At 36.2% G+C, this 1,153,433-nt stretch overlaps 5 protein-coding genes and 3 pseudogenes across 34 annotated transcripts; 3 read left to right on the forward strand and 5 right to left on the reverse strand.

The window, feature by feature from the left end:
• Window positions 1–13,276: 13,276 nt before the first annotated feature.
• On the reverse strand, window positions 13,277–14,763 carry LOC100622914 (ubiquitin-conjugating enzyme E2 S pseudogene; annotated as a pseudogene).
• A 549-nt stretch (window positions 14,764–15,312) lies between these two features.
• On the reverse strand, window positions 15,313–15,883 carry LOC110260730 (MORF4 family-associated protein 1-like; annotated as a pseudogene).
• Window positions 15,884–16,015: 132 nt separating this feature from the next.
• LOC146403390 (uncharacterized) lies at window positions 16,016–327,560 on the forward strand. Of its 4 annotated transcripts, XM_084956675.1 has the most exons (9): window positions 68,820–68,940; window positions 176,452–176,548; window positions 192,358–192,425; window positions 204,954–205,162; window positions 205,541–205,693; window positions 210,942–211,007; window positions 213,985–214,030; window positions 214,893–215,168; window positions 327,416–327,560. In XM_084956675.1, the coding sequence occupies exons 4-9, from the start codon at window positions 205,114–205,116 to the stop codon at window positions 327,426–327,428; spliced, it is 603 nt and encodes a 200-aa protein (XP_084812801.1). In that variant the 5' UTR covers window positions 68,820–68,940; window positions 176,452–176,548; window positions 192,358–192,425; window positions 204,954–205,113; the 3' UTR covers window positions 327,429–327,560. The 4 variants fall into 4 exon arrangements, 3 of the variants coding, with proteins under 3 accessions (XP_084812803.1, XP_084812801.1, XP_084812802.1); XM_084956676.1 differs by lacking the exons at window positions 68,820–68,940; window positions 204,954–205,162; window positions 205,541–205,693; window positions 213,985–214,030; window positions 327,416–327,560 and adding exons at window positions 250,987–251,118; window positions 265,596–265,723 and having other exon boundaries at window positions 176,358–176,548; window positions 210,947–211,007; XM_084956677.1 differs by lacking the exons at window positions 68,820–68,940; window positions 176,452–176,548; window positions 192,358–192,425; ... (1 more) ...; window positions 205,541–205,693; window positions 210,942–211,007 and adding an exon at window positions 16,016–16,147.
• Window positions 325,730–326,807, reverse strand: CAPZA3 (capping actin protein of muscle Z-line subunit alpha 3). The gene has a single exon (XM_003126448.5). The coding sequence runs from the start codon at window positions 326,641–326,643 to the stop codon at window positions 325,747–325,749; it is 897 nt and encodes a 298-aa protein (XP_003126496.1). The 5' UTR covers window positions 326,644–326,807; the 3' UTR covers window positions 325,730–325,746.
• PLCZ1 (phospholipase C zeta 1) lies at window positions 326,938–371,081 on the forward strand. Of its 5 annotated transcripts, NM_214350.1 has the most exon segments (14): window positions 326,938–326,983; window positions 327,416–327,560; window positions 328,592–328,715; window positions 339,309–339,540; window positions 343,182–343,383; window positions 346,526–346,670; window positions 350,764–350,913; window positions 353,926–354,165; window positions 355,665–355,812; window positions 360,677–360,793; window positions 361,874–362,046; window positions 365,836–365,968; window positions 369,892–370,041; window positions 370,931–371,060. In NM_214350.1, coding segments are annotated over 13 exon segments (1,911 nt in total). In that variant the 5' UTR covers window positions 326,938–326,983; window positions 327,416–327,549; the 3' UTR covers window positions 371,017–371,060.
• A 22,185-nt stretch (window positions 371,082–393,266) lies between these two features.
• Window positions 393,267–911,312, reverse strand: PIK3C2G (phosphatidylinositol-4-phosphate 3-kinase catalytic subunit type 2 gamma). Of its 15 annotated transcripts, XM_084956629.1 has the most exons (36): window positions 911,095–911,312; window positions 902,861–902,906; window positions 895,810–895,928; window positions 760,575–760,735; window positions 729,099–729,857; window positions 724,655–724,737; window positions 718,791–718,948; window positions 713,297–713,411; window positions 692,780–692,882; window positions 688,298–688,368; window positions 682,587–682,650; window positions 661,937–662,059; window positions 656,687–656,720; window positions 649,173–649,368; window positions 643,945–644,067; window positions 637,050–637,181; window positions 629,332–629,446; window positions 625,875–626,005; window positions 619,573–619,761; window positions 601,749–601,842; window positions 599,051–599,145; window positions 532,790–532,970; window positions 529,725–529,832; window positions 524,495–524,587; window positions 522,570–522,699; window positions 516,181–516,317; window positions 513,854–514,023; window positions 492,706–492,862; window positions 486,563–486,672; window positions 473,084–473,273; window positions 472,462–472,583; window positions 467,740–467,848; window positions 444,835–444,910; window positions 428,154–428,248; window positions 404,941–405,066; window positions 393,267–394,060 (listed from the first exon to the last, which is right to left on the reverse strand). In XM_084956629.1, exons 5-36 carry the CDS (start codon window positions 729,774–729,776, stop codon window positions 393,908–393,910), a joined length of 4,461 nt encoding a protein of 1,486 aa, XP_084812755.1. In that variant the 5' UTR covers window positions 729,777–729,857; window positions 760,575–760,735; window positions 895,810–895,928; window positions 902,861–902,906; window positions 911,095–911,312; the 3' UTR covers window positions 393,267–393,907. The 15 variants fall into 15 exon arrangements, 10 of the variants coding, with proteins under 10 accessions (XP_084812755.1, XP_013843805.1, XP_020947949.1 ...); XR_014803777.1 differs by lacking the exons at window positions 895,810–895,928; window positions 902,861–902,906; window positions 911,095–911,312 and adding exons at window positions 515,298–515,448; window positions 768,086–768,189; XM_013988351.3 differs by lacking the exons at window positions 895,810–895,928; window positions 902,861–902,906; window positions 911,095–911,312 and adding exons at window positions 409,825–409,899; window positions 768,086–768,189.
• RERGL (RERG like) lies at window positions 620,317–880,639 on the forward strand. Of its 9 annotated transcripts, none has more exons than XM_084956672.1 (9): window positions 620,317–620,708; window positions 631,381–631,480; window positions 652,062–652,242; window positions 857,895–857,983; window positions 858,544–858,642; window positions 859,766–859,822; window positions 863,638–863,711; window positions 864,627–864,775; window positions 867,373–870,618. In XM_084956672.1, exons 5-9 carry the CDS (start codon window positions 858,591–858,593, stop codon window positions 867,653–867,655), a joined length of 615 nt encoding a protein of 204 aa, XP_084812798.1. In that variant the 5' UTR covers window positions 620,317–620,708; window positions 631,381–631,480; window positions 652,062–652,242; window positions 857,895–857,983; window positions 858,544–858,590; the 3' UTR covers window positions 867,656–870,618. The 9 variants fall into 9 exon arrangements, 6 of the variants coding, with proteins under 6 accessions (XP_084812798.1, XP_084812796.1, XP_084812797.1 ...); XR_014803786.1 differs by lacking the exons at window positions 620,317–620,708; window positions 631,381–631,480; window positions 652,062–652,242; window positions 857,895–857,983 and adding exons at window positions 873,112–873,157; window positions 877,861–878,228; window positions 879,589–880,639 and having other exon boundaries at window positions 858,532–858,642; window positions 867,373–868,629; window positions 869,626–869,703; XM_084956670.1 differs by lacking the exon at window positions 857,895–857,983.
• Window positions 784,655–786,739, reverse strand: LOC100151819 (adenosylhomocysteinase pseudogene; annotated as a pseudogene).
• Window positions 911,313–1,153,433: the final 242,121 nt, after the last annotated feature.

Consider the following 1,153,433-nt stretch of genomic DNA (forward strand, 5'->3'; position numbering starts at 1 on the left):
TAAGACCTGGAGGGCTTATGTAGGTCCAAGCCCTCAGAGCTGAGGAGGACATTCAGTCACACATGCATCTAAGACACCCAGTGGCCCGTCCTGTTCTCGCCCTCATCATGCAGGTGTTCTTCCATCTGAATAAGGCCTTCAGGTCCAGCAGGGCTCTCAGCTATAGTCACACCTTTCTAGCTCTTGAGAGTCATTCTGCTGCTCCCATGCCATGCTGGCATTTGTAAAGCTCTGTGGAGCCTGCAAAGACCCTCTCTTGCCAATACTTAGGGGCTATTCATAAAATAGGGCTCAAGTCTCCTTTGCTCAAAAACCCAAAAATGTATCTGGGAGTTTTGCTGTCTTACAGAAGCATGGTTCTAGGAAAAGAGTGCTGGGTCCTGACTATCCCACCTCCTGTGCCTAGGAGTCTGGTGATAGTCAGGGGCTTATTGAGGGGAAAGCCTTGCTCTTACTCTTTATGTTTTCTCCTAAAATTTTCCTGTGCTGTGAGTCCTTACTAGTCTACTGAGGTTCCCCATCTTTCTAGGCTTATGATGTCCTTAGTATGTCAATAATTTTTTTTATGACATCTGTAGGCCTAAACAAACACATAAACAACAAGCAAACAGATAAAAAAGGACAGCAGGAAAACACAAAAAGTCAAGGAACAGATAACAAAGGGTGAGCTCATAGAAAGGTCGATGGAAAACTGCTAGCCCTGTGGGTCCACAGCCAAAAGTCTGGAGCCACTGTTGGTAAATCAGGACTCTAGAGGAAAAAAAAAATCCACATATATTCAGTGATGGTGGTCAGGGAGAATGAAAAGAGCCGAAGAAATAAAAGTTTTATTTAAGAAGATCAGGAGAGAACAGCCTTCTCAGGTGTCTGAGCAAAGAGCCCTCAAAGAGAAAAAAGAAGAAGAAGAAAAAAAAAAAAGAAGATCTCATTGGATTCTGGGGCTGGAAAGTTATACAGACAGAATAATAAATAACCAAAAAAGCTCTTTGAGAAGGATTACCTATCTTGCAATAATTTGCAACTCTTTTATTGTCATTACCTGTAGTAAAGTAGTTATTAATGTCCTCAACAAGAATGATAGCTGCATCAGTTACTAAGAATGAGGGAAATCAGAAAATAAATGATGTGAGGAGATTCCTGTTTCCAAGTTTATAAATACAAGAGGAAACGTTCAAATGCTCTGGTGGTCACCACAAAGGCAGTTGGTTACTATACTGTCACATTTCCAGACAAACTGGGTCTAAGAGTTTTATTTGAAACTGCCACAATTATAAAAGCCAATGAGTATAGAAAGGACTCGCCATCCCATATAACTCAATTCTGACCTTAATTACATGGGGCGTATTATAGCGTAAATACGAATTAAATATTCATCTCTTTAAGGCACTTTACTAGTAATAAAAGCCTGGTAGTCTGCTGGTCTAATGCTGTAATGAATTGTAATGACTTTGGGGTGGTTGAAAACCATAGACCACGGTTCTCAGTGCATAAAATCCTGACATATTTGAACAGGGGTAGATGTGCATTAGTCCATTAATGCTGGATGATAAATAATCACAAAAGCCAGTGGCATAAAATAGCTTGCATTTATTTCTTGTTTACCCATTTGGTGTCAGCTGGAGTTCAGCTGCTCCAAGCTTTAGCTGAAGGTTGGGCTTAGGTCTCTTACATGAGTATTCATTCTGAGACTGAGGTCAAGGGGTAATGGCTATCTAGTGGAAAATTTTCTGATGACAGTGAGAAGGAGTACAAGAGGGCAAGCCCAATCACACAGGCACAGTTCAAGCCTTTGCTCATCTTATCGGTCAAAGCAAGTCAAAGGGGCAAATCCAACATCAATGGGATATGGAGGCATATGCCTCAGACAGAAAGAGTAAGAATGAATGCTTCCTTAGTAACAATTTAATCTACCATGGGCTGCTTTTTACATTACTTCTATTATTTCTCAAATTTTAAATTAAGTTCAGATTCAATTTTAAGTAACAACCACCCCCGCCACCACTACCATACAGAATTTTTTTTCATACCCATAAATGAAATCCACAGGAAAGCAGTCTCAAGTGACATGACATCTTCATAATCTCCAGAAGCCCAGTGCCTTCTCTCTAGCTCTATTCCTATTTCTAGGCCACCTCCTGATCCCAGATGTTGATCAAGCTTCAGCCATCAAGTCCACATTCCAGACAGCAAGATGGAGAACAAGATGAAGAAGTCTTATCTCCTCCTCAGAGCTTGCACACAATTCTTTTGCTTACATCTTATTGGCCAGAAATCACTCACATAACTATACTAGCAAGGGAAGATAAAAATTTACACTTTATTCTTGAAAGTCTTCAGGTGGCCATGTTTCCTGTGAAAAATAATAGGATTTATGATGTTAATACACTATCAGGGAAGAACAGCTGTTGGTGTAAACAATTGGTCATGCTTGCCACAAAATTTCAAAGAAACTGTATTCTTGCACTACCAAGCTTTTAAATAAGATATTTAATTTCTTCTTTTAAATTCTTATAAAATTATGGTTTTTAACAGAAGACATGATAAATATCTCAAATTAATTTCTGAATTATTTTTAGTTATAACTGGAGCTGCTGAAAAGAAAACGGTAGAAGGAATGAAGTTTCTAACAAGTATGTTTGTTTTCAATGGAATTTATTATCAGTGGTGTCTCTACTGTCTCAGGTTCATCTTGAAAATGAATTCCAAGAGAACTATACTATATCTTTTCACTGTAATATGTTAATTCCAGTACATGAGTTCTTGAGAGATTTTCAAGAAGAGAACATTTCCTGTTATGAATAAATGGTCAAGATTTAAATTAGCCCACAGACATTGATAGATCACTACTTTTTTTTTTTTTTGTCTTTTTAGGGCTGCACCTGTGGCATATGATGTTCCCAAGCTAGGGGTCAAATTGGAGCTGTAGCCACTGGCCTACACCACAGCAACACAGGATCTGAGCCTTGTCTGCAACCAACATTACAGCTCACGGCAACACCGGATCCTCAACCCACTGAGCAAAGCCAGGGATTGAACCTGTGTCCTCATGGATACTAGTCAGATTCATTTCCACTGAGCCACGATGGGAACTCCTGGATCACTGCTTTTTGTCATGATTGTTAGCCTATAATCAAGGTTGTCCAAGATCTGTTCCTAATATACTTTTCTAGGCCTATCGTATACAACTCCCTCTTTTTTTTTTTTTTTTTTTTTTTTTTTTTTTGGGCTTTTGAGGGCCACACTCACAGCATGTGGAAGTTCCCAGACTAGGGGTCAAATTGGCACTATAACTGCTGGCCTACACCACAGCCATAGCAACATGGGATCCTAGCCGAGTCTGAGACCTACACCACAGCTCATGGCAAAGGCAGATCCTTAACCCACTGAACAAGGCCAGGAATTAAACCCACATCCTCATGGGTGCTAGTCGGGTTTGTTAACTGCTGAGCCATAAAGGGAACTCCCTCTTACACAATTCTTTTCATGTATCTTTTATAAATTTATGACATGCTGCAAAATGTCAAGTATTATTTGACTTTCTCAAACAAACTAGATCAATTGTGCCACCCAAATATATCCTATACCTTTTTTGGTCTATGCTTGAGCCATTTCAATAGAGTGACTTCCATCATATCCACTGTAAACCTACTCCTTCATTTAAGACTTAAAACAAAAATGTACTTCCTTACAAAAGCCTCTCTAGATTCCCATAATCAGAAGTCTAAATCCAATATAACTGTATATTATATTCAGTATTTATTGAACATCTACTATGTATCACTGTGCTAAGTTTCATTCATAGCATTTACAGTGTAGTGAGGAACATTAATCAAATAATATTTTCTTATGTACCTACTGTTACAACCTAGCTCACATTTTACTTCTGCTGTTCATCTTCCTTACCTTTACAAACACTGCAAAAAAAAAAAAAGAAAAAGAAAAAGAAAAAAGAAAACCCTGAAAAAAACTGTCTTTTCATCTATATGCCCTTTTGATACCTAGAACTATGCCTTGTTTTGTTAGTTAACTATTCAGCAAAAATGTTTGCTGAGTGAATATTCTTTGTTTGTTTCATTTACTTCTTTCCCCCTATCTCCAGGGGAGGCAATTAAAAGAAGGTATCTTACCATTATGTTAACTGTTATAGAAAAAATCATTTAAATTTGAAGCACACATTTAAAAAAAAATATATATATATATATATATGTGGACTGAAAAAATGCACAACCTAAAAGTTGAGAATTATGCTTCATTTGGTGGACTTGCTGAGGACTTAAGCCCAGGAGGCAGCCTCTCAGATAGCTCTGAGGGACTGCTCTGAAGAGGTAAGGGAGGAGCCAGGATATATAGTAGTTTTGCCAAAAAACAAAAACAAACAAAACAAAACAAAACCCAGGTAACTGAACGTCAAAAGATTTATGCTAACTAAAGAAAAAACAAACATTTCAAGTTAATGAATTTAGTGATTTTCCATGTATAGGAAGATGCAAGAGTCTAGGCTCATTGAAATCATTCCTTTGATATGCACCTAAAGTATCTAGGGCCAGTATTCTATTTTTCTCTATCCCCTCAGGGTGCACATTCTGGGGGCAGCTGCAGTAGATAATGGCTTGATGGCCACAACATCCTTTGTTTACTGATATGGCAGGGACATTTTTTCATCTACATTTGTGTATCTTCATTACTGAAGTGGTAAGGATGGAAAAGAACCTACAAGATGAAAATTCAGTCTCTGCCTTATTAGAAATACACAGTGTCCCAATGTAAGATTATGTAAATTTCAGGAGACTAAGTATCAGGTATCCAGTGTCCAGACTTGCAAACACTACACAGATGAGAGAAAATCTCTGTCTAATCTTTATCTGGTTTTCTGTGATTAAAAGAAAGAAAGAGCTAATTATAAATGTTTCTTTAGGCATTTCTGAGAATACGTGCATCCTGTATCCTACAACCACTGTATAATATGATGTTTTCTGGCTCAGCAGCCATTTCCTTGTTGCTATTGATTCAGGCTTCAATCTGTGGAGTGGATCATAATTAGGAATCTGGTCATTCTTTCCCCAGCTCAGATTCAATTAGCCATATGCTACAGGCAGCAAACACAGTGGATGTCAAACTTCAGCAATTATCAAGGGGAAAGAAGGTCGTGGGGTCAAAACTGTGGATTTAAAAAAAGCTCTTGAGGTAGAGGCAAACTCCTAATTATAGAACATTAATCAGAATTTTGTCTAGTCATTCATCAGTCATCTTCATGGACCAGCTCTGGAAATAGCAACCTCTCATCCATGTGGGACAGAAGTGTGGAGCTCTGAAAGCAAAGGTATCAGAAAACGAAATGAGTAAATACGCAATTCTGTTTACATTCACCATCTCAACAATGAAGAAAAATCAACAGGCGTACAGAATATGGCAACTGTACTTTTAAATGAAGGCTCTTTGGAAGGTAGGGGTTTTGTGTGTGTGTGGTTTTTTTTTTTTAAACTTATAGAGGCTGATTTCAAACAAGTGATTTACTCATTTTGGAACTCTCTATTCTTAATTAGGGCTGTGCTGGGTCAGCCCTGCGGTGGGAAAGCCTTGGCATGGAAGATCATCATTAAATTCATTTTAGTCAAAAAAAGGTGAAATTAAATTTAAGCATTCATTTGACATTGAAAGCTGTGTTAGTTCTGAAATTTTCTTCTGTTACATACTGATTTGTTAGAGAAAGGGGGTTGGAAGCCCTAGGAGTAGATAACATTAAAAAAACAAAAACAACAACAACAACAACAACAACAAACAGTCAAAAGAAAACCAGTATTGAAGCATGAGGTTCTTGAGAAAAAACTCACATAATTAGGAAGGCTCAGTGAAGAAATCTACCACTTTAAAAAAAACCTATTAATTTTTGACTAACCTACCCATTCATGCTCTTCTCCAAAGAAGAAGGAACAGGGTTACAATACAGCCACACTCCATTAAAAATAACATTTATTCAACAGCAGGATTGCCTCCTGGGCTAACTCTCTCTTAGAAAAGGCCTATTATAAATCCCAGTAATTTTCCCATGAGTTCTACAAAGAGTGTTTCTTCGTGGTGGGGTTGAGTATTTTATCCACTATAATTTAAATGTCTCAAAGGATGTCACTTCAAATCATTTCCCTTGGGAGGTTGCTCTAGTATGAAAAATATCTTCATTAAGAGATTTCTCTAGTTTTTAACCCAGAATTTTTCTATTTTGTTTTATCTGGCATCAGAAATGCACCCTTTTCTCTCCAGCCTTGACCAATGAACTTTATTCAAGAAGCCAGTATGCTCTAGAATGAGAAGGTGGTTGCCTTTTTTTCATAAAATAATGACTTTATCTTGACTGTACTGAGCACATGAAAATTCCTGTTTGTTTCTGTCCACTTTAGTTATGTGTCTTTGTCTGTAGATAAGGTTTGGAGAATTTGGTCAAGAAAAAGCTGAGCTTTGGCTAGGGGAGGATGAAAGCCAGCGGAAAGATTTTTTTTTTTTTTTTTTTTTTTTTTTCTGTTTAGGGCCATAACTGCAGCATATGGAAGTTTCCAGGCTAGGGGTCGAACTGGAGCTGTAGACTCTGGCCTACATCACAGCCACAGCAATGCCAATTCTGAGCTGTGTCTGTGACCTACACTGCAGCTCACAGCAACTCCAGATCCTTAACCCACTGAGTGAGGCCAGGGACTGAACCCATGTCCTCAGGGATCCTAGTCGGGTTTGCTACCCCTGAACCATGACAGAAACTCCTGCAAAGCGGAGAAAATTTTTAGATGCAATTTTTTATTCTCATACAAATATAATTTTTTTTTTTAACATTGATGGGTTAAACTTTAATCTGGTGAAATGGAAAATGAGGAAACCAAAGAAGCTGTAAGAACATGGGTGGAAAGCTTCAGAATTGCTTTCCTTTGAGGTAAACAAACTGGGAAACCATCTTGCTAAGAAGTCAGGGTACAGATTTCCAACTCCTGTAAGAACTTCTACCTAAACTCTTTAGCTTTAAGCATGGTTACTGTAATTTTAATAACTTAATTGGAATGACAAGGGAGGTGAGGGTTGCCATAGCCAACATATTAAAAGACTGTCAAGAAAGGCCCAGGAGCTTGGTGGGAAGAGAAAATTTACTCAGCTGCACAGGGGTGAGGATCTTTGTCACTGGCTCCCTTGTGGTTTTCAGTGTGTGTGCACATTGGCTGTTCTCCTATGTGAAGTAAAGCTCTCCAACAGAGCTCCTAGAAGGTTCATAGATGGGGTAGCACAAGAAAATATGTATATTTTCCTCCTCTCTTATTAAAATAAAATATATTTATATTGTTTATATAATTATTAAATATATATATTACATATATATATATATATATTTTTTTTTTTTTTACTGAGTTTAATTAAAGCTCCATGTGGTTTGAAGTGGTTGCTGTCCTTTCTGACAATCTTATAATTCACCTTTCATAAACAGAAAACTCTTAATTCCTTCATTTAAATCAGTGACATAGCTTCAGTAAGGATTGTTGTGTTGGGCTGTGATATAGGATTATTCAAGGGACAATCCAAAGGCCAGGGCTGAATCTAACAGGCCACTGGTTGCATGTAGCAGTGTCACTGGACACCACCACTGCTTCATGTTGAAGGTTTCCTTAAGCTTTTAAATTTTGAAATTTAAGACACATATAAGGAAATCCTGCTATATGCAACAAAGTGGATGGAATGTGAAGGCATTATGCTAAGAGAAATAAGTCAGATAAAGACAGATACTATATGAGATCACCAATATGTGGGATCTTAAAAAAAAAAAGGGCTGAACCTGCAGATATAGAGGACAGATTGGTGGTGCTAGAAGTGGGGGGTAGTGGTGAAATGAGTGAAGGTGGTTAAAAGGTACAAACTTCTAGTTGTAAGATAAATAAGTCCTAGAGATGAAATGTAGAGTATAGTAATGGAACTGAGCAGAACCCTGAGGGCACCCTCCCCTTATTCCACTGCCCTGTCAAGAACAAGGGTCCCTCCATATCTCCTATCTCTTATTTGGAAAAGCTGGAGACAGAGTTCTTATTGTGGCTCAGTGGTGACAAACCTGACTGGTATCCATGTGGACATGGGTTTGATCCCTGGCTGTGCTCAGTGGGTTAAGGATCCAGCATTGCCATGAGCTGCAGTGTAGGTTTCAGACCTGGCTCAGATCTGGCATAGGCCAGCAGCTGCAGCTCCAATCTGACCCCTAGCCTGGGAACTTGGGAGTTTTCACACGCTGCAGGTTCGGGAAAGACAGGAAGGAAGGAAGGAAGGAAGGAAGGAAGGAGGGAGGGAGGGAAGGAAGGAAGGAAGGAAAGGAGGAAAGGAGGAAAGGAGGAAAGGAAGGAAGGAAGGAGGAAAGGAAGGAAGGAGGGAGGAAAGGAAGGAAGGAAGGAACAAAGGAAGAAAGGAAGAAAGGAAGGAAGAAAGGAAGAAAGGAAGGAAGAAAGAAAGGAAGAAAGAAAGAAGGAAAGAAGGAAGGAAGGAAAGGAGGAAAGAAAGGAAGGAAGGAGGAAAGGAAGGAAGGAAGGAAGGAAGGAAGAAAGGGAGGAAGAAAGGGAGGAAGAAAGGAAGGAAGAAAGGAAGAAAGAAAGGAAGGAAGAAAGAAAGGAAGGAAGGAAGAAAGAAGGAAAGAAAGAAAGAAAAGAAAAGAAAGAAAGAAAGAAAGAAAAGAAAAGAAAAGAAAAGAAAAGAAAGAAAAGCGAAGTGTCCCAGGCCTAATCTCTCAGGCGTCCCTGAGTCACAAAAGAGACTCAAGTAGCTAATGATTAGGACAATAGAGTCACAGACTTGGTGTCTGATGCACATTCCTGAGTTGTTTTACAGATGCTGTAATCACCATAGATGGAAAAAGCAAACTGCATGATGACCAGACTGTGGCCATGACATAAACTGCTTCATCTTGAGCAATACTGAATCTATGGCTAGCAAAATTCCAAGAACTGGCTTTAAGAAAATGGGATTAACACTTGTGCTCATAATAATTTCTCTCTCTGTGGGCACCAAAATAATTGTAGCTTGTTCTGCCCAACGGCAGTACACGGGCAACTACAATTGTCAACAAAGAGATGCTACAGCCCCATGCTGACATCTTCCACTCTAAGAATATGGTGCCCTGGGTCACCATTAGGAAGATAAAGAAGACCAGTCTTCACTCATATTCCCACAGAAATGCAGTGATGTTCTGATAAGTAGGGATTTGTAAGCAGCTTTTGGCAGGAAAGAAGTCTTTGCAGGAGGCACCCCTTTTGTCATGACTAACCTTAAACCAGGCACCCCCAGGCCCTACTGATCTCCAGCCCAAGCACACCTTTCAGATCTTTCAATCACATGATACCTTGCCTAACTTTGTTCTTTCCCAAGATCAAAGAGGTAGAAATGAAAAATAAATAATTAACAGATGATCAGATCTCTTCCCCAGCTTCCCCTTCAGTAATATGGTGACCAAATTGTGTGACCAAACTGTGTGAACAAGATAATATCTAGAGGAAGATGACAAGAAGTCAATGAGCCTGTGCAGTGGGGGGATGGTGATGACTCTGACTCCCATCTCAATGATTAATTGAGATTACTTACCTCCTTCCCTTTAAAAGTTTCATGGCTGAGTAGGATCTATGGAGGTGGTTTTGGGGGAACACTAAATCCACCATGGCCAATATTCTGATTAAAGCCAGCTTTCCTTTCAACTAACATTTGTGAGTACTCATTTTATAATCAGGACTCAATTCAGTAACTATACTCAACGATATGTATTATATATTTGAAAGTTAAGAGAGTAGATCTTAAAAGTTCTCATCACAAGAAAAAAACTTGTAACTGTCTGGGGTGATGGATGTTAACTTATTGTGGTGATCATCTTGCAGTATATACATGTATCAAATCATTATGGTGTACACCAAAAAGAAATATACTATTACATGTCAATTATACTTCAGTTAAAAAAACCCCCAAACCTCTATATTATTACTAAATTAATTTTCAAAAGATACAACTTGAAAAAGCAAAGCATATATAAAAATGTATGAGACAAAAATGTGTGCCCTAATGATTTATCACAAAGCAAACTACCACTCAGATTTAGAAACAGAATCTTGCTAACACTTCCAAAGTCCCTTTCATGTCCACGTCATCTCCTCCTAGCAATAATGGTATTCAATTCCTACTTGCTTTACAGTTGCAATGTATCCCCAAACTCTATATAATTCTATCTGTTCTGAATTTTATAGTAAGTGGAATCCTACAGTATAAATGCTTTCATGATTGGCTTTTTTTTTTTTTTTTTTTTTTGCTCAACATATTTGTGAAATTTACCCAGGATATTATTATAGCTGTAGTTTGTTTATTTCCACTCTTTTAAAATCTTCAACTGTATATACCTAAAAAGTATTTATCCATTTTATTCTCTCTCTCTCTCTTTTTTTTTTTTTGTCTTTTTAGGGCCACACCCACGGCAAATGGAGGTTCCCAGGCTAGGGGATGAATTGGAGCTGAAGCCACTAGCCTATGCCACAACCACAGCAACACAGAATCCGAACTGTGTCTATAACCTACACCACAGCTCACAGCAATGCCAGATACTTAACCCACTGAGCAAGGCCAGGGATCAAACCTGAATCCTCAGATTCGTTTCCACTGAGCTACGACAGGAACTCTTCCATTTTATTCTTAATGTTCATTTGGGTGATTTAAGTTTGAAGGAGGTATAGATAATATTGTTAGGAACACTTTTCTACAGCCTATTGGTGTATACATACACACATTTTGGTTCTCTCTCTTCCTAGGTGGAAATACTAGGGCCTAGGGTGTGCTTGTCCTCAACTCTGTGATAGTGCCAATTTCTTTTCTATGGGGGTTGTACTAATATACTTGACAAGCAGCAGTGGATGAGAGTTCCTGCTACTCTATACTTGCCTCAATGATTGGTATTGTCAGTCTTTTAAGTTTTAGCCATTTTTATGGGTTTGTAGTTAAAAGAAAATTCTCTCTACTAACAATACTTCTGACACCAAATCTGTGGGCTTTTCAAACCAAGAAATTCTCTAATTCTCTGTGGACACTACTCACTGGATATTATACAATTTAATTCAATTCAGACCCTACGGTCTGGAGTTGGCAAAGCCCCTATAGCATAAGGGCTCAGTCCCACAATGCTGCCTCTACTTCAGATGCTAATTGCAGGTAGGGGGTCCCAGGTTACCCCCACTTTTGCCATAGTTGGCTAAAAATGGGTGTTCCTACAATCTCCCTGCTCAGGTTTGATAATTTGTTATAATGGCTCACAGAATCTCGGCAAATACTTGCCTATTACCAATTTATCATAAAGGATGATATAAAGGATACAATGAACAGCCAGATGAAGAGCTATATTGGGCAAGGTGTGGGAAGGGGGTGCAGACATTCCATGTCCTCTCTGGGAGTGCCACCTTCCCAACTCCTCCATTTGTTCACCAACTTGGGAGCTCTCTGAACCCTGCTATTTAGAGTTTTTATGGAGGTTTATTACACAGTCATAATTGATTAAATTACTGGTCATTGGTGATTAACTCAAACTCTATAGTCTTTTTCCCCCTCCCTGGAGGTCAGTGGAGGTGGGACTGAAATTTCTAACTTTCGAATCCTGCCTTGATCTTTCTGGGCACTAGCTCCCATCATGAAGCCATCTAGGGACTCCAGTGACCAGTCATCTCATTGGCATAAAAAAAGATACTCCTATCAGTCTGAATATCCCAAGGGTCTTAGAAACTCTTGTGTCAAGAACCAGGACTAAGCCAATTATAACAAAAAATGCTCCTGTTATTCCTATCATTCAGGAGATCGCAAGGGTTTTAGGAGCTCTGTGCCAGGAACTAGGGACGGAGACAAAATATACATTTCTTATTATGCCACAGTTGTGTTATCTTATTTAATATTAGGTTGTATTTTCCCCTGAGTTTATATTAACTCATGAGTTGAGTTCCATTCATATATTCACATATTAATTGGCTACTGGATACCATCTTTCATGAAGTGACCCATTTTCTCTTGCTTATTTTCCTTTCTGGTTGTCAGACTTTATTATTGATTTGCAGGATTGTTTAGGGGATACAAAATATTGTCTTTCACTCTGTGGCTTACTTTGTACTTTCTTATTGGTGTCTTGACGAACTTTTAATGAAGTAAAATTTGTAAATTTTTTCCTTTACGATTATGCTTTTGGTGTCCTATTTAAAAAGCCTTTTCCTACTGTAGGTGGTGAAGATCTTCTCCTATCTTCTAGAAGCTTTAGAGTTCCATTTTTCACCTTTAAACTTCCACTCCACCTGCAGCTGGTTTTTCTGAATGGTATGTGACAGGGTTCGAGGTTCATTTCTCCTTGCCTCCACCCTGGCAACCCACTATTGAGATAGTCAATATTCTCAACAACATTTATTGTAAAGTTATGCATTCCCTACTGTTCAGAAGTGTCATTTTAGGAGTTCCCATTGTGGCACAGTGGTTAACGAATCTGACTAGGAACTATGAGGTTTTGGGTTCAATCCGTGGCCTTGCTCAGTGGGTTAAGGATCCGGTGTTGCTGTGACTGTGGTGTAAGTTGTAGACTTGGCTCAGATCCTGCATTGCTCTGTGTCTCTGGCATAGGCTGGCGGCTACAGCTCTGATTAGACCCCTAGCCTGGGAACCTTCATATGCTGCGGGAGCAGCCCTAGAAAAGGCAAAAAGAGAATAAAAAAAAAAGTGTCATTTTAGTCATTTATAAACCTATATATTCATGGGTCCATTTTTGGAGTTTTGATTTTATCCCATTATTTTATTTCCTTTCATTAATATCATATTGTCTCAATCACTTCCACATCAGGGAAATTATCAATGTCTTATAGAGTAAGTTCTCTCACCATAAACTTCTTCAAGAGTACCCTCACTATTCTAAGTCCACTGACGTTTCATATATTTCCATTTTGGAGCCAGGCTAGTCTACTGCACTGTAATATATTTTCTAGAATCAGCTTTTCAAATTCCATAAAAACAACAATAAAACATGTACATATGCATAAACATCAATGCACATTTAATAAGATAAACATATTCTCAAACCAAATAAAAAAAAACTGATTGTGATTTTACTCTGATTTTGCTGAATCTATAGAATAGTTTGAAGAAAACTGACATCTTTATATTATTGAGTCTTCAAACTTATTAACGTGGTTCATCGCTCCATTTAATTTGGTCTTGTTTAATGTCTCACAGGAATGTTTTATAGTTCTCTGGGTTTTTTCCTTTTCTGCTTTTACTTAGAAAAACAAATCCAAGTCCCAGTGCCTTCAGGCTCGCCCCTACCCCAGCCATAATTTAAATAACTTAGAGACAGAGTTGGGGTCAGGTGGGGAGGGCAGGTGGGAGAGGGAGGAGGGCCCACTACCATCTTTCTCTTGGCCGCCAACTTCTTTTCAGGCTTGCCTTTGTGCTCCTTGGTCATGGGACCCTCAGCCCCTCTCGGGCCCACAAGGGCTTTGGGGTCAGCAGTGGAGGCTGCAGCCCTCCTGCCACTGGGCCCATCTCCGCCCCAAGGGATCTCTGAGCAGGTACTACTTAGCCTAGCTCTCCAAGAGCAGGCGGCTGCCTCCTCACTGACAGCAGACTTGGGGTTAGGGTGAATCAGAAGGCACTTGATGGTAACACACGTTGGATGCCCACCTCAGCTGTCCACTCCCTCTTGAGCATGCTGACACTCGCCGTGGCACCCACATTTGGGTAGAAGATCTTGGTCAGGAGGTAGGTCTTGGGTGGGAACGCAAGAAAGTCCTTCCCCAGCAGGAGTTTCATGTGGAATAGGTCTCTGGCATATGGAATCCCCTAAAGGCCCTCAGTGAGGTCGGTGAAGTCCTCCTTGCTGGGAATGACCTTGACGCCATCAGGTGGGTCAAATGGTGGCACTGTCCCCTCCTTGAACACCAGGAGGATGATATGGGGGGCAGGTTCTCCACATTGGAGTTCAAGAATGCAGCTGGCCAGGGGAGGGTCCTCCCACCTCTCTGGCTGCCAGCTGGTTACTGGGGGGCCCAACTGCTATTGTTACTGCTCTGGTGCCCCTGCTCCACTTTCAGTTTCCTCTGGGCAGTCACGCACTATGCCTGCAGGTCCCCCCACCATGGGTGCTCATTTTTTTGTTTTGATTTGTTTTGTGTTTTTTTTTTCTCTTTCAAAATAAATTCATTTATGATTCTTTCATTACACACAGCGGCTTTCGCCATCTGAACAAAAAAATTTTTTTTTTTTTTTTTTTTGTCTTTTTGCGATTTCTTGGGCCACTCCTGTGGCATATGGAGGGGTCAAATCAGAGCTGTAGCCACTGGCCTACGCCAGAGCCACAGCAACATGGGATCCGAGCCGTGTCTGCAACCTACACCACAGCTCACGGCAACACCAGATCCTTAACCCACTGAGCAAGGCCAGGGATTGAACCAGCAACCTCATGGTTCCTAGTTGGATTCGTTAACCACTGAGCCACAACGGGAACTCCACAAAAAAAAGTATTTTCAAGGAAAGGCTTTTTAGGTCTTTGTTTTTCAAGACAAATAAACACTTATCACGTTTGATTTTGCTATCAAATCCCAGTCGGGTCTACTGCCCTGATAAACTAGAAAGGACTTGGTGGCCCCAATGATGCCTTTTCCTTTCTCCAGCCTCTAAGGCTCTTTGTAGATCATCTCTGTGATGCGATGCTCTGAAACCCCTATAACGTGTGAGGGTATAAAACAGTGAAGGGTACTCCATCATTCCCTATTCAAGATTCTTTGTCATTCAGGATCCCTGTCAGATTAGACAATATACAGAAGATAATATGCCACAAAACACAGCTCTCCTCCTTTATTTCACAGAGAAATTAAAGTTCCAAAATAGATACAGAACCATCTCTCATCACCAATTGTCCTCTAGTTCTTCCCAAAGCGGTCTCATTCCTACATCCCAGATGAGCTACATCTAAGTTGTACCTTCTTCTGGACCTCTAAAGTGGGGAGATTCTGACCCCAAGCCTTCAAGCCTTCCAAAGTTTCAGAAAATAATCAGGTCACATGGGTAACAGAAAAATACACTGCCACACCCAACATTTAAAAAACACAACAAAGAAAAATGTGACCATGGAAACAGCTTTTGATTAAGCCCCCATTAGAGTATTTCTGGAACAAAGATTATTTTTCAAGAACCAATGTATTTGACGATCTAAACCTCTATGGAGGTCACCAACCACTGACCCTAAGACAGACTGTGACATGAGGGTAAAAAAACCTAAAAAGACAAAACAGAGAAAATGACATACTGTTTCAGTTTCCTCGAGGTGTCAGGCCATTCTTACCAGCTGACCAGAGTCCATTAGCTGTGAACCTCCGACCCTCCTTCAAGACGATTCACTTTTCTCTAATCCTCCAGACCAGCGGCACTGACATCTCTGCCATCTTCTCCATCTTCTTTACCTTCCTGCCCAACTACCAACTGTCTCTCGTCAGCATTCCGGTGGGAACGCGATTCAAAGCGTTCTCCTCCAAGGCCTCCACCTACGTTTTCATCTGGATGAGCATACGGTCCATCTCCCACAACTTGCTCCTGGTCCTCAGATACGTGATACGTCTGCCCGTGCTCTTGGGTGAGCGCTGCATGTCGTCGCATCTCGTCAATGATCAGAGTAGGAACAGCCCGCAATCCTCCAGCACATCACCTCCTCCGGAGCTTCCACTTCGTCCAAGTCCAAGGGCCGCATTTTCCCTGTCACTGCTTTACACCCACCTCCCCCCCGACAGTTGCTGCTTCAATGGAAGCCACCCACACTCCCGGCCGACAGTATTCCTGAGTCCCTTTAAAATGGTCCCTTCACGCCTCCCGCTTCGCAATTGCTCTGGAAAGAAACGTTTCGTCGACAAGCAGAGGAACTGCGAACTAGGTGGACCCGCAGCCGTCAACTTGCGCAGTTTTGCGGCACTTTCACGACATGGCGTGTTCTGTTTATCTTTGGTTAGATTTGATATCCGGTAATTGGATGTTTTCAGCTTGCTTAGAAATGGTATCATTTATAAATTTTATTTTCTGACTGTTGCTGATATGAAGAAATGCGTTTGAGCGTATCTCAAGCTTGATAACAGGAGACTAGCCTTCATGACCTGGGGTAGGAAATGTTTTTGTGTGTTTTATGTAGCAACTTTGTTGGACTCTCCTGTTAATGCCGAATATCCGTTAATTCCTTTGGGATTCCTCCCCCCCCTTAGCTTTACTGAGATATAATTGACATATATATCTGTGTAAATTTAAGGTGTACAATGTAATGACATCATATATATATATATATATATATATATATATATATATATATATCTTGAAATGACCAGCGCCGTAAGGTTAGTTAACATATCTATTACCTCACATAGTTATAATTTTTCTGTTGTGTAGAGAACTTTTAAGATCTACTCTCTCTGCTACTCTCAAATACACAATACACTATTATTAATTGAAGAGACCATGCTGTATATTATAATCCCAGGATTTACTCATAACTGAAGTGGTTACAGTTTGACCACCTTTCTTCATCCCACACCCTGAACCCCTGGCAATTTGTTCAGTTTCTATGAGTTTGAGTTTTTTAGATTCTATATATAAGTGTGATGGTACATTATTTATCTTTCTCTGTCTGATTTATTTTACCTAGCAGAATGCCCTTAGTTCATATATATTGTTGCAAGCAGCAGGGTTTTCTTCATTTTTATGACACACACACACACACACACACACACACACATATGTATCACATTTTAAAATTCATTCATCCTTTGTTGGACACTTAGGTTGTTTCCATGTCTTGGCTATTGCAAATAATGCTGCAATGAAACTGGGAGTGCTGGTATCTCTTAGAGACAGTGATTTATTTTCCCTCAGATATATACTCAGAAGTAGGGAAAAAAAAAAAAAAGGAGTTCCTGTTGTTGCTCTGTGGGTTAAGAACCTGACTAGTATCCACGAGGATGCAGTTTCACTCCCTGGCCTTGCTCAGTGGGTTAAAGGATTGCTACAAACCATGGCTGTAGGTCACAGATGCCACTGTGGTCTGGTGTTGCTGTGGCTGTGGGTAGGCTGGTGGCTATGGCTCTGATTCAACCCCTAGCCTGGGAACCTCTATATGCCACGGGTATGGCCATAAAAAGACAAAAGAAAAAAAAAAGAAAGAAAACAGAAAAAGAAGATGTAGAATTTGCTAGATCATATAGTAGTTCTGATTTTATTTTTCTGTGGGAACTCTGTACTGTTTTCCTATACCAATTTACATGCCTTTTTTGGAATTTTTATTAACATATACTCACATATCATCTGTGAGTGATGAAAGTGTTATTTCCTATTTCTTTTTCAATATTTTCCTCCTTTTTCTTTCTTTCTCTCTGTCCCTCTCCACCTCCCCCTCACCTCCCCCCCCCCCCATAATAGCTATGTTCCCTTTCTGCACTGGCTGGAACCTTCAGTTAAGTGTTTAATGGGAGTGGTGACAGCAAACATACTTGTCTTGTTCCAGGTCTCAGGAGGTAAGCTTTTACCATTTCACCACTAAACTGCTCCTGTATATTTCTTGTTGACATAATTTTTGAAATAAAGAAATTCCCTTCTCTTCCTAGTTTGCTAAGAATCTTTACTATGAATAGTGAATTTTATCACAATATTTTTGTCTCTTTGTCTCTTTATTAAGATGGTCATGTGATTTTCCTCTTATTCCATTAATGTAATAAATTATATTGGTTGATTTTTGACTGTTCAATCAATCTTGCTTTTTTTTTTTTTTTTTTTTTTAGAGCCACACCCATAGCATATGGAGGTTCCCAGGCTAGGGGTTGAGTCAGAGCTGTAGCTAGTGGCCTACACCAGAGCCACAGCAATGCTGGATCCAAGCCATGTCTGCAACCTGCACCACAGCTCATGGCAATGCCAGATCCTTAACCCACTGAGAGAGGACTGGGATTGAACCTGAAACCTCATGGTTCCTGGTCAGATTTGTTTCTGCTGAGCCACAATGGAAACTCCTGTTCAATCAATTTTGTATTCCTGGAATAAACCCAGATTTTTACATTTTGCCAAATTAGATTTGTTAATATTTTATTTGGATTTTTCAATCTGCATTCTGGGTGACATTGGCAAAGAATTTTTCTTTCTCATGATATTTTTGTTATGTTTTTATTTTTATTTTTTTTTACAGAATAAAATACATATATTTAAACACAATTACATTCATACAGATTATTATATCATGGATCTTAAGAAACAGATTAAGTGACTCCCTCTGGAGAAGTGGAATGGAAAATATGCTGAGACAAATAGGAAATCTATTCTATACTTTATCCCATTTTGTATGGCTTTCATCTTTACTATTTAGTATTATCTATTATAGTCAATTTTTCTTTAAAAATTAGCATTATATTAAAATTATGTATATTATGCAACTAAAATTTATAAAGAAGAAAGCCTTATATACCATTAAAAATTTTGTATAGCATAATAAAAAGAATAACTTAACTGGTAAGAATAACAAAAACAATATACCCTCTGAAAATAAGTAAAATATAAAATGCATAAATTGGTTAAAAAACAGTGTAGCTATATAAATATGTCCTCACAATTTGTTACATCGTATTGATTCTTCAATATAGGCATTACACCATTCTAGGTGATGTGATAAACAAGACATTATAGACCTTACATTGTACCATGGAGAGAAATGGTTATTAACTATACAATTGTAGAACTGTATTATTTAATTGTACAGTTGCATTATTTAATTATAATTATCATAAATTCTTTGAGGGAGAGGAAATCAGAATCAGATGTAAGAAGACTTCAGCATTCCAAGAATGATGTCAAATGACCCCCTTCATGGTGGATTATGCACTTATTTTCTATGAGATATATTTCTTCTCCAGAGATTCCTTGTTTGTGTATCAATTGCAGATTTTTGGTTTGCAGTTATTCTGAAGTTTTCATGTAAGAGTCTATATGTATATGAGATTGTTTTAAGTTGTTGGTCTCTTAATTGCAAGTTCATCTCCAGTGTCCTGCATTTGTACCCACCTCTTCTCATTATTTCTGATTTTGGTGGTATAATTGTGCATGGATGATTTCATATCTTTACTGTATATGTAGCTTTACTGGTGAGCCTTGTCATTTGTGGAATTTTTGTTTCCTGTTGCTGTCTTTTCTTTTCTGCCTAGAGAAGTTCCTTTAGTATTTGTTGTACGGCCGGTTTAGTGTTGCTGAATTCTCTCAACTTTTGCTTATCTGTGAAGGTTTTCATTTCTCCTTCAAATCTAAATGAGAGCCTTGCTGGGTAGATTAATCTTGGTTGGAGGTTGTTTCCTTTCATCACGTGAAGTATATCATGCCACTCCCTTCTGGCCTGCAGAGTTTCTGCTGAAAAATCTGCTGATAACCTTATTGGGGTTCCCTTGTGTGTTACTTGTTTCTTTTCCCTAGCTGCTTTCAAGATTTTCTCTTTGTTTTTAATTTTGGTTAGTTTGATTAATATGTGTCTTGGTGTATTCCTCCTTGGGTTTATTTTATATGGTACTCGTTGTGCTTCCTGGATTTGAGTGAGTGGTTCCTTTCCCATGTGAGGGAAGTTTTCGGCTATTATCTCTTGGAATTATTTTTTTCTGTCCCCTTCTCTCTCTCTCTTCTCCTTCTGGTACCCCTATAATACGGATGTTGGTGCGTTTAATGTTGTCCCAGAGTTCTCTGAGACTCTCTTCATTTGTTTTCAATCTTTTTTCTCTTTTCTGTTCTGCATCCGTAATTTCCACTAATCTGTCCTCCACCTCACTTATTCATTTTTCTGCCTCCTGTATTCTGCTGTTAGCTGCTTCTAGTGAATTTTTTTTATTTCAGTTATTGTATTTTGCATCTCTTCTTGTTTAAGTTTTATATCTTGTATCTCTTTGGTCAATGTTTCCTGTAAGTTATCGATCTTTGCCTCCAGTTTATTTCCAATGTCTTGCATCATCTTCAGCATCAACAATCTAAAGTCTTTTTCCTGGAGGCTGAGAATCTCCTCCTCACTTAGCTATTTTTCTGGGGTTTTTCCTTTCTCCCTCATCTGAGTTATAGTTCTCTGTCTTTTCATTTTTATAGGTTTTTGGTGTGGTGACCTTTTTACAGATAATAGGGTTGTAGCCTCTCTTACTTCTGGTGTCTGCCCCCCTTGTGGCTGAAGTCTGTATGGGGGCTTGCTGTAGGCTTCCTGATGGGAGGGGTTGATGCTTGCCCACTGGTAGGTGGAGCTGATTCCAATCCCTCTGGTGGATGGGGCTTAGTCTCTGGATGGGATTTGAGGCAGCTGTGTGCCTGAGGGGTCTTTAGGTAGCCTGTTTACTGAGGGGCGGGGCTGTGACCCCACCTGGATTGTTGTTTGCCCTGGTTTTTTTTTTTTTTTTTTTTTTTTTGCTATTTCTTGGGCCGCTCCCTTGGCATATGGAGGTTCCCAGGCTAGGGGTCGAATCAGAGCTGCAGCCACCGGCCTACGCCAGAGCCACAGCAACGCGGGATCCGAGCTGCGTCTGCAACCTACACCACAGCTCACGGCAACGCCGGCTCGTTAACCCACTGAGCAAGGGCAGGGACCGAACCCGCAACCTCATGGTTCCTAGTCGGATTCGTTAACCACTGCGCCACGACGGGAACTCCTGCCCTGGTTTTTCTCAGCGCTGACTCATAGGTGGGGCCAGATTTTCCCAAAATGGCACCTCCAGAGAAAGGCACGCTGCTGAATATTCCTGAGAGCTTTGCCTTCAATGTCCTTCCCTCACAATAAGCCACATTTATCCCTGTTTTCCCAGGATGTCCTCCAAGAACTGCAGTCAGGTTTGACCCAGATTCCTATGGAGACCTCGCTCTGCCCTGGGACCCAGTGCACATGAAAGTCTGTGTGCGCCTTTTAAGAATGGGGTCTCTGTTTCCCCCAATCCTGTGGAGCTCCTGCACACACGCTCCACTGGCCTTCAATGCCAGATGCTCCAGGGGCTCTTTCTCCCAGTGCCAGATCCCTGCATGTGAAGGTTTGATGTGGGGTTCAGAACTCTCACTCCTGTAGGTGAGTCTCTGTGAACCAGTTAGTTTTCAGTCTGTGGAGCTTCCCACCCAGGAGGTATGGGGTTGTTTATATCATGAAATCGCCCCTCCTACCTCTTGATGTGTCCTCCTCTTTTTCTTCTGGAGTAGGGTATCTTTTTTAAGGTTTCCAGTCCATTTGGGTGGAGATTGCTCAGTCTTTAGTTGTGAGTTTTGTTGTTTTTAGGAGAGAAGTTGAGTTCCAGTCCTTCTATTCCTCCATCTTAATCCTCTGTTTTTTGTTTTTTTTTTTTTTTTTTTTTTTTAATGTGTATTTCTGGAGAAGGAATCTTCTTTTTCCTTTTTTTTTTTTTTTTTTTTTGGCTGTGTCCATGCCTTGTGCAAGTTCCCAAGCTAAGGATCAAACTCACGCCACAGCAGCAATCGGAGACAAAGCCCAATCCTTAACCCGCTGTGCCACAAGAGAACTCCTACACTATTGTTTCTGCTCCTCCTTTGTTTCTGGGTTCCCTCCTTTCCCTGATTAGCAACTATTTGAATCTGCCCTTTGGTATTTGGAAAGGCCTTAAGAGGCTGAGTGAAGCCTGTTTCCTGCAAACAAAAAGATTTTTACCTGGGAGGGCCCCATAGGGCCCTGCACAGTTTCAGTTGTGGTTACTTCTTTATGTATCTAGTTATTGAAGATCTTTTCTAGTAGGTTCCAGTCATTTTCACTGATGGTTGTTCTGCAGATAGTTGTGATTTTGGTGTGCTCATGAGAAGAGGTGAGCTCAGAGTCTTTCTTTTGGTTGCTCTTAATGCATTTGTTTATCACCCAAAGATCCTGGCTTTATATCTGTCATGTTTTGATATCAAGTTTATTAAGCTCCTGCAAAAATGATGGGAAACAATCCCTCATTTACTGTTGTCTAGAAAAGTCTGTTTAAATGTTTGGTAGAATTCACCAGCAAAGCCATCTGGGCCTGTTGTTAATCTCTGTGGGAAGGAATTAAATTAACAGTCCAGTCTTTAGTAGCTCTAAGACAATTTAGGCTTTCTTTTCTTGTGTTTGTTTTGGTAATTTGTGTTTTTGTCCATGTCATATGAATTTTTAAGTTTATTGGCATGAACTTTATGCCAAGTTTATTATTTTTCATAATATCTTCTTATGATCATTTTAATGCCTGTATGATCTATAGCAGGAGTCAGCAAACAAAAGCTCTCAGGCCAGCCAAATCTGACCCTGGCCTGTTTTTGTTTGGGCCAGAGAGCTAAAAATTATTTTTACATTTTTAAAGGGCTGTTAAAAACAAAACACCCACTCCTGGGCATCTATCCAGAGAAAACCATGACTCGAAAAGACATGTACTCCAATGTTCTTTGCAGCACTATTTTCAATAGCCAAGACATGGAAACAACCTAAATGTCCATCGACAGAGGAGTGGATAAAGAAGATGTGGTACATATACACAGTGGAATATTACTCAGCCATTAAAGGAACGAAATACTGGCATTTTTGGCAACATAGATGGACCTAGAAATTATCATGCTAAGTGAAGTCAGTCAGACACTGAAACACCAACATCAAATGCTTTCACTGACATGTGGAATCTGAAAAAAGGACACAATGAACTTCTTTTCAGAACAGACACTGACTCACAGACTTTGAAAAACTTATGGTTTCCAAAGGAGACAGGTTTGGGGGGTGGGGGATGCGTTGGGGTTGTAAGATGGAAATCCTATAAAATTGGATTGTGATGATCATTGTACAAGTATAAATGTAATAAATTTATTGAGTAATAAAAAATATAATAAAACAAAAAACAAAAAAACAGGGGGTCCCCTTCATAGCTCAGCAGTTGACACACCTGGCTAGGATCCATGAAGATGCTGGTTTGATCCCTGGCCTCACAGAGTGGGTTAAGGATCCAGCATTGCCACGAGCTGTGGTGTAGGTTGCAGACATGGCTTGGATCCCTCGTTGCTGTGGCTGTGGTATAGGCTGGATGCTGTAGCTCTGATTCGACCACTAGCCTGGAAACTTCCATATGCCAAAGGTGCAGCCCTAAAATGCAAAATAATAACAAGAACAACAAACACACACAAGAATATGAGACAGAGACCTTAATTACTTATCTATAAAAATTATTATCTTAATATTTCCTTCATTTTAAAAGTTTTACTCTACATATTTTGTGATTGATGTTATTAGATGCATATAAATTTAGAATTATTATACCTACCTAGTGAATTAAAACTTTTATCATTTTTAGTTGTGATGGAGAAGTACATTATAAGCAGTGGGAATACTAAAAAAAAATAAGTAAATAAGAGAAAATGTGATACATATTTTGAGTAAAGAAATAATACATTTAATTATATTGTGAGATCCATTTAGGAAAATAGGAAAAAAAAAGGAGACTGTAAAAATAGAAGGGACCATCAATCAACTGGATATAATTGATAACTACAGAGTACTTTATCCTGTAACAGCTGAATACACATTCTTCTCAAACTTATATGTAATATCCACCAAGTTAGAGGACATTCTGGACCATAAAACACATCTTAACAAATTTTAAAGAATAGAAATCATAAAATGTCTGCTTTCAGGCTATAATGAAATTAAACCAGGAATCAGTAACAAAAATAATTGGAAAATCCCCAAACATGTGAAAACTAAGGAACATAGTTCTAAATAACACATGAGTCAAAGAAGAAATTTCAAGATAAATTAGACAATATTTTGTACTAAATGAAAAAACAAGTTCAAAATTTGTGTAATGCAGTGAAATCAGTTTTTTTTGGGGGGAAATTTATAGCATTAAATGCATATGTTAGGAAAGAAGAAAGATCTAAAATCAATCATTAAAGCTTCGATGTTAGAAAACTAGAAAAAGATGAACAAAGTATCTCAAATTAAGCAGCAGAAGAGAAATAATAAGATTTAGAGCAAAAACGAATGAAATTGAAAACAGTAAATCTATAGAGAAAAATCAATGAAACCAAAAGCTAATTCTTTGAAGAAACCAATAAAATCAATAAGCCTTTAGCCAGACTAACTAGGAAAAAAGAAAGAGAGGATGCCAGGGAGCAGCCAGGATGGCAGAGTAGGAAAACCCTGAACTGATCTCTTCTGTGGGCACACAAAAATTACAGTTATTTTCAGAGAAACTATCAGTGAAAACTACCTGAAGATTAGCAGAAAATATTTTGTACAACTAAAGATATAAAAAAGGAATCACAATGAGAAGGGTAGGAGGAGCAGAGACAGGTGAAGTTAAAGTCCCCCCTGGCTAGCTGACCCCCAAACAGGAGATGTTCACAGTTGCAGTCTCCTCAAGGAGTGCGGAGTCTGAGCCCCACATTGGGCTCTCCATCCCAGAGGTCCTGCATTTGGAAAACAGGCACACAGAACGTCTGACATTGAAAGCCTGTATGGCTTTCATATGGGAAAGCAGGATGGTTGTAGAAAATCTCACACTACAAAACCTAGTACAGAGGCTGTAATTTGAAAGAAGCCTGAATCTGACCCAGACTGCTCTTGGAGAGACTCTCAGAGTCGGTCCCTCGCTAGGATTATAGATGCTGGTGGCAGCTACTTGGGAGAGCTCATTCTTCCACAAGGATGCTGACAGGCACCATTTTGGAGTCTTCCCTTAGCCATGAGTATAAAGGGCTTACCTCCCAACCAGCCATTTGACATCAGTCTTAGGACTCAACAGAGCAAGCAATAAGTTGCTGGGACACAGCCCCATTTACCACAGGCTGGCACCAGCGGTGGGGTCTCCTCAACCAGCTGCTTCAGAATCTGGCTCTGCTCACTATTGGGCCAACATTGGCCCATGGATCCCTAGGCCCTGGCCCTACCCATCAGTAGGCCAATACCTGCACCCCTGGGACCTGCAGTTAGCATCCCTGAGACCCAGTACCACCCACCAGCAGTCTAGTACCAGCCCTGGGACACTCCAGCAACCACCTATCCCAAGAACCCAGAGTCCCATGGCCAGCTGTGTCCAGGATTTGGCCCCATGCACCGGTGGGCTGACACCACCCCAAACCCCATAGCCAGCCACTCTGGGACCTGGCCCAACTGATCAGTGAACCAGCACCAGCCCCAGGACCCTAGGGCCTGGCAGCTAGCCGGGTTGAGGACCAGTCCCACATATCAATGTGCCTACAGTAATTGGCCCTGCCACAATAAAAGGGCCCACTCAGCCCATATAAGTGATACCTCTAGATCATATAGCTCTTGAGACCAGAGGGTAACATGTTGCTGGGCCCCATGGAACATCTCCTATTTAAGGTCACTCCTCCAAGATTGGGAAAGGTAAACAACCTTCCTGATATATGCAAATAAAAATAAAGAATTAGGTAAAGAGAAGGGACAAAGGAATGTATTACAAAGTCACAAGATAAAACCCCAGAAGAAAAACTAAGCAAGTGGAGATAAATAATCTACTCAATAAAAAGTTCAATGGAATAATTATAAAGATGCTCAATGAACTCAGGAGAAGAATAGCTAAATACAGGGAGAAGTTTAATAAAGGGTTGGAAAATAAAAAGAAGAGCTAAACTGAAATTTAAATATGCTAGAAGGAATCACCAGTAGATTAGATGGTACAGAGAATGGATTGTGACTGGGACACATAGTAATTGAAATTACCCAAGTTGGACTGATAAAAGAATTTTTTAAAAATGAGGACAGTTTTAGAGATCTCTGAGAAGACATCAAGTGTACTCATATTCCCATTGTAGGGCTCCCAGAAGGAAAAGAGAGAAAGTGATAGAGAGGTGTATTTGAAGACTTAATAGGTAAAAACTTTCTTGGAATTCCCATTGTGGCTTAGTGGGTTAAGAACTCAACATAATCTCTGTGAGGATGTGGATTTGATCCCTGATCCTTGGGTTAAGGATCTGGCATTGCCACAAGCTGCAGTGTAGGCTGCAGATGCAGTTTGGATCTGGTGTTGCCTTGGCTGTGACATAGGCCTACAGCCTGCTCCAATTCAACCCCTAATCTGGGAACTTCCAAATGCCACAAGCACAGCCTTAAACAAAACAAAACAAAACCAATGACAACAACAACAACCATCTCTTTCTTAATCTGGGAAAGGAAACAGACATCTAGGTCCAGGAAGTACAGAAAGCCCCAAACAAAATCTACCCAAAGAGGTCTACATCAAGACGTATAATAATTAAAATACCAAAAATTAAAGATAAGACAGAGTCTTAAACTGTTGATCGAGAAGAGAATTCTCATAAGACTGACAACTGACTTTTCAGCAGAAACTTTGTAGTTTGGTGAAAGAAAAAAACCTACAACTAACGAACTATATCCAACAAGGTTATCATTCAGATTTGAAGAAGAGATAGAGTTTTACAGACAAGCAAAAGCTAAAAGAGCTCAAAACCACAAAACCAGCTTTACAGTAAATGTTAAAGGGGCTTTTCTAAATGGAAGACAAAAAACACAACTAGAAATATGAAAATTATGAAAGCAAAAATCTCATTGGTAAAGGCAAATATACAGAAAGGTAAGAGATCAACCACTTATAAAGTTAGAGGAAGGTTAAAAGACAAGAGTAGTAAAATCATCCACATTTATAATAAAAATGTAAAATATTATGTCAAAATTGGAGTTCCCATTGTGGTGTAGTGGAAACGAATCCAACTAGGAACGATGAGGTTGTGGGTTCAATCCCTGGCCTTGCTCAGTGGGTTAAGAATCCAGCATTGCCGTGAGCTGTGGTGTAGTTCACAGATGCAGCTCGGATCTGGTGTTGCTGTGGCTGTGGTGTAGGCCAGCAGCAACAGCTCTGATTAGACCCCTAGCCTGGGAACCTCCATATGCCATGGCTGCAGCCCTATAAAGACAAAAGACAAAAAAAAAAAAAAAAATTATGTCAAAATCATTAAACATGAGGGAGGGAGTAAAAATGCAGGTGTCTTAGAATGTGTTCACATATCAGAAATCATCCTTAAAATAATCATATATATATATGTTGCTATTTATAAACCTCATGGTAACTACAAACAAACCCCAAACTATAATAGATAAATATACAAAAATAGAAAAGAATCCAAACATTACATTAAATATTTTCATCAAATCACAAGAGAAGAGAACTAAAAGAAAGGAACAAAAAGAACTATAGTAACAATCTCCCCAAAATTCACAAAATAGCAATAAGTACATGCTTGTCATAATTGATTTAAATGTAAATGGATGAAATGCATTTACAAATCAAAAGACATAGAGTGGCTGAATAGATACAAAAACAAGACCCATATATATGCTGCCTATAAAAGTTTTACTTTAGATCTAAAGACACACACTGACTGAAAACAAGGGTATTCCATGCAAAGAAACAAAAAGAAGCTGGCATAGCAATATTTATATCAGAAAAAAATAGGCTTTAAAACAAAGACTGTAGCAAGAGACAAAGAAGGATGTTATCTAATAAAAAAGGAATTGATCCAACAAGAAGAAATAACACTTTTAAACCTATATGCACCCAACATAGAAGCACCTAAATACACAAAGCAAATATTGTTGAACACAAAGGAAATAATTGATAGTAGCACAGTAATAGCAGGGGACTGTAATATCCCAGTTACATCAGTGGACAGATCATCTAGGCAGAAAAATCAACAAGGGAACACCAGCCTTAAACAACACAGTATTGGATGGAATATGTAGAAATATGTAAATTTTCCCTCAAAGCAGCTGAATACATGTTCTTTTCAAATTCACATGGAATCTTCAGGATAGATCACATGCTAGGCCATAAAACAAGTTACAATACATTTAAGAAGATGTAAATCATATCAAACATCTTTTATGAATACAATCAGTATGAAACTGGAAATCAAATATAAGAAAAAACTGCCAATAACACAAACACATGGAGGTTAAACAACGTGTTGCTAAACAATGAATGTGTTACTGAAGAAATCAAAAAAGAAATCAGAAAATACTTGGAGATAAGTAAAAATGGAAATACAATGATCTGAAATCTATGGGACACAGAAAAAGCATTTCTAGAGGGAAGTTTACAGAGATTCAACCTAACTCAGGAAATAAGAAAAATCTCAAATAAACAACCTAACCTTATACTTAAAGGAACTAGAAAAAAACAAAACTCAACTTGAGTAGAAGAAAAAAATCATCAAGATTAGTAGTTCCCTTGTGGCCTAGTGGGTTAAGGATCTGGCATGTCACTGCTGTGACTTGGGTCAACCCTGCAGCACAGGTGTGGTCCCTTGCCCAGGAACTTCTGCATACTGCAGGCTCAGCCAAGAAAATCATAAATATCAAAGCAGAAATAAATGATACAGAAACTAAAAATCAATAGAAAAGATCAATGAAACTAAGAACTGGTTCTTAGAAAAAAAAATTTAAAAATTGATAAAGCTTTAGCCAGACTCATCTCATCAAGAAAAAAAGAGAAGGGGCCCAAATCAATAAAATGAGAAATTAAAAAGGAAAAGTTACAAATAACACAAGAGATACAAAGGATCACAAGAGATTGCTATGAATACTTATAAGCAAATAAAAAGGACAAACGAACAACAGGTAAATTCCTGGAAATCAACACTCTCCCAAGACTGAAACGGAAGGATATAGAAAATATGACCAAGCCAATTACCAGTAATGAAATTGAGTCATTAATGAAAAAACCTCTCAACACATAAAAGTCTAGGACCAGAGAGCTTCATAGGTGAATCCTATCAAATATTTAAAGAAGAATGAACACTGTCCTTCTCAAACTATTCCACAAAACTGAAGAGGAACAAACAGTTTTTACCTCATTATATAAGGCCAGAATCATCCTAATACCAAAACCAGACAGACACCACATACCTGAAAATTACAGCCAAATCACTGATACACAAATGCAAGAATCCTCATCAAAATATTAGCAAACCAAATTTAACAATGTATTAAAATGATCATACTCCATGATCAAGTGAGATTTATCCTGGGGATGGTTCAATATATGCAGATCAATCAATGCAATACACTAAATTAATAAATTGTATTATAAATATCATATGATCATCTCAATACATTAAAAAAAAGCTATTGACAAATTTCAAGATCCATTTATAATAAAAAGTCTCAACAAAGCAGGTAGCAAGGGAACATACCTCAACATAATAAAGGTCATATATGACAAACCTACAGTCAGCATCATACTTATTTCCTCTAAGATTAGGAACAATGTAAGGATGCCCATTATTACCCCTTTTTTATTCAACACAGTACTGGAAGTCCTAGCCATAATAATCAGATTTTTTTAAAAAGTCATCCAAATTGGAAAGGAAGAAGTAAAACTGTCACTGTTGACAGATGACATGAAAGAAAGAAAGAAAAAAAAAGTCAAAAAATAAGAAATCAACACAGCAAAAAAGGGGCAGAAGAGACCTCACCGGAGTTCCCGTCATGGCGCAGTGGTTAACAAATCTGACTAGGAACCGTGAGGTTGCGGGTTTGGTCCCTGCCCTTGCTCAGTGGGTTAACGATCCGGCGTTGCTGTGAGCTGTGGTGTAGGTTGCAGACGCGGCTCGGATCCTGCATTGCTGTGGCTCTGGCGTGGGCCGGTGGCTGCAGCACTGATTGGACCCCTAGCCTGGGAACCTCCGTATGCCGCGGGAGTGGCCCAAGAAATGGCAAAAAGACAAAAAAAAAAAAAAAAAAAAAAAAGACCTCACCAAAGAAGGTATATGGATGGTGAATGACATGTCATATGTCATTATGGAACTGCAAATTAAAACAATGAGATACCACTACATAACTATTAGAACAGCTAAAATCCAAAACACTGATAATACCAATTGCTAACAAAGATGTGGAACAACAGGAAATCTCATTGCTGGTGGGAATGAAAAATGGTATAGATACTTCGGAACAGTTTTGTAGTATATTATAAACTAAACATATTCTTATCATATGATAGAGCAATTGTATTCTTTGATATTACCCAAAGGTGTCAGAAGTCTATGTCCACAAAAAACCTGCACATGAATGTTTTATAACAGCTTTATTCATAATTGCCAAAAATTGGAAGCAACCAAGATATCCTTCAGTAGGTGCATGGATAAAACAAAACAAAACAAAACAAAAACACATCTGGTACATTCTGACAATGGAGTATTATATGGCACTAAAAATCAAGTAGCTATCAAGCCATGAAAAGACATGGAGGAAACAAATGTATATTACTAAGAGAAAGAAGCCTATCTTAAAGGGCTACGTGGTGTACAGTTCCAAGTATATGAAATCCTGGAAAAGGCAAAACTAAGATGGTAAGACCACTGATTAACAACTAGTGGTTTCCAGGGTAAGGGAAGTGGGTAGGGATGAATAGGCTGGTTAGAGGGAATATTTAGGGCAGTGAAAATACTCTATATGATACATAATGAAGGATACCTGTCATTATACATTTGTCCAAACCCATAGAATATACACCACAAAGAGTGAACCTTTAATGTAGACTATGGATTTGGGGTGCTTATGATGTGTCAATGTAATTTCATCATTTGTAACAAATGTAACACTCTAGTGGGGGATGTTGATAATAGGGGGATGCTATGCATGTGATGGGGGAGAAGATAATGGGAAATCTCAATTTTGCTGTTAAGCTATAACTGCTCTTAAAGTCTTAAAAAGAAAAGAGTAGGAGGAGGAGGAATTGGAGGAAGGTGATCAAAAGGTATAAACCTCTAATTATGAGATTAATAAGTATGAGAAAAGTAATGTATGACATGGCAACTATGGATAATACTGCTGTATGATATATAGGAGAGTTGTTAAGAGAGTAACTCCTAAGAGTTCTATTATAAGGTGATTTTTTTTTCTTTTTATTCTATCTATTTGAGCAGATGGATGTTAACTAAACCTATTGTGACAATCATTTCATAATATATGTAAATCAAACCATCATGCTGTCCACTTTAAACTTATACAGTGAAACCCAGACACCTATCTATGGTCAATTAATGTTCAACAAAGGAGGCAAGAATATAAAATGGGAAAAACACAATCTTTTCAGCAAGTGGTGCTGGGAAAACTGGATAGCTGCATGTAAAGCTATGAAACTGGAACACACCCTCACACTATGCACGAAAATAAACTCAAAATGTCTTAAAGACTTAAATATAAGACAAGATGCCATCAAAATCCTAGAAGAGAACATAAGCAAAACATTCTCTGACATTAACCTTACAAATGTTTTCTCGGGTCAGTCTCTCAAGGCAACAGAAATAAAAGCAAAAATAAACCAATGAGATGTAATCAATCTGACAAGCTTTTGCACAGCAACGGAAACCATAAAAAAACCAAAAAGACAGCTTACAGAATGGGAGAAAATAGTTTCAAACATTGCAACTGACAAGGGCTTACTCTCTAAAATATACAAACAACTTACACAACTCAACAGCAAAAAAGCCAACAGCCCAATGGAAAAATCGGCAAAAGACCTGAATAGCAATTTCTCCAAAGAAGATACACAGATGGCCAAAAAGCACATTAAAAAATGCTCAACATCACTGATTATTAGAGAAATGCAAATTAAAACTACTATGATGTACCATCTCACTCCAGTCAGAATGGCCATCATTAATAAGTCAATAAATAACAAATACTGGAGAGGGTGTGAAGAAAAGGGAACCCTCCTACACTGTTGATGGGAATGTAAATTGGTACAACCACTATGGAAAACAGTATGGAGGTACCTCAGAAAATTAAATATAGAACTACAATCCCACTCTTGGGCATATATCCAGACAAAACCTTGCTTGAAAAAGACACATGCACCCGTATGTTCATTGCAGCATTGTTCACAATAGCCAAGACATGGAAACAACTAAATGTCCATCAATAGATGAATGGATTAAGAAGATGTGGTGTATATACACAATGGAATACTACTATGCCATAAAAAACAAAATAATGCCATTTGCAGCAACATGGATGGAACTAGAGACTCTCATATTAAGTAAGTCAGAAAGAGAAAGACAAATACCATATGATATCATTTATATCTGGAATCTAATATATGGCACAAATGAAACTTTCCACAGAAAAGAAGCTCATGGTCTTGGAGAACAGACTTGTGGTTGCCAAGGGGGAGAGGGAGGGGGAGGAAGTGGGATGGGAATCTGGGGTTAATAGATGTAAACTATTGCCTTTGGAATGGATAAACAATGAAATCCTGCTGTATAGCACTGGGAACTCTATCTAGTCACTTATGATGGAGCATGATGGAGGATATTGTGAAAAAAAGAATGTATATATGTGTATGTGTGACTGGGTCACTTTGCTGTACAGCAGAAAAATTGACAGAACACTGTAAACCAGCTATAATGGAAAAAATAAAAATCATTTGAAAAATAAAAAATATAATAACCCCCCAAATAAACTTATACAGTGAGATATATCAATTATTTTTTAATAAAAGTGGAAAAAATAGTGGAGACTTTATTTTGGTTTCCTTTAAGTGTCAGAGGAATGAGTTTGTATCTAAGCCATTCCAACTTTTTGAATGTCATTTTTCTTACCTAAATTCAAGCGTTCATAATCATAACAAAATAAGGAAGAATTTGATTTCAAGCTTTAGGCAATTTTTCATACCTTTACTCAAAATAATTGATCTTAGCCATTTTATCTTTTTTTTTTTTTTGCCTTTCCTAGGGCTGCACCCGCAGCATATGGAGGTTCCCAGGCTAGGTGTCTAATCAGAGCTGTAGTTGTCAAGCCTATGCCACAGCCACAGCAACGCAGGATCCGAGCCGTGTCTGTGACCTACACCACTGCTCACGGCAACGCCAGATCCTTACCCCACTGAGCAAGGCCAGGGATCCAACCCGCAACCTCATGGTTCCTAGTCGGATTCGTTAACCACTGAGTCACGATGGGAACTCCATTAGCCATTTAATCTTAAACATTGAGTTTTAATAATTATTCTACTATCTCATTTCATTTTTCTCAAGAAACAAGGGAAGTAGATTTTTTTTTTTTTTTTTTTTTTGTCTTTTTGCTATTTCTTGGGCCGCTCCTGCTCCTGCGGCATATGGAGGTTCCCAAGCTAGGGGTCAAATCAGAGCTGTAGCTGCTGGCCTATGCCAGAGCCACAGCAACGTTGGATCTGAGCAGCGTCTGCAACCTACACCACAGTTCACTGCAACACCAGATCGGTTAACCCACTGAGCAAGGACAGGGACCGAACCAGCAACCTCATGGTTCCTAGTCGGATTCGTTAACCACTGCGCCATGACGGGAACTCCGAAAGTAGATTTTTATAAACAAAAATAGCAAATGACTGCTTATTATCCTTATGTGAAAATATTCATGCTAGATGTCCCTTTATTTTCTTCTGAATGATGACTTTTTGACTTGAAAATAATTGAAGGAAAAACAAAGTGAGAGTCTTATTTCAGAACTGGCTTAGTGCCAGAGCCTTGCATGTGCTAAGTTTTACCTTGCAGAGTGACTGCAGTGTGATTCTGGTGTGAGACGCTAGGTTAAGATTCATGACTCATTCAGCTATGGCAGAGCTGCAGAGGTACTTACTCGACAACACCAGGTTTGAAGCCAATGAACAGAGGGTATGATGGGAGGAGCAGCAAGGGAGGGCCCCAAACCTTTATACAGATGCTCATCTGAGGGATGAAAGCTGCTCTGAACTTTCAGCTAGTCTTGACACTTGCCTCACCTAACAGCCACCAAATTCACAGCAACAATATTTGCAATGATTTATTGCAGACTGAACTGTTCATTTTCATTTCCCTGAACAGGACCCCACCTTCCCATCCTTCCATCCGTTGATACTAAGGGTTAAGAAAAAGGCAGGTCCCAGCCGGGTTGGGGCACTGGTATTCTTATCTGACAGGAGAGATATATATCACATGACAGGTTCTATGCCTTGCTCAACAACTTAGGTGTAGTGAGGCCATAGATAAATTACTTTATCTGTCTCTGCTTTCTTTTCTGTATCGGTAATCTGAAGATAATAGAATTATACCTCCTCCTCACACACTTTAGTGACACACTCATGGAGATAAATTGAGGCTGAATTGTAACGTGTCTGCAAAGGCCCAAGAGCTCTGGGAATAAATGCTATGTATAAATAAAAATGTATGATGAATATTTGAATATTAATAAAACCTTTTATATTTTACCCCCATGGCACACTAGAAAGTCTTAACTGTTGAATATCAAACATTTCTTTTTCCCTCCAAAATAACACTTATATAAACTCTTTAAGTTAGTCCCTAGAAAATAATCACAAAGAAGATAAAATTTGTCTCTGTGCTCCCAGGTCCCCCCTTTCCTTTTCAGAATGATGCATCCATGCCACTATTCCAAATGGATTCAGGGCCTTCATGGGACTTTTTAACTCCATTAAAATATGCTCTCAGCTGAAGATTTCATAAATGTATCCACTGAGGAAGAAATGATTGACAAGTCTAATGTGTTATCATTCAGCAAATTTTTTTGTTTTTTTAATATTTTGATTTTATTTTTATTTTTAATTTTTTTATTTCCCCAATACATTATTTTTTTCTACTGTACAGCATGGTGACCCAGTTACACATACATGTATACATTCTTTTTTCTCACATTACCATGCTCCATCATAAGTGACTAGGCATAGTTCCCAGTGCTTTTTTTAAAAACATTTTAGGAGTTCCCGTCGTGGCGCAGTGGTTGACGAATCCGACTAGGAACCATGAGGTTGCGGGTTCGGTCCCTGCCCTTGCTCAGTGGGTTAAGGGATCCAGCGTTGCCGTGAGCTGTGATGTAGGTTGCAGACGCGGCTTGGATCCTGCGTTGCTGTGGCTCTGGCGTAGGCCGGTGGCTACAGCTCCAATTCGACCCCTAGCCTGGGAACCTCCATATGCCGAGGGAGCGGCCCAAGAAATAGCAAAAAGACAAAAAAAAAAAAAAAAAAAAAAAAACATTTTAAATCATACACAATCTTTAGACAAATGGTTTAATCTAAAATGGGATTTTCAGGTTTCCATCTGAGTATCGTGTAAGGGTTTGTTTTTTATCCTTCTGATGGCAATAGGGGTGAGCAAAGAAGGGAAATAAGTTAGAGCTTCTGAAATTTTACTACATAGGTCCAGGTGTTAAATAATAACTCCAGTATTAAACACTTCATATATCACCGACCATACTTAATATGCTATCAAATGCAACCCTCATTGAAGTAGAATAGTATTTGTTTTTTGGGTTTATTTATTTATTTATTTTTTGTCTTTTTGTCTTTTGGGGGCAGCACCCATAGCATCTGGAGGTTCCCAGGCTAGGGGTCTAATCAGATCTATAGCCAACGGCCTACGCCACAGCAATGGGATCCGATCCGAGTCTGCGACCTACACCACTGCTCACAGCAACTCCAGATCCTTAACCCACCAAGTGAGGCCAGGGATTGAATCTGCAACCTCATGGTTCCTAGTCGGATTCGTTTCTGCTGTGCCATGATGGGAACTCCTCATTTTTTTTTTTTTTTTTTTTTTTAAAGCAAATGAGAGTACTGAAGCTTGAAGAGACTAATAACTGTTTGAGGTCACACACCCAAAAAAGAGCTGAGCTGAGCTCAAATTTGAAACAAAGTCTGTTTGTCTCCAAAGTGCTTTTCTTGCCATGTGCAGTAATGAAACAAATCATAATTTGTAGAAATGGCCCCTACAGTTGACTTTGGACTCACTTCCTTTTGTTTCTTTCATGCTGGTCAAGCACACATATTTTGGTGCTGACAGAGCTTCACAACCTTGAGTTCATAATTCTTGCCACTGAAATAGACATGCGTATATTCATCACACTCTCCAGAAATAATTATGTGGTAGTGAAATATCATCAATAGATTTTTGGTATCTTCCAAATGCTTTTCAGTATTACATCAAGTTTAATGATGAATGTGTTTTTATTTAAAATCAGAAAAAAATTAGTGCTGGAGTAATATACATATGACTCAATCCAAAGGCCCTTTCTTTATCAGCAATTTCCTTGACATAAGTGTACATTTTTCTTGAATCTCTCTCTATTCTTACATTGTACTGATTTTTTTTAGGTTCTCTTGCTCCTTCTCCAATCAGTTCTGTTATTTTTTTCCTGGTCTTCATTTTCTTTCACAGAGCTCTTATATAAGTATTCTGTTATGTTTTTCTTTCCTTTTACTTCTCAAGCATTTGCAGTCGTCATGTAGGCTTTTTTCCTTCTGGTATGAACCTTGATTCAGGCAATTCAGTCTTGAATTTTCATCCGTTCTCCCCACCCCCTTCTTTCCCACATACTTATGCTCCTCTCCCTCCCTCTCTATTTCTCTCTCTCTCTCTCTCTCTCACACACACACACACACACACACACACACACACACACACACACACACGCATGCACACAGCACACGCGTGCATGTACCCTAGTCAGTGCAAGCTCTGTGTTGCTTACACTGTGGTAAGTCACTATGTCACAGAATTCACAATTTTTGAGTTTTTTCCCTATAATATTAAAAAAGTAAAGTGATAGAGACAGATATAAAAATAAATTCCTAATAAAATTAGTGATAAATACTGACATTTATCAGTAGAATTAATAACTAGTATTAACCAAGTGGAGCCATTACCAAATTTTATCTATGAGTCTGCAATTTTGTTTTCTTATGTGATCTTGTCTCATCCATGGGCTTCTCTCTACTCATTCACAGTTCTTTGCTTGCTGTCATTTCATGACTCAGCTGCTTGTCACCAAAGTATTAATTGGGGCCACTGATGACACGTCCTCTTGTCATATCCACTCACTCCATTGCCATTACTCTGATCATTTGGTCTTTTATCCTGAACTCTCCCTAACCTAAGAAATTTTAGAATGTTCCAGACCTCATAATATGTCAAGTTAAAAACCCCTATTTTTATCTATCAATATCCTTCTCACTAACTCTGACCTTAAGTGTAGAAACAGTCTCTCGCAACTGTCACATTTCCTCTTAAAATTTGGCTCCTATTTCCCCAGGACATACTGAAAGTATTTAAAAGCAAAAATAGTTTAAAAGTATGTTTTTAAAAAAATAAGTTGTGTTCTATTTCTCATGTAGCAGAGAAACACCCTGTAGAATTTTCCTCTCATATGCAGTTCTACTGAAATCAGAAATAGTTTGCAAATTATTTTTTGAAGATTCACTTTTATCTCTGGGGTATTCTCTCAATTTCTCTAATTATGATCAATAGAAACTGACTAAACTTAAAAGGGAATTTATTTAAGACTATGATGGCATGGTGGAGATGGGTATGGTACTTTCGTATGTAAAGGGTAAGAGGCAAGGAGGCTGTGAGATCAGGCTTGGAAGCAGAAAGGAGCAAAGGGAGCTTTAGAGGACCAGGAAGCAGTAAGGACAGAAACCACCCCATGGCAAAAAGACATAGTAGAAAATTGACAGAATAGTGGAAACCAGCTATAGAGGAAAAAATAAAAATCATTATAAATGAAAAAAAAAAAAAAAAAAAAAAAAGGACACCAGGTTAGACTACTTCTTCTGTTTTGCTGCCACTGAAATGAAATCACTTTTACATGTTTTCTTCATTCTTGCATCACACCCTGAGAGATTTATAGTCTCAGGGTAGAGAACCTGGTTGGCTGAGGTTGTCACATATCAGACCTTGGGGTCTACCACAAAAAGAACCTGGGTCCCTTGGCTTTCAAAGACATGCATTTGCTTTTCCAACAAACTACATATAATGGGGAAGAGCCAGTTTCTCGAAAGAAAATCAGGGGAAGGTGAATGGATTGGGCAGCCGATAAGGAGCAATGTCTAGGAAGGAACTAATACTTTGGATTGAGTTCCTTACCAGTTGAAATGTCACAAGGAAGTTGAGTCTAAAGACAACTTTATAAATCCATCGGGTAATATCGATTACATACTTATTTGTCATTGGAAATAATCCTGGATAATGTATATATAAATATGTCTGCCTAATAAGAATTTACAATAGTCTACACAACCAAGTCATCTGCAAAAGGGCACAAGAGATGGCCTCTGTTCTTTTTTATTTTTTTTAAATATTAACGCAGCTGCTGCTGTTTTTTTACACTACATAGCTACATAGCTGCTGTTGAAGTGTTATAAAAAAGGAAGAGAGGGAGCAAGATGCTTACATTGTGCTAGTTAAGTGCAGGGAAAGCTCAGTAGTATACATTTAGAAACTGGAGACTAAACAACAGTGGCAGCTATTCTGGACAAATTCCTGCTCTATTAATTCAGTTATACATTGTGATAACTACTATGCATCCTTCATGGTAAACTGAAAGTCATCAAATTATGCTTCTCAATCATCATGATAATGTAGAGGGACATTATAAGAGCAGCAGCTATCAAATGATATGTACGAATAACCAAAAAATCAGGGTGAAGAAACAGTGCTGCTAGGAAGAGCCATTTTTTTTCTTTCCTCTTTTTCTCTATCTTTTAAAATTACTGGTTCCTTTCCAAACAACTAGGAAAATGTCTACCATTCATTTTAGCACTATATCTGATCCTTTTCCCCCTCCTTAGCTGGTACAAATCTTGAGGAATGAAGTAGAGAAAATAGCATAACGCTTTGGATGTAGGATCGAGAAGTACCGTTCCATTTGAAATTAAATGGACTGATAGGGTAGGAATGGGGGAAGGAAAGAATAGAAAGTGACAAGTCACTTTAAAATGAAGCCCATAAAGGGAATTTCCATTGTGGCTCAGTGGTAATGAACCTCACTAGTATCCACGAGGATGTAGGTTCAATCCCTGGCCCTGCTCAGTGGGTTAAGGATCTGGTGTTGCTGTTAGCTGCAGTGTAGGTTGCAGATGCTGCTGGGATCTGATGTTGCTGTGGCTGTGGTGTAGTCTGGCAGCTGCAGCTCCAATTCGACCTCTAGCTTGGGAAGTTCCATATGCTGTGGGTATGGCCCTAAAAAGACCAAAAAAAAAAAAATCCCATAAAATATGGAACAAAATAAATTTAATGTAAAAGGTCTCACTTAAATTACTTCTAATAAGGTCAGGAAACTATAGATGTTACCAATATATAGATGTCACCAATATATAGATGTCAAACAAAAGATTAAAGATAATGCAGTTACAATATTGATGCATCCAAGCAATAAGACTTTTTGGAATCCCTACCTACTAGGTACTATTCCAGCTGTTGAGGAAAACAGCAGTGAACAAAGTTCTTGCTCTCATGGAGCTTATATTGTAGTGGAATGAGAACATAGAGACAGTAACTAAACAAGTGTATATACATATTGGATGGTCAGGAGTACTACAGAGAAAAACAAATCAGGGAAAGGGGAGAGAAATGGGGGTAGCAGTGAGGAGCTAGTTATTTTATGTGGGTTTATCCAAGAATCCCAAATGAGAAGACAGCATTTGAACAGAGACTTGTCAGAAGTAAGGGACTCATCATTGTGGATATTTGGACAAAAAGTTTCCAGGCAGCGAGTGCAAAAATTTCTGAAGAAGGAGTGTGCTTAGTGTGTTTGAGGAAAAGCAAGGAGATAATGTGGCTAGACCTGAGAAATAAGTAGGAGAGTGATGGGAGATGAAGTCAGACAGACAGGTGGGGACTGGCAGTTTGTACTATGTAAGTTCTCCCACAGGGCTTAAAACTTTGAAAGCTATCTGGCTGTTATTTTGAGAATACACTGTTGGGGCTGGGATTAGGGTAGACATAGGGAGACCAGTTATGGGGTGTCTTAGTTTGAGGCTGCTGTAACAAAACACCTTAGACTGAGTGGCTTATACATCACAGGAGGAGGAGCGTTCTTACCAGAACCTGACAGTGCTGGCACTCTGACCTCAGATTTCCAGCCTTGTCCTGGCTGCAGACTACCAGCTGTCTCACTGTATCTTCAAATGGCAGAAAGTTTGGGATGGGGTGGCATTGATTATTTTTGCCAAAATCAATTATATTTGTCATATAAAAGCTTTTTCTCTTCCTCATTCATTCATTCCTTCACTTTTTCATTCCTTCATTCATATGTTTTCTATATTAGCATGAATTCAAGATTCTTATTTCCTATGTCAAAGACAAATATCATATGAGATCACTAATATGTGGAATCTAATAAAAATGATACAAAAGGACTTATTCACAAAACAGAAAAAGACTCAGATTTCAAAACTAAACTTACAGTTACCAAAGGAGAAACATTGACGGAAGGGATAAATTAGGAGGTTGGGATTAACATATACACACTACTGTATATAAAATAGATGAGTGACAAGGACCTATTGTATAGCACAGGGAAATGTACTCAATACTCTGTAGTAACCTATATGGGAAAAGCATCTGAAAAGAAGTGGATATATGTATATGTATTACTGATTTATTTTGCTGTACACTTGAAATTAACACAACTTTTTAAGTCAACTATACTCCAATACAGTTTTTTTTAAAAAGGATATCTCAGAGTCAGGGGTTTCCAAATTAGATATATATAATATTTGGGACATACTTACGCTAAGAAATTATTTGTGATTTATCTGAAATTCACATTTAACTCTGCATTCTATATTTTTATTCACTAAATCTGGCATCTCTACTCATACTCTGCATAGTATAGAGGCAGTTTGAAATAAACTATGAACAATATAACATTAAAAAATTCTTATTTCCTTTAATGGGTTTTAATCTGTTAGCATAATTAATTTCCTAAAGTATAACTATTCTAATATGTTAATATAATGATTTTTAGATTTGGCCAGGGAAGAACTTCTTCAAAATGGTTCTTGTGTTTTATTGCCATCCCCAATATTTTTGAGCCAATTTCTTACCTTTCTGGTGCAAGATTTTCATGGTTCTTATACTTTTTCTGCCCCAGGCTGGAATCAGCCATTTCTCTAAGAAGACTTACACTATATCTAGAAGTAAAAAATTGGTCATTAATTGTTGCTGCTATTGGGAAGTGATTATTTCTAGGTTTTCTCAACTGAAAATGCTTAGAAATATGAAGGTGCGCGCGCGCGCGCACACACACACGTTCATGGATACATGTATAACCCTTATCTATTTCTTGACTTCTCTCCCTCTTTTCTAATATATGTATACTAAAAATCATCCTTATTACTTACAATTCTTTCTCTGTAGAACAAATATATAGTATTAAATTGTGTTCAAAAGTTATTTTGAACCAAGATAATGTTATACGTCAATTAAATTTCAATTTTAAAAAATTTACTTGAATAGCCCTTCCTGTTCTCCCCCCCCATTCCCCACCTCAAGTGTGGTTATTCTTTTGGAATATAATAAGGTTCACTTGCTTACTTTGTTCCCTTTTAGGAAGAAAATATATTCATTATTATTTTATGAGTATTAACGTGGTTCAAAGTGATAAAACTGATATCCTTAAAGATGTATCACTCCCACCCAAATTTTCTGTATTGTTTCTGTCTCAGAATTACTTTTTTTTTTTTTTTTTTTGCTATTTCTTGGGCCGCTCCCAAGGCATATGGAGATACCCAGGCTAGGGGTCCAATCGGAGCTGTAGCCACCAGCCTATGCCAGAGCCACAGCAACGGGGGATCTGAGCCGCGTCTGCAACCTATACCACAGCTCACGGCAATGCCGGATCGTTAACCCACTGAGCAAGGGCAGGGACTGAACCCGCAACCTCATGGTTCCTAGTCGGATTCGTTAACCACTGCGCCACGACGGGAACTCCCAGAATTACTTTTTTAAAAATTTAAATCTGACAGTGCTCCTTCTTCCTTAAAACCCTTTAATCACTTACTGTCTAATATCTGGGAAGGATCTGCATGATCTGGCTTCTAGCTTCATCCTGTGATAATCTTTGCTCACTGTTCTCCAGGCAGATGGGCTGTCTTTTAGTCCTCTGAGTGATTATGCTCCTTGTTTTCTTAAGACCTCACATACAGTGCCCTGTATCTGCAACTCTCTTTTCTGTGTCTTAAACTTGCTTATTATTCTTAAAACTCCAGGCCAAGTCAAATGCCATTTCCTCAGGGAAATCTTCTTTCTCCCCCACTCCTATCCCACTCCCCCCCAAATATTTAATAGTTTATTTTTTATTATGTTTTATTTTTTGTCTTTTTAGGGCCACAGCTACAGCATATGGAAGTTCCCAGGGTAGGGGTGGAAACGGAGCTGCAGCTGCTAGCCTACACCACAGCCACAGCAATGCGAGATCCGAGCCACATCTGCGACCTACACTACAGTTCATGGCAACACTAGATCCTTAACCCACAGAGTGAGGCCAGGGATTAAACCTGCTTCTTTATGGATACTAGTTGGGTTTGTTACCACTGAGCCACAACGGGAACTCCTAATTGTTTGATTATTTGAATCACAGCTCTCTGGCCCACCATGGCACAAGTTCTGAGGACAAGAAATATTTGTTGAATTAATTAAAAAAAGTTTTAGTATATGATATCAAAATAAAATGCCACCTTATATGTAGCTACTTTAGCTGATTCATAGTTACTTGAGTTTTGTCCACAAATTCTTGTCTTTTTGTCCAACTAAAGTTAATGTAAAACATAAATCTGGCCATGGAAAGTAGTTTTATTGGCAGATACTTCCCCATTTCCTTTAAATGACAAAATTATAGGAACAAAATCATTTTAAGGAAAGGAGAGTGGATAAGTGAAATAATTGCTTTATTTCTTGTTGCTAAGTTTAGGAAGCAGATGGAGTGAAGTGGGAGATAAAGAGAACCATTATTCAATAAAACAAAAAGACAGCTATTTCAGTGTATGACTGAAAGCCCTTTTCATTATTTTTGCCATGTTTTCCAATATGATAGCAAATATGCTTACAGACCTTGATGTACAGCAAATGCTTTTAATTGCCATAGTCAAGAAGTATAATTTTATCTATAATAATTCCAGGTGACTATTATTTTAAAAAATTGTTAACCTTATATTTTTAATAGGCCTTGTTTTAGAACAGTTTTAGGTTAATAGCAAAATTGAGTAGAAGATACACAGATTTCCATATATATCCTTCCTCCGAATGCGTAGCCTTTCCAGTTACCAGCATCCTCAACCAGAGTAGATTATTGAACCTACTTTTGACACATCATTATCACTGGAAGTCCATTTTTTATATTAGGATTCATTTTTGCTGTTGAACATTCTATAAGTTTGGACAATTTCATAATGACATGTAGGCATGATTTTGGTATCATATAGAGTAGTTTCATTGCTCTAGAAATCCTCTGTGTTCTACCAACTTATCCCTTCTTCTGCCCAAACCCCAGACATCTACTGTTTCCATAGTTTTGCTTTTTTCAGAATGTTTTATAGTTGGAATCATACAGTATGTAGTCTTTTTCGTTTGACTTCTCTCAATTAGTAATATTTATTTAAGTTTTCTACACGTCTTTTCATGGCCTGATAATTCTTTTTTTTTTAAAGTGTTGAATAATATTCCATTATCTGGATGAACCATGGTTTATTTACCTATTTACCTACCGAGGGCATCTTTTTTGCCTCCAGGTTTTGGCAATTATGATTTGTGCAGTTATTTGTGTATGTAATATTTCAGCTTCTTTGGGGAAAAAAACCCAGGAGTGTGACTGTTAGATTTTATGGGGAAAAGTATGTTTAGTTTTGTAAGAAACCACCACCAGACCTTCTTCCAAAATTGCTGTACCATTTTAAGTTCCCATCAGCAATGACGAGAGTCCCTGTTGGTTCATATCCTTGCTAGTATTTGGTGTTGTCAATGTTTTGAAGTTTTCTTTTTCTTTTTTTTTTTTTTTGGCTTTTTGCCTTTTCTAGGGCCACTCCCTCGGCATATGGAGGTTCCCAGGGTAGGGGTCTAATCGGAGCTGTAGCCACAGGCCTACACCACACCCATAGCAGCGAGGGATCCAAGCTGAGTCTGCAACCTACACCACAGCTCACAGCAACGCCAGATCCTTAACCCATTGAACAAGGACAGGGATCGAACCTGAAGTCTCATGGTTCCCAGTCGGATTCATCAACCACCCATTCTGTGGCTTGTCTTCTCATTTTATTGACAGTGTCCTTCATAGAGCAGTTTTTAATTTTGATGAAGCCCAGCTTATCAATTACTTCTTTCAAGTGTTGTGCTTTTGGCGTCGTATCTAAAAAAAATCATTGTTGAACTCAAGGTTACCCAAGTTTTTTCCTATATTATTTTCTTGGAATACTATAGTTTTGTGTTCTAATTTAGATCTGTGAGCCATTTTGAGTTAATTCTTGTGAAAGGTGAACAATCAAGTCTAGATTCACTTCTTTGCATGTGGATTCAAGTTGTTCCATTACCATCTGTTGAAAGGAATAACTTTGTTCCATTGTACTGACTTTTTTGCTTTGTCAAAGATCACCTTTTTGTCTTTTTTTTTTTTTTTTTTTTTTTTAATGGCCGCATCCGTGGCATATAGAAGTTCCAAGGCTAGGGGTCGAATTGGAGCTGCAGCTGCTGGCCTATGCACAGCAATACCAGATCTGAGTCGCATCTGTGATCTATACCACAGCTCACAGCAATGCCAGATCCTTAACCCATGAGCCAGGCTGGGGATCTAACCCACATCCTCATGGATACTAGTCGGGTTTGTTACCATCGAGCCACAATGGGAACTCCTGTCAAAGGCTGTTTGATAATATTTATGTAGTTCTATTTCTAGGCCCTCTATTCTGTTCTGTTTATCCATTTGTCTATTCTTTCGTATATACTATAGCATCTTGATTACTTTAGCTTTATGTAAGTCTTGAAATTGAGTATTATCAGACTTTCTTCTTCTTCAATATTGCATTGGCTACTTTGGGCCTTTTGTCTCTGCATAAAAATTTCAGAATGGGTTTGTTCAGATCCAAAAAATAACTTGCCAGGATATTGCTTGGAACTGCATTAAACCTATAAATCAAATGGAAAGAACTGACATCTTGGCTATGTTGTTTTCCTATCCATGAACATGGAATGCCTATTTCTTTTTTTCATCTTTTTGTCCTTTTAGGGCCACACCCGTGGCATATGGAGGTTCCCAGGCTTGGGGTCTAATCGGAGCTGTAGCTGCTGGCCTACGCCAGAGCCACAGCAACACCAGATCCAAGCCGCATCTGAAACCTATACCACAGCTCCCAGCAATGCTGGATCCTTAACCCACTGAGTGAGACCAGGGATGAAACCTGCAACCTCATTGTTCCTAGTTGGATTTGTTTCCACTGCGCCATGATAGGAACTCCATAATGCCTATTTCTTTAGTTTTTTTTTTTTTGTTGTTGTTGTTGTTCCTTAAAATTTTATATCTTTCCTTATATAGATCCTGTATATATTTTGTTATTTTATAACTAAATATTTCTTTTTGGGCATGCTAAGGTAAATTACAATGATTTTAATTTCAAATTTCACTTATTCATTGCTGACACAAAGGAAAGTGATTGATTTTTGCATATTAATCTTGTATCCTGCAACATTGCTATAATCACTTACTAGTTCTATTGTTGATTCTTGTGAATTTTCTACATATATGATCATTCATTTGGGAAGAAATTTAGTTTTATTTTCTTTTTCCCAGCCTGTATAAGTTTATTTCTTTTTCTTGAACTGTTACAGTTACTAAAAACATCCAATAAAATCTTCAAAAGTAGTGGTGAGATGGGACATCCCTGCCTTGTACCTGACTTTCCTGGGAAAGCTTCGATTTTGCACCACTGAGCATGGTGGTAGTTACAGGGTTTTTTGCAGCTGTTCTTGAGAAAGTTCCCTCCATTCCTACTTGGTGTTTTAAAAATCATTAATGGGTGTTGAATTTGGTCAAATGTATTTTCTACATCTAGTTATAAGTTCATGTGGATTTTTCTATTTTAGCCTGTTGATGTGATGGATTATATTAATTGATTTTTGAATGCTGAACTTGCCCTGCATACCTGGGATAAATTGCACTTGATTGTAGTACCTAATTTTTTATGCAGTATTGGATTTGATTTTCTAATTCTTCTGAGAATTTTTGCATATATGTTTATGAGAGATATGGGTTTATAGTTCACTCTTCTTGAAATACCTTTGTCTAGTTTTGGTATTAGGGTAGTTCTGGTATCATAAAATTAACTAGGAAGTATTTTCTCTGCTTATATCTTCTGGAAGACATTGTAGAGAATTGGCATGATTTCTTCCAAAAATGTTTGGTAGAATTCATGAGTGAACCCATCTGGACCTGGTGTTTTCTGTTTAGACAGTAATTTTTTATTTAATTTTTGGATACAAAAATAGACATAGGCCTATTCAAATTGTCATTTAAAGTGATTACTGATCTAGTTGGATAACAACATTTTGTTACTGTTTTCTATTTCTTGTCTTTTTCCTTTGTTCCTATATTTCTTCCACACTTTTTCTGCCTTTTGTGTTTTAATTGAGCATTTCCTATGCTTCCATTTTCCCTCCCCTCTTAGCATATCAATTATGCTAAAATTAAACTTTTTTGAAGTTGAATTTTAAATATTAAAAATTTTTAAACTTTAAAAAACTAAAACATTTGTTTAGTGGTTTGTTTTCCTAGAGTTTGTAATACACACTTACAACTAATCCAAGACCATTTTCCATTAAATCTATAATGCCTAATGGGTAGTTCAAGGACTTCATAATAACAAAATATTCCTAGTTCTGCTCAACCATCCTTTATAATCTTTTCACTTATACATAAGCATACATAGGTACATAAGCATATTTACTTGAATACAATGTTGCTATCATTATTTTGAACTGGTAGATCAATTAAGAATAAGAAAAATAAAAGTTCTTATTTTACTTTTACTCCTAGATCATTTTCCAGGATACAGAATTCTAGGTTGGTGAGTTTTTTTCTCTCAACACATTACATGCTTTAGTGTATTCTTTTCTTTCTTAAATCATTTTTGCAATGTTGGGTGTAATATTTATCTCGCTTTCCTATAGGTATGTTATAGGTAAGTTTTTTTTTCCTCTGGCCTTTTTCAATGTTTTTTCTTTATCTTTTATCTTATGAAATTTGAATATGGTATGCCTAGGTATAGGGTTTCTTGTTTTTTGCTTTCATCCTGCTTCATTTTTTCTGAGCTTCTTGGATCTGAGGTTTGGTGTTGGACATCAGTTTGGGGAAATTCTCTGTCATCATAGCTTCAAATTACTTCTCTCTTTCTTATCCTAGAATTCCCACTACACATACATTATACCTTTTGTAGTTGTCCCACAGTTCTTGGACATTTTATTTTAGTCTTTCCTTTTTGCTTTCCAGTTTTGGAAATTTATATAGTTATATCCTCAAGATAAGAGACTCTTTAATCACATTCAGTCTACTAAATCATTCTTCATTTCTGTTACAATGTTTTTGATCTCTGGAATTTCTTTTTGATACTTTCTTTGAATTTCCATCATTCTGTTGACATAACCCATGTGTTCTTATATGTTGTTTACTTTTATGTTGTCTACCTATTAATCTTAATTAAAATTCTGATAATTCCAGTATCCTTGCCATATCTAATTGATTCTAATATTGTTCAGGCTCTTCAAAACATGTTTTTAGCTTTTCAGTATGTCTTGAATGTTTTTGTTGAAAATTGGTTATGACGTACTTGGTAAAGTATACTTCAGTTAAACGGGTCTTTAGTAATGTAATGGTAAAGTGTGGGAAGTGGGGAAGCCTTCTGTAGTCCTATAATTAGGTCTCAATCTTTGGTAAGCCTGTGCTTCTAGGGTGTGAAATTCACCAGTACTTTTCAGTACCCACTCCCCTTAGGTGGGACAGGATGGCTAGAGGGGGCTTAAGTTGGGTATTTCCCTTCCCTCAGTTCAGCTGGACTCTGACAATATCCCAATAGATTAGGCTCCAGTGAAACAGTTTCCCTTGAGGGTAGACCTTGTAAGAATAACAGACTATCCTGATATATTTAGAAAGGTTCCCTTTTTCTTTTCCCTGCTGAAAGCCTGAGAAAACTTTTATCCAGTCTTTACTGTGAGGACCTGATAGAGCTCCTGGAGGTAAAACTCACAAAAGTGTGTCAACCCCCATTGAACGGGTCCCTCACAGTTTTTAGCTCTTGGACTTGCTAAAACTTGTTCAGATTTTCCTAGGGGTTCCTATGGAGGTTTGTGCTTGTGGATTTCGGCTCCAGTAAGTTGTGATTCTCTGTATCCATCTTTTGCCTTTCCAATTTTAGGGACAGTAGTTTTCCCTATGACCTCACTTCTCTGATGGATATGAGAAGAGTTGTTTATTTTTTAGTTTGTTTAGCTTTTTACTTGTGATTAGGATGGAGTGATAACTTCTAAGCTCCTTATGTGCAGGAAAGCAGAGTCTAACTATCCTGTTTTAAAAGGCTAAAGAGGTTGGATGCTGAGTAAACTTTGCTATGAAGCTGATGGAGCTTGCATTTCAAGACCCTTCCTTGCATGGCTTCTTCCAAGACCTTGGGAAGGCCATAGCCAAGTGTTCACACAGTCATATGATTTTGTAAAAGCTGCAGACTTTTAACTACAATTGGTTAAGACTCTGTCTCCATTCTATTTTCTTTCCCTCACACTTCCTCTGGTGTCGGGCATTTTGGGGATGCAGAAATTAACAGTCACTTGGAGTTCCCGTCGTGGTGCAGTGGTTAACGAATCCGACTAGGAACCATGAGGTTGCGGGTTCGGTCCCTGCCCTTGCTCAGTGGGTTAACGATCCGGCGTTGCCGTGAACTGTGGTGTAGGTTGCAGACGCGGCTCGGATCCCGCGTTGCTGTGGCTCTGGCGTAGGCCGGTGGCTACAGCTCCGATTCAACCCCTAGCCTGGGAACCTCCATATGCCGCAGGAGCGGCCCAAGAAATAGCAACAACAACAACAACAAAAAGACAAAAAGACAAAAAAAAAAAAAAAAGAAATTAACAGTCACTTCCATGTATAATTAGCCATCTCTTTGGAATAATTGCTTCCAAGGAAACTTCTGTGCCTATCTGTCATTGTGACATAAAAGTGCAAGAGTAGGTTCATGCTGTGATATGGATGTGTCCTCTAGAACCAGCCACTGAAGTATTCAGGCAGTGAAAGAGAAAAAGAGCTTAAAAAACAGGAAGCTAGAAGCTAGCCTGCAGAAAATTCTCCTAAGCATCAGAAGCACAGAGTTGTAAGCAGAGCATCCCTTTCCCATTATCACCTAATCAGAATGGCTGTTCTCTCCAGGTAGTAACATACTTAATAATGCAAAATGTACAATGATAAATGCACCATATTATTTTTGGATGAGAATCATAGAAAATAAAATCTATCCAATAATTCTTGTTTTTATAGGTCTCAAATTTAGGAATATTAACAAACAGTGAATAAATCTCTTGACAGACTGTGCATTTCCTTCCAATATGTCAAATCACTTCTTATAGTATCTCGGTGGGTTAGGAACCCTACTAGTATCTATGAGGATGCAGGTTCAACCCCTGAACTTGCTCAGTGGGTTAAGGATCCAGCATTGCTGTGAGCTGTTGTGTAGTTTGCAGATGTGGCTTGGATCTCCTGTTGCTGTGGCTCTTGTGCAGGCCAGCAGCTGCAGCTCTGATTCAGTCCCTAGCCGGGGAACTTCCATTTGCTGCAGATGCAGTCCTAACAAGAAAAAAAAGCCAAAAGCTATCTAATGCCTAGGAATAGTCTACTGAATGAAAAGAAACCAAAAAATCACTGAGTTAGAATTTAAAAAAAAAAGGGGCTTATTATGGGGTCATATGAAATCATGTGTGTGAAACTCTTGAAAATTGTAAAGCACTATAGAATTGAAAGACTCTTCCATTCAATTAAAACAAATAACCTAACAAAACAATTTTCTCCTTAAATTCTCCCAGATAAAAATATGGAAAAAGATAGTGCAAATTATCAAATTTGCATATAACTTATCTATATGTAATTATATATTACTTAATATACAAATAACACACACACACATATATATAAAAACTGAATCTGGTATGATTTTCCTTCAATTTGAAAAACTTTTTATAACAATTTGTTATAGCTCAGGTTTGCTCATGCTGACTTTGTTTTTTAGTTTTCATTTATCTGAAATGTCTATATTTGCCTTTGTTCCTGAGAACACTTATGCTAGATGCAGAATTATGTCTTGACAGATTTTTTTAATTTTTAAAAATTCTTTTATTTTTTGGATCAAGCTGAAAGAATTTATTAGAAGATAATATAACCACCCAGTTACATTAAAAAGATTAATATTCATTTGTTTATTCCCTTAATTCCTTCTTCAAAACCTAGAAAATGAAATAGAAAGAGTAATGCAAAAGGAGATTCCATAACCCTCCCCACTTCAGGTTTTTAAGTTACAGCTTTTTTTTTTTAATGATTTTTATTTTTTTCCATTATAGCTGGTTTACAGTGTTCTTGACAGATTTTTTTTTAAACCTCTTTGATGTTTTCTTTTCACCTCCATAGTTTCTGATAGGAAATAAACATTAATCAAACAGTGTTCTGCCTTATGTAAAGTTTCTATTTTTTTATCTATCTGCTTTCAAGTTTTTTTCTCTTTGGTTTTCAGCCTTCTAACTATGATATGCCTAAGCATGTTTCTGCTCATATTTATTCTTCTTGAGATTTACTGGGCTTAAATCTGAAAATTAATTTACTTAATTGCTTAAATAAATCTGAAAATTAATTTCATTCATTAAATATGGAAAGTCTTTTGTTATTTTAAAAAAGTCACTGAGTTGAAGTTTGAGAAATGATGAGAGCTAGAAGCTAACCATCTATGTAAATAAGACAAAACAAACAAACAAACAAAAATCCCAAAGGAAATAAAAAGAATAGAAGACAAAAGAACTGAAAGCAGGGCGTGTTGTTATGTAGAAGTTTTCTTGGAAATTATTTGAGAAGGTCTCTCCCCTGGCCAATTTTGACATGAGAAGCTAAAGCCTTTACTTCTTGTTTTTGTCCAGCCTAAGATTTTGGTTTCTCTCGTACTGTGCTCACATATCTAGTGAGCAGAAATGACATTGTTCTTCCATATTTCCCACAGAGGCTTTGCCATTGGATCTCTTTCTAGCTCCTACTCACCTTTCATTTTGGGGCTTGTTTATTTCTGCTTAGGTGGAGCTGGAAGTTGCAATTTCTAACTGGCAGCTCAAGTGCTGAAACTCTTTGATGTTTCACCATGGCAGAAAAATTAAACATGTGCTATCAGAATACATGGGAGAAAGGATAAAGAAAACCCCAAATTTGAGGACAGGTTATAAAGTGCTAAAGTAGATAAGTTAATAGTATGGTTGGGAACTCTAAAACCACATAAAAAGCTATTAATCAAAATATATGAAGCTTTGTTATTCATTCTTGTATATCTTTTTTGCTGTCCCTTCTATCTTAAAAGATAAGATTCTTTAGAATTTTTGACAGCAGTACGGTTAACAGAATAAAATGTAAAACAAGTACATCAAAAACCTGAGAATTCTGAGCTGCATTAAGAAATAAAGGGTCAGCGTTTTAGCAAAACATCCCAGAGTCTCTCCAGGACAAATTACCTCTTCTGGAGAGCCGTAATAATATGACTCAATCTGCTGAGTGTCACATGATACTTGTTTTGAAAATATTTTGCATTTCTTAGTTGAAGGGCACGCTCTAACACTTTAGATTACAATAACATGGGCTTACATTTCAGCTACTTTAATTCACATCAATCTCACAATCTGGCAGAAACACTTTTCACCCAGTCTGCATTTATTTTGGTCACGCTGAAAATTCTATTTTTAGAAAAAGGTGTTTAAGATGGAACCACAAACACAAATTTTAAAAGATAAATCTTCAAATTTATGAATGTTTTCCAGATTTCAGAGATAGGAAATGACATGTTAGTTAATTTCTATGGATGGTCCCATCTTGCCTACCCTGGAAAAGGAAAAGAGGAAAGAAAAGAAAAAGAAATGTATTCTAGAAAACTCAGAGAAAACTTTTCCCCTCTATTTTCTTTCAGGGGTAGAGAAAATGTAAGGATGGAGAATTATTTGTCATATCCTGTTCAGATTATACTTCATGTTTTGATTTAAATTTTGCTCATGTGCTTCGAGGCCTCTTCATAAAGAAAGAAAAAACCTGACTACCCAGAAATGCTTATTAAATCCAATAGCACACCTGCTGCAGATTAAATGCCAGTCGCTCTTTGACTGTTCTTTCCACATCCCAATATCTGTCTTCACTGAGGTGTATCCTTTTCACTGCAGGAAATCTAGAGAAACATGGGAATTAGGCAAGTAGACCGGTTAAAAGCAAACAGACCTAAACAATTAAATATTTTTTGAGGAAAAAAAACCAAAAAACCTGAGTGTGCAAAGCTTATGGTATTTACTGCCATGAAACATGCTTCTGATTCTTTTGATAACCATATGCATCAGTGCTTCAGCCACACTGGATTTTTCAGTGGAATTGTTTACAAAGAATAAATCTTACCTTGCTATCTTAGAAGAATAAGAAATAAGTAAGCTGTCTTCTGCTAAAGGGAAGGACTTCTAGATAGGTAACCCACCACTGTATGCTATTTACTGTAGGTTTATTTTTATCATCTTGACAGCCTTGCTCAGAGGCATTTTTGGAGAGGGGAAGGACCATTTGAGGACCTTGACCTGGGGCAGAGCTGAAACCAGTGAGCGAATCAACAGTTGAGGTGGAAGTAGCTGGTAGAAAAGAGCTCTATCTGGAAGGCAGTGGCATTCTTTTTTTTTTTTTTTTTTTTTTTTTTCCTTTTTGGCCTTTTTGTCTTTTTAGGGCCACACCCATGGCATATGGAGGTTCCCAGGCTAGGGGTCGAATCAGAGCTGTAGCTGCTGGCTTATACCACAGCCACAGCAATGCCAGATCCGAGCTGTGTCTGCGGCCTACACCACAGCTCACGGCAATGCTGAATCCTTAACCCACTGAGCAAGGCCAGGGATCAAACCAGCGTCCTCATAGATGATAGTCGGGTTTGTTAACCACTGAGCCATGACAGGAACTCCTGGAAGGCAGTGACATTCTAAGAGGCCAATCCAGTGTGTGATGAGTGTCTACGGAACTTAGGGACTGGTGAAGCCAGACAGAAGTCAGAGGTAGGTTTTAGGAACAGGCTTCAGCTACGTGTAGAAAATGAGGGAAGAAGGAAACCCTGAAACAACAGCTGGCACATGGCCCTGGCCCACACAGCTATAGTGGCAGAGCTTGTGGCTTAGTGGCATGAGATATACTAGGCACAGGACACTAAACACAGCAAACAGGCAGGTACACTGTAGACTCTGTTGCCGGCTGTATCTGAGCCTAACTATGTACACTCTGCTCTGGTTAAATTATTCTTGGAACTCAAGTTGCTGGCGTCAGGGTGTGCAGCTGAGAAGTTTGGTGAAGTCTCTGACAAGAGCCACTTATGTAGTCTCCTTAAATCCACTTCTGTCTCATTCCAATCTATTTTTCACCAAGAAGTCGGAGAAGTTCTTAAAAAATATGTCTAATAACTACACCCTCTATTTAAATTCCACTAAAGGTGTTCCTTTGGGCTTTTGGCTAAAACTAGACCCCAATATGACCTACAAATCTGTCTATTCAGCCACTCTCCTTGTTGATTACAGCTCTCCAACCACTGGGGCCTTTGCCAGCTGACCAGTGCCCACACATCTGCTTTGCACTGTCTATTCTGCCTGAATTCCTCTTCTCCATTTATTTGCAGAAGCAGTAGTTTGTCACTCCCTCATGGAATTCAAGAGTCATTTCCTCGTATAGACTAGGTGAGGTCCCCTGTTCTAGACTCTCTTGCAGCTTTTCTTTCATCTTCAAAGCAGTTCACAGCAGTGATCAAATAATTAAGTGTGATGTTAGTTGTTTAATGTTTGTCTCCCTGGCTGGCTGAAAGCTCTATTAGCCTAAGACCACATGTGCTGCATTCCACTGTACTTACTTGGCATAAGACCTTTTGCAAAGTAGATGCCTAGTAAGTAGTTACTGAATGATTGAATTGTGAAATAAGTGTTGAGCACTTCATCACCATGTCTTAAATCATAACAGAGTCAATAGTCTGTTTTGCCTGCTTATTAAGCTAACCTACTATAAGGATCAGACTTAGTAAACCATTGTAATATATATTATACCAAGTAGTATAGCATTAACAACAGCAATAAAATAAACCATATATCTATGGCTTATTTTGTTTACTACTAAATCCATTTTTTTCAAATTCCTTCTTTTTTTTCTTTATGACTGCATCTGTGGCATATGGAAGTTCCCAGGCTAGGGGTCAAATTGGAGCTACAGCTGCCAGCCTACACCAGAGCTCACAGCAACATCATATCCAAAGACATCTATGACCTGTCCTGCAGCTCGCAGCAACACGGGATCCTTAACCCAGTGAATGAGGCCAGGGATAGAACCTGAGTCCTCGCAGAGACTAGTTGGGTTTTTAACCCACTAAGCCACAGTGAGAACTCCTCAAATTCCTTTTTTTAGGGTTGAAAAAAATATTACTTGAGAGAGAAAGAGAGAGAAGAAAAGAGACAACAAAATACTGCATCAGTTTTCTGGAATTGATAAGTCAAACGAATGCTCTGTACTGGTGTCTTTTTCCATGTTCGTCAGTAAGCCAGTAAATTTAATGTCGTTTTCCAAAGTTACATCAGTCTACTGACTATAATACCCTCAGTAACTTAGAAGTTTTGGAATGGGGTCCTTATCGCATCTCCCTGTGGTATATATGGGAATTGGAGTGAAGCAACTGATTTACATCAGCCCACCAAAGAAAAGGTCAGGTGTGTACAATTCCAGTCTGCTCTTCCCAACCACTGTCAAAATCTGCTCCATGTGTAGTAGGGGTTATAAACGGCTGTTCATTAAGTTTATAGAATGTCTCTAGAATCTGTCGCCTCTTCCCATATTTGTACATCTTTTCACCCTCCTACTTTCACCACTTTGGCTTGGACCCTTTGTCGTTCCTCATAGGGTCTATTTTAACAGTCTAACTAATGACTTTTTGACCTTTTTTGTCTCCTTTCTCTAATGTTCCTCCTGCCCTGCAACCCGAATTAGCTTTCTGAAATGTAAACATGGTCATTTAACCCCCCTAATTAAAGATCTCTTATGACTTTCATTTGCTTATAGGAGCAATTTAAAAATTAAAAATAATAGCTGGGTTCTACTTTCAAATTAGAAACATAAAAAGACATATAAAGGATATAAAATGAGGTGGGGTAGACTGGAGGGGGCCAGAGCTTTGGTCTTTGGTGCTTCCATTAGGGTACATATTTGGAATCTGTAGGCCCATGGGATGATCTGATGGATTTAAGGCCAGTCTCTTCAGAAAAGCATTTGTAAGTCTTCACAATCTGACCACACTTTTACCGTCTATCATAGCCTTGCTAGTCCACCCACATACTTTCTAAACCCTGGATGTGTCACCATTTCCAACACTCCATGCTTTTCCCTTCAGTTTTACCTTGGCATCTTCTCTTAGTGCTGACCGGAAAGGTCATTCTCTACTGGTGAAATTTAGGACCCAGTTTGAATGTCATCACTTCTGTGAGGCTTTTCAGATACCCCCAATCAGAGCTGGGCTCTTTCCATCCCCCAATGCTGGCTGTGTACTTAGCCCCACCATAGCACTTAGCACATTTTATGGTCTGTCTCCTTATTTGAGGTCAGAAAATATTTTATTCGTCTTGGTGAAACTAGTGCTTGCTTTCCTAATGCTGGCTTATAGTTCAGTGTTTGCTGAATCCAAGATGATACTATTTGCTTCCCTCAGGAAGTAAAATTCCTAGAGGGGCGGGGAATTCAACATAATTTTTTCCTCACCATCACTTTCCTCCCTACACCACTGTATTCTGCTGTGGACTGACTGTGTGTCCCCCCCCCACCACACCCCCTATTTATATGTTGGAGTCCTAATCTCCAGTGTGATGATATTGAGAGGTGGGGCCTTTGGGAGGTAATTAGGTCTCTTCGCTCTCTGTCAACTAACTCAATAAACCTAAACCAGCTTAGTCTTATACAACTTTAGGTTATTTTAGAAAATAACAGTAACCACCACACTTAATGCTTCTTGTAAGGGATTAATGCCCTTATAAAGGAGACATGAGAGTGATGATATCTCTCTCTGCCATGTGAGGATACAGTGAGAGGGTGGCTGTTTACAAGCTAAGAAGTGGGCTCTTCCAACCAAATCTGCTGACACCTTGATCTTGGCCTTCCCAGCCTTCAGAACCTTGAGAAATAAATGGTGTTTAAACCTTCTAGTCTGTGGTATTTGTTACAGAAATCCAAGCTAAGACACATACCTATATGTTTAAGATGCTGCCTTTCTTTTCTCCCTGATTTGAATAGACATTTCAATAAGACATAACTATCCCTCTCTCAGACTTTAAACCAGACTTTGGATTACTAAGAAGAGTCTGGGGGATCATGGAGTCACTCCTGAAGTGCTAAGAGAGGAGGAAATGCAACAGAGGTGTCAAACCTTAAAATAAAAGGTCTTGGAAAGAAAACTTGAAAGAGACCCAGAACTGTTTTTCCTTGTGTGGTATATAGTAAGTATGAATTTCTCAAAATCCAAAACTCATATGTGCAAGAAAGGAAAATTTTTAGATTTTTTTTTTCAAAATTCCAATTTAATATCTCTTTAAAGACTCTATTCTTCCTGATGGCAATAACCATAAGTTTAGTCAATTCCTGACAAGCTCAGTCACTTTAAGTTTTAATGCAGGCAATTCCCTGACTGCACTTACGTAGCCTCTTGACTCCAGGGAAGGAGGAAGTACCTGGACCTTTGTTAGCAGTTGTCCATGCTGTCATTTACCGAGGCCATCGTTTATGGTTTCCAGATGTAGTCACTGCTCTACAGTAGCTTCTATCAAGATGTTCATGTCCCTAGGAATTCCCAGCTGTATGATCCAAGCTTTCTTATGTGCACTGTTCCCTTGTCATGACTACTTACTTCATTCAGAGCTCTTTGTTCTCTGTCAACTAACTCTGTAAACCTAAACCAGCTTAGTCTTATACAACTTTAGGTTACTTTAGTAAATAACAATAACCACCACAAAAGTGTCTTATTCTCCATAAATTGTGCCACAAATACAGACCTTATTTAAAAAAATTTTTTTCACTGGCAAGCAGGCTCAAAAACATTTATACAAACTGTTCTCAGGATTGATGAAGTCCTAGCTCTCTCTTCTTTTGAAGTGCTCCAACTGCCTCTTTACATGAAATGTTTACTTGAAGCAGATGCAACAATATCCAGAGGTAGAGTCCTGTGCCCTTGGAGTCGAGTCAGGCGATCAGAAATCCTCTGACTCAGTGAATAGACGCAGGTCTGTTTGTGGGTCAAGCCTCAGGCATTATCCTTAAAGGAAGAGGTTACAGGCCTGGGTGGACTTTCATAGTCTGTTCCTTAAACAACATATCTCAAATTCCACTCATTTCCACAATAAGACCTTGTTTCATTATGCTCATTATTCCTTATGCTAATGAGAAAAGCTAGTATTGATGGAGCTATGGATAACAGAATGCACATATTAATATCAGCTGTCTCTGGAGTGTGGGCTCCCTGATTTGCATGACAGCTGTGGCCATTCCTGGGATTTCAATTCCTGATTTGGGTAAACTTAGCTCAGGCTGCTATAACAAAAATACCATTTACTGGGTATAAATATAAGCAACAAATACTTACTTCTCACAGTTCCAGAGGCTGGGAAGTCTAAGATCAAGGCACCAGCCCATTCAGTATCTGGTTAGAGTCCTCTTCCTCATTTGTAGATGGTTGTCTTCTTATATCCTCTCATGATGGAGCACAGAGAAAGGGCAGGTCGCTTTCTCTTCTTAGAAGGACACTAATTCTGTCATGGAGCCTCTATCTTCATGATCTCATCACTCCCCCAGAGGCCCTGTCTTCAGATATCATTACATTAGGGCTTCAACACATGATTTTTTTTTTTTTTTTTTTTTTTTTTTTTTGGTCTTTTTGCCTTTTCTAGGGTTGCTTCCCGTGGCATGTGGAGGTTCCCAGGCTAGAGGTCTCATTGGAGCTGTAGACGCCAGCCTGCGCCAGAGCCACAGCAACGTGGGATCCGAGCCACGTCTGCGACTTACACCACAGCTCACTGAGCCACGACGGGAACTCCCTCAACATGTGAATTCTGAGGAGACAGACATTCAGTCTATAACTGGAAAAGAAACCCCTTGAATTATAACTTAAACTAACAAATATATAATATTGCACTAGTTATGCCGAAGAATTTTAAATCTGTCTTCTTTATACTCTGGTTCTGACATGATAATTATCCTTTTGTGAAATGGTGGACTTAGGTTAAATTGCCTGTATTTGAGTGGGAGTGGAGTGGGATGGAGTGAGGATACATGGATTAGTACTTCAAAATACTATTCTACTCTGTAAATGTACTTTTCTCTCTTGAGAGGAAATGCAGATGCCTGTTTGCTCATAAACCATCAGGAGGAAGTAGATAACCCTTTTAGATAAAATGTTAACATTTTAATTTTTTGTGACAATAAAGCCCACTGACATGTTGGGTAAGAGAAAATTTAAACTGACCTGATCTAAATTTAGAAAGTAAATCTTGGAGCTTTTCTTAAGGTAATCTAGTTTATCCTTATTTTAATTAATCAGTAAACCACTGAAGGTTGCCTTTGCTAATTAATATAAAAAGGCAGCGATGATAAGGAGACTTGAAACATCTTAATCTCTAAGTATGGAAACCATGCATACAAGAAAAAATAATTTTAAGAAACTTAATGGTAAATATTGGAGTTCTCTGGTGACCTAGAGGTTAAGGATCTGGCATTGTCACTGCTGTGGTGCAGGTTTGATCTCTGGCCCTGGAACTTCCACATGCTGTGGGTGAGGCCAAAAAAACCAGTAAGTACTTGGCACATAGTGGGGCCTCATTAAACATTTGTTTCTGAGTGATGAAGATAGAATAAATAAAGTATGATACTGAAAAAGCTCACGTGTATTGCATTAAAACACAGACAAAGGCATGGCAACCTCATGCATAGTAGAAACTTCCAAATGATTGAATTTGTTTCTATAGACATGATCATAGAGAAAACAACCCTGCCAAAATCTCGTGGGAGAATTAGGATGAGGAATTAGGATGACTCCCTCCTGTCTGTTCCTTTGAATTTGAAGCCCAGAGTCTCAGGGTCTGAGGCATTCTGACTGGGACAGAGAAGGGTTATGGGGAAAGGCTTTTGTTCCTATTTGAGTATCAGAAGCTAGAGTAGGGCATAAATTACCTGTCAGAAGAAATTTAGAAACATTTACTAAATTTTGACTCCTATATTGGAGTATATTGTTTTCATAACGTGACTTTTTTTTGTGTGTGTGTGTCTTTTTGCTATTTCTTGGGCCGCTCCCCGGCATATGGAGGTTCCCAGGCTAGGGGTCGAATCGGAGCTGTAGCCACCGGCCTACGCCAGAGCCACAGCAACGCAGGATCCGAGCCGCGTCTGCAACCTACACCACAGCTCACGGCAACGCCGGATCGTTAACCCACTGAGCAAGGGCAGGGACCGAACCCGCAACCTCATGGTTCCTAGTCGGATTCGCATAACGTGACTTTTATTATCAAACTCTGCAGGAGTAATTTAAAAGGTCAAATAATTGTATAAGACTTGTAACAAAACAAAAGTCTCCTCTCTTAACTCTCTATCCTTCAAAGGGGCAACCAATTTTAGTCACACTTATAATGCCATTTTCTATTCTTTCAATTTTGGGCATTAACCATTACCTTCCTAATGTGGAGGATGAGAATTTAGCTTGCTTACCTCTTTGCTCCTCTCCCATTTTGCCTTTGGAGGGGAGGAAACAATTTTCCCTCTACCCTTCTGAGTTCTTGGCTGAAACTCCTGTCATAATAGATAAGATTGATAAGAGAAAAGCAAATGGAAGTTTATTAACATGTATACCTCGTGTATCCATGTGAGAAGCCCAGGGAAAAATGAGTACCTACCCCAGGTGCTTACAATTCAGACTTAAATGCCCTCTTAATAGGGAAAGGGGAGGGGGGATGGACAACTCTTAGGGAAGAGTAAATGATTTTAGGAAGGATGAATGGGCCCTTAGAAGAGTGGATAGGCAGTATGATAGTTTGTGACAAAGTCTGTCTGGTTAAGGTGTCCATTTCTTGTCTCCTGTGATAAAAATTAATCTTCCCTGAAGTTCCCGTTGTGGCTGTGGCGCAATGGTTAATGAATCCGATGAGGAATGATGAGGTTGCGGGTTTGATTCCTGGCCTTGCTCAGTGGGTTAAGGATCTGGTGTTGCCATGAGCTGTGGTGTAGGTCGCAGACACGACTTGGATCCTGCGGCTGCTGTGGCTGTGGTGTAGGCTGGTGGCTACAGCTCCGATTCGACCCCTAGCCTGGGAACCTCCATATGCCACAGGAGCGGCCCTAGAAAAGACAAAAAGACAAAAAAAAAAAAAAAAAAGACAAAAAAAAAAAAAGAATTAATCTTCCCTGGTTATGAAACTCTGGAGAAGGGATTTATGGGGATTTATGACAATTAAGTTCCTAATGGAAGAAATTTAGGAACAAGTAAAAAGAGCTCAGAGAGGCCCTCTCCCTGCATTTGCTGTTTTTTTCAAGTGCCAATAGCTCAAAATAAGCAATGTACTAAATTGGCATATTTTTGGGATGGCAGGTACTGAATTCCTATAGTCATATTTTGGGGTGGCATATTCTGCTACCCTTTATCTTGCTATGTATATTCCTAATCTAATGCTATCAGACTTTTTTGTTAAATCATTATTCAGTGTTTATTCTCATAGGATCACATAACTATGTATCACAAAGTGTGATTACATTTTCTTCCCGGTTCAACTTTTATTCCCCTTGGAATATTTGCCTCAGTGTTGCTTGGTGGGTTTTCTATGCATCAAGCCCCTATTTGATCTTCAGAGCCTTCCACAGAAGTGTAAATCTCTCAGTGTATTTAAACACATCAGGCATTTCCTTGGTTTCACTTTTTATGGTCCCTACAGCTTATGTTGTAATTAAGAGCATATGGGTCCTGGGTTTGGACTGCTTGGGATGAGGTTTATATTCGTAAGGTTGTTGGGATGATTTGAACATTAGTAAATGGAAAAATTTTAGAACAATAACAGATATGTTGTAAATGTTAATTTGTAACATCCCTCCTATAGCCTCCCTTCTGTTCGGAACTATCCGTGTTTGTGTGTCTTGCAGCTTATGTCTCCTCTTTCTTGGTTTGCTTCTCATTTGGGGGAGTACTTCCACTGTAACTTGTTTCTCAAACTTTAGCTTGCACCCAAAGGGCTTGATAAGACTTAGATTGTTCTCTGAGTTTCTGCTTCAGTAGGTCTGGGGTGAGGTCCCAGAATTTACATTTCAAAACAAATGTCTAATTGATACTGATGTTGCTTTGGCAATCACTGCTTTAGTAGCTTTCTGAGAAAGAAAATTTAAGAGAGAAAACTTCTGAGACTTTGCTTATCTCAAAATGTCTTTATTCTGTCATCCCAAGTGACTGATAATTCAAATGGGTTAGAACTCTTAAGTTGTAAATCATTTTCTTACAGAATTTTGATGGTATCATAGCTTCTAGGGGTTTTGAGCAGCCAATGTAATTTTCATTCCTGATCACTTTGTATGCAATCTGCTTTTTTTCTCTAGAAGCTTTTAGGACATTTTTATTCCCAATAATCAGAAAATTTTCTACAATATGCTTGGTGTGTGTCTGTGTGTTTTAATCTGGCCAGTGCTCACTGGGCACCTAGGCTCCTTCTACCTGAAAACTCACCTCCTTCAGTTCTAGGAAGTTTTCTTGGTATTTTCTTTTTAATAATTTCCTCTTATCCATTTTCTCTGTTCTTCTGTTCTGGAACTTTAGTTTTATTTTTTACATTTTTTATTATGATTGATTTACAATGTTCTGTCAATTTCTGTTGTACAGCATAGTGACCCAGTCATACATATATATAGATTCTTTTTCTCACATTATCCTCTATCATGTTCCATCACAAGTGATTAGATATATAGTTTCCTGTGCTATACAGCAGGATCTCATTGCTCATCCACTCCAAATACAAGAGTTTTCATATACTAACCCCAGATTCCCAATCCATCCCTCTTCCTCCCCCTGCCCCCTTGGCAAACACGAGTCTGTCCTCCATGTCCATGATATTTTGTTTTGTAGATAGATCATTTGTGCCATATTTTAGACTCCACATGTAAGTGATATCATATGGTGTCTTTCTCTTTCTGACTTCTGTCATTTCGAATGTTCAACTCTTGTTGATTTTCTTTTTCTCAACTTTTTATATTTTTTATTGATTGGTGGTTTTATTTCCTTTTAGACAGCTTCAACTTATCTTCCAACACTCTTATTGACATTTTTATTTGTACCATATTTTAATTCTAAGAGGGCTTGATCTCTAAGGATTACTTTCTAAAAAGTATCCTGTTTTAATTTAAGGGATGTAATAGTTTCTCCTCTCTACCTGGGAATACTACCTGGGAATACGAGAGTTTGGCTTATGACATTTTCTTTCGCTTCTTGTGTTGTAGGTCATCCACTTTTTCCGTTTCCTGTTTTGGCCTCTACTTTCTCATTAAAAGCCTTCATCATGCCCAATGATCCTTGACGGTGTTTTTATGTTTAACTGTAAGGCATTTAAAAGCTGACTGAAAGTTCTGTGTGCACTGGAGAGGCTTGTAAAGGACTGGCTTTGGATTATTAGGATGAAACCTGGGTCTTTCAGTGGGGAATCTCCAGCTATCTGTTTCCGTGGGGATTTTTCTCTTGGGTTGGTCAGATTTTCTTATCGCTTGGTTGAGGTTTATAGTTGAAGCTACTGCAGTCTGGGAACAAATGGGGGAAAAGGCATTGGAGACCTCACCATTCAGACTGCAGATTTTTCTCACGTCATCCTGGTTCTCATGGCACACATCCCTTGCCCCAACTCTGCCTATTGTCCTCAAGTCCATATTCCTTTTGATTCAGTTTCTCTGAAGAGAAAACTCTCAGTCTTCTGCTGGGGGTGGTGACAGGTTGTTGCAGGGAGCTGGGGCATTGATTTAGAGATTTAATTGATTTTTAAGTTAGACTTCCTGCTCCACTTGAACACCTCCCATCTCCTTTAAGATACATCCTATTTCTTCAGTTGCTTTCTTCTGAGGGTTTTGTGAGAGAATTTAATTTCTTGATTTTCTGTTTTCCCTTGATTTATTACTCAGCTTGCTTATATCCAGTTCAAAATTCTCTGTTGTCATTCTTTTTTTTTTTTTTTTGTGCTGTGGATGTTCCCAGGATAGGGGTCGAATTGGAACTGTAGCTGCTGGCCTAAACTACAGCTACAGCAATGCCAGATCTGAGCTGTGTCTGCAACCTACATCATAGCTCATGGCAATTCCAGATCCTTAACCCATTGAGGAGGCTAGGGATCGAACCTGTGTCCTCATGGATACTAGTCAGATTCATTTCTGCTGAGCCACGATAGGAACTCCTCTGTTGTTGTTTCTTATGTATTCCTCTTATTATATATTTATACATATTGCTTGGGTAGAAATAGAAGCAAAGAAGTGTGTTCAAGTTACCAGATTTCACCTGAAGTTTGGTAAACGCATTTTTTCAAAATAGATCAAGAAATATTATATGTATCCTCACACCTGAAATCCGATCAATGAAACCCCTTTTGCAACTATAATGGTTTTTAGAGTAACTGATGATGTAATTTATAATAAAAAATGTGAATGGTGAAAATAGGCTCTAGGAGGCAGAAGAAACTTGGGCTTGCAATGGAGTAAGAAAAGAAACTAAAAGAAAAATGTATCCTTGGAGGTTACAAGCCATCTAATTTTTTTCATATATATATAGTTCAAGCTAATAACTTTGATTTCAGCCTTGCAATGTCCTTTTTTATGTCTCCATGTTCAATTTTCCCTGAAACTTTATTTCTCTGTTCTCATTACTCTGAGCTTATTCCAGTCCAGACCTTAACATCTCTCATACATACTCTATATACACTAATAGTCTGTGTGATGGTTAATTTTTTTATGTCATCTTGGCTGGGACACAGGGTACTCAAATGTTTGGTCAAACATTACTCTGGATGTTTCTGGAAGTGTGTTTTAGATCAGATTAACATTTAAATGGGTGAACTTTTGAGTAAAACAGATTACCCTCCATGATATTGGTGAGCCTTATCCAATCAGTTGAAGGCCTGCATAGAACAAAAAGACTGACCTCCCCTGAGCAAGAGAATATTCTCAGCACACTGCCTTCACTGAAACACTGAGTGGCTCTTTCTGATGCTACAGCACGTGGCCTTCAGCTAGAACTGTGGCATCAGCTCTCCTGGGTTTCCAGCCTGCCAGCCCACCCTGCAGATTTCAGACTTGCCATCCTCCCCAATCCTGTGAGCCAATTCTGTCAAAGAAACCTCTTTCTATGTATGCATACACATCCCATTGGTTCTGTTTCTTTGAACAGTCTCCTTCCTTACTTTTTTTTACCCTCACCCTCATCCAGTCTCCAAATTGCAACATGTAATTGTCTTCTAAAAGTGAAATAGGAGTTCCCGTAATGGTGCAGTGGTTAACGAATCTGACTAGGAACCATGAGGTTGCGGGTTTGGTCCCTGCCCTTGCTCAGTGGGTTAACAATCTGGCGTTGCCATGAGCTGTGGTATAGGTCGCAGACATGGCTCAGATCCCGAGTTGCTGTGGCTCTGGTATAGGCTGGCAGTTACAGCTCCGATTAGACCCCTAGCCTGGGAAACTCCATATGCCATGGGAGCGGCCCAAGAAATAGCAAAAAGACCAAAAAATAAAATAAAATAAATAAATAAATAAATAAATACATAAATAAATAAAATAAAATATAATAAAATAAAATAAAAGTGAAATAGAATACTTTTACTTACCTGTTGAAAAGGTCTTCAGTGTCTTCTCTATAGCTTTCTGAGGTTCCAAGCTACCTTTCCTGTTTACCCCCAGCCACTCAATGGTGAAAGCTGCCTGAAGACACTGTAGTCTTTCTTCCTCTGTCCTTCTGCATGCATGGTTTCTTTTGGTAATATCCTTTTCCCTGTTTTCCATTTGGAAAATTGAACATTTTTTAAGTCCCTGCCCATATGCCACTCATATGAAGTATTACTAATGCTTTCCCTGTCTTTCCCTTCCTAGACCCACAAAACCCCTCCCACAGTATATATGGAAAGTAATGCAACCCATATTGATCATATTACATTGAGATTATTTGTTTTGGTTTCTCTTTCTCATTAGACTCCAAGACTCTTCAAGGGAGTCTAGTACATAGGAGGTATACCACAAACATATATTTAATATTTCTGGGACTGTACCTGCAATTCCTTCAGTATTTCTTATTGTAGCTATTAAAAGAAGGAAAAAAAAATTTGAATTCACTGCAGTTGGACCTAAATTTTAGTTCTGCACATCACAGCTAACACAGAAAGAAGGCACAACTATTCCCCTTCCCTGCCTCCATTAGATCCCGTCATGTTGTTCTTTGACTTCTGGTTTAATGGCCTAATTGTTTCAGTGTTTTCAGTTCTTTTTTTTTTTTTTTTTTAATTTTGCTTTTTTTTCAGGGCTGAACATATGGCATGTGGAGGTTCCCAGGCTAGGGATTGAGGCAGGCAACTGCCAGCCTATACCACAGCCACAGCAACGAGGGATCCACTGGGTGAAGCCAGGGATTGAACCCACATCCTCATGGATCCTAGTCACGTTCGTTTCTGCTGAGCCACAACGGGAACTCCTGTTTTCAGTTTCTATTGTATGGATGCCTCAACTTTTCTTGGAAAGTGATAGTCTATGAATAATAAATAGCCTAAGCAGACATATTATTTATTTTCCCAAAAGACTTCTTAAAAAACACTAGTTTTTTCTTTTGTGAAGCTTTAAATATTGTTAAAAAAATACATTTTAAATGAAGAGGATATAAATAAATTACTACCTCCTTCTGTCTTTCTCAGATCCTAACTCTCCCCATAACAGAGACACAATCTAAAATAGATTCCAGAAGTTAGAATAAATAATATGAAGCAGGCTCTTTCTTGAAGTTATCCTTCACTTAGCCCCAGCTTTCCATATCAAAAACCAAATTGATCTCCAGCTTCTGAGCTCTGAAGAAATTAATGCCTTTTTTGCCCATAGTCCTGGGCAGTGGATTTCTCCCTGCTGTTGTGATCCCTATTCTGGTGGCTGTGTGGGGATGGAAACTTCCAGAGCTCAGCCTCCGCCCCTTTATCAGACTCCCATTTCCAGCAGTCTGGAGTTTCCTTCCAGCTCCCAGGAAATTTATCTTTTAGAAAATTCTTCCTGACCTCACAAAGTTTCTTGCCTCTTTGTTGACTTCCCTCTTTGTGATTTTCTTTCTTTCTGTCAGTTGACTTTTTTTTTTTTTTGCAGATTAAAGTTAAAGTTTCAGCCTTTTGTTCAATTCTTAGGGCAACAGCTGTGCAAACGAGGCCTTTTCTTTGTCTGTTGCTAGTGGCAGAGCCTGGAAAAGAGGAGGAGAAGCTGTCAACTACTTTATTAAGGCAGATTCTCCTTTGTTTATTTTAGAAAACCACTCTCTCTTAAGGCTTGATTTTTTTTTTTTTTAAAGTTCTTCTTGGGTTATTGGATTCAGTGAGCTTTCACATTCTTCTTTAATCCCACCATCTTCTTTCTAATCTCTTCAAAAAGTTGGTTTTGAGTAATAGGTCACAAGAGGAATCAGGAACAAATACCTATGGCCAGGCACCTCCACAGAATAATTCTTTTATGTGGGGATTCTGAGATCTTTTTCTTTGCTAATAGGTATGCAGGATAATGCTTTTCTCTTAAGACTAGGCAGAAGGGAAGCAATACAAAGCATCTAACACACAGCAAAAGTGCAACAACCAAAAAGATTTCTTTTTATAGTTTCCAGAAAAACAAGGTCGAAACTTCTGAAAGAATATCAGAGCCTGCTATTTTACATCTGCTGTAGTCACTTTCTTTCCCTAATGTAGGTTGTACAATATCTCTAATCAGGGTCACCCCAGAAATAATGAAAAGTGGCCTCGGAAAATAATAATTAGAGGAAACTTGACATGTAGTCTGTTTTTGATTAATTATTAATCTAAAATGAGACATATGGTGAAAGTTTTGGCTCAAGTTTTGTTTGCTTCCCCACCATGTCTCTGACATTCCCCAGTCCCATGCTGCTGGTATCATTTTAGGAGTAGCTTCTCTTGGTATTGGTTTTTCCGGTGAGTTGAAATTTAAGTCTTTAGAGAAAGAAAACCAATTAACTTAATGCAATACCCTGTAAATAGTAATTGTGTTGAATATAAGTGAAGCTGGTAAATAGTTCCATACCCTTTTTATTATTAAGTACTCAAAAAAAAAAAAAAGTTTTGGTTCAGACTCTGGAAATCTTTTCTTTCTCCTACTTAGAGGAAGAGTCAATAGGTGGAGAAACAAAAGCCCTGCAGGTGTTTCCATGCAGAGCCAAGCCAAGTCTAGATCAACATACTGAAATCAGACAAAAGCATGGAGGTGGCTGGGTTGAGGTAGGGGGTATCCTGGAAAGTCATGTGTAAGGATACAGCTATTTTCTGGCCAGTTATTGAACTCCTCTCTATTCCATTCTTCTAAAAAAGAAAAGGGAGAAGGGAATGTTTAAACATAAGATGAAAAGTTCATTCATATTATAAAAATTTGTTTCCCTCAGAATCAGAACAGTGTCACCAGGTAGAATAAACTTATCCTTTCACTCTTGTAAAATGAAATAATTATTACCCTTGAGTGGGTATTTACTTCATGCCTGGTGCAGTGCAGGGCACACTGAATGTGTTGTCTGATTTAATGTTAACATTCCATTTTAATTTTAATTTTTTTTCCAATTTAGTATTTTGATTTTCATTAATACTCACATTCCACATATTTAAATTAAAAAACAAAACACTGAGAAATCAGCAAATTACCTTGAATGTAGCTCTGTGCTGCCATTATTACCTTCGCCTCCTCTTTCCCAGACTCCAAAGTCAGGCACATGGTAAACTCTTTATACACAAAACACAAGGTTCTGAATAAGAGGCCTCATCAGTGTTATTGATATCTGGAGTTCTGAGGAGATATGGCAACATTGCATTTATCTGAAGATAACCACATGGAAGATGATCTCATATCCCATGTGTACACTGAAAATATAGTGAGGACATGTTGTTAGGAGTGGAGCCTGCTTAAACTGCTGGATCTTATCAGCACGAGGCATATAGCTGTAGAGCACTCCTCTCATACATACATTTTGTAGTCGAGGGCTCCAGCTCATGGGTCTTTCCTTTATCATCAAGGCGCCTGTATGCAACAGCCAAAGCCCAGGCCCCAGCAGTGCAGTACAGTGTTGTGGATCTTGGCCTTCTGATCATGACCATGTTTTAGTGGGAAATAGACCCGTGGTTGGACTTTGATACAGCAGCAATGTTGACAGTTCTGCAATAGTGATCAAATTTATCCCATAGAGTTTGTAAACTGAACCAGACCTTAAGAACGCTGGTGGAGAAGAGACGAGGGCATCAGGGAAGCTGGCCACTTCATATGGTTGACTCTAGTCACAAGGGTCATAGACTAAACTACAGCAATTTTCAAAATTGAGCACTTGGTCCAGGCTCTTCACTCCAAGACCTGGGAGCTCACGTCAGCCATGAGCGCTGCCATTGCAGGGTCAGCTCCACCCGGCTAACCCCTCCCTAGCTGGCTCCACCCCGACCGGCTCAGAAGGCGCGCAGGCTCAAAAGGCCCAGTCCCCAGAGGCGCTGGCTCCACCTTTGCGCTACGCCGTTTGAGGTGCGCCAGGTGGAAGTGAGTTTACCGCAGCTCCCGAGGCCTCCTGAACTTCAAATTTAACATTTTGAAAGGGAGATGGTGATCTCAGTGAGGTAAGAAAACTTGTCCAATGGTTGAAGCTAATTAAGGGTGCTCACATCCCTTTGACATATTCTGTAGGTTGTTCTCAGGAATTTCGTATTCACTTATTTGAGAATCCATTGTTTAAAAGAGCAGTTCCGCTTGTGGCTCAGCTGAAACCAATCTGACTAGTGTCCATGAGGATGCGATTCCATCCCTGGCCTGGCTTACTGGGTCTGCGATCTTGCATTGCTGTGAACTATGGTGTAGGTCCTAGACCCTGCTGGAGACCGCTTTGCTGTGGCTGTGGCGTAGACCATCAGCTAGCCTGGTAACTTTCATATGCCGCGGGTGCATCCCTAAAAGATAAATGAATAAATAAATAAAGCAGGCATTGTAAACATAAGGGCTATGTGAACCTCTGTTACAGGTCAACCATCTTCTCAACCATCCTCTCAATTTAGTAATCCACAGTGTCCTGCTCTGTTAAACAGGTGATGGAGAGAAAGTTAATAGCAGAACGGTTGTACAGTTGTGTCACAGAGACCTACGAAATTATTGCATATACACACTACATTGACTTTTGACTTTGTAAACTTATGATTTTGTAAACTTATTTTTTGTCTTTTTGTCTTTGAGGGCCACACCATGGCATATGGAAGTTTCCAGGCTAGGGGTCCAATGGCAGCTGTAGCCGCTGGCCTGCGCCACAGCAACGCAGGATCGGAGCCGCATCTGTGACCTACACCACAGCTGATGGCAATGCCAGATCCTTAACCCACTGAGCGAGGCTGGAACCCACGTCCTCATGGATGCTAGCCGGATTCTTTAACCAATGAGCCACTACGGGAACTCCCTGTAAATTTATTTTTTAAACAACATAAAGGAACTTTGAACTGTCCTCTATCCAGTTGCATTTCATATTACAAACCAGACCCAGAATTTTTAAGAAAAGACCCAGAACGTCTGAGAAAGGAACTGGAATATGTCTAACTCAGATTATGTCCACATTTCCACAAGATTTCTTCCTGTGGAGTTTAGTATTAGCCCATCAAAATGAGAATATGGGAAATTGGTTTCTTTTAAAAAGTAAAAGCATGTATAATAATCACCTTGATAGGAACTGTTTTTGTTAATCTTTGTAAAGGATTTTCAAAAGCAGTTAAGTACTTATTTATCAGCAAATTCAGTCTAATGACAAGTAAATTTCTGTTTTGTAATGATAGGTAAGGTTTTAAGCTTGAGTGGAAAGGGGAAAAAAATGAATTTCTTACAACTTTGCCGCTGCCCTTCTATGTTGGTACCACTTTACAAAAAAAGATGGCCTTTTCCACTGATGTTTTGCATCGGAAAGAAACACCAGATCTTTTGGAACTGAGATTGTTTTTAACATCTAGAACGTTGTTGAATTACTGAGAGTGCAAGGGCTGGAGCAGAGAGTTCTTAATTGATAATGTACCCAGTGGGGAGCTTATACATTTAAGTAGAAATTTTCAGGAGCCTCTGGGAGAAAAGGTGGTTTGAGAGAGGAAAGAATGCTTTTAAACTCTGAGCACTTATTTGAAAAATGATGCCATATATTGGGTTGTGTGTCTCATGCTGTTTTTGGACCTGTTTTTAAAAAGGGAACAATGGACAAGAAAGATTTGGAATAATTCTGCAACATATTAAAGTCACACATAAAATACAGAGGAGGTGCAGGGAATTAAAACCAGAGAGGCTCATTTTTTTGCTGGGATAGGTAACTTCTCCTAAATGTATCTGAAAATCATTAAGAACTCTACTGAGACAGTGCATTCAATGATCCAGTGAATCAAAGAGGCTGCAGAGATTATTCTTAACCAATTCTTTGTTTAGATTAAATTGAACAAACAGCCTTCCTAGGCAGTTTTGATATTGGACTTTTTTTTTTTAGAAGAACATAGAAACTTAAATAATTAAAGGAAATACCTTTGGAAGTTGGTGAGCTATGCCACTAGATATACATGTAATTGTTTGCTTAGCAAAGTATATCACCGGGATGCTACTTTTGGGAAGGACCTTTGATGGGTGCATTACAGTGTTTTGACATAAAGTCTTTTGAGCACCCCTGGTTAAACTTCCATATCTTCCTATGCCCACATTTCCAATACAGGAGTATCTTACTGACCTAAAGTCATATGGTAGAACATTATGCCATTTAAGCAACTTTTTTTTTTTTTTTGTCTTTTTGCCATTTCTTGGGCCGCTCCCGCGGCATATGGAGGTTCCCAGGCTAGAGGTCGAATCGGAGAGCCACAGCAACACGGGGTCCAAGTTGCATTTGCAACCTACACCACAGCTCACGGCAACGCCGGATCGTTAACCCACTGAGCAAGGGCAGGGATCGAACCCACAACCTCATGGTTCCTAGTTGGATTCGTTAACCACTGCGCCACGACGGGAACTCCTAAGCAACTTTTTAAGAACCCTTCTAATATGACAGACAAATACATATGTTAACATAATATTCAGTCAGAAGTTAAGTGCATTTTCTTTTTCTTTCTTTTTTTTTTTTTTTGGTTCCAATGCTAGGTGAATGGAAAGTTTTTAATTCATTTTAGGAATTGAAACAATTCTTTTCCTGTGAGACATAGAAAAAGAAGAGAAGAATTGAGCTTTTGATGCTTCAGGCATTTATAGATTAATGAGAATATGAATATTTGCCACTCTAAGGGGGCTCTGCATGTAATATCTCTTGTATTTGAAGATGATGCTTGTAGGTTGACCATGATGCCGAACACATACACATAATTTCTTGTTTGTAGGGGCTATTTTTATTCATTAGGGTACTGGCTAAGTGGCTATAACTTGAAGACAACAGAATAAAACATTGAAGACTATATAGAAGCTTATTTCTCTCTTTCGTAATAGTCCAGAGGTAGGTGAGCTGACCAGGGAAAGCAGACAGCTCTGTTCCACAAAGTCATGCAGGTACCCAGGTTCCTCCCATCTTAAGTTACATCCTTCCTTAGGGTGATTCATCACTACCACATCTAAGCTCCAGCTAACAACAGGCCAAAGAGGAAGTACAGGCATGCAGATTCCTTTTAGGATTATGACTATGTCAAACTTTACCTAAGCCCTGTGATTCTGGAAAACAGCAATGGTTAAAGAAATTCCTCCTACTCATTGTATTCTGGGAAACAGCTTACTGCAAAGAACCATCTTTACCCATGATTTAGATAAGACTCAAGGATGTTCTTCTTGTTTATGTATGACAAGGCCAGACACAGACCCTTCATCCCATTCTTTGCTTCCTAGATGATTAGCTGAACTGTTTTTCCCCTATTGGTCATTGGGAACAAAATGTTTATTAACCAAACTTTGGTTAAGATCATCTCCTTCCCTTGAGCCCCTTAAAATTTGGCCTGCCCTCAACCTGAGCTGGGGTACAGCCCCTCCTAAGGGTCTCCCAGAAAATGGGCTGGACTCAGGGTGAAACATTCTTTGATCTATTTTCTGACTTTGCCACTCTTTCATCCCATTCCCTTATACCAGGTTCTTTCTAGCCTTATTTCCTGCTCTCAAAGGAAGAAACCTATTTTGCTTGACATGTGCAGATCATGTGGCCAGAGGTGTCCTCCCTGTTGCACTGATTCTCTTCCCTCCCATTGCAGTCATTCTTTCCCGATGCTTCGCAGTAATCCTTGCAAATAAAGTCCAGATTTGTTTTTAATTTGACAGAAATTCTGTTGGTTGGAATTTAGCTGCAAAGGAGGCTGGAAAAGTGTCTAGCTGAACAGCTAAACCCAGCTAAACTCATGGGTTCTGTTATTAAAAGAAAGAAGGGGTGATAGATATTAGAGGACAATTGCCAACATCTGCCACAGTCTTCATAAAGTAAGCCACCATTTGTAGTTCTGTATCCTCTTCTCTCTGATTTTCTGGTATTTTTGTTCAAAATAAATCACCCAGAATCTAGCTGTCACATGCCACCTTGGTCTTTCTGTCAGAGTTTCCCTAAACTACTCTGCCATATTTCTGAAAATGTGTCAACATGGTCTTTTTTTCCATACGAAATGCTTGGGGCCTCCCAAATTCACCTTAAGACTTCAGCTTTGAGCTTAGGGCTTCTAAACTTCAGTGTTTAAAACTTAATCCACCTTTAGAAAACGTATTTTTGTGGAAAGAGATGGGTTTTAACAGGACCATTGTATACGGTTGGTAGGTTGAACAACCTGCTAGGCAGCTCTATTCTTCACAGAGGGATAGAAATGATATCTAGTCCTGGCTCTGCTAAGTTACTCGCTAAGAAACGTTAAGCCTGATATATAATCTTATGAGGATTTGTTTTCCTTATCAAAAAAACAAAAATACTTAAGACCTGCCTTGTAGAGTTACTTCAAGAATAAGAGATGAAATTCATAAAGTGTCTAGTATAGTACCTGGCTCTTGGCATATGCTCGATAAATGGTGGATTCCATTTTAATTCTTTGATAAAACTTTTCTTTGGAATTCTGGAATTCTCCCATCCCATCTCCTCTTCCAGAGGCTTCATCAGTCTGTATTGCTGCCCCTTGTCTAGTTCCACACCCACGTCTCATCTTTCCAGGCAATGTGCTATGCTGTCTTCAGCATAGCTGTTTTTGTTTTCTCTGCTGTTAAAATTGCCTAATCTGGGCTTAATTCCTTTAAGGATCAGTTTTCTGACTTTAAGTATAAAATTTTCTTTAAAGAGGTAATTCTGGGACTACAACTGACAGGGTGAACTGGATCTTTGGTTGTTTCAAACTGCAACAGGCTGAGCTACTGGACAATGAAATAGACCTGTGATATTTTTCTCAGGTATGCTCCTGTAATTTATTTTCTGGACACAGTAGGTGTAGTAGAATTGCATTGCTCCCACTTGTTGATAAAAATCCCATAAAGACATTAGGATAGACAGAATATGTTGCATATCTTGTTGACCTGCATTTCAGTGGAAAATGCATCAAATGGTGATCGAGACTAGTTTCAGAGTCTAACCCCTGACAGGGAGAAAGATGGAGTCACTCCTTTCATGGTGCTGAGATAGTGTTTGTGAATGAATGTACACAGATTCTTATTTCAGGTATATGTGGTTTTAAACTTAGATCTTAAAGTCACCTGGTGTGCTTCCTTAGGTGTTCTTCAATATAAATCATTAGGAGCTTTAAAGCCCTGGCAGTGGATTGTTTTTCTAAGAATAGCCCTTAATCTTTGAATTCTTACCAAATTCAGGCTTAATCATTATGCAGGCAAATATTCCATACCATCTGTTGGTGTTTACAAGGGAATGAAAGTAGGCACACATTTAAATTTGAAGTAAAAAAATTCACCTTGAAAAAATTGTTATACATAGAGGGTCCTTGAAGCTTCCAGGTAAGACAAAAAACCAATTTCATATAGGGAGGCTCAGTAATTTTTGTTGTATTACATGGAATTAAAACAAGACTTCATGGATTACCAGTATCTCAGCTTGGTGCTAAAGAATAAAGTTTTCATTATGATGAAGCATTTTTACTTTTCTTTAAGTCTTACTGCAGGATTTGAGGAATGCTGATGTAAGTGGGGGAATGTGTTAAGTTTCTGAGAAGGTTGCTAGAAAATAACTGAACAGCTATAAGAAAATATTTAATGTAAACATCTAAAATTATTGTTCTGCCATACCTTCCTTTGGGGACCTAAAGGCTGACTGGTGATAGTGATAGGACTGAATATAGCTAGGAATAAATTGGAGTCAGCCATAACACCGCCCTCCCTGAGTCAATATCATGGTGAGATTTGACTTTACTATTTTTATAGTGTATTTCATCTCTCTCTCTCTCTCTCTAGCACCCCTGCCACTAGGTCCAGGTTGCCATCATCTCTTTCCTGGACTATTGCAAAGGCTTCCTAACTTATCCATCCACTTCTTTTGCATTTTTCCAAACTATCACATGATAGCCAGAGTAATTTCCTAGAAACAGCAATTAAATTATACCACTCTCCTCCTTAAAACTTCTCAATGGTTTCCCATTGAAGTTAGAGTAAAACCCAAGCTTCTCCCCATGTTTTACAAGATTCTGCATTTTCTGGCTTCTGAAAATCTTTCAGCCTGATCAGTGCTTCTTATTGAGCATGGCCAGACCCATGGCCTTCTTCAGTGTGCTTTCTCACTCAGCCTCTGTTCTCTGCCTTCTCCCATTCCTCCCTGGGTATTTTCCTCATCTTTCCGGTTGCAGTTTAAAGATGAACTTCTTCAGGAAACCCTTCCTGATTACTCATCTTTCTCTATCACAGCACCTGTCTTCCTCTTAGCCTTTGTTACAATTTGTAATTACATACTGATTTGTTTATTGTGCCTCTCCCCAACCAGGGTGTACAAAGAGTATAAAGACCATGTCTATCTTATACACCACTCATTACTCACCTTTATAATATGCCAGGAGTATAGTAGGTGCTCAGAAAATAACTGCTTGAGTGAGTTGAACAATGATTACAAGAACAAACATCTTTTAGGCCCTTACTTTGTGTTAGATGCTTGTCCTACCATCATCCTAACATTTCATTCTTAAAGAAACATGTAAGATAGACTCTAGAATCCCTGGTTTGTGGATGAAGCACCCAAGTTTTAGAGAGTTTAAATAACTTTTCCAAAGCTTCACAGCTAATAGGTGATGAAGCTGGAACTCAGTCTTAAAGCTCATGCTGTTAACCACCATGCTCTATTGATGTTTATCCATTTATCGTGCAAACATTTAGTGAGGATATAAAGTGAATGAATGGAGTTCCTGTTGTGGCCCAGTGTGTTACGAATCTGACTAGTATCCATGAGGATGCGGGTTCGATCCCTGGCCTCACTCTGTGGGTTAAGGATCCAGCATTGCCATGAGCTGTGGTCTAGCTCGCAGACACATGGCTTGGATCTGGTGTTGCTGTGGCTGTGGTGTAGGTCAGCAGCTGCAGCTCTGATTCGACCCCTAGCCTGGGAACTTCCATATGCCATAGATGCAGCCCTAAAAAAAAGCAAAACAAACAAACAAATAAATAATGAAGTGAATAAAACTAATAGGAAATAAGGAGCAATAGTAGGAGTAGTGCTTTGTTTCAAGTTTGTAAACAGCATGGCCCTTGAAACATATTTATGGATGAAATTACCAGGTGATGTTTGTAAGGGACACTGGAATTCAGCACAGGACTGCAGTGTACTATCCAAAGGGATTATAGGGTAGAGATAACGAGAGCACACAGTGACTGATGGGAGCAGGCCCTACCACAGAGAAAGTGATGGATGAGACTTGGAGAGGAGACAATGCTGTCTTAACAAATGACAAGGCTGCTTCTAGTGCCATAGGAGCAGAGCTGAAATCAGATTTTCAGAGAGCAAATGGTAACACTTACCTTATAAAAGTTTGTAGCCTCAATGGAGAAAGTGTCCTTTCAAACCAATTGAAAATATTCTGTAGATCCATGTTGTTATGGTGATGCAATGGAGCAGCTGTAGAATAAGATTTGTAAAGGAAAATCAGAATCTAAGTCTTAATGTTTACAGCCTGTCTTATCAGGCTACTTTATATTTCTTTGAAAGTGTGGAGGGGTTCTTGGGGAGTTAGAAAATATGAAACCTTTGAGAGGTTGCTTTAGCCTTTGGATATCCATTGGGAAAATATTCTAATCACAGTCAAATTAAAGCATGAAGATCCTTTCTAAGTTTATCAATATTAAAGCAACTTTAAGGGTGGGGCGATAAATTAGGAGGTTAGGATTAACACATACACACTACTATATATAAAACAGATAACCAACAGGGTCCTACTATATTGCACAGGGAACTATACTCAGTATTTTATAGTAACCTATATGGGAAAACAATCTGAAAAAGAATATGTATGTGACTATGTAACTGAATCACTATGTAGTACACCTGAAACTAACATGATATTGTAAATCAGCTGTTCTTCAACTAAAAAAAAAAAAAGAGGCTGCAGCAACTTTAAAGTGGTTTTCTTTAAAAAAACAATGGCAAACTAATTAAACAGGAGGAAGTTTTGCTTGAGCAAAAGGTCAAGATGCTTAAAATTATACTTTTCTGTGTATCTCAAAAAATCTCAGAAAAAATTATTATTGTTTTCATCAATCATTTGATTTTTGCTTTTAAATTCCAGTTATTACACTTAAGCTGAGAAATGCTTTGTACAAAAGCACATTTCGATTAAATTTATTTTAATACTTCCAGTTAGGTGTTTATTTGTAGACAGAATATAGGGCATTTCAGACACTGATTGGACTGATTAATAGTGCTCATCAGGAAGAACCAAGGGATCATAATTAAACGCCAAACCTACATGGTCTGTTGGTTTTATGTTGTATAAATTATGCATGAGTTTGGCATTTATATTTCATGGAAAAATTACAGTGCTGTTTCCTCATGCACTTTCTACATAAAGAATATTATATGTGTGTGAATGTGAATATGAATTTGTAGTCTCTGCTGTATTACCTTTTTTTTGCTTATTAAAAGCAAAAATTTCAAACAAAGATTCAATAGATTCAGTTTGAGGATACAAGAGGTTCTACTTCTGCTTCTTCTATATTATTGCCTCTTACCAAATAGTCAGCTGTTGAAGATAAGAATCAATTTAGACACATTGCCTTTTGAGTCAATTATTCCTAGACCTGTGTATTTCTCAGAACACAAGGAAATACCCCAAAGTCAGATGAAAATAGTTTTCCTTGATAAAAGTATTGAAGATAAAACCAATTATCATCACTATTATTTCATGAAAAACTAGTTAAGGACATACTTATAAAATTCAAAATCAAACACATTTATTAGCATCTCTCTACATTGTCCTATTTTTCCTGCCTTGCCTCCAGTCACTGAAATTTATTATTCATAGCATGGCACCAACCCATCGATCAGCTTTTGGAAACTATTGCTTCCCGGGTCATTAACCTTTTCTTCCTTTAGGGGTAGTGTTTGCACATTGTTGGCAGTTGGTAACACAGTGGGCATGGTACTGTATGCCTAGCCTCTCAGGATAGGGGTTCTAGGCTAGCTATTAAGAAAAACCTAAGGCTTAGCTGTTACATACCCCTCCTGCTTGCTGACCAGGCCACAGTGGCCTTCTTTCAGCTCTAAAAATATACAAATATCCTGCTTCAGTCTCATGTTGCCGTTCCTCTGTCTCGAATGATCTCTCAAGCATTCTTTGTTGTTGTTGTTCTTCCTTTCTTTCTTCCTCTCTTCTGCTCTTTCTTTCTTTCTAATTTGATCTCTCCAGCGTTCTTCACCTGGTTAATATCTCCTTATCTTTTTTCAGACTCAGTTTAATGTTTATCAGGGAAACTATCCCAGATCATGCATTTCAGTAAAGTTTCCTTGCTAGGCACTTGTCTAATGAACTTAATACAGTTAATGGACTATGAGATCTCAGAGACCCATGCTGGGGTAAGCTTATCTTTGTATTCTCAGCACCCATTGTATGTTTGTCACATAGTTGATGCTCCATAAACACTTGGTGAATGATTAATAATTATAGAAAATGATAACAATTGCTATTAACATTAACTGAGTGCAGACTTTTTTTTCTTACTAAAACAGCCCATATTTTTATTTTTATTTTTTCTCATTATTTTTTTATTGCTCAATGAATTTATTACATTTATAGTTGTACGATGATCATCACAATCCAATTTTATAGGATTTCCATCCCACAACCCCAGCACATCCCCCCACACCCCAAACTGTCTCGTTTGGAAACCGTTAAGTTTTTCAGAGTCTGTGAGTCAGTATCTGTTCTGAGTGCAGACTATGTTTCTGGTACTTTATATGTAATAGTTGTCCCTAATCTTCATAATAAATTTGGGATGTAGTTCTTTCTATGCTTATCATGTGAAAGAAGAAACTGAGGTTCACAAATTGGTTTTTTTTTTTTTTTTTTTTTGTCTGTGGTTGTCCAGCTGTTAAATGACAAAGCCAGAGTTTAACCCAAATATGCCTTGTTTCAGTGCTCATGTTCTTGGCTCTACAATGCCAAGGCATCCTTTTACTGAAGAACAAGGAATTATTAATACACAAAATAACTTCTTTTAATTTTTAACTAATTATCATACAAAATCATTTATTGTTTGTTTTGATTATCTGTTATTGCATTAAAAAACCTACCCAAGCTCATAGTGTTTTAAAACACTGGTCATTTATTTGTTTATATTTTTGCAGTTTGAACAGGACGTGATAGGACAGTTCATTTCTATTCCATATGATAATCAGTTATGGTGGCTTAACTGTGGCTGAAAGATTCAGTTCCAAGAAGCCTTACTTGGAAGGCTGGCAAATCATTGCTTGCTAGGAACTCAGTTGAAGCTGTTAGCCAAGGTCTTGATGGTCCTCCATGTGACCTCTCCAAATGGCATGGTCACTGGGTTCTATGAGGGAGTGTCCCTGGGGGAAGCATTTCTTGTATAATGTTCTGTGTTCATCATGTCCATTAGTGTACCATTGGCCAAAACCAGTCAAACAGCCAATCCCAAAGTCAAACCTCAAGAGGTCTATGCAAAGAGGCTAGCTTACTGGGGGCCACCAAAGAAATAATCTGCTAAATTGCTGTTCAATGCAGAATTCTAGGAACAAAGCTCTTGGTCTCATCTTGTCTGTATTCTTTTTTTTTTTTTTTTAAACTGTGGCGTGATGACTGACACATAGGTAGTGATTTTTCTAATTATTGCTCTTCTGAGAAAAAATATAGTCATCTCTGTTTGTCAGAATAAGCTAGGTTTCTAGTAGGACTAATAAACAATCCTCAAATTTCATTAACTCAATGCAGCAAAACCTTGTTTCTTGCTCTTACTGCATTCCCAATGGAAGTCAGAAGGGAGGCTCTGCTCATTATAGCTCCTCAGTGACATTGGCTGATGGAGGGTTGATCTTGACATGTGCCTTCTCAGTGCCCTGAGCAGAGGGAAGAGAATATGGTGAACCATACACTGGCCTTTAAAGCTTCATCTGGAAATGGTTTATAGCACTTTCATTCACATTTTATTGGCCAAAGCATGTCATATGGCCACACATAATTTCAAAGATGGTAAGGAAATACAATTCTACATGTGCCCAAAAGGGAGATGGCTAGAGATATTTGGTGAACAACACTGTTATGTGTTTAATTATGTGTCCCCCAAATTCACTTGTTGACGTCTTTACCCTTAGTAGCTCAGAAAATGACCTTATATGGAAATAGGGTCATTACAAAGATAATTAGTTAATATGAGGTCGTGGAGTGGACCTCTAACCTAAAGGGACCAGTTTTCTTATGAAAATAGGGAATTTGGATACAAATAATGCAGAGAGGGAAAGCACCATATGAAGATGAAGACAGAGACTGAGGTGATGGGGCAGAAGCCAAAAAACACCAAAGATTGCTGGTAAACTAGCAAGAGCTGAGAGAGAGGCATGGAACAGATTGTCCTTTACAGCCCTCAGAAAGAACCAACCCTGTGGACACCTTGATCTAAGACTCATTGCCATCAGATCTGTGACACAGTACTTTTGTGTCTAAGTTGCACAGTTTCAGATACTTAGGGCAGCCTTATCAAACAAATTCAAGCACTGAGGACTCCTGCAATGTCTAACATCTCTCCCATTTTCCCTTTAAAAAAATAACTTCCCTTCTGAATTTACCTTTCTGTTCTCCTTCTGCACATATTGTGCACTTGGGTGTTAGTATTAAAGATCAACCCATTTTTCAAATTAGGACTTTGAAGTTATTTGCAACTCCTTTATCTTTTTTTTTTTTACTTCTAATTAGAGTCAGTTTCTGAAAATGTTTCTCCACAGTGTTTCTTGAACATTCTTATTTTTTTCTCTTTTAGCCTAAGTCTGTTGCCTCTTTCATAGTGAAGTGATAGGTTTCTACCTCTTTTCTTTTTCTCAAGTCATGCCCTACTTTTATTCACTTTACATTGAATTTTCAGAATAGTCTACTTTGAACACCAGTCTCTATATATCATTTCTCTATTTGGTCGAACGTGTCCTATTATTTCCTAGTCTGGTTTTTACATCTCTGGACTTATTACCTATCACCCTCTCTTCCTCCATAACTGTCTTCTCAATTTTCACTATGATTAGGTGTCACCTGTCTATCTCAGCAGAATGTACCTGATGGCTACCTATTACCCTACTCATCTTGGTATTTTTATCTCAGTGCTTTCCTCTGCCATTTCCATGTGGAATGTTCTCCCCAATAATTCATGTCTTTCTTTAATGGTTTTCTCAGAAATCACCTCCCCAGGGAAACTTAATGGATAATACCATCGATACTACTCTTAACCTTCTCAGCAGTTAGAGTGTACAATATTATTATTACTTTGATCTAGGCATTATACTAAATGGTCTATATGAATTATTTAATGTAATTCTCTTGCCAGTACAGTAGATAGTATAATTCATATTTTTTAGATAAAGTTTCAGGGAGGTTGAAACTCAATGAATCTTTTATAACAAGTGAAAGTGGTCATGATCTTAAAAAAAAATCACTTCAAGTATAATTTTTATAAAATAAAATGCACCAGTTTTAACAGTACGTTTTGATGAGCTTTGGCATATGTGTGTATACTCCCTGTAATCATCATTTCAAACAAGATAGAGAATATTTTCATAACCTCAGATGCTTTTTTCATTTGGTTTGCAACCACTTTTCCATCTCTAGGCTCATGATCTAATTTCTATCACTGTTGGTTAGTTTTGCTTTTTCTAGAACTGTGTATAAATGGAACTATGCAGTATCTTCACTTTGGTTTTTGGCTTCTTTTGCTCAGCATTATGGTATTTTTTAAAAATTAAAAAAAAATTTTATTACCTAATGAATTTATTACATTTATAATTGTACAATGATCATCACAATCCAGTTTTTTTTTTTTTTTTTTTTTTTTTTTTTTTTTTTTGGTCTTTTTGCCTTTTCTAGGGCTGCTCCTGCGGCATATGGAGGTTCCCAGGCTAGGGGTCTCATCAGAGCTGTAGCCTCCGGCCTACGCCAGAGCCACAGCAATGTGGGATCTGAGCCGCATCTGCAACCTACACCACAGCTCACGGCAATGCCAGATCATTAACCCACTGAGCAAGGGCAGGGACCGAACCCGCAACCTCATGGTTCCTAGTCGGATTCGTTAACCACTGCGCCATGACGGGAACTCCACACACAATCCAGTTTTATAGGATTTCCATCCCACAACCCCAATGCATCCCCCCACCCCCTGAACTGTCTCGTTTGGAAGCCATAAGTTTTTCAAAGTCTGTGAGTCAGTATCTGTTCTGAAAAGAAGTTCATTGTGTCCTTTTTTCAGATTCCACATGTCAGTGAAAGCATTTGATGTTGGTGTCTCAGTGTCTGACTGACTTCACTTAGCATGATAATTTCTAGGTCCATGAATTTTGCTAAAAATGTCAGTATTTCGTTCCTTTTAACGGCTGAGTAGTATTCCATTGTGTGTATGTACCACTTCTTCTTGATCCACTCCTCTGTCGATGGACATTTAGGTTGTTTCCATGCCTTGACTATTGAAAATAGTGCTGCAATGAACATTAGAGTACATGTGTCTTTTTGAGTCATGGTTTTCTCTGGATAGAAGCCAAGGAGTGGGATTGCTGGATCAAATGGGGGTTCTCTTTTTAGTTTTCTGAGGAATCCCCATACTGTTTTCCACAGTGGTTGCACCAATTTACAATCCCACCAACAGTGTACTAGTGTTCCTTTTTCTCCACCCCCTTTCCAGCACTTATTGTTTGTAGACTTTTGGATGATAGCCATTCTGGCTGGTGTAAGGTGGTACCTCATCGTGGTTTTGATTTGCATTTCACTAATACTGAGTGATGTTGAACATCTTTTCATGTATGTTTTGGCCATCTATATGTCTTCTTTGGAGAATTGCCTATTTAGATCTTCTGTCCATTTTTTGATGGGGTTGTTTGTTTGTTTTTTTTTTTTGGTATGGAGCTGCAGAAGGTGTTTATAAATGTTGGAGATTAATCCCTTGTCAGTCGATTCATTTGCAAATATTTTCTCCCATTCTGTGGGCTGTCTTTTCATTTTGTTTAGGGTTTCCTTTGCTGTGCAGAAACTTTTAAATTTAATTAGTTCCCATTTGTTTATTTTTGTTTTTACTGTCATTCCTCTAAGAGGTGGATCTGAGAAGATGTTCAGCATTATGGTCTTAAGAGTCATTCATGTTGTATGTGCATTAATAGTTCTCTCCTTTTAATTCTGAGTAACATTCCATTATATGACATGACACAATTTTGTTACCCATTCATCTTTGGTTTCCATTTTTGACTATTTTGAACATAGCTGCTAGAAAATTTTTGTTGAAGTTTTTGTGTTTACATGTATTTTTCTCTTGGGGGAACATTTAGGAGTAGAAATGCTCAGTCATATGATAAGTATACATTTAACACGATAAGCTACCAAACTACTTTCCAAAGTGGTTATACCATTTCACATTCCCACCAACATTATATCAAAGTTGTAGTTGCTTCACGTCCTTGTCAACATTTGGTATATTGCCAGTGTTTTAATTTTAGCCATCATGTAGTGGGTATATAGTGGTGTCACATTATAATTTTATTTTATTTTATTTGCTTTTTAGGACCACACCTGCAGCATAAGGAAGTTCCCAGGCTAGGGGTCAAATCAGAGCTGTAGCCGCCAGCCTATGCCACAGCCACAGCCACAAGGAGTCTGAGCTACATCTACAACCACAGCTCACAGCAACACTGGATCCTTAACCTACTGAGTGAGGCCAGGGATCAAACCCACATGCTCATGGATTCTAGTTGGGTTCATTACCACTGAGCCACAATGGAAACTCCACATTATAGTTTTATTTTTCATTTTCCTGTTGTCTAATGATGTAAGGGATCTTTTTATATGCTTCTTGACCATTTATTTATCTTGTTTTGATAACTTTATTCTATTTATTTTGATGTCTTTATTCTGTTTAAATATTTGGCCCATTCAAAAAACTAAGTTGTTTGACTTCATATTGAGCTGGAAGAGTTCTTTATGTATTCTGGGTATAAGTGCTTTGTAAGATATATAGGGTATGAATGTTTTCTCCCAACCTATGGCTTGCCTTTTCATTTTCTTAATGATATTTTCCAAAGATCAAAAATCTTAATTTTGTTGATGTCTAGTAGGTAGACATTATTTTTCTCTCATAGGTAGCATTTTTTGTGTCCTTCCTAAGAAAGATTTGCCTTTCCTAGTGTCATGAAGAGATCTGGTAGGTTGTGTCTTTTAAGATGTTTGTTAATCTCATCTAAATTTTCTATTTTCTTGGCATAAGTTTTCTGAAAATACATTATACACTGTATACATTGTATACTATAGTTTCACTCTACTTATAGGTTATTGGATTTATCTGTCACAGTTTCATGGGTGCTGGCAGAACACACAAGACTCTTGGGTCAGAGAAGAGAGTTTATTATTCGCAGCAATAGCAGTAATTAGAGTATTGACATTTCTTTACCAGTTCCCCAAGATCTAGTTCCTGTAGGGTAACATAAAGAAGGGCAGATGATTCTTGCACATGCAGTGGGTTGTATTTCAGGAATCAAGCACTGAGTTTAGGAAATCCAAATTTTTTTTTTCTGTGTGTGGTATTCATATTTGCCCTTTGTTCCAGAGTCGCTATATCTTCAAAGGCTGTTAACCATAACCCTAGCTCTAGCCCTTTATGAGAGATTTCATTAATTAGCCTAAAGGGTTCCAATTTAATATATTTAGTAAGTAATCGCATAGCCCTTATTATTTGCTAGTACAATCTTAGTACTTTATAAACATCAACTCACTTAATTCTCATAATGACCCTACAAGATAGGCATAATTAGCTTCCCTATTTTACTGATGAAGGAAAAGAGGCACAGAGAGTTTAAATAACTTGTGCAAGGTTATGAGGCTAGGAAGTGGCATTGCCAGATTCGAACCCAGGTGGTCTGGCTTCAGAACTCTAACATTATCCTGTGCTGCCTTTGTTACAGTTTTTTATTGGTGAAGTAAGTGGTATATATTTGTTGACTAGAAATAATACACAGATACCTCTATAAGTGTTGCATAACAATATCATATCATAATATTATGTGTTAATGAGAATCAGGGAGCCCATCAGCCTAAAACTCTTTGAGAAAGCACTCAGGCCATTCGGCCTAGTATTCTACCACTTAATCCCATTGTCTGCTCCAAGTAGAAAACCAGCTGATTTTTATTTTTGTCTGCCATGCTTACAAGATACATGTTTGAGTGCCTAAAGGATGTCCCCCCCTCCGACTCCAAGAATATGGCATTTTTAGTGCCTACTTACTAATAAATATTTGTATGTGTCACAATATTTGGTCTGAAATTTGCTTTCATTATATTATCCTACCTGTTAATAAGTCTGTAGATAAAGTTCTCACCTACTGTGAATTCCCAGAGCTTATAGATAGCTGCCTAAAAGAACCAAAGAATTCTCAGTCTTAATAGGCTTAGATCAGTTAGCAGTGCCAGGTTTGTCTGTCTCCAAAGACTTATGCTTTGTGCACATTATAACTAGGTCATAATACTTCATTCTCTATTTCCTTTAGAAAACGACAACTCATTCTTTTTTGAAACAGTGATAGAAAACACATGGCAAAAAAGTTCAAACTGTACAAACGGGTAATAGTGAAAAGAAACCATCCTAACCACACCTATCATTCAGTCCTCTTTGCAAAGGAAACCACTGTCCTTATGTATTCTTCTAGAAGTATTTGATGTGCACGTTAGCATATATTCTTGATCTAGTTTTTAAAGTTGTTCTTTATGTGTCATTCCATATCCCCAAATATAGTTCATGTTCATTAATGGAAGACTGCTTATTAAAATTTTTTCTCAAACTGCTCAATGTAGTTTCTCCAAAAAAACCTCTCTCAATAAATGCATCTCGCTGTATTTTATTTGTATAAAATGAAAAAACCAAGAGGAGAGAGTTGGATTAAGTTAAGGGTAATATTCTAGTGTTCAAATATCTGAAAACTCAGGCTCTTAAATGAAATCATAGATACACACACACACACACACACACACACACACACGCACGCACGCTAAAATGTTTACCTTTTGGAAGTTCCTGTTGTGGCTCAGCAATAACGAGCCCAACTACTACGATGAGGATGGGGGTTTGATCCCTGGCTTTGCTCAGTGGGTTTAAGGATCCAGCTTTGCTGTGACCTGCGGTGTAGGTCGCAGACACAGCTCAGACCCCATGTTTCTGTGGCTGTGGCATAGGCTGGCAGCTCCGATTGGACCCCTAGCCCGGGAACTTCCATATGCCGCAGGTGCGGCCCTAAAAAGCAAAATAAATAAAGAAAATGGTTAACTTTGAATAAGAAGAACATTGATTTACACAGTATGACTATTCCACAGTGTGACTATTGACTAAATTTCAGTGGTTTTGGTTCCAAATGAGGCCATGTTGAATTATATATTTATTTCTTTAGCTAGTTGATTCTGACCGGCACAACGGCTGAAACGCCCCAGTCGTTCCTGGGACTCACGTATGCTCCTAACATTCCTCCTGTGCTGTTCCATTTAAGGCTCCCTGTTGAGAGCTGCTGGCTACAAGTTGCTTTCCAGTGGCCTCTGCAGGAAGGCTGCTTCTCTACCCAGCATACTTTTTTACAGTGCTCCCAAAGCTGCAATGTCTCCAAACTGCCGAACACAACTGGATTCCCCTCAATTTTTATGGCCATAGTGGAGCCATGCTGTGTTACTTGCAGAAATGATAAAATGCCCTTTCCCCAGTTTTGCCTTGGACATTGTTAACCTGGTACCAATCTAATGAAATTCCTTGTGCAAACAGACATTTCAACCTTTCTCTGCAGCCCTTTTCTTTATGTTAGTTCAGACCAAGTCTTAGGGCAGGCTGTGAAAAAGACGAGATACTATCTTTTGTCTTTGTTCCTCTCTGGACCCAGGAATCCACATATAAAATCATTCTTTTCTGTCCCCATTTTCTATCTGGTTTCCACAAATGGATGCTGAAGCTGGGCAGTGTAGGGATAGGTGTTGCAAATCAAACAAATCCAATCTTAACTGTGTAGCATTTATTCTGGTTATTTCCTGGAGCTAAAGAACATGGTTTACCAAAATGTCTGTGGCTTACACCCTATTTGATGACATTTATAACTCTGTATTTTGAGGTAACTCTGTAACATTGGCATTTTCTTAACTTTTTCAACTGAAGGATCTTTGAGCACTGGATTGTAAATAACCATGTTTTCATAGTTCACATATGAAGTATTATGCTAAAATCAGTGGCAACATACTCTGAATACTGATCTGATAGAAATGCTTCACTGATTTTCCTAGAGCTGAGCCAAATTCATTAACAGCCTGGATTCATTAGGAAGGCACCATTAATTCAAGGAAAATAAAAAAAAGATTAAATTATTTTATTGTATTTTATAAAGCATCACACGTTAACCAGAATTTATGTATGTTTGGTTTTGACTGCTTCCATTTAATTTAAGAATCTTTATGGAGAACACATTTATTAGTTTACTTACCAATTTTTTTTTTTTTTTTTTTGGTGCTTATCTCTGTGTTGAGGTTTGTGGGACTGTGTGAATGAGTTATAGGATGGTTTTTTCTTTCTTTTTTTTTTTTTTTTCTTTTTTTAGGGCTGCACCTTTGGCATATGGAAGTTCCCAGGCTAGGGTCCAACTGGAGCTACAGCTGCTGGCCTACACCATAGCCACAGCAATTTGGGATCTGAGTCACGTCTGCGACCTACACCACAGCTCACAGCAATGCCAGATCCTTAACCCACTGAGCGAGGTCAGGGATCCAACCTGTATCCTCATGGATACTAGTTGGATTCGTTTCTGCTACGCCACAATGGTAACTCCAGAATGGGTTTTTAAAATCATCACCCTGGAGTTCCTGTTGTGGCTCAGCAGGTTAGAAACCTGACATAGTGTCCATGAGAATGTGGTTTGAACTCTGGCCTTGTTCACTGGGTTAAGGATCCAGTGTTGCTGTAGCTGTGGTATAGGCCGGCAGCTGCACCTCTGATTTGGTTCCTAGCCCAGGAACTTCTATACGCTGCTAGTGCAGCTATAAACAGGCAAAAACAAACAAACAAACAAACCAAAATCATCATCTTTTCATAGATAAAGTACCTACCCTCCTCCCCTTCTGGGGGTTCTGGCTTATTCCACACTAGGATAATAGAAAATGGTAAAAATGGAAAAGGAGACAGAAATTCTTTAAAACAGTGCATCAGAGCTATGCAATCAGATAAAGATAGCTTGTCTGGATTAGGTCAGAGAGGTGGTTTCCCTTTGTTCCTTCTTTCTGCACACGGTACCAGGCTGAGGGGATGGAGGAATAGAATTCAAGGGGAGGGGCAGGTGGGTAAAGAATCACAGGAGGAAGAGAGGAAGAGAAAGGAGGGAAGAAAGAACAACTTCTTGATATTCTTCAGAGCAGGACTCAGAAGGGACTGGCGTTGATTCCAGGTTACTGTAAAGAGCTCTTTTTACCATCTCTAGCAATTGGGTTTATTCTTGCTCTTAATAAAGTTGATTTTGGGATAATGTGCTTATCAGCTGAGACAGTGCTAAGGGGTCTTGGGGCTTTTGAGCCATCAAACTCCATCAGAAACCCCAAACCACCTAAGCAGTCTAAGTGAAAATATTGTGCTGCCCATGCAAATGCTGCTTCTACCAGTCTCACATGTCCTCCCTGCCCCCACAGTCAGTTTTCTAAACCCCTTCCTTGTAGAAATTCTGGAGCCTACTGCTTCCTGCCCTTCCAGCATTTAATGGCACAGCTAAAGGATTACACCTTGTGAATAAAACACAGTCCCTTCCTTTTGGGAACAATTTAAGAGAAAGAAATGACATTACACAAACAGCTAAAATAAAATCAGAAAATAACCCTCATTAACTTCTGTTATATGCTAGGAACAGTGTGGAAAAAAAAAAGTAGAGATTCGAAAGATGTGAGCTTGACTGATTTGCGGTATGGATCAAGGGGAAGGAAGAATTAAATTAAAGTTTTCTGTTAAAATGATTTGTGGCTCAGTGGGTTAAGACTCTGACAAGTATCCTCGAGGCTGCGGGTTCAATCCCTGGTCTTGTCCATAGAGTTAAGTATCTGGTGTTGACACAAGCTATGGCATAGGTCCCAGATATGGCTCGGATCCAATGTTGCTGTGGCTGCAGCTGGCAGGTGCAGCTCTGATTTGACCTCTTAGACTGGGAACTTTCATATGTCACAGGTATGGCCCTAAAAATAAAAAAAAATCTGATATTTAGTTATGTTGTTAATAGAAGTAGGTCATGTGGAGTTGGTGTCTGGGGTGGGATAAGAGGATCTCTGTTAGGGAAATGTTGAGTTGAAGGAAAGGAGAGACAGATTGCTAGAGATACAGGGAGGCATCTAAATGTTTGTGTCTGGAGAGCAAAAGGATGTTTGGAGTTAGAGGTGTAGATTTGGTGTCACTGGTTATGGTGAAATATAGGATAGTGGATGGTGTTACCTCAGAGAAGGAGCTCACTGCTAAAGCATATATTTAGCAGGTTAGAGGAGGAGGAAAAAATACAAATGAGACATAAAAGAACAAGTAAAGTTCTACCAAAACCAAATGAAGAAATCGAGAAACAAGAGGGGAGGAATCAAGTATGTGAAATGAGGCTGAGAAGTTAAAAGGTATGAGTGTTGAAGAGTCTTTTAGACTTGCAAGGAAGTTACTGGCATTAGAAGAGTGGATGGGAAAATGGTACCAGATTGAGGTGAAATAAGAGTGATCAGTAGAGAGGAAACAGAAACAGTGAGTACAGATTTCAAAAGGATTTTTGCAAGGACAAATACCTTGCATGAATGTATATATTAAAACTTTATATTCTTTATATTTCAGAGCTCACCAGTGGTGAAAAAGAAGAGCAGTTAAAAAGGTTTTTAAGTCTTGTGAAACAATAATTTGTCTCTCAGAAGACAAGAGTCAGAATTCTTTTTGTGGAGAGAGAAAGGTTAAATCATCTCCATGAGGTCAAGTAGTGGTCAGTATATGCAGAGCATTTTTAAAAAAATGAGGCAATGGTGTCTTGACCCTTTATGTGTCTTGTCTGAATTGCTCTGAGATCTCAAAGGTATGTGTTATACCTTTAGGGGAAAGTAATTTTATATTATTTTATAACAGGGGTAAAGAGGTAGTTTTGATTTCCAGTTCCTTAATCCCAAATCAACTAACTACACTATTCATTTTCTAGTACTATATTTTAGAGAGTAGGTTACCAAGGCCTTAACACTTATTAAGAAATAGATCTTAGTATAAATGAGGTATTTTCCAAATATCTTAGATTTCTGGAAACAATTAGAAGACTAATGGAAAAGAAACTTAATTAGAAAAGGAAAAATGTTCTAAACGTTTAGCTGCTCTTCTGGGTCTTCAGGTTGAATTGCAAATGTAACTTGATGAGAAGAATCTAATTTGTCATAATTAGTTAGAGGACACTTAACATAGCTCTAGGAAAAATATAAACTAATTTAAAACAGGGACACATATCAGCCTTATGCATAGGGCATTTTGATTTTAGTGAACTAGTTTTGGTGTCTTGTTGTAACATCCTTCTCTTGAGTTCTAATATTATAATTAAGAGCATGGCAGAAATTGCAGAGGGCAGGACTGTTTTTTTAGACTGACATCACATGGAGAAAAGAATCTAGCTGGAAACAATCAGAATTATTTAAAAATAATTTTAAAGCAAAAATAGTCTCACTTTTGAACTTTATAGCATGTAAGAAAGCTAAAGTACTCATCTTGATTTTTCTTTTCTAAGGAATAATTCAAAGTACTGAATAGATATTAAAAAGTGCTATTCCCCATGAATACACAGTATATAATCTACAGGGTTTTGAATATACTAAATTAGGAAATATTTGCACTGCTCTATTACACATAGATGACAGATATCTTAAAATACCAATCAATTATTTTTCTTGTAAGGAAAGGATTGGCTTTCTCCTTCAGTATGCTGCACTGGGGCAGGAAGTTGTCAGGAGGGGCATCAGATACCTGGGTTTGCATTTTGGCCACCCTCTTTACTGCCATGTGACCTGGTAGGATTCTTTTTTTGACCATCAGTTTCTACATATAAAAGAGAGGAAATAAGCATCTCACAGGATTCTTGTGAAAAGCAAATGAGACAACAGATGTGTGGCTTCAGACTCAAAGCTCACCATTTTGGTGATCTTCCATTCATTTATTTCCTTTTAAAGTAAATAACTGAAAAGAGAAATGCTATATAACTTCACTTAGCAGAAGCTTTAATTAACAGCCTCCTTTGTACTGACACTGGAAACTTGTTCATGGATTTCTCTTCCTCCTGTGCGTCATTGCTACAGAGTCCATACTTTCTTTTTCACAGAAAAAAAGAGACTTCCCTAGCTATTAGCTTGAGCCATATGCCATTGCTGATATTCAACACCTTTGACTTATTAAAAAAAATGACAATTTCATATGATCCAGTTTAGTAATCCTGTTCAAACTGTTAAGTCCAACTCAGATTCCAACATCCAATTTGAGATTGGAGACGGAAAGCCTCCGGGACACAGCATCTTTTCCTGCCACATTTTTTTTTTTTTTAATTAATTAATTTATTTTTTTTTTTGTCTTTTGTCTTTTTGTTGTCGTTGTTGTTGCTATTTCTTGGGCCGCTCCCGCGGCATATGGAGGTTCCCAGGCTAGGGGTCTAATCGGAGCTGTAGCCACCGGCCTACGCCAGAGCCACAGCAACGCGGGATCCGAGCCACGTCTGCGACCTATACCACAGCTCATGGCAACGCCGGACCCTTAACCCACTGAGCAAGGGCAGGGACCGAACCCGCAACCTCATGGTTCCTAGTCGGATTCGTTAACCACTGCGCCACGACGGGAACTCCCCTGCCACATTTTTTGTACCATTAAATTTAAACACTTCTGTGTACTATTTTGTATTGTTGGCAGTTCTTTCATATGAATGTGTCTTACTTTCACAATTATTTTGTCTATTCCTTGAAGGTGTTCATTGTCCATTCTCCATTCCAGTACCTGGAATTATGCATTCTACATAATATTTGCTGAGGAAATTTTTTAAATGATGCTAATAGTAATAAATAATTCATAGTCATTGACCTGACTGCTCTGAAGATAAAAAATTTGGGCTGTGCTTTCTTTTAACATTTAACCTTTTCATCAACAAAGAAGGAAATTTCTTTGGTCTTGAGGAATCTTCTAGTGATAATATATATAATGATAAGGTTGTCCTTGAGTCACAAAAATGGCTGCTACTGATCAGTAGTTCAGCATGAGTTTTAGGCTGTGTGCCACTAAAGGTCCTGGAATTTCCATTAATTGTTATAGTCTCCCTTTAGATTCCACTTGGTGGTAGAGTTAGGAGAAGTAAGATGTTAGCCAAGGTGATACAGAGCTGAGTTAAATTAACTAGCCCAGGTGGGAACTGATCTCTTGTTCTTGGTATGATTTATATTGTATTTGAAGCAGGAGATAAACATGAGCACCAAATAGAACTTATTTTAGAAACAAAAATGCTATTTTTCTTGGGAATTCTATTCTCATCTCTTCAGCAAGACATAGGGGAAATCAGGGTTGTCCTATGTCTCATAGGGCTGGAACTGGCAGAAAGAGTCTCCCTTATGGAGAGTTAGGTTTGATAAAACCGAGGAAGCAGGTACAAATCAAGAGCTTAACAGTTAAAGGAAAGGTCTAAGTGAGTCATCAACATGAGGAGCAGGACTTAAGTCAGGGCCTTGTTGATGTATGAGGGGTTCAGTGAATTGCACCCCTTTCTACTCTGGGTTCAGTTTTACTAGTAAATATGAACTTGAAATATGACTGTGCCCACGGTCTAAGTAGCCTCTTGCTTTCTCCCAGTGAATCAAGACTGGTGTGGCCAAGGGCAGGCTGAGAGCTGGGCACCTTTCTGCAGGGCAACTCCTGCAGTTCCTGCAGCCTGGGAACAGGCTGATTATAAGAGAGCAAAAGGCGAGGAGGATAGGCCTCCTCCCTACTTGGAACAACTTCTTTCCCAATTGGAGCCACTAGTTAGGTCACTTTTCTTCCTTTGTGGGGAAGCCAGTGAGAAGTAGAGACTAGAGAGAAGGGAAGTTTCTCCTTACAATTCAGTCATTATAACAGTTCCTACATTCAAGCCTGACAAAAGTTTACAGCTAGGGGACGAAAGTGCCTTCCCCTTCCCCCACCCCAATAAGAATGAACTTGAAGGATTGAGGGGAGAGGTTAAATGTCAGATTTGCAGGCAGTCTGGATAAATGCCAGAGAGAGGTCCTCAGCTAAAGCCAGCACTTAAGGGCTTCCTGAGGAATGAATGTGGATAGCTGGCCTCATACTAAGGGTCTGAGACAAAGCAGATGCCAGAAGTCTATTGAATTTTCACTTTGTTGTTTCAGCATCTCTTTATGGTTAATGTCTGTAGTCTTCTGCTTCTGACTGTGATGGAGTTATTGGTACAAGGCTAGCCTCATGCCATAAACAGCCATGACACTGGACAAGATATATGTGGCAGTGCTTATTAGACTTTGGGCAACACGTAATGCAGGACTGTGATCCCTGAAAGAATGGACACTCATAAGATGAGCCCCATACTTGACCTGGATGTCTGTCTGCCTGGAAAACATTTCCCAGTCATAGCACAGGATGTCAGAGTTCACATGGTTATGTTTTGCTGAAGAGGCTTGGGTTAGAGTTCAAGATAGCAGAAGTGGGTAGAATATGTGAGTACTGGAGAGGAAAAAGTGAGCCTCAAAGTCTTTATGGAGGTTCCCCACCAGTCTGGATGAGGACTGGGCTGTATATGTGCGGGGCAAGACTATTTAAGGCTTACTAGAGAGTTGAGACCTGCAGCTAAAGGGAGGAGAGTGAAACAGGTACTGGAGGGCAAGCAGTGCTGGGGCCATTGTAGTTCCAGCTCAGCCACAATGGAGAAATCTAGTTAACATCTCACTAATACTTGTTAAAATCCAGTTAAGATACCAGGAAGACCTCTGAGGGCCAAATCTTAGGGTAAAACCTATATTTCACCTGGCATAGCAAAGCCAAAGGCCCATCCCTGAGAAGATCCACAGGGGAGACAGAGTTTGGAAGTTGAATTGTCAACTTAGAGGGGCTTGGAAAACATCTTGTACTTTCCACAGATCCCTCTTAATGAAGCATAAAACCAAGGGCACAAAGTTTTCATGTAAGTTTCAAGGTAATCGTTAGTTAATTGAGCTGCCTACAAAAACAAGTGAAAAACGCTTCAAAGGAAGATATCAGAATTCAGTGTCTTTACAGTGAGTTATCCACAATATCCAGTGCAAAAAAGTTAAAACCTTTAAAAAAACAAAAAACGTGGTCCATGTTAAGCAAAAAGTTTAATAAAAGGCAACTCCTAGATGGTCCATGTGTTGAACTTAATGGACAGAGACTTCCAATTGACTATTAGGAATATGTTCAAAGAAGGAAGGGAAAATATTATCTTATTAAGAGCACACAGGATATTTTAAGCAGATAATTTTAAACTTTAAAGAAAACCAAATGGAAATTCTAGAACCAAAAACTAAATTTTTAATGAAAAATTCACTGGATGGTCTTAATAGCATACTGGAGATGGCAGAAGAAAGTCTATAGTCTTCAAAATGAAAATTCATCCAGATCAGCCTTGGCCTGAATTTCCTCAGTGATTTATACCGAAAAATATGTAATCATTTTGGAGGTAATTTACTTGTTATTAATTGTACCCAGTCAGTCATTAGTCAAATATTTAAAATATTTTTCACATGGGCACTTTTCTCTATTTCTCATTCCCTAGTGCCTAGACTACTGCTATAGACTAACATTCTGGTCTCTAATCCTTTTAGTCCATTTTTTAAATCCATCTAGTCTTACTGATTTAATTGTTTATTCATTCAACAAGTATTTATATATCACCTAATCTATTTCTAATACATATATCTATTCTGATATCTTTGATCGTTCCAATTTTCTTTCAGTAGGAAGCTACATTCTTTTGTCTGGATTTCAGAGTCCTCTATATTCATTTTCTTTGCCCTCCATTAATTATTCCAGTCATGTTTGTATTTGTCATAAATACCGTAGTAGACTTTTGGCCAACCACTAATGGATCTCTCTTATCCATGGGGATCCTCTGCCTTATGAAGCAGGCTCTACCCCTGCTGTAGGAACTGCACATTCCAGATAATCACTTTTCCTGCCTCCCTTGCAATGCATCATATGTCATAGCACATGATCTGGGTTCTCTCCTTTGGACATAATTCTCCCAGACTTTGAATCATAAGATGGAGATACAGAGTGATCAGGCCCTCACAGAATTCACTGTGATATGTGGTGCCAGTGGCAACATCTCCCCCCCAGCTTCTAGAGGTATCAGCAACAGTATCTGGGGTCAACAATATAAACTGAGGTGTCAGTAACAGTATCTGGGGTCAACAATATAAACTGAGGTGTCTGTGCCCATCAGTGACTGCACTGGAAACTTCTAGGCCAGTCTTGTATTACAATTTTGGTCACTGACTCTGGCTGCTCAGCCTCTAGTTCTTTGTTTCTCCTGTAGATTTTGCGAGCTATCTGGATCCTTAAATTAGCCAGGGTTGTTTTTCACTGCATATGGCTGAGAATTTTGACTGAACACATATGCAAATACCCTACCTTAGACCAGTGAGTCTTCCTATCCCAAGAGCATGCCAAGCTCATCCTGGTCTGCCTGCTTGGCTGGGGTTATTCTAATCACTAGGAATTCTTCCATTATCCCATGTCTCTGTTTAAATCTTGCATACCTCCAAGCTCAGCTGCTTCAAAGAGATTCTTTTTCCTAACTTTTCTAGACTTGAATCATCATTCTGTCCTATATTCTTTACATCTTAACACTAGATTATATGCAGTTTTTGCTCTTCACCAATTTTAAATATATATTTAAATATATATTTTCTTTAAAAATTTTTTATAATTAATTTGCAATGTTCTGCCAGTTTCTACTGTAATTTTCATTGTTTACTGAAGAGACTACAACGCATGCCATGCCCCATATCCCTCAACTTGCTTAGTTTTGCGCTGTGTTCAGAACACTGGTTATTCACTCTGTCCTAAAAGGAGGATAAATTTTATGAAAGACTTTGCTTTTATTTACTATTTAGTAAGTACCATAATATCCAGGATAATGTTAAAACATTGTGTAGGAAGATGGCACTATTGACTGGTTAAAACCATCTGACATAAACTCATTCAGTTTCTTCCCTTCCCATCTCAGTATTTCCTTAAGGCTAATCTTCATTCTCCTTGCTCTTGCCTCAGAGGAAGAAGTGCCACTCTTTAAACCTTGACCCTCTTCCAACTCTTTTGAAATCTTATTGTATTAATCTTTTTCCTAAACCCTATTCTTTCTGTCTTGGGACTGCTTCTTTGTACTAAAACAACAAAAACTCTCACAATCTAGTTCTGTCTTCTTTTACCTTCAGAGTTGCTGAATTCTCTCTGCCTTTTCATGAACAGATTTAGTAACATAATGATCTTGTTGAACACGTCACTTTTTTCCATCCTATCACTTCTTTGCACTTTGTGAAACAGACCTTTTCCTTACCACTTTGTTGAAGCTGCTTCCTTGATGGTTACCCAAAATCCTGCCCTATCAGTCAGTTTGCTTTCTATCTCAGCCACTTAAAACTGCACAGGTTAGCCTCTCAAGTGTGCTTTCCAGATGACTGCTGTGTTAGTGGGCAGGGTGGGGATGCTGCCCATGATAGCTTTACTCTGAGATCTAGGCTGATGAAGCAGCCTGGCATCTGGAATGTTGCAGGTTGCCTTGGCAAAGGAAAAGAGAATTCCACAGGGTTTTGTACTCGAAAATTACATTTTCTGACCTGGAAATAAGACATGTCACTTTCATGCAAACTCATTGGCTGGAATTAGTCACATGGCCCCATCTAACTAAAGGGGGTCAGTTGAGGAAGTACAAAACCACATGTACTCAGAAGGAAGAAGACTGGAAATACATTCAGTGAACTACCAGTTCTCCTCATCAAATCAAATAGATTTCTCTCCCTCTACATTCTCCTTCGTTCCTCTCTGCAGCATTTGATATTATTGACCTATCCTTTCTTACAACTACAGATCCTCCTCAAGTTATGAAGGGATTACCTCCCTGTAAATCATTGTAAGTTGAAAATATCCTGAGTTGAAAATGCATTTTAGGAGTTCTGGTCGTGGCCTAGTGGTTAATGAATCCGACTAGGAACCATGAGGTTGCGGGTTTGATCCCTGGCCTTGCTCAGTGGGTTAAGGATCTGGTGCTGCTGTGAGCTGTGGTGTAGATTGCAGATGTGGCTCGGATCCTGCATTGCTGTGGCTCTGGCGTAGGCCTGCAGCTACAGCTCCTATTCGACCCCTAGCCTGGGAACCTCTGTATGCCGTGGGTACAGCCCTAGAAAATACAAAAGAAAAAGAAAAAAAGAAAATGCATTTTAATACATTGAGTCTCTTGGACATCATGGCTTAGCCTAGCCCACCTTAAATGTGCTCAGCACTTACACTAGACTTCAGTTGGGCAAACTCATCTAAGACAAAGCCCGTTTTCTAATAAAGTGTTGGTCATTCCATGTAATTTATTTGATATTGTATTGAAAGTGAAAAACAGAATGATTGGCTACAGAAGTGTTATAAGTGTATAGTTGTTTACCCTTCTGATCCTCTGGCTGACTGGGAGCTGCCACTACCCAGAGTCATGAGAGAGTGTCATACTGCATGTTGCTATCCTGGGAAAAGATCCAAATCGAAAATTCAAAGTATGGTTTCTACTGAATGCAAATTGCTCTTGCACCATTGTAAAGTAGAAAAAAATCCTAAGTCGGTGTCTGTAATAGCCTCCTGTATGAATCCATGAATGTTTTGCCAATACTTCAAACTCAGTTTATACAAACACAAATTCATCCTCATCATGTACCTTCCTGACTCCTCTTGGCTGATTCCATCCCTTTTATTTCTGTTCTTTATTTCTGCTTATGATACTGCTGTTTCCCCTATCACTGGATTTTGAATTTCATATATTTTTAATTTCCCTTCCTTCAGTAATTTCTTCCATCTGATCCATTGCCAAATCCTGATGGTTTCCATTTTCCTAGTGTCTTCTGAATGTATTTCCATTCTCACGGAGATCTTAGAGAAAGCTATCAAGAAAGCTTTATGTTGGCTGCTTTCATCCCAGTCCCCTCTCCACAAATTGTCCCATGCCACTACCTGTAGAGTTTCTCAAAGTTCTAATCAGCACACGTTTTACTGTGGGTTTTTTTTGTTTTTTGGTGTTCGTTTTTTGCTTTTTAAGGCTACACCTGAGACATCTGGAGGTTCCCAGGCTAGGGGGTTGAATTGGAGCTACAGCTGCCAGCCCAGGCCACGGCCACAGCAATGCAGGATCCAAGCTGTGTCTGCGACCTACACCAGAGCTCACAGCAATGTCAGATCCTTAACCCACTGAACGAGGCCAGGGTTGAACCCGCAACCTCATGGTTCCTAGTCAGACTTGTTTCTGCTGTGCCATGACGGGAACTCCTTGTTGCTGTGTTTTAAAAAAATTCTAATAATTCTCTCTTCAGAGGTAAAGTTTAAATTATTTATTAAGTGTTTGAGGCCCTCTGTTATTTAGTTTTGACCTATTTTCTAGACTTTTCTCTCAATTTTTCCTGTAAGCCCCAGAACAATTTTACCTTTTCCATTAAGTCACTTTTGATCACACTAGCTGAACATGAACTCTTTGTCCTTTGTGAGACTATGGAGCTTTGAAAATTTCATGGTTTATCATACACCTTATTATGTCTATTAATTACTTCTTGCATATATTGAGGTTTCTTTTTGTATGTCTCAGCCTCAATATTTGACTTTCTTTGTTGGGCAGGACCTCTCCTGAAATTTAATGGCAGATTATAAACTGCCTTATGCACCTTAGTTTTCTTCCTATCCCGCTACGTATCTGGCATGTTATTTTGCATGGAGCAGGTAGGGGATAGTTATTGCTGAATGAAAGACTCACTAATTTTCCCCCATTCTGTAAGCAATGGTGGTGACTTTCTTTGAGCTGCCTGCATTTTTTCTCTTAATATTCTCTTGAGCTCACTGGCATGTTTTTTACATGGCTGGCTGGGCTTAGAAGTTTAATCTGCATCTATGGAATGGTAGTTTTGTATAAGCAAAGTTAATTGGCTCATGCAGTGATGGAATCACAACCTTGGCCTCATTAGCACCTTGTTCTAATCAGTTGAGCTAGGCCAACACTATAAAATATCCGTGAAAGACATAAATATAGATAAGTTTTAACCAGGCTTATGCTTTTCCTTGTGTAATGGCAGAGGTGAGAATTAGTTGCCTGTTGTGCTTGGATAAATGGTTTAAGTGAGTAGTGGAATTAATAAATGCAGTTTTGAATGAATGAATGAATGAATGAATGAATTTAATTGGGTTAGAATAGGCTAATTAAAAGCAATGGGGAGTTCCCGTCGTGGCGCAGTGGTTAACGAATCCGACTAGGAACCATGAGGTTGTGGGTTCGGTCCCTGCCCTTGCTCAGTGGGTTAATGATCCGGTGTTGCTGTGAGCTGTGGTGTAGGTTGCAGATGCGGCTCGGATCCCGCGTTGCTGTGGCTCTGGCGTCGGCCGGTGGCTATGGCTCCAATTCGACCCCTAGCCTGGGAAACTTCCACATGCCGTAGGAGCAGCCCTAGAAAAGGCAAAAAGACCAAAAAAAAAAAAAAAAAAGCAATGGAACAGTTTGAGCATTTGAAATACATACAAAAGATAATTTCATGTGATGTTTTGTATTTTGTTCATTTCAAAAAATGCCAGACAACTACTTAATGGGACTTTAAAAATTTTGAAGAAACTGCCTAAATGCTAAAAAGTAGTCCAGCACAGAAAGAAACTTCTCCAAAGCCCTAACTTGCAAGCTTTCATTGGAGCAAACTTGAAAGCAGCTATAGCTTGGTCCTGTTGGTTTGCGGCTAATCTCGAGCCACAACTGTGAGGAGCAGCATTGATGGGAGAGTGGGTGTCTTTGTGACAGTATTAACATGGTGGTGCTTTTAAAGTTAATGGGCTCATGCTCTGGGCTAAGAAAGGTACCTGGTGGGGAGGGCCCTGGCTGGCTTGTCTATAATCTACTGCTTTGTCTGTTCATGGCAAGCAGTCCAGGATAGTCAAAGGGCAGACCACAACTTACCTCCAAAATCAGAGGATAGGAGCCCTCATTAGGGACCTGACATCTGATCTGAGTTAAATAAATTTAAAAGATCCTACTATTATTTTATTTTATTTTTTTTATTTTTTTGTCTTTTTGCTATTTCTTTGGGCCGCTCCCACGGCATATGGAGGTTCCCAGGCTAGGGGTCGAATCAGAGCTGTAGCCACCGGCCTATGCCAGAGCCACAGCAACACGGGATCCGAGCCGCATCTGCAACCTACACCACAGCTCACGGCAATGCCGGATCTTTAACCCACTGAGCAAGGACAGGGACCGAACCCGCAACCTCATGGTTCCTAGTCGGATTCCTTAACCACTGCGCCATGACGGGAACTCCAAAGATCCTACTATTATTTACTTGCCTCCTATGTATTTCAACTATATTTATATTGCTGTTTTCAGACATCTCATTAACTGATATAAGTTGAAATTTTAAAATATTTATTATGGATGCCTTAGTTTGTTTACTCGTATGGCACCTTGTTACACATTTAGGGTGGAACTGGTAATATTAAATTTGACATATGGAGTTCCCATCGTGGCGCAGTGGTTAACGAATCCAGCTAGGAACCATGAGGTTGTGGGTTCGGTCCCTGCCCTTGCTCAGTGGGTTAAAGATCCGGCATTGCCGTGAGCTGTGGTGTAGGTTGCAGATGTGGCTCGGATCCCGCGTTGCTGTGTGTCTGGCGTAGGCCGGTGGCTACAGCTCCGATTAGACCCCTAGCCTGGGAATCTCCATATGCCGTGGGAGTGGCCCAAAGAAATAGAAAAAAGGCCAAAAAATAAAAATAATAAAAAAAAATAAATTTGACATAGCGTTTGTTTTGCTTTAGGATAATAATTGCCAATTTTCCCCTCATGTACATGCAATATTGAGAATTGATGTATTTGAGGTAATTTTGTTCTGAATGTGGAACTCTGAGGGCATCATCACCATCTCTGAAGTATGAACTTGTGTATTTGAGGGCCCCTTTAACAAGTCTGAGAGGTTTGAGTTAGGGAAATGTTCATTAAGCCCAGGCCTTGGGGGAAAGGGTCAGTATAGACTATTGAGAGAAAACATTGAATAGAGGTCATGCAATCTCAGTGACATCAAAATAATTGGCAGAAAGTAGTCATAAAAAGAAGTTTTGGTGAAAATTTGAAATAGTGGGGAAGATGAATGTTTTTTCTTGTTTCCTATAATGAGCAGTTTAACTAAGAAGAATTTGATAACCACACTACTTCCAGTATAATTTCTTTTTTATTAGTTTATTTTTCCTGGTTATAAAAGTACTCAGTGTTCATTGTAGAAGAATGAGACGTTCCTAACCTAATTTCAAATAAAATGCTGAAATAAGCTTAAGAGAAAAATGAAATCAGACAAAAGTTAATAGATTTTAAGATGGTATCCTTTATACATCAAAGGAGTATTAGGAAGAAACCTTCTGATTTAAAGGGAAAGAATCAAAATTTGACTGCAACAGACCTTCCCTTCTGAAATCTCTCCTGGTTGGTATTGATTCTGTTTAGAAGTGAGAGGATAATAACCACAGGTGGTTGGGCTTGAAAACTAATTTGTGGTCATCAGCTTTCTGTCTGCATGTGATTCTGACAAGAACCTCTTCTTACTTTTTTCAGCTGTTCTGGACTGTCCTTTCCAGGCAGAAGGCAAGCAGAACTCTGCTTTCACAGCAGTGCCCCGTGTTAAGAGACTGCAGAGTCATCCACTTTGTGGGCACTTCAATGTTCTCTTTCAAAAGAACCATGCAGTCATTGCTTTCACAGTTGGGCCTGTCGATCTATGACCGCAAAACAGTGTGCTTTTCTTCTGAGCTATGCTATTTGATTGACCAATTTTATTTTTAAATCTACCCAGTGAACTAGATGTTGTAGAAGAAACAAAGCATTTTCTATCTAAGAAACACATGTATAATGTGATTATCTATATAGCAACAGGATGTGAGGAACAAAATTTATTTTCATTGAACTATGTATATAATAGGAAGTCTTATAAAAGACTAGGAATATGTGGAGGGTTTTTTAAATGCTATGTTTTTGGGACAGGTAGATATTTTGCTGAAGTCTTTCTTTCTGACACTTTATCTAATTGTGAGCTAATTGAAACTGAAACGATTTTCAGTCTAGAAGATGTCGTAATAAAAGGCTTTGACCAAACAGCATTTTTCACTGAAAATAGTGAGGTCTTTGTCTTTTTTTTTCCTTATGACCCATTTCTAAATTTTAGTGAAATACCGCTAATATACCTGTATTTGCAGTGAGATGTTATAGCTTAGTGTCAGAAGAGCAAGATTAAAAAAAAAAAAGGAATAATTCTTTGGGTAACAAATGCAAATGAACAAGTTTATTACATAATGAATGTTGCTTAAGAGAACATCAGGAGTGGATTGTTTCTGTGACTTTAATGGTTCATTCATCTTTGAAGCACTTTCAAGTAGTGAAACTATGACTTCTTTGTTTTGTGATCAAAATAAAACCCAAATTTGCAGGTGCAATTGAGTATGTAGTTAGACTTTGCTTTATCTCATAAATGAGAAGAGCTTCTAAGCATTTTCTTTTTTCCTTAAGGCGACTTTTGTATTGAAAGTTTAGAATAAAACAGTCTTGTGATGAAGTAGGAACAGTTTATATGATGAAAGTGTTCATTCTGGAGTAATTCTATAAGACTCTCACATAATCAGAAACTCTTAAACTAGAGCTCAGGCCCTGCTCTGGTCTGAATGTGGTTAAAACTACCCTAGAATACACATCAAGAGGTTGGGCCAGTAGTGGTTGATGATTTACCCTTTTCTAAATAAATGTTGAGAAAATACCATCAGTTGACCTGGGAACCAAAACTGGTCAGATTTCCAGCATGTCTAGATTGTGATCAATTTCCGGCTCTTTGTATTAAGGAAGAAGCTTTGGTGTTTTTGTTTACCTAAGTAGCTGGCTTCCTGTTTATAGAAGGCCTGTTTTTAAAGCCCTGACTTGTATCTGGCTAAAATTTATTTGGATGAAAAATAATGTGTACATAATGAATAATCTGTATGGCACAAACAAGATAATTGATGTCAGATGATTAGCTCTCAAATCAGCTTTTATAAATGTAGTAACAGAGAATAACTTTGGACTGCTAAATATAAACAGGCATATAAAGTAACAAAGACAAAAACAATTAAGCATCTATAAAACAGAGCAAGCAGGTCTTGGTGTAAAAAGCTGCAGAGCAATGGTTTATGGCATAATTATCTGATGATCATATTTTTCAAGTTTGTAGTGAGAAATATCTCACTTTTAAGTAGCTTATAAAGCTTGACTGCAATGTATAGGAATTTCAGAAAAGGTGATACTGTGCAGTTAGCTCATTGTCTATCCTGGCGATAAACTCTTCAAAATGGCCCTACAGGGTCTACTCTAGTAGGATAAGGCTTAAACTACATTTCACAGACAAAAAGGCTCTGTATAACTCGACCTCTGCTTTCTGATCGTAGCCTCCTTTTTCCAAGGTTTTCCCTAGCTAAACCCTACATTTTTCTTAAGAATCATTTCAGGAACCTACTCCCCTGGGAAATGTTCTCTTGTCTTTTTGCTAACATGATGCTCTTCAGCCATAGTGGTCATTACTAAAATTTCAGTATAGTAGCTGCATTATGTTGGGGGTCATAAAATCCTTGATTATTCCTTCCAGAATGTTCATGTCAGCAAGATAGTTAAGCTTTCTGGTAGTTTATTCTCAGAAGGAAGACATTAGAGAAAAGATAGATGAATACTACAGCTCTGAAAGACTCTTGTTAGCTGTGGAGCCCAAAGAAGGAGATTTGGGGCAGGAGAAGACAAACTAACCATCATTTCAAAGTTTCTTTTAGACATCATTGATCCAGCTTTTTCCCGTAGCGATCTTCCCAGCACTTAATGAAAACTTGATGAAGGTGGTAAAAAATTGGTAGCTTTCAGGTTTTTTTCCTAGGAATGGAGTATTTATCTTTGTGATCTCATGTGATCTAAGAAACTTCGGTTTCTTTGGGGGAAATCATAGGCCTATTTCCGTAAATTTTTCTTCTCAGTTTTAATGTTAAAAAATTTCCCTAACACTGTAGAATTCTTCTTAAACTCTCAATAATAGAGTCTGTTGCTCGCACTGTACCTATTTGAGTATTACAAACTTAGATAGGAAAAGATCTCTGGATTACTGCTTTAATATTCATTTAGTAGTTCAGGAGGCAATATATGTCCATGTCACTCCCATCTGCTTTTAGCTATTTAGCTATATCCTTTGACAGTACTACAAAATAAAACACTGATTCCCTGCACCCTTCTTCCTGCCCCTTGTTTTTGGAAAGGTTTAGAGGATGAAGGAGGGAGGGAGCAAGTGAAATTTTGGAGCAAGTTCAGTCAGTGAAGTCTTTTCCAGTATGCTTTTATGGCTTCTCATATAATGTTCTGATACTCCCTCTTACAGGTGAAGGGAGAGGTGATTTGACATTCTGTTAAATTTTGCATGGAAGTTAGTGGAAGGGGCCAAAAAGAAAAGTCACAGACTTCTTCTCTTTATGGCTCCTAACAGTGTAAAAAATGACACCACCATCATATACAATGTTTACAGGGGCTGGTTTTTTACAAAGCACTTTGTCTCACATTATCTCATCTGACAGAGAAGAAGCATCAGGTCTAAAAGTAAATCTCTCAAAATGTTTCTTGTAAGAGTTTAAACACTATTATACACTTTGCAGTTATTAAAAAACATATCTTGTCTCAAAGATACATGCCCTGGAAATAAGAAATTTCCCTGTAGATAGTTTTTTTCCCTCTCTTCAAAGAACTTAAAATTCTAACAAATAATGACTTACATTCAAAGACTATTTTATATCTAAGAAGCTGAAGCAGGTGCTTTGTAGGGAGATTTGTAGAAAACTATGAACCTCATAGTGGGAACTAGGAATCTAGCTTTATTTCATTTATTCATTAGCTACATGAAGGACTTAGTGCTAACTAAGCACTGTGTCACCAAGGCTTGAGACCCAGTTTTTGCTAGTAGAGTCTTAAGGACTAGCATGCAGAGACTGTTAGGCATCTGTGATGGTATTATTTTGAAATCCTTCGTTACTGGTAGATGGTGTGCCTTATAAGGAAAATTTGTGAAAAACCTTTAAATGGGCAAATAGGGGATGTCCACTTGCTACAAAATGGGCTGTTATCATAGCAGAATCTATTTAGAATCTGACACTTTGATCTTTAGAACTTCAGGATTTTCTTCTATGCATTCAATTAACAAATATTTATTTAGTGCTTTCCACATACCAGGTACTCTTCTGGCCTCTGATGATACAAGTATCGAATAAAATAGAAAAAGCCGTGCTTCTATGATGTTCATATTCTGATGGCTAAGACCTTAAAAAAATAAGGTACATATGTAAAATATATAAAAAAAATTAGCGGTATGTGTAAAGGAAGAAAAAACTACAAGGAATGAGATTGTGTGGTGTGTGTGTGTGTGTGTGTGTGTGTGTGTGTGTGTGTGTGTAGGTAGGTAGAGGGTGGTGGTTGAAATGTTTTGATAAGGTGACTAGAGAAGGCCTCACCTAGAAGGTGACATTTAACTACCTTCAGGTTTAGACTCCTGGCCCTCCCTCTTCTGTTTGTCACTTCTGCAATGTGGCACATACCCCTTTGGAGACAGCTACAAGTACCCATTTCATCAATTAGGCGCTCAGACTTCTGCAGGAAATGACTTTAACATCCTTTAGCAAAATTTTGCTATTTCATAATTCTTTTTGCATTTTGGAACACTGTTTTGACACCCTGGAAAGAATACTACTCATCATTTAATAAAACTGGGTAATTGTAGCTGGACCTCAGCCTCAACTTATTATTGTTATTTTTTCCTTAAACTGCCAATCTCAAAGCTTCAGAGCCTTCTGGGGGCAATTTGAGTTGAGCTTTGAGGGTAAACTGTTCCTTTGTTTTCAGAAAATCTCTTGACTAAGGCTTTTAAATATGCAAATAAAGGCTTCTTTCTGAAGTAGTTCTTTTCCTCCCCTATTAGAGTTGGGAAATGTCTAAAGGTGGTGCAGGAACTGGAAGCAGGTATTTCAGAGGAAGATGGTGAAAGTTCTGTATAGTCATAAAAATCGAGAGTATTTTTATGTTTTCTTTAGAGAATTTTTTCCCTTCTACATGTAGACCCCATATCTCTGAAGATTACTGTTTTTTTCTTGTCAGGATTGAATGCATACTATCACTCATGCCTTTGTCCAAGCATTTGCCAAAGGTTGGAGGGAAGATACAACTATAGGAGAAAGAATGCAGATGGACACCACAGATTCTGCATGCTAGTCCTTCAGCAGCTGAAGTTGTTGAAACTTATTATTCTGGACTGTTCTGTTAAAGCCCCACAAAGGATGTTATTAAAAACTGAATAGCTTTAGACTTTAGAAAATATGCAATTATTGAATTATAATGGATTGTTCTGTTACATCTCTTAGGGCAAGACTAGCCCACACTGGGTTGGAGATGGTCTGTTCCTTATAATTTACTGTGGGAAGAGGCCAATTCAGGGGCAGGGAAATAAAAATTCTCTGAAGTAAAATTTTAGATTGTTACTCTCTCTGAGTCAAGCAACAGTTTTGTTTGGACTATGGAGTGTAAATAGAGTTCCTGAACCTTCCTGTGGTAGAAGGGGTGAACTGGCCTCAGTTCCATGGAGAAATTATGAAAACTAGGCAAGAGATTCTCAAGTTGAGTTTATGTTTTTAGATTCTGAGAAGAGTGGTCATTTCTGGTAGCAGTTTAAGCCACTCTTTGTTTGGTTTGTCCCTTAATTATTCTAAGTGTCTGTTAAATATGTTGGTCTGGTTTTGAGCTGTGGAGAACTGAGGACAGGACACTCCTGTGCTTAGGAAGAGGGGACAGAAATATCATGGCAGGCACAATGGGGTGCCCAGCAGAGGAACCTTCTTATGAAAGCACCTACAGTTGAAGGGATGTGGTGGGGATTTAATTTCTGAAACTGAAACTGGTGGGAGCATGAACTATTATTAATTAACATTGAAAAATGTGACCTGATTTTGGCGTTCTAGGCTCATGAGGTCTATGACATATTTACTTATTCAACAAACATTTATTGAACTCCTGGTATGTGCCAGATACTGTTTATGTGTTTGAGATAGACCCATGAACAAAGCAGACACAGTGGTTGACTTCATGGAGACAGACAATAAGTAAATTATGTACTATGTTGGAAGGTGATAAATACTCTGAGAAAAAGGTAGAGCAGGTGAAGTAAAGGGGGTGAGTAAAGGGAATTAGGAATACAGGGGTGAAGAGTTATTGATTGTTTTATTTTAAATTGGGTAATCAGGGTTGGCCTGTTTCTGTTTTTTAAGTGTAGGTTCATTTGTGCCATATTTTTTTTTTTTTGTCTTTTGCCATTTCTTGGGCCGCTCCTGCGGCATATGGAGGTTCCTAGGCTAGGGGTCGAATCGGAGCCATAGCCACCGGCCTACGCCAGAGCCACATCAACGCAGGATCTGAGCCGCATCTGTGACCTACACCACAGCTCATGGCAACGCCGGAACCTTCACCCACTGAGCAAAGGCAGGGATCGAACCCGCAGTCTCATGGTTCCTAGTCGGATTCGTTAACCACTGCGCCACGACGGGAACTCCCATTTGTGCCATATTTTATTTTATTATTATTTTTAATTTTTTTAGGGCCACACCTAAACCTGGCATATGGAGGTTTCCAGAATGTGACACCTGATAGAAAACTTGAAGGGGTTGAAGGAATCAGCCATATAATTATCTTGAAGAGGGTTCCATGCAGAGACAGTAGCCAGTGCAAAGGCCCTGAGGTCAGTGTGGTAGGCTGAATAAAATATAATGAACATCCCCAAATATGTTCATGTCCCAATGCCCAGAACCTGTGAATGTTACTTTATATGGCAAAAGGGACTTTGCAGATGTGATTAAGGCTCTTGAGATAAGGGGAATTGTTTGGATAATTAAAAATATACCCAATATAATCACAGTTCTTCTTATAAGAAACACACAGAAGAGTCAGAGTCAGAGGAGAAGTGATGCTGGAAGCAGAAGTTGGAGTGATGCACTTTAAAATTGGAGAAGGGGCCATAAGCCAAGAAACACAAGTGGCCACTTAGAAGCTGAAAAAGGCAAGTTCATGAACTTTACCCTCAGAGCCTCCAGAAGGAACCAGTACTGCTGACATCTTGGCTTTAGCCCAGTGAAACTGTTTTGAACTTTTAACCTCTATACTGTAAGAGAATGAATTTGTGTTAGGTCACTACATTTGTGGTTATTCATTACAGTGGCAATAGGAGATTAATTCAGTGTGAGTGTGCCTACTGTTTGGGCAACACAAAGGCCAGTGTGACTGGAGGGAGAGAAGGGTAGTAGGAAAGGCCAGAGAGATAGCAGGTGGAGTAGTTGTCATTTAAGTGAGGTTTTGTGTAGAGGGGTGGGGTGGTTGGACTTTTGCAGCACACTGTGTGTGTGTGTGTGTGTGTGTGTGTTGGAAGGAGGTTATGGGAGCCCAAGGTGGTAGAAAAGAGATCAGTTGAGTAGCCTAGTTCAGTAATCAAGTGGGGATAAGATGGTGGGTCACAGATTAGGGGGATAGCAGTGGGGGTGGTGAAATCTGCTTTAAAGATAAATCCAGCAGTATTTCTTGACATATTGGATGCGGGATATGAGACAGAGAGAGAGAGAGGAGGGTCAAGGATGGCTCCAAGATATTTGGGCTGAGCAGCTGGAAGGATAGAATTTCCAGTCAGCTCTGCTAAGGAAGCCACAGGTAGAATGTGGATCTAAAGTCTTGAGTCTGGATTGGACATCCAAGTGGAAATGTTGGGTAGGCACTCAGATACACAGGTTTGGAGTTCAGAGGATTTTCTGTGGTGGAGATACAAATTTGGGGTTGTTGGCAGTAGAAGTGCTATTTAAAGAATGAGATTAGATGAGGCTTCTGATGGAGTCATTGCAGGCAGGAAAGAGAGTATTAAGGCCTGGAGCACATTGATGTTCAGAGGTCTGGGAGAAGAGGAGGGTCTAGAGAAGAAAACAAGGAAGAACAACGAGTGAGATAGGAGGAAAAGAAGACATTTTCTTGTCCAAGTGACAACAAACCCCTGTATTTTAAAAGAAAACACACAACCATTCCAGAACCCAAGGAGGGAGGCCACTATTGGGGGACATTTCTCTACTAGTTTCTTTTTTCTGCACGTTTTGTCTTTATTCCCAGCTGTCTTTGTGAAGGTATTTGTATAGTAAACAGCTTTGGAAGATAGAGACACTGTCTCCTTCTGGAGCAGAGAACTGTTTCCTAACAAAGCCTCCTTCAAGAGCAAAGTTCAGGCCAATTTGCTAACTCTCATTATAAAAGATTGGGGATACCTGTGCTTAAGTTTCCTCAACTGTGGCACAAACCTACCTGGGCTCCTCTGCCTAGCCCTTGAGGGATTTAGGATAGAAGGAGACTGACACAGATAAGCTCATGCTTCCTACGGGGTGCTATGAGTTACTGGTTCTTTGTCTTTGACCCAGGAATCTCCAGTCTTCTGCCAGCATGAAACTGTAGCATTGCAACAGTTTGGGTAAAACCATTGGGGTAAGACCTTAGTTTGTGACAGTCATAATTATTCCATTATCTGAGTGTACTGGTAATTATCCTGCCACACATGAAGATAACAAAACACTAAGATGTTTGTATGTTAACAATTTTAAAGGATAACCTTTCTTTTTATAAAATCATGGTTGATTTATAATGTGCTAATTTCTGCTGTACAGCAGAGGCTCGGCAAATAGCTACACTGCATCTTGTGGCAACACAGTTTTTTTGTTTGTTTGTTTTTGTTTTTTAGGACCGTACCCAGGGCATATAGAGGATCCCAGGCTAGGGGTCGAATTGGAGCTGCAGCTGACTGCCTATGCCACAGCCACAGCAACTTGGGATCCAAGCCTCCTCTACAACCTACACCATAGCTCATGGCTATGCCAGATCTTAACCCACTGAGCAAGGCCAGTGATTGAACTCACATCCTCATGGATCCTAGTCAGGTTTGTTAACTGCTGAGCCACAAAGGGAACTCTTCACATTCTTTTTTTATTCTTTTCCATCATGGTCTATCCCAGGAGATTGGATATAGTTCCCTGTGCTATCTAGTAGGATATTATTTTTTATCCACTCTGAATGTTAATAGTTTGCATCTACGAACCCCAAACTCCCAGTCTATCCGTCTCCCTCCCACCTCCCCTTTGGCAACCATAAGTCTGTTCTCTATGTCTGTGAGTCTCTTTCTGTTTTGTAAGTGTAGGTTCATTTGTGCCATATTTTATTTTATTATTTTTTATTTTTTTAGGGCCACACCTAAACCTGGCATATTCCAGGCTACTGGTTGAATTGGAGCTATAGCTGCCATCCTACGCCATAGCCACAGCAATGCCAGATCCGAGCTGCATCTTCAGCCTACACCACAGCCCATGAAGCTCCGGATCCTTAACCCGCTGAATGAGGCCAGGGACTGAACCTGTGTCCTCATGGATACTAGTCAAATTTGTTTCCGTTGAGCCATACCGGGAACTCCAATTTGTGCCATATTTTAGATTCTGCATTTAAGTGATATTATCCAATATTTTTCTTTCATTCTTACCTATGGTATGATAATTTCTAATTGTATCTATGTTGCTGCAAATGGCATTATTTTGTTCTTTTTTATGGCTGAGTAGCATTCCATCGTATATATGTACCACATCTTTTTCTTTTTTTGCATTTTAGGGCTGCTTATGTGGTATATGGAAGCTCCCAGGTTAGGGATCAAATCAGAGCTGCTACTGCTGGGCTACACCATAGCCATAGCAACATAGGATCTGAGCCATGTCTGCGACCTGCACCATAGCTCATGGCAGTGCTGGATCCTTAACCCACTGAGTGAGGCCAGCAATTGAACCTGTGTCTTCAAGGATGCTACTTGGGTTTGTTACCACTGAGCCATGATGGGAATTTCAGTGTAGCACATCTTCTTAATCCATTCATCTATCAGTGGACATTTAGGTTGTTTCCATGTCTTGGCTATTGTGCATAGTGCTGCTATAAATATAAGGATGCATGTATCTTTTTGTTTTGTCTGGATATATGGCTGGGAGTGGGATAGTGATCATATAGTATTTCTATTTTTAGTTTTCTGAAGAACCTCCATTCTGTTTTCCATAGTGGTTGCAAGGATAACCTTTCTTAAATTGATCACATACCTTCCCACTTTCTAAAATAGGAAGGTTCTGAAATAATCCTTGACATTTTGGGGCTTGATGTATGGTTCAGCCCCAAAGACCTATACTGAGTTATGTAGGGTTATCTGTGTCTTCACCTGTTGATTCTCAACCTCCCTTTACAAGAGAATCACCTGATATGCTTGTGAACATTGTACTTTCCCTCACCCCTATAGGGTCTGGGTCTCAGGACCTTACTGGTTTACAAATCCTCAGGTGATTTTTTGGGGGGAGGGTCTTTTAAGGGCTACACCCATACATACGAAAGTTTCCAGGCTAGGGGTCAAATTGAAACTGAAGCTGCACAGCCACAGCAACACTAGATCTGAGCTATATCTGTGACCTACACTGCATCTTGTGGCAACACTGGATCCTTAACCCACTGAGTGAGGCCAGGGATCAAACTCGCATCCTCATAGATCCTAGTCGGGTTCTCAACCCACTGAGCCACAGTGGGACCCCCCCCGCCCCCATTCAGGTGATTTTAAGTTATGTGCTTCACACTTTGAGAAACTCATGAAGTGGCTCTGGATTAGCAAGAGTTTTGACCTCTTTTGACTGCATTTTATAGTTGTGTATCCTCTTCCCTTACTATTTGCAACTTATTGTTGTTAACATTGTGACTGCTTCTAGCAGTTTCTTCCTTCTGCTTCACATTTTCTGTGCCATAAGGGACATGATAACCACATTTGTTAGAATTGTGTCTAAATGAAGTTCAGCCAAGCTTTACGTGAAAGACAGAGGCCTTCTGCTGCAACATGTGTGGTCTTAGGTGAAGAGCTTTTGTAACTAAATTCAAACTGTTTAGGGTCCTTTTATTTTACTTTTTACTTTGATCATCCAGAAACTGTAGCTGATGATCAAAACTGTGTTTTGGAGAGTTACTGTTGGCATGTATGTGCTCTCTGGATGATTTAATTTACTGATTTCAGTCCTTTCCCCCAAAGCTATTGAAGTAGCTTTAATAACATTAATAAAAGGGGAATAAAGTAGAAATAGAAAATCAGAACTGGGAGTTTCCTGTCATGGCGCAGCGGAAACAAATCCAACTAGGAACCATGAGGTTGTGGGTTTGATCCCTGGCCTCACTCAGTGGTTTAAGGATCTGATGTTGCCATGAGGTGTGGTGTAGGTTGCAGATATGTCTGGGATCTGGCATTGCTATGGCTGTAGCGAAGGCCAGCAGCTGTAGCTCCTATTAGACCCCTAGCCTTGGAACCTCCATATGCTGCAGGTGTGGTCCTAAAACGCAAAATAAATAAATAAATTAATAAATAAAGTAAATAAATATATACATTAAAAAAAGAAAATCAGAATTATGGAAAAATGGAGAATGCAAAATGATGCCATATGAATTAATTTAAGGCCATATTGAACTTCATACTTGTGAGATTCCTGGCAGCCAGTGCAAAATGGGAAATAAACTGCATTTTCCTTCTTATTTAAAAGCAAGAAGCACAGGTCTTAGAAAAGATAAAGATTTTCCTGGCAGCATTTTGGTAATAAATTTGGTCCAAGGACTTTTTTTATAGGAGACATTGAGTGATAGGTTCAATAATCTAGCCAACAGTTTTTTAAACAGCAAATGTAAAGGCAAATTTCTTTTGAATGTTCCTTATAACAATGTTTCATAGATGCTTAAGGCATCATTAAAGCATATCTCAGTCAAAGCAATGCTATGAGGTGCTGAACTCCTGTGGTCCAAATATATATCATTTTGGTAATTTAATAGAGTGAGGTATAACTAAGTTTAATTTTTCAGGTAAAATGCTCACAGAGAAAATGTTCACATTCATCTTCTGGGATGATGTAATATCTCTCCGTGAGATAATTTAACACTGATCTATAGTGTACCTACTGCTCTGACCCACTCATTTAGTTCATATATCCTATATTTTGTTGCCTTTCCTACATAAAGGTCTGTAAATACTGTGTATGGATCCTGGGTGGGTTGTGGCTTTTGTTTTCTAGATCGTTGTTCTGCTTACCATGTGGATGAAAAGCTGCCTACTTTTAACTCCAGCCTTAAAACTTTAGGGTACTTCTGTGCTGCGATCATTTGTGCTTGTGCTGTATGTTTTGAACACGTCATTCATCATACAGTTCTCAGAGGCACCACATAAAAATTACTACCTTGACTATAAGACATTATGTTAGCCGACTCTGACTAAAAAAGGTGTTTAGATACTAGCTGTCAGCAACATGGTTTGAAACTCCCACCTAGAGATGGAAATTGCAGCCACAGCAAAAAATCCAACATGCCTCTAAACACAATGCTAAAGAAACAACAGCTGTCAGTATCAGTCAGAACAGAACAGTTTTAGACAGGGAAGGACAAGTGAAGAGAAATTTGCAGTGGGGAAACAGTGGGGAAACAAGGTAGGCATTTGTCTTTGTGAGTATCCTGTTTAAGTTGGAAATCACTGATTACACAGAGGTTTATGCTGTGTTACATCAGGAAAAAGATTTCTGGGAGTTCCTGTTGTGGTTAAACAGGTTAAGAATCTGACTGGTATCTATGTGGTTTGATATCTGGCCTTGCTCAATGCGTTAAGGATCCAGCATTGCTGTAAGCTGCAGTATAGGTTGAGAGTGTGGTGTTGCAGTGGCTGTGGTGTAGGCTGGCAGCTACAGCTCTGATTCGACCCCTAACCTGGGAACTTCCATTCTTCCATAGGTGCTGCCCTAAAAAAAAAAAAAAAAAAAAAAAGATAAAAAAATAAAAATTTCTGCTGTGGGTAGGGCTAAATGCTTCTATACATAGTAAACATTTTTGTTATGTGAATTTTTCTTTATACCTTCCTATAGTTCTCCCAATATGCACCATCCGACTTCCTTCATAGGGTGTGGAAGCTTTTCTCCAGCCAGAATAATAGTTATGTTTTAAATTGGAAGGTCAGCATAAAATATCTAGCATTTCTACTTGAGCAAGGTTTTTTGATGTTATCTTGAGATGCTTTTTACCATTCACCAGCAAGAAGCATAGCAACCAAGATAATTATATCAACACTTTATGTAAAAATATTCTATCTAAATCTGTATAATTATATAATAACATAATATAGTAAGCTATACATTCAGACCAGCTCTCAGAGATTACAGAGCTCTTATAGAGATGCCCTCTAGCATATATAGGAATCTGCAGACAAGGAGGGATTTTAAAATTGGAAGCAAGTTTAAGAAGAGTTATGTTTCTAGATTTCACAATTGGTGCCTCGAATATTGCAATGTTATAGCAATAAAAAATTATTTTCCACTTCTCAAGAAAATTTTATCTACTCCTGTATAGTGATCATCTGAATCAAATGGTTCATCATTGTTTTCATAAATCCTTACCCTCCGAGTGAGTGGGTTAGATATTTTCCAGAATGTTTCACTGGGCATTGAGAACCTTTTGAGGCTGTCATGGTGGGCAAAATGGGGACCTGGAGTGGTGACGAGCTTGGATTCCAGTAGCTAACACATCCTCCCACGTGAGTCCCTGATAATTCTTGCAAGCCACGAACTTTGAAAAAAAGCCCCAGTAGGCCAGAGAAAATAGAGGATCAAAGTAATTAATAAGATAAAGTGATTTTGTAGGTGAGCTATAATTGAATGGCAGATAAAAAGCAATATAACAGGTAAAAAGCCATCTGCTTTCCTCTCTTCAGCTTTTGGGATTTATTGATTCTGTCATTAGTTTGTGGTTTATGAATTAAGAAAGAAAAGAGCAACGTAGGAAAAAAAAAATTCCCTTACTATTTAAATAGGAGACTAGGAAGAGTAGTAACTCAGTTTGATTTTCCTTCCCTTGACAGCTTGCTGTTAACTTTGTTTTTCCCTATTGGCGTTGTATAAAAGTAAATAAAGGCTCTTTCTGGCCAAATTGTATTTTGAAATAAGTACATTTACTACATATTAAGCATTACTGTATCTTTTTAATGGGGGCAACATTGCAAATGATCTTGAAATTCCACTTGAGGAAAGTTTTCTATGCAGCCTTGATAAGCTTTTCACTATTGATAAAAACTGAGAAAAATATTTAAAAAATACCATGTGAAAAAAAGTGCTAAGCAAAAGTGTTCATTCTACTCTGTATTCTATCATCAGTCACCATAGTGTGGGCATTATACCCAGTATCCTGTTCCAGCTTTACAGGTTAAGAAAATTGAGGGGAAGGAATTTACTCAAGATTATGTGGTTATTAAATATATGGTGGGGGGATTATACCCAGGTTTGTCTAAATGGGGAATTTAAATCCAGGTCTACATAATTCCAAGGCTGGGGTTCTTTCCATGAATTTCCTAAATAATGAGCTCACACAGCTTTAGCTTGATTGATTATATTGGAATCAGCTAAGCTGAGTGACTTTCACTAAAGAGCACTTATAAAAAGAAAAGTAGTCACAGAGACTTGGTTCATCAGAGGTGTTCAAAAGAAAACAGATTTCCTCCAGAGAAAAGTTCAAAGGGTTCAAAAGTTCAAAGATCCATAGGAAGGAGGCTTTCCTTCAAAAGGAAGGATTTAAGTTTGGGACAAATGTTGCTGTAGGGCAATGTGGTCTAAATTTACTTCCTTAGAAGGCTCACTTGTGATTCTTGTTAAAAACATATAGATTGTTAGTCCTTACCCTTTGAGAGTCTGATTCAGCAGGGTTTAGGTGGTGGGATCCAGCAATCTGTATTTTAACAAGGACCACTCCTCCCAAAGTTGTTTTATGGTCAGGTGAGTTCAGAGAACATTGCTTAAAAAGGATGGATCAGTGTTTGGAGCTCCCAGAATCTAACAGGGACATATGTTCCAAACAGATGTTAGTAAAAGACTATAGGAAAAAAATCCTCAAGGAGACTCTGGTAAGTGTAAATAGCAGACTGTATGAAAAAAATAAATCAGAATAAATGAAGTTCAAGTAAAATAAAGATTAATACACGTATCATTCAGGACTTTTTCAGATACATGTGACCAGAGACCAACTCACACTAGTTTAAGCAAAATAGTTTGGGAGTGGGGTTGGGTGGGGTGGAGTAGAGTGGGATTTACTGACTCACAAGTACTGGAAAGATCCAAGGGCTTAAATAACATGGCTTCTGCCTCCGTGGTTGCTGCCTCATTCTTAGGGAAGGCCATGATTGGCCAGGGTGAGTCACCTGCCCACCCCTGTATTGGTGATTGGCAGTCTCTTTCACCTTCTAGAAGGGAGAGGCAGGGTTCTTCCAAGAAGAGCATGATGATGTAAGAGAAGAGCATGGGTAAAGAGATCTAGGCTGATCTAGGGCTGGGCTGAAAGTGATTTAGGGCAGTCATTACGGTACCCTCATACACCATCATTGTTGTTTTCCTACTATTTTGTGCAGTATTTATTTGCATAAATTATATTAGCTGAAGTATTATAAATAAAATTAAATATTTTAATGAAAATTTTACAATCAACCCTGGAGTGACCTTTTTCTGGAAATTTCCTATAATCGGACACCTTAAAATCAGAGCTCAGATTGACTGTGGGTACTCACTCATTTTTCCATTGCAGTTGAATAGGAAAAGGACTTGGCTTCCAGGGCAACTAACAAGCTCCTTTTTTTTTTTTTTTAAATTGAAGTAGAGTTGACTTACAATATTGTACTAGTTGCAAGAGTACAATATAGTGATTTGATGTTTTTATAGATTATGCACCATACAGAGTTATTATAACGTTATTGACTGTATTCCCTTTGCTGTACATTACATCCCTGTAACTTATTTATGTATGGTAGGCTAATGAGTTTCTTTAGGGCTTGCTCCACTCCCAAATAATGAGTACATCATCATTTCATTTCTTTTTACATCCAGGGGTCCCTTAAAGGACCTGTTTGAAAGTGATGTTATCTAGGAAATTGATTTATCTCCAGAATTAAAAGCATCAGTTTTGCCATAGTTTTCCAGTGACTTTTCCAAAAATTCCGAGACTTTACGTCCTTGACTATGCATTAACTTCCCTTCCAAAAAAAGGTTTTATTCACAGTTATTGCAGTGATAGAGATAAGGTAATATCTGACTACCTTTTACTAAGAACTTGTGAAGATTTTAAGATATTTTTAGCAGACTAAAAATATTGGTTATATCAGCAGCTTTATAAAGCAAAATGTCCTTTAAGATCAAAGCCATAAGAGACAATAAAAGATAAACCATTTGTTTGTTGAACCAATCTTAAATACAAAAGCCTACTGTGTGGCACATTGTAATAAATAGTTGGGGAGTCTTGGTGTGCTTTGTTATCTAGGATGAGATACATATTTCTAGCATATTAGCTCTCTCTCAGAAATCTGTTGCATAACAGTTTTTGATGAATAAAATTTGGAGACTCGTGGTTGTTGCCATTACCAGAAACATGGGGAGGCAAAGCTGGTCCTTCACACCAGTTCCCTTTGGGGGCTTCTTCCTTGCCTCCTCTTCTGGCTCCCCACTCTGGTCTGGCCTCTGGTCTGACCACTCCCTGAGCACTGTTCCTCTGGGACTCCAAAGGGTCTCATGACTGGCTCCCTGTCTACCACTACTCTCTTGCAGTGTACTAGCTTTTAGAACTACCCCTTTTTACCACTATGATGTTTTAGTTGGCATTAAGATGATAGGAACACAGTAGTACTTGAATCCTCCCTGGCTTTCAGGCCCTGGTTCTCTCCAAGTTCCCAAGGGGGATGCAGACATTGCAGAATGAAGAAAAGGCTTTGTTCCCTGTGTTAGGAAATAAGCTGGTGAGCAAGGCTGAAATTGGTGGCTGAGGCCAGAGAACCAAGGAGTTTTCCTCTCCTTCGACCTGCACTAAAACCTAGAATCTTCTGGCTGTATACTAAAAGGCTCATCCAACATACTCACTAGCTTGAAAAGTTGAAGCCAGAGAGAATGGTGGCAAGAGTGATGGCAAAATGGCCTCCTCTCCCAGGAGGCTCTGGCCCTGCTGCCTTGTGGGACAGCAACTCCTTAAATGTGTCTCTAAGATTTGTTTTACTTATGAGAGCATGTTTTGGAGATGGTTTTGAACAGTGAGCCTTTCCTAATAACCATGAATTGTTCTACACTGGCTTTTTCTTTGCACTCTACACAAACTGATATTAGTGGATTAGACCTTACTTCTGAAATGCTGGCTTCCGCATTTATGTGACCCTCTTAACCCTTAACCCTGGTGACTGCAGAGAGGATGAAGCTGGAAGGCAGGCAATTCATTCTCCTTCTGCTATGTGCCACCACTTGACTTTAGGCACTTTGCCCAAATTCTCTGAACCTCAGTTACCTGATGTGTAATATTACTACCTTTGATATTTTCCTGAAGACAAGGTAAACTCTTGACATGTCTTCCATTTTTCTGTGTCCTAATTCTCTTATTTAAGCTTTTGGGGACCCCAAAGTGTGAGGATTTTCTTTTTTGTTTTTCATTTATTTACTTAAAAGGGAATGAAAATAAAGATGGAAGCCTCATTGGCTTCTAAGATGTCAGAACAGGTCATCCCAGAGACTTGCTTGCTTCCAAGTTTCCAGGCTTCCTAGGAGAACAGATGCTAAAGCTCAGAGGCCTGATGGCACAGCCTTAGGACAGCAGGATGGAGATGTTCTCTGGAGAAGGGACTCCCTGTGGCCCTAACATCTGGCAGCAGTGCCTCCAGTGGCAGGAAGCTACAAATAAGGGCCCAGGTGCTCAGTGTCAGCCTCTGATTCATGGTTTGGCAGGAGCAGAGTATTTGAAAACCATGAAGAGTTTCTCAGGAGATAAAAGGCAAACAAATGAAGGATAGTAGAATAAACTCCTTCCCGACTGAAAGGTCACCTGATGAAAAGTTCTAGAACATTCAAATGTGTATCTGAATACCTTCCTGATAACCTTAAGGATTTGTTGGGGGCATGAAGAGTTGAGAACCCCTGCTCATAAAATCATCTAATATCTGGAGAAAGGAAAAGTTGTGGAAGAAAAACAATGATCTTGACTCTTGCCTAGAGATTCCAGTTAGTTTCCAGTGAGTGAGGGGGTTGGTGACAGAATGGAGGTGGCAGCCCTGTCTTTACTGAGACCCTGGGCCCATATTCCCAGGACCTCCCCATCTGTGCACACACATGGGGTCAGGCTGGTGGTCATGTCCATGGTTCTCTGGCTCTGGCTGTCACCTGGAGTTCCTCAGCTTCTCATCCATTTACTTCTGGCCATATCTGGTGTGTATCTCTTTGGTGCTTACAAGCAATTCTGTTGGCTAAAGGTGTTGCCAAATCTGCTGCATTTTTCTCTCTCTGGCCCATTTGGTCATTGTGACCACCTTGCGGGGCATCACAGCTGCCTGGCTGTCATGGCTAGAATCAATGAGGGTGCCCCACGTATGGCCATTGAGTGTTCAATGTTCCCAAAGGACCACCTCTGAGGTCTCCAAGCAGCAAGATGAGAAGTGAGGGGAGGCTTCTGTCCCCTCCTCTGAGTACATTGTTATCCAGTATTAGATGTTACTTGGATACAAATGCAATGTGGGCCTCTACTAGATGGTTTGTAGACTATCTCATTCAGCCTGGGGCTTATAGTCAGTCCCTATAAAATGACTCAGCATTGGGTGCCTGGGGCCAGGCCTGGGAATATGACAGGCAACAGATGCTGTGTTTTTCTCCTTTCCCCCTCCCTTCCTCCTTCTGTTTCCCCCATTTTCCCCTCCCTTTCTATATGTGTCTTTTCTCCCCCATGGAAATCAATTCTTGCAAATAGATGCTTGCTGGCCACCTGCCCCCCTTTCTCATATATATGCCTTGACTAGTAAAATTCTAGAATTTGGCATACCTGCTGTACTAACTTAATGTGTTTTATTGCTTTGTGCATCCAAGTATGCTGTCTTTATTAAGAGTTGCCAGATAAAAGACAGGATATCCAGTTAAATTAAGATTTCAGATAAACACAAATAATTTTTAAAGTCTTAATATGTTCCAAACGTTGCATGGGACATCCTCATACTAAAAAAGTACTTGTTGTTTATCTGGAAATCAAGTTGAAATAGGTATTCCATATTTTTATTTGCTAGACTTGGCAATTCTAGTCTTTATTACTTTATTTTTGTGATTATAAAATATTTGAGAAGCTTTTTATGATCATTCTGGATGTGGGTCCAGTTTTTTTTTTTTTCTTTTTTCTGTAAGGTTTTCTTCAGCCAAAATCCCTCCACAAAAGGCTTTTAGAAACCCAAGCTGAAAAGTTGGAGAGTTGGCTGTCATAATCAGTTTTTTCCTCAAAGCTGAGAACCTTGCATTGGAAAGCAGAGATGGGGGAAGACAGTTAAGTGGGCTAGGACTAGGGGTCTTGGACTCAACAGAAGGAAGGTGGTCTGAGGAGCTTGCACATCTTGGGCATTTTCCAACAGAGGTTTGGGAACAGACAGCGCTGTCATATTTCTTGTGCCCTTGGTTATTGCTCAAAGCAAGTACTACTAACACAAGGGCTTACCCAAAGCGAGGGCTTAAGTGAGCAAAACTCAGAAAACCTATGAGAAGAGCACCCTAACAATTCTGATATTAATAGTTATATCTCCTGAGTTTTAATATTCTATGTTGAAAAATTCTGAACTAAGGCTCTGTGGATTTATATAAAATGACAGAAAATACTTTTCCTGTAGAGAGATATTGAACATAGAAATAGTGCCTTGAAAAACTTTAGCCTTAGAAATATAGTCTCTATCGATCTGAATTGCTAATGCAAAAATATTGTGTTTTTATTTTAAAATCTATGTGCCTCTGCCTTAACTATTTTCATAAATATTGTAGCGGAATATTAACTTTCATTATTTATGAATCTGTTGAACTTTGCAAGGATTTGCTGACAGTTAAAAGATTACAATTTTAAGGATAGTTCCTTTTACATCATAAATAACCTAAAAGGTCATTTAGCATTCTACAATAACACCCAAAGAGCAGGTATTGAGAAGTATTAGAAGTAGAAGAATTGACAATTACTTTTTTTTTTTGTCTTTTTGCCTTTTCTAGGGCCGCTCCCTCGGCATATGGAGGTTCCCAGGCTAGGGGTCTAATCAGAGCTATAGCTGCTGGCCTACACCAGAGCCACAGCAACGCTGGATCCTTAACCCACTGAGCAAGGGCAGGGATCAAACCCGCAACCTCCTGGTTCCTAGTCAGATTCGTTAACCACTGCACCACAATGGGAACTCCGAAGAATTGACAGTTACTTTGTAAGAGATCCATTGATTTAAAAAATTTGAAAATGCAAAATAGAAGTTTAATCAGGGTTAATATGTATTGCAAAGTAGTTGTTTTTGTTTATATATTTTCTGAAAGTCTTACCATTTTGGTAGTGTTTTCCTGCATTCAAGCTTGTTTTTTGATTTGTGGCATTAAGTAGGGTACAGGCTAGGTTGCTTTAACAAATAGACTCAAAATTAAAGTGGCTTTGGAATGATTGGCCAACAGAGACACGCTGTGTAACACAGGGAACTCTACCAAATAGTCTGTCAGTCTGTGATTATCTATATGGGAAAAGAATCTGAAAAAGAATGGATGTGTGTACAGGTGTAACTAAATCACTTTGTTGTAGAGCAGAAATTATCGTGACATTGTAAATCAACTATACTTCAATAAAATTTTTAAAAATGGAAAAAAATAAAGTGGCTTAAAGAAAATAGAAGTGCCCCCGCCCCCCGGCCTAAATACCCTGGACTGGTAGGCACCTTCCTTTTTTTCAAACTGTAGCCTCCATGTTTGGGTCCAAGCTAGCTGGCTCTTTCTTTCAACCAGTGGAAAGGGCAAAAGAACCAGGGGATTCATATTCAGATATGTTGAGAGCAAGAAAAAAAGTGACACACATTATTTTTGCTGACATTCCACTGAACAGAACTTAATCAAATAATCACAACTAGCCATGTGAAACACTGGGAAATATATGGAGCCATCTCAAAGTGCTATTTTCTGATTTATTTAACTAACAGGTGTTGACAAAATAAGTAATGAGATTTTTCAAGCAGAAACCATTTTATATGTCTTTTACTTTCTAATAAAACGATTTAATCTTGATTAACTTTAAGATAATAATAAATCCTTTTTTTTTTTTCTTTTGGTTATTCCATGGCATGCAGAAGTTCCTGGGCCAGGGATGGAACCTGTGCCCCAGCAGCAACCCAAGCCATAGAAGTACCAATGCCAGATTCTTAACCCACTGAGCCATAGGGAACTCCAATAATAAATTAGTTCTTACTGTGTAATATTATAAATAGTATCTGTTCATTTGGATATTTGTTTAATAATTGTAAACTCCATGTAGGATGTGGTTAGAAAAGTGTAATTATCACCGTAAATGGAGAATAAAGCTAATATCTAGGTTAAATCCTGGATGGGGTTTTCCATGCTTATATTTCTATTGGATTTATGATTTAATGCAGAAGTTTCTGTTTTCAGAAGTCTGGTATACTGAAAGTGGTTTTCAAATATTATGCCAACTAAAGCATTTGTTTTGACTTTCTACTCCAAAAATACTTTGAGAGACTTAATGGAAACAAATTCTCTAATGAAACACTATTTCTTTCTATGCTGCTTAATTGTATCATTTGGTTTATGTTATAAATGTTCTGTTATTTGGTGACAGGTAGGCTGCACTGCTGAATGTGGGGACTAATATGAAGGGTTCTTGATGCCTCTAGAAACTCGCTAACAAGGTGCCACTCAGGCCAGTGAACAGGGCCTTCAACCCTGTTGGTCAGAGCCTAGGGGGTTCAGGGAATTATGAACAAGGACTTAAATTGTGCTGTTTCCCTAGCCTCTTCAAAAATAAGAATCTCCTGGGGGCACTTATTTAACATTGAACTTTCTAGGCGCCTTCTCTGGAGATTCTGATTCAGGGTTCTAGGTGGGGCCTGAGGGTTTGTGTGTTTAACAAATTCTCCAGGTAATTCTTACCACCAGGGAAATTAGAAAAACGCTGCACAGTGGTAGATTTCATCCACTGTGCTAAAGGGCAAAGGCAGCATCCTCATTCAGTGGTCCTCTGTTCCAAGCCATAAGCAGGGTGGGCTGCCAGTCACCACCCAGTGGCTTCTTAGTTTCTTCCTCTGCCACAGAAGAGCCGAGATGGCCATGGCCATTTGTCCACTTGGCCACCTCAGGGGGCACAGTTCTGTTCTGTGACAGTGATTCACAAGATAGCATATAAATGCTTCCTTTCTGTTCCCAGACTCACTTCTAATGGCCACTACTCTCAGCTGAGAGGAAATTGTTTTCTGACTATGGACACTTGCCCCAGCTGCCCTTCCTGACTGGAGGCAGAATTGACAGCAGTTGGTAGTCATTACTACCTCAGTGTCATGGATTCCTCAGTCTATCAGTGATGGCTATTTTACTTCTTACAGCCCTTTCATCTCTAGATTCTTGGCACCAGCATGTTATCCTTTCCCTTCTTTTTTAGTCATGGGAGCAGGGAAAGTATTGGTCCGTGTAGTGAAACTCTCTAGCTTTTCTCTGGCTTCTGAAGAGTTCAAGTGAAAGCCAGAGCCCACAATAGGATAAAAACAGCCAGGGCCTCTGATAATTGGACTTAACAGAGACTTTAATAAATACCTGAACTAAAAACTTCTTCTGAGTCTGTATCCTTGATCATCCAAGTTGGGCACTATTTAGAATCTGATTTGAGGCAGGGTTTTTTACACCAGTATTTCCACCTTTGCTCTCCAAGTTCCAGTGCGTCTATGATCCACAGAGCGAGTTGGCCATAGCCTTCCTCATTAATTCCAAGTGGAATTGTGCTGCTGTACTGTGAATTAAAGAGCCTCAAGTCAGTAGTGAGAAATTTTTTAAGAAGCAGCATCTTTTAGTGAGGTCTGCCTATGCCTTGAAGAGTTAGTAGGCCAGAGAGAATTTTTTTTTCTGATGTGGGATAAGTGGCTCTAAAAGCCACCTCTATTCTCCTAGTGTCTCCTTGAGGCAACCCATTTGGGGCAGTGCCTGTTCAGTGTGGGGTAAGTACCAATTTGACGTGATGTAATAGCTCACTAAATTTTAGAAGGCACAAAAAGAGTCATTTGGAATAGTCCTCAGCAGGCACTCATATGTAGTAAAATACTGGAAACAGCAAGTCTGTTTTTACAAACTGCAAAATAAACAACTGTAAGACCCACCTCCTGGAGTACTGGATTTATCATCATTTGTGGTAATGGTGACGGTATGCTTTCTGGAGAAATGGCCATTCACCAAGTATGGAGCAATCTTTCTTCTTTTGTTTTTCTTCTCCTCTCTGCCATTGTGCAAATGCTCTTTTTTTTTTTTTTAATTTCTCTTGTAAATCAAAGGGAAGGGAATACTAGAATCACAGGATCTTAGGAGCTTGAAATAATCCTGTGGTTGTCCAGTTGGTCAGCCATTTCTTTAATGCTGAGGAATCCTCTACATCTGACCAAGCTGCCCTGCTGGTATTTGTCTTGCTCCAGGGAACTAGAAGCAGCTTCCCAGTTCTTGAGTTGAATCCTCCTCATCCTGTAGGACTCACATTGTTCAAGAGGTTTTCCCCCAGCTGAGCTGAGAATTGTTCTTAAGTTCTGCCTATTTTTTTCTCTCTTCCATATGGCCACTCTTTACATGTTTGCTGACACCATTCATAACCCCACATGAATCTTTTAATGATAATGATGATGGCTGCCATTTACCGTCTGCCAGGCCCTGTGGTTAGCACTCTACAGGCATCCCCTCATTTAACCCTCACAGTAAACCTGCCTGTCAGGTGCCACTGTGATCTTCACATTGTAAATAGAACCCTGATCCTTAGACAGTTTTAAGTAATTGGCCTAAAGTCACAGAGTTAAAAAGCCACAGAACGGATACTTGAGCCTGTCTATAGTGAGATTCAACCTCAGGCCAACTTTACAGACAATTTCCCATTCTTTGTTTAAGAAGCTCACGTTGCTGTCTGCTAGTGGTGGCTAAAATAGGCCTAACAAATGTGATTGCTAGTCTGCACTTTGTGATATCCAGCTTCCTCTTGCATTTGGAAAAAGTGTCAGGTTTTTTTTTTTTTTTTTTTTTTTAGTTTCTGTCTCTAGTCTCACAGGCTTTCCACCTTTTCCCTGGACTTTTAAAGATCTGTTCAAATTGAACATGGTTTGAATTATTGCTGACAGGAATAAAGTGTATCTGCAGAGCAGGACAAGCAAATTCCCGCTCTGCAATGCCACTTGGCAGTGTTTCAGGGGTGGCCCACTTCCACTGCCCTACCTGGCCCCTCTTTCACTAAATTCAAAACATACATGTTACCTAGCAGGGGATGGAAGAAGAGTTGTAAAGATGAGAAAAGGAATACATTTCTTCCTTTTTCTGTCCTCTCATATGAGTACATTCTCTTGTGGTTTAGAAGCAAAGTAAGATTCATGAGGTACTCTTTTTTTTTTTTTTTTTTTCCTGAGCAAACTTTGATGTTTATAAGGCCACTGTTTGAGTATTTTATAACTGGGTTGACTCAGTCTAGACAGATCATCTCAATTTTTATTAGAGAAACTATACTGCCCCACCTGACTACTGTTACATAAATAAAGACAGATTTCCCAAGAACACAGGATAGATAAGTGGCCTTAGAGGTAGGAAAAGAGGAAACAGGTTTGGTCACAAAAGTAAAAAAAAAAAATCAAACATATACATACACACTACAATGACATCTTTAAGAAAGTGTGTTATCCCCAATGTAACTGTAATTCCTCTTTCCCTCATTATCCTGGGAGTAATGTTATTGAGTGATATTAAGAGTAGGAGTTCCTGTTGTGGCTCAGCAATTAAGGAACCCCCGACTAGCATCCATGAAGACGTGGGTTCAATCCCTGGCCTCACTCCATGCGTTAAGGATCTGGTGTTGCTGTGAGCTGTGGTGTAGGCTGTAGACGAGGCTCAGATACGCATTGCTGTAGCTCTGGCGTAGGCTGGCAGCTACCCTCTGATTGGACCTCTGGTCTGGGAACCTCCATATGCCGTGGGTGCAGCCCTAAAAGACAAAAAAAAAAAAAAAAAAAAAGTGGTAATATTTCCCTGGTTCTTAGCCAGTCAGATCCACTCCTGGTATAGCTCATGCACACTCAGATTCTGGTTCTCTCTGCTTTCAGGGGCTGTCCAATCCCTTTCCTTACTTTCTGTGTTGGCTGCTTTCAGTAATGTCTGATGTTGAGGTCTTGGCTGCGCTCCAAGCTGCATGGGGTACACTAGCCATTGCTGCTGGCTGCTAGTACCTGACATCCAGAGAGGTAATGCTGCTCCAGGCTCCCCAAGTCACTTGGCAACCCCCAGGCTGGCCAAGCGAAAAACACAGCTTAGATTCAAGTTTGAAAATCTTAACACCCCCCTCTCCCCGCCCCTGACAAACACCATAGAGCATTGTTATTTTTTTTAAAAAGGCCTATTGAGATTTAGCTAACTCTTATTACTGCAGTGGAGAACAGCTTATTTTTACGTCGATTTTGATTCTCCTGTTACTGTCATTTAATCATTTATCTACTTATTATCACTTTCACCAATGAGTTAGCATGGTCAGGAGGAGAAATTGGAAATCCAATCAATTTTATTAGCAAATTTTGTGGACTGTTTGGTGAAGAAAAAAATCCTGAAAATGAAGTGCTGGCTACAAAGAGATTTTAGGACTATTCAGATAATCTTTGCTTTGCTTATCTGCACCCTTCCAATCGGGCACTTCCGCAGATAATTGGAAATGTGCCATTGTATGCATTACTGTGTCAGGATGCAGCAAGATGACAAAGTGTGAAATGGCAGATTTGGGTGATGATAGTAGCTTGGTCTAAAGCAGCATGATAAAATCAGATAGCGGAAAATGAATTAAGAACAAAAAGAAAAAGTTACTGAACAAAACAGAATGCAAAATTAGTTTGGAAATACAATGGAAAAAAATCCGTGTGTTTAATATTCAGTGTATGGACACATAAAAAGTCAATTAAAGGTTTAAAATTTCAGTGCTGATCCACTGTCACCACGTGTTTCCTTAAGCCCTGGTGCAGAAATGAATATTTCTAATAATAATCCTTTACTCAGGAGGTCCCTTAGGCCTACCATACTTATGAGTTAGAGTCTATTGGTCTAGCAAAAGGAAGTGTTTGAAAAATTATAATAGTCCTCCAGATCTTAGAGATGCAACATAAAAATCATAGCCAGTAAAATTGATACAATTATTTGCAGCTTCAAACAATTATGGATTTTCTTCAACAATCACTTGTTTGTAGCCTCCTGAGATAGTAACCTGTAATTTTATTCATTAGATTTTTTTACCCCCTCCCAAAGGGGGGAGAAAAGAAGTTAAATGCCAGGGAGCCAATATGATAAAGATGGCAAGGAGGTAAGAGAATTCTAAATTCAGAAACTCTGCGGAAAAAATGCTTCATTAAGACGGTGAACGCAAAATTATTTCAACTCTAACTTCAGATTCTGTCTAAAAAAATAAAAGAATTTGATTTTATGATCACTCCCCTTCTGCTTGGGGGTAGAGAGCTGAGGACAGTTCAATTCAGTGGAGTCCAAGCAATGAAACAGAGCTTGAAGGCTCAAACCCCTCCTCTGGGGATGTGGCTGGACAGGCTGGTCAGTCCCAAGTGCTGATACCCTTGAAAACTCACTTCTGCTGTTCCCTTCTCTGCCTTTCCTGGCTGTGTGCCACAGCAGAAAAGGAAGTGGGAGTCCCTGTGCTATTACTTGACATCTCAAAATTAAAATGTGACCGACACCTGATTTCTAGGACACACAGGTCTCTGTTTTTACCCTGGTTCTTTGCCTTCTCAGCGTGATGGGAGGAAGGAGTGGAGCAGCAGTACTACTTGAAGTCATCCCATGATACTGGAATGGAGAGAGGCTTCTGGGCAGCAGTTAGGGAGTCATCTCTCAGTAAATCTGCAGCAATTATTTTAAAATTATCTGCAGTAACTATCTTAAAAAGAGGGAAAGGGTGGTGGGACTTGGACAAACTTGGGATTGGGAGGGAAGTGGAGGAAGCCAGGTGAGGTCAGCTCAAGGGATCATAAAATGATGGGGAGGCATCTTTATGACTTTAGGGGGCAGAGGAATGAGACGAGATTCATGGAGGCTGTGACTTTTCTAAGGTTTCTAAAAAAGAAGAATGACTATTGATTAGTAGGTTTTGATGTTATGATAACAGGTCCCAGCACTTCTCTCTGTAGTCTGGGCTACAAACAGGTGTGAGTGCTGACAGGTGAGGTGGGGCAGTGGGTGTGGAGAGAGTCTTTGTAAGAGTCTCAATGTACTTTTAGTGGGCCTCGAATCAGGGCACTATCCTGAGGCTAGATCTAACTCAAACATTAAGCTCTCTACAGTTCTGAACTTTAATTTCAGAACTTGAAGCTTTCTGAGCTTCAAGTCCAATTTGCATTGGTGCACTGCTGTAGGTGCACTGGCATGTGTGCTGTGGAGAGCAGAAACTGCTACCTCCCAAGCCGTAAGATAACTGCCTTTCTGCATTTTTCTCCCCTACTTCCCCAGATGAGTGGGGAAGAGAGTGGGGTTGTTGCAAAGGCATTAAGCATCCTTCTTTTCAAAATGCCAATTTTCTCTTGGTCCCGTGATTCTTTATATAATTGGAAGAGTTTCTGGAGCAAACTAAAGCTGCAGTAGTAACTCGATCATCCCTGAATTGTATTAGTCAGACCATTACAGCTCTGTCTGTCACTCTGAGATTACAGACCTCCAGGGCATGAGCTAGGTCTTCTCTTCTCTTTTATATTATTTCAAACCCAATATTGGCCTTTGAGAAACAACAAATATGTGATTTAGCATATGATTTAATATAGTATATGATTTAACATAAATACCACCTCAACTACTATATATATAAAATGAAAAAACTAGGGAAAATCCTAGTTAACTCTGTAAGTGAATTTAAACTTGAAACAGAAAAACAAAATACCTCCTATGAACTCTCATTTTAAATTAGTAGACTACTGCTTAGCTCAGTCAGTATAAAATATGGAAATAGCTTCTAGAATTTGATCAACACCTGTCATTTGAGACCTGTGTCCAATTAGTTTTAAAAACCTATAGTTTCCTGTATAGTACTGCTGGTATTTACTTCTCCTTACTTATATGGGATGATGAATGTTCACTAAACTTGTGGTTATCACTTCATGATGTATGTAAGTCAAAACATTACACTCTACACCTTAAATTTATACAGTGCCCTATGTCAATTATATCACAATAAAACTGGAAGAAAAAAATAACCAATCAATTACTTAGTTCTAGAATTCTATGGCAGGTGTGGGAATTCATAAACATTTAAAATTTCACAGTAATTTAAAAGTGTTAGTGGTATATTAGTTTTATTGAATAGAATTGACAACTGGCGTTATTTTGTTCATTTTTATGGTTGAGTAGTATTCCATTGTGTATATATATCACATCTTCTTAATCCAATCATCTGTCAATGGACATTTAGGTTGTTTCCATGTCTTGGCTATTGTGAATAGTGCTGCAATGAAAAAAGAACATATACATGTATGTGTGAGTGGGTCACCTTGCTGTACAGTAGAAAATTGACAGAACACTGTAAGCCAGCTATAATGGAAAAAATAAAAACCATTAAAAAGAAGAATTGACAACTGTCTTTATCATTCATCCATTAATTCTTTTTTATATGAAACTGGCTTTGTCTCTACATCACATTGTTATATAAAGTCTTTCCAAGAACATGTTACTTTTAATTATAGTAGCAACAGTTTTATTCTTCATGCCTGCTTCTCCGGTTGTGTTAGAAGATCTGAAGAGTTTCTTGTGGCTTTAGGACCATCCACTGGGCTCCACAGTAGTGTAGATATCAGTGTTTGTCCATAAGCACCCTTTACTCCTCACATTTGATTATCTCCTGGTTCTCTGTCTTCCATGAAGATAGTTAACCACCCCTCTCCCTCTCGCCTCGGTTACTTTTTTTTTTTTTTTAATTTCTTCAATACATTATTTTTTTTCTACTGTACAGCATGGTGACCCGGTTACACATACATGTATACATTCTTTTTTCTCACATTGTCATGCTCCATCATAAGTGACTAGACGTAGTTCCCAGTGCTACACAGCAGGATCTCATTACTAATCCATTCCAAAGGCAATAATCTGCATCTATTAACCCCAAGCTCCCAATCCATCCCATTCCCTCCCCCTCCCCCTTGGCAACCACAAGTCTATTCTCCAAGTCCATGATTTTCTTTTCTGTGGAAAAGTTCATATGTGCCGTATATTAGATTCCATATATAAATGATATCATATGGTATTTTTCTTTCTCTTTCTGACTTACTTCACTCAATAGGAGAGTCTCTAGTTCCATCCACGTTGCTGCAAATGGCATTATTTTGTTCATTTTTATGGCTGACTAGTATTTCATTGTGTATATATACCACATCTTCCTAATCTGATCATCTGTCGATGGACATTTAGGTTGTTTCCATGTCTTGGATATTGTGAATAATGCTGCAGTGAACATGTGGGTGCATGAGTTTTTTAAGGAAAGTTTTGTCTGGATATATGCCCAAGAGTGGGATTGCTGGGTCATATGGCAGTTCTATGGATGGTGTTCTAAGGTACCTCCATACTATTCTCCGTAGTGGTTGTACCAGCTTACATTCTGACCAACAGTGCAGAAGGGTTCCCTTTTCTCCACACCCCCTCCAGCATTTGCTATTTGTGGACTTTCTAATGATGGCCATTCTGACTGGTGTGAGGTGGTATCTCATGGTAGTTTTGATTTGCATTTCTCAGATAATCAGGGATGTTGAGCATTTTTTCATGTGGTTGTTGGCCATCTGTATATCTTCCTTGGAGAAATGTCTATTCAGGGCTTTTGCCCATTTTTCCATTGGGTTGTTGGCTTTTTTGCTGTTGAGTTGTATAAGTTGCTTGTATATTCTAGAGATTAAGCCCTTGTCAGTTGCATCATCTGAAAGTATTTTCTCTCATTCTGTAAGTTGTCTTTTTGTTTTTTTTCATGGTTTCCTTTGCTGTGCAAAAGCTTTTCAGTTTGATGAGGTCCCACTGGTTTATTTTTGCTTTTATTTCTGTTGCCTTGGGAGACTGACCTGAGAAATCATTTGTAAGGTTGATGTCAGAGAGTGTTTTGCCTATGTTCTCTTCTAGGAGTTTGATGGTGTCTTGTCTTATATTTAAGTCTTTAAGCCATTGTGAGTTTATTTTCATGCATGGTGGGAGGGTGTGCTCTAGTTTCATTGCCTTGGTTACATTCTTTCACTTGACCCTTTTTATCCTGTGCCCTACTGGAACCATTCATTAACCCTTTTGTAAATGCTTCATTAATGGCCATGCTTAATCAACAGCAGTTTCTCTCAACAATGCTAAATTTCCTCTATCCTTGGCCAGTGTGTGAATCTTGACCCATTTCTTGATGGACTTGAGGCTGTTCATCTTTGAAGACCTTAAGTAGTTAATTCCAGTGCATGCCTCTGACTCAGAGAAAGCCACCACTTCAGAGTGAGTATTTGCACAGTGCTGAGAACAGCACCTGGCGGGTAGGAAGTGCTATGCAATTCCTTTGCATAAATAAATAAATTGTGCCCTGTGTGTACTCAGTTTCCCAGACCAGACTTTGGTTTCCTTATACTCCTTTTCACCCTTATTAAATCTTTTGTTGTGAACTGTGGTCAGTGGTATGTTGAAGCTGGCTTGCATCCACCTACCAGTTAACTTGTGAAATTTTCAGGAGTTTCATGAGCTGGTTGTTAAACAAGGCCATAATTAAAAATTAAGTTGTATGAACAACCTGAATAAATTAAATAATTTATCTTTAAAAACAGGGGTAATAAATACTCAAAACCAATCACTTCCTAATGATATTCCTATAATTTAATATTATCTTTGTGTTGAGGTTATTTATGTCTTTCATATCTGTACTGTCAGTAGCTCACAGCCACTCAACCACATGGCAGTGGTTGCTTCCTTCAGTGGCTGTTCTTCATTGGATAGAGGAGGACATCTCAGGCTGTGTCATATATCACTCTGTACTGGAAACTGGCTTCCAATTCTAATGAAATGTTTTTCTTAAAAAATTGTTCATTGAAGTTCCCTTTGTGCGTGGCTCAGCAGTTAACGAACCCGACTAGCATCCATGAGGACACAGGTTCGATCACTGGCCTCAGTCAGTGGGTTAAGGATCCGGCGTTGCTGTGGCTGTGGTGTGGGTCGAAGATATGGCTTGGATCCCATGTTGCTGTGGCTGGAGTGTAGGCTGGTAGCTTCAGCTCCAGTTTGACCCCTAGCTTGGGAACCTCCAGTATGCTGCAGGTGCGGCCCTAAAAAGACAAAAAATCCAAAAAAAAATTGTTTAATATAACATACATCCAAAAAGATATGAACACAAATGTATAGTTTAATAACTAATTTGAAACCACATCATGAAATAGAACATGATAAGCATGTCAGAAACCCTTAGATGCCTCTCCCCAGATTGAGAAAATCCCTCTCTTGACTTAATAATCTTTTACTCACCTTCATGTATAGTTTCATTACTTCTTCCCATGTAACTCTACCCCATAATTTATGTCTGATTTAGAATTTTACATCATTGAAATCATACAGGATGTATATATCTGGCTTTCTTTGCAATATTATTGTTATGTGCTTCAGACATGCTGTCATTTTTGTTAAAAAATTTAATGCTTGTAACTCTTGTGACAAGGGGACATTTGGTCAGTTTTAATGAATGTATCCCACTAAATGAAGGGGAAATTCAACTGAGGTGCTGACAAGGGGAACCATCATGCATCCCAGGTGTTTCCTGCCTCCAAACTTCCCTCAGGCTCCTTCCATTTTCTCCTCTAGGAGCCAGGCCATCAGAGCCAAAACACTCAGCCATTTTGTGCAAAATGGCCTTACTACGCATCTGCTCTCTCCTCCCCTCTCCTGTGCTCTGAAAACCAAAGTTCTACAGTGGAATAGCCCCCACAGCAGTCTTCTAAGCTCAACACCTGGTAGGTGGCATCTGTTCATAACCTTGGGGCCCACGTTTGCACTTACCATTTACTTGAAGGATGGGGGTCAGGCCTGCTCTGGACAGAGCAGAGGTACGGTTGGGAGTGGCATATCAGAACCATGGTTGGAGGGCCAGCAGGTCAGCATGCTGGTCAGAGCCTGAGTGGCTTCCTTGCGGTGTCAAACTTGAAATCTTTGGGGCTGGACAGAGAGCATGGTGTGGCAAAAGGCATCCTCCTGCAGTCCTTGAAAAGAATCTGTGTGCAGGAAGTGGAAATTTGAGGGGCTAATAAGCTAGGCACTCAGTAGTCAAAAAAAAAAAAAATTGTCTTTTAGCACCAGAGCAGAGTTTTGGAATCCCTCTGGTGTTCCGAAATAACCCTTTAGCTTCTGAATTGAGGACAGTTATGAAGTTCCCAAGGGAATTGCTGGGGCAGCTTCAGGAATGCTGACATAGTACGTAGCACTCAAAGGAGTTGTGGCAGTGGCCTTTGCCAATGACTACAAAAGTAACTCAGTATTTTAATTGCTACAACTCTCCTGGTAAGCAGTGGCCAAACACCAGCCCTGGGTATGTGTATGTGGTAGGTAACAGAGGCCCTGTTCTTCAAGGACCCTTAATTCCTCCTGCTGACTTTCAAAACAAACAGACAAAACCCCAGAAATCTCCTATTGTGAAGAAAAAAAAAAACCAAATCAAAACAAATTCACTTGACTGTTACCGTCTTTAGCTGCTTTTTTTTTTTTTTTTTTTAAAACACACCATGGTTCACAGCAAAACTTCTCAAATGAAGGGGCTATACAATAGCCTTAGTTTCCTTGCCATCAGCAACCTTCTTGGTTTCCTTTAATCTGATTACTTTCCTAGAGACAAGAAGACACAAAACTAAGAATAGACTACCTTAGCAAAGGGGCTATTAGAGAAAACGTAGGAGTTTTCAGTAATTATAAATATGGTTGCTGACTAGGGAAAATTAAGACAAACGGAGAATCCATTCACAAGTTCCAACAAACATCTAAAAGGAGTTCTAAAAGTAGGAAATTGAGGGAAAAAAAAGAAAGGAGAAAACAAAATAAATTTTTCTCGGAACGGATGAAACATAGGAATGATCAGATTGGAGAGCTGTGAAGTGCCATATTGAATATTAGTTTTTAACATCTTTCATGAGCTATATATATTTGATAAATTTAAGAAGACTAAATTTATTCAGATGAATAAAACAAAATGAAAATTATTCAGAGGAAAATTTACTTACCTACAAAGGAAAAGGAATTACATTGGTTTCACGCTTTTCATCGACAGCACTAGATGCAGGAAGATAATGGTTGAATAACTTCAAGTTCTGAAGGGAAAGAGTTTATTCTATAATTCTCCACCTGGCCAAAAAGATATTTCCAGAAATTCTAGCAAAAAGTCCAGGAGTTCCTGTTGTGGCGCAGTGGTTAACCAATCCGACTAGGAACCATGAGGTTGCGGGTTCGGTCCCTGCCCTTGCTCAGTGGGTTAAGGATCCGGCGTTGCCGTGAGCTGTGGTGTAGGTTGCAGACGCGGCTCGGATCCCGCGTTGTTGTGGCTCTGGCGTAGGCCGGTGGCTACAGCTCCGATTGGACTCCTAGCCTGGGAACCTCCATATGCCGCGGGAGCGGCCCAAGAAATAGCAGCAACGACAACAACAACAACAAAGATAAAAGACCAAAAAAAAAAAAAAAAAAAAAAAAAGTCCAGAAATGTCTCTCATTGACTTTTTGTGAAAAATGTATTTGAGGATATGTCAAGAGAAATAAAAATGAATCCAAGAGAAAGGAGGATATGGAACTCAAGAAACATTAAAACTAATCTAGTGGAGCTCCCGCTGTGGTGCAATGGGATTGGCAGCATTTTGGGAACACTGGGATGCAGGTTGGATCCTCTGTTCCGCACAGCGGGTTAAAGATTCGGCATTGCTGCAGCTGCGGCTTAGGTGGCAACTGCTGCTCTAGATCTGATCCCTGACCCAGGAGCTCTATATGCTGCGGGGTGGCTAAAAAAAATAAAACAAAATAAAATGAAATACTTAACCTAGTAATATGGTAAAATCCTTGGATGATCCAAATTGTAAGATGAAGCCCAAGGTAGTCAGAAAGAATGTCTTCAAGAAGAAAGAGAATTATATTACAGAGTTTTATTAAGAAGTTATGTCATGTTGTTGGTAAGGTAATGCTTTATTTTACTGATCACAAGAAAGAAGGACAAACAGTTCCTCTGGGTAAAGGAACTGTTTTTTAAAACAATCATAATCCAAATGTTGAGCAAACTGAAATGTGACATGCTTTGAGCAATTGATGAATTGTAAGAAAAGTAAATTTATATGACCCTGATGTTTGGAACATTTTCCTTCCACACTGGGTTAGTTGAGATTTGGGATTTGTTGATACATTTAAATATGATAACATTTGAAGGCACCCACTATATAATAGTATACCCACTATGCAACACCTACTGTATAGTAATTGGTCAAACATTATTTCCTTCTTCATTATTCCTACTCCAACTCCTAGCACTTCTAACTACTTTTCAGCAAAACTTGTAATTTTAAATAGGCATGTAAGTCTTTCCAAGTGTATAGATGAGGTTTTAATCATTTTTTCAAAAAAAGGTTAAATTTCCCTTTGGGAAGGAATGAAAGCAGCTTGGCCAGATATATAATCAAATAATTGCACTGGGTTGACTACAAGGTTCTAATGCAGAAATAATATTTAGAGAGAAGATTATTATTTTTTGTGAGGATTGTTAATGCTCTGAATACCTTAAAGGAATAATGTAGAAGCTGAAAATACCAAATATTAGAATACAAGTACCTGTTCTCTCTAAAGAAAAAGCAGTGTGTCATAACAGACCAAAGTGATACATGTCTGGTTGCTTTACTCTCTTTTTTCTTTCTTTATAGCAAAGCATATATTTGCACTGCTCTGTTGCTGTAGACATTTCAAGGAGATTGGTGTGTTTCAATAGGTTTCCTGTCCTTCCTTCAAAAGAAGCAGAGTGTATGAAAAATCCTAGGCAGATCATTAAAATTGTAATAATACCCCAATGCGGAAGATGAAAGGGAAGAACTCTGCCTCGTGCTGGATTTATTTTTAGTGCTCAGTGGTGTGTTTTTTGTATGGTACTTGGATCAGGTCATCCAGAAGGAAAGGATCACATTAACATTGGTGTTTGTGGGGAGATAGAATATTATTTAGTGGGACTGCAGCTTTTGAAACCTAGATGAAAATGAATGGAGATGATCCTGGATCAAATCCCATTTACTGAAACCAGCTATTTTGGCCAGTGATGTGCCTGACAATTCAATGTAAACTCATCTCCTTTTTAAAACAATTTATTGCCCAATTTCAGAGAGCAATCTATTGCCTGATGCATGCCAGACCACATTCAAAGTATCCATCAGACTCACCCAAGTGTCTTAGAGTCATAATTTATTTGCTTCCACATCAATAGAGCTCTAATCACTCCTCAGAATTTTCTAAAAATGCAAAGTCAATAGGGTTAGATATCCTATCTGATAATAAGAGGTGGCTCAGTTATTGATAGCTCTGTAACTTCAAGTGAGCCTTGTAGTGGCTGCCCTTCCTCTTTGTTTCTGTCTGACTTTTCCAGCTCTCGCATTGCATTAGGGCATTAGCAGAGTGAGATTTGAGGAACACATAGGTGGCCAAAGGAAAGCAGACTAATTTTAACATTTGGGGAGTTCTGGAAAAGGTTGATGAAGAAGTTTTAGAAAATGATCTACAAACTAGAAATTTATATTTTATTTCATCTACCATTGGCACTGCTTGCTTATTATTAGCTTTAAATATTCACATTAAGAAGATTATTTTCAGGGAGTTCCTGTCGTGGCTCAGTGGTTAACGAATCCGACTAGGAACCATGAGGTTGCGGGTTCGGTCCCTGCCCTTGCTCAGTGGGTTAACGATCTGGCGTTGCCATGAGCTGTGGTGTAGGTCGCAGACTCGGCTCAGATCCCGCATTGCTGTGGCCCTGGCATAGGTAGGTGGTTACAGCTCCAATTCGACCCCTAGCCTGGGAACCTCCATATGCCGCCGGAGCGGCCCAAGAAATAGCAAAAAGACAAAAAAAAAAAAAAAAAAAAAAAAGAGTATTTTCAGTGTTCCCGTTGTGGCTCAGTGGATAAAGAATCTGACTAGGAACCAAGAGGCAGGTTCGATCCCTGGCCTCGATCAGTGGGTTAAAGATCCTGCGTTGCTGTGGTTTTGGTGTAGGCTGGTGACTACAGCTCCGGTTAGACCCCTAGCCTGGGAACCTCCATGTGCCGTGGGTGTGGCCCTAGAAAAAGACCAAAAAAAAAAAAAAAAAGTGTTTTCATGATGACCAGTTTAAAAAAAAAAATCACACTACACAAAACTTTTAAATGATTATATATATATGTATGTATATATATATTTTGATATCTTTGTGATTCTGGGTAAGATGCTTAACTCAATTGGCTTCAGTCTCCCCAGTCTCCCCATTTATAAAAATAGCATCTACTTAATAGGATGGTGGAGAAGATGAACCAAGTTATAAAACATGCTTATGGTGGTACTTACACGTATTACATGATTTAAATATTTACAGGATTAGGGAAGAGTAACAAAAAATTATGACCTTCTAAATAAACAAAAAGGTGTTGAATCTTTCTGCTGTTAGATTTTAATTTAAAGATTTGTAAATGCTCCAAGTTACAGGCCTAAGCAATTTAACATTTTAGTAGGAGACAAAGTTTCACCAGATTTCTTGCTAATGCTGCTTATTTTTGTTTACTTCTGTTTCTCTTTTCTGTCCATCACAATAACCAGTCCTTTCTCCTCTTATTGGTAAGGCCCCCCTGAAGATTTTGACTATGAGAACTTGAAATTGATTGCAAATTTATACAACTAAATTCTGCTCTATTTATTTAGATTAAATAAAATTGGAATGTCAATTTTATTTAATCTAAAAATACTAGAATTATGTTAGATAATTTTTGTTTTTATTTATTTTTAAAATTTTTTAAATTTATTTTTTATTTTTTTTTGCTATTTCTTGGGCCGCTTCCGTGGCATATGGAGGTTCCCAGGCTAGGGGTCGAATCAGAGCTGTAGCTGCTGGCCTACGCCAGAGCCACAGCAACGCGAGATCTGAGCCACGTCTGCGACCTACACTACAGCTCATGGCAACACCAGATCCTTAACCCACTGAGCAAGGGCAGGGACCGAACCCGCAACCTCATGGTTCCTAGTCGGATTGGTTAACCACTGCGCCACGATGGGAACTCCGAGATAATTTTTAAACTCCACACTGTGAATCATAAAAAATCATCTCTGAAAAAAATATAAAATGTTCCTCAGCTAAAATATTGCATGTTTAAAGCTTTAAAGCATGTGATATATATCAATATTAACACATCTTTTCCCAGAGGTTTAGATTTTTGAAATCAATTTGGCTAGATTGTTTTGTAGCTCAGACAACATTTTTATTCATTTTCTACTCTCTTCTTATGTAATTTTAATTAGAAGTCTTTCAGTCCTTATTATTCTGCCTTCTGTACATCTTAATATCTGCATATTTTGCTTCTCTGCTTCATTCTGGGTAATTTGTGTGTGTGTGTGTGTGTGTGCGCGCGTGCACGCGCCGGGGCTCATGCGTGTGTGTCTTTGTGTGTAATTGTCATTAATTTTCTCTTCAGCTATGTTTTATTCTCAGTTTGTCCCATTGAGAGTTTGATTTCAGTATTATATATTTTCTTTTCATAAGTTTTACTGCAAATATATCTGTCACTCTTAACAATCTCATTTTGATAGGGGTTCTCTGATTTCATCCTCTTTTTTTAAAAATCATTTTGTATGTTGTTCTGTATTCTGTAGCTACATTTGCAGTCTCTACAGCCCTTGGATCTCTTGCTCCCCCCCCCCCAGTGGTGGATTGCTTTCAAGTATATTTGTTATCAAATATTATGAGTTTCTTGCTTGATCCTTTGTGCTTAAGTTGAAAATTTGAGAAAATGTTCTGTAGAGAATTTCCTTTTTTGTCTGCTGTGGTGCCCTCCAACCTGGAACTCCTAAGCTCTGCTTGTTTTGAGCCTCATCCTGGCCCAAGGCTGGCTTAAGACTGAGTTTCCCGGCCACGCTGCTGCTACAGCAGCTGCCTTCTGGGAACTCTGCTCCTCCTGGATGTCTGCTACCAGTCTGGCCAAGTGACTATTTAAAGAAAAGAGTATGTCCTTGGGAAATGTTCCCATTCCTTTGAGGTTAGCAATATTTCACATGGTATGTTGTTTCCAAACTTCATTTGTTCTATAGGGGGATGTTTCCTTGAACCTTCTAATCAGCCATGTTGCTGGAAGCAGAAACCTGTTATTATATGCCATTTCCACACGCACCTCACAAGCAACCAGAGCATGTTTTACCTTGTCATTCATGAGTGTTTAGTAGTTGTTTGGATGAGTATATGTTAAATAAGTGATGCCTGTCTATCTATCTACCTATTTATCATCTCTCTCTCACTGTTTTATTAACCTTTTTTTTTTTCAGCCATTCCTGCAGCATATGAAAGTTCTCCAGCCAGGGAATTGAACCAACACCTTCACAGTGACAAGCCGGATCATTAACCCACTGCACACAGTGGGAATACCTATTAACTTTTTAGATGATAATATTATCTGTTAAATCTCAAACAGGTTTTAAAAGTAAATATTCAATGTTTGTTTTGTTATTTTGCTTCATAACTTATCTGTATTCTTTGTTATGTACCAGATATTTCACTTTTCTAAAAATGGAATCATAGGATTGAAAGTAGATGTACAAAGAGTTGTTTGTCAGTTACCTCACAGAAAACTTTAGCATGCTCAACCTGATTGTTTGTGAGTATTTTGTGGTGGTTTGGATGAGCACTTACTACATAAAATGACATCAAGGAGGAAAGAAAAACATGTGGAAATAGGAAGATAAGATTATTGCATGAAACTGAGGATCACACAGAGGCTTAGATTACATCTATAAAAAGAAGGGAAAGAAAAACAGGTATATTTTCAAGGCATTGAGCCACCCAACAACCTGGATAAGTTCAAGAATATAGATGAGCTCTGAGACCAACTTAAGGGAATGAGCAGTGTCCTCAGAGATAGTCCAGGGCTCATGCGGCTGAATAAATACACAACAGACATCTTTCCAGGAATCCAGCCAGCTCACATCAAGTGGCAGGTTGAACACTTCAGTAAAAGTACAATAATATTTTTTATTTGAATATTTATAATATCATCAGTTGATATAAAATAATCATCTCCATAAGCCTTTAAAGTAAAAATCTCCTTTCTACCAAAATTAACTTTTCTGTTATTCTCAGTAATTACTGTGCTGTGCTCCAGGGTGGCACAAGCTTATGTTCTGAGAAACCTGCCTTTTATTTTACAGTATGGAAAAATCCCAGTGAAATCATCCATTGGTATGAAAAGAGAAGGCTTACAATCTAGGGGTCTAAAAGGCACAGTTGTTCTTTCACCCAAAACAAATTCCCAAAATATTATCAAGGTCTTAGTTCAGGAGGAGGGTTATGGCACAACTTGCAAGAAGTTGTCTTTCCAAAGCACTAATCATAATTCTGTAACTGGTTTTTAAATTTTAATGGATCTAATTTTTATTTGACAGTAACAATTAGATAACAATCATGTGCTAGAGCCTAAGGAATTCCAAGGCATGTAAGACACAGGTCCTCTGCCTTTCATTTGCTTACAATCCAGCAAATCACAAAGATGCAGTTAAGCTGCAAATTGTAATGACACATTGGTGCACAGAAGGCACTATTTTATTTGTATTTGTGTATTTTACACAATGATACCCCATTAATAAACATAGGTAGACTTATAAAGCCTACATTTTAATGAAGTTTGAAAGAATATACAAAAATATTAACTGAGTGATTATTTCTGGGGGTGGGATTATCATGTGTCAATTTGAATTTCTTTTTGGTTTGTTTAAAACATATTTTCTGTAATGAACATAAATTACCTGTTATCAATCTTTAAAATGAATTTGTATTGTTTAAGTATTCCACAAGCAATGACAATGGCCCTCTTGGGTAGGGATTAAAGTGTTGTCTTTAATCATTAAATTGTAGCCCGAACACAGAACACATGCTTCTTACTGTGGTACCATGATGTGTTAAGTTATCACAGTTTTACTTTCGTGGAGTCTAGTGGACAAGGCAGTTCAATGAGCCTTTACAAATGTGGGAAGTACTGGACTCTAGTAGGAAGTGTATAGATTTAATGGGAGTTAATAAGAAGAATAACAGCTATGTCCAGGTATTTTAAAAATGTAATCTTCACAGTAACTCAGGAGCACATAATTATCACCGCTTTCCCATGTTTTACATATGAGGAAACCAAAACTTCAGAGAGGTTAAAGGAATTTGCTCAAGATTGTAAAGTTTATGTGCCAAAGTGTAATGAGAGGTCTGCAGTTCCTTTCAGGTGATTTGGCCAAAGGGCTATATGAGTGTGTGTATCTGTAGTCATATCTCTATATTCTCAGTGTGCCAGGATAGAAACTGTGCTCATTGTACTTTTTTTTTCTTCTCAAATTTACTAAGGGATTAAATTTTTTCCAAGTTAAGAGGATGGTTCTACAACTAGTAAGAGTTGAGACTTAAATCCAGATCTAACACCAAAACTCATGTACTTGGCACTCAGCTACTGCCATCTTGTATGTAATCTCCCCATTCTCAGGCATAGGTATCATTTTATATGAGGAAGCAGGAACAACATAGGTAAACTGACTGAAAAGTCCTGATTCTCTTAAAGCCTCAATTGACTATTTTTAAATATTATATTCAGTTTGGACCTCTGGAACAGCTGATTTGTGTACCTTTTTTGTATCCGCTTTCTGATATGTGCTCAATTTGACTGATTGCATTTGTGTGTAATGAGTATTTATTAATCAACTACTTACTATATACTCACCCTGTGGTAGATGTAGATCAAGTTCAAAATCTTTCCCTCCATTTAAAGAGTTTAGAGTCTGGTTAAGTAGACATGATAATATATGCAAAACAGGAATGACCAATACCTGCACAGTTATATGAGCAGAGTTTTGATGCAGACTCTGAGTGGTCTAAGAAGTAAGAAGAGAAATTTCAGTGTGGTCTGGAGTAACTAGGGAAGGCTTTATGAAGAAAGGAATCTCTTTTAAAGATGGTTAAAATTTGGAAGTGTAGCAAAGGAAATTCCAGATGGAAACAGTATAAGCAATGACACATGAATATTTTGTGTTCATGGACCAATGATGCAGCCGAATAGAAAGGAGATACACAGAAAGGGTATATAATAGTGAAATGAGTTGATTGAAAGGTGTTAAGTCTAATATGAGTAGTTTATTCTTGTTTTCACAAGAAAAAAATAAACTATTGAAGGTTATATTTATCAGAGGTGCACATGATGAAGCTCTCTTTTGGAAAATCTTTTTTTTTTTCTTTCTTTTTATGGTCACATCTGTAGCATATGGAAATTCCTAGGCTGGGGTCAAATTGGGACTGTGGCCTCTGGCCTACTCCACAGCCACAGCAATGCAAGATCCAAGCCGTGTCTGCGACCAACACTGCAACTTGCAGCAACGCTGGAGCCTTAACCCACTAAGCAAGGCCAGGGATTGCATTTGCATCCTTGTGGTTATCAGTCGGGTCCTTAACCTGCTGAGCCACAATGGGAACGTCTGAAAATCTTTATTCTCTGCTTTTTTGTGAATCAGGTTTTTGCATTACATCACAGTTTTCAGTAAGAAATCTATTACATCAATCCGTTTCAGTAAATGCGTTACTATATTTACCACAGGAAAGTTGTCAAAAGCCTTGCCTGCCACATCCCTTGGGGACCCTGATGTTGGGAACAAGGAACTTTTCTCCCATGTTCTTGATTCCATGTGGAGGAAGCTGCAAAGTATGTATCTCTTTGCCCCTCACCCACTCCTCCTTTGGGAGGTGTGAATTAATCAGATTGGTGATTGTAGAAGGAAGAACTGGGCAAGGGTAGTTCATTTCCTCTCTCTCCTCTTCTTTTTGGGAGTGAGTCTGTCCACTGAGTGTGCCCTCAGCTGCCCTCCGCTGTTCTGGAAGGTGAGTGGTAAAGGGGTGGGCCCTGCCCCCACAGGCACTGGCTGAGGAAGTCGACCTAGTTGTGGTATTGGTTTGTAAGCCCACTCATCTGCAGATGTAAGTCACAGTCTCACATTTTGGCTTTATCAGTGATAATCTTGTTATTTTAGCTTCACCGGCTTGTTCCTTTCTTCTAACTTCTCAGTTGATAGAAAATCTGGGTAGGAGAGAGTGTTGCTGTTTGTTGAGATGCTTCTCACCCCCATCACCTTACGAGACTGTGTTCATATTTGGGCATTGAAAAGTATGAATGTACAGCTTTCATTTTTCTCATCAATTGTTCAAAACTAATTTTTTACTAAGTTAGAACAATTGTATATGCCTTGATAATCTATGTATCTGTGTTTTACTCCTTCCTGATACTGTATTTGTATTCTAATTTATACTTTCTGTAGTTCTGATTTTCTAAATTTTATAATGAACTGTTTTATTTATGTATGCTCTGCATGCCACCTTGACTATTTCAGTGGAATTAGGCCAAGTTTAAATCATATGATACTAATATGATATATTGACAGACTTTAAAGATTGGCTGGATAGAGAAAATAAGGAGAGAAATGAATTTGAAGTGAGTCAAGATCTGATATAAATGACTATAAGGAGGTGGCATCACCACCTCACAGATGGCAAGTGGTGGTTTTCAAGTGAACAATGGGCATCTGAATGAAATACCCAGAAGATGGCTTCCTAGAGAGGAGCAAATGAAAGAATGAGAGAACAAATTGATAATAAATGAGGAGTGTGGCAGGGGGGGAGGGAGAGAGAAAAAATAACCTTGCTTTAGAGGAATTTCCATAGTTGATGTTTCCACTTAAAGAGGAAGCACCACTCAAGAATACAGTGAGAGGGAGCTCCTGTTGTGGCTTAGCGGGTTAAGAACCCAGCTAGTATCTATGAACATGTGAGTTCAATCCCTGGCCTTGCTCAGTGGGTTAAGGATCTGGCGTTGCTGTGAGCTGTGACGTAGGCTGGCAGCTTCAGCTCCAGTTTGACCCCTAGCCTGGGAATTTCCACATGCCACAGGTGCAGCTCTAAAAAGCAAAAAAAAAAAAAAAAAAAAAATACGATGAAAAAGAATCAGACAAAGAAGGACAAGAAAGTAATGCTCCTGAAGGCATGGGAAGAAGAGGTAGTAAACATACAAATGCTGCATGTTTTGTCAACTGCAAAAGAAGGTTTTAGGATGTAAGCCCATTACCAGGCAGCCATCTCTTGGAAGGCTTTATTTTACCTTTCATTAATTTATTCACCCATTCCAGAAATGTTTATACATTGCCCAGCATAATACTATATAATTTATGTTTGTACATGATAAGAACTAAAGGATTTGATGGATGAATCTAGGTAGCTGGTATGTCCTGTAGGGTAGTTCTGTAGGACAGCTGCAAGGCTCTCCCCTACATTGGAAGGCTGGCTGTGTGTGAGTTTGTGTGTCAGCTGGAGTGTCTGAGCAGGAAGAATATAGCCACGATGGCTTCTCTCCTGGCTGCTTAAATAAGAAGCACTTTATTCTTGGTATCTCCATCCACCCCAGCAACCCTGTCCCTTTCCAGGCATATTGTTCAATTTGTTTAGAGAGCATTTCTTTGACTTTATTTTGGGGCAAAATGCTGCTGCCACTTTGCACACATGGGAGTGGAGGCGAGTCGGGGGAGGGAGGACTGATTGGTGCAGTTGCTCTGGAAACTGTCCTTTAATTCATCACATGATTTCTGCCTCACTTCCCACTCTGATTCGGGGTTTGGAGCTTCTCTGGAGCTGGGTTGGGGAAAGTGGCTTCTCCTTCCACTGCAGCCTTCTCCTCTGCCTGTTCTTAATTATAGTGGCCTCCCCCAGCCCCTCCTTCTTCATCTGCATAATTCCACCTGTTTTCTATTTTCTAGAAATCATCCAAATCTGTTGATGTCACTCCTTCCACTTGGGGCTACTATGAATTTATTCTCTTCGCATGAATTATTGTCATTTCTGTGGGATCTTTGCAGGGATGGTAAATGTATATGTTCAATTACTGTTGTGAACTGGAAGTCAATTCTCAATTTAAAAATAAATTGCCAAAGACCTGCACTCTGCTGTTTTCTTTATGGACATTTGAAAGATCTTTATTTCTAAAACTACATTTATGATAATAAATTAATTATAATGATAAAATTTATTTTTTCTTAAAAAAATCATTATCTCTAAGGACCAAATAGAGCTTCCAATCAGCAAAGTAAACTATGACATCAAACTGAATTGATGCTATTCTGGGCAAGAACAAGAAATTTGGTCTTTTCATTTTTTAACACAGCTATTATGTAGGAAAATAAATTATTAGTGTCAGGAGTTGATTTAGATATTTCAAGTATTTATCAAGCAGTAGTTAGGTTTTGTGCACTCTGCTAGACTTTGGGTGTGTTGGTGAATAAAATAGATGTCTACCCTCAAGGGATTTATGAACTAGTGGGAGAAAAAGACATTATATACACACAAGTATAAGTAAAATTGTCTTTTTTTCTTAGGGCCGCACGAGCAGCATATGGAGGTTCCTGGGCTAGGGGTTGAATCGAAGCTGTAGCCACCAGCCTGTGCCATAGCCACAGCAATGCGGGATCCGAGCCCTGTCTGTGACCTACACTACAGCTCACAGCAACGTCAGATCCTTAACCTACTGAGCGAGGCCAGGAATTGAACCTGCACCCTCATGGATACTAGTCAGGTTTGTTTCCACTGAGCCACAATGGGAACTCCAAAATTTTAAGTCTTTTAAAGGAAAAATGTAGGTTACTATGAGAAAGCATAATAGGAGGAGCCTAATTTAGTTTGAAGGATCAGGAAAAGTCCTCTTTGGGAAGGGACATTTAAGCAGAAGCCCTAAGATATTAGCTAGCAGGATAGTAGGTAGAGTATTAGAGGTAATGGAACAGCAGATCAGATGCCCAGTGGGGTGGAAATGGGGTGGGAGTGGACCAAGATGAGGCTGGAGAGAAGGGCAGAGACCAAATCAAAATCCTGCAGTCTTCGATTATATCCTAAGAACTGTCAAAAGGTGTTTTTTTAAATTTTTATTTTATTTTATTTTATTTTATTTTTTGCCATTTCTTGGGCCACTCCCGTGGCATATCGAGATTCCCAGGCTAGGGGTCTAATCGGAGCTGTAGCTGCCAGCCTAACTGCCAGAGCCACAGCAACACAGGATCCGAGCCGCGTCTGCAACCTACACCACAGCTCATGGCAATGCCGGATCCTTAACCCACTGAGCAAGGGCAGGGACCGAACCCGCAACCTCATGGTTCCTAGTCGGATTCGTTAACCACTGCGCCACGACGGGAACTCCGGAACTCCTTTTTTTATTTTTTATTTTATTTTGTCTTTTTGTCTTTTAGGGCTTCTCCTGCAGCATATGGAGGTTCTCAGGCTAGGGGTCCATTTGGAGGTGTAGTCGCTGGCCTACACCACAGCCACAGCAACACGGGATCTGAGCAGCATCTGTAACCTACACCACAGCTCACGGCAATGCCAGATCCATAACCCACTGAGCGAGGCCAGGGATCAAACCCGTGTCCTCTCATGGATGCTACCTGGGTTCGTTAACTGCTGAGCCACGACAGGAACTCCTTTTTTTTTTATTTTTAATTTTTTAATTTATTTTTTTTAAAGATTTTACCCTTGGCATTAACTTAATCTGGTTCATATGTTTAAAGGTTTGTTCTTTTCAGCTTCGTGAAGAGCAATTGTTAAGGTGATTGAACAGCAGTGGACATTGGAAGAGGCATATAAAAGTTAAGACACATACATACATTGTGTTGAATTGATAGGACTTAGTAATGGGTGTAGTAGGTTTAGGAATGGAACTTGTGTGACTTCTAGGATTCTGATTTAGGCAACTGGTGAGACTGAAGTACCATTTACTGAGATGAAGGATATAGAATAAGGAATTTGAGGGAGAAAAATTAAGAGTTCAGTTTCTAAGTTATAATTGGGAGGGAGACAGATCCAAGTAGAAATGCTAAGATGGCAGTTGTATGTGTGGATCCAGATCTTATGAATGAGATCTTGGCTAGAGATATACATTTGGGAAATATCATCATGTAGGTATTATTATTATTATTATTATTATTTTTAGGGCCAAACCCATGGCATATGAAAATTCCCAGACTAGGGGGTCAAATCAGAGCTGTAGCTTCTGGCCTACACCACAATCACAGTAATGCCAGATCTGACCTTTGTCTGCTACCTACACCACAGCTCACAGCAATGCCGGATCCTTAACCCACTGAGTAAGGCCAGGTATCAAACGTGTGTCCTCATGGATACTAGTTGGGTTCCTTACTGCTGTGCCACAATGGGAACTCCACATAGGTATTATTTAATGCTGCAGGAGTGGAAGATATCAGGGAGGAAAAGAAAAAAGAAAACCGCATAACTAAATCCCAAGGATCCTCAACATTCAGAGGTTGGATAGAGAGGAGAAGCTGCTTTAAGAGTTTGAAAAGTGCCAGAGAGGTAGAAGGAAAACCAAATGATTTGATGTCAAGGTTTCCAAGAGAAGGGAGTATTTTAAGAAGGTGGAAATAAAAGGTACACCTTTTAAAATATTCATAACAGAGTTTCTGTGTTCAAGGATCCATATTACCTTCGTCCTGTAAAAATTTCAGACAGATAAAACTACATTCTGATGCCAGGGAGAGATTCTGGTAGTGGAGCTTGGCAGGTTGTCTGGTGGTGTGTGTCACTGGTTAATGGAGACCAAGCAAAGAAGAAGTGTTTCAAGGATCTGGTCCATCTAGTGCCTCCCCCTCCTTCACTTTGCTTCCCACCCCAAACATCTTTGCATCATAATATCAACAACAATTATGCTAACATATCACTTGAAAAATTGTTGTGAAGTCATTACTCTTGGAGAATGTCTCAAAGGGAGAAATTTCTCCTTCTCTTCCTGTCTAATATGGTTCTCTGTCGAGAACAACTGAAATGGTTGATACAAGTAGTTTTGGGGGAAAAAGGATGTTGATTTAAAAAAAATTTTTTTAGGTCCAAACCCTTGGCATATGGAGGTTCCCAGGCTAGGGGTCGAATTGGATCTGCAGCTGCTGGCCTATGCCACATCCATAGCAATGCCATATCTGATTTGCATCTTCTGCCTACACCACAGCTCTTGGCAATGCTGGATCCCTAACCCACTGAGCGAGGCCAGGGATCGAACCTACATCCTCATGGATACTCATCAGGTTTGTTATCCCTGAGCCACGACAGGAACTCCAGGATGTTGATTTTTAACTCAAGTTTTCTGACTGACTATATTATATGAATCAGATAAGTCTTTGACCATGTGCATCTCAACACTAGTTAAAAATTACCAACTTCTATTGAAGTTGATATTAAAAATATCAACTTCTGTTGAAGTCCTCTTCCCCTTGCTGGCTGCTTACCATACTCTATGAAGATGAGATTGTAGAATATTTTGGTATTTTTTTGCATGTCATTTTTCAAATCAGCATAACAACCAAATGTTACTTTTCCAAGTGTTTTGTAGTTGTGCAAATGTAAGAGAAGGTATTAGGTGAAATCATATGAAGTAATCATTTGAGGAAAAATTGGCCAAACTTGGGCACTTTCATGTAGTTTCCCCTAATACTTGACATGTGACTGGCAGTTTATTCCAGAAATGGCTCTTTGTTTTTGTTGTTCAAATAGCCTCTCTTAGTTACTGTGAGCTATGGTAAATTAACATGCACTAAGTTTAATTTTGTAGTCCTGGCCATAATATTTTGAATTTTTATCTCCTTATGTACTTTCTTTGTTAAATGTTTTTAGACAGCTCTAAGGAAATAACTTCATCCAGAATGTAGTGAAAAGTTTTCAGGTTTTGCCATTTCTTTTCTAGTGCTTTCCTTATGCCTCGGATGTAAGTAGATGGGATTTCATAGAAGTTCATCCTGTGCCTCAGAGCTGTAATCTAGTATGTTCTTGAAGAGTGAAAGCAACAACTCAGAGAAAGATTCCTTTGCCTGTCTTGAAGGATAGTCACTATTATTTTATTGCTCTTCTCAAGCAAGATGGTCTTTATATTTTATGAGAAATTTCATAAGAGAGCAAATTTCCAGTGCTTAATGGTGGTTTACTATAAGGTCTTTCATTCTTGGCTAGAATCAGCTCTTATATAGTTGAATATATCTTCAAATTTAACTGAAATTAGAATTATTTTTTGGCTGCCAGGTAGGTTATTTTTTAAAAAAATGTGAATAGATTCAGTACTCATTAAGATTAGATATTGATTTTATGTATGCATGTATGTACATGGAAGAAATGTAGAGTTTTGTTATAGTTGTAAATAGGTAAACAGTATTCTGATTCACAGAGTTTGAGTTATATATACTTGTGTGTACATGTTTTAAATTTGAAAAACTACCACTGAGAAATAAATTGAAATTGAAGTTAGCAAGGACCTATTAGTTCCTTGTTCCTAATACAGACAAATCATTTGAAAAAATATAGATTTGGAGTATGCAATCTATGGATACTCAAATGATATACATACTTTTATTTTCTTGAGATTGTACATATAGTATCTTTCAGAAGATTAGAGAAACAGAGAAAAGAATAAAGGAAATCAAAACCCTCTGTAATTTTGCTATTAAGAAATAAAAACCTATTAATGTGGTGTGTTTTGGTTACACACATGTAACAGATGTCACCATTTAGACTATCCTAATTTATTTTTTATTTCTTTGCTGCAAATGAAAGATAGTCTACAAATATTACTTCTGCTAAAAGGCATTGAAGATGAAACTATCCCTACACTCAAGAAAAGGGAAGCTATTTTTTAATTGTTAAAGATATGGATTGCGGGCTTAATGGAGCTTCTGGGTCTATTATAAAAAATAAGAAGAGCATGAGTTTTGAGTAGGAATAAAGTGCCACTGAAGGAAGCCTGAAGAGAAGAGATGGGTGGGGAGGAAGTGAAGAAGAGTAACAGAGATGTACCTCTGAAGGTGGGACATTTTGTCCAAGGCCTGATTTCTGGGAAGTCTCAGATGAGTGAACCTGACAAAGGGATGCTATAAGGGGCATTATTATTATTATTATTATTTCATCTTTTTTTTTTTTTTTTCCATTTCTTGGGCTGCTTCTGAGGCATATGGAGGTTCCCAGGCTAGGGGTCGAATCGGAGCTGTAGCCGCTGGCCTACACCAGAGCCACAGCAATGCAGGATCCGAGCCATGTCTGCGACCTACACCACAGCTCACGGCAACGCTGGATCCTTAACCCACTGAGCAAGGCCAGGGATCGAACCCGCAACCTCATGGTTCTTAGTCGGATTTGTTAACCACTGAGCCATGACGGGAACTCCTATAAGGGGCATTATTGAACTTACCAAAAAGTGCATTAGGCTTTCGTCTCTGCCTATTGATAGCTCAGCCTCCTGCATCCTCCTGCAGCCTTTCATAGCCCATGGTGAGGGCCTTTCACCCTTTTCAGTAGGGCCAGAGAAGAGTTGGCATTCTGTTTGTATCTAGCTATTACTAATTGTCTGCCCAGAAGAAGTGATCTTGTCTGTGCCACAAGACTTTCTTGGTCCCTATTTGAGTGTCCCATGAGGACATCCCTCCAACATGGGTCTGGCAATCTGTCTTAGTTTGGACTCTTCTAGAAGTAAATCCTGAGATGAAGATTGGAGTGCAAGTAATTTATTTGAGGATGATTCATCCAGTCAGAGGGTGGGAAGATGAAACAGGTGAGATGGTAGCCAGTAAAGAGACATAGTCAAGCAAGTGACCCCTGGATAACTGAAACTCATCGAGGAACTCTAGGAAACTACAGAACAGTCTCAGAGTTCTCCTCTCCCCAAGTAAAAGGAACTGTGGAGTTTTTACCCCAATTCCCTTCAGTCATTAGTTGAATGCTGCCCCTGGGGATGTTAATTCTCTGACACCTCCAACCTGCCATGTGTGTGGCCAGAGAGGCTCTGGCCACCAGAGAGTCAGCTTTATGTACTACACTGGTAAAGTTTGAGGGGGTGTGGGTGGTACACTGACAGTCTTTGTTACAGCCTGTCCCTTGCACTGCTCAGATCAACTCATTCTCCATGATGACTTCATTCCATCTTGTCATTCATTCTTCAAGGTGGTGGCCAGTCACAAATTGAGTTCAGTACACATTTAACCTCTGTGCCCATCTTGTAGAAGGAATTCTATCTCCTTATGAGAGTCAGTGGCTCTTGCTGGTATGATAGGTCTCTTTGCTGATCTATCTGCATGAACATTGAAAATGACTGGGAGGCAATCATAGCTTTAGGTTTAGAGGATTCTTACACTGTCCTTTACTGGACAGGAACCAGGATCTTTAGTCCAGCTGACCTTAAAATTGAAGGAGCACTAAGTACAAACTCCTTGGATAATTTCCTGGGATTAATAGTAGGAAGAGCCACTCACTCTTACTCTCTCTTCTTAGTGTCCTGAACCAGTCCGTTCTAGCTGTTGACACAGAGTAGCAGCTTATGGCAGTTGCTTCAAAATACTTACATGTTCCAGCCTCATAGGCTTTTTACCCTGTAACTGGCACCTTAGCTGTGCCTTGAAGTTGCTATTCAAACATCCTAGAAGGTCAACAGCTTTTGTCATGCAGTTTATGGCAGGATCAGTGGATCTCATGGTCATGTATTCAGCGTCACAATTATTTCACCATAGAGTGCTCAGGCGATGATGTATAGGGTCTCGTTGCAATAAATCAGACACTTGTGAGCTCTTGGAAAGTGGTATTGGCTGAGGCAGTGTAAGAAGGGAAAGCAAATCCATCTCTAGCATATGTATCAATCTCAGAAAGGACATATTTTTTTGGTTTCTTCAAAAGAGAAGTCTGATGCAATCAGCTGTCATCCAGAAATTGGTTGATCTTTTTAAAAGATGGTGCCGTATAGAAGTTTTAGCATCAGTTTCTGCTCTAGCAAGGTGGACCATTCAGCAAGAGCAGTAGCTAGATTAGTATTCATGAGATGGAGCCTTTGTTATTGGTTCCATGTAGAGTCTCCATCTCTGCCATGTGGCTGCTCTATTCCAGGGCCCATCGTATAAACATTGAGGTGGTTGACGACAGACTTAAACTGGTCACTACCAGATGGATCATTCTATATACCTGGGTGTTTAATGCTACTTTTATGGTGAATACTTCTTCATGGGCCTTTTTGACATGCTAGATCTGCACACTTTTGTCCCCCTCTTATAGGTCTGTCCTTATCCTCCTTCAGATCTCAAAGTCTCCAATCTTCCAATCTTATGATAGATCAGCTAAGCTATTTGCCAGTGCCTTGAGAATCCAAATATTTTCTACCCTAAGCTCTCTCTCCGATATTTACTGATAACTAGGTATATTGTTTGAACCTTCACCAATGTGAAGATTCTCCTACAGCACTATCTTTTAAAATTATCCCTGAGTAGGGCTGTAGTGCAGTGCTGCCCATTTTCTGCTTAAATCATTGAATCAAGCTAACCCACTTATAAACTAGGCCCAGGAGTTTTCTTCTTTGATCAGCTGATCATAGGGGACTGCCCTGAAGCTAGAGATGCATAATGATTGATGGTGAGGCTCTGAGCTCCCTTTTCATACAACTTGTGACTTCTGGATCTACCAGAGCCCAATCCTGAATGTATCGTTTCCCTCATATGATGGACTGTGACTCTGTGCACTTGAACTTATGATTTGGAGAGTTAGACAGTACTGAGCTCAAGATAGGCAGCTTGGGTTGATTATCACTTAATATGCCATGGTTAGGAATCTAGTGTCTTTGAGGGCCCAGAAGCATGTTAGAAGCTACTTTCTGAAGAGTGAATAGTTCTTGCAGTGAAGTACTACTTCTGCCTTTTTCAGGATCTAAGAAGTTAGAATTGTGAATCCCTGTCTGGCTTCCTGGTCTCTACCAGATAGATCCATTTCTGTCTAGAACCATTTCTTTCTTTCTTTTTCTTTTTTTGTCTTTTGTCCTTTTAGGGCCACACCCATGGCATATGGAGGTTCCCAGGCTAGGGGTCTAATTGGAGCTGTTGCTACTGGCCTATACCAGAGCCACAGCAATGCCAGATCTGAGCCACATCTGCGACCTACACCACAGCTCACGGCAACACCAGATCCTTATCCCACTGAGCAAGGCCAAGGATCTAACCCACAACCTCATGATTCCTAGTTGGATTTGTTTCTGCTGCGCCATGGCAGGAACTCCTAGAACCATTTCTTGTCACCAACTGTCTCAGTATGGGTTGCCACAGAGGTATAATCTGAGATGTAGGTTTTATATAATCTTTGAGGATGATCTTAAGGAAATCCCAGTAATGTTATAACATTGAATTATCAAGCCAGTTAGCTTTGTGGGTAACGGGAGTTTAATTCTGCTGGGGGAACAGAAGGAGTCAGGACAGAACATGTGTCTCAAAGTTGCCTCATTGGAGGGGTGAAAGAGCTGGATTATTTATACGAGTACTCTTGTCAGTCATTGATTGAAGACTGGTTGGGAGGGAAAATGTTATCATTCACTTCCAGCCTGTTCTAGGTGCAGACAGAGCAGACTCTGGATGCCAGAGAAAGCCTGAATGCGGTTGTAAGCCAAGCAGTGTAACCTGTTTTGTGAAGCCTGAGGAAGGATGGTGGGGCACTAATAGTGTCTGCTCTGTGACCCAGTGACTCAGCAGAGAACACTGGGTACCTAGTGGGCTTGTGGGTCACATATGTATTTGGGGGTATCTGAACTCAACATGTTTGATATCCCCAATCTGGGACATGGCTAAAATGTACTATATACACATACTGCATGTATGATTTTTTTACTTTTTTTTCCCACTGAACATTGTATAATGAGAATGGTCATATTATCTGTAATATTATTAAAACCATTGTTTAGGTGCCATCAGGAATTTCATCTTCAAATGAGAAGGCAAGTTATGCTCCTTTATTGACAATTTTTGGAAATTAAAAAACATGACCAAATGTTGACAAACGTATTTTTATGGCCGTATGTAGATACAGTTTCAAATCTGTAAGCTTAGAATGAGTCATGTATTTAAAAAAATGGAAAGTGCAAACCATAGTCCAGATGTATTTTGTATGGACTGGCTTATGAGGGTGGCTTCCCCTCCCTCCCTGCCTCCGCTCCCTGCTTTGTCTCTCACCACCTGCAGAAGTGCCGTCTGCATGAGTTCCCCTGATAGATTCCTTCCTATCCTGGGCCTCCATTGCTTGCATGGAGTAGTGCTTAAGAAATAATTGCTTCGGGGATCTCAGAGTACTCAGACCTAATGAGTTCTTCTGGCGTCTTCTCAAGTAGTCATAGGACTTGTGACTGAGGCACCAAAAGATTGATTTGAAACATAGGAAGCAAAGATGGGATGACTAGGGCAGGACTAAGAAATGCAAAAGGCATTTTGCGATGCCCAACCCGATGGACCAAATTATACACTCATTAGGTGTGCAAAGCTGGGAGTTTCTAGTCTCTTGTAAGTGCAGTTTGGGGTGGGGGTAGGGTGGCCAGAGTGCTGTGGACAGGGTGAGAGAGGACTGTAAGGTAAACAGTGCAGGCCAATGTGTGACACAGCAGACCTTTAGAAACTTAATTCCCCCAGAGAGTAGGCCGAGGAAGAGGGCATTCCATGATGTCCAGGAGGTGGCACTTAATTTGTATAAGCTTCTCATGCCATGAATTGAGCTCAGAGGGACTAAAAAGCATAAAATAACTTTAAATTGTTTTAGAAATGCCTTTTATACAGTCTGGTTGTCACTTCCCTCTCTCTGGTTCTCGTATGACATTTCAAGCAGGTTTCATAGTTTTAAAGCTACTTTTAGATGAATCAATGATCCCCTTGTTTTAGCACTAAAAGCCCCATTTGGTCTAATAATCACATAATTCCTGTCTAGTCCAGTGTTTTATAAAACTATTTCAAATTTACTCACCCTGCTCAAACCTGCTTCAGGCTCCTCAGCCTGCAGTGGGAGAGAGGCAGCTGTGGTCAACATCTGGCTCTTGATATTTTTCCTTCCTCCTAGAAAGCAGGTGCTCTGACCCCTTTCAGAACTGGCTCAGCCAGAGAACAGATTTGGAGGAAGGGGGCTCTTGTATGTGGAAACATAAAACAGCTATTTTTCAGAAAAACCTACCCCTTTTCTGCACTAGTAGTGGAACAGCTCGTTCCCAATACAGCCCCCTTTCTTCAAACTGCCATCTTTTCCCTTGAGTTTTGCCTAGTGTGAATGAGTTTTTATTTTTCAATATTGAAGGGACACATGGCAGACTTTTCTAGTGTCCTGTGAGAGGAGAGAGAGATGACAGTAGCCCAACAAATCTCTATAAAAGGAGCATTTTCTCTAGTGTGTTCAGGTAGGTTGATGCTGACAGAATTGGTTTTGTTCTTTCCTAGTATACCCTACATCTGTTGATGCTCTGGAATCTCACTTGAGGATGTGGGTGGTACTTGGAACTTACATGATTCTTGGTCTTTGGGAGCTCAGCAAAACCTGGGGTGTGTCTAGTATTACCACCTCGTTTCAGATGGACATAGGTTAGAATGGGGACTCTCCTGCTTGTAACTGAGCAATCTTGGACAAGTAACATAATTCTTTTCAGCTTCAGTTCTGACCTCTGCAAAAGAAGAAAATAATACTTTACAGAAATGGGTTTGTTGTGAGGAGTGCACATGCATGAGCTCAGGATGTGAGGCTTCTGCAATAATGTGAATAATGATAGCAATGACTGGCTTCCCTGAGGTTCTTGAGTATCTCTCCCCTCCCCCGCACCGCTGCCCCCACACACCACCACCTTCTGAGGAAAAAGCTGCAGCCATTGATTAGACTTCCTGCGTACAGTAATCCCCCAGCTGTCCACTTTTAGAGTCATAGAAATGCCTGGGCGATGGCAAGGTGGCACTTCTAAACATCTTCATCCTTCAACAGAATCTTGGGAAGAGATGAAAAGAAGTAGGACACGGTCACAATCCATTATTCTTTTCTCTAGTTATTCCAGTCATGTGCCCATTGGGAGTGTTGGAGGAGTTGGCTCCACTGTTTCCTCTCCCTGGTCATTCATTCTCTTTCCAGCCTCCCTTACCAATCAACAAGGGGGTTCAAGGAAACCCTGGCTGGTGGCAGGGTGCCAGGCAGTCTCGATTCACAGGGAAATTTGATGTGGCAGCTCTAACTTATTGTCCTTGTAGCTACCCTACAGATGCTAGAGAAAAAAAGCTTTGTAAATAAGTGTGAGGAGCTGATAGCAAAAATTTGGGGCTGCACTGCAGTGCTTCTAACACTGTTTTGGGGCACTGATTTAATACTGGCTCACAGAAATGAAGGCTACCTTGAGTACTGAATTAGCATGTCCCCAGGGTATTCTTTGGCATTCTACCCAGGCTGCTAACCAAGTCCTCCATGCTTCATTTATGGAATCTGACACTATCACAGGCTCCAGCAGTATAGCTGCAGGCTCTAGTAAACTCCTAAATTAAAAGTCAACCCAGTCAAGGGTATTTTGATGTCCAGGGATTTGTATGTAGCTCCCATTAGGATTAGTGCCCAAGTAACTTCTGACTTATTGAAATAAATGCAGATTTTCCTACCTTAGCTTTATATTTTTGCACAGGAATTTTTTTAAAGCCACCATGAGATTTTTCATGTAGGTCGGTCACTTTTAAGGACGCGTTGTTTTGGTGCTGGAGGCTTATTACCTATGTAAGGCATTATTCTGCAGAAAGGATAAAAATACTGGTACTGAAAATAGACTGTTCTCTTTGGTTTTGTGCTTTATATTCCACATTCTAACAGAGTCCACCTAACATAGAGCCATTGAGGAAAAGGCGAGGGAAAAAAAATCTGTTAATGAAACAGTCATGAATGGAATTGAGGTTATCAGAAAGAGGCTTTCTCAGCTTCTTAGTTCATAGATCGAGGTTGTTCATTAGGTGGTTGATCAGAAGCCACCAAACATTTAACTGCAGTACTGTTTAGGTGTCACAAATTGGTAGTGTGCCAGTCTATTGGCAAGATTAAAAAAAAAAAAACAAAAAACGTACCTTTCAGAGCAGTGCAACCAACTAAAGTTTTTATTGGTTCCTTTTTTCACCCTCGTCCATGACATGCAATTTAGAGTGGAGAATTGTCTCAGTTACTCAGCGGTGATGTGTAATCAGTGTGCTCAGTGGCCACTCAGTCATGTGTGAGAAAACTGCATTTAGAGTCTTTGATCTTACACTGTCTGGTCAGCTAGCAGTTTACAGATATGGTAAAAAGAGAAAAAAAAAAAAAAAGAGGCAAAAACAAAATAGAGCAGGTCTTCTGAAGCTTTTGTTTTTTGTTGGTAATTTTTGGATGCCAGGTCCTTTGTTTATCCTACATTGCCCTTAGATCTGGTAAGTGATTTAGAAAAAAGGACCTAGCAAAAGTTCAACTGTTTAGGAGTTCCCGTTGTGGCTCAGTGGAAATGAATCTGACTAGTATCCATAAGGACGCTGGTTCAATCCCTGGCTTTGCTCAGCGGGTCGGGGATCCTGTATTGCCCTGAGCTGTGGAGTAGGTCGCCAGCGTGGCTCAGATCCCACATTGCTGTGGCTGTGGTATAGGCTGGCAGCTGCAGCTCCAATTTGACCTCTAGTCCGGGAACTGGAAAAAAAAAATTCTACTGTTTAAATTTTGATCTGTAGGGGAAACAAATCATTTCTTTTCTAATCCCTGACTACAAATTATTATGGCAGATGGTTCCCAAAGATTCAAATGGTTTGTAATATAGAATCTCAAAGCAAGCATTTTTATAAAAATGGGCATGCTGCTAATTTAGACTCCCAACCTCAGGTTTGACATTGAACTGAGAAACTTTAGAACTGGAGGTATCTTAGAGAAGATCTATGTAAAACTTTCTTCTTATCTTTGTCCCCATTCTGTCAAGTAGAAAACTGAAACCCTAAGTGATGTGGTGCCTGTACCAGTTCATAGCAGGAGGTGAGAGACCATGGTCTGATGCTTATGGCTTTCTGATTCATTATATCTAATATATCTAAAGGTAGAATTTTAGGACTGTGGTAAGACAAACCAGTATGGAAATATTTTTTTTTTTTTTTTGTGGGGGGAAGCAAGGTAGGATGAACACAGAACTCTTTCTAAAGTTCTTGAGTAGCACTAAATAGAATAGTCAAGAAAACCTTGTAAAAGAAGAGCAAAGGTGGGGATGGCAGAAGGTGGGGAAGAATTAATACCACCAAAATGAAATAAAATATATTATAAGGCTTTACTAATTAAAAGATATGGTACTGGTTCATAGACCTATAAACCAATGGAAGATACTAAATCCAAATATATATATAAATTTAGTATATGACAAAGGCATCTCCAATAAATAGGGAAAAGGTAGTCTGTTTAATAAATGATGTTGTGACAACTGGTCAGCTGTCTGAAAAATAATAAAAAGTTGAGTGTAAAAAAGAAATCTTAAACATTCTATTGAAAAAAAAAATAGTGAATGCCTTTAGAACCTCAATGTGGAGAAGGCCTTTTTGAGTATGACACAAAATCTGGAGACCATAAAAATATATTGATACATCAAGATAAAGAAAATATATAAAGAAATTCTATATGGTGGGGCCATCAAGAGAGCCAAAAGACGAAAGAAAAATTGGTGAAAATATTAGCATTCCCATATCATATATGGAAGAGTAACCTTCTTAATACATAAGAACTCTTAGATGATACAAAAAGACCAACTCAGTAGAAAACTAGTCAAAAGATTCACAGAGATTGTACAGCAAAGGAAATCAAAAGGATTCAAACACATTAAAAAGATATTTTCTAATACCTTCATCACTGAAACATACTTTTGTGATTTATTGAATTAGCAAAAATTCCAAAGATCAATGACACACTTGTGTTGTTGAGGCTGTGGAAAAATAAGCACTTTCTAAGAAAATACTTTCTTCAGCTTATAGTGGGAAATTTAGGATAATTTAGGAAGATTTCTCAAAATTGCAAATGCATGTACCCTCTGATCCTTTAAGTAATTCTATTTGCATGTTCTTCTACACATATTTTTTCTCAAAGTACACAAATTACATAAACATAAGTCATCGTATGCAGTTATATTTATATTTTATTTTATTTTATTTTTTATTTTCCCACTGTACAGCAAGGGGATCAAGTTATCCTTACATGTATACATTACAATTACGTTTTTTTTCCCCACCCTTTGTTCTGTTGCAACATGAGTATCTAGACAAAGTTCTCAATGCTACTCAGCAGGATGTCCTTGTAAATCTGTTCTAAGTTGTGTCTGATAAGCCCAAGCTCCCAATCCCTCCCACTCCCTCCCCCTCCCATCAGGCAGCCACAAGTCTCTTCTCCAAGTCCATGATTTTCTTTTCTGAGGAGATGTTCATTTGTGCTGGATATTAGATTCCAGTTATAAGTGATATCATATGGTATTTGTCTTTGTCTTTCTGGCTCATTTCACTCAGGATGAGATTCTCTAGTTCCATCCATGTTGCTGCAAATGGCATCATGTCATTCTTTTTTATGGCTGAGTAGTATTCCACTGTGTATATATACCACATCTTCCGAATCTATATTTTAAAATATTTTTAAGGATACTCCTTTGTTCCTTTGTGACTAATATAGCTGTTGAAATAAGCTAAATGTTCACCAGTATGTGACTCATTAAATACATCATGGTATAGCCATACAGAATATAGCCGTGAAAAAAAGAGTAAAGAAGTTCTTTGCCTACTGAGATGGAAAAGCCTTTCAAAAATATTAGGGAAAAAAGTCAGGGTGCAGAAAATTTTATATAGGAAGTTACGTTTTTAAAAATAAATTGGCGGGATTTGGAAGAGATTTATATCTGTATTTATTTGCTTTGCATAAAAAATTAGAATTCTTCACAAAGATATTTACCTGTGATAGGTGGTAGATTAGGAACTGGGATGATGAGGAAGGCAGTTAGAAGAAATCTTTTCACTGTGTACTTTTATACAAATGTAAGGAACTGGGGAGTGTATTACCTTTTCAGTTAAGTAAATGTCAAAAAGAGAGAAAACATTAGAAGAAAAAAATACCACTGATCCTCTGTATCAGTCAGGGTTCCAGCAGAGAAACAGAAGTGTAGAATATATATAAAAGGTTTTATTGCAAGAAATTGACTTATGTGACTGTGAGAACTGGTTAGACAAGTTGAAAATCTGTATGGCCCTCAGGAAGGGCCGGCTGGATCCTCTCTGGTGGTAGCTGATGCAGGGGAAACCTTGCTCTAGTCTCAAAACCTTTCAACTGATTGGATCAGGCCAACCTAGATTATGGAGGATAATCTTTTTAAGGTCATTGATTGTAGATGTTAACCATATCTATAAAATGTCTTTATAGCAATACCTAGATTAGTGTTTGAATAACTGGGGACTAGAGTCCAGCCAACCTGACACATAAAGCTGTCCATTAACTCTCCCTCTGAAATCCAGCTTGGGATGAAAGAACTGCAGGGTTTGAGAATGTATATTGCATGACAGAAAAGCAGATTTCTTTTCCTGGATTTTCTGGGATAATCCTGGGGTCGCTTTGATCAAATTTAAGATGCTATTGATTGTGAGACCCCCTGTTATTTTTTTGTACCACTAATAAAGAAAAAAAAAATGCCACCAGTTAAATCATGTTGTTGATTGCAAGACACATCCTTATTTCAGTGATGTTAAAATAATAAAACTGTTGTATATTAGAATTGATTTGAAAAAAATAGTTCAATGTTCTTTTTGACCATATACAGCTTGACCAATGTGTCAGACTAATATGCTTCAAGTTTGATTTGGAAATTATTGCTATATTACCCATAACTCATATTTTTGGATTGCTCCACGCTCTGAACTCCTGAACTGAAAATTAGCCCTGTCAAGAGTCTATAGATGTATCTCCCAAGGTGGGGTGGGGTTGGAAGGCTTTTGGAAGAGTGGAGGACGAGAGGAGAGTCCTCTGCCAGACTCCTTCCTGCTCTTCTTTCTCCATCCCTACCTCCCTAAACAGGTAAGGACAGTGGCAGTTGGGGACGTTGTTTGCCACGTGCTGAGAGTAGTTCTGGCTCATTACTGTTAGGTTGGCTCTTCCCACTTCTTTTTCCTCCTCTCTGATAGTCAAAGAGAGCAGGGAAAGGCCATCCTGAGGTATCTCACCTGTGGAGCCCAAATATCACAAAATAGCTTTTGTATCATGATTGCTATAGGAACGTGCAAATTCCACTCAATGGTTTTGAAGTCTGCTAGCTCCTACTTAATTTAACTTTAGGATGAAAAGGTGACAAAGCCTCCCTGCTGTTCTAGTTTAGAGTTACAGAAAAAAAAGGGGGTGCCATGATTCTAGCCAGTGAGGGGAGAAGTGACATTTGGATTCTAGCTGAGTCATTATAATCGCTTATAATGACCTACAAGCCTTGGGGGAGTGGATGGCTGGTCCCTCTATTTGCTAGGGCCGAATTTTCAGCTGCCATTATGAGTTAGAACGCTTACATGCAACAGAGGTTTGAACATCATCTTGTTGAGGATAGCCTATTGTTTGTAGAAAACTAGTTCTGATTCCTAACTTAAAAAGGGCGAAAAAAGCATATCACAGACATGCCTTGTTCAGCTTAATTTACTAATCTTGCAGTACCCTGTTTTAAATGTATTTTACTGAGTCTACAAAGGAATCTTGTTTTTGACACAATGGGCTCAACAAAGTAAGCCATGGTAGAGACTGCCTTTAATGTTTAATTAGTGGGAATAGGGAGCTCAAAAAATATCAGCTCACTTTTATTCAAACTGATAAGGAAAAATATGAAAAAGATAAAAACTCAAAAACATCTGAATCACTTACAGACTCTTAATTTCTAAAGAGCTAGGTAGTGATTTAGGACATACTTGTGCTGTTTAAAAAGATGCATCATAAGCTCTTTGTGTTTTGAAATTTGCCTCTTTCTTTATTGGTTTTCATTTTCTGAAAAACAAACTAAACAATTTTAATGCTGAATTTCCTCCCTAATTTGCCAACCACTGGAGGTATTATTGTAGATACAATGTCAAAAGAAGAAAACAAAATCCTATAAAGGAGTGGGAATAAGTACACCTCAAACAATGAGAGTTTCTGAGAACAGATGTTAATAGCCATTGTGCTGAAAATCTACTTAAAATGTACAGGTATATACAATAGTCTCATAGCAGCCTGAGGAGCCCTTTTGTATCAGACATGTAAGTCATCTGAATACATCAAGAATAGTAGTGTGCCTCAAAATATATTTTATATTGCAGGTATTTGAAGAAAAAAAAAAAAGAAACAGCTTTTTTTTTTTTTTTTAAGGCCAAGTTTTTCCCACGCAAAAGAAGAAAAAGTCATTGAAAACTCAGAAGCTGATGAACTTTGACACTTGATTTTCATTATTTTGACAATAGCCTCCCAATATACCTCTACTGTGAAATCTAATTTTCACCCCTACGTAGAAAATATGGTTCTGAAAGGTGCACAACATAGGGGATAAAATGATGAGTGGCTCATTAATGCGAGTCTTTTACCTGAAAAGGCAGAGGGCTTATTCAGCGAAAACATTTATTGAGCATCTTCTGTCTATAAGATATTGACACTGGGATATGGAAGATGTGAAGATGAGTAAGAAACAGTCCCTGCCCTTGTAAAGCTTGCAGAAGACAAAGGAGAGAACACTGTGAAAGATAATTATTCATTGTGCTGAAAATAAGTCATACAGATGAATGTAGAGGGATATAATATTTCCATGTGAAGTTAGCTCTTTCCTCTTTCATACTCGAAAGCTGGTTACAGACCTCATGTCCACACTTTTCCCTCTCACACTGTGCATACAGTGTTCTTTGCTTCAGTCTTCCATTTGTAGGATCTGGATTCTAAGTAATAATTACTTGTTTCTCTCGGTTTCTGACAGTGCTTTGAGAACAAACGAGTGAACTTCTAATTAAATGAACGTGTTAGAAAGGATCTTTTTCATATCTTCGCACTTAAGTATTCTTTTCAACAAAAGTTAGCGGCACTGTCTTCATTTCTAACAAGGATAGATGACAATACATTGCATCAGATACAGTTTGACTATTTTCTGCACTGGTCTGATAGAGGCCACATAGGTTTTGATTCTAGGCAGCCTTTAAAAAATACAAAACCTGAGAAAGGTATGGGTCACTGATTTCTTGATATTGCTAGTTGTCTGTTGTTGGCTAATGTAATCAGACCTAAGATGGTTGTGTTGATCTGAAAACCAGAGGATGCTGTTGCGGAGAGGACAGGGGGAGGGAGGAGGGCCGTATGGCACAGGGCAGCACGAGGGCCTCAGTTACCTGCAGTGCACCATGGCTTCAGCAGGAGAATGCAGATTTCAGAGTCAACACTCTGGACTTGAAGCTTGTGTAGTTAGTTGTGCCTCCTTGGACACTTAAGTTCTAGAGCTTCAGTTTCCTAATATATAAAACAGGTTGAATATCTTATAGTTGTTGAAAATGAGACAACAAAATGATTTAGCATGGGTTATTATGTATTTCGTGGTGGCCTGATGCATAATGAGTAATGTTTATGCCTCTCCCAGGGAAAGCACTGGGAAGAAAAAGGGTGAAGGAAGTGCTATAGGAAAAAGGAAGAAAAGAATGAAAAATGAAGTTCATGCTTGGAGATAGTACTGATATTGACTATCTATTAACTGTAGACCCCTGGCAATGTGTAGAAAGGTAATTATCCTTTTTCCAGGCTCACAGGTAGTTGGGTTGAAAAACTACTGGATTGAGGTTTAGGAGGCTTGAGTTTTAGGATCAGCTTCCCCATTAAGTAGCATGGCCTTGGGCAAATCACTGAACTTCACTGGGCCTTTGATCCACTTTTTTTTTTTTTTTTTTTGTCTTTTGTCTTTTTAGGCCACACCCATGGCATATGGTGGTTCCCAGGCTAGGGGTCTAATCGGAGCTACAGCTGCTGGCCTACACCACAGCCACAACAAAGCCAGATCAGAGGTTTGTCTGTGACCTACACCATAGCTCACGGCAACGCCAGATCCTTAACCCACTGAGTGAGGCCAGGAATTGAACCCTCAACCTCATGGCTCCTAGTCGGATTTGTTTCCACTGTGCCACAATGGGAACTCCTGATTCACCATTTTTTTAAGTGAAGAGTTCATTTAGATGATCTTTTCCAATCCTGAAAATTCTTGATGAAATATTTAAGATGAAAATGACTGAGAATCAACGTGAGTATTTTCTAAATCTAAATTGTGACCTTGTAAAGGTTAGGAATGAATTTTGAGAAGTTTTATTATAAAGAAAGTATTTATGATGGTACAATTCTAATATTTTAAAAACAGTGAGGCAGTTACCACTCCTAGGCCTGAAGGTGGGGTGGAATGGGGGATACAGAAAGAATCTTGTGGAGGCCTCTTCAAGAGGAACCATGACCTTGGGTCAAGGACATAGCCAGCCCTAAGAGATCTCACAGAGAAGGAGCCAGGAAAATAAATCACTCCATCTCACTCTCTTCCTTCTGAACTCCTGCTGGGACTTCCAGTTGTTATTTTAAATCCAACTGGGAGGCTTAGCACAAAAGGACTGATTTTGCCCTGCCAGTTAAGTCTGGACAAGGAGCAGGGTTATAGACTCGGGAGTGTATATATGGTGGGGACATGGAAGACTTTTGATATAGGTCTAGAGTTACAGAATCTTAAGTGAGCTCTTATTTAATAACAACAAAAGGGCTCCAAGATGCTGCTACTACAACCAGCCCTTGTTTCCTTAGAATCTGTAGATGTGAAGAGACAGTTTTCACAAGACAAAGGCCCTTAAATGTGTATCAATATCTCACTTCTCTCCACTCTGCACACATTCTGTCTGTCCTGGTTCAGCATTAGTAAGAGCCCTGAAATGTTCCGGTTATCAGAGAGCTCTGTCTGAAGCACATAATCATTAGTCTGATCCATGTGCCAGTGACATATAAAAAAAACATTCCTAGATGTTATATGAGGGATATAGAGCCTGCCAGACCATACTGAGAGTTCCTCTCCAATTGTCCTAGAAACTAAAGAGGGAGGATATTTTGCCTCCAGCAAAGTAAGTATTACTTTGATGCTCTGTGTCTTCAGGGCATTTATGGTTACCTTCAGGGAAAATAAATAATTTCCAATAATTGAGAGCTGTCTATGAGCCAGACATTGCACGTACTTTATACATGAATTGAGATAAAAATTATGCCAGCTTCTTCTAAATTCTAGGAGGGGTCTGGTAAGACTCCAGGGCAGATTTTTCTTATTAGGTGAAACACTGGAAATATAAGAAGACCCAGCTATCGGGGGCAGGGGGAGGATAAAGGAAAAATTTACTTAGGGAGCCCAGCAGACTTTCTTGGAGGAAGGGGTATGAGAACTCTTCTTCAGAGATTAGAAATTAGGGAAGGACTCTTCGAGTTTTGTCATCAAGAAGAGGCCCTGTAGTGGATTGAATAGTGTCCTCCTCAAATTCATATCCACTGGAACCTCAGAATGTAACCTTTGGAAATAGTCTTTGCAGGTATAATTAGGTCACATGAAGTCACACTGGTCTCAGGGTGGGCTCTGCATCCAGTGGCTTATCAGAAGAGGAGGGAACTCACAGGGCTACACAGAATGAAGAAAACACATGAAGTGAGGTAGAGGCAGAGTGATGTAGCTGTAGGTCAGCGAGTACTGAAGATTGTTGGGAGCCACTGAAGTGAGAAGGCCTGACACAGGGTCTCCCTCATATTCTCCAGAGGGAACCATCCCTGCAGTCAACACCTTGATTTTTCTTTTTTTTTTTTTTTTTAGGGCTGCACTTGCAGCACATGGAAGTTCCCAGGCTAGGAGCTGAATTGGAGCTACAGCTGCCACCCTAGCCACAGCCACAGCAATGCAGGATCTGCCGTGACCACACTCAGATCCTTAAGTCACTGAGCAAGGCCAGGGGTTGAACCCTCAACCTCATGGTTCCTAGTCAGATTCGTTTCTGCTGCACCACAACAGGAACTTCCCGACACCTTGGTTTTATGCTTCCAGCGGCCTGAATTGTGAGGGAATACATTTCTGTCATTTTAAGCTACCCAGTTTGTGGTAATTTGTTAACAGCAGCCCCCGGAAACTAATATAAGCCCTAAGGCCTTAGAAAGGAGGTCTCCAAGGGCACATGCTAGCTGGGTTAGATGCTAGAGTCTGAGAAAGGATTAGTTGCAGTATAATAACCTGCAAGCCCAGGAGTGAGACATTATTTGTCCTGGGCAGAAACTGGAGCCAACTAGGCCATTGCTGAGATGATAAACACACATCCATCAGCACAGGAGGGGCTTTTATGCCACACTGTGTGACAGAATCAGGTGCATGTTTCTCTAGTTAACCTAGACTTGACCTCTTGGACTGATTAAGTCCTCAGCATTCTTGGATTGTATGGCATTAGGGATTGTATGGCATCAAGAGGGAGATATTAAAATATCCAATGGGTAAGAACATCTGGGTACTTGAGTTGTTAACTCTGACTAAAAAGAGACTTGGCCATGTGTTTTTCTGGGTTGGTGAAGCTGATTATGCTTCATGTACCTTTAAAACTTTAAAACTTATGGGGTAGATTGTTCCTGTTGTGGAGTATTTATCATATTTAGATTGTTTTGGAAACTTGGAGAGATTAGGTAACTTGCTTACTGTCATACAGTCTAGGTTTTTGAATTCTGGTCTGAATTCAGAGCTGTGCTTTTAATGGCCATGCTGCCCCTCCTCTAAGACCTACTAGGAATTACTGAATTTCCATAGTCTCACATAGAAACGTGTCCAGCAGACCAGCGTTGGGATCAGGTAAGAGTGGATGGTCTATACCCTGAGCTCAAAGCAGGGTCGGAACGTGGGCATGAGTACAGTGGAAGCTAAGGAGGGTGAAATGGAGCTGGAAACCAGGTGTGGACTGGGAAGACTGAAATGGGGCCTCAGAGGTTGTGACATGTTGACACCACAGGGCAGGGTTCCCTGGGTGAATCGAGATATAGCAGCAAGCAAGCAAGCCTGACTTCAACAGGACTGGGTTGTCATGGAAACAGAGATAGATGCAAAGGCCAGAACCCAGGATCCAAACCAGGTCAGAGCAAGACAGTGATTGAAGTCACAGCTGGAACAAAAGAGAGCACACACAGGGCCGGGCACACAGATTTCTTCTGCGAACCTGCCTGGCCTGCTGCCCTGGCTGCCCTCGGTTCCCGCTGACTGCACAGGCGAGCCCTCAGGCCCTAGCGTGCCTGAAAGGCACTCAGGCTTCTGACAAGCAAACTCCTCTTCTGTAACCTCTCTTTAACTGGTTTACTGGTTCCTGCTCAAATATATTCAGCAACAAGCTTTTGAGATAACGGTTCTATCTTTAAATAGTTTAACAGTGATATAGTTTTGTTGTTGTTATACTGCACTAAAATTTGATTCTGAATCAACAGAGAGTGTTTTCTCTTTCTCTTGGGTGCTAGCCCTGAAATTGTTAGTCACAGAGACTGGCTGGAGAAATCTTCAAACTCTCAAAGCTTAAACAGCAGAAATTCTGATTTACTAAGTCTGAGACAGGGCCAGAGAGTCTGCATTTAGAAAAACTCCCAAGATGCCTTCCATGTGCAGCTAGAGTTGGAAACCATTCATGTAGTTTCCTTCATAAAAATTAAACAAACTGGTGAATATAACAAAAAAGCAGAGTCACAGATATAGAGAACAAATGAATGGTTACCAATGGTTGGGGAGTGGGAGGCACAAACTATTGGGTATAAGATAGGCTCAGGGATGTATTGTGCAACCCAGGGAATATTGCCAGTATTTTGTAATAACTGTAAATGGAAACTAACCTTTATAAGTTATAAAACCTTTAAAAAAAATTCTGTTGATGCTACCTGCTGAATATTTCCACAAACAGCTGACAAGTCTTGCCCTCCTCACCATCCTTGCCATCTTAGACCAGCTTCCATCATTATCTGCCTGTATTATTATTTTTTTTTCTTTTTAGGGCTGCATCCAAAACATGGAAGTTCCCAGACTAGGGGTCAAATGGGAGCTGCAGCTGCCCTCTTATATCTCAGTCACAAGGCCATATCTGAGCTGCATCTGTGACCTACACCACATCTCAGGGCAATACTGGGTCCTTAACTCAGGGATCAAACCTGCATCCTCATGAATACTAGTTGTGTTCATTATCTCTGAGCCACACGGGAACTCCTGTTATTGTTATTATTTTTTGTTTTTGCTTTTTGGGGCCACACCTGTGGCAGTGTCTAGGTGTATTATTATAGAGACTTCTCACTGGTCCTCCCTTCTCTAGTTTTTTTAATTCATCCTCTCCACAGTTGCCAGAGTGATCTTTTAAAACTGCACATATGAGCGTGGTACATTGCATTTCACATCCTATTCTCACTGTCCATGGCAGTAATAAGTGAAGTAATAATAAAATAGACAGTGAGTGATATGTCAAGGCCTTTGGGGGTGAGGCCTCTGCCCTCACTCCTTTTGCCCTGGCTAGGCCACATCACTTGAAGTTCTCTGATGCTTCCTATTTTCTCAGCCTCCTGCCTTTGCATTCTTCCTTCAGCCAAGAATGTTCTTTTCCTTGCCTGAGTAATTCCCTTTTTGTCCTTCTACACTCAGCTTTGGCATGGCCTTCACAAATAAGCTCCCAAGACTCTACTGCACCATATAATTTGTTATGTGATATTTTGACTTGGCCAATTTGGTAAATTTTGCCCTGAGGACATTTTGATTCCAGGAACATTTTTATACACCATCATTTGATTTGAGTTTACTTTTATGGAACCTAAAAAAGTGAACTATTGAATTTTTAACTTAAAGAAGTCCCACGGGAAAACACTTATTCTTACTCCATTACTTTTATAGAATTGCTGACCCTCTTCTTTGGGGGCAGGGGAGAGAGGAGGGGTATGATTTAGGGATGGGATGAAGATGAGCATGAGGACTGGAGTAGAGATGGAGGAATGGTCCATGATGGAGTGAGGATAAAGGTTAGTGTGAAGGGTCAGAGGCTCTGGCTAATACGGGAGTGTAACTTTTTTTTTTAATAATAATTTGTATTTTTTGCATTATAGCTAGTTTACAGTGTTGTGTCAATTTTATACTGTACAGCAAGGTGACCTGTTACACATACATGTATACATTCTTTTTTCTCATATTATCATGCTCCATCATAATTGACTAGATATGGTTCCCAGTGTTTCACAGCAGGATCTCATTGCTTATCCATTCCAAAGCCAATAGTTTGCATCTATTAACCTCAAATAGATCTGTCCCACTCCCTCCCACTCCCTCCCACTCCCCTTTGGCAACCACAGGTCTGTTCTCCATGACCATGATTTTCTAGTTTCATTTGTGCCATATATTAGATTCCATATATAAATGATATCATATGGTATTTGTCTTTCTCTTTCTGACTTACTTCACTCAGTATGAGAGTCTCTAGTTCCATCCATGTTGCTGCAAATGGCATTATTTTGTTCATTTTTATGGCTGAGTAGTATTCCATTGTGTATATATACCACATTTTCCTAATCCGATCATCTGTTGGTGGACATTTGTGTTGTTTCCATGTCTTGGCTATTGTGAATAATGCTGCAGTGAACATGCAGGTGCATGTGTCTTTTTCAAGGAACGTTTTGTCCAGATATATGCCCAAGAGTAGGATTTCTGGGGTCATATGGTAGTTCTATGGATGGTGTTCTAAGGTACCTCCATACTGTTTTCCATAGTGGTTGTACCAGCTTACATTCTGACCAACAGTGCAGAAGGGTTCCCTTTTCTCCACACCCCCTCCAGCATTTGCTATTTGTGGACTTACTAATGATGGCCATTCTGACTGGTGTGAGGTGGTATCTCATGGTAGTTTTGATTTGCATTTCTCAGATAATCAGGGATGTTGAGCATTTTTTCATGTGGTTGTTGGCCATCTGTATATCTTCCTTGGAGAAATGTCTATTCAGGGCTTTTGCCCATTTTTCCATTGGGTTGTTGGCTTTTTTGCTGTTGAGTTGTATAAGTTGCTTGTATATTTTAGAGATTAGGCCCTTGTCAGCTGCATCATTTGAAACTATTTTCTCCCATTCCGTAAGTTGTTGTTTTCTTTTTTTAATGGTTTCCTTTGCTGTGCAAAAGCTTTTCAGTTTGATGAGGTCCCATTGGTTTATTTTTGCTTTTATTTCTGTTGCCTTGGGAGACTGACCTGAGAAATCATTTGTAAGGTTGATGTCAGAGGATGTTTTGCCTATGTTCTCTTCTAGGAGTTTGATGGTGTCTTGTTTTACATTTAGTATTTAAGCCATTTTGAATTTGTTTTTGTGCATGGTGTGAGAGTATGTTCAAGTTTCATTGACTTACATGCAGCTGTTGAGTTTTCCTGGCACCACTTGCTGAAAAGATTGTCTTTTTCCCATTTTATATTCTTGCCATCTTTGTTGAAGATTAATGAAGTGTAGGTGTCTGGGTTTATTTCTGGTTCTCTCTTCTGTTCTGTTGGTCTGTCAGTTTGTTTTGGTACCAGTACCACATTGTTTTTATGACTGTGGCTTTGTAATATTGCCTGAAGTCTGGGAGAGAGATGCCTCCTGCTTGGTTTTTGTTCCTCAGGATTGCTTTGGCAATTCTGGGTCTTTTGTTGTTCCATATAATTCTGGGTCTTTTGTTGTTCTTTTTTGGATTGTTTGTTCTAGTTCTGTGAAAAATGTCATGGGTAATTGGATAGGAATTGCATTGAATCTGTAGAGTGCTTTGGGTAGTATGGCCATTTTTACAAAATTAATTTTTCTAACCCAGGAGCATGGAATATCTTTCCATTTCTTTGAATCCTCTTTAATTTCCTTGATGAATGTTTTATAGTTCTCAGCTCTTTTACCTCTTTGGTCTGGTTTATTCCCAGTTATTTGATTTTTTTGGGGGGCTGCAGTTTTAAAAGGTATTGTATTTCTGTATTCCTTTTCTAATATTTCATTATTGGTATACAGAAATGTGACTGATTTCTGAATGTTAATCTTATATCCTGCTACTTTGCTGAATTTGTTGATTAGTTCAAGTAGTTTTGGGGTTGAGTCCTTAGGGCTTTCTATCTATACTATCATGTCATCTGCATACGGTGACCATTTTACTTCTTCTCTTCCTGTTTGGATGCCTTTTATTTCTTTTGTTTGTCTGATTGCTGTGGCTAGGACTTCCAATACTATGTTGAATGAAAGTGTTGAGAGTGGGCATCCTTGTCTTGTTCCAGATTTTAGTGGGAAAGCTTTCAGCTTTTCTCCATTGAGTATTATATTTGCTGTGGGTTTGTCTTTGATTATGTTAAGGAACGTTCCCTCTATACCCACTTTGGTAAGAGTTTTGATCATGCATGGATGTTGGACTTTGTCAAATACTTTTTCTGCATCAATTGAGATGATCATGTGGTTTTTGACTTTTCTTTTGTGAATGTGGTGTATGACGTTGATTGATTTGAATATATTGTACCATCCTTGTGCACCTGGGATGAATCCCACTTGGTCGTGGTGTATGATCTTTTTCATATGTTGTTGGATTCGGATGGCTAAAATTTTGTTGAGATTTTTGCGTCTAAATTCATCAAACATGTTGGCCAATAGTTTTCTTTTTTGGTGGTATCTTTGTCTGGTTTTGGAATTAGGGTGATGGTGGTGTCATAGAATGTCTTTGGGAGTGTTCCTTCTTCTTCAACCTTTTGGAAAAGTTTAAGGAGGATGGATATAAGTTCCTCTTTGTAGGTTTGGTAGAATTCACCTGTGAAGCCATCTGGTCCTGGACTTTTATTTGTAGGGAGTGTTTTTATTACATATTCAATTTCATTTCTTGTTATCAATCTGTTCAGTTGATCTATTTCTTCTTCATTCAGTTTTGGCAGGTTGTAAGTCTCTGGAAACTTGTCCATTTCTTCTAGGTTGTCAAATTTGTTGGCAGAAAATTGTTGATAGTATTCTCTTATGTTTTTTTTTTTTTTTGTATTTTTGCAGTATCTGTTGTGATTTTTCCTTTTTCAGGTCTTATTTTGTAGTTGTGTTTTTTCTCTCATCTTCTTGGTGAGTCTGGCCAGAAGTTTGTCAATTTACCTTTTCAAAGAACCAGCTCTTGGTTTGATTGATTTTTGTCTATTGTTTTTTGAATCTCTATTTTATTGATTTCCTCTGTGATCTTTGTGATTTCCTTCCTTCTGCTTACTTTAGGTTTTTTTTTTTTTTGTTGTTGTTGTTGTTCTTCTTGTTTTTCTAATTCACTGAGGTGTGGTGGGTTAAGTTGTTGATTTGAGATTTTTCTTTTTTGAGGAAGGCCTGTATTGCTATGAATTTCCCTCTGAGGACTGCTTTTGTGGCATTCCATAGATTTTGAGTGGTTTTGTCTTCATTATCATCTGTCTCAAGGTATTTTTTAATTTCCTTCTTGATTTCCTCATTGCCCCATTGGTTTTTTAGTAGCATGTTGTTTAGTCTCCATGTAGTTAGTTTTTCCTCATTTCTTTTCTTGTGGTTGATTTCTCCTTTCATGCCATTGTGGTCAGAGAAGATATGTGAAACAATTTCTATACTCTTAAATTTGTTGAGGTTAGCTTTGTGTCCCAGTATGCAATCAATCCTTGAGAATGTTCCATGTGTGCTTGAGTAGAATGTATATTCTTATTTTTTTGGGTGTAATGTCCTAAAAATGTCAATTAAGTCTAACTTTTTATTGTGTCCTTTAGGATCTCTGTTGCCTTATTGATTTTCTGTGTAGAGGATCTGCCCATTGATGCGAGTGGGGTGTTAAATTCTCCTACTATGATTGTATTCCCATCAATTTCTCCTTTTATGTCTGTTAGTATTTGTTGTAAGTATCTAGGTGCTCCTATGCATATATTTTTTTCTTTTGTCTGTTTTTAGGGACACACCTGTGGTATGTGGAAGTTCCCAGGCTAGGGGTCTTATCAGAACTACAGCTGCTGGCCTATGCCATAGCCACAGCAACACTAGATCCGAGCTGCATCTGCGACCTAAACCACAGCTCATGGCAGTGCTGGATCCCTAACCCACTGAGCAAGGCCAGGGATCGAACCTGCAACCTTATGGTTCCTAGTTGGATTTGTTTCCGCTGTGCCATGACGGGAACTCTAGGGAATATATATTGATGATTGTAATATCTTCTTCTTGAATGGATCCTTTTACCATTAGATAGTGTCCTTCTTTGTCTTTCTTTTTGGCCATCGTTTTAAAGTCTGTTTTTGTCTGATATGAATATTGCAACTCCTGCTTTCCTGTCTTATCTATTGGCATGAAATATCTTTTTCCATCCCCTCACTTATAACTTAGATGTGTCCTTTGCTCTAAAGTGTAGAGCAGTCTTTTGGAGAGCAGATTTTAGGTTTTTGCTTTTTTATCCAATCTGCCACTTTGTGTCTTTTGTTTGGAGCATTCAGTCCATTGATATTTAAGGTAATTATTGATAGATATGTATTTATTGCCATTTTAAACCTTGTTTTCCAGTTGATTCTGTGTTTCTCTTTATTTGGTTGGATGATTTCTATTCATTTTATGCTTGAGTACTTTTCTTTTTAGTTTTTGTGACTGTAATGTTTGGTTTTGATTTGTGCTTGCCCTGTTTTTTGAGTATGTGAACCTCTTCCTGTGTCTGCTTGCTTTAGCCTGATAGTCATATAGGCTCAAACACATTATTAAAATAAAAAAAAAAGAATCTGTGTTTTCTTACGTTCCTTTCCCACATTCTGTGATTTCGAAGTCTTTTTATAACATCTTCATGTTTGTCCTTGTGCTGTTCCTTGTGTTTATCATCACTTTTACAATAGTTTTTTTTTTTTTTCCTCTTTTAAATCTGTATGCTGGCTTATTTAAGTGATTGCTTTCCAGTTGTGGTTTCCTCCATCCCAATTCTTTTCACTTTTTTTTTTTTTAATGTAGAGAAGCCCTTTCAGTATTTCTTTTAGAATGGGTTTAGTATTGCTGTACTCTTTTAGCTTGTGTTTGTTGGAGAAATTCTTCATTTCCCTTTCTATTTTAAATGATATTCTTGCTGGAAATAGTATTCTAGCTACAAATTTTTTCCTTTCAGATCTCGAAATATATCTTTCCACTTCCTTCTGGCCTGTAGTGTTTTCGTAGAGAAATCAGCTGATAGCCTTATGGGGGTTCCCGTATAATTAACGTTTTGGTTTTCTTTTGCTGCTTTTAGAATCCTCTCTTTATCTTTAACTTTTGCCATTTTTATTATAATATGTCTTGGTGTAGGCCTATTTGGGTTCAACTTGTTTGAGGCTCTCTGTGCTTCTTGTATCTTGATATCAGTATGCTTTAGATTTGGAAAGTTTTCAGCCATAATTTCTTCAAATATATTTTAAATCCCCTTTTCTTTTTGTTTTCCTTCTGGAATTCCTATTATGCATAGCTGGCCTGCTTTATATTATCCCATAGATCTCTTATATTACTTTTATGTTTTTTTCGTTTGGTTTTCTGTCTGTTATCTTGACTCGGTGATTTCCATTATTCTATCTTCCAAGTCACTAATTCCTTCCTCTGCATTATTCATTCTGCTCTTTAGTACCTTTAGCTCAGTTTCCCTCTCTGCAAATGCATTTTATAATTTTTCTATGTTCTTCCTTATATTTTCTAGTTCTTTTCTGAAGAAATCTGAATTACTGTTCATATGCACTCTTAATTCCTTGATATTCAGCCTTAATTCCTTTAGTATTTTTACTACCTCCCTTTTGAACTCAGTGTCTGTCAGACTGCAGAGGTCTGTTTTATTGTTTGCTGCTTCAGGTGAATTCTCCTGTTCTTTTAGCTGGGAATGGTTCCCGAGCTTTTTCATCTTGCTTACGTTTTTCTTTTCCTGTGAGTTTAGGAAAGTCAAATTGTAGTCTTGGAGGGGTACTTCTATACAAGAGCATCCCTTTGTATTTTGTGGGGGGTTACTATTTATTTTTGGCATGGGAGTTTGAATATTTGCTGTCTCTTCCTTTGGTGTGAGCAGGCTGTTATCCCCAGGGTGCTGAGTGTGTTTCCAGGAAGAAGGAAGCAGTGGGTAAAGCTAGTAGTCAGTGCCTGGTTGCTGGGCTCTTAACAGCAGCAAGGGCCTTGAAGGAAGGTGGTGCAGGATACTCCTAGTTGCAGGGAGTGTAACTGTTGTTACAGCTTCTGCTTAGATCCTTACAAAATGAAAAAAAAAAAAGATATGTTGACATGTCAATTTCTTTGTCTTTTTTTTTTTTTTTTTTTTAAGGCTGCACCTGCAGCATATGAAGGTTCCCAGGCTAGGGTTCAAAACGGAGCTGTGGCTGCCAGCCAAAGCCACAGCCACAGCAGTGTGGGATCTGAGCCACATCTGTGACCTACAGCACAGCTCCCAGCAATGCTGGATCCTTAACCCACTGAGTGAGGCCAGGCATCAAACCTGAGTCCTCATAGATACTGTTCGGTTTCATTAACGCTGAGCCACTACAGGAGAGCCAGTTTCAGATTAGCCATGTGGTATGGGTTGAATTGTGTTCCTAGTCCCCTAAGAGATATTAAAGTCTTAACCCACAGTACCTGTGTAAGTGACCTTATTTGAAAAAGAGTCTTTTCAAGTGACCAAATTAAGATGAAGTTATTATGGTGGGCCATAATCCAATGTGACTATGTTCATATAAAAAAGGGAAATTGGCTACAGAGACAGACATACTTAGAGGAAAGACTGAGTGAGAAGACGCAGGGAGAACATCATGCAAAGATGAAAACAGAGATTAAAATGATGTACCTACAGCCAAGGAGCGCTAAGTATTGCCAGGAAATCGCCAGAAGATAAGAGATTCATGGCACAGATTGTCCCTCACAGTATTCAGAAAGAACTGATCCTGTGGGCACCTTGATCTTGGACTTCCAGCCTCCAGAACTTTGAGACTGTAAATTTCTTTTGTTTTAGCAGCTCAGTTTGTGGTCCTTCATTACAGCAGCCCCAGGAAACTAATACACCATGAAAGGGATTGTATCAAGAAGGCTTAGTCAAAGTGCCCTGTTTCAAGGTGAGTTGCCTGTTCTCTGAACTCCTAGAACATCAGTGCTGTGTATGTTAATAGACTGAAACTTGTCTGCCTTGGGCACAAGACTCAGCTTTCTAATGTCAAAAGCTTGCTTTCTGTTCTGTTTTTAGTACCCAACATATTGAGCCTAGAAAATTTAGGAATAAACAAACCATATGGGCTGAGGATGCTGAGAGTTTGAGGTGAAATCATTGCCCTGGTCCTCAGAGTACGAAGATTGGGATTGAATTCTCTCTTGATCTCTAGGCCATGTGCTTTCCATTACACTATGAAGAGTTCTAGTAAAAACCTCTAGTATTTTCCCTTTCAGGCTGCATTTCCTTTGTTTCTCTAGCCTTGACTTTATGCACAGTTTTCAAAGCCTTCTTTATACTGGTCACTCTACTTTGGATAGACTTGATCTTAAATAGTGGTATGTAAACTGAACACAAAATTCCATTACTATCACCTCCCTTGATACAGACCCTTGGCTTATACTCCTTTGCTTAAGGCTATTGGCACATTCTGGCTTATTATGGGCTGCAAACTACCTCCTGTGCAATGCCATTTCACACAGAAAGATTATCCCGTTTCATTCTTTATTCAATCTCTTCAAGTTTTGAAGTCAAATACCTGATTTTATAGTTATCCCTGTTAAATTTTACTGTTTTTTCCTAGTGTTCTTATTTGTTGATATACTTTTATACTTCAGTATGTTGTCTTAATTATATTAGCTCTCTCATTCAATTTTTGGGGCATCTGCAAATCTAGTAATCGTGCTATTTATACTTTCAAATCGCTGCTAAAAAGGTTGAACTGTTGGAGATTTACCAATTGAATAGCTGGGTAATCATCAACTCTACTTTTTTTCTACATAGCCTTGGCCCAAATTAGCACAGAACTGGAAAGCAGAACAAAGCCTTTTTAACATGATACCAGACAAGCAGCTATATCCACACACTTGAGTAGTCCATAGTGAGATTTTTGTGAGTTACAGATTTTTTTCCTCACACAACTGTTCTTCAGTCTCAGCTGGGTGAGTCCGGTTACAGTAAAAGCCCCTTGCTTAGCCAGTGTGCTGATGTGACCTGGCAGAATGCTGGCTATCTGTTCTTAAGTTTTCCAGTTGTAGAAAAATTGGCCTAAACTGCCCATTTGCTTTTTTACCTTCACTTAAAATCCTCTTGATAAGGATTTTAAAGAGTAAATTTGTTGACTTTTTCCAAATCCTGCTACCATCTCAGATGTCAGCTAATTGTTAGGGCATTTAGTTAACTTGGGGTATAGCATAATCTAATAAAGACTAGGAATAATGGAATTTGTCTTGGGTCTAGTTGAAGTTATGTTAGCTGACTATGTGGCCCTGGCTAAATTACTTTGCCTCTCTGTGTTACTGACTTATTATTATTAATGAGTTTTAAAATGATTAGGTGGGATAAGTGCTTATCATAGGGGCTGGCACACAGTAGGCATTTAGTGATCATTATCAACATCATTATTATTTAAGCATGAAATATTTACATCTTTAAAAAACAATAAGACTGAGGGGACTATATGTGAAATGCTTTAATTGTCCTTACCATTACTAATGTATCAATCATAACATAGTCATAACTATCAATCTTTGCATGAATATGGGCTTATTGAAATTATTTCACACATTAAAGGAATGCCTGCAAATAAATCGAATGGCTAACCTAATTACCTTAAGACCTTTCACTCCAAGCAGAATTGATTTAGTCTTCTAGTATGCCTTGGAGATCTGTGAAATCCAAAAGAACGGATCAGTCACAACAGAAAGCAGCCCAAACTTCCTAAAAAAGAAACTGAAAAAACCTCTTCGAAGTACTCAAAAGAATGAAGACTAATTTGGAAGAGGTCTGTCACGCACTACTAACTAAATAGGAATGTTCCTTTAACATCTGTACATTTGACCAACACGCTCATTAAGGATAGTGAGAAAATTGTTCTTCCATGGAATTGACTTTTATAGTCCAGTTTTTTATTGTCTTACTCTGCCCATTTGCTTTTACTCCTTTTGTTTTCTTTTCCTGAAAAGCTAGTTTTTCTTGTCAGATTAAGTAAGTAGCAGGCTAGGTTGGCAAACCCTCATTTGCCCTATGATGTGAAGATCACTGTAATAATGATTAAAGCCCACAGTGAAAATTCAGTTCAATTGAGTGAGGATTTATCATACACCTTTTAATATGCACATACCACTCTGGGACCTCCAGGGGGTTCTAGGATGACCAAGTGTTGGTTTCTGTCCTCAGAGCAATTATAAGTGAAGAGGGACAATTCCAGGAGAAATTGCAGGAGCGGAGGCATAAGGGAGGCAGTGAGGATTTGCAAGATGTTCAGAGAGTAGAGCCAAAGGAGATTTGTTTTGGGAAGAAGGAAGTTGGAAAAGGAAGGCTAGGGAATTGACTGTGAGGGCTTGGCTATAATTATTTTGCACGGTATTTTCTATTTGCTAATTGGTCTAATATACCAAGTGTCAGTTTTCATTGAACAAAACAGTGAAATAGTGGTGCTCAAATGAGAGGAAGTCAGTGTTAGATAACATCTGGTATGTGTATCTGTTAGTTTTCTCAGTATTAAATTTGCTTGTCTGACATGTCATTATTTATTAATTAGTGATGAAAGCACTCTAAAACTTCTAATGAAAAGCTTCCCAGATTGACAACTCAAAAGTCAGGCATCCCTTCGTCTCTAAATTTTAAGTGCTTTTCCCCCTTGCACCATTTGATTCATGCCTGTAATTCTTCAACCAGCTCAAAGTAGATGGTTTATGTCATTTTATTTCCATTGGATGGGACTTGGAAGAAGTGACTATGACCACAGACACAGAAGGAGGATAACATGGAGCCCTGATTTTTAAAAATAACACTTAGCCTTTGGTAGTTACTAAGAATCTCAGAGATGACTGGTCCATAAGCAAAATGGAATCTTTATTAAAATGGCAACATAAATGTTAAACTTCTAGAGAGAACGGGTTAGTTGACATACTGATTCCAAGATCCAACCCAGTGCATCCTTTATTATTCAACTGTTTCTTTACTTTCCTGTCTCCCTTCTCCTGGAACTGGTGATCCCTGTTCTCTGGGGTTTCTAGTGCTAACCCCTGGCAGCTTCAGGGTGGATGGTCTTCAGGCACTTACCCTAAGATCAGAACTAACACCATCACATCTGTGAGACATCCTGATCACCTCTGTTTTTTTTTAATCTCAAGTTAGAAATATATGGTGATAAGTAGAATGAGCTCTCTTTTTCTAATGGCCTTCATAAGTCTGGGCCAAGTCCATAATCTTTCCTTTTCCTGATGTGTATAGGTTTTTAATTGATAAACTCTAGTATATAAGCATGGACCCATTTCTTTTTCCCTTAAATCAACTTGTTTCTGCCTTTGAACTCCCATCTCACTGGGCTTGGTAGCAAATTTAGTCTTTCATGTGGTCTGCCTTCTATTCCACCAGATTGTACAAAATTCTGAGGCATTTTAGGCTGTACCAAAATATCAAGAAAGCTCCTCCTGTCTCATTGATAACTTCTGTGATGCCTACTGTCCACAGTCCTTTCAAGTCTAGCATCTGTGCTGCTTTTAATTCAAACTTGGGGACAGCATGAAAATCATGACTTTCTGCTTAGAGCTCAGTAGAGAAAAAATTTTGGAAGAGAAAGTAGGTCTTACTGAGAATCCTACTTCCTTCAGTGACAATGAGGCAAGATATTTTACTGACATTTAATCATATCAGCCCTCTGTTTCATGTTCTTTCCATGTTACCAAGCTGGATTTCCTGACTTCATTGACGGTATCATGCCAGGGTCTTGGAGGATAAGGGTCAAAAGACACATGACTTGAGAACAGAGTATTGGGAAGTGTATGAATGACAAAGGCCCATCTCTCCCAAGAACAGCCTTGCTCTATAGCTATAACCGAAGAAGGTAGCTAAACTCAAGCCACTGCTCTGTAGTCACTCAGGGACACTGAGCTCTAAGTGAAAAGTAATGATTTTCATGGTGTCCCCATATGTTCTTTGATATCATTTTTATTAGATTCCATATATGTGTGATATCATATGATGTTTGTCTTTCTCTGACTTACTTCCCTCAGTATGATAATCTCTCAGTCCATCCATGTTTCTGCAAATGGCATTATTTCATATTTTTTTATGAGTTGCTGCTTCTGAGTTAGTCTTATATGGGTTTCTGCAAGTTCTTTCTTTCTCTAGTCTCTTCTTCCCTGCACTAGTTCCATTTCTACTGGTTCACAGGGAAACCAAGGTCATGATAACCTTTGTCTTGAACTTGAATGGTTGCCATCAATTCTTATGGTTCCCATGGTAGACATTAGGGTTGTTTCATTAGGGTTGTTTCATCCAACCTCCGTACTGACACATGGTTGGATTACACTTTCTTAATTTTGTAGTTAGGCATGGCCATGACTTGCTTAGGCTAATGAAGTGTGAGCTCAAGTGATGTATTGTCACTTCTAGGGGTAATTTTACCAGTGAATGCATGGTTTTTGTTGCTCTACTTCATTTCTGGTTCATCAAGGAAGCCTGTACTAAGATGGACCTCCTTTGAGCCTCAGTCCTTGAATGACTGTAATGAACAGAATTCTGATGTGGTTGACACTAGGCTTGAAAGAGGGAATGAGGCCCTTCTTTGGTCTGGATTATTGAATGTATATATTATATGTATATTCCAAGTTTATACTAGCCTAAGGCCAATTGCAAGTAGAAAATGTGTTTAGATGTGGATAAGTAGTACAGTTTCCAGAAGTCCATATGTTTATTTATTTATTCAGTTTTATTGAGACATATTTGATATATAACATCATAAATTTTAAGGTGTGCAATATAAGAATTAGATATGTATATATATTGTGAAATGATCACAGTAAGTTTAGTTTAACATGACCTCACATAGTTAGATTTTTATTTTTACTTATCATAGCTTTTAAGATCTACTCTTTTAGCACTTTCAAATATACAATATAATATTGTTAACTATAGTCACATTGCCAGTTTATATTAAACTGTATTGCCAAGGACTCAAACAAGTTCTCCTTGATATTGGGTAGCAGCAGAGTCATATTTTAAAACATTCTGAACTTAACCTCTGAGCTTTTATGATAGGAAGCAATTCAGCAATGCAGGAAACTGAATTGAATGCCCTATAGATCATTTCTACATATGAGTTTCCGTTGTTCAAAACAAATCCATATTCATTCCAATGATTTCCCCTTCATTCTCTCAAACTCCCAAGCAGAAAAGATTAGATTCAAGTTTCTCATAAATTACACAGTTTTAACTCAGTAAATTTGCATAAGCCTCAAATACCAAACTTCCTACAACTAGTTGAAAAAGACATAGCATTTTTGTATCACATTATCTATTCATAGATTTTCAAATTATAAATTATCTGGCTTTTGTAGAATATAACTATGAGAAAGGTCAGCTTCAATTCCCACAGCAAAGATAGTGCCAGAAGGGTTATTCTACTTAATGAGCCTGAGATCAACTAGGAGAGTTGAGAAATAGAATGGAATCCCAGAAGAGCCAAATTTTAAGCAAAATAACCTTTTGGAGGAGTTTCTCAACACGAAGCCTATGTTAAGCACAAGATTCAAGTCATCAGCTCATGTTCACTCCATGCTAAGCCTGAAACGTGATATTCTGAATGGATAATAAATTCCTCTAAGGACTCTGGAGAGCCTTGTCTGGAGATTGGATAGACTCAGTGTGTGTAGTTGCATGTGCCTAGCAGAGTGAAGACATGATTATAGTTTCCATTCTCTTCAGTTTATTGCACTTCATTCTATTGCTTCTGCCCATGAAATGTTCTCCTTCCTCTCCTCCTCATGCCTTTCATTTCCCCCATCAAACGTAAATCAGTGTCCTTACTGTCTTTATTCAGTCAGTTTCCATCTTCTAAGATAACGTCTGTTTGTCTTCTAACCAGACTATACCCATCCTTCTTGGACCTTCCTAAATTCTTTCTCCTTCAGAAAGCCTTTTTATGACAGTAAGTCTTTTCTTTTTTCTTTGCCTTTTTCTCTGAGTATCTATTGTTTTTATAATCAAACCACAAAATTCTGAATTTTTTAATGATGTTTCTTGCTTCTCCTCAATGAGATCTAAGCTTTCTTAAGACAGGGATTATATCCTATACATTTTTCACTTGTTGAATGGGCTTTGGCTGGGCATAAAGCAGGTACTAAAAACCTGTTGACTAATTATAGTGCTTTCTTTTTGCTTCCTGTCAAGATTACACTGTATTATTTGAGGTTCTTAGTTCAGCTGCTTTTAGGAAAATTTCACTGTTACAGCATGGGTCTTGCCAAATACATTACAATAAAAGACTATGCAAATGATGCAAATGAGTTCTAGTAATATGGCAGGTGAATTCAAAGTTTCATTGATCACCAGTTTCCTAAGTATTCATTGCATTTATATAAAACCACACTATTTGCCAAAATAATATTAATTATATATATTTTTCAAGGTACAAATGATTTTCATGTCTGTTTTAGCAGTACAGGTTATGAACACTTATGTGGTCTATTTTAAGTAGAGAAATAGCTTAGATTTACAAAAAATGTCTTAAAAAAAAGAAGCTAGAGAAGGTAAATGTGTGTTTTTTTTTGTTTTTTTTTTGTCTTTTTGCCTTTTCTAGGACTGCTCCCGTGGCATATGGAGGTTCCCAGGCTAGGGGTCTAATTGGAGCTGTAGCTGCCGGCCTATGCCAGAGCCACAGCAATGCGGGATCTGAGCCAGTCTGCGACCTACACCACAGCTCATGGCAACACCAGATCCTTAACCCACTGAGTAAGGCCAGGGATTGAACGTGCAAATTCATGGTTCCTAGTCGGATTTGTTAACCACTGCACCACAACGGGAACTCTTTTTTTTTTTTTTTTTCTTTTTTAGAGGGGCACACCCACAGCATGTGGAAGTTCCCAGGCTAGAGGTTGAATTGGAGCCACAGCTCCTGATCGACACCATAGCCACAGCAATGCTGGATCCCTGACCCACTAATCGAGGCCAAGGATTGAACCTGCATTCTCATGGACACTAGTCGGATTAATTTCTGCTGAGTCATGATAGAAACTCTCAGATAAATCTTTAGTTCTGTAAGATATTTAGGTTTTAATGTATATCCACAATGAGTTCTAAGTTAATAAATAAATTTATTATCTGCTTCAACATTTAATTTTATCCTTTCCAATTTATATTGGTAAGTTCTATGAAATTATTGACTTATGTTAAAGCAAATTATTGGTTTGTTGACCATTGACAGGAAAATTAGATTTTCTTAAAATTCCTGATGGAATGAGTTTGAGAGTGTGAAAAACAGTAAATTAATTAATTAATTTAATGCAGGAAGACAGATTTTTTTGGTTGCTTGGAATGCTCTAAAACATATTTTCAAAGTAATATATGTTCATGTAGAAAATTTTAAAAATCAAAGACAAATAAAAATCATCAGTGACTGTAATCTTTGAGATAACTACTATTAACATTTTAATGTTCCTAGTTTTTTGAAACTTAGCATTTTACCATAGACATAAAATATATCTGATATTTTTGTCCTTAGCTACATAGAATAAATATAAATGCAAATATTTATAAAAATACTTTTAGGGGAATTCCCGTGGTGGCTCAGTGGTTAACGAATCCGACTAGGAACCATGAGGTTGTGGGTTCGATCCCTGGCCTCGCTCAGTGGGTTAAGGATCCAGCATTGCTGGGAACTGTGGTGTGGGTTGCAGATGCGGCTCAGAACCCGCATTGCTGTGGCTCTGGCGTAGGCTGGCGGCTACAGCTCCTATTCGACCCCTAGCCTGGGAACCTCCATATACTGCAGGAAGCGGCCCTAGAAAAGGCATAAAGATAAAAAAAGACACACACAAAAATTTTTTTTTAAATTGTGAAAATGTGAGCATACTTTACTGACTATAAATTTTTGCTCTGATGAATTAAAAACACAACTTAGCTTCTTGAGTTGCAGAATTTTATTTTTTATTATTATGTCGATGGAAAATTGCTGATTCTGATCTTGAGGGCCATTAATTTTTTTTATAAAACATTTTTAATCCTTCTGGGTAAATTGTTTAGCACAGGCTGGAACATATGCTCTAGTTAGAATTAGATACACAGTAATTTTTCCTCTTGAGATTTTCAGTGAATTTTAAGTGTTTGAGAGACATGCCAGATTGACAGATTATGTTAACTCAGAAAACATCTTAAACACTGATAAGTACAGAGAAAACCTATCTGCTTTGAGCACACTCAGAAATAACAGAAAGAACTTTTATGAAGCACAAAATACATGTGGGGGAGGTATATGAGGAAAAGATATTCACAAACAATAAAGAATTAAGGATAGTCTTTTATATAAAAATTGTGGTATAGAAGATTATCAGTAATTTTTATGGCTTTTATTATTTTGGAATGATTATATACATAGTTTTGAATAATCAACCATTATTTTTGGAACTACTTACATATGTTGGAGGTGGTTTAGCAACACATGACAGATATTAACCAGGAAGATTAGATGTCAGAATCCAAGTACAAATTCATTTAGATTGATGTGTATGTGTCTACAACATCTTGCCATTAAATGAACTGTGCAAGTGAACATGACTCAAAATCCAAACCATGTTGATATTATAGAATGAGTCTCCCAAATTGCATTTGTAGAATACCTCCTTCAGCTGTTTGGGGCTAGTACATTATAATAAGGCATTCTGCAGAAGTATGATTCTAAGATTTTCTTGTTTTCCTTGATGCTGGTTCTCTCTGGTAGACCTAGTCAGTAGATCGATTGTGGTTCCAGAACAGAGCGGAGAAATTCACTCTCATTCATCTCATATTTATGTAACAAATTATTGAACAGATATTACTGAATGAAGGAACACATAAGGAAAATAAACTCTTTACATTATAGCAGAATCATGCATTTGAAGGGCAATGCTGCGAACATCCAGAAATAGAGCTTTGGTTGTGAAGGATACAGATCTCCTCAAGAGTTATCCCAAAGTAGATTTTGCGAAAATTTTAAAGGCTCCTGGACAAATTAGTAAGAAGCACAATAACAGAACACAATTGTATAGAGAAAAATGGGTGGGATAATTTGATAGGCTTTAGTTACATCCCAGTGCAGAGAAAAAGGTCTTTCACAAAGCAGATTACAGGAAGAACAGAGGCAGAGAGTAGAGGCTTATTTTTGCAACCCTGTTGCAAGTCACCTTTCATTTGGATCAAGATTGGCTTGGCCTCTCAGAAAGCCCAGCTGTGTCTCCACCCACTGGGGGGAGAGAGGAGTCAAAACAATTATCCTGCAAATTTTCTAAAACAGACAAAATTGCAGAAACAGTCTTCTCATTTCCCCCTGAATTATCCAGATAGGGAGTCCAGCATGATTCAGTTTCTGAGGGAATCTTTCCCTCCTCTTCATTTTGCATCTGTGCATGCAGGCTCTTTCCCTCATTTCTGGCACTTGAAATTTTCCTACTGCTAAATACTTTGAATTCTTTACTTTTACAGTTTGGCCAGGTAGATCTGAGAAGTTCCATATCTCAAGCATATGCATACACACACTCACAAAATGGAGCTCCATCCCCACAATAATTCTACCTCAATGTACTCAATGTTGAAGAAGAGCCAAATGAGGAGCAGAAGCTTATATAAAATTGCCCAAGATTCAGGGGAGGCTTAATTTAATCTTATTTTTCTAAATACATTCTCTGCTCTTTGACGGGAGGGATGATGTTGTATATTTCTGATTGTAACCACCATGACACTTAAGAGGATTTAGTCACATAGCTGGTTTTTTTTTTTTACGTTTTATTGAAATTTGATTGATTTATAAAATCATGATAATTTCTGCTGTACATAAAGTGATTGAGTCATATATATACACATATCCATTCTCTTTCAGATTGTTTTCCCAAAAAGATTATCACAGAATATTGTGTAGAGTTCTTTGTGCTATACAGCAGGTCCCGTTGGCCAATCATTCCATATACTTTGGTGTGCATATGCCACTTCCAAACCCCCAGTGCATCCCTCCCACTGTCCCACCTGATCCTTTTGGTAACTATAAGTTTAAGGATCTTGCGTTGCTGTGAGCTGTGCTGTAGGTCACAGACATGGCTCAGATACCATGTTGCTGTGGCTGTGGTGTAGACTGGCAGGTACAGCTCCAATCGGAGCCCTAGCCTGGGAAATTCCACATGCTATGGGTGAGACCCTATAAAGCCAAAAAACAAAAACAAAGTCCGTGAGTCCATTTCTGTTCTGCAAATGAGCTCATTTATATCTTTTTTTTTTAAGATTCCACATATAAGTGAAATTATATGGTATTTGTCTTTCATCGACTAACTTCACTTAGTATGGTAATTTCATGTTGCTGCAAATTGCATTACTTCATTCTTTTTTATGGCTGAGTAATATTTCATTGTATGTATGTATCATATTTTCTTTATTCATTCCTCTGTTGATGGACATTTACAATAGCCATGTCTTGGCTATTGTAAATAGTGCTGCAATGAACATTGAGGTGCATGTGTCTTTTTGAATTATGGTTTTCTCCAGATAGATGCCCAGGAGTGAGATTGCTGGATTGTATGGTAGTTCTATCTTTAGTTTTTTGAGCAACTTCCATACTGTTTTCCATATTGGTTGCATCAATTTACATTATCACTAACAGTGTAAGAGGATTCCTTTTTCTCTAAACTCTCTCCAGCATTTGTTGTTTGTAGACTTTTTGACTGTGGTCATTCTGGCTGGTGTAACATGGTACTCCATAGCAGTTTTGATTTGCGTTTCCCTAATAATTAGTGATGTTGACGTCTTTTTGTGTGTTTACTGGCTTATCTGTATGTCTTTTCTGGAGAAGTGTTTTAGATCTGCCATTTTTCTTTTTTTTTTTTCTTTTTTAATTGCCATACCTGCAGCATATGGAAGTTCCCAGGCTAGGGGTCCAATTGGAGCTACAGCTGCCAGCCTTAGTCACAGCCACAGCAACACAGGATCCAAGCTGTGTCTGTGACCTGCACCACAGCTCATGGCAATGCTGAATCCTTAACCCACTGAGCAAGGCCAGGGATCAAATCCACATCTTCATAGATACTAGTTGGGTTTGCAACCCACTAAACTACAGCAAGAACTCCCAATCTTATTTTTTGACTGGGCTGTTTGCTTTTTTTGATACTGAGCTGCAGGAGGTGTTTGTGTATTTTGGAGATTAAACTGATTAAACTCTCGTCAGTTGCTTTATTTGCAAATATATTCTTGCATTCTGTGAGTTGTCTTTTGTTTATGGTTTCCTTTGTTGTGCAAAAACTTTTAGTTACAGCTTTTTTTTAATAAAGCATTTTTTGAAATTGAAATCTCAGTTTAGTGCTTATTTAATGTGGTATAAGTCTTTAAGCAGAGTCTTTGATATGTGTGACTCTGAGAAAGGGGTGGTTGCATGTTATCTTAGTCTGTTTTGGCTGCTATAACCAAAGATCACAACATCGGTGACTTATAAACAACAGAAATTTATTTCTCATAGTTCTAGAGGCTGGAAGTCCAAGATCAGGATGCCAGCATGGTCAGGTTCTGATTAGAACCCTCTTCTGGCTTGCAGACTGCCGACTTCTCACTATGAACTCACATGACAGAAGGAGCTGGAGAGCTGTGTGTGGTCTCTCTTATAAGGCAGTAATAGCACCTGTGAGGGTTCCACACTCATAACCTAAGCAGCTCCCAAAGGCTCCACCTCCTACTGTCATCACTTTGGGGATTAGAATTTCAACATATAAATTGTGGAGGGGAGGCACAAACATTTGATTTACAGCACTTTTTTTTTTTTTAACTCAATGAATTTACTACATTGGTAGTTGTACAATGATCATCACAACCCAATTTTATAATCCATCCCAAACCCCCAGCATCCCCCTACCCCCCAACCCCTCTCCTTTGGAAAACAAAAATTTTCCAAAGTCTGTGAGTCAGTGTCTGTTCTGCAAAAAAGTTCATTGTGTCCTTTTTTTCAGATTCCACATATAAGTGATAGCATTTGATGTTGGTGTCTCATTGTCTGATGGACTTCACTTAGCATGATAATTTCTAGGTCCATCCATGTTGCGAAAAATGCTGTTATTTCTTTCCTTTTAATGGCTGAGTAATATTCCGTTGTGTATCTGTACCACTTCTTAATCCACTTCTCTGTCAATGGACATTTAGGTTGTTTCCATGTCTTGGCTCTTGCAAATAGTGCTGCAATGAACATTGCAGTACATGTGTCTTTTTGAGTCAATGTTTTCTCTGGATAGATGCCCAGGAGTGGGATTGCTGGATCAAATGGGGGTTCTCTTTTTAGTTTCCTGAGGAATCCCCATACTGTTTTCCACAGTGGTTGCACCAATTTACAGTCCCCCAACAGTGTAATAGGGTTCTTTTTTCTCCACCCCCTCTCCAGCACTTATTGTCTGTAGACTTTCTGATGATTGCCATTCTGGCTGGTGTAAGGTAGTACCTCATCGTGGTTTTGATTGGCATTTCTCTAATACTGAGTGATGTTGAACATCTTTTCATGTGTTTTTTGGCCATCCATATGTCTTCTTTGGAGAATTGTCTGTTTAGATCTTCTGCCCATTTTTAGATGGGGTTGTTTGTTTTTTTGGTATTGAGCGGTAGGAGGTATTTATAAATTTTGGAGATCAATCCCTTGTCAGTTGATTCATTTGCAAAGATTTTCTTCCATTCTGTGGGTTGTCTTTTCATTTTGTTTAGGGTTTCCTTTGCTGTGCAAAAAAATTTTAAGTTTAATTAGTTCCCATTTGTTTATTTTTGTTTTTACTGTCATTCCTCTAAGAGGTGGATCTGAGAAGATGTTGCTGTTGTTTGTGTTGGAGAGTGTTTGGCCTATGTTTTCCTCTAAGAGTTTTATAGTATCTGGTCTTATATATAGGTCTTTGATCCATTTGGAGTTTCTTTTTGTGTATGGTGTTAGGGAGTGTTCTAATTTCATTCTTTTCCATGTGGCCGTCCAAGTTTTCCCAGCACCACTTATTGAACAAGCTGTCTTTTCTCCATCGTATAGTCTTGCCTCCTTTGTCCTGGATTAGTTGCTGTTGGTGCGTGGGTTTAATTCTGGGCTTTCTGTCCTGTTCCACTGAGCTATATTTCTGTCTTTGTGCCAGTACCATAAGGTTTTGATGATTGTTGCTTTGTAGTATAGTCTGAAGTCCGGGAGCCTAATGCTTCCAGCTCCATTTTTCTTTTTCAGGATGTCTTTGGCTATTCTGGGTCTTTTGTGCTTCCAAACAAACTTTAAAGTAATTTTGTTTGAGTTCTGTGAAATACATCCTTGGTAATTTGATAGTATTGCATTGAATCTATAGATTGCCTTGGGTAGAATAGGCATTTTGATAATATTGACTCTTCCAATCCAAGAGCATGGTCTGTCTTTTGATCTGTTTGTGTCATCTTTGATTTCTTTCATCAATGCCTTATAGTTTTCAGGGTACAGGTCTCTTGCCTCTTTAGGTAGGTTTACTCCTAGGTATTTTATTCTTTTGGTTGTGATGGTAAATGGGCTTGCTTCCCTAATTTCTCTTTCGGATCTTTCATTCTTGGTATATAGAAATGCTGTCGTTCTGTGTATTAATGTTGTATCCTGCAACTTTGCCAAATTCATTGATGAGCTCTAACAGTTTTCTGGTAGAGCCTTTAGGATTCTCTAGGTATAGTATCATGTCATCTGCAAATAGGGATAGTTTTAGTTATTCCTTTCCAATTTGGATTCCTTTTATTTCTTTTACTTCTCTGATTGCTGTGGCTAGGACTTCCAAAACTACGTTGAACAGTAGTGGTGAGAGCAGACATCCTTATCTTGTTCCTGATTTCAGTGGGAATTCTTTCAGCTTTTCACTGTTGAGAATGATGTTAGCTGTGGGTTTGTCATATATGGCCTTTATTATGTTGAGGTAGGTTCCCTCTATGACCACTTTCTGAAGGGTTTTTATCAGAAATGGGCATTGGATTTTGTCAAAGGCTTTTTGCGTCTATTGAGAGGATCATATGGTTTTTATTCTTCAGTTTGTTAATATGGTGTATCACAGTGATTGATTTGCAGATATTGAAGAATCCTTGAATCCCTGGATAAATCCCACTTGATCATGATATACAATTAGATATTAGCTCTTAGGTAATTAGGTATTAGGTATTATAGCTTCTCTAAATGATAGAATTCACCTGTGAAATCATCTGGTCCTCAGGAAACAAGAAAAAGCTCAAATAAACAACCTAACTTTCCAGCTAAAGCAGCTAGAGAGAGAATAACATTCAAGACCTAAAGTTAGTAGAAGGAAAGAAATCATAAAGATCAGAGCAGAAATCAATGAAATAGAAACAAAGAAAACCTTAGAAAAGATCAATGAAAGGAAAAGCTGATTCTTTGAGAAGATCAACAAAATTCATAAAAACCTAGCTAGACTTATCAAAAAAAAAAGAGAGAGGACTCAAATCAGTAAAATTAGAAATGGAAAATGAGAAGTAACAACGGACATCACAGAAATACAAAGGATCTTAAGAGTCTACTATATGCAACTATATGCCAATAAAATGGAAAACCTAGAAGAAATGGACAAATTCTTAGAGAAGTACAATCTTCCAAGACTAAACCAGATGAAATAGAAAAGCTGAACGGACTAATCACAAGTACTGAAATTGAAACTGTGATTAAAAAAACAAAAGTACATCACATGGTTTTAGGGAGCTACTTAGCCTCTCAATCTCTTCATGTTGTGGGGAGGACAGCAGAGGCAGAGCCACGCTAAGAAATGGCAGCACCTTGGATGATTTTAACAATTTAGTGATTTTTTTTTTTTTTCTCTTTAGGGATGCACCTATAGCATATGGAAGTTCCCAGACTAGGGGTCAAATAGAAGCTGTAGCTGCCGACCTACGCTATAGCCACATCGATGCCAGATCCAATCTGCATCTGTGACCTACACCACAGCTTTTAACAGCGCTAGATCCTTAACCCATTGAGCGAGGCCAGGAATTAAACCCATATCCTCATGGATACTGGTCAGGTTGTCAACTGCTGAGTCACAATGGGAACTCCTAATTTCGTGATTTTCTTTCAAATTATTCTTTTTTGAATGTTTCTTTAATTTTTGAGAAATAACTGAATAAGCTGTGAGAGAAGGATAAAGAAAGAGAACTACTTGTAGCCATTCTCGGCTTTTCTAAAATAATCACCAGAAACTTGCATTCCCCTCTTAGCAAAAACAAACAAACAAACAAAAAAAAACCTCAAAACCCCGTGGTCAATCACATGTAGTTTCCTTAGAGAGAAGGCAGCGTTGGCAAATTGTCACAATGTCCAGTGTCCTCTAACCTCCCACTTTCTGAGTTTATTCCTTCCAACTATAACCAGTTTTCTTGAGAAGAGTACAGATTAGAACAAATTTCTTCATCTGATTCCTGTCCAGTGACATGTAGTGACTTCAGAAACAGGCACAATGTACAGTTGCCCAGCCTGGGAGCTGGCTTTGGGCTGAATTTGTGATGCAAAAAGCTTGGATAAACTATTTTGCTTCTGGATGTTGCTGAGTCATGTGCAACAATGTGATTGAAATATCCTGGGCTCCATCTAAATCCCCTCTAACCTTTTGGAGATGACTTTTTGGAGGTGTCCAATACAGAGATGAAAAATAGAAGGTGTTTGGACTGTAATTATTTTTTCCTTCTTCCTGAGTTCTGCTTGGGAAGAGACTGACTTATTACATTTTTGTATTCTAGACACTCTCCACAATGCATGTGGCTGGGCGAAGCTGCAACAAGAGTACAGTTTCCTAGGGCTTCTGAAGGTGAGCAAGAAGCAACATGTAATTAGAAGCCACCAACCGAAAAGCCACAAAGTTGCACTCAGCTTTCTTTATAAAATTTTACTTTGTTGGTCATAATTCTGGTATTAATACGTATTGGTCTGAATCTACATTAGCATCCTCTGGGATTTAGAAGCAATTACATTTAAAAATGGAATTGTGGTCAACACATAAACAGGAATGATCTTTAAAGCAAATGAAACAAAGGCTCTAATTACAAATCCATTTAATTTACAGACAGAGAGAATTAACCTTTGGTTCATTGGCAAATAAATATGCAGAGAAACAATAATCCGCAATTTAATAACATGAACAAAGTGTTTCTTATAAGCTTCAGGGCTGCTGTTTGATCATAGTTTCCATATCACTTCACCTTTTGAATTTTAAAAGGGTTGAGAAGAAATTAATGAGAGAAGAGAATCAGTTCTAAGTTAGATTCTGATTACTCTTTCTTATTTATTATGTCTGGAGATTATTTATATATGAAAAACCTCTATGACATAACGTATTTACAATGGGCTGCCAGTCCTCACTTTTAACATTCATTCTATCTGGCTAAATTGTGAAGCTCTTCATATGAAATAGGTTATGTGGCCAAAGATTTTAAGAGTTTATCAGTCAGGGTGTAGCCAGGAAAAGAGTGACCAAAAGTAATGTTATAGCCTGAGTTGTATTTCCCCAAGTTCATATGTTGAAACTATAATCCCTAGTCCCTCAGAATGTGAATGTATTTAGAAATGGGGACTCTAAAGGGGTAATTAATTTAAAAAGAGGCCATTAGGGTGGGCCCTAATTCAGTAGGGTCTGTGTTCTTAAAAAGAAAATTTGGACACACCGGAGAGTCCCCAGGGATATGCACCCACAGAGAAAAAGACTGCATGAAGAGGCAGCAAGAGGGCATCTAGCTACAAGCCAAAGAGAGAAACCTCATAGGAAACAAGTCATGGAGGCATCTTGATCTTGGGCTTCAGAAGTGTGAGAAAATAAATTCTGTTGTTGGAACCGCCCAGTCTGTGATATTTTGTTAAGACAGCTCTAGCAAATTAACAAAAAATGTTAGGAGAAGAGGAGGTTTTCTATAGAAATTAGACTTCATACAGATGTGAGAGAGGGAGAGAAGTGAAGAACAAAGAGGAGAATCAAAAGGTCAGAAAGTCACCAATCACAGTGGCCCAGAACATGGGTTCTCAATGTGGTGTCTGGGAACACACTGGCATCCCTGAGGCCTTTTCTGGGTCCCAAAGACCCTTTCAGGAAGTCAGCAAGGTCAAAAATGTCTTAATAACAATATTTGGAGGTATTTTCCTTTTTATCTTTCAGTCTGTCATGAGTGTATGGTGGGTAATTTCAGAGGTTATGTGATTTAGGATTATACATTGAGATGGAATGTGGATGTATTTCATGTTTTTAAAAAGTCTTAGTTTTAGTTTATAATATTGGTAGATATAATTCACAAATACTAAAACTCTGTGGTCTTCAGTAGTTTTTAAGAGTATAAAACAGTTCTAAGACCAAACAGTTTGGAACCTCAAACATGAAGTTTGGTGAAAGTACGCAGATTGGAGTTTATAGGAGAATCCCCAAAAGTGTGTCTGGTCATTGGAGTGGAATTGCAAAGGGGAGCTCATGGAGAAGTCAGTGGAAGCTTCTGCCTTCATGGGAACTGTAATTAAGCATTTGGTGGTTGGCTTGGGACCCCCATCAATGGGAAGGCCAGGAGTCAGGAAGACCAGAGGAATCAGGAACTCTTTCAGCATCTCCATAGCTAGCTGTCACTGTGTCTGATTGCCATGGCTTATTGAAAGTAATAGCCTCTGCTTCACTTCTGCTACTAAACTTCTTGAAAAGTTCATTCTTGGTCAGCTCTAATCCAGAATGTACTTAGTTCCAAGTCATAGACAGAAGAGGAATATACTAACAGACAAAACACAGTATAGCACATTTCAGCCTTCCAATTTAGCCTTCCACATACACTTTAAACCAAAATATTTAACTCCTAAATAAAGAAAATAGAAGAATAATGCTTGCATATAATGTGTTGAAAGTGTCCTTTGTACAAATAAAAACATGTTAATCCTGCCCTCAAAAGAAATCTCATGTACCATTTTACACATCTTTCGGGAATGTTCCTTCCTCTTCTAACTGCATCATGCCTCCCATTTGAGAAACTGTAATAAATTCCTTATATATGTGCAAGTCACTATCAATACTTTAGGTTAGATAGTAGGTAAATGGGAGAGGAAAAATGTGGTTCTTATCTATTTGACTGTATTTGTATCAAAGTAAGGAAGAAATATTCACACCATTACAGTTATAGTTTCTGCTGCAGGTAACGTGGTGAACCTGGTATTTAAGAGTTCCCCCTGCTAATTCTCATTCCATATTCTCTTTGCCATAGAAAGAACCTGAAGTGGTCAAGGTTTCCTGTGAGCCAGTGAATTAATCCCAAAAGGTCTCTGACATTTGTAGTCTTGCTTATGTTGGGGGTCTTGTGGTCCATGAACTTTTACCACAGAATATTAGATGCTAAATGAATGACACTACAGATAATTTTCTAGGTTCCAGGCATATCCCTGCCCACATAGGAGTAGCAGAAATCCAATTTACTGTTTATAGTCAGAATCACCCACCCCAACCAGTGCAGTAACCCCTTCTTTGCCCACTTTTTTCAGTGGAATAAAGAGCCAATAGTGTCCAGCTAACAGTCTCAACTCCCTGTTCAATGGAACTATAGCTGTGTCCCATAGTGGAAGCAGTTCACCCTTGGGAACTAAGACTTCTAAACCAGCATAGCCCCAAATTGTGGAGATTAAAAAGTAAAAATTTTTCTAATGGATCATTAAGTGTCGTGGTGAGAAGAGTTGTCCACATCTATAGTTCTTAATTCCCAGGCCATGACTCCTAGCCACAGTAGAAAGCATATTGTATTTTGGTCACTGAGTCAGAGAATACACTGGATTCTAAAAACAATATCCCAGTCCTAGAAACTGACATGGTAAGTGAATCTTTAGGCCTTTCCACATTCCATCAAGCCAACTGCTTCAGAGTGATGGAAAACACCATGAGAGCAGTGAATCCCTTGATTAGGAGTCTAATGCCGCATTTCATTCACTGTATATTGAGTTCGTTGGTCAGAAGTAAGGCTGTTCGGAAAACTATGATGGTAAATAAAGCATTCTGTAAAGTCTGCGAAAATTAGTTTTACCAGAAGTATGGAAGGCAAGGCAAACCCACATGAAGAAGTGAAACAAATTGATGCCTCTTCCGTGATCGATCTTATTCACTTAATCAGTGTTCCTTCAGTTCTTCTTAGTTGCCATATAGAGGGCTCAGTGTTGGTTCCTTCTGATGGCTGATTATGGTCTCAGATTGACCTTGCTGAGAGAAAGGTTCCTGAACCCTTGTTAATCTCCATTCCTGTTGCTGTTGCCAGTTTGTATAGGATCCCATATGGCAGTGAAAAAAGTGACTGGAGAAAAAGTGACTGACCTCCACATTTGGGTCATGTTTTTTGCTTGATTGGTAAGAGCCTTTTTTGCTAAAGTTACTTTTCAGTGAGCATTTATGTGAGGCATAAATATCTTCACACTATTTGCCCATTCTGAGAGGTCTGTACAAATAACTTTTCCTCAACCTTGTTGTCATCAATGGCACAGTTTGCTCTTTCCAAGTCCCTGGTAAGCTAGAGAAATGGTTAGCCTGTGCCCATGGCTGAGTGTATATCCGTACCTCTGGAAATCTTTCCTTCCGGGCAGAATGAATATATTCATTTTTCTCCTCAAAGATCTGCTTGATCTTCAGGCTACAGACCTCCAACCAGCTACTTTTAAGTTGTACCCATGTTTATACAAAACCATCTGTAGGGTAGTCTTCCATTTTTCATTTATTAGCTAACTGGTCCCTATTTTCACAAATTTGGTGATTTAGAAAATACCTAGTTCTTGATGGGTAGCTCAGATGAATAGTAAATTGGTGGTTTGTGTTCAAGCATTCAGTTTCTATTAGGATCCACGATCCATGAATAAGCTAGGGAGAATAGTTAAATGGAGAAGAGTTACATGTAGAAGTTGAAGCAAAGATAACTGTTCAAAATACTAAAGATCTGTATTGTGATTCACCTATATAATGACCAGCCACAGGCTTCCTACAACAGCTCTTTAAGCACCATTGGATCTATTGGATCATGTGGACCAAACAGTAGAGCAGCTTGCGAGATAAATTGCATCTGGTTCACAGAGCCTTCTCTTCCTCTGGCTCCCACTCAAAATGGATCATTTTATAGATTTCTTAGTAAATGGGTCAGAGCAGCCCTGTACAAAAGATGTGTATATGTTGACTCCAAGATCTGAAGAGTCTCAGTTGTTGTTGTACCTCTTTTTTTGGTGGTAGGAGGTACAAGATCAGTGACATGTCCAGCTTAGAGGGGTAGCTCAACCTGCCCCAGACCACTGAAGCCCAAGAAATAAAAGCAGGAATTCAGGTCTGTGTTTCTTTGCTCCAGCTGGAAAAGAAATCGCATCGGAATATCAGTGGCAATCGGAGCTGGAACCTAAGTTTACAGTAACACACTGTTATTCCCAAGGATTCATTTATGTTCTGCACAGTCCAGAGAGGTGAGCTAAATGCATATTTGGTAGGAATAATCATGCTTTCACCCGTCAAGTCCTTGATGGTGGCACTAATTTTTGCAAGCCTTCTGGGAATGTGGTTTACTTTTTTCGTAGGTAGAGGCAGTTATGGGAGTTATCCCTTCCTCTTTCTTTTAAAACTCCTTCAGGAATCAATATGGTCATTTTATTAGTCTGTTAGGGATATCATAACACCACAGACTAGGTGGCTCAAACAGCAGGAATTTATTTTCCCATAGTTTCGGAGGCTGGATGTTGAAGATCAAGGTGTTGGTTTTGGTTGGTTTGTCCTGAGGTCTCCCTTCTTGACCTGTAGATGGCTGCCTTCTTGTTGTATCCTCATAAGGCCTTTCCTCTGTGTGCTCATTACTCCTGCTGTGTACCTTTGTGTCTCTTCTTATAAAGATACTGGTCCGACTGGATTAAAGGGCCCACTAACATGGCTTCATTTTAAATAATTACCTCTTTATTTTTATTTTATTTAAAAAGATTTTTTTTTAGAGTCATACCCAAGGCATATGGAAGTTCCCAGGCTAAGGGTCGAATCAGAGCTGCAGCTGTCGGCCTATACCACAGCCACAGCGACGCCAGATCTGAGCTACATCTACGACCTACACCACAACTCACAGCAACTCCAGATCCTTAACCCACTGAGTGAGGCCAGGATTTGAACCTGCATCCTCATGGATACTAGTCAGATTCACTTCCACTATACCACAGTGGGGACTCTCTATTTTTATTCTTTTATTAATTTTTTTAGGGCCACACCCATGGCATATGAAAGTTACCGGGCTAGGGGTCGAATTGGAGCTACAACTGCCAGCCTACACCATAGCCACAGCAACAACAGTTCTGAGCTATGTCTGTGACCTACACCACAGCTCACAGCAACACTGGATTCTTTACCCACTGAGCGGGGCCAGGGATCGAACCCACATCCTCATGGATATTAGTTGGATTTTTTTCCACTGCACCACAATGGGAACTCCAGTCAGTATCTTAATTTTAACATGAGACCTCCTAAAGCTATGGTTTAATTAATCATCTACGGATTCAGATTTGAGGTTTATTTTTCAGAAATAATGAACCTTCGTGTGCAGGAGATGAGTTTCCTCTCTCATCTTCTTCCCGCTATGTTTGATGGGTGCAGCAATTTGGTCACCCAAAGCCTTGACTTTTATAAGCGCTCGGTTGACTTCAGGTAATAATTTAAGTGATTTTTGCCACTGGATGTCATGGACTGCCATTGGCTCACTTACTAACAGGATTTAAGTCATTATTGCCTTTATATCCAGTTAGAACAGAGAAAAAAATATTTCGTATTCCCCTCCCTAAGATCCTGTTCCTCTGAGACCACATTCAGTACTAACCTTGGACCATCAGCATTCACTCATAAAACAACCAATAAAATACCGGCAGGGGTAGGATTACCATAGAAATTAGAGCTTATATACATGTAGGAGGAACCAGGAAAATGACAGTCTGAATGAGAGGAATCAAGATCAGGAAAAGTCACTACCACAAAAGTCAGAAACTTAAGTGTTAATTAATGTGTAGGTCCAAACCCCTGGGAAAATCCCCCAAAATGTCTGTTTTAAGCAGAATTGCAAAAAGAATTTCACTGAGGAAGAATGTAAAGGTGGAGCTGGTGGAGAGCTCTGTGGAAGCTGCCACCTCTGTGGGAAATGCTGCCTAGTGTTTGGTGGTTGGCTTGGGTTACTCTTGGCTGACACAGCTAGACGCTGGGAAAAGAGCTTAAAGCTGGAGCCCTTTAGGCACAATTACCATGTCTGTCACTGTGGCCAGCTTTCACCCAGGAGTTTATGGAAAAGGATTTCTGGGAGATGTTATTCCCGGTCTCAGAGGGAAGTGATAACACCACGGTGACAAAACACAATCCAGCATACAGACAGTGGAATGAGGGTACTCTGTGACATAGTTATACAAATTAACAAGCAATTCAGTATAATAGATATAGTGTAATATGCTTTATTTTGTTTCCATTCAAAGTCGTCAAGAAGGGCGATACCAATTATAATTTAGACTCCTCACTCCCTTATTTTCCACAAAGACCTAGAGATTTACTCAGATCTTAAATTAAAGAGATATCCATTGTGGTCAGCCTTGTGGCCATGTGGCTGCTCTTAGTCCAGGGTCCAGTTTGTTTGTTTGTTTATTTATTTATTTTCAGAAACTGGCATGTCCCAGTGCAAAGCTTGACCATTGGGACATTCATCTTCCTAGTGTCTCTCCCACCCTCCTTCCCATGTGAGTTTGACTTTGACAGTGCTTAGCAGGAATTATCTCTCTTTTATAAGGAATCTGTAACTTCTCCTCCCCAAACTCAGTCATGTTGAGAAGCACCTTTCTTTAACCCCAGGACTCCATAGCCTCCAAAATGTCTTTTTTTTGAGGGGGCGAAATTCAGCCTCATTCTTTTAGGAGACTTGGCCTTTCAAACGAAGGTCTATCAGAGTTGTCTTTAGAATTGCCCCATTCCTACTGTTAACTTGATTTCCCCAAACTGGAAGGTTATCTTTCTTATTTGTGATTAAAAAAAAAGATACAAGTGAATTTCTCAATTTACTCTGCCTTTTATTCATAGTAATGTCTTGTCTGTTGACTAAACCAAGAAGGTTACTGTTTCAACTGGATTTCTTAGAATTTGCACATTTGTTGTTTGCATACTGACCAGAAGAATTAATGGGCTTTGATAATGTTTGGAACACTTTTAAAGGCTAGAGGAAAAACCTATAAGTTTGACGTATGGTTTGGTCTTTGAGGATGAGTTTTCAAATGAGTTTACGTTTTATAATTTGAAATGGATATCAAAGGTATTTGATATGCAGGTAGTTATTATGGAATTAAATGATTGTATTGTGAAGAATTTAGTGTACAGAATCACTAGTTTGTGCCTTGAAATCATACAGGCTCTATTTTGATATAGGAAATTGTATGTATGTCAGCGTATGCTGTCTGTGAGTGTGTGTGTGTGTGTGTGTGTGTGTGTGTGTGTTTGCCTTTGTGTTTACTCATACCAATATAAGGGAAATTACCTGTTATGAAACAGCACTAAATTCACTCCTGATATTCTGGTTCACCACAGAGCAATCTTGTATCTTGTCATTATGACCACAAAAGACTCTCCAGATTTGATTTCACTGCCGAGTTCTGTATCCTCGGGCTCTAAACAAAATAGTAAATGAAAGAATGACAGATGGAGGACACAATACCACCTTCAATACTGATAGTGACTTAGAGGACATGGCTCTGGTTCTGTTAGCATAGTGACCTTATGAGCCCTGAACCCCAGAGTTAGGCAGGCTTGTGCCAACAGACAAGCAGCATCTTGGACCAAGCCAGAGATACTGCCTCCACCCCGTCTCTTGGACAGAGCTAGTCATAGAGAAACCCATGCTATCTCTGGACAATCTGCTTCCTAACAAGGACGGAAGGCAGAGCTTGCCCAAGTTATTATTCCCAAATTCACCAGTAGGTTGAATCTTTCCAACTCCCTTGAGGAGGGTGATTAAAAGAATGAAGCTAGGCCAAGAGCGCTAACTGAGCTGTTCTCTTAGAAAAGAAACCTAAGGGGAGGGGAATAAATTTTACTTCCTAATGCTATCAGACTAAGAGGATTATAAAGGTAGCTGTGACTAATCAAATTGTTTCAGTCTATGCTTCTGTCTGATTCCATTAGTCCCTGAGACTCTATTGGCTGCTGACCTGTGATAAAAATTCAGTGGGGAGGTTGGGAGTGGTAGGCATGTGTCTTTTGGAAAGGGTTCCTAAATCTAAAATATCCCCTCATCTACACCACCGATTAGATCGCACATGTGCCTGTTTACACTCCCCCATGGCTTTCATGAATCTTTGATTTATGTTGCACATCTGGTTCTGACTCAGTGCTTCATAGACCCTGCAGGTTTGCATACGTTCTACTTTTCTGGTCCTGGAGTTTCACTCAGCACACTGCTGTCCCTATTGACAGCCAAGCCCAAGGAGAATGGGAATGAGGCAGGAACACACTCCTGGGAGAGTGACTGCCTTCACGGCTGGCACTCACTGGGAACGGAACAGTTGGCAGTTGTAACACTCCAACTTCAGGTCAGCAGCCCAAGGCCCTGGGCTGGCACCAAACCGGAGAACTTGTCTCTACAGGGTTGGAGGAAAGCAAGGAGAGAAGGATGAAGTGTCATGGGGCATGTGGGAAGGACGTCTGTTTAGCAAACGTTTGGGTATGTTGTAAAGAGTGTCTTGTTCAGGGCTCATAAACTGGCTGATGCATTGGCGAAAAAATTGAATTTGATTCCTTTTATGACTTACACTCTGTCCCTCTCCTCTACTTGCCCTTTCCTTTTAAACTAGGCTGCAGTCCACACTGATGTTATCTGTTTGGACCAGAAAGCATTTGTATTTGTTGCCCCAGGTCTAGTGTGAACTTGAGTTTTTTTTTTTTTTTTTTAACCAATCCAAACTCTTGATCCTCAATCTGCAAGCTTCTCTGGCTTCCTTGGGGAATGATCTTTAATTTCCTCATTGCTTAGTTCTTCCCTTCATCTCAGTATGATCCTAAAATGCTTGTGCTGTGAGAAGTCAAGCCAATTGCTGACTAGGATGGCACTATGGCTTTTTTTTTTTTCTTTTAAATTTAATAGTATTATTTTTAAAAATTGAAGTAGAGTTGATTTTCAGTGTTGTGTTAGTTTCAGGTGTACAGCAAAGTGATTCAGTATAAATATAGGCACTATGGCTTTTATTTTTTTTATTTATTTATTTTTTTTATTTTCCCACTGTACAGCAAGGGGGTCAGGTTATCCTTACATGTATACATTACAATTACATTTTTTCCCCCACCCTTTCTTCTGTTGCAACATGAGTATCTAGACAAAGTTCTCAATGCTATTCAGCAGGATCTCCTTGTAAATCTATTCTAAGTTGTGTCTGATAAGCCCAAGCTCCCGATCCCTCCCACTCCCTTCCCCTCCCATCAGGCAGCCACAAGTCTCTTCTCCAAGTCCATGATTTTCTTTTCTGAGGAGATGTTCATTTGTGCTGGATATTAGATTCCAGTTATAAGTGATATCATATGGTATTTGTCTTTGTCTTTCTGGCTCATTTCACTATGGCTTTTAAATTCAGAGTGTTGTATGCTCTCACGTTTTGAGAGAATTGTGTGTCATCTTCCTCCCCCCATCCCTTGATTTATATGTTGAATTTCTAACTCAGTAACTCAGAATGTGACTGTATTTGGAGACAGGGACTTTAAAGAGGTGGCTGAATTAAGATGAGGCTGTTCGGGTGGGCCCTAGGCCAGTTTGAGTGGTATCCTTATAAGAAGAGGAGACTTGTACCCACAAAGAGACACCAGGAGTGTGCACACACAGAGGAAAGACCGTGTGGGGACCTAGTGGAGAAGGCGGCCATTTGCAAGCCAAGGGGAGAGGTCTAAGGAGAAACCAAGCTTGCTGGCACCTTGATCTTGAACTTTCACTACCTTGAATGTGAAAAAGTAATTTTCTGTTATTTAAAGCACCCAGTATGTGCTATTTTCTTATGGCAACCTTAGCAAATTCATACAAACCATTTTGCATAAGAACCTGCCGTTTGTGCATATATCTTGGGGGAAGGGAAAGAGGGCGATCCCACTATCTCTTGTATTTTTATCCTTAAAAAGCCTTATGTAACAGTGTCTCCATGTATGCCAAACATCTTGTCTTCTTGTTTTTAGCACATGTCACTAAGCAGACCGTATTCCAATTCTTACTTCTCCAGAACCTCTTTTTTTTTTTTTTTTAAAGACTGATTCATTATGATATATAACCACTAATTAAAGACAATCTAGCACATTCTTTGGTCTGCTTGTCACTCAGACTGAGTGGCCTAGATATAGTGCAGGCCTGAGGGACCCAAAAGATAATCTAGGTAAAAAGTAATCTAGGTCACCCTGCCTTGTGATTTCATTTCTTTTTTTCCCTATAGGTTCCTATGCCCATATTGTGTCCAAAATGAAGGAGAGGGATAAATATAGTCACATGGAAACTCTGGAAGCTGAACTTATACAGGGGAACACAGGGGAAAGTTATAACAAACATAATAACTTTGATTGACATGGACAGTTTTCTGGGCACCTTGGATAAAACACCCCTGTGTGTTGTTTACTGCACCACAGTATATTTCTAGTTGAAAAATAATATAATTGTTGATTTCACAAAGAAAATTACATATATTCCCTGTTTCAACATAGGATTTCAGTTCCTTCATCTTCAGACGTTCCTATTCTGAAGATTATTCACTTAGCAAACATTTAGAAAACCTGGTATTATTCTTGACAGTGAAGAGAGGAAAATGTATGAGACATAAAACCTGCCTTCAAGAAATTACAGTCTAGACAGAGGGGACAGACATATAAACACATACTTTGGAGTTCCCATTGTGGCTCAGTGGGTTAAGAACCTGGCTAGTATCGTGAGGATGTGGGTTTGATCCCTGGTCTCACTCAGTGGGTTAAGAATCTGGCATTGCCGCAAGCTGTGGCCTAGGCCACAGATGCGGCTCAGATCTGGCATTGCTGTGACTGTGGCATATGTTGACAGCTGCAGCTTGATTCGACCCCTCGTCTGGTAACTTCCATATGCTGCAGGTGTGGCCCTAAAAAGACAAGAACCAAAAAACCCCCCACATACTTGCAGGACACTTGTAAGCACGCCTCAGCTTCCACAGATGAATTCCGTGTCAGCAACAGCCAAAGAAAAACCATGTGGCATTCTTTGTAGGGAGTGTGGTTGAGTACCTCTATATGAAGGCCACTCCTACTAGTTAAGACCTAGGAGAACCTTCCTCTGAGGAACCACAATGAATTCCACCCTCTCTTTCACTTTGAAAGGAAATCCAGAGCAAAATTTGTAACACAATTTTAGTTAATTTATAGTGAGAACTCCCCTCCTTGCACCACCCCCAACACACAAACACACACACACAGAGTCACAGAGTAGGAAGAAGTAACTTGGGCTTGGCTTTCTTCATCATCAGAACTGTGTGAGAGGGCAAGGTGTGTGGGGGCAGGGTGAGAGAATGTAAGCGGGGAACACTGGATGGGGGAAGGGTTAATGGGAGGGAGAATTAAGGAACCAGGATCTTGGAAGGTCTGGTTTCTTGTGTAGGGTGAGAGAACCAGATAGGTAGACCAAGGGCTTAATTTCTGACTCAAGAGCTCTTTACACATCTCCATTTCTTCCCTGCCTTCTCCCTCCCCAATACAGTCTGAAGCTTTGGAGCCTTTGCAGGGACCCCTCCTGTAAAGCACTATTTACCTTGTTGAGGCCAGCCTATTGCTTTGCAGGAGAGAGGAGCGTGGTGGCGTTCATCGTGGCAGGGGAGAGCTGTCCTCCCAGTTCAGTGATTAACTGTTGTGGACTTCCAGGCGCTGAGGAGCATCTTCCCACGGCAAACTCTGTGGGATAGGAAAGTTTCTGTGCCTCTTTAATGGCCCGGGACCCTATGGCTTCCCTAGAGACATACACATCTCCTCATGATCCTTGCTTCTCATATGCATTCCCCGTATCTATCTCATGTGTACAAGACTTCACATTTTTGCCATTTTACGTTTAATACTTGTGCTACTCTTACTGTTTCTGTGAATAAACATTTCAAAATTCTAAAAAAACCCTTTATTTAAATGACTAGTTTTTGTGAAATCATAGGTTCTATGTGCTTTATTTTAAAAAATGTACATAAAGTACAAGTAAAATTTCAGAAAGAGTTGATTTGTGTATCACTTAAAATCTTCTCATGTACCAGATTAGGGAACACTATTACAATGTATTTATCTAAAAAATTATTTTTGGTTATAAAGTTAAGAATTGTGTTTTCCTAACCTTAGTTCCTCTGTGATGGATGGTGGTAGGAGCATGTAGAGGAGGAAAATGTGGGTACCAGTGTGATGCTGTCAGGATGGAATTGGGGGTGTCCAGTTCCATCAATAGAAGCCCTTTCCACCTCTCGAAGGCCTTTGTTGAGTTGGAAGTTCTTCTCATCGGGTGATGACTATTGTACTCCTGATTCTGATGGCCACCCCCCTGGATTATTCCTGTAAGTGGGGGATTCAGCTACAGCAGAACTTGTCCAAGGAGAAAGATCATCTTTGATTTTTCTGACTCTAAATGAAAAACCACAAATTTGTCACATTATCTGAAAGAACACACACATTGGCATTTCTAGGTTCTGGGACTGCCAAATAGCCTGTTTTACATTTTCTGTATTTTTATGAAGTTTTGGCCTACTTTTGACTATATTATTTCAGGCCGGCCTTGCAGAATTCATGCATAAATAGACAGCAAGGCTTGTTTTTGCCTGAATCACTATGGTGATTGCAAAACCTTTTCTTGGCTTTGGCTGGGGAGACAGGGGAAGAAGGGGAGGCTTGGAGTCGGTCCTGAGTAAATCCCTGTACTTCTTTCCATCCTTCAGACTCCCTCTGGCTGGACCCTTACCTTCGGTTGTCTTTACCTGTGCCAGCGAACTTGCTTACAGAGACAGAGCAGCTTCTAGGAGTGAAGGCTTTTTTTTTAAAAAAAGCTTTTAGAAGCAAAAATAGCCCATTTCTTTTTTATGCGGACCCAGGTTAGTAGTTGATCTCTCTCCTTTTTTTCCGTTTGCAAAGTTCAATTGCACTTTTTTTTCAACAAATGTGGTCTGAATGCACACAGCTTGCGGTGGCCTAGAATTGTCACATATGGAAAATAAACTGGAAAGGAAGTTCACTTAAGAAATGGAGAAGAAGCAGCGGGCAGTTCATTTTAGGACCATAATTGGCCAATGTTCCCTCCTGATGTGTGGCAGCAAGTTTTACTGTTGTGCAGCAAATCCCACTGATCCATTTCCCAGGTGATTTTATAGAGATATTCTATGACTGCCTTGCCAGCTACAATGCACATTGAGAATTAGCTGGAAAGCCAAGGATTTTGTACAGTAAGAATAAGTAAAGAATTGTAACATTTTCTGTGAGTCAAACAATGGGAGACTTTCCTTTTGGAAGAAGCGTGTTTTAATGGCAGAAGGGGAAGAATAACCTCATGCACTTACTTTTCTAACAGGAAACCTACAAAGATTCAAATCAGCTAAAAAGTGTTGCCTTCCATTTGCATTTAGCCTTCTCTGTTTGGCTCTGTGAATGGGCTCTGCATCACTTCCTTAAACTGATTTCTTAAACTGATGCTCTGGGAATAACATGTGCTTTCCAAGTGGTCTAGAGATTGAGGTTTCAATTCTGTGTACAGCAGGAGCCTAACTCAGAAAAGGATGATGCTCTCTCCCTCCACACCTTGAATGGCTGATCACAGTTGAAAAAGTTGACAGCCTCTATGGTCCTGTGTTAGGATTTCAGCCCCAGTCTTTTTTTTTTCTTAATTTTAAAATTTTATTTATTTATTTATTAATTTTTTGTCTTTTTGCTATTTCTTTGGGCCGCTCCCGCGGCATATGGAGGTTCCCTGGCTAGGGGTCCAATCGGAGCTGTAGCCACCGGCCCACGCCAGAGCCACAGCAACGCGGGATCCGAGCCGCATCTGCAACCTATACCACAGCTCACAGCAAAGCCGGATCCTTAACCCACTGAGCAAGGGCAGGGACCGAACCCGCAACCTCATGGTTCCTGGTCGGATTCGTTAACCACTGCGCCACGACGGGAACTCCTTTTTTTTTGACCATCCCTGTGGCATGTGGAAGTTCCTGGGCCAGGGATCAAACCCAAGTCACAGCAATGACAATGTCAGATCCTTAACTGTTAGGCCACGAGGGAACTCCCAGTATTATCCTTGTTTTAACAAGGAAACTGAAGCACAGATGTGTTAGGCAATTTGCTCAAAATATCACAGCTTGGAAATACCTGCCTCTGAGACCCATTTTCCTTCCACACTATTGCAAGCATTGGTGGAAGTAGCTGGCGGTTTCAATACATGGAGTTCAAAATATCACTGGTCCCCAAATATCTCTCTTGATGCACAAACTGACCGGAAGCTATCCTTTAATCAAAAGAAAGGCTTAGTCCACAATAGAACAGATTTATAGATACAGAGAACAAGTGGTTGCCAGAAGGGAGGGGGCTGGGGAGGGTAGATGAGAGGACTTAAGAGGTACAAACCTTCAATTATATAGTAAATAAGTCACAGGGATATAATATACAGCATAAAGAGTACAGGCAATAATATTGCAAAAATTTTGTACAGGGGCAAATGGTTACTAGACTTACTGTGGTGATTACCACATCTTCTTTATCCATTCATCTGTTGATGGACATTTAAGTTGTTTTTGTGTCTTGGCTATTGAGAGTAGTGCTGCTATAAATATAGGAGTGAATGTATTTTTTGAATTACAGTTTTGTCCAGATATATGACTAGGAGTGGGATAGCTGGATCATATAGCAACTCTAATTTTAGTTTTTTGAGGAACCTCCATACTATTTATAGTGGCTGCACCAATTTAAATTCCCACCAACAGTGTGGGAGGGTTCCCTTTGCTCCACACCCTCCCCAGCATTTGTTATTTGTAGACCTTTTAATGATGGCTACTCTTAACTGGTGTGCAGTGGTACCCCATTGTAGTTTTGATTTGTATTTTGAAGTGTAATTCTTGAACAACACAATTTACCCATGCAAAATGTACAATTCAATGGTTTTAATATATTAACAGAGCTGGGCAACTATCACCACAAAAATCTATGTTATTTAACTGTGTAAAACATTTATAGGATCATTTGATCATTTTTCTTGTTTGTGAAGTACATAACTTAAAAGTTCCTTCAGTGAAGGTCTGTTGGTGTTAAGCTCCCTCAATTTCTGTTCATCTGAAAATATCTTCGTTTTACTCCCATTTTTGAAATGAGAGTTTTGCTGTATTCTCAATTGTGGATTGACAGTTACATTCTCTCAGACTTTGAAGATAGTAATGCTCACTCAGTCTTTGGCTTCCATTGTTGCCAACAAGGGGTTGGTTATCAGTATAATTAATATTCCTGTTAAATGATCTGTTTTTTCTCACCATCTGCTTCAAAGTTTCTTTTCCTCTTTTCAGCTTTCTGTAGCCTTATAAAAAATGCCCCAGTGAGGATCTCACTTATCTATCCTGTTTGGATATATATCTCCTTTATCCGTTTTGAAGTTTTTGTTTTTGTTTTTGTTTTTGTTTTTCCGCTGATTGTCTTCTCAGATCTATCTGTACCGCATTTCAAAATGTTCTCTCCTGGAGTTCCCGTCGTGGCTCAGTGGTTAACAAATCTGACTAGGAACCATGAGGTTGCGGGTTCGATCCCTGCCCTTGCTCAGTGGGTTAAGGATCCGGTGTTGCCGTGAGCTGCGGTGTAGGTCGCAGACATGGCTTGGATCCCGCATTGCTGTGGCTGTGGTGTAGGCCAGTGGCTACAGCTCTGATTAGACCCCTAGCCTGGGAATCTCCATATGACATGGGAGCAGCCCCAGAAAAGGCAAAAGGACAAAAAAAAAAAAAAAAAATCTTCTTTCCTTCTGGGACTCCATTAGATGCATGCTAGAATCTTTCATTTCTCCATTCTTTTGTATAGTTCTTGTTTTCTTTATAAAGGTGGCAGTTTAGGTAATGCCTTCAAATCTGTTTTCCAGTTTATCAACTCACTCTGTTTTGATGCCCCACTCATTCGCTGAGACTCCATATGCAGCCTGTTAATGTTTTATTTCTAAATGTGGATTGTCTCATAATTCTTCATGGCAATTTCTGTTACTTCTTCCTTGATCATTTTTGGGACCATGTATTTGAAAAGATTTTAACATTTTATGCATGTTATTTTATGTGTTGTATCTAGTAATTCCAAAAGCCTAGTCTTTGGTTTCCTAAAACTGTCAGCTGTCTTTTCAGCTCATACTCACAGTGGCCTCGTTTTTGGCCATCTCTGATTTTGAGGTATCATTATTTTGAACATAAATCGAATTCAGTCCTCAATTGGGGATATATTTCTGTAATTTAGTTATTTATTTTCTGTCTTACTCCCTGTATTCCTTGACAAGAATATACTCTATATGAGGCCAGGCATATTATCAGGAATACTGTCCTGTATTTCCAGTGCCCTGAACAAAGTCTGATGTATAGAAATTACTCCATCTCTATTCTGTTATCCTTTCTCTCTACCTACCCAACCCACATATACATGCTCATACTTTGTCATACAATTTCAGAGCTGCCTTTGATTCTAACTTAATAACTGCTGCGCTAAATTAATTTCTTTGTTCATGTCCATATAGCACACTCAGTTTCTGAGAAGGAAAAAAAAATGTGTGCCAGATATTTTCAGGTCATATTTCCTTATATTTTTCTAATTTATGCCTCTGAGATGCTTACTTTTAAACATAAGTCACTATTGATTTTGGATCAGGAAGGGCTTGAAACTGCAAGCTAAACACTTGCCAACATGGCTGGAAGGGTACATATAGTTGAGAATTCCTTGCTCAATCCTGAAAATAATTTCCTGTTTTCTGGAGAGAACTTTCTAAGCCACAATAAATTTTTAAATAAATGAGGTAAATGCACAGACATTACCTTTATTAAGCTTGGAGTTGTTTAAAATATGAAAAATGAATTCTACATTCTTAAAAAAACATGTTTTATGACTAAGTGGAATATTTTAGGAACACAAAATATAACCAAAATAATAATTCATTTATAAAACTGAAACAGAAGATTTATATCTCTAAAACAGAAGATTTTGTTTTTTTCCCCCAGTCTTTTTTTTATTATAATTGATTTGCAATATTGTCAATTTCTGCTGTACAGCAAAGTGAGCCAGTTATACATATATATATATGTATATATATTATATATATAATAGAAGATTTTTCTCATAATAGAAGACTTTGAAGCAACAGTCTTAGGTGCACTTTTAACTTGGAATTGAAAATTATAAACTTTCTCATTCTTTTAAAAAATTTTTTCTTTTTTATTGAAATATAGTTGATTTACAGTCTTGTGTTTCAGGAATACAGCAAAGTGATTCAGTTATGCATGTATATATTAATCTCTTTCTCATTCTGAAGCCTAAAATTTGTGGGGTAGATCTTCTTTAGGCATTTATTAAATACCTCTGGCTGGATACTAAGTAGAACCTCAGAAATTAAACATTTCTCTCAATTTAGTTGTTTGCATACATAGAGCATTTGACAGTAACTGCCACAACTATAAGTAGGCACTGATGTTCATTAAGGTCATAAAAGATAATAATGAGAACTCTGAAATGAATCACTTAAGAAAAATCTTTATGCCACTAGGGAAAAGGTTTTAGGAACTGAGTACCACATACATTATTAATGAATAGCATGGCTTACCATCAAAGCATCACTCATGGACTTCTAATCAGCTACTGAAAGCAATGTTTACTTGTTTTTTTAAAAATATTTTTTAACTTGAAGAGTAGTTGATTTATAATGTATTATTTTCTGGTATACAGCAAAGTGAATCAGTTACATGTATATGCATATATACATATATATATACGTATATACATATGCATACACACATGTATATATTTATTCTGTTTCAGGTTCTTTTCCCTTATAGGTTATTTCAAAATACTGGGCATAGTTTCCTGTGTTGTATAGTAGGTCTTTGTTGGTTATCTATTTTATATATAGCAGTGTGTATCTGTTAATCCCAAACTCCTAATTTATCTCTTTCTCCCACCCCCCTTTAGAAACCATAAATTTGTTTTCTGTATCTGTGGGTTTATTTCTGTTTTATAAATAAGTTTATTTACAATGTTTACTTGTAACAGAAGTAATTTTATAAAGCATTTTGAAGACCCTACAAGGATCACAAAAGACTTAGTGTTTCTACTTTTTTCTTCTCTGAGAAAAGGTAAGACCTTCAGAAATTCTGCTTCTTCACCAGAAACTGTGTGTTCTCTGCATTTCATCAAGTGAGTATGATTTTCCTGGACCACTTTTAAGATAATTTTCAAGCCATTGGCTTGCTTCCACATCCCGTGGGTACTTAATAGGAAGGGAGTTGGTGACTGAATGATCTGCATCAGTGTTTTATTCTCTCTCCTCGTTTTGGAGCCTCAGCTTCTAGAACCTTTTCTGTTATTTCTTATCTTGCGCTTTATTCACTCTGACACTCAGGGGTACAGGAGATGAAGATACATCAAGACTTTCTTCAAACTTATACCAGGTGAATAGTAGTTGGTAGAAGAAGTTATGCACTTCAGAAAGTATCAAGACTCTTGGGAAGGGCTTTAGCCTTGGAATAGTAAGGTAGCCCATCGTATTAGGTCTGGTTTCATGAATAAGGACATGCATAACTAGAGGACAGTCAGGAAATACTTATTGAATGAAAGGCTTACTGAATGAAGTTATTATACATTGAAAACAGGATGCTGATATAACTACTTCGATGCTAGATAATAAAGTAAAGCATTTTTTTTTCTGTCAGAGCATCTGAGCTGTCTTCCATAATTTTATTCAGAGATTAAATCTTCAAAAGAGAAGTTGAAAATTTTTTTTTGCAAAGTGAAATAAGAAGCTAGTGTAGGTAGGCTTTTAAAGAATACACACTGAGTGAGTATTTGGTTTGTAGCTCTATACAAATGACTAATAAAATCACTACCACAAAGACATAGAATTGAGCCTGGAGAATATCCAAGTAGACTTGATTACATTACATTTCCTTTTTATATTTTTCCAAACCAAGCTTGGCTTCCTTTATATTCAGATATTTCCCTCTGGATGGGAATCAGTTGTACTATTTGACTTGTCCTCACAATTGCCTGTAGAATCACTTAAAGGACCAAGGTCTCTTTCTTCAACATTTACAGGCAAGTGAATCTTTTATAAGGTATCAGGCTGCTGATAAAACTTCTTTTGCTCCTCTTTCTTTGCTGTTGAACATGTTGAGGTTTTCCATTCTTTCCCTCTAAGTCCCTTCCCTTCCTTCTAAGGCGTGTAGAAATATGATACAGGCCTATTACCTTCCAACCAAATGTGCTGGAAGAAATTGTTCAAAGCAAAACATGCATGAAAAGAAGGACCATTATGAGTACCGACATCTGTGGACTGTGCATGACGGTGAACAAAGAAACGAAATTCATAAGCAAAAATACAAAATTTTTTTGATGTGATATTTTAGTGGCAGCTTCATTTGTAATTATGGGACATTAAAGGGTTTAATAATTATCACCATTTTTAGTAATAATGCCACCTGAACAGCCAGTCACTTTAACCCAGTCATCTGGAAGAATCATGGCAGCCTCTTACCTAATTAGCTCTTTGAGCTTTTAGGCACAATACAAATTGATCCAAATTTATCAACATTTTTGGTTTCAGAGCATACTAGATGGCAACTGCAGCTGTAGAAATTACATAAAAGATTAAAACTGCTAAGCTGTTTTTTGGTCATAACTACATGCAAATAATTTTGTAACCAATGTTATGTCTCCCTCTTAATGGAAAATTTCTCTGTATTTGGGGTGATAAAATATTAACAGTAGCAAAATAATAATGGAAGCTCCTACTTGATGAATGCTTTGTATATGTCAAGCATGGAAAGTGATTTACATACACAGTCTCATTTGTTTTTCTACTTACCAGCCCTCAAAGTAGATATTATCTCCATTTAACAAGTAAAAACTAAAGCTTAGTGAGTTTAACTTGCCCACAGCCTCTTAGCTAATAAGTAGAACAGAAATGTTAGTCTGGGTCTGATGGCAGAACCTAGTTTTTTGGCCACATTACTGTTGTGTGTGTGTGTGTGTGTGTGTGTGTGTGTGTGTGTGTGTAGGGGTTGTCTCTACACACAGTTCAATGAATCATGGAATACAATAAAAAGCTGTTACTGTTGGGACACTTGCTGTAGCTGCAAGAGGCTTAAATCTAAAAGACTCAGCTTTGGACACTAATTTCTGATGGGCATCATGTCTATGCCTGGGAAGGTGTCATCAACCACTTGATGATGCAACTGGAATAACCAGTAATCACTAATTAGGACCTTTCTTCAGGCATCTCTATTCGAGTTGTAGAGATATGCATGTAATTGAGCACCTACACATGTAATTGAACATATATATACATGTAACTGAGCAGCAGTGTTATGCAGTTATGTAGAAATATAACTGTTCCATCCATTTGTTTATGATTTATCAAACATTTTCTATATGCAGGTATTAATTTATTTTCTAATAAATATTATTTTCTCTATTTTACTGATGAAAAATCTAATGTTAAGTAGCTTGTCCTGAAGTGTACAGATTATACCTGGCAGAGCTGAGATTGTAACCAGGCCACCAGACCACAGAGCCCATGGCCTATTCCAGGGGACTCAGTCGGGGAAAAAGCTCTCCAGTGCTCAAGAATGTAGCAGAGATACAAATAGCAGTTCTCTGCTCTAGTCCATGAATGCCAATGTATTTTCCAAATCAGAACTTGAGTGTATGATAAGAACTTCCAGTAGGTTATGTGGAAACTTGCTTTCTTGTGATTAATCTGTTTACTAGTAGCACTTTAAACTCATAAGGGTAAGGCTGACAGTAGTGCCTGCTGAGGTCCTGCCTTTAAGCTTAGTGTGGCTTGAAATAGGACACCTGGATAATTCATGTCAAAACTAGGACTTTCAAGCCAGAATTTCTCAGATATTTGGCTTAGAATAGTGGCCAGTAAATATCTATTTGTGTTGCTATTTTTCCAAATCTGTTCTTCTCTTGAATAAGTTTAGGTTAAGAAGATTCACATAACGGTGATAAAATGAAGCCTGTACATCTTCTAATGATGTCTTTCAATCAGATACTCTTATGAAGTATCTTAGTCTGTTTTGGGCTGTTATTAAAAAAAATGCCATAGACAAAGTGGCTTATAAACAATAGGAATTTATTTCTTTTTCTTTTTCTTTTTTTTTTTTTTTAGGAATTTATTTCTTATGGGTCTGGAGGCTGAGAAGTCCAAGATCAAGGTACAGGCAGATTTGGTATCTGATGAAGGCCTGCTTCCAGGTTAATATGTCCCCATGTGGTGGAAGGAGTGAGGGAGTCTCTGGAGTCTCTGTAATGAGGACACTAATCCCACATCATAAAGGCTCCATCCTCATGACCTAATGACCCCCCAAAAGGCCTCACCTCCAAATACCATCACAGTGGGAATTTGGTTTCAGTGTTTGAGTTTTGAGGAGATACAAACATTCAGTCTACAGCATGAGGTCAAATGAATAATGAGGCCTTAAAAACAAACAAACAAACAAAAAAAAACCTATGAGCTAGAAGCCAAAATAGAGATCAAGACATATAGTTTTGATGATTGGGTAAAGACAGAGTTTCTTACTTCATTTATTTGTTTTTAAACTCACATTGTTCCACAGAGGATTTGAAGTGGCTTACACAGAAACACAGAAACAGGTATGTTAAAGACAACAAGAATTTTTAGATGAAAATATCAAGTAAATATAAATTAAAAGATCAAGGCAAAATTATAGGCAGAATTGAGTAAAGAGTTGGAGGTAATGAAGCAGCTGAGTCAGTTTTTAAATTGCTATATATGAGAAGGTAAGGACTTACACTCTGGAATTAACTACATTGGGTATCTCTACCAGATAATTTGTCTGGGTAGATGTAGATGCAGGCTTCATCGGGCATTCCAGCATAATTTTTAGCATATGTCTGTGTTACAAAATTGCTCCGAAAAGCACAAGCCTACTCATTCATAGAAGAAAAGCTGGACAGACATAAAATCAAGAGATGATGTCACCATCTTAGTTAAAACATCCATTCAGCATCAGTTTTTTGTTTTTGTTTTGTTTTTTTTTCTTCTTACTTTTATAGATGGGAATTTTCCATTGGAAGCTGCACTGTGATTGACTTGGAGTACATTAGCAACACAGCCTTAATGAGCTACAGTGCATTTGCCTGCACTAGATGTTTCACTGTCAGAAGGATTGGCAGTAAAAGGATCCAAGTGGGCTGCTCACTGGGTACCACCCACACTCCCCCACCTGCCTCACTGCAGCCCAACAATTCAACCACCAGGCTGGCAGGACTTGGGAAGCCACCTGTGATCAATGTGGAAAGTACTTCATGTTCCTGCAGTACAATCAGCAGGCAAGTGCTTATTACTGTTGTTGTTATCATTATCATTAGTTTTGAATGGAATAGGGAAGAAGGAGGAGAATGGGGTTAGGATGGAGGTGGTAGAGAACAAAGAGGAAGAAAGTAGCATGTAGAGGAAGGAAGCACTTAACAAAGGAGAACCACCCTAGAAGGAAAGAGAAAGACAAAGAAAGAGAGAGAAACTTATGGGAAAGAAACAGGTTTGAGGAGTTTTCTCGTGACACAGTGGGTTAAGGATCTGCTCTTGTCACCACAATGGCTTGGATCACTGCTGTGGTGCAGGTTCAGTCCCTGGCCTGGAAACTACCTCATGCTGCAGGTGTGGCCAAAAGTAAGTAGCCCAACTAGTATCCATGAGGATGCAGGTTCAATCCCTGGCCTCATTCAGTAGGTTAAGAATCTGGCATTGCCATGAGCTGTGGTGTAAGCTGTCAGCTGCTGCTCTGACTTACATATGTCGAGTGTGCAGTCCTAAAAAGCCAAAGAAAGAAAAGAAAAAAAACAAGTTGGAGGAGGAGGAGAAGCAGAGACAGAATCAGTGTGATATCTTTTCTTATCCTGATACAACCTCACTCCTTCCCTCTGAATGTCCACTTGTTCGTTTCTGGGATGGCAGGGAGGAATAAGCAACAGGTCTCAGAGGTCACTGTCTGGGTCACTCTTCAGTGACTCCTCCAGCCTCTAAGAACCTGTAGACATCTGTGGCCACTGTGGGAAGAAAGCACGGGAAGAAGAAGAGTCTCAGTCTGTTGGTGACTCATTCTGGCACTGACCTGGCCTTATGAAAGTAATTTAGCTCCACTGAACTGAACCTCCCATCATAATTAATAACAGGATACCTGTTTATAGAGTAGGTCCAGGATTACTAACAAAGCGATGCCTGAGGCAGCGGCCAGGAAGTAGAAAAAGTGGCAGAAGAAAAAGAAAGGAAAGCAAGAGAAGGTAGAGAGGACAGTGATGGCTCCCAGTATCCTTTTAGACAGTAGGGTTTGTGGATTCATATGTATAATGCAATTGAGATTTAGTGGAACTAATACTTCAGTACCTATTGGGTACCAGACAGAGTGCTAGATGCTTTTTCTGTGTAACTCCTATAATCTTGCTAACAGTCCTTTGCAGTAGCTGTTATTATCATCCTTTAACTGAGACTAAGAAAACAGCTTGCTTGGTGTAACAGGTTTAGACTTATGTCTACAGGACTTGAATCCTGGTTAATGTTTTTAACTTTAAAATAAGTTGTAAAATCTGGGTTATACTTAAACAGACATAGATTACATATATATTTAAATGTAAGTGAACTTTCTACCAGAGTCATTGCCACTCTTTTCTAGTGTCTAACTTTTTGTCTTAAAATCCCAACGTATTGCTCTATCCTTCAGCATTAGAAAATATGCAGTGATTTTGTGGTAGTAAGAAAATGAGAGGAAATGAACTTTGAAGTTGGAAATCTAGCCTCAATTTTTTTTTTCACAGTTAGAATCTTACGAATCTGTAAAATAGAGTTAATATTAGGCTTTTTTTTTTTCCTTTTTTTAGGATGAAGGAGTTATGGAAACATACGTAGCATAGCACTTACCACTTAGGGGGCACTGAATTATTGATTTCCTTTCTTTATCTTAGAATTTTAGATAGAATTCAGTTGGTCCAGAATTTCCCAGACTATGCTCCACACTCCACAGAAGATCAGGAGTTCTGAGCGATGTAATGAATGTTCTTCAGAAAACATTTTTAATGGTCAAATATGTCGGAGTAAAGTAAATTGCTATTTTACCTTTATTCTTACCTCTCTTTGCCCCCAAATATTTCACCACATAGGGCTCATTGTATTATGAAACTAAATGTAAAAACTAAAAATTAAAACCATTTAGAAGAAAATATAGAAAAATATTTATATGATCTTTTGATAGTGAAGATTTCTTTTAAAAGATGCATATATTCAAAACACGAGGGAAAGAATTTTGACTACATTAAACTTCTGTATGACAAGACATTATTAAAAATTCATATACCAGCCATAGACTGTAAAAAGGTATTCAAATGCATTTAAATAATGAAAGATAGTATCTGAACATATAAGCATTTGTACATATTAGTAGGAAAAATGCAAACAGTGCAAAAGAAAAATAGGCAAAAGGTATAAATTGACAGTTCATAAAAGAAGAAGTTGCATGGCCAAGAACATTAAGGAAAAAAAGCTCAACTTCACTAGTAATTAAGGAAATGCCTCCAACATAATGTAGAAATAAAGAGTTCACATTGACTAAATTCACAAGAATGGAAAGGACTGACAATACACACCTTATTATTGTCAGTTATTATTTCTTCTACCTTTCTACATTTTACTAGAAGTTCTAGCTAGCACAGCAACACACCTCAACATAAATGTGTGAGATAAGCCACCTAAGAATTGGAAAAGAAGTCACAAAACAGTCGTTATTTGTAAAGAATGCAATATTTACCAAGAAAACCCAACAAAAATTCCAAACTACTAAAATTAATAAGATAATTTAGCAAGTTGATACGATTTGAGATTAAGAATTTTTTAAAATTTAATTTTTATAAACTGTGATTGAACAGATAATATGGTAGCCATTAGTGGTGTTCAATAAATAATTTTGGTTCCATCTTTGTATATGGTAGGATTTTACTCTCTTGCCTCTTTGAAATTAGGTTTAATCAGATAACTTTCTGTGACCAGTGAAATGTAAACAGAAGTGATGCCTATCACTTCCAGGTGAACGTTTTAAGACCTATAATACACTTTTTCATTGTTCCTCAGAATATGGTAATCTTCCTGCATCTTCTTAATTTTAATCTTTTCTTTTTTTTTTTTTTTTTTTTTTTTGGTCTTTTTGCCTTTTTTGCCTTTTCTAGGGCTGTACCTGAGGCATATGGAGGTTCCCAGGCTAGGGGTCTAATCAGAGCTGTAGCCACTGGCCTATGCCAGAGACGCAGCAACACAGGATCTGAGCTGCGTCTGTGACCTACAGCACAGCTCACAGCAATGCTGGATCCTTAACCCGCTGAATGAGGTCAGGGATGGAACCCGCAACCTCATGGTTCCTAGTCGGATTCGTTAACCACTGAGCCACAATGGGAACTCCTTAATCTTCTTAATAGCTGATAATAGCTGCTGTATCAGTTGAACCCTGGGGTGAGGACAAAGTAGAGCAGTGGCCCAGCTGGTTCATGCTAGATATGCAGCATTTGCAGGAAGTAAACTTTGTTGCTTCCAGTCACTGAGATTTTAGGGTTGCTTGTTAGAGTTAATGCTGGAGCCCATCCGGAGTCAACAAATTAACACGTGTTAAGCATTTACTATGTGCCAGGCACTGTTCTAAATGCTTTGCATCCTCTCTTTCTATTTATGTAATTATCACCATTATCCTATGAGGCAGGTGTTATTAGAACCCTTGATTTTATAGATGAGGGAACTATCTCCCAGGGGCAAAAACAGGCTAAATAACTTGCTTTAGGTAATATGCCTTATAAATAGCAAAGTCAGGATTTGAACACAGGCCTTTTGGTTTCTATCCAGATGTGTGCTATTAATCACTTGGTAGGCTCTCTCCCTTAGAAACGTACTATAAAAGCTTTCTATATCACTTATAATGGAAAATAAGACTATAAGGTATTCAGAAAAAGAAAGATGAAAGATTATTATGAAATTTATTGAGAAAATTATTAAACTTTATTAAAAGAAGACAAATATTGGAAAGATGTAACATAATTGTGATACAGTGATTTGTGGAAGGGAAGAATCAAAGTCATAAAGATGGAAACTTATCCCAAATTAATCTATAAATTCAATGCACTTTCAATTAAAAGTCATCAATTTATTTTTACTTGGATTTCACAAGCTAATCCTAACATTTATATGGAAATACAACAGACCAAGATTAGTCAACACAATCTCTTAGGAGAAAAATAATGGTGGGTTTGTCTGACTAGATATTAAAACTTCTGTAAATCCATAAGAATAAAATCTGTGAGGGTTGACAGAGGAATAGATAAACCAATGGAAAAGAAAAGGAAATTTGGAGCCAAACCTATTTATTTGAGGGGTGTGACAGTTAATATAGGAAAACAAATATAAGTAAATGATATTGTGATGATAATTGATATGAAAAAAGTTAATATCTGTACATATATATAAACTGAATTCCAGATAGACTAAAAGCCTAAATTTAAAAAGTAAAATAAAATATTGGAAAAAAACATGGGAAAATAATATTTTAATTACATCAGTTCCAGGTTTCTTATATGTAATTCAAAAGTATAGACTAATAAGGAAAATATTAATAAATATGACTACATAATAACTTCTCTGTGATACCATGAACAGCATGGAAAAGGGAGATCAAAACTGCAAGAAATTTGCAATGTATATAACCATCAAAATATTAGTATACTGAATATATAAAGAGCTTCTACAAATTAATGATTAAAAAGAAAGCCAACCCAATAGAAAGACAGGCAAAGAGCATGATAAAGTAATTCACAGAAGAGACTGAATGCCAATAAAATTTTGAAAAAGTTCTCGACGTTGCTAGCATTCAGAGAAATACAAAGTCATGACATACTGTATCCAACTTATATAATGAGTAAAACATAATAATTCTGATGACACCTGCTGGAAAGATTATGTATTAACAATGGTGTTATAAATGTGAGGATGGCTGTGTGCTTTAGCGCAGTAATTATGCTTTTAGGGAGAAATTCATGTGTATAAGCAGACACATATATAATTGTTCTTCAACATCATAGTATAGATCCAATCAAACAAACTGGATCTGCAGTTACCAACACAGATAAATCTCAGAAATAAATCTTTTAAAGAAGAAAAAGTTTGAAAGGGTATATTTAGAATATATGTAAGATTTTAAAATACACAAATAGCATATCTTCTTTATGGAGGTGGATGTCCCCAAATTTACATGGAGATGATACAGGATAATTTCAGCAAAGTGGTTGTTTGAGAGGAAGAGAAGAGGAAGAGAAGGGAAGTAGGTCTTTAGTTTTAGCTGCAACCTTTTATTTTTTTCAAATAAAGGAAAAGTTTAAAGCATATAATGGGAAATGTTAACATCTATTTAATATTAGTGGTATGTTAATAGGTAACTTTTAGAGGATTTTCTGTATGTTTCATGTTTGAAGTATTGCATGAGTAAAATTTAAGCTAAAGATATCCTTGGATGGTATGTTTTCACATATGTATGTAGTACAATTATTCTTAAATCTTACAGTTAAGCTTTATAATTGGTTCTTTGCTTATCACAAATAAGACAGGCTTTTTTTTGGTTGTTTCTTTTAATCCATGTTTTAACGGAGGTGGCTTAATTATTTCTGGGACCTTTAGCAATAATCATGTATGTTCTTAAAACAGTATGAGGTCTACAGACTTATTTCCAAGATGTTAGCTTTATTGTTACACATTTCCTAGGAAGTAGATGCTGCAGTCTTATATGGAGATAATGGGACTGGGACAGATTGCCTACAGTGTCATCTATTGAAAAGTAGCAGGGTTGTTTCTTAGGATTTCATTCCCTAAATCAAATGCTTGCTTGCCTCATTCTTTTCTGCCTTCAACTGTCTTCACTTTTTGTTTTGTTTTGGTACATGATAGGGTCATAGTGGGCAAAGGTGTTCTAGGAATACAGCTCTTTGGCCATGGCCTCAATATCTCCATCCTACCTAGTGTTCATATTTGCCTCCAATGGATGGGGATGCTAATGATTTTAAGTCTTAGCACAAAAAGGAAGCCTATAAATATTTTACAGGAAATACTTTTGATGAGTGTTATAAGTTCTGAGGCAATAAGATGTCCTTACGATAATGACTATCTAAGAAAGAAGGAAGAAGTGAGAAAGGTAAGTGTGAGATAAACAAGGGAGAAGGGGGAAACAGGATGTTAGAGGGGGATAAAAGAGAGAAGAGGGACAAGAGTCTGGGATGATAAAGTGCTGTTGACAACTACCTTCTGGGCTACTCAGCAGCCCAGACTCCTCTGCATCTGGTGTCATCCATCCTTTCTGGTCATGCAGAGTTTTCAAGGTGGGAACCTGATATTTAGGAATGAGGCATGTGACCCAACCTGTTGCAATCCATTCACTGACTGCATGTGAAGCTGGCCACTGGCATTGTTGAAAGTGGAAGCAGGCAAGATATTAGAAGGGTGAGGAAGGGGGAAAAGCTTGGACATGTGGGAACTTCAGGAGGTGGGAGTCACTGGGGTGTGTGACGTGTAGGTCCTCTCTCTGCCAGGCAGAACTCATTAAGTAGCAAGCATCTATCGCTTTCAGCTCATAAACAGAAAGATGGCAGTGACTGTTCAGTTGTTGATAGCTGAAAAGACAACTCTTTCTTGATGCGATTCCTCTAATTAAAAGTGTATCAAAGGAGTTCCCCTTGTGGCTCAGCAGAAGCAAATCTGACTAGTATCCTTGAAGATGAGGGTTCGACCCCTAGCCTCGCTCAGTGGGTTAAGGATCTGGCATTGCCATGAGCTGTGGTGTAAGTTGAAGACAGGACTCGGATCCTGCGTTGCTGTGTCTGTGGTGTAGGCTGGCAGCTGTAGCTCTGATTGGGCCCCTGGCCTGGGAACTTCCATATGCCACAGGTGCAGCTAAAAAAAAAAAAAAAAAAAAATCAAAGCAGACATTGGGAAGGATATGATTAAAATGTATGATAGGCAAACTTTTTACATAGATTACATTAAAAAGTATCATAAGTGAAGACATTTTAGCTAGGTTCTAGCTGAAATTTGTATAAAAGGAAGAAACAAGCTTAGTGGAGGTGTTTTTCATAAACTTGTATGTATGAATGAATGTTTTAAATCCAGATAGATTTTTAAAAACTGCACTAACAAGAGATGCAGATTCTAAGAAAAGTAAGGAGTATAATAAAAATAAATATGAAAGATGTCTAATTGAATTTATTTAGCAAAATACCCATCATGCTCTATGAGAAAGATACATCTAGTAATTGAACTAATTTTTTCATGCATTAGTTTATAAATTCATATATTTGACTCATATTTATTGAGTGAAATATTTGCCAGGTCTTGTTTTAGGTATTTGGGATATGTAAGTAAATCAAAGGCACAAAAATCCCTGCTTGTGTATATCTTACATTGTCATAGGGGCAGAAATAAACATAATAAATAAGCAAATTATATAATACATTAGAAAGTGATAAGTGCTATAAAAATCAGAGAGCAGGCCAGGGAGTGTGTGTATGTGGGAGGAGGCAGCTGTGCAGTACAACTTTCTCCTCATGAGGAGATGTTGTTTGAGCAAAGACTTGAAGGAGAGGGAAGGACCCTTTCATGCAGAGAGAACAGCCAGTACAAAGCCCTCAGGTTGGAGCATGCCTGGTGCCTTCAAGGAACAGCATGGAGGCCAATGTGACAGGAGCAGAGTGAGCAGGATGGCAGGTAGAGGATGATTATCAGCAAGGAAACAGTGCCCAGAGCACATGGAACATATAGGCCATCATAAGACTTTTGCCTTCAGGGGTCCATAAGGGTCTTTTGAGCAGAGGAGTAACATGATCTAACTTAGGATTTGAAAGGATCAGAGTTTAGCATACATAGGCTTTGGAATGGCAAATGGGAAAGCATGTAGATCGGTAAGGATGGCATCGCCGTAATCAGGGCCAAAGACTGGTTGGAGCAGGTGATAGCAGTGGATGTGGTGAGAAGGGATTGGATTCTGGGTATATTTTAGAGATAAAGCCAACACATTTCTCTGATAGAGTGAATAGAAAAAAAAAAAAGTAGAGGGAATGTGAAAGATAAAAATCCACAATAGCTCAGGTTTTGACAAGAGCATCTATAAGAACGGAATTGATGTCAACTGAGATGGGAATTCTGCAGATTTAGATTGAAAGATCAGGAGTTTGATTGTGGGCATGTTAAGTTTGAAATGGCTATTAGATATACAAATAAAAATGTTTGTAGTAGGCAGCTGGATAAAGGAAGCTGAAATTCCGAAGAGCTGTCTGGGTTGGAGACAAAGAAATCATCCTATGACCCAAAGAAAGAAGTCCAAGGGCTAATCTCTGGGGTCCTCCAGTATTAAGAGGTTGGAGAAGTGGAGAAACTAACAGCAGAGACTTCAAGGGAAACCTTGGTGAGGTAGGAGGAAAACCAAGAAAATAACAGTATCCTAAAATTTAGACAAGTGAAGAAAGTATATTAAAGAAGAATGGGTGATCAGATATGTCAAGTGCCGGTGATAGGAATTAGCAATGCAGAGGTCATTGGTGACATCAAAAAGACCCAGTGTGGGAGTTCCTGTTGGGGCTCAGAGGGTTAAAAACCTGGTAGTGTCTGTGAGGGTGTGGATTCAATCCTTGGCATGAGCTGTGGTGTAGGTCGCAGACGTGGCTTGGATCTGGTGTTGCCATGGCTGTGGCATAGGCCAGTGGCTGCAGCTCAGATTCGACCTCTAGCTCAGGAACTTCTATATGCTGCAGGTACAGCCCTAAAAAGATAAAAAAAGACCCACTGTGGAGTCATGAGAGCAAAAAGCTTGTGGGTGCAGACTGTTAACAGCTCTTGTATTTTACAAAACGTTTTCAAAGCTCTATTAAAAAATTACTTATAATCCTATCATATAGAGTGGACTTTAAATTGTAAACTTACAAAAGTGTAAACTTACATCCATTTGTGCAAATCATACCTTTTTACTCTTATCACTTTGTTTTGCTTTGTCTTGTTTGCAGTGCAACCGAGAGGACACAATTCTCAGACCATGTCAGAATGATATTGTTTGTAATTGTACTGCACTGTTGGGTTAATTATTTTATCATTTGCATTTTTTTCACAGCAGTAACTATGGTAATTTGGGGACAGTAGTGTAATACTCAGAATTTTCCAAAATATGATAGTACGTTAATTGAAAAATCTTTGCTTTAACTGTACCAACCCCCTTGGTTGAAAGCTTACTCCCACTATGAGAACATACTATTTTTAAAGACACAAATATTGAAATATTTCATCCTGAGATGTGGGTTTACTATTATGAAAAGGCGTGTATTCATCAGAAGGCAGAAGTTCAGTGACATTGGTCAATTATTCGCCCCTCCATAAATCCACATCATTTTTTTTTTTTTTTTTTTTTTGGCTGCATGTATGACATGTGTGAAAGTTCCTGAGCCAGGGATCGATCCCACGCCACAACAGTGACCTGAGCTGCTGTAGTGACAATGCTACATTCTTAACCCACTGTGCCACAGGAGAACTCCATATACCCACATCTTTGCAGTGCCCTTCCGCAATGGGTGAGGGGACCTGTCCCACTCTCTGACAGCGGGTTCAGCCATGTGGCTTGCTTTGGCCAAGGGGATGCTCACAGACATAACACAAGCAGAGACAAAAAGGCATGAAATGGGCTGTGTGTTGAGATTTGCTCTCTTGTGCCTCAGCCATCACCATGGGAACTTATTCAAACTTTCCTGCTAGAGCGTGAGAGACATGTGGAACCGAACCATGTCACCTCAGTTGTTCCAGTCAAGACTATTCTGGATCAGCTAAATGCCAGCTGACTCCCAAACATGTCAGTGATAAAAATTCACTAAAGCCACTTAAGTTTTGTGGCAATAAATAACTGATCCCCTACCCTTTACTGCCTGTGTTTCTCAGTACAGCCGTATCATTGAAAGTGGGTAATTGACTTATAGGCTATGCAACTTAGAAACTTTTATATTTTTCTATCATTGATACACATCTGATTTTATACCACTTAATTGTGTGCGGGCCTATAGTTTTAAAAAAAACCCTCCCCCCACAACTTAGAATAGATTTACAAGGAAATCCTGCTGAGTAGCATTGAGAACTATGTCTAGATACTCATATTGCAACAGAACAAAGGGTGGGGGAAAAATGTATACATATAAGGATAACTTGATCCCCTTGCTGTACAGTGGGAAAAAAAATAAATTATAAAAAAAAACCCTCCCCCATTTAAGCAAGTGGTTTCTCCTTCTTTTCTGAGAAGATTGAATTAATTAACGAGAGCTCTTTTCCTCCTTGACAACAACCTTAATTTGACTTTCAACTGTTACCTTTTTTGCCTTCTTTCAGGCTCAAAAAAAGTACATCCTTTTCATGGCTAACCGTGCCAAACTGTTCTCTTGTTTCACCCCTTTACCCTCTCCCTGACTTTGCTCTATCAAGTATTCTTTTTATTTTCTATCCTCACCTTTTTTTGCTCTGTGTGCTCCTTCCCTTCAGCATATAGGTTAATTCATGTTTCTTCTGAGAACAGAACCCTACCTTTTCTCAGTGTATCCATACCCTCACGTTACCATTAAAACCCTTTGCATGATTTTACTTTTATTGTGTCTTCTGCCATTCTTACTTATTTTTTTTTTTACCTGTAGGTCTCTGAATCCTGTGAACTTAAACTGCTCTCTTGAAGACCACCAATGACCCTCTCTAGCCTACAGGCAACCTCTTATATCATTGAACACAGGTGGCTACTTTACTTCCTCTTTTGTGAAACTCTCTGTCCTCAATTTATTTCTTGCCCTACCTTGTTTCTTGTTTTCTTTTCCTTTTCTAATCTCTTACATTTGGATACTCCTCAAAACTCACCTTTTGGTTTTCCCCTCTCTTCTCATCTTTCCCCCTTTCCTCTTGGGCAGTTTCACAGGCTCCTGTGGCTTCAACTATAATGTCTATGCAGAGGACTCATAAAACTACCTCTTTGGATCCTATCTGACTCCACGTGTGTATTTCCAGTTGCTCACATGATAAGTCTAGTACTTTAAACTCACTTGTTCATAATCAAGTAAGTGGTTTTCTCTATTTTCATTCATTTGTGCTGCAAAATTGCAAATAGCATCATTATCCTCCTAAAATGTTAACCTCTGATCTCTCTTTAATTCTTCCATTTAATATATATTCAACCTCTAAACTTTTGCCATATTCTATGGAGTCTGCTTATTCAAAATCTCTCTTCTTTTATCTCCCAGCCATTACCTGGTTTTAACTCTCATTACCTTTCAACTGCATTATTGCAGTGATTCCCTAACTAGTCATTTTCCTGATTTGATCTGCCCCCTCTAAATTCTAGGATAATCTTTCTAAAGCAGAATTTTGATTAGGTTATTTCTCTACTGCAAAACCTTTACTGCTTCTTCATCATGTACCCACCCGAGTTTAGATGAGGGTTTCTCCCCCAATCTAAAATAGATTAAGCTGGGATAACTGTTGAAATGGAGACTTTCAGGCTCATCCTCAAGCCCTCTCAATCTGACTCTCTAGGAATGGGGACCTGGAGTGGGCAACAGCTTGCTCTCTGGGTGTTTAAATACACTAGTATTTGCAATTCACCACCTTAAATTTGCCTGCATGTTGAAGTGGACACATGGATCACTTCTTCGAATCAAGCTGGTCTGTAATTCCACATGGACTTTTTGTTATTCAGAGATCCTTGGATTTTTCTTATTATTTTGAAAAGAATTAAAATGCTCTAACTCTATATATCCAACTTCTATTTATGTGTTTATATCTAAGGTAATTATACTCAAAGATAAGCACTTTCTCATGCTTTTTACAGAAGATTAGGTTGTCATTATTTTTGTGCATATGAGGGAACAAAATGTCCTCCAGCGACTGAGACAAACTTCTCTTATACTGGCCCCATCCTGTGTCTTTCCATCCTTTCTGAGGAGAGGTTACTCTGCCTTCAGGCTCTGGGTCATCTTTCCTGCTCTCCCTTCATTCTTCCAGTGAAAGGGAAGTACGCTATCTCAGATTAATAGGTGATGGACTGGCCTGAGTGAATATCAACATAGGCCAAAGGTGTCCTTTAAGAGTGGGTGAAAAGGGATGAGATTCATATAAAGTGGTGAAGTAAGGGAACCTCAAATGTCTGTCCTTTCCAAGTATTAGAAGTTCTGGATAAAATTTGACAAAAAATTGTCTTAAATACATAACTGAGTTCATAGGGCAGAAAGAACTTTAGAAGCAACGGAAATAAAAGGAAACTGAAAATGAGCAAAATGCAACGACTGCTAAAAATTTGTCAGATGGGGGGCAGTGATATTACTTAAATCTGCATCAATGTGAGCCTTTGCTTACTCTTTTGTTAAAGAAAGTGCCTCCTTCAATGTTTGCTGACATGGAAGAAGGTTCCCAAATTATTCCTTAGTTAACCACAAAGTTTTACTTTACACACCAGTGATTTTTGTGTAACAAAAGACACCATGAACAAAGCAAAAATATATGCCATAAACTGGGCAATGTGCAAAGCATATGAACAGGCAGTTCATAGAGGAGAAAACTGCTAATAAAAACTAAGCTATGCTGAACTTCACTTGTAATCAAAGAAATTCAAATTGAAGAAGAGTCAGATACCATTCCACATCCATTTGCTTGACATATGTTCGTGAGACTAGTATTAGTCTGTATTTGTGGGAATGTTTAAATAAATGGAAATAAATTTCTGTGGAAGAGTAAAATTGGTACAAGTGCTTTGGAAAGAAATTTGCAATACCTGGTAAAGTTTAAGATGCTTATGCTTTGTGATCTAGCATTTCACTTCTGACTGTCTTAGAAAAACTCTTCCATTTATTTACAATGAGTTAATTCAAGAATGTTCACTATAGGAAGTTCCTGTTGTGGCTCAGTGGTAATGAGCCCTACTAGTATCCATGAGGATACAGGTTCCATTCCTGGCCTTGCTCAGTGGATTAAAGGATCTGGTGTTGCCTTGAGCTGTGGTGTAGGGTGCGGACATGGCTTGGATCCTGTGTTGCTGTGGCTGTAGCTGTGGCTGTGGTATAGGCCAGCAGCTGTAGCTCCAATTTGACCCCTAGCCAAGGAACGTCCATATGTTGCAGGTGTAGTCCTAAAAAGAAAAAAAAAAATGCTCACTACAGGTAGCTAATAGTGAAACAGAAAAAAACTAGATTTTTCTTATTAGTGGAAGGGAAGAATTAACAAGAGTTAATTATTTTTCCCAAAGTAATACTATATAGTCATTGAAAAGGAATGAATTAGACATATATACTTGTAAGAATAAACATTAAAACACAGTGTTAAGGATATGTTAATATTTATGTAAAATTATGAGTACACATATTTTATCATCTATCTTGTCTGCCTAATTATATTTTTTCATTGCATTTGGACTAGAATCTGTTAGGAGCACCTGCTTTATAAAATATTAAAATATTAAAAAAATTTTTTTATCTGCCAGGTAAATTTAAAACTTATCTGTCAGGTAAGTTTGAAACTTTCTGAAGAGCAAGAGAAACTACCAGTGTATATATATATGTATGTGTGTCTATGTGTGTGTATATATATAGTGCTGGTTTAATAAATACAAAATGAGGGCATTTATGGCCTAGATGGCCAAATTTTGATTCTTATTACAAATATATTGTTTGAATGAGAAATAGAGTTTCCTAAAATAAGACTTGGAGTTGTTATCATATGCCTTCATATTCTTTGAAGAGTAACCCCAAGTTTTGTAGTTAAACCTTAGATAACCTGAGGACCTACTTTCTTCTCAGTAAATTCTGAAGAGCGTCATTGACTTTAATTAAAACAATAAGCAAAATTTATATAAGTTTTAAAGATTTAAGTAATGTTATTACCTTGCTTAGCCCATGTCATAGCAATTTCTTCATTTTGCTCTAGGGGTTGTTGGAATATTAATATTTTCTAATCGTATCCTCTTTCTGAGGCAAGTAATGACCAGTACAGTGCTCTGATTTCCCAAAGTACTTATTTCAATAATATTTGTTCAACCCAAGGTTTCTCTCAAATAGTGTGACATAGATTTTCTCTTAATTTTACCCAATTCTGAGTTAAAATTTTTAGATTTACTATTAGTATTTCCACTGTAGTAGAAGAATAAAAACTGACAGGAGACTGACACACACTAACTTCAGCAGAGTGACGACCTCTCGGGAAAAAAGTGAAGAGAGAATGTTTGGGGGGGGTGTTGTGTTTATGTACCAATTGATCTCTAAAAAAAAAAAAAAGATCAGCCATCTGAAGCAATTCTAGCAAAATATTAACATCTGCTTAATCTCTGTGGAGACTGCAGATGTATTGAATTATTTTCTGTTTGAAATGTTTTATAATTAGACATTTAAAAAGAAGGGAGTGGAGGAGGATAAATTGTCCTCAGATAGAATAGCCTGGAATGTTCTGAGCACCTCACATTAAACACATTTTAAATCCAAGAGTTCTAGGGGATTTTTAAAAAATAAACTCTTGGAGCTTTCTAGCCCTTTAAGCTTCCCCGTCAATGGACAGGTTATCTCTTGCTGACTGCTTTAGGACCATGCTCCTGCATTTTTCAGACACCTGTATCAGTATACCTGTATCTCCCAATCTTCCCAGTCAAGATCTTTCTTTGGTTCCTGATTCTCTCCAGGTCTGCAGACAGCTTTACAACCCTTTGCTCATGACCCCAGATTAGCTTGACACCAACATTCTCCCCAAGTTTTAGATTCTCTGTTCTGGATCAGTCTATTAATTACCAGCTTTATGTGGCCTGGGCTGATGTCAACTGCTTCTCAGTATGACTGTCATATACACAATCTTAGGCAGTTTTGTCAGGACAGTTTCTCAACCTTTTGCAGACTTATGTGAGCAGCTCCACTCACAGCCTTTTTTGCTGCTCTCATTTGAAATTTACTTAAACCCTTAAAAGCAGCTATTTGGTAAGGCCTCAAAGTTAGCCACCGTAGTTAAGAGGCTAGGAATGGAACTAAAGCATACATAAAAATGTAGTCAGTGGAAAAACACAATGGGAATGAATGAAATTATCCCAGAAGAAAGCTTAGAAATAAAAAAGGAGAAAATGAGGGCTAAACTCTGGGACAACCCAAAATGCATGGCCCAAGGCAGTGGAAGAGGATTCAGCACAGAAAACAAACAAGATCAAGTGAGTAGGAAGAAAACCTGAAGGAAATGCTACTTTGGAAGCCAAGAAGTAGTGAGTTTCAAAGAGAGAGTGGTAAAAATGGTCATTGTTTTGTGATAGTGAGACTAATGTCATTGGAGCTGAAAATTAGGATGTCATTGGATATTTCAGCAGGAGAAGAACAGAGTGAGGTAGTAGAAACCAGACTGAAAAGAATCAAGTATGAAGTGAGGAAGTGGAAGTGCTCTTACATACTCTAAGATGCTCCAAAGATGCTCTAACACGTATCAAAATCATTTGGATGGTTTGATGAAGTGTTAAAAGTAGAAATGTCTGAATTTCACCCTCAGAAGTTCTAATTTAGTCTTAGCAAGAGCCAAAAATTTGCTTTTAAAAGCTGCCCAGCTCAATGAAGTCTGGGCTATACTTTAATATTTTTTTAATTTTTAAAATTTTTATTTTTTGTCCTTTTTTTTTTTTTTGTCTTTTTGCCTTTTCTAGGGCCGCTCCTGGGTCACATGGAGGTTCCCAGGCTAGAGGTCTAATCAGAGCTGTTGCTACTGGCCTATGCCAGAGCCATAGCAACGCGGGATCTGAGCAGCGTCTGCGACCTACACCACGGCTCACAGCAACACCGAATCCTTAATCCCACTGAGCAAGGCCAGGGATCAAACCCACAACCTCATGGTTCCTAGTCGGATTCGTTAACCACTGAGCTACGATGGGAACTCCTGTCTTTTTGTCCTTTTAGGGCCACATCTGCACCATATGGAGGTTCTCAGGCTAGGGGTCCAATTGGAGCTGTAGCCGCTGGCCTAAGCCACAGCCACAGCAACACCAGATCCAAGCCACATCTGCGACCTACACCACAGCTCGTGGCAACGCCAGATCCTTAACCCACTGAGTGAGGCCAGGGATTGAACCCACATCCTCATGGATACTAGTCACGTTCGTTAACTATTGAGTCACAGCTGGATCTCCTGGACTATACTTTTAAAAATTGACAGTGAAAATAGGGAAGATATGGCAGAGGAAGCCAAAATGCTGGTGGGGGAGACAAATACCTTGTAATTTTAAACTTGCTTCTCCCCCTCCCCATTTAGCTTCCCCTTGGGGCAATGATGTCTTGTCCAAAAATGTCAAAGAGCAGCCAGCTTAACAGTTGTGCCTTTCATGGTAAATCATTTAATTGCCTTTTGGTTTGAATCAGTTTGGGCACCATGACCTAATATATCCTGATGGCCCTTGGATAAACTGAATGTTGATTTCTTTTTAGCCTTCAACAAACATTTAGCTCCGCAGTGCCTGGAAACCAAGTATCTGAGGATAAAAAACATTTCTGAATTCTTTCCTAACCATCATTTTTTTCAGCTTCCATTCTTGTTTGCCAAGAACAAAGATTACTAGTGATAACCTTCCAAGCAATCTTTTCAAAGAAGCCTTTTATTGTTTTCAGTCTTTCCAAAAAACCTTTTCTGTTTTCAAAGTCCTTGAGAGCTAACCCTTTTTAAACCCTTGCCATCTGAATTCTACCCCTCCTAGTCAACTTGAATTATACCATTTAAGGTCATCTAGTGATGCCAAAATACACATTAAATTTCCTTTTTTTTTGGTTTTTAATTTTGACTACTCTGAAGGATTAGAGATTGATAACATCACATTCCTAAAATTATCCATTTTTTGGATTTTCCTGTTCTCCATACTTCAGCCTAATTGTGGATGGCCAGGAAACACCTGTTATCCAACATTTACATAGTATTCTCATCTCCTTCTAAAGATACAAATGTAAATTATATGCAAATTATTTAGAAATTTCTAATCTTCAGGCCTCCTTTTCTTTTTAGTTACTATCTTTTTAACAGTCTTTCAGACTTTTTAAGTTGATTCCCTGACTGTGACAGTGCCTCAAATGCAATGGCAAAAGTTGAACATTCATGCCTTTTAATTCTTTTCCAGATATATTACTGTTAGTACAACTGATTTCTGTATGTTGATTTTGTATCTTGCAAATTTAGTAAATTTATTTATGAGTTATAACAGTTTTTTGGTGGAGTTGTTAGGACTTTTTATGTATTAAGATCATAGCATCTGCAAGCAGATAATTTTACTTCTTCCTTTCCAAGTTCAATGCATTATTCTTGCTTAATTGCTCTGGCTAGGACTTCCAGTCCTATGTTGAATATGAGTTTTGAGAGTAGGGACCCTGTCTTGTCCTTAATCTTAGAAGAAAAGGTTTCAACCTTTCATCTCTGAATATGAGTATGATGTTAGCTGTAGGCTTGTCATATTGAAACTGACAACACTTATGACTTGAACCTAACCATAACCCAGATTGGGACTTGAACCCATGTGCTGGGACTTGAACCCAGCCTAAACCCAGATTGGGACTTGAACCCGTGGTTTTTAAATTAGATTCATTCACCTAGTGTCTGGACTTACTGAGGTTCAGATTCTTTGTGCCTCAGCTCAGAGTGAATTCAACAAGAGACAAAGTGATAGGCAAGAAATAGGTTTATTAAGATAAGACACTTGTGATAGATTGCAAGCAGGCCAGCAAGAGGCTCTGCCCAAAGGATTAGGTGGGCTACATTTTTATAATCCAAGGGAAGTGGGGAGTGGGAAAAGACAGCCTCTTCCTCTTTCTTCAAGTAGACATCAGGTTTACATCATTAGCTCTTCCTTTGTATCCAATAAGAGATTATTTGACCCTATAATGTCAAACTAGGACTGTCAGGGTGCTTATTTATATCAGCAGAAGGGTGGTCCTTAAACTCCTGCCTTTGGTTCTAAGAGTCATTGTCTTGCTGAACTTGAATGCAGGCCTCATTTTATCTTTCACTTAATGACCTGAGGCATATCTCATGGCTTTATAGTTAAGCAAGCCTGCTTTGTTCTGATGTTTTTCTTGAGTGATTATTAACTTACAGTGGTCTTCCAAAGCTCCCTGGGTTTCCCTATCTATGGTCCTATCCTGTGTAAATATCCTACTCCATCTCTAGCAATATATGGCCTTTATTATGTTGAAGTACATTCCTTTCATATCTACTTTGTTGAGAGTTTTTATCATGAAAGGATGTTAAATTTGGTTAAATGTTTTCCTGTATATATTGAGATGATTATATGATTTTATTTTTAATAATTCAATTAATCTTATTATGTATATAGTTGTACAACTATCATCACAACCTAACTTTAGAACATTTCCATCCCAAACCCCCAGTCCACCCCTCTCTCTCCCGCAACTTTTTCCCTTTGGTAACCATAAGTTTTTCAAGGCTTATGAGACTATTTTTGTTCTGAAAATAAGTTCATTTGTATCCTTTTTTTAGATTTCACATATAAGTGATATCTATCTGGAGAAAAGCATGACTCAAAAAGATACATATACCTCAATGTTCATTGCAGTACCATATGAAATAGCCAAGGCATGGAAGCAACCTAAATGTCCATAGACAGAGGAATGGATAAATAAGATGTGGTACATATGTACAATGGAACATTACTCAGCCATAAAAAAGAGTGAAATAATGGCATTTGCAGCAATATGGATAGGCCTAAAAATTATCATACTAGGTGAAGTTAGTCAGACAGTGAGAGATTATGACTTTAATTTTTCATTCTATTAATGTGGTATGTCACATTTATTGATTTGTATATGTTAAACCATCTTTGCATGCCAGAGATGAATCCCACTTGATCATGATTCATTATTTAATGTATTGTTGAATTTGATTTGCTCTATTTTGTTGAGAGTTTTTTTTGCCACTATACTCATCAAGTGTATTGGCCTACAGTTTTCTTTTCTTGTAATATCCTTATCTGACTTTGGTATCAGGGTAATGTTGGCCTTATAAAATGATTTGGGGAATATTATTCCTATATCTTTAATTTTTTTAAAAGAGTTTGAGAAGGATTGGTGTAAATTTTTCTTTATTTGTTTGGTAGAATTCACTGTTAAAATCATCTGGTCTTGGGCTTTTCTCTGTTAGGAGGATTTTGATTACTGATTTACTATCCTTATTTGTTATTGGTTTTTTCAGTTTTTTGCTTCTTTATAATTAAGTTTTAGTAGATTGAATGTTTTTAGGAATTCATCCATTCCTTCTCAGTTGTCCAGTTTGTTGGAATATGATTGTTCATAGTGATCTCTTACAATCCTTTGTATTTCTGTGGTATCAGTTGTCTTTACTTCTAACTTTATTTATTTGTCTTGTCCTTTTTCTTAGTCTAGTTAAAGTTTTGTAAATTTTACTTATCTTTTAAAAAGCAGTTCTTTATTTCGTTGGATCTTTTCTATTGTTTTTCTGGTCTCTATTTTTTCTATGATCTTTCTTATCTCCTTCCTTTTGCTGACTTTGGGCTCAGTTTGTTGTTTTTCTAGTTTCTGAAAAATAAGGAAAAGGAATCTCATTTACAGTAGCATTAAAATGATAATATTTAGGAATAAATATAGCCAAGGGGGTGAAGGAAGTGTACACTAAAAACTATAAGATTTTAATGAAAGAATTTGAAGAAGACACAAATAAATGGAAAGATATCCTATGTTCATGGATCATTAGAACGAATCTTGTTAAAATGTTCATACTATCCAAAGACATCCCTAGATGTCCCTGTTGAAACTCATAGGAATAAAAAAAAAAAACAGTTCTACCACAAAAGCTATGCAGTTCTTAGCCTGAATATCTAAGGCAATCCCGAGAAAGAATAGTAAAACTGGAGGCATCATGCTTCCTGATATCAATCTATATTACAAAGTTACAGTAATCCAAATAGTATGGTACTACCTTAAACCAACCAGAATGGCTATCATGAAAAAGTCTAAAAACAATACATGATTGAACAGGTGCACAGAAAAGGGAACCCTCTTACACTGTTGGTGGGAATGTAAATTGGTACAACTATTATGGCAAGCAGTATAGAGGTTCCTTAAAAAACAAGATACATGCACCCCAGTGTTCATTGCAGCACTGTTTACATGGAAACAACCTAAATGTCCATCAACAGTGGATTGGATAAAGAAGATGTGGTACATAACACAATGGAATATGAATCAGCCATAAAAAAATGAATAATGTCATTTGCAACAACATTGATAGGCCTAGAGATTATCATACTACGTGAATTTAGTCAGACAGTGAATGGCAAACCTCTTACGATGTAATTTATACATGGAATCTAAAAAAAAGATACAGATGAACTTATTTGCCGAACAGAAGCAGACTCACAGACTTTGAAAACAAACTTATGGTTACCAAAGGGGACAGGTGAAGGGGGAGGGATGAACTTGGGGTTTGGGATTGGCATATGCACATTGAGGTATGCAGAATGATTGGCCAGTGGGGACCTGCTGTATAGCACAGAGAACTCTACCCAATATTCTATGATAATCTATGAGGAAAAAGAATCTAAAGGAGAATGGATGTGTATACATGTATAACCAAATCAATTTGTTGTACAGCAGAAATTATCACAATATTGTAAATCAATTATACCTTAATAAAACTTAAAAAAATACCATGATAGTTTCTCAATGGAAAAGGAGAGATTCTCCAATAAATTGTTTTGTCAAAATTGGATAATCACATGTAAAAGAATAAAATTGTAAATCCTATCTTATATTACTCACAAAAATTAGCTTAAATGGATTGAAGACTTAAAATGTAAGGCTTGGAGTTCCCATCATGTCTCAGTGGTAATGAACCTGACTAGTATCCATGAGGACAGGGGTTTGATCCCTGGCTTTGCTCAATGGGTTAAGGATCTGGAGTTGCCATGAGATGTGGTGTAGATTGCATACCTGGCTTGGATTTGGCATTGCTGTGGCTCTGGTGTAGGCTGGTGGCTACAGCTCCAATTTGACCCCTAGCCTGGGAACATAGGCCATGGGTGTGGCCCTAAAAAAGACCAAAAAAAAAAAAAAAAAAAAAAAGACATGAAGATGTATAACTTCTAGAAGAAAACTGTAAAAAAGCTCTTTAACCTTAGTCTTGGAAACAATTATTTGAATATAACATTCAAAGAACAAGCAACAAAAGCAAAAATTCTCAAGTAGACTACATCAAACTGAAAACTTCTGTACTGCAAGAGAAATAATTAACAAAATAAAAGCACACACAACCTATTGAGTTGAAAAAATATTTTCAAACCATCTTTCTGTTCAGTTAATTAATACCCTCCAAAATAAAAGGAACTCATACAACTTGATGACAAAAAAACTCCAAAAAATCTGTTTAAAAAATGGACAGAGTATCCGAATAGACATTTTTCCAAAGAAGACATACAGATGTTCAACAACTACATGAAAAGATGCTCAACATCACTAATCATCAAGGAAATGCAAATTAAAACCAGAGTGAGATATCACCTTACACTTGTATGGATGGTTGTTGTAAAAAAACCAAGAGATAACAAATGTTGGCAATGATATGAATAAAACTTGTGCACTGTTAATGGGACTATAAATTGGTACATCCACTATGGAAAGTATTCCATATGCCATAGGTGCATTGTCCTTCAAAAAATTAAAAATAGAACTACCAGGAGTTCCCACTGTGGCTCAGTGGGTTAAGAAGCCAACTAGTATCCATGAGGATACAGGTTCTATCCCTGGGCTCAATGCATTAAGGATCTGGCATTGTGGCAAGCTGCAGCATAGATTGCAATTGTGGCTCAGATCCTGCGTTGCTGTGGCTGTGGCATAGGTCAGCAGCTGCAGCTCTGATTCAACCCCTAGCTGGGAACTTCCATATGCCATAGGTGCATTGTCCCTCAAAAAAAAAAAAAAAAAAAAAAAAGTAGAACTACCATGTTATCTAGCAATTCCACTTCTGCATATTTATCCAATATAAATAAAAATCACTGTCCTGAAGAAAAATCTGTACTCCCTGTTCATTACAGCATTATTTGCAATAACCAAGGCATGGAAACAATCTTAGTTCTTCCATTGATGAATGAATGGATAAAAGGAAATGTGGTAGGCATATATGATGGAATATTATTCAGCCACAAAAAGAAGGAAGTTCTGCTATTCGTGACAACATAAATGAATCTTGAGGGCATTATGCTAAGTCAAATAACTCAGACAGAGAAAGAAAAATGCTGCATAATCTCATTTACATGTGGTATCTAAAAAAGCAAGACTCAGACACAGAGTAAAATGGTGGTTACTAGGGGCTGGGGGCGAGGGAAATGAGATATTAGTCAACTGGTACAAACTTTCAGTTACAGGAGGAATAAGTTTTGGGAATCTAATGAATAGTGTAGTGGCTATAGTTAACGACACCATATTATATACTTGAAAGTTTCTAAGAGAATAGACCATCTTTTTTTTTTTTTTTTTTTTTTTTGTCTTTTCTAGGGCCGCACCCACGGCATATGGAGGTTCCCAGGCTAAGGGTCCAATCGGAGCTGTAGCCACCGGCCACAGCCACAGCCATAGCAACACGGGATCTGAGCTGCATCTGAGACCTACACCACAGCTCATAGCAGTGCTGGATCCTTAACCCACTGAGCAAGGCCAGGGATCGTACCCGCAACCTCATGGTTCCTAGTCTGATTCGCTAACCACTGAGCCATGACGGGAACTCCTCATGAGTTCCTTAAGAATTCTCCTTAAGAATAGATCTTAAATGTTCTCACAGTAACAAAAAATATGAGGCAGTGGAGGTGTTAACTAACTGTGTGTGGCAATCATTTTATGATAGATATGTGTTCGAATCTTCATCCTATATACCTTAAACTTTATGTCAGTTATATCTTACTAATTCTGAACGAAAAAATCCATCTCCCAAATCACTTCCTTTTCCTGATTTTTTTTTTCTTTTTTAGTAACCCCACCATGCTTTCAGAAGAAAGTTACTCCTTTGATTTTATATGTAATTAGTTGCTATATCTATCACTATTTTTTTGGATATATTTATAGTTGGTCTCTTAATTTCCAGTCACACTACCACCATATTTAATTTGAATATTTTTTATGATATGCAAGGGCTAACAAAAGCATTTTAAAAGTTAGATTTATTCAGGTATTATTACATCTTGTAAAATTTGCTCCTTTTAAGTGTACATTTCAATAAATTTTGGCAATTGTATACAATTGTGTAATCATCACTATGATCAAGATACAGGACATATGCATCATTTCAAAATGTGTAAATCAATGTGCGCAGTCAGTTCCTCCCTCATTCCATTAAACTCTAGCTCGTGCAACTGCTGGTATGTTTTCTATCCTTATGATTTTGCCTACTCTGTAGAGTCACATAAATTGAATCATTTCCGTATGTAAACTTTTTAAAGAGGCTACTTCCACTTAGAATGCTTTTTTTTGGCCCTACTTGTGGCCCGTGGAAGTTTTCAGTCCAGGGATTGAACCTGGGCCACAGCAGTGACTTGAGCTGCTGCAGTGACAATGCTAATCCTTAACCCACCACCCCACAAGGGAACTCCAGCAGAATGCTTTTGAGATTCATTCATGTCACATATATTAATGCAGTTCCTTCCTTTTTTATTGTTGAATAGTATTCCACCACATGGTTGCCCTAAAATTTGTTTATTCATTGACTAGTGGACGGATACTTGGGTGTTTCCATTTTTTGGTTATAATGAAAAAGCCTGCAGCAAAAAGCGTGCTGCAAACATTTTCATGCAAATCTGTTTGGCTATATGTTGTCATTGCAATAACACTACCATTATTTCCCTGCATATAGTTTCTCAAATTCATGGTATAAACAAAAAATGTATTGTTGTGATAGTGCTTTTCACTAAGACCAAAACTTTTAGTGGTGTTCCATTACATTAATTAATTAGTTTAATAAGACAAACCTTATTTATTGGATAACATTAATAGATAAATATCAATTTGTCTGTATTCAAGGCTTCCAAAATTAATCTCAGTATACCTTTTTAGGCATTACTTTATGCTTATCTATGCTTTTGGATTATGTATCATTCCCAGCATGACTTATACTTTATTATGTTTTTTGCTTATGTATTTAAACAGAGTTTAGCTAAGTAAACATTTATTGATTGCCTACAAAGTATAAGTTACAATGCTTTGTAGATACTACTGTCCCTTGCTGATCAAGTCTTGTTGGTTCCTAAGTTTTGAAATCAAATAGAGTTCAGCTATGAAAAATACTAGACTTATCTCAAACATTTATTTGAGTGTTTTGAGTCCAGATTGTGACATGAGAGTCTCTAGCCCAAGACAAATCTCTTGTATACCATGGGTGCTTAATAAATGCTTGTTGAAATAAATATAATTCATATCAGTGGTCTAAGCATTGGAGTAGATTTCAGGTGAGTAGGGTGAGTTTCTTTTTAGACACACAGGGATAGAGGTATCATGAAAATATGGGATGCAAACTAAAGAGCAATCTCACTTAAAAGACATAGCTTGAATGTGGAGGTTGATGCCAAGAAAAGTGAATAAGGTCCCTTAGGGAGAAAGTAAAGAAGAGGAAATACAGAGGTGAGAAATCTTCAGGGAATGCAGGCATTTTATGCCTGCTTGCTAGAGTGGGACTAAGATAATTAAGGAAGGAATGGAGCAAAAGCAGTGGGGGAGAGACAAATATGCAGGGAATGGGCAAGCTGGTGGGGGGGGCATGGTGAAAGGCTTGAATGTTTATTGAATTACTGTCTCATGTCCAATAGAGATTAACTGGCAATTTACATAATTTGCCTCATTTAATCATCATAATATTCCTCATGAAATATGTAGTATTGTTTTCCTTTTATAGGTGAGGAAGGTTGTGCTCCAACAATTTAATGTTTTCTCATGTTGGTATGGCTGGGAAGTGGAATAGCTGGGTTAATTTTCTTTTTTTTTTTTTTTTAGGGCTGTACCTGCAGCATGTGGAAGTTTGCCAGCTAGGGGTCGAATCAGAGCTGCATCTGCGGGCCTACACCACAGCCTCAGCAACGCCAGATCCTTAACCCACTGAGCCGGGTCAGGAATTGAACCTGCATCCTCATAGATGCTAGTCAGCTTCATTACCACTGAGCCACAATGGGAACTCCCAGCTGGGTTAAATGTTAAGCACTGTGGGGGCATGTTGTTTCATGTCTACCTTTACCAGTGATCCCCAGAACTTAGTTTAGTTCGTGGAACAGAATGCATTCTATAAACACTTGATTGTCTTAAATCATATTTAGGTTTGTTTGACTTCAAAGCTCCTGGTCTTTGCACAATACCTCATTGAATGAGCACAGAAATCAAAGAAGGTGAAAGTTTGAATATAAAGCAAACACTAAATCATTTAGAAATGTTGAATCACCCTAAGGATTTAGAAGAGTGCATTGATTTTTCAGTAAGGAAGCTAGTCATTGGCAACTTTTAAAAGGGCATTTTTTATGGAGTAGACTTAGAAGCCAGAATAGGATAGATTGGAAAATGCCTTGCCCCAGTAAACACTGGGATTGCACACTGGTCCCTACATGTAGCAACGACACTCCAGTGTGCTAAGATAGCTAAGATAATTGCAGCTTTTCGGCCCATTTTCTATTGCCTGATCTTGGTGGGAGTCAGATTCAGTCCACTGTGCTCCTCCCACCATGAGGGCTTAACTGCTAAGCTTCAAGTGCAGACTCACAGATGCTCCCTCATGAGGCTTGAGAGCATCCCCACCCCCATAGAAGATGCAACTCCAAGCATAGTCTAAGGAAGAAACCTATTCTGTGTTCCTGCTGTGGCACAGTGGGTTACAATCCAACTGCGGAGGCGGCTGCAGAGGTGCAGGTTTGATTACCAGTCCCGCACAGTGCGTTAAAGGATCCGGTATTGAGCTGTGGCTGGGTTTCAATCCCTGGCCCAGGAACTTTCGCATACCACAGGTGCAAAAACAAAGAAAACTCACTCAGAAGGTCCTTCCCTTATTAAAAATATTTTCAATATTTTAAAAATATTTTTGATGTGAATTGTGAGTGAAGGATTCTGGCATTGCTTCTAGTGAGTTATTTTTAAAATTCCATGAATGGCCTAACACCTTTGGGATATAACATCTCTTGTGTTGGTGGCCTGATTAAAACTTACATTTAACATCCTGTTGCATCAGTAGATATTTGCAATACAGTGTAATGTGTGTTATCTAAGAGGTATGAAAAGTCATGGGTGGAGCAAAGGAAAGAGTGATCAATCCTCACTTGCGGCAGGGATGTGGTCATGCAGGACTTGACAGGAAATGTGATGTTTGACTTGGTTTTGAAGGATGGCCACATGTGGGTAGCACAGGGCTTTGACAGTGGATGGCAAATAATGTTCTTCCTATAGCTCTATCTTTCCTTACTGGCCTCTTTGCAAACTCTTTTAGTATAGTTGGTAAACTACAAGTGCATAGCATTGCATTTTTCTATTAGCAAAATATTTTTTCTTTTCTGTTTATATAAGAAGTAGTTCTGCTGCAGCTGGCGTGCTCATATATAATAGGTGGAAAATAAAAGAAATGACTTAAAACACAAAGAAAGCAAAATAAGCTTTAAAAAAGCTCAGAGAAGAACCCTTTTATTGCTTTTCTTATGGGAAGGGTTACTATTAAAGAAATGGGGTGACTATCTGGAATGTCATTGTGCCTACTGAATTGCTTTATATAGGCAAGTTGAGTCATAGACATAATTTAATGTGTTGAAATAAATTCTCACAGACTGAACCAAACTAGATAGCACTAATATAAATGTGGTAATAGAAAAATATTTTAAGTTGAATTTCAAACCATGCAGAGAGAATGAAAGAATATTGATGATACTTGTTATTAGGTGATCACAGAGAAGTCCATTTTGAAGTGAATGAGGGTGGTGGAGAGTCAGGGTCATGGAGTGTAGACCTGAGTACAAAGTCCAATTGTGCTAATTTTTTTTCTTTTTTATGGCCACACCCATGGCATATGGGAGTTCTTGGGTCAGGGATAAAACCCACACCTCTGCAGTGACCTGAGAGGCTGTAGTGGGATTTTTAACCCACTGTGCCTCAGCAGGAAATCCCATTGTCCTAATTTTGACACAATTAATTTTTTTTAGTGGTTTAAGTATTATTTATTTATGTATTTATTTATTTATTTCCTCTGAATAGCATGGGGACCAAGTTACATGTATATGTATACATACTTTTTCTCCCATTGTTGTGTTGCGATATAAGTATATAGACAGTTCTCAATGCTACACAGCAGGATCTCATTGTAAATCCATTCCAAGAGCAATAATTTGCATCCATTAACCCCAAGCTCCTGATCCCTCCCGCTCCCTCCTTCTCCCCTCGGGCAGCCACAAGTCTATTCTTCAAGTCTGTGATTTTCTTTTTTGTGGAAACGTTCATTTGTGCTATATATTAGACTCCAGTTATAAGTGATATCATATGGTATTTGTCTTTCTCTTTCCGACTTATTTCACTCCATATGAGAGTCTCTAGTTCCATCCATGTTGCTGCAAATGGCATTATGTCATTCTTTTTTATGGCCGAGTAGTATTCCATCGTGTATATATACCACATTTTCCTAATCCTATCGTCTGTCGATGGACATTTGTGTTGTTTCTATGTCTTGGCTATTGTGAATAATGCTGCAATGAACATGAGGGGTGCATGCGTCTTTTTCAAGGAAAGTTTTGTTTGGATATATGCCTAAGAGTGGGATTGCGGGGTCATATGGTATTTCTATGGATAGTGTTCTAAGGTACCTCCATACTGTTTTACATATTGGTTGTACCAGCTTACATTCCCACCAACAGTGCAGGAGGGTTCCCTTGACACAACTAATTTTACACATTTTTCACCTAATTTATGTTTTGACTTTAAGAAAACTAATACATCAAAGCTTCAGTTTTCTCATGTCTAAATGAAAGTGATGACATCTCTTATTTAGTTGTGTGAATTACATGAGTTCATGTACCTGGAATACCTTACAAAGTGCCTGGACCAAAGTAGTTGCTCAATTAATACTGGTTAATCTCTCCCCTCTCTTATTTATTTATTTATTTTTTTTCATCCGTTCTCTTGCTCCTCAGATCTTCCTTTCCACTTTGCTTCCTGTTGAAAGATAGGAAAAAGAAACTATGGTCTATTGAAGGAAAATCTCGGTAATCATCAAAGATTAAAGAGTTAAGGGTCAGGATTTATATAAAAGAAGTAACATAATAGACTTCACAGTGAAGATTTTGCTTATTATCAGTCTCATTTTATGTATAAGGGAACTAAGCTTTAGAGAGATGAAGTAATTTGCCAAACTTAATCCATAATACTAGTCAGACCCAGGACTTTATCCTTCCATCCTTTTGACTCTGAAGAGCAAACCCTTAATCAGAAATCACATTGTTGACTAATGGAGAGCTTACCATGAAATCAACTATATTTCTCAGTCCTAGACATAGTTCTCAATGCTACACAGCAGGATCTCATGTCTAGATACTTAACATCACAACACAACAATGGGAGGAAAAGTTATGTGTACATGTATGTATAACTTGGTCCCCATGCTGTACAGTGGAAAAAAAAATTTATCAGTCCTTATTTTACCCACTGCCCTTAAGCCACAGCTTCCCCAGCCTGTGCTTGAAGAGCAAGGCTCTTTCCTTTTCTTTTTCTTATTGTTGTTGTATTGACCTTACATGTATCCTTATTAAATTTCATCTTGTCAGGTTTGGCCCATTTCTCTAGCCTGTCAAGGTCTTTTTGGCTTACGATACTGGCATGCTGTCACCCAACATATTCCTTATCCTTCCAAGCTTTGTATCCTCTGCAAATGTAATACACATATATTTTCTGTCTTCCTTCAAGTCATTGATAAAATCGTTGAACAAGACAGGGCTGAAGGAAGAGCCCATAGACTGTGACATCATTTCATTAATCAGTATCCTCAAGAAATGGCTTTTCAATTCATTTCAAATCCGTCCAGTTGTATTAGCATTCATTCGCTTTTTCTCTCTCTCTCTTTCACAAGGGTATTAAAAAAGACTTTGTCAAGCCTGTTAGCCTTGTTGAAGCATAGATACCTGATGTCTTCTGCATTTTCCTGAGGTACAAGTTAAGTAACCCTGTCAAAAAGGGGACAGTTTTCAATCTAACTGTATGGATTATGTTTGCTAAAATAGTTGCTTTCAAAGAGGATAAAGTTCTATTTAATATTTTTATTTACAACTACCTAGTTAAATGAAACTTAAATCCACAGATAATCAAGCTCCTGACTGTAGTAGTCTTTGTACAAAAGTTCTCACTTACGCCTTTTTTAAATACTGTAGGCTCACAACTGGTTCTCTTAGGCATGGAATTTATTTATATATAAATAAATATACCTTCTGTCAATTTTTATAATTTATGTATTTGCAAGAGAATATCTTTAAAGCTTCCAATTTTCAGAGTTCCAGTTGTGGCTCAGTGGGTTAAGAACCTGATATAGTGTTTGGTGAGGATATGGGTTCAATTCCTGGGCTCACTCAGTGGGTTAAGGATCTGGCATTTCTACAAGCTGCTGCCTGGGTCGCAAATACAGCTCAGATTCTGTGTTGCTGTGGCTGTGGTGTAGACCGCAGCTGCAGCTCCATTTCATCCCCTAGCCTGGGAACTTCCGTATGCTGCAGGTACAGCATTAAAAAAAAAAAAAAAATCTAATTTTTCCTAGATGAAGAATTTGAAGGTATTTCCAGGAAGTTTAAAAGATCATAAAATTCTATATTAAAGTAACTAACTTAAAGCAAAATTTATTTAAATAAAAAATAAAATCTAAAGCCTATGTCATTTTATTTTCATTAGACTAGGAATATTAGAGTAAGGTCACCAAGACAGTGAGGTAGGAAACTCTCCAAAAAGATCAACAACCACTCACAAAGTTAGCTCTCCAGCTATAAAAACAGCTCTGGCAGAGCTCAGGAATTCACTTAGAAATTTTCAGTAACACTGTGGAACAAAAATCCTTGAGAATAATAGTACAAGAAGGGAAGGAAGAACAGCTTCATTTTGCCTACATCATCCCATCCCCCTCCCAACCAGAAAGAGTTCCCCTCACCCTGAAAGGAAGAGTACGGTGAGCAGTCAGCTATGACATGAAAGATCTGCTTCAGTTTCATCCCAGCAGAGACTGGCAGAACTGAGAATTAGAATGTGATATAGTGACAGTAGGACCAACGAAGAAGTACAGGGGCTACCATTCCCAGCCATGCAGTGGGAGTTACCCAGATTCCCAGTGATCTGCTTTGCAGAGGGAACCCCGGCAGGTTTAGCCCTTGAAGAAACCTACAAGCAGCATAGCCGCTGAAGGCCCTTTACGGATTGTTTTCTTTTTCAGATTTGGTTTTTGTGCCACAAGTTTTTGTGTTCACTGATGCCAGCCTTTTGAATCCCTCCCAGCCCATACCCCACCCAGGGCCTGGAATCCATAGTGGCAGCCAGCCCTGATCTCAGTGACTGCGTGTGTGCCAGATGCCAGCCTAGATCTTTACAACTGACCTTCACTCACCACAGTGTGTGAACTAGGGGATGGCTCTATTGAGATATAAGACATATAATATACATTGTATAATTTTAAGGTCTACTCTATGATGCTTTCATATATACATATCCATGCAAAATGATTACCACAATAATGTTAGTTAACACTTCAGCTCAAATAATTACCAAGTGTCAGTTACTGTTATGATGAGAACATTTAAGATGTACTCTTTTAGCAGCTTTTAAATGTATAATGCAGTATTATTAACCATAGTTGCCATACTGTATATTAGATCCCGGGACTGTATTTCACTTATAGATGGAAGTTTGTTTCATTTGACCAAATGTGGCCATTTCCCCAGCCTCTAACCCCTGGCAACCACTAGTCTACTCTCTGTGAGTTCAGCTTTTTTGGATTCCACATATAAGTGTGATCATACAACATTTGCTCTTTGCTTTATTCATTCATCCATCCATGGACATTTAGGTTGTTTCCATTTTTTGACTACTGTAAATAGTACTGCAATGAAATGAGGGTGCAGATATCTGGCTAACTATTAATTAGAGAGTAATAGTATGAAGAATCTCTGGCCCATTACATTAGGTAGACTCTATGAATATGCCACTTTTTAAGTCAATTGAATATCGACAATCTCATATAATTTAATTATTATTTGAAATTTGAGAGAGAAAATTTACTGAAGCAAATTCTTTGAAACTGGTTAATAGCAGGAAGAAACTAGTTCATGTATGATTTCTGATGTAACAGAGCCATTACCATCTTGCAGTTTATTCTCCTAATTGGCACTGAATAAATTTCCCATATTACGAAGAGGAATGAATGCTCATGCTATGCCAGAGAAGAAAATATACAGCATTCAGATGCCAAAATAGAATCTTTATAGTGATGAAACAAACAATAAATGCAAGGCTTGCCAAAGTGAATAATCACTGTTGTAAAAAAAAGTTAAGCCAGAGCAGTATTTAGCTTTCGAGGACAATGAACAGATGGCCTGTTTTCATAATCAGAATGATGCTGGATCACTTATTTGAGTTAGTTACTGTGATTCATGGGTCTTACATCACATGTTGGGAAACAAGATTAGTTAGAGGAATGTTTGGATGGCTTTGCTTGTCAACTTCTTTTAACTATACTTGAAAGATTTAAAAACGTGAAATAAAAGAAGTGAGATAGAAATACTGGATGAATTATATTGCTTTCATTTATAGAATCTGGTATTGATCCCAACAACAATTTTGAATGCAGTATAGAGTAAGACAGGCGACATAGTTGTAAACCTTAGTAAAAATTTATATTATAAAATTCTGTGCCTTTTCCAAAATAGCACTTTGTCTTTGGAATGTCTTCCTGTACTTCCTTCATCTTAACCTGTTAAGTGGACCCTTTCTGTTAGTTAAATACATCTTGAAATCTCATCTTTTTCTGTATAGATTGTAAAGCTTTATCCCATTTTTTTTTTCAGTTTTGAATTGCATTGAATGTATGCCTTGTTTTCATGTGTCTTACTTAAGTTTTTATTCTGTTGCTATTCATAGACTTTTGCCACTTTATCATCATATGTCTATGTGCATAACTGTGGCAGCACATTGGAGATACTGTGTGAATCACTTTTTGAATTGTGAAATAACATGTAAATATTATTATTAGCCTATTTCTATTGAATTGTAAAATCCCACAAAGTGGTGGTGGTGTAGGATATGTTTATGAAATTCTGTTATATCACTATACAAGGCCAATGATAGTATTGACATGTGTTAGAAAGGGTGTGTTGATAGTTTTTTGAAAAAGGGAAGAATCAGAACCAGCAAAGTTTTTGTGTGCTCTTGGTTCAGTTTGAGCTCTAAAGAAAAAATGTATCAGTTATTATATAGTTCTGAAAATTATTTAGTACCATTATGTTCTTTTTAAAAAAAATTTTCTTATTGGAGTATATTGACTTACAAAGTTGTTTTAATTTCAGGTATACAGCTAAGTAAATCAGTTTTGTATGCACATATATCCACTCCTTTTCAGATTCTTTTCCCATATAGGTTATTACAGAGTATTGAGTAAATTTACCTGTGCTATACAGTAGGTCCTTATTATGCATCTGTTTTATATATAGTAGTGTGTATATATCAATCTCAACCCCCTGGTTTATTCCCCCCCCAGCATTTCCCCTTGGACAAACATAAATATGGTTTTGAAATCTTTGAGTTGTTTCTATTTTGTAAGTTCTATTGTATCATTTAGATTAGATTCTAAATATTAGTGATCTCATATATATTTGTCTTTCTCTGTCTGACCTACTTCACTTAGTATGATAATTTTTAGGTCCATCCATGTTGCTGCAAACCGTTGTGTTGTTTTGTCAGGATCGCCTAGTGTCTCAGTGCTTAGTAAAGTAGGTTTGGTTTTTTTTTTTTTTTCCTTTTTAGGGCTGCACTCATGGCATATGGAATACAGCTGCTGGCCTATGGCACAGCCACAGCAACACAGGATCTGAGCCATGTCTGCAACCTACACCACAGCTCACAGCAAGGCCAGATCCCCAACCCACTGAGCGAGGCCAGGGATCGAATCCACATCCTCGTGGATACTAGTCAGATTTGCTTCTGCTGCACCCCAATGGGAACTCTAGGAATTTGTCAATGAATGAATTAAATATTATTTTTGAGCATTATTTATTTGTTATTTATTAAGATTTCTTCCTACCTTTGTTGATTTTTCTCGCTCTTTATCTCTTTTCTCTTTCTTCCTTCTTTCCCAATACATATCTTGTCTTAATAGCTATTGAAAGCCTTAATGTCCTATAAGTTTTATTTTCTGACATTATCCATTTGAATTAGTGGTCAATGGTCAATACAGCGAGAAGTTAATCATTTACTAATTGGAAGGAGATAATGAATTAACTTAGCCCAAATTACAATTAATATCTGTGGCATTATAAGCTTCTCTTTTCTTATCTCTCTGTACAATGTGTCTGTGCACATACACACACACATATATACACATATACACACACATACATATATGTATGCAGGAATGCTAGGAAATTTTGTTCCTTTGTAGTTTGAGGTCTTTTTCCTTCTTACTACCTACCAAACCAGACTTTTTCTTCACTTGTACTTATCTAGTATTTAGTCTTCAAACAAATACTATTCAATGTATTTTTCAAGAATTTAGCTATATTTCTGAAGATAGACTATACATGTATGGTGGTCTTCAGTTATATAATGTTATCCATATTTAAGGTAGTGATTGACAATGGTAGAGTAAAAATGATCTTTTATATGTCATACCAATGTAAAATGAAAGCCAGTAACTTCTAAAGCAATTTGAAATGGTTCAGATTGATAATTTTTCGCAATAGTACTATCATTTGCATTCTAGGAAGAAATCTGTTTTTATACTAAACTTTAACAATTGCTTTCCCCTACATTTCATTTTAAAATGCTTTCCTACAATGAATTCCCACGAATTACAGAAATAAAACGCAAACTACAATATAATCACATCAAACCAAAATAGCTCATCATGTTTTATTTAGAACTAGATACCAAACATAATATAGAGAATAAAAAATAAAGAGAAAACTCATGTGCACCAAGCTCTGTAGCTAGCATGTACAAAAGTCCTAGATCTGTGTCCTGGGTGATGAAAGAGGCTCTCAATTTAACTACAATAGACTCAGAGCTTGGTTCTCTCTTTCTTCTGCCAAAAATGACGTAGAAATCAAAGAATCTAATGACAAGTGATTTTTCCTGCATCCAGTTCTGAAAATATTTGACCCTGACCAGTTAGATATGGGCATATTTGCATTAGCCTTAGGAAGATTGATTATCTACATTTTTGCAACTGTAGTATTTGTCATTAGGAAGCCTATGTAGGACATAAGCACTGCCTTTCCCACTTTTTGTACTTGGATAACTTATAACTTCTAGTCATCCTTTTTCTTTCTTTCTTTTTTTTTTTTTTTTTTTTTTTGTGTCTCTTTGCCATTTCTTGGGCCGCTCCCGCGGCACATGGAAGTTCCCAGGCTAGGGGATCTAATCGGAGCTGTAGCCACCGGCCTACGCCAGAGCCACAGCAACGCGGGATCTGAGCCGCGTCTGCAACCTACACCACAGCTCACGGCAACGCCGGCTCGTTAACCCACTGAGCAAGGGCAGGGACCGAACCCGCAACCTCATGGTTCCAGTCGGATTCGTTAACCACTGCGCCACGATGGGAACTCCTAGTCATCCTTCTTACTTCAACAAAGTGACTTTCTAGGGGAAGCCCTTGCTGATTATGTCAGATTTCCTTATTATAAGCTCTCATATTGCCATATCTTTCTCATTTTATAAGAACTATCAGCTGCACACTTTAATGTGATTATTTGTGTTCCCTACCCCCACTCCAAATGTAATCTTTGAGATCAAGAACTATTTTTGTTTTTACTGATAATTTTTTACTGTCCCTGAGTGTAGAGTCCAATTCACTTTAGGGGTATTAAATACATGAGTTGAATGAATGCATATGGTAAATTGTACTCAGTAAACTTATAGGAGATAATCTAAAGGAAGAAGAGAAAGAAAACAAATAAAATAAAAGTGTATTTGGGAATGGTGGGACGAGTAGTGGTGAAATATTATCTTCAAATTGAAGGTTGGTGCAAATAAATCATTATGTCCTAACACAGTTCACAGCATTGCTTAATTTTAAGTAACGTGAATAAGAAATGTAATGACTGTAACAAGTACATTCTAGCCAAGGTTTTTATAGAGACTGTAGGCCTAATTACCGCACATAATGTTCTTTGTTATGGTTTTATGGAACCCCATTAAAGAAAGCGATCGGAATGACAGCCATTACTAAGTCTTGTCCACTCTTAACTTCTTTAATCCATTACTTCTTCAGCCAAAGAACATGCAGGACATGAAGAAAAGAACTTCTTTAAGAAGCTAGTTATTACATAGTTCCACATTACATTCTTAGGTAATTTGGGAAACAGTGAGCAATCATTCTAATGATTTGTCTACGGCCATATCACCCTGAATGCACCCAATCTCAACACTCTAATGATTTTACCAAAGAATTCTTTACTGTAGCTGATAGTGTCAAAAGACTGGAAACTAAGAAAGTTTAGATTTGGTATTGATATCTCAATTCTATTGCATATACTCAGTCTTTATTTTGGCTATTTTATTAGAGGTCTTTGAAATGGTCAAGCTTGACATAAAGGCTGATCCCTGTTACAAGAAGACATGTTCTTGATTTAGCCTTACTTTTCATTCTCATTTGTGTTTTGGGTATAGGAAATTCCAATCCTGTTTTTATCCCTTAAAGTTATTAAGAAAACATTTGTAATGATGAATGATACTAAGAATTCTGATGTAAAAATTGTCTATGCTATAAAACACAAAAGTATCCCCAAACAGACAGCTATTGGTGACACACTGCCTCCTGTGTTTCCATCTTTAAACTCCTTTTTTTTTTTTTTTTTTTTTTTTTGCCTTTCTTCAGGAAGCAGGCTCAGATACCAACTCTCTGGTGTTTTTACAACTATGGAGAATGCAGACAGAATTACCTCTCTCTAGAGAGCCATCAGAATCTGCTAAGGTGCTATTGACAGCTTGCCTTGTCTGCTGCAACATAGTAAGCTTTGTCCTTAAAAAGTTTTTGCTTATACTTAGTTAGCTCAATTGGCTAGGTTACCAGTGAGGCCAAGCTCAAGGTGCAGAACTTTAATAGAGTTAATCAGCTTTGTACTATTTTATAGTCACCCACTGTTCCTAAACCTTATCCAACTGTTTTATAAATACATGCTGTCATAAACAACAGGAACCTGGCAAGAGAGGAAATGGTTCAAGACAAATTTATCGTTACTAGCAAATAAACAGCCAAAATAAACAGGGAAGTTAACTAATAATGATTTTATATATGAAGTGCAACATAACATTACTATGGTAAACTATTTTTCCATAATTTTTACTTGTGATTTTTCTTATAGATCACTTGGTCATTGACCTCTCCTACTCTCTGATTCTTTCTTAAACACAAATGCTCAAACGTTACTCGAGAATGACTGTCACACTAACAGATGTAGAATAGTGCTCAACATACAATAGGCTGTTTGTGTCTATTAAAATTTTGAGTGCAAGAAAGAATCAAAAGAAATTTTCTTGTTTTTCAATTTGCACTGTCTTTTTTTTTTAATTTATTTTTTATTGTTATTTCCCCCAGCTCACTTTTTTTTCCCCACTGTACAGCATGGGGACCCAGTTACACATACATATTATGTATACATGTATACATAATATTTTCTCCCATTGTTGTGCTGCTTTATAAGTATCTAGACATAGTTCTCAGTGCTACATAGCAGGATCTTATTGTTAGTCCATTCCAAAAGCAATAGTTTGCGTCCCTTAACCCAAAGCTCCTAATCCCTCCCATTCCCTCCCCTTCCCCCCAGGCAACCACAAGTCTATTCTCCCAGTCCATGATTTTCTTTTCTGTGGAAAGTTTCATATGTGCCCTATGTTAGAATCCAGATGTAAGTGATATCATTTGGTATTTGTCTTTCTCTTTCTGACTTACTTCGCTCAGTATGAGAGTCTCTAGTTCCATCCATGTTGCTGCGAATGGCATTATGTCATTTTTTTTATGGTTGAGTAGTATTCCATTGTGTATATATACCACATTTTCCTAATCCTATCGTCTGTCGATGGACATTTGTGTTGTTTCTATGTCTTGGCTATTGTGAATAACGCTGCAGTGAACATGTGGGTGCATGTGTCTTTTTTAAGGAAAGTTTTGTTTGGATATATGCCTAAGAGTGGGAGTGCTGGGTCATGTGGTAGTTCTGTGGATAGTTTTCTAAGGTACCTCCACACTGTACTCTGTAATGGTTGTACCAGCTTACATTCCCACCAGAAGTGCAGGAAGGTTCCCTTTTCTCCACAGCTTCTCCAGCACTTGTTATTTGTGGACTTACTAATGATGGCCATTCTGACTGGTGTGAGGTGGTATCTCATGGTAGTTTTGATTTGCATTTCTCTAATAATCAGGGATGTTGAACATTTTTTCATGTGCTTGTTGGCTATCTGTATATCTTCTTTGGAGAAATGTCTGTTTAGGGCTTTTTCCCATTTTTCCATTGAGTTGTTGGCTTTTTTTTGCTGTTGAGTTGTATAAGTTGCTTGTATATTTTAGAGATTAAGCCCTTGTCAGTTGCATCATTTGAAACTATTTTCTCCCATTTTGTAAGTTGTCTTTTTGTTTTCTTTTTGGTTTCTTTTGCTGTGCAAAAGCTTTTCAGTTTGATTAGGTCCCACTGGTTTATTTTTGCTTTTATTTCTGTTGCCTTGGGAGACTGATCTGAGAAATCATTTGTAAGGTTGATGTAAGAGGATGTTTTTCCTATGTTCTCTTGTAGGAGTTTGATGGTGTCTTGTCTTATATTTAAGTCTTTAAGCCATTTTGAGTTTATTTTTGTGCATGGTGTGAGGGTGTGTTCTAATTTCATTGATTTGCATGTAGCTGTCCAGGTTTCTGAGCACTTCATCAAAAATTTTTTGAATACTTACTTATTATTTACCAGACACTGTTTGAGGCACAGAGGATTGATCACAGTAGGTACATATTATGCCCTCATGGAGCTTACATTGTAGTGTATGGGTAGGAGAGAGAGAAAAACAGCAAATAATATATTAGGTAGCTATGTATGATAAGAATAAAATAAAGCAGAGAAGTAGGGAATACTGATTATAGGAGTAGGGAATACTGGGGCTAGGGCAAGGTAGGTAATGGTCCTAATTTTATATAAATGATCCAAAAGTACTCTGCAAGATCTGGCCCAGACCAGTGCTCTGCCAAGGGCACATTTTTTTTTTTTTTTTTTTTTTTTGGCCATGCCTGCAGCATGCAGAAGTTCCTGGGCCAGGGATTGTACCCACACAATAGCAGTAACTCAAGCTGCTGCAGAGGCAACACTGGATCCTTATCCTGCTGCACCACAGGTGAACTCCCTGACAAAGGCATGGTTGAATAGAAAAAACTGAAGGGAGAGAGCCATGTGAATACATATACGCAAGTAGCAAATGAAGCAGTAGGGAGATATCTAGCATGACTGGGGAACAGCACAGATCCAGTGTAACTGTAATGGAGTGCTTACCATAAAAAGGATTGATAAATTGAACTATGCTAATTTTAAGAAATTTCCTTCCTCAGAAGATATCATTTAGTGAATGAAATGGCAAGGTGCAGAGTGGAAAACATTTGCAACATATATTTCCAATTAAAGGACTGTTGTCCAAAATCGATGATGTAGTATATATAAAGAATGGAATAGTACTCAGCCATAAAAAATAAAAACAATGCCATTTGCAGCAACATGGTTGGAACTAGAGACTCATACTAAGTGAAGTAAGTTAGAAAGAAAGTACCAAATGATATCACTATATCTGGAATCTAATATATGGCACAAATGAACCTATCTACAGAAAAGAAACAAACTCATGGACTTGGATAACAGAATCCTGGTTGCCAAGGGGGAAGGGGAAGGAGTGGGATGGACTAGAGTTTGGGGTTAGTAGATGTAAACTATTGCATTTAGAGTGGATAAGCAATGAGGTCCTGCTGTGTAGCACAAGGAACTATACCAAGCCACTTGTGATGGAACATGATGGAGGATAATGTGAGGAAAAAAAGATATATATGCATATATATACATATACTGGGATATATATGCATACATATACATATATATATGTATATATATATATATACATATATATATATGTATAGTTGGGTCAGTTTGTTGTACAGCAGAAATTGACAGAACATTGTAAATCAACTATAATATATTAAAAAAAGAAAATATGTTGACATATCTTTATAAAAAATATGAAAGTATATTTCCATGAAAGAAAACAATAACACAGTAGTAAGAAGGGTAAAATATATGAATATGCTTTCAAAAAGTCAATATTCAAAAGGCTTATGAAATTATGAAAAGATGCTCAACTTTATTAATCATTAGAGATTATATTAATCCCTAATTGCAGGTGCAATTTAAAAACCACATTATGATGCCATATCACATCTAGAAGTTGGCTACAAAAAAGGGAAAAGACTCACCATATTGAGTAGTGGCAAGGATATGGAACAACTAGATTTCTTATACATTGCTGTTGGGAGTGTACGTTGGTAAAAATCACTTTGCTAAATTGGAAGTATCTAATAAAGTTGAATATAGTCATATTCCATGACCCCCAAAGTCCAGTTGTAGTATATACTTAGCTAAAGTCCTTTTTGGCTCCTAGAACAGAGATGGGGTAGCTTATAAACATAAAAATTTATTTCTCAAGTAGTGAATATTAATAATCTGAAATAAGGGTGCAGCATGCCAGCTTGAGGGCCCTTTCTGGATGGAGGTGGGAGATAGTGAGATTTTCAGTTTGGTCATGAAACCACTCCCTCTTGAATAAACTAGGATGTTTTCCTTTGCAGAGGGGAAGGAAGAAAATTTTATGAGCTAATAAATGACTTAATTAAGAGCTGAAAACCAAAAAAAAAAAAAAAAAAAAAAAATCCTGAGGCCAATCCATGAATGCTCATGGTGAAGCAGTTATGGAGAATCTAAGTAGATTTGAGTGGTGCTAGTTATTTTGCGAATGATCAGAGATTTTGGCATTCTTTTAATCAGACTTAATTTTAAAAGGCAATAATTTTCTTTTACAAAAAATTAACACCAACCCCTATTAGAGTTATATACTTAAAAGTGCTGTAAAAACAAACTGGGCAATATATATTTTTATTTTTTCTTTTTCCACAAATATTTTTTATATATTTTTATTTTTTCTTTTTCCACAGATATTTCCAGTTGTTTGCAGGGAGAGGTCAGATAGAGATAAAATGGGAGGGGAGTATGTGTTTAACCTTGTTTGGTGTCTTGTTTTATTCTTTGCTTTTCTGCAACTTACAATCTGTAGGCTGGAATTTTCCATCTCCATAAAAGAAGACATAGGCTAAATATCAATATGACTGGAATATGAAATGGATAGATGTATTGGAATCCACCTTAATTTGGTTTATGATAACAGCATTTGCTGACAATACAGGTAGTTTATTTGCAAGCCTTTAAAGAATGAATTACAAGAGGATCAAAGAGAGATTATTTTTCCCTGAGTCTTACTGTTTTCAGTCTGTGTCTTTATGATGACAGTTGATGTCTAATTATTTTAGCTCATCTGTGTACAGTGCTTATCAGTTCCAGATTATTAATTCGATTCCCAGTTGGCTTTGTTCAGTTCCATGGCCACAGGTTAGCTCTGAACTGTCATCTCGTAAATGGGTATTATTGATCACTGAAGACAGAACCAGAGATTGTGAATAAATAAGCTCAAAGCCATCATTGCTGCCAGAAGGGAACTCAACACACAGGTCCACATGGCATATTAGTTTCATCTTCTATATATATAAAAGAAAATAATGACTTTTATTTATGTTGGTATTTAAGGTCTGAAAAGCACCCTGAAATTAGCTTATTTAACCCTCACAGCAACTCATTGAGGTAGTTTTGGTTTTTGGCCATGGCTGCCTTGCTTGATGTGGGGGTCTCAGTTCCCAGACCAGGTATTGAACAGCAGTGAAAGTGCCAAATCCTAACCACTAGACCACCAGGAAACTCCCTTGTTGAGGTAGAATTTTATCTCCCTTTTACTTATGAGAAAATGAGACTCAGTGAGGTTAAATATGGCAGGAGGAAAGATGATGTGCTTTGAGCTCAGATAAAGTTTCATTTGAAGTCTAGCTTTGATAGTATATAGCAATGTAAAGTGGGAAAAGTTACCTAGTTTCTTAATAAAATAGGATTAAAAGTATGTGCCTCACATTGTAAAGGTTAAAAGAAAAGATGCATATAAATCACTTAGCATTAAGCCTCACATATAATATTTTAGTAAAGTCTGCTTGAGACCACACAATTCATGGCAGAACTAGGGCTTGCACATGGATCCTCTGACAGTAAGTTGAATGCCCTCAGGTGTTAATGACAGCTGTTATTGGGTGAAATGAAGCCTAGAGATGGAAAATCACCATCACTTTCCCCTGCCTGTGCATTAGAAGCACTTGAGTATGGTAGGATACTTGGGTTTTTCCCAAATGTTCTCCATGTCTTTCTTGGCACATGGCTGTCTCATCTCTGACTATGTTTCCCAGTCAAATGACTTAACTCCTCACCAAGAAGTTGAGGGAGTCGGTGTGAGCAACTTCTACCCCACTGCTGGTAAGGAAATTGTTTGACTTGAATGTCTACTCTTTACCTTACCAAAAGCTAGAAAGTAAATATGACAGTGGCCTCACTTTGACCCAAGAGTCAAGGCAAGACTGTAGCCAAAAAGTTTTTAAAATGCTTTTTTTTTTTTAAATATAGCCAGTATTTTTAGTAAGTATAAATGGAGCACAGCTTTTGCAATTGTGAATCATTATGCTGTACACCTGTAACTTATAAATGTTGTACATCAACTGTACTTCAGTTAAAAAAAAAAAGTGCTTATTTGTAAACTGGTTGTATGGACGAACAAGGAGGAAAACTGGAATCTTTAATGATTAGGTGGAGTCCATGTACTCTGCCTATCTGGGTCATTCATGCCAGGACCGTTAAGAAAGAAAGGAAAACATTCCTATCTTATTTATGCTGCTGCATTTTTTGGGGGGTAGGTGGGGGAAGGATCTGCTCTTTGCTTTAGAAGCTTAATCTTTAAGCCACTTATGGAACTTTAAAGAAATATCAACAGTCAAGCCCTATCAGACTTTAAAATCATAATCTTTGTGAGATTCAGAAATCTATGTTAATAAATTGTACTTATGGATAGCTAGACTTGGAAACCACTGGTCTGCGTAACGAAAGATCCTTTTCTATGGAAGCCTTCACTTTTTATAGAATGAGAAAGACTAGGAGGAGAGGAAGGAAAAACTAGAGAGAAGAACAAAGCAAATAAACAGAAGGTGAGACAAGACTGAAGTTTCCTAATGTTTCTGATGGTTTTTCTGTTTTTGGATCCAATCCCTTTTAGGGTTTTTAAAGTCGACTTAGCATGGCTGCTCTTAAGATACTTGCATAGCCTTAAAACTGTGAAAAGATAAAATATTTATTTACAATTTTCCCTGCCTTCCAAGGAGGTGGGTACCTTGCTGCCTTGATGAAGAGGAGCCTGGAGAGTTAGAGACCTGAATCTTTCTGCTTAAGAAAAGAGATACAGGTCAGAGTCCTAGAATTTTATTGGAAATGCTAGAAGAGCAGGACTTGGAAAGAAGAAAGAGACTGTTACATTGTCAGGGAACCTTTGGGGAAATGATGGAAATTTGGTCATACTGTATGATATAAGCCCTTTTTACCATCTTCCCACACGTATCTTTTTTTTTTTTTTTTTTTTTTTTTTTTGGCTGCGCCCGCAGCATGCAGAAATTCCAAGGCCAGGGATCAAACCCCTGCCTTGGGGGTGACCTGAGCCACAGCAGTGACAATGCCAGGTCCTTAACTGCTACCAGGAACTCTTGCTATAGCTAGTATGTTGAAGAGTTGGATATATCTGGTTGCCCAGGATGTTTCCAAGTACTAGTTCATCTTCCAGGTTGGTAAGAGATGAGATGACCATTTGTCCCTAGGCTCTAACCAGTATCGCTTACAGTAGCTGCTTTCTGTAATTAGCAACCAAAAAAGCACCAGTTAAAACTGTTTGTCCTATATAGATACAAACTTAGCCTTTCAGTATAATCCTCTTGTTAACTTCTATATACCTCTTCAATTTTTGATACTCATCTCTGTGTTTTTCAAGAATGGCCCTTGAATGTTTATTCCTTCCACACCTGATACTTATACTTGAGATATCAAGTGGAGTTTAGGAAGAGAAAAATGATGCCAGCATTTTCAATTGGGTATGGTAGTCATCTTTATCTTCCTGTTTTAGACTGCTACTCATATGATGATGAACAGCCTCGTTTCACTTTGTAACAGCTGCATTTTATTGTTGCAGCTTGTTATGTTTGTAAAAAGCCCATAGGTTACAAATTGGCTCAAGTGCAGAATGTTCTGATTAATGATCATCTTCAAAATGACAAGTGATAAAGCACTTGAGGATTCAGTGGATGAAGAGACAACCCTGTAACATTATTGGAGGCCCTCAAATTTCTAGTCACTGTAGAAATATCTTCTTAAAGATGGGCTGACACCTACGTCCTCCAAGAGATTAGAATTTTGGACACGCACTTCCATCTTTTGTCAAATAGCTGTTGCCAAGTACTATTACACTTTAGTCAGACAAAGGGCAGAGTATATGCATGGTATTTGAGAAATGTAGAAATCTTTATAGTATAGCATATTACTGTTTTTTATCTTTTGCATTTAGGATATAAACTAATAAAATCCAGGATTTCCTTTTGGAATCTAAAGAGACTATATTCAGAATTTCAGGACTATCTCGTAAGGATTAGTAGAGGATCTGTGCTGGGAGAGTTGATTCGTTTGTGAACTGTTTGGCTATTCAATTTTTTTTTTAATAACTTTTCAGAACAGAGTAATTCCTTCTACTGCTATAACGTTTCCTCAAGATACCCATATGGGGCATACTTTAGATGAAGTAGAGTCTCTGGTTGGCAAGTAGCTTCCTTTCATTTCACTCTATTATTAAGAATCACTTTTCAAACCATTTTTTAAAAAATTTACACCTGGAATAGAAAAATGGAGGATTCTAAATATGTCTTTGAAAATTAATACTGTAGTAAGCCTTCTTGCCATCTAAGGAATTGAAACTTAGCTGCAGATTCTCTCTAAGTGGGCTCTCTGGATGCAGAGCAGGATTCAGTTAGTGAATAAGAGGAAGAGTGTATTGAAAACAAGGGAATGTTATGATGGCAATCAGCAAGCATTAAACAGTGCAGTTTTTTAAAAATGAGCTCTGAGTCAGAAGTCATAATCACTCAGTCACCTGCTGGGTTCATTTGCCCTTCAGAAATGAGGACAACTCAAGATGTAGAACATTTTAATAGAATAGTGCCAGACAAGCTAGTTACACAGAATTTTATTTGACAGGCTGGAACTTGTTTCCAACATTCCTTTTCTGAATTACATGAAAAACTGAATTCTAGGGTACATTGTGAAAGGATAAATTGTAAATGATCTAAAAATAAAATAAAAGTATCTTTTTCTCCATTTCTGTACCCAGATTATCTTCCCGTGGCTGTGACTACCAGATCCCACAATAAAGCAATTAAAAAGTTCATTTAATAGGCTTACTCCAGTGACAGGCCTGAAAGATAAAATAACACAAACAGATGTACTGTTTGAGCATGCAGTTAGGTAAAATAAACTTGATAGAGGCATTACAGTGAAAATAGTGAGGCATTACAACCAATTATTTCCTTTGCAAAGTCTTTGTAAAGACCTTCATACCAACTGACTTTCCAGTCTTATCTTCTAAGAGAATAACAGAATTAACTTGGTTATTAATAATTTTTATCTTTGTTGAAAATTTTGGACACATTTACTGCTTCTGATAAGAGGGAAAGAGCTCATGTTCGTTCTGACTTTCATTCCATGTTCATGAATATATAAAGCTTTGCAAATTCATACATACACAGTTTGACCTGTAGTTCACAAAAGCAAAGCAGACTGAATTGGATGGGAAATGATGAGGACCACTCTTTGTTTCATAAGCTATTCTTTGTCTGGTTGGGAATAGCATGTTTCAGAATGGCCTCCAAATAGTCTATTTTAGGGGCCCCTGGGACCTCGAAACACGATCTAACCTTGTTTCTCCAACAATGCTTTCTCAACAGTATTTCCTCCATCCCTCTGAAGAGCATCATAAATCAGATCTTATATTTTATTTTGTGATTCTTACTATATTACTGTGTTAATTGTAGAAAATTCAGAAATGATAAATTAGAATCCCATAACTCTATCTCCAGACATAACTGATAGTAACACTTCAGTTTCTTTTCTTTTTATTTCTTTCTTTTTTTTTAAAAAAAAATTATAGTTGATTTACAGTGTTCTGTCAATTTCTGCAGTTCAGCAAAGTGACCCAACTAACTACACACACACACACACACACACACACACACACACTCTTTTTCTCACATTATCCTCCATCATGTTCTGTCACAAGTGATTGGATATAGTTCCCTGTGCTATACAGAAGGACCTCAGTGCTTATACATTCTAAATCAGTTTCTTTTCTTTCTTCCTACCTACCACTCTTCCTTTCTGTCATCTTTCCCTCCTTCCTACTTTTTCTGTCAGGTTAAATCAGATTGTAAATAAAGAGGACAGTCTTGTGTTATAGAGGAATCATCATTTGGAAGCAAAATCTCTACTAGGCCATTTTGGTACATCTGTTCCTCAGGTATGTGATGGATGTACACAGACAAAACCATTTCCACAATATTTAGGATTCTGCTTAAGAGCTCCTTAGCTTCTTCTCATATAGAGCCTTTTTGTAGAGTCTTATCTGTAACGTGTAACATAAGCATTAGAGGCTGTATTGAAGTGGCAGCTATTAAGAGAGAGTATCTTATTCTGGCTTAAGCATTGGCTCAGCTTATGGAGAACATCTGAGAGAGGATAGTGGGAATGTTTATTTTTTCATTTCCAACCTAGTTAAGAGCCACACAAGGGGAATGGGCTATTTATGAGTAATGCAGTAATGAAATACAGGTTCTTGAGTCAGGCAGGCTTAGCCGGGATGAGTTACCTTAAAGAAATTGCTCATGTTCTGCAAACTTCCACGTCCTCATCTGTAAAATATAGATAATAATGGTGTCTAGCTTATAGGGTTTTTGTGAGCATCTCTCTCTCTCTCTGTACCCTTACTATAATACCTTTCTCCAAAATAAGCTCTATATTGATTTTGATAGAAGTTAGAATTTCTTAGGTCCAGTTCTTGGAAAAATACTCTGAGAGAGCAAGGTGTTTCCTAAGGTGTGTTTTCTCACTCAGGAAAACACCTGAAAGGAAGGAGGGGAGGCAGGAATAGGCAAAGAAAAAAGCTGACCTGGAATGCAGTTGCAGTAAAGACCTCTGGTGATCCCACAGGAAGCTCTGGAGCTGGGTGGCCATTCCGGATTGTTCCAAGTTGAAGCAGTGCTGGAACTTTGTATCCATGCCTTGAGTGGTCCTTGGATGTTAGCTGCCCCAGGGTAGCAGGTGTGAACTTGGATTTAGTGGCTTACCTTGAGTGAGGGTGGTTCCCAGCGAGTGACAGAGCTTTGAGGTGTCAGCAGCCAACACTCATGGCAGCTGGGGGAAAAAACACATGCCTCAGTCACGAAGGGGCTGTCTGAGCTGTGCACCACTTCATCTTCTACTCGGTACCCATATGCCACTTACAACCTCTTGCTTCTTATAGTAAGTTCATCTCATTTAGGAAAAGATTCTCCAGGATTCTGGTTTTTATCATGTCCTGGGAAACATACAAGACAAAGGTTAATGAGAAGATACTGCAACTTCCAACCCTGCTGCTGGTCTCAGGGCCACAGCCAATGATCACCATCTTCCTCCTCCACTACCCAGTGTAGATTTTGAAATCCTCAGCTAGTAGTTCTGATATTCTGGTGACTTACTTAAAAGTACCCTAGACCTTTATCCTGTGAAGTTTGAGTCCCTGGTCATCAGTCATGTTTTTCTAGGAATATAGATGCTGCTTTTATTCATTTACCTTCAAAATTTGGCATAGGAAATTTTGAGGAATCTGAGAGAGGGTCAAGTGCCAAGTGTACTTTTCCTGCCTACATGTGTAAGAGTAGATACCTCCTACTGATGCTCAAGGTCATTTATGCCTGCAGTGTGGTGAATACTTTCTGCGACTCTAGTTGTTTGGCACATGAATCCTAAAGTGACTGGGCAATGGCTGCAGCTCACTGTGTTCCCTGATGGAAGGATTTACCCTCTTGAAACCAGAACCTCTACAACAGAAGGGTCCAGATGAGTAGGTATGAGGAACACAGATTCTCCAGTTGGGCCACTGGGAGTGTGATAAGCAGAGCTGCTCCTACTGATGTTTTTTTGATTCTTGGGCCTGTGTATTTTGTTCGGTAGGGGCCCAGCACCATACAGTAGTCATTCCTCTAGGATGTATGTTGTGTCCTTAATGTTGGCACCCTATCCTCAAAGGCACCTTCAAACTGATGCCTCAGCTCTGCTTTCAAAAGACTGTTCCATTGCTCTTTCAATCTAGTAGGTTCTGGTGGTGCGGTTTTTAGCGGAACCAATGAACATCCTGATGTACCTGCTTTGCTATGAAATGTGTCCCTTAGTCCAATGCAGTATTAAGAGGAATCCCCATGTCAGGACATCAAATGTTCTTTAAACCCTTGTGGAGTGGTACTGGCCAAGACCTAGAGAGCAAGAAAGACATCTCACATTCGGAATATGTGTTGATCTCAGTTAAGAAAAGGCCTCTTTGATAATTGAAGGTGTCCAGTGAAATCAGGTTGCTATCAAGTAGTTGGTTGGGTCTTCTCTAGAAATGGTGACATATCAGGGGCTGGCCTCAGGGAAGGAACAAAGCAGCTTCCTTCATCCAAGGGTAATTTTTGGACGACATGTAGCTTTGCTCCTGCCAACTGGAGGAATGAATATTCCAGGCCTGAAGGGTATTCTGGGCTGACATACTACTGCATCCACTACCCATAGGACATAAATCTAGTTGTCTTAAGTTTTTTAAAAAAGGAGAAGGAAATTTATTGGAAGAATTTTAGATTTAGGGATAACACATGGAATCCAAACGTGTTAAAACATCTAAAAAGGGGCAGAAAGCACACTGGCTCTAGGGAAAGTACTGCTGTCAATCCGATTTAGCTTCAGTAACTTCTAATCTTGGTTTGAATGTCTCATTCTCAAATTTCAAATTCCTAGGATGGAAAAGGTAATTGCCCAAGTTTAGGCCTCAATTAGTCAATGAGAAAGTGATGTAGAATCTGTTTCAGAGATACGGCCTCCAGGAACCCATCCTATGTTAGGGAGGAGGAGTACATCCAGATGAGCAGGGTCTCCGTCAGCCGAGCAGCCAATCTAGCAAATATTTAGTCACTTTCCCCCTCTTTTTTTTTTTTTCCTTTTCTAGGGCTGCTTCCCGCGGCACATGGAGGTTCCCAGGCTAGGGGTTGAATAGGAGCTGTAGTCGCCGGCCTACACCACAGCTCACAGCAACACCAGATCCTTCACCCACTGAGCAAGGCCAGGGATGGAACCTGCAACCTCATGGTTTCTAGTCATATTTGTTAACCACTGCACCATGATGGGAACTCCCCCCCTCTTTTTTATAAAAATACTAATTTACAAGTTTTTGCAACTGTATTTTTTCAGAACTTAAATTTATTGTATACTCCAATCACATATATGTATGTGTGTGTGTATGTATCCCATTGTGGCTCAGCAGGTAAAGAACCCAGGATAGTGTCTGTGAGGATGTGGGTTCGAACCTTGGCCTTGCTCAGTGGGTTAAGGATCCACCATTGCTGCAGTCTGTGGTATAGGTCCACATATATGGCTCAGATCCTCGGATCTGGTGTTGCTGTGGCTCTGGCATAGCCCTCAGCTGCAGCTCTGATTTGATTCCTAATCTGGGAACTTCCATATGCCGTAGGTGTGGCCATAAAAAGAAAAAAAAGAAAAAAAAAAGAAAATTTATTGTACATTTCAATCATATCTATCTTTCTTTATTCCTATCTATCTCCTAAGTCAACATTATATAACCTGCATAAAGCCAAGATGTTCATGGCTCAGTTGTACATGAATTGCAATTCAAGAGATATTTCCTGTACTCAGGGATTTATCTTCAATTGGATAATTAGAGGTATCTCTATCTTTACTATTGGTCATGTTAAAAAATACATATACTGAGGAAGAAGTCGAGTGCTTTGATACCAAAACTCTCTAAAACTCCTTTAAGAAAGCTTTTTTAATTGTTATTTTTTAAAATGCCAAGGAAAACATAATACTACAAAAGCTCCTTTAAATTTTTCTTTCAGCACCTATCTGTGGTTGATTGATTACATGGATGGCACCGTTATTTTGGTTCCCTCTCTGTGTCCACACCTGTGATAATTTGTTGCATTTACTAGTCTTCAATAATCAGAGCTCCTTGTACCTGTGTCCTTGTGTAGTATGTTCCTGCACTGATCCTGAACTTTGTTACTTTTCTTTGACTATGGGACTTGCTTTGGCTAATGGGAAATTGTGACACAAAACGCTTATTCTGTGGGGCTTGGTTTCTTCAGCTTTTGTAAACCAATCACCATGAAGAATCCCCATAGGGGTTATCCTATTGATGGTACAGGGTCCAATTAACAGCCAATACCAACTGTCAGACCGATGTGTAAAGGCATCTTAGATTATCTGGTCTCAGCTTAATTACTCATTAAGCTCATGAAGGATCTGCAGAAGAATCACACCAAATAGTGAGTAAATTAAATGGTAATTATTTTATGTTACTGAGCTTTGGGGTCACTTTTAATGAAATAAATATAACATAACACCTTTGCCTTATGACTCAGCATTTTCTCTTACTAAAGAGGCAGAATCCATTTTACCATCTCTTGATTCTGAGTTTGGTCATAGGACTTGCTTTGGACAATGGGATATTAGTGGATATGATGCAAGTAGAGGCTTGAAAAAGCACTTTACAATTTTGCTTTCTCTCTTGCTCCTGTGCCTTTGCTATGAGGAAATCTGGCTTGTGGAGAAGAGACCCAGTTCGGAAATGCTCAGTTTTAACTGAGGCTATTCAAGATCAAATGCCCAGCTAAGGCCAGAATTGCCAAGCCAAAATTGCCAGCCTGAATTGATTACTCACAGCCTCATGACTAAACAAATGTCTGTTGTTTTAAGCTGTGAGTTTTAGGGTAATTTGTTATGCAGCATTATTGTGAATAAATAACTAATGCAATCTCCCTTGCCTAAAGGTTATGCATTCACAGCAGCTGCTAAAACATTGCCTCATCTTCCCAAATCTTTCCACATGGTTCTCTCAATGCCCTAATTTTCTCAGTGTATGTTTATTTCATTCTCTTTTCTCAAGCCCATCTTGGTGACTCAGGTCTGAACTCTATTTTTGGTCTTGCTTCCCTAGGGCCTCTATCATCACCTCGGACCTGATGAGCCTCCATAACTCTGAGAATTATGCAGCTCTCACTTTTTATGATAAAGCTTGGGATTTTTGAATAATTGATGGATAAAAATAACATTTGTTGTGACTGACTCAATCGATTCTGATGCTCATTGCTTGCCTTTACTATTCTTGGATAGCTGGCTCCCTACAACAGTCCTTCTAATAGAAACATAAAAATGGAACTTTTCTCCCCATTTTGATTTTGGTTATGAATTCCACATGCAAATCCATGCTGCTTTTCAGCCTGCTCTACAAGCTTTCTAGGGCAGGGAAATAGTTTATCAGGGACATGGAAAGTCTGGTGTTTGGGATTCCTAGAATAAACTCAGATGATGCCTCTGTGCATTCTCACTTAACCTTCTGGCTGTATCAGTCACACAGCATTAGTGCTGTGTGCTAATTATGACTCAGAGGACTCCTGGTGAGATGGTGCTGTCTAGAAATTTCTCTACTTATGGTGTAGGTATAGGTGTGGTACAGAGGCTTCTTAGGCCAATTGGAAGACCCACAGCAACCAAATCTCCAGGGGATCTGGTTATTAAAAACACAAATTTGAGCTAGTCCAAGCATGTCTGATCCATCTTTCTCTTGCGAAAGAAAACCCTAATTTCTAAAATATAATGGGTATGCATTGAAATGGGAATAAGGAGTTCTTGCCATGGTGCAGTGGGTTAAGAATCTGACTGTGGAGTTCTCATCATGGCTCAGTGGAAGCGAATCTGACTGGCATCCATGAGACGCAGGTTTGATCCCTGGCCCCACTCAGACACTGCCATGAGCTGTGGTGTAGGTTGCAGATGTGGCTCGGATCCCGAGTTGCTGTGGCTATGGTTGTGATGTAGGCCGGAGCTATAGCTCCAATTCAACCCCTAGCCTGGGAACCTCCATATGCTGTGGGTGTAGGCCCCCTCCCCCCACCCCCCCAAAAAAGAATCCGACTGCAGTGGCTTGGGTTGCTGTGGAGGTGCAGGTTTGATCCACAGCCGGGTGCAGTGGGTTAAAGGATCTGGCATTGCCGCAGCTGTGGTTGTAGGTCACAGCTGTGGCTCAGATTCAGTCCCTGATCTGGGAACTTCCATGTGCTGTGAGTGTGGCCATTAAAAAAAAAAGAAAGAAAGAAAATTACACACTACTATCCCGTGTGTAATTTTTTGAGTAAACTTTCTGTGTTTTTTCATTTTAGTAAATTCATACACTAATAAATGATTCTGGTTTTCACCCAGAACATTCATTCTTGAACCACGTTTTCTGCTTAAACTCTAATTCCAAACTCAGTAAGATCTCTTCAGTCCCCCCTCTGGTTTACCAGTGATATCCCAAGAACCACAGTGACTCAGGTCTGGTTGAATGCCAGACCTTTAAATACTTTTTTCAGTAGACTGTTAGGCATGTTGAAAATGAGCTCAGAAAAGTAAGATTTTGGATTAATCACACATTATCTCTGTAAACTTCAGTAACCTAGGGCAATTCCTGAAGTCTCAATTTCTTCATCTCTAAAGTGGGATTAATAATAGACTAGGAATACTATTATAATAGTGATGTACAGGCATGCTATTATGAGAATTAAATCAGATCATCTCTGTAAAGTACTTAGCACCATGGCTAGCATATGATACTCTATAAATGTTCTTCATAATTCTTAAAAGGAGCTGTGAGAAAATATCTATTGTTTTAGCCATAGTTCATAGTTTAAGAGAGGAGGAACATGACCAAAAGGCATATTTAACCCAGTTGACAAAACAGATTCTCCATTAATTTATTTCTTTAATAAGCATTTTTGTGTACATATTGTACACCAGGAAGACTGCATGGATCCTGCCCCATCGAACATATATTTAAAAAGATGAGTAGATACTAAATGTATAACTATCCAGTTAATTAAACAATTACCATTGTGGTAAGTATTACAGGATGTTCACATGGGCACACAGATGGATAGCAGGGGTTTTTACTTGGGGGGATGTGGGAAATGACATTTGGCTTGAGACATGAAGACTAAGCAAGAGTTAGCTTAGTAAAGGGAGAGAACAGAGTATGGGAGAAAGTACCTTGTGTTGAGAAAAGAGTTTCTAGTGTTTTAGAATCTAATAACAGAAAGGTCTGGCTTGAGTCTGGAGAACAAGGATGTGAATGGGGCTAATGATGTCACTGAGGCAAAAAGGGGCCAAATCTTGCAGGCCCTTTTGGACCACATTTGAGATTTTGAACTTGATTCTAAGAGCAATGAGAAGTCCTTGAAGCGTTTTTGTTTTGTTTTTGAGTTGAAATTCCTATCACATAGAATGAATCATTTTTAACTTGTATGATTCAGTGGCATTAAATACATTCCCAACATTGTGCCACTATCACCTCCGTCTAGTTCCAAAACGTTTCATCACCCCCAAAGGATGATACCCGTTAAGCATATATTTCTCATTCTCCCATTGCCTCAACCCCTGGCAACCATTAATCTGCTTCTGGTCTCTATGAATTTGTCTATTCAGGGAATTTCATACAACTGGAATCATGCAACATGTAACCTTTTGTGTCTGGCTTTTCTCACTTAGCATCATCCCTTGATGTTCATCTGTGTTGTAGCAGGTATCAGTACTTCTTTTCTTACTGTGGCTGATTATAGTCTATTGTATGGATATGTAGCATTTGTTTATCCACTCACCCATTGATGAACTGAATGGGGATGCCATGGTCCTGTTAGAAATCTCTTTGTTAAAGTTCCAAGGACACATAGACTACCTACCAATCCCTGTGAGAAAAGGAGTTGAAGAGCTTCCTGTCCAGGCTGTGGAGCCTTCAGAACTATGACGTTCAGGGAAATGAAATAACAATTGCAGTAGTAGATCTAACAGGATCCTTTCCAGAATTTAAAAATATTTTTACATATTGAAAAATCTGTTATTTATAAAGAACTCAATTATCTTTTCTTTTTCTTTTTTTTTTTTTTTTTGTCTTTTTAGGGTTGCACCTGTGGCATATGTAGGTTCCCATGCTAGGGGTCTAATTGGAGCTGTAGCCGCCAGCCAACGCCAGTGCCACAGTAATGCCAGATCTGAGCCAAGTCTGCGACCTACACCACAGCTCACGGCAACGCTGGGTCCTTAACCCACTGAGTGAGTCCAGGGATCGAACCCACAACCTCATGGTTCCTGGTCAGATTCGTTTTTGCTGCACCACGACGGGAACTCCTTAATTATCTTTTCTTACCTACTGAAATTATTTAGCTCATGTCTTATTTATGGCTTTTGTTCAAAACAGAGGTATTAAAGGAATAGTAGATATTTTATTTGTAATGTAGTAGTATGTTTTCATGTTGTTTTGAATAATTATCAAAAAATTTATATAAATGTATTGCCGTATTGAGAAAGTGGATGTTATTAGCAAGATTTTTATTTTTATTTTTGGCCACACCCATGGAGTATGGAAGTTCCCAGGCCGGGGGTCAAATTCGAACCAGAGCTGTGGCCTCTGTCACAGCCTAGGTCCTTAACCCACTGTGCCTGGCTGGGGAATCAAACATGTACCTCAGCAGCCACCCAAGCTGCTGCAGAGACAATGCCAAGTCCTTAAGCCACTACACCACAGCAGGAACTCCTGTTATTAGTAAGATATCTAATAACCTAGAGGGAGATGGTCACACTATTCTAAAAATTGATAGGCATAAGGCAGAAACTTAGCCTGAGATCCCTAAGTTAAAAATATCAAAGAATTACTACAAAGCTACTCTTCAGCAAAGATGATTTTTAATATGACTGGGCGAATCACTAATTGCAAGGATCTTTTCCCCAAATTCAGAATATAATATAGACTGGGAAAATCACTAACTGCAAGGATCTTTTTCCAAAATTCAGAGTATAATATAGTCATATGCTACATATATTATTTAATGTACCTTTTTCTGATAAATACTGTTACCCTGGGATACAATAGATTTATGATTTATAAGAAGTCCTTAATTCTTTAAGAGACAAGTAACATATTGTTAAAAGTAGGCATAATTAGTATTCACTTTACAAAATAATATTCTATTATGGTCTTGACAATATTTAAGATCAGTTCCATCATAAACAGTATTGAAAGGAACTGTAGGAGTTCCCGTCGTGGCACAGTGGTTAACGAATCCGACTAGGAACCATGAGGTTGCGGGTTTGGTCCCTGCCCTTGCTCAGTGGGTTAATGATCCGGCGTTGCCGTGAGCTGTGGTGTAGGTTGCAGACGCGGCTGGGATCCCGCGTTGCTGTGGCTCTGGCATAGGCTGGCAGCTACAGCTCCAATTAGACCCCTAGCCTGGGAACCTCCATATGCTGCGGGAGCGGCCCAAGAGATAGCAACAACAACAACAGACAACAGACAAAAGGAACTGTAAATTTAATGTATTAAGTATACTGCAGTGTCCTACAGATATTTTAAAGAATCTTTTTCTGATTCTTGCCAACAAAGTATACTTTATGGATGTTTAGTGACCCAGAAATAGCAGGATTTATTTATATATATATAAATATATATATATATATAGACACACACACATATATATTGATATATAGCTAGGATACCTTTCATTATTTAAAGTGAAATGGACTATGGTATCTTAGAAAAGGATATTTTATTTTGCCTAAATTATGAGGTGATACTAAGTGCAATGTAACAGCAGTTTTCCACTGATTACTCTGTACCGTCCTAGCTTTCTTTTTTTTTTTTTTTTTTTGCTATTTCTTGGGCCGCTTCCACGGCGTATGGAGGTTCCCAGGCTAGGGGTCTAATTGGAGCTGTAGCCGCCAACCTACGCCAGAGCCAAAGCAACGCGGGATCCCAGCCGCGTCTGCAACCTACACCACAGCTCACGGCAACGGCAACGCCAGATTGTTAACCCACTGAGCAAGGGCAGGGACCGAACCCGCAACCTCATGGGTCCTAGTCGGATTCATTAACCACTGCACCACTATGGGAACTCCTGTCCTAGCTTTCTTATCTCTTATGATTGACCTTCATTTGGCAATGGGTGCTTAAACCACTTCCCTTACCAGAAGTCTGAGGGGTCAGTAGATAGACATTTAAAAGCACCAAGGGAGTAGTTTTTTGTAATCAAATAATAACCCCCTAATGTTTTATAAGGGTTTTCCCTGGGGAAGCTTATTATTGCACCTTACAGTGTCCCATGGGACAAGAAGACTTTCTTCCAAAGATAATATAATGCGTTTTAAAATATATTCCTTGGTTTGAAGTAAATAGTATATATATAGAAAAATAATATAATTCAAAGAAGCAAACACAGGGACTTAAATAATATTGAAGGATTTCTAGTGAGGTGTCAGTTTATAGTGTGTCAGTTTAACAAGAGGAAGAACAAAGTGGGAAAAAAGAATCAAATTGACATAAGGAAAAAGAACAAGGGCTTCTTCGAACAGGGGGTTGAATGTTTTTAAAAGACAAAGTAAAAGCAAGAAGGTAGTATTTCATAAAGTATTCTTGAGTCTCTTTTCTTAATAACTTTGCTTCTCCCCTCCCAAGGGGGCTGCATCTTATATACTCACGTTAAATGTCAAGTGTTGGAACAAACGGTGATGCCCTTTCATTGCTGTCATCACCTATTTATGCTGAGCATATAGAGGGCTTCTCTGATTAGAAGTCATTGGCAGAGAAGCTCAGCAGGGTTTCTTTTGAACAGGCATAAGTAGTTGAAGACTTGTATGCATCAAATTCTCTTTTTTTTTGCTTTTTAGAGCCACACTCTAAGCAGATGGGAAATTCCTAGGCCTACGCCACAGCCATATCAATGTGGGATCTCAGCCATGTCTGTGACTTACACTACAGCTCATGGCAACACCAGATTCCCCACTCACTGAGCAAGGCCAGGGATCGAATCGGCTTCCTCATGGATACCAGTTGGGTTCACTTCCGCTGTGCTGCAATGGGAACTCCTTCAAATTCTAACTCCTAATAGTTCATAAGCAGAGAAAATAGCATCTTCTGTAACTTTAAAATATATTTGTTCATGTATTCAACTGTAACATACATTCGGATTCTGAGCAATGAGACCAAAAATCTCTTTAGTTAGTATTGAATTTAATATTTAACCCCAAAAGGTCAGATTCTTACAGCATCAAATATCCTTTCTGTTTTTTATCTTTGGAGAGTACATTTCTTTCACGTGACTTGAGAAGGACCATAGCATCCTAACATCTCATAACTGGAGGGTCCTTTGATTCTGTTTTGCTTTGCCTAAGTTAGTGGCAGAACTGCTTCTAGAACCTTCCATCTCCCTTGGTCTTTCTACAGCAACACTATTCCATGTCCAATGATACTTAATTTTAGTTTATCCTCCAATGGAGATATAGGCTATCATTTATTTATTATTTTCTTAATGGATGAAAGGATTTGAGTTTTTCTGGCTCTACCCTTTTTTGCTTTTCAGGACCGCACCCATGGCATATGGAGGTCCCAGGCTAGGGATTGAATCAGAGCTGTAGCCACCTGCCTACGCCACAACCACAGCAACATCAGATCCAAGCCACATCTGTGGCCTACACCACAGTTTATGGCAATGCCAGGTCCATGAGCCTTAGTTTTTTTTCATCTGTAAAATGATCAGGAAATTGGATTAATCTTTACGGTCTCTTGAGATAACCAGAATCTGATTTTATGCTGTGTTTTCACTATGTACATCTTACATTTAACATCTGAGAAGGATTTATCAGACATCTTCCTATGTGTGTGTGATAAAGAAATCAGTCTTTTTAGCTCAAAAAACTGGTTAAAATTGCAAATGCCAAGAATATCCATAACATGTGATTCCTCTGAGCATAAACTCTGGTCTTTTTTCTTCATGGACAATTATGGAAACCTCTTCTTGATAACTTGCCAACTTGTGACTGACTAGTCTTTTCTTTCCTGTTCAGGAGCGTTAGGATTTCTTCCCCTGCCGGTGTGTCACAAAGCCCCTATTCTCCAGTAGACATCAGTACAATAAGAGGGGAAAATTTTGTAATTCGAATGCATTAAGGAATTGGGTTGAGTTGGTTCCCTAGACACTAATGTGTACACACTTTCTTTCTCATTTTCTGTGTCTATTTTTTTAAGGGCCCCACCCACAGCATATGAAAGTTCCCAGGCTAGGGGTCAAATTGGAGCCACAGCTGCTGGCCTACACCACAGCCACAGCAACACCAGATCCCAGCTACATCTGTGACCTGCACCACAGCTCACGGCAACACTGGCTCCTTAACCCACCAAGGAAGGCCAGGATCAAACCTGTATCCTCATGGATACAAGTGGGGTTCATTTCCACTGAGCCCCAGTGGGAATGCCACTGACATTGATTTTTTAATATGTGAGTCCTGATTGAAATTCTGAGTCTGTGGTCTCCTTCACAACCTCCCTGCCCTGGCCATCATGTGAAGGTGCTTCCTGGAAAGGAAAAGCATGTTCCTTATCTTTAAGAACCCAAAACCTAAATTATTATAGTTCATAGAGGAATATGATGTTGTACTGCAGCTCTTTTAGACAAAAGGAGAAGAACATGAACAGTGTTTGGACCCCATAAAGAAGGGGAAGCCATCATGTTCTGATATTTGGTAAGGGCAGGAGCAGACAGAGGGGAGTGAATTTTTTGGGAAAAATAATATTAAAAAAAGTGATTTCCTAGTTAGCAAGTACTGTCAAAACATTTGTAGCACTAGTTGATTTCTCCATTTTATAAATGAAGAATCAGTTTAAGGGAAGTTAAGTAATTTATCCAAAGTCACATAATCAGTTATTAGCAGTATATCCATGTTTTAAATTCATGTCACTGTCATTTCACAAGACATTATTTTCCCATTCCTGATCCGAATCCCTAGGTGCCAAATATATTTTGAATATCAGAATTTAGAAGGCAATATAGTGAAAATATCATGTATTATATAAACAATCCTAACAAGGTCTAGGGCTCCCTAAAATCAAACAGATTCATATTTTCGCAGAGGAACATGAATATTCACCTACAGTGGGATAAATGAAGTCTATAAATAGCCTCACAGAAGTAAAGGTCAGCTTTTGCAGCAAATGATTCAGGTCAGTTCACTTTTTGTTGCCAAAGAAACTTTGGGGCTTTAGAACTCTCTGGATTTCACAGTTTGGGATATAAAGATTGTGTACCTGCTTACTAGCCTGCCTGAGTATATTGAGGGAGTTTTGAGTGGGCCCTGGGTTTTCCGACTGAGGAAACGGTCTCTCTTCCAGGATTCTGAGCAGTCCTTTTGGAACTAATGCTGAGCAGTCAGGGTTGGGGGCTGCAGCTCTTGGGGTAGAGGGTGCATGACCCAGGGGCTGTGATCGGAGCAGCCAAGGCCGAGGGTAGTCAGAGCCACGCAGTGCTCATGCCAAGGGAAGCCTCTGGTGGCTATGGTTTTATTGCCCCTTGAACCTCCTTCATGCCAAAAATTTATAGAGTGAAACTTTTCAATGATATAACATATTCTATTATATTTGAGAGGTTATTGAAAAATAGAGGTCTTATTCTGTATAAATTCACATTGCAGTCGAATTCAATGAAGCATAGATGATTTGAAAAGTGATGGATATCTATCATTAATGAGCTAAAGCTGTGTTATGGTAAGATTATTTGAAAATAGAGGGAGATTAGAAGTAGAAGTGACAGTGTTTTTTTTTTTTTTTTTTTTTTTCCTCCCATAGGCCAGGCTTCTGAGACAGGTAAAAGCTAATATGTACCTGAAATCTTCAAAACCTATTGTATACTCATTTTTTTCCCACATATTATTTGAAATATAGCAGGCTTTTTGTTGTTGATGTTCTATAGCCCCTCTGGGTTCTACATCTTAACATGGTATAAACATTAATAATTTCAAAATTGGGAATGGGTTTAAAGTTAGTGTTATGAAGGCATTAAGAATTCATGCCATGGCAGTAGTTGGAAATACAGAAGTACATTATGTTGTACCTAAAATAAATTTGACCTTCGTGCTCCACATGCATTAATCACTTTCTTCTGGGCACAATAACAGAATACTAACTGGATATGAATAATGGATGCAAAAATTTTAGATTAAATTTTAGCATTTTAGTCTTTGTATGCACATGAAATGAGGTTAAATTCTGGTTCTCTTTCAAGTGTTCAAATTGCAAAATATTTTAAATTTATTAGGCTTGGAGGTTTTCCCCCCACCTTTAATGAAATAACTGATAAAGACAGTGTCCTGTAGGGGTATTGTCTTTCCCTTTATTTCTATAATCATATTCATTTGATCAGGTTAGATGATAAAAACTGTGCTAGATTCCAACAAAGCAACAAGGATATACAAAGATATATACTGGTAGGTGAGAGTACATTTATATATTGAAGACATAGCTAACCTGATCGTGAAGTTTTGAAATCAAATTGAGTCTTTTCCATAAATTGACTAAGAAGTATATATGCTAAGAGTTAGTACTATCTTCTGGCTGGAAAAAGGTCTCTAAGAACTAATGCCTAAGATACTAGTCTTTACCCGTTATGTTCTAAGATTTAGGATATACTTTGAATTTGATTTAAACTTTGACATACTCAAGATTACTTGATTGATTTTGTTTAGTAAACCTGGATATTCACGAATATAGGACCTAAAATACCTCAATGTTGTATAATTACATACCGTGGTTTCATAACCTGCCTCAACATTGTAGAATGAGGTAAAAACAAATGAATATAAGTAAATGAATAAAGATAAAAGAGCTAAGTCCTTTTCTATGATTGAAAACTAATGCATCCATATTTCTTTTGCTCTTAGAGAAATAACGTTCAACAGTCAACCCAGTTATTATTGGGGCAGTACTTTTCCTACTAAAGTGAAGTTTGATTATACAGAAACATTTGAAGGATGTTTACACATAAATATATTTCCTTCCTACTACCAAAATATCTATTTTCAAAATCTCCTTAAAGTTTCTTTTGGCTGCATCTTCATTCTTTATGGGGATTATTTCTGTTAAAATAAAATCAGCATGATATAAATCTTCAATACTGTATAAGTGACTAAAATTTGTATTTTGCATTAAAATTAGAACTAGCGCTAGCTAAGGAGTATCTTATAATTAGGTGATATTTCAGTTTTCTCAAATACATTTTATCCTGAAGGATAAATGAATATTCCCTTAGGATGGTTATAGTATCAGCTGGTAGCTAGAGTTTAAATATGTCTAAATAGGAATGATTTTTTTGTTTCAATGTTTTCAGTTTGGGGCTATACATGATGATTTTTATGACATGTGTTAAATTCCACATAGTAAATTAAATATTGATGTTTCCTAATTCAATTATTCAAAAAGCCAATAAAGAATGCAGTACATGATAAGGTTTCTGTTGAATACACTATACTTTCCTTGAAGGGAATAGTAACTTACTATTGTAATGGTAACTTACTGTGTATTTTATTGATATCATCAGCAGGTAAAATACAAGTATAATCCTTTCTGTGAGATGATATACCATGCAGAATGTGAAAGTTAATCTGGCAGCAGAGACTGGCAGTCAAGAGCAATTGATAAATGGTTGTTTTATTTTATTTTATTTTTTATCAAAATATAGTTGGTGTGAATATTATGCTAGTTTCAGGTGTACTGCATAGTGATTTGACATTAGCAGACATTATGAAAGGATCACCACTAAGTCAAGTATCCATCTGTCCCCATACAAAGTTTTTATAATATTATTGCACATATTTTTATGCTGTCTATAATGTCCCTGTGGCTTAATCCCCTTCACCTGTTTCACCCAACCCCCCACCAAATCCCTCTCTCCCGAGGTAACCACCTGTTTGTTCTCTGTATCTGTGAGTCTGTTTTCATTTTGTTTTGTTTTTTAGATTCCATTATAATAGCATATGGTATTTGTCTTTTTCTGTCTGATTTATTTCACTTAGTGTAATACCTTCTATTATGAATGTATTCTAACCACCCTATCTATATTTTTAGCCCTTCCTTCTAACATTGAATGTTTTTGATATCATATTTTACATCTTTTGTCTATTCCTTAGCTATTTATTATGAATATAGATGATTTTACTACGTTTGTCTTTTAACTTTTCCTGTAAGTTTTCTAAGTGGTTGATCACTACCTTTACTATATGTTTGCCTCTACTATTGAGATTTTTTTCCTTTCATAATTTTTGAATTTCTAGTTGTGGTCTTTTCTTTTCCATTTAGAGAAATCCCTTTAACATTTCTTTGTAAAACTAGTGCTGAGCCTTTTTTTTTTTTTTTTTTTTTTTTTTAGGTTTTGTTTGTAAAACTTTTTATATTTCCTTCAAATCTGCATTATAAACATGCTGGGTAGAGTGTTCATGGTTGTAGGTTTTTTTCCTTTCATAAATTTGAGTATATTGAACCACTCTCTTCTGGCCTGCAGAGTTTCTGCTGAATGTCAGCTGATAGTCCTATGGGAGTTCCTTTGTACATAACTAGTTGCTTTTCTCTTGATGCTTTAAAGATTCTCTCTCTTCATCTTTAATTTTTCCTATTTTAATTACAGTGTGTCTTGGTGTGGACCTTTTAGGGACTCTCTGTGCTTCCTGGACTTGTGTGTCTGTTTCCTTTCTCATTTTAGAGATGTTTACAGCTATTATCTCTTCAAATAAGTTGTCTTACCCTTTTTCTCTCTCTTCTCTTTTTTGGCATCTGTATAATGCAAATGCTATTATGCTCGATGTTGTGTTAGAGGCCTCAAACTATCTTCATTAAAAAATTTATTTTTCCTCTTTTCTGTTCAGCATGGTGATTTCTACTACTCTGTCTTCTAGACCACTGATCTGTTCCTCTGTATCATCAGTAATCTACTGTTAATTCCTTCTAGTATAGAGGTTTATTTCAATTATTTTATTATTCAGCTCTATTTGGTTCTTCTTTATATCTTCTGACTCTGTTGAAATTCTCAGTATGTTCATCCTTTTTATTCTGAGTTCTTTGCGATCATTACCTTGAGCCCTTTATTAGGTAGATTGCTTATTTGCACTTCATTTGGTTCTTCTTCCAAGGTTTTATTTTGTTGCACCCTTTGGACCTTATTCCTCTGTCTCCTCATTTTGACTAATTCTCTGTGTTTATGTATATATGTTAGGTAGGTGAGTTGCATTTCCTGAATCTGAAGTGGCCTTTTGTAGGTGATGTCCTATGAGGCCCAGCAGCATGCTCCCCTCTGGTCACCAGAGCTTCATGTTCTAGGAATGTCCCTGTGTAGGCTCTGTGCACCCCTCTGTTGTAGTGCGGCTGACTCCTGTGGATGGGCTATTAGGTGAGACTGGCCCATGCCCAGGTTGGCTGTGATCTTGTGCCTTGCATGGTGGATGCAGGCCTACTGGAGGGTATGGAAGGCTTCCTATATGGTTGGCTGAATGGCCTGACTATAGGGCTGGTGCCAGCTTACTAGAGGGTGGGAAGTCACCTTTTATAAAATAGAATAAAGTACACACTAGATCCATCCAGATGAGACTAGAATTCATGAGGATAAAAATTTCAATAAGTGTTTGTCATAATGGGCCATACACAGTTCTACAAGGAGAATCAAATAAAGAATCAAAAAAATTTTTATTTAATTAAGCTTTTCAACCAACTTTGCTGAAATAAAACCATTATCTGTGTTAAAATAGAAAGAGATTTGAAGTTGACTAAATTCAGGGCAGTATTTCTTGGGTTATTAAATTGGAAAAATAGAGACCCATGATGCAATTGGGAATTCCTCCATGAACTCAGTTATGACAATCATGCCATGAGTAGTTATATTCCAGAATCTAGTCTCATTCCCAATTGTAATTACCAAACCCAGATCCCTATAACAAAATGCTAAGAAGGTTGTATCATGATTTAAATTACATAAAATTTAGAGTTCTTTCTGAGTTCTCTGATGATGATGGTTTTGCTTCCCGTTGTCCCTATCCAACAGTAACTAGTAGGGTGAGCCTAATTTTACTCCAGCATAGAGTAGGTATCTAATTTTTCATTCAATACATACTTTTTAACACAAACTATGTGCTCAGTTCTATTATAGAAAAATTTCCTGCCCTCAAGGATCTTACATGAGGGAGGAAAGGTATAAATAAAGAAAGAAAGAAGTACGTATTTAATATATGAGATGGTGGTTGATTCTATGAGGAAAGTAAAGCAGAATGGGGGACATGGAATGCATAGGCAAGGTGGGAGTGGGGTTTCTATTTTATACAAAGGGGTCAAGAAGGGTCTTAAAAATAGAATGACCCCTGCAGCTCTCTGGAGGAAGAGAAATCAGGTAGCATGAACGAGTTCAGAAATCCTAAGATGGGGACATGTTTGTGGTGTCTGAAACCAAAGGCCAGTGTGGCAGACTGATAATGGGAAAGAATGGTAGGGTATGAGTTCAGAGAGAGAACATAAAGCCGGATTATGCAGGCCATTTTAAGGACTTGGGAAGATATTTTGAATGATTTAAGAAAACATGATTTAAGAAATGATTTGGGAAAACAAGTGACCTGATCTAATTTTTATTTTAAAAAGACCAATTGGATAAGTATGAAAAACCTATAGCTAATGTCATATTTAATTGTGAAAGACTGAATGGTGTCCCCTTAAGATCAAGAACAAGGTAAAGATAACTGCTCCAGTTATTTCTACTCAGCGTTATACTAGAAGGCCAAACTAGGATCATAAGGCAAGAAAAGGAAATGAAATGCTCAAGATTGGAAACAAAAAATCAAAATTATTTATTCTCTGATGACAGTTTTTTAATGGAGAAAATCCTAAGGACTCTAAGAACTGCTAGAATGAATAAGTGAATTTAGCAAAGATGTAGTTTACTAGGTCAGTATATGTAAATACATTATATTTCTATATACAGCAACAGACAATTGGAAAGCTAAATAAAATTATAAATCATAATATATTAAAACAAAATACTTATGGATAAGTTTAGTGAGATTTTTAAAACCTCTTGCAGAAAACTAGAAGACATTGTTTGAGTGACATTGAAGAAGACAAATGAATGGGAGAGATATATCATGTTTATTCATTAGAAGCCACAATATTATGATGGCAAGTCTCCACAAAATAACAGCCAACTTAGTGAAGTTAGGACTTGAGCTTAGAGAAACAAATCCCCATTTAGGAAGCCATGACATGTGGGAAATTTCCCTGGAATTTACAGATATCTGTATGACTAGTCCTTAGAAGTTTTTCCTTTTGGAAAGAAAAACAAACGGCTTATACTCGTTTATAAGAAGTGATGAGTTTTATAAAACCCTGGTCTTTAGCATAAATACAATATCAAACTCCATTACAAAGGCCAGTGTCTATGATGGCTTATCTTTCGAAAACCAATCAGTATATTTGAAGTAAATCCAAAAAAAATCTCTTACTGAAGCTGGACTTTAGAGTATCCCATATTTAAAAAGGAAGATTTTTATTTTCTCCAAATTACAGTTCTCTTAATTGGAGGCATATTCCTTCTGAGTCTGCCACTTGCTTAAACATCTGGGATTCTCAGGTCACTACTTAATGTCACAGTCAGGTTTTGTATATGGCTACTCCACACCTGGAAATTAGGAACAATAGAGACAATTTGTGGCTTTTATAGATACTCATTCAGATTTGTTAGACTTCTGTGGGATTTAGAGTGGTCACTGACCACTCCCAGAAAGAGGAGCTAAAACTGTGGTTATGTTTTACTTGCTTCCTATTCCTGCTCTGCATCTTCCCTGTTCTTAATTTATAGTTTCATCTTCTAGTACCACTTGCAAATGTGCTGGATGCATACATTTGCTGTGGGAGACAAAAAGATAATTTTCATTTAATGTGCTGACACCATGACCTTGCTGGTTAATTATTGCCAAAATAGAACTTCTAATTCTCTTTTCTAAAACTGAAATTATTTATTTATTTGTTTGTTTGTTTGATTGTTTGGAATCTATTCCTTAATTTTTAACTGAGCAATGAATAGCAATCCCATATAAAAATGTATGCTTACTGTTAGATTTTGGCTAATAGTTTATCCTGAAAGGAAATGTTGTCATTCAAGCCTAAGTATACTGAGGTTGCTTGATTGTGAGTTTGCTGTGTCAAGGCAGGATTCTGGTTTTAACTGCCTTTAAAATTTTTCAGGCTAAAAGTGTCTTGATCATACTCTTTAAAAGAGAACTTTTAAAACTTTGCTTGTTCATTTATCTTTATCCTGGAGGAGATTCAGAATAATTTTCTGAGAAGGATCCTGGCTCTGCCTGAGGGTGTTCCCTCTGCTCAGAGCAAAGGTAATATAAATTGGGCTTCTGGTTCATATCTTTTTTTTTTTTCTTTGCAAGGAACATAAACCCACTCAAACTAGCTAATGGAAATGGGGTTTGTTGTAAAATTATAGGGGTTATATTAGTTTGCCAAGGATGCCATCATAAAGTACCACAAACCAAATAGCTTAAGCAATAGGAATTTGTGACCATGTAGTCCTGGAGGCTGGAAGTCTTGAGAGCAGGGTCTCTGCATGGCTGGCTCCCTCCGAAGGCTGTAAGGAAGAACCTGTTCCATGTCTCTTGCCCAGCTTCTGCTGGTTTGCTATCAAGCTTTGGTGTTCTTAATCTCAAGGATCATTACCTCTTTTATCTTCACATGATGTTCTCCCAGTGTGTGTGTTCAAATTTCCAAATTTTATAAGGACGCAGTCATATTGAAATAGGGGCCTGCTCTTCAGCATGACCTCATCTTAACCAGTTGCATCTGCAAAGACCCTGCTTCCCAATAAGGCCACATTCTGAGGTACTGGGGCTTAGGATTTTAACATATAATTTGGGGGCTACAATTCAATGACTTTTCACAGAACTCCTTTGTACAGGTTATACCTGGCTGTCACAGAAACTGGAAATCTTTTGGGTAGCTCTGGAACATCTATCACTTTGCCTCAAGGGTCATGTGATGCCTTTCTTCTCTGCTGCTTTCTGCATGTGGGTTCTATTTTCTTCTCTCTAAATCTGCTTCTTCTTTAAGACTTTAGGTTTTGACTTCTCCGTGGCTTTGGGCTGTTATGGTGCTGAGGCTACTATTCTGGCAAAAGAGCTTCTTATCACTAACTGACAGAGATCTCTTACGATTTAATATTCTTAAGAAAGCCACTGTGATTGCTTCAGTAAGCCTTGGGTTGCCTAAATCAGGAGTTCATCTGAGGTTCAATCAGCTGTGGGTGCAGGTGGGAAAGGGCGAGGATCTGCAGGTCAGCGATTATGTACTCCAGGTGAAATCAGATACTTAAGAAGGTTACAGGAAGAGAGGATTGTAATAATAATAATAATAATAATAACAATAATAATAAATAGTATCATTGAGGGTAGCCACAAATTCTTTAACCTTTCTCCCATTGAGAGGTAAAATTCATATGAGTCCTTTGAGAACTTGATACCAAGATGGCATTAAATGTGCAAGGATGTTATTAGAATGCCTGTATGAAAGGAAACAGGAAGGGCTAGGTGTAGAGACTCCAAGTAGAGAGAGAGAGGGACAGGTGAAAGCATCCCCACATTGCTGCGTATCTGAGGACAGTTTGGCAGCGCTGCTGGGGAGCCCTGACACCCAAGCTGGCTGACCAAGGAGTCTTATGTCTTCCAGGAATGGATCTGCTTTATTATGCTTAACATACTCAATCACTGATGGGAATATAGAGACTTCAAAGCACATTACCTGGGCCCCTATACAAGTAGGCTCCCTAAGGAGGTCTGCAAGCCATTCCCCCCCCAACCCGGTACTTGAGTCGGAACAGGGACCATAGATACTTTGACCAATAGACTATGGCAGAAGTGACACCAGTGTCCTGGTCAAGACCTTGAGAAAATGGCAGCTTCCACTTCCTTTCTCTGAGAACACTCTCTGTGAGAGCTCTGAGACACCATGGAAAACTTAAAACTACTACCCTGCAACTTCCATGGACAGGCTATGTGGAAATGTTCTGGTTGACAATCCTCACTAAATTCAGCCTTCCTGCCATGTCTGCGCAAAGTTCCAGATGTATAGGAGAGCCTGGATTGGACCCTCTGGCAGAGCTGAATGGCCTTAGTCAATGCCATGTGGAGCAGAAGAATCACCAGTGGAGTCCTAATTTTTTGCACAGCAATAGAGAACCAGACCATCAAGTCTCTTTACACCATTAGGTAATTTCATCAAAGGTGAGAGCTTCCATTGGGCCCTCCTGGATAAACAAAGAGAAGAGTAAAAACAAACATGGCAATTGGAGAGTAATTTTGAGACCTGAGTTCTGAAGATTGATTTTTTTTTTCATTTTTTTATTACTCAAATGAATTTATCACATCTGTAGTTATATAATGATCATAACAATCTGATTTCACAGGATTTCTATCCCACCGCCCAAGCACATCCCCCCACCCCCCAAACTGTCTCCTCCAGAGACCATAAGTTTTTGAAGATTGATTTTGTTACTCTTTGGATTTCTAATCAATCCACCATGACAACCTCTTCAACTTGAGAAGACAAAGAAACAGAGGAGTCGTGTTGATGCTCACTGTATATAGGACACATCTCCAAGCATTAAATAGACTTTCTCTTTGGACTCTGGTAGTCTAGAAGGGTTTTGAGGCAGGGCTTTTAGTGGTAATGGAAGAGACTAGCAGAGACCAGCTGCCTCTGAACTTAAATTCTTTTTGGGAAACCTCTGTCCAGCCAGCATCAACCTGTCCCCCATTGTGAGGGAAGAATGGGAGCAGTCCCATGTACTGGGAGAATCTTAGAGACAAGTAGAGAAAGAAGGAAGAAAAACTAAAGCTAGAAATGTGACAAGAGAATAAATCTTAAAAGTTCTTCATCACAAGAAAAAAAATTGTAACTGTGTGGTGGTGTTAACTAGACTCATTGTATGGATCATTTTGTAATGTAAACACATAGTGAATCATTATGGTATACATCTGAAACTAACAATGTTATATGTCAATTATATGTCAATTAAAAAAAAAAGAAATAGGATAGATAGGAAGTACCAGAATCTCAGCTTCAGGAATCTTAACCTTCCCCTCTGAATGCTGGCCAGAAGTTCAATATTAGCTGGTTTTTCTACCAAAGTCAGGTCACACCTGTAAGCATGTGACCTCTGACCTAATGCGCTGCCTTTCCTGTGCCAAAAATATAGTGTGGCTTCCTCTAAATCTACGTACATGACCAACCATGGATTTTAGAATACACAATTTCTCATAAAAATAATGGATGCTAAATATACTTAAGAACATCACCCTGATTGTAAGAGAGTAAGTGTGTTATATAGATGGGGAGGATTTTTATCATGCTGGCCAGAATTTTTAACCTGTGAGCTGTCCAAGATTAAGGCTTGGGGTAATGGTAGCGGAAATAAGGAAAGAACCTGTAGATTTTCTGTTACAGTAGACTCATCTCCTCTTACTGCCCTCTGACCTATGACTTTTGTCAGCCATCATAGAAATACATTATGAAGGAAAAAATAATTCATGTGTAAGTAGAAAAATGTTTATATTTAAATAATAAAAGGAAGAAAAATCAAGAATTGTTAGAAACGCATAATATTGTAAGTTCCCATTGTGGCTGAGTGGGTTATGAACCCAACTCGTATTCATGAGGATGCGAGTTCAATCCCTGGCCTTGCTCAGTGGGTTAAAGATCTGGCATTGCCATGAGTTGTGATATAGGTCATAGATGTGGCTTGGATCTGGCATTGCTTTGGCTATGGCATAGGCCAACAGCTGCAGAGCCAGTTTGACTCCTAGCATGGGAACTTCCATATGCCATGAGTGCAGCCCTAAAAAAAAAAAAAAAAAAAAAAGAAAGAAATACGTAATACTAAAGAGCTGTAAATACACGTTACAACTGAAAATTAAAGAGTCATTTGAAAAAAAATGAACTAAAAGTTACAAATCATTTGCAACTTCAAAAAGTTAGAAGTCAGAAGTAAATTATTACTAGAGAGTCAAAAATAGTAGGAGCACTATGATAAATGGAATGAGTGTTGCCAAGGAAAAATTAGGTTAGGGAAAGACAAAACCAAAATATAAAAAAATTAATTAAAATTACAGAGCAAATACAATTTTTAAAAATCAAGAAATTTAAGAGTTCCCACTGTGCCACAGCAGAAACGAATTGGACTAGTATCCATGAGGATGCAGGTTCAATCCCCGTGTTGGGGATCCGGCATTGCCTTGGGCTATGGTGCAGGCAGGCAGCTGTAGCTCTGATTTGACCCCTAGCCTGGGAACCTCCATATGCTGCAGGTGTGGCCCTGAAAAGCAAAAAAAAAAAAAAAAAAAAAAAAAAAAATCAAGAAATTTAAAGGAAGTAGAAATGAGTATGTTAAGCATAGAAAATTAGATCATAAAACAGGGGCAAATCAGTATAAACAAGGATACATGGGAATAATGCTGCCTTTAGGCCCATGAAATTGAACAAAGTCTGAAGAATAGGAGGAAAAAGTATAGGAAGTTATTAATCACTTTAACAAAACACAGTAAGTAGTGAACTTTTAGTAGGGTACTCCAGGTTAGAAACATACTCTCAAGGGCTTCTTCCTCCTGCCATCACCAGAGTATGATGCAGTCCAGGGCCCTGTTCACAGAAAGGATCAGGCCACCCAGCCTGGCCATTCCCTCCTCTGCCAGCCTGTGCTCTGCACTGTGGACATACCTGTGAGGCCCAAGGTATTTGTCAGTTAGAAGTGTTGGGCAGTGTGGGTCTGCACCAGGCTTAGGGACCAGAACAGCTTAGATACCTGGCAGAAACCCATATTTGCATTATACGTTAACAAATTACATATATATATATTTAAAAAATATCCTCGATGTAGCTTTCCTTGCTTTGTCTTCATTCATCATATTTTAGTGAATATAACTGAGTGCTTTCATAGTTCTCTCCTGCCCTCAGATTCCATACTGTTCTCGTACAGTCTCAAATTCCATAGTCATAGTGATGATGCTAGAGATAGTTAACTTTTTTTTGGGGGGGGGGGGCACACCTATGGCATGTGGAAGTTCCCGGAGCAGGGATCAAAGCTCCACCACAGCAGCGACCCAAGCTGCTGCAGTGACAACACCAGATCTTCAGTCTGCTGCACCACAGACAACTCTTCTATATTTTAATTTTTAATCAAACACACCATTTGTGGTTAGCCTCACAAAATAAAGATATGTAATTGTCACTTTGAGGCTTTTAAAGATCTGGTGCAATGTTCTCTTTTTTTAATCTCTTTAGGGGAAAAATGTGCCACTACTTTTTGCCTGTTCTTTCTGGTAAGCTTCACTAACAGTTTTTCAGTTCATGTGGAGTATCCTGTGTTGTCATGTGAGTCCAGCCTTTGTCACTTACTCTCTGTTGACTGTAGTCAAGTATTTGACTTCTTTTATCCTCAATTTCCTTGTCTGTAAAGAGATTAGAATAGAATTTATCTCATAGGATTAATAATTAAGCAGAAAATGGAACTAAAGCCCTTTTTATAATAACTACCACATAGTATGCAATAAATGCTATTACTACTATTACTTTATTAAATATAACAACTATGGAGTTTTGACATTTTTTTCTACATTAATATTCCCAACCAGAATCCTAATACATTGCTACACCTGTTCATGTCTATTTCTGTTATGCTATTACAAAAAAAACCCCTTATGACCTAAGTTAAATGAATACTTTAGCCTTTAAGTATGTTGACCTCTATTATCAGTGAAATTAATTCTGTTTCTGAATTATTCTAGTTAGGTATCATTTTTACAAAGAGGTGCAATTAAGTTTGGTGGATTTATCTTATAGTCTGGAGCCTTGCTGAGTTATTGTCTCTAGAAATAGTTTCATTCTTTTTTTCCCTTTTGCTTTCTAGCAACGTATTCATGCCATCTGCAAATATGGTTCATTTATATCTTCATTCTTATGTTTGCACTCTAGTTTCTTTTCCTGCTTGAAGAATAATTGCCAGTAATATTAATATGTGAATTGCAACTAAAAGAAAAGAAAAAGCATTCATTGTATTTTTTTGAAAGGAATAACTCCAGTGAATTTGTATTAAATACATAAACACATTACTTGAAATAGACATACTCTTTTATGTCTGAGAAATTCCTGATAACTTTAGTTTTTAGACTTAAAATTTAGAACAAATAATGGATTTTGTTAAATGTGCTCTTGACATTTACTGAGAAGCTTAGAAGATTTTTGTTAAATTTTTGAGTTTAACACAATTTTAAAAATTTCTAAGCTTAGGAATTTTTGATTTTTGTCTTCTTTGTTAATGAGATGAGTCATGTTGATTATTTTGTTTGTGATACATCAGTTTAAAATCCCAGGATAAATCACTGGCAATTTTTATAGTACTTGTATACATGCATACCATTTAACAATTGAAATTAGCCTAATAATTTTTTTTTTTTGGTATTTCCTTTTTTAGGTTTTGAAATCCAAACAGTTTTTGCCTCATAAAATTGTTTGGCTTATGCTTTAATTTTGAATGGTTTTGAACAGTTATTCTGATCTATGTATTTTTCTTTGAAAATTTTAGTGTTTTACAATGGACCTGTGACAATGAAATACTCTTATGTAGTGACTTTTTGTATTTTTGTCTTATTGATTATATTAATATGCCTCTTTTTTGTTATATTTGAATATGTTCTGTTTCTGTAAATAGTTATCAGCACTATTTGTCATCTAGTTAAATAAATGTTATAGTTGAGAATATTGTCACAATTTAAACAATCCTTTAAAACAAAAATTGTTAAAATTTTAAAAGTTGAGCCCATGGTTGATAAGTGATGTTAGGTTTTTCTGTTGGTTAATGAGCTACCAACATACAGGACTGGATTGAAAAGCTGGGTCCACATCCAGTCAGAAATCTTACCTAGTACCAAGCTTCACAAAATAAGATCAAGGCCATAGATAGTCAAAAGATTCTGATGGAACAGAGAGAGATCCTTCCTGTGTCCAGAGTGCCCCTCTGACCAGAATTAGATAAGTCTCTATGTGAGGTTGACAGGAGTGTAAACATTTCAATTATGAAACATCTCTATTTTTATACGCTGGGTGAATAGCGTGTGTGACATTTCCCAAAGAGTTATGCCCCTTACATCTTCAGTGTTATTTATTCTGGGTAATCTTTAGCCAGAGACTTCCTGTTCAAGGCATTTCAAAAATAAATTCTCTTCTTTCTAGCAAATATCTCTTAGTCTGTTTACCAGGGGTCCAGTTGACCAGGAGGTCACTTGCCTTTTCCCTGGGGGTCCCTTCACCCTACAAAAGAGTGAATGAATTGGAGGCCAGCTGCTTTATCTACTCCTTCCTAGTTAATTATTATTTCTAGTGATTGGTTTTTACTGATTTTGGTCTCTCCTTTCCCAAGCACACTTGTTTCTGCTCTTAAGTGCATCATTTCTCGTTTCTAACTTTATTTGGCCTAATAATTAATTTTTTTCCCAAATCTTAGGATGATGTCAATTAACACATATATTCAGAAAATTATATTTTCTTTTAAATATTATTTTGATAAACATTTTGATGTTTTTATTTTTATCATTCAAATCATTTGACCTATTTTCCTTAAAGATTTTGAAATAGTATTTTAAATTTCTTTATTATTGAATAACTTTATTTGTGTTGACTTTTGCTATGAATATTGCAAAGGTAGCACAACTTTCTGCCTTTTGGTATCTTCCAAGTAAGTACGTGAGCTTTGGAATAGCATGTATTTAGAGTGTCTGCAAACATTCTAAGCCCTTCAAATGTGCCAAGTACTGCTAAGATGGGAATAGTATCTTTGGATGCTATTTCTTTTTGTTTCTTAAGGATTTTGCTATCACATCCTCTTTCTCTGGCATTATCACTTTTTTCCTTTCTACTAGATTATTTTCATTTACAAACTCTAGTACCTCCCATTTTAAGTGGAACAGAAGGAGTTTGAGGGACTTGGTATGTGTCTTAATTCCTAAAACCTGTGTGTATGTTACCTTACTTGGCCAAAGGAACTTTGCAGATATGATTAAGTATCTAAAAATGGGGAAATTGTCCTGGATTAACCTGGTACACCCAATGTAATCACAAGGGTCATTATAAGAGAAGTAGGAGGGTCAAAGCGAGAGAAGGAGATATATTGGAGCAGTGACATAGAGCTATAAACCAAGGGATGCAGGTAGCCTCTAGAAACTGGAAAAGTCAGGGAAAGAGGTTCTTCCACAGAACAGCTAGAATGAACAGAACCCTGCCAAACCATTTTAGACTTCTGACCTCTAGAACTGCAAGATAATAAATGTATGTTGATTTAAGGAAATAAGTTTGTGTAATTTGTTAGGCGGCAGTAAGAAACTAATACACTCAGGAAACTGTACTCCCAATTAGGAGAGTGCTGCTTTATGTCCTACTTGGATAGCCATCTCTGTGCAATCAGGTTTCATTATCTTTACTGCTATAGGCACTATGTCTTTTGTTGTCTGTCAATTACCCATTGTAATGCCTATGTAGGTAAAATTTTAGGAAACCACTCAGTAGTCAAAGCAGCGATACAAAGAGTATAACCCAACTTTCATGTTACTAATACTTTTGAATCTAGGTATAACTTATATAAGCTTATTAAATTTTTAAAAATTTAATTAAGATCAGTTTTCCTATAAGAAAAATTTAGCCTCCTTACTTACATTTTTTTTGCTTCATTCAGTTGGATTATTCATTATCTGTTCATAAATTAAAATTTCGTGATGCTATTTTTTGCTTTATCTTTTTATTTACATGATATCTCAATGTACATTAAACTTTTCAAATACTACATTTTGTTTTTTACCATTTTAGGAGATTTCAAGGTAGAATACTGATATTAGAATATACAGCTCTATCTTCAAAATTCTCATTAAAATTATAATTAAAAGAAAATTTCAGAGTTCCTGTTGTGGTTTAGCAGGTTAAGATCCTGATTAGTATCCATGAGGATGTGGGTTTGACCCCTGGCCTTGCTCAATAGGTTAAGGATCTTTTGTGGCCACAAGCTGCAGTGTAGGTCACAGATGTGGCTCAGATCTGGCGTTGCTATGGCTGTGGCATAGGTCAGTGGCTACAACTCTGATTCAATCCCTAGACTGGGAACTTCCATATGCCGTAGGTGCAGCCCTAAAAAACCAAAAAAAAAAAAAAAAAAAAAATTAGATTTCATATGAAGAGATAAAAATAAAATTGTCTTCAGAATTGTTTTTTGTTTGTGTGTTTGTGGGTATGGCAGTGAATATTATAAGATAATGGAGGAACCTCATAGAATTCTGGGGGAAATTATTTGAAATGATAATACTGTAGCCAGGCAAATTTTTATTACTGGTGAGGACATGAATGTCCTTCCCAGATATGCAAGGAAAGATGAAAAAATGAGTCAAAGACAAGATCTTCACCATGTAGGAATAGCGATTGGAAAGAACTAGTCACTACTGAACCCAAGTCATTTTTTTCATTTACTCATTCACTTGAGAAATATTTATTGAATGATTATTATGTCTCGATTATTGTTCTAGATGCTGGCGAAATAACTGTAAACTCTGTTCCCTCTAGAGTTTACTTTCTAGTTGTGGAAAGAAGCCAATTAAATAAGTGTAATGTATATTCTGCTGGATAGTGATAAGTATCATGAGAAAACTAAGTCAAGGAGGGGGATAGAACAGGAGTGTATGAAGTATTGTAATTTTGAATATGACAGGGCTGAGAAGATGACAATTGAATAAAAATATGAAGGCAGTGCTAGACCAAGTTAAATTTTAATAACCTATGTTAAAAATCAAATCTACTGTTATTCTTTTAAAGTTATAGTCTATACAATAAGACAGACTAATACATTATTAAATTTCAAAGAAGCAGTTTAATGTATAATATATGTGTTTAGGCCCTGACTCCAGAGTTTCTGGGTTCAAAGTCCAGCTTTATCACATATAAATTTTATGACCAAGGGCAAGTTAAACTCTCAGCCATTTAATTTTCCTGTTTTTTTTTTTTTTTTTTTGTCTTTTTAGGTCCATGGACACATGGCATATGGAGGTTCCCAGGCTAGGGGTCGAATTGGAGCTGTACCGCTGGCCTATGCCACAGCCACAGCAATGCCAGATCCAAGCCACATCTGCAACCTACACCACAGCTCACAGCAACGCTGGATCCTTAACCTACTGAGCGAGGCAAGGGCTGAAACCCGCATCCTCGTGGTTACTAGTCAGATTCGTTTCTGCTGAGCCACAGTGGGAACTCCTAATTTTCCTATCTTTAATTGTGGGCAAGAGTAATTCTTAAGGGTGAGGATGAAATATAGAAATTAATATAGAAAGTGCTTAAAGCAGTAACTGGCACATAGTAAGTTCTCAAATATTTGCTATTATTGTTATTATATCAAATCTACATAGACTGGAAAGAGTTGTAGATCAAGGGAAGACAATCTTGTAATAACTATAAATAACTGTATAACCTTTAAATATTGCAGATCACTGTTGTACACCTGAACTTTATATAGCATTATACATCAACTATACCTCAATTAAAAACAAAGAATAAGGGAGGTTGCAGGTTTGATCCCTAGTCTTGCTCAGTGGGTTAAGGATCCACTGTTGCCATGAGCTGTGGTGTAGGTCACAGATGCGGCTCGGATCTGGCATTGCTGTGGCTCTGGCGTAGGCTGGCAGCTCCAGCTCCAATTGGACCCCTAGCCTGGGAACTTATATATGCCATGGGTGTGGCCCTAAAAAGGCCCGAAGATAAAAAAAAAAAAAAATGAAAATGACAAATATTAAATGCATATAATGGTTACCTTCTAGAAGGTAGGGACCATATGGACCATATTCTTTGGTTACCTAAAAAAAAAACTTGAATTAATAACATGATTTTAATAAAAATTCTGTAATCACTTGGATATTTAAAACATTCCAACGAATTACCCTAGGCTCAAAGAATAAATAAAAATTCAATTAATTTTTAGCAAAGAAATCAGTAAATATAAATCATATCAAAACTTATGTATTTTGGCCAGAGATTTATTTAGAAGTAAACACTTTAGCATGTTTTGAAAATTAAAAAAGGGAAAATAAATGAATTAAGCCTTCAATTAAAAAAATAGAAATAACAGAAAAAATTAAAGACTCCAAATGGAAAGAGATTTTATTTATATATAAATTTAAAAAGATAGATAATTAAAAGTAAGACAATTAAAAAAGGAATGATAATCAAATAATAAATACATACAAGAATTAGTATTTAAAAATAAGCCAAACCAATGGAAAAATCTAAAAAAGAATATACAAATATAGTATAAGAAAGAATTTAACAATGAATGAAGAGTTGTTATAATCATACAAGATTTTACACTTATTAAAGCATACAATTTGGTCATTTCAGTGACATGAATAGCTTTTTAAAGAAAAAGTATTACAATTAACTCAAGACATAGAAACCTTTTTAATGAAATCATTAGAAAGGAATTTGAAAACAGGACAATTATCTAAAAATATATACTCCAGGGTCACAAAGTCTTTGAAGATCATCCTTTTAAAATTTCAAAGACTTGTTCATTTCAACAGTCAATATTTTGCTCCAGAACATTGAAAACCTGTGTGTCCTTCATGTGCCCCTCTGGGTTCACTCTCATTCTCCATCCTGCCTTCTGTACTAGCCTCCATGCCCTCTGCTTTTGCTCTGGACTCAGCCAGATGGGAAACCCAGCAGGAGACAGGAGGGAAAAAAGAAAGGGTGTAATATTTACTCCCTTGGCTCCCTTCTGGAGTAGTTACCTGTTTGGGAACCCAAATGAAGATCACAGGTTTTCTCAAGGTGACTATTTTCAAGTTATTCCCTCATTTGAAGTTCTGATAACCAACCACTTCTACCTATAATCTAGTTGTGTTAGAGCTTTTCTTTCAGATCTAGGTGTGTTAGCAGCCCTAAGGTACTGCAGTATAGTTTGTACTTTCCCTCTACTCCCTGCTCACTTCTCTGTACATTTAGCCATATGATATCGGTTTTTTGCAGGTACTTTGAAGCAGTAAGTGTATCATTTATTAAAGTATCACAATACTAAAACCTGAAAAAGAAAGTGCACAAGTACAAACTAATCTCACCTTGCATTAAGAAGAGAATTCTAGGAGTTCCCTTTGTAGTGCAGTGGAAACAAATCCAACTATGAACCATGAGTTTGGGGGTTCGATCCCTGGCCTCACTTAGTAGGTTAAGGGTATGGTGTTGCTGTGAGCTGTGGTGTAGGTTGCAGATGCAGCTTGGGTCTGGCCTTGCTATGGCTCTGGTGTAGGCTGACAGCTGTAGCTCCGATTAGACCCCTTACCTGGAAACCTCCATAGGCTGTGGGTATGGCCCTAAAAAAGGACAAAAAGACAAACCAAAAAAAAGAAGGAAATTCTAAATGAAATGTTAATAAATTGAAATACTACGTTGTAGTAGAAAATGTTCCACCAAAAGTGTAAGTAGTTTGTATTTCAAAAACGCAAGGATGATTTTATAATACAAATATATGTATATATATAACTGAATCACTTTGCTGTGCACCTGAAATTAACACATTATAAATCAACTATGCTTCAATAAGAAGTAAACTTCAATTAAAAGATGGAAAAAAATGCAAGGATGGTTTGATATTAATGAATTTATTTCATATTAGGGATTAAATAAGGGAAAATAATCTTAACAGATACTAAAAAGATTTTAAATAAAATCTAATATATTTATGATTACAAAACAATCAATACTTTGAAATAATAAAAATTTTTTCAAAATAAGAGCTATGTCATCTTTAGTGATGAAACAAAAGACCTTTTTTTTTTTACCATTAAATTATTTTCTATACTCTTTTATTTGATAGTATTCCAGAAAGTCAGTGTAATTAGACATGAAACAATAAAAGCCAGAATATTTTGAAAGACTGAGACAAATTATCATTATTTGCAGATGATAATTCTTTAAATGTAGCTATCCTAGAATTAAGTAATATCACTGAAATGAGTGGATTCAAGAAAGTTATTCAGAGAACGAGATTAAAATGGTGGACCAGAAGGACTGGAGCTTAACTTCTCTCCTAAAAACAGCAAAGTTACAACCAAATGCTGAGCAATCTTCAACCAAATGCACTTAAACCTTTCAAAAAGATATCCTACTCCAGAAGACAAAGAGGAGGCCACATCAAGAGGTAGGAGGGGCAATTACATGATATAATCAACCCCATACCTCTTGAGTGGGAAGCCCCACAGACTGGAAAGTAACTGTATCACAGAGTTTCACCTATAGGAGTGAGAGTTATGAGCCCCATGTCAAGTCTCCATGCTTGGGGATCTGGCACTGGGAGAAAGAGGCCCCAGAGCATCTGGCATTGAAGGCCAGTGGGGTTTGTGCACAGGAGCTCCACGGAATTGGGAGAATTGGACCCCATTTTTAAAAGGCGCACACAGACTTTCATATGCATTGGGTCCCAGGGCAAAGCAGAGTCTCCATAGCATTCTGGGTCAAACCTGACTGCAGTTCTTGGTGTATCTCCCGGGAAAACAGGGTGAATGTGGCTTGTTTTGGGGGAAGGGCATTGGAAGGGAAGCTCTGGGCAATATTCATCAGTGTGCGTTTCTCTGGAGGTGGCCATTTTGGGAAAATCTGGCCCCACCCATCAGTGCTGAGAAGCCCTAAGCCAAACAACAATCCAGGTGGGATCACAGCCCCACCCAACAGTAAATAGACTGCCTAAAGACTCCCCAGGCACACAACCTCTAATCTCACCCAGAAACAAAGCCCCACCCACCAGAGGGATGGGAATCAGCTCCACCTACCAGTGGGCAGGCACCAGTCCCTCCTATTAGGAAGCCTACAGCACATCCCTGTATTAACTTCAGCCACAAGGGGGCAGACACCAGAAGTAAGAGGCTACAACTCTATTATCTGTAAAAAAATGTCACCACAGCAAAAACCTATATAAATGAAAAGGCAAAGAATTATAACTCAGATAAGGGAGAAAGAAAAAAACCCAGAAAAACAGCTAAGTGATCAGGAGATTCTTAGCGTCTAGGAAAAAGACTTTAGACCGTTGATGCTGAAGATGATGTAATACATTGGAAATAAACTGGAGGCAAAGAATGATAATTTACAGGAAAGACTGAGCAAAGAAATACAAGATATAAAACTTAAGCAAGAAGAGATGCAAAATACAATAACTGAAATAAATTCATTAGAAGCAGCCAACAGAAGAATACAGGAGGCAGAAGAATGAATAAGCGAGGTGGAGGACAGATTGATGTGTAACAGAAAAGAGAAAGAAGATTGAAAAGGAAGAGAGTCTCAGAGAACCCCGGGGCAATGTTAAACGCACCAACATCTGTATTATAGGAGTGCCAGAAGGAGGAGAGAGAGAGAGAAAGGAACAGAAAAAATATTCAAAGAGATAATAACTGAAAACTTCCCTAACATGGGAAAGGAACCACTCACTCAAATCCAGGTAAGACAATGAGTACCATATAAAATAAACCCAAGGAGGAATACTCTGAGACACATATTAATCAAACTGACCAAAATTAAAGACGAAGAGAAAATCTTGAAAGCAGCTAGGGAAAAGAAACAAATAACATTCAAGGGAACCCTTATAAGGTTATCAGCAGATTTTTCAGCAGAAACTCTGCAGGCCAGAAGGGAGTGGCATGATATACTTAATGTGATGAAAGGAAAAAACCTCCAACCAAGATTATTTTACCCAGCAAGGCTCTCATTCCGATTTGAAGGAAAAATCAAAGCCTGTACAGATAAGCAAAAGCTAAGAGAATTCATCAACACTAAACCAGCTTTACAACAAATACTAAAGGAACTTCTCTAGGCAGAAAAGAAAAGGCTGCAACCAGAAACAAAAATACTACAAATAACAAGGCTCACCAGTAAAGGTATATATAAAGATATGAAGTCATCCATGCACAATTATGCCACCAAAATCAGAAATTGTGAGAAGAAGAGGGTACAAATGCAGGACTCTGGAGATGCACTTGCAATTAAGAGACCAAAAACTTTAAACAATCTCGTATATATATATAGACTCTTATGTCAAAACTTCAGAGTAACCGCAAACCAAAAACCCACAATTGATACACAAGTAAGAAAAATCGATGCAAATACAACACTAAAGATAGTCATCAAATCACAAGAGGAGAGAACAAGAGAAGAAGGGAAGAAAAAAGTGCAACAAAAACAAATCCAAAGCAATTAATAAAATGGCAATAAGAACATATATAACAATAATTACCTTAAAATGTCAATGATGTAAATGCCCCAACCAAAAGACAGAGACTGGCTGAATGGATACAAAAAGAAGATCCATATATCTGCTGTCTTCAAGAGACCCACTTCACTTCTAGGGACACATCAAACTGAAAGTGAGAGGATGGAAAAAAATATTCCATGCAAACAGGAATCAAAAGAAAGCTGGAGTAGCAATACTCATATCAGACAAAATTGGCCTAAAAATGAAGAATATTTTAAGAGAAAAGGAAGGACACTACATAATGATCAAAGGAGCAATCCAAGAAGAAGATATAACAATTTTAAATATCTATGCACCCAACATAGGATCACTATAATATATAAGAAAACTGCTAACATCCTTAAAAGGTCAAACCAACAATAATACCATAATAGTGGGGAACTTTAACACCCCACTTACAGCAATGGACAAATCATCCAGACAGAAAATCAATAAGGAGACATAGGCCCTGAATGAAGCATTAGACCAGATGGACTTAATAGATATTTATAGGACATTGCATCCAAAAGAAACAGAATACACATTCTTCTCAAGTGTACATGGAACATTATCTAAGATTGTTCACATCCTGGGATACAAATGAAACATTGTAACTTTAAGAAAGTTGAAAGCATGTCAAGTCACTTTTCTGACCACAACACTTTATGACTGGAAATCAACAACAATAAAAAAACTGCAAAAAACACAAACACATAGAGACTAAACAGCATGCTCCTGAACAACCAATGGATCACTGAAGAAATCAAAGAGGAAATTAAAAAATACCTAGATGCAGATGACAACAAAGATAAGACACTACAAAACCTATGGGATATGGTAAAAGCAGTTCTAAGAGGAAAGTTTATAGCAATACAAGCCCACCTCAGGAAACAAGAAAAAGCTCAAATAAACAAGCTAACGTTACATCTAAAGCAGCTCGAGAGAGAAGAACAGACAAGACCTAAAGTTAGTAGAAGGAAAGAAATTGTAAAGATCAGAACAGAAATCAACGAAATAGAAAAGAAGAAAACCATAGAAAAGATCAAAAGAACGAAAAGCTGGTTCTTTAAAAAGATCAACAAAATTGATAAACCCTTAGCCAGACTTATCAAGCAAAAAAGAGGACTCAAATCAATAAAATTAGAAATGAAAAAGGAGAAGTAACAGCAGACATCACAGAAATACAAAGGATCATAAGAGACTGCTATGTGCAACTATACGCCAATAAAATGGAAAACCTAGAGGAAATGGAAAAATTCTTAGAAAAGTGCAATCTTCCAAGACTAAACCAAGATGAAATAGAAAAGATGAATGGACCAATCATAAGTACTGAATTTGAAACTGTTATAAAAAAACTTCCAACAAACAAAAGCCCAGGACCAGATGGCTTCACAGGCGAATTCTATCAAACATTTAGAGAAGAGCTAACACCTCTCCTTCTGAAACTATTCCAAAAAAATCACAGAGGAAGGGATAATCACAAACTCATTTTATGAGGCCACCATCACCCTGATACCAAAACCAGACAAAGATACCAAAAAAAAAAAAAAAAAGAAAGAAAACTGGAGGCCAGTTTCACTGATGAACATCAATGCAAAAATCCTCAACAAAATACTAGCAAACCACATTCAACAACACATTAAAAGGATTGTACATCATGATCAGGTGGGATTTATCCAGGTATCTTTATGATTTCTTTCCTTCTACTAACTTTAGGTCTTGAATGTTATTCTCTCTCTAGCTGCTTTAGCTGGAAAGTTAGGTTGTTTATTTGAGCTTTTTCTTGTTTCCTGAGGACCAGATGATTTCACAGGTGAATTCTGTCATTTAGAGAAGCTATAATACCTAATACCTAATTACCTAAGAGCTAATATCTAATTGTATATCATGATCAAGTGGGATTTATCCAGGGATTCAAGGATTCTTCAATATCTGCAAATCAGTCACTGTGATACACCATATTAACAAACTGAAGAATAAAAACCATATGATCCTCTCAATAGACGCAAAAAGCCTTTGACAAAATCCAATGCCCATTTCTGATAAAAACCCTTCAGAAAGTGGTCATAGAGGGAACCTACCTCAACATAATAAAAGCCATATATGACAAACCCACAGTTAACATCATTCTCAACAGTGAAAAGCTGAAAGAATTCCCACTGAGATAGGAACAAGACAAGGATGTCCGTTCTCTCCACTACTATTCAACGTAGTTTTGGAAGTCCTAGCCATAGCAAACCACATTCAACAACACATTAAAAGGATTGTACATCATGATCAGGTGGGATTTATCCAGGTATACAAGTGTTCTTCAATATCTGCAAATCTATCAGTGTGATACACCATATTAACAAACTGAAGAATAAAAACCATATGATCCTCTCAATATATGCAGAAAAAGCCTTCAACAAAATCTAACACCCATTTCTGATAAAAACCCTTCAGAAAGTGGGCAAGAGGGAACCTACCTCAATATAATAAAGGCCGTATATGACAAACCCACAGCTAACATCATTCTCAATGGTAAAAAGCTGAAAGGATTCCCACTGAGATAGGAACAAGACAAGGATGTCCGTTCTCTCCACTACTATTCAATGTAGTTTTGGAAGTCCTAGCCATAGCAATCAGAGAAGTAAAGGAAACAAAAGGAATCCAAATTGGAAAGAAGAAGTAAAACTATCATTCTCTGAAGATGACATGATACTATCCCTAGAGAATCCTAAAGACTCTACCAGAAAACTGTTAGAGCTCATCAATGAATTTGGCAAAGTCACAGGATACAACATTAATACACAGAAATCAACTGCATTTCTATATACTAAGAATGAAAGAGCAGAAAGAGAAATTAGGGAAGCAATCCTGTTTACCATTGCATCCAAAAGAATAAAATACCCAGGAGTAAAGCTACGTAAAGAGACAAGAGACCTGTACCCTGAAAACTATAAGCCACTGATGAAAGAAATCAAAAGTGACACAAGTAGATGGAAAGACATACCATGCTCTTGGATTGGAAGAGTCAATATTATCAAAATGCCTATTCTACCCAAGGCAATCTACAGATTCAGTGCAATCCCTATCAAATTACCAAGGACATTTTTCACAGAATTCAAACAAAATATTTTTAAGTTTGTTTGGAAGCACAAAAGACCCAGAATAGCCAAAACCATCCTGAAAAAGAAAAAATGGAGCTGGAAGCATCAGGCTCCCAGACTTCAGACTGTACTACAAAGCAACAGTCATCAAAACCATATGGTACTGGCACAAAGACAGAAATGTAGATCAGTGGAACAGGATAGAAAGCCCAGAATTAAACCCATGCACCTACAGCAACTAATCTAGGACAAAGGATGCAAGAATGTACAATGGATAAAAGACAGCTTGTTCAATAAGTGGTGCTGGGAAAACTGGATGGCCACATGTAAAAGAATGAAATTAGAACACTTCCTAACACCATACACAAAAATTAACTCAAAATAGATCAAATACCTAGATATAAGACCAGACACTGTAAAACACTTAGAGAAAAACGTAAGCCAAACACTCTCCGACATAAAGGACAGCAGCATCTTCTCAGATCCGCCACTTAGAGTAATGACAGTAAAACAAAAGTAAACAAATGGGACCTAATGAAACTTAAAAGTTTCTTCACAGCAAAGGAAACCCTAAACAACACAAAAAGACAACCCACAGAATGGGAGAAAATCTTTGCAAATGAATCGACTGACAAGGGATTGATCTCCAAATTTTATAAACACCTTCTGCAGCTCCATACCAAAAAAAAACCAAACAACCCCATCTAAAAATGGGCAGAAGATCTAAACAGACAATTCTCCAAAGAAGACATATGGATGGCCAAAAAACACATGAAAAGATGTTCAACATCACTCATTATCAGAGAAATGCCAATCAAAACCACTATGAGTTACCACCTTACACCAGCCAGAATGGCCATCATCAAAAAGTCTACAAACAATAAGTGCTGGAGAGGGTGTGGAGAAAAAGGAACCCTATTACACTGTTGGGGGACTGTAAATTGGTGCAACCATTGTGGAAAACAGTACAGAGATTCCTCAGAAAACTAAAAATAGAACTGCCATTTGATCCAGCAATCCCACTCTTGGGCATCTATCCAGAGAAAACCATGACTCAAAAAGACACATGTACTCCAGTGTTCATTGCAGCACTATTTTCAATAGTCAAGACATGGAAACAACCTAAATGTCCATCAACAGAGGAGTGCATCAAGAAGTGGTACATACACACAATGGAATACTACTCAGCCATTAAAAGGAAAGAAATACCAGCATTTTTCGCAACATGGATGGACCTAGAAATTATCATGCTAAGTGAAGTCAGTCATACACTGAGACACCAACCTCACATGCTTTCACTGACATGTGGAATCTGAAAAAAGGACACAGTGAACTTCTTTTCAGAATACATACTGACTCACAGACTTTGAAAAACTTACAGTTTCCAAATGAGACAGGTTGAGGGGGTGAGGGGATTTACTTAGTGTTTGGCATATACATACTGTAAAATTTGATTGTGATGATTGTACACCTATAAATGTGATAAAATTCATTAAGTAATAAAAAAAGTTCCTTGGTGAGCTCTAGAAGTTTTCTGGTGGCATCTTTAGGATTTTCTTTTTAAATTTTTTTTTTTAATTAAAGTATAGTTGACTTACAAAAAAAAAAAGAGAATTATACAAAACTAGTAATTATTAGTAATATAACTACCACTTAGATGAAATAACAGGGCAATTTCATTCACAATTACAGCAGAGCAATTCATAAAAGAAGGAATTGGGAGTTCCTATTGTGGCTCGGTGGGTTAAGAACCTGACTCAGTGTCTTTTGAGGATGTGAGTTCAATCCCTGGCCTTACTAAGTGGGCTAAGGATGGGACATTGCCACAAGCTGGCAACGTGGCTCAGATTCCATGTTGCTGTGGCTGAGGCGTAGGCTGGCAGCTGCAGCTCCTATTCAACCCCTAGCCTGGGAACTTCCATATGCAGCAGGTGTGGCCCTACCCCTAAGAAGAAAAGAAAAGAAAAAAGAAGGAATTAACTTAAGAAATTTAAAGAAATATAAAGGAAAGTATAACATCTTACTGCTATATATATATATAAGAATTCTTGAGTGGATGCAGAGGCATTGTGATACTCGATGAGAAGAGTATACCATGATGATTAACATTGTGAGTTTGAAATCAAACTGCCCCAGGGTTGGATTATGGTTCCTCCACTTACTAGCTTCTTAAAATTCCCAAGACTCATTCAGTTTGACTGTCTGTAACTTTGAAACAAGGGTGATACTTCCTTCAGTTCCTTTGAGTATATTAAGTCTATATTTTTGTAAGGCTCTTAGCACCATATTTTGAGAATTCAGTCTTGACATTAGGACTTTACAAAGTATATACTCATGCAAAAGGTAAGCCTTGGTAATCAGGGTTTTTCCCATCTCCATATCCCACAGATTTTAAAATTGGTCTTTAGAACTGTTTTTTTCTCACATTCTAAGAGTAGTCCACTTAGTTAAAGATGGTGCTTTTTTTCCACATAAAAAGTCTGTCTCACAAGAACTAAACAAGAGAGTTTTTTCCTTTGAGGAAATAATCTGCTAGTTCTGTCCTTTAAGCTGCTTAGATTGGTTGTGCTTTACAGTAGGTCTTCCTACACAGCTTTGTTATCATGCTACAGTCCATTTTTCTCTATCCAGAATATTCTCTTTCACTCTTGTTAAGGTTTTCTATTCCTGGCTCTGAGGTGACATTTCAGAGTCTTTGCCCCTTTAATTTTTAAAGTGGCAAAAGCTTGGGGACAGTCCAGAAAGTAACATCTGATACTTTCATTTCCACCATAAAGTGACTAATGGAATGCTTGACCAAAAATATAACTATAGTGCCTAGATCAAATGGCATATGGTCCCACTGTGCTTGGCACTGGTTAAAATACATCTGGTTATGCTATGTTCGACCCTGGTACCTTTTGTTAGTAGGAAACTTGAAACATTGGAATGTCGATGCAAGAAATGAGGATGATGTAGTGTCTAGAGAACACAGAAGCCAAAGTATAGATGAAGGAATTAGAGAGATACAGCCTAGAAAATTCAAGGCTTGGGTTATGTAATTATAAGGCAGTAATACTATCAAATGGTATGTTGAAGGGAACACTGTGCTTGAATTGATATGAGTTGGGTTCTATAGTGATGTTGCCCTTGAGTAACCCTTTGCCTTGGGGAAAGCACCCAGTCTCTCAGGGCCTTGGTACCTTCTACAAGTTTAGGGTATTAGATGAGAACATCTCTGCATTTTTATAATATTGTCATTTCACTGTCTTTTTGTAATACTGGAAACTACCTATGATTTTTCAACATTATTTTTTAGAAATGTGAATCCCTTTCTTTTAAAGCAATATTTACTGGGAACCTCATTTATGTAAAAAAGGTGAAAAACAGAGCTTGCCTGATTGAATCAATAACAAATCCCCTAGAGCCCTGTCCACAAGATTTCTTCTCCATGTGGCACTAGCCCCTGCCACTCCTCTTGAGTAGCAGTGTAGACACTTATACAGACCTTCTCTGTGGAGAACACAGGATAAATCCACAGAAAAATGGCATTAAAGATGAGCATTGACTTTAGAAGCTGAACTATGAGAAATTGCCTATTCTGCCCCTCCATGATGGTCAAATATCAGCAGTTTCATATGGTTCATCCTAATACAGAGGCTGAGTAAAATTAAAGCTTTCCTCTTTCTGACCTTTGTATTTGTCCCTTAAACAAATTTAGGATTTAGGCCTACATAGTTGCTTGTAGAAAGAGGAGAATTCCAAAAACTTCATATCCCTCATTAAAACCTATTATTCCCACTTTAGGTGATAAAAATTCACCTTCTAATAGAGGTGGGAAAAATGTATATTTATAGTAGTGAGTCTGCTGTGATATCCATAATTCTAATAAGCTTTCTTTAGTTGGCTTGTAATAAATTGAGAAATTTCACAGTAGGAAATATTTTAAGCCTTTCAGAAATGTTTTTCATGGTTTTCTGAATACAGAAACAGATCTTAGTAATATTCACTACTAATTAAAAATATCTGTTTATATGCATTTTACTTTATATACAATTTATTCAGTTTTATAGCAGGATGAGTGCAATTAAGAAATATCCAAAGCATCTTCAAAAACAGTGATGTTTGTATCAGTGATTGGTTTCTTTTAAATCTTATTTTTTCTATTTTTCTTTATTTTTTAGTTGAAGTATATGTGACTTACAATATTATATCAGTTTTAGGTATACAACACAGTGATTGCATATTTTTTTATATTATGAAATGATTACCATGATAAATTGGTTTTAAATATATTAAGGAATGCAACACAAACTCCAGAGGATAAAATAGCATCTCGTTTCATGAAAAGTCTACAGGTTAGAGCAGTTAATGTTGTTGACGTGACTTCAAGCCAATCTTTTGATGAAAAGGAAAATGTTGACAAAGGTTATAATGTGCTTAAATGAAAATGAACTTCAAATAGAATCCTAATTATTAAAGTAACTGGTCTGGAAAAGACTTAGCTGAAACACTAGTTAATTTTTCAGAAAGTACCATGGAATAAATTTACATTCACAAGTTAGGCAGAAGAAATAATAGCACCAAATATATGAAGCCCTCTTGGTTTTAACATATTACTTTCTGAGCATGTAGATAGATGAACAGGAAGGTGACTTTAATACAGATGCACTTGAGGGTTTAATTCATTAGCAATCCAAGAAGGAATAATAAATACTTCAAATAAGCTGCACTTTTCATATCTGCTCACTAATGAAATTTTAATTAACTATGGAACCAATTATAAGATTTTGTATAAAATGTTGCAAGATTAATTTTTAAAATGGAAATTAAAGCACTCAAACAGTTTTCCTACTAGGCTTCCTTTAGAAAGACTTCCTTCAATTTTTTTATCATAATAAATGTGAAAAATATGTAAGTATTTAGGTTTGAAAAGCAGACCTCCTTTTTTATTTGTATGTTTTTTACATATAAAAATTTAAAATATTAAATTATATATTACTTAATTTAGATAAATTGTAAGCCAAAGAAGGACTTTCCTCTACTTCATAGGCCCTATTAAGGGCGTCCTTTATATGGCAGTCGCTAAAATACTTAGAGGTCTGGGAAGCAGACATCAGCCCGGAGTTTTTCAATAGAGTGCTTTTTATTTTCTTATCAAAAATATTAAGTCATAGGCCATCCCGTTGTGGCTCAGTGGTTAACGAATCCAACTAGGAACCATGAGGTTGCAGGTTCAATCCCGGGGCCTGGCTCAATGGGTTAAGGATCCAGCACTGCTGTGAGCTGTGGTGTAGGTTGCAGACGCTGCTTGGGATCCCGCGTTGCTGTGGCTCTGGCATAGGCAGGCGGCTACAGCTCCGATTCGACCCCTAGCATGGGACCCTCCATATGCCTTGGGAGCGGTCCAAGAAATGACAAAAAAGACAAAAAAAAAAAAAATTAAGTCATAAACAGATATTGCTTGTACTGGTTTTACAGCTCTACAGTGGGACAGTTTACTTTCCTGGAGTTATTTCAAATGATTGAATAGTGAAGATGTTCTCTACTCTGCCCCAGTAGGTCTCCCCATTACTCCATCTCCCATCCCCTCCCATCTCTATCTTAAGAAGCAAATTCTGAACTTGGTCACAACTTACCTGGGAGTGAGGTGACTCTTTTATCTTAACACCTGAGATAATCAGGAGTAATGACCCTCAGTTACAACTTTTTCTTTTATTTGTGACATAAAGAAGTGAACTCTATTCTTTTATAGAAATATTATAAAGAAGCAAATATGCAAAATCTCTTGTGACAGAGTAGGACATAAACACTTTGCCAGATATCTCATGCTTTTATTCACTTCCTTATTATTAGCTATTTCTAGCAGTCTAAAATTAGATTGCACAAGCCTTATGATGGCAGTCTCCCAACTGGGCTGTGAGTACCTTTCTTAGTTTGCAAAGAAAGGTAAGGGAATTATTTTCTGGACCCTCAATTTCTGTATATACTTTTCATAAAACATATCTACTGAGAAGTCTCCTGCATGTTCAAGCAGATTCTCTTTTGCCACCTATCTTTTCATAATAGTTTTACCTTTATAAAACAAAGGCCACCCCTCACCCACATCTTGCTGTGGTACGTTTTTCTGGGTTGTGAAAAGTTTTAGGGCATTAAGCAAAAGCATGTTTGAATGTTGGTTGAGGGTTGTATGTTCTGAATTCAGATACGTTGTAGAGTGGAATGATAGAAATGGCTGTCTCTTCCATTGCCTCCAGTGTTACAGAGCATGCATTAATCTGGAGAGGATGTCTTGAGAACAAGGTTTTTCCATTTAAAGGCAACTGGTTCTTTTCAGCCATTTCCTATAGTCATCGTCAAGCCTTGTCATTAGGTCAATGGAAGAACCAAATGATTAAAGATTCCTTTACTCGTAACTGGAAATCACTCTGACACTATCACATTCTTAAGATGCTGGGTAAAAACGGTAAATGTACACTGTATGTGATTTATTTTAGACTGGAGTTCATTATTTGCTAATGTAGTTAAACTTATTTCCTCAAATCATCTCATAAAGTATTTATTCTGATTTTAGTCAGCCTAATCTTTCTCATCTATAAAATATTTAATATTTTCTACTTCCTATTAGCAAGAAATACAACTGTATGCTAATTTTTGGACTAAGTAATTTTTAGCAGCATATGTAATTTCTTTCATAAAATACATGAGGTATTTTTATTCTGGATTTATTATATTTTACACATAGTTCTCATTTAATTATAACACTAAAGCTGAACATCAGTGTTTAAAACATTCAAGTACACATTTACCAAAGGAATACTATAACATACTCCTACCTTCATTAATAACTCATAATTTTACACATAACAGTCTTGCAAATGAAGAAATAAAAATTGTATTTTATCATGCTTTCAAGTTGTTAGCATATGGATTATTTAAATTATATTAGATAAGAAAAATTTTAGTCTTAATGAGTGCTTTTAGTAATCTATTACAAGATCTGATTTCTGATTTGTTTCACAGTGATTTTTATATTTCTAAAGATATGTATTAACACTTTTATTGGAAGTGAAGTCTTGAAATCTCATGTTTTTCTGATCTGGCTGATTGGTTTGACAATATGGGTTGGTTTTGATAATTAGGTTGTATGCTGGACCTTTTCCACTAATTATAGGAGTTAACTCTGTATTTCCCAAACTTTCGATAAGATTAAAAACATACTGTTAAAAAAGATTTTTGCATTAACAAAGGTGTATTAAATTTAATACTTTATTTTTCCCCACCCTATCTGAGCATAATGGATGAATAAAATGCCTTTAAGTGACAGAGTTGCAGGCCTAAGGCTAGTCATTGGATGAGTCTTGGTAAAGCTTTTGTTCTCTTCCAAGGAACTGAGAAGCCACGACCTGTAATAAAGCCCTTTGCAAGTAACTTGGCTTCTAATTCTTTGCTTTCAGTACCATAAAAGGCTTACCTAGCAGGTCTGTGAATTGCTACATCATTAGTAATAATTTTTGATAATAGATTAGCATGTAGTTTTTAGTATAAAATTCAGAATTTAAAAAACAGAGAAATTGTTAAAACTAATTTTATTCCTATCCACTTATTTACTTAACTGTTTGTTCATTGCTTATATAAAAAGAAAAATAGATTTGATGCTGAACCCTTTCTTTTTCTAGCAATAAATAATATTCATTCATAGATATAAATTTCATAAACTAAGTGAAAATAAATTATTAGCTTGAGCCGTACATTATGAGGTGCATCTTCAGTAAGTTTTATCTTTAACAATCAATCATTGAATTTGTAGTATATGTTTTTTGAACAAATATTTATAGAAAACAGTTTTTAAACTTAGACCCTATGGACGCAGGAAACAATTATATACATATTTTTGTATTATACCTTCTAGCATAAAAGATTTTTACTTCCAGTAAAAGCCTTTCCAACATATAATTCTATTAACATAAAATATGTTGTTGAAATGAAATGGAAAAGTTCAAGGAGATAAAGGAACTATATAAAATAAAGTGTTCACTTATTTTTTAAATATATATAGGATATTTAGAGTTTACTGGATACTTTTAAAAACTTGATATAAATAAAGGAAAAAATTGATGTGAATATTTTATTTCAAGATGTCAATATTTACAATGTGTCTGAAGTTTATACAATGATTTAAATTTTTCATGAAAAATCATAAGAGTAACTTATTTTTTTTACTTTTTATGGCCGGACCTGCAGCACATGTAATTTGTCAGGCTAGGTGTTGAATTGGAGCTGTAACTGGCCTATACCACAGCCACAGCAACGTGGAATCTGAGCGGTGTCTTCGATCTACACCATAGCTTCTGGCAACACCGGATCCTTAACCTACTGAGCAAGGCCAGGGATCGAACCTGCATCCTCATGGATGCTAGTCAGATTTGTTTCCGCTGAACCACAGTGGGAATGCCACATGAGGATAAGTTATAAAAGTCAGGTGGGTATATATAGTTTCCCCAAGTTATTTTGAGGATTTTAAGGATTTGTCAGCTGAAGACCTCTTAGGGACCATGCTCTCTCTCTTTTTTAGTTTTATTTGTGTTAGAGTATAGCTGATTTATAGTGTTGTGTCAACTTCTACTGTATAGCAGAGTGACCCAGACATACACATGTATACATTCTTTTTCTCATACTATCTTCCATCATGTTCTACCTCAAGAGCTTGGGTGTAGTTAGCTGTGCTATATATATAGTAGGACTTCAATGCTTATTCATTCTAAATGTAGTAGTTTGCATCTACCAACTCCACTCCCTCCTCCCTCCCACTTGGCAACCACAAATCTGTTCTCCAAGTCCGAGATTCTGTTTCTGTTTTGTAGATAGGATCATTTCTAACATGGTCTCTTAATGACAAGTTTAAAGTCTGTCTTTTGATCTGCTACAGGAAATATTCTTCCTCGGCTAGTGGCCAAGCCTCTTTACTTCCAAGAGAGGTATGGTACAAAGGCCTCAGGAATTTCTGCACATCAGGGATCTAATGCTCGGTTTAATGTGGGGGCGTTTCAGTCCACCTCCACTTGCTGCCATCCACTCTGGCCCCATCCACAGCTCTCCATTCCTGCCACATCAGACTTCCCAGTGTCTTTTTTACAGTATCAGGTCCTTTCAAACTTTAGTGTGTTTGTATAGGATCTTTCTCTTGTGCCTGTGGTCATCTCACTGTCAGAAGTAAAACATCCAGAGCAAGTGAGAAGATGGACTTAATTCCAAATGTCGCACTAGGGACAGAAGATCTGAGGATCGGAGTGTCTCGGCAGAGCACTTATAAAATCTACAAAATCACCTTCCCTATTCTTTGTAGGGAAGAATAGGCAAGTTGCAGGTGGAACGATTTTAGAGTTGGGATTGGTTTTTATAATCAGAGGGAGCCTCAGTCAGTTAGATGAACAAGAAATGTTTATTTCCTTGTCAAGCTAGTTTAGGGGAGACAGTTTAGCCTGTCATGCATGAGACAAAGAATGAGAATTTTGAGGGTTGGTGCCTAGTTTTATATGTAAACAGGGGAGTCATCTGAGAGTCTCTTGGAAGTCAGGAGAAGGAAGAGTGTTATCTAACTCATGTGAGCAGGTGGTTCTTCAGTGGATTCCTTTTCCTGCCCACACTGTAGGGTGGGGTTTTTGGAAAATGAAAGGTCAGAGTTTAGGAAAAATCAACATTTTCACCACCTTTACTAACACACTCTCCTTAGATCTCTTAATCTCAGGTAGTTGTTCTTTTATCAAACTGTCAAAGTCAGGCTCCCAGGAAGCAAACTCTGAGATTTACTTGCAGGATGTTTGATGGGGAGTCCTCTTGGAATCAACACCTGTGGGGAGCAGGTGAGGAAAGCAGTTATGGTTGCAGCTTATGACTTTACTTATGTAATTAGTTCTTTACATGCCAATGTCTCTTACTCAACTGGGACTTACTCAGGAACAGAGAGAGTGTTCTATTTCTTTTTGAGCTTCTAGTATCTAATGCAACATCTGGCAGAAAAAATGGGCTTAATAAATAAGAACTGAATCAAGACATAGTCTTGCTTTTCATAAGACTGAAAGAAAGTATGCTGTCGAGAAGTTCAGAAAATATGTCATTGGAAGAGTCTTTTAAAAATTCTTATTTCTTGGAGTTCCCTGGTATTTCAGTGGGTTAAGGATCCAGCATTGTCACTGCTGTGGTGTGAGTTCAATCCCTGACCCAGGAACTTAGGCAAGACCAAAATAAATAAATGAAAAGACAAAACAAAATTCATGTTTCTTGTAATCCAGACCTTAGGGTTTTTTTTTTTTATGAAATGGATGTGAATAGATTCATGACAGTTGACTACAAGAAAAGTAGGATGTCCAGTTTCAATCATGTGGTTGGGTTTGGGAGTAATGTTTCTTCTGGTTGCAGAAGCAGCCCATTCAGTGTTTCTGGTGCTTCCTGCTTGTGGTAGAAATAGTGCACCATCTCTGCCAGATTTTCATTAGCCTCACTTGTCTCTACCCTCAAAACACAAAATTTACCATCTCCTGCCACTTGGAGATAAGTCAGCTTAAATCAGTTCCTCTGGATCTGAATTAGAAAATAAAACAAAACAACCTGTTAATTCTAGGATCCCAGAATTTAAAACTCTGCCTCTTATAGAGGGAAATATCACTTTTTCATTCTTTTTATTTTGGGGGTCTAAAGGAGCAAAGATACTGACCAGTTTCTCAATACTTTCTTTGTTAAAATTATTTTCTCCAAATGGTAGGAAACCCCAAGTTTCATCGTTAAATAAGAGTAGTTATCACTCTTTATAAGGACCCTTGTTATCTGATCTGCATGTATTTCTCCATTTCCTTAGCGCTGCACCATCAAGATTTTGAACCCCTGGAGAATAGGGAGTATCACTCATATTGCATTTCAAATTCTAGAGTTCTTAGGATATGTGTTTGCAGACTAATGACCTGTGGAATACACTACTGGAAAGTAAATTCTTTAAGTCTTAAGTTTAACATTACAAGCTATGGTTATGCTTTGTTTCACCAATGATAGATGAATTCAGTTTGATTTAGATAGTCTCATATTCTGCAGATATTTGAAAAGAGTTTATTGTTGGCATCATTTGAAGCTTCTCTATGGTCACTTTCCCAGGAGAAAGCTAATAGAGTGGGCATGCAGAACAGGGGTGCAGTTTTATTTGATGGAGAGCACACACAGATTTCTAACTCTGGATTTAGATAGAGGAAGATGGCCAAAGAGTTGCAAGGGAATTTCTTGCATTCTACTCACTCCAAAAGGTATTTTTTTCACCATAGTCACTCCAAATGCCTTTTGGCTTCAGGGTAGAAAAGCCATATATTAATGTACTTTAAAAGTTATTATACCTATTTTAAGTTTGGCTATAGGAGTGTCCGTAATATTTTCCACAGCTCCAGTGTTAACTGTAAAAATGCACTGTATTCCCCTGAATCACATATCTTGGGATAGATGTAAATTGGCTGTCTAATATCAAGTCTCATGCTGTCTCTTCTTTGTGCCAGAAACTCCAGGGCGTTGGAGAATATATGTGATTGTGTGGGGAGGGCATCAAAGCATCTCCAATACCTATTTGAAAAGTGTCAACTCATTTTCTGTTATACTGTCATTTCTCAGAAAAATATCACTAATAATTTTACAGCTAAATTCCTTCGAATGCAGCCCTCTGCTTAAAGATAAATGGATTTTATCTTTGTGGTTTTGCTTTTTCTGACACATTCATTGAACTCTCTATGAAGTCAAAATTTAAAAATGAATAGTTTTGGCAACTTCTTTCTGCTAATTTTCTTCACCATCAGGAAGCTAGGTGAAGCAACAAAATAGAGGTGAACAAAATTGAGGATCAGAATGAGAGAAACTAGGGAAGCAGGTAATTTATGTACTCAACAAAGCATTTTTATTACACGGAAAATTGTTACAATTTTGTGCCAGTCACAGTAAAGCTATGCTTTATCTTTTTGGTCAGACTTTTATAATCTTCTAACCTGGCAAGAAATGTACTGACTTTCCAATTTTCCAGTTAGAACCCTACACCTCTTACAAGAACTGGCCTCTTTTGATCTCTTCTAAACATTGGTGCCCGTGGCAGTCTATAGAGCCAAACTCACCTTTTCCACTCACCCCACTAGTCAAAAACAGAGATGGACTTTCTTTTCCAACTTCAGTTTGTGCTTATTTTGAGGAATCGACAGAATCATTTCTGACTTTGTTCAAAACTGTCTTCCCCTGTCCTGGCCTCAGTCTTACTCCTGCAGACCTTTCACAGCTACAGTAGCTAAAGACCATGGGTGGTGCCTTTGAAACCCTGAGGAGTGAGGGGTGGGAAGGGCAATTGGAGGGGAAGTATTTTAGTTCATTTTTGAAGGCTTTAAGTTCACAGTGCTTCTGAGTCAGCAAAACTCTTTTTACTTCTGTTTATTTTCTCTTTACTTTCCTCTTTTTGTGCTTATAGTTGTTTATTTTTGGTTGTTTATTATTTTAAATTTGTTTCCTGTACAGGAAACCATTCTAATGTATTGAATGTGTATTAAAAAAAAAAAAAGTTCTTGGAGTGCCTGTTGTGGCTCAGTGGTAACAAACCTGATCAGTAATCATGAGGATGCAGGTTTGATCCCTGGCCCCACTCAGTGGGTTAAGGATCTGGTTTTGCCATGAGTGTGGTGTAGGGCACAAACGTGGCTTGGATCTGGCATTGCTGTGGCTGTGTTGTAGGTCAGCAGCTGTAGCTCAGATTCGACCCCTAGTCTAGGAATTTCTAAATGCCCTGCCCTAAAAAAAAAAAAAGTTCTTGAAAAATGTGTATTATTTGAAGCAATATATTTTATATTTCTTCACTTATTATTGTGATATAAATCACACTAAATTTTACTGTCTGTTATCCAGCAGTGTGCTTTCACCATAGACCCATATTGTTCTGTGTACATTTGCTCTTTCTCCCAGCTGTCCATGGTTCTCCTTGGTGTGCATTTACCATATTTACCTTTTAATCCATCAGTGGTGAGCTTCTAAATTACGATTAACTTCCTGCCACCACAAGCAACACTGCAGTGAACATCCTTATTGCCTTCCAGACAAGCGTGAGACTTTGGAAGGAAATACGACCTGGGATGGAGTTGCTAAATCATAGGGTATCCATACATTTAATTTTGACTAAATAGTGCCTGATTGCTCTTGAGAACAGCAGATTTTTGTTTAATCTCCCACTGGCAATAATGTATGAGGGTCCCTACATACACACACACACACACACACACACACACACACACACACACACATGCACATGCACATATGCACTTGCATACATATACACGTACACAAATTCCCATCTCTACCATAATTTGTTTAAACCGACTTCTAATTTTTTGCCTTTGAAGATAGGTGTAAGATAAAACTAATAATGGTTTTAATAAGCATTTATTTGAATATTGCATATGTTTTCCTTCATATTTTTGGGAATTTCCTGTTCTGTTAATTTCCAGTTTGTATACTCTGCCCATTTTAAAATTAGGATTGCTGTTTTCTTCTGGCTGACTTAAGCAGCTTCCTGTGTCAGACTGTGTGTGTATTAGCAGAAGAAGGATAAGATTTACTTCTCTTCTTTACAGCTTCCCACTCAAGACTGGTGTAATTTTACCATTAATCAACCACATGAAGTTAAGTTTAAGAGATCTGTTAAAAATTATGAGCATTAGTGTTAACTTGATTTATTAAGAAGCAAGAGGAGTGTTTCTTTCTTCTCTCTCTCTCTCTCTCTCTCTTTTTTTTTTTTTTTTTTGTTTTGGTATTATCCATTTCTGGGCAACTTGTCAATATAAATGGGAATGGAGTTGTTAAGATTTTTCTTTGTTAGGATGAGCTCCTCTAATTATCAGGGGTAAAGGGGAAATAAAATTGGCATCTGATCCTATTTCTATCATAATGAACAGCTAATCAACTGCTTCACTGTAATAGAAATGGAAATGGGTCTTTCCAAGCACCCTCTCTGAAATTAGGTGTTGCTTAAGCTCATCATTTGGATCCAGCCCCTCATATATACCACTTCTAATGTCTGCCTTATGGACTTAGGAATAATGGGGACGATAGAACAAAGTGTGAAAATAACCTGGACCAGAATTACAGTGTTAATTAAAATTGCCTGATTTTGAAAAAGTCATTCAAATTCTCAGGGCCTCGTTTCAGCTTCCTAGTCTGTGAGAAAAGAAATAAAGCTGGATGATGGTTATAGTCTCTTAGTCAAAAACCAAAGTCAAAACCAAAAATACTGTGAAACTCTTGAAATGGTTCCCAAACTTTATGAGCTTACCAGCAGAAGCCTTTAACATGAATTTTTCACGATAAGAGTTCAATCAGTTGTAAGGAAACACCCAAATAAAGGAGAATACTTTGTAGAAATTAGAACATAAAATGGCTAACAGAAATATATTAACACAGTAGATAAATAACATTTACCTAATTGCATTGACATATAATCTATGATAGACTTTTGAGAAGGTGTCATATTTTTATGTCAGAATTATAAAGCCCATTATATGTGAATAGAGATTCTTAACTCCTTGAAGGTATGCATAGGTCTTCTGTAAAATAATAACTTCTCAGCCTACACTAGACTTTCTGTATTCTGTGAAATGTTAGTTTTATTTGAAAGAGGGTCCCCTGAATAAACGTATTTGTTCAGCAAATATTTATTCGCTACCACGTGCCAGGTATTATCAAGGATATTCTGGTAAATAAGATCAATAAGGTTGCTGCCCCCATAGGGTTGGTATTCTAGTGTAGGAAATCAGAATTTTAAAAATTCAAATGGTGATTACTATGAAGGAAGTAAAAAAATGGTGATATGGGGAGAACTGAGAAGGGCCAGGTCTTGAGAGGGATTTCAGAAAATTGATTTTTTGTTTGTTTGTTTTTTGCTTTTTTTAGGACTGCATTTGCAGCATATGGAAGATCCCAGGCTAGGGGTCAAATCTAAGCTGTTGCTACTGGCCTGTACTACAGCCACAGCAACATCAGATCCAAGCCATGTCTGAAACCTATGCCACAGCCCACATCAACACCAGATCCTTAACCCACTGAGCGAGGCCAGGGATCAAACCTGTGTCGTCAAGGATATTAGTCAGGTTCGTAACCCACTGAGCCACAATGGGAACTCCCAGAAAAGTCACTTTGAGCAGAGGCTTGAAGGATGAAGAGAAGCTAATGAGAAGAAGAGCTGAAAGACATGTTTTCAGGCAGAGGAAACTTCAAGTGCAAAGTCCCTCATGTAGAAAAGGGCTGGGCAAGGAGAAGGCAGATAAAGAAGCCTAGTGGACAAAAGAGTGGTCAGTGTTGGTAAGGTTGGAGAGTGAGGCCCAGGCTGGAGAGCATAAGGCCATGTAGGCCAATATATGAAGAGTGGCCTTTAAGAACATTAAACCCATTGCTATGGTTTAGGAATAAGCAGGGAATCAATTTATGTTTTTAAAGGCTGATTTTTGGCTACTTTGTTGGAATGGTTATGAGTCTAAGAGTGGAAACAGATGTCAATTAGGAGGATGTTGCAGTACTCTTGCGAGACAGGATGGTGCCATGGGCTAGAGTGATAACAGCTGTGATGGAGGGAGGTAGACGATATTCTTCTAGAGGTCAGACTCATAGACCTTGCAGAGAGATTCAATATGGGTGGCCAGAGGAAAAGGGAGGAATCAAAAATGATTCCAGAAACTACTCAACTAAATAATTTTATTTTAGTGGCAGACTATCTCTGAGCCTTTAATATGTCAGTGTATATTGAGACTCTCTAAGTAGGGGCATATATGGCATTTTCGAACTTCTTTGTCCTTGGAATCCCAGGCATTCTTTGTCCCTGCATTTTCAGATTGACATTCACCTCATGATGCTATGAAAACTGAAATATTTAGTGGAAAATGTGTCTATTTAAAGGAAACAGCAATAGAGTTTATTTTCTTCCTTCAATGTATTCATTCATTTAACCACCCATCTATGTATTCAGCAGTATCTACTAAGCACTCATTATGTTCCAGACTCTGTAATGGGATCACCAAAGTCAGTAAGATCCTTTTCCTCAAAGCATACATCTATAAAGAAATATTTTTTGAAGGTTAATTAATTAATTTTCAAAGTGATTTTTATTTTTTCCATTATAGTTGATTTACAATGCTCTGGCAACTTCTACGGTACAGCAAAGTGACCCAGTCACACATATATATACATTCTTTTTTGCACATTATCCTCCATCATGTTCCATTTGTAAGTGACTTCCCTGTGTTTAATAGAAATGATTGATTGGAAGATAAAAAGTGGGCATAAGATATAACTAAACATTTCTCCAAAGAAGACATATAGATGGCCAACAGGCATATGAAAAAATGTTCAACATCACTAATTATTAGAGGAATGAAAATCAAAACTTCATTGAGCTACCACCTCAGGTACTACTACCAGTCAGAATGGCCATCATTAGTAAGTCCACAAATAACAAATGCTGGAGAGGGTGTGGATAAAACAGAACCCTCCTGCATTGTTGGTGGGAATATAAATTGGTATAACTACCATGAAAAACAGTATGGAGGTACCTCAGAAAACTAAATACAGAACTACCATATGATCCAGCAATCCCACCCCTGGGCATATATCCAGACAAAGCATTCATTGAAGAGGATACATGTACCCCTATGTTTATTGCAGCACTATTCACAATAGCCAAGAGACAGAAACAACCTAAATGTCCACCCACAGATGATTGGATTAAGAAGAAGTGGTATATATACACAATGGGATACTACTCAGCCATAAAAAGAACAAAATAATGTCATTTGCAGCAACATGGATGGAACTAGAGATTCTCATACTGAGTGAAGTGAGTCAGAATGAGAAAGATAAATACCATATGATATCATTCATATCTGGAACAAATGAACCTATCTACAGAAAAGAAACAAACTCATGGACATGGAGAACAGACTTGTGGTTGCCACGGTGGTGGGGGGGAGGGAGTGGGATGGACTGGGAGTTTGGGATTGGTAGATGCAAACTGTTGCATTTGGAATGGATAGGCAATGAGGTTCTGCTGTATAGCCCAAGGATCTGTGTCTGATCACTTATGATGGAACATGATGGAGGATGGTGTGAAAAAAAAGAAGGTATATGTATGTATGACTGGTTTACTTTGCTGTACAGCAGAAGTTGACAGAACATTGTAAATCAACTATAGTAATTTTTTTAAAGGGAAGCAGTATTAGTAATAGGCCTATGATAATATTTTGCAAAAGAATTTTGGAGGGGAGTTAAATAAATTTGCAGTGACATAAGGGAGGATCTTGGGATTGCAGTCCCTTGGAAAGGAGGAATTTGAGACACATACATGGATGGATTGGCTAGTGGGGTCAGATTGTTCTGCAAGGTTCATAAGAGTTTGCTGTTCTGTATTCCTAGGGGGAATGAATGCAGTGTGACTGTGGATGTTGGCAAGTGGTTAGAAGTACATCCTGGATCAAGCTAAATAAGTTAATGCAGCTTAATTCAAATTTTCTATAGTCAGAAATAGATGATAATAGATGTCTGCTGATAGTCAATGGTTGTCCCAACATAATGTAATGAATGGCACCTTGTAACTATAAAAATCGTCAGATTTTTCTTTTCCTATATCTTGAGGTCCTACCACTAGAATTTATGGCCCACTGTAAAGGTTTCTAGAAATTCTGAAGTGATCAATTTGACTCTGAGTACTGATGCTAGACATGGCAAATTTAATTCTTTAAAAAAAAAAAAAAAAAAGCCCCACCACAGACCCTTCCTGAACTTTGGATGTTTGTTATGCTATAATTATAATTTGGCACAAGAGTTCTTTTTTTTGTTTTGTTTTGTTTGTCTTTTCTAGGGCCACATTCGTGGCATATGGAGGTTCCCAGGCTAGAGGTCTAATTAGAGTTGTTGCTGCTGGCCTGTGCAAGAGCCACAGCAGTGCCAGATCCGAGTCACATCCGTGACCTACAGCATAGCTCACGGCAATGCTGGATCCTTAACCCACTGAGCAAGGCCAGGGATTGAACCCGCAACCTGATTGTTCCTAGTCAGATTTGTTTCTGCTGCGCCACGATGGCAACTCCTGGCACAAGAGTTCTAATTTTCCTTTATTGTTATTTTCTATTAAACCCAGATGAATTTGAGCTGTTAGGTGGAAGATTTTTTATCCAAGAATGAGGTATAAAAAGAAGTACTGACATGAACATAGGAAATACTCATTAAGAAACACTGGGATACTGTTCGGGTATCTCTACTAAAAAATACAACATTTATGAAATTTTCTCCCTACCTCACTCTCTCATGTCATGACTGTCTCTGAACTGAGGCTGCATTTGTATGCTTTTAGGGTCACAGATCACATTCCTAAGGAATAATAATAAAAAAATCTGCCCTATTAAATCCTATCCACACCGTATTTATATGAGTTTGGTGCATGAACATGGTTCTTAGAAAGTAAGGACACTTTACATATTTTGAAATAAGAATGAAAAGTGACTAGGGTTATAAGAACAGTTTGATAAGCATTATATTTATGTGATAAGATTAATTCAGGAAAGCATTTATGACCTGGAAGAGGTTGTGTTTTACAAAGGAATTAAAATGGACAAAATCTGCAGAAAAGTTATTTAATATCCTTCCAAAAACATCTTTCATGTAACCTAAAAAATATGCATGTTTATTTAAAATAATGACATTTCTAAATGAACAAAAGGATGGAATATATTTAGTAAATGCCAGATGTTCATCTTACTAAAACAAAAGTCCAGCATGGTGTCATAAATCACATTTGGGCAAATGGATGTGTTTCTGGAATGTTTCATTTGTGCCTCCAGATCCATTCTCTTCCCTTCACCGCTGCTATGACTGGCCTTGGGAGGCTGATGTGCATAGACTGTGTTAATGAATCCCCTTGCAGTCTGGTTTTTGATTGGGTTTGCCAATGGGGTGCTCCGGCAGAAGCCAGAGGAAGAAGAACATTTATGCCCTTAGCCCTTCCTGAGAGATCTCCTTGGGCTGAAGTTCTCCTTCTCCATGGAGGGTTACATTCTTTCGTCTAATGACCCATTATACTGACTAGGTTCTAGAGGCAAGTACCTAACCTTGACCTAAAGATATAAACTCTCATGTTATTTCACTTTCCCTTGTGTTCCCACATCTTTGTGGGTAATCTCATCGTTATAGTTTCTTTGAATTATTCTGTCTGTATTTGTTATCCATTTCCTGTTGGGACATAAACTGATGAAGTTTGAAAATAAATCTTATCCCTGGAGCCTCCTTAAGTTATCTATGTCCATTTGCCACATAATAAAACATCAAGAATGTATTGTCAGGAAACTAGAGTATGGGAATTGTATTCTTACCAGGTGCCAGACACTATGAAAAATCTTTAAAATGCAAAGCTGTACTTCCAAGTCAGTGGTACTTGTAAATTAGAATTCCTGAAAAGTGGAGAGCTTTGGTTGAATTGAGGAATGCTGCTATCAGACACTTTTTCTTATCTGTAGAAAATACTGCTTGTGAAGCTCCAGCCAACCTGAGATTGATGGAAGCTCGCCTCTCTTGGGCATGTATTTATTCACAAATCATTTATTGCTCACACAGTGTATGTAAAACATCATGCATTTAATCCCCATTTAACAAATAGAACAAGTGGGTATCAAAGAAGTCATATATCTTAATCTTACCTAATGTCACAAACATAGTCATTGGTAGTCTCAGAACTTGAACTTAGATATTCTGACTCAAAATTGCATAATTTCTACTAATTGTGTACACATGAAACAAAATCCCCTCTGTTAGTATGTTAAGAGGAACAGCACAAGCACACATTTAATATTCAAATTAGAGTGGAAAAGTTCTAAGGCAGAATTAGAGATAGAACATGTTGACATATAAAAAATGTTAAGAGCACTTCTGGTGAAGCTTCTCTTAGGCCTCTTGGAAGAGGTAAAGTCCACTTCAGCCATATCGGATCCATGGAAGAGGTAGGCTGCACTTGGATCATGGAGGACCTTGGAAGGCTAAACCAGGGCATTCAGAATGTATCCCCTATTCAATAGGTAGCTTTTAAGTGTTTGATCGAGATTGTGAGTAACAGCAGAGAGTAATCAGTTAAGGTTTTTGAAAATTAATTTGGCAGAACATCAGAGAATAGATTGTAATTTAAAAAAAAAGAAAATAAGGGCAGACCAGTTAGAAAATTTGATAAGTGAGAAATAGCAAAAATTATTGATAAAAATAAATAAGGAAGTAAATAAGAAAAATACTTGCAGGAACATAAATAAAAAGACAAATTGGACTTTTAGGAAATATGAAACAAATTAAAGATGCCTGAAATTTTGACCTTGAGTCAATTGCAAGATAGTGCTTCTAAGGGAAAAAAAAAGTAATTTTCTTGAGGAAGAGAGAGGTAGGTAAGAGTACAACTTTCTTCTGAAAAATGTTGATTTTGACACTAAGGTAGGACCTGCAGGGAATATTGGAATGCGTAAATGAAGCAGAAAGTCAAGTTGACTGGAATCATTTGTATGATTATTTACTAGATGTCTTATTTTCACTTATAGAACATGGGTAGACAGGGTTGGAGGGATGGTGGGGTAGAGTGTGAATCAAGGGGGAGCAGTGCCAAGATAGGTTATTCTTGGAGGTCAAGTTGAACTGGGAGATGTGTTTATGCAAAGCTGATCTGGCAGAGTGTGGTCAAGGTTATTATCTTAGAATATGGTGCTTAGTGATAAGCTCAATAATAAGATAAAAATTAAAAAAAAAGCAACAAGTTTGGAAGCCAAGAGGGAAAAGAAAAAGATGCATATGCTAGGAAAAATACTCTTTTGAAGAGCTACTTAGTCATAAGTGTAGGCAGTGAGTACTGGAGTTTTCTCCAGTACTGTATACCTGAATATGGTGATGTGTTGCTGAAAACCTTGGTGAATGAGAGTGATAAAGTAAAAAGAAGAGGCTGGAGAACCAGGGTTTGAAGGATGCCTATGTTTGAGTGTGGGAAACAGAGGAGGAGGAAAAATGAAAAGAATTAGAGAAGGGGAGATTAAGATGCAGTTACAACTGAGGAAAGAAAAGTTTCTCAGGATAAAGAAATAGTCCACTTCCCATGATGATAACTGAGGGAAGGTCATTGGAATGAACTGTGATGATATTGAACCCTTTCAAGAAAGAATTTTCTTTTTTCTTTTTCTCTTTTTCTTTTTGTCTTTTTAGGGCCAAACCCGTGGCATATGGAGGTTCCCAGGCTAGGGATCGAACTGGGGCTGCAACTGCCAGCCTACGCCACTGCCACAGCAACACCAGATCTGAGCCGTGTCTGTGACCTACACCACAGCTCACAGCCAATGCTGGATCCTTAACCCAGTGAGCGAGGCCAGGGATTGAACCTGCATCCTCGTGGATGCTAGTCAGATTCGTTTCCTCTGAGCTATGACAGGAACTCCAAGAATGGATTTTCAGTATACTGCTGGACTGGAAGCCAGAAGGTGCAGAGTTAAGACAGCCTGATCTGGTGTAATCAGCAGGAATTTTGAAGTGTGACAGACCTAAATTGGAATCCCAGTTCTCTTACTTACTAACTGTGTCAATTTGGCAAAATTACTTAAGAATATTCTTAGTTCCCTAAGCTGTAAAAAATAAGTCCCAGTTGTAGGATTCTTATAAGGATTCAATGAGGCAGGCAAAACTGCTTGGTAGAATGCCTGGAACATAGCAGACTCTTAATTAAATCCATTCCTTTAAGAAAATATTAAGTGGTTAAAAAGCAGAAGAAAAATTAAGGATAGGATAATCTTTTGAAAAGTTTCCGGGTGAAAGGACCTCAGAAATTCATAGGGAAGATATTGGAACTAAATTTTTTTGCTTATAGAGGAGAGAAGCCAAGATGTGCTAGAGAAAGTAAGAAGTCAAGAATAAAAAAGTAACCTGTGAATCAAGAGCCTGGATGACAAAAGATCAAGGATTTAGGATCAGGTGCATAGGGAGGAGAATTAGTCTTAAATAGGAACAGCACTGCTTTGGAGACTATTTGGAAGGAGAAGAAAAATATATTTTAAGTACAGAGGAAAGACGCTGTAGGAGCTCTTTTTGAAAGCGTGTGTCTTCTTAGTGAAGGAACAAAGTCATTTACTAAGTGAAGGATTGAAGTAGAGCTTGAGTAGAAAAAATTGAAAGCATATCATCAAGAAGGCTATGGGAGTCAATAGAAAAGAATATGTTGATTGCTCATCAAGAATGAGACCAGTGTCTGATGTGAGGTTGAGATAGGTTTTGTAAGCAGATAGGGTTGGGGGGTCCCCATGGAAAGAGAACCAGCTTTCTTTTTTTTTCTTTCTTTCTTTTTTTTTTTTTTTTTTTTTTTTTTTGTCTTTTTGCCATTTCTTGGGCTGCTCCTGTGGCATATGGAGTTTCCCAGGCTAGGGGTCTAATTGGAGCTGTAGCTGCCAGCCTATGCCAGAGCCACAGCAACGCGGGATCTGAGCCGCGTCTGCGACCTACACCACAGCTCATGGCAACGCCGGATCGTTAACCCACTGAGCAAGGGCAGGGATCAAACCCGCAACCTTTTGGTTCCCAGTCGGATTCGTTAACCACTGCGCCATGACGGGAACTCCAGAACCAGCTTTCTTGACATAAGAGAAGACATTTTTGGCCAAAGCCATTTTGTGATCTGATTTTGGCCACAGTACTGCCCTTGAACACATCTCGGCAATTAATAATCTTAAGGGAACAAAAGAATGCAGAAACAAATGATTGTTATCAGACAAGAGAAGTAACAATAGCAAAGATAATAGTTGTACAGACTTCCTGTTCTGTTTCAATGGTAAATACTAGCCCAAAGCCCTGCCTTGAGCTGTTTTGCACAATTTAAATCTTTCCTCAGCCACCAGCTCAACTAGAATCTAAGGGATGATGATGTTGATCTTTTCTGACCCTCCTGACTTCAATCAGCTGAATCTCAGATGCCATGCACCTTTGCCCCAATTCTATGCTGAATTTTCCTCTGCTCAAGCCTCTTTGCGAATATGCATGTACCCTTAGCTTAAAACTTCTCCCAATCTCACTGTTCATATTTGGGGAGGACACTGCTTTGGGAAAGATCCCTAGTGTTTTCCTCACTTGCTGCAAGTGATAAATCCTTCTCCTGATTTTGGCTAAATTGTGTCTTTTGGTTTGATGCCTACCAAGAGGTGGACCCAGTTTTTGGGTCAAGGGAGTAGTTGGATCTAGTAACACTGTGGCGAAGCTTCCATCAAAGGACAACGGAAGCCTGCTTTAACCTCAGGCAAGCATATCCCAGAACAGCAGGGGGCTCACTGACACGGCGAAGTTGGAGAGTGTGCATCTTCCATTGATTTGTGCTTGAGTGGAACATGATATGGCCTTTCAACTAGGGCTCGAGGCCAGCACCCCAAAGGGAAGGGCAAAAAGTCTTTGACAGAGAATCATGTAAAATTGAAAAAAATTACTGTACATGACTTTTGGAGAATTTGAATTTCTTACACTTGGTAGAAAGATCTTTCTTTGCTTGGAGTGAGGAAAGAGCAAAGATTTTCATTAGGGCAAGAGGCAGCTAATGTCAGCTTCAGAATGCAATCGTCTTGGAATGAGGAGTCCTAGCATCAGCCTTGGGAATCTACAGAGAAATACATGATTCCTAAAGGGACAGTAGGTATTGATGGTTTACAAAATCTTATGGCCAGTTGAACCTACCATACTTCATGTGTTTATTGAGATTTATTTGTTCATTCACTCAGTCATTTATTGAGTACCTGCCTTATGACAGACAATAGTGCTCTAGACACTTGGGATAGATAAGTTCTGCATTCTGAAGGAGCTGACATTCCATCTGGGAATAGGATTGGGGGAGAGAATACTAGAATATTAAAAAATACCACACAGAAGTCTGCATCTTCAGGATCTGAAGCATTTTGTGTGTATCTGTGTATATGCCTTAGATATGTGTATATGCATGTGTATTCATAGTGTAGGTTTAAGTGTAAATGTGTGTGTGAGAGAGAGAGAGGGAAATAGAGAGAGATAAAGGTTCAGAGAAGAGGTAGGAACTGTAGATGTTCCTGACTCTTACAGCCTCCGTATAAAGAAAATAACTACCAAATAATATCATTGTGGAATTGATTTTTAGGTATCGTGTAACATAAGCTAGTGAAATACCTTTTCTGTTTGGGTTTCTTGCCCATCAAGAAAAAATTTTATATTCAGTATTGCTAAGACTACTGTGGTGAGCTAGATACTCTCTTATGCTACTGGTGGGATTATAAATTGTTGAATCTTTCTGGAAAGCAGTTTGGCAATATGTATTGAGAGCATTAGTATGTTCATATCTTTTCCGTATGTAATTTTGGGGAATTTATCTTAAGGGAAATAACGTACAATGTGGGCAAAGCTTTATGCACAAGATACTATAGCCTAATTAATAACAGAAATAAAATGCTAAAATGCTTAAATTATGTATGAATAGAGAAATGGTTGTCTTGTTATTGTGCATGAATAGTATGAATATCATGTAAATAATTAAAAGTATCTCTTTAAGGAGTTTTAACGACATGGACAATATTTATGATATAGGAGGTTATATAAAAAGAACAGGAAACAATTTTTTTATACTGAATATCCTTAATATTTAAAGCAATTCCTTAAAATTGGATAGAAGGAAGTAGGCCAACATACTTTATACTTCAAGCATTTTCTGTGATTAGTACATGTGACTTTTATATCCAAAAATACCAATAAATATCATTTTGAAAGTCTTTGTTGGGGTGGGCATTAAATATTTCTGTGATTGTCCCATTAAAACATTAAGTCCTATTCTAGAGTGATCTGGAAAATCAACACTTACGTATATAACTATCTATCAATTCAAATTTTTACTAAATAAGTTGTCAGATGGATATATTTTAGTGCAATGAGAGCAGTTTTTCTGATGCTTTTGTTTAGAAAGTTGTTCTTAAATTTTTGACATGACAGATGAAGACCTGCCTGTCCTTGGTCTGTGCATAGTGAATGTAGTAAAGTAGTAGAAATTGCCTTTAATGGACAATAATTTTATAGGAAATGATCTTAAGTAAATAGAAAGGAGAGATATGTTACTCTAAGATTAGAGCAATATATCTTAAAATGTGGTCCTAGAGCCCCTTGCATCAGAATCATTACCAATATTTGTTTACAATGTAGATTTCTCTGACCTATTAAATCAGAGTCTGAGAATGAGTACTGGGAAGCTGTAGTTTCAAAGATACTCCCTAGGTAATTCTCCCGAGATTCTCTAAGAACTACCAGTTGAGGAGAAGAAGTTTGAGATTTGGAAATTTTTGCATAGGATCCTGTCTTCACCAGTGCTTATTAAGTAGAATTAGACCTTTTTTCAATTGTGTGGATCCAAACAATAAAGCGCATTGGTTTGAAGGTAAGTTGAATATAGGCGCTGGGGCCCATTTACTGCTCGACTGCAGTCTTATTAAAGAGGTTTAGATTTGGAATTCTTTTGTGGGTGTGTGTGTGTCTTTTTAGGGCTGCGCCCACGGCATGCAGAGATTCCCAGGCTAGGGGTTGAATCAGAACTACAGCTGCCAGCCTACGCCACAGCCACAGCAACATGGGATTCTAGCCATGTCTGCAAACTACACCACAGCTCACAGCAATGCTGGATCCTTAACCTGCTGATTGAGGCCAGGGATAGAACCTGCTGCTCCACGACGGGAACTCCTCGATTTGGAATTCTTTGAAAGCAGACACAAGTGGTAGCAGTGGGGAACTGGTTGGCTAGAAAACAGCAGCCCATCAGTTCCAGTTCTTTTGGGGTTGTCCTTTGGGTGGAATGCTTGCCCAAGTCATTGTAGAGTAGAATTCACAACTCTTAATGAAACAGGTATCCAGTGATACCCTAGAGGTCAAGAGCATGACTGCTGGAGTTGGTTACACATTGTCACTCACTATGTGCCTGGGTGAATTAAACAACTCAAATCTTTTTCTTCTCATGTCAAATGGGGTTCCTATTAGTGGCAGCCTAATGATGAAAAATTGTGTCCAAATCATTTAGCACTGAGCCTGGCATGAAATAAACACTTATGAGATGCTTATAGAGATAACTTCACAAGAACTGGACTATATAAGGTTCCGAGTCAGACTTTCCAGTTGATTCTTCAAAGACCAGATTAGGTACCAAAAAAGCCTGGGGATTTGAGTAATACCAGATTCTTGCCTGGGGTGAGGTGGGGGGTGTCCTGGATCCAGTAGTCCTTCATATGAGCTAGATTTTTGATAATCTGTTGGTTTTATGGACCATCCAACCCTAATGTCACTTACTGAAGTCTCCCCCCAGCCCCCACCTTGTGGTTGGTGTAAGACTGAATGGAATTAGGTGATATATCATTTGCAGAATGACTTTCATTTGCATACCGTCTCCAGTTACAAAGTCAAAAGTCATTCCTACACACACACACACACACACACACAGTCTTAACCTTGGCTACCTTTAAAAATACTTCGAAGGTACCACATTCTGTAAAGCCATTTTAGGTTGTAATTGATGTTTCTGGCTTTATGATGGTCACTACCATGAAACACATTTCCATCGTCCTTTTCTCAACTTATTGGTAAACTTTCCCTGAATAAAATTATTTGTTAGATGTTTCCCTAATTCACACTTGCATCTGCCAGGTGGTGGGTATCTCTAGTGACTTCTCAACTTTAGGAAAATAACCCCTGCCATCCCCCAACCCCTGAAACACAACTAAATTGGGTCAAGACAATTACCAGGAGCAATCCTTTATATTATCCAGTTGCATAACACACTTCTTGAATAAATGACATATCCTAATTTAGGATACATCACCAGATTCAAGTCAGAGAGTATCCTCTGCCAGTCAATAAGAGTGCGGGTCACTGGAAGATCTCTTCGTATAATTCTTCTCAGGGCTTCATTCGATAACTCCTGTAATTCTTCTAAGACTGCAGCTTGGAATTTATTTTCTTGCTCTTCCACAAGCCTTGCAAAATTTAGAGCCAGTTGAGCTTGATTGACTACTTCCAAGCTTTCTTTCAAGTCCTTGGAGATTTCAACGTGAAGGTTGACACACCTGAAGAAGTGAGCTTGTACAAAAATTCTTCCTGTTACTTGGGTTAGAAATGGATTTATTTGGAAAATCCATTTTGATTTCCAAAGACCATTCCAGAAATCTGAATTGTAGCTGTGATCTTCAATGCAAGCAATCAAGAATTCCTTATTCTTCACTGTTTTTCTCAGCACATTGCAGTTTCCTTTTGGATAGTGATCATTCACATACAGTTTCAAGGCACACAGCACAACAGTCCTCAGGTACTCCGTCTCATTCCGAATAATGCCGTGACTTTGGATATCTTTTAACTGGTTTTGAAGCAGATCAAATTTGAAAGAAAGTTTGCTTTGGTAGTCAAAAAATCGGTAGTCACCCACTACATTGTGGTGAGACAGGAGAACGGCATTTCCATCGATGCTGAGTGGTACAGAATATTTTTGGCAGTGTTGGTGGCCTGCGCATTCACCTTGATGGTGCATAAGTTTTTCATCACGGATAAGCAGACAGAGATCATCAAAGGCATTTACAAATTCCCCTGGAGGAGCCTGTATTAAGAGTCTGCGAATTGCTTTTTCTTTCTCTTTCCTACTCAGAACGCTAAGTGACATGTTTGGTTGCAGCAGAAGCAAAGCTTCTGAAATAAAGAGTGTTCAAAGGATGAGAAAACATTCCATGGGACACCTTTCCCATCAAGGTGTTAAACATTCAGGCTTAAGATTATCATGTGTGACCATGAAAACAGTTTGTCTGGCAAGCTCTGAGGCCTCCTGGTGAAGTCATAGAGAAGCTTTCTCTATGAAGTGTGGAACTTTTGATGATATCACAATAGGTGTTCAGACCGAAAGGAAAACATGACAGTCACCTGACAGCGTGGTGCTCAGCCAACCAGCTATACTTATTTTGAAGATTTTAAGAACTTAGCCTCCAGCACAGCCTTCTTCAAAAGTGGTGTGTCTCTGTGTGCATTATATGTTGTCAGGGATCTAGAGAAGCAGCCCAGAGTTTCTAGAGAGTTGTTTGGCAGCCCTTTGCACCTTCGGGGACCATAATGGCATTGACTTATACTCAGACCCTCAGAATAGCTTCCTCCAACCCACTGGAAGCAAATTATGCTGAAAGGTTTGAGGGGTTTAAACAAAGTAGTAAAAATAAAACAGATTCAATAGCAGTTCATGTGAAAATGCCAGACAGCCCAAGGGATGCCTCAGTTGTAAACACTGGGTTTGGGAACGGTCAGAACATAAGTGAGAAGCCAGAAAGTTTCAAGGGCAGTGAAGTGCAGGGACCACATCTTACATATGGTTTCTGTGGGATTTAATTGTTGAGCTAACTCCAAAGAACAAAAGCAACAATCCACTGTGTTTTCTGCTTTCTCCGCAGTGGCAACAGCTGATGAGTATCAAGAAATCCCTTTCCTGCAAAGGGGCAGAGTTTATTGTATTTGGAACCCGTGACAACTCATAATGGGGAGAAACTTCTAAGCGAGGAGAAACAGAACAGCAGGTCATGAAAATATGGAGAACAAATATCCACTCAGAAGTCCTTTCTGTTCCTCTTTCTTCTTTCTTTTGATTTATCTCCTTTCCTTGATTCTCTTCTCGTTCTTTTTGAAAGGCCCTGAACTTAAGTTTCCCTCATTTAAGTATAAATGCTTCCTTCTCCTTCTGTCCTGAGCTTTTCTGAGTTTCCTTAGTTCCCCATATCTTTTTCTTACAATAATATGAACTTTGCCATATTAAGTCATAGGCATTAAATTGAAGGGCTTCCTGTTGGTTCTAACATTCTGAAACTGAGTGTATTGTTGAACAATTTTTACCAATACTTTTTATGATTTTAACAGATGGTCATATTCTTCTCAACCTTAGTTTTTCAAATTGAAATGTTCTAATTTTTGTAGTTTATCTATAGATAATAAGTAAGCTTGATTATTTTTGTTTTCTCTGTCATACCAAATAGACACTCAACCATGCATTTTAAAACCTTTTAGATGGTCCTTAAAATGTTGCTTTTGGGGGGACATATGTGTAGCTGGATGTTTGGCTAATGTAGTGGTAATAGTAATTATGTCAGACATGATTACGATTTATTGAACCCTCAGTAGAAGAAACTGTGTCAAATGATATATTATGAACTCATTTAAGGCCCTCACCTTTCTGAAGTATTAATCTGACCACTTTTCAAATGAGGGAAGTTGCGCTGAGAGGAATCAAGTGATAGAGAGATTTTGATGTCCAGCTGTGATTTAAGTCTGTGTCTTCCAAAAACAGACCTTATTTCCCAAGTAATAGCTTCATTTCTCAAATGTAAATTTTTATTCTTTTCCTCTAATTTTTATTGTTATGCCTTTTCATACCTTTACTACAGAAGAGTACCTACTTAGTTTTGTTTTAAATATTATTTATTGCAAAATTGTTTTTCACTTAAGCATGAGATAGACTGCCCTCTGAAAATTAAAATGAAAACAATGAACTGGAGAGATAAAATATTATTTAGTCATTTTAAGTACTTAATGACTTTCTGTGAGAATTTCCTTAACTTTTTTTTTGTTCTTCGTACATGGTTTTTGTCCATGGTTCGGGATGACTTTAAAGGTGGAAAAATTAATCTAGAAAAAGCTCAGAAATTACTTGAAAAATTAGATATTCGGTGCAATACTATTCATGTGAAATGTATTTTTAAGGTGAGATAATATCCCCGCCCCCCACTCCACCCTAGGAAGGACTTAAATCCAATATAGGGAAATGTCCTTGACTACTTAGATGCTTTCTGCAGAAAATATGTATTAAAGATTAAGCTCTTAAAAATTAAGGCAATTAATTATACTAACTATATTTATAATCAAGATGGAAAGAATTTAGGTAGGAAGTAGAATGAGTTGTTGATAAAATTTGAAGTAATACCAAGCTACCAGCTTAGAATGTCTGCTGGGAATTCAGTAATGTTCTCATCAGATGAGATTGGTTGTCTGATTACATCAAATCATATAAAAGATGAAATGGTATATGGATTGGATGTTAGTGATTTATAGAAGGAATGGATAATCTTGAGAAAAATTGTATTTTACTCAACTCAAAGCAGACAAACAAACCATAAGTTTTTCTTTGTTGAAAGAAGAATTAGTAAGAAGGGAACCTGGCTCAATTCTGTCAAGGGAGGAAGAAGGGAAAGATCATGAAAAAAAGAAAAATCCAAGAGTTAGCTGGGTTTTGTGCCAGGAAGATGGCAATTTTCTTGGTGAATCAAAGAAGAATACTAGACTGGCCAACCCACATAGTTAGGAAGATAGGTATTAGGAATATGATTTTGCTTTTTTTTTTTTTTTTTTTTTTTTTGCCTTTTTAGGGCTGTGCTTGTGGCACGTGGAGGTTCCCAGGCTAGGGGTCAAATCAGAGCTACAGCTGCTGGCCTGTGCCACAGCAACAGCAATGTAGGATCCAAGCCATGCCAGTGACCTACACCACAGCTCACGGCAACGCTGGATCCTTAACCCACTGAGCGAGGCTAGGGATCGAACCCACAACCTCATGGTTACTAGTTGGTTTCATTTCTGCTGCTCCACAATGGGAACACCATGATTTTGCTTTTTGAAAGTGAGTAGGCAGACAACATACTCTGTTGAAATTGTTACCAACTAATCCAAACTGGGAAGCTTGTATCACCTTACCTGTGCGTAACCAGGCAGCCTGATAAGAGTTTCTGGGATGCTGACAGAGCCAGGCTTTCAGCTCAGATAAAAATGACAGCTTAGTATTCACAAAAATAGCATTTGCCAGAGTATCAACATTTTGGTACCATTTCTCCTAGCCCCAGTTCCTCAAGTGTGATGTGAGGAGGTTCGGGTGACTATGTGCACATGCAGTGGGTGGCATTACCTGAGAAGAACCTCAAGCTGAAGAAACCCAGAGCTTTTATTATAGGCAGAAAGCCTGTCTGAGCTTTGCCCTGGCGGGTGTACTTATTATCATCCTGGACAGTAAACAAACCCGTTTTCTCCTCTGGAGGGAGATACTATCACTTTCTAAGTAAACATCCTTGAAAGGCTGGTGGTGAAGAAAGGTGGTTAGTGCCTCTGCTCAGAAAAAAAGCAGACAGGAGACCCATGAAGAATGGCCTCCCAATAAGCACTTCTCTCCATAAAATTTAGTCCTCATGTTTACTAACCACAAAGAGGAGGTTTCAAAAAAAGAAAAGCTGTACTTCTTAGCAGACTGAAGTAAAAGTCGAAGAATTCAGAGTTGTTGCTATGAGTCCACGTAGATTGTGCTGCCATAGGCTATCAGAATTGTAATCAATTCCTATCTAATACCACACCTGAAGATCATACCTTTCTGGGAAAGCACCTTTACACATAGAATTTCCCCCCAGTGGTATCACCCAAAGGGAGAAATGGGTATGTGCTTTCTGGTTTAATAAAATTCACATGCAACACAATAAAGAGGGAGTAATATATTAAATCTGTGTCAAATGTGAACTATCATAAATCTTATTTAGTCATTATCAAGTTCCTTTGAATGATTTGCCAGATAGAGATAGCTATTTGAAACGCTCTTGAGTAAAATGCATGCCATATTGAAAAACAGTATTGTAGAATGCTCAACAGTTATAAGAGTAAAGAAGTAGCTTATTAATTGAAACATGATTATTTAGATATAGCAAGGCTGAAGGTCTATTTTGTTTAGTAAAACCTTTTAAAAGTAGCTATGAAATAAATGTTAATGATAAAAATTAATGGGGCAGAGGTTGCTTAGAATACTTCAAAAACCTCTTTAAAATGACCTCAAATACTTTTGAAGCATAAATTATATATAAACAAGATTATTATGATAAAACATTCCTTTCTATTAAAATAATTCCCCTAGGCTTACTAATAGATAATACTTTTTGTCTTAGGCTACATTGTTGGATGTGCATTAAAATGTTCAGTAGGTAGTATGCTTAGAGAAGGTATATTGGCTAACTGAATTTTCTAAATAGTTGAAGATTAAGCGTGAACATCCAATTCTTTTTTAACTTTTTTTGCTAATCTTTTCACACTTCATGGGTACACCTTTTAGTCAGAGCAAATAAAATGAATCATAATGAATCTTATTTTGGTGGCCTCAAAAACAAAAAGTTCAGTGTCTTGGATTCTTATCTTTAGCAAACTCAGTGGGTGTGGAGATTCTTCACTCTGTTAGTACCTAGTTGTATGGTACTTGGCAAGTCAGAAATTTCTGAACAAATGTCTTAATCTGCAGACTGGGGATACTAATAGAGTTATTTTGTAGGATTGTTCTGAATATTAAATAAAATATCATTTGTGAATGTACCTACTATCAGGCTTGGCATAAAGTAGGGACTCAATAAATATTGAAGCTACATTATGATTGTTCAAGAAATATAGAAAACTGCATACATTTATTGATTTCCTAAGAAGCTGACATAAATTCTGACATGAATTTATTTTCTTACAAGGTGAACTTTTATTGTAAAATTTAAGTAAAGAACACATAGTTTTATGACCCTGGCAAAATATTCTAAACTTCCTTGTACAGAATTAATTATTGAGTCATATAATTGTCAGTACATATAGCTAGTCTTAGATTATACTCGTCATTGTTGCCTGACTATGAAATAGTATCCCTTTTAATTTCAAGAATTTATATAATTACAGGACTAACCTTAAGTCTTCAAGTTAGGCAGTTAAACAACCATTATTAAATCTATAGTATGTGCATGGCACTCTGTTACAAGTGTTATATCTCATCAGGAGAAAAAGAAATACAAAAATTACTGCTTTATAAGTGGATTATAATAAATTTCCTAGGTAATACTGACAGGGAATCTGAGAAGACAGAAAACCTAGCTTTGGGCTTTTATAAAAGATGCCATGGTGGAGGTGACATTTTTGCTGGACCTTGAGGGATGACAAGCAGTATGTGCACAGAGCAGTGCAAGAAGTGATTGAGTGGAGTTCCTGTCGTTGGCTCAGTGGTTAACAATCCCGGCTAGTATCCATGAGGATGCAGGTTTGATCCCTGGCCTTGCTCAGTACGTTAAAGATCTGGTGTTGCCGTGAGCTATGGCATAGGTCACAGATGCGGCTCAGATCCTGTGTTGATGTGGCTGTGGCTGTGGCTGTGGCTGGCAGCTACAGCTCCGATGTGACTCCTAGCCTGGGAGCCTCCATATGCTGTGGGTGTGGCACTAAAAAGAAAAAAGACAAAAAAAAAAAAAAAAAGAGAAGAAGTGATTGAGGAGTTGAAGGTTGTCAAATAGGACTTGACTATGCAATGATGGAAAGGGAGTGGTGAGAAATAGCTGCAAATGCCAGTTATCGCCAGATGGTAGAAATCTTGACCAGCAGGCCATGGAATTTGGACTTAGTTTTGTAGCCCCTGATGTTTTTTTTTGAACAGGGAAACATTGCATTTTAGGATAAATCTGCCTCAGTGTGGAATGGATTGGGAGTTAGAAGGCAGAGAGATGAGGCAGGGTACAATTCAGCCACTGAAACGTTATTGTTTCGTCCCACCTCAACCTCATGATTTCCTACCTTAGTTGGTCCTCCAGAGTTTGTGATTAATCTTATCTGAAAAATAAAATAGCACCATACCATCTTCTAAATGTTACACTCTCTCTTGTAGAAGATGAAGTGAAAGAATTGTTTATATTTCTTCAATGTTTCCTAGCAGTACACTTTGCCTTCACATCTCTCTTGAAAACCTATTTGGTTCAAAAATGCTAAATCCAATGTTTAGCCTCTCCATGCATTTTATTTATCCCTCTTTTCTTAAACTTCTCTCTATTTTGACTCCTATGACATCACTTTCTCCCAGTTTTCCTTTCAAATTTTGTTTTGTCCCTATATCTATCCTGCTGGCATTTCTTCTTCTGTTCTCTTAAAGTTGAGGTCTTAATTTTCTTTCTTTTTATTTTACACATTCTTCCTGAGCGATCCTACTGGCTTTCCGGACCCTCACCCCAGTTTTATTGAAACATACTTGACGTATAGCATTGTATTGGCTTTAGCTATAACAGCATGATGATTGATTATGTATATTTTATGAATGATTACCATAATAAGTTCAGTAGACATTTTATCTCTTCACATAGGTACAGATTTTTTTCTTGTGACAAGAGCTTTTAAGATTACTTTATTAGCAACTTTCAAATATATGATACAGTGTATTATCTATAATTCCCATACTGTGTAATATATCCCCAGACTGATTTATCATATAACTGGAAGTTTGTACTTTTTGCCCGTCTTCATCCATCCCGCCTCTCCCTCGCCCTCCTTTGGCAACTACTAGAAAGTTCTCTATCATGAGGTCATTTTTTTTTTTTTAATTCCGCATATAAGTGAGATCAGACAGTATTTGTCTTTCCCTTTATGATGTATTTCACTAAGCATAATGCCCTCAAGGTCCATCTATGCCATTCATTCTTTTTTAAGGCTGAAAAATATTATATGTATATGTGTGTGTGTGTGTGTGTGTATACACATATACATTCTTCTTATGCATTTATTTACTGATGGACACCTAGGTTGTTTCTATGTCTTGGCTACTGTAAATAATGCTATAATGAACATGAAGGTGCAGATAACTTTTCAAGATAGTGATTTCATTTCCTTTGAATCAATACTAGGAAGTGAACTTGTTGAATGATATATTAGTTCTATTTTGAGTTTTCTGAGAAACTTTCATATTGTTTATAACTATTATTTGAACTCTTTATTGGGTAAATTACTTATTTCTGCTTTATTAAGGTCAGTTTCTGGGGTTTTGTCTTTGTTGGGAATGTATTCTTCTGTTTCTTCATTTTTTTTAAATTTTATTATTATTTTTTTTATTATGTTGGTTTCTGTGCATTAGTAGAACAGCCAACTCTAGTAGAAGGGGTGGTCTTGTGTAGGAGGTGAACCTTATCATTCACTTGGCCCTAGTTCTGGTTTGCCTCTCAATGTTCGTGATTGTCCAAAAAGCCTACTTCATCCTTGGTGGCTCTTAGTCATGGAGGTTGTGCCAAGACCTGTCAGTATCCCAAAAGGGGAGACCTCAGACAGCATCTAGATGCAGGCTGGTTGGAATCTGGAACCTCAGGCAGCAGCTTGTAAAGTGTGCAAATGGTCCTCTTTCAGGGAAAGACTGGGAGATGGGTGCCTCTGTCCACACCCTCTGAGCTGAGCCAAGGACGTTCTCTGTTTGCTAAACATAAGTTTTGCAGGCCACCAGAGCCAGGCTATCAAGGGGTGTGTCCTCTGGGCAATAGCTTGTGTTGACAAGCTTCCTCCTGGGAGATGTCAACAACCCAGAGCAGGGCAGAGGGGAGCATGAAGTGTCCAGAGAGAGCCACACAGTCCGCCCCTCTTGGTACTTAAACCTGAAGTCTGGCCCTTGGGCTGCAGCCTCCAGGATATGCAAATAAGCCTCCTTTAAACAAAGGCTGGGACTTGCTGCCTCTGTTTGCTGTCTCTGCAGTAGGAACAGAAGGAAATAGACAATAAGAAAAGGGAAAAGACCAAGTTGTCAGGGAGTTGAAACTCGTATATCAGAGGTAGGGAAAAAAGTTGCAAGTCATATGATTTCCTGGAAGATATTCTGAAGACCCTGTTTTTAGTGTAATCTCAGAGACAACTTTAAATGCTCTGTTTTATGTTAAAAGTTCTTGTTTTGATAGATAAGCTTTCCCATGATGTCATTTATTAAGTAGCATTTTATCTTTTTTACCAGCAAACTGAGCAATGGAAAATGGTAACAACATGAAAAGCCTTAGTTCTGTCCTCTTAAAGTGTACTGTCAGAATGACTAGCAATAAAATTATTTTAATATGTTCTTTAATCTTCATGCACTCAATCATTCATTTAATCACCAGTCTCCTACTTTAGGGTAGGTCCAGTACTAGGCATTGAAAATAAAAAGGAGAATAAAATTCATACCTTTTGGAGGTTCACAGTCCTAAGGTAGAAGATATATTTTTATGTTTATTTATAAACACAGAATGAATTATTTGGTAAAGTTCTTTTTTTAATGCCTTGTAAGGAATAACCAGTTAGTGAACTTTTTTTAAAACATGCAGATGGCATCATTACTCTTATTACTCTTATTTTATGTTGTATTGTAAATGATTAACATGTAGCATATGTAAAAGCTGTAGTATTCCCTGTAGTAGGGCCTGCAATTTTGTGTATTTTCTACAATATGTTTTTAAAAATATCTTTTCCTACCCTTACAAGGTTTAAGGAGATATTTAGCTCCTTTATCCAGTTAAATGAGCATATGTCACCAGAATAAAACTGTTTGGGTGATAGACCAAAGTTATGAAGACCTCAGTCAGGCACTCTTATAAGTACTAAGGATACGGGAAACATGACAAACTTCTCCCTGAGACAGTTCTAGAGGGATCTATAATAAAAGGTTTTTATTCCAATGTAATCAACCCTAGGTGAGAAGAAGGTACAGGATATTATTACAATCCCGAGGAGGGTTATCTAACATGGCCTGAGAAGGAGACACAGAGGGATATAGGGAAGGATACTTTTTCTAGGATTAGTAGAAATTAGTAAACTAAATAGTAAAAGAAGGGTTTTCCAGACAAAAGAAACATCCTTTACAATAGCAAGACATAGGTGTTCCCATTGTGGCTCAGTGGTAACACACCTGACTAGTATCCATGAGGATGTAGCCTTGCTCAGTGAGTTACGTAAAGATCCACCATTACCATGAGCTGTGGTGTAGGTTGCAGACATGGCTCAGATCTGGCATTGCTATGGCTGTGGCATGGGCCGGCAGCCACAGCTCCAGTTCAACCCCTAGCCTGGAAACTTCCATATGCTATAGACACAGCCTTAAAAAGAGGGAGGGGGCGGGGAGCGGGGGAAAGCGAGATATAGATAGCTTGGTATTTATTCTCTAACTAATTTCAGAGCAGGGAAGGTGAGAGAGGCAAGGGAGAAGAGGACGAGGGCAGAGACCATCAGTGACATCCTTAGTGGCCTTGGATGCCACACAGTAGTTTGGTTTTTGTCTCGAAGACAAAGGAGAAACTTGGAGAAATTTGAGAGAGTTGAAGAGATCAAACTTGCACTCGACACCATTTATTTCCGCATGTAAAATTTCAATACGTGAAATGGCATGTTGTTTTTTCTTTCTTCCCACTGCTTGTCTGTGTGGTTTGGGGATTTGTTCAACTCTGGGTCTAGCATGCTAGTGGGGCTCGCTGGAGACAATTTGTATAAGATTTCTGATCTTGAGTTTCCTCCTACAGGTATATTAATACATTGGCTTTCTGTGTGCTGTGTTATTACGTACCTCAGGACTCAGATTTGAATCTTCCTTGCTTATCAGTTTTCTTCCTGATTCCCCTGCTGCTGATGCTCTGTTCAGCAGGCCTCATCTTTCTTCTCCGTATTACTCATCCCTTGTTGCTTTCTTTTCCTTCTCTCATTCTACTGAAATCAGAACTTTTCCCATCTTCAATGATATGATTCTCACCTATTGTGTATGGTTTTCTTTTTTAGTAATTTGATGAGTTTTGGAACCATTTCCTTCGAGTTTGATCAATTACAGAAATTATTTGGATTTATGGAATTTTGTTTCAACTTTACATCTCTAATTCTTTTTAGTATCGGATGACAATTTTGATCTTTTGGGAAAAACAAAAACAGAACATGTTACCAGGGGACATTTCAGTTGGTCAAGTTTGTATCCTGCTTGAAAGAAACAAAACTTTCATTACTTTGTGGATAAAATATATCTTATATATACTGCTATTTGATAAGATGGTAATTTTTAATTTACATAATCTTATATGACAAAATGTTTCAGGAATTATTTGCACACTTTGGTTTTTATTAACTTCTTTAAGATCTTAGGACAAATTATGAGTGAAATGGAGCTAAAATAGAAAAAAAAACTATAACATTGACTTGTGTGGATCTCAAAATCCAGAATTTAAAAACAGTAAATTGAACTTTGTAGTCTACTAAGATTGTTTAAAATATGAATTATTTTAAGGTTATATAATTTTGAGGTGCTATTATTGATTAAACCAGCTTCTCATTTGATAAGCACCCTTTCCCACAAGTTTATCGCCTCCTCATTCCTACTTGGGGCTCCATTCCAGCCCCTGCTTTTTCAAGCAGCTGCTTACAAATAGAGTAATGATCTTTCTTGAACTAACCCTGTGCTCTTCCTACTTGATTTCCAGTGTGGACTGCTTCTTGGACCCCTCAGATCAAACTCTCCAGTAACCACCAGTGAACTCTTCCTAAGGAAGTGGAGAGATCATCTCCAGCATGTTATCCTCTGTTGTACCTTAGGGCAGTTTTATAGTTAAATTTGTCAAAATATGAGACACTAAGCTGGTTGATGTGAGGGAAGCAGACATAGATAAAACACAATGTATTGACATCTCCAATCCTTAGAACAACCTGATGACATAGGTAGGTGCTATCTATCCCCATTTTGGAGATGGAGAAGATAAAGCTCAGAGTTTAACTTCTATGTTCAAAATACCACTTTGGAGCTAGGAATACATCAGCTCCATCTGTCTAAAAATGTCAGCTTTTCACAACAATACAGTGGCCTTTCAACACAAGCTCTTTATTCTTAAGCTGTTTATAATATAATGAGAAAAATAAACTTTTTGGAAACTTCCAAATTTCCAAATTTATAAGAACATTTAATTAACATTCTTCTAAGGTGCACTTCCTATGCCTCAAATTTTTATTTGTGATACTCTGTTCTCCTGGTTATTCTAAGTCTCCCCAGCTCCAGACATTCTTGACTTCTCTCCCTCATACATCACAAATGTTAGTTGAATTCTTCCAACTTCTCTCTTCCTAATTTTACTGACACCTGTTCTTTAGTTTCTACTCACCACCTCCTACATGGATTGCATATTTTCTGTTCCTTTATTTGAGCTTCTCCATCTCTTTGAACTAGTAATGTACACCTAGTCGCACTAAATATCTACTTACTTTGCAGTCATTTTCTTTCCTTTTTTAAAAAATATTATAGTTGATTTATAATTTGTCAATTTATGCTGTACAGCAAAGTGACCTAGTTATATGTATATATACATATATATATACACACACACACATATATATTATTTTTTCTTATATTATCTTCAATCGTGTCCTATTACGAGTGATTGGATATAGTTCCCTGTGTTATACAGCAGGATCTCATTGCTTATCCATTCTGAATTTAATAGTTTGTATCCATTAACCCTAAACTCCCAGTCCATCTCACTCCCACCCTGCTAGTCATTTTTCTGCTCAGAACCTTACAGTGATTCTGTTACTTTTGATAACTGGACCCCACCTACTTTCCTGTTTCTTATCTCATAATATTTAAACATGAATTTTCCAGACCAACCAGTGAAGCCACTCTTTCTTGTTGAAACTGACCTTGTTTGTCCCTGTCCCAAATCCTTCAGTGATTTTGCAGATTCCTCTTCCTCAAAGTATTATCTACCTACTACTGAAGCTTCTGTATTTACAGTGATCTTGAATGACTCTGATTTATTCTGTCAGTTATGGTGCGGGCTGCACGTTGGTGGCATGGGATTACGTACTGTCAGGCATGTTATTATTTATTTATTTATTTTTTAGGGCCCCACCCATGGCATATGGAGATTCCCAGGCTAGGGGTTGAATTGGAGCTGTAGCTGCTGGCATATGACACAGCCATGGCATTGCAGGATCTGAGCTGTGTCTGCAACCTGCACCACAGCTCATGGCAATGCCGGATCGTTAACCCACTGAGCGAGGCCAGGGATGGAACCTGCATCCTCATGGATACTAGTCAGATTTGTTTCCACTTAGCCACAGCAGGAACTCCCTTGCATGGTTTTAAGAAGGTATTCAAGTAGAGTGGAATAGAAAAATGAAATGTGTAATTGAAAGATAACCCATGTCTAGATACTCATGTTGCAACAGAAGAAAGGGTGGGGGAAAAACTATAATTGTAATGTATACATGTAAGGATACCTGACCCCCTTGCTGTACAGTGGGAAAATAAAAAAAAAAAAGAAAGATAACCCAGAATCCTCATTCGCTCCAACTGTGACCACTGGGTTTTAAGTGATGATGATCCACCAACCTTTCCCCAACTTTGACATCGTTTCATGCATTTTTATACATTTTATCTGAAGTAAGAATCCAATGTAACTTCTTTCCAGTATAAGTTGGTGTGTATATTATACAAATACTCTAATGTTTTCATTTTGTGTATTTTTTAATATTCACAATATGAGCCCACCAGTCATTTTTTTTTAGTAGGATAATGACAGGCTGAAGCAAGGAAGAATCACCATAGAAGAATTTAGAACAATTTATCGAATTATTGCACACAGAGAAGAAATTATTGAGATTTTCAACGCCTATTCCGAAAACCGGAAAATTCTTTTTGAAAGGAATCTGATTGATTTTTTGACCCAAGAGCAGTATTCACTTGACATTAATAGAAGTATTGTTTATGAGATCATTCAAAAATATGAACCTATTGAAGAAGGTATGCTTGTATTTCAAAGTTTTATTAAATATTTACAAGCAAACTTTTTTAAGAATTCAGTTACCAAATTCAAAGTTTTAACAGGGTCACATTTCTTCTGGGTAATATTAGATATTGGCAGTTTTAATTTTGTATTTGGAGACTGTAGATGTACCGTTTTGAAAGCTACATCGTATAATCACCGCATTCTTTCCTACCTTGTTGTCCAGTTGTACCTTTCTTTTAACTGCTTCTATGTATCGCTCAGTGTTCAGAGATGAGCTTAGGCAGGGAAAGCAACATGAGCAATCTGGTACAAGTACTATAATGGAAGGAATGGTCTTGATATTCATTAATAAGGTAAAAACCCAGATATGGCAGTTTTCCATTTTTAAACATTGTGTTATTGAAAAAAATAAAGTAATATTAAATTAGCTAAATGAAAAAAAATTCTAGGAAGGAAATAAAACATACACTCTCTAATTACTGTTGTTTATACACATAATTGTCTACATTTCATAAACATTAAAACGTTTTTGCTTTTCTTTCATTTTTGAATGTAGTCATCTGGTTTAAGTAAAACGACTATTTTGAATAGTGATCTGTTGTTTAGTTTTTGATCTGTTTTATCTTTCAGTGTGTAAAACACTTCCATTTTAAAATTTATGTTCAATTTAAAATATATTAATAAAGACATAATATCAAATATTCACATAGTTGCATAAAACGCACTCTTAAAGCATGCTGTTTAGCCCTATAGAAATTAATAGAATAGTTCAAAATATTTTTTTAACAAGGGATATATGAAAGCCCAAGTTCTGCCTTTGAAAACTGGTTTATGGCCACCAGTGTTCAACATATGACAATATGGATTCTAATAAAACAAAACTTACTCATGGAGTCATACAATCATAATTTATTAAAATATTTATTTGTGGCAGCCAAATATGGTTTCAGAGGCTATGGTTACAGTGGAGAACAAGGCAAACTAGGTCTTCTATTCCTGATAGGGGTTGGAGGGAGGTCGACAATAAATAATTAAACATATAAATGGATAAATTCAGGGAGCACTATGTACTGTGAAAAGAAGTAAAATAGAGAAAGTGATAGATATAGGAAACCCAAGAAGCCTAGCTCAGGTTGGGTGTTTAGGAGAGTGCTCAGTCTGAGGATGTGACGTTTGAGTGAGACCTAAATGATGAGAAAGAACTAGTCATGTGACAAAATGGGAGAAGGGTCTGAGGTCCAGCGAAGAGAAGTGTTGGTCCTGAGTTGGAGAGTCCAAGGAACAAAAAGGGGACAGTGTGCTTGGAACTCGGAGAAAGAGGGAAACAAGAATTTGGAGAGATGGGCAGTGGTCTTGTTAGCCATAGTTAAGATTTTTGGGTCATGACTCAGTATAAAGACATGAGAGGGTGTTAAGCATCGTAGTGGTAAGACTGCCAGTAAGAGTTTAATTTGATCACTGTAAAAACATTCACAGGTTTGCAAAAGGATAAACTTGCATCGACCACAACTAAAACAACTATATCCCTTAGCACACCTGACTACTTCCAGCTGACTACTTCCTTTCTTTTAGTAGCAAAGACTTTCTCTAAGAAAGTAGTGAATTGATTCATGTTCTGGTTCAAGCTTTTTATGTTATGGCCACCTGGAAACAACCCATTTACAGACAAGCACTTTTAGCACCACTTGTCCAGTGAATATTCAAGAAGAAAATTACTTTGGCATTGTTACCTGCGGGTGGTAAATTAAAGACACAAAGGGATGAGGTGATAGTGCCACTGACATCTTGGAATTGTGTTTTCATTTTGACCATATATTACACTGTTGATCTGTTTCATCTTTTGAGCCTCCCTCTCCTTCTATTCAGATAGTTCCACACACAGCCAAGACCCTACATTTCATTTACATGATTATTGATTATTTTAAGACGTAAGGCCAGTTTGAATTATGCCCAAATGCTGCCAAGTTTCTCAGTCTCATCCCACATTGATATTTGATATGGACCAAATGAGGAAAACCTCATTTCATTTTAAAAACAAAAATCCATGAGATTAACTCTCCTCTCAGTCTGGTAGTTTTTAAGGGCACAAAATGAGTTTTGTTTTCTATTCCATTACCAAAGATATATACTTAATTGTTTAATAGTTCAAAGGGCTATGAGCCAGTCTTTGCTAACTGCATTGGTAAAAAGAATAAATTCAAGCAAATCATTATTATTACAATATATGATGTGTTTGCCCCATACACTTTCATGTTCCTGAATTTGCATAGCTTTGAAATAGAGTTTGCATGCCTATAAACATTTTATGTATTTTCTTCTAGATTTCATTTTTCAAACCAAAATTGTAATAGCATTTTGAATGCTGGCTTTTTCATTTTTATGATGTCATAAACATTTACTTATGTCACTGTATATTTTTTTTCTGATACATTATTTATAATGGCTGCTTAGTATTATATTGTATTTTGAGATTTAATTTGTTTCCTCCCCTCATTCATTTTGCTTGTATAAATAATGCTAGTATGAGCATTCTTGCACATCAATCTTTGTCTGAGTCTCTACTTTTGTAGTATAAATTCCCCAAAATAAAATTCTTTGCCAAAGATCACTATCCTAAAGTGAATACTCATACCAACTTTTAATGTGAGGCAAACTGAGTTATCAACAGCAAAGGCCACAGTAACTAACATTTATATAGCTAATATATAGAGCTAACATACAGGGATGGGTGTTATAATTACCACCTCTCCAAAGATAAGGAGAGGTTGACTAACATGCTCATCATGTAACAAATATCTGATTCCAGAGCCAGTGTTCTGCTTAAACAGCTAATTTTTGGCATATAAGATACTGAGCATAAAAGTCCAGAGATGAATTGCTAAAGATGATAATATGCAAATGTCTCAGAAATTTCATTCAGAGGAATGCACCCAACAGAAATGTGTACATATTTGCACCAAAAAATATGTACTGGTTGTTAATAGCAACCCTTTTTTGTAATAACCTCAAACTGGAAATTATCTAAATGCTCATCAAGAATAGAATCAATAAACAAATTGTTGTGTACACATGCAATGGAAACCCTATACAGAAATGGGGAATAAAAAATGTCTAACTGGAAGCAACTACAAGAACATATCTTATAAAAATGTTGAACAAAATAAACCAGTCACAAGACATACATACTGTATGTGTTCATTTATATCAAACACAGAAACTGGAGAAGACTTATCTATGCTGCGAGAAGCCAGATCATTGAATATACTTTGGGGGTAGGTTTAGGTGGTGGGGGGAGAAAGACTGGAAAATTAGCAGGAGGCAGTCTTCTGGGGTGCTGTCATGTTCTGTCCTTTGACCTTGGTGCTGCTTACCTAGATGTTTAGCTTGTGGAAATTCATGGATCTATGACATGTATTTTTCTTGTATGCATTTTAAAAACATTAAAAAATCAGAGATGATTAAATAATATATAATTTACTTGAATGTTGATATGAAACAAATATAAAAACCTTAGAAAAATTTGTTTATAAACATTAGAAACAGTATTAATTTTAAATGAATATTTTAGAAACATGCTCTACTACAAAGTTTTAAAGTGAGTGTAATTTTTATACTACTAATGATATTTCTGCATTCTTTTTACCTTTTTTTATAGTTAAGCAAGCACACCAGATGTCATTTGAAGGTTTTACAAGATATATGGGTTCATCTGAATGTCTACTATTTAATAATGAGTGTGGAAGTGTTTATCAAGATATGACCCATCCATTGAGTGATTATTTTATTTCAAGTTCACATAATACATACTTGATATCTGACCAAATAATGGGACCAAGTGACCTTTGGGGATATGTAAGGTATTTATTTCAATTTTTAAATTCATTACATTTTAAAACACTTGGTAGTTCCTGGTGGTATCTACCTCAATAGGTAGTAATTCACAGTAAAAGCAGGCTATGCATGTAGCAAAAAAACACATAGGGCAGAGGAATTTTGATATGTGCATAACTTGTGCTTATTTAATCTTTGGGTGGTTGTACAATTTATTCAATGTATTATTATCATACACTTCCCTTATAATCCTGTCTGCCACCCTCCTCTCCCAGCTATTGGTCTTCTGAAGTTTCCTGAATAATTTGGATACTTAATATAGGGAAATACTTGAGGAATACTATTTAAATCTTATTCAGCTAATCAAAACATCCTAGATTTTATTTCAAATTTTTTAAATTAAAATTTTTTTTTTCTTTTTAGGGTCACACCCATGGCATGTGGAAGTTCTCAGGCTAGTGGTCAAATCAGAGCTATAGCTGCTGGCCCTCACCACAGCACAGTAATGCCAGATCTTTAACACACTGAGCAAAGCCAGGGATCGAACCCACATCCTCATAGATACTAGTCAGATTCGTTTCTGCCGTGCCAAAATGGGAACTTGCATCCTAGATTTTTAAAATTAATCTCTAGATATCATAAGACTTTTAAGGAAAAGAAACACCTGAAGTAAGTTATATAATGTGGCATTTATGGCTAACAATATGTGTGTGTGTGTGTATGTGTGTGTGTGTGAGAGAGAGAGAGAGAGACCATTATTTATATAGATTAAAGGCAGTCTATGCTGAATCTTTAATTTTGCATTCTACAATGTATCGTAATGTCAATACCAGTTTAGTCTTCAGCTTAAGTTTAGTCAATCAGCTGAGGATACAGTGGTGAGCAAGATTATCAAAGCTGCTACATTCATCTCTTAGTGAGACTAGGCAGATAATAACTAGGTAAACCAGCATTTTCAGAGACTGATGAGTCATATGGAGAAGATGAACTAGGGTAATGTGATAGAAAGTAATTGCGGGGTGAAGGGTGTTACTTGAATTGAAGGGTCAGGAAAGGCTTCTTAAGAAACAATATAGTTGTGGTCTGAGTGATAAAAAGGAGGTTTCAGATCTGGTAAGAGGGACATGCTAAGTAGAAGAAATAATAAGTGCTTGGCATGTTCAAATGAGAGAATGACAGCAAGTGTGGATGGAAACAGGTAAATAGAGAATGAAGGGAGGTGAATTTGAGGAGGTAGAGAGGATCAGTTTATGAGTGTCTTAGGGACCATGGAAGGGAGAATGGATTTATTCCAGTTGCATTGAGAAGCCATTGGTGTGGGTTCCTTAGGATAATATGATAATTTGATTTACTTTTTACTGTGGGGGAAAGACTGATGGTGCAAGAGCAGAGGCAGTCCAAGTGCTGACGAGTTGGTGAATTCATGAGGTGGCAGTTCAGAGCCAGTAGAATAATTTACCAGGTAATTTGAAGAGACATATGAAGGAGAGAGTATCAGATGGCCTGATAACCTAGGATATGATGACATTATGGACAGAGATAATGAAGCCTGAAAGAGGAGGCTATTGCAGAGTGTGAGACAAAAGCAAGAGTTTGATGGTTGCCGTGTACAGTTTTAGATATCAGTTAGTTATCAAAGTCAGATAGTCAGTTGGGTATATGCACCTGGAATTTAGAAGAAATACCCAGACTGGAAAAATAGATTGAAAGTCATCTGCATATAAGTGATAGTCAAAGCTATATGACTGGATTATATTACTTAGGAAAAGCCATATATAGAAAAGATATGTTCTAATCCCATGATACCATTAAATTTACAATTTTAATACTGCTTCTCAAATTTAAAATTTAAGTAAATATGTAAACACACAAACTAAGAAATATGTCCATTTAGAATCCTATAAGGATAGCCCCACTCATAGCTCTACTTTTATTATAGAAACTTTTTTCATACCTTATTAGATAAATTTTTTAAAGAGGGAAAATATACATTTTAAGCAGATTTAGAAACACAAAAAATTACCTTTGAGTTCTAAGAAAATGTTCCACCCATGTGAAAACTTAAGTTTAATTGTATTTCTTCCTCTATTTCCTTACCCACTTGTAAATGATACCCTTAAAATGCAACTCTTTCAAAATTTCTGTACATGAGAGTGGTCTAATGTAATGTTTACCTATTAATGTTTAAGTTTCTAGTATTGATCTTTCCTCCTTTTCCCTCATTGTTTATTATGTGACAGATAGAATGTTTTTGTGTCTCAATTTCCTCATCTTTAAAAGAAGAAACTAATATTAACTGCATCAAATATTGTAATTAATGAAAAGCCCCTTCAACTTGAGTGGAGAGTTTCTTTACTGCGTGAGAGAGAAAATTTTCTTTATTTATTCCCAAATTTCATTATTCATTCATTTCACTAAATGTGAAATAGTGAAAAGTAGCCTCAACACCACCTCTGAAGGAGAGACAACTTTTTCTTTTTTCCTTTTTCTTTTTTTTGGGTAAAGGAGAAAAAGATAGCTTTATTGCCAGGCAAAGGGGGCCACAGCGGGCTAATGCTTTAAAGACTGTGCCCCTGAGACAACTTTTTCTTATGTGCCTCTGAGTAAAAGCACAGTGCACTCCATGCAAATCATTTTTGTTGGGGACAAAACTGTGTAGTTAAAATAAGCAGTTTGGGAGTTAAGAACCTGACATAGTATCCATGAGGATGTGGGTTCAGTCCCTGGCCTTGCTCAGTGGGTTAAGGATCTGACATTGCCACAGCTGTAGGGTAGATCGCAGATGCAGCTTGGATCCTGTGTTGCTGTGGCTCTAGTGTAGGCCGGCAGATGTAGCTTGGATTAGATCCCTTGCCTGGAACTTCCATATGCCACAAGTGCGCTTCCTCCTCTCCGCCCCCCCCCGAAAAAAAACAACAAGAAGAAAGAAAGAGGGAGAAGAAGAGGGAGGGAGGAAGGAGGGAAATAAGCTGTTTGGTAAAAGTTGGCTTGATCTAAGGATGAAATTAAACCTATCCAGAGATATAGCAAGAATCTGTATTTTTTAGATTGTTCTCCATGAAAAATTTTCATTTTGATCTATTAATAGGTAGTGAAATCCATGTATTATTGTTAAAGGTATAACCAGTAATCCAAGAATGACAATTTATTTTGTTTAAATTTTGCTAGTGCCCTTGTGAAAGGATGCCGTTGTCTGGAAATTGACTGCTGGGATGGATCGCAAAATGAACCTGTTGTATACCACGGTTACACATTAACCAGCAAGCTTCTGTTTAAAACTGTTATCCAAGCAATACACAAATATGCATTCATAGTATGTGCATATCTTTGTTAAATTATAGCTATTTAAACATAAGATAGTTTGTTTCAAAATCCTGTAATGCTTGGCCTTAGTTTAGATCAGTGACATTTCAAATAGTGGCTTTATAACCCATTAGTAGGGAGTGAAATCCATGTAGTATATCCTTAAAGGTAGATTTATCAAAGTTAATCTCAGTAAGGTACGTGTCGTTTCATGGAACCTTTTTGTTTAATGATATATATGATTGTGTATGTGTGTGTGTGTGAGTGTGTATTGTTTCACAATGTAAATTATATTTCTTACCATGAGTTATGGCCAAAGAAGTTTGAGATATACTGGTCTATGTAATGTTTTACCAGCATTCAAGTATTTTACTTTCAAGACACAAATGTCAAAAATGTGTTTCAATTTTTGGCACTTTTTTATACTACAGTGGAAGTTATTTTTATCAGAAAGAATGTTTAGAAGTTGACTTTGGATTTCAAAATTATTATTAAACTTATTAAAGTTACAGATTCAAAGATCTAATTATTTCCAGAGCTTCTAAATTCAGCTTTAAATCTCCTAAATCGAGCAGGTTTTAACAGTTACTGAATTTGCAAAATACTTGGTCTGATTTAGAGGCTTGGCTAATTCAGCACCTTCAGAGATTTTAAATTGTTTTTGTAAACTTGGTATATATGATTTATGTCTTAAGTACATCAATTGTGCAACTGAAGAGATTTAACTGAATCTTACTGAGTACTTAATGTATATATACCTAAGAAATCAAACTTGTCAATTTGATAAGCCAAAGCTTTCCTTAATGGTTAGTACATTATCTGTAAACATAAGCATAACTTAAAATCACACACTTAAATCAGTTGCTTCATTATTTATTAGAAATAGAGTGTAAAGTACTAAATATTCACCAAATATAAATATAAAATCTTAAAAATTTATTTTAATATAAATCCTTATTATAGGGCATTGATTCTCTTGTATATCTAATTTCTGATGAAATTTCTAAATTTATAGTTCTATCCAAACTTCTCTCTTGAACTCTACACCAGTATAGATAACTCCCTATTTGATATGTACACTCGCATGCTTAATAGTATAATTAACCTAATATGTTTTAGACTTGAGCTCCAGATAATATTCCTTTTCTTCCCAGTCCTGCTTTTCCTATGGTCCTTCCCATATCAGTTAATGATAACTTTTATGTATTTGACCTGATTCATTGTTGTTAAATTTAACACCCCCCTCTCTAATTTACAATAAGTCCTTCAACAAATCCTCTTGGCTATACTTTCAAAAGATATACTGCATTTAATCCCTTTTTCCCATTTTGACTATCACTGTCCTGGTCAACCACCATCACCTCTCACTCAGATGATTATGGCAATGGCTTTTTATCTAGGGTTTCTGCTTCTCTCCCTCTTCCCCTGCAGTTTCATTTCAATTTATCAGCCAGAGTGACTTTTGGTAAGTCAAATCATGTCATTCCCTTTCCCAAACTCTTCAGTCCCACTCAAAATAAAAGCCAAGGTGCATATCATGACTCCCAGGGCTCCATAGGACCTGTTTTCCATTGTCTCTATGACCTCTCCTAGTCTTCTCTCCCTTGTTACCATGGCCATTCTGGTCTCCTTACCCTTTTCCAGATATATCTCAAAGGGCACTTGCTATTCCCTTCCTCTGAAATACTCTTCCCAAATATTTTCATAGCCTACTCTCTCTCTTCATTCAGGGTGGGTAGCTGGAGTAATGAGAAATAGAGACAATCTTAAAATTCAAAGCCTTTGCAAGGATGGACAAACCCCCACACCTTCTAAGATTCCAGAGAGTAAGCGATGGAATGAAAAAGGCTTTGAGCAACAGACTCAGTGAGACTTCTCAGTTGAACAGAGTAACACAGTTTTGCAGCAAAGATTAGACTGAAGGTTGAACTTTCCACTCGAGTTAGTCACCATTAGTTTGGGGAAGAGAGAGCCATGAAATGAAATATACTTGATAACTATGACTTGGAAAGAATTTTGGATGTAGTTACTGCTGCCTGTGACTTACTAGAAAGAAACATAGAAACATGAAATTGGAGTTTCTGAGGAAGTTATATTGCCAAAAATGAAACAAAGCAGAGTCTGGCTCTTTAGATGAGCCTTGAAACAACCCTTGGTCAGGAAGTGAGCTGCAAAAGTTGCTTGGCTTTAAGAAAAGCCAACTCTTCAACTCATGCTTTATGTCTGGCCAAGGAAGAGAAAGACTAGAGGATCTTCCCTGAGGGTAGAAGACAAAAAAAATGAACTCTCCCCAGTGAATGAAGTGAGTGAAATCAGGGCCTAATCAAGAAATCCATTTGCTAGGGTTTAACTTTGCCTTGCTTCAAAATCACTTATGTTTGGGAACAATATTTTCACTCTTCTTTTGATATTAGACTGATTCAATATTTGTGTACATGCGTATTTACAAGAAGGTCATTTTGTTGGCCCAAGGGCCCCCAGAGCTAGTAGGTTTCCAGTTCCTGGAACCTGTAAATGTGACTTTATTTGGAAAGAGGGTCTTGACAGATGTGATGAAGTTAAGAATCTTGGAGTTTCCATCGTGGCTCAGTGGTTAATGAATCCGATGAGAGAACCATGGGGTTGTGAGTTCGATCGATCCCTGGCCTTGCTCAGTGGGTTAAGAATCTGCCCTTGCCATGGTGTAGTTCACAGACGCGGCTCGGATCCTGCGTTGCTGTGGCTCTGGCGTAGGCCGGCGGCTACAGCTCCAATTCGACCCCTAGCCTCGGAATCTCCATATGCCATGGGAGCGGCCCAAGAAATGGCAAAAAGACAAAAAAAAAAAAAAAAAAAAAAAAAAAAAAAAAAAAGACAAAAAAAAAGTTAGGAATCTTGAGATGAGAGATTATCCTGGATTATCTGGGTGGGTCCTAAATGCCGTCATATGTGTCCTTTTTTAGAGGGAGGTAGAGGGAGATTTAACACACACAGAAGAGGCAGAAATGTGAAGCCAGGACAGAGATCTTAGTAGTATGGCTACAAGCTAAGGGATGTTGGCAACTGCCAGAAAATGGAAAAGGCAAGAAACAGATCTCCCCTAAAACCAGCGGGTACTTTAATTTTAGCGGTGAAACTGATTGCACAAACTTGGCCTCAAGCAACCAAGTTTATGGTAATTTGTTACAGTGGCCATAAGAAATTAATACACTTATACATAAATAAGGCATGATATTATATGCACTATAATACATAATATAGGGCTTATATATCAAAGGTCTGAAATAATGCAGCAGATCTTGCCATTCCTTTTCTTATCTCTAAATCGGTGAATTTGTGCCTTGATAATTGTATATGGAAACAAAATAAAGAAAATAATTTTGAATAAGTTCCTCAAATGAGTGCTTTTCACTATTTTGTGACATATTTAAAAGTTAAAATGATGATTAAGGGCAGAAACTATACTTGTAGAGTCACACTTCCTTACTAAATACTCTATTAAAAACTAGAAATATCTTTATGTTTGTTTCTAATTGTAAAGAAATATCTTTATGTTTGTTTCAGTGAGTTTTGATTATAGAATTCAAAACTGAACAGGCAGAACATTGTAAATCAACTATAATAAAAAAATTTTTAATCAAAAAAATAAAACTGAATGGTATAAAATTAACATTTTCTCTAACTTATCAGTGTTAACATTTTCCTAAAAATATCTGAATATTTATAGGTACTTAAAAATGTAGAATCTTACTTTTTAGCAATTCATTTTTCTTCATAAGACTATATCATCGTTAACTTTCTATGGCAGTATATATGCTCTACCTCCTTTGTGACAGATCTATAGAATTCCTTTAAATGGATATGCCATAATTTATTTAAACAGGTATTTAGTGTTGGATGTTTGACTTTTTTTCTATATTTCTAATGCAAATAGTAATAATTTTCCTTTTAACACAGATTTAATGTTCCCTGTTTTGTCCTACTAAAAGTCTTTTCAGTTTAAAGAATGCTTATTTTGCAAAGGTACTGAACATTAGAAGTTTTAAAATTAAGTGCTTCTGTTAATTGCATTAAAGTTATTTAGGAGTTCTGATTAATAACTGTAGTAATGGTTAATTTTTTAGACCTCTGACTACCCAGTGGTGCTCTCTTTAGAAAATCACTGTTCCCCTTCCCAACAAGAAGTGATGGCAGACAATTTGCAGTCTGTTTTTGGAGATGCCTTGCTTTCTGATGTGCTTGATGATTGTCCAGACAGACTACCTTCACCAGAGGTAACATTTTGTCTGAGAAGCTCAGCTGAAGAAAAAAAAAAGAAAAAGCATGCCACTACTACATTGGCCCATCAAACTGGGCTAGATCAATGAAAAATACTTATTTTTTTATTATTTATAGAGGTGTATTTTTGCAATGTGTTTCCTAGGAAATGTTCCCAGGAGTGTTTAGGTGAATATATTTTGATAAAGAGAATATATACAGCATCATATCCCATGAGTCCAAAATTTCAAATTAGTTAATACTAGACCACAGATATTTGGTACATTTTATAGGCTAAGAAAGAGGCGAAGATCTAGCCTATAAATAGAATGCCTATCCAATATCTCAGCATCTGGATGAAGGGTTCCCCCCATTTTTAATCTGCTGTTTTTAATGTCTCTTTCTCTCCAGGTCTTTTTCCATCAGCAGTTGAGCATACTCAAGTATTTTATTTTACCCCTACCCTAGCCTCAGGATTTCAATTTCCTCTCCTCTCCAGCTGTCTTCTTCTTCTTTTTTTTAAATTAGTCCTTCTCTTAACCCATATTTTCCTCATCTCCTCACAACCTACCTAATCAGACTTCCTCTTTCCCCTGCCCTCGATGTATCTCGATGTGGATGTATCTCGATGTGGTCGTCAATGACTTTCCCACCAGTAAATTCTAACAGGCCCATTTCAGCCTTCCTCTGACTTGTTGCCTTGATAACCCCTTTGCTGTGGATACCTCCTTCCTTTCCCTGCAACACTTCCTTCTGTAACACCACATTCTTCAGTCTTTTCTCATTCCTCTCCAGACATTCCTTTTTCGTTTCCTCTGCTAGTTCATTATCCACACCTGCAATTTTATCAGGTGATACATGAATTTTATTCTTTTTTGAATGACAGTATTGTCTAAAAATCAGTAGTTTAGCTTCTACATGTCATCATTTTGGTAGATGCAGTAGTATTTTTGTAATATTTGAATTCCTCTTTTATACGTTTTCTTGTTGTATTTAGATAAGTAGAAAGTTTAAAGCCCAAAGTATTATGATGCTAGGGACAAGAAGTATAGGACTCATGATAGAATTGAGACAGGCAAAAATAAATTGAACAAATGGACAAACTGTGACTCTTTCAGCTGGTAAGAATGCTCACAGAATGCTAAATGTGTTCAACTACGACAGAAAAGAAATATTAAAGAACCTGTGCAAAGTGCGGTAAACACATTATCAAAGATTGCACTTAGGAGTCAAGGTCCAGTTCAGGAAATTATATAATAATTTCAGCTTTCTAGGAATAGAATTCCTCCTCCTAGTATTTTTGAGCATTCAGATATATAGTTTCCATTAAAGCTTTTTCTTTCATACTGAAGTAAGGAGATGCTTTGCAATGAATAAATGAGGAATTGGAGATAAAATCATTTTCTCATACTAAAAGTAGCCCTCAGCTTAGAAAAGAATTTCCTGGAGGCTTGTTAAAGAGACGTAATTCTGTCCTACAATTCAAGATTCTGATACCCTAATTTCGAAGGAGATTGCAGGAATCTGTTTTTTTTTTTTTTTTTTTTTTTGCCATTTCTTGGGCCGTTCCCATGGCATATGGAGGTTCCCAGGCTAGGGGTCTAATCAGAGCTGTAGCTGCCGGCCTACATCAGAGCCACAGCAACACAGAATCCAAGCCATGTCTGCGACCTACACCACAGCTTACGGCAACGCCAGATCGTTAACCCACTGAGCAAGGGCAGGGATGGAACCCGCAACCTCATGGTTCCTAGTCGGATTCGTTAACCACTGTGCCATGACAGGAACTCCAGGAATCTGTTGTTTTTACGAGAACCCTAGATACATAGGGTTGCAGTGCTCACTTTGGTAAACTCTGTATTAGAGGGTAACATAAAGGCCCTGGCAAAAGAGAAGAGACCCAAGATGATGGAGTAATTTGAGTGGTACATGGGGATGACAAAGGGAAGGGACAATCAAAGCTCCTTGAAGAAAAGAACTTTACTTCATAGTCCAGATCCCAGCAGCATTGTACTCAGCACAGCAGGCACTTGAGTATATTTGTTAAATTAATGAATATTTGTACAGGGCAGGAAGTGAAAGAAGGAGACCAGAGGTTTTGGATTTTAGATGAGATCAGGCACATTCAGGGTGGTATGGCCATAGACCAGATTTCGATTTAGGATGCGTAACCCAGATGGTGAATGCTGCCATGCTTCTAGTTTTACTGGGCAGGAAATATTAAGTTGATGATGCATGCATGCAATACAGTTGAAATGTGAAGATTTATAAATCTTTAGCATAAATTTAGTCTTTTCTAGATGCCAGATGCTATAATAGACATTTTTTTTTATAACTGATGTCATTTAATACTTTTTAATGTTAGATAAGAGAGTGGTGACCTGAAGCATTCACTAACAGTAGCTGTAACATTTTAACTTTTATAACATTGAAATATATATATATATATATAATTTCATGTAGTTCAAATTTTTGAATAGTAGTAATTTATGGAATGTAAAAGAAATAGCTACAGAAAGTGTGAATGATTACAGTCTTACTTTTTGGTGAATTTTGGCTAATATTGTAATATCAGTGGTTTTCATTAGAGCATTTATAGGAATATGTAAAAAGATAGAGATTTTATGTATCTTGGAGTTCCTGTTATGGCTCAGCAGTTAACGAATCTGACTAGCATCCATGAGGACTCAGGTTTGATCCCTGGCCTCGCTCAGAGGGTTACGGATCTGGCGTTGCCGGGAGCTGTAGGTCACAGACATGGCTCAGATCCCAAGTTGCTGTGGCTGTAGCATAGGCCTGCAGCTACAGCTCTGATTTGACCCCTAGCCCGGGAAACTCCATATACCACAGGTGCGGCCCTAAGAAGAAAAAAACCAAAACAAAAAAACCGAAAAAAAAAGGAAAGATTTTACGTATCTTGTTGCTTTGGGCAAATTGAAAATACGATGAAAGAGTTTTCAATAACAATGACAAATGCAGAGTTACCTGTACGTATGTAATTGTACCTCTCTTTCAAATTGTTTCTGTAGGCATTAAAATTCAAAATATTAGTTAGAAACAAGAAAATAGGAACCTTAAAGGAAACTCACGAAAGGAAAGGTTTTGATAAGCATGGTCAGGTACAGGAATGTGAAGAAGAAGAGGAGGCAGAACAAGAGGAGGAAGAAAATGAGGTCAGAGATTCAGAAATATTGGATATTTTACAAGATGATTTGGAAAAGGAAGAGTTGAAACGGGGAGTTGGAATTAAATTTTTCAAGAAAAAGAAGGTGAGATGACACTTTATGAAAATCTTACAAGTGATTGAAAAATTGTCCTTTTTTATTGAGAAATTTTTTTGGGGGGTCTTTTTTTTTTCTCTTTTAAAGGCTGCCCCCACTGCATATGGAGGTTCCCAGGCTGGTGTCTAATCGGAGCTGTAGCTGCCGGCCTATGCCACAGCCACAGCAACGCCAGATCCGAGCCTCGTCTGCAACCTACAGCACAGCTCACGGCATCGCCAGATCCTTAACCCACGGAGCGAGGCCAGGGATGGAACCTTCAACCTCATGGTTCCTAGTCAGATTAATTTCTTCTGTGCCACAATGGAAACTCCTTTATTCACTGAGAATTTTTAAAAAATTTTGGAGGAAGATATCTTTTTCCTATTTTTGATAACTTTATTATTTAAAATTTGCAAAAAATTAGCAGTGGAAAAGAAGTTTTAGAAGTTGTTACCTTTTTCCTATGTTAGCTGTTTGAACATTTTATTTATCTACAGTCAACAAATATGTGTTCTTATGTACTAGGTATTTTGCAATGTTCAAAAAAAGTTTCTCTCCTCAAAGAGATTAGACTGTCAGAGGCAAGAAAGTCACTGTTTATATTATATAGTTGTTTATACAAGTTTGCAAGTGATAAAAAATTAATTCAAATGGTTTAAGTACAATGTGAATTAATTAAATGGGTCCACAGAAATGAAAAGTTCAGGGAAAGGGATTCTAATTTCAGGAATGACTTGGTAAAGTGTATGAAGCAAAGCCCACAGAACTATCTGTCTCCAATTTTGTCCCCACTTTCCATATATGGTGCAAGCCTTTGCAAAGCTTCAGCTTTACATGCTTTCAAGTTCAAATCCGGTGGAAGGCCTAGCTTTCAGCTGGCCAATCAAATTCTTTTTGTAAATAGACTATGATCCAGACATTTGCACATCCCTGAGCCAATTACTCTGTTGCTAGCGGAATGAAGAACTCTGATTAGCCAGGCCCAGTATACATTGTCAATACTTAAACACATGGATGGAGCATGAGTGAGAAATGTTTAAAAACAAAAAAACAAAAAAATGCAAAATTTTGGAAGGTGCTAACAGAAGTGCAGAGGATATAGATACTGGGTCATAAAAGAGCAATAGTATACTAAGCAATAGAAGTTATTCCAAAATGTTAGATTACACTGGAAATGTACTTACTCAGGACTAAAATTCCTAAATTTGTAAAATATACCTTCAGAGGGGAAAAAAAGAAATGATTGCAATCCTCAATACTTACTATATTTAGTAGGGATTTTAGATTTAGGTTATCTCATATTAACATTAAATACTATCATTATAGAATATATTCACATTGACTCAATCCAAATAGTTTTTGAGGAGATAATCGTATGAAAAGACTAAAATCATTGATTTGAAAGCATATTTTATTTGAAAAAGAATAAATAAATTTTATTTATTTTCAAATGATTAATGCAAAAATGTGAAATTACTCTCTCTCTTTTTTTTAACATCACAAAGGTAAAAATAGCTACGGCCCTATCTGATCTTGTTATTTATACTAAAGTTGAGAAGTTCAGAAGTTTTCACTATTCAAGGCTTTATCAACAATTTAATGAAACTAACTCTATTGGGGAAACACAAGCCCGAAAACTTTCAAAGTTGAGAGGTAAATTCTTATGATTCAAATAGATAATGTGTTTAAACAAGTTATATTCTCTACTAAGGTGTCAAAATTGGTCAGTGACATTGCAAAAACCATATCCTAATGCAATTTCAACATATTTAACATATTTTAAAAAGGGTTATATGCCTCAGGTCATACACATTAAGTTTTATTTCACAAAACTCAACCATTAATTTACTTTTTTGGGGGAGAGAGCAGCATGTGGAAGTTCCTAGCCCAGGGATTGAACCCATGCCTCAGCAATGACTTGAGCTGCAGCAGTGACAATGCCAGTTCCCTAACCTGCTGAGCCACAGAGAAACTCCTTAATTTACTTTGTTAGGTCATGAAATTTTGATTGAGAATGTCCAATATGAAGACTTTAGTGGGTGGGGCTGTGGTAAGCAGTTTATATGGGAAAGTAGTGAGTGACAAGGCTGCAGAGGTAGGCAATGCCAAATTATAAGGAACTTGAACTTTGTCCTACAATCAGAGGTGAGCAGAAGATGGAAATCCCAGGAGTCACATTTTCCTGTGTATCTGAAAGATGTCTCTGTTATCAGCATAAGGATGACACTGCCTGCAGAGAGGAGATGATAAAGGTTTATGGCAGTGAGAGTGGAGCCAGGGTGAACATCTAGGAGGTAGAGTTAAATAGACGTGGAGGCTATCTCTCTGATGTGAGTAAGAGGAGGAAAAAATGGCAAAATGGCAACTGGGCCATACTAAAATGTCTGTGTGCCTGCAGAGGAACCATTTGTCTCTGTATCTACTTCGTGTGTATGTGTGTGTGTGTGTGTGTCTTTTTGTCTTTTTAGGGCCACATCCGTGGCATATGGAGGTTCCCAGGCTAGGGGTTGAATTGGAGCTGTAGCTGCCGGCCTACACCACAGCAGGATTCTAGCCATGTCTGTGACCTATACCACAGCTCACGGCAGTGCTGGATCCTTAACCCACTGAGCAAGGCCAGGGATTGAACCCGTGTCCTCATGGATACTAGTTGGGTTTGTTAACCAATGAGCCACAACAGGAACTCCTGCATCTTCTTTTTACTGTCTCTTGATTCTAAAGTGGAGATGGGTTATTCTGCTTGATAGAGCCCGAGGTGCAACAAGGTCTGGGAAAGAGAATGGGAAGAAGACCCTGCCTTCTTATGGCAGGGAATATCGTCAACCTAAAAAGGGATTGTCTGTCAGGAAAGGAAATCTTTTCCCTCTACCCCTCTTGAATTCTTGCAGCTGGACTAATAATAAAATTGCCACAGACATATCGACAGGAGAAAAACATTTTTTGAAATTTTTTGTATTAAAATATAGTTAATTTACAATGTTCCTTCAATTTCTGCTGTACAGCAAAGTGACCCAGTCATTCATACATACATACATACATATATATATATATATCCTTTTTTTTATTTTTCATTTTTCTTTTTTAACAGTCATATCTGTGGCATATGGAAGTTCTCAGGATAAGGATTAAACCGGAGCTGCAGCTGCAGGCCTACACCACAGCCACAGCAATTTTGGATTCCAGCCGCATCTGTGACTTATACAACAGCTTGCAGCAATGCTGGATCCTTAACCCACTGAGCGAGGCCAGGGATTTATCCCACATCCTCACAGAGACAACGTTGGGTCCTTAACCCACTGAGTCACAGTGGGGACTCTGAAAGAAACAAATCATGTGTAATCATGTGTACAGAGGCCTCATAGAAATGGGACCAAAGAAGTGGCCGAAGTAGGCACCTTTTATACTTTTTAGGTAGAGAAACAATAAATTTGTGAAGAATGGACAGGACAAAAAAATTTAGGTTTTGAGTGCCCAATTAATGAAGAATCTAGATAGAGTTTGGGCTTGGGTAGTAAATTAAAGAATCACAAGATTGATTTATATAGGCTTCTCAGCCCCACTTCCCTATCTCTGGTGATAAGGGTGTCTTTCTACCTCCAGACACCGGGAGGGCACTTTTGACATGAGAAATCTATTTCCTGCTTTCAGGGAGACAGAAAAGAGGGTCACAGTGTCCCTCTTGCATTGGCCATTTCCTAAATAACTTTAATTCAAAATAATCAATTGAGGCATATTTGCCCCAACCGTTGATTAACTTAATAATCAGAATTCAGGTGACTCTCAAAATCCTTTTTAAAAATTGCAGTCTACCATCTTGTATAGAAGCACCATGGCAGAAAAATCAGCACCTGTAACTGACTTGATAAAAGCAGTTGGCTGTTTGGAAGTGCAGATTCTGATATATTTGTTGGTTAACTTCATTGGGCTGGCCACTGGTACCCTAGGGTTTTGAGGTATGCTTTTAGCTCATCTTCTCAAAATGTCTATTAGGTAGATCATGGGTGTTTTAGGCCTTTTCAATTTTTGCTTTAAACTGAGGAAAGTGACCAAAAATCAATTCAGTGGGTCTAGACAACAGTTGAAATAATAGGGACTTCCCATTGTGGCTCAGTGGTAATAAACCCAACTAGTATCCATGAGGATGCCAGTTGGATCCCTGGCCTCACTCAGTGGGTTAAGGATCCGGCATTGCTGTGAGCTGTGGTGTAGGTCACAGATGCAGCTAAGATCTGGTGTTGCTGTGGCATAGGCATAGGTCCGATTAGACCCCTAACCTGGGAACTTCCCTATGCCACAGGTGTAGCACCCTAAAACGAAAAAAAAAAAAAAAAAAAGAAAGAAACAAAAAACAGTTGAAATAATAGAGTAGAATAGACTTGAATAGAATAAAATGGAATGCAGTAGAACAAAATAATGTAGAATAGTGTATTGTATGCTGTAAGAGTAAGTATTGTTTTATGAAACGTGTGTGTGTGGTGTTGAGTTGGGATATAAAATATATTTTTTACTGTGAAATATTGTCAATAGAATTTGAATTTGAATGACCTACTTTACTAGTCTCCATCCTTTTAAACTATTGGATGGTTGTTGTTTTTGTTGTTCATTGAAATGGGACTTCTGGGCAGGGCAAAAGTAGTTATAATTCTCTCATTTTCATCATATAAACTCTTGCTCAAAATTTGAAAAGGCACTGGATAATCCTGAGCAGAGTTGTAAAATGTAGCATCATCATTTCTCTGGAAAAAGCATAGAACATTTTTCTTATACTAAAAGTCAATAGTAAATAATTAATGATTGGGCAAAGATGTACTACAGGAATGCCCATGATTATTAAAAATATAGTAAGCACCATTAAGTTTATAGGGGAAAAATCAGAAATAATTTTTCACATGCGTGAATATTTTTCAATCACTTAAAGATCATGTAGTAGGTGAATATTATTGAAATGGAATGTTTTTCATGTTATCTTAGTAAGTTAAAAAATGGAAGTTTACACAAGGATTTAAACAATGATTTAAACAATGTTCAAGAATTTAAACAATGACTCCAATAAAAAAGAAGTTTATACATATAACAAAAGAATGAAAAAAAATATTTACCCAGAGGTTATCAGGGTTATTGATTGAGTGATAAGATTATATGTTGTTTTATTTCTTACCTTTTTTTATTTGATTTTCTCATTTATCTAAAATAAGCATGAATTGCATTTGTAAAAATATAGTATGTTTAATTTCTAAAGTTCATCTCAGAAGTAACAAAATCATGTTATGTTAAGGGTCCTTAGTGAGCATTCATCCTTATCACTTTGTGAGTAGAAAAAATTAAGATTCAGAAGAGCACATGTTTTACCAAAAGATAGACATCTAGTTTAGGATTGGAAAAGGGGTTGTGACATTTGACACACAAGGTGCATTTGTACATCAGTAGCTTCAAAAGAAGAGAGTAAAACTTCTAAGAGTGTTAGTTAAATTCTCTGTATTTACTGTTACCTTCAGTAATTGTAATTTTTTTTTTTTTACCTAGCAGTGCATCCTAAAGAATAATATTTAGGATGAAGGTGGCAATGATTCTACTCTAGTGTGACTAACAAATAACCATTGGACTAGCAATAACCATTTCTTCCATGCCTGGTCGATATATTAACAGAAATAGCTGTGGGAACAGGATCCGCTTAGTGAAAGAATTAAAAACCTAGGAGAAACATGAAATGTGTGTTCAAAAATTTGAGGGAATATCCAGTGGTAAATGGTGTACATTAGTTTTGAATCTTAAGTGATTTAAATAGAATAAATGTAAATGTGTAAAAAATATAAGTAGAAACAAAGAATAATATAGAAACTGAAATAGACTGTGTGCGTGTGTGCAGTACAAGTATAGACCTTGTCTCAGTAAGGAAAACATTTGAAATAATCATAACTATTGAGAGATAGCAAGTTCTTTTTCAATGGAGGAATGCAAATAGAAATTGAATGAATTTGGGGAAGAGATACTGTAATAGGGTTAGAAGTTGAATTGGTTAACTTTAAGATCTCTGTCAGCCCTAAGACTCTGTTAATATTCAACTAGATTGACTTGGATGGCATCATATAGTTTATATGACCTCCGGGTAATTCTGTCCTAATGTGAAAACCAAAGTTTAAAAAAAAATGGGGAAAGATGCTTTTGTTTTAAAAAATGGATGTATTTTATTTTGGAATTTTATATACTCTTATGTCAAAGTGAAATTAATTTGGATGTGAAAAAAATGTTTTATTTAGTTAATCATTTCTTTCTTCAAGTAAATGATTACATAAAATTGTAAAATAAAAAGTTATTATTAACTTTTCAATAACAGTGAATTACCCTGTGAACCATAAAGGCATGAATGTATTTTGATTTCCATGAATTAAAAATATTTTTGCCAGGATAGTAAGCATCAAAATTATTGAAATTGTTGAAGAATCATATAATATATAGAGACATAGTAGTTTATTTGAAATCTTTCACAATGATTTAATAACTTTTTTTTTTTTTTTAGCCAGTGAATTTATTCTTCACACTAGGAAGTTCATTACCAGAATATATCCCAAAGCGACAAGAGCAGACTCCTCTAATTTTAATCCTCAAGAATTTTGGAATATAGGTTGTCAAATGGGTATGTTATATAGGATTTGAGTTTTTTTCAAAATTAAGACAATAAATTCATCTTGTGAATTAATAAAAGATTCATGAAAATAGCTTCCTTTGAAGAATTTTTGGCCCTAGGTGTTTTGGGATCAAGCAGTGAGGAATCATTGGCTTCAAGAGCTGAAATTATTCCTAAGTGGGTTGAAAAGGGTAAATATAGGTGAGGGTAGAGGCACGGAGGTTAAATTCTCAAAGAGTTTGCACGGGAAGTGTAGGCAGGGGAAAAGAAAACCAAAGAGAATGGAAGAGGCCAGTGAAGATCAAGTCCTTTGCTTGAAAGATTTGCTAAGGGCCTCTTCAAAATCAAGCCACCTCTGCTTTTTTGTACTTTAATCAGTTTTGCATTCAGAGTATTAAAAAGTACGTACGGTTGCATAGCTTTGTTATGTGTCCTTGCTGTACTCTATTCTAAATTGATCAACTGGTAGACCCTGGGCAGCAACAGTCAGAAAGTGTCAGGTGTTAACCTTTCTGCTACTGAATTGTGACAAGGCCCATAGGTTTTTGGAGAGGGGGAGAGTGGGACAGGACAGCAGGAAGAGCAGTAGGGGCGCAGATGGTGGTACTGCATGCAGTGGCTATTTACCAGCCTGTGTGGAGCTGTTTCTCTATTTTAACAACAATTATTGCTCTGCCTGTTTTTTGCTTTCTCCTCAAATGAGGAAACCTAAAAGTTTATGATAACAGTTGCTATCTTCACTTTCCAGCATTTAAAATACTGATTTTCCTTATTCTTCTATTTCCTGAATGTTATCTTACATGTACATTGCTACTGTATAATCTATACCATGTGTCATTTTGATTTTTTTAACTCAAAGCTGTAAAATAATTTGCAGATTAAATTTTGAGACTCACTTTCATATATGTTAATATAGACATGGCAGAAGGAAATGTTTAAAAATCATGAATTATTTGACTAAGAATGCTTGCTCTTAAAATGTTTGAAGATATGTAATCCAGGATAAGGTTTCAGTATACTGTTTAACTGTGTCTCTTTAGATATGCCCTCTATTTCCTGACACTGTCAAAATTCTTTCTTCCCTCACAGTGGCCTTAAATTTCCAGACCCCTGGTCTGCCTATGGATCTTCAAAATGGGAAATTTTTAGAAAATGGTAACTCTGGATATATTTTGAAACCACACTTCTTAAGAGATGGTAAATCAATATTTAATCCAAACAAAGCACCAATCAACAGTAATCCAATTACACTTACCATAAGGGTAAGATTAATAACTTTTTCTTTTACTTTTTTTGACCGTTATACAAGCTAGATAGTATACATTAATATGTTGAGTTCCATTGATTTTCTTTAATGCCTTTTAAATTTCTGTTCATCTTTTCAGGTAATATAGGTGGGTGGTATTTCAGCATCCTCCTGAAAAATCTCAATATCTGAAAAATATCTCTCTGTTGTCTCTTTGCATGGATGAAAAAAATTTTAAAGTTACATTGTTCTAGTTGTCCTAGGCTAGAGGAACTAGTCTGGTTGTTCTAGTTGTTGTTCTAGTGAGAAGATGGCATGAATCAGCCACTTTTTCAGATCCCTGCTTACTCCACACAAATCTCCTTGCTGTGCTTCTGTGGATTCCTCCTCTCCTTTTTTTTTTTTTTTTTTTTTTTTTTTTGCTATTTCTTGGGCCGCTCCTGCGGCATATGGAGGTTCCCAGGCTAGGGGTCGAATTGGAGCTGTAGCCACTGGCCTACGCCAGAGCCACAGCAATGCGGGATCCGAGCCGCGTCTGCAACCTACACCACAGCTCACGGCAACACCAGGTCCTTAACCCACTGAGCAAGGGCAGGGATCGAACCCGCAACCTCATGGTTCCTAGTCAGATTCGTTTACCACTGCGCCACGACGGGAACTCCCTCCTCTCCTTTTTTAACCTAACTTCTGAGTGATTCTCTCTCCTTTTCATTTGTGGGTTCCTCTTTCTCTACTTGCCTCTAAAATATTAATGTTGCCTAAGGTTTTTTCATAATCTTCATCTCAAAATATTTTCTTTGTGTTCTTCCCATTCCACAAACAATGCTCACTTCTTCACTCTGAACACCTTTTGGACTATAAAGATATATTTTTAATAGCCTACTTAGCATCCCCACCTATTTAATCAATGTTCTGTCAAACTTCAAATATTAAAGCCTGAACATCCCTTCGTAGTCAAATCTACTTCTATTTCATTTAAACCTCAATGAATTGAGTCAAATTCATTAACTCAGTTAACTAAGGCTAGAAAATTGGGAGCTATTCTCCTCCACATCTCCTTCACTTCCCTTGTCCAGTCTATCTCTAAACTCTCTTGATCCCACTCCTGAATGTCTTCCATATTCATTCCTTGGTCTGGTATCATTTGCTGCCTTTTATTTTTTTTTCCCTTAGGGATTTGTTACCTGTCATCACCTCCATTCCTTTGGCTTTCTAAGGGTTTTTCAGGTAGCCTGTCTCAGTCATTCTGATCCATCTTCCATAAGTCAACCAGAGATTTTGCTGCAGTGCTAATCTTATCAATATTTATTTGTGTCTCCTGATGGCATTCTTAGTCTGGTCATGTCTTTCTACTTCTCTAGCTCCATCTCTCCCCACTTCCAGCCTTTCAACCCATTCTGAAGCCACCTTTTTTTTCCATTCCACATGGCACCTCTATGTATTGCATATGCTATTTCCTTTGACTGGACTGTTCTTCCATCCTTCATCTGCCTATTTGCCTTCTGACTCATTTTTCAAGACTTAGAGTCACTTCTTTTTGGAAGATTTTTCCTGTGCTAAGTTGTGCTTCTTTTGACGTTTTCCTCTGTTTTTCCAAAACACCGTATTCATGCATACATTATGGCACTTATCATACTGTATTAACATTGCTCATTTACTTCTCTTTCTCCCCTCACTTCCCTGAAGGTCCTTTAAGGATAAAGACTGTGTTTGGTTCAGCCTTTATCCATAGTGACTGATGGATGCCAAGTTATACTCAGTACATATAGGTTAATTGAATGATTTTTTTTTTAAGTTGAGAATATTAAAGAGAATATATGTGCTCTTTTATTAAGAGAGCAAAGATGGAAGATAACTAGAATGTTTAGATGTTTACAAATGTCACCTGTTTGTACTCTGAGAGGTCTCCTGTAGGATGTAAGCAGCATGGTGTGAAAGAGGCAGAGTTAATGGTTTCCTGGGAAGCTGCTGTCCTAGCTGTGCGGGTCTTTCCCTCTTGCTCTGATCATTCTGGGGAGAGTCAAGGTTACATTATGACTTGTACAAATTGTGGAGGGCATGTCTTGGGAATCAAAAGACCTAGTTTTGAGATTAGCTTTCTTATGTCCTTGATGAAGCCATTCAGCATTTCTGGTTTACTTTTTGTCATCTGTCAGTAGAGAACTTAGTATTAAATCAGTTATTTTCAAGCTTATAAAAACTATGGAACCATTTTCTAAGTTTAAAATCTCTGCATAAGACCAGTCGCTGAAAGCAGAGCTATCTGATTGACCACCAAGGTTGTTCTTTTGACATCCATCCTCTGCAGTGGCCCTGGAAGGGCTTTGTGAATCAGTGTGCACAAATTATTTGAACAGTATATCTTTAAATTCTATTTCAGTCCTCATATTCAATTATTATTATTATTAGTTAGAATTTTTTTTTTTTTTTTTTTGACATTAGGTACACCAAAGCTGAACCATATTGATAAGGGCCTGTTACCTGGAGAGCTAATATTCAGCTGATAGGCTCTGGTGTCAGTGTACTAGTTGTTCACAGTCAGTGTTCTTTTTAATTACTTTGATGTCTAATTACTCTGATCAATGCCCATTCCATACTGGTTGTTAAATATTTGCACTGTCACTCTGGTTTTTAGCGATGGCGTGATGTGTAGATGTAGGAAAGAAAAAAATTACACACTGGCACTTTTTTCTTTTTTTTCAAACTTATTTATTTGTTCCTCTTTATTATAATCTTCAGAAATTGAAATCATGTCTCAATTTTTACACCAGTACAATTTTAAATTAGTATGCTTCAAATATTGTTTTTTATTTGAACTCTGTTCCTTAAAGTAAAACAAATCTTTGCTTCAACAATTAGCTTGACTAATAAAAGGCTAAATGAAATTATTATTAATCACTTTGTCAAGCATTCTTCTGCTTTCCAGTCCATAATAATTGATTTTGTCAAACTCAATTTAGTTAGGATAATATAGACAACAATGGATAAGGTAAAATTTCATGATAAATTATCCTGGCATATAAATTATACTGTCAGGAAATGCTATCACAGGAAATTATGTGGTCCTTTTTCTTACATTTCAAAAGTAGTGTTCATAGTTGCCAATTTTTTGCTGTATGTATACAATATGAATTTGAAAATAGTTCATGTTATCTGAGTGATTCAACCTGAATAACATTACAAAGGGATCATAATGCTTTTAAGGAATGCTTTTTAACAATCATAACAAATCCTTTTAAAATAAAAATATTTTTGGACAATAAATCTTGCAGAATATGGATTCTACTATAATCACATATTGGTAAAATGGAATAATTTGTAGAGATGTTCCTGGTATTCATCTGTTGATACTTGAGGATAAAAGTTAAAATATAAGAGTTCCTGTGGTGGGCTCACCGAGTTACAAACCCGATTAGTATCCATGAGGATGCGGATTCAATCCCTGGCCTTACTCAGTAGGTTAAGTATCTGGCATTTCGTGAGCTATGTTGTAGGTCACAGACGCAGCTTGTATCCCGTGTTGCTCTGGCCATGGTGTAGGTCAGCAGCTGTAGCTCTGATTTGACCCCTAGCCTGGGAACTTCCATATGCTGCAGGTGCAGCCCTAAAAAAGGCAATAAACAGATAAATAAAAATTTAAAGAGTTGAAATTTAAAACTTGTACTATTTCCCACCTTCAGTTTTTTGGTGTGTGGGAATTGACTTAGTCTATCATTTTTTTTGGAAAACATATTTCATTTTGAAGTTAAGCAGTGATGTGGTTTCATATTCTGCTGAATTCTTGAACTCAATTTTTTCTATGCAGCTCATCAGTGGTATCCAGTTGCCTCCCAGTTATCATTCATCATCCAACAAAGCTGATACATTGGTGATAATAGAAATTTTTGGTGTGCCAAATGATCAAATGAAACAGCAGACTCGTGTAATTAAGAAAAATGGTGAGCTCCTGATATATTTTAATGAATGTCTATTAGACTTCTGGTTGGAAAGCTTAAAAATTATATATTAATAGAGTTTTGATACATATTTTTTATTTATAAGGCAAAGGTTTAGGCTTATGTTCAAGATGACCAATGTGTTATATGCAGCAAAAACAATTTGATAATGATTGAATATGTTGGTTGGATATATTTTAAATGACAGAAAAATGTAACAGACCTGAAAAATTAGTGCCTTTTTTCATTTTCACTTCTTCTTTATGTTTCCCACTATGACTGAATTAAGATAGACATTTTGATGGCTGCAAATCTATGTAGCTTCTAGCCTCTCTGTAAAATGAAGAACTAATGCTTTTTCTGATACAGCATGTTACATATTTTTACTTCACTGCTTGAATTATTTTAGATCAAAGGTCTATGGCTTCTGACTCAGGCTAAGGATGCCATAGAAACCTACTCATGTACTCATTCAGTATACTGAATTCATAATTCAGTCACTTTTGCCAGAAGGAAAGTGTAGGAATGGAAGAAATGACTTTGGTAAGATTTTCAGTGCTCTAGCATCCTGTGATCATTTATATAATACAGAGCTAACATTGCTATTTCTTCTCTGAGGTTGAAATCATTAAGGAAATTAGAAAAGTATAGATTCTTGGGCTTGGCTCTTAGGATCATCTTGGAAGAGACCTTGCAACTGATCCTTTGAGTCTAGAATCTTCTTTGAGTGGGTATACCCAGAGTATGATGGACTTCATTTCAGAGTCTGGACACATGCTCCAAGCTAAATGGCACTAATAGAGAAGTGATGTAGTTTTAGTAGTCTTTTTCTTTTTTGGTGGTAATTCCCCCAAATGTCCACCATTTGCCTCCTCCCAAGTTCCCGAATTCTTCCAGCATGGCCCCTAGTACAAAAAGCACAAAGGAAAAGTTGGAAAGTTTTTGCTACCTCATCCTATGTTATCAATGGGAAGGATATTAGTAATGACTTACTGCCTCATTTGATGCCTCTTAGAGTTGAAATGGTCAAGAAATTGTAAGTGCTAATATCAGGAAGCTTATGGTAACCTATCTTTTGTTCTCTCCATTCCCTTACTTGAATTTTCATGGAAAAATGCACAGAACATTAATTTATTCAATGAACCCCTTAAAAAATTATGATTCTAGCTCCCATTAGAAATTTTGATTACATCCTTGGGTTTTTACAAGAATATCCCTGCAGAAATTCAGTTTGCTTTATCAAACATTACTGAGCCCATTGAGTTAAAATCCTGGTGCTAAGTATCAAAAAGATTTAAAATCTATGTTTATTAACTGCATTCTCATGTATGTACCAATCTCTTTATTAAATGCATCCTTATGTATGTCCCAACTATTGTGGATAGTTTACAGTTCAGTATAGAATGAAGTATAAGCAAAAGTATTATGAAAACGTCATTAGTGCTTTAAAGAAAGTACAAAGAACTGTATGGTGGGGTAAATTTAGAGATGGTCCTTGGATAATGAGCAGAATTTTTTATAGTAATTGGGGACAAGGGAATTCAAGGCAAGAGGATCGAGTGCTAAAACATGGAGAAGACAATTCAAACATGTTGGGGAAAAGTAAAGTTCAAGATATTTGTGTACTTAAGATTCGTGTGAGATAGAATGAGAAGGTAACATTGGGGGGATCATCATGGAAAATCGTGAAAGCCACAGTAAGTTGTTGGAAACATTCTTTTTTTCTTAGTTTATTTCAAAAACTTTTAAAAATTATAGTTGATTTATAGTGTTGTGCCAGGAAACTTTCTTTTCTGTAGAAAATGAATAAAATCAAAACTTTTAAACAGGGGAGTTCCCATTGTGGCTCTGCAGTAATGAACCCAACTAGGATCCATGAGGATGCGGGTTTGATCCCTGACCTTGCACAGTGGGTTAAGGATCCAGTGTTGCCACGAGCTTAGGTCCAGGTTCAGCTCAGATCCTGCATTGCTGTGGCTGTGGCATAGGCTGGCAGCTGTAGCTCCAATTCGACCCCTAGCCTGGGAACTCCCATATGCTGCAGGTGTGGCCCTAAAAAAAGACCAAGCAACAACAACAACAACAACCAAACGAACAAACAAAAAAACCCAAAAACCCCAAACACAACTTTTAAACAGGGATGTAACATGAGTAGAATTGAGAGTTAGGGAGTTTGTTTCTTCAGGTAGATAGTAAGATAAGTATGAAGGAGAAATGAGAAATACAGATAGAGTCAGGATATGATTTCATGATTAGAGGATGTAGAAGTCAGGTCATAAAGAAGGGCTGTGGCATCAGAAAAGGAATGGAGGATGTATGTGAAGAAAACTAGCAGAACCAAAATTGTAGCTAGCCAGATAGGAGGGATTTCAAGATAGCTTAGCATCTAGGGTAATGCTGGTATCATGGAAAACATGAGATCTGGAGGAAAATGATCATATATGGATATGGTGTGGAAGTGAGTTTTTAGTTTTGGTCATGCCAGGGAAAACTATGTTTTGTTACTATCAAATATGGTATCCTGGTTTACTTTTTTTTTTTCTTTGACACCCAAAAGGGCTTTCTCATCTATATGTTTATGCTGTGTGTGTATGTGTGTATGTGTGTGTGCATGAGAAAGAGTACAGTGAAGTCAGGTTGGAGGAGGTGGAATAAATTAGTATAAGAATTTTGTGCATTTTACACAAAATTTTGTCTATAAAGAACAGACCCTTGGAGTTCCCCAGTGGCCTTTGCAATTAAGGATCCAACATTGTCACTGCTGTGATGTGGGTTTGATCCCTGGTCCATGGGCATTGGCAAAAAAAGAAAAAAAGAATTGACCCTTAAACTTTCCCCTGTACTCCAGGGAATTTTTCTTTTCTTGGGGCAGGGTAAATGGTCATTATTCCAGCATGAGTCAGTTAGTTTAATATTTTCATGAGCATAGACTGCATCCTGGATTACTACCTAATAAATGTGTGCTTATGATCACAGATACACCAAAGAAAACATAGTTATGGTATAGTTACAAATTCTTCAATATAATAACAAATTCTTCAGTACTTCTTGAAATGTAATCAATGGACATATCTATTGACATAGCGGGTATAACGTTGCCTTTGTACATGAAAAGCAATACATGTTACTTTTCTTTGAACCTTTGAGTTTTTACTAAGTATAGGGTGTATTTGATCTGGATGTGAATTTCTTGATTCTATTCAATTATGCTTAACTTTTGTCTGATTTGGGTCACACTGTGATATAATTTGGATTTCATGTTTGGCAAGAGAGTGTTTGGGATGATCTGTTATGCTAGAGGCATAAATTACTCATAAATTTTGGGTTTTAAAAGGAGCGTTTAGTCAAGACTAGGATCAAGAGCTGACTTTAGAGCAATCATTATTTGGCTTTCAGTTCAGGAACTGTCTACAGAGCTCTTCCCATAATAGGCCCTGATATGGAAAAATGGTGCTACATAACTTCTTTATGTCTCAATTTCTTTGTTAATAAAATGTTGATATACAACAGTCATATTGCGCAACAGTTAAAATGTTTTTGTTCTGAAACCAGACTGTTTGATTTCCTCTCCCACCACTTAATGGCTATTTATGTGAAACCCTTCAGAGGTTATAAAACATCTTTGTGGCTCAGTTTTCTCATCTGTTAACCCTGATAGGGTTGTTGTGAGATTAAATGAGATTATCTACTTAAAATTTTTAGAATATTGCTCAGCAATTATAGATATCTAACAAATATTATTATTATCATTATCATTCTTTTCTCATTGGGTGCATTAAAAATATAAGTGCTCTAAACCATAAGCTTTTATAGTATTATTAAAGTATTGAAAATAAGAATTTTGGAGAATAGATATTAGCCATTTTCCCCTAGGGAGAGTGTTTGATTTTTGTTTTTTTTTTTGTATCTCTTTCTTTTTATTTCAGCTTTTAGTCCAAGATGGAATGAAACATTCACATTCATTATTCAGGTGCCAGAATTGGCATTAATACGTTTTGTTGTTGAAAATCAAGGTTTGATAACTGGAAATGAATTTCTTGGGCAATATACTTTACCAGTTCTATGCATGAACAAAGGTAATATTCCTAAAAGTGAGATGATTGTGCTAACATTTATATATAACTTGAGTTTACCAAAGACTCATTTTAATACACGAGCTAGCTCTCTCCATGACAGTCAGATGTAAGAGAAAGGTAATATATTGACACATATTTCTCCCAGTGGAATTATACCAATGTGTTTTGATTTAGAAGGTGGAGTTGGGGTAAGAGATTGCTAGGAAGACTAATTAGGCAAACTTACCTTATATGAGAATTTCTTTACATGCGTCATACTTCTTTTGTTCCATTAGAGAGTGGTCATGACTGGAGTTCCCTGGTGGTTCCTCAGTGACTCAGTGGGTTAAGGATCTTGCTTATCACTGCTGTGACTCAGGTTGCTACTGTGGCTTGAGTTTGATTCCTGGCCAGGGGTGCACCAAAAAGAATAGTCATGACCACTATGAAGGAATGAAGGGTGGGATCAACACAGGAGGGAGAAATAGTGACTCTTTCTTCTCTCCTGAAGAGGGACTGGGGGCCCAAGACTCTTTTTTCTTGACCCTTTTCTCATTGCAGCTACCTCGCTGGGGTGATTAATACTGTCCTCCCAACTGTGTAGTCTCAGCGTGTTTGCTTTTCTGGCACCATCTGAGATGTACCTAGGAAACAGCCTTTCTCAAGCAAAAGGGTGGTGGCTAATTTTGGAGATGCTGCATTTTGAGGGAGGAGAAACATGAGCTGTGTGGTGTTTAGTAGGAAGTCAGGATGGAAACATAAAATATTTTATTTGGGGGGAATTAATATATGTGATGGAATAGAATGACATAGCCATAGTTTTTATATGTGTTTATTATTTCTCAGTAGCACTGTTGGGGCCACTGCTGATTATTTTTATTGTTCTAATCAGATGTGATTCCTTTTGCAGGTTACCGTCGTGTTCCTCTGTTTTCTAAAATGGGTGAGAGTCTTGAACCTGCCTCCCTATTTATTTATGTTTGGTACATCAGATAGCAGCTAATAGTGCCAGAAATATCATTAGCTATACATTGCAATAAAACAGCCAACATGAGCATGCATATCTTTTTCCTTTTTTTCCCAACATGAAGCAGAATAATTATTTACAAAAACAGAAATATTGAACAAAACTCACTTTTTTTTTCATGGTGCCTTTGGCATATGGGAAATCTCAGGCCAGGGATTGAACCCAAGCAACAGCAGTGACAATAACAGGTCCATAACCCATTGAGCCACCAGGGGACTCCCAGATTCACTTTTAAATATGCAAAATACAGCAGTGGAAATAAAACAGAAACTTCACAGGGTCCTAACTCAGCATGGAATTTTTGTCAGCCAGTTCTTCCTGCCCCTCTGCTGCTGAGGCTGCTCTCTGAACTTGCTTTTATCATTTTTAATTAGTTGAATTTACAAGTTTAAATATGTCTGATTGTATAAGATATGTTGGCAGATATTTGACAGTATAAAAGAAATGTTGAAATCTAAGAGTGTTTTCAATTCTAGACACCCACTGCTGCATGTTGTAGCAGGAAGAAATTAGATTTCTAGGTTCTTAGTGCCCTTTTAAATCCTGGAGACTAAGTCACCCCTGCATTCTCAGATTAGTTCTCAGAGGCTGTGCACTGGATAGGGTGCCCTATAATTATACAGCCATTTTTATGTGTGCCTATGATTTTGATTTGCATTCAAAGTGCATCCATACTCCAAATCTATAAAAGAGATCTATTCTGTATGAATTCACGGTGTTTCCAAGACTGTGCTAAAGGTACATTGAAGATTGTCTCTTGGTCAGAGATGAGATTCCTGTGCTATTTCATATTCTCGGCTTCTCACTCTCAGCAAGACTTTGCTTTACTAAATGCCATATGTAGAAAAAATATGGTTCACTATTGACTGTTTTGCAAAAAGCCAGGCATATTAATACTGACTCTGCCACATTGTTGCTTGGTACTGAGTTAAAATCACCCGGGACAATTTTGGACAACTAGGGGCCCTCATAATTCAAATTTTGTTGAAATTAAGCTGGATTTATAACTAAAGTAACAAAAATGACTGTTAGTTTCAGGTGTTTACTCATGCATTAGCACTTGATGACCAGAAAAATACAAAAACAAAACACCACCCATCTACCATGTTTTACTGTTACCATTGCTTACCCTCAGAACCAAATATTTTAAGTAAAAATGTCACTGGGAATTCAAATACTCAACCCGTAAGTAGTAAGATGTCCCAGATTACTCAGTGCCTAATCATCCAGATCCTCCCTCGTGGGCTCTCTGGATGTAAGAGCAGGGTACCATCTTCCCAGGGGGGGTGGTGCACAGCTGACTGTCAGAAGGACGCTTCTGTTTTGCCAGATTACAAAAGAACTCTTATTTAAATCATCTTTTGCTCAGTCTAACAGCAAGTGGGATGTTCAGCGTATTAACACACGGCTTTAACCTTCTCAAAACTCCTAAAGCCTTTTGAAGAGCTAGAATTCTATGAGATTTAAAAACTTTGATCAGATGAGTTTTGCAAAAGAATTCATTAATTCTATAGCAGGAGAAGCTTTTATTTTTCATTTGTATCAACAAGATTTGAAATAAGAAAAAAAGATGTTCTTGCTTTTCTTCAGGTACCACTCCAACTCAGCTCACTAACCTTGAAGGCAAAATCTTTCTTTTTGTAATATTGCACACTAGATCAGAAATGCAATTTGGAAAGGAAACATTAGATTATTTTATTTCCTGTACAGTAATCTTGCAGTGTCTTCAAACATCTTTGCTTCCATTTTTATATGCATTATTTATCATTTATATTACCCTTTAAATTGAAAGGGTACACATAGATAGATAGATAGATAGAATTACTACTACTACTACTACTACTACTACTACTACTACTACTACTACTACTACTACTATTTCTCACTATAACAGATACTACCCATTGAAACTCCATAGCCAGGTGGTGTTCTCACATTACAGAAGGCTGGGAATGGTGTAAGAAGCCAGTTTTGACCCATGCTTCCTAAGCCTCATTTACTTGTAGAGAAATAATAGTGTTAGTAAGAGGAAGAAAACAGAAGAGGCATCAGAATGAACCCCTGGACTGTGGTAAGAGAAGACCTTTTATCTTTTCAGCTCTTAGTTTAAATGTCAGTTCCTCAGAGAAGCCATCCATGATCTCTTCGATTAGGTTACAGTCCTTGGTTCGTTTCCAAAGAACTGATTTCAGTGACATTGGGAGCTGACTGCACTGTCAGGGAGGTCTTGGGGTTGCTAGGAGCTGGCCTGGGGAGGCCATGGTGCTTGCCCGGCCAACATGAACAAGTTCAACATCAACACCAGACCAGGCCACTCTGTGACCACAATGGATAAGGAGAAAAACAAGACCCGTTCATAATCATGACAGAGCACTTGACAAGAGCATGAGTGTTGTCTGAACACAAAAGCGCCAGACATTCCCCAGGAAACATGAATGACCATTGGATTCTTCACCTACTTCCTCAGACCTTCTCCCAGATCATCTAACATAAGCCTGAATCCAGTAGTAAGTCCTTTCCAAGATCCTTTTGCCGAGGCACCCTGTCATCCTTCTTTTATGTCTCCTTCACTGAATGAGGAATCAACCCAGTGCTGGGTGTTTGGGTGTCTTTGGCTGGGGAGCATTAGCATAAACTTGGACTCTTCCTTTTGTAGCATTCTGTACCTTGCAGTCCTCAGTGTGACAGGGAAGTTTTCTTACGTTAATTTTGACCCCCTCCCGCTTCTGGTTGTTTAGGGCCTCAAATAGAAAGCATGCAGAGCACAACCTCCCATTCTAGACTTACCCTGCATTTTGTTTGGGAGGTGATGGCCACTGTGGGCCACTGCTGCTGGTTGCTGAGAAGTAAAGTTGCCCTATTTTTGAAAGAAGTCTGGGGTAACTGTAAAAAGGTTTTTCTTTTAATTTGTGGTATAGAGGAGCATAAGGTATTTTTGAGGGATTGAGATGGTACCTTGGGGGTTCCACTCAAAACCTTGATGCCGATCTCAGGGGTTATTTGGTAGCCACAATGGCAGGAAGCTCATGTCGTGGATCAGGATCAAGACAATGGGATCACTCACTTTTAGTGAAACCTTTAAGGGCTTGAACAATGAATGTTTTATTAGGAGAATGTATGGACAGGATTCCGCTTTTCGGGAGTTAACTAAAATTCCATATTTTGGGCTGGGGCATCAACATTTTTTTGAATTACATGTCAAAATATTTATACCAACAAAGCAGTCTTATGATGCCTTCTAGATTCTTAGGCCTTAAAGTTTGAGCCCTCTGTAGAAGTCAAGAGTTAAGCTATTTTGTACCAACCATGAGAAATTTCCATTTAAAACATCAAAGGGGCAGATTAAAGTGGAATCAGAACTTATGAGAGATTGGCCTTTAATGTTTCTTGCATTCTTATACACCAGCTGAGCATGTGGTGGTGGTGGTGGTGGGGGAATTGGTGTTAAATGCCTTGAAAACACACACCTTTTGAGGGATCAGTGTCCTCTTTCCATTCGTGTACAGTTTAACTTTCACACCTTCAGTCATCATTCCCATTCTCCTCCCAGGGCAGTCACTTTTCTAAGGTGATGTTCACATATCTGCAGTGTTAGCAGTGCCTAACATTTGCCTAATATTAAACATAAATTAACCTAAATCTTTCTAGCAGTTCCACATGTTTTTGTTAATGCAGCAGGCTCAGAAACATTGAGTTGCCTAAGGTCTATAGTAAATGACAGAACCAAGATTATTGATTCAATAGGGGAAAAAAATTGGATGTTGTTGATTATGTCACACAAAAATTAGCTCAAAATGGATATTAGACTTAAATGTAAAATGAGTTTTTAGGAGTTCCCTGCTGCCTCAGTGGGTGAAAGATCTGGCATTGTCACTGCTGTGGCCTGGGTTCTATCCCTGCAGCCGGAACTGCTGCACGCTTCAGCTGTGGTCAAAAAAAAAAAAAAACAACAACAACAAAAAAAAACAGTTTCTACCAGTTTACTTGCTGGGTTTTTTTTTTTTTTTTTTAAATTTTTTGGAGAAATGGACCTTGGACTTTCCTACTCCTTAATTTTTGCCTATGGCTTTCTTCACTAATATTATCCACATCTTCTATTAGTATAGTACATTTATTACCATTAACAAACCAATAACTGAAGTCCATACTTTATTCAGATTTCCATAGTTTTTCCCTAATATCACTTTTTGCTTCCAAGGTCCCACCTAGGATTCACATTACACTTACTAGTCACATCTCTTGAGCGTCCTCTTGGCTGAGACAGTTTCCAGGACATTCTTTGTTTGTGATGAACTTGACCGTTTTGAGAACTACTAGTAAGTAGTTGGTACAATATCTGTCAGTTAGGTTTGAATAATGCTTTTCTTGTGATTAGAATGAGGGCACACGTTTTGGAAAGGAAGACCTCAGAGGTAAAGTGCCATTTTCATAAAATCTTATCAAAGCTCCATTCTGTCAACACGACTTTTCACTGTTGATATTGACCTTTATTACCTGATTGAAGTAGGGTTTGCCAAGTTCCTCCTCTGTAAAGTTCTGTTTTCCCTACTTTTCATACTATCCTCTTTGGGAGGAAGTTACTATCAGTGAGTAGTAAAAAGTGGGCAGTTACGTTTCATCTTCTAGAAGGCAGAGTATCTAAATAAATTGTTTGGAATTCTTCTACATGGGAAATCCCCCACCATTTATTTATTTATTTATTTAGTCAGTCATTTATATCAGTATGGGCTCATTTTATACGGTGGGTTACAGTCAAATACTGCTTGCCCTCCTTGTTCCAGCCTCCATCACTTCAGCTCTTCCACTTGGTGCATGTGTCCTAGGGAATATTTTTCATCCCCATCTCTTTGTTTGTTTTACCGGAAGGATCACTGGCAGCAGATTCCTTACCTGAAATGGCAGTTGATGTATGTGGACAACAGGAGTCTAATGGTAATTAATATTTTTGCCATCTGACCTTCAAAACACTTCCATATCTCTTTTTTAAAGCTTTTTGGTTTTGTTCGTTTGTTTGTCTTTTCTAGAGCCACACCCACGGCATATGGAGGTTCCCAGGCTAGGGGTCTAATCGGAGCTGTAGCCGCTGGCCTACCCCACAGCCACAGCAACATGGGATCTGAGCCATGTCTGTGGCCTACACCACAGCTCACAGCAACACAGGATCCTTAACCCACTGAGTAAGGCCAGGGATCGAACCCACAGCCTCATGGTTCCTAGTTGGATTCATTAACCACTGAGGAATGAAGGGTACTCCTCTTTTTTAAAGTTTTGCCAGCCGTGAATAGTATTTTCCTTTTTTTTTTTTTTAATTTCTTCATTTATTTTTCTACTGCACAGCACGGTGACCCAGTTATACATACATGTATACATTCTTGTTTCTCACATTACATGATCTATTGTAACTGACTAGACAGAGTTCCCAGGGCTACACAGCAGGGTCCCATTGCTAATACATCCCAAAGGCAACATTCTGCATCTATTTATCCCAAGCTCCCTGTCCCTCCCACTCCCTCCCCTTCCCCTTTGGCAACCACAAGTCTATTCTCCAAGTCCATGATTTTCTTTTCTGTGGAAAGGTTCCTTTGTGCCATATATTATATTCTAGATATAAATGATATCATATGGTATTTGTCTTTCTCTTTCTGACTTACTTTACTCAGAATGAGAGTCTCTAGTTCCATCCATGTTACTGCAAATGGCATTATTTTGTTCTTTTTTATGGCCAAGTAGTATTCCATTGTGTATATATACCACATCTTCCTGATCCAATCATCTATTAGTGGACATTTGGGTTGATTCCATGTCTTGGATATTGTGAATAGTGCTGCAATGAACATGCAGGTGCATGTGTATTTTTTAAGTAGAGTTTTGTCCAGATCTATGCCCAAGAGTGGGATTGCTGTGTCATATGGTAGTTCTATGTATAGTGTTCTAAGGTACCTCCACACTGTTCTCCATAGCAGTTGTACAAGCTTACATTCCCACCAATAGTGCAAGAGGGTTCCCTTTTCTCCACACCCCCTCCAGCATTTGTTATTTGTAGACTTATTAATGGTGGCCATTCTGACTGGTGGTATCTCATGGTAGTTTTGATTTGCATTTCTCTAATAATCAGGGATGTTGAGCATTTTTTCATGTGCTTGTTGGCCATCTGTCTATCTTCCTTGGAGAAATGTCTATTCAGGTCTTTTGCCCATCTTTCAATTGGGTTGTTGGATTTTTGCTGCTGAGCTGTACAAGTTGCTTGTATATTCTAGAGATTAGGCCCTTGTCAGTTGCATCATTTGAAACTATTTTCTCCCATTCTGTAAGTTGTCTTTTTGTTTTCTTTTTGGTTTCCAGAAATCGTAAAGATCAAAGAGGGAATCAATAAAATAGAGACTCAAAAAATAATAGACAAAATCAATCAAACCAAGAGCTGGTTCTTTGAAAAGGTAAATAGACAAACCTCTGGCTAGACTCACCAAGAAGAAAAGGGAAAAAACCCAAATAAACAAAATAAGAAATGAAAAATGAGAAGTCACAACTGATACTATAGAAATACAAAAAAAAAAGAGAGAGAGAGAATACTATCAACAACCATATGCCAACAAATTCGACAACCTAGGAGAAATAGACATTATTTCTAGAGACTTACAGCCTGCCAAAACTGAATAAAGAAAAAATAGATCAACTGAACAGACCAATCACTAGAAATGAAATTGAGATTGAATATGTCATAAAAACACTCCCTACAAATAAAAGTCCAGGACCAGATGGCTTCACAGGAGAATTCTATCAAACATACAAAGAGGAACTTATACCCATCCTCCTCAAACTTTTTCGAAAGGTTGAAGAAGAAGGAACACCCCCAAAGACATTCTATGATGTCACCATCACCCTAATTCCAAAACTAGACAAAGATACCACCAAAAATGAAAACTATCAGCCAATATCTTTGATGAATTTAGATGCAAAAATTCTCAACAAAATTTTAGCCAACCGAATCCAACAACATATCAAAAAGATTGTATACCATGACCAGGTGGGATTCATCCCAGCTGCACAAGGATGGTTCAGCACATGCAAATCACATTCACAAAAGAAAAGTCAAAAACCACATAATCATCTCAATTGATGCAGAAAAAGCATTTGACAAAGTCTGACATCCATTTATGATCACAGCTCTTACCAAAGTCGGTATAGAGAGAACATTCCTTAACATAATCAAAGCCATTTATGACAAACCCACAGCAAATATAATACTCAATGAAGAAAAGCTGAAAGCCTTCCCACTAAAATCTGGAACAAGACAAGGATGCCCACTCTCAACACTTTCATTCAACATAGTATTGGAAGTCCTAGCCACAGCAATCAGACAAACAAAAGAAAAAAAAGGCATCCAAACAGGAAGAGAAGAGGTAAAATGGTCACTGTATGCAGATGACATGATACTATATGTAGATAAGCCTAAGGACTCAACCCAAAAACTACTTGAACTGATCAACAAATTCAGCAAAGTAGAAGGATATAAGATTAACATTCAGAAATCAGTCGCATTTCTGTATATTAACAATGAAAAGGAATACAGAAATACAATACTTTTAAAATTGCAGCCCCCAAAAAACAAATACCTGGGAATCCACCTGACCAAGGAGGTAAAGGACTTATATGCCAAGATCTATAAAACATTAATCAAGGAAATTAAAGAGGATGCAAAGAAATGGAAAGATATTCCATGTTCCTGGGTTGGAAAAATTAATTTTGTAAAAATGGTCATACTACCCAAAGCAATCTACAGATTCAATGCAATCCCTATCAAATTATCCATGACATTTTTTAGAGAACTAGAACAAACTATCCAAAAATTTATATGGAACCAGAAGACCCATAATTGCCAAAGCAATACTAAAGAGCAAATACCAAGCAGGAGGCATCTCTCTCCCAGACTTCAGCAATATTACAAAGCCACAGTAATCAAGACAGTATGATACTGATACCAAAACAGACATACAGACCAATGGAACAGAATAGAAAACCCAGAAATAAACCCAAACACCTGTGGTCAGTTAATCTTTGACAAAGGAGGCAAGAATATAAAATGGGAAAAAGACAGCCTTTTCAGCAGTTGTTGCTGGGAAACCTGGACAGCTGCATGCAAATCAATGAATAGTATTTTCTAAGGTTAGTCTTTTTTCTGATGATGTGAGGAAAGCCTTTGGTATTTTTTCCTTCTTAATGTTTCCACATTGTTTTCTGATAGTTTCAGCTGAATTTATAACTTTTTATGCAGTTTCTCCTTTTGGTCTCTCTACTTTAGAGATCACTTAAATATAGCATTAGTTCCTGGACCTGAGTGCCTCTTTTCCTTTCTCTTCCCCTTCGTTCTCTGGCTCAGACATTTGCTTTTCTTTCTACTCTCAAAGTTTTGTCTTGAGAGAGGTGAAGTCAGTCAGTTCCATGTTTGCCCCACATGCCTTGTTCAAACAAGTCTTGACTATCTCCATCCTTTTGAGTAGAACAGTCCCATCTAAGATACAAATAGCCCTTCCAGACCAATATCTGCTTCAGACCCAGTCTTGACCTGTAGTCATCATATCTGATTTCCCCTTAGTAAGTCCACTCTTTGCTTAATTTTCCCTCAGAATACCAGTTCCATAGGTTTTCCAAATATGTTCCCTAGAACTCCTTGGCAATGATTCTATTCCTTTGAACATCAAATAGTAATTCTTGAAATCCTTTGCACCCAACTTCCTGTGGTTTCCCTCTCAAATATGACCAGATTTTCTTAATCACTAAATCTCCTTGTTTCAGTTTTCGGGGTATGATTTCACAGTTATTCTTACAAAATGCTGCTGCTTTACAAGGGCTCTTTTAAAAATTGTCTAATTTTAGTCCTCTCCAGGATACCATTATATCTGCTCTCCAAGGCCTTTCCTCTTTTGATCTGACTGACTTTTTTGGTCCCAGTCCTCCTTTCTGAACTAGTAACAAATGAAAGTATTGCCCTTTTCTGTTACCTTCTTCAAGAGAAACTGGATTTGAGTGAATCACCTTTTTAACTTTGCAGATCGCTCTCTTAGCTCTTAGCATCTCATTTCCCCTTCATATCTGCCCAGCTTATGTTTTAAGATCCCAGTATTTCTTTCAGGGAAATAATCTTTCTCATTACTACTCAGTTTGACATCCTATTTTCCTTCTTCGACTACGCTGTTCTGATGGTAAGAAATTCCAGTTCCTCCTTGATTCCTGGGATAAATCAGAATTTCAGAGCCAGAAGCTGATGGACACAGACCTTTAAATTGCTTTTTCAGTTTGGGGGCATTTAATAATCTCACTCAGTTATTTTTTGACCTCAGCCTATGAAGAGGGCATATTCTCTTTATAAAAAGAGTCCCCATTCTTTTTGATTTAAATATTAATTAAGTCCACTTCCCTTCTATGATTGGAGGCATGGTTCAATCTCTGAATTCTAATAATTAGAGTTTTCTTTAATTCTTGAACACTTCAGACTGTATTGTTTTGTTGACTGACATCTATGGATGTGACACACATGAACTCAAGTTTTGTCCTGTCTCCTCTATTGCTCTGTTACCCTAAAGTCATATCAGAATCTCTCTCTCTCTCTCTCTCTCTCTCTCTCTCTCTCTCTCTCTCTCTCTCTCACACACACACACACACACACACAGCAGTTTTGGGAAATAGATAATAGTAAGCCAGAATACCAGTCTCTGGAGCTATGAATTTTAAGCTAAGACTTTACTACAGCTTGTAGCACATTTTGAATTCCGTTACTATTCAAATTTGTGATCTAGAAGTTTTGGGATGTGGCTGAGAAATCCATTTAAGAAAGCAGCCACTGGTTTTTTTTTTTTTTTAATTACCTAATGCTTTAAAAGCCTATTTAAGAAAATTTTAGAAGGGTTGCCTCTTTTTTATAGTCAGTTTTGTTCTAAATCTTGTGACCTGTACTCATTAATGCCTAAGGTTTAATGCTGCATCGTTTTAATGATAAAAACCAGCCATTTGGTGCAATCTAAGCCATTATAAACTACCAAGGCTAATAAATCCACATGGCACATGCTTACCAAAGCCTAAAGTCTAAGTAGTATCTCCTGGTCCACTGAAGCTTCTATGTTAATGCTGTGTTGACCCCCATTTTTTTTTGTCGGGGGGAAATGTTGGTTAGGTTTAATCAATTTAACTAAAATGTATTGAGAGCATACAGGATCCTGTGCTAGGATCTTAATTTGTGACACTTGTGTACAATGTGACAGTTAAATTGGTGGCCAATTGCTTTAGCCACTAGAATTTCTCCATCTCCACTTTTGGTCTGGATAATATGTAAATAGTGGCAGCTTTTTAAGAATCCATCTTCTCTGGGAAACAAGATCTGACCTTGAACCATATTTGTTGGAAAATGGTCTCTGCTACCACAACCATTTAATTGCATTATATTGGTAGTCATGTTATAGTGTGATCCTTAGGTTCTTTTAGGCTCTGTTTTTTTGAGATATCTTAGTCTTCTGTAGAAATTTCTCGGGGCTTTTGAACATTAGAAATGGAAGGGGGTATTTGATGGGGTGACCACTTGTCCAGTATTTCCTCTGACAGTCTGTTCTGTGCATCTCTCCTAGCTTTGGGTAGTTTGCTGATGTTCCTTAATGTTCCTTGGCTTATACATATACCACCCCAGTCTCTACCTTATGTTATTCATATGGTGTTCTCTCTGGGTGCATATCTGTGTCCAAATTTCCTCCTTTTGTAAGGACACCAGTCATAGTAGATCAGGGGCCCACCCTGCTCTCACTAATTAGATCTACAGTGACCCTATTTCCAAACAAAGTCACATTTTGAGGTTACAGGTGGTTAGGACTTATCAATTTTGAGGGGACACAATTCAGTCCATAACACCTATATATTGTCTGCCTACATTTAAAAGTTATAAATAAAGCCATTAAATATGATTTGTTCTTATTCATAAACACATAGAAGGAGAGGTTTTAATAATTCATGGATGTGTTGGAGATCCATGTTAGTTTATGGTGACCTAAAAAGGTTGGCTCCAGGAATCGACCTAGAGATTATCATACTAAATTAAGTCAGATAGAGAAAGACAAATATCATATGATGTAACATATATAGAATCTAAAAAAATGATACAAGAGTTCACTGGTTGTCTAGTGGCTAAGGATGCAGTGTTATCACTGCTGTGGCTCCTTGTCACTGTTGTGGCTCAGGTTTGATCCCTGGCCCAGGCCCTTCTGTATGCAATGGGTGTGGACAGAAAAAAAAATGATACAAATGAATTTATATAAAAAACGGAAATAGACTTACTGATTTAGGAAACAAATTTAGGATTACCAAAGGGGAGTATATTAGGAGTTTGGGATTAATAGGCAAACACAACGGTATATAAAATAGGTAACCAATGAGGACCTACTGTATAGCACAGGACACTAGTTTATTCGGAATCTTGTAATAAACTGTAATGGCAAAGAATCTGAAAAAGAATAGATATCTATTGTGTATATAACTGAATAACTTTGCTGTCCACCTGAAACTAACACAACATTGTCAATCAACTATACTTCAATAAAAAAGAACCAATAAAGTCATTCAGTATATGTCTTGATGAGTAGTTTAAAAAAGGACTGGTACCTCTCCTGGACCTCTCCTTTTTCTTACTGTCCCTGGCTCCCTCCTGCACTATGATTGGTCTCTCACACATTTGTGGACACTCCAGTTGGCACGTTCAACCTGCATCCATATGCACTGCAAGTAGCCTTCCTTCAGCCACCACTGGAACTCAGGCATCACTCACCCTGGTGGAAACGTCTGACTTCAGGTGAATGGACCCTTAGAAGGCCTGCAAAGGCTGTTGAGACAGGGAATAATGGTTTACAGCAACCTAAAATGTGATAGGGTCTGGAATGAGGCCTGTGTGTTTAGCTAATAGTCAAAACTTGAGGAAGCAGGATTCTTCATGGCGAGTGCACCAGGGCAAGAACGCCTTTTGCCTGGGTCTAAAGTTGTGCCATCAGTGAATAAAACTTCTTTAGAGTCTTGTGTTGTAATAAAAGGAGATAAAACATAAATAATAAGCAAAATAAATAAGTACAAAGTATATAATGTTCAAAGAAAATAAGTACCTAAGAAAAAAAGGAGAGCCAAGTGGGAAGAGTCTGGTGTGTATCTGGGGACAAGGCAAGTTACAATGTCACACAGACTAGTGGAGGAAGGCCTGTCAGAAATGGAAACATTTGACTAAGACTTGAAAATTCAAGTGAAAGAATAGGCAGGTTGATATATGGGACATAAGCACATCATGGAAAGAAGGAGCTGTCTGATGATGATTCCAGGGAAGAAGCATGCCTGAAATGCTCAGGGAATGAGAAAGTGGCCAGTGTTTCATGAGTGTTTTGAGCATAGGAGGATATAATGGGAGTTCAAATCAGATAGGTGACTGATGGGAAAATGGATCACATAGGGCTTTTGAGGTTATTTTTAGGTTATTTTAAAGGTTTGTGCTTTCATAGTTCCTTGTAGTAGTCTCTTATGATACTTTGTATTTCTGAGGAGTCAGTCATAAATCTGTGCCAATAAAATGGAAAACCTAGAAGAAATGGACAGATTCGTACCAAGGTACAACATACCAAGACTGAACCAGGAAGGAATTCAAAGTATGACTAGACCAATCACAAGTACTGAAATTGAAAATGTGATTTAAAAACTTCCAAAAAGCAAAAGTCTAGGCCCTGATGGCTACACAGGTGAGTTCTATCAAACATTCAGAGAAGACTTAATACCTATTCTTCTGAAACTATTCCAAAAAACAGCAGAAGAAGGAACACTCCCAAGCTCATTCTGAGAGTACCATCACCCTGATACCAAAACCAGAGAAGGATACCACTAAAAAAAGAAAGTTACAGGCTAATATCACTGATGAACATAGATGCAAAAATCCTCAAAAAAAATTAGCAAACCAAATACAAACATATATTAAAAGGATTATACACCATTATCAAGTGGGATTTATCCCAGGGATGCAAGGATTCTTCAACATCTGCAAATCAATCAGTGTGGTACACCACATCAACAAGCTGAAAAATAAAAACCATATGGTCATCTCAGTAGATGCAGAAAAATCTTTTGACAAAATTCAACACTTGTTTCGTATAAAAACTCTCCAAAAAGTGGATATAGAGGGAACCTACCTCAACCTGATAAAAGCCGTATATGGCAAACTCATAGCTAACATCATTCTTAATGCTGAAAAACTGAAAATATTTCCACTAAGATCAAGAACAAGACAAGGATGTCCACCTTCATCACTTCTATTCAACATAGTTTTGGAAGTCCTAGCCATGGCAATCAAAGAAGAAAAAGGAATCCATATTGGAAAAAAAGAAGTAAAACTATCACTGTTTGCCGATAACATAATACTGTACCTAGAAAAACCTAAAGACATTACCAGAAAACTGTTAGAACTCATCAATGAATTTGGCAAAGTAGCAGGATACAAAATTAATAAACAGAAATCAATTGTATTTTTATATACTCATAATGAAAGAGTAGAAAGAGAAATCCGAGAAACCATCCCATTTACCATCACATCAAAAAGAATAAAATACCTAGGAATAAACCTACCTGAAGAGACAAAAGACCTATATTCTGAAAAGTATAAGATGCTGATGAAAGAAATCAAGGATGACACAAACGAATAGAAAAATATACCATGTTGTTGGATTCAAAGACTCAATATTGTCAAAATGACTATACTATGCAAGGCAATCTACAGATTCAGTGCAATCCCTATCAAATTACCAAGGACATTCTTCAAAGAACTAGAACAGAATATTTTAAAATTCATATGGAAACACAAAAGACCCAGAATAGCCAAAGCAATATTGAAAAAGACAAATGGAGCTGGAAGAATCAGGCTCCTTGACTTCAGACAATACTACAAAGCTACAGTTATTAGAACAATATGGCACTGGCACAAAAACAGAAATATAGCTCAATGAAACAGGATAGAAAACTCAGAAATAAACCCAAGCACTTGTGGTCAACCAATCTATGACAAAGGAGGCAAGAACATATAGTTAAGGAAAGATAGTCTCTTTAATAAGTAGTGCTGGGAAAACTAGAAAGCTACATGTAAAAGAATGAAATTAGAACATAAACTCAGAATGGATTAAAGACCTAAATATAAGGCCAGATACTGTAAAACTCCTAGAGGAAAACATAGGCAGAGTATTTTTCAACAGAAATCACAGCAACATCTTGTTTGATCCACCCAGTAGAATAAGGTCAATAAAAATAAATAGAAACCAATAGGACCTATTAAACTCAAGCTTTTGCACTGCAAAGGAAATCATTAACAAAACAAAAAGAATGGGAGAAAATCTTCACAAATTATGTTGTAACAGACAAGGACCTAATGTCCAAAATATATAAACTCAGGAGTTCCCGTCATGGCTCAGTGGTTAACAAATCTGACTAGGAACCATGAAGTTGTGGGTTCAATCCCCGGCCTTGTTCAGTGGGTTAAGGATCTGGCGTTGCTGATCCTTAGGCTGGTGGCTACAACTCCGATTAGACCCCTAGCCTGGGAACCTCCACATGCTGTGGGAGCGGCCCTAGAAAAGGCAAACAACAACAACAACAAAAAAAAAACAAAAACAAAACAAAATATATAAACCCAAACAACTCAACAACAAAAAAACTAACCATCTAATTGAAAAATTGGCAGAAGACCTAAATAGACATTTCTCCAAAGATGTGTGGCTAGTCAACAGGCACATGAAAAAATGCTCAACAACACTAATTATTAGAAAAATGCAAATCAAAACTATCATCTCACACATGTCAGAATGGTCATTATTAACAAGTCAACAAATAACAAATGCTGGAGAGGGTGTGGAGAAAAGGGTACCCTCTTTAACTGTTGGTGGGAATGCAAATTGGTACAACTACTATGGAAAGCAGTATGGAGGTACCTCAGAAAACTAAATATAGAACTACCTATGATCTAGCAGTCCCACTCCTGGGCATATATCCAGACAATACACTGAAAAACATACATGCACTCATGCATTCATCATAGAACTATTCACAATAGCCAAGACATGGAAACAACCTAAGTGTCCATCTACAGATGAATGGATTTAAGATGTGGTACATATATACAAGGGAATACTACTCAGCCATGAAAAGGACAAAATAATGTCATTTGCAGTAACAAGAATGGAACTAGAGATTCTCATATTAAGTGAAGTAAGTCAGAAATAGACAAATACCGTATGATATCACTTATATGTGGAATCTAAAATATGACACAGATGGTCCTATCTACAAATAGAAACATACCACAGACATGGAAAAAAGGTTTGTGTTTTTACTCTGAGATGAGAAGTCTCTGCAGAGTTTTGATCAGAACAACAAGCTCAAGTTGCTATTTTGAGAATAGACTATAAAGGGACAAGGTAAACACAGAAACAAGGAGACTATTTAGGAGAAGGCAATTGTGGTGATTTGGGTGAATATCATAGGAGTACTATGGACCAGAGAGGAAGCAGATGGGGAGAGGTGAGTGGTTGATTTGGGAAGTTTTGAAGGCAGAGCCAACAGGAGTTTCTTATGAACTGAATTATATTCAGAGAAAGAGCAAGAAGCTGTGGATCAAGGATGATTTCAAATTTTTTGCTCTTTAGAACAGGTTGGGGAGAAAGATCAGAAGTCCCATTTTGGACATGCTCAGTTTGAGATCTTAGATATTAAAGGTGGGTATTGTGTAGGCAGTTGGATAGGGAACTCTAGAATAGGGGAGGGTTTCTGGGCTGGAGTTATTTTTTAATGATATTTATTTTGATATTTTATAATTTTACAAGCAAAACATGTACATTGCAGGTAACTAGAAATACATAAAAGTATGAAAATGAATAATCACCTCTAATCTCCAACCCACAGAGATAACCACTGTTAACACTTTTATGCATTTCCTTTTGGTGTCTACATTTTTTTAAAATTGACCTAGATCTCCATGTTAGCTCCAGGTGTACAACATAGTGATTCAATATTTCTGTGCATTACAGAATGATCACCATGATACGTCTTGTTACCATCTGTCACCATACAGAGATATTATAAAATTGACTATATTCTTCATGCTGTGAATTTCATACCTTTGACTCATTTACTTTGTAACTGGAAATTTATACCTCTTAATTTCCCTCACCTGTTTCACTCTTCCTAGCTCCCTCCCCTCTGGTAATTACCTATTTGTTCTCTGTCTTTATGAGTTCTGTCTTGTTCTTTTGTTCATTTTCTTTGTTTTTTAGATGCTACATATAAGTGAAATCATACGGTATTTAGCTTTCTTTGACTTATTTCACCTAATTTAATATCCCCCAGGTCCATCTACGTTGTTGCCAGTGGAAAAATTTCTTTATTTTTTAAGCTGAGTAATATTCCATTGTATGTATACATTGTACCTAGGTGCTCTGATGGCACCTAGGTTATTTCCATATCTTGGCTATTATAAATAATGCTGACATGAACAAAAGGGTGCATATATATTTTCTAAATAATGTTTTTGTTTTCTTTGGAAAAGTTCCAGGAAGTAGAATTGGTGGTTTTTATGTTAGTTCTATTTTTAATTTTCTGAGAAATCTCCATACTGTTTTCCATAGTGGCTGTACCAATTTCCAACCCCAGCAAAAGTCCACGAAGGTTCCTTTTTCTCCACATCCTTGTCCACACTTCTTGTCTTTTTGGTAGTAGCCATTCTGGCAGGTGTGAAGTGATACCTCATTGTGGTTTTGATTTGCATTTCCCTGATGATTAGTGGTGCTGAGCATCTTTTCATGTGTCTTTTGCCTATCCGTATGTCTTCTTGGGAAAAACATTTAGCCAGGTCTTATACCCATTTTTCAGACAAGATCGGGCACATTCAGGGTGGTATGGCCATAGACCTTATACCCGTTTTTCAAATGGGTTGTTTATTTTTTGATGTTGGATTGTATATATTCTTTGTATATTTTGGATTTTAACCACTAACCAGATATATCATTTGCAAATATCTTCTCCCTTTCATTAGATAGCCTTTTTGTTTTGTTGATAGTTTCCCTAATTGTGCAAAAGCTTTTTAGTTTGACATAGTCCCATTTGTTTACTCTTGCTTTTGTTCCCCTTGCCTCAGGAGATGGATTCAAAAAAAAAATAAGATCAATGCCAAAGAGCATATTGCCTGTTTTTTCTTCTAGGATTTTTATTGTTTTAGGTCTTACATTTAAGTCTTTAATTCATTTTGAGTTCATCTTTGTACATGGTGTAACACCAGTTTGATTCTTTTTCATCTTTCTGTCCAGTTTTCCCAACATCATTTATTGAAGAGACTGTCTTTTACCCATTGTATATTCTTGGCCTCTTCTTTATATATTAATTACCCATATAAGAGTGGGTTCATTCCAGGGCTCTCTATTCTGTTCTGTTAATCCAAGTGTCCAAGTATATATTTTTTTTTTTTTTTTTTTTTTTTTTTTTGCTGCACCTGTGGCATGTGGCTGGAAGTTCCCAGGCCAGGGACCAAACCTGAGTCATAGCTGCAGCAATACTAGATCCTTAACCCACTGTGTCACAAGGGAACTTCCCATGTGTCTTTTTTTGAGCCACTAGTACCGTACTATTTTGATTACTATAGCTTTCTAGAGTGTGATACCTCCAGCGTTGTTCTTTTGTCTCAAGTTTGTTTTGGCTACTCAAGGTCTTTTGTGTTTCCAAACAAATATTACAATTATTTGTTTTAATTCTGTGAAAAATTCCGTTGATATTTTCATAGAAATTGCATTGAATCTGTAGATTGCCTTGGATAATAACAGTTATTTTGACAATATTATATCTTCCAAGTTATGAGCACAGTATATTTTTCCATTTGTTTGTGTCATCTTCAATTTCTTTCATCTCATGTCATATAGTTTTCTGAGTATAGGTCTTTTACCTTCTTTGTTAGATTTATTTCTTGATATCTTTTTTTTTTTTTTTTTTTTTTTTTGTCTTTTCAGGGAGGGCCACATCCACTGCATATGGAGGTTCCCAGGCTAGGGGTCCAGTTGGAGCTGTAGCCACTGGCCTATGCCGCAGCCACCGCAACAAGGAATCCAAGCTGCATCTGCAACCTACACCACAGCTCATGGCAATGCAGGATCCTTAACCCACTGAGCAAGGCCAGGGATTGAAACCATGTCCTCATGGGTACCAGTCAGATTCATTTCTGCTGAAGCACGATGGAAACTCCTTGTTTTTTTTTTTTTTTTTTTTTTGTCTTTTTTGTCTTTTCTAGGGCTGCTCCCACGGCATATGGAGGTTCCCAGGCTAGGAGTCTAATCGGAGCTGTAGCCACCTGCCTATACCAGAGCCACGGCAACGTGGGATCCCAGCCGCGTTTGCAAACTACACCACAGCTCACGGCAATGCCGGATCCTTAACCCACTGAGCAAGGCCAAGGATCGAACCCGAAACCTCATCGTTCCTAGTCGGATTCGTTAACCACTGTGCCACGATGGGAACTCCCCCTTTTTTTTTTTTTTTTTTTTGATATACGTGTAGATGGTATTGCTTTCTTAATTTCTATTTCTGATAGTTCATTTTTAGTGCATAGAAATGCAACAGAGCTGAATATTAATTTTGTATCCTTCCACTTTAGAGAATTCATTGATGAATTCTAATGTTTTTTGATGGTATCTTTAGGATTTTCTATATGCAGTATCATCTTAATTGCAGTGACAGTTTTACTTCTTCCTTTCCAATTCAGATTCCTTTTATTTCTTTATCTTATATGGTTTCTGTGGCTAGGACTTCCAATACTATGTTGAAAAGTGGTGAGAATGTGCATCCTTGTCTTGTTCCTGATCTTAGAGAAAATGTTTTCAGCTTTTACTGTTGAGTATGTTAACTGTGGATTTGTCGTATGTGGTCTTTATTATGTTGAGGTATGTTTCCTCTGTAACCAGCTTGTTGAGAGTTTTTGTCATAAATAGATGTTGAATTGTGCCCAAAGCTTTTTCCACATCTTCTGAGATGATCATATGATTTTTATTCTTCGATTTGTTAATGTGGTCATATCTATCACATTGATTTCCTCTATTCTGTCTTTCAGTTCATTGATCCATTCCTCTGTAGCACGTACTCTATTGTTGATTCCGTCTAGTGTATTTTTTAATTTCAGTCATTGTATTCTTCAGTTCTGTTTTGTTATTTGCCTTTTCTAACTCTTTGCTGAAATTCTCCCTGTGTGTATCTTATTTCTCCTCCATGGTTTATGATCATTACCTTGAACTCTTGATTGGATTGCTTGCTTCTCTGCACTTCCCTTGGCTCTTCTTCTAGGGTCTTATCTTGTTCCTTCATTTCAAAAAGATTCCTCTGCCACCTTATTTTGTCCGCTTCTCTCTTTATCTCTATGTATTAGGTAGGTCAAATATATTTCCTGATCTTGGAGAAGTGGTCCCATGTAGCAGACACCCTGTTGTGTCCTCTTACCAGTACAGTCCCCTCTGTTCACCAGAACTGTGTGCTCTAGGGATGGCCCGGGGGGGGGGGGTCCACACAGGCCCTTCTGTTGTGGTGGGGCCAAGGACTGTGAAAATGCTGGCAAGTGTGGCTGGCCCCTAGCCTGGTTGGTTGCAGGCCTTATTAGTGTAGTGACTGCCAGCTACTGGTGGGTGGAACCAGGTCCCAGTGCTAATAATGCTAGAAGAAGGACTCCAAAATGGTTCTGGGTAGCACCAGTGTCCTTGCAGCAGAATAAACTTCTAAAGGATGCCACTAGCATCTGTGTCCCCAGGGTGACTTTTAGTTGTCTCCTCCCTCTCCAGGAGGCTCTCAGATATCAACTGGGTCTGACCTGGGTTCCTTTAAAATTACTGCTTCAGCCCAGGGCATGTGAGATTTTGTGTGAACCTTTTAAGAGCAGAGTCTGTTTCCTTCAGCCCTCCAAATTTCTTGACTACAACTTCTGCTGGCCTTAGACATTTGGGGGGCTCATCTTCCCAGTCCTTGGTCAGGGGAGCTCAATGTGGGGCTCTGACTCCTTGATCTTTTGGAGGAATCTCTGCAATTGTGATTACCCTCCCACTTGCGATCACCTGCCCATGGGTGTGCGTCTTGACTGTACTGTGTGTTAGATCCTCCTGTTCATCTCACTGTGATTCCTTCTTTATACCTCTAGCTGTAGATCTCTTCTGCTATCTTCCGGTTGTTCTCATTGATAGTTTCTCTGTAAATGGTTGTAATTTTGGTGTGCCTATGGGAGGAAGTGAGTTCCGAGTCTTCCTACTCCTCCCTCTTGGACACTCTTTGGGTTGGAGTTATAAAACAGGGAATAATCAGCATATGGATGATATTTAAAGCCATAAAAATAGATGAGATCACTAGGGAGTGAAGGTTAATGGAGAAGAGGACCAAGCTGTGAGCCCTGGAGGTTGTGGAGAAGAGGATGTTTCTGCACAGAAGACTGAGGAGGAATCAATGCTACAAAAGGAAGGCAAAGGAGGGTATTGTGTTCTGGCAGCCAAATGAAGAGTATTGAGAAAGGTAGATTTATTGATCAATGCCAGATTCTTAACCCACTGAGCAAGGCCAGGGATTGAACCTGTGTCCTCAGTTTCCTTTCTGCTATGCCAAATGGGAACTCCAGTAAGGACCTTTTTTAAAAGCAGTTTTGTTGAAGTGTTTGGGACGAACACCTCCTTGGAATACTCTGAGAGAAAATGAGAGGGGAGAAACTGGAGGCAGAAATTAGAGACAACCATTTTGACGACTTTTGCTGCAAAGAAATTGGATGAGTATTTGGAAAGGAGATAGAGGTGCTGAGAATTTTTTTTTAATTATTATTATTTTTTTTACTTTATGGATGCATCCACAGCATATGGAAGTTCCCAGGCCAGGAACTGAATCCTAGCCTCAACTGGGACCCATGCCACAGCTGTGGCAATGCCAAATCCTTTAACCCACTGTGCTGGGCTGAGGAAGCTAACCTGCACCTCTGCAGAGAGTGGAACTGCTGTAGTCGGATTCTTAACTTCCTGTGCCACAGCAGGAACTCCCAGAGAAATTTTTTTTATAATGGTTGTATCATCATATATCCATGTAACATCATGGTTGTATGCTGAATTATCCAGTAGAGAATAAAGAAATGATGCTTTTGAATAGAGGACTCTAGTAATGTTTGTGAGTAGGTCAGAGGGTCTGAGATCAAGTGTACAAGTTGAGTGACTTGTTTTAGGTATGAGCATGGGTAGTTTTTCTATGATAATAAGTAGGAAGGTGGAACACAGAATTTGCTGGCTGGCGGGGGGCAGGGGGTAGAATAGATGTGCTTGTGGAATATGTGGAGGTTTTTTTTTGACTGATTCCTGTTTCTAAGTAAAGTAGGAAACAAAGTCATCAGCTGAGAGGATTATGGTAGTAGGTGCTGGGGTTTCAGCAGAGAGAAGGATATGCAATCACCCTTCTCCCTTTTCTAATTGTCTATTAGAAAGGGAGAGTGAATGGACCTGAAACATACAGAATCATTGCCCAGTGGCATTAATGGCTTACTAGACTCACATGATCACGTGTTTTAAATGAGCCCATATCAGCCTATACCAGGCACTCAAATATTTTCAGTGAATAAACATACAGTCTTTCACATGATTACATGGTTTTGCAGATGACCATATACAAAGGGCTTAAGTTACTTTTTATTCACACAGAGGAAAACACTGACTAAAGCAAGAGCTTTAATGATTTAATTGGCAGGAATTAAAAAAAAACCTATTTAATTCCTTTAAAGTAGAAATATGTTGGGTTATTTACTCAGGTCATGATGAGTATGATAGTAGGTTTAGAACTAAGAAAACTTTTTGTGGTGCAGAGAGGTTTTGATTGGAGGGGAGGGTTTCAGAGTTGGAGATCTTTGAAGTAGGGGATAATAAAATTTAAAATGTGATAATGCTTCTGGTTGGGTGATGACGAATTGGTTGGTGTTGGAGAGGGTGAAAAACTACAAAATAGTTTCATCCAAAAATTGGATTTAAGAATTTCAGGTACTTACGTTTGGTTCTTCTGATAGAAAATAATTCAGCATTCTCCTGGAGCTTACTAATCCCTTCAATAAATTAGACTGTAAGTGGATATGAAGGTATATATTTAATTCAAATTTAAAAATTGTTGTTACAGATATACTGAAGTCATGAAGTAATTGGTGAGATTTATTTATTTGCTTGTCTTTTCTGGAAAATACATTAAAATATTTCCTTTAATTGTAGGCACACAATTAAAATGTGAATGCATGTTTGATTTAAAAGATATATTAAAATTAAATGTCCTTTTCTTATTTATTTATTTATTTATTTATTTATTTATTTGCCTTTTCTAGGGCTGCACACATGGCATATAGAGGTTCCCAGGCTAGGGGTCTAATCGGAGGTGTAGTCCCTGGCCTACACCCGAGCCATAGCAATGCGGGATCCGAGCCTCATCTGTGACCTACACTGCAGCTCACGGCAACGCCAGATCCTTAATCCACTGAGCAAGGCCAGGGTTTGAACCTCCAACCTCATGGTTCCTAGTCGGATTCATTAACCACTGAGCCACGATGGGAACTCCTGTCCTTATTTTACACATTGAATATTGCACAATCAATTGGAGAAAAGTTTCTAAGAAAATAATGAAACCCAGATAGAGAATAAATAACTATAAAAGACTGATCCTGATTTCTTTTTGTCCTTAGCACACCACACTATCTTTGATAACATAAATGCCCTGACCTTGTGATAGAGAGGCCCCAAAGTGAAAAAAATACAAGTAGTTAATAAATGCATATGTTCAGAGTCATGCTCAAATTATATTGTTTCCTAGTGGATACCATTTTTCTTCATTGAGCAGAACACTACAAAGTCGGATGTTGATTGCTCCTACAAACGTGGTTTTGCTCTTCACAATAAGCATTAAGACATGTCCTTGGAGCTCTGTGACTTCATCATATACTACCTGAAAAGGGAGAGAATGATGAGAAGATGAGTCAGATTTGCTTAAAGGCATCTTTTAAAATACATTTATCTTAACAAAAATATTTGCATGCTAATATCTTGTACCTTTGAACAGACAGGTTAATGTTAGAATCTTTCATTCCTGAATCTAATTATGAAGAACTAAAGGATCTGCTAACACAAAGGAGTTTAATGACAGAATATTTCTCTAAGAAGCTTAGAATTTACTCTGATTCCTTTAATGATTGTCTACCCCTAACTTAATAAGACTGTAAATCATTTTCTAGGAATAAGTTTCAAATGCCCATCACCTTTTAACTGTCCTTGAATTTACTGTGCAATATGGGACATTGAACACCATTTTTCTTTGTTGAAGGCTAATGGAAAAAGCAGACCAATCGCCATGATGTCCTTGTGTTAATTTAATGTAGTACAACAATGTTTTCTTCTACATGTGAAGAAGTCGCTCTATGGTTACTTTTAATTTATTTAAAATTATTTAATTTTTAGTTATGTAAATATATGCTCATTAAATAAAATATGGGGATGAGACAAAAAAAGAAAAAAGAAAGGAAAAAACTGTATTTCTACCATTAGGAGATAATTATAGTTAACATTTTGATGTGCTTTTTGTTTTCTCTATATAATCACTTTTTAAGAAAATGAGCTGTAATTATGGTAGGAGTACAGTTTTGTGTCTTGCTCTTTTTCACTTACTAGTCATGCAACTGTTTTTAAAAAAGAGAGCTGTTCAACTATGTATTATAATATCCAAGAAGTAAGTCAGACATTACCACTGGATGCCTGCAGTGGTAAAGAAACTTTAAGAGTGTAGTACTATCAAGAAATTAGCTATCCATCTTAAAAGGAGGGGAGAGCTGTGTATAAATCCAACATGGTTGCCAAGGAAACTCCTTATAGCACATTTAGAAAAGGAGTTTCATATGATGCTACAAATGTGCTTGCTTTTTATAGCTAAGCTACAAGCTAGAAAGAAGCGTTCTCTATATATGCAAAAAAGAGTCATGGGAAACAAATTGAGAAGAAAGCCCTTCCCAGTGTGTATAGCTTTGATTCTGCCCATGGCACCATATTTGCCTACCATTTATGAACCCATTAGGTTATCAATGAAATTCTGTTCAAGATTAATCTGTTAGCTGCTCTGAGCAATGTTGTACTTATCAAGTAAATACTAATTCACTCAATAGACATGAGATATGATATTATATGTTAATTTAGTCTACCCTGCTTCATGTGACAGCTTCTGGCTAACTACTTTTATAGAATTTTACTCCCATTTCAGATAGGAGATTACCTTTTAAGTTTCTTAGGATTGCTTATTCAACTCATTCCATTTAATGTATTGAGTTCCCTGGGATAGTAAAGGATTTTAAGGGTTGCCTTAGAAATTTCGAAAGTCTACCAATGTAATTCGTCTTCTTTAATTGCAATGGGTTGCTCAGTGTGGACTCTGTGAACCACTGTTATCTCCTAAATGCTTATCTTTCCAGGACTTCAGAGAAGTAAGCTCATTCTCCTTTTCTCTATAGTGGTTATTTTAAACTGACTAAAGGATCTTCCACTTTCCTCCCCATAACTCTTTCAGCAGATCAACTCATCTCTTATTTTACAGAGAAAATAGATGAAGGGGCCCTCAAAGCATTGCTGTGTGTTAAAAAAAAAGGAATAATTCTAAGCTAGGCTTTTGAAAAAAAATCTGGCTTAGGAACTCTGTGAATCATATAAATTAGCACTAAAGATAAAAATGTCTAGGGAACATATCAATGATTTATATTTACATGAATCTGTTATCAACTACAGATCCTCCTTGACATGCAGTGGAGTTACATCCTAAAAATCCTGTGGTAAACTGAAAATATTGTAAGCCAAAAATGCACTTAATATACCTAATCTATCAAACATCATAGCTTAGCCTAGCCTACCTTAAACATGCTGAGAACACTTCCATTAACCTAGAACTGGGCAAAATCATCCAACACAGGAGTTTCCATTGGGGCTTAGCTGGTTAAGAACCCAACTAGTCTCTGTGAGGATGTGGGTTTGATACCTGGCCTTGCTCTGTGAGTTAAGGATCAGGTGTTGCCACAAGCTGTGGCGTAGGTCACAGTTACAGCTTGGATCTCATGTCACTGTGGCTGTGGTGCAGGCCTGCAGCTGCAGCTCCTATTCGACCCTTAGCCTGGAAACTTCCATATGCCGCAGGTACAGCCCTAAAAAGAAAAAAAAAAGTCATCTAACACAAAGCCTCTTCAATAATAAAGTGTGAGTGTCTCATGTAATTTACTGAATGATATACTGAAAGTAGAAAACACAATGGTTGTATGGGTACAAAAGTTGTTGTAGGTGTATTGGTTGTTTACCCTTGTGATTTCATGGCTGGGAGCTGCCACTGCCCAGCATTAGGAGAGAGTATCATCCTGCAATATCAATAACTTGGGAAAAGATCAAAATTCAAAATACAGTTTCTACTGAACGTGTATTGCTTTGCAGCATTGTAAAGTAAAAAAATTGCAGGTCGAACCATCATAAGTTGGGGGCCATCTGAATGTATTTTCTCATTTGAATGTGGCGATAATAATATTTACCTTTTTAGCACTGTGATGGAGAATAAGATGAGATAATGACTATAAGCCTTACTACCAAGCCAGAAAACAGTAATGAATTATAAGTGGAAAAGATCCATCAAATATACGCAATAAAGAACAGTTGTTTCTTGGAAGTTTGCCTTAGTTGACTGGAGATAACAGCTGTGGACAAAATTGAGTCTCCCAGGTATTTAGCAAGCTGAAATTCTCTAATAAATCATTATGAATTTATTGCCTTCCTGGTTAAAATACAAACATTTGAACTCCAAGGTTTATATTTCTTATGGATTTTTCCCCTGTGTTTCATGCAAAAGTTATTTTCTTTCTTTTTTTTTCTTTTCTTTTTAGAGCTGGACCCATGGCAAATAGAAGTTCCCAGGCTAGGGGTCAAATCAGAGCTGCAGCTGTGGGCCTACACCACAGCCACAGCAACACAGGATCCGACCTGCATCTGCGACCTACACCCCACAGCTCACAGTAACGCCAGATCCTTAACCTACTGAGCAGCATCAGGGATCAAACCCGCATCCTCATTGATACTACACAGGGTGGTTACCACTGAGCCACAAGGGAACTCCTAAAAATTATTTTCTTGAAAGTGACTGTAGTTTTATAAATGAGTAATCATTGCACATCATAGATGATATATATTTATTTTAATAGCTTTACTGCATCCATGTTTTTTTAAAAAGCACTTTTTTCTTACCATGCAATTAGTGGGGAATGCTAGAGAAGTACACAGATGATAATATTCTTTGAGACTAAACAATTTAATATATATCTGCCTTGACATGAACAGAACCAAAAATGCACCACTCTTTTAATTTCACTTTATAATACTTTTTACCCATAGGCATGTGTCATCTTAATTGCCTTCTGACAAACACTGAATTTGTAGGTTTGAAATTGTCACATCAAGTAAAAAGAATTGTTTGGGGTAATTTAATATCTATTGAGTTATATACAAATACTCACTGTATGATATTTGATACTGGAGTCTAGTAAATAAATCTAAAGAATATTTTAATGACTGGCAGGGTATTCTAATAATTGCAAGGGGAAAGTGAACTGTGCTTAGGGCTGATGGGAAGAAGGGTGAGAAGGCAGGACAATGAAAGGGAGAGTTCAAAGTGAGTGAGACCAGAACTCTGTGGGTGGAGAGAAAGGGTGATAGCACAGAAGAGTGTAGTGGATCAGTTGGGGCTTTGGAGTCAGGCAGTTCTGGAATTGAAATCTAGTTATATAGCCCTGATCAAAATATTTACCTCAAGGCCTCAATGTCTTCATTTGCAAATAGAATTTTCATCATATTGTGAGTATCAAATGAGAGAAGAATACAGATAACAATCGCCATTGCTTACTGAGTGTACCATATCCCTCACTCTATGCTAGACAGTCATGCACATTCTGCATGATATTTTAAGGTATGAGAAACACACAGAGCATTCTTCTATCCTTTCTAATATCCCCTCTATACCTTATAGTAGGATAATATCTAAGAAAGGAATACAATATATGAAATACATTGACTGTAGCAATATAATTGTTTTAAAATAGAATCCATCTTTCTAATGAATAACTAAAAAACAATAGTTTTTAACCAGATGCCAAAAGCAGTAAAATTGAAAGAGCAATGGCATTGGAGTCAGTGCTCAGCTCTGCTTCTGAAAGCGTGTAGGGGCAGTTCTGTTAGCACTCCGACTGCCAGCCCCGCCCTCTTGAGCCCGGCCATGTCCACCACGGGGATCTGTATATGACAGGGGTTTTCAGGAAGGCTGCTGGCAAAGCCTGCTGGGAATCACTTTGGGAAGTGTCAAGTAGACAAGCTTGGCCCTGTACCTAAGCTTTAATATCTTAAGAGTGAATCCCAAAGAGACACTAGGTCATGTTCCTGACCCAGTTTCTCTCAGGTCTGGGTATCAGGGAGAAAGAGGGTTATGAATAAAAATTTAAAGAACTGTTTTCATGAAAAGCTTTGTAAGACATCAATGATGCAGTATATTTCCTAAGATATTTATATAAAAAAGGGGATAAGGTTGTTTTCTCCCACATCCCGGAATATTGCATGGCTTTGGCAGTTTGAGAAATCCCAGGTGTGTAGAGGGGCTGATGTAGCAATAATTAGGAAGCAAAGCAGGAGGAGAAGTTAAAAATTAGGTGGATGCCATGGGATAACATACTGGGCTCCCTAGAAAGGGCACATAAAGTTGTCCCTCAGTATCCCTGGGTTCTGCATTCAGGTGTCAATCAAACATGAATCAAAAATATTCAGGGAAAAAAATTCCAGAAAGTTCTAAAAAGCAAAAGTTGAATTTGCTGCACACCAGCAACTACTTACATAGCATTTATATTACATCAAGTATTACATGTAATCTAGAGATGATTTAAAATATATGAGAGGATGTGGATACATTATATGCACATACTATGTCATTTTATATGAAGGACTTGGGCATCTGTGAATTTTGGTATCCAGGGAACCAGCTCCCCTGTAGACATGAAGGGATGAGGGATGACTGTATAAGGTGCTTCTGAGAATGCACGGAAATAACTGAGGGGTTTCTCATAGAGATGGGGCCTCGATAACAGCTGAGGTGGCAAGAAAATAAAACCAGAGTTAAAACTGGTGCACTTTTTTGGGGGGCATTTCTTCTAAAGATTCTTGTTGTATTGATACAGACAGAGCATAATGGGAGAAAAATAAAAATACTGTAGTCTTTTTTTTTTTTTCTTACCTTTTTTTTCCTTACCACTTTCTAAATTCAACCAGCTTCCCTGCTAAATTTGATGATACAATGATCATTACTATTAAAGTAGTCACGTATCCACACATAAATTTACATTTCTATTCATCTGGGTTATGTTTAAATTGGAATTTGCTATGCAGAGACCGTGGGCTATGTATTCTTACTTTTGCAACAATTTAAAATGTGTTCAATGTATAAAAAGTATGTCCAAGCTACAAGTAAGGGCTGATGGTGAAAGTACTACAATGATTTCCAGTCAATGGGCCATGAATGTGTGAGGATTCAGAAGTATTTGCAAGGCATCAGAAAATTTATGAACATAGAAAGCATTATAAAATAATCTCCATGCATATGCATTTACCACTTTTTTATGGTACATATAGCTTAAAAAAATAAAATGCAAATTTTATTTAAACATCTGTATTTTCCTTTTTTTTTTTTTTTTTTTTTTTTTTTTTTTAGAGCTGCACCCATGTTATATAGCAGTTCCCAGACCTAGAGGCTGAATTGAAGCTGCAGCTGCTGGCCTAAGCTGCATCTGCAACCTACGTACACTGCACCTTGCGGCCATGCTGGATCCTTAACCCACTAACCTATGTCAGGGATCGAACCAGCATCCTTATGGATACTAGTCAGGTTCTTAACCTGCTAAGCCACAATGCAGACTCCTAAATTCCTGAATCGTTAGTGGCTTTTTGTCATTATATGTTTCCTTAGATTACAAATGCTGAAGTACAACATAGAGTCTGAGAAACTTCTTGATATTGACATATGGGGTCTTATACCCAGAAGGTAAAGAAACTAGTTCTATATAGTTGAGAGGTGTATATCTCTAGATGTTGACATCATGACAAATAATAAAATGTCAAAATATCTTTCCTCACTAAATTATATGTAAGCGTGAATATATATTAAGTATTTGATAGTTTACATTTTAAACACATATACACAAAGTGTTCCTTACAAAGCTACCCCAAATATTTAATTTCACAAGTCTTTTAAGAAGTAGCTAAGTTTCGGAGATACTAACAAAGGTAAGACATTTTCCTTGTCCTCAAGAAGTTTTCAGTGTACCAGAAGCAAAGACCGTGTAGGACTAAGTAAGAGGTGGTAAGTGTAGTGTAAGAGTCTGTATTTGAGGTGAGCCTCAAAGTTGGCAGAGAAGGGCAGGAGAGGGTTACATGAGCTCCATTGCAGAGGTCCTAGGGACTATTCAGGGAATGACAAACTGTGTGACTTGAGAATGTGACTAAGTATGGAGCAGAGGAAGGGCATGAGCAAACTTTTACTCTGTGAAAGACCCTGAGAGAGGATGAAAAGACAAGCTACAGACTGAGAGAAAATATATGCAAACCTCACATCTGACAAAGGAATATTATCCATAGTATATAAATAATCTCAAAAGTTAGTAATAAAAATGAGTAAAACTGCAAACTATCTAATTAGAAAATGAACAAAGGTATAAAGAGACATTTCAGCAAAGAGGATAGGCAGATGGGGTAAATAAGCACATGAAAAGAAATTCTGCATCATTAGTTACTAGATAAGTGTGAATTAAAAGCACAATGAGTGGAGTTCCCTTTGTGGCTCAGAGGTTAACAAACCCAACTAGGATCCATGAGGATGTGGGTTCAAACCCTGGCCTCTCTCAGTGGGTTAAACCCATCTGCCATTGCTTTGAGCTGTGGTGTAGGTCATAGACACAGCTCACACCCCGCATTGCTGAGGCTGTGGTGTAGGCTGGCAGCTGTAGCTCCAATTCAACCCCTAGCCTGGGAACCTCCATATGCTGCGGGTGCAGCCCTAAAAAGCAAAAACAAACAAAAGGCACAATGAGCTTTCACACTATACCTTTCAATAACACCAGATGCTGGCAAAGATGCAGAGAAACTGGCACAAACATTGCTGGTGGGAGCGTAGAAAAAGTGATGGTTTCTTGAAAAACTATATACAGCCTTACCATACCAGTAATTACATTTTAAGCATTTGTCTCAGGGAAATGACAACTTATGTGTTTACACAAAACCCTGTACATCAATGTTCACAGCAGCTTTGCTTGCAATAGCTCCAAGCTAGAAATAACCCAGATGTCCTTTAATGGGTGAACAGTTAAAGAAACTGTCATACCACCATGTCATGACTGCTATTCAGCAGTGAAAACTGACAAACATGCAGCTACTTGAATGGATCACTAGGGAATTTTGGTCAGTGAAAAAAAGCCCAATCTTAAAATGTTACAAACTGTATGATTAGATTTATATTACATTTGAAATGACAAAATTATAGAGATAGAGAATAGATTAACAGATGTCAGGGGTTGGTGTGGCATTAGAGGGAGGAGAGTGTGGCTATGATAGCGTAGCAACCAGGAATCCTTGTACCTTAAATGTTCTGTACCTTAAGTGCGGTGGTGGTCACAAAAGCCACACATGTAAAACTCATGAAATCTGAATAAGATCAGTGGACTGTATCACTGTCAATTTACTAGTTGTGATATTGTCAATAGCCAAGCAAGATGTTACCATTATTGAAAAGAAATGGAAGGGTATTTGAATTATCTACATATTATTTCTTCTAACTGCTTGTGAATCTACAATTATCTGAAAACAACAAAATTTTTCTTAAGGTATATAAGGATGATACTGTTCTGAGAGATAACTCAGGAAAGCTACTGAGTCAAATTTTAAGGACTATGAATGCCATGCTTGGGATTGTAGACATTATCCAGTAGGCAGTAGGGAACATTTGAAAAAAGTTAAATAGAATAATAATATGAGTATTTTTTGACACCTTAAATAGAATTCTGAATGACTTAATTGAAAAACCCAAGATAGGAGGCAGATAGGAGACTTCTACAGTAGCCAAAATTACAAGGATCTCAAACAAAGAATTAGTGCTGAGACAGAGGAGATGTTTAAGAGGTAGGTGACTGGACAAGTGGAACTTAAAAACTTGGGGATTAACTGGACATGTGAGTGAGGGAGAAGGTGATGTCATTAGAAAGTATCTTCTGAGATGGCAAACAGAGGAGGAAAGTCTGGTTTAAAAGTCCGTAGGAGACATCCTATAGCGGCTCTTTAATAATCGAGCAGAAGTACAGGTTTAAAGCTTAGGAGAGAAGCTAGGGTTTGAGGAATAAATTCAGATGCAACTTACCAACAGGTGATAAATGAAAATTTGTAGACACATAAGATAATTTTGACTGTATATATCAAAAGGAGATGAAGGTAGATCATGGAATTCCAGCAAAAAACAGTAGTTTCAGAGGAAGAATATCAATGAAGGAAAATGAGAGAGTGGTTAAGAGACAATAGAAAGGAATTAAGAAAAGGTAGAACTCTTTTGATGACTTTAACTTTGTAGTATAGTCAGAAGTCAGGGAGTCTGATTCCTCCAGTTCCATTTTTCTTTTTCAATATTGCTTTGGCAATTTGGGGTCTTTCATGTTTCCATACAAACTTTAAAGTATTTTGTTCTAGTTCTGTGAAGACTGTCATTGGTAATTTGATAGGGGGGAATAAATGGGGAGTTTGGGGTTGGTGGATGCAAACTATTACATTTAGAATGGATAAACAATGAGGTCCTACTGTATGGCATAGGGAATTATATCCAATCTCTTGGGACAGAATATGATGGAAGATAATATGAGAAAAAGAATGTATTTATGTGTTATGTCTGGGTTGCTGTGCTCTACAGCAGAAATTGACACAACACTGTAAATCAACTATAATAAAAATTAAATTTAAAAAAGAAGATTATCAGAGTTACACATAGATCATGGCAGAACTTCAAAAAAAAAGGTAGAATGGAGTTCCCGTCATGGCGCAGTGGTTAACGAATCTGACTAGGAACCATGAGGTTGCGGGTTCGGTCCCTGCCCTTGTTCAGTGGGTTAACCATCCAGCATTGCCATGAGCTGTGGTGTAGGTTGCAGACGCGGCTCGGATCCCACCTTGCTGTGGCTCTGGCGTAGGCCTGTGGCTACAGCTCCGATTCGACCCCTAGCCTGGGAACCTCCAAAAGCCGGCGGGAGCGGCCCAAGAAATAGCAAAAAAAAGAAAAAGAAAAAGGTAGAACTCAAGAAGCAAAAGGGAAGTGTCAAGATATGGGGAGCAGGAGTTCCTGTCGTGGCGCAGTGGTTAATGAATCTGACTAGGAACCATGAGGTTGCAGCTTTGATCCCTGGCCTTGCTCAGTGGGCTAAGGATCCAGTGTCGCTGTGAACTGCGGTGTGGATCGCAGATGCTGCTTGGATCCCGAGTTGCTGTGGCTCGTGTAGGCCGGTGGCTACAGCTCCAATTAGACCCCTAGCCTGGGAACCTCCATATGCCGCAGGAGTGTCCCTAGAAAAGGCAAAAAGACACACACACACACACACACACACAAAAGAGATGGGGAGCGGTTAACAGTGCTGCCATCTAACTGTGTAGGAGTGAAGAGCCTGATGGCTTGGTAGACTAAGCAGCTGGGAGTCTATTGATGCCGCCTGAATAAAGCAGCATTAGTCAAGGTCAGAATCTACACTGCAAAGAATTACAGGGTGGGAAGGAAGAGATGAAGTGAGAGCAGGAAATGTGAGTTAATTTTGCAAAAGTTTGGAGGTGACAGCAAAGGAAAGAAACTGGATGCTTTAGAAAGGCCGAATTGAGGAGTTTGTTTTGCTTTTTTTAAATACTTCTGAGTTGAGGATCCAGTAGGTGAGATAACCTTAAGACAAGGTGAGCAAGGGAGTTCCTGTTGTGGCACAGTGGGTTAAGAATTCGACTATGGTGGCTTGGGTCACTGCAGAGGCACAGGTTTGATCCCTGCCCAGAGCAGTGGGTTAAAGGGTCTGGCGTTGCCACAGCTGTAGCATAGGTTGTAGCTGTAGCTCAGACTCAATCCCTGGCCTGGGAACTTTCATATGCAATGGGTGTGGCCATTAAAAAACAAAACAAAATGAAATAAAAGGTGAGCAGATAATCAGCAGAGCAAGAAACAGAGGAGATGGGAAAGGATGGAATCAAGAGAATGAATATATGGTTTGCCTTAGAAAGAATTAGGGAATAGGATGCTCAATCATATAATACAAATGAATTAGCTGTACATGACATAAATTAATTTGTGTTTTGTACTTATTTTGATCAGCTTTTCAAAGAGATTTTATGAAGTTTATTGTTATACTCAGATTAGACTATAATAAAGTTATTAAGTAAGGAAAACCAGGTAAAGAAAAATAAGGTTAGAAAAAATAAGATGAAGTCAGGGATAATGTTAGTAGGTGAAACAAATGCCATATAGTCTTGTGCTCTTGCTGAAGGCTGCCACAATTTGAAAATTGGTTCATAAGCACTTTGAGAGCAGTTTCTGTATTTTCCAGTTCCTATAGCATCAAGAACAGTGATCAGCACACAGTGGCTATTTTGGGAAATGTCTTCCCTTTATGGAATAATGCTGCCGATTACTGCAAATTTTCCATATTTGGTTGTTAAGCTGAAAAATGGAAAGAAAAATACAAAACAACTGGACAAGAGATGAATCATACTTACAATTTCATTGTAAGTGGGGTTGGTACATTTTGGAACAGATTTTGTTTTCCTCCTACGAACTTCACTGGGGTATGGTAGAAGATAAAATTCAACATGTGCACTGGGCACAGAGCCATCTGGGAGATGCTGCAAAGAAAAACGGTTATAAATATTAATGTGTGTTGCTATCAAAGAAAACAAATACACAGCTACTAACTATCTAGACCAAAGGCAGGATCAAGATTTATTACAGTCACTGTTTATCAGAAAATAAGAGAACAATCAAAAGGAATACATCACTGCTCAAAAATAAGCCCAAAATACAGCTTAAAAGATGAAAACTGTCCATTTTAAATTGAGTGTTGTGTCAGAGAACTACCTTTAAAAGCCCATTAAGTATAATTTACTCTAGGTTTTTCTATAATAGAATCTCAATTTGCATTTTTGACAGAAATGGTCAAGAGATGAACATAAGCCACTAGCAGAGAAAGGAATGGAGTGCCTCAGGATAACGTACACCACTTGAAAATCAGAAAGTTCAAGTTTAACCATACAGTAAGAGGTAGCAGTTAATGATATGTAAATGAATATTATATAATAGCATATTTTCCAACAGAATTTAATTAAAATGTCAATTAGACCTACAACTTTAATGTGCCAACAAGATTTTAAGATAGTTATAGTAATTTTATTATCTAAATTAGCCTAATATATTTTGGATAATCCTTTTAAAATTGTGTTCTACGGAGCCCCCAAAGTTGTCCAGGTTGCCTCCTGATGGGTAGATCAAGGACATTGAATGAAGAGGCCTCTGGCTTCCCTCTTCCTAGCTTGCCCTGGCAATCCTCTCCCCCCCGCCCCCTGCACTTTCCCATTCTGGCTTCAGAACTTCTCCCCTTCTTTTCTGCCTTTTTTTCTTATGGATATTTTATTTCTTAATAAATGTGAAGACTGAGTACACTGTTTTAAAAAGTGAAAATGCCATACTTCAGAGAAATAGATTCTAACTTTGTGACCAAATGGAGTAAACTGTACTAAAACTATGCATTCTAGTTTGATAAAATGAGAGATGTTCGTGTAATTTATATTTAAAGTGGATGATTTAAAAGTCAAAATTGGGGAATTAAATGCTTATCTTGGTGAATACACTCTAACTATCAAATCAGTAGTTTTCAACAAATATTTTTATTCTGAATCACAGGGATACTCACATATAAATATCCAGTGCTTCCCCAGTGTCATTAGCTTTAATTTTATGTCTGTCTTTGGCCTCCAGGAAAGTATATTGGAAGGTAAGAAGCTGTGATACATATTACTATAGGCCTAACTTTTATTACATTCTAATTTACATGGCAAAAATATGTCATTAGGAAAATATGGTTATTATTTATTCACAAAACAGATAAAAATACATCTGGACACACATACATCAAAATGCTTAGACTGTCAAAACTGCTGCTTTAGATGGAGCTCAAGGTATCCTTTCCCACCTCGAAACCCTCCCTCAGGAGGAGGAGCTCTGAAATGTGTCAGTGGCATGATGGAATTTTCTGTGACACAGAAAAACACTGCTGTTGATATTTGATAGAGTGGATTTTGTGCACGCACGCATGTGTGTGTGAGAGAGAAGAATGAAGAGAATCCATTGGTTTTGTTCTCTGTAATTTTTCTACCATTGGGCTTGGGGGTAACCATACCTATAATTACTGTATTCTCCATCTTAGTGGTCAGAATCATGATTCTGGAAAAGGACTTTCTGCTCATGATCTGGGCACCCCAATTTGCCAACTATGTGGCTTTTGATATATATCTTAAGTGTTCTGTGGATCAGTTTCTCAATCTGTTAAATGAGGATAAAGGCAAGATCTATCTCATAGAATTCAAAAGATTAATAAAATAAACCATGTGATGTGAGGATAGTACCTGAAATAGAGTAAAATTCAATAAATGTTTGTAACTACTTTTATTTTCTATGAATTGAACAGGAATGCACTATATGCACTGATTGGACAAGACACCTTGAATGTACTATGACATTTATGAGCAGGATTTTGAAACTTTGGCACTATTGGCATTTGGAACCAAATAATTCTTTGTTGCAGGGGGCTGTTCTGAGCATTGAGGATATTTTAACCATATCACTGACCTCTGCCTACCAGATTGTGATAGCACCATCTTCCCGGTGGTGACAACCAAAAATGTCCCCAGACATTGCTAAATGTCACCAGGGGGCAGAAGGGAAGCATAATTGATCCCAAATGAGAAGCACTGATGTAGATGTCTCCCAAATGAGACTTTCTGATTCATCCTTACAACCTCAGCTTAGTGACCTGTGACTATTTCCATAGGCACCTTTGTAGAAACTCTACCCAAAATCTACCTTGTCCTTCTTCATCACTCCAAAACTGATTTTTTTCCAACTTGTTAAAACAGTATTAAGTGATACTTTTCTCTAGTGTCTCCCTTGTCATCTTCAAATCCAAGTAAAGTAGCAAGATCAATATCCTCCCTATTTTCCCTGGTTCATCTGCAACCACAGATCTTTATTCCTAACTTACTATAATTAGATTTTAATTATTTTGATGTCCCAGTCTTCCCACTTCCTTCCTTCACCCTGTATATCATCACTGTTGTAGTTAACCTTTCTGTAAAGCTGCTTTGATCATGTTACTTTTTTCCTTAAAACATTCAAGGATTCCCCATTGAGGAATAAACTCCAAATCACAGAAGGGGAACCAGCCTTAACCAAGCATTTAGAAACTAAAGGTTTGGGTTTCCGTTTCAATGAGTGTCTTTAATGAGATTCTTGAATATCCAATTGTTTTCATTTTTATTTTTTTCAGGGCCACCTGCAGCATATGGAGGTTCCCAGGCTAGGGGTCGAATCGGAGCATCAAATCAGAGCTGCAGCTGCCAGTCTACACCACAGCCACAACAACGTCAGATTGGCGTATCTGCGATCTACACCACAGCTCATGGCAACACCAGATCCTTAACCCACTGAGCGAGGCCAGGGATCAAACCCACAACCTCATGGATTCTAGTAGAGTTCGTTACCACTGAGCCACAACAGAAACTTCTGCAATTAAAATTTTTAAATCCTCACTTGAGGTTGGGCCTTCCTTTTTTTTGTTTCTTTCCTTTCATATCTATGCCTTCCTCTCATAGCATTCCTTCCTTTCATAAAAGTCCTATACTTAACACAGTACTTGACTAAGTAAATAAATAGGTAGCAAATGACTGAGTGAATGAGCTATAAAATTCATAGTGCCTAGATCTTTGAAAATAGTTCATAGCTATTGGCTGAATCATTATTTACAATGTAATATAAAAACCAAAAGTCTTGCTAACTTCCTAAGATTCTGTTTAAGTAGTTTCTCTTAACCTATTTCAATATTTCTTATTGTAATACCAAGCATTTAAAAGCTCAGAACAGGGTAAAATATATGTATCTTGGGGTCTGTTTCCAAGATCTGTCCTAAGTATTCACCCTGAATGCTACACTGTTTGAAGACATCTCTCTGCTAAAGCTATCTTCTTATCCACATCATTACATCAGGAATATCTGTGTTAAGCTTGGTTTGTTATGTCCGATATCTTAATGCTCTGCTTCTAAAACTTCGACTTTATCTCATCTCTCAGATTACGGTAGACAATTAGACTTACTACTCTTTCTGATTCCTTCTTGCCCCAACTGGAGCAAGACTGGATCATCATTACTTGTATTCCATCTCAGAATGAATCCTTGGTCATCATGCCTTCCTCCTGGAGACTTGATCTCTAATGGCTGTCTCTCTTTTCCTGAGACCTTGTTTACTCTTCTGTGATAGCCTCCCCACCTCTCTGGACTTCTGCCACTAACTCATTAAAAATCTCCTTGACAGGAGGCACAGCAGGTTATTTAAATCTTCTAGGAGTAACGATGACCTGACAGTTGCTTGGGGGCCTAATAGATGGTGGAGTGTGAGCTAAAGTCATATCTTGGTGCTGCATCCCCATGCCTTGTCTCAACCTCCTACAGTTTTCCCCTCTGTGTCCTGCTTGGTGGAGTACATGGGAGAAACAGAAATAGGGACATTCAATTTAATTGGCGGAGTGCCTGCCAGGAATGTTTGTGTGGAGGCAGGGAGCTGGACCCACATTAGGACCAGGCACTCCCTGCAGAGGAAATAAATGTCTTATACATATTTACTATTATACTGTTTTTTGAATGTACATAGGTGCTTTTGTTAACACAGTTTTAACATTTAAAAGCACTACTGCATTTGTAGTAGTTTTAAAAATTAGTTTGTATTTCTTAGATGTATCAGATAGCAAAGGGACTTTAATGATACCTGAAAAATCATTTTTTTTTTTTAAGTTTAAAAAGAGGTCCCTCGGAGTTCCCATCGTGGCGCAGTGGTTAATGAATCTGACTAGGAACCATGAGGTTGTGGGTTCGATTCCTGGCCTTGCTCAGTGGGTTAAGGATCCAGCGTTGCTGTGAGTTGTGGTGTAGGCCGCAGATGCGGCTTGGTTCCCACGTTGCTGTGGCTCTGGTGTAGGCCAGCAGCTACAGCTCTGATTAGACCCCTAGCCTGGGACCCTCCATATGCCGTAGGAAGCGGCCCTAGAAAAAGGCAAAAAGATAAAAATAAACAAACAAACAAATAAATAAATAAATAGAGGTCCCTTTAGCTGAAAAGATTAGAAATGAAAGCCTTAGGATATTCTCATCATTCATTGGTGGAAGAGACTCCTTTCTCAACCAAAGAGTAAAATATAGGGGAGTTTAGCTTGGCTATTACGTTGTAAAAATTAAAATGTATGCATGTATGTGTATTAGTAAGTTTCTGTCCACAATGTTGACTTCTAAATTGTGTTGTTAATAATTAAATATACTAATTTTTTGCCTTCATTTCTTACCTCAGATTGCATACAGCACTTCAAATGGCTTTCAATGCTACTTTTGTTGCTCCAATGATCAATGAGTGAAAGTATCTTGAAAATATGATTAATTTATCAAAATTGAGGGAAAAAATAAGCAGTAGCATGTTGGTGTCAAAAAAACAAAGCACAATATCGACTGTGAAGTAAATAAAATCATCTCACATCATAGGGCATGCCAGCGATTCTTCAGTATTTTCATATGTTTATATGAGGGAGATGCTTATTTTTCATACATAGTAATAATAATAGCTAACATGTAATGAATATTTAATTTATTTAAAGCACTCTCTTAAAATAATCCTTAAGCCAGTATTGTCTTTATTTTATTTGAAAGGATTTTCCATCCTATGCTCTTAACCACTACCCTACATAGTCTCCCTACAACAAATGCAAAGGAAACTGCCAGATTCAAATTAAGAGCACTTCTAGATAAAACTTTATCAGGAATGTGATGAAGGTACATGGTTTAAAAATATCAGACACTTTGGAAACGCCTGTAGATTAATCCAAAGTTTAATTGTATTTAATAGGTTATTATCTTTTTGATGAATAATTTATGAGACTTTTCCCTCAAGTTTTTTTAAACTTAAATGTTTCCAATCATAGGATAATATAGGCTTTGGTAGAAATCAACTGACGATGATTAAAATATGATAGAACTATCAAAACCTGAGGTCTATGCCAGTAGCAAAACAACATAATAAAAAAGCATTTTCCTCACCTAGGTGCCTGCCAAATTACAATTTTGAAAATCAAGCTGGCCAGCATGAAGAGGGTCTTTTTATAAAATGACAATGTACAATAAAAATACTTGTGATATGTGGTCTGCTGTATGCTTCTGTTAAAGAAATGATGTGTTAGTTAATGGTCCCAGTCTTTCTGTGTGTTAGTTCGTGTAGAATGGGATGATTTCAGGTCTTCATGAATTTAATTAGGATTGTCTTCTGCTTCATTTCACACCGGCTTAAGCCTTTAATAGAACTCTTGTCATCAATAGGTGATTTCCAATATATATATATATATTTTTTTCAATCAAATCAAAAATCAAACTACCTTGTGTTTAGCACTTTTGATGGTCTGTGAAAGGCACAGAAAAATGATCAAAATAGTTTCTGCTTTCAAAACAGTAAGAGGAGTTCCTATTTGGCTCAGTGGGTTAAGAACCTGACTAGTATCCAGGAGGACATGGGTTCGACTCCTGGCCTCGCTCAGTGGGTTAAGGATCCAGCATTGCTGTGAGCGGTGGTGTAGGTTGCAGACAAGGCTCAGATCTCTCACTGCTGTGGCTGTGGCGTAGGCCTGCAGCTACAGCTCCGATTCGAACTTTAGCCTGGGAACATCCATATGCTGCGAGTATAGCCCTAAAAAGACAAAAGATAAAAAAAAAATAATAATAAGTCAAATCAGTAACAAACTCATTGGCATGATCATCTTATATATATGTGTGTGTGTGTGTGTGTGTGTGTGTGTATTTAAATTTTAATCCTCAACTTAATGTAGATTACAATTAGAGAGAAGTCACAGTCTAGCAGATAGAATTCTTCTGACTCAATATAAACGATTGAATTACTTCTGAACATCCAGAATTCTAATTAGGGCTTCAAACTTTATCACTAAAGTGTCTTGTGAAGTTTGGAAAATTTTTCCATTTCTCACTCTTAATAGCATATAACAAGTAAGGCATTAAACCTCATTTATTTTTCACAATCTACTCAATAGCAAGTGCTGAAGAACTGTTTGTGAGTTACTTGGTAATTAAGCCTTTTCTTTCTTTCTTTTTTAAACTGAACCACTTTAAATTATTTCAATTTCCTAACCCTTAGCCTCTACCTCAGGTGCTGAGAAAACTGTACAAATAAGTGAGAGAGACTATGTTTTGTTATTGATTGTTAAGGAAGTGTGAAGAATAGTTGAAATACTGAAAGATTAGATTTATGATTTTGTATCTGATAGTATGGGAAAGATTACAAAAAGCAGAAACTAGTAATTGAGAGGTAAAATATAAGAATATTTTTACCCATATACCTCACATATTTGCCTTGATACTGACTAACTTAACAGTTTTATCATTATTTAAATAAAGATATAGATATATGATATTCAGGTGTCAACAATCTGAGTATTATGGCCAACATGCCAAATCAGATAATCAGGACTGAGTTATAAAGGGCTGGCTGTATCTAATAATGTTAAGAAAATAGACTAAATATCAAGTTCTTCCTTTGGGTTTGGAAAACTCACTCTGCAAATCCAGGATGTGAAAATCTTTCTTTAGGAATTCCTGTTGTGGCTCAGCAGTAATGAACCCAACTAGTTTCCATGAGGATGTGGGTTTGATCCCTGGCCTTGCTCAGTGGGTTAAAGATCCAGCATTGCTGTGAGTTGTGGTGTAGGCTGCAGATGCATGGCTGTGGCTGTGGCTGTGGCTGTGGCCGGCAGCTCCAATTCAACCCCTAGCCTGGGAACTTCCAGTGCAGTAGGTGTGGCCATGACAAGCAGAAAGAAAAAAAAGAAAGAAAAGAAAAACTTGGTTTAGCAATAACACTTGGAAAAACATTTGGTTATATGATTACAGGTTTAATATATTAAAGGTTTAATATATATGTTTAAATATAATATAAATTAATAGGTTTAATATATGAGCCAGAGATTGCTAGCTACAACCTACACTAGGATTATCTTCCTATCTATCCATCCATCAATCTATCCACCCTCTTATCTGTCTATATGTGTATTTCACTTAGCATAATGCCCTAAAGGTCCATCCACGATGTCACAAACTTGACAAGACTTTCTTCTTTTTTATTGTTGAATAATATTCCATTTTGTGGATATACAACATTTTCTTTCTTCATTTGTCCAGTATGGACACTTAGTTTGCTTCCATATATTGACCATAGAAAATAATGCTGCAATGACTATGGAGGTACACATATTTTGAATTAGCATTTTAATTTGCTTTGAATAAATTCCCAGAAATATTATTGCTGGATAATATGGTAGTTTTTTAAAAATATTTTGAGGAACCTCCATACTATTTTCAATAGTGGCTACGCCAATTTACATTCCCAACAGTGCACAAGTGTTCCCTTTTCTCTACATCCTTGCCAACACCTGATATTTCTTGTCTTTTCGATCATAGCCGTTCTATATATGAAGTGATATCTCTTTGTAGTTTTGATTAGCATTTTCCTGATGATTAGTGATATGGAGCACCTTTTCATGTACCTGTTGGCCATCTGGATGTTTTCTTTGGGAAAATGTTTTTTCAGATCATCTGCCCAGTTTTTAATTGGATCGTTTATTTATTTATTTATTTTTTGCTAAGTTGCATGAGGTCTTTGTATATTTTGGATACTAGTCCTTTACCAGATATATGATTTGTAAATACATTCTCCCAATCAGTAAGCTGTCTTTTCATTTTGTTGCTGGTTTACTTTGCTGTGCAGAAGCTTTTTATATTGATATAGTCCCAGTTGTTTATTTTTGCTTTTGCTGATTTTGCTTTTGCTGTTAAATCCAAAAATCATCACAAAGATCAATGTCAAGGAGCCTTTTTCTATCCTTCTTCTAGGAGTTCTATAGTGTCAAGTCTTACATTCAAGTCTTTAATCCATTTTGACTTAATTTTTGTGTGTGGTAAAAGACAGTGGTCCATTTTCATTTTTTTTTTTTTTTTTTAGCATATGGCTATCTAGTTTTCCCAGCACCATTTATTAGTGTTTTTTTCCCCCTATTATATATTCTTAGCTTATTTGCCATAAATTTGTTCTTTATCAAGATTGCTTTGGCTATTTGGGGTCTTTTTTTGGTTCCAAGTTTGTGGAAAATGCCACTGAAATATTGATAGGGATTGATTCAATATTAATTGAGTCTGTAGATTGCTTTGGGTAGTGTGGACATTATTATAATGTTAATTCTTCCAATCCATGAGTATAGAATGTTTTTCCATTTATTTTTGTCTTCAATTTATTCTGATGTTTTAATTGCCTTCTGTGTACAAGTCTTTCACCCCCTTGGTTAAGTTTACTTCTAGTTTTATTTTTTATTTTTATTTTTTTTGCTTTTTAGGACCGCACCTGAGGCATATGGAAGTTTTCAGGCTAGGGGTCGAATCAGAGCTACAGCTGCCGGCCTTTGCCACAGCCACAACAATTCGAGATCCAAGCCACATCTGCAGCTACACGGCAACTCAGGGCAACGCCAGATCACCTACCCACTGAGAAAGGTGCATCCTCATGGATCAAACCTGCATCCTCAATGGATACTAGTTGGATTATTTTCCCCTGTGCCATGATGAGAACTCCCTACTTCTAGGTTTTTAATTCTTTTGAATACAATTACAAATGGGATTGTTTTATTAGAAACTCAAGTGATTTCTATACATAGGAATTTTCTGCTTTTTGGAAGTTTGCTTTATGCTGCTTTGCTTTTACAAGAGACATACATTAACACCTTTTTTTGCTAACTGAAAGAAATCCAAAGAGGATTTTTGCTTTTATAAGTAAAAGGGAAAAGGGAAAACAGTGTTCAGTGTTTTTTTGTTTTGTTTTGGTTGCTGTTGTTTTTGCAGCAAGATGACAAAGGTAGCATGAACCCTCAGCAGTTAACAGTGGTACAGCCAAGCTCGTTCCCAACAAACTGTACTCAGCATCTCATCATCAAGCCACGATATCTTTGAACTGTATCTTTACCACATCTGTGCTTTATCACAATTTATTCTGTGCTTTGCCACAATTTATTCTGTGAATTTGTTAGCAAGATGTGGCCTAAGATAACTGTTTTTTCATTTTTGTCATGCCAGCTTATGAAAGACATCACAGAGCAGTGAGGGAAATGAATTGATTTTATATCCTGCAACTTTGCTGAATTCGTTTATTAGTTCTAACAGTTATTTGATGACGTCTTTAGGATTTTCTATATGTAATATCATGCCATCTACAAATAGTGACAGTTTTACACTTTCCCTTCTAATTTAGATTCTTTTAATTTCTTTTTCTTGCCTAACTGAATAAAAGTGGTGAGAGTGGGTATCCTTATCTTGTTCCTGATCTTTAAGGAAAAGCTTTCAGCTTTTCACCTTTGAGTTTGATGTTAGCTGTGAACTTATCATATATGACCTTTATTATGTTGAGGTACATTCCTCGACATCCTTGTTGAGACTTTAATCATAAGTAGATTTTGACTCTTGTCAAGTGTCTTTTCTGCCTTTATTGAGATGGTTATATGATCTTTATTCTCCATTATGTTAATGTGATCTATCACACTGATTGTTTTGTGGAAACTAAACCCTCCTTTCATACCTGGAATGAATCCCATTGGTTCATGGTGAATAATCTTTTTAATGAAATGTCGAATTAAGGTCACTAATATTTTCTTGTGGATTGTTGCATTTATGTTCACCAGGGACATCGACAATTTTCTTTTCTTTTAGTGTTACTGTCTGGTTTTGGTATCAAGGTAATGCTGGCCTCATAAAATGAGTTCAGAAGTGTTCCCATTTCTTTTCTTTTCTTTCTTTTTTTTTTTTGGTAATAGTTTGAGAAGGATTGATAGTAAATGGTGGTAAAATTTGGAAGGTTTCACCAGGGAAAATTTCTGGTCCTAGTGTTTTCTTTGTTGGGAGGTTTTTAATTATTTATTCAATCTCCTTATTATTGGCCTATTCAGATCTTCCATTTCTTTGTGATTCAGTCTTGGAAATTTATGTTTCTAGAAATTTATTCATTTCTTCTAGGTTGTCCAACTTGGTGTATAATTGTTCATAATTTCTGATCCTTTGCATTTGTATGGTATCAATTTCACCTCTGATTTAATCTATTTGAACCTCTCTTTTTTTCTTTAGACAAAAGTTTGCCAATTTTTGTTTACCTTTTCAAAAAACTAGCTCTTAGTTTCACTGATTTTTTCTATTATTTTTCTCATATTTCATTTATTTCTGTTTTGATCTTTGTTATTTCTTCCTTTCTGCTAACTTTGGGCTTAGTTTGTTCTTTTTCTAGTTGATAGAGTTGGGTTCTTTATTTGAGATCTTCTCTTTTTTAAAATATAGGCATATATTGCTATAACACATCCCTCTTAGGACTGCCTTTACAGCATTTTATAGGTTTCATTATGTTGTGTTTCCATTTTTTCCCCAAGGTATTTTTTGATTTCTCTTTTGATTTCTTCTTTATACATAGATAGTTCAGGAATGAGTTGTTTAATTGCTCCATATTTGTGTATTTCAATTTTTCCTCTTTGTATTGATTTCTAGTTTAATACCATTGTGGTTGAAAGATCCTTGCTATGATTTCTATCTTCTTAAATTTGCCAAGACTTTTGCCCCACATTTTCCTCTTGTTTTTCTTTCTTGATGATCTATCCATTGTTGTAAATGGAGTTTTGAATTCCCTACTAATATTATATTGTCTATTTCTCCCTTCAGATTTGTTTCTATTTCCTTAATATATTTAGGTGAACCAATGTCGGGCAGATATATATTTATATTTCTTATATCTTCTTGAGGAATTGACCACTTTATCATTATATAATGAATTTGTCTCTTGGTACCATTTTTTGGCTAAAGTCTGTTATTTCTGATATAAGTAAATCTACCTTTGCTTGCTTTTGTTTTCCATTTGCATGGAATATCTCTTTTTCATCCCTTTACTTTGAGCCTATGTGTGTCTTTAAAGCTCAATGTGCCTCAAAGGCAGCATGTGGTTGAGTCTTTTTTTTTTTTTTTTAAGTTCATCCAGCCACTCTATGTCCTTTGATTGGCTAATTGAATCCATTTACATGAAGAGTAATTACTGATAGATAAAGACTTAACTAATGTCATCTTATTGTTTTCTAGCTGTTTTCTGTTTCCTATTTCTTCCTCTCTTGAAACCTTCTTTTGTGAATTAAGGATTTTCCACATGGTATGCCTTAATTCCTTTCTCTTTATTCTTTGTGAATCTACTGTAGGTTTTTGCTTCATGATTGCCATGAGGTTTACACAAAACATTTTATAGGTATAATAGTCTATTTATGCTGATTACCTCAATCAAAAACTCCACCCTTTTACTCTTCCTTTTTATGTTATTTAAGATACAATTTACCTCTATTTATATTGCTTACTCATTAACAACTTATTTTAGCTATATTTTTTCCATTTTTTAAAAAAAATCATTTTTATGTTTTAATTGTAATCAATTGCTATTTCCCCAATACATTTTTTTTCCTACTGTACAGCATGGTGACCCAGTTACACATACATGTACACATACTTTTTTCCCACATTGCCATCCTCCATCATAAGTGACTAGACATAGTCCCCAGGGCTACAATAGCAGGATCTCATTGCTTATCCATTCCAATGGCAATAGTTTGCATCTATTAACCCCAATGTCCCAGTCCATCCCACTCCTTCCCCCTTCCCCTTGGCAACCATAAGTCTATTCTTCAAGTCCATGGTTTTCTTTTCTGTGGAAAAGTTCATTTGTGCCATATGTTAGATTCCAGTTGTAAGTGATATCATGTAGTATTTGTCTTTCTCTTTCTGACTCACTTCACTCAGTATGAGAGTCTCTAGTTCCATCCATGTTGCTGCAAATGGCATTAGTTTATTCTTTTTATGCTGAGCAGTATTCCATTGTGTGTATATATATATACCACATCTTCCTAATTCAGTCATCTGTCAATGGACATTTGGGTTGTTTCCATGTCTTGGTTTGTGTGAATAGTGCTGCAATGAACATGCAAATGCATGTGTCTTTTTCAAGGAAGGTTTTGTCCAGATATATGCCCAAGAATGGGATTGCTGGGGTCATATGGTAGTTCTACATTTAGTTTTCTGAGGTTCTCCATACTGTTTTCCATAGTGGTTGTACCAGCTTACATTCCCACCAACAGTGCAGGAGGGCTCCCTTTTCTCCACATCCTCTCCACCATTTGTTATTTGCGGACTTATTAATGATGGCCATTCTGACTGGTGTGAAGTAATATCTCATGGTAGTTTTGATCTGCATTTCTCTAATAATCAGTGATGTTGAGCATTTTTTCGTGTGCTTAAGCTATAGTTATTTTTAATACTCTTTTCCTTCAACCTTTATATAAGAATTAAGTGGTTAACACTCCACCATATTACAGTATTAGAGTATTCTAACTTTGACTATATGTTTTACCTGGGATTACACATTGAAAAATGTGTATATATATGAAAATATATGCATGTTACCAATTAATATCCTTTCATTTCACCTTGAAGAACTCCTTTCAGAATTTCTTGTAAGGAAGGTTTAGTGGTGGTGAGATCTTTCACCTTTTGTTTGTCTGGGAAAGTCTTTATCCCTTCTTTGTTTCTGAAAGACAGTTTTGCCAGGTATTCTTGATTAGCATTTCTTTTAGTTCAGTACTTTGAATGTATGATCTCACTCTCCTGGCTTTTGCTGAGAAATATACTGATAACTGCATGAGGGTTCCCTTGTAAGTTACCAGCTTTTTATCTCTTGTTGCCTTTGAGATTCTCGCTTTGTCTTTGAATTTTGACAGTTTTATTACACTGTATTCTGGAGAGGATCTCTTTAAAAGTCGAGTTTATTTGATGACCTATGAGCTTCATGAACTTGAATAGCCACATCTTCCCCCAGATTTGGGAAGTTCCCAGTCAATATTTCTTTAAACATACTTTCTGCTCTCTTCTCCCTCCCTTCTTCTGGAACTCCAATAGATGACATGGGCTTTTACACTCTTTTCCTTTTTTCTTCTTTGTCCACCTCTGACTGGATAATTTCAAAGTTCCTGTCTCCTATCAGATTCTTCTTCTGCTTGATGCACTCTCCTGGTGATGCTCTCTGTTGAATTTTTTCATTTCATTCATATTCTTTAGCTCTAAAATCTTCATTTAGTTCTTTTTAAAAATTTTCTCTTTGTTAAACTTCTCATTTTGTTCATGTATCGTTTCCTTTTTCTATTGTCTTTCTCTGCTTTTTTTTTTTTGTAGCTTATCAAGTTTCCTTTAAAGAGATATTTTGAGTTCTATTAGGTAAATTACAGATTTTCAGGTCTTTGAGTTCAGTTACTGAAAAATTATTATGATCCTTTGGTGGTAATTTGTTACCTTGATTTTTCATGTTCTTTGAAGTTTTGCATTGCTGTCTTCCTCTTTTAAAGTGGCAGTCAGTCCTCCAATCTTTACTACCTCCCACTTCAATGTGACCAAACTCATATTTTTTGCTACAACAGCATGATGGGACTTCTTTGCAAACATGGACTTCCACAAAGGCTCTTTTATCCATGAATGATTATCTAAGACAGTGCTTTCCAGGAGCTCCTGGCCAAGGCTGAGAGAGGCAGAAGTCAGTTCCCAGGCCACTGCAGGGTCTTCAGCTGGGACTGAGGCCTGTGTGTCTATTTTCTGAAGCATAGGTGGGTGAGACTCCTCCTTGATCCCTTGGTGGATGATGCTGAGCCCCACGTTTGTCTGTGGGTGGAGAGTAAACTTTTGTTGTTGAGTAGGAGACAAAACGAGGGACATATTTTGCCACTATGATGCTGATATCATTGTATGATTTCAGAATATTCAAGAAGGAACGAAATTAAGAGAACCAATGTCAGGGCCCTAGCATATATATATATATATAAAGTTAAAATGTAGAATTGAGGGAGATTTAGATAAGGGATAGAGATTAGGGTACAAAGCCGTCAATAAGAAGAGAGAGCAATTAAATAAAATTTACATCATGTGGTGACCTATCAATTGATGACTGTGTCAGCTAGGGAGATGGTGAGTGTCCAGTGCTGTTGAATATTTAGTGGAGTAATGCTCAGCAGGAAATCACTTTATTCTTGAAACAAATATGATGATCAAATATTTGTCACTTGACCATTATCAGTTTAGTATCAACTATTATAGACAGTAGAATTCACAGAGAAAAGCTATTCAATTATAAATATAGCTTAATTTAAACTGGTTTTGTTGTGGCTATTTTTCACAGTGACATACACTTATGCAAACATTTACTTACTTAACAAACATGCATTAAGGACAAAGTATTGTGCAAGTACTATAAAGTATACAAAATATATTTCCCACGGTTTTTGCAATCAAGAAATTAGTTTAAAGAGTTAAAATCCTGAGTACTGCCAAACTTTCACGTCTCAGGGCTAATGATGAAGTCAACATCTATTAAGCCACTATGTACATTGTCTAGTTTCAATACAGTTGAAACTACTGGACGAACCAAGATGATAATACTTTCAAGAGCTAGGATAAAGCAGTGAATATCAAATGGATGGTATATACCGTGAATGTAATGGGACGTCAAGGAAGGAAGGATCACCAGGAGCTTCAGAGAGGGTGAGAGATTTGAGCTGAGCCTAGAATCGGAGTTGGATGTAGAAGGCAAACAGAAGGGAGGTAGAAGTATGACACATCAGCTAGAATGACTGACGTGTGTTTGGCCAAAAATGAATGAACCATTTAGAATATAATACAAGCTTTGTATCATGGATGTTTGACATAAAAGGTAGTTTATAACTCGATTGTGTAGTATCTTAAATATTAGGTTAAGGAATTTGAAATTTACAGAGCCTCTAAAAATTTTATTGATACTATGAAAATGATGTTTTAGGTAGAATAGGTTAGAGGAGTATAAAATAAGAGAAGGGATATCACTGCAATCAACCAAAATAATCCATAGATTAATTAACAGAATATAGCATCAAATTTTGACAATAATAAAAGTAATAGAAAACTAAAAATATTTGTTGATGAGGAGTATTAGAATGAATTAAAGTAGAGAAAATATAAATACGTTTTTAATCAGGGGTTACTTTGAGGATGGTACAGTACTGTTTTGAAATAAATAGTTCACAGTGAGAGTTGGTTTCAGTGAAAAGAAGAGGACAATAACTTAGAATTGTTGAGTTTAAAGAGATGGCAAGATAGCAAAGCATAATGCCCATCAGGAAGTTGGAAATATGTAAATTGAGTTTAGAGAAATATTAAAAGTAGAGATAAAAATTTAGGAGTAAGTCACATAATATTTGAAGACTCAAGACTGAGTAAAATATCTTAGGAAATTAGTTTGAAGATTTATATCCTTCAGTACTGTAAAATCTTCACATTTAAGGGCTAAAGATGAAGTCAACAACTATTAAGCCACTATGTACATTATCTAGTTTAAATTTCCAAGAGCTAAGGAAGCCTTGGGAAGAGATTTTGAGAATGTACAGACAGTGAAGTTTCATGGAAAGCCTGAGAACAGAAAAGTTCAAGAAAGAAGAATTAGCTGAAGATGGTGGCTGTTGCAAAGAGATCAATTAACATTATCATGCCAGTTATCATAGGCTTATAGAACAATTTATGGTTGGTTTCATTAAGAAATAATTGGTAATCTTTGAGGGTTAATGTTTCTTTGGTTAAAAATATCATGAAACACAATAAAATATCTGTCTGGGCTGGGTATCCTTCACTAGTCTTTCTTTGCTTTGCATCTTATTCTTTGAACAGGAGATCAATGTCATGCTGGGTCAATTCTGAAAGAACAACTTTTTATTCATGGAATACAAGCCAAATACAATTGATGGGCTAATTATTATTAGAAAATCACCCTTTATCAAGAAATTGACATTTATTTAGGTAAAGTGCATCTAGGGTGGGGTAATGACAAATTTCTTCTAAAAATCTAGATTTTAAAAAATTGAAAAGAATTGGGATAGACAGAAAACTTAGCCAAGTTAGTTTAAAAGGATGCACAAGTTTGATGGGCCAGGATAACAGAGTAGATAGACCCAGAGCTCAACTACTCTCATGGGTGTACCAAAATTCCAGCTATTTACATAACAACCATTGATTAAAAAGACTGGAACCAGAGTTCCTGCTGTGGCACAGCAGTTAAGAATCCAAATGCTGCAGAGCTGCAGGTTCAAGTCCTAGCCCAGCGCAGTGGGCTGAAGGATCTGGTGTTGCTGCAGCTGTGGTATAGGTTCAGGTCACAGCTGTGGCTCAGATTCAATCCCTGGCCCGGGAACTTCCACATGCCATGGGTGTAGCCATAAAAAATAAAAATTAAAAAAAAAAAAAAGACCTGAACCTACCAGAAAAGATCTACAACCACAACAGAACAGGCAGGAGGGAGGAGTCACTGTATAGTCTAGTCCCATACCCCTTGGTGAGTGACCCACAAACAGGAGAATAATTAAAACTGCAGGAGTTCTCCCAAAGGAGTGAGAGGTCTAAGCCCCACACTGGGCACTCTAGCCTGCAGGTCCTGCACCAGGAAGACAAACCCATAAAATGCCTGGCTTTGAAGGCCTGTAGGGCTTACTTTTGGGAGTCCCAGAGGGCTGGGGGAACAGAAATTCTTTGCCTAAAAAGGTGCACACAAAATCTCACATGCTTTGGGACTCAGATCAGAGGCAGTAATTTGAAATGAGCCTGGCTCAGATCTACCTAAGGACTCAGAGAGTCTCCTGGAGAAGCAAGAGGCAACTGCAGCTCACCCTGATGAGCTGATGACAGATACTGAGTGCCTGATGACAGACACTGGGGAGCTTATTCTACCATGTGGACAACTAGCTGGTTAGTGCCATTTTGGAATCCTCCCTCTAACTTATTAGTCTCAGGATCCAACCCTGTCCCTGCCCAACAGCCTTCAGGCATCAGTAATGGGATGTCTCAGGCCAAGCAACTAACTAGGAGGGAACAAAGCAGCAGACAGGCTGTCTTATGTCCCCCGAGCCCACAGTCACCCAGGGACATGGCCCTGCCCACCAGAGGGCCCAGGAACTGGCTCTACACAGCAGTGGGCATGAACCAGCCAAAACTCTTTGGTCAGCACCTGTTCTGGGACCAGCTGGGCTCTAGCCTTGCCCACTAACAGGCTAATACAAGCTTCAGGACCCCATACCCAAGTGTTTTGGGAATCTTCGCCCTCATTTCTCCAAACCAGCAATCTGACATCAGCTCTGGGATTCCTGGGCCCTACAACCAGACTCTAGAACCCAGCTCTGCCTGCCAGTAGTCCGGCAGTGACCAGCAGCCTCTGCATAAGGCAGGGTCTTGGAACCAACTGGACCAGGGACCAACCAGGCCTACCAGATTGCTCAAAGCAGTCATCCCCCCACAAGAGAAGGACCAACACAGCCGACATAGGAGGCACCCCTAGAGCATATAGCTAAAAGGGGAGTGTGCTGCTGGGATGCACAGGACATCCATAAAAGGCCACTTCTCTAAGATCAGTAAACATAACCAACCTACCAGCTACACAAATAAAAATGAGGCAATAGAGGAGCATGTTCCAAAAGAAGGATTAAAATAAAACCCCAGAAGAAGAACTAAGTGACGCAGAAGAACACTACCTGAGAAAGAACTCAGGGTAATAATTGCACAGATGATCAAAGAAACCTGGAAAAGAATGGTTGCAGAGTGAGAAGTTGGACGTTTTTAAAAGGATACATAGAACGTTGTTCTTTCTTTTTTTTTTTAGAACGTTGTTTCTATATGACAAATATTGCCACCATCTGTGATTTATTTTCACAACCCTCTATTGTTACCTTCACCAAGTCTATGTGTTATTTCCTGTACTTCCGTGAGCACCGCAATTCATTTAGTGCTAAGGACAGAACTCCCATTGCATGCAGAGTACCATTTATGGGGTAAGCTCCCATGAGAAATGTTTCTCAAAGTGTGGTCCATGAACACTTGTGTCAAGAACCTTCTGTAATACTCATATGTGGGAGCAGAAGAGAAGAAAACAAGTCTGGAAGTGAAAGAGAAGAGGAATCCACGAGAGTAGGAGATGCCTGTAAAACGCAGGTGCAGAAATCCTAACCCACACTTACAGAATCAGAGTCACTGGGAGGTGCATCCAGGGGTGTGGATTTTAAAAACAGGAACCCCCAGGAGTTCCCTTGTCACTCAGCAGGTTAAGAACCCAGTGTTTTCACTGCTGTGGCTCTGGTTACAGCTGTGGCATGGGTTTGATCCCTGGCCCAGCAATTTATGCATGCCTCGGGCATAGCCCCCAAAAATTAAAAAAAAAATTTAAAAATAAAAGGTAAAAATAAGAACTGCCAGATGACACATACATATTAAAATACATCATAAAATTTTAAAATAAAAAATAAAATGTAATAAAATTTGTGTGTGTGTGTCTGTGTATGTGTGTTTAGCCTGGGTTCTTGTTGTGTTTGACTACTTCTCTCTCTTGCTAATTTTCATAAAGTAACCATTTTCTGCCATTTTGTGTTTTATGAAAGATTAAACCCCACTCCATTTGAGATGTATCCTGCTTTCCCTGACATGGTTTGTGCCTTATTTGAAATGACTTATTATTTGTTACAGAGTAAAAGACCCTCATAGTGTGAACATACTCAGTTTCAGAAGAGTCTGGCATCGCTACTGATTACTTTCAGAACCTTCTGGAATGCTTCTTATTCTGGAGCAGGTAGAAGAAAAGAGTTTAGAAATGACACAAAACTAGAGGAATCCGTGAAACCAGGAGAGACATTGTAATGTAGAGAGAGACATCACAGAAATCAATGGAAGAGAGCATTGTAAAATGGTTACATGGGAAAGTGCTAGAAAGATTTCAAAATATATTTCAAATCCAAATGACTTTCTATGTTTCTCTGTCATATAAACTGAAGTATTATTTTAAAAAAAAATCTTGGCTAAGCTTCTAAATAACTGCATTACATTGTCAGTCTCTGTTCACTATGATAAATCATATTGTGCTGCTTTGAAAGGAAAAAAATTTAGCAATTTTGTTTTAGCTCGTGAATTCACAGGAGGGAAGTAATTCTTAGAGCACAGCTTCAAAGATTTAATATAAGATAAACAATTCTTTTCATCAAACTTACTATTAAATAGAACTGCAGGCAGAATAATTCATTTTAATATTAAAATAAAAGCAAGCACAACTTCTTTAGTCTGATTACTCAAGCATGTGAAGATACTAAAGACTGAAAAAGTAAATAACAATTAGCTAAAACTTAAAATAAGCAAAGAAAATGTTGAAAATTTATAGATTTTTCTGTCATTTACATTACAATGTTATCTCTGACTTCAGATAAGCAGAAGAAATAAAATATTTTTAAAAAGCTGTGAAAAATGCAGTGTGAGAACTTTGTTATGATTTAGGAAGGTGAAAAGATCTTAGTTCTTAGTTGTCCACATTAGAAGAAATTTAACATTTTTTCATTTAACAATTCATTGAGTATCTACTATATACTTAAACTTGCTTTAGCCCTCGGGCAACAGAGAAAAAAATAAAGTAGGAAAGGAAGTTTGGAAGTGCCAACCAACAAGTGTGGTTTTGTGTTCTATATATGGGTGTCAGAGAGGACCTCATGGAAAAGGTGATAGTAAAAATACATGTGAGATTCAACCATGGAAAATTTGAGGCGTGGGCTTGGTAAAGAGCATTCCAGATAAACTGAGTAGTAGGTTCAAATGTCCTGGGCCAGAAACATGCTGGCCAAATAAAAGGCACAGGAAAAAAACATACCACTGAAGCTGGAGTGGAGGGAGGTGAAGAGTCTGTGGCTGGAGACATCAAGGGGCCAGTACTTAGTTTTCACTGTAAGTGATATGAGACTCCTTCCCCAGAAGGATATGAGAGAGGAATGACAGGATCTGACTTCTATTCTCAAAGGAATATTGTGGATGCTATGGTAGGAAGAGATGAAAAAGAAATAAGGGCAGAAGCAGGGTGATCTGTTAAGAGGCTACAGGAATAATTCAAGTGAGAGATGATGGCAGCTTAGACCAATGGTGGTAGCAGCAGAGGTGAAACATGGTGGGATTCTGGATTTATTTTGAAAGTTGAGCTAACAGATTTTGCTGATAAATCGGATGTAGTTTGTGAGAGAAGTCAAAAGGACGCTAAGGACTTTAACCCAAGCAACTAGTGGATGATGTGCTATTAGGAGGTAAGACAGGCTGCCAAAGGAGCAGGTTTAGGGGGGCAGTAATCAGAAGTTTGATTTGATATATATTGAATTTCCTTCTTTTCCTTTTTTTCTTTTCTTTTTTATGGCCGTACTGTGCCACATGGAAGCTCCTGGGCTAGGGATGGATTTGGAGCTGCAGATACAGCCTATGCAACAGCCACAGCAACACCAGATCTGAGCAGCATCTGCAACCTATGTCACACTAGGCCCTTAACTCACTGAGTAAGGCCAGGGATCGAACCTGCATCCTCACAGAGACAGAGACAATCTGGGTCTTTAACCCACTGAGCCACAACGGGAATTCTCCTACCGAATTTCTACTAGAGTTGTTGAATAATCAGTTGTAGATATAATTCTGGATTTTAGGGAGACTTTCAAGTTAGAATCATAAATATGGAAGACAAAGACATGTAAGTGGTACTTAAAGCCACAAGCCTAGAAATTAAAAAAGAAGAGATCCAGGAATGAATGTTGGGGCAATGGTAAGAGACTGGGGAGAAGAGAAGAACCAGCAGGAGGCCTGACTTCATTATTAACATCTTTCTGAGGGCATTGGCAATGTACAGGCTCTAGCGGCCCTAAGTGGTTTTTAAGTGTTTGTGGGATTCATCTGCTCATTTTCTATTTACCCATACCTTGATCTAAATCTTAAACTCTTGGTCTTACTTACTCCCTGCCTTAATCCTGCATCACATTTGTGTAGAATATACTTACTGGTAGTGTAACTTCATCTGAATGTAAAATGCATTTTTGAAAACTGCCAAAAGTAATTTGGGGACTTATCTGGTTAATAAAATGGGTGACCAAGTTGGTTAATACTGCTTTTGATCAAATATCAGGCATGACTACTGAGTAATATCAACAAGTTTACTGTGTGGCTTATATGCCAGATCTAAAAGGAATGTCAACACACATGTTCTAAAATATTTCGAGCAAAGAAATTAATGAAATAAATATACAGTTTCCAAGAGGGCTATTTTCAGCTAACAATTATATATCATACACATAGGTAAGTTCTGTTAATTGATTAACACTACTTCTTAATAGTCTTATTATTTTATCATGTATATTTATATAGATGCTTAAAGTCCATGAACATGCAATTTTGCTGTAAATAATATCTAACTGAATCTTCATTTCCCAGCCTAAGAATTTCATAAATAACTGTTTTTCTCATTTAATATGATTAACTTATCAAAAACAATTGAATATAGTTATTTTAGTGAGTAAAATTCTACAAAAACACATTTAATAATATTTGCCCAGCTCTTATAAAAACTGCTGATTTGTGAAACCACAGATTTACAAACAAACATCCTTAGATATCTGGCTAATACTTAATTTGTAAAGGATGCATCCCCTGAAAATTATGCCAAACATTTATTCAGTGAACAAATACTGATTAAGTTCCAGTGTGTTCCAGATGCAGGTCATGCTAAGAAAAGTTTGCTTCTTTAAGTCCTTTCAAGTGCATCCTGAGAGGTATGCATGAAGGAGAGAGCCCAAGTAGTGCTTCTAACTTTCTCCCAGTGGAGTCTCCTGGGGAGCTTCGCCATGTGAAGGACCTGTTTTGCTGGTTTAGTAGAAGACCAGAGAAGCTGGTGAAGCTCAGCGTTACTCTTGCCTATTTATTGCACCCAGATTAAGACCTTTAGTCAATTACCCTGTGACACAGACAGTCCTTCTCTTACTTATGACACAACCCAATTGCCATCCTTGCCTCTGACTTGACCCACCTTCAGGGAGAGTGGGTGTAGCAGAGAGAGAAGCTTTTACATTTCCTTAGAAGCTAACCACTATTGTTATTCTGCATTCTGGGGATGATGGATGGGGTCTCTGTCATCAAAAAATTACTACTTTTTGAGGGAAAAGAAATATCCTTGAGCAATTACATCAGAATGTGGTAACTGTTCTAGTGGCATCAACTCAGGGTACTCAGTGGGAATCTGTGGAAAAACACGAAGAGTTCCTGGCTTCACAGAGAAGATGCTGGCACTATTCAGAGATGAGTCAATCCTCCACAGAGCTCAGCATGATGAGATAGAGGTAAATTCCTGGGATCTAGCTCTTTTTCTTTTGGCTTTTAATACTCTAGCTATTCCTGCCTTTTCAAAGGTCTTTCACTGGCTTTGTCCTAATGCTTCATTTCAAATAAAATCCAATTTTCACTCTACGACTTTCCCATTGAAATATTTTATAGCCTTTCCTGCTAAGGATCACAGTCATACCGAGGCAGAACATGGTAATTGGCTCATTGTTCCTCAGTTAAACTTGGTGGCTGGCCCCATTCCTCTCACTAATGTTGACATTAAGTGCTTAAAGGAAGAAAGTGATTTCTAAATGTAGGTTTATATGTTTCTTATTAGATAAGATAAACTCACAATGTTTTTCATGTGCTTCACAAGTATGGTCAGCTTCGCATCCTCATAGGATATGACTAGCTGGACCTTAGGTTTCTTGTCAGGAAACTTCTCACCTGATAAAAAAGGAGAGTTTCAGTGAATTAAACTGGATCACAAGATAAACTGAATATGTAAAGGCTAAAACAGGACCAATGAATAACATGCGAAGGAAACATTCTTCAGATCACGCTGAAACCATAATACTCTCCAGGAAACTGTGTTGATGAAGATGGGACTTGTGACTAATCTTTCTGAACCAATTCTATCTCCTCAGATTTTGTGTTTTGTGTTGATTGATACCATTAAATAATACCTGATTATTTAAGCTTAAAACCTCAGTGTCATTTTTGGCTCCAATTTTCTCCTCAATGTTCAGGACAATGAGCTTGTTTTTCGTTTTTTTTTTTTTTTTTTTTTTAAGGGCTGCACTCATGGCATATGGAGGTTCCCAGGCTAGGGGTCCAATCGGAGCTACAGCTGCCAGCCTATACCACAGTCTCAGCAACACAGGATCTGAGCCACATCTGTGACCTACACCACAGCTCATGGCAATGCTGGATCCTTAACCCACTGAGCGAGGCCAGGGATCGAACCGTCAACCTCATGGTTACTAGTTGGATTCCTTTCTGCTGCGCCACAATGGTAACTCCTGAGCTTAGGTTTTTGAGGGCATAGAGATCGAAAGTGTTGGTTTTAGAAGTCCATGAGTCTTGGGTGCAGGTTCCAGCGCTATACTTAAGACTGTATCATCATGACTAAGTTAATCGACTTCTGTAAAACGGAGGTAATAGACATCTACTTTAGGATAGTTGAGATGATTAACTGATAAAATTCAAAAGTTCTCACAATGTAATATCTCCATAAATGTTTGTAATTACTCCATATGTTTACACTCATCTCTTCCTTTCTAGTTCCACTGCACCCAGTACAGATGTGTGACTCTGTACTACACAGAGTCTGAACTACTAGAACTTTCTCTTCCCCTCCCCCAGAACCCAAAAGTGTTTTACACAATTACCAGTATAATCTTCCTAGGGCAACTTGTATAAAATTACTCTTTCAATCAAAATACAGTTCATAGCTTTCCATTGCTTATGAAAAAAAAAAAAAAAAAAAAACCACCAAAAAACAAAAACCTGAATCTCTCAGCTTCATTGCTTTCACATTAAATCTGTTTATTTCCCATTATTATTATTTCATACCATAGTCTGTACGTTCAGTTCTATAAACACACTCTGCTATTTCCTTCCAGTCATTGCTCATATTACTCCCTTTATTTGAAGTGCTCTCTTCCAAGTTGAATTTTTACCTTTCTCTACAGCCTAATTAAAATGCAAAATAGTTTCTGTGGTCACTTCCCTCTGAACTCCCCTAGCTCAGCCCTTATCACTTAATATTTATATCATCATTATTACCATACATGTCTCAATTTTCTTAGTGGATTATACTCTCCCTTAGGTCTAATTTTCCCCCTATATCCCCAAGAGATATATAAATCAGTGCTTGCTCCATAATGTTGCACTAAATACTTATTTCATGACAGAAGTAACTTCAATTTTTCTTTCAAGTTACATCATTCCAATATTAAAATGAGGGCTTTAGTTTTTTTAATTAAAAATTTCCGGTTTATAGCCCAAGGATTAAGCATAATTCACAGTCTTCTATTATTTCCCTTGGTAATCTCTGGTTCTGTATTCTCTGCGGGAATTCAGAAAGAAGAAATATATTATTAACAAGGAATTTGGCAATGTTTTGTTGTGGGCTCATTGGGGTTCAGGTTGTTTTCTGATAGTCAGTCTTAGGTCTCTAATCCTAACATTTGAAAATTAAATCTGAGGAGTTCCCATTGTGGCTCAGCAGGTTAAGAACCCCATACAGCGTCCATTAGGATGCGGGTTTGATCCTTGGCCACCCTCAGTGGGTTAAAGATCTAGTGTTGCCACAAGCTACAGCGTAGGGCGTAGGTAGCAGATGCAGCTTGGATCCTGTGCTGCTATGACTGTGGTGTAGGCAGGCAGCTCTGTCTCTGATTCGACTCCTAAGCCTGGGAACTTCCATATAGCCCAGGTACTGCTATAAAAAAGACAAAGAAAAAAGAAAAAAAAAGAAAACTAAACATGAGGAGTATGTTTCCTCTCCCAAAGCCTTTTACATGTTTATTAGAATAGTTCATACATTGTAAATAGGTAACATTAATTAATTTTATTGTTAATGTGGATTATTGACATTGAAAAAATTAAAATTGACATTGATTCTTAAAACTGAAATGTAAATATAATAAAAAATTTCCTCCTTAAAATATCTTTCCATAAAATAACTCAATCATGAATGAGTGACATTGTGACTTGGAGATAACTATGAGATAATTCTGACTATAGTACTTGGGTAAATTACATTTCATAATTTAAAAAATGTAGTTGAACTTTTGGTATGAGCATGCTAAAAATGCTGATACTTTCTGATGCACAGTGAATATTGTTTTTGAATTATAAAATGAAAGGATTATTAATTAGAAACAATGTTTAATTAGAGGAGCATTAATTCAAAGATAGGAAATTACTATAACTTAATGATTGAGTGTCTAAGTAGTAACCATACAACTGTTAACTGAATTGAACTGAACTGAATTGAATTGAAATGAACTGTTAATTGAACTGACCGAAGATTATATTCTATCCTAAACCTCTCATGCACGATCAGTAATCAGAACATGTCAGAGTTCAGACCCCACTGAAAATGAAGGCCACTAGGGAGTCTTAGTAGTCAATATGTGGTAACAGAGGTACTTAGTATTTCTAGAATTCTTATTGTGTGCCAAACATTGGGCTAAGAGCTTCATGTACATAAACTAAACCTTCACAGCAAATCTATAGTTTGTGTTACCTCCATTTTACACATGAGGAAACAGGCATTTGGTCCAAGCTTATGCAGACAATAAATGATACAGGATCAAACCATCTCCAAAGCCTGTGTTCTTAAATATCGTGATGTAAAGAGGCAACAAGGGGTCAATAACTTAAGGCTAGGAATTTAAATGAAGAACCCAGAGAGGGAGAATTTTGAGAATATTCATGTGGACAAGAAGATGCTAGAATATTTTGATTTTCTGCTTCAGTTTATTCTGGGGATTTGATCAGACTTTTTTTTTTTTTGTCTTTTTAGGGCCGTGCCAGCAGCATATGGAGGTTCCCAGGCTAGGGGTCCAATCTGAGCGATAGCTGCTGGCTTATGCCACAGCAACTAGAGATACGAGCCACGACAACCTACACCACAGCCTACACCATGGCCTACACCGCGGCTCACAGCAACACCAGATCCTTAAGCCACCCACATCCTCATGGATACTGGTCAGGTTCGTTAACTACTGAGCCATGATGAGAACTGATCATGCTTAATCTACCCATTTATACTAACCCTAAGAACTGTTAAAATATTACTGATCCAAAGACAGTGTTGAAACGCTTGAATATACAGCACTATAGCAGTTAATGCAGTGTTTATTATGCATAATGTGTCCATTAATGTTAAAAAATAGCATTTCAAAAGTTAACTTTCAGATGATAATATATTCGTTTCATTCAAAAATGAAAATTTACTTTAAAAGTACACAGTAAAAAGTCTTCCTCCCATTCCTAATAGCTATCCACCCAGTTCTCCCATTTCTATCTTACTAGTTTTCCTTGTATCCCTCCAGAGATATATATATTTCCAGAACTTCTCCATATCAGCAAATATGAATAAGAATTTTTATTCTTTCCCCTTTTCCCCAAAAGGAATATCATATTTACTATTCCATACAACGATCCTGGAGATACTTTCGTATCAATAATACAAAGCTTATTTTTAAATATACTTTCACATTATTCCATCCTGAGGAAATACCATAATTTAACAACTTTCCCATTGATGGACAAGTGAATTGTTTCTAATGTTTTCCAGCTGTTATGAACCATACTACAATGAATAACCTTATATGTGTATCATTTTGTACCTGTGCACAAATATCATAGGATAAATTTCAACAACAGAATTGCTGGGTCAAAGGATGTTAACATTGGAATTTTGGTAAACATTGCCAAATTGCCTTCCATGGAGGTAGTACCAATTTGCATTACCACCAGGTGTATATGGGTGCCTGTTGATTTGTAACCAAGCTTGTTAATTAAGCTTTTGAATTTTTGCTGATCTGATGAGTTTACATGGTATTGGGGTTGTTGTAATTTGCATTTTTCCTTATCAGTGATGTTGCAGATCTTTTCATTTGGTTAAGGGCCACTTATACTTTGGGGTTTTTTTATGGAATTTTTTTTGGGGTATTCTTTACATAATTTTCCATTTGGTCATTGGTCTTTTTCCTACTAATTTATAGGAGATGGTTACATGTTAACTAACAAGCTTTTGTCTGTGATAGATTGCAAATATTTCATTCATTTTGTCATTTATATTTGCTTTTTTGAACTCTACTAGAGTGTTTTATATTATGCAGAATTGTTACAGCTTCTGAATTTGTAGTCATAACTATGGCAGCTCATTCCAAGATTAAAAAGGGCTTTTCCATGTCTTCTTTGTCCTATATATGGTTTAATTATTTACATTTAAAATCTTTCTATTCATTTGGTATTTATTCTGGGATATGGTGTGAAGTATACTATGTCAACATCATTTACTGAGTTTTCTCTTACTGGTTTGGCAACCTATTAAATTCCTGGATATATTTACCTCTATTTATGGACATTCTGTTACGTCTCACCTATTCATCTTTTTATGCACTGATGCTACAGTGTTTTAATTATTGAGGCTTTGTAATGTGTTTTTATATCGGATAGGGCTAATTTCACCCCTTTGCCCTGCTTTTGCTGGGTTTTCATGACTTTTCTTTGTTTATGAACTGTAGAATTAGCTTATGTAGTTAAAAATAAATCTGCTGGAGACCAATCAAAATGGCGGAGTAAGAGGATGTGGAGCTCACCTTCCAGACACATCAAAAAAAAAAACCCTACATTAGGAGTTCCTGTCATGGCTCAGTGGTTAGTGAACCCAACTAGCATCCATGAGGATGTGGGTTCAATCCCTGGCTTTGCTCAGTGGGTTAAGGGTCCGGCATTGCCGTGAGCTGTGGTGTAGGGCACAGATTTGGCTCAGATCCCGCACTGCTGTGGTGCTGGCACAGGCTAGTGACTATAGTCCCAATTGGACCCCTAGCCTGGGAACCTCCATATGCAGTGGGTGTGGCCCTAAAAAGACAAAAAGACCAAAAAAAAAAAAAAAAAAAGCTACATGTGGAACAATTCTCACTGAAAACCAAATGGAAATTGGCAGAAGTACTCCTGTACAACCAAGGCTTTAAGAAAGATACAGATGTAATCAGGCAGAAAGAGAAGAAAAGTGATTGCCTTGGATCTTTGCCCCTGTGAATGCACTCAGAGAAAAAGGAAGAATCCCTGGCACACAAGGATTTTTCAACATTCACAAATCACTGTGATATACCACATTAACAAAAGGAAGGATAAAAAACACATGACCATCCTACTAGATGCAGAAAAAAATTTCACAAAATGCAACACTGATTCATGATAAAAACTCTCATCACAGTTGATAGAGCGGGAACATATCTCAACATTCTAAAGGCCATTTATGACAAACCCACAACCAACATCAGATTCAATGGTAAAAAGCTGAAGGCCTTTCTTCTAAAATTAGGAACAAGAAAAGGATGCCCACTCTCACCACTTCTATTTAACATCATGTCCTAAACACAGAAATCAGACAAGAAAAATAAATAAAAGACATCCAAATTGTAAGGAGAGAAGTATATTTGTCACTATTTGTAGATGATATGATACTTTGTATAGAAAACCCTAAAGTCTATACCCAAAAACCATAAGAATTAACAAATGAATCTCGCAAAGTTATAGTATACAAGGTTAATACGCAGAAATCTGTTGTTTTTTCATATACTAAGAATGAACTATCAGAAAGAAAAAGTAAAAAAAAAAATCCCATTTGAAATTGCATCAAAAAGAATGAAACACCTAGGAATAAAGTTAACCAGGAGGTGAAAGAACTATACTCTGAAAACTATAAAACTTTGATGAAGGAAATTGAAGATGACACAAAGAAATAGAAAGATATTCTGTGCGCTTGGGTTGGAAGAATTAATATTATTACAATGGCTGTACTCCCCAAAGCAATTTACAGATTTAATACAACCCCTATAAAAGCATCCATGATGTTTTTCACAGCACTAGAACAAACAATCCTAAAATTCATATGGAACCACAACAGACCCCAAATTGCTAAAGCAATCTTGAGCTAAAAGAACAAAACTGGAGGAATTATTTTCCCTAACTTCAGACTATACTGCTAAGCTATGATAATAAAAATAGCATGGTATAGGCACAAATACAGGCATATAGATCAATGGAACAGGACAAACAGCCCAGAAATAAACTCATGAACCTATGATCAATTAACCTACAAAGAAAGAGGAAAGAATGTACAATCAAAAAAGGACACTCTCTTTGATAAGCGGTGCTGGGATAACTGGACACATGTTAAAGAAGGAGAATAGAACATTTCCTTACACTATATAAAGAAATAAGCCCCGGATGGATTAAATACCTAAATGTAAGATGTGAAATAAAACATCTCCCAGAAGAGAACATAGGCAGAACACTCTTTGATATAAACTGTAGTAATATTTTTTGGATCCGTTTCCTAAGGCAAAAGAAATAAACAAATGAGACCTAATTAAACTTGAAATCTTTTGCACAGCAAAGAATGAAAAGGTAATCTACTAATTGGGAGAAAATATTTGCAAATGATATGACCAATAAGGGGTTAATATCCAAAAATATATAAACAGCTCATACAACTCAACATCAAAAAAAAAAAAAAAAAACTGATTAGAAAATGGACAGAAGGTCTGAATAGACATTTTTCCAAAGAAGACATACAGATGGTCATGGTGAATTATATTCCTTTAGTGTGCTGATGGATTATTTTGGTTAATATTTCATTTAGAATTTTCCACCGATATAGAAGGGAGATTAGCCTGTGATTACATTTTTTTTTTTCAGTCCGTAAAATCCTTGAAGATACTGGCATAAATATTTTACATGCTTTATAAAAATAATATGAAAAAATGTCCTTACTCTTCTCTCTTTTGTAATTGTTTAAGCAACAGTGGAATTATCTATTTTTTTAAGTTTGGCATAATCCCTCTAGAAATAATCTAAACTTGGTACTATTTTAAAAGTTGATTTTTGAATACTCTTCTATTTATTCTATCGAATTTGATCTTTTCTGGAGAGAGTAAATTGCATTTTCCTGTAACACTACCTATTTCAGATAGATTCACTCTTTTTGTCAACAGTATTCCTAGTATTCTTCAAATACTAGTCTCTTAGTATTCTTCAATTTCACCTCTTTCTACAGTTAATTCTTGCTTTCTTTTTTGTATTTTGTGTATTTGCATTTGTCCCCATTCTTTTGATTTAATTAGTGATTTATTCTATCATTTACTTTTTTTTTTTTTTTTTTTTTTTTTTGTCTTTTTAGGGCTGCACCCATGGCATATGGAGAGTCCCAGCCTAAGGGTTGAATTGGAGCTGTAGCCACCAGCCTACACCACAGCCACAGCAACACCAGATCCAGATTACGTCTGTGACCTACACCACAGCTCATGGCAACGCTGGATCCTTAATCCACTGAGCAAGGCCAGAGATGGAACCTATGTCCTTATGGATACTAGTCAGATTCGTTTCTGCTGTGCCACGACAGGTACTCCCTATCATTCACTTTTAAATTCCAGATTTAATATACTGTTTTCTGTGTCCTAACTCATAAATCTCTACTTTCATCTTTATCTATTTTTTTTTTCTTTTTGTCTTTCTGTGATTTGTTTCCAATTATTCCAATTTTCTTCTGAGTATTGCTTTATCTTTCTTCCATGGTTTTTGGGACGTGGTATTTCAATACTGCTGCTCTTTAGAAATTCTGCAATTTTGATTTGTAAGTCCTTTTGACCTAAGAGTTTGTTCAAGAGAGATTTTTTTCTTTAAAATTCCCAAATTACCAAGTTCCCGTTGTGGCTCAGTGGTTAACAAATCCGACTAGGAACCATGAGGTTTTGGGTTTGATCCCTGGCCTTGCTCAGTGGATTAAGGATCCGGCGTTGCCGTGAACTGTGGTGCAGGTTGCAGACGAGGCTCGGATCCTGTGTTGCTGTGGCTCTGGTGTAGGCTGGCAGCAACAGCTCCGATTAGACCCCTAGCCTGGGAACCTCCATGTGCCGCAGGAGCGGCCCTAGAAAAAGGCAAAAAGACAAAAATAAAAATAAAAATAAATAAATTTCCCAAGTTACATATCTTTTAGCTTTCTGAATTTTTCCACTGATTTCTCACTGTACTGTATCATGATTAGAGAATATGTCTTAAATTTTTCTATTTTGAGGGTTAATTAAAATTTCCTTTGTTACCTAATATATAATCTGTTTTCATGAATGTCCCATGGTCACTTGAAAAGAAGATATATTCTCTATTTTCTGGATAAAGAGTTTGATATAAATTAACAAAATTTGCCTTATTAATTTTACTATTTAGTTTTCCTGTGTATCTACTTATTTTTTTCTACTTGGACTTTCATAAATCAAGAGAACTAAATTAGGAGAGTTCCCTCTGTGGCTCAGCAGGTTATGAACCAGACTAGAATACATGAGGATATGGGTTTGATTCCTGGCCTTATTTAGTGGATTAAGGATCAGGTGTTGCCATGAGCTGTGGTATAGGTCACAGACAAGGCTTGGATCCCTTGTTGCTATGGCTTGTGGTGTAGGCCACAGCTGCATCTCCAATTTGACCCCCTAGCCTGGGAAATTCCATATGCTGAAGGTGTGGTCCTACAAAGCAAAAAAAAAAAGTTAATTAAAATATCCTATTACTAGTTTATTTCTGAGTTTCTCCTTGTATGTTCCATAATTTCTATTTTATACATGTTGCTGTCATACATTTGATATGTCATCATAACTGCTTATTTCTTTATTGAAATTTATGCTTGTTACAGTTTAAAGTTACATTTCTGTTTAATTCAATGTTTCTTGGACTGAATTCCACCTTTTAAAATATAAGACTGTGATTTCTAGTTTCTATGTCCTTGCACTGCCTAGTACACCTTGTATATATTTTAATTTTCAATCTTATAAAATAACTTTGTTTTCAGTGTGGTTTTACATTAAGTACAGAGTTATGATTTTTACTTTCACTCCAATTGGGATTTTCTTATGATTTTCACTTCTACTCCAATTGGAATTTTCTTAATAGTTAAGCCCATTCATTCTTATAAATGTAACAGATATATTTTCTCTTTGTTCTTAAGTTACTAAAATACCATTTTTGTTTTCATAGTTCCTAAAGAAAGTCACTGAGTAACTGTTTTTATTTTTTTTTACTTATGATACTCAGGGAAGTTTTAATTTTTGTTCTAGTGGTTACTTTTATTTAATATTCTTAGACTTTTACTTCTTTTGAAATATTTGTTACCTAACAGAAGCAAAGATAAAATTAGTGTGCATAGTATTTCTCATCTACTTTGATCTACCAGCCGATTACAGTCAATGCTGTGATCTTTTTTAGTGTTTTGCTAACACTAATATTATATCTGCTATGATTTTTTATTGCTTGATTTGTTAGATTTCAATGATATTCTTTGACATCCTGCTATTAGACATGAGTTAATTAGAGAAAGCCCTCTCTCATCTCTTTTCCATCTTTTCCTTCCCATATCAGCAACAAGTAAAAACCTAAAATAATTTTCTAATTAAAAATATGAGATTATGGAGTTCCCGTCATGGCACAGTGGTTAACGAATCCGACTATGAACCATGAGGTTTTGGGTTCGATCCCTGCCCTTGCTCAGTGGGTTAACGATCCGGTGTTGCCGTGAGCTGTGGTGTAGGTTGCAGACGCAGCTCGGATCCTGTGTTGCTGTGGCTCTGGCGTAGGCTGGCAGCTACAGCTCTGATTAGACCCCTAGCCTGGGAAACTCCATATGCCCATGGAAGCGGCCCAAGAAATGGCAAAAAGACAAAAAAAAAAAAAAAAAGAGAGAGAGATTATATGATATAATAGCAAAATGCATATTTAAAAGCTTTCAATTGAAATTTTCAAAAACAACTTAATGCAAATATTTATTTCTAAGTAGTCCTAACCCTTGACTTCTTGTCCTTCCATATCATTAAATTTAAACTGAAAACCTGGGCACATACTTCAACCTATAGATAAATGATCTGAGCTTTGCCACAGCAAGTAGCTAGAACATTAACCAGAAAGATTCTGCCTTGGAAGCTGCAAGGCTTCAAGCTCTATTTTAAATTAACATCTCAAAGGGGAGGTGGTGATGACTGAAAGCTCCTGTTTGCAATCATTTGTAATTATCAGTGGCATCTAAACATGCTCATTAATTCATACTCTTAACCCTGACAACTGTTGTCTTTGATCATGTTCTACTCCATTACCTATGTTATCTATATCTTGACAAAAATCTATCTTCTGTATGTCAACGTTCTGTACTGGTGGAAAATAGATAATTTTTATTTTTGTGGAGGCATTATTTGGCATGGGCTGTTAATTTATGGGGAATATAGACAATCTGTCATTAGAGAGTTAAAGAATAAAGATAAAATCTAGCAGCTTTCTGGTTAGTGCCTCAGTTGAGTCTGGTGTCCATAATTTTTAATGTGATGATTTATAGATTTTTTTTTCCAGGTGAAACTTCCAGAGAATTCTAGTGGTTATGAAGCATTACATTACGTTTGCCAGGGCATTTCCACATAAAATAGTGAGTGTGAGAGAGGTGGCATTAATCTGGATTTTTTTTTCCTCCCTCTTCTCCTTTTTAGAAAAATGGCAAGCTACCATGGCAGAGAATATTAACATATTCTCCATTATTTCTATCATTAGTTATTAATTCAGTAATTCTTTATGGAGCATCTAGGGTAGGCCAGACACTGTGCTAAGCATTGGAGTTACAATGATGAACCACGCAGACATGGATTATATTGTAATGGATTTTTAGTCTACAGAGAAACACATAACATAGTTTTCATAGGGATATGATATGAAAAAATATTAGAGTACTATATAGCAAAAGCAATTAAGGTGAGATCTGAAGGATGAAAAAAAAATAAGGGGGAAAGTGGAAATTAGTCAAGTGATCTAGGCAGAGAAAACTGCATTGGTGAGGTACTAAATCTTGCTTTAACTGAGGAATTGGAAAAAGATAAGATTCAACATGAGGAATGGCCTGATATTATCCTGGAAATGGAAACTGGTAGATGCCAGGTTCTGCTGGGATGCATCACAACCATTTTGGTCTTTTCCCCAAGAACTGGGCAAGCTATGTAATTTGCCGGGCTCAGTGAAATGAAAATGCAAAATAAAAATGCAGAGTCTCTTCTGCAAAAATTATTAAGAATTTTAAGACAGTGACATCATTACATTAAATCAAGAGCAGGATTGTTCTAAGCACTGTGCCTTGTGTGGCTGCACAGATCACAAGCCCATGAACTTGGCCCTGTCTAAAGGCAATGGGAAGCCAGGGAAGTGTTAAATAGAGGAGAGGGATGATTGGTTGGCACTTGAAAAAGATAAATTCTTCTGTTGTTCTATCAAGGCACATTTAGTTAGTGAATAAAGGCAAAGCACTATAAGTAGCTCCCAGATGCAGGACCAGACATTATCACTAATATGATCTTTTAAGGCATGTGCCTAGATACACAGGTATTCAGAATCCACTCTCAATTCATCAGTAGGAGTAGTAAAATCACACAGTCTGGAATTTTTACTTAAGGTCATTTTATGTAAAACATTGTTTTAATACACTTGAATAATTTTATCCTCTAATCATTTAACAACATAAGATCAAAGTTTCAACTCACTGACAAGAATTGTGCTTAAAATAATATTGTGCTTTGTTGTGATGATTTACATATCCTGCTTAGAAGATGTGTTCTATTGTTTTAAGACAACAGGCTGTATTTCATAGGCAGCCTATATTTAAAAATATTGAGAATCAAGTCTTTTGTCCATCATCACTGATGAAACAAATCTTGAGTACTGTATGATGTGGCAAGAAGTAAGGAAACCAGGAAAAAAAGAATTCTCAAGCAGCTATTTTAGTTTTTACAATAAGAATCCTGTTTTTTTGTATATATTTTAAAACACCTTTTAGAGAAATAATAATCAACAAAATTAAAATTTTGATCATGATCCATAGTTTATTTTTTGAAACCCAGGGAAAGAATCTTTTTAAAAAGACTTTAATGGCAGAATAAAGGTCAGCTCAGTACCTTATTTTAAAGTCTTGATACCACTAGAAATCTGCAACTTTATTATCAGGTTTTTTTTTTTCTTTTTTTACAGCTGCACCTGCCACATACGGAAGTTCTTAGGCTAGGGGTCACATCAGAACTACAGCTGCCTACACAACAGCAACAGCAACGTGGGATCCTAGCTATGTCTGCGACCTACACCACAGCTCAAGGCAATGCTGGATCCTTAACCCACTGAGTGGGGCCAGGGGTTCAACCTACATCCTCATGGATACTAGTTGGGTTCTTAACCCACTGAGCCACAACAGGAACTCCTATTTTCATTATTTTTTAACCTAGTTAATTCAAGTTTATAAATATTGATTATAGAAATATTTTCAGCTAATACTATTTTAAAAGAAGATATTTGTTATATATTTGTACACTAGGACAATAAAAATGGAATATTTTATATTATGGACATCATTCTTTTTATATGCTATAAAATGTAAGAAATTACCTTAGTTAATATTGTTTATGGTTTGGCTATATAAGCAAAGCACCTTAGAGAGTAACACTGCATGAGTAAAGTGTGGGAGAATAATAGCAGTATAATTCTCATATATTAGTTTAGGATTTGTTAGTATAGAACAATGCAGAGGGGATAGTAAGTCCTTGATTTAAAGTTACTCTCAGGGAGTTCCCATGTGGCTCGAACATGTTCCCATGTGGCTCAGTGGTAACGAACCCAACTAGTATCCATGAGGATGTGGATTCGATCCCTGGCCTCAATCAGTGGGTTAAGGATCCAGCGTTGCCATGTAGGTTTCAGACGAGGCTTGGATCTGGTGTTACTGTTGCACAGGCTGGCAGCTGCAGCTCTGATTCAATCCCTAGCCTGGGAACCTCCAGATGCTGCAGGTGCAGCCCTAAAAAGAAAAATAAATAAAGTTACTCTCAGTCTAACAGAAGAAACAAGGCAGGCACAAAAAAAAATGTAATAAAAAATAATCACATATACAACCTGATCTGGCTCTACAGAACTGTATACCAGAGGGGTAAGCAACCAGGATGTCAGAGACAGGCAGGGGTGATGAGCAGATGGGCCTAATCTTAAAGGCAGAGAATCAGAAGGTGGATGTGGGTAAAAGGAAGACTGGGAGCTGCGAAAGAACAGGTGGTGAGGTCTAGCTAATTATGGGTTTGCATTTATTTTTGTGCATGGTATGAGGGTGTGGTTCTAGTTTCATTGATTTGCATGCAGCTGTCCAGGTTTCCCAGCAATACTTGCTGAAAAGACTGTCTTTTTCCCACTTTATGTTCTTGCCTCCTTTCTCAAAGATTAATCGACCACAGGTGTCTGGGTTTTCTCTTCTGTTCCATTGGTCTGTAATGTCTGTTTTGGTACCAGTGCCACACTGTCTTGATGACTATGGCTTTATAATATTGCCTGAAGTCTGGGAGAGTTATGCCTCCTGCTTGGTTTTTGTTTCCCAGGATTGCTTTGGCAATTCTGGGTCTTTTGTAGTTCCATATAAATTTTTGGATTGTTTGCTCCAGTTCTGTGAAAAATGTCAGGGGTAATTTGATAGGATTGCATTGAATCTGTAGATTACTTTGGGTAGTATGGCCATTTTTACAATATTATTCTTCCAACCCAGGAGGATGAAATATCTTTCCATTTCTTTACATCTTCTTTAATTTCTTTGATTAATGTTTTATAGTTCTTGGCATATAGGTCCGTTGACTCCTTGGTCAGGTGTGTTTTCAGGTATTTGATTTTTTGAGGTGCAGTTTTAAACGGTATTGTGGTTTTTTTTTTTTATTCCTTTTCTAAAGTTTCATTGTTAGTATACAGAAATGCTACTGATTTCTGAATGTTAATCTTATATCCTGCTACTTTGCTGAATTTGCTGATCAGTTCAAGTAGTTTTTGGGTTGAGTCCTTAGGCTTTTCTACATATAGTATCATGTCATCTGCATACAGTGACAGTTTTACCTCTTCTCTTCCTATTTGGATGCCTTTTATTTCTTTTGTTTGTCTAATTGCTGTGGCTAGGACTTCTAGTACTATGTAGAATAACAGTGGTGAGAGTGGACATTCTTGTCTTGTTCCAGATTTTAGTGGGAAGGCTTTCAGCTTTTCTCCATTGAGTATTATATTTGCTGTGGGTTTGTCATAATAGCTTTGATTATGTTAAGGTATGTTCCCTCTATATCCACTTTGGTAAGAGTTTTGATCAGGAATGGATGTTGGACTTTGTCAAATGCGTTTTCTGCATCAATTGAGATGATTATGTGGTTTTTGACTTTTCTTTTGTAAAAGTGGTGTATGGCGTTGATTGATTTGCATATGTTGAACCATCCTTGTGCACCTGGGATGAATCCCACCCGGTCGTGGTGTATGAACTAGAACACTCCCTCACACCATGCACAAAAATAAACTCAAAATGGCTTAAAGACTTAAATATAAGACAAGACACCATCAAACTCCTGGAAGAGAACATAGACAAAACATTCTGTGACATCAACCTTACAAATATTTTCTCAAGTCAGTCTCCTAAAGCAAGAGAAATTAGAGCAAAAATAAACCCATGAGACCTAATCAAACTGACAAGCTTTTGCACATCAAAGAAAACCCAAAAGAAAACAGAAAGACAACTTACAGAATGAGAGAAAATACTTTCAAATGATGCAACTGACAAGGGCTTAATCTCTAAAATATACAAACAACTTATAAACTCAACAGCAAAAAAGCCAACAACCCAATTGAAAAGTGGGAAAAAGACCTGAATAGACATTTCTCCAAGGAAGATAGACAGATGGCCAACAAGCACAGGAAAAAATGCTCAACATCCCTGATTATTAGAGAACAAATCAAAACTACCATGAGATACCACCTCACACCAGTCAGAATGGCCATCATTAATAAGTCCACAAATAACAAATGCTGGAGAAGCTGTGGAGAAAAGGGAACCCTCCTGCACTGTTGGTGGGAATGTAAGCTGGTACAACCACTATGGAGAACAGTATGGAGGTACCTTAGAAAATTATACGTAGAACTACCATATGACCCAGAAATCCCACTCTTGGGCATATATCCGGACAAAACTTTCCTTGAAAAAGACACATGCACCTGCATGTTCATTGCAGCACTATTCACACAAACCAAGACATGGAAACAACCCAAATGCCCATCGAGAGATGATTAGATTAGGAGATATGCTATATATACACAATGGAATACTACTTGGCCATAGAAAGAACAAAATAATGCCATTTGCAGTAACATGGATGGAACTAGAGACTCTCATTCTGAGTGAAATAAGTCAGAAAGAGAAAGACAAATATCATATGATATCATTTACATCTGGAATCTAATATATGGCACAAATGAACCTTTCCATGGAAAAGAAAATCATGGACTTGGAGTATAGACTTGTGGTTGCCAAGGGGGAGGGGGAGGGAAAGGGATGGATTGGGAGCTTGGGGTTAAGAGATGGAGACTACTGCCTTTGGAATGGATTAGCAATGAGACCCTGCTGTATAGCACTGGGAACTATGTCTAGTCACTTATGATGGAGCATGATAATGTGAGAAAAAAGAATGTATACATGTATGTGTAACTGGGTCACCATGCTATTTAGTATAAAATTGACAGAACACTGTAAACAAGCTATAATGGAAAAAAAATAACAATCATTATATAAAAAATAATTATGGGTTTGCAAATCTTGCATGAGATAAAAACCAGTATCAGTGTTAAATGACCACTGGCAATGGAATTATATTATGACTGCTTAAAATTGATAGGACGTTCAAAAAGTGTCTCTACCTATCTAGGTGAAATGATAGTAAAGTTCATTGGAATTAATGTATGTTTGATTGAGAATAGGATGGACAATTGTGGTGAGATTCTGGTAATAAAAGAAGACTTCATGATGGAGGTGGAATAATTATTGAGCTTTAAAAGATAAGTGTGAAACTGCTGGATAGCTCATGCTCATTACTATGGCCCAATATTAATTTTTTTGGGTAAACAATAAGCCTTACCTGCAGGGGAAAGCATGACCTCTTTCTCTGAAATGCAATTCTATTTCAATGCACAATTAATTGAAATGAGTTAATAGTGTGATACCATGTAGTTATTATAACTAGACAAATACATCTGCATTTAATTTAACTTGATAAATGTATTCTAAGGGGTTAAAAAGCTTTGGAAATAGAAAAGGCTGTTAAAGGCTTATTTAAAAGTTTTAATATGAAAATTAAAAAAATTATACTTATGATTTTTTGGTACAAATATACTGAGACTCAATAATTGTTTATAGCAATAATGATAAAACTACTTGCCTAGGTCCACAGGTGACAGTTCTTCCACTGCCTGTTCCACAGGATCAGAGAGGAAAAAACTGAGTACACAATCACTCTGAAAAATAAGACGAAAAATAATATTTTTCATATTTTACATTTATTTATCATTCCTGTTCCCCAGTATCAAAGATATTGACACAAATGTATAATTACTTGTTTATGGATACTTGTTATATTTATAGATGCATCTATATTTACAGATTCTCTGAATAGAGAAAAATATACTAGGAAGTTTATTAAGTCAATGCTATAATTTTACATTAAGTTGAACTAATCTTTTATGACATTAGATATCAGATTATTTTATATTTCTTTAAGAGGCTCGGGTGTGCTCTGCTTTTAGAGCTTACTATAATGTTGAACTTTACAATCACGCATGACTCTCATACATCCTTTTTCTAGAAAATGTGTATCCTTGGACAAAGCTTTTGGAGAAAAATTACTCTCAGTAGGACACAGACATTCAGTAAAAACTATTTCTCCTCAAGGTTCAATTCTAGGAATGTTCACTGAGTACTGACTATACCAATGGCACTGAGGAATGTTAAGGGATATTTAGCGACAGAAAGATGCATAAGGTGACCCTTCTCTTTAGAACACAGTCTAGTGAAGGAAACAGATTGTATTGAATGATTAATAGAAATTCTAGTTACATATAATTTTAGTACAAAGAAGTGAGTGTACTTCTCTTTTAAAATCAGATGATCACAAGAAAACTGACATTTAACCTGGGCTCCAAAGAAACGGGACAACTGGTGAATCAGTATCACTTTTTCTTACTGACATTGACACACACTTTGTTTTAAGCCATTATATGACCAAAGCAGCCCTTCCTATGAGACCCTATGTCATTATTTGAAGGGCCCCACTAAATAATTGATTATTTCTTCATAAACTGACACCATAGTACTGCAAAGCTGCCTGACATTCTCCCTAGCTAGCCTTCTCTTTCATTTTGTACAATGGTGCTTTGAAATCTCTCCCAGAAACTTAAACTTCCAACTCTGACCTTTATTTGCTGATGATTTTGTCTCCCCTTTAGAGAAAATAAAAGGCAGATGGAAACTCCTAAATTTCCTGCCATAAAATCTATAGGGGCACAAAATTACATTTTCTCTCTCTCTCTCTCTTTTTTTTTTTTTTGTTACAAAGGAAGTAAGAGAAGTGTCTCTTTTCTCATCTATTATAAGTTTAATTGTACCCTCCCCAAATTTTTATGTTAAATTTCTAACCGACAGTAACTCTGAATGTAACCTTATTTAGAAATAGGGTAATTGCAGGTATAATTAGTTAAGTTAGAATGAGGTGATACTGGTGGGGGGTGGACCTCTAATCCAGTATGACTGATGTCCTTATAAGAAGAAGAAATTTAGACACATTAATGTAAGAAAGATGATGTGAAGAGACTTAAGGAAGAAATGGCCATCTACCACGTACAATCCACAGAGAGAGGCCTGGAATAGATTCTTCCCTCACAGCTGTCAAAAGGAACCACCATGATGACACCTTGATTTCTCAGACATCCAGCTCCCAGAACTGTGAGACAATGCATTTCTGTTAAGTCACCCAGTTTATGGTGCTTTGTTATGGTAGTCCTAGCAAACTAAGACAGCATCCAATGCTGATCACTTCCTTCTATGTCCTAGATTCTATTCCTTCCTCATAAACAACCTTGTAGAATATCTCAATCTATACTTTAGTATCTTATTTCATCCTCTCTTCCCTCCTCCCTTCCCTCTTTCCTTCTTCTCTACCCCCTACCTTCCTTACCTCTCTCCCTCCTTCCTTTTTTCCTTTCTTTCCTCTTTCTTTCATTCCATATCAAGTATGGTCAACTCTCTCGGTTTGAACAACTAACAGACAGATGAGTCAAACCACAGAAAGTATATTCACACAACAATAATGTCTTGTCACTAAAGCCCCTTTCAAGTCTTGTTGTCTCTTCTTAGACACTAACTTATGGGAAAAGTTGTCAGCACTCATATTGGTTCCATTCTTCAACCTTACTCACTTTATGATCTACCACACTCAGGTTTGTCATTAATAGTCCTCTGAAAATGCTCTTACCATAATTTCTCTTTTTAAAGGTCTTTTTTCCTAAATCCAATGGGGATTTTCTTGGTTCTTACATAGCTACTCCATTTTTAGTGAAAAACTCTTTCGCTTGCTTTCATGGTACTAAGTTCTCCCAGTTTTTCTTTCCTTTGTCATTCCATTTCTTCTCAGGGTTTATTTCAGACTCCTTTCCCTTTTAACTTAAATTCTAGTGTCCCTCGCTTATAGGCCCATCTCTTTCATTACTCTCAAATATTCTTTCCAGGTGATATTATCCCCTGTGGGGCCTTCCATTATGACATACAGATCTAGACTTTTTCTTAGATCTGTCTCTTAAGTCTTAGCTCTCTACATCCAAATATATTTTTATTGGCTTCCTTAACTGTTCTAAAGATAACTAAAACCCAAAAGTATACAACTAAATGCATTTTCTGCCCTCCTCAATTTGCTGCTTCTTCCTGTATCCAGACTCAAAATAAGGTACATCTTTTTGGACTCTCCATTCTCCCTTACCCCACACAGAAAGTTAAATGCTAAGTCCTATTAATTTTACCTCCTAAATATTTCACTTCTCCATTTCTTTCTCCAAGGTATACTTCCATATTCCCACTTCTAGTATCATCACTTCTCATCTAAGTTACAGCAGGGGTTCCCAACTCTTGTATTGGTAGCTTTTAACCCAATCTGCTCAACACAATAGCCAAACTGATCTTTCAACATAGAACTCTAATGGTTTAAAACCTAGAAGCAGCTCCCCATTGCTCTTAAGTAAAAAGATCAACTACTAAACAAGGATTGTAAGATCTTTCTTGACAGGAATCTAATGCAAATACTTTTATTTATATAGCAGTTTAATGCATCATTGTAAATTAGTTAATTAACAATTTTGATCTCTACCTAATGATCTTTTGTGAACTAGTTTAATAGGAATCTATCCTTGAGAAATGTATCCATATTCAGAGAGCTGACCAAATCAACTTTTTTTAGTTTGAAAGCTTGAAGCCAAACTTCAGACTGTGCAGAATTTGTTGAAGGAAATTTGACCTTCTTTGGCTTTTGACAACAAATCAATTATTCTTCTTTGGCAATGATTTGACCTCACCTCCCAATCTGATATTAAACTTCAATAGCAGGCAGAACATCATCCCAATTAGTGTCTGAAATGTCATCACTAGCTAATTATTCCCTTGTGTTTACACTGTCATATCCTTGAAATCCTCACTTGTAATTCCAGGTGTGGGTGACATGCTACATTTTAATTCCTTATTGTAACAAGATTGTTTTCATACTTGAGGAGAAACATGATCAAGTGTCAATGGAAGGAGAAATCAACAAGAGAGATGAACAGGGCAGAAAAAGTACCATTGCTGGATCTCAAAATAATCAATTAAAAAAAATTTTAGAACTTGTTTTCACTTATGTGCTTGTATCTCACAGCTCTTTTAGCACATTTCACTACTGTATAGCTTGGAGAATTATAGAAATGTTAGTGCTACAGATAGTCTTCCTGATAATCTAGACAGTGTTTTCAGTTGGGTTTGTGTTGACCACCAAGCAGTATGGGTATACTCAGTTGTGTAGGTTGCACACAGAGCAACTCTTTGCAATCTTTACATTGACTATAGGTATAATCCTGGTCAGCTGGGCTCTCCATCTGTAGAGCTACCACATATAACAAATAAAAACAGAGGATGCTAATGTAATATCTGCAATATACTTACACAAAACAATTGCATTTGTTTATCCTAAATTCAAATTTAACTGGGAGGCCTTCCTTTTACTTAGTTACCCTACAATATGAGGTGATTAAATATGCATGGGCACACTTTCGGTTTTCTCAATGACTGGCAAGTACAACTGAAATTAATGATCCTGGCCACTTAGCCTAAATATCCTGAAATACCTAGGATATTCTCCCATTATGACGAATGTTGCTTTTCTGCTTAATTCTTCAAATGGTAATAGTTTCCCAAAGGAAAAACTCTAAATTTAACTACTTCATTCTAGAAATGAGAAAACTGACTACCAGATAGCATAAATGGTTGACTGATTGAAATTAGTACAAAAAAATAATGTAGAATGTAATCAGTAAGCCCAGGCTCACCTGTGTAACCACTGCCCATGGCTTATATTTGTGAAGAATGCATCTGGGGACAGGTGGGAGATGTGCCTAGCGAGAGCTTAGCAGGAGTCCTAGAGAATGCTACTCTTCTGCACCAGCTTACAGCTACTGTAACCAATCGATGAATTTTAAACAGAAAATCATCACGATCACATATTTCTTAGGAAGATGGCAGTGCATCATTGCCATGTGGAGAAAAGAAAAAATAGCAACCAGCCCTGGAGAATGTCACCAGCAAAATTCCTCAAATGCTCAACACATTGTATTCCTGAGCATTCTATTTGTTTTCAAATCTCTGAAATGGTAATTGTGCTGCCTCACATTCCCTGGTCTTGGTGATGGATTTGGTATCCTTGCAGCTCTTGCCCTTCTCAACTCTACACTTTCTTTTATAAAAATGCCCTGCTTTGAATATCCACATCTACTGACTATACAGCCCTCTCCCTCTTGTTGTTGCACTTGTCTACTGATCTCTAAGTCACTGGCTTTTATTTCTAGAACATTTAAAATCCTGGAACATTGTCATTTTCTCCAGTAGTACCTGTCATAATTCACACTTATTTTAATATTGACCCAAAGCATCCTTCTTTATGGTAGATTCGTTTTTTTTGTTTGTTTTGTTTTGTTTTTTTAAACTCATCTCATCCAATAATCTTGCTCTCTTGATCTTGTCTCAATCAGTGACTGAAGCTCTTCCATTGTCTTGATTTCTAGCCTCCTGGTCTACAACCACCTTCTCCCTTCTTTTCAGCTCACTTCCTTTACTTATATAACTCAAAAAATCTGCTGATTTTTTCACTGACCCTAATTCCTCTCATATCCTTCCTTGGCCAACATGGATCTCATGGTCAATATTTATAATAACTCTCTTGCATATACTTTTCAACTCCTTTAATCTTTTCTCCCTTTATTTTATTATTCACTTGTCAAAAGAAAAACCAACTTTGGTTATTCTCTGCCAACTCTGCAACTACAACAAGCCTGATGAAAGCTGCTGGAGAAAAGCACTCAACCACACTTCCTGGTCTTACTCTCACCTCATGGCCATGACCCTCAAGTTGGTGTTCAAGATTTTCAATTTGACACATACCACTATTCCATTTGTTTTTTTCATTCACCTATAAGACTATTTAATACTTTATCTTCAGTCCTCAAAATGCCAACATGCTTTCTCCCCTCTTTCACTTTGCTCAAGGCTGTCTTCTTGATAGAAAAAAGAGAAGCAGAAAAGAATTTCAGAACAACACATTTATCGCCTTACCTTACCTCTGCCATTTCCTCTATTACACTGGTGGACTGCATGCATTTTAATTCGAGACTAATTTGGGCATTAGATCACATGCCCTCTTCTCTATTCAAGGTCATCACTCAGATATCTGGCTAAGAGCATCACCAATTTTTGCTTCTTCAGTGGATTTTCCTACCAGCATACACATGTTTTAATTCTTTTCAATAAACAAAATTCTTGACTTACATTTCCCTGTACACTATTTTTTTTTCTGTTCATCCTTAGAGAAATGATTCTGCAAGTACTGTTTCCTACTGTTTAATCCCAAATTTCTCCCTTTCATATTCTCTTTTGAACCCATTTTAATCAAGTTTTTGCTTCTAACATTCTCATTAAGCTATTTATGTTAAATTCACAAATGATACCATTTTGCTATATCCAGTGGTCAATTCTCAATTTTTGACCCACCATTAGCATTTGAAACAGCTTATCTTCCTTCTTTTTTGAAATAATTTCTTCTTTTGAATTCCAGGCACCACATTCTTTTGGTTTCCAACAGATTGTTGTTTTTCAGTCTCTCTTGTTGATTCTCTCCCATCTCTCAAACTTTAAAATTGGTGTGCTGCACGGTCTCATCCTTAGACCTCTTCTCTTTTATATTTACATTTGCACCCTCTGTAATATCCAGTCTCATGGCTGGCTTAGAAAATCAGTTATTACCTGAAATGCCAATATTTTTAATTCTAACTTCTCTTTCCCCCCTCAACTCAAGATATCCAACTTTCCACTGACATCTCTACTTAGATGTCTCATAGGCAATCAGACATAGTATATTTGATCCAAACTCCTGAAAGCCTCACTTCCCCCTGCAGTTTTCTTCATCACGGCAAATATTCAACCAATGCAAGCTTTTATGGCCCTAAGGGTGGGTTAGTGGCTGGTACTTATCCTGCTTAACCAGTTCCTGTGCCTTAACAGTTGTTAAATATCTTGAGCATCCCTTCTATGTAGAGCATTATATATTTGGTGAATAAAATAATACATGGTTTGTATTTGTCTTAAGGACTCTAAAGTTATTGTTCTTTGATATCAATGTACTAGGCTATATTAAGCGCTCTAATACATTAGGCTATATTAAGTGCTCTATGAAGTTATACATATTTTTCTTTGCTAGAGTAGTTTATCTAATGTGGGATTTTTAATGTCTAATAATGTGCTTTGAAATTAAAAATTCCATCAATAAAGAGCAAATTTGAAAGTCATCTGAGCAATTTTATTTTATTTTTTTTAAATTTAATTTAATTTAATTTTTTTTGTCTTTTTGTCATTTCTTGGGCTGTTCCTGTGGCACATGGAGGTTCCCAGGCTAGGGGTCGAATCGGAGCTGTAACTGCTGGCCTACGCCAGAGCCACAGCAACGCGGGATCCGAGCCGTGTCTGCAACCTACACCACAGCTCACGGCAACGCCGGATCGTTAACCCACTGAGTAAGGGCAGGGATCGAACCTGCAACCTCATGGTTCCTAGTCAGATTCGTTAACCACTGAGCCATGACGGGAACTCCATCTGAGCAATTTTAAATCAAAATCTGCATCTGTTTATATTTTAAATTCAGAGCTCTAATTTTTTCTTACCAATTATATTATTAAGTCATTTGTAATTTAAAATCATTTTGACAGAGTTGATCAATTCAAAGTTGCTCAAAACCTAGTGTTTTTCTAATACCCCATGACCATATACTTGTTCTCAAAGACTAGAGAGAGTTAAAGTCCTTTCAAAGATTAGAAGTAATCAGAAGTAATATAAAACTGAGATCATTTTTTCTCTTTAAAATAACACTTTAAGAATTCCTATTTATTAGCTAGCCAGCCAACATCTAGAACTGACTGCAAGATTTAGTTTCAGTGAGTTAAAACAATAAGCTAAATATATCTCTCCCAAATGCCATGAAGCACTGTAAAAATGTGAATTTAAAAATGAATTCCCAGAAGAGCTTTAAATCAAAGTTGAACAGTAATTGTATTTTATTGCCTTTTTCATAAGGCAGCTTGTCAGAATGTCCAGTCTTTAATGTAGTTCAACCCACTATATTTGTATTGGAGTTACATGGAAGAATGGCACTGTAAAAAATAGTGAACTTCTAAGAAATCTTTCATAATTCTGGTTCTAAAATGTCATCAGCATTTTTCCAGACTCTGAAAAGTAATCTTGGTTATACTGATGATACACATATGACATTTATCCTGCCTGCACTGTAATCTCAGCCAGCTCCAAATAGGAAAAGAGCAATGTAGTGACAAATGCAGTAATTAACATCTGGGTTTAGCAAGCAGGGAACAAGAAACATATGTTCACTATTAAGACAGGATTTACCCATTTGGATTTATTTTTACATTTGATTTCTGCTTTAGAAAATAATATTGCTTAAGCCATAAGCGATAGCATTCCTTATTTTAAGGGACTTCTAGCAAAGAGCGACAATACTAAGAGCTAAAAAACACAATGAATATGGCTTTAAAAAGTTTTAAAACAACAGCTGTTTGTATATCTCAGCTAAGCTGAAATGTGGGTACACATCTGGCTAGGTATTGCAGTCATTTGCTAGAAGTTTCATTATATGTTTATATTGCCCTTTATGAAGATCTTATTTAGTTCACAACACAATTCAACCAAAACAGAGCAAAATTTAAAGAAGCAAAAGAAATTCTTGTTTATCACAACAGTTATTTCCTTGAGGAATGAAACTACAAACACTGAAAGAAAAAGTTTCATTTTGAGTGAAAGAGTCAAACCAAACAAACAAAAACCAGGTAAATATAGGATTAGGATGTCTAAACTGATGCTTACAGCTTCATTAGAAGAGATATTGGAATAGTGTACAATTGTAGTCCTCATTAATGTCTGTTTTATCAATCAGTTGAGGGGTTTGGTGGGGGGAGAGGAGAGGAAGATGACTTATAGTCATCTTTCTATTTATTTATTTATTTGTCATTATTCTATTTAGGTTGCTCTTGTGTTTTTAGACCATACACCCAGAGACATGTCTCCCATCTAACTTAACTCTGATACTTGATATTGGACTTCAAAGCAGGCTCTTTATCTCATTCCCTTGACAAAAGCAAGACCGTTCACAATTGAGTATGCCCCTGGAAAGGCATATGATACTGATTTTAATAAGATAAGGCTGTCCAGTTTCATATTTGAACTGTATCTTTCTTTTTTTCCCCACTTTTACTTTCTGCCATATATTATTTACATTCATATCTATATTTATCACCATATTATAAACTCATTGAGAATAAAGTTTTATATTGCATTATTTTAATCTTTCCAATTTGTTCTCTACAACCAATTTAAAGGCTTTAATCTAGAGAGTTATACACAGTAAGTGAACAATAAAACTTTAAAAAGCTTTACAAAGTTACATATAGCAATGTAAACTATTTTAAATAGTTACAAGTAAATGTATCATATAACTAAAAAAGAATGTGAGTTTTAGGGTATAGACACAATAGGATTATTTGTCTTTCCTATACTGCTATATGACAAGCAGGTATGGAAGAGGAAAAGTATTTCTATAACATTTTTTATCTATTTCTAGAGCCAGAGATGAGGATTATCCTATAATGGGAGTATTCAGAATGAGTATTATAAATTTTATAAATATTATAAATAAAATAAATCTCTTATTTTATTAGAAGAGGAAAGAAAACTTACAGATGCATAAAAAATTTCCTCTAAGTTGTTCATATCTCTTAAAATAATTACAGTATTTTTGTTATATCCCTGACTCTATAGATTTTAGCGTTTATGTTTATTTCTCTTAAAACATGTAAGGGAAGGGAAGAACTGTATCAATAATACAAAAAGTTTTTAGATCTCAAAGTAACATTATTTTCTTTGGAATTATTTATGTGATTTTTAGGCCAATAATGTTTCATTTAGTTGATCTTAAAATTAATCTTCATTCCTTGGATATAAACAAACTGAATTAGGGAAGCATCCACCAGCATATGGACACACACAAAGTTTTCACTGTAGTCAATCTACTTGAAGATACTTGAAAACTGACTGCCTGATGTATCATGGAGAACCTGGGTGATTGGTCAGGTCACATCACTTACTAAGGCTAATCAGCACCTGATGATATCAGGTCAACTTTTTATATACCCTGTCAAATTATTACTGTTCTATCACTGTATAAAATGTTTAGTGAGTATTGTATTAAGACCCATAAAGTTTCTTAGGAGCAAAGGAAAGAAAAACCCAATGTGTGAAGTTGTGAAAGTCTTTGTAAGGCCTCTGGAACATATGAACATAGACAGAATATTAACAAAGATTGTAAGCTTCTTGCAACAGTGCACATGTATGATTCAGCTTTTAAATTTCTAGAGAAGAATTTCCCAAACCTGACACATATCAGAATCACTGAGGTTCTTAAAAAACAACATATATACCTAGATACAGGCATATTGGGATACTCTACAATAAAGTGAGTCACATACATTTTTTTGGTTTTCTGGTGCATATAAAACTGATGTTTATAATATTCTGTAGTCTATTAAGTAAGCAATAGCATTATGTCTTAAAAAAAAACCCAATGCACATAACTGATTTAAAAATATTTTTTTGCTAAAAAAAAAGCCTATCATCTGAGCCTTCCGCAAGTTGTTATCTTTTTGATGATGGAGGGTCTTACCTAGATGTTGAAGGCTGCTGACTAATCAGGGTGGTAGGTGCTGAAGTTTGGAGTGATTGCAGAAACTTCTTAAAATAAGACAACAGTGAAGTCTGTTTCATTGATGACTTTTTCACAAATGATTTCTCAATTTCTCTGTAGCATGCAGTTCTGTTTGATAGCATTTACCGACAGCAGAATGTCTTTCAAAATTAGAGTCACTCCTCTCAAACTGTGCTGCTGCTTTATTAACTAAGTCTATGTAATATTAAAATTTTCTTGTTGTCATTTCAGCAGTCTTCACAGTATCTTCACCAGGAGTAGATTCCCCCTCAAGAAACCACTTTCATCACCCATTCTTATCTGTTAAAATTTTATCATGAGATTGAAGCAATTCAATCTCATCTTCAGACTCAATTTCTAATTAGAATTCTCTTGTGATTTCTCTCATATTTGTAGTTACTTCCTCCACTGAAGTCTTGAATCCCTCCAAGTCATCCATTAGGGTTAGAATCAACTTTTTCCAAACTCCTGTGAATGTTGCTATTTTGACCTCTCCCCATGAGTCACAAATTTTTTAATGGCATCTGGATGGTTAATCCTTTCCATAAAGGCTTCAATTAACTTTGCCCAGATCCTCAGAGGAATCACTGTCTACAGCAACTATAATCTTTTAAAATGTGTTTCTTAGTAGTTTCCATCATGGCACAGTGGAAACGAATCCGACCAGGAACCCATGAGGTTGCGGGTTCAATCCCTGGCTTCGCTCAGTGGGTTAAGGATCCAGTGTTGCCGTGAGCTGTGGTGTAGGTCGCAGATGTGGCTTGGATCTGGCATTGCTGTGGCTATAGTGTAAGCTGGCAGCAGTAGACCCCTAGCCTTTAATCTCCATATGCCGCAAGTACAGCCCTAAAAAGCAAAAACAAACAAGTATTTCTTAAATAATATTTGAAGGTCAAAATTACTCCTTGATCCATGGGCTGCAAAACAGATGTTGTGTAAGCAGGTATGAAAACAACATGAATCTCATTGTACATCTCTATCAGAGCTCTTGGGTGACCAGATGCACTGCCAATGAACAGTAATATTTTGAAAGGGATCTTTTTTTTTTTTTTTTCTTCCTGAGAAGTAGGTCTCAACAAAGGGGTAAAATATTCAGTAAACCATGTTGTAAACAGATGTACTGTCATTCAGGCTTTATTGTTCTGTTTTTAGAGCATAGTAGAGTAGATTTTGCATAATTCTCCAGGTTTTGTCAAATGGTAAATGAGCACTGGCTTCAGTTTAAACATCAGCTGTATTAGCCCCTGACGAGAGAGTCAGCTTGTCCTTTGAAGATTTGAGGCCAGACATTGACTTATCCTCTCTAGCTATGAAAAGTCTTACATGGCATCTTCTTCCAATAGAAGGCTGTTTTGTCTAAATTGAAGATCTGTTCTTGAGTGTAGCCACCCTCCTCAATTGTCTTAGCTGGATCTTCAGGATACTTGCTGCAGCTTCTATATCAGCACTTGCTGCTTCACCTCTCACTTGATGTTTTGGAGACAGCTTCTTTCCTTAACCTCACAAACCAACCACTGCTAGCTTCAAATTTTTCTTCTGAAGCTTCCTCGTCTCTCTCAGGCTTCACAGATTTGAAGAGAATTAGGACCTTGTTCTGGGTTAGGTTTTGGTTTAAGGGAATGTTGCGGCTGGTTGGACCTTCTATCCCAGGCCACTAAAACTCTCTCTTATCAGCAATCAGGCTGTTACTCTTTCTTATCATTGGTGTGTTCACTGGCATAGGACTTTTCATTTCTTTCAAGAACTTATACTTGTTTTTTAATTTATTTTTTGCTTTTTAGGGGCTCACATAAAGGATATATAAGTTCCTAGGCTAGGGGTCAAATCAGAGCTGCAACTGCCAGCCTTCACCACAGCCACAGCAATGGGGGATCCGAGCCACATCTGTGACCTACACCACAGCTCACGGCAACACCAGATCCTTAACCCACTGAGTGAGGCCAGGGATAGAACCTGCATCCTCGTGGATACTAGCCGGGTTCGTAACCTGCTGAGCCACAACAGGAACTCCCTCAAGAACTTTCATTTTTGCATTCACAACTTGACTAAGTGGTGCAAGACATCTAGCTTTTGGACTATCTTGGCTTTCAACTTGTCTTTCTCATTAATCTTGATCATTTCTAGCTTTTTAAAGTGAGAGCTGCAGCTCTTCCTCTAACTTGAACAATTATAGGCCATTGTAGGGTTACTAATTGGCCTAATTTCAGTATCATTTATGTCTCAGGGAATATAGGGAGGCCAGAGGAAAGGGGGAGAGATGAGGGAAAGGCTTCAGTGATGAAGACCAGTCAGAATACACATTTATCGGTTAAGTTCACTGTCTTACATGGGCTTAGTTCATGGCACTCCAAAACAATTATAATAGTAAGATCAAAGATCATTTAGCACAGATCACCAAATGTAATAATAATGAAAAAATTTGAAATATTGTGACAATTACAACAATGTGATACAGAGACACAAAGTGAACAAATTCTGTTGGAAAAATGGCATTGATAGACTTGCTCAAAGCAGGGTTGCCACAAACCTTCAATGTGTAAAAAATGTAGTATCTATAAATGGCAAATAAAGTGAAGTTCACTAAAACAAAGTATGCCTGTATCATCCTTTACTATATGACAAGCATCTCTAAGGATGGGGCCTCAGAACATACTTTTTAAACCCTCCCCACATTATTCTGAAACAGTTGATCATCACCAGGTACTATTTTGGCACTGTTGTCCAGAAAGTATAAAATGTAGGCAGTCAATAAGCATGTGAGTGACAGACAGTAGATTTTGAAAATGGTTCCTAATATGACAGTGCCCAATTTAATTTCTGTTGATTTGACTTTTGCTAACATATCACTACTTTATTTATTTTGTAGTATAGAAAGGACTAGTAATAAATAGACGTAGGATTTACTTCTTCTTCTTCTTCTTCTTTTTTTTTTTGCTTTTTAGGGCCACACTTGTGGCATATAGAGATTCCCAGGCTAGGGGTCTAATTGGAGCTACCAGCCTACACCACATCCAACAGCAACGCCAGATCCAAGCCGCATCTGTGACCTACACCACAGCTCACGACCATGCTGGATCCTTGACCCACTGAGTGAGGCCAGGGATCGAACCCGCAAACTCATGCTTTCTAGTCAGATTCGTTTCCGCTGTGCCACAATGGGAACCCCAGGTTTACTTCTTAGGAAGATATTTTCTTGTACTCTAAATACTCATTGTACAAAATTCAATTAAATTATTAGCATGGTGTCACTTTGGGCAAAACACACCTACAGGCTTCCTTTTGTCTGATATTATTAGGGGACAAAATGGGATTCTTCTCTTTAGAAGTCCAATGTTAGAAGATGGTTAACATACTCTCACTTGGAGCATTTCTGGGATCTGTGATTTCTCATGTTTGAAGATATAAATATCTATTCTTTTTTCTTTTCTTTTTCCACTCAAATCCTAGATCTTAATTCATCTAAGATAAAAACAATGTGGTGCTTGAAATTTTTTTCAGCTTTCTTTTCTCGAAATATTGGCCAATAGAGTTTGAGAACACAAAACAAAAGAAAAATATCTCTTCTTGGGGCCTCTAGGATAGTATTTTAATTCCGCACATTAGCAAACACGAATGTGATGAAAACTGTGAGCTACATGTTTGGCAGTTTTGTTCAGCTGTCTCTATACAGCAATGATTATGCTGGGCAACAATATTCATCAAGCTTTGCTATGATAAACTGCACCTTTGCAAGTCCTCCCTACCTATATAAGTCTGACTCCTTTGCTTTTCCTCTCTCATAACTGTCCTGTCCTCTCCTAACAGTTCTACATGAACCCATCCTCTAGGCAGATATATTTAGGAGTTTCATATTGAAAGTTTGCTGCCATATGAAGACAGCTATCAACAGTTATCCAGTTCACATCAGGGCCAACAATGAGAAGTCTCTCCACTTTGTACTTACTTGCCTCTGCTTAAATAGGACAAAGCCTGACACTTTCAATGGTTACTAGGGTATTTTGCGAATAATCCTGAAAAGGCATAGTCTTGAAAACAGCTTTAGTATAATCAATCAGGCAGCCCTAGGCACACAAAGATGACAATCCTACCCACTATCTTTGGCACTTTCCCTTACAGAGGGCTGCCATACCCATGTGGCCTTTTACTATAGCAAAGTGAATGGATGTGAACTTTAGAGAGTGTCTGAGCTAGTAAAGTACATTAAGATTGCAACATTCTGGGAGTTCCCGTCGTGGCGCAGTGGTTAATGAATCCGACTAGGAACCATGAGGTTGCAGGTTTGATCCCTTCCCTTGCTCAGTGGGTTAACAATCCTGCGTTGCTGTGAGCTGTGGTGTAGGTCACAGACGCGGCTCAGATCCCACGTTGCTATGGCTCTGGAGTACGCTGGTGGCTGCAGCTCCGATTCAACCCCTAGCCTGGGAACCTCCATGTGCTGCGGGAGCGGCCCAAGAAATAGCAAAAAAAAAAAAAAAAAAAAAAAAAGATTGCAACATTCTACATTCTCGAATATGCAAAAAACACTTGCAATCCAATGAAATAAATTCAGTTGCCTTGATCCAACAGGGCAGAAGCCTCCCTTATAACTCATTCCTATTACTCCCTGATTGAAAAATATAAATTTGGTAGTTCTATGTATAGTTTTCTAAGTTATCTCCATACCATTCGCCATATGACCCAGCAATCCCACTCTTGGGCATATATCCGGACAAAACTTTCCTTGAAAAAGACACATGCACCTGCATGTTCATTGCAGCACCATTTACAACAACCAAGACATGGAAACAACCCAAGTGTCCATCAACAGATGATTAGATTAGGAAGATGTGGTATATATACACAATGGAATACTACTAAGCTATAAAAAAGAATGAAATAATACCATTTGCAGCAACAAGGATGGAACTAGAGACACTCTTACTGAGTGAAGTCAGAAAGAGAAAGACAAATATCATATGATATCATTTACATCTGGAATCTAATATACGGCACAAATGAACCTTTCCATGGAAAAGAAAATCATGGACTTGGAGTATAGTCTTGTGGTTGCCAAGGGGGAGGGGGAGGGAAAGGGATGGATTGGGAGCTTGGGGTTAAGAGATGGAGACTATTGCCTTTGGAATGGATTAGCAATGAGACCCTGCTGTATAGCACTGGGAACTATGTCTAGTCACTTATGATGGAGCATGATAATGTGAGAAAAAAGAATGTATACATGTATGTGTAACCGGGTCACCATGCTATACAGTAGAAAAAAAATAATGTATTGGGGAAATTAAGAAAAAAAGTAAATAGAGTTGATATAGAACTTAGATTTACCAAGGTCCAAAGAAGTTTCTTCTAGCCAGTGGATTTTTCTGTTAAATATAAATTGTTAAAAGTTGCTTGAATAGCATTTTTTTAAAAAGAAAAATATATATTCAAAAGATACAGTACAATCTATAGTCATGCTAGCACAATTGTCTAAATTCACTCATATGGAAGATATCTACACATAATAATTTAGTATACTGTAGCCTTCCTATTGTCTAATGCTATTTTCAATAGTTATTTTAATCTTTGTTTTCACTTATCCTATTACATGGTTCTAATCCCATGATGAACAGATACAGTTCATTTCTTTCTCTTTGTTCATAACAAATATATTACAGATGTGCTGAGTGATTTTTCTGAAGAGTAAAATCATATCCCAGCACACTACTGATGCTCATCATAAATGAGCATGGCCAGGCAGTGTTCCTGCACTCAGCAATGAGCAGAGCCTGTCCTCAAGCTGGCCCCTAGCAGGATTCCCAAGATCATTCATTTTCTACTAAACCAGAGGTCACTGTCATGGGATTCATGTGGGTTTATACAGTGAGGTGTGAAAAAAAAATTACATTAATATTTATTTTATAATATCCAGTTTTTTTAACCAAATTTTGCATTTTATTCTACACATTTTAAAACCTTTATCACTTAGTGTAGTAGCTTGCACATAAAAATAAATAAATTATATATTGTGGAAGCTCAAGCTAATTTAAAAAAACAGAAAAGATATAAGAAAAAATAAGTTAAGAGATGCTAAATACTTGTTGGATGCAAAGTTTCATTCCCCTTGGTTTTGAAAAATAACATAAAGCCTATATATAGGTTGATATATGCTAATAATTGTTATGTTTCACTTAAAATATTTTTAAACTATTAATGATATTAGAAGTGTGCTGTGCATGGATAAAAATTAAGAATATATATTTTTTTCACTGAGTTCTTTAAGCTCCCAAACCAGAGAAAAACTCATAACCATAATGGATGCTTTGTCCTTCCAGTTCCTTTTGTCTAGCACAGCTTTTTCCCAGTTTTTCTAATTTCTATCTGCCCTATAACAACTTGAACGCAAGGGTCTCTGGGATGCTCTCCCCACCTCACTCAGAACTGGGTTAAGTGTACATCCTTAAGTGCTCAGGCATTGTCCTTTGATATGAAACAGCATCTCCAGCTGAGTCTACCAACCTGGAAATAATATTGTAGCACAATGTCCTTGAGTCCAGATTTGCTAAAAATCAATAATAGATAGAGTAGGGTACCTTAGTATCTACTATATTGGAAACCAAATATCTGACCATGTTTAAACTGGGGGGAAAAAAAGAAAAAGGAAAAATAACTAGTGTCTGAAGGGTTCTCCAATACTGTCAGGGATCAGAACACCCTGGAAGACTTTTTTTTTTTTTTTTTTGTCTTTTTGTCATTTTTTGGGCCGCTCCCACGGCATATGGAGGTTCCCAGGCTAGGGGGAGAATTGGAGCTGCAGCCGCTGGCCTACCCCACAGCCACAGCAACATGGGATCTGAGCCATGTCTGTGGCCTATACCACAGCTCATGGCAATGCCGGATCCTTAACCCATTGAGCAAGGGAAGGGATCAAACCCGCAACCTCATGGTTCCTATTTGGATTCGTTAACCACTGAGCCATGGCGGGAACTCCAGGAAGGCTTGTTAAAACACATTGCTGGGCCTTATCCCCAAAGTTTCTGATTTAGTAGGTCTAGGATTGCACTGAAATTTTGCATTCTTTTAAATTCCCAGGCTCTGAGGTTCCAAGCACATGCAGGAACTGAACTTTGAAAACCATTACTCTTAGGAACTGGTGATAGGGGATGTAAAAGTTTCTCCTCTTCATCCTGACTATATGCAATCTAATGCAGTTATTAACAACTGTGGGTTTTTTCCTAATAGCCTTAGGACTCTTGTGATCTGAATTGTGGGATATCCTTCTTTTAAGCAGGTCTGTTCATCATCACACCACAATATTATCCAATAGGGAGGTATAGCAATATGCCAACATCCTGAATAAGCAAATCTACAATTAGGAGACAATTCTGAATATATTCTTTAATATAGTGTATTTTTAAGTTTAATACAGTCTCCTTGATATATACTGACTTAATATACTGTGTAGCATGTAATTAAAATAATTCACACTCTGATTGGAAGTAATCTTATCTAAAGTCTTTCTCAAGCTCCAAGTGGAGAAGAAGTCTTGTTGTTGAGCTGACTCTTTATTAAGCCCTGGTTATATGGGGTCAGTTAGAGTCCTCCTGTTACAATGCCTGTTAAAATTTACTGAAGTTTAAAGTATGTCTGCATATACAGTGCAATATTATACATGTGTTTCTTAGGTCAAAGTATAGCTGAAATGCTGCTAGGATTTAATCAAAATCTCAGAAACATGGTTTAATCACTAACTGGTACACCTGAAACTAATGTAATATTGTAAGTCAGTTATACTTAATAAAAGAAAAAAAGACTACGGAGTTCAGGAATGGCCTGTTACTGTTCTAATCAAGGCTTTGCTATCAGGGTGCCTGGATGGAGGAGTAAGAAGGAGGTTTTCAATGTTTTAATCAGGAAACCCATACTAGAGGCAGTCAATATAAGTGCTTCTTTTATACATTCACTACTCAATTACAATTAGAATTTTTTAAAATGCTAATTATTGATACAATTAAAAGTATGCTAAAATTGGGATAGAGAATGAGGAAGAAGAGGGAGATCTATTATATCTTATGATGTTTATGAATTTAACAATTGCTTTTTTCTTTATTATATATATATGAGATGAGATATTAATTAAAACTCTTTTTTAATCATTTCACAATATATGTAAATCAAATCATGATGTATGCCTTTACAAAAAATGGACATTATTATCGCACTGAATGTCAAAGATAGGATTTTGCTCATAAAAACGGTAGCTTTTTGACTGCATGATTAATATTAGAAAAGGGCTCTCATTGGTGATATTAAAATTATTCTGGGAGTTCCCGTCGTGGCGCAGTGGTTAACGAATCCGACTAGGAACCATGAGGTTGCGGGTTCGATCCCTGCCCTTGCTCAGTGGGTTAATGATCCGGCGTTGCCGTGAGCTGTGGTGTAGGTTGCAGACGCGGCTCGGATCCCGCGTTGCTGTGGCTCTGGCGTAGGCCGGTGGCTGCAGCTCCGATTCAACCCCTAGCCTGGGAACCTCCATATGCCGCGGGAGCGGCCCAAGAAATAGCAACAACAACTAAAAGACAAAAGGACAAAAAGACAAAAAAAAAAAAAAAATTATTCTGGATATGTGGATTAGCTAAGGATATTCCATAGTCTCCATTCTTGCATCAAAAAGCAAAAAAAACCTAATAAGTCTTGTCCCTTTTAACCTTAGGTATGGTGTTCTAGATAAATCCCTAAAGGATCCTATATCTCGCCCAGAACTTTGGAAGATTCTGTTAGCTTGGTACCTGCCTCTGAAACTTAGCATTTGTCTCACAGAAACCTTTCACACAAGATGGTGATAGGAACATTTAATGGTAAAGAGAATGAGGGCTCCCTTGAGTTCTCAGAAAGAGTTGTATCAGCTGTGTGCATGTGCAGGTTGCATGTACATGTGTGAGTATGAGAAGGATCTTAAGAGTCCTTTTTTGATGCATATGATAGAAGGGAGCAAAATTAAGGTCTGGCATTTCTTTTTTTTTTTTTTTTTTTGTCTTTTGTCTTTTTGTTGTTGTTGTTGTTGCTATTTCTTGGGCCGCTCCAGCGGCATATGGAGGTTCCCAGGCTAGGGGTTGAATCGGAGCTGTAGCCACCGGCCTACGCCAGAGCCACAGCAACGCGGGATCCGAGCCGCGTCTGCAACCTACACCACAGCTCACGGCAACGCCGGATCGTTAACCCACTGAGCAAGGGGCAAGGACCGAACCCGCAACCTCATGGTTCCTAGTCGGATTCGTTAACCACTGCGCCACGACGGGAACTCCATGGCATTTCTCTTTAATCTTCCAGGCGACTCTCAGAATCACTGGTGAGTAGCACCAAACATGTCACTGAGAAATCCTCAAATACTTTTTCAGATGGAAAGTGACCACAGACTTATATTCTCTAAAACAGTTACCGAGGAGAGAAAAGGTTTATTAGCACACAGGATCAGGGTGAGGAGGCAGAATGGCAGATATCTCTGAAAGCTGAGGGGTAACATGGGTGCTGACTACAGCTCTAACCTCTTATATTTAGTGATAGTAGATTTGATCATTTAGTCCAAACCCTCTGCTGAGAATAATTGGAATAATTAAATAATTTATTCTTAAACTTTACTTGAAAGTATTAGAGAGATAATAAGATAGTGAAGAATTACCAGCCTAGGCTCTGAGGCAAGACAGTACTGGGTTTGTGACCTTGGGTTTTGGCAATGCTTTTCTTTTGTGGGTGTTCACTGATAATAAACTGGAGCTGTGGCTCAGCCTGGAAGTAGAAGAGCACTTTTGACCATCTTGCAAAGTTAAGAGAAAAGGGAATGAATGGAATCCAGAGCTGTCAGGTAAGTTCTTGGTGAATCTGCCTCACTTTGGGGTTAGATCCAAAATGGCCATATTTAAGAAATAAGAATTAACCAGAAATAGTCCCTCACAAGAGATACAGTTCAACTTCAAATAATCTGAATCCCTGCAACTGAACTTCATAACCTTAGATTCTTAATATACTCAGATATTATAATTCTCTAGGCTAGAATAACAGTAGCATAGGCCTCCAATTACTTCTACAAAACACTGGAGTATAATATCTGGCCATAATAAAGAGGAAAATAACCAGGTTCACAACAGAACAAGACTACATGATTGAAAAGCAGTCGAAACGTTAGGCAATAGAAATATACATGCAGTGGGTCCCATTATTGGAATTTTTAGGAAGATTTAAAAATAACTATGCTTACCATTTTCAAATAAGAAAAAAAGGGCAAATTTTCAGTAAAGACCTCAGAACTAAAAAAAAGAAAATTCTGAAACTGAAAAATATGATAGAAATTAAGAATTCAAAGCATGGATATTAAACACAGAGAAGTAGAGAATAAATAACCCAAAAGATAAGTCAGAAGAAATTATTCAGAAACTAAGCCATGGCGAATAAAAACTACAGGAGTAAAGGTATGAGATATAGAGAGTACAGTGAAGTGGATTAACATATATGTGATTACAGTCCCGGAAAAAGAGGAGAGAGGGAATGGTATGAATGATAACTGAAGTGACAGTGACTGAGAACTGTCCAGAAGTGATGAAAGACCTCATGGCACCAATTTAAGAAGTGCTAAAGCTCAAGCATGATCAGTAGAAATAAAGTTATATATGATCAAATTAAAGTAACACTGGAAAAACAACAGCAAAAAGAACACTATTATAAAGAATAAAAATATATGTATTTTCAAAGAAGCAACAATTATAACATGAATTCTAAATAGCATCAATGGAAGCTAAAAGACAATGAAGTAACTTTAAAGTTTTTAGAATAAAATAATTGCTATCCAAATACTATATATAGTCAGCAAAAATATCCTCCAGGAATGCAGATAAAATAAAAGCTTTTCAGACAAATACAAATTTAGGGTTTTTTTTTAGTAGCAAATTCATATTAAAGGAAATAGTAGGTGGTATTCTTCAGATATGGGGAAAACAATCTCAGATGGAAAGTCAGAGTTACAGGAAGCAATGAAAATGAGATATATTAAACAAATACTGATTGCATAAAACAAGAATGAAAAGTACTTATTAAGTTTATGGATGCAGATATAGATATATACTATTAGTAGCATATAAAGCTCAAGTGGGTCAAATACATTTAAATCCATGGTCCAGGAAAATTCACAGTGAAATTTTTATAAATATTTTTAAAGAATGATAAAGAAAACAATAATATTGTACATAAGAACTTGTGATGTGTTATCAAATCTTGATTAGAAGAGGGAATTTAAAATTTTAAATGGTTAATTGAGGATAGGCTGAAAATAAGTTAAATACCTAAGGATGTTATAAATAGAAAAGCAGAAGGAAGGAAATAATAAAGATAAGAAATAAATTAAATAGAGAAATAATACAATAGAGAGGGTCAATAAAGCTCACATTTCATTCTGTGCAAAGATTGGTAAAATTCCTAATCCTTTGGAGGTACTGATCAGGAAATATTTGTGAGGAATGGAAGAGTGAACATTTCCTCAGATCCTATAAATGTTAAAAAGATTATGAAAAGATACTATGAATAACTTTATGCCAATAAATCTGCATAAATTCCTAGAGAAATGGAACTTAACAGATAGACTCAAGAAGAAACAGAAAATGTGAAATATAACTCAAATAAATTGAATCTCCAGAACTACATGATACAAATTAAAGAAATAAATAAAACCAATTTTATACAAACTCTTCCAGAGAGCAGGGAAAAAGAAAGAATTCTTTGCAATTAATATTAAGAGGTTAGCATATTCTTGATTCTGAAACCTGGTAATGACTTAGGCCAGTCTCTATCATAAACAAAGATCAAAACAAATGTTAAAGAAAAGATTAGTTCAAATCCAATAATACATAAAAAGGATAATGCAATAACCACTGGAGTTTATCCTAGTAATGCAAATTTGTTTAAAATCGGAAAGTTCATCAATGTAATTCACCACATTAACAAAAGAGAAAACCAGGATTACTGGATTTGGATGATCACTGATTGGCCCAATAGATTCAGGATAAAAATTGATAAATCAACTTTCATTGTAAAAGCTATTGACACTCTAGGAATAGAAGGAAACACAATAATAAAGGATATCTACAAAACCTACATACTTAATGAGGAAATATTATACATTTCTTTCCTGGATTCAGGAATAACATATCTACCATTACCACTTCAATTCAATACATAATAGAAGCCCTAGAGAGCATAATTTAGCAAAAACAAGAAATACCATGTATTAATACTAGAAAGAAAAAATAAAACCCCTGTTATTTGCAGACAGTATGATGGTAAGTGGAAAATTAAAAGCAATATAGATAATTATTAGAATTAAAAGTGAAGTTATAAGATAATAGGGTGAAATGTCAATATACAAAATCAGTCCTAGCCATATACTGATAAAAAGCCAGAAAAAGGATTTTTAAGATGTACCATAAGATATCTAGCATAACAAAATATTTTAAAGAAACCTCTATACATAGAACAACAAGCTATTATTGAGAAAAAATTTAAAAATATTTAAATAGGTATATGATAATGGATTGAAAGATATCAAGATGCAATTTCAACTAATCCCAGTTGATTTGTGCATGGAATTGACAAGATGATTTTAATTTGAACATTTATTAAATGAATGTAGGACCAAAAATATTATCATAAAGTATTTTAAAATATACTTTAAAATAGTTCATATTTTATGTAAAAATTAAAAAGTAAACTGTAACATACGTTTGCGACTTCATACGATCCATTTAATATCTGTTCCATGTAATGATTTAGATCTCTGAATCTTTTGTGATCTGAATTTGTAAAAGGTAAGTGCCACCAATGAGGAAACCTGTTTTAAAAGAAAAAAGTGAATCTTCATTAGTTTGCGAACAGGCCTCTGTTATCTTAGAATTGTTCATGAAGTGACAGATGAACCAGATGGAAGAGCCAATGAAAACATTTTTTAAAAACCACAGAATGCATGATTAGTTCTGAGAGTTTTATTAACATGGCTGTCTGTGGTCACTTGTGCTATTTTAACTGTCATTAATATTAATACTAATTTAATTTACTTTAACATACTAAATTAATATATATATATATTTTCCTTCTTACTGTATTTATGGCAGACCACACATTTTGTCCTTTAAATACATATGGGGGTTTAATAAATACTTTCTGAAGTTTAATGATTCATAATTTTCCTCCAAAAAGGTCAGATGGTATTGTTTCTTCTGGGTTCATTGTAGACAGTGCTTCACAAACTAAATTAAACATTTTACCAAGTGACATATGCTTCCTTCTGGTCTCAGTCTTTTGGAGCAAAGTATCACTTTCTCCAGGAGTCTAACTAGCAGAATTTCCTCTGCATTACCTGATGATTCATCTTGATGGGTTAGACATTAAGATGAATTACTGGGTGGGTGGCCTGTTAATGGGTAGCATTCGGTAACACATTTTGCAGGTTAAATATATCTTTTTAGGAGCTATCTAGCAGCTTCCTCTGACTGCAGTCTTGCTGTTGCCTCCTTCCTCTTATGCTTCTTTGGTACAGACCTCCCTTGGGCAAAGGAGCATGGAGGATAGTGAGGTGTTATCTGCAAACATACAGAAGTATGTGACAACTGCAGGACATCCCATTCACTGCTTCCCATTGAAAATGTGAGGGAAGTCCAAAATCATGTCTGTGCATTTAAATAATTGACATTTTACTTTTTTAAAAGTCTCTTGCAATTCGAAGGCTTAAAAAGTGTGAAAATTTTTCATCCAGATTAAGTTATTAAAATTAGTATCATATATAATTAATAAAACATAGAAATACAGTTGATAAGTAGATGGATTTTGCTGGTTTCAAATATTTTTTTTTGGACGTGCCTGCAACATATGGAAGTTCCCAGGCCAGGGATCAAACCAGCATCACAGCAGTGACCTGAGACTGGGCAGTGACAACACCAGATCCTTAACCTGCTAAGCCATCAGGGAGCTCTGGTTTTAACTACTAACTTACATATCTGTGGGTGAATTTTATTTATTGCTAGAATAAAATGGAGCTCAACATCAATTCTGTTCCTTTGTTGATGTTTTATAGATGTATATATTAAAAAAATCTGTGTGTATGTAAGTACATGAGCATTGAGGAACTCAGCTCTAGGAATGTCACTCAATTGTTTGAAATGTTTTTGAGTTACAGGTCAAATATGACATAGCAACCAGTTCTTAAAAATGACTTTTTAGATCTTTTATCTGATGGTGCCATCATGTCCTCCCTCAATTTTCTTCACACCAAAGACTAAGAAACACCTGACCTGCAAACATTTGATACCTGGTTATTAGAGTAATTCATTTTCTCAATACCAACACCAGTATTTTGATTTGCTCTTTATTTAATCCTCAGAGATTTTTTACTCTCTGGAACAGTGTACCAAAATAAAATTCTGAATGGCTAGGACAAGACCAATGGTGAAAGTAGGAGAGGAAAAGGAAATCAACCTTTCTCAAGCAGATTACTTTTAAAGAAGACCATTAATTTCAAGATACTTATGCCTGTGTATACTCAGAAGATATCGAGAGGTACAAACAGCTTGATTTAAAGACCACTGTTATACAATGTGATTAATTTGAATTTTATTTTTTTATGACTCTAACTAGTTGATTGTACTTTTCAGATTGGGTTTATATAATTCTCACAGAGCTTTGCTTAGTAAATTTAGGAGTCAGAGGAAATCTTGCTCTCATCCTTCATCTATATGCATTGCTGTAAGTCTGAGCTTCTTTGGGATTGTAGCATAAAAATATTGTTTAGGGCACAAAGGACTAAACATTCCTCCCCTCCATACATTGCTTGAATTGTTTTAAAATCAATTTATGTCCCATTGCCAGGTTGGAATTGTTGAGCAAAGCAGAATCCTAGCTAAAGCTGAAAATGGAGAAGAGGCATATGGAGAGACATTAATGGCACTTTAAAGTTTTACAAGTTATACTAATAAGTGTAGAACGGGGAGTTCCTGCTGTGACTCAGCAGGTTAAGGACCTGACATAGTGTCCATGAGGCTGAGGGTTTCATCCCTGGCCATCCTCAGTGGGTTAAGGATCCAGCATTGCCATAAGCTGCAATGTAGGTCGCAGATGTGGCTTGGATCTGGCTTTGCTGTGGCTGTGGAGTAGGCTGGCGGCTGCAGGTCCAATTAGACCCCAGCCCAGGAATTTCCATATGCTGCAGGTGCAGCTGTAAAAAGACAGAAAAAGGTGTAGAGAGATATTTTTAAAACCTAAAAGGATAGTCATTTAACAAGAATGAGTGTATTTCTAAATCATTAATTAGTAGGGTACAACAGAAACCACTAATGTTGAAATCAATATTGTCAAAGTAAGAGCTTTTTTTTTTTTTTTGTGCCAGCATATGCCTTTCCTCAGTTATATTAGATGTTTTCTAATAACTCTTAGAGCTGATGTTGTCTTTAGGTTTCCACAAAAACATTCCTTCCTTCTTAATCTCTTGAATGTGCTCTTACTCTAATTTGTTGACTGCATGATGTTTAAAGCATTTGTATTTCAAAATCTCTGTGACATTTGCAAGTATAGCTTTTCATGAATGTGAACTACTCAGTCTTCAATAATACACACTAATTCTCCATCCATTGGGGATGGTGCTTAGATTTGTATTTTGGAAAGTTGACTAAATCCTAAAAGTCTAGTAAAAATCCACATGTACAATGTATGTTAGGTCAGGTATGAACATTCATATATATATATATATATATATATATTTTGTCTTTTTGCTTTTTCTAGGGCAGCTCCCCCTGCATATGGAGGTTCCCAGGCTAGGGGTCGAATTGGAGCTGTAGCCGCCCACCTATACCACAGCCACAGCAACGCAGGATCTGAGCCGTGTCTGCGACCTACACCACAGCTCACAGCAATGCCAAATCCTTAACCCACTGAGCAAGGCCAGGGATCGAACCTGCAACCTCATGGTTCCCAGTCAGATTCGTTAACCACTGCGCCACAACGGGAACTCCTGAACATTCATATTGTTAAAGGAATGTTTACTCAACAAATATCCTGGTACATTCGGCTCTCCCTGTCTGCAGGTTCCACATCTGTGGATTCAACCAAATGTGGATTGAAATATTAAAAAAAAAAAAAAAATATAGAACGTTCCAAAAATCAAAATTTGAATTTGCTGCATGCCAGCGACTATTTACATAGCATTTACATTGTATTTACAACTATTTACATAGCATTTATATTTTATTATATATTATAAGTAATCCAGTGGTGATTTAAGGTATGCAGAAGAATGTGGATAGGTTATATGTAAATACTGCACCATTTTACGTATAGGACTTAGGCATGCAAGGATTTTGGTATCTGTGGGAGGGGTCCTGGAACCAGTCCCCTGTGGATACCAGCAAACTACTCTACAGATTAGATAACATTTGATTTGTCTAAGTGCAGATATCATAATTTCTAAGAAGTTCACCATTTTAAAGTCAAGATACACTTCTGGTGTATGCACACTCAGGTCTATAACTTAAATTTGGCTAGTTCTAAATGATGGATTTTAGAAGGTTTATTTGAACACATGTTATTTTCCATTACACTCAATTTGTTTATACTTTTTTTCATTATAATATGAATACAGCAATGATTTTCAAGACTGCAAAATGAAGATAACAATAAATTAAATTTAGATAATCCAAGTTAATAGTTAATGATGACAAAAGTAAATTTTACTTGCCTACTAAGCAATATTAATAAATTTTTCTGGTACAGCAAATAAATACATCAGAGCTTTTTACTGTAGTTATTTGTTGAAAGAGAAGGTATATTGAATTTAGTTCTTCATTTTTAATTTCAATTTTATTTTTATAGAAAAACTAAAAAGATTAAATTTAAAAGCAGACAAAATAATTTTTGTGGTAACTGATGAAAAATAAAATTGGTTCTGAAATTTTTTGTCTACTAAGTCAATGGCTAAAAGCAAACAAAATTTAAAACCGTGTACTGTTTTATAAGACAGAAGTGTCATTGGAGTTCCTGTCATGGTGCAGAGGAAACGAATCTGACTAGGAACCATGAGGTTGCAGGTTCAATCCCTGGCCTCACTCAGTGGGTTAAGGATCCAGCATTGGTGTAGGTCTCAGATGCGGCTCAGATCTGGCGTTGCTGTGGCTGTGGCATAGGGCAGTGGCTACAGCTCCAATTAGACCCCTAGTCTGGGAACCTCCATAAACTGCAGGTGAGGCCCTAAAAAGACAAAAAGACAAAAAAAAAAAAAAAAAAGAAAAAAGTGTCATTACTCTGAGAGCAACACACTCTGCTGGGATAGGCTCAATGGCACTAGAATAAGAATGCTGTGTTGCTCACTAACACAAAATCTCATAACCATAAAATTTTTCCTCGTGTTCAAGGACAAGTACTGAAGGCAAAACACTGTGGAGAATAGTCCTCCTTACTTACTCTGGGAGGGTCCATGATACAAACTGCTTTTGAAGTTGGCTGTGAAGTTTTGAAAACTGGTCGAATGATTTTTCTGTGAGGATTGTTTCGTTCTTACTGTGAGTCACCTGGATTAGATACAGCTTCAGAAAAGAAATAGACAAAATAAAAAAGACATGTCAGTATCAACCTCTAATACATTCTAAAATCTGGTTTCATGTATAGAAAGCAAGAAACTTTCTGCAGAAAAAAATAAAAATCATAAAAGATAAGAGATGCAATTTGTAAAGGCAAAGTGATCTATAAATGCAATATATAAAGATAACATAATCTTAGGTGCTGGGAACAGACTGCCTAATTTCTGCTCTTCTTTTCTTGTGGACATTTTAATTAGCTTTTGATTGATAGTCTACCACAGGGCAGGAACTATTCTCTTTGATAGTTCTCCACTAATAGCTCTCGTTGTTATGATTTCTCCTTGGAACATTCTCCTTAATGGCACTTCTGTTCAAACTGTAACTGCTTTTTCATTTGCATAGTAAAAAAAAAATCACCAAATGAGGAAGATTGTGTAGCATAGTGAAGGGAAGACTGAGATCAAGTCAAATGATATTTAAGTCAAGATAACAGTCTTGAGACTTACATGATTAGTTTTCTTGCTGAACCCTAAAATGGTCGCTTTTTGGATTGACCTAGTTGCACTCAGCATACAGGATTCCTGAGAAAAAGTCTGTGAAGTGGATTTAGCAGGGCTTATGGCAGTCATTTGTGCAAGCGTGTGGATCAAGTTATTCAATTTAACAGGGAAACACTCCAGACTTTCCTTTATTTTCCTAGAGAAATGAAAAAGAAAAGATAGTGAGTAATATTCCCCTGAGTTGACTCATTTCATTTAAGATTTGTTTCCTTGTGTTAGGATGGAGGAAAAAGTTAAGGACCATGCCTATTTATTTGGAGCCCAACTATTAAACATTAATGTTTATAAACTTTGAAATCACATCTTGAGTTGTTAGTAAATATAAGAGAAACTTTGGAGTGAAAAATAAAACCGTAATTGCAACAGTTGTACTTTGACTTCTTTTAAGAGATTTAAAAGAAAACTCTTCCTGTTTTCTATTTTTAGAGATGATTTAAAACATTCATTTGTTTATAATTATTTAAAATATTTACATAATACTGGAAGTTAAATCTACAAAACAATGTGTATTCCAAGAAGCCCAACATCTATCACTTCAGTGAACACTCTACACCATTCTCTTTCCCCCCCATAAACTTTTTAAATTATGATTTAACTTTTATTTAAATTTTGTATATATTTGTATTCCTTTATCAATTATCTTACCAACAAGGTTGTATATTATAATACTATATTTAATATACACATATTTTATATGAAATAGTATTCACTCTAGTTTTGTTTTTTTGTTTTCTTGTTTTTTTGGTAGGTCTCTGCTTTTTTACTTTCTTTTTGTATTTAAGAAGGTTTGCAATTGTGTCCTGTGTACAATAAATATCTTTAGATAATGTCCTTTATCCCCTCTGCCCTTTTCTCCAGTATCCGATTTGGAGTGTTATCCTTTTCATCCCAGTTAATATAATAAAGCAAACAGTATGCTTATTCTACTTTTCATATGTGTTTCCTATTCCACTTCTATTTTTTATAGAGATATTCTATCTACATCATATAGACATACCATACATATTATACTATACTATACATATTATATCTCTCTTCTTACATTGTATCTTCTATTCCATACCAGGTCCTTATGTCACATCTCTCCAGTCATTTTGACTATCTGATGCTCATTTTCTGGTAAATTTCCCACAAAGTACTCAGGAAATAAAATTCTGAGTTCTGGGTGTTGATAACAGTTTTTCTGTGGCCTTTATAATTGAAAGTCAGTTTTGCTGGGTACAGCATCCTTTGCTCCCATTTTCTTTTTTTTTGAGGGTCATGAAAATATTAATCTCATCTTCTTCTGGAATAAAGGATTATTGTCCAAAATTCTGATGACCTACTGAAGTTCTTCCCTTACAAATTTGTGACTAGGCTTTTTGCCTAGCTGTTTACAGGAAGTTTTTTTTTTTCCCTCAAATTCTAATAGCTTTTCCAAAAATATGTTTTAGGTTGGTTATTATGGGTAACTTTTCTCAATATGCAAAGTATTTTTTCAAGATGTAGTTTTAAGTCTTTTCATGTTTCAGAAAACATCTTAAATTATGACAGTATTTATTAAAATAACAAATATACAATTAGTTTTGATACTGTTGTAATATATTTTGGTTTTCTTTTTGAGGGACTTCCTTATATGTAAACTGGATCTTTATTGCCTTCTTCACTTTTTTGCTTTGAAGGTCCTCTTTTTTTTTTTATCTTCTTTTTTCTAGAGGGATTATCTGTTGTATCATTTTTATTTTCTTCTGTGTTCTTTCTAGTTTATTATTTTAAAAATATGTTTTATTTTCTAATTCTTTCTCAGGTTTAATCACCTCATTTCTGAGTTTGTTCTAATTGCAATCTATACTGTTCATCATTTTCTTAATTTCTTTTAGCTCAATGTAAAATATACAGATAGACTTTATTGCTTTGTTAGGAATGTCTTTTATAGTAACTGGTGCCTAGTAAGTGGCCCCAAAATATTTGTTGAATGAACAATGTCTTTAATTCAGAAAACGGAGTTAATCTTTTTTTTTTTTAAATGACCACATGGTATCTGGAAGTATAATGTACAATGATCAATTAATTTATTTTTTCCTGTTGCAAAGACCATTCTTTCCTTACCACTACCAAAAGTTTATATAGGCATGGGCTTTTTTCTGGCTTCTTTGTTCTGTTGCACTTGTCAATTTATCTATCTTGGTATTAGTACTGTGCTTTTTCAAATAGCTAGAACTTTTAAGTTTTGAAAATTATTTTGTCTTGTTCTTCAGGGGTTTTTTTCATGATTTTGACTTCCTAAATATATATATATATTGCCACACCCATGTCATGTGGAAATTCCCAGGCCAGGAATCAAACCTATGTCATAGCAGTGACAATACTAGATCCTTAACCCTCTGAGCCACCATGGAACCTCCTCCCCGAATATATTTTAGAATAAGCTTATCAAACTCACTCATACACAGAATAAATGTATAAGGATCTGAGTGGCATTTCATTGACACTATAAATTAATTTGTGGAGAATTAACATCCTAGAGTATTGAGACATGTAGTCACTAAACATGGCATATATCTCCATTGAGTTAGTTATCATTTTACATCTTTCTGTATAATTTTGGAATCTTTTTCTCTGGATGTCTTGCATCTCTTTTGTTGGATTTATTCCTTACTTGAGCATATTTTTGCATGGCAAATTGTAAATTCTAGCTTTTCCTGAATTTTATTTTAATTAATATTTGGTAATATATGAATGGATTTTTACCTAGTTCTAAAAATATACTGTAAATTCTTTTGAAATTTGCCTAGACACTGTCACGTTATCTGCAAAAAAATGGCAGAGATTTTTGTCACCCTTTTCATTGCTAAGAACTCCAGTTCAATTTTAAATGGATGTGGTAATACTAAGGCATTTTTGGTTTGTTCCTAATTACAAAAGAAAACCATTGGATGTTTTCTGTAGGTTTTTAGCTACAGGTTAGGGACATTCCTTTCTATTTCTAGAGAGTTTTTTTTTTAATGAGTGATCTTAATTAATTACTGCATTTTCTTTATCTATTGAGGTAACCGTATAATGTCCCTTTATTTTTTTCACTACTGAGTCTTGAATGTTTATCTCGTAACCACTTATTTTACTATATTCTTGTTACTTCAAAATTTTTCAAAAAATGATCTGGAATGTTTTATTTGTTGTCCTATTCAAAAGGGAAATAACAATATAACAAAGCTTAAATACAGAGCTTTACTATTAAGACAGACTCATTCTTATATTTTTCCTGACATTAATGGGAATGCTTATAATTTTTCACTTTAAAAAATATATTTATCTAAATTTCCTTCTATTCTGTTTTTGTACTGTTTTGCTTGTTTGTTTTGGCTATGCCTGTGGCATGTGGAGGTTCCAGGGCCAGAGATAATACCTGTATTACAGCAGTGATCCAAGCTACAACAATGACAAAGCTGGATCCTTAACCCACGATCCACCAGGGAACTCCCCATCTACTCTGAGCTTACTAAAAATTTCCAAGAGGAATAAATATTTAAAGGCAAACACTGCTTTTCTGGGTTGGCATCTCTCAAAGTTATCATGCAATGCCTTCTAAGCAATAACTTGCCATGTATGCAACGTTAACAATGTAGTCCAATATAATTTCCCCCTCATTTGTATGAAACTTCAAGCCCATTTATCTTGTCATGGGTATGTGACTTGTAAAACTTCCAAACTTTTCCATTAGTATACATCAATCTTGGCCAAAATTTGCTAAGGAAAGTTAAATATGACCCTGATCATTATTCATTTCTACTGTGTTCATTATTTCTAAAGATGTTCTTTGACTTTATGAATTTATGGGTACATACGGCAATATAAAACATTTATTTCTTTCCTCATGAGTAGTCTAAAGACATGAATATAATAATAGTAAGATTATAATACTGATCATAATATATGAAGACCCTGCCATTCTTTCACTCATTCAACAAATATTTACTAAGCATATTTTATGTGTTGGGATGGAAAGCTCTAGGATGACAGCATGTACTCACTTCTCATGAAGGTGGGCTTAGGAACCATAAATCTTAAGTTCTGATGTACTCACCATCACAAAATTTCAGCTATGTCCATGCTCTATTCTTACATTGCCTAACAGTTAAGATGCAAGAAGACTGGTGATGAAGGATGAACTTTTATGATAAACTTAGCATGTTAAGGAAGACTTTCGCCTAATTTCTCAAGTGGCAGATTTAACAGGTTAGATAAAACAGTGTTATTAAATATGACCCAACTTGGGACCGAAGACCTGACAGCAGTAAGTTTCAAGCCCCTACAAAGATCTGATTTACCCAAGCGGCAGCTCTATGATTTATTTATCTTATTTAATGGCAGCTTCATCTGGATTATGTTTGGAGTATCCTTATTAGTCCAAAGCAACATCTAGAAGGATTCAGTTCTTAAATTTCCTAAGGAAATTCTCCAGGCAGTCTTGATAAACACTTCTAACTTCTTGCTAGACACTGTTGTATGTACTGGGACACAGAAATGAAGGAGAGAAATCAAACTTCTGCCCTCAGGGAGTATATATCCTTTGGTAGGCACTGCACTAAAGGCCTCATGTTAATCTTTTCATCTTCAGAGGTAAGCAGTAAAGTTATTTTGGCAACAGATAAGAAAAAGACCAAGAGAGGTTAAATGCATACCAAGATGGCCTCATTTAGAAAGTAGCAATGAAAAACTCCAACTCATGTTTACCAAATCTTTGCTGTCATTGTGGATTATTTATAAAGAACAGCTTTTCAATTTTGTCTTTAAGAGAAATAAACCAATAGATTAGTGTGGAATTCCAAGTGTAACAATGATCCTTTAGTTTTTACTTAGAAATAACCCCTAGACAGAAAAAAACCAACCCAAACCAACCAAAACAACAACAAAACTATTTCTTGCATCCAGGGAACACAGTCCAAAGGGGCATACAAAATATAAAATTTCTTAAAGTCCCATCTTAAAAAAATGTGTACAAATTCTATTCTACTTCTTAACAGATGCACCTTTTTATATGATATAAATATTTTAAATTGCTTATCATCAGAAACTATTGCTACTAACAGGTTTCCTAGCTATGTGTGTGTGAATAGGCAATTGAGTTTATCAGTCTCAGAAAACTGGGTTAAACCCAGGTCTGATCTTCCATGTCAGTTTTAGCCAATAGGCAGATTTTCCCTCAGGTTAAATATTATATTTTTTGAACTCGCATTTATATTAATATGTGACTACAAATGGCAAAAGTTTCTACCTGCCTCATAAGCCACATCAACGAAACCACTGAAGAGAGATCCTAAATGCTGTGGAATGGCAAATGAGAGAAGGTTCTCAGGCAACACTTGATGGAAATTTCAACAACAGGACATTTCTATTGTGGAAGCTGCTTTATATAATTCTGTGGTTTGATAGAATACCTACCTATTTGACTACTCAGTCTACTTAATAATATCAGGGAAATATTTCTCATGAGATTTTTTTTTTTTTTTTTTTTGCTTTTTAGGGCCGCTCCTGCAGCATATGGAAGTTCCCAGGCTAGGGGTCGAATCGAATCGGAGCTGCAGCTGATGGCCCATGCCACAGCCACAGGAATGCAGGATCCAATCTGCATCTTCAACATACACTGCAGCTGGTAATGCCAGATCCTTAACCCGCTGAGAGAAGCCAGGGATTGAAACTGCATCCTCATGGATATTACTTGGATTCATTTCTGCTGAACCAGAAAGGGAATTCCCTCAAGAGATTTTTTTCTGTGAAGGAATTTGCATGAGAAAGCTCTTATTTTACCATCAATACTGTAATTTTATCATAGGTAAAAGCTAGCTTATATTGATGTATTATAAAAACTGTTATGCTTGCAGTTTAAAAAAGTAGTTTAAAAGTTAATTTAGACTAATTCTTATAATTAAAAGTTTTAAATGGGAGGTTTTCACAATGAAAGGGGAAATGCCATTTAATTTGCATTTCCCTTTGAATATGCTTTCCTAATTTAAGGAAAGTTGAACATCATGACTCTTTGTTCTCCTAAGTTCTGTTTATTTATTTATTTTTTCCTTGGATCATTTATTTCTGTAGGTGTTAACTGTTAAGGCAAAGGAAAACTCTGACTTAAATTCGTGGAATTAGGAGTTCCTATCGTGGCGCAGTGGTTAACGAATCCGACTAGGAACCATGAGGTTGCAGGTTCGGTCCCTGCCCTTGCTTAGTGGGTAAACGATCCGGCGTTGCCGTGAGCTGTGGTGTAGGTTGCAGATGCGGCTTGGATCCTGCATTGCTGTGGCTCTGGCGTAGGCTGGCAGCTGCAGCTCCAGTTAGACCCCTAGCCTGGGAACCTCCATATGCCACAGGAGCGGCCCAAGAAATGGCAAAAAGACAAAAAAAAAAAAAAAAAAAAAAAAAAATTCGTGGAATTAAAACAACCCACGAGATGACGATTTGCAAAGTACCAAAAAAGCATCAAGAAACTTTACGGATAAAAGAACCCAGAGATCTGCATTCCTGTCCTATACTCTGTTTCTCAGTTTTGAAAAAAACAAGATAGAAAGCCACTGAACTATGTTTTGAGATGTGAGCATAAAGAGTCTTGTCTCATCCTATCGCCATGAGAAATAAACAGGGAGGAATGAAGGGAACACTGAGAATTTCTGGTATTGTGTCTGTGCACTCTAGGTGGCTCAGGCACTCTGACTCCTGTGTTTGTCATGTGAGGTCCAGGAGCGATGTCTCTGGATGTTGTCAACATTTTCAGCAGCTTCACAGTTGTACTTGTTGGAACAATCATGGTGCCTGTTTGCCCAATGACCCCTTATAATTACAACTCTTCTTTCTAAACCTCAAAGTTCAGAAAAGAAGCTCTAGGCTGTTCTTTGTGAAGGGTTGGCCCATGGTTAAGATAAGGATGGTCAACAGAAATCCATGATGGCTTTTGCATGAAAGACCCTGTCCAGCATGGAAAAAGGCAACTAGTTAAATCAATTAGACTGTCTCTCTCTGAAATTTATGTTAGAGAACACTGGCCAATAGGCAAAGAGAAGTGGATATGACTGACAGAGATAAGCAGAGCAGAAGGTCTTCATTTCTGTTAGAAATTAGCCAGGCCATTTTGGTTTCTGGAATTTGTTAGGTTACAGTTTGAGGTCATGTATATTCTTTTCCCCAAAGAATCCCAGATAGAATTTCTAGGTTTAGCTATGAAAATAATTCACTAATGCAAATAATTTATTTTGAATTTTGGAGTTTTACTTCAAAATGCCTTCAGTTTTTGCTGAAAAGTGGGGGAATCTTACACTTATTAAACCAAAGGGTCTGTATGGCAGGCCAAATGGAGTATCTGGGAACACATGAAAAATTTCCTCTCATGTTTCTAGGGGAGGAAATGGGTAAAGTGAAAAGAATGATCTGCATGTGGGAGGGGAGGTAGGCAGGGAAGTTTATGCTTAATGATCCCAGTGTGGTCTGCGAAATAGGTTATCTGTTTCTAAGGACAGCTAACCCGAGGCTTGAGAGTAGTTGAAAATTCTGAAATAATCCATTTGGACGGCATTTTAATGGATGGTTGCCTTTGTTGCCTAGCAGTGGGCTCAGCAGAGATATTACATGAGAGTATCAATTTGCAGTGACTGAGTCATGATACTTTCTTGATTCTATTCAACAGCACTCAGCTGTAAGGGGAATAAAAAAAGTAAGGGAAGCAGAGAGAGGATGAAGTGAAAAATCTTTGTGGCCAGTAAATCAATTTTATTTTCATTTTTCTCTGAATGCCATTCATCATAATACAATTTTTTAATGCCATGCAGGGTACAGTATCCTCCGAAACTCTTATGATCCACTCTTAAGCCAGAATGTGAATACCCAAGAGTGAAGTAGGATCCTGTATTGTCCATAAATAGAGTACTCCCTCAGAGAGGAAGGAAAAGCCATTTCTTTCTTTCAAGCCTCAAACAGGGTCAAGAGGGCAGCCTCTTAATGCTAATACTCTAGTCAGGACCAGGGCACATAAGGTGGATACACCACCCAGGCTGTGTCTCAGATGGCTTAATCCTCATTTATGACCCAGATCTGTGAGCTACTTAGTGAGGGGAGACGGTGAATTTTCATCTTACTTTTGTGTGTATGTTATAGTGACATCAGAATAAACAGTGGCCTAAAACACTTTTAGCTTGCCGGAAGAAAGAGAACAATGAGTTTAAATACACAGGGCTTTCACAGGTATATTAGAGTTAATGGTACTTATTGAAGCGCCAAGACCAACAATGGATTCATTACTGAACTTGACTTTTCTTTTTGTTTTTTTTTGGGGGGGGGTAAATTATGTGTGCTAACATATACACTTCAAGTTTTTCCTTTAGTTTTGAAATCCATATGTCAGAGAACATAGCTTAAGATAATAGTATTATTTACACAGAAAAGTAAACAAGTGCACATACTTTTTAACATTTACTTGAATCATGTACATCATGTCATTTTAGTCTCCCTTCTTGTTTTTAATTCATCAGCCTACTGTTATAAATTTACTCTATACATTAAGTATTAACAAAAGAAATATTATATGATTTGCTTTAAATATTTAAATAATAGAGTTTGAGTAAATTTTTAGATGGTAAAGAAACACAGTCATATTCAATTGAGGTTTTTTTGAAACTCAATAACAGGTTCTTCATTTTAAGTACATTTTTAAATGGTAAAGAAACACAGTCATATTCAATTGAGGTTTTTTTGAACCTTGATAACAGGTTCTTCAAAGTTCTGGACAGACTATGTGATAGAATAGATCCTCAACATTTGATCTACATATGCTGACCAAGGAACTTAGGGGAGAGTTGAAAAGACAATCTCAAAACACATTAAACCATATCTAAAAATAAAGGTATATAACTGAGATTTACTACTAGGACAAGCTCTTGGATATTAATGGGAGGGTGATCTTATGGGAGATTTCTCTGAGGAGAAAAATGGAAAAAAAAAAACATAGAGAGGTTCCAGGCATCTGGTAATAGACCAGAACAGAAAAAAAGGAGGAAAGTGCCTGCCTTGACATCATTCGTCCAATGACCCCATGGGGGTCTCTGAGGACAGTCATTACAGCATATCCTGAACCAAGGCCCAGAGGACACCTGATGGTCACACAGAGATAACAGTAATTCTGGGAAGAGACTCTGTCCTCCACCAAGGCTTCGGACATTCAGGAATGAGGATTAGTGTTTAAGAAAGCATATAGGCTCTACTTTGGTCGAACTGCAGCCAATGTAGTTTCTGGGAGACCGTGAGTAAACTGTGGCCTGAATTACGAAGCAGCACATCCCTGAGAGCCTGCATATGGAAGGGGTGGATCTGAGCACACAGGGTAGAAATTAAGACCCCACAAATTGAAGCATGACCTCCTGGATTTGAACAGTGGTTTCATCTCCTGCTGGCTGTATTTTTGGCAAATCATTTTACTTCTCTGGAGTCCTAATCTAAAAATGTAGATAAAAGTGATATTACCTCATAGACTTGTTATGATGATTAAATAAGTTACTATATGAAAAGCACTCAGAACACTCAGAACAGAAGGAGCACTGTATTAAATGTTAGCCATTGTTATATGACTTTTATACATATAATGGTTGGTGTTTAAATTGCATTTTCTGTTACATTAAACTTTTTCCTTTTTAATATATTTTAATGGAATAGAACTTGTTCCATATTCAGATACTTTTGGAAGTACGGAAGTGGGACTATATCCCCTGCTTTCCTTGTTAAAACTTGATAAAACCGACCAGTATATTAACTTATGTACGAGACAGTATGCAGTTCAGTAATAAATTAAGCATAGCATGAAATAATACATGCTCTGTAGAGTTACAGAAGAAAAGACTAGTTGGTACTAGAATAATCTGATGGAATAATCTGATAAAGTTTCTGAAGTCCAGAGTCTCAAGGGATGAGTAGGACTGAAAGTTAGATCAGATTCCCCTCTTCTAGTAATATTTTTTTTTGCTTTTTGGGTCACACCCATGGCATATGGAGGTTCCCAGGCTAGGGGTCAAACTACAGCTGCCAGCCTACACCACAGCTACAGCAACTTGGGATCTGAGCCTTGTCTGCGATCTACACCTCAGCTCACAACAATGGCGGATCCCCGACCCACTGAGCGAGGCCAGGGATTGAACCTGCGTCCTCATGGATTCCCTTCTGCTGCGCCACAATGGGAACGCCCTATTCTAGTAATTTTATAATTCTTTGGGAGCATTTTTGATGAGGCTATGCATGCAAGTTAAATAGACAAAGCAGGGATGAATGTGTATTGACATCTATTCCAACAAGAGTTCACTTGGGAAGAATGGAGGTGGTGTGGCTAAACCTTGATAAAGGCAATCAGATTTATAAGGTCTTCAAAAATAAGAGACAGGAAATGGCGACTCAAAGACAAATTTTTTTTTTTGGTCCTTTTATGGCCACACCCGTGGCATATGGAGGTTCCCAAGCTAGGGGTCCAAATGGAGCCACAGTCAGAGCAACACCAGATCTGAGTTGTGTCTATGACCTACACCACAGCTCACAGCAACGCCAGATCCTTAATCCGCTGGGCGAGGCCAGGGATCGAACCCACAACCTCCTGGTTCCTAGTTGGATTCGTTTCTGCTTCACCACAACGGGAACTCCTCAAAGACAATTACTGAACAGAGAAATGATATGCCCTCATTTAGAGGACTAGCTGCCTTTTCAGTCTGCAATGGAGAAGCAGTTCTTTACCATAAAATTGTAGAAAAAAATTTAACTAACAGAACATACTATACGGCACCTGAAAGTGAAGAAATTTGCCTGGGAAAGGTATGCAGGCAGGATAATGAGGTCTAGCTCACTGCCAGGAAGCTACTGGCTTCGGATCTACATCCTGTGTTAGTTCACAACCTCTTAAATGGCAAGGGGAGATGAGTGGCCAAGATTCTGCCCCTTGCAGAACCGAGTGTGTCAAGATGAAGTTGGAGGATGTGGAGGGATGGGGCTCTGGCAGAAAAATAAAGCCTATTTACCTCTTTCCTGTGGCCTCAGCCTGAAAGAGCTTTTTTCATATAATACATAGTTTTTTTCATTTGCTTTAAATGATAGGAGGGGGTATCTGTGAACTGCAGCACTATAATTGCTTCATTCAAGCAATGACATACCAAACACAGGCTGCAGCCCAGTCATTTTTCATCCTCCGTCTTTCCTGGCCCTCTCTATGCTCCTTCCCTAGTGCCCCACCCTTTTTCACTAAAGGCTGATTCCTGCTGATGAGATCCCCAGAGCTGTCTTGAGCCCCAAAGGACCTTCCAGGTTCTGTGACAGATGTCCCTCTGCTCTTCCTGAGGCAGTCTGTCTGCCCTTCCTCTGGATTTCTCATACAAGTTCCCTGTTCCCATTAGTTGAGGCAACTTGAGAGTCCATCACCCTTGCAACCAAGGATCTGAAACACTTCTGCCAGTCTTCAAGATGGTGTTTTGGCCACAGGTAGATGTCAACTAACACTTGCAGTTTTCTAAATGGATACAAACAAATGCTTCTTTCAAAGTTACCATTATTAAAAGGCATTTTCAAGACTCAAAAAACCCAGCAGATTCACCTAAAGAATCTCTAATGGTGAAATCTCTAATGGTAGAATTTCAGAAACAAACCAGATAGTAGGAAGGTATTTTTGGCAGGGGCTCTGCCTGGAATTCCTTGATATCATATGGTTTCCAATGTTGACAAAACCCAAGAACAAGGGATCAAAATCTTAGCTTTGGGCCCTAGTCCTGGCTCTGTTTCTTACTACTTCTTTTAATCATGGGCAAACCTCTTAATTCTTTAGATTTCAGTTTTCTCATTTGCGTTTTTATTGTCAGAATAAATAAACTATAAGGGCTCTTCTGTCTCTAATATTCTGTGATTATGTCTGAACCACAAAAGCAGTTTATCCATTAAAGTTCATGAAACAGAGTCTTTGCAAAAGTGAAATTCTCCAAGTGCTTACAACAGCCCCATGAACTCTCCCTGTTCCCTCGGAACGGAACGAGATTCTGCAGCACACATTCTGGGACAAAGGAGTGAAAAGTAATACCAATCTGGGAAAGATTTTATTGTTTTCTTCAAAAGGACAAAGCATACACCCATTAAAAAACTAAAATTTGTGTTCAGAAATTTCCAGTTGAAAATCTTATAAAATTAAAAATTAGACTCAAGTAAGATTCAATATTAAGAAATTATAGGAAAGGGCACTGTATTTCTCTACTTAAAATATTTAATAAGATAATAATTATGGCTAACATTTATTGAGCATCTAAAATTTATTACCAATTATGCTATCCATTCAAAAATTAAAGTCTAACATGCACCCGCATGTTCATTGCAGCACTATTCACAATAGCCAGGACATGGAAACAACCCAAATGTCCATCGACAGATGATTGGATTCGGAAGAGGTGGTATATATACACAATGGAATACTACTCAGCCATAAAAAAGAATGACATAATGCCATTTGCAGCAACATGGATGGAACTAGAGAATCTCATTCTGAGTGAAATGAGCCAGAAAGACAAAGACAAGTACCATATGATATCACTTATAACTGGAATCTAATATGCAGCACAAACGAACATCTCCTCAGAAAAGAAAATCATGGACTTGGAGAAGAGACTTGTGGCTGCCTGATGGGAGGGGGAGGGAGTGGGAGGGATCGGGAGCTTGGGCTTATCAGACACAACTTAGAATAGATTTACAAGGAGATCCTGCTGAATAGCATTGAGAACTATGTCTAGATACTCATGTTGCAACATAAGAAAGGGTGGGGGAAAAACTGTAATTGTAATGTATACATGTAAGGATAACCTGACCCCCTTGCTGTACAGTGGGAAAATTAAAAAAAAAAAAAATTAAAGTCTAAGAGAGTCTTATATTATAAAATACACCACCCTTTTAAGAATGAATTGGAGTCTAAAATTTATATTCACTGTATTGTGCTCAGACTCTTACCTTGATGTATACTAGTGTTTTCTCAGACTTGCTTAAAAAAAAAAAAGATTAAAACTAGAAGATAGTCACCAAATATTCCAATATTTATACTGCCTTAGAGATGAAAATAGTAAGTCCATATTCATCATAAATCTCTTTTTCCAAATTGTTTTTCTGGACATAGTTCAAGTAGCACAACCAATTTATTTATGTCAACTCTTGCTCTTTTCAATGACCTCTTATTGAGCAATGTATTAGATGAAGAAGCTGGTTAGCAAACAATAGCTCACTACAGAAACCCTGACTAAGGCCCTCACTTAGACATTCACATTGCTCCTTTTCTATCCCTTGGGAAAAAGACACAAGCTTGTATAAATGACAGCTTTGTACCAATGACTGTTTATCCTAAAATCATCTCATATATGAAACACGTGTCTGTATACACGCATACATAAATACAGCTAATCTTACTTGGTAAAATGACTTGTCGCTTCCAGATCTGAATCTTGTGGACGAAGGTTATCATACACATATTTCAGGTCTTGGATTCCACTTAGCTCAGGCAATCCTGCATGTAGCATCTTAGCAAAACAAACAAGAACACAGACAAAACAGAAGCAAACAAAGGAAGAAAAACCTTTGAATGAATATAAATAAAATATCCATTTTGTCTTCTTGTGGAAGGGTTATATTCATCATAGGACAGTAGAAATAAGAAGAGCTCTAGTGTCAGAATTTCTGAAACCATTTAAAATCTAAATGATCTTGAAAAAGGCTCTTTAACCTCTTTGAACTTCCACTTTCTCATTTTTAAACTGGGCATAAAAATATTCAACATATTCTAAGAGCATCAAATGCTAATGATTAAGAAAGAGGTCTCTATATAAATTATAACACAAAAAATAAATCACAATATATATTTTCAAGAAAAATAACTTAATCTTCCAAAACTTAAGTGTCCAGGTTGAATGGCGTGTAAGAACAGATCATAAAATTCATTCTTCTGGTTCTTAATCTTATGCTGCAGTTCTTGTTTTTTAATCTTATCTGCTTTCATGACTCTATGACTTATACTATAAGAACACAATTTTCCCTAGTTAAGTGGTAATTATATTTATTAAATATTAAAGCAATTAAATAAAGATTAAATTGTACAAAGGTTCAGATATTTTTCTGCCAACCTTTGGAAATGTACCTCATTTATATTCTGGTGTAGATTGAAGGGATAATATTTTAGTTATAGTGATAGGTGAACATCTTAGAAAAAAATAGATCTTTCTGAGATAAATTTGAGAAAGAAGATCATCATCAACTCATGACTAAGGTGATAAATCATTTCCTGCTCTGAAATAGAGGTACTTTTACAATAGTGGGAAGTTGAGAACAATGCTGTTGATCCTAAAAATAAAGGATAAACTGGGAATATGGCTATGGAGGATAGTAATGTTTTCATCAGCTTGATGAAGTTCAAGTGAGAAAAAGAAATGGATTTGAAACTATTTTCCTTTCCTACTGTTCCCATCCAGGCTGAGGGAACAGCATATATAGATGGAGAGAGGAGAGCAAGATATCTTCCCTTTGTTTGCATACAGAGATTTAATATAGCTTTCTGGAACACTGGGTAATCTGTGGGTGAGCAATACGAGATGTGGCTGAAAAGGCAAGTAGGGTAGGATGCTTTATCAACATGAAAGATTCTGTACTCTATCTTATAGGCAAGAGAAAGTTTTTTTTTTTTTAGTGTCTTTAAATGAGTGTTAAAAGAATGAATTGTGTTTTAGAAGATCATTGTAGTTATGTGAGAAAAACAGATTAAAATGGAGCCAAATAAGAGGATGGACTAGGAGACTGTTTATGAGTGACGGTTATTAATTTAAAAAAAAGTGGGAAGTAGAATTGAGAAACTGGGTGATCGATGGATACATTCAGAGGGCTGGGTGAGGCCTAATGCATTAAAATTTGGGCATCACTAGCATACAGATAGTAACTGAAACCATGGGAAGTTGTCAGCTATCTTTCCTTATCCATGATCCAGCATCTTAAACTCATGATATCTAAATTTGAGCAACTTTTTTTCTCATTAACTTTTTAATCCTGTTTCATATTTTACCACCATTGTCCAGCTGACAAGAAATTCATATCTTCTTTTATTCCTTCTTCTTCCTGATTCCCAATGTCAGTCACCTAATTTTATAGAAACCACCTCAATAGTCCCTTGTATTCATTTCCTTTTCCACTGGAATTATTATCCTAGTTCAGCTCCTCCTCTACATTTGCTTACATAACTAGAATAGCCTTTTCCTAGTTCTTGAATCCCTATCTCTCTCAGTATACAATTTGAGTTATCTGTCTAAAATCCAAGGTAGGAGTTCCCGTCGTGGCTCAGTGGTTAACGAATCTGACTAGGAACCATGAGGTTGCAGGTTCGATCCCTGCCCTTGCTCAGTGGGTTAAGGATCCGACGTTGCCATGAGCTGTGGTGTAGGTCACAGACGCGGCTCAGATCCTGCATTGCTGTGGCTCTGGGGTAGGCCAGCAGCTACAGCTCCAATTAGACCCCTAGCCTGGGAACCTCCATACGCCATCCATGGGTATGGCCCTAGAAAAGACAAAAAAAAAAAATAATAATAATAATAAAATAAAATCCAAGCTAGATGATGGTGCTCCCTTCATCAAAACAATGAAACTTTTAGGTTCTCAGGTGGCTATACATGAAAGTCTAAAAGCTTTATTCTAGTCATAAATGCCTTTCATAATGTAACTTTGATCTGTCATTTCAATCTTATCATCTGCATAGGTCTCCATCTGTACCACAGATGGGGTGCACTTGATTACCTCCACTTCCAACACATGTCATGCCCAAACTCCTTAAGCCCCCACACATACTTGTATTTTTCTATCAGTCAGGATTGCTTTCCTTTCCTTGTTTACTGAATATTTTTTTTCTTTTGCATTTTAGGGCCACCCATTTATCACACTATGATTATCCATTTGCTAAGAACAAGGTTCTTCTTCCGTGGATTTGAACTGCTTTCTAGTTTCACTGGATACTCTGAATTCACATCTGCTCCCTTAGGACTCTGTCAAACATTTCCTTGGGGAGCAGACTTATCCGTTCACACACATGCACTATATACTAGTTGACAAGTGTAGATGGTTTCAATTCCAAGCTCTCTCCCTTTTACGTGGCTGATTAAAGGTAACAAGTGCTTACTTTGCCCTTTGTTGATATGCTTCAATCCTTAAGAAGGGGCTTTGAGTGTGGGGACTGCACATCCGAGTGAGCATGGCCTTACACCTGGGTCCACTTAGTCAGCTCTGTTCATTGACCCACAGAGATGCAGTTTAAGTGCCTCCTAGTTTAGATTACATGGGTCATAACTTTAACTGGGGCAATGAGAAAGGGAAAGGATGGCTAGTACAGATAAAAAACAGATGACTTCCTTTTAAAGGATAGGAATATTAATTTTTTTTTTTTTTTTTTTGCTTCTGTTCTTCTCCTTCTAAGTCCAAATCTATTTTGATAGTTATGCTTAGGGAAGCAGACATTCTTTACCACCACATAGAGAAGATAGAGAGATTTCTGCAGGGAAATATCTGATGTAAAAATGGGTGTGATAAACATTTTAAACTGGGTGAATGGTCCCTATGTTGTTTGGGAGCCTTCCATAATAACCGATATTGATTTTTTAATAAGAGAAAAGCTGATGAAATACAGGCTTTTATGTTAGTGATTCAGCCAGCAACACTCTTGGGTCTCTACCGATGTTTTGCTTTTAAGCAGGATGGGGATTTCATGGATTGTTTTTCCCTGGCTTTTCCCAGGAGTAAACAAAAAGGACTGTGAAATATCTGGAAACATGCTGCTCTCAACCAACGATGAGCAATTACCTCCATAGAAGACTCGCCAAATGTGTGTGGCTCACAATCCTGGGTACTGACCATTCATGCAAGGAAGAATTTATGACCCACATCAAAAAATTTTCAAGTTACAACTGGGTCATAAATCAGTAGATTAAATTCTTTTTAAAGAAGTTAATACAACAAGAGTCAGCTTGAGAGAATTGAGAGAAATATAGATTACCCACATAGGTAGAAAATAATCTTTTTAAATTTAAATATGGTTTTTATTTTGTAAGAAGCTCTATCAGAGAAAGCACGGCCCTGCCTGAAACCTTTGCTGATGCTTTGATTATCTATAGAATCCCATAAGAAATAACTCTGAAGAGATGAGAATCAAGAGGTAAATAACCAGAAACAGAGATGGTATCACATTGCTATTTTCCATATATTTATTCATTGGTTTAATTAGTCCACATTGCTTCTGATCTCTGTTTTAATTTCTGTAAAAGTCTAAGATTATATGATATGATTAATCTGAATTAGTACCTTTCACTGTCAAGTTTTCTTCCTTAGCCTAAAAGTCATGCTTAAATAATTTAAAAGCAGAGAATTGTTTTGCAAATACTAAATACCAGAAACCTTTAACATCTGATTTTATTATAATTTTATAAGACATTATTTCAATACTTGATTAAATACCATTCAGCTACTTAAAAATGAAATAAATAACATTATATAAACTCTTTAATAATCATTTAATAATGTATATGACATATACTACAAGTCTTTTTAGGTAGGTAGAAATATTTATTAAGCAAGAGAAAAAAGGCAACCAATAGCTTTCAGAAGCAACTTTTTCACAAAACTGTCCTTTCACATTATTTTAACATGCTCACTTGTCATTCACATAATTTTACTGTCACCTGAGAAACAGTATAAAACTATATTTTTGCTTTCCTGCTTTGGATTTATTTTTGAAATGTCTATGACTGCTTGAAGTAGTTGTTAGAATAAGGTACTTGCTCCTAGTATGCAGTTATTTATAGCATTTTAGACATTTAGAAATCCTGGATACTTCATTTACTGTGTACATGAATTTTATCTTCCTCATTAAATTGAAAATTTTAAGACTGACTAGGTCTCATATGCTAATGTATCCTCCACAGTTTCTGGCATACAGTAAGTATTCAAGAGCTCATGGATTCATGAGTTACACCCTGCTAGAGACCAAAAGATATTAGAATTGATACTACCTGGATATTTATTATGAAATGGAGTCAAGGTTACAGACTCAATCCTTGTAGAGTTTCCTTTGTGGTATGAATACAGATGATGAACTATAAGGCATCTCATAAGTGCAATATGATCTAATAGAATTAGGAGATAGACTGAATTCTACCAATATGAATTACTGGCTATTATTGAAACACCAACTTGAAGATTATGTAAATGGGAAGAAACTTATATTTCCAGTTTATATGTGAAGTAATGAAGTGTCTTTCCATATGAAGGACTACATGTTTATACTACTTTTAGAAATCTATATTTTTCAGGACAGAGAGGAAAAAGGAAGGTGTATATGTTGTTTGAAAAATAAAACAAGGCTCAAAATCAAATTTTCACTGCAACAAGGTCAACATTCTTTATCACTACCCAATAGAACTTTTCTGCTATGATAGAAATGTTTTATAACTGTGCTGTCCAATATGGTACCACTAGTAAGATGTCGCTAGAGCAGTTGAAATGTGGCTAGTGAGGCTAAGAAGCTGAATTTAAAATTTTATTCAATACTCGTTAATGTAAATTTAACTAACCGAGTGATTAGGGGATACTATATGGCAGTTTCCTCATAGATGAGGAAACCAAGTCCTACTGGAGTTAAGGAACATACCCTAAGGAATGTAGTCAGTAAAATGCCAAGCTAGAATTCAAACCCAGGAAGTCCCTGCCACCAAGTCTGTGCCCTAGCAGCATCTAGTAGAATTGTCATCTGAAGGCTCTAAAGCAGGTGTTTTCGATGATTGCGTTGTCTCCAAACACCATGCTTATTTACAAAAAAAGGTATTTCGATCCTACAATTTGCTGCAATCACTAGTGTGTATGTATATGCTTACAGGAATCACCACATTCTTTTCTTGTAAGATATTTCTATTAGATCCTTCCCACTCTACCTCTTCTTTCCATTGGACAGTGGATCAAAACATTAAAAATTCCCCTGTTGGTCCACAGAGAGCACACAGGACCATGACTCAGTAAACGCAACTCACTAAATGTACTACTCTCCAACTGAATTGCCAGCAAGTCACCTTCCATTTTTGGCTCTCAGCTTCTTAATCTGGAGAATAAGCAAGGGATCAAAGACAGAGATTGGGAGGGGAACCCATAAAAATCCTTGCCCGTTCTACATCACTGGGTTGCCATAATGTATAAATGAGACAGTATTTTTAAAGTACCTTTGAAAAATCCTAAAACACAATGCAACTGATACAATATTCTAAATTAGTGTCCTTGATCTTTAATCAAAATATACTGAGATAACTGAATACATCAATATTATTGTGAAGAGAAAGGTTTGAGACAATAACTGTGAACTGATGTTATGAATTATTAAGAAATGTGTTTATAAGCTGTACAATGGTACTTTTAGTTTGTTCATTCTATCCTGTTTTGAATAGCTCTTTGGGGAACTCCAAGCCATTAGCAAAGACAGACTACCAAAAGAGAGACATAAATGAAGCTTATTATTTCTGTTATTTCCCCAAGGGACTTACCATTTCTAGTAGGTTCAAGAGCAGTCGGCTGTGTCTTCTGACAATGTTATAAGCTCGACAGCAGAGCTCCACAAAATCTTGGAAATGTTGTGGGTTTTTCCCACCCTCTGTAATAAAGTACTCCATCTCTGAAGTAAAAATAAAAGGGGCCCGGTCCCTATAAACCAAAACACAATAGCAATCATAAGCAGGAAGAGAAACGGTTTGAAGGATAGGCAGTTACATCAGCTTATTTCCATTTGAAATTTTTTGTTATTTTCTCTCTACTCTAATGGATGAAATGCCTTCATTGTGGGAAAGCTGGAGAAACTTGCTAATTATAGGCTTTGACTAACATAGCTGAGCTCCAACAGAGAAGGAAGGACAGGTTATTTTGCAAAGTTGGCCTATATTATCGCAAATAGATAATTCCAAGTCATATTTGGTGTGAACATTATCCACTAAAAATTTGTAAGGACCAATTAATGATGAAGGTGATTTTACAGAAAATATACTTACTGCTAAAATTTAAAATGATAGAACAGATCATGTATTTAACCTTGTGGTACTTTTTTTTCTGAGACAATATGTTGACCCTTCAGAAAAAAAAAATTCAGGCAATAGCTAAGACAGAGTGGGCCAGCATCAGCCCCAAGACCCCCTTCTTTGGCCTCCCTAGCCTCCACAGCCAGCCACTGCTGTGACCCTGCCCCACCCACCAGTGGGTTGGCAGCCTCTTCATGAGGCACAGCCTGATAGCCAACCTGGCAAAGGGCCAGCCTTGCTTACTGGCGCACCTACATCAGTCTGCCTCTTCACAACAGAAGGGCCCACTAAGCCACCCCTAGATCATATAGCTGTGGTGACCAGAGGGGAATGTGTTGCTGGGCCCCACTGGACGTCTCCTATATGAGACCACTTCTTCAATATCAGGAAACAAAATCTAATATTTAGAAATAAGTACAGAGGATTAGTTAAAATGAGACAAAAAAAGTAGGCTCCAAAAACAAGAACAGAATCCCAGAAGAACTAAATGAAGTAGAGATAAGCAATCTATCCCATAAAGAATGTAAGATAATGATCATACAAATGCTCAACAAATTGGTGAACATTGTTTACAATAGCTGAGATACGGAAGCAAACTGTTTCCATTGCCAGATGAATGGGTAAAGAAGATGTATACATAAATACAATGGAATACTACTCAACCATAAAAAAGAATGAAACCTTGACATCTGCAACAGCATGAAGGTATTATGCTAAGTGAAATAAGTTAGATAAAGACACATATACATGATTTCACTCACATGTAGAATCTAAAAACCAATACAAAAAAACAAACATAACAAAACAGAAAGAGACTCACAGAATCAGAGAACAACTGGTGGTTGCCAGAGAGGAGGGAGGTGGGGAGGATTAGTAAAATAGGTTAGGGCGATTATAGAATTACAAACTTCTAGTTATAAGATAAATAAGTCATAGGGATATAATGTACAACACAGAGAATATAGTCGATAATATAATAATTTTGTATAGTGACAGATAGTAACTAATCATGGTGACCATTTTGTAATGTATAAAAATATCAAATTGCTATGTTCAACACTAGAGATCAATATGATTATTGTAAGTCAGCTATACTTTTTTTAAAAAGCTAGGATATATAATGACAAGTTCTTTCAGAAGGCAATCTATGAAAAAAAAATAGATGTTACCAATTCACTGTGATATGCTTAGTAAGGGAAAAAAGAGGTAGTAGCTATATTTCAGCTCACACTAGGTGTAATAAATATACTGGTCAGAAAGGAGGAAACATGAGTAGATCATGTTAATACGTAGGTAATATCGCCCTCTGTAGTTTCAAGATTGGAAAAACAGGAAAACAAAGGACCAGAAAGATGATCCTGTTTTCCTTATTTCTGTCAGTTTCTTCTCATGTTATCTGAACATGCAGAGACCTGACATGAAGCTTTAGTGTTTCTAATAGAGACTAGCGGAGGGAAGGCTGCAAACACCTCTCTGATGAAGTCTCGCTCTCTGAATAGGAAGGACAATCAATGAGACAAAGAATTTCCATACTGATATGGCCTAAGGTCCTCTGGAAGCATTAGAGATGGGAATACAGCTTTAAGTAAAAAATTGCTTAAAAATGATTTTTGAATGAATTAAGACATTAAAATTTGAGCCTAGCGGCCTAGATATAACTAACTTTAGTCCAAATAGTAATTGAAAAAAGTCAAGGATTATCGAGGAAGCCTCTTAATTGATTAGTTTCATTAATAATAAAGGATAATTGTGTTCTTTACTGTTGCTATGCTTAGCTACTTTAATAAGACCATAAGAGAGTTGGAAATCTTGCTAATTAGATTTAGTTATTAAAAAGACCTTTCAGAAGTGTGGATATTCAGATCAGAAAACCACAACCCAGGTATTTTGTAGCCGATCTGGGGCAGTGGAATCTTATTCTCCGCAAAGTATTTTAATTTTTTTTTAATATATATATTTTTTTATTTTCCCACTGTACAGCAAGGGGGTCAGGTTATCCTTACATGTATACATTACAATTACATTTTTCCCCCCACCCTTTCTTCTGTTGCAACATGAGTATCTAGACATAGTTCTCAATGCTATTCAGCAGGATCTCCTTGTAAATCTATTCTAAGTTGTGTCTGATAAGCCCAAGCTCCCGATCCCTCCCACTCCCTCCCCCTTCCATCAGGCAGCCACAAGTCTCTTCTCCAAGTCCATGACTAATTGCCGTGATCGTATAGTGGTTAGTACTCTGCGTTGTGTCCGCAAAGTATTTTAAAGAAAATAAGTGATCTACCTCTGTTTGGCTGTGGTTTTTAAATTTTATTTTGTGATTCATGCTACCATTGAATGTCAGGAGGAGATGGTGGTATAACAGCACCTCCACTTAACTTTATATTCATTCATTCCTTCATTTAGCAACATTTATTGAGCAACTAGACATTAAGGAATGTCTTAAGAATCAAGTCCAAATTAAAAAAAATTTTGCTCAAAATCCTTTTACATTTAGGATTGTAAATGTAAAACATTGACTTATCCAGTCTATGTGTTATGGATTTGCTTTACTGCCCTTTGGCCAAGCTGGAGGCACAGACGTTGGAAACATGAGGTATATATAGCATGAGTTCTAATCCTGGGCTGGCTATATCTCCATTTCCTCATCTCTGAAATGGATAAGTAATACCTAGCTCTGGGAATTGCCATGGGGATTAACTAAGAAAGAACATACAAAGGTTTGACGGAGAGGACTACACGCTTGTGAATGGCTGTGATAAGAGACTCTATGCAGAGCGCACAGACTGCAGCGATACCAGCCAGGCTTCAAATCACATTCTACTGCTTATTAGTTCTGCAACCCTGGGCAAGTTACCTGTCCTCTCTGTGCCTCAATCTCTTCCTCTGTGAAATGAAGATAGGAGCACTTGACTCCTGGGATTGCTGAGAGGATTAAAATTGCTGAGAGGGTAAAAGTACTTAGAACACAGCCTGGCGCCCAGGAAACACATTTTAAATACTGTTATTAGTTCCCAAACTAATAACAATTTTCTTAAGAACCAAACCTAGTTATAGCTAAATATCTCTTTCTCTTCAAAAATGCCGTCAGTAAAATCCCATCTTTCCTTCAAGCTTTAATTTACTCCCTGCTCCTCCATGGAACTATTTGGCTTTAGAAGCCCTTAAGTGAAGCTTCAAATTTGGTAGCAGTTTTTTATATATCACTCACCAATGGTGTCATCACTGTTGCTAACATTTTAGTGAGTTTTAGGAATATCCCAGAGTTCTATAAATAGAAAAAAACCCTTAATTTTGTATATAATAGTTTTCCAATTCTTTTTTCTCTATATACCATATTTGGTGTATTGAATGAAACTTTTGAAATAATTCTCAGTCTTGGATTTTATAATTTCCTGAAATTTTCTTTTCTAATGTGATAGATACGCTTTTCTCTTTAATAGGGAGAAATATGTTTGACCAAGTTGATTTCTCTTGGCAAATTTTTGTACTTATGCTTAAGTTCTTGTGATAAGACATTCCCTTCTTCAATTGGTAACCACCATTATAAATCGGATGAAGGATATTATTATAGCAGAAGGCCAAATACACAAATGAAACATGCAAATTAGAGAAAATATAAACTAATAATCATACTGAAGGACCCAATTTTAGCTGCTTAAATGTCACAATAAAAAATGCTGCATCAGGGAGTTCCCTTCGTGGCACGGTTAACAAAACTGACTAGGATCCATGAGGATGCGGGTTTGATCCCTGGCCTTGCTCAGTGGGTTAAGGATCTGGCATTGCTGTGAGCTGTGGTTAGGTCGCAGACGTAGCACAGATCCAGTGTTGCTGTAGCTGTGGTGTAGGCCAGCAACTGTGGCTCCGATTCAACCCCTAGCCTGGAAACCTCCATATGCCACAAGTGCAGTCCTAAAAAGAAGAAGAAGAAGAAAAAAAAAAGCTATCTCATTTCTATATAATTTGCATGGCTTACTTCTGAGAAATTTTTACAAATAACTTAGAATTAGACAAAAAAAATTTTCTATCAATTAAAGAAGCCTCACATGTGAAACAGAATACTGCAGGCTGTAGGAGCTGTAGCTGGAATGTGATTTACTAGTCTACTCAAATGTGGAATAATCCTAGGTTGCAGAATGTATGTGCTGGAGCCTATGTCTGAAGTTTAAGTAATACTTATAAATCTGATATATAAATTGGTTGTGGCAAGAGGGAAGATTGGAAACTACTCGATCTCTCAGAGTCTATACTGTATTGTGTTCTGAATCATATGTTGAAAATCTCATATTTATAACTGTACAAATAAACCAGAAATTTGTTATGACTATTCTTTTTTTTTCTTTTCCAGAGAGGTGGTTTTACGTGCCGGAGTCCTATTTTTGCTTCTGTATCTTTCACCTGTATTATTTCCCACTTCTGGACATATTCTTTCTCTCTCTTTCACACACACGCACACACACACACACACACACACCTCATGTCCTAACAGTAAGAGATCAGGACCAATTTTTTTCAAGAAATCTTTTCTAATTATCCTATCCCTTGCCAATTTCTCTCTTACTCTGCCTTGTCTTTTTACGTAGCCCTAGAGCTAATACATTTTATTTTTTACAGTCTCTAGTAATCACATGACTTTTTCTCCCAAATGATCTGTGCGATTTTCAAGGCAAGAGGAAGTATTTTATCTTCCCTTTACATATTAATGTATCACACAATATTTTGTTGGTATTCTGTTACATACAATGAATGCAACAGTAAATAAACATAAGCTTACACAGTGAAGAGCTTGTGATGATTTAACATTTATGTGGGAAGACTGTGTGAACAAATTTATTTGTTATCATTCTGTCATTCTCTTGTCAATCAGTCTTTCCATGAAATTATTATTCTGTAAAAATGCTAATAATATTTTATACATTTCCAGTATAGGTGAGAAGTGATTAGTAGTTTAAAAATGTCTATATATTGGGAAATTTAAGGATATTGCTCTTACAAATAAACACTAATTATTAAGGAGACAAATTCCCTTATAGGAAGCAGTAGGACAATTAATAATTTGCTATTTGTTGTTACTTATGCATAAGCTCCCTTTCTAACCACACTGTAGATATAATCTCCTTGTATACAGTCACTAGACCACCAAGACCATCAGCATTAACCATTCACTGATTCCTGTTGCACTGAGAGTACATAGAGTTTTAGGATATGTCTCTGCCCATTAGGTGACTTGAATCTAGCAAGGAAGCATGCATCCAAAATATTAGCATAATATAGTTATTTATCAACCAGTATTTATTGAGCTTCTATAATAGATATATGGAAAGCTTAGAGGTAAGGTAAAGATTTTAAAAAATAAATGCCCTAAAAGCAATGAAAAGTTATTGAGTAATAATAATTATAATTTTTAAAAAAAAGATCCTTATAGCTGTATTATGGAGAAAAACATAGAGTAGAGAGTGTGTCTGTGGGTAGATCAGGTAAGAGGTGTTTGCAGAAAGTTTTGATCAGATATGAGAGTTGCTTAGATTAGAATTGTGGCATGTAGATACAGACAATGGGAAGATGTAAAAAGATCTTTGAAGAAAAAAATCAAGAGGACTTCATGATGTTCAAGTTGGAAGGGAAAAGAGGTGCTAAGAAGAGCTTCACATTTTTGGCTGGTGTATCAGAAAGGCTGGAGTGCAACATTCGGAGTGGGCTCAAATTTGAGCAAGTTACCACTAAGGTGCCTTAGAGACATACAAGAACAGATGACAATGAGGTATTGCAATAATTATTTCTGGACTGTAGAGAAAGGATCCGAACTGGAAGTAAAATTTTCTGAGTCAGATTTCCACTTCTGTGAAGACCAAACAGGCAAACTTTTCAAGTACATTAAAACCCTGGGAATTATGTACAAAACAAACATAAGAAGATGCTCAAGGGTGTAGAGAAGATGAGAAGCTATCTAGGGACCTCAGACCTCAAGGAACTACATGGTGGTGAATTCTCTGGTTTTTCTTTTTGCCTTATATATTCCAGACATAGAGAGCTCAAGAAGCTGGAAATCTGGAAATGCCAATGGATGCAGCCACCCTCCAAAAAAAAAAAAAAAAAATCACCAAAAAATAGCCTGTTCTTTCTAGCCAAAGGCCCAGGAAATGGTAGCCTGACAAGACGGAAAATGTTTAAGCAATAATCACTCTACTCCAGTGAAATATCACAGAAAAAACTGTAATTCCACTTCCCTACTACACCAGCAAAGGCCAAAATGGGAACCCTAAACTGCCATTCTCAGCAGGCACCTCAATTCCCTCTCCAAGTAGAACAGAGACAGTTGAGTACGGAGCTGGATATTGGTGGAGGGAGAGACTCAGATAGATGGAAAAGAAATAGACTTGCACATATGCCCAACTATTTTTGACAAAGGTGCAAAAGTAATCCAATGGATGAAGGGTATAGTCTTTTGATAAGATGATACTGTAACAACTGGACATTCATAGGCAAAAATATAAACCTTGACTTAAACCTCATACTTAATAACAATTAATTTAAAATGGATTACAGGCTTAAATATAACACGTAAAACTATAGAGCTTTTAGAAAAGAACAAAGAAAAAATATTTAGGACTTAAAGCTATGCAAAGAGTTAAGAGGATGAAAAGAAAAGTTATGGACTAGGAGACAATATTTGCAAACCACATAGACAGCAGAGGATCAGTAAGTAGAATATGTAAAGAACTATCAAACTTTAACAGTAAAATGAAAAAAAAAGTCAAAAGATATGAAATTTTTCACAGAAGAGGATATGTAGATGGTAAATAAGCACAAGGAAAAATGACTGACACCATTAATCATTAAGGAAAGGCAAATTAAAACCACAATGGGATATCACTATGCAACTATCATAATGGCTAAAATAAAAAGTTAATGACAATGCCAAACGCTGGTAAGAATGTGGAGAAAAGGAATCACTCATACATAAATGGTAGAAATGTGAAATAGTACAGACACTCTGGAAAACAACTTGGCACTTCCTTAAACGGCAACAACATGAACTACTATATAACCTAGCAATTATATTTTTGGCCATCTGTCTGAGAGAAATGAAAACACATTCACATAGAAACCTATATATGAATGTATACAGCAGCTTTCCTTGTAATAGCTAGAAACTGGAAATAACTCAGATGTCTTCATCGGGTGAATAAACAAATAACTGTGGTATATCCACACCATGGGATATTATTTGCCAATAAAAGGAACAAATTATTGATATACACAACAGTTTGGATGACTCTACAGAGAATTCTACTGTGTGGAAAAGGCCAGTTCCAAAAGCTACAATACTGTATGATTTCTTTTATGTAATATTCTTGAAATGACAAAATTATGGAACGAAACACAAATTAGTGATTTCCAGGGAATAAGTATGGAAGGGGACAGGGAGTGAAAAGGAAGTGATGCAACATGAAATATGCTCAGGGGGATGAAACTGTTCTGTACCTGGACATCATATAATAGTAATAACCTGGCCACAATATTGTACTGTAATTTTATAAGATGTTATCATTAGGGGAAACTGGCAAAGAGCACACAGGATCCCTTTGTATTACTTCTTAAAACCACATGTGAATTTACAATTATCTCAAAATAAAATATTTTAAGATTTGTGAGTCATCAGGATATAAATATTGGTCAAAGCCTTGGATGCAGCTGATACCAGTTCAATGGAGAGAGTGCAGTGAGAAGAGAAGAGGGATAAAAGGACTGTTGGGGAATATGACATCTAGTGTTCTGATAGAAGGAAATCAACCTGCAGCAGATACCTAGTAGGGGAAAAAAATTAGACGGTGATGATGTATCACAGAAGATAAACAAAAGGCTATTTTTTTTTCCATGTTCACAATAATTTTAATTGTTGTACAGAATTCATTAATAAGAAAAAGCCACAGTAATTGTTCATTTCTAAGTTTTCTGTATGACAATATACATCTTTTATTTTTTTTATTTATTTTTTTGTACATTGTTTTCAGTTTTCTTTTTTTTTAATATATTTTTTTAAATTTTCCCACTGTACAATATACATCTTTTAAATGTCTTCTGGAATGCATGCGTTAGAGTCTTCTAGGTCCAAACAGAAGTAGAATTGCTGAGTCAGCTAGAGGTGTAAGAATTGTTAGCTTACCTAGATATTGGATAATTGTTCTCCTAATGATAATAGAAAATTTTCCATTTTTTCCCTAATATCTGCAACTGTCAGAATTTATATTTGCTCCAGGATGAAGGATTTTTAATTGAATTTTGTCTTAATTTGGTTGAATATCTCTTCTGTTGGTTACAATTCATATTAGTTCCTTCTTCTATTATTTGGCTATTCAAGCCTGCTGTCCATTATTTCCTTCTGGATTTTTGGTCTTTTCCTTATTAGTGTGTAAGAATCTTCTGTATTCTGAATACTAAGTGTTTACTGATTAAGTGAGCAGCACACACTTCTTCTCTATCTTTTTGATTTGTCTCTCCCCTTTCTTTATGCTGTGTTTCATCCGAATGTTTTAAGGTTGTCAAATCTTACACTTTTGCTTATGTGTTGTAAATTTTGTGCCTGGTTTAAGAAATCCTATCCTATCCTGATATTATAAACACTTTTCTTCTAAAGCTTTTGAAGTTTTGCTTTTTACATTTGATTTATTAGAAGTTTCTCCATTATTATTCTTATGTATTGGTGTCTGATAGTTCCAATACTCTTTACCAAATAGCCAGTCCAACTATGTCCTAGCTATTTCCAAACCAATCCATGTCATGTACCAATTTCTAGTAAATATAAATTTATTTATATTGGTATTTTAAATTTCTATTTAAAATAGAATTTTGTTTATAGGCCCTCTAATATGTTACATAGATGTATCAAAAAGGTTATTTTGAAGGAATATCAATGCTATTGAAATCTTTTGATAAATTATGGAAAATGGGGAATGAATACTATTGGATTTAGCACTATGAAGGTCATCATTGATTTTACCAAGTAATAAAGAATAACTGATGAAGGAAATTGAAGATGAAACATACAAATGGAAAGATATACCATGTTTTGGGTTGGAAGAATCAATGTTGTCAAAATGACTATACTACTAAAGGCAACCTACAGTTCATTGCAATTTCAAATTACCAAAGGCATTTTTCACAGAACCAGAACAAAACATTTTAAAATTTATATGGAAACACAAAAGACACCAAATACCCAAAGCAATCTTGAGAAAGAAAAATGGAACTGGAGGAATCAGGCTCCCTGACTTCACGCTATACAACTAAGCTAAGGCATCAAAGTAGTACAGTACTGGCACGAAAACAGAAATATAGATCAATAGAACAGCACAGAAATCTCAGAAATAAACCCATATGTATATGGTCAATTAATCTACAGCAAAGAAAGCAAGAACATACAGTGGAGGAAAGAGGAAATTGTAGGCAAAACACTCTGGCATAAATTGCAGGAATATCTTTTTTGATCCACCTCCTAGAGTAATGAAGATAAAAACAAAAATAAACAAATAGGACCTAATTAAACTTAAAACCTTTCACACAGAAAAGGAAACCAAAAACAAAACAAAAAGACAACCCACAGATTTGGAGAAAATCTTTGCAAATGAAGCTACAGGCAAGAGATTAATCTCCAAAATATATGGACATCTCATACAGCTTTATATGTATTAAAAAAAAACAGCACAATTAAAAAATGGGCAGAAGACCTAAACTGATGTTTCTCCAAAGAAGACAGACAGATGGCCAAAAAGCACATGAAAATATGTGCAACATCACTAATTATTAGATAAATGCAAATCAAAACTACAATGAGGTATCACCTCCCACCAGTCTGAATGGCCATCAACAAAAAGTCTACAAACAATAAATGCCAGAGAGGGTGTGGAGAAAAGGGAACCCTCCTATGCTGTTGGTGGGAATATAAACTGGTGCAACCGCTATGGAGAACAGTACGGAGATCCCTTAAAAAAATATAGAACTACCATATAACCCAGCAATCCCACTCCAGGGCATATGTTCAGATAAAACCATAATTTGAAAATATTCATGCACGCCAATATTCACTGCAGCACTATTTACAGTAGCCAAGACATGGCAGCAACGTAAATGTCCATCAACAGAGGAGTGGATAAAGAAGATGTGGTATCTATATACACAATAAAATATCACTCATCCATGAAAAAAATGAATGAAATAATGCCATTTGCAGCAGTATGGATGGACACCACACTAAGTGAAGTCAGACAGATAAAGTCAAATATCACATGAGATCACTAATATATGGAATCTGATAAAAAATGATACAAAAGAACTTACAAAGCAGAAGCAGATTCAAAGATTTTGAAACAATATTTATGGTTACTAAAGGGGAAACATGATTGGTAGGGATAAATTAGGAGGGTGAGATTGACATATACACTCGACTATACATAAAATAGATAATTAACAAGGACGTACTATATAGCAAAGGGACATCTACTCGATATAGTATAATAACCTATATGGGAAAAAAATCTGAGAAAGAGTGGATATATGTATATGTATAACTTTGTTGTACACCTGAAACTAACATAACTTTGTAAATCAACGATACTCTAATAAAATAAAGAAGAAAGCCAGATTTTAATAGTTATGGATGAGAGGGAAGAAAAGGAGATGAGTTTAGACACCTCCTTCAGGAAATTTATGAAGGTGACCAAAATGGCACAGAAGCTAGAGGTCTGAGGCAAGATCATTTAGACTTTGGGGAGACAAGAATATTTTAACAGGATTATTTTAAAGGAAGAGCATAAGTATGCAAGGAAAAATGAATTACTGACAACATAATGTACATCAGAAGGTGGGAGGGAAATGGCTCTAAAGCACAGATGGAGGGATTAGCTTTAGAAAGGAAAAACAAATCTTCTATCATAACAGGAAGAAAGAAGTTTATAAGCAATTGTAAGTAAGTTTGTGAGTTTTGTACTGAGTACAAAAGCAGGCTCTGTTCCGTTTGACCCTCCCCCTCTCCCAACGTAGGAGATGAGGTTGTCTGTCTAAAATAGGTAGTAGGAAGTAATGGGTTGGAGAGATCTGAGGTTTATCCTGTGGGGGTAAGTGCTGTGGGATTGCTAGGCCATGAGGATGGCCCATTTGAAACTGAGGACATTTGCCCTGTTGTGTTGACGCTTTATTGCAGTGCTAAACTGTTCAATATCACTAGCCCTCACAGTGCAGACAGCTCTATTCTGAAGTATATTATTAAGGAAATGGACCAGCATGCTAATTGTAATGGAGGTGCTCTGAAATACTGAGGTTCTATATTGTTAACATAAGCATTCTTTCATTTATTGAACTATTCCTTAAACAAACACATACATGCTTAAAAAATGAATGATGTTCGATTTTAAAGTATTGAGCACATTAAGCTATGGACATAATAATTCAAAGAAGCAATTTCTTCAGATGTGAATTATGCAGTCTAAATAGCACCGCAGGGCTTCGTCCCAGGAGTTCAGGGTGGTCCTTGGCCATACTTTGGTCCCTACTGAGCTAAGAAAACTAGAGTCACATCCCATGTGCATTTAACTTCTATTAGATTATACCTATTAGATTTGTTTTTAATGCAAGATAAAAACTAAAAGGGAGTGAGCAATTGTGCCTGACTTTTCAGTCATAAAAGAGCATATTGCCCACAGATGGGAGAGTGGCCCTCTACATTAACACTTGGCTTACTGTTTGAAGGCCCCTCACCAGGCAATCATCTTGAACACATTTGATTATAGTTGTTAAAGATATGAACTTTATACAGATCATGGCCATAAATGCAGGGTAACTATGTCAGCTGGTATTAACTAAAGAAACAGCCATCTTTCGTGGTGCTGAAGAGGAAACAGAATGTGTTGGGATTACTAAGAAATGGAATTACCAGTCTCCCACGTGGGCCCTTCCCAAAGGTCTACCACCTACTGCCTATGACTTTGGACAAGTTACAATAATGAAGACTTTTATCTGTTTTAGTTCTCGATTCACAAATGAGAGATAATAACAGTAGCTATCTCAAAGAGCTCCTGTGAGGATTAACTAAGCAAATGCACAAGTATTGAAAAGGCTTTAAAGGGTAATTCTATTTCCTCTAGAATCTGGTCCCACATCCTGGATGATAAGCACTAGGGAGCGCTGCTCTCTGCCACTCCCAGGGATATTTCACAGCAATTTGAGAAGAGGCATGTTTCTGTTTTGGTGATATGGAGGGTGGCTTAGAAAGATAGAGAACTCAAGCAAGGATCCATGATGGTAGAATCTCTCTGCTGTGCTCTGTGAACACACATTTCTTCCTTTTATAGTACAGTTCACCTAGTATTTACTTGAGCAGCTGAGAAAGCCAGTAAATGGATACATATAAATGGGCATACACAGGTCTGAAAGGCTTGGGCGCTGAATTTGTATTTGTACACTGACCTGAAATGTGGGACTCAGTAATGAGGCACAAATAATAATTTTTATTATTGAAATTATTATTATTATTTTCATGAATTAAAAATGTTTTGCTCCCAGGAAATATCACTGTAACATTAAAATATATTGTTTTAAATATTTACAAAAGTTACAGGCTTCCATCATTAGCATACAGATAAATGACTACAGAGTACATTGGGGAATGTTTAAGCCTACACTCTTCCTGATATCACAAATGACCTACATTTCAGAGAGCCATTCTGCTGTTCAACAGAAAGAACACAAGTCTCTTGTCTCATATCCATGAGTTAATTGAGAAGGCAGATTTGGAATCTCCATTGGATAAGATAGAACCTTGTATAATTAGACAACACAGGAAACCTCATATGTGCAATATAAAAAGAACATAAGGGTGCATGTACTAATACAAAAAGAGCATTTAATGTCCTGGGAGAGTTCCAAGCCCTCGGCAATTATTAACTAAGGAGACCCTCACCAATAATCTCTTAAGTGTAAAACATATTTTTCCCCCAGTCTGGCCTCTTTTAAAAATGCACCCCGGGTCCTAAGTTAGACTCCACGAAGTCCCTGATCTTAAATTGCTTAATAACTTTAGATACTGACTCTGGAGTTCCTCCCAGACTCAAGTCCACCATTTCTCTTACTTGAAAAGGGTAGAAAAAACAGCTACCTCTTCATAGTTATCAGTTCTACTTTCCAAGGTATGATATTTTTGGGTGTGGGTATATAATAGATTAAGACCTTATAAGAAGGGGAAGAGACTGGTCGGCTCCTCTAAATTCCCACCCTTTTTTCCCCTTGAGCTTGAATTCAAGGGAAAGTGTACAGTTATGCTTTTCATGGATTTCCAGTGTATCCTTGGAAGAAAGTAATCTGGCTACAAGGAAATGATTGCCAGTGCTATAATGATTAGGTGACAGTGAAGGACAGGGTTATAGGCTTCAAGTCCCCTTCAAAGAGATTAAACCAAAAAGCTTCTGGACAGGTATTATTGTAATGCCCCTTCCCCCACCTTGAGCAGCTGGGGGCCCATTCCTCACCCCACCTCTATTTAACCTGCAAATAAGGTATCCTGCCCAAAACCAATTAGAAGATCAAATAAGACCTACACAGAGATCAAACAACACTCAGCCCTTACGCACAGCACAGGGGGCTAGCACAGGAAAAATCAGTGTGCCTGGGGTGGGAGAACTGGGGTCCCCAAACATGTTCACTGCATGGGGATATAAGGAAAGATCCAGTTGCAGCCAGGGCCAGTCCCTACCCCAGGACAGACTGCTATCTCTGAAGGCATGAATAAAATTTGCTATACACTGACATGAACCTGACTCTTGATTGCAATCAAGACTGTGATCTCCAAGGCAACCAGCAGGAATGTTTTTTTGCTCTAGAAGACTGACCAGAATAGCTCACTAAAATCACCCAGACAAGAGCTGTAACTTTCAACCTAAGGCTCTGTTGGTTTGAGGGGACTTCCCTTCAACCCAGAATTGATCCTGCCTAGAGAGCCTACCCACCTCCATCCCTATGCCTCGAGATCCCTGGCTCTATCCTGGCACTGCTGAAGCACTTCCCAGCCAGAACAGTCCCCTGTCAGACAGCCCACACCTCCAAATCCTTGCTGCCTGTGGGCAGGAATGGACAGAAATAACACAGAGGGGCAGAGGAACGTGACATAGGAGGCTCAGTTACATGTTTGGTAATACAAGAAACAATAATCTTGTGAAACAGGTAAAATACAAACAATATAGCTAATAACATTAATAAAGTTATAAGTAAATAGTGAAGCCAAGAGCTTTTTACACCAAACCATTCTAGGGAGTGAGTCTCCCAAAGCAGCATAGAGACCTCGGAATTGAGTAGAGATAAATTTTTTTTTTCTTATGATGGGAGGGAGATAAATTAAATACAAAGGAGATTACTCAAAAGAAATCAGGTGGTAAAGCACAGTGGAATAATAAAGTGAAGTAAGGAGAAACAACAGTGAGAAGATGGGAATGACAAAAAAAAAAAAAAATCATTTCTTGAAATAGCTATTTGGGAGCTCTTTGAAAATCCAAAGCACTATTCAAATGCTAGGTGCAATTTGCCTGGAACTGGCTTTGCAACTGGGGAAGGCTTTTGTGAAACTTGTGGTGTATCCATTTTTTTTTTCAGACATTCCCGTGATAGAATACACATAACATAACATCTACTTTCTTAACTACTGTTAAGTGTGCAGATCAGCAGTATTAAGTATATTCATAACATTGTGCAACCATCACCACCATACACCACCACACTCCTTTTCATCTCTTAAAACTGAAACTCTATACCCATTAAACAATAACACCCCATTCCCCCCCTTTCCTCAGCTCCTAGCCACCACCACTTTACTTTCTGTATCTATGTATCTCATATAAGTGGAATCATATAGTCATTTGTCTTTTTGTGACTGGTTTATTTTGCTTAGCATAATGTCCTCAGGATTCATCCATATTGTAGCATATATCAGAATTTCCTTCTTTTTAAGGATGAATAATATTCTATTGTATGTATAATCCATATTTTGCTTATCCATTCATATGTTAATGGACATTTGGATTGCTCCTACGTTTTAGTTATTGTTTATGCTGTTAAAAACATGATTGCACAAATATCTCTTTGTAACTCTGCTTTCAATTCTTTTGGCTATATATCCAAAAGTGAAATTGCTGGATCATATGGGTAATTCCATTTAAAGCTTTTTGAGGAACAGCCAGACTGTTTTCCACAATAGCTGTATTATGTTAGATTCCCACTGACATTGCACAGAAGTTTCAATTTACCCACATCTTTGTCAAAACTTATGTTTAGTTTTGTTATAATAACCATCCCAAATGGGTGTGAGGTAGTATGATCAAGTTTTGAGTCTCATCCCCCAGACTCCCACATGTAAAGTGACCATTAGGTAAAAAAATATCTTGGTAAATTTCCAGTTAGAAAATTAGAATATGGCCAGTTCTTAATAATTTTATCTTCAGCAAACTATAGTTTCTTAGGTCAAGAGAAGTAAATTGCATGGCATTTTTGTGGTGACTCTTCAATTGCCCAAAATTGAGCCTCTGCTAATTGTCACAACAGCTAAGTGTTTAAGATACAAAGATGTCCTTGTGGCACTCACAGAGAGGTACTAGAAAGTATGGTTTTTCTTCTAGAAAATTCAGATGAAATTGAGACCTTCTTTGAGTTAAAGGACCTACAATGTTTCTTAGTAACGTACCAGTGAAACTCATCTAATTTCAAAGAACACTAAGATAGTAATTGAGGCATGTGAGAGATCATTAATACCTAAGAGCATTTGGATTACCAAGACTATTGTACTAAACCAGAAAGATTGGAATAAGAGAAAAAAATCATCTTTTAATCTGCTGAGGGAGTGTTTTTTTCCCCCCAAAGATGGATAAATTGAAGATATTTAGAATATAAATAATATATTTCGGAGGAATGGTTCAGAAAGCTGGAAAGCTGGATTCAGAGGAGTGGTTCAGTGACACCTGAGCAAAGAGCCCTAATGAGAGTGTTGCTGAGATGACTCAAGGTAATTAAAAAACCAGGAGAGACCAGTATTTATAAACATTTCTTAAACAGAATCACACAGATGGTTAGTGTGAGATGTTCTGGAATGATGAGATAAGCATAAGTATAAAAAGGCAGTGGCCCAGCAATAAATCCCTTTATTTCTCAAGATCTTACTTTTAAGGAGAATGTCACTTAACTGGTACTTCCTCTTAAGGACACTGAGGAGAAATCTATCCCAGATAGACTGCATTTGCTTCTGCTTTGCTGGCCTGCTAATTTCCAGTATTAAGCTCTGTATCCTTGGATAAGGGGTAAATCTGCAACTTAGAGAGCAGTTTTGTGGATGTGTATGATTTATTTTTGTCAACCCCAAGTCCATCCAAAATTGGAAACTGTACTCTTCCTGTGAGGCTGAGCAATAATTTAGACAATTGTATTATGAAGTCAAATCAGTTAATGTAGGTTGGTAACACTTTGTAAAATCATAAAAAGTCACACAAATACCTTCCTTCTCCATGTTTTTGAGGAGTAGACAAGAAGAGAAATATATTTGTCTGGGATATATATGCTCATTACTTCCAGTGAGTACAGCATCTTACATTAAGAAATATGATCCTGGCTTATTGTTGGTTATTACTGGAGCATTATATGGCCTTGCTAGGCTACAGGAGATTAGGATGGTCACAGAGCATGATTTACAAACTTGGCTTTGTATATTACAGCATGTTTAGTAGTATGTCTAGTATGTATACAGAAGAAGCTAGATGGAGCTAGGCTTTTCTCTAGAGATCTGTTCTATAGTACAATCAGTGTAGTCAAATAAAAATGTTTGTTTATCCTAAGGGATTCAGAGGCCTGGTTTATGAGAAGACTTCTGTGCACCTAGAAATCAAGAAAACAACCAATGGACCTAGGACAGAAGAAGTAAGCTGCCTCATGGAACAACATTCAAATGAACTCCGGAAACAATTGACAGATATTTGGAAAAAATTATTAGATGCTGCCTATAATTCAAAACATATAATGAGTAATAGCGACTAGGAATAATCCAGTTTAAAAAAAATCAGGGCAGAGCCATCAGTATCAAGAAAAAAATCCAAGAAGACATTGTCAATGAGCCTTACATAGAGACTGGTGGAGATAAAATCTGGCGAACAATAATTCAAATGTGTCATAATGCTGTAGTTGGCCTCCTTAGTTGGTGCTTAATAATTAATAATCTCAAGTGCAGACAGTGCCAACTTCATTTTCTTTTATGCCATTAATAATCATTGAATGACTGAGGCCCTACCTGTGAATAGTTTTCTGGCTAATTCAGCAAACAATATTAAGAACCTACTGTAAGTGAGGTTCTGTGCTGGGCACTTTTTTACCACCTCCATAGTGGTTGCATAAAAAGGATTTAAATTGCCACAGGACAGAAGCGGCAATAGCTGCTATAATACCAACAAATTGGGCTCCACCTTTTCTATAGACCCTGGTGTGTAACTCTATTATAGCACTTAACCATACTGTTTAGTAAATTGTTCTTTACCTTTTATGTCTCCCCAACTGAAACTTTTTCTGTAGAACTAGAATATATTTATGTAGCTTTTAACTGTCCGCATGATGGTCAGCACAGATGCTGACAAAATTCTCAGTGGACAACACAGCAAAATAAATATATTACAATTTTATTCTAAACTTTAAACTTCTAGGAAAGAGTGGATCCTAGGGAAAGTATTCCATGATTAAATTATGTAATATGCTAATGTATATTAATTAACATTTGTCATTTATAAGATAGGTATTCCTCTTCTATGATGTTCTAATGGTCTATACATCTATCTCTGCCCTCACTGCATTGTTTATATGTCTGTCTTCCCAATACCCTAAAGAAAGAGTTAGCCCCACTGAGGTGGTAAATGTGTATTATTCATCTTTGTATCCCTAAGGTTTATCACAGTCCTTGGCACATAAATCATTCTTGATAGATGTTTAAGGAATGAATGAATATGTGGTGAATTTTCCTGATTTTATTCATTATAGAAGGCAATGTACTGAAAATAAAAAAAAAAAAACCAATTCCATTTGTATGCCTCCAACAAATAGGAGACATCAGTTTATAAGAATTAAACCATATTATGTAGTTTATATTGGAATTTTAATACCAGATTATAACCAGCTGGTAAAAGTTCATTTTGTTAGGAGATGGGATTAAGATGGCAGAATAGAAGGACTGGAGCTCAACTTCTCTCCTAAAACCTGGCTGGGGAGAAGGGGATTGTTGAGGCTCAGGGCCAAGCCCTGTGTGCGAGCTGTATACCCAGCCCTCCAGGGGGGGTCTCATTCTTCACAGGGGGTGGAGGGGCAGTATCTGAGCAGACAAAGCCTCACCTGATCTGGGAGCAGAAGGTCAAGGGGGCAGAAGAAGCAGCAAGAAGATAATGACCCCCCAGGCCTCTGACACCACCGGGTCGGGCCCTCTGCTGCTCACTGTCATTGCAGAGCCCCGCTCCTAAAACCTGCCAGGAGCTGGGTGAGGAAGGCAGAAGGCCTCCAGATGAAACTCCACACAGGCCGCTCTCCAGAGTCCTCTGCAGGGCTCATGTGGAGCTCAGCATATCCAGCTCCGGCACGAAGGACAGGGTCCACCTGTGCCTGAGGCCACTGGATGGCCTGGCCCCTCCCTGAGGCCCAGCCTGAAGCTCCAGCAGGAGACCCGGAACCAGAGCCAAGACACAACCCGGGCAGGGAGAGCCTGCAGCTGCTCCTATAGGAGGCCCAGGTCCGTGTGAGGACTCACCAGCTGTGCAGGGAGAAACTGCAGCTGCTCTGGCAGCAGCCCCAGACATGGATGTGCATTTACCTCCACTATAGGGAAACGTTGCACTGGCTTCTGCAGGAGATCAAGGGCCAGAGGAGAATTCAGTGGCCCTGCAGGTAGAGCCTGCCTGACTGCTCCAGCACCCCCTATACTATGTCCTGTGCTGGCTCTTGCAAGAGCCCCGGGCCAATTTCCAAAACCACCCCCAAGGTTGCCTCTGCCCCCGCAAATGCCCTCCCCAATCAGCTCCCCCAAAACCCCATCCACCTGCTTCCCCTCCCAAAATTTACTCTCCCTCCCCTCTCGTGATTTGTCTTTGGATGTTTGCTCATTTCATGTTTCTCTTTCATATTATTTATGCTATACTTTATGTTTTAAGAATAAAATTAGAAAGTTGGGAAAAAAACTTTTTTTTTGGAGGAGACATTTTATTTCCTCTATGGAGGAGCTGTTTTTAGCTAAAAATGACTGATTAGTCTTTGGAATGGTCTGATACAATTTCTAGTTTAATATGAAATATCCTTTTAAAGAAAAGGTCCTGCAGTCTTAGACTTCTGTTTTCCTTGCTCAAATAAAATAAAAAGCTATTCATCCACCAGTCTTTTCCATTTCAGTAAATGATATAAGTGTTTGCTAAGAATAAAAAGCCAGGAGTCATCCTTGAATATTTTGGTTTCTTCTTCCGCCCACTGGGCCCCTTCTCCCAGCCCATTAATTACTTCCAATGCACAATCAATCAGCAGTCCATGGCTTAGATTTCAAAATATATTCCGAATCATCAGTTTTCCTCCCTTCTTTACTGTTAAGGTCTTGCCTTAACTACTGCAATAGCTTCCTAGCTCTCCTGTCCAGCAGGAGAGAGCTTTGAAATCCACTGAAATCCATCAATGGTTTGCCTCTGAATGTAAAACAAAAGCCAATCTGTACACCATGTCCTCAGTGCTCTACTTGATCTGGCCTCCACCAAACTCTCCAGCTTTACCTCCTACTGCCTGCCTGCCCCTTTTTATCCCCCCTCCAGGCCCCAGGCCATCTTGTTGTCACTGGAACATGCCATGCCAATTCCATGCTCATGGCTGCTATTTTTGTGGTTCTCTCTTCCTGGAATACTCTTCTCATTGATCTCTGAGAGGTGATTACTCATGATACAGCTATCTCTTATTTCTTTCAGGAGAGCATCCTGCCCCATTTACTTTCTATCTGCTTCTCTGCTTTAGTTTCTTAGTAAGAAATTAAATTCCTCATTTCCTCATGTTACCTTGTTTAATATCTGTCATCCCTACTAGAAAGGGATCAGGACTTGTATCTGCTTTATCCTCTGTTATATCCTCAGAGTCTTGAATGGTAGGTGCTTAACATTTTTGGAATGATTCAGGCCTAATTCAGTGCAGAAAGTGTGCTTGTTTTATGATACATAGACCAAGGTGGTGACTGCTATGCGCAATATACCAGATGTACTGACACCATGAACTTATGCCTCATTGTCCATTCAAGATTTATAAGAAATTGAAAATATTACATTTCATACAATTCAGACTGGAACAGGATTAGTATCCTGTGAGAAGGCTAATTTAGTCCACTAACAATTTGAGGAAACCTAATTTGTTCTATTAATAATTTATTGAAAAAATTCTTTCCTCCAATATTATTAGATATATAATCATGTTTATGTTTTTTTTTTTGAGGGATTTGAGAGATGGAGAGCAAGTCATCTTTGGGTTTTCTATACTGTTACATGCTGTATATCACTCCAGGATATTGCTTAATTACTGTAATAAACATTATCTAAGTACTGACCTTTTTATCCCTCCAAATGTTTGTGCATGACCCAAGAATTTTCCAAAGTCAATATGAAACATGTGGCCCGACTTGGTCAGCATGATATTGTCATTGTGTCGGTCACAGACTCCCAGGATGAACGTTACCACACACCAGCCAGCACAGGAATAGAAAAAGTTCCTCAAGGCCTAATCAGTTGAAAAACAATAACACACACACAAAATGACCAAATGCAGAGGTAGTGGTAAAGGTATGATAAAAAGCAAAACTATAAAATTGAGAATCAGTTCCACATCTCAGTTGAGAGGATATGATTAAATGGTTGGTTCTTAGTATGCTACAAAAGTAAATAAAGCAATCTGTTCTTTAGCTTAATGAATGTTTTTGTTGAAATTGTGGAAAATATCTTTCATTCAGTTAAAGCTAATTTTCATAGTTTACAGGAGAGGGTTCCTGGTGTGATTTTTTAACATCGCAAATGTACAAGAGTGGATGATTTTTTTCAAGGTAAAAGAAGGAACAAAATGGCCCAACACTGCCTATTCCTATAGAAATTAAAAATACCAGTTTTTGAATATTTGAATTTTTTTTTTTTTTTTTTTTTTGCCTTTTAGGGCCGCACTCATGGCATATGGAGGGTCCCAGGCTAGGGCTTGAATTGCAGCTATAGCTGCTGACCTACACCACAGCCACAACAACTTGGGATCCTAGCCACATCTGCAACATACACCACAGCTCATGGCAACACCGCCGGATCCTTAACCTACTGAGCAAGGCCAGGGATCGAACTTGCATCTGCACGGATACTAGTTGGATTTGTTTCCACTGCACCACAAAGAGAACTTATTTGAAATTTTTAAGACAGAAAAAACTATTATTAAGATATCTGTAACATTTTATGTTCATTCTTACTAATATGTCATCCAGTTGATGTCCAAAAGGGTTTTGGTATAGTAAATGCTGACAAATGCCTGAGTGTGTGGAAGCAGATTCCACTAAATTAGTGTGGTGTATGTTTTGTTAATGAACAGAGGTTTCTTGCCAAAATTACTTTTTTTTTTCAAAAAAATTGTATTGTGGGTATACATCATTTTCATAGATGATGCAATGAAGTGTGTAACCATGGTGGTTAAGCCACAGTTAAGCCATGTGATTAAGCCACAGTTATGGGTCTCCTCAACTTGTTTGGCTCATCTATGGGAGTAGAAATCTATGTGGCTGGACAACATGGTCGGACACCTTAGTTCTAGGTGTCTTCGGTGCCTGATCAAACACTTAATTTTTCTATCTAGATTTCCTCCACTTATAAAGTGAAGATAATAAGAAATTTCTTCACATGGTAATTATGAATATCAAATATATATGGAAACAACTCAAACAATATAACCCCAGTGATTTGTGCATAACTCCAGTTATAATTTGGATTGGAATGGCTACAAATTAGATGTCAAAATAATCTCACCTAATTCTTTGTTATTGGCCTCCAAAACCTATATTTGCTCTATTCCACTCTCACAGAAGTCTGAAGTAGATAAACTCTTCGGTCTCTCTTTCATGGCACATGCCTGGTAGGGTGCCCAATCCTCCTGGTTTTCCCAGGACTAAGGAATTTCCTAGAATGATAGATGTTTAAAGCTCAGAACAGTTCTGAGCCGATCTAACGCTGGCCCATATTACATCTTTGTGTGAATTAGCATAAAGGTGGCCCTGCCTATGGGTGGACCCAGCTGTGCCAGTTCGGCCTTGGCACATGGGACAAGGCTTGGCTCTGGCCAACTCATCCCCTTATCTGAAAGCCCTGGTAGAGGCTAGAACCTGTGTAACTGTACACCATAGGCTAGGTGCCAGGGCAAAGTGGGAAAAGTCGTTTGCAGTCAAACAGAATAGTACATTTTGTAAAGTTATAAGACGTAAAAAACTCTATTATGTATTCTGCAAACATTGAAAAAATAAGACATGATAAAATAGAACTTGGCAGAAGCAATATATTGCAAAGGAAGGAGGGAGATTTATAGAAATTGTAGGTTGTGTACAAATAGGCAGAAGTAACTTGAAGGAGGAAGTTTCAAGGAGCATCATCACAGGTGAGATGGCTGTAAAGGAGGCAGCTGAGCAAAGAGAGACTTTATTGATAGCCCAGAATTTCACCCAGAGGGAAAACCAAAAACAAATTTTTATCTGCTTAATATACCATTTAAACTGTGTCATTATTACTAGGCTGATGACTGAGTGAATTAGAACTCAAGATGGACTTAATTTACTTTTTCATAAATCAGAATTGCTAAAGAACCAGAGTATACCCTTATTTAAGTATATTATTTAAAATTAGCTCCCCAAAGACAAACCTGTTCATAATCCACCTTTAAATGGTTGTGCTGACTGAACCACTTTTTGATTGTATTTTCTTTCAGTGGTCCTATCAGTCCAGAATGGCGATGGATTTTTGCTAGGGTTACAGCATCAGGCACCATCTGCACCAATCCTGGTTGATAAAAAAGAGATCATGGAAATATTTCTTTCTTTACAGGATGAAAAGTATTTGGGAAATGCATCATGATCTAGGTAACAACAACAATGGCTGCCAGCACTACTTGGATTGCCCTTTTTATTTCCAAATCTTCTCTTCTGAAGGAGTCTTACCTAGATGGTATTCCTTCTAAATGTTCCCTAAATGGGGTGGGGGGGAGGGGGACAGGGAGCAATGAGGCTACTTGTTGTGTTTGGATCAGATATATCAGAGGCAACTTCAATACTTTTTCTAGAACTTCAGTAGAGAACCAATCTAGATGGTCTCCCAGCAACCTCACTGGGTTACTAAAGTAGTGGATTAATTAATATATGGCTTATGCATTCATTTACAGTTTAAAGGAGGACATTCAAACTTGTATAACAAGCATATGATGTAAGTGAATCAAATACAATATCCATGACAAATATTTCAAATATATTATAAAAAATCAGTGTTGAAGTTAATAAAAGTTTCACTGTTCTATGCCTCATTTCTAGGAGTGAACAGAGTAACTCGGCACTCTGCCAAGTTACTTGTTCCTTCCTTTTTCAGTCAACATTAAAGGGAAACTAAGGTAATACATTTTTTAAGAGAGCATATGTTGATTAAACTTCAATAGAATCTTTGCCCCACTAGCCATGCATCCATCAAGGCTACTTTTCATTGTCTTCCTAAGGTTATTGGAATGTAAATATTTTCAAATCTTCTGATTTTTATTCTGTACGTAACAGCAATTTAACTCCAGTATTTAAAATTCTCCCAGGACTAATGTCCACAGGCAACCTGTAATGTTCGGTTCTGTAAATAAAGTCATTGAAAGAAATTAAAGTCAAGAATTTCTGATTTCCACTATCTTGACAACTGCAAGAGTTGCAAACACAAATGCCCAAAGGGACCGGGAACACAAATATAACTATTTGAAAAAAGAGATGATCGATTATTGTTTTTCCTTAGGGCTGCAAGTGCAGCATATGGAAGTTCCCAGGCGAGGGGTCGAATCAGAGCCGTAGCTGCCGACCTACGCCAGAGCCACAGCAACACAGGATCTGAGCTGTGTCCATGACCTATACCACAGCTCGCAGCAATGCTAGATCCTTAACTCCTGAGAGAGGCCAGGGATCCAACCCACATCCTCATGGATACTAGTTGGGTTGGTTACCGCTGAGCCACAGTGGGAACTCCAAGAGATGGTTGATTTTAATTAAATATTGACTATCTCATGGTCTATCTTTAAAATATTCAAATTAAACAACAAAAGAGCAGATCACAGGAATGCCAAGTGAGACACTTCTCTGTGCTGGATTTGGCCAGTGGCAGCTGGTTGCGTCTCAATCTCTCTCTCCCTGCCCCCTTGCTGCCTAATCTCTTAATGTCCAAGAGCCCAGTTCTGACCATTAGGCATCTGCATTGCTAGATCAGAAAGAAACTTAAACAAGGAAAGTAGGAATTGAATACTGTAAAAAAATAACCTATTAAAATACATTTGTTAAAAAAAAAAAAAAAGAAAAGAAAGAAGAAAACTTAATACCCCAGAGATAAATCCTGGGCATATCTTTAATATCATAACACTTCTCCCCACCCCCAACAGTATTTGACTCTTGTTCAGGTTTTCTCATGCTTACCAAGTGAGATAGCAAATGTAAAGCATTGCATTTAATAGTAATATAATTACTCTAGAAAGGGTAATATAATTTCTCTTTCTGATTCTGAAATTTTCCCTCATTTTCTTGCTCCTCCATTTAATTCTTCCTAACAGAAAACCATCTTTTACCTGTTTCCTGAGTGCCTTGTTGCCACCTTGCATCTGACTATACCCAAAATTAGGACTTGATTATTACACCCTTTAGATAGAGTGCTGTAGCAATGTCAGTTACTCTGCAGACCACATTTTTCTTCAGGGAATTAATTGTTGTTAAATCCCAAGCCATTTATCATAAGTCTTTTCTTGCTGACTACCCAGAAAACTTTGCACTTAATTTATAACAATCATGTTTTAAATTTATAATAATCATGTTATAATTTAAAATTTAAAAATAAAAAAGAACTACAAGGAGTTCCATTGTGGCTCAGCAGGTTACGAACCCAATTAGTATCCATGAAGATGTGAGTTTGATCCCTGGCCTCGCTCAGTGGATTAAGGATCCAGCATTGCTATGAGCTGTGGTGTAAGTCACAGAGGTGGCTCAGATCTGGCATTGCTGTGGCTGTGGCACAGGCTGGCAGCTATAGTTCCAATTCGACCCCTAGCCTGGGAGTTCCCATATGCCATGGCTGTGGCCTCCCCCCCATAAAAGAGCTATAACGTTTGACATATTAAATCACAATTGGGAAAGTATATAATACATCAAATAATTTATATATTAGGAGGAATGAAATCCAAGAGAATGCATCTAGATGTTGAGGTTTGTATCAGTTTGGGTCCTTGTATGTAAAAGAGAGTTATTGAGAAAAAGAGCTATAGAGACTAGAGGAGAGAAAGAAGAAGTAGGAGAGTGAAACCTTCAGACTACGATCCAGGTAGGACATCTACAAAAAGAAAAAGGGAAGTAAAGAGACTTGGAGAGGAAGAAAGAATTACAACTCTGAGAAATCTCTGGCGAGGCTGCACCATATCCTAAGATGTACCATAAGCTCTTTGGGTTATCAACATGTGAAATTTGGAAATATTGCTAACCTACAAAAGTCAGCTTCACATGTTCTAGACAGACAATTTTACACAGTATTTTTCAAATCTTAAATATTGCATATGTAATATACATTTAAAAACAGCAACAAAAATAACTGGGATTATTTTAATATGTAAACCAGACAAAAGTAAAAATATAAGCAGGCAGGTAAGTTTATTTCCATGCCAGTGGGGCTGTGAGTGTGTGTGTGTGTGTGTGTGTGTGCGCACGAGAGCACTTCTATCGAGCACCTATTATGAATAATTTAAGTTTTATTTCATCCATTACTGAAATGACTAGTTCTACCCAGACCAGCTTCTTACTAGTCCAACTCCACCTCTTGTTTCCTATTCTGGGCCTCATGATGTCATTATATGGGATACCTGTGAATACTTGCTAGGCATTCCCAGAAGTGCATACATATAAGCACAACCTGCAAGTACAAGAGAGTGGATGTCTGTGGTCCTGTCTTGAGCAATGAAGAAAGGGACTTGATGGATTAAATGCCATCCCTTTTGTTCACTGGGTGGATGGCTGAACTCAAGCTATAGCAGTGACTGAGCCATAGCAGTGATAACACCAGATCCTTAACCTACTGAGTCACCAGGGAACTCCCAGATCAAGTCTTGAGGCAAAGACAGCCTCATTTGATGACAGCGAAACTTTAATATTTATGACTATGACTATACTACTATTGGTCCAATTTTTATAGAAATAGGTGGATATTTAGAAAAATAGAAAAACATCAACATAAACATACTTGGACAAGCCTCTTTGCATAAACATTTCTTTATTGACTAATTTCCCCCAAGTTTATAAATACTCTGGCTTTCTTCCTGGGACTTGGTAGGATTGTACTTCTCTGTGATCTCTGAAATTAGGCATGGCCATAAGATTTACCATAGCCAATCAAAGGTGGGTGGAAGTGAGAAGGATTAGGCTCAAGTTTAATGGGCCAAAGCATGATCTTCTATATTTCTACCCTCCTCCATAGAGATTATGAAATATTGAAAATATATGTTTTCATCAACCTGGATCTCAGAATGACAATGATCAGCAGATCCTACCTGTAGATCTGCATTGAATATGCAGCATCAAGCAAGAAATAAACTTTGTCATGTTAAGATAAAAAAAAAAAAGCCTACTAGCTAAATTCTGCCCATTAATTAAAAACATAAATTACATTTTAGGCTAGTATGTATCATAAACCTTTTAACTACTTCTAGCATAATTCTGTGCATACTGAGTAATAGGTGTGGCTCCATTCCCATAATTCTCTAACACAGCATTTCTCAAATTTTAATGCTCTTTTATATCACCTTGAAAATGCAGGTTCTGATTCAGCAGGTCGGGGTGGGGCTTGAGATTTTGATTTCTAACAAGTTCCCAGGTGATGTCAATGCTGCTGGTCCATGGCTCACACTTTAAGTGGCAAGGTTCTTAGGGACAAAAGTTCTCAAGATGGTACCACACAAGGTTCTTAAAAAGAGGTGCATGAGAAACATCTGAGCAGCTTCTTGAAATCACTGAGACTGAATTCCCTACCCCTTACCCTCATCACACCCTTGCCCAGTGGAAAGCCTGATTTAGAACTCTGGCTGGGTCCTAGTTATATCTGCTCCCCCAATTCCCCTAAGTATTTTTAGGCCCATCAAATTTGGAGCAATGAAATAAATCCTAAAGGATTTTTATCTGCCCTGATAGTCTCTCCCAAAGTTCCTACAACATCATATTCAAAGCAGTCATGAGAACTACAATCAACAATAATGTTGATAAAGTCACATAAACTTGTGGCCTGGAGTAAACTCTCCTTAAGGGCAGTATCCCCGTTTAGGTCGTTTTAGTCTTTCCTACCTTTGCGACATTTCCTGAGAACAGTAGATATTCAATAAGCCTTGGAACCTGATTAAAAATGGAACTTAATGTCCTAAAAAAAGACAATTGCTTAAATGATCTCCATTTTTCTTGATGAAACATTTTGACAGTACAATCTTAGAACTGTAGAAGATTGTTGGTAGATAGCAGGGACGAATAACTTGTTTGCCTTATGACATTTGTAGCTTTGGGCAAGTCTACAGTTATTTTTGCTGAATCATTTTATTAACTTTAAAAGAATTAGCCTCTGTTACATCCTATAATCATGAACAGAGAAACAAGTAGATGGAATTGAAGAATTTCACTGAGGTTAGTGTTGTATTCAATTTCTGAAGAAAAAGTAATCCATGTGACATCAAAAAGCTCAGCTTGGCTCACCTGGCATTATTCCTACCCTACAATATATTGATATACGTAAGAATTAGATTATTTACATGAGAAAGAGGAGAATAAAACTCAAGGAATAATGATCTCAGAGAAGCAACAATAGAAGACTTTTAGGAAACAGAGCTTTAGGAGTTCACAGGTGGGACATTTTGCATGGAAACCTGGGCCCGGTTATCAGAATCAAAATAAGGGAGTAGTATGACTTTTGACAGTAATTAAAAGTATCCAGTTGCAAATTAAGCTAACTAGGAGGGACTTCCAGGCTTAACTTCTAAAATTTGGAGGCACAGTTGGCTGAGGTACTGAGACTAGTGATGGGACCTCAGGAACTGGGGGGCCAGGCAGTGACAGTTTTTCTTTTGAGATGATTAATTTAAATTGTAGTTCTGCCTGAATTCAAAACACAAAACAAAACAACAACAAAAAACAAACAAAAACCCAACATGGTTCTAGGACCTTTTTCCAGTTCTATGATTCTTTTCATCCCTTTGTTTATGCAGATGTATTGGCTATAATTTGGACCAAATAATTTAATGAAATTCTAAGTGGCAATGGCCACATGTAAAAAAAATGTATATAAGATGTAGAAATTATTTCTTCAATTTAGCATGATTAGAATTAAGTACAACTTTTACCTCTGATGTTTGGGTAATTATTTGGGTGGATCCTTGACTTTATTTGCACTGAAAAATGTGTATAAATGTAATTACATTCTCATATTAGTGTTTTGGCTTTATAAAGGAAAAGAAATGCTGCAGTGTGTTCAAAGTTTGCATATACAGTCATCTTTGACTTGATATTATACTTTACTCAAAAGTCTTTTTAGCAACTAAATGCATGTTTATAGTAGATTTAGAGTCTTCAGAACTCCTTTAAGCATTTGCAACTTTGTAAATTTTGTGTTAACAGGCAACAATTTTATTTTTTTGAATGAGTAGACTTTTCTATTATTAGCTTAGAAAAAGAAAAAAAAAAGAAAAAAAAAGGGTTAATTATTAATGTAACTAAACCTTAAAGACACGCAAAAGGATATTACAATTGACATTTGGATTGTCAAAGTCCTAATTAACATCTAGAAGGACATTATGCTTTATTTACATAAGTTACTTTGGTTTATTGTTTTTGAAAATAATTTCTTGTAAGAAGGAAGAATGACTGTGTCATGCTTCAGATTTTAAAATTTGCAATCTAAAATGAAAGCTATGGAAATAGCTTTTTCCATAGTACTGATGGCATATTACTGATGAATACACGAGATAAATAATGTAAGTCAACTGGCCTTCTAATCTATACTGACCTTGGCCTTTTCCTGTGGATAGACATCTATAAATGATCATTTGCATATCCAGGCCCTCCTGCAGCCAAATATTGTCCATCACTTGAATAATTTGCAGAACAAGCATATCCTGACGAAGATCATCTCCAGCCTGTTAAAAACAAAATTACAGACTGAGTTTCTCCTTGAATTGCATTCAAAGCCTTCAAATATGGTATATGTCATTTTTTTCCTTGAATAATTTTCCAACCTACTTAGGGTGGTTTCAATCAATTTATTAGCTCTGAGAGCACCTTGTATTTATGATAGAAAATAAAAAAAAATGAGAACCTTCTTTTAAATGATTACAGAAACTTTAGGCATTGAATTAGAAGCTGCTTGGAATGTTTTTTCCTGATAAAAATATTTCAGTTTATTATCTATATGCAATGGATTTAACCTCAAAGTCTAGTGAAGAGAAGCTGGATGAATGAATGTTTATTCAAATTTCAAACTCAGCCGAGTGATACCTCTTCCTAAGGGAAATATTATTTGGTGTGCCATAAATTTATGCACTGATATACAGTTAGCATACCAAGAGCTTCTTAATTAAGAGTATAAATAGTACATATATGATTTATTAGGTTTTGAATCATTGACTTCTCTTATTTAGAAGACAGTTAAAAATTTTCAGAATAAATGGCCTTCGGCAATAAGAAGAAATTTTGATAAAGGGGTGATTTTCTAGCATAGGTGAAGTAAATGGAATATGTCCAAAGTGGAAGTCTAGTTCTATGCTTTTAGCTAATAAGAGGCTTGATTTTGAAAATCCTTTCTAAATTATATGCAGAAAACTGTGCCAGGATGAGATTTTGTGTTGTTGTTTTTCACCAAAAATGAAATGTCAAGGGGCCATTAGTGCTTGAGGTTACATAAGTCACAGCAAAAGTATGAGTGTGCTAATAATTATTATCAAAACTAGGCAGAATCTACCAAAAAAACTCACTTTGGGACCTTGTCTGCATTGGACAAGTCAATTTTATTAAATTAACTGAATGATTGGTAAATCCTTACTTTTTTTACTTACAGTTCCTTCTCTAGTTCCTTTTTCCTCCCTGTCTACAATCTTGTTACTACCCTTCATTGTTCCATGGGATTCATGATAAAGATTGATATGACTCATATTTGTGTTTTATTTAAAAAGAAAACAATGACTTGGAGTTCCCTTCATGGCTCGCTGGTTAACAAACCTGACTAGTATCCATGAGGATGCAGGTTCAATCCCTGGCCTTGCTCAGTGGATTAAGGATCTGGCATTGCTGTGAGCTGTAGTGTAGGTCACTAATGCGACTCAGACCCCATGTTGCTATTGCTGCGGAGTAGGCCAGTGGCTACAGCTCCGATTAGACCCTTAGCACAGGAACTTCCATATGCTGCAAGTGTGGCACTAAAAAGCAAAAAAATAAAAAAGTTAAAATAAGACAACAACCCAAATTTCTGAAATAAGTACTTACAGATAAGAATTTTATGTTACATTATATCATTTGAGTTTCACCTTTTTTTTTTTTTTTTTTTTTTTTGGCCACAATGGCAGCACGTGGAAGTTCCCGGGCTAAGAATCAAACCCATGCCACAGGAGCAATCCATCCAAGATGCAGCAGTGACAACACCAGGTCCTTAACCTGCTGAGGCACTAGGGAACTCCATGTTTCAACAAATTCTCATTCTAATTTAGTATCTAAGGTAAAAGAGGACTCTCCCCCTACTGGCTTATAACAATTCTGTTTTCTGTATTGCTCAAAAGTGATTGTATCATTTCATTTATTGAAACATATCTTCTTGAGTTTTACCCTGAATTTTCTGTGCTGTTGCTAAAGGAAAAAAGCTATAATAATTTCTTTTTGCAAGTAATTAATCAATAGTGCTACCTGTGGAATCAATTTGATGTTTCAGGAGGGCTACTGTACCTTAAAAATGACGCTGATGTTCCTGCCCATTGGATTAGCATTAATGAAAGTAATCTTTAATGGCAAAGCATTAGATGTGAAATACGAACATGCCTATGGGACAAAAAGAAAATAAAAATGGTGAGTAAAATAAGGCAAAAAGAACACTTTCCTTGAAATCATGGCCCCTTGCAGAATTTGTTATATGAGGAAATGTAACACATATGAATAATTTTTACACTTTGGGATAAAGAAATATATCTATTTAAAACTACTTTACTATACCAACCAAAATCTTCACTTGTAAACTAAAAAGTCAGCTTTTTGGCAGGTTGCAAATCTTCAACTACAGCTTTTTAAAATGAACGCTGATGATGTGTAGGGGCTTTAAATAAATTAAGTAATATGTAGGTTCGTGCTTATGCTAGCTGGTTAATGGCTAAAAGATGAAATTACTATTTAAAAAAATACATTTCCTTTTCATTCTTTCTGTAATATGTAGGTTCATGCTTATGCTAGCTGGTTAATGGCTAAAAGATGAAATTGCTATTTAAAAAAATACATTTCTTTTTCATTCTTTCTAACTTAAAGTCCTGCAGTATACTTTAAGTTAACATGAGTTAAGAAAGACCTCAGTTCAAATCTGGACTCTGCAACTTATCAGTTCTAAGACCTTAGGCAAGTTAAATGTTTATATCCCACTGTAGAATAGTCATAAAATCCCTACCTCATATGAGCTAAAGATAGAAACAAGCTTTTAGTGTCTGACACTTATCAGGCACTTCAAACAAATTAAAGCATTCTTTTTCCTTTTCTGTTAATAAACATTTTCTTATCTTTACAAATAACAGCACAACATATATTTCCTCTCCTCATTTCTTTTGATTATACTTCACATTTCCATTTTCAAGCTTTATGATATTGACTACTTGCCATTATTTTTCTTTTATGTGTTTATAATTGTTTGTGTGTTAAAAGGCTGTTATGTCTTTAGGCTATTAGAGAGTTCATGTTGACAGTGAAGAGTTAAATCAATACTAAAGAAAGGAGAGGACTTGATACTTTCAATTTATCAACTAAGTTAAAATACGACATTGATACATTTTGAAGGATCAATCTGAATATCATTATTTCTGAGAAGTCTGAAATCGGTAGAAGTTGAGAGGAAAGGATCTATTTCTTAACTTAACCTATCAACATAAATCTAACCTAATCCCTGAGCAAACAGTAACTCTTGCTTCCTGAATCAATTTGAGTTTTACAGTAAAAGGATGAGGCTGCTTGTTAGGTAATGAATTCTTGCTGCAAGAATCAGTCAATCAGGGAACATAAGACTTTCTGTCATGGTAATGAGTTAGGAAACCCTGTATTAGGCCAGAGTCTAAATGAGTGATTTTCAAATTCTCCTCATTTTTTTTTTTTTTTTTTGAGGGGGGTGGTGATCTCTTTGAGGTATCCCAAGTCCAGGGAAGAGACAAAGGGCTAAGGGAGCCTAAAGGTAAGGCTTAGCTCTCTTCTTAATTCACTTACTCAGAGCTATTTTGCTTTTGTTTTTTTACATTGTGGTTTCCAAATACAGTATATTTTTTGAGAGTCATGTCAAAAATACTATACATTTAACTACAAGTATGCACTAGCCATTTTATATATGCTAACAGAAAGAGACACCATATCCACCTCTGAAAGAGACTGCAAAAAGTTGCTGTGAATGTATACACACTTGGATTAAGTAAAAAATAATTTATAGGGCAATGTATTACAGTTGAATGAAGAAGCATTTGAGGAAGAGAGTCTTTCAGAGATGAGCTGAATCAATGTGAAAGACAGAGATTAGCAAACAGGTAGAAGAAAAGGTTTTATAGGTAGAAAAAGGTAAACAAGGAGACCTTATATTAGGGTAAAAGCTTAAAGTGGATTGGGATGGCCATAACCAAGAAATGGGAAAGAATGAATCAAAGTCTTGAGAGATATTTTATGTAAATAGTGAGATGAAAGACCTGGAAGAGAGAAAGAAAGATAAGTTTCTTTTCTTATGACCTCTGTTATTGAAAAGTCCACACTACTGGGAGTTCCTACTGTGGCTCAGCAGTAACAAATGTGACTAGTAGCCATGAGGATGCAGGTTTGATCCCTGGCCTCTCTCAGTGGGTTAAGGATCCAGCGTTGCTGTGAGCTGTGGTGTAGACTGCAGATGTGGCTCGGAGCTTGCGTTGCTGTGGCTGTGGCGTGGGCCAACAGCTGCAGCTCTAATTAGACTACTAGCTTGCAGCCCTAAAAAACAAACAAACAAACAAACAAACAAACAAAGTACACACTACTCAAATAGATTTAAGATTGTTTTTAAAAAGGAAAATAAAGCTATTAGTAAATGAAATATTTGGTCCTTACTTTCCCAGGAGTGGAGAAGAATTGCATTTAGTTATTCCCACTCTCCATATGATCCACCCCTTAGTGGAATACAGAATGGTCCATTGTGATTAGTGGTTCCAAGGAGAGACAAGGGTGAGAATTCTTCTTAGAAGGAAAGCTAAACCCAAACCTAAAACCTTTGCCCTCTGTCTTGAAGAGCCATGCTCTAAGGAATGGATTGAGCCAGACCTGAGTGCAGCATAGTTCACTGATGGTTTATTAAAATAGAATGTTGACTGTATAGGTAGGCTATAGGCTGTATAGGTACTCACTATATTCATGGGACTTCCCTCCTGAGTGAACTGTGATGCATTTTAAGCTGTGAACTATCACTAATGACTTTCTCACAATCACTGCATTTATCAAGTTTCTCTCTGGAAGCGCTTTCTGAGGGACTGTAAGATTGGTGCTATAACAAAAGATCTTTCCACACTCACTGCTACATCCATGAGATTTCTTACCAGTGTGAATTCTATGATATATCATAAGGTTTGAGTCTTAACTGCATATTTTCAGCATTTTTAGGACTTTTGCTTGTGTGAAGTCTGTGATATAAAATAAGATATTATTATTACAGTCATAAGATTTCTCCCCAGTGTGAACTTTCTGATGGTCAATGTGATTTCTATAGGATTAGAGAGCCAGTTCCCACATTCCTTTCAACATAATGTTTCTTACCTGTGTGAAGTACCTGAAGCTAGAAAAGGATTCTACTCCAAATAAAGCCCCCCCCCATAATATCCATAAAACTTCTCCTCAGTATGAGCTATTCAATGACCAAGGAGTAGGGAACACTGAGTGAAGGCTTTTATACCTTTGCCATATTTATGAGATTTCTTCCAATTATGGAGTCTATGGTATTTGTTGAGATGGAAGGAGTGGTGACTAGTCTTTCCAGTTTTTAGTGGATTCTCAGATGAACGACTGGCTGAGATGTTTGTCTGGAGGTCTCATCATACTTATCACACTCACAGAGGTTCTTTTAGGTATGGATCCTCTGGTGGCCAATTCTGGTTGGAATTTTGCTGCCTTTATTTTACCTTCTTGTGTGATGTGTGTCTTTTCAGACCCCCTTGCTGTTCGGCAGGACTGGAGGAGAGACTGAAATGTTCTGCAGGTGAGAAAAATACCTGCTACATATGCCCTGTTCATTGCTGTACACACAGGTACTATGTGTGCCAGGCATAGCTGACCAGAGCAAATGAAGCAAAGAGGTGGTTCTGCTTGGGGCACTTCCCAGCCTTGGGGAAAGTGCCAATGGCTGCAGGTTGCCACAGGAAAGGAGTGGTCCCAGCCACAGAACTAGGTGTGGTAATTCCTGGGCTGGTGACCCCTTGGGCCTGGCCAGCTCACCTGGACACTCACAGCAACCACCCATTAGAGCTGCACAAGCCACATCTCCAAGACTCGAACAAGCCAAAACTCACATGTAATTTTAATTTTTTTAAAAAAATTCTACTCCTTAAATAGCAACAACCACAAACCAAGAAAGCAGAAGCAAAAATAACATCTGGACTCAATGATCTGTATTGTTCTTTGAAATGCTGAGTTTCCATGTATTTTTAACATCAATCAGTAAATACAGTTAATGACTATTTTTTAAAATCAGTGATGATCCGGATTCTAGCCCAGATAGACATATCTCAGTTTATGGAATTGATGCCTTATTTTATTATTGTTCAAAATATGTCTATCCAGCTAATTATGACAGTCTGTAACAGTAGAGTTATAAAGGTGACAGTATTAAGCTTTTAGCAAAACTTTTTCTTTTCTTTTCTTTTTTTTTTGTCTTTTTGCTATTTCTTTGGGCCGCTCCCGTGGCATATGGAGGTTCCCAGGCTAGGGGTCAAATCAGAGCTGTAGCCACCGGCCTACGCCAGAGCCACAGCAACTCGGGATCCGAGCCGCGTCTGCAACCTACACCACAACTCACGGCAACGCCGGATCCTTAACCCACTGAGCAAGGGCAGGGACCGAACCCTCAACCTCACGGTTCCTAGTCGGATTCGTTAACCACTGCGCCACGACGGGAACTCCAGCAAAACTTTTTCTATTCATACTTTTTGTATTCATACTAATGGTATACTTTTTCTAATTATTAAATTTATTTTCTTGATCTATTATAATTTCAGTTAAGTAACATTTTTTGTGAATGCATGAGAGTGTAACCTCTTATAAATTTCATTTATCAATCCCTCTCTTTATTAAAGACTTCTACTCTTGATTTATAAGAAGAAGGATGATAAAGCTTATGGAGAACAGAAGAGAAAGAATGATTTTAAGTCAGAGAAGGGTGACTGATAGAGACTGAGGCAGAGAAGTTTGTGTGCACAACTGCCAGGAGAGGGTTGTCCAGACATGAGTAAAATCACTCAATATATCATATAACACACTGAGCTATATTCATGAGCATCAACGAATTTTAAATTGAATCAAAACCAAGATATTGTAGCTAATGATATACTGGTGTCCTAGGTATGGGCATACACATAATCTAAATAAGCATGAAATTAAACTAGCCTGCATGGGGTCACCAAATCAACCATTTTGAATAAATCAAAAAATCAATTCAAGAAGAAGTATCCTTACTTATTCTTTTTTCACTCAACTGATGGTTAGTTTGTTTCTAAACCAACAAATCATCTGATGAAGCTAATATGATCCCAACTGGTCACAGTGCATCAAATAGAGCACAGTTTGGATGGCATTCAATAACTCTTTTCTTGAAAAACTGCAATGACAACTTACAATTTTTTTTTTTTTTGCTATTTCAAAAACATCCAGTGAACTAAACAATACAAAACAAAAATAGTCCACTTATCTACTGAATACACTGACTTACATTGCCATCAATCCCCTTGATGCACACGGCAGGGTTCAGAGGAAGGTGACAGGTATCGGAACCCTGAAAGAATTCTTCTAGTCTTCCAATCTCTTTCTTTAGAACCTCCTGTGAAAAATATTAGAAAAACATTTTTGAAACTTGGATTTTCCTTCAAGTTGTAATTTTCTTCTATTGATTAAATAAATACTTTAATTAAAGGGTTGTACACTTGGATGCTTTGGCATTGGGTGGGTCATGTAGCCATGTATGAAGAGACAGTGGGCTAAAGATAATAGGGAGTACTGGGGAAAATGGGGAAGAAGGGATCACACACCCTCTCTGAAGCACTTTCTATTCATTAAAAACAAAACCAAAACAAGGAATTGTTCTCTTCAAACAAAATACAAAAATACAACAGGTTGGACTTGACCTGTGACCCACCAACTTGCAACCCTGCTTTAAGTAATTATTAACGTGATCCATTTATTATAATTCCCTGAAATTTTAATTTGTAACTCTCAAGATTTAACAGAGTACATTTTAGAAAAAAAAATTACACAGAAAAGGAGAAATAATGACAAAAATGGTAATTATAGACAATTGATAAATGTGAGAAACTGTAGCATATATGAACAAATAGTTTACTAAATGCCCATAAGTGTATTTCTGAAACTTGACTCACTCCCTTCCATCGTCCTCTGGACCTGTGGCAAGTCTGAGATAACAATAGCTTTAGAATCATGTTCCCCCTGACAAAAAGAGGGGAAAACAAGAATTCAAAAATAATAATGATTCAAATAAAAAAATCCTTTTATCCCACTTTTGAAAACTCATTAAGCCCAATTCTAAAAATAGGGCTATCAGATTAATAATGTTTAAACTAACACTCAGGAGTTTCTTAGCTCTTACTCCTGGTTCACTGGCAAATAATGTAATTTATAGCTTCTAAAATCCAGAAAAGCAAGGTGGAGAAATGAGGCAGAATTCCTCAATGGCATTCTTTTTGTCTGAATTCTTTTGTTGTATCTACACCTGGATTTGCCTGGAGAATATCATGGAGGGGAACCTCTGCTCTCTTTAACTAAAATCTCTTCATTTGATATAGTTAGGTTTACCTGGGTTTTTTAAAAAAATAGCAAAAAAATAGCCTACAGTAACTTGTGAGAAATCATAAATGCTCCTCCCACCTCTTTCTTTTTCTTTTTCTGTTTTCATGTGAACAGCTGTTATCACAAGAACAGCCAGTCAAGGCGAGAGAAATGCATTTATTTGAGAGAATAATGTCAGTATCACTCTGGAACTTGATGTAAATGGTGGGAAAAAGGGATTGTATTTAACTATTGTATGCATCTTAAATATACAAAGGATTTTTTTTTTTTTTTGGTCTTTTTTGCCCTTTTAGGGCTGTACCCGTGGCATATGGAGGTTCCCAGGCTAGGGATCTAATCTGAGCTGTAGCTGCTGGCCTATGCTAGAGCCACAGCAACGCCAGATCCGAGCTGCATCTGCAATTTACACGACAGCTCACAGCAATGCCAGATCCTTAACCCACTGAGCAAGGGCAGGGATCGAACCCAAAACCTCATGGTTCCCAGTCAGATTTGTTAACCACTGCGCCACGACGGGAACTCCCCACAAGGGATTTTAAAACATAAGAAATAAATACTAAACCTATATACAAATTTTGTAATTTTTAAACCAAACTTATTTTACTTGCTTTCAACTTTTGTTTGCCGTTAGAAAATAATTAATGTTTGCAATAATATGGAGAAATCATGGAATTTTTTTTTCATTGTCTATCATGTAATGTGCCTTAAGGTTCTTCTGTGTATCCAGAGTTTATATATCTCCCATTTAAAAATAAATTTCATGCTTATGCTTTTTATTTTCTATTTTCTCCCAGGTAAGTGAAATAGCATAACTTCTGGCATTTCTACCAAATGAAGTGACTTCCAACAAGAAAAATCTTGTGCTGGGAAAGAATTCTGGGATAGTTTGCTTGTTACCATTTTCATATCATTTTGTTGAAAACTCTTGTTGATTTTAAATAGTGGGTGGAGAGAAACTATGAGCTTTCTCTTAAGACAAAAATTCATCTTTTAGTCATCTTTCTACCTTACCTCCTAGACTGTAGTAAGTACTTAATTGTTATTGAATGATATTTTTAATAAAATTAATGGATGTCCACTATCTTCCTGCATCTAGAATGTTGAACTTAAGAGAACCTACTTAATGATCTCTATCAGTGAAGGGAACTAGTAATGCAGATAATTTAAAAGAGCAAGTGCTCTTCCATTAGATTTAAAAAAAAAAAAAAAGGATAGCCAGGTCCATTATTATAATCAGTGATGAAAGAGGCACAATATTTTGACTATCAACCATGGATCTCAGTATAAAAGTATTACTATCCATGCCTCTATTGATTTGTTTCATTTAATTCATTTTATTTGTTGTGGCAAAAAAAAAAATCTTTAAAAATGTGACTTCGATTAGTGCAGTGTTAGAGAAATCTAGACCTAGATTTTGTACCTTGGACAAGGGTCCCCTTGTGCATTTTTCCTATGAGTCTGAGGTGTGCTGCCATTCTAAAGAAATTACATCATCTGGTCATTTTAGTCAAACTGCCTTTGATTGGGCTCTTGTCAGGTATTGTCTATGCTACATGGCTAGTAAGGTAAAAAAAAAATCTGTCCTGGTGATAGATCTTATCATTAACTTTAGGATAGTAAGTTGCAAAACAAAAACAAACAAAAAAACCCTTGGGAGTTCACTGATGGCTCAGTAGGTTAAGTATCTGGTGTTGTCACCGATGTGGCTCAGGTCACTGCTGTGGCATGGGTTCCACTCCTAGCCTGGGAACTTCAGCATGCCATAAGTGTAGCCAAAAAAATAAATATATAAAAATAAAATAAAAAACAATACAATTTTAAAAAGAAAAACTCTATCAAAATAATTGATTTGTGTCTCATGACTAAATGTAGTCAAGGAATTTAATTCCTATGTTATGAAATTAAAACTTAAACCATGATTAAAAAACAACAACAACACAGCTTTACTACATTAAGACTGATTTCTCAACAAACCTGTCTTTGAGGGTCACTGGCAGATTTGACTTTTTCCCCAATGTCTCCCAGAATTTTTATAAGTTTCTTCTCCTTGGAAAACTCATCACTCAAGGCTTTTCCTACACAGAATTGGAGAGCAGCCAATAGTTTCTGATACCAGCTTTTAAAATAAGCTTCATTCTGTGCATCCTTTAGCAGCCTTCAGGAAAGAAAGAAAAAGAATTCTTATATCTAAAGCTGATTTTTAAAAATACCTCCAGCAGGAACAATAAGTGTGATTCAGACTAATCTGTATTTGGTGGCTTTGGGCAGTTTAACAGCCTAGAATGGGGAAAATGTTGTTTATTTGTTGGCAGTCATCAAGTTTCATTTGATAGTTAATGAGATTTCAAGAGTAAAGAATCAATAAGAGACCTGCCTTTTCTCATTTCAGTTCACAATGCACTTTTTCTTCTTTTAGGCTTCTTAAATTCTATAATACTTACCTTAAGAACATATTTTTGGCTTATTAAAATATGAAGCATTTTAGAAATAGTATTTATTAGTCACTATAATATACTGTAACTCAACCATCAGCCCCTCCCTTTTTTTGCTTTTCTTCAAACAATAATGTCCCCACACTGACATATTTATTTTGTTCTTTCCTTGATTACCTGGAGGAAGATACTGTGAAGGCAAAAGCATGGTTTTTGTTTTCAGGCATTTCTGGGTTCAAATACAGCCCTTCAACTTAGAAGTAACTTAAGCCAAATACTTGATTAGGCTGAGGTTAAAATAAAGTAATAACTCTGGTTCTATAGTACTATATAGAATATAGGATAAGCTAATGCTATTCTAATATGAAAGGGCTTAACACAATTTAAGTACTAGTCAGTCAAAAAACATTAGTTCATCTGTATCTTGCAGCCTCCTCAAACCAATTTCTGTCACTATCTGGTAGTCTGCTTATGCCACAAACAGAGGAGGCATAGAACAAAAAAAGAAGGGAAGAAGATTCTGCTATATAATGCAGCAGTGACAATTATTTGATTACTCTTTCTACGATGTGACAATTTCTATTGCCTTGAAACTAATTCCAACATGCTGTACTTTTCACTATTCCCTAAAACATTGAAAAAAAAAAACCTAATTCCTTTGAATGTTTTATTCTTAACTTGCCTCTGGTCTTCTTCTCAAAAATAATCATCATTCAAGGAACTAGAAGAAAGTTAATGTGAGAATGGAATAAATGCATAGCAGCATATATATATACATAATGTTTCATTCTGCATTCCCACCTTTGCATCACTGCCCAATATGCACTGTTACAGTCACTCTAATAAACATATTTTTTCATTTGTCCTATGTTCCCTGTTCCTACACTTTTAAGTTTAACTGAATGAACCTGTTTTTTTGTCTGTTTTTTAGGTGACAGCTGCCCCCCTCGTCATTGTTATGATGCCAACTTATCTTCTAGCACTTTTCCAAAGAAAATATAAATTGAGTGGAATAATAGTTCTTACTTCTGGAAAGTATTAAAAAAAAAACCCTCAAGGGTCTAAAGATGCACTTATTAAAAATATAATCCATTGATACTTACATTTATAGACAATGAAAAATTTTCCAACCCCCACCTATGGTGAGATTTTGAAATGTCAGATCTAATAAATGAATCACATCATTATTTGGAAAGCTCTAGAAAATGACTGTTGGGTAAGAGTAAATTGGAAAGCCCTAAATGAAAGCATCCACATGTAAATCTCCAAGCCATTTTTACGAAGAAAACGTACCTCAGAGATTTTCACAGTATTTCAAGAACTTTGGTAATATACCATTTTATAGTTTACTTGGGTTTCAGTGAGGTAGGGAATTGATGGGGAGAGTACTTCTGTATCAATGCTTGTCAGCGTTTTCATACACCTTGAATACTGAATTACTTGTTTATAAAAATATCTGAAAACCTGCTCTGGTACATAAATATAGCTCTATATCCACCTGACAACTATATACATGATAAAAGGAAAGATTATTCTTCACAGAAGAAGTCAACTTTTACTACAGTAATTAAGGGAAAGACATTTTAGGGGTGAGGGTCATAGGAATTGTCAAAATTAGAAAATTTGTATTCATAATACTCTTAATTCTTATTCTATTAGAAATGTATTTGCTTCTCTCATGAGGAGCTGATTCAAGCAGGGAAAAACTCACTTGATTCCTTGCTGAAAATAAAATAGAGCAGGGGAGATCTACAGAGAGAATATGTGACTGTTTCAAAAAAAAATTTAAAGTGAAGAAAACTCAGTGTATTCCATTGTGATTACTTTCCTTGTAGAACACGCCTCCTTCAAACTCTCATCCCTGCCAGAATGACATTTTCTTCTGTGACATCGGGTTCAAGCTCTATGGATTTTTACCCAACTTGTAAAGATTTTTACACATTGCAGACTTGAAATCATGGTGTGTTGTAGATGACCATGAGAGGTCAATTGGTCTATTTCTGTGTTGTTAGGCACAGTTGCTTTAATTGATGAGAGAAATTAACATGTCCTTTAATTTTAATCAATTGCAGAGAAAGTTGGACTACACCTTGGGTGGAGGGTTACTTCAATTTTGTGTCAATGAGCTTCACCATAAGTGGTAAACCCAGTAGTTTTTACCTATTGCTTCTGTGGAAAACAGCTGCTCACTTTCCCTTGAGCATTATAGAAACCCTTTACAAGACACTCTCACCTGCTCACGCCAAATTAAAAAAAATTTTTTTTTTGACATTCAGGCCCACGGGACTGAGAAGTAAGTTGAAAGGTTGGGCTTTTATGGTGTAGGCAATGTGAACTGTACAGATTGTGAAGTACAGCTCAAAATACCAGAGGCCTGTTTATTCTAGTGCATGTGAGTTCTGGGAATAGTTCAATCTGCTATTATTTTGTTATATATGTCTTATGGACTGTAAGTAATGACAACATTAAAATGAGAATAAATGCATAGAATCTAGCTGATTAAAGTTTCTGATAGTGTTGAGTATGAGAAGCAGAAAGCAAGAAGAGGAGTAAACATAACCCATGTGACTGAGCGCATTTGTTAGAGGATGTCATAAAGCATTTGCCTAAATTAAGGAGACTGTGGTGGACTCAGATACACAAACCCCAGCCAGTATTAAATGGAGAGTCTCCTTGGAAGACTCCTTGGAAATTAGAGCTTTTCTCCATTTCTTCATGCACATAGCTGCTTCTGACCCCATGGTGAGTGTCTCGTTGGAGCCCCAGGAAAAGTACAGATAATTCTCATCAGTCTACCAGCAGGACAGAACAGAGTAATCATGCCAATCCAGCTCTCCTTGCATTCTGACTCCCTTGCGCATAGGTCTTAATTTTAGTTCTCAATATCCCACAAAGTAGGGGCTGCCTTAAAATTTTACCACTTGTATATTTCCTGTGAATGAAGAGAGGGAAACAACATCCAGAAGAACACTGAGCTGCACAATGAAGATGGGTGATTTCAGGTCACTCCACGACCTCCCTTTCCCATTTCCTCTACTGGTTGCTACTTTAGTGGGGGCAAGGGGTGTGGCTCAGTAGACTAGTTCTTATGGAACACAGACGAATTTTAGACTGTGACTTCTTCAAGTGTATTTAGCACCCTGGGGCATATAAAGACTGAAATACGATACTTGACACGGAATTATTAATTTTAAGGTTTCAATAGTGTGGTAGCGAGTAAAAAAGCAGGAGTTCCATAGTGGCCCAGCAGTTTAGGATGCTGTGTTGTCCCTGCAGCAGTGTGGGTTTGATCCCCAGCCCAGGAACTTCTGCATACCATGAATGTGGCCAAGAAAAAGAAAAACATACATCTCTTTAGCCTTTACAACTTTATTTTACTGCTCATTGGTTGGGAAATTTATTTAACATTTCCCTTAACTGAGGCACTTGATACATTTTATTTTCTTGTGAAGATGACTATTTCCTATGATTAGCTCCTTTTAAAAATATTGATTTGCTTTCTCAGAAATATAGCATCAAACATTTGAATTTTGTACGTAAGGAACATTACATGGCCCAAGTGTGCAGAAATGTAATTTCCAATCAATAGTTATTTTACAACATATATTTGTCAATAAATCACTTTGAAAAACTCAAATATAAAACTATTAAAAGGGAATAGATTCAGAAAATAATGAAATCCATACTATAGAGATTGTAAACATTTTTAGAACACTTAAATATATGAGAAGGGCCCTGAAGGTACGTAACTGCCTTAATTTTCTCTCCACATCACAATTCATATATCTAATATTTATTACCACCTCAGAAGTAGTTTCTTTAGAATTTCATATGTTCATACTTATTTATTTTTTATTTTACTTTATTTTTATATATATTCACACTTATGACCTTTTCCATTATGTTCTCATAATGTGGTAGATTTGATTATTGTTCCCAAATCTATTCTTTCTTCTCTGAAGATTATACAACCACACTCTTTGCTCGGTGACTTCCAGTGGCTTCCCAGAGTCAGAGTCTACTTCTTCACCCCTTGTCAGGATGGGCCAGTAGGATGAGACTGGATAAAATGTATGACCAAGTCCATGCAGATGCTTTAAATGTGCTATCATGGATTGGTTTGGTCCCCTTCCGCTTTCTGCCATGAGAACAGCATGTCCCAGCGGGGGGATGTTCCTTCAGTGCTAGAATGAGAAGGAAATGTAAAGCTGAACTGAGCACTGATGTGTGGGGTCCAGTGTGGGCAAGCAGAACTACAGCAAATCTGCAGCCCATAAGCTGCACAAGTGAGAAATAAATCTTTGCTGCTGTAAGCCACTGAAACTTTGAGGCTATTTGTTGCTATGGTAAAACTAATGAATATGCCAAGTTTCATATTCTTTCTTTTTCCCTTTTCTTTGTTTTCATTTGTTCGTTTTTATTGCCTTTAGAATATGGAGCATATTTTTAAAACCTCCCCACTGTTAGCCCTGAGGGTACTTTGGGGCAAACTTAATTACTGAAAACAAAAGTCATCTGGAGACAAGTCTGGTGAATTAGATGGGTGATCAATTTGAGTACACAATTTTAGACTAAAAAAAAAAAAACCCATAAAAGTAATAAAAATGGCTTTCTTTTATGGATCATAAAAAGCCCCAAGGTGCATTTCAAAAATGACTTGATCTGATTCATTTGGACATGTATATTCTGGTTACTGCTAAAATTTTATTGGTACTTCATTACTACTAACATATTTTTTGATTCATTTAAAAGTGTGAACAGACCTATGTACCATCTGCTATTTTGTCCAGCCAAGTGTCTGAATATCTAATAGGAGATTTTCTCTGAGTAAAAATGCACTAATGAGTGCAATAGGGCAATGGCAAGACCTTTTAAGACTTATGTAACACAGAACTAGACAAATCTAACACACCCCTAGACAAAGAGTCTGATGCCTGAGGATAGTGAGGGAGGCAGTACACAGAGCTGCTTGGGAAACTGAACTCTTCTCTCATGGGAAGAGCTGGAAGATGGAAATGGCTGAATAGGGAGGGTTGACTAGGTCAGTGGTTTTGGACCAGGAAGTATCTATATCAGCATGTTGAATGGGACTTCCTTTACAGCCCTGGAGTGGGCAATCAAGATCTAATATTAAAGAAAAGAGATGACAGGTATCCTCTGTTTTAAGAATGGCCAAAAAAATAAAAACAAAACAAAAACCTGAAGGTCAAAGAATTCTTTAAGACTTACTAGGAAATGGCCAAAATGGCTATCATACACCAAGTGCTATCTTCTCTACTGGACCTTAGTATATGGTAAAGGAAAGGGGTGTTTAAGAATCTTGAGTCATCATCCTAGTGAAGAAGAGAGTGGATCCCCTATTCCCACTCATCCCTGCAAAGTCCAGCAAGGAAGGAAACTCAAAGATAGCCATTTATTCATATGTGTGCAAGAATGGGAGAGCATCGCCTTGTCCCCAGGTTAGATTTTTGCTCTGAAAGAGGGTTTGTTGATTTTCCCTGGGCTCATGTGAAGAGGGAAGAAAATGCAAGGGCAGGATGGAAAGACAGGGTAACAAAGGAGCAGCTGTACTCCTGCATGCTAACTGGCAAAGCAAGGATGTGCAAGTTTCTCAAAGCTCAAATAAACACATGGAAGGTAATTACATGTGATCCATTCCTTGTGTGAGAAGAGCGTGAGCCACGGTCAGATCTCCTGGTGGGAAATCCTGCCGGGCTTGCCCAAAGGACTTACTGAGGAAGGCAAGTTTGACAATGAACCCACAGTGGTCCTGGACAGGAAATCAGAGACCACAGACAGGACACTGTAGTTGCTTGCCTCAAAGAGCATGAGGGTCACTTTCCTCTTTTTCTTTTTTCCCAACTCCTAAGTCAAAAAAAGTTAGAACTAGAAGAGAGAGAGAGAGAAGAGGAGTGAAACACAGACAATATTCTTCACCCACCACAAATCCCCAAGCTAATGCTTGACTGGTGCTTAGAGAATGGGGAGGAGGAAAGTGTCAAGCTGGAGAAGAAAATAAAGTTTTGAATTGGGCAAAACTGGTAAAGTTTTTTGACATCTAAAAGTGACCAGAAAACTATGAAATCTACCTTTGGTTTTAATTCAGGAATGTGAAAGGGCAAAACTGGTATTTTTAAAATAATGAAAATGTTTATTGGAGATCAAGCTCAGCCAGTTTAAAGGAAATAGATGAGACAGTCAAAAATCTTCTAGCAAAGATGGAAAAAATAAAGCTTCAGGAGATGCACTTGATCGCACTACATGAGAGAAAAAAATCTCAAAATGAAAAACTGGGGAATTTCACCCCTCAAATCTTCAGAGAATAGGCTGAGATTTCTCTCTGCCTTCCTTCATCCTTTCATCACCACTCACTTCTCTTACAGAGCGCTGACGATCTTGGCTTCATTTGTGGATGATCCTTAGTAAGCACAGAATTGTGTCAAGAAATCAAATTTGCTTTGTCAAGAAACAGGTTCTTAACATGGTATTTATGTGGATATAAAAGTATATATTTACTATCATAATTAATACTTTATCATCATATTTAAATAAAATCTTTAATAGTTATGACCAGTTGCATATTTAATCATAAGCTTCAATGATATTTTTCCAAATGAAAAATTAGCCATAGATGGTACCCGGTTGTGTACACGCCTGTAATCATTATTCCTGTTATACAGTGAGGTTGCTCTCTTAGGATCATCTGGAAGCTCTGAAGGGAAAAAAAAAAAAAAAAAAACACCCTATGCTGAGCATTTAAGTTCCCCTGAATAGATTCCTGAATCTATAATAAGGACTTAGAGGTCTTTCCTCTCATCTTGCTGAGGGATATGGTAACTTGGGAGATACAGATATATAAATAAAACTCCTTCCAATCCACTCACATGTATTCACATGTTCACATGTTTAATAGAGTGAACAATGTGATGTAAGACAGCAGAAACTCTTTCCCCCTCCTATCATTCCAACACACTTACTGCTTCAGTGTAACTTATTTTATTCAAGTCATTTTCCCAAATGAAGCACCAATGAATGTGAATGGCTATTAGTGACTTCGCTCAACCCTCACTGCTATACTCCATATGTGCTGATTAATCCTAAAGTAAAAGAGAACAAAACAGGTGAAATTTTAGCCCTAAGCAAACTTTACAAGATAGAGCCTTCTATGAGAACCTCCTGTAATGCATTGCCCCTTTTTTCTCATTATGGTTTTCTCCCCTCCCTGATCCCCAAGAATCCCTCTTTTCTTGCTGCTCTTCCTTTGCCAAAACCTCCACCTAACTCTGTTCTCCCCTCTTGTGTCCTGGGATCCCAGTGAGTCCTTGTTTTTCTTACTCCAGTTAAACATGTACCTCTCGTTGTAAATTCCACTGATATTTTCAGAAAATAGTATTACATTAGCATAGAGCTGAACTGCACTTTGAGATAATTCCTCCCACCTATCACATTTATTAGGTGAGGAAATTGAAACTGATCTTGCCCAAGATCCTTAACGACTAGAATCCCAAATTCTCAACCATTGCTCCAGGCTCATTCTGCAGCACAATATTTTGTGTCTATTATAGACCAAATGTTTGTGTCCCCCAAAATGTGTATGTTCAAGCTCTAAACCCCAATGTGATGATATTGGAGGTGGGACCTCTGGGAGATGACTAAGTTTAGATAAGGTCATTAGAATGAGGTCCCATAATTAGATTATTGCCCTTATAAGAAGAGCCTGGAACTCTGCCATGTGAGGACACTGAGAAGGCATCCAGCATCCATCCATGAGCCAGGAAGTGGGGGTTCACAGGGAATTGAAATTGGCCAGCACCTTACACCTTAACCTGGGACTTCCCAGCCTCCAGAACTGTGAGAAATAATTTCCTGTTATTTAACGCAGCTTGAGCTGATTAACACAGTGTTCTAAAAACCATTAAAACACGGCTTGGAAGATGATTTCCTACTTGCATCACCTCTGGCAAGAAACTTAATGCTTTACCTCTTCACTTCCTTAGTCTGTAAAATATTGGAGTTTGTGAGGTTCAGTAAGATAGCTTCCAGCTCTAGGGCTTCATAACCTTAATACTTAATGAATTTATCAAGCATTTATGACAGGCATTTTCTAAGCCTTTTACATAGCTGTGTTAGGTAATCCTCCCAAATGCTCCAGGTAACATGATTCCTTCCATTTATAGTAGTCAAATAACTTGCCCAAAGTCACCCAATCTGTGGACCAGGGATTCAAATTCAAGTTTGTCTGACTCCAAAACCCTTGCTCTTCACTAAGATGCTGTACCATCTCTATATATCCTAACAGGGGTATCAGCTGATGATTTAGCCTGAGAATGATACACAATCTACGAATCCTCATTTTCCTATTACGCTTTTCTTTAATCTTTTTCTCCTGCTTCCTGTTTCCTAAACCTCAGAAGTCTCATGTTCTCCAGTTTGACTTCTTTCTTTCCAAAGTTCCGCATTTCATTTTGTCCTGCTACCCACAAAATCCCTGCCAAAACCACCCAAAAATGCCAATATTTTCTTCTTTTAGTAACATTTTTCTTAACTTTCAAAGAAGAGCTTGTTAACTTTATATTTTCTTGTAAAATACTTGTAAGCAGGAGTACTTTTCTCTCCCTTACCTAGCCTATAAAAAGAATAAAACATGTGCATCTACTTTGATAATGCAAGTAATGCACTCACCTCTGCTCTATCCTTTCCTCACTTTAGAAAGTGAGATCAACACCACAGTTTCAAAGGATCTGGACTTTCGTGGCTCATTTATACAAGTGGTGGTGCTGGGTGGGGCCAGGAGTGTGGAGAGAGAAGATTCTGAATTGAAAGTAACACCCTACTTATATTTGGGAACCTAAAAATCCTGATAAACTGTGCACACACAACAGATATGCCTTGAGTAACACACCTTAACTGGGCCTGTGTTTTCAAATAATTTCAAATTGTGGTAGAAGAGAAATGGAGAGTCATTAACATCAGCACATGTGTCAAAATAAATAAATTCTGCTTGACATATAATTAATATTCAACCCATGCTGATGGAATATTAAATTAGTCCAGTAGATGTCTACATTTTTCCCTTCCTTACATTTGAAAATATGGTTCTAAACTGAGTTCCTAAACTCAGCCTTTTTTTTTCTTTTTCCACAATTTTCCCCTGAATACATGTATAGTTACTTTAAAGGCAGTGTAAGCACCTTTTTCATAAAGTTTCCTTAACAAAATTTCTTTTAACAGCAAGGCAATTCCTTTGCTATATGAATGTTTCATAAGAACAGCAACCTAATAATAAAAATCCTTTTTACCCCTCAGCCTTTTGTTCTTGCACAGTCCTCTGGTGAAAGCTGGGTAATCATTAGATTGTGCAGTGAACAAGTCCTGTGTTTGAACACAGCCGGAGGGGTAGGTTGACAGGGAGAAGGCAAAGCTGGCTTTGAAATACCTAGCTTCCCCAGAACCCCATCTCATCAGAACTTCAGTTTCAAATCACAGCTGGGGCGGCTGCTTCACCCTTCATCCTTCAGAGGCACAAATAGAGTGGTTTATTCTGTGAGGATATGAAAGGTTCCCTGGGATGATATCTGTAAGATTTGGAGCTGTGTTTGATGTCCTGAGAAAATTTCTGGGCCATCCTTGCTCACCTTCATGAAACTGCCTATCCCCTGGAGTCGACAAGCGCTGTTTAATTCCACTCCTCTTAGAAATTTAGGAAAGACTTAGAGGTGTTCTTTGAAGCCTCTAAAACCCACCTGGTTAATTTTCTGTTGGTTTAGGTGATGTTGTTACTGTTGCTGTTGTTCAGGCTGTACTTGCCAGGCAGGGATAAATGTCCTGTCTACAATATCACAGGAATGTGGAAAGAGTCCTAAGCCTTTCCCATTCCCAGTGCTCTCTGTATGGGGGCTGCACAAATAACTCAGCAGTTCCAACCTTAGTCTTTCCATTGTCCTGTCATCAGATCTATGTTTCTGTTATGGACTGAACTGTGTTCCCCAAATTATTACCTTGAAGCCCAAACTCCCAACCTGACTGTATCGGGATAGGCCTTTAAGGAGGTAATTAATATTAAATGAGGTCATAAGGGTGTGGACCTAATCCAACAGGGCTAGTGCTCCTATAAGGAAGAGGAACTAGGTAAGCGTACACACACAAAAAAAGGCCATGTGAGGATCCGGAGAGAAGGTGGGCTATCTGTAAGCCAGGAAGTCTGCTTTCAGGCCTTACGAGAAACCAACCCTTCAGCACTTTGATCTAGAACTTCCAAATACCTCCAGAACTGGGAGAAAATAAATGTCTACTTCTTCAGCCACCCAGTCTGTGGTACTCTGTTAATGGCAGCCCTAGCAGACTAATATAGTTTCAAATCTAGAACTAAACTTTCTCATCCGGATCTACATGTTCATCTGACTACAAGATATCATTCTTGAATTTTTTAAAGGCAATTTAACCTTAACATGACTAATTTCATCATCATTCCCCCAACATCTGCTTCTTTATCTGCATTACTTATCTCCACGAATAGGACCACCAGCCTCCCAGCATCCTAACTAAAAATGAGACATGATTCTTCTCTCACCTTCATCCCAACATCAAATTTGTTACCATGTCCCATTATGTATATCATCGAAAGGGCTCTCAAATCTAATTTCTTCTCTCTGCCTGTACTGGCAGAATTTAATTGAGGCCTTAATATCTTGAAGGTATTACCTGAATCTACTGCTACTTGATTTTCCTACCATCTGCATTTTTGCTTTATTTCTGCCTCAAATTAGTTCTCTTTACATAATCTAGTAAGTCCTATTCTAGTGATTAAAATCTGTTTGGACTCAGGTTAAAATATAAAAAGTATAATGGACAAGGCACTTAATGATTTAGCCCCTCCACATCTTAAAAGAGTTGTCTCATATTCCCATTCCTTTTTTTCCATCCCAAACACGAAGCATAACTTATAGCAAGATGAGTCTTTGCTTTCACAGGCTATAACACTTCTACTTTGCCCTATCCCCTGTGTCTGAAATGATATTTCAATATGTCAACATCTATTTATCTTTTAATGTTTAACTTAATTAGCACCTTTTATAAAAAAGTCTTTCTTAAATTCCTCCCATTTTAAGCATGTGTACAGCATCCTCTCTGTAAGGGTGAAGTATTTTCCTGTATTGATTACTCTTAATAACACTTACTGTGTTTTTTTTTCCAAATGGTGTTTTAACTGTTGTTTTTTCAATCTCTCTCCTACTAGACTTTAAACTCTTTAAGGGACAATCTTGTGTTCTAACAGAGTTTCTGATCATGACAGTAGCCAGTCAATATTTGCTGAATAAATTGATGACTAAATTAAATAAACTTGTCTTAAAATTGGTTTCTTCTACTTCTTGATTAAAATTTTAGAATGTGAACTAATTTGTTAATCATTATATGGAATTATAGTCATTAAATTATATTTTCACATGCCATTTCTACTAATCTCCAAAATTACAATTTTTAATAATTACAAAATTATACACATATGTATATGTTTAAATTATACTTAATAACCTATACATTAATTAACATATATTTGAGGACTTTGAAATATTCCAAGAGATTACTAGAGATTCTCTATCATATTGTGATTTGAGAACTCAAGTCACAAGGAAAAAATATTGGAGGGATTTTTACCAAGTAGAAACAATTAATTAAGTGGACTTAGTTGAGGATGGTCACTGAAAGTGCATCACTGGCAAAGGTACATCAGCTTAGTGAATGAGTATTTTGTAGTGAAGTATCCCCCAAAGCACTTTTCTATCAGATAATCCACGCCCTTTGATTTTAATTAATTAATTAATTTTAATAGGTGCACTCAAGGCACATGGAAGTTCCTGGGCCAGGGACTGAATCCAAGCCACAGCTATGATCTATACTGCAACTGCGGCAATGCTGGATACTTTAAGCCACAGTGCCAGGCTGGGAAGCGAACCTGTGCCTCCATGGCAACCCGAGCCACTGCAGTTGGATTTTTTTTTTTTTAATTTTTAAAATTTGTATTTATTTGTCTTTTGTCTTTTTAGGGCCATACCTGCAGCATATGGAGATTCCCAGGCTAGGGGTCTTATCGGAACTATAGCTGCTGGCCTACTCCACAGCCACAGCAACACCAGATCCGAGCCACGTCTGAGACCTACACCACAGCTCACAGCAATGCTGGATCCTTAACCCACTGAGTGAGGCCAGGGATTGAACCTGCAACCTCGTGGTTCCTAGTCGGGATTTGTTTCCGCTGCACCACGACAGGAACTCCTGCCATTGGATTCTTAACCAACTGTGCCATAACAGGAACTCAAGCCATGCCATTTTAGAACTGGAATTTCCTTCCTCTCAGAGGGAAAAACAATTACAAATGTGAGAAAAAAGTATGGTGTGTTTGTAAGAATGTGTCATGTGGGAGAGTGGATCTATTTAGGTAAGTAATCAGGGCATTTATTTCCAAAGAATTTTCAAAAGCTTGTTGTATAATATTTACATTGAATATTACAAATAATGTCAGTGCAAAAAAATAAGTCAGACCCTACAATTTAGTCTTAAGATATGGGTAGTTATAATAATTTAAAAAATGTTTTTCTATCCAAATTAAAATGACCTGTAATGACCTAAGGGTGGTTTTCATTCCTGTTGTTATTTTTGTTTGAGGGCCTCTTTAGAAACAAGTCTTTTCTACTTTGGATCACCAAGGCACCTAGTCTTTTATGGGACTCTCCCTTCATAATTCATCCTTTAAGAAAAGCTTCATGAGGCTTACTTTGATGAGGCTCTTTATTTGTCTCAGCAATCAGCAGAGGATTGTCGATGACAGTGCTCAAAGGACACGTAATTGAAAGTTCTTTGGAGTGATTGGTTAGGAAATTTCTCTTTCTTTCTTTCTTCCTTCCTTCCTTCCTTCCTTCACTCCCTCCCTCCCTTCTTTCCTTCCCTCCCTCCCTCCTTCCTTCCTTCTTTTCTTCAATTATTTTTAAGGCTGTACCCACAGCATATGGAGACTCCCAGGCTAGGGGTCCAATCAGAGCTACAGCTGTCTGCCTACACCACAGCCACAGCAACATGGGATCCGAGCTGCATCTGTGACCTACACCACAGCTCACACAACTCCAGATCCTTAACCTAATGAGCAAGGCCAGGGATCGACCCTGCGTCCTTGTGGATATTAGCTGGATTCATTTCTGCTGCACCACAATGGAAACTCCCTCTTTCTTTCTTTTTTTTTTTTTTTAATGACACATATATTTAAAAAAAAGAAGAACAAGTAGTTTTCTGTTCACATTTCTTAGAAGATGACATTGACTTTTAACCAGAATTTGAAAATTATTCATTTGAATTATGAATCAAATATTCACAAACTCTATCTTTGGAGGAGTTCCTCCCTAAAATAGTGTTTTCTTCTGTATTAGTATTTTATATTAGCTAAATCCAATAATGCTTAACTTCCTATTTTCTTATTTTATGCATTAACTTTTTTTCTGTTTCCCTCTATTTCAATTAGCAGAAGAACAAAATAACTGATTTATTTTAATGCCTTTTCTGTTTACAATGTAATGATTGTTATTTTCACAAATTGGGAAGACATGGTGATGAGAGGGTAAGCTGCTAATGAATTTTGCTTATTTCCTTTCCTAAGAATTCCGGAAAAATGTAAATAGACAAAGAATTCAGCAAGAGAAAAAAAAGTCTGTTATTTTTGCATGGTAAATTCTTTCAGTGCACCTCATTAATGTTCCCATCTCTCTTACTTGGACTGGTAATACCATTGGTAATCAATTAAGAAGTTGTTAATTTCAGTTTGAAGGCTTTGAAATATAAAGGCAAAAAAACAGGCCAAGAAGTCAGACATATATGACTGTGTAACACAGTTGGGCCATTTAACTGCTGTATGACTTTTGGCCTATGATTTAACCTCTTGGAGCCTCACCAGTATCTAATGACTGCTATGAGGACTAGATGATAAAATTTAGGAAAGTAACAAGTGAAAATGTGATATTAATATTGGCTCAATAATAATAGTAGTTGTTGTTCTTACTATTCCTGGAAATACGCAATTTGAATTCTAGCTTGTGTTTCTTTAGATTTCATAATTCTAGCTTGTATTTCTGTAGATTTCATTTCATTTTTGGTCATAGAGTGGCTCACTTATGACAAATGTTTTTCTAAACATGACTTAATAAAAAACTTAAGGTTTTCTCAATCAGAACAGCTGCTAAATTAAAGGTATTTCTTATTTGAATATTATTTAGCCAACATGCTCAGTTTAATAAGAAGACTGATGGAAAATATTTGCAAATAAAGTGACTGACAAGGGATTAATCTCCAAAAAATACAAACAGTTTATGCAGCTCTATGTCAAAAAACAAACAACTCAATCAAAAAATGGGCAGAAGATCTAAATAGACACTTCTCCAAAGAAGACAGACAGATGGCCAAAAAGCACATGAAAAGATGCTCAAAGTCACTAATTATCAGAGAAATGCAACTCAAAACTATGAGGTATCACCTCACAAAAGTCAGAATGATCATCGTCAAAAAATCTATAAACAATAAATGCTGGAGAGGGTGTGGAGAAAAGGGAACCAACCCTTCTACACTGTTGGCGGGAATGTAAATTGGTACAACCACCATGGGGAACAGTATAGAGGTTCCTTAAAAAACTAAATACAGAACTATCATTTGATCCAGCAATCCCATTTCTGGGCATGTACCTGGAGAAAACTATAATTTGAAAAGATGCATGCACCCCAATGTTCACTACAGTACTATTTACAACAGCCAAGGCACAGAAGCAATCCAAATGTTCACTGACAGAGGAATGTATAAAAAAGTTGCAGTATATATGTGTAAGGGAATATTACTCAGCCATAAAAAACACAAATGAATGCCATTTGCAGCAACATGGATGGGCCTAGAGATTATCATACTAGGTGAAGTAAGTCAGACAAAGACAAATATCATATTTGGAACAATATGTGGAATCTAATAAAAGTGATACAAATGAACTGTTTATAAAACAGAAACATACTCACAGATTTCAAAATCAAACTTATGGTTACCAAAGAGGAAAGGTCAGGGGGAAGGATGAATTCAGAGTTTGGGATTGACATGTGCATTCCACGACATGTGCAAACTAACAAGGACCTACTACACAGTGAAATCTACTCAGTGTTCTGCGTAGATATGAGAAAAAAATCTGAAGCAGAATGGATATATGTATATACATGGCTGATTCACTTTGCTGTATGTCTGAAACTAACCCAACATTGTAAATGAACTATACGCCAATACAATTGAAAAAAAGAATAGTTGAGAGCTTCCTCCATTGTTTAGGAGACATTAGACAAGTCTATTCTAAGGATATTCAAGTTTAGTATCTTCAGTTTGTTTTATATGATTATCAAAAGCATTGGCCAAATGACCACTGCAGTGCAAACAAAATAAACATATATTAATAACAACAGCAATCATTAGAGCCAAGGCACCAATGTAAGACAATAATGTCGCTGATTCTGTAGATACTCTAAAGTGACTATTGTTACTGATAAGACTGAATATATCTAACTATTATTCTTAGTTTCTAGACATAAACTAAATATTTGCTCTAGAAGTATAATTTCTACCTGACCCACACTGTTGGGCTTGTTGTTTCTGATATTTCATCTAAATTGGTTGAGTGTGCAAAGGAATAGCAATGAAGTGTAAGATGGAAATCAACATTGGAAACATATAAACGGCCAGAGTGGCCCAGATACACAAAGCGTTTTGTCCTTTCATAAGACACATGTGCTTATTGGTTAACATCTGCACAAAAGTGGAAAGAATAATTATTTCTTTCAGCATTTGCCCGATAAATAATGCCCAAAAACATAAGTTGTAAAATGGGAGTTGGCCTATAGAAAGATACATGGAAATAGTCTTAATTAGAACTGTTTGTTTTTTTTTAGTTATAAAAGTGGCACACACATTTAAACAAAATCTTATTTAGAACCATCTTCTTTATCCCACCCCCATTCCTATTAAAAAACAGAAGAGATTTGCCCAATTGAGAATGAGGTAGGCATCCTAGGCCAATTGTTGCTTTTGGCCTTTCACAGTCTGAGATAGCTCCAGGGAAATTTCTGGTTGAAGGAACACATGTTTAAAACATACTGAAATAGATAAACTTCTATTATTAGATATGCAATGGTTGAAGCCAAGAGAGAAATAGTGATTTGTTCTAGTTTATGGAAGTTATCTATTTATTTATTCAGAAGATAGGTACTAAGCATCTACAAAGAACTTGATAATACAGTGGTGACCAAGACATAATGATGATCATGATGACTAAAATTCCTGTGCCACAGAGTTTACCTTAGTGGGGAAGGATAGATGCTAAACAAATACAAAAATGGATTAGCAAGGTAATTTTAAGATGTCATATAAAGTGACTGGAATGGAGACCTTTAGATAGCTGATGAATACAGCCATTAAAAGAACATCTTTAGACCCAAGTCCAGAGTCCAAAAGATACAACGAAAAGATCTATAGATGTTTAATTTCTAAGATGTTGGATATACTTTAGATACTTTAGACAAAAGTGAAAGAATTACAAACAAATAATTATAACCACTTCTTGTACTAAATCAACTATTTAATCTGTTTCTCTTTTTCATGTTTTTTATACATTTGAATATATTTTTTGTATCGAGAAATGCAGAGTGTTCTTTCAAATTTTAAAATAAGGGGAAGGTGAATTAGTCTCCATTTTGAATAAGTTAGTGACTGAGAAAGTTCACTGTAGCAGTATAGGGTAATAGAATCACATTTCTCACAGCTTTTTAAGGATATGCCATTTTGATTTTTGTGATGCAGTTTTGAATCTGATAGACATAGACTCTCATGGACTTAGAGATCTTCCATCATTAATTAATATCCAAATATCCATAAATATTAATTACTGGCTATTGGTAGTATATTTTATTAGGCACTGTGAGAAAGCCATTAAAGTAGAATTCCTTGCACCAACCACACATACAACTTAATTGGGGGCATTAAGATATACTTAAATATACAAGATCTTACATTATGAGGATCAAATAATGGCATACAAAATTTTGGTAAAGAAAATTAATTATAAAAAATTATTGTTGTTCAGAATGATTGAAGAAAGGTCAGATGTAAATAAATCCTAAGAAATAAGAAAGACATGTTTGGGTATGTGTTGGGAAACAAGTATTAGGAAGTTTCTGGAGATGAGTCATTCATAAGCAATGACTCTGTCACAGGAATAAGCAAGAATTATTCAGATGACAGTAACTTGAAAAATCTAACAAGAGTAGAGAATTTATAGAAACAAAGTTGTAAAGATAGATTTGTGATAGATTATAGAAGATCTTAAAAACCTAGCTAAGAAGGTGGGATTTGTTCTATATTTAACATCAGGGAGAGTAGTACATGTGTTCAAGATTTATGAGTAGGGAAGAGATGTGATATTCACATAGGTTGAGATCTGTCTTATCCCGTGCTCTCATTTTGTAGATGAGGAAGCTAAGGTCGACAGGGAGTAATTGTCTTGCCTGAGGTCAGGAAACTGGTTCTTCTGTAGCAGTCCTTTGGTTTCCAGTGCATTTTAATAGTTTCTCAAGATGAGAACAAGTTTTTGTTTATTTCTTTTCAGATAATTGCATTGCTGAGAGTGGCTATGGTACATAAGAGGGAAGAGACGCAGATTAGAACAAGTCTGATAAAATGCCTGAAGCCTCCCAGAGGTGTTTCTTGACTTCTCAAAAACTATTCTCTCTTGATAGATAAAAGCCAATCTTATGACCTTCTTTAATCCTTTTTAGAAATTCTGAAATCAAGTAAATGATTTTGATGATGAGAAATTAAAGTTCAATTTGAGTTTTGAAACAATATATAATCCTGTTGATATGACTTAATGTCTGTCTCTCCTCATTTGTACCACTAACCTGAGGTTCTTTGAAGAAAGAATCCCTGGGACTTACAGAACTGGATGACTGGATATGAAGCCAAGAGAGGAGGTGGTAAGGATACATCTAAGACTTTGGTTTCCAAAAAGCGTTCTTTCAAGGAATGTCAACAGGTCAAATATTTTTAGGAAAAGCTACACAAACGAAATTGTTCTAAAGCACAGGATTTTTCAGAGCCTTAAACATCTTGAAGTGCACCATGACTTTCCAGGATTGGAACAGAACATTCATCCCACTGAAAATTTGCTTGACCTCTGAGCCCTAACTGTGTGGGGCTGTTATTCCATGGAAGACATTTTGGGGGTATTCACCTCCAAATTATCGGAAAGTCTCTACCTGAAGGCTCTCTGATGAAGTGGCCGAGACAAAGATTTCTGTGTCTTCCTACTTTGACCTTGTGCCCTAATTTTAACACCTCTACAAATCAGCAAATTTGTCAAATATCTTGGCCTTGACTAACTCCCACCCCACGAGCTAGTCTGGATCTATGTCCATTATGATCTTTTTTTTCCTTTGGTCTTTTTAGGGTCTCACCCACGGCATATGGAGGTTCCCAGGCTGAGGCTGAATTGGAGCCGCAGCTGCTGGCCTGTGCCACAGCCAGAGCAACACCAGATTGAAGCTGAATCTGTGACCTACACCATAGCTTACAGCAACAGCAGATCTTTAACCCACTGAGGGAGGCCAGAGATTGAACCTGCGTCCTCATGGATGCTAGTCAGATTCGTTTCCTCTGAGCCATGATGGGAAATCCTGTCCATTATGATTTTAACTGCCCTCAAACTAGCTGCCTATCTTTATTCATACTTATATTATAATTAATAATTAATCAATATCTAATGTTATAATATACAATAACACGCTATTATAAATAATAATCTTCCAAATCGCTTTCTATCCTATTATGCCTTAAACTGGAAGTACACTTCCCACTATGGTCAGAAACAGAAAGATGGGTGGAGGAAAAGATGAAATGTAATAACAGAATGTAATAAAGAAAGAATGCATATTAGGCTATAACTAAGGTTAACTCTATATGCCTCCAAATCTCCTAACAAAGTTCACACTTCCAGCTCTCATAAAGCCTAAACAAACAAAGAAAGAATAGCAGGTAGCTACTCTTTGTTTTTTCACACTTAAAAAATACTAAGCACATAGGGAAGACACCTAGGAGGTAAAATGTGCTGATAATTAATAATACAATAACCAGTTTGTCTAGTAAGCTTTTTAAAAAAAGAAACTCCATAGGTGAATTAAGCATGCGTGAATTTTTTAAAGAAAAAAAAATGAAATATCAGAAAATGATATAAGAAATCAAATATGGGGAGAGAGGGATGGAGGGAAGGGAGAGTGAAAGATAATGATTTGGGGAATGGAGGTAATTTGGGGAAAATGGATTATCAGAAAATATTTAAAGAGACTAAGATATTAAATAAGGGATGAATATCCATTAGATAAAAGTCAGAGTAATGTATATAAAATCGCTAGTTTAAATAAAACCTCAACTATAATCTGAAATAAGATTATAATATAATATATTTTGAGCATATTCAGCATGTCTTTGAAAAGGTCATGGTTAAAGTAAGCAATTTATTGCCAGTAATTAGCAAGTTTATGAAAGTATTTCTAAGAAAACATTCCCCTTCTCTCCTGTCCCTGTGGGGGTTACTCCTTTATTTCCTGTAAGAAATGATTACATCCATTTCATGCAGAGTCAAAACTTTCCTTGCACTGATAATAAAGATGCTATAATTTACTTTGCAGGTAAGAGCCTCCTTATCAGAAACAGGCCTCTAAGGCAGCTCCAAATTAGGAGCGTAGTTTAGGGATTCAGAGGAATAGAGGAGCCACTACTAGTCACATTTCCAGATGAAGCACATTTAACTTTGATTAAGAAAGGAAGTTTGAAAATATAATACAAAGGCTTTATCTGAATAGTTGATTGAAACAACATAAATGTTTGATTAAAGAACACATTCAGAATCTTCTTGGAGTTCTCTTGAGGCTCACTGAGTTAAGGACCTCGTGTTGTCACTTCGGTAACTTGGGTTGTGGCTATGGCATGGGTTTGATCCCCAGGAAATTCTACGTGCCATAGGAGTGACAAAAATAAATAAATAAATAAATAAAAATTAAAAAAAAAAGCTCTTAGAGAAACATGGATTACAGGTTTATAATGTTATAACTTCAGACAAATAAAACTGTTTTTTTCTTATTCTTCTCCCTAAAATACATTTCAGTCATTGGTTTATCTTGCGCATTATTCACCTTTAGCCAATGAAATTAAGCTGCTCAGTTTTACATCAATACATTGATTCATGTTCTGGTTGTTAAGCACATGCCTTTTTTGTTCACAGCAACAAAGGTGAGTTAAAATATTTTTTAAAAAGTAATTCACAGAAGCACTTACATCATTAGTTTTTTATAAAACTCAATCCTTGAGAAACCAATTTTGAATCATAAATGGTTGGAAATTGTTTTTTAATCATAGACTATTACCGTTCAAAGATCATAAAGTACAACAATTAATCACAATGCATTGCTTACAGTCAATAAAAGGAGATGTCACAATAATTATTTGTTACCTGCAGTCTCATAAACCATGACCTCACATTGTTCAAACTGAACCTAAGGAAACCATGTTAGTGAAATGAACTGAACAACTGAACATAAAGACGTGCAAGAATTTCCTTTAATAGATAGATCCATGAATTTAAAGATGAGGCATTCCTGAAAGCAAGAAGGAAGAGTAGTTATCAGTTGAGAGGTCGTGAGTAGAGGCTGACAGAAAGGTTAACAAGAAAAGGGATTGTGGTAGGGGCCCTCCCAGAACAAAGGGAAGGGAAAGCAATGTGCACAATCAGCATCTGTGCACACATGCATAACTTTGTGGCAGTATGACAATGTGTATCCATGTGCAACTTTGTAGCATAGGCCATCCAACTAGAACTTACAGAATGTATGTTACCTTATATTGGGGACAAAGGGACCAACATGCAAAAGAAAAAAATAACGGGGGGTATATAAGACAGTGCCCTACTGTGTTTGGGGCTCAGCCTTTGGATATGAAGCCGCTGAGCCAGAGCCAGCACGAATAAATGCTGCTTCCTGGCGAAAAGCCTTCTCTCTGTATGAGAATCCTGCTACAGGATCCTTGTGAGAATGTGATAGCCTGAATATTTTATCAGGGGAAGTAAGGAGTCTGTTTCTGTAGATTCCCAGGGAGAATCTTATTTATTAAAAATGAAATGCTTATCAGGATTCTTGTCAGGCAAATCTTGTCTTCTCTAGGTCCTGATCCAGGTCTTCATTGCTTGACATAGCTGAAATTCTTTTGAAAAATTCTGTCAATTAAACTTCATAAAACAAACAATATGTTAAAGGCTCTGGTTGGGGAGACTACTCAAGAATCAATGAGGAAACCAATCAAGGATAAAATTTGGAAATGAGAAATATTGCTCCCTTGCTTCTTGATTTTGAAATCAGTATCTTGTATGTTGGATTTCCTCTCAGAGTAACAGAACTACACCCGGAAAGATGCTAAAAGGAGGAGGAGCAGAATCAATTCTCTGAAGCAATGTCTATGAGTTTAAACTTTGTTTTCCAGCATTGAGCAAACTGACATAGCCATAACTTGTTTGACTGACTGGTGAATCAATGAATAACTAGGCAGTTCAGTTTATAATATCAAGTCATTTATACATGGCATCCTATATCTTAGTGTTTCAAAAAGGTACATATAACATGAATGACAAATGTAAGGTTATTTAGTACTTGCTCTTCTAAAACATGGTAAGCTCCAAAAGTGAGTTCAGTAAAAATAGCTATGAAAGGTAAAAATTAAGAGTCCTATTGACTGTGTTTTGTTTTTAAGAATTGTGTTCTTACATTATCATATTAGTTCTATTAAATTAGGAACATACACAATGAAAAGAGAGGTTATTAATTCTGTTAGTGTCAAATGTTAGTACTTTGTTCATGTGTGATTGAATTAGAAGTTTGCAACAGATGAAGGTTAGGGAAGGGTAATGTTGATTATCTGACCCTGGAGTCATTTTAACACAGCATTCTCCTTTCTCTGCTAAAGTAAAGTGGTTTGCTATTGACTTTTTCCCAGGTGCTAGTTCTTGAACGCTTCAAATTTCTCCAAATAAATTCATCCATCCATTCAGTCATCGTGCCATCCAATACATGTTTAAGCTTTATGAAGGCACTAACATTTTTCTATTCTAGTCTAGTCTTAAGATAATTTTTATCAGGTAACTGATTAAATTTATTATAAATATTACAAGCTTGGATTTATGCAAAATATTTACACAAATAAAATACAACTAACTGCTTTATATACTGTGGTGTGGGGAAGATTTTGTTTTTAAGAGTTTTACAAATAAAGAAGCATGAAACCAATACTTTGGTACCAACTATGAAGATAGCTGGGGATTAGAAGCAGAAATTCAAATATTTCAAGATGAAATGCAATATTGTTTAAGAATATTGGAGAGGGGATCAAGATGGCAGAGAAGTAAGGTGTGGTGCCTACCTTCTCCTACAAACACATCAAAATCATTCTACATGGAATCATTCTACAAGAAACCCTCCACATAACTGTAGACCAAAAAGAAAAAAAAAAAAAAGAGAGAGAGAAGAGGAAAAAAAAAAAAAAAAAAAGGAATCAGGATGGGACCAGTACTCCTAAGAGGAAGCCATGAAAGAGGAAAGGAACCTGCACCCTGATTGGGGCAATCGGCTGAGATGGAAGGAACTCAAAGCCTCAGAGAAAAGCACAGTAGCTGGACTGAGGAGGGCAAAGCAGAGAGAGAGCTACACAAACCATCAGTACATGACAACCTGAGACCCTCAGGTGGGGGTTGGGCACTGAGACGCAGGCTCCAGAGGTCAGTTCTGGGGAGAGAATTAAGGTTGGCTATGTGGAGACAGACTGAGGGGCTAGGGAACAGTGCACCAAAGGCTGGGAAGTGGAGTGCCACAGCCAAGGTAACCTGGAAAGAGGCCTGGGCCTGCAGGAGAAGCAAGGCGTTAGAGGAGAGGAGGAGAATATCTTTCTCTGCACACACGTGGGCTCTCAGGCAGCGGGACACCTCTTGTGCAGCCTCACACATCAGGGTGCCTCTTTCACAAGCTACAGGCAGCAGGGTGTCTCTTGTGTGGGCTACAGGAGGGGAAGTGACTCTTGGCCAGGCTCCAGGTGGCCAGGCACCTCAGGTGAGGACTAAGGGTGGCAGGGCACCTCTTGCTACAGGCAGCAGTAGAAGCAGGAGCAGTGGAAAATCTCCTGTAGTGCAGGCTACAGGCAGCAGTGTAAAATCACTGAAGCCGTCTCAGACTCCAGAGGTGGTCACCGCCCACCACCACTAGGGGCCCATGAAAAGCCATCACCTGTTACTCCAGTCACCTCAGAGGTCAGCACAGAGGAGGGCACTGCCAATCTATGCATGATAGGGATTCCAGAAGGAGAAGAAAAAGAAAAGGAGATTGAAAATATATTTGAAGAAATTACGGCTGAAAACTTTCCAAGTCTAAAGCAAACAGATATCAATGTACAGGAAGCACAGAGATCCCCAGACAAGTTGACCTGAAACAGATCCACTCTCAGAAATATTATAATAAAAATGGCAAAAGTTAAAGATAAGGAAGGGATTCTAAAGGCAGCAAGAGAAAAAAAAAGTTAATTATAACAGAACCCACCATAAGGCTATTAGTTTATTTCTCTACAGAAATCTTTTGAAAAGTAATCACTTAAATAAGCCAATATACAGATCTAAAAGAAAAAAAAAACCTATTGTAAAAGTGATGAAAAACATAAGGAACAGCAAAAGGATAAATATGAAGTTGTTAAAAAAGGACATCAAAATCATAAAATGTGATTAAGAAAAGTAAGGAAGTCTAGACTCTTTTTTTTTTTTTTTTTAGAATGTGTTTGAGACTATACGGCTATCAGGCTAAAGCAAGCAGATATAGGAAGGGAACAACATACTTGAAAAACAGGGAAACCATTAATCAAAAACAACATACATTCACAAAAACTAAAAAGAAGAGGACAAAAGCATAAAATAAAAGGAAATCAGGGAGTGCCCATCATGGCTCAGTGGTTAATGAATCTGACTAGTATCCCTGAAGAAGTGGGTTCAATCCATGGCCTCGCTCAGTGGGTTAAGGATCCGGTGTTGCCATGAGCTGTGATGTAGATTTCAGATGCAGCTCAGAATCCCATCTTTCTGTAGCTATCGCACAGGCCCGGAATTGCAGCTCCAATCAATTCAATCCCTAGCCTGGGAACTTCCATATGCCACACCTGCTGCCCTAAAAAAAAAAAAAAGGAAATCATCCAACACAAAAAAAGAAAGGAACAAAGGAGAAACATAGAATAAACTGGAAAAAAGGTTTAAAATGGCAATAAATAAATATTTATCAATAATTACCTTAAATGTCAATGGACTGAATGCCCCAATCAAAATACATAGAGTGGTAGGCTGGATTAAAAAACAAGGCCCTACAATATGCTGCCTATAAGAAACTCCTCTTAGGGCAAAGGACACGAAAATTGAAAGTAAGGGGATAGAAAAAGATACTTCATGTGAATGGAAAAGACAGGAAAGTGGGAGTTGCAATACTCAATATCAAAAAAAAAAATAGACTTTAAAACAAAGGCTACATAAAAAGACAAAGAATGACACTATTTAATGGTAAAAGAATCAATTCAAGAAGAGGATATTACACTTGTCAATATATATGCCCCTAATATAAGAGCACCCAAATACATACAATGAATACTAATAGACATAAAAGGAGAAATTGATGGGAATACAATCATAGTAGGAGACTTTAACACCCCACTCACATCAATGGACAGATCCTCTCGACAGAAAAATCAATGAGGCAGGAGAGATCCTAAATGACACAATAGAAAAGTTGGACTTAATTGACATTTTCAGGACGTTACATCCAAAAAAATCAGAATGTACATTCTTTTCAGTTGCACATGGAACATTCTCAAGGATTGACCACATACTGGGGAACAAAACTAACCTCAACAAATTTAAGAGTATAGAAATTATTTCAAGCATCTTCTCTGACCACAATGGCATGAAACTAGAAATCAACCACAGGAGAGGAAATGAGAATAAATGGACTACATGGAGACTCAACAACATGCTACTAAAAAATAAATGGGTCAATGAGGAAATCAAGAAGGAAATTAAAAATACTTCAAGACAAATGATAATGAAGACACAACCTATGGGATGCTGCAAAAGCAGTGCTCAGAGGGAAATTCATAGCAATACAGGCCTTCCTCAAAAAAGAAGAAAAACCTCAAATCAACAACTTAACCTACCACCTAAATGAATTGGAAAAAGCACAAACATAACTTATAGTCAGTGGAAGGAAGGACATCATAAAGCTCAGAGAGGAAATTGATAAAATAGAGATTCAAGAAACAATAAAAAATTCAATAAAACCAAGAGCTGGTTCTTTGAAAGGGTAAATGAAATTGATAAACCTCTGGCCAGACTTACCAAGAAGACTGAGAAAGAATTCATACAATATGAGAAATGAAAAAGGAGAAATCTCAGTGGATGCTGCAGAAATAGGAAAAACCACAAGAGAATACTATAAACAATTATATGCCAACACATTTGACAAGCTAGAAGAAATGGACAACTTCCTAGAAACATATAGCCCACCAAAACTGAATTAAGAAGAAATAGATCAATTGAACATACTGACCACTAGAAATGGAATTGAATATGTAATAAAAACACTCCCTACAAACAAAAGTCCAGGACCAGATGTCTTCACAGGTGAATTCTACCAAATGTACAAAGAATAACTTATACTCATCCTTCTTCAACTTTCCCAAAAGGTTGAAGAAGAAGGAACAATTCCAAAGACATTCTATGAAGCCACCATCACCCTAATACTAAAACCAGACAAAGATACTACCAAAAAAGAAAACTATAGGCCAATATATTTGATGAACATAGATGTAAAAATTCGCCATGAAATTTTAGCTAACCGAATCCAATAACATACAAAAAAGATCACACACCATGACCAAGTGGGATTCATCCCAAGTTCACAAGGATAGTTCAACATATGCAAATCAATCAAGGTCATATACCACATTAACAAAAGAGAAGTCAAAAACCACATGATCATCTCAATAGATGCAGAAAAAGCATTTGACAAAATCCAACATCCATTCATGATAAAAACTCTTACTAAAGTGGGTATAGGGGGGACATACCTTAACATAATCAAAGCCATTTATGATAAACCCACAGCCAATATACTATCCAATGGAGAAAAGCTGAAAGCCTTCCTGCTAAAATCTGGAATGAGACAAGGATGCCCACTCTCACCACTTTTATTCAACATAGTATTGGAAGTCCTAGCCACAGCAATAAGACAAACAAAAATTAAAACATATCCAAATTGAAAGAGAAGAGGTAAAATTGTCACTGTATGAAGATAACATAATACTATATATAGAAAACCCTAAGGATTCCACACAAATTCTACTCAAACTGATCAAGGAATTCAGCAAAGTAGCAGGATACAAGATTAACATTCAGAAATCAGATAGATTTATATGTACTGACAAAGAAATATTAGAAAAGGAATATAAAAATACAATATCTTTTAAATCACACTCTAAAGAATTAAGTACCTAAGAATAAACCTGACTAAGGAGGTGAAAGACTTATATGCTGAAAGTATAAAACATCAATCAAGGAAATTAAAGAGGATTCAAAGAAATGGAAAGATTCCCTACTCCTGGATTAGAAGAATTAATATCCTTAAAATGGCCATACTACCCAAAGCAATCTATAGATTTAATGCACTCCCTATCAAATTACCCATGACATTTTTCAAAGAACTAGAATAAAAAACCCCAAAATTTATACAGATCAATGGAACAGAACAGAGCATGCAGAAATAAATCCAGACAACTAAGGTCAATTAATCTTCAACAATGGAGGCGAGAATATAAAATGGGAAAAAGACAGTCTCTTCAGCAAATGGGGCTGGGAAAACTGGACAGTGGCCTAAAAATCAATGAAACTAGAACATACCCTCACACCATGCACAAAAATAAATTCAAAATGGTTTAAAGACTTAAACATAAGACAAGACACTGTCAAACTTCTAGAAGAGAGCATAGGCAAAACATTCTCTGGCATCAGCTGTACAAATGTTTTCTTAGGTTAGTCTCCCAAGGCAATAGAAATCAAAACAGAAATAAACCAATGGGACCTAACCAAACTTACAAGTTTTGCAAAGCAAAGGAAACCATCAAAAAAACCAAAAAGGCAACCTATGGAATGGGAGAAAATAGTTGCAAATGATGCAATTGACAAAGGCTTAATCTCCAAAATACATAAACAACTCATACAACTCATACACCTCAAGAGAAAACAAACAAACAAACAAAAACATATGGATGCCCAACAGGCACATGAAAAAATGCTCAACATCACTTAATTTTTAGAGAAATTAAAATCAAAACTACTATGAGGTACCACCTCACACTAGTCATAATGGCTACCATTAATAAGTCTACAAATAACAAATTCTGGAGAGGGTGTGGAGAAAAGGGAACCCTCACACACTGTTGGGAATATAAATTGGTACGACCACTATGGAAAAAGCAAGGAGGTACCTCAGAAAACTAAATATAAAACTACCATAGCATCTAGCAATCCCACTCCTGGGCATATATCCAGATAAAACTTTCATTCAAAAAGATACACACACTCCTATGTTCATTGCAGCACTATTCACAATAGCAAAACATGAAAACAACTTAATATCCATCAATGGATGAATGGATTAAGAAGAGGTGGTACATATACACAATGGAATACTATTCAGACATAAAAAAGAATGAAATAATGTCATTTGCAGCAACATGGATGGAACTAGAGATTCTCATGCTAACAGAAGTAAATCAGAAAGAGAAAGACAAATACTATATAGGATCACTTATTTCTGGAACCTAATATATGGCACAAATGAACCTATCTATAGAAAGGAAATAAACTCACAGACATGGATAACAGAACTGTGGCTGCCACAAGGAGAAGGAGGGAGTGGTATGGACTGGGAGTTTGGGGTTAGTAGATGCAAACTATTGCATTTCAAACAGACATGCAATGAGATTTTGGTAGCACAGGGAACTACACACACACACACACACACACACCCCCACACACACACACGACTGGGTCAATTTGCTGTGCAGCAGAAATTGACAGAACATTGTAAATCAACTGTCGTAAAATTTTTTTAAAAAAGGATATTCCATACTGTTCTCCATAGAGAACAGTACCAGCTTACATTCCCACCAAGAGTGTAAGAGGGTTCCCTTTTCTCCACACTGCCTCCAGCATTTGTTATTTGTGGACTTATTAATGGAGAACAGTATGGAGGTACCTTAGAAAACTATAAATGGAACCCAGCAATCCCACTCTTGGGCATATACCTGGACAAAACTTTCCTTAAAAAAGACACATGCACCTGCATGTTCATTGCAGCACTATTCACAATTGCCAAGACATGGAAACAACACAAATGTCCACCAACAGATGATCGGATTAGGAAAATGTGGTACATATACACAATGGAAGACTACTCAGCCATAAAAAAGAGCAAAATAATGCCATTTGCAGCAACATGGATGGAACTAGAGACTCTCATACTGAGTGAAGTAAGTCAGAAAGAGAAAGACAAATATCATATGATATCACTTATATATAGAATATAATATATGGCACAAATGAACCTTTGCACAGAAAAGAAACTCATGGTCTTGGAGAACAGACTTGTGGTTACCAAGGGGGAGGGGGAGGGAGTCGGGTGGATTGGGAGCTTGGGGTTAATAGAGGCAAACTAGTGCCTTTGGAATGAATTAGCAATGAGATCCTGCTGTGTAGCACTGGGAACTATATCTAGTCACTTATGATGGAGCATGATAATGTGAGAGAAAAGAATGTACACATGTTTGTGTAATTGGGTCACCATGCTGTACAGCAGAAAATTGACAGACACTGTAAACCAGCTATAATTGGAAAAAAAATAAAAATCATTATATATATGTGTGTGTGTATATATATATGAAACAAATGCTAAAAAAAGAAATGTACTGAACATAAAAAAGGATATTCCAATTTTTATTGATCTTTTGCTCTTTTTTTAAAAAAATAAGTTTTTTAAAGCCTATAATGTCTTCCTTTACTTCCACTGATAATGGGAATTTTGCTTGGTTTCATATTCACATGAGAATCCACATTAATAAATTGTGTTGTTTATACCTTTAATGCATATCTGGAATCTGACTGTTTTATACCCCTTTCATCACTATTAACTTACTCCAAATTTGGACTATTTGAAAGGTTCTATTTTCATCTTTACATCACCACTGCTTCCTCCAACCACACATGCATGTGCACACATACACACACACATATAGACTCTATTTGCCACACAATAGCTACAAAGCTTTTAAACTGAATCTGTTCCTGTACTTCTTTGTTCAAAATCCATCAAGATATTTCTACCTTATTCATAACAAAATTCAAAATTCTTACCATGGTCTATGATTTGACCCCTACTGACTGCCATGGCCCCACTTCCAACTACCTGGCTCACTCTACTTCACCACCTGGTCTTCTCTAGTACACCACAGGTAGTGTCAACCCTCATTCCTAAGGGTCATCCTTCACGCATTCAAACAGATCCTTTCTTCATTTTATTCAGACTTTGCAGAATATCTTACTATCCCTACCAGTAGTATCCTGAACAGTGTTCTATTTGTTCTAATAACATTTGTCACCACTTGACATGATATATTTGTATTTTTTCCCTTCTAGCATGTACACCCTTAAAAGCACAAATTTTGTTTTGTTCAATGATACATCCGACCTACTAGGAAGTACTCTGTAATGATTAAATGAATGGATGGGGTTCTTGTTGTGGCTCAGTGGTAACGAATGCAATTAGTATCTATGAGGACGAGGGTTTGATCCCTGGCCCCACTCAGTGAGTTAAGGATCTGGCATTGCCATGAGCTGTGGTGTAGGTCACAGATGTGGCTTAGATCTTATGTTGCTGTGGCTGTGGCGTAGACTGGCAGCTTCAGCTCCACTTTGACCCCTAGCCTAGGAACTTCCATGTGCCAAGGGTGGGGACCTAAAAATAAAAAAAATAAAAGAAAGAAGGAAAGAAAGAAAATTAAACTAATGGATAAGTAACTGAATGAATATGTGCATCCTTTCTCTTATTCTGCTTATGTGGACTAACTCCAGAATAAGACATAGAAATAATGTTTACTCTTACAATATTCAACCTTGGAATATCTTCACAACTCTGACATGGTGATTTTCTTGAGACGTTAATTCAAGGTTAAAGCAATTATAAATTAAAATTTTAAAAATATTGCCGCATGTATGATTACTTTCAGTCTAATTCTGTGATAAGTAATTTTAAATTGTGCAATTTTTTTTGACTGCACTCACAACATGCAGAAATTCCTGGTCCTGGAATCAAATCCATGCCACAGCAGTGACAACACCAAATCCCTAACCACTAGCCCACCAGGGAACTCCTGAAATTGTATAATTCTTCAAAAATAGTCTATAATAAGACTTAGCAGCAGTAGTCTTTATCATAATTGATCTTATATCAGGTGGACCTTCAATTCTTTTGGTCTATTATACCAAGAGATATAGTAGTTAGGAGTGCCTAGAATCTCACTGGTCAAATCCTTGGTTTAGCGCTTATTAGCTGCATAACATTGGGCAAGTTAGTTAATTTCTCTAACATCCATTTCCTTTATCTGGAAGATGTTGATATTAATATAGTCTGTTCTACAGAAGCACATATTTCTGTAACATAAACTACCTCACACAAAATTAGCATACGGGGGAATGATGTTAGCATGATGCAGAAGTCACACTGGTTCATGAGCAATTTTTTCCAACATGTTAATATTTTGTGCCACTAAAAAGCAGCACCTGAATGCAAAGTATAGCAAAAGAGTTGAATACAATAAACCATGAGGTGTAACAGTAGCATTCTAGTAGTTTCCAGTATTATCCAAGTTCTTCTCTGCTCAAGGTAGCCACAAGCTCTCTCACAAGAGATCCTTGTACTTGCTTTTATCAAGGTAACTTTATCTTATATTTTTAAGTTAAAATATAATACTTCACTATTTATTTATTAGGAATTTAACATCTTTTAAAACTGTTTTGGTATTCATTATCAAGATTGTTTTTGTTTTGCCTAGTGCTCTAATAAGAACATTCATAGGAATTTTGAATGGTCAGCCTTAATAATAAAAGTCATTTTCAGAAATAATAATGTAATTAAAATAAATTTAAAACTTTATCTCTCTCTACACACATTCACACACACATGAAAATATGAGAAATAGCTAAATAGAGAATTAATAAACAGGAAGACCAATTTGAAAAAGAAAATCTATAATCCAATATAGGGAGAGAAAGATATAAAAAATGTGGAAGAGCAATAGCAAATACAAATAAAATAGACTGAGAGGGTGAAATATACATTTAATTAGAATTCAGGAGGAGAGTAGAGAAAGAATGGGGGAAAGATAATATTCGAAGGAATAAAGGTTGAGAACTTTTAAGAACTGATGAAAAACATTAATCTTCAAAGTCAAAAGGCCCAAATTCCAAACAGTATAAATAAAAACAAGTCAACATCTAGACACATCAAGAATGGTGAGCAATATCTCAATAACAACAGCTGAAGTCAGAAGATGGTAGAATATCTTTAAACTTCTGAAAGTAAACAATTGTAGAGTTGTATATTTAGCAATACATTTTTAAAATATGAAGGCAAACTAAAGTTATTGTAGAAAATAAAAATGGCCGGAGTTTGCATCAGTACATCTCCACGTAGAATTCCCTTCAGATAGAAAAATTCTACATGAAAACTTTAAGAGGCGAAAAGGAATGATTAACGAAAAAGTAGAACATATATTTATTGAACAAATAATAACAATAGATTTAGAGCTAAACATAAAACAAATAGAACTATGACACATAACAGCAATAGCACATAAATCAGGAGGCACATTGTTTGATGATGAGGAGTGCTAAGGTCCCACTAAGACATAAGTTTTCCCAGAATCAGAATGTAGTTTCAATAGGGCATGGCTGTTGTTTGTTTTACTGAGCTATTTCAAGAGCTGTATTTATTCTTCGAAGGGATAAATAAATGAATGAAGTTCTTTAGTTTTCATTCATAGATTCAGATAAGTATGGATGCTATGATTTTTAATGTAGCTATTATAAGATTTGATAGAGTTTTAAAATGTCAGACTAGTAATGGTGGAATAATGGAATAAAAAATAATTCAAAAGGAGGCAAAAAAAGGAGAGAAAAGTAAACAGAAGATTAAAGCACTGAAAAAACACAAAATAAGGGAGTTCTCATCGTGGCTCAGTGGTTAACAAATCCGACTAGGAACCATGAGGTTTCAGGTTCAATCGCTGGCCTCACTCAGTGGGTTAATGATCCAGCATTGCTGCGAGCTGTGGTGTAGGTCACAGACGCGGCTTGGATCTGGCATTGCTGTGGCTCTGGTGTAGGCCAGCGGCTACAGCTCTGATTGGACCCCTAGCCTGGGAACCTGCATATGCTGCAGGTGTGGCTATAGAAAAGACAAGACCAAAAAAAAAAAAAAAAAAAAAAACCCACAAAATAAGATGGTAGAAATAAATCCAAATCCATCAGTATTAACAATAGATATCCATGGCATCCATAGCAGAATAGTTATTAAATAACTTGTGATGTATTTATACAATAGATTATTGCAAAGTAGTAAAATTTAATAAAATAGAATTATGAAAATGGATGGATTTCAAAATCATAATACTGTACCAAAAAACCAATTGCAGGAGTTCCTGCTGTGGCCCAGTGGTTGAAGAATCTCACTGCAGTGGCTTGGGTTGCTGTGGAGATGAGGGTTTGATCCCTGGCCTGGCACAGTGAATTAAAGGATCCTGTGTTGTCTCAGCTGTGGCATAGGTTGCAGCTGCAGCTCAGATTCAATCTCTGGCCTGGGAACTTACATATGCTGTGGATGCAGCCATGAACAAGCAAACAAACAAACAAACAACTGAAGAAGACATACACAATGATTCCATTTACTGGGTTTAAAATATGTGAAACTATGTTTATTTTTATAAGGGTAAGTGATAAAAATCACACAGGAGGGTAGGTATATTTGAATAATTAACTTAGAAGTCATTCCTTCTGTACAGACGGTTAAGTGGATGTGATTGGAATAGGTTACACAGGAGTGTCAAAGTTCATATTTTGATATATATTAAACTTGATGGTGGGAATATGAGTGTTTGTTGTATGGTCATTTGAAATTTAGGCCTGTCTTATAATCTCTCAGTGTATCTAGTTAATAAAAAAACAATAAAAATCAAGGTTATACAAATGTTTGTGAGAACTCTTAGTGGTGCTTTCTGATGTACTCTAGGTTTTGGATGCCAACTCTTTATTTTTATTTATTTTTTATCACTTAGGGCATAGGGCATATGGCCAGCTTTACACTTAGGAAGCAGCCAATTTTTAAGTTTCATTGCCTCATTCATACACTAATATAAAATTCTTTGCTCCACAACTTCACAGTTTACAATTTGTTAATGCAAATAACTCTGAGGAAGATAATAATAGAATTAAGTACATGGCGAAGTGTAAAGGTCTGAGATCAGACTTGAGACTGACTTTGATACAAACAGGAAGGGAAAGTAAGTGGGCACGGAGGAGATGAGACCAAGCAAAGGGGAGAGTGGAGAGAGAGGCTGGAGAAGCAAAGAGTCCTTATGATCTTCATCAACTTGCATATTGTCAGCTCTAAGACCATCAGTAAACTCTAACACAAAAGGGTTTGAGATAGGCAGACATTGATCCTCTCTGGGTTTCAGTAACTTCATTTGTAAAATGAGAGACTAGGTCATAAAGACATATAAGGTCTCTTCTATTTCTCACATTCAATGCCTTTGTGATTCCACGAACACAAACATTATCTTAATTGCCTTGGTTTTCACCAGAGAATAAAAGCTGCTAAACTACCTGTGCTCATTAAATTCCATTCAAATTATGAACACCTGCATCAGAAACACAACCAGCACATAATCACCAGTACAGTCCACAGGTGATTAATTAAAGGAGTATTCATTCCCTCATGTAAACATTTAGCAAAAATTCTCTATGTTGCCTATGTCGAATTTATCTGTGGAGGAAAAACCTGGACTGAAGTATTAAAGAGTAAAGATTTCACTATGGGGGAGAGGTGGTGAACAATTTCTTTTTGCATCATTTTATTCAACTGTTGAGCTATCATTTTCTATGCTTTGGTTTCTTGCTGCCTTATATTTAATTTCCCTTAGATATGTTATTAAAAATTGTCGTGTTCTACTATAAGTATGCTTGAAAATAACATGGCGAAATAAACTATTCTGTATGTCATCAAATTTTTGTATGTGAGATATACCATGACAATGAATAGCTAAAGCAAATCTTATGACCCTAAAGGAAGGATAGAAAGCAGACTATAGCAACCAGTGTTGATGATGACTATTTAACAATAACTAAATTAAGTATATATCCTTATCAATTACTGACTTTTTCTATGCTGTATAGAAAAAGCCATGGCCATGGTATTCATGTGCAAGTTAATGGTACTATGCCAAAAGAACATCTTATAAATGACAGCATTTATTTATTTTTTAAAAATCTATTTGTTGAGAATAATGCAATGCTGGATAACTTAGTTTTATTAGTTTCATTGTTGGTAAGCAAATTGGTCTTTAGAAAGCAGCCAATATTATGTGTTGAAATGAGGCCAATTTAATCAGTGAGAGGAAATTCCTAAGCCAGAAATTCAACTTGTAAAAAAATGACATTACTTGGGAAAAAAACAAAGGATCTGTATGTACAACTTCTTTTCTTATAAACCTGGTAAGTTTTTAGATTTTCTCACAGGTTAAAAAAATGCAGTTCTTTTATTCATTTTTCCCATGGGTCCTGGTCCAGATTTCAGAATCATCAATGCCGTTTGACTTATTCTCTTCAGTGATCTACTAAAAAAGGCCTGAATTATAGCGGAAATAATGCAAACAGAAGGGAACAAAGGACAAAGGACTGCTTACTTGATTTCACTCTAGTTTATCCCAGTATCAGCTATAATATAATACAATATCCATAACAGAAAGTCACATCGTTTTTTTCTGTAGTGCTCCAAAATGTGTTATTTATCTTTTGCAATAAGGGTTGTGTTTTAATTTGAATACTATCTCTGGTCAATATTCTGTAGATCACTTATGAAGTTCAATACTAGAATTAAATCTCTTCTGCCTTTTTTAAGGATTAGCTAATAAATGGTGAATTAAGCTGAAGGCTTCATAGGGAAGAAATAAAAGTAATTTCCTATAGTAAGCTGAATAATGCAACCCTTCCATCCATTTTACCTATATCCTTATACCTAGAACCTATGACTACGTTACCTTAAATGATGAAAGAGACATATTATGATTAAGATTTTGAGATGGACAGATTATTCTGGATTATTTGCCTGGACCCAGTATAATCGCAGGGTCCTTATAAAATGGAGGTTGAAGGACCAGAGTGAAGAGAAGGAGATATCATGGAAAAAGAGGTCAGAGTAAAGCCATTTCTAGAAAAGGGTCATGAGTCTGGAGCCTCCGGAAGGAATGCAGCTCTGCTAATACCTTGATTTTAACCTAATAAAACCCATTTTTGGATTTTTCATCTCCAGAACTAAGTTAGTGATAATTTGTTATAGCCACAACAGTAAACTAATACACTTATTGTTGGACCTTATTAGAAATGGAATTCTTTGTGAAGCTGTATAATATCCCTCATAAAATAAATATACCATTCAAAAATTAAGAAATACGAAAGAAAAATTAATGGAAAGCTACACCCAACTTCATTTTAATGGAATTAACCCAACAGTTAGACATTATTATCAAACAAGCTAGAGGGAAAGTGTGGGCGAGGGCCTAGGAAATAGCCACTCTTGTGCACTACTAGCGAGAGTCTAAATTCCTACAACCTTACTTAATAAAGGGCAGTTTGGAAATGTAGGTAAAAAGAAGTATGAACATTTACAATCTCTATTCCAGGAATTCCACTCTTGGAAAATAGCCTGAAGAAATAACTAAGGACCTATGCAAATATTTAAGCACAAGGAAATTCACCTCAATGTGACCATAACAGGAAAATACAGGAAACAATCTGAATGTCCAATAATAAGGTATAAATTATTATTAAATTATGATATAATAAATTAGTTAACAATAGAATACTGGTCAGTTGTAAAAATAATCTTATTAAAGTGTACTTACTCTTTGGAAAATGCTCAGGATAAGTTGCATTGTTTTAAATAAAGTTATGTACAACACAGTATCTATAATATCATTTTTATAGTATATATAATACACACAGATTATACACATACATACATGTAAACACACAGTTTAGGAAAATATTTGCCAGCAAGGCCTACTAATGGCTTACACTTATATATTGCAACTAAATTGCAGGATCTACTCTATTCAGTCTATAAAGATTAACTCACTTGATCCTCACACCAAACCTACAGAGTAAGTACTATTATTAGTCTCTACTTTGCACCTGAGAAAATCAAGGCCAAGAGAGCTTAATTTGTTCAAAGTGATATAGATAGTGAGTGGGAGATTGGTAATTCTACCCTGGTAATCAGTGTGTAGGATCTATGTGCCTAGCCACTGGAAATACTGCCTCTCCCAACAGGAGCTAGACTTAAGTGCTGGGATTAGTGATATAAAAATACATATATTTTTGCTGATCTACATTTTCTAATCTTGATATAAAAACAATAAAAATATTAAAGACTAATATATATTGAGTGCTTTAATTATTATAGGCATTGTGCTAAGTGCTTTATATGTATGATCTCAATTAATCCTAATTAGCATTTTAGGAGGTAATTCTATTTTTCCTATTAAGTAACTAAATCTCAGAGAGGTTAAGACATTTTCACAATCACACAGCAACTCAGTGTCAGATTGAAGGTCACATTTACTTGAATCCAAGGCCACTGTTTTTAACCTCTATATTGTGCTGTCTGCATAAATCTAACACTACAGAAAAATTCATTGAAAGAAAAGAAACTCTTCTTTTTGGCCTTAGGTTCAGAGAACTTCAATATAGGGTGTGATGTGGCTTAATAACAGTGATTCTCTACATGTTATAGATTTGGTTATATTAAGTATATTTCACAAGAGTTCATTTTAGGCACAAGTTAAATACTTGACTAGAAATGAATCTCAGTATAACTAATGAATTTCCAATACAAAAATCCAGGTAGTGAGATTTGAATTTAATTGTTCCTAATAGGAAAGATACTGACTATAACATAAAGAAGTAAAGTGGTCTACACATTCATAGCATCAATGTAAACAGTAGAGATTAATCCTTTACCCTTTCCCATGAACATTTCCATAAGGCTTCTGCTATAGTAAAAGGAAAAATAATTGCTTCTTAATGTAAGTTACTCTACTAATTAGTTCCTCATGTAAGCTAGTCTCTCATCCTTTTTCTAAATGCCTTAGAATAAGGTAAGTGGTTAAAACAGCTCATATTGGACTGACTGGTGCCAAATATCTGCACTTCTACATGCAATTATCTATGAGAATCTATATTATCGATTTAAGGATTCTCTGAGATGCAGTTACATATTTTTTAAAAAAAGAGATTAGATAAGGATTTCTAGGTGATCAACTTCTTAAAACTCTCTTTCCCCAGGGAATCTTTTTCTCAGATTTTAATGAGAATTAGAGCTGATAGGCTACAAACTTGGTGGCTTAAAACAGTGGCCATGTATTAGCTCTTAGTTTTGTAGATCAGCAGTCCAAGCATGATGTGGCTGGGTAGCCTGTTTAGGGTATTATAAACCAAAATCAACATATTGGCCAAACTGAGTACTCCTCGGGAGGCTCTGGGGAAAATTTTGACTCCAAGTTCATTCAGATTGTTGTCAGAATTCAGTTCTGTGGTTGCAGAACTAGAAGTCTCCATTTCCTTGCTGGCTATCAGCTGGAGGTCCCTCTTAGCAAGTTGAGGTTATTATCAGTTCTTGGCACATGGCTCCCTCCATCTTCAAAGTCAGCTGTGGAGCATCTCTTCCCATTGATTCCCTCTCACACTTGTAACTGTTGTAGAGACTTCTGCCAACTAGAGGCAAGGGCTCAACTGATCCATCAGGCCCGTCCAGGACAATCTCTCTTTTGCTATATATAGGCATCCCTCATTTTATTGTGCTTTGCTTTATTGATCTATGCAGATACTGCATTTTTTACAAATTGAAGGTCTGTGTCAACTCTGCTTTGAGCAAACATATTGACAAAATTTTTCTAACAGCATTTGCTCACTTTGTGTCTGTGCCACACTGCAGTAATTCTCACATTTCAAACTTTTTCATTATTAATACGTTTGTTATGGTAATCTGTGATCAGTGTTGATGTTACTATTGTAACTGTTTGGGGGCACCATAAACCATATTTATGTAAGATGGTGAACTTAATGGATTGTTGAAATGACAACAAAGAATTGAGAATATCACATAAACTTGGTTGATAAAGCAGTGGCAGGCTTTAGGAGGATTGATTGTAATTTTGAAATAAGTTCTGTGGGTAAAATGCTATCAAACAGCACTGCACGCTACAGAGAAATTGTCTATCAAAGCAAGAGTCAATCCATGTCACAAATTTCATTGTTTTCTTATTGTGAAGAATTGCCATGGCCACCCAATCACTCTGATCAGTCAGCTGCCATCAACATCAAGGCAAAGCCTCCATCCACAAAGTTACAACTTGCTGAAGGCTCAGATAATGGTTAACATGTTTTATCAATTAATTATTTTTTAATTAAGATGTGTTTTTTTTAGACATAATGCTACTGGACATAATAGACTCCAGTATAAAGTAAGTATAACTTTTATATGCACTGTGAAACCAAAAATTTGTATGACTCACTTTTTTTGTGATATTGTGGTGGCCTGGAACTAAATCTGCAATATCTCTGAGGTATGCCTGTAATGCAACACAATCACAGAAATGCTATCTCATCATATTAACAGGGTCTTCCCATTGAAGGGCAGGGGATCTCAGGTAACTGGGGGGGGGGGTCATCTTGGAATTCTGCCTATTATACCCACTGAGCACTTTTGTCACTGATCTATTTATATAATAAGCATCTACAACACGCCAGGCATAGTGCTAAGCATTTGATGTAACAAGACTAACCAAACAATTATTCTCTTCATTTAATCCATGGCTTACTACATAGGCAAGTTGTTTGGGGTACAGAAAGAAATATGTCTTGTTCTAAATAATACAGTATGGCTGGGCAGTTATTGTTCATGTTAACATTTCTTTTACTCCTTAAAAGATGTAATATATTAAAATGTTCAATCCACCATTGAGAATTAAAAGCAATTGGAAGACCTAACCCTAAAATTTTTCAGTCCTTTTGGTTATGGTGGATACAATAAAAGCAGTAAATGGAAGAGGCTAGCCAATAAAATTTAAGATGTTTAAATCTTATCTTTTGAACACTAATGTAAAATAAATTGTAAATAAAAAAAGGTTGTAGGAGTTCCCATTGTGGCTCAGTGGTTAACGAATCTGACTAGGAACCATGAGGTTATGGGTTTGATCCCTGGCCTTGGTCAGTGGGTTAAGGATCCGGCATTGCTGTGAGCTGTGATGTAGGTTGCAGACATAGCTTGGATCCTGAGTTGCTATGGCTCTGGCATAGGCCAGTGGCTACAGCTCTGATTCGACCCCTAGCCTGGGAACCTCCATGTGCCGTGGGAGCGGCCCAAGAAATGGCAAAAAGACAAAAAAAAAAAAAATAATAATAATAATAAATAAAAAACAAAAATAAAAAACGAAAAAAGGTTGCGAAGTAAGTGGGTGGTATAGATTTTTTAATCTTGACTAAAACCAAATAAAAATGCCATATCCCATACTGCATCTTCAGATTTTAGTTAAATAATGCTAAGTTTCTGCTTAGGTTTTATTATCTAAATGACCAATAAAACTCTAGATTCAGGTACACAGTCTAATTTATCATTCTTCCTGTTGACTATGTATAGAAATTCCAAGAATTGGAGGCTAACTCTGCCATGATTATCACTAGATTTCTTCTGACTGAAAGTCCTGATAAAAGATGTGGCTTTATGGAGACCCCCCCTGTGGTCCAGCAGAAATGAATCTGACTAGTATACATGAGGGTGCTGGTTTGATCCCTGGCCTTGCTCAGTGAGTTAAGTAGCCAGCATTGCTGTGAGCTGCGGTGTAGGTCACAGACTTGGCTCAGATCCTGCATTGCTGTGGCTATGGTGTAGGCCTGCAGCTGTAGCTCTGATTCGACCCCTAGCCTGCGAACCTCTAAATGCCATGAGATGAGTGCGGCTCTAAAAACTAAAAATTTAAAAAAAAAAAAGGATCTGGAAAAAAAAAATCTGTGCACTTATTCTTATTTCATAGAGATTGAAAAGTTTTAGAATCACCACAGATGAACACATAGCAAGAGTTTGGGTCCATGTATTTGCAACATGAAGCCCTGGGGAAGCTTTAGGAACAGTATGAACATACATACATTTTCCAAAATGAATGATGTGATCTAGACAGAAGAAACAGGTTCCCATAGAACTGAGGCCAATGCTAGTAGCACTGAGGAATGAGCTATATTATTGGTCATCTATGTTACAGTATAATTTCCTGATGGCCAAAAGCCATCAACAGTATAATTTCCTGATGGCCATTAAAGAAGGATTGTTTATTATTCTGTATTGAATGGATGATGCAGAAATACACTGTGTTCACATTCATTTTTTTCTACTTTCTCAGTTATCAAAATAAAGGTAAAATCAGAAAGAAAGAGAGAGGTAATATGTAACTTTGCAGAATCAAGCAAAAGCATTTATCTATTCTCTGCTGAAATTAATCTTGCATTCACATTTATCTAATAACTTCCTATGCCCAAACCACAAAGGACAATATAATATGCATATCTTCAGCCTATCCATTCTTCAAGGCTCCATTTTTATCTTGCCTCCTTCCAGCCAATTTTTCCACTCAAATCCAGCCTGATTGCTCCTTTTTCTGGATTTCAATTTTATTCTCATTTCACATTGAAATGCTATGCAAGTAACCACTTTCTGATGGCTTCAAGGGTGTTGGTTTAGTCTCTCCAGAATACAAAGCTCTTAAAAACTGAAAATTGCTGTGTTAAGACAGGCACAGGAGCATAGGCTTAAATCCAGCTCTGCCTTACCAGCAGTATGGCCTTGGACAAATTATTAATAACCTTTTAAAAAGTTAATTTTTTCCTAAAGCTGTGTCTCGCTTTCTTTAAATCTCTGACTAGTAAACAACTGCCTTTGTTGAGTTCTTCTTAAGGTCAAGAATTCAGTGTTACTGCCCTCTATCCCAATAATGGGCACATTTGAAACCTTAATCAACATTTCTGGGTCACTTCTGGAAATTCCCGAAAGGTAGAAAAAAATAAGAAAAGATGACATGTGGCAAAAACCTCTGACATATGAATGGAGGCAGAAAGTCCTTAAATGAAATAGTTATCATGAAGATTTTGAACGTGAAATAGATTGCAATTCAAACTCTGCAATTAAAGAAAAAATATTAAACTTCAAAATAAACTTTATCAAATATTATGATCCTCTTTGCTGCTATTTACATTGGAGCCATTCCCCCCTCATGCCTCATGCAGGAGGCATCTTCTGACATGTTTGCTAAAGACCCCTCTCCTAGTGTCCACGCCCTTAAAGAATCCTCTCCCTTGAGCATGGGCTGGACCTAGGGATTTGCTCCCGACTGACAGATTATGACAAAGGTGATGTAATGTCACTTCTGTGATTACATTATTACAACTCTGACTTTTGTGTTGTGGGTATTTTCTCTGGCTTGCTCTGGTATTTTCTCTTGCACTTTTGCTCTGATGAAGAGGGTCTCCTGGCAAGGGACTGAATTCTGTCTACAATTACTGAGTAAACTTGAAAGTAAATCCTGTTTTAACTCAATCTTGAGATGACTGTGGAGCTTGGGCTGACACTTTGATTGCAGTATCTTGAGAAGGAAACCCAGAATCAGAAGATCCAGCAAAGCTCTGCCTGAATTCCTGATCCACAGAAATGGGGAAGATAATAAGTATGGTTTTTAAGCCACCAAAAGGTTGGGATGACTTGATATGCAGTATTAAATAACTGATACACCTACTTTCAATTCATCAGTAAATTCTATTAGCTCTTCACATTTACAGTAGAAAATTCTAAAATTTTCTGAATTCTAAATTCAACTAGATATAATCTTACCGCTTTACTGCTACCACCTTCATCTGAGGCAATATAATTTCTCACTTGATTATTGCAGTAGACTTTTAGTCACATGATCTTAGGGAACGTGTGGCTTCTCTGCTTTTGCCCTTCCCTCCCTTGATTCTATTTCAAAACAGCAGACAAAATGAATTTGTTACTGGAGTCAACTCAATTCAGATATGCAGCCACCTTACAGAAAGGAATAAGGGTCTGACTGGTCTGTTTCCTCTTCCTATGCACATGCAGTATGACCAAACTGGCTTTTCTTACTTCCCTAACATGTCCTCACACTTTGATACCTTTGCATTTTGTTTTCTCAGCTTAGAAAGCTGTAGCCAATAGCTTCATGGCTGGCTCCCTCAAATTTCTCTATGCAAATGTCTTCTTCTCAGAGAGATCTTCCCTAGACACTCCACCTAAAATTGCAACGTTTCAACATAATTCTTTGTTTTATTTCCCTTGTAGTATTTATCACAATAGAATTATTTTATAAACTTGATTTCTTTATCTTGTTTATTGTTTGTCTCCTCCACTAGTCTGTAAGCTCCATGAGGGCACAGAGTTTGCAATTTCTTTACTTTTGCTTCCTACACTGCTTAATATTTAGCAGGCATACATTAAATATCTGTTGTGTTAATTAAATGAATAAATGCATATCACCAATTTACACCTGCTAGAAGATACGAGTACAAAGACTTTTGAAAAGAGACGCGTACCATGTAAGAATGCAATGGTATTTTTATGGCACTTAAGGCCACAAGGAACTTTACATTAATAAGCTAAGCAGTGGGGTGGAATTAAGCTAGCTAACTCTTGGCTCTTCCTAACAAACAAGAGTAAACCTTGGCATAGAATATTCCAAACCACAGACAACTGACAGCATTCAAATTAGGCACTGAGTCAGAACACAATTAAAATTTACATTTAAAAGCTAATAGAGCTGTGTTCACTTGAACAAATTATTTCAATAGCAAATTACTTCTTTCTTTTTTTTAATTAAAAAGAATAAAACAAAGATGACAGAAGGTCTCTCTTTGTTACTTCACAATTATTATTCGAATCAACACCTGTAAGAAAATTCCTAACGGCATTTTCCAAGGTTGAGTATTATTGTCAACCCCAAGATAAGAGTGTTTCCTTGAACTACTGTGCTGAACTTTAGGTTCTAACCCCAACACTCGGGACCTATAAGTAAAGTATTAAAACCTTACAGCAAATTTTACATGATACACTTCTCATAAAGAAAATATTGTAAAGCAACTCTCAGATACATAAGTTCATTTAAGAGTTATATGCATATTATTCTATACTAATATGTTACATTATAAAATATACACAACATAAAAATTAGCATAAGATAAAAGGAAAATAGTACTTAAAAATAATTTTGATTGCATTGTATGTATTAACCAAAATGTACTTTTTGTCCTCTCTAAACATCATTATTAATACTACTTGGTGAGAATTATACTATTGAATATTCTGAATTACATTTTAAGATCTTAGTTTCCTGCTTTATGGTACTGAGATCTCGTTTCAACATTTGTTTATTTGGTTTCATCACTGGGAAAGGCCCATCACAAAGATACATAGATCCAAGTAGCCGAAATGCGTCAGAGCCTGCACTAGCATAGATTATTTTAATAGTACTATCTAATACCTAAGCAAACCTTTTAAAATTTTTGCTAGAAAATTATTTGACAGTTATTAGCTAGTCTTACAAACTAGTAGAAGTTGTTGCATTTTTACACTTTTAAATTCTTTATTTGGAAGATTTTTTTTTTCTGGCCATGACTGCAGCAGTCAAGGGTCAAACCCATACCACACCAGTGACCTGTACCACAACAGTGACAAAGTCAGATCCTTAATCATTAGGCTGCCAGGGAACTTTGGAAGATTTTAATACACATAAGAAATTCTATCCCGAAGTTCTGAAAGTATACAGATATGAGAGATTTTGTAGTTAATATTTTACATAATTTTGTCAACAAATCCACTAAGCTATGAAAACATATCTAAAAAAAGTAGCATTATCAAAATACTCCCTCTGTAGCACATTAAGAAAAAATAACATTTGCTTTTCCATTACTTTAAAAATTACCTTTATCTTGAAGGGGCACATAAAATTCAGAGAGAGAGAGAGAGAGAGAGTGTGTGTGTCTGTGTATGTATCTTAAGAAAATATCTGCCAAATAACATACTAGATGTCATGGAAAAACTGCAAATTTGGAACTCATATTTTATAAATTAAAATGCACAACTCACTTTTATGTCTGCCAACTTTTCTTTTTTTTTTTTTTTGTCTTTTTGCTATTTCTTTGGGCGGCCCCCGTGGCATATGGAGGTTCCCAGGCTAGGGGTTGAATTGGAGCTGCAGCCGCTGGCCTACGCCAGAGCCACAGCAACGCGGGATCCGAGCCACGTCTGCGACCTACACCACAGCTCACGGCAACGCCAGATCCTTAACCCACTGAGCCAGGCCAGGGACTGAGCCCGCAACCTCATGGTTCCTAGTCGGATTCGTTAACCACTGCGCCACGACGGGAACTCCTATGTTTGCCAACTTTTAATTTTAATTTAATTTTTTTAGGGCCTCACCTATGGCGTATGGAAGTTCCCAGGCTAGAAGTCAAATTGGAGCCATAGCTGCTGGCCTACATCACAGTCATGGCAACACCAGACCCAAGCTGCATTGGCTATCTATGCTGCAGCTTGTGGCGATGCTGGATCTTCAGCCCTCTGAGTGAGACCAGGGATTAAACCTGCATCCTCATGGATACTAGCTGGGTTCTTAACCCACTGAGCCACAACAGGAGATTCTGTTTGCCAACTTTTTAAAGCGTTCAATCAAAAGATAACCATTAAACTTACATCTGGACAAAAATTCTTACATCTGTAAAAAATTCCTATATTTTTACAAAGAATTGTAATGATATAATTCTGCCTTTCAAAATAACATGAATCTACTTAACCAGGCACAAGTGAAATATTAATTGCAATATGTTGCGGAATTCAATCTTCTTTCTTGATTTTATGTGATCATAAGAGAAAAATCAACTGACACACAAATTAAGTGAGGTTACCAATTAGTATCCTTATATTAACAGTGTATCAGTTACTACCATATGTAGTAACATGTTGACTTATTAAAAAGTTCTTTTATATTTTTAAAAGTTTCTCCTATATTGTGTTCTAGAATTGTATGATCTCCTTTCTACTCTTTCTCTCTCTCCTTATAAATCTTTGATAATCTGGAATTTATCAGTGTATTGTGTAAATTATGGATTCAGCTTTTATCCCCCAGCAAGCACTGTTTATTGAATAATCTATCTTTTCTCCACTGATTTAAAATTCTTTTTATTTTTTAAAAAATCTACTAAATTATTGAAGATAATTTGGTATATGTCTGGACTTCAATTCCTTTTCACTGACCTTTTTTTATGGCAGTCTTTGTTTTTGGCAGTACTATATAGATTTAAATATGGATAATAATTAGTTTTGACCATAAATGTACTAAAATTATAAAAAAGCCATCTACTTTACTAGAGAGCTTTCATGAACATATCAAGCTTAGAACATAACCTGAATAAGTTATTTGGATTTTGGATGAAACAAGTGGACTGAGAGAAGTCTTTTTAATAAAAATAAAAAATAAAAACATTCATATCATGTGGCATAAAAGGTCTAATCAATTTAAGCACACTGAAAAATTATTTAATAAAAAGCACTCATTGTTGAAATTGTCATATTTATCCTTGTCATCAACAGTGGCAACAGGAACACCACCATTATTGACTAGTATACGCAGGACCTAGCCATCATTACTCCCATTCTACACTGTGGAAACCGAGGTCAGGAGAATTTAAGATCATGCAGCTAGGAAATATCAGAACCACTATCCCACCTCAATAAAAATATTGATCAGCATTTGCTACATGTATCAGGCAAAGAGTGAGTATTCATAAGACGTAGGCCAACATACAAGACTAAAACATAAATATAAAATGATTGATAAAGACAAAACATTATATAAGATTTCAGCAGAGCTAGAAATTCTTGAGATTGGAGTTGTTCAAGTAAGACTTCATATTATCAATGGAACTGGGGAAGATTGTGATCAGGAAGTAAAGATTATGACTCAAGAGGTCATTCCAAGAAGGCAGATTGAAGGTCAAATATAATGTCATAGAAAGAAGATGGCTTATAACGTATTTGGAAAATTTTTGTATAGATTTTACCAGAATGGGAGCTTTTATATTCATGGACTCATTTCTGTATTCATTTTGAAAGAGAACAGTGCTCTGGTACTCTCTGATGGACAAGATGAAAGCTGGTATTTGTTTCCTATCAGATGAAATACATTCAATACAAATGAGAGTTGTGAAGAGAAGTCAGGCCTGATGTGAATATTTGCATAGTTATATAATGCTTCATGAACTGGGAATGCTGAAATGGCAACTATGTAAATAAACAGTTCTTGGGTGGCCAAGAGAAGGTCATTATATTCTAAAATATTTCCCATCCAAACTTTACTATCTGTCCTACTTTAAGAGAGCTCTTGGATATTTCATATGCCCAAATGATTAGAGATGATATGTACAATTATGATAATTTTTGAATTGTAAGAAATCAGGAATAGACTTTAGTAGTTATACATTTTGATTTAGCAATTCTTCATTTTCTTGTTATAATCATAATATAATGTAAATTTGCCATGAAATGAATTTTTGTTTATTTTGCTTCTAGTTTGCTTTTTTCTTGGTTTTTAACCAAAATTCCAACTTTTAACAATAGAATTTCTACTACTACATATAGAAGAATTTTCCAATGCTTACGGAAACAAAAGGGTAATAAACATTTTCTTCAGAAGTCCCCTTAATTAAACAAGGAAATGACTCAAAAAATGTTTTTTTATTTGCAATGTGCTGCGTAATGAACAGAAACTTTTTTAAAACCATAACAGCACATGAAATAAAAGTAAAATATAATCATATAACACTGAACAAAAGTAAAATGTTAAATATATAAGTATATATTTCCTTTTATTACTTATGAAAAAATACACACACATATTTATATATACACACACAGAGACAGCACAACACACAGAGCAATTACCATATCGATTTCTGAATACTAATTCGATTTCTGAATACTAATTCGATTTCTCAATTTGTGAGATGGAGTTTCAGGTAGTGATTCCAAAATAAAAATTAACATACTGACCATACATAGAAACTTGTAGCCTGAATTATTTGGTTCTAACTCACTTCTATTTGAAAATGTTAAGTACAAAAAGACATGTAGCTTTTCTTGTCATTTGAAAAGAAGTATTGCTAGATAGTTTAGTCAACTGTGAATGTAGTTGGTAACAGCTGAAGAATTATAGTGCTGTAACTTGGTACTCTTTCTTTCCTACATTGAGCCCAGTTTCAAAAAGTTAATCTGGCCACTCATTTCTCATTTCAGCCTGTGTCTTTTTATGAGGGTCTTAGAATCTACTCAGTTTATCCTTATCCATAGCCTCCTTGAAATATAGTGTCAAGACCTTTCTTCCAAGATTTCATCTCAACTAACATCACTTAACCCTGAAGTCACTTTTATTTTCCATTCACTTAATGGTTATTATAATTATCTTACAATTATCGTAATACATTCCTTTATAAATGTTCTTATATCATTTCAGATTTAATTGCTTGTTTATACTTATTCTTTCAAGAAAGAATATAAACTTCTTAAAGACAGGCAATAATACTCATATTTTATTTTTTATTTTTTTGGTCTTTTTTTTTTGCTATTTCTTGAGTCGCTCCCACGGCATATGGAGATTCCCAGGCTAGGGGTCGAATTGGAGCTGTAGCCACCGGCCTACGCCAGAGCCACAGCAACGCAGGATCCGAGCCGCATCTGCAACCTACACCACAGCTCACGGCAACGCCGGATCGTTAACCCACTGAGCAAGGGCAGGGACCGAACCCGCAACCTCATGGTTCCCAGTCGGATTCGTTAACCACTGTGCCACGACGGGAACTCCAATACTCATATTTTAAAAACAGGTCCACTGCTTATTTTACAGTACTTCATACTCAGTAGTATCATTAAATGTCTCTGAGTGAGATGAATACAATTGCTTCTCACAGTTTGGGGGTTAATATTGTCAGTTAACACAAAGCAACTATGACCATTCATTTTAATATAGCTTTTATTTAAATGTTGTTATGCTAAAATAGATCATATATTAAATCCGAATCTGTTATTTCTAAACTAACAAGAGTACAAATCTTAAATGCTTTAGATATGTGGTCAAATTTTTTTTTCTCTTTAATGGAAACTGGTATTCAGTCCCACTACTGAATTAAAATTTTGTTTACTTAAAGTTTTACATTTTTATAGCTTCATTTGAATAATAAAATGCATAGCAGAAGTAAAGATTAAAAGAAAACAAAGCTTAAAGAACAGTTGAGTCAGGGGTTTAAGTAGAACAATCTGCATTGCTACACTTGACACCTGCATCTCTAGAATGCATTTGTCTTTAGCACACTGTTCTCATGCTTTTATTTTGTCTTTATTATCTGCTCCAATAGTTTGTCCTTTGCTGTATCCTTGGAAAATCTTGGACTTCTTTACCATAAGTGATTTTGAGTTTGTGGCATACATAAAATAAATAAGCCCAGCCACAGTTATTTATGTGAATGTGTAGTTCAAGTCAATGAACAAGCCAACTAAGCATTCTGGGGAAATAACAATTTTGAATCCTAGTCTTAGATATGGGTGGTTATTTAATATATAGGTCAGAAATTCAATAAAGAAACCACTGCGTAATTGGAAGAGTGAACTCTCATACATTAATTGAAATAAATGTATCAGATAGACATTCATGAAAACATCCCAAAGCTTTTCATCTTTGAATAAAAAATACTTAACTTTTTGGAGGATAATTTTCTTCATGTGTGAAAATAACACTTACCTTACAGAAAGAGTAGCCATAGAGTTTCTAGGTTTAGAAAATGAATGTTTGAAATGCTGAGTAAAACTTGAATTTCAAATAAACAACAAATATTTTTAGCATAACTATGGGATAAATACTGTATAGGATAAACTTGTACTAAAGATTATTCATTGTTTATTTGAAATTCAAATTTAGCTACACATCTTGCATTTCGTTTGGCAATGGTACTGGTAGAAGACATGTTAAGTCCTCTAGTATGTAGAGGTGGTGAAGGGAATGGCTGATAATACTTCTCAGACTATGGGAGGCAACATGGTTTAATTAGCATTAAGAGGGGGAGGTCTGGAGTCAGACTGCTTGATTCAAATATCATTCTACCACTAACAGTTTTGTGAGTTCAGCATATAGCTTAATGTCTCAACTTTCTTATCTGTAGAGTGGGGATAACAATAGTATCTAGTGGTAGAGCTATTATATGGATTAAATTAGTTAATACTGGTAAAATACTTAACATAGTCCCAGACACCATCAATATAAGGCCTGGATACATGCTAGTTATGACTTTGGGGTAAACCACAGCTCCACTTTGCCCAGAACTTAAGTGGTTTGCTGGGACATGAGACTGTGACCATTCAGGACAAACCAAGCCATGTAGTTTATGATTTTAGCCAGGGAAAATGCTATGAGAACACACAACAGTTAAATAATAATAATAACAACAGGTAATAATGTAATAATAGCAAATCAAGTGCTTAGAGCATTGATTATATTTTATATTTACCAGCTCCTGACTAAATAATTCAAAGAAATCATGCTGAACTGGTTACATTTAGAAGGATTTAAGGAGAGTAAGATACAGCCTTTGCTTCAAGGAGCTGTTATAAGGACAGACTTTAAACAATTGATTACCAGATAATTTGATAAGTAACATAAACAAAAGGCCTTTGGGAATCTAGAGAAAGGTTTAACTGACTCTAGCAAAGGGTGAAGATTTAGAGAGATATTTAAACTGGGTATTGGAAAATGCCAAGGAGTTTTCCAGACTAAAGGGAAGTTAAAGTATTTTAGTGTCTCTAGATAGCAGAGAGTTGTGAAGGTCAGAGCAGCTCTAGGCAGCAGTATGCTGGGTATGGTCTGACCATCAGTACACTGAGCAAATAGTGGAAAATGAGGCTGAAAAGGCAAGTGAGGGACCAAATGTAAAGGGCTCATATGCTTTTCTATTTATGTATCTGGTATTTATGTCTACAATGTAAAATGAAAATTTAAATTAAATATGAAACATGATGCAAAGGGAAGGTTTAGAAGAAAAAATGGACCCAGGAGTTAGGTTGGTATTCAGAATTCATGCTACAAGGTCATGTGGGAGGTCAGCTAAATTTCTGACATGAAGTGTGTATGCAGCCAAGGGGAAGTAATAGCATTTAATAAATATTTACTATGTGCTAGGCACTGTGTTCTTTTTTCCTTTTTAGGGCCACATCTATGGCACATGAAAGTTCCTGCGCTAGGTCTTGAATCTGAGCTGCAGCTGCCGGCCTATGCCACAGCTATAGCAACACCAGATCCGAGCCACATCTGCATGGCAGCTTGTGGCAACACCAGATCCTTAAACCACTAAGCGAGGCCAGGAATTGAATTTACATCCTCATGGGTTCTTAAATTACTGCATCACAATGGAAACCCCACTGTGTTCTTAATAATATGTCTTCTGGTATCTTAAAACAGTTTTGAATTTAGAAAAGATTTTTCAAAAAATGCTGTGGCTTTAAAAATTAATATTTATTTTATTTTATTTTTTTCATTTCTTTTTTCTTTGTGCCTGGTGTTGAGTCTCTCCCATCCACTGAGTTTTTATTCAAGACCATATTTTTTCATTTCCAGAATTTCAAACAGATTTTTGTTTTTATTTTATTTTTTGTCTTTTTGTCTTTTAAGGGCTGCACCTGTGGCATATGGTGGTTCTCAGGCTAGGGGTGTAAGTGGAGCTACAGCTGCCAGCCTACACCACAGCCACAGCAACGCCAGATCTGAGCCATGTCTGTGGCCTATACCACAGCTCACGGCAATGCCGGATCCTTAACCCACTGAGCAAGGCCAGGGATTGAACCCGTAACCTCATGGTTCCTAGTTGGATTTGTTTCTGCTGCACCATGATGGGAACTCCAGTATTTATTTGATTAACTTTTTAATTTAAAAAGCCAGTTTTTCTCATCCTTTTAAATTCAGTTTACATCCTATACTATTTATAAATGCAGCAGATTTTAACAGTCTCTTTTGGAGTTCCCGTTGTGGCACAGTGGTTAACGGATCTGACTAGGAACCATGAGGTTGCGGGTTCGATCCCTGGCCTTGCTCAGTGGATTAAGGATCCAGCGTTTACCGTGAGCTGTGGTGTAGGTCGCAGACATGGCTCAGATCCCGTATTGCTGTGGCTCTGGTGTAGGCTGGCGGCTATAGTTCCGATTAGACCCCTAGCCTGGGAACCTCCACATGCCTCGGGAGCAGCCCTAGAAAAGGCAAAAAGACAAAAACAAAACAAAACAAAACAAAACAATCTCTTTTGGTGGAGGGTTGGGGGGGTCTTTGGTTAATGTTTTCCCAGTTAGAAACTTAACACTCTTAAACATTTTGAACTTCATCTATAAATTTTGTATATTTAATTTCCTTTTTGCATAGCTCAGTAACCTGTCTTGATAGGAAAAATTTCTCATCATATCTTGTACATAACATTACAAATATGGTGCACTGTTTACTCAAAAATTTTATATTATTTATATAGTACCATTTCAACTTAAAAATCACATGCCTATTGATTACTTGGCTATTCTGTTACTCTATAAGCCACATCTCCTAAATATTAAAAATAAATCAAAATGACATAGCCCACATAGTAATAATTAATATAGTTTAATTTTCTCAAATATTTTCATATCTAATTCTAAATCTATGAAATAATGCTTTCTTAAGTGTACCAAAATATTGATAAGTGTTGAAACTTGGTGATAGTATATGTGTGTGGGGGGAGGGGCATGGTCATGGTACTATTTTCCCTGTTTTTAAAAATGTTTGAACACTTTTAAAACAAAAAACAAATTAAAAAACTTTGTCCTTAAAGACATAAGCATGTTATTCTAAACAATCTTAGAATGCTTTTTTAAACAATTTCTGCATTGCTTTCTCAGCTTGATGTCAGAGAGGTTTTCTGGGTAAGAATGCTGGCTAGTGGAGGCCTATTTTATAATTTCTAAGTCAACAGCTTCCAAGGGAGGGAGTCTTCCAACCCATGTTCTTTAGGTTCACATTAGAAATTACATAATTTTCCAGACCGACGTTTTGGAGTTCTACTATATCCTTTGACCTGCCTCTTCCTGCCACTCCTGCCCGTGCGCCCCGCCCCCAGCTCCCTCTTTATCCCCCCTTTTGCCCCCACAGGATGCTCTGTCACTTAAATAAATTTTGCTTTTCACTAGATCTTAAAATACTTTCCTTCTGGCTCCAACAACCACTGAACTTAGCAATTCTGACTCATGTTCTTGCCCTAATGACTTGAAGATTTTAGTTACCAATGAAACTGAGTAGGACCCTGTGGGATCCTCCTGGGTACAGAAGCTTTTTTGAGTCCCCATATCTCCTTTGTAGGAAGTAGGCTTCAGCCTCCTGGACCTTCCCTGAATTCCAAAGGCAGATTCATATTACGGAAGGGAGGGAATGTGGAAACAAAAGAGGTTCAGTAAAGAAATAGTGCAGTGAGGGGGCTGGGTCCAGGTTCCTCTTCAGGGGATTTATATAACACTATGTCTTTGAATTGTGCAGGAACTAGGGCCCCCAGCCAGGTAACTTTGGGCTGAGCACAGGATTCCTGGAGCACCACCTTTCTACCTCACCACCAATTAATCAAAAAGTCACAAACTCTGCAGCCCTCACCCCAAATTTTGCCTTTAAAAATCTCATTCCCCTAAACCATGGGAGAGTTCTGGTCTTTCGAGCATGAGACACCAATTCTCCTTCCTCAGCCCTGCAATAAACCTTTCTCTGCTCCCAACTCCATTGTTTTGGTGTGACTGGCCTCACTGTATAGGACACAGGAACTTGCATTTGGCGACACTGATCATGCCCTCCAATAACACACTATCCCCATAGATGATCTGTTCAGTATCCTGGACTCTCAGTTCCTTAATTTCCTTTTTAAAAATGATTCTATCTTCAACATCAGTCAATCCCTTGTCCTATACTTGACCTTGCTATTATCCAAGTTGTAGTCTCAATTTCAATTTCGGGCATCTCACTCTCCACCCACCACCTCCTATTTCCTTCTATTTTTTCAGTTCATAGCTTCTAGAGCCCCAATGCTTACAATCTTTTGTCCACACACATCCCTATACTTTGTCAATTCTTTTTACTCTCCTTAACCTAGCTCATGTCCTCACTTCCTTCTTTATATAATTTATATTTATATATATTATTTATATTTCAGTTTATCATTACTATTTTATTTTTTTATTTTTACAATTTTATTTGAAGTAAATTGTTTTTATTTTTTTGCATCTACTATTTTTTTTAAACTTTGCATTATTCATTTACAATGTTCTGTCAATCCCTGCTGTATAGCAAAGTGGCCCAGTCATACATATATATATATATATATATGTATGTGTGTGTATATATATATATATATATATATATATATATATATTCTTTTTCTTTTTTTTAATTTTATTTTCCCACTGTACAGCAAGGGGATCAAGTTATCCTTACATGTATACATTTTTTTTCCCCACCCTTTGTTCTGTTGCAACATGAATATCTAGACATAGTTCATGATAGAGGATTACTGGAGAAAGAGAACCAGGCATGGCTTTCTCAACATAAGAGAAGCCATTCTGTGATCTAAGCCTGGCCCCAATGGTTGCCCTTGAACAGGTCTCAATAATTAATGATCTTAAGGGAACAAAAGAATGCAAAAATCAAATGACTGTTATCAGGCAAGTGAAGAAAAAATAGCAAAGATAATGTATCAGTTGTAAAGACTCCCAGTTCTCCTTTAATGAAAAATTAGCTTGAAGCCCTCAAGCACCCCATCAACTGCAACCTAAGGGATGACGATGTTGACCTTTTCTGACCCTCATGACTTTAATCAACTAAAGCTTGAACTCTGTTGATGCCCAAGCACCTTCATGAATATGCATGTACCGTTAGCTTAGAACTTTCCCAACTTTGCCATTTAGGGAGACATTGCTTTGGAAATGATTCCTAGTGTTCTCCTTGTTAGCTGCAAGTAATAAATCCTTCCTTCTCCTTATCTCTGGCTTGGTTGTGTCTTTTGGCTGACACCCACCAAGAGGAAAACCCAGTTTTCAGGTAGGTAACATTCTCTAATGAATATCTTTAATTTCCTTGCCTCTTATGCTTCATGATATATTATGATAAGTTAACTCCAGCTCTCCACCCTTTTTTAGGCAGGGAGAAAAACACAAGCATGCTGTTTGTCCCTATTTTAAATTATAAACAGTAATTTCAAGTGAGCCTACTGTCTTCAAACCTCTAATACCAACTGCCCCATTCAAAGACGATAGTGTTTCCTTCACTCCATAAGCAAGAACCACTACATCTACCCGTCTGCCTGTTCCCATCTACTCTTCATTTTTTCTGTTACTTTAGGACTTCCCATGTGGCTCACAACATATTTTCTGTTACTTTGTATGAATCCTGTGTATTAATCCTCTTATTCTACTCCTTATCATTACTCAATAACGTTGCAACAGAAAATTTTCTACTTCCTTTTGTCTCATCAATGTTGTCCTATTTAATTTTTCCCACCAGTATATAAAAAAGCTGTTATTACTCTCACTCTAAAAAAAACACAATGTTTATTTTCACAATCCCACTTCTTTCTCCTTTTCCAGCAAAACTCCTAAAATCATTACCTTCTATATCTCTCCTTCCATTATCTCTTTAAAAATTTTGTTAAAATTATAGTTGATATACAATGTTCTATAAATTTCTGCTGTACAGCAAAGTGACTCAGGCAGACATATATATACACTCTTTTCCTCTTATTATCTTCCATCATGTTCTATCACAAGTGATTAGATATAGTTCCCTGTGCTATACAGCAGGACCTCATTGTCCTTCCATTACCTCTTGCATCTATTTCTATCAGGCTTTTTAACTCCATTGCACTGCAAACTGCTTTGTCAGTGACCTCCATTGACCTCCATGGCGCTACTCAGATCTCAATGCTATTTAACCTATTAGTAGTACTTGACAAAGTTGCTCATATTGCCTTTATACTTTATTAAGTGTTGTAAGATTCCGTGCTCACTTGGCTTATCTTTTACATCTCCAGAAGCTTCTGCTTCTTTTTTTTTTTTTTTTTTTTTTTTTTTTTTGGTCTTTTTGCCATTTCTTGGGCCGCTCCAGTGGCATATGGAGGTTCCTAGGCTAGGGGTCTACTTGGAGCTGTAGCTGCCAGCCTACGCCAGAGCCACAGCAACGCGGGATCCGAGCTGCATCTGCACCACAGCTCATGGCAACACCGGATCCTTAACCCACTGAGCAAGGGCAGGGATACGAACCCGCAACCTCATGGTTCCTAGTCGGATTCGTTTAATCACTGCCCCATGACGGGAACTCCGGTACCATAATTTAATTATTTCTTTTATATTCCTCATCCAATTCATTAGAAAATTCTGTTGGCTTCATTTTCAAAGGTAAATTCAGAATTCAACTATTTCCCACTCCTTCTACTATTCTATCCCTGTGTATGTGTGTGTGTTGTGTGTATGCACCAAATCATGTCTTTTACCTTCTCAGAAACCTCTAATGACTTTTCATCTCACATAAAGTCACAATTCTTATAATGGTGCCAACATTTTTACACCGACCTGCCCCCACCTTTACCCTTTTCCAAGCTGGCCACATTTCCTACTATTCTTCCCCTTTTCAAGTTAATCCAGCCACACTGACATTTGGGGTATTTGTCTAGTACCCCAAATACACTTGGCATATGCTATTTTCTCCTCCTGATATCCTCTTCTTTTAGATACTTAAGATAATCCATTTTTATACTTCACTGAGTTTTTTTTCAAATATTACTTTTTAATAAGGCCTTTCTTTGCTACCCTATCTTAAAATTGCAGCTCCCCTGACCCCCTTGTATTTTGCATTTCTTTTTTTCCTTCTTCTTTTTTTTTTTTTTTTTTTGCTTTTTAGGGTTGCACTGGCAACATATGTTAACTTCCCTGGCTAGAGGCTGAATTGGAGCTGTAGCTGTTAGCCTACACCACAGCCACAGACACTCAGGATCTGAGCCACATCTTTGATCTATACCACAGCTCATGGCAATGCTGGATCCTTAACCCACTGAGCAAGGCCAGGGATCGAACCACGTTCTCATGGATACTAGTTGGGTTCATTTCCATTTTTCTTTTTTGACCCTTGTATTTCTTATATCTCCTGATTGTTTCCCCCTGCCCCCCAGCTCATATCAACATCTTATGAGTATTTATCTTATTTCTCTTAGATGTTATACAAAGAAGGGCAGGGATTTTTGTCTGTATACATGTCTGTGAAGACTACAGCATGACCTAACTCATGGAAGGTGTTTAATAAATATCTATTTAATGAATAAGTCTTCCTATGGAATAGGTTCACATTTCTTACAGATATAAGCCTGACATGTGGTTAGATTTTCTATCACAAGGCTTGCCAACTCTGTCGTCTCAAATCTGATTATGTCATATTAATTCTCACAATAACCCTCTGAAAGTGAATACTATTACTCTAAATTTTAATGCCTGAGAAAATCTGGTCTTATAAAAGTTAAGTACTTTGCTGGAAGTCAGACACCTAGTAAATAGTAGAACCTGGTTTTGCATCCAGGTATAGTGATACAGATCCTAAATTATTAACTATTACCCCATGAGTTAAGACAGCCAACATTTTCATGTGTTAAAAACAAACATGTTGCTTTGGATAAGCATAAGCTTTTCTGATATTAAAATAAAATTTATCTCATGGGTTATTATATGTAGTAGAGGATTAATGAATCTGATCTTTATCTTATAGACAATGAAGAACTATTGAATTGGGTCGATTAAATAATAAACAATAGCATTATTGGTTAGGAAATGATGATGTCCTAAGCTGAGGGTTTAGTGGAGATGGAGAGGAGGGTACTGATTCATGAGACTTTTTTTAAGTGACTTGGTAGATATAGAGGATGATGGAAGAAATGAACCCAAATACAGAAATGAGAGGCTAGGAAATCTGGTAGGAAATTAAGTCATACTATAAGTGATTGGATGAGCTTGAAGAACAGGTGGAGGTTAGGAGTGGTGTTTTTACTGACATTGAACTCCAGGTTTAGTATGGGTCAAAATGTGAAAAAGTTAATAATACATTAGATTTTTGAGTTTAAAACTTCAGATGAGGTGCCATTTGTAGTGATGACAAGATTTAATATGTAGCCATGGAAAGAAGTTACTGAAGTGTGAAGGTGCTAAATTTTAGTGGTGAAAAAGTATGTCAACTGCTCTTGAGGTTTGGGCGTTTTAGCTGAACCATCCATTTAGAAATGAAACCATCCAGAATGGTGGTAAGATGTGGGATGGTAAGAACACTAGGAATGGTATCCCAGAAGTCTTCCCATGTACACAGTTTTCCTATTTACACTTAGATGTAATGTGAATGAATTAGACCCCAGAGTTACAGATTTATTTATGCCCACCTATCTGATAAAATCCTTCATTTTGGAGTGCTATATTCCAACAAATGAAGTATCACCATTTGTTTAAAAAATAAAAAGAAAGAAAGGCAGAAGAAATATTGGCTAGGAGCTGTACAAGGCATATTATGTCATTTTATATCATTTCATCCTTAAAACAATCTCCATTCTTTCAATTATTGATATGTTCAACATATATTTATTGAGTAGCTATAGGTGTCAGATCCTGTGCTAGGTACTTTTGGTAAGTATTTTATTCTTATTTAGCAGATGATAAATGGAGGTTCAAAAATTTAAAGTCAATTGCCAAGGACCAAAAAAGCTTGATGTGTCATATCAGAGATCACCAGCTGCTTCAATATAAAACACCAAAAGTGGGAGATACTGTGCCACCCAGATGTTGGAGCTAACTTTAATGTTTGTACAGAAATAACAAATAACAAATAGTTTCTTCAGAATAGATATTGCTAAGGCTCCTGGGTAAAGAAAAGAGAAAAGAGAAAGATCCAGTCTTCACTTGTTAGTAACCAATTGTCAAATTGGAAGGAATTGGCAGCTAGGACCCTGAAACCTGCATAAATGGTGTTATTTTATTTCAAGAGCAAATTATTGCATTTTAGTCACATGCTCAGTAATAAGGTTTATTATAAACATTTTATACCAAATGAATGAGCCATTCAAAGTTTAAAAATCTGACTAAATAATGAAAATGTCCAAGATAACCACCAATCACAGTTCCTTCCCCATTTCATGAGATGTACCACTGATTGCCTATCTTTTCTCAGGTGGTCTACAGTGCTTTCCTAGCGTGGTAGGTTTAGCAATGCTTTAGTGATCTATTCTCTTGTAAGGGGTTCTTTAGCTTTTGCCTTTGAAGTTCCCAGCTTCTCGAGTGAGTATAATTTTGCATTTGCAGTTCACAGTCTTAACTCTGAAAAATAGCCACAGTTTTGATGAAAATTTTTACTCATCTCTTCTGAATTGTGCTAGCAGCCAGTTGAATGATGTGAGTGATATAGATGTTGGCTGTTCAAATGTAAAAACATGTATCAACAGGCAATCTGTGAATGTTGCTAGATTCCTTTGTCTGTTAAATTTCTCTGAAAGGAAATGATGCAGATATTCCCATCTTTTTCTGACACTTGGGATGTTTCAAGATACTTTTTTCAACAAGTCTCTAAACTAATTTGTTTACACAGTGATTCTTCTGTTCCCACTTCTACCCATTTCACATTTAGTTATTAAATTTCAATTATAAATTTGAATTGGAAAAAAATGCAGAAAAAACAATGGTTTGGGTGAGGAATAAAAGGTCAATAACCAAAGATCTAAACTCAATGCAATTACTAATTAACATATTAATTAAAATAACCTTGAGAACTGTGATTTTATATTTCTAAATTAATTCTTAGGTTTTCCCAATAATTAAAGATGTACTAAATACATTCTAAGAATCTTGATATATATGATCTCAACTTTAACATAATTATATTTCTTTTACAGATTATGAAAAAGATCAGGGAGTTTAAGTAATTTTTCTGAGACCATTCAGCTAGTAGAGACCTGAGTTGGAATTTCTATTCAAGTCTGTTTTCCTCCAAATCTTGTCCTCTTACTATTATATTATTCTGCCTTTTATTATTATTATGTCTTTTAACATTTATGTGGCTTGCCAGGTCATAGTGGATGGGCACAGGGTCAAAGTTTGGCTTTTCTACTTAGTAGCTTTGCATATTTAGCCCTTTTGAGTACTATTTTTTTAATCTGAAAAATGGAGATAATTAGAATTGTTTGAAGTAATAAAATAGTATTTGAAGTGACTAGCATCTTGTCTAGCTTTAATCATACTTTGTCTACCAAAAGGCAGTGTTGCCATGACAAAAAAGAATATTAAAAACAGAGGTTGGATGATTAGAATTTTTAGTAATACTCTTCAAGTCAAAGCCATACTAGAGCTGATAAACTTTACTCTTTTAGTCTTTATAGCATAGGATGGATAGTAGAATATTTGGAAAGGTTATCCAAATCACCATTTGATCACCAATTAGGTTCATTAAGTTCCTTGATCCTGGCAAAAGGTTCCTTGGACACTTGACACACTATTCCCAAGAATAAATAATTGTGAATGAATACACTGAATTAGAGTTAATAGTTCAGTCAAAGAGGACTTAAAAAGCATTGAATGAAATGTTTATAATTAATGTGTTGAGACAACAGAGTTGAAAACTAAACTCTAGCATCTGTAGTAATTGCCTAAAATAGCTAGAAGGGCTTAAAAAACCATATGGCTTAAACCATGTTCATTATAATTTGTTTATATCTTCCATCCTTTTTACAAAAGAGCTATAAATTGTGTATATAATATACACGCAATAAAACTTGGAGAACAGATAGATGAATGAAAGAACAATGACTAACATAATACTCTCTTTTCTCAAAACACTTCTTATGCACTTTCCTGTCTCTGTTCACTGAAGTCCATTGGTCTGCTTGTGTAGCTGTCCCCATGACATCTAGTAACTGAAGCTCTAGATTAAGTCTTATGATATTTTCAGAGTCATCAATCTATGTCAATAGTTTACTGAGCAGCAGCCTCTCTAAAAAATGACAATAAATTTTACTTGGAAGAAAATAATAGAAGTTCTATCATTTTGGTAAATTAATGCCATTTACAGCACCTTAGGAAACATATATTCACAGTGCCTAATTTAAAAAGGAAAGTGATATATACATTAGGATTCCTGTCTTTAACAATTTCAGATGACTAAACTCAAGCATGATATACCAATTATTTGACATTCTATCAAGACTGGTTAGCAGGCAGATTGTCAAATCTGACGACAAGCATTGTTTGTGCAAGCTGTTCACTTATCTTTGGTCAAAAATGAGTCATACATGCCAAAACAAGAACAAGAATTCTAAGTTACTAAACATGACAAATATTTGATTGAAATATCCAAGTCTGGATTTTGTTGCAAATGAAAGCAACACATATGAAGCTCTTTAGACAAGGAAAATAAAGAGCTGCCTTTCTGTTGCAACTACAATAATTACACACAAGTGAAATAGAAAATTGAGTTAGAAGAAAAGCAAGAAAAATTTCCATTCAGTTTTCAAAGAGTGATCTTTTGATGAGCAAAGATAGAAAGTAAAATAGGGCCTGAAAATAAAAGATTTAATAACTGATACAAAACAGAAAGAACTAAAAATCTTTACAGTCCAGAAAAACAAATATATACACAAACAAACAAACAAACAAAAAACTGGAGAGTATAGGAGCCAGCAAAAATCAGAAACTGTACAGTAATTCTCAAAGTTGATAAAGAGTCTCAATGCAGAAAATTATATTTTAAAAGATAGTAATTGGCTGGTTGGCAAGGTCTCCCCATAAAACATTTCTTGCCAAATCACTAGTTACAGCCTTTCATTTTCAATCAGGGTTTTAAGATGCAGCATAGGTAACTCAGTAAAAGCTCCTCATACTATAGATTCAATTGGTATTAACACCTGATACCTCCTCAAAAACATTTATTTCAGACTATCACATTTTTCTGTAATCATTTAACTCAAATTCCCCCAATTCCAGAGCAAGAGGGGTCTATTTTTCAAAAGGAGCTGAAGTGATTGTCATAACTGCAATGAACTCTTTATGTTTAGCATAATATAACTTGTTTCGATTGCCTGCTGTTTTAAGTACAATAGTCAAGGTACGTTAACCTGTAGGTAGTACAAATGAATGTGGTATGATTATTTTATAAAATTCATTCAAGAGGTATTTATCGAGTTTCAAAAGGAGCTGAAGTGATTGTCATAACTGCAATGAACTCTTTATGTTTAGCATAATATAACTTGTTTCGATTGCCTGCTGTTTTAAGTACAATAGTCAAGGTACGTTAACCTGTAGGTAGTACAAATGAATGTGGTATGATTATTTTATAAAATTCATTCAAGAGGTATTTATCGAGTACCAGCTATACGTACTATGTGCAATGTTCTGTGTTAAGTATGGATGGTCAGTCCAGAAAGGGAACATAAGGTTTTATCTGTACTAAATCTGTTTTCCCCTTCACACCTGAATAAAGAATTTGATTTTGTTCAAATATCAAAATCTTCTGAAAAGATTACCAGGTGGGGATGTATTCCCAAAATTCTAAATCAGTTGGAGAGGTCAAGTCACCCAGTTGCCATCTAATTAGGTGATGATAACAAGTTAACTCTTCTATGGGTTTTATAGAAAACTTTTCTTGTTGGAGAAGGATCGACTCTTTTTCTTTTGCTGCATGGTGTCATGTATGGGAGTGATATCAACCATGGCAGTCTTGTAACTACAATGTGAAACAGACTAAAGACAACACACTGAGGATGGCAGAGCAGAAATATCAAAGAAACTGGGTTTATAACAAAATCAGGAGTTGCTGCAATAACAAATTCCAGGACCACTCTACTGGCAAACTTTTTGTTAGGTGAGATAGTTTTTTGGTATCAGTTAAACCAGCTGAATCAGGATTTTCTGTTATTTGCAGCCCAGAGTATGGAAAATAAACAGAAGTATACAAAATATTAATAACTGCCATTGGCAGTGTGTACAAGAGCTGAGATCAAAGACATTTTCACCTTAAAGTACCTTCAAGATGATGCTCTGATTCTCTCTCTTTATCTGGGCCCAGTACCACCAATGTACTGATATGTTCCTATTCCCTGGTGTCAATTCAGATCTTTTTCCTGCTCTTATTCATTGAGAAACAACAAATATTAAGCAGTATAATGCTGTTTTTCAAGGCCTTAACCCAAATATCTAGCATCAGCTATGACAAAGAGGAGCTGATATTACAAGAAAACCAGATAACTATCTAAGGAAGCAGTGATGTAATTGCATGTGGCTATTATAATGAAAAATTGAGAATGGATTAGAAAATTTAGTTCCCAAAGGCCAAATGTCTGAGTTCCAACATTTGAGGTTAGTATGTATATACAAAATGTTCATTTTTACAACTCTTCATTTTTTTTTTTTTTTGTCTTTGCTATTTCTTGGGCTGCTCCTGTGGCATATGGAGGTTCCTAGGCTAGGGGTCTAATCGGAGCTGTAGCCTCCGGCCTATGCCAGAGCCACAGCAACGCGGGATCCGAGCCGCATCTGCAACCTACACCACAGCTCACGGCAACGCCGGATCGTTAACCCACTGAGCAAGGGCAGGGACTGAACCCGCAACCTCATGGCTCCTAGTCGGATTTGTTAACTACTGCGCCACGACGGGAACTCCCAACTCTTCATTTTTCAACAAAATAGAAGAATTTAAAGGGAAAATAATTTAAACTAGGCATAAAGTTAAGGTAGAGCTCTGTACCTAGTTATTGTACTGATCTGTGGTAGGAATTTGTATCAGATTGCATTTTTGTATGTATGTAATAGGAGTAATAAGACTTAAATGATATTAGAAAATAACTTAAAATTATATTGTCTGGAGTTCCTGTCGTGGCTCAGTGGTTAAAGAATCCAACTAGGAACCATGAGGTTGCGGGTTGGATCCCTGGCCTTGCTCAGTGGGTTAAGGATCCGGTGTTGCCGTGAGCTGTGGTGTAGGTTGCAGACGCGGCTTGTATCCTGCATTGCCGTGACTCTGGCGTAGGCTGGTGGCTACAGCTCCGATTCGACCCATAGCCTGGGAACCTCCATATGCCACTGGAGCGGCCCAAGAAATGGCAAAAAGACAAAAAAAAAAAAAAATTATATTGTCTCTTAAAAAACTTAATTAAGGGAACTACATAAAAACTATATCACATAAAACATAAATAAAACAGAAAAAAACCAACTGTTCCTATATTACACCTTAACTAGAAAACTGTGCTAATGAATTTTACAGATTATTACGTAAAATGTAAACTTTCTTACAAATATCTGTCACTTTTTTTTTTCTTTTCAGGAGTAGAGTAGAGAAAAGCTATTGTTAGTTTAGTGAATTGCTTATTGTCAGGATTTTATCTGGTGAATACTTTTCTGAGAATGACAGGGTGAAAGATGATTATAACAGATCAATATTAAATAACAGCAAGATATATCTTCCCTTTACAAAAAAGTGAAGCAATAATTTACTATTTATTACTTCTAAAGGTAAAAAGGTGAATTAGTAGCAATGTAATGATTCTGGAAGGTAAAAGATTGAAGCTTTAAAACCTCTTATTGATTCTGTATCATGCGTGCTCTATTACACTGCAATAACTCTCTAAAGTACAGCTTTTTACTCTCACTTTAGGGAGAACTGCAGACATCAAAGCAGAGAGAACATTTACCTCCTTTGTGTATTCATTTGTATGCCTATGTCAGTATTTAACTCTGACAGAATGGGAGCACAATTTAGGCTTTTTAATTTATTTGCTGGCCAGCCTTGCCTCTCTGCCCTGTGGTTATATCTGGAACAGGTCATGGGCAAAACTGGAAAATGGACAGAATCTGTTGTTAGCTCCCTCCTTCTACTCTGCCCTTGCCACATAGGCCATGGGCTTTTTTCTGCTGTTTGGGTGCCAACGTGTTACCCTGTGAGCTTCTTTAGCAAGGACCTTCCTAGTCTATCCTTAATAGGTCAAGAGCATCTAGCATCTCAACATTTGTCATATAAATGGACAGAGAATAAACCAATTCATCATAAGCATTATGTTCTGAATACATATCTATATATGTGTGTGTGTCTGAATACACATATATGTGTGTGTGTATATATGTATCTGAATATATATATCTCATATTAGAAGAGAATTTCTGGAGGGAACAATATTTAACCTAAAGGATTGACTTGCTAATAAGAGAATTTCAGGCATAAGGGAGACTATTTCCAAGGGGAGATGAGGTGGGATACATGTGACTTTAAATCCCATGATGAGAAATTTCCATGTCATTTTGCTTTATTTTAGAGTAGCCCCTGATTTGAGAAATGGTCCCAAAATTCTAGATAAGAAAAGTTTAGGGTATATTGTTTAGAAAATGAATAGGTAGATTTCACATCATTTCAATTCATGGGCAGCATATTAAAGCTCATATAGTCCTTTTATACAAAGGGCCACCTTGAACAAGGCCTCATGGTCCGAGACACCATTGCCGTAATTCACTCTGTTGCTCTCCAGCAGGTCCGACAGACACTGCATCAGCTTGTTTTTTAGGCCGTAATTCCTGACTCAGGTTAGTCCATGACGTCCGCTCACATTCTGCCTCCAATCCAGTTTTGACTTCACTAGTGATATTCATTGCCTAGTATCTGATTGGGCCAATCTCTTGAAAGAGCTTTAGCCTTGCCAGCTGTTTGGCATGAAGACCGACTGACTGCTCAATAGCCCTTTTCTGCCCCCTTCTGTTGTGAGTCTGCATGTGCCCAGCTGGGCCCAATTTGATTCTATTCATTCATTCATTAGTAATTTATTGAATGTTTGTCATGGGCCAAGTACTGTCCTAGGTGCTTGTGGTATATAGAAAAAAAAATTTGCTGTACTCATGGAAATTGCAAATGGGAGTTTCATCTTAAGCTAGCCCCATACTCTGAAGGGAATGCTTTCAAACAGGAATAACCTTGACAGAGACTCAAATTTGGCTAAATTTTAAGAGGGAGTTAGTATCAATTACAAGGGAAAGTTGCTGCACAGAGAGAAGACAATAAAGAAGACATCCTAATCTATTTTGGTTAATCTTACCAGTAAAGACGATGGGCAATCTGGATGCTTTGCAATGAGCGGTGTAACAGGAGCTGCACTAGAGGACTTTCAAGGTTCCACTCAAACTTGACAGCCTGAAATAAGAGATACAATTACTTTTTTTTTCTCAGTAGCAAAATTATAGCAGAATAAAGAAGGACTTGAGAGGCTTGAGAATAGACTGGCAGAAAACAGCATAAACATTTTAACAGAATGTTAATATTATACGGATAGCTTTATTAGCTGGTGTATAACTAATAACAGAGCATACACATATCATACAATCTGGCTTATAGTTTTCCTCCTTTTCTTATCTCTGCTTTAGTATCAGAGGATAATAAGTAAGAGCAGGTGGTTGATGGAGTTCAGCCATGCCTAGGTGGACACTAATGGCACACACACACAAAAATAATAGGGACAAGTGTCTTGGATATAAAAATGGCATACTGGAGTTCGTGTCATGGTGTGCAGAAAAGAATCTGACTAGGAACCATGAGGTTGAGGGTTCGATCCCTGGCCTCCCTCAGTGGGTTAAGGATCTGGCATTGCTATGGCTGTGGCATAGGCTGGCAGCTACAGCTCCGATTAGAGCCCTAGCCTGGGAACCTCCATATGCCGTGGGTGTGGCCCTAAAAAGACACACACACAAAAAGGCATTATTAAGCAATAGATGTTTCTCCTCTTTTGGAGATGAAATAAACACACACTCAATGTCTTAACTGGAATTATCAACTGAGTATTAACCTGTAGACTGAAGTTTTACTTACAGAGTTCAAAGCTGACTTTTGCCACTATAAGCCACCCATACTCAAATTTGCCATTCTTCATCTTCATTATAAACACCTTTCTAAAGTTTTCTAGGATTCCTAACCTGGTAGAAAACATAGGCAGCAGTAGCAAGCCTTAATACCCTTAGAGATGTAATTTAGACCTTCACCTGTATTCCACAGGGACTTCACCATCAGCAGTCAGTATCTGGGCCCCAGGTTTTCTTCCTAGCTTCCTAAAAATGCTCATTCCTGCTCGAGAAGCAAAATTTCTACCATTTATTGTCCAATAAGTTAAGTCACACACACACACACACACACACACACACACACACACACACACACACAAACACAGAGTCTGAGCCACTGTGAGTTTTACATCACAGTACAGACAGCAGAAAAAAGTGGGTACAACACTCATTCAACAAATACCTGAGGAAATAGCCCAGTATGCTAATCATCCTCAAGGATGGGAATGTTTATAAATTCCCAAAGTGTGAGAATGTCAAAGATGATTTCAGCAAATTTGCATAAACTCCCTATGCTGTCTGAATGTACAAAGACTATAATGCATGTTTGTCTTCAACTGCATCTACGGCCTTCTTTAACTTCATGCTAATACTGGACTGACAAGACCATGAATTGCATTTATACACTTACAGTGAACATATTCTATGAGCATATGAGAAAGAGAGATGTCTCAGAACTTACTTCCATTCTTCTCTTAGCTTTCCTTTTATTTATTTTTATTATTTACTTTATTTATTTGCTTTTCAGAGTGGCACCTAAAGCATAAGGAAGTTTCCAGGCTAGGAGGTGAATCGGAGCTGCAGCTGCTGGCCTACATCACAGTCACAGCAACACCAAATCCGAGCTGCATCTGCAACCTATGCTACAGCTTATGGAAATTCAGGACCATTAACCCACTAAGCGCGGCCAGGGATCGAACCCACGTCCTCATGGATACTCGTTGGGTTCATTACCACTGAACCACATTGGGAACTCCTATTTCTAAACCAGCTCTCTCATTAGGAGGCCTTCAGAGAAGTGAAGATTCTGTTTGCAAAGTACTGTAACAGTCAAGGATATTAACAGAGGCTCCCCACTTCAGTCTCAGGATCTCCTATCTTCAATTCAAAGCCTGAGGCACCTGGCATTTGAAGTAACTTGTAACTGCAATCTGGCCTTTCAGATAAGGAAACTTCTGTGTTATGAGCAAAACAAAAGAAAAACACAAAGACTCTTTTAGACCTATGCTATGCAGCATTCAGTATACAATTAACTTGGAAAAAATTATTGTTTATATTTTGGATATTCAGTCATATACATGAACATTTGTAAAATGTGTACTTGTTTATATTTCAAAATATTCAGCCTAAATCAGTTCTTGATCGTATTTCTACATAAATTTATATTATTTTCCAAAATTACTCCAATATTGTGATATTTGATGTTGTCATAAAACTGTACTATCTGGCAGCAGAATTTGGTTATGAGAAACTACTTTTATAAGATTTATAATTAATATTAGGATAGAGGAAAAGCAAGGAAAATATAATGAGCAGATGCCCAGTAAATGACTATTTTGTACATAACATTTATTTGGTTAAGTATTTATTATTTTACATGCAATCAAATACAGATATTTTCATCTCAAGCATTTCTACTTTTTCTCTGTTCTAATTAATAAGTGAAGTCATTTTTTTAAAAAAAATTTTTCTTTTGGCATTTCTATATCTTTTTTGTAACTACCAGTTTCGACTAGTGAATGCCTGCAGTACCCATATTGACATATGAGCTATAATTTAGCCCTTTGGCTAGCCAAGTTGCAATTATCACTTTTATGTAGTCGATTGTTGATTCACTGTGAACTGTTTTAGAGAATTATTGGTTAAAATCCTGGAATCCCTTGGCAACTTTGCTGTTCTTACCTGAACTAGCTGTGGGAGATATTCCAGTAGTTCATCATTCAAGAGTTTGTCTAATTGTTGAACCGCCACTTTACGAATTTCTTGATCTGGAAAACTAATACAAAGTAAATACATCTATTAAGCTGTTAATAGTATAAAGTAATGCATGAAAATATTAAGAAAATAGAGAATTAATTCCACCCCATTGCATTAGACAAAATAATTTCACCATCAGGTTAATCATTAGCACTAAAAAATTGTTATTTTTTCATCTTCTATACTCTCCTGTGGACTGCAGTACAAAGTTCTTTTGACTAGACCTTGGAAATGTGGGTTTAAGATAGATTCTTGCTAGCTTACCTGCTTATAAAATGCAGTTTAAAGTATATCTAAAATATTTTCTAAAATAGTATAAAAAATCTGCTTATTTAGCCATATATTTGTTAGATAAATTATTACCAGCTGGAGACCTGATAGCTTATATGGCTAAAAATGAGAGGTAATATATTTAAATGAGTTTTTGCCAAATGATCATGAAAACCAGAAATCTAGAGTGTATTACAATAGATAAGTACAAATAATATAATACTGCTAAATCTTACTAGACTAAGTTCTTGAGGGTAACTGTACCTTAATCATTTTTGGACTGCACATGCCTATTGTAAGATTTAGCACCAACTAGACACATTAAAAGTTTGTTACCTTCATAAATTTATGAAGGTAATTAGTATTTGAAACCCTACACTCACCCTCCATATTGGCAGGTTTGGCATCTGTGGATACAGAGGGTGGATTGTACTATGATGCAAATTTATTTACGGGACTTGAGCATCCCCATTTTGGTAACTGCAGGAGTCCTGGAAATAATCCTTTGAGGATACTGAGGGACAACTGTGCTCCAAGGACAATTTATCCTCAGATGGGCTCCTCAGATTGCCATCATCTTGCTCCATCAGAAGAAATGGATTCAATTATCTCTGAGCTCCTGGGAAGTGCCAAAGATAACTTTGACACCACACTGCTTTGACATGATTCATAGATATAACAAGGGCATTGGTAAGAGCAATTAGTTTTAAACAAGTCCTAAAAAATTAATGCACATAGGAGTTCCTGCTGTGGTGCAGTATGTTAAGGATCCATCAAGGTCTCTGGCGGCATGGGTTCAATCCCCAGCCTGTCATGGTAAATTAAGGATCTGGTGGTGTTGTAGCTGTGGCATAGGTCACAGCTTCAGCTTGGATTCAATCCCTGGCCTGGGAACTTCCATATGCTGTGGGTGAGGCCAAAAAAGAAAAGAAAAAAAATAAAACAATGCACATAATTTAAAACAGTAATTCATGTAAAAACAAAGCGAATAAACAAAACCCCCAAAACCTTTTGTATGGGAACTAACGGAACACTTTTCAACCAGTGAGGTGAGAGCTCTAAAGACTGGCTCCCAATATTGTGGAGGTCAGAAAACTTTAGTCTTTAATGCTCAGTCTCTTTTCAGCATGTCAGGTTACTGAAGGGTGAAATGGATACTATGCAGCTACAGCATAAAGGAAAAAATGGCATTGCTTAGTATTTCTCAACTGTCCTTGATAGCAGTTTGAAATGCAAGGCTTAAACAGGTTACATATTTTCCCTTCATTTAAACTGAGCATTTTTAATGGAAATAAGAATTTCACTTCCAAGGTTACTCATTCAAAACCCTTATTTCTGACCTGCAAACTTTTCCAATAATTTTCTCCTTACAAACATTCTAGCAAGGAGACCTAGTGAGAACTGTAGTCCAGGCACATCTCATGAAGTACTGCTAAGGTCAGAAGACCTTAGCATAACATCAAGCACAGATGGAGAGTAGAAAGGATGTAATAAAAATGTAAAGCTGAAAGAAGGTCAGCTTGTTTTAGCACACTAAGACTTTATTTTCTCCTAACTAAATGTGATTGACTCTAATTTATTGCTCTCAATTACTAAACCATTTGTCTGTGGCTTGTAGACATGAAGGTCAGTTTGAGGACAATAAGTCTCAGAAGAAATAGTTATTTTGGTACATTTCATTGTCTAAGTGATGATTTAGGCCAGATACTAGTCATCCACGCTTTCTTGTGTGTCTATCTTATTGATGTGAAAGACAACAAAGAAGAAAAATAGAAAACAAACATCACAACAAAACTCTTTGGGGAACACTGAACCTCTAATTATGTATTTATTTCCAAACACTAGAATGTAAACTCCTTGAAAGCAGAAAATTTCTGCCTATTTTGTTCACAGATGTGTCCCTATCATTAGATTGGCAGACACCCTTCACATGTTTATTTGAGAGACATCTAAACTGAATTAATTATCTTTCCACCTAAAACATCTCTAGTACCAGACTTCTGTCCTGCAGTCTGTGTTACCATTTTTCTCCAGTAATGGAGGTCTGAAATTTTAATGGTAATATTTTTCTCCTTCCTTGCTCTCTTCATTAAAAACTCCCCTTTCCATCTGGTGAAATTCTATTCATCCTTGAAGTCAAAGTTCAAGCATCAACTTACTGGTGAAGGTGTTCCAGCCACTCTCTAGCCCCCTGCTGAGCCATCATGTCTTTCTCTTTGGGATTCTATACAAATGGTTGAGGTGAGCTCATTAATTTATGAATCCATGTCCAGGCACAGTTAACTAAGTTTGTGAAATTCCTGGCAGTCTCTTATATTTACATCTCATTAGTTTCCAAGATCTGATTTTTCTATCCTAATGGCTCTAGCATCTGTGCTTCCTTTCAATTTCTTCTGCAACTATCTGGGATAGGCCATAATCATCTCATGCTAGTATTAGGATTTTTTTTTTTTTTTTTTAGGGCCACACCCATGACGTATGGAAATTCCCAGGCTAGGAGTCGAACCAGAATTGCAGCCTCCAGCATACGCCACAGCCACAGCAACAGGGGATCATAGCCACATCTGTGACCTACACCACAGCTTACAGCAACCCCAGATCCTTAATCCACTGAGTGAGGCCAGGGACCAAACCCGCATTCTCACAGATACTAGTTGGGTTCTTAACCTGCTGAGCCACAACTGGAACTCCAGCATTTTTCATAGTAATACCTCATAAAATTTCCTAAATTATTTTGTTAGTTCATTTATCATAAAACATTAAATTATTTTCTATTTCCAATGAAACTTTCAGGCCCATATTATTCATATACTCAAGCCTAGTTGAACATTCTAGATTTTTCTACTACTGTAATACTGAATAAAATGCTCTGTCTCATTAGTATATATATATATTTTTTTTGCCTTTTTTTTTTCAGGGCTGCACCCACAGCATATGAAGGTTCCCAGGCTAGGGATCTAATTGGAGCTGTAGCTGCTGGCCTACACCACAGCCATAGCAACACAGAATCCTCAACCCACTGAGCGAGGCCAGGGATCAAACCCGCAACCCCATGGTTCCTAGTTGGATTCATTTCCGCTGCACCAGTGCCACAATGGGAACTCCTAATATTTTTATTGTGAAAATGCTATGTTTATTCTCACCTTTGTAAGCACTGTAATCTCTGATTGGAACAGCCTCCCTTCTTTTCTTAAAGTCTAGTCCTTCAAAGTGTGGATCAAATTCCCTTGAAGGCCATCACACCAATATTTAGCAATCACTTCTCTGAACTTCCAAGGGCATGGATTGGTTAGCTCCATTGGGTAATTAGGATATGCTAGGGTATGTTTTAGGATTTATCTTTTTACATATGTGTCCTCATTCCGCAACTAGTGAATAAATCAAATGAAGATAAGTTTTGTTCTATCTTCTTTATTCCTAGAATTTAGTGCCATGCTCCATACATGTTGCGTGATTCATAAAAATGCATTGATCATGATGACAATAATGAGGAAAATCGTACTATGGAGCTCATCTTATTTCCTGTGCTCTGAAATAATTTATATTGGTAGCAATAGGTTTAATTCCACAAACTCCACGTACAAATTCCAGATTTTTTTTCCCCTCTCAGTCAAAAGAGTAAGAGAAAAACAAATCTAAAGACAATGGTAAAGAAGGGTTTATTTATTTATTCATTTATTTCTTCAGACTCCTCGGGAACAGTAGAAAAAAAGAAACTAGTAACATGTGGATAGTACAGTCCAAAAGGAAAATTATATATTTGTATTAATATGTGAGAATGCTAGGAAGAACGTTTTTGCACTTCATAGAAAGAGATGTCTCTTTTTATCCATTACTGTTGCTTGAAGTTCAGAAAGAAATTGGAAGAGAATTTGCCAAGAAATGAACCATATGACTTCCTGGGAAGTGACTAAGGCCTAACGACATTAAAGCATAATCCAAATATAACTTGAATTTGACTATTTTAGGAAGAGTTGGCCACATTAAAAGAGATGCTGGCAGTGCTGGTGAAGTTCCTGGAAATGGGCTCTTTCATACATTGCTAGCAGTATATAGCAACACGTATTTAAAAAGAATCTTTAAAATTTGCTTATTCCTTAATCTAGCAATTCTAATTTGGGAATTTATTCTAAGAAAATAATCAAATAGGTGTGAGGGTTTAAGTATGCAAACAAAACTGGAAATAATATAAATATCTAAAAATAAGCAATTAAGTTAAATGCACCATGACCATACGGTAAAATATATGCAGTCATTAAAAATATTGATAGTATTTAATAATATGAGCATATTGTGAAAAAATTGTGCAGTATAATGCCAATTAGAAAAATGTGTGTATTTTTTCATATGCTTAACAAAAAAGACGGGAAAGGAAGGATCAAGATATGAATACTAACTATCTGGATAAAAATGTCATGTATGACTGTATTTTTCTTTTCTATGCTTTGTTTTTAAAGTTTTTCAAACCATCTATATGAAGGCTTTATTGGTTACTCAACAAATAATAATTTTTAAAACAAGTCTCATTCAACTAATTATGAAAATATGTTAATAACTGCAAATTTATTTCCACTAGCAAAAAGATCCAAACCACATGCCCTTTTAAGAGCGCATATTGTCGAGTAAAAGAACAAGCCTCATATTTTTCAGTTGATTTAGAATATTCTTTTAACATAATAGGCCCAAATTGGGATCTCTGTCTCTGAAGAATTTATGCTTAATACCTTTTCAGGGCCATGAACTCAGCCACAGATCAATGGACAAATATGTTCCACAAATCCTGGCATTTCTTTCCTGTGATGTTGTCCAAAACTATGTAAACATTCTTTGGGGATATAGTTGTTGGTATTTCATGCTCAGTAACTTGCTCCTATGTGAGGTGAGGGCTCCTCATGTTAGTTCTCTGACTGTGGTGTGATATTTACACTCTGAAATGTCATATGTATCAGAAGAACTGCAACCTACTTTGAATTTTCCACAAGCCGGGTTACTGTACTTTCCAATGACCTGATTTGCTTGAAAAATAAATATAATATTTGCTAATAATAAAACAGAGCCACTCTCTAGTGAGCCTGCTAACCTTGAGATTATTGATTACTGTAGGCAGAGACATAACACCTTGAGTCTGGGAAATAAACAAAAATCTCCTTAGAAGATTCATCAGGCTGATATCAACTAGGTCCTCATTTATTTATAAGAAGCTTCTTTATAATCATTCAGAAAAAAGATAACGTAAGTGGAGATCTATCTATTTGGATGTATTAAAAAGATACAATGTCAGTAAAATTACATTTCTTGTTGAGGAAGAGATAATGTAAGATGAAACAAATTTCCATTTATTACAAATTTTTTAAAAATTAAGTGTAACAAGAGTCTGTGTGGGAGTTCCCACTGTGGCTTGGTGGAAATGAACCCGACATATATCTATGAGGATGCAGGTTTGATCCCTGGCCTTGCTTAGTGGGCTAATGATCCGGCGTTTCCGTGAGCTGCAGTGTAGGTTGCAGATGCAGCTAAGAGCTGGCATTTCTGTGACTGTGGTGTAGGCCTGCGTCTATAGCTCCAATCAACCCCTAGCCTGGGAACTTCCATATGCCACAGGTGCGGTCCTAAGAAAAACAGTCTATTTGAAATAATCACTTATTTAAGGTTATTCATATATTTAAAAATGTCCATTTAATAAACTTTACACTATTTAATTTAGTTTCCCAAGCATGTCTGAATAGAGAAGCAAAACCAATTATACTCAAAAGCAAAAACATCAAGACTGACTTACTATTCAATTTTACATGAAACTCATATAAAACTGTGATTCTATATTCTATATATTCAGGGTTTAGCTGCCTCTTAATTGAGCTAATCACATCTCTGGGATTTCTAAAAGGACATGACACTACAGCTAAGATAAATACAACCCTGTACAGTAATTTTTAAGGAAGTAACTAAAAATAGCACACTGTCCATTGAGGACATTCAGACACAAAGAAAAAATACTCCTTGAAGACTATTGTAAAAGTCGATAAAAGGAATTTAAGACATGTAGCTAAAAACCTCAAAATGTGAAAAAATTAAGTAAAATTAAAGCAAATTCAAGATAAACACTTTTTTTTTTTTTTTTCTGTGTCACACTTGCAGCATATGGAGGTTTCCAGGCTTGAGCTGTAGCCACTGGCCTACACCAGAGCTCACAGCAATACCGGATCTTAACCCACCGAGTGAGGTGAGGGACTGAATTCTCATCCTCATGGATGCTAGTCAGATTCGTTTCTGCTGAGCCATGACAGTAACTCCCAAGATAAACATTTTTAGAAGAAACTTCAGTGAAATATCAACTCTATATTTGGACACAAATATAGGGTAAACACAAAGTTTAAAGCAAGCTGAGAATTAGGTTGGACCTATAGTCTTTACATGGGCAGGAAAGGAAGAGTATCAAGCATTTAGGCAATTCTTTGGCTCAAAGTAGAAGCAGAAACTGACCAGTGGTTAGTTAGTTCTCTACAATCAAAGTTCTCTATTTTTGCTTTTTTTTTCAGGACACTTTTACACTTTTAAAAATTAAGGAAGAGTTCAAAGCTTTTTTGTTCTATCAATAATTACCAATCAGTAATAAAAACAGGATATTTAAGAAATATTTATCAATTCATTTTAAATGACATTACATGTTAACCATGAACAATATGTTTCTACAAAATATAGCTGGTATTTTCAAAAAGACACTAAAGAATGAGAAGAATGCTTTTGTTTAACATTTTTGTCTTTAATGTACAGCTTAATAGAACACAACTGAATTCTCCTATATGCTTTTGCATTGACTATTGCAATAATGCATGTCATGTAGTCTCTGGAAAACTTCACTCTACACTCAGTAGTGAATGAGTGTGACCAAGAAAATGACACTTTAGAATTATTTTGGAAATAATTTCAACCTTGTGACATCACTGTAAACATCTTGAGGATTGTAGACCTCACTTTGAAAACTTCTGATGTACAACATAGTTTTGGCATGTGTTGTTGCAGTGCGGCCATAAGTCAAGGGGTCAGCGTCTGTGCTCTAAGGCAGCAGCAACATCGACCTATGTCTTCCCTGATTGAAATATTGGTTTTGAAGTCATCTGACAACATTCAGACTTGGGAACTGTCATTCCTCCTCTTTTCCCTCCAACATACAATTCTACTTGCCTCAGAGGGCTTGAGGAGTATCACAAAAGATTCAGACAAACTTCAACAGGACCAGTGGAGTTGTAAAGTGAAATTTCAACAGAAAAATTCATCTTTCTACTTTATTCATTTGACTTGTTATTTTGTCATTTCTACTCCTTTTCTACTTTCTTCCCAAATCAGTTTTTCTCTTTTTTTTTTTTTTTTTTTTTTTTAGTTTGAAAACTGATATAGGGTCAATATCTTACTCAAAGAATTTTTGAAGTGATGGGTGAAAGCCAAATGCAATGTAACAAATGTCAACCTTTAAAAAAAGCAACTTGGAGTAAACTGAACAGCAAAGAAATCTGAGATCAAATTTAAGTGTAACATAAATGTCAAACTTCAGAAGACACAGTATGAATTCATGCAGAATGCCATGAGGCTATTCACAGTTAAAAGCCCCAATGTCAGGTTAGAATTAGAAAACCATCGGAAGTACAGAACTGTTTTTTCCAATAGGTTTTGAATCTGATGACACACTCAGCATCATCTTGGAAGAAAAATGTCAATATGAATATCTATGCTATGTTTCTAGCACTAAAACCAATCAGATGTGACAGAAGAAATTTTTTTCTAGGAAAAGTGGTGAGTAAGGCTTCTTTAAGATAATTGTCAACCTCTATCTAGTGAATAATTCATGGTCTTTCAAGGATTTTCATATGATTACTGAATATTAGAATTCAAGGAAATTTGGAGACCTTGTTCAATCTCCTAGTTATACAGATGAAGAAACAAACTGAGAGTTTGAGCTATTTTCCTAAGGCCATTTGTTGGTGACACTGAAACTAGAATTCAAATATCTGGAATACTCAGCCAGTACTTCCAGCAAAGTTACTTTATCTTTTGACGTATATATGCTTATATATAGTGTACAAAACTAACTTGGGTGTATTTTTATTTTAGTTCATTCTAAATGGATCAATAATAGAGACATATAAGAGTGGTCAGAGCAATTTGTCAATTGGACAGGGCATGGATCCCATCATGAATTAGAAGGAATAAGAATGAGTCATAGGCCCAAGAAAATATAGGAATTGTTCAGATATTTCCTGATAGATAGTCTAAGGACCAATACATAGACATTGGGAATAAACTATAGAGACATAGTATTAATTAATTAATATTATTTATAATTAAGGAATATTTATTGATTTTGTTCCTTTTTATGATTATACTTTGATTTTATTTATGGACAGGCTTAGAAAGACACTATAGAGATTACACAATGGAGAAATTTTGTGTTTGGATGCATTAAATGTTATGAGAAAAACAGTATGATGATAAGAAAGAATAAGGGATTTTGAATCTAAATATGAAGGTCCTTCTTTTACCTTTTATAAACACCTCCTGCAGCTGAATACCAAAAAAAAAAACAACCTCATCAAAAAATGGGCACATCTAAACAGACAACTCTCCAAAGAAGATATACAGCTAGCCAAAAAACACATGAAAAGATGTTCAATATCACTCATTATTAGAGAAATTCAAATCAAAACCTCTACACCAGGCAGAATGGCCATCATCAAAAAGTCTACAAACAATAAATGCTGGAGAGGGTGTGGAGCAAAGGGAACCTATTATACTCCTGGTGGAAATGTAAATTGGTGCAACCACTGTGGAAAATAGTATGGAGATTCCTCAGAAAACTAACAATAGCATTACCATTTGATCCAGCAATCCCACTCCTGGGCATCTATCCAGAGAAAACTATGACTCAGAAAGATACATGTACTCCAATGTTCTATATACAAGAGTATATACTCTTGCAGCACTATATACAAGAGCCAAGACATGGAAACAACCTAAATGTCCATTGACAGAGGAGTAGTTAAAGAAGATGTGGTACATGTACACAATGGAATATTACTAAGCCATTAAAAGGAAAGAAATAATGGGATTTGCAGCAACCTGGATGGACCTAGAAATTATCATGCTAAGTGAAGTCAGTCAGACAGTGAGACACCAATATCGATGCTATCAATTGCATGTGGAATCTAAAAAAAGGACACAATGAACTTCTTTGCAGAATAGACACTGACTCACAGACTTTGAAAAACTTTTGGTTTCCAAAGGAGATGGTTTGGGGGGTGGGGGGATGGGCTTGGGGTTTGGGATGGAAATGCTATAAAATTGGGTTGTGATGATCATTGCATAACTACAAATGTAATAAAATTCACTGTGTAATTAAAAAGATAAAAATAAAAAGCACTTAAAAAAAGAAAGAATAAGGATTTTGAATCTAAATATGAAGGACCTTCTTTTACCTTCTGTGCTCTGTCTCTAAACCAATTTATCTATACCCTTTACTTAATTCCCATCCTCCTCAGGGTGATTTCCAGATTGGGACCTCTCACTTAGATAGCTTTCTTGTACCACCATCAGGCACTTAAGTACACCTCAAAGCCAGCATACAAAAGCCTGAACTGCAGGGTTCTTGTTCTTTTATAATCTATTTGCCACTCTGTGTGCCCCATCTATGGGAATTCTTCTATTATCTACCGATATAAAACAGAAAGCTAGAAGTAATCTTTGACACCCTTCTTTTTCACTGCCCATCCCCATTCAATCCTGTCATTTTTACTCCTAGACATTCTGATTCTGTTCATTTACTTATGTCATCACTACCACCTTCCCAGGTTGACTTGCCATCCTCAGACATCTGGACCATATCCATAACTTCCTAAGTCATCTTCTCTCATCTACTTTTGCCTCCCTCATCAAACTCATGCTATATTCAGAAACCAGAATGACCTTTTTTTTTTCTGAATTTTTTTTTGGCCACACCCACAGCATACAGAAGTTCCTGAGCCAGGGATGGAACCCACACCACAGTAGTGACCCAAGCCACTGCAGTGACATCCTTAACCTGCTAGGCCACAAGAGAACTCCTAGCATGATTTTTGAAAGTTGCAAGTCAAAGTATTCTCTCACTTAAACTCATTTATGCCTTCTGGTTGCTATTAGAATAAAGTCCAAGTTGCTTAACATGGTTCTGTTGAGACATCTTTAACATGGCCTTCCAGTTCCATCTGAACATATCTTTCATCTTATATCACACACTCCTTCCTTGGACCCTGGCATGCTGGCTCTCTTCCAGTGTCTTAAAAGCAGTTTCTGCATTTCATAATTCCCTCTTCCCAGGAAACTCTTACTCTCTCCTTTCACCAATTTATTCCCACTCATCTCTGATCTGAATTCAAAAATAATTTCCTTAAGGAAGACTTGCCACACTCTGGAGAAAAGGTTTGAATCCTTTATTATATGCCATCATAGAACCGTGTGCTTTTTTCCTTAGAGCTGTTATAATACCTGTTTCAATTTATAATTTGGTAATGGTCTCTTTCTCCCCACCTCCAATAAACTGAAACTCCATAAAAGTAAGATTATGTTTCTTTTTGCTTAATATTCTAGCTTCAGGACCTAATGAAGTGCATAGCATGAATAGGCCATCAATAAGTACCTATTAAGTGAATGAATAGACAAATTGGGCTTCAATTTCTTCATCTGTAAAAAGGAGAAAAGTAAAATGGGGGAATTTGTAGATGTTGCTAGAAATATTAAAGAGATTGTTTTGTAGGTCAAATCACACATTGTGAAAGTACTTAGTAAGCTATAAGTCACTATTCAATTGCCAAATATTTACTAGTTGATAACTCTTCTATCATATACATTTTGACAAGTGAATTTAAGCTTATTTAAGTTTATTAGACATGAAATCACTCCCATGATTTTATTGCTATTTATAACAGGGCAGTGAAAAAATATGAAAACTCTTACTTCTTAAAAATATAGTTATGATGAAGAGGATGGCAATGAAAAGAATGATTGGTAGCATTTACTGAAAACTCTCATAAGTATTTTATCCTATAAAGTATATGGTGCTATTTACTGCTGTTTTATAGATAAGGAAACTTGTCTAAAGTCATTCAAGTAATAAGTGGCAGAGACAGATATGTTTGATTTCAAAGCTTATGTTGTCAACCGTGAAATGTGTAAGCAACTCCAGAAACTCTTTAAAAATACACAAAGGCAAGAAACATATCTTTGGGTTTATGCAATTCTATGTTCACTTTTAGTATATCACCTTGACGTTCCCTTCATGGAGAATACTGAAATTTTCACATTTTTCTCTTTTATAGACATACTTATCTCTAATTATATTCATATTTTTTCTTCTCCCACCTAAGAGGAACAAATTACTCTCTTTCCTTGGATAAATTCCCATTTGCATTTTTGATCCAGGCTGTTGGTACCATTTCATTTTTCACTTCACCCATCCTTGTTTTCTTAAATTGCTTCTTGCATCCTTCCTCTCAGTTTGTAATCATGCCTTAATCTCTTTTATTTAAACAAACTTTTGAACTCCAAAATCTTTCTCTCCCTCCAACTTTAGTGATTTTCTTGCCTTTACTATCAATTTTATTCCAAGAGCCACAATTATTTCCCTCCATTCCTTCCTCAGGAACTTGAAGTATGGCATCCAACTTTATGACCCAAATTTGCTTTCTTCTGGTAATCTTGTCTGGTTAATGATGTAATTATCTATCATTTACCCAAATCAGAAAGTTCAACGTCTTCCTTATATCCTGTTCCTTTTTCACTTTCCTCTGAAATGCTTCCCAAATCTTCTCTGAAAATTTCTACAGATGCTTAGATCAGGCCCAGACCATTTTTCAAGTAGACTATTTCAATACCTGATATCTATCTAATATTTAACATCTACCTAATATCCTTGCTCTTCTTCTATTCTTTTTAAAGTCTATCCTTTATATTGATTCCATAATTATCCTTGTATTAAATAGCTTTGATTGTATGACTCCCATTCTTCCATGGGCTGCAGTAAAGTCAGTTCACAGTAACCACCTGACTCATGTGGCCTCAATGTAAACTGAACCTACCTTTTCAACCTTGTCTTCCAGTACAATTCCCTAATATTATATTAATAAATTACTAATTATTCTCTGAACCTCCATAATTGTTCCTCTGCTAGTCTTTCTTCCATGAATGCCGTTTCTTCTCTTCTCCACTTAGGAAATTCCTGAGAATGTTTAAAGTCAGAATTCAATTCCTTTGTGAAGCTTTTATTATTTTCTCTGAAGGAATTTGCCTCTCTCTTCCTTGGGAGCATACAATACTTACTACTTTGATTATAGCATAGAGTATATTGTGTGGTGATCTTCAGTGTGAGTCTTTTCTTCTAAACTGACAGTCACTATCGCTTTTGTTTTTTTGATTCATTGCATGTCAATTTCCAGGTACACATATTTTTGCTCAGTAAATAAACAGAAAGGATATACCATTATTCATCACTTGATTATTTAGTCAAATGTGGAAATTATAACTGTCTTCCTTTTCCACATCCTATGCTGCATATTTACGATGCTAGTTAAGAATGGCTTTATCATAAATTAATCTCTACTATAAAGAATCTGTGGTTTGGTGCAAACATTTTTGTGAAGCATGTTTTACAAGGAAACTGATTTTGAAAGCTAAGGCACAGCCTATTAAGTATTGCTCTTCTTCCCGCAAAACAATAATTTTACATTATGTGGGATGGCAAGTTCTGGTACCTTGTCAAATTTTTATTTAAGCTTCTGATGTAATTCTCTGATGCCAATTCAGAGCTGCTATTTTTAAATGAATACGTTCCTTGATCTGCCTTTTAATCCTTGGGTAATTTCTGCTTGTTATTAACAGTTGAATAGTTGTACCTGTGCATCAGGGTTTAAGAAACTAGCAACCACCTGCCAAGAACTAGAGACCTTAGCCCTTAGTCTCTGGTATTCTGACAGCACTGCCTTCTCTAATGGAAGTATCAATACCCAGAGAACACACTGCTAACTGTGTTCTCTGTCCTGGAAATATTAACACCCTATGGCCCACACTAGCTAAATCTTATCTCAACATATCTCTTGCTAAAAATAAGCCAAAAGGAGGTGGTGAACCTTCAAGTAGGATTAAGTAATCATCAATATTAAAAATTATCCAAGCTAGAAATGGAGCACACCAGTTCTCAGGAGGTTAAGCCACTGAAAAACTCACTATACAAAAAAGAAAAATATAGATCCCTGAAGAAGTCACTCTGACAACTCACGTAACAAGCACATACTGTTTGTTCTCAGAATAGTCAGCTTTTGAATTTAGAGAAGTTGAAAGGTTCATTTCTGGAAACAGCTTGTCCTCAAGCTTAATAGTTCAGTTAAACTGAGAGTGGGAGTCAGAGGATAAGTACAATGGAAATATTCCAACCTTTTCAGTGACCTTCTTTGATGCGTGATAAAGAACTGTTCAATGTGCAAATAAATCAAGTTTCTATTAAGTTCCCTGAATGATGCTTGATAAACAGCACTCTGCTTTGAAATCAGTTCCTAAGATCTTTAAAAATCTGATTATTCAGAAAAAAAGAAATTTCTTAATTAAATAGAAACATCCAAGCATAAGAAGGTTAAGTACTACAGTTACTATTTACTATAATCAAACTATTTTAGGATGGTTTTACTTACCTATTTAGTGTAAAACAAATAGTATGTATTTATCTAGGAAGGCTGCAAGTCATAATGGCAAAGATTGAGAGCTCCAAATCTCTGGATTTGACTCTAGCTCCTTAACTTACTAATGTACTTGGGTAACCAAATCCCTGTAAGCTTCAGCTTCCCCAGAGGTAAAATTGGAATAATACTAGTATTTTCCTTGTAGGGTTATTGTAGATAATAAAATGAGACAGCATTAAGGGGAGATAAGTAAAAATCTGATCTTTATACTTAAAATATTAAGTGATTCAAATAGATGTTCAGCATCTGTTTAGGTAGAGAAGGTTCCTATAAGCAGAATTATGCTTACTATCAGGAATCAGAGAATATTGAAATCCTCTAGCAAATCAATCCTCTTGTTTTATAAGCAAGAAAACAAAGCAGTTCCATTTGTAAGAAATATTCCATGAACTTTCTAAAAATACTAATTAACACATTTAAATGTCTTTAAAATAGACCAAGGTACATCTTAATAAAAAAATAATAAATTACCAAAAAAGTTAATGCTTTAGAAACTTTATAAAGTTGTACTATAAAAAATTATGCTTTAGCAACACAGAGTCAAAGTTTTTACAAGTACAATTATTCTTTTAAATTTTTAATAGCTTTATAGAGATATAATTCAAATTCCATACAATTCACTCACAGTGTACAATTTCATGGTTTTAGCATGTTCCCAGAATTGTGGAGCCATAACCACAAAAAGAAACTTCATATCCAATGGCAGTTACTCCCTATTTCCCCCCAACCTCCTCTAGCCCTGGGTGATCGCTAACCCACTTTCTGTCTCTGTCATTTGTCTATTCTGGACATTCATAAAACATGTGGTCCTTCTCTTGCTTAGCATGTTTTCAAGGTTCATTCATGTTGTAACATATGTTAATATTTATTCTTTCTTATTATTGAACACTACTACATTGTATGGATAGACCATATTTTATCTATTTATTCATTCATTCATGGCAAATTTGGGTTGTTTCTAATTTGGGGCTATTATAAATAATGCTGGTTTGAAAATTCATGTATGAGTTTTTGAGTGGATCTATTTTTCTTTTATCTTGAATACACACTTAAGAACGGATCAAATGCTAATTTGATGTTTAACATTTAACAAACTGACAAATTATTTTCCCTGGTGGTTGCCCCACTTTACATTCCCATCACCAATATATGAGATTTCTAATTTCTTCATATCCTTGCTTTTTTGATCATAGTCATTATAGTTAGTGTTAAGTGATATCTCATTATAGTTTTTGGTTATATTTCCCTAGTAGTTGATGTTGAGTATCTTTTCATGTGCATATTGGACATTTGCACATTTTCTTTGGGGAACTATCAGATCCTCTGACCATTTAAAAACTGCGGTATTTATTGTTTTGTTGTTAAGTTGTAAGAGTATTTATACATTCTGGGTACAATTCCATTATCATATATATGATTTGCTAATATCATCTCAATCTGTGAATTTTTACCTTCACATTTTGAATGACTTTTCTATGAAATACTTAGTTCAGGAATGACAAAATAATAATCATAGCCTAATACTATAAGTTTTACTTGAGCCAAAAACAACTGGAATTTAGCAAAATTTTGCAGACAATGGCTATTCTTATATATCCAAATCAGGAAAATAGGTTAGGAGTAAAGGGGAAATGAGAACTTTTCTTTTCAGTAGTATGAACTGTAAATCTCACATAAACCAATTAATTATTAATTGACTTCCTTATCACCTCTTTATTTCATTAATTCATTCAACTATACAAGATGTGGGGAATAAGATAATAGATGATTCCCTCAAATAATATAATTTAAATGTTAAAATAATGTACAAATAATCATAATGTATTTTAGGAAGTGATTTATTCAATACTGAGCAATTAGTATGTTCCAGGTATTATTATTAAGCCCTTAGGAAACAGAAACACTAAGATGAACTGTTTTGCTTTAACTAGCTCTCAGTCTAATGCGGGAAAATTACATGATTGACATGGTGCATGTAAACATATTGCAATAAGATATAATTCATAAAGAAATAAAGCCACTGTACCAGGCAGATGTGGTCAGTTTTGCTTGGCAAGGTCAAGGAAAGATCCATGGAAGAAGATTTATAAAAAGGAGAAAAGCTGCAAGCTCAACTAAAAGAAAAATTCTATCGTCTATCTAGCTAGCTAGCTAGCTATCATCTACCAAGGAAGAGTAGGCATCTAGGTACATTAATGGAAGACACAAGAAAACTGAATAAAAATCTTCAATGTGAGGGGCACAAAAATGTAGAATTTTAAGGTAATTTTCAAGTTTTGAACTTGGAAGAGTGAGGAATATAGTAGCTCTTAAAAATAATTGAAAAAGAAGACACTTTCTCCTCCTTTCCCATGCTAGACGTTTCATAAAAGACACTAATTTAAAAATAAACCTAAACAAATCCTGTGAAAAGCCCTTTGTATCACTTTTCCTCCCTCCTTGCTCTTTCATCAGGATCTTGAGAGTTCAGAATAGAACAGGGTTTCACAATTCTTCTCTGACCCTAGATATTGCAGACTTTCTTCTTGGATTCAGTGAGCTGATGCCATCAAGACAGACCTAGAATATCTCTTCTTGGCTTTGAATATGAAACAGAAGCCAAGGAAGAGCTGTTTCCCCAAACGAGAGCCAGATACCACACATATTCCCACAAGCTTCCCCTTAACTCGAAGATGATGACATTACCCCACCCCATCCCCCACTCCCATGTGTTTTATTCTGAGGGAAGATCTGGTGAATATATAAGGTACAGACTTTTTTCCTTTTGTTTTTGTCATTATCACTGTCTTATTAACTGAACACCTACTATAAGTAGAGTATTTTGCCAGGCTTTGCATATTTCAACAGTAAAAGATATTGTTGCAACTTGTAAGGATTCTTTTTGTGAGAGGTGGAAGAGTAGAGAATTTTACTTTTCTCCATTCAAGTTTGTGTTGTTATTTCTCTAAGAGCAACTAAACTCTTCATTTAAGAAACTATGGCCATTGGCGTTCCCGTCGTAGCTCACTGGAAATGAATATGACTACTATCCATGAGGATGTAGGTTTGATCCCTGGCCTCGCTCAGTGGGTTAATGATCTGGCATTGCCATGAGCTGTGGTGTAAGTCACAGATGTGGCTCAGATCCTGCAATGCTCTTGCTGTGGTGTAGATCGGCAGCTGTAGCTCCAATTCGACCCCTAGCCTGAGAACCTCCATATGCTGCAGGTGCAGCCTTAAAAAAGAAGAAAAAAGAAAAAAGAAACTATGGCCATTACTTATATTTCAACTAGTGCTGAAGGCACAATAATAGTTTTGATTTGTTTAAATTTTATATTCAGGAGTACCCGTTGTGATGCAGCAGAAATGAATCTGACTAGTATCCACAAGGATGCAGGTTCAATCCCTGGCCTCGTTCAGAGGGGTTAAGTATCCAGCATTGCCGTAAGCTGTGGTGTAGGTTGCAGACATGGCGTAGATCCCGCATTGCTTTGGCTGTGGTGTAGGCCAGCAGCTATAGTCCAATTTGACCCCTAGCCTGGGAACCTTCACATGTCACAGGTGTGCCTCCCCAAAAAAAGTAAATTTTATATCCGTAGTTTACATTTATCTAAATTTAATATCCATAACTATTGAAATTGGAAAAAATAGAACAGCTGTTGAATTAATCACATAGTCCTAAGTTTTTCCTCTTCAAACATTTTTTTTTCTCATTAGTAATATCATCCCTGTCATGCAAGTCTTACCTGGAAGTCAAAAGTCCAAGAGCGTCCAAAGGGTGAGAAAATTTCCATCTTCTCAAAATGGCATGCATTTCTGAAACAGTTTTTTCATCCCATCCAGGGGCACTACCCAGGACCAAAGGAAGGGAGCAATTTTCATTATTGCAGTAGAAGCGATAAAACCATAAGTATCTTCTCTTTTCTTCAGAGAGTCTGCAAAAACCAGATTGGAAACTATAATTTACTGTAGTTTGCTACATTAACAAATGTTTGCTGTAAACACACAGAACAAAATGTTAGTCTAGTTCCCTGAATTTTTAGTTTATTTTTGAAAACAAGTCCTTTATCTTTTGGGGACAGTTAGATTATTTCACCAGCTTATTTCCCACTGACTTTATTCTTTTAAAAGAAAAAAAAAACTTGACTTCAGATAATTCACATTTATTTTTCCTCTGAAAATTCTTGCCACTTAAAAAAAAATGTCATTTTGGTTAGCAAAAGTCTCTGTCTCCTTTAAGGCAGATCAAGTTTATTTGAATCCTGCAACACGTACTTACTACTTAGAACAAAGGTAATCCACCATTTACTTTCTTCCTTTCTTTACAAATTAATTTAGACCCACTGTGTTTGTGAAGAAATGGCATATTTTAAAGATGATATTCCTTCATTTCAAAACAAGTTTCATCACAGTTCAGAAAACTTTTTGCTCAATTTCAAAAACAAACATTTCAATTCACTGCTGGATTCTAGCTTTAAATTCTCAGAGTTTGCTGCAAGTTTGGAGTTAAAAATACCAGTAAATAGGACTTCCTTAATTGATCAAGTGTTTCCCTCTGGAGAGTGGTCCCAACAGAAGATCTAAATCTCAGATGAGAGCCATTGATTCACAGACAGTTTATTGTGCTTTGCTCAGGCTCCAGCAAAAGCATTCGGGATCACAGTTCAACTGAAGGACAGCATTTCTCACATGACAGCGATGGCTTTTCAGCACTCTCCTCCAAACCAACACTCTGTTGCTCAGCTGAAATTACCTAAACCTCCCAAGAAGGATAATGAGAAATATTAAAGGAATTTAAATGTAAATATTTCTCTACGATTTCTTCTTAAGCCATCTTCATCTGCGAAATGAAAGAACTGGATCACAGAGGATAATTTTTAAGGTATGCATGGGTTCCTTTTCTGTTTTGTCACTTCCTTCCTCACCAGAAAGCCCCCAGAAGAAAAGATTTCATAACAAAATTATTACTACAGCACCGAAACAAATTATTTTGTTCTAATTAAATTCCTTTATTTCAATAGTGAATAATTCAATTATACTTATTGAAGTATAATTTACATAAGAGAGAATGCACAATTCAGCTAATTTAATTTTGCCAAATGCATGTACCAAGTTAAAAACCATACTCTTTTCAAGATACATGACAGTTTTCTCATACCACGAGAGGCAAGCACTGGTATGATTTTTTTCACTCTAAACTAACATCACCTATTTTCAAACTTCACATAAATGGAATCATAGAGTATATATATTCTTTTACTTACAGTTTTTCACTCAGTGTGTTTTTGAAATTATCCATAATATTGAGTGTATCAGTAAATTACTCTTTTTTTCTTTTTCTTTTTATGGCTACACCTGTGGCATATGTAAGTTCCCAGGCTAGGGGTTGAATTGCAGCTGCAACTGCCAGCCTGATCTGAGCCACATCTGGGACCTATGCTGCAGCTTGTGACAACCCTGGATCCTTAACCCACTGAGCGAGGCCAGAGATCAAACCCACATCGTCATGGATACTAGTCGGGTTCTGAACCCACTGAGCCACAATAAGAATAATTAATGAGTATTATTCCTTTGTATAAATACATCACAATTTGCTTATCTCTTCTCTTCTTTGATGGACATTTGGGTTGTTTCCTGTTCTGGGATACTACGAATAAAACTACAGTCAACATTTGTGTACATGTTTGCATGGATGTATCATTCATTTCCCCAAGAAAGAAACTAGGAGGAGAATGATGTGGTTGTATATCACATATCTGTTTACCTTTTGAGGAAACTGTCAAACTATTTCTGAAGTGTTTTTAATATTTTACATTATTATGCACAGAGTATAGTAGATCCAATTATATAGCATTCTTGCCAACACTTGATTTTGCCCATTAAATATATTATCCAAGCCATCAGAGTTTAATGAAAAGCATATTGATCATTTGAAAAAATAATATCGGGAGTTCCCATCGTGGCGCAGTGGTTAACGAATCCGACTAGGAACCATGAGGTTGCGGGTTCGGTCCCTGCCCTTGCTCAGTGGGTTAACGATCCGGCGTTGCCGTGAGCTGTGGTGTAGAGTGCAGACGCGGCTCGGATCCCGCATTGCTGTGGCTCTGGTGTAGGCCGGAGACTACAGCTCCGATTAGACCCCTAGCCTGAGAACCTCCATATGCCGCGGGAGCGGCCCAAGAAATAGCAAAAAGACAAAAAAAAAAAAAAGAAAAAAAAAAGAAAAAATAATATCCATTCTAATGGGTGTACAGTTGTACCTTTATCACTTTGTAGAGAACTGTAATTGTCATCTTAACACTAGGGATTATTCTAATCAATGACATGACATAGCCTTCCATTTACTGAGGTTTTCCTTTTTTTTCTTTAATTTTTCTAGCAAAGTTTTATAGCTTTTAGTGTAGAATTTTTGATATTATAAATTTTGAAAAATAAAATTTATTTGCTATGTTTTACCAGAATACACTTTCATTTTGTACATTAATCTCAAATGCTATGATCTTAATCGCTCATCTGAAAATATTTTTATTTCTTTCTTCCCATAATTTTTACACATTTAAAACTTATTTTTATTGCCATAGTACATCTTTTTTTCTTTCATACTTCAACGTGTATAATCTCTATTGCCCTTCAAGTTCACTGTTCTTTTTTTCCTCGTTATGCCATCAATTAAGCCTCTCTAGCGATTTTTTAAAATTTAGATATTATTTTTCAGTTCTTAAATTTCCACTTTTCTACTGAGACTTCATTTGTTCACTCGTATGTGCCTTTGAATTTAAATCCATAAGTGTCTTTATAATAGCTGTAAAATATTTGTATGTTTCTTTCTGTTTAACGGCTTTCCCCCATCCTGGTTATAGTTATATATTCCTGACTCTTCCTATGTCTAGTAATTATTGATTACATGCTAAACATTTAAAATGCTGTATTGTTTAGAGTCTGCATTTTGCTATCTTTTAGGTGTTGAATGTCCCAATTTTTTTAGTAGGCAGTTTAATTACTAGCAGATTGGCTTGATCCTTTTGGAGGCTTGTTTTTAAGGGTCACCATGCTATAGAGTAGGTAAAAAAATTGCATTGGGGAAATAACAATTAAAAAAATGATAAAATAACAACAACAAAAAAAGATTTATTAGGCTAGGCCTAGAATAGTCCTTAATCTTGGGCTAGAGCACACTCATTCCTAATATGTATCTTTCTGATTTCTTGATTGAGTGACTGGGGTATTCTGTGATCTTTCTCCATTATTACTGTCAGAATTCTATGTCTACAAGCATTGTGCAACCTCTAGAATCTACATTTATTTCACATCTTCCATGTAGAGGTTCTTTTGCAGTCCTGAAAAAATCTCTATCTGCTCATATGGAGCTTAGTACTCAGCTAAATATTTAAGAAGACATCAGTACATATTTCTGTAGTTCCTATCCTGTACATCTTCCTTTTCTCCACTATTATGCTCTAAAAATTCCAGCTGCCTCAGCATCATTAAACTCGGATTTCTGTCTTTTTTTTTTAAAAAAAAAGTCTCAGCAAGACCTGCATGATCTTCTTTAATTAGACCTCCCAGAGGTATCATACAGAAAATTCTTCTGGGCCGAAACCCACTTTATTCATGGGCTCACCTCAAGCACTGTCTGTTCAATTTCTGAGAGCAGTTGTTTCATATGTATTTTTCTTCTGTCATATTTCTTTCAGTCAGGAGGATTAGTCTAGTAATAGGTAACTTTCATGGCTAGAATTAGAAGCATAATTCCTGTCAAAACAATTTATTTAATATCTTATGTTCTGGGATTTTCTTTATATATTAAACTTTAACATTCCTTTAGCTGTCTTCAAGAAGGTATTTTTCTTATTTTTACAAATATAGGTACTGTTTCATTAGATTTTATTGCGTATGAACTTAACTGATTATATTTGATCAATTTAAAGAAGGAATAATTAAGTCACCAACTAAATGATAAAATGTGGTATTTTGAAAATGGATTTAATCTGTTTCTAACACAAGTTTTTATCACATTGAATGCTATTCTCCATCTGTTTTCACAGTGCAGAATGAAATTGTACTCTACTGAGCATTAATAATTGTACTTGAGTGGGTGAAACAGAGGAAAAATCTTGCTTATTTTATGTATAAATTATTCACTTAAATAGAAACTGAACTTTAAAGCCAGTTAGAATTTATTGGCGTTAATTTAAAAACACAATCTTGTAATATTTGAAGGCAGTTACTGTGCTTATTATTTGTTGGTTTTGACATTTTTTTGGTTTGAATCTATCTATAATTTCAAAGTATAGCATCTTTTCCATATTTTAAAAATTGCTCATTATAAATATATTAGCCTTTGATATGTGGTGTGCTTGTTAAATCTAAGGTTTTATATTTTTGAGTAAGGAGTATAAAAAAAATGCTTCACCTAGTTAAGATAACAATAGTCTGTCAAAATATGTGTCATGAAGACTATGAGACTCTTTCATTATTTTCAATCCTTCAGGCAATTTTTATACTTAAATCTATGTAAAATAACTTTATTCATTATAACATTTATTTTACACGCATTATTTATCAGGCACAGAGTAGAGCACTGCAAATGTAGTGATAAAAACAAACTAATCAGGAAAAATGCATTAATGAACACTATGATAATAAATTGTGTTACATCTGATAACATAAAAGATAAAAAGGTTATAATAAGAAAAATAAATTCATTAGATAGGGTGGCCAAAGAAGGCCTCTTTGGGAAGATCACAATTAAGTGAAGATCTTCAGTCATGTGAAGAACTAGGAAGGAATATTCATGTAAAGGAAACATCAAACAAAAAGGCCTTTTTTGTGGCCTGTGATGGGAAAGGGAAGGGAATAGCATGTGAAAGAAATTTCTGTCACTGCATTGAAGTGAATGAGGAAAAGAGTAAGATGAGTTGAAATTAGAGATCTGGCCAGTAACATGATCACCTAAAACAGAATGCTTGATCATATTCAACATCTTGGTCTGGAAGGTCTCAAAATTATTCTTCCTCCATAAAATGACTCTAATATCTGACCAGCTTATCAATTCAAAACCTTAGATTCTCCATTGACTTAATTTGATTTTTTGGTTTCTCTACTGGCTTAACCCCTATTTGCTATTAATCATCAAATAGTGGCTTTTCAACTTCCAAAATATGCTCCACATCCAGCCATTACTTTCAGTGTCCACTGCCATCACTCAGTTCCAGTGACCATGACCTCCTGCCTAAAATATTATATCAGCTTCTTTGCTGAACCTCTTGCTTCCCACTATTACTTCTTCTCCAATCCACTGTTGAACTCGCAGTCCAAGAGATCACACAAAATGATGATTCAGATCACATGAATACCCCATTAAGACTTTTAATCATTTTATTCTTAGAAGAAAATGCTTTATTATGTTATATATCATATCATTTTATATAAATAAAGAGTTTCTTTCTTAGATTTATGCTTTTATCATGTCATTAATGAGCTCCACAAGCTGTGGTTTAGATATTTCCAAGTACAAAAAGAGAATTAGTATTCTTTTACGATTCTTCCTGGGATTTTTTTCCCTAGAGAATTACTGTTTGACAGAATTTAAGTACTCCTTAATTACTAATTTGGTGCTATTAAACATAATTTATGCCTGTTCTTTTTAAATTTGCCATTATAATTAAATTTTCCTTTTTCCTGTTTACTAAAACAATTTTATACCTATTTGAAGGGTTGCTTAGCAATGATTTATCAGTTACATTCTAATATGTATAACAAAGCCTCTGCTTTGTTGTTTTGAATGGAATGATTTCTAATCTTCGTATTTTTCCTTTGACCAAAATTAAATTTGCTGAATTCCACAAGAAAAAATATTTGGAAAACTCAGAAAATTTCTAATTTAGCTCTTAAACATTAGTTGATCATCCAACAGGTGTGAGGCTAGGAAACAGAAAGAGTTATGTGGGAAGGAAAGCTCACTCTTCAAAGATATGGGTGCTCCTAATATGACTGATGGTATCATGAATAACAGGCACAACTCCTTCACAAGAACTGGGTCACTTACAGTAAAGGAGACTGTTTTTGTGAAAGTCTGGAGATATGTTTTAAACACTCTTTTGGTGGTTCTTCAAGATCACTTCTGTTCTCTTGAGAATCAAGTTTCATATACTCCCACTCAGTAGCTGGAAAATTAATCTGAAATAAAAAAAACAGTTTGCTATGTATAGAATGCCTGAAAATGCATTATTAATTTAATAATTTTGATCTTAGATTTGTAAAAACTAAAGTAAAGGGAAAATATTATATTTCATGTTCTCTTTATTTTTTAAAAATAATTTTATAAGAATCACTAGGATTTGGACTTGGTATTTAAATATACACGCTGTTTGGCATCCTCAATTATGTACTTAAATGGTATATAAATTAGTCTGTAACATCACCTGAGAAAAAAATGAAAAATAATAACATTTATGAACATTTCATAAAGTTAAATGTTACATTTTTGTGTAATGCTAAAATTATATCTTTTCTATATTCCATTACTAAAATATCTTTCTAGTATTAAATTATGAAAATTTTAGATGGTAAGTACATTTTTTGTCATGTCATCACTTGAGAAAATAAAAAGAGTTACTTTATGTTGGTCTCTACTACTTGAAATCTATAAGTCTGTGGACCGCTTTGTAGACATGAGGGTGACATCTTTGGTAAAGATCCACATGTATGCTTCCACTTATTCAAAATGTGCAGAATAGGTGATTCTATAGAGACAGAGAGTATACTAATAGTTGCTTAGACTTGGGGAATAGGAGGTGATAGCTAAAAGTTAAGTGATTTCTTTATGAAGTAGTGAAAATGCTTTAAAATTGATGGTGAGAACTGCACACATCTGTACAAATAATTAAAGACACTGAATTGCACACTTTAAATGGCAAGATTGTACGGTATGTGAATTATATCTCAATAAAGCTTGAAAGAAATTCTCTCAGGGGGGATATATCTACTGAGAATCATCATGGGCAGCAGATGGAATCCTTGAGAACTGTCAACATTGAGGACCAGCTGAAGAAGGGGAGCCTGGGAAGAAGATAGAGAAAGGATAACCAGAGAGCAGTAACAGCAAAGCCAGAGGAGAAGAGTGTTCTATATGGGGGAAGAAAGTGCCAAAAACTGCAGAAAGAAGGTTTGTAGGAAGGGAACTAAAAACCACCACTGCATTTGATAACTAGAAATCAGTGGGTTACCTGACAACAGTTCAGTGTGGTGAGGACAAATAAACCAGACGGGAGTGAATTCTGACATGAATGAGAAAGTGAAGAAGTAGAGAAGCATTAAGTAGTACAAAAGAAACATTAACTAAAACAACTCTTTTCTTAGTGCTTGAATCTTGATAGAGTCACTCTACTAGACTGTTTATGTGAAGAGGCAGGAAGTTGAAGGAGACCCAGGCTGACAGAATCATATAATAATTTTTCTCTGCGTCTGAGCTCAGTTATCCTTCTCTTTACTCACTGCTTCCAGTTAGCCCCATGGCCCCAAAAATAAAAATTAAAAAAAATTGACTTGAAGGGATCAAGTTCTATGACACATTATATCCCTTATATTACTGGAGTGGCAATAGTGCTGCAGTAATTGTGCATCTAATATAAAAATCAGCAAAGTATGGACCTGAAAGATGTCTGACAGACATAGTTAATCCTTTCATTGTATGGAGGTGAAAATAGAAGGTTGTGACTTGTTCACGGTCATAAAGTTTATTGTTGAAGAGCTAAGACTTGATTCCAAATTTCCTAACTCTCAGGCTGATGTCTTTCCCTGAGACCAATACTAACTCTTTAACAAAGACACTGGTTGCAGAACTTGCTTCTAATTTGCTTACCATCTCATAATCTTTAGGTTGAAAATTCTTCTCTAAATTTAGCTGTATGTAATTAGAATGATAGTGGTTATTAAGGCTTTTAACTTTAATACCTCAATCCATTTTATTCTGTATATTTCATCAATTAAAATATTCTGAGAAGTACAGACACAGGTCTATACCATTTGAAATTATTTTGTAAAAATCGGATAATTTAACTTTTTGCATACTGATGAATGATTTCCATGCTCCCACTACTTCTTTTTTTTTCGTAAGATAAATTCTGCCATGGCTTTGGGTCTCTACTTGGAAATTGATGTTGCTATTTAATACCTGAAACTTCCACTTGTTAAGATCTGTTCCTAAAGCAGCTGTTCCCCTCATGTGAGTAGAATCAAGGAAAATCTCATCCGATGGTCTCACTTCCATCTCCTCCCCACTGCCACGAAAGACCCTGATAATCATAAATTTATATCCACAAATCTCTGACAATGGTCAGACGAGATCCAACCTGAATAACCACTCTTTTTTATCACACATCCATGGATCAGAAGTGGATCTTTGGCTACTGTCAGTGGGGGGAGGGGGTTTTCCTCCTTTCTTCATAGTGAAAGCTGCACTTTTATTAATGTTATTTTTCTCTTCCACTTTAAACATTTTGCTATCCATTTTGCTCAACTTTGTCCCCCACACCCTCCACCCCAAACTTGAAAATTTTCTGAACCTGGGGACCCCACTAGCTTCCTCTAGTGCTCACTTGTGGGTGGTTTTATTCCTAGAGATCTTTTTGACAATATCTGGAGGTGTTATTGATCGTCAGAACTGGGCAAGTGTTATTGGCATCTGGTAAGCAAAAGCCAAAGATGCTGTTAAATATCCTACAATATTTTGGATGGCCTCCAGAACAAAGAATTACCCTGTATAAAATGTCAACAGCACCAAGGCTGAAAAATCCTTTTCTACAGAGTGCTGCCTGGTTTTTCCTATGGAGATGGAAAGTCCATATTCCCTGCACTTCCATGTATGGAGATGGTCATACTTCAGGTATCTGATGAATCTGATCACTTATAATCATGAAAAAATGAGGAAAAGGAGAAAAAAGAATCCTCTGAGCAAAGCCAGGAATCATTAATCACCTTTCATTCATGATTATAAATTTCAGAAAGTAGAGAGCCTTTAAGCAAAAGAAAGTATGATAGATGGATTTTGTTTGCAGTATCTCCCCCACTATTCAGCTAATTGCTAGTCATTTAGGAAACACACAACAAAAGAGATTTTTAAGGAAACATGACACAATGCAGAGGCAGGTGTGAATAAGGTACCAAGTTAATAATATATACTAATGACTGTTTTTAGACAATGGGAAGAAAAATGAATACGTATAATGAGTAGATTCATGGCAACACTCCACTCCCCTCCTTCATGACTGTGTTTGATGGAGAAAGGCTTGAAATTGCTATTATATAAGGTGGGATCAAAGTGCTCTGAGAATACTGAATGCAAAATAAAAGCAGTAGAGGTTTTACAAATCCCAGCAGGCTGGAGAAAAAGAAGACTATTAAAATGTGTGATCCTGGAAGAAAATTGTTTCTGTAATTGACAACAAGCTACTTATCAACCAATACTTGCTATGTGTATTTTAATCTCATAGCCAGACACTTACCTGCAGGGTCACTGGGGATGGCTGACTTATATCCCACACTCCTGGAGCTATCATTTCTAGGGGAGGCTCATCCTGCAATGTGGTGCTGAATAGCACAGACCGGAGAATGTACCTTCTGCAAAAGACAACACATACAGACAAGCAGAAGTTGCTTCAAGAGGGAAACTGTGGAGTTTCTGGTGTGGCTCAGTGGTAACAACCCAACTAGTATGCATGAAGAAGCAAGTTCCATCCCTAGTCTTGCTCAGTGGGTTAAGGATCTGGATTGCTGCAAGCTGTGCTGTAGGTCATAGGTGCAGCTTGGATCTGGTGTGGCTGTGACTGTGACTGTAGTGTAGGCTGGCAGCTGCAGCTCTGATTCGACCCCTAGCCTGAGAACTTCCATATGCCACAGGTGCAGCCCTAAAAAGCCAAAAAAAAGAAAGCTATTATTATCTAAAAAGTCTTTTTGGAATATAAACATAATAAGCTATTTTCCCAGCTTCATTCAGTGGCTGAAAGAGAAATATACTATTACACAAGTCTAGACACTGATTAATGTTTCATTTCTTTTCTTCTTTAAAGACTATCCTTTTTTTTTTTTTTTTTTTTGGCTGCATCTGCAGTATGTGGAAGTTCTTGGGCCAGGGATCAAACTCGCAACACAGCTGTAACCAGAGCCACAGCAGTGACAATGCTGGGTCCTTAACCTGCTGAGCCATGAGGCAACTTCAATGGTTCATTTTTAATATACTGCATGCATAGTTATGTTCATAAACTCCTACATTTATTTTCCACATGAGAATATTGTTTCCACAATGGTTTCTAACTCATAGCATTTACTCTTGTTTTCAACAATCTTGATTTTAAGATAGGTCAAAGAACCTCAGATTTATACTCTTGGACTTACACCTCTCTTACATCAATAAAGATGTTAACTCTTAAGAACATGTTTTGCTCCACAGGGTGACTAAATTCCCTGGGCATCTTTTAAAATATGAGTTCTAAATTTATGGAAAGAAAAGATTTAAATTACCATATGATTTGCAGAATCAAAAGAGTTGTGGCACTTCATGGAGGAAATGGTTCTTTATGAATAAATAAAAAGATTATTCATATGTTGAGTGTTTAAAATTATATTGTAAATTACCATAGCAAATGAGAGTGGATACAGGAAAGACTTTAGACAGGAAGAATTCATGGAGAGTTTTAAAAGTTTAAGTAACATCCAAATCCACAGATCCTCATAGGAATTAAAAAACAAGCTATACCTGGCTTGTATATATAAACTAGATTACTCATAAAATATTCCAATAATCACAGAGAACAGTCTTTGATTATGAAATACCAAATTAAAAATGTAGAACTTAAGAGTCAACAAAATTAAACTTAAATTTATAAAGAATTTTAAGGCAGCAAGTGAGTCTTTTTGAAAATAACAGAATTTTATCTTGTCATTTAAGACAGATATGCAAAATATAAAGAAAAAAATCCAACAAATAAAGCTTTTTAAAATCCTAGCTTCCTGAGGCCTATCTTCTTTATTTTTCACATCTAGAGATATTGTTAAAAAGTATCTCCCCAAGGCAGTATAGTTTTTAAATATTACTGGGCAGGTATTTTAATGTAACATTCTTATCAGTAGGGTAAATTTTGAGTCATTTTTATCCCTTTGTTCTATTCACCACCTCATCTGGAGAAACTTGGGTTTTGGTAAAACAACACCAAGGACAGTATTAGCAAGCTACAAGTTGACTCAGTGAGGTAAATATTAGAAAATTAGGGAGTTCCCACTGTGGCTCAGTGAGAATGAACCCGACTAGCATCCATGAGGATGCAGGTTCAATCCCTGACCTTGCTCAGTGAGTTAAGGATCCGGCATTGCCATGAGCTGTGGTGTAGATCGCAGATGTGGCTTGGATCCCAAGTTGTTGTGGCAGTGGCATACGCTGGCAACTACAGCTCTGATTCAATGCCTAGCCTGGGAACTTCCACACGCTGCAGATGTGGCCCTAAAAAGCAAAAAAAAAAAAAAAATTATTCCCATTGATTTTCTCTTTTGTCTTTCAGAGTATATAATCTTCTCCCAGATGGTCTGAAGCATCTATCTTGGGAAAAGCCAGAATGCAAAAAGAAAGAGAAGGTCTCACACTAAACCAGGAGGACTAAGGTATCAATGTTTCCTACAGAATTTACAGAACATATTCCTCTTCATGGTAAAGAGTTAACAAGAGTGAGGAAGGAGAACATGGTATACTGGATGGAGAAGGTGGCAAAGGAAAAAGTCATCACTTTCTGGCAATTTAGGATGGTAGGAAGCAGATGACAGAGAAGAGGGGACAAAGTGAGTATAGTATACCGAGGTATCCCAATTTCCCTCTCTTCTGCCTTTTTCCATAATGCTGAATGTAGAGGGGGCTCCATTTTGTACTCTGTGTATCAGATTCTGTAAGAAAAAATTACCACTTGAGCTGCTCCTGTACCAACTTGTAGCATGACCTTAAACTTGGGGCCATGTGAGAGGCAGGCAAAAAGAACTCCTGTGTTTAGCTTTATTGGGTCTTCTCTGGTTTCCATACGGAAGAGATGGGAGCTAGAAATAGCTAGAGATATCTATGTGAGGAGGTTTCCATAAAGAGAATCACATGATAGAGACAAAGGGCCTGTATAATAAGGGCATCTGATTGGACCATTTGAGCTGAGCTCAACTGGGAGTCCCAGATGGGTCTATGGTGCCTGTGAGAGCCCAAGTCACCTAGGGAGTGTCAGTAAGTCCTGGTCAAGCTGGGAGAGCACCAATCACTAGCTGCACTGAATGTAACAAACAACCACTAGCTTAAAAAGTGCCTTTGATTTGGATATCATAAGTCACTGGTCCAAATCATCTGTTTGTTTTCTGGTCCAGTGGATCCAGACACTCTTGGGAGGAGAATCAGGGTGTCTAGAAGCTATCTGAGTGACTGAGCATTTTCTCCAAGAGACTGAATAATTCTAAAAGGACTATTTAAATTACTGAGTTAACTAATTTTTTTTTGTAATTGATGGAAAGAGTAGGAGCTCGTGAAGAAAAATGTAACAGATTAATTCCATTTTTTCTTCACATCTAAGTTGTGTCACGAGTTATATTTATGACCTTACTATATTTATATGTCTTGGCTCATATTTCACTCTGAAAATCTGAGTGATCTAAGCGGATTCCTACAAAGAATGAAGGGACTCAAGAATAACTGTCAGTATCTGTCATTTTTCTCCTTGGATGAAGTCTGGATCAACAGTCACCCCAGTGTTAACATTGAGGCATACAGGCTGGAGTGAAGTCAGAACTCTTGATTCATGGATGTATATGAAAGGATATATCAATCAATAGGGCATAGAGAGAATGAACTTCTAGCTATCTGACTGAGATCGATGTAATACATACATTAAGGCAATTCAGGGGGAAATCATGTTTGGCACCATTCTTTGGGTTCTCTGTGGGTTTAATATTAGCTAATTTTTATTTTTATATTGGATTATATCTAAACATCTTTTTAAATACTGAAGCATGATGGGGGGATAAATTTCTGTAGACATCTATGAATAAAAAATGTGAAGAAAAGGAAGATGTTTAGTGGAATTAAGATGCTAAAAGAATGCACCTAAGAAGTTGGTGGTCTCAGAGGATGAAATGGAAATTTTAACACCCAGGTTGGTGGGGTTTACCAGTAGTTTTTGCATTACAATGCTGTGAAAAAGTTTACAAAGTCAGTTAAAATTAAACAAACAAAAACCTGAAGGCAAAATATACTGGAAACATTTCATATGAAAGACAACCAACCTTTCTATCAGGATATCTGTACTCTGTCTTCATTAACTAGCCTTAATTAGCTTAACTTCTTTGAAATTCATGCATAAAACAAGTGGTTTTGAAAGTTCTATATCTGTTTTCACATGGCTTGGAAGTTGGGGAAGTAAACGTTAGAAAGGTGTGGAGGAGGTGGCAAATAGGTTGGACTTCAGAATTTCAAATTCCACCCCACCCAACCACAATATGTATATGTACTGTTCATTGCTCTTATATACTGAAATTTTGAATGAGATGCCATTGGAATAGGGCCATAGTGATAAACATAGCATTTCAAAATAGTTGTTCTGGAATATTCTTAAGGATCCTTTTAATTTCAATATTGTACAAATTCTTATGCCTAAAACAAACAAACAAAAAAATCTGTGTCACCAGGAGAATAGATTGGCTGATTTACCCTCTCTGAGCCTCTGTTTCCTCAGGCAATAAGAAAATGGTTTGAATAAGTAATTATTGTCACTTTTAGCTATAGGATTATACATATCCATGGCTTGCCATTCTGGAACCAAGAATACAAAGAGCTTTATAACTGGACAGCTAGCACTGCCAGAAGACCTGATATTATGAAACTGTTTGGGACTCTGACTTTCATAGGTTCATAGGTCCATTATGCCTAAAAGCAGAGCACAGGTGAGGCTAAGAAAAGTGCCCCTTAGCATGGTGGTAAAGTTTTCACAGTGCATTCATAGAGCAGGGCATGGCAGCACCTAAGGGTAGGAACAAAGGCAGCTTGAGGTAGTAATACATGTGGAAATAAGAGGAGTCAGCCCTTTTTCTGGTTCTTGCTCTAATCCTAAGTAGCCCAATGACCTCTAGCAAGTCCCTTAAACTTCTTTCTTCATAAAAACCTTTTAATTTGAATTAGTTGAGCTCTGAGGGTCTTATATAGGATGGAAGAACAATAAGGAATTTCCACCCACGACTTTTTATTATTTTGATTTTAAGGATATATCTGAAATGATCATTTACAGTAGGGTCAGGGTTGGCTATGCAGACAATGGTCTAAGGAATAAAATTGTATTGAGATTTATCTAGGCCTCTTTCAAAATTCCGCAAAAGATTTTAATTTTCTTGAGTTTTAATGCATCTCAGGAGCTCTGACAATACTGATGCCTGGGTGCCTCCACAGACCAATTAAATTGGAATCTTTGGGGGCACTTGGGTTTTGGGTTTATTTTGAAATCTCCCCAGGAGATTCTATGTTCAGTCAGGGTTGAGAATCTCTATGCTGAAGGAGCTTACCACAATTTAGAAATGCTAAGTAACTACCACACTATTTGTTGTGAATTTAAGTAGGAAAGGTAGCTCCCATAGAAATTATTGAGGTGAGAATAATACTTTCTTACTGCAGTGTGGAGGCATTGTGAATATAGATGCAGTGTAAGTCCTGTCTGCAAAGGAGAGGATTATAAAACTTCTGTGGGCAAAAATTTACCTTTGTACTTGAAACATAATTTTTATGGGATTGAAGGTGAGTTTTTGTGCTTGAAAACGCTGAAGTTTATTTTTATTTGTAGACACTCTTGATGCAGCCGTAACCAATGAGTTTAATCTGAACTTCTGAAATCTACTTCTGGAAACCACAGAGATAGGAAACCTTTAATTCTGCATATTTTCTGGTTGTATGTATGTTGGAAAAAACAAAGACATAAATGCTCATTACAATTCCACATGGCTAGGTATGAGCAATTCAAATTGTAATAAATGACAGATTCAATACCAAATGTTTATGGTCAGAGGTCATTCTGTGAAAGGAAATAAAATTAAGTGGCTTATTTGCTGTGATCTGGAAATATTTGCATAAATTGGTTTAGAATCTATGTAACTCAGAGCAATGAGCACAGTGGGAGTTATTACATCTCCTCAGCTGGCCCATATCTTGATTTCTAATGCCTTAAAAAGATCCGGATTTCTTTAAGTTGTTTAGCCCAGGAGAGAGGCAGATGTTCTGATTTTCATAAGGAATGGTCTTTGGAAAAACAGTTACAAACACTACTGACGTACTCTTTGAAGTGTTTCTCTGATGTCACATCATCCACAACATTGCCACATTCCCTTAGGAAAACCTCATTTAGTATCAGTCCCAGGTGGCATTTCTTAAAGATGCCCATTGTCTATGATCACTCACATATAAAATGTTTACCAATGGTAAATGAGAGATGACAAAACAATACGGAGCAAGTATTTTACTACCATAATCATATAGAAAAATGCCTTCAAGATTAGTTTGAAAGACAAAAATATTCCAAGCTTTTTAATAAATTTAACCTTTTTTGATTGCCTGCCTGTAGTAGGCAAAGTAGTGTGCTAAATGATGAGAGGCAATAAAATGGATTAAAATTTTTTTCAGTGAATAGCTAGAAATATATTCTACAAACATGCTAGGTCTTACAAATACTGCTGTTGAAACTAAAGAAACTCACTCATGAGATGGAAAGGCACCTGCATAGCTGCTCCTAGTGAGAAAGTAATGAAAGTTCTTAGCCCATAAATCAGGTTTTTGAAATATCTGCTAACAGCAGTTGGTATTCCTTTTAGGGCTAAACAGTTTTATAGACTTTTGAAATTTATTTTATCCCAAATCTCCTATAGAGATTGATTTTTTCCTAATTCAGTTTAGTAAATAAATCTTACTGATTGCTTATTTACAAGGGGTACCGTGTTAGATGATAAAAATTACAAAGAAAATACATTCTCCATCCTCATGAAACATACACATGGAAATTAGCTATAATATGAACACAAATAAAAGAGCAACACACACACACCCATCATAATTAATCTAATAAAAATGATTTTAGGAGTTCCCGTCGTGGCGCAGTGGTTAACGAATCCGACTAGGAACCATGAGGTTGCGGGTTCGGTCCCTGCCCTTGCTCAGTGGGTTAACGGTCCGGCATTGCCCTGAGCTGTGGTGTAGGTTGTAGATGCGGCTCAGATCCCGAGCTGCTGTGGCTCTGGCGTAGGCTGGTGGCTACAGCTCTGATTCGACCCCTAGCCTGGGAACCTCCATATGCCACAGGAGCAGCCCAAGAAATAGCAAAAAAAAAAAAAGACAAAAAAAAAAAAAAGATTTTAAAATTTTATCACAGTTGTTTTGATGACAGTTTATTTATACTGACTAAATGGTGGGAACTAAAAGCTGATGAAGAATTTTCTTAATATTTTTATACTATCAAATCTTTCTTAAAGAGCGCTATAGGTTCTAATTCTTCAAAGATTCTGTATTTTACAATTTGACTCTAAAACAAGTCTTTCCATGTGAAAATAACTGTTAATTTATTTAAAATATTTTTCTTTAATAACACAGAAAATCATGGAATTGATGTTATCAAATATTTTAAGTGTTGATAATTCCAATTCCTTATGGTTAAATCAAGTTAATTTTTCAATGGCAATTAGTTCTGATAGAATATCACAACTCATATTTGGCTTACTTTTCTGAGAAATATCATCTTAAAGTTTAACATACATTTCTTCTTGGATGGCAATAAAAGGTCAGTAAACCAATTACATTGAATAATTTTACTTCAGCCAGAAATCTATGACATACTTTGTTTTTAAATGACAGTATTGATCTAAATCATTTTGAATTAGTAATTCCATAGAAACTGGCTGGTCAGAGAAGGAAAACGAAGTTGAGATTGGTCATGTCAATACCTTTTCAATGTAAATGAACCAGTTGACAAGCTGAGCATGAGGCCTGTTTCTAAAGCTATTTCTATATTTTGCTTTTCAGTGCTGCTTTCAACAGTCATGATTTATACTAGCTACCTCAATTTTAGAATAAAATGTCTCCTTGATTTTCTCATTATGCCACATACTGCACAATATCTAGTTCCAAGGAGATTGTTATTGAGATGGGAATTTTATTAATCACAAATGATACACTTACTGTTTTGGAAACAGTGGAAAACAAGTCCAGGCCAATAAATCTGCACTGTTGGTGGCACAGGTAACCCCAAACAGTTTTATGGTGAGCATAGATTCCCTTGGAAGTGCCTTTATTTCAAGAGGAAAATTGATCCTTAAAATAAAAGAAAGGAGTAGGTTATCTATCCAATTACAATGATGTTTTCATAAATATTTCCTTGTACTATATTATGTGAAAAGAATATTTTAACTATTTGAAACAAAGCAACCTTTAAAATATTTGTGTTTAACCTTGTAAAAGTAAAAATACAGCAGAAGTACATAATGAGATTGGTTAATCTATGCGGATTGCTATAATTTGATATGTAAGCTTACTTTTTAATTATAATAACTTGAGCACAAAGAAAGAATGATTAACATTGTCTTAGGGAATGGGGGAGAAGGGCAGGAAATAATCATAATGCATCTTAAAGAGTAAGCTGGCTACAATCAGATGGAGTGTTGCAAAGAATATTCCAAGAAAAGAAAAATGCACAGACAAGGGCATATATGCATCTGGCTGAGAAATGGTGAATGGCTCACTGTGGCTAGAACAAGGAATGTAGTCAAGTTGGTCTGGAAAGTTACGGAGGATGTGATTATAAAGGTGTTGCCAGAAAGCTTAAGAACACTACATGCCAGGCAAGGGAACTTGAGATATTTTCCTAATGACAAAAGGAAATGTTTAAATGAGCTAAAAGAATAGAGTTGTTTATAATTTTAAATGTGGACTGTTATGGATGATGATAAGATTCTAGGAATTTGGGGGCTGATTGCTGATATGTAAGAGATAACACAGTAAGGAACTTCAAGCTCTGATACTAATGGATTGTAGATATGGACCAAAAATATGGCTAAGGATTAACATAAGATTGTTAATATTGGAAAAAACTTGAATTTGGGTGTTGAATCCAAAAAACATATATGGGAGTTCCTAGAAGGTTATAAATGATACTATAATACTGGAAGGGGTACATCTGGGTGGGAGAGGTATCTAAGAAGAAAGGGTTTTTGACAGAAAGTTGAGTGTGTGCTCTAAGGTCCTTATCAGTGGACAGGGAGAAGGACACCTTTTTCTTCCCTTTCAGGAGTCATCTTGGTTATATGGAAATGATCAGCTTCTATTAAGAAAGTCTCAAGAGAAGTATGGTGTTTGGGAGAGATCTATTTATGAGAAAAGAAGATATTTTTCAAGAGGTTGAGATGGGGGGATATAGGATATGTTTACTAGAAGATGAGCATGCTATGGAGAAATGGGAAAATTAGAACAGAGGTTAGCAGATAGAGGGAGATTCATGTGAACCAATTCACCAAGGAAAGGGAAGAAGTAAGAGAAAAGTGACTAAAAGGGCAAATGGGCAACTTGTATTGGATGATATCTGATGTTGTTAGGTATGAAGAATATGAGCAGAATCCAATGGCCTTGTAATTCCCCGCTGAACTCTGAAATCAAGTTCTTTAAGCAGTGGATGATTAGCAGAGGACAGATTGCGACCAAAGCCTATTATCCAAATGGAAGGTGCTGACTAAGGTTGGCCCAGTTGAGGTCTCAGTAATATCGAGTGTCTTCTCACACTAGAAGTTGGCTGTCTAATAGGGATATGGGGAGCAGTCCTGACTCAGCATATAAAATAAGACTTTGGTGACCACCTTTGCAAGTGGTTAGGCAGCATTCAGCTTCAGGAATAAGGAGGGTTAAATTCAGCCCAGTGACCATAACTGATTTTGAGGAAGTACACATCTCTCCCTTCAATATGCTGTTCCTTGAGATGGAGAGGTCCAGATTCAGGTGGTAATAAATATCTAACAAGAGGAAAGCCAGAAAGCCTATTTTAGAGGTAAAATGGGTAACTAATATTTGACTGACAGCATATTAGTGGAATAGGAAAGTGAAAAATTAAAGATGAATTCCCAGCTTCTAGATTATGTTGCAGTGGATACATTTAATCAAGAGAAAACATAGATGAGGAAGTTGGGGCAGGGGTAATATATGTGGTTGAGGGAAGGATGTCATTGAGTTAATAATAACTCAGAGACAATATGTAAGCTATGTGTGCAAAAGACAAGTTAGAGGTTTGGATCTGCATAGATGTGCATTTGAATATTGGCTCAGTGACTAAACAGATGTTCTCTGAATGATGAGTTTAACTTTTCTAAGCCTCATTTTTCTTATCCATAAAATGGAATGAATATTACATAACAATATGTGGTAAATGGTAGGCTGTATACCAGCATTATATTTGTTATTCAATCAAAATGTAATAACCTATATCAGCCGTTGTACACAGATGAAATATAGTTAAAAGTAGGGGAGAGAAATAAAGCAAAGACTAAATAAAATTTATTTTTCAAGATTAGCAAAATTTAGACTATTAAAAATTAAATTAATACATGTTTACATATCTAAAAGTCTTTTTTTTCTTTCACAGTCACAATATCCACTCAATGTAATGTGGACATATTTCTCAGCTTAAAAGAAGCTTTGAAACTCAACATACAATGTTGATGATTCTGTGGAATGCACAATAATTTCTTGAATATTCTCTCTTTTACCTGGTAATTGACTTTCTATTCAGTTTTCATATTTCTGTGCTAGGATGGAAGCTATAATTTCACTTTATCGCTCACATAATCTGGAATGTTCTTTTTCCCATTGATTCTGGCTTCTTCATGTATAACTTCAATTATTAATGTGCTTTTCATATCAAGAATGACAAAAATTCGATAAGTTACAGTGGATAGTTACTGCCAATCTCCATTTTGTCATTTTTATTATTAAAAATAAATTCTTCTAGGGTAAGAATACATGCTTTATAAATATTTATTCATTTCTTACCTACATACGGATTTTTAAAGTCAGAATAATCTCAGTCACTGAGAAATCTTTTTTTGAAATTAACTTCTACATGGCTATTGAAAAGTCAAAGGTATTAACTTTTACAGAAAAAAGGATGAAAAATACTTTGAGACAATTCAGTAAGTGAAGTCAGATTGCTTCTTTATATCCAAACTGATGGCACAGACCTCAAGTTTTAACCATATGTGTGCCTTACTCTACTAGTTAAAAATGAGTAAACACTAAATTTTTTCTTAAACATTCTTTTCTTCTATATCAAATAGTTTTTCTAAAATCAGAAAAAGTTTTGGATAGTGAAAATGGGGGATTAAAAAAAATCACCTTGTATAGAAATGTGTTATTATGTAAAATAGTAGACCATTGTAAGAATTTTGACTTTGGCCTGAGTGAAAGGTGGAATTATTTCAGGTTTATAAACAGAAAAATAACATGGCCTGACTTCCATTTTAAAATATGTTACTTTTAGCTTCTGTGCAAGAAGGATTATAAAGGTGCAAGAGAAGTAGGGTGACTATTATAAGACGACAATAATGATACAAAGGAGATTTGATGGTGGCCTAGACCAATGAAAGTGACAAGAAGTAATATTCTGAAAATATTTTGAGGTGAGAGCCAGACTTGGGGTCTGAGAGAAGGAAATTCAGGCTAAGGATTTGACCTGAATAACTGAAACTGGAAATGATCATCTGGAGTGGCCAGCGATGGGTGGACAAGTTTGGAGTGTAAGATCAAGAGTTTAGTTTTAGATACGTTGGGTGTGTAAGTATGAAGTTTGTAACTGATGCCTGGGTTGTTGATATAAATTTGGGAGTTGCTGGCACGTAGCCAGCATTTAAAGCTATGTGAATATAAGAGAAAACTAAAGGAGAAGGATAGATACAACAAAGAAGAGGCTTAAGGGCTAAGACCATGATCAGTATGGGAGAAGAAAAGGATATGGAGACGGAATGCCCAGTGAGGGAGGAAGAAAGCTAAAAGAAAATGGGAGCCAGCTCCTTATATATCACATACAATGAAGACTGAGAAACAAACATCAGATTTAGCTATGCATGTCACTGGTGACTCTACTGGTCAAGTTCAGTAGAGCAGAGATGATGAAAGCCTGATAGGAGTATGTTTCAGAGCAAAGGGAAAAAAAAAATTTCAAGAAAGTGAATATATACAACTTTGTGGAAGTGTTTTGCTGCAAAGCAGAGGGACAAAATAGCATAGCTGCTGTTGCAAAAACGAAGTAGAGTTTGTCTTGTTTTTAATTTAAGATGTGAGAAATATTTGTAGAATATAAATACTTAGCCTAAGATTTTATATGTTGTAAGAAATAGTATGAAAATCATAGTAAAAACTTCAGCTTTGGAGTCAAGAGTGGGTCTGAGCATTAATTATACCATTTACTAGTTGTGGAGTCTGGGCAAGTTGATTAAGCTTTATAAGCATTAGTATTTTGATCTGTAAAATGGATACAAAAATGTCTACTATGCATTTCTGTTATTAAGTTTAGATGAGATAATATATTTGAGGGTTAGACTATGATGACTGGAATACAATAAGCAGTCAAAATCCCTAAAACATATTATTATTAAACAAAGTTCCTGTTCTTAAGTTTACAGTCTGGTAATGAAATGTCTAATCAACCATAGTGTAAATGGATACATGTTATTAAAGTATATAAAGGATGTTACAGACCAGACACTTAGAAAAATGGTAAATAAATATTTTTAATGGAAATAAAATAACTCTGGGTTAAAATAACTAACTCTTGGGGGAATCAAAGAAACTCCTACAGAAAAGATAACTCATGTACTCTTGAAGGAAGAGAAGAAAAGTATATCAATGTAGTTATGTCACCAACACTAAGGATTTTTGATTTATTTTGAGATTTTTCTCTTTAAAATTGAATTTAGTATTAGCAGATTTTTCCTTTAAATTATTTAAATGATGGTGTGTATCTCTCAGCTGAAAATGAACCTGATTTTTTGAAACAACCAGGAATAAGTTTTAATTAAGTCAGAAGAAAAACCCTAGTAAGTGAGCTGGTTAATGCACTTTTGAGAAGTCACTTATTTTACAAAATTCATTCATTTGGCAAGCAATAAACTGGACTCTTACTGGACACTTACTCTGTCTTCTTGTGCTGCTTAAGTTGTTGGGGATAAAAGTTTTAAATAAAAAATAAAGACCATTGTATCATTAGCAGAAGCAAACAAATATGAACAAAACACATTCAGTAAGGGGCCATATGAGAGTAGTTTGAGGTTCAGATCAAAAAAGAAAAAAAGAAAAGGTGGCCAGTTTTTAAGAAATGACTCAGGAAAAGGTTTATAGAGAAGGTAGAAGAGTGTTTTTAGTAGACAATTAGGGGTTCCCAAAGTAGGCAGTGAAGGCACTGTGCTCCTGACCCTTAGCAGAGACGTTATTTCTCAATTTATAGTTAGGGTAAATGGATCAGATGCAGAGAGTGGCTGGGTTCAGGGGCTCAGAGTGGGGCTAACTCTAGAGATGAAAGTGCAGAGATAGGCAGGGGCCATACCACAGAAGGCCTTGTGTACTATGCTAGATTACTTGTATTTTACCTTATAGGAATTGGGGAGCCACCAAAGAATTTTAAAAGCAGAACTGATAGGTACAGCGAAAGGGGATTTTGTAATTGAAGGTCAGGTTTTTGATCAAAGCAATTAAGAATTTTAATCAAACAAGGGGAGATAAAGGTTGTCTCAGTCCTAGAAGGAAGATTTGCTTTGGGATGGAAGAAACCACAGAATATGTAAAAATTGAGGACCACATATTCTGTCTCAGGATGCAGTATTCCTCCATTGATTGTGGTAACACTAAGAGTGGGATAGATAATATTATCTAACAATGTCCTCAGATTCCTGGAAATGTTGGTTTATATATATACACATCAATAGGAAATTACAATATTGGGAGTCAAATTATCTCCCATGAAAGTGAGACCTTCTGAAAGGGCTGATGGAGGATGGGCTGTGGTGGGAAGAAAACTGGACTCTTTCTCAGTGGATCAGTAGAGAACCCAAAGAAATGACAGCAGAGCAGTGTCATAAGAACAGCAAGGAAAAGCAAGGGTAGCCAGGTAAAAGCCATAGATGGGGCCTAGGAGCCCTCTGAGATTCTGAGTAAAGCAAAAGGCTTGCGGTGGGGGGCAGAGGGAAAGAGGAGGGCATGGATTGTGTCAAGAAGATACTTTTCTTTCTTGATTTAATAAATCTCTATCAAATGAAGAAGTAGGATTGATAACCCCAAATTAGATGACAGTTTACACAAGCATGGATAGTGACTGTCGAAAAACTTGATTGTTTAAACAAATCTATAATTGGGAGTTCCCATCGTGGCACAGTGGTTAACGAATCTGACTAGGAACCACGAGGTTGCGGGTTCAGTCCCTGGCCTTGCTCAGTGGGTTAAGGATCTGGCGTTGCCGTGAACTGTGGTGTAGGTTGCGGACGTGGCTCGAATCCCATGTTGCTGGTGTAGGCTGGTGGCTATGGCTCAAATTTGACCCCTAGCCTGGGAAACTCCATATGCCACAGGAGCGGCCCAAGAAATGGCAAAAAGACAAAACAAACAAACAAACAAAAAACAACAACAACAACAAAAAAACACAAATCTGTAATTGGCTTTTGGGGGAAAATGGAAATTACATATGCTATTAGATGATTTCTTTATTTTTTGTTATCTCTGAAATATATCCCCCTCTAACCCCAAATAGCAGGTGTTTCTTTTACCTATAGTCTGTGAATGATTAATACTTCTCCTTTTTCCCACTTCCCTCTTTCAGTAGTTTAAAAAAGGTAGATTTGATATTTGTCTAGATTTTTTAAATGGGCCTTTAATCTGCTGAACTGAAGTCAGTTATCTATTATTCCTAGCATATTCATCACATCACTGAATCAAATCAATAGGCAACATCAAAAGTTTTGTACCCTTCACTTAAAAAAAGTGGGGGGAGAGGAAAATCCTGATCTTTATTAGACAAACGATTCCTCAGAATAAAGATTAAACTTACGTTTCATTCCAGTTGACCAAGAAAAATAATAATTTTTTGACTGGAATATTTCTGTAGTTTCTCACTTGACACAGCTTCTTTCCAGCATATGTAAGCCAACAGGAAAAAGAAAATGCTTTATAGCTAAAAAGAAACAATATTGATTTAATGAGCTGAACATGTAAAGGAAATAGTTTCCTATATGGGTCAATTATTTTTATAGTTAAAAGTCAAATGATAAAGTGTTGTTTGCTTGTATAGAGCATAATATAACAATGACTAAGAATTTATGTTTGGTGACTCCAGGAAGACTGCAAAAGAGGAAGCCCTAGACCTTCCCCCATGGAGATACTAATTCAACAACAACATAGGGATCAATTCCCTCTGTGAGAAATGAAAAAAACAACTCAGAAGGCTCTTGCATCCAGGCAAATGCAAAACCATTCACATAGACATCAGCTGGAAAATTCATGTTCCTCATTTTCCAGAGGTCCTCCTCCCAGCAGAATGTTATGTGATCAGGAGGAAACTCTCAACTCCCAGCTTCTTCTTAGAGTGGAAAAGAGAAGACTGGAACATATTTTTAACATTCAAACTTTTAGGGGGCTAGCCAAGGGACTAGTTTCTGTCTTGCCTTAATAAGACTCTTGTGCTGAATAGGAGTGGATGCCAGGTTGGAGACCTCTGAGAACAAAGGCATTGGTTTGAACCACTGCAGATTCACTCACCACTTCCCAGCTCAGTGCAAAATGAATAGGAGAAAACTCCCAGCTCCTGGCTTCTCCTTTGGGACAGATTTGGATTGTGATCCCAATGTTTCAGCTTTTTAAGAGCTGAACTGGTTTGTCTCAGAATGCTAACAGGATATGATAAACTGTGGATGGCTGAGGTCCACAGACTTATGAGAACAAAAAAGAGCTTGGAGGCTTGCTGCCACTACAGAGGATCTGTGGGACAGCACCAAGAGGCCAATGCAGCTTGATGGCCTCTGCACTGGCAGGGGGAGAGGGGAGTGGGGCGAGTGTATTGTGCATATGGCATTTTGGGTTTTTCAGGAGGCTGTATGAGGAATTGGTTTATGTCTTACTCAACAGAGCACTTATGGCACCTGGCATACTCTGGATGCTTGGGAGCAGCTGAGAACAAAAAAAGACAGGGCAGCTTATGGAGCACCAAAGAACCTGCAGTACCAAAGGCCGACACTAGACAAAACAAGAAATTCAAGCTATTGAAGAAAGAAGTAAAACCTCTCTAATGATGAATTTACACACAAGTCCAGGAAAGATGCACCTATGGAAAAGGTTTGAAAGTCCCCCCCCCCCCCAAATCTCTAGCTGGATTGAATGGTGACATTCTTTTCCTGTATAAAACCAATCCGTAAAAACTGGGATTTTTCTTTTTCAAATGCTCAAATTCCAATACAAAGTAAAAGAAGGTATACGAAGAAAGAAAACATGGCCCAACAAAAGGAACAAAATAAACCTCCAGAAACCAGCCTTAAAGAAAGGAAAGTATATTAACCACCTGACAAAGAAGAAAAATTAATAAAAATGCTCAATAAGCTCAGGAAAATGATGCCTGAACCAACTGAGAATAAGAATGAGACAGAAAATATTAAAAAAACAAACTTTGGAAATGAAGAATACAATAACCGAATTGAAAAAAATCAATAGAGAAGTTCAAGAGCAGACTTGATGAAGCAGAATCAGTGAGCTCAAAGACATGCATTTGAATTTATCCAATCAAAGAAACAAAAAGAAAAAAAATGAAGAAGAGTAAAGAAAGCCTAAGGGACTTATAGGCACAATCAAAAGGAAAATAAACACATTATGTGAGTTCAAGGCAGAGAAAAATGACAAAAAGGGTCAGAAAATTGACCTGAAGAAATAATGGTTGAAAACTTCTTTAAGTGTGAGGAAGGAAATGGACATCCAGATTCAAGAAGCCCAATGGACCAAACTAGGATGAGCCCAAAGAAGACCACACTAGAATACATTAAAATTAAACTATCAAAAGTCAAAGACAAAGAGAGAATTTCGAAAGTGGTAAGAGAATATGTGTGATATGCCACATAAAAGAGATCACACCAATTTTTCAGCAGATTTCTTAAAAGTCAGAAGGGAACAGGATATTCTATTAAAAGTTATGAAAGAAAATATTATTATTATATCTGGAAAAACTGTCCTTTAAAAATGAAGGAGAAATACTTTCTCAGGTAAACAAAAGGTGAGGGAGTTCATCAGCACTGTGCTGACTTACAAGAAATGCTAAAGAAGTTCTTCAGTTTGAAATGAAAGGATACCAGATATCAACACAAAAGCATCTGAAAGTTTAAAAGCTTGCTGGTAAAGGAAAATATACAGAAAAATATAGAACACTGTAAAACTTTAGTGGTGGTATATGAACAACTTTCAGCTCTGGTATAGGGTTTAAGGGACAAGTTATAGGAAAACTTTAATTATAAAAATACATAAAATATAAGAAGTAATTTGTGGTATCAATACCATAAAGTGTGGTGAGGGGAGAAGAAAAGAGTGGTTTTCTATGCGATTAAATTTAAGCTGTTATCAGCTTAAAACAGTGTTTTAAGTAAAACATATTTTCGGTAAGGTCCATGGCCACCACAAAGAAAGCACCTACCTATAGAAGGTAACACAGAAAAAAATCAGAAAGTAATTGAAGCTTATGCCATTACAAAAAAATCAACAGATCAAAAAGGAAAAGGGCAAGAAAGGAAAAGAGGGCCAAAATGCTATAACCTAGAAAATGAAAAAAATTGCAATAGTTAAGTCCTTTCCTATCATTAATTACATTAAATGTAAATTAAACTCCACAATCAGAAGACACAGCATAACTGAATGGATTAAAAAAAATAAGATCCGACTATATTCTGTCTATGAAAGATGCACTTTGGTTTAAGGACACACATAGGTTGAAAGTTAAAGGACAGAAAAAAATATACCACACGAATATTTATTATATTAATCAAAAGAGCAGAAGTGGCCATACTTACATAAGACAAAATAGACTTTAAGTCAAAACTTTCACAATGGACAAGGACATCATATAATGATAAAATGGTCATTCATCAAGAGGATACAAAGGTTGTAATACACATGCACCCCAAATTGAGACAAATATATTAAGCAAACATTGACAGAATGAAAAGGAGAAATAGACAACAACACAATAATAGAAGATCTCAATACTGAATGAATAGAATAACCAGACAGAAGCTCAATAAGGAAACAGAGTGTTTGAATAACACTACAGTCAAATGAATCTATAACAGACATATACAGAACAATCTATCCAATCTGGGGCAACATGCATTCTTCCTTAGTGCAAAGAGATCATTCTGCAGCATAGATCACAAAATAGGTCACAAAACAGTCTCAACAAAATTTGAGAAGACTGAAATCATACTAAGTATATTTTCTGATCACAATGGACTAAAACTAGAAATTAATAGCAGAAAGAAAACTTAAATTCTCAAATTAATGGTAACTAACCCTTTAAAGTTCCCTTTTCTTTTTTATTTTATTGAAATATAGTTGGTGTACAATATTATGTTCATTTCAGATGTACTGCCTAATGATTTGACATTTGCAAATGTTATGAAATGGCCACCATGATAAGTTGAGTAACCATATGTACCCAAAGTTATTACAATATTATTGATCATATTCCTTATACTGTATGTTGCACCCCTGTAACATTATTATATAACTGGAGGCTTATGCCACTTAATCCCCTTCACCTATTTCTGTTTTCATTTTTTGTTTTGTTTTTTAGATTCCACTTAAGTGAGATCATGCAACAGAAATAAACACTTTTGAACAACCCATGGGTCAAAAGGGAAATTAGAAAATACCTGGAGACAGATTAAAATGAACATACACCATACCAAAATTTATGAGATGAAGCAAAAGCAATACTAAAAGAGAAGAATATAGCAATAAATGCCTACACTAAAAGAAGAAAAATCACAAATAAACAACCTAAATTTATACTAAAATATATTAAGCAAGATATATTTTCTTCTAGGTAAAGAACAAACTAAGCCCAAATTTAAGAAAAGGAAGAAAATAATAAAGATTAGATGTGAAATAAATAAGATGGGAAACAGAAGAACAATGGAAAAAAATAAAACTAAATGTCACATGTATTTATACATACATGCTCTTATGCATATAGCTTTATCTGTATTTACCTGGCTACATAGTTATTTTCATGTGAAGTAAATTAATAAGGATACACCAATGGTTTAAAATTTATGAGAAGAGTCATTACAGTAGCAATTTGTTACATTATACATCAACCTCTTAAAATTCTTCATAAAATTAAGAAAGGGAAAAAGCATAAAAGAATCATCCTATGAGTTTTAAGGAAATGTGCATGTAAGACAGGTAGAATTTTTTTAGTTTACATATAAAGGTAAATTTTCTTTTATAATTTACTCTAGAAATATTTGTACAGTTCAGTCACTTGCAAAAACATAGACCAAGATAAAAATTATTTCTTTTTACTAAAATTGTTTCTTTCAACTTTTCTTTGAGATGCTAAATGCAATGGGTATAATAAATCCATTAGTAAATTACTATTCTCTTATCAGCTTTAATTGATTTAATCATATTCTCATAGATTTAATCCATAATGAATTTAAAATAACTAATACAATATTACCTTAATTATGTTATTCAAGAAAATACTACATAATAGAATCATCCTAAAATCTGGCAATGTTCCATGCATAATTATAGTTAATTTCTATTGTAAGTCAAATAACTCTTGGCTAATTCCCACTATCAAGTTACTAATCTCACAAAATATTTACCACTTACAATGTGATGGGAATTGAAGAAAGTTGTTATCCTATTTTTAAATATTCTCTATCTCCCTGTATATGTATCTCTCTCTGTCCACTGGCTTTAGTCATTTAAACTCAAACTTTAAAAATGAAAAGTTTATGGCAATCATGAAATAGAATGAACATTTTCTGTTTCTGTAATAATATACTGATACTATGTAGTTATTTTTAATATGGAGGATGAGAGAAGGCTTAAGGAAAAAGGTATGTATAATGGGAAATACAATTTTAAAAGATTTTAAGAATAAGGATATATCTATGCAGAATAAATTTCAAAATTTTATGAAATATTTGCTGCTGAAAATAAGAACAAGACATTATACTCAGAAGTTATATAAAAATTAATTAATTCTTCTGTGAAAAACTCACTACCACTCACCTGTGCACCCAGGTCTCTGGAATGTTGTGAGCAGCATACACTGTGAAACTAAGGTGGGAATGGAGCCCAAGATTTACACAGGAAACACTATTAGGTGCATTCAGAGGCTGGAAATCTGCATAAAAGCTGCAGCAATAGATATCAATTAGCTGGTAGATGGACATGGATAGTTTGGTTGTCACTTTTTCAATCAAACCTGGGGGAAAAAGGAATGGGAATCAGGTTATCTATGAAGGGCCATATTTTTCATCAGTTAACAGCTCTGAAATTTTTTTATAACAAAATTTAAAGAAAATTTAAAGTGACCCTCCACCAACTGAAGCCAATTAGCCATCTGTGCTCCTGTATGCAGCCTGGGTTAGCTGCTAGTAGTTTAGGTAATTAATAAGCTTTCATTTCTTCAGTAGCGTAAATTTTGGAAGCACAGCCTTATTCACAGATTGGAGTTTCAGATTATTAATTGGCATTCTGGTCAACTGTAATTTGCAGTATTTTTGTTCCAGATTATTATTGCTTAGAATTAATTTTCAGACATGGGACATGTTTTCCACATGGGCTTGAACAAACCCCATCTAAAGAATTAATCATAATAAGTGTGATTATGCTATGATGTTTGCCATTAACTGAACACTAATCATACACATTTTGCTGCTATAGAAAGAGAATGGTAACAGCACATGGCTGGGATCTGAAATAAGCCTGAGATGAAAGATTTATGACATTTACTACATTTCTTGAAAATCAAAGCCTTACTTGAGTTTTACCATTAGCAATTTAAAGGCCGTCTGTTGATTATTGCTAAAAGTGACTTGTCATGAAGGAAGAAAAATGAAGAAAAAAGACTAAATACAGAGGCCATTAGTTTTCAAAGGTCTGCTGAATGAAGGCATGCCAATCACTACAGACCCTATGAAAAGGGTCCTCTAATTATCAAATTTAAACTTTCCTAATTATCACAACATTGAAAATCAACCATACTTCAATAAAACTTTAAAAAATGAATTAAAAAACCTAGACTTTCCTGAGAAAAGCATTCTCTCTCTGATAAGCTCTTTTTACTGGAAAAACTCCTACCTGAGTGGAAGGAAAGAAGAAGCTGAGGAAATCAGGCAGATTTGGGCTTTCAGCCAAATCAGCAAAGACAGCACCATTGTAATGAAGTGGTTTAGGAGAAGGAAGGATATCATCCTGGGGGAGGGGTGAGTCGATCACTTTCTTTCTTTTTTGGGGGATGGGGCTCATCTGCAGCATATGGAAGCTCCTGGGCCAGGGGTCAAATTGGAGCTGCAGCTGCCCACCTATGGCACAGCTTGTGACAACAAGGGATCCTTAATCCACTGAGGGAGGGCAGGGATGGAATCCGCATCCTCACAGAGACTATATCAGGTTCTTAACCCGCTGAGCCACAAAATCTCTTTCCACTCTCAGATTCTTAATAGGCCAGTGAATAATACTCCCCGCTTGCATTTTGTATGCAGTAGTGAATGAGCAAAGGTTGATAATATGATGCTCATTATTTGCAATTGTTTTTAATATTCAAATATAGTTGTGTTCTAAAATTTGAATAAATAAACTCAAATATAAAAGCTAAAAAATTATTTTTTTTATCCAAAGGTAAATCTTTGACAAATATTTAAGTGATAAAGGATTTTAAGAGCTGGAAAAGAATGTATGAATTTCATAGAAATGTTGTGAATGGAAGCTCTGGCGCCGTTCTGCTCCTCCTCTGAATTACTGGAGCCTTATTTTGCAGACCAAGTTTCCTGGGTTGGGGTCGCAAGGTCAGGACCTAGCTCCCTAGGCTTGAATCTGCCCTTGGTCTCCATAGTGACCAAAACAGGCCTTAAACCCTGCAGGCGTGTCTCGGTGGAACAGAGTGAGACAGAAAACACTGCAAAAGATATGGTTTGAATGAATGTTCCCTGTTCCATCCTGGGCCAAAAATAAGTACTGAAATGTCGACTTCTGGATATTTCCACAGCCTGGTCCCAGAGAAATGAAATGTAATGGCAGGGTGTCCTGTGGGGGAAAACAAGGGGAGGAACCGCATTCTTGTTGGCTCCCACGTGGGGAGCTGTGCACAGGGTTGAGGAGAGCTGAGCCTCCCGGTGATCTTCGAGGAGCCAGATACCTTGTCTGGGGGCCTTCAGCCCGGGTCCCAGAGTGTTCACAGTGTCCTTGGCCACTGGGCGGAGCTACCAGGTGGGTGAGGTGTCCCGGTGGAGAGAAGTGCAGGGCTGGCATGTGGAAGGAGCTGCCGCGCTCCGCACACGTCGTAGCAGATGAAGAGCCTCATCCTCCTGATGCTGGTGGACGCCGCTCCAGAAGTCCGCTAGATCTTAGGGATACTGCAAAGCCGCGGCTTCCAGGGCAGACCCTTGCGGGTCAGCCTGTAAACGGGGCGCTTTCCCCCAGCAGGTCTGTGCTAAATTTGCTGACGCCTTGCAGGTGTTGGCTGTTGCTGTAGGACTTTTCTATAGCGCGGGTCTCAGAGCAATGGAGGATTTTATTTAAAGTTCCGCCCCAAGCTTACCGTAGGTCAGTTACCAGTTAGTTCTTCCGGTTCACGACTCAGGGGCATCAGAGCGCGGTTCTTTTCCAGGGAGGCGTCTGCCTGGTACTGGGAGTAGCTTATGCGGGAGATATGCCAGGTACGTGACCTTGACTTTGTAGTGGTCCTGCCTGAGCGCCGGGGTTTTTCTCCTCCAGATTGCAAAATCTCTTTTCAGGGGGATAAGAGGGAGGGCAGGGTCGCCTGTGCGTGTGGAATTGCCTGGACCAGGAATGGAACCCACGCCACAGCAGCAGCTCCGCTGCAGTGACACAGCGGAATGCTTAACCGGCAGTGCCAGAAGGGAGCTCCCAATACTGCAAATTCTTCTTCCACAGGTTAGCCACTGGTGCTCCCTGGTCTCAGGTGGGGTCCTAGATGCCAGGCCTGGGAGTGGCTTCTTCCCCTGCCCCAGCCCCGCCCTGCCCTGGCCAGGCAGTGGCTGGACCACCGGCCATGACCCCAGCGGGAAAGAGAAGATCCCAGACCCGGTCAGCTAAGGAGGCATTGCCTGAACAAGTAAGCGCATCGTTTGAACTTACATTCTTTTTTCTTTCTTTTTTTTTTTTTTTATTTTTTTCCCAGTGTACAGCAAGGGGATCAAGTTATCCTTCCATGTATACATTTTTTCCTCCACCCTTTGTTCTGTTGCAACATGAGTATCTAGACATAGTTCTCAATGCTACTCAGCAGGATCACCTTGTAAATCTATTCTAAGTTGTGTCTGATAACCCCAAGCTCCCGATCCCTCCCACTCCCTCCCTCTCCCATTGGGCAGCCACAAGTCTATTTTCCAAGTCCATGATTTTCTTTTCTGTGGAGATGTTCATTTGTGCTGGATATTAGATTCCAGTTATAAGTGATATCATATGGTATTTGTCTTTATCTTTCTGGCTCATTTCACTCAGTATGAGATTCTCTAGTTCCATCCATGTTGCTGCAAATGGCATTATGTCGTTCTTTTTTATGGCTGAGTAGTATTCCATTGTGTATATATATCACATCTTCCTAATCCAATCATCTGTTGATGGACATTTGGGTTGTTTCCATGTCCTGGCTATTGTGAATAGTGCTGCAATGAACATGCGGGCACATGTGTCTCTTTTACGTAGAGTTTTGTCCGGATATATGCCCAAGAGTGGGATTGCGGGGTCATATGGAAGTTCTGTGTATAGATTTCTACAGTATCTCCAAACTGTTCTCCATAGTGGCTGTACCAGTTTACATTCCCACCAACAGTGCAGGAGGGTTCTCTTTTCTCCACAACCCCTCCAGCACTTGTTATTTGTGGACTTATTAATGATGGCCATTCTGACTGGTGTGAGGTGGGATCTGCTGTAACTTTTTAAAAAATGCATGTGTTTATTCATTGTACCATTCTATAAAGATTTTCATATTTAAATTTATAGAAACAGAAATGTTGGTCATTAAGATTATGAACTGAACAGGTCACACATTTGGTGTCCAGTCACACAGTACTGTTATTTTTTCAAACACATGCACTTCCTCGTAGGTTGTTTCCTAAACATCAATTGCTTTTTGGTTCCGAGTTGGTTTGAAAAGGAAATAGCAAGAGCTAGCTGTTTCCTCCAAGAGTCTGCAGTGTTCCAGTGCTCAGGCATTTGGATTCTCAGAAAACAGGCCAGCTTCAGCATGGAGCTTCTTCCTACATAGTTTCTCACAGGCTCAGGCCATAATTAAACATTTGTTGTTGTTGTTCCACACATGCTATTATTCCCTTAGTTATTCATAAATTTGTACAAAATGTATGAGATGGCCAAATTTTACTTATTTGCTGTTTTTCTAAAATTGTGCCCTTTGTTTAAACAGCCTGAGGTGATCAGCAGAGTGAAAGAGCTCTAATTAAAATTCTCTGAGAAATCAGCAGTTGCAATTAATGAAACAGAAGAGTAAAGCAGCATAAAAATAGTCTTTAAAGAGGCCTCATCAAACTCTGGAGGCCACCCAACAGGGATTCTCCTGATCAACAGGAGGCAGAGAATTACAAATTTATAGAAACATCTTGTTTCTCCATTCCCCAATTTGTACTGTTGATACTCTGAAGCAGGAAGCACAAACTTCTTGTTAATAATTCCCAATCTTGTGCAAATGAATCATAGAGTTGAGTCAGAGATCTCATTTATTCATACCCCAGCACGTATTTTGGAGAATCCTAATTATTTGGATAACTACTCACACTCTATTTTGTACTTTTATGTGCAAAAATGCAGTTTTAGGTTATACTTTACTACTTTGAGGTAGTATAGTGATATGTGCTTATGCATTATGCTTTACTTCCAGAACTCTGGGTGAAGACTGCATTTCAGATATCATCAGAAATATATTAAGAACTCAAAGTACTGCGCTTGGTGATGAAATATGGAGAAATGATGTTCATCATATCTGATTTTACAATAGAAAATAGCTATAGTGTCAGGAAATAAAGAAAAAATATATAGGTGATTAAAATGCATTAGTTGGAAATTGATTTGTTTTGATCTTTTTTTTGAAACAAAAGGGAAAAAGTAGATGACTATTCTACATTCGAAAGGATAATGGTCTACTATAGTATTGCTGTTTGTAACTTCCTATATGCACATCCCACCTGTGTCTGATGAAGGCTCTATTTTCCTTGCAAACATGGTCTGTATTAGAATTTTTGTTCCATATTCCAGTAAAGCTTTATTTACACCAACAGGGAGCATGCCAGATTTGCTGACCACTGTAGAGCACAGGTATGATCAAAACTCTCTGCTTCATTGAGATTAATCAGTAAGAATATTAAGTATGAGAATCATCAATAGTAGTGGCTTGCTGTTGGATCAACATGTTGTATAAAGAGAGTTCTAGACTTTTATTTCAGAGAACCTGAATAGAACGCAACTACATATATAGGCTGGCAAATGTTCATTTCATTTTGCTTTCGTTTCAACAAACTGTACCTTTCTGCTCTTAAAACTCCTGTAAAATGATTCTGCATAATAAAATATTAGGAAAAAAGTATATTTGTCTCTCAGAATGAGAAATCTGATTTATGAAAAACTTATGAGAACTGTGAATGGGGAATTTTTTTTTTTTTTTTTCGTCTTTTGTCTTTTTTGTTGTTGTTTTGTTGTTGTTGTTGTTGCTATTTCTTGGGCCGCTCCCGCGGCATATGGAGGTTCCCAGGCTAGGGGTTGAATCGGAGCTGTAGCCACCAGCCTACGCCAGAGCCACAGCAACGCGGGATCCGAGCCGCGTCTGCAACCTACACCACAGCTCACGGCAATGCCGGATCCTTAACCCACTGAGCAAGGGCAGGGACCAAACCCGCAACCTCATGGTTCCTAGTCGGATTCGTTAACCACTGCGCCACGATGGGAACTCCCAGGAATTTTTAATCCATAGAATTAATTCCTTTTCTGAAATGATTTAGTATAGACTATAAGTCTCTGGGAACATTTCTGTGCAGTTTTGTGGGATCTCATATCCCAATCCCTGAGGAATATGGGATGAGAGGATTTTATTCCAGCAGTCTGAATAGAAAGGAAGAGAGGGCCCTTAGAGCCATACCTCTAGCTGGTTCACTCCTCGTTCTGGCTCTTGGGCTTTGTGTTAATAATATTGTTAGAGGGTGTTTGTCTGTCTCTGTCTTCTGTGATGTTCTGAAGTTTTAGAAATGCCTGGAACAGGGATTTTTGCACTCACACAAGATTTTTTGTCGCACACACTTTGCTATCCCATTCTTCTCTGTAATTATGAAGTGAAGGATTTCTTCGGGTGTAATTGAATGTCTTCTTTTGAGTGGTGGGAATTAGAGTTGAGAGGTTATCCCCGTGTACATAACTTTCAATCGAAAACCATCCAGGGTGTGGAGGGCAAGTTGGAGCGGGATTATCATTTGTGCTTTATAGTCACCTCTGAATCCAAGAGTGTTGGTTGAACATCCATGAGTCAGACCTTCTTGAAGATACTCATTGTTCATAAGCCAAATACCATCTGATCTTGCAAAAACAAAAACAAAGCTGACCACACCCTGCACTTTAAATAACCTCATATCTTTTGTGCATATTAGGAAAACTGAGAATCAAAGAGTTTAATTCTTTTTTTTTTTTTTTTTTTTTTTTTGTCTTTTAGGGCCATACCCACGGCAAATGGAGGTTCCCAGGCTAGGGGTCAAATTGCAGCTGTTGCTGCTGGCCTATGCCAGAGCCACAGCAACGCCAGATCCAAGCTGCATCTGTGACCTACACCACAGCTCACAGCAACACTGAGTCCTTAACCTACTGAGTGAGGCCAGGGATCGAACCTGCAACCTCATGGTTCCTAGTCAGAGTCGTTTCTGCTGCACCATAATGGGAACTCCAAAGAGTTTAATTATTTACGATCAGAGTCAAAAAGTGGTCAGAGTTGGAATTCAGAACCAGTTCTGCCTGATTCAGAAGTCAGACTCTACTGTAGGGTCACATATCCCTCTTTCCTACAAAGTCCACTTGTGACTTGTGGTTTCGTAGGCTCAGAGCTTCTGTGAACACTAATTATTCTAGAACAGAATCCTACCTGTCATGTTAAATTGGCCTTTCAAATAGAGCTTGAATTTAAATTTGAAATTAGTGACTTTGAAGAAAGACATCTTGTACTTTTTTGACTTCTCTTACATCAAAATATAATTAAATGAATACAATTTTATAGTTTCTTGGAATGGTTATCAGGATATTTTTAAGTATTCCTTTAATTTTTATAGCTCTCTTGACTTTCCCTATTTTCTAAAAAATCTCAGGCTAAGAAGTTTCAGGAGTGTAGATTTTTATTCATTTGCAGAATAATCACTTCTGCCAGTAAAAAGAGTTTTAGCAAAGCATTTTTTCCCTCAAAGATATTTTGTGTGTATGTTACCATAATCATTGGAGATAAATTGAAAATACTAAATTATTTTTGGTTTTATAACTTGTTTAAGAAATATTTGAAGACATGTATGTTTTACCTTTTGTTGAAGTTTCTGAATTTTGATGAAAACTCTGAAAAAGAAACAGATGCAAAGGTGCACTTGTTATTCAGAAAACAAATTTGGAAAACAAAACCAGTGCTATCCAAAACCTACATACAGAAATTTCTTTGGCATGATAAAAAGACAAAGTATTTCTTGGTGTCATATGTCAATGTCACTTACTAAACAAGAAATCTAAATTGTAAGATGAGTCCCTGTCGTGGCTCAGTGGAAACGAATCTGACTAGCATCTGTGAGGACGCAGGTTCAATTCCTGGCCTCACTCAGTGGGTTAAGGATTCCTCGTTGGTATAGGTTGTAGACATGGCTCGGATCCCACGTTGCTGTGGCTATGGTGTAGGCCAGCACTTGTTATCCAGACTTGTACCCTGGTAACCTCCATATGCAGCAGGTGCAGCCCTAAAAAGACAAAAAAAAAAAAAAAAAAAAAAAAAACCCGTAAGATTAAAGAAAAGATTTCTGAGTGTTGTAAGGGCAATCTAGGTTATTTGATTCAGGAAAAAAAAAAAAAAGAAATTTCTAACATAAGCTCAGCCTTCTTGGTATTATTATAACAGATCTACAAATATTGCCTAAGATCAATCCCCTTTCCACAACAGTGGTTAATCTTTTAATACAAAAGATTTCAAATTCTCTCTGTTTAATACGTCCAGTTCTTATTTTTAGCAGTCATTCAGATTCAGGCTTTAGGCAGCAGAGAAAAGAGGGCTGGATGGAAGCAGGCAAAAATCATATAGATTCACTATGTAGTTTCATTTTTTTTTTTTTATTTTTTAGGATTTAAAAAACTTGATAGTCAAATCTTTGAGATCATATCCTGGAATAAAAAAATACTATCTGAAGTTTTGGGTTTTTTGTTTTGTTTTGTTTTCATTTAAGTTCATATTCATTTGCTTGCTTGTTTGTGTTTATCTTTGTTGGAAACCTGGTGTTACTTTAGTGGTTTAGGATTTGCTGGTTATAATTTCATTATCATGAAAACCATATAAAGTGGGTAAATCATAGATTCACTAAAAGTGAGGTTTCAGTCCAAAGGCAAATTCAGTTTTCTAATAAGATCTATTTTATTTTATTTTTATTTTTTAATTTTTTCTGATTTCAAGATTTTGTTTTTTTTAATTTTTAAAATTTTTTATTCTAGTTGATTTACAATGGTCTATCAATTCCTGCTGTATAGCAAAGTGACCCAGTCATACACACACACACACACACACACACACACACACATATATCTATATATATATATATAGATATACACACACAAACACAAATTCTTTTTCTCATGTTATCCTCTGTCGTGTTCCATCACAAGTGACTAAATACAGTTCCCTGTGCTATACATACATTTTAATTGACACTAATTTTTTTAAAAAGTTTTGCTTGAGAAGTTTACTTTTAAGGAAATCCAATTAATCAAAAGCTCAATTTCTCAAATAAACCAGGAATTTCTCAAATTCCTGTAACAAGGAATTTGCTGCAGTAGTCCTTTTAGAGAGAAACACTTCTGTTATGTTTAGAATATAATTAAATTTATATACAACTTTTCACTTAAAAGCATCATTCATATGAACGTTTTCAGAAGCATTTCTCTTAGTTAAAATATTCCATCTGAGCATAGTTTCAACCACTAGGCTTAACATTTAAGTTTCAAATACTTAACACATAAGATCTTTAGCCCAGCCATGGGGGTGAGACTATTAAACATGTCAACACTACTTAACTAGAATTCAATTTGTTCAGAAATATAAACTTGTATTTTAAAATCACCATGATATCCACCTACAGCACAATGTATAAAACTGTATTTTTCATTTTGTGGTTTGTTTATTGTGTATTTAATTGAGCTTCTGGAATGTAATTCTGAAGGATGGAAAATTGTTTCCAGTGCTGAATGGGAGCATGGAGTAGATGGAGTACAATTTTATTTGTGATATAATTCTTCATCTTGCCAAGACTTACATTTAATAAATACTTAATTACTTCCCTGTATGGCAGGAAATAGTCTCTTGCTCATTGACCCAAAAATGCAGCCAAGAAAAAAAGGAAAGCTTCTCAAATTTGAATTTGTTGGCAGAAGACATATTTCTCAGTATTTCTTTAATCTTAGGGTTTTGGTGAGTGAATAGACTGGAACTTTTTTTTTTTTTTTTTTTTTTTTTTTTTTGGTCGTGCCTGTGTCATGCAGAAATTCCTAGGCCTGGGATCAAACCTGCACCACAGCAGTGACCTGAGCCATTGCAGTGACAATGCCAAATCCTTAACCTGTTGTGCCATAAGGGACCTTCTAGGCCAAACTATTTTGGCATTGTTAGCTGCAATTGATTACTGCACAAATATTGTAAAATGTTCTTGCTGTTTGTGCCAACTCTCTTATATAGGCGGACTTACAGGTAAGCTAGAATGGGAAAAAAGATGAACAAAAAGTCTGAACGATGTTAAATAAATGAATTTTAATTTGTGCTAAAAGTAAGTAGAATCTGTTTATTTGGAGATATTGAACTATTTTTTGGCCATTGACATTGAAATAAAACTGATAATTGTCAAAATTTTTTTCATTTCTATGCATGAATAATCATACACAATTTAATGCTCATACATATAAAGAAATGTGAAATGTGAATATGAGCTTCTGCTAATTATAATTGTTCCTAGCTTTCCTAGGAAATACTCAGTTTTGTCTTGAAGGATTCTTTTGGCTTCAGCTATATTGAAAGTTTGATATTTCTGAGAAAATTGTCATTTTTGTTCTTTTAGGAAGTTTCAGAAAATGAGTGTTTTAAAGGTAAAGCTTTTTATACCTCGTACTACTTTGACAGCATTTGAAGTGATTACTCCTAAAACTAGATTTTCCTCATTCTTTGATCACTTATTTGTTTCTACTGATGCACTGAAAACAAGACCTAAAAATTGAAGAACAACCAGGTGGTCTTAACAGATGAGAAGACATGTGTCCATATTCCCACATTTGGCCTCCTCCTCAGGCAAAGGCTAACATTTGTCGTGAGGCTGGCTGTAACCATGGCCCTGAGATAAGGGGGACCTAAGTGGTGCTTGTGTCAGTTAAAACTTTCATCTTGGCCTCACAGGGAAAATTCTAAAAAAACTACCACCAGCACCACCTCCACTATTTCTAGTAATAATAATGACTCTCATTCAGGGGTCACTATCATCTGGACCCTTTATTAACATTATTTCTCATACTCACAAGAACCCTGTAAATTCTGTTTTCTTTTTCTGTTTTTGAGATGGGGAAAACTGAAAATTAGAAATATGAATTAATTTTCAAGACATCTAGAAAGTAGTAGATCTTGAATTCAAATCATGTTTGCATGGTCCTATGCTCTTTGTATTTTATTATCAGCTCTAGGTATTTGCAATATCTTCAAAATGTGGTAACCTAAGAGAAACTAACTGCTGGTTGAAAGTTAATGCTCACTACCTTGCAATCCTGACTTAACTTCAGCTGTTGGAAAAATCTTTTGGTGGTATAACTCCATTGCTCTTCAGTCATCACTATCACTGTTCATGTAATGCAAATAAGGTATTTAAATTTCTATATTCATTATTGCTGTCTAATCACAAACCCCTACATTTCTAATGAAAATGAGACACACAAAATCCGACATTAATAAATTACCTATTTTTATCAGCTACTTATTTGAAAAAACAGGCATAATGATTTATACATATTAGTGTAATTGTCTACTTTCTATGCCAAGCTTTTTGAAATTTTGAGCCTGGCATATTCAGGGTAATATAATCTATGCTGTTACTATCCACGCAAGTAAGGAACACATGTAATCACTTTCTTAGGAATTTTAATAAGTATTGCAGTTCAGATGTCTATTTTGTCACTTACTCATCTTCTGTGCACAAGCACAGATTTTAATACTAAAGTAAACATTAAAAAACCAATTTCAGGAATTCCTGTTGTGGCTCAGTGGGTTTAAAACCTGACTAATATCCATGAGCATGCGGGTTTGATCCCTGGCCTCACTCAGCAGGTTAAAGGATCCGATGTTGCCACAAACAGTGGCGTAGGTCCTGGACATAGCAGCTTGGATCTGGTGTTGCTGTGGCCATGGCATAGGCCAGTGGCTATGCTCCCATTCGACCCCTAGCTTGGGAACCTTCATATGTTCACATGAACCTAAAAGGACAAAAAAAAAAAAAAAAAAAAAAAATCAAGGCATTGCTGTGAGGGAGAACTGAAGTAAAGTAAAAATTAGATGATATGAAGTGACATATAAGTGAGACTATTTTATTATAGCAATGAACTATCAAATATTAGTTATTTTTATAACCAGTACCATCATAGCTTTTGGATTCATTGCTGACTTTATAACAAGATTGAACAGATTCAGTAAATCAACTATAATGGAAAATATGAAAATCATAAAATGAAGGAGTTCCTGTTGTGGCTCAGCAGAAATGAACCTGACTAGTATCCACGAGGACGCAGGTTCGATCCCTGGCCTCACTCAGTGGGTTAAGGATCTGGCATTGCCATGGCTGTGGTGTAGGCTAGCAGCTATAGCTCAGATTCAACCCCTAGCTGGGAATGTTCATATGCTGTGGGTGTGGCCCTAAAAAAGCAATAAATAAATAAAAAGATTGAATAGATTCAGTGCGACTAGATTTCCTAATATTTTCCTTGGGCAATAAGCATACATAATCGTCATCAGATTTCTGAGATTAAAAAAAAAAATCACATTGACTCATTTTTTAAAATTGGAAAACCAGGAAATCATTTTAGAATTAATACAGGCAGTGTGCCTTGTAGATTCAGAAAAACACACTGCAAAAGCTGATCTCTTCTTTGCTGTGTATATGTGCTTGTCCATTCAGGCATGGACACTTACACCTGCATGCACTAGTGTGCAGGAGAGCTGATAACAGTCTGTATAAACACTTGCTTGTGAATATTAGTATATAAGCACATTCATCTAGGTAGGATTGTAGGATTAATTTCAGTCTCACTTGGAAGTTATCTTGTAGTTATACTTCAAAAGTATAAGAAATTTCCTTTTAGTTTAATTAACTCTTTTTGGTATAATAGAATTAAGTTTCTATTACCCCAAATGATTGAAATATACATGTTCACACACACACACACACACACACACACAAAGCACCTATATAGTAGTTAATCAAAAATCTTTTACTCTAATTAATTATTGAACTCAGGTTTAAAATAATTACTGTGTAATAAATGAGTATATTTACCTCTGCCTTTCTCTGAAGAATAAGATTTAGTTCATTTATAGCATCTGTAATTTGTTTGGTCTCCACACATCCCAGAACACCACATATATTTTTAACTTCTTCAATCATATTATCCATATTTTGCTGTAGATGAAAAGCAAAATAGTTTATTGAAATCAAAAGGACACTAATTAATCTTTAAACTACTTCTCTATCTAAGAGGAGGAAATAGAGTAAAACATGATAGATTCCATGTAAAAAGGTTCTTAAGACTGGTTATCCCATGGCCTGAGCCATGATTTTCACTGAGTGAGTTAATGCTGAAAAGTAGAGCTATTAAGATTATATATATACCAACTCTTAACATTATCTGATATAAAATGGGAGATGGAGGAGAGGGAGAGATAGAGATACACAGTAGAGATTGAAAGTCTAATTCCTGCAAAATACTTTGAATTAAGAAAACTGATGACTGACCTCTGTAGAGTTTCAGAATGCATCTGTTTTTGTAAGCACATACAGGAGGTCAAAATCATTAAATACCAGAGTTCAAGAGTTCCCACTGTGGCTCAGCAGATTAAGAACCCAACATAGTGTCCGTGAGGATGTGGGTTTGATCCCTGGCCTCATTCAGTGTGTTAAGTTGCCACAAGCTGTGGTGTAGGTAGCAGATGCAGCTCAGATCTGGTGTTGCTGTGGTGTAGGCCTGTAGCTACAGCTCTGATTTGACCCCTAGCCTGGGAACTTCCATATGCTGCAAGTGGGACCATTAAAAGAAAAAAGTAAAAGTCAGAGCTCAAAACAGACTTGGGACAATAAAGTTTGGTGTTGGGGTGTTTGTTAATCATTTGATTGTTCCGCATTTAAGCATCTGATGTTTCAGAAAATCACCATTGACAGGTATAGTCTGCAGTAATGACCAAATCTTCTCAAAGTCAAAATTGCTGGTGGAGTTCTCATTGTAGCTCTGGGGGTTAAGGACCTGACATGATATCCTGACATGATATCCGTGAGGAGGCAAGTTCAATCCCTGACCTCACTAAGTGGGTTAAAAGTCTGGCTTTGCCACAAGCTGTGGCATATGTTACAGATGTGGTTCAGATCAGGAGTTGCTGTGGCTTTGGTGTAGGGCTCAGCTGCAGCTCCAATTTAACCTCTAGCCTGGAAACGTCCAAATTCCCAGGTGTCGCCCTAAAAAGGAAAAAAAAGTGCTGGTTATACTTCAGATAGTTATACACAGATTTTGTGGTCAGAGTTCTAAAAGCTTTTCCTTTTCCTTTTTAAATTTCTCATCTTTGACATGTTCTTAAATTAACTTTCATTTAAAAAATGCCCTTAAATAGTATTTTTCAGTGAAACAAAAAAACTATCCTATTTTGATTTTATTCTTTTCCGTATTTTACCAGTAACTATGTTGAGAAATATTTCTTTCTCTAATTCTGTACTAGTAAACTTTCACACTATAATATTTTAATGTACTTTACTATATCATTAATAATGTTGGCATTTTAAAACATATCAGTTCTGTCAACTCCAGAATCACAGTCATTCCAATGGAAGGTTTCAAATGGAGTTTATTTCTAAAGATGTGGAAAAGTGCTTTTCCTTTTTGTTCACAAAAAGATATGGATTCACAAAAAAAGATTTTAACTGTACCTATTCTAGGTCATTTTCTTAGGAAAACACTGTCAATATAGAGACACAGAATAGGTATTATTCTTAACACAATTTTGTGTCTTTTGGGGAAAAACAAAACTTTTTAATATATTGACAGTATCTTTTATATGATTTTATATCACTGAAAAGTGATGACAGAAACCTAGGAAGAATAGCTAATTAATACTATGAAAGACAATCAGAACTCAAAAACCATCAACAGACTTGATTAAAGAGCTATAAGGAAAAAAAAAATTAACTTATTTGGGTTGCATCTTAAGTCTTTCACAGATTAAGAAAATACAAATACTCAGTTATAACATGAGAAGAAAAATGTATGAGTACTTCATGTGGAAACTCTCAGTTATTTTATTTATGTGTGAACTCGGTGAGTCAACATTATGACATGGCTGCCAGAAATGCTAATTCATTTTTAAATTTTTTTTATTACTCAATGAATTTATTACATTTATACTTGTACAATGGTCATCACAATCTAGTTTTATAGGATTTCCATCCTACAACCCCAGCACATCCCCCCACCCCCAAACTATCTCTTTTGGAAACCATAAGTTTTTCAAAGTCTGTGAGTCAATATCTGTTCTGTGAAGAAGTTCATTCTGTCCTTTTTTTCAGATTCCCTACATGTCAGTGAAAGCATTTGATGTTGGTGTCTCATTGACTGACTTCACTTAGCATGATAATTTCTAGGTCCATCCATGTTGCTAAAAATGCTGGTATTTCGTTCCTTTTAATGGCTAATATTCCATTGTGTATATGTACCACTTCTTCATTGATGGACATGTAGGTTGTTTCCATGTCTTGCCTATTGCAACTAGTGCTGCATGTGTCTTTTTGAGTCACGGTTTTCTATGGATAGATGCCCAGGAGTGGGATTGCTGGATCAAATAGGAGTTCTCTTTTTAGTTTTCTGAGGAATCTCCATACTGTTTTCCACAGTGGTTGCACCAATTTACAATCCCAACAGTGTAATAGGGTTCCTTTTTCTTCACTCCCTCTCCAGTACTTACTGTTTGTAGACTTTTTAATGATGGCCATTCTGGCTGGTGTAAGGTGGTACCGCATAGTGGTTTTGATTGGCATTTCTCTAATACTGAGTGATGTTGAACATCTTTTCATGTGTTTTTTGCCATCTGTATGTCTTCTTTGGAGAACTGTCTATTTAGATCTGGGGCCCATTTTTTGATGGGGTTGTTTCTTTTTTTGCTATTGAGCAGTAGGAGGTATTTATAAATTTTGGAGATTAATCCCTTGTCAGTTGATTCATTTGCAAATATTTTCTCCCATTCTGTGGGATGTGTTTTCGTTTTGTTTAGGGTTTCCTTTGCTGTGCAGAAACTTTTAAGTTTGATTAGGTCCTATTTGTTTATTTTTTTTACTGTCATTCCTCTAAGAGGTGAATCTGAGAAGATGTTGCTGTCATTTATGTTGGAGAGTGTCATGAGACATGTTTCTAAAATATTTTCTTAGCCTTTTTGCTGAAAATTCCATCTTGTCCTGCTTTACTTTACCCCATCTTCCTGCTTGAAAAACAGTTACAGTGTTGGTAAATGTCTTAAGCTTAAGAACAAAGACCTACAGGCATAAGTTATTCATAGGGTCAGCTGAATGAGGACATAATGTGTTGTTCTAGGCACGCTGGACCTGTGCAGATTGGCACACCATTTGCACAAGCATGATATGTCCTCTAAAGAATAAGAGAAAGAGGAACCTCATGGCCCCAAGTGGTTTATGAGCGATTGTTAGCATAATATGCATTAGCAAAAAGAACTAAGGTGCAAACCTAGGCACAAAGGGTTGCCTCACTAAGGGTTGCTGCACAAAGGCATGCCTTTTGTGGAAGTACAGTGAGGATTCTTTGAAATGCTATGCATAGATAGCTAAAGCCAAGCTTCCTCAAATGCTAATGATTGTTAAATGCCTAAAGGTCAGAGTAAAAGCTTAACCATCTACCAGCCTTGTGACTTTTAAAATAATAAAAGAACGTAGAAAATAATTTAAAAAACCCTATATCCTCCACCTATAGCCCCCTCCTAACTTGACTTAATCTGAAAGAGCACAATAAAAGCAGTGTGGTTTATTGAGGTGGTGCTCTTGGTCCCTGAGACCTTGAGTCCCCTGGTTCCCATCTTTTCTTATGGTAAATGTCTCTGTGTTTTGTTTTATGTTAAGTTTTTTCCTTAAGTTTCACAGCACCCGTTCTTCAGCCCCATCCTGCTGAGCTGGTCTCAGCAGGAGAGTGGCCTATGTTTTCCTCTAAGAGTTTTATAGTGTCTGGTCTTATATCTACGTCTTTAATCCATTTTGAGTTTATTTTTGTGTATGGTGTTAAGGAGTGTTCTAATTTCATTCTTTTCCATGTGGCTGTCCAATTTTCCCAGCACCACTTATTTAAACAGGCTGTCTTTCTCCATTGTATATTCTTGCCTCCTTTGTCATACAATAGTTGACTGTAGGTGCATGGGTTTAATTCTGGGCTTTCTATCCTGTTCCACTGATCTATATTTCTGTCCTTGTGCTAGTTACCATAAGGTTTTGATGATGGTTGCTTTGTAGTATAGTCTGAAGTCCAGGAGCCTGATGCTTCCAGCTCCATTTTTCTTTTTCAGGATGTCTTTGGCTATTCTGGGTCTTTTGTGCTTCCAAACAAACTTCAAAATATTTTGTTCGAGTTCTATGAAAAATGTCCTTGGTGATTTGATAGGGATTGCATTGAATCTGTAGATTACCTTAGGTAGCATAGTCATTTTGATAACATTGACTCTTCCAATCCAAGAGCAGTTTCATCAATGTCTTACAGTTTTCAGAGTACAGGTCTTTTGTCTCTTTAGGTAGGTTTACTCCTAAGTATTTTATTCTTTTGGATGCAGTGGTAAATGGAATTGATTCCCTAATTTCTCTTTCTGATCTTTCATTGTTAGTATATAGAAATGCCATCGATTTCTGTGTATTAATGTTGTATCCTGCGACTTTGCCGAATTCATGGATGAGCTGTAACAGTTTTCTAGTAGAGTCTTTAGGGTTCTCTAGGTATAGGATCATGTCATCTGCAAATAGTGTTAGTTTTAGTTCTTCCTTTCCAATTTGGATTCCTTTTATCTCTTTTACTTCTCTGATTGCCATGGCAAGGACTTCCAAAACTATGTTGAATAGTAGTGGCAAGAGCAGGCATCCTTTTCTTGTTCCTGATCTCAGTGGGAATTCTTTCAGCTTTTCACCATTGAGAATGATGTTAACTGTGGGTTTGAAATATATGGCCTTTATTATGTTGAGGTAGGTTCCCTCTATGACCACTTTCTGAAGGGTTTTTATCAGAAATGGGTGTTGGATTTTGTCAAAGGCTTTTTCTGAATCTTTTAAGAGGATCATGTGGTTTTTATTCTTCAGTTTGTTAATATGGTGTATCACACTGAGTGATTTGCAGATATTGAAGAATCCTTGCATCCCTGGATAAATTCCACTTGATCATGATGTACAATCCTCTTAATGTATTGTTGAATGTGGTTTGCTAGTATTTTGTTGAGGATTTGTGCATCAATGTTCATCAGTGAAATTGGCCCGTAGTTTTTTGGTTTTTTTTTTTTTTTTTGTGGTATCTTTGTTTGGTTTTGGTATCAGGGTGATGGTGGCCTCATAGAATGAGTTTGAGTTTGGGAGTGTCCCTTCCTCTGTGATTTTTTTTTGGAATAGTTTCAGAAGGATAGGTGTTAGCTCTTCTCTAAATGTTTGATAGAATTCATCTGTGAAGGCATCTCGTCCTGGACTTTAGTTTGTTGGAAGTTTTTAATCACAGTTTCAATTTCAGTACTTGTGATTGGTCCATTCGTCTTTTCTATTTCATCTTGGTTTAGTCTTGGAAGATTGTACTTTTCTAAGAATTTTTCCATTTCTTCTAGGTTTTCTGTTTTATTGGCATATAGTTGCATATAGTAGTCTCTTATGATCCTTTGTATTTCTGTGATGTCTGTTGTTACTTCTCCTTTTTCATTTCTAATTTTATTGATTTGAGTCTTCTCTCTTTTTTGCTTGATAAGCCTGGCTAGGGGTTTATCAATTTTGTTGATCTTTTCAAAAAACCAGCTTTTCGTTTCATTGATCTTTTCTATGGTTTTGTTCATTTCTATTTCATTGATTTTCTGCTCTGATCTTTATGATTTCTTTCCTTCTACTAACTTTAGGTCTTGGCTGTTCTCTCTCTAGCTGCTTTAGATGAAAAGTTAAGTTTTTTATTTGAGCTTTTTCTTGTTTCCTGAGGTAGGCTTGTATTACTATAAACTTTCCTCTTAGAACAGCTTTTGTCGCATCCCGTAGGTTTTGGAGTGCCGTATCTTTGTTGTCATTTGCTTCTAGGTATTTTTTAATTTCCTCTTTGATTTCTTCAGTGATCCATTGGTTGTTTAGTAGCATGTTGTTTAGTCTCCACGTATTTGTGCTTTTTGCAATTTTTTTCTTGTTGATTTCCATTCGTATAGTGTTGTGGTTGGAAAAGATGCTTGATATGATTTCAGTTTTCTTAATGTTACTGAGGCTTGATTTGTGGCCCAGGATGTGATCAATCTTAGAGAATGTTCTGTGTGTTCTTGAGAAGAATGTGTATCCTGATGCTTTTGGATAGAATGTCCTATAAATATCTATTAAGTCCATCTGGTCTAATGCTTCATTCAGAACCTGTGTTTCCTTATTGATTTTCTCTTTGGATGATCTGTCCACTGCTGTAAATGGGGTGTTCAAGTCCCCCACTATTATTGTGTTCTTGCTTACTGTAGGCTTCCTACTGGGATGGACTGGTGCCTGTCCACTGATAGATGGAGCTGATTCCTATCCCTTTGGTGGGTGGGGCTTTCTCTCTGGGTGAAATAAGAGGCAGGGCTGTGTGCCTGGGGGGCCTTTAGGCAGCCTGTTTGCTGATGGGTGGGGCTGTGATCCCACCTGGATTGTTGTTTGCCTGTGGCTTCTCAGTGCTGATGGGTGAGGCCAGATTTTCCCAAAATGGCCACCTCCAGAGAAAGGCTTGCTGCTGAATATTCCCACGAGCTTTGCTTGCAATCATTATTAAATTAAATTAAAAGACGTGTAATCTCTATAACCAGAAAGTTATAATGGTCCACATTTTTCACGTATATAACCTGAATTGGAGTTTAATATTGAGTACTGCATTTGAGACTGGACTTGACAAATTGGACTTTCTCAAAAAAGAGTTACCCAACTATTAATATAGTGTTAATATACTGATTCATAACAGCATAGTAAACTATATTTTCAGCTGTATAGTAAAGTTATATATGTTTAAATCCTGATTCTGGAGTTCCCGTCGTGGCGCAGTGGTTAACGAATCCGACTAGGAACCATGGGGTTGCGGGTTCGGTCCCTGCCCTTGCTCAGTGGGTTAACGATCCGGCGTTGCCGTGAGCTGTGGTGTAGGTTGCAGACACGGCTCGGATCCCGCGTTGCTGTGGCTCTGGCGTAGGCCGGTGGCTACAGCTCCGATTCGACCCCTAGCCTGGGAACCTCCATATGCCGCGGGAGCGGCCCAAGAAATAGCAAAAAGACAAAAAAAAAAAAAAAAAAAAAAAAAATCTTGATTCTGCCCCATTTTTCCTATGACCATTATCAAATTATTTAACTTCCAGGGGCCTGAAGTCCCTCCTCTGTAAATTGGAAGAGCAATAATTAATTGGGTTGTGTTGTTGTAAAGATTAAATATGTTTAAATAGAAAAAAAATGCCTGGCAGAGAATAGGGCTAAATTTTAGTTAATTGATTTTTAATTGATTCATTTTTATTCATTCATACAGATTTTTCAATTCATGAGAGAAATCAAGCACTGTACATGCCCAGATAACTAATAAAATGAAAATGTAAAAATCATTAAAACTATGAGAGGGTTGTATTAGGTGCTATGTTTAGTTTTCATTCATACATTCTTAGTAGCTATGTGATGTATCTGAATTTATGGAAATCCATAAAATATTACTAGTTAAAATGCAAATTCTGGGTTGTCTTGCGTCACTCAGCTAATTTACTCCATCTCTTACTTCAATGCAGTACTTCTTATGTGATCTATTTATTACATTTGGTTTACATAAAGATTCTGAAAGGTAAATATTTATTTCATTTTTGATTCACTGAGATAGCTAGAATATGTTAAGGCAAGTACTGCAGTTGTAAAATTAATTTGGTAATTAATTGGATTGAGCACCAATAGGAAGATTGGGTTTAAGATGATTCCAAATTTTCGTACTTGGAAAACCAAAAGACAGAAGGCCATTAATTATGGCAGGAAACACAGGCAAAATGGGAAGAGTTTTGGTGGAATTGTGATGTGTGTATTTTTTTTTTTTTTATAAATGTGTGTATTTTTTGATACACAGAGCTTGAGTTGCCAACAGGATAAACAGAATCAGCCTTTGGATATTGGAAATGCAGTGGGTTCTAGCTCTAGCAACTGTTGAACTGAGAAAAAACAGACACCTTACACACGCAGACACACACAGAGTATATGCTTCTATAAACATTATATGAACTATAAAGAGAAAATGTAAATACATAGTCTATCGCTAAACAAAGATAAGCTAAATCTCTGGCTGTCAGAAATTTATAGAGTTCAAAGCCTTTGCAGTAGCGTCAGCATTGATGTCAGTGGCCTGGAGGAAATGTCAGTGAGTTTAGAGACTGGTGCTTACTGCATACAATGGAACAAATGCTGAGATTTTAGACCTAAACCAATTGGTAGAGATAGAAGGGGCAGACCTGGAGCCAAGATCCCTCAATAAACCCCTGACACTGGATAGCTTTTCGTTTGCAAAAGGTGGGAGCAGGAAAACAATGCCTACTGATCAAGAGAACTTTTGAGGAATCCTCCCTCTACCTAGGGGCTTTGAATGAGGAAAATGATTATGTGATAAATTGTGTTATGTGTAGCATTAATCTACATTACCCATAGCTGGAATTTATTCTAAAATTAGTGCCAGAGTGTTATTACTATTTTGGACCTAGGTAGCAGCAAAAGCAAAACTTTTCTAACTCCAAACCATGAGGTTTCCCCCAAATATACACAGGTCTGCATGTGAGTGCACACACACACACACACACACACCCACCATGACAGCAGGGGAATAATCAGCCTAAAATTTACAATTCCTGTGATACCTGATCCATCATTTGAGATATTCTACAGACACAAAGCACAAAAGGATTAGATCCTGATTTCAAGAGCTATTAAAGCTAGATTTGGGCATTATTTTCATAGAGGAGATACCTGGCCAAGCAATTGGATTTGTTGGTTTAGAAGCAGAATATAGATGGAAGAAAGAAAAGTGGAAAATTGTGTATATAACATTTCAGAACATTTAATATTTAGATGATGGAGGAGGAAGTTTGGGTCACAGAGCACATAGAGTTCTGAGACACAGGCTGTAAGACTACAGTTTAGTGGCTTAAAGGAAAGGTAGTTGATGTACTGGGAAATTTCAGCTTGGAAAAAAGAAGAAAAAGGAAATATTATAATCACTTTCAAGTTTATGATGGTCTTTCAAGTGAAAAGATTTATTGTAAATAGTTGCAGAATGATAAATTAGAACAAATGATTGCAAATTTAGAGATCTTAATGAATTTCTCTATTTACATACTGAAAATTACCCAATTCAGTTTATGAATTTGGAAACAAATTGAGAATTTAGAATTATTTTTATTCCAGGTTCAATAATTAGTGCCACTATAATTTATTCCATAAAGATTAAAAATAGTCTTTGGACTATCTGGTGTTATATTTAGGTCTTTAATTCATTTTGAGTTTATTTTTGTGTATGTTTCTTTTACATGTAGCTATCCAGTTTCCCAGCACCACTTAGTGTTTCATTTCAGCTTAAAATGTAGAACTTCTATCCACTGAAACAATGAAAAATAAGCAGATAATATACAACAATCATAATTTTTTTGACTCTACTGGAGATTTAAGGTCAAATATGACCAAGTATAATAAATTCCAAAGAATGTATCCCCTCCAAGGGAGGATAGACAACACAAAGTCTTTGACCTTTGGCAGAGCACAGGAGAAAGAGCTGGTCACTATGTAAGAGGTACTAATAAGTCAACTGAAACTGTAACAAATTCTTAAAGGCTAGGTGTGAGTTAGCATGTCAGTTTGGAATATCTGGGAACCCAAGACACAAGGAGATTTTACAGTCATTTTTAAGTTCTTTTCTGTACACCTACCAATTATTATTAGGTAGTTCAGGGAACTGAGGGTCCATTCCGTGATGCAGTGTATAGGAGGTAATCAGCTCCTGGGGGATCAGTCTGAAACCTGCCTACTTCTGTAGATCTTTCTTTCATAAGAAGCAAAGGCCTTAAGCTGTTGGCCTGTGGTACTAGAAAAATGATGATACTGGAGGAGAGAGAAACCCTTTGTGACCCTGAGCATAGGCAAAAATCTTTTGCTTTGAGGAAGGGGAGAAAAAAACAAAATCATGTGCCTGTGGGGGAGAAAAAAACAAAATCATGTGCCTGTGGGGGAGACATAGGTTAAGATCCTTGGCAGGTGAGAGAATGTTAGAAGCAAAAACCTTTTGCTTCTGGGAAAGGACAAAAATCTGTCTTGAGTCCAGGATCCTACTTGGATACCAATTATAAGTGAGGATCCACTAGGTGGAGGGGAAGAAGATTCTCCCGTACAAGACTAAGTGCAACTGTAAGGTACAGTTTGGCTACCAGAAAGTTCCAACCTTGAGGCAGAAATGCTCAGAAAGTTCCAATCTTGAAGCTCAAAAACACAGCCCTGTCTAAGGCTGTGGTTGATCAATACGATACAGAACTTCCCTTTACCCTATTACAAAAATGAGTCCCTGTTGAGTAATAAAGGAGAGCAGAGGACTGCTAGGTAAGAGACAAAAGTATTAAGAGAAATTGTCTCTGTGGCATACATGAACATGGACTGTTGAAAGCTGAGGGTGAAGCAGGAACAGAGAAAAGGACCCTAATATCACAGGCCCCCTATATAAGTATAGGTAATAGTAATTAACCACTAGAGCAATTTGAAGGCTGAAGTGTCCCAATGATATTGATAGTCACAATGAAACACAAAGCTCAAATCGTGACTAGATTGTATCAGTTCTACATATTAATAGCATAAGAGAAGAAGAACATTGCCCATTTGCAAGTGTGAATACAATTTACCTCACTTTCTAGTATTGTTCTACACAGGGTGTTTAAGTCTCAATAAAAAAAAAATCAGGATCCATATGAAAAAAAGCAAGATAAAACAACCCATTGTTAGTAGATGGAACAATTAACCAAACCAAACTAATTAATGACCCAAATGTTAGAACAATCAGACAAGGACTTTTACATAACTGTGATTAACATATTATAGGATCTAGTGGAAAATGTGGACAATGTGCATGAATAGATGGAGAATTTTCAGCAGAGATAAAAACTATATACGAGTCAAATGGAAATCATAAAAAATGTTAAAATATATGTGATATTAGAGATGAAAAACTCTTTCAACTGGCTCCTCAGCGGATTGAACACAGCTAAGGAAAATATCAGTGAAATTGAAAATAGGTCAAGAGAAATGATCCTAACTGAAACACAGAGGGGAGTAAGAGTGGGGGAAGAAACAAGAACATGACATCTAAAAGCTGTTAGAGTCATATATGCAATGAGAATTGTGGAAAGATAAGAATGGGACAGAGAGATTTTTAAAGAGGCAGTGGCCAACATATCCAAATTTGCGGAATGCTACTAAAATTTAGAGGTATATTTATGGCTTTAAAATTTGGGTAATTCTATATCAATGAAAGAAATTAAATTTATAATAAAATCCTTCCCATAAGGAAAAAACTTTGAACAGATAGTTCATTGGTAAATTTTATCAAACATTTAAGAAAGTAATAAAACCAAATCTACCCAAATTATTTCAAAATACAGAATCAGAGGGAACATTTCTTGACTTATTTTTATAAAATAACATTACAAGAAAATAAAATATAGACTGATGTCTATCATAAAAACAGATGCAAATATCCTTAACAATATTAGCTAATTGAAGCTAGAAATATAGTTATAAATTATTACCAAGTATGATTTATCCCAGTATTACAAAACTATTTTTAAAATTTGAAAATAATAAATGGGAAAAACCATATACCTATCTGTATAGGTACAGAAAAAAAGCATTTGTACAGGAGTTTTCACCTATTTATGATATAAATTCTTAACAAATTAGGAATAGAAGGAAACTTCTTCAACCTAGCAAGGAGTGACTAAAGTCATGTAATTTGCAAGTAACTTCACACTTACTGGTGAAAGACTGTAACTTTCTCCCTCAGTTTAACAAGAAATTCTTGTGAGGATTCTTCTCTTATCATTTGTCACTTCTAGTAAATTCTACTGGAGACCAGATAAAAGAAATACATATTGAGAGAAAGTAAATCTTTGGTTGTATGATGTCTAGGATGGGAGGGATTTATTGCAAATAAGTACTTGGTGATTTTTTGTTGTAATGGAAATGTTTTATATCTTGATTCCATGGTGATTATATACGTTTTCAAAATGAGTCGATTATACAGTTAACATGAGTGCATTTTATTTTATATATGTAAACTTAATGAAAGTTAATTTAATAAATGATGTGATGAAAAGTAAAAGAAAATAAAGATAACAGTTTGATGTTATGTTTAAGGAGAGTGAAGAATCATAAAGGTATTAGTAATCAGAGAAATAAAAGTTAAAACTGAAATAAGATATATTTTCTCATGTATGCAAAATAAATTACAAGTTAGACTATATTATACATATATTGTGAAATATTTAAGATCATATAAGAAAAATGGTATTGCTTTGTGAGTTTCTGGCCCTGGGTATGTAGCCTGAAAACCCCTCTAGTATTAGCTTGAGTGTACATCAAAAGTAGAATAGGTAAGTTGAAGTTCGTGAGTCTAGTTGAGTAGTGTATAGCAATGAAAATAATCAAAAACCATATAGGATGAGGTAAATAGATCTCAAACACAATACTGAGAGAAAGATATGGAGCACCAGAAGTACATATATTTTGATTCCATTTAGGTATATTAAAAAGGAAACCTAGGAGTTCTCTTATGGCACAGTGAGTTAAGGATCTAGCATTGTCACTGCAGTGGCTAGGGTCACTGCTGTTGCGGGGATTCAGTCCCTGGAATGGGAACTTCTATATGCCCTGGGCATGCTCCCCTCCCCCAAACCTTAAACAAGCATACCTCATTTATTGTGTTTCATTTTATTTCTCTTTGCAGATATAGCATTTTTTTAAAACAAATTAAAGGTTTATGGTAACCCTGCATTGAGCAAGTCTGTCTGCCCCATTTTTCCAGCAGCATTTGCTCACTTTATGTCTCTGTGTCACATTTTGATAATTCTTGCAATATTTCAAATTTTTCATTATTGTTGTATTTGTTATGATGATCTGTGATCAGTAATCTTTCATGTTACTATTGTTATTGTTTTGGTGCACCATGAACCTCACCCATATAAGACGGCAAACTTAATCGGCAAATGCTGTATATGTTCTGACAGCTCTGATGATTGCTGTTGTTCCCCCATCTCTCTCCCTCTCCTTGGGCCTCCCTATTCCCTGAGACAATTTTGAGATTAGGCCAGGTAATAACCCTAAAATAGCCTCTAAGTGAAAGGAGGAGTTGTGTATCTTTCACTTTCAATCAAAAGCTAGAAATGATTAAGCTTAGTGAAAATGTCATTCAACATTAAGCATGTTCAAAGCTGAGACATGCCGGAAGCTAGGCTTCTTGCAGCAAAGAGCCAGGTTGTAAATGCAAAGGAAAAGTTCTTGAAAGAAGTTAAAAGTGCTACTCCAGTGAAAACAGAGATGATAAATTGAAACAGCCTTACTTCTGATATGGGGAGTGTTGGAGTGGTTGGATAGAAGATCAAACCAACCACAACATTCCCTTAATCCAAAGCCTAATCCAGAACAAACCCTAAGGCTGAGAGAAATTAGGAAGCTGCAAAAGAAAGTTTGAAACTAGCAAAGCTTAGTCCATGAAGTTTAAGGAAAGATCTTGTCTCCATAATCGTACAACATGAAGTAGCAATTGCTGATGTAGAAACTGCAGGAAGTTATGCAGAAGATTAGTGAAGATCATTTTTGAGGATGACTATACTTTACAACAGATTTTCAACCTATGTAGAAAGAACAGCCTTCTCTTGGAAGAAGCAGCTATATAGGATTCTCATGTCTAAAAAGGAGAAGTCAATGCCTGGTTTCAAAGTTTCAAAGGGCAGGCTGACTCTTGTAAGGTGTAATGCAGTTGATGACTTTAAGCTGAAACCAATACTCATTTACAATTCTGAAAATCCTAGGGCCTTTAAAAATTATGCGAAATCCACTCAGCCTGTGCTCTATAAATGGAACAACAAAACCTGAATGATAGTACATCTATTTGCAACATGATATACTAAATATTTTAAGCCTTCTGTTGAGACATACTGCTCAGAAAAAAAAAAAAAAAGATTCCTTTCAAAATATTACTCCTCATTGACAATGCACCTGATTACCCAAGAGCTCTGATGGAGATGTACAGTGAGATTCATGTTTACACATATGCTTACACAACATCCATTGTGCAGCCCATGGATCAAGGAACAGTTTTGATTTTCAAGTCTTATTATTTAAGAAATACTGAGCCCGTTGTGGCTCAGCAGAAATGAACCCAGCTAGTATATGTGAGGTTTTGGGTTCAATCCCTGGCCCTGTTCAGTGGGTTAAGGATCTGGCAATGCTATGAGCTGTGGTATAGGTCACAGACAAGGCTCAGATCTCAAGTTGCTGTGGCTGTGACTGTGACCAGCAGCTGCAGCTCCAATTTGACCCCTATCCTGGGAACTTCCAGATGTCTCAGGTGCAGCCCTAAATAGAAAGGAAAAAAAAAAGAAATACTGTAAGGCTATCGTTGCCATAGATAGTGATTCCTTTGATGGATCTGGGGAAAGTCAATTGAAAACCTGGAAAGGATTTAACATTCTACGTGCTATTAAGAACATTTGTGACTCATGGGAAAAGGTCAAAATGTCTACGTTCACAGGAGTTTGGAAGAAATTGATTCCAGCCCTCATAGATTACTTTGAGGAGTTCAAGACTTCAGTGGAGGAAGTAACTGCAGATGTGGTAGAAATAGCAAAAGAACTAAAGTTAGAAGGGTAGCCTGAAGATGCAGTTGAATTGCTGCAATCTCATGGGAAAACCTGAACAGATAAAGAGTTGCTTCTTAGAGAAGAACAAAGAAAGTTTCTTGAGATGAAATCTCCTCCTGGTGAAGATGCTGTAAAGACTGCTGAAATTACAACAAAGGATTTAGAATATTAAATAAACATAGTTGATAAAGCATTGGTAGGGTGTAAGAAGATTGACTCCAATTTTGAAAAAATTCTACTCTGGGTAAAGTGTTATCAAATAGCATTGCATGCTATGGAGAAATCTTTCATTAAAGGAAGAGTCAATCCATGTGGCAGACTTCATTGTTGCCTTATCTTAAGAAACCATTAGGGCCACCCCAGCCTTCAGCAACCATCATCCTGATCATCAGCAGCCATCAATGTCAAGGCAGGACCATCCATCAGCAAGAAAAATTACAACTCACTGAAGACTCAGATGATGGCAGGCATTTTTTTAGCAGTAAGGTATTTTTTATTTAAAGTAAATACATTATTTTGTTAAGACTTAATATCATTACACACTTAATGGACTACAGTATACTGTAAACAGAACTTTTATATGCTCTGGGAAACCCCAAAATTCATGTGAGTCACTTTGTTGGCATATTTGCTTTGTTGTGTTGTGGAACTGAATCTGAAGTGTCTTTGAGGTGCCTGTGTTATTGATAGCTGCATACTTTGGTGGTGAAATGGTAAAGAAAAACCACAAAATGGTTTGTCACTAAAGGATACTTCTTGTGCAGGAGTAAAAAGATATGAAGTGGCATACAGGCAGAGCCTTTGATAGTGGCAGTGTTTTGTACCTGACATTATTTTTTTATAATGATTTTTATTTTTTCCATTATAACTCATTTACAGTGTTCTGTCAATTTTATACTGTACAGCAAGGTGACCCAGTTATTCTTTTTCTCACATTATCATGCTTCATTATAAATGACTAGATATAGTTCCCAGTGCTACACAGCAGGATCTCATTGCTTATCCATTCCAAAGACAATAGTTTGCATCTGTTAACCCCAAATTCCCTATCCATCCCACTCCCTCCCCCTCCCCCTTGGAACCACATGTCTGTTCTCCATGTCCATGATTTTCTTTTCTGTGGAAAGGTTCATTTGTGCCATATATTAGATTCCAGATATAAGTGATATCATATGGTATTTGTCTTTCTTTTTCTGACTTACTTCACTTGTACCTGATTTATTTTTGAAATAAGATTGCTTTCTCTGTTCTTTTTCTTTGTCTGTGTGTGTTTTCTCCATGTATTATATAATTCACTGCACAAATCTCAAAACCTCAGAGCAGTTATTCCTTTAATAAAACCCTTTAACTCTTTATGTCTCACTAGGAATGCAAATTATGTTGGGTAGTGATTAACTTCCTTATTGAAGAGCTATCATTTTTCCTTCCACTTCAAGTCTGGCAGTGTTCAGTACATAGGTTTGACTTTTAGTAGTTTCCATCTGCCCTTTATTTCTGCTAAGGTAGGTTCCAATTCTGCAGTGGTATTTTATTTCTTTCCCTTGTGACCTGGCTTTATATCCTTCATCTCCTTGACTTCTCCTTTTGTGACCTTTCTGCTGGCCCTTGCTATCTATTCATTTTATCCTATTTTCTTCTTATGACTTTTTTGCACCTTTCCCACCACTTTTTGTATTCTATTGTGAATGCAAATCAGTTTTGTGACATTTTTCTTCTGGATCCTATACAATCCTCTACTTTAGTAATAGTGTTAAAAATAATAACCTACTGGCAACAAAATAACACTTGTACTTATCTTTTCTGGAGCATTTTTTATCTTCCAGCCACTGTATAATATTAAGCACATTACATTTACTGTTTCATTAATTTTTTAAAATACTGTTATATTATGTTTTATTATCTTCACTCTAGTGGTGAATAATATAAACTCTAGAATAATTGAATAAAAGCTTTCCTAGTGGCAGAGGGTTGGCACACAGATCTACCTAACTTTGGAATCTCTGCTTCTAAATTCTGTTTTATTGCCATCCTGATTAAATTATGTTTGATATTGAAACTTCTGAAAATCCAACAATAGATCTGCATGTTACTAAGAAAGCTTCATTTCTTTTTTTTTTTTAAGATGATGCAATCACTTGGTTTATTAAATCAATTTAAAATATATAATGAGAGTCAAGTCAGAAAAAAATCAGGTAAGTTAATGAATAGTATTCAGTTGGGGGGAAAGGAAATCCACAACCTGAAATCTGGGTTATACAACGTTCATATATCTCACCTCTTTCTTTGCTGACACAGCCTCTAGACTGGTGGTATGTTAATTAGGATGAGAGTGTGGTTTGAGAAAGGGGTCCCAACAGACAAATGGAGGATGTCTTGGGGCACACACTTGCTCTGCCAGAGATGCAAGGGCAAATACACCTGCCAACAGCTTTGCTTGCCAATTAGAAAGCTTCATTTCTATGAAAGCTAAATACATAATACCCCTATATGCCCATTTCTTGCTTTTTATAAATAGAATTTTCAGTCTCTATCTAGAGGCTAAATATTGTTAGTTTTTGGTCTTGAGGAGAGTAAAGTGAATTATTCTGCCCTCCTCTTTGAGTTATTTACACCAGAATAATAGAGATGCCATATTTTTCTGGTTATCTACTGGTACAGCCTCTGAGTCATGGGCTTGATGATAAAGGGTTTGGAGGCTTTTAGCTCTTTCCACACCATTAGATGTTTCATGAAGCCAAACTACATTTTGAAGCATGAATAGATTTCTCTAAATCCAGATCCATCTGGTTTACAGTTAGTTAATCAGTTACTAGGCCCTAGTGTAATTTTGTCATCAGTGGGGGGATTGCTGACTTTCTCTAAAGGTCCTACTTGGCATTTAAGTAAAAACTTTGGAGACAGTGCATCAGAGGCTACTAAGAAGAAGTTGATTCTTTCACCTAGATTGAAATCTGGTTTTACATTGCTTTGTCTATAGATACAGCACTCTATTTGCATTATGTGAATATGCTATCTTTCCAGCTAGATCACCAGCAATTTTATTTTATTTTACTGTTATTACTATTATTATTATTATTTGCTTTTTAGGTCCGCACCCGTGGCATAGGGGGTTTCCCAGGCTCGGGGTCTAATAGGAGCTACAGCTGCTGGCCTACGCCACAGCCACAGCAACACCAGATCTGAGCCGCCTGTGATCTACACCACAGCTCATGGCAACGCCAGATCCTTAACCCATGTAGCGAGGCCAGGGATCGAACCCTCAACCTCATGGTTCCTAGTTGGATTCGTTTCCACTGCACCACGACGGGGACTCCCCATCAGCATTTTTAGAGCATGGTTCTGACTTGACTTCTCTTGCTTCCAGTGAGTAAATAGTTCAGTAATTTGTAATAAGTATTAAGTAATACCTTCGGAGAAAATTTTTTCTTTCTCTGTTCGTAATTTCTCTTAAGTGTTAGTGATGAATTCAGAATTTAGAATGAATACAGAAAGTATTCCTTAATAATTAGTGGAACAGAAGAGAAGGAAGAAATGCCCAAAGGAAAGGCTCTCTGTAAGTAACTTATGAAATTAGCCATTTAACAAACATGAATTTAGTTGCCCAATCCAAAATAGGTCAAGTCTAAAGTACGTTAATAACCATTGCTGAGGAAATAAAATATTTGGATGTTTAAATTATCCATATTATTCAATAATATTTATGCCATATTTATTCAACCTACTTGTTAATTTTTTCAAATCATGTAATAATCCAAGGTTGAGAAATATATACAAAAGTTATTCTTCAAATTGACACTGTTTTCAACGTTGATGAAATGACACTTAATTCACTTGTCAAATGAATGGAAAGTGCAGAATTGTGAATTGGTAATATCACAGTCTGTCCTCACTTCTTAAATGTGTAGCTATTGATGCTTTGTAGGAAGAATGTCATTCAAAAAGTTCATTGGTTTGAATGGAGTTCATGTGGAAAGTTGCAGACACTGTGGCCAATTTATAAAATAATTCAGATGTAAGTGTTAATAACTGCTTGCCAGTGACAATATAAAGACAGTATTTCTTTGATGTTCTGCCAACTTTTAAGTCATATTGGAAAATAGGTTTCTTTCAAAACATTGGTTTCTTTCAGAGTGAAAATATTGGAGGCTTTATATATAAGTGAAATGATTCAAATTCTACATTTGGTAACTAAGAACTGTTATAGATCCTCAACAATTTGTGTGTGTGTGTGTGTGTGTGTGTGTGTGTGTGCGTGTGTGTGTGTACAAAGATATCTGTGATACATGGGCAGTACTGAGACATTTAGATAATTAAAATTTACCCATAAGTAAGTTATGATAACCTCAAAAGTATATCTATGTGTAGTCATAGGGACATAAATGATCTAGGAATGAAGTCTTAATGTGACCTGGGCACCTAGTAAATTTCAAATTCTATAGTAGAAAGAATGACTATCACAGAGTAATAGTAATTTTGACACTTTTATGGGACTTAAAACAATCTAATTTTGAATTCCTTTCATATTCCACATTTTAAATTTCCAGATTCAGGCCCAGCTCAAGAAAGAAGAATGGAATTAGAATAAGAGGATTACACTTTGGGAAGGAATATGAGTTGTGTGTTTTTCATCACTCTATCTTTAGATATTTATATGGAATTCATATGAGTTTAATATCTTTGTCAAGAAATATAATTTATTATTTTCAGAACACTTTACTGTTTATTAATATTAGGAATAGTTATTTAAGATCTGCATCCTTTTATGTTTATCAGGAGTCATTTGTTGGATGGAAAAAGAAGCCTTCATCTGTTTTAAGTACATTTCTCTTCCTTATACTGTTTTCTGCAATCATGACGATGTTTTATTTGTGGAAGACAAATCCTTCTGTGGAAGAACAAGCCATGAGAAATGATCTGCTTAGTGGTGACTATAATTTGGATGCCCAATAGGTGACCAAAGCTCAGTAGTCTTTGACAGACTCCATTATTTTCCCTGCCTAGCTCATTTCTCCTATATTCACTGTTTTAGTTAATTCCTGTCTTCATGCAGTCAGTCAATCAGTAGCCAGGAATCTGGAGGTATTCTAGACACTTGCTCTTTCGTTGCTTATGGTTTTTCACCAAATCATGTAAATTGCACATTTTCACCTGTTATGAATCTGTCCCTTCCTATCCACCATTCCTATAATAGAGCTTTCCTCTCCTCTTTGGGTTAATGAAATGCTCCTATAGTCACTTATCTGTCATTCTATGGCCCTGCATGATGACTCTATGTCATCAGCTGAAATTAGAAAAAGATTAAATTGTCCATAAAATGTCCTTAAGATCTAACGTAACTTGGTTCCTGCTTGCCCTCTTCATCTGGTCTTTTACTATGCTCCCAACTTGAACTGTAATTGTAGCTGTTTTAACGTTCATACAGTTTCCTATCACATCAGGATGTTTGCTCGCTGCTTCTGTTCATATTGTTGTCTGCTTAATGTTATCCCTACTCCCTGCCTCTCTTCACCACACCCCTTCTCTGGCTGGCATACTCACCTCCAGCTGGCAACAGTCAGATCAAATAAGTAAAATCAACAGTCCTCTTTTGTGTGTCTTGTACACACATAAGTCTTTCACAATACCTATGACACTTTCTTACACACATCTATTTACTTGTCTGCTTCGCCATGATAGAATGAAAGCCATTCAAGTACAGACTCTTTGCTTTATTCATCTTTGTATCTTCATAAAATTGCAAAGTTTTAGAAAAAATGTAGATAATAAATGCTTACTGAATTGATTAATGAAGTAACAAAAGTTAATACCTGGGTTTTCAATAAGTATCGCAGGTGGAAGTCATATTTTTTTATTACCGTTGAGAGACACTGTCTGGAAAGAAAAAAATAAACAACTTTGTTTAAAATTATGTAGGAAAACTTTTATTAACTTTGGCACATTTATCTCAAGTTCTGCTTGTCTCTCTATCATTCTATAGTAAACATGATTTAAAAAGGTTTACTGTTGACATAATTTTAAACACCATTTCAAATGGGTGCCTTGTAAACTTTGTATAACTTGATAGGCTACAAACATATTTGAAAACTCTAGAACTCCAAAAGAAGTCCATGACAACTTAACTAAACCTCTCAAAGACTATTCATTGTATCAAATTACTCTAAATTCAAAATTTAAGTTGCAAAGGGATTCATAAGCACATGATGATAAATACATCAATAGATGCTAAATATGCAAAATTTTGAAGGTAATTATTTTCAAAATTAATGACATACATTTATCATAGATGGCCTTGTCTTTTCTACCAAACGTCTTTGTTTTTCTGTTTGTTTGTTTGTTTGTTTTTCTTTTTATGGTCATACCCGCAGCATATGCCACAGCTGCAGCCAGTGCTAGATCCTTTAACCCATTGTACCAGGCCAGGGATCAACTGAGCCACTGCAGTTTAATTCTTAACTCACTCTGCCACAGTGGGAATGCCTGGGAATTTTGGGGGTTAAAAAATTTTTTTTTTCCAAGCTTATATTAATGCTCCAGCTTTAGCTATGCTTAGGTGGAATAGATGTAAGTTGAACATAGATTCTTCTGGCTTCACTGTTCAAAATTATTTCCCCAAACATTATTGACTTCCCCTTCCTATTTGTCCTGAAAACTCCTAATTAAATTTAATATTAAGTGGTACAACACAAAAACACACCAAAATATTTTATAGTAGCTGCCTTCTCAGTCTTTATTAAATAAAATATTCCCTTTAGTTAGTTGGAGTACCATCTAACTGTTCAATGACAAAGTGCACAGAATACATAAAAGTCAGTGGAGGTGTAGGAAAAGAATAGTGAAAAATTTTGGCTGTTGAAGGATTTTTATATAAAACCTAATCCTAAAACTTAAGAAAACAATAACCAAGAATGCATCTCCTTATCACCTTGCTATTAGATATTATATCTATTTTATGGAAAAACTCCTGGGAACCAGTGAAGGTATGTGATTCTCCCAACTTCTTAGAGGAAAGGGAGTTAGAGAAGAGGGAGACTGACGTCAAACTGCTGCCGTATAGTGCTTGGTCTTTCAATGAAACCGTGAAATGTTTTGAGGAAGGCAGACAGGGTAGCATTGTATTTCAAAAAACCAAGTGCCGGGGATCACCAAGATGGCACAGTAAGAGGTCCCATCCTGTTTCCTCACAAAGAGCAACAGTTATACAGCTATCTGTGGACAAAAACAGCTCTAGGAGAACTCAGGAATCCACCTAAGAAACTTCAGCAACACAGTGGGGAAAAAACCTAAGAATAACTGCATAAAGAGGGAAGGGAGGAGTTCCCATTGTGGCTCAGTGGTAATGAAATCGACTAGTATCCATGAGGATGTGGGTTTGATCCCTGGCCCTGCTCAGTGGGTTAAGGACCTAGTGCTGCCATGAGCTGTGGTGTAGGTCACAGATGCAGCTTGGATTTGGCGTTGCTGTGGCTGTGGTGTAGGCTGGCAGCTGCAGCTGCAGCTCTGATTCAACCCCTAGCCTGGGAACTTCCATGTGCCATGGGTACAGCCAAAAAAAAAAAAAAAACAAGAGGGAAGAGAGAACATTTTGCCTACGTCATCCCATTCTCCAGGCCAGCACTGCACAGTGCCAAGAGGGAAATCCCCTACTGAAATGAAAGGAAGAGTGGGGTGAGTGACCATTTTCCCCAGCCTTTGGGACACTATGTGAAGGACCTGAACTGGTTTCACTCCACCCAGAGACCAGCAAAGCTGAGATGGATAAAAATGGCTAGGAACAAGGAAGAAGGGCTACCAGCATCACCTTGCATGGTTCCCATCGACTGGCTCTGTACTGAACCCCAGTAACTTTCACTGCTGAAGAAACCATTTCTTTTAGTTGTGCATCTTACTGACGTATGGCTGCTTGTAGTATTCTTCTCTGATCCTTTGTATTTCTATGCTATCCATTGTAATTTCTCCTTTTTTCATTTCTAATTTTATTGATTTGAGTCCTCTACATTTTTTTCTTGATGAATCTGGCTAAAGGTTTATCAATCTGGTTTTTCAAAAAAACCAGCTTTTAGTTTCATTGATGTTTACTATTGTTTTCTTTGTCTCTATCTCATTTATTTCCAGTCTGATCTTTATGATTTCTTTCCTAAATAGACATTTCTCCAAAAAAGACATACAGATGCCTCCCCACCCCCCAAAAAAACTGCACATGAAGAGATGCTCAGCATCACTAATTATTAGAGAAATGCTAATCAAAACTACAATGAGGTATCACTTCATGCTGGTCACAATGGCCATCATTAGAAGTCTACAGACAAATGCTGGGGAGGGTATAGAGAAAAGGGAACCCATCTACTCTGTTGTTGGGAATGTAAGCTGCTGCCATCCCTATGGAGAACAGTATGGAGGTTCCTTAAAAAACTAAATATAGAACAACAGTGTGATCCAGCAGTCCTACTCCTGGGCATCTATCCAGAGAAAACCATAATTTGAAAAGATACATGCATCCCAATGTCCATTGCAGCATTATTCACAATAGCCAAAACATGGAAGCAACCTAAATGTCCTTCAACAGAGGACTGGATAAATGTGGTACATATATACAATGGAATATTACTCAGCCATTAAAAAGAATGAAATAACACCATTTACAGCAACATGGATGGACCTAGAAATTGTCATACTAAGTGAAATAAGTCAGATAGCAAAAGACAAATATCATATGAGATCACAAATATGTGGAATATAACAAAAATGATGTAAAAGAATTTACAAAGCAGAAATAGACTCAAAGATTTTGAAATCAAATATGTGGTTACCAAAGGGGAAATGTGCGGTGAGAGGGATAAGTTAGGAGTTTGGATTGACATATGCACCCTACTATATATAAACTAGATAGGTAATAAAGACCTACAGTATAGTGTAGAGTAATATACTCAATACTGTGTAATAACCTATATGGTTGTTAGAATGTTGTATACTTCTGGTAACTGACCCCAAAGAAATGGAGACACCTGAATTGTCTAACAAGAAAATTCAAAATAATTGTCATAAAGATGCTCAGAGAACTATAAGAGAACAGAGAAAAATAATTCAGTGAACTTAGCATAACAATATAAGAACAAAATGAGAAGTTCAGTAAAGAGATCGAAGACATAGGAAGAACCAAACAGAAATTCTGGAGCTAAAGAATACAATTGCTGAACTGAAGAATTTGATCAAGAGCTTCAACAGAAGACTAGACCAAGCAGAAGAATCAGTAAACTCAAAGACAGATTTTCGGCCCAGCCAAAAGAAAAAAAGGAAGTATGCTGAGAATAGAGCTTTTTAAGCTTTAATGTTCTTACTGTCACAGCAACAACAAAATGGTAATTATGTGAGTGAAGGATGTGTTAACTAACCTTATTGTGATTAACATTTTGCTATATATATGTGTATCAAAACATCCTATTTTTTGTACACCTAAAATGTATAGTATTTTGTTTTGTTTTGTTTTGTCATTTTAGGGCCACACCCTCAGCATGTGGAGGTTCCCAGGCTAGGGGTCTAATCAGAGCTGTAGCCGCCAGCCTACACCAGAGTCACAGTAGCAAGAGATCCGAGCCGCATCTGCAACCTACACCACAGCTCACAGCAACACTGGATCCTTAACCCACCAAGCGAGGCCAGGGATTGAACCTGCAACTTCATGGTTCCTAGTTGGATTTATTTCCGCTGTGCCATGATGGGAACTCCAAAAAAAATGTATACATTTTATATCTATTATATATGTCAGTGAAACTGGGAAGAAAAAGGTTTCCAGTGGCCTTTAAGAGGCCAAAAATGTACCTGTGCTAGGTAACTTTTGAGAAAGGTATAGGTATGGGCAGAATGCAGTTGAAGTGAATGAGCATCAGTTGAGTTGGGCACTCGGTTTTAGTCATGGCTGTGGCATTAAATATCTGTACAATGGTTAGCAACTGTGTGAACTTGTCTATGTTTTGGCTTCCTTACCAGAAGAGAAGCAGGACTGAGAGTTAGAGGTCCCCTAGACTGAAGTCCACTGTCCTGGGCCTGGAAAGAAGGTTGGAGGAATTAGGTTTCCAGGCTAGTCTGTACCTGCCTGATTTCCTCTACTCCTCCGTGCAGCAGAGTTTTGGCTTTGTCCTAATTTAACACTGTGAACACCTGTGTTGCACAGTGGTCAGGGCCACCTCACCTCTGTGAGGGGGCAGTTAATGGCAGGGTGCAACAGCAACAGGATAAGCACTGTCTTACTTTGACCATCTTCTCTCAGCCTCCTTTGCCTCTCTGTGCCCCAGGTAGTAGCCACCTCCAGAACACTATCTCCCAGGGATTCCCAACCATTAAAAGAATTTGTCAGATTCAGTGTCTCTCCCTGTGCTTGTTGTGGTGTTGGTGGTGGTTGTTTTATAAATTTATTTTGGAACATAGCCTTTGTTAATATGCCATTTTGGTGGGGAACCTGTCTGATCCCTGTAACTAGCAATAAAATAAATATTTGGATTAAGTTGTATCAAAAGTCCTTCCCTAGTCTTACCAATTCTATGATTTTATGGTATCAGGCTGAATATTTGGGTGAAATAAAAAAGAAAGACTCAAAACAGAAAAAAATGACAAGACAATAGTTTAATGAAAGAATATGGCCTTTGCATGTTTCAGACAGTCCTGATTTCAGTCCTTAGGGCTGTAAGCAAGTTATTTAACCTTCCAGCACCTCAGTTCCCTTGATTCTGAAGTAAGATAATACATATTGTTGAGGTTGTAGAGAGAATTAGATGAGATAATGTATACAAAATGTATTAGAACTCCAGGAAATGATAGCTATTATTAATCATAACTAAAAACAATTTTAACTGATTTTTATAGCAGGCTTTGCTTTAGAGATTTATGACACAAACCTCCCACACTCCATTTTTTGCTCATTCAGCTCAGAACAGCTTTAATTCCAGATAAACGCATACTGTAGCATTGATATCTTCTCCCAGGTTAGCTTCCTGATAGGCCTATTCTTTCAAATAATACATGCATACATTTAGATATCATACTCAATTATGGTATGTTCATTTGCTGTCACTTAAGTTTTCCAATTTGAATTCAGACTCCTTTGTTTATAATATACCAATTATTTTCAAGAAGTCCCAGAAAGGAATTTAAAGCAGGAGATGGTGACTTTCAAAGTATGGAAATTCAGTTATACAAAGAGCTCAGTGACACATGCACAATCAAATTTACAATATGAATGAGAAAAAAAAATCCTTGAAAATGTAGTAACTGGTAGCAGAGATATTTTAAAATGAATGTAGGATTGTTCTGGAAGGTGTTAGCAGCTCTTCAGATGTATCTGAATAGCTGTGAAGAATAGATAATTATTAAGAGACTTTGCCAAAGGGAGATATCTATTAAAAGTACAATAGCTTCCACAGTACTAGTGAAAGGACAGTTTTTACAGTCAACTGAAAAATATTGTGATTTGGCATTTGAGAACTCAGTCAGAAAGTAGTCTTGGAACAGAAATAAAATGTCTTACCTGGATACTTTCCAAATATGCATAAATTGTAGAAGTTGATTCAGATAAAACTGACTGTGGTCATCTGCATGCTGTAGACAGCAGAATATATTAATATTTATAGAGTGAATAGGAATGAATACCAGATAAAAATAGGTCTGTAACTTCCTGCTGTCATCTTATTCACCTCTTTTGATAACCTTCATTCATCATTTTAATGCTTTGTTTTAAAGACCTTCTAAGACTCTCCTTAACTATATAAGTATTCTTTTCAGAAGTAAAACAGAAAACTGAGCTTTGGTTGAGGATAAAGCCCAAAGACAGCTGAAAAACATCCTGCCAGCACCAAGGTCAAACATTAATTTCTCCTAGCAGGAAGGGAGTTTTTCAGACACCAGTCCCCCAAGTACATGCACATTTTCTTTACATTTAGGCCATGAATGCTGTGGCAGCCTAAGACTTGACAACTTGCCAGATAGACCAGCAGACACAGAATGAACCCCTCCATCTTTCAGCTTTTCCATATCTTGCTGGCACAACATCAGTGTAAGAGAACTTTCCATCCCATGAACATTAAATTATGCTAATGAAGGGCAACTACTGATAGGGATAAATTCCATGAGTTATCAGATGGCATTGTGTTTTCTCCCAAGTTGAGCAGGAACCACTCATCTTAAAATATCAGTCCTCTGGTCCATATACATGCATTCTTTCTCTCTTACACGCACACACTCACCATCTTAACCCTTGATTAACTCTTCTGGAACAGGTAGCCCTGAAAACCCAATGCAAGACTACAGAGATTGATGGTATATTCCATCATAATTGCCCTTTTTCATCACACAGGAACGTTAAGTTTGACAGCTGAGCGAGTTCCTTAATGCCTGGAGTGCACGTAGCACACACAGTCTATTTTTAAAAACTGCCTATTAGAGTTTCTGACAGAAAACATCAGAAGGAAAACCTTTCCGTGGCTTAAGGTCAAAAGTAAATTAATTTTTATATTGGTTAGTTTTGTGAGGAAGAAGAAGGAAGATAAGTTACATGGAAAGGATAAGGTCATCACTATAATACAACACCTTGAGTGCATGCTAGGGAAAAAGAACACTTTGTAGAAATGCTAAGGAACTTGAAAACATGTGCTTATTCTGTAGGAATTTCCATCTAGAGTCACCAGATGATGCAATCTGAAAGTGTGATAATGGTTAAGACAGTTTCTTTTTTTTTTTTTTTTTTTTCTCTCTGCAACAGAGAAAGCTAAACTTTAGGCATGGAAAGAACAGTAAAAGAGAAGAGAAAATAGAAAGTGAAAACTGGAGCCAAGACAGAGATGGTAATATTTGAACTGTAATATTTGATATTTTCCTTCTTTCAGAAATTAAAACAGGGAGTTCCCATCATGGCTCAGTGGTTAACAAATCCGACTAGGAACCATGAGGTTGCGGGTTCGATCCCTGGCCTTGCTCAGTGGGTTAAGGATTCGGAGTTCCATGAGCTGTGGTGTAGGTCGCAGACGCAGCTCTGCATTTGCGATGATCCCACATTGCTGTGGCTGTGGTGTAGGCTGACGGCTACAGCTCTGATTAGACCCCTAGCCTGGGAACCTCCATATGCTGAGGGTGTGGCCCTAGAAAAGACAAAAAAAAAAAAAAAAAAAAAAAGAAAGAAATTCAAACAAAGAAACATAGAAATGATATGACGTATTGCATCTTTCTGTATAGCATAATCACATTCATTTAAAAACCACTTTACTTGGCTTCCAGAGATACTTTGGGGATTGGAGAAGATTGGCTTTCTCGTATAGTCACTTAGAAGAAAAAACTTTTGTTTAAAGGATCTCAGAGGGTTAGACGAAAGTTTGAGCTGTTATCTCTGGAATGTATTGTACAATTTACTTTTCTCCAAAGCTAAAGGCCATACCTTTGTCTTAAGAAAAACATTAAGGTACTTTTTCCCTTTTTTTATACAAAAATATATTAATGTTCTTTGAATGTTTCCTTGAGCTAGAAAGGAATTCATGTCTGCAATGTTAGCAATACTTTCGATCAAATTTGAGAAAGATAAAGGGAGAAAAAAATTCTTTAAGTCTCAGCTCTTCACATCACTTCTAATTAAGACAGGTTTTAAAATTTTGAAATCTAGGATGATTTCTAAATACTGTCAACCTGTTTTGTGAATAATTTCATGGAATATGAATTAAATCACCACATACCAGCATAGTAAAAAAGTCAGTTTGAAATAAGAAAGCTATCTAAGATGAATTGAGCTTTTTAAGATTCAAAGTAGAAGATTCTGAAATATCTGCTTAACAGTGATTATGTCAATACATTGAATAGGATGATAGTGAGCATTATATTCCCAATATTCTATAAAAAGAATATGATTAGGCCAATTTTATATTTTTTTACCAGAAAGGAAATTATTCGTAAATGTTTAGCTTATAGCTTAACTTATGAAAACTGTAGAGAATTTTGACATTAATTTAAATAATGGAATTAAGAGAGGAGACCATTCACATTCCCTTAGTGTAGATGTATAAAAAAAAAATCGTGGGTCATTTATTTATATATAGCAATTCAGACTGTGAAGAAGGGTCACAAGTTGATAGATGTCTCAGCTTTATTAATCAGCATACCATATCTGTTCCTGAAGGATTTCACAAAACAAAGCAATTATCTTATTTTCTTCAAATATAGTGTTTCCATTTGAAATTATAATCTAACTTACTCTGTGGATACTAAAAGTTTCCAACAGAAAGTGGGATAACATGGACATCATTTTGATGTAACATGCTAATGTCCATACTCCTTAATATTTTAAATATCATAAGTAAATACTTGAAATGTTTGTGTTCCAACTAGTATTAATAAATTTTTAGAGTTTTTAATAGTAAAGGACTAAAATATATAGTCTAACCTATTGTCTTTGCTATTGAGCTATTATGAATTAATACATGTAAAGTGCTGATAACAGTGCCTGGCACTTAATACATTCTTAATATGGTTAATTATCACTGGATACCAATCATGGCCTAGACTTTGGTGTATGTGGATAAAGCCGTGGAAAACAAAACAAAACAAGAAATCACATAAAGCTAGAATTTTGATTAATTGCTCTGAAACTCATATCTAAAACTTTTAGCCCATAAATTTAATTGTTTTTGTCTCATAAATTAGTGGCATAAGATATGTAGACCCTCACTGACTGGGCTCAAATCCAACTCTGCTTACCAGCTCCATGAATGTGACCTGTGGAAAATCAGGAGCTCCCTTGACTTTAGTGACCTTATTTCTAATAATATTTGACACATGAAATTTTTGTAAAGATTAAATATGATAGAAACATTAAAGTTCCATCTGTACAGTATATGCTCTATACATACTGTATCAAAGTAGTGGAGTTTATGCATTAAATTTACAAGAAACAGAAATGTTAGTGATTTGTGAATTACTGCCAGTGAGATAAGGTGTTTTTTTTTTTTTTAGGAATATGCAACTTCAAAACTAGGGTAGAAATTAGAATCATATATTTTTCTCCACTCCTTACCACTGAAATGGAACTTGATAATTTCAAGTTTTTCCTCAACACTGAGGACAATTTGAAGACTCTTTGGTTTATTAATACTGAAGGTACTAGTTGTACTTTGTAATGTTTCTTTGTGGAGATTTCAGATGCATAGCCCTGGAGCTGTCAACACTGGCTGAGTTGGGTACCAGTTCCAAAAGTTATTTCTAATCAACTCTCTTTTGGCCTCATTAAGTTATGTTCCATGTAGATATAATGCAAACTAATTCACCACCTGACATTTTTTATGGTGAAGCACCTCAGACTAGGAAAAAAAAAAAAAAAAGAGTCCTGCACTGGATATCTGTTATCTGATATAAATGACAGGGTGATAGGATTTTTTTTTAAAGCAGGTAATTGGAAGATTCTACAGATAAAAACTGCTAGAATATCAAAGTTCACTGCATACTGTGCAATTTGGGCTTGAAGTAACTCAAGATATCACACAGGGAATAAAATTTATATCTAACAGCATGAAACTGTGTCATTAAAGCCTGGTAATACCTTTCTAGATAGTTTTATTGTATACATTATGAATGTTAATCTGCCCTGATTCAAACTGTGTTGACACCAACATAGTCTTCAGCTAGATCAAGAGTTATTTCTCTTCCTTCAATGATTTCCTCTTCACATTTTCTATTCCATTTACTTCCTAGTGGATTCATGGATAGTATGAATATGAGTTACTGAGTTACTCATAAATGATTTTTCAAGAGACCATTTACGATACTGAGATTGCAGTAATGTGTTCATGTAATTGTTTCAGTACAAATTGTTAACAGACATATAAATAAATATTTCATTGTTTTAATAAATATACTCAAATAAATATGTATTCATTAAGCTATGTAATCCTCAAGTGTCAACAATCCATAAGAATGAGAATATTTTCCTTAAAATAATCCACTTGCTAATCGAAAACAATTCTAAGAGTCTTACCTTTCGAGATAACTTTCCTGGAGCTTCCCTGTTTTTCTGTAGAGTAAGTTGAAGAACAGATTTATTTTTCTGAAATATCCTGTGGCTTCCCAAATACTGGTCACTGAAGGAGAAAAAAAATGAATGCAGTCACTTCCTTTCATAATATCCCAAGTGGATGTTTTCTTCCCTGCTTCATTTCCTTTCATTTTTGGAACTTAGTCTGGTAAAAGTTTTATATCCCTAGTTTTATATCTATGTATCTATCCCTAGTTTTATATATCCCTAGTTTTATATCTGTGTATCTATCTAATATCTGTATGTATATAGATATCTCTTCATATTCAGTTTTAAATGACAAGAACTGCCAGATAAAATAGAAGAAGTCAGAGTCTCTGTTGTGGTTCAGTGGGTTAATGACCTGATGTTGTCTCTGTGAGGATGCAGGTTCAATCTCTGGCCTTGCTCAGTGGGTTAAGAACCCAGTGTTGCCACAAGCTGTGGGGTAGGTCACAGATGCAGCTTTGATCTGCGTTGCTGTGGCTGTGGTGTAGGCTGCAGCTGCAGCTCTGATTTGACCCCTAGCCTGGGAAATTCCATATGCCACAGGTTCAGCCATCGAGAGAAAAAAAAAAGTGTTTGCTGCCCAGTAGATATGAATTTCAGACGATGAATAAAAAATTTTAGTATGTTTCATGTAATATTTAATATATACTTATACTAAGAGAAATCAGAATTTTTCAAATTCATATTTAACTGAACATTCTATATTTTTATCTGCTAAACATGTAATTCTAACCCTTTCTAAAAGCAGGGCCTGGTTCATCCCCTATCTTTTCCTCAGTCTGAGTGTGTGTGTGTGTTTGTGGTAGGATCTGGGTAGTTATCAGATTTGGGGTAATTATCAGACTCTGGAAGGAATTTTTCCTCTATAATTTTTTTAAGTTACATTATAGGAACATGTTCTCAAGGAAAATATCTGAATTGTATGTACTAAGTTTTGTAAGGCAAAAAAAAAGATTAAAAAATATTTCTTTCCTTTTTTCCAAAATATTAATTCCCAAGAGTTTATTGCAGTTTTGTTTTTGTGGGCTGAAATAAATGGCCAAGCACACATACATTTATGTTAAAAATGAAGTTATATTATTTTTATCTATGTCTCTAGCTTATAGCTAAATTTCTTTTATTTTCTGAGGCTTTGCTTCTTAGTCAGAAAATTTAAACTATTCTACTCTTAGCAACACCAAATGTTTTCCACTGCAGCCTCAATTTAACCGTTATTTATACCAGACTCTCAAATAAAATTTAGAGCTTAATGTAACTTCAATTCACTTATCTTTCATTACCCTACAATTTCAGATTTTTGTTCCAGATTCTTTAATAATATAAACCTGATGAAATCAAGAAAATTAGATCAGTTGATTATTAGAGATGGGAATTATAAAAAAGACATATCTTAATGCACTTCATTTTAAAACTAAAAACAGTTAAATAGCCTCTCAATATCTGAGTTTTGATTTTAGAATAAAGAAGGCTGTTGATACAGGATGAAGTGTCTGTTGATAACAATTTTTTGTCTTTCTGGCATAAATCAAACCTATAAGCAATTATCTTTAATTTCCACCTTCTATAATAAGGAGCATATACTTGGACTTGAGGGACAACCTGAATGGAAAAATGGTTTAAATCCCTATGATTATTATTCTAATCTTTTAAAGTTGTTTCTTCCGCACTTAATTCAGCAGTAATAGTTTTTAATGTCCAGCTGGAATGCAGATGTTGAGTAAAGAGGGATATATAGCTCTGATTTTAGACATTTTCTCAACATAATAACAATTTCCCTGAACATCCCTAATTAATGAATACATAGTTCATCTCTGACCTATTATATTGAACTTATGAATATCTGATCTATTTCTGGATTCTACATATTCCAGTAAACCATGCATTTATTCTTCTGCCAATATCAAATTGCTTCGATTATTTAATTTTCTAGTATATTTTCAATTATGAAAATAGTGAAAGTATCTGTTTTTAAAAATTATATTGGGGATGGGGGTATATGCTTGGGCTGTGGGATGGAAATCCTGTGAAATCAGATTGTTATGATCATTATACAACTACAGATGTGATAAATTCATTTGAGCAATAAAAAAAAGTAAAACAAAAAATTATATTATATTTTCACAATTTCTTTTCCAGAACAACTTTAGAATTAGTGTGGTAGTGTTAAAGAGAAATGCTTACATTGTGTTCACTTATTTTTTATTTATGGAATTATATAAGAAGAGTTGGCTGTTTTGTAATATTGAATCCTTTCAAGGAAACATGCATTTCTACATGCACTCTGGTTCTCTTCATTGCCCTTGAGTTAAGTGTTAGTTTTCCTCCAGGTAAGTCTTAGACACATACGGCTTTTGCAAGATATTTTATAGCCTCTGTTTTATTACAAATCAGAGATTTTTTTATTATATTTATTGATTGGGTTTATGTGTGGATTTTGCTTGTAGAATCCTGTTGTAATGGCTAATAGTTTTTCAGTTGATTATTTTGGACTTTCTAAGTAGAAAAATATGTTCTTTTAAAATAATCACAACTTTATATATATTCCTTACCAATATTTTTGCTTCCTTTTGTTTCCTTATTTTATTGTGATGTCTAGGATGCTTTGCACACTGTTGAATAATAGTACTAAAAATAGATATTCTTCTCTTTTTCTTGACTTTCTAGAGAATGCATTAGATGATTAACAAATGTCTATTTTGTTAATGATTTTTAAAAATTATGAATAAGCTTTAAACTTCATTTATTGAGTTTTCTTTATCTATGAGTTACATCTTATTGAGAAGATCAGTTTTTTCCTTGACTGTGTTAATATTTTAACTATAACAACAGAGTTTTCTAATATGTACTTTACATTCTTGGGTAGATGCACTCACTGGTATATCTAATTTGCAATTAAAAAAATATACATATATCAAAATTCAGATTGGCCTATAATTGGCCTTAATGTTTTGTGTTTTATCTTTATTTGTTTTAGGCATTAAAATTAAACTAGCTTCATAAACTGCATATACCTTTTTCTCCAAACTGGAACAATTTACATAATTGAGAATTATCTATTCTTTCAAGATCTGGTGTAATTTGCCTAAAACTACATTTTCCACTCCTCACTTCTCTTTGTTCTGTTTCACCTTTATACTACTGCTTGACTTAATTTTGAAAATTCATGTTCCTTAGAAAATTGTCTATTTTTTATAAAGCTGTCAAACAAATGTTCCAGGTCCCTCCTGTTTTAAATATCTTTTGACATTTACCTGGGAGCTCTGCAATCCCCTTGCCATTGTCCTGTCCTTCTCATGCTATCACTCTGTCTTGTTTTGCCAGAAGGTTTTTTTTATTAATATTTTCCTTGTCATTTCATAAAAATTTTAGTGGTCTGGTGAGTAGATTTGCATTTTAAGTCTAATGTATTAATCCACTCCTGAAGATATATAATTATGGGAATAATTTTGCATGAAGAAAAATCTCAGAAACTGGAAAGGAAATAATCTTCTGGTTCAGCTCTCATTTTGTAAGTAAGGGCACTGGGTTCAACAGAATAAGACCACAGACTAGCTAGAGCATAAATATTTAGAGTAAACATAGCACACTTGAAGTTTATTTATAGATTCAAGCATTCATGCTATAAAGTGTTACATGTGTTTCTTCTCTTTTTGGCTTTTTATAAAAGTCTCATAGGAAAATAGGGCTCGAAGAGACCATTAAAATCAATACAGGTCTCTAAATGTTTTGTGTGTGCACACACATGATGCACACACACACACACACACACACACCTTAGTACAAAACATTAGCACAGTCGTAAAAAGACAAATCTATTTCAAAAATTAAAGAAATATTGTAATAAATAATAGACCTGGCTTTTAAAAATGTCTTTAGCTTTGTGGAAGAGGATATAAGCACGTTTTGATGCTGCTGAACATAGAGATGAGGGCGAAATGTATAAAAATTGTGGCGAATTCTTCAATGAGCATTTTCAAGGCAGAGCCTGAGAACAAGTTGAGCAAAAAAAAAAAAAAAAAAAAAAAACGCATGTTGGAGTTCCCTTGTGGTACAGCGGGTTAAGGATCCAGTGTTGTCACTGCAATGGCTCAGGTTGCTTCTGTGGCATGGGTTTGATTCCTGGACCAGGAACTTATGCATGCCGTGCATGCCCCCCCCCCCCCAGAAAAAAAGCATGTTAAGTGAATGGTCACTGGTACTGTACTCTCACCCTCAGTAGCTTCATGTGTACTGTGCATTCAGCCACTGTTGCTTAGTGGAACAAAACATTAATATGCCAGAAAAATTTACCTGTATAAAGGTGACTTCTCTGAATAAACTAATTCTCAGAAGCATGCTATATATTCAGTACATCATTTTGGGAGGTATCATGTTTAAAATACTAAATAGTCCTTTCTGTATGTGTTAGCAATAACACACACTATTACTGTACTAGAATTGTCATTTAAGATTAAGTTTCTGATGTTACTGAAAGGACTACAGATCCTCCAATAACCATTACACTTTATAAGGTCTGTAAACCACTCTTCACTGCTTGCTGTCACTGTATTTGGTGCAACTACCGTTTTGATCAATTTGTCTTTGATGGTCTAGGGCTACAGTATCCAGTATTGTAGCTATTAGACACATCTGGTTACTGGGCACTTGAAAGGTGGCTAGTCTGAGTTAAGATGTGCTGTAAAAATAGAATACACACTGACTTTTGAAGACAGTTTGAAAAGGATGTAAAAATCTCAATATGTGTTTAATTCTGATTATATGGTGAAATGACAACATTTTGGGTAAATCAACCTAAGTAAAAAATTACATTAAAATTTATTTCCACATGTTTCTTTTTACATTTCTTAATGTGACTAGTAGAAAACTCAATTGTGTGGCCCACATTATGTTTCTATTAGAGCTGACCTAGAGAAAATGAACAGAGAGAGTAAAAGAAAAGAAAGCACTAAGGAATAGGAAGAAGTATGATATGTAGAATCTAATTAGTCAATGGGTTAAGGAAAATTAAATTTGTGTGAGGACTCTAGGTATCAGAAAATACACGAAGAAAGGCTACCACACCTCAAGAAGGAGAAATGAAAAATATTGCTGCTAAGATGAATAATGTGGAGAACAGAGTTTGAACACTAAGAGGACAGGGCATAGTCAGTATTACTTTGCTTATCATGTGAACATTGGAATTTTCTCTTTTTTTCATTTTTTAAAGTTTTATTGAAATTTAGTTGATAACATTGGAATTTTCTCTTTCAGATTATGTACACCCGGTGTTTTTCTCAATCTGGTAGCATTTCAAATATGGGTGCTTAGTAGTTTTATTTCATAATCATGGAAAAACTGTTAACTCTTAAATGAACTCAATTGCTATGATACAATCAAAAGTTTAGTTCTTTTTCTTCATATATACTTATAAATCAAAATTCTGCACATCCATTTATTTATGCTCACAACAAAAATTTGTTTCCCTCTATGTGCTAGTTACTATCTTAGGAACTGTTATACCTGTCATTTAAGATGAATACCAAAAGGCTGAATCCTTGAATGTAATTACTCCTATTTCCTATTCATAAGTAGATCTTGTTATTTTAAAGTATTTCCATGGTGGTAGGTATATATAAAGAGAGATTAAAGACATTAACACCAAAAAGTCACATGCAGATACTTTAAATTTATCTTATTGGCAAAAAAAAAAAAAGAAAGAAAGAAAGAAATATCAAATAATGTCCAACTTGTGAATACTGATTCCCATCAGCCTAGGCAGACCTTGAAAGCTCACATTTATCAACATTACTGTTTCATCAGAGTAAATACATATCCTTATTTTATGGAATAATTAGGTCTAAATGTTCTCCATTTTATGTGTAGAAAGTAGTCACAGAGAGTTTTTGTGAAATATCACAGTCATATATAGAGAAAGAGTATTTTGATTTTGTAAATATTGAGAACCAGAATTACTGATCACTATTAAATAAAGTACTTTAAGTAATCTCAGTAATTAAGCTGACTTTTAATACTTATATTGACTAGGGAGTGTAAGATATATCACAGAACATTAAAATATAAATAATACTACAGTGCTCCAAGAGCATTTTTTTTTCAGATATTTATGTGCATGCACATACACATATGTATTTGGTATTTGCCACTTAAAAATTCCTGGTGATGTTAACATCTACCATATCTTTAGTTCTAGTTAGCTTTATAACTAATGGAAATGCCTTGGATTTTATGCTGAAGGAGATATTTGTTGCTGGCTCAGCATAGATAAATATCAGTGATTAATATGGTTGTTTTTCTTAACCAGTGCTCCTCACATTTATAGTTATTTTTCTTTCATGACTTGCAGAGAAATTCTAAAACTAGAGTTTACAGCCATAGGATGGTTAGTAGAGGGTCATAGTTTTGAAGAATTTCTGTGGGGCGTAAATTGATACTAACAGCAGCTACTCAAGGGAAAACTGCACATGAACGATATTGCCTCATTTTTCTTTCCTTTGTGTGTGTGTGTGTGTGTGTGTGTGTGTGTGTGTGTGTGTCTTTTTCTAGGGCCACACCCACGGCATATGGAGGTTCCCAGGCTAGGGGTCTAATCGGAGCTGTAGTTACCGGCCTATGCCACAGCCACAGCAATGTGAGATCTGAGCCACATCTGCAACCTACACCACAGCTCACGGCAATGCCGGATCCTTAACTCACTGAGCGTGGCCGGGGATCAAACCCGCAACCTCATGGATCCTAGTAGGATTTGTTAACCACTGAGCTACGACAGGAACTCCACTGCCTCATTTTTCTTAAGAATTTCCTCCAGCCTGTAAAAACACAACTATCACTACTGCCTCTTCACTTGTATATGTTTTTATTCCTTTGCAGATATGATACACAATATATACAATATCTGTACTATAAATTAAAAATAAAGTGAGATTGAATATACTACAAGGCATTTTTTTTAATCTAGAGGAAATGTTTTATAACAACTTTCAATTTTACAGTGCCCTCTTCACTAAGGTGTGCATTCACAAAAGGCAGGCAGCAGCATAACTACCTATATAAATGAAGTTAACTAAGACAGAGTCAGTAAGAAAGAAACATAGCAGTGAAGCTGGGAACTTGTTATCTTGGGCAAAAATATATGCTAAGCTCCAAGGAGTTATTTTTGGGGCATGGTATGTAAAATTTGTAATACACTCACCAATTTAGGAGATCAAAAATATGGATTTTATTCTATTTCAATGTTTTATTATTTTTCCCACAAACCTCCAGAGAACTGTGGACTTTACTAATACAAAACATTCAAGAACTAAGATTAAAATAGTACATTTAAGCCTTATTAAAGTGTATTATCTAATTTGAAATACTATGCAATTCAAATTTCCTAGCGAATTTCTTTACCTTTCTTAAGAAAAACAGAGCACAGGCTATATAAACCTCAATTAATTCAAAATTAGGGAGATTAATAATTCTTAGCTCTTAGAAGTAAACAATACTTTTGAGCAACAAAAATGACTTGATTGCTGCAGGTTAGCTATTATAGTTTTAGGTATAATGAAATTAAATTATGTTCCTGCATTTTGTTCTCATTTGTCATCATGGAAAAATCACGCAACAGCTTTGTGACTCTTTTTATCAAATCTGTTGATTAATGATGCTTGCACAATCACAATGCTTAAAAAAAAAAAACCTACGGGCTGAAATTTGCTATAAATTTACATGTTTGGGATTTCCTGTTGTGGCTCAGCAGAAACGAATCTGACTAGTATCCATGAGGATTCAGGTTCGATAGCTAACCTAACTCAGTGGGATAGGATCTGGTGGTGCCATTAGCTGTGGTGTAGGTCACTGATGTGGCTCAGATCTGGCATTGTGCTGTAGGCCAGCAGGTATAGCTCTGATTAGACCTCTAACCTGAGAACCTCCATATGCCATTGGTGTGCCCCCCCAAAAAATTGTACATGTTTGTTTCAATAATAAACAATCTTCACTTATCACAAGCTCTTCCTTTGGGGCACTGCCTTCAATGAAGGTATATAGAAAGTGTTCACATATTGGAACATTTTTTCTTGTGCAGTTATTGATTAGAATCAAATACAAACTTGTATGGTATGTTATTATTAATTTTTGGTTAACTATTTTTCAAAGATAGCAACCAGTTAATTTTAAAATGTTAAGAAAAGGACTTTGAAGGAAACCCAAAACCAAATTGAAGTAACTCAAGATACTCTTAATGAATGACTTACTAACTGAACATGGTTTTATTATTGTGTTTGATAACTCTCAAAGTTATATTCTTTCCTATGCTCTGACATGGTTCTATGGTTTAATAAGAGGAAAGCAGTTATGTAAAAGAGAAACACACCTTAATCTCCCTAGTCTATTTCTTTGCTCAAAGTAAATCTAAAGAGTTATAATAGAGTAGATTATAATGTTGGAATTCTTAGGCTGTTCTGAATGCACTGAAAATAATCAATGTTTTCAAGTTTGCCAAGTGAAATCCCTAATTTTATTGAGAATAAAAAGACTCCTCTTCTCAAGCCCCTCCCCACCCCCAGAATATATGCAACTGAGTTTTTACTGCTAATGAGTATGAGTATAATCTATTACCTTAAACTTTATATAATATTACTTAGCTTTTTTATTCACTGGTAATTAATAGTCTGATTTTTACGTTGAATAAAAGGTAATTCCAATTTATAATCAAATGTTTAAAGAATAAATTAATACCAATTGCCATGGGATTAGCTAAAATATATTTTAAATAGACGTTTTCTTAAGAAGATTATTTTAAACTTCTAATCAGATTTAATTTTTGAAGAGGACTTCCTCACCCTAATCAAAGGAATTCAACATTTTCTCTCTTATGAGAGGTCAAGAGAGAGAAAAAGGTCTCCAGATTAGATAGCCAGATCAAACTAATCAATGCTAGTTGTGAATAAAGAGGCAGATATTTTTTCTTAATTTAGATTTAAGAATATATATGACAGTTTCGAAGTAAGATTCTTAATTACCAAAGGTTTTCTTTTTCTGTTTTTTTTTTTAACTCTTTTTTTTTTTTTTTTTTTTTTTTTTGTCTTTTTGCTATTTCTTTGGGCCGCTCCCGCGGTATATGAAGGTTCCCAGGCTAGGGGTCTAATCGGAGCTGTAGCCACTGGCCTACGCCAGAGCCACAGCAACGCAGGATCCGAGCCGCGTCTGCAACCTACACCACAGCTCACGGCAACGCCGGATCGTTAACCCACTGAGCAAGGGCAGGGACCGAACCCGCAACCTCATGGTTCTTAGTCGGATTCGTTAACCACTGCGCCACGACGGGAACTCCATTTTAACTCTTTTTTTAAGTGCTCTGGAATTCTAGAATTCCTTGACAAAAGTCAGTTAAATAGTAAAGAAAAGTTTTGTTTTGTCTTGTTTAAATCAAGGATGTAAAACCTGGCCATAACTGTAAACAATAAGCCCAAACTGAATTTTCAAGAAAGATTATTCAGTTTCTCCTTATGCAGCACTTGTGTTTACTGTTGACAATGCAGTCATGATTTATTCAACAAAAGCTTTAAGGGCAGTAAATTTTATTGTTTCACACAGCAATTGACAAGGAAAATTGTCTTAAGTTGAATTAGAAAGTGAGACAGCAAGATTTTTGAGAAAAGAAATTTCTCAAATCACATAGATTAGGGCTAAAGAAGCAGAAAAACCTGCATTCCTAGTAAATGTTGGACTCTTAGATAATAAAAGATAAAATTATGAAGTAGCATTATACTTCATATATTATAAATATGTTTATAAAAATAAACCTTATGTGAGTCTAGGTGAAGGTCCAACTATTGTTACTCTGGAAAGAAAGGAGATGCAGGAACATCCTAGGAAAGTCTTTCTGTCCTTAACACTTTATAATGTAATGCATTAATGTAATGCATGTAATGGAAAAGAAAAGAGTTAAAGTTTCTGTCCTCAAGATTGCCACTGCGTAAGCCCAGGGGTCTGTCTGCTAGATAAGATCATGGGAAATTGAAAAGTGGTATTACCAAGGACAGTCCTACCATCGTAATTAATTTGGGAACTAAAGTCAGGAAAGTAATGATAGATGCTAATATTTTTTGTTACTTCTTTTTTTTTTTTTTTTTTTTTTTTTTTTGTCTTTTGTTGTTGTTGTTGCTATTTCTTGGGCCGCTCCCGAGGCATATGGAGGTTCCCAGGCTAGGGGTTGAATCGGAGCTGTAGCCACCGGCCTACACCAGAGCCACAGCAACGCAGGATCCGAGCCGCGTCTGCAACCTACAGCACAGCTCACTGCAACGCCGGATCGTTAACCCACTGAGCAAGGGCAGGGACCGGACCCGCAACCTCAGGGTTCCTAGTCGGATTCGTTAACCACTGCGCCACGACGGGAACTCCCTTTTTGTTATTTCTTTATTCAAGTTATTCTGCCTCTAATTTGCCGATTCAGTACCCATACTTCATATTGCTCACAACTTTACGTCACCAAGAGCCTGAGATAAAACTGATAAAGTTATGATACTTTTATGTACTCTTTGCCCATAATTTTAAAACTCTGTTTATAAAGCAGTTTTTGATACTTAATGAAATTCTGTCTGATATTAATTGAAGTACCTGGTAAGAATAGCATGGTATGCAGGTGGAAGAGGTCTAAAACCTTCTCATTTTGAGATGAGTTATGGAGATGTGATATTAAAGTGAGTTACTGGATTTATAAAAAGCCTTTAATAGGCAGAGGCAGTGCCAGAGCAAGAGCCAGAGCCAGAGTTAGAATGGAATATTTTAATTGACAGAAAGAGTGTCATACTAGATTCAGATGAGTATTCAGTGAGTCGTGAAAATAATATAGTTTACTTATGAAAAGGGGAATTTTGGCTTGCTAGGAAAGTTATGTTTCTTAATTTTTCAATATGCTACAAAATATAACATTTTGTTGTGTTGATCAAAGTCATTATTTGTGCAAGGTACTGTTTTTTAAAAATATATAGTTTCGAGTGGGTTAAGAATCCAGCTGCAGTAGCTTGGTCACCGTGGAGGCATGTGTTTGGTCCTGGACCAGCACTGTGGATCAAAGAGTGGATTAAGGAGTTCCCATCGTGGCGCAGTGGAAATTAATCCAACTAGGAACCATGAGGTTGTAGATTCGATCCCTGGCCTCACAAATGGGTTAAGGATCTGGCATTGTTGTGAGCTGTGTTGTCGGTCACAGACTTGGCTCAGATCTGGCATTGCTGTGGCTCTGGCATAGGCCAGCAGCAACAGCTCCAATTAGACCCCTAGCCTGGGAACCTCCATATGCCGCGGGTGTGGCCCTTAAAGGACAAAAAGATGGAAAACAACAACAAAAAAAGAGTGGGTTAAAAGGTCTGGTGTTGCCACAGTTGCTGGGTAGCTTGTGGCTGCAGGTTGGATTTAGTCTCTGCCCCGGGAAGTTCCATATGCCGTGGGTGAGGCCATAACAATAAAGTGTAAATTTTTTTTTTCATTGATTCAAAATTCTTAAGTCACTAATATTTCTAGCCTGTACTATATTGCTACTTGAAATGTTAACTGTGGACCATGAGTGTCAGTCTGTTAGAACTTTCTTCTTTCTCTTTCTCTACTCCAGATCAAGTAAGTCAGAATCTGTTTTTTAACAAGACCCTCAAGGAACTCATAGACACATTAAAATCAGAGGACACTGTTTTAACATATCCACATAAATGGAAATATGTGTGTAATTTGTTTCTACCTCTCTTCCTATTTATTTACATTTCCCCCTTTCCAGAATTTTATGTATTACTTTACTAACCTTGGTTAGGACAGATTAGTTCAATAAAGTGGCAAAATATGACCTAAAGAGGAAATTTTAAGAAATAGAGAATCACAAAAACACTGTTTAGCAAAGTTGTGAAAAAGAGTCCTGACCACAGACATTGAATTTTGATGATGAAAGGTCTTAGCTACTTCCTCAAAACTTGGTTGGTTCATCAAGTAGTTAATTATTGTGACTCTTTTAACAGACTGTTATTCCATGTGGAAGAAATGAAGAAGTTTAAATTTTGAGGATTTGCCCTCATCTAATCCAAAGTAGATGAGAAACTGCAAAAGTAGCAACTAAATGTAATTTATCACTATCTTCATAAAGCAGATTAAGAAACATAGTTCTTGGATAAGCAATGAGATCCTGCTGTGTAGCACTGGGAACTCTGTCTAGTCATTTATAATGGAGCACGATAATGTGAGAAAAAGAATGTGTATATGTATGTGTGACCGGGTCACCTTGCTGTACAGTAGAAAATTGATGGAAAACTGTTAAGCCAGCTATAATGGAAAAAATAAAAATCACTTAAAAAAAAAACAATAAAAGAAACAGTTCTGATAACATAAGGGGATCTTAAAATGAAAAAGTACATTATTTTTAAACACAAAAGTAATAGTGTGTTCAGGGTGGGAGGGGGAATGTATTTCTATTTTTAGTTTATTATATTTTAACAGCCATATAATATTTTTAATTTACTCGATTATGCTTTACAGGATCTCTAAGCAATCCATATGTAATGAAAGGACTAGTAGAGGCTTAATAAAAGTTTTACATTTGGAATTAAAGATTACTAAAATATAATTCTGCAGTTCATTTTTAAAGTAGAAAAATATACTAAAAATCAGGTTTTAAAAGGAAAAGAATTTGAAGTTAAAGGAAGCTAACTCATTTTGCCTAATCAACAGTGATAGAGAGTAGTGTTATCAATAGAGGAAGGATTTGTTTTCATATTATTTATTTTCTTAAACAGTCTCAAGATTCAAAAAAGAAAACCAACTTTATTCAGAAATTTGGAAATGACGGTTAATGTCTACCTTAAGTGAATGTGATTTTTCCCTTTATTCAAATCATTTCTAAACATTTCTTTATTAAAAATGTTGAAAAATTTTATATGTCAGAAAATGAGTGTTCTGCAAATTATGTATCCTTTCCTTGAGTTTGACCTGAAAGCTGTATGTTTAATTATAAGCTCATATTTGGTGTACAGTATATGGTCATTATTCTTTTTTAATTTATTTTTTATTAGGGTATGGTTAATTTAACAGTATTGAGTCAGTTTCTATTGCACAGCATAGTGACTCAGTCATACACATATATACAATTCTTTTCTCTTGTTATCTTCCATCATGGTCTATCCCAAGAAAATGGATATAGTTCCCTGTGCTATACAGTAGGACCTCATTACTTACCCACCCTAAATGCAATAGTTTGTATCTACTAACCCCAAACTCCCCATTCATCCCACTTCCTCCCCCCATCCCCTTGGCAACTGAAAGTCTGTTCTCCCTGTCCATGAGTCTTTTTCTGTTTTGTAGATAGGTTCATTTGTGCTGTATTTTAGATTCCACATAGAAGTGAGATCATTATTCTGAATGAAGTATTATTCTGTAATTTTTTTTTACAAGTGGCATTTTAAAGTGAAAGGAGTCTTTGCAATAGAATGGAAAGACCCTAGGCTTCAGAGTCAGATTAACTTCTGCCATCTCAACTTTGCTGTTTCCAAAAGTATGACCTTTAAGGAAGTCATTCAGTTTCTTTTAGCCTCAATTTTCCCATGTGTAAAATGGGAATAATCATGCTTTTCTTATATGAGAATGAATGGTATCACATGTGAAAATTCTAGCTCGTAAGAGGCTTTTAATAAGTGAAGTAAATTTTCTTGTTGTTGTTTTTATTATTACTCTCATGTCCATGCCCCTTCCTTAAGCATTCCTGCTTTTATCAGAGATCTAGTTTTCCAAGTGCATAGTTTTCTTTCTGGGTATTAATATATATGTATATAAAATTATATATATAATTTATATTTATTATATATTATACATATATAACTATATATATATTTATTATTATTTTTTAAACTGGTATTCATTTGAACTCCTGTTGGGCCTTCTGGGAAGGGAAATTCCTCCTTCAGAGTACTGCCAACCTCTTCATCTGTCTTCTTGATTCCATCCTCTCTCAACTCCTCACCCTTGTTGTGTTGCCTGACTTCAATACTTCCCGCTCCGTTGGTTCTTTCCTTTCAGTTTACGAATGTTTTCAAATCCCTCTTATCCACATTCCCAAAATCTCCAGACACATTCTCCTCAGGTTTTAAACCCCATTTTTCTCCAGGCTTTTACCCCTGCACATGACTTCTAGAGAGTAGTGCTTATGTGTTTCTGTGTATCACCTTCCATTCTCCTTAGCTCATTGCTGTCTTGTTTTTTTTCTCCTCCGTTTTACTAAACTTGTTCTTACTTGGATTACCAACTTACTTCCTAATTGCAAAATTAAATGATTATTTTTCAATCCTCACCTAATGTTTGTTTTCAGCATTTGACACTATATTTACTTAGTATTTGAAACTTAGTCTTTTCTTCTTGCAAAAGGCACATTTTCCAAGGTATCCTATAATTTAAATTTTTTTTTCCCATTTCCTTGTTCTGCTTCTCTTCCTCCCTTCATCTTTTAAATGTTAATATTATCAGGATCCTTTCTTTTGTCACTTTCCCTATGTGATCTTGTCTATTTCAAAGACTTCCATTACCTTGAGAATCAGTGATTCCCTAATCCACACCATATTTCCTAAATCTGATCTACTTTCTCAATATCAGATGCCTTGTGGCACTCACCTGCTTAGCATGTCTCAGATTTGACTACTTTATACTCTAAAACTTATGTTTCTCTGATAGCTCTATCATTGTTATTGAACTTGCATCGAAACTGGTCGTCATCTGTACTCCCTTCTGTGCAATCTCACTGCCAACCAAAGAGTGTCACTCTCCATCTGTCTCTGTAAGGACTGGGCCACTAGCCACTGCAGTTTTTCTGACTTTTATATCCTCAAAGGAATTTAGGGCAGAGATCAGGAATGAGGCACTCTGTGCTCTGGAAAAACTGACAGATCTGGCTTTCAGAGAGAGATTTTCAGGATAAAATTTTATGAACCCAATTTCTTGCATCTTACAAAAGTGCTAGAAACTAAGATATCTATGCCTCCTGACCAGCAGTTACCTTCTACCAAGACATGTGTTTGATTGCATGTTCTCCTTTTCCAAAATCACATCAGCTAGCCTCTCCCCAGTAACTCTTTAGAGCAGCTCCTCAGAACTAGCTGTCCCACATCCCCGGCTGTAGTCCTCAATTAAGTACCCAAATAAAAACTGAAACTCACAGCTCTCAAGTTATGCATTTTTAGTTTAGTGGATACCACATATATCCATTAATTCCACCATTTTTATACCTTAGAGGTTTAATACTTCCTACCTCAGAGATTTAATACTTCCCATTTAGCCTCACTTTGTCATCTTAGCTCAAGCTCTGCCATCTTTTGTATGTTCAGTAATGGTCTCCTAACTCCAGTTTCTCTTTTTAAGCATTTATTATTATTCATATGGTCACTTAAATGATTCTTCCACCCTCAAAGTAATTTATTTCCTTAGTTTCCTGATAGCAAAAAAAGCATGTTCACTGTAGAAATTCTGAGTATAAAAAAGAAATGAATAAATATCATCGGTATTATAATTCTTTTTCAAAGTGTAACTACTCCAACATTTTAGTGTATAGGATTTTATGTAGTGCATAGGATTACATTTTCTTGTACGGGATTTCTAGTTCTTTTCCAAATAGATATATACTTATTTTAACAAATATTAATATATTAAAATGTTGTTTGAAAATATATCTTTTCACTCAAGAATGGTGATGCATTTTATGTTGACTGACTTTTATTAATTTATAAATTCTATGACATGTTATAATAAAATTATGTTCATAATTAGTTTTACCACTTTTTGAGTATTATTAGAGATTTAGTTTTTTGGTTATTCTTAGAATTCATGTTATGATGAATGTACTCTGCATCCAAATATTTTTGTGTAATTATGATTGATTCTTTAGAAATATTGGGTAGAAGCAGAATTGGTTGAAACAGATGATCTGTTTCTACATTTCTATAGACTTTTAACACATTTTTGACAAAATTACCTTTAGAGAGTGCTGTATCAATTTAAATTCCTAACAGCTGTTTGGATTTCATCCATTTTCCCACTGAATTTCATCATAATAAATATTTTAACAATTTTGATGGGCAAAAATGGCATCTCATTGTTTTTTTTAAATTTTAAAAAATTATTTTAGGGGTGTAACTGTGGCATATGGAAGTTCCCAGGCTAAGGGTCAAATCAGAGCTGCAACTGCTGGCCTATACCACAGCCACAGCAACATTGGATTTGAGCTACCTCTGTGACCTACACCACAGCTCTCAGCAATGCCAGATCCTTAACCCACTGAGTGGGGGCAGGGATCGAACTTGCATCCTCATGTTTACTAGTCAGGTTTGTTACTGCTGAGCCACAGTGGGAACTCCTGGCATCTCATTGTTTTAATTGCATGTTTGTCATTAGTTTAACTCTTTAAATAATTTCTTGTCCGTTGAATTTCTATTTGCATGCTTTGCCCGTTTTCTTCTTGATAATTAGTTTTCAAAGCTTAAGCATATTTTATATATTCTAAAGCTGTTAACATTTTGTCATATAGTACTGATTTCTTTCCTCAGTATTTTCCCTTTAAATACAAATTGGTCATTGACTTTTTTTCTTTGTTCTTTTTAAAGCCGCAGAGATTTAGTACTTCCTACCTCAAAGATTTAATACTTCTTGTTTAGCCTCACTGCTGTCACCTTAGCTCCTGGAAGTTCCTGGGCTAGGGGTAGAATTGGAGCTATGGGTGCCAGTCTATACCACAGCCACAGCAACAGCAAATTTGCGCCACATCTGAGATCTACACTGTAGCTCATGGCAATGCTGGATCCTTAATCCATTGAGCAGAGCTAGGGATCAAACCCTCATCCTCATGGATAGTGGTTGGGTTCATTATTGCTGAGCCACAATAGGAACTCCAAGGTCACTGGCTTTCATTTTCACCATTTCCTTATACTTGCTGTTAATTCATCTCTCTGATCCATAGGTAATTGGTATATAATAATACCAATACTACCCTCACAATAGGTAACTGTAATAATAGATTATGGGTTTATGAATTTTCTTACTAAGTAAGAAGGCAAAGATTTTATGTAAATTATCTTTGTATTCTTAGTAATAAACCAAATCCCCTGCATATGTGTGTGCACAGTAGATGTGGAATTGGTCTGTTATAATCCCTGCACACTTGCACCTGCAGACCCTTGCAAAACTGCATGTATTTTCCACCCTATGCTCTGGCATGAAGATCCATTTGCTATTTTCTGTGTCCTACTCAAGAGCTTTTGAAGTACTGTTTTTTTTTTTTTTTTTTTTTTTTTTGTCTTTTGTTGTTGTTGTTGCTATTTCTTGGGCCGCTCCCGAGGCATATGGAGGTTCCCAGGCTAGGGGTTGAATCGGAGCTGTAGCCACTGGCCTACACCAGAGCCACAGCAACGCGGGATCCGAGCCGCGTCTGCAACCTACAGCACAGCTCACGGCAACGCCGGATCGTTAACCCACTGAGCAAGGGCAGGGACCGAACCCGCAACCTCAGGGTTCCTAGTCGGATTCGTTAACCACTGCGCCACGACGGGAACTCCTGAAGTACTGTTTTATAGTTAAAAGCCAATATTATTTACATAGGCAGCCAAAACCTGGTTTTGAATTCAGTCTTCGCTCTACCAGCTTCCTAGTTGTATCCCTTTGAACAAAGCCTCAGATTGCCCATCCGTAAAAAGGGTCATTACAGTATTTATCTCATTGATATATTTTGAGACTTAGATGTTTATCCAATAGGAGGCAAGCAAATAATTAGCACTTAATAAATGACAACTGTTATTATCATTGCAATCAAAGTTAGTTGGGTACTGCAGATAAAGTGTGGTACTATAACTATTAGAGTTTAAATTATTACTCATTGCATTATTAACATATTACATGTTACCTGTGTTCCTTCTACCAAATATATTTTGAACAAATGCCTAAGTCTTTAAGGGCATATTTTTAAGACAAATTACATAGGATTAAACTAAAAAATCTAAATGAAATATATATTCCTTTAGATATTAGAAAGAATAGTCATCAATATTCTACTTATTAAAATAAATCATATCAATAAAGATAGATAAATAGTAAGCAAATTCCAGATATGTACGTATCCTTCAATTTCCACTAGATAATAACTGACTGTAATTTTCTACAGTAATACTTATTTCCTATCTTAAATAAAACCAGGTAAATGAATTCTTAATAGAAATAAATTAATATAAAAACATTTTATGTATGTATTTATTTATGTATTTTTAGGGCCCCATCCAAGGCATATGGAGGTTTCCAGGCTAGGGATCAGACTGAAGCTGTAGCTGCAGGCCTACACCACAGCCACAACAACGTCCGATCTGAGGTGCGCCTGCGAGGTACACCATAGCTCATGGCAACACAGGATCCTTAACCCACTGATTGAGGTCAGAGATCAAACCTATGTCCTCGTGGATGCTAATTAGATTTGTTTCCACTGAGCCATGACAGGACTCCAATATAAAAACATTTTAGACATCTATTGTTTATGTTAGCAAGAAAAAAAGGGAGTTCCTATCATGGCTCAGTGGTTATCGAATTCGACTGGCTACCATGAGGTTGTGGGTCCAATCCCTGGCCTCGCTCAGTGGGTTAAGGATCTGGCGTTGCTGTGAGCTGTGGTGTAGGTCACAGATGTGGCTCAGATCCCACGTTGCTGTGGCTGTGGCATAGGCCTGTGACTACAGCTCCGATTAGACCCCTAGCCTAGGACCCTCCATGTGCTGTGGGTGTGGCCCTAGAAAAGACCAAAAAAGGAAAAAAAAGAAAGAAAAAGAGTCAAATATATGCACAGCATTTTTAGTACAAATTATGGACGATTTACCCATTTGAAACAGTAACTAAGTAACGGTCTTAAATTATAAATTTTCTCCACATTTCACTTTTCCAAATTTCTTTCTCTTTAGCATTTTTGCTTTCTGGATGACATCTCCTACTAATCATACTCAATGCAAATATTTGATAATGGTTTTTGTTCTTTGCATTTAATATTTTGGCATCAACCAAATTCCAGATGTATATTTGGAGACTTGCATGTTCAAAAGATGATTTTTAATGAGTAGTCAGTGTAAGATTACATCCACCCAAGTATTTCTTCTTGGTCTTTGGATATACTGTCAAAATCTGTTGAGAGAAGTAAGAGCCCAGGTGTTCTCTCAAATAGACAAGGAGAAGGGGAAATATCTGTGACCTTAGTGCAATGAAACATCTGTAATTTCATTTAAATATTTATTATTATTTTGTAATACTGTGAACAGAAAAAGGAAAAAAAAAATCTGTCTTAAAAGCCACAGTTAACATTGTATAGTAAAAGACAATTACCCACAAGATATTTTCAAACACATTCGTGGTAGAGTAACAATGACAATAACAATGGGTCTCTCAAAAGAAATACATTTTTATTTCCATAAGACTGTTGTCAATCTTTAGGTATTTATAGGAGCACAAAGGGGAAATGTAAATACCAGGAGTGAAATATGCAATAGCAGGAGAATTTCAGGACAATAATTATTGTGGTATTCCTTGAGAAGGTAAGTTTTCTATCAAATAAGTGTTTGCTGTTGATATCTACAAGAGAACAGGTTTTCTAATTGTTTTTTAATGAGCTGCCTGAATAAGGAAATATAAAGATGTGTTAAAACTTACTTTTATGAAAATGTTATAAATGTCATATTCAAACCCTCTGTGATTTTGAAAAATCAGTATTTAATCAGCATGCTATTATTCTAAGTCAAAAATTATTTTTTTCAAAGAATTTTTTTTTTTCAATTTGTTATCAGTCCTAATATGCTTTATTACAGGTAAGGTGACTTGACTTGCTCAGGATTTTCTTGGTTTCCAAACTGAAAGCCCCATCTCCTGGGAGCTGCCTCAGTCCTGGGCAAACTGAGATGGTTGGTCACCCTAGTTACAAGTCACTTATATGCATTTTGCTATCAGTACACAAAATACCAAATAAAACCAAGAATAAGACAGTCAATATGACTCATAGAATTTCAGATTCACCTTAAAGGGAACAAAATTGATTATAAGAGTATATTATTTCTACAAAGTTTATTTAAAAGAAAAGAAAGAAGGAGTTCCCGTCGTGGCGCAGCAGAAATGAATCCTACTAGAAACCATGAGGTTGTGGGTTCGATCCCTGGCCTTGCTCAGTGGGTTAAGGATCCGGCATTGCCGTGAGCTGGTGTAGGTCGCAGATGTGGCTTGGATCCCGAGTTGCTATGGCTCTGGTGTAGGCTGGAGGCAAGCTCTGATCAGACCCTAACCTGGGAACCTCCATATGCCGCAGGTACAGCCCTAAAAAGACAAAAGACCAAAAAAAAAAAAAGAAAAAAGAAAAAAAAAAGAAAAAAAGAAAAAGAAAAGAAAGAAGAAAGAAAAGTGCTGCTTAACATAGATTGTAACAATGATCAAAATTTACCTCAATCAGATACTTACTTTTGTAAAAATTCTTCATAGCCACATATACTTAGAAGGTGATCTTTAGATGATAACTGGTCATTGGTGCAAAGATGTAGAATTTCTGCGATTAGGTCTTTCACAAGATAATTAGCTGAAAACAGAGTTGAGCAATAAGTTACTAAAAGCTTATATATTCGCTGGGGAAAAGATTTTGATCACAAGAAATGATACACACATTATGAACTATTGTAACTGTCTAGCTTCATCAAGAGGAATTAAAATGAGATGCATCTCATATTAGACTGGTTGGATTGGAGATTTTTTAAAAAAAATATTGTTTGTATTTTCGTTGATCAGTCTATCTTCATGTAACCTAACAGAGCTAGGTATATTTTGTGCCTCATTCTAAAACCTTTGGGAATTGTAAATCTGTGTAAAAAATATTCTGCTGTGGTTACCCTTAGGGATTTGAGAGATGCCAGAGAGATTACACAGTGAGTGCTAAATGGCAATCCAGGCATCTAACCTAAATCTGTCATATTCAAAATTCTGTGCTCTTAATAATTCTAAGTCTTCACAGCTGATCATTCTTTTCCTGTGTAGGAATCACCCCATGTTCTGCCTGGGACAACCTTATAATATCCTTGAAGAACATGTACTCTGTCTCTCTCCACCTTTTCTGGGACTCATAGTGTCAGCATATTATAGGGTCAAGTCCTTTGTTTTCTCATATTCACATTCCATAATACCACCTCCCCCAAACTCTTATATGCATAGGCCATTTACTAGTGCTCAGAACCATGCTGAGTTATTATAATTACATTTGTCTATGAAATATTTTTCTAATTGTAAATGATAAATAGTATGGGATTCACTTATCATATGTGATAATGCCTAAAAATTATATATATATATATATATATATATACATACACATATGTATACTCAATTGCATTTGTTTGAGTTGTGTTTTATCAGCAATTAATGTGTTTATTTTGCTGTGGCTTCTTTTACTGCCACACGTTTTTGTTTGGGAAGGATTTGACACAAATTGGCTAACAAAAAGTAGTGCAATTGATATTGTTGGACTTGCCCTAGAAGAAAAAACGGAAGAATATAAGGCTGGATTTCCAAGTGTAGGATTTATGGTAGATCAAGTTGTTATCAATAAAATGGTTAAAGAAAAAAATGGTAAAGATCATCAGAAAATTAAAGATTGTGGAAATGCCTTGACATAGGAAAGAGTATCTTATACATGCTATTGCTTGGGAATGTTGACTGAAATTGTATGATTTGAAGCTAGAAGGAAATATGGCCACAGGCAAAATTAAGACTCTAAAGGCTTTGACAAGAAGGGGAGAGCATTGCCAATGTAAGATGGCAAGACAATATCTCCAGAGACACCAGTTTACTTTAGTTAATTTAACTTTTTCATTTCCAAGACTATCCCTCTGCTATTTGGGGACATGCATGCATTCATTATTTCACTACAGTCATCTTTGCAGTTTACATGAAAGAATCCATAATCCAGTTTCTAGCCGATACTCTTCTCCTGTGTTTTGGTGTACTATCTCCTACTACCTGCTTCATGTTACTCTTTGGATGTTTCATTGTAGCTTCAAATTCTGCATGTCTGTATCTGAAATTGTCATTTTTCTCCATGAAGCCAACTATTAAGTGTCTGTGAGTTAAACTTCTCATCCATATTGTAAGCCTACAAGTATTATGGCTTCTTTCAAGCAGACTTTATACTTGTGTCTTCAGTTTAGCAGCTAATATAATTATTTTCTCAATTTCTTGTAGTTAGCAACTTCATGCAGTCCTTCTCAATGTGTTGGCTATTGCCTACCACCCTGAAAAAGCTATGGCCCGTTTGAGATCATTTAATTTTCCTACTCTGCACCTTATATCTCATTTTAATGCATCTTCTTCCATCCCTTGTGCCTCTTTTGAGATAAGTATCAGTGCTTTTTGCTAAATCTTACTTGTTCACATGTGATCCTTCCAACACTGGTTTCCAGTTGCATCAGTTAAAGTTCTTATATACATATTTTAAAAAAGTCCTTTTATATACATATTTAATATCCCTGATGTTAAAGAAGCTGTTGTCTTTTCTTTAAGATGTTCTGTTTCTATTTAATCTTCCAATAAAATCACCCCTCATCCATTCTATTCCTTTAGGATTCTTCCCCCTTTCCTTCCTTTCTTCTTTCCTTCCTTCCTTCCTTCCTTCCTTTCTTCCTTCTGTCAAACTTCTTTAAAGAGTAGACAGCTTCTGGGAGTTCCCATCGTGGCGCAGCGGTTAACGAATCCGACTAGGAACCATGAGGTTGTGGGTTCGATCCCTTGCCCCTGCTCAGTGGGTTAACGATCCGGCGTTGCCGTGAGCTGTGGTGTAGGTTGCAGATGCGGCTCAGATCCCGCGTTGCTGTGGCTCTGGCGTAGGCCAGTGGCTACAGCTCCGATTAGACCCCTAGCCTGGGAACCTCCATATGCCGCGGAAGTGGCCCCCCAAAAATAGCAAAAAGACAAAAAAAAAAAAAAAAAGAGAGTAGATAGCTTCTGCAAATACTATTACTCTTCAGTCTTTTTTCAAACTGACTTCTGCTTCCACCACTTTGTAGATCACAAGTGGACTCCTAACTCAGGAGTCACTAAATCTAACTAACTCCTAACTCAGGAGTCATCTAAATCTAGAAAATAGTTGAAAGTAAAGATGCTGACACTAGAATAACTCAAGTTGGACTAAAGGACTGGGGAATCATCTTCATTGAAGTGATAGCTGAAGATTGTAAAACAGTATTCCTTATTCAAAATGCCTGCTCCTCTCAAAGGATTCTATTTTCTCACTATGGGGGAAGCAGAATTCTCTTTGGATGAAAACCTTTCACCCTTCTCCTCTTTTGTACTTATCTAGATTTCATTATTCCTTAAGTTTCCAGCAACAGCTTCTATCTTTTATTGGTCGTTCTTGAAATACTCTTCAGACTCTCGTTATTTAGAGTACATCTGTATTGCTAGTAAAACACTAATATAACGTGGTGAAAGGATCACAGTTTTGGCATAAAGATTATTTTAGAGTGAAAACATCTGAAATCTTAGCTGCACTTTTCTTATGTGACTAAAGCAGAGCTCCCCTAATACAGGTGCTATTAACTTCCTTCTGAGAGAGTTTCCTGAAAATTCCAGGAAAGACACAGACTGCCCATCCATTAGCATAAAAATATACATATGTATTTCTTTACTGAAGCTCTAAACACCTCCCCCACCACATACACACAGTCATGTTTACATTAGGATGGTATATAAACCTTTACCTCTGGGTATTTAGCAGGTGACTCATTACTAAATAACCCCTGCCTGCACTGTAAATAAACCTTATCTTTTGTCCTGTTAATCTATCTATTGTCAGTTACCTCACAGTCCTAATCCCCCTTCAAATTTAATAGGATATGCTATTCTGTATATTTTCATAAATGTATCCTTCTCCTCTACTTCTTCCTCCTTCCCCTGTAGCTCACTCCTCCTCCTCCTTATAAACACTTTTAATGTCTTTGAGGCTGCAGATATCTTCTTTACCACTGTACATCTCTAACACCTAATACAATGACCAAATCACTTTACTGAAACCTCTCATAAAAGTCAAAAATGGCCTCTAGCTTGCCAGATCTAATGAAGGAATATCTAGAGAGAGAGTGAGAGAGCTATCTTGGAAATTAAATATTGTAATATGGAAGAATAGAAGTGGTCTCCCTAGTTCATAATCATTTCCTCTTGTCCAGCAACTGAAGTCAGCATAACCCAGAGGCTAGGCCATTCTGATTGGATCAAAGTGTAGCATCATTGATCTTGGCTGTGTAGTCAGAATCCTGGTTTTAGAAATCTGGAAGTAGATCCAAAGGGAGATGGAACTTTCTTTAGGTAGCTGGCCAAATATCATTTAAGCTTGAGAGCTTGGCTTTCCATGTGTGCTGGAAAAGCTGGGGAAATGAGTCAGCAGAAAACAGGAAAAATATAAGAAGAAATTATACATAGAGGAAGAGAGGAGGTGAGAAACATATATGTATTTTAGACTGCATATTCATCAATGCTTTTATTCCCAAATCTTTGCTGAATTCCTACTCTTAAATTCTATAAGATTTTTTTTTTTTTTTCCTGCTTCAGTCAACAGGAGTTGGTTGCTGTTAGTTTCAAACCAGATGGTCCTAACTAATACTCCTGTATAACATTATTATATTTGCAATCATCTGTATTAACTTGAAGCCTTGGCTAGAGTAAGAATGAAAAAGAGCCAAATATAGTAATAATAATAGTGATGATGATGAAAAGATTTACTGGGTCATTATATGTTAAGAAACAACAGTTGATATTTATGTAACAGGGGATAACAAATCTGACTCTATATTGGATCTGCTTTAACCTTCTACTTTAACCTTTAATCTTTGTATTCTGTTGTTTTTGCTGAAAGTTAACTACTAAAAGCATGTTGCCTGTAGTTTAAAGTATACATAATGGCCCTTATTCAGGAACCCTGCCTCCCATGCCTGAGCGTAAGCTAAAATACTTTTATTTAGCTCACAGGAAACATCTTGACCCGGCCCACCAATGAATGGCTATAGTCAAGAAGTTAACACATACGTTCCAGAGTGTGGGAGGAAGCAGGAAATATTTCCAACAGCTTATGCCTCTTTTACTTTACCTCCTCACCCACCCTCATCTTTGCTCTATGAAAGAAACTAGCATCCAAACCCAGGCAAGATGGATCTTTGGGACACGAGTCTACCATTTTGGTTTGCTGGCTCTCTGAGGAAAGTCACTATTTCTTGCCCCAACACCTCTTCTCTTGATTTATTGGTCTGTCCTGTGGAAGCCATTTGAGCTTGGGCTTGGTAACATGTAGAAACTTATTTAATAGCAACTAATTTTGTTAGAAAAACTATATTATTTTGTGAAATAGTTGACTATAACAGTCAAATATTAAACAACTTTAAATAGAGTCTAAAACATTGCAGAAATAAGAATCATCTGGTGAGTTTGATAAATTATGGATACCTGGGACCCATCCCCTGAGAATCTGATTCAATATATCTGCTAACTAAGGTGGTCGGGACAGGGCTGTTATAGTTCTTATTATGGAGATGGACTGCATATCACTAGTCTATCTGCCAATTTATTTACATTTGAATAAAATAGTTCTTTATAAAGAATATGAACAGCCATTTTCCCCTACATAGTCTTTAGAATCTTTTTAAAATTTAGCTTTTATTTTTAATATGCTAAAAATTTGCTATATACTTGATATTTCACAGCAAGAAAATAAGGTGTCCTGGGGTGAGCTATGAAGAGAGTTCTTAAAACACAATAGCTAAACAAATGTTAAAGGATTTCTAGCTGTTTTCCTCTTACTTCACTTTAGGGCAAAATACTAGCTAATAATGCTTCTTTTAATGATTTCAGTCTATGGGCTCAAGGCTAGGTTGCCTATACCAACTTTATGTAGATTCTTATACTTACTTGTAAGGTTGCTTACCATATGGCATAAAATGAAGTTGTTGTGTTGAGTTATCAGTAAAAATACTTATATTAAATTTAGTATTAGGAAAGAGCCTATATGGAAATGCTGTAGTCGTGCTCCAGATCTTCCCCGAATTGGAGTTAATGTCATCTGCATGATAGGTTTCTCTTATTCTGAAAAATAAGTATGCAGAAATACGTAGGACAAGATTATAAGAAACTTCATGCAGGGTTTTGCTATGGAAGATTTAAAATATGAAAATAACCAGCCACTGATTTGTGATCCTGGTTATACAAACTTGTGATACTGGTTACACTGTTAGCTTAGACTAGACTGGTAAAGATTATAACTAACCCTAAACAACTATAAAAGCCAAACTTTAAGTTTTTCCAGGGGCACCTCATATGAAGTATTAAGAATGCATTGTCATTCATGAAACATGAAAGTTCACTCTGAACAATGATTGCTTCTTCATTGGCTTTGCCTTTGAAGCCTGAACTCCTCTTGGTTTTGGTTCTTACCTTTCTCAAGCCTTTCTCAAGTTCATTTTCATTTACAGACTTTGATGAATAAATTCTTGTGTTTGTGTCAGATTGGTAAATACCATTAATTCTTGGCTGTCTGTTTTTCTTTAAATTTGGGGTTTTACACAAATATTTGTATTTTAAGTAAATAATTGAGCCCAGACGTCATTGGTATCTTCTGAACAATTACTTATTACAACAGAGTCATAAAATTGTAAAATAGTTTATCTTTGGAGCCAGAAGCCTTAAATTTGAGTCTTGCCTCTTTTTTTCAGTAGTTTTATGGTCAAATTATTTGACCAGTTTCTTTGTTTGCATAAGTGAGGATATTTATATCTACCTCAAAATTGTAAGGATAACTTGATCCCCTTGCTGTACAGTGGGAAAATTAAAAAAAAAGTGTAAATAAATAAATACATAAAAATAAATTAAAAAAAATAAAAAATAATTTATTTTGAAGATTAAAAGAGAAAAGGCACATAAAAATGACTTTTGAAGAGTGTAAAACAATATATCCATACAGTGTACCAGAATTATCATTATAAATCATTATAACTTTATTCCTGTGGATCCATATTTTATGCCCACATGTAGAATATGATGTAAAGTTATTTGTAACTAAATTTTTTTTTGTCTTTTGTCTTTTTAGGGCCACACTGTGGCATATGGAGGTTCTCAGGCTAGGGGTCGAATCAGAGCTGTAGGCGCCGACCCACACAATAGTCACAGCAATGTCAGATCCAAGCCGTGTCTGTGACCTACACCATAGTTCATGGCAGCGCTGGATCCTTAACCTACTGAGCAAGGCCAGGGATCAAACCTTTGTCCTCATGGATGCTAGTCAGATTCATTTCCACTGAGCCACGACAGGAACTCCTGTAACTAAATATTTTAAATGCTTTCGATGATGAATGTCAAATCTTGGTTCTTTTTCTCTTCTTTTGTTAATTTTGCAGCCCTCTAAGTTTTGTAGTGCTCCTCCTGAATGGAAACTTATGCATTCTATGTAGTGAATCATATATAATCATACCCTGGGCATTCATTCTACTATTTGTGCAGCATAAAGTGGTGCTAAGCCCACTGAGGTAGTTCTACTTCTTTGCCCTTAAATTCTACCAGAACAGTCCCTCCTTGATGGGCCTGACAGATGTGAAAGTGAATATTCATCTAATGGACTTGGCATGCATTGGAATCATCTGTTTTCTGGATCCTGTCCCCATAATTTTTAATTCATTAGACATGTGGAGGATCTCCCCACAACTTTTTTCTCAGAGCAGTTGCTGCTCCAGAACTGCAGTTTGAGAACCACTGTTTGGGATGATGCTGTGGGCTACACTTCCTTGTTATACCCTTCAGCAAAGGGTTTGAACTCCATTTCTACCTTGAGGAGCTTGATGATCTAGCATTCAACCATATGACAGATACTACTCATTGCATACATGATTAAACCTTCTATCATTTGGGGGAATTAAATTTAAAATGAAAAGTCATTTCTCATTCTAGCCTAAACTGTCACTGGGCATCTACTGTGGGCCAAAAACTTTTCTCACATGCTATGACATTTTAGTATATTTTTCATAAAAACAGGGCACATTTCTTGAAAGATGTGGTTTAGTATATCACAAGAAACCAAATCTGACAAATTAGAGAGCCTCTTTAAGAGTGTTAATAAGGGAGTTCCCTTGTGGCTTAGCAGATTAAGGATCTGGCATTGTCACTGCTGTGACACAGGTTCAATCCCTGGCCTGGGAACATCTGCATGCTGCAGGTGTGCTAAAAAAAAAAAAAGTATTAGTAAGAATTCTAATAACATATTTAGGCATGGTTATTTAAATACTGGAAAAAACACAAATGAAACTGGATATGTAAATCCATTCTATCATGACGATACAGAAATTTTGGAGACCCTCTTAAGAAAGTCTATTCAGCAAGCATTGCTGGGAAACCTGAACAGCTGCATGCAAAGCAATGAAATTAGAACACACCCTCACACCATGCACAAAAATAAACTCCAAATGGCTGAAAGACTTACATATACGACAGGACCCCATCAAACTCCTAGAAGAAAACATAGGCAAAACACTCACTGACACCACCATCATGAATATTTTTTCAGGTCAGTCTCCCAAAGCAATAGAAATTAGAGCAAAAATAAACCCATGGGACCTAATCAAACTGAAAAACTTTTGCACAGCAAAGAAAACCCAAAAGAAAACAAAAAGACAACTTACAGAATGGGAGAAAATAGTTTCAACTGATGCAACTGACAAGGGCTTAATCTCTAGAATATATAAGCAACTAATACAACCCAACAGCAAAAAAGCCAATCAATCAATGGAAAAATGGGCAAAAGACCTGAATAGACTGTTCTCCAAGGAAGATATACAGATGGCCAGCAAACACATGAAAAAATGCTCAACATTGCTGATCATAAGAGAAATGCAAATCAAAACTACCATGAGATACCACCTCACACCAGTCAGAATGGCCATCATTAATAAATCCACAAAGAACAAGTGCTGGAGGGGCTGTGGAGAAAAGGGAACCCTCCTGCACTGTTGGTGGGAATGTAAACTGGTACAGCCACTATGGAGAACAGTTTGGAGATACCTTAGAAATCTATACATAGAACTTCCATATGACCCCGCAGTCCCACTCTTGGGCATATATCTGGACAAAGCTCTACGTAAAAGAGACACATGCACCCACATGTTCATTGCAGCACTATTCACAATAGTCAGGACATGGAAACAACCCAAATGTCCATCGACAGATGATTAGATTAGGAAGATGTGATATATATACACAATGGAATACTACTCAGCCATAAAAAAAGAACGACATAATGCCATTTGCAGCAACATGGATGGAACTAGAGAATCTCATACTGAGTGAAATGAGCCAGAAAGACAAAGACAAATACCATATGACATCACTTATAACTGGAATCTAATATCCAGCACAAATGAACATCTCCACAGAAAAGAAAATCATGGACTTGGAAAATAGACTTGTGGCTGCCCAATGGGAGAGGGAGGGAGTGGGAGGGATCGGGAGCTTGGGGTTATCTGACACAACTTAGAATAGATTTACAAGGAGATCCTGCTGAGTAGCATTGAGAACTATGTCTAGATACTCATGTTGCAACAGAAGAAAGGGTGGGGAAAAAAAATGTAATGTATACATGTAAGGATAACTTGATCCCCTTGCTGTACAGTGGGAAAAAAAGAAAAGAAAAACTTGGTTTTCACATTTAGGTGGGTCTTCATTGGAATTAAGAGCTTTGAATAGTACCTAGCACATAGGTATTCAGAAAAAATGTGTTGAGTGAATAGTGTGTTGTGTACAAAATAATTATGAGTATATAATTTAATTATTTTTATATAAGATTTGTCAGTAAAAATTATTGAAAACAAAAAAGAAATGTGTAAATATAACCTCTATCTTTTTACAACTTTTTAATTTTTATTTATTTTTTTCCTTTTTATGGCCACATCTGGGGTATATGGAGGTTCCCAAGCTAAGGGTCCAAATCAGAGCTTCAGCTACCAACCTATGGCACAGCCACAGCAATGCTGGATCTGAGTTGCATCTGTGAATTACAGCTTGAGGCAATGCCAGATCCTTAACTCATCACTGAGCCAGGGATTGAACCTTCATCCTCACTGACACTATGTTGGATTCTTAACCCACTGAGCCACAATAGGCACTCTTCTTCTTACAGCGTTTAAGTAAAATATTATTTGTTTGTCCTTTTAGCTCTCATGTTACTTTATATTTATTTATTTGGCTGTGGCATGCAGTGGCTTAATGTTGGGTCTCAGTTCTCAGACCTGAGATGGAACCAGGGCCACAACAGGTGAAAGCACCAAGTCCTAACCATTAGACCACCAGGGACCTCCCTCTCATTGTTCCTTTAGAAGAAAGCATTGAGAAAATTTTCATTTAAGAATTTTAAAAATGTACCATGAGCTACAAACCATCACAAAAAATATTTTCATGACATTATTGCATCCACAAGATTTCATCAAAAAATATTCTGTTGAAAAAAAAGTGATAGAAGGGACTAATAATAAGTGTTTTTCAATAGCACTGTACCATGTGGTGCCTTGTGATATTAAAAGAGCTATATTTCTCATACTCAGAGGGTAGAAATTACTACATCTTAGATTACAACTGTCAAGTTCCTGGCAATGCTTTTCAGGTTGTTACAGTGGGTAGCTCATTCCTGAAAGAATCAATATTGATATCTTTAAAAATCCTAATTTAAGGAGTCTAAAGTGCCATTTAGAATGTTCTTTTGTGAACTAGAGCAAGAAATTAATTAAAGATTAAATATGTTCATGGACTGGAAATGCTTTGTTTTGCATTTTTGTATGTGTGCTTTTCAATTCTTCCAGTATGCTGACAAGACTTTTTAAGGCAGGACTTTGCTTTTCTGTTTGCTTGCTTCTACATTTGATTATCTCTCATGCATATACTAGTTACTAGGCATTCACATAGCCTTTAAGTTAATGATTAAATAAATGATTCAAACTTTTAATCCCAAATGATCATTTAGTAGGCAGCTGCTATAGTTGATAAATAAGCTAAAGTTTACATATATATATATATATTTATTTATTATATTTAAAACAGCCAAAAAAGGATAAAAATAAAGATAAGCAAAATGTAAATGCATTAATTTTTCCAAACATTCAGAAACCTTAGCAATAGAAGAGATGGCATTATATCAGTTTTAGTTGATAAAGAGAAACTGGCCTTTAAAAAAAGGCATCTACTCTTATAATTTATTTTTTTTAATTAGCAAAAGGGATCTTTGATTTTTTTTTTTTCAAATATCCTCTAGTGATCAAATTTGTTTTCCAGTGGACATTCATGCATTTGGTTGATATTCTGGCAGCCCATTCAAGATAAGATTGAGTTATTAAGCAGAAGCCATTCTCATCATTCTGAATAATATATCCCAGGTAAGCAGGGTAAATCTACGCCAATTTGAGACAGAGCCAAAGGAACCAGTTACTTATGTGCCAAGAAATGAGAAATTAATTCATTGCAAACTAAGCTATCCACAAACAGCAAAAGCAAGCCTGAAATTATAAAACATTCATCTTTAGCCAAACTTTCAGGGGAAAAATTTGATGATAAACAGCAAAAACCATACCATAGTAATGAACTAATTTGTCATAAATTTATATTTTTAACTCTTGGTCATAAATTTATATTTTTAACTATGTTTAAAGATTATGGAGCTTTAATATTTTATATGTGGGATAAATCAGTTAAGGGATGTTAAAATAGACAAATTTATGCAGATATAGAAATTTCAAAGTTTAGTGAAACAGCAGCACTCACTTTTTTACTTTGTCGCAAAAGGAAGCCAGACTCATATTACTGCCTTGAGGTACTTCAACCAGCTGAATGGTACAACCTGTCGGCTTAAAATAAAAACTGTTTAATTAATATAGTTTTGTATAGAAAAAAAGATTAATACAATTCTACAACTTTTTTGTTTTAAAAAGCCATTCTTTTTTATTTTTAATTTTCATTTTAAACATTTTAATGAGGTAGTACATATAGAAAAATGCATAAATCTTAGATATGTAGTTTGAATGTTGAGGACTCTATACAACTATGAATTTCAATATCCAATCAAAATATAGCACATTTCTATCTCTTTAGAATTTCCCTGGTATCTCCTTCTTTCAATCTGTAATCTCTTCAGTAACTGCTGCTAAGATTTCTATCACCCTAGATTAAGTGTATGTTCCCTTTTGTGTCTGGCTTCTTTCCCTTAAATGATAAATATTTTAAAGTTTATGTTGTCACACATATCAGTAGTTCATCATTTTGTATTGCTTATTTAGTAGTGTTCTATTACATGAATATTCCATAACTTGTTTATCCATCTTGTTGATGGGCATTTGTGGCATTTGTATTTTTGGGGTGTTGTAAAAAGAACTATTAATTTTCATATACAAGTGTCTTTCTTTTGCATTTTTTCTTTTTATTGTAATCCATTGTTATTTCCCCAGTACATTTTTTTCCTACTGTACAGCATGGTGACCCAGTTACACATACATGTATACATTCTTTTTTCTCACATTATCATGCTCCATCATAAGTGACTAGACATAGTTCCAGCTCCCAGTGCTACACAGCAGGATCTTTTGACATGTGTTTCATTTCTTGTGAATAAATCCATAAATGGCTCAGTCAGAGGGTGGGTGTATGATTAACTTTAAAAGAAATAATTTTGCTTTATGTATTTTGAAGCTATTATAAAGTACACGTACACTTAAATTTATTGTGTCTTCCTAATTGACCCTTTATTATTATGAAATGATCCTTTACTTTTCTCTAATAATACCTTGCCTTGAGCTGTACTTTTTCTTATATCAATAACCACACATAGCTTTCTTTTGCTGGTTGAATATTAATTTTCTTTTCTTTCTTTTTTTTTAACTTTCACCCTTTGTTTCTTAAATTTGTAGGTAGCATTTTTCATTCTTTTTAAAATCAAGTTTGTCAATTTCATTTGTAATATATTTAGTATATTTATGGACATATATAGTATATTTGTTGGATTTAAGATTGCCATGTTCGTATTTCTATTTGTTTATTGTATTTCTCTTTCCCTGAATTTTTCAATTTGATTTTTTTCTTGTCTCATTTAATTCCTTTGTTGGATTTTTAGTTTTTCTTCTTTGTATTACTATACTAGCTTAGAAATTACAAGAGACATCCTTTAATGGAAAAAATAAAAATCATTATAAATGAAAAAAAAAACAATATACATCCTAGATATTTCACAGTTTACTTAGAGTTAATACTGTACCACTGCAACTAAAATGTAAGAATTTATAATAGTGGAGTTCCCATTGTGGCTTAGTGGTTAACGAATCCAGCTAGGAATGGTGAGGTTTTGGGATTGATCCCTGGCCTCGCTCAGTGGGTTAAGGATCCAGCGTTGCCATGAGCTGTGGTGTAGGTTGGAGATGTGGCTCAGATCTGGAACTGCTGTGGCTCTGGCGTAGGCTGGTGGCTATAGCTCCAATGTGACCCCTAGCCTGGGAACCTCCATATGCTGCGGTACAGCCCTAAAAAAAAAAAAAAAGAATTTATAATAGTAAATAACATTTACCCCCTGCATCTTTATGCCATTGTTATCTTTTTAATTTACATATACAATAATGCTTACAATAAACTGCTTTTACTTTAAATTAAAGTCAGTTGTATTTCAAAAAATTGAGATAAAAGTGGCTTTTCATATTTACCATTTGTGCCACTCTTTGTTCTTTTCTAGTTTCCATCTGTTATCTTTTTTTTTTTTTTTTTTTTTTTTTTGCATCCAAAGCACTTACTTTGGTATTTCTTGTGTGCATGTTAGCTGACTAATTTCTCTCAACATTTGTTTCTATGGTAATATCTTTAAAATTTCCCTGAAAATTTTGAAGCATGAATGCATGCTTCAAGTACATATATATTCAATGACTATAGAAGTATATATATATATATATTTTTTTTTTTATAGAACTTTAAAAATGCCATTCCACTGTCATATGGCTTCCATTGTTTCTGATGAGATAATGCTTTGATTCAGATGTTATGCCACTGCATGAATTTTTTTCCCTCTCTGCTGCCTTTTATGATTTTCTCTTCAACTTTGGTTTTCAGAGGTTTGAGTATAATTTGTTTACATGTGGTTATCTTTGCATTGATTCTGTTTGGGATTTATTATGTTTCTTAGGTCTGTAATTTGATGTTTTCTACCAAATTTGAGAAAATTTCAGTTCATTATTTCCTTACATGAATTTTTCTCTTCATTTTTCCTCATCTGCTAGCATTCCAAAATTATTCATAAATTAGGCACTTTATCTCATAAGTTTCTGAGTCTCTGCCCATTTTTATGCAATTCTTTTATTTTCTCTTCTTCAGTTTGGGTAATTTCTATCCTTTTTCTTTGAAGTACTGTTTTTCCCATTGTTATCTCCTATCCGTTTTTAAGCACACCAAGTGAAGCAGTTATTATATTTTTATTACTAAATTTTCCATTAGTCTTTGTTTTTTCACAGTTTCTAATTTCCTCATTGGTCCACTTACTTTGTTCATCTTTACTTCATCTACTTGAACCTCCTTTTAATAACCTCCTTAAAGCCTCTATGTGCTAACTCTAACATCCTTTCTATCTCAGAATCTCTATTCACTGGGATATTGATTATGGTTCAGAATTCTCTGTTCTTTACACCTCTATGCATTTATTACTAAATATTAGATATGGCAGATGACACACTATAAATTGTCTTTTCTACAAAGTGCATAATTTTTCTCTGGCAGGCGATAATCTCCTTTGGTCTTGTCAGCCTTGATTTTATTTATTTTTTTGTTAGATCTCATCTAATTTGGTGGATATAGCATTTACTTTAGAGCATGCTTTTTTTTTCTCTTAAGAGATAGCTTTGTGTAATCTCAGTTGAATGCCCAAAGTGCTCAGCTCTGTGTCCTCTCTATCTGGTGAGAAATTCTGCACTGCAGAACTTGTACTCGTGTGTGGCAAACATAATCTCCTGTCCCACAATCTCCAGTAAATCTCATGTTGACTTCTAACTCCCACCCATTGTTAGCTCCTTCTGCTGTCTGCTCCACAAATTACAGCCTTCTTGGCAGCTGGGTCTGCAGGCTCTGCCTCCTCAGCTTAGTGATACTGCTGTTCAAATTGGGCTCCACTAGCCTGCCTGAAGCAGGAAAGAGCCCTCAGGCAGAAACCAGAATAATCATAATGACACATTGGGGTTTCCCTTCTCTCAAGGATGTCCTTTACTGGCTTTTGTTCGCTGCCTGCAAGCAATTGCTTCATATATTTTGTTTGACTTCTTAGTAGTTTTCAGTGGTAAGAGAAATTTTAGTACTTGTTATATTGTAATGATCAGAAGTAGAGGTTCCTAAAATTCACTGACTTTTAATTTAGATCAGTTGAGGTATTACCTTTTCTGCAAATGCCTCAGACACAATTAATTGTTTCTTCTCCTATGAACTCAGCCTCTCTTTTATTTTACTGTGTTGTCATTATTGGCATGCAAGTTAGTTTAAGCAATGGGCTATTCCTGAAATATGATAGTTGTTGAATAAGAGGAGAATCCTTTGGTCTAACCTTGTATATTACAGCTGAAATAATGTTTCTTCTTTTTACTATTTACTTCTGGTTTTACTTGTGTCTAGACAGTGTAAGCAAATAAATGTTTAAATATTATATAAGATCTTCTGTGGTTACTAAAGTGATTGGAAAACTACTAATAAAACCATTAGGATGAACTGCACAATGATTACTAAATTTCCTACTCTTGGAATGATCCCAATAGAAGTTGTCTGCCAACAGTATAATTTAGGGGCCTCTGAGTAAAGGGACATTTTTCCTACTAGTGATGATATAAAGTTTTAATTCATGGTAGTGTAACAAAATATAAATGTAATTAAATGTATGTGTGTTTCTGTACGTGCATAATAACACAATAAGAATAGAAAATACTAAATATCCAACTATATTTTTATCTAATTAAATGTAAATACTATAACATTTTATTTAGTTTTGATGAAATCAGAAAGTTAAAAAGGGTATTATAAAAATTTTCTCTTTAGAAAAAAATCGGGAATGCAGAGTTTGTGAATAAGTGTTTTTTTCACAAGTTATTAATATATTTCCCTATTTAAGATTAGTTACTCTCATTACCAAACTAACCCAGCACATCATTGAATGATTCTTTCAGACTCATATTTCTAGGTTGCCATATATGACACGTACCTCTATGTTCTTTGGACATGTACTTTCCCACGTCCTGGGTAGAAGAGAACCTTTAAAGATCATCAGAGAAGGTTCCACAATGTTCATATTTCTCCTCCTTTTATTTTCTTCTTTTGGCATCGAGTCATTTGAGGAGGTTGGATATATAAGAGGAATACTACTTTCAAATCCTATATGGTAGTTATGATTTTCATTTTCCAGTTCGCTCCGTGAATTAGTTTTATCCAGACCACTTGATGGTGGAGCTAAAATATCGAATCTGGAATCATCAGCACCATGGTAATTTTCTGTGGGGTTTCCCCAAGAGCTTTCTTTTTTCTTGCGTTGAGAATCTGGTAGCACAGAATGGCTAAAGCCAATTACTGGTGTTTTACTCCCTTGGTGACAGGAGAGCTCTGAACTTCTAGAAATGAATTCATTCAAGGATATTTGGTGTGTTTCATCTAATGAGTGCCTTCTTGAGTCCCAGCTTGATGCGCTGGGCACAAAAATGGTGTTTTTTTCAATTTCTCTCTGATAGAGTGGGACTTTATTGCTGATTTCATCCACTATATGATCAAATCCCAGACTGACTTGGCTAGGAAAAAGGGGTTGATTTACAGAGTGAGATTCGTGGTGCTCCTGCTGTTTTTCATGTGATTCACTGGAATCGCGATCTGTTTTCCAACAATATGCCATTCTTTATTTTATGTAACTGAGAGTATTTACTCTGTGCCAAAGATCTCCTAGATGATGTTATAAAAGATGATAGGAATTTTCCTAGAAAAAGCGCAAAAGGAAATAAAAAATTCTTTGATTAATTAGAAATAAAATAGCTTGCAAGAAAGAAATAATTGAATAAATATAAACAATTGTTTTAAAGTTTCTCCTTAGCAAATGAAACAATTCATGAATGATATAAAACTCCATCAGGGTTCACAATATTAAAGTCCAAGATGGAGGGGGCAGAGTTCTGACCTCAGATAAATTCATGAAACTCCTGTGATAAAAAAATGTCTACTTCAATTATGATAGGAGTTTCATGACTCAATCCAAACACAATATTCCCCTTTGGACCCCTTTCCTACTTAAAATCCACTGGCCAATAGTAACGTCATCTCCTCTTGTATTTAGTCATCTGTAGGTATGCTAGTACACTGAAGTCTTTTTATCATTTTAACAATATCTTCATGATAAGCAGTTACTCCATCCCTAGACATAGTTTTAACTTTTTTCTCCCCTGCATAACCAATCATCTTATAGATTGGCTACAGCCTTTCATCTCCTCCCCAAAACTCTTTAAATAATTGTAAACTTCTTTCATTACTTCTCCTAAACAACTTTCATTAAGTTCACCAATGAGCAAATTCAACTGATATCATCAGTCTGTATTTTAGTTTATCTCTCTGCAAAATTTGAATCTATTTCACTATATTTCTTATTTTAAAATGTTTTGTTTTGTCCTTCATTGGCGCTTTCTGTCACTGTACTCTTGAGTTCTTTGTTCGCTCTTCCTCAAAGATTCCTTTGCCTATTACTCATTTTCTACCTGACCCTTGTCAGCACTCTTCTCAGTTATTCTTTTTGTGTAAGTTATTTTGTACCTCTTGTGGTTTAAATTACCATCTGTATCCAACACCCATTTCTGATAAAAACCCTTCAGAAAGTGGGCATAGAGGGAACCTACCTCTACATAATAAAGGCAATATATGACAAACCCACAGTTAACATCATTCTCAATGGTGAAAAGCTGAAAGAATTCCCACTGAGATTAGGAACTAGACAAGGATGCCTGCTCTCACCACTACTCTTCAACATAGTTTTGGAAGTCCTAGCCATAGCAATCAGAGAAGTAAAGGAGATAAAAGGAATCCAAATTGGAAAGGAAGAAGTAAAACTATCACTATTTGCAGATGACATGATCCTATACCTAGAGAACCCTAAAGACTCTGCCAGAAAACTATTAAGAGCTCATCCATGAATTTGGAAAAGTCACAGGATACAACATTAATACACAGAAATCAACTACATTTCTATATACTAACAATGAAAGATCAGAAAGAGAAATGAGAGAAGCAATCCCGTTTACCATTGCATCCAAAAAAATAAAATACCTAGGAGTAAACCTACCTAAAAAGAGACAAAAGACCTGTACTTTGAAAACTATAAGACACTGATGAAAAAAATCAAAGATGACACAAAAAGATAGAAAGACATACCATGCTCATAGATTGGAAGAGTTAGTATTATCAAAATGACTATGCTACCTAAGGCAATCTACAGATTCAATGCAATCCCTATCAAATTACCAAGGACATTTTTCACAGAACTCAAAATATTTTAAAGTTTGTTTGGAAGCACAAAAGACCTAGAATAGCCAAAGACATCCTGAAAAAGAAAAATGGAGCTGGAGCAATCAGGGTCCTGGACTTCAGACTATACTACAAAGCAGCAATCATCAAAACCATATGGTACTGGCACAAGGACAGAAATATAGATCAGTGGAACAGGATAGTGGGATTGCTGGATCAAATGGGAGTTCTAATGGGACCTAATGAAACTTAAAAGTTTCTGCACATGAAGGAAACCCTAAATAAAAGGAAAAGATACTCACAGAGTGGGAGAATATCTTTGCAAATGAATCGACTGACAGGGGATTAATCTCCAAAATTTATGCCTTCTGCAGCTCCATACCAAAAAAACAAACAACCCCATTGAAAAATGGGCAGAAGATCTAAACAGACAATTCTCTAAAGAAGACATATGGATGGCCAAAAAATGCATGAAAAGGTGTTCAACATCACTCATTATTAGAGAAATGCCAATCAGAACCACTATGACGCACCTCCTTATATGAACCAGAATGGCCATCATCAAAAAGGCTACACGCAGTAAGTGCTGGAGAAGGTGTGAAGAAAAAGGAACTCTATTACACTGTTAGTGGGAATGTAAATTGGTGCAACCACTGTGGAAAACAGTATGGAAATTCCTCAGAAAACTTAAAATAGAACTGCCATTTGATCCAGAAATCCCACTCCTGGGCATCTACCCAGAGAAAACCATAACTTGCAAAGACACATGTACTCCAATGTTCATTGCAGCACTATTTTCAATAGCCAAGACATGGAAATAACCTAAATGTCCATCAACAGAGGAGTGGATCGAGAAGATATGGTACATATACACGATGGGATATTACTCAGCCATTAAAAGGAATGAAATACTGGCATTTTTTGCAACATGGATGGACCTAGAAATTATCATGCTAAGTGAAGTCAGCCAAACCATGAGACATGAACATCAAATGCTTTTGCTGACATGTGGAATATGAAAAAAGGACAGAATGAACTTCTTTGCAGAACAGATACTGACCCACAGACTTTGAAAAACTTATGGTCTGCAAAGGAGACTGTTTGGGGGGTGGGGGGAAATCCTATAAAAATGGATTGTGATGATCATTGTATAACTATAAATGTAACAAATTCATTGAGAATACATAATAAATAAATAGATAAGTAAAAATAAATTACCATCTGTATGCCAAAGACGCCAACCCTGACCATTCTTATTATTATTTGCTCAGTGTCTCTACTTGGAACTCTTTTTGACTTCTAAGAGAAAGTCCAAAACCTAAATCATAATTCATCTAAGAACCTGTTCTTATTCCAGTGTCCTCTGTGTCAGAAAATGGCTCAGACATTCACTCAATTGCTTAGACCAGAAAGCAGGGTTTTATCTTTAAATCTTCCCTCACCTTTCTACATTCAATAACCACCAGTTTTTATAGGAAATCTTTCTTCCTTTCTCTGTCTACCACTGCCACAATCCCAGTCTAAATTTTTCTCCTTCTCCCCTGCAATATTGTAGTGTCTCTGAAACTGCTTCTACATATTCTGCAATTCATTCTTGTGTCCTAAAATGTATTTTTTATATTGTAGTGTTATATTTATGAGACTAACCATGTATATCCCGTGGATATAGCCTTTCAGTGGTTCCCTACTGCCTTAGGATGATGTGTATAGATGTGACATAGGTAAGATTTCTCTTCCCATTAGTTTTTTAGTCTGTGTTATTCTTATGACTCACAACTTACATGTTACACTTACAACTCAGTACCCAGTACTTTACTTCGCTCAGAATAGTTGCTTATTTGTATTTGTTGAAAAAAAATTAATAAATTAGTAAAATTGTAATTGAGTTATAAGGAAATTAAATTGATAGGTATTTGTCACTTTTATGTATTTATTAACTCCCTTAATGATTATGCATGTGTATGTGTTAAAGACAATAACATTTCAAAGGATAATTCTGACAGTTACCTATCAAATATCATTTTCTAAAAATGTATATAGGTGATAATGCCATATTAATATGACTAGAGCACGCCTGAATTTAGGCACTGCAACACAGCAGCTTAACTCAACTCTATCTTTACTGAAAAGAATTGAAAACTTTCAAATTTTTATTAATAATGATATTTACTCATGCATTTCTCACAGCACTGAATCTTGAAATAGGTTAGAGAGGCCTGTCTGAAAAATCTCATTATCATGAGATAAAAGAGAATGAGAAATACTTACTCATATTGAAAATGTAATAAAAACAAAAACCTCTTCCAGATACATTTTTTTTCAGTATTAAATTTGGTGATTTTAAGGGGTTTCTAGTAACTTTATATCTACTCTTTACTATCAAAATCTAGAGATTAGTCTATTTCTTAGTTTATAAAGAAACAAAAATATTATTTAGTCTCAGCTGGTAAGTGCTTGCACTCTGTATTATGAAGTAATGTATAAAATAACTAAAAATTATATACCTTGAGTTTAAGGAAGAACTGTACATACAGGCTAGCAGCAATTATGTTGTAATTGAGAGGGCATGGCTGTTGATTCCTGATTAATATGACTCTGAAGAACTATAGAAAAAAATCTGTGTAGTAGACAGAATAATGCCTTCCCTCCCTCCATAGTCCCATATCCTGGAACCTATGAATATTTTAGGTTACATCACAAGGAGGAATTAAGGTTGCAAATGAATTAGTTTCCTAGTCATCTGACCTAAAACAGGGAGATTATTTGAGTAGGCTCAGTATAATCACAAAGATACTTGAAAATAGAAGGAGAGGTAGAAAAGAAGGTCAGAGTGATATTCAAGGACTCAACCTGCTTTTACTAGTTTTGAATGTGGAGAAAGGGGTCCATAAGCCAAGGAATGTGAGCAGCCTCTAAAAGCTGGAAAGAGCAAGGGAATGGATTTCTCCCTAGAAGCCTCCAGAAAGGAACACAGCCCTTACAGCACCTTACTTTTAGCGAGGACTCGTGTTATATTTCTGACCTACAGGATTACAGAATAATAATATGTGTTGTTTTAAGTCACTGAGTTTTTAAGTCACTAAGTTTGTCATCACTTGTTACGGTGGCAATAAAAAAATCAAAACAACATGAAAACCGGAAGCTGCTTCCTAAATGAATTGGAAAATCAGGGACTATAAGAAGGATAGCAGACCACACAAAAATTGTCCTCCATTCTTTGCTGGTAAGTCCAACTAAATTCAAACGGGGAAGTTTAAGAGGTATGAGTAATGACAACTTTGTATTCTGCAATTGTTTATAACTTTCTATTCAGTTCAAACTTCAAGAGATCTGTTTTTATTGAAGATTAACTGCTCAATTGTCCTCAAAGAGAAAGTACAGACACAAAAATGTGGGTACCTATTAGAGACAGGGCAGCCCTTCCCAGCTGCTTCCACTTTCTAGATATACTGAGTTGCAAATAATCACCCAAATAGCCCCAGTGAACAGATCAGGAACAGAAATGTTTATTTTACAAAAGAACGGAGAACCTTTCTGAAAATGTCTGTTCTTGATCTAAGAGGTCCTGGCTTCATTCCTGAATAAATATATCTGCAGGGCAATATGAGAAGAGGGTGAAAGGAATAGATTATGAGATTGAAGAAACATGATCTTTATTTCAGATAAATTGCAAGTGTTGAAATTTTATTAAAAAGTTTTTGAAAATATATGTATTCATGTCATGGGGGATAAAGATTGTGCCATCATAAGGCACATCAAAATCTAATCAGGCTGAAATATCTGGAATTCTCTAGGGTGGAGGGTGGGTGCATATAGCCATAGCAACTAACCTGGGTCCAGAGAAGACTGAGTTGAACGCATGGTCTGAAATTAGCATCTCTCATCATCTTGTGAGCCAACGGTTTATATCATGCAGACACACAGAGACACTCATATTTTAGCCAGACGTGAATATGATCTTTCTCAGCTCAATTTGCTGAATCAGCACAGGGGAAACCACAACTAAATGTATGTTTTAACTATATGTGTATATAGTTTAACCATATGTATATATAATTTAACCATATTATGTATTTTTTATTAAAGTATAGTTTATTTACAATGTTCCTTAAGTTTCCATTTTATAGCATAGTGACCCAGTCATACATATATGTACATTCTTTTTTTTCATACCATCATCCATAAATCACATTCTAACCCAAGAGATTGGACATAGTTCCCTGTGCTGTACAGTAGGACCCCATTGCTTATCAATTCCAAATGTAAAAGTTTGCATATTATGTATAAAATTACATTAACTTACTTTTTCCATTTCTAATTTGGAATTGAGTGATAAGATAAACATTATTATTCTCATGATCTCTGATTATCTTCACAAGTGCAAATAAGAGATGCTTGGGAAAACATTAATTTCCAAATAGTCTCTATCAGGTACCTTTTTATGTGAACAATTGACATGTTCTTAATTGTGTGTAATCCTATAGAAGGCTCACTTCCAGTACAGGACCAGTGGCTCAATGTCTGACTACAGATGATAAGATACACTTCCTATTAGGCTGCCTAAAGGTCTTTATATGTGAAAAATTTGAAGCTGTCACTTATACTTATTTTTGCAAGATATTGATTTGCATAAATCAATTCATTTATTCATACATCTATTTACTCCCTTGCACATTTATTTATTCAGCATCTATTTTAAAATATATTGTGTCAAGTACTGTGCAAAGTGTTGTGAATATAAAAATGATAAAGCACAACTCTTGCCCTCAAGTAGTTCATAGACATAAATTTATAATATGGTATTATATGAGAATGAATTTCATAGACACAGTCTTCATTTTGTTTGGAGGAATTTCATATAGCACATTGTTAAACTTATTTTGCCTTAGGAAAAGCAGAAGTAAAATTCATAAAGGACATATTTAATGTTTATATATTGGGTATGTTCTCATTTAGAGTGTGCAGTATGTCAGAGGTAGTTTTTTGCAGGTCATTGAGACTTGATTTCAAGAATACTTTGGTTCCTAAATATTGCTAAATTTTCAGCTCCAAACATGATGAAGCGGTTGAGACAGTGATTCATTCAGTCCCTCTGAGGATGTCCTGAGACTTAATAAGACATTGGAGCAGAAATTATCACAACATTGTAAATCAACTATACTTCAATAAAACTAAAAAAATGAAAAAAAAAGATAATCAAAAAGGACCTACTGTATAGCACAGGGAAATCTACTCAATATTCTGCAATAACCTATATGGGGAAAATGGGTATATGAGTATGTATAACTAATTTACTTTTCTGTACACCTGAAACTAATAAAACATTGTAGGTCAACTATATTCCAACAATTTTTTTTTTTTAAAAACTGGAAAAGAATACAATGGAAAGTCAGTTGTTAAGTCAGTCAATTGACTTAACAACCTTGGGGGAAATGATCTGGTGGGAATGAAGGCTATCTTGGGAGTGTGGGGGGCACACAGACGGTCAGGGAGTATGATACCAGCCCTGAAGGGAGAAAGTCCTCGGACCCAAACCTGATAGCCTTTAAAATATGCCACTTTGTGGGGACTATATAAAGACAGCCTAGTGATGTTTGGTGAGAAGCAAATATCTATCTATTGTCAGATGAATCTATTCTGAAAAATCAGGACTATGAGAATTTTATGTGATGGAAGCAGTAGTGGCAGCTGTTTTTTGTCTACTGCAGCCAATATACAGGTCCTCATCCCTTATTTAAATCTCTGTTTTAGAGTGTTATATTAGTAATGAATGGGTAAGGTAAAGAATTATTTTCAATAATTTATTTGGTTTTCAGAAAAATCCTTTACATTAAACCTTTAAGCAATAGCATTAGAAAAAGACAATTGCAATTTATCAAGGAGAGAGTTGGGTAAGATTTCAGAAAGAGAAAATTCCTAAGAGAAGGAAGAGTAACTGTTTTCCAGACATGTTTGGGAAAACAAAAAGGAGGTTCTTTGTTTTCCACAAAGACTATGATTTTTGCAAAGTCAAGGAGAAAAATAAGAAGGAAGAAAAATAAGAATAGTAAAAAAGGGATAAAGAAATACAGAAAAAGATGAAGAAGGTGGTAGAAAGGTGAAGACATGAAAAGATTCTTGTACTAGTTGCTGAGTCCTAGTAGTGAAAAAGGCTAACCGTCTTATAACCTAATGGGAAAGAGAACTGTCATCAGATTTTTGGGCAGCAACACTTTGTGCCAAAAGAAAATTGAGTTATATGTTTAAGATATTCAAGGAAAGAAAATGTGACCCGAAAACATGTATTCACTTAAACTGACTTCCATATTAAAATTTCTCAAAATGTCATGGCCACACAAGAACTTGGGGAATACTGTTTTACTGATTTTTATGGACTGTTTATTCATCATCTATTTGGGAGAAAGTTTCAGATAATCAAAATAACATTGCATCAACATGTTGGCGAGCATTAAATATATACATCTCTTCTTGAAGAATTCAGATAGATGAGGGATATGGGAGGCAGTTTAATATGTCTCTCTGCACTGAAAATGTAGTTCAACTTTAATGAAAGCTAGGGAAAATGAAGAGAACACATGCACATTTTTGGAAAACGTTATTATTAATCATCTGGGTGATTGTGTGAGAATTGTTATCCCTTAGATTATTTTGTATGTAGTTCTAGGTAAAACAAATGAGTAATTCTGGCATCCCCAATGCCTTTGAGAACAAGTATTCTCAGTATTACAAAATTATAACCAAGGTATAATAATGAACTCATAAGATTTTTTTAAAAAATCTACATCAGTCTCTTTATAGCTTTCTTCCTTGGAAACACCTAGATATAATGCCTGTAGTGAGCATCCCTATAATCCAGATTGTTATACTGAAATACCACTTCCTACTTAAAGAGAGCTGACTACTTGGAGGACCACCTGATTTGGGGAAAGGGGCAGCTAATGTAAGATGAGCATAGGAGATCCTATAATTCCGATTAGTAACAAAGCTATCAGAGAGTACAAGGATGCACCAATAGGAGTTGAGAGCACCTTGAAAAGGCTCACAATGGCCAAAAAGTGTAATAAACTGAAGTGGATGAAAACATATCACCATGTTAAATGCATGAATTTATAACAATGCACATACAACTAATTAATTGCCTTGGTATAACACAGGGTTAATAAAATACACAATAAAATATGTTTTGTCTTTTTTATATTAAATGATCACTGGGTAACTAAGTAATAGATGAGGCAAAATTTCTCTTTGTAGAAGTATTGAAAAAAGTACATGAAGAAAGAATGATAAAATTGGGTTTCAATATTTTACAGCAAGTCACAAATCATAAAATCTAGACATCAAATGTTGTTGGCTGCTAACATCATGAAAAGAGAAGCAGCCAACATTTTGTGCTTTCTGATAAAGAATTCAAAACTACCATGAAGAAATCTTGCCAAAAAAATCTAACCTTTATCTGCTGAAGCCTCTAGATCCAATCACCATGCACAAGAAACACAGGGTAGAGGAGCATGTTAAACTGAATGAAGGATGGAATTGATATTGAAAAAAAATAAGCTAGTTTCTTCAACAAATAAGTTGGAAGGAAAAAAGAGGATGAAATAACATCAATTGGAAAAGACTATGAAAGCCTACTCCTACACCCTCCAAAAAAAAGAAGGTAAAACAAAGCCATACAGTTTAGGGATACACACTTGGATGATGAAACTACAGAAAAGTCAGAAGTGATATCAGAAGAGTTGTGTTCTTAGGGAGAGGAAAGGTATTGTAAGAGGGTCATGGACGGCTTTGTAATGGGAAGGAAAGATTTATGGAGGGTAGTTAGAAGGTTGTTCTACTTACAACAGTACATTAAGCTATAAATTTGGCTTATGTAGTTGGTAATATAAATTTAATATCAATTTTAAGAAGGGAATAAATCAGTTGATTTTTTGGCCATTATATAACTTCAGGATTTGTACAGAATCTAAGTGAAGATGCTCAGTTAGTACTTACACATGTGATATTTCAATTCAGGAGATAAATCTTGTAACTGAACCCATGACCCTTGTTTAAGGAGGGATTGGAGATTAAGAAGAGACATAATGAATCTGAGAATGGAATCCCAGTGTTGGAGAAAACCACTATTTAGTGAATGGATCTAAAAAGAAAAAGTACAAAATAACCTGAAATAGAAGAAGAAGAACTATAAGATACTATCACCTCACTTTGTCCACTTCTGGTCCTGATAAGAGGGAAAGAAGTGAAAGGCAAGTGGCTTCCTTCTAAGGACCTGATTATGAAGCTGCACATATCACATACATTGGCCTGAATATATAACTACAAGAAAAGCTGGGAAATATAACCCCTTATTGTGTTGCCCCAAGATCAGAAAAAGAACATGGGTATTTTATAACTAAAAGGATGAAATGCTGGAGAAGTTGAATTTCTCCAGGAGACCTGAAGTTAGAATGGGAAGTGAAGATGCAGTGTAACTAGGGACAGAAGTCCCTAATGGATGTGGAGGAACAAGGTCAGAGAACAGCGGGAAGTAGGAGGGGCATTGGTAGGAGAGGAAGATGTTAATGGGATCCTGGTTGGCCTTCCTTGGCACGTGGGGCACAGAAGAATGAACATCTTCCACAGGAGAGGTGCAGAGGAGCAGGTTCCTTGGAGAGCCAGGGTTCCCTTTCGGTAAAGGAGGTGAAGAGGGCTAAAGAAATCACTATCTTGCATAGATTAAATCTCAACCAAAAAAACACCTCCCACTATAATTTACAAATTGGGATTTATGTCAGTTCCCTTACTTTGAGGGATATGGAGTACAAAACAGTTAATTCCGCTCTAGTTCTTAAAATTATGTTTAATTTAAATATCTTTAATTTTTAATAACAGCAAATATTCGTATGCTTCTTATAAACAACCTTAGACATATAAAAGCTACCTTTTTAGATGTGAGACATTATTATATATTTTTATTACAAAGTACCAATAATAAATTGTTCTCTATCATTTTAAATTGTCCAAATTAGATAAAAATATAAATAGTTGTATAATTAGGCCAAACTTCATAGAATCCCGGTTCAGAATCATTTGGGATACTTTAAGCTTTATCTGACCCAGGGACTTATCCCTTAAATATTTTCTGGGAAAAAAATAATAGTCCTTGGTTCTGTTTTAGGAGCTAAACATAAGTCTATGAAACTAAAACAAATTGCTATTCTACTATTTCCTCCATTTTTTTTTTCTATCTTGCCTTTGTTAACCTGAATAAAGTTTTCATTTGTTTGTTAGTTTGTTTGGGGGACTAAACAAAAGTTCTGTTGCGTTTGTTTTTTGGTTGTTCCCATAGCATGCAGAAGTTCCCAGGCCAAGGATCAAATCCACGCCACAGGGGTGACAATGCCAGATCCATAACTGCTTGGCCACCAGGAAAATCCCTAGGTGTTTTAAGATACATATGAAAATATGGAGTTCCCTGGTGGCTCAGTGGGTTAAGGATCTAGCATTGTCACTGCTATGGCATGGGTTTGATCCTTGGCCATGGGTGTGGCCAAAATAAATAAATAAACAAATAAATATAAAATGGCATATATTGTTGTCAAATTTACTTTCATCTAGCTTAAGCTTCACTGTTGTATACTAACATAATTTACAAAATTTTCCATACATGCAAAAGGCTATCCTCTTGGTAATATTTGACTGAGAATGAAAGTAAATAGTAGAAACAAATCAGTAACAAATTTCTTCTTTGGGGGAACTGTAATATGAATCTGAAACTGTGATGGTCAGTAGTTTTATCCCATAAATGAAATCTCATTACCTGGAAGTGGCTTTCCAGAAAAATGGTTTGAGAATTGTGTGGCTGAGCAAGACCCCAGGAGCGAGGATCTCCCTTACTGCTGTCTGTTGGATACAGGAGAAGGGAGGGAAGCATGCATGCCATATGGTGTCCATCACTGTTCTAGCAGCTAGAAATGTGTCTGTGTTTTTCACTAAATAAATTTAAACTTATAGGTGAATTAAGTATTCAGAATATCACAGATATGAAGAAATTTCTACTTAATGATATTTAGTAAGTAAGCATTAGCACAAGATGTAAGTTTACAAGAAAGCTAAGTTTTAACTGAATCTTTGACAAGTTAGATATGATGAATTTGATTTTAATATGAGGTAGAGAAAGATCCCAGAAATTTTTATAAGCCAAGTGTAGGAGAAACCAATAATAAAATGAATGTATTGGTAATTTTAATGCATCTAAAAGCATGTTTATTCTGCCAGCTCATACAATGGGATACACCATGAGGCATTCCTCTCAGGTATATATATGCCCATACATATATATGGTTTAAATAACCATATTTTATTTTTATTTATTTATTTATTCATTTTTTATTTTTTTGTGTTTTAGGGCCACACCTGTGGCATATGGAGGTTCCCAGGCTAGGGGGTATAATCAGAGCTATAGCTGCCGGCCTACGCCGCAGCCACAGCAACGCCAGATCCTAGCCATCTGCAACCTATGCCTCAGCTCACGGCAACACCGGAACTTTAACCCACTGAACGAAGCCAGGATTGAACCTGCAACATCATGGTTCCTTGTTGAATTCGTTTCCTTTGCACCATGACTGGAACTTCCGTATTTTATTTTTATCATTTAAAACATGTATCTGTGGTGCAGGCACTATGGAGGACAGTATGGAGGTTCCTTAAAAAACTAAAAATGGAGTTACCGTATGATCCACCAATCACTCCCAGACATATGTCTAGAAAAGACAAAAACTCTAACTTGAAAAGATACATGCACCCCAGTGTGCACTGCAGCACTATTTACAATAGCTAAGATGTGGAAGCAATCTTGTTGTCCATCAACAGATGAGTGGACAAAATATTGTATATATACAATGGAATATTATTCAGCCATAAAAAGAATGAAATAATGCCATCTGCAACAACCTGGATGGACCTAGAAATTGTCATGTGAAGTAAATCAGAGAAAGACAAATACCATATAATATCACTTATATGTGAAATCTTAAAAAATGATACAAAGGAACTTATTTACAAAACAAAAACAGACTCACAGACGTAGAAAACAGATTTTTGGTTAACAGAGGGGAAATGTGGGGGGGTGTAAATTAAGAGTTTTGGATTAACAGATTCTTGCTAGTATATATAAGATGGATAAACTAGATAAACAACAAGGACCTACTGTACAGCACAAGGAACTATATTCAAGATCTTGTAATGACTTATATAATAGAAGAGAATTTGAAAAAGAATATATATATATGTGTGTGTATATATATATATATATATATAACTGAATCACTTTGCTGTACATCTGAAAACAATACAATATTGTAAATCAACTACACTTTGATAAAATAAAACATATCTGAAAGGTGTACATCATATGATTCACTGCATAGGAGCTAGAACAATAAAATTGATCTAAAGCTCAAAATAGTGTAAGAATTTAAATGAGTACATATAAAGCTTGAATGAAAAAATAGACAGTATGACAAAATCAGAAAACAGGAAAAACAACCTGGAAAAACTTATAAATTACAAAAATAAAAGCTGGTTGACAGTGCGAGATTAGTAAATGAGTTCAGTTCCCTAATCTTAGAATAATTACAGTAATAAAATAAATTGAGATTTTTAAAATCAGTCCAATTGACTTTCTTTAGAATAGCATCTGGCTGGTAGTGTGTGACTTTAAAAATTAACCAGGAGTTACTGCTGTGGCTCAGTGGTTAACGAATCCAACTAGGAACCTTGAGGTTGCAGGTTTAATCCCTGGCCTCGCTCAGTGGGTTAAGGATCCAGCGTTGCCGTGAGCTGTGGTGTACGTCGCAGACGTGGCTTGGATCTGGTGTTGCTGTGACTCTGGCTCTGGCCGGCAGCTACTGCTCCAATTAGACCCCTAGCCTGGGAATCTCCACATGCCACGGGTGCGACCCTAGAAAATTCAAAAAAATAAAAATTAAAAATAAATAATTTTAAAAACGAAGAAAGAAAACCTATTCACGATATAACATTAACAGCAGCAAAGACTGACAACCATTTGTTTGATTACCCAAATTTTCACCATACATAAGACAAAACAGATCAATCTAAAATAGAAGGGGTGGGGGGAAACCTGGCTGGTGCTTTTTTATTATCTGAAGGATATGACTAGCTTTATTATATGAAAGAGAATAAGTCTGCCAGTCTTAAAGCAATGTTAAGGAGATGACCAATTTCCTTGCTGCTGCCTAATTCAGAGATCTAGGGCCTGATCAGCTCTCCCTACCACTCAAAAAAGGGTATCTGCAGCCAGGTACCTTTACCATCCCCCTTTCTACATGCTTTCTAAGACTAAAATTTGCATTTATGCAAAATATCCAGGTCTGCAGTGGTTAAGCATTTGGTCTGCTGCATCTGAAAATGAGAAAAGAAAGTGCCATAAAAAAGTGCAAAGAGGGACCACTTATGGCAAAGAAGAGCCATATATTGATCAGAATTACCTAGAGAAATGCTTACCTTCCTATTGTCACCAGACTGCAAAAGCAAGATTGATGAAGTTCAGAATTCAGAGAAATTAAGTGACTACCAGTGACCTGTAATTAGACAAGTCTGTTCACATTTATCATTACTCTAGCTGAAAATCTGAGAAACATGTTCTAACAGCAACCAGGAAAACAAAGAGCAACGAGAAGACGTTACAAACATTATTTATGAGTAATTAGTGGAGAGAATCTTCATTCCTCAAGGATGAGCAATTGGAAAATCAGCATAGGAGATGAGAAAACATTCTGTAAGAAGTAAAATGTCTAACAAACAAGACACAAAAGGAGAGTTATTTTTGAAAACTATGGTATACCTAAGTAAATTTTATGAAAACTTTATCTTTTTTAATAAATTAAGAAATGTGATAAGATAAACTGAAATAAAAATAAGAAAATAAAATGAAGGTAAATGATATGAGGAAAATGGGTAAATGTGATATGTTGATAAAAATGAAGCTAAGGAGCTATTGAGATGTCAGAAACTAAATATTCAGTCACACGTTAACATATTCATTAGAACCAGACTCACACAACAGAAACTGAAATTTTGTGAGAAACATTGAGAACCACTCTATGAATACAGAGGAAAAGGAACTAGTGATAGAAATGAATGAGAGGTACTCTTACAAGGGCAGAAGTCAGAGAAGGACATCTAACATGATATTATTTAAATTCTAATAATGAACCAAAGGTAACATTAAAGACTGCCCCCCCCAATCTAACTGGGCTGAATGAAGCTTTGAATATGCATATCTAACCTGCATACACATATGACACACATACAACCAGGAAAAATAAAGGAAATATGTAAAATATAGAAACTTATTGAAAGAGGGCAAGGGAAGGGAAAAAAAAAAGTTCACTTGGATATAAGAGAAAGGAAAGTTATCCTGGACATAGACGTCACCTTTAAATACTAATGGTCCTAAGACAAGGGAACAATAGCTACATAATTTTGAGGGTAAATTTGTTCTATGCCCAAAATTCAGTTTACCAGTTATATGTGAAAGCAGCTAAAACATATTTGCATGTAGTAAGTGCCTAGAAATCTTTGTACCTTTCTAATGGATAAGAGGAACCAACTGAAAAAGTTTTAATCAAAATGGGAACTCAAGAATAGGGAACTAAGTAAGTATTAAAAATCAGTTCGTGTTGAATTCATCTAGATAATTATTGCAAACATAATTTTAAACATAATAATTTCAAGATTTACTTGGTAGTAATAAACTATGTGAAACATATAGACATCATAGACTATTTAAAAACTAAAAGGCACGTTAAATTATTTGCCTTAAAAGAGGAAGTGATTAAGAAAAAATAGATTCATATATAGTTATTTGTACAGGTATATAATTGTAATGTGTTGAAGAGACTTATTAGCTGAAGAAGAACAGCATATATAATTTTCAAAGCACCAGAAGAATCAAAATTTGATAACATTTGCGTTGTAATCATCAGGAAAACAGGAAATTAGAAGTACACATTAAGAACTGAAACCAGGATGAAGCAAGTAGGATTAATGGTATTTCTAATGACAGTAAATATAAATAGCTAATTGGAATAAAAAAATTATCCAAATATGTAATTTTCAGTTGTGTTGTTTTTGCAGCAAAAACATAAATATCAAAGCAAAGTTAAGAGAGTTGTTGCAGTGTTACTCAAACACACACACAATGATGCAGGTTAGGCAATGTTAGTATCTAGTATCAGAAAAGAGAAGATAGGGCAGAAAGTATCAAGATGATCTTTTTGCAATTTCTAAAAAAATTATAATAGATGTGGACATTTATGTATCAAATAAAAGTATATGTGTATACTTTTTAAAGGTGAATTAATGGACACTTCTGGGATTTTGTAACCAACTCAATGTATTAATATTACATTTTATATTTATATTTTATATGTTTTTCCTTTTCATCTGCCCATGATTGAATCTTCTAACAAATAGTTCATTAATAAATCATAGCAGAGAAAAAATTTTTATATTTGATTTTCAGTCTATTCATGATTTTTTTAAATGATGAACTACAAATGAAAAGAACATACTTAAAAATATATAAAAATTAATTGTAGACACTAACAACCAGATTTTGTTTAATGAAGAAACACTATGAGCTTTCTCTCTCAAATCAAGAATAGGGTAATTATTCCTCCTATCAAGTTATTTTAGAAATTCTATCTAATGCAATAAGGTAAATGAGGATGTAACCATTAGAAAGGAGGATAGTATTATTATGTATAGATGATATGTTTATGTATGAAGAATGTGTTAAATCCTTAGAATATATGGAACTATAATATTTCAACATGAGAAAGTGTAAAGTTGTCAAAATATTAAATAACCAGAATAATTTATAAATTTAAACACTCAATTGGGAAATTAACAAGCTGATTCTAAGGCACTTTTGGTAAAGTGAAGAAAAGGGTAGAAAAACAATTAGTGAGATTTTCATTTGAAAAATAATACACCTTTTAAAGACATAATACTTAAAACAATGTACCAATTGAGCAATTAAAGACATAAGCATCAAAGAAGCAGAAGAGAAAATGAGTGAGCAAACCCTAGCATATACCAACTTTAGTTTAAGTTAGACATGGAGGAAATGTTGGATTCCTTAATAGAATGGGGCAGACACACCTGGTTAATCATTTGGATTAAAAAAAAATCTTAGCACAATTAAGTATGGACTATAATTGCAAAGTAAATTTTATGGGGAATAAAGATCTATAATGTAGAATCATTAGACTTCTGTATCAGCGGTTTCTAAACACTGTGCAACACATTTTATTCTGTGAGACACAAGTCTTTGTCATTTGTTACAAGAGATTGTCCAGAAAAACACCCCAGATATGTTTGAGAAATACTGAATGACACTAAGGTAGGCATACTTAACATAAAAAAGCAACAACTTATAGAAGTACATAGAGGCCTTACTATGCTTTGTGATAGCATAATATGCTTTGGAAAATTTCAACAAAGGGCCAAACTAATATACTCATGGAGTTCCCGTCATGGCTCAGCAGAAACAAATCTGACTAGTATCTATGAGGACACAGTCTAAATCCCTGGCCTTGCTCTGTGGGTTAAGGATCCACCAATTGCCATGAGCTGTCACAGATGCGGCTCTGATCCAGAGTTGCTGTGGCTGTTGTGTAGGCAGGCAGCTACAGCTCTGATTTGATCCCTAGCCTGGGAACCTCCATATGCCACAGATGCAGCCTCAAAAAGACCAAAAACAAACAAACAAACAAAAAAACACCCTAATTTACTCAGGATACTTTTTAAGAGCACTTTTGCTTTGGTTGAGACTCTTGGTCACAAGTGGCAGAAGTCAATACAAAAGGGAATGTGATGTGAATTGAGGATTCGAACATTGTCACAATGAAGCCTCTCTTTCTCTCCCGAAACTTTTCCTCTCTTGGTGTGTTGGCTTCTGTATTTACTACAGCAAATGGACTTTTCCTCCAAGATGGGGAATATGGGTAGAGGCTTTCAGGAAACATGTCCTTCTCTTACAGCAGATGACATACAGTTAAAAATTTGGAGCAGGAATTTGGCTGATGAGGCTTGAATCAGATGCACGTCCTTTGGGTAAATCACAAGTGTCAGAGGTAGACAGAGGAGGAAGTACTAGGATTAATGCAGACTGAACAATGAACCTAACTTTATGTCCTGTTAGCAGGAGAATGAAAGCCCAGACATGGCCACACCTCCTCCACTCGCACTCATTAATACTTTCTGGAAGATCGTCCTTCAGAATATGTTCTGGAAAATGTTGAATAGGAAGAAAAATGTAATAATTACATTTGCAAACACTTGCTGAGTGCTAACTTAGAATGTACAAAATATTATTCTAAGTGCTTCCTACTTTGAACCTCTTTCCTCATGTAAAACATAAGCCTCATGACAGTCCTTTGAGTAGGCATTATTATCTTCATTTTAGACAAAATTGAGGCATAAAGAATGTAAACGTCTTACTGAGTTCCTATGAAAACAGGAATAGGAAAGGGAAGAGTTAGAATCAGCTCTTTTAATCAGAAAAAAATATTATATTTTAAAATATCTACTCAATAGCCCACTTTTGATGCCAGAGGTTTTGGTATAATCTTTTGGAAAATTAGTATAAGAAAGTATTGGTTTGTAAACTTAAAGCTTGAGGTGAAAAATTAATTATACAGTATTATAAAGATTAGCAAACCAAGCACTGTACTTTCAAAACATTTATCAGGAAAGTTTTTAACCTTGATTTTTATTTTGGAATCTACTTATGGTTTTATGATTTTAAGAAATAGTATATGTATTATTCAGCTGCTATATTTAGCAATAGAAAACTATTTGGTTACTCTCAAGCAGAGGTTTAAAAATAATTTGAAATAGCAAAGATACTTAGTTGGCAAAGTCGTGGAAATTGATACAGATTAATGAAATTTAATACAAATAATGAAATGACTATTTACTTAGACTGTTTTACCACTATTAAAAAGGCCAGATAGGAGTTCCCGTCGTGGCTCAGTGGTTAACGAACCCGACTAGGAACCATGAGGTTCTGGTTCGATCCCTGGTCTTGCTCAGGTTAAGGATCCGGCATTGACCTGAGCTGTGGTGTAGGTCACAGACGCGGCTCGGACCTGGCATTTCTGTGACTCTGGCTTAGGCCGGTGGCTACAGCTCCGATTAGACCCCTAGCCTGGGAACTTCTATATGCCCTAGGTGCAGCCCCGGAAAAGACCAAAAAAAAAAAAAAAAAAAAAAGCCAGATATATACTCAGTGAAAGGGAGAATTAAGGATAAGTCTTATAAGGTTTCTACCCTATTTTCTGTCTCTAAGATCAGAAAAAAATATATATACCTCTGTTAGTGAGTTCTGCTTTTTGAGGTAATCAGAGTTTGTGTTCTCTTATTCATAAAAAAAGTTTATTGAATACCTGCTGCATGGTCTCCTAAAAGAGTAACCATGCTAGACACTGGAGGTATGTGTGGGAATGATGATGAAAGTCTTTAAAACCATATAGGCAGGACATTTTGAATGTCATATGCATGTTAGAAAAAGATGAGGCTCCACCCACGTGAAAATAATGAGTTATAAAAGTAGTAGCATGGAGTGGCTAATAATGGTCAATTTTATCAAAAAGGACATAGAATCCTTATATAAAATCACCATAAGTTTGAGACAAAGTTTATAAACCTCTCGACAGAAGTTTTGCCAAGGATGTGTGCATGAGTGTGTGCACATGTGCAGGCACACACAGTCACATGTGCGTGCATGTACGTGTATGTAATAATATATTTATATAATCTGAAACTAGATGGGGGTATATGGAATTATTCCATTTTACTTCCTTAAAACTTGGATAAATTGAAAGCTCGTTAGAAACCAGAATGTAGTCAGGACACATCTGAAGAGGTTCCACCAGAGTTCAAGAGGTCAGAGGACAGATAAAAGGAAAACACATGTCTTACTCATTTCTCTGGATAAACCTTTTTCTTCTTAAAGGTAGATACACAGTCACGTATTTTATAGAGGTAACCACTAAGATAATAGGGGGTGTATCTTTCTGACAGTAGAGAGAGAAAAGGATATGAGAAAAACCCAGAAAACAACCCTCTGTTGATTAGGAAAATGGTCCAACAGTGGCAGGAAAAACATAGAAAATGGTGCAAACATTCACTAAAATGGTTTAAATGAAAAAGTGTTTATCAGAAACTCATAAATGTACATGATCTCAATATATTATATAACAATCCCTAGATTGTTACATTATTTTAAAAAGGAGAGGGGGAGCTAATTGTCTTTACCAGAAATCAAGGATAAAGATTGCTTTAAGTTAAAAGGAAGGGAAAAGATATCCCAGGCAAACAGTAAGAACAGCAACGACAGAAAACAAATTTAGTTATATTTAAAGCAAATAAAACAGGCTTACCAGCAAAAACCACAGCAGAAATCAATCAAATAAACAACCCCCTGGATCCCCCAAAAAATGCCTGGAGGTGAAGAGGAACATTTTTTGGAAGTTAAAGATTCAATTCACCAGGTGGTTATTTCAGATATGTACTAAAAATAATCCCTTTGAAATTTATACCAGAACGCATTACAGCTCTACAAGAGAAATTAACAAATTCACCCTCATAACAATCTCATGATTTATAGATCAATTAGACAAAAATATCATTAGGCATATAGAATATTTCAAAAAAATTAACAAGCTTAATGTAATGAACAAGTACAGAATATTGCATTCAGTAAATATAAATCACACATTCTTTACTAGGATATGTGTAAATTGGGAAAATTGACCGTATATTCAGCTACTTAATTTTTTGTCTTTTTAGAGCCACACCCACGGCATATGCATATGGAGGTTCCCAGGCTAGGGGTCTGATCGGAGCTGTAGCTGCTGGCCCAAACCACAGCCATGGCAATGCCAGATCTTTAACCCACTGATTGAGGCGAACCCTCAACCTCATGGTTCCTAGTCTGATTCATTTCTGCTGCACCACAACAGGAACTCCTATTCAGCTACTTTTAACTTAATTCAAAGTCAGTATTACATGGACTCTCCTCTCTGACACCGATGTAGCTAAATATCAGTAAAAAGAAGATAATTTACAAAAGAACTTATGTTTGTCAACTTCAAAAACATTTCTAAACAACCCAAGAATAAAAAGAATCACATTAAAGTTGGAAAATATTTAGAAATACAAAATAAAGATGTCAAAAAGAAGCATTTTGTGTAAGTTGAGTTCAAAGCTACACATCACCCTTATTCTACAGCTGAAAAAAATTCTTGGAAATATTCCATCCAACAAAAAAATGGTAACATAGAAATTTGTTTCATAAAAGGATTGTTGCTAATGGCTGGTAACAGTTAAAATCGATTTAAGCCTAAATAATTATGATGATTCATTTTTTTGCTATGATTATCTGTATATCGTTTCATTAGATCATAAATTTAGAAAAAAAGTAATAATTGAGTTAGAAATACAATACCTATCTAGATAGGAAATGACTATTGAATCACTTTTTTCTTCCTGAGCCCCCAGAGAATTATACTCTGCTTTTTGCTTACTTGAAGAGGGCTTCCACAGGACCCAAATAATCCCAGCTCTTACCAAAAAAAAAAAAAAAAGTGAAATCATGGTCTGAAGGCTCACTCTGGTAGCATGTGAGCTTATTCATTCCATCTGTGAACTCATCTACTTAATAGGATCCTTTTCTGTTGCAGCTGGATGAGGCTATCTTGTTTTGTTTTGTTTTTTCTTCCCAGCTCAATCACTATACTCTTTCCTTATGTTCATTTCACAAACTTGCTTTCTGTGTTGAAAATGGCAAGTGCACATGTATGGATCACAAGTAGCATGTCACAGAAAGGGCCCTTGAGTTGGAATAAGAAAACCTTGATTCAAATCCAAGCTCTTGATGTTATTAATGATGTAGATGATGTTATTTATAACATAGGAGATGTGTCCTTTATCGTCTCTTGGTCTGTTACTTGATAGACAATCTTGCAGTTAGGTAATGTATTTTAAAAGTTCATTGCACAACCCTAGTATATTATGATTATTTTTTAAAAAGTGGGATATATCATTTCTGTGTTCAATCTCAAGTATCAGAAATATAATTGTTTGCCAGGTAGAAAGTAAGGGGATATATGGGTCCCATACCCTGTTCATACTGGCTTTCAGTGAGCTGCCAATACAGAGATAGGTATACAGAACTGGGCAGGAGCCCAGCATGGAGTGACAGAGCAGAAAGAAAACAGCTGCTTCCTACAGCAGGAACTCTTGTCAGTTTGGAGCCCATATGTTAAAAATATCCACCCTTCATTTAATAAGAATTTCTTTCTGGAGTCATCATCAGCATACAGTCTATAGACTATAGGCACTAGCGCAAGACATTGAAGAAAATCTCTGCAAAGAAAAAGTATCCCAGCAGACATGACTGAATTGGCTCAAGATTCTGACAGACATGAAAGGAAATGATATAAAAGAAATGATATCAATGCAATCTAGAGATCAATTGGAGACAGGGAGAGAGGGAAAGAGCGAGGGAGAGAAAGGATAATCAAGGTATAATCAGTTCTTAGACAAAAATAGAGCTTCTGGAGAATATTTACAAACCTACTCAGAATCAAAACTCATCTACCATTTAAGCATCACAATATAATTAAAGAGCTACTTTGCTTCCACAGCACATTTGGATTCAAATATTCTATGTATTTGGTTAAGGATACAAAGTTTGTTTCAGTCTCTTACCTGAAGCATACATCTTCCTGAAACTAAACATGATCTCATTTCTTTCCAAGAGTGAAATACGCTCACACAAGCTAAAACACTCTTCTTTCAAGGGAGCATTATGCTTCCACTGGAAGCTTTTATTCCTGTTTGGCAAGTTGGACATGTTTAGGAATCTATTTTTCATCAAACCCTGGAGGGTTATGTGGAAAAAAAAGAGTTTACATAATGAATATAGGATTTAAGCCAAAAACTTAGCAATGAATTAGCTTCTCTGTGCTAAACAGAATTTGTGTCAGAAGACATTGAACAGCAATATGCAAACAAAAATATATTTTTGAAAAAATATGGAAGATATACACATATACCCTCCAAGTACATTTGCTTATGTTATCATGCATTTGAAAGTGAGAGTGGATGGGGACAGCAAAACCAGTGGTTTAAATTCTCAGGAGCAGAGTTGAGCCCTTAATAATTCTTCTCTAGCCATTCTGTTAGTTTAACTTTCAAGTTATTTTCTTTATTTAATTAGGATTTAATATGTTCTTGTTTTTCCAGAAAATGTCAATTGTTTTTTGCTCAACCTCAGGACCCATAATAAATTTCAACTTAAAATAATTACCTAATTATATTTGAAAGAAATGGAAATAAAAAGGAAGTTTTATAAGGTTAGCAAGAAAGCAGATGTGGGTAGTTTGTTGTTTTGGTATACTGCTGCTGAAAATAAATCATATGTGGAAGTTTGGGGCCAGCACATAAAATTACCTACTTGGATCCAGGAGCTTGGTTCAACCAGAAGCATGATTGCTTTAGTGAGGAAAGCTTTAGGAGCCAAAAATATATTGGGTCACTTCTTTGTTACTGAAACATATTATAGGCTCCTTATTCTTTTCTCTTTTTTACTTTACTTTTAATTTTATATTAGTGTTTTTAATATAGATTTTTTGAATGGAAGGATAAAGAACAGAAAATTAAAAATTACATTTACTTTCAGTAAATGCTTATGAAAAGATATTTATAATTTGAAACCCTCAAAATTGTACATTCGCCCTTGCACTCCTTTTATTCTTTTTTTGGCGGCACCCATGGCACATAGAAATTCCAGGCCAGGGATCAAATCCAAGCTGCAGCTGTGACCTATACCACAGCTGAGGTAATACTGGATCCTTGACCCACTTCACTGGGCTGGTGCTGCCACAGAGACAGGCCACATCAGGAATTCCTTGCACTCCTTTTCTAAGAGAGCAACGCAAGTGTCAGAGCTTAAGATAGAGTGGACGGTTGTGTAGAAATGGATGGTGGTGATATACAGGGAAATGTTTGCACCCTTATATTTTAATAATAGCCTAGATCGCAATTTTTTGGGACTCTGGAGAGGTAGAGGGGTTTAAAAATTATTGTAGTGATTTCTCTCAAAACATTTTTGCTAAATATTTACTCTTTAATAAATCAATTCCTAAAACATACCACTAATTTTCCCAAAAGATCAGAAATTTTTATACCTGGAGATCTCTTATGTTATGGATAGTCTCCTATGCATTTTGGAGGAGAAACTAAGAGAGCTGGACTGGTTTGAAAAGGAACACTCTGATCATGGTAAAGTTGAAAGATTAGTGTTAGCACAATTTGAGGGTCATTATTAATAAGAAGGGGTACCAACATATACCTTGTACTTTGTTTTCTTTGAAAATATGTCATTTAATGCCATTGTTCTCCTTACTTAATATGTGTGCTTACCTATTTTAGTAGAAATTTTAATTAAAAATAAAATCAGATGGGAGTTCTCTTGTGGTGCAGTGGGTTAAGGATCCAGTGTGGTCACTACAGTGGCTCAGGTCACTGCTGTGGCTCAGGTTTGATCCCTGGCCTTAGAACCCCACATGCCACGAGTATAGCCAAAAAATTAAAAAATGAAAATAAATAAAATCAGATGGACATCTGTGCTATTTCTACAAGTTATTTTTTTCATGACTTTGTACTACGCCTACTACTTAAACAAGTAAAGCCTTCTCTTCTGCATAGTCATTTACTCACTTTCCAGACAAAGCTTTAAAGGCAAAGTGGTCAGCCTTCAAAACTGAAACTGCATGTCTTTTAGGAACAAAGACAGTCTTTACAGTGTCAGTTGATTTTTTCTCTGTGTTGTAATAATATGACTTTAGGTTATTTTCTCTATGCATTTCATTGTAGGAGGCAAAGTTAAAAAGTGTTATAAAAAAGAGTTTTAAATGTCGGTGAATAGCCTTCTAAACTTGCCTGCTTGTTGGATTAAGAAATCAGTGTCGAGGATTTCCCGCTGTGGTGCAACAGGATTGATGGTGTCTCTGCAGTGGCAGAGACCCAAGTTCAATGCCTGGACCTGCACAGTGAGTTAAGGATCTGGCATTGCTGAGGTTCTGGCACAGGTCACAACTCCCACTCGAATTCGATCCCAGGCCTGGGAACTCCATATACCACAAGGCAGCCAAATAAAAAAGGCAAAACAAACAAACAAACAAAAACCAAGAAAGAAAGAAAGAAATTAGTGTCCACATACAAATAACTGATTACTTTTTTGTGTTTATACCCACTCTGGAGTAAATGTAGTTTACTTGTTCAAAATGACTTAATTTTCAGAACACATATTCCAGGATAAGTGTCCTTGCTAGTCAGCCTGCAATCTTGCCTCAAACCTGGGAAAGAATCTTTAACAGTGACCTTGCTGTAGGATAAAATTGAACAGTCGTCTTTAGAATTGACTACAAAGAATTATGATCCAAATCCTTGAAGTTGGCTACATGTATTTTCATATATGCCTAGCATTTCTTTTACCCCTCATTATCTTTCTAATAATATCTGCAGAAATCATTTTGAAAGGAGGACCTCACTTTTTAAGTTAAGAATTGTTACAGGATATCTAGTGGGTGCCTAGCAGCACTTGGTGCTGAGTATAGTGTGATGAATAAGACTGGCAAAACAAGGTCCCTGCTATCTTGAAAAGTAAAGTACAACTTTCCACCCCTCGCTTTATTTCCTAGTAGAATGATTTGAACCTAGTTAGCACCTCTTTGAAAAACAAAGGCAGTTGCAGATATGATAAAGTTATTTGCATATTCCTGTTTCAACTATTAGGAAACTTACAAAGGGAAATGTCTTGAGCAAATTATTTTGAAATTAAGTGCTAGCTGCATAGTTGCCATATTAAAAGTAAATTGCTTGTTCTTTAATTCACTTTAGCTTGGAGAAGGAAAAAGTGACTTAATAGAAAAGGAAGTCTTTATAGAATTTTCAGACCTTTAAAATAATATTTGTGTAGAAGTTCCTGTTGTGGTTCAGCAGGTTAAGGATCCAACTAGTATCCATGAGGAAGTGGGTTCCATCCTTGGCCTCGCTCAGGGGGTTAAGGATCCAGTGTGGTCTCAAGCTGCAGCGTAGGTCACAGATATGGTTTGGATCTGGAGTTGCCGTGGCTGCGGTGTATGCTGGCCAGCTATAGCTCCAATTCAACCCTTAGCCCAAGAACTTCCATACTCCCAGGTGCAGCCCTAAAAGAAAAAAAAAAATTGTATTTATGTAAAGGAGTGAGAAATTAGTATAGATATTCCCAAACCTTACACAAGCTGAGTTTCTTGACTTTTTTTTTTGTGAAATTAATCCAATTATTTTATTTTAAAGGATGTTCAATTATGAAAGAATAAACACAGATTATAGGTTCATTAAAGAGAACTCAGTTGGAATAAAATAATATTTTAACAATATCTGCTCTGCCAAGGTGCCTGTTGATTAGTAGCACTGGTGATGCTCCGGATTGGCTCGTTAATCATCATTTTAACCTTCTTCGTGTATGTGTCTGACTGGAGATTCTGAGACGCTTAAAGTGCATATGCCTTTGCAGCCAAGAGTCAGGAAGAATTAGATTCTCCCAATGAAATGTATCTGCACAGATTTTAGAAGGTGGAAGCAAGGAATATTTGTGTTGCTTTGGATTTTTTTCCTTTCAGCAAGCAAGATCTTGGTTTCTAAAGCAATACTCTAGTGTGCATTATCCCCTTCCCTCCGTGTTGAGAGATGGCTGTTGCAAAAGTAGTGATGACAGCTAATTCTGAGCTTTCTGACTGTGGAATTGCTTTTGAAGTGGAATATTTGTACTCAGTCGTTCCAGTGGTGGCCTCAGTCCTTGGATGTGTCAGTTCCATAGTGTTCTTTTCCAGTCCAGAGCCCTCAACTTTGGCTCTTCATTCTATTATTTTTGAAAGTACTTTCCCTCTATATTCATCATTCTGTCTTGCTTTAAATATTTAGTCTTATTTCTGAATGCCATGGAGTGTGTCAGACTGTGAGTTGTTGCCCAATATCTGTTCTTAACCTCTTTCTATAATAGAATTTCAACTGATCCCATATCTATACAGTTAAAGACTGCCTTTCTCAGCCTCTCTGATTGAGGTATGACCATGAGTTTAAGTTCTAGATAATAGAATTTAAACAGATATTCTATTTGGTACTTCTGTTTTTGTCCATAAAAGGACAGAACATACAGTACTCTGGTACTTTCTAATCACTGTGTGATGGCAAAGGTGAATGCCTTGCCTGAATCCAGAGACAGGAATCACATGTTGAAAGTGTAGAGGGTTCTGCCCATTGCGATCCACCTATACCTGAATTATTTTATGAGAGACACATTTCTAACCTGTTTAAAGTGCTGGATTTTAGACTACCTTTTGCTTTTTAAAAATAACATCTTATTCTTAATAAAACATGGTTCGGTTGCTAGAAGAGGAACACTAACATAATAAAAACAAATGAGGCATTGGTTTAATAGTTGGGTAGTGGATGATAAGAACACCAACAATGAAAGCTGGAAAGCCAGCCATCCTTTTTATGTCTCCTTAACACATTTCGTAAAACTGTCACTTGCAATCCTTATAAGTAAACTACTGGCCAAACGAACATGTAACCTCTGTGAATTGTTTGGAAAAACTCTGAATATTAGAAAAAACAACCACAGAATGTTAATATATATTGGTTCCTTCTTGTTCAGAGTTCTATAACAAGAGATACTTGGGCTGGTTGTAAGACATGATTTTAAAGAAACAGCTTTAGCAGTAAATAGGCCTCTGGTATCCTCAAGTGCCTACATTAAAACATTTATCTTAATTGGGTTCCATTCTAGTTTTAAAAGTTAAATTAAGGATGATGCTTTCTTACCTCAATTAATATTTTCAGAGAGCATCAAGTTAGACAGTTAAGTTGAAGGAAAGCAAAAATGTTCTGAAGAAAGAAACTAGAAAATATAAGAGGAAAACTAGAAACATTTTTTTAGATTAGAACTCTGGTTATAGTTGTTTGCCTGTGCATCTGACTGTCAGTAACTAGAACAAAAGCATGCTGAGTTTTTTAGGGATTGTATTGATCTGCAAAACTCATGCCTGTTTGACCTTTAAAGCAACTCCAGAAGCCTCCCAAATGGTCTTGCAGAATATAGCTGAGAAATTTGTCCAGTCTCCAAGGAAAGAAGAGTGTCCATTTCTTTCTTAATGAGATAATTATAAGGTGTTCACATAGTTTTGAGAGTGAAAGAGACACATATCTAGAAAAAGAATTTGTTCATTCAGTATTGATATTATACCAGGACAATGCATATAAATCAGGATGATCAGAAGCAGATGGGTCCTTATGGTAATAGAAATAATGGACGAAGAAAAAATATCCCGAAGTAAAGAAAACAGGAACTTCAGATGATAAGGGACAACAAAATTTCTCCAAGAGAATATAATCAGGATCTAATCAAGGAAATTATTTCAACTTCCAGAGCAGGGAATATTTCAGATTCCTATTTGGTAGGATTTGATCATTGCTTTGAAAAATGACAGCTGTGCTTTTTCTGTTCTTCCATTTTTTGAATGGCAGCTGTGCTCACCACTATACCTCCAACACTGCACTTTTCCATCTTTTTTTGAAAGGGACTTTATGATGTTGGGTCTATGTAGAGGGGGTAGGTGGGAAGGAGTGTACAGCTGGATTTTTGGCGACAGGCTGGAAGTTGTGTCTCAGTATCTTTTTCTCCTCCTATAGTAATGACCAGCCTGTCAAAGGCCACATTTCCAAGCTTCCTTTTCAGTGCAATGTGGGCAAGTTAACTGGCTCTGCTCATTGCAGTGTGAAAAGAAACGTGTGATTCTTCCAGCTGTGCCCTTAAAAAGATGGCTTGTACACCCTCTTGCGTTCCCCGCATTCTTAAAACACACCCCCACACACACATACTCTGAGAGATGGCAATGAAGAGAGTAACCATATTGGAAACAGATACATTGGGCTGACAAAGGTAAAGCTGCATTGCTGGTTCTTATTATTGCCTTAGATATAGAGAAGAGAGAGAAAAGACAGGAGAGAATATTCTATCTTGTTTATACTGCTGTATTTTGAGGCTTTGTTGTAGAGTTTAAACTAAAACTATATTAACTATCACAGTGTACACAGTTTGAAATGATTATTTTTCCTAAAATTTTACTTACATTATTTATAAAAATTGAATCAGAGATTCAGACAGATTATTTCTAGGTGCCTGTTGAAATAAAAATTGTACACAGTATTCATACTTGACAAATTTAGAATAAAAATTTAATTGTTCTCAAATTATTTTTTCCAGAGAATATTTATAATGAATAGTTCATCCATTGAATATTGATGCCAGTAGTCATTAAATTAATTCTAATAAACATTCTATCACAGATTTACATATTAGACTATTATAGCTTTTCATAGTCTGATGTAAAGCTGAGAAATATGGTCCATACATGGACTACTTCAAATGTGATGTTATAAAGTCTAATTTCTAGTCTGAAAAAATCAAAACAACTGAAAAATATCTTAGATCATTAAGTGTATGTAAATTAATATTCAGAATATGTAGAGTGAGCACAGAAAGAAACAGTAGATTGATTTTAAAAGGAATTCAGACTTTTTTCTTCAGCATAATAAGACATAATGAGAAAATTCCTCTACATTAAAAGAAAATAAAAATGAAACTAAAACATGTATTCCATCTCTATTCCCAAATTTTTTGATTAAAGCAAATTGCTTGTATTTCTTAAGTCCAAGAACAAAGGACTTAATATGCATTTCTATCTCTTGCTCTGGTTTGTCTTTTTGGAGCAGCCTGAGAAAATTCTCGATGCCCTTGGCTAAATGGGCTGTCAGGGTGAGAGCAAAGCTCAAGGGTGAGAGCAGACCTCAAGGGTGAACCCTGAGGAGGGAAGACCAGAAGACAAAATTTATGCCTTTTGAGGTGTAAGTCATCCAAATAAAACCCCTCTTAGTATATTCTCTTTTCCTTCTGAAATTGCCTTGCTCTTATAGCAACAACTTTTGAGGCATTTAATACTTGTATAATGTGTAAAATGTATTTTTACTTTCCTACATTTTGGAGTCTGTGTTCTATTTGCATCTTCTTGCTTTTTGAACATAATAAATGCTGATAATTTTAAGAATTCACTGTCAATAGATCTTGATCCTGCTTTTGGATCTTTTTGTATTTTCATAATTTGATTGTATTTCTACTGGCTCCATGCATCACAAAGAAGTTTATTTTTCAATTATTGACATTTAATCCTTTATTCATTTTGTTATCCTCTGGAACTAAAATTTATAAGGCAAGGCAGGAAATTCCTCTTCCATCCCATAAAAATTTTAGCACCACTTTAAAAAAATGCCCCCTCTTTTTTTCTATTACTTTGTTTAATATAATCTTTTTTTTAATTTGAAGAATAGCTGATATACAATTTTGCATTAGTTTCAGGTATATAGCAAAGTGATTCAGTTATATAGATTTTTTTTCAGATTCTTTTCCATTACAGGTTTCTACAAGACACTGACTATAGTTCCTGTGCTACCAGTAGGTCCTTGTTTATCTATTTTAATATAATCTTTTTGAGACATAATTTACATATAGCAAAATATATATGTAGCTTCTAAGTGCACAGTTGGATGAGTTTTGAAAAGTAGGTAGGTCTCTTCAACCCAGAGCGCTGTCAAGATATAAGACATTTTCATCATCCCAAGGAGAAATGTATCATGGCCCTTCCGAAACAACTTCCACTTCTCCTTCCTGTCACAGTTACTATCCTAAATTCTATCACCATAGATCAGTTCCACCTTAAGTTCTGATTTTACTGGTGTCTCAACTTGATTGTTTTGGGCTTGATTCCAGGGGGATAGGCCAACACTGCTCCTAAGCCCTGGAAGTTCTGGCGTTTCAACTAAATTCCTAGTATGTTCAACCAAGTCTCTCTCCTCTGGCTGATGAGATTTATAACATATCCAAGCACAGCCATGCCCAGTCTCCACTGGGTTTATAGCTCTACAGTAGCAGTGTGCCAGACCTGTGGAGCCTTTTTCTGTGGACATACAGCTTAGAATTTACACAAAGACTCAAGAGGATACTTACTCAGATTTGTAAAGTTCTCTGTCGAGCTGCCTTCTTTTCTGGTACCCTTTCCCGAAAATAGCAGCTACCTTGGTGGCCCAGAGCTCCAATCTTTCATTTCTTCTACTCACGGAGATTGCTGTCCTGTGTTTGGCTCCACTTTTTAAATTGGAAAGTGATGCCTAGAAAAAAGCCAAGATGAATGTAGACCTCATTTTGTATATTTCCATTCTCTCAATGGAATTAGAGCATAGCCCTAAGTTTTCTATTTTCCAATTTTGTCTAATCCTGTAGTTATTTGCAGCAGAATTGTATATCTGATGAATATTATTTTATCATAATCAGAACTTAAAGTGCCATATCAGGTTAACTTTTACTTTTTTAAAATATTTTGTCTTGGTTGAGTTGCCTTTCTTTAAAGATAAAATAAAAATAATGCATTCCATATCAATCTTCTATACTTGTTTGAGAATCAAATAATTTTTGGAAAAGATGGTTCTCTCCATAAGTGATATAATCTCTTTAATATAATTTTGATATTATCTCTTTAATGATATTATCTCTTTAATATAATTTCTTAATGTAATTAATTTCATAATTTTATAAACATACTGACCTAAGAAGAAAAAAGAGAATCCACTTATGAAAAATATTATAATTTAGGGAATCAGTTTCTCTCAAACTTTTCTAATATTCTATTGGCAAAGGGAGTCTGTACTGATCCATAGTAAGTATAAAATGTATTTAAAATGTAACATATTTTGGAGTTCTTGTTATGGCTCAGCAGGTTAAGAATTTGACTGGTAGCCATGAGGATGTGGGTTTGATCCCTGGCCTTGCTCTATGAGTTAACGATCCAGCATTGCTGCAAGCTGCGGTGTAGTTCACAGACATGGCTTGAACCTGGCCTTGCTGTGGCTGTAGCACAGGCCGGCAGCTGCAGCTCTGATTCAGCCTCTAGCCTGGGAACTTCCATATGCCGCAGATGAGGCCCTAAAAAGAAAAAAAAAAGTAACGAATTTTATCTTAAAATTGTATGCATGCAGAGTATAGTTATGTTGAATTTCATTAAAAGAGTTCCCTCCTTATCTCAATCTTGGAGCAAAATTGAGAGAAGGAAATTTGTACTGTATTAGTTTGATATCTTCTGTAGTTGTAGCCTGTACATAAGTAATTGTACTCTGCCTAGAGAATTGTGGTATTATTTATCTGAGACCTGGAAACATTGATTTGAATCCAAATATTTGGTTTACTTAATTCCTAATATTAGTATTAGGAATTATGAAAAAGTTGTTTTTCATTGCTTTTTAACTGAATCTTTTTATATCCATTTATGGAAACAACCCTATTTTAAGACAAAGTTAAAGAAAAATAAATGTAATTTAAATGTTGGAAAATAATTGAATGCAGTTTATTATATTTTGAGATGGATTATTAATAAAGCTGTTAATATTGGCGAGTATCACATGTAATTTGGTACCTTCAATCTTCTTCCCTTAAGATAAATTACTGATTTGATTTGCAAACATCCTCCCAAATCTTTACAAATGGGTGTGGTGAGCATACTTCTGTAATGCATTGTGATACTAAGTGCTGTAGTAAATACGTGTATTTCAAATACACTTTCCAATCAGCCTGTAATATTGTCATATACAGTTATATTTGAGATGCATTTGTGCCTTGTGTTATATACAGCAACTGGCAAATAATAACACTCAAATAGACAAAGGGTTCTCAGGATATAAATGATTATGACTAAAACTTCCAATTCTTTCAGAAAATTATTAGCTGACAGTTTAAATGCCCTTTGACATTCTTAGTTTGCCTTTGACCAGTGAATAACATCTTATTGTTGATAGAAGTAAATAAAAGTGCTGAAAATGTTCACAGTCTCAGGCAAGATTACAGATGTTCCCAAACTGTCTCTGCATAGAAAAATACATCAATTTACCATAGTCAAACTTTATTACCTTTATAATGCCACAGACATTATCACTGGGCAAATTGTCCTAAAAACTCTATTTAGAAAACTGAAGAATTATAGAATTCTCTTTCCCTGAAGTTTTGTTACATCTCTTCCAATTTTTTGCCCTTCTTCAGCTTCTCCAATATGCTTATTACAGGCCAAGGATTTTATAATTTCAGGTATTTTAAAATGATCACTGTGGGATCAAATTTTCCATAATTATTTAGTTTTGCATACATTTTTCATATAATACAATTGTATGGCATCAAGTATTACTCAAATACATTTATAAATAAACTTTGTTAAAAGTCAGAACAGAAGCTGGTATATAGTCATATAAAACTGGTCTAGTTTTCTAACATGTCCTGTTATATTTTTGTCTATTTATTCCTTCCAGTTTTCTTGAGATATAATTGACATAAAGCATTGTAGAAGTCTAAGGTACACAGTATAAGGATTTGACTTACATACATCATGAAATGATTATCACAAGTTTAGTGAACATCCATCATCTCATTTAGATACAAAATTAAATTGAACAAAATGTTTTTCTTCTCCTGAGAACTCTAAGATCCACTTTCTTACCAACTTTCACACATAACATATAGCAGTGTTATTTATATTTATCACATTACATCCCCAGCATCTGCCTGTATTACAATGAGAATCTGTACCTTTTGACCACCTTCATCCAATTCCTCCTTCCCCTACCCCTTGTCTCTGATAACCCAAATTCTGATATCTGTTTCTATGAGTTTTTTGTTTGTATTTGAAGTATAATTGACCTACAGCACTATGTTAGTTCCAGTTACATAGCATAGATATTTGAAATTTTTATACATTTCAGAAAGCACCACAATGTCTAGTTATGATCTTCACCATGTACATTTCACTTGTGACTCATTTATTTTGCAACTGGAAGTTTTGTCTCTCTTAATCTCTCTCACCTAAATGTTCCTGCCCCAACTCCCCTCCCCTCTGGCAACCACCTGTTTGTTCTCTGTATTTATAACTTTTTCTGTTTTGTTACATTTGTTACTCATTTTGTTTTAATGTTATAATATCTAAACCTTTGCATTGCTAGTTTTTCCAGATAGTAAATTAGGTCATGGAGGTAGAAAAATATCCAGAGTTTTAAATGCCATCAACAAAAGGGCAGTAGGACACTTTGTTTTGGTTGGAATAGCCACTTTGTGTTTCAAGAATTGCAGTTAACTTGAATGTTAATTAGATGTACCTCTGCTTTGTAGCAGATGGAATCAAACATGTTTCCAACTATTCGAGAACGCCACCTTCTGGAAATAAAATGCTTCTCTAAATATCAAGAAGCAGTTCATTATGATTGGGGTAGAATTAGGACATGGTACCGAGAAAAATCATGCTTCATTAGGGACATATGTTCCTTTCAACCAAATATTATATTCCCCACCTTCAACCCTGGGAGTTAAAGAAGAAAAACTAGAATAAGTGAAGGATTTTTGACTGCTTATATTAGGAAAAAATCCTGTTATATTTACTTTTCTTTCCTTTTTAGAACCAAGTAACAAAGTTGTCTTGCTTCTGTAATATGTGACTGTGTTTAGTCAGAGTACACAGAAATATGTGACACCATTATTAACACCATTAAGGGCGAGCTAAGCCTTAGCAGTTCCAGTTATAATAATACGTTCAAGGGTTAATTAATAAACATTTTGTTTTCCACAAGACATGAGACAGTCAGCTTTTTTTATGACTAATTCTCACTATATCAAGCTAGTTGAACTTGTAAGTAGCTAGAGTTAATATTTAAGTGCTGAGCAGTCCACATTTGTCAGGTACTCCCTTCATAGGTCACAATCCAGGAAGTTAAATTCTGCTTCCCACCAATTCTAACAAATTGAAATCTCACTGATTGTGATTTCCCTGGTTCCCCTTCCCTGTAGATGCTGTGCATGGCATGAGAGTGATGTCCACACATCCTGTGAGAAGAAACTGGAACCCTTCCAATATTATAATTCCACAGTCTAAACCTGGGTTTCCTGGATTTCTAATTCTAGGAGGTATCAGCCCTTCATACCCTACCCCCCAGTACCCCTCCCAAAAAATCTATTTTGGGAAATAAGCTTATGAAAGTTCCCTCTGAGACACCAAGAATGATCAGTGGCATGTTAGAAACTGAGGAATCCTTCAGAGAGGAAGAAAATATCTAGAATTTATTGAGTACACATTATATTTTATAAATATCATTTTTATTTATCAGCCCATTTTGATATGATTTAGGAAGTTCTGAGATGGACAATCTCCAACATAAAAATAAATGATTCTCATTATTTTAGTCTATTGCATTAAAAATTCAAATTATAAGATTCCTCTTTTTCTGCTTCAAAGTCCGCCAAGCAAACAATTGATTATAATTTGAGTTTCTATATAGGTCAGCCTGTGGGGAGAGAATGACCTAGTTTTGACCATCAGAGAATTCCGGTCTGCGTGGCCATCATCCTGCTAATGATAAATTACTAAATTGGATTCTGCTCTATATGTCAATGATAAAACAGAATGCTACAACTATTTTATTATATAGTATTGAAGTGTAAGTCTTTCACTGTGAATTAGGATTCTTCTCAGTTTTTAATTATATTATACCAATATCAAGTCTAAAATGCAGCTTTTAATTTTGAGTTAAAATGGAAATTCATTGGAAGTAAGAGATAATGAAATATGAAGAATAAAACACTGTGCTTGTTGAGTAATCAATTCTCCCAGACTTGAAATATATATTATAGAGTATGCCTTTTTTCTTCTTCCACAAGCATTTCTCTTTTGTGGAGGGGGGGGCACAGTATCTCCTTAATTGAGTACCTTAAAATACAGATGCTCAATTAATATTTTGTAGTACTGTTCAGTTCACATATTTTATCATTTGATACAAAAATTCTTGAAAAAGTCTGGGCAAATGAAAATACATTTCCTTTTTAGTTCAAAATTTGAGAGAAAGAAGGAATATAGAATTTCTCTGATGACACATAGAAAAACTATAAGTCTGGGAATCTCACCCAGATTTTTGGACTTCAAAATGAGTTTTTTATTATAATCTACTTTACTAAATTATAAAAATATTGTGCTTTCTTCCCAGACACCTTCAATACTATCTATTATCTATACTAGACATTTTGAAGTTAACTCTATTTTGTCACTTTTTTCCCCCTCTTTTAGGATGGCACTTGAGGCATAGTTCCCAGGCTAGGGCCTGAATCAGAGCTGCAGCTTCCAGCCTACACCACAGCCCCAGCCACAGTAGGTAGCACCAGATCTTAGCCGCATCTGTGACCTATGCCATAGCTTGTGGCAATGCCAGATCCTTAATCCACTGAGCAAGGCCAGCAATTGAACCTGCATCTTCATGGATACTAGTCAGATTTTTAAAACACTGAGCCACAACAGGAACTCCCCACATATCATTTCTGATTTTTTTTTCTCCTCTTTTTAGATCCACACCCACGGCATATGGAGGTTCCCAGGCTAGGGGATGAATAAGAGCTGTAGCCGCCGGCCTACACTACAGCCACAGCAACTCGGGATCCAAGCCACATCTGTGACCTACACCACAGCTCACAGCAACGCCAAATCCTTAACCCACTGAGTGAGGCCAGGAATCGAACCTGCGTCCTCATGGATACTAGTCAGGTTCCTTTCCATTGAGTCACGACAGGAACTCCCTGAGTTGTTTTTAAATTAATGTTTATAGTTAAAATGTTATTATTTGTGTCCTGTGGACAAGACTGTCTTCTTAGCTATTCTTCACAGCCACAAGCAACTTGATGACATTAGTGGTAAAGATGTACCCTAGGATTGGGAATCCTAGGACTCTTCTAGCTTGGTTAACACTTTAATTCACTTTAAAATCACTTTTAAAATGATAATGTAGGGAGTTCCCGTCGTGGCGCAGTGGTTAACGAATCTGACCAGGAACCATGAGGTTGCGGGTTCGATCCCTGCCCTTGCTCAGTGGGTTAAGGATCTGGCGTTGCCGTGAGCTGTGGTGTAGATTGCAGACGCGGCTCGGATCCCCCGTTGCTGTGGCTCTGGCGTAGGCCAGAGGCTACAGCTCCGATTAGACCCCTAGCCTGGGAACCTCCATATGCCGCCGGAGCGGCCCAAAGAAATAGCAAAAAGCCAAAAAAAAAAAAAAAAAAATAATAATAATAAAATGATAATGTAATATATCAGAGAAAATTACCTGATTCATGAGTCTCCTAGATTAAGGCAGTTCTCAGAGACCCAGAAATTAGGCATGACATCAGGTTAGAATTCCACCAAAAGTCACATAAAGTTTGGGCCTACCAAGTGCTTATTTTATCATATTCTTTTAGCACTCCACTAATATCCTGCAGAATTCTAATTTGTTATAATACCTAACTATTAAAATCTATAATATCTCTTTCTACAAAGAGCTTGACCAGAGGTGATTATATTGGAATTATCTTGGATTTGTTTTCTTTTTAGGGTATGTTATTATCTTCTGATTATCTTGTTATCTTTATTGACTGGCAGTTAGTTTTCTAATTTATTATATATCATGGTATTTGGGGAGAATGTCCTTTTCTTCCAGGTATTTTCTTTGGCAAATAAAATTATTTTGCCTGATATTATGTATTTAATTTACCAAGATCATTGCGACAGCTATATTCTTCTATCACTATTTTTTCACTAAACTCTTGTTTCAAACCCTCTGTCTCAGTTATTACCACACTGTACCTTGTACTATGATCATTCCTTTGGTCTCTTCCTCAACATAATATCTTGAAAGCAGGGATTCAGTCATGATTTTTTTGACTGAAAAAATTAAAATTAAAATTTCTTTTATCTATGATAATATCTAACATAAAAATACTCAGAATATTCATTACATTAATGAGCTTATGAGTGCCCTCCAAATATTATTACAATGACAGATTATGAAGCCCAGGGTCATGTTTACAGTTTCCAAATTTGAAATTCTATTTTGAAAACGCAAGAACTGTAGCTAAAGGGTGTACACATTAAAAATTAAAGCTAGTTTCCTAAACTAGAAGATAAAAAAATCAAAGCGATGGCTCCATAATAAGAACCTTGTTATCTCACCCCTGGTTTTTCAAGCATTCAGCACTCACTCTTACTACTATTCTTCAGCTGCACACTCTATCTGTGACTGAGATGTCTAGAGTGATCTGTGTTTCTAAAGTTTCTGTTTTACCTCCTTCTTTCTTCAAATTTGAATTGTTCTTTGAACCAAGTCGAAATCAAATACCGACCTTGACCATATCTTTTAACCTTTCTGGGTTTTACAGTCCCATCTCTAAAAGAAGAGTTTTGAACCCAAATCCTCAACAATTAAATGATTAAACAAAGTATATTCTATTTTCTCAACAAATTTTACCCAGGAAAGCCTGTCCCTGAAATTTAAAAAAATGAACATTATAGAAAACTTTGCTGATGGGAATTCTAAGGTCATTTATGAATTAATAATTTTTACAATTATTTAGACATTTCTATGATTACATAAATACAGATTATATTTCACAATACACTGTACATCAGTATTACTTACCGTATTTCTTCTTTGTTTTAAGGTTATTTCTCTTGTCATTAAAATGCAAAAAGAGCAAGCTCAGAAGCTCATTGCATGTTTAATGATTCACTACGGTGCACAATGAAATGGATTTTGTTCAGCCTTGATTTTATCTTATCAGTTGCTACACAAATAAAATTACATGTTCCCATACTTTGTTTGAGCTCCTTGAATGATTGGCACAACTATCAAAATCATTTTGTCCAATCTCTTCCGTTAACACTTACTGTTGACACATTTAATTTATACAACTAAATAGTCACCAGTAATAATCCAGCTGTTTAATCCTCCCTATTTCACTAACTCCTAAGGCCTCAACAGGGGGATTGAGTCTATAACAGGACTTTTATAAACTTTTTTAAGAAATGTTATTATTCTTTGAGATTCTCTCTCTCTTTTTCTGTCAGCTGTATAAAATCTAAAAGTTCCATTGATGATTTAGTGGAGCTGGAATTAAAAGTGTAATTATACTTCTTTCTCTATAAGGAAATTATTAGATTCACCTGTCTCTCAAAGAATGCAGTTCAGTCTAATGGAGCAATTCTCAAAACCTTTTGGTCTCAAGATCATCTTTTTTTAATTTTTATTTTTTTATGTATATTTTTGCTTTTCAGAGCCGCACCTGTGGCACATGGAAGTTCCCAGGCTAGGGGTCGAATCAGAGATGTAGCTGCTGGCCTATGCCAGAGCTACAGCAATGCCAGATCTGAGCCATGTGCAACCTACACCACAGCTCATAGCAATGCCGGATTGCTGACCCACTGAGCAAGGCCAGGGATCGAACCACATCCTCATGGATACTAGTCAGATTTGTTTCCATTGCACTGTGATGGGAACTCCTAGTCTCAAGAATATATTCTCTTAAAGATAGGAACCATTGTTTAGCCTTTTTTCATGTAATTTATAGGTATTAAGATATGTTAGAAATGATAATTGAGAAATATATGTTATTTTATTATTTTATTCTCTGAATTAATTTTTCCGGTTTTATTGAGATATAACTAACATATAACATTGGGTGAATCTAAAGTGTACAGCATGTTGATTTAATATACATATATTACAAAATGATTACCACCTAGTGTTAGCTAACACCTTCACCATGTCACCTAATTGCTCTTTCTTTTTTTGTGGCTGTAATATTTAAGATTTAATCTCTTAGCTACATTCAAGAATATAATACAATACTATTACCTATCATGACTGTGCTCTGTATATTAGATTTCTAGAACATATTTATATTATAACCAAAAGTATATATCATGTGACCAGCATCCCCTCACTCCTAGGAGGTTGCGAGTTCAACTATTTTAGATTCCGTGTATAAATTATATCATACAGTATTTGTCTTTCTCTGCTTCACTGTGCTTCAGTGTCTGACTGCTTCACACAGCATAATGTCTTCAAGGCCCTTCTGTATTGTCACAAATATCAGGATGTCTTTACTCACAGCTGAATAATATTCTGTATATATAAGGACCATTCCTTCTTTTTCCATTTATCCATTAATTAACATGTAAGTTGGTTCCATATCTTAGATATCATGAATAATGCTCCAGTGAACATGAGAGTGCATGCATCTCTTTGAGATCTTATTTTCTTGTCCTTTGGTTATATACCCAAAAGTGAAATTACTAGATCAGATGGCAATTCTATTTTTAATTTCTTGAGGAACTTCCATACTGTTTTCCATTGTGGCTTCACCAGCTTACATTCTCACCAACAGTGCACATGGATTTCCTTTTCTCTATATTCTTGCCAACACAACTTATCTTTTGTCTTTTTAATAATAACCATTCTAACAAGTGTGAGGTGATGTCTTATTATATAGCATTGTAGTTTTTTTTTTTTTTTTTTTTGCTTTTTATGGCCACACCTTTGGCATATGGAAATTGATAGGCTAGAGGTCAAATGTAGCAGTTGCCACCCAATGCAACGGCCACAGCCACAGCAACACTGGATCCATGCCATGTCTATGACCTTTGCTGCACCTTATGGCAATACTGGATCCTTAACCCACTGAGCGAGGCCAGGGGTTGAACCTGCATCCTCACAGACACTGTGTTGTGCTCTTAACCCTCTGAGCCATAACAGGAACTTCTCTCACTGTAGTTTTGATTTGAATTTTTCTGATGATTAGTAATGTTGAGCATTTTTTCATGTACCTGTTGCCCATTTGTGCCTCTTTTGGAAAAATATCTGTTCGGTTCCTCTGCCAATTTTTTAATCAGATTCTTTGGGAGTATTTTTGTTTGTTTGGTTTTTGGTTTTTTGGATTTTTTTAATTGAATAGGTAAGTTTTTATGTATTTTGGGTGTTGAACCCTTATCAGATATACAGCTTGCAAATATTTTCTCCCATTTGGTATGTTACCATTTATTTTGTTGATTGTTTCCTTTGTTGTGCAGAAACTTTTTTATTATTCTTTTTATGGCTGCACGTGTGACATATGGAAGTTCCCAGGTCAAATCAGAGCTGCAGCTGAGGCCTATGCCACAGCCATAGCAACAATGGATCTGAGCCTCATCTGTGACCTGTGTCACAGTTTAAAATGATAATTCCAGATCCTTAAGCCACTGAGGGAGGCCATGATCAAACCTGCATCCCCAGAGACTATGTCAGGTTCCTACCCACTGAGCTATGATGGGATCTCCCAATGTAGAAACTTTTTAGTTTGCTATAGTCCCAGTTGTTTATTTTTGCTTTTATTGACTTTGCTTTGGTGTCAATACAAAAAAAAATTACTGGCAAGACCAGTGTCAAGACTCACCTCTTAATTTTCTTTAAGAAATTTTATGATTTCAGGTCTTACATTCAAGTCTTTAATCTGTTTTTGTTCACTTTTGTTTGTGGTATAAGATAGGGGTCCAGTTTTACTCTTTTGCATACATATGCCTATCCAGTTTGCCCAGTACCAATTATTAAAGAAACTGTCCTTTCCCCATTTTATCATCTTGGCTTTTTTGATGTAAATTAATTGACCATACACATGTGGGTTTATTTCTGTGCTCTCTATTCTGTTCTGTCAATATCTGTGTCTGTTTTTATGCCAATATCACATTGTTTTGATTGTTGTAGATTTGCAATATAGTTTGATAACAGGAAGCATAAAAACCCAGCTTTGTTTTTCTTTCCAAGATTGTTTGGTCTTTTGTGGTCCCATATAAATTTTTGAATTTTTGTTCATTTTCTTTTAAAAAAGGCTATTAGAATTTTGATAGGGATTACATTAAATCCTTAGATTGCTTTGGGTAGTATGGACCTTTTAACAATATTAAGTCTTCTAGTCCATGAGAATACAATATCATTCCATTTATTTGTACCTTCTTCAGTTTTGTTTATCAATGTCTTATTAAGTGATTTTTCACCTTCTTGGTTAAATATACTCAAGTATTTTATTCTTTTTCGTGTTTTGGAAACAGGATTATTTTTTATCTTTCTGATAGTTTTTTGTTATTATTTAGAAATACAACTGGTTTTTGTATATTGAGTTTGTATCCTGCTAAGGTCTTTGCTTTGTTTATTAGGTCTAACAGTTTTGAGTGGAGTCTTTATGTAAAATCCTGTCATCTTTCTTGTCTAATTGCTCTAACTAAGACTTCTGGTACTATTTTGAATAGAAGTACTGAGAGAGGGTACCCTTGTCTTATTTCTGAACTTAGAGGAAAGCTTTTAGATTTTTACCATTAAGTATGATGTTAGTTGTAGGCTGGCCATATATGGCCTTTAGTAAGTTTGTTTCCTCCATATTTTCATATATTCCCAGTTTGTAAAAAGGTTTTATCATGAAAAGATGTAGATTTGTCAAATGTTCTTCCTGCATATATTGTGATGATCATATGATTTTATCCTTTTTTTTATTAATGAGGTGTATCACATTGATTGATTTGCAGATGTTGAATCATCTTGCATTCCTGGAATAATGAAACTGACCTTTTTGTTTGTTTGTTTTAACTTGTGCCTGTTTCAGTAAAAAGCATAATCACTACTAGATTATGCTTTTAGTGCTAGTTCCTTGTTTTCTGATAGCAGTTTTATCTACAATTGCTTTTGTACCATCAATGCAAATATCAACAAAGTCTAAAAGGAATGTAACATTTCATATTTTTATGAAAATATTTTGAGCTCATAGACCTCCTCAAAGAGTCTGAAACCTCCAGGTTTATGGGTGATACTTTGAGGACTATTGGTCTAGTAAAAAGAGCTTCCATCTAGAGTTGGGAAAGCTCAGCTTTGCTGAAGTTATTTTATAAGTTGAGGTAAATTTCATAAACTCTTCACTTCTTAATCTTGGTTTCTTCATCTGTGAAAACCTATAAAAATTAGAGGGTTAAAGGTTATTCATGTCCCTCAGAATACTAAAAATTGCATGAAATTTAGTGTGGTGTGAGTTTGTGATAGCTACATGATAGCTTCACATTATTTCGGTATTAGTAATTAGAAATGATACTACATTAGGGTACAATGCTATTTTTTCAATTTTTTATTTAATTAAATTAATTAGGGAAATTTATTCCTAAAATACTTTGAAGTCTTGTTTCAAAAAGTAGTAATAGCATTTGTGAGTTAATTAATTCTGTTCCTAAGGATTATTAAAAAAGAATTCCTAAAAATTCTGTCTTTGTTAACAATGTACCTGTACTCTTCTTCTTTATAGATCTAGTTAATAATCATTATTTTCCCCTTCATAGTATATTACAAAACATATATGAATTCAGAATCATCATTTGGTGGCCTTCATATCACTTTATAGAGCAGTAATTAGTCTTAATAAGTAAAATTTGGTTGAACTCCCAATATTTACCTTGTCAATATAGAAAACTCTACAATATTTTCATAAATATTGGTGAAATTCTTGTAAACTTTCACTAAAGAAATCCTGCTGTTATAGTGTTTTCTATTTCTGTATCATGACAACTGAGATACATGCATATTTTCAGGAAACTATGAAGGAATATACTAGTATATATAGTTTAAATTATAAACGACAGCAAGAAATTCTCTCAGCAAATATATTTTGAGATCCTATTATGTGCCAGGCATTATTCTAGATGCTTCAATACATGACTGAATCAAACACAAATATTCCTGCCCTCATGAAATTCAGTTTGCTAGTGGAAGAGAGAAAATAAGCAGTGAGTAAGCACATAATATAAAAGGTGAAAAATGAAATATGGAATACAAAAAATAGAGAAGGTTTAAAGTAAATAATATAAAATAAATGTCAATAGATACTTAGAAAAAGAAAACTGTGATATCTAGATTAGCATGAGAAAGACTGAAAGCCAAACAATTACTAGTGAATAAAGATACTATAGATACAAAAATTCAACAGAAACACCTAAAATCTTTAACCTGATCACACCTAGCAAGAAAAACTTTTTGCAGAGCAAAAATTAAAATAATTAAAATTAAACATTTTAAAAGTACAACTATATTTGGAGATTTTAGCTGAACTCTTAAAAACTTGCTAAACCCAACAATAAATAGAAAATATATAGAATATTTGAATAACAATCATGAAAATAAATTTGATTAAATGGACATGGCTACAACATAGAGGACAATTTTTTTTTTCTCTTTGCTTTTCTGAATATACAAAACCATGAAAAAACAGATAATTCATTGTGCATAAACTTATCCAGAGTATGGAAAACTTACCAACTCTTGTTTTTTGTTTTGTTTTGTTTTTTGCTTTAGTGGATGCATTTTATTTTACTTTAGCATTTTTCTCTGTTCTTTTTTTTAATTGAAATATAGCAGATTTACAATGTCGTATTAGTGTCAGGTATACAGCTAAGAGATTCAAATAATAGATATATCTATCTATATAATACAGAAACCTGTATAATTTAATCCCAAACTCCTAATTTATCTCTCCATCCCCCTTTCCTCTTTGGTAACCATAAGTTAGTTTTTGAAGTCTATGAGTCTATTTCTGTTTTATAAATAAGCTCATTTGTATTTTTTTAATATTTTGAGTATAAGCAATATCATGATATTTATCTTTCTCTGACTTACTTCACATAGTAAAATAATCTCTAGGTCTGCCCATGTTGGTGCAAATGGCATTATTTCGTTCTTTTTTATGAGACCGAGTAATATTCCATTGTGTGTATATACCTCATTTTCTTTATTCATTCATCGGTCAGTGAACACTTAGGTTGCTTCTGCGTCTTGGCTATTGTAAATAGTGCTGATAGAAACATTGGAGTGAATGTATCTTCAAATTATGGTTTTCTCTGGATATATACCCAAGGTGGGTCTGCAGGATCATACAGTAGCTCTGTTTTTAGATTTTTAAGGAACTTCCATATTGTTCTCCATAGTGGCTGTACCAATTTACATTCTTACTAACAGGGCAGGGTGGGAGGGTTCCTTTATCTCCAGACTCTCTCCAGCATTTATTACCTGTAGACTTTTTGATGATGATCATACTGACTGGTGTGAGTTGATGCCTCATTGTAATTTTGATTTGCATTTCTCTAATAATTAGTGCTGTTGAGCATATTTTCATGTCCCTTTTGGCCATTTCTGTATCTTCTTTGGAGAAATGTTTATTTAGATATTCTCCACTTTTTTTGATTGGGTTGTTTTTCTGATATTGAGTTGTTTGAGCTGTTTGTGTGTTTTGAAGATTAATCCCTTGTCAGTCACATCATTTGCAAATATTTTCTCCCATTCTGTAGGTTGTCTTTTTGTTTTGCTTATGGTTTCCTTTGCTATACAAAAGCTATTAAGTTTAATTAGGTCCCCGTTTGTTTATTTTTGTTTTTATTTCCATTACTCTAGGAGACAGATCCAAAAAGATATTGCTGAAATTTATGTCAAAGTGTTTTCCTCTAGGAGTTTTATAGTATCTGATTTTACTTTTAGCCTTTAATTCACTAACATATTTTTGTGTATGTTCTAATTTTATTCTTTTATATGTAGCTGTACAATTTTCCCACCACTTATTGAAGAGACTCTCTTTTATCCATTGTATATTCTTTCCTCCTTTCTCATAGATTAATTGACCATAGGTGTCATAGTTTTATTTCTGGGCTTTCTATCCTTTTCCATTGATCTATATTTCTGTTTTTGTGCCAGTACCATACTGTTTTGGTTACTGTAGCTTGTAGTATGAAGTCAGACATCAGAATCACTTCTTTTATGAGGTTAATTTAACCAGAATTGCCCAAAGCTCCAAATTAAAAAAAAATGGGGGATGAAAATATTATAATCTAGGTTTATTTTTGAACATAGGGACAAAAGCCCTAAAACAGTATTTTTTATTTTATTTTATTTTAATTTTTTTGTCCTTTTAAGGCCACACCTGCAGCATATGGAAGTTCCCAGGCTAGGGGTCACGTCGGAGCTGTAGCTACTGGCCTATGCCACAGCCACAGTAACACCATATCCAAGCTGCATCTGCAACCCACACCACAGCTTATAGCAATGCCAGATCCTTAACCCACTGAGCAAGGCCAGGGATCAAACATGCATCCTCATGGATACTAGTCAGATTCATTAAAACAGTATTTTGAAAAGCAAACAGGTATTTAAGAAAATAAAATGCTGACTCATAACCATGTTAACTTTAACCTAGGACTGTTCCACTATTGGAAATCTACTAAGATTTCTTCAGATATTGACAGTTAAGCAGAAGAAAACTATATGCTTGTCTCATTATCTATAGAATATTTTGAAATTAAAATTTTATACTAATTCAAGATAAAATATCCTAGAAAACTTGGAAAGATAGGAAACTCCTCATTCTAATTATGATTATCTAACATAAATATATATACCATGATTCTTCATCAAATATGAAATATTTAAACAATAGTATTTTCATAAGGAATAAGATGAGAATTGCTAACACTCCTTCTGTTCAACTTGCAGTGGAAGTCCTAGCTATCACAAGTTAAAATAATAATAATATTATTATTAATATTGATTAAATGATAGTGATTAGAAAGGATAGTTGTCATTATATTTTGATTACTTGATAGTCTACATAGAAAAGCCAAGAGATTCCACAGATAAACTTTTAGAACAAATAGGAGAATTCAACAAATTTTCTGGTTATGGAATAAATAATTTTAAAAATGAATATTGTTATAATATTTTTAATTAACAATTAAAACTGTAACTTAGAGACAGATACTGTTTGTAACGTGGAAACAGTAATGGGCCAGGAACAAATGTAACAAAAGATAGAATCTTTACAGAGAAAGCAATTACTACTGAAGAACATAAAACAAGACATAAGTAACTAGAGAGAGCTATCGCTGTCATGGATGCAAACACTCAATATCTTAAAGATAGCAGTGTTTTTCAAATTAAACTATTAAGTAAATGCAACTCAAAATCTCAACATGTGATATTGTGAAACTTGATAAGCTCTTTTACTGTTCATTTGGAAGGGCAAAGGAACAAGATTGCCTGAGATAATTTTGAAAGTAAGAGCAGTATAAGAAAAACTTAACCCTTCAGGTCTCTAGATTTATTATAAACAAAAATAACTTAAAAGATATAGTATTCATGAGTTCCTTTGTGGCATAGTGGGTTAAGGATCTGTCATTGTCAACTCAGTGGCCTTGGTCACTACTGTGGCACAGGTTCAGTCCCTGGCTGTGGAAGTTTCATATGCTCTGGGCTTGGCCAAAAAAAACCAAAGATACGATATTTGATTAGGGATTGACAAATAGGAAAATATATATACATATATAATGTAGTGGCATTATAAATCCATTTACTTTTGATATGTATATTTATACTTAAAGTGGTTTTCTTGTAGATCACACATAATTGGGTCTTATTTTTTGATCTCCTCTGACAATGTCTTTTAATTTGTGTATTTAGATCATTCAAAGTGATTGTTAATATAATTGAATTAACTTATCTACCATATTTGTTACTGTTTTTTATTTGTTGTTCTCATTCCTTTGTTATTATTTTTTCACTCTTGTTCTTTTTGTGGTTTATAATATTAAACGTCAAGAGAAAAATTTCAATTATTCATAGCTATTTTAGTAAATTACAGAAACAATTTCAAATGCAGAAAATCATTATGATGGGTGGCTAACAATGGTGAGTGAGGTAAAAAGCAGTGAAATCATTAAATATGAATTCCCTTTTCCCAGCATTTGCCTAAGTGTCTAACATAATAAAGTAGCAGAAGCAATTTTGATGATAATTAAAATAAATCATTATGTGAAATAATCATTATTCATTCTTTAAAATTAAGAAAGTATAAATATTTAAATGATAAACACAGAGGCCTCTTATTTTCATTTAGTTATTTATCACCTATTTTTATCTCGTTAATATTTTGTGGTGTAAGTGGGGCTTACTGTCTATAATCTGGTGCTTTGGAGTCTCCCATTTCATTTACTTTCAATAATTGATCGTGCTTGTTATAATTTTGCCTCATTTCAATGATACTAGATATTAATGTTAGAATATACCACTGTTTACACTAAATTCTGAAGACTCAGAAATACCACAAAGGAAAAGTAACAACAGGATCACAAATTTAAACTCGTTAATCTCAGTCCTTTACTGTTTCCTGGATTTAACTTTAAAATAACATATCACATTTTTTAGAATATACCAAGAATATAAGTATGGATTCACAAATGGCCTAAAATATTTAAATCATGTTTGCTTGTTGATATTTTTATGAAGATAGTGTTAGCTTTCAGCACTAAATTTAAAATATATTCTAAGTATATTTTAATTATCTAGGCAAGATTAATATGTTAACTTGCTTTATAAGTATGTATTTAAATCCATTATCTTCACCACCTTTAATTTTCCCTATGCCTTTCGAATTCCTGCAGAATTCCTCTGGAGGGCACTATTACCATAACTAATACAATTAGCTCCTTCTGGCTGTGACAGTGAGCTGCACTGCATGTTGGCTTGTGCTGGCTTACCTATTTCCAATCTTAATGTTCAGCATGACTCGACCTTTTCCACCTCCTTAAGAGAAAAAAATAAACTCTTCTGTGTATCTCTTGTGAGGATTATAGAAATTATCCCCAGTCACATTATACCCTATTTAAAAATAAACACTTTTTCTATCCTCCTCCTTACCTCTTGATAAGATACCCCTAGACAGCAAATGAAGTGCTAGTGTGAAATGGGAGTTCTGCATGAATTTTTTTTCTAATTGCTTTAATAGAAAATAAATAGAAGTTTAAATTGTCCTCTAGAAATCAGCTAAATATAAAATATCATCCAAATTTAATTTTCTTCCACATCTTTTGCTCACTAAATGGGAACTCAAGGTAAAACCAAACCAAATAAACAAAAAAACCCTTCAGAGGTCAAAGTTTCATGTTTCTATATGTCTGTAGAGAATACATGTTATTTTAGGAAAGTGAGGCTGCTCAGAAAGCTGTGTTTGATAACTATAACCTTGATAATCAGTTCATTAAATAATTTATGTGATCCTACTCAGAATTCTAATTGAATAGGAATGCATTTCATTGAAAGTCAATGGAGATAATTACCTATATTAAATAACACCTGGGTCACTGAACTGTTTATTTGTAGTAGTCTCTTTTTTTGTATCTTTGAATACTTTGTGTTTTTGAATCTTTTTCATTTACTGCTTAAATGGAAAGTTGAAAGGTGTTTGAAGACTTCATAAATTTCTAAATTACAGTCAGAAATTAAATACTACCTTCTAGATAATAAATGTCTTCAGAATTACTCTTTCATTTTATTGCTTATAATGGAAATACAGCAACTATAATTTTTGATATTAAGAAAGTGATAGTGTAGAAATTAATTTCAAAAGGGAAAAAAAAACTTTTTTATTTTCAAAAAACAATACTTTTTACCTGAGTATATTCCACACATCCATCCATATTTGTTTCTGAACTCCTAGCAAGTATGTTAAACATTGACCGTTGTATCTGAAGCAAATCATTTTATATTGATGACATTTATAAGAGGTAGATTTTTTTTTTCTTTCAAAGAAAATAACCTTTTTCTTGTCCTCAGCAGATTATACAGTTGTATTGATCAGTGGCTAATCTCCTTGTGGGTGTTCACTTTAAGATAGTGGTGTGGGTGGGGGTCTGGGAGTCAATGTGCTTTGCTTGCTACCATTTTCTAGTACAAAGAAATTCCTGGCACAAAGTGATCCCACAGAATGTGAAATTTTTCCAGAACCTCTTGTTGTCTTAAGAATTCATGTAATTTTGCATTGTACTTTATATAATTCCATGTTTAACAGAAAGAGAGTATCCCAAAACTATCTCATGTCTGTCCCTGACTTCTCTTGAGATTCCACTGCTAAAGCCATATTCAGGAAGCAAGAGATAGAAAATGGCATTTGTAACTAAATACCAGTTCCGATCTTAAGTTTATTGCTTACTGGTATTGGGCTTTGTACCATTTATTTAATTTCTCCAAACCGCAGTTGTTCCCTCTAAATGAGGTTTTTGTGCTTGACTGAACCACTTGAAATTGCTATTTATGCAAGTTAACAAATTGTGTGGTACCGAAAATTTCTTTTGGTTCAAGCTAATGATAGCTTTACCTTTCCACATACATGTGAATGAATTAATGTATGCAAAGCTCCCAACAAAGTGCTTGACTCAAAGAAATTTTATTTATGTTAGGAAAATTGTTCACCGCTCTATGCTAACAACATAAATAAAAACACCCTCTGAATTACAAATAAACATACCCTTGACTGTGATAAGTGAGAAGTCCTTACAATTAGAAGTCCTAGTTACATTTTTAACATCCATTACAGTAAATATCAACACTGTTATTTATTAAATAACTAGTTCATTTGGTTGTTAAAATGGTTGTGTACATGAGCATGTCTGTCGTGCATTTTCTTAGTAAAGAAAGAATAAAATAGTACAAATCTGTATTATGTAGAAACTGTACAAATATGTCAGGTGCTGTTCTAGATGTTGAGAATACAGCATTTAATAAGACAAAATCCATTCTCTCTGAAGGCATATAAACTAGAGAGAAGACCAACAGGAAGCAAGTAGATATAATTAAAAGCCTCATTGCTTACAGAGATATGGAAAAAAAAAAAAAAACCCTAAAATCTTAGCATGTAATAGGTATTTAACATAGATTTTTAAAATTCATCTTTTCTTTAATCGTTATCTATCCATACCATTAAATCACTGGCCCATCGTTCATATCCTTGGTAGCTTAGTTTATGCGGATATGTGATAAGAAGGTCCACATATATGGAGAATTCAAAGAATTCTGCCTTATTAGCTTCTCTGGAAAACAAACATCCTGTGAAAAAACCTTTCTCTTCTTTACTTATGCATTAGGAATCATACTTGGCTCTGGTTAAAAGGTGGTAGGCACCATAAAATTTTAAGGCCAGAATTCCTAGGTTAGGAAATATGGTAATTGTTACTGAGCTATCTGAATTATATTTCCCTAAATAACCAGCCTTCCTAAATGAAACATTTTTATTTCACCTTCTCTTTTTATAGCTGCATCCCCTTGGAATCTTTTATCATTTTATTGCATTTGAAGCGCTTTCTTTTTTGGGGAAAAAAGAACCATTTGAACTTTACAAACAGATATAAATGGAAAGAAAGAAGAGGAAGGTCAGATTTTGGGTCTGCTAACCTTGGCAATGTCCTTTGAAAGTAGTCCCCAGGTAGCTTTAACTTCTGCAGGCACACGTGAGCCTGAGATCACCCCAGGGTCCAGCCTGCTTGGCAAACTGACAGAGGTCACATTTTCACACAAATGAACAATTTCCCTGATAAAGTGAAACTGGTACTTAAGCAAAAGCTCTAATGAGCAGCCCCTGTCTTTAGTTCCCACTTTAAAGTATCCCCAAGGTTTCCAGTACAATTTCATTTGACCTTTAGCTAAAGACCATATTTTACTAGATCACCAATTCCCCCTGATCCCTGGAGTGTTTGCCCATGTCAGCACTTGTGAGAAACCCATGCTGCACACAAGGCAGGTGTTCATTGCTCTTTTTGAGTACAACCCATCTCTCCTCTCTATTCTCCTGATCTCCTATCTCTTCTTTGTGGGGATGATAGAAATTTTCACACTTTCTTCAGATTCTCCAAACAACATGACTTGGGTTGATACACTTTGGCTTGGGAGCAAACCATGTTTATGAGCTTATCTAAACTGCTGTTACTTTTTGGACAAACTTCAATATGTGTGAATTTTCTTAACATTTTAGTGAGCACAGAGTGTTTGTATTATAGTAGCCTCAAATCATTTATGAAACTCCCTGTTTTCCTGTTTGGTTTTTTTTTGTTTTTCATAATTAGAATTGTATAACAACTCTTGTAATTGATCATAGAGATTTTTTTTTGGTGTTAGTGATTGACTTTCATCGTATAACATCGTTATTACTAAAAAAGACATCCTTTTTGAATCCCCTTATGTACAGATAACATCATAGAGGTTATTAGGAGCAAACACTTAGTCCCCACTAATTATATCTGCATAAAGGAAGAGAATTTCCATTCTGCTTCCAAGAGTGAAAAGCATGGATGGGATACCTTATCTCTTCTACATCTCACACCTTCCCGGCAAGGGAATAACAGTGAATGATTAACTCAGTGCCCTGGGGGTACTAAGGACACATTTAATCTGCTTTTCCTGTCATAGGATAATCATCATAGGATGAGCTTTGTCCCTATGAGAGTGAGGCCTGCAGTTTGGTAGAGTTTAAGTGAATTCTAGAATGAAGTATTTTGTTGTTGTTGTTTACTTAATGAATTTTATTACATTTATAGTAATAAACAATCATTACAACCAAACCCTACAGCATGTCCATCCCAAACCCTCAGTACATTCCCCACCTCCCAACCTGTCTCATTTAGAAACCATAAGTTTTTCAAAGTCCATGAGTCAGTATTTAGAAGCACACTGTAGCTCTACATGGAAGCTGTGTGCCAATTTAGTTTTTATCAAGAATCTGTATCTTGATCTTCATCTCTCTCATCTGTGTGTATATCTTTCAATCAGTTGCAAATGTGTCAGGGAAAGTAAAGATGGTATTTGGTGAAGACCTAAATATACAACATACATAAATACACCTTTTTGTCTATAACAGGATACATGTTGCAGGATCACCATTGTTATGTATATTCATTCTAATGAATAGTACTTTGAAATACCTAACAAGTTCAAAAGCAAAATCAAAACTAGGTTTGAATGCCCTCAGACATCCTTTTACTCCCTAGCATTTTCGGTCTCCACTGTTAATAAGTATCAGATAGATTTCCAATGTATAAAATTTGAAACAACTAAGTTTGGTCAGAATTTAAATTGAAATTTTCAGATATCTTAGCTCTGGCAGTGTGTAAGTAATACCTTTAATGACATATATACCTATCCAGATGGTGGAAATACAAAATCACATAAAATGATTACAAGAAGAACTATTGGAATCTGTTAAGGATATGCTACATATTTTTTATGGTGCTAACTACTTCATCAGTGATATTTTATTTAATTCACAGAAAATACATAGTTAGATGTTATTTCTGTCTCATAGCTAAATGAAGTACAGGGATGATAGATACATTTTTGAAGTTTATAGAGCTTGTAAGTCTTCAAATTTACCTTCATGTTAGGATTATCTCTGGAACCTGACTCCTGTGCTATCCTACCCTCAGAAAAAAGTATAGAAAATTTTTTCTACCTTCGGACTAAGTTTGGCAAAAAAGATGATTTTGTGCCTCACTCTCATCTTCAGTATAACTGTTTCGTTAATACTACAAACTTTGGCAGCTTGAGTTGTATAGATCAGTGTTTTATAATATTTTCTAAAAAATATTCCTGACATATGAGTTATAAATATAGAATTTTTTCCTCAAAGTCATCTTTTCAACCACACAACTAATAAACTCATGTCATCAATAATGGAAAAGCATCTGACAATTTGGTTGCATCATATGAAAACTTAAGATGTATAGCTTCTTTGCAGTAAAAGCAAAATTTAATTAATGTACAATACAGAGGAAAGAAAGATGAGTTTATATATGGCTCATACGTCTAGGATGAGTTTAATGGCCCTGGAGTATAAATTGGGGTCAGCAGCTATGCTGGTCTTAGGTCCATCCAGCTTTACTCATCCATATCAAAAGCAGGAACATAAACCCAAGTAATTTTCCACTTCCCCCATGTTATCAGCAAACGAATTCCCAAAGTCCTCCCATTAAAAGTAAATATTGATTCAACAAACCTATCTACAAAACAGAAACAGACTCACAGACATAGAGAACAGACTTGTGGTTGCCAAGAGGGAGGGGGCAGGGAATGGGAGGAACTGGGAGTTTGGGGTTAGTAGATGCAAACTATTATATTTAGAATGGATAAGCAGTGAGGTCCTACTGCATAGCACAGGGAACTATATCCAGTCTTGTGGGATTGACCATGATGGAACATAATATGAAAAAAAGAATGTATACATATATGTCTGGCTGAGTCACTTTGCTGTAATGCAGAAATTGGCACAACATTATAAATCAACTGTACTTAAATAAAAAATTAAAAAGTAAATATTGACTCAACAGCTATGTATTTTTTGAGGCTAACAGCTCATAGCTTGGTACTGGAATTCTTCTGTGGAGTCCCTTTAGCTATATTTTTCCTAAAATACTGTACTGCTTTGAAAATTGAAGCCCGAAAAAAAATCCGTAAGTAATTGGAACCTGGGGAAACAGATAAATGTTACACAACACCAAAAATTCATAAATTTCCAGGAAAATAAGCATGAATACTGTATAAAAGGAGCCCTGAGATGGAAATGCTTAATTCTGTTTGTGGTACCAGCAGGGTGAACAACTGTTCTGGTTTGTATGGGACTGAGATACTTCCCTGGATGTCACACTTTCAAGTGTTAAATATCAGGACAGTCTGGGTAAACCAGGACTGTTAGTCAACCTACACTGGAAAATTATTCAGTAAGAATGTACATTTGAGGACAACTATTTAATAATAACAATATATTTTTTTTCTAACAAAAATTAACCTTATTGTTCTTTGGCGATTAATGTGGCCATCCAGTGCTATGAAGACTACTGTCTTATCTCTTTATTACAAGGAAGCAGAGGCAGATAGAAGCTTGTCAGGTAGTAGAAATGTGTGAATCAGTATAGAAGGAGATACTCAGGAATAGTGAGGATTGAGGGCACTGTTGAGCCAAGATGTATCTAAAGGCAAATTAGATTTAGTTTTGTTTTTGACGTTGTTCCATCCAAGCAAGTAACATTGTAGACTATGTCTGCTCAACACCTACCACTTTGAAACTTCTACAAGATTACTAGAAGATATGCCACAGTGAATATAGAAAAGGGAAGACATTGCAAGAAAAGAAAGTACTCTTCCAAGGAATGACAGTGTAAAAGAGACAGAGGTTGAAATACTCAGCATAAAGGGAACACTGGCTTTTGCAAAAGGAGGGAAAAGAGGTGTGGTATTGTTTTAGTAAAATAGATTAGGGCCAGATTTATGCAGGTCTGAGTTGTTTATATTGTGAGCAGTGATCATCTGTCAGAAGTTTGGGGTTTTTTTTGGGGTTTTTTAAGGCACCAAATTTTTAATTAACCCACCTTCTTTCTCTCTTTTAACATATTAAACCTTATAAACCAAATTAATATTTTTGACCCAGGGTTGTGATAAGGAAACGTCAAGTTACAATGTGGTGGCAGATCTATGCTGCTTTTACGTTTTTCTGGCCCCTCTCAACCTCTGGCTGTCACTTCTCTTATCCTTTCTTGACTACTTCTTAACAATATATTCCAACCCCTGTAAAACAGGGAATCAAAGTACCAACCTCACTGTTCTGAGGTTTAAGAGAATGCCAAGCACTGAGCCAGGCTCTCAGGAGCATTCAAACTCCAACAGTCTGTCCACACCCTTTTGACACAGCTCCTCCTCCTCTGTCATGGGCTGAGGAACTAATGAACCTATAAACCAAGAGTATGGGTGTAAAGTCCATAGGCCAGGTGAGGGCCTGGATGTTAAGGTGCACGGGCTTTGTGACCACTACTGCCGACTTCCAGACTACGAAGGGATTGACTGAGTGAGCAATTCCAAAACCCCCAAGTTTGTGGTTCCCTGTGGGTTACTCCCCTATACCTCCATCATGACTAGGGCTTGAGGAGGGACTTCTCAACTCCATCTACCACACACTTGGAACAGTATGAGGGATGCAGCAGAGGCCAAAGACTTAGTCACCAGCCCCAGGGAGTCTATGGGGGACATTATCAAACCATTCTCAGAGTGGGTGCCATTCACTCTTGGGGAGGAAAATGGGACCCAGGCAAGGACAGTAGCTGGAAGGCAAAGGGCAGGTCTGGTTCTCAGTTGTGGTAATGATCAGGCTTGAAGGGGCCCTCCTGGGATGTGCCTGCTGGGTCTGCTTCTCATTCAGCTTGGTCAGCTTCATGTTCAGCTTGCCCTGGTGGGCTTCAGCCACTGTTTGATCCAGCTTCTTGTGCAGAAAGCGGACCCTGAGAGGGTACTTGTATGGATGGGTCCACAGCTCAATCTGCACCAGCACCTGGTCAGTGGAGGAGTTGCTCATCATGAAACTGGGGTGGCCTATGGAACAGCCCAGGTTGACCCTTGAGCCCTCATCCAGCAGGATGATGCGATGCCCATTCTTCAACAAGTAGCGGTCCACCTGGGGCTTGATGTTCACCTTTTCCACAGCGTTCTCATTCAGCCACTTGACATCTATCTCCACGTCAAAATATCCAACATTACAAATGATAGTGTCATCTTTCATCTGTTCAAAGTGCTGGCTGAGGATGATGTCAGTACAGCCTGGGTGGTGACAAAGATGTTGCTCTCCTGACAGGCCTCATCCATGGTGGTCACCTCATAGCCCTCTGTGGCAGCCTGAAATGCTTTGATGGGGTTGACCTCTATGATGATGACCCAGGCCCAAAACCCCACAGGTCCTGGGAGTAGTCCTTGCCTACATCTCCATAGCCCATTACCACTACCACCTTGCAATCATCACATCTGTGGCCTGCTTGATGCCATCTATGAGGGACTCCCAGCAGCCATAGATGTTGTCAGACTTGCTCTTGGTGATGGAGTTGTCAATGTTGATGGCAGGCACCTTTAAGATCCCACTGGCCATCACACCTTGTACAGATTGTAGACTCCCATCGTGGTCTCTTCAGAGATGCCCTGGATGACTGACATAACCTGTGGGTACTTGGTGTGGACAAGGTTGGTAAGGTCACCACCATCATCCAGAATCATGTTGAGGGGCCAGTCCTTGAAGTACAGTGTCTACTAAATTCACCACAGATATTCGTCCTCCATTTCACCCTTCCAGGGGTATATTGGAATGCCAGCCTTGGTAACGGCAGCTGCTGCATGATTCTGGGTAGAGAAAATGTTGCAGCTGGACCACTGTACCCAGGGCAATAAGGGGCTCAGTGAGGATAGTCATGTGCAGGTAGCTTGCAATGAAGGTGCCCTTCAGTGGCTTGGAGGCCAAATACATCTCCTGCATGAGCTTCAGGCCCAGCATCTCATTCTCTGTGAGTCCAGGGCCTTGCATTCTCAGACATGCCATTGGCGCTTCTGCACATTAGTGATGGACATGAGCAAAGAGGGCAAAACTCAGGCTGGGGACAAGCGCTGGGCAGGGCAAAGATTCTTAGGAAAGAGTGTGACACTATTATATTTGACTCAGTATTGCCAGTAACTTGGAGAAAGGAGAAGGGGAAGGAGAGCACTTCGGATGTTATGGCTGTTGTCTCCTAAAATCATAATGACCTGAATGTATCAGTGAGAGTGGAGTCAAAGAGTCAGAGGCACACAGGAGGTAAAAGTGAGTATTCTTAATTTAGTACATGACTGAATATGGTAGCCAAGGAGAAGCAAAATATGAGGATGATTTGAAGCCTTCTTGCTTGAATGAATGAATAAAGTGTGATTCATTGTGAGTGATTTGAAAATGCAGAAAGTGGAGCAGATTTGAGCTGGGGAAAATTGGAAGCCAGTCACAGTTTAAATATGCATGTGGTTTTCTGCTCTCCAATGAAACTGAGTTGCAAAGTTGTTTTTATCATTCTTAATATTGTATCAAAATTCCTAAGATGACCATTCTGGTAGAAATGCTATAAACTTGGTAGAATGAGCATGGCTTTACAACAAATCCAGGTATAGAAGCTAGCACATAATGAAGTGGAACTCAGCCAAATAGGTTAATGGTCCTGAAAACCATTTTACCCCAAAATGAAAAAAAATGTGGGGAATTAATGAGCTAGCGGCCTTTACTTTTAACTTTAGAACAAGACATATTTCACAGTCTTATGGGATGCTATTTAGGGAATATTTCATCAGGTTAATTCACCAGCATTAATTATTATTTATCTCATATCTACAGTGCAGGACATTTCATTGTGTAATTTGCTAGATATGAAGAGACACAATTCCTTTCCCCCATGGAGGTTATATTGCAAAAGAAAAATGCCAAAAATCATTAGCAATTATGTGTGACTTTTCAAAATGATAATTTATTAATTTTTACCTAGAAAAGTTTTGGCCCTCCACTGAAATTACACACACACACACACACACACACACACACACACACACACACACACACGCCCCCCTCACTCTCCAGGTCAGAATAATCAGGAAAGAGTTTCATAGGGCAAGTGAGTGACAGCTCTATTCAACAAACATTTATTGTGCATTTATTTTATGCAAAGCTTCATTCTAGGTACTGCATCTTAAAAGTAAAGATTGATAACATATTTTTGTGCCTAAAAAGCATGTCGTAATTTACCCAGATTGACATATACATGGCATTTTTATACATTTTATACATGTCTCATTTGATTTTCAAAAGTATTCTCTGAAATAGGTAAAGAAAGTGTTATCTTACATTTTACACATGATGCAATTGTCCTGTAAGTAAAGTAAGGTAATATCATGTTTTTACACTTTGCCATAAAATTGTTGCTAGTTAGATAAATGAATCAGCATCACAATGGGGATGAAAAAAAAAAAAAGGGAAAGATTAAATTGAGAAGAATTTGTGGTCTGGAGCAAAAGGTATGGATCAATATCAGCAAACACACAGCATTGTCCCTGGACTGCCCATTCCCTTGACCACTGCAAACACACTAATCAACTCAGAACTTTTTTTTTTTTTTTTTTTTTTTTTTTTTTTGTCTTTTTGCCGGATCGTTAACCCACTGAGCAAACCCAGGGACCGAACCCGCAACCTCATGGTTCCTAGTCAGATTCATTAACCAATGCACCACGACGGGAACTCCAGAACTCTTTTCTATTAAGCTGGAATTGATCTTAGAACCATCTCTACACAGCCCTTCAAACAACCATTACAGTCCACTGCAAGTGACATTTGTCATGGAATCTTTTTTGTCACTGGACTTAGCAAAGAAAACAAGAAGACAATTGAAAAGCTAAGAGATAGCAAAGAAGGAACACAATGTAACAGATATCCTTTCATTGTATAGATATTCTCATAACAAAGTAAAGAAAAACTCTAAATTGCAAAAAAAGAAAAATAAAGAAAAAATAGACAAGAGAGAAAAGGAAAAGAAAAAAAAAATTGGAAAGCATAATGGTAGCCCTAACTTCTTAACCACATCGCTCTGAAGTTGTTGGTCTCTTTAAATAATCAAAAGTCTTGGTTCTTAATTTGAACAATGGGTGAATTTGAAACCGAGACCACTACAGAAAGCTAGGATCTTTCAGACCTTGCTCATTGAAAAGGACTATTGAGAATAAATCTACCTGCTTGCAAAATAAAATGACAAAGAGATTTGGCTGTATTGGCCTAGTTTCTGGGTGGAAGAAAACCACTTGACCTTCAACATCATGTCACTTAATAAGAACCACACCTTAAAAATGCATAGGTATTTACATCATATTACAATTGGAGGTGAATTAATGTATGAGCTGGAAATTGATTTTACTGAATATAGTTTTCCAAAACTAGTTTATAATTTTGTGATGACATGTAAGAATATAATGTAAACTTGTAATATATTTAAAAGATTCTCTATAATTATCCCTTTCCTTGATACAGCCCTCAAAACGTTGTTGAGGTTTAAATTAGATTATGTACGTAAACTCTTAGATTAATGGCACATAGGAAGTGCTCAATAATATTGATTACTATGATTATCATTATTATAATTATATCCACATTAAATTTTCATGCCTGGACACATAGAGAAAATAGGGAAAATGATTGCTAAGTGTCTGCTATTAGTCTAATACTGTACTAACTCCTTTAATAATCTTATTCTTTGAGGTAGGCATGGCTATGTAACTTTATGAAAGTTGAGCTCTAAGAATGGAAATATTCTAAGATTATTGGTAAATAGTAAATCTAGGACTTCAAAGGGATCTCTGACCCCTAACCTTTGATTTGAGCTCTAAATAACAAAACCATCAACAATAGTAAGTTCTCATATTTATTAACAAAGCTTTAAGTTTCAGGTTTATTTCATCAAGATCAGATGCAAGATCATTTGGCATTTTATTGGTAATTTCTAATTTAAAGTAAAACAATACCATACCTAACCCCCATCAAAGCAAATCAAAATTATTTTTCTGGATTTTCCAACTCATTGCTTGAGGCTTCTACAGTCACTAACCTCCTTCCAGAAACTAATTAAGACATAGACAGTTATCTGAATTATGATTATTTTTATTTTGTCATTTAAAAATCTAAATCTAACTTCAAACTGTTTCCCTACCGTTATTTTATGATGGTAATAAAACTGTATGTACTTCCATATGCTTTGAGCTGATATATGGTTGTAATGGTAATGATGTTGAAAATAGTACTGAGGGAGTTCCTATTGTGGCTCAGTGGGTTAAGAACCCAACTAGTATCCACGAGAATGTGGGTTTGATCCTGGCCTCACTCAGTGGAGGATCTGGCATTGTGGCAAGCTATAGTGTAAGTTGTAAATATGGTTTGGATCCCATGTTGCCATGACTGTGGTGTAGGCCTGCAACTGCAGCTCCACTTTGATCTTTAGCCCAGGAACTTCTATATGCCACAGGTGCAGCCTTAAAAAGAAAAAAAAAAAAAAATAGTACTGAAATTGTTGGTGGTGATTTGAATGAACTAGGTTAGTAACCATTAGGGTTGGAGAGACCAATAGGATCCAGATAGCAGTGGCTTTGAATATAGACAGCCTAGTTATTTTAGGCTTTGTCTTGAAGGCTAGTAGAGAAACTAAAGTATTAGAACGTGTGAGGGACTTAAAAAGATTTTCATTTTAGAAGGAGAATTCTGATCATGAAACTAACTTAAGAGGGAGACAAACTACTAAGTTGTTGCAATAAGCCAAATAAGAAATTATGAAGATCTTAATTAAGAAAATAACAGGGATTTTTGTAAAGAAGGAGAAAGATTTAACAGGTTTTAAGAAGATTAGATATATAGGAGCAGGAATGATTAGAAATTGGGGAGTGAAGAGTCAAAGATGGTTTCCAAGTTTGTATTTAAGTGAGTGACTGGGAGGTGATGGTGCTTAACTAAAATATAGAGTTAAAATATAATAAATTCAACTTTGGCTATTAAAGTAGACACTTTCCCAGTTTCAGTGGGCTAGGACACAGATATGTGATCTTGGCTCCAACTATCTTTTGCAATGGATCTTGATTCTAAGACTGGTGACACAGACTGGCTAGCAGAGGAAGTGAGGTTGATCTCTCACTCCCTGTCCCTCTTCTCTCTCTCAAGTAGCAGTAGTAGTACTACTAGTGGTAGTAGCAACAGTAATAGCAGCAGTAGTATATGTAGTGATAGTAGTCATTGTCATATAGGCTAAAAGTTGCAAAGTCAGTTGCCTGGAACAAAAACACTGCAGGTGTTTAGTGCTCTGCTGTGTTGGCAGAGGAATCATTCTACACCATTGTTCTGGTAACTGTTTCTATGTATTTAGCAATGCAGGTTCTTCGGCCCTTTCTAAAATTTTATTGGACATTTAAATGAGGCTTGCAACAACTGATTCTTGCTCAAATAATTTAAATTAAGTTTACTGTAAGATATACAATTAGAAATGTCAGAAAGTATGGATTCAAGGTCTTGGTTCTGGAAAAAAATTCTGAGCCAGAATTTGGCTGTAATCTGTATCTGGCTTCTATGCTAGAATTAAGGTCCCTGGGGTGGCAGATGGTGATGGCATTCCAGACACAGGTGAAATTTGTCTTCAGATGAGTTATGAATACCTCATTCTCTAAAACAAGGGAAAAAAATTCTAGAAGCAATGGCAGAAGTTGAGCACCTGAATTCCCACAGAATTATTAATAATCATGATTGATTTTCTTTCCTCAAATGCTTTAAAGTTTTGTAATGACAACAGAACTGTCTTCTGCAACCCAGTGTTTCAGACTAAAGAATTCCTTTCAACCCAAGTTTTTAAATATACTCTTTTGAGTATCTAGTTCATGTCAAAGTAACATTCACAATTTTTTATTCTACCAGAGGTATGTCTTTATGATGAGGAGAATACTTGATGTTATTACAGTTTCTAAACAACTTTTATGATCAGAGATGTCTGCTTTATCCCTGACCTCACTAGTATAGTAGTATTGGCAAGGTTAAATAAAATAGAAAAAATATCTAATTTTCAAGAAGATGCAAGAATTAAAGGCACTCAGAAGTTTCAAACACAATTTTCAACAGAAATTCCTATGAATAGACTGTTTTTGAGAAAAACAGGAACAAATTTACTAAGATTGAGGTAAGTATATATTATTAGCTAATGAATTGCAATAATCTTTTTTTCTGGATTTGTATTTTCTCATTGACTAACTGTAGCTCTACTACTTATCTTTAATAGCAAACATTGATTTATCTCTGATAATAAAAAGCTGTATGTTTTAAGGGTATATCTGCTCTTGCTTTAATATGTATTTCTAATACAAAAGAAAAGAAATCAACCATTTGGAATGAGGACAAACATATTATCACTTATCGTTTTAGTCTTGTCACTTTGCAGGTAATTTCCTTTTTTTTTTTTCTTTTTGTCTTTCGACTCTTTTTAGGGCTGCACCTGTGGCACATGGAGGCTCCCAGGCTAGGGGTCTGATAAGAGCTGTAGCTTCTGGCCTATGCCACAGCCACAGCAACACCAGATCCGAGCCGCATCTGCGACCAACATCACAGCTCATGGCAACACCGGATCCTTAACCCACTGACCAAGGCCAGGGATTGAACCCTCAACCTCATGGTTCCTAGTCGGATTCATTTCCGCTGCGCCACGACGGGAACTCCCCAGATAATTTCTTTATCACTATCTCCTCCATAGATTTAAGATTTAAGAGAAGATAATATGCCTTAATGATTTTTGTAAATCTAGATGCTAACACAGGAAAGAGCAGTTGTCGGCTTTCAGTTTTGTTGAAGGAGAGATGGAAGGAATCATGAACCAATCAAGAGAAATTTTGCCCATAAAGAGGTTAAAAGAAGGAGGTGCAGTATAATAACAAAAGTATTCATGTGAAAGTCATTTTTTTTCTTTTTTTCAAAATTCATTTTAATAACATGTTTATTGAGCATCTAATAAAGTGACTGACATTGTGGATGCAAAAAAAAGGAATGAATCCTTTTTTTGTAGGCTGCATCCTAGGGAAAGGATATCTGAGAGATTGTCAGGAAAATGCAACCTATACCATCACAATACATTAGAAACCCAAACACATTTCTTAGTATAGCAAAAACATTTTATTTAATGCTTGAGAGAATGGAATGAGAAGAAAGAAAAGAAATATATTCTGACAAGATTTCACTAAAAGAGTGCTGTAATGAGCAATTTGAGGTAAGTTAGGCTTTGGAAGCATTCCCAGTTTTAAGAATGAGGCAAATAACATCTGTTTTGCATAGCATTCACCTTTGTTGTGAATAAGGATAGAAGACAAATAAACCATGATTCTCCTAATTTCTTTTTGAGAAGTAGGTATCATCTCCTTCAGAACTTTGACTGATTCCAAATATTGTCGCAAAGTTCAATATGATTTAAGGGTTTCTGCTTTGAAAAAATAATGTCTGTTTACAGGGTCTGTTTGAAATTAGTGGATGACACTACAATGATTAGATGAAAATGCTAATTTATGATGCTTGTATTCTGCTGTTTATTCTGACAATATTGTAATTAATTTTTTTGCATCTATTTTGTTAGAGTTTCTAAAGCCAAGGGCATAATTTATACAATTAAATAAAACCTTGATGTTTTCAATCAAAAAAGAAAGGCACTCAAAATAATATGGTTCAGACCTTGAAAAAAAGCAAGTTGCTCATAAGATAGCCACTTCACTCTGAATAGTTAGTATCTCAGCTCTGAATTTCAATTAATGGTACACTTCAAAAGGCTCAGGCTTTGCTAATTAGTTTGGACCTGTGTCAAATTCATTTAAGTGAGAAATCAGCTTTCAAAAATAAAACATGCTTTAATTTAGAGGTCTGTTTTCAAATTTTAAAAAGTATGTCTTTTTATTTTGAACATTTCAAATGCTCAGGAAAGTTGAATGAAGAGTAAAATGAACGAACACCTGTATAGCCATCACCCACATTGACCGGTTACTATAATCCTATCCACCTGCTCCATTTTCCCCTCTTTCTCTGTACAAATGAATGCTGCACACATTAAGACAGTTCACTCTTTTTTATTATTACTATTTTTTTAATAGTTATTTCCCCAATACAATTTTTTTTTCCTACTGTACAGCATGTTCACTCTTAACACCTTCAGCCTGAAGCATCCAAGACAAGGACACCCTCCTACCCAACCACACAATATATTACACTCAAGAAAATTAGCATTAATCCAAAATCAGGATGCAACATGCAAAATTTCCTCAGTTGTAGCAAAAATGTCTTTAAGGATTTGTTTTACCCCAATGAGGATTCATCCAAGATTGATGAATTATCACTGGTTATGTCCCTTCAATTTCTCATGATCTGTAGAAGTCCTCGATTTTCCTGCCATTCTTCATATTTGATTCACTGAAGAATCCATGCCTTGCAAAACAACCTATATTTTATATTAATATACATGTTTATGACTTAATTTAGGTCAGCTGTTTTTGACAAAGCTACCACATGAGTGATGTTAGGTACCTTTTACTGTATCATAGTAAGATGAACAGGAGTTCCCTTCATGGCTCAGCGGTTAACAAGCCCCACTAGGATCCATGAGGATGTGAGTTCGATCCCAGGCCTTTCTCAGTGGGTTAAGGATCCAGTGTTGCCATGACCTGTGGTGTAGGTCACAGACACGGCTCAGAAGTGGCGTTGCTATGGCTGTGGCGTAGGCCTGCGGCTACAGCTCCTATTCAACCCATAGCCTGGGAACTTCCATATGCCTTGGGTGCAACCCTAAAAAGCAAAAGAAAACAAAAATGAACATAAACCTTTAAGAATTTCAGCTAAAAGCAGTATATGTTGAGAATTTTTAAACACCTTGGAAAAAAATCCCATGACTTTGAGGGGAAAAAAAAGGTCAATGATGTTACAAAATAGAACTAAATGGATGAATGTATTAAAGACATGGTAAAACTTTAGAACATCTTCTGCCATAATTTCAATTGTGCTTTAAATCAAGAAAAACTGAAATTTCATGACCTAAGAATCTAGTGCAGGAAACTTAAAAGGACAAGAATGTAGCCTAAAGAAAATAGGAGCATGAACATGGTAAAGATAACAGAAATTAATAAAATATAAAATGGTGAATTTTAAAACATATATATGAGGCTCATGGAAACCAAAAACCTGAAACAATGCTGGCAAGGATGGGGAACCATAGGAATTCTCATCTATTGCCAATAGGAATGTAAAATGGTACAGCCACATTACAGTTTTGCAGTATCTTACAAAGTTAAATATAGAAATTGCTATATGGGGGAGTTCCCGTCGTGGCGCAGTGGTTAACGAATCCGACTAGGAACCATGAGGTTGCGGGTTCGATCCCTGCCCTTGCTCAGTGGGTTAACGATCCGGCGTTGCCATGAGCTGTGGTGTAGGTTGCAGACGCGGCTCGGATCCCGCGTTGCTGTGGCTCTGGCGTAGGCCGGTGGCTACAGCTCCGATTCAACCCCTAGCCTGGGAACCTCCATATGCCGCGGGAGCGGCCCAAGAAATAGCAACAATAACAACAACAACAACAACAACAACAAAAAGACAAAAAAAAAAAAAAAAAGAAAAAAGAAATTGCTATATGATCGAGCAGTCATTCTGCTAGGTATTTACTCAGTTGAGTTCACAACTGTCTACAAAAAAAACCTGCATAACAATCTTTACTGTATTTTAATTCATAATTACCCCAAATTGAAAGCAACCAAATATCCTTCGATAGGTGACTAAACATACTGTGTTATATTTGTACAATGGAACAAAAAAGCAGTGATTAAAAACAGAACTATAAAGCCACCAAAAAATAGATGAACTTTAAATGTATATTGCTAAGTGATAGCCAGTGCGTAAAAGCTACTTTATGATTCTCACTGTATGACATTCTGAAAAAGGGAAAGTTATAGGGACAATAAACAGCAACAACAATGGTTTCCAGGGGTTTGAGGGTATGGGGAAGGATGGAAGAGATGAAGCACAGGGGGTTTTGAGAACAATGGAACTATTCTGTATGATACTGTAATGGTGGATAAAACATGCATTTGTCAAAATCCATAGAACTTTATGACACAAAGAGTGAACCTTAATGCAATCTATGGAATTTAATTAACAATAATGTATTAATGTTGGATTCATTAAACATAAAAATGTATGATGCTAATGCAAAACATTAATAATAGGTGGAACTGTATGCAGAGGAGGGCAATATATGGAACTCTCTGTACTGTACTATCTAGTAAATTTTTTGTAGATTCAAAACTGTTCTAAGGAATGAGTCTGCTTGGGAAAAAAATCCAGTATGCATTTGTATGAAAAGCATAGGTTAGCACAGAGAAAGGAAGAGAATAGGAGTGGGAGGGCAAATGAAATATTTCTAGCATTTGAGGAACTATTTCACATCTAGGTATCAAGATATACTCTAGGGGGTTCCCTTTGTGGCTCAGCAGAAACGAATCTGACTAGCATCCATAAGGAGGCAGGTTGGATCCCTGGCCTTGCTCAGTGGGTAAGGATCCAGTGTTGCTGAGAGCTGTGCTATAGGTCGCAGTCATGACTCAGATCCCGCGTTGCTGTGGCTATGGTGTAGGCCAGCAGCTGCAGCTCCAGTTCAACCCCTAGCCTGGGAACTTCCATATGCCACAGCTGTAGCCCTAAAAAGACAAAAAGAAAAAAAAAAAAAAAAAAAAAAAAAAAGGCTATATATCAAACCACATAGGCTGGTGTTGGCCTAGGGAAATGTTTGCTAGAACAGTTTGATAAGTGAAACCTCAGAAACTGACCCATGAACAACTGGAACTTTAATCCCATGAACCAAGAAGAGTTGCGTATCTTTGCAAAAAAGGATGGACTCTTCAATGGTGCAGGGAATGTTTTTCTATATGGAATAGGATGTTAAAACCCTACCTCATAGTAAATATACAAAAAACAATTCCTGATGGATGAAAGAGTTAAATGATAAAAACAAAGTTTTAAAATTTTTAGAAGAAAATAAATGACCTTCTGGTAGGTCATTTCTTAGATAACAGCCAAAGTCATAAGACCTAAAATAAGATTTGTGATAACTTGACTCTATTAGCAAATATTTTTATAAAAGATATAATAAAAATTAATAGGAAAAACACAGACCAGGAGGAAATAATCATAATTATATTTGACAGAAGAACCAGTAATTAATATTTCTAAATTAAGAAAAAATTAACATAATAGAAAAATGAGCAAAATATATGATAGAAGAGCCTAATGAATGAGTCCCATAAATATTCAACTATATTATGTATAATATTTGGTAAAATGCAAAACAAAGCAATAATAAGATAGTATTTTATACTTATTAGAATTGAAAAATTAAAATATTTGCTAACATCATGCTTTGGTGGAGTTGTAGAGAAACAGGATTGATACTGAGAGTGTAAATAGCACAATTTGGTAAGTAATTTAATAATATCTAGTAAATATGAAAAGTGGACACGTTTTTTACTCAAAAATTTTACTCTTAGTTCAAAAAGTACCTACTCTACCTATTTTGTCATCGCTATATTCCTATTAGTATATATGGTTTTGTGTGCCTAATGTAGAACTCCAAAAATTCTTTTGGTTGTAAAATATGCATTATATTTTGATTTCATGTCAAGACACCTTAACCACACAGAGAGAGCATTGGTCATTGGGATAAAATATGTGTTTCAAAAATTGCCTAATATCTTTTCAGAAATACAGCTATTCAATAAAATTATTATCTTTCTTCAATATAGTTGAAAATAGAAAGTGTCCATTTCAGTTTACTCTTAAAGATCAAACTCTTTATTTACATGGTTAGTATTTCTTCCCAAACAGGAAAGCAGTTTCAAAAAGCAAATAATATTTGAATCTTCTTGAGAATTCTGGGCCATAGACCAAAATTACAGCGGCATTTCCATCATTCACAGACTCACTCCTTTCTACATTCTTTTGTATGGAGTCTGACAATATAATGGTGTTTCTTAACCTTTCATTCCTGATCTTGAACAAGAATCCTGGCGTGCCTGTCAGAATTGTAAGGGAAAGTATAAAGAAATTATGCACCATGGTACCAAAAAATGAGAGGCAAATGAATAATTTGTAATGGTAGATTTGAGAGAGACTGAATGGCATTTGCTATTTTTAAGAAAGTTTACTAAGGTACTTTGGAGAAAAAGAAGATCCAAATAAAAATATTTCTCTAACAGCTGGACCATAAATACAACTTTTATTCTGATTATCTAGTGATGAGCAATACTTTTTAGTTCACCTTCAAGCACTTGTGGACATTACTAAAAACAGATGATTTGATTGTTGTAGTCTTTCTCAAGGTATACTTATTTTGTCAATATAAAATGTTGTGATAGTACCACATTATTCAGGCAGTACAAAAATAGAAATTTATTGGCAGCTTCATGAATTTTATGTTTTAGGGAAATATTTATTAAAAAGTCTTACCTAGAATTAATATCCAAATGTAAAATAATGATGTTATATTTCATTGTGAATTTACTGTATGTCAAGTACTCTGATAAGTAGTTTACCTGCAATACTGATTTAACCTCAAACAACCATATGAATCGTTAGGTATTACTATTATATAAATGGAGTACTGAATTTTAGATAAGATTAAATAAATAATAAAGCATAGTGGCCTGACTATGGAAGCAATTATCCTATCTATCTCTCTATCTATCTATCTGTCTATCATTGACATCTATCATGTACTGAATTTCTGCCTATTTGATCTGTTCTTTGCTGACAGATTTTGAAGACTCCAACTATACTAGTGTATTCATCTATTTCTCCTTTTAGGTATCTTGGTTTTTGCTTCACATACTTGTTGATGCCCTGTTGTTAGGTGCATACACATTTAAGATTAATATGTCTCCTTCTAGTGTTGACCCTTTTGTCATTAAGTGTTGTTCTTTTTTAACCTTGATGCTTCATTCCTGAGATCTGCTTTCCCTGAAATTAATATAGCTACTCTAGCCTTCTTTTAATTACTGCTAGCATGGTATTTCTTATCCATCCCTTTACTTTGAATTTGAGTCTTCTATTTAAAGAAGGTTTCTTGTGGACAACACATAGTTTGGTGTTTAAATACATTCTGATATTCCCTTTTAATTGGCATATTTAGACCACTCAAATTTAAAGCGATCATTGGTATGGTTGGATTAATATCTACCATATTTGTAAATATTTTCTATATGCTGCATTTTTTCTTTATTTGTTTTGTACCTTCTTATGTTTTAGCTTTTCTGATTTTATTTATGCACTTTATATGATCTCATTTTACCTCCTTTCTTAGTGTTAGAGCACTGGGGAAAGAAAGATAGTTGACTGGAGCAGTAAGATCTCAGCAAGATTTATTGCCCAGCAGAGTGGCCAGGAGCACTGAGCAAGAGAAACTCAGAGCTCCTCGCCACTGTTGGGAGAGAATCAAGTTTTACAGGCAGGGGGTCATGCGCTGAGTTCTAAAGGTCTGGAATGGCGACTGAGATGATGGTACAAAAATTTAACTCTTTCTCCTTGGGGCTCCTTTGTCCTTAGAAAGTCAACTACTTCATGGGCTTGGTTGTTTCACCTGTGAAGGTCCAATAAAGTGGAGACTGCTGGTCTGCGTCTGGGTGGGTCAATGAGTCATGCGGACTTATTCTTTTTTAGGCCTTCATTTTAGTTTCCACCTAAGACTTATTGTATCAGTTTACTTTAAAAATGTATAATGGTTGCTCTAGAGTTTAACATATACATTTTAAATTAAGTCCACCTTCAAATAACGTTATTTACATTAAGTCCACCTTACGTGTAATGCAAGTATCTTATACTAGGATAGTCCCAATTTTACTATCCCATTTCTTGTGATATTACTGTTATATATTTTATTTCTCCATAATCACAATACATTATTATTGTCATTATTTTAAACATTTAGGTATCATTTAGGTCAATTAAGAGTAAGAAAAATAAAGATTATATCTTCATTTATTCTTTCTCTGATACTCTTCCTTTTTTATGAGCCTCCCATATCATTTCTTTCTTCCCGAAAAACTTCTTTTAATATTTCTTCCAAAACTATCTGTGGCCATTGGATAAGACAATTTTTGTTCATCTAAGAAGGTCTTTACTGTTGTGGTCTATGCAGACTGGGTCAGAAGAAGAACGTCCAGATTCCAAGCAAGTGAAGAAAAGACAAGTTTATTGAGGCAAGAAACACTGTTAACACAGTGGGTCGACTTCTTGATAATCAGGCAGAGCCAACTTCAAAGAGAAAGCATTTAAGATGAGAGATGCTGCAAGCATAGTGGATCGACTTCCTGACAGTCAGGGAGCCCACACTGAGTGCAAGGTTATGCCTGTTTTTATAAGCCAAGGACTGGAGAGTTCTCGAGATACACCTGCGGATCGGCTGCTTGGTTGGGAAAGGGGGGTTTTATGATACATTTGCTAGTTGGTTAGGGGGGTATAAAGCCCTAAAGGGGAAGGGTGAGGAGTGGGTCACATACCTTTACTAGTCAAGGTCAGGGAGGAGTAGGCCAGGTTGCTTAAGGTGGGGGAAGGAGCATTACAATGAGATGGTTGTGGCGATGGTAGGAGTCTGGTAATTCTTGCCTTGGCCAAAGGCTTTGAGTTCAATCTCCTTGAAGATGCCTTGAAACCCAACAATGAATTTCATAGCCTTTGGAGGATAATTTTACTGTATACATAATTTTAGGTTGGTAGGGTTTTGCATTTTTATTTTCAAAACTTTTAAGTAATTATGTTACCCTCTTCTTCAGTATATGGTTTCAGATAGAAATCCACTGAAATTGTTATCCTTGTTCCTCTGAGGGTAAGATGATTCTTCCTTCCTTGCTACTGATTTCTTTCAAGATTTTTTTCTTTTTCTTTACTTTTCTGCAATTAAATCTGATATGGCATGATAGAGGTAAGTTGCTTTGTTTTGTATTTATTTTGTTTAGCATTCTCTGAGTTTTCTGGAATTGTGGTTTGATGTTTGCCAATTATTTTGGAAAATTCCCAATTATTATTATTTCAAGCCTTTCTTTTGCTACAATGTTTGATATTGTCCCACACTTCTTATATGTTCTGTTTTGTTCCCTTACATGTTCTGTTTTTTTCATTTTTGTGCTCTCTGATCTTCAGATTAAATCTCAATGTTTTCTTGGGTCTGTGTACCTGAGCTGTGAGTTTCTAAGTATTCTTCCAGTAATAGAACTTTCTTTCCCTTGTCCCCACTTCATTCTCTGGCTGTAGTCTTTTCAGTCTACGTCCATCAAGTCCTGACTTCTGTTGAGTTCTTTTCCCCTATAAGTGAGACAGAAAAGCTAGAGGGTGCTCTTCCTCATTCGGGAATCACACTCCGTAAAGGTAAGGTCTTTTTCCTGGAAAGTAATCCTTTATATTTTTTATTTTTTTATTTTTATTTTTTTGTCTTTTTACCTTTTCTAGGGCCGCTCTCACGGCATATGGAGGTTCCCAGGCTAGGGATCTAATTGGAGCTGTAGCCGCCGGCCTATGCCAGAGTCACAGCAACGCAGGATCAGAGCTGCCTCTGCAACCTACACCACAGCTCATGACAACACCAGATCCTTAACCCACTGAGCAAGGCCAGGGATCGAACCCGCAACCTCATGGTTCCTAGTTGGATTCGTTAACCACTGAGCCACGACAGGAACTCCCAAGTAATCCTTTATCATGGAGAAGATTCTCAACTTATTTCACAATGGTTGTTTACTTCCTGCCAGAACCATCAGGAAATTGCTCTCAGATCTTCATAGTGATAAACAGAAGTGTGTAAGATTGTGGTTCACAGGAGTTTTTCCACTCTCAAATTAGTCTTCACTCCGTCTCCAGCAAACTGTGAAATTTACAAAAGTGTTCCTATCGATTTATGATTTCAGCAGCTTCTACTCAAAATATGTAGATCTTGACTGTGACTCTCTAGATTCAACTGTCCCTCCAGATTTTAGTGTGGCAGTTTGCCCTGCAACCTCAGTTTTCAGATAGGTCCAAGAGAAGTTACTGATTTTCAGTTTGTCAAGCTCTTTCTTGTAAGGATGACAGTGGCAACTTCCATCCTCTTTACAGATAGGAGCTGATACCAGAATCTAAGTCCAAGTATATGTTTACACACACACACACACACACACACACACACACATACATGCACACACACATATTTTACAGATGAGCTGCTGAATCTTAAGGATGTTAATCAAGAGACTAATTTGAGGCCTTGCACCAAAGTCACATAGCTATAGAGGGGCAGTGCCAGGCCTAAAAAAATTCAGGTCTTACTCAACTTCAAGATACTTCCTGCTATAACACAATCCATTGCTTCTTATTTTTCTGTCTCTATTTGCCATAAGTTGGATCATCTGGCCTAATCAATAATTTTTAGTCTTGTGCTTCCAGGGCTTGGGGAGATATTATATGTGTTGCAAGCAAGCTTAATTTTCCAACCACAAAAAATGAATTTATTCAAAGTTGCCTCAAGATGCTTTTACAGTTTCTTGTAAATAACTCCTAATTTTCCTATATTACTTCACATAAGTCATTTAGGAGAATCACTTGAATATTCACAAACACTCAGAATAAATAATTTCTTCAAGTGGCTCTGCTCTGAAGCTCATCTTTCTCAATAGATGTTTGTCACTAACAGAGGTAGATGGATGCACTCAGATGGAAAGGAATTTTAAAATTTCATTCCAATATGTAACTCATCCTTTCATAAAGAGAGTGAAGCTCATGAATACATTCCAGTTCTGAACAAAAGGCCAATACCAAAGTAGATGATATAATATTGCATCAAATAATTTGGAGATAAAATTAATCGTATGTTCTTATCTGTGCTTTCATATGCAAAGATACTGAAAGTGTTTTGCATCTCACTAGGATTTCTGTAGCAGTAAGCTATATCCTTATTGTTCCCTGGTAGTGAGTACTTCAGTAATATGGACTACAGTGTAAAACTTTCTTAAGAGTTGAACATTAATGCAAAATATAATCAGGACACTTATAAAATATAATCAGGACACTAATCTTAAAACATTAGTCTTTTACTTTAAGAGTTATGAAAACCTCAATGAAAAATACATGACCAGACTTTTAGAGAAATAGCAAAAAAATCCATAATTTATTTTAATAGTCTTTCATCAAAAGTAAAAGTTCCCATTTTTCTTAATATGACAGTCATATTAAACAAAAGTGTCACCCAAGGCAAAGAAAGGGAGGTGCTTTTCATGGACTTTGAATTGAGAACTGTTCCAGACACTATATACCCCTACTTATTGTTAGATATATATTATTTTTCCTATTGACTCCCATTTTATACTACAATCAGTTGAAGTTTAGAGGACTCAAGAAACTCTTAAGTATGAAACTCTGGTATCATCCATGCTGTGTCCTACCATACAGGATAAGTCAGGCTGTAGAAGGAGAAAATAGAGACAAGAGCTAGAGAAATAAAGAAGAATACACAAATATATACAGTTTTCTGATTTGGTTAGTGGCATCCTTACCTTTTCCATGTTTTTTGTTTGTTTGTTTGTTTGTTTTGGAACCAATATATCTACTCTTAACATATTGGTCTAAACTATTATGAACCAGATTTTAGTACCTTATAACTATAGATTTGTATCTAATATACTCAATAAATTGTAACTGAAAAACTGTAAGCAAGTTTTATAATGTCGTAAAATTGCAAAACTTGGAGTTCCTATTGTGGCTCAGCAGAAACGAATCCGACTAGGAACCATGAGGTTGTGGGTTCAATCCTTGGCCTCACTCAGTGGGTTAAGGATCCAGCATTGGTGTAGGTCTCAGATGCAGCTCAGATCTGGCATTACTATGGCTGTGGCATAGGCCGGCAGCTGTAGCTCCAATTAGACCCTAGCCTGTGAACCTCCATAGCTGTGGGTGGAGCCCTGAACAGCAAAAAAAAAAAAAAAAAAAAAAAAATGCAAAACTTTTCTAATTTTCAAAATGATTAACATCCTATTGAGATTAGAACTAAAATTAGATGTACTATTATTAATTATTGCCATTTCCATGACATCAATTACATTTACTGTTTTATTTACAATAAAATCCCACTAAATAGGCTGGAGCCCTCTATTAAGTAGAAGCAAAAGTAAGTAGGAGTTAGTACAAACTAAACTATATATTCTCATAGCTCTCTTGGATTTTCATAAGGTAATTACCTTGTTATCATCAAAATAAGCTCAATAAAGTTCTTTATAAGAAATGTGTAAGAAGAAATTTTGATACATGTTATTTCAGTATAAGAAATATATTGCTATTAAGTTCTACATTAATTTTTTATATAAAATAACTCTAGTTTTTACTACTATGTAATAAACTATAATTTAAGCCACTGATTCCATGAATCAAATTTTTTCCCCATAAAACACCCAGCCAGAATATTTACTTGGAAGCTGACAGCGTATTTATGAGATTTCCAGAAAATCCAACCAAACATTTCTTGAAATTCTAATTCCCACTTTTAAAGAATATGAGTAATATTGACTGAGTGTAATGTTTCACTGTATCAACTGTCAAAGAATGATGAGAATTGATGGCTCCTTTATGAAACCTAGCTCACTCAAGACTTCACTAGGCTTTTAATAAAAATTTTCAAGAATTTTAAGAAGTATTTTCTTAAGAAAACAAATATCAGTTATAATTCTAAATTAAATTTTACTTATAAAATCTCAAATTATTAGAAGTATAGCACAGTAGGGGGCTCCCATTGTGGCGCAGTGGAAACGAATCTGACTAGTGACCATGAGGTTGTAGGTTCGATCCCTGGCCTTGCTTAGTGGGTTAAGGATCTGGAGTTACCGGGAGCTGTGGTGTAGATTGCAGACAAAACTCGGATTCTGCATTACTGTGGTTGTGGTGCAGGCCAGCGGCTACAGCTCTGATTTGACCCCCTAGCCTGGGAACCTCCATATGCCGTGGATGCGGCCCTAAAAAGACAAAACAACAATAGCAAAAAGAGGTATAGCACATTAAATACTTTCTAACCCATAATAAATGCTTTTTGCTTTGATGTTTACCTTTTTAAATTAAATATATATCTTAAACTTATAATATATTTCAAATTTATTACCTTTAATGTCATACATTATGATCATAGAACTGGCTAATAAATATATTTTGCCTCTTTAATTTTTTATACCTTGAAGTATTGCTCCAGCATAATTACAGTGGTGATTATACCACAGCACTGATAAAAAGTGGTGCTAGGGTACATTCTTGTTGTGTTTGGGACTTTATTTTATTTTGTCCAAGGAAGGTTCTTTTTTCTTTACTTGAAATATAGCATATATAGAAAAGTGCATAAAAGCATAAAAGTGCATAACATATTAAGCAGTTTAATAGTCACCATTGAAATAAATACCTTTGTTACTACCTCCCAGGCCAAAAAACAATACTTTATTGTCTATTCCCTCAAAACCTCTGTGCCCTTTCCTGGTCACAACCAGTATGTTGATTTTCACAGTAATCATTTCACTTGCTGCCTTCATAGTTTTAACACTAAACAATACAGCCTCATTTTCTCATTTTGGAACTTTGAATGAATGGCATCCTTTTGTGTTTGTGACTTTGATGAGAATAAGTGCAATATTTTGCCATTATGTGTAAGACCAGCTTTTGGGGTGGTATGTATCTATGTAATGTATACAAGACATATAAGCATACTTGTTAGAATCTAATCTCAATTGTTGCAACATTAGATTTTAATATTTATGGATTAAGCAAAATAAAAGTTTATTTTTTGACTGGCTGTGCTCTGAGAAGTCCTAAGGAAATTGACCCCTGTCTTGTAGCACTGTCTTTCCTACAGACTTGCCCTCACTTCTCTGGTGCAGGATGTCTCACTATTACTACCATATCTCAGACATGAAAGGGGAGGAGAGGTTGCACTGGACCAAGTGCAAGCAGATCACAGAGATGATCAACACTCACGTTTCTCTGACTTTAAAAATCTCCAGTGCTTTCCATATTCCCATACTGACCTAAGCTGCTAGGCAATTCAATTCAGATAGAAAGGAGGAAGGAAGAGAACATTATGGTCAGAGTTAACCATGTAAGAAATGGTTCTAACGTTCATATTTTCCAAATCCCGTTGACTTCTTATGAATACAACTCACAGAATCCTGCACTATTTTGGTGCCAAGGTAGCAAAAGCATATTGGGAAGAACATTTGTTGTAGAGGAAAAAAAAAGTTTAAATTAGGTAACTTCATTAAAAAAGCATCCTTTGCCCTGAAGCTGTGCTGAATTACAGTACTTGATGTTAGTTTGTGAATCCATCTACTCACATATTCTAGGTCAGGTGCATATTTCAGTAACTGCTATATTTTTAATTTTGCCTTTTTATAACAATAAGAAAATATAAAACAAAGGCTTTTTCAGTATCTTGTGAAAGTAAACTTAACAGTCTTTGGAGGGGACATATAATGTAGAACAGTATTTCTGAAATACCTTTGAGTGGTTTGAGGATCAGGAGAGGCTCAGAACCCTGGCATGGTTCTGATTTACAACTTAATAAGTTCAGTTTCTAGAAATAAAGTGGAGTTCTTATTTAAAGGCTGAAATACTACCACTTTCTCTGAATGCTAGTAATAATTTAAATTTATGACTTCTGTATTATTTATGCAGCCCGATTTCATATGAACAGTGTTTCTCATGTTCACTGTTTATGAAGGGGATGTCTTGAGGGTATACTGAGCTTTATAACAAGCAGATGCTGAAAGTAACTACCTAGTGTTGCTACCCTTACGAATCTGAGCCTGAAATATATTGCATGTTTTTGGCAACCTGTATAAAAGGAAGTGAGAATGTTTTTCTTGAAATAAAAAAAAAAAACCTTACATTAAGAAGATGCATACTTTGAAAGAAAATTGTGAAAAGAATATTGTTTACAAAGGAGATTTCTCTTTAGGGCAGGAGTTATAGTTTTGAATTTGAGACATACTGATAGTGATTTCTTCGATTTAGACACTGAAGTGTCTGTTGATCACAAAGAAACAATATTTTAGAAATTATTACTAACTGAAGATCCACTAAAACATTAAAGCTTTAAAAGGCACGTCATATAATTCAGTAGGAAAATGTAACATGTTGGAATGCAGTTTAAATGCTAGCTATCATTTGGATATAATACTAAGATAGTTTTAAAAAGAACAATGGACATGACTGGAGGTATTAAATATCTACTGCATAAAATAGGAAACTCCTTTATAAAATTGTTTTCAGAATATTTGAGTGAAAATTATTGATTTTTATTTATACGAATTTGGTATTTAAATCAGCCATCTGATCCTAAAATTATTATGGATAGTTAAGACTTTATTTGGAAAGAGCTAGTAATTATTTTTGAGGGAAAATATGAGTTGCTAAACTATGTAAGAATTTTAAAACTATTTTCAAATATATTTTGAAAACTCTCTTTATATGTTCTCGAATATATCAACTCAAGAATACCTGCTGGTTTAAACTTATATTCTGATGAATATGAAAATGGTTAAGGAGTAATTATATGAAGCATAATTGTATTTTTCCAATGGCTCTAATTGTCGGTAAGAATATAGATAGGCCTTGTTGACCTGCAACCTGTGCCCAAATTCTAATTCTTTGTATTTTTTACTGAAGGAATTTGGTTAAATTATTTAATCTTTTGAACCCACATCCTCATTTTTAAGTTGGAGATAACAAATAAATAAACATTTTTTTCATGTACAGTAAATGAAAAACTCAATAAGGCCTTTATCCCTATTAGGAATTCAGAAAATATCATTTAACTTCTGCTTCCAGTCTTCTTTTGTTTAAATTATTTTTCCAGTTTAAAAAGTGTGTTGTGGTAGAGTTCCCGTTGTGGCACAGTGGTTAACAAATCCGACTAGGAACCATGAGGTTGCAGGTTCGGGCCCTGGCCTTGCTCAGTGGGTTAGGGATCCAGCATTGCCATGAGCTGTGGTGTAGATGGCAGCCGCGGCTCGGATCCTGTGTTGCTGTGGCTGTGGCATAGGCCGGTGGCTACAGCTCTGATTAGACCCCTAGCCTGGGAACCTCCATATGCCGTGGGAAGCGGCCCTAGAAAAGGCAAAAAAGACCCCCCCCCCAAAAAAAAGTGTGTTGTGGTTACAGTGAAAACTCTATGTTACGGCACCAGCAGGAAAATAACTGTCTGAAGACTCTGAATTTAAAAGTAAAGAAAAAATAAAGAGTAGGCTGATTGTGGAAGGGAATCAAAATCTGAAGAAGTAGAGAATTACCCAAATTGGGGGGGGGGAGGGTCACTGATTAAAGAAATTGAATTTGTAGTTTAAACTTTTAACAAAGAAAATGCTACCCATCCATGGCTTTACTGATGAGTTCTTTAAAACATTTGTGTAAACTGAAAAGAACAGAATTCTAACTCATGGTATGAGGCAGGCATTACCTTGATACTCAAACCGGATAAAAACATTATCAGAAAATAAAACTACAGACTAATATTGCTCAAAAACATAAAGACAAAAATCTTCAATGAAATAATAGCGTATCGAATTAGCATAGGTAATCACACCAGGATTGTTATTATTTTTTTTGTCTTTTTGCCTTATCTAGGGCCAATTCCGCAGCACATGGAGGTTCCCAGGCTAGGGGTGGAATCGGAGCTGTAGCTGCCGGCCTACGCCAGAGCCACAGCAACTCGAGATCCGAGCTGCGTCTGCAACCTATACCACAGCTCATGGCACCGGCAGATCCTTAACCCACTGAGCAAGGCCAGGGATTGAACCTGCAACTTCATGGTTCCTAGTCAGATTCGTTAACCACTGCGCCACGACAGGAACTCCACCAGGATTATTTTTTAGGGGTAATGTATTTGGATTAGGATTCAGATTTGGGGTGAGTTTTCTTACCATGATGAGGGGTAATGTCTGTTTAGCCAGGTTGGTCTACACCCCCTTGGTCTTGTATGAAAGTGCACTGATAACTCTCAAACATTTGCACTGATAACTCTCAAACATTTGCTTAATCTACAAGTTATTCATTGGGAAAATTTTACTATCTAAATGATCGCTGGATGAAGTTTCTACATAATCAGTGAGGGGAAGGTCAAAACAGTCCTTTTATATACTATCTAGTGAAATACCCCTACTTCCTAGGGGGTGTTAACTTGTAATGGAAAAAGGAGCCGGAGAGAACTGCAGGCATCAAATGAGTGTAACTTACATTATCCTGTGCCCGAGTTTATTCCCTTGGTTGGACTTAACGGTTCTATCCAGTGCTCCATGGTATTGATGAGCAATGGAAATTCAAGAAATTGCTGTAGATTTCTTTTGGACAGAGTGACTCTGTCTTCTCTTGGTCACCCTGGAATTCAGGATATTCAGAGCTATCAATTGTAGGTCCTCCACAGTAGTCTAGTGAACAGTTTTATGGATGCACGGAATAAGAACTCCCTTAAAGGACAGAGGAAATTTCCAAGCATGAGTGTTTTTATTTTAGTTTTTAATGCACATTTTTCTAAAATATATAATATGTGCCTCAGATTTCTCAACCTATTCAACATGAAATAATGTAACAGCACCTGCCTCAAAAATTCAGGTCCAAAATAAAAAAAAAAAACAACACACACACACACAGGAAGGCTCAGACATACAATTATAAAAAATTTTATAATTTAGCTTTAGGTACAAAGAAATAAATAAGTACAGAAGTAGTCCTGTAGTTTATTTGATTGAAAAAGATCCTGATGGGTTTTTTTTTTCTAGCAATATATCTTCCAAAAAGAGTAAGTAACTCATTTCTGCCACCTCTTCATCCTCCTTCTCCCCACTCCACTTATCAGATATTACAGACATCTTCTATTATTGGTTAGTCTTTATCATGAGCATTGATTCTCTTGGAGGCATCTGTGTGCAAATATTTCTAATTTCTTATTTATTTATTGCCGGACCATCTTTTCTTTGATCCTTATTTCCCAGAGCCTTTACCACTGATGAACCACACTGTTTTTTTGTTGTTGTTGTTGGTGGTGGTGGTAGTTTTTTTGGGGGGGGCTGTGCCTGCAATATATGGAAGTTTCCAGGCTAGGGGTCAAATAGGAGCAGCAGCTGCTGGCCTACACCACAGCTACAGCAATGCCACATCCAAGCCATATCTGCGACCTACACCACAGCTCATGGAAACGCTGGATCCTTAACCCACTGAGCGAGGCCAGGGATCAAAGCCACATCCTCATGGATATTAGTCAGTCTGGTTACCCCTGAGGCACGCCAGGAACTTCCAGAACCACACCGTTTTAAGCTACTACTTCTGCGGCCACTAGATTTAATTTAGGGCACCATTTTTATTACCTTATTTCTGTTTCTCTTTACTTTTCTCCCTTTGCCTGTTTTTGCCAGTAAAACTTCATCTTTCTGTTAGATGTTTGAGAAGATACTCTAAATTTCCAATTAGCAAGCATTAATCATTACAATAGTAATAACATCTGAGTGTGTGTTAGCATTTACTTAGCTCTGTGATTTAATAGTGTGGCTTTTGGATTTAGGCATGCCTGGGTCTTTCCCAAACATTTATTCATTTATTTAACAAATATTTGTGGAATCCCTACAATAAACAAAGGATTTGCTGGATGCTATAAATAAAGTGGCCGTTAAGATGGAAATGCTTCATCCTTAAGGGAATTATAGTGGTGGTGGTACTGTTGCTTTTTAATATTTGTAATGTTTTAGAAATTGCCTAATTTTTCTGTCTCAATTTATACCTCTATAATAAAGATAATAATATGTATCCTAAAGTCATCTTGATATTAAATATAGTTATGCATGAAAAGCATTCATTTAAGTTTTTAATATATTAAGCACTCAATGAATTATGGTTATTATGAATCTATTTTCATTATGTTACTCTGTGCTTCTATATACATATTTCTAAACCTCATGACAATTCTGAAAGTATGGCAATCCTTTCTTCATAGATAAGGTGACTAAAGCTCAGATAAGTTGTGTTCTGACCAAAGCTCATGTTCAAAATGTTAGTACAGGGTCCCAAATGGTCATTAACCCAGTCGTATACTATCCCCTGCAAAGAAAGACACAGGCTCTTCCCTCTCTCCTTAAAATCCGTATCAGATGTCATCTCATCTGGGGAGGCTTCCTGTCTCCTAGGTAAAGTAAATCTATTTTTATTCTATAGTAATTAATTCTATGGGTATGTTTCAATTGTGCTATTCCTCTACATCCTCTGTTAGTATTAGTTTACTTTCCTGTCTTCTTTGTTTGGCTAGGAGCTTTTCACAACCCACTCTAACTCTAATGTGTCCCCAGTACCTTTCACAATGCCTGGCAGGTAATTGTTTCCTTTTTTTTTAATAAATGTTTTTGAATTGAATTGAAAAAAATGATATTTATGTCGATAACACCTTATATATTGATTAAAAGAGATTGCACATCTTTGTCTTCATGGCGAACAGCAAGTCTCTTTCCATGTTTAGATAGCTTTCCTTTTTTCTCTTTATCATGTAGTTGAGGATGTCTTGGTTTATTCATAAGTATCTGTATCTGATAACTCGAAATCCTGACATTTCTTTTTACCAATATCCCCTCACTCTGTCTTTCTGTCTGGTTGAAATTAATAAATCAACATGTTATCAGTCTTGTTAAGACCTGATACCTAAAGCAAAGAACTTGTAATTTCCTCATGCTGTATCTTAAATATTCAGTCCATCCATTGAAATAACTTAAATTCCGCATTGTGAATTTACTTCATATCATATCATAGGATTGCGCAATACTTGTTTAATGTGGAAATATTAATTATTTGAGTTTATTTTATACTAGATTGTTTATAGACCATTACAGAATGAAAACTTCATGTAGTACTGGAATTTCCACAGACTAGCCTATTTTCCCATATGTCGGTAGTGAAATATCTAGGATATATTAAACTATTTTAAGTTTAGGACCAGTTTAGCTTTAGAAAAGTATAGGCTTCAGATTTCAGACTCTTTGTTTTTCTACCACTCCCTTATAAGCAAATGTTAAAATAGTCAAAAATTTTATGAGAGATTTTACAGATCCCTCCTCAATTTTAAACTCGATGTAATTATAACACATCTTAGAACAAAAAAAAAAATAATCTCTCAGTTATTCAACTCACCTATTTTTTGCCTGGCCCAGTTTTAACTATTATGGGAGATGGTATAAAAATATTTTGAGAAAAATATTTTTGTATAATAGCATAAGTTTATGTTACAAAATTAAAACATTCACTCAAATATATAGATATATAATCAATAGATAAATCATCACGCATAAGTATACAAACACAGGGCAGTTTTACACACTCATGTGTATGGGAATATAAACTTTAAACAAGCCAGGATCTATCAGTTGCAATAATAATTACCCTGCACACGACAAGATTCACTTCACACAGAGCAACTGATATAATTTTCCTCTATTGCTCTAACATTTGTTTCTGATATTTCGTGCTAAGCAAGTCCATTAGGCAAAAAGGACAGAGTCTGTAAAACTCTATTAAAACGTTCTTAAATTTTTTCATTACTATTAAAAACACACTCCATTCCTCCAGTACCTATATACTGGGAATATTTCTCAACCATGAAAAGAATGAACTAATGCCATTTACAGTAACCTGGATGGACCTAGAGATTATCATACCAAGTGAAGTAAGTCAGAGAAAGACAAATATATGACATACCTATATGTGGAGTCTAATTAAAATGATACAAAAGAACTTATAAAACAGAAACAGATTTTTGTTGTTGTTGTTGCTTTTTAGGGCTGAACCTGCAGCATATGGAGGTTCCCAGGCTAGGGGTCTAATCACAGCTATAGCTGCTAGCCTACACCACAGCCATAGCAATGGAGGATCCAAGCTGTGCCTGCAACATACACCACAGCTCACAGCAACGTCAGACCCTTAATCCACTGAGCAAGACCAGGGATCGAACCCGCAACCTCATGGTTCCTAGTCAGATTCATTTCCACTGCACCACAATGGGAACTGCCAGAAACAGATTTTGAAGTCAAATTTATGGTTACCAAAGGGGAAGCATTGGGCGGGTGATAAATTAGCAGGTTGGATAAAGAGAGGTACACTACTATATATAAAAATAGATAAGGAACAAGGACCTATTATATAGCACAGAGAATTCTACTCAATACTCTGTAATAATCTATATGGGAAAAGAAGCAGAAAAAGAACTGATATATGTACATGTATAACTGATTCACTTTGCTGTATACCGGAAACTAGCACATCATTGTAAGTCAGAGATACTCCAGTAAACTTTTTAAATAAATAAATTTTTAAATATTCTTTTTTTACTTCTCCACTTGTAATATAACTTTTTTGTACCATCACTTCTTTTTCTTTATCTGTTTCATTAGTGGGTTCAAATAATCAGGTTTTCAAATTATTTCACCTTTCCTCTGTTTCTTAAATTATACAATTTGTTTAATTATTATTTCTTCCACTTTCTTTCCTTTTTGGTATTTTTAGGGCCACACCCACGGCACATGGACGTTCCTGGGCTAGGGGTTGAATCAGAGCTGCAGCTGCTGGCTGGCCTACACCACAGCCACAGCAATGCCAGATCCAAGCTGCATCCATGACCTACTCTGCAGCTTGTGGCAACGCTGGATCTTTTAACCACTGAGTAAGGCCAGGGATCAAACCCGTTTCCTCATGGATACTAGTCGGGTTCTTAACCTGCTGAGCCACAACGAGAACTCCCCTCTTAAGAAAAGATGAAGTTGCTTCTATTTTTTTCTAAACTTCTTGAATTGACTGCTTAACTTCTTCCTTCAAAGTTTTTTGTTAAATTAATGAATGCGTTTAAGATTATAAAATTTCCACTAAAAACTATTTAGCTACAATTCTATGTTTATTGCTATGCACTCTTTCTGTTGTCTACATTTCTGAAGATTTTGGAAAACCATTATATATATTTGAGTTTCCAAACCTATAAAACCTTTATCTCTTTTTAGTTTTGTATCATAATATATTCACATTATGTTGAGAGTGATTAGACTATGTAATACTGAAGTTTCTAATTTTATTGATAACTCCTTTAAGAGTAGCACATACAATTATAAAGAAAATGCTCCGTGTATGCTTAAAAAATAAATAGTGCCTATTTGTGAGATACAGGTTCCACATGTATATGTTCATTAGCATAACTCTGTTAATTCAAAGCTTCTATAAACCTTATTAAAATTTGAGCTACTGTCAATAACTTTTTATAGACATGAATAAAAAACCTTTTTGAATGACTCAACTTCTGTGAATTATCCTTGGAATTACACTAGATTTTGCTTTATATATTTCAAAGCTATACTTTTATGTGCATAGAAGCCGTGATTGTTATGTTTATGTTTTTGTGATATGTAAAATATGATGCAGTATAAAGAACTCCAATAATTTTTTGTGGCAACAGAGATTTATTTCTCTCATATAAAATGCATTGTGGATCTAGCAGATTCCTCAGGGAAACTGTCTTCTGTAAGATAACGCAGCAATCACAGGTGGAGTAGGTTCCACGTGGCAACTCCTCTGTGTAAAACCATGCCATCAGATACAGTAGGACTCATAGCGGTTACTGAGAACTTGATATGTGGCTGTCTGATCAGAGATACACTATAAGTATAAAATAATTTGTTATTACAAAAAAATGCAACTTTTTTTGTCTTTTTAGGGCAGATGGATGTTCCCAGGCTAGAGGTGTGATCGGAGCCCCAGCCGCCGGCCTGTGTCACGGCCACAGCAATGCTGGATCTGAGCCATATATATGACCTATGCCGCAGTTTGTGTGCAAAATATTTTTATATTGATTATATATATTGAAATGGTAATATTTTGAATAGATCTTTAACTAAATAAAATATTATTAAAATTAATTTTGCTTGCTTCATTTTTTTTTTTTCCACCATGCCCACAGCTTGTGGAAGTTCTCAAGCCAGGGGTCAAACCCACACCACAGCAGTGACTCAAGCTACTGCAGTGACAATGTGGGATCCTTAACCGGCTTCACCACAAGGGAAATCCTCATTTTGCTTTTTTTTTTAAATGTGCTGAAAGAAAATTTATAACTACCCATGTGGGTCACACTATATTCCTGTTGGTAAGCTTTGATCCAAAACATATAGCCTCCTTGGTCTTTGTGGCAGCGTCAGAGCCAGACTGGAGAATCAGCATGGGCTCACCATGGCCTCTCTCATAAGGGACACACATCTCTTCTGTTCACATTTCAGTACCTAGGGTTAGTCACTGGGACGTACACGAAAAGTACAAACTTACATGTGTCCAGAGGACACAGTAATGAGATATCTGTGAGCACTAGTAAGCCTAGCACAATATTTTGATGAATTATGCCTTTTGTTGTTACATATTGTGTCTATTTACTTTTCTGCTTTTTACTTTAAGTTCAGATTTCTCTCTTTTTATAATTAATATATCAGTTTTCCATACTGATCTATTTTTGATATTATTACATAGGCTCTCTTTTGAAAAGTTTTTCTGAAATTTTTTTGCTTATTTGGGTTTTTTATTCTTTAAATTTTCTATAAAGTACAGCTTTTTCATTTCTTATGAGAAGATTAAGCAAGCCTTTTTAAATATATGCATATAACTAGTTTATATTTATTGTGATTATATCTGTTTGGGGATTTATTTTGTGTTTTCTATTTACCAGTTACATTTTTTAGTCTCAAATTATGCAACTGCCTTATTTCTCTTTAAAAGATAAAAAAAAAAAAAGTTTATTTCCTTTAACCAGTATCTGAACAATCTCCCTCATGTTACTATTGATAAGAATCTTGCCTTTATCATTTTTCTTCACTTTCAAATTGGCACATCTTAAAAATTAACAGGTAATTTTTTCTACCATTATTCATCATATTTTTCATATGACCACTGCTGCCATCTGGGCTCAGGTTTTTTCCTGTTTAAATATACATTTTAATAGTGTGCGTCTGGGGACTATAAACTCTCATGCTTTCTACATCTAAAGGCATCTTTATTTTATTGGTATCCTTAAATAATAATGCATCTGGAAATAGCAATTTCAGTTGAAAGTTACTATCCTTCAGTACATCATACCATCATCTTCCATTATTTATTATCGCTGATAGCAAATATATTGTGAATCTCAATGGCCCTGGGGTTTTCTGTCATTTGACTTTCCACTCCATTTGCATTTATAATTGTTTATCTTTACATCTTTTCTTTTCTTTTTTTTTTTAATGGCCATACCTGTGGCATATGGAAGTTTCCAGGCTAGGGGTTGAATTGGAGCTGCAGCGGCTGGCCTACACCACAGCTACAGCAATGCCAGATCTGCGCTGCATCTGTGACCTATGCTGCAGCTTGTGGCAACCGCCATTCTTAGCCCATTGAGCCACAGTGGGAACTCCATATCTTTAATTCTTAATAATTTATAGCTTCAGTATAATCTGATGAGATGAGAACTTATTTTATATATTCTGATTGGATCACCCTGCAAGTTTTCTCTCAGGATTTACACCTTACTGTTTCTTTAGGTGATTTTCTACTATTCACCCATGCTCTCAGATTCTAATTGGAGGTGGAGTCTCTTGATTTATCCTTCACATCTCTTAATGCTCTTTTAACTTTTAAGTTTTGTTTTCAACGCTGCATTCTGAGTTAATTCCTCCTTATCCTTTAGTTCATCAGTACTCTGGCTGTGTTCAAGTGTCTTCTGTTAGATGTTTTTCTTCTAGAGATAATATTTTCACTTCTGAGATTTTCAGTTTATCCACTTTTTTATACATGTATGTGTATCATTTATGCCTATTCAGTTTTGGAGATGATTCTTTATTGATGTAATTCCTTTATTTAGCTTTCTAAAGACTGAACATTTTTGAATCTTTTCAAAATCTTCAATTATTTTTATTTCATCTGGGGTGAATCCAGCTTTCAGTTGCTGATATTTGGGGCTACCATTTTCGTTGGTGGGTATTTTAAGCCATCTTTGATTCTTTAACCTGCTTTTTCATTTAATAGATTTTCTTGAAATTTTTACATTTTATTAAGTCTTCTTCAGACCTTATTACTGTAAGTATTGTTGTACTCCCAAGCTCTAATATGTTTGGAAAATTTCATTAATATAAATTCCAAAACACATTTTTATGCATAAAATGTTGCAGATAATATTGATTATCTTGCTAATTTATACAACTAAAAGCTCTCAGTTAAAGAGTCTGAACATATTTAGAAATATTTCATTAGGCACATTTCTAGCTTGCCTTCAAAATTGTATCAATTTTACCTTTTATATCACAAATTCTATGCCAAACAAGTTAGTGCAAATAAAGTAGAAATTTGATGATAACATGTATTAACAAGACAAAAGATTTTCCTGGAATGACATCACTAATAACCTTAGAGAATTTTCCATTTAATGGCCAAAGCTAAATTACTAGAGGGTGAGCTTAAGAAAAGAAAGATGCAGTTATAAAGTTATCAATTATCTCATTAAAATGTATCTGAATGCACTGCAGTTTGACTTTCAATAGCAAATTCAGTTGACCCCTCTTATATCTTACTTGAAGTCTTCAGCATTATTGCATAGCCCATTACTCTTTGTCTTTGACAGTTCTTATTTTCTCTGACATCTTTCTTCTAGAAACATATAGCTAATATATATATATATATATTTAAAAATAAGGAAAACTGAAGATCAATAGTCTAAGAATCCAGCTATAGAAGTTGAAAAGTAAACAGCAACATATAATCAAAGAAAACTGAAGGAGAAAAATAATAAAGATGAGAGGATAAATTCATGAAATTGAGTAAATTAATGAAATTTTTAGTGAGTTAAATTAAAGAGATAATAACCATACATAAGAATCAAAAAAAAGGTGTGTCCAAAGAAAAATCTTTGTAAGATTAAACCTCTAGTTAAAGTGATCAAAAGAATAGAAAAAATTTTCATTGAGTATATAGGGAAACATCACAAAAGGCGTTGGGAATCTTATGAACACGTTTAGCCTAATGTATTTGAAAATGTAGATGAAATTGAAAAATTCCTTTAAATATAGAATTTACCAAAACTAAGAAGAGATGAGAAATTTTCAGTCATTTAAAAACTATTAAGAAAATGAAACCGTAATTAAATGTCTTCACATACAATAATCTCTGTTCTTTCTCAGTGAATTCCACTGAACATTTAAGGGAGAAATCTTCCCATAGTGTAAAATGGGGAGACAGCTTTTTAATTCATTACTGAAAGCAGCATTTTGTATCAAGCAATAGTTGCTATGAAAATCCAACAAGGACTTCTCGAGAAAGGATCATTATATGTTAGTTTTACTTATGAATATAAATGCACAAATATCCTAGAAGAAGAAAGTACTAATATGCCCCATCAAGCTGTCTATAAAAAGCATATTATGAGAAAGTTGAGCTTATGTTAAGTATTCAAGGATTTTTAACATTCCTTGATCAAACAATATAAAGGGGAAATTAATTTGATTATTTCAACAGATGCAGAAAAAGCATGTGAAAAAAATCAGTATCTATGCATGATAAAACTTCTTAGTAAAGTAGGATCTGAGGGAAACTTCCTTAACATAAAGTGTGTGAGAGAGAGAAAACCTATTGCTTATCTCACAGCTGGTAGTGATTTATTGATAATTTTTTCTCTAACATCATGAATGAAAAAAGAAGCCATCACTTCCATTCAACATTGGGGTGGCCAATGAAATAAGGCAAGAAAAAGAAATTCATAAAACAGAGTTATGAGGATTGTACAAAATTAATATTGTCAATATTTTGAAAAATATGCCTTTGTATATACACTCTAAAGATAATTATTTTAATTCATTAGATAATATAGCAGAGCTTCTGGTTATTGGAACTCTATATTTTCATATTCTGGTGTCAGATAATTAGAAAGTGCAATTTATTAGATAAACCTTTGCAGTGCTTAAAGATACAACTCCTTCTGATATCCGAAAAGATGCATTCAAAAATGTTCTGAGATCCATACCATATGATCCAACAATTCCACTCCTGGATCTATATTCAAAGAAAATGAAAACATTAATTTAAAAAGATATATACATGCCAATTTTCATAGCAGCATTTTTTACAATAGCCAAGATGTGGAAGTAACCTAAATGTCCATCAACAGATGAATAGATAAAGAAGATGTGTGAGGTAGCAAAATACTACTCAGCCAAAAAAAGAATAAAATTTTTCCATTTACAACAACATCAATGAACTTGGAGTGTATTATGCTGAGTGGAATAAGTAAGACAGAGAAAGACAAATACTGTATGATATCACTTACATGTAGAATCTGAATAATAAGTCAATCCAGGGAATGTAACAAAAGAGAAACACCCACAGTTATAGAGTACATTCTAGTGGTTACCAATGAGAAGGAAGGGTTCAAGGGCAAAATAGGGCTAGGAGATTAAGAGGTACAAACTATTATGTATAAAAAAAATGTTACCAGGATATATTGTACAGCACAGAGAAATAGCCAATATTTTATAATATCTATAAATGGAGTTTAACCTGAAAAAAATTACTCTAACAAACACTTATTAAAACTCAACCTGAAAGCAAAATACCCCTTAAGAAGTGTTTATAATGCCCTTTAAAGTAAAAACTAAAGGGATCAAGGTGGTCCCTGCAAATGTGTTCATTGTAAAAATGGCTCAGCACAGAGTTTGGCTCCCCCAAAGTTATCTTAAAAACTTCTGAGAGAACTATGTCTTGAAAATAATGGGGAGCATTGCTATTGACACATTAGCAACATTTAGTTAATTAGCATAAAATGGATAAAGGGCCAAGAAAGTGTTTGAAAGGATCCTACTGCCAAAGTACAGTCAACCTGAATTCAGAGAGTGAGGCTCCTCAAGATGTGTAATAACCTTGGATTTCCTAAATTTCTACTGGCAAGAAGCATTGCTTTTCAGATGTAGACGATGAGGAGTTTAAAAAAGGGAAAACTCAGAACCGGAAATCAAAAGAACAGGGGTTGGAGAGCTACTGCTAGGGAACTGAGCACAACAATAGTCTAAGGAACATTGTTTATCTTGTAGATAAGCTCTCTTGTAAAATCTACCAGGAGGAAGTCACAACTGCTATGGATCAGTGACTGCCATGTGCCTCCCTTTCTTCTTTCTAAATGGGCAGGTTTATTTTTATAACTATACTTCTGAGGTTGTTACCTTAACGTACAGTTTCACATGATCTGTTCTCATTTTATTTCTTTGGAATTTATGGGAGTATATCAGTCTGGGTTAAGTCAGGAAAGCAGATGCCACTCTACATATTCCAAGAGATATTACCTTTGATATAAAGAATTGGAGGTTTACACATCCATTGAAATGTACTGGGGAGTAAAGTTCAGAAAAAAGTGCCTCTAGAAATTATAAAAATAGCCTTGCAGTCTATGATGTCAGCTGCTTACAACCCTCAAGTGGATCAGCTGCAGAAGCTCACTTAGATGTCATCAACTTGATGTATCAGAAAAACGCCATTCCAGGTACTTATGGCGTAGAGATGGATGGTTTTACAGGATATCATTTCGGAAGTCTCTGCAAACCTCCTATCTTGCTCATATCCCTGCTTGTAGCTGCCATCAGAAAAATAAAGGCTTTTCTTTTTCTTCTCCCTTCGAAACTCAAGTGAGAGACTCATTGTCCAATCATGACCTAGGACCATACTGGAAAGGGATTCTCCTGTGAATCAGAGGAGAATGTGAAGAGTATTAGGATGTAGAATTGACAAGACAATCTGATAAGTAGGGAAAATACAAAATCTAATATATAAGAAAGGCATACAAGATTACTTTAGGATGCTTTGCCAGTTCATATTCTTAGCTTTGACAATTATAAGTCTGAAACAAGCCATGTCTTTCATTAGAAATCATCCAATCTTTTGATTTCAAGATATTTAAGTTATTTTGACATATAGTCATGCTGCAATTCATTATCAAGGATGGCTAAGGGAAAATCCAAATGGTGAAATTCCACAAGAAGAAAAATGTTATATGTAAGCATAACAGATGATCCATGCTAACTTTTAGGTCACAAATTTTAAGAGTGAAATGTCAATGTTTGCCAGAGCTCTGGTTATTTCATTGTCATACTGCTATTTTAAAATATCTCATAGATATTGTTAACAAATTAATTTGGAAAAAAATCACTCTTCAATGGGATTTCAACAGTTATATATTCTTGGAATCCCATCTTTGCTTTCAAAACAGTAAACAAAAAACAAAAACAGCAACAAAACAAACCCTGGTTTTTACTTTAGGAAACTGAAGAAATATTTTTTGAACCAAAGATTGGTTTTTAAAGAGTAATGTCACCCTCTTGTGGTGTTATAAAATATTGCTGCTAAAGGTATTAAAGGATATTTTTATATCTATCAATAATATGAAGGTACAAGGTAAAAACGTAGTACTTGTCTCTCAGTACTACAGGATGAGTATAGTTAGCCAATGAATGAGCTCTTTTGTTTTAATCTTTATATAAATAATCACTTCAAAATGGATTTTAAAATTATTTTCTGTTTTACAATATAATTATTACAGGGAAGTATTAATAAGTTTAATACCACTTAAAGCTTATTTATTTGTTTACAATTATTGTATGCTTCTCCTATATAAATGTAAATTGCCTAAAATAGAGACATTGTCTTCTTCACAGACTAGTCTGAGCCTGGAGCAGTTCTGGGTGGGGTGGGACAATAGATACTGGCCAACAGACATCTGATAAATCAATGAATGCAAATGTGAGTGAATGGATACTTTTCATCTTTTGTAACTATTTCAAGATAGATCAGTTCCAGAATCTTCCCGGTTTTGTAACAAACTAAACAAATCAACTTATTTGTATTCTTGTTGTTTCAAAAAACCAGATTGGTATGTGCTGAGAGAGGTATGTTTTTGTTCCATTTTTGTTTATCAAGGATTGTGTAAAGTGACCTGGTTAAGAAATATTTTGATAACCTGATTTCAATTAATCATGTTTAGAAAATACATAGGTTTGTTATTGAGTTAACTTGGCTCACTATAGATGATACAATGTACTGGAAAGAATGTAGTCTTTGGAGCCGGTAAGACCAATTTCTACTTCTAGCTTTGCTGCCAGTGTGTTTTAGAGAAACTAACAAACATTCTGAGCCTTGATTTTTCTCTTTTGGTATTGGAGATAATAATAACCTTCTTCATATCACATAGACAAACTAGAAATGTGAGCTTTTATCAATTTAAGTATAATTTTATTCATATTTTATTAATTTGCATTATCCAAAACCCCCAACTGAATCAATCACCAAACATTTAAGAGTAATATATTTTGCCAGGTGCCATGGTCGGCCTAAATGGAGGAAGTACAGACATGTTAAGACCTATTCTGGGGATTTTCCTTTGTGCCTCAGTGGTTAACGAACCCAACTAGGATCCATGAGAATCCGGGATTCCATCCCTGGACTCGCTCCGTGAGTTAAGGATATGGCATTGCCATGAACTGTGGTGTAGGTCACAGACGCGGCTTGGATCCTGCATTTCTGTGGCTGTGGTGTAGGCCGGCAGATGTAGCTCTGATTCGACCCCTAGCCTGGGAACTTCCATATGCCGCAGGTGTGACCCTAAAATAGCCAAAACAAACAAACAAAAACTATTCTTCTTTTGCAATTGCTCATAATTAATACTTGAAAAAATATTTAGGAACAGTAAATGAATATAATTTATTCTAGACTGAAACTCCAGTAATGGCCAAGCTGTTAACATTTATTGAAATGAGTTTTAACTAATATAATTTTACGAACCTTGTAATATAAGCAATTATTATTTTAATATCATATTTCAGGAACATAAAATTGTCATTATTTTTTAATAAAGTACAATATATTTTCAGTCATACAAAGCACTTTTCTTTAATCTTTCAAAAATTATGTCATGATCATGCTGAATATCAGAACTCATGACAAAATAACATCCCTGTTTCTTACCCACCATCATCCCTCTAAAATATGTTCAGTTGTGGTAGATAATCCTTGACCCATATGAAAGCTCTGGTGGGTCCCCTGATTTTTCTGCTTGCTTGTAGGTAAGTCTTTTAAGACCTTTTCTTTCACAAATACTGTTTTAATTTAGTAGTTGGAATGTCAAGTTCTTTACAAAAATTAAAATATCCAACTCTATTTGGGATTTGTTCTTCTTGCCTCAATGTTATTCCAGATTTTCCACAGCTAGTTTAATGTTTGTCTTCTATCATGTTCTGAGAAGAGGGAGGTATGAGAGGTAAGATGATTGGCTCATCTCGATTTGCGGATCCTTTCCAGCTTCCCAGCCCTGGCAGCTGGTTAGAGCTAACTCTCTCCAGGGCTCTTTGGAGGATTTTTGCCAAGTCTGTCTCCCTGGAAGTTCCCCGATGTGGATGACTGTTTGTGACTCCCGGGGTATCAGGAATTACGCCTCCAGCTTCTCTCTGCACCCCAGTTATGCAAGACTCTTAGCCCCAGGAAACATTTGTGCAACTCACTTCTGAAACTCTCAAGAGTGAAACCTGTCTCATAGCTACAGTTCCCCTTTCCCCCAAAACAGTCCATCAGCTTTTTCTTTGGTCTCTAGGTTTTCCAGGTAGAAGTCATGCCCCAGTTCAAGGGCGGCTTTGGCTTCCTCAAACGTTAGTCAGGCCCCAGTCCCCTATGTCTACAAACCTCAGGAACCGACTTCTGAGACATCCATAGAGGCCTCCTTCTATGGCTTGAGATGAAGAGAGGATCCCATGCCTCCCTTTTGACAAGAGTGAAGGCTCACAGTGAGGCAAAAACCCTTGTCAAGAAAATGTCTTTGTGATGCTTTCATTTGATCATTTTATAATCTCAAAGTAGGCATGAGGGCTCAAGAATCCTAGACCCAGTTATCTTTTGGAAGATTATATTTTGGTATGGCTACTTATGTGGAATTTCATATCTAAAATAACTTCCACTTCAATGTCAAATTATATTTTAACACTCAGGTGTACGTCTTCTGATCTGAAGTATCAAACGGTGCTGCAGAAAACTTTCATACCCTAGTAAGCAAACAGCTGCTTCAATGTTACATCTTTTCCAAGATCAGGGTAAAGCTAAACCCAGGGGACATCATTAATTTCTCACATTATCTTTTAGTACTTTTCCTCAATATCAGGATTTGTGCTATTGAAGTTTGATTTTAAGGTAAATGATTTCACAGACTATATTATAGATAATGTACAAGCAAAAAGTTACTTCTGTCCCTTTAAAGGAAGAGGTCTATATTAGAAGATTACCTAAGGTCAAGTAGAGAAAACCTACTTGATGTTTACAAGAGACTGTCAACTGCATAAGTAGACATTTAATGATATGTGAGTCAGAGATAGCAGAAATGAGAAAATTCTGTGTGAATTGTAATGATATAAACTAAATTACAGATTAAAAATAAAAGAGCCTAATCAGGAACATTTATAAGTACAGGGAGTCATTAAACTGCCAACTGTCTGAAAGAGCCATGGATTCAAGGACATCTTTTGCCCTTTTATAGAATTCTCCAGGGACAAATCTTATTGAAAGGGGATTTTTAGAAGGAAAAAAAATCAATAGACTTTTAAAATTCTGAAGTACTTATTTGGCTGAATTATTATGGTTGTTTTTTTTTTTAAGAATTCAAGGCAAAAGATAAGGCAACTCAATTAAATGATCACAAGTTTTCACAATAATAAATATTAACATACACTTAAACTCTCTTTATAGGGCACCATTGAGCTATCTCTCTTCTTTTCTGTGATTTTCCCATATTGATCTAAATATAACTTAGGATAGCCAGTTCATAAGACCAAATTTGTACTCTCTTTCTTCCATTTACATCTTTCTGACAGTTAGACCCAAACATGAGTTTAAAGGGAGTTGGGAAATTTGGGAGTGTAGTAAGTCATGTTAGACAAAGTTTACTTATTTTAACAAAACTAAATCCATTATTTTATATTCCCTATCAGGATACAAAGCCCTAAGGTGTATGTGTGTTCTAGTTGTGTATTGTTACTATAAAAACTGAACTGCAAAAATCAAGGTAAAACCAGCAGCATACTCAGTGATGTTCCTAGTGAATTTCGATTAATCAGAGGTCAGCTCCCTATGAACTGATGCATATGAAAGCATTGGTTAGTTGAACAGTAATATTTACAAAGGGTCATCCAGACCACCATCCATATTGAAGATAAAGGTTCTTATTTCCTAACATTAGAAAATCCTAAGACCTGTTTAAGAAGCAAGAAAAAAAAAATTAATTGTTCTTTCTTAAGAATCAGAAATCCTCTTTCAAAGAACGAAATTATTACCTGTTAATAAAAGTAAAGACTTAATAAAGTTATGATTATGTAATGGTAAATTTTAAAAGTCCAGTCCCAGATAACTATAATACAAGCATGTCTATATCTGGTTAAATAGTATAGTTCTGCAGTCTGCCTCTTGACTTTACAAAAATAGAAGAGAAAGAGGATGTTTCTTGTTTTAGCAGCTTAATTTAGACAAGAAGGAGGGTGGGAGAGTCTGAATGAGATCATGGTCCATGTCTTGAGTTGCAACCACAACAGACTAGATAAATAAATAAATAAATAAATAAATAAAAAACAATAGACAGTGGAAAGAAGAGATGGCTGGAAACCCCTTGTGACATGTAGATGAGGTCACTAATTATGGTCCTCATTATTTTGCTTTCCATGAATCTTAAAATCTGTACCTGATAAATTTAAAATTCATGATATTACTTTTCTGTAATCACGTACATGCTATAATCTTTACCTTCAAAAACCCACCCCTCATTCATAGCTGTCTTTCTGGAACCACTGTTTTCTTATTTTTCCTCTGTTTCGATAAACAATTATAGTTTTTCTAGGGAGTTACAGCTATCTCAGGTACCTTCCTAAATCCAATGCTCTTGGTCACCACAGTTGTGTGATAGTAAGTTCAGTTACTCATTGTCTTAACTGAGATGTAGTTTCCTTATCTCTGATTTTCACCCCCACCCAAATAATACACATATATTTTTCTCAGAGTGAGCTTCTGTTATCAGTCAACTAAAGCTGTGAAATAGTTGCATGACAGAGAATCTCAGTGGCATACAATAATAGGATTTACAGTTCATAGCTGCAGCTCAACTGAGATAGTTCTGCTGATTTGGGGCTCAGATGGTTGGCTGTGTTTCAGACCATATGTCTGCCTGGCCTTAACTTCCTCTTGCTAATCAGGCTCAGTTCTGCTATCCATGCATTCATTCTACATTCCAGTGTAAAGGGGTACAAATTTCTTCTCATCCCAGCATCAAAAGTGCAAGAGGGCAAGGTCCATTGTGCAAGACCATTTCAAGGATTTTCTCTGGCCAAAGCAAATCATAAATCTAAATGCAGCATCTGTGGGGAGTGCATATTTAGTGAATAATCCCAATAATCACAGCCTTCTTATATTGACATATAAAAATCACCACTCCCCAAGTAAGTGATTAAAAAAGGAATTTCTTTTGCTCATGATTTTGTAAATCTGGAATCTGGGAAGGCTTGTCTGTACTGGTTTTTTGTTGTAGTTGTTGATTTTTCTTTTTCTTCTCTCTCTTTTTGAAAAAGTTTTTATGGCTGCACCTGCATCATATGGCAACTCAAGGGCCAGGGGTCGAATTGGAGCAATGCTGGGTCTGGGCTGCATCTTTGACCTACACTGCAGCTTGCAGCAACATCCCATCCTTAACCCACTGCATGAAGCCAGGAATCAAACCTGCATCCTCAGAGAGACAATGTGGAGTCCTTAACCCACTGAACCACAACTCCTGGTGTTGTTTTCTGTCTGTTTGTTTGTTTGCTGCATCCATGGCATGTGGAAGTTTCCGGGCCAGGGATCAAACCTGCACCACAGCAGTGACAATGGCAGATCCTTAACCCACTCTGCCACCATGGAAATCCACTGTCTGCACTGTTGTTGTTTGGAGGATCCCAGTGGTCACAGTCACAAGAGAGCTGAGGCTGGAGTCATTTTGCAGATTCTACTGGACTTCATATCCAAGATAACTCACTTGCATGGCTGGCCATTAATGCTGGATTTTGCCTAAAAACTCAGTTGGTCAGATGCTTGCAGAGCTTGCATGTGGCCTCTCTAGCATGGAGGTCATGGATCTTTTACATGACAGAGTCTAAGCAGAGTCAGAAGGGATTGGGGAGAGAGTGGCGAAGAATTGGACAGAAAAAGCCTTACTTAGTTGCCTTGTGATAATAAGATATTGAAATCCTCTAGACTTAGTAAATGTTAAAGCTGCTTTATGCGTGTGTGTGTGTAGACATTTTCAGGTCATTAGAAATACTTTATTGTTAGAATATTCTTACAGTTTTCTTTTAAAATGTGATACATGTCCTCTGGGAGACACTTATGAAACCCCACTTTCATCACTTGATGTCTACCAGTGGTACTCTTCTTTGGACTGAGGACATTTCCCTTTAGAAATGACTTCTTAACAACCTTCCACAAGGTCCTGTTAAGGTCTGCAGAAAAGAAAAACCTCTGAATGCTGCTGGTGGACAGCCCAACTGGGCTTCCATTATAGCTACTTGTAATCACTCTGTGGGGTCCAGCACAGCCTTTCTTTTAAGACCACTTCCTTCTCTTTGGGCCATATGCCATCATAATGCTGCAAACTGGAAAGTGACCTCAGGGACAAAGCAACCTCAGGAGTCCACCTGGTTTATTTTCCTTGTTTCAAGGATCACAGTCCCTCAATTCCTGAGTGTGTTGTTTGCTTTCCAGTACCATCAAATAGTTTATTCCCTCTGCTTTTTTCCTCCTTTCTTTCCCTTCTTTCTTTCTTTCTTTCTTTCCTTTCTTTCTTTCTTTCTTTCTTTCTTTCTTTCTTTCTTTCTTTCTTTCTTTCTTTCTTTCTTTCTTTCTCTCTTTCTTTCTTTCTTTCTTTCTTTCTTCTTTCCTTCCTTCCTTCCTTTCTTTCTTTCTTTTTCTTTCTTTTTCTTTCTTTCTTTCTTTCTTTCTTCCATCCTTCCTTCCTTCCATCCATCCTTCCTTCCTTCCTTCCTTCCTTCCTTTCTTTCTTTCTTTCTTTCTTTTTCTTTCTTTTTCTTTCTTTTTCTTTCTTTCTTTCTTTCTTTCTTCCATCCTTCCTTCCTTCCATCCATCCTTCCTTCCTTCCTTCCTTTCTTTTTTTCTATCGTTCTTTCTTTCCCATATGTACCTGTGGCATATGGAAGTTCCTGGGCTATGGGTTGAATCAGAGCTACAGCTAAGGCCTACATCAGAGCCATAGCAACGCCAGATCCAGGCCACAATGCCAGATTCTTAACCCACTGAGCAGGCCAGGGATTGAACCTACTTCCTCATGAACACTTAACTTGCTGAACCACAATAGGAACTCCCCTTGTCTGCTTTTCTCAATTATTAGTAAATTGAGGATTAGTTAAATTCAAGCTATGGCATCATACACAGAAGCAGAAGTCATATCTTTATATCCCATTCTCTGTGCTTTGGTGTTGTCTAGGTAGCAACTCAAGACCCTGTTTTTGGATAACTACATTCAGGAGTTAAGCTGGAACTGGCATTGGCTTATCCCTGCAATTCCATTTTCCTTTCAAAATTGCTTCTTTAATTAAGTTAATAAAATGTTTAAATAACTATTCTTATTATATTTTATTTGATTTTGTAGTATTATTAGTGGAGAAAGTTGTTTGGATAATTCTAATTTCCCATATTAGATTTGACTGAAAATAGAAGTATTAAATCTATATTCATGCTAGAATTGTGGATCTAAAAAGTAAATATAAACATTTTACTCCCATGTTTAAAGCTCATCAATACCTTTTCAGATCCTTCTAAATTCTAAATACCCAAATGTCATACATACATAGCCAAACTTAAATGAGTGGGCCTTACCAGTCTTGCCAGCCTCATTTTGAACAACTCTTATTCTTCCTTCCTTTGACAGTACAAAATCACCTGTGCTCAGACACACAATGCTGCCTCATAACCCAATGTCTTAACTTTTGCTGCCTCATTTTTCCGGAAAACTTTGCAATTTTTACTTTCTCATTCAGATGAATAAAGCCACTCAATTCAAGTACCAACTCTAGGAAGCCTTTTGTAATAACTGTCCCCCCAACTCCTCTCCCCTACACACACACACACACACATCTATCATTGTATTTATTACAGTTACAGATCCTGAACCACGGAGTTTCTGGGTTTTTTTGAGTGTCTATGTTCTTTCTCAAACTTCATTTTTTAGGAATTCACCTGTGGAAGAGCAGGTTAAGTATTCAGCATTGTCACTGAAGTGGCTTGGGTCACTGCTCTGGCACAGGTTCAATCCCTGGCCCAGGAACTTCCACATGCCATGCATGTGGCCAAAAAATAAAATAAAATAATACAACTGCATTTATTTAAAAAAAATACATTTTGAATCTCCCACTGTGGCTCAGTGGTAATGAACCCAACTAGTATCCATGAGGACATGGGTTCAATCCCTGACCTTGTTCAGTGTGTTAAGGATCTGGCATTGCTGTGAGCTGTGGTGTAAGTCACAGACAGGGGTTGGATCCCTCATTGCTGTGCCATAGGCTAACAGCTATAGCTCTGATTTGACTGCTAGCCTGGACACTTCCATATACCACAGGTGCAACCCTAAAAAGGCCAAAAAAATAAAAATAAAAATAAACATTTTATACATCTGAAAATTTTAGGATGGCCCTTTTACTTCTCTTTTGCTCCATATTACAGTTGCATAATACATGAACCAAAATATTACTTGGCTTTAATAACCATAGCTAAGAAGTACTGCCAGACAATAATTCAATCAGTATGTCTCTCTTTTTTTCTTTCTTTTTCTTTTGCTTTTTAGGGCCTCATGTGTGGCATATGAAAGTTCCCAGGCTAGGGGTCCAATCAGAGCTACAGCTGCTGGCTTATGCCACAGCCACGGCAATGCCAAATCCAAGCGCTCTGTAACCTACACCACAAATCATGGCAACGCTAAATTCCTAACTCACATCCTCATGGATCCTAGTCAGGTTCATTACTGCTGAGCCACAACGGACACTCCGGTCTCATATGTTTTAACTTTCTTGCTCATAGTGACATAATAAACCAATTGACAGAATGGGAGAAAATAGTTTCAAACGATGCAACTGACAAGGGCTTAATCTCTAAAATATGCAAACAACTCATACAATTCAACAACAAAAAGCCAACAACCCAATTGAAAAATGAGCAAAAGACCTGAATAGACATTTCTCCAAAGAAAATATACAGATGGCCAACAAACACATGAAAAAATGCTCAACATACCTGATTATTAGGGAAATGTAAATCAAAACTACCATGAGATACCACCTCACACCAGTCAGAATGGCCATCATTAATAAGTCCACAAATAGCAAATGCTGGAGAAGCTGTGGAGAAAAGGGAACCCCCCTGCACTGTTGGTAGGAATGTAAGTTGGTGGGACAACAGTATGGAGGTACCTTAGAAAATTATACATAGAACTACCATATGACCCAGGAATCCCACTCTCGGCCATATAAGCAGAGAAAACTTTCCTTGAAAAAGATACATGCACCAAAGTAATGGATGTAGTAAACATGATTATTTTCCACCAAAACTAAATTTCTAAAATGAAAGATGAAGGTGATCATGTTAAACTTTCACTAGAGCCGTTACTTGATTTTATTGCTACTCTTTGTCTATGTATTTTTCCTCATTTACTTCATAGCACTGAAAAGTGTTCCACTCACATATAAAGAATACAAATATTTAATTAATTATGGTATTGAGCTTGAAATTTTCGATTTCAAACTTTTTTTTAAGTTTATTTTTTTTAATTTAATTTTTTAACTGTTGTTTCCCCAATGCAATCTTTTTTTCTACTGTACAGCATGGTGACCCAGTTACACATAACATTCTATATTCACACATTATCATGCTCCATCATAAGTGGCTAGACATAATTCCCAGTGCTACACAGCAGGATCTCATTGCTAATCCATTCCAAAGGCAATAGTTTGTATTTATTAACCTCAAGCTCCCCAACCACCCCACTCACTCCCCTTCCCCCTTGGAAACCACAAGTTTAATCTCCAAGTCCATGATTTTCTTTTCTGTGGAAAGGTTCATTTGTGCCTTATATTAGATTCCAGATATAAGTGATATCATATGGTATTTGTCTTTCTCTTTCTGACTTACTTCACTCAGTATGAGTCTCTAGTTCCAAATATGTTGCTGCAAATGGCATTATTTTGTTCTTTTTATGGCTGAGTAGTATTCTATTGTGTATATATACCACATCTTCCTAATACAATAGGCTGTCATTGGACATTTAGGTTGTTTCCATGTCTTGGCTATTGTGAATAGTGCTGCAGTGAACATGTGGGTGCATGTGTCTTTTTCAAGGAAAGTTTTGTCCAGATATATGCCCAAGAGTGGGATTGCTGGGTCATATGGTAGGTCTATGTATAGATTTCTGAGGTTCCTCCATACTGTTTTCCATAGTGGTTGTACCAATTTACATTCCCACCAACAGTGTAGGAGGGTTCCTTTTTCTCCACACCCCCTCTAAAACTTGTTATTTGTGGGCTTATTAATGATGGCCACTCTGACTGGTGTGAGGTGGTATCTCATGGTAGTTTTGATTTGTATTTCTCTAATAATCAGGGATGTTGAGCATTTTTTCACGTGCTTGTCAGTTGGGTTGTTGGCTTTTTCACTGTTGAGTTGTATGAGTTGTTTGTATATTCTAGAGATTAAGCCCTTGTCAGTTGCATCATTTGAAACTATTTTCTCCCATTCTGTAAGTTGTCTTTTTGTTTTCTTTTTGATTTCCTTTGCTGTGCAAAAATTTAGACGCAAAAATTCTCAAGGAGTTCCCGTCGTGGCTCAGTGGTTAACAAATCTGACTAGGAACCATGAGGTTGTGGGTTCAATCCCTGGCCTTGCTCAGTGGGTTAAGGATCTGGCATTGCCGGATGTAGGTGGAGGTCGCAGACGCAGCTCGGATCCTGCATTGCTGTGGCTCTGGCATGGGCTGGTGGCTACAATTCCAATTAGACCCATAGCCTGGGAACCTCCATGTGCCACGGGAACGGCCCTAGAAAAGGCAAAAAGACAAAAAAAAAAAATTCTCAACACAAGTTTAGCCATCTGAATCCAACAACATATAAAAAAGATCATACACCACGACCAGGTGGGATTCATCCCAGGTGCACAAGGATGTTTTAACATACGCAAATCAATCAACATCATATACATATTAACAAAAGAAAAGTCAAAAACTACATGATCTTCTCAATAGATGCAGGGAAAGCATTTGACAAAGTCCAACATCCATTCATGATAAAAACTCTTACCAAAGTGGGTATAGAGGGAACATACCTTAACATAATCAAAGCTATTTATGACAAACCCACAGCAAATATAATACTCAATGGAGAAAAGACAAGGATGTCCACTCTCACCACTGTTATTCAATTTAAAACTTAAAATAAACATAATATAAAGCAAGATGACAAAATTATGATCTCTTAAAATGACACAGGAGGAGTTTCCCCTATGGCACAGCAGGTCAAGAATCTGGCATTGCCATACTTGTGGCATAGGTCACAGCTACAGCTCAGATTTGATCCCTGGCCCAGGAACTTTCATATGCCATGAGTGCAACTAAAAAAAAAAAAAAAAAAAAAAAAAGACACAGGAATGTGAAATTAAAACCTATTAGCTAATTTTCTGAAATGCAAGTTCATGGACTTTAAGTGATATAGCTTATATTAACAATAAAATAACCATGCAAACCAAAAGAAAATACAACTCAAACTTCTTTAATTAAAAATCGGAATTGAAAATAAAAAGTAAATAAAGACATAAAATTGGTATGAAGGTTTCAAATATCAATATTTATAAAGAAAATTATGTTTTAGAAATATATCCTGAAAAATACAAAAGAAATTAGGGATATGAGGTACACAATGGATAATATTTAGGGATTGCAAGCACATATTCAATGAAATTTGATGATAGAAATCTCACTAAATGACCTAAAACTCTTTCGAGATACATGTTGTAAAACAAGTTCACCTGCAAGTAATAGAATTTACTTATGGGAGAAGTTCAGTGACACTCTGTGTGGGTTTAGGTGTCTGAGACGTAGCACAAAAGCAATTAGATCATACTAGAGACCAGCTGTGCATCAAGTAGATTGCTGTTATCTAAATGATAAAAACCTTGAAGAGTGTGAACAGTACCGGCTATAAAATGTTACATTTTAATGAGCAACATAAGGAAGGAATAGAACCAACAAGAGAAGTGGTGAATTTGTACAGGACATGTGCAAGTGGAAGAAGGAAAAAAGGAAATGAGAAAGATTTGTACTGGATTGTGATAAACTTTTCATCAGTTCTGACTTTTAATCAGAAAATTTTCTACATCATTAATTTATCAAATATGCTCCTCCTCAAAGAAGGGTCTATACTAAAGAAGTTCTGCTACCAAGTTCGATATGATATGTATTTGTTTTGCTTCACACAAAATAGGTTGGTAAGTGATAAAGATTATATTTTACCTATCTGAGAAATCATTCATTATTATAGTAATTAAAATAGATAAATTGAAAATCATTCAATAAAAGTTGTTAAGGTTATTAACTATTAAGGCAAAACATATAAGTACCTCAAACTATACATCAGATTTCAAATGGATTGAGTCAAAGTAAAAAACTGATAATTATGACTAAGTAAGTATATATCTAATGTTCTGACTGAGTAACTATATATCTAATCTTCTGACTGTATTTTACTGCCATTGAAATAAATGAAAAAAACTGTGAATTAAAATAACCGACAAGAATAAAAAAAAAGAAAAAAAGAAAATAACAACAACAAAAATTGACAATAATTTTTTGGCCAAACAAGATTGTAATGAGTAAAAACAAAAAAATTATACTTGGTGCTTTTGATAGAGGATTATCTTTTATGAGTATGTCAGATAGATAAAGATTCCTCTACCATGAGGTGACAGAAACCTGCATATTTACCTAGATTGAATCCTTGGTAGTCATGCATCCATCAAGTGCTATTTAAAATTTCCAAGGTACTATGACTCTCATGAAAGGAATACAAAAAAACAGTACATCCATGATAACTTCTGGTTTCAAACATATGCTCCTTATCCTTATGGGGTTTTAGCTTCCAATTTACAAGGACCATGACTGTGCCCTAGTGGAAACATTTCTCTCCTAAGAACTAAACCTCCCAACTAACTGATCAAGTATGCAGATATGGGAAAGTAGGTTGTTTGCTGTTAGTGAGAGGGGCATTTTCTTTTCTCTTCCTTTGTTACTGGATAGATGGCTCTAGAGTAGTTGGCACCATATGCAGCCTCTGCTCAGAGGACTATACCACATCTTATAGAACAGAATCCCACATGTGTAGATTGAATATCCCAGATGACTTTATAATTGAGCCTTTGGTAGGTTATTTCACTATTTCTTTGCTATGAACTGAATCCTGTGATGATGTGTGGAATGTCAGAATGATGGATAGAGCATGAATGGGGCTGCTGACAGAAACATTTAAGACTGGAAAAGCAAATGTGTATATTAATCTGGTATATGAATCTATTCGTCTGAGGAGCAATCATTTCTCATTCCATGATGCAAGGTGCAAGGAGATAGTGGAAACTACCTACCGCCAGAAAATTGTGCCAGATCAGAGACTAGGAATTTGTTTTTGCTGTTGTCAGTCAGATCCTTAGTAGTAGTTGGAAGATCAGCCTTGATGGGAGATAATATTTGGAGGTCATGCATAGCCTTTCTCCCTGCTGCCATGGTTGCTTTATTAGCACATAGGATGGCACCTGACAGAAGTTCATAGGATGGGTCATCTTTGCTAATTATTAATAGTATTCTCTGCACAAATGCTTTCTAGTCAGCATATTGTGGAACACAAATATCCTTATGTACTGTGCTCATTCCTAGAGCTTCTCCTCAGGATCATTTTCTCATCTATCTTTCAGTCTTGCAAGGATTTTGTATATATGTGTGTGTGTGTGTGTGTGTGTGTGTGTGTATAAATATATATATATATATGTATATATATATATATATATATATATATTTGAATCATATTAATCCAAGAGACCAGATTTTTGTAGTAGAAGCTTCAGTAGAATTTAGTTGGTATGTAATATTATATTAGTTTCTAGTGTATACCATAATATATATTGTGAAATGGTCACAAGAATAAGTCTAATCTGTCCCCATACATAATTATATTTTTTTTCTTGTGTGAGGATTTTAAAAATCTATTCTCTTACTGACTTTCAAAAATATAATACATCCTAACATCTTATTTAATTTATAACAGGAAATTTGTCTCTTTGATCCCCCTTAACTCATTTTGCTCACATTCCATCCCCTAGTGTTAGCAGCCAGCAGTCTATTCTCTGTATCTATGAGCTTGGTTGTTTTGTTGTTGTTGTTGCTGAAATCTTTAAGTAGAGGGAACCTTAAATATATCTTGATAGACCTGGGTAAATATGAAGGATGAAGTAAAATTTGAACTGGGCTGATGGATACTAAAATTTCAACAGAAGAAATTTTCTTGTTCTTTTTTAAAAGAAGAAATGCACATTCTAGCTTCACAGTGTTCTTTCGACATATGCCAGTTTACGTATATAGATCACTGTTCTTTCACATACGTTTTTAATCTCTCAAATAAGGAAAAGAGGACACACATATACAAAATAAATGTGTAATAGAAATGATAATTTCTAGTTAACGAGCATCTGCTTAACCAGTCTCACATTCTTCAAATAGATACTTTGTGCTATTTTTAGAAAAGAACTTTTTTTAGTGTTTTTACCACCAAATTGTCAAAATAACATTGATTTTCATCATAGCCATTCACCACAGCTATAAAATATGAACTGTGTGGACATCAATCATCTTAAGCCCAAGAGTGAAAGATCCTAACTTTTTTAAAGTCCCCAGAAGTCATGTGAATGTCCCTTCAAATCCTGAGAAAGGTCAGTCCTGCTCTAAAAGTAGAAACAGTTAAGTCATGAGTAGGCTCCAGAACTTTTCAACTTCTGTTCTCTCATTATGCTAGAAATGCTGAGGTTTTTAGGATAACCTTCTGCTAATACAGTAAAAGGCTTCTTCAGGTCAGAGTATAAGAGTCAATATTAGAAAGTCAAGTCATATATCATATTTTTAAATTATGTTACAACCTCATGAATTTTAGAGTACATTTTTGTGTGTGTGAATTTGTAACCATTTTACTTTATTATAGATGTCATATTTGTAAATAAGAAGGTTAGTTAAAAGGATAGAATTTTTAAAAGATGGAAAATATTTAAAGTAATTTAAAATAATCAAAATAAAGTAAACTGTTTAAATGGATATAAAATATTCACATGTTCTTTAGAATGTTTTACATGATAAACCTTCTAATGGTGAGAAATATCTTGAACTTTGAGAAATAGATTGCAACACATAAAAATAATGGTGAAAAATTTGAGTAATCAAAGAAATTATTATATCAATCTCCATATGGAAAATTCCTTGCAATCCCTGAGTAGCTCTTGATTGCAGTTAGTTTAATTATTGTTCATTTCTAAGAGGTCTCAAAATTATTATTTCTTTAAGTTTTACCAATGCACCTAAATATCTCAAATAAAAAAATGTAGGAGGTCCCACAACCAGATCGGCAGTGTCTTGGGAGTGCTGGGACACAGGTTCAATCCACAGCAATCCTTAGATTGCAGCTGCAGCTTGGATCTGACCCCTGGCCCAGGGACTCCATGTACTGCCGGGTGGCCAAAAAAATTAGAAAAAATAATTTATATTTCTTACTGTAATAAGACTCCTTTTCCCCACCCCAGCAACATCTCCACCAGGTGGGGTTTATTCTTGGACTGCAAGGATGGTTCAACATAAGAAAATCAATCAGTGAAATACACCTCTTTAATACAACCAAGGACAAAAATTACATGATCATCTCAATTGATGCAGTAAAATCATTTGACAATATTCAGTACCCTTTCATAGTAAAAACACTTAAAAAACTTGTGAAGACTCCATTTTTAATGTCTGATTGCTGAGAGCTTTCCCATCACTCTAATCCCTACCCCCTCCACCTCACATCTGCACAACCCATAGGGAAACCCAGGTACTTCCTCATTCATTGCCAGCAGGAAGTTTGAACACCATAAGCACTGGCCCTGTTAATTGAAACCCTCATCCCAGCCCCACACTCTAATCACAATAAAAACTAAGATCATCTCCTTCCCTGGTCTCTTAAGCCATTTTGGGTCTGTTTGTGAACCTACACTGTTCTCCCCAGAAAGCCTCATTATGTGAGTAATAAAGCTTTTTAGAACCTCTTGATTTGTCCTCTCAATCTCAACATCCATGTCAGATTTTTGGTTAGGGGTACATTTGTGCTTGTGGGGATAACTACAATACTTATTTATGAATAAAAGCTTTTAGAAATCTATACATGTTCTTAGTATAATTAGCCTGTAACTCATTTTAATGTATTTTATATTAACTATTCATATACACACAGACACAGTAGTCATTTATTCTTAAAGAGTAGCTTTTGGTTTAAAAAGAAGAGTTTTTTTCTTCAAATGACACAAATATTATAAAGTTCGAATTACATTATAATATTAAAGAATAATAGTGAAAGTAATTTAGAGAGAATGATTCAATGGCCAAGAAATATACTGACTTACACAGACTTCATGAAACATGAAATTTCAAAATAGTAATTAAGAAAAAGCAAATGGCCTGGAATTAAAGTGATATAAATTTTTAAGATCAAACAATAAACAGAAAATTCTGCAAAGAGCCTCCTTTAAAATACTTGTTAGCTGAAAGGGCTGAACTAAATGATCTTTAGTATTCCCTTAGCTTTGCATTCTGTGGTTCCACCTGAAAAGTTCTCTTATTTTGGTCACTTGCCTTCACTTACACCACTTTTCCCTGGAGGTATTGTATAATGAAATTTACATCAAATCCTAGATTGGTACTGAGGATACACAGAGGAATAAAATAGTATTCTTGACCGCAAAGAAAACTATACACACCTTTCTTGTATACATTGGTGAATTCTTTTGCGTAATCCTTGTGGCAGCAACAGCAGCACACAAATGCTTATTAAAGTTTGCCTGGATATGTTTCAAAGCACTGGAAGCCAGGTCAGTGGCCCCAGTTTTCCATGTACAGCAGTATTCTCTCTATCCTTAATTCTTTCCCTTTTCTCCCCATTCCATAAACTAAAGTGATACTGTCTTGTACTTTATTATGAAGATGAATCACCTAGGAATTTTGTTAAAATATGGTTACTGATATAATAAGCCAGGAGTTGGACCTGCAGTATCATATTTCTATTATGCACCCAGGTTATGTCGATGCTTCTGGGTCAATAGCAAGAACATTCTTAAAAAAAATATTCTCCTTTCAAATGCAATTTTATAAGTAACTGTAATACATGAACTGATTACATGACAATAATTGTTTCTCAGGCAGTTAATATCTATAGGCTGGCAGAAATGTTTCCTTTTATATTGACTCCATTTTTATGCTGAAGATTACAAAAATACATCTTTATCTACACATGTTCTCTGAGAAGCTAACTCATGCCTGATATCCTAAATTTCAGGAGGGTCAAAATGAAGTTCTTATTTCTTCACATCTTCTGAGTTATCCCCAAATCCCTCTTTTTTTTTTTTTTCAATCTCAGTAAATGGTACCATAAATTTCATTTCCCCCAACCTAAAATCCTTAAAGAATCTTGATCTCCTCTTTTTCATTACTTTCAACATATTTCTAATTCTTATTTATTCTGTCTTTATGCATCGTGAATCAAAACTTCTTTCCATTTTCATGGCTTCATTTTATTTAAGCCATTGTTCTTTCTTGCTGAGACTGATGTGTTGACCTTCTGTCTCATCTCTCTGCTTCCACTCTTGCCACTTTCTCTACCCAGAGGCAAAAGTAGTCATCTGTAAAATCTCCCCTAGCTCTTAAAATGCAATTCAAAATCATGACTTTAACTTACAAGTTATTCCGTGATCTGCCCCATATCTATTTATAAATCATCTAATATAAATTCCCCTCATTGATTTACTATATAAAGTAGTGTAAGTTTTCAATTCCAATTCAATTGAAAGAGGAGACACAAAAAATATGCAAAATGTTCCATCCTTCTGTAGCACATGGTTTAAACCTCATTTCTCCCATGCTCACTATACAAAATACAACTGAGGGAACTCCCACTCCACCATCCAGATGCATAATCTTCTAGGGCAATGTCCATAGAATACACTTGGGCAGCCAACACTCTGGGAGCTGGCAAGCATGTGTGAATGGTGAACCAATCTCTTTACACCAGATTAATTGGATGAATCGGCTCATTAGGTTTTCTTAGTTCATTTACTTGGGCCTTTGTTATTCCATTTATGTTGTAACCAACCGCTATCTACTTCAAGATTATCTATGGTGCATGTTAAAATGCACTTTCTTGAGGAATTTATCCACAGGAATTCTTATTTTAGTCGGTTGGGTTGAGGCCCTAGAAGTTGCATGTTAACAAGTGTTGCAGGAGTTTAGATGTCGTAAGATGCTGGGACCCCTAATTAAGAGAAAATCATCTTTCTGGGCATAATCTTAGGTTGAGATTATAAAAGTATTACATAGAAATTTAGAAGGCCTTTACCCCAAAATACAGCAAAAGTCGCACTTATTATACTGCCATCTGGGACAGATGATATAGATGTGTGATCTGTCATTTTAAATATGTGAGTAGATTCTACAGAAACACTAAGAATCCAGAACCTTGAGTAAATATATGTTTCTTCATAATAGTGTATTTTGATACAAAATGTTTTTCTCTTTTGATAGAAAAATAGAAGAACAGGAATTCCCTGGTGGTTCAGCAGGTTGAGGATCCAGTGTTGTCATTGCTGTGCCTTGGATCCCTGCTGTAGTGTGTGGGTTTGACCCTTGGCCTGGGAATTTCTGCATGCCACAGATGCAGCCAAAAAAGAAAAATAATAGAAGAACAGGATTACATCTTAGCTTGTCATGGGGAACTTGTGGCTTAGAGAATCATAGGTTTCCTAAATTCAGAAGGAACTCTGAAATCATAATGAGGTGACACATCTTGAGTGCTTACTCCTGTGTATTAACATATTCCTCCATCAACTTCTTGACAGAGTCACTCTGACGATGCCCATTTTATACATGAAAAACTGACACACAGAAAAGTTAAGAACATTTTCCAAATTTATGTAGTTATAATTCATGGATGCTGAGAAGTCAGAGTTTAATCTTTTAACCTCTACATATTTTTATTCCATCTTCTATTGTCTCAGGGGTCATTTTATCAAATGCAGCATATTCTTATGACAGCCCTACTGTAAACAAAAAGGTCAACTTTATCAGCATATTCTCTGTAAACTATTTAACAGAACATTTTCCACCCACAGGTCAGGTATTTCTCTGGAACAGGAAAGTTGCTGATTTGAAATGACGTTAATGGTCTTTGTTTTCCAAGTCTCATTGATCTACAAGAAAGAGGACTTGATAATGTTAAAAATCAGACTCTTTTAGATTTAAAGCTGGGAGAGGTTTGGGGTCTGAAACATGGTGGTCTGTATTCAAAAAAGCCACAGCAAGAAGAACTCAGGAGATTTGCCAGAGGCCAAACCTGATAAATGAATTAATTGGAAATTTGGTTCAAATATGAACAAACTTTGAATAGGGACAGACTGAATCAGAAGATGAAAACTGGGTCAGAAATTACATGTATTAAGAGGAGTAAGACCAGAGGCAGAGGTGTTTTTAAAAAGTTAGCAGGATGGAGTTCCCGTTGTGGCGCAGTGGTTAATGAATCCGACTAGGAATCATGAGGTTTCAGGTTCGATCCCTGGCCTTGCTCAGTGGGTTAAGGATCCAGCGTTGCCATGAGCTGTGGTGTAGGTTGCAGATGCAGCTCGGATCCCGCGTTGCTGTGGCTCTGGTGTAGGCCAGCAGCAAAAGCTCCGATTTGACCCCTGGCCTGGGAACCTCCATATACCACAGGACTTGCCCTAGAAAAGGCAAAAAGACAAAAAAAAAAAAAAAAAAAAAAAAAAAAAAGTTAGCAGGATGCCGGGAAGAGGAAGCGGGAGGCAGGAGAAAGGGTAAATTATGAATATGTAATAGGTATGTTTATATTAGATCTTTGAAATAATGGATTCTGGAGCTTATTAATGCTCTTTGGCTCTCCCCTTAAGCTGGAGTGGAGACTGAATGAGAGAGCCTTCTACTAAAATCTATAGACTTTTAGTCCTCTGTTCTTATAGAAATGAAGTTAAAATACTCAATATAAATTAAACTCCTAAAAATTACAGAACATTTGAACAGCTATATATAAAGATTAATTTTCTGGGCTCTTATTTTTTAGATCAATAAAACGTAATTGGCATAATTATCCCTTCACAGATATATTTAAATTGTTTATTTGGATAAGTGTTAAAAATGACCAAGAGAAGAAGGAAAGACCAATTAATTTCACAGATCCAGATCTTAGGTTTCATGAAGTTGCACTGAGAATATTTAAGGATTACACTTTTAAACCAGTGTACTGCCACAAACTGGAATTTAAGTCAGAGAGTAAAATTAATTATTCTAATTTTCATCTGATATCATTCTGTATTATCTTACATGAAAAATTATTGAAATGCTTCTCTTTAAATTCAGTTTTTATGATAACAATGAAGATAATCGCTATTGAAGGAACAAATTTTTTAAAATGATGAAACAGGTGAATATTAGACTTTTATCTTTCTTCAATAAAATTTTTTTGCCACATTCATTCCAAAACTGAATGCCTTAGTGAATAAATCTAATATCTATTTCATCCCAGTACTTTAATGAACCTCTTGACTTTAGTGGTGAGTGACAACACTTAGGACTATATCATATCTCTGTGTTAATGACTAAAATATTTCTGAAGAACGTCACCTGACATTCAAAACAGTGACAACACTTGCTTCTTCTTCTTTTTTTTTTTTTTTAATTGTTGTTCCTTTGAAAAGAACACTTTAAAAAGTGATCATGGAGTTCCCGTCGTGGCGCAGTGGTTGACGAATCCGACTAGGAACCACGAGGTTGAGGGTTCGATCCCTGCCCTTGCTCAGTGGGTTAACGATCCGGCGTTGCCGTGAGCTGTGGTGTAGGTTGCAGATGTGGCTCGGATCCTGCATTGCTGTGGCTCTGGCGTAGGCTGGCAGCTACAGCTCTGATTGGACCCCTAGCCTGGGAACCTCCGTATGCTGTGGGAGCGGCCCAAGAAATGGCAAAAAGACAAAAAAAAAAAAAAAATTAAAAAAATAAATAAATAAAAAGTGATCATATGTAGACCTTTAATCTCTAGGAAGATTTGCACATGAAGTATAGGTAAAAATACTCTGTAGGCTAAGATGATTATAACAGGTCCCATGGTGCTGGATGTTTTCTTTTTGCCCCTCCATTTTCTTCTACTTTGTTCTGTGCCTTGAGATATTGACTAGGATGAGTTGTATTGGCTTGCTTTCTTGCCCCCTTGGCTTTTGGTTAGGTTATACTGATGAGACCCATTATAGTAAATTGGAGGATAACAGAAGAATGAGGCTGAAGTATTGTTCTCCAGTATCTCTTTCCTCTGAGTCACTTTGACTTGGCTATGTCTTTCTACATAGATCAGAAACCTTCTTAAGTGGTTCTGCCCAAGCAGCTTTCTTTCCAGATTCTTAAGACTGCTCTTTCTTCTTATGGCTTCAAGTTTAGGTTTAGTAACTGTTCCCAGAGAGTTTTTTTCCTAAGGTACACATTCCTTGTTGTTTTCCCTAAATCCTATAAACAGTATCTTTACTAATGTGTCATAAATCATCCATTTTTAATATCTCAAACATTTTAGTGAACTGGACAAATAGAAGATGAGGAGAAAATTAGTGAACTGGAATATAGATCTGAAGGAACTACACAGACTGCTGTGTGATCTGCAAAGTTTAAAAGAGAAATACATGAGCCAGAAGTTAAATGTCATTGTACATCTAAAGAGAATGGTAATATTTATCCAGTTGAGTTTCAGAAGAATAATATAGAAAGCTTAGAGGCTGAAATTTAATAAATATTAGCTTTATGCAATTGAACAAAAATACAGAAACCTCAAACAAAAGCACTTGAACAAAATTCACACATGAACGCATTATCATAAAACTGAAGAATAGCAAATACAAGAGAAAGATCTTAGAGAAAAAAAAAAAGCCAGAAAGTAAATAGAGATTATTTTCAAAGTCTGACAGTAGCGATGGCAACAATGTAAAGAAGAATAGAGTAGTATAATCACTTCAAAGGGTAAATACATACCAACCGATATATTAAAAGAAATTCTCTCTCAAGAACAAGAGAAAAATAGAGACAATTTCAGACAGAATAAGCATAAAGTTTACTTCCATTAGACTTCACTAAAATAACTTAAAAGATGTAATTTCTGGAGAAGTAAATAATTTTATAGGAAATATTTAAAATAAGAATAATCAATAGTAAATATTTGTATGATGAGGATAAATCTTAAAAAGTTATTTGGTGATCATAATACCATGTGATTTTGGGGATTAAGAAAAAGAACTTTATTACTGATAATCATTATTATGAGATTTAAATGATGCAGTGTTTGCAAAAGTTCATATTATATTTTTACCTAACAAAATGTTTTAAAAAGGTATTAGCCCTGTAAACAGATTCTTTTTATGATAAGTATATTTGTTTGGTTCCCATATGTTTTATTTTTAGCTTGTCTTATAATTTATCTTCAAGTTTATTTTTGGTAATGTATTCATTTTCTTTTTTGGTTTTCTCTGAGAGATATTTTAATCCTGGATTTGAACCAACAGAGTAGTTTAAGGACATAAATCTTGATTTCTTAAGTTTGGGTGCATTCAAGATGATTGAAATGCATAATCTAATTATGCCTTATATCATTTATCATTTTAATTTCTTTCTTTTTTTTCTTTGTCTTTTTTTTTTTTTTTTGCTTTTTAAGGGCACACGGGGCATATGGAGGTTCCCAGGCTAGGGGTTGAATAGGAGCTACAGCTGCCAACCACAGCCACAGCCACAGCATCGAGGGATCGGAACAGTATCTGTGACCTACATCACAGCTCACTGCAATGCCAGATCCTTAACCCACTGAGCGAGGCCAGGGACCAAACCCACAATCTCATGGTTACTACTCAGATTCGTTTCCACTGTGCCACAACAGGAACTCCCTTACATCATTTTAAAAATTCGCCAAAACATTACAATTTGATCACTTACAAGGAGCTTTTAATAACTGGTGATTTGGGGTACAAGTCCAGCCGGAGAATTTTAGCATGTTTTTTCCCCCAACTTTGTGTTCGAATACATTTAAATGGGGGTAGGCATTCACTCCTTAGTTAAGCACCATGTGCAGAACCTCCTTTTACTTTATCTTGGTTGATTTTATATCATTTCTCACATTTATTTTACCTGCCTAATATTTAAATGCATTTGATTTCTTGATTGGTGACTTAAAAGGTGGCAACTATCTGAAAAATATGTATTCCAGCTTGAGAAATTCTAGCAATTCTATAAATCTATAAATGTGCTTTCGTTTTTCTAAGTCTAAAGTGTAATATTAATGTCAAATCTTATCGAAAGCATAGATTTGCCAGTTGTTGATGTATAATCATGGGATAATTATTTAATCCCTCCCAGTCTTCTTACCATCTATAAAATAAGTATGGTAGTAATTACTCTGTCCATTTCACTCAGAATGCTGTATATATTTCTTTTACCAATGTTTTTGCCCTAAAAATGAAACATAGGGGTGTAGTATGTATAAAAGAAGCTTGGAAGTCAGCACTCACTCCTAAGAACAAGTAACAAGCCAAACAAACTAAAATATTAACAACTTCTCTTAGATCCATCAGAAAAGTGAGGTTACAAGGAAAACCAAGGAAAACCAAGGAAAACCAAGTGACCAAAACTAGAGAGACAGAAACACAGCTTACCAGAACAGAAACCCACTGATTCTGTGGGAACCAGTGCCAGAATAGAAAAATCTGAATTGTAACTGACAAGTAGCTGGAAGCTCAGTATAGACTTTAAAATATCCAGGGGGAACTAGTCATAGGAAAGAAGCTCCTGTACTTTTGAGTTGTATACTCAGGCGCTCTACCAGATTCTTACCATGCATGTCTGAGAGAAAAACCCTTCTGGCAATGGGAGAGGACAAGGAACCACTTTGAAATCCTCCAGGTATTCTCTTAACACAGCCTGCCCTTCAGGAGAAAGCTATTTTACCAGAACCTAACCTTCTGGGAATGGATTTCAGGGGAAAATAAACAAGTTATATGAGCACAATAAATGGAATTGTTACGTCTGAACGTTTTAAAATAAATATAGCTTTAAAAAAGAGAGGTTCTTTGGTGGCACAGAGGGTTGATGATCCGGCGTGGTCACTTCTGTGGCTCGAGTTGCTCCTGTGGCACAAGTTTGATCCCTGGCTTGGGAATTTCTGCATGCCACAGGGCAAGACCAAAAATAAAAATAAATTTTTTAAAAAATAAATAAGTAAAAAAAAAAGTCTAGTCCATCTCTCCATAGGGACTATCTGACAGGCTAGTTCATATTCACATCCAGATCCTCCTGTTTTCCCTTTGCTAAAACTGAGTAATATTGCTGAGATCCTACATCATATATTTCTTACTTAACACACTTTATAGCTATTTAAATCATTAGCTTACTCTCCAATAGAATATATCTTGAATTTAAATTATCTTTTCTTCTCGATGTTTCCACTTCTATTAATCAGACAGTTAGTCACCCAGTATTACGGACCTATACACTTTTTATCACCCTTAACCCATTCTGTTTTTGCACACATGTTTTCACAAATATTTCTCAGAATTTCTCCATTTTCATTACCACTGATTATCCCCAAGAGTTATTACCATGTATAGTATCCTAAACATCTTTGAACATCTTATGTTTCTATGTCTCAATTCCGTTCAGATTCAGCAAGACTTGTCTGAACTACTAATGTTAATTTGTTATTAATGATCACTAAGGAAGAGGGCACCCCAGACTGAGGGGAATTCTTAGTTGAGATGTATTTGGGTATGTAAAACCCAGTCATGGAGCTGAGTCCCTAAGGAGCAGCTGGCTTGTCCAGGCCTAAAGTCCAGTGGAGAACTACTGCTCAACTTGAATCCCCCAAATGGTCACTATTACAGTTTTAAAGCAGGAGGAAGGAAGAGTGGGAACAAATACAGGTTTCTTAGGAACTAGGCTAGTGGTACAAATGGTTTTTAAAAATGTGTCCATATAGGACAGAAAACTAAGCAAGACAATGGTAATTTGTAAAACTCATTTTTTCTTGAGCGAAACAATCGTCAGTGTTGTTCCTTGATCAGGTATCTTTTTGCGAAGATTCCTATAACAAAATACAGTTTCCTTTGCAACTTGTATAGAATGTAGCTAAATAATTTCATCATTGAACAAGGAGAACAAGTCTAAGAATACAGACTACGAGATTGCACAGATTTGCAAAAGGGAATTCTGGTTCAGATTCTCATGGGAAGGTATTTGTTTTCAGCTGGAGTTCCTTTTGGGAAGAACCTAATTATCAGAGTGACAGAGCACAAATACCTGTTTAGATAAATAAATAAGAAATCTATCAGAAACAAATGATGTGTTCTCTATAACCAAAGTTAGAATAATAAGTTGGCTATATTGACTTCATCTATTAAAAGTTTAGCTGTTAAGCTTGAACACTCAAAATTACCAGACAACAATTAATAAATGACAGTTGGAAGACCTGCTAGATATAAGTGCTATGCTATATATTATAGGACTATAATTTGTTTTAAAATTGATTTCTGTAATGTTTTGGTTTTGTTACATAGCACTACAAGCTGATAGAAAAGATCAGCTTCAACAAATGTCAAGAACAAGAATCACTCAGCTTTAAGAAGAAAAATTTTAATGCCAAGAGCCAGCATGATCGAGTATAAAGAACACTAGAATTATGTGTCAAAGAAACTGTAGCTTCAGTCCTAACTTCTGCTTATTAAGTGTATTTCTCTGGGTTCCATACTTAAAACCCCCTCTGAGTCTCAGAGTGCATGCCTCCAAACTGGTAAAAAATATGGTCTGTAATGCCTATTTATGGGGTTGTTAAAATAAGCAGCAATACTTTACTTAATATGATTTTTAGAATTTCCCAAGTATCTAAGGCATTTGGCTTAAGAAACCATCTAAAAAACAAAAGTCTGGATGAACAACTTTCTTCTGGAGAGAGCAAAGTGGATGTTTTTTCAAAAAATCATTTACACATCAATTTGAAATCCCTGTCATAAAGGAAAAAAAAAAAACACTTAACTCTGCACTGAAAATGTATTGGTAAGACAAACTGCATGTTCTATGTTCCAACAGCTCTGCCTCTTGCACCAGCGTTAGACTTGTACAGCCAGCTTGCTACTGGACAGCCTCAAGAGTATCTTCAACCTACATCTAAAAATGAAAGCATTAGAGTTCCCACTGTGGCACAATGGGTTAAGAATCCTACTGCGGTGATTTGGTTTCATCCCTGGCCCGGTGTAGTGGATTAAAGGATCCAGTGTTGCCCCAGCTGTGGTGTAGTTCGCAGCTGTGGCTCAGATTCAATCCCTGGCCCAGGAACATCCATAAGTCGTGGGTGAGGCCATAATAAATAAATAAATAAATAAAATGAAAATTCTGCTCCTTCAAACTGCCTCTGATAGTGAAATTAAATAACAAAAACTCAGTCAATGACACTACAATCAACCTAATCATTTAAGTCAGAATTTACTACTCCTCATAGGTGTACTCTCTGTTTTTTTATACCACCTCTCCAGATTTTCTGATTTTTATTGGCTATGTATTTCTCAAAACAGATTTCCCTTGATCTTATTGCTAGTCTAATTCAGAACCTTTGAGTATACACAATAGCCTTTTCATAGGTATTCTTCAGCTTCTCTTACTTCTTCTATTGCACTACTTCCAAACTATATTTTATACTACTTTCTCGAGTGGAGTATAAATAATAAATGACATACTAATAAATAAATAATAAATGATTTCTCTCCTACTTAAAATTCTTGATAACTCTTTAAAATTCTTGACAACTCTTTATGTCTCTATCACACCATGATTTCTCATTATCTTTTATTTTTTTTAATTTTAAAAACCATTTTTGGCCCTGCCCATGGTATATGTAAGTTCCCTGGCCAGGGATTAAACCTGCACCACAGTAGCGATCCAAGCCCCCACGGTGACAACACCAGATCCTTAACCTACTACACAACAAGGGAACTCTTCTCCTACCACACAACTGGTGGCAATGCTGGATACCTAACCCACCGAGCAAGGCCAGGGATCGAACCCACATCCTCATGGTTACTATGTCGTGTTTTTAATCTGCTGAGCCACAATGGGAACTGACCCACCATTTTCATTCATTCTTTGCTTTCAAGGAATGCAGAGGTATTTCAGTGCCCTGGATCTCTTAGCTGCTTCCTACTTTCATAACTGTGCTCAAGCTTTTCTCTCTGCCTGTAGTATCTTCTCTACCAGATTCCTATGGCTTCTGTAAACAAGTACTGCACATGCTGTGGTGTAAAACTACATACATGTATTCTCTTACAGTTCCTTAGGTCAGAAGCCCCAATTCAGCTTCACTAGGTTAAATCCAAGGTGTCCACAGGGTCTTGCTCCCTCAGAGTCATTAGGGGGGAGTCTATTCCTTGTTTCTTCCAGCTTTTGATGGCTGCCAGCCTTCCTGGGCTTGTGGCTGCATTACTTCAATTTCTGCTTCTGGTCAAAGTGTTGGTGGTACAGTGGTTAGCATAGCTGCCTTCCAGTTTCTGCTTCTGTGGTCACATTATCTTTTCTGCTGTTAAATAGCCCTCTGTCTCCTTCTTAGAAGGATAATTTTAATTCCATTTAGGGCTCACCCTGATAATCTAGGATAATCTCCTTATCTCAAGATGCTTTTTTTTAAATTTATTTTTTATTTTATTTTTTAGGGATGCACTTGCAGCATAGGGAAGTTCCCAGGCTAGGGGTTGAATCATCTGCTGGCCTACAGCACAGCCACAGCAATGCAACGTCCAAGCAATGTCTGTGACCTACACCACAACTCATGGCAATGCCGGATACTTAAACCACTGAGCGAGGCCAGGGATTGAACCTCCACTAGTCAGGTTTATTACCACTGAGCCACAACAGGAACTCCTAAAGATTCTTAATCACAACTGCAGATACCCTTTTCCTATATAATTTAACATTTAAAAGTTCCAGAAATGAATTAAGACTAGATATCTTTGGGGGCCGTTATTCAGCTTAGTATACCATCCTTTTAAAATTTAGCTAGGTTTCTCTTAGCTGTGCTCCCATGGCACACTGTGTTTACTTGAGTTTATACTTAATATATAAATATTAAAACTTCCTCAAGGCCAGAGGATGAATGATTCATTTTCCTTTCTTATTCCCTGTGCCCTAGCACATAGTAGGCAATTAATGTATATTTCTTGAACTTTTTAAATGAAGTCAGCTCTGGTCTTTTATTTTCAAAATCGGTTACTTCCCCAGAGGGGAAGAACAAGAAACAGCACATGCTTTTCTCCCTGTCTAGAGCACCTCATAGCCAGTGTGGCTCACTTCCTGACCCTAGCCAACTAAACAATGTAAACTAAAACACTTCATTTTTCAAATTCTGGTTTTCAGATTCATTTTCTATGGATAAGAATTTCAAGACCTAACTATTCATTGGAATTATATTGAGCCTCACTCAGATTACCCCAATGGACAATAGCTATGTCCATACATCCTTATCTATTAATGTCAGATGTGATTTTATCATCACCATTGATACTCACATCTGTAAATAAAATAAAGATATACTTTGTTCAGAAGAAGCATCAAATAAGTATTAGGACATGTGACAGACATGCCCTAAGGTGACCCCAATGAGTTACACCCTTCTATAATCACCCTCCTTCTAACCACCAGAATACAGCAAAATGATAGAACATCTGTCCTATAATTACAAGATAAATATATATAAGATATACCCTCCCCCCCTACAAAAGATTGACCTATCTATCTATCTAGTCTGTTTATCTATCTATATCTATCTGCCTGCCTATCTATCTATCTATCTTGCCAGCATGCCCTTGAGAGACTGCCCTCCACTGCTGGCTTTGCAGAAGTAATCTGCCATGTTGTGCAAGGGCATATAGACAGGGCCATATGGCAAGGAACTGCAGATTTCCCCCAAGAGCTGAGAGCATCCCCTGGCTGAAAATCAGAAAAAAAAAAAAAAAAAAAAAAGAGGAACCAGAGTCCCATAGCCACAAGGAGAGTGGAAATGGCTCTTTCACCTGTAGGGCTTCAGAGACAATCACAGCCATAGCTGATACCAGGGTTGCAGCCTGGTGAGACCCTGAATCAGAATATCCAATTGAACTATGTTGCCTTGACTTCTGACCTATAGATATGGTGAAATAATAAATATGTGTTGTTTTAGGTCATTAGGTTTGTGGTAATTAGTTTGCAGCAATAACAGTCTAATGCAGGACATAGCTTTTGCTATAATATGAACTGGCTGAAATGTAATAAAGTAATTTCAGGATATTAGTGTAATAAAAATCATGGAAGAAAATACTTGATATAAAGCAAACCTGAAAAAAATTAATTTACTCCAAATAAGAAAGAAAATAGAGGGATACCTAAAACATTAACCATGACTTTATGTTTACAAATACAAAGAGAGGGCACTCTAATGGGCTCAACTTTCGAGAAAATAGCCAAGGAGATGGGGTAAAAGAAAGAAGCCAAATGTAAACATATATCATAAACTTGTTAGATAAAGTCAGCAAGGCTAAGGCACAGGTGATCAGAATCTTGCAAAAAATACCAGAGAGGGAAGAATCTGTTTCACATAGAACAAAAGAGCAGGGAAAGAAGAGATCTGTGATGGGTGGCAGTGTGCCACAGTGGAAAGACTGCAGGCTGTGTGCCAACCTGGCTTCAATATTTACTTCTTATGTAACCCGAGCAAATCACAGCTGGAAACATCCTATCAGAGAGAATGACACTTCTTCCTGAAAGCTGTATATATGTCAGTTTTAATTCTGAAAATTTAAGTGTAATGTTGAAATATTTATTTCTAAAAGGTAATGAAAGGAGATGAGAAAATATGAGCAACACATCTTTCTCACATCTGCATTGCTCAGCTTTTTAAACTCATTATTTCTGCAGAATGTGCGCTCAATCAGCCTTCCTGTTGGAGCAGCTGTGTTACAGAAAGAAGACTGTTTTTGAAGCCTATAGTCACTTTTGTATCTACTGACCAATTTCAAGTGATTAAGAAAGAGTTACCTAATACTTGAGCCTACAACTTCTGAGAAAAACTAAAGTAGCTTCAGAGAAAATCTCTCGTATCTGTGGAAAGATGACATAAATTTTTAGAACATACAAAAAGGTGACTAGCTGAGTCGTGTTTTAACTATTACAAACGTTGCGGGAAACTAAAACCTTATGAAACAATAAACACCTCAAGAATAATTTAGAAGAGTAAAATAAATACTGAATCATTACCTTGAAAAGATAATTGCAATTATAAGTATGCACGCTGAGAGAAATTACCAAAGCCATTCAATTATTTAGTCTCACATATGCTTTGAAACCCTTGAAAATTGGTGAGGTATTCATCATTTTTCTTTTGCAAAAAAAAAAAGCCCATGTAATTTAGCTAATTACTAACATTACATACTGAATAAAATATTTCTTAAGAATATAATACCCAAGTGAAAAATTATCTTTCAAAAGCTTGTTCTAAAAATGATTTAGAATTATAAAGGTATAACTGTCATAAGTCAATGCTTTTAATGATGTCAACTGAGTTTTCCAATTGCTTCAGAATTGATATCAATATCTTTACCTTCTTCAATTGCAATTTATACACATACATATATCAGAGAAAAACCACATATTATAAATATATTAATATGTAAATATTTATTGTAACATAGAACAATACTGGTTCATATAGGTGAAGTTTATTATGATGAGGATTGTATACAGTTGCAAATCCTACAGCAAAAGTATTAAACTTCATATTTTTCTCTAAATTTATATTAATGTTTAGAATATCTCATTACAATGCCAGCAAACAAGAAAACACTCTTAAAATTATACATATATATAGTATACATATACACATACACATACTTAATACATACATACATATACATACACACAAGACAAAATAAATAACCCCTAAAGGAAAAGTTAAATCTATAGCACAGGTCAGTGGCAGAGAAACTGTCAGAGCCATTGGGAATGGCTTGTAAGTTTAAAATCCAGTTAATGGGAGTTTCAGCCAGAAAGAACACATAAGATAGAGTTTAATACATTGCTAAAGAAATAATACAATAAAATATCCTGGAACTGAGAAAGAGGAATCTCCATGTTTAGAGAGCTGAGTGAGTACCAGCACAGGGAATGAAAACAGTAACAAGCATCAGAGAGTAGCACTGTGAAATATTAGAGCACTGCTGACACAGTACTCAAAGGGATCCAAGAAGAAAGGAAAAAAGAAAGTAAGCAAGAGATAGAGACACTTCATACCAAGAGGAAGAGGTGGGGGGAGGGAAAGGAGGATAGGAAAAAGGAGAAAAAGAAAGGAAGATAATTCAGATTAGCTGAAGTTTATCGAGTGGGTTGCTGTTCAGTAGTCAGAAATAGTTTGTTAAATTTTAAGCAAAGACTTCCAAAAGATATTAAGCCAAAAACTATAACCATGAATAGATGTACACCCTAAAAATAGTCTTCTCAGACCAATTAATGTGGGAACGCTTTTGTTACATAGCAATCTGTTTCACATATTTGTTCTGTGAAACAACCAATTCATCAAAAATAATCACTCTACCAAAAAAAGTCTCGTTTGGGGAACCTGATGTTGTATGTAATGAGTGAGTTTTTAGAATATAAATTGATGAACTATGCAGTAATTAGTTCTACGATTCATATATTGCAGCCAAAAGACATTTAATTGTGGACTAGTAGAAGTTTTTGCTAGTAGTCACTATTCATAATAACGGAATTTTTGTATAGTAGCTACAATTGCAATATCGTCATCATTTGGTTAAATTGAATGTCTGGGTTTGAATAATTTCTCTGGGAGAGACTTGAAGGATTTGTGATTGCAGAGAAATTGCTTCTAATCTCTGGCTGGGGAATGTTATCTGTGCTATTTGTGACATGATGTATTGCAGAAAGTGCTTTGAGAACAGAAAAAAGATAGAGCTTAGCAATCTTTTCTCCCCCTGTAAAATTTCTCCTTTAGATTCCTTACCTATCCCCAACATAATGTGCAAATGCCCATACACCTCACTGTAGTTTAAATCTGCAACCCGTTTGAAAATGTGTGCTTTATGAGATTAGAATTCCATTTTCTTAAAAAAAAATCCACTACTCTTCCATGACAGATTTCCATGTTAGCCTATGAAAGTGTCTAGAAATAATTCCACCTTGAAAATATTTGTTTCTTCTAGAACTTTGTAAATTCCTTTAGTAACTTGGATTATAATTAGGGGTGAAAATGAGTACCTCAATTCTGCTGAAAAATGATCCATTTGTGTATAAATACTGATTTTGCTATTAATAAGTCTACAAATACATACACCTTGGTAAATAATCCCATGGGACTAACATAATTGATACTTAAAATTTAATTATGTAAAGTCATTGGATTTTTTTTCTATGTATTTTTAGTTCTAATAAAATAAAATTTAACTATTTTTTAGTATGATTTGGTTCATCAGAGATATTTTCCTACAATTTTACCTAAAAATTTCTAATTATCTTACCTATTTTCTTTTCCAAAACAGGCTGTCTGCAAACAATTAAGCCATCTTTTTTGGGATTTTAATTGTCACTACTTTTTTTTTTTCAGATTACTTTGGTAATAATTACAACATTGAGTTGTTCTATTCATGTTTTTCCACATATTCAAGGCTTATATTATAATCTCCTATAAAGAATTAGAGAATTCATCATATAAATATTTTACATTCTCTTTTAGTTTTATTCTTCTTTCCATTCCTTCCCCCCTCATTCTTTATGGAAAGGACTGCAGTTCTATCATGTTAGAGGGTACTAATGATATACAGCTTCATGAAGTTTCTCAGAGGATTAAATGATGTATACTTGGGAAATATTTTTTTAATTGCCTGTAATATGTGTTACATGTTATCATGTGTTAGCTGCTATTGTTACTGTCTGGAATTGTTACTTTAGTTAAATTTATCTTTTATCTGGTCACCTTACTAAATGGCTTTATGCATCTAATACTGTAAATAATATAGACAGAAAAATATAATTTGTGGATAATAAACATTGTGTCTCCTCTTTCCCATGTGTGCTATTTCTTCATTGTGTTGAATCATAAGGTAAAAAGTAATGGATAGGAATTCCCACTGTGGCACAGTGGGTTAAGAATCCGACTGCAACCTGCAAAGGTTCAGGTCACTGTGGAGGTGTGGGTTTGATTCCTGATCCACTGCAGTGGGTTAAAGGATCCAGGATTGCCGCATCTATGGCATAGGTCACAGCCATGGCTCAGATTCAGTCTCTGGTCCAGGAACTTCCATATGTCATAGGTGTAGCCATTAAAAAGTAAATAAATAAATATAAAAGGTAATAGAAAATATTCTATTTTTAGAATAAAAATAAGAACAGTACTTCTACAGGCACTTTATATTTTTTGATATTTGGAATTTTAAAAAATATAACATTAATCACATTAAGAAATAGCTTATTTTTATTTATTTATTTATTTATTTTGTCATATGGAGGTTCCCAGGCTAGGGGTCGAATCAGAGCTGCAGTTGCTGGCCTACACCACAACTACAGCAACACTGGATCCGTAACCCATTGAGCAAAGCCAGGGATCGAACCTGAATCCTCATGGATACAAGTTGGGTTCCTTAACCACTGAGCCATGACGGGAACTCCCAAAGAAATACCCTATTTTTAGATTACAAAAGATTTTTTTTTAAGTAGCTGTTAAATTTCATGAAATGCTTTTGGGAACATGTTATTCACATAGTTTTTCTCCTTTATCTTGGTAATATAGAAATATTCTACCAAGTTTCCTACTGAACCAATTTGACATTTTTGTAGAAAGATTTAGTAGCTCAGGATGGTTGGTTTTTTAAATAAGTTTCTGGATTTGCTTTGCTAATATGCTTAGGAACTGGAGTCTATATTCATAAATGATATTGGTCTAAGTATTTCTTTTTTTGTGTGTCTATATATACCATTTATGTCTGGTTTAGGTTATGATAGACATAGAAAATGTGTTGGGAAATATTCCATCTTTTCAAGGTTCTAAAGCAGGATTATGGAACAAAAAGATACTCTTTCTCCTTAAATATTTGAGTCAATTTACTGTTATGAATCTGAAGCGTTTGATGGAAATCATGTCTCTAACAGAAACTATGGGGAAATTAGATTAGCACAGAAGGGCTGATTAACTTGACCTCAGAGAAACAAAACTAATCAGATAAAACTCTATAGCATTCATGAATACCTGATATGCAATTAATTGCTTATTCTTTAGTGTTACATGTACATCTCCTGTTACCAGAATCTATGACTGTTTTGTTCATTGACATGTTTTTAGCACTGAAAGTAGTGCAAAACCCATACACAATAAATTTTTGTTCATTCAATACATGAATAAAGTAATAAATGATTTATCTTTGGTTGTGAAAAAAACCAAAGAGACACATGAGAAAATTCTAGGTAGTATAATAATGTGTTTATCAGAATGTTAACATTTTCACACCCTTTACACAAGGCCCCCAAATATGTATATGTATAGGCACTCTGTTTCTCAGAAAAGTATTGCATAGTTATATTCTCTTTGTTCAGGTTTATAACTTCACTTTATTCCAGCCAAAGGCTGCTTCCCCCCCCCCCTTGCCTGCAGCATGTGGAAGCACCCTGGCCAAAGATTGAACCCAGGCCACATCAGTGACCCAAGCCACTGCAATGACAATGCTGGATCCTTAACCTTCCGTGCCACAAGAGAACTCCCCCAGGCTGCTTTTGTAACAGAGAGAAGAAGAGGCTATGATGAAAGAATGCCGGTGCCTTGGAAGCAACCCTTCATATAGTTTTTTAAATGGCATGCCTGTTATGAAGTTGTTTTTCCTCCCTATCAGTAGAAATACTGAACTTTCTCAAGCCATCAGTCAAAAGTTTCTTAGGAAGTTAAGAATAGGATTTCTCCAGAAAGAGGAAAAACATGTAATTCCTCCTTATTAATAAATAAACGGGTAAACTTCCTTTTTTTAAAAAAAATCACACGGAGTTCCCGTCGTGGCGCAGTGGTTAATGAATCCGACTAGGAACCATGAGGTTGCGGGTTGGGTCCCTGCCCTTGCTCAGTGGGTTAAGGATCCGGCGTTGCCGTGAGCTGTGGTGTAGTTTGCAGCGGCGGCTCGGATCCCGCGTTGCTGTGGCTCTGGCGTAGGCCGGAGGCTGCAGCTCCAATTCGACCCCTAGCCTGGGAACCTCCATATGCCGCGGGAGCAGCCCAAGAAATGGCAAAAAGACAAAAAATAAATAAATAAATAATAAAAAAAATAAAATCACTCTTGTTACTTTCTATTACAGTGATGTGGATTAAAGAAAGAGCATAGCTTATTTTTTAAACGTTTAAATAGTTTGTAATAAAAGCAAAGAAATCTAAGTTGTTCAATTGTTACCTTGTTGATCCCACGTATTGTCATACCCTCCCTTGCCTTTTTTTTCTTTACAGAGTCTGTTTCTTCCTTTGGAACGGACACATCTCCCTCATCCCCAGTCACTTTTCCTTCCTCTGTCTATGGGTCCTGCTCACGTTTCAAACTTTACCTACTTTTTGAAGACCTTTCTTATCAGTAGATAAGACCTTTCTATCTACTGATCTGCTTTCTTCAGCTTTTAATCAAAGCCCTGTTTTAGCAATAACAATATTTATTATAATTCTGTATCTATTTTTTCTTAGTAAACAGTAAACTCCATCAGGGAAGAAATTTGTGCTATTTAATTGTTGACCTATTTAGTTAAACACAACATAGTTTTAGCAAAAAGCAGCAATTAATCGACATTTGTTAAATAAGTGCAATTTTGAAAATTTTATTGGAGTGTGAGTTTCTGTTGTGACTCGGGGGGTTAAGCACCTGACATAGTGTCTGTGAGGAGTGATCCCTTGCTCAGCTGGTTAAGGATCCAGCATTGTCATAAACTGTGGTATAGGTTCAGATGCAGCTTGGATCTGGTATTGCTGTGGCTGTGGTATAGCCTGAGGCTGAAGTTCCAATCCGACTCCTGGCCTGAGAAATTCCATATGCCACAGGTGCAGACATAAAAAGAAAAAAAATATTGGAATATAGTTGATTTACAAAGTTGTGAGTTTCAGGTATACAGCAAAGTATACACATAGATGTATAGAATATCCATCCTTTTTTGGCGTGCCCACAGCATGGGAAGTTCCTGGGCCAAGGATCAAAGCCATGCCATAGCAGTAACCAGAGCCTCAACCAGATCCTTAACCCACTGAGCCATAGGGAGCTCCATAAATTCATTTTTAAGAAGCACGTAGTTCTGTGATAGATCCAACCGGGAAATGAAATTCCTTTATCGCCTCAAAATGTAGTCCACTAAAGTTGAACTATTTTATTTGTTGTTGTACTCCTCTCTCAACTCTCAAAGTTATACATACACAAATTGGGAGAAAGAAAGGGAAGAAAGTAATGTGGGGACTTGGAGTAGAGCAGAAACAGTTGACAAAAAGAAGTATAAAAGAGTGAGAATTTTGTATCAAATTTACATTTGTATTTCATAACTGAGTGAATTATGTCCGGACACCTCTTCCAAATTTTCTTTTCTTTTTCCTAATTACAAAGTACTACATAAGGAAGCATGACATGTTCCTTTTTATTGCTATTTAAACATGAGGCTGATGCTTTATTTTTTTTTTCCAGAAATCTTACTGTTGTCTATTGCTATAACACTTTTAAAAAAAGAAAGAAAAGTTACTTATTAAGGAGGACATTGGAAAAACAAAATTCTGGTGGGTACATATTTCTCCTTAAGAGAATATCCAACCCAAAAATGTGGGTTGGATATTCATGTGCATTGATATCAACCCTAAATTAATACATCCAAGGTCCTTTTCCTTCTCTCATTTCTTTTCATGTTTGGGTTAATTTATCCCCTCTTGTCTTTCACAGAAGAAACCCAAGAAGATGTAGGTTCAGATATTAATAGAGAAAGCAAAACTGATCTAGTCAAAGTAAATTCATAGGAATGTTTACCCAAAAACTCTATTAATGAAGAGACTTTATTTTTCTAGGTCTAAGGAGAGGGTAGATTCCAGGTACATGAAAGGAGAAGTCAGCTAAGCTAATAGTTAAGAATTTAATAGAATTTAACACCTTTGTGTAAATAGTAACTCCACTGTTTTGTTTCATTTTTGGTTTTGTTTTAGTGGGACATATTTGAAACTACTGTAGGAAAATATTTGAAAAGTTATTATTGGATGGTAGGAGTATGGGGTGGAGTTGGCCTTAGGGAAATGAGAACAACAATAATAAAAAGGATTTTTCAAAACACATGCTTGGTTCACATCAGTATAGCTCCAGAAGACAGGACAGAACAAGAAGGAGCAGAAAAGCAAGATGAATGAGGTGAAGCTTGCTGTCTTGGGTGGTGAAGGAACAGGCAAATCTGGTAAGTGATGTTGTTTTCCATGGCATGGTGTAGAGTACAGAGTGAGAAATTTATTGACATGATATAGATTTATATGTATATCTGTATAATCTAACATATAATGAACTTGATAAAATTATCCATTATTTTTCAGTAGGTGTTTTCATTCTATAAGCAAGCAATGCAATTAACTGTTATATAATTCATAATGTATAAAATTTATATACAAGTTAAGGATGATAACTGTTTAGGTATTAATTTGTATCTTGTTCTGCTGATGTTTGTAATTCCTAGGAATCACAGGAAATCCCTCCATCACTATCTTATACAGTTCTTGCTCCAACACACTTACCCACACACCTACCAGTGGCCAAACAATGTCCTTGAAAAGATTCTTCTGCCCTGAGACTAAGGGTGGAGAAGATGCTTGGAGACTGGTGGATTATCTTTAAATGCCACATTTCTGGGGTGAAGAAATTTTGAACAGGCATGGCTTTTTAAATGCAGGGGAACTGAGCACCGGACACCCTAGTTCTACATTTTTGTTTTGATTTGGTTTGGTTTTGATTGCCTTATGATGGTAATGAGGATGCTTCCAAAAGAGCTACCTGAGTTTAATGAATCTAACAACTGGCCAGACCCAGGAGCTGCAATAAGATAAACCAACACTTAAGGTCCTTTCTCTGTTGCCTGGATTTCGAAGTCCCTATTTCTTTAAACAGTTGCAAATGTTTGATACTGTCCTGGCCTCTATTATCATGCAGCACAATTGATGTGATAAAGAAAAGAAAGAGATGTTATAGTTCTTTCATCTCAGATTTAATGAGAAATCTGTCTTTGTTACTAAGGTGAGTTGTCTTATGCGTCTTTGGATTCGTGAATTATTTACACAGTGATTTGAGTGGGCAGCACTAGAGATTACTAAGCACTAAGATTACTTTCTTTCTAGCCTCCCAGTTTTTATGGTTGTATGGTGGAAATCTTCCTGATTATTATTTAGACCATAACTTAGTAATGCTTTAAGGTCTTCATGAATACTTGGGTAATTTTTGAACTGAGATATAAAACCTTAAGTAATAACTAAATTAAGTGTCTCCTAAAACAGGCAAGACCCTATATCTATCTTGTTTTTTTTTTATTGCAGCCCTTACAGTAAGGTTTCTTACCAAGCGATTCATTGGAGAATATGCTTCTAATTTTGGTAAGTTATGACTTTAGGATTTTTTACCTGAAAACTTCAACATCATAATTAATATCAAATAAGTTAATAGAATCTTCCATTTTTGCATTTAAGCAGCTTATTTATTCATGTATTCTGGTTAGAAATCCCCAAATAATACTTGAATCAAATGTTTTATGATAAAATGTATTCAATTTGATGTTAAGTGAGATAGATTAGAAATCCAGTTGGTTCAATCTAGAACTAGAAAAACATTAAAACTGGGACACCCCCACACACCAATTACTGTAGAGCATCTGAGTATGGATTTTTTAGTAAGCTGTGAAATAATTTTGAAATTAAAACATCTGTTCAAAGATAAAGACTTAATTATAAAAGCACAAGCAACTACAAAATAAGTGCTTATTTTTATTGCAAAACCATGTGAAAATAGGAAACTTATGCTTTGATTAAATATCATCTCATAATTATCTAGGTTGCTTATGTAAGTTTCAGAGAAATTCTAAAACAGATGCCAAGCCACCTTGATTTAATCTTAGGATCATTTCACTAACTCTACTATAAATTTTTGTTATTTTGATCAGAATTAGCATGACATATGGGAAATGCCACTGTGGGGAATTAATAAAAAGTGGGTAATTTTGCCAGAAGTTTGAATATATTTTTGGCTCAGCAATTAATCTATATAATGCTGCTAATATCTTATCTAATCGAAGGCATGACAGGGAAGGGTTTTTGTTTTTGTTTTTAAAACAGGAACGAAGATTTTTTTAAGGAATATGAGAATTGGAAGAAAGTGAAATTATTTTTTTGTTCAATAATACTTAGAGTAAGAAGAAGTTATGATTGCAAGTGTGTTTTTCCTGAGAAATAAAGAACCACAAAAATCTTTAGCATTCATTCATGAGGTAGCATTATTAGAGTACTTCAGAAAATAACTTTTAAAGTATTCAGAAAATATGTGTAGCATTGTGTTGTTTCCTACATGTGGCCAACATAGTATTTCTGTCCACGACATTTTGAATGTTTTAGGGCAAGTATTTGAAAACCGATTATAGAAAAAAGAAATACATAGAAAGAGAAATTCTTGTTGTTTCGTTTCTCAGGTCAACAAACCTCAGTGAAAAAAGTCAACATAACACACAACTTAGGAGTCAGGCATGAAAAATGTACAAAACTGTAAGACAAAACACAAATAAAACAACACAGACACACACACACAAACAGTAACAGAAATAAAAATTAAATACATCATCTTAACTTTTACAACATATAGTTACATAAGCAAATGAAGGGTACACATTTCTGGCTGTTACGTCCCTATTAAAAATGTAAGACCTTTTTTAAAAGACAAGTGAGCAAAAGGTCACCACTATATGAGGACTAATTGGCAGAAATTGACCCCATCTAGTAAATGAAGGCTTAGAAGGGGTAATAAAATTCTGAAAAGTTAAGAGCTGGTGACCCCTGCTGGCAGTTTTTGAGTTTCAAGGGTGGATATTTTTAAACGTCTTAGAAGGAAATGCTATGGATCACAGTAGTGAACCTATAAAGTTTAGAATAAACTGTCTGAAAACATATTTTAAGATTAAATGAAGCTGCTACAAATTTCATTTAATGTAACCTAGAAGGATTATAAATTCATCCCTAACCCTCTGAATTTGCCTTCCCAAATGTCTGCTACATCTTCCTACTATGGGTTACAGAGGATTTGCCAGAATAGGTCATGGTTTTTTGTCAGTATGCAGTTTTGGAGAGAGGTAGGTCTTTTATTAAAACACTGAAGGGACAGTTACAGGAATGAAGTCCTTCATTCATTCAACAAACACTTATTGAACACCTTATCACATTCCAGGTACTCTTCTAAGTAGAGAGGCTATGACAGTGAACAAAAAAGACAAATATCCAAGCTCTCATAAGATTTACATTCTGGAAGGAAGGTTCAGTTAATTATCTATCTATCTATCGATCTATCTATCTATCTATCTATCGATCTATCGATCTATCGATCTATCTATCTATCGATCTATCTATCTATCTACCTATCTATATAATGTCTTATGATGATAAATGTTATGAAGGAAAAGAAAGCATAGGGGAGTGGTGTAGGTGTACAATAATTTAAAATAGGGCAGTCAGGGTAGGCCCTGCTGAGAAGGAGACCTTTGAACAGGCATGAAGGTGGTAAAAATTGAACCACAAAGGTATCTGGGCAATTACATTCCAAGTAGAAGAAACAGTTACCGAAGTTCGGAGGAAGGAACTTTCTGAAAAATGTGAGGAATGGTATGGAGTACTCTGTGGCTCCAGGGGAGAGAATGCGGTAACAATAGCCGTGGAGAACTATCAAGATCATAGGACTAATGGAAGACTGGATAACTAGGGAAATTGGCAGGCACTTGAAAGACTTCATTTATCTAAGTGAGATGGGGAGCTATGGGGAGATTTGATCAGAAAAATGACATGATCTGGCTACAAATTCACTTCTGCGCCTGGGTTGAGAATAGACTAGGCACAAGCAGACAGTTAAGGACAGGATAAAGCAGAGAGATGAATTAGGAGGTTTTGTAATAATAGAGGCAAAAATAAGGATGGCTTGGACCAGAGCGTTAGCAATGAAGGTGAAGAGAGACAGATACATTCAAAAAATACTTTGAAGATACAGTAAAAAGGAATTTTTAATAGAATAAGTATAGAATATAAGATAAAGTAAGAATCAAGGATGACCTTAAGGCTTTTAACCTGCAAAACTAGAGTTATGGATATATCATTTAATGAAATGGAAAACTACGGGAGAAGTGGTCTTTGCAGGGTGATCAGAGGTTCTGTTTTAAGCATGTTAAGGTTGAGATGTCTCTCAGGTATCTAAATGGAGGTGTCCCATGGTGGTAGTTGTTGGGAGTCCAGGGAAGAGGTCTGAGCTACAAGTATGTTTTTAATCAGCAATAATTGTTACATAAAGATTCTCACTGGATGAGATTAGTAAGGGAGTGAATGTAGATAGAGAAGAGACCCATAAATTGGATTCATGTTTGGAGTGAGGGAAGATATTGTGGCAAACAAAAAAGATTAACACAAAGCAACACAGAGTAAAGAAAAAACGAAACAAAACAGGAGAATGTCTTGAAAGCCATGTGAAAGAAACATTTTAAAGAGGCAGGCATGATCGAGTACATTAACACTACTGATCAGGCAAGATCAAGATACAAAATTTCCACTGGGTCTAAATCTATAACCTTGATAAGAACAGTTTTAGAGAAGTGGAGTTAAAGCCTGATTGGAATAATTTGAAGATCATGGAAGGAGAGAAATTGGATATGGAAGGAGGGGTAGGTATTTAACAAAAGGTCAACCGAGAAATGGAGCAATAGTTGAGAGAGATTATGGGATTCTAATGTGTTGTTAAATTAGGAGAAATTCTGCTGTTAGAAATGATATAGTAAAGAGGGATAATGTATGATGCTGAAGAGAGAGGTAGAATTAGTGGAGCCATGTCTTTCAGTAGATCAGAAGAAATGGTAACTATGGTAACTAGTTCATAGTGAATGGATTAGCCTTAGATGGAAACACAGATAATTTATCCATAGTAATAGAATGGAAAATAAGTACATAAGCACAAAAGGGAATAGGTGAATAGATGTAGTGGTGAAGTTCATTTGTAAGAAATATGTATTAGTAAATATATGTTTTTTTGACCACTAGCAATAAAGAAAAGCCACTGTACTACTCAACTAAAATATGACTGTTTGAATTCACAGGATTGCCATCCAGATATGTCTATTTTTTTTGTTCTGGAGTATTTTCATACTCACAATGAGTATATGCATATTTTTCAGAATCTATCTATAATAAATATTTGTGTTTGGAAGGGAAGCAATTGAATCTTGAAATATACGACCCTTGTTCTCAGGTAAGTACAACAAAACATTTCTATTTTTTTAATCACAATTTGAAGAAAATTGGACAAAGCTAAGTGCGAAATTGCTAGTCTTAAAACTTAGGTAACTTTCAATTTTAATTATTAAAAAATTTGAGATTATTTTAGTGTTATAAATTCTATTATCTAGCATCTTTGTAAAGTTATAACAAATTATCATATCACAGATATCTTTAAAATAGCAATATTAGGCTGCATGCATAATACATTTCTATGAGGTCAACCATGAGGCGTCATAAGCTAATATTTAATGACATAAATGCAGTTTATATATTTGCAAAGTTGCATTTCTAACTAATCACTGTCAATAAAGCCTAAGTAAGGAAGATTTTGAGTACAAACTCATTTGTTCAAATATAAAAATATTTAAAATAGAATTATATAAATAAGAGAAGGAATGGTCAGCTGTTCAAGATTTCAGAACAACTTCATGAAGCACATTCTCTTGAGTATGGAAAATATCCCTCAAATCTTTTTAGCTAAACCTTGTCAATTTTTTTTTACCAATTTAAATATAGTACCAACAATCAACACATATTCTATTTACTAATAAAGGTAGAAAATATTATCTCTTTTCAAAACATGTTTGTGGGTATTAACTTAAAAGGCAATTATTAGAGCTTAAATTTTCAGAAAAAAATGTTTTCTTAGAGAAAAGTTGTAAAATGAGAGAGATATAATTTTATCATTGTTCTTTATATTTTAAAATTTAATCACTTTTGATTAAAGAAAGAAAGTGATAAGAAAGAAACTACGTTTTAGAAAATATCAGAATTTGACTTACTGAATTCTCTTCCAGGTAAAAAGTGTCTCCATTCAGTAACTGTCTAAGGTGTAAAATACAGGGGTCAGATCCCACCACTGTCAATATGCTTGGTTTATTTTCAGCTGCAGAAAGCAAAATTTTCCCTCACAAGTGAGCTGCATTGGGCAGATGGGTTTGTTATTGTGTATGACATCAGTGACAGGTCTTCGTTTGCTTATGCAAAAGCACTGATCTACAGAATTCGGGAGCCACAAAATAGTCATTGTAAAAGGTGAGGCATGGTTTCTTTTCTCTCTCCTTTCTTTTTAGTAAATCATCATAGAGCTGTAAGCATCATTAGGAAGAGTTTAATACAGGCTTCCAATTACAAAATTTAACAGCCCTGAACAATCCACCTTCCATTCCACAGGAGTTACACATGTAGTAAAAGGAATAAAAAGAGAATCCTTTATATCCTGGCTGACATAAACAGTTACATGCCCCGAATAAATGGTTATTTTACAAGACAGCTTCTATTGTTAACATGACACTCACTTGCAAAATAATGGTCCTCTATAAAAGATAGTTCCCTTTTCACCTTTCTTTTTCATTCCCACAAAAAATGTTAAGGATACTAAATAAATCCAGATTTATTACATTTGGCATCAATTCCTAGTCAGTGGATTGTTTGGTCTATCAAAACAAAATGCACTGAATAATCAAACCATTACCAATTCTAAGAAGGAAATACAGTTTTCTCCATTTCATCTCCTAAAATAAAGAGCTGATCAGAGATTCCCTATTGTTGTTGATACAAGTGACCAAGAAGGAAGCTATAACTATGCCTTAAACTATTTTTGCATTAGTAGCTATAAGCATAAACCTATGAATTTCCCACTTCTGTTTTCCTTTTTGTAAAATTGTTTTAGCCTTTCCATTTAAAATATTTATTCTTGTTCAACATGCGGGTGTAAGGGATTCTTTGTGCTCTTCACCAGATTTGCTTTTAAATTCTAAAATAGCATTCTAATCTGGGAAGCAAAAACAGTACAATATTATTCCTAAAAATTCATATCTGTGCTTTATTTATCTATTTTAAATGCCCACTATCAAGAAATCATCAGATAATAATTTCCTTGGAGTCCGTTGATGTAAATTCTTGTTTATATCTGATGGACCTTGGGTAAACCCTTTAATCTCTAGACCTCCTTTTTCTGATTATAAATCTGATGAAAACATGGTAGGAGAAAGGAATGTGATTTTATTAAGGTAATTCATATCTCTAATTTCCTATAATATTACTGATTTTGAGGGAACTCCATTGTTTCAAGCGTTAAATGCCTTATATTTAACCACCATGACTTAGGTAAGGGAGAGTAGTTAAAATTACTTTGATATTCCTCCAAAGTAAAAGAACCACTCAGGAATAGTCAAAACATATGTATATGTAAAAAATCCCTATGTTTGACATGACTTTTTTTTTTCAGGCAATCTTCTTAATGTATAGCCCAAATAGCTTTTGAGTATTTCTAGTTCTCAATCTCTAGATAAACAGATCTCTTTCCAACTCTATTATCTGTGGATAGGAAGCAAAATATTGCATTGTTTAATAAAATTATATCTGATATTAGTGATTCACCCTTCAAAATATTTCACTTACCCTTACCCATTAATTCTGAACAATAATTTTCTGAATTATATAGAAAAAGATAATACTAATATCCACGAAACCCAACACATACAATGCTTTTTCCCTTAGTCACACTGTCATGTGAATGAAACCGACTTTTAGTGGCTTCTATGCAACATCTCTTTAGATAGAGTTAAGACTTCTTTCATTTTCCCATTTCTTCCTTATGGTAGATATCTTGGTGGAGTTCCATGTCATTTAAGGACTAGTAGTCTTAGTATCTTCAAAAGAAACTCTGCTTTAGGAATGTTACACTGTGACCAAGGAGATTATATTGATATTTGCCAAAGACATTACCTTAACAAAAAAATATATTTCTTAAATAAACAGAAAAATTGTATAAGGTCACTAGATTGTAAAATTTTCTTTAAAGTATATTATAATGAATATTAACAGAGAATAAACAATGAGTATTAAATGATATTTTTCCTTAGGAAAGTTTTACCTAATTGTGCAATTAGGAAAGAGATATTAATCCATCTCTTTTAACTGATAAGAAAATTAAAAATAATAGTGAACATCTGTTATTGCCTGGCACTGGACTGGGTTTTTTTATATGCATCTTTATTTAATCTCTATGAGCAGTTTGTGTCACAGGGACTATTTTACAATTTTTTAACATATAAGAAAATTGAAAGTGGGAGGTGTTAGTAAACTGAGCCATAATTCAGGAATAGGTTTCTACCACTTCAAATCCTATACTTTAAGAGCCTGGTTGTTTCTGTGTCATTTACTACATTTTATCTAAAATGATTTTCACAAGTAAATGAGGATATACTCATACATGACCGCAAATAACACTCTTACACACACAGTATTATTTTCTTTTTTCTTTTTTTTTCCCCCCTTTGGTCCATAATTCTTTTTGATATAAATCTACTTAATAAAAAAAGAGTTGTTAAAATAGTCTTGCCAAGGGAGTTAACGTTGTGGTTCAGAGGGTTACTAACCTGATTAGTATCCATGAGGATACAGGTTCAATCCCTGGCCTCACTCAGTGGGTTATGGATTTGGCATTGCCCTGAGCTGTTGTGTAGGTCACAGACATGACTCAGATGCTGCATTGCTGTGGCCGTGGTGTAGGCCACAGCTGCAGTTCCAATTTGACTCCCTAGCCTGGGAACTTACGCATGCTGCAGGTGTGCACTGCACCACCACCAAAAATAGTCTTGCCAAAGAATTGTGTATCTGTATTTCAGAGCTATGGAATCAGCAGTGCTTTTGGTTGGTAACAAGCAAGATCTCTGTCACGTGCGAGAGGTTGGCTGGGAAGAAGGCCAAAAACTGGCATTGGATAACCGATGCCAATTCTGTGAACTGTCTGCAGCAGAGCAGTGTCTGGAGGTGGAAATGATGTTTAACAGAATTATCAAGGCCATCCTGACAAACTTCAGACTCAAAGAAAAGAGAAGACCCAGTGGATCTAAATCAATGGCCAAACTGATCAATAATGTATTTGGAAAGAGACGGAAATCTGTCTAGTACACATATGATCCTAGGGGATTTATTATAGCAGAAAGTTTCAAATATTTGTATGATAATTACATTTACCCTTTGTATGCAATTTGAAAAATTCTCTTAGACAGATAAAGTGATTTACCATGAACCATAACTGTGTTTTCAAATATATAGTTTACCTTTTTGGTGGTTTGTATCTTATACACTTTATTTCACACTTAACCTTTATTTTACAAAAGAGCAAAAGTATAACCTACTGGTGGATTACTATACAGTTTACCTTGCCAGATAAATGCTGTCTACATAATTTTATTAAGCTGCATTTCTATAGCGCTCAGTTTACCTTTATATTTATATTTCTTTTTAATGAAATACATCATTATATTTATATAGCTGACATATGATAGGGCTTAATTTATTAATTTGTGAAAGTTCTTGATCTATTTAATAGAAATGCATAGATTTAATTTTTAAAGTGTCTATAATAAACCAGTGAGTTACTTGATATTATACAATTTTTTAAAAATTAGTTACACAAATAACTAAGGCCTTAAGGAGTTAAATTCCTTACACTTAAGTACATAGTTTATAGTTGGTCTGTGATTGAAAAAAATCTGCCTTTCCTTATTGGATGCTGTGGCAACAAGAGCAATTATCTGAGAAATTAACTTACACTGCTAAGATCCTTTTTAGATTAGGGTTTTTTTTAATTTTTTTTCCAGTTCATTTAAAAATCCATACATCATAGGGAAAGAAAAAAATGTAAAAACCTATGGATAGATATATAACTTTGAAGGCCTTATTGTTCTGAAAGAAATACTGTATTAGATACAATGTACATTTTGGGCATTCTCAGATTACATTGGGTACAGTTTCCCTCAGAGGTCAACTGTCCGTCTCTGCAACTGCTGAACCACTTCTGCTGTCCTTGCTGGGTGTGGCACCTGCTGGATTTCAAGTTGCAAGCCTAAGCCTGACTTCAGCCAAATCATTGATAGGTGAGGTTAAACTGGGAGTATAAGCAGTGCTGTGTACATAGTTGGTTGACATGTATCATGCTAACCTGGGGACCACATGAAAGGTCTTGTGTAGGCGGTGGTAGACCAGAGTCTGGAGGGTGACAGACTATCAGGCTGGGCAGGAGAGAATTCATCTCATCGACATGGCCTTGCTTACCATGAGTCACAATCCAACATTTGGCTTTTCTGTTCCCTAGAAATCTAACCTTAATGATGCCCTAGAGTAAAAAGAGTGGAAATAAGGGAACTTTGCATGGTAGTACACAAACAGCTCAGGATGTTCATAAAGATGAGGGAGTTAGAATTGTCATAGTAGGTTGGACCCAAGAACCCACCATCTGACTGTATTTTCTGGACTATTCAGGGGAAGTTTCTTTACTAAGGAAGTGAGAGATGCAGTGGCGAGGAGGCAAAGACAACTTTGACAAGTTTTGTAGCTACTGTGCTGTACAGGTTAGAGTTGACAGTAGGGACACTGCCATTGAACTGCACTCCTCAATATCAATGCAGATGATAGAATCCTCGGACAGCAGAATCTGATTGTCAGCATTTAACCCAAAGCTTTTTTAACCTGTTAACCCATTTGTCCACTCAGCCCCCCAAGAAATTAGTGCTGTATCCAGGGTAGAGGCTCCCTTTCTGATACCAGTTGGTTGGAAACTTAGAAGCTATATTGGGGCAATATAGAAGCTATGTTGCTTAGAAGCTATATTGCTTCCATCCCTGCCATCAAGGCCACAGTTATCATGGGCCCATTACATTAAACACAAAGGTGGTCAAGAAGAAAAGTAGAGCAGTAGAGCAGTTCATCCTGTTCATTTGGTTGTGAAGTGAATTCTCATTGGGTGATGCTCTCTGTGGGCATTAAAATGCTATCCAAAGATATGTAGGTGTCATACCCTCTCTGAGAAATCCATTCACAAACTTTTTCTCTGGACCTTCTCATTGCTGTTCTTCCTCTCTTACCTCTTACAGATACCCCTGACCAAATGGCAAACCCATTGATCACTGCCCAGAACTCTGAACCACGTTACACCTTTCCTGCCTTAAGAGGTACACAGTGAAACATATTTTTTGAAGCTCTGGTAAATGGGATAATTTCCTTTCCCCGATGAGCCTCATGGTTGCCTCTGTGCAGAACTGTAATGAAGCCCAGTCCTCCTTTGCCTGTTACTAACACATCAAGTTTCTTATCACTAAGAACATTCAGGTTAGATTGCTTGGTAAAGGAGTAATAAACTTCTATTGTATAGTTATTCCAGTAACTTCAGTGATACATTTTTGGTCGATTACTTATGGAGATTTTATTAATCTTTTATAATCTTAATATTGACTATGTAAGTATATGTATATGTACATATATTTCAGTTTAATCATTTATACTTTAAACTTTTTTAGTTTTATTTTGTTCTAATTGGTCTCTTGAGTAATCCTAGTTTTAGAGATTTGATCTTCAATCTTTAAAATTCTTTTCCCAGTTAAAGAAATATTTTAGGGAGATGATTTTGCATTAAAAATAACATATTTATCCACGTTATATATGAGGACTCTACTGTCAAAGTGGAATGAAAATTCTTTCACAGCTTAATCCATGCATATATATCTGTGATGAGTCAGAGTTCAGATTTTCTCCATTAAGAATATTACTCATATTTGTATATATTTATTTTTCTTTATTACACTTTGCTTTTTTTAGCAAGATTATCTGAGATTACACATCTGGTGACAAGGAGTCTATGGAACATAGCATTCTATAAGAACAAGCATTCTCACCAGAAAAAAAAAAGATAACTATATGAGGTGATAGATGTCTTAATTAACTTAAATGTAGCAATTGTTTCACAATGTATACATTATATGAAGTTATTATATTGTACACTTTAAATATATTATGGCTTTGTCAATTATACCTCTTTAAAGCTGAAAAAATTATTTTACATTAAACAAAAATAATTTACATTTTAAAAAGAATTTCTGTGAGGTAACTTTAGAAATGAACGATTTATTATTTTCCAGAGTGATATTTTAAAGTGCTGGGTTAATGTATCCTTTTATAATGTGACAGTTTTAAAACATGTGTGTGCATTTTTGATACTTCTCCATCAAGAGGTTGAGTCTAATTCCCCTCCCCTTGATTATGGATTATCCTTGCTGACTCCCTTTTAACACATGGAATGAGGTAGAAGTAAGAGGTAGAATATTTAAGACCAGGTTGGAAAAGAGCGAAAGCCCCCATCTCTTCGTGGGACTCTACACAGGTCAGAATCAGCATGGACAAATCTGTTTGCCTTGAAAGCACCAGGCCAGAGATACCACATGGGGTCAGTGATCACACAACCACCAAATACACAAATGAACCTTCAGGTGATTTCAGCCTCTAACCTAGAACACTTCCAGCTGATGCCAAGTAAGGCAGGGACGAGTTTTCCCCACTTGCATATTTGTGAGCATAGTATATATTCTTGTTTGGGGACAGGAGCTGTTATGTGGCAATAACCAGAACGGATAATTCATTAAACACTCAGTTACCCAGCCGATAGGAAATGTTTGCCTTTCTTACTGGGCAAAAACAGGGTAAGAAAAGGATCCTCCTGATTCAAAATTGTCTACACTATAATTATTCCAATATCATTTTTCTTATAATTCACATGTAAAGCAATTTGCAAAAAACCTAAAAATAATAAATTGCAGTTTTTCAAAGTGAAAAAAAAACCACATTTACTTACAATAGAGAAACAAACACATCAACATTAAGCCATAGAATGTTGTAGGTTGAAGATAGCAAGTGTGTCTATAAATCTCAAAGACAGTTAAGCTGTAGCACTAGGCTGGGAATTGCCCATGCTGCTTCTAGTAAAAAAAGATGCTGTCATTCACTTTGGATGAGCTTCAATGAGATAACACATAATGAGGGGCAACAGCTGAGGAAGGGAATGACAAAGGGGAGGGGCCTTTAAAATGGTTTTGATTTAATACCAGGCATGCACTATTAATAAAGAAGTTGAATGATACCTGTATGTTTTATAGGTTTATAAATTGGCTGTAGTAAAATATTTTACATCTTAGATCACTAGGTATTGTGTCAGCTTATTATGGGAGATATCTATCTAGAGTTGACTGAATTGTATTAATCTGAACCTAGTTTAATGATGCCTTAACGTTTTTATGGGGGAATTTAATGTTTGCAATATCCATGTTCCTTATTTGAAAGCGTGACTTATAGGTTTCTCATCTTCCTTAAATTATGAAATCCTTCAGCTAATAAAGGAAAATGATTATAGTTTGCAAAAAAGGCAAAGTCATTTAACAATCCATATAACTGTCTATTGTAGGACTTTGCATAATAATTGTAATTTAGCTATTAGGGATTCTAAAGGCAGTTATCAGTCATACTCTACAACTGTAGGAGAATCAGGCAAGGCCCAAATTATTTAAAGTATTTTGAATTCCCAAGGAAAAAAAAGGTACTATAAATCGGGAATATACTTTACAGTGACAACATATTATTTCAAAGAAAAGAAGAAGTTCATCATAATCTTCAAATGGATAAACCACCAAACACATTTTTTTCCTTCTTTTTTTTGTGCAGATATAATTTAAATTTATTTTTAAGAATGAAACTATTAGGTCTCTATGGAGGGAATTAGCAGATGAAAATTGTAAGCTGCAGACAAGCTTTGCCCAACCAAAAAACAGACCAATATTTTAGTAATTCTGGAAAAATTAAGACAAAGAATTAAGAAAAAAACAGAAAATTGAAGATGAGTAATAGTACTTGCTATTATGTGGAAGTATGACCATGAGTTACCACTGTAGTTTTTAGATCACTTTATGAGACTGAGTATTTAACAACTCAGTTTTGGTTGTTTTGTCAATTCAGTTTTAATGAGTATTAAACAATTTACGCACATAAAAAATTTCCAAAAATATTAAACTTATATTTTTCCAGATATAACTTTAAGGTAATAAACTATTTAGGTGTGCAAGATTTGGGGTTATTTCTACACTCCAACATATTTAGGGTTAAAATTCTTAGGTTGAGTTGGCAATAGAATGTTTTTAGTTTGTTCAAGCAACAATTATAAACAATAACCAGCTGGTTAAAATTTATCAGAAGATTTTTGAAGCCTTAAGTAAAAGAAGTCTCTATTTTATTCATCATTCCTCACAATAAGAGAGGTTTGGTGCAAAACTTGCTCAAAAATAGCTTAAAAATTATGGAATTTGGTCATTCTAAATGACTGTTGCTTTCTTAATAACATCTTTTTGAAGATAAACGTATGTGTAGACTAAAACATGTCTGTATTTATGGATATACTGTATATCTACACTATATATCTATAGGCCTATATTTATCTCTCTCTAATGATATTTTTTATTAAGTATATTTAAAGAAATTGAATTCATCTACAAGAAAATTTAAAACAATGTAACTTTAATGATTTTATTTTACCTTTACAGAACCACCAGTAAGTGATATCTATTCCAGAACTTTGGACACTTGTAGGCATGTATTATTTAATCATGGGGGTTTAATTGAGACATTGATGAGTTAAGAGGACTGAATCTGCTATTTCACAATTTTCTGTGAAAGTTCTATTTTTTAATTTGAAGAATGACAGTTTATAATAGCATTGACATTTCATATATCAGAAATCCAGTGTTTCACTAACTGAATTGAGAATTGAAATGAGAGATAAAATCATAGCTATGTTTGTGCTACTTTCTGGAATGAAAATGCATAGTTTGCCTATATTATCTTTTTCTTAGGTCCTAGCTGCAGACAAGCTTTGCCCAACCAAAAAACAGGCCATCTGTCCCTTCCCTCCAAGAGAATGATTTTGTGAAATAACCATACCCCTTATCTCCTATCACTCAGGACCACTACCAACATCGTCTCCCCTTAAACACTCATAGCTAGAAAAATAAGAAAAGCAGTAGTGGCAAACTGTTTCTTAGTCTGTATTGTACTCATGGATAAAGGCTAACACAGATGAAGTAGAGATTTGGTTGTTGGAAATACTGGGCCAGGAGCTCAAACAGCCGTGGTTTAGAATTATTCATGTCTAGCATTTGTCAAAAATAGAGAAAAAAAAATTGTGTCATATTATTCATTGCATGTCTTCTCTTCCCTGGAAATGAGAAGACAGTGAATTTGGGAACCACCTCCCACCTCAATAAAGCACAGCCAAACCAAATCATTCTGATTACATATAGAAATTATGCTGAGATAGGCACAACAACCAGACTTCAAGTATGAGATTCGAGACGGCTACACTATCCCTTTCCAAAATAATTATTAAGGATAAAAGAAGAGCACCATATATTGGCCAATAAGACCATAGAATATCTTTCCTCTTCTAGGGATCAAGAAACATAAAACAGTTAAATGTCCTTACCATACATACACATTAATAATAATGGGGATTTGAGAATATTGCTCAAGAAGTTCCCAATGTGGCTCATCAGAAACAAACCTGACTAGTATCTATGAGGATGTGGGTTAGATCCTTGGCCTCACTCAGTGGGTTAAAGATCTGGCATTGCTCCAGCCATGGTGTAGATCCGACGCAGCTCGGATCTGGCCTTGCTGTGGCTGTGGCTCTGGCTCCAATTTAACCCCTAGCCTGGGAACGTCCATATGCCACAGGTGTGGCCCTCAGCCCACCTCCCCCCCAAAAAAAGAAAAGAAAATATTGCTTAAGACAAAAATACAGAAATATTAATCTGAAATGGGAAAGTATATATCTGAAAATAATTTTTAAAATGAAAAATAAATAGGAAGTTTAGAATAGACTTTTAAACCTGGATTTTAGGCAATGAGGAGTTGACTTGGCCTTACAGAAAATCAGTTAAATGACACTGATATAAAACAAGAGACTTTTTTTAAAAGAATCCAAAGAAGGACAAAGAAAAGAATATATTAAAAAGCATATTATAATGTAGATAAATATTATAGGCATGTAGGTTAGAATCTAACCTAAAATAATAACACGTATTTCTGCAATATAAACTCAGAAATCTATAGTAGAAACAACAATCTTTCAAGAAGACAGAATCCCACATCTCAAATATGATTCAGTGTATTTCAGAAAAAGAGAAAAAATTAGAGTGTGATCTCCCAGAAAGAAGCAGGTAAAAAATTAATGGAAAATTTTAGCGAGGCTTCAATTTCTTTTCAACTATGTGATAAGTTAGTTAAGAATAGTGAAAAGTCTAAAGAGTTTTGAGGGAAAGTTCTGCAAAACTCTAGTTATAAAGACAAAAATGCTGGTTGAACTATGACTAGAGATATTTTCAAATATGCAAATGCTCTAAAAATATACTTAATTAGAATTACTAAAGGACTACCAATTTCAATCCAATTCAACTCTAAAAGATTACTGATGTCAATTCCAATAAACGAAATAAACAAAATTAAGAGCTTAAGAACTAGAATATAAAAGAAACTGTGATAAGTCTAATTATATGCATAGAAAGATATATGTGATATTATTTATCATCAGGAACACAAAATGGACAAATCTAGAAATCTAGACTAAGGCTAATCAGAAAAACAGACTATTTCAAGTAGATGCCATTAAAGCAGAGAAAATTTTAAGCATTATTGTCTAACAATAGGGTTAAAATAATTATAGTATGTGAACTATACAAACACTTATTGAGTACATTCTAGATACAAAGCACAATGCTAGATGCTTTAAATAAATACATAAAAGTGACTGCAAAGAAGATGTTGTTATCTCATTTTGTGTAACTTAGTATATCATTTACACACTTCAACACAGACAAAAAGATTAACCAAGGTTAAAGGCCAGCTATTGCCTGAACTGGGATTCAGAATTGAATGTAGCTGAATCTATACTGCTCTCTTCACGAAACAACACTCCCTCCTTCCCACAGAAAATAATCACACATTTAAAATCATGCCTACGCATGGTTTTAATTTTATGAGGAGATGTCTATAAATATAAAAACAAAATACAAAAGTATAGGTAAGTATGATTTCATTTATATACAAATGAATCCTGGAAAGGAATCCTGACAAAGGAATTTGCCAAATGATTGTTAGCCCTTGGATGATTTTCTTTCTGTGACTTCAATTTTTCTGTAAATAAACAAGAATTGCTTTTGTAATCAAAGGATAACTAAAGCTTATTTCCCATTTACAAATACCGAAAGAGTTAATTAGGCTGACATGCATAGTCAAATTTTTTATCCATTCTAAAAAATCTCAGTGTATCATTATTACTTATTTCTATAGATTTTTATCTTTTGATCTAAATTAAATCCCAAATATTATCAATCATATCTATTAGTTTTTTATTTTAAATATGGATTCCCTCACCCTAATTTTCTGTAAAACCAGGTGTTATAATTTGGAAAACAAAGTATATATACTTCTGCATTTTTGATTAAAATAGTTTACATACAATAAAACACACATATTTTAAACGCATAGTACAGTGAATTTTAACAACTGTATTCGCCCATGTAACTGCTGTCAAATCATGATATAGAACATTTCCAGCATTCTGGAAACAGCCCTTGTGCCCTTTTCCAAGCAATCTGGAAATCAGCATGCCATTTTTTCATAAACATACATGTAAATTTATAAACAGTAGAAGGTAATGCAATCTTTAGGCAATGAACAGACCATATTACATATTTCAAGCTCCAAGAAAGTGTACTTCTTGTGGTTCATTTTCACTACCATCTACCCAGGGGTCTTACCACAGTGTCTGGCACATGGTAGGAGCCCATAACATACTTACTGAATAAAATATTTGCATGCATATTGTGTGGCAGGCACTGTGCTATTATTTTTTACTGTTTAGTTTTATTATAGTATTCTTTTGTTGGAAATACATGTTGTTAATAAGTAGAGAATGCTTAAATAATGTAATAGCATAAAGAGCAAAAGTGGTGATAGTTCTCCTAAACCACGCTCAAATGATCACTCCCAGAATTTTCAGTATTATTAATTTGGTGTGTTTTTTTCATTCTTATCTTTGCACTTACAAACATAAAACACATTTTTTTTTTTTTTTAACTTTTCTAGGGCAGCTCCTGAGGCATATGGAGGTTCCCAGGCTAGGGGTCGAATCGGAGCTGTAGCCACCGGCCTACGCCAGAGCCACAGCAACACAGGATCCGAGCAGCCCTACTGCGCAGCTCATGGCAACGCCAAATCCTTAACCCACTGAGCAAGGCCAGGGATCGAACCCGCAACCTCATGGTTCCTAGTCGGATTCGTTAACCACTGTGCCACAACGGGAACTCCATATATTCTTTTAAAAAACAAATAAAACAATGGGTGTTTATCAATAATCTCTTATGGGTCAGCTCCTAAGCTTTGGAGATAGAGCAGTAAATGAAATATATTAAATGCATATTTTCGTAAAGTTTATATTTTATTTTATTTACTTTATTTTATTATTACTATTATTTTTTTTTCTTTTGTCGTTGTTGTTGTTGTTGCTGTTGCTATTTCTTGGGCCGCTCCCGCGGCATATGGAGGTTCCCAGGCTAGGGGTCGAATCGGAGCTGTAGCCACCGGCCTACGCCAGAGCCACAGCAACGCGGGATCCGAGCCGCGTCTGCAACCTACACCACAGCTCACGGCAACGCCGGATCGTTAACCCACTGAGCAAGGGCAGGGATCGAACCCGCAACCTCATGGTTCCTAGTCGGATTCGTTAACCACTGCGCCACGACGGGAACTCCTATTTACTTTATTTTATTATTCTTTTTTTTTTTTTTTTTTTTTTGGCTGCATGGGGAACTATGGAAGTTCCCAGGCCAGGCATTGAATACAAGTTGGCAGCTGAGATTTATTTCACAGCTGTGGCAACGCCATATCCTTTAACCCACTGTGCTGGGCCTGGGATAGACCCTACACCATCGCATGGACCTGGGCTGCTGTGGTCAGACTCTTAACCCACTGGGCCACAGAGGGAACTCCAAAGCTTATATTTTAATGGAAAGACAATGACCAACAAAATAGGTAAATGATAAAGGATGTTATGTTAATGTTGAGTGCCTAAGGAATATAGAGAAAAATCAAGCTACCAAGGACAGGCAGGTGGCAGGAGGGTGGATATTTAAATGGAAGTTAGGTACAGAATTCCTGAGATATTTTGAGCAAAGTAGTGAAGGTATACATAAAAAATTGAAGAAAAATAAAATACTTTTTTTTTTTTTTTCAAGTCCAAAGCCCTGTTTATCTGGGGCCAGGGCCAAGTGGGCTGTGGTGGTCAGGGGAGGCTACAGGTCGCAATACTCAGAAATGACAGCCTTGTGGATGAGCTAGGGCTGCAAGACACTCCTGCTGGCGCTGTTCCCCTCTTCACACAATCTTTACTGGGAAGGAGTGGGGAGCTGCAAAGCCCTGCAGCCTGGGCCAGGGACTTCACCTGGACTTCATCTGAACCCACCACCACCACCACCACCGCCACCACCACCACCGCCACCATCATCTGGTCTTCAGTGACCAGGGGCAGGAGCTTGTGCTGCTGTGGGTTGAAGTTCTGCACCAGTCATCGAACTCCACGTGCCTCCACCAGTGGGCCCACTGGGTGAGTTTGGAGCCATTCTCAGTGCATCTGAACTTCCTCATTCCCTTGTGCCTTCTGACCTGCCCACGCAATTGGCCCACCGCTTTGAAGGTCTTCCCACAGATCTGCCCAAGTGGACCCCTCCTGGTGGCACCCTCATGGTGGCAGCTGGCCACGTGCCTCCAGCTGGGGGCTCTGCTAGGTGCTGCACTGTGGATAGAACTCAGAGGCTGTTGGCCTTTCACTGGTGTGGGTGTGGGTGTGGTTATGTTTGTCCTGTCCAGCTTAGGTTCCTGGTCTTGCCACAGAGGTGGCACTGGAAAGGCTTTTGGCCTAATGTGCCTGCTCAGGTGTATGTTGAGATTGCCTTCTGAGTAAAGGCATGGCTGCATGCATATTCAAGTGCAGACACTTGACCTCTAATTCACATGTTTGGCCTCGATGTGCATCTGCAGGCCATTTAAGATGCACACAAACAGCTCCTCCCATGGTTCTTAAAACCCTGGTGCAGATGCAGTTCCCTTTGGGACAGGAAGCACTTAGCACAGGTGGGACAGGTATGGGATTTGGGGGCTCCAAGCAGCCTGATTCCATGACTCTGCATGAACGTCTTCTTTACCAACTGATGCGAGCAGAGCAGGAAGAACACTTGTAGGGCATATCCCCATGTGGGCAGCTCCATCCTCCAGCGGAAGTTCTCCTGGCACATCTGGCACTTGAAGACTTATGGACTGGTTCATGCAATTCTGGGCTTTGTACTTCAAGAGCTTCTCCTCTGAAACTAACACTCCAAAATTTGAGACACTCTAGGGTTTCTCCCCCAGTGTATTTCCTGTTGTGCATATTTGCTGAGGAACTTTTTGGAAGAAAGAGGGGGGTCCGAGTGTATTTCTCTCATCTGCTGAGCGCCTTGCAGTCAAAATACTCAAAATGCCCAAGTGGCATCTTTTGGGGTGACATATTCTGGCTTTCTTCAAATGGATATATATATATCTTCTAGGATTATAGGGTTGTGTTCTTATATTTGTGGTACTGAGTGGGATGGGGGAACAGTACCTGAAACAAAGTATTTTTTCAAGCTTAAAAAAAAACTAATAAATAAAAAAAAGGAAAAAGAAAATCCTCCATGTACATGAGAACTGACCAGAAAGTCAGGATAGGGCAGCAGTCAGGGGGGAAATGATGCATAATATGTAGTATAGGATGCTTGGCCCCAGTAGTTGTCAAAAATATAAGAAATTTATAATGTGTGCAGGAGATCTGATTAGAATGACCAAATAAATTTGTCTAATATACTACTTCTAGCTCAGAATCTTGTATGTTTCCAGTTGTCTGACAAATATCTCACTATGCAAATTCCTAATCCTTTACCCAATTTTAGGATAAAAGATGTGTGTGTGCAGGCATCTGGAATTATGAAGACAGACTGAGTGAATGCATTTTGCAAAGGCAGGCTCCATCTGACTCACATATGGATGAGAAACCATCTTAGCCACATGCACTGGGGGCTACGTCTCTGGACATTTTAATCCGCTTATTTTATTATTATGCCTGCTTTTTTGTTTTAAATGTATTAAAATTGCTTGTGCTTTTATTTCTAAACATCTACTGTAAAAGTCCTATCTCACATTGCTCCTTTAAAACACAATTAGAAAAGCTTTTCCAGTATTATCATTCAATTTATTACATTTCGGTGGTATTTTGTTACTTGTACCGTAGGAAGTTAATAGGCCTCATGAGCTGTATCTAGAATACAAGTTGTACCAGTAGCATATTCCAACCTCTAAATGCCTTTCATGTCAGCCTGAGAGATATGATCAGGCATTTGAAAGCTCTGGCCTATTTATAAAGATACCATCAAAACCTGCCTGATGTAGCTGACTTATGAATCAATTATCTGAACTACGCCAAGTGATGTATCTATTCTGAAATTTAGAGTCATATATTTGAAGCTAAACTACAAACAGATAAACTATTCAACAGCCTATCATGATTCTTATCTTCATGTTTATATCTGTCAAATATGGGGAGAAAAAAAAAGCAAAATCTTACTGATATTACTGGGAAGGGTTTAAAAAAATAAATCACACAGATACAAGTTTTTTTTTCTCTCTCTCTCTCAGGCATACACACACACATGTCCCTGCCTATCAAACTGCCTATGGCCTGAGGGAAAATGAACACACAGATCAAAAAGTAAAATTAAAATAAAATAAGAGCATAAAAGGGATGGCTCTTGTTGTAAAAGGGGAAAAATAACAACAAATAATATTAGTTACCTTAATTCTTATGTCTTAAATTAAATGGCTAAGTACTCCAGTAAATAGAAATGCTATTTTTAACGACAGAAGATACAAAGCCACTGGCTGCAGAGAGACAACAGTTGTGTTTCAACGCATATGTTGTTGAAAATAAACCAAACTTTAGACAGATGTGTGTTCTTTTTGTTTTATTTTTAGGTGATACTACATAACATCCTTTATTTCAGGATCTACTCTTTATTTCTAAATACTGATTATCTCGGTTTTACTGCTTTGTCAGGTAGTGTTCAGCTTTCAGGAACATTTTATTCACGCTGACCAAACTCATGAGAAACACATGCACTAGGATGACAAATATTAATATAAACTGAGAAATATAGTTTCTTTTAACTACTCAATGATTTATCTTCTCAAAAGGAAAACCTGTGTAAGAGACCAAGTTAATATCAGAAGTCTGCTTTTCTGCATAGAATTAAAAGAAGCCACATATTACTGCTTCCTTGAAAAACAGTGACTTCTAAGGTGAGTGAAAAAAATAAGAGGTAATTAGGCAAAAAGTGCTGAAAAGGGCTTTTGGAGTATAATACAACACAGTCTAAGGTTTCTGAAGTTGTGTTCCTGCATCAGAATCTCTGGGGGGTTGATAAGGAGGCAAATTTAATTTAAAATGCAGAATCCTAAGCTCCACCCTGGATTTACTAAATGAAAATTTGTGGTATATGATAAGAATCAGTTTAAATATACTCTTTAGTAATTCTTGGCACACTCAAGCATATAATTTTGTTAAAGAAGGGCACAAGAACAAAAGGGGGCATGATGAACAGGTGGCAGATCAAGAATGGCTTAGGAATGGTGATTAGGGGTTTCAGATTTACACTGAAACTAATGGGTAGCCATTGGGTAAGTGAGTAATGTGTGCAAATTTGTGTTTTAGAGATATTATTCTACCTGCAATGTAAAGGAGAGCAATATGAAAGAAAGAATGTAATCAGGGAAATCAGAGTCAGGAGGTGGTTGCCATGATCTAGTCACGAGAAGGTAGTGACTTGAACTAATAATAATTAACAATATTAAAAACCATAGCTAGGAGTTCCCTGGTGGCTCAGTGGATTAAGGATCCAAAATTGTCACACCTGTGGCTCTGGTTACTGCTGCACTATGGGTTAGATCCCTGGCCAGGGAACTTCCACATGCCATGGGCACAGCCCCCCCCCCCAAAAAAATAGTCATAGCTAACATTTACTGAACCAGGAAAAGTATTTTGTAAGAATTTTCTCACTTACATTTTAAAACTCCTCTATGACATACAGGATAGCTGTTATCATCTTTATCCAGACAAAACAGAAAACCTGAATTTGGAGTAATTAAGTACTTCATATAATTAGTAAATGGTAACAATGATTCAGAGCTACATCTTTCTGACTCAGCTGCAGTATTCTTAACTGCTATGCTACTCTGTCTAAAAAAATGAAGCAGCAGAATAGGGAGCTACATCAGGAGCTAAGAGACATTAGTATTAATTGTAGGGAGGTGATAGGTAGAGATGGATTCTGACCCAAAACAGCCAGGACATAAGATCACCCTTCTCTGGATAGGATTGATAGGATCGTTGGTTGCTTCTATGACAAAAGAGAAGGGGAAGATGGAGATGATGGATTATGATGTTTTTCACTGGCACTAATGAATATAATAAGAGTGGGTCAGAGAGGAAAGAGAATCCATTCAGTTTTTAGATACCGGGTGTACAATGCCTCTGAAACATCCAGATAGGCATGTCCAATAGGAGATGAATATAACATTTTGGAGTCAGGATATAAATGTATATAACATTATAGTTTGGAGAGTCAGATTACAATGAAGAAATTCAGTCTTATGAATGGACTCTAAGGTCCAGAGACTTGAGTATAGTGAGAAGAAAAACAGGGCTAGTACAGAAATATTGAGAGTGATAACAGAAATAAGAGGAAACAACTAAGAGTATCCACATAATATATTTTCCAAACAGGGTAACTTGAGAATGAAAGAGACATTAGTGATAATTGCAGGGAGGTGATAGGTAGAGATGGATTCTGACCCAAAACAGCCAGGACATAAGATCACCCTTCTCTCAGGAGGCTGAGAAATGAGAATTTTAAAAGGCAGGAAGAAAACCATCTGAGAGTGTTAACATGGAATCCAGGAGGGTCTCTAATATCATTGTTGTACTCATATAGCATAAACACACTTGCTTTCACATAGCCCATAATTTTAATCACAATTCCAGTCCTCACAATGCATACAAACAAGTAGGAAAAATCATTTAATGAGTGTTGTCTAGTTTGGCTTTCCCAAGTGAACTTCGTGTCCAAATTTATATTCCATATAAGGACCAAACTTCTAGATAGATTTGAACAGTCATTTCCATGGAAAATTCATCTCTCTTTCTTTGGTAGTTTTCATTTGTTATGAAAACTTACAATAACTTATATTACTTCTTGAAAGACTTGATAGTATCTTAATTTTTAGAGAAGCACTGACGAATCATGATGATTAAGCAGTCCTCATTATCATGCGCTGTCCAGAAATGATCTCTTAAGGATACATTTCTGGAAAGATTTGTCTATATTTTTGTGAACATTTATTTCAGAGAGTGGCATTTTGTGAATCTGATTTCAAATTGTTTGTTAAGCCTTATTTCAGTTTCATAACCTGGTATAAATTTGCTGATACGGTTTTCTTAAAATTAATGAAGACAATTTCCCTCAGGATCAATTACGTCTCTTTATTAGAAGACTGACCTTGGAGTTCCCTGGTGGCTCAGTAGGTTAAGGATTTGGCATCATTGCTGTGCCTCAGGTTGCTACAGTGGCATGTGTTCCATCCCTGGCTCAGATTTTCGCCTGCCTCAGGTGTGGTCAAAAGAAAAAAAAGAAGAGTAATCTCAGTTCCTAATAACTTATACTCATTTGCCTATAAGCACTTTCAGCATTCTCTAGCCAAATAGGCTTCTTTTTCTTTTATCATTCCCTGTACTATTAGCAGTTAATTCTTTCCTTCATACCACTTAGGCTATTTTATGACTGTCTCTTAACACATGAAATATTTCCAGTTCATCAGGCCGTTTCTATTTTATTATGGATACATTCATATTTTTATAAATATATGTGTGGAAAAATTAATCTTTGATGTATTTTTGTCCATAATAATATTGGGAAGTCATAATCATGGAGGACATTTACATGCATGGTCTAAGAATGCATAATAAGTACTCAAAAATCACTCATTGAAGGGAATGAAACTTCAGGATTATTCAAGTATTTTGTGTAAAGTAAATACAGAAAATTTAAGTCGGTATTGATAACTTACCGTGGGATAGAAAATGCCCACCTTGTAGAACAGCACTTGATATTAAAATGCCCAACTCTATTCTCTGCATTTGTTAATGTTATTTTGGGGGAATTTTCAAAATGGACTGTACCATCTTGGATAATTAAGCTTATGTGACTTAGTATGTTTTATGAAAAAAATAAAATCATGTTAAAAACACAAAACACTTTAGATAACTCTGTATTATTCATTTTTTCTGCAACCTACACCATAGCTCACGGCAACGCCAGATCCTTAACCCACTGAGCAAGGCCAGGGATTGAACCCACAACCTCATGGTTCCTAGTTGGATTTATTAACCACTGAGCCATGACGGGGACTCCCTCTATAACTTTTTAAATGTTTAAATTATTTCAGTTGCATTTTTATGTGAAAGGGAGAAATAAATTCTGATTTTCTTATACCATTATACATAGTTATATTCCATTTGACTACAAAAAGTAAATGTATGCAAACTGTTCTTGAAGTTCAAATGATATGTTTTTGAGTGGTTATATGCTTAGACCACAAAGAAACTCTTTCTTTTCTTCCTTCCCTCCCTCCCTTCATTTCTTCCTTCCTTCCCTCCTTGTTTCCTTCCTTCCTCCCTCCTCTCTCTTCCTTTATCTAAAAGTTTTTTACGAAAATAAGACCCATTGTTTTGATGGACCCAGTGTTCTTACTTGGGTCAGAATTATCAGCAGGATTTTAATCATTGTATTTTTTTTTTTTTTCTTTTTAGGGCCGCACCTATGGCATATGGAATTTCCCAGGCTAGGGGCTCCCAGCCTACACCACAGCAATAGCAATGCCACAGCCAAGCCACATCTGCAACACTGGATCCTTAACCCACTGAATGAGGCCAGGGATCAAACCCACATCATCATGGATACTAATTGGGTTCATAACCAGCTGAGCCACAATGGGAACTACCTGATATTTTTTAATTGATCACATTTACTTCAATGCTAGTCCAAGTCGACTTTTGGTAAGAGCTCTTCCTCTCCTGGTGTACTCTTTTATTATTTCATTGAGTATTTTGAGGATTAAATGCACAACTTGGAAGTTCAAATTTCTCATGAAGTTGGAGGGAAAGATAGAAATAACGTACAGGGAAATTATGCCCTATTAATACAACTCCTTCAAAATACACAGAGACACACACATTCCAGTCTTATAAAATAATATTTATATATTTTTGTCATTAATTACTTAGTATTTCAGTATTTGTTTTACAAATTGTTTTAATTAAGAGTATAGTAGGAAATTTAAAAATTTTCAACTAATTATGTAATTAATATATATAGTTGATTTTTAAAGGTGTGTCTTTAGCATACTCATTTATTTTTTCAGTTTTATACATTAAAAATTCCACCAAATAAGTCATAAAATTATATTTTGTCTGATGCCTTATTTTAAGGTTTTTTTGTTTTTTGTTTTTGTTTTGTTTTGTTTTTTGTTTTTTTGTTTTTTTTTTTTTGCTTTTAGGGCAACACTGGTGGCATTTGAAAGTTCCCAGGGCAGGGGTCGAATCAGAGCTATGGCCACTGGCCTACACCACAGCCACAGCAATGCTGGATCAGAGCTGGCCTACACCACAGCTAAGGGCAACACAGGATCCCCAACCCACTGGCCATGGCCAGGGAGAGAACCTGCATCCTCATGGATCCTAGTCAGTTTGTTAACCACTGAGCCACGAAAGGAACTCCCTAATTTAAGATTTTTTTTTTTTTTTTTTTTTTTTTTTGTCTTTTTGCCATTTCTTGGGCCGCTCCCACAGCATATGGAGGTTCCCAGGCTAGGGATATAATCAGAGTTGTAGCTGCCAGCCTGTGCCAGAGCCACAGCAACGCGGGATCCGAGCTGCGTCTGCAACCTATACCACAGCTCACAGCAACACCGGATCATTAACCCACCGAGCAAGGGCAGGGATCGAACCCGCAATCTCGTGGTTCCTAGTCGGATTCATTAACCACTGTGCAACGACGGGAACTCCTATTTTAAGATTTTTGATACCTATTGCCAAATTACTTTCTTGGAAAATCTTCGAACTTGCATCATCTCCAACACTGCATGACAGAGACACCCTCCTAATATTCATAAGGACTAAATATACAAGAGGCACCCAAGACATTAAGTATTCATGACATATTAAATATACACTGGGCATTTAATATTCCCATAGTCTTTATTCAGCCAAATTTTGATGACTCCCACTATGGCCCAATGAATCCTCTGTTCAAGAAACCCTCAAACCTCACTTTTAATCCTTGTATCCAAACCATCAGTGGGGAAGGCTGATGCAGCAGAGAGACATGAACATTGCAAACCCCAAGAATTAAGAGGTGACCTTTCAATTTAATTGCATGATAGCCTAAGCCTATTAATTCACCCATCTCTTTCACTTTGCTTTGTACCATGTGCTTTAAATTGATTCAAGTCATTCAATTTGTTCTGTGAGCCTTTCCTTTCCCCAATCTCTGTGAAACTTGTCTGGTAGGGTACTTGGAAGCTACGTTTGTGTGAAGGTAATTCCCCATGTGACACTCTCTTACATTTGCAGCTATGCTATGTTTTAAAATATATTTTAAGGAGGATTGGCGGGAAAGAAGTAGGATACTGGATTCTACTTTTAGCACTAATATGTGATATTTGGGGCAAATCATTAGTTTTTTTGAACTGTGGTTAAAAATACATAGCATTTGATCTATCTTGTAAGAAATTTCAAATGTACAGTTTAATGTTGTTTAATGTTGCACAGCCTGATCTGTAGAACTTTTTCATCTTGACTTTTATTATAGTTTTTCCTATATTGCAGGGGAGTTTTGAGTCTTAAGGAAAGAACTGGTGAGAGTATGTTTTGAATGGCATAGCATGATATATAAGAGTAAGCAATTTTGGTATTTTGATTTTCCTATTCTTGGATTTCTTTGGTGCAAAAAGTCAGCTGTTTAAAAGCACATTTTTTTTTCTAGTCACTTATGATGGAGCATGACAATGTGAGAAAAAAGAATGTATACATGTATGTGCAACTGGGTCACTATGCTGTACTGTAGAAAATTGACAGAACACTGTAAACCAGCTTTAATGGAAAAAAATCATTAAAATAAAAATAAAAAATAAAATAAAAGCACATTTTTAAATCTTGATAAAAGACTTTCTTCCTTATCCTGTAGTATAACTGCAACAGTGGTGGAACAGATGGTCGCATTATGTGTAGTCAGGGAAGACAGTGTTTTCAGGGAAGTTCCTCATAAAGATAGTTTCATTTTGAAAATATCCACATATGAGGCAGAATTCTAAATTGTTTCTTTGCTACTGTAGGTTACCAGGAAACATTCAGACTATGTTAGCAACTGCTACTAGAATCACCCCATGGTATGTGTGTCCTATGTGGAGATTAGGAAGCACATAGGAGACAGTACTCACCATTATGACAAGTGAGAATGACAAGCTATGGCTTATGGGCTTATGGGCTTATGGGTGGCTGTCTCAGCTTAGGAAGAATAATTCTCTCTTTTTCCTCCACAGGCACCACAGAGTGTCCTTTTGCCCTTTCGAACTGAAAGAGGGACCTCCCACTCATATAGTAAAATTAAAGTTCCAAGACTCAGATCAAGTTGAATACTTTCTACAGCTATACACGGAACACAACCATAAAGGTGATGAACAACTGGTGTAGTTGGCACAAAATAAACTCTATCAACCAATAATTTCACTGCAGGCTTAAAGTAAGGGTGGTTTTATTATTAATGAAATACATATTTCTTTAAGAATTGAGAGCTTGGAATTAAAGGCTAGAACATATGCCCCAGAACACATTTAATCTATACATTCACTGAGTTTTAATTAAAATCTTATGTACTACTTGCAAAAAGTACTCTTGGGATAGCTATTGTGTGTATGTTTTCTGGTTTATGGCTTCACCCATACTAGGACCTAATGGATTCACCAGCCCCTTAGAAGAATATCTTGACATAAAGGTCATTAGCTGTACAGGGTGGAGACATAGTGTGTTACACAGGCAACTGCAAATTCTAGATAAAGAACAGACACATACTTGTGTGTAGTTCTTTCACATACTAATAAGAAACCCCTCGCATGCTCTTAAATTCCTGCTGAGGTCATAGTTGGGGCTACACATGGATATACCTGTGCCTGCAAGAGGGAACTGTGTCATCCATAGCACAGAAAAGAAAGGATTGAGACAATAGGCACAACAGCATATGACACCTATTCTCAAAGAATTCACTATCAGTGGCAACAGGCCATGGTAAGGATTCCAACATAACAACCATACTGCTACTATAATTGATAAGCTGTCTTGAAGCCAGTTTCAGCATCAGCTTACATTCAAAAGAGTCACCAATCTGAAGTCTGAAAAGTACTGAAAAGCAATCTTCACTAAAATTTCTCAAATAAGTGGCAAAAGAAATTATTTTTCATGTTACAAAGCAAAACCCCTAAAAATCCACTTATTTTTCTTAATTTCCCCCAAATCCTAAATATTCCAGAGGCCTCCTCCTACAGATATTTCTGATTCCACCTAAAACAGAAGTCTTTTCCTCTATCAAAACACTGATTCCAACCTTGTAGTATTATCTCCTCTTTTTTAGTATTATTTTGTAGACTGATTCAATTACCCCCTGATTTGGTGATCTGGCAATTTCTTCTTCCATATCACAAATAGCTATTAAGGAGAGTAGGGGGAACGTTTGATATTTGTCTGTGTTAAACTAATGGTATAAAAGTAGCTTGAGACTATGGAGGAGTTTTCTTGTCTTCTCTTTAATTTTCTTTGTTTTTTTAAATTTCTTTTCCTTTCTTTTTTATTTTTTTTTAAATTTTATTGTAGTGGATTTAAAATGTCCTGTCAATTTCTGCTGTACAGCAAAGTGACCCAGCTACACACACACACACACACACACACACACACACACACACACAATTTTTCTCATATTAACTTCCATCATGTTCCACCACAAAGTGATTGGATATAGTTCCCTATGCTGCATAGCAAGGATCTCATTGCTTATACATTCTAAATGCAATAGTTTGCATCTACTAACCCCAAACTCCTAGCCATCCCACTTTCTCCCCCTCCCCCTTGGCAACCACAAGTCTGTTCTCCATGTCCATGAGTTTGTTTCTGTTCTGTGCATCAGGTTCATTTGCACCATACTTTAGATTCCACGTATAAGTGATATCATATGGTATTTGTCTTTCTTTTTTAGACTTACTTCACTTAGTATGTATGAGAATCTCGGGTTGCATCCATGTTGCTGAAAATGGCATTATTTTGTTCTTTTTTATGGCTGAGTAGTGTTCCACTGTGTATATATACCACATCTTCCTAATCCAATCATTTGTCAATGGACATTTAGGTTGTTTCCATGTCTTGGCTATTGTGACTAGTGCTGCAATGAATATAGGGGTGCATGTATTTTTTTTCAAAGAAAGTTTTGTCTGGTTATATCCCAAGAGTGGGATTGCTGGATCATATGGTAGTTCTATATTTAGTTTTCTGAGGTACCTCCAAACTGCTTTCTATAGTGGTTGTACCAATTTACATTCCCACTAACAGTGTGTAATATTCCCTTTTCTCTACACCCTCTCCAGCAGTGGTTGTGCCAGTTTACATTCCCACCAACAGAATGGAATGTAAAACATTCCCTTTACTCCATACCCTCTTCAGCATTTGTTATTTGTAGACTTATTAATGATAGCCATTCTGACTGGCGAGGTGTGGTACCTCATAGTAGTTTTTATTTGCATTTTCCTAATAATTAGTGATATTGAACATTTTTTCACGAGCCCGTTGGCTATATAACTCAACAGAAAGAAAAAAACAATTGAAAAATGGGCAGAAGACCTAAATAGACATTTTCCCTTTCCTTTCTTTCCTTTCCTTTCTTTCTTGAATTTCCTATCATTTTCTTCTTTCTTTCTTTTTCTTTTCTTTGCTATATCCCTTTTTAAAATTTTTTTTCTTCCTTGTGTATATTAGGAAAGATTTCATAAGAGAGAAGTAAAAACTGGCCATTCCTCCAGCAGCTTCCTTACACTTAAAGTCAACAATCCTTACCATGTCCTGAAATGCTTTCTGTGATGTCTGCCTGTATCAGCCTAATGGACCTCAACTAGTTACAGAGCTCAAAATCATTGAGAAGGACTGAAATTAATTCTTGGTGTTAATTTGGATGATGGTAAATACTATAACCATATAAACATCAACAAATATACACAAAGCATACCCTTTCCCTCTCTCTTCCTCTCTCTCTCTCTCTCTCTCTCTCTGCCTCCTTCTCTGAGGTCATTCCTAATGGATGCTTCTAAGCAATAAAATAGACTATGTATAAAACAGAAAGAAAAGATGTGAAAAAAAAAACTGTCACTGGATTTGGGGAATCTATAGAGCTATCCCACAGGAGTTTGTGAAGACAATGAAGCTGTTTTTAGTCATTCATTCTCTTCTCTTTTAAAACTTTATACCTTCTATTTGTCTTTATTACTTTTACATTTAATGCCCACTGAATAGGAAAAGTTGGACACACTTCTTTTCAAATTAAAACTTCACACTCAGTAGCCTCAAGATTTGTGGCAAAGTATTAACCTTTCTGTGTTGCATTTGTTATGTCTTGAAAATGAAAATAAAATTGGAGGTATTACAACAGATAGCAGATTTAAAGCACTTAGGGTACTCTACAGCAAACAGAAATCATCAATAAGTGTTTTTACCTCTTCATTTACTCTTTTTTATTAAAATATATTTTCCTGAAAGGGTCTAATGTCAGGAAGTTACACTAAAGGGAGAAATTTCGTCAGTGAATTTCTTGTTCTGAGAGCCTTCAAATTTTCAGCTTTACTCTTAATGGTAAAGTATCATATTTATTCTGCATTATAGGGAATTAAAATGTTTGAGCTTGTAGAACTGAGATACGATTTCTTTCAATAAGTCTTATCTGTAGGAGATGATAATACAATTGACCCCCTGAATAATTGGCAAGGGTAGAGGGTCAACTCCTTGTGAAAGAAAAAATCCACATGTGACCATACAATTGGCCCTCCATTTCCAAGGTTCCACATCCATGAATTTAAGCAATCATGGGTCATGTAGTACTGTATATTGAAAAAAGTCATTGTATAAGTGGACCTGCACAGTACAAACCTGTGTTGTTCAAGGGTCAACTGTATATGAATATTTGACTCACACAAAACATACTTATGTCACTGCACTACTGCCAATAAAATAATTTAAATATATAAATATGGAAAAAATGTAACATTATGATTTCCAAATTTTTTACCTGGTTATAGACTATCAACGTTTCAATATGACAGTTTTACCGTAAACTCAATGATGTTTTATATCCTGAACTGAGTATCATAGGAACCATTAATCTATATTTCTAATAAAACTTCAAAACTAGTTAAGTGCAGTTGTTAAATAATTTCCTTTTATAGTATAGGTTTTACAATTAACAAGCCAGACACTGATTCAAATCATTATCAATTTCTCTGTGATTATTATAGCTTTCATAATAATCTGCACTCTATTAACATAGATTAGGCAGCACTTTAAAGAGCAGCATCATTAGCTTTGGTTTCACAAAAAGATGAGAATAAACCAGACTTTTAATTTCATGGAGTTTCAGAGTTGCAAACCAACACCAAAGTGCTCAGACAAAATACATAAACAAATATGATTTTGAATGTGACTTTTTCCGTGTTCTAATACCATCTTTTGGAGCTTACATTCATTAATATTTTATATAGTTGTCTTTTTTCATTTAAATTTCAGAATTAAACAGAATAGCCTAGAAACTAAGGCAGTTACTCAGCAGACTTAATTAGTTATGACTCATGTTTAATATCAAAGGGATATAATATAAAAATGTAAAATAATCCTGAAATGTATTGAAATGTATAATGTATTCAAATGCAGTTTAATCTAGAAAAACAATGACAGTATAAAACAATAAAAATATATGCCTACTGAATAGATAGGGTTCAAAACAGAAAAAAAGGCTAGAAAAGAGCATGGCTTTTTCAGAATGAAATTAAAGAAAATAATTAACTTTGCAAATCGTTAAGTTAAAAAAGTATTTATAATTTCTACCGCGGGGCTAAATAAAAATACATAAAATATAAAGTACAGGGGGAAAAAAAACTGTTTGAAGGGAAATGGAGAGTTTCTGGGGTCTAAAGAACTGGAAAAAAATTCTGGGAGAAAAAACTTGGATATAAAAGATAGTTTCTGCAAGACTTACAACCTGGGAACATTTGCTAAGCCAGTCATTTGAAGAAGCTGGAAATCCATTGCAAAGTCCAGGAGGGGTCATTTTTTTTTTTTTTAAACAGTCATTTCTTTATTTTTTAACTGTTTTTATTTTTTAAATTAAAAAAAAATTTTAATGGTTTTTATTTTTTCTGTTATAGTTGGTTTACGGTGTTCTGTCAATTTTCTACTGTACAGCAAAGTGACCCAGTCACACACACACACACACACACACACACACACACACACACACATACATATACATACACATTCTTTTTTTCATATTATCCTCCATCATGCTTCATCACTGGATATAGTTCTCAGTGCTATACAGCAGGATCTCATTGCTTATGCATTCCAAATGCAATAGTTTGCATCACTTAACCCCAGATTCCCAGGTCATCCTACTCCCTCCCCCTCCCCCTTAGCAAACACAGGTATGTTCTCCAAGTCCATGGGTTTCTTTTCTGTGGAAAGGTTCATTTGTGCCATCTATTAGATTCCAGATATGTGATATCATATAGTATTTGCCTTTTTCTTTCTGACTTAACTTCACCTAGTATGAGAGTGTCTAGTTCCATCCTTGTTACTGCAAATGGCATTATTGTGTTCCCCTGATAAAGGATGGAGAAAACAGAAGACTTATGAATGAAATTTGGATATTCAAGTACATTGCTGATCTTCCTTCAGTATGCTTGCCAAATGCTAGGGTTGCATGGAGTGCAAAGCTAAGAATATCAGAAAAAAATGAAGACCATAAGGGAATTTCCAGCATTCTCATGAAGACAGAGATTAGACTTCTTTACTTAATAGAGTAAGAACGTCACAGAATACATCATATTCTTGGTTAAAAACAAAACCAAAACAAATACCTAGAAAGCAGTATAAATCAGAGGTAGATAAAGTCCTACTAGAACTTCAACCCAGATTTAATTGATAATAATTTTGTTGGATTAAGATGATCAGCCACCCCTCTATCTGTACAGTGAAATGAAGGATAGGTCTTCTTTTTGGATATAGAAGATAACATATGAAAATATTACATGAAACTCTACAATATATTTTAGTCATAATGTTTGAAATTCAGTCAGAAGTTAAAATGCATGGCAAAAGACATTATCATAAGGACAAAAACCAAGAGGAAAACAGAAATTATGAATGAATTGCTATGTAACATGGATAGATGAAGATTATTTTATTATGTATATCTATCCTTATCTTTAGGAAAAGTGATTCACTAACAAAGTCTAACATTAGATTAGATACAGTAGAAGATAGGGATCTAGAACTAAATACTATGACATTGGAAAATACTTGAACATTTGCACAGAGAAAAAATTATAAGCATTGGGGAAAAAAGAGCATCAGAGTAAATGTCAGACTCAGAAAGATGGTCTAACATTAATATTGAAATTCAGAAGTAGAGGACATGGAATGTGGGGGGAACTATATAAGAACCATTAATATTAGAAACTTTTTATGGGAAAATATGGGAAAAGTTAGTTAAAACACCTTCAAAAGTACTGGAAAACTCAATATATATGAATACAATAAAAATTACATCTAAGTACATACTACTAAGACCACTGAAAAACAAAGGTAAAAAAGCAGACAAAAAAAAAAAAAAAAAGCCACTCATCCTTCAAATAAGCAACCATGAAAATGACAGCTAACTTTTCATGGGTGAAATAGAAGCCAGGGGAAAGTTGTATTACATCTTGAACATGCTGATAGGAACTACCCAGAAATTTGTATGTATTGAAAATATTTTTTCAAAAGTAAATGTAAAAATTTGCAAATGATGTATCTGATAAAGGGTTAATTCCTAAAACATACCAAGAAGTCATACAACTCAACATTGTAAAAAACTAGATGATTACTGAAAAATGGGCAGAGGACTCCTACAGACATTTTTCCAAAGAAGACATACAGATGGTAACAGGCGTATGAAAAGAAGCTCAGCATCACTTATTGTTAGGGAGATGCAAATCAAAACCATAACTGAGATCCACATCCTACCGGTCAGAAAAACTGTTATCAAAAATACAAAAAATAGCTAGAGCTGGTGAGACTGTGGAGAAAAAGAACCGTCTTTCACTGTTGAAAATGTAGAACACTGTGTCCACTAGGGAAAACAGTATGGTGATTCCTCACACTGTTAAAAGTAGAACTACCATTTGATTCTGCAATTCCATCTCTGGATTTTATCCAAATAAAAGGAAAATACTCTTTAGAAAAGATACATGCACCCCAATGTTCACAGTAGCTTTATTTATAGTAGTTAGGATATGGAGATATGGAAGAAACCTAAGCGTCTATCAATAAATGAATGGATAAAGAAGATATGATAAAAAATAATGAAATTTTGCCATTTGCCACAACATGGATGGACCTAGAGGATATATTATGTTAGTTATTATAAGTAAGAGAACCATGATTACTGATTGATTTCACTTATATGTAGAATCTAAAAAAAAAAAAAAAAACAAGGAAACAAACATAACTAAACAGGAACAGAGTCATAGATACAGAAACTAGACAGTTGCCAGAGTGGGGAGGGATGAGAGGAGAAAAGAAATACATGAAGGAGATTAAGAGGTACAAATTTTAGTTATAAAATAAAGCATATGTATGATATGTACAACGTGGGAAATATAATCAATGTAATTAATTAATCAATAAGTGGAAAACTGGAACTTGCTTTTACAGAATGATTTTTGTTTTAGAATTTTTCTTATGTGGTTGGACATTTTACCTATGTAATAAAAATCATAGTTATTATAGTGACATAGTAGTGAAGCACTTGGAAGCACTGGGTAGTTAATTTACATATTTTGTTTCATCCTTCTCCACACTTGTCAAGGAACATATTTTTCTCTCCATTTTTTATGGGAAGAAACTGTTACTCAGTAACATATTCAAATAGCTTGACAGGTAAGTTACAAACTGGTCTCAAACTATTTCAACTCCAAGACCTCACACTTTTCTAAGGGTCATGGATCTTGAGCCTATACCTGGTAATAACTGCAAAAAAGATCAGAGCCTAAGCAATAGCATCCTTATGTGAACAGCATAATCACTTTTGCAGGTGATACTGAATGCAAAATTCATCTAACTGACTTTACAGGGACTCTATAGGTGGTGAGAGTCCTAGCTAGAATTTTTGAGATTCCAATTCAACTATTGGATTGAATAGTTGAACTAAATTTGATTTCAACCCACTACAACTTTCTCTTCATCAAGCAGAAACAGGAAGACAAAATATAAATGAACCTTTACATAATGCAGATACAGTAGATTATTTTATTACATATATCTTTATCTTTAGCCAAAGTGACCCATTAACAGATTCTAACATTAGATTAGATACCATAGAATATAGGATTATAGAACTATAACAATAGTTATATTATTATTAAAAATTAATAGTAATAATTAATGGGTCTTCCAGGCTACATTTCTCTTCATCCTGTCTTGTTTTCAAAAAGTATAACCTTTCCTTTGTTGATAATTTGACCCCACTTCAGGCTCTTGAAAAAAGAACAATCTTGTTCCATGGTCCTGTCTCCATGTCATTCATTTGAGTTCTAGGTAGAGTCATCTGGGAGCTAGGCAGAGACTCATTCAAGCTGCTTTTTAATAAAGGTGTGATTTATAATAAGCAATCACATGAACTGAACCTGGAAAAAGAATTCTTTCAGTAAATTCTTTTTCTCACCTCTAGAGATCAGCTTCACTCTTTTTTTCCAAGAAGTGGAATTGAAGATAGCTCTACTTCAATCCTTCAGTAGAATGACCTTCAGTAGAAATTTGAGTACTCGGAAAGTTGTTTCTCTTCTGTAAAATACAGATGATAATAGCACCTACTCTCTAGGCTTATGATGTTTAATGATTTTGTATATACAAAAGAAGTTAAACTTTTTCACAGTAAACACTAAGTATGTGTGAACTTCACTATCACATTGCTTAAATTTCAGTCACTTTTTCTTTAATTATTGTTGATGTGAAATTCACACAGTATAAAACTAATCATTAAAATATGTTCACCATTTCAGTAAATTGGTATTGTAGAATATTCACCATGTTGTGCAACTGCTGCCTCTTATCTAGTTCTAAAATGTTTTTATCACCCCTAAAAAAAAACTTTATAGCCATTAAGCAATCTATCTCTGTTCTCCCCTAATCCAGAGACAATTTTTTAAACTATAGTTTTAAATGTGAAATTTACCATTATTAACCATTTTTAGGTGTACAGTTCAGTAGTGTTGACCATTTTCACATTGTTGTGTAACAAACCTTTTGGACTTTTTCATCTTGTGAAACTGAAACTCAAAACTCATTGAGCAAGTCCCCATTCCCATCCCAGTCCTTGACAGCCACCATAATACTTTCTGTTTCTATAAGTTTGACTACTTTAGATATTTTGTACAAGGGGAATCCTATGATATTTATCTTTTTGTAACTAGTTTATTTCACTTAGCATAATAGCCTCTGGGCTCATCTATGCTGGAGCACCTGACAGGATTTTTCTTCTTCTTTTTTTTTTAATTTAAGGCTGAATAATATTCCATTGTGTGTTTATACTACATTTTCTTTATCCATCCATCTGGCAATGGACGTGTAGGTCACTACCACTTCTTGGCTATTGTGAATAATACTACATGTGTGCTCATATTCACTTTTGAATTTTACATTGTCTGTAAGTTTTCATGGTTCTTCTCCTATTACATCCTCTGGAAATTTAGAACCTTAGCATATTTTTTTTTCCAATTCTTAATATCTTTCTCTATCTCATTGGTTTGGTTTGTAAGAGCCATTCTTAGATTAATCATTATAGGTCTGATTTAAATACATGATATCACAAAGCATTCAATTTTGGTGGCAGATTTATTACTCTTATGTATCAGTTATGATTGTATCAGTAGCAATATGTAGACAAATGCAACTCAGCCTGGGAATTGTTCAGGTAACAAATATCAAGGAGTAGAGACTCATGAATGAGGTTTTCTGTGATCTCAGCTTTGCCCTCCACTTTGAACTGGTTTCATTGACATGACAACAAAATGAATCTTAGCAATTCAGTGGCTAGAGGCTTCCTCTTTCACAGAGAAGGAGATGACTTCTTTCCTTTCTCAACAACAAATCTTGATTTTCTTTTGACTGGTTTGAAGTGGAACAAATATTTATGGCTTGTGTGTCCATCCCTGCTCCTACCACTGCAGCTAAGGGGTTTTGGCAGACATCAAAAGACTTAGCTTAGTCAGGGGACATCCTCTGGAAATTCAGAACCTTAAGAAAACATACTCGGCCACCAAAAAGAACAAAATAGTGGCACTTGCAGCAACATGGATGGGACTAGAGATTCTCATTCTAAGTGAAGTAAGTCAAAAAGAGAAAGACAAATGCTGTTTGATGTCACTTATAGGAGGAATCTAAAATATGGCACAAATGAACTTAATGTACAGAACAGAAACAAACTCATGGACATAGAGAACAGACTTGTAGTTGCCAAGAAGGGGAGAGGGAGTGGGATGGACTGGGAGTTTGGGGTTAGTAGATGCAAACTATTTCATTTAGAACAGGTAAGTAATGAGATCCTGCTGTATAGCACAGGGAACTGTATCTGATCATTTGTGATAGAAAATCATATAATATGAGGAAAAAAAACATATGTAAAACTGGGTCACTTTGCTGTACAGCAGAAATTTACAGAATATTGTAAATCAACTGTAATATTTTAAAAAAAGAAGACATAAAGGTGAAATGAATTTTAGAGAAGCAACTAAAAACTTTTCACTCGGAATTTTTCTCCACCGTGAATGGCTTTCAATGTTCCGTTGTTGTCGTCTTGTTAAGTCAGTATAACTACCCTTTTCTGTGGCTCCAGAATATCATGCTTCTATTTGAGGTCACAGTTCTTCAGGAACTATGTATTCAGAATGCTCTGATATTATACAAGATGGAAGCACCTTAAGCATAACTATAAAATATCACACTCCCATCTTGATATCAGTTTTTGCAGCTAAGCATTGAGGCAATTACTAGACTCATAACCTTGCCTTGAGCTGGGGGATTTCTGATACTTCCCAAGAGCATCTTCACAGGAAAGTGAGGACTTTCTTTCTTTCTTGGGTTCCAAACTCAGCTACATAACTCACCCTTACTTATCTAGGAAGGGATACACAAGGTTTGCATACACTTCAGAAAAGTGAATGATACGCAGGAATGAAAATTAAACTAACATATCTCTGGATTATAGTCACATCTGTGTTCACTCACACTACCTTGCATTATGTAATAAATACTAAACATGTTTATGGTTACTATGCTCATTTTATAAATCAAGATGCTGTGGCTCAGAGTTAGTTCTCTGGTTATAAGGGAAAAATATCACTTAATTTGTGTTCCAAGAAGTGAAGCTTGCAGTTCGAACTTAATTCTTTCTGATTTCCAAATCCTCTTCTTGCCTATTTTAAAGGAATTTCACTCTTGGCTTTATTCTTTACCCTGTTCCATCAGTTTAATTTTATGTATACCTAATCTGCTGGCTTACCTGAACCTGTAGATACCATTTAGGAAGGTATTTCTTTACTTTGGATGCTGAAAACCTGAAGATGGTGGTGGCAATGGACACATTCTAATTACCAACTATTTTGTCAGGCTATCTTGAGTATGTTAATAGAACAAATCAGAAACTAGTTTTTAAAATATTATTGTAGGGAAATGTGTCTTCTTAGTGATTGAGATTCCTCAATGGGTCAAATTATATGGTAAGCATCAATTACTAGACAACAATTCATTGCAGAATTTTGCTAATAAGAATTCAAAGTTAATTTTCCTATCTAGCATTTGAAGTTGGAAGAATGAATTCCTGGTTTCTAGTTGCAGTTTCCATTCTGACATTTTAATGCAATGCCTTCATTCATGAGGGAATAGAATACAGATCTGGCATTCTCTGAACGTGAATTGCTCTCCATGGGCACCGTTTTAATATCACACTCCATACGAAAGGCTAATTTTCCTGTTGGGAAGTTAGGAGACATTTTGGAAATATTTTCTATGGGAGAGAAATAGATTTTACATGATTTTGATTGTGCCAGTTTTAAATATGGTGATTTTGTTGGTGCATCAATGTGTGTGGGGGTGGTGGGGGAGAGCACCTCTATTTTTGTGTCTATGTCAGGATTTTATTGTTTCACAAATACTGTATTTATGATCATCTCAAACTTTAATTTGCCATTTTTTTATACCTAGGAAGCCAAGACTATCAGATGTATTCTGCAATTACGTGAACGTCTTTTCCTTATTTGCTGATTGGTTTTCTATTACTCTTGTACCTCAGTGGCTTCATTACGTTAAATTACTTGTTTTCCAATTTAAGAGAGCAACAGAGAATTAGAAGACTATTTAAAAGGGAGTATGCTGGTCTCTTCCAAATTGGGTCTATCCTTACATGAGTGCATACCAGTACTTGAAGGAAAAATGTATGTCTACTGGACAAGATTTAACTTTAACCAGGGAGAATATTAATAAGGTACTTGGAAATATACATTTAAGTCGAAATACCTGTAAAATAGCTTTTCTGTACATGTGTGTATATGCACAGTTCTTTGTCTGTTTGACCTATATTTTCTATGTGGCACTTAAATCATTCAAAATGAATTGTAAGGAAGTAAAAATTTGCCACCCCAAATAGTCTCTTTGACATGAGAATTAATTTAGGCTGATTTTTAAAATATGGCCTGAAAGAGTCAGGAAGAATCTTTGATTTCCCCTTAACTGCCTAAAAGAATGCAGACAGATCTATTTCAGAAAGGGAGCTGCTATGGTAGAGAACTATGGCATAAAGTAGGTGTTTAGACAGGAAGGAACTTAACCAAGTCTGTTAAAATTCCTATCTGTTGGGGCTCATACTTCCAATAAAGTGTCAAGATCTGTAGAACTCAAACCAATGTTAAAGGTGATCAGATTTTGCTAAAAAACTCTAGCTTGTTTATTTAAAAATTTTTTTTTAAATGCCAAAATTTCACGTCTTCTGAGATCCCATTAAGATGTGAAAAATGATTCCTTTTTTTGAAGTAGTAGCTGTATAAGAATTTGAAGAACTTGGAAAATAAGCTATTTTCTACAATCTTAAGCTGAACAAGAATATAGCACATTTCAATATTTCTAATTAAATGGACAGAATAGGTGATGATAGCATCTGGGTTTTTTTTGTAATAAAACCTACTGATGTGGCTGACCTGAATGCTTCTTATCTATAAAAGACAACAAATGAAGATAAGCAAAGTTAAAAAGGAGGAAAATGGGAATAAAATCATCACCAAATAAAGAGCTAATTCTGTAAGGTATTAATTATCTCCTAGAAATTTTTTTCAAGAAATCCTTACTTAATAACTATTAGTTCAATATAAATTTTTAAAGGTGTTTAAAAGATATTTGAACATAGGTATAAAAGGTGCTATAAAAGTTTGTCTTTCAAAATTACACCCAGGTAAAAATATATTCTCTTTAATAGAATTTAACTTTTAAGTTATAGGTAAATGAAAATTTTAAGCCATTCCTACCCATTAGAAACAAAAAAAAATTTTTCGGTGTATTTGTCAAATAAAAATAAAAAAGCCTCCATGAGTGACTAGACCATACTGTCAACATTATGTACAGTAAGAATAAAGAAGTTACCTTGTGTCTAACCCTTAACATATGACCAATAAAAGTACACTAAAAGAAATAAACCAGGCTAAAATAAAAGATACCACTTGCAATGTTTGAAATTACAGAAGAGATTTTTGCAATGCAGAAACAAGTGTTTCTTAGAAAGCAGTCTTATTTCTAAGCAGAGGATGAAATCCCTAATCATCATCAACTTCTGCAGTTTGACTCTAAGATGGAGGCAATGTCAACAGATGTGTCAACACAAAAAAAACACACTGAGAGCTTGTCCTTTTAAACAGCCCAGAAGTAAATTAAGCATGAACAATATAATGCTACTTAACTTGTAATTGTGACAACCAGAACCAAAAATTACATCCAGGATGGGCAAGCCACACGTGCTCTTCCTTCTCTGTAATTACACTGTTTATATTTTCTCATCTTTATCTTCTTTTCTGGCTAGAAGCAGTACTCCACTTAGTATTTGTATTCTTTTTATTTCTAGAAGGTCCGCATTTTGTTTGTTTTCTACAATGTTTAATTTGGACATAATATTGTCTTATCTTTTGGCCTTTTGGGCGGATTGTTGCAAGCAAAACAGTGTTTTGGTGTGAGTAATTTATGCAAATAATGCATGCGGGAGGTATGCCACTAGGGGGAGAGCAAATACAGTCTTGTGTGAGCTAGAGAAAGAAGGACGGGAACTGATATATATTGAGAATCTACTCTCCGTGGAACTTGAGGCTTGGCATTTATATATATATACCACGCAATTATGCAGTTCTTACAATTGCTTTGAAGGTAGGGTATTTAAGGGTACATAGCCTTTTTGACACTCTCAAATGCTAAGATTGGCCCCAGGGGAAAGATAGAAAGTTCTGGAGCCTGAATTTCAACATAGACACGTTTCCTTGCTCCTCAGAAAGGGGACGCTGATATTTTATCATAGTAAAAGGGAGCAGCTGAGAAAAATTATGGCAACACTGCAAAGAAAAAGTTTTTGTTATCCTCACCACTTTCTGACACTCCCTCTCCGACCAACCCACAGACACACACACAAAGATCAAAGATTCTCCAAGTAAGACAGACCAGGGATGGGATCAGGGCATGAGGCTAACTGGCCAGAGTTCTTCTATTATGAGTCTCTCACCTCCTGCTGGAAATGGAGTAATCACTGAAAGTCTGATTGGAGAGGAGCAGGGATTGAAATAAAGACACATATTCCTTTCTGCAGTTGTGAGAAATGCAGAGATATTTTTTAGAGCTGAGGATCTGGATGCATTTAGCTTCCATTACACTGCACATTTTTTATGTTTGATATACTCTATAATCTTGCTTTAACAATGTTTATAACATGTTGTTTTGAGCTGTTCAAGATGGGATCTTTCCCTAGTTTTCTGGGTAAAGTTCAATTTTAAGTTACTTGGTATATCAAATAGTGTTGTCACTTACAAACAAGGCTTATATGGATAAGGGTCAATTTGACAAAGAAACATCCTAAAAGTTTCTGTATTGGCATACCAAAGAGTTTTTCTTTTAGTCTTAATGAATGAAAGATATACCTGTATGACACCTTATATTTGGCATAGGACGAATGTCTCAGTTGTTAATTTATTTTCCCTATAGTGTACCATACTGGATTACAAGGACTTTTCGAGTTGTTGATTATAACCAGAATGATGTTGATTATGTATACATTATCAAAAGAAATGAAGTAATTCGAGGGTTCTCTCTTTAGAGTTCAAAAGCAACCTGACACTTAGATCAGCTACCTGGAAGTTCACAGAATGAATGAAAAGAAATTCTGATCTCTTGTTTTTATATACTAAAAATGAAATATCTGCTTTCGGGAAATGCATATGTGACATTACTATTACAGAGCATGATAGAAGCAAATGTTTAAAAAATACATGTAGCATTTATAGTACAATACTATTCTTAACTTGTGTAAGGAAAAAGTTTAATTGAATACAGAAAAACAAAGAATGTTTTGCTTATTCTCTTGTTGTCTTTCTAGACGTCGGAATGTGCACTCAAATTCTATTACAAAAATGTTAATGAAGTGAAAAAGTCCTCTGTAAGCAGAACACACACACAAGCAAACTCTGCCTACTTACCATTAGCCCTAGAAATGATGATGAATGTCTGTGTGAACTTTCTTCTCTGCAAAAGAATGAAAGTATTGTTCTTTTGTGGTTTTGTAAAGAAACATTTGTAAAATACGACTCTATAAAGATAATGTTCTTTCCCTCAGCATCATAGATTTGTGAATTCCCTCAGGGGGTCTCCAACACTTTGAAACTAAGTGCCCAAAGTTGTGGATGTAAATATGGAAAATTTACAAGTGAATGATCTTCCAATGCAGGTGATCTTCAGATTCTCAAAAGGCCCCATAATTCAAAGGCCAAGAAACAAAGGAATTCTTTAGATCACAGAGGAAAATCACTCTACATGAAAGTTATGCTTCCTATATGCCTGAGAAGATTCCTATGTTGATGTGGTATTACTTTTAATTTTTATCATAAATTTTTGTAAAGCATGCAGGATAATTATGGCTTTTGATAATATCCTGATGATGCAAATATTTAATCTCTGATCTGTGTCCAATTTCATGTAGGAAGCCACAGGCTTACATTTAGTAATCATTTAGTTAATTGTCAACATTTAGTTGACATTTAGGTAATCATTGGCTCCATATTTGAAATAAAGAAAAATAAGTCATGGTTTACCCCAATGAACATTTTTCTTAAAGTTTTTGCAGTATTATGCATTTTATGTATTATTTTCTATGATTTACAACAACTTACTGTGGTTATTTAAAAAAAGTCAAATCAAAGCAGTCACTGCATGATGGCATAACGTGGAAGAATTTAATAGTTGTTTGAAAGCATGGTTCAGTGGTTAACAAATCTGACTAGGAAACCATGAGGTTTCGGGTTCAATCCCTGGCCTTGCTCAGTGGGTTAAGGATCTGGCGTTGCCGTGAGCTGTGGTGTAGGTCACAGACGTGGCTCAGATCCAGTGTTGCTGTGGTTCTGGCATAGGCCGGCGGCTATAGCTCTGATTAGACCCCTAGCCTGGGAACCTCCATATGTTGCAGGTGCGGCCCTGGAAAAAGACAAAAAGACCAAAAAAAAAAAAAAAAAAAAAAAAAAAGAAAAAGAAAAAGAAAAAGAAAGCAGAGTACTTGGTATAGATTCCATTTACATAAGATTCAAATTGAGATAAAAAAAAAATCCATGATGTTTCTTTTCTAATGGAAGGGGGTAGTCAAGGGGGTTAATCGACTCAAGCTTCAGTTATGTTCTCTGTCTTTACCTGGCTGTGCTCTCCTTATGATGATTAATTTCACTGCACACGAATGATTTATCCATTTTTTATTTGTGTTAGACTTCAATAAATTATATTTTAGAAATTCCTAAAAAATTTAACTGAGCACTGCATTTGTATTAAATACTTGGTCAATGGATTCTCCTTCTTTCCCCATATTTTTCTTCCTACTTTAAACCTTTCTAATATTCTACCAGGGGTCACCATTTATCTTTAATTACTTTGGAGGTCACATCCAGTATTCTAAAGGAAGCGGTCCCTTAAGATATTTGCTCTGGGCATTAGCTTAAGGAAACTTACGGGCTTGCTTGTGGCCAGGTGGGAAGTGGGACGTTGCAGTTTCTCATTTGATCTTTCATTTATTTGATCTTTTATTTATTTGTCATTTGATCTTTCATTTATTTGATATCATCCTCTTCATCTCCAAGAGTCAAAAAATTCTATGAAATAAATTTCATACTCATCTCTTCAGCATTTTATTTGTTTCATACCCTAGACTCAGGAAGAGAACTACCTAGTGAATTTTAATCTCATATGTTCTACTAGTTTATTATAGACTGAATATGCAAAATCAGAATATCAGGTACTACTTCTTCCTAGATACCAGTACTTACATATTAAAAAAACTGCTACTTATAAAATGGTATCTATTCTTAGAGTGAGCTCAGGTCTAAAAAGCTAAATCATTTAGCTGAAAAATAGAGCTTATAAGAAGACACATCCTTTTTGCCATCAATAGTGATTTTTATAATCTTTTAAATTTAATAATATATGTAAATAATTAATTCTAGAAAGAATATCTAGGTATAAAAAGACCTTTTTAAAATACATTTTAGGAAATAATCCTAAAGTCCTCAACTACCCCAAGTTTTTTCTAAGAGGATAGTAATTTAATTTAACATTTATTTGAATGTAGAGAATCTTACGTCTAGGAATTGTTGATACCTTATATCAAAATCCTGTCAAGTCAGTTCTCTTCATTTATCTTCTATCCATCATAACCATACTAGTTACTCTTTTTACGTTATTAACTGGTGAACGAAATGTGCTAATATCCTGTCATTACTAAACAGAGTAATCAGTGACCCCAAGTAAACTCCAAAGCATGTTATTCTTTTTTATGAAAACAATTTTGGGTCCAAGTTAACTTAGGAAGCACTGTGACCTATAACTGCCTCTTGAATACTTACAACTCACATTGGTATACAAAAACTTCCAAGAAGTGAAATACACTTGAATAACTTTCTTTAAGCATTTAAAAAATATATCTGCTAGATATCTTGTTTTGTGTTAACATGTCTTAAGATCCTACTTAAGTGCTCTGCAGAATACATTTTGAGTAACTCTAATATAGATCATTGAGGAGTTATTACTCACTTCTGCTATTTCCCAAACATTATACATACTGGGCTCAGGGTACAGCACTTCATGCCATCATGTCTATCCTCACGAAGCTTATAAGCTAATGACATGTTTCCTCTAACTTACACTTTCCTCTCACCTTATGGCAACGAAGAGTGAGCTATCCTTTTAAAGTAAGTGGAAAAGTCTTGCATAAATCTCCATTCCCCCATATCCATTTCTTCGGGAAACTAATTTATTATGTTGAAATAAAAGTTTCTAGTTATTACTTTTATTTTATTTTATTTTATATTTTTTGTCTTTTAAGGGCTGCACCTGAGGCACATGGAGGTTCTCAGGTTAGGGGTCAAATCAGAGCAGTAGCTGCTGGCCTACATTACAGCCACAGTAACACAGGATCTGAGCCTTGTCTGCAACCTGTACCACAGCTCATGGCAACGCCAGATCCTCACCCACTAAGCAAGGCCAGGGATTGAGCCTGTGTCCTCATGGATACTAGTCGGCTTTGTTAACCACTGAGCCACAATGGGAACTCCATCTAATTATTACTTTTGAAATGTAGACAAATACACACCATAGAAATTTTTGTGCTTTTCTTAGCAACTATCACCAAAATGTGTGTTATGATTTTGATGGGTTTTTCTCCTTCCTCCAGGTATAAATCCACTCTTTCCAGTCCATACTTACTTATAAACATTGTAGGATTAAGATATTCATTTTTTTTCTGTATTTATAGTTTAACTAACATTCCTTCTAGTGGTGAAATGATAGAATATGTGGGCAAGAATTTAACTACTCACCAGTCAGAAAGAGAAGAATAAAGTACAATTAGGAAGAAAATGTAAGTTGTTCAAATATTCCAAATAAAACAATGACCTTCATACTGCCCAACCCAAGGAAATATATTCATATTATTTTCTATGATTATGTAACAATAATGCAAATGATACTCCCTAGACTTGTGTAATGTATTAGAAATATTCATAATCTTCCAAAAGAAATATTATAATTATAGTAATTTTAAGGGACTATTCATAATATTTTTGGACAGTTCAAAGAGGAATTTTTTAGGGTGAATTGGTTCATACTATGTACCCACACCTTGGTAGTGAGAGTTATTGGCTGTGAGAACCACTCTTTCTATACCTCGCTTTTCTGATCTGAGACATGATCATAGTAATGGTATTTAAATCATTTAATGCTAAGAAAAGAACTTGACATAATGAATACTAATTTTATTGATTTCAAGTGCTTTCTACATGCTGATGCTTAGGACATATTTGGGATTGTGTGATGACTTGATAGCTAATGAATATTCAGTAGCACAACGAAGACAAGGTGCTTATAATGTCCTTTGTAAAGTTCTGAGTTGAAACCCACACCGTTATCATGTTGCTGTTATCTTTGCTCTCTTAGTCTCCTCAGAGTAGGTAGAATATAAATAATCTGAATGTCATAATATAATAAAGACCCAAATGATAAGATATTTGTGAGAATTTGAGGAAACAATGAGCAAGAGTAAAAAAAGATCTGATGTCAAATGAACAGGTGGGAAAACAGAATATGAAGGCAAGTATTTAACTACTTACCAGTCAGAGAAAGCAGAAGAGAAAAAAAATAAGGGGTATATTTGAGAATCAGGAAAAACCCCAGTGTTCTCTGGGCATTAATGAGCTTAATGAAATCAAATTAGTGAATAAAGCAGACATGATCCTACCTTTGTGGATGTCATTGATTAGTATAATATTAACTTATTTTATTTTATTTTTTGCTTTTTAGGGCCACACCTGTGGCATATGGAATTTCCCAGGCTAAGGGTCAAATCAGAACTACAACTGCCAGCCTGTACCACAGCCACAGCAATGCCAGATTCGAGTTGAATCTGCAACCTACACCATAGCTCATGGTAATGCTGGATCCTTAATCCACTCAGCGGGGCCAGGGATTGAACCCACATCATCATACATACTAGTTGGGTTTATTTCTGCTGAGCCACGATGGGAATTCCAATATTAACCTTTTTTTAAATTGAAGTATAGTTGATTTACAGTTTTCAGGTGTATGGCCAAGTGATTTAATTACACATATTATTTTTCAGATTCTTTTCCATTATAGGTTATTAAAAGATATCGAATATAGTTTTCTGGGCTATATAGTAGGACCTTGTTGATTATCTATTTTATGCATATTATTGTATATCTGATAATCCAAAATTCCTAATTTATACCTATCCCTAGCTTCCCCCTTCGGTAACCATAATTTTGTTTTCTGTGTCTGTAAGTCTATTTCTGTTTTGTAAGTAAATTCATTTGTATCATTTTTTAGATGCTACACTTGTGATATCATATGATATTTGCTTGATTTATTTCACTTTGTATGATAATTTCTAGGTCCATCCATGTTGCTGTAAATGGCATTATTTCATTCTTTACAGCTGAGTAATATTCCACTGTATATGTATACCACATCTTCTTTATCCATTCCTCTGTTGATGGACATTTAGGTTGCTTCCATGTCTTGGCTATTGTAAATAGTGCTACAGTTAAGGTACATGTACCTTTTCGAATTAGAGTTTTAATTTTTTTAGATACATGCCTAAGGGTGGGATTGAAACATTAACCTTTTAATTTCAGGAAATCTCATTGATTTGAAAGAATCTCAAATGAAGCTGGTGCATTGCCCTCAGGATATTAAGCAGGTAAACTATAGCCTGGTAGGAGAAAATTAATGCAGGTGTTGTTTATGACTCTCAACTTCTTCAAAGGTATTTTCTCATGTCAAAGCAGGGAGAGTCACAATTGTCCTGCCTAGCTCATAAGGTTATCAGTAGGCTCAAATCTGATGATATATCAAGAATATTTTGCAAAATAGAAAGCAATAATCCATTGGAAATTATTATTACAAATACCTGATATTTTTCTATAAGGTGGTTTACTATCTCTTCTCTTTCGTGTCCACTATTATTTCATTGAGGGCCTACTTCCCTATACTTTTTAAATTTAAAAATAATCCCTAGTAGTCCCTCTTTACCTTACAGGATTTTATATTTTTGCATAGCACTTACATACTTATTCCCTGCAACATAATAGAGTGAAGGCAGAAATTCTTTTCTATATCATCACTGGATTGCTTTCCATATCTAGAACCATATTTGGCACAAAGTAAGTAGTTAGTAAATATTTGTTGTTTGAATGAATCAATTTAAAAAAGGGCTTAATTTACGGATCATTATTAACTTCACTGTAATAATTACTTATTGCATCGTAAAAACATATTAAGAGAGACAAGGAAGACAGAATTATTCTCAAGGTAAAAAGCAGATGAGGCAGAGAGGGAAAAAAATGGCCCAGGGCACACTCTTGCCTTGATTCTCTTATTATGACATCAAAACAAATCTCTGAATTGTAGCTTTCCTCTGTTAACTATACATAAAATACCTCCTTACCCTGATTTACAGATTGGCTAATGGGCTAAAATTGATATGAGTATGAAATCTCTTTGAAATTACCTAACTTATACACACATAAAAATATTGTCATAAGTAAAGATAACTAGGCTAAAACAAAAAGTGATTGCCCTGACGGCAGTCTTTAACAATTCTCTACTTAACCTAAGTTCGCCTCAGTACAATTTAACTTCAGAAGTTGCTTAAGTGAAAAACCAAGCAGAACTATTTCGTAATTGAAATAGTGATTTTATTATAAAAGTTGTTTCGCATATACTGTATTTCAACCCTAATGATTGGATTTTACTCCTTTAATCAAGATAGTATATTAAAAGAATGAGTAGAGTTTTTTTATGTTAAGCAAATTATACTAGTAACTAGTTTGTAATTTGTGATTGTGCATGCTTCTGATAGTGAAGAAATTTCATTACAGGTAGGTTGAAAAAGCAGAATGCGTATGCATTTGCATGTGTGGTTGCAGGTAAATAAATAGTAAAGCTCATTGATAACAGGAAGCCATTATAATTTGAATAAGATTATATTCTCTCCAGGAGAGATAAAGGGTAATGAAAGACAATTCAGAGCTAGTTTGTTATTACTTCATCAAGTACCTCAGCCTCAAGCTGATAAAACTCGCTTGTATGGCTCCCATGAGACATTAAAGACAACGATGCTGCCAACCATTTGTAGTGATTTCTAAAATCATTAATATCACTATTTAAATGAGTTTGTGATGGAGTATAACACAGGGTAGAGCCAGAGGTGAAACTACTACATGTGCTTTCATAAAACCATAAGAAGTGAGTTATGGGAGACAATAAAATGAATTGTATTCATCCTGGACAGATGCAATGAAAAGATAATTTCCCAGTGAAACTAACAAGGGTCCTTAATGACATATTAATTATGTAACTTATAAAAGCTCGGAATTAAATATTAACTTTATTTGCTTAAATCCTATTAAGCAAATTTTAAAACAAGCACTTTAGCAAATATTAATTATATGGACTCTTTATAGATTATATTCATACTTATTGTCCTTATTGCTCCTTAATATATCAATTCATGGTGTGTAATCTTCCCTAACCGTAGATACACAGATAGTTATTTCTGAAACAGATGATCTGCAGATTATTCCAAACGTGGTATAAAAGACGACTTTGCACTTGTTTTGTTTTAAAGTTGGGACTGTTCAATAAAGGGGTAGGTCTCATTTTGCCAGCATTTATCTGGATATGAAATAAAATATATGCAAAGTTTTTAAAATGTAAAAATAAATGACTAAATAGTGATAGAGCCTTCTAGTTTTAAGCAGATTCCTAAGATTTAACGTGTTATCTTGCATCTGACAGATAATACTTTAAAAATTAATTCAAATTCTGAACTTTAGCATCATCATAGTTTTTAGCACACAGTTTGCCTCTGTTGTTTATTAACTGTGACAAGGTAACTAAACACATGATTTTAAAGAGAGGCTTTTTGAGGAGTAAAATCTTAATTGTTTTGACAAATAGGAGAGTTGTTGATGGGAGAAAATAAGGACATCTACAAGATAAGATATTACCTTTTAGAAGAGAAATTTTTACGGACATAACTTATTTCATTGAAAAAAATGTACATGTGACATGCAATCTGTAGAGCTATGCAACTTTTTACATTTGTCTATATTAAGTAAAAACTAGGAGCTCCCATAGTGGCTTAGTGGGTTAAGAACCTGACATAGTGTCCATGAGGATGTGAATTCAGTCCCTGGCCTCATTCAGTGGGTTAAGGATCTGGCGTTGCAGCAAGCTGCTTGGATCCGGTGTTGCTATGGCCGTGGCATAGGCCAGCAGCTGCAGCTCTATTTCGACTCCTAATAGAGGTCATATGCCATAGGTACAGCCATAAAAATAAAGTAAGTAAATACATTAATCAAGTTAAATTAAAACTAAGGACAAGAGTTAGAATATTCCAGATATTTTGTAAAGTATAGACACACAGCTACCATCTCTTCCTATCATCTCTTTTTTGTTGTTGTTATTTTATTTGTCAACTGCTCTCCTTGCACGTAGAAAAAATAAATTAGCATGACCCTAGCAAAACTATTTGCCCTTGCATAGACTGTTCTTGGATGTAGCTGCCTGTGGATCCACAGACTGATCTGCTAAGTAGTAGCATTACCTTTTTTAGGTAAAATTTAACCTTGCTGAGTAAACAACCATGCTGCCTTACCTCTGCCTGCTTCTTGCTGTGTCATTCTTCCAGCTTCTGTGGTCAGGAGCAGCTTTTCAACCACCTATTTGTCAGTTCTATACACAAAGAATCATCTCTTCTCGACAGTTTTCTCAGCTGTGGTTCCTTGCCCAGTAGGGAGTCCTTGACCTTGTCCCTAGCTATGCTTTATTCTGATTACCTTTTGTATCCTCAGCTGGTTTTTCTTGTTCTCAACCTTTAGCCTCAATAATAAAATGTTTACTGGATTCCAGTTTTGATAGGCTGGCACTGACTCCTGCCTCACTGGGCAGCGGATACCTGGATATTATTGCAGAGCTTGGCAGCCAGCCCCCATCACCCCACACATGTTTGGTCCAGACAGGCCCTTGATCATCTAACATTTCTCTCTAGCCTCACACTTCACTAGCTGAATTGAACATTAAAATTGTCTGGTATTTGTGTCCAGGAACCTCTACCAGAGTTACCTTACAATTACTTCCACACACATTTCATGCCTTATCTATTTTTTGCTAGTCCATCACCAGAAAACACATCCAGGAGTTTCCTCTGTTTTTATGCCTTAATTTTTTGCATTTATTTTTCTGCATATCAGCTAACATCTAGTTGTTTTTTCCTTGTTTTTCCACCCTTCTGATGGTTATTTTGCTTCCAAATACTTCTGGAAATTATTTCTTCTCTACAGCCCTATTTATCATTCCTACCATTCAGGTCAGTACCATTTTCCATTTGGATTGTTTCAGGGTCTCCTTACTAGGTTTCCTGGCCTCAGCTTTCTTTCTTTCTTTTTTTTCTTTTCTTTTTTTTTTTCCAAGTTGAGGCATTTGGAAGTGCCTGGGTCAGGGATCAAACCCATGCCAAAACAGTGATTCAAGCTGCTGTAGTGACAACGCTGGATTCTTAACCAGCTTCACCACAGAACTAGGCTTTAGTCCTTTAATGTCATCTTTCAACCAGGTGTCAGATTAGTTTTTTAAATGGTTTATTTGACCTTGTTAATATTTTTTAACATCTCTTAAATGTTCCTTACTATTTGCAAGGAAAAAATAGGGCATAGTCTTAAGTTACAATCACCTTAGAATTTATTGTTCAAGTTAGGATATGTATGAGTGAAAGGGAAATTATTTCTAGTTGTGTCAGGATAAACAGGCAAAGATCTGGTCCAGTGGAAACATTTGGTTGCTTAGGTTAAAATACTTCCTACAGTCTGGTATCTGACTTCTACTCCAGTCTCAACTTTTCTGATCCTAATCTCAAAATTTGCACTCAAGTTTTGTATCTGCCTCTATTATTCCACATCTCGAAGTCTTGTCATGCTGTCTCAACTGTTTGTATTACCCTCTCATCACCCATCTTTCCTTACTAAATGCCTAATTGTTCTTTAATACTCAATATAGGGGCTATCTTCTCTAGGAAATTTTCCTTGACTTCCTCAGGATATGGTCTCAAATAATATTTGTATATGCTTGCCAGAGTCACTTTTATATTACTCTTAATTAATTTTTTTGTCCATTTTTTCTGCTAAACCTTGAGGTCCCCCTCTCCTCAAGGGAAGACACTTTATTTTTCATTTCTGCAAACTTAGAATAACAAATAAGTAGTAATAGTAGTAGTAGTATTTATGGATATATATATATATGTATGTATGTGTATATATATATATAAAATAGTTAAACAGATATGAAAAAATGACATACTTGAATTCAGGAAATTTATAGTCTTTTAGAGAGACAGATAATAAAGCTGTATGTATTATTAGAGAGCATTTCTAAAGAAATCAATGAAGGTTTAAGAAAATAGGTGGAATCTGGACCTTATCTTGAGGTTGAGCAGGAGTTTGGTAGGTGGATTTAGTAGAGGAAACCATCAATCTATGTGTCTTTGCTCAAAGGATTGAGAAAACCTCCACTTGACTAAATCATCAGAATCAACTGTGGTCATCAATGAGGTCACACTATTCATATTTCATCCTTTGACAAGTTTTTAAAGAGTATTGAATAACAATGCCCCCTCTTACTTTAAGGCAATTTGTTTAAAAAAAAACTCATCAAAAATGTCAATGGGAGGAATTACTGATTCACAAAAAATTGTTGGAACTTGCAAATTTCAGATATATTACATTTCTTCTTTTAAGAGATAGAAACTCAACAGCAAAAAAAACCCAATCAAAAAATGGGCAGAAGACCTAAATAGGCATTTCTCCAAAGAAGACATATGGATGGCCAATAGACACATAAAAAGATGGTCAACATCATTAATTATTAGAGAAATGCAAATAAAAACTACAATGAGGTACAACCTCATACCAATCAAAATGACCATTATTAATAAGTCTATAAATATGGAGTTCCCTTTGTGGCTCAAAGATTAAGAACCCAGCTAATATCCATGAGGATATGGATTCAATCCCTGACCTCACCAGTGGGTTAAGGATCAGGCATTGCCACAATCTGCAGTATAGTTTGAATATGTACTTGGATCTGGAGGTGTTGTGACTGTGGCGTGGCATAGGCTGGCATCTGCAGCTCTGATTCAACCTCCAGCCTGGGAACTTCCATATGCCACAGGTGTGGCCCTAAAAAAGAAAAAAGTCTACAAAAAACAAATGCTAGGGAGGATGTGGAGAAAAGGGAAACCTTCTGTAGGTGGGAATATAAATTGGTGCAACCACTATGGAAAACAGTATGGAAGTTGCTCAAAAAATGAAAAATAGAACTACTATATGATCCAGCAATCCTATTCCTGCATATCTATCCAGAAAAACCATAATTTGAAAATACATGCCCCAAGGTTCATTACAGCACTATTCACAATAGCCAAGACATTGGAAGCAAAGTAAATGTCTATCAGCAGAGGAATGGATGAATAAGATGTGGTACATATACACAATGGAATACTAGTTGGCCATAAAAAAGAATGAAATGATGCCATTTGCAGCATATGGATGCAACTAGAGATTCTCATACTACGTGAAGTAAGTCAGTCAGAAAGAAAGACAAATACCATATGATATTACTTATATGTGCAATCTAATATATGGCACAAATGAATCTATCTACAGAAAAGAAACAAACTCATGGACATGGAGATCAGACTTGTGGTTGCCAAGGGGGAGTGAGGAGACCATGGGATGGACTGGGAGTTTGGGGTTAGTGGTTGTAAACTATTACATTTAAGATAAGCGATGAGGTCCTACTGCATAGCACAAGGAACTATATCCAGTCTTTTGGGATAGGCCATGGCTGGAAGATAATATAAGAAAGGGAATATATATATATATATATGTATGACTGGGTCACTTTGCTGTTAGCAGAAATTGGCACAACATTGTAAATCAACTATACTTTAATTAAAAATGTAAAAAAAAAAAGAGAAAAGAGAGTTTCAGGGAGTATACACAATTTTTTTTCTCATATGTCTTTTTGGCTACATCATAAGAATATGTGCACAGTGAAACACATACACACTTAGTTTCTTGCATATTAAAATAAAACTTGGCTTGTTAATATACCAGATGGAAGTATGGTCTGCACATAACAATTCACATGTTTTAGACAACTTAAAATTGTATAATGCATATAGAATATTGAGCATATTATGTGTTTAAGATATCTGATATGTGGAATGTGTTTTTGTTTCTCTCTGTGTTGTGATTTCTTTTTTCTTTTTTTTTTTTTTTGTCTTTTTGCCATTTCTTGGGCTGCTCCCACGGCATATGGAGGTTCCCAGGCTAGGGGTCTAATCAGAGCTGTAGCTGCCAGCCTACGCCAGAGCCACAGCAAAGCGGGATCCGAGCCACGTCTGTGACCTACACCACAGCTCATGGCAACGCCGGATCATTAGCCCACTGAGCAAGGGCAGGGACCAAACCCGCAACCTCATGGTTCCTAGTAGGATTCGTTAACCACTGCACCACGACGGGAACTCCTGTGATTTTTTTTAGTCGGTAGAAATTATATACCACTGACACTTGGAAACACAGATCTTAATTGCTATTTCTTTAAAACTGTAGGAATTATATACTATAAATAAATAGCAAAAACTATTATCAGTTTGGAAGAAATTTGCAGCAAGAATCATGCAATAGGAAAGACACAGACTGGATTTAAAAATGTGTTAACAGAAAGAAATTCACCATCATTTATAAAACCGTTGACATTCGTGACATGCACCACTCTTGAAATAGAAAAATAGAAAAGAAAAACCCACAAAAGTGTCTGTCCAAAAATACTGCACTGAAGTTTTGACATGAATTGGTACAAACATGACATTTTATAAATATTTTTAAAGTTTATAGAAATATTTTTGATGCATAAATGTTTTGGTAATCTGATTTTTGTGGATTGAGTCTGCATCCAGATAATATGTATTTATTTCTATTTTTTATTACAGCAAAAAGCAATACTTGGAGAATAGTAGATGGTTACAAAAGTTTTTTAAAATTTTTATTCAGTTAATTACCTCATTAATTACATGAAAATAAGCTGTTTGCTTATTTTAAATATTGTGCCAGTTCTTCTGTTAGTTTCTGGAAGAACATATAAGCAGGGCTTCTGGTTACTGCACTGAAGGAGAAAATAATATTGTAGAAGTTTTAGTATATTTTCCCATAAAACAAAGTTAACCTACTAATGCAATGACTTTAATAAAAATGGAAAGAGTCATCTATTTGTTTATACTATTACCAAACAACTGGTTGCTCCCATAACTGTAAAGTCATTAGATTTTATAAGTATTGTACAAGCACATTATTTTTCAAATATCTGGTCTCACGCCACTTGCAGATTTCAGTTGTAGTATCTTTCAGATTTGTTTAGCATGTATGCTACTCTTAAAAAATTGAATGGGTAAAAGATTTGACCAGATATTTCACCAAATAACATATAGGGACGGCAATAAACACATGAAAAGATGCTGAGAATCATTAGTCAGTAGGAGAATGCAAATAAAAGCTGCAATGAGTTATCAAGTCATACCTTAAACAATGTTTAAAATTAAAAACAATTGCCATATCAAGACTCAGCAAAAAATATAGACACTGAAACTCTTGTACAAGGTTTATGGAATGTAAAATTTTACAACCACTTTTGGAAACAATTTGCAAGTTTTGTACAACTCTAAATATACACATATGCTAAGATGAGTCCTTTTCATTACTAGGTATTTACCCAGAAAAATAAAAATGTATGAAGATAGAAATACTTATACATAAATGTTCATAGAAGCTTTATTTGTAATTGAAAACAACTCAAATATTCTTCAGCAAGTGAATGAATTTTTAAAAATGTGGTAAACTCACATAATCGACTATTATCTAGCAATAAAATATCAGGTATTTATATAGAAAATCAGACACATAGATCAATGGAACAGAGTAAAGAGTTAAGAAATGAATCCACATTTATATGGGCAGTTAATCTACCTCAAAGGAGGCAAAAAGATTCAACGGGGAAAAGACAGCCTCTTCAATAAATGGTATTGGGAAAACAGGACTACTCTCTCACACCATGCACAAAAATAAATTGAAAATGTATTAAAGACTAAAATGTAAGATCTGAAACCATAAAACTTCTAGGAGAAAACATAGCTATATGCTCTTTGACATTGGTCTTAGTAATTTTTTTTTAAAAATATGTCTCTTCAGGCAAAGGGACCAAAAACAAAAATAAACAAATGGGACAACAGCAAACTAAAAACCTTTTGCCCAGTGAAGGAAACTATCAACAAAATGGAAAAGGAACCTACTTAATGGGAGAAGATATTTGCAAATGATAGATTCTATTAGGGCTTAATATACAAAATACATAAAGAATTCCTACAAGTCATCATCCACACACACACACACACACAAACCCAGCCAATCAAAACATGAACAAAGGACCCAAGTAGACATTCTCCACAGAATACAAACAGATGGCCAAAAGGCACAAGAAAAGATACTCAACAACACTAATCATCAGGGAAATGTTACTCCAAACCACAAGGAGATACTATCTCATGCCTATCAGAATGGCTATTATCAAAAAAACAGTCAAGTTGGAGTTCCCATTGTGGCACGGTGAAAATGAATCTGAGTGGTATCCATGAGGATGAGGGTCCAATCCCTGGCCTTGCTCAGTGGGTCAGAGATCCAGCATCACCATGAGCTATGGTGTAGGTTGCAAACAGTGGCTTGGATCCTGTGTTGCTGTGGCTGACAAGTAGGCCAGCAGAAAGTAGCTCCCATTTGACCCCTAGCCTGGGGATTTCCATATGTTGTGGGCCCAGCTCTAAAAAAGGCAAAAATAAATAAATAAACAAACAACAACAACAACAAATAACAATGTTGGTGAGGATGCAAAGAAAAGGGAACACTCCTGGTAGGAATGTAAATTCATGTAGCCACTATGGAAAACAGTATGGAGACGTCTCAAAAAAATTAAAAATAGAACTACCATATGATCTAGAAGTTCTACTCCTGGGTATTTATCCAAAGAAAAGGAAAATACCAATTCAAAAAATATATGCATCTCTATGTTCACTGCAGCATTATTTACAGTAACCAAGATAGGGAAGCAACCAAGACCCCATTAAGAGATAAATGGATAAAGAAGATATTTTATATATATAGACCCTTCCATACTTCATATGGAATGGAATATTCCTCAACCATAAAAAAGAATGAAATCTTGCCACCTGACAGCATGGACTGTTCTTCAGGGTATTGTGCTAAGTTAAATAAATCAGACAAATAAGGACAAATATCTATGATTTCATTTTTATGTGGAATCTTAAAAACAAAATAAACACAAACAGAAATAGAATCATAGATGCAAAGCATAAATAAGTGGTTACCACAGGGAAGAGGGTTTTGGGGAGGAAAGAAATAGGTCAGGGAGATTAAGAAGTACTAACTTCAATTGCAAAACACATGTGTTACATTGTGAAACATACAGTGTGGGGAATATAGTCAACAACTATGTAATAACTATGCAGTAACTTAGTATGATGACAAATCTTAACTAGATTTATTGTGGTGATCATTTTGAAATGTTTAGAAATATCAAATCGCTATGCTGTGTTGCAAGAACTAACATAGTTTTGTGGGTCAATTATACTTCAAAAACAAACAAACAAACAAACAAACAAACTCATAGAAAAAGAGATGGACAGGGAATCTGGGGTTACTAGATGCAAACTATTGCCTTTGGAATGGATAAGTAATGAGATCCTGCTATATAGCACTGGGAACTATATTTAGTCACTTATGATGGAGCATGATGGAGGGTAATGTGAGAAAAAGAATGTATACATGTATGTGTGACTGGGTCACTTTGTTGTACAGTAGAAAATTGACAGAACACTGTAAAACAGATCTAATGTAAAAAATGAAAATCATTTAAAACGAAAAGAAAAAGAGATCAGATTTGTGGTTATCAAAAGCAGTGGCAGCATAGGGTGGGAGGGTGGGGAATCGGATGGAGGCAGTCAGAAGGCACAGACCTCAAAAAACAAAACAAAAAAATCAACTATTTACATACATTACATAGGAAAATTGCAACATATTTATGTTGAGTAAAATAAGTCATGAAAAGAGTACATATTGCATGATTCCGTTTATGCCAAATAGATAAAAACTAGACTCTACTGACAGAACACTGATCTGTATTCTCTGGGGGATGGAGGACTGGGATTAGGAAGGTGGGAAGGGGGAAATATAATGGGCCAACTTGGAGGGTGATGGATAGTTTTATTATCTTGACAGTGGTAATGGTTGTAAGGGTGTATACACATGTTTAAAATTTGTCAAAACATCCACTTTAAATATGTGCAGTTTATATTATGTCACTTGCAAAAAGATCTGGGTCAAAGGCAATGAAGGGAAATGCTGATCTGTTAGAGATTGGGTAATCTATGAACTAAAGTGCAAATGCCCTTTTCCCCTTTTGTTGTCTCTTCATTTTTGATGATGAGTAGATGAAGGTATCGGTATATTAATGGGAAGACAACAAATTAGTGGGCTACAGAAGAGCTCCTATTGCAAATATTAAAGCATCGGCAGGCACCCTCCATCTGCAAAAGTGAAAGCTTGGCTCAGAGTGAAGAAATTTCCATGACTTGACTCATTTTCTGCTAACATGGGCTTGCCTTCAAAAAACTCAGAAGTCTACTGTTTAAACAGAAAGAATGCCCAGAACTTAATGGTAGTTTCCTGGGATCAATTTTATGTCTTATAAAAAATCATTAGATAAACAAGTATTACAGGTGCAGATTTACAATTACTTAGGCTCTCTGCACAATGACAACTTTTTGTCCTGACTTAACCAGCATAAAAGAAAAAAATTCTGTTCTGCTTTTACAGTAAAATTCTGCTTTACAAAGAGGTCAATTAATTCTAACATTTTAAAAATTAAGGTGGGTCATTAAAACAAAAAGCAAAGAAAACATGTTACCCCAAAGTAGATTTTAGGCCTATAGATTATGCTAGGCCATGTGAATGAGTTTAAATGATATAAACATGTAAAAATGTTTTTCTTGACATATAGTTTTAGAATTTTCTCAAAGCACAGTTGCATACCCTTCTATACAAATTTATTGGCATATAAAGTAACCCGATCTCTTCCAAATTTATTTAATTACAAACTCTGAACCTCCTTTTCAATGAAATCTGCTTTACAGACTTTTGCCTAACCATTTAACCTATTTAATCAATGCGATGTCAAATATCCAAATATTTGGTTTTTACGTATGTGGTTTTGTATACTGTAGTCTCAATATTTGTATCTGGATATTCTGAGTAACTATTACACAGAACCCAAGGATAGTTAAAGCATAAGACTGAGATTCATAAATTTAAATTCTATTCTTTTCTTGTTACAACTGACAGTAACCTTGAAGAAATCACTTAATCTCTTTGTGACTCCATCGCTTCACTGTAAAACTTGGATAATGATACTTATCTTATTGGATAAGAGGTAGATGTTAATGTTTGTAAGGACTTGGAGATTTTTAGATAAAGTAAACTAACACAATTGCTAACATAAATAAATCGCCATTGTGTTCCTTCCTTTAACCATTTCAATATATATATATATGTATACACATATATATGATACACATATATATAGTTACAAGCACTTAATTTATGTTACTTTAAATTTATCACTGGAAAATATACTAGATGTATAAAGATTTTGGTGTAATACATATTAGTTGCACCATTAAAATTCATAAACTTCCTTTTAACTTGCCATTCTTTAGAGATGAGATTCTCATATACAATAAACACACTTTTATAGGATACACCTTAGCACTTTCCTCAATTGTTTTTTACTTCTTAATTTCTAGTATATTAATTATTGAAATATATAAGCATCCAGAGTTTTTGTACTATACCTTTCATATTTTCTCAAATTATCCATTAATTTTACTCAAGTGACTTCATCTATTCTAAAAAGGAGGGTATCAGGCTATGCAATGATAAAATAGATAAAGTTCTTGTGTTCAAGGATCCTATACTTTAGTGAAATATATAACTACCTCTAATACAGATCCTGCGGGGATGTGATGATCTAGCACAAACTAAAACTGAGAAAGCAGTGGAGTGATGAAGATATAAATTTAACATGGACCTCTAAAGATAGGTGCTTGGGGTGGCATTGGAAGGAGAAAAGGGCAGGAGTTCAAAAGAGGAAATTCTGGGGAGATATAGCACTTTGAACTACAGTGTCAAAGGTGATGATTGGGTTCAAGAACAGCGGAAGCCAGATAGCAGAATGTAATTGTCAGCAGCAAGGTAGATCCAAGTATGGTAATGAGCAGGAAGACCAGAATGGCCAGTAGGGGACATTGACATGCAGGAACTTATGATGAGAAGGAACAAACCATCAAGGTATTAGGCCTAAGAAAGAGGAGCAACCAGTAAGGTCATTATTTGACTAAACATTAAAAACAATAAACAGATGATGAGCAGAATGTCGATGTCAGTCACCAAGGTGGAAAATCATAATCCATTTTCCTGACTTGAAATAGGTGTTCTGAAGGCTAGTAGATATAAGCCAGGAACTTAAGCAATACCAAGAAAGTTAAAATACCATGACGGTTCTCCATCAGAGAGGAGGAAAACATAGGTCAGGTGATAAATGCATTCCTGCCCTCGGTTTGCCTTACAGTGTATCCAATGGATAAGAGCACTAACCAGTGGTCATTGTCCCAGCTATGGGCTGATAGTAAGGATAAAAAACACTTGGGCAGCTGGTAGGACTTTCACACTGGCTTTCTGTGGAGTAAATACCAAGATTTTACTGTAGGGATGCTGAAGAGGATGCCTTTGAAACTGTACACATGCCTTTGGCTCAGTTAGAAAATCAGAACCAATATAATCATCTCAAGTTGAATGGCAGCAATTAATGCTATTTTCAAAGATTTGAATGAATTAGGTGTGGTACTCTTACCACAGGTCAGTTCACTAAGGCGTCTTCTGGATTAGCAAGTGGTAGAAGTTTCTGTTAAGGCAACTGAGTGATAGTTCCCATCACAGCTGATATGCTGAATATGGATTTGGTACTAGAACAAATCAACAAAACTCTGACACTCATGCAACTGTTGATCTAGTGAATGTGTTCTTTTTGTCCCTGGGGAGAAAGAGGAACAGAACACTTTGTATTTCTTTGGAATGGACAGCAATACATCATCATCGTTTTATGCTAGAGCTTGAATTATTTTTCTTGCTCTTTGTCACAATATAAGTCTGAAGGATATTTGATCGTCTGGATATTCTATGAAATCTCAAATTGTTTTTCTATACTGATGACATTATTTAATTATATTTGGGAAGCAGAGAATGGAAAGAACTATGACAATGTAAGAGACAGGAGCATGCACAAATATAGGGAACTACTTTATTAGTGAATATTGTAGAGGTACAATGATCTAATATGTCCAATCCAAGATAAAGTACAAGTCATTGCTCTTTGTAACTCCTAACTCTAAGAAAGCTGTACAGTGCTTTGTGGGCTTTTTAGGGTAGTGGGGTCTGTAATAACATATGAGTGACTCAAAAGACCACTGGCATAGAGTAGGCTGCAGAGTAAAAGAAAGCTCTGCACAGATACAGTCTCTGGAACTAATGATATGTGATAAAATGAGAATATTGTCATTTCTGGCAAGTCCCATGGAAAAGGCTAAGAATGTAGTAGTAGAGACCCCTAGATTGCTGGCTATGAGTGATTGAACTCAATCTTCAGCAAGATCATGATCCAGCAGAGAACTGTTTATCATTCAAAATCCAGCTTTAGCATACAACTGGGCCCTCACAGAAATGCATGCATATGTGTCTATCAAGAGATAAAGACATGTTGAGCCTAAAGGGCCTTTGAAAGAGATAAATAATGCTTGTTAGTAAACTATGGCTTAGTACAGCTGGAGTTTAGAGAATCTGGCTCAAAATTTTAAATCTAGGAATGTATATGTCATACATGAAATTCTGCGAGAATTTATGTGAATGTGATGGCTATAGAGGAAGTATAGAGTAGAAAAGAAAATGACTGGAGTTTCCGTCATGGCTCAGTGGTTAATGAACTGACTAGCATCCATGAGGACACAGATTCAATCCCTGGCCTCAATCAGTGGGTTAAGGATCCGGCATGGCCATGAGCTGTGGTGTAGGTCACAGAGGGAGATGCGGCTTGGATACAGTGTTGCTGTGGCTGTGGCTGTGGCGTAGGCTGACGGCTTCATCTTCAATTCAACCCCTAGCCTGGGAACCTCCATATGCCACAGGTGAGCCCCTAAAAAGCCAAAAAAGATAAAAGAAGAGAAAATTACCTTTGAGATCTCTATTAATGTCTTCTCCAACCACCCACTTACCTTGTTCATGATAGTATGATTTTTAAGAAATACACATTTGACATTTGTGACCATTTCTGGCACAAACCTCCTAAAACTCTTGCAATTTCCTAAGTTAGGTGAGGGATATCAGTGATAAAGGTATCTTTTGTTACGTTAATGAGGTGACTTTTGGAAAGTCTCTAAGTAACCTAAGAATGGGGCTGGTTGCCAGGATAATGCACCACTGGGTTAGAGGATTGGAACTTTCCGTCTCACTCTTTAAACCTGGGGAGGGGAAAGGAGATGAAGATTAAGATTGAGTTCGATCACCAACAGCCAATGATTTGGTCAATAATGCCCATGTAATGAAGTCTCCATAACACCTCAAAATGATGGAGTTTGGAGAGTTTCTGGGTTGATGAACACATGGAGATTTGGGGAGAATGAAGCACTGGGAGTGGAATGGAATCCCCTGTCCTTTCTCCATACCTTGCCCTATGCTTCTCTTCCATCTAACTGTATGTGAAAAAAGCTATATACTAAAATCCAAGAACTTTTTTCATAGTAGAATCCTTTGTTTCCTAACTCAGAGTGTTCTCATGCTTCTATTAATTTTTGTTATGAGGTTTAAAAATTCATAGCAAATTAAGGTTATAGGTAAAATGGAATTTTATCCTTTGATAGTTGAATTTAGAGGTTAGAACAATGGAATCAGTAAGGATTACATAAATTGAATTTTTGAGAGTTGGGTTATGATAAATAGGTCCAAGGTAAACAAAACAAAGAAATTCGTAGCTGAAGTAAATATATTTTCTACCTAAGTAAGAGTAAATTAACCAAGAAATATCAACAAAACTGAATTATCATTGAAATCCTATACAGGGAACATTAAATATTACTTATTACTACAAACCATGAAAATTAGCAGTGTTTAAATTTGCATAATAAAATAGATAACACAAACCGCAAAGTTATTGAAACTTCAGAAATTGGAAGAAATGTTTATTTTATGCAATGTAGTGTAAAATAGATAAATCTATACCTATAAGATATTCCATCATTTTGAGTGGTAGAAAATAACATATTTCACAGAATCTGTATTGAATCTAAGGTAAAGGGTGACACTATTTGTGAATTAAGAATAACATCTTTTAGACTACTTTCCCTAGAGAAAAGATTTTAAGAAGATTTTTTTCTTTAGTTGTATGCTAACCCTCTTAAAATCAGAGCAGATACAATCAGTTTTTGAAATGCCCTTTATACTGTCAAACAAGATAAGATCACAGATTTGTTAGCTCTTCCAAGCTGATGTCATAAAGTCCCATTTTGCTTCAGCAAAAATCATTATTTGTCTTTTTTGACAGTATTTCACATGATCAGAAAGAGAATCAAGGAAATAGTTAAAGAGGCATTTTAAAAAATCCTTGAATTTTAGTACGAAATCTATAAGAATTCAAGATCCATGCTAAAAATGGTTCTTCAAGAAGCTCTTTGCTCCGTAATGTGCCTTCATCAGTGATGAGATTCTCACGTGGACAGCGAGAACCCCATAGCTACTTGTCAGCCCCAAGTCCTGTCACTGGCCTGCACTGCTGGTCTCACCTGCAGCTAGCCCCTTCAGCTATGCACTACACTCTGCCAGTCTAACTCCTATCAATGGACTCCACTACTGTGAACAAACCTGTGATGAGACCCAGAAGCCACAGGGGCTCTGCAGCTGCTAATGTACCTGGTCTTAGGGACAACATGGGTGAACTCTGAGGGTATCACGTTAAGTGAAATAAGGGCAGAGAAAGACAAATACCACAGAATATCACTTATATGCAGAATCTAGAAATGTCGAATTCATAGAAACAGAATAGATTGATGGTTACCAGGGGCTAGAGGGTAGGGGAAATAGGAAGATGTTTATCAAAGGATAAAAGTGTACCAAATTTTCAGTTGTAGGAAAAAGAAGTTCCAGGAATCCAATATACAACTTAGTGACTATACTTAAGCATAATATATTGTATACTTGAAAATTGCTGTGAGATCTTCTATGTTCTTTCCATAACAAGAACAATAACATGATAAGGTTAAGAATACATTAATTAATCTTATTTTAATAAAGATTTTGTAATACATATATCAAAGCTTCACATTGTGCTTTAAACTTGGACAAAATTATATGCCAATTATATCTCATTAAAACTGGAATAATTAAGGAGTTTGGTGGTGCAGCAGGTTAAGGATCTGGGTTGTCACTGCAATGGGTCTGATCCCTGGCCTGGGAACTTCTATATAACTATGAGCGTGGTCAAAAAAGAAAAACACAAACTGGAATAATTAAATAAGTAGGTAAGTAAATAAATAAATCTAATCTGAGCTCATGAAGTTATTGACTCATTTGAAATAGATTTTTGTACAATGATTTTCCAGTAGTGGCCCAAGTTTATTTTATTTTTCTAGTGCAAATTCAAGTTCTCAGGCTACTCATTGAAGTATGTTACCCTTCTCCACCAATAAACAATTTTGCTCTGTTATATATCAAATGTCAATATATTCCTGGGTTACTTCAGGAATAATATTAGAAACGGGACATCCAACAAAAGACTGGTTATAGAAAGTCAATATTTGAGGGTCCATGGTCCACATGCATTGATTAGGTGGAAGAAAAGCAAAAGAATTTGAATAAAACGTTGTAGAACATTGAATCTGAAGTGAGTAAGATTGCCTTCAAATTCTGTCTGTACAGACCAATGGGACAGAATAGAGAACCTGGAAATAAACCCTGACACCTATGGTCAACTAATCTTTGACAAGGGAGGCAAGAACATAAAATGGGAAAAAGAAGGTCTATTCAGCAAGCATTGCTGGGAAACCTGGACAGCTGCATGCAAAGCAATGAAATTAGAACACACCCTCATATCATGCACAAAAATAAACTCGAATTGGCCAAAAGACTTAAATATAAGACAGGACACCATCAAACTCCTAGAAGAGAACATAGGCAAAACACTCTCTGACATCAACCTCATGAATACTTTCTCAGGTCAATCTAACAAAGCAATAGAAATTAGAGCAAAAATAAACCCATGGGACCTCATCAAACTGAAAAGCTTTAGCACAGCAAAGGAAACCAAAAAGAAAACAAAAAGACAACTTACAGAATGGGAGAAAATAGTTTCAAATGATGCAACGGACAAGGGCTTAATCTCTAGAATATATAAATAGTTTATACAACTCAACAGCAAAAAAGCCAATCACCCAATGGAAAAATGGGCAAAAGACCTGAATAGACTGTTCTCCAAGGAAGATATACAGATGGCCAGCAAACACATGAAAAAATGCTCAACATCGCTGATTATAAGAGAAATGCAAATCAAAACACAATGAGATACCACCTCACACCAGTCAGCATGGCCATCATTAATAAATCCACAAATAACAAGTGCTGGAGGGGCTGTGGAGAAAAGGGAACCCTCCTGCACTGCTGGTGGGAATGTAAACTGGTACAGCCAGTTTACTATGGAGAACAGTTTGGAGATACCTTAGAAATCTATACATAGAACTTCCATATGACCCCACAATCCCACTCTTGGGCATATATCTGGACAAAACTCTACTTGAAAGAGACACATGCACCCGCATGTTCATTGCAGCACTATTCACAATAGTCAGGACATGGAAACAACCCAAATGTCCATCAACAGATGATTGGATTAGGAAGATGTGATATATATATACACAATGGAATACTACTCAGCCATAAAAAAGAATGACATAATGCCATTTGCAGCAACATGGATGGAGCTAGAGAATCTCATCCTGAGTGAAATTAGCCAGAAAGACAAAGACAAATACCATATGATATCACTTATAACTGGAATCTAATATCCAGCACAAATGAACATCTCCTCAGAAAAGAAAATCATGGACTTGGAAAAGAGACTTGTGGCTGCCCGATGGGAGAGGGAGGGAGTGGGAGGGATTGGGATCTTGGGGTTATCAGACACAACTTAGAATAGATTTACAAGGAGATCCTGCTGAATAGCATTGAGAACTATGTCTAGATACTCATGTTGCAACAGAACAAAGGGTGGGGGAAAAAAACTGTATACATGTAAGGATAACTTGATCCCCTTGCTGTACAGTGGGAAAAAAAAATTCTGTCTGTAACTATTTGTGCTATTTTGGACAAGTTATTTAAACTTGAATTTAATTTCCTTTTCATTGGAATGAGGATAGGAATAGTAATAATATTAGCTACTATTTACTGGAATCTTGGTATGTGTCATTACACATATGCATGTCATTACACATAAATATATGATTCTTACAAGAACTGCAGGAAGAAACTATAATTATTTTCTTTTGTAAATTCTCATTTGGCAAATGAGGAAACTAAGAGAGGTTATGTAAATTTCTCTTGAATATTCATTTACTAAATGTAGTAGCTGGGATTCATAATCTGATAGTCTGACTCTAGAGTCTGCATTTCTAACTATGAAGGAAAAACTAAACTTTGTGCTTATAAACATTATTAAAATTGGGGAACTGTTTTAATGCATTATAACCTCCCAAAAGATAATTAATATTTCCTATATCATTAAATAATATTAATATATTTCTAATTGTGTAATCCAAAATCTGGAAATCATTTTTGTCACCTCATTTTCCCTCTTTCTCCATACCTAGTCCATCACATACACCCCTTTTTTTAGGGTTGCACCTGCCACATATGGAAGTTTCCAGGCCAGGGGTTAAATTGGAGCTATAGCTGCCAGTCTACACCACAGCCACAGCAATGCAGGATCTGAGCTGCATCTGTGACCTACACCACAGATCATGGCAATACTGGATCCTTAACCCAGGGGTAGAATTTGCATCCTCATGGATACTAGTCGGGTTCGTTACACTGAGCCATATGGGAACTCCCTATTAATTTTAACTAATTTAGAACTGTGTTCTCTGCTTCTACATTGACATTCTTCTAGGCAAAATTATCATTGTCCTCCTAAAATACTGCAATCTAAGCAGTTCATTCTAGGTGTATAATTTTTTCCCTCTTTCAATCTCTGCTTTAGTTCCCAAAGTCAGTGTGATATTTCAACAATGCAGATATCTTCATGGCAGATGCTATCTGACAACAATATTCTGGGCATTTACCATTAATGAAGAGAGAGAATACATGCATGTCACAGAACATCATTAATGCAAATGTTGATGTTGCTGGAAAAAATGAGAAATTCTGAAGGTAAGCTTTGTTATGAGGAAGAATATTGACATTTAAACCATGCTTAACTTCCTAATTTGCCACTAATAGCTATGTGACCTTGGACAAATCACTAAATCCCTCCAATTTGCTCACCTCTAAAGTGTGGACTTAAATGACATAATTTATAAAATGATATTACCCTGAAAATATCTGATTATATGTTAAAACATTTTAAGACAAAACACAATTTTGCTCCTATAATAAAGCGCAAGTTTGTAACTGTATTTCACACAAATGAACTGATCGATTTATGAAGATAAGCAAACCTCCTATGCTAATGGCGATAATCATAGTGGCTGAATGGCAGTTTTGTTAGATGTTGGATAACCAAATGTATAGTCTCAAAACCAGAATCATCGGAACTTCTTTTTGACTTAAATAAGATTAGAAATTCCAAGTAGTTTAATATTACAAAAAAAAAAAAATTTCATGGAGCCTTCACTACTCTCTTATCTCTTTTTTATCCCTTGCTGACATTTACAAGGGTAAGTTTTCTTTTTTCTTTTCCTTTCTCTCCTTCAAATAAATAAGGGTGACAACAACAAATGTGGATAATTTTGGATCTTATTTAAAGGATGGTAGTCTATTGGATATTTGCTTCTGACCCTATCTCCAATAAAATTAAATTGATGTCATTGACAAGTAGTAGTACTTTGACGGATGTGTTTATTAAAATGGTGAGGAATTATTGTGGATGGCTCCTGGGAATGTAATTAGAAGTGATGTGACAAAACTATGCCACTGAAATCACAGTCTGGACATCAGGACAATTGCCCTAACAGTGCTTTGACTTCTTTGGGGAAATTGCAAGAGATCTATATATATTTTTAAGATATCTGGAAACTGAAGTTGAGATGGAAAAAACAGACTTATGAATCCCCCCTCATATTTGCTCCTTCTCAATTAGAGTTATAATTCTGAAACTATTTTTTTATAGGCAAAAAAGAAAACCTTGGTTTTGGCTTTGATATGTTTTAGGCTTGTATTTAGTTCATCAAAATTGTTTGCTTACTTCTTTATTTCACTTGACTTCATCTACTCAATTATTTATTTACTTATTCAGTTGTTCAACTATTATGAAGAAAATATCTTCACTAGATACACTCTGTAATGTCTTAATTTGACTGCTACAACTTGCTCTATACGGGTCATTTTTTATTTTTATGCGTTACTGGCAGTCACCACACTCTTGTACCAAGCTATTGCTAAGTTCTTATTTGTGGTAGACAGAAAAACGCCTCAACTTCAAAACAAAGATGTTCACATCCTGATCCTTGGAACACGTGAATATTTTACCTTACATAGAAAAGGGATTTTGCAGATCTGTTTAAGGCTAAAGATCTTCATATGGGGAAATTGTTCTGGACTCTCATTTGCCAAATCTAATCACAGAAATCTTTAAAAGCAGAGAAACTTTCTTGGCTGTGGACAGAGAGAGGATGGTCAGAAAGATGAGACATTGCTAATTTTGAAGATGCAGGAAGGGGACCACAAGCCACGGAATGCAGGCAGCCTCTAGAAGCTGCAAAAGGCAAAGTAATGGATTCTCCCCTAGAGTTTACAGAAGGAATGCAGCCTTGCCTTGATTTTTAGCCCAGAGATACCCAAGTCAGATTTCTAACCTAAAAAGCTGTACGATACTAAATGTGTAATGTTTTAAGTTTGTGGTGATTTGTTACAACAGCAATTAGAATCTAATAAACTATTAGTTGCTCGTTGAACCATTTTATCCTTCTGATATGCTCTATGTAAAGACACCCCAAAATTGTTCCATTCATTTATTCATTCACTTTCTTCCTATGTGTTCCTATATGTAGGTGTGTGTGTATATATATATATATATATATGTATATATATATATAATATGTATATTATATATATATTTTTGTGGCTGCATATATCCAGCATTGTGTTAGTTACAGGAATTGTGAAAACAAATAAGGTATGGTCCTGTTAAAAAGCTCACATGAAAGTATGTAATTAATAACAAAGCAATAAAGTGCACTCTCTCTCTCTCTCCATATATATGAACAGTTGCTACTAACAAAACGTAGAATAAGTAATTGATTTTATAGGGGTGAAGTGATGGAAGTGGTACAAAAGGAAGCTTAGAAGAAGTGAAATTCGAACTGGGATTTAAAGGCTGAATAGGTTCCTCTAAAGAAAAATGAGAATAAATGAGTTAAATCTAAGTAGAACAAGTTGATATGCAAGAGATCTGTACAGCTGGGTACAATATGCTAAAATAAAATATGCCACTTGGCTCTTTTATTTCTATTAGAATGCAATTTGCTTATTAGAATGCATACTGGTATGAGAACTGTGTGTGGTTCACTACTGCATCCCCAGCACCTAGGACAGTGCTAGTGCATTGTTGGCATTCAATAATCTTATGTTGTACAAGTAAATGCCTTTCTTCTTTAATGTGATTTAAAGAAATTGATTTAAGTAGAGAAATATTTTACATGCAGCTTAACAGATTTCAAAACTATACTTAGATTTGCATTCCACAGTAACTCGGAGGATTCTGCAGAGTCCAATATGCCGAACTTTGCTAGGACCTGGTACATAGGAAATAAAATTTGGAAATATGTGAAAGCTTATGTATAAGTAGACATGATATTATAAACATTTCATGGACCCTACTGCCATATGTCTTAGTATATACCAACTCTATTCCAATTTTTATAAATACTGATTTCATCTTTAAATAACAATATTTTTAACAGTACAAATTATATAAAATGAAATTTCGCTAAGACTATGGTATCTATTACCAAATTTAATGTTTAGCATTCTTCATAGTACCTGATTTTAGATGATCTGAAAAGTAAAGATACACTCTGACACCATTCCAACTTTATTATAACTTGGTACAAATACTCAGCAATGTAAACTAATAAATTCTATTTTTTATTACATTGATAAAATATTTAACCCTTTTAATAGATAATTAATTTTAAGTATTCTTTAATTTTAGCTTATTATAAAAATGTGCATTTGTCTAAATTTTATCTTTTGGGATGCATACTTTAAAGATTTTTCTAGGCTTGTTTCTTATTTTAAATAAAAGAAAAAATCAAGCATCAAGTTCAAAAAGTTTCTTATAACTCATATGACATTTCAGCTTTTATTCACATCTGTACACTCATATTAGAGGCAGAAACCAAATTATCCAAAGGCAATTTTTCTGAAATTTCCATTTCAGTTGGAGAACAAAAATGCCAAAGGATATGATTTGAGGAAAACAGAAATACTCTGCTTTCAAACACTAGATCCTGTGCAAAGGGATATGGATCTTCTCACCTAAAATGGTTTTCATTGATGTTACTAGCTCAAGGTGTAGCTGGAGTTATTAAAGTGTTTTGGATACACTGAGTTAATGGAACATTTTATTTTGGTGTGTAGAATAATAAACATTATGAAGAAAGAGGAGAAGAACTCAGTCTCTAATCAGGGAGTAGATTTTTCACATCCTTATGAATGAGTTATTTAAAAAAAGAAATGTGAATATGTTTGTGCTCTCAAAAAAAAAAAAATCCCTCTTTTCGATAGAAGCATAAAACCTGAATGCAAGATAGTTATTAAAGTATATTTAGTCAGTCTTTTTCTTTCTTTCTCTTTCTTTCTCTTCCTTTTCTTTCTTCCTTCCTTTTCTTCCTTCCTTCCTTCCTTCCTTCCTTCCTTCCTTCCTTCCTTTCTTTCTTTCTTTCTTTCTTTCTTTCTTTCTTTCTTTCTTTCTTTCTTTCTTTCTTTCTTTCTTTCTTTCTTTCTTTCTTTTTCTTTCTTTTTCCTCTTTCTTTCTTTTTCTCTTTCTTTTTTTCTGATATTATCAATAATGCCTAAAGCTGAGACTGAGGAATATGGTTAGTCTAAATGGTGAATAATTGAGTCCTTAATGCCAAAACTTGACATTTGAAGACAAACTGTCCAACTGATTTAAATATATACATATATATATATATATATATATATATATATTAGCAGTTCATTTAAGTTGTCTTCAAGCTCCTTCCCAGCTGAGGTAACAAGGTGACCTGTGCCTTGTAGTTTCAGCTCTCATATCATAAACAGTTGTCCTTTTCATGGTCTGCTTACTGCCGTGTTTCACCCTTTTGTGCTTTCTGGTGGGGATTTCACTGTTTAAATTACACCCCCAAACCTTGTGTCGTGCTGATGTGCTTTCTGGTGTTCTTATGTAGAAAGAGAATGTCATGTGACTTAAAGAGAAAAATGGGTAGGTTAGATGTGCTTCATTCAGGCTTAAGTCATACATCTGTTGGCCAAGAGTTCAATGTTACAGGACCAATAATGTATATTAGATGAGGTGCCTTTAAACAGAAACCCACATAACACAAAGTTATGTTTTGATTGATTGACAAATACATTGTCACCAGAGGCTTGCAGAATCTGACCCTGTATTGCCCCAGGGAACAAGAGCTCAGTGGTCATTCATACAGCATTCATGGCAACTTTATAGAGCTCAACTACTGTAATAAATAAAGAGAAGCAGCCACTGATTACTTAAGAATTCATAAAATAAACACTGGAAAACAAGTACAAAAAATATGCTATTAACCACAAACTAATATAAAGAACAAACTTATAAGGGGTATTTTGAGTATTGCCTCATTTTATTATAATAAATCAGTTACTTTAAAAGTAATTTAAACACATGCATTCCTGCATTTAAGCCTATGTGATAGGACCCTGACTAGAGTGACTTAAACAAGGAATCATTTTAATGGTAATAAGACATTCCTTAAATCAGCCGATACTATGTTTCTGGAGCTGAAAAATCTAGTCATATTTCACCTTACTGGTTTGCTTTTTTTTTTTTTTTTTTTTTACTTTTTAAAGTTATGTCTTCCCAGTGTTATTGAGAAATAATTGATATATATCACTGTTTAAGGCATACAACATAATGGTTTTATTGATTGACATATTGTGAAATAGATACCACAGTAGGTCCAGCTAACATCTGTCATCTCCTACAGGTATAATTAAAGAAAGGAAAGAAAAAAAGAAAAAAAAAATCTTGTGGTAACTCTTTAAGATTCATTCTCTTAACTCTTCCATATATCATACGGCAATGTTAACTACAGTCATCATGTTGTATATTAAATCTCTAGCACTTCTTTATTTTATAACTGGAAGTTTGTACCTTTTTACCACTTTTCCTCCAACTCTCCCTCCCTCTGAACTGCTAACTTTAATACATGGCTATCCTCTGCATGCTTATAGCAAGATGTTTACTGAATCCTTGGGCATGTTTTATATTGAAAAAACGGGGATGTGGGCAAAGGGTAAAATACATGTCTGTTGAATCTATGAACTTTTCATCAGGATATAAAGCAATGGATTTTAGAGTTTGTAAGGGTGTCTGGGGAGGTAAATGTCTGTAATCTTGTGTGTTGCTCTTCCTCCCAAATTGAGAGTCTGCTCTCAAAAACAAAAGACAATAGGTAGCAGACCATCTCATATTTTGTCATTAAACTTTTTGGTTGTCTAATATTCCCTGCCAATGTATTGTAATTGATAATATATTTGGCAAAGATAATCAGAGTGGCTTGAATAAACAGCACAATTAAATCTCTGGGAAAAAGAGTATACTGCATAGTTTGGACTGTGTTACTGTTCAATAAATAATCATGATGATCTCGTGTCTGTAAATCAATCTCACAGTTTTATTTTTTTATTTTTTATTTTTTTGCTTTTTAGGGCTGCAAGCATATGGAAGTTCCCAAGCTAGGGGTCAAATTTGAGCTACAGCTGCTGGGCTACAACACAGCCACAGCAACGCAGGATCTGAGCTGTGACTGTGACCTACACCACAGCTCATGGCAACGCCAGATCCTTAGTCCACTGAGCAAGGCCAGGGATCGAACCTTCATCCACTTGGATACTAGTCGGGTTTGTTTCTACTGAGCCACAATGGGAACTCCAGTTTTATTTTTTTAAGACAGTTAAAAATGTTTTAAAAAAGAACTCTTTCAGTAATTAAAATAGTTGCCTACCATTCTTCTAGTCAATGAAATACACGAAAGACAATAGCTATGGCTTCTGGGAGGAGAGAGGCAACATTTTTGTCAGCATAAATATGATTGCCTAGAACCACTTAGAGTCAAATGAAACATGCTAATGGAGTAATATGACTAGACTAATATTTTAAAATTCAGTAGATTTTTTTATATACCAAAATAACCCCAAGAAAGTATAATGGGGAAAGCTCTGTGCAATAAAAATGTAAACCAAGTACCAAAATAATAAGTAACCTTAACAGGAATTAATGGGAACTAAATGAATGCATGCACCTCATTTAACTTTATTATTTCTCAAAAAAATTTATTTGTAATTCAAATATCATAGTATTTAATAACTATACCTGTGAATTGTGTTATTAATTTTTATATTTTTAGTCATTTGTTACACAGATATATTTTTCAATGTTTAAGTTATACAATTAATTTAATTGAAATGATGGGGTTAAGGAGTTACAGAATTCCATACTTCATTAAGGCAATTTGAAATTGAGGAAGACATATATACAAATAACTGTAGAGATTAATAGAGAATTATGCAAGTAATATAATCAAAATATTTGTGGTAGAGAATGAGTAATCGTTAGCTATAATTATTTTAGATTTTTCTGTAACCTAGATGTAGCCTTCATTAGTTTAAGAGCATATGCTAATTTCACTTATTTGCTAAAACTCACCATGTATATAATAGATTTGAGGTTCTATATAATATGCTATAAAATCACTTAATCCAAATAAAAGTAAATTCACTCAATTCTGTAATTCTTGAATTAAGATATTAAAAAATCAAAATAAAATCAGAGAACCATGCACAGGGTAGAACTGAAAACCCCAAACGAGGAATAAAGTTGTGGGAGTTCCCAACATGGCTCAGCAGAAATGAATCTGACTAGCATCCACGAGGACGCAGGTTTGATCCCTGGACTTGCTCAGTGGGTTAAGGATCATGGCCCCATGATCCTTAACTGTGTCATGTGGTATAGGTCGCAGGTGCGGCTCAGATCCAGCATTGCTTGGCTGTTGGTGTAGGCCAACAGCTACAGCTCTGATTCAACCCCTAGCCTGGGAACTTCCATATGCAGCAAGTGCGGCCCTAAAAAGACAAAAAAAAGAAAGAAAAGAATAAAGTTGTGACCTCCGTAGATCAAATATGCACGTTGAGTTTGTAAAGTTAGTTAATCAGGATTAATTGTAAAATGCGATTAGCAAACAAAAATCCCTTTGTTCCCTAGTTTTTTTTTTTTTTTTTTTCATTTAAAATAGGTAGTTACTACTGAATTTCTTTTGTTTTTGTTTCGTTTAGGATCACCTAAATTTCCTGGGAAATTCCTTCCATCTTCAATTTTATAGCTTCAGATTAAAATTAATTACTTGAGTAACCATTCTGTCATTTAAATTCATAGTTCTTTGTTAATATTATTTGATTAAAATGTTTAATAAAAATTGATTTTCTGAAATTTGTTTTAGTTTTGGTGGTTTTAACTTTAAGAGCAAAGAGAAATGCTATTTAGATAGGACCACTTCATAATTCAGTAAAATAAAAGCCAATTATATTGATTTAAATCATATATTATTCAATTTACCATTTATATAACTATGTCTTCTTACACACATGCACGGGGGAAGTAGTTGTTTGAGATTTTACCAATTTTTATTTCATTATTTTAGAACATGCAAATAAGGATAGCAGAGCAGCAACTTGATGGCATAAAACTAATTAACTCAAGGAAAGCTAATGCTCAAAATTTAGTAAAATTTTCAAGTACATAAAGGAAATTTTGGGAGCTTTCTGGTGGCCTGGTGGTTAAGGATCCAGCATTGTCACTGCTGTGGCTTGGATCACCGGTGTGGTGCAGGTTTGAACCTTGGCTCAGAAACTTACGCATGCAGAAATCATGGTTAAAAAAAAAAAAAAAAAAATGAAAATTTGGCAGCAGTGTATAGTCCAGAAAGACAGACTGTTTTTTCTGTAGTAGGAGGGTTCCCATTCAGAGTGATTGATATCTATTTATGATCATTTCTTGTAAGAACCAGGACTCTCTAATTCGCTATTATATTCCTAGGGCCTACTCACATAAGTGCCTAGGAAATGACTAGTGCTCAAGTACACTGAATGAATGGATGAATGAATGAATGAAAGATATAAATGAATATATGACTCAATTTTAGTGTCTGGATTAGAGAATGAAAAGATTAAATAAAATGGAACGTTAAATAAAATGATAACTTTTTAATGTAACTGGAGGTTCTTCTTCTTTTTTTTTTTTTGTCTTTTGCCATTTCTTGGGCCGCTCCTGCGGCATATGGCGGTTCCCAGGCTAGGGGTCTAATCAGAGCTGTAGCTGCCAGCCTATGCCAGAGCCACAGCAACGCAGGATCCGAGCCGCGTCTGCGACCTACACCACAGCTCATGGCAACACCGGATTGTTAACCCACTGAGCAAGGGCAGGGACTGAACCCTCAACCTCATGGTTCCTAGTCAGAATCGTTAACCACTGCGCCATGACGGGAACTCCTGGAAGTTCTAAATAGTTCAACCTGCTTTAAAATGCCAGCCAATCCATATTATTTCTTTAAAAGATAGCGCCTTCACTAATGCTACAAGGGAGAATCACTGAGATATAATTTCCTTTAATTAATAAAGGAGCATATAGTTAATACAGAGCAGTGTATAGTGGGCTAAAGAAAAATATGTTAATTTGTCTACAGTTTGACCTCCCATTTGTTATGTAGATGATTGTGTGTCCTTCTACTGGGGCTCTCCCCGCCCCCCCACAAAACACAAACTGTTTAATTCTGATTTTTAAAGAGCAAAATAATTTGCTATATTGAAACAGCCCATTCATCATATAAAGCATTTGATTCTGTCACCTCAAGAGCTTGTTAAATCACTTCCAGCTGCTACAATCAAGGGGCAGGTACTTCTGAGGTCTGGCACTTTCTGAGCTCTATTACACCTTTAAGTATGACTCTTCAATCCAATTCTAGCCTTCATAATAATCAAGTGCCCACTCCAGTTAACTTCAAGGCAACTGGGAACTTAGAATTCTCCATATGTGTCTGTATCTGATTTTCAATCAGACCTCTTCATTCAAAACCTGAAAGGTTCTGAATATCTATGAAGTAGTATAGTAACATTTTCACTTAAAGCGGTGTCAAGAGCAGCATCATTGCAATAAAACTTTGGCAAGGAAACTAAGCTATAAAAGGGATACTTCTCCAAACCACAAGGAAGTGAGTTAGCAACAGAACTGAGAGGTAATGTATTTGGTGATTGTACCTACATGAATGTGTGGATTAAATATTTTAGCATCAAGGGGGAATTCAATGCCATTTAAAGTACAAGAAAAAAGGGGGTTTCCATATTTAAGAATCTATGTTGAAGGAAATTTACACAATACCTTTATCTAGATATAATGTTTGATTTGTTCAGCAAATATTTATTAAGCATCTATTGGGAATATTGGTGAGGTATACATGTATAAAATTCAGTATAATTCAAATATTATAAAAAGAACAAAATAGAACTCAATGATCCTTAAATGCTTAGTTCATACATTCATTTCTTTTTTTAACTAAAAAATTATAATAGCTTTAATGAGATATAATTCATATACCCTAAAATTCAACCTATTCAAGCATACCTTTCAGCGTTTTTTTTTTTTTTTTTCTTTTCTTTTTCCGGCCACACTCGTGGCATATGGAATTTCCCAGCCTAGGGGTTGAATGGAAGCTGCAGCTGCTGACCTACACCACAGCCACAGCAACTTGGGATTCCAAGCAGCATCTGCGACCTACACCATAGCTCAGAGAAGCACCAGATTCCTGACCCACTGAGCAAGGCCAAGAATTGAACCTGCATCCTTGTGGATACTAGTTGGATTTGTTTCTGCTGCACCATCACTGGAACTCCCTAATTCAGTGGTTTTTAGTATATTCACAGAGTTATGTGACCATCACTAATATTTAATTTCAGAACATTTTCATCATCCCTAAGAGAAAACTTTTAGTCATTAGTAGTTGCTTCCTCTATCTTCCCAAACGACCCTGCCATAGGCGACCACTCATTTACTTTCCATATCTATGGATTTACCCGTTGTGGAAATGTCATACAGTGGATTTGTGTTAATGATGTTAGTCTTCATGAGCTTTTTTACTTAGCTTAATGTTTTCAAAGCTCATTTTTTATTACTTTTTATAGGTGAATAGTATCCATTGTGTGGACATACAATACTGTGCTTCCATTCATTAGTTGATAATTATTTTGATTGTTTCTGCTTTTTAGCTATTTTGAATAATTTTCTAAGAATATTCATGTACTAGTTTTGGGGTTGGACACATGTCAATTTTCTTGGCTATTCTAGCTATTTCTGTAGTATACTAACATGACATTTTAGCTGTAACCACCTTTCTTCTACACTTGATAACTAGTTATTTCTCTACCAAGTATGGCAAGCTGAGTGTTTTTAGTGCTCTTGCTAGTTTGGTAACTTCATTGTCCAATTTTGACACTTACTTTCTAGGAAAAAATAATATGAACTGTATTTTATCCCCAGATTTAGTGAAATATAATTGATACATAACATTGTATAAATTTAAAGTGTATGATATGTTGAATTGATATACTAACATATTGCAAAATAATTACCAACTTAGCATTAGTTAATATCTTATTTTCCTTTTTCAATTCCAATATCCCATCTAGGATACATTATTAGTTATCATGTCTCTCTAATCTTCTCTTGGCTGTGACAGTTTCTCAGACTTTTCTGTTTTTGATGGCCTTAGTCTATAATATCCTTATCTTACAATGTCTTTACCCAATTGTAATATTAGTGATAACACAATTCAAGTCATCTATTCATACTGATTTTGTATCTCTTTGATCTGTCAATTACTGGAAAAGTGGTGTTTATATGTCTCCAACTAAAATAGTGGATTTTTCTCTTTCTTCTTTCACCTTTAAGGCATTTAATCCTCTCTTTTAGGGGCTTGCCTGTTTAGGGTTGTTATGTGTTATTAGAAAATTGATCTCCTTACTATTATACCTTTCTTTAACTCTTTTAATTTTCTCTGGTCTGAATTCTACTCTGTCTGAAATTATTATAGCTACGTTGGCTTTCTTTTTGATACTGGATAGTTCTCTCCATTCCTTTAATTTTAACCTATAAAAGTCTTTATAGTTAACTATGTATGCAACATAGTTTTTTTAATTGGTAAATTTAGATCATTTACATTTAAAGATATTATTGTATACTTAATATCTATCATGTTTATAACTGGTTTCTACTATTTGCATTTGTTCTTTATCCCCCAACACTGCAAATTTTTTTTAAAAAACTTACTCTGTTTTAATCGTTTATTTTATATAATTCCATTTTATCTCTTCTTTAGAACATCATTTATACTGGCTTTTATAATTTCTGTAGTATTTGCTGAAGAGCTTAGGATACACATTTTTAAGCGTAGGATACACATTTTACTTTAAATTATACTTCAAATAACACCATATGGTTTCACAGGGAGTGCAGTTACCTTATAACTGATTTATTTTTTCCATATCTGTTGTTTATTTATACACAAGTGATTATAAACACCTATTACATTATTATTATTCTTACATTAAACATATATCATTTAGATTAATTAATTGTAATAAAATTAGGAATTTTAATTTATATTAATTTATTCCTTCTCTATAGCTTTCCCTTTATTTAGGTAGATCCAAGTTTCTGCCTATATAATTTTCCTTCTTTCTAAAGAACTCTTTTTAACATTTTATGCAGGGAAGGTCTGGTGGTAGTGAACTCCATTAGTTTGTATTTATCTGATAACATCTTTATTTCTTCTTTATTTTTGAAAGGTACTTCTGCTGGATGCAGAATCCTAGGTTGGATTTTTTTTCTTTCAACTTTAAATATTTTATTTTACTCTTTTTATGATTTCTGACAAGAATTCCACTGTAATTATATTCTTTCCATCTATAAATAAGATGGGTTTTTTTTTCCCCAGGCTTAAATTTTTTTTTTTTCTTTGTCTTGGGATTTCTGCTGTTTGACAATAATAAGACTACATTTTCTCCCCAAAACCCAGTTCTTTAAAAAATAGATTAAAATGGAGTTCCCGTCGTGGCTCAGTGGTTAACAAATCCAACTAGGAACCATGAGGTTGCGGGTTTGATCCCTGGCCTCACTCAGTGGGTTAAGGATCTGGCATTGCCGTGAGCTGTGGTGCAGGTCAAAGATGCGGCTCAGATCCCAAGTTGCTGTGGCTCTGGTGTAGGCTGGAGGATACAGCTGTGATTTGACCCCTAGCCTTGGAACCTCCATATGCCAGTGGTGTGGCCCTAGAAAAGGCAAAAAAGACAAAAAAAAAAAAAAAAAGATTAAAATGTCAAAAGGAGAAAAGAAAAAAAGCAGTATAAAAGATGAAGTTACATCAGAACAAGACTCAGATATGACACAGATAAGGAAATAAGACCAGCAATTTAACATAACCATGATTAATATGTTAAGGGCTTTAATGGAAAAGGCAGATAACATGAAAGAAAAATGAGTAATGTAAACAAGGAGATGGAAGCTTTAGGAAAAAATAAGTAGTGAATTTTATAAATTGAAAATACTGTAATGGAAATAAAGAACATGTTTGGTAACACATCAAAAAAAAAAAAATCCAATACAGCTGAGGAAAATGTCAGCGAACATGAATATAGTTAAACGTAAAAAAAGCAAAGTTTAAATACAAAGACAAAAAATTTAAAAAAATAAGAAAGAATAACAGAATATCCAACAACTATAGGACAATTCTGATGCATGACAAATGTGTAACTGGAATACTAAAAGGAGAAGAAAGAAAGAATGATGCTGAAAAGATATTTGAAGCCATGGTATCTGAGAACTTTCCAAAGTTCATGAATTGTATTAAATCGAGACCCAGAGATTGGGCTGATACACCTATAAGTCAAGAAATACCAATGATGGCCAGCAAACCATTGGAAGGCAGAAAAGAAGCATGGAAGATATTTTTCCTCACTATTATTTAAAAGAAACACCCCAAGGAATGAAACATCTTGATCTCATATTTTAGCCTCCAGAACTATGAGAGAATAAATTTCTGTTGTTTAAGACACTGTGTGTGGTATCTTGTTATAGGAGCCCCTAGGAAATTAATATACGCAGTAACAGGAGAAAAAGAATACATTGGCCAGAGTTTATAGGTAGGATGATGCGATGGAGGAAGGGTATAGAAGTTGTCTTCTAGTTATTTTTATTTTCTCAAGGAAAAATGGAGCAAAGTGGTAAGTTGGGAGTGAAGATGGAGATGAAGACATTGGAGCGGGGGAAGGGTATGAAATTGACATCCGAGAGTGAGAGTCGGAAGAGTAGTGGGGAACGGAATTGACAACCAACTTGGTTTAGTGGTTTGAATGTATAGTTTTCAATAACCAAGTAGGAGAATATGGCTCAATGTAGGGAAATTACATGATCATGAAGGTGTAAAGGTAGATTTTAGAGATATGTAAAAGATGTAATTAATATTACCTTGTGATCAAAAGTGGCCAATGAACGAGAATGAGGAATTAAGAAAACTAACCGGATTTCTAACATGATGAAGCTATTAACTGAGAATAGCAAACACAGAGAGAAGGAAAAAAAATTGGTTTTAATCATTTTCTCTTTTTTAGTTTTGCTGACATTGTACCATATCGGTTGTCCTAAATATTTAAATCATTCATTGGGCAAATTATTAATTAAATGTCACTAGTACATTATTAGCAGGGTAGTAGAATTTATATCTACTACTTTGCTGATTATGCAAACTTAGTAACAAATACTTATTACTTACTTGGTTTTTGTTTTTAAGCACTATCTACCTATAAGTGCAAAAGGCATTTCCATCAGTGCTTTTTGGGGAAGTTTCATCATGACAATGGTGATTTAACTCAGGAAAGATTTTGTAACAGCTGGTTCATAGGAACTGATATTTCTCAGCTAAAACTGTTCCCAAGAGAGGTTGAAGAAGCCCACCAGGGCTATGGAGACATGTTTTCAGAACTGGTGCATTATCACTTCTTATACAATCTGTTGGCCAGAGAGAGTCACAAGGCAGCTTAGATGCAAGGGTAGAGAAATAGACTCCCTCTTTGATAAAAGGAGCTATAATGACATATTCTAAAGGGTACAGAAACAGGACCAGTGGAGAAATGAAACAATTTTTATAAGTGATATGCCACAGGAAATGATATGATAAGGTTTACATTTTAAATAAAATATTCTGGTTGCTGTGAGGAGAGCAGGGATAAAGGATCTGGCATTGCTGTAGCTGTGGTGTAGGTCGCAGCTGGGCTTGAATTCAGTCCCTGGCCTAGGAATTTCCACAGGCTGAGGGTGGGACCAAATTGGAAACAAACAAATAAACATTTACTCCTATGGAAAAAGTTACACATTTTATGTGTTTTTTTGGTGGTTATTGTTGAATTAAAAATAACTGTATCCTCTGGAAAATTAGCAAACTGAATTCAGCAGCATATTTAAAAAATATATATTGTGACCAAGTGGGATTTATTATGGGAATACAGGAAGGGTTTAAAAGCCAAAAGTCTAACAATAAAATACACCACATTAACGGAATGAAGGACAAAACTACCTGATTATTTCAGTTGATACAGAAAAGCTTTTGATAAAATTCAACATCCTTTCATGATAAAACATTTGACAACTAGAAATAAAAGGAAATTGTTCCAACATAATAAAAGCCATGTATTATAAACCTTCAGTAAACATTGTACTCATTTAAGAAAATCTGAAAACTTTCCCTTGATTTTTCTTTTTCTCTTCAGTATAGTAATGAAAGTCCTAGCTGGAACAATTAGGCACGACAAAGACGTTCAAACTGGAAAAGAAGAAATACAATTGTATGTTTGCAGGTGATATGATCTTGTATGTAGAAAACCCAAAGTAACATATACACCACATACAAACATCAGAAATGAAAACACAGGAGTTCCTATTGTGGCTCAGCAGTAAGAAACCCGACTATTACCCATGAGGAAGTGGATTCAATCCCTGGCCTCACCAGGTGGGTTAGGGATGGGGTGTTGCCGTGGCTGTGGCATAGGCTGGTGGCTATAACTCTGATTGGACCCCTAGCCTGGGAATTCCATATGCCACATGTGCCAGCCCTAAAAAGACAAAAATAAAAAACAAGAAAGAAAGAAAAACAGTCAAAATTAATGAATGAATTCAGCAAAGTTGCAGGAGAATACAAAATCAAAACACATAAATCACTTGCATTTCTGGACACTAACAATAAGCAATCTAAAAGGAAATCAATAATACAATTTTATTTACAATAGGATAAAAAAAGACTAAAATACTCAAACTAACCCTAACCAAGGAGGTAAAAGAATTGTACACTCAAAATTACAAAGCTTTGCTGAAATAATTTAAAGAAGACACAAACAAATGGAACAGCATCCCATGTTTATGGACCGGAAGACTTACTATTGTTAAGCTATCAATACTGTTCAAAGCAATCTACTGATCCAATGCAATTATACCATCAAAATCCCAGTGTTTATACAGAAATAGGAAAACCCATATAATAATATATATGGTATTTCCAGGGACTCCCAATGGCAAAAAGAATCTTGAAAAAGGTAGAGATCTCCTGATTTAATAGCTTACTATAAAGCCAGACTAACTGAAACAGTGCAATATTGGTATAAAGACAGATATATAACCCAATGGAATGTTAATAGAGTGACAGAATTGAACATTGCACATATGGTAAAATTATTTTCAACAAGGTTTCAAAGTCCATTTAATGGGGAAAGACAATGTTTTGGCAAATGGTATTGGGAAATCTGAATATTCACAAGCAAAAAATAAAGTTGGGCCCTTCCCTTAAATCATATACAAAAATTAACTCAAAACAGATCAAAGACCTAAATGTTAAAGCTAAAAGCATAGAACTCTTAGAAGAAAACATGGGGGAAAATCCTCCTGACATTGATTTTAGCAATGATTTTTTTTTTTTTTGGATATGACACCAAAATCACAGGCAGATTTACATATTATAAATCTAATATGTAAAATTAGACTGCATCAAAATTTAAAACTTTTTGTACATCAAAGGATGCTATCAACTGAATGAAGAGGCAATTATTGGAGGGGAACATATTTGCAAATCATATGTTGGGTAAGGGATCAATATTCAGAATAAAGACCTCCTACAACCCAACAGCAGTAATAAAAACAATCTAATTAAAAAATGGACCAAGGACTACAATAGACTTTGCTCCAGAAAAGATACCAAATAAGTAATATGAACCTGAAAAGATATTCAACATTATTAAATATTAGGAAAATGCAAGTCAACATTACAAGTTACCATTTCACTCTCACTTGCATGGTTATTAAAAAAAAAAACCAGAAAGTAATAAGTGTTGGCAAGAATGTGAAGAAATTGGAACACTTGTGCACTGAGGGTGGGAAAATAAAATAGTGCAGCTTCTATGGAAAATGGTGTTAAAATATAATTCAAAAAATTAAAATTCACTATATAATTCAGCAACTCCACTCTCCTAACATTCTCAAAAGAATTGAAACAGTTTTTGCTCAAAACTGTTATGCCCATATTTATAGCAACATTATTCACAATAGCCCCAAAGTGGAAATAACTCAAATGTCCTTTGGCAGATGAAAGGATAAACAAAATGGGCATATACATACAATAGAATATTATTCAATGACCAAAGGAAAGGTAATTCTGAAACACATTTTACAACATGGATAAGCCTTTTTTTTCATTGTCTTTTATCTGTTTAGGGTCACACACATGGCATATGGAGGTTCCCAGGCTAGGGGTCGAATTGGAGCTGTAGCTGCCGGCCTACACCACAGCCACAGCAATTCAGGATCTGAGCAGAGTCTGTGACCTACACCACGGCTCACAACAATGCCAGATCCTTAACCCCCTGAACAATGCCAGGGATCAAAACCGCATCCTCATGGATACTTGTTGGGTTCATTAACCACTGAACTACGATGGGAACTCCTGGATAAGCCTTGATATCATGCTAAATGAAGTAATCCAGATAAAAATGACATATGTGTATGATTCCACTTATATGTGGTACCTAGCATAATCAAATTCATAGGGACAGAATGGTGTGTATCAGGGGAAGTAGGAGGGAAAATGGGGAGTTAGTAACTAATAGGTACAGAGTTTCATTTAGGGAATATAAAAACTTCTAGAGATGAATAGTGGTTACATTTGCACAATAATGTGACTGTACCTAATGCCACTAAATGGTACACTTAAAAATGTTAAAATAATAAATTTTATGTTGTAGATATTTAACCACAATAAAAATATATTTTTTAAAAATTGAAACATTTTCTGATATCTGCATAAGAAAATTCCTCAAGGATCCAAGTGTTAAATATTTATTAAGTCTTTAGAAAGAGCCTTAAGGCAGATTTTAAATATATATTTCACTCCTGCCTACTGGTCTATATCTGGAAGGTGAATCTTTTTTTTTTCACTCCATTGTTATCGGTCTTGGCAATACGACAAGAGTTTATCCCCTGAAATATGAGAGTAAGTTGTATGTGGCTCTTCTGTGCAGAAGTAAGGGGAATGATGCCATTCTGATAATACTTTTCCTGCTACAATGAGACTGTCAAGTTCCAGCTATCTATGAAAGTTGAGATCCCACTCTGAAGACAATGTGAAGCAGAGCTGTGGCATGAAATATTGGTAAAAGTCTCTTTGTTTGTAGGGCCATTTGTTATTGTAGCATAGCTGAATTACACTGACTAATGCGGTTTATGATAATGAATTATTTTAGGAATCTAGAATTTACTTATCTTTATTTGATTATTTAATTATTTGTATCAGAAACCAGACTTTTTTAAAAGTCTCAGTGTACCAAAATTCATGTTCCATTGGAGTTTCCATTGTGGCTCAGTGGTTAACGAATCTGACTAGGAACCATGAGGTTGCAGGTTCGATCCCTGGCCTCTATCCGGCATTGCTGTGAGCTGTGGTGTAGGTCACAGATGCGGCTCAGATCCTGCGTTGCTGTGGCTGGGGTGTAGGCCGGTGGCTACAGCTCCAATTAGACCCCTAGCCTGGGAACCTCCATATGCCATGGGTGGGGCCCTAGAAAAGACCAAACAAACAAACAAACAAACACAAAACAAAACAAAACCCCCACAAAATTCGTGTTCCAGAATCCTAGCTAGACACATGAAATAACTATATCTGAATTTGTTTTCAAATATGAGCGAGATTATTTGGTGGACCAAACTTATGGTCAGTGTATACAGTTGGTTTAACCCTAGTACAATTGACTGTAATGTGCCAATTGACATGAACATGATTGCCAGCTATACATCTCAGTGCATATTTGCACAGATCACCCAAATATTGCTCATTGTACCTCATATGTACCATTCATATAAAGAAGCAGCATAACATAGGAAAACACAGACTCTAAACACAAAAGTAGAAATTGATCATATAAACCTAACTAAGCAAGGGAAGCCTAAGACATCAAATGCATTCATACATAAGTAATTCAGAATCTGTTAAGTGGTTTAGGAATAAATTTTGTTTGATTTTTAGGGCCACACTTGTTGCATATGGAAGTTCCCATGCTAAGGGGTTGAATTGGAGCTACAGCTGCTGGTCTATGCCCCAGCCACAGCAAGGTGGGATCCAAGCTGCATCCGACCTGCACCATAGCTCATGGCAATGCCAGATACTTAACCTTCTGAGTGAGGCCAGGGATCATACCCACATTGTCATGGAGACTAGTTGGGTTCCTAACTTGCTGAGCTATAATGGGAACTCCAGTAATAAGCCTTTCATTAACTTTATGTAGCAGACAAAAGCACACTGAATCAAAAAGATGACTAGAGCTCCTCTCCAATTAACACAAGCAACGGTGTTGTTTAATTTCTTCCCTCTCTGATTATGGTTTGAGTGAGATGTTTTGTGAAAATAAGTAGGAAGAATTTTTTACAATGAATTTTTTTCAGGCCCTAGCAAATTTCTGTGGGAGAATACCTATCTTACTTGAAATTCTTATAATTAACTTTTACTACAAAGTTCTATTTTTGTTTTTTTTTTTGGCCGAGCCCACAGCATGCAGTAGTTCCCCAGCCAGGGATCAAACGCACACCACAGCAGTGACCTGCCAGATACTTAACTGCTAGGCCACCAGGAACTACCATATAATAAAGTTTTAAACCAAGCATTTGTCATTTAAGAAAATAAAGGAAAATATACTTTTTAAAATCTGAAATAGCCATGTTATTGATTGTTTTAAATGGAGTTCCCATAGCGGCTCAGTGGTTAAAGAATCCAACTAGGAACCATGAGGTTTTGGGTTCGATCCCTGGGCTCACTCAGTGGGTTAGGGATCCAGCATTGCCGTGAGATGTGGTGCAGGTCGCAGACGTGGCTCGGATCCCGTGTTGCTGTGGCTCTGGCGTAGTCCGGCGGCTACGGCTCCGATTAGACCCCTAGCCTGGGAACCTCCATATGCCGCGGGAGCAGCCCTAGAAAAGGCAAAAAGACACAAAAAAATTAAAAAATAAATAAAATAAAATAATAAATTTAAAAAAGCTTTGGAAATTATAGACAAGTTTCATAAGATTTAAGCCTTAATTTCTAGAATTGTTAAATTTCTATGCCAAATTGTTTATTGAATGCTTATCATTATTTTTTAAACAGCTATTTAAAAGTTTATAGGTCTTACTTCAACTTGTTGAAAATCTATTATACCATTATATTTCTACTAACTTTTTAGGTAATAATATTTCATGTTTGACTAGTCATCTGTGCAGTCCAATAGTACTTCTGTGACGGTAGAAATATTCTTTATCTTCACTGTTCAAGCCATCAGTCACTTGTAGCTATTTAACACTTGACATGTGGCTAGTGCGCCCGAAAAACTGAATTTTAAAATTTATTTATTTTTAATTTAAACAGTCATTTAAGGTCAGTGTCTGTTATACCTGAGCACAGTTCTAGATCTAAATCCAGAACACTTCATGTTTTTATTTCTGAATACTATCCAACTTGGTGATCTAAATGACACACTGGGTTGAAGGAAGAGAAGAAGGATTACTAACAAATATTTTAAGCTTATACTATTAATTTTAATAAAAAGACACTCTTTTAGAAAAATATTTTCCCTTAGGACTGTAGAAATAAGTGTTTCTTAAAGCTTTACACACATAGGCACAATAGAATTGTAGGAAAACTAAAAGTTTATAGTGGGAAAATGTAATTATAAAAAATTTTAAAATGTCACAGTGTTTTATTTGGTGAAATTAAAGAAACCACACTGCAAAAATTAACAATATAAAGAATGCTCCAGAAACATCTATGTGAGTTAGAAAGGCAATTTTTAGATCAATATTAGAAAATATTTCTCTCCATATTACATAGGAATTGCAACATCTCTCTCCTATATCTAGCTAGTCATTTTTAAGGTTGGACATTTTCTTATGCTGCATTCTGTTTATTTTATATAGTCAATTTCTGTAACTATATTAGTAATGGCAAAATAAAATGATATTCATAGACATAGCATGTGTTTTATTCTTTACACAGACTTAAAATCTAGTTTTCATAGGATTTCTACTTCCTGAAAATTTTATTCAGGAGACACTTGATAATAGAGTGTGAAAAGACAGAAATATTTGATAAATTACATTAAAGTCATGAGTATTTGGGAAGAAATAAATTACTACTGCTCTAAGATAAGTGGAAGCAGAGTATTTTGGGGCCTTGTATTCCAACAAATAAATTGTGGAAAGTTCTATCATAAGTTGAAGTATAAATCATCTTAAATGTTGGATATTAAAGAATTATGCAAAATTAATGAATACTCAGTTCATAAGTAAACACGAAAAAATGAACAATTCCAAGGTAAACTGTTTCTAAAGTAATATTTTAATTTACTTATATTAAATGAATAAAAAAAGCTTTTTTTTCCTTTCAGAAGATCTGTTTGTAACTTCTATAAAATGTTATCATTACTTTTGAAGACACTTTCTTACTTTAATTACACCGCAAATGTGATTCACATAGTGAACATGCCAGAAATACAGACTTCAAAATTGACAAGTTTGGATCATTTTCCTTAGAAGGCCAAAAGATGGTGCTGCTGTGTAGCTGTTATCATTCCTCAATAATCAATTGCCTTCCCCAGTTCAATTCAACTGCTAAAATGGCGGAAATAAATCTATCATAAGAGCAAGTAAAACAGATCTGAAAATGCAGTGAAACAAATCAGGTAACAAACTAACTTAGAGTGGGACCCAATGATAATTGGATTTGGTGAAAACTGACAGTTGCCTTGTGGCAAAGAGATTGGTAGTCTTTCATTGTGTTGCTTGCAGACATTTATTAGAATTTAGGTTAAAGAGTCATCAGGAAGTCATAGGTTAAGGGAGAAGGGAAAGGAAAAAGGAGAGGGGGAGCAGAAAGAGAGAGAGAGAGAGTTCTTAGAGAAAGTTTAGAGAATGACCTAGTAAGACAAGTGCTATGATTTCCATTCTAATAATTTAGTAACTTTATCATTTCAGAGTCAACCTCATGATTGCTTTTATTTCATTACATTTTTGTTACCATTATCGTAAAACTATAATGCTATTCACTGTGATCAGTATATTATGCAGAGCTAGAATTTTTCCATTTTAATTTTATTCTTCACTACTTCTATATATGCACATACTTTCAAATCAAGTAGTTCTACAAGGTTTACAATAGAAAAAAAATTAATAACCTTACCCATCGACAACACTCAACTTCTGCTCATCAAAGTATACCCTTATACAAGTTTTATTCCTGTGCTTTCTTAGTAGCTTATATCACATATAAAACATAATAAAAAATTATTCTCTCATTTCTCAATTTTCTAGTTTTGGATGTATCTATTGACCTACTACTGCAGATTTTTATTTGTCAATCTTCATACATGTGTCCTTCTTTACATTTCCAATGTAGTTGCAGCCATAGTTTTTGTTAAATTGATAATTAGTGTTTAAATTATGATTTGTGAACAATATTTACCATTGAGCTGTGCAGTGTACTATGACTACATTTAATTTCTGTATAACTTTTTCTAGATGATTTTGGTCTAGATGACTATAGGCTATAATAGTTCTCAAAATACTGAGTACCTATCACTGTAGGTAGTTTATAATTTATCCCCAAACCCTACTTAAGTGTTAATTTCCTCTCAGTGTATTTAAATACATTATCTGTTTACAATATGGCATGAAATCTAGTGACCATGCTGGACATGGCCTCTAGAACTTGTTCTTTTTCTACATCACTGAAACTTTGCACTCTTTTGTTAAAGGGAATCATCCAGAAGATGTGACTTCTATGTTGACCTATGAGCTTGACCCACATAGTTGGCGGTTCCTTACCTCCTCTCCAGTCCTTGGAATGTGCATTCTGCTTGCCCTTCCTTCACTAGAAGCTGCCCCAAGGACACAACCTTGAGATAGTAATGTGGTGTTGAGACTATCTGGATGGTATACAAGGCTGAACACAGTTAGGACCTCTATATAAGATTCTGGCCAGTGAGTGTATAAGTCTACTCATCTTGGAACCATTCAAGACAAGCCTCATAGGTAATTTCCTTGGCTTATTAAACCTGCCACCCGCCAATCTGAAGGGGTCTGCCTCTTTCTTCAGTCTCTCCTTGCCCTCTGTGGACAGGGGCCAGTAGGTGAGCCAGGCAGAAGGTGGAAGAAATGGGCCTTGGGACAAAAGCATCCACAGAGGAAATCTTCAGTTGGCCATTGACCTCTATGTAGTTCATATGTTAGATGCTATGGACAATACTGTGAGTATGGGGATGCCTCCAAAACACTGGCTGGTTTGATGTGCTTGTTTAAGGAACTGCCCAGAGGATGCTGTGGCAGAGAAAGGAAGTGAATGGCCATGAAGTTTACTGGCCTCTATTGTGGGCAGTTAGCTTCAGCACTGATGCCCACCAAGAGGCTGGAGCACAAGTTAGGAAGATGGCAGAAGACCTGAGGTTAGAGAAAGACATGGGGTTAGAGAAAGACATGTATTTGTCTACTGTCCTGCTAGCTTCAGTGCTGGCAGACAAGGTGGAAGAGCAGGATGATAAACTGGATAAATTATTTTTAATTTTTTTTTTTTTGCAAAGCTAGGAGGACATAGGCTGTCACAGATTAAGGTCCAAGTGTGGTGACAAAGCCTGATTGGGACCCCAAGAGGTGGAATCCTTGGGAAAGTGAGGAGAGTGAAGATGTTGTGGTGATTGACTGTGACATGGACCAAGTGCATGCTGTTCAATCCCTGATACAAAGGAAAGTAATGGCATAGCAATAACTACCCAAGCCAGTGAGGCAACCCCCGCTTCAGGAAACATAAATGAGAGAATATACTTCCACTGAGGTTATTGGTATGGCTGTCAAGTTCCAGAAAAAGGCCAGGGAAAGTTTCCAGGCATGATAAATGAAACTATGGGATATGAAGTGTGATGGCATTTCTCTGGCTGGCAGGAAGCAGAGAAAATGAGCAACATCACCACACACCCTGCCCACTTGCAGTGCCTGCATTGTGCTCAGTAGTCTCAAGGTACCAACTTATTTTATAGACTGGAGTATTCTAGCCTTTAGGGAAACGTGGCCCAATTAGGATCTCTCTGAGCATGTGGGCCCCTGGAAATATGTAAAGGAGGTACAACAAATTCTTAGGAAGTTGGGAATGAGAGAGGCCATCTACGTCCCATCTTTGAAGGCCCGGATTGAGTCACAGTTACTGCAGGAATGAAAACCTAAATATTCCAGTTTTCCCTAGAACTTGGTATGGAACATTGATATCCAGGCTGCGTCCAGTCATGGCACAAGGCGTGTATGAAGATGGGCAGTTCTATTGCAGAATGTGTGTGGACTGTGGGAAAGACTCCAGACAGAGAGGGAGCTAGAAAGCCAAAGGCCATAAAGAAAGCAACCTGGAGGCAAATGTGGTCTGACCTCATTGCTTTTGGAACTCCTTCTAAACATTGGACCCAAATATTTAGACCCAAAGCTCTCTTGATGGTCCTGGGGAAAGCCTGAAAACTTGAACCATGATTCTGCCTGCCCCAACCTCTACCATCTGTGATGCCCTACCTTCTCCTACCGTCTCTGATGTCTCATCTGCTCCAGCAGAGGCCTCAGGGATACAGTCTTATTTGATTGGGCTCTCCTGCCCTTGCTATAGATGAATCCCAAGATTTCCTCCATGTGAGGGTTTTTGGAAACAATTAGAAGTTTCATATTAGAGCAGAGGATGGGCAGTGAACTCACAGAAAATTCAAAGTGAAGGCATTGACCTAAAGTTTTGGGCAGTTTGGTCAGACTGGGTCAAGTTGTCCCAGAGTCTGTGATCGATAAGGTGCAAGCCTATCCAATGTGAAAGGAGTAGGGATTTGGTATTTTAGAGGACTTTTATTCCCCAGTTGGAACAGTGCTTTCATCCCCTATAGCACCTGGTAAAGAGAGGACACTCTTTTTATCAGGTGTGGGACTAGGAATCAGAACAGCTGGCCACCTTTGAGAAGGTGAAAATACTAGCGTAGCAGATTAAAGCTCTGGGCAACTAATAACAGAAGGGATCATGGGAACCCCAGCTTATAGTCTATTGGTCAGAATTACAGTCAACTGGTCAGAAACCTGGACTTGATATTGGCATCTGAACTGGGGTAGGAACTGTCCCTTGGGACTGAGCTTTTAAACTATGGGATCTGATTCTCTTGCCAGGTAGATAGTGTCAGAATTGAGTTAAACTGTAGGACACCCAGCTGAAGTCACAGAGAATTGCTTGGTGTAAGAAACCTCACCACCTACACATCTGGTGTTAGAATATTGCACGTGTGATAGTAGTGTGAGAATAAAGAAGACATACAGGGGAAGAAAAAGACTTAGGATTTTCTAACACAATCCTATAAAAGAGGCATGTATAATGCAGCATTGTGACAGCCTGAGAGACAACCTAACCCTAGCAGGGGAAGGCTAGAAAGACTTCATGCTTGGGTTAATTTATAAAGAATCAAAAGAAATTTTCCAGGGATATTAAGTTTTATAGGAAATTCTAGGCAGCAAATACAATATGAATGATTTTAGCCTATTCAAGCAACTATAAAAAACAATTGGAATTTGGGAATAGATCCTAAAGAGGATTGCTAAATAGATTAATATTAGGTTGATGAATGCATGTGATGGAATACTACCCAAATATTATCTTTTACAAATAATTTAAAGATAAGAAAATCATATCTGAATTATAAATGAAGGTGGGTGTAATGGTTAATTTGTTGTATGACAGAATAAAAATGAGATTTTTTTAAAAGTATGCACTGTGTTTTGGAGATGATCACTGAGGTTCCTTCCAGTTATATGCTTCTATAATTCTGTTAAATATAGGGGAAATTTTTTCTAAACGTCTAAGCTGATAGAAACAAAGCTTTTGAGTACATCATGGAAAAAAAATGCAAATTCGATAGGAATGTTGTGTTTTCTTTCATTTTTTAGGGACTAGCATATTTTTTTTTTTTTTTTTTTTTTGCAGCCACGGAAAAATTTTTTTTTGCAGTATTTGTATGTTACGTGTCCAAAAATATCTGGCTGTTTAAAGGGATTATTATTTGTTGTTCCTTTATTTGTTTTGTTTTGTTTGTTTCACATTGCTTTTCATTAGGCTGTTCCAGGATTATGAAGCTGTAGTCAAGGTCTTTATGTTGTTCTATTCAAGATAAGCTCTTATTTTAGCAGTGGTTATTTCACAATCCTCACTTCTTTTCTCCACCACTTTTAGTGGAGTATGAATGTCTATTGTTTGGCACTGATGTTACTGCTCTGATGTGAAGGCCACCTGTCATTGAAAAGAGTTACCATGCTCCAGTGAGGCAGATACGATGTTTTTAAATATATTCTAAGATTTATTTAATAGGTTTGACCTTTCCAGAAATTGTCCTTATCCATCATTATAGTACATGATCAATCATTTCATACTCCATCATCTATAAAACAAGCATTAACAATAGGGGAAAGAGTTTACATTCCATTTTTCTCCAGAGATTTATATGAAAACAGTTTGGACAGCTCTGCTAATTAAGGATAGGCAACTAAAGGATGTGGACCGATATGACCATCCTTACAAGAGTCAGGGCTTAAAGGAATTTTCTCTGAATCTATATATCACCTTGGATTTCAGGGACATAAAGAGTGGGTCCAGTAATTTTTCTTTGGTTTATTTCTAATATGATTATTCCATTTGAATAAATATACCTTGAAATATGAACCTCTTGTTTATTTTCCTAATATCTTGGTTAGTTTAAAATTCAGATATTATTTATAATTTTTGAAGTGTATAAAATAAAGAGTTACAGGAATGGTTAATAAATCACCTTCATTCTCTGGCCAGATAATGCCCAAAATTTCACTGTTTCAAGGTTGGCTTTAGTATTTTGACCATCACTACAGTCATACTCAAAACACTGGACAGACTCTGAAGGCTTACCCAGTGAGTTTGCATTTAAGATGAATAATTTGGAATATGTAACTTTTAACTCGAGTACTTTACCCAAAGTTATATCTTGTAAATTAAATTTAATTTCTAAAGAAGAAGAAAATAAAGGATTCCCATATCCTCAAAACTGGAAGGGCACTTCTTGAATAAGATATGTTCCCACCTTTCCAATATAATTTATAACAACATCTACTGGGAGGCAAGAATTCTACCACTGAACCACCAGTGCCTTAACAACATATACTGGGATAAAAATATTTTCTATCAGCCAGTATATGGGCTCACTAAACACTATTTGGGTTAATAACATCAGAAGAAAGTTTAAGGTATTTTATTAATTTCTTTTATTCCAATTTTAAACTACCAAAAGAGCAGTAGATGGAGAAACAGAAGTGACAGTTTTGTTTTCAAAACTTAAAAAACACAATAAGCAAAAACCAAACCCTCCTCTTTACTAGTCTCTAATTATAAAATCAAATTTAGTGACAAAAAAGATGGAGCAAGGATAGCTACAGAGGTAGAAACAGCTTGTATTATTCTATCTGGACTATTGAAGGCCAAATATGCAAAGGTGTTCTTTCTAATATTATTAAAATATGTATATTTAGCAATGTAGGTCATCAAAATTCAAATTAAAGGATAGAAGCAATTTTCCACCTAATGATAGGTATAACCTACATGAGATCACAAGTATAAAGCTATAAGGCAGAGCAGATCGCATTCTGCTGAACCTCTGATAATAAACTTCTAGAATTTTTAAAAAACATAGTGTTTTATATAATGAAATTTCATGAGGTAATAATATTTATGATGCTTTTATCAGTCTATTGAGATTAAATATTCATTCTGTATCTTCATTTGTATAAATCAATAGGCTAAAGATTTTTAACACCCAGTAAAGACAATAATGATCTTTCTGTACTATGCCTATTTTGATTGATATCTGGAGTATCTCTATAACATGCTAAAATATTTGGAGGAAAAGTAAAGACAACAACTGCAACAACAAGAACAAAATCTTTCTCATCCAGATGTTTTCCTTACATGATAATAAATATTTGAAAACATCTGGATGACTAGATCTTTCACTTTTCATATAGCTGTGAAATCAAAGCTATAATTAGATTCATTAATCAGTCTATAATTAAGTTCTGATACATTTTATTAGTGGAACATCCTGAATGATCTTGAAAATCATTATTTATTTTTATAGAAACTCATCACCTTTGGTCCAAAAGAATTTGTTTGGTAAACTTTTGATATTTTCTCCAGTTTTAAGGTAATCAATTAGAAAATAATCCCCCTATGCCTTCATATTTATTTTTGTACAAACTAAATGTGAAAATTCAGCTTTATTCAAAATACCTACAACAAACTCAGAGAAATAATAAAGAACAAAGACAAAGAATGTGATTGATGCTAACCTGATGAAACAGCTGTGAAATGCAAAATATCCCATAGAGATACACCTGAATTCATATCAATCATAAGCTTTCCTTCTATATTTTGGTTATTTGAAAACAAAATTCCTCACTTCAGTAGTTTTTCCATTAGCATCCCATTAAACTTGTATACTGTTAATTAAGAAGGTTAGTCCTTGCTATGCTGCGTGTTTTAGTTCGAGAAGATTTTGTGTGTTAGAAATTTAGTCAGGGAATACTATTCTATTTTTAGACAAGTAAAGTGGCACTCACAGAAGGTCAATAATTAACTTGATAGCTAGTACCTGTTGGTCACTTTCCTAAACTTGAACCCGATTTACTTTTTGTCTAGGCCTTTACTCTTTGCACTACATTAAGTTGCCATAAAAATAGCAGAATATGGAGTTCCCCTCAGCGCTGTGGAAATGAATTCGACTAGGAACCCTGAAGTTGCAGGTTCGATTCCTGGCCTTGCTCAGTGGGTTAAGGATCCGGCATTGCCATGAGCTGTGGTGTAGGTCACAGATGCTGCTCGGATCTGGCATTGCTATGACTGTGGGTAGGCTTGCAGCTGTAGCTCTGATTAGACCCCTAGCCTGGGAACCTCCAGATGCCACAGATGCGGCCCTAAAAAGACAAAAAAAAAAAAAAAAAAAGCTGAATATTAAATGTTTAAAAAGAGAATGTTAATATTAAAAAAAATTCAGACTTTAATAAAAATGATAGCACAAATTCAGAATGGAAACATGTCCAATGAACAAAAATAGTATTTATTATTATTATTGGATGTGAACAGAAAAGACCAATAGAAAAAAAAAGTGGTACCCCAACTGACTGCGTGTAGAGAGTTGTCCTTTTCTAAAAGCTAGTTGCTAAAGGTACACTGAAAACTGTAAATTAGTGATCGTTATGCAAGTTTTATAACATGAAAAAATGGAAGTAACTTAGTTTTCTGAACTTAAATCCTCTTTGAATGTTATTTTTATTTCATCCATTTTAAAAGCTCCAAAGATTTCAAGGAAGAACCAAATCTCTATATTTCTGAACATGTTAATCCTGATCTTTAGTAAGTACAAAATTTTCACTTATTTCATGGATTCATATCAGTGTTCTCTATCCCCAATGATAATGCTTCAGATATGAGTCATGGCCTGAATGCCTGGCAACCAGAAAGGTGTTTCAGCTTAATGCAACTAGACGGTGAAGGATTAAAACCTAGGGAAGCCCCCAGAAGGTAAACGACCTGAGTAGTATTTTAGAAGCCTCTCAGCTCCCCCAAACTAGGGTAAACCAGAACTCACAGAGGGACAAAAGTCTAGAAGACAAGGACTTGTGTAGTTAGGGAAGAAGAAACATAGTTTAGATTAAATGAGGGCGCAGAGAATCAGGTAGTAAAAGATAAAGTATCAGCAACCCAAACTATCCCAGTGAACCAGAGACAAGGGCAAGAACTGCTGAAGATCAATTTTAAGAACTAGGAAGTTTTAATTGGCAAAAAACAGGTGATGTAATAATAATGAGTATTTCTGCATCTTTTATGTCTGCTTTATGTCTGCTTTAAAATTTGATTTTCCTCTACAATTTTAATATTGGTGTGTAAATGCTACTTAAAGTCATATGCATCAGTGACTCCATTGTGATGTGTTGATGACACTGGTTGTTTCTAGCTGAGGCTGTGGGAAGGACCTGCAGCCTGAAGATACCTGATGATAAGGTATTTGTACCCTGATGATAAGGGCTTATGATATCCTGAACGGTTGAATCTTATCCTCCCATTCCTGGGTAAGAAAAATCTTTATCAACAAGAGCCCTCATCTCCCCAAATGACTAATAGAACTTCTGTAATTTAAACTCACTTTTTATTTTTTAATGACTGGATTGATTTCTGTCACCAGTATTTCTAATTCTTTTTAATTTTTTAATTAAAAATTGTTAAAGAATCAGACAAGACATTATCTGAGATTCACTGACTATATGAAGCCCAGGTAGGCTTCTTCTAAGATGGCGCAACAACAACTAGGATTGTCAAAACAACAAATGAAAGATCCATCTCAGCTCTAAGAGAATTGTTGACATAGTCTGGAAACATCACTGGAACATTCTCTCAAATGTGGGAGAGAAGAAGGTGCTAATTTTGAATCTGTAATACTCAAATAAGACTTTTCCATTTGAGATCCCTGGTGGAGTAGTGGGAAGAGTAGAAGCTTGAGAGTCAGGGAAATCTTGGCTCAAATTCCAGCCCCATTACCTAGGATGAGTTAACCAGTCTCTCTGATTCTCAGATACCTTGTTTTGATCATTTCTCCCTTGTAGGACTATTAGAAAGATCGAATTATATCATTTACTTAAAACTTTTAGCACAAAGTAGCTATTTGCCCATGTAATAGAAACTATAAGAAAGTTTATGGCTGTATTTAATGAAATACTATTGTTGAGATAGTATGTAGACTCAAATCTCTAAAATTTGCATTTTCATTTCAGATATCCATACTAATTCAATTTATAATACATAATGGTATTCCTTAAGATACAAAGATTTTATTTTTGTATATGATACAAATTTAAATTTAAAATAAACAATTTAGAAAAAATATTTTTGTGCCAATACAGTAATTTCTTTATAGTTCCAAAAATTCAAGTTTTCACAAAAAGACATTTTAAAATAGCATATAAGCACTCATACTGTACTTATACTTTTTATATTTTAAATCAGAATTTTCAAAACTGTTTTTGCACAAATAGCTCAGTTACACCCACAAATCACTGAATCTATTTAGCATCTTTTGAAGAGGTGTAATTTTTTGAAAAATGTGACATTTGTTTTTGTGCCAGTACATTTGTCAACATTAGTGTAATTAGCTCAAGTTTCATCAACTAGCTGGTGCAATCTGTTCAGAAAGCAACTTTGAATTTTGAATAGTCTTATAGACTCCAGTTAGAATTTAAGCCCATGGGATTTAAGTTTATTTTTTATATGTGAAAAAAAGGAGAGAATACCTTTTAATAAAATCAGCATGACTTTTTACATGGCATAGGAATGAGGATCAGGATTTTAATAGAAATTTTAGGAAAGTATTAAAAATATTATCTCTGAAATTCCTACTTACCCAGAAAAAGTAGTTATTTTTGTTACATAGCAAATAACCACATGATACACTATCAATGCCTTTATTTGCAAAAACAGTTCAACTTGGATTAGGTCAGAAAAACAGAACAAAGATGATAATAATTATATTGCTTATTGATAGGAATTTGTCTCCACCATGAGGTTGCAGAAGAAAAGGCTTAGAAAAATTTTAAATAATAATTTTATCAATATACATTTTTGATGGGAGATTAAAGTACACTTTTACTTATTCACATTCTTGACACACATGCTCTTATATTAGTAAGCAGAATTTCAGAAAGTGTGCGAGGAAGTCTTACTTTGTTTTTTCTCTACCAGTAAAAATATGCTTAGAGCATAAACTATATTTAAGGAACAAAGAATAGAAGGTAGGATCTCTGAAAATGAATAATTTATGCTATGATCATATTCAATCTAACAAACAGATGGTCTTTTAAGTTCAATGCCTAATTCTAAATAGAAAAATAGGAAGTAGAAGATTGAAAATACTCATTTTTATTCTGAATAACCTAGATGAAAGAATTAGACTTTTAAAAAAATCATGCAAGTATCCATCATATGTTTGATGTCAACTTCTCTGTAAACACACACACACACCCTATATACCATAGTCCCTGTTTTCAAGGATTTTATGTTCAAGTTGGGGAGAAAGATGTATGGAGTGAAGAAAAACTTATTTTATTGACAAATGATATCTAGATAATATTACACAAAAATACAGCATCATATGGAAGAGATGAGTCTTGAAGTATAGGCCAATTATTTTAATTGGCTGAAATGCATCTTTGGATAAAGTATAAAAAGTATAAAGTAGGAAATACAAGAGGTCAAATTCTGTAAATGGAATATACTTAGGGAAGTGAGTTAGAGAAAGGTCTTAACTGCATTCATTTATTGATCATAAAATAAACTTTGAAAGCCTGCCAATTTTAGTCCTTATGCTTACTTTATGGAGTACAGATGATTGTGCTTGGAAATACTTGGCCTTTGAAATACTTAAAATATTGGAACATTGAGAGAATGTAAATATCCTCAACCATATTTATAAGAAAAATAGAATTAAAAAAAGAAAACACAAAAACAATTGCAGAGAGGTTCTTAAAGTAATAAAACAGCTTCAACATAGGAGGTCATGCTGCTGGTGGCATTGGGATAACCTTAAGGATTGGTAGAATTTAGGTATGAAGAGATATGGACAGGATGACACATTAGTCCTCCAATCTTTCCCTCTCCCCTGATGGGCTTCCAGTTACCTTTGTTAATTTCTTAGCCCTCAATACAAGTGTGAGAGAAGAGGGACTTATTTAATATTGGAGAAATGAATTTATAAGGAAATCTTTTAATATTGTGTCATAGGAGTGGTGAACATAGAGTATTACTAAAAGCAATGAGACTGGACATCCTTGCCTTGCTCCAGATCTCAGAGAGAAAGCAGTCTTTCACCATTTAGGAAGTTGTTAGCTGTAAGCTTGAGAATTTTGATCAAGAACTGAAGCTGTATCTTCTCAAATGCTTTCCTGCATTCACTGAGTTAACCATGTGTTTCTTTCTTCTAGACTGAATATATTGCATAATATTGATTGATTTTTGAATATTGAATCAGACTTACCTTCCTGGAATGAAAACTACTTTGTCATGTTATGATATTCTTTTTTATATATTGTTGGATTTAAGTTGATAATGTTCTGTTGAAGATTTTTGCTTCTATGTTTATGAGAGAAATTGGCCTATAGTTTTTCTGTTTCTTTGTATGGTATAGGTATAAGAATGATCACAGCTTTGTTAACTAAGTTGTGAAGTATTTTCTCTCTGTGTCTCTTTCTGGAAGAGATGCTGAAGAACTGGTACTAAATATTCTTTAATTATTCCGTAGAATTTATCACTAAACCTAGTGTACATGGAGGTTTCTTTTGAGATTTTACCAAAAAATTAATTTCTTAATAGTAATAAGGCTATTCAGATGATCTGTTTTATGTATTTTATTAGTTCATAATTTTTAAGGAATTAGTTTATTATATGTAATTTGTCAAATTTATGAGGATAGAGTTGTTTGTAGTATCCTTTTACTGTGCTTTCAATAATATTTTTGTGTGGTCGATAGTAATATAAAATTCTTGTTATCTTTTTAATAATATCAGGTCAGAATCTATAGTGATATTATTTCTTTCATTTCTGCTAACTATAATACGTTGCTTTTCTTTTTTTCTTTGTTGTATTACCAGGGTTTATCAGTTTCATTGCTGTTTTCAAAAGACTACATTTTAAGTTTTATGATTTATTTTCTATTTGATTTTTTTGCTTTTTTGCTTTTATCTTTATGATTTTCTTTCTTGGTTAATTTTAAATTGTCTTTTGTTTTCTAGATTATTTTTGGTGTTTTTTTTTTTTTTTTTGGTCTTTTATTCTTTTTAGGGCCATACCTGTGGCATATGGAGGTTCCTAGGCTAGGGGTCTAATTGGAGCTGTAGCTGCTAGCTTACTGCAGAGCCACAGCAACATAGCATCCAAGCAGCATTCTGCACCCTACACCAAAGCTCACAGCAACGCTGGATCCTTAATCCACTAAGCAAGGCAAGGGATCAAACCTGTGTCCTCATGGATGTTAGTCAGGCTCGCTAACCCCTAAGCCACGATGGGAACTCCTGTTTTCTAGTTTTTAAAGGTTATATTATTGTTTTGAAATTATTTCATAGTAAAAATTAGATTGTACAACTTTTCTTTAAGTTCTGCTATGCACAAATTTTAGCATATTTTGTTTTCATTTTCATTCAGTTAAAAAGATTTTCTAATTTTCTTTGACATTTCTTAAATTTTATCTTTGGATTTTTTTTTAGGATTGTGCTATTGAATTTCCACATAATAAGAGACTTTCAGGTTATTCTTCTCTTACTGATTTCTAGTTTAATTCCAGTATTCTCAAGGAACACATTTTGTATGATTTTAAGTCTTTTAATTAAGTTAAACATTTGTTAATGACTGAGGACATAGTCTATCAGGTTGAATTTTCCACGTGCACTTGAAAGAATGTGTTATCTGCTGTTGTCCAGTGTCCTATCAATGTCAGTTAGATCAGGTCAGTTGATAGCGTTATTCAGTCTTCTACAAACTTGTCGATTTTTTCCCCTACTAGTTCTATTTATTATTGGGAATAGAATTTTAACATATACAAATATTATCATAGATTCTTCTATTTCTTCTTTCAATTTTGTCAGTTTTTGCCTCATATGTTTTGAAACTCTTGTTAGTTCAATATATATTTAATATTGTTATGTCTTTATAGTGAATTGACATGTTCTTCAATACAGTTTTCCTGTTTCTGTCTCTAGCTCTGGTAAATTAATTTGCTGTGAAGTCTACTGTGATAATGATATAGCCATTCCAGCTTTTCTTTGATTGGCATTTGCATAGCATATCTTTTTCCATTATTTTACTTTTAATCTAAACATATCATGATATTTATATTTGAAATTAATTTCTTGTGAATAGTATATATTAATATTCAGGTCATTTTATTTTTAATCCATCCTGATAATCTCTATCTTTTAATAGGAGTGTTTAAACCATGTATACTTAATATTATTGATATGCTTGGAATAAAGTCTACCACTATTTGTTTTCTGTTTCCTCTGTTTTTATTCTCCATTTTCCCCCCTTCCTGCTCTCTGCTTCTTTGGGTGGTTTGAACATTCCAATATTTCATTTTCAATTTATCACTTTAATTTTAATAAAATCATTTTTGATAATAGTTTTAGTGGTTACTTAAGAGATTATGTAATAGGTAGTTCCCTTTTGAAAAACTATTTAGAAATAATATTTTACCACTTCAATTTTAATGTAGAAATCTTATTACCATATACATTCCTTTGTTCTCCTATTACTGTTATAGTTGTCTTATTTATTGCATCAACTTACATTGAAAACCTAGTGTGACAATATATTTTTGTTTTCAATCATCATATAAAATTTAAATAACTCAACATGAGAAGAAAAGTCTTACTCAGACATTTACAATTACTCTTACTCTTTATTCCTAATGTGTCATATTTCTCTGATACAGTATACTTTCTTTCTGAACATCTTCATTTAACAGTATCTTCTTTTAAAGCAGGTCTACTGGCTACAAATTCTCTTAGTTTTTTTTCCTCTGAGAATGTCTTGATTGCCTCTTTATTCTTCAAGGATATGTCTACCAGATACAGAATTCTGGATTTATAATTTTTTTGTTTCAATCCTTTATGAAAATGTTATGCTAGCTTTACTGGGTTCCATTGTTCTGATAAATTTACAACTATTTTAAATGTTATTCTCCTGCAGGTGTTGTGTATTTTTTTCTTCGTTGCTCTTAAGGTTTTATTAATTTATTTTGCTTTGTCTTTGGTTTTTAGCAGTTTGATTTCAAAGTACCTGGAAATAAGTTTCTTTAAGTTTATTCTATTTGGGATTTACTAGCCTTCTTGAATCTTTAGGTTCTGTCTTTTGCCAAATTAGGCAAGTTTTATGCCATTATTTCTTCAAATACTTTTTATGAACTTCAGTCAGTATTCTTTTTCATGGGACTGCAATAAAAATAGTGTTGGATCATTTGTTGTTATTCCAAAGGTTTTTAGAGCTCTGTTGAGTCTTTTTTCCTATTGTTTAAGCTGGGTAATTTCTGCTGATTTTTCTATAAATTTTCTAATTCTTTCCTCTACCATTTCAATTCTTCTATTGACTCTATTCAGCAACTATTTTTATTTCACTTATTGTATATTTCAATTCTAAAATATTCATTTGGTTTTCCTTATATCTCCATTTGCTGATACTTACTATTTATTATTATTATTATTATTAATTATTCTCTGCTCTTATACTTACCGTTTATTATTATTATTAATTTATTATTTGCTCTGGTGCAGCTACCAGATTACACCACACCCATAGAAATGCCAGATCTGAGCCAAGTCTTGACCTACACCACAGCTCATGGCAATGCAGGATCCTTAACTCACCGAGCAAGGCCAGGGATTGAACTTTCATCCTTATGGATACTAGTTGAGTTCATAGCCTGCTGAGCCACCATGGGAATTCCTGATACTTACCATTTTTAATACTTCTTTCTATAAATGTTTGCAATTATTCTTTGAAAGAGTTTTGTAATAGCTGCTTTTACATCTTTGCCAGATAATTCCAACATTTATGTCATCTTGTCATGGGCCTTTAGTGACTTTTTTGTCATGTAACATGATAATTTCATAGGTTTTTATATAATCTGAGTAACTTTAGATTGTGTACTGGACATTTTGAATATTAGATTATAGAATGTGAGCTTGTTTAGATTATCTGAAGAATGTTGATATTTTTGTTGTGGCAGGCAGTTGACCTTATCAGATTTAAGCTAAAAATTCCACCCTGCATTCTTTGAACTGATACTGTAAGGTCAGTTGAATTTTCAAAGCTTTGTAGTGCTATTCAGCTATGTCCATTTGTGAGTTACCTAGTGGTCAGCCTGGGACCTGGGTAGAGACCTAACATTTTTTCAGTTCTTAAAGTCTGTGATGTGTAAATCTGGGTCATTCATACGTACACAGTTTGGTGGTGAACTCAGAAGTTTATATTTAACTGCTTTGCTTTCCTACACTTCTCTGTCTCTGCTCTCTCCCAAGTACCTTTTCTTTCCAAAGGGCTCACATTTTGTTGTATTAGAAGATACTTATCACTTCTCTGACTGCACTGTACCAACAAGCAAGAAACAGAGAAAGAATGCAAGAGCAAGTATAAGAAATATAAAGATGGAGACAGAGAGAGATGGGTAGAGAGAGTTGGAGAGAGAGTTTTGCCCTGTAGTCATTGGGCACCATTTTACTAAATGGAAAGGAAACTATTTATTCCTTAGGATTGTTTCCTATAGATTCCTATTGCCAGTGTGAAATTCCTTGGGAGTCAGAGCACAAAATAATTGAGGGAAAGGTTAAAAGAAAAATGGGACATTTTCCTCACTCTGAGTTGTAGGCGTTCCTTTTTCTACTCCTCAAGGTAGAATACTCTTATTTCTCTTTCTTCGTTTTCCCTGTATTACTTACTTTTTGGTTTTTAGCTGGGATGACTTCAGGATAAAATACATAAGAGAAAGGAAAAAAAAAGCTAAACTCAATACAGATTTGGTAGTACATTGGATTCTGCTGTTCTTCCTAAAAATGTGTTGCTATTTTTTTTCACAATCCTCAACTAGCTGGGTTATACATTCTGCACAGCTTTTATAATAGTTTTCATTCAGAGAGGAAGGAAAACATGTGTTTACTCCATCTTAACTGAAGTTGGAACTACACAATGAGAGTGTGAAATTTTGGAAATAAAATTTTTTTCTAAGACTGAAATTCCAGACTTGCCACTAAATGTTCATATAACTGATAAAATGCTTTCCTATAACATCTAATGGTGATGTGGCTATTTATTCAATCTTCTGTCATTTACAACCTAGCTGTGGGTAATTTTATATTTGTTTTGTTTTGGTCTATTATACTGTAGATTTCTTCACTATCATCTCATTACTTCACCTAAAATGAGATGTTTCCAAAGTCCACTGTACAGGGCTTGGGTGAAAACTTTATAATCATAAGCTTTCACCCACTTCATGAGCTAGTTGGACTCTTTTTAGCTAAGCCTACCTATAGACACCAACAAGTCTGGGATAATAACTATTTATTTCCCATGTTTATAGGGTGTATTAGTGATGAAATATTGGACATAATTGAGATCAGGACTTAGTTGCTTACGGCATGGAGAAGCATTGTCATGAGAATTTTAGCCTACCACTTGGAGAAGGATTGTGTATCTGAGGCAGCAGAAATTGCATATATTGATAGGTGAATGGAGAGAAGCAAGGATTTCTGCTTGTGTTATTTATAAACTGAATGGAAAGATTAGCTGGAGTCAAAATTATGGAATATCTTTAATGTCAGCATCTGGACTTTGTTAGAAACTAACTGTGGAGAGTCTTTGAAGTTGTCCTAAGTATCAGGTACATATTTAAATATGATATTTAAGTAACTAAAAACTAGTTGTGATAAAGTGCAGGATGTAGTAGCAATTCATCTGACTGAAAGATATAATAAAGCCGTAAGCTACTCTATGATAGGTTGGTAGAGTATCAAGGTGTTGATCTAAACTTCACTTACATATTCAAAAGAACAAAAAGAAAAACTGTGTGGGTATAACTAGCTTCAGAAATCAATTAATTTAAATGTTATTGTTGGATAGCATTTTTTCATGTTTTTCTGATCAATAGCAAGACATCATTATTTCCTGAAGAAAACTATTAGCTAATATTTAGCTTGTTTATCATAGGTCAGAAACACTTGACATATATGATACATTGATTCTCACAGCAAATTTAAAATGTAGATACAATTACCCCACTGAAAATTAATGCACAGGGAAAAGAAAGAGGACTAGCAACTAAACATTCCAGAAGGAACACGTGTCTTTACTATGTTTGGCATAATATGTTATTTACATACTTTGAAGAAAAAGTGCAGTCTAAGAAATCCAAGAGAATGTAAAATACAAAAACCTTACCAACCAATTGTGCTTAACACTCAGAAGGTGGTACACACATTTACATACATGAAAAAGTCCCTTTATATTTGGGATAAATACACATAGACATGTATGTTAGCCTTTAATTTAAGCAAATGAAAACTCTTGATTGAAATGACAAAACTGCCAGCAATTCCAAAAGAAAGTGTGTAATCATCTGAATTTAAAGACAAGTATAAAATTAAAATATAGGACACTATGTACCTACTCAGATTCCCAGAGAAAATAGAAACCTAGGTAACTGCTGTGAAAATAATTTGGCTTGATACCCAATGAGAAACTGTTAAATAATGTCTATAAACACTAACTAAATGACCTTATTGATAAAAATATTCTTGTTTTTGTTGCCAAATGTGCACCTGTGTGGCACTTACACCTGGAGACTCACTTTTATAATTTTTAGATGAGTAAAATGATTTACACTCTGTAGACACGGAGGCCATAGTAATCTTCACTTTTAAAAGACTATAAGAAAAAAGGCTTCTGCTCAAATGTCAATATCCCATTCAAGTGTTCCTTGACATCTTTGATTTCCTCTATTACAATAACATTTTCTAAGTTTTTCATCCAGAATGTCATTTAAAGACATCTCTATTAGGCAAACAGTTTCTTACATGAACAAAGGAACACTTAGGTTCTGCATCAGTCTTAAATGTGCTCTGCATGAATTTAATCATTTCTCCTTTGTTTCTGACAATAGCTACAACTTTTGCTTTTGTAATATGCTTCAATATTTTTCAAACTGAAAATGATCTGAATTTTTAAAAAATTATAGTTGATTTAAAATGTTGTGTTAGTTGCAGGTGTATAGCAAAGTGATTCGGTTATGCATATATGCTTTTTCAGATTCTTTTCCATTATAGGTTATTATAAAATATTGAATATAGTCCCCTATACTATACAGTAGATCCTTGTTCGTTATCTATTTTACACATAGTAGTGTGTATCTATTAATCCCAAACTCCTAGTTTATCCCTCCCTCCCTAGTTTATCCTTACCCCTTTGGTTCCCATAAGTTTGTTTTCTATGTCTGTGACTCTATTTCTATTTTGTAAATAAGTTATTTGTATCATTTTTTTTTAGATTCCACATAGAAGTGATTTCATATATTTGACATGGATGGATCTAGGATTATATTACTAAATCAGATAGAGAAGTATCTGGATGTTTAAGGTAGATTTTAATGTAATACTAGCAAGAGGTTTGCAATGAAGCCAGTGTGAAAAGCCTGCATCTGATGGATCCCAGCTATATGACATTCTGGAACAGGCAAAATTAAAGGTACAAAAAAATGATCAGTGGTTTGTGGAGAGGGAGAAACATGGGAGATGTTTAGACTGGCAGAACTATTCTGTATGATACTGTAATGGTACATACTCGACATACATTTTTCAAAACCCATAGAACTGTTCACAAAGAGTGAACACTAACTACAGATTTTAGTTAGTAATTAATCAAAACTGATTCATTACTTGTAACAAATATGCCACGTAGATTTAATTATGGGGGGGGGAATGCCTGAGGAGGGCTGTAGAGAGTATGCAGTAACTCTCTGCACTGTTTGGTCAATTTTTCTGTAAACCTAAAAATGCTCCAAAAATAAAGTCTATTAAAATACCAAATGCTATGAAACATCTAATACGTAAGAATTTAATATAAATATGTAAACAAAAATATATGTGTGTGTTTATGTGGATATGTATATACATGTGTGTGTTTATGTATATGTGTGTGACTACAAAATAAACAATGAATAAATGTTTGCCTAATATGTTTGCTATTTCCTGTACTTTGTATGATTAGGTTGTATTTTATTTTATTCTTTTTATTCTATAGCAATTACACACATACACACAAACATTTCATATGTGTATATATATCTATTCCAAAACATTATGGTATATATGGGGTAAATTACTATATCCACACTTAATATGAGATATATATATATATATAAAGACATAATATTTAGAATCTCTATGTATATATGTACATATGTTTATATGTGTATATATTTTTTCTGTGCATGTGTGTATTTTTTATATAGATTGCAATTTAAAAAAATTTCCCTGAGTGAAATGGGGCCTGGACTGATTATTTGATTCTAATTGTCTACTTGACTAATCCTTCATTAACACCATACTTATATTTACAGTGGATTCATCATTTCTGTTAATGATCAATAGGCACCTGTCCCCATTCCACTGCTTATGTTGTTTGTTGTTATTTTTGTCCTTGTTTTGAATCTTTTCTGTTATCTGTCCTGTATAAACTAAAGAATTTTTAAAAATCTCATTATCGAAAAAATTTTTTTGGAAATTCAAATTGGAATAACTAACTCTACATGGATATATGAATTTTAGTAAAATTAGTATTTTTTAATAATAAGTATTTCTGTCCAACAATTTAGTGTGCTTTTCTACTTTTCAATTTGTGCTTTTGCCCTTCAACGAGACATTTTACTTTTAAAATAGATTCTTACACATTTATTGTTCCATTTATTTCTAAGTAATACAGTTTAGTTTAAAATCTTTGTGATAGAAATTTTGTGCTTTGATTTTTTTGATATTTAAAGTTGAAAACCTTACTGGCCTTGGATTTTTTTGTATTCAGCAAGATTAACACTATTAATTAAATTATAATCATATAAAACTACAGCTTTGCTCTTTTTGAGAGATTATTACTTAAAGAAGATTTTTTTATTCTAATATTTGTACCTTTAATTTTTTTTGTACTTTGTTTATTTGTTGTCTCCAAACAGTATTACATAATAATGGTGAGGGTAAGTAACTTAACCTTGTACTAGATGTTAAGACATCTTTAAAATGTTTGCCATTTATACAAAATTTGCTTTGTTTTCATCTGTATGGCTTTTGGCCACATTTAATTAATCTTATTCTCTTCCTTTTGGAGTTTTTTTTTTTAGGAGTGGATGCTGAATTTTACCTTACCATATGTGGGGTTCCCTAAGATGCCTGGTGAATAGAAAAGAGTGCTTCTGCTAACTGCTTTAGCGGTGACAGCATGAGCAGAGAGAATGTTTCTGCCTAGTTTGATTGCTTCTAAAGGGAAGTTCTGTTTTCTATTTTATAATGCTAACTGGATGTCATTTTTATTTTAACTATTCATCGCTGGGTATGTTTCAACCCATTCAACACTCTTAAAATTGTATGCTTTACAAATTCAGCCTTATAAACATGTTTTAATTTAGGCATAGTACTCGTGACCATTTTAAAATAATTTTACTCCTAAACTCTGGAAGGGGGATGCCTATTTAGATTCTATAATTTTCTAAGATTTCCTCAATTGTGCTTTTTGTGGTGGTGAGAACTTTTAAATTTGGTTACAAAAAAAAAAAAAAAGAATCCCAAAACATTATGCAAATAACAGTACAGGAAAAAAATAGATGAGTGGGTAATCTTTTATATTGGATGGTGAAGAATAATACTGGTGATGTAAGGCATGATGGATTTAATTGGTCATAGGATTGGAAAAAATAATTAACCACAGCAATTTCACTTGTGTAGGAGCCCATTAATCTGTAGATGCTGAGGATGATGTGAGTGAAATTCCGATTTGTTGTTTTGTTTTGTTTTGTTTTGTTTTGCCTTGGCTCAACTCTAAGAAGTGGCATGAGTTTGGCCAAGAAATAATGCTGAGTTAGGATAGTGGAAAGATAAAGCAAGGGACTGAGGCATGAAGCACTAAGGAAATACACTAAGCAGAAGGACTATAAGCACTCATGTATACGATATCCTACTATGCTCTCAAAATATCCTGGTGTTTATAATTGATTATTGGTCCCCCTAATTAAATGGTTGCATAATATTTAGTAAGAAAGTTTCTTTTCCCCATAAATAATGAAAACTTGAAGGGTTTCGAGCATTTTCTTAGAAATTATGGTATTAAATTCTCTGCCGATCCCATGCTTCATTATTCTCTTCTACTAGAAGCAAAATTATATTTTCGGCTCTAAAACATTAACCTACAGCATTTCATGTACATGAACTGGTGTGTTGAAATATTTTGGAAGTGGATTTCTTCCTCCTGATTTGTCTATTCCAAACAGTGAAGGTAGATGTTAAAATCATGTTATCATGTTAAATCTGTAAATTTGAAGTCAGAAAGAGTTAAGTTTTAAATGACATTTACGCAATTTACTAGTTTTATGGCATCTACCAAGTTACTCCTCTGAAACTTGCTGTCACTTTTGTCCCTTTATTAAACTCTTTCTCAAATTAACCACTTTTGAGTATGCCACCCATTTCCCTCTGGGGGCCTAACTTTTTCCCTATGAGACTCTAATAAATTTTAAAAACCTGCAAAATATAATGCTTGTCACTCTTATTCCTAGGAAAATCCTAAATCCTGTGGTTTTTTTGTTCATTACACCTGTGAGTTAGGTAAAGCATATTGTAGAAGCCATGAATTTACATATTTTCACACATTAACATTGTATGTAATGATTCCTGAGTCCGATGATGCTATGTTATGTGGAACATATATCCTTGGTGGCTTTCATCAGAGATTCGAAAGTGTGTTTGCTCCTTCCTGATTATGCTATGCATGTTGTATACATTATTTACCCTAAGGGCGAACCAAAAGCATTAAAAAAGAACCATCTTGGATTTTCACTGAATTATTAAATTATAGTTGAATTATTGTGATAGCTGAACATGACTAAATTATTAACTAATAGCTAGGAGATGAATAACTACTTTATTGGCTTAGCTATCTACTGTGAGATCGAGTGAAGTTTTTAATGTGAAGTCTACAATTTAAAAGAAAAGGGCTATTTCATGATAACTCTAAAACTCTAATGTTACTGCAGCTTTTTTTTTTCTTCCACAACTTTGGTTACACTATTCTGATACTTTAAATTCTATCTCTAAGCTTACTACTCTCATGGACTCCAGATCAAGGCAGCCAACGGCCTACTCAATATTTCCACCTGATTGACAGGTAAGCACCTCAGACTTTGAATATCAGAGGAAAATTCCTTATACTAATTCAAAAACATATTCTTTCTAGTATTGTTAAAAAACAAACAACAACAACAAAAACAAACCAAAAAACCTGTCACATACATTTGAATGGGCACAATCTAATAATTGCTGTGCTTTGGAAAAACAGCTGCTTCTCTTTACCTCCTTTCTTCATCTTCCTCCTTGCTCTTCCCTCCCCCCATCTCCATGCCAAAAAAAAAAAAAAATATATATTATCTAGTATATACCAAGTCATGAGGGATCTGGACAGCTCCTCGAGTCTGGGATCTGCTCAAGGGAGAACATTATCCCGTTGTATTCTTTGCCCAGAGCCCAGCTCATGGTGGGCGTTCACACCTAACTGATGAGTAAATGAATGAAAGAGGCTGAAAAAAAAAATAGCAAACAAAAAAAGAACTCCATCTTTCCACAATTTTTTCCTCTTTTTTCTCAAGTTATCTGAAAAATAAAACCTCTTCTTACCCTTCCTTGTAACATACACTTGGACCAATGTGGTTTTCCTAGATTTTCACCACAGCTTCCTGACTGGTCCTCCTACTGCCATCAAGCCTTCTTCTATCTGTTCTAAACACAGAAATGTTGTTATCATTTGAATTAGATCATGCCCCTTTTTTTGCTCAAAGCTTCCCATCTCACTCTGAGTTGATGATGAACTTGAAGGTCTCACATGATTTGCTTTCTTGTAAGCTTTTTGACCTTGGCTTTCATGATTCATCCCCTAACTTGTTCACCTTCACCACGCTTGTCTTGCTTGATATTCCCAACCTTATCAGGCATGTTTCTGCAGTAGAATCTTTGCATGTCCTCTTCCTGTGTCTAGAATGGCACTTCCTGTAAATAGTTACATGACTTTATGGTTTATTGTTTTACCCCCTCAGAGCTTTACTTACATTACCTGTGTGCTTTCTGTTGACCACCAGTTAAAAAAAAAAATGCAACGTCCTTCTTCCTATTTTATCTTTTTCCTAATCTTCCTCATGCCATCTTGCATATTATGTACTTTACCAACACTATACTTTTTAAGAGAAAACCATCTGTTTCTCCTTGTTAAGACACTCAGACTATAAGACCCATGGCAGCAGGGATTAGTACTTTATTACTGTCCTTTTCTCAATATCTAGAAGGATATTTGGCCCATATCAGAAACTCAAATATTTGTTGAATGAGTGAATTAATATATACAGTCAGCTACAAAAATTCTAATAATAAGCAATAACCTCAGCTTTGCATGTTTAATTCTAAAGCATTTGCTTTCTAATTTTCAGTACAGTTTCTGTAACCTAGGTTTTAATTCCACTATATAAAATAACACTCTCCTTTAAAGGTGTTGGTAACAATCTTGCTATTCTTAGGCTAAGTTTATCATAGCTCCAAGGTCATTTGTCTTGCAATTCTTGTCACTAATTAATAGTAAAAGGCTGAACTCGCCATTGGGAAGAGTTAGATTTGCCACTCATTTTGACAATAAATTATTCATCTTGGGTTCCAATATTCATAAGTAAGGGTGTTTCATCTGACTACAAGTATAAAAATATGCCTCGATGTTTTTTATCACTTAAGAAATACAATGAAATGACTCAGAAAAGTAGCATAAAACTTATCAAGGAAAAATATTTTCTAGCTCTCCAATCAAGACTAAAATTGTAAAATACCACCAAGTTGTTTTCAGTTTTCATAGATGTTCAAAAAATTATCTTATTCAACATTTACACAGTGGTGTGAATTCTATAACTTATTTTTTTCACCAATCAACATCTTTTTATAAAGATGTAGAGAATAATAATCAAATATAGCAATTAAACCAGTTGTTGGAATGTTGACTTATTTACAGAATTAATTTACTTCACAATCTTTGGTTTGTTGGATTTCATTAGCTTTACCAACTTCTTTAAAAGACCTAATGCTCCTATAATTTTAAAGTTTTGTTTTAAAAGTGCCTACGAGGACATTTCAAGAAGATATAAATTAAGGAGATACTTTGCTAGGAGAAAATAGCATCTGGGTACATATCATTAGCACACAGTGGACATCACAAGGTCAAGTTCAATGACTATGTATTTTCTCCATAGTAGAAATACCAAAATGATGCAGAAATAGCTTTCTGCCTATCTGGATAAGATACAGAATAGATGAGAATTGGAAAAGTTCTTATAAATCACCCAACTCAATCTTCTTATGTCATATGGGAGGAAAATGAGACCCAGATATAAAAAGATATTTAATTTATTGAAGCAACACTCTATCCTGTTAATATTGCTAAACCAAGATAATTTACACATAAGATGACTCAGAAAATGTTTGTGTAGTTTATACAAAATCCCAAGTTGACAATCTGGTAGAAGTCTGAAACAAACTTTTAAAGGCACAGTTAAGGCATTGGTTTGAAGATGACATTTTGCTGCCCTTCAAGATACAGTACATATTTTTTTTTTTTTTTTAAAAAGCCCAGTTCCATGGTCCTAATAGCTAGGCTATATATGGTCCAGAAACCAAGTGTTGCAAGTAGGAATAACCACTCTCACAACATTTCTCTATCTTCCACTTAGAGAATATGTGCTTCCCACCCCATACATTTTCAAGATCTGTATGATTAAATGTTTTGGTTCTAGGGGTTTTGGGAACACTTCTATAGCAGCACAAGGCAAACGAAACCAGTGGCTGCTGTTTGGGGTTCTCCTGTCAGACTAATGGGAAAAGAAGAGAGGAGGGTATACTGACAGCCATAATTGATCTTTATTATCATGAGAATATAAGATCGCTGCTACCTGATAGCATATGGAGGAATTCATGTTGAACTCACCAATTTAACTGGGATGCCTCCTGATGTCCTTGCACATTTGAAGCAGCCAGAGCCAGACAAGGACATGGTAATGAAAGCTCAATCTCTTTAGGAATGATGGTCTGGCTTCATCCACTTGTCAAACAATCAAATTACTACCTGGGGAACCAACAGCAATAATATAGATCCATACCGTTTCCCACTAACACTCCTGTTTTAACATTTTATTTACTTAGAAGTTATGGCTAATCATCACCTTAAAGAATCAGTGATAGATAAAATAAGTGAACTACTTAAAGTGGGCAATGAGTAGATCTGAGTTGTTCAAACGGTGTTCTGAGCAGACAATAGCAATGGCAAGTGCTTTTCCTGGGTGTTCAGATCTAATTGCAAACTCTTCCAGTAAATTGCCTGAGGGCCTTCCCTGGCTGCCTGGACATACTCTGCCTATGTTTGTAGAAAGAAGAAACTGTGATAAATGAATTGACAGTTAAATACTACAGTTTTCTTACAGCTTGTATAAGACAACACAGGTATTTTCTCTATACTTGCCCAGATGTTCCCATGGTAATTGAACCCTACTCAACAATACCTGTAACCTACTCCTTAATGCATCCTGGGTTGATGTCTTTCCCCTTCCTTTTTCACTTGTTTATTCCTCTGCTGGTGCTTACTGGGTTAACTTTCCTAATAAACTATTATTTACAATAAAATTGTTGTCTTAATGTCTGCAGTTGAAAAAAAAAATAACCTAATACCTACAGTAAGCAGATAAGTATCAAGAAAAAGACATCAGGATTGAGGAAGAAGTGTTGAAGGCGTTGTGGATCACCAAAATTTTAATTTTTTTATTTTATTGACGTATAGTTGATTTACAATGCTGTGATAACCTCTGCTGTACAATAAAGTGACTCAGCTATACATATACAAACATCCATTTTTTTTTTCAGATTCTTTTCCCATATAGGCTTTCACAGAATACTGGGCAGAGTTCCCTGTGCTATACAGCAGGTCCTTGTTGGCCAATCATTCCACATACCACAGTGTGCATATGCGGTTCCCAAACCCCCAGTCCATCCCTCCCTGCCATGTGTCCCCTTTCGTAACCATAAGTTTGTTTTCAAAGTCTATGATCTGTTTCTCTTCTGTGAATAAGTTCTTTTGTATCCTCTTTTTTTTTTTTTTTTGCTATTTCTTGGGCCGCTCCCACGGCATATGGAGGTTCCAGGCTAGGGGTCGAATCGGAGCCGTAGCCACTGGCCTACGCCAGAACCACAGCAACGCAGGATCCGAGCAGCGTCTGCAACCTACACCACAGCTCACGGCAACGCCGGATGTTTAACCCACTGAGCAAGGCCAGGGACTGAACCCGCAACCTCATGGTTCCTAGTCGGATTCGTTAACCACTGCGCCACGATGGGAACTCCTGTATCCTTTTTTTTAAGATTTAACATATAACCTAGAGATTATCATGGTGGGTGAAGCCAGTCAGACAGAGAAAGACGAACATCATATGATGTCACTTTTATATGAAATCCAAAAAAATGATACAAATGTGATTTTAAATAATTTTCTTAGGGAAAGCCTAATGAGATGCTGATAGTTAAGCAAAGATCTGAAGGAGATGAGAGAACTTGGCAACTTCTAAAGGAAGAATATGCTAGGATACAGCAAAAATTATGAGAATGGAACATTTCTGGCTTATTTTTTGAACTAATGAAGTAGCCCTCGTTTCTGGAATAGAAGAAGAGGAGGAGAGAATAGCAGGGCATGAAACTAAAGAGAAGTAGGAGTGACAGGGTTGGGGAGACAATACTTGGTTCACAGGTCACTATAAGATCTTTGCTTTTTACTCTGAAAGGGAAGAGACATAGGACAGATGAATGCTTTGATCTGACTTCGGATTTTATTTTATTTTATTTTTTGTATTTTTAGGGCCTCACCCATGACGAATGGAGGTTCCCAGGCTAGGGGTCAAATTGGATCTGTAGCTGCTGGCCACAGCCACAGCCACAGCCATGCAGAATCTGAGCCGCGTATGCAAACTACACTACAGCTCATGGCAACGCCAGATCCTTAACCCACTGAGCAGGGCCAGGGATTGAACCTACGCCCTCATGTATACTAGCTTCATTTCCACTGAGCCACGACAGGAACTCCTGATCTAGATTTTAAAGAATTCTTTGGCTGTTGTGTGAAAAGGGGACTCTATTGAGCAAAGACAAAACAGAGATGAGTGAGGTTATTCTACATATTCAGAAGAGAAATCATTGTAGTTGCACCAAGGTGGTAACAGTGGTAATTTAAGTTTTGGGTACATTTTGAAGGTGATGTCAACTGAATTTGCTTGAGGATTACATATAATGTAAGAGAAAGAGAGAGAGAAATAAAAGAAAATTTCAGTGTTTTGGACCTGAAGAACTAAATGGGGACAGAGAAAGAGGAGAAAGCAGATTTTGCAAAGAGGAGGTTTGGAGTCCCACTTGGGATTTGTTAAATTCAAAATGTCCATAAGACATCCAAGAGGAGATGAAAGGAGACAGTTGTATAGGAGCCTGAAGTTCCAGAGAAACGTCTGGGCTGGGAAGATTAACTGAAGTTATCAGCCAGTAGTCATCAGAACACATATTACTCTTTCTAAGTATCAAATTGTAACTAATACATCGCCTATAAAAATCTATGATTAGAATTGAAACACTCCCTGATCCATTTCCTCTTCTTCTCCCATTCAAAACCGATTAGAGATTGGCACCCCAAGGAATTAAATAGAGGATAAAATCAGTCATATTTTAGTCATTACAAATTAGTCATATCATCAGTATAATAAGAGAGAAGTTAATTAAATTGTTAAAGTTTTGAAGGGGTGATAATTTTTATTACCTAAGAAAGAACGAACAAAAAAGTAAGAAACAACTGAAGGAGTTTCCTCTGTGGTGCAATGGGGTTGGTGGAATCTCTGGAGCCCTGGGATGAAGGTTTGATCCCTGGCACCTCACAGTGGGTTAAGGATCTAGTGTTGCCACAGCGGTGGCCTAGATCACAACTGTCGCTTGGATCTGATACCTGATGCTGGGACTCCATATGCTGCAGAATAGCCAAAAAAGAAAAGAAAAGAATTGAATATGGCATGATGTGTGCTACCAAAGTAAATATTACCTGAATTAGTGACAAGATTGCCAAAAGAAAAGCCAAAACAATACCACAGCAGGCACCATATAAATAACCACAAAATTTCAAGAGGATTTTACTATGCTAGTCTGTCAAATGAACAGTCTTGTATTAGGACAGATCCTTAGCCCCGTGATTTCAAATGCTTCTGAAGGGGTGCTCTCACAGTGATGCAAATATATGAGAAGATTTAGTGCATCTATAAAGGAATGGAGAGTTTGTTATATTAAAAACCTATTGTGGGTTTATATAATTTGACTATCTGATTAATTCTGTCCAAATTCCTTGGACTTATTTTACCCAGTGTTGAGTAGAGCTAATTTAAACTCTTTATAGTGATTCGAGCTTTATATTACCCACTAGGTGAGGGGTCCATGGCATGACCTCATTGGCTGCTGTCCACTGAAGCACAGGACTCTGTTGCCTGAGCCAGATGATTGAGGCTTCTCCTGACATACTGGCTCCTATGAAGTCCCAGGAATGAGTCATAATTTTTTTTTTTTTTTTTTGTCTTTTGTCTTTTGTCTTTTGTTGTTGTTGTTGTTGTTGTTGCTATTTCTTGGGCCGCTCCCGCGGCATATGGAGGTTCCCAGGCTAGGGGTTGAATCGGAGCTGTAGCCACTGGCCTACGCCAGAGCCACAGCAACGCGGGATCCGAGCCGCGTCTGCAACCTACACCACAGCTCACGGCAACGCCGGATGTTTAACCCACTGAGCAAGGCCAGGGACTGAACCCGCAACCTCATGGTTCCTAGTCGGATTCGTTAACCACTGCGCCACGACGGGAACTCCATGAGTCATAATTTATACTGACAGCTCAGAAGTTACACAGTGAAGCTACAGGATGAGAAACTAACAGCAATATCAGGCCTCAATCAGAAGAGTTGCTTAAAGAGGGACCTCGAGTTTGCCTTCTCTGTGTTCTAATAAACTGACTTCTGGCTCCTTAGCTTCAGAAAGCAGGAGATAAATCCTGCAAAAGGAAGAAAGTAATCTAGGCATGATTATCTATGTGTATGCTTATTACTTATTCATATATAAAATTATGAAATAAAGTGCAGAATAAGGTTTCTTTGAATTGTCTTATTGACCTAAGGCTCCTGGGCTTTTAGGCACATTCTCAAAGACAGCTTCTAGCTCCATTTCTTCTCTATTTGACCATCACAGTGACTCCGCGTGGCTACGTTCTCTGCCTGCTACTAACAATAGGGTGCAGACATGGATAGAGTTTCTAACAAATATTCCTATGTTTTACCACATAGAGAAGACAAAGTTGTTTTAGTGTATAAATATGGGGGATAGGTGTCCCCATCCTGGCTCAGCAGAAATGAATCCAACTAGGAACCATGAGGTTGTGGGTTCAAACCCTGGCCTTGCTTAGTGGATTAAGGATCTGGCATTGCTGTGGCTCTGGCATATGCTGGTGGCTACAGCTCCAATTTGACCCCTAGCCTGGGAACCTCCACATGCTGTGGGTGGAAGCCACAAAGCAAAAAAAAAAAAAAAAAAAAAATGGGGAGTAATTACTCATGTCAGATAATACATTTGTCCCCTCAAATTTCCTGCTGAGCAGTGATTCTCTTATTTTCAGTAGGAAGAACATCATTAGAACTGCTACCAGCCCTGGGTTATGGAAAGTAAATTAAATTAATGACTCTGTCACCACAAACTGCCTCCATATTCAAGTAAACAGCACAGGTCTTGATGGAGAAGTGTCAAGGAAAAAATATGCTTGCATTTCATGGGAATTTAGTGTTTAATACCAGAGCCAAACAAAGTAATAAAAATTACTTCTGTGTTACTTAGAGAGCTTAACTGAAGTTTTGAAACTCACTGAGAAAAGTGTGCCAACTTATCATTTTCATTGATTCTTCCCGACATTTAGGGAAAAGGTCTTAATATTTTAATAAGAAGTGGTAAGTGATCTATAATACAGATTTATAGCCATAAACTTTAAGAAACCATGAGAAGCCAACTTATCAAAATCTTAACCTTTGATTCACTGGATGGCCATGTTTCAAGAGAATGGGCTTACTCTGGTAATCTTCCGGATCTGAAAAGCAAGTTATTATAAGCTTTATAGGATAGACTCTGCATCACCTCCTCCTCATAAGGTAATACCCTGATTTAACAAATCATGTCCAAAGGCGAGTCCTTATAATTTTTTTTTTGGAAACAATAATTTTCAGGGCTGCTATGTTCACATAAATTGGAAGAGTAACTGATTTATGTGTCACTCTGTTTAATTTTTCCCCCAAAAAAGAGTTTACACCAGCACCACTTATCAAACAGTGCATTTTTTTTCCTGCATTTGTGAAAACATGGAACAAAACTTTTGTTTCTTTTAATTTATGCTCTGTATGTCTGTTTACCTTCACCAGCTGCATTATTAGTTCAGTTGATCAAAAACTGTTCATTGCTGGGAGTTCCCTTTGTGGCTCATGACTTGAATCCGTGAGGAGGTGGGTTCCATCGCTGGCCTCACTCAGTGGGTTAAGGATCTGGCATTGCCATGAGCTTTGGTGTAGGTCACAGACATGGCTCAGATCCCACGTTGCTGTGGCTGTGGTGTAGGCTGGCAACTGTACCTTTGACTCGACCCCTAGCCTGGGAACTTCCATATGCTGAAAGTTCGGCCCTAAAAAGCAAAAAAAAAAAACCAAAAAACGAAAACAGAAACAAAACAACTGTTCATTGCTTTTTTGTTGTTTAGGTATAGAATTATAGAAATGCTGAAAAATACCTGTATGCCACCAAGAAACTCATACTTTAGCTTTCAACCTAATTTTGCCATTTCCATGATGCATTAACATTTTTATATTATTATATAGTTATTGTAAGCACCTTCTCCCATACTCTGTGAACCATTTATGGCATAATTCAAAAAGAAAAAATATGTTCATTATCAAATATATGAAAAACAGCTCATAAGGGGATTTATTTATTTTTGCGTGTGTTTGGTTTGTGGTTATTTTTTAAAAGCCACAATCCTGCCACCATAAAATTTTTGGTATATTTCTTTTCCAGTTTTTTTTTTTTTTTAATTTATATTCTTTGCATCACATTGATTGTTTTCCAGGAGGCACATACTGGGGTCGCGTCTGTGACACTGATTTCCTCAATGAGCACGTGTCTACTCCCTTGTACTTTGAAGAGGAAAGGAGTAAGCATTTCTCACTCCACTCAGAGATCCGTAACACAGATTGAGCCCAGTAGATACTTTTCCTAAGAAAGTCTTTCCTTTGTGGATATACTTATTCATATACTATCCCAAAGATGTCCAGAGCCATTATTCTTCTGTATATAGAATTTTACCTATAGAAGGAGAGTGCAAAGCCGACATTCAAAAAGACAAGGTTAGAGATGCAAAAATTGGAAGCTCTGGGATCCTTGGTTATAACGTTTGTGTTTTCTCATGTTGTCTTGGATTCTGCTCTTCTTAAGAGGTTTACTTTTTTTTAAAAAAAAAGCATTTTATTTAGCTCTGACAACAACAATAAACTTTACCAATTGTATCATAAGCTATTTGATTTGAATCTCTCACTTGCATCCAAGTGAGTTCTGACCAATAAAAACATCACATATGTAAACAGTACTTTTTTTTCTCTAAGTGCCAACAATGCCCAATCATTCTTCGTTTCTAAGTTCAACTAACATCAGTCATGTTTAGAATTGAACTGTTAGTTTCTGCATAACACAAAATAACATAAGTATTCCCCTTCCTATTAAAACAAATGAATGGTGTGTAATATTACATATTGTAGTTGTATCATAGTTTAATTAATCTTCAAATTAGGGGACATTTTTTGCCAAGTAGAAATAATGCTGCAAAAGACATTTGTTCATACTCTTAATTCCATATTTCATGTTAGTATCATATGATAGATTCCCAGAAGTGGGAATCAAAGTGTCAAAGAGGATACATATTTAATGGTTTTAAATTCCTATGAACAAATTGCTTTCCAAAATGATGAACTGATTTATTTTCCTACCAGAACCATTTCCGTAATTAAGTAGTATCAGTTTTTTTTTATAAATTAGTAATTATATTTCTAATATAGAAAGTAAAAAATGATATCTCATTGATGTTTCAATTTGTGCTTATTTGATTAACAGTGAGGTTAAACATCTTTATATATGTTATGCTATTTAATACACTTGGACTATTTGTATAAAATCAAAGTCAACGTTAATGAAAAAAACGGCTCATATACTCACTTTATGTGACTTACACAAAACAGTAGTTGCCTAGAGACTTAAGGTTTAGATGTTAAAAATACCAAATCTTTCTTTTGTTAATTACACTAAATTTTTGATGTATATTTAGACATTGGTGACAGAATAATCATGAAGTTATTGGTGACAGAATCATTATGCAAGTTTTCTAAACATACTACCTGTACTGGAGTTTCTTGAGTGAAAATACATTGCTAAAAAATTCTCTGACATATGTAGATGAACTCTAGTGGTTATCGATTCAACAGTGAGCAGAACAGACATATTTCAGAGCTCTCTCCATTATCTTGGGCATCTTAGAACTAAGAAAAGCATCACTCCCTGTAGCAGGTTTAAAAAAAAAAAAAATCACTCTCTCTCCAAACAGCAGCGTGACTTTTGACACTTTGAGGCAGATTAAGAACTAAAGTCACAGTGGGCAGCCATAAGAGTCTAAACACACTGAGCAATGGGTCGCTCCATTGGTGGGAGAAAATTAGTGGCTAAAGCCCTTAAAACCATGGATCAATGGTGGTGATGTGCTCCAGGGGATCTATGAACAAGAGTCTTTCTTTTCTATCTCACAGGGGGCATCAGTAGAGAGTGTGATTCGTTGAAGTCAATAGAGACCATTGTGAATGTAGTGTGTATGTGTGGATTTCAACTGACCTGAGATACTGTTAAAAGGAAAATAAAGTATATGGCTAAATCTATCATAATTACTCCCTACATTGTTGGTCAAAAAAAATCTTCTCAAACATCTAACAAAATGAAAGTAACAAAAATCCATATATGTGCAAAATTGTATTTTATTTCTTAAATGATCTGGTTGTAAAATAATTTCATTTCAGGAACAGTAACAGAGAAGACATATGCTCTCTCTTCTGACTTGATGGAAAATGACAGTCTCTAGAGCATAATTGACATGGCATGGTATGGATGATGCTATACTAGAATGACAAAAGCGTGGAAGCAAACATGCAGCTAAATTCAAGTCCAGACTGACCACCTTAAATTTTATTACATGTTGGAAGCTTCCATTCTGCTGGTAAACAGCTTAACCTTGGAATTTTTCTACCCACTATTCTTTTAACATGAGTTCTCTCCCTTGAACCCACTATTAACCCCTATTCTGGACAAGAATTAGGACAATGCAAATTGCTATTGTGTTGATGAAGACAGTGTAGGAGGTAACACTGAAAACCAACTAAGATAAAAGAGGGAATTTTCACTGAATTGTTTCTGATGATTATGTCCTTGCTCCTTCAGCAGAAACACCCAGAAGTCACATTCCCCTGTTAAAAATATATGTTTTCACTTCTAGAGCTTGATCTGTCAGGACTGAACATACTTTTGACTTCTAGTAATGAGACAGTTGTATTCGTCTATATGGTCTCCTCTCTCTCTCTCCTCATTCTTCATAAACATGGATATACTTGTTTTCAGTTAACTCACTAATCAATAATGACAATTGTGATTATGTCAATGTCTCAGGATGAGTCAGAGGGTATAAAACATGTTTATGGTCCAGACTTAGGTTTCTTTTTGAAATCATGTTTACCTTCCTGTATTTCCTGAATTAATTGCCCAATTCTTCATTATCACCCGTTTTCAAATGTAACACCAATGTATTTTTGCACTGCAAGATCTTTTCTCTAAAAATCAATGTTCTCTTGCTCTAAACTGGACTAATTTTTTTTCTAAGTTAATTCAACACTGTTATCTCAGGCTTTATTTTTGTTACTGTATTAGGCTTAATCAACAATCTATATATCTAATGATTAATTTATCCTCTTTATAAAAATGACTTGCTAAGAAAGGATGGGCAGGAGTTAACGTTTCTGAGTTCTAACATGACTGATAATATCTATAATCTACCTCATATAGTCAATTGCTAGTTTGACGGGGCATGGAGTTCTAGGTTGACAATCTATGTTGAGTTCAAAGTAAGTATGATTCTTATTGCTCTTTAAATGACATATGGAGAAACATTTAAGAGTTTCTGTTGGTGTGTATTCTAAAATTTCTCCAAAATGTCCTTTGCTTTTGTTTTTTTCTCATTTGTTTTTCTAAGTGCTTCTTTTGATTCTTTCTAAGAACGTGTGTCCTTCAATTCTGAGAACTCAACTTACATTAATCACTTATTTGATAATTTTCTCTCTTACATCTTGCTGTTTTCATTTACTGGAATTTCTAATACTCTGGTGCTAGAAGTCTTGGATTAATATTCTCTCCTAGTAGTTATTCTTTCGTATTTTTGTACTTTTTCTTTCTAATTTCTATAAAAAATTATTGGTTTCCTCTTTCATTAAAATAATTCCAAATCTTTTACTTATCTTTTTCAGGTTGGTCATCATAGATTAAATTTACAAGAGCCGGTTCTTATTCTTTGATTGTTCTGCTCTGGATACAGTACCTTCTCCCACCCTTATATCCAAAGACATAACTTTTTTCTTTTTAATTTTCTACATTATTCTTCCTCTGTAAATATGCAATTGTCTTTGTTTACTTGTGGCCTCTCTATTTCATGCTGAAGGCTTTTCTTAAGTGTCAGATATTCTTTGGCTTGTTTGGGTGATATATAGATATAGATTAGATGTAGATATATATAGATATGGCATATTAGCTAGAAGGATTTGCTTTAATGTAAATGCATAGGATCTTGAATATTTCTTTGGAGGATTTCCAAATGCTAAAATAGAGAAAGGTTTTCTTCCTTTAAATTTATCTAGAAAAGAAACTTAAGGACCTCTGCCTAATAAGGTATAAACTAACAGTGAGGGAAAAGGGGTTGCAGTATCTTCCATATGCAGATTTGATCTTAATTTCACTGTTCCCAGCCCTATCTTTTATCTGGCCTTTATCATACTAAGTATCCAGCATCTTCAGAGTTTTTATTTGTAGGGGACAGAGGAATCAAGTTGATTACCTTCTTCTCGGTAATTCCCTGCAGGCAGTGCAGTTACTTTTACCTTGCTATTGCATCTTACCTTTATCAACTTTTCATCTTCCAGTGTCATAGTGAAATCTCTAATACACTTACATACAGTCTCATGCTTATACTCTTTATTAATTTTGATTTATGGGCTTTTTATTTCCTTACTTTCATTAAGAGTAGTTTTTTTCTGGAAGGATACAAGAGATACATTTGTAGTCAATCTACCATATTTTATTAGAAGTCCATTGCACTTTAAAAAAAAGGTTTCTTTATAATCAAAAAGTGGAGATATGTTAAACTTTTTTTTAAACAAAGTAAGCATGAAGAGAACAATTTAATCTAGAACTTTGGAGAGTTTTTGTCTAAACATTATCTTTTATTTGAGTTACCTTGATGTTCTAGTACCCTTTATAAACCCTTTCACTTTTCCAAAGAATTATGTTATTGCCCATTTTGTGCTTTCTGATCTAATTAACCCCTTGTTATTTTTCAAGATGTAGCTTCTATAGCACCTCCCAGGAAACCACTGATTCTCAGTATATATTAAATAATCTTCCTCTGTGATCCAATTACATGCTGTTTTGCATTCTATTGAACTTTACATAGAATTCATCACTTTCACCAACTGTATTGCAATCCCTATCTTTTTTTGTCTGTATCTTCCCAACACCTAACACAGTTTTTAACCAGAAGTAGAGGTAGTATGTATTTTTAAATATTTATCAAATTGGATAAATGAATATAATAAACCATGTCTTTTAGAAATATGTGTTCAGGGAGTTCCCTTCATGGCACAGCAGAAACGAATCTGACTAGAATCCAAATCCAACTAGAATCTGTGAGGATTCAGATTTGACTCCTGGCCTTGCTCAGTGGATTGGGAATCTGGCGTTACCATAAGCTGTGGTATAGGTCACAGATGCAGCTCGATCCCACAGTTGCTGTGAGTATGGCATAGGCCGGCAGCTGCAGCTACAGTTGGACCCCTAGCCTGGAAACTTTCATAAGCCAAGAATGCGGCCCTAAAAAGCGAAAAAAAAAAAAAAAAAAAAAAAAAAAGGATATATTCAACTTAAGCCAACATTAATACAGCTAGCGAAAAGTGTTATTGAATTTAAAGTTGAGTTAAATAAAATATATTTGTAAAAAATAAAAGGTAAAAACTTGGTATAGGTCTAACTACATCTTGGAAATTGTACGTATTTCTGGAAATTACATTTTAATAGATATATTAAGAAACGTGGTATGATAGAAGTGGTAGTGCCTGATATATAGGGGCTTGAAAACAATGTTGATGGAAGAGCAGTTGAAGGAAAAAGGAATTTTTCATCTGATATATTGAAGGCTCTAGGACATGATGGATATCCCCAAATATGTGAAGAGTTTTAGTATGACAACAGGATTAAATTTTTTTCTGAGTTTAACTCCGAAAGAAAAATCTAGGTGAATGTGTAGCAGTTTTGTTTTAATATGAGTAAGAACTACCCAACTAGAACACATTGCTTACGATGAAATGGCTTTCTTCTTCATTAGAAGTTCCAAATTGATTGACCACATCTCTGAGATGTTTTAGGAAGTTGTTCTGCTTAAGGTCAGAAGTTGGACTATAGGACCTTTAAGGGACCCTCTGATATAAAGTGTCTGGATTTTCAGAGTGGAATAAAAGCTGCCTTTTATAGGTCTGCAGCTGTGGCTCCAATTTGACCCCTAGCCCTGGAACTTCCATATGCCACAGGTATGCCTATAAAAAGAAAAAAAAAAGAATAATCTTCTTGCTATTTGTACTAGAAGAGTGAGCTGAGTTTATACTTCTTGCAAGTTATTGGCAAAACTGAACCACTCTCCTTTTAACCATCCCCAAATCATTTATCAAAAACATACTGTGATCTATGAAATTGTTTCTGTTTCTTCAAAATTTAAAGATGGAAGTTTCTAAGTTTAATTTAAATTATTCATTATGCTTAGGACATACTTGGTGTTTGTTTTTCTTATAATTATATATAATATGAGTAATCTATGTGTAGTTTACATTTGAATATTCTTTTGATGACCCACATACTGAGTTCTGCAGCTAACAACATTTGGCAGAAAAAGCTTCTCTCTGAATTTTGATTTTTGTAGATAAGAGTCTGCACAAATCCCACAAGGTTACTATGCAGAGGCAGATGTTTGCTATAAACTACAGTTCAATCCCATGCTCTGCCACTGTCTACTTTCCCTTCCATATATCATCACCAAAAAATAACAAGATAATAGAAAACGAGTTTTGATTCCAGAATGAATTTGGTTGATGATGATGAATGAAGCAGAATAGACAGCTTGATTTTCATAAGTTAAATTGAACTTGCAGTGCCAAATGCAACAACAACAGCAAAAAGATTAGCAGACATGACAAGGGAAAAGAGAAGAATTTATGTGCAAACACATAATTCCATTTGAAAAAAAAAAGGTGTTATGAAAATGTTCAAATGCATAGATACTGAAATGCTGGGAGGGGAAGAAAGCCTAAAAACACATTATCTAATGTTGGAAGCAATTTTAAAGGAAAATCAGGATCAAGTAAATAGAACAATGTAGTTTCAGGAAATTATCGTATTTGGGCTATATAAGAAACCAAATCCAGATTCTTTGGCATACAATACAAGTAATTATAAATGACTATAGTCTATCAAGTTAGTATCCAAGAGAGAAAATAGCATAGGTGGACTCTGAATACTTAACATTATGACAAATATTCCCCTTCATACACCAACCATCCTTTATAAAGCAAAAGGAATTTCAACAGGCACATGATCTTGAGTTTATACAATGAAAAATAAAATAAGATGTTTCTTCTTTAATAGTTTCAAGTAATTCTTATATTAATTCTGTCCTACAGTTTGTGACTTTTGAAGAGGCAAGTTGAGAAATTAATCTAAATGATTTTATATGTATATTTTAATCTAAAGATCCTTTATATTTTACTTTATCTCTATGTGGTTATATAAAAATATTCATATTTTATAGATGGATATTAAAATGTTTAGAAGTGAAATGTTATGTCTGAAATTTACTTTGAAAGACTTCAGCAGAAACAAAATGTATGAGACAAATATGGCAAATTTTAGAAATCATTAGATCTACATGATGGGTATGTGGATGTGTATTATGATTCTTTCTTATTTTATTCTGCTTGAAAATCTTCATAATTAAAAGACAAAGTTTTTTTTAAAATAGACTCGTTTAGGTTTTAATCAATTACTTTAAAAGTAAATGAATGGGGAGTTCCTGCTATGGCATAGTGGGTTAATAATCTGAATGCAGTGGCTCAGTTTGATCCTAGCCCCACACAGTGGATTAAAGAATCCAGCATTGCTACAGCTATGTCACAGCTGCAACTTGGATTCAATCCCAGGCCCGGGAACTTTCCTATGCTGCAGGTGCGGCCATAAAATTTTTTTTTTAAATACATAAAATATTTAAAAATTCAATTAATGGAATTGCCTTTATTCTTATATAAAATGGAAGCATTGTCATCCCAGTCTTCCCTGGGAATTTGCAAGCATTTAATATAATCTAGAATTCCAAAATAATTACATTTAACAGATTCTGCCAGTGCTATTGTTATCTACATATGGAAACTGATTTATGATGTTTCTTACTATTCTTCCCAGAATATCCCTTTTATCTTTATTTTTGAAGTAAGTTTTTTTAAGATGTAAAAAACATTAGGTGGTAGTTACATAGTTTCAGTAACTTGAAGATGCCACTCTACCATCTTGTTGCTTCCAAATGTGTTGAGAAATCAAATGTCCATCCAATTATTATTCCTTTGAAGAATTGTCTTTTTTCTTCTTATTGCTCTCAAACTTTTAAATAAAGTTTTAGCAGCCTTACTCTAATACTAGATTATTTATTTTGTATTTTATTCTGTGTGTATTTTCAATAGAACCCTTGTTTGTCATCAACTTTGGAAAATTTGCTCTTGTTGTATCTTCAAATATTTTCTTTTTTTTAAAGTTATTATTTCCTTAACACAATTTTTTTTTCCCACTATACAGCATGGGGACCCAGTTACATATACATGTATACATACTTTTTTCTCCCAGTTATCATGCTCTGTCATAAGTATCTAGACATAGTTCTCAGTGCTGCACAATAGGAGCTCATTGCTAATCCATTCCAAAATCAATAGTTTGTATCTGTTAACCCCAAGCTCCCAATCCATCCCACTCCCTCCTCCTCCCTACCCCCAGGCAACCACAAGTCTCTTCTCCAAGTCCATGATTTTCTTTTCTGTGGAAAGTTTCATTTGTTCTGTATATTAGATACCAGATATAAGTAGTATCACATGGTATTTCTCTTTATCTTTCTGACTTACTTCATTCAGTATGAGAGTCTCTAGTTCCATCCATGTTGCTGCAAATGGCATTATTTTGTTCTTTTTTATGGCTGAGTAGTATTCCATTGTGTATATATACAACATCTTCCTAATTCAATCATCTGCTGATGGACATTTGGGTTGTTTCCATGTCTTGGCTATTGTGAATAGAGCTGCAGTGAGCACACAGGTGCATGTGTCTTTTTTAAGGAAAGTTTTGTGCAGATCTATGCCCAAGAGTGGGGTTGCTGGGTCATATGGTAGTTTTATGTATAGATTTCTAAGGTACCTCCATACCTCCATAGTGTTTGTACCAATTTACATTCCCACAACAGTGCAGGAGGGTTTGCTTTTCTCCACACCCTTTCCAGCATTTGTTATTTGTGGACTTATTAATGATGGCCATTCTGATTGGTGTGAGGTGGATATCTCATGGTAGTTTTGCTTTGCATTTCTCTAATAATCAGGGATGTTGAGCATTTTTTTCATGTGTTTGCTGGCCATCTTTATATCTTCCTTGGAGAACAGTCTATTCAGATCTTTTGCCTATTTTTCCATTAGTTGATTGGCTTTTTTGCTGTTGAGTTGTATGAGTTGTTTGTATATTTTAGAGATTAAGCCCTTGTCAGTTGAAACTATTTTCTCCCATTCTGTAAGTTGTCTTTTTGTTTTAGAGAAGATGTAAAGAAATGGAAAGATAGTCTATGCTCCTGGACTAGAAAAATTAGTATTGTAAAAATGACCATACTACCCAAAGCAATCTACAGATTCAATGCAATCCCTATCAAATTACCCATGACATTTTTCACAGAACTAGAACAATCAATCCAAAAATTTATATGGAACCATAAAAGATCCAGAATTGCCAAAGCAATTCTGAGGAACAAAAACCAAGCAGGAGGCATAACTCTCCCAGACCTCAAGCAATATTAAAAAGCCATCAACACAGTGTGGTACTGGTTATCACAGTGTGGTACTGGTACCAAAACAGACATACAGACCAATGGAACAGAATAGAGAATGCAGAAATAAACCCCAACACCTATGGTCAATTAATCATTGACAAAGGAGGCAAGAACATAAAATGGGAAAAAAAGTCTATTCAGCAAGAATTGCTGGGAAACCTGGACAGCTACATGCAAATCAATGAAGCTAGAATACACCCTCACACCATGCACAAAAATAAGCTCAAAATGGCTGAAAGACCTAAATATAAGACAAGACACCATCAAACTGCTGGAAGAGAACATAAGCAAAACATTCTCTAACACCAACCTTACAAATGTTTTCTCAGGTCAGTCTCCCAAAGCTACAGAAATAAAGGCAAAAATAAACCAGTGGGACCTAATCAAACTGACAAGATTTGAACAACAAAGGAAACCAAAAAGAAAACAAAAAGACAAATATTTTCTTGATTCTCTGATTTCTGCCTCTCTTGAACTCCAATTTCATGTATGTTATAGTTTTATATGGAATCACTAATATTTGCATTTCTTTAATTTTTAGTTTGTCTTCCTTTTAATTTAGAAGATATTTATTCCATTTCATAGTTTTTCCACTCACAAATTCTGACTTCTGTTGTCCCTATCATCAATGTAATATAATTTATTAATTTCAGATATGTGTTTTTTATTTTTTTGTTTTTATGGATAATAATTCTTCAGCAAAATTATTCATCTGCTCTTGATCTTTGCATCTTTTTCTTTATTTCCTTAAATAAAATAAACATGATTATTTTAAGGTTCTTTTCAACTTGCTCCAGTATCTGAATCAACTGTGTTTCAGTTTCTATTATCTTATTTTCTTTTTTTACTTGAATTTTAGTCATGCCATTTCTATTATTTGGTAAACATAAGAGGATTTACTCAATCAATTTCATTTTTAAGGACTCCTATTGGTAGTTGTTTAGCCTTAATCAGATTACTTAATCCTTTTGGATCTTATTCTGTTGTTGGTTTGAACGACTCCTAAGGTCCACAACAGACCTCTTTTATTATGTCAGATTGCCAGAATATCCTCAAGCACTGGCCTTTAAAGGTCAACTGAAATTGTCTATTTTTATTATTTAACGAAATTGTTTATAGGCAATATATTTAGCTGAGCAAGAAGACTGTGTTAAACTGTGTTATCAGAGAAGTAACTAGTATGCTTTTGTAAAATTTTTATTATTATATCTTAGAATAAATCATAACCAATCAGATATGGGAAAAATTATTTGAAGAATGTTGGAATATTCTTATATAATGAGAAAGAGAGGCAAAGATATCTAGCTTAAATTCTTCCTTTTCTGATTAAAAAAATTGATCTTATCTATTTGCAATGCAAAAATGTTCACAAATGAACAAATGCATAAATACACACATACCTACATGTGCATTTGAGAATGTGCTCAATAAATATGGAGAAAGTGTATTATTTCATTTTAAATAAAATGTGCTAATATCTTTATTTTGCATACAAATATCAAGTATTTGTAATCTATAAATGCCAAGATGTGCAGATGTAAGGAAGGGCAAAAAATTGCTGCTGCTGATTTTATTTTTTACAGGAAACTTTAAAGCTATAGCTAAACTCTTCGATGTCACCATTGTCATCAGAAAATACATTAGTGAAGAAAGGTCATGATATAAATTATTTCCTGCTCCATCACCCCTTTATATCCTATTTGCAACAACTGAAAGATTCTTATATTAGGTGTCAAGTGAGAACTGAAAATTAGGAGGAAGGTAGTAATTCTGTTTTCTTCTGAGGATATACTAAATACCTGTTTGTCAGTGTTTATAACATAGCTACCTCTCTAACAATGCACAAACTACATTGAGAAGAGTTGATCACATACATCACCAAAAGTACGGATTGCATACTTATTTTTTTTATTTAACAGAACATTATTGGTATTTTACACATTGTCAATTATTAATACTTGATGTTACAGCATTCATTTCCATTTGTCATCACCTGCTTGCTGAAATATTTCAAGATCTTAATAGCTAACTCTCTATGGAGAATTCTGCACATAAGACAAAGCAGAGAATAGTGAAATGCACCCCCTTGTACTCATTATCCAGCTTCCACAATTTTTAGCATGTGGCCAATCAAGTTCTGTCTGCACTGCAGCCCTCTTTCTCTCTTTCATGTTAATTAGGATACCCCAAGCTTCAGATGATTTCACTGTAAAATCTTTGAAAATGTATTTCTAAAAGATAAAACCTCTTTTTAAAAAGATAACCACATTATCATAACAAAATTTTATAATTGCAATTAGATTATCAATTATACAATTATTATCAGTAATGCAGTCTGTTTGTGCTCCTCAATCTTTCATCTTTTTCTTTATATTGGTTTGATCAAATTGCAATCCAAATTCCAAATTGCATTTCTTTTTTTTTTTTTTCTTTTTAGGTCCACACCTGCAGCATATGGAAGTTCCCAGGCTAGGGGTCGAATCAGAGCTACAGCTGCTGGCCTATACCACAGCCACAGCAGTGCAGGATCCAAGACACCAAAACCACAGCTCTCAGCAAAGCTGCATATCCAACCCCCCAAGTGAGGCCAGGGATCGAACCGCATTCTCGTGGATCCTAGTCAGGTTTGTTAACCACTGAGCTATGAAGGGAACTCCCAAAGTGCATTTCTTTTCTGTGTCTCAAAGCCATTTTGATATTTTTCTTTACATTTATTTGTTTTATAAAAAAACACAAATAATTTGTCCTGTGATGTTTCCCACATTGAGGATATTGCAACTACAACAGTATTACAGTGTCTTCTAATCTGTTTCTTTGACCTATAGTTACTACAAACTGGAAGTGAGAAACTTGATTAAATTCAGGTTCTAAAATTTTTGGTAAATTTTTTTGAAATATGGTATTCAGTATTTCCAAATTGTGGCACACCAGGAAGCACAAAATATCTAATTGTTTCTCTTTTTGTAATGCTGAAATCAATAAATGTGTTAAATTATTGGCACTCTGATCCATCCTTCTGTAAATCTTCCTGTTAGATTTTCATTGTGTAATATTAGCAATCATAGATTACTATTGGTTAGATCTATTATTTTGAGTGATATTACTGTTATCGCTGTTACTACAACAGTGGTATTTCAATTGTGTTGTTTCTTTTTAATTTGGTAGCTGAAATTTCTTTCCAGACAATTTTATCCATCAACATTTGTACCTAAGTTTATACCTAAAGGAGAAATACATATTAAATTAATTTCCTTTATTGATCACAGAATCAGTGATTTTTCACATCCAATTCAAGTCAATGCAATATCAGGCAAGGCATGATTTTATGCTCTGCATTGATAAAGAATGTAAAACTAGAAATTAATTTTTTTCTTTTCTATGAAACATTAATATACTAGGATTAGATTTTCAGATATTAAGCACATGGGATGAGTACAAGATACTATTTATATAAACTGAGCCATTTGTAATACAGCTTGAGCCATTTTTCTATAGTCATAAACCTTTTAGGTATTTTCCAAATTGTCTTTATTTTCCATCCAGCTGGACTTTTTTTTCCTGATCGCACTTTTCAATAAACTCTTTAACATATCAACAGTACATAGATGTTTTTAATTAATTTAGTTTTGTTTTGTTCTCCAATTTTAGCCTCTTGTCCATTACTTATCCAAGAGCAAAACAGTTATAACTTATGGATATATATACTCTTACAGGGTTTTTAATACAAAATCACTTATTGATGTCTTAATAAAATAAGACTGCATTGTATTTTTAATTATTTATTTAAGTATTTATTATATATAATATTTTCATACTGCAGAATTAGCAACCAAAAAGCACATGAAAAAAAATGTGTTGTGATTTAATAGTTTTGTTAAGTATTTTTTTCTCTGCTTAGATTTAGTTAAAATACTTCTATTGCTTCAATTAATTATAATGTTCTCCACTGGCTTCATTTATTTTTATCATATTTTAAAATTTTGGAACGTTGTTTTTGTGCAGCAGAGTGCCTTTGATAAGGTTCTTCCCTATGATATGATTTTCTGGGGGTGGGTGGTTTCCTATGGCACCACTTCTCTGCATTCAGATAGCCTTGACCATGTCCTCTCCAAAAAGCTCTGGATCTCACTTCAAGGTGCAGGGTGTGTGTGTGGGGGTGTGTGTGTGTGTGTGTGTGTGTGTGTGTGTGTAGCAGCTCTTCCTTGAGCACTCAATCTCAGCTTGAGGAGTACTGGCTTTTCCTTTTATAAGCAATTTCTATATTTTTCAGAGTTCCCGTTACTCCTAACCAATCCTTTGTTTTTTCCAATTCCCTGTTACAGTTAATAATTTATTTTTAGGGAGTTCCCATCATGGCTCAGTGGTTAATGAGCCCAACCAGTATCCACGAGGATGTGGATTCAGTCCCTGGCCTCGCTAAGTTAAGGATCTGGAGTTGCCATGAGCTCTGGTGTAGGTTGCAGACACGGCTCAGATCTTGCGTAGCTGTGGCTGTGGTGTATGTTGCAGCTACAACTCCAACTGGACTTCCATGTGCCACACGTGTGGCCCTAAAAAAAGACAAAAGACCAAAAAAAAGAGATAATAATTTATTTTTACTAACTTTCAAGGCTTAAACACTGTCTAATTTCTCTTTCCTGATGGGACATCAACTGATAACAACAGGTATAACTACAATTCTTTCAATTTTACTGCTATAGTGTTGCACAATATGACTGCTCCATGACTTCTTTGTCCATTCTTCTGTTGTTTTTTTGCCTATCACAAATAGTGCTTCTATGGGCATTTCTGATACACAAATAGAAGTGTCTAGAGTATAGAAGAGTTTTTAGAATATATATATATATATATCTTTTATTGTAAAAAGCATTTTTGGAGTTCCCATTATGGCCCAACAGTAATAAACCTGAACCTGACTAATATCAATGAGGATATGGATTCAATCCCTGGACTCACTCAGTGCATTAAGAATCCAGAGTTGCTCTGTAGATTGTGGATGCAGCAGATCCCGCATTGCTGTGGCTGTGGTATAGGCAGGGCAGCTGAAGTTCTGATTCAACCCCTAGCCTGAGAACCTCTATATACGGCCCTAAATAGCAAAAATAAATAAATAAATAAATAAAAGCATTGTTTATCAACATGATTTAAAAATTTACACTTAGGCCAGCTGTGTTTAAACATTCAGTTACTTCATATTTACCAGTAGATGGTATTATCAAACATTTTAAAGTTCTTAAATCCAGTTCATGAAAAATGGCATTTAATTGAGATTTTAATTTTAATTTTAAAGATAAATAAAGACTTTTTTATTTGTGCTTTATTTATTGTATAGAACTTATTACTGTGTTTTACTATTTTTTTCTATTGTTTGCCTTTTGTTATTGACTTGAGTGAGTTCTTTCTAAGTTCTGGAATTAATTCTTTTTAAGTCAACTTTCTTATTAAGTCATAAGTCTGTGATTTTTATTTTTCTTTCTTTAAAGCATATTTCAATTAGCAGAAAACTTTCTAATGTAATTAATTAATTAATTAATTAGTTTGCTGTTTAGGGCTGCACCTGAGGCATGTGGAAGTTCCCAGTTTAGGGGCTGAATCAGAGCTGCACTTGTCAGCCTACACCAGATCCACAGCAATGCTAGATCCAAGTTGTGTCTGCAACCTACACCATAGCTCACGGCAATGCTGGATCCTTAACCTACTTGGGCAGGGATCAAACACCTCATGAATAATAGATTCATTTCCACTGCACCACAATGGGAACTCTTAGAAAGCTTAATTTTAAAACAATGAGATTTATCAAAGATTTACTTTAAATTTTAATAAGAATAGAAAGAGTATTATTTTATACTGTCTGCTAAAGGTTTTATCTTTTTGTGTGTAAGATACATTGATTGACTTTTTTAACCCATGTAGATTGCTCTTAGTGTTTAGTGTACAGAAGAAATAAAATTTGATTTTTTTCCAGTTTGACAATAATTGTCCCAGCAGCAGATATTGGTATCCTTAATTTCCCACACTGAAATACAATGAAATCTTTGTCATAAGTAAGACTTCTATATATTTATGGGTCTAGTCCTTGTTTCTCTTTTATGTCTCTGTAATAATTTGTTTATTATAACACCTATAATGCATGCTCTTAATTAAGCTTTGATTTTGAAAGGCCAGGTCTTATTCATTTCACATCTTGTCAGGAATATCTCAGTTTCTTTTGATAATTTGCTTTTCAATATAAAAATATGTCTTCTTGCCAATTTACATGAAAAACTTTATTGAAATTTTGACTTGAACTGTAATATATCTATGTAGATCTGTCAGGGGAATGCATTCCTGACACTGTTATTATTCCATGTCCAATGTGGAACCAGCTACAACTGACAGAAAAAAGAGAGGAGACTTGAGTTCTGTGCTTAGAAGCCCAAGTGCCAAATAGGATTTTAGGCTGTCTTTTTATTGAGAATCTTGCAAGTGCCTACATGTCCCCTAGCCCCACTCCCAGTTAAAGGTTAAACAGATATGATCAAGCAGAAATAGCTACAGATTATCAACTGCAGGGTTTGTAACAGTCACCTGAGCCTCATATGCAAGACGTTCTGATCAAAGTTCTTTTTTCTAAACCACCAGAGCAGAGTCAGTTTCTTGGTTTGTCCCCTAGTACAATCAATCTCTGCAAGAGGCTTGATGGCATTCCACCAAGCCCCAAGTCTATTCTTAATCTATAGGCACATTTCACCTGAGAGGTCTAAGTGGCATTCTGCCAGAGCACATATGATTCTAAACCTGTGCTATTTTCCTACATCCTATCCCACATAGATAAATTTTGTTTTCCATAGGGTATTAGATATTTTCTAATATCTAACATGAGAAATAATACTCATAGCTATGTAGGTATTCTATAGGTGGAGGTTAAGAAGTATCGCCCTGGTTTTTCTAGTTTCTTTTAAGGATTGTTTACCTTGAAAGTTGTCTCCTCATATTTTGACTCTACCATTAACATAGACATACTCTTTTGTTTCCTCAAGATTTCTTTCTTTTCTTTTCTTTTTTTTTTTTTTTTTTTTTTTTTTTTATTTTCCCACTGTACAGCAAGGGGGTCAGGTTATCCTTACATGTATACATTACAATTACATTTTTCCCCCGCCCTTTCTTCTGTTGCAACATGAGTATCTAAACATAGTTCTCAATGCTATTCAGCAGGATCTCCTTGTAAATCTATCCTAAGTTGTGTCTGATAACCCCAAGCTCCTGATCCCTCCCACTCCCTCCCCCTCCCATCAGGCAGCCACAAGTCTCTTCTCCAAGTCCATGATTTTCTTTTCTGAGGAGATGTTCATTTGTGCTGGATATTAGATTCCAGTTATAAGTGATATCATATGGTATTTGTCTTTGTCTTTCTGGCTCATTTCACTCAGGATGAGATTCTCTAGTTCCATCCATGTTGCTGCAAATGGCATTATGTCATCCTTTTTTATGGCTGAGTAGTATTCCATTGTGTATATATACCACCTCTTCCGAATCCAATCATCTGTTGATGGACATTTGGGTTGTTTCCATGTCTTTTCTTTTTTTTTTAAGGGCCACTGGTGTGGCACATGGAAGTTCCCAGGCTAGTGGTTAAATTGGAGCTGCAGCTACCAGCCTACAGCACAGCCACAGCAACACAGGAACCAAGCTGAGTTTGTGACCTACACCACAGCTCATGGTAATGCAGGATCCTTAGCCCACTGAGCGGGGTCAGGGATTGAACCTGCAACCTCATGGATACTAGTCAGATTCATTTTCATTTCATCACAATGGAAATCCAAGATTTTTTCTTAAAACATAATCTTAAAGTCCAAATAATATCACCTCTAGTTTTCACGTGCTTGTTCTTTAGGACATTAGCAATGTTCTCTCAAAGCATTAAGAAACAAAACAAAACAAAACAAAACATATTGTATCCTATTTGTTTTACTAGTACTGCTACTAGCAGAACTGTAGCAGAATATCTCAGGAAAATTTGGAAAATTGAAAAGTAGACATTAAAAAATTCTGTGAGGATTTTCTGTAATTATTATTACTATTATTATTGTTATTGGTGAAAATCTGGCTGGGATGCCACTTAGAAGTTTTCCTGGCTGTCCCAGTGGGAAATAATTACCTGTACAGTGATTCAGTGATTGAGCTAATCTGGCTCTCTGTATACAAGGTGAGAGTTGAGTCCAGAGGACTCATAATTGGAGAGTATCAAATAGTTAATAAAATGCTATATGCTAGAAATATTAGGAAAAAAACATAATTAAAAAAATCAAAACATTGAATAAAGTTTTTGGACAACATGCAAGGCTAACAGAAATGTAGATACAGTGAAATAGACAGTAGGTCAATAAATATAAACAAATAGCAAAGAAACCATTTTGCTCCAGAAAATCAAGAATTACATACTCATACTTTATAGATAAGGTCGTTGCAATTCACTAATCTTTTTTTGCTGCTATTCAAACAAATTCAATATAATTTGTTAAAATAGCATAGTAATTTTGGCAATATATTCCAATACCCTATGACCCAAGCTGTGATCTTTCCCATATAAGATGTGAAGAATTTGAATCAACCTTTGAAAGGTGAATATAATATTGAGTGGGCTGTTCTCTCTGTTTAATATTGAGTGGCTGGAGGTGATCAACATCAGAAATTGACATCTTCACTAATTTTAAATATTCATGAAACATGTTCATTTCCAGGCAAGCTACCAAAGATTTAAATGGCACTATAAAACCTATTTTAATGATAAAGATTATCCTTTTGGCAAAAAAATGTAAGGACTTTTTTTGTAATTTAAATGGAGGTTCATATAGGCTCAGTTAAAGACTGCATCACTTTTATAGAAGAAACAGGTTCCTGAAAATATGATTTGTATTACTGAAATTTTTCATTAATGAAAAATGGAGCATTTACTAGTTAGTGAAATCAAATTTGTTGCATATTCTGTTCCATTTTGGATGAATACCCTCCATCTCCCACATGCACTTTGTAGGATGTTATGTTTTATAGTCCATTATTTTTTTGTCATTGTGAAAGCTTCATTTAAAACTTGGCCTGGAGATAGATGATATTAGTATGTTTTATGTGAACTATTTTAAATCAAATGAACTTATCTGTCTAGTATAAACTATTTCTCGAGCTGAATGTACTATGCCACCTTTCAGTAAATTGGAAAGGTGAAGAAGCTTAAAGTACAAAGGCAGAAAAAAGAAAAAGGCATTGTAAGTAAAGAGCTAACTTGATTAGTCTAATTGCATAGTGTTACAAGCTTTAAAACATAATTCCAAGCATTTAGAGAGGTAAATAGAATCACAGAAAAAAACCCAGACTTATATGTCAGGCTGGGAATTTTGGAACTTATTCATAACTCTATGCTTTGTGAAGATATACATTAAAGTAGACAGATAGAAATTAAGCCAGTAATTTCCGTAGCAACTTATAATCTTAAACTTAGTCTATAATCGCCAAAATAGTGGTGGAATATTCAATTAATTTGACATATACTGGAGACCAAAATTCATTTTTCATATGAGCTAATATGTAACTCAAGTTGTATTTATTAGTAGTAGTAGAAGAAAAAAGTAATTTTACTTAGTGGTCCAGAACATTGTCTTAATTCTCTTTAACGTTATTCAGTTACTTGGGAAGAGTTAATTATCATTTTATTTCTGTGAACTTTGACAAAAATGAAAATTAAAACTTCAGTAATACATATATAGATTTCACAGGGGACAACTTTAAAGTCAGGCATAACTAGAAATAGCCGAGACATGGTCGATATGTTCACTTTCTAATGTGCGTGTGTTTTTTAAGTCTTTATTTTTCAAGAGCAGTTTTAGCTCTACATCAAAGTTGAAAGAAAGATATAGAGAATTCCAGTATACCCCCTGCTCTAACACATGCACAACTTCCCTCATTTTCATCATCATTCACCAGGATGATACATTTTTCATTCATTATACATCATCATTCACCAGGATGAACATATATTGACACATAATCACCCAAGGTCCATAGTTTACTTGAGGGTTCAACTTGGTGTTTTACATTCTGTAGGTCTGGAAAAATGTATTGGGTCACATACACATCATTATAATATGATGCAGAGTATTTTCATTGCCTTAAAAATCCTCTGTACTCTGCCTATTCATCTGTCCATGTCATCTTTGGCAACCACTGATATTTTTATTTTCTCTATAGTTTTGCCTTTTTCAGAATGTCATGTAGTTGGAATCATACAGTAGGTAGGCTTTTCAGAATGACTTCTTTCACTCACAAATATGCATTTAAGTTTCCTCCGAGTCTTCTCATAACTTGATAACTCATTTTTTTTGGTGCTGAATAATATTACATTGTCTGCCTGTACCACAGTTTACTTATCTAAGTACGTACCGAAGAACTTCTTGGTTGTTTCCAAATTTGGAAATTATGAATAAAGGTAGTATAATTATTTGTGTTCAGGTTTTTATTCCAACAACAGTTTTCATATTTGTTATATTTTGCATTTCGATTAGCAATGAATGAGAGTTTCTGTTTCTGCACATCTTCATCAGTCAGGATTTGGTGTTCTTTGTGTTCTGAGTTTTCTCCATTCTAGTAAGTGTGTGGTAAAATCGTATTGTTTTAATTTGCATTTCCCTGGTGACATGATGTGGAGCGTGTTTCCCTTCAATTATGTGGCACCTATATGTCTTCTTTAGTGAGGTGTACCTTAAGATATTTGACCCACTTTCGGAGTTCCCGTTGTGGCTCAGTGGTTAATAAATCCAACTAGGAACCATGAGATGGGAGTTTTGATCCCTGGCCTTGCTCAGTGGGTTAAGGATCTGACGTTGCCATGAGCTGTGTTGTAGGTTGCAGACGCGGCTCGGATCCCACATGGCTGTGGCTCTGGTGTAAGCCAGTGGCTACAGCTCTGATTGGATCCCTAGCCTGGGAACCTCCATATGCCACAGGTGCAGCCCTAGAAAAGACAATAAAATAAAATAAAATAAATTGACCCACTTTTCATTCAAGTTGTTTCTGTTCTTACCATTGAGTTTTAGGAGTTCTTTGTATATTTGGATAACAGTCCTTTATCAGATATTCCTTTTGCAAATATATTCTCTCTGTCTATGGCTTGTCTTCTCATTCCCTTGACACTGTCTGTTGCAGAGCAGAAGTTTTTAATTATAATGAAACCCAGTTTATCAATTGTTTCTTTTATAGATCATGCCTTTGGTGTTGTATCTAAAAAAATAATTGCCATATCCTAGGTCATCTAGATTTTGTCCTATGTTATTTTCTAGGAAGTTTAGTTTTGTGTGTTATAATTTTCGGCTTCTGATACATTTTGACTTGGTATTTGTGAAGAGTGTAAGGGACATGTTTAGACTAATTTTTCTTCATGTGGCTGTCCAGTTATTCCAAAATTATTTGTTGAAAAGAGTATCTATGCTGCATTGTATTGCCTTTGAAAAGAAGAATGTTTCTTATTTCTTATAGGAAACTGTGAAACAAACTCTTGAACTTATTTCCATAGATTAACTCTGTTTCCTTCTTAGATTTTAATTTATATTAATCCTATAAAGGTCATTGCACATTACTTCAACACACCTATCATTTTAGTCATAAGGCAACTAAGTAGCATACAGAGATTTGATTGCATTTCCTGAGAAAATTTGATGGAGTAAAATTCTGAGTTTGAGCAAAAAAATATAGTTGAAAATTTTAGCACAATGTATATATTAGTTAAAGAAGCAACTTTCATTTCAAATGTTACTGTGAACTTGCAGTTGAATTTTATGAGTATTTACTGTTTTTTTTCCCCAAAGGAATTCAATAGTTTTTATTTATTCTTTCCAGTATTTATCCTGATCATTTTGTTTTCTAATGCTATTGCATTCCCAGCCTCTTCTAATTCTTTTTTTTTCAATTGCTATTTCCCCAATACAATTTTTTTTTTTTGTCTTTTTGCCATTTCTTGGGCTGCTCCTGCGGCATATGGAGGTTCCCAGGCTAGGGGTCGAATCGGAGCTGTAGCTGCCAGCCTATGCTAGAGCCACAGTAACGTGGGATCCGAGCCGCGTCTGCGACCTACACCACAGCTCATGGCAACGTCGGATCCTTAACCCACTGAGCAAGGCCAGGGATCGAACCCGCAACCTCATGGTTCCTATTTGGATGCGTTAACCACTGCGCCACAATGGAAACTCCTCCTCAATACAATTTTTTATTCTGTTATACAGCATGGTGACCCAGTTACCCATACATGTACATATTCTATTCGCTTACATTATCATGCTCCATCATAAGTGACCAGACATAGTTCCGAGTGCTACACAGCAGGATCTCACTGTTAATTCATTCCAAAATCAATAGTTTCCATCTATTAACACCAAGCTCCCACTCCATTCAACTCCCTCCCCTCTCCTTGACAACCATAAGTCTATTCTCCAAGTTCATGATTTTCTTTTCTGTGGAAAGGCTCATTTGTGCCATATATTAGATTCCAGATATAAGTGATATCATATGGTCTTTGTCTTTCTCTGACTTACTTCACTCAGTATGAGAGTCTCTAGTTCCATCCATGTTGCTGCAAATAGCACTATTTCATTATTTTTATGGCTGAGTAGTATTCTACTGTGTATGTACAACATCTTCCTAATCCAGTAATCTGTTGATGGACATTTGGGTTGTTTCCATGTCTTGGCTGTTGTGAATAGTGCTGCAATGAACAGATGGGTGCGTGTGTCTTTTTCCAAGGAAAATTTTGTCCAGATATATGTCCAAGAGTGGGATTGCTGGGTCATATGGTAGGTCTATGTATATATTTCTAAGGTACCTCCACACTGTTCTCTATAGTGGCTGTACCAGTTTACATTCCCACCAACAGTGCAGGAAGGTTCCCTTTTCTCCATACCCCCTCTAGCACTTGTTATTTGTGGACTTATTAATGATGGCCATTTTGACTGGTGTGAGAGGGGTATCTCATGGTAGTTTTGATTTGTATTTCTCTAATAATCAGGGATGTTGAGCATTTTCTTTCATGTGCTTGTTGGCCATCTGCACATCTTCCTTGGAGAAATGTCTATTCAGGTCTTTTGCCCATTTTTCCATTGGGTTTTGGGCTTTTTTGCTGTTGAGTTGCATGAGTTTGTTTGTATATTTTAGAGATTAAGCCCTTGTCAGTTGAATTACTTGAAACTATTTTCTCCCATTCTATAAGTTGTCTTTTTGTTTTCTTTTTGGTTTCCTTTGTTGTTCAAATCTTGTCAGTTTGATTATGTCCTACTGGTTAATTTTGCCATTATTTCTGTCGCTTTTGGAGACTGACCTGAGAAAATGTTTGTAAAGTTGATGTCAGATAATGTTTTGCTTATATTCTCTTCCATAAGTTTGATGGTGTCCTGTCTAATATTTAAGTCTTTCAGCCATTTTGAGCTTATTTTCGTGCATGGTGTGGGGGGGTGTTGTAGTTTCACTGATGTGCATGCAGCTGTCCAGGTTTCCCAGGAATACTTGCTGAAAAGACTGTCTTTCCTCCATTTTATGTTCTTGCCACCTTTCTCAAAGATTAATTGACCATAGGTGTCAGGGTTTATTTTGGGGTTCTCTATTCTGTTCCATTCATCTGTATGTCTGTTTTGGTACCAATACCACACTGTCTTGATGACTGTGGCTTTGTGATATTGCCTGAAGCCTGGGAGAGTCTTGCCCCCTGGTTGGTTTTTGATCCTCAGAATTGCTTTGGTAATTCTGGATCTTTTGTGGTTCCATATAAATGTTTGGATTGTTTATTCTAGTTCTGTGAAAAATGTCATGGGTAATTTGATAGGGATTGCATTGAATCTGTAGATTGCTTTGGGTAGTAAGGCCATTATTACAATATTAATTTTTCCAACCCAGAAGGATGAAATATCTTTCCATTTCTTTACATCTTTAATTTCTTTGATTAATGTTTTATAGTTCTCAACATATAAATCCTTTACCTCCTTGGTCAGGTGTATTCCCAGGTGTTGGATTTTTTGGGGTGCAATTTTAAAAGGTATTGTATTTCTGTATTCCTTTTCTAATATTTCATTGTTAGTATAGAGAAATGCAACTGATTTCTGAATGTTAATCTTATATCCTGCTACTTTGCTGAATTCGTTGATCAGTTCAAGTAGTTTTTGTGTTGAGCCCTTAGGGATTTCTATATATAGTATCATGTCATCTGCATACAGTGACAGTTTTACCTCTTCTCTTCCTATTTGGATACCTTTTATTTCTTTTGTTTATCTGATTGTTGTGGCTAGGAAGTCCAAAACTATGTTGAATAAAAGTGGTGAGAGTGGGCATCCTTGTCTTGTTCCAGATTTATGTGGGAAGGCTTTCAGCTTTTCTCCATTGAGTATTATATTTGCTGTGGGTTAGTCATAAATGGCTTTGATTTTGTTAAGGTATGTTCCCTCTATAGCCACTTTGTTGAGAGTTTTGATCATGAAGGGATGTTGGACTTTGTCAAATGCTTTTTCTGCATCTGTTGAGATGATCATGTGGTTTTTGGCTTTTTTTTTGTTAATGTGGTGTATGACGTTGTTTGGCTTGTGTATGTTGAACCATCCTTGTGCACCTGGGAAGAATCCCACCTGGTCATGGTATATGATCTTTTTGATATGTTGTTGGATTCAGATGGCTAAAATTTTGTTGAGAATTTTTGCATCTTTTTTCATCAAAGATATTGGCCAATAGTTTTATTTTTTGGTGGTATCTTTGTCTGGTTTTGGAATTAGGGTGATGGTGGCATCATAGAATGTCTTTGGGAGTGTTCCTTCTTCTTCAACCTTTTGAAAAAGTTTAAGGAGAATGGGCATTAGTTTCTTTTTGTATGTTTGGTAGAATTCACCTGAAGCCATCTGGTTCTGGACTTTTATTTGTAGGGAGTGTTTTTATGACATATTCAATTTCATTTCTAGTGGTTGGTCTGTTCAGTTGATCTATTTCTTCTTGATTCAGTTTTGGCAGGCTGTAAGTCTCTAGAAAGTTGTCCATTTCTTCTCGGTTGTCAAATTTGTTGGCATACAATTGTTCATAGTATTCTCTCATGGTTTTTTGTATTTCTGTAGTATCAGTTGTGACTTCTTTTTCATTTCTTATTTTGTTTATTTGGGTTTTTTCTCTCCTCTTCTTGGTGAGTCTAGCCAGAAATTTGCCAATTTTGTTTACTTTTTCAAAGGACCAGCTTTTGGTTTTATCAATCTCTTCTACAGTTATTTTTTAAATCTCTATTTTAAATGTTGTCAAAGGCCAGGGTAGTTGGGGGTGGGAGAAATGAATGAAAAGTTTTTGGCTTTTTGTTGTTGTTTAAATATAGGAAAAAATAAATAAAGTTTGGTGTAAGAATGAATAGATGGGCACAGAGAGTAAACACACATGGCAAATTCTCTTGGTTCCACTAAGGATTCCTGGAAGAAATAACATTGACCCCAAATTTGAAGTGCAAAGAATATTTAAGTTAATAAAATTGAATGGAATAAACATCAATGGAGAAGTTTTGCTTATGTCTTGCTCAAGTATCTAATGTATTTCTTAAAATATTTAGACAGTTGATAAACATTCATTTTTAAAACATGTAATTTGGGCAAAAGGAACAATAATAAAAAACATAGGTATTTGAAGTAGTATAGTGCACACATTTTTACTAGGAGCTCCATATTAACAAATGGTAAAGTTTAAGGTTGAAAGTGGTGGCATCCATACCCTATACAGAAAAAAAAAAAACAAACACAAAAACAAACAAACAAACAAAAAAAACTACTCAAAAATCTCAGAGTCTTAACACAATGAAATTTTATTTCTCAGTCTTTATTCCTTGTCCATTTCAGGTTAACAAGGAGTTTTGTGGTCATTGTAGGCAGTCAGTCTCCCATACTGACAGCTGGTCCATCTGGAGCCTCATTCTCAGATTATCACAGCAGGGAGAAAAGAATGGAACAAATCACCCCTGTGTTTTCAAGCTTCTGTTCAAAAGTGACACACGTCACTTCCACTCCCATTTTGTAGAACAAATCAAGTGATTTGGCCATAACTAACTTCAAAAGGGAGAGTTTCACCTTATGTTTGACAGTCAGAGTAAGATATTAACATTCTGATTAGTACTTTAGACTACGTAATTTGTGATACAGTTTGTTTGCTAGTAAAAGAAGTAGTCTGGTATATATATATATATATATATATATTTTTTTTTTTTCTTTCGGAAATACCCTGAATGTTTTAATTGCTTAATGACATAAATGAATAGAGTATGTGTGTATGTGCAAGTTACTTGTTCTACATTCTTTGTGTCTGAGAGCATATTTTCACATTCCCATTTTCTCAGAAGAGACATTTATATTACTGCCATGCTTGAAAACACAATTTTGAGTTAAGAGAGGCAAGAAAAGGAAGAAAGAAATAAGTGAGAGAAGAGAAAAAATAGAGAAATAGGAGAGATAAAGAAAATGGGGAGAGAGAAGAGGAAGAAAGAAAAAAATGAAGCAAGAAAATAATGAAAATAAAGAGAAAAAGGAATAGAAGGAGAGGGAAAGAGATTTTTAGGACTGTTTTAAATTTTATGAATTTACTTTAAAATCAAATGTGGATTCCTTTGGTGTAAAGGCTACTAAATCCAATTTCAGAAAATAGTTTCACAAAATGAGGTATTTTTTGCATCTTGTGAGGTATAATTATGCCTATTTCTAACATGTGAACACATACAGATTTGTATCTGAGGGTTTTTTGCTTATAAACTTTGACCTATCAATACTTTTCTGTGGGTATATTTAGCTGATTGTTCATACTCTAGCACCAAGTTTCCATGTCTGTTACTCATTCACAGACCTATGAAAGACCGGAAGTACTAATTGAAATAAGTTGGGAATTTGGCTGCATATTTCCTAGGTGGTTTCTTTGAATAAATTGTTCCATTCAAAAGGGCAATACTTACTTCAGTAGGAATATTGACTATTCCTATGCTGTGAGGAAAAAAGGATTTCTGAGGACAAGAACTGACTGATTAGAATAAAGGTCAAAGAAAGAGGTAGGTTATCAAAATTATCATAATTATCATAGGAAAAACAACTTCTAAATTCTTGCCTGACAGTCTTAAAAATTGGAAAAAAAAATTGATTTTAACAAATAGTCGTTTTCGAGTTGGCATACTTATTTCCAACCTGTTGCATCCACATTTATCATATGAATCACAATTATTTTCAACACAAATTGAAATCTTTAGGAAACATTTTAGAAAGAAAGACTAAATAAATAAACTACTCATCTTAGACTATAATTTAAATAAGAATAACAAATCATGTTCTCTATCATTACCCCTGATTAAAATAGAAAATTATAGGAGTTCCCTGATGACTTAGTGGGATAAGTACCTAGTGTTGTCACTGCTGTAATGCGGGTTTGATCCCTGGTCTGGGAACTTCTGTATGACATGGAACCAGCTAAAAAAAGAAAACAAACAAAAAACAAAAAAACCCAGAAAAGTATCGTTACTTCTTAGTTTGCTGTAATCTATTTCCCTGGTATCACAGTTAAAAAATCTGGAAGGTTTCTTGAAATAGAACTATAAGAAAGTTTTAAAAAATAATTGGATGAGCAAAGCCCATATATTTGATGACAGGGAAATTTTCAATTGCCTTTATCCATTTGGTTGGGAAAGTTCTAACTTCCCCTAGAGTCTCTCTCACCAAGCCTCTTTATTTCCTTTTCTGGATATAGTGCTAACAAATTCATAATAAGTTCTCATCCATCATTTTCTTTTCTAGCATTAAAGACTATATTTTTTATTTGAGAAAATTACATTTTCTGGACTTAGGAGTTTAGGGATTGTTTATCTTCCTAATAAACAAAAGTTCTAATTAAATAAGCATCAAAAAGTTAATTAATGAGGGTCACCATGCTGTATAGTAGAAAATTGACAGAACACTGTAAACCAGTTATAATTAAAAAAAAATAAAAATCATTATATACATAAAAAAAAGCAGAGGTAAAATAAAAAAAATAGTTAATTAGTGAAATGCAAAGTTCTTAGTACACAAACCAGATTATATTCCTATAACTGCATAATGGGGATACTAATATTACATCTAACCAAAACTTTTTGAAGATTAGATAAGGTAATATACATCAAGCACTTACTACAATATCTGACAGAACTGCTATATGCTTACTATTAGAATTTTTAAATTGTACTTAGTACATCATTTTTAAAGTTGAAAAAAAAATTAAACAAATGCAATGGACTCAGAAAAAGACTGTGTAAGTTATGTTAGCTGTCATGCAGTGCATTCCTTATCTTGCTTTAATCTCTATTTAAAATACCCCTGAAAAATCACTGAAACCACCCAAATCAACAGCACCATAAAGACAAGAAACAAAAGTACAACATTTGTAAGTGAATGACTACTCTCAAGCTCTTAAAGTTCCTTGAGTTTTTTTGACCTTTGCCTCTGCCTCCATCATTAATGAGACTTTAACTGTTATCATCCCACAATATTTTGCATCAGACAGGTTGCACTGGTGTGGGAGTTGTAGTCTCAGGACTCAGACAATACCAGAGAGTGAAAATACATCGCAGAAACTTGGCAAGAAACTTTCTAAAAATTTTTTGTGTTTGTTTTATTTAGTTGTAGAATGTATCTAGTTTATTGAATAAAAATAAGCAATTTGAATTCTATTAGTGTATTTATATCCCTGTGCTTATTTCTATAATTTGGGGGTTTTGAGGGGTTTTTGTTTGTTTTGTTTATTTTATTTTTATTAGAGTATTGTTGATTTACAGTGTTGTGTCAATTTCTGCTGCACAGCATAGTGACCCAGTCATACACACACACACACACACACACACACACACACTCACACACATACACACACACACACACACACACACATACACACACATTCTTTTTCTCATACTATCTTCCACCATGGTCTATTCTGAGAGGTTGGACATAGTTCCCTGTGTTGTACAGTAGGTAGGACCTCATTGCTTATCCATTCTAAATGTAATAGTTTGCATCTACTAACCCCAAATTTCCTGTCCATCCTATTTCCTTCCCCTTCCCCTAGCAACCATAAATCTGCTCTCCATGTCCATAATCTGTTTCTGTTTTGCAGATAGGATCATTTGTGTCTCATTTTATTTTATTTTTTTAGGGCAACACCCTTGGCATATGGAAGTTCTCAGGCTAGGTGTCACACTGGAGCTGCAGCTGCCAACCAATGCCACTGCCACAACAATGCCAGATCCAAGCTGTGTCTGCGACCTACACTGCAGCTCATGGCAACACTGGATCCTTAACCCACTGAGTGGGGCCAGGGATCAAACCCATGTGCCCATGGATACTAGTCAGCTTCGTGACTGCAGAGTCACAACAGCAACTCAATTTGTGCCTCATTTTAGATTCCACAAGTAAGTGATATCATATGGTATTTGTCTTTCTCTTTTTGATTTACTTAACTTAGTATGAGAATCTCCGTATTGCTGCGAATGGCATTATTTTGTTTTTTTTTTATGGCTGAGTAGTATTCCATTGTATATATGTACCACATCTATCCAGAGAAAACCATAATTAAAAAAGAGATAGATTAAAAAGTGTCACATTGTTCAAAAGACAGAGAGAGGAAATAATTAAAAGCAGGAGTTCCCTCATGGTCCAGCAGTTTAAGGATCCAGTATTGTCACTGCTATGGCTTTGGTTACAGCTATGGCATGTGTTTGATCCCTGGCCAGGGAAATTCCCCATGCTGCAAGTGCAGCCAAAAAAACCAACCTCACCTCAAAAAAAAAAAAAAAAAAAAAAAAAAACCAACAAAAAAATACACAATAGTGAAAAGCAGGTGTGTTTCGTTGGAAGAAATCTACTACTAAGTCATGAGTATTTTTCTTCAGGACATTAAAGCAAAACTCTGTTCATAGGTGACATGCTATTAGTTCTTACTCAATCATGAGAAGACTTCCCTTGCTGATATTCATTTTCAATGTTGGGTAATACTTAAGAGTTAAACATGCTGGATTCGATTCCGGCCCTACCAGTAATTATCAATTATTTTGGACTTTGAGCAAATTATCATTTCTATTTCTTAGTTTTCTTATTTGTGTAATGTGACTAATAGTATCTCCTTCATAGAATTCTCATGAGGCTACATGATATACTTACACATTACCTGGGGTGCAATTGGCTAAGTTTTTATTTGTATAATTATACAATTCAAAACCCTCTCTTCCACTATATTTGAGAATTCTGTGATCTGCCTATGCCTACCTTTTAGGTAACACAAAGAAAAATTCTACTGAGCTACATGTTGTCTTTCAAATATACGTTAGTTTTAAATCCCCAAGGTTTTGCTAGTGCCAAATGCTTTTAATACCATTGTCTGTTTGGCATCAGCTGTTAACTATTCAAGTGAAGTTCAAAAATTACCTCTTCTATGGAACATTGTTAACTATTTCCCTCAACTGTACAAGTAGGTTCTTGATACATATTTGATGAATATAGAATTGATTGTATGTTCTAATGAAGATAAAATATCTAACAATAAATACTACTGCTAAAACATTAGCACTGATTGTTTTCTTTACATAATTTTATTTTGTGTTCCATATATTTTCTACCTTTCATAATTCAAATAAACATCTTGCTTAGCTACTGTTGAATATTAAGTTGACATCTTTATTGAGCTGTTCACAATGACACCTGGATCTCTTTCCTTGGAAATTTAAACACATTTGCAACCCTTCAATGTCTGGCAGAATTTTAATTTGTTTCTCTAACATTAATTAGTTCCATCTTTTCTAGGTTGAATTATATCTTCTGTTAGAAAACAAGTAAATACAGGATCAAATTCAGAATGTATGACTCTTTCTTGCTTTGATCCATTGTTGTATTTTACAAATAATATGTTGTGGTAATGTGGAGTATGCATCATAACCACCTTATTATGAATATGTGTGGTAGAAGATACTTATGATAACATTTTACAAAGTATAATGTAGATTATTTAAGGAAATAAGAAAAAAATTTAAAAAGTTAAATCAAAATAAAATGCCATGATAATAATAACTGTGACTATCAATGACAATGCTACCTCATCAAGATCCCTCCTAGATGGACATGCTTGAATCTCATTGCTTCTACCAACTAAAAATATTTTAATTAAATGATAAGGAAGGTAAGTATTTTTATCTTTTAAGCTTTTTACAGTGAATTTTAAATTAGAACTTCCATTTAGTTGAATAAATGTTTAAAGTGGACTCCTATTTCCTTTTACTTTCCGATACTAAGTAGAGGATTGTATAATTTCTACTCTATCAAATACAGTGAAGGAAGTTAGAGAGAAAATCAAGTGGATAGGCTTCTCATAATATTGAATATTTAACAGATACTCCCCCCCATCCTCTTATTGGGAAGAATCTCACAGATGAAATTTGTACCTTAAATATTTAAATTATATTGGCTATTTAAAGAGAAATGATTACATCAAGCATATTAAAGACACTTTAGCTGCAAGTGAAACTCTATCATTGTGTATAATTTAAAGTTCTTCTGTTTCCATAGGTTTATGTTATCCTGATCGCTGAGGATTTTTCACTCAAACTGTAAACCTTTGGAGGATAAGAATTATACTGTAATATCTTTCCTAAAAACAAAACAAAATAAAACAATTAATAGATGTGTTTTCAGAGCAGTTTTAAGTTTATAGAAAAATTGAACAGATAATTTTACTTCCCATGTATCTCCCCCACACCCCTCCTTGTTCAGAGCTGATTCTATCATTAACATCTTGCACTTGTTACAAGTGGTGAATTAACATTGATACACTATTAGTAACTGAAGTCCATAGTTCTATGGATTCTGGCAAATGTGTAATGTCATGTATCCACCATTATAGTATTATACAGAATAGTTTCAACATTATAAACAGCATGTAAATATTTGCTGTGCTTTACTTATTCACCCTTTCCTCCAACTTCCATTCTCTTGAACCCCTAGCAACTGTTGATCATTTTCATGTTTGTATAGTTTTCAGATCAGCTTCTTTCACTTAACAATATGCATTTGAGGTTATTCTGTATCTTTTTGTAGCTTGAGAGCTTATATTTTTTGGTTGTTCCTAAGTAACATTCCATTGTATGACTATATCACTGTTTATTCATTCACCTATTAAGGGACATCTCGATTGCTTCTAGTTTTGGCAATTATAAATGAAGCTATTATAAACATTCACATGTAGGTTTTTGTGTAAATGTAAGTTTTCCAGTCTTTTGGGTAGACAGCCAGAGAAAAGATTATAGGCTGGTAGGGTCAGACAATGTTCAGCTTTGCAGGAAACTGCAAAGTTGTATTTTGAAGAGGTTGTACCATTTTGTATTACCACTAGCAATGAATGAGAGTTCTGGTTGTTCCTCATCCTCACTAGTATTTGGTATTATCAGTGTTATGATTTTTTTCCATTTGACTAGATGTGTTTTTCATTGTTGTATTAATTTGCACTTCCCTAATGGCAGTTGCTAAACATTTTTCTCATGCTTATTTGCTATATACCTACTATGTATCTATTTGAAGGAGGTATCTGTTCAAATCTTTTGCTGACTTTATCATTGGATTGCTTTTTTTGTTCTGATTATTGAGTTTAAGAGTTCTTTGCATATTTTGGAGTTCCTGTCTTGGCTCAGCGGAAACGAATCTGATTAGCATCCATAAGGATGCAAGTTCCATCCCTGGCCTTGCTCAGTGGGTTAAGGATCTGGCATTGCTGTGAGCTGTGGTGTAGGTGGCAGTTGCTTCTAACATCCCCCTGTGGCTGTGGCTCAGATCCCGCTGTGGCTGTGGTGTAGGCCATCAGCTACAGCTCCGATTTGATCCCTAGCTCGGGAAACTGCATATGCCAGGGTGCCACCGTAAAAAGCCAAAAAAAAAAAAAAAAAAAAAAAAAAAGATTTCCTTGTATATTTTGAATGCAAATGCTTTACCTTATATGTGTTTTTTCTAATATCTTCTCCCAGGCTATGGCTTATCTTTTCATTATCTTAATAGAGACTTTTGCACAATGGAAGTTTACTTTTCTTTTTCTCTTTTTTTAAGTTTTAATGAGTCCAACTTATCAATTTTGTCTTACATGGATCATGCTTCTGTTGTTGTTTCCAAAAAATCATCCCTAAACCTAAGGTCACCTAATTTTTCTCACATGTTTTTTTCTATAATCATTGTAATCCTATGTTTTAACTTTTTGGACTATGATTCATTTGAGTTAATTATTTTTGAAAGGTGTTAAGTCTCTATCTAGATTCATTCTTATTTGCATGTGAGTGTCCAGTTGTTAGAGCCATTTGTTGAAAAAATTTGCCTTTCTGTACTCAATTTCCTTTGCTCCTTTTTCAAAGATCAGTTGCCAATATTTGTAAGAGTCTATTCTTTAGATTGCTTCTGTTTGGAACTCTCTCTGATTCCTGTACCTGGATGTGAAACAAAATACCAGGGAAGAAAAAGACAAAGAGAAACAACCCCTACAACTGCATAGGTGTCATGCCAGTCCTTCGCTGAATTCCAAACTACACATTTTCAAAATATAATTCTAAGGCATACCATGAGCATCTCCTTTGGATTTGAAAGTTTGAACAGAGAATTCCAAGGGAGACATTGGAGTTCTACCAACCATCATAGACTGATGTTGGAGAAAAATATTCAGTTGTGATGCCAGAAAAGCCAAGGGCTATGCAAGAGCAGTAGGTTTATGCCCTAAAACTAAGGGAAAAACTAAAACAGACACATCTACACAAGTCTTAAAATCAAGTCTTAGCAAGGTCAATGCAAATGTCTAGTAAATGAACTTACTGCCAGATCAAAACTGAAAGCTATTTAAAGGCAAATAATACAATCAGTTAAAATATATTATCCACAATGCCCAGTATAAAAAGAAAAAAAATTATATGACATGCAAAGAAATGATCCTAAAGAGATCAAAAATATAATAAAATCATATTGTCACATGATCCTAATGTTAGAGTTAGCAAGACTTAAAAATAACTAATTTAATGGCCTTAGCAATAGACTGAATACAACAAAAGAAAGAGTGAATTTGAAGCATTGATCAATATGAATCAGCAAAAAAGAGTAAAATAATAGAAAAAGAAGATTATCTTTGTAGGAAAATATCACATTTCTAACATTCATACCATTCAAGAACCAGAAAAACAGAAAAGAGACTAGGAAAAAAAAATTTAAGAGATAGTGTACAAATATTTTCCAATGTTAGTGAAAAACATCAATTTAGACATTCAAAGGGGCATGGAGGAATTTGGGGAAGTGGTAGAACTCTTCTCTATCATGATTGTGCTGGTGGTCACATGACAATGTATTTTTCAGAACTTTCAGAAATGGACACCAAAAAAGGTGACTTTTCCTGAAGTAAAGTTACATTAATTTTAAAAGAAATAATGCTAAGAAACTTCTTTCATAACGGAATAACTGGGGCTATATCCTCACCCACTAATTCATCCATAGTAAACAAATTTTAAAACGGAAAAATGTAATAAAAGAAACTATTTTCAGAGTAGATAACAATGCAGAATAAGGATGCCTAGAGAGAAGCAGTGCTTATACTGACTTTGTTCCTGGAAGCATTTTCTATTCTGTGGTATAGGAAGGGGAAGTTCTAGGGACAGTCCCAGTGTCTTACTAAGTTGAGGAGAATGAAGTGGAGGTTTGGAAAGCTTAAGATTCTAGAATTTAAAGAACAAAGTATTGGAGAACTAGAGATTTCCCAGAGAAAATGTTTTAATATTTTCAAAAAGGGTTAGATTGAATCTTTATTTGATGATTAAGCTGCACATACATAAGGTGATAATTTACAAGTATGGACAAAGAATAACAAGGGATATGTAAACTGAGCAGTTTCAGAGTTCAAACAGATTTGGAAGAGATTTAAATTCCAGACATGGTGGAGAAATCTGTATTAGCAATTGGCCAAAATAAATACTGTACACTTTTAAATGTGCAAAATATTAAATTCATTCAGAGAGCAAGGGTAGCTGACTACTTCTGATTCATCATAAAAGCCCTATTTTATTTTATTTTATTATTTTATATTTTATTGGCTGTATCCATGACATGTTGCAGTTTCAGGGCCAGGGATTGAAACCAAGCCAAAGCAGTGACCTGAGTCACAGCAGTGACAACACAGAGTTTTTAAACATTAGGCCACCAGGGAATACCATAACATCCTCTTTAAAGAAAGAATGAGACAGAGAAAGGTGATGAAGTGGAAAGCTAAAAAGCTAAAATTCAAAACGTTTTCACATTTGATAACATTGAGTAGAGTGTCAGAAATTGGGCTGAAAAATATATTACTGAATAGAAAAATAAATGGAGGATCAAATCACTTTATATGCCAAGAGTTAATTTAAATCCAAGTTTAATTTATTTATCACAAGTAACTTTCCATATACTAACTGAATGAATATGAATATTATAGTAATATGCCAGGTAGTTTTATGGTTAACCTTTAAACTAAATAAGAAATTTGGGAAATTTGATCCTTAAAGTTCTTCAAGATATTTTTACAGAGACTGAAATTTCAAAACCTCAAACCTAGTCATGGACTCATTAAGGAATTTAGAGGTAGGCATTTTTGAGTTTTTTTTAGTTTTCTCTTTCTTAGAGAAAGACACATGGCAAATTCTCTTAGGATATTTTTTCAGAAGTTTGAAGAGTATTAGTTTGAGATTATATTTGAGAGTAAAATGAGAGAAAAACTCAGAGCTAGTACATATTTAGTGTACCACAGCACTGTATCAGCTCAAGAATGAAAGCAAATTCAACTTTTTAGAAAATACAATTTCTTTGACTACTACATTTGAAAATTTAGCTTAAACAAAATTAAGATGATATTTCTACTTTTTCTGAACAAGAAGGGGAAAACAATCCTAGTTATAACAATCAACACAAATTTTGGGTAGGAACGCAAAATGGTCAACAGGATTGTTGGTAAAAGTAAGCAGGCATATAAATACCTACTATCTTTATTTCAATCATGTTCATCAGATATTATGAACTCATTACAAGAATTCAAGATTACAATGGTAACTGAAAGATTATAGCCCTCTTGGTATATGTACATTTTTTAGAGTTCCTGTGGAAAGATTTTTTTTCAGAACATTCCTTAAAAATTTGCCCCTTCCTTTTACAAACAGTATATGTGAGCATGTATATATAAGTCATAAATATCTTTGGGGTAGATGTCGCTTCTGATATTTAGTTATCAGATACTATAGAGTTTTAATATTAATGAGGCTTCTTCACATGCACAAATCTCTAAAGTAATACCTTTGTAATTGTACAAATTGTATAAATATACAATTGTATAATTGTATTCTTTTTTCCTAGAGGTGAAAAAGCATCACATATCTTTATAGTAAGATCACTGTTAGTCAAAGTACAGAAGTCAGATGTTTAATAGTAAAAAATATTTTCTGAAACCTCTAATATGAATAAAACCCATGAAGCAATGAAGGATAAGTGGACTTCCTGGTACTGAACACTTCAGAACCTATGTGTGATCACCATTGATTTCTCTGGAATAGAGCTGAACATGCCCTCTGTAAATAGATTGGATCCCAGAAGAAAGTGCAGAGCTGAACACACACACCCATCTCTACTTCCTCTGGTCCTTAGTGCTAATTTCCACAAAATTAAGATGTTCCTTTTTTTTTTTTAGGAATGAGACTGCTTGAGGCTGTAAGGAAAAGCAATTAATAGATCTCCTTCTGCCAAGAGATGGGCAATAAATGTTCACCCCTAAAGCACCCATATTATTCTTTACCTTCACTTTACCTCCTTATCTGACTCTTTTGAATTTACTTTTCTAAAGGTTTAGCTCTGTCTTCTATACTGTGAGATTCTGAGGAAAGGATTTTTTTTGTAACCTCCCATCAGTATCTTTTTACTATAAGAATCGTCCCCCCCCAGTGGATAAATAGATGACTATAACCATATTTGATTTTCAGGTCTGAATCAATCACTTACTGACTGTTTCTTTTCTGATCATAACTACTGCTATGACTAGAAAATTGACCACTTATAACCAAGAGTATTCACAACCACTGTGAAATGTTTTTTATGTTAACAGTGAATGTACTAAACTCTTTGGAACTAGCCTACCCATGTGTCTGATATTTTAATTTTTTCCAGAATATAAAAGAAAAATTAAATTAAATGAGCTGAATAAGAATGTGACATTATTTCACTTGCCTTGGCTTGACTAACACAGAAAAAAAAAAAAAAAACTCCAAATATTCCAATAATAATGGAAGCTGTGTTAAGAATGATGGAGTGTGATTTGAAAATTGGCCATTTTAATTTTTTAAATTCCTATGACATTACACTTTGTTTTTCTTTTTTCTCTCTCAAATAACAAAATATTAGGAAGAGAAAAGAATGGATTAGAAAAGAATTATAGATCATTTGGTTTAAATATCCCCTGAGCACATGAATCTCTTCTCTAACAGAATGAAGAACTCAGAACTTTAGGAGGCTAGTCTTTCCATAAGAGAATTTTTCTGTCATATGGTTCTGCATTAGATAAAAAGATATCTCCCTGTACTTTTAAATATCAATTCTAGTTTTATGTTTTACAAATAAATATCCCAAACTATACCCTGTTACCAAATGATCTTTCTTAAAATGTTTGGAGATAACTCATTCCCCAAGTCTGGTCTATAAGCTGAACACTTCCGGTTTCTTCAACAGAACTTTGTATAACACAACAGCTGAACTGCTTGTAACTTATTTTTGGACACGCTGAAATCAAGACCTTTTCAGCAGGTTGGAAAATATGACTCCATGGAGTTCCCGTCGTGGCACAGAGAAAACCAATCCAACGAGGAACCATGAGGTTGCTGGTCCGATCCCTGACTTCACTCAGTGGGTTAAGGATCTGGCATTACATGCGCTGTAGTGTAGGTTGCAGACGTGGCTCGGATCTGGCGTTGCTGTGGCTGTGGTGTAGGCCAGCGGCTACAGCTCCGATTAGACCCCTAGCCTAGGAACCTCTATATGCCATGGGTGCAGTCCTAGAAAGCAAAAAAAAAAAAAAAAAAAAAAAAAGAAAAGAAAATATGACTCCACAGATCACTCATCCTCTGCCCATTTGTAAGCCTGAAGGTTCTCTATACCATCCCTCTTCTCTTCTTCTTCTGAACCCAAGGGTTCAGAAACTTAGGGTCTCAAACAATAAGAAAGGAGGTAAGCTTTTCTCTACCTTTGTAGATGTTTGAGGTAACAGCTTATTACCTCAAACATCTTATTTCTTTTTTTGTGTGTGTGTGTCTTTTTGCCTTTTCTAGGGCTGCTCCCATGGCATGTGGAGGTTCCGAGGCTAGAGGTCCATCGGAGCTGTAGCTGCCTGCCTACACTAGAGCCACAGCAATATGGGATCCGAGCCGCATCTGCAACCTACACCACAGCTCACAGCAACGCCGGATCCTTAACCCACTGAGTAAGGCCAGGGATCAAACCAGCAACCTCATGGTTCCTAGTCAGGTTTGTTAACCACTGAGCCACGATGGGAACTCCTCAAACATCTTGTTTTCTTATATATCTCTTTCTTTTTCCTAGAGTAAAACACTATGAGAAAATTCAGGTGACAAATTCTTATCCAGTAAGTGAAGGCTGATTGAGCTGCAAGTCGTTCTGGAAATCTCAGCAACAGAAAATAAACAGAAGCAGACAGTTGAGGAATTAACCCCACATGGTGTGAAGATTGTAGAGTATTTTGTGCATTAAATATTTGAAAGGAGGAAAGTCCTAAATAGTGGATTGTGAAACTCAAGATTGGCATAGCTACACTAGATCAAGCTCATGTATATGCTGGGAGGTGTTTGGGAACTGTGTACATGAAACTTCACATTTTATTTACTATAAGCAACAGAGACAAACCAGATGACATTATCAAACACTTTGCCTGGAAATTTTCTTAATTAGACCATCCAGTTAACTAGGTACATTTTCTATTTTACACATTACTGCAGGTGTCTGTGTAGCCAAACATTCTTCAACTAAATAATTCAGTTTTCCCATTCCCTTACTTTCTAAAAAAAAAATTGTCACTTTTCTTTAAGCCCCAGCTGGCAGCCTCTTCAAAGTCCATCAGCCTTCTGGTCAAGGTACTTCAGTATTTCATTACCTCTCTCCTAAGAGTTCTTTCAGCTTCTGCTCCTTGTTTGAGTTTATAATCCTCCCCATTGTAGTGGCTTGTTAGAGCAACTCTCCACATCCAGGTTTTCTAGATCTGTATTATTTATTTATGGCTGTGTAAGATATTATCCTCAAATGTTGCAACTGAGAACAATAAAAATTTATAATTTTGCACATGTTGGGGGTAGATCAGGAATCAAGCAATCAGCCTTCTGGGTGGTTTTAGCTCAGTGTTGATCATAAGGTTATAGTCAACATGTTGTTTCAGACTGGGTTATCTGGGTGTGGAGAGTCGGATTCCACCTTGGATCCTCCCTGTGGCTCTCAGGAGATTTCATATTCTCATCACATGTACCTACATGGCTCCTGGAATATCCTCCTGTCTTTTTATCTGATTTTTTTGCCGTCCAAAAGGCAGCAAGGTAGGAATCACCAGAGAAAGCCTTCCTAAAGGGAGCAGGATAGGAATCACCATTTCTTTTTGACTTAGCCTTGGAAGCCCCATACCATAAAATTTCTACAAAATCACATTGGCCGCCTAGGTCAGTCCTATTCAATGTGAGAGGCAAATACTTCAGAGTATGAGTAAAAGAAGAAAAGACACATTCAAGCTCATTTTTGATGCTAGCACCACACAATGCTATACTCCCTCTCTCTCTCTTCCCCCCAGTTTTTTTGAGGTATAATTGACAAAACTGTAACATATTTAAAGTGTATAAAGTGATGATATAATATATGTATACATCATTGTTAAGGCTTCCCCTCATTGAATTATAGGTCTCTTGTTCAATGTGTAGAAAAAGTCACTTCATATAATTTGTCAAGTTTCTGACTTATTTACAGTGGGAAAATAAATTCCATAGGATGTACTCCTTCATGGGTGGAAGTGGAACTGTGGTGCCATTTATTGGCTATAAAGAACAGAGAGATGGATTAGGTTATAGAAAATAGCAATTTTGAAGACACACTTTTGAAATACTCAACAGACCTTCAAATGAGCATTTTAAACATTTAAAAAATTCAGAGCTATTATTCATCTAAGGTGTTTGAACTAAATATATAAATATTGGGGTCATCAGCGTATGAATGGCTTTTAAAGTCCTGGGGACAAATGAGATCACCTAGGAATATAAAGAGGCCTGAAAACTGAGCCCTGGGGCATTCCAAAATTTAGACTTATAAAGATGAGAAAGTTCCAGAAAGGCTATGGAGAAGTAACAACTAGTGGGAGAGGAAGAAAAAATTTAGAAAAACTTTGTGGGTAGTCTACGTAAATGCGAAGAAAAAAACCAGCTGTGCTAAATGGTGACAAGATGAGGTCTGAGAATTGACTATTGGATTTGAGAAGCCAACTCAAAAGTAATTTTTATCCCAAATCCAGTATCAGAAACACACATAAAAAAATACCTGCTGATTGATTCAATTTTTCTAAGTTGCATAGTTTAATAGATTACTCTCCTTTCCCCTTCTTTCTAATTCCTCAATAAGGAATTGCCCTTACTGCCAGAGTCCTCTAAACACCTTTTGATTCCAAATGCTAACTCGGGGAGTCCATCTGCTTTCTTAGCCCTCGGATGCTGAAGTGAAACTGGCAGGAGAACTAACAACCAGAGAAGCATATCCTGTATAATGTGCTTTTCTTCTACTTTGGCAAAAACAGAACCTAGACTTTGGCAGGAAATGAAAGAATTTTTGCATTTTGGTTAGCATTTGCGCTTCTTACCTCATAATATGAAGTGGGACACCCACAGGTATATGTCAGAGAATCAAATATCTTGCAACATAGCCAATATTTTTTAGATGTTTTAATTAGAAATAAGGAAAGAATGGACCTAGAATATTATTCTCTTATGCGATTAATATTAGAGCAAGTGGCACACCTTTATATGAAAAACATATAAGTATAAAACATAAATATGTGTATCTATCAAAACAATGAAAAATATTTAAGTTGATATAAAAGTGCAACTCAGGGAAATGTGAAATAACATTTGAATGGAAATCAAATTCCTTTTTATTACATAAATATATGTTGCTTTAAATGAATTTATCAAACAACTACAATATAATTCTAAGTACCATTAAAAATAATTTTCAGAGAGAGTTCCCTGGTAGGTAGCCTATTGGGTTAAAGATCTGTCATTGTCACTGCTGTGTGACAGATTCCATCCCTGGCCCAGAAACTTCCACATGCCATGGGCATAGCCAAAAAAATTTTTTTTCAGAAATTCTGGGAATTCCCATCATGGCCCAGCAGTAATGAACCTGATTATTTTCCATGAGGACTTGGGTTTGATCCCTGGCCTTGCTCAGCAAGTTAAGGATCTGGAGTTGCTGTGAGCTGTGGTGTATGTTGCAGACTTGTCTTGGATCCTGCATTGCTGTGGCTGTGGTATAAGCTGGACAGCTGTAGCTCTGATTTGATCCCTGGCCTGGGAACTTCCATATGCCATAGGCGTGCCCATAAAAAGACAAAAAAAAAAGAAAAAGAAATTCTAGTTCAATGTCACACATCTGGAAGTTCCTGAGCAGTCTTCCAATTTTTTTTTTTTTTTTTTTTTTTTTTGTCTTTTTGCCATTTCTTGGCCCGCTCCCTCGGCATATGGAGGTTCCCAGACTAGGGGTTGAATCAGAGCTGTAGCCGCAGGCCTACACCAGAGCCACAGTAACGTGGGATCCAAGCCACATCTGCGACCTACACCACAGCTCAACAACAACGCCAGATCCTTAACCCACTGAGCAAGGGCAGGGATCGAACCTGCAACCTCATGGTTCCTAGTCAGATTCGTTAACCACTGAGCCACGATGGGAACTCCAGCAGTCTTGCAACTTTTACTAAATCTAATTAAAATCAAAAAAAGGACGGAACTTAAAATTATACTTTATACCAAGATTTATAGACAATATAGCATTAAAATCTAGTTAGGAATCACAATTAATTAAGAAAAATGGAGCCACACAGAGAAAAATCAACTTTGGCCCTAACGAGTCATCATATGTCAGTCTCTTCTCATAGAACATAAAATCCTCTGGGAAAAAAGTGTACATCTCTCTTTTTTATTCACTGCTTTTTTTTTTCCCCTAGCAAATCAAGAGAAAAAGTATACATCTTTTATTTTCTCCATTTTTTTTCAGTAAGTTAGTGTCTATATCAAACTGGAAAATAGCTTTCTATTGTACAGTTCTTTACAAAAAGCTGAGATTAATATCACTTAGAGTAATATATATATAATAATAAATATATATATAATACTAAGATATATTTATAGTGTGTGTGTGTGTATATATATATATATGTCAATAAAATACCTGAGGGATAATCAGAATAATGACCCATGCCACCAGTTTTTGGAATTCCAACAGAGACTGCAAATTGTAAAAAATATCTTTGAAAGAAGCAGTATTTTAGCATGATGTATTCTGGAAGTTGTAGGTTCATTGAAGAAAGGAAAGATAAGAACTCTAAAGGAAATTTTAGCTTTTCACATATTCAATGAAATCAGTTTAAAATTGAGACAGACATAGAAGATAAAAAAAGGAATACCCTCATTAGAATAGAGCTGTTCTAAGTGGAAGTCTTCAAGACTGGATGTGGTCTGAAATCTGTCCATATCAACCTGATCTCCTGAGGATGACCTGAGAAAAGGACAGAAGACAAGTCAACCCATGCATCATGCATGTTGACTAGTACTGGGCAAGGAAAAGAACTTCCAACCAACAAGCAAAAATTCAGAGTAAAGTTTTGCCATGGTTATCAGCACTACATGTAGAAGAATGGGAGGACTAATATCTCTTTGAAAAATAGCTGTTACATAATCTAGAAGAAAATTCACAAGAATGTTTGATACGCTTAAAGTGCGTAGGAAGATATAAATTCTGCTCCAGCAATATAATTCATAAAGATAAATTAGACAATTGCATGAGGTTAAAAGGGATTTAAATAAGATAAAGTGAGATTGCAGAGAGAGTAAAGATACAGTAGAATTGAAATCTACATTAAGAGTTGTAAAAAGATAATTTAAAACTTTATAATACTAATAGGATAGGTAATATAGAGGATGAACTTGAGACCCCATCCAAGGTCACAAATGAAGATGACCACAAAAAAAAGAATAAGTGGAAATAAAAGTATTGACTATAGAGGAAAGAGAGTATAATAACTATATGTGGTAATTGATGTCTCCAGGAGGCCAGAACAAATGTAACAGCAGCTAAAGCCAGATAAAACATATTTATTTAAATTTTATTGATTGATTGATTGATTGATTGTTATTTTTTATGACCATACCCATGGAAGTTCCTGGGCCAGGCACTGAATCGGAGCAGCTAAGACCTAATCTGTTGATCCTGCAGCAACTCGGGGTCATTTAACCCACTGTTCGCAGATGGGGATGAAGCCTGTGCCTCTGCAGCAGCCAGAGCCACTATAGTCAGATTCCTAATCCACTGCTCCACAGTGGGAACTCCACTTTTTACTTTTTCTGATCCTATCCTGCCAAAGAAGTTTTTGCGTGTATGATCCAGTCTTGACATACCTTCGCACAGTTTACCAGCTCTTTAAACTGAGGACATTAGTGGGGTTTTGGCATATTTGATATTTTTCTGAAAAAAAGCAAGATCGTTTGTATATCTACAATGGACGTCCTTCTTTAAATTCAGTGGTGAATTTGTCTGAAACTCCTTTCAACGACAGGTTTTCAATAGTTTCTTCCCTTAACACAGAGTGAGTACATTCTGTCTTTATAAATATCTTTATTTCTTTCCTAATTTTGTATGCATGTGATTAGGTTGGAAGGAAACAAATTTGCAGAGTAAAGGAGATTTAATAAGTATCTCCAATTGGTTTTTTATTTTAGGAAATCTTTGTTCATTTTTTTGATAAGGAAATTTTAATTTTTTTCACTGAGTAAATTGAATCCATTAAATATATTTCTTTTATCTATTATTTAAAAATATGTTCATTTCATAAAAATTCTAGTTTTATATTTCAAAGTGTTTCAAATACCAGAGCTAATTAACAAAAACATTTCAGATATTCCCTCTTTTCAGTTTAAGACGTAGGTAAAATTATCTAATGGTGTCATACCCATGGTAAAATATTATAGAAAATCATCTGAGGAAAATATCCTTCTCAGGCTGACAGAATGCTTATATCTTTATTTTTAATTCACACTTTTTACTATGTGGTTTAAAATCTTAGTTTCACAGTTATGGGATATTGAACAAGTTATTGAACCCTTTGATATCTTAGTGTTATTATCTTCAAAATGAGAAAGCAATAGTTTCTATCACATAGGATTTTGTTTAAACAAGACATTGGAGTACTCTTGTGGTGTGTGGTTAAGAATCTAGCTTTGTCACTTCTGCTGCTCAGGTCACTGCGATGGCGCAGGATAGATAGATCCTGACATGGGGAATGTCTGCATGCTAAGAGAGTGGCAAAATAAATAAATAACTAAATCTCAGAAAACACATGGAACAGAATGAACACTCAAATGATAGTTTATTATTGTCTTCCCTTTGATTACTATTGCAAACTTCGTAATGTCTCCATTCAAATAAGTAAGTGATTCGTAGATGCTTTAAGGACAGAACTGTAGTTCTAGATAACTTCAGCCTTGCAGGTTAATTGTCTATATTCTCTTTTCTCCTGTCTAGCTTCTTTAATATTTGAGTAAACAAAACTTGATTTTTATCTGCTTCTTAAAGAAATATATTTCTTCAGCCTCACCCCAGTTCAGCTCTTGTTAGCTCTATGGAACTCTAACAACATTTAGCTGAGTTTTATTGCTTGGGTCTCAGAGACCTCTAACTATCAGATTAAAATTTCTGAATGAAGTTCTAATGGTATTATTTCCTAGTTAAGGTACAAAAATGGTTTTCCATTATATACAGGATTAATACCACCCACATTTGGATAATAGTCTCTCCCTTTCTGTATATGCTTTCATCTAATTGGCCAGGCTCTTTAAAAGCACCACTCCCTTCCTTACTACCCATATAACACTCACACTGAATTTCCTGGGAGACCTGGAATCTCCAGGCTACTGCACTGGTCATTAATAAATATATGCCCTTGGGCTAGAATGTCCTACTTTCTCCCTAAACACAACAGATCTCTCTAGTTGGTATCTTCTTGCCCTTTAGAACTAGTTTAGGCATCTATCTCCCATGAGAGAAGCCTGCCATCTCAAGAAGTGTCAATCACTTCTTCATCACATTCTGCCTCCTTTGGTAAATTATGCTTAACCCAAACATCACTATATTCCTAGATTAAAGAATCCAGCTTAAATGTTTCACATTAGGGACCATGCTATGTTCACTGATGTACTTTGGTGCATCACCAATTGCCTACCACTTACCTGGCTGTCAAAAATGTTGTTGACTTTAATTGAATTAGATTCAAGGTATATTTAATTTATAACCATTCTCAAGATATAAAATCTGTTATTTTTCTCTGGCCTATTAGATTTACCACTGAGTCTTAGTAGAAAATTATAGTAATTTAACATAAGTTTTTATATCTTATCGGGAAAGGATCTACATATTTTATGATTCTGTAGTAAAAATATCTGCTTTTTTAATTTTGAAGAAAAGTAAATATATAACAGTGTAAAGAGGACACAGTTCAAATTTAGAAAAATTAATTAATTGTGATGTTGTCTCTTATTCACTTGAACTTCATGAAATTTTTATCATTTCCGAAATTTTGTAATACTGGCTTCATTGCCCTGTTGTGGGATCATTCATGACCATATGTATACAAGTGTTCTTAATCAAGAGAGATGAGAATAATATCTGAGAAATAAAATATCTTTTGTCTTGGTATTTGCCCATAGTTCACATATAAGTATGTAACATCAACATTAAAACTGAGACAATAATGTGACATTTTAGGAGAACGTCCCCACGAGCTAGAAATAAAATGACCACTCTCAGTTAAGGAGGGACAAGAATTAAACATTCACATCTTCTCCAAATTTCAGAGCCACTAGCTAATTTTGCCAGGAAGCTGAGTTAGAGTAGCTGAAGTAAAAACAAACAAGCAGAGACTCTGTGGCCCCTATATAGATTTGCATCCAGGCATGCACAGCTTGGATAGGCTAGATAAACACAAATCTATAGATCTACTTTGTGATAGTCCGCAATTGAGAGTGACCCATTCTCCTGATGGAAGTAATTTCCAGTCCTCTGTTGCAGAAAATACATTGATCCTAGATCTCAGGGAATTTCCACTAATAATACTTCACTGGAAAACAATACCATGAGATCATCTAACACCAAAAAGACTACAGTTTAAGTATTCCAAAGAGGTAGTGACTAATCTTGTGTTCATTGAAGTACTATTCACATTAACCAAGACATGGAAACAACCCAAATATCCATTGATAGGTGATTGGATTAAGAAAGTGAGGTACATATACACAAGAAATACTACTCAGTCATAAAAAGGACAAAATAATGCCATTTGCAGCAACATGGATGGAACTAGAGATTCTTACTAAGTGAAGTAAGTCAAAAAGAGGAAGACATATGATATCACCTATATGTGGAATCTAAAATATGGCACAGATTATTCTATCTATAAAACAGAAACAGATGGTGGACTTGGAGAGCAGACTTGTGTTTGCCAGGGGGAGAGGGGAGAGAAGGAGATGGATGGGGAGTTTGAGCTTGGTAGATGCAAATTATTACATTTAGAATGGAAAAGTAATGGGGTCCTACTGTACAGCACAGGTAACTGTGTCTAGTCTCTTGGGTTAGAACATGATGGAAGATAATATGAAAAAAAAGAAATGTACGTGTGTGTGTGTGTGTGTGTGTGTGAGTGTGTGTGTGTGTGTGTGTGTGTGTGTGTGTGTGTGTGTGGCTGGGGTCACTTTGCTCTGCAGCAGAAATTGAAGGAACTTTGTAAATCAGCTATACTTTAATAATTTTTTTTTCTTTTTAGGGCTGCACCCATGGCATATGGAAGTTCCCAAGCTAGGGGTTGAACTGGAGCTACAGCTTCTGGCCTACACCACAGCCATAGCAATGTGATATCCAAGCTGCATCTGTGACCTACACCATAGCTCACTGCAACGCTGGATCCCCAACCCACTGGGCGAGGCCAGGTATAGACCTTGATTCCTTATGGATGCTAGTCAGATTTGTTTCCTGCACACTGCACCACAATGGGAACTCCATTTTTTTCTCTTTTTTTGTATTTTGTCATTTTAGGGCTGCACCTGGAGCATATGGAGCTTCCAAGTATAAGGGTTGAATACCAAAAAATTTAAAAAATACTTATTCAAACTGAAAGATGATAAAAGGGGAGGGGAAATGAAGGAAAATTGGGATATAGTCTTACACAGGACAGTTATTTAATGCCAAAATTTTGATAATGATTATACTCAGTGCAAATGGGCAAAATGGTTTCGTTTACTGACAAGCACTGTCATATTGGGAGAACTAGACCAACTATATGCTATCTTCAAGAGACAAATAGAAGTTCCCCATTGTGGTTCAGCAGGTTAAGAACCTGTCTAGTCTCCCTGAAGATGCTGGTTCAATCCCTGGCCTCACTCAGTGGGTTAAGTATCCAGCATTGCCCCAAGCTGTGGTGTGGGTTGCAGATACAGTTCTCGTCTGGCATTGCTGTGGCTATGGTGTTGGCCTCAGTTACAGCTCTGATTCAACCCCTAGCTCCAGGAATTTTCATATGCTATGGGTTCAGCCCCCCCACCCCCCCAAAAAAGGGAGAGAGAGACAAAGTGCAAAATACAAAATGGGTGAAAGTAATGGGTTAAAAAAAGGTGTGTTATGCAAAATTTATTTCCAAGCACACATTGAACATCTATCAAAAATTGAAGATAGATAGATGATAGATAGATAGGTAGGTAGGTAGATAGATGGATGACAGGAAATAACTGAAACTCACATACTGTTCTGATGATGGTGTCAGTTGATTCCACCACTTTGGAAAATAGATTGGTGCTAATTAGTACACTTGAATTTATGCATCCTCTATGGCCCAATAATTACATCCATAAGGATTTATACTGGTAAAATTCATTCACATGTGCACCTAGATCCATCAGCCAGAATATTCATAGCTGCATTATAATAGCCAAAATCTTAAAGCAATTCAAAAATTCATCAAGAGTAGAAAGGAAAAAATGAACTGTGACATATTCATGCAATAGAATATTAAACAACAATGAAAATGAACAAACTGCAGCATCAGTGTATGTATTTTACAAAAGCAACATTGAGTGAGAAAAACAAAAACTTAAAACCAAAAACAGTAAATGTTGATTCTGTTTACATAAAGTTCAAAAGCCAGAAAAACCAAACCAGGAGTCAGAAACTATGGCCTATTGGTCAAATCTGGTCTCATATCTGTTTTTGTAAATTGTTTTATTGCAACAGAGACATGCTCATTCTTTCACACATTATCTATGGATCTCTTTGTGCTGTAATAGCTGGGTTATGTGGCTGCAACAAAGACCCCAATTAAACATAGCAGGACCCTTAGGGCCCCCGGACGCAGGGCTTTCTGTGTCTCCCATTTCTTGTTTTTAGGGAATAAACTTCAGCCTTGCGACCTTCCCTGAGTTTCAAACAATTGCTAATCAGGGAAGAGAGGGGTTCCAGAGACCAGGAAGGAATTGTCAAGAAACAGTAGTGCAGCCTTGGGCAGGGCACTGATTCCTCTTCAAGGAACATGCATAATAATAACCTTTGAGTTCTTCTGCAGAACTAAAACCCCCAACAAATGAAAACCTAAGAAGAGGACCACCAGAACCCGTCCTGGGACCTCTAAACACCAGCTTTGAAAAAGAATACATTCTTATACCTACCCTGATCCTTATCTTTGGCTCTATTTTCTACTTCCAAACTGTAAAATCACTTCCTAATCTCCCCTAAGGAGGGCACGGTCTTAAGGGCATTAACCTCTGTGCTCTCCTTTGCCTGGCAAAGTAATAAAGCTAATTTTTTTTTTTCCTCCTTCACCCAAAACTCAGTCTTCAAATTTCTATTCAGGACCAGTGGACAGAAACCAAATTTCAGCAACACCAATGGCCTGAAAAGACTAAAATACTTACTATCTAGACTTTACAGTAAATGTTTGCTGATCCCGGAACTAAACCCCACATTTTGTGATGGATATATAAGTGTTAAGGCCTTAAAGGGGAAAAAAAGGAACAAAAACAAGGAACATGAAAATAGTGATAAGTAAGTATAATTTTTCCTTCTGAGGTTGGGAGAAAAAGGTTTTGATCACAAAATGACACACAAGGTGCTCCTGCACTGCTTCCTAGTTCTTTTTTTTTAAAACAGTGTTAAGCGATTTTTTAAAAAATTTATTTGCTTTGTTATGTTGTTTTGTTTTAGGGGATGGAAAAAAGAATAGTTTTATTGCTTTGCTGGGCAAAGGGGTACAGGGTGGTGGGTTAATGTCTCTATAAACTACGTCCTCCCCTCCTCCCCTCAGGATTTGGTGAGGAATTCTATAGCACTGGTAGAAGAGCGGGATTGCTGATAAGGTTTATGGTGTGTGCAGGGCCTGTAATACTTTAATGTGCTTCAGGAAGTCTCTGTTAGGTTTACTGAAGGAGGAAAGGGCAAAGCCAAGTTGGTAAAGCCAAATTGGTAAAGCCAGAGGAACATTTTGAGGTGTCTGATGTGGATGGACTGAGCTCAAGATGGTTTCAGCACTGATTGCTAGGAGATGTTAGCTTTGTAAGGGGTCTGTGGTGGGAATCTGTGTTGGGAGTTTATGGCAGGAACTTGTTGTGGGGAACAATGAAGAAGGAAGAGGGCAAGGTCAGGGGAGAGATAAGGGGTTGAGTCCCTGACAAAGGGCAATTAATCTTTGTAGGTGGTTAATCTACATAGGCCGTTGTTTTCTGCAGGCCATTGTTTCTTGCTGCCCAATCTGGACTCAGCATTCTGGGAGAGGGTATAAATCTTGTGCATCTCCAAGGTGACCAGCAACATGGAGATGGGGGTGTCTGTCACCATTCTCCTGGAAACCTATGAGCAACAGTGGTTCTGAGGTTGTCAAACTATGACTTTTCCTCTGGACTGAAGAATGCTTCATCAAATAGTTAACATCTTCCATTTGTTGGGAGTTTCAGTTTGGCAGAAGTGCTCAAAGGTATTTTTATGTGTATCCCTTGACGCAGAACTAGGACCCTGCACATCCAGGCTGCACTGTTGTTTCTTGACTGTTCCTCCCTTTTCTCTCATACCCTCCCTCTCCAGATTAGCAACTTTTGAACCTGCTCTCAGTAAAGGTCATGGAGGCTGAAGCCTAGTCCCTACAAATGAGAAGCAAAGCAGGTGGGGTGGGGAGTACAGAAAGTCTTCCATACCCAGGGCTTCCCCAGGATCCTGCTCAATATCATTCATCCCTTTCCTATGCTACTCTTTATTCTTGAATAGAATGAGTGTTGGACAAGAAAGGGAATGAATAATCATTTTGGATAGAGATGTTAGCCATAAACTCTGCAGAGGGACTGGGTTTTAATCCCAGCCTCGATTTATTTTTCAGGAAATGGGGTGATGACACTTTGATCGCTTCTTGCTGAAACAAGGCATAGTTCTGCCCCAGTTTTGGGGAATGTGTGCCAAATTAGAAATATTTGAGTTCCAAGTCCTGAGTATGAGTCATATAATTAGCATCTCAATCCTTTGGTCCACCATTTTGGTGCAACAGATCCAGTTAGAAGTAGGAAGAGTGACAACTGGAACTTTAATAGACAAAACAGATCTCATTCCTGGAGGAGTTTAGAAGAATAAGACTGAAACCCAGTATGAAACTGGCACTTCAGGGAGACTTGTAGATAGTGACCTAATTTTACCTGAGTAGGTTTTAATTTCTGATGTAGCATTAAACATATACATACTGGTCACTACACACATGTCTCCTTTTTCTGTTTATACCTGATCTATAGCAATTTCATTGTGTAAAAATTTAATAGTTAAGACAGGAGACCTTGAAAATGTAAGGCTGCAACTACCAGCTACCAGTGAGTGATTGTTTCCTGTGCATTCACTCTGCAAATATTCGTTGTGTGCATGCACATGTGTGTTTTGATAGTATTTTAAAATTAAATACCTCTCATATGGTTTAAAGGAAAACAAAAACAAATAAAAAAAACAGAAAATGAATAAATAAAGAAATCAACAACATGCTAGGACTTTTCCTAAAAATATAATCCTGAATTTCATTTGATTTACTTGTTTTTCTGATTTACCATCCAGATTCTGCAGCTTCCCAATGGTCAAAAAGACATCACTTCCAATTAGTACATTTAACTTCTCATCAAATAAATTGTATAGCTAGCATATCTTTAGATCCATTGCAATCAATTATAAATATTTATATTAAGTCTCTTGAAATAATAACCCATCTTTTGCTAATTTTCTTCTCTTATACCCTGCCTAGAAAATCCAAATAAATGTAAGGAAAATTTATGTTGAGCTATCAAAGAAAATATCAGTCACTTATTTCTAATCTAAACAGCTAGGTTTCTAAATGCAGATAAGACATATCCGCAGAATCCTTTACACATTCCTTTTTCCCACTGCTAAATAGGAGGTAAATAAAACTAACTAAATTTATACAGCTGTTTATTAATAAACAATGTAACAGCCTATTAGAACCATATACAAGTGGGGCAACTTTTAAAAATATTTCCAGAATTATGAAATTTCCCATTTTATACACATTTTAAATCGAGTCACTAGTCTAACATTGGGAAGACATGCTGGGTTGACATAAAGCTTGTTCCAAGTTTGGAGTCAGTTGAAGTTCTGAAGTTTTGTAGGAATGCTAAAGTGCTGGTTTGGGGCTCCAAAACTTACATTTCTCCAGATGGAGCGTTGTTAATATTCTGGATTTGTGGCATTGCACTATTTTGAAACAAATAAAATGAAGCAGTAAAAAGTAAGTTTGTTTGCCATATGGCTGTTTATTTCTGTGTGTGGAGCTTAACTGTGAAATGTATGGCTCCTCAATATGGGACAGCCACATATTCACACCGGCGCACCTGCTTTTAGCACAAAGAATCCTTCTTTGAAAGATGACATTAAATTCACAGTCTCATGATTTGAGGAATTTGTCTCATCACTTATGAGACTGTGGGGAGCGGGCTGGCTTATAAGACAGGGAAATGAGATAATATAGTGGTAGCTTTTACCCTTTAAAATATATGTATTATTTAAATATGAAAAAGAACTGTTTTAGGTAAGTAAAAGAATATGACAAATAGAAAATATGACTTTAGTACTTGGAGGGAGGCTTGTGTTCCAGTTCTCCCTGTGGCAGGGATTTCGGAGGTAGCCTTGGGCGGGGGATGACATTTCTCTACCTAATCTATTCTACCTTTATAATTGGAATTTAAATAATAGAATCATGGAGTTATAGATTTCTTAAAATCTGATCTAGTTTTGCTCCAGGAAAGATACAATGAGGATACCAAAAGAAGCAACAACTTCTTTCTTTCTTCAAAAGAAATAACTTCTGTTCCTAATCAGTATAGTGCTGCTTTCAGGGTCAGAGGGTTAACCTGTTCTTAGGAGAGTCAGAGAAAGAGTGACCTCTTACATACCTACAGAGGATTTTAAAGTGTTGCTTTCAGGCTTTAAAAAGAGGCAAAGACACTGTGCTGGAATAAATACTCTCTTTTTAGCTCATTCCAAAACTCTTCTCAGACAACTGTCTAGATTTGATGGTGACTTTTTATGTTTTACTTATGCCTTCCATCAGTCCTTCCATAGAAGCATCAAGCTTTATTACATAAAATTTGAAATACTTTTACAAAATTTCAATTTCAGTATCTTTAAACCCTGATAGTACAGAATAATTCATCAAGAAGGATTAATTACTTATGTGTATATTATGAAAACTTGAGACACTTAAATAATTGTTGAATCTGTAAACAACATGTGTATATTATTAGAGTGTTTATTAGCAAAGAGGAAGGTACAGTCCATATCTTAGAGGTATAAGATCTGTTTGTCTAGTTGGAGAACTATAACGAATGTATGAAAAAACTCTATTCTTTAAAAAAAATGTAAAAATAGGATAAGTGTTTCTCTTCTTTTTTGCTGTTATATATGATTTCTCTAATTCTTGGATAAGTTCCATTTTCTCTTGCAGTATTTTCAGTATCAGTCAATTTTAAAGGTATACCTTATTCAAACTACTTTGCCAGAAACTTCATCAAAGTGATCATCTCTGAAATTTTTGGACTTTATTTCCAAATTCTCTCACACAAATATCTTATTAAAGCATCTAGAATACTTGCTATTTCCTACTCACCAGGACCCATCATTAAGGTCTCATAAAGAGTGAGTATGAAGTTCTCCAGATGTGTTAATTTCCTACACTTCCATAACAAAGTGCCACAAACTGGATTGAAAAATAGGAATTTATTCTTTCCCAGTTCTGGAGACTAAAAGGCAAGCTGTTGGCAAGATTGTTTCTTCCAGATGCTCCAAGGACAAGTCTATTTGTGATGTTCTCAATTCTGATGATGGTGGGCAATCCTTGACAATCCTTGGCTTGTAGATGCATCCAGTCTTGGCCTCCATTTTCACAGGAAGTCTCCCTGGTCTCTGCCTCTGCATCTGCATGTGGCTATGGTCTTTTGAGGACAAAAATCATGATGGATTAGGGGCTCACCTGACCCCCGAAGGAACTCTTCTTAATTAATTACATCTTTAAGGAGCCCATTTCCAAATAAGACCCCATTCTGAGGTACTGGGGGGTTAGGAATTCAAAATACCTTTTTTTGGAAGATGTAATCCAACCCATAACAGATGTACATTTAGATACATCTAATAGTATTATGTCAGAGAGTAGGAATTCTGGTCAAGCACTGAGTACCTGTTGAAGGCAAACTTCTTTGGATCCTACTTAATAAGTGTTTATTTATTTACTTATTTAATCTTTCTTTTTAGGGCCGGCCCTGTAGCATATGGAAATTCCTGGGCTGCAGTTGAATCAGAGCTGCAGCTGAAGCCCATACCAGAGCCATGGCAATGCCAGATCTGAGCCACATTTGTGACCTATACTGCAGCTTGGGGCAATGCAAGATCCTTAACCCACTGAGTGAGGCCAGGATCAAACCTGAATCCTCAGGGATACTATATTGGGTTCATAATCTGCTGAGCCACAGTGGAAACCCCAATAAATTTTTTTATTTTATTTTTTATTTTTTATTTATTATTCTCTTGCCTTTTCGGGCCACACCCTCAGCGTATTAAAGTTCTCAAGCTAGGGATCCAATCAAAGCTGTAGATGCCAACCTACACCACAGCCACATCAACATGGGATCTGAGCTGCATCTGTGACCTACACCACAGCTCATGGCAATGCCGGATCCTTAACCCACTGAGCAAGGCATTCTCATGGATACTAGTCGAATTTGTTTCCGCTGAGCTAAGATGGGAACTCCCAACAAATGATTTTTTTAAAGTACATGTTAAATGGATGGAGAATTGAGTGCTCCAATAAATCGATCTCCTTCAATCACTGCAGAAAGAGGCCACAAACCGAGGAATGCAAGCCACTTCTAGAAGCTGGAAAAGGAAAGGAAACAGATTCTCCTCTAGACCTTTCAAAAGGAACACAGTCCTACAGACACCTTGATTTCAGTTCAATGAGAACCATTTTGAGGTATTGACCTTCAGAATTGTAAGATAAATTTGTGTTGTATTAAGACACTAAATTTGTGGTAATTTGTTAAGTGACAATAGCAAACTAATACACTGAACGAAGGAAGAGTACAGTTTGGCTATAAGAGCCAATAGGAAAATCACTATCTCATCTAATACTCCTAATTTCCAAAGAAGCAGTTCCCAGCATTGGGGCATGGTGGAGAAAGTGCCCAATCAATCCTTCAATGAATAAACCCTAGGATTTATAGAAATTCTAGTAGGATCAACCACTTTTTTACCCACTCAATTAATTACATCATCCTGCAAGTGAAGCTGTAGTAATACTTTTGAATTTATTAAAAAATAATTATTTTAGGAGTTCTCATCATGGCACAGCAGAAAAGAATCCGACTAGGAACCATGCACGCACACACATGCACACACACACAAACAGGCAATAGTAAGAAACAAAAAACAGAGTAGGAAACCAGACACAGCATTTCAGGATCCCAAAAAGTCAAGTGGTTCCTGTGATCAGCCCAGCTAGAATGATTGCTTTCTTGTTCTGCTTGAAAGTAATCCTGTTGTTGATAAAATGAATTCGCAGTACAGGTTGCTTCTGGAGTAAGATAAGTGCAGACATAGGTTGTAGAGAGAGGAATTTCTTCATCTGGGAAGCAATCAGAGTATCAGTAACAATCTATTTCAATTTTTCTTCCATTCATCTAGTCAACAAATATTATTTAACAACTATGGTACTACAATCAGTGTACTACTCACTGAAAATGTAAAGATAGCTACTGTTCCCATGAGATAAACTGTTTTTTAACTTAGGTATCTGTATTAGTTTTAGCCATCTGATAAATTGTTTGTATCTTTTATAGCCCTAAGTCTAACTTCTTCTTCATAGTTTAGTTTAATTAATTCTTATACTTTGTGAAAATCGAGCAGTTGATTATTACTATCTAGATCATGTTCATTAAATACTGGAGAACATTTACATTTCTCCCAGTAGTATTCATCATCAGGCATATTTTCCATTCTTATATTGTCTCTTTTTTATTTTCCTTTTTCTGGATCATCTCAATATTCTTCATGTCTCATTTGGGTTTTGGAACTTAAAATTAAATGTAGGGAAAACTTGCTTATATATTACTTGATAATGACAATCAAAATTTCTAAATGCAGGGAGTTCCCTTCGTGGCTCAGTGGCTAACCAAACTGACTAGGATCTATGAGGATGCAGGTTCGATCCCTGGCCTCACTCAGTGGGTTAAGGATCTGGCATTGCTGTGAGCTGTGCTGTAGTTCCCAGACACAGCTTGGATTCCATGTTGCTGCAGCTGTGGTATAGGCCAGTGGCTGTAGCTCCGATTCGACCGACCCCTAGCCTGAGAACCTCCATATGCCGTGGATGCAGCCTGAAAAACCAAAAAAAAAAAAAAAAAAAAAAAAATTTCTAAATTCAAAACACTGGTTCACAGTCTACATAAAAGTTTAAGGAATGTTTTTGGATTTCTGCTGATAAAACATTGCAATAGGCCTTGGAAAATAATATGGAAGACACATTCTTGCAGGAAGCCTTAAAATACAAATCTGTAGGATTTCTCAGATGTAGTAAGTTAAGTCAAGAGTTAGTCCTCCCTTGCGGTACAGCAGCATTTTAGTATGTTAAAGATAAAACACATTTAATGATCACAGGAGAGAATGCAATTACAAAAGTAAGTTCATTTTTACCCCTTTCCTCTTCTCTGGTTTAGATGGAAAACTGGAGTAAACATCTGTGTATGTAGTGCAATTTGAAAGATATGAGGAAATTACACTTCCAGGTTAAATGATTCTGGCTCCAACTAGCTAGTTAGGAGGTACATGGATGCAGAATGTAAAATATTGAATTCTTTTGTGCTTGTGCTGCATCATCTGAATAAAATCTGAAATGCCAGTCCTGTCAGAAGAATCCAATTTAACCTTATAACTAATCCAAAAGATATTATTTTTCTCTGAATTTTCTTAGCAGTTTACCAAAACCAGGATTTTGTTGCTATGTAAATGTTTTCTGATAGAAATATTTACATATGCTAACATAATTGGATAGCTATGCTAAAGTTTGTATTAATTAGGCCATTACATCTCTATCACTCTTAACTCACATGTGACATAAAAGAGCCGTGTCTGGAAGCAAAGGCACAGAATTGGCATTTTGGTAAATTACAACCTGCAGTCTTTTCACTTGTGGTTATGCGAAGAAAAGAAATTAAAAATAAATCTCAACTACCTACTAAAAAAAGTCACAAGGGACTCTGTCTGGAAATATGTACTGATATTTGCCCCAGAAAAATGTAAAGATCAAAACCTGAATTTGGAACACTGAGCCAAAAACAGCTGACCTATGCAGCTTATAGCAATGTTTAGATGACAAATGCAAAATGTTTTAGAGATGATAAACTGTGGAGGCAGAGATGTAGAGGAGGTGGGGTGAAGAGCTTGGGCAGTAAGATGTCCAAAGTATTGAAGATTGTTTCTAGTTCCAATTTCATGAAAAATAGAAACATTTACTTTGTTAAAACAGCCAAAACAGTTTGGAAGCTTTTTATTTGTACTGTGTGAATTTAAGCTAGAAAAATAAGTTTGAATGAGAACTCAAACTTGTGGTGTCACAAACATAACCTCAGTGAATCTAAGAAGCTATATTTTGAGAAATCCAAAAAGAAATATTTCATCCTATTTTATCAAATAGGAAATTATGAATTCTTAGTGAGTTTATGTAAGTTACATGATTTAATTAACACTACTTATTATTTGGAATATGTTTACTTAATAAATACCGTGAGCGGATAAGCACTGCTAATTTACAAATAATGATAAAATGGTGCTTAACAAAACATTTCTCTGGCATTGCATTCTTCAGGTAATGCAAGTAACTGCTTTGAGTTAAACTTATGTGTTTGCTATAGGAATGATTATGAGGGAAAAAAGCTTTCAAACATAGTGGAGGAGAAAACTAAATAAAGCTGAGACGTAGCAATTAAAGATTGGATCATTACATCTCAAAAGACATTCTAAATTGATCCATAGCTAAATAATTATTCCCAAGACACATACATATTTTCCACTTCTCAATGTATAACCAAGGACTAAGGCATTCATAAATGTTATATTAAGAAGCTTTTACTTTACAATGCAAACCATGGCTGTAACCCAAAGCAAGAACATCCAATACTTTTTTGTTGGATATTCAGTCACTTTCATTCCCTTTGATGCTCTTTCTTCACTTTCAGGAAAGGAGCAGAGGGAGTTCAGGTTTGTGGCCTGTTCCCCTATTGTCCTTCATCCTACAGTCACTGAAAACGTGATGAACCCTCAACTCTTCACTAGTGCACACACACAATCCACTGGCTTTCATCAGTAACTTTTCTTCTCTATGAAAGTTTCTATCAGAGAGCAGTGCGCCTTATTATACAGTCCATCTGGCTCCACTCACCATGGTCTGGAATCAAATAAAGAATTGCAGAAAATTCCACAAAAGATTTCTTCATCGGTAAGATCCTCAAATGAGTTCTTTTTTCCTTATCCTGTGGAGAAGCAGCTGAAACGAATGAGTCTCAATGGACTTACAAGAATTGGTAGATCATAAAGCTTTTTATGGCCTTGATAACCTCTTTAGTTGTTTTATTCTACCAGCAGAACTAGTATGGAGTTGAGTCAGCATCACCCTGATGAAAATAGGTGGCCCTAAATGTTTGTCATCGGATGAGATTTCCCAGGAATGATGAGGAAAGAATAACTCAAAAATTGCTTTTATTTTTGTCTTTTTACCATGTCTATTAAATTTGTATTAAAAGTCTTAACTATAAAAACTCAGAATATTGCTATTTTATAGTTTAAAATATCACCATTTTATAGTTATAGCAACTTTTTGACCTCATTAAAATGTCATTTTTTTTTCAAAATTTAATTAATGAAACAAAATAAAACAACAAACACAGCAACAACAATGCATAGATCCAAATATCCTGGAGAGCTGGAGAGGTCATGTAGCTAGTTTTTTTTTTTTTTTTTTTTTTTTGTCTCGCCCACGGCATGCGGAAGTTCCTGGATTGGAGACTGAATCCAAACCACAGAAATGACCCTAGCCACTGCAATGACAACATTGGATCCTTAGCCCACGCACCACAAGAGAACTCCGATGTAGCCAGTTTTGTTACTCTGAAAAGGACTGATTAGTAGTAACAAAGGACTGATTAGTGATATAGAGGAGAGTTATTTAATCTTCCTAGGAAATATTTACCATTAGAGGTGAAAAGGAAAATTGTAATATAAGCCTTTTACTTTTATAGAAAAAACATGAAGTTCAAAAGATTTGTTGGAACCCAAAGAAGTGCAGGACTGGTTTAGGATTTCTCTGATCAATCATGATGCTTTTCCTTCTAGATTTTTTTCTTTCTTTTTTGGCTCTCCCATGGCATATGGAGCTCCCAAGCCAGGGAGCAGATCTGAGAGGCAGTTGTGACCAAAGCTGAAGCTGCAGCAAAGCCAGATCCTTAATCCACTGTGCAGCGCCAGAGCAAACCTGCATCCTGGTGCTCTGGAGATGCCACTGAACCTGTTGCGCCACAGCAGGAACTCCTTTCTAGATTTTTTTGTAACTTTAAAATTTTTTTTAACTTTTCTGTGCAGCAGAAATTGGCACATTTAGAATCAACTATTTTTTAATTTAAAAAAATGTAAAAAAAGAAACTTTTTCAGGAGTTCCCTTGTGGTGCAGCCAGTTAAAGATCCCACATTGTCACTGAAGCAGCCCAGGTTGCTGCTGTTATGCGGGTTTGACCCCTGGCCAGGGAACTTCTACAAGCCACAAGTATGGGAAAAAATTGTTTTCAAAGATATTATATAAATATTCACTAATTTAAAAACTCTACAAATAATTATTAAAGAATACTTTGATCTAGGCACTCTTCTATGCATTGAAGATACAAATATAGAAATGACAACAACAGACAAAATCCTTATACTTAAGTCCTTAAAATTTAGAGGAGATTGAAATAAATGAATAAACAAATATAGCATACAAGAATAAATAAGTACCATGACAAAAACAGTAGAGTAAATGGTGATGAGGGGTGCTAATTAACACTCCTTTCTGAGGGATGACAACTGAATAGAGACCCTAGATAAAGTACATGGTGATGTCATTGGGAAAAGGCGACCAGGAAGAGAGAACAGTAAGACAAAAGTCCTGAACGAGGATCATCTTGGTATGTTGAAAGACTCACAAGGAACTCTGTGTACACGATGCCAGATGATCAGGGAGAAAGTTAGATAAACCAGACCTGGTCATAGAGGCCACAGCTAGGATTTTGGATTTTACTTATACATATTGAAAAGCAATCTGTGGTAGAATGCTGGTGAATACCATAATCAGATTTATATTTTAAAAGGATAATTTATAGCTCTGTGAATAAATACACTGCTCTTAGGCAAGAGCAAAAGTAGAAGGAGCAGTTGGGTACAATGGTAGTCTAAGTAAGACGGCATAATGGCTTGACCTGGATTGGTAATTGTGGAGTTGGTAAGAAGTAGGTAATTAAATACATATATTTACTATTCTATGTGATATATAATAACACATATATAGTATATATGTATATGTGTATACATTGTTTTAAATTATTTTTTTATTTTATAAACATAAAATTAACCATTTTAAAGTGGACAGTTCAGGGCTTCCTGTGTGGCTTACAGCATAACTATTAGGCATTACTTCTACAGTGGCTGTGGCTCCACTCCTGGCTCAGGAACTTCCATATGCCACAGGTGTGGCCAGTTAAAAAAAAAAAGTGAACGGTTTGGTGTTCACTGGTAAGAAATGGGTAAATAAATATATATTTTATATTCCATGTAATATATAATAATACATATATATTGTTTTAAAATTACTTTTTATTTTAAAACATAAAATTAAACTTTTTTTGTTTTTTTTGGTCTTTTTTTAGGTCCATACCCCTGGCATATGGAACTTCCCAGGCTAAGGGTTGAATTGGAGCTGCAGCTGCACAGCCACAGCAATGCCAGATCTGAGCCTTGACCTACACCACAGCTCACAGCGATGTAAGATCCTTAACCCACTGAGCAAGGCCAGGGATCAAACCCGCATCCTCATGGATACTGGTTGGGTTTGCTGAGCCACATCAGGTACCCCAAAATTAACCATTTTAAAGTGAACAGTTCAATTACATCTAGTACATTCACAATATTATCAAACCACCACCTCTTTCAAATCCCATGACATTTTAATCACCCTAAAAGGAAACCCATTAACCAGGAGCTCTCAGTTCTCACCCTCCACCCCCTATTCCAGATCCTGGCAGCCACTAATTTGCATTCTATCCCCAAAGATTTTCCTATCCATACCTCATATGGATATTTTACATAAATAAAATAATACAATAGGTGACCTTTTGCGTTTGGTCACTTTCACTTAGCATAATGATTTCAAAGTTCATCATTATTGTAGTCTGTATCAGTATTTTATTCCTTTTAATGGAGGAATAATATTTCATTTTATGGATATACCATATGTGTTTACCTGATCATCTATGGATAAACATTTGAGCTTTTCCCATTTTTGGTTATTGGGAATGGTGCTGCTATGAACATCCATATATATATAAATGCATTTGTTTGAGTACATCTCCTCCTTCTCATCTTTCTTCTGCTCCTCTTTATCATCATATAAACTTCAGTCATATGGAAAGAGGCTTGTCCTCACGAATGATAACATTAAACTACAGCAATAAAAACTATTTTTAATTCTCAGTTTGGCAAAGGCTTTAATTTTTGACAACACATTGTTTTGATGAAATATGGAAGAATTTAATGTGGAAAATAGAAATACATAATTACACAGCCCTACAGAGACCAATTGGCAAAATTTCGCAAAGCTACATGTAAATTTTTTCCTTGACCCAAAATTCCACATCTAGAATTCTACCCCAGAGATACATTAGTGCAAATGCTTAGGAAAACATGTCTTTAAGTGAATATTGATAGCTATAACTTTTATAGTATTCATAACTAAAACAAAAGTGAATGTAAGTAGAAAAAATTCAAATATTCATTTATAGGAAACATGGTAATGAATGGAATGTCTGCACAATGAAATAAAATGCAGCTATAGAAAATAATAGAGAGTATCTCTCCATAATAAAATGGACATATTTTCAGGAAATATTATTAAGAAAAAAAAAAGCAAGATGGGGGAAAGTCTACACAGTAAGGTATATAGGAATCCTTAGAAGGGGGAGAAATGTAAATATGTTTGTGTTTGTTTACTCTAAAAAGATAGTGGATACATTTAAAAACAAACCAAAAAAATATTTCCAGTGGGAGAGAAAGGGGGTGGAGAAAGGAGGGTGGAGAGGATAGGGGTCAATCTAGGCTTCTTCATATATGCCTAACTTTCTCTATTTGACTTTGCTACTATAGAGATGTTAAGAAGTTTATAAAATAAATCCAAATTTATAAAAGTTTTAAAATTTAAAGTAATATGAACCAAATGAACCTGCCATGTATCTAGGTGGTATATCATACAAAGAAGAGTTTTTTTCAAATAATTCTAAAGCAGCTAATTGATCATTTATCTCCTGCAAGATAAACCTTAATAACAAGATAAAACTACCAAAATATTTAAACTTTAAAATTTTTATGTAATTAGTAATAGCATGGATATTGCTATTCTTATACACGTATATATCCAAATACACACATATATGAAAGCAAATAATTATGTTAATGCAATTAAGAGCCAGTTGTGCTAGCATAAGAGAAAGGAGACTGGAACATGCAATCAAAAATTTTATTGACTGGGTCACTTTGCTCTACAGCAGAAATTGGCACAACATTGTAAATCAACTGTATTTTAATTTTTAAAAAGTTTTATTAAAAAAGATTTAGTCTTATATTTGAATTGGAAATATTAGGTTTATAAATTCAGGATGTATAATCTTTTTAAAAATCTTATATTTTCTATACAGATTTTGAAAATATTAGAAACACTACAGAAAACACCAGAGCAATAAACTGAACTCAGCCCAGACTGTAGTCTCTAAATGTCATTTCTTACTTTAAAGAACAAGGAATTCTTGGAAAAGCAGTTGCTTTCATGTCTGGCAGGGGATGAATATAAAATGAGTGTCCATAGACATATAGTAACAAATACTAAGTTTCCAAGACTATTTGGACTGTGGCAAATTGAATCAAAACCAACCTGGTAAGGTTATCCTAAGCCAAAGCTTGAACCATGTAATCATCAATAAGAATGACAACTGAAGTGAGTTCACAGACAGCAGGTATGTTAGGATTCATGTATTTATATTGGTCCTTAAATATAAACACTTATGCAATATTCTTGTGAAAAACTGAATGTGAAACTGACAAAATCTGTATTCTAACAGAAATATAGGAAATACAGAGGAGTAGGATGTATTAAATGAAGGACAGAGGATATATTAATTGGCACCATAGGAATACCATCATTGTGGGTGTCATTAGGAAATACTATAGGACTACTGCCTGGTTTGTTCAATTAATAAATTGTAATATTGAAAAAGAAAGAGAATGAAGTTTCCTGGTGGCTCAGTGGTTAAGGACCTTGCATTGTCACTGCTGTGGTGCAAGTTTGATCCCTGGCCCAGGAACTTTCACATGCTGCAGGGGTGACCAAAAAAGAAAGAAAGAAAGAGAAAAGATTAAAACAGAATTAAGAAAAATATCAACCAAATACAATGCGTGGACAGTATTTTGTTTCTAATTATGGTAAACCAACTCTAAAAATAGTATGAGCCACTTGGGAAAAGTTGAATACTGACTGGATATTTGATAATATTTAGGAATCATTTCTACATATTTTATATGTCATAGTGAAATCATAGTTACATGTTTAAAATTTTTTATTTTTGTTGTAATTTTTAAAAACTTTTTTTAATCTTGAAGTGGTTTAAGACTCACAAGAAGTTGCAATAATAGTACAGTGAGTTCCTGAGTACACTCCACCCAGCTTCTCCCAGTAGTTAACATCCTATAAAATGATTATACATTATTAAAACCAGGAATTGACCCTGGTACCATCTGCTTATATTTCAATTGTAATTAGATATCCTTAACCTCTCTGATGATATTTGTAATCTTTCCAAAAAAACTTGCTCCCAAGTTGTTTATTTTATATATTTATAAGAACAAAGGTGGTCAGCTATTAGAATATCCAGATTTTTGGTATTCATTTGTTATTTTTTTCCATAAGAGTTATATTTCAAAACAGGAGAAAGCTATTGGGCACAAGTACTTTGCCAGACATATTTTAAACATTATATTACTTAATCATCAAAATAGCCCTAAAAACTTGGTATTATTATTCCCTTTTTTACCTATGCTAAGTACATAATAGGAAAGCGTAATTAAGTTAAATAAGGTCAAAAGGATCTTTCTGAATATATTGATCTTCCTATAAGATTTGGACCCTTTTGAATGAAAATACATTTATCATAGAGTAAATACTAGCAGTTGTATTTCCTGCAATATTAATTTATTTCCTAGTCAAAGTATGAGCCAGAGACAAAATAATTTTTAATAATACTTTTTAAAGATTTTTTTTTTTTTTTTTTTGGCTGTGCCTACAGCATGGGGATGTTCCCAGGCCAGGGATGGACCCATGCCACGGCAGCAACCAGAGCTGCCACAGTGACAATGCTGGATCCTTAACCCCCTGTGGTGCAAGGGAACTTCTAAACACACTTATAACAACATTTTCTGTATCACATAGATTGTGATTTCAGATATGTAAATATGGTATTCTGGTAATCTCAATGATTTAGCAATAGTCAGTTTAAGTGTGGTTCTTTATAATTTCTCTGGAGATTTACAATTTATAAATAATCTTTGTTTTTAAAAATAACCAAAATGTTAAAGAGCCAACAATCTCAGATATTTGTTCTTTTTTGGTCTCGGCCCAATTTTCACATTTTTATTTTCATGAGGTAGAATGGAATTACTCCTGCCATTTTCGAAGATCACTAAAAATGAAACGATAAATAAGAAATTTTTACCTCTTTGGTTTTATATTATTTGAGTATAATTCCAAAACAATTGGAACTCTTAGCTTACAAATGATAATACTCCAAATTTTAGTGAAATAAGATAACTTTGTGAGAACAGGGGTATCTTTTTAATCAACTGTTTTCATATTGAATCATTGATTGGTGCTTTATGACTTTTAGTTTTTATTTGTAACTAGACAATTTTGATTTTTTTTTTCCTTTCATTTTTTCACCACGTGGCACATGGAGTTCCCTGGCTAGGGATCAGATCCAATCCACAGTCACAAGATGCCTCTGTGGCAATACCAGATCCTTAACCCACTGTGCCAGCCTGGGGATCAAACCCACATCCCAGCATTCCCATTGCACCATATAAAATGAGAGTCACGAATCAAGAAACACTTTTTACTGAACTATGTCAGATATATGAGGACCATCCCTATATTCAAGGAGTTTTAACTTCAGTGTCAACAATATGATAAGTGCAATAATAAAAGGTACAACAAAAGCACAGAAAATTGATTTATAAACAAAAAATAAATGCCATTAATATTGAAACTAAGTAGGACTCAACTAATCTTAGTTGGACTAATGAATGTTTGGATTAAAAATTTACTTCAATTATTAAAGATATATTAATAAAAATTAACAATTTACTTTTGTTTCCTATACCATTATATAATTCTTAAAGCTTTAAATTCTTTGTAAATAAGCACAAGAGAAAAGATATACCATTAACATTTCTTTTATAACCATAGAATAACTATAATTAGCTAGATTTCATGTTTCTAAAGGCCATCTCGGGGCATGATTTTATTGCTAAGCCAGGTGGAAGAGTGCCTACCCACTGAATCATTCAGATCATTTCCTACTGTAGTTTGTTTTGCTTCAAAATAGTAGGCACCTACAGGTCTAACTCAAATTAAGTTGTTAGATGTTAAAACATCACAGTTCATCTGGTAGTTCTATTTCAAATTCTTTTATGGAACATCCAGACTCTTTCCGACGGTGGCTGCACCATTTATATTCCTACCATATGACCCAGCAATTCCACTTCTGGATATTTATCTGAAGAATAGAAAAACACTAATTGGAAAAAATGCTGGGAGTTTCCATTGTGGCGCAGCAGAAACAATCCGATTAGAATTCACGAGGATGTAGTATCCATGAGTGAGCTGTGGTGTAGGTTGCAGATATGGCTCAGATGCTGTGGCTGTGGCATAGGCTAGGAGCTGTAGCTCTGATTCAACTGCTGGCCTGGGAACTTCCATATGCCTTGGATGTGGCCCTAAAAAGCAAAAAATAAAAATAAAAAAAAAGGAAAGAGCAAATCTTAAAAGTTCTCACTATAAGAAAAAAATTTTTGTTAACTTTGTACAGTGATGGATAGTAACTAGACTTATTATGGTAAATATTTTGTAATCTATATAGATATAGAATTATTATGTTGTACACCTCTGATGCTAATATAATGTTATATGTTAGTTATACCTCAATAAAAAAAATAAAGTTCAGGAGTTCCCATCAGGGCTCACTGGGTTAAGAACCTGACTTGTATCCATGAGGATGCGGGTTCCAACCCTGGCCTCACTCAATGAGTTAAGGGATCTGGCATTGGCTTGAGCTGTGATGTAGGTCACAGACGCAGCTCAGGTCTGTTGTTGCTGTAGCTCTGGTGTAGGCCAACAGCTGCAGCTCCGTTTCCTCCCCTGGCTGGGGAACTTCCATATGTCTCAGGTGTGGCCTTAAGAAGAAAGAAAAAAAATAAAGTTCAGTAAGATGTTTTTAGGATACCTTTCTCATGCCCATAAGCCCAGAGAGCATAGCAAAAGTGACAGGTGTTTAAAGTAAAAGGATTTATAAATTCAGCAAAAATGATTTTTCTCGTATGCCAGATACAGAAAAATTTAATAAGAAAACACACGTTTTAACTCACTGTGACTGTAATCACATTTATTCCCTATTAATAAAAGAGGCTTTCAAAGTATTAATTGATTTGGGAGTTTCCCTCACGGCTCAGTGGTTTACGAACCCAACTAGCAACCATGAGGACGCGGGTTCGATCCCTGGCCTTGCTCAGCAGGTTAAGGATCTGGCATTGCTGTGAGCTGTGGTGTAGGTTGCAGAGGTGGCTTGGATCCTGCGATGCTGTAGCTCTGGTGTAGACTACAGCTTCAATTTGACCCCTAGCCTGGGAACCTTTGTATGCCGCAGGTGTGGCCCTAAAAAGACAAAAGACAAAAGACAGAAAAAAAAAAGTATTAATCAATTTGTAACTTTAATGGAATATACTTCCAACATTAAATTTGGAAGTAAATGCCAAGTGGTTAGTTGAGTTTTGAAATGTAGTTTTATTTGAAGCATTCAGTAGCAACAATATTCCCTCACAGATGCATTTTTAAATGCAGTTTGAAGTTTACTTATATGTTGAAATGCTTCTGAAAAATATTTAAAAAGAGAGTCCATCGTTTTTAGAAAATTATATCATTCACACTGTTTGCATCCTTTTTTTACTTAGAATATATGCCAACAACATAAATGTTATATATTCCTCAGTTCTTTTTTTTCTATTTTTTAGTGTCTGCATCATATTGTATATTACAAGTATACAAGACAGTACTAATTAAAACATATCTTTGGGCATTTTAATTAATTCTAGTTAAATATTAAGGTAATTCTACTTGTATTATAGCACCATGAGTGGCTTCTACAAACATACTTGTTGATTTGTCCAATTCATAACTTAAGATGAATTCACTACATAAGAAATTAATAAATCAACAGTCCACTTACATTTAATGCTTTTAATAAATATTGGTAAAATGCATTCCCAAAAGATCTGACAGTTTATACTCTCACTAGTCTTCAATTTGAATAAGAATTTCACCTTCTTGATGACTATTCTATTTTGCAAATTTAAAAAAATATTTGTGCAAAATTCTAGTCCATTTTAATTTCAATTTTTTGAATCACTTGTGAAGTAGAACCTAGTTTATTTATTGTTTATTTATATTTTCTGTGCAGTGACTGGGATGAATTGTGTTTTGAGTTCCTGGAAGAATTTTTTAATTCTATTTTTGTAATAGTTTTTTATCATGGATGGTAACTGTCTCAGAGTGTTAGGTTATTTCCCCCTTTTCTGTTTGCGCTAATTTTCTTCTACTTGGAATAAAAGTGTGTGTGTGTGTGAGAGAGAGAGAGAGAGAGAGAGAGAGAGAGACACACACCTTGGACATATCTTTCTGAATTGGTTCTTTTATCACATTTAAAATAAATCCCTTTAGGATTTTGAAAAAAAATGGATAGAAGTTACAGATAAATTGAAGAAATATGTATAGATTTACAATATTTGGGGTCCTAAAGCACAGAAATGTACTTAATTTGTACACTTTTTACTTTTTTTCAATTATTAGACAGTATGCTACTTCAACTACATTTTCTAATTTTTTTTATACTAAAAACTACAATATTTTGCTTTATTTTCAGCATTCATTTGTCATGTTGCCATTAATGGAATGTTAGATGACTTTCTTAGAATTTGAAGATATTTATTTAAAGCAAATATTTTGTGCAATATTTTCAATTCAGAAAAATTTTAGTACATAACTTTGAATTCATGTATTATGTTTCTTGCATTTATTCTTCCCTAATTTTTTTTTCAGTTTTATGATTCTCTATTTCTATATCTTAGCTTGTCCTTTTCAACATAATATACTACTTCCACACCTCTTTCAAATTTCCTAGAAGCTTCTTATTCTTTCTTGTCACAGACTTCTTTCATTGGCTTTCACCCCATTTCTACTTTCCTCAGAGATTCTTTATTATCTAAGCCATGAAAATATTTATGCCATACAATGATAACACTTATTGGGAATAAATTACACTACACTGATGAATGCCAACCTCAACACTAATAACACATCAAAAAATTAAAATCCCCTGTTAGCGTCAACTGAATGAAATAAATTATTCTGTCTTGGAAAAAAATAATAAAGCAATTTTAAAGGCGCAGCTGGAAACCCGGATTGTTTTCTGAACATCAGATATCAGAAGAGATATCTGATCATCAGGACAATATTTACATTAAAGCCAGTTCTCATTGTCACTAATATGTCCTGCATTCCTCATTGGTGAAAAATAATCTGCTCAAATTGTTAAAAGTGCTGAAAATTAAAAGGTTTTATATAGCACTTCAGTAGGAACTGATTGACGTCTGAGTTCAAAGGAAGCTCTTATCTTTGCCAATATTTATGTAGTATTCGGGATTTCCCTCATAAAGATTACAGTTTCATTTCAGTTGTTTATTATATAAAACTATTTTTTTGTGTCTTTTTGTCTTTTTAGGGCCACACCCGTGGCATATGGAGGTTCCAAGGCCAGGGGTCCAATTGGAGCTGTAGCTGCTGGCCTGCACCACAGCCACAGCAACAAAGAATAGGAGCTGCATCTGCGATCTACACCACCACTCACAGCAACACAGGATCCTTAACCCACTGAGCAAGGCCAGGGATTGAACACTCAACCTCATGGTTCCTAGTCGGATTCGTTAACCACTGAGCCACGACGGGAACTCCGTATTATCTAAAACTATTAATGTCTTAATAGAATTGACTAGACTCTGAAAAAAAAAATACAAAGATATCTACTTCTTATGCCTAAAATGTGTATGTAGTACAAGGGAAAAATAAAGATATAATATATTAAATCTATATCAGAAATGGTGAAATCTCAAACATATAAATACATTATAAATATTTATATTATATCATAAATATTTTAAGCATTAACATATATAACTAAAGGATTCTGAACTCTCAATCTTGGTGTGTGTGTGTGTGTGTGTGTGTGTTTTGCCTCACACCAGCAAGCAATTCTCTGACACCAACTGGATGTCCTATAATTCAACTTAATTCTGACACCTGGAGAGATTATCATATCCCTAGGCTAGGGTCTCAGTCCTACAAGACTGTGCCCTCTCCCACTTCAGATGCCAGTCACAACTCTAGGTACTCACCTGGGCTTCTTATCGACAAAGTATTGATTGTAGGTTCCAATGACACTTCCCTTGGGATCTATTAATTTGCCAGAGTGGCCCACAGAGCTCAGAGAAACATTTTAGTTACTATATTACCTGTTTATTATGAAAAGATATAACACAGGACAGCCAGATAGAAGAGATGCTTAGGGCAAGAGATAGGAAAAGAGCTAGGAGTTTCATGCTCTCTGGGCCCAACACTCTCCCCAAATCTCCACATGGTCATCAATCCAGAAGCTCTCCAAACCCTACCCTTTCAGTTTTTATGGAGTCTTCCTTACATAGGCTTGATTAACTAAATTGTTATAACTCAATCTCCAGATCCTCTACCCTCCCCAGAGTTGGGATGGGTGGGATGGGGAGAACTGAAGGTTGAATTATTTACCAACGGTCAATGAGTCAACCAGCCATGTCTATATAATATATAATCAATAAAAATTCCCAAAGTATGGGGTTCTGAGAGCTTCCTGGTTGGCGAACATCTGGAGGTGCTGGGAATTTGCATGCCTGGAGAGCTCATAGTAGCTTTGTACCCCTTCATGCATATCTTGTTCTATGCATCTCTTCACTCAGGCTGTTACTAAATTGCATCATTTTATTATAAATTGATAACCTAGTAAGTGAACTATTTTCCTCAGTTCTTTGAGCCACTCTAAGAGATTATTAAGCATGAGAAGGGGGTCAGGGAAACTGATGTGTTGTCTGTTGCTTTGAAGCACAGGTGACAACCTGGACTTGCAACTGCTATCCGAGGTTGGGGCAGTCTTGTAGGATTGAGTCCTTAATGGGTGGGATCAGATACTATCTTTGGGTAAATAGTGTCATAATTGAGCTGAATTATTGGACACCTAACTTGTGTCTGAGAATTGCTTTTTATGTGGGGAAAGCCCTACACATGGTGGCCAGAAATTCTGAGACTAGTGATAGCATAGTGAGCACTGTTCAGGATACATCACCCCAAGTATGTCACTTTAGCATATTAAATATCTTAAGGTGAAGGAATTCTTTTTTATTTATTTATTTATTTATTTATTTATTTATTTATTTATTTTGTCTTTTTGTCTTTTTCTAGGGCCGCTTCCATGGCATATGGAGGTTCCCAGGCTAGGGGTCTAATCGGAGCTGTAGCCACTGGCCTGCACCAGAACCACAGCAACGCAGGATCCGAGCCGCATCTGCAACCTACACCGCAGCTCACGGCAACGCCGGATCCTTAACCCACTGAGCAAAGGCAGGGATCAAACCCGAAACCTCATGGTTCCTAGTCAGATTCGTTAACCACTGAGCCACGACAGGAACTCCAGGAATTCTTTTTTAAAGGCAGAAGCTGGAAGGTCACTTTGACTTCTCCCCTTCACCTTTTCCCTGAAATAAGTCATAACACTCTTGTGTGAAAGGTATTTTCCCTGTACCAGAAAGAGAAACATATTCTTTCTTTCTTTTTTCTTTTTTCAGGCTACACCTGTAGCATATGGAAGTTCCCAGGCTAGGGGCTGAATCAGAACTACAGCTGTTGGCCTATGCCACAGCAACTGAAATGAGGTTCCCAGCTATGTCTGTGACCTACACTATAGCTCACGGCAACGCTGGATCTTTAACTCACTAAGCAAGGCCAGGGATCGAACCCACATCCTCATTAATACTAATCAGGTTCGTTACCACCAAGCCATAAGGGTTACTCCTAGAGAAAGATATTCTTATCACCGAGATTGGACCAAGAAATCTATACAAACAAACCTTGTTAAACTAACACTTATCTTCTTAATTCTTCACCATTTACTCATGTAGCCCAAACCCCTTTGTTTTGTCAATTCTTCAACAATTTATTGTTTTTTTGTCTAAATGATAGAAAAGATTCCTGCTCTAATCGCTCCTTCAGGTCTTCATTCTCTTTGATGATTCCCATGTATATGTAAAAATTCAATAAAATGTATATGCTATTTTTCTATTACTGTCTTGTGTTATTTTCAGACCCAGCTGGGAGGATCAAGGAAAACTTTTTCCTTCCCTACAGGAAACAGAAGAAACAGGAGTGTTTTTCCTTTACAGGGCAACACATAGATTCCCTGACTTAACTTTGTGTTCCTTCCATGTCAATAACTGATACTTTTACAGACTTAACTTTAAGATAGTTTTTACAATGTAAAGGAGAACTGTACTCCCAAATTTTAGTAGACCAGACCAAGTAATCAATATTCATGATATTCCAAAATAAGTTGACAAAATAATGTGGATTTTATCACTAACATGTACCATATAATTTTGAATTCATACAGGGTTCAAATTAAGAAACTTTGGGAAAAATATGCCAGCTATCATCTCAAAGATTTGTTCTATCACACTATATATCACAATTAAGAACTAGTAACTAAGAAGAGTTATAAAAGACACTCTTGGGGGTTATGGGCTACTTATTCTCAGCCTTCACTGATTAATTTCTCTGAGGCCACCAATAACCTTCGATTGCTAAACCTAATGGGTTTTTGTTGATCTTAGGAATTAATTTAGAAGTCCTTGGAGTTCCCATCGTGGCGCAGTGGTTAACGAATCCGACTAGGAACCATGAGGTTTCGGGTTCGGTCCCTGCCCTTGCTCAGTGGGTTAAGGATCCGGCGTTGCCGTGAGCTGCGGTGTAGGTTGCAGATGCGGCTCGGATCCTGCGTTGCTGTGGTTCTGGTGCAGGCCAGTGGCTACAGCTCCGATTAGACCCCTAGCCTGGGAACCTCCATATGCCGCGGAAGCGGCCCAAGAAATAGCAACAACAACAACAACAAAAGACAAAAAGACAAAAGACAAAAAAAAAAAAAAAAAAAAAGAAAAAGTCCTTGATGTCCAGGTGTTATTTACTCTTGTCAAGACACTTCGAACCATGTTCTTCAAATGGGCACAGGTAACTGAACATAAACTGCGTCAATTAAATGGAAACAAACCAAAATCTGGGAATTCCCTTCATGGCTCAGTAGCTAACAAACCCTACTAGGATCCATGAGGGTGCTGGTTTGATTCCTGGCTTTGCTCAGGGACCTGGCATTGCCATGAAGCTATGGTGTAGCTTGTAAATGCAGCTTGGATCCTGCATTGCTGTGGCTGTGGCATAGGCTGGCAGCTGCAGTTCTGATTCGACCCCTAGCTTGGGAACTTCCATATGCCATGGGTGTGGCCCTAAAAATAAAAATAAATAAATAAATAAATAAAAAGAAACAAACCAAAATCTTTTAGATGGCCTTTATGGACCTTTGTTGCATGATTCTTACTTATTTTCTTTGCATTATCTTAAACTGTATACAATTTTCTCTCCCACTGAAAATTTTGGAGGAGTATAATCATCCTTCAGTATCCACTGGGGATTGTTTTCATCATACCTCCGCAGATACCTTAATCCACAGATGATCAAGCCTCCACAGATGCTTCTATAAAATCATGCAGTATTTGCATATAGTGTATGCACATCCTCTCAAGTACCTTAAATTATCTCTGGATTACTTATAATACCTAATACAATATAAATGCTACATAAATAGTTGTCAATGTGCAGAAAATTCAAATGTCATCTTTTAGAATTTTCTGAAATTTATTTATTTCAATGTTTTCTATTTGAAGTTGCTTGAATCTGCTGATGCAGAACCCATGAATACAGAGGACCAACTGTATTTTACACAGTTGAGAATTTCCTCCTTCTTGATACCCTCTTTTCTTCTTATTCACATTTTATAACTTTCTTTTAGATTTCCAGGAGGATATTAGGGATGTGTTATTTTCACTCACATTTAATTGTGACTCCAAAATTACTGTTTCATCATTCTAATTTTCTCTAAGTCTTTTTGGCAAACAGTTCATCCAAAATCAGTGGATATATAAAGTGCTTTAAGATATATGTATTTAGACTTGAAATTTAATACCAGGAAGGACAACTATGTCATCACAAGATGGGCTCTTTTCATGGTCAAGATACACCAGAATAAATTTATCTTATCTATTGGGAGTGTGCCATTTTTTTGTATTAAAATATTTTCTTGTACCAAATATAAGAGGTCATATAAAAGAAGGAAAATTGCCAGCGTTAAATGAACAGAATGATAATCCAACTTAACTTGCTCAACTTTAACTTTCATATCTTGGACTGGTAATTAAAATTCCTACCTACCTGAGGTTGTTAGGAAGATCAAATGAGATGCTGGTGAAAGCATTTTGTAAATTATACAAAGAAGATTGTTTCAGTATTGTGAGTAATTGAATCTTTCAGTTCATACAATGCTGAAAATCAATTAAAATAATGTTACATTGCAACTTCAAAACAAATAAAAATTTAGGGATAATATTTTGCAAATTAAAGTATTTACACCTACATTGCATAAATGCTACATCATTTTGTTTTCAGTCTATTATTCTATTTAGTGACCAAAGTGGCTATTTTCTCTATAAATATCTATTTGCAGTCTATGTGTTTCCTCCTTTTTTGCTTCTTATTTTGATTCTATATTTTCCACATAATTAAAACAATTAAAAATTTATTTACTGTATATTGAACACTAACTTTCACTTTGTTTAACAGTTAAGAACTTTCCATTTTTTTCCACATGAATCACCTACCCAGAGAAAAAATATTGGAAGCCTCTAATCAAGTGAAGTATAGGCCATCTAAGACTCATTGCTATTTTACCTTGGTGAATGACATTTTCTACAAAGTTATTAACAGGCATATTTATATTTAGTAGAGAAACAACAGGGAGGGAAAAACTAAAAAGGGAAATGGTGAAATGTATGTCTCTACAATCTCCACTTTAGAAAAAGTTCAGGGATATTTCAGAAAATTTAAAGGAAAAGTCAGATGCTCTGTTCTACACTTGGGATTCTGGACACCACTCTGCACAATGTTCAGTACCAGCATGAAGCTGCGTAGGCTGGTTAACAGATTATTAGGGAGAATCATTTTGATCATATAAACATGGGTTAATGAATTTGGGGCCATGTTCATGAAATCCTTCATACTCTAATATCACAGAAGATACCTTCTATATTTTTTTGTCAATTGCTTATAGTTCTCATATATACACATATATATTGCACACACATATATATTGGAGAATCTACAGTAGGTTAAGGAAGGGAATGACTTATTTTGTTTACATTTTGAATGAATGTTAGCTCCTGCATGTGACAGAATATTATTGTTTGCTTTCTTTCATTCATTATTAAAATGTTTATTGACAATTCGTGTTATAGTCTTTTAGGTAAACAATGAACAAAAGAGGACAAGAGACAAAAGTGTCTGCCCTTACACTGCTTGCATTCTATCTGGAAAGTAAACAGTAAACAAGGAAATAAAACATACTGTGTATTGGGTTTGTTTGCATGGGTCTGGAATCTCAAAGTTGTTTTGCTCTCTAAAGTGTGTTTCATTATCACAAACATTTAAAAAAAATCCTTAAAAGCATCTGAACAGACAGAATAATTGGTCTCTTTTTGCTTTCTGGGAAATCTGTTTTCATTTTGAGTTAAATGGTTGATTTTTTTGACATCCATTAATTCTGCAAATAATGCGTGAACTTGTTTTCTCTTTTTGGAACTACAATAAAGAATCTGCTGGACTTCTGTTCACCATTGCTGATAGCTCTAGGATGTTATTCCTTTGTTCTTTATTTCATTAGTCTCTGAGTTGCATTCTATGTAATTTCACTAATTTCTTCATCCTAGTTCACTAATTTCTTCTATGGCTATGTCAGTTCATTTATTTAACTGCACTTCTAATTATAGTAATATTTTAAAAATTATGTAAATTTATTCTTAATATTCTTTATTTTAATAGAATAATTTTAACTATTCTCTTTCTCTCTCCATATCAGTTTTATAGTATCTTGTTCTTTACATATAGTTTGAGTGTATATATACATATATATATATACACCACAGCATATGGAGGTTTATAGGGCCACACCCACAGCATATGGAGGTTCCCAGACTAGGGGTTAAATTGGAACTACAACAGCTGGCCCATGCCACAGCCACAGCAACACGGGATCCAAGCCATGTCTGTGCCCTACACCACAGCTCGTGGCAATGCCAGATCCTTAACCCACTGAGCGAGACAAGGGATTAAACCCACAACTTCATGGATACTAATTAGATTCGTTTCCACTGTGCCACAACATGCACTACCCCAATCATTTTCTATTCTATGCAGTATCAAAAATATTTTAATCATAGTGAAACATATTTATTTTTATGTTACTTTTTGACATGAAGATTATTGGAATATACAGATAAATGAGACTCTAAATTTTCTTGAGAATCAGGGCAGTAGTTAAGCTTCTTAGGAAAAACATTTTCTTTCCTCACACAGAATCTAGGTTTAGACCTCTTTTAAATATCTACCTGAGTTATCAGTCTATCCTTTCACAGAGGGTATGTAATACTTTGATGGTAATATATTTATGTAGCATTATTCATTCTAACTCTCTGCCTTACCTGAGCCCAAGGATTTATCTCCTGCCCCTGAGGAAATAAAAACCAACCGCGTAGGTTACCAACATCAAAACTTCTTATCCCCTCCTTGGAAGCTCCAGCATCTATCTCCTCAAAATCTCATTTTCAATTTCTTCTTCACTGTGGGCATGTGCATTTTTATTTCTTTATTTTTGATTTTCTTTATTTTTTCTTGTCCTACAGGTACATAAATTAAACAAAATCTTTATTTACTTTAACATCCCTAACATTGGCTATATATAGTCTACTTTGTTTGTGTATCTGTGGTTGGTCAGTTTATTTATTTATAGTTTACTAAATAGGCACCTATGGCTGTACAATCCAGGATGTGAACAATCTTGTGCATGTCTCCTGAAGCTCATATGACAAAAGTTCTATGGGACATATACCTAGAAGAATGATTATTGGGTTGAGGGTTATGTGACTAATTATATGCAATGCCAAGCCATTTTCAAAATTATTATAATATATGAGGTTGTATGTATCCACATTGTCTTTTACTTTTGGTATTATCAGTATTTAAATTTTTTGCCAATCAAAATGTACATAAAATAGTGTGTCATTGTTATCTTCATTTGTTTCCCTGATCACAAATAAGTCAAAATATTTTGATAGTGTAATGGCTTATATATGTGTATGTATTTATATACATATAAAAACTATGTAGTTATATATATATACACAAAATGTGCTAAATAATATATATTTAGTCCCATCTTTTCCTGCTTCCTTTAAAAGTATTTCTATTGTTGTCTTCTGTTCTTTCATCCATTTTTTCCCTCACTGTAATGATTTATAGGTCTTTCTTATACAGTATTGATATTGAGTCTTTGTAAGTTTTGTGTATTGCAAGTATATTTTCGTGGTATGTAATTCCAGTTTTCACTTCTTAAGTTGTCTTATGATATACAAAGTTAAAGATTCTTGTCTTTAATCATTAAATTTGCCAAACTTTTATATAGAATAAATCCTTGTAAGTATTTGAAACCAGCATGCTGCTGATGAAATACTTTGAAAGATGAGATTTCAGATTCTTTACTAAAAATTTTTTATAACTTCTTTCATAGCCTGTGGAGGAAAATATGCACAATAGCAATTCTCTTTTCATACCACTGTTAAAACAGTTTATTTTTTGTTCCAAAATAAGTTAATGATGAAACATTGCCTGTGTGGGCTTGACAGAGCAATCTGTCTCTGTGGGAAGTTTCCTTAGGACTACCATAAACTGTGAACCCCTGAAGTTGCCTCCTTGCAGAAACCCTATAGTTAGCCTAGTATTAGGCCTTAAGTCCTGGATCAATTCCATTTTGGATCATACACATCACTTACTAAAATTTCTTCTGTAGTTAGAATGCAATACAGAATATTTATTTCCTTTCAGAAAACCTCCTCCAGTGTGATTACATATCTACTAAATTATATTTTAATCTCCAGGGTAGATGCTTTCAGTGTTGCATATTATTTTTCATGACATAGCCAAAATAAAAGTTTGTTGTATTAAAAATAAATGCATAGTCTGAACACATCCTTATCTGTTTAACCCATATGGATTTACTATCACAAATCCTTTAGATAATATAATAGATGTGATGACTATTGCTTCAAAAAAAGGTTATATGCTAGGAAAAGCTTCAATTTCAAAGGATCACATCTGGATCAGCAAATCTGGATATTGTATAAACTGGGTCTAAAGTTCAGGTTCATGTAGATCTCTATAGATTTGAATATCTTAGGACCAAATTCAGAGAACTTGCAGATACTTCTTTCCAAACTGGTTATCTGCATCTTAGTAGATCATCCATAGAGCTTGCATTTACTATTAAAATGCATTGACAGTTACTTTGCATAGTAAAATCTCATTATGATTATGCATGAAAAATCAAAGTTATGGGTTGAAAAATGTTATGAGTTGGTAATTTAATAACTGAATTAGATTGACTACATGATCAGTTCTACTGAGAGAACAAAATGGAATCATTAGAGCAGTCAAAAAGTGGACATAAAGAGAAAAATATTTTATGTGTTTATTTATATAACACCTATTGAATTTGTCAATAATTTTTAACTTGACGTTGTATTATATTCCATTGATGAGTCTTTACCAAATTCATAAGGTAGCTTCATTGAACTTCACTCACTGTACAATTTTGCTTAGTCACACAAAGGAATATTATACAGTTTAGAAATCAGCCAATTAGAAAAAATCAGAACCACTGAAATAAATAAGAAAAAGTTGGTAAATTAGAGAATTTTCTTATACAGTGGGGAAGTGCTTAAAATGATCTTCTGAGTAAAAAAAAAAAAAAAAAAAATGGCACTAGATTGAAACAAGACTTTTCCTTTGGTCTACCTAGGGCCAGTTTAAACAGAATGAAATACCTCACTTTCTTCCCTGGAACTGTGTAAAGTTTAAATAAAAAGAGAAAAATTTTAAATCAGGTGCACCTCTATTTGGCAACAAAACAAAACAAAACAAAACAAAAACCCTATTACCAATCCTATTTCTGATGAACATATCAAAGTGATTGTTGAATGCCGCATCTTTTCAGAAAGCATATGTTAAACAGGGCAGGCAAAGATAAACTTTAAAGGGATTCACTTGTCCTAACAGCCCATCTGTTTCCTACTCCCCGCAGAGCACATCTCTTTTCTGGGGTCCCTTTCAGGTGCTCTCTTACCTTATGGAACACTCTCTTTATTGTAAGTTCATGCTGTGACCCTGTCAGAATTGCTACAGCAGGGGTGACCTCAGTAATGACCATCCACAGCCTGCCAAGCTAACTTGGTCAGTGTTAGCTGATTAAACTTTTAACAACATCCCCTGTGCGATAAAGGGCAAAATGACAACTTTGCCCATCGTCAAGGTGTCTGTATAATAAACTAATTAGTAAACCACACAGTCTGTGGAGCTTTTAATGAGTGCTATCGGCTGGCCTCTGTAATAAAAACCCAGTCTGCCCCCTTTTGGGATTCAATTAAGGCACAGACTGTCATATGCTTGGTCTAGCTGATCAATGAATCCATTCCGACCTTTGTCGGAGCTGTTTGCAAGGTCAGTGGCAGTAGTGAAGAAAGCCAGCCTGGTAAAGGAGATATACCCAACAGCAGCCGACAGGCTCCAAGTCCAGTTGTTAATATCCTTGTGGTCATTTGACATCAGCAGAAGTTTCTCTCATTCAAAGGTTAGCTGAAAGAGAAGACAGCAATGAAAAAAATATATTGGTATTTTTTTCACTGAAAGGTCCCTCTGTTATTAAAAAATGATCATTAGTCTGTTAACATCTACTTTTACCTTGCGGTATCTTTTTTTTCTTCACCCAGTGGAATATACAATCCAACTTTTGTTCTTCCAAATATGCCTATTGATTTAATTCTTTACCAGATGTGGAAAAAGTGTAACCTTTATGAAATGCAGTCCTGTATTTTATGATTCAAGATGTTGAGGCTTTAGAAAAGAAATTCAGTTAGAAAAGATGATATTCCTTATTAAAGCTTCCTAATGTCAGAAAAAAATTTTAATAATTAAATATTTTGCATATTATATATTTTCAGGTATTCCAAGATTCTTCAATTCTACATCTAAAGCATAGCTTTTTTCTTAGTAATTTGAGACTCCTCACATTTATTTCTGCTAGAAAATAATTCAAAAATTAAAAGCAATCTATTTTTCCAATATTTAAATAATATTTTTCTAATATTTGGCTATTTCTATAGTAATACATTAAAAGGAAACAAAATATTGGTAAATGATGTAGACTATGACATTTCTACATTTACTATTTATGGTTTTTAAATAATCCAGTGGATTTAAGAAAGTTAGCAATCTATAATTTTATTGAGACCTAAGATTGAAATGCTCTGTTGACAGGCTGTGATATGGAAAAGCACTGAATTAGAGGGTGAGCAAAATGACAACTCAGCAGCCACAACCCAAAGTAACGCCGTTGTTGTATATGCAGTGTTTAAGTGGTGCAGTAGGATGTCACTATTTATACTTTAAATTAGGTTGAAGTTATATTCAAATTGAAAAAAATTAAATTCAACATTTTCAATAAATGCAAATTCACAAACAAGTATTGAGTGTAATTAAAATTGAACAATCTGTAACTTTGAGTGGTACTTGTACAAACTTTAAGTATTAAAAATGAGCATACCATGAGATGCCCAAATTCTAACTCTTAGTGCTTATTCTTAGGAAATGATTATATAGCTAGAGCATATACAATTACTAAAATATATTATTTTAAGGAAACAACTGTATAAAAACTAAGTGATCAACTATTGGGGACTACATATAAAAAAAGCAGTATGTTCACTTAGCAAAATTCTATGCAGCCCTTAGAAATGATGATGCAAAATTTATAGTTATAGCCACAGAAAATTGTTCATAACATCAGTGAAAAGACTCATGGAAAAAAAAATCCAATTTTTATGATACATCATTTGACTATATAAACATATATGCATATGAATATACATAAGTGAATGAATATGTCAATATACACACATAGGTATGTATACACACAAATATATACAAGGTAATAAATATATGCATATGTATTGATATGTATAAATATATATTCTATATTTATGAATACTTTCAGTTTTTATACTTTCAATATTTTCTGATTTTTTGATGGTCTCTATGTATTGTTTTGATCAAAAAAAAAAGAAAAACATTTCATTCTTGAAACTACTCAATATAATTAAATATCAGAAGATGTATAATTTGAAATGTGTGATGTATTTTCAGAAGTTTTAAAATTCTATTACAAATATATTTTCTACCTTATTCTTTCCCACACTTTTATTTGGTAATATTTCCCCATAAAAATTTCTAGAAATATACATATATTTAAACCCAAAACCTTGCTTGAAAGTCAACATATACTTAGATAAAATATTTTTTGTATTATAGACTTAAATAAATCAGGTAATCATAGATAAGCAACTTTCAAAACTGAAATGTACTGTATAGATAACTGCCCCCATTCCTTTTATCTATTTGAAAGCCAAGGCCAGAGAGGCAAGCCTGTTTCACTGGGGTGATACTCTTAAGAACATTTAGAATCCAAAGTGAGAGTCATGTGGGCTTGAGGAATGGTTACAGAAGAAGGAAGTGTGATTGATATAATCTTGATTTCTTGAATTCTATATTTCCAATTTCTCTTTTATTAGGATCAAAACTATCTCTTTACATACACCCCTCACTCCCTAGCATGGACATACACATTTGTATAAAAAAGTGAGCATTAACCGAGCAGATGAGCGGGGTTTCACGGGCACACATGTACTACCTTAGAAGACAGGCATAACTCTAAAAAGCATATTATTTAAATTCTCCTCAGAGCTCAGATTCAAAAAATGTTATCAAAGCAACCCTAGGACATAAAAATTACATCCTGTGTCCTCTCATGACTCATTATGTTTTATCAATAAAAATACTGAATTTTTAGAAGAAAAATGCTGCACATCCAGTTCAACTGTAACAAGTGTACATCATTCCCAGGTCAAAATTGCTTTGTAAAGATTTGTCTTTAAAAAAAAAAGACAAAATGTAGATGTTCAGTTTATGGCAAGATAATTGCTATTGAGGGATAGGAAAAGGAAAAGGTAGGTGGAGCCACAAGGGAAAAATACTTCCCATGCTGCCCAAACTAAATTTACCACAAAACTTGGCACCAAAAAAATCTGTTCATAGTCTATTTCTAGGTCCCTAAATTCCTGACTTAATTTGGCCAGTCTTGAAAAATTATGTCTTTGGAATCTATGACCTTAAATCAAGGTTCAATTTTAACATAAAGAAAACTCATTTTTTTATTAATACATGCTGTCCTAATGTTCTTAATCTGTATACTATTCAAATATATAACAACAGCATTTTATAAAGTAAAACATTTCACAAATAACATACAAAGTAATACATTACATCTCTTCTGGCAAAAGAGATAAAATTAAATAATACAAAATGTGCAATTACAACCAGAGGTGGCAGAAAATGACTAAAAAAAGAAGACCAAACCACCTACACAATGAATAGAAAATATTCAAAAGTATGTTAGCTATATATCCAGATATATCTTATTATTAATGTCAATTGTTCAAATGCCATTTGAAGAAAAGTATTGTCAGATTGGATAAAAGAGTATGTTAAAGCCTATATATTGTTTATTAAAAAAACTCACTTTAAATGTAAATATCCAGATAGGTTAAAAGTAAAGGAATGGAGAAAGACATACTGTATTAAGCCTAACCAAAAGCCAATATAGCCATACAAACGTCAGACTTCAGAACAAGCAAGGTTATTGGAAATAAAGGGAGTCATTAACTAATAATGAAGGGATCATTTTCCAGGAAGACATAACAATCCTAAATACACACATACCTAAACAAAGGAACGCTAGAGTTATGAGGCAAAATTGATAGAACTGAAAGGAGAAATCATCAAATCAAAATGATTTGATGGGAAATTCCACACCTCTCTGTAAGTAATTGATAGGTCAGACAGGTGGAAATCAGTAAGAATACAGATGTCCTTAACAGCTCTTTCAATCTAATTAACATTTATACAATACTGCATTTACAACAGTGGAGCAGATCTCAGGCTAACATAGAATATTAACCAAGATAGACCTAATTTGTGGACATAAAATATACTTTTGAAAATTAAAAAATGCATGTACAAAATGTGGTCTTGGACCACAGCACAATAACTATAAATCAACCAATTGATAAAAATCAGGGTGATTCCAAAATATTTGTAAATTAGCAACATACTTCTAGATAACCCACGAGGTGAAGAAGTACCGAAAGAGAAAAATATTTTAAAATTTTGAACTAATTTAAAATAAAATTCTGTTCATTAAAATATTTTGGAGGGAGAAAAAGCTGCTTAATGCAGTTCTCAATGGGAATTTATAAGCACCAAATGACACTTTAGAAAAGAATCTAAAAGAGTCAGAAAGAATCTAAAATTAAACTCCCAGAAAAGATAAGCTATTATTTAGCATGATTAATATATAATGCAAGGGTACTATATTAAAGTCAATTGCTTTCATATGTACATCAATAAGTAATTGGAATTTGAAATTAAACAAAAATACCATTTATAATAACCTCTTAGATGACCCTGTAAAAATAATTTGGATTTAAGTAACCAAATATGAACAGGAATTCTCTGCTGAAATTAAAGAACAATGATGAAAGAAATCCAAGAAAATCTAAATAAAGACATTCTTTATTATAGATTGGTAGTACCAAAATCATTAAGATGTCAATTCCTCCCAACTTTGTTAATTCAGTGCAATCCCAATCAAAATCCCAACAACTTATTTGGTGGTTTCAAAACACTGATTTTAAATTTCCTATGGAAGGATAAAGAATCTAGAATAGCCATCACAATATTGAAAATGAAGAACCAAATTAGAGGATTCTCATTATCAGTTTTTGAGATTTAGTACAGAGCTATAGTAAATAAGAGATAGTGTATTGGCAAAAGAATAAATATGTAGATCAATGAAACAGAATAGAAAGTCTAGAGGAATGAACACAAATATAATGAACTTATCTAAATAAACTTGCAAAGGCAATTCAGTGAAGAAAATCTAGTCTTTTCAAAACTAGTGCTGAAACAACTGGATAAAACAACAACAACAGCAAAACAATTATGAACCTAGGCAAAGGCTTTACACCTTTACAAATTTTATACAAACTACATCATAGAAATGTGAAATGCAAAATTATAAAACTTCTAGAAGAAGATGTAGGAGAATGTTGAAGTAACTGTGGGTTGGATGTTGAGCTTTTGATACAACACCAAAAGTATTGTTTCTGAATTTCAAAAAATAGATAAGCTGTGTTTTAAAATTATAAATTTCTCTTCTATGAAGGACACTGTTAAAATCATGAAAAGACAAGCCAGAGGCTGGGTGGAAGTCTTCTTAAAACATATATCTGATAACGAACTGGAATACCAAATATAGAAATTTCAAAACTCAACAATCTCAGTGGGCAAAAGATCTGAAAAAACACTTCACCAAAGGAGACATACAGACAGCAAATAAGTATGTGACAAGGTGCTCAACATGCTTTAACATACATTAAAACAAACGGAAATTGGCACAACATTATAAATGAACTATACTTTAATTAAAAAATGAGATATTAAAACACACCTATTAGAATGGCTAAAATCCAAAATACCAACACAACCAAACGCTAATGAGATAGCACAGGAACTTTCATTTCTGGTGGGAATTTCATTGCTGGTGGCAATGAAAAATGTTAGCAGCCACTCTAGAAGACAACTTGGTAATTTCTCATAATACTAAATCAAATCTTATATGATCCAACACTACTGGTATTTAACCATTTGTGTTGAAAATTTATGTCCATTCAAAACCCACACATAAATGTTTATAGCACCTTTATTCATAGTGGTCCCAAATTAGAAGCAATCAAAATGTTTTTCAATAAGTAAATTGATAAATAGGTGAATTGAGAAACTGTGCTACATCCATATAATAGCATACTATTTAGTGATAAAAACAAATGGACTATGATGTTCCCTGATGTCTCAGTGGGTTAAGGATCTGGCATTGTCACTGCTGTGGCTCCAGTCACTGCTGTGCAGGTTTGATTCCTGGCCCAGGAAATTCTGTATGCCATGAGCATGGCCAAAAAACAAAACCGAAATAAACAAGCAAAAAATAAAATGGACTATCAAACTAAGCAAAAACAAGGATGAAATTTGGACAGAGACTAAAATACAGACAGTAAACAAATGAGTAGTTGCCAGGAATTTAGTGAGGGGATAGAAGAAAGTGTTGACTAGAGTGGTAAAACTACTCTGTATGTGACTATGATTATATAGATATAGGACTAGTCAAACCCCACAGAACTTTATAGCACAGCCAACCTCAGTGTATGAAATTTAAAAAAAAAATATTTAGGGTGTAGCCAAAAAATCCCATTGAAAAGAATTTCAAGTAATTTACGTAAGTACTCTACTCCCAAAGAAGCAGAGCATAAGTCCCTTTTCCTTAAGTGTGAAATGCATATTATGACTTCCTTCCTAAGAACACAGTATGGAAAGTGGGGCAGTGTAATACTGCAGCAGAGAAAACACAAGCTTAGTAGGATGGTGAAGGTTAATATCGACAGTGGGAAATTGTATTGATATTATGTACACTTGATATGTTGTGCTGCGATGAGAATGACATACTACCTCTGCAGTCTTTTTCTCAAAACCCATTAACTCCAGTCTGGTCATGGAAAAAAACATTCAGAAAATTTCTAATTGAGGAACATTCTGTAATACAATTTACCAGTAATGCTCACCACCATCAAGGTCATTTAAGTCTGAGAAACTATTCCACAAGGAAACACCTAAAGAGAGTAAAAACTACATGTAATGTAGATGATATCCTGAAATAAGCAAAGGAAATTAAATGAAGACTTAGAATATCTTAATAAAAATAAATTACATTCTTTATTTAATTATAATGTGCAATGTTGGTTCAGTGATTGTAACAAATATTTCACAGCAATGTAAAATGTCAGTAATTATGGGATATATGGAAATGTCTGCTATATTTTCACAACTTTTATGTAAATCTATTTTGAAATTATAATTTATTTTAGAAGTTCCCATTGTGGCTCAGTGGTAATGAATCCAGCTTGTATCCATGAGGATGTGGATTTGATCTCTGGCCCTGCTCAGAGGGTTAAGGATCCAGCGTTGCTGTGAGCTGTGGTAAAAAATGAAGTCAAAGAGAGAGAAAGGGGCCATACCAAAGAGTGCCTTGAAGGTCATAGTTTACTAGTGTTGTTGTAAACTCTACTAGAAGCATTGGTGATATAATAATTTGATTTCTAATTTACAAAGATAATGCAGAGATGTGGCATACAGATTATCTGATAAAAAGAGTCACAGAAAAGGAACAATTTGAAGGTTAATAATATGGTCTAGAAGAGACACATTGTTGGCCTAGACAAGGTGAGCTTATTAAGATGATGGTTGATTAAACTTGGGATGGGAAAGACAGGGTTCACAGATCAGGCCAAGGGTTTTTGTTCTGAGCAGCTTGGTGAATAGTGGTGCCATTTTCTGCTATCTGGACATTGAAGAAAGCCTATGTGAGTTTGGGGGTTGCCGATGAAATATCATAACTGTCTTGTTATGTGATATGATACCTACCCTTTTTTTACATACAGAGGAAATGTGGCATAGAGATGTTATGAAAATTGCCAGACAAGTATCACATGATCTCACTTATGTGTGGAATCTAAAAAACAAAAAGAATTAACAAAACAAAAGAGAAATAGACTCATAGATACAGAGAACAGATGGGTGGGGTTGCCAAAAGGAGTGGAGAAAGGTGTGTATGAAATAGATATAGAGGATTAAGAGGTACAAACATCCAGTGAAATTACAAATAATCACAGGGATGTAATATATAGCATAAGGAATATGGTCATTAATGTAATAATTTGAATGGGGCAGATGGCTACTAGATTTATTGTGGTGATAATTTGATAATGTATATAAATGTCAGATTATACACTTGAAACTAGCATAGTATTGTATCTCAACTACATTTCAATAAAGAAAGAAAATTGTCCAAACTTAGAAACCTAAAAGCACTAGAACCACCTCATATGTGCCCAAAGCATGTTATCTTTGCATATTCCACACTGCTTCTGAGTGACATACTTTCCAGCACAGAGGGGATCAATTTTTCCATTCTTATAACTTTTGAGGTAAAATATCTATGTCTATTTAGCCTTTCAAAAGTAGATACAAAAGAGTTGTGAATGAAAATAAATATAAGTAATATGGTTTCATAATTGGCTCTTACTTTTTGTTTTTCTTAGGAACTCCAAGGCAAAGGGTTGTAACCTTACTTCCAACAAAAGAGAGGAGGAAATTTCTCATCACCCTGTAATAGAATGAATATGGACTTGGTTTGTGTGATTTGGTTCACAAACCAGGGCCACTTTAAGACTTTTGTGGGCCCTACATGCTTTTGCCTCTGTGGGCCCTTTCTTTTATTAAACACATAATTCAAAATTATATTTTATAAAATGATTTATATAATATATTAATGTTATATGATTACCTTTTCTTTGACCTGCTAGGCTTACAATGTCTCAGAGATCAGCTGACTCTGTTTACATCTGTATGGAGAAGAATGTTCTTACAGAGTTAAGATGATATGCAGTGGGTTATCCCAAACTAAATATTCCAAACTTCTTCAAAAAAGGTTTACTTCAATTCATGAGGAGAGTATATAAAAGTTAGAAGTTAACTGTAGATTACTAAAACATGTTTCCACCCTCCAAAATTTTTGCTAATTGTTTTTTTCTTTAAATGAAGAATGTGATCCTTTGGATTCTAGTAATAGTTTTTATATTAAAACAGCTTTTCTTTTCTTTAGATGAGTTTATATCCTTTATATTCATTCTGAAATTTTGATTCTGCTCAGCTTATAATTATCACTATTATGATGCTTTTAGTTTTCTTAGCATTTAAATGAATTAGACTTGTAAAAAATATTTTTCTGTGTGTGCATTTTTTCTTTCTTGCCTAGCTTTTATGTGACTGCTTTCTCAATTTTTAACTTACAGAGTGTATCTGGGACACATTTCCTGCTCTTTTTAAGCTTGTCATAAGCTAAAATAGGTTTAAATATCTCAAACATTTGGTCTTTGCCCTAAATATGCTAAAGCAAGAAAAATATTCTTTATTAATAATTCTACTTTTTAAGCAAGTCATCACATAGGAAGGCCAACACATTAATTAATTAATACATGCACCCAGAGGAAAATTAAACAGTTGAAAATATAAATGTGTACGTGTCTCTGAATATTTGAATTGCATTTTATTATTTAAGTTACTAGCAAATTTTAATCTGTAGATATGGGCAAGAAAATACTTGGAAGTATTGTATTCTGTAGAGCAGAGAATTCTAGATGGTTAAGAGTTTGCTCCTTAAAATGTATTTTAACCATTTAGGATGTGAGTAATTCTAAGATTGTTAGTTACTACTTTAAAAAAATAGAATTAATATATAGCATTGATACAATAATATTATTGTCACATGCTGTTATTCATAGATATTTAGAGGATCCACCAAAGTGGTTTGTTTTGCTTTACCCAAATTAAACAGTCTGCAGATACTTAATGTGAACTGCTACCATATTGCAGTTAATAGCCTCCAGCAAGTTAAGGCAAAATGGTTTGTGGTAGAACATGTCGTGCAATGTACATTTTGGTTTGTGGTAGAACATGTCGTGCAATGTACATTTTGCATTTGGTTGTTATAAGAATTGAAAAATTCGACTGAGTTAGAGGGAAATAAGTACAATATATTGCCATACTTCTGACGACACATCTTAATTGAAAATATATATATATTGTTTGCAAATAGGAATGCATCCAAATACCTGGATAGAATTCGGAAAAACTCTTTCTTGTTGTAAGAGTTAGAATAGATTTTATCAAACTTCCCAATGACAAAAATGTTGCTAATAATGTAGGCACTGAGTCCTCAATAAAAAAGGAATATTAAAAGGGCTATTTAGGAGTTCTGGATGTGGCACAGTGGGCTGAGAATCCAACTGCAGCAGCTCCAGGTCACTGAAGAGTGCGGGTTCAATCCCTGACATAGTACAGTAGGTTATAGGATCTGGCATTGCCAGCTGGGATTCCCTGGCCTGGAAACTTCTGTATGCTGTGAGTGCAGCTATTTAAAAAAAAAAAAAAAAAGGTCATATTTATATTTAATTTATCAAGTAAAAGCAATCTAATTGGTTGAACAAAAATGGAAGTTACACGTATTGTTTATTAAATGAGATGAAAAGGGCAAAATTGAGCAAAGCAAGTGCATGTATTTAAAAAATATAAATTACTCTTTCCATTTTCTCTTAAATCCACTCTATTCTGGTTATTGCTTCCTGTCCTCTACTTTAGAAAAACTGATTCCACCAAAGGCAACAATTCTTCTATGTTGATAAATTCAAAGGTGAATTCTCACTCTATCTTTTCACTTCACCCACTTTTCACTTTACCCGCAAACATGTGAAATAGTGGGTGAGAGCCCTCACTCCCTGATTTGGCTCCGGATTGCTTTAATGGAGTTCCTCAGAGACATTCCTTGGACTACCTTTCTTTTCTCCCAACTTGACTTCATTCAACCTGGTGCTTTTAAATCCCACCGTGTCGTCCAGACTGACTTCCTCCTGTGAACTTAAGACCCCAGTATCTGTCTATATACTGGTATTTCCATTTGAATATCTCCTAGAATTCCCAGACTTAGAATGTTGCAAATCATTTGATCCCCACAAACCTGCTCGACTTGTAGTGTTCCTAGAGTCAGTGCATACTCTACAGCTCCAGTTACTGAAGCCAAAAATACCTCAGAGGTATCATGACTCTTCATTCTAACAATTCACATCCAAATAATAATAAAATACTATTGAATGTATTTTTATAATATATCTAGAATTTGACTTCCAATCACAATTTTTATCCTGGTCCAAGCCATTGTCATTTGTCTCTGATATTATTGCAATAATTTCTGTCTGGTTTCCCTGCTCACATTCTTGCTCTTTCTACAATCTGTTTGCCATAGAGCAGAGAGAGGAATTCTTTCAAACTTGGCCAAACCAGGTTTTTTTTTTTTTTTTTTTTTTTTTTTGTTTTTTTTTTTTTGGTTAAATTCTACAGTGGCTCTGCATCTCAACCAAGATCCTCTCTCTACTATTTAATGGCATCTCTTGCTCACTTCTATCCAATCTGTTTCTTCTTTATTTCTCAAGCACATCAGCTAAACTTCTGACTGAAAGCCATTGCCATCGCTTTTTCTCTGTTGTGGGTGATCTATTAGGTCAAAAGGGTTCTCAACATTAGAAACTATTAGATCATTAACTATTCGTTAAAAAAAGTTTTAAAAAATTGACTTTCTATTATCAGGTCCAGATATAATAATCTGTTGTTTCTGCATTTTTACAAACATATGAGGTGATTCTTATGCAAATTGTCCAATAACCATGCTTTGAGTAAGTGCGCTAGAAAAAGAGAAGGGGAACCTGAGAGAAAACATCTAGAGTTTGAGAGAAGTAAGTTCACATTTTTACTAAGATTTAGCATGAAAGTGTGTGATTAAATAACAGAATTAAAAATTAGATTTAGAATTAGGCAGTCTTTTTCTTCATAGTCAGGACTGATAAACTGAGGAAGATGGACCACCTTTTTCTTTCTGGAAGCATTTAAAAATAGATTCTCATTTTTCTAGAGTGATTTTTATGGTGGTCTATTTTAAGATATCAGATTAGCTAAAATGAACTTGCATTGTTCTTTTCAAGTGCTGTGGTCATGACTTTTAATCTTTTTAATAGCTGTGAAGGGGTAGAGCATATGTTCTGAAGAAAGTATAAAGTTGAGATCATTGATAATTGGGCCGCCTTTTCTTTGAGTATCAAGAGAATCAAATACAATTTTACTTTTAAGTTACTTTTCTACCCTACAATTTTACTGATTCTAATTCTCATTCTGTGTGTGTATGTCTGTCTGACTGACTCATTTTCTCTTTATCAAGGTATAGACTTTTAGGTCTAACAAAAGTGATATAGAAATACATCCTCTTTTCCCCCTATTTTCAAATTTGTCTTTTGATTGAAAGTTTGGTCAATAGAATGGGCACTCAAGAAGGGCACAATTTTTACTATTTTAATTTAATAATGTGACATTTTACATTTCTCAGTCAGGGATTAAATAAGACATTTATACCTCACACAGTGTAACAGAGGAGAGAAAGAAAAGAAAGAGATGGAGAAAGCTATTAATTTTTTTGTTATTTTTTTTCTTGACATTTTCAAATATCCTTGCACTGTGGTGCTGGATACTCACGTAAAATGTTACTTCAAAATATTAGTGAGCTAAATATTTCCTTAGCTTTCTTCAAGTGAGTTTTAAAACAAACAAATATGTAAATGGAGAAATAGGCTCAGGACGAGGTTTAAATGAGAATTTTCCTATTAAAAGTTCCTATGAAGGGTGTGTGCATGAACAGTTCTATTTGACATTTCCAATTCTGCATAAATGCAAGTACATATACTTTCTATCTCCAAATATATTCTGAGCTATTTTAGAGACCAGGAATAACAAATCTGTTTCTGTGTGATTGGGACAGGGTTTGCCTGTGTGACACTAAACACTAAGAAAAGGAACAGTTGTAGAATTTGAAGTGATGAAAACATTTTAATTTTAAACATCCAACCCTATTTTAAGACTTCAACATAAAAAATTAGAACTTGAAAGAAATATAGATGATATTATGATGAAATAGATCTTTTCTTTTTAAACCTCCAGAGACATCATGAGGTTATACAGCCCAGTTTACAAGACAAGGTGGAACAAGTTTCAGACTTTCATCATTCAGACTTGGGACCTGTTTGTTTCATTTTCTACTCACTTAAAATAAGTGCTTTAAGCATGAACTGAAGACTTGTCTACAAGTATTTGCCGTCATGCCTTAACTTAATTGGGACTCTATTTCACCCTTGGTGACTTGAGTGACGATTCACAATTTGTTTACATCTTTACTTGCAATTTGAGTATAAGAAATTCAAAGCTATGGAGAATGTTAGATATACATGGATTTATTTATCTTCAAAAAGCCCTGCAAAAGCCCATACTTTACATGATAAAAACAAGAACTAGTTAAACAGAAGCATACTTATAATTTGAGAAAAATAAAATGTCACCATATTAGAGATGAGAGCAGTAAGCTCTTGATAAGATACTGAAATGAGTAAGAAATATGCGCTGATCAATTTAAAATTTTATTTTCTACTGATGGATCTTCGGGTAATTCAACTGCATTTGCTAAATAAAGTAGATATAGTAGACAGTAATCATTGATGGGCATGAAATTTAGAGTATGACTAAAAAATTGCTCTTAAAAAGAAGGTTGTTAACAGAAGGAGCAAAACAGAATACAATGTACTGAATAAATCTCCATTTTAAAACTTTATTCCATTGCAGAAGAATATAATTTTGAGTAGCCTAAGCACAGGTCACAAGGTTTATACTTTGAAGCTCTTGAAGATAGCTAACATTTGTATAAAACCTTACTCTTCAACAGTTGCTTCACATATTTATTCCTCAAAAAATACTTATTTGTATTATTACCATCTGCCTAAAAGACTAACCTTCAAAGGGGCTGAACTTTCCATACTTACTAAGTCATGTATCTGATAAATGATGAGGTTGAACTCTACATGCTACTTTGATGATAATTTTTATACTCTGGTGATCTATTCATATGGGTTCCTCTGAGGCCTTTATTTCAGACTTTTTAGTATTTAATTTACAGGAAAAATCAAATATTTAGTCAAAAATCTATAACAAATATCAATATATTGGATAGTTTTTCTTTATTTTTTTATTTTTCAAAATTTTATTGACCTACAGATGACTTACATTGTTGTGATAATTTCTGCTGTACAACAAAATGATTCAGTTATACATATACACATATCCATTCTCTTTCAGATTCTTTTCCCATAAAGATTATCACAGAATATTGGGTAGAATTCCCTGTGCTATACAGTAGGTCTCCCCATTGGCCAGACATTCCATATACCAGTGTGCATAGGTCAATCCCGAACCCTCAGTCCATCCCTTCCCCTCTACCGTGTCCCTTTGGTAACCATAAGTTAGTTTTCAAAGTCTGTGAGCATGTTTCCCTTCTGCAAATAAGAAGTTCATTTGTGTTCTCTCTACTGGATCATTCTGATAAGCACAACTTTTTTCTTCCATCTTCAAAAGGAAACCTCTTAAACTTGTTTCCCTCTAGTTGTCACTAACCTCTGTTTACTTCAAATAGCAAAACTCTTAGAAAGAGTTGTTTATATTTTCTATCTTCACTTCCGTTTCTCCCATTTTCCCTTAAATTCATTTAGGCATTTGACTCCACGGTATACTAGAAATGCTTTTATTGAGGTTACAAGCGAAAGCCGTGTTGCTAAAGACCAAAATGCTAGTGTCATTGTTGACTACTTTCTTTCACAACCTATATCTCCTCCATTATCAAATTCATTTGCTCTAATATCAAAGTATGTAGAAGTTGGCTTCTGATGTTCAGAATGATCCTCTGATCCAATTTGCTATCATTTTGATTGGATGGCTTCAAAAGCTCCTTAACTAGTCTTCCTACTTAACCTCTGTATTTTCATGAGCAGATTTTCAATCCAGAAACCAGACATCATTTTTAAACTCAAGTAGACTTATGACACTTGTTATTTAAATATTCAGGCAGTCTCCATATTACATAGAAAAAAAGTCAAAGTTTCTACAAGAGCCCCAAACCCTTCATGACCTGGTCTTTATTTGTACTTTTAAAAATAAATCTCCTATTGCTCTTACTTTTACTCACTTCCTACTAACCACACTCATTACCATGCTGTTCTCAAATAAGCCAGGTGCGTTCCTGCCTCAGAGCCCCTGTACCTGTTGTTTGCTCGTCCTTAGGAACTGAAACATTTGAATCCCCTCTCCCAGTCTTTAGTCAAATGTCACTTTCTCAATGACTTCTTCAAAATTAAATAGTGACTTTCTTCTTTAATCATCAATCCCTATCTTGTGCTTGTGTTTTACTTTTATTCCTGTGATACTTTTAACCTGTCAACATATAATTGAATACTACATATATTCATTCTTTTTATTATAAATCTCATGTCAGTAGAATAAAAGTTTCATGATAACAGGGATCGTTATGTGTCAAAGCAAATAACCAGTAAACAATAATGAATTAGTAAAAGTATAGAGTTCTAATGAAATATTCTTCAGGTTCTAACAACCTAAGAAACATTCATTATTATATTGGTGGTTGGTCTGAATATTTCCTGCAAGAAGAAATGCAAAGACTGAGCACATATGAATAAACCTGAAGGAGTAGAAAAATGCAAATTATTTTTAAAATGAGGGGAAAATACATATTAGTAAAATAATGCAAACTGTGGACATTATGTAAGTAGAACATATATAATAATTTCAAAATGAAGGTACAAATAAAAGACAAATGCCAAGACAATCTGAGATTTGTAAAAAGTGATGACCAAAACTTTAATGGGTTTTAATTAGTTCATCATAGTTTTATCTCGATGTTTTAGCATGATAGTTTTAGCATGATCCTTGAATATTAGTAGAGAAGGAAGCTAGGGATTTTTTTCAGGCGATTCCTCTAACTTGTGAGGTGTATGTACATGCATGTGTGTGTGTGTGTGTGTTTAACAAGGAGTGAACAATTTAATGTCACGTGAATTAGATAATTCTGCATTTTTATTATCAGGTTAAAGAACAGACAAAATCTTGTTCATCTTTTAAAAGATGTGTTCCTCATGTTTCAGGTTGTTCAAGCTCCCTTCTTAATGTTTTGGCAGGAGTACCAAAACAGGCTGTTATCAAATTTGTCATAGTTTGATATTAATATAGGGGTGCATTAATCTTATAGTGGCCTTTTCTCTGAACCCAGCGCTAGAAAAAAAGGATGCTGCATCTTTTGTGGATAACTTCAAGGCAAGATACCATACAGAATTCAAATATAAGCTTTTATCCAGTTAATCATCAAGAATTACCTACTTTCATCAATGTTCAGGAGCTTAATTCCAGGATTACTCATCCCCCAAAAAGCTAAATATGAAAATCAGAAGCATAGACCCAAACAATAGAACTCCTATACCATGATAATTAGAAAAGGAACCTATTATCCAGGATTATAATTAGTGACTAACATATTAAATGACCTTTAACATTTACCTTAAGCCCTGGATTTCTGGAAAACCAGCAAGGTTATGAATGCCATATTAGTAATCTTTAATCTTTATTACTGCTGTGGACAGAATTTTAATGATTTTTAAATAGGCAGTGGTCACTAACATATCCCTATTAAAATAAAAAAAATCTCATAAAAAATTAAATGGATTAAGACTTCAAATGTACCATCATCAAAAGTATTATCTAATTATGGAGTTCAGTGAACAGGCCAAGTGAAATGGTTGGTAATATTAGTTACTTGCCACATGGGAATGCCTAGGATTTATGCACAAATAGATTCTGCTTCTGTTGCAACATAGTAATTAAGAATTTGTCAGGGAAATTTGACCCTCTAGGGTAGAAATTACTTTGTAAAATAAGAATGGCAGAGCACTAGTCTCCTTGCTGCACATAATTTAACTTGATTATTTATACATCAAAGAGAGTCTGCAGTGACTGCAGTATAATATTTAAGTAGAGGAATATTAAAGAAAGAAGCATCTAGTGAAATCTTTTTTCTCAAATCTCCGTGAGAAAATAGAAGAAATTTTCATAAAGCATTTCATTTTGCATATAAATTGGAGCCTAGATTGTGCCTGTGAATTTACTGCTGTCAAATTTAATTTTTCTTTAATTCTTCAGGCCCAGATGTGAAAGGCTCTGTGTGCAGGCTGCAATTTTCAATGCTTACAGGTAGCACCCGGATCGATAATGTGTCTTTATGAGAAATTACCGTTAATGTTATTGAGTATGCATTTTGTTTTATAGGATAATAAGGTAATATGAAATGCCAATTCATTCATTAGAAGAGAGCTAAGTACTTAAATGAAATGGGTGACAGGTCTGAAAAAAGATGTAGTTATGGGGAGGAAGGCAAGAATGGATTTTTAATGACCTAATACTTAAAGGTTTAACCATGTTTCTGCCTTTTCTTTTTATAAACAATATAATTTATAAAATAAAGGAGTTTATTTAAATTAGAGAATGTATTTTGGCTGAAAATTATTTGCAAAAATAAATAATAACAACTTGCTTTCAGACCATTTTTCTAATGAGTTACTTTTATTGGGATCATAGCACAAAAATCAACTAAAAACAGACATTTCAGTATGAAATAAATGCTGTAAAAATAATAATAAAGTGCCACACAAAACCAAACTGAACTTTATAATAAAAAGAAAATATATTTAATACTCCTATTTTTAAGTATGTTGCTACAGAAGCTAATTCTGAAATTAACTCAATTATACAAATGCAAGAACACTTATACATTTGGAAGATTATGATCCAAGTAAATGAAGACCAGGCAAAATAAATGACTTAAAAAAAACCTTAAGTATTTTAATGCAAATTTTAACATTGATGTTAAGAACTTTATCTTGTGATATTAAGGAAAACTGGTTTCCACACCTTAATAAGTAAAATATTCTAATCTAGCCCTTCATTATTCAGATGAGGGTTTTCTATCTAGAAATTTATATGGACTCATTAGTGGATGTCTGTGATTTTATTTATTTTATTTTATTTTATTTTACTTTATTTTATTTTTACAGCTGCTGAAACTGCAGCACATGGAAGTTCCTGGGCTAGGGGTCGAATCAGAGCTGCAGCTGCCTGCCTACACCACAGCCAAAGCATCATCAGATCTGAGCCCATCTTGCTGCAGCTTGCGGCAACGCCGGACCCTTAACTCCCTGAGTGAAGCCAGGGATAGAATCTGCATTCTCATGGAAACAACATCAGGTCCTTAACTCACTGAGCCGCAACGGAAACCCCGTCTGTGATTTTACAGAGTCTATATATTCTCCAAAAAGAAAAAAAAAAAATTGGGGTTACAGTTTTTGCAGCATATAAATAAAATAGCTATACTATCACATAATTTGAATTAAAATGACTTTTAATATCTTACTCTTTTATCTAACTATATGTAATTCGGAAACCAATACAGACTCCATTGATGTGTTTAACACAGTGTCACAAACAAAATGTTTTGGGGGCTGTGTATTTACAGAATAAAAATGACTCTAGGAGTTCCCATTGTGGCTCAGTGGTTAACGAATCCAACTAGGAACCACGAGGTTGCAGGTTTGATCCCTGGCCTTGCTCAGTGGGTTAAGGATCTGGAGTTGCCCGTGAGCTGTGGTGTAGGTTGCAGACGCGGCTCCGATCCCGCGTTGCTGTGGCTCTGGTGTAGGCCGGTGGCAACAACAAAAAAAAATGACTCTAACATCTCTGAAGATGTTTCCAAATCAAAGACCCAGACAAAAAGGAACCAAGCATGGACATCAACAATTTTAAACAAAATAAAATGAAGCAATTGAAACTACTGATTATTAGAATTACCTTGACCATTTTGAAGACTAAAACAATACAAATATTTTTATACAAAGATGCATACCTTTAATTCAGAAATTGTGGAAAACAGCATGGTAAATATGCAGAAGCTTAGAAATCACAAAGACTGGGGATCCAATTATAGCTCCAATACTACTAGTTGTTTCAATGTAGACAAATCATCAGATCTCTCCAAATCAGTTTCTTTGTCATCAACTCGACCCAGAATATCTAACCTACCACAGTCAATGCCATACAATGAAGTTAAACACAAATTTGTCCACATCTGCCCATACTTTAACAACAAATTCCCATCCTTCCAGCTCTTAGTTTCATTCCAATAACTCCTGCTAAACAGCTTTACAGAAGAAACTATTTGCTTGATCCAATCCCACGTCCTCCCAGCTGAGCTAGATTTTCCAAGATTTTGCTATCTTCTCTCCTTAGCACGAATCCCATAATTGATCACTTCCATCATTATTTTACAGTACCCTCTATGGCTTGCACCCTTGTCTTTAGAGACACCTATCTAATAAAATTTTAATACTGAATTAATCTTACTATCTAACTTCTTGTCTACAATGCAGGTGCTCAACCTTACTAGAGAAGTGCCATAATTTAAAAATCCTATAGCCAAGTGTATATTCAGCTAGTTAGTTCCTAGATCTTTTGACATCTTTTACTTCCTTGATCATTTCTCTTTTCTCCTTCTTTCAACAACTATTCCATCTTATCTTCAAGACCCTTTCATTCCCCAGTCTTTACTCTTTACAGGTAAACATCTCTATTATTAGAAAAGTTAAATCCTTAAAACATGGATTAGTTGCTCTTCTGTCCCCTTCACCTTCAGAATTTCAACACTTACTCTACCTTCCTAAAGGACTACATCCTTCTCTTCTTGGCCAATCATGACTCATATATCTGTTCTTTATTTTGTAAATGTCCTCCAAGATATTAGTCCATCAGTTTCACACTTCTCCTTTTTCTTGGCTTCATTCTTTGCCTTCTAATATGTATACATATGGTCTCTAAGCACCACTCCCCTGCAATCAAGAAAAAAAGTACTTAGAGACTTATTTGAAACTTAACCTCCTTGTTACCATATTTCTTGATATCTTATTTCTTGAAATAAGATATTTTTTCCTTCCTTCCATGTTATGATATCCTGTAACTTATACACTGTCTCTGTCATTTCACCAAAACCCTTTTGTCAGGGTAACCTGTGACCTCTATAATTATAAATCCATTGGGTTTCTTTCATCTTTCTTGACCTACTAGAACAGTAGCAATATGATCACTCTTTTTATTTATAATTAACAACTCTCTTTTCCTTTTTGACTTGTTTTTCTCAATCTTCTATGGGTCTCCACTTTTTTCTGCTCACTCCTTAAATGTCTCTCAACATTGACCTGTGGTCACTTTCACTCCATTGTCACTCCCGGAAGACTTTTTTCCACTTTCATAGTTTTAATTATTAACCAATGTTTTTGGGTCCCACTTGTGTAATTCTAGTGCCAATATCTACACTGAAGTTAAAATTTACATATATAACTTCCTTCTGGATATTTTTAAAGCCATCTCAAACTTGGCATGAACTTATCTTTCTCCATTAAATAGGTCCTGTTGCAGTTTAACTTATCTCTGACAATTGTCCAAATGCATTTTTTTACAATGAAATATGAGGGATACAATATAAGTCTTTATTTTCCTTACTTCAACTTCCAGGAAATTTCCTACTAAACATATCAATGAAATCGTTTATATATCTATGGTCCTTCCTCAAACCATGCCATCATTCCTTGAGTTTAACCCTCCTTGGGTATAGTCCTTATAACAAGTGCCAAACTGTGCCTTTGCCTGCAGTATCTCTTTCTTCCAATCCATCCTCTGTAGAATTAGCATTCCCATTATAATTCCATCTGAAATGAGATCTGATCCGCTTGCCTGCTTTGGAACCCGTCAGTGGAACCCTGTTGCCTATAAAATCCTCACACCATAAAATCAAGACTCTTTACTATTATACATTGGATAGCCTTTCATGACCTAACTCTTACCTTTTCTCCTGCCTTGTCCTGCTTCTTATTTTATGCACTTGGAATCAAATGACTTGCTGTTTTTCTCATACACCATGCTGTTTCACAGCTCTATGCTTTAACCCATGCTGCTTAACTACCCTGAATAACACTTCTCCACATTCTTTGCCTGGCTAATTCTTACTCATCCTGAAAATTTTAGTTCTCACCATGCTATCTTCTTAGGAAATCTCTCTTTATCTCCCCAGTCTAAGTGTAAATTCTCCAAGCATCCTTGCAGCTAGTGTATCCCCACAGCCCTGCTCTCATGTCATGTTGAAATGTTTGTCTTTTTCACCCTACTAGATATCAGCATCTCATCAGCAAGGACTGTCCTTTTCTTTGAAACTGATTTATTTGGGATTAACAGCTTACTGGAGTAAGATACAAAATCAGTTTGTTTTTTGCAATAACTGACCTCAACTAAATCAACCCCCCTCCCACTTTCTCACCTGGTTATGAGCATTCTCTAATGACAACTCTGTTCACTTCTGTAAGTTGTCAATAATTTGAACTGTTAGAAGAGCAAACTTATAGTTTCTAAGACCCAGATATATCTGTTTTAAAATATTTAATCAATTATCTTTTAAAATAAAACTTCCACTTCTTTTCCTGCCAAGTCATTGCTTCTCTTTGTAACATTGACTAACTGCTACCCTCTGTGGGGCAATGTTCACATGGGGCAATTTGATGGTACTGAGGAGATACTTAGGAGAGTCTCAAGTGATAAAAGATGCATTCTTCTAATCCCCTGCCAAGAGACATGAGATGTTTAATCTATGCCCCTCGGTTCATGCACAAACATATAGACACACACACATACACACACAAATGGAAAAACACATTGCTGTCAACATTGGGTTTTTTCCAAAATTAATAACTGATCTTTTGGGGATGATTCGCTTGGAGAGGACAACCACAGTTTGAGGGATCTTCTTGCCGTAGTAGCCACAGAAGTGGGCTGCAGCTCTGGCATACTCTTTCAAATCTTCCCTTTCACTCCTACATCTTTCTCTAGCCGCAGAGGGCAATCATTTATATAGCAGTTCAGAAAGTTTCAGATATGAGATGGTGAATATCCGCTAATTAATAGAAAGACATTCCCAGTTTGAGGAGTGATTTCTTAGGGCTTCTCTTACTCTCTCAAATGGAGAATGATTGAAGGAAAAGTCTTTATGTGTTAACAGTACTCAACTCCAAAAGTCAACTACGTGTCCGACTCTCCCATCCAGTTGCTGGTGACAATTATTATGGGGCTGAAATGGTCCTCTGAGCCCCTAACAAATCACAGTTCCTTGAACTTCTATTGTTAAAATCCGTATTTAATTTATTCAAGGAAGCCTACTGTGTGCTGACTGATGTATTAGATGCTAAGATGATCACAGAGAATAAAGCAGATAACATCTCTCATTTAGTGGAGTTTAAAGTTTTGAGTCTTAGCAGGCAAAGCTGAGAAAATCTTTGGTACCTAAGAGCATTCTCTTGTGTCATCTTTCAATTGCCAGCACCTAGTATTTTGTCAGTTGTATAGTTGATGATCGATAACTATCTATGAAATGAATGCAGGCAAATTACATGACATATGGTGGGGATTAAACAGATGTACTTTTCCTTATTCCTGTTGCTGGAATTTTTAAGGTTTTAATTTAAATTAACTTTTCAACTTTATACTTAATTGAGTTGTTTTCAACTCAGAATGGTCCCTTTAAAATGTTTACTCACTGCATTTGCCGAAATAAACCTAGACTAGGCTGAGATAACATACAATTCAAAGTCTCACTGCCTTGAAATAAAAAACAGTTATTTCTCACTCAAGTCACATCAACTATGTGGATAGAAAAGTCCACTTTTTAGAATGTTGCCTGTCAGGGCACCAGGGAAAAAAGAGCTGGGAGGTCACTAACCAGGATTAAATGGTACACCCTGTCTGCCAACAGTGTGTTGAGTAGAACTAGTAGCATGCTTCAACAATTTTCAAGGAGAGCAAGGAAGGCAATATTCCCATTTACCATAAAACAAAAAGAACAAATGCATTGTTAAAATTGGAATTAAATTTCCAAGAGGCAAAATACCATACTCAAGTCTGAATCATGGCCTTCATTCTCTCAGTGACCTCTCCTCTAAGCTTCTGACAGTTTTACAACCTACACTATGATATAGCAAAATCAAACATTAAGAAAACTGGCATTTCCTGCAAGATAAGAAAAACAAAAACAAAAACAAACCTCCTTTGCCCAAGACATTCTCTCTGTCTGAATTAATAATTTGTTGGGTGAAATACAAGAACTCTATGAAAATGATAGGATTTCTGAAATTCATGTGAATAGCAGATAATCCAAAACAAACAGAATTTCTAAATCTGAGAATTATTAACATTTTTTGACTGTATGATTTGTTGCACAGTGCAGTCCTGTGCATTGTAGTTGATTGGCAGCACCCCTGCCTTCTACCTACTAGATGCCAATAGCAACTCCCTCGAGTTGTGCCAATCAAAAATGAATCCAAATATTGATAGAGGTCCCCTGGTAGGACAAATTCCCAGGGGACAAAATCACCTCTGGTTTAAAACCACTGGTGTAGAAGAATTTATTAAAATCCCAGTGACCCTTACATTATTTTCTGTTGCAAACCAATAAAGCCATTGAGTGAATTCCCCTAGCCTTTCTCCATCTCTGAAAAATTTCTTGTGCATTTGCATGTGGATGAGGGGTCCCTTCCATTCCAGCAGTAGATATTAGTTGATCATTCTATGCTTACAACTAGTTTGAATTTCTTGAACAAGTATAGCCAATATTTTTTTCCCTCAAGCTAAATGAGTCACATGGTGCTTTCCTTTTCTTGAAGAGGATTAGAAGGCTCTTCCACTGGAGGGAAAAGAAAGAAAGAAAGAAAGAAAGAAAGAAAGAAAGAAAGAAAGAAAGAAAGAAAGAAAGAAAGAAAGAAAGAAAGAAAAGAAGGAAGGAAGGAAGGAAGGAAGGGAGAGAGAGAGAGAAAGAAAGAGAGAAAGAAAGAAAGAAAGAAAGAAAGAAAGAAAGGAAGAAAGAAAGAAAGAAAGAAAGAAAGAAAGAAAGAAAGGAAGAAAGAAAGAAAGAAAGAAAGAAAGAAAGAAAGAAAGAAAGAAAGAAATTTGAGAGGAAGGATTTCTTTGTTAGTACTATTTAAGCAGAAATAAAAAAAAAAATCTTAAACCATCTTAAACTATGGAAATTTCTGATCTTAGAAAGTATAGATTCCAGAGGTATGGCAAGCTAAAGAATTAGTCTAGTAAGGCCAACAGTCCTTGATTCTTTTTACTTCTCCTGTCTGACATTCATGAAATTTGAAGGGTCTTCACACTGGGAATAAGTGGTTACATTATTTTAGGTGCTATAACAAGATCCAAAGACAGAATAGATACTGTCTCTCTGTTGCTCTCTTAGAAGTTAGAAAATTGCCAAGAAAAGAGACTCCTGGACTGGGAATTAGAAAATCAAAGTTACTCCAATTAACCCAGGCATTGGAGTAAGTGGATTATTCACTCTGGATTTCCGGTTTTTCACATCTGTTAAGAGATTAGATCAAATGATCTTTAAAACTCTTACCCACATTGCAACTTTATGAACCTATGTTTAATATTGGTTTTCTTCAGCATAAATATATAATTGGAATCTGAATACTGCATAAGTGTTAACATGAGTTCACTTTCCTGTTAGAGGATAAAGCTTATTTCTCTTCAGATGTCTTCATTGTTAAGTTTTGTTTTACTCTCCTCTGTAAAGTGAATGACTACAAGAGCCTGAAGGTGTTGCTATGTGGAGGGAGGGGATTTCCTCTTAGTCCTTCGTAGGTCCCAGAGGCACTACCCAACTCCAGCTCATCCAATCAATAGCCAGTTAGGGCTGAGGAGAAACAGTGAGTAAAAATTATGGAATCGATCTGTCCTGCCCCACTTGGGCCATCATTCACTCTCTGCACTTCCGAGGTTGTGAAGGGACCACTCAGGTTAATGGAAACACAGTGGCAGACCTGATCCTGTGTTTTCTCATTTCTCCTCTCTTGCCCTGGAGTGAATGTACAGGTCTAAGAGAGTCAGAGAGGCCAGGAGAATCATGATGGAAATTCCCATCTAGACACCTTTCAAAATTCACCAACACCAATAATGACATCTATTCACTATACTAGGAGAAAAGAAACATAATATGGGAAAGTGAGAAGGAATTTTATTCTGTCAAGACAAATAAAGCAATATCTATCCAAAAACATGAAGGGCACTAAAGAAAGAAAAATAAATTTTATAAAATTCTCTAAATTGAGATTGCAATACTTTTCCAGTAAGTGTAATTAACAGATATTTTTGATGCACTTGAATAGAATTTACTTTTAAATGCTCCTTTTAAGAAAGTTGCCATTAAATTAAAACATTCAATACTTTGGAATCATTTGCAGTCTTGGACACATACTGAACACCATAGTATAATGGAGAAAGTTTTGTTAGTAAATTTAGGTTCTAATATTAATCAGTTTTGTAATGTTGAAAAAGTAATTTAGAGATTGTAGTTCTTTTCCTTAAAGTCAAAGACAAAGTGAAATGGTTAGTGTAGACTCTCTCCATGATACTTTCTGGCTATGAATTTCTTAATCTGTGGTTATTTGATTTGCATTTAAACGAAGAGTTGATTATGCCATTTATCTGCAAGATTAGGCACAATAAAACCACAGTATATGCCATATTGTTTTGAGGTCTGCAAGCCAGAAAATAAGATGCAACTTAAAATTTTCCAGGTACCTTGTTATAAAGCAAAAATCAATTTTTAAAAACTTATCCATAATTTTTTTTTATTTTTATTTTTTCTTTTATCCTTTTAGAGCCTCACCCACAGCATATGGAAGCTCCCAGGCTAGGGGTTGAATTGGAACCACAGCTGCCGGCCTACCCACAGCCATGGCAACACAGGATCCTAGCTGCATCTGCAAACTACACCACAGCTCACAGCAACAACACATCCTTAACCCACTGAGTGAGGCCAAGGATTGAATTTGCAACCTCATGGATTCTAGTTGGGTTCTTCTGGGCCACGAAGGGAACTCCCACAATTTTTCAAATGCAAAGTTCATGAAATATTTTAGGTTTTCAAATAGAATCTGTTCAAAATAGTCAACTGAATTCAACTGAAGAACAACAAAAGAATAACAAATAATGAAGAAGAATGTAATATATGTTACAATATGCTAAAATTAATATAGCCTGAATTTCTGCTGGGGCTGCAAAATGAGTGATGTTAACATTCCATATACACACTACTGTATAAAACAGATGATTAACAAGAAGTTACTATATAGCACAGGAAAATCTACTTAATAGTTTGAGTAACCTATATGAGAAAGAAGAATGAATATATTTATAGGAATAACTGAGTCACTTTGCTATACACCTGAAACTAATACAATGCTGTAACTCAACTACACTCCAATAATTTTTTTTCTAAATTCCATAGTGAGATGAGAGACAATTGCACTAAAGGAGGTGCACCTTCCTCACTCACAGGGAGGAAATGAAATTGGTCACATTTTAATTAGAGATTTCTTTGGAAAAATCCCATCTCTGCAAGAAAGAAGGTGGTACTTCTTACTCTGCTTGAACTGAAACTTTAAGGAGATGACTTGACTTAACGTGTAGACAAGGTGGACAGTGTCTGACTCATTCTTAAGAAATCCAAAGCATGAGAAACTGGCTGTTTAGCTACTCTGACAGTAGATGGATTAATCTGTACTTTCCTAAATTATAAAGGCTAAAGCCAGCTGTTTGAGTGTTTCCCGAGGAACAGATGCAGTCAGGCAAGAGAAAAATATTGGGCTTGAAATAATCTTTGAGGCTGCTGGAAGGGATGACCTGTAGGACTGAGATGTCCCTGGAGAGGGGAAAACGAGTGTGTGGAGTAAAATACTAGATTCCCTGAGGTCTAAGAAAGAGATCATAAAGTATAAATCCAAGTATCTAACCTCATAAAGGGAACTGGCAGTGAATTATCCTCAACTAGGTGGGGATCTCAGTGAATAATGCTGCTTGAACGTAGGCATGCTAGTCTCCCTTTAAGATCCTGATTTCAGCTCTCTTAGATAAATACCCAGAAATGAGTTTGCTGGATCATATGAAGGTTCTATTTACATATTTCTTTCCTTTGTTGGCCTCCCCACGGCATATGGAGTTTCTAGGACAGGTATCAGATACAAGTTGCGCTTGCAACCTATGCCACAGCTGCAGCAAAACTGGATCCTCTAACCCACTGTACAGAGCCAGGGATTGAACCTGCATCCTTGGTGCTGCAGAAAGACCACAGATCCTTTTGCACCACAGCAGGAACTCCTATTTAAATTTATTGAGGACACTTTATACTGTTTTCCGCAGTGGCTGCATATCCACCAATAATGTGCGAGAGTTCCAATTTTTCCACATCCTCACCAACACTTGTTATTTTTCCTTTTCCTGATAATAATTTTTCCAACAGGTGTAAGGTGATATTGTTTCGATTTGAATTTCTCTGATAATTAGTGACACTGAGCACTTTTTTACTTATCTGTTGGACTTTTGTATGTCTTTTTAAAGAAATGTCTACTTAAATTTTTAGCACACTTTTTTAAAATCTTTATTTTATTTTATTTTAGTTATTGAGTTATGTTCTTTTTATATTTTGGAGATTAATCCCTTGTCAGACATATGGTTTGAAAATATTTTCTCTCATTCTGAGGTTGCCTTTTCACTCTGTTGATAGTTTCCTTTCTATGCAGAAGTATTTTAGTTTGATGTACTCCCACTTATTTATTTTTGTTTTTGTTGCCTGTGAATTTGGGGCCAAATCCATAAATCATTGCCAAGGCCAATATCATGAAATTTTCTCTTGTGTTTTATTTGAGAGTTTTATAATTTTAGATCTTTAAGTGTTTAGTCCTTTTTGAGTTGATCTTTGTGTGAGGTATAAAACAATGTCAAATTTCATTCTTTTCCATATGGATATTCAGTTTATCCAATACTATTTGCTGAAGAGAGAAGCCTTTCCCCATTGTGTATTCTTGGTATCCTCGACAAAGATCAATTTGCTGAATATGTGTGAGTTTATTTCTGGACTACTAATTCTGTTTCATTGGTCTGTATAACTATCTTTATGACTGCTTTGATGACTAGAGCATTATAATATATTTTGAAAGCAGATTTGTGATACCTCCAGCTTTGCTCTTCTTTCTCGTGATTAATTTGGCTATTTGCACTCTTTTGTGATTCCGTATGAATTGTAGAATTACTTTCTTTTATTCTGTAAAAAATAAATGCTGGAGAAATTTTGACAGTGCTAGAATCAGATCTGTTGATTGCTTTGGGTAATATGAACATTTTAGTGACAGTAAATCCTTTAGTCCATAAACACAGGGTATCTTTCCAATTGTTTTGTCTTCTTTATCTCATCAATATTTTGTAGTTTTCAGTATACAATTGTTTCACCTCTTTAGTTTAAATTAAAAAAGAGTTTTGGTTCTTTTGTAAATGGGGTCATTTCCCTAATTTCCCTTTCAGTTAGTTCATTATTAATGTATAGAAACACAACTGATTTTAGTATGTTGATTTAATATCCTGCAATTTTATTGAATTTGTTTATTTATTTGACAGGGTTTCTTTTAATCTTTAGGGTATTTCTCTATATAAGATCATGTCATTTGCAAACAGTTTGACTTCTTTCAGGTTATTTTTCTTGCTTATTTGATCTGGCTAGGACTGACTACTATTACTACTATGTTGAATGGAATTGCTGATAGTGGGCATCTTGGCCTTGATACTGATCTTAGGGGAAAGAAAACCTTTCAGTTTTTCATTGTTGCATATTGAGTTCATCCTTTTTCAGTGTAGCAAAGGAAAGAACTTTGACAAATCACGCAATGATGCTTAAGAGTTCTACTTGAAGAGACACAGATTTACTCAGATTTTGTTGGCCAAAGCAAGTAACCTACTACTTCTAACTTCAGAGTTGGATGTTAATTTTTCTACAATGTGTCTTAGGAAGGAAAAAACAAAGATATTTGTGAGTGGTGCTAATATTACCACCAAGTGAAGATAAAAGACAAGAAATTTTCTTTTTGAGATTACATTTATCACATAAATAGTGTACAATTTAAATTACTCTATATATGCTTGTATATGTCACATATAATATAAAACCATAATATGTATTATTATTACTGTTATTATTAAAGCACCATTTTGTGGCTACAACAATTGTTAAAACATGTTGTGTGCTGGTTTTATTTGAAAAAGTTTCTTTGTTGTCTGTTATACATGGTCCTAGAAAAAATGAATGTTTGAATGCTCAGTAATAAATTATGCCTTTCTGTCAAGGGATTCCCAATAACTTTTTTTTTTTTTTTGTCCTTTTGCCTTTTCTAGGGCTGCTCCTGCTGCATATGGAGGTTCCCAGGCTAGGGGTCTAATCGGAGCTGTAGCCGCTGGCCTACCCCACAGTCACAGCAATGTGGGATCCAAGCCACGTCTGCGACCTACACCACAGCTCACGGCAACGCCGGATCATTAACCCACTTAGTGAGGCCAGGGATCAAACCCGCAACTTCATGGTTCCTAGTTGGATTCATTAACCACTGAGCCATGACGGGAAGTCCCCCAATAACTTGGATGAAGCTTATATGTAATTTTTAAAGGAAATTTTTCTAGTCCTTGTTTTGAAGATTCTGGCTTATAAGCATTATTCTTCCTTGAGAGAAAGAGAAACTGAACCAAAAAGATGATATAAAGTAGCAACTGATAACATTGAATTGTACTCTGTCACAATGTATCTTGAGAATGGACTTTTCAATGTTTGAATCATGGCTGACCGACTTAATATAATGTGTGATTGGTGACCTAAAGAACAAGACACAGCAAAATACTGAAAGTGTTTAAAGATTATCATCAAGCTAATTAACCGCCTAAGAAATATCATCTAATTTTTGTTAATAATTCTACTCAAAAATTTTTGGACAAAACTTAGTCATCTTTGAGATATTAATTTTCCTTCTACTTGCATTGGAACCTTTTATATAGTTTGCTTTGTAGGATAGTCTTTCTCTAGTTGTTCTCTAAATGATGGAACTTCCAAAGATTGGTTAGAATTGGACTCCTTTCTCTTCTTTCTTTGTGTATATTCCCAAAGAATGTCATCAAGTTCCATGGCTTTGATGACAGCTACACACCAGTGACTTCCGAATATTTACCTTTGAATCTGAATGTTCCTCATACCCTTGGACTCAAAACCAAGCCCTGCTCTATTACCGTTAGGTAGATTTCTGAAATACATCTCAAATTTTACTTGCCTTACACTAACTTTTATCCCTCCATTTGTAAAGAAGTTTCTCCTGTCTTTCTCAGCTTTATAATGACCATACCAAAACATTATTTTTAATTCCTTTTTCCCTCGCCTACTCTCCCCAAATCTTCAACCCATCTTCAAGTTTGTTCACTGTACTCTCCAAAATATATTCCGCCCCTGACTATTTTTTTCCTCCTCTGAAACTACTACATTTGTACTACTACATTTGTAGTAGTTTCTCATCCAGAGCTGTGCACCATTAGCACCGATTCCTTTTGCCACTCCAACACCCAGTTAACCACCATAGAAGGCAAAATGACCTTGTACAAAATAGATCATCTCATTGTTTTGCTAATACTATCCAACGGCTACCTTCTGCTTGTAGAATAAGATATAAGAAATTTCCTTGCCGTATAAAGCCTTATCAGACTTGGCCTTTCTCATATCATATAGTCTTTCTCCTGAAACTCCATTTTACTCACATTGGCCCTCTTCCTCTTCCTTGAGTATACCAGGGTTGTTTTGGCCTTAGGACCTTTGCATTGGTGCTTCCTTCTCCTTGAATACCACGTAACTAAATCTTAGATTAAACAGCTTCTCCTCAGAATTCTTTGACCACCAAATGTAAAGCAGCTGACTCACACCACTGTACCGTAGTTTTCTGCATGACTCTAGATAATACGTAATATGGTTGATATATTTTTATATATCCCCTGTGAATTATTTGCTTATTGCAAATAAACATATGTACCTTTTTAAATATGGATACTTCAAGGATACAGACTTTTTCTGTTCTATTCAATACTATATTCCTAGATCTGGACCATGTCCATTCCTTAGTAAATGTTTAATAAATACTTGTTGAATGATAGAACTGGCAGTGTATACTTGATCCCAGTGATCATGTCACTCTTTGCCTTGTAGAAAAGACTGCTTTTTATTTTTTATTTATTTTTTATCTTTTTGCCTTTTCTAGGGTGGCATATGGAGACTCCCAGGCTAGGGGTCTAATCGGAGCAGTAGCCACCGGCCTATGCAAGAGCCACAGCAATGTGGGATCCGAGCCTCGTCTGCCACTTACACCATAGCTCATGGCAACGCCGGATCCTTAATCCTTTGAGCAAGGCCAGGGATCAAACCTGTCACCTCATGGTTCCTAGTTGGATTCGTTAACCACTGAGACACGACGGGAACTCTAAGATTCCTTTTTAAAATGAAGAGTTTGAGCCATAGGATTTTTAACATTGTTATCATTTTTCAAATTTCTGCTGAAAATTAGAGTAAAAAATTATTATTTTTTCCCAAAGTACTTGGAATTGACCATCTTTACTAGCATAGGCAATGAGCATAACATTATAAAACTGATTTGCAGCAATGCTGCATATGTAAATTCAGACTATACTTTTAATTCTTATCATCTCTGCTCATCTCAAAGCCACTTGCTAAAAACTCTCACTTCCTGAGCAGATATTGGTTGGTCTAATGTTATTCTTCCTATTTAATAGTTGGTATGGAAATATTGAGAAGCCATTTTCTCTTTTCTTTTACCTCTTTTTGACTCTGACTAGATTGACTTTGTCAGGTTTCTAAGTCTTTACTACTCCTAGTTAAATTAAACCCAACCAAGTTATTCTTTTATTCACATATTAAAAGAATGACATGTACATAAATATCTTTTTTTCAGTCTCCCTTTGCTTTTAAAATAATCTTTATGAAGTACATGAGAGGTATACTGTGGAGGAGGTAAAGATAAATTTTTTAAAAGAGTCTTTGCATTTAAGTACACTAGGTGTTATGGTAACAAAATCACTAGTTACTTGGTCTACTTTCCCATCTTTAGTAACAGAAATTTCAAGTTAGGCACATAACCATTTCTCCCACATTCTTTTTTTTTTAATTTTTTTTAACTTTAATTTTATTTTTTAAAATTATTTCCCCAATACAATTTTTTTCCTACTGTACAGCGTGGTGACCCAGTTACACATACATGTACACATTCTATTTTCTCACATTATCATGCTCCATTGTAAGCGACTAGACACAGTTCCCAGTGCCACACAGCAGGATCTCTCATTGCTAATCCATTCCAAAGGCCATAGTTTGCATCCATTAACCCCAAACTCCCAATCTACCCCACTCCCTCCCCCTCCCCATTGGCAACCACAGTCTATTCTCCAAGTCCATGATTTTCTTTTCTGTCCCACATTCTTTCAATTCTAGGTCTTGTTCCATAAGAGATCCGCATGTAACTTTCTGTTTCATTCCTCTTTCTTCCCCTTTGACTAACAAAGAAATAAACTGGATCTTTGGCCTTAAACTTAGACACAAAAACCATGTGACAAAGACAGAAGAACCTCCCCAGCAGCTTGGACTTCTTACCTGCTACACTAGATAGAAATAAAAACTTCTATTCTTAATTAAGATATTTTCTTTTGGAATGTTTTATACCATTGCTTAGAAGTTACCTTAAATAATACTTAAATATATAAGTTTTTTCAAATTTCAAATATATGAATACAAATTGAATTTCAGAACAAAGTTTTTAAGTTGGAAATAGCTATATATATAAATCACATATATACAAATATGATAAAATGTAATGCTGAGTAGGGAGCAAGATGTGGCTGAAAATGCATATGAGTGAATTTTTTGCAGTGATGGGTTGATGAAAATGATCTAAAATTGTACAATGGTGTAAGTTGCATTATTCCCTAAGTTTACTAAAAATCCTTGATATATACTATTAAAATGAACTATTTTTTTCTAGGTAAAGTATATCTCAAAAAAGATGCTTAGAAAAAGTGATGATGGGCTTATATACTAATAATGAGAGGCAAAATTAATGTATTGTTATGATTTATCTTGCTTTCATTAAGTATATTAATATTCAATAATTTTTCTGCAATTAATATATTTAAAAGCTAAGAAAGAACTATAAAGCAAAAAGTAGAGATACTGTTCCCTCAAATGATAAAACTTATTTATCATCTCTATTTGGGTGGTATTTCCACTGTGAAAAGCCACTTTTCCTATCATGAAAGCAACACTACTATATGTCTATGTTTACTTACTCAGACTGTCAACAAAGATTTGGCTAAACCAAGTTGCATTAATTCCTGTACAAATCTATTAGAATGGACATGTTTGGGCAAGGAATAACAGTAGGATAACTTGGTAACATCAATATGTAAGATTAATAGGAACACCAGAACACGGTGGGAAGAATAAATATTTAAGTGCTTAAAGACAGAGTTAGGCCTATCTTCAGACAATGTTGTTTTAAATGAATTTCCAGGGAATTATGATCTAGTAGGAAATTCTACAATCTGGTGAGGATAGGTTGTCTTTCTTTCTTTTTTCCTTTTCTTTTCTTTTTTTTTTTTTTTTTCTCAGGGACGCACCCATGGCACATGGAAGTTCCCAGGCCAGAGTCACAGCTACCAATCTATGCCACAGCCATAGCAACACAGGATCCAAGCCGCATCTTTGAAGTATACCATAGTACACAGCAGTGCGGGATCCCCAACCCACCGAGCCAGTCTTAGGAATCAAACACTTATCCTCACAGATACCAGTGGGATTCTTCTACAATGCACCACAACGGGAACTCCCAGGTTGCCTTTCTTGAGGGTCAACCTTGAGGTAAGCTATAAAGCAAATAGGCAGTTTTGAAGATGTATTCTTATTGGTCTCATCCATATATGCACAAATGGTGTCACTACGGACAGTGATATCTTCAATCATGGTGAATTCTGTCATAAACTACCAGAAACTTCTTATAACGCCCCACCTCATCTATGTGCTTACAGTGAAACCTGTGATTTCATGATAATTTTACTTTTCACATTGAATGCTAATTATTTGACTAATCATTCATTTTCCTAATGGTATTATGAGCTCCTAAAATAAAAGAAGTGAAGTATATTTTAGTTTGAACCTCAATGACTAACACAGTGCATGACAAATAGTATGTAATTGGTAAATTTTTTCCAATGTTGCATACAATTTTAAGACTTTGAAGCAGAAATTAGTACCTCCATGAAGGGGGTAGTCCAACTGAAACTGACCTTAATTTGCTTTACCTGAATGTACCAAAAAAGGTCCAAAATGAAATTAAGATTGTTTCAAATTACAAAGGCAGTATTAACCTTTGAAATTTACATATGTGAAATCCCCTACAACTTAAAATAATTAAACAAGAGAGCACATTTCTTATCAGGTATTAAGACTCTAGTTTGCTTTTGAAGAATTAAGAAGATTGAGAAAAGAGAGGCTTTGGTCTTTCAGGTATCATTTAATAACAATCCTCACATTTCTTTTTTTTTTGGTCTTTTTGTCTTTTTAGGGCCACACCCAAAGCATATGGAGGTTCAGGGTCTAATTGGACCTGTGGCCACTGGCTTACACCAGAGCCACAGCAATGCCAGATCCGAGCTGTGTCTGCAACCCACACCACAGCCCATGGCAACACCAGATCCTTAACCCACTGAGTGGGGCCAGGGATGGAACCTGTGGCTGCATGGTTCCTAATTGGATTCGTTTCCACTGTACTATGACGAAACTCCCCAATCCTCACATTTCTGAATGGCTCTAAACTTCTGAATTGAATTCAGAATAGAATTTCTACTATCATAATAGTTTACATTTCTATGCACATTTCATTGATTATCAATATCATTTTTTCCTTTCCTTGAATTTGAATACTTGAACTGTATTAATTGTAAAAGATATTTGAAACGTGTGTGGTGTGTGTGCGTGCATGTGTATGTGCATGTGCTGTCACTTTTAGTATTTGCAAGTGCTTTGGTTATAAAGCAAAGTTACAGAAATAGTGTGGATAATTCAGTGAATAAGATGACAGAACATACATACTGGCCATGGATTGGTAGCATCATCCATTGCAATGAAGAATAGAATTTTTATCAATGTTCCTCGTCCCAGAGTGGCACTTCAAGAGTAAATCATAGCACTGATTATAGTCTATAAAAAGATTTTGGAGTATTCTAATGGAAGTAATTATTTTTTCCTGGTTCTTCTGTGTAACAGAATTCAGATGTACTGATTTTCAGTCATATTCTCTTAGAAATAATATATGTTCAGTTAAGTTATTGCTCTTGATCATGTCACATGAAGTCTATACCATAAATAACAGACTATTGGAAAGATTTGCCTGCTGTTATAAAATTCAATACCAAATTACAGGAAAAACATATTTTGTTTTTATTGAAAATGCTATAATATTTGAAACAAATGATACATTTAATTTCCACATAATATGATCTGGCACCACAGAATGTTAGCAATGTCTTATGACCTTGGATTATTCAGAGAAGGTAACTGAATGCAAAGTCTTTTTCCTGTTTCTTTAACTCATTGGTGATACTTGTAAGTTTGGGTCTTAGTAAAATCTAAAATTCACTTAACAAACAAACAAACAAACAAACAAACAAATTCACTTAACTCTCCCAACTACCTATAAATCACACCCAAGCTACTCAGATCCCACAGACACTTGTACGTAAGGGAAGTTTACTCTAGTTCCAAAGAAGTGCATGACATGCCAAGAAATAAAATATTATCAAGCAAGAAAAAGAAAATCTCAGTTGGAAAAAGCTAAAGAAAATATACTTTAAAATTAGTATCAACCAGTTTAAAGAGTTTTTCTCTTTCCTCTCAGCTTCTGTGGCATTATAAGTATAACTTCTTTGGTGACGAAGTTAACCTTGAGGTGCTGGCAATGCTTAAGAACACTTTTTGAACATCAAATACCATTGAAATACTTGGGGTGCCAAGTCATACAGGTCAATATTTAATATTATGAAATATGGAGTAGCTAATTGTGATCAAATTAAATTGTGCCCAGCTGCTGCTCCCTCAAAAATACATTGAAGATTAGGCAATTAAAATACACGTACTTCTAAATTTCCATTTCCAGAGGCTGTGTGTGTAAAAGCCCCAGACTTCGCAAGTTCAGTCACTTCACATACAGGTTTTCAAATTTTAAATATATGTTATAATCAAGCCATTTGATATTGCAAATAGTGACTCATTTGAACTGTGGAGAATACAGATATAAAACCTAAACCTGAAAGCAATGCTTAGGAGAAAGCTTTTGTTGCATGGGTTTCTTACCTTTCTTCAAGTTCAAGCTCAGTATGAAGTAAGGCATTGAACACACAAGAACAAATGACAAACCACAGTGAAATATATATAAATAAATGCTCTTTAACAGTAATGTACTCTCTTCTAAAAAGAGACAATTTCCAACCAGCTTTGCAACTGATGTATGAGGTACACAATGGAGAAAAGGGCAGTAAGGGCATGGGGAAAGATGTGTTTATTTGGCTCACAAGAGTTGAATTGTACTTACTAGCTAGCTGCTTGTGAATGATTAATGAAGTAGGGGAAAGAAATATAGAAAGAAAAAAAGAAGGAGAAAAAAAGTGAAAATGCTTTCTATTTGCCAGATAGCAGAGAGAAAAAGCAGTACCCATTACCCAGCACAATGTTACTTAAAAATCTCTCTCAAAAGTCAAACTCAAGAGACCAAGTTTATTTATTTGTGATGGTTCAGTATTTATTTAAGTCACTTTTTCTTCCTTTTTGCATTTGAGAGGAATTGCTTTCAGACTAAGGAAAAATATTTTCTCAGTCTGACTGAAATACGAAACTACTCTTGATATTGTTTCCCCCTACAGAAATTAAGGAAAATTTACAAAGTTTTGTTGCAACACTGAAAATTTAGATTTGGAATTTCAACATCACAGATGTAATCACAGCCAGACGCTAATTAAGAATCAGGCCAAATTTGGTCTTAGAAATGTGTATGCACAATTCGTGACTTTAGTGGGAGTTGTCTGCATGTTTTCAAGGGCAGATTTTGGCCAAACATTTATTGAAGTATCTGGGGAGAAAATGTTTCTAAAAGAAATATGCCACCCTTATTTAATAATGTTTACCATATTTAATAGCATTTACTTATTTTTAAACCTTTTCTTTTTAATTTAGTTATATTGTTTTTTAAACTAGAGCTATTTTCTGATAGTTCCCATACTCACTGAAAGACCAAATATTCCATGTCATCTTCAAGAGGGGAGTCACAGAAGGGACACACAGTCTTCTCCTAGAGAGGTTCCACTTCTCAACTCCTTAGTATTTCCAGGATTGTCTCAGGATGGGCTTTGGGTGATGGTGTGTTGGAGGGAAGTAAGAAGGGCATTCAGATTCAGCGAAGATTCCCTGCGAAAACAAACGTGCTCTAAATACTTATGAAATATTCTTTTCTTTTGCTCTCTACGGATTATAATTTGCTTTAGTGTTTAGTGGCATAAAGGCAGAAAAAGTACTTTAAATTGTGTCTATATATGATTTGGGAAGTGTCTATGCTTGAATCTTCTTATTTCTTTTCTCAGAGAAATTCTTTAGCTCCTTCTAGGTTTCTTGTCTCAGAAATTGAGTCAGTCACTACTGTCTATTAAGAATTGCTCTATAAACTGGGAAGAAAGTGAGCAATTGGACTAATTTTGAAAGCCAAAGAAACATTATTATTATTATTACTAGACTTCAGCAAGAATGGACTTCAGCTCCATTTTTTTTTTTTTTCCTTTTATAGCTGCATATGTGGAATATGGAAGTTCTCAGGGTAGGGGTCAAATTGAAGCTGTAGCTGCCAACCTATGCCACAGTCATGGCAACACCAGATCTGAGCTGCATCTGCGACCTAAGCTGCAGCTTGCATCAATGTTGGATTCTTAACCGGGGATCGAACCTACTTCCTCATGGACATTATGTCAGGTTGTTAGCCAGCTGAGCCACAACAGGAACTCCCAGTTTCCTTACTTCTTTAAATCTCACTTTCCTCATCTATAAAATGGAGATAACAAAACTTATTCATAAAGTGACTGTATTAACTGAAACAAAAACAAGAGAAAAAATGTACGAAAGAGCCTAGACTGGTGTTAAACGTGTGATAGGCTTTTAATTATTTTTATACTTGTTTCTTCTTCCTGTGCTCCTTTCCCTCCTCCTCCTCCTCTTCTTTCTCTTCTTGATATGATGATATTTTGATGATCTTGATCTTATAGGATCATCTTTGATCTATAGATTATTAAATAAATAATTCTTTATGTATTTTTGATGTAGATGTCACACACAAATAAAGCCATGTTCATTGCCTAGAGTTTTTAGCATAACATAATAAGAAGTCCCAACAATGTTTTAGCAGTTCTCATAACTTACATATTAGAAGTTAATTCTTTCCACATTGAAGATTTTACTTATTGGTTTTTTAAAACCTATAGCCAGTGAATCCACAATTAATGGTTTCCACTTCTCATTGAGAGATTAATGGCCATGTATGATTTTACGAGTCTCATATGGTTAGGTCATCTACTTTCTGTAGATTTTCTATGAAAAGTCTATTCTCCTTAGGACAGCTAAGAGTATATCAAAGATTCCTTAGGAAAAGAAAGAGCATAAAACAGCAAGTTGTGTCCAAAACAAAGGACTTTGCCCATTGTATTTGGAGTTGTGATCACTTGGTACCAGGAAAGTTTCATTTGGTGAAGGGCTTCTCCTTTTTACAGAACACAATTCTGACTAGTTAGCTTTAGTGTTCATTCATTTTGCCTTCTTTCTGCCATTCTTCATTACCCATGCTACCTCAAACATCACTGTGCCTAGTGTTGTCTGGCCAGAAAAGAAATCACGGTGTTCCATTCTTTCTCTAATTCCGCATTCTCAGAGTGTATACTACAAGGTGAAAGCTAGACCTTAAAAGGCCATAACCATTGTGTTCCCAGCCCCTGTGATCACCAGCACTTATCAAAAAACAACTAGATTTAGTACTTACTAGCTATATAATTTAATAAGCTAAAACTTGCCCTTGCCTCATCAGTGAAATAATTCCCAAAGGATGTATTTTAAATTTATAGTTCAAAAGGATGGAATATCAGAAAAACAGAGAAAAGCAAACTTGATAAATTAGACATTCTGTATTCTAAGCCAATCATGCTCATTACCACTAATAAGTGCAGCTCAAAATTAATTTTGATCATGATCCATGTGGCCATAGATATAAGCTATTTTTCTTTAAAATAGTTCTTTCCTATTGAGCAAAAACAAAAGAATAAGCAGCTATGATATATAAAACAGTTCTCTTTTGCCAAAGTGAAATTTAAAAATATGTTAATCACCTACAAGTATTAATTAAATTACTGTTCGTTGGGTCTGAACACTAACTTTTACAGGAACACCATGTCTATAATATCACTTAGTTTCTGTTAATGTTATAACATTGGTGATTCAGAAGGATGAAAGCGAATGCCTGGCTCCATCCCTAAATGTCAACCGTTTAAGTGGTTTGACTTTTATTTTCTATTTACTTTGGTCAGTGTAAATTTCTATGGGTTTTGCTGGTTGGGGGAAAGGGGATTTGAGGATCTGTAGTTCTTGGTTATTAATATTTGACTTTGTTAGTGCTATCTATTTGCTATATGACTTGTGAAAAAAAAAGAAGAAGAAATCAGATATTTGTTCACAGCCCTTAAAATGCACAGGGAGTGTGATCACACATTGGGCCTGCAATCTCTATATATTGCTGTTCTCTTCAGACTCACATTTAAGTAACGATAGCCTTTGCTCTTTTATGCATTTTACTTTTCTTGCCACTCTACATGTTTGTAGAACTAGGAATTGGGAGCTTTTTCTTAACACATTATGCCCAGAATATTTAACTTTTTGCTTAAGAAAGGTCACAGTGCCTCAAAAACATGGCCAGTGCCTCCCAGCTTTTTGTCCGGGACCATCCCACCTATAAATTTATTGAAACATTTTGCACATGATCCCTCATGCCATCATCCTATGAGCTAAGGCCATAGTTTCAATATTCCCCACAGTGAGCCCAGTTCTATGAAGGAACACTGTAGAAAACAATGCTGGGCAGGTGAACAGGATGTTCTAACAGACTTTACTTTCTTGATTAAGAAGCATCTCCTACCAAAGGGTCTAATTTAGCCACCTGGAATTGGTCATGGAAAAAAGTATGATTAGCACAGATAAGTGGAGCCAGGTACATAGATGGTTCTTCTGCCATTAGGTAGTTCAGTGCTACCTGATTACCCTAAATTGCTCCTGTACTTGCTTGGTGATAGAGACAATTCATGGACTAGAGTGGATTAAATGCAGTTAGCATTTCCTCTCTGCTCTGAACAGTATATATTTAGTATTTTTCACCATATGTGCATAAAGAATCTATTTTCTATCTCAGTGAAAATGTCACTTATAAACATATTCAAGCATTTAGCCTGGATTTTCTAAGTACAATGCAGGACTTTTGAGAGCTTTGGGATTGTTTGTCAAAAAGTTTCAGAAATATTCCTCCTTGGGTAATATGATTTGTACAAATAGTTCTATCAGGACTTTTTCATTAGTTTCAGGGTAACTAATAAAAGTTTACTTCTCAAAGTTTGAGAGGTATGTCTAGTTGCTCAGTCCCACTTCATATGCTAAAATTTCACAGAATGAACCAGGTCTTGAATTTTATCTAGGATAATCAATCAGTCTATATACATCATATGGGAAAATAGTCCTAACTCCTCTTGTACTGCTTCCTCTGAGGGGCAGTTATCATGGTATGATGAATGTAGTGCAATAAATTATTCTGCATGGCCATCAAATTCAAAGCTTGCCACAGTAAATTATGATAGTATAACTGTAAATTAAAATATCCATGTGAAAAAAAGTATACATTCCTTAAAACTGAGTTTGTGTCAGGCTGGGTCCAAAAATGAGTATAGAAAAGAAGCCTCTAGTCAAGTCCATCATGGTGTTCCAGTCCCTTGTGGCCTGTTGGACTTCTGGTACTTCTGGTTTAGTCTTTCCCATATTAATCATGGCTCAAGAAATAACGAAGTAGTATTTAATTTAATCCCTGAGAATGCACTGTTGGTCTCCAAGAACCGTCTGTTTTATGTGTTGGCCAAACAGGGCTGTTATATGGAAGTTAGGAATATTTCTTTCCATCTAGTACTATTTCCTTTATCAGAGCAATGATTTCTTTCTATGACATCCTGGAATCCTATATTGCTTAACTCCAAAAGGACTTGGGCAATTCCAAAGGTGCCCTTTTATCATGTCCAATTTATACCAAGGGAAGAGCTGACTCAGTCAGTACCCCGTGTAAGTATGATAAAGACAGCATCCCTCATACACACATGATATCTGTCCTGACTTTGCATTCCAATAATAGCCATAGAGCCACAGGATACTTAATATTTTCTCTAATCCATTTTTCTAATTTGTAGCATGAACTCCATGGTCATTACCTACCACCATAGCATCTTTATACCACCCAGGTTTATTTACCTTGATCTTTCAGCTGTTTTCTTTCTATCCTCCATGTGAATAGCTACACAATGAGGGAGTCATTCTGAAAGTTTTGCATACAATTCCAGACCATTGTAAAGCAAAAGGTCTTTGATCCTCCACCTGGGATAGAGTGAATAGATCTCACCTATCTTACTGTTTTTCAAATTTCTGGCTTTAACTGATGAGATGAATTCAGCCCTTTGTTTCAGTATCTTCCATTCTAAATAAGATCCTCCTGATTGGATTTGAATTCTTCTAGGCTGAGATATATTAACATATTTGAGGAGCCTTTTACAGACAGAGATGCAGGGGGACCAAGCAGCTTTCTCATCCCCCAAGATTGAATAATGCCTTATAAGCTCAATGATGTCTGCCACATCAGTTTTTTTTTTTATATTCTATTTTTCAATTGCCGTCTGAACATCATCATCCAGGTAAGCCAGACACCAGACCCTTTTCCTGCTTTTCTTTTTTCCCCAGAGAGCCACCTTCTTTTTGGGAGTAGCATGAATCTTTTTTCCCCATCATTTATCCCCACATATGGTCACTGAGATAGCAGATCTATTGTTGTTTTCTGAATATGTTATTGCCCTCTCCTCTCTCGTCCCCACTCCAAGAGCATGGTTACTTACATGTTTTTGCATCTATGACAGTCTGTGTAAATGGCACTGAGTTATATGTATCTCTCTGATTACCATACAGCCCATCTTGGATTACTTCTTGTTTACTGTTTTGAAAGTAGTATTCCATCTCTTGGTCAGAGAGATAGCAGAAAAATTACCTCTTTCAGTCTAAGTCTATAAAAACCTTACCTTCACCCATTTCAACAAGTTAGTCTTGAATGCATCTGAAAGTGTCTTTCACAAAAGCTTTTGACCACTCAGGGATCATTCAGAACCCAAATAACTTCTTTCATTCAGCTATACATAAAATTAGTGACTTGCTCCCTGACCATTTATCCTGAGAATCCAGAGTGGCAGGAATTTGTCAGGCTAGTGCTTGTATTTCTCCATAAAGTGTCCAACCCGTAACGGAATAACCTCTCAAATTTGAGGTCACCTGAGTTGTGACTGACCACAATGTCTTTACTAAACCAAGAAAAAAAAAAGTCCTACTTCTCCGTTCTTTGTTGTAGTGTTTTTCTATAGACTGTTTCTAGATTTTGACTGTGTCTAGACTATGACTGTTATTAAAGCCAGGGAATAATATCATTTTATTAACTTTCTTTATACCCATATTCTTTGTCTATTTACTTAGTCAATTTCCCCAGATCTAAGTTTATTAACCCCAAATTCCATTAAGACCTTCCTCAAAGTTTGACTAAAAGTATTGGCCACTTCATACCAAGAATATGCAGGTAACTATCCCAGCAACAAATCCTCATCATGTTGTTTAATCCCTCCATTTTCTTCATTTTTTTCTTTTTGTCTTTTTGCCTTTTCTAGAGCCGCTCCCGCGGCACATGGAGATTCCCAGGCTAGGGGTCTAATCAGAGCCGTACCACCAGCCTACACCAGAGCCACAGCAACGCGGGATCCGAGCCGCATCTGCAACTTACGCCACAGATCAGGGTAACGCCGGGTCCTAACCCACTGAGCAAGGCCCGGGATCGAACCTGCAACCTCATGGTTCCTAGTCGGAATCATTAACCACTGCACCACGACGGGAACTCCCTTCCATTTTCTTCTTTTAAACAATGCATAAAAATATAACTTACAAGTCTAAAAGTTCATCATGCCATATCTGCCCATGTGTGTTACCACAAAGGGCTGAACTGTCAACTCTGACTGAGGAAAAGCCATGGCTCTCAACCAGCAACAAGATTTGCTAATGGCTGAAAGGATCTACATGAGCATCAAGACATTTTTTCCCTATCGAGTTCGAAATCTTAAATGCAGTTCTTCAAAATACCTACTTTCTGTTACATTGGTTCATATTTTGATTTCAGATTAAGGATGAGGTTCATGAGTAATAAAGGCAGAAGATGCAGAGTGCTGATCGTAAAAACTAGCCATTTCAGCTTTAGGACATTTCTGTTTTGTGGTCCCCTAATTACATCGTTTGTGTGACTTCCCCAAACTCCAGCCATCCATTCTCTGTAAATTCCAGGTTGATCCACCATAGAGAATCTAGATTGACCAGGTAGATCCTGCTAAAATATTTTATAGATAAAGATTCCTGGTATTTTTCTGCTGGTACACTCAATTAGTAATATTTACACAAAAGTCCGGCCAAAGCCATGCTCCCCACCCCATTCCCTGTGCCCCAAAAGAGAAGGAAAGGGTTACAAACCTGATGTTAACTCTTTCTCACCTCCATTCCCCATTTCCTTTCCTAATATTTCCTTCCTAATACTGGATGCCGGAGACAAAGACGTTTGTTTTGGTAATTTTAAAAGTTTTTATCAAGATCAACTTTGACCTCCTAAACAGAAGTCCCCATCATTAGGACAACTTCTAGATTAGATAATAATTTCACTTAGAATATTCACAGTTTTTTTTTTACAAATACTTTAGCAACTAAAACTCCTGATTTAATAAGAGGCCCTGCCGTTTATGCCTCAGTGAATAAATGAGACTGTTTGTAATGATCAGTTTTCTTTTTGCATATCAAATCTATTATATGAAAATCCATTAAAACACTTGATTATTTTAAACAAACACTTTGGCAATTAATAGCGTAGTTCCAGCTAATAGATCATGAGCTCTGAACCAGTTATAGCTCATTATAATAATATTTTTACTTCAATCTTTGGGGTTCAGTTGCTCTATGAACAAATTCAATGTACCGCTAAGTGACAGAATTTCCAAATTCTTCAGTAGTTTTTCAGAGTATCTTGTGGCAAAACACTGGGTCCATGAAATGTATCCTGAACAAACAAGTAAATAAAATGAAATCGGGATCACATAAATTTGTGAAACTTTTTATATATACTTCATGGATTTAAAGAACAAATTTGCATATAAAAGTCTCTGAAAATCTTAACTTTCCCAAATTCTTTTGATAATTATACCCCCATTTTTTTTTTTTTCTTTTTAGGGCCACATCTGTGGCATATGGAAGTCCCCAGGCTAGAGATCAAATCAGAGCTACCCCTGAGGCCTATGCCACAGCCATAGCATCACTGGATCCTTAACCCCCTGAGTGAGATCAGAGATCAATCGCTAATCTACTGAACAAGGTCAGGGATTGAACTTGAATCTTCATAGAGATAGCATCGGTTCCTTACCTGCTGAGCCACAATAGGAACTCCATGACACCCTTTTAACCAGAAGGATCTTTCAGCATCTTCCAGAATTAGTAACCTATATAAGAGCCTTTGCGAAGTGCTGGTCTTTAAGATTGTATTCAAGCTCTTCATTCTAGCATTCAAGGTTTCCTGCCTCTCCAAACTTGTCTCAATGACCACTTTTTTTTTTGTTTGTTTGTTTGTTTGACTTTTAGCCTTCCCTAGGGCCGCTCCCTTGCATATGGGATTCCCAGGCTAGGTGTCTAATCGGAGCTATAGCTGCCAGCCTACACCACAGCCACAGCAACGTGGGATCCAAGCCACATCTACAACCTATACCACAGCTCACTGCAATGCCAGATCCTTAACCCACTGAGCAAGGCCCGGGATTGAACCTTCAACTTCATAGTTCCTAGTCCAGATTCATTAACCACTGTGCCATGACAGGAACACCAATGACCACTGCTCTTTTACAATTGTTAATTTCCTCCTCATTGCTTCCTGATTGCTTCCTTCCTGGTCTTTCCCCTTCATCCAGCCTCATACTGTTTGTGCTACATTATGCGGCTCTTTTTCTTTCTCCTCTTTACATTCTATTCTTTCTTCATGGTTCAGGTTATGCTCCTCTATCAGACCTCTGGATCTGCCTGCTTCTTATTGTCCTTAAGTGTGCCAGTCCTTGACTTGTTTTGATCTTGAATTCATTCCTCTTTTTTTCTTGGCTCTATTCTATTTGGGGAGATGATCATTTTGGCAGGCTGCATTTCCAGTTTCTCATGAGACCTGTCTTTGGACTTTTTTCAGCCAATTAAAGGCCCTGATCTAAAACTGGAGGGCAAGGGAGAAAAGATAGTATCAAAAGAAGTATCTGCTTCCTTTGGGTGGCTTCTCTTCCTCTGGGTAACATTGACTCTTTCCCGTGATGATGAAGTATAGAATTGGTAAAAGTTTCTTGCAATTGATAATTTTTGAATTGAGGCTTCTCATGTATTCCTCTACCTGTATCATAATCCCCTGCATGAAATTCCCTCTGTTTAAAGACTTGGAGTGATTTCTATTTTCATTATTGTACCTTGAATGACATATCATCAAGGATTGCCTGAATCATGTTCAATTAATTGTGTTTTGCTTTTCCATTATTTAAAAAAATGTATATCATATTTCTCCCTATTAAGCTTTCAACACTATACTGCCCATGACAAAGAAATATGTAGGAGTTCCAGCTGTGGTGCAATGAGATTGGTGGCATCTCTGTAGCACCAGAACACAGGTGTGATCCCCAGTCCAGTACAGTAGGTTAAAGATCTGTCATTGCCATATTGTTATGGCTGCAGCATAGGTTGCAGCTGCAGCTCAGATCTGATCCTTGGTCTGGGAATTCCACATGCCATAGGGTGGCCAAAAAAGAACTACATGTAACACAAATTCAGTGTGTAGAGTAATCTTTTGGGATATTTGCAACTTGAATAGCTGACAATTATGATTAAATTTTGCAATGTAAGGGTAAAAGTGGTCAAAATATTTTCAGCAATTCTGATACTTTTTCCAATCATTTTGCCTTATTATATAACACATACTTGGCCCTTTGTTTTTACATTGCCGTAAGCTTATGCACATCTAATCGTCCCTTCTGTATCCAAACACCTATCCTATTTCAAGTTAGTGGTCACTTATTCCTTCAGAAAATTAGTTAATAAATTAATTCTCACATCAAATTACCTAGAAGACCATAAGGGATGCTCTCATTTTGTCTAATCATTTTCAAGGATGTTGGCTCATTTGCTCGACTTGATGAACGACTGGCATTAATCTCTAGAAGATTAATTATGTTCTGTACAATACAGAGAGTATAAACAGAAGAGTAGGGGGAAAGCCCACAGCAAAAACTGTAACCATAAGCATCACTTTTAGAACCTAGTAAGCAACTAATTACTAGGAAAATTAGTCTAATTCAAGCTTCTCATCCCTTTTATCTCATCTCCTACCCTCCAACCCCCTTTTTTACTCTGTGGAGGCCCCTGTATCCACTACCTGAAATAGCAATAGCAAGTCTTAACCACAAACCAAAAAAGGCGTTCATAGATTGGTATACGTAATTACATAAGTTGTATGTCCCCCATGCATTCATTGAAATTTATCAGCTTCTCTGTTCTTTGTTAATGAAAGACTAAGAATTCTTTTTAATGGGACCTATTCTTGTTCTGTTTGCTAGAGCATGTTTCTGGTGAAATGAGGATTAACACAAGAGGAAAAATCAATTTGAGCGCTCAGGTTTGAGAAGCCTCTCTCAGTTCCTTCCCCCAGATAAGCTGACAATAGATTTCCATTGTCTAGCCACTAGGTGGCAGCAGCAATGTAAAAGCACGGGCTGCTTGTGACGCTGGCAAGTTACAATGCTGCAGAGGTTTCTTTGGGGTTTTTTTGCTTGTTTTGTTTTGCTTCTTTAGAAAAGAGTACAAAGATGATAACTATTACTTATAAAGGAAATAATTTTAAAAATTATTGGTGTGTTCTGCCTTTGTGAACAGGATGCAAGTGAGCAGAACTTAAATCAGGGAACTTCACTGTCTTGATGCTACCAGGTACTGAAGGAACTGGAAAAAAGAAAATACCATCTTAATTTTTTCATTCAGACCAACTTCGGCTTAGGATTTAAAGCCTGACTTTCATATAATGAGGAAATTGGCAAGCAATTTCCTGCACTTTTTTGTAGAGAAAAGTTCTCGATTACTAGAGCTACTACATAGATTACAGCATCTCTCATAATATTCAAAATGGTCCTAAGGTGTTTTAGGAACTAATTAAAAAGCTAGATGGCATACTAATACTAAGGAAATTTATTTTAATGACACAGGACATGTGAAAAATATATGCAAAATGAAATTTAAAAAGACAAAATGTTTCCACATACATAGTAATTTACTTTTTGCTATGTGAATGCATATACTTTCTAAATAAACCTATAGATTATGTATAAACATAAAAAGATTCTAGAGGATAATACTACTGAACAACAAATTTAGTTAAACCAAGCTGTGATACAAATACCTGATGATTTTTACTGCATAAATATGTAATTAGTAAATAATGGAACACATAGTTTATTTTATACATTTTTTGTTTTATTTTCTCAAAGCAAAGTGGTCTGGAATTTGTTGAAATCATTTTGCTGTCAATCTGATTTAATATTAGCAACACACACACACAGATGTTGCCTGATGTAGTGATTGAAGAGGACTAAACTTGAAAATTTTTCTCCAAATTTCTATGTGGAGCTGGAAAACAAATGTACAATGGAAATATGGATTATGTCACAATTTCTCAAATGCTGTGTTATAATGAGTTGTGGTTTGATGGAATGCTGTCTCTTACCATGGTGTTTCATAGAATATATTCATCAGCACAATGTAATTGTGAGAACAGTCGATGGGGATGCCAAGTTCTTGTCTAAACCATGAAATAACCTCTGCTCAGTTTCTTCTGAAAATAATTACTCTGTAGAAAGTATAGTTTTGTGTGATCCAAGTGAAAGTATTAAAATTTAGTGTGACTGAGGTGTACCTCCATGTTCTTATTTTTAGTGAGATATCCATGTGGATATAGGATAAGCCAGCTTTGGGTACCACAGCTAAGATAACCTTCAGCACAGAAAATCTGATGTGTGTCTCCTGGGCCTACGCAGGTGGGTTAGTTTGATCTACATCTCTTCAATCTTTAGGAGTATAAAGGTAAAATACTGACTACTGGCCTATTGTCCATATAAGTGGGCATTGAATTACAGTTATAGTGGGCCTCTCTATATCCTATAGCTTTGTAAATAATCCCCTCTATCCCTGGAACACTGCCATTCTTTTCTCTTCCTAAAAGGTATTACACATATGAGGACTATAAAGAACAATAGCTAAATATCTTTTAGAGATGAACATATAAGTAATATATCAGCCTTTAATTTTATTTAGCTTCATATTATATCATTGAAAGAGTGAACACAGTCAAACTGTCATTTCACTTGTTTTATAAATTTCAAACCCTTTTTGCTGCATAAGAGTCATTAAGATGACTCTGAAGTTCCTATGTACTCACAGGAGTCCATAGAACAAAACTGCTTAGATTAGAGAAGCAGTGCTTGCTTCTCTTCTGCAGTTTCCTTTAGTAAATAGGTTGAAAATTGAGTAGCAAACATTTTTCCAAACTCAATTTGTTATGATTACATTTAATAAATGTAAAATTCCTCATTGAGGTATCTAACATTTAAATAACTTGCCATCACCTTAAGAGTGAAATTTTTATGAAAAATTTGAGGCAGAGAGAGAGTGAGAAAGAGGTGCATTGACATAGGCTTTGAAATTGACATACAAGGAACAGCCATGGAAAAACAAGTCATTTTCTTGATGGGTGTGAAACTCACATGGGTACTCATTACCCTGCACATATATCCCTCAATCCTTAATGAAGAGCGCAATATACTTAAGCAGCAGGAGATACTTTTGATATCTGTGCTACTTAAGGCAAAGTTGAATTAGCATAGGTGGGCCGACCTGTGAGATGGAGGCCTAACCCAAATTAGGCCAAACTCTTTGAAGAGATATGCAAATGAAAATGCTAAAATATTTTGAGAAAGGTGGATTTTATTTCTTTGCTTCATTCATATCTACTTGCTCTACATCTATTTAAAAAAAGAGCAAGAATTAAAAACTAAAAGTGTCTTAGTAACAAAACACTGCAGTGTATGGTTTGCTGTAGTGGACATAGAAGCACTCACTGTAGATATGTACTCAGTTTACCACTTGAAATGGAAGCGAGAAATGGAAACACACGGTATATGCACCCGTTATTGTACAGGTTGCCTTTGAAGCAACAGACATGAGTCTTAAAGTTATTTAGGAGAATTTAATGGCATAAATCACTATATTGAGAGAAAGTCACACATCGTAAATCTTGTAAAACTCTAAAAGTATTCTCCAGTCGATTTTCAGGATTTTCAGTTTAAAAAAGAGTATTAATGAACCAAGAGACTAAAAGCTGTAATAGGTTGTTTCGGGGGTAAAATGTTCTTACTTCCAAGTCACACATGCATGGTTCTTACACTGAGTGATACTGACCAGTCTCTAGGATGCTCAGGTATAAGTGTGGAAGAAGGAAAGATGTAAAATGGCTGAGGTAACTCAAAGTTTTAGGCTGTAATAACTAAAACATTGCTTTAATGGAGCAATAATACAATGCATACATGAAGATTATGAATGAAAATCTGTGATGTACATATATGCTTGGTATAAATATGAACAACTTTGTACATGCTCAATATACAGCCTTATTGAATTAAAAATAAAGGAAAACACATTAAATAGAAAGTTATAAACAATGATGCTCATTCTAGGTACCACATCTTAATGATACACCTTCTCTGTGCTGGTCTTTCTATAAGAGTATCCTAGAGTTCTTGAACCTGCAGCTTAATAAATTTAACAAGATAATTTGTTGAGAGAGAGATGTCTTTGTCGTGTAAGAAAAATTTTATGCATTTCATCTCACATGCATTTATTAAACCAACTATAAATTATAGTGTCTGAGTTTAGATACCAGTCTCTGTTTTCTTTCCATTAAACATAGCCATTGTAATTCAATGCTATTTTCTCTAACATTCCCTTATGATAAAATTTAATAGGAGTACTTAAAATTTTTTTAGATTTTTTATTATAGTTGATTTACTATCTGCTGTACAACAAAGCAACCCAATTATACATATATATATGTTCTTTTTCTCATATTGTCCTCCATCATGTTCTGTCACAAGTGATTAGATACAGTTCTTTGTACTGTACAGCAGGATCTCATTGCTTATCTACTCCAAATGCAATAGTAGTACTTTTAAAAATGGTCCCACTACAGATCTAGAATCTTCAGGGTAGGCATCTAGAAAATTATGTAGTTGGCAAGTGCATCAGGTAATATTTATGTTCAAAAAGTTTGAAAAATACTGACTAAGGGAACAGTCTGAAGCCTTTTCCATTATGCAATTATGTTTTTATACTCCCCAACTATTAATAGGTCAATGCCCTACCCAATCCTTCATTCTAAATTGGAAATATCAACAGTGTACATAAAATCGGTGAAATGCTATGTCCTGTACTTATTTTGGAAAGACAAGAAAAGCCTATAAACTCTTCCCATAAGTTATACATCTGCTGATCCTGTAGATTTTGGCCCACACAAATGGATGCCTCTCATGTTCACCCAAGCCCATTGCACAATACTCAACTTGTATTTATCCTTAGAATGTATAAACTGGTTTCCATAGAAGGCTGAACTTTTCCTTCATATTGAGATATGCTGCATATTCTGCAGCTCCTAGAGTCTATTTACGTGATATGTGCTTATTACTACACCTGGTAAGCTGATCATTTCTTTCTGAAGGAAGGAATGTTGGTTTTGGGTTTTTTTTTTTTTTTGGGTACTTTTAGGGCCACACCTGCAGCATGTGGAGGTTCCCAGGCTAGGGGTCCAATAAGAGCTGTAGCCACTGGCCTACGCCACAGCCACAGCAATGCAGGATCTGAGCCGAGACATGTCTGCGACCTACACCACAGCTCCTTAACCCATTGAGCAAGGCCAGGGATGGAACCCGCAACCTCATGGTTTCTAGCCAGATTTGTTTCCATGACGGCAACTCCAGGAAGGAATGTTTTAATATTCTCCTATTAGATATAGTTCAAATATTGCCCTCATTGAACAGAAAAATGGATAATTTCCACACTTGTAGATGCTGTCTTTTGGATAATGACATGTATCCTTCTTGTACTAAATATGCTTCTGTTAAATGTACTTGGCTTATTCTCTTCCTTTTGCCGTAAAACAAAACCAAATCAAAAATAAAACAACTCGATTCATTCTCACAAATCTTTATTAAAGTTCTCATAGAAGCTATCTCCTCTTTATATCACTCAGTACAGTCACACTTTTCTATGATGTGCATGTTTATTTAGCAATTGTCTAGCTTAACCACAAGTTTTAATCTACATAATGGTAGAAACTATGTCTTTATTACATACTTTCATAGCTTCAGTGTCTTATTACAGGTTCAGGTGCATGACAATATAATTTTTAAAACATTAATAAGAACTATTAAATATTTTCTGAGTGTCTGGAGCTCTAAGTGCTTTACGTGAATTAACTCTTTTAATCCTAAAAACAATGCTATAAAATCACTACAATTACTATGCCCAATTTCTTTTAACTGATAGGAAAACAGAGGATCATAGATGTGAAATGTCTTGTTCAAAGTCATATAATTGCCATGGGGATCAAGTGAGGTTTGAAATCTAGGCCGAAATATTTCTAACAGTAGAAATATTTACTGAAAAGCTGAATAAATTCATGAGAGAATGAATGATTGAATAAAATGTATGGCATTTTCTTCTCCCTGCCAAAGATTAAATTTGTCTACATTTCATAGAAAATTAGCTCTAAAGCTTTTCTTCAGTTGCACTGTATGTTATTAAATTTAATGTTTTCTCTACAAGTGCAATATTGGTTTATGTATTACCATCATCTAACAACCATCTAATTTTAGACATACATAGTGATCTGTCTTATAAAAAGAAATGATAAGAAAAAAACTTCTAATAATGGAACACCAACCCTATATAACCTCTAAGATCTATTAATTGTATATTGCTGAATGTATTGCTGGCAAATATCTTCAGGACCCCTTTGGTTCCCATAAAGTTACATTGGTTAGGAGAGGAAACATTGAGGGGTCATTTTTAGATGTCTTAAACTCAACTGACTACTCTGTATTTATTCAAGCTGCTGTAATAAATATGTCTGCTATCGTATTAAGATTCTTTTCTATTCTCCCAAAGGGAGTTATAAACAACAAGAATTAGAGTGACAGATGCTTTCTAATTGGTAATTTCAGATTATATGGGCAGCCATTATTTTATAATTTCAGTGTTTTAAAATAATTTTTTTTTGGCAAGAAAAAAGTTTCCAGGTTAATTTTTCTTTTTTACTAGTAGAACCAATGGCTAATCTAATTACCTTCTCAAAATTCCCTGGAAAATAGCAAATTTTTCTACTATTAGTTTGCATAATCCTAGGTGTTTAAATATACAACCACATAACTCTTAATGAACTTTAATCTAAAAATCAGATTAAGGATTCATTTATTATACATATAAATATATTTTAGTTCAGTTTTCTGAAACCAGTTTTTTTTTTTGCCACACCTGCAGCATGTGGAAGTTCCCAGGCCAGGGATGAAACATGTGCCATAGCAATTTGAGCCACACCAGTGACAACACCAGATTCTTAACCTGCTGAGGCATCAGAGAACTGAAATCAAATTATTTAAATAATTTTGGAACTGAGTTTAATTACGAGCCATTCATAATGGAGTGAGTTGAATACAAATTGAGATGGTCAACCAAATCAAATTTTATTTATTTATTTAGTCATTTTGCTATTTCTTTGGGCTGCTCCTGCGGCATATGGAGGTTCCCAGGCTAGGGGTCAAATCGGAGCTGTAGCCACTGGCCTACGCCAGAGCCACAGCAATACTGGATCTGAGCCGCGTTTGCAACCTACACCACAGCTCACGGCAATGGCGGATCGTTAACCCACTGAGCAAGGGCAGGGACCGAACCCGCAACCTCATGGTTCCTAGTCGGATTCGTTAACCACTGCGCCACGAGGGAACTCCCCAAATCAATTTCTTATCTCACCTACAGTAGTGAAATTTATCAAATACTTTCCAAGTCTTTATTTGAATTTGTGCTATAGTTACCTAAAAAAGAATATTTTACTTTTGACTAATGTTTTAAGTTTGATATCTGTTTTCTACCTCTTTAGCTTAGGACATTGCACATTATTCAAGGAAACAAAATGGATTGAGATATACATAAGGTCACCATACTGTAGAACCTTTATCATCAAGAGGTACCATTCTCAGATTTGAGTATTTTCAGGAGATCAGAGGCATATCCTAAAATACAAAGTAATTTTGTTGAGGCAGGTGAATTGTGAGCATTCAGGCAGATTTTCATGAGAGTAGCAAAACCATACAGCATCTTTGGCCAATTGTAGTTTTGTCAACTCATCTTCTTAGAATTCATGGAAAGGACTGTCCTAGAGATATGTCTTGATAACATCAAGCATCGAATAAATTTCAAAAAATGGTATTGAGTTGTGATGATCAGTTTCTTAATAGAAAAAAAATTATTTCAGAGTTTTTCCTAGGATTCAAGTGGTAGATTTATAATTATGTCAAAACACTGAGCATATTTGATATACTACATGTTACAAACAGCCCAGAAAACAGCTGCCTGGGTCAGTCATTTCAGCTGCACTCTGGCAATGGCTATGCACTTAAGCTTTGCTGAGTTGCCATGAAAAATTGTATAAGCAGCTGGTTTGGTGAAAATCTTGTGCTGATGAGCTCTCTAGGACTTTTAGTATGACCAAGCACTTTATCAACAGAACACTCTGAGAGGAAATAGATGGCCTGACATGCAAACTTGTCAGAACAAACAGAATGAAGGGGGACAGCCCGGTTTAGTTATAAGGAGAAAACCTGACAACAGGAAGAACATGGTGTGCTTTATTTTTTTCAGCTTTATAAGGCATAGCTGTAGGCCATCTTCCCATGACACATCAACTTCTGGCGCCAGGGAAATAACATGTATGAGTTTAAAGAGATGTCATGATTTGACTTCCAGAGCTGAAAAACTATCGTTGCTAGGAATCTGAGGGAAAAGGAGCTAGAGTCATTTAACATTGCTAGCAAGCCTGCTCTCATTTGCTCCAGGAAGGATGTCTTGGCGAACAGGCGGCCCAAAAGAAAATCACTCTAAGAAACACATCTTAACTAGCATCATGCAGACCAGGCTGACTACCAAATCTGTTTTGCCCATTGATACAACTCAGCATCTTTTCTGTTAAGTACAATGACCTACTTTCTTCACAAATTTCTCTCTTGTTTTATTCATGGACCCCACGTACACTACATCTTTGTCTCCCCTTACTCTAATGATTCACCTTAATTTTCATTTGTTTTCTTTTCTTTCACGTTTTCCTTCAGATTTTCTTCTCTCACACATTTATATCTCTCCATTTTATCATTACCCTGTTATATTGCCTTTTCCTCCCAATCAAACTACCACTTTTCTAATTAAACATCTAGCAAATTAGGAGCACCTATGTGTAGGTGCATGCATTCAAAATGAACTGAGTTTAGCAAGCAATATATTTATTCTTTAAACATGTTGTATGTAAACAAACACAATAACCATTAAAGCACTCAATACTTACAGAGTACCCATGATGGGATAGTCATTTTTCTTAGTATTAAGGATATTACTGTGGATAAAGTTTCACTGTTCAAGGATGTTACCTTCTGGCAAGGAGCTCAGATAAGAAATCAATATAAAATATAACGTCAATAATAATAAATGATATCACTGTGACTGTGGTTCCTCCTTTAGGGATAATCATGGAAGACTTCTGTGAGGAGGTGAAATTTGACAGAATGAAATATGCAGGCTTGTGAATATCTAGGACAAGAACATTAAAAGTGAGCATTCTAGATGGTTTTGCAGAGTAGCAAGGAGAGCAACACGGCTGGGTATAAGGAAGAGAGGAAATGTGAGGAAATAAAGTGGAAATATAATCAGATGTCAGATCACAGGAAAATAGAGTTTGGGATTTTATTATAAATGAGATGAAAAGCAAAGGGTAGGTTTAGACCATGAGATTAACATCTTTTATGATAAAATGATAATTCTGGATGCCAAAATGAGACATGGGAGAAGAGGGGAGATGGCGTGGTGGGGGGAGGCAGTTTGGGAGGCTGCTGCAATGCTTCAGGTAATGGATGACAGGGTTTTTTCTGGTCTGGTGGCTTTTCCAGGTGCAGGCAAGGTCAGATTCCAGATTAATTTTGAAAGAGAGGTCACAAGAATTTGATAATGTATTTCATGTAGAAGCCGAGAGAATGCAAAAATGAAGATTAACCCAAGTTTTTAGGTCTGAAGAGCAGGGAAATATGGTACTTCTGTTTAATAAAATTATGAGAATTGAGGAGAGGAGGCTTGGGATGAAATATCAGGAGGTGAGGTCATATTGGGTTTGAAATATCAATACAATGTTCCAGGCGAGGTATTAGGAGGGCAATGGGATAGGTAGGTTTGCTTTTCAGAGAGTGGTTAGGTAATCACAGGCTGCTAACCAGCTTGTTTCTCCTCTAGAGCATTAAAAACACAATCCCCTATTATCTGTAGAGAAAAGTGTAGGTTTTTCTCAAACATCTTGCAAATTCTTATAATTCTTTGTACACACACACACATGCAAGGAGATATATATGTAAGGAGAGAATTTTTCAACTGTTTCCTTAACAGTATTTTCTCACCCTCCATTATACAACTAATTCTTTTTTTTTTTTTTTGTCTTTTTTGCCATTTCTAGGGCCGTTCCCTCAGCACATGGAGGTTCCCAGGCCAGGGGTCGAATCGGTACCTTAGCTGCTGGCCTATGCCAGAGCCACAGCAACGCGGGATCCAAGCCACGTCTGCAACCCACACCACAGCTCACCGCAACACCGGATCCTCAACCCACTGAACGAGGCCAGGGATGGAACCCGCAACCTCGTGGTTCCTAGTTGGATTCGTTAACCACTGAGCCATGGCGGGAACTCACAACTAATTCATTTTAATCTTAAACAACCAGGTCATTCTTACTGGTAATATCGGTGCCTTCTCATAGCTTTCTCTCCAAAATGTGTCTAAATGTCCAAGCAAAATTTGTACTAGTAATATAGTAAACACATTGTGGAAAATTTGATTAAAGAAATCAATGTTTGCCCGGGGACTCCATTTACTTACTTTGGTGTAATACTTCATTTCTGGGGATTAAATAAATTGCTGCGATATAGACTTTTATATGGAAAGGTGATAGGTTGGAAATTAGGTGGTTTTACCTCTTGGGTTCTTAGTTTTACTTGCAACAATTAGATAGAAATTGTGATCACCATCCTAGTGCTCAGTTTTCCCTTCAATAAATTGGGTATAATAAAATCTACTGTATATCTCAGAAAAAAATAGTAAAGGAATAAAATCAATAAAAATTAAAACTATACAGTTTATTAATCATATTACTTATAACTAAATATACATGGAAGGTATATTCTCTTTTTATAAGAAACATTTCAGAAGAAGTTTAAAATGATTGTTTGAATCTTTCCAATAGCTAAGAAAGAAGAACACACAGCATATCCTTCTTGATTAATTACCATATGTAATTTGCTTTATTAGCTATTTGGAAAACTAGGGTGAATATATGTAGTTCTTCCCATTAAGAAGTTAGCAATTTAAGGATTTAAATGGCTTAGATATGTGCACAAATAATTGCCATATGCAATATGAGATAAATGCCACAAAGTGGGACAAGCAAGAAATACCAAAGAATAAACAGCAATGTAATATCCTCCCAACAGCAGCAGCCTATAATTCAGAAGAAACCAAATAAAAACATTATCCAAAATAATGTCTAATAGGCAATTGCTTTCCTTCCAGAAGCATGAGATTTGATTACCATCTCTTTAACTTATATGAAGACAAATGGGGTCTATGGTCATAAAATTGCCTGAATGTTTTAAAGAATCCATCCACATTATTCAACGATATTACATTCTGTAGTAGTATATTCCATAGGTTGATTGTGCACTTTGTTATACCATTTTAGTTTATTTGCTCCATATTTACTGCCCTTCAACTCTAAAATATCCTTTTCCTTTCTTATTACTATAACATGGTAATAGGCAGAATTGATTCATCAGCTGCCATCATTCATTTTAAAATGCTGGTCTTTTGGGCTGTATTAACTTATGTTTTCTCTTCTGTTATAAAAATGAGCCACTGTTATACCCTTGGTTAAATTCATGGTCTGGCTAGAATCCTCTGAATGGAAGTCTCATATTTAGGGGTGCATAAGTGAAATAAAAATACATCCTTTCCATAACCCCGTGCAGAAATTCTGCTTGCCTTCAACTCTTCTGAACATGTGGAAAACATCTAGAAAATTATCCTGTTGTTTTGTTTATTGAATACAATGCAAGCTGGTGTTATTTTCTTGATGAACAGTAATTAGTCCTCAGAAATATTCTAGGTAACTTAATGAGGTTCAAAAATACAACAAATCTAATAAGCTCAGTCCAAGAATGTTCTTAAAAATAGGAAATATTTATAAAACTCTTTTCTATTCTGCATTAATTTATTTTCTTTATAAAATTATAGTGAATGCTCAGAGGCAGCAAAACTCAGTGTTTAAAAATCCAAGGGTTTAGGAGTTCCCTTGTGGCCTAGTGGTTAAGGATCCAATGTTGTCCCTGCTGTGGTGTGTGTTTGACCCCTGGCCTGGGACTTTCTGCATGCTGTGCACATAGCAAAAAAAAAAAAAAAAAATCCAAGAATTTAGAGTGAATTCTTAATCCTGTGAACTTGGGCAAACTATTTAACTTGTGACTCAAATTCTCTATTTTTACAATGCAGAAAATGATAGCATCTGCTGGAGTTGTAGTGAGAATTGCATGAATTATTACAGGTAGAATAATTAGAAGAGGGCCTTGACTTCAATATGGGTTAGTTGTATTTAATATTGCTAAAAAAGTTTCTTTGTGAGAAATAATATGATGGTAAGGTTAAAGAAGAGTTACCGATCCACTTAATTGCCACTAAAGTATCTTAGTGAAAAAGTAACAAAAATATTTATATTTCAGAGATTAAGATATTCTCTATATACTAACTAAAGAGTTGCATCTAAGAATCTGAATTAGATATTACAAATATACATGAAAGCTCATTAAAGAGTAGTTCATTTTGAAATGCAGAAAGATATAGGCCAGGGAATAAAAGGAAAGGCTTTTAATTATTAAGCTATGTGCTACTTTCAAAGAACCTGCTAAACACTTAATATTTTTTTCACTTCTGTGTAAGCAATCTAGTCTAACATTATGATCTGAGAGATATAATACAACTCTAAGAATAACTAAAAATTATCTTCAGCTTTGTTCTTCCAGTGAGATTTAATTGCTTTTGGCCAAGTCCAGCCTGACATACAGATTTACTTTTTATTTTCTGGGTTTTATTAGTTAGAATAAAACTGCTTTCCATTTTAGATTTGAATTGCTATTATACTTGCAAGTTTTCTTCTTGTATGACACACTGTATTTTCTCCTCTGCTTCAACTATTCTAACTACCTTTCTTTACTTGAATTTCACTGATTAACACTCAACTTAGGGGGCACTTCTTCCAGAAAATCTTTTTCCAAATGTGTAGATTGATTTAGGTCTTCTTCACAAACTGTTTTATTCTGATATTTTAATTTTTTATCTATGAGATTATATTAACATTATGATATCTGTTTGTTCCCTAAATGGAATAAATCACCTTTTTTTATGGCTGCTCTCTTGGCATGTAGCTGTTCCCAGGCCAGGGACCAAACCACTGCAGTGACAAAGCAGAGAACTTCTAAAAACACTTTTAATGCCTAAATTGTTTCTCATTTATATTTCCAAAATATCTAGCAAGATTTTCACACAACATGGCGGGGGGATCAATGAAATACCTTTTTTGTTTTGTTTTGTTTTTGAACAGAGCTAATATATTCTTATTTTAAAATTGCATTAGTAAATTGAATCCAAAATGAAGTGTGAACCTCAAAAATTAGCCTATTTTTCATATTTTTTTATGTTCTGGGCATAAATTCTAAGAAGCTGATGATGGATAAATAACAATCTATTTAGAGTTATTTTAATCTAATACTTGAGTATCTCTTCAAAGTTACAATTTCATTGTTTAGTTGGGGCATTTTTTTCTTATTTTTCTACGTAACTCACTATGTAATGATAAATATTTTGAGCATTAATTTATACTGGAGTTGTTTTAAATATGCACTTGCTATAGCAATCATCTGAAAACTTGCTGCATTGACATTTTTGTGGCTCTTGAAAACTCTACTTGCATTTGCTATTTTCTATGTGATATTTTTATTCTAGGTGTTGCTTGTGATAAATAAAGAGATGGTCTGCTGGAGGGTTCTTCCCAGAGGCCATAGGATGTTGCTGTGTTCCCTTTATGTTACCTAGAGTCTTGTCTTGCTGCTGAACCTTTCCATTGTTCTAGCGAAACATATTAAATATTAAAAATTTCACTATTTAACTTATGGTGATTACTGCATTCCTTATGGAACAAGTTGATTATACCATTTATGTTACTCTGACTAGGCTGCATGGTGATAAATTTCTCATGAGTGGAGGAAGCTGGAGCCCTTGGATGTTTTTATGCAGAATAAGAAGGAGGCAGAAATTAAATTTCAGAAGATTCTTAGAAGTATATCTCCTTGTTCCTTATTTTTTAAAAATTTGAATATTGAAGAGTATCCAATTGACATTTAACCTATTAATGATATTTCTAGCATAGTGCAAGCCCACATAATACTTAGGAAACATCTTTTGAAAGACAATGAATACCTTTGAGAAATTGTGAGAAGTCTTTAGAAATAATTGCATAGCTAGGAGATGTATTGATTTACATAATGTACAGCAATAATTGGATATAAAAATAACATTTTAGAGACATTATAGCACACTGTATATATATATATATATACTGGGGAATAGGAACTCTTGTATTTGATGCATGACTTTTTGTCATATTGAACTTCTCTAGGCCTCAGTTTCCTAACCTATAAAAAATGGGATTTCTTATAATTAAAAAGCCATATTATTACAAAGATATGAAGATTTTATTTGTTTAAACGACCTGGGATTTTTATGATGACATTGCTTTTCTTGATTAAAATTTACATCTGGGGAAGAAAACTTTCGTATATTTGCTACAGGCCTATATTTAAATCCATTAAAGCCGAAAGATCAAACTAAATGAAGTATGAATGAAAAAAAATATATAAGCCATGAATATGGAACCAACACAGCTTTTCCAATAAAATAAAGTTATTTTTCAGTGTATTTATAAAAATCTTTAATGGCCAAGAATGTCTCTGTCACCAAGTGCAGTAAGAACAGAAGCAAATTCAGATTTTTTACACTCATTCTTATATTCTGTAAAACTTTATATGTATTTATTTAAAAATTGTAGTTTCTTGCTTTATATTTATGTATTTTAAACTTCTTTTTGTTTGCTACTGACTTCTATAGCATTTTCTCTGTAGAAACTAGTTGTAGAGTCACTCAACCAATTATTTCTGTGATCATATTTATAATTACCCTACCTATCTTATTTAATTAACTATACCATTCTTAAATAGAAAAAATTTCATTAGCAAATTCCACAAAGAAAATATTATTTGCTTATTTTTCTTCCTTTTAATTTTTCTTTTTGGGGCACTGTTGTTTTGATTACTTTAACTAGTGCTTATTGGAGTACCAAATATTGCAAAAGAATGAAAACAGATGGACTGGATGAAAGACCATATAATGAAATGAAAGACCTCCATATCCCCAACCTCATATTTAGTTTCAGGGGACTACTAATATTTGAACAGCCCACCCAAGTTGGAGACGTACATTTATTCACTGAAGAGCTTGAAGCAAAGCAGACTTAGACTTTGGGGACTACAGGCACTTAAGCAGATGGATGAGGCACATTTCAATTCTGGTAAAAAACAAAAACAGGGAAATCAGTGAAAGTAAGGCCCTTGGTGCTCTTTTCCATCTTGGCTTCTAGAAGGTTTCTTTTCCTCAGAAAATTAACAAAGAGAAAAAAATGCAGGTGCTAAAATTTTGGAACTCTTTGACGATATACAAGAGCATAAAAAATTCACAACTCAACTCTAATGCTGCTTAATGTGTTTCCCTTAAGTATAACTAGGAGCAATTGTGATTCAAAAAACAAATGAGCAAAGCATAGAAACTTAAGTTAAATGTCTCAGAAGCAAAATTAAAATTCCAAAATACATTAATTAATTTTTAAAGTATTATAAAATGTAATTTAAAGAGAAAGATTGAGAAGAGCCTAGCACATTAAATATAATTATCAAAATAATCCATGAAATAAAAAATTTTGATTACACAGTTGAGAAAATTCTCATAAAGAAAGAAAAAATAAAGAGTTGCAAGTAAGAGAAAGCAGAAAACTAAAGGTTCATTACAGGAACACCAACATCTGATTAATACAATTTACAGAGGAAGGGAATAGAGAAAATGAATAGGGAAAATAATAAAATAAATAAATATTAAAAAGTTTGTAGAATTAATGGCCATAAATTTCTAGATTTAAAGTTCCCACCAAATGCCTGGAGCAATAAATAAAATTTAACATCTTTTACAAAAATAAAAAAAAAGACTTGCATCATATTTACGATTTAGAACACCAAGAATAAAAACTAAAATCTTACACAGAGAAAAACAAATAGAATACAAAAACTAATGTGCCAAAAAAGAGCAAAAAATTAAATTGGCATTGAATTTTTTAATAGCAACATTGTTACTCAAACCCAGAAGACTAATACCTTATATTTTCTAAAGGAAAGTAATTTCAAACCCAGAATTATCTACCCAGTTAAATATTATCACAGGGATATTTCTAAGATATAAAGGTTCTCAAAAAAGTAATTTTTAATGCAACTATTTTGAGGAATTAAAAAATGAAATCCATCTAAACAGGGAAGAAAGCGAAAGACATAGGAACCAAGAAAATAAGAAAAAACGAAGGATAATGAGTAGTAGGGTGTTAAACATAATCTCTAAAGTGGATGTTTTTGATGAGCATTGAAGTGAGTCATAAAGACTGACATACTTAAGTACCCCTTTCATAGGTCTAGCAACATGCCTTTTCTCTAGACATGCTCATCTTCATTTTACAATCTTCACTGTGAGGCAACCAAATTTGTAGCCTGTGCATATTCTTCCTTTAGATTATTGTGTCTCCTTTCAATCTTGACAATAAAGTATATGGCTTGAAGCTCTTCCCCCTGGGATGATTTAAACATATAATTTTAACAGGATCTGACTTCAGCTTCTATCACCATATCAAGCGGAACCATGCATGGAACAAGACCAAATGGTTTTCACCTCCCTCAGTGGCTCACCAAGAAGCAATAGCTGTGAGCTGAAAGAGGGGCACTGTTTTCTACTCCAAATCTGATTAGGGTCGATCTAAAATGTTCCATTTTCATCTTTAGATGGATAGCTACCATCCTTCTTCAAACTTGGTAAATATAAAAATATGCAGGAAATTACGAGCAATTATGATTTGGTGTCAGTTTATATCTCAGGTATTCAATCTCCTCAAGGGCCCACTAGTACCTTAGGAGATGCTTTTCACACAGTGATTAATTATTTACTATAGGTGGAGCAGTTTTCACACATTTAAGGACTATACTATGACATTGGAAAAAATGATGTGCTACGTGGTATATTTTTTTATACCAAAAATATAGAAAGAGTCAGCTTACTGGAGCTTACCAGAGACTGTAAACAGCATCTATATACACCACATATATTTCTAACACCACTGGATCTAGTCAGATCATATTTTCCAAGTATGAACTACTTGCAGGTTCATTACTTAGCCTCCACTGAAGAATGAACCACTCATGACTAAATTGATCTAAGGATAGAACAAAATGTACAAATATAGTATATACTGGTGTGACATCCAAAAGGCCCAACAAGCAAAGTGATTCTTAATTACTGAAGAAAGTGTAAGATGCAAAAATGGATTCTCTTCCGTAGAGGATATGTTCCAGAATGCACCAAACTAGTGGACCCCTATATGTTGCACTAATTAGGCAAACCTTTTAATTTTATAAGGTTCATCACCTGCTGTTTGGCACATGAGAATCTTTCCATGGCATCCAAGGAACTTGCCACATCTTGCTCACTGGGTAAAATTAGAATGCTGTTATTACTATTGGGGACCAGTAAGATGTTCTGCAAGTAGAAAAATAATAAAGGTCACCTTAAATTATATATTCACTGAGAACAGGATATTTTATGTAGCTCTGGGAAAAAGAAAAAGGGAATGTGTACTCTTATACTTCCCATGAAAGCATAAATCTTCCTAATGAAGATTGAAAATATTCACCAGATCAGTATGAACACACAAATTGGCATAGGCTGTGCTGAATTGTTCTATTACATTTAACATATTCAGCACAATAGATTGGGATTGGGATTATGACTTAATTGTGTTTATGGTACCTCCTTTGTTTTCCCCAAAGGTGGCCACCATTTTTTTTATTCTCCAGGCAGGACAATCGAGGATTTTCCCTTGTTGAATACATCCAGCTACAAGAAAAAGTCTAAAGGTATTAGCACTGATGGTTTCCACCAAAGAAATGTTCAGCCACGTGCAGAACAAAAAGCCCACAATCAAAAACATTATCCTGGAAGTTCCCCTTGTGGCTCATTTTAAGAGCCTGACTAGTATCCATGAAGATGTGAGTTCAACCCCTGGCCTTGCTCAGTGGATTAAGGATCTGGCATTGCTTTGAGCTGTGGTGAGGGTCACAGACGTGGCTTGGATATATATCTCCTAAACAGAGGGTCCAATCATCTTTATAAAGATCAAGGATCACAAAACACCTGAGGAGTCCTCAGAAATAGAATGAATTATCATTTAGAGAACAGTTACTATAATAAAATTTGTAAAAATAACATTAATATCATAAGATAACTCAAAGTTAATATTATATGGATTTAAAATGAATATTAGGAGGTAAAGGAAAATTAAAAACACGATAGCAGGTGTAAAACATACTATAGGAAATTTGGTAGAAGACGTTGAGCAAATGTCCCATAATTTAGAGCTAAATCAGAGAAGGAAAAATTAGAGAACTATTAAAAAATCTACTATTTCAATAATTGCAGTTCCAGAGAAAGAAAGAAAAATACTGGAGGGGAAGAAATTAATGAGACTTTTGAAAATTTCAGTAGAATCAAAACTTTAAGTTTCTGAGTTAAAGGGTCTACAGAAAAATAGTTGAAAATTGGCCAATTCCCAGGAAAATATTATTGCAGAATTTCATAATACTGAGAGGAAAGAAAAGCTGCTATGTACATCTAGAGAGAGAGATGACAAAAATAAAATCTCACATCAAAGCATATGCAATCTCAATACAGCAATGCAAATAAGATAATATAGAACAGTGACTTCACAATTGTGAGGAAAAATGACTCCTACTTTTGAATTTTTAAAATAAAAACCTCAATAAATATGAAGTAGATTTAAGATTTTTCAAATATTCCAATTCTCAAAAGAATTATTTTCCAGTTTTTCATTCCTTGAGACCAAGCAAAGAATGTACTTATCTGAGTGAGGGAATACAAAAAAAAATTGTGAAAACATGGGATATAGAAAATAGAGGCACAACTTAAGAGAAAAAATAAAAATATGAGAGTTTCTGTTGTGGCTCAGTGGGTAAAGAACCTGACATAGTGTCCGTGAGGATGCGGGTTCAATCCCTGGCCTTGCTCAGTTGGTTAAGGATCTGGCATTGTCACAAGCTTTTGAGTAGGTCCCAGATGAGGCTAAGATCTGGTGTTGCTGTGGCTGAGGCATAGGCCCCAGCTGTGGCTTCAATTCAATCCCTAGCCTGGGAACTTCCATCAGTGGCAGGTGCAGCTGTAAAAAGAAAAATTAAAAAATTAAAAAAAATTTAAATTAAAAATATAAAATAAAAACTTGGAAGATGAAGAAATAGGGGGATTCTATAATGGGGAATCATGCAACAGATGTAAAGCAGTCAATACTGGTAAGAGCAGTTCAGACACATCTGGGAGAGATTTCACAAATGGAAAGAATAGCTGCTGAGTATTAATGTATTGAATTTACAAAATTAAAAGGTGTTAAGCATTGAATCAATGAAAATACCTAGAAAAATAAGGGGGGGGGACAATTTTCAATTCTGAAGTGTGGAAAAAACTATTCAGGAAAGAAAATATAATTACAGCATAATGCTTTTCTCTGGTAAGAATTGTGTTTACAAAATTCAAATAATATGAACACTGACTACTGCCTAACTAGAAGAGGCTTCTGTTATTCAGCTGTAACCAGTCCCCCCCCACTTCTCTAGGTGCAGAGGAGAATTACACTTCCCTTGTATTTAGGCAAGGCCTTATCATAAATTCTAGCTAGTGGGCCATGGAAACAAGTTACCAATCAATGGTCACTTCCAGTTTGAGGACTTTAATTGCCTGTGTGCGTCCCTTTAGCACTCTCTCTGCTGAACTGGCTTAAGAGGGCACGCTTTCCAAAGCATACAACTATGGAGTTATGGAGCCTCCTTCAGCTTGAATTGTTGAGATACTGCCTTCATGACAATGGTCCTGAGAAAGTCCTCAACCAGCATGGGGCTTTGCCAGAATCAACATAGATGGGTTACAGAAAAAGATGCTGACTGAGTGAATGCTGATACTGCTGTTGTTTGAGAGACTCCAGATATGCAGCCATTGGAACTTAGTGAAAGATAGTTTTGTTTTTGGCCACACCTGTGGTTCCCAGGCTAGGTATCGAACCCACACTAAAGTTACAGCCTGCATCACAGCTGTGGCAACACCCAATCCTTAACCTGCTGTGCCACAAGGGAACTTCCAGCAAAAGACAATTTATTGACATAAATAGGAATATGGTTGTGACAAAAAGGATGACTCAAAAAGTGATGCTGGTAAAAATGTCACATCAGGGGAACCCTTAGGGATATTTCACAATATCCAAAGTACAAACGGTGAACTGTACCAAGTTTAGAAAGGAGAATGACAATTCAGACAAGCATTAAAAAGATGCTTGCTCTGTATTGTATGCCTCACAATGAACTAGCAAGCACCGTTTTAAATACTGTCGATGAGTTTAAACAAAATTGTAATATTTTAAATTACAATGTTATAATTAAATAATAGTTTTAGCTTTTTAATTTTCCTATATACTTATAACTGACAGTAAAAGTCTTCAATGTTTTTACAGTTTAAAAACCACAGAATCGTCATTTTCCCACTTCTTATGAAGACAACTTTGAATAACTTCACTTTGCACAGTCTTTTTTTTTTATTGTCCAGCACTGCCATCTTATATGTAGACTGCCCACTATTGAAAATTATTCCCTCTAGGAATTGTAATATTAGCTGGCAAAAGGGGGATAGGATTGCTGTTCTTTGTAACAAGTGATTCTTTAAATTAGTAGTATGCATACTTTTGATAACAAGTTTTAAATGAGAAAAAATACACAAACTATTTTTAATAATTATAACTGATAATTATCATGATATTCTATGTAATGTACACTTGGGACAACAGAAAATGGGATGTTCTGTAGGCAATAATTATTTTTGAAAAGAACGAATGTATTAGTTATTCAGCAGTGTCATAGAATGTGTTTTAGTTTTGTTTTGAGGTTTCTTTAATGTGACTTGTTTCATAAATATAATAGTAATCCTAAGGCTAATATGTATTGAATATTTTTTCATGCTAAACAATAAAATACTAACTTCATGTGTATTATTCCATGGGATACTTGCCACAACTCTATGAGGTAGATAATATTCTTATACTGATATTTGCAAACTAGAAATCAATGATTCAACTTACACAAAATCACAGAGTGACTTTCAAGTAGAGCCAGGACTTGAAGCTAAAAAAATCTACCTTCGGAACACTTGCTATTAATCTTTAAGTTTATGATCCCTTACAATTGCTTATGAGCATGGTAATGATGGCTGTTGTGAAGTGCTAATCTATGTGACAGCAACAACAACAAAGAAAACTAAAGAATATATATCAATGGTTAAATCTATCAGTATACTTAAAATATTCATTCAGTAGCTCATCCATTTTGCTTCATTTTGAAACCTGAGAGTTCCTGAGGGGTCTTTCAACTCTGTCTAATAATATTATTTATTTTAGTTTATACTGAAAATTAATTCTTTTGAGGAAGAGTTACCCAGTTTGGTTTGCCATCATTCTCAGTTTATTTTCCAGCATAATCATTAGGGAGGTAAATAAAAGCAGGAAGCTAGAAAGGTGAGTTATTCTCAATGAAAAGCAATTAAATTCTTTAATGCTTGTCATTTTAAAATAATTTATAATATGGACATAATCAGAAACTCATTTTCATTTTTATCAAGCTCTATGGATAATGCCTAGTGATTTTTAAGACTTGCTCTGAAGGCTACTATTTTGAATACCTGGGAATTATGTTCAACACCCATGAGTACTTTATTTCATAAATTTCAAAAGCATTTTCTAAATCATAAATTTTAGGAAACCTCATATTACTTAGTTATGTAAAAATTGAGACCCTATGAAAGTCAAACTCAGACTTTCAAACCAGCTCCCTCTGAAAAGATTAAATCTAGTAGATAGGATTAAATCAACCCATTAGTAACTTAGATTTTTCTTAATTGGTGGTCATAAAAACAATTAAATAAAGGGGAAGGGAACTTATATATGATGATGTGAATTTTGCATGCTTTTTTTTTTCTTTTTTTTTGTCTTTTGCCTTTTTTTTTTTTAGAGCTGCACCCGCGGCATACGGAGGTTCCCAGGCTAGGGGTCTAATCAGAGCTGTTGCTGCCAGCCTACGCCAGAGCCACAGCAATGCCAGATCTGAGCTGCGTCTGCGACCTATATACACCACAGCTCACAGCAATGCCAGATCCTTAACCCACTGAGCGAGGCCGGGGATTGAACCCACAACCTCATGGTTCCTAGTTGGATTCATTTCCGCTGCGCCATGAAGGGAACTCCTTGCATGCTGTTTTTAAACAACATTTAATCCTTTTGTGTATAAGAAGTATGCCTCTTAGCTTTAGTTACAGAGTTGGCTGATTGGCTTCTAAGAAAAATTTTGTTTAAAACAACAATGTTAAAACATCAAGAAGAAATATTGTTATCAATTAAGTACTTTACAAGCTCTATCGGGAAAAGAAATATTACAGAATTAAAATTGCTTGCAAATTAACAACTTTGCATATCAATACTTATATTTTAATATTTGTATCTGTATCTATTTTTATGTGCAAAATATACTAGGTTATATAAATCATTTTTGAATTTAGGCAAGTACGAAACTCTTAAGCAGTAGAAAAAATGGTAAAAAAAAGATGAAAAAATTTTGTATTTCCTAATTAAATAAAATATTTTAAAATGTCATAAACTTTCCAATTTCTATTAGAATGGACTATCTTATAAAGTAACTAATTTAAAGTTGTATAAAAATGACAAAAGGGAGTTCTGGTCATGGCTCAGCGGTAATGAACTTGATGAATATCCATGAAGACATGGGTTCAATCCGTGGCCTCTCTCAGTGGGTTAAGAATCCAGGGTCACCATGAACTGTGGTGAAGGTCGCAGACGTGGCTGGGATCTGGTGTTGCTCTGGCCATGGTGTAGGCCTGCAGCTACAGCTCGGATTCAACCCCTAGCCTGAGAAGTTCCCTATGCTGCAAGTGCAGCCCTAAAAAAAAAAAAAAAAGACAAGATCTTAGGAAGAAATTTTGATGAAGTAGTAACTGTTTAAAGTATTTTGGGTCTAGAATTTGGACAAAGGAGAGATGTGTAAAGAATTGCCACTGTTGGCACATAGAGTTTTAGATTGTTCTGATTTAATGGCAAATAAGGAAATTATTTATCACCATTAGTTTTCAAGGACTATGAATAAACTGAAACAAACTTGTTATAAAGAGAACCATACTCATTTTAATTAATTTTCAAAAATATTTCCCCATGAGTTATTTTAACATATTCACCTACATGGACTTCTTAGTACAGTTTTCCTAGCTCTGTTTTTCTTTTTTCTTTTTTTTTTTTTTTTTTTGCTTTTTAGGGCCACACTCGCGGGATATGGAGGTTCCCAGGCTAGTGGTGGAATGGGAGCTACAGCTGCCAGCCTACACCACAGCCACCGCAATGCCCGAATATTTTTTTTTTTTTTTTTTTTTTTGTCTTTTTGCTATTTCTTTGGGCCGCTCCCACGGCATATGGAGGTTCCCAGGCTAGGGGTCGAATCGGAGCTGTGGCCACTGGCCTACGCCAGAGCCACAGCAACGCGGGATCCGAGCCGCGTCTGCAACCTACACCACAGCTCACGGCAACGCCGGATCGTTAACCCACTGAGCAAGGGCAGGGATCGAACCCGCAACCTCATGGTTCCTAGTCGGATTCGTTAACCACTGCGCCACGACGGGAACTCCCCTAGCTCTGTTTTTCAAACTTGCACCTCTGCTTTAATACATTACTATGCAAATTTCACCATTTGGGAGGAAAAAAAACCTGGATTTTTTTGTAAATATGCTGTATATTTCTAATTGAGACAATTATACTGAAAAAGACCCATGCATCTTAAAGTTCTATTTCAAAGCAGAATCATAATCATAGGGCTTCCTGAGATATTGCCTACCCATCCCAGAATTGGTCAAATTATTACTTCCTTTTTTTTTCCATAAGAGTTGTAGTAAAACAAAATTTAATTAGAAAATATGTGTTCAATTAATAATATTGAATGCACATAATTGCCCTTGGGCTGACTATTTAAACTCTGTCTTTGTTACTTAGTTTACCAGTAGTAACAATGATGATAATAATAATGGATTAAAAATAGCATAATCACAATTACTTGGTATTTCCAAGACAAAAAAATAATTGAGATGTAAGACATTCATGTTATAGCCACATTTAAACTTTTGGTATCTATAGTTACTAGGTGACTAGAACACTTAATAGAGACACAGTATCTTTAATAACAATAGTAGCTGACTTTCATTGGCACTATTTTTGTTTTCTCGTTTATTCTCACAACTTCCCTGTGAATTTGTTATGCTAATTATCACCATTTTGCAGTTGAGTAAAGAGAGGCACAGAGAGCTTAAGTAACTTGCCCAAAGTTGCATAATTAAGAATTATCTGAGCCAGGATCCAGCGCCCAGGCAATCTTTGTCCAAGACCCTTGCTAATGTAATATGCTGTGTATGTATATATATACACAAATATTGTGTAATGTATTTATGTATATATGTTTGTAAATATTTGTGATTAAACTAGATAATAAAACTATTTTTACTATTACAAAGTATTTATTTTTCTAATAGGTCAGAAAATAGAAAACACTGAACCACAAATTATTTACCCAAGAAACCTGTGGAGTGAAAAATAAAGCATTCTACTGCCAGAAGGGATTTCACAAGAATCTATGCTTGTTAGAGTAACCATCATTATTTTTAAGCCAGTATTATGTAGTCAGAGTATAGTGAATGTTAGCTATGCAAACAAAACACCATTTCACAATAGGAAATAAATGTGTATTTTTTAATTTCAAAGCTTAAGGAAAAAAAGCACTCTTTATCTAATTAATAAGCTCTAGCAACCCAGAGAGTTCTTCTGTTATTGCAGACAAAATTTTTTTCATCTTACAGGAAATGGCCACAAAAATGGGACAAAATTATTTTGGTATTGGAGCACAACAGAATGTCATGCTCTAATGAAAACTTGCTTTTAGATTCATTGTAATTTCAGAGATAATGGTTATGGTTATGTTTAAAAGGTATCTGTATAAAAGATTTAGATAGCTATTTCCAGATCCTGTGCATTTCAATCATTCTCAACAACTAAATTTTTTTTGTCTTTTTATCTTTTTCTAGGGCCCCTCCTGCAGCATATGGAGGTTCCTAGGCTAGGGGTCTAATCCGAGCTGTAGCCTCTGGCCTACGCCAGAGCCACAGCAATGCGGGATCCAAGCCACGTCTGTGACCCACACCATGGTTCACGGCAAGGCCAGATCCTTAACCCACTGAGTGAGGCCAGGAATCGAACCCACAATCTCATGGCTCCTAGTCGGATTCATTAACCACTGAGCCACAACGGGAACTCCTAAATTTTGTTTTATTGTTGATTAATCAGAATTTTTGGAAAGGGTTTGCACTTATGAATTGGGACATACTCTTAATCTCCTAGATCTTTAAAACTATACCAAATGCGTTTAATTTATCCTTATTTAAGAAAGCAATTCACTTATATCACAATGGCATTATCAGTCATTGTTATAGGAAATAATCTAGTTATGCCTTGATCACTTAATTTACTGTAAATCTGTCTTTATTTTGAATAAATTCCTAATACCCACTTGCCATATAGTTCAAAGATCATGGATTTAGAATGCATAATGATTGGATATAAACTTTTGATTTCACTACATTTTAGCATTGTGATCATTTTTAGCTACTTAACTTTTATAACTCTCAAAATTATCTATGAAATAGGATAACCATATCTATCTCTGGAATATAAAGAAGATTAATAGGAAAACATCTGCAAAGCAGATTGTAACATATGTCTGTCACATAATAGGTGTTTAATAAATATTCTATTTGTTTTTTCCCTTTATCACATTTAACACTGATGTACCAGAAAATGGTAATGATCACGTGTTTAAATTTTCATATGTGTTGATTATCTTAGCCACTTGATCAAGAGTATTTGTAAATTATTATTTCTAAAGCATCAAATTCAATGTCATTCATTTCTTTACCTTGTGATATGCTTTACTTTCTGCATTCCATCACCATAATGGATTTTGTACAGAGGGACTGTGCACTAATTCAAAGAACTTCATAAAAGATTGGATGTATCAGTACTTAAAACATTTTAAAGACTGCTGTGTTGGTAATGAGTGGGAAGTATCTTCATGCCCAAATAATGGTTAATAAAATACAAAGTAAATGTAGAGTTATTTTCCTTGCAATTTTGCCTTTTCATTCTGTTGACATAGAGTTAAACTGCCTAAGTGTTATAGTATTACCTCACCATACTCATCAGTGATCTGAATTTGGTTTTAAAACAAATGGTGGGTTTAGAATTTCATTTGGTTCTTGAAGAGGGAATGCCACAGTCATGACCAAGTCCTTTTCAAGTAAAGCTAAGCAGCACATTTTCCTTTCAGTAGATCAGCTTCAGAAATCACCTTGTCACCAAGGCCAAGCTAGTACTGCTTGCCACACTCCAGGCCAATGACTTCAGAGATGAGATGTTGGAGCAAGAAATAGTGACTTTATTCAAAAAGCCAGAAGACAGAGAAGATGGTAGACTGTGTCCCAAAGAAACATCTTCTCTGAGTTAGAATTTAGGATTCTTTTATACTAAAAGAGGAGGGGTGTGGTTGGTTGTCATAAACTTCTTGGTGTCAGAATCCTTTGTTCATGCAGTTGTTCATACAGGCCAGATCATGATGTTCCTATAAGCCTCCAACAAGACTAATTGCCTGTTCTGCAACTTATCTCTCTATAAATGCAGAAGTGTTATACCTTCAAAGATCAGAGCCTTTAGAATGGGCTATTCTGTATATTTCAGGCTATAGACAACATTCTTGTAGCAAAAGCAAGAGAATACAAAGGTTAAAGTAAAAGAAAAAAATTCAGTATGGAGTCAGATTTGTTCTTCCCTATTTCAACTTTCGCCTGGTCAATGGAAAGCCTTGGAACATCATGTTACCTTCTTCTACCTTCCCTGGACCAGAGGGAGTTCTGATGTCCACTTTCTAGTCTTCACTTGGCTGGGTGGATTTTTCTCACAATGTCACTGAGCCATGAATTAACATGTGTTTAAAGAAATTCAACTACTGCCACCAAAAGGCAACTGTGTTATCTTAAGGCTGCTTTAATTCCCTCACAAGGAGGAAACAGAGTAGGATGGAGCTAGGGAAGCACTTAAAACCTCATTACCACCTATCCCCTCTTCACCCAGAGAGCCCCCAGCCTGCCTATTATTGTCTTGCCTGTACTTTCTGTGGGACTTTGAAAAGAAAAGGTTCAAAGAGCAAGACTTTCAAGCTCCCCTTTCCATGTCAAACACTTTCAACTCCTGATTTCAAAGTGCCACTCCGTGGCTGTTCAAAGGCCTGTGGACTCGTAGGGGGTGAGATTGGAGTTAAAGGTTGAACTACAAAGCTCCTTGCATTCACAGTAATATCCAGCTTGGAGATACAAATGGTAATACAAACTCAAGCACCTATCAATAAAACTGCCAATATATGAAAGAAGGAACAGAAACATTCTAAATGGCCTTTTTTTTTTTTTTTTTTTTCCCCAACTAGGCTCGTGCTGTCATCAGTTCAGATGAAAGCCTAATTGATATTTTTAAGTACTACTTTTCCTTCTGTTCACAGTACAAGTAGGGGCACTACAGAAGCAGTGGAGAGAGAAAAAATAAGGAAAAAAAAAAAACCACCACCCACAAACCCCAAAGAAGTTAGATAAGAATAGCTAAAGAAGTCCCTTCCAACATCTGAAAAAAGAAATCTGGCCCTACTCTAGTTGAGTATTCATCCTCTTCCCCTTCACTCTCTCTATCCTTTTTATCTGCCTGCCCACAAGATTTGGAGCATCATTAATTGGTCCTTAGGGAGGCTAACAGGCTTCTGCTTTTATGACTCAGTTCTTTGTATTGTACACATGTGGGCATCTCTCAGGAGATAAACAAAAGAAAAATGTGTGGAAAGGGGCCAGAAATTGCACAGGTCTAAACACTGAATAGGCCATTGTCTTGATTTACTTTTAATGCTTTAAATTATGTGAATCATTCTAGTGCCCCTCCCCTTCCCAGCCCTCCCCCCCGCCTATTTAAGCTAATGTGCTTTTTCTCATTGCTACAGGGCCATCATCTGAGGAATTCTATTTCCTATTTGAAATCAAACATTCTAACTCCTTCTTGGCCCCCTCCTCTTATCCCTCCCATCCTCTGCGGCAAACGAGAGAGGTGGTCTTAGGGGAAGATAAAAAGAATAGCTGATCATAAGAACTAACCTGGAGCCAACACGTCGGCCTTTCGTCCCTTCAGCACTTTCTAAACCCTAAGCACCTGCAGCTAATTCTCCTGACTTCCAGCCCTGGTTTTGGATATGCTGAGGTACAGCCTCTGTAGCAGCACTTTTTCTGCCTCATAAAATGTTTACATTTACAGAAGTAAGTGACCTCTCTTATGCAATATCACATTCTCTTTAATATAGGAAGTAAGAGCTCATTATAGTATTGACAGTAAGTCATTTTCATATGAGAATTTGCATTGCTTTAATACTGCTAACATGTAAATTTGAATTCATCTTAAAAATAAAAGAAGGGTTGAAATTTAGCACACTTTTGCAAAAAATATTTTTCCCATTGTAACTTAAATCAAATCCAGGGGAGACAACAGTTACATTCAGGTAGCAGAAGAGTGGCCTAGTGGCTATCAAATAATCAAGTTAAAAACATTTAAACTTAGCAAATCTTAGATTTCCAAAATATTTTGGGAAACATACAATTTACAAAAAAAAATTTTAAAGTCACCTAATGTTTGAGATTTCAGTCTGTTCTGCCCTAAACTATCCTTACACACGCCAGTTTAATTATTTTATGAGGTTCCTTTCCTGGTTGTCATACCTGGATTCTCTAGAAAATAGAGGCTATGGCAAAAGCTTGCATACAAGCATTTTATTGTAGGGGACAAGTCAGAGAAATAATAGTGAGTAAAAAAGAGAAGGGAAAAAAATTGTAGTAGGCAGGAGAAGTAACATGAGCTTTATTACTGAGTAAGCCATCCACTCTCCATAAACACAGCTAGTTTCTGAGCTTCTTGGGATACATTCAAGGAGGCTTTGTAAAATTGCAGCATGTTAGGACTTCCTATCAAGAGGAAAGAAGTATAAGCAGCATATCTATTGCGTTCCAACAGTTTCCTGTCTCTTATTTGTCAATATGCAACTATGGGATCTTGACTTTGCTGCCAATAACAAATGGATGTCAGGAGTTCTTGCTGTGGCTCAGTGGGTTACGAACCCAACTAGTATCAATGAGGATGCGGGTTTGATCCCTGGTCTCGATCAGTGGGTTAAGGATCCAGTGTTGCCATGAGCTGTGGTGTGGGTCTCAGATGTGGCTCTGATCCCATGTTGCTGTGGCTGTGGCTGGCAGCTGCAGCTCTGATTGGACCCCTAGACTTGGAAGTTCCATATGCCACAGATGTGGCCCTAAAAAGGGGGGGAGAAAAAAGGAAAGAAGGAAGGAAGAAGAAAGAAAGAGAGAAAGAAAGACTGAAAGACTGAAAGAAAGAAAGAAAGAAAGGGAAGGAAGGAAGGAATGTCAGAGGCTCTGGAAAAGCCAGAAATTTCATGAACCTAATCCAGTCATAACACAGGCATGGAAGTTTCTCCTTGACAATGAGTCCCACGTCTGGGATATCTTAATTTGTGCCAAGGTAGCAGTGCCCCTTAAATGACAGTCTGGCCATTCACAGAGCAAGATTTTCTTGAGGCGAGGAAACTATGAGGATTTGTGTGTGTGTGTATATGTATGTGTATGTGACTTATCCTTAGAAGCCTCGTGCAGTTACTTCATTGCATCCTACTGTTCAAAATTAGTCACAGCGCAAGGCCATGTTCAAGGAGATGGGAAGGACCTAGGACGTGAACACCAGGAGGTGTAGTTTATTAAGAGACTCAATACATATATATTGTCTGTACTTTGACTGAATACTTTCTGAATACTTTCAGAATTCAGAATTCTTAAGAATTCTCTAACAGACACACAGAAGATAGCCTAGTCTGAATAGAATCTAACAGATGTTATCATTTTTCTAAAGTCAGAGAACTATCCATCTTTTTCTTATTCTTTTGAATAATCTTTTGTTTGTCATATAAAAGGAAATATATTCTACGTATGTGTATATGTTAGAATGTACATAGATTTTATTATTTAATATGGCTTCAATCACTCTCAAGAAACACTTGCTTTCTCTATGAATTCTTGAATTAAGGACACCTCTAGGGAGTTCCCGTCATGACACAGTGGAAACGAATCCGACTAGGACCCATGAAGTTGCAAGTTCGATCCCTGGCCTAGCTCAATGGGTTGAGGATCCGGCATTGCCAAGAGCTGTGGTGTAGGTAGCAGATGTGGCTTGGATCTAGCATTGCTGTGACTGTGGCTCAGGCTGGCAGCTGTAGCTCCGATTTGACCCCTAGCCTGGGAACCTCCACCTCCATATGCTGTGGGTGCTGCCCTGAAAAGACAAAAGACGAGAAAAAAAAGATACCTCTAGATGTCGCATATAAATAAATAATATCGATCCTATGAATATTGTTATAAAAAAAGGTTCTAGAGCTCAAAAGGCAAAAAAGCACTATCCACAGTGCCTCTTATGGAATTCTGCCATTACAATAACCTATGTTTTCCTGGATGGGCTACAAACAGGGCTTTCCTGTAGAGTATCTGAATTAATCTTTATAAGAACTGAGGTCAGTATTTATCATTTTTAGAGGAAACCTCAGAAAGTTTAGATAATTTGCCCCAAATAATTAAATAGTTTGTCTAATCACAAAGTATTATTGCTAGATAGTGAATTCCATTCTGATTAATTCCAAACTTCATATATTTTTTCACTGGATTACATGGTCTTTGGAATGCCAACAACATAAATAAACACAGCAAAGATCCAGCATTGTATTTGTCTCTTAGGCAAGTTGATTTGAAGGCATCTTTAACTTTTACCTTTCTATGAAAGAAATGAGTCTTGTACACAGGGAAACAAGAACATGGTAATTCTACATTTTGTAATTTCTCAGTGTTATCTATTACAAATATTTTTACATTGTTTTTAACATATGCTTCTGTTCTTAATCCTCAGGCAAGATTTTATATTCTTCTAAGATAAAGACTATGATTTCCACTTATCCTACATCTTAACTTGCATCACCTTGTTCAATTTTCTACGCATAGTAGGTATTTATCGAATACTTTGTCAAACCAAATTTTTTTTCATCTCATTATACGGGAAAAAAAGGTTTCTTACTAATCGTTTAATGCCATTGCATCTAGTTATAGAAAAATTATTATTCCGATTAACCATTTAGAAAAAAGCAATTCTCGGGTGATTATAAGTAGGGAAAGGTCCTGGGGAAAACTACAATTATAAGCAGCTGCAGCATGAATTATATGTAATTATAGTGGATTCCTATAAATAATTCTTTCTGTAAATTTCCATTCCAAAAGGATTTATTGCTTGGAAACAAAAGATATTTTGATTTAAAAATACATTTCCCTAAATTTGTATAAATAAAATTATATCCATCAAAAAGAAGATAGTGAAAGGAAGAATAAGGGGTCAAACTGGAGAATGTTTCCATTTCTAGTTGTATATCGAACAAGTCACAGAATGTAATTTCTTAGTTCAATCTTGATATGATTCATATATTTGTTTTTTTTCTTCTTTATGCTGTCTGTAGACTAAATGGAAATGAAATACAACCATCCCCCCCCCAAAAAAGAAGAATGTGACATACTATGTTCTGCAGTAATTGTCAGCAAAACCTCATAATTCTATTTCAGCAACATAATAAGCATGTAATGACAGATGGCATCTGATATGTCACAAAGGCACTGTTGAATACATTAATATGACTCAATTTGTTGTTGTTGTTGTTTAGAGGGAATGACTGCTGGGCATTGAGCATTTCCTATTCTATTAATAATTTTTCTGTTATTTTTTCATTATGGCATATATCTTTTCCTATCAAACATAGGCCAATATGTTTATTATTTATTATATATATTCTAACAAAAATGACAAGGGAAGAGTTGATATATTATTTAAGTCAACCTAATATATTAATATGGGTTGTCTGATTTTAAAACGGAAAAATAAAATGCAAAAAATAAGAGATGCTGAATGGCTGCTTAAAAATGGAAAGAGTATCTGCATTTCTGAATTATAACACAACATTAGGATAGTTCATAATTTTCAACTCTTTTCTTGCAAGGAGAGTTCATCTTCTTCTGAATTATGGCTTTGTTTTCCACACAGCATCTACTCCCTGTGCTTTGCATGACTGTCACATTAATCTAATGTGAAATAATTTGTATTGTTTAGGAGAAAAGCTAATATGCATATCTTTGTTTGACATTAAACATTTCTAAATCCCACAACTCTCTAGTGTAAGACAAACTTCATATTTTTTCTTCAAAAAAATTGAACTAAATAATATAGGCTGTTTTGATTGCTAAATATATATTTTTTTTTTTACCAAAACTTATACCTCTTAAGAATCGTTGAGCCCATGAAGGCAATTCTTCTTTCTGCATATAATCAACATTAATCTGATTGTGCATTTGAGAGCACACACAGCACATAGTTCCCAAATAATATCTTTTTTTGTTTTATGCATAAAATCTTGCAAATAAACCAGGTGCATGAGCAAAACAAAGGGAGAAATATATTGAAACATACAAAAGCTCATATTCACCTCTACATAGGGTCCTTTATTTGCATTATATATCAAGCAAAAATAATACACCTCTCAGAATAGTAAGCAAAAACAATATGGCTCTGATGTACTTCTGCACAATATTGTCTAATTTCCATAAAATGTCTGCAGGGTTTTGCACATCAAGATATCTCTTACTAAAAATGTTTATGGAAATGGGTCATTATGTGTATTCCTAATAGAGAGCAATTTGTTATGTTTAAAAACAGCTTTTGTATTAATAGTTGTGAATAAACACTAAGTTATCAAGCATTTTAAGTATAAGCAATATGTATGTTTACACCATATTAGTGACACACTTCTCTTCTGGCACAAGTGCAGAGTGTTTATGCAACCTAATTAGAACAGATATTTAGAAAGAAAGTGAAACATTTAACTTCAATTTCTAGTAGTAATAGAAGGTGATGTAGAATGTATCAGAATCTGTAAAACATCATATTGAATATTGGTTTAAAATGTGCAAACAAAATTATTAAAACAATAATCTAAATATAATATTCAGCAATATCTTTAGTTCCTTTGCAACATATAAAAATATTTTTCTCTTTAAAACACATGATTCTAGCTAGTCTGGCTTTGATGTCAGTGAAAGTGAAAGAAATGTAAAACATCTATTCAATTATTTCAGTTAATATACAAGCGTTAGGCATTCAAATTCCTAATTAAGAGACAACATGCCCTGTCAGGCATCTGCATGGGCTATTGAACATTGCTTAGATTGTTCCATAATTATCCCAGCTTAATAGTTCTACAAACGTAAGCAATGTGCCTCCATTGAAGGAAAGCATGCCTTATCACACAAGAAGGTACAGCACACAGAACATGCTCTGGTTCCATGTATTCATGCTGGAGGTTTTTATTGGAACATGTTTTAATTAATCCTTGAACAGAGAGCAACAGCACGCCACCAGTGAAAGTTGTTCAAACATTCTTTATTGAAAAAGAACCACAGCCTGTAGGCAGAAATAGATGTACATTTGTTGTAGGATTTGTATTTTGACATACTCTCCTCACTCCAGCTCTTACATATCATAGCTAGCTGTGCTTAGTTTTACATATAAATTTTGGCAAATGATAAGTCATTATCAAGCAAATGATGTCATTCATTTTTAAAATATAATCTGACACAGGGCATTTCATGCCTCATTTGGAAAATAATCAATTTGAGCATCATGTTACAAAAACAGTGTTTTAACCATTAGTTGTTAGTTCAAGTTTTTGAGCATTTAGAATGTAACTGATTCCTTTTCCGGTCAAAAATAGTTGGGTTAAATAGATGGGGTGACAGAAAGGCGTTATTTATGGTTTATTATCTAGTTTAACTACCTAAGAGCATAGAGTATAAGAAAATTGTAGTTATTGAGTATATTCATACATTAAGAAGTATCTCTGCTTTAGAGGTAAAAGAGTTTGACAAAAGCAATAGATAAAAGTATCTGTTAACATTCTTTTTGGTAGTAAAAGGCAACTTGCTAGCAGAAGATAAAAAAAAGATTCTGTGGGGTGATGTCAGATGGGTTGTTAACAATAGTACACTATCTACAAATATTTTATGCTATAACAGGGCAATTTAAACCGTTTAGGTTGAAGATGATCCTATATATTTAGGACTGTTGATATCCTTGGTATTTATCTTTTTTAAAAAATCTACTATAGGTTTTTCTTTGTGGTTATCAAGAGGTTTACATAAAGTATCTTATAGTTCTAACAATCTAAGCTGGTAACAATTTTATTGCACACAAAAATAATAAAATTGAAAAACAACAACAAAAATAATGAAGTAAAAACTATTTTTCTTTAGGAAGATCAACCAATTTAACAAATCTTTAGATAAAGTAAGCAAGAAGAAAAAGAAAGGGAGAAGTCTCAAATTTATAAGATCAGGAATGATAAAGGGGACTTGATAACAACCTCACAGAAATACAGAGGATTATAAGGGTATATTTTGAATGCCTATATGCTGACAAATAGTTAATTTAGATGATTAGGAAAAATTCTCAGAAAAATAAAATCAAACAAATCTATAATAATTAGAGATTAAACAGTAACAAAATTATACCGACAAAGAAAATCTCAGGCCCTGATGGTTTCATTGGTGAATTCTGCCAAACATTTAAAAAAGACGTAATAGAAATTCTCCACAAAACTTTACAAGAAATGAATTAGTGGGTAAGACTTCCTAATTAAATCCGTAAGACCAGTATTATCCTGTTACCAAAACTAGAAAAGCACGTCATAAGAAAACTACAGATTAATATCTTTTATAAATTTGGACACAAAAATCTCAACAAGAGTTCCTGCTGTGGCTCAGCAGAAACGAATCTGACTAGTATCCATGAGGATGCATGTTCAATCCCTGTCCTTGCTCAGTGAGTTGGGGACCCAGCATCACCATGAGCTGTGGTGTAGTTTGCAGATGAGGCTTGGATCTGAGTTTCTGTGGTTGTGGTGTAGGCCAGCAGCTGTAGCTCAAATTTGACCCCTGGGAACTTCCATATGCCATGGGTATGACCATAAAAAAAAAAAAAAAAAAAAAAAAAAAAAAGTTCTCGGGAGTTCCCATTGTGGTGTAGTGATTAACGAATCCAACTAGGAACCATGAAGTTGTGGGTTTGATCCCTGGCCTTGCTCAGTGGGTTAAGGATCCAACATTGCCATGAGTTGTGGTGTAGTTTGCAGATTCGGCTCAGATACTGCATTGCTGTGGCTCTGGTGTAGGCTGGTGGCTACAGCTCTGATTAGACCCCTAGCCTGGGAATCTCCATATGCTGTGGGTGCAGCCCTAGAAAAGACAAAAAAAAAAAAAAAAAAAAAAGAAAAGAAAGAAAAAAAAAGACAAAAAAAAAAGAAAGAAAGAAAAAATTCTCTACAAAATATTACTAACCTGAGTCCTTCAACTTATAAAACTAATTATATGACATGACCTGTGGAACTGATATCAGAATCAAGGTTAATTTAACTTTCAAAATTTAATTAATATAAAACACTATAGCAGAAAAATAAAGGAAAAAAATCCACATGATTACACTAAAAGTGAAAAAAGAAAAAGATAATTTAGCACCTCTTCATAACAAAGCTCTCAACAAGCCAGGAATAGAAAGGAACTCCCTCAACATCACAAAGAACATCTATGAAAGCCACTTCATGCTTGATAGTAAAAACTAAATACCTTATCTCTATGATTATGAGTAAGATAAATATTCCAAATCTAGTCACTTGAACAGTGTACTGGACCTTCTAGCTAGAGCAACAGGTCAAATATAAAATGAAATAAACTACATTCATATTGGAAAGAAATAATTAAAATTCTTTCTGCTTGCAGGTGTCCTAAGGAGACTACTAAACATTTTTAGAATTAGTAAACAAGTTTAGCACTGTTGCAGAATAAGTAATTGATAAAGAAAAATCAATCTTAATTTTACAAATTTTCAATGACTAATCTGAAAATGGAATTAAGAAAATAATTATGTATACAATAGTTTCCAAAACCAAAACATTTAGGGATAAATTTGACAAAAGGACAAAACTAATGCTGTGAAAACTATAAAATATTGTTTTAAGAAATTAAAGAATACCTAAATAAGGGCTAAGATACCTACTTTGTATTGATTGGAAGATAAAATATTGCTATGATAGCAATATTTTCAAAATTGTTAAAGCAATTCTCATAAAAATTTAGTAGTTTTAGTAGCACAGATTGAGATGCTCATCCTAAAATGTATAGGGGAAATTAAGGGACCTAGAATAGCTGACACAATATTAAAAAAGAAATTGGCACACTCACACTCCATGATTTCCAAATGTATTTCAAAACTACAGTAATGAAAAGAGTGTGGTACTGTCATACTTACTGACATATACATCAATGTTACATAATTGAGAGGGCAGATTAATCCCTCGTATTTATGGTTAATTGATGCTCAAAAAGGGTGTCATGACAATTCAATTGGGGAAATAACCTTTTCTACAAATGGTACTGAGATAACTAGATAACCTTATGCAAACAATAAAAAGATGTTCCCCAAGTATTATATGGGCTTGCACTATGCTAGAAATATCATTAATAGGTTAAAAAATATCAATTGGATACTCTTCACCAATATTCAAATTTTTAAAAAATAAGGAACAAGGAGATATACTTCTAAGAATCTTCTGAAATTTAATTTCTGCCTCCTTCTTATTCTGCATAAAAACATCCAAGGGCTCCAGAAATTGGCATACTCACACACCATGATTTCCAAATGTATCACAAAATTACAGTAATGAAAATAGTGTGGTGCTGTCATACTTACTGACATATACATTAATGGTATATAATTGAGAGGCCAGATTAATCCCTCACATTTATGGTTAAACAATAAAAAAAGATCAACTTCATAACATCTACAAAAGTTAACTAAAGTAGGTAAAAAGCCTAAAGACATGAGTTAATTATAAAACTTATAGAAGAAAACAGAGGCGTAATTTTTCATACTTTTGAATTAGGCAATTGTTTCTTAGAGATGACAACAAAAAAACCAACCAACAAAAAAAAATAAATAAATTGGATTTCATCAAAATAGAATTAAATATTCTATTTATATTCTATATTCATATAGTATATAAAGAATTTAATAAATTCTTCATCAAAATAGAATATATTTATATTTAATATATTTGGATAAGGAACTTGCATCAAGAATATGTAAAGCCCAATTATAAATCAGTAATGAAAAGAAAAACAAGACATTAAAAACTGGGGAAATACAAATGCCGAGTCAGCACATGGAAAGATGCTGAACATCATTAGCCTTGAAGGAAACAAAAAAAAACTCGTACACCACTTCACATATATTAGAATGGCTATAATTAAAAAAAAGATAATAACAAATGTTGACATTGATGTGGAAAAATGAGGCTCTTCATACAGTACTGGTGGTAATATAAATGGTATAGACACTTTGGAAAATAGGCCCTGGCAATTCCACTCCTAGGTATAAACCCAAGAAGTGGATATAAATGTACACATAATAACTTGTACAGGAATGTTAATAAAGCACTATTAATAATAAACCAAGGGAAAAATACAAATATAATTATATTCTAAATGTAATACAAATATAACTGGAATAAAATTATGCAATAAAAGGTAATAAAACAAGTTGAGATTTCTATTCCCCTATATAAGGAGTATGGAAGACTCCACTTTGTCCTAACAACATGTAAAAAGCTGAACAGACTGAAGAACAATAAATCTTCTTTGGGCCATAAGAGAGCACATAATATGAGGCAAAACTCTGCTGTGAAGATTGCAAAGATAGAATGCTAAATAAATGGAGTCGTGGCTACCCAGGAAGAGAATCACAAAGCCCTGATGCAGGAGTCAGGGCAGGAAAATCTGAACAGTAATTGACAAATTGCTGGAGGATCAGCATGAATAACCCTGAGTTAAAAACTTTAGAGAACCTAGTCTTAGTGGAGCTTCCACAATATTATGAGTTTTACCTCCAGGAGCTTGACCAGATTCCAACAGTAAATATTGGAGAAAAATTCCCTTGCACTCCAATAGAAGGAGGAGGATGAAGAACCACTTTAAAATACACCAGCACATCTGTTCCTCCCAACAAGGCCTGTTCTTAGGCAAAACTAGTTAACCAGACCCTAACTTGCCAGGGTTTTATCAGAAATTTCCTGGGGTGTATGGAAATACCCATCCCCAGCCCACTTTAGCCAACTTAAAATTTTTTTTATTGAGGTATAGTCAATTTCCAATGTTAAATTAGATTCTGGTGTACAGTAAGATAATTCACTTATACATATAATAGTTTGCATTTGCTAATTCCAAACTCCCAGTCCATCCCTTCCCCACCCTCCCTTGGCAATCACAGGTCTGTTCTCTATGTGAGTCTGTTTCTCTTTCGTAAATGAGTTCATTTGTGTCATATTTTAGATTCCACATATAAATGACAGCATATGGCATTTGTCTTTCTCTTTCTGACTTACTTCACTTAGTATGATAATCTCTATGACCTATAATATTGCTGAAAGTGGTATTATTTCATTCTCTTTTATGACTGAGTAGTATTCCATTGTGTGTATATACCACATCTTCTTTATCCATTCATCTGTTGATGGACATTTAGGTTGCTTCCATGTCTTGGTTAGTACAAATAATGCTGCTATGAATATCAGGGGTTTTAGCTAACTTATAACACCTAAGGAGGAAGGAAAAATCAGCAATTCTTGTAAAGTTCATAGGTCAGAGGCACAGAATCACGAAAAGACTCACACCTCGTCTTTGTAGCACAGAACTCTTCCCCTCCCACTGCACTTCACCATCACAAATTTCCAAAGATCTATTTGCAACAGTTCATTTTACCCAGCACATTATACTTAGCTGTCAATAAAAAAATTACAAGGCATACCAAAAGGCAAAACAATTTTAAGAGATAGGGCAAGCATCAGAACTGAACATTTCATGTATCTGAAATTGGAATAATACTCACTGAAATTAGTTGAAACTGGTAGAACGACTCCTCCACAAAAGGCTATAAGAAAAATCCATATAAATTTGGTAGAAAGGGAAGAGGTTAGATTGGGATCTGTGACCTCAAAGGTATCTCAGAAAAAAAGGGGAAAATAAATGGGCAGAGATCCTCTCTTAGGAATGAGAGGTTCAAGCCACATATTGGGTGTCTCAGTCCTGAAGAAAAGATGATCTTCCTTGGCTGGGACTAACAGGAAAGCTGTGAGAAGACTAGACTCTGATCATGGGGTGCATGCAAGTGCTACTTTGCTTATAAGGCAGGGGAGAGAGGGCAGATTAAGGATTGCTCCAGTGGCTACACAGTTTCCTGCAACTGCCACAGACCACATCCCAGCTGGAGCTGAGTGAACAAAAACATAGTACTAAAGAAAATCATCAAACCACAGCGGAAGAAATTTTAAAGAGACAAAATATATGAAGAGATAAGAACTACAAAAACAACTGGGAAACTTGTAATAAAATGAGAATTAGTACATACCTATCAATAATTACTTTCAATGTTAACAGATAAATGTTCCAATCAAAATGTGGCTTATTGAATTTTAAAAAGACCCATCTGCTTCTAACAAGAGACACACTTCAGAGCTAAAGACACACATCCATACTGAAAGTGAGGGGATAGAAAAAGATATTTTGAGTAAGTGTAAATGACAAGAAAGTGGGGCCAGAAATACTCAGACAAAATAAACTTAAAAAAAAATCTATAACAGGAGTTCCCATCATGGCACAGTGGAAACAAATCTGACTAGGAAACATGAGGTTGCATGTTTGATCCCTGGCCTCACTCAGTGGGTTGGGGATCTGGCATTACCATGAGCTGTGGTGTAGGTCACAGACACAGCTCAGATCTGGCTTTGCTGTGGCTCTTGCATAGGCCAGCAGCCGTAGCTTTGATTAGACCCCTAGCCTGGGACCCTCCATGTGCCATGGTCCTCAAAAGACAAAAGACAAAAACAAAACAAAACAAAAAACCTCTATAACAAAAGGCAAAGAAGTGTATTATATAGTGATAAAGGGATCAATGCAAGAAGAGGATATTATACTCATTAACATATATGAACCCAATATAGGAGCACCTAAATATAAATAAACATAAGAGAAAAAACTGACATCAATACAAAGATAGTAGGGGACTTTAACACCACACTTACATCAATGAACAGATTATCCAGACAAAAAAATCAATAAGGCAACACTGGTCCTAAATGACACAATAAGCCAGTTCATCTTATTAGATATCTTTAGGACATTCAATCCAAAACCGGCAGAATATACATTCTTTTCAAGTATACAAGGAAGGGTCTCCAGGATAGATAACATTCTAGGCCACAAAACAAGCCTCAACAAATTTAAAAGCATACGTATTATATTAAGCATTTTTTTTCCAACCACAACAGTATGAAAATAGAAATTAATTACAAGAAGAAAAATGGGAAAAGCACAAACATGTGGGACTAAACAACATGCTGATAACAAACCAATAGATCAATGAGGAAATCAGAAAATACTGCAGGAAAGTGAAAATGGAAATACAACTTTCCAAAATATATGGGATGCAGCAAAAGCAGTTCTAAGAGGAAAGTTTGCAGCCATAAACAAGAAAAATCTCAAATAAAAAACCTGAACCACTACCTACCTAAAGGAATTAGAAAAAGAAGAATAAACAGAGCGTGCCAAAGTCAGAAGAAAATAGGAAGTAATGAAGACTATAGAGAAAATAGAGACAAAAATAGAAAAGATCTATGAAATCAAAAGCTGGTTTTCGATAAGACAAACACAATAGATAAAACTTTAGCTAGGCTCCTCAGAAAAAAAAGAGAGAGGACCCAAATTAAAATAAAAGAGGAGAAATAGCAACCAATATCACAGAGATACAAAAGATCATAAGAAAACACTACTTATAGTTATATGCCACTGAATTGGATAACCTAAGAAAAAAATGGACAAATTTCTAGAAATATACAACCTACAAACACTAAATCAGGAAGAAAGAGGCGATCCGAACAGACCAATCGCCATTAGTGAAAAAGAATTTGCAATTAAAAAAAAAAAAAAAAAAAAAACCCTCAGCAAACTAAAGTTCAGGATCAGATGGTTTTACAAGGGAATTCTACCAAATATATGAAGAAGAACTAATACCCATCCTTCTCAAAATACCAAAAAATTGAAGAGGAGTATATACTCCATAATTTATTCTATAAGGCCAACATGACTTTGATACAAAAACCAGCCAAAGGCAATACAAAAAAAGAAAATAATTGGCCAATCCCTTTGCTGAATATAGATGCAAAAACACCCATTTTTAAATCAGAACTACATCAAACTAAAATGTTTTTACACAGCAAAGGAAACCATGAACAAAAAGAAAAGACAATATATTAAACAAAAGAAGATATTTTCAAATTATATATTTGATTAAGGCTTAATATGCAAAATACATTAAAATCTCATACAATTCAACAACAACAAAAGAAACAATCCAATTTAAAAATGGGCAGAGAAGAAGTTCCTGCTGTGGCAGAGTGGTTTAAGAACATGACTTCGTGGCTTGGGTCATCACGGAGGTGCAGGTTTGGCCCCCAGCCTAGTACAGTGGGTTAAAGGATCTGACATTGCTACAGCTGCAGATTGGGTTCAATCCCCAGCTTGGAATTTACATATGCCATGGAACTGGCCACTAAAAAAAAAAAAAAAAGGAAAAGCAGCTGAACAGATATTTTTTCCAAAGAAGATATTTAGATGGCCAAAAGATATTCATCACTAATTATTAGGGAAATGAAAATCAAAACCACAATGAGTTATCACCTCATGCCTATTAGAATGGCTATTATCAAATAGGCAAAAATAATAAGTTGCCAAAGATGTACAGAAAAGCCATGTTTATACACTATTGGTGGGAATATAGATTGATGTTGATACTATGGAAAACACTCATACATTATTGGTGGGAATGTAGATTGATAATATAGATTGATGTTGATACTATGGAGAACACTATGGAGATCCTTCAAACAATTAAGAATAGAACTATCATATGATCCAACTATTTCACTTTTGATATTTATCCAGAGAATATGAAAACACTAATTTGAAAAGATATATGAACACTGTTATAATAATTTATAATAATTTTTTAAAAAAGAAAAGATATATGTACCCCATGTTCATTTCAACATTATTTTAGCATTACATAAGATATCTAGAATATAAAAACAACTTAAGTGCCCATCAGTGGTTGAATGGCTAAAGAAGATTTAGTATACACACACACTCACACACACACAATGGAATACCACTCAGCCGTAAAAATGACAAAATCTTGCCATTTGCAGTAACATAGATGGACTTTGAAGGTATTGTGGTGAGATAAGTCAGACAAGAAAAGACAATCTTCATATGATTTCATGCATATGTGCAATATAAAAAACAAATGAAAAACCTAAATAAATGTACTAATCAAAACAAAACAAATACATATACACAGAGAACAGAATAGTGGTTGCCAGATGGGAAGTGATTAGTTGCAAAATGGGTAAAGGGAATCAAATATACGGTGACAAATGGAAATTAAATTTTTGATGGTGAGTGGTCTATAGTTTATACAGAAGTAGAATTGAATTATAAATACGAACTATATAATGTTGTAAATCAATGTTACCTCAATAAAAATATATCTAAAACTATCAAACAACAGAATGTGATAAGAATTATGTTAACTTTGCATTAGTTAATAAAAGGACATGTTTATAATATCCAAGAATAAAGTAGGCCTTTTTCATTAATTAAGTGAAAACTTTCATATTTCTTTAGTATTGGATAACAAACATACAGTAAAAGACTACTGAAAATTATTTTTATTACCAAGAAAATAATATAAATCATAAGTTAAAATTGTTGAAAACATTTGGGGTAGTTCCTCAAAAAGCAAACATTTATTGAGTTTATTTTAGGAACCAGCAATTCCACTCCTAGTTATATATCCAAGAGAACTGAAAACATGCCCACGCAAACATTTCTATGCAAATTGTCCAAGTAGCACTATATACAATCTTCATACAATCTACTATTGTTTAGTCATAAAAATAATGAAACAGGAGTTCCTGTCATGGTGCAGTGGTTAACGAATCCGACTAGGAACCATGAGATTGTGGGTTCGATCCCTGGCCTTGCTCAGTGGGTTAAGGATCCGGCATTGCCGTGAACTCTGGTGTAGGTTGCAGACACGGCTTGGATCCCACTTTGCTGTGGCTCTGGTGTAGGCCGGTGGCTATGGCTCCGATTAGACCCCTAGCCTGGGAATCTCCATATGCCACAGGAGCAGCCCTAGAAAAGGCAAAAAAAAAAGACAAATAAAAAAAAAAAAAGAAATACTGATCCATGCTATAATATGGATAGACCTTGAAAACATTAGAAGTAAAAGAAGCCAAACACAAGAATCCACCGTGTTGTGTGATTCCATTCACATGAAATGTCCATAAAAGGCAAATCCAGGTAGGGAATAAGTTAGTAGTTGCCAGGGCAAAGCAGGAAGGGGCAACTGGGAGATAAAGTTTTCTTTTGAGGGTGATTGGAGGTGCTCTGAAATTAGACACTGGTGAGCATTGTACATTATGAATATACTAAAAACTACACTTTAAATGATTAAAATGGTGGAGAAAAAAGTAAATGGAGAGAGAAAAAGATAAAGCGGGAATTGCTGTATTAACTTAAGACAGAGCAGACTTCAATGTATTCAGTGTACTGTGGAAGGGTATTTTGCAATCATGTTATTGAAAAAAAAATAAAGTAAAATAAATAAACCAGGAGAACTGCTAGAACTTTTCAGGCTTCCATTGAATTAAACAATTTTATACTACTTCTAAAATGCTGCTGCTGATGCATTCTTATTATTGTTTTAAGGATTGATAGGCAGAGAAATATCTATTTGGAGTATCTAACTTTTCTCTATCACTTTCTTTTTCTTCACATTGTGTATTTTCTTTATTAATCTGATTCAAAGATAATTTGGCATGAATGTTGATATCTGAGATTTTCTTCCCTATGAAAAAATTTGAGATTGGGAGAATCATCTTTGCTTTTTATCATCACAAGGTATAGAAAAAAAAAATGTCCACTATACTTTCTTAAAAACTTATGTTCTAAGTATAATTAACTAAAATGTATGCAGAGTTCCTATCATGTTTAATATTAAGGATTTTATTACACCAACTAGTTATATAATAATAAAATTATGAGATAATCTAATCATTATATTTTTTCTTTAATTATTACTTAAATTATACAAACACTGGTTGGCTCAAAAGGAAATAATTTTCCTAAAGATTTTTTGTGTAATTTACTTTCTTAATATTAGATTAACTTTACATACATTTCACTCTTTCTTATCTATTTAAGCTTCTTGTTCATGAACATAAAATTAAGAACTTTCAGGAGTTCCTGTTGTGGCTCAGTGGGTTAAAAACCCGACTAGTATCCATGAGGATGCAGGTTCAGTCCCTGGCCTCACTCAGTGGGTTCAGGATCTAGTGTTGCTGCAAGCTGCAGCATAGGTCACAGATGCGGCTTAGATCTGGTGTTGCTGTGGCTATGGCGAAGCCAACAGCTGCAGCTCCAATTCAAGCCCTAGCCTGGGGATTTCCATATGCCCTGAATGTGGCCCTAAAAAGAAAAAAAAAAAAAAAACTTTCACAATGTTGAATTGTTCCAACAATATTCCCCTTACGACAAGTAGTAAACATTTTAAGTCAGAAAAATCTAGAATTTCAACAGATGACCCACCTCAAAACTAGTTTTACCCCAAAGAGCATCTGGAATGTTTGCCTATAGAATAACTATATATTCAGATATTAACTATATGTACAAACGCCAAGCTTGTTTTTATTACTGACATCCTTAAACGGATTGGGTATGAAGGAACCCATGAGATTACAAGGTCAAGGATGAAATATATCTCATAGAGGCTAGAACTGACATTACATAGAAATTCTGTGATTTGGTCCTCCAAAGCCTGGACCTGACACCAAAGCCAAAACCAAAAGGTAGGTTTGAGCTGAACATCAAAACCAAACTTCATTTCAATGTACCATTACCATTGCCTAATTAATCAAGTAATTAGGGCTAGTTCCTTACCATGAAGATGGTTCAAGTAATTATTTCCTAATGCTTTATATGACATGCTTTAGAAGCAAGGGAGAGGGGTAATGTGGAACTAGGAAACTGTTAGGTAATGTGTAGCCAGTGCTAGAATGCAACCACAGAAATGCAGTGGAAAAAGGCAGCCACTGAAAGGAACTGAGCTGGCCTGCAGAGCCTAAGAAGGTGTGGAAAGCCAGCAGGAAGAAGAAGACATTCTGATAGCCCTTGACCCTGCATATTTAGGAAGAGAAGGAGGAGGACTAGAGGAGACTAATGTATACGGAGCACCTAACATATGGCAATCACTGGGCCAGATGATTCATTAATTTGTAGGACAAACTACATAATTAGCAAGACTCAATGCAAAAGGAAAATAGGGGGCTCATATTAAAAAAATTGTTAAGAATTTCAAGACAGCAACAGCAGAGCATTAAACCAACGGTGGGACTTTCTGATTAGAGTGCCCCATGTAACTGTCCATATGTCCATGAAGTTGGCCTTACTAATTTGACATTGGCGCCCTCAGGAATGCTACATACAATTATCCCTAATCCACAATTAGAAAACCAAGGTTTAGCAAGTTTTAACTAGTTTGCCCAAGTGTACGTACCTTGTAAAGGATGCAGATGGATATATATATATATGCACATATGGCTTTAAATTGCTAGCTCTTTGTGATTTGTTTGTTCGAAGTCTTATAGAGTACAAGTAGAGGTATTACATTTTTACATAATTTATATTTAAATGTTTATATGCTTTTATTTTTCATTGTTTTACTTTATGGTATACACTTCTTTCTGTAACTGCCCTGCTAATAGGTTTCCAAATTAGAGTGAATTACACTTCAAATGGAGGAAGACTATGCTATAGCCATGATACCACAGCAATCTCAGAATTTTCAGCATCAGTGTAGAGTTAGGACTCCATTATTGGCAAAACCACAGGACTAGAACTGTTGAAGCTTCAGGTTCAGTGGGCTGCTTCATGGATGGTCTTCTAACTGCTCATTAATATTGAAGGCCAGGGTAATTACTCTCGCAAAATCCCATGGTATTTGCAAATCTTACTTTTTGCCAATTTTTCTTTTCCCACTTATAACAGAGAGGTGGCCATTCACCCACAGGAGTGCACTCCATGAATCACTGGAGCATGCACACTGCTGTCGGAGAGGGGCTGCAGTGTATATTTTTGAAGGAGGTATGTGAGAAGAGGGTATGCTGTAAATAGCATGTAACTTCCCTCTGAACAAATTAGTCCTTCTGAATTGTACATGTGAGCAAATCTAATTTTAGTGAGCAAAAGAGGCTGGGAGATGCTGAGTGTAATTTTTATGTAAAAATAGGAAGTCTCCAAAGACATCTCTCTTTAAACAGATGAATGCAAATTACCAAAGTCATCTGAATCAGGAAGGTTGATTTATGCATTTTCCATTGTACCCTTCAACAACAAAAAAAGCTTTTTCTGTTTCCAAATAGTATGCATTTGGGGTAAAGTTTCACTTTATGCACCAAGAAGGGCTGAGAGAAGAGAGATCCAAAGCAGTCATGTAAAAAAATTGTTCTCTCTCTTTTTTTTCTCTCAAACATAGCTTCTGCCAAATAGGCTGGCCAACTGTCTATTGTATCCACTTTTACTACTTGAATTTTAATTAAAAAAATAAAAGTTTCAATGTTATGTATCAGAACAAATGGTTAATTCTCCATTGGCACCTTATGTCTTCAGCAGAGTACAGACACAATAACAACAAAAAATCAAATCCTGCAGCTCCATTCACAAATCAGCACCAGCCATTTTAGAAGATGGGTTTTATGCAATAACCCTCAGAACTGTCAGTTCTTATAGTTTACCTAAAGCTTTCAGTATGCCAGTCTCTTAAAATCAATAGTGAACCGTTAACTGCTAACAGTACATTTAAACGTTTGTCCTATTAAACAGAATATACTGCTTATATGGTTTTCACACACTCTCCCTCATAGGATTTTATTTTTTACTCTGCTCTCTTTCAAATATGGACTTTTCTAATACTCTAATAAGAGTTTTTAAACTAATCTACAGCAAGAGTGAAGGAGTTTAACTTTTATTTCTCTTTGTATATTTGCATGTGTTGTGTTCATCTATTAATCTATGCATTCATATTTAATTCAAGAAGATTTATTGAATAACAGCTACCCACTACTGGTCAGTATTCTAAGAATCTTTCCAACAAAATCTTCCTCTAGAGGTTGTTTTTTTTGTTGTTTTGTTTTTGTTTTTTTGTTTTTTTTTTTTTTTTGGTTGCACCCACAGAATATGGAAATTCCCAGTTTCCCAGTCCAGCGTCTGAACCTGCCACAGCGGTGACCTGAACTGCTGTGGTGACAACACCAGATCCTTAACTTGCTGGTCCACAAGAAAACTCTCCCTCCCAGAGCTTAAAGGCTAGAAAGTTACATTTGATATCAGTGAAACAATATTTTAATTGCTAGAGTGGTAACTTTTGTTGTCTTTCTTTTCCCTAGAGCTGTACTTGTACCTTAAGAC

The sequence above is a fragment of the Sus scrofa genome, chromosome 5 (genome assembly GCF_054392235.1).
Source record: "Sus scrofa isolate SSC_HxYL_T2T_F1_AM1 chromosome 5, Sscrofa_HxYL_maternal_Yorkshire_Landrace_v2.0, whole genome shotgun sequence".
In the NCBI taxonomy this organism is placed as follows: domain Eukaryota; kingdom Metazoa; phylum Chordata; class Mammalia; order Artiodactyla; family Suidae; genus Sus; species Sus scrofa.

What these genes read in the sequence shown, in the direction of transcription:
- LOC146403390 (XM_084956675.1), top strand. Translation starts at nt 205,114, where the DNA reads ATGACTATTGTACTCCTGATTCTGATGGCCACCCCCCTGGATTATTCC. An exon ending in TCTTTTTTATGCGGACCCAG is followed by an intron (nt 205,694 to 210,941) that starts GTTAGTAGTTGA and finishes TTCTTCTCTGAG; the next exon opens with AAAAGGTAAGACCTTCAGAA. An exon ending in TGTTCTCTGCATTTCATCAA is followed by an intron (nt 211,008 to 213,984) that starts GTGAGTATGATT and finishes TTTTTTTTTTAG; the next exon opens with GAATTTATTTCTTATGGGTC.
- CAPZA3 (XM_003126448.5), bottom strand. Translation starts at nt 326,643, where the DNA reads ATGTCACTTAGCGTTCTGAGTAGGAAAGAGAAAGAAAAAGCAATTCGC.
- PLCZ1 (XM_085024786.1), top strand. Translation starts at nt 343,199, where the DNA reads ATGTCATTTGAAGGTTTTACAAGATATATGGGTTCATCTGAATGTCTA. An exon ending in AAAACTTTCAAAGTTGAGAG is followed by an intron (nt 355,813 to 360,676) that starts GTAAATTCTTAT and finishes TTTTTTTTTTAG; the next exon opens with CCAGTGAATTTATTCTTCAC. An exon ending in AGTTCTATGCATGAACAAAG is followed by an intron (nt 370,042 to 370,930) that starts GTAATATTCCTA and finishes TTCCTTTTGCAG; the next exon opens with GTTACCGTCGTGTTCCTCTG.
- PIK3C2G (XM_013988351.3), bottom strand. Translation starts at nt 729,776, where the DNA reads ATGGCATATTGTTGGAAAACAGATCGCGATTCCAGTGAATCACATGAA. An exon ending in GTATCATGGACCCTCCCAGA is followed by an intron (nt 467,849 to 472,461) that starts GTAAGTAAGGAG and finishes CTTTTAAAACAG; the next exon opens with GTTTCCTCATTGGTGGCACT. An exon ending in ACTGTCACCTGTGGACCTAG is followed by an intron (nt 428,249 to 444,834) that starts GCAAGTAGTTTT and finishes CTTTTTTATCAG; the next exon opens with GTGAGAAGTTTCCTGACAAG.
- RERGL (XM_084956674.1), top strand. Translation starts at nt 858,591, where the DNA reads ATGAATGAGGTGAAGCTTGCTGTCTTGGGTGGTGAAGGAACAGGCAAA. An exon ending in AGAATATGCTTCTAATTTTG is followed by an intron (nt 859,823 to 863,637) that starts GTAAGTTATGAC and finishes CATATTTTTCAG; the next exon opens with AATCTATCTATAATAAATAT. An exon ending in TATACGACCCTTGTTCTCAG is followed by an intron (nt 863,712 to 864,626) that starts GTAAGTACAACA and finishes GTTTATTTTCAG; the next exon opens with CTGCAGAAAGCAAAATTTTC.